The sequence below is a fragment of the Scyliorhinus torazame genome, chromosome 9 (genome assembly GCF_047496885.1).
Source record: "Scyliorhinus torazame isolate Kashiwa2021f chromosome 9, sScyTor2.1, whole genome shotgun sequence".
NCBI lineage: Eukaryota > Metazoa > Chordata > Chondrichthyes > Carcharhiniformes > Scyliorhinidae > Scyliorhinus > Scyliorhinus torazame.
The window spans coordinates 146,754,287-147,792,849 of record NC_092715.1 but is presented as its reverse complement, the minus strand read 5'-3'; the positions used below and the strand labels follow the sequence as shown (position 1 = coordinate 147,792,849).

At 47.1% G+C, this 1,038,563-nt stretch overlaps 2 protein-coding genes across 6 annotated transcripts; one reads left to right on the top strand and one right to left on the bottom strand.

Moving 5' to 3' along the window:
• The first annotated feature begins 66,512 nt into the window (after nucleotides 1-66,512).
• Nucleotides 66,513-98,450, top strand: rfk (riboflavin kinase). 2 transcript variants are annotated; one of them, XM_072516612.1, is made up of 4 exons: nucleotides 66,513-66,820; nucleotides 76,493-76,644; nucleotides 81,482-81,584; nucleotides 95,096-98,450. In XM_072516612.1, exons 1-4 carry the CDS (start codon nucleotides 66,739-66,741, stop codon nucleotides 95,224-95,226), a joined length of 468 nt encoding a protein of 155 aa, XP_072372713.1. In that variant the 5' UTR covers nucleotides 66,513-66,738; the 3' UTR covers nucleotides 95,227-98,450. The 2 variants fall into 2 exon arrangements, with proteins under 2 accessions (XP_072372713.1, XP_072372714.1); XM_072516613.1 differs by lacking the exon at nucleotides 66,513-66,820 and adding an exon at nucleotides 69,994-70,122.
• A 9,301-nt stretch (nucleotides 98,451-107,751) lies between these two features.
• Nucleotides 107,752-710,155, bottom strand: pcsk5b (proprotein convertase subtilisin/kexin type 5b). 4 transcript variants are annotated; one of them, XM_072516608.1, is made up of 38 exons: nucleotides 709,535-710,155; nucleotides 692,087-692,191; nucleotides 619,231-619,344; nucleotides 610,989-611,132; nucleotides 607,852-607,928; nucleotides 540,630-540,718; nucleotides 509,514-509,686; nucleotides 474,924-475,136; nucleotides 461,133-461,233; nucleotides 428,920-429,023; nucleotides 421,099-421,216; nucleotides 418,130-418,318; nucleotides 397,800-397,936; nucleotides 390,156-390,296; nucleotides 384,218-384,317; nucleotides 373,538-373,731; nucleotides 372,391-372,475; nucleotides 371,185-371,288; nucleotides 367,538-367,667; nucleotides 360,192-360,307; nucleotides 260,758-260,860; nucleotides 257,570-257,706; nucleotides 236,233-236,433; nucleotides 224,900-224,968; nucleotides 182,592-182,634; nucleotides 175,315-175,457; nucleotides 163,111-163,314; nucleotides 161,704-161,790; nucleotides 149,510-149,708; nucleotides 145,376-145,596; nucleotides 138,876-139,118; nucleotides 138,311-138,394; nucleotides 135,513-135,740; nucleotides 132,074-132,251; nucleotides 125,853-126,070; nucleotides 120,385-120,485; nucleotides 112,751-112,934; nucleotides 107,752-111,286 (listed from the first exon to the last, which is right to left on the bottom strand). In XM_072516608.1, the coding sequence occupies exons 1-38, from the start codon at nucleotides 709,712-709,714 to the stop codon at nucleotides 110,868-110,870; spliced, it is 5,676 nt and encodes a 1,891-aa protein (XP_072372709.1). In that variant the 5' UTR covers nucleotides 709,715-710,155; the 3' UTR covers nucleotides 107,752-110,867. The 4 variants fall into 4 exon arrangements, with proteins under 4 accessions (XP_072372709.1, XP_072372710.1, XP_072372712.1 ...); XM_072516609.1 differs by lacking the exon at nucleotides 138,311-138,394; XM_072516611.1 differs by lacking the exons at nucleotides 107,752-111,286; nucleotides 112,751-112,934; nucleotides 120,385-120,485; ... (13 more) ...; nucleotides 257,570-257,706; nucleotides 260,758-260,860 and adding an exon at nucleotides 355,309-358,570 and having other exon boundaries at nucleotides 709,535-710,152.
• Nucleotides 710,156-1,038,563: the final 328,408 nt, after the last annotated feature.

Here is a 1,038,563-nt window from a genome sequence, read left to right as displayed (position 1 = left end):
CTATTGGATAGGTACGTGGATTACGGTAAAATGATATAGTGTAGATTTATTTGTTCTTAAGGGCAGCACGGTAGCATTGTGGATAGCACAATTGCTTCACAGCTCCAGGGTCCCAGGTTCGATTCCGGCTTGGGTCACTGTCTGTGCGGAGTCTGCACGTCCCCCCCGTGTCTGCGTGGGTTTCCTCCAGGTGCTCCGGTTTCCTCCCACAGTCCAAAGATGTGCGGGTTAGGTGAATTGGCCAATGATAAATTGCCCTTAATGTCCAAATTGCCCTTGGTGTTGGGTGGAGGTGTTGAGTTTGGGTGGGGTGCTCTTTCCAGGAGCCGGTGCAGACTCGAGGGGCCGAATGGCCTCCTTCTGCACTGTAAATTCAATGATAATCTATGATTAATCTAGGACAAAGGTTCGGCACAACATCGTGGGCCGAAGGGCCTGTTCTGTGCTGTATTTTCTATGTACTATGTAACGTGCCCTGGAGGTGGCTGGTGTGGCCGAGGATAAAGCTGTCACCCATGCGGAGGCTGGCAGATGCCGCAGAGGTCAGAAACCACCGGGCCCCACCCAGGGGACCTGTCAAACGTGAGTTGTTATTGCCTTACTGACTGATCCATCCCTCTCACTGATCACATGTCCATTCTACAGCAGGTCCTCCAGCCGTTGGTACCTACCCATCCCGGGCAGCACCCTCTCCTGCCTCCCAGATGACCACCTCGGAGGAGAGCTCCAGGGTTGCCACCATAATAGTCGCAGCACTGCTGTCATCCCCCACCTTCCACCAGCGCAGATACACACACCTCGATGGGCAATGTTAGTGGCCAGGCTTCTGGGGCACAATCTGGTGAGCACCACACTGCTGCTGATGTACATCAGGTGGAGGCAGGAACCCCCAGGTAAGACAGCAGTCGAAGGGTTGCAGAATCCCAGGACCAAGCTGGGTCACAGCCTAATGCTAAGCCTGTGGAACAGGGTTACCCAGAACTGATATAGACGAAAGGGAGCGGCCGGGACATTCAGATGCAAATGTCAGTGACACTCCAGCAGAACAAGATCCAAATTGGAGGAGTACCAGAGGCTAGGGGCGCAGGAGATGTCGCCAGCAATGCGTGGCACCGAGGCCAACACTGCTAGGGTGGCGACCGCAGTGGAGAGACTGGTGAATGACATCAACACCATGAGTGAAGGTGACCAAAGCGTCGCACAGTCGGTGACAGCCATGGCTGAGGGTCTCGACAGATTGTCTGGCTCACTGCAGATGTCACCCAGTACCAGGCTGACCTTAATGAGGTTCTGCGGGACATGTCCCTCTCTCAGATGGAATGGCCGAGGCGCTGCGGAGCTTGTCCAAGTCACTGAGGAGCATCGCTGAGGGCGCCGACACGCTGGTGTGGACTATGGGGAACAGCCAGATCTGGCAGAACCAGATAATGCAGGGGCAGCCAGGGCTTGAACCAACTGCCCCTCCATCCCAAGGTGAACGCCAAGGCCCTATGGGCACTGACCAGGAGGAGGGGGGGTTGAGTGCCAACCCAGATCCGTCCCATGGAATGGCGATGGTGGCCATCAGCTCCCCTGAACTCCCCTGATGAGGCCACGTCTCACAGTCAGCACACTGGACAGTGTGGCATGGCTGTGCATGTGCCGCTGACGTGTGCACCCAGGACCTCCTGCACCAGAACCCCCAGCCGATGCCCTCCAAGGGCATCGCAGGTCACGGGACGAGATAAGCAGCTGGCTTCCTCCACCTCAGTTGTGCATCTTGGGAGACACCTAGACATAGCGGTAGAGCTAGGAAGGCCAAACACATCTAGGATCACTGAGGCAGGTTGGGGGGTGGGGGTCCTAGAAGGGAGGGGGTGCTGTAAGGGGGCTTCGGGTTGGATGAAGAGGGGGGACCTCCAGGTGCCCCATAGCGGGGTGTTCTCACTTAGGCTGTGTGTGGTACTGTCCATGTGTATGTGGGGGGGTAACATTGATCATGGGTGGGGGGTGTGGAGGACCCACAAGCTCACTTAGAAATCAGGGCACCCTTTCAAAATGGCGGCCCAATCTCTGAGTTCAGCTCCCCAGTGCTAAACAAAATGTGGGCTAAACCGGTGAGAAACTCCCCAGGGCCCAATAAAGTGACCAAGTGTCATTGAATAGCAATGGAGAACCCATCAGGAGAGCCGGCGGGAAACTCCCTTAAAAGCCCATCACAAATGAACTTAGAACCTTTTGGGGAGAATCGCGCCCAGCTGAGCTGGACGATCTTAAAATCGTCCAGCTCAGAGAGAGAGAGAAGGAGAGAGGGAGACTTCTGGGTCCTGGCTTCGATGGTTGATTAAGAGAACTGAACAAAAGATGGCACTCTCCAGAAGACCCGCGTTCTTCCCTGAAAGTTTCTGACTGGCCTCACCAACCGCATGCTCTGACAGGGGTAAGTTGAAAATCTTATATGCACTGATTGGCTGCTTGCCAAGTCTATCAAATGACATCTGCCACAGATTCTGCCACAGACCTGAAGGGGATGTTTTCGGACCAGCCCATCTGAATGGAGGTTTGTCCCAGTGTCCAAAGACTACAATTTAAACAGAAAACCCAAAGGCTGCAGTAACTTTGTAGCGGCCAACCCCAAAGAATGTAAATCAGAACAGGCAGCAGGACTTGCATTAAAAGGGAACACAGGAAAGGCAGACAATATCCTAACAGTCAGGTTTGACCCTGAGAATATCTCCCGAGCATATATCTGCACTCTCAGAAAGAAACTGCCTCTGCCAAAATGCTTTGAAACCCTGATGCATGCATTTGGCTGGCCTCTAAATTCTGTAAACTTGAGGTAATCCAAAACTCTGCTGCCTGTATCCTAACTCACATCAAATGCCTCTCTCACGTACGGCCTGAGGCTGTTCATCTGGCTAAGCAACACCTTGATTTTAAAATTCTCATTTTTAAAAAATCCCTTCATAGCCTGGTCTCCTTCTATCATTGTAAATGCCTCCAGCCCACAACTGTTAGATATATTTGTATTCCTCTAATTCTGGCCTCTTAAGCACAGCTCCACTTGCATTACTGAGGTCCTGAACACAGTACTTCCTTCCTGCCTTGTCAATCTCTTTACTTCTCCTTCCTCCTTAAAACCTACCTCTTTGACCAAGCCTTTGTCACCTGACTTAATATCTCCTTATCTTATGTGACTCAGTGTTAACATTTGCTTTATAAGGCTTCACAGAAGCACCTTGGCACATAATATTATGTCAAAGGAATTTGTTACCGATGGGGGTTAATTTAAAGAGCACTGGGGCGAGATTCTCCGTTCCCCGATGCCAATTCCGTAATCGGCGATCGGGTGGAGAATCCCTTTTTACGCCGAAATCGAGGACGGTGTCTGTTTGACACAGGCTTTGTCTGCACCACCCCCTCTGAAAAGGTGCCATTGCGGCGCACGCCGCATACCGTCGGGGCGGCCTCAGCGTGTCACCTGAAGGCCCTCCCCCGATGCTCTGCCCCCAATTGGGCCGAGTTCACGATGACGCGGTTCACATCTGGTCCCAGCCATGTGGCAACCCTGCGAGGCGCCTGCGGATTGTGTCCAGCGCCGTCACAGCTGGAAAGGAGCCGAGTTGCTGGCTGCGGCGGGGGGGGGGGGGGGGGGGGGGGGGGAGCTTCCGCGAAGGCTGGAGCAACTGGTGGGCAGTGGCCAGGGAGTGGCGAGGGGGTGTCCATTGGGGCACCTATCTGGTAGGTCGGGTCCACGCATGACCGCTGCAGGTCGTCACCGTGCACATGCTGAATGAAAAAATGAAAATCGCTTATTGTCACAAGTAGGCTTCAAATGAAGTGACTGTGAAAAGCCCCTAGTCGCCACATTCCGGCGCCTGTTCGGGGAGGCTGTTACTGGGTCATGGACCCGGCCATTCTCTGGCCGTTTATTTCATGGAGGCCCAGAGTTTTATATGACGCTGCTGCTAGTCCCTCACCGTCGCAGCATCGGTGAGGGGGTGGCGCCAATTCTTTCCACGTAAAACGCCATGGAGCCTCCGCACCTAGCCTCAGAATCGGAGAATCTGGCCCCTGATGTCTCCTCTCTCCACTCATCCATAAACAGAAAGGTATTTTGATTTGCTTCCCCTTTTATAAGCAGTGGCAATTTCCCAAATCCTCAGTTTTGGTGGACCCAATTTTTATTAATAACCCCACAGCAAATCATGATAGGGTGAAGCAAAGGGATAGTTTACTTGCACACTATCAAAATGCAGGTGGAGGGTCACCATATAGCCCCTATGCACTATAGAGTAAAGAACGGATGGACCATAAGACCATAAAACATACAAGCAGAATTAGGCCACTCGGCCAATAAGGTCTGCTCCGTCATTCAATCATGGCTGACATGTTTCTCAGCCCTATTCTCCTGCCTTCTCTCCATAACCCCTGATCCCCTTATTAATCAAGAACATATCCCTCTCTGTCTTGGAGACACTCAATGATTTGGCTCCACAGACTTCTGCGGCAAAGAGTTCCACAGATTCACCACTTTCTGGCTGAAGAAATTTCTCCTCATCTCTGTTTTAAAGAATCATCCCTTCAGTCTGAGGCTGTGTCCTCTGGTTCTAGTTTTTCCTACTAGTGGAAACACCTTCTCCACATCCACTCTATCCAGGCCTTGCAGTATCCTGTAAGTTTCAATAAGGTCCCCCTAATCCTTCTAAACTCCAACGATTACAGACCCAAAGTCCTCAACTGCTCCTCATATGACAAGCTCTTCAATCCAGGGATCATTCTTGTGAACCTCCTCTGGACCCTTTCCAAGGCCTGCACATCCTTCCTTAGATACGGAGCCCAAAACTGCTCACAATACACCAAATGTGGTCTGACAAGAGCCTTATACAGCTTCAGAAGTACATCCCTACTCTTGACATGAATGCTAATATTGCATTTGACTTCCTAATTGCTGACTGAACCTGCACGTTGACCTTAAGAGAATCTTGAATTGGACTTCCGGGTGCGGCGATGACCAGCTGAGTCGCACGTTTCGGCAGATCCCGGTGAAACGGACTTTTGGGCTCTTGATAGGAGCCCCAACGGCAATTTTGACGGCTAAAAACACTGTGCGGTAAACCAGAAGGGAATCCCCCCTGGATACGGATGAAAAAAGGAGGAGAAAGTGGCCGGATTGCAGTGGATCCTTTAGAACAGTGGCAAGGAAGGCAAGCAAAAACCAAGATGGCGTCGGAAGGTGGCAGTTTAACATGGGGCCCTGAACAACAAGAGTTCTTGAAATGCTGTGTGGCAGAGCTCAAAAAGGAAATGAAGAAAGAGCTGTTGGCCCCGATACTACAGGCGGTCGAAGGGCTAAAGGAGGAACAAAAGACCCAGGAGCGGGAGCTTCGGGTCGTGAAGGCAAAGGCAGCCGAGAATGAGGACGACATACAGGGCCTGGTGGTGAAGACGGAGACGCATGAGGCACATCAGAAACGATGTGTGGAAAGGTTGGAGGCACTGGAGAACAACGCAAGGAGGAACAACCTGAGGATTCTTGGTCTTCCTGAAGGTGCGGAGGGAGCGGACGTCGGGGCATATGTGAGCACGATGCTGCACTCGTTAATGGGAGCGGAGGCCCCGGCGGGTCCGTTGGAGGTGGAGGGAGCATACCGAGTGATGGCGCGAGGACCGAGAGCAGGAGAAATTCCCAGAGCCATAGTGGTGAGATTCCTCCGTTTTAAGGATAGAGAAATGGTCCTTAGATGGGCAAAGAAAACTCGGAGCAGTAAATGGGAGAACGCGGTGATCCACGTTTATCAAGACTGGAGTGCGGAGGTGACGAGAAGGAGGGCGAGCTTTAATCGGGCCAAGGCGGTGCTTCATAAAAAGAAGATAAAATTTGGAATGCTGCAACTGGCAAGACTGTGGGTCACATATCAAGGGAGGCACCACTACTTTGAGACGGCGGATGAAGCGTGGACATTTATTGTGGAAGAAAAACTGGAATGAGCGGGTTATTAAAAAGAACGTTTGAACAAAGTGGTGGGGCGAATGTGGGGGGCGAAGAGGGGGGAAAGAGGAGTTTTATGTACTAATCCTGCGATGTGGTAACTTTTCTCTCTTCCACAGGTGGTGATGGGGGGAGGAGGGGAGGTGGAGGAGATGGGGCGTTGGCCATTGGGGGCGGGGCCAAGGGCGAAGCGCGGGCTTGGTTCCCGCGCTATGATAATCATGGCGGGAATAGAGAAGCAGGAAGGAGGGGGCGTCGCACGGTGCGAGCCGATGTCACGGGGGGAAGCCGAGGTCGGCCAGAGTTTGCTGACTTCTGGGAGCAACATGGGGGGAGTAATTACGCTAGCAGGGGATCTAGCGGGGGGGGGGGAAATTACTGGGTTGCTGCTGCTGGGGAGAGGGGGGAGCTGGTATGGGAGGGGATGGGCGGGGGGGCACCTCCTGGGGGAGATACAGCTGTGTGGGAACCGGGTGAGGAGCTGGAAAAAGGGGATGGCTAATCGACAAGGAGGGGGGGTAGGAAGCCCCCCAACCCGGCTGATCACGTGGAACGTGAGAGGGCTGAACGGGCCGATAAAGAGGGCACGGGTACTCACACACCTTAAGAAACTTAAGGCAGATGTGGTTATGTTACAGGAAACGCCCCTGAAACTGATAGACCAGGTTAGGCTACGCAAAGGATGGGTGGGGCAGGTGTTCCATTCGGGGCTAGATGCGAAAAACAGGGGGGTGGCTATATTAGTGGGGAAGCGGGTAATGTTCGAGGCAAAGACTATAGTGGCGGATAACGGGGGCAGATACGTGATGGTGAGTGGCAAACTACAGGGGGAGACGGTGGTTTTGGTAAACGTATATGCCCCGAACTGGGATGATGCCAATTTTATGAGGCGGATGCTAGGACGCATTCCGGACCTAAAGATGGGAAAGCTGATAATGGGGGGAGATTTTAATACGGTGTTGGAACCAGGGCTGGATAGGTCGAAGTCCAGGACTGGAAGGAGGCCGGCAGCAGCCAAGGTACTTAAAGATTTTATGGAGCAGATGGGAGGTGTAGACCCGTGGAGATTTAGCAGACCTAGGAGTAAGGAGTTCTCGTTTTTCTCCTATGTCCATAAAGTCTACTCGCGAATAGACTTTTTTGTGCTGGGAAGGGCGTTGATCCCGAAGGTGAGGGGAACGGAGTATACGGCTATAGCCATTTCGGATCACGCTCCACACTGGGTAGACTTTGAGATAAGGGTGGAAACAGGAGGGCGCCCACCCTGGAGAATGGACATGGGACTAATGGCAGATGAGGGGGTGTGTCTAAGGGTGAGGGGGTGCATTGAAAAGTACTTGGAACTCAATGATAATGGGGAGGTCCAGGTGGGAGTGGTCTGGGAGGCGCTGAAGGCAGTGGTTAGAGGGGAGCTGATATCAATAAGGGCACATAAAAGGGAAGCAGGAGAGTAAGGAACAGGAGCGGTTGCTGCAAGAACTTTTGAGGGTGGACAGACAATATGCGGAAGCACCGGAGGAGGGACTGTACAGGGAAAGGCAAAGGCTACATGTAGAATTTGACTTGCTGACTACGGGCACTGCAGAGGCACAATGGAGGAAGGCACAGGGTGTACAGTACGAATATGGGGAGAAGGCGAGCAGGTTGCTGGCACACCAATTGAGGAAAAGGGGAGCAGCGAGGGAAATAGGGGGAGTGAGGGATGAGGAAGGAGAGATGGAGCGGGGAGCGGAGAGAGTGAATGGAGTGTTCAAGACATTTTATAAAAAATTATATGAAGCTCAACCCCCGAATGGGAGGGAGAGAATGATGGGCTTCTTGGATCGGCTGGAATTTCCCAAGGTGGAAGAGCAGGAAAGGGTGGGACTGGGAGCACAGATCGAGGTAGAAGAAGTGGTGAAAGGAATTAGTAGCATGCAGGCGGGAAAGGCCTCGGGACCGGATGGATTCCCAGTCGAATTCTATAGAAAATATGTGGACTTGCTCGCCCCGGTATTGACGAGGACCTTTAATGAGGCAAAGGAAAGGGGACAACTGCCCCCGACTATGTCTGAAGCAACGATATCGCTTCTCTTCAAGAAGGAAAAGGACCCGCTACAGTGCGGGTCCTATAGACCTATTTCCCTCTTAAATGTAGATGCCAAGATCCTGGCCAAGGTAATGGTAATGAGAATAGAGGAATGTGTCCCGGGGGTGGTCCACGAGGACCAAACTGGGTTTGTGAAGGGGAGACAGCTGAATACGAATATACGGAGGCTGTTAGGGGTAATGATGATGCCCCCCACCAGAGGGGGAAACGGAGATAGTAGTGGCGATGGATGCCGAGAAAGCATTTGATAGAGTGGAGTGGGATTATTTGTGGGAGGTGTTGAGGAGATTTGGTTTTGTAGAGGGGTATATTAGATGGGTGCAGCTGTTGTATAGGGCCCCGATGGCGAGCGTGGTCACGAATGGACGGGGATCTGCATATTTTTGGCTCCATAGAGGGACAAGGCAGGGATGCCCTCTGTCCCCATTATTGTTTGCACTGGCGATTGAGCCCCTGGTGATAGCGTTGAGGGGTTCCAAGAAGTGGAGGGGAGTACTTAGAGGAGGAGAAGAACACCGGGTATCTTTGTATGCGGACGATTTGTTACTATACGTGGCAGACCCGGCGGAGGGGTTGCCAGAAATAATGCGGATACTTGGGGAGTTTGGGGATTTTTCAGGGTATAAATTGAACATGGGGAAAAGTGAGTTGTTTGTGGTGCATCCAGGGGAGCAGAGTAGAGAAATAGAGGACCTACCATTGAGGAAGGTAACAAGGGACTTTCGTTACCTGGGGATCCAGATAGCCAAGAATTGGGGCACATTGCATAGGTTAAATTTAACGCGGTTGGTGGAACAAATGGAGGAGGATTTCAAGAGATGGGATATGGTATCCCTGTCACTGGCAGGGAGGGTGCAGGCGGTTAAGATGGTGGTCCTCCCGAGATTCCTCTTTGTGTTTCAGTGCCTCCCGGTGGTGATCACGAAGGCTTTTTTTAAAAGGATTGAAAAGAGCATCATGGGTTTTGTGTGGGCCGGGAAGACCCCGAGAGTGAGGAAGGGATTCTTACAGCGTAGCAGGGATAGGGGGGAGCTGGCACTACCGAGCGTAAGTGAGTATTATTGGGCCGCTAATATTTCAATGGTGAGTAAGTGGATGGGAGAGGAGGAGGGAGCGGCGTGGAAGAGATTAGAGAGGGCGTCCTGTAGGGGGACTAGCCTACAGGCTATGGTGACAGCCCCATTGCCGTTCTCACCGAGGAACTACACCACAAGCCCGGTGGTGGTGGCTACACTGAAGATTTGGGGACAGTGGAGACGGCATAGGGGAAAGACTGGAGCCTTGGGGGGGGTCCCCGATAAGAAACAACCATAGGTTTGCCCCGGGGGGAATGGATGGGGGATATGGAATGTGGCAAAGAGCAGGAATAACGCAACTGAAAGATCTGTTTATGGATGGGAAGTTCGCGAGTCTGGGAGCGCTGACCGAGAAATATGGGTTGCCCCAAGGGAATGCATTCAAGTATATGCAACTGAGGGCTTTTGCGAGGCAACAGGTGAGGGAATTCCCGCAGCTCCCGACACAAGAGGTGCAGGACAGAGTGATCTCAAAGACATGGGTGGGGGATGGTAAGGTGTCAGATATATATAGGGAAATGAGGGACGAAGGGGAGACTATGGTAGATGAACTAAAAGGGAAATGGGAAGAAGAGCTGGGGGAGGAGATCGAGGAGGGGCTGTGGGCAGATGCCCTAAGCAGGGTAAACTCGTCGTCCTCGTGATTCAGTTTAAGGTATTACACAGGGCGCATATGACTGAAGCACGGCTCAGAAAATCTTTTTGGGTGGAGGATAGGTGTGCGAGGTGCTCGAGAAGCCCAGCGAATCATACCCATATGTTTTGGTCATGCCCGGCACTACAGGGGTTTTGGATGGGGGTGACAAAGGTGCTTTCAAAAGTAGTGGGGGTCCGGGTCGAACCAAGCTGGGGGTTGGCTATATTTGGGGTTGCACAAGAGCCGGGAGTGCAGGAGGCGAGAGAGGCCGATGTTTTGGCCTTTGCGTCCCTAGTAGCCCGGCGCAGGATATTGTTAATGTGGAAAGAAGCCAAGCCCCCGGGGGTGGAGACCTAGATAAATGACATGGCAGGGTTTATAAAGCTAGAGCGGATTAAGTTTGTTCTAAGGGGGTCGGCTCAAGGGTTCACCAGGCGGTGGCAACCGTTCGATGAATACCTCGCAGAAAGATAGATGGAATGGAAAAAGGAAGGCAGCAGCAGCAGCCCAGGATCGGAGGGGGGGGGGGGGGCGGAGGAGGAACCAGAAGGACTCTCAGGGTTGTTAATATATACTGTATAATATGTATAGGTCGTTGCGACAGATAATTATATATTGGACTGTTAAATTATATTTTTGGAGAGTGTTACTTGTGATAAGGCAGTTGCCAATTAGGGTTAGCTTTCATTTTTGTTATTTATTATTTATTCATTTTTTGTTTATAAAATAGGTCATTGTTATTTGTGTTGTTATAATAGTGTGTAAGGGATGCACAATGTACTGTGTTGGTTGACCAAAACTTTTCAATAAAATATTTATTTAAAAAAAAGAGAATCTTGAATTGGGACTCCTCAGTCTCTTTGTGCTTCTGATTTCCTAAGCATTTCCCCATTTAGAAAATGGTCTATGCCTCCATTCTTCCTTGTCCACATTGTATTCCATCTGACACTTCTTTGCCCACTCTCCTAGCCTGTCCAAGTCCTTCTGCAGGCCCCCTGCTTCCTCCAGATGACTTGTCTCTCTGCATATCTTTGTATCATCTGCAAACTTAGCAACAATATCCTCAGTCAGGGTAGCACGGTGGTGCAGTGGCTAGCATTGCTGCCTCATGGCGCCGAGGTCCCAGGTTCGATCACGACTCTGGGTCACTGTCCGTGTGGAGTTTGCACATTCTCCTCGTGTTTGCATGGGTTTCGCCCCCACAACCCAAAGATGTGCAGAGTAGGTGGATTGGCCACGTTAAATTGCCCCTTAATTGGAAAAAATGAATTTGGTACTTGATGCACGATCAATGACCACTAAAACGAGGTTGTAGTAGATGTTTCCCCCAGCAACTCCGGTACAGAATGAGGGCTGCTGGGATGGCACGGGTTCTTACACCCCGCCTATCAGGGCAGAGCTATTATACACTCTAGCCAATAGCAAACATATAGGTTCTATCAATGGTACATCAGCCTCTCAGGTACCGTAATACCTATAATACCACAGTACTCTAAATGTATTAAAAAAACAATGCCCTCAGTTCCTTCTTCTAGATTGTTAATGTATATTGTGAAAAGTTGTGGTCCCAACACTAATCCCTGAGGCACACGACTAGTCACCGGTTGCCATCCTGAAAAAGACCCCTTTATCCCCACTGTCTGCCTTCTGCTAGTCAGCTAATCCTCTACCCATGCCAGTATCTTAACGCCATGGGCTCTTTTGTAAGGGCCACGCAGAATCGTGTTTTAAGGATACAAAGTAATAACATTTATTTACTATAACATATATACATAACAGTAGCAGTAACTTCCCTTGCTACATACTCCTTCCTGCTGGTTCCTGAACTGGCCAGCTTTATTTATACTAGGAGTTTACTCGTGGTTTCTCCGCCCCCCTCATTGGGGAAGCTCATACTCCCACAGGATTGTGGGATAGTCATTAGTCCCCAGCCAATAGTAAGTAGGCAGGTTATAACATCCCTCCCCCACAAAGTCCAAGGAATCCACCGAAGACCCTGGCGAAGGAGGGCGTCGGACTCGTTTTGCCGCAGGCCGGACACCATTCGCACGCGGCGCTGGATCAGGCGGCGTGTAACGAGATGGCGACCGGCGCTTCCGTGATGAACGGCGCAACGGTTGTACATCCACGGCCCTTGGACCCGAGGATTCCCCCTCTGATGCATCCTGTGTCTCCATCTCGGAATCAGAGTCTACTGCCTCCGTCATGTCAGCGTCTCTATCTCCATTCGGCCCCGTAACGACCTGCGCAGACTTCGAGTGAGGCACCAGTGGAAGATTGTGAGGACTACCTTCTCTTGTCTCTGGTCTCTGCGGCTGTTGAAATGAGCTCCGGAGGCGGGGAATCTTTTGAGGGGATGGTCTTCTGGACCGAACGTGGTCTACATGTTTTCGCTGGAGACGACCCTGGGCTTGCACTTGGTAAGATATAGGGCCCGTTTGGCGAAAGATTACACCAGGAGCCCATTGGGCACCACCAGCAAAATTCCGAACGAACACTGGGTCACCGGGCGCAAACTGCCGAATCGGCCGATGCCGAGAAAATCCCTGTCCCTGCCGTTCTTGTGTGCGGCGTACTTTTGCGCCAATGTCCGGGAAAACCATAGTAAGGCGGGTGCGAAGTCTCCGGCCCATTAGGAGTTCTGCGGGAGCTACCCCAGTCACTGCATGGGGGGTGGTCCTGTACGTAAACAAAAAGCGAGCCAGTCTCGTGTCCATTGATCCGGAAGACTGCTTCTTTAGGCCTCTTTTGAATGTCTGCACTGCGCGCTCTGCCAACCCATTTGAAGCCGGGTGGTAAGGGGCAGTGCAGATATGGCGGATGCCGTTCATCTTCGTGAACCTCGCAAACTCCTCACTCGTGAATGGAGTGCTGTTATCCGTGACCAGCACCTCGGGGAGGCCATGCGTACTAAACGATAAACGCATCTTTTCAATTGTTGCGCAGGACGTTGTCCCCTGCATCTTATGCACCTCTAGCCATTTGGACTGGGCGTCAATTAGTAGAAGGAACATGGATACTTGAAAAGGGCCTGCGAAATCTGCATGTAAGCGTGCCCAAGGTCGCCCTGGCCATTCCCAGTGATGTAGGGGCACGGCCGGCGGAAGCTTCTGATGCTCCTGGCAAATGGAGCAGTTTTGGGCCACCTTCTCAATGTCGGTGTCGAGGCCTGGCCACCAGACATAACTCCGGGCCAACATTTTCATTTTGGTCACGCCTGGATGCCCATTGTGCAAGTCTGTTAGTATCAGCTCCTGGCCTTTTTCCGGGACTATCACACGCGTCCCCCACAAGAGGATGCCGTCTTCCACGCTGAATTCTGGCAGCTTGGAGGAAAATGCCCGCAACTCGCCTGGGAGCTGTCTATGCTGCCCACCATACAGAACTATGGGCCGAACCTTTGACAGGACTGGCTCCGTCTGGGTCCACTCACGGATCTGTGATGCCATGACAGGCAAGATGTCCAGAAAATGTAGGGTTGCAACCACCTCACCGGTCGTGGGGGTCGACATGGGGCCGGTTGATAAAGGCAATCGGCTCAGTGCGTCGGCATTTGCTACCTGCGTACCTGGTTTGTGCTCCAGAGAATACTCGTATGCAGCAAGCAACAAAGCCCAGCGCTGGATCCGTGCGGAAGCAATGGGCGGTATTGGCTTATCCTCTCTGAAAAGTCCCAGCAGGGGCTTATGATCAGTCACGATAGTGAAATGGCGGCCGTACACGTACTGGTGGAAGCGTTTCACCGCAAAAACCACTGCCAGGCCCTCCTTCTCGATCTGCGCGTACATTTTCTCCGCTGCAGTCAATGTGCGGGAGGCGAAAGCTATCGGTCGTTCGGCCCCGTTCTCCATCTTGTGGGACAGGACAGCCCCAATACCATACGGGGATGCATCACATGTGACGAGCAAAGGCTTTCCAGGATCATAGTGGGTTAGTAACCCAGACGACGACAATTGTTGCTTTACCCGCCGGAAAGTGGTTTCTTGCGGCTGACCCCAAACCCAGGTGTGATTTTTCTTTAGCAGAAGGTGCAAAGGGGCCAGCGTAGTTGCCAGATTGGGGAGGAACTTCCCGTAATAGTTTACGAGACCGAGAAAAGAACGAAGATGCGAAGTGTCAGTCGAGGCGGGGGCATGTTGAATTGCACGCACCTTCTCTGTGACGGGGTGCAGACCTTCGCGGTCCACCCGATAACCTAGGTAGACTACTTCCTTTGCCTGAAATACGCACTTTGTGCGACGTAAACGGACTCCAGCCTCCGAAAGGCGCCTAAGGACAGCCTCCAGATTTTCCAAATGTTCCTGCTCCGACGTCCCTGTAATCAAAACGTCATCTAGATAGACAGCCACACGTGGTAAACCTCTCAAAATGCCCTCCATGACACGTTGAAAAATTGCGCAGGCAGAGGATACTCCAAAGGGCAACCATGTATATTCATACAGGTCCCGGTGTGTATTAATCGTTACATATGGTCGGGAGGCAGGGTCCAGCATCAACTGCAGGTAGGCGTGACTCATATCTAATTTTGTGAACGAGAGTCCACCTGCAAGTTTCGCGTAGAGATCCTCTATGCGAGGCATTGGATATCGGTCGAGTCGGGAAACCGTATTCACTGTAAGTTTATAGTCACCACACAAGCGAACTGTGGCATCTGGCTTCATTACAGGTACAATTGGTGCTGCCCAATCAGCAAAACGGACGGCCTGATAATACCCAAACTCTCCAAACAAGTGAGCTCCCCTTCTACCTTCTCGAGCAAGGCGTAAGGCACTGGGCGCGCCCATAAATAGCGCGGCGTGGCTCCTGGTTCAACTTGGATACGGGCTACGGCCCCTTTTATTTTCCCCAAACCAGGCTGGAATACATCTGGGTATCGTCCTAGCACCTCAGTCAACCCTTCAGAAACTGTTTGGAGGATGTGCTGCCATTGCAACCGCAAATGGTGCAACCAGTCCCGACCCAACAGACCCATGGCCGCGCACCACAATAAGTGGGAAACGCCCCTCCTGGCGTCCATAGACAACAGGGGTCATTGTAGTTCCTGCAATGTCCAGTGGTTCCCCCGTGAAGGTGGTCAACCTGGCCTGTGAGTCGGTTAATGTAAGTGTCTGTATACCCTGCTTGATGCGGTCGAATGTCCTCTGGGCGATCACAGAGACCGCTGCGCCAGTATCCAACTCCATCTCAAACGGGTGGCCATTGACCCGTACTGTCACCTTAATGGGGGCCACACGGGGAGCTGCCACACAATGCAGCTGCAGGCAGTCGTCCTCCGTCTCCACGTCCTCAGGAGTAGTCGCCGCAGGTTCATCCACATGGAAGGTACAGCCTCTGGGCTGGTCCCAGTTACGGCCCCTGGGCTAGTCCCAGTTTCGGTCAGAACGACGGCGCCCCTGGCACCCCCAGGACCGCTGTACGCGACGGGGTCGGCGCCTACAAGTCTGACACGGACATGGCTCCTCATCCATTGGCTCTGGAGAAGGCTCCCTTCGGGGAGGAATGTCCGACGGCCACTGGCGTCGGTCCGGACGTTGCCTCGCCCAAGGTACCGCAGGAGTGTGGGGGGACATTTTCGGACGGAAGGGGTTGCGCCCCAAGGCATGCACTTCCATTCCCTGTAGCTCCTCGCTCTGCGCTCTCTCGGGACAATACTATTTGAATGGCCTGTTGAAAAGTCAATGTTGGCTCCGCTAACAACTTTCTCTGGGTGGCCGCATTGTTAATACCGCAAACCAAATGGTCGCGTAACATTTCTGACAAGGTCTCACCATAGTCACAGTACTCCGCAATCCTGCGTAGCCTGGATAGAAAATCGGCAAGGGATTCTCCAGGGGTCCTCTCAGCGGTATTAAACCGGTAACGCTGGACTATCGTGGACGGGGTTGGGTTAAAATGTTGCCCCACTATATTCACAAGTTCATCAAACATTTTGGTGTCCGGCGCAGCTGGGTACGTAAGGCTCCTAATCACCCCAAACGTATGCGGGCCGCAGGCGGTGAGCAATATGACCACCTGGCGCTCGTTTTTGGTGATATTGTTTGCCCGGAAATAGTAACGCATCAGTTGTGTGTACTGGTTCCAGCTTTCCAGCGCAGCATCAAAAACATCCAAACGTCCATACAGAGGCATGGTATAATAGAAAACAACTTCCAACCTGTATCCAACAAAAAGCCAGGGAGGTGGTTTCAGCAGTGTAGACAGCTATTCACTTTAACCTTCGTCGCCAGTTTTGTAAGGGCCACGAAGAATCCAGCACGAGTTTTAAGGATACAAAGTAATAACATTTATTTACTATAACATATGTACATAACAGTAGCAGTAACTTCCCTTGCTACATACTCCTTCCTGCTGGTTCCTGAACTGACCAGTTTTATTTATACTAGGAGTTTACTAGTGGTTTCTCCGCCCCCCTCATTGGGGAAGCTCATACTCCCACAGGATTGTGGGATAGTCATTAGTACCCAGCCAATGGTAAGTAGGCAGGTTATAACAGGCTCGTAACTTATTTAACAGATGGAGAAGGACAGATTTACAGAGCAAATATCACAGAGAAAAGAATAATTGTTGCATGTATGTCCAAGATTCAGAATCAAACAGCAATGAGATATTCCTTCACAAAGTCGGCCGGCTGAAAATTGATGCAGTAAAATTCGTTTTGCCAGTACAGTTGACTTCACATGAGAAGAAAGGCATGAATTAAACTTGTAGGCGATGGTACAGGGACTCCATTGGAAACAGAATACATGGCGGCAGGTATTCAATCTGGGCAGTGTCTTTTCTGTTGCTGCTGCTTGTAGATGGTAAAATGACAGAATGAGGTATTTCAGTGTAACAAGGAAATATTACTGGTTACGCAAGCTGGAGGATTCCATGTCACATCACTCCCACATCTCCAATGCCTTTGACAAAGGGTGTGAATGCCCCTTCTGGGTTCCTGAGATGGTTAACTGTTCCAGCCGTTAAGTCTTGAAATTAAGGTTGCAAAGTCCTTTGTCCTCACAGATGGATAGCCCTGGTTGGCCAGCCTGGCATATGATATGTCAGACTTCTTACAGTTCTCTTTGAATTTGTTATCTGCAGCCCACAGGGGGTTGTTGGTGACAAGGTAACAAGGATCAAGTTTCTGCAGTACTGCCAGGTAGCTCCATTTGCTCAGTGATCACAGACAGACATAGACATAGGCTGTGTCCACAGCCCCCTACTATACTCCTTATACACCTATGACTGTGTAGTAAAATTCCCCTCCAACTCGATTTTCAAATTTGCTGATGATACCACAGTAGTGGGTCGGATCTCAAACAATGACAAGACAGAGTACACGAATGAGATAGAGAATCTGGTGAGATGACAATAATCTCTCCCTCAATGTCAGCAAAACGAAGGAGATTGTTATCGACTTCAGGAAGCGTGACCCTTTCTATTTCGTTCCCATTGATGTAGACACTATAGTTAAGAAAGCCCACCAACAATTCTACTTTCTCAGAAGACTAAGGAAATTTGTCATGTCAGCTACGACTCTCACCAACTTTTACAGATACACTTTAGAAAGCATTCTTTTTGGTTGTATCACAGCTTGGTACGGTTCCTGCTCTGCCCAAGACCGCAGGAAACTACAACAGGTTGTGAGTGTAGCCCAGTCCATCACGCAGACCAGCCTCCCATCCAGTGACTCTATCTACAATTCCTGCCGCCTCGGAAGGGCAGCCAGCATAATTAAGGACCTCACGCACCCCGGACATCCTCTCTTCCACCTTCTTCCGTCAGGAAAAAGATACAAAAGTTTGAGGTTATGCACCAACCGACTCAAGAACAGTTTCTTCCCTACAGCCATCAGACTTTTGAATGGACCTACCTCATATTAAGTTGATCTTTTCTCTACACCCTAGCTCTGACTGTAACATTACATTCTGAAGTCTCTCCCTCCTTCCTATGTACGGTATGCATTGTTTGTACAGCATGCAAGAAACAATACTTTTCACTGTATACTAATACATGTGACAATAATAAATCAAATTTAAAGAAATCAAAATTCTATATATATACTGTAAAATATATAGGAGAGATTTTCCGTGTCCCCGACAGTGTGTTTCTCAGCAGCGGGAAGCGACCCGTCATTGCCAGAAGGAGGAAGGATATTCTGATCCCCCTATTGTCAATGGTATTTCCCATTGAATCCACCGTCTGCTGCAAGGAAACCCATTGCTGGGATTTTCCGTCAGTGGGCCAGGAAGATCCCGCTGGCAATAATGGCCGGAAAATCCACCCCCACCCCCAGATGTGAGGCCTTAATCCCCTGACACAATGTGTAAATACAACTTACTGAATACAAGTAATTGAATACTAGAAGGCCTTCTACTGTGAGCAAGAATGCTTTTATCAGAAAGCTCCAGGATCACCTTACTAGCTCATAGAGAAGAAAATTCCAGAAATAAATTAATAGAACCACCGTTACATTGAATTGGGCTCTCTTCATTTCAATTCAAGGTCATCAAATCCTAGATATTGTTGACAATGGGGAAATGGGAAGGAAAATCCCAGAAATTGCTGAAAATCCCACCACTACTTCCAGAATGCTGCATTCTCATTGAAGGAGTCATTGGGTGGAATTTTATAGCCCCGACGCAGTGGGGAAGGGCCTTAAAAGTCATTTAAAAGTCCAGAATACGATGAGAAGGAAAAGAGAGGCTTTTGACAAGACAAGGGAAGCAAATCAACAAAGGCATCAGTGGTATCATGATCGAAACAGGCTTTCAGGGCCGTAGAGCCTGTTCCTGTGCTGCATTGTTCTTTGTTCTTTGGACTACAGAAAGTGCAGGATGGAGCTTAAGAAATCAATTAGGAGAGCAAAGAGGGAATATGAGAAAGCTCTGGCTGGTCAAAATAGGGAAAATCCCAAGATATTCCATACGTATGTCAATGGGAAGAGAATAACCAGGGAAAGAGTAAAAAGAGAAGGATATAGAGGGATACGGGCCAATGGGGGCAACTAGGATTCACTTAGTGGTAAAAATTGGGTGGCATGGACAAGTTGGGCTGAAGGGCCTGTTTCCATGCTGTAAACCCCTATGCTCCATTAGGGACCAATAGGGAAATCTGTGGGTGGAGACAGAGGATATTGGTCGGGTGTTGAACAAATACTTCATATCTGTCTTCACCCAAGAGAATGAGCTAGATGTAGAACTCAGGAAGAGAGATTGTGTAGTTCTTGAGCAAATTATCACAGAGAGTGACAAGGTACTGGAGGTGTTGGCAGGCTTAAAAGTGGACAAATCTCCAGGTCCAGATGAATTTTGTCCCAGGGTGATGTGGGAAGCAAGGGAGGAGATTGAAGGGGCTCTGACCCAAATGTTTAATTCCCCTCTGGCCTTGGGGGAGGGAGGTGCCAGAGGACTGGAGAACAGCTAATATGGTCCCACTATTTAAGAAAGGTTGTAGAGATAAGCCAGGGAACTACAGTGATTCTCTCGTCAGTGGTAGGGAAACTAATGGAGAAAATTCTGCAGGAGAGAATCTTTCTCCACTTGGATTGAACAAAGAAAAAGAACAAAGAAATGTACAGCACAGGAACAGGCCCTTCGGCCCTCCAAGCCCGTGCCGACCATGCTGCCCGACTAAACTATAATCTTCTACACTTCCTGGGTCCGTATCCCTCTATTCCCATCCTATTCATGTATTTGTCAAGATGCCCCTTAAATGTCACTATCGTCCCTGCTTCCACCACCTCCTCCGGTAGCGAGTTCCAGGCACCCACTACCCTCTGCGTAAAAAACTTGCCTCGTACACCTACTCTAAACCTTGCCCCTCTCACCTTAAACCTATGCCCCCTAGTAATTGACCCCTCTACCCCGGGGAAAAGCCTCTGACTATCCACTCTGTCTATGCCCCTCATAATTTTGTAGACCTCTATCAGGTCGCCCCTCAACCTCCGTTGTTCCAGTGAGAACAAACCGAGTTTATTCAACCGCTCCTCATAGCTAATGCCCTCCATACCAGGCAACATTCTGGTAAATCTCTTCTGCACCCTCTCTAAAGCCTCCACATCCTTCTGGTAGTATGGTGACCAGAATTGAACACTATGCGCCAAGTGTGGCCTAACTAAGGTTCTATACAGCTGCAACATGACTTGCCAATTCTTATACTCAATGCCCCGGCCAATGAAGGCAAGCATGCCGTATGCCTTCTTGACTACCTTCTCCACCTGTGTTGCCCCTTTCAGTGACCTGTGGACCTGTACTCCTAGATCTCTTTGACTTTCAATACTCTTGAGGGTTCTACCATTCACTGTATATTCCCTACCTGCATTAGACCTTCCAAAATGCATTACCTCACATTTGTCCGGATTAAACTCCATCTGCCATCTCTCCGCCCAAGTCTCCAAACAATCTAAATCCTGCTGTATCCTCTGACAGTCCTCATCGCTATCCGCAATTCCACCAACCTTTGTGTCATCTGCAAACTTACTAATCAGACCAGTTACATTTTCCTCCAAATCATTTATATATACTACAAACAGCAAAGGTCCCAGCACTGATCCCTGTGGAACACCACTGGTCACAGCCCTCCAATTAGAAAAGCATCCTTCCATTGCTACTCTCTGCCTTCTATGACCTAGCCAGTTCTGTATCCACCTTGCCAGCTCACCTCTGATCCCGTGTGACTTCACCTTTTGTACTAGTCTACCATGAGGGACCTTGTCAAAGGCCTTACTGAAGTCCATATAGACAACATCCACTGCCCTACCTGCATCAATCATCTTAGTGACCTCCTCGAAAAACTCTATCAAGTTAGTGAGACATGACCTCCCCTTCACAAAACCATGCTGCCTCTCACTAATATGTCCATTTGCTTCCAAATGAGAGTAGATCCTGTCTCGAAGAATTCTCTCCAGTAATTTCCCTACCACTGAAGTAAGGCTCACCGGCCTGTAGTTCCCTGGATTATCCTTGCTACCCTTCTTAAACAGAGGAACAACATTGGCTATTCTCCAGTCCTCTGGGACATCACCTGAAGACAGTGAGGATCCAAAGATTTCTGTCAAGTCCTCAGCAATTTCCTCTCCAGCCTCCTTCAGTATTCTGGGGTAGATCCCATCAAGCCTTGGGGACTTATCTACCTTAATATTTTTTAAGACACCCAACACCTCGTCTTTTTGGATCTCAATATGACCCAGGCTATCTACACACCCTTCTCCAGACTCAACATCTACCAATTCCTTCTCTTTGGTGAATACTGATGCAAAGTATTCATTTAGTACCTCACCCATTTCCACTGGCTCCACACATAGATCCCCTTGCCTATCCTTCAGTGGGCCAACACGTTCCCTGGCTACCCTCTTGCTTTTTATGTACGTGTAAAAAGCCTTGGGATTTTCCTTAACCCTATTTGCCAATGACTTTTCGTGACCCCTTCTAGCCCTCCTGACTCCTTGCTTAAGTTCCTTCCTTCTTTCCTTATATTCCACGCAGGCTTTGTCTGTTCCCAGCCTTTTAGCCCTGACAAATGCCTCCTTTTTCTTTTTGACGAGGCCTACAATATCTCTCGCTATCCAAGGTTCCCGGAAATTGCCGTCGTTATCCTTCTTCCTCACAGGAACATGCCGGTCCTGAATTCCTTTCAACTGACACTTGAAAGCCTCCCACATGTCAGATGTTGATTTGCCCTCAAACATCCGCCCCCAATCTATGTTCTTCAGTTCCCGCCTAATATTGTTATAACTAGCCTTCCCCCAATTTAGCACATTCATCCTAGGACCACTCTTATCCTTGCCAACCAGTACTTTAAAACTTACTGAATTGTGGTCACTGTTACTGAAATGCTCCCCTACTGAAACATCTATCTCCTGGCCGGGCTCATTCCCCAATACCAGGTCCAGTACCGCCCCTTCCCTAGTTGGACTGTCTACATATTGTTTTAAGAAGCCCTCCTGGATGCTCCTTACAAACTTTGCCCCGTCTAAGCCCCTGGCACTAAGTGAGTCCCAGTCAATATTGGGGAAGTTAAAGTCTCCCATCACCACAACCCTGTTGCTTTTACTCTTTTCCAAAATCTGTCTACCTATCTGCTCCTCTATCTCCCGCTGGCTGTTGGGAGGCCTGTAGTAAACCCCCAACATTGTGACTGCACCCTTCTTATTCCTGATCTCTACCCATATAGCCTCACTGCCCTCTGAGGTGTCCTCCCGCAGTACAGCTGTGATATTCTCCCTAACCAGTAGTGCAATTCCGCCTCCCCTTTTACATCCCCCTCTATCCCGCCTGAAACATCTAAATCCTGGAACGTTTAGCTGCCAATCCTGCCCTTCCCTCAACCAGGTCTCTGTAATGGCAACAACATCATAGTTCCAAGTACTAATCCAAGCTCTAAGTTCATCTGCCTTACCCGTAATACTTCTTGCATTAAAACATATGCACTTCAGGCCACCAGACCCGCTGTGTTCAGCAACTTCTCCCTGTCTGCTCTGCCTCAGAGCCACACTGTCCCTATTCCCTAGTTCTCCCTCAATGCTCTCACCTTCTGACCTATTGCTCCCGTGCCCACCCCCCTGCCATACTAGTTTAAACCCTCCCATGTGACACTAGCAAACCTCGCGGCCAGGGTATTTATGCCTCTCCGGTTTAGATGCAACCCGTCCTTCTTATATAGGTCACACCTGCCCCGGAAGAGCTCCTAGTGGTCCAGATAACGGAAACCCTCCCTCCTGAACCAGCTGTTTAGCCACGTGTTTAGCTGCTCTATCTTCCTATTTCTAGCCTCACTGGCACGTGGCACAGGGAGTAATCCCAAGATTACAACCCTCGAGGTCCTGTCTTTTAACTTTCTGCCTCGCTCCCTGAACTCCTGCTGCAGGACCTCATGCCCCTTCCTGCCTATGTCGTTAGTACCAATATGTACAACGACCTCTGCCTGTTTGCCCTCCCCCTTCAGGATGCCCTCTACCCGTTCGGAGACATCCTGGACCCTGGCACCAGGGAGGCAACATACCATCCTGGAGTCTCTTTCACGTCCACAGAAGCGCCTATCTGTGCCCCTGACTATAGAGTCCTCTATTACTATTGCTCTTCTGCGCTTTGACCCTCCCTTCTGAACATCAGAGCCAGCCGTGGTGCCACTGCTCTGGCTGCTGCTGTTTTCCCCTGATAGGCTATCCCCCCCGACAGTATCCAAAGGGGTATACCTGTTCGAGAGGAGGACAACCACATGGGATTCCTGCACTGACTGCCTGCCCTTTCTGGTGGTCACCCATTTCTCTGCCTGCACCTTGGGTGTGACCACATTTATATAACTGCGATCTATGACGCTTTCCGCCACCTGCATGCTCCTAAGTGCATCCAATTGCTGCTCCAACCGAACCATGCGGTCTGTGAGGAGCTCCAGTTGGGTGCACTTTCTGCCGATGAAGCCATCCGGGACGCTGGAAGCCTCCCGGACCTGCCATATCTCACAGTCAGAGCACTGCACCCCTCTAACTGACATTGCGTCAATTAATTAAAATTAAAAGTTTTTTTTTAATTTTAACTATTTTTTTAAAAAAAATTTCAAAGTTACTGTTAACTATCTGTTTCCTAGCACTAGATTTCTAATATAAATGCGAAAGCTAAATATAGTACTCTCCGATCTCTGGCTTAGATACCCCTCTAAATTATAATTAAGTAATTATGTTTAATTAGTTACCAATGCTTAATTTTTTAAATTAAGTGTAGATTCCCAACTAGCCACTCAGGTCATAGCTTTTCTGTGATGTCACTTCAGTTTCCCCCCGACACACACAATTTGAAAAAGGTATAAAAGTAAAAATGAGTAAAAATCACTTACTTACCTTCTTACCTTCTGAGTGTCTTAGATGTTCTCAGGTTCTCTCCCTGACAGAGACTGCTCCTCCTCCTCCGAACAGCTCCCGAAACTAGGCCGCGATCTTTTAAAATCTCCGCTCTGACTCACAGCTCCTGCGCTTTTAAAATCTCCCGCGCTTTTTAAATCTCCCGGCTCACTCACCTCTCGCGCTGTTTTCACTGTCCCGGCTCACTCACCTCCCGCGCTGTTTTCACTGTCCCGGCTCTCTCTCCTCCCGCACTGTTTTCAATGTCCCGGCTCACTCACCTCCCGCCCTGTTTTCACTGTCCCGGCTCACTCACCTCTCGCGCTGTTTTCAATCTCCCGGCTCACTCTCCTCCCGCAATGTTTTCAATTTCCCGGCTCACTCACCTCTCGCGCTGTTTTCAATGTCCCGGCTCAGTCACCTCTCACGCTGTTTTCACTGTCCCGGCTCACTCAGCTCCCGCGCTGTTTTCACTGTCCCGGCTCACTCAGCTCCCGCGCTGAGGCAAGGTTCGATCAGGCAAGGTTTGATCAGGAATAGTCAGCGTGGCTTTGTCAGAGAGAGGTCATGCCTAACAAATTTGATTGAATTTTTTGAGCATGTGATCAGGAGTGTAGATAAGGGCAATGCAGTTGATGTAGTTTACCTGGATTTCAACAAAGCCTTTGACAAGGTCCCACATGGGAGATTTATAAAGAAGGCAAATTCACATGGGATACAGGGTAACTTGATAAGATGGATTCAAAATTGGCTTAGCTGTAGGAGATGGATCGTGATGACAGACAGCTGCTTTAATGACTGAAAGCCAGTGACCTTTGGCGTACCACATGGATCTGTGCTGCGTCTCCTATTGTTTGCCATTTATATAAATGGCACAGGTGACTATGTGTAGGTAGAATCAGCAAGTTTGCGGATGACACAAAGATAGGCCGAGTAGTTAACAATGAGGTTGAGTGTCTTGCATTACAGAAAGATATGGACGGTATGGTCAAATAGGCAGAAAAGTGGCAGATGGAATTTAACTGAAAAGTGTGAGGCGATACACATTGGAAGGAGTAATTTAACAAGGAAGTATATAATAAATGATAATAATAATCTTTATTGTCACAAGTAGGCTTACATTAACACTGCAACGAAGTGGCCAGTGGGCGCTGCCATCTTCCTCGCCTCAGACCACGTGCGGCCCGTGGGAGCCGCCATCTTGCCCCACTCACAACACGTGCAGCCCTTGGGCGCCACCATCTTGCCTGCCCCAGGACACAGGCGGCCCGAGGGCACCGCCATCCTGCCTGCCTCAGGACATGTGCGGCCCGTGGGCGCCGCCATGTTCCCTGCCTCAGGACCCCTGCCCATCGGGCACCTCATGGGGCCGCTCGTCGCCTACAACCGCCGCCGACCAGCCGCGTCTCGCCTCCATCACAATCGACCAGTCCTGACCGCACAACCTCGCAACCGCGTCGACAAAGGTGAAGGTCGACGGGCATGAGATAACCTGCCTTCTGGACTCCGGGAGCACTGAGAGCTTCATCCACCCCCGATACGGTAAGGCACTGCTCCCTCGTGGTACACCCCATTAACCAAAGAATCTCCCTGTCCTCCGGATCCCACTCCTTGGTGATCCAGGGGTACTGCATCGCCGCCCTCACCATTCAGGGCTTAGAGTTCAGCGGCTTCCGGCTCTATGTCCTCCCCAACCTCTGCGCTGCTCTGCTACTCGGCCTGGACATCCAGTGCAACCTCCAGAGCCTAACCCTGAAATTTGGCGGGCCCGTACCACCCCTTACTGTGTGCGACCTCATGACCCTTAAGCCTTCCCTGTTTGCAAACCTCACCCTGGATTGCAAACCCGTCGCCACCAGAAGCAGACGGCACAGCACCCAGGGCAAGACCTTCATCAGGTCTGAGGTCCAGCAGCTGCTGCGGGAAGGCATCATCGAGGCCAGCAACAGCCCCTGGAGAGCCCAAGTGGTAGTGGTAAAAATGGGTGAGAAAAGCAGGATGGTCGTTGACTACAGTCAGACCATCAATCGGTACATTCAGCTCAACGCTTCCCCCCTCCCACGCATATCTGATATGGTCAATCAGATTGCACAGTACCGGGTTTTCTCGACAGTGGACCTGAAATCTGCCCACCACCAGTTCCCCATTCGCAAGGCAGGCCACCCGTACACCGCGTTTGAAGCGGACGGCCGCCTTTACCATTTCGTTAGGTGTCTCTTTGGCATCACTAACGGGGTGATGGTCTTCCAACGGGAGATGGACCGAATGGTTGACCGCTACGGATTGCGGGCCACTTTCCCATACCTGGATAACGTCACCATCTGCGGCCACAACCAGCAGGACCACGACGCTAACCTTTCCAAATTTCTCCACACCGCCAAACTCCTCAACCTAACCTACAACAAGGAGAAGTGTGTGTTCAGCACGAACCGATTAGCCATCCTCGGCTATGTGGTTCAGAACGGAGTTCTAGGGCCCGACCCCGATTGCATGCGCCCCCTCCTGGATCTCCCCTTTCCCCACTGCCTCAAGGCCCTCAGATGATGCCTGGGTTCTTTTCGTACTACACCCAGTGGGTCCCTAACTATGCGGACAAGGCCCGCCCACTCATCCATTCCAGCGGTTTCCCACTGATGGCCGAGGCTCACCAGGCCTTCAACCGTATCAAGGCCGACATCGCCAAGGCCGCGATACATGCAGTCGACGAGACGCTCCCCTTCCAAGTCAAGAGCGATGCATCAGACATCACTCTGGCCACCACCCTAAACCAGGCAGGCACGTGGCATTCTTTTCCCGCACCCTCCATGCTTCCGAAATCCGTCACTCCTCCATCGAAAAGGAGGCCCAAGCTATCGTTGAAGCTGTGCGGCACTGGAGGCATTACCTGGCCAGCAGGAGATTCACTCTCCTCACAGACCAACGGTCGGTTACCTTCATGTTTAACAACACACAGCGGGGTAAGATCAAAAATGATAAGATCTTGCGGTGGAGGATCGAGCTTTCCACCTTTAATTATGAGATTTTGTATCGCCCCGGTAAGCTCAACGAGCCCCCCGATGCCCTGTCCCGAGGTACATGTGCGAGCGCACAAGTGGACCGACTCCGGACGATCTCTGTCACCCAGGGGTCACCCGCTTTTATCACTTCATTAAGGCCCGCAATCTGCCCTACTCCATCGAGGATGTCAGGGCTGTCACCAGAGACTGCCAGGTCTGCGCGGTGTGTAAACCGCATTTCTACCTGCCAGACCATGCGTGCCTGGTGAAGGCCTCCCGCCCCATAATGCATAATGCACATATCCGCTCCTCTCCCACCTACACTCCCCGCCTGTTTATCCCTCCTACTCTACCCTAACCCCCCCCTGCTAATGCTCTCTCTCCCGCGAAGAAGTCGATGAATGGTTGCCACCTTCAGGCGAACCCCAATACAGATCCCTTCAAGGTGAATTTGATTTTTTCCATACCCCGAAAACTTGACATGTCCAAAAGCCATAGTTCGGTCTTCGGGGGTTTTGGGTCCCTCCATGCCAGCCGTATTCGCCGCCGGGTTATCAGGGAAGCAAAGGCCAGAACATCGGCCTCTTTCTCCCCCTGGACTCCCGGGTCCTCCGAAACCCCGAAAATTGCCACCTCTGAACTCATCACCACCCTTGTTCTCAGCACCCGGGACATGACCCCCCGCAAATCCCTCCCAGTACCCCCTAAGCTTAGGGCATGCCCAAAACATGTGGACGTGGTTCGCTGGTCCTCTCGCGCATCTGGCGCACTTGTCCTCTACCCCAAAGAATTTGCGCATCCGGGCCACCGTCATGTGAGCCCGGTGAACGACCTTAAAATGAATCAGGCCGAGCCTGGCACATGTTGAGTTTACCCTGCTCCGGGCTTCCGTCCATACCCCATCCTCCATCTCCCTGCCGAGCTCCTCCTCCCATTTGAGTTTCAGCTCCTCCGTCTGGGACTCTTCCCCCTTCATGAGCGCCTTGTAAATATCCAAGACTCTACCCTCTCCTCCTTCTCCTCCAGAGACTATTCTGTCCTGAATCCCTATTGGCGGGAGGCGTGAGAACGATGGGACCTGTCTGCATACAAAGTCCCGCACCTGTAAGTACCTAAAGTCATTTCCTCTTTCCAGCCCAGCTTTCTCCTCCAAATCCCTCAAACTCGCAAAGTTCCCCCCCTCCAGGAACATATCGCCCACCCTCGTCACTCCCGCCCGCCGCCATGCTCGAAACCCTCCACCCATGTTCCCGGGGACGAATCGATGGTTATCACAAATTGGAGCCCAGACCGACGCCCCCACCTCTCCTGCATGCTTTCTCCACTGGCCCCAAATCCGCAGGGCCGCCCCCACTACCGGGCTGGTGGAGTACCTGGCCGGCGCATGCGGTAGGGGAGCCGTGACCAGGGCTGCCAAACTGGTGCCCCTGCCCGAAGCCGCCTCCACCCGCTCCCAGATAGACCCCGTACCCACCATCCACTTCCTTATCATGGCTATGTTAGCCGCCCAGTAGTAGTTGATCAGACTCGGCAATGCCAGTCCCCCTTCGCTGCGGCTCCTTTCAAGCATCGCCTTCTTCACCCGCGGGGATTTTCCTGCCCAGACAAAGCTCATGATGATTTTGCCGGTCCTTTTGAAGAAGGACCGTGGGATAACGATCGGGAGGCACTGGAAGATGAACAGGAATCTAGGGAGGTTTGTCATCTTTACAGTCTGCACCCTCCCTGCCAGTGGCAGCGGGAGTGCATCCCATCTCCGGTACTCCCTCTTCATTTGTTCCGCCACTCTAGTCAAATTTAACTTATGTAACCTGCCCCAGTCTTGTGCCACCTGTATCCCCAAGTACCAAAAACTTTCCCCAACCAGCCTAAATGGCAGCTCCTTCAGTCTATTCTCCTGGCCCCTTGCCTGCATCACAAACATCTCACTCTTGGCCATATTTAATTTGTACCCTGAAAACCGGCCGAACTTCCTCAATGTTTCCAGTATATTTTCCATCCCGGCCAGTGGGTCCGACACGTACAGGAGCAGGTCGTCCGCATAGAGAGAGACCCTGTGCTCCATCCCCTCCTAGTCATTCCCTTCCACCCCTTTGCAGCTCTCAGCGCAATCGCTAACGGTTCTATGGCCAGCGCGAACAGCAACGGGGAGAGTGGGCATCCCTGTCTAGTCCCGCAATGTAGCCTGAAATAATCTGATATTATCCTGTTCATCTTTACGCTAGCTTCTGGTGCCTGGTACAATAGTCTGACCCAATTAACCAGTCCCTCCCCGAACCTGAACCATCCGAGTACCTCCCACAAATAGCCCCACTCCACCCGGTCGAAGGCCTTCTCAGCGTCCATTGCCACCACCACCTCCATCTCCTTGCCCCTCGGGGGCATCATGATCACATTGAGCAATCTTCTCAAGTTAGCTGTCAGCTGCCTGCCTTTCACAAACCCTGTCTGATCGTCCCCAATCACCTCCGGTACGCAGTGCTCAATTCTAATCACCAGGACCTTGGCCAGGAGCTTGGCATCTACATTGATCAGGGAGATCGGCCTGTATGACCCGCAGGATTCCGGGTCCTTGTCCCACTTCAATATCAGCGAGATGGTGGCCTGCGACATCGGCGGCGGCAAGGTCCCCCCCTTGCCTCATTAAAAACCATAGTCAGGACCGGTCCCACTATTCTCTGAAATTTTAATGACAACCTGTATGTAAATAGTTTTCCTCCACCCCTGCTGGACTCATTTTTAACAGGGCGTGAATGTGGTAGTCACCATTGTTGTATTATATTGTATGTAGTGCACTGCATACGAGGGTATTACGGTAAGGCCCCTGTACTACAGCTACGGGGGTAGGTCCCTGCCTGCTGGCTCCGCCCAGTCGGCGGAGTATAGATGTGTGTGCTCTCCGAACTGCAGCCATTTTGGCGGCAGCTGTAGGAGGCCACACATCTCTGTGTAATAAGGCCTCGATTACTCTCTACTCTCATCTCGTCGTAATTGATAGTGCATCACTTACCCTCTTAAAAAAGGAACGTGGAATGAAAATGCGGAGACACTGGAACACGAATAAGAACCTCGGGAGGACCGTCATTTTAACTGTCCGTACTCTCCCAGCTAATGACAGTGGGAGTGCATCCCACCTCCGGAACTCCCCTCGCATTTGATCTACCAGCCGGGACAGGTTCAGCTTGTGCAGTAGACCCCAATCCTGTGCCAGTTGTATTCCCAGGAACCTGAAACTGTCCCCAACTAACCAGAATGGCAGCTCCCTCAGCCGGTCCCGTTGGCCCCTCTCCTGAACTACAAACATTTCACTTTTTGTCATATTCAATTTGTACCCCGAAATCCAGCCGAATTCCCCCAGGGATTCCCCCATGATTCCGTCCATCCCCGCCATCGGGTCCGAAATGTACAAAAGCAGGTCATCTGCATACAATGAAACCCTATGTTCCACTCCCCCCCCAACCCCCCCACCGCCCCCACCCCCCCACCCCGAACCAGCCCCTTCCAACCCTCTGAAGCCCTCAGAGCAATTGCTAGCACACACAGCAGTGGGGAGAGAGGGCACCCCTATCTCGTCCTGCGGTGCAATCTAAAATAGTCGGAAGTCGTCCTGTTTGTCCTCACACTCGCCTCCAGGGCCTGATATAGCAGCCTGACCCAGTCGATGAAACTCATCCCAAATCCAAACCGTCCCAGCACCTCCCAAAAGTGGTCCCACTCTACCCGGTCAAACGCCTTCTCCGCGTCCATTGCCACCACTACCTCCACCTCCTTTCCCTCTGGGGGCATCTGATGCACTAAGCGTCAAGAACCACAAAGACATGTGAGACTTTAACCAAGGCTTTAATACACTACATAGGAAGCTTACCCGACACAGACGACCCCAGACAAAATGGGTCCGGTCTCAGAAGCTGGGACTTGTACTTAACTCCCGGGGGAGTGGCCAAGGCGGAGCTCTCCGTGGCCAGGTCAGGTTACATACAGGTGACCGAACCTCTACAGAGCTACAGTACAATACACAGTACCATACACAGGATTACAGGGCCACGTTACACACAACTATTATATAACTATGTACAATGCTAGGGAGGTACAGTGGTGTATCACCACATTCACCCCTTGTTTCGAAGGAAGTCCGGGGTGAAAATATGGAGTAGCAAACACAGTGAACAAACAGGGAGTAACGAACAGAGTCCATCAGGATGTTCCGTGTCGTCAGAGGTCGAGACGAACGATGGGTTTGGTCGATCACTTTGAACGTCGGAGCTGCGGCGCTGAGGTTCTGTCGGTATCCGTGCGGTCGGTGGTGCTGGGTCGCGAGGCGGCATGAATTCCCCCACCGCTTCGGCTGGCTCGAGGCGAAACTGCGGGATGACAGCGGCTGGCACGGAGTAGTAACAGGCCGAGGGATCGACGGGAGCAGAGAGGGAGCGGGGTGGAGGTTGCGAGGGCGGCAGGGGCCCCAGAGGGGGCCAGGTCCTTGATGGAGACGGTCTCCTCATGCCCGTCGGGGTATGCTATATACGCGTACTGTGGGTTGGCGTGGAGGAGACGGACTCTCTCTACCAGGGGCTCCGCCTTAGAGGTCCGCACGTGCTTGCGGAGCAGGACGTCTCCCGGGGACAGGAGCCAGGACGGAAGCGATGTCACGGATGCCGATCTCCTGGAGAAGAGAAACATCCGCTCATGAGGGGTAGCATTCGTTGCAGTACACAAAAGGGACCGGATGGAGTGGAGTGCGGCAGGGAGGGCCTCCTGTCAACGGGAGACTGGTAGGCCTTTGGACTTGAGGGCTAGCAGCACGGCCTTCCAAACTGTCGCGTTCTCCCTCTCCACCTGTCCGTTCCCCCGGGGGTTGTAACTGGTCGTCCTGCTCGAGGCAACGCCCCTGGCGAGCAGGTACCGACGCAGCTCCTCACTCATGAAGGAGGAGCCCCGGTCACTGTGAATGTAATTGGGATAACCGAACAGCATGAAGAGGTCGTGCAACGCTTTGATGACGGTGGCGGAGGTCGTGTCGGGGCAGGGAATGGCGAAGGGGAACCGCGAGTACTCGTCGATGACATTGAGGAAGTACGTGTTGCGGTTGTGGGTGGGGAGGGGCCCTTTGAAGTCAATGCTGAGACGTTCAAAGGGGCGGGTAGCCTTGATTAGGTGTGCCTTGTCTGGCTTGTAGAATTGCGGCTTGCACTCCGCACAGACTTGGCAGTCCCTAGTCATGGCATTGACCTCCTCGACTGAGAAGGGCAGGTTGTGGCCCTTGGTGTAGTGGTAGAACCGCCTGACGCCCAGGTGACAGAGGTCATTATGTAGTACCCGCAGTCGGTCATCCTGTGCGTTGGCACAAGTACTACGGGACAGGGCATCAGGAGGATCATTGAGCTTATCTGGCCGGTATAAGATAGTATAATTGTAGGTGGAGAGTTCGATCCTCCACCGTAATATCTTATCATTTTTGATTTTACCTCGTTGTTTGTTGTCGAACATGAACACAACTGATCGTTGGTCAGTAACGAGGGTAAATGGTTTTCCGGCCAGGTAGTGCCTCCAGTGCCGGAAGGCTTCCACTATGGCCTGTGCCTCCTTCTCAACAGAGGAGTGGCGGATCTCGGGGCCTTGGAGTGTGCGGGAAAAGAAGGCGATGGGCCTGCCCGCCTGGTTGAGGGTGGCACCCAGGGCAAAGACGGAGGCATCGCTCTCGACTTGGAATGGTGCAGACTCGTCTACCGCATGCATGGCGGCTTTGGCGATAGCGGTTTTTAGGAGGTGGAAGGCCTGGCAGGCCTCGGGCGGGAGGGGGAATGAGGGGGAACGGAGGAGGGGTCGGGCCTTGTCAGCGTACTCGGGCACCCACTGGGCATAGTAGGCAAACAACCCGAGGCATCGCCTCAGTTCTTTGTTGCAGGTGGGAATGGGGAGTTCGAGAAGGGGGCGCAGACGGTCGGGATCGGGGCCGAGGACACCGTTCTCCACCACGTAGCCGAGTATGGCGAGGCAGGTGGTGCCGAAAACACATTTTGCCTCGTTGTACGTGAGATTGAGGTGTTGGCAGTTTGGAGGAATTTAGTGAGGTTGATGTCATGGTCCTGCTGGTTGTGGCCGCAGATGGTGACGTTGTCCAGATACGGGAAGGTAGCCCGCAGTCTGTCCTGGTCCACCATTCGGTCCATCTCCCGTTGGAAGACCGAGACTCCATTGGTGATGCCAAAGGGTACCCTAAGAAAGTGGTAGAGGCGGCCGTCCGCCTCGAAGGCCGTGAAGTTACGGCCCTCCGGGCGGATAGGGAGCTGGTGGTAGGCGGATTTCAAGTCTATGGTGGAGAACACCCGGTACTGTGCAATCCGGTTGATCATGTCAGATATGCGGGGGAGGGGATACGCATCAAGCAGCGTTTACCGGTTGATGGTCTGACTGTAGTCAATGACCATGCGGTGTTTCTCGCTAGACTTGACTACCACCACTTAGGCTCGCCAGGGGCTGGTGCTGTGAGCAATGATCTTTTCCGAGAGAAGGCGCTTAATCTCCGCTCGAATGAATTGCCGGTCCCCGAAACTGTAACGCCGACTTTTAGTAGCCACGGGCTTGCAGTCGGGGGTGAGATTAGCAAACAGTGAAGGGGGGGGGGGGGGGGATCCTGATCGTGGAGAGACTACAGGTGGGACCCGGGGGGGGATCAGGGAAGAACTGGGGGTTGGAGACCGTGAGGGGGGGGAGGGGGCCATTAAAATGTAAGGTGAGGCTGCGCAGGTGGCATTGGAAGTCCAGGCCGAGGATCGCGGCGGCGCAGAGGTGAGGGAGGACCATGAATTTGAAATCCTGGAACACCGCGCCGTTCACTGAGAGGGTGACGACGCAGTAGCCCGAAACCTCGGCCGACTGGGGGTTGGAGGCCATGGAAATATGCCTGCGCGTGGGTAGTACCTTGAGGGAGCAGCGGCGCACGGTGTCCGGGTGGAGGAAGCTCTCCGTGCTGCCGCTGTCGAAGAGGCAGGTAACAGTGAAACAATTTACCTGAACCTCCATGGTGGATCTGGCGAGCTGATGCGGTCGGTCCTGGTCGAGGACGATGGATGCGATGGTGGATCTGTTGGAGAAGGGTGCCGGATCCAGGGAGCGGCCTGCGGAAGAAGGTGGCGGCGCCCAGGCATCGTAGGCTGCTGTTAGAGGCCAGGTTGCTGTCGCTGGCTGCATCTCAGTTGTTTGCAGCATTTCGGTCGAGTGCGCAGGTCCGAAAGCTACGGTCGGCGGCGGGGCGGACCCGGAAGCGACGATCGGCGGCGGTCCGGAAGTGACGTGCGGCTGACCGGAAGTGAAGGAAGCCGGGCTGGGGATAATCAAAGATGGCGGAGCCCATGCGTCGCACATGTCGAATAGCGAGCCGGGAACGGAGGATGGCGGCACCCAGGAGTAGCAGGCCGCGGTGTTGGACCCCGAGGCAGCGTTGGAGCGGCAGATGTTTGCAAAATGGCCTTTCTTGCCACAGGCTGAACAGGTATCATCTCTAGCAGGGCAGCGTTTCCTGGGGTGTTTTGCCTGGCCACAAAAGTAACACTGGGGCCCAGGCATTATTTTTACTGCTGGTGTGGCTGGGTGGGCCGTGACTTGCAAGGGTTGTTGCTGGGCAGGCGGCAGGGAGGTAGCGGCCACGTAGGGAACGTGGGCAGGCGTGTAGGACGCATTATTGTCATAGGCTGCCTGTTGGGTCTCTGCCATAGTGACTGCTGTGTCCAGAGTCAGGGTAGTTTGTGCCAGTAGGAGTTGGCGAATTGGGACGGAAGCGATGCCGGCTACAAAGGCATCGAGCGCCAGGGCCTCAGTGTTCTGCTCAGCGGAGATTGCTGGCGCGTTGCAGGTGAGCGCGAGTGCACGGATGTCCCGAACAAACACGGATAGGGGTTCACCCGGGAGGCGAGGCAGTGGTGGGCGTAAATAGAATTAACAGTTCGTGCATACCGGCTTTTGAGCTTCACGATGGCATCGGCGTCGGTCGTTCCCGTGATTAGGTCGAAAAGCCCGTAGGCGAGCCGTGTGCACAGGAGGTTGAGTCGGTCAGCGTCCGTTTTGGCGAAGGTGGAGGATGCTTCCAGCAGTTGAAAAGGTGATCCGCGCGTGGAGCGTGGGGGTCGAGCGAGAGCTTGTCGGGTTTCAGAGCAGCCTCCATTATAACTGTAGTGTATTAAATTGATGCACTAAGCGTCAAGAACCACAAAGACATGTGAGACTTTAACCAAGGCTTTAATACACTACATAGGAAGCTTACCCGACACAGACGACCCCAGACAAAATGGGTCAGGTCTCAGAAACTGGGTCTTATACCTAACTCCCGGGGGAGTGGTCAAGGCGGAGCTCTCAGCTTACATACAGGTGACCGAACCTCTACAGAGCTACAGTACAATACACAGTACAATACACAGGATTACAGGGCCACGTTACACACAACTATTATATAACTATGTACAATGCTAGGGAAGTACAGTGGTGTATCACCACAGAAGGAACATTGGGTTGGACGCAGGGAAAGCCAGGAGAGAGACCTTTCAGCACACCTCTGCTCGATATTCGAGCTCAATCCCAATGCTTTCATTTAGGATTGAGATGAGGAGGAATTTCTCCACGCTGGGTGGCAAATCTATGGCTTTCTCTACCCCAGAGGGCTGTGGACGCTCAGTCAATGAGCATGCTCTCAGTGTGATGGTGAGCAGCACAGTAGCACAGTGGTTAGCACAGTTGCTTTACAGCTCCAGGGTCCCAGGTTGGCTTTTTTTCATATAAATTTAGTCTACCCAATTAATTTTTTCCAATTGAGGGACAATTTTAGCGTGGCCAACCCCACCTAGCCTGCACATCTTTGGGTTGTGGGGGCGAAACCCACGCAGACACGGGGAGAATGTGCAAACTCCACTGCGCCACCGTGCTTCCCCAGGGTCCCAGGTTCAATTTCCGGCTTGGGCCACTGTCTGTGTGGAGTCTGCATGTTCTCCCCGTGTCTGTGTTTTCCGGGTGCTCCGGTTTCCTCCCACAGTCCAAAGATGTGCAGGTTAGGTGGATTGGACACGCTAAATTGCCCGTAGTGTCCAAAAAACAAAAATGGTTAGGTGGGGTTACAAGGATTAAGGGGATAGAGTGGAGATAGGGCGTTCTTTCCAAGGGTCGGTGAAGGCTCGACGGGCCGAATGGCTTCCTTCTGCACTGAAAATTCTATGATTCTATTTCAAAATACTAACATCAAGGGATATGGAGATGGCATTGAGGTAGAGGATCGGCCATGAACGAGTAGTTGAAAGGCGGAGCAGACCCAAGAGGTTGATTGGCCTCTTCCTTTTCATATGTTCACCAGCCTGACATGTAGATCTAGGCAAACGATTATGAACCGGTAACATTGGGCGGGATTCTCCACTCCCACGCCGAAGTGGCCGCGCTGTCGTGAACGCCGTCGAGGTTCACGACGGTGCGAAACGGCCCCGATCCCGACCGATTCAGGCCCTGACAATGGGCCAGGATCGGGGCCGCGTCATCTACACGCGCCAGGCCTTGTCGCCCACGTAAAGGCGGCGCCGCATAGATGACGCGGCCGGCGCCGCATAACTGGCGTCATCCGCGCATGCGTGGTTGCCGTCCTCTCTAAGTCCGTCCCGCAAGAAGATGGCGGACGGATCTTGCGGGGCCGCGGAAGGAAGGAGGTCCTCCTTCCGATCCGGGAGTAGACCTTATGGACGTGTGAGAAAAAGGAGAACTCCTTCCCTGTCGGCCTTCTAAACCTCCTTCCCTGTCGGCCTTCTAAACCTCCATGGGTCAACCTCCCCCCCCCCCACCCCCTCCCCGCCCCCCGCTCCCCCACCTGCTCCATGAACTCCCTCAGCTCTTTTCCCATTGCTGACACTCTGCCCGTTCTTGAGCACGACCGGTCCAGTACTGGATCCATAACTGTATTGAAGTCCCCTCCCATAACCAGCCTGTGGGAATCCAGGTCGGGTATCTTCACCAGCACCCTCTTTATGAAATCCGTATCATCTCAGTTTGGCGCATATCTGTTGACCAGGACCACCTTCCTCTCTTCCAGCTTACCGCTAACCATAACGTAGCGACCTTCACCCGTCCAAAACAATACACCCCACCTCAAACTGCACCCGCTTGTTCACGAGAATCGCGACCCCCCTGGTCTTAGTATCTAGCCCTGAGTGGAATACCTGACTAACCCAGCTCTTCCTCAACTTAATCTGGTCCGCTACCTTCAAGTGCGTCTCCTGCAACATTATCACGTCCGCCTTTAAAGCCCTAAGATGCGCAAACACTTTTGCCCTCTTCACCGGCCCATTTAGCCCTCTAACGTTCTACGTGACCAGCCTAGTTGGGGGGCACCGTGCCCCCCCCTTGCCTGTCAGCCCCTTTCCTGGGCCTGCCCCCAGCCCGTGCCCTGTGCCCCTGTAGCCCCGCCTCCTGGCAGCACCCACCCCCATCCTCTTCTCCGCTTCTAAAATCAAATTCCTCCCTCGTCAGCCGAACAACCCCCCATTCCCCCCCCCCCCACAACAACACTCTGTAACCTAACCCCATCCCTAATCTGATTGTATACACCCCCCCCCACTGTGCTCCCACAGACTATAGCTCAACCAGCTAGCATGGTGGCCCACGGTTCCGGCGCCAGCATGTCTCCCACCTATTGTTGCCTATCTGCCCTCCCCCCGCCCATCGAAACCATCGCCCTCATCAACCCAGCCCCGACAACCTCCCACTTTAAGAAACAGACGCCAACCAAAATCAGTATAAAGAAAAACAAAGCCAAACTCTCGCCATAATACAGATCAAAGCAATTCTTCTCAAAATAATTCAAAGTCAAAAATCCCCACCACCATCCCCCTCAGAACACAGAAAACCCACCGAAATCGAATAATTCTTTAACTACTTTCCCCTTCTTAAACAAAACACAATTATCAAAGAGAAAAACCAAGAACGAATACGAACAAACAAATAAATCAGTGCAAACAGCATTTAAAACGAACAGGAAAATCAGTTTCTCAAACTTAGAGCAGAATGTTCTCAAGTTGGCACCAGTCCTTTCCTCCTGGCGAACTCCATAGCATCCTTGGGACACTCAAAGTAATGATGTTGGTCCTCATGCGTAACCTAAAGTTGCGCCAGATACAACAGTCCAAACTTAACCTGCTTCTTGAACAGGATCGACTTGACTTGATTAAAGCCTGCTCTCCTCTTGGCCATCTCCATGCTTAGATCTTGGTACACCCGCAAAATGCTGTTGTCCCACTTACAGCTCCACGTGCACTTGGCCCACTGGAGAATGTGCTCCTTATCCAGGTACCTGTGGAACCTGACCACCATCGCCCAAGGGGGATCTCCCTGCCGCAGCATCCTCGCCAGCGCTCTGTACGCCCGATCCACCTCCAACAGTCGGGGGAAAGCCCCATCTCCCAGCAGCTTCTGGAACAGCCGGAATCAGCCCCCTCCGGGAGGCCCACAATCCTTAGGTTCTGCCTATGGGACCTGTTCTCCAATCCTCTACCTGTTCCAGCAGCCTTTTTTGCCGGTCCCTCAAAATCCCCACCTCCATCTCCACCGCCGTCTGGTGTTCCTTCTGTTCAGCTAGCGCCTTCTCCAGTTTCTGGATCGTCCAGTCCTGGGCATCTAGCCTCCGCTCCATCATCTCCACCGTTTCCTTAATCGGGTCCAGACATTCCCGTTTCTGTCTGGCGAAGCCTTCCCGGATGATCTGCATCAGCTCCTCCGTTGATGGTTGGGCCGAAGCCCCAGGGGTCTGGACACCGGCCATCTTGTCCGCTGCTGCAGCCAACACCCAGCTCGAGCCTGTCTTTTTGTTTCTTCCCTTTCGATCCCTTCGGGCTCTCTGTTCCATAAACCAATATATCCACCAGACACTTGCTCACTGTTTCGTCAAGTCCAGGGCTTAAAAACGCAAAAAAAGTCGGGGGGAAAGGGACGAATGTCCAGCCAGATTGGGAGCCACCAAATGTGCGACCTACTCTCTCATAGTCGCCACCAGAAGCCAGTAGTACACATTTTAAGAATACCATTGCCTTAGGGCAGCATGTGGCGCAGTGGTTAGCACTGAGACTGCGGCGCTGAGGACCCGGGTTCGAATCCCGGCCCTGGGTCACTGTCCGTGTGAAGTTTGCACATTTTCCCCATGTCTGCGTGGGTTTCACCCCCACAACCCAAAAGATGTGCAGGTAGGTGGATTCTTTAAAGATAAGCAGCAGAATTCCCTAAGACAATGTGTTGACGGCGGGGCAGGACTCACCAACTTCTATGACAGCAAAACTGGTGCCGCACCTGGACCGATTCAGCGACCAATGCTGGGCTAGCACTGGTGCCACGTGGAAGACAATTGATGCTAATGAGAAACGGTGCCGGATTCGCTGGATTTGCAATTGACACTCAGGAGGCTGACAAGCTGCAGCCACATATACATACTGCACTCCCCACACACACCATCCCAGCCAACAAGATAGCAGCGAGGAGAGCGGCACTTACGTTCACGAATGTGGAGCTTGAAACCCTGCTGGACACCTTGGAGGAGAAGCAGGCGACCCTGTACTCTTGCTGGAGGGTGCCAGCCACCACCATTCTCCGTGAGCGGGCCGTCAGCGCTACCAGAAACACCGTCTGGACTGGCAGCAATGCTGGAAAAAACAACCCGACCTCCTCAGGGTGGCGGGGGTAAGTGGGCAACACTGTGCCCCTAGCACTAACCCCATCCCAGACACGCATAAGCTGACCCCCCCACTCAGAGGGCATCCAAACTGCCAACCTGCATCAAATGCCGGCACCCATACCGGTCGCCATGGCCGGCTGCCCTGGCCACGAAAGCCACCAGTACTCTAGTCTGCATGCTTTGGATTATCTAACACTGTGCGTTTCTGTTTTCCCCCGCAGGAGAAGGTTGCCCACAACTGCCAGGAGCGGGAAAAGACTGGAAGGGGAGCGCCGGACCTACGGCCCCTCATCACGGCAGAGCAGAGGGCCCTGGACGTAGTCGGTTGGCCTGAGGAAAAGGTCATCGCTGGGATGGAGATCAGCGTCGGGCGAGGAAGTGAGACCCTGCTGAGTTCCTCGTGACACTTGTGTCACCCCGCCCCCAACACCAACTTTACATGCACATCACCCTCATCCCCACATCACACTCATGCCACCCTCACCTCCACACCACACTCACACTACCCTCACCTCCACACCACCCTCACCCCCACACCACCCTCGCACCACCCGCACACACACACCAACCCCTCACCCCAGCTCCACACACCACCACCCCCAATCCCCACCCCCAGCCCGTGGTTTAATCATGCATCCTGCCTTGTGTCTTGCAAAACCTGCTGGTGATGGGGTGGATCCTCCTGGTGCCCACCCCCCTCCCGCCCACCCCTCGCCACAGCCACAAATGCGAGCCCTCAACCCAAAACCCCGGACACCCCGGTGCTCGAGTTCAATGATGACACAGATTTCCCGTCACAGCTGTCTCCAACCCTCTCCACCATCCCACAGACACCTTGGTTGGGCCTGTTAGTAAAGAGGCTCCTGGGGTAGTATCTGGTATGCACCACACACATGATCCGGTACAGCAGGTGAAGCACACGATCCGGTACAGCAGGTGGAGGTAGGATAGCCGAGGGGGCAGACAGTCGGAAGGTGGGCGCACCCCAGGAACTAGCTGCCGTCCAGACGGATCTCGAGCTTCAGGAACACCCATAGTAGTGATGCAGTCGCAGAGCCAGGGACTACATGAGGGGTTGTCGGCGAGCATCCAGCACCAGCAGGTACAGTTCGAGGAGCTGGAGGTGGTGCTGATCATGTGTGCCACCCTGGCCAACAGCGCATGGGGGGCATCCGCGGTGGAGGCCTTGGGCGTGAGGACTTCGGCTATGAACCAGCATGTCCAAGGCCTGGGGCACTCTGTGCAGGCAGTGGCCGAGTCCCAGGACATGTCTGCCCTCTCACAGGCTAGAGCCTGGATGTGGTAAACCACTGTTGCACCTGTAGTAGGTGATGTAAGGTAGGACCTGTACTACAGATTCGCCAGTAGTCCCTGCCTGCTGGCTCCGCCCAGTAGGCGGAGTATAAATATGCGTGTCCTCCATTCAGTAGCCATTTCACCAGCTGGTTTGGAAGGCCACACATCTTAGAGCAATAAAGCCTCAGTTGTATCCAACTCTAGTCTTTGTTTAATTGATCGTGCATCAATTTATTGCTCTAAGATTTTCGAAAAGATGGACCTCCGAATCAAACCAAATCGCCTGATGCTGGATCCGCGATCAAGCGATGCCAAAAAGGGCTTTAATCACTGGCTAGCTTGCTTTGAGGCGTACATCAACTCAGCGACCACCCCTGTTCCGGAGGCTCAGAAGATACAGATCCTGTACTCAAGGTTGAGCTCCAACGTGTTTCCGCTGATCCAGGACGCCCCGAACTACGCCGACGCCATGGCGCCTCTCAAAGAAAACTACGCACAGAAAACGAACACGCTCTTCACCAGGCACGTACTCGCCACTCGCTCTCAACTCCCTGGTGAGTCCATAGAAGAGTTCTGGCAGGCCCTAATCCCACTCGTCCGGGACTGTGGCTGTCAGGCCGTTACGGCCACCGAACATTCCAACCTTTTTATGTGGGCCGCGTTCGTAACGGGGATTGGGTCGGACCTCATACGCCAAAGACTGTTAGAAGGGGCCACGCTCGATCTATCTGAAACAAAGAAGCTAGCGCTCTCCATGACGGTTGCCTCACGTAACATTCAGGCCTACCCCACCAGCCGCGCGGCCCACCCCTTCTACCCCTCGTGGACCCCACAGACGGCCACCCCAGCGGGGGCCTTACCCAGCCAGTACGCCTGCGCCACACGCTAGCGCACGCACCCTGGGGGTCCCCGATGTTACTTCTGCGGCAGCAGAAACAGCCTCGTCAATGTTGCCCGGCCCGCGCTGCCCTTTGCAAGGCTTGCGGCAAAAAGGGGCACTCCGCCGCGGTGTGCCAGGCCCGCACAGTCGCCGCTATCACCCCCATCCCCCTAGCCTACACACAATGGGCGCCGCCATCTTCATCTCCCTGGACCACGCACGGCCAATGGGCGCCGCCATCTTCACCTCCCAGGGCCACACGCGGCCAGTGGGCGCCGCCATCTTCACCTCCCGTGGCCACACGCGGCCAGTGGGTGCCGCCATCTTTTCCCCCTCAGTCCACGTGCAGCCCATGGGCGCCACCATCTTGTCCAACCCCCGCAACGTGCGGCCCATGGGCGTCACCATTTTCAGGCGCCGCCATCTTGTCTCCCCCACGGGACATGGACACCGACAGCATTCTAGGACCTAGGCCCCCCCAGGCTCCCTATCATCCGATGTCAGCGACCACTGACCACGACTCGCCTCAGTGACAATCGACCAGTCTCGTCCGCACAACCTGGCCACCGCATCGACCAGTGTGAAAATCAATGGCCACGTGACCTCTTGCCTGCTGGACTCCAGGAGCACCGAAAGCTTCATACACCCGGCTACGGTAAGGCGCTGCTCCCTCGCGGTACACCCCGCCAACCAAAGAATTTCCCTGGCCTCCGGATCCCATTCCGTCACGATCCGGGGGTTCTGCACGGTCACACTCACGGTTCAGGGTGTGGAATTCAGCGGTTTCCGCCTCTACGTCCTCCCTAACCTCTGCGCTGCCCTACTACTCGGCCTGGACTTCCAGTGTAACCTCCAGAGCCTTGCCCTCAAATTTGGCGGGCCCCTACCACCCCTCACTGTGTGCGAACTTGCGACCCTAAAGGTCGATCCGCCTTCTCTCTTCGCCAATCTAACCCCGGATTGCAAACCCGTCGCCACTAGGAGCAGACGGTACAGCACCCAGGACAGGACCTTCATCAGGTCCGAGGTCCAGCGGCTGCTTCAGGAGGGCATTATCGAGGCCAGCAACAGCCCCTGGAGAGCCCAAGTGGTAGTCGTTAAAACTGGGGAGAAACACAGAATGGTCGTGGACTACAGCTAGACCATCAATCGGTACACGCAGCTCGACGCGTACCTCCTCCCACGCATATCTGATATGGTCAATCAGATTGCACAGTACCGGGTCTTGTCAACGGTAGACCTCAAATCCGCCTACCAGCAACTCCCCATTCTTAAATCAGACCGTCCATACACTGCTTTCAAGGCGGACGGTCGTCTCTATCACTTCCTCAGGGTTCCCTTCGGCGTCACTAACAGGGTCTCGGTCTTCCAAAGGGAGATGGACCGAACGGTCGACCGGTACGGTTTGCGGGCCACCTTCCCGTATCTAGACAACATCACCATCTGCGGCCATGACCAGCAGGACCACGATGCCAACAGTGCCAAATTTCTCCACACTGCCACTCTCCTCAACCTCACCTACAACAAGGAGAAGTGCATGTTTAGCACGACCCGCTTAGCCATACTCGGCTATGTGGTCCAGAACGGAGTTCTGGGGCCCGATCCTGACCGCATGCGCCCCCTCATGGAGCTTCCCCTCCCCCACTGACCCAAGGCCCTCAAACGCTGCCTGGGGTTCTTCTCGTACTACGCCCAATGGGTCCCAAACTATGCGGACAAGGCCCGCCCACTCACTCCGTCTACCCATTTTCCCCTGACGGCCGAGGCACAGCAGGCGTTCGCCCGTATCAGAGCCGATATCGCCAAGGCCGGGATGCACGCAGTAGACGAGACGCGGCTCTTTCAAGTAGAGAGCGATGCATCGGACGTCGCCCTTGCCGCCACCCTCAATCAGGCAGGCAGACCTGTGGCATTCTTTTCCCGCACTCGTCATGCCTCAGAAATTCGGCACTCATCTGTCGAAAAAGAGGCCCAAGCTACCGTTGAAGCTGTGCGGCATTGGGGGCATTACCTGGCCGGCAGGAGATTCACTCTCCTCACTGATCAACGGTCGGTAGCCTTCATGTTCAATAACACACAGCGGGGCAAGATCAAAAACGATAAAATCTTGCGGTGGAGGATCGAGCTCTCCACCTATAATTACGAGATTTTGTATCGCCCCAGCAAACTCAACGAGCCCCCAGACGCCCTATCCCGAGGTACATGTGCCAGTGCACAAGTAGACCGACTCCGGACCCTGTACGACAGCCTTTGTCACCCGGGAGTCACACGGTTGTACCATTTCATAAAGGCCTGCAACCTGCCCTACTCCGTCGAGGAAATACGGACAATCACCAGGGACTGCCAGGTCTGTGCGGAATGCAAGCCGCACTTCTACCGGCCATACCGTGCACGCCTGGTGAAGGCCTCCCGCCCCTTTGAACGCCTCAGCGTGGATTTCAAAGGGCCCCTCCCCTCCACCGACCGAAACACGTATATTCTCAGTGTGGTCGTGAGTACTCCAGGTTCTCCTTCGCCATCCCATGCCCCGACATGACGTCTGCCACCGTCATCAAAGCCCTAAACACTATCTTCGCTCTGTTCGGTTTCCCCGCCTATATCCACAATGACAGGGGATCCTCATTCATGAGCGATGAGCTACGTCAGTTCCTGCTCAGCAGGGGTATCGCCTCCAGCAGGACGACCAGCTGTAACCCCCGGGGAAACGGGCAGGTAGAGAGGGAAAACGGGACGGTATGGAGGGCCGTCCAACTGGCCCTACGGTCAAGGAACCTCCCAGCCTCTCGCTGGCAGGAGGTCCTCCCCGATGCACTGCACTCCATTCAGTCACTACTGTGCACTGCCACTAACGACACTCCCCATGAACGTCTTTTTGCCTTCCCCAGGAAGTCCACATCCGGGGTGTCGCTCCCCACTTGGCTCGCAGCTCCAGGACCAGTCCTGCTCCGTAGGCACGTCCGCCTCCACAAGGCGGACCCGTTGGTGGAAAGGGTGCAATTGCTCTATGCCAACCCCCAGTATGCCTACGTGGCATACCCCGACGGCCGCCAAGGTACTATCTCCCTCAGGAACCTTGCATCAGCAGATTATACACACACACCTCTCCGGCCCGACGCCACCCTCCCCTCCCCCGGCGCTCCCAGAATTAACCCCACCAGGACCATCCGTCCTTCCCCTGCCCACGCCCGAGGATGAAGAGGATTTTGGCATGTTCCGGAGTCACCGAACACCAGGCCAGCATCGACAACGCCGCCACCGCTACGTCGCTCCCAGCGGAACATCAAGGCACCAGACCGGTTAAATCGCTAACTGGCGCCGGACTTCAAAAGACTTTTTTTTCTGATCAAATACAGTAAGTATAAATTCATTGCTGTATATCGTTCTCCACCACCCCCGCCGGGCTCAATTTTAACAGGAGGTGAATGTGGTAAACCACTGTTGCACCTGTACTAGGTGATGTAAGGTAGGACCTGCACTACAGGTTCGCCGGTAGTCCCTGCCTGCTGTTTCCGCCCAGTAGGCGGAGTATAAATATGCGTGTCCTCCATTCAGCAGCCATTTCACCAGCTGTGGGAGGCCACACATCTTAGAGCAATAAAGCCTCAGTTGTATCCAATTGATCGTGCCTCACTGGACATTGCAGTGGTGCTCCTGAACGTGGCCAAGTCACAGTGGGCCATGGCTGACAGCTATTGGCAGCATTGCCCAGGCGCTGGCCAACGTGGCGCAGAAAAAGGAGGTGGCCCAGACCCAGAGGGAGATGGCACAATCACTGGCTGATGTGGCACAGACCCTGAAGGTGGTGGCACTGTCAATGGGTGATGTGGTGCAGTCCCAGACGCAGGTCGCCCACTCCCTGTGCTCCATGGCCGCGAGCATGGAGACCTGGCCGAGATGAGAGTGGGCCAGTGCCAGGTGGTTGGGTGCCTCAGGGGAAAACGCCGCTCACAGCCCCATCCCATGGAGTAGCCCAGAGGCCATTAGGCACCCCAAGAGTGGAGGAGGTGATGGGGCCTAAACCGGTGACTCACTCAGGGGAGGTGCTAGCACCTTGGACTCGCGCGCCCCCCCCCCCCCCCCCCCCACCCCCGACTCCTGTCTCTGGAGCATCTGGTGGGCAGTGGGCATAACAGTGTGGCACCATGCCACCTGGGTCACACAAGCAGCAGCCGGGCCCATCCCCGTTGCCCCAGAAGACGCTGCCAAAGGAGACCCAGGTCACAGGACGGGAATCACAGCAGGCCACCCCCACTCCTGATGTATCATCTGGGGATCCACCTAGATGTAGCGATAGGGCCCGTAAGGCCAAAAAAGTAGACACCAGTTAAGTTGGCATGGGTGCAGGGCACAGTTTAGTGATAGGGGCTTGAGCATGTATTTGTATGTATGTTTTCACATTAAACATCTGTGCACAATGATCCAACCTGCCTGGGTGCTCTGTCAGAAGGGTGTGAGGGGTGGGCTGGTCTGGGCTGGCCACAGAGAGGGCACGGGTGGGGGGGCGGGGGATATGGCCGGACATTGGAAGTGAATTTGGCTCAATTTGGATTTAGGTGTCCTACCCCCATCCCAGCAGCCCCCCTCACCGTCCACACCTCCGCCAAGCCAGGGAATTCGATGTGATGGAATGGCCACCTCACATGCAGGGATCACAAGGTGGACAGTGGAAAGTGTTGCCAAGGGCAGGAGTCAGACATTGTCAAACGATGTGGAGCACCAGAGATCATCGCAGAGCGTGTTGTCATCATCCTCCATCCCGTGGACCACCAGGATGCAGGCGGCCTTCACAGCATCATACTAGAGGGCCCCTCAAGAGCGGTCCAGGTGCCTGAACCGCATCTTCAGGAGGCCGAAGCATCACTCAGTCACGCCCATGGTCGCTGTATGGCCGTCATTGTAGCAGGTCTCTGCGTCTGTCTGTGGCCTCTGGATAGGCATCATCAGCCACGACAGCAGTGGTAACCCCTGTCGCCCAGGAGCCAACCGCTCAGCTGGGTTGCCTCAAAGAGGCCGGGAATCGTCGAGAGTGCCAGGCTGAAGGCGTCGTGCACACTAGCTGGGTATCGGGCGCAGTTATCCATAATGCGCACCTGATGGTCACACACCAGCTGCACGTTTATTAAGTGGAACCGCTTTTGGTTTGTGTAGAGCGGCCTGTCATCTACAGGTGCGCGTAGAATCATAGAATCATAGAATTACAGTGCAGAAGGAGGCCATTCGGCCCACAGGGTCTGCACCGGCCCTTGGAAAGAGCACCCTACTTAAGCCTGCATCTCCATCCTATCCCTATAACCCAGTAGACCCACCTAACGTTTTGGACACTAAGGGCAATTTAGCATGGCCAATCCACCTAACCTGCATTTCTTTGGACAGCGGGAGGAAACTGGAGCACCTGGAGGAAATCCATGAAGACCCAGGGAGAAAGTCCTTATAGCAACCATCTCAGTTTCCATCTGGTTAACAGCCTCTGCAGTGTCATTGGCTACCTGCTCAAGGATGTCTCGTAGTTCACGTAGTTCGTATGCATTAGTGGTTATTCCTAATGGTGGTATCATTATTCCCAGCATTTGTGCCCTTGTCATAACACTTTGTGTCGTCCTGTGATGGGGATGGTCCTGCAGTTGCTGAATGTGATGCACATAAGGGACTACCTATTCCAAATAGCAGGAGCCTTCCCAATTTTCTGGTATGGCCAGAGATAAAATACATGCCATTATATGCGGTCAGGTTTCCTTTACTATCAGTCATCATTAGTCTAATTGATCCCCTTCCCAGGAGCCTCCACTAGTTTGATTTTCAACTCCTGACCAATCAAAGATGAATAGTCCTTTAGCTGTAAGGTGGAACATAGGGGGTTGCCAATTCAAGGTCTGATCACACTGACTCGTGCCTACTGAGTGGGTCCCATATTTTTTATGATTCTTAAAGCACATATTTCCTTTTGGGGCTCCAGTATAATTGGGAAGGATAAACCAGGGCGGTTGATGTGTTACATTAAACCTAGGCCCCCACCATTCCTCAAACCTATTCATATCGTATCCAGCTAATCTCCAATCTAACATACTCTGTGTATCTTCACCACGTCCTGTACTATTTTGGCTTAGAGCCCATTCTGCTATCTCTTTACTGGTGAATGGGATAGGTCGCACAGGGAAGCCCTCCCCCAAGCACCTGGGAATTTGCGTATGAGTGAGACATGTATATTAAGGTGTTCGTATGCAATTTACCCTCTACATGATGTTGGATTAATATGATAATATAAAAACATCAACGCCATCATTCTCTTCAGGTCAGCGTTTCGCTAGTACTCTCAAAGTTCCGTATGATGTAGTTTACACGAATTGTGTGGATCCCATCTGGCTTTTCTTTTACTTTAACGGCTGTTCGGGTTGTTAGCAGCACTTGGTAGGGTCCATTCCACCTAGGAGAAAAATAATCTTTGTTTAGTGCTTTCACATATACTTGATCTCCAGGTTTAAAGGGTGTGTATTGCCCTCTTTTGGATGCATCTGAGCCTGTTGCACCTTTTCATTTTTTTTTTTCAGTGGCTTCACACATGGCCTGGGCATATTTTAGTGATGCCTCATCTTCCCATATTAAGGCTACTGCCGCTGGAGTCATTGGGGGTTTAATTCCAGTTGTCATGGGACGTTCCATTAATATCTCATATGGGGTTAAACCCGTATTACGATTTCTCTGATTTTGCAGTGCATACATTACTATGGGTATGGCATCTGGCCATAGCAGTCCATTTTGTTGACACACTTTTGTAACTGCAGATTCCATCCGCCCGTTCCACCATTCCTAAGGATTGTGGCTAATATGGTATATATAATTTCCAATCAAATCCCATGGCTTCTGTTAGGGCTTTGGTCAATTTGCCAGTGAAATGAGTTCCCCGGTCACTGTTAATACCCATTGGTATCCAAACCTAGGTATTATTTCCTTTAACAGAATATTTACCACTGTTCTAGCATCATCTCTTTTGGTTGGAAAAGCCTCTACCCACCGTGAAAACATGCCCACTATCACCGATTATTCCTTTGACAAATCATACATGCACTTCATCTTCAGTCTTTGATTTCTCATCATGTCTTAACCTGTGACTTTGTGACCTTGATACTACACAATCTGGAAAAATCCCAGGATATTCGTCCTTCAACACTTCAGTTGTATGATTTTCCACTGGCTTATCAACCACAGTAGGCATCACTCCCACCTGCGATCCAGCTATATCATTACCCAAGATAAACTGTATTCCTGGACAAGATAGTTTCTCTATTACACCTACTACCACTTCACCACTCTTCACTGGACTCTCCAACCTTACCTTATATAGTGGAACACTACTTCTCTCACCCTGAATTCCACATATTACCACCTTTTCTGGCAACATTCTTCCCAGACTACACAACTCCTCATCTCTTACCATCAAAGATTGACTAGCTCCCATATCTCTTAAAATTGTGACTTCTTTACCTGCTCCTCCTGATACACATGAGTAAACTTTACCCATACAAGTAAATTCTTTAAAGACATCTGGTACCTTCTTATCAATCACCTCTTGATCAGGCTGTACAATCTTTTGCACCTCCTTCGCTTCACTTGGGCTTTCCTTTACCACTTTAACAAACCCCACTGTCTTATCCTGTTTTACCACATCAGCCTTCCCAGTGCTTTTCTTCAACCACCAATGCTGTGACTTTACATGGCCTAGTTTATTACAGTGAAAACATTTGAAATTTTTCATTTCTTTTCCACCCTCCTGTATTTCTTTTTAATCTGAGGTACGCTCTCCTTATTATCTCCCATCAGATCACCTTTACCTTTACCACTTGAGTATTTCTCATGTCCCCAGTTTATATACCTCACAGGCTGAAACTGATGTCGGAAACCAAGCTTTGATTTATGAACTAATTCATAATCATCTGCCATTTCTCCTGCTAATCTCGCAGTTTTAACCCTCTGCTCTTCCACATGAGTTCTCACTACATCAGAAATTGAATTTTTAAACTCCTCCAAAAGTATAATTTCTCTGAGAGCTTCATACATTTGATCTATTTTCAAAGCCCTTATCCACCTATCAAAATTGTCTTAATAGCAACCTGCTTTTAGCCAAGAGCGATGTTCCTGTAGAGAGTCTTGCTCCTGTGCCTGTTTTAACTTTGGTTCTGTTATGGTGGACGGAAGTTCAACTGCAGAAGCTTGTAGTTGTGGCTGCTGTATGAGAGCCACTTCCTTTGCTATTTTATCAGCAAATCTACTGCCACATGAGACTTCACCATCTGCGGTATTATGCGCTCCACACTTTAAAATGGCTATCTTGCTGGGCAGCTGAACGGCATCTAGTAAATTTAAAACCAATTTAGCATGTTTAATAGGTTGGCCTGAGGAAGTTATGAATCCCTGTTTTTCCATAATTGGCCAAAATCATATACTACCCCAAAAGCGGATCGGGAATCAGTATAAATATTGACTGTTTTATTTTTAGCTAGAATACATGCTTTAGTAAAGGCAAACTATTCGGCTGCTTGAGCAGACGTTCCCGAAGGCAGAGCAAAAGCTTCCACTATCTTAGAATGGAGTTACTATTGCATAGCCAGCCAGGAGGGTCATATCATTTGGTCGGTTTGCTGACCCATTGGTGAAAAAGATGATGTCTGGATTTTCTCCTGGGTGATTCAATAAATCAGGTCGAGGGGTTGTGGTGGCTTCAACCAATTGTAAACAGTCATGATCATACATATGTTCTGCTTCCGAGGGCGCGGGCAAGAGTGTTGCAGGGTTGACAGCTGGCGCTCGCTTGTAGGTAAAGTTGGTTTAAGAGAGGATTACTTCGTACCCAGTGTGTCGAGCTGCAGTAAAATGCTGCGTTGAGGGTGAATTAAGCAGCAGCAAAACTGATTTTCTATTTCTACTATGGCCACTGTGGCTGCTACTGCTCTTAAGCAATTTGGGCATACCCTTTACCACAGCACATAAGGCCACCGAGTAATCGACAAGGGGTCTTTTCCCTCCTCAATGCTCTTCACCAGGACCCCTGTTGCAAATCCCCTTGCTTCATTCACATAAAGAGTAAAGGGCTTGCTGAAATTAGGAAGTCCCAAGGCAGGGGCACTAATCATGGCTTGTTTCAAATTACGAAATGCTTGCTCCCTCTCTGGTAATAACTGAAGGGGCGTCCTGTAGGGTAGCCTTGCGCAGTACCGCATCCATCTCTCTATAGTCCGGTATCCACTGCCTGCAAGAGCCCACCATTCCGAGGAAGGTAAAGGTTTTCTTTACCGTGCGTGGAGTTCGTACCCTTGCTACAGACTGTATTCTTTCAGACCCAAGCCTCCGCTGTCCTTGCTGCAGCTGAAATCCCAAATACTGAACTGTCTCCTGACAGAATTGCAGCTTGTCCATTGAGGCCCTATGCCCGCTTTCTGCCAGATGTGATAATAACAAAAGGTTGACAAACTAGTCCTCCCTCTGAGGCTATCAATAAATTGTCATCGTATTGACGGAATGTTGAGCCTGCAGCCAACTGACACTCGTCCAAGTCTCTTTTAATGCTGTTAATTCCGATATGTAAAGGCAAATAGATGTTGACTTTCCGGGTGCAATGGTATGGAGAAAAAGGTTGAGAAAATATCCGTTGTTGGTGGTATAGAAGACAAAATGACATTTGAGTCTGGCACCAATGGAGCAATAGTGATAACAATTTTATTGATGGTTCTAAGATCTTGCACAAACCACCACTCGTTGGGTCTTCCTACCTTTGGAGTGGGGAGTATATGGGTGTTACAGGGGCTTTGTGTTCTCGTCAGCACTCCTTGCTGTAATAGTGCATTGATCACTCCCTCTATCCCTTTTTCTGCTTCCAGTGCCAACCTGTATAGTTTTAAGCAGGGCAGGGTAATGTTCTTCTGTAACTGCACCTAATTGCTGGGACAGAATGTACTTTTCCAACATGATTTTTATGTAGGGCCCATAGATGTGCCAGTACCTGGGCCAGGATTGAAGGGAGTAAAACCTCGGGGAGGATTGGATTGGATTTGTTTATTGTCACGTGTACCGAGGTACAGTGAAAAGTATTTTTTTGCGAGCAGCTCAACAGATCATTAAATACATGGGAAGAAAAGGGAAGAAAAGAAAATCCATAATAGGGCAACACAACATATACAATGTAACTACATAAGCACTGGCATCGGATGTAGTGTTAATGAGGTCAGTCCATAAGAGGGTCATTTAGGAGTCTGGTGACAGTGGGGAAAAAGCTGTTTTTGAGTCTGTTCGTGCGTGTTCTCAGACTTCTGTATCTCCTGCCCGATGGAAGAAGTTGGAAGAGTGAATAAGCCGGGTGGGAGGGATCTTTGATTATGCTGCCCGCTTTCCCCAGGCAGCGGGAGGTGTAGATGGAGTCAATGGATGGGAGGCAGGTTCGTGTGATGGACTGGGAGGTGTTCACGACTCTCTGAAGTTTCTTGCGGTCCTGGGCCGAGCAGTTGCCATACCAGGCTGTGATGCAGCCCAATAGGATGCTTTCTATGGTGCATCTGTAAATGTTGGTTAGAGTTAATGTGGACATGCCGAATCTCCTTAGTTTCCTGAGGAAGTATAGGCGCTGTTGTGCTTTCTTGGTGGTAGCGTCGACGTGGGTGGACCAGGACAGATTTTTGGAGATGTGCACCCCTAGGAATTTGAAACTGCGAACCATCTCCACCTCGGCCCCGTTGATGCTGACAGGTGTATGTACAGTACTTTGCTTCCTGAAGTCAATGACCAGCTCTTTAGTTTTGCTGGCATTGAGGGAGAGATTGTTGTCGCTGCATCACTCCACTAGGTTCTCTATCTCCCGCCTGTATACTGACTCGGCGTTATTCGAGAGCCGGCCCACTATGGTCATATCGTCAGCAAACTTGTAGATGGAGTTGGGACCAAGTTTTGCCACGCAGTCGTGTGAGTACAGGGAGTAGAGTAGCGGGCTAAGTATGCAGCCTTGCGGGGTCCCGGTGTTGAGGACTATTGTGGAGGAGGTGTTGTTGTTCATTCTTACTGATTGTGGTCTGTTGGTCAGAAAATCGAGGATCCAGTTGCAGAGTGGGGAGCCAAGTCCTAGATTTTGGAGCTTTGATATGAGGTTGGCTGGGATTATGGTGTTGAAGGCAGAGCTGTAGTCAATAAATAGGAGTCTGATGTAGGAGACCTTGTTTTCGAGATGTTCTAGGGATGAGTGTAGAGCCAGGGAAATGGCGTCTGATGTGGACCGGTTGCAGCGGTATGCGAATTGCAGTGGATCAAGGCGTTCTGGGAGTATGGAGGTGATGTGCTTCATGATCAACCTCTCAAAGCACGTCATTACGACTGAAGTCAGGGCCACTGGTCGGTAGTCATTGAGGCACGTTGCCTGGTTCTTCTTTGGTACCGGTATGATGGTCGTCTTTTTGAAGCAGGTGGGGACCTCGGAGTGGAGTAGGGACAGGTTAAAGATGTCCGCGAATACCTCTGCCAGCTGGTCCGCGCAGGCTCTGCGTGCACGACCAGGTATCCCGTCCGGGCCCGTCGCCTTCCGAGGGTTCAATTTCAGGAAGGCTAATCTGACTTCGGAAGCTGTGATGGTGGGTATGGGTGAATTATGGGCTGCTGGAGCACTCGCCAGCAGATTGTTGGTTACCTGCTCAAACCGAGCATAGAATGCATTGAGTTCATCGGGGAGGGTTGCGCTGCTGCCAGAGATACTGTTCGACTTCACTTTGTAGCCCGTTATGTTGTTTAGTCCTTGCCACAACCGCCGAGGGTCTGTCTGTGACTCTAGCTTGGTTTGATATTCTCTCTTGGCATCTCGGACGGCTTTGCAAAGGTCGTACCTGGATTTCTTGTATAGGTCAGGATCGTCTTTCTTGAACGCCTCAGATCTGTCCTTCAGTAGGGAGTCAATCTCACGATTGAGCCATGGTTTCCGGTTGGGGAACGTACGTACTGCTTTCTTTGGCACGCAGTTGTCCACACATTTGCTGATGAAATCTGTGACGGTGGTGGCATACTCATTTAAGTTGGTCACTGAGTTCTTAAATATGGACCAGTCCACTGTCTCTAAGCAGTCACATAAGAGCTCTTCCATCTCCTCGGACCAGCACTGCATAACCTTCTTAGCTGGATTCTCCCGCTTGAGTTTCTGCTTGTATGCTGGGAGTTGGAGCACCGTCTTATGGTCTGATTTCCCAAAGTGCGGTCGGGGGATGGAACGGCAGGCGCCCTTGATTTTTGAGTAGCAGTGGTCAAGAGTGTTGTCGCCACTGGTGGGACAGGAGATGTGCTGGTGGAATTTTGGCAGCACACTCTTGAGGTTGGCCTTGTTGAAGTCTCACAAAAGGTTGTTGTCGTTCAAATGTAGCGGGCCATTGCTCCTCTTTCTAGGTCACTTTGCCCTCCTGTTTTCCATAAAATTCTATCAGGCAATTTCGTCCGTCCATTTCAATATAAATCCCATGTATTACTTTTTTCCTTCGGCCTCTTTGATCACTTCACCTATTTGCTTTGCCTTAGCGGGATGTCTTACGGCCAATGTTAAATGGGGTCCTGAAGTTAAACCCATCCTAAAAAGGTCCCTCTGACTATGGGTCAACTGTACTAACATTCCTAATCCCACAACACCGAAAAATAAAAGGAGTGACATGCAATGATGTCTGCTGTCCTGAGTTACTTTGTTTTTGTAAATTGTATGCGTGCTCATCCTCACGAGCATACCAAGCCGTACAATGGCTCACTATATTCTCTAATCTGGACTCTATCAGGTGTTTTAATAGTTGTGCCCAAGGGTCATTAATTTTTTGTAAGACTTCCTGCAGTTTAAAAAACATTTTTTTTAACAGTGGTACTGGTTAAAGTTCAGCTGCCAGCATAGAACACAGACACAGAGCAATCGGGCGCAGGCTCAGAAGTTATTACATTTTTCAGCTGGTGAGCCCGAATTTGAGACAGTTCTACAAACATTCTTTTATCAATGCAATGTATTACCGGTCCTAATTTGCAGAGTGTCTGTCTGCCTCATAGGGTTAGGTGTCGCTAGTTTCGGGTACATCCTTTCTGGGGGTTAAATGCTTCTTGGCCACTTGCGTGATAGCCTCTTTCCCTCTATTTGCTAACCAGTGTTCGAGTGACTCATTTCCTTCATTCAAATGATTATCATTATTGGGAACTCAGCCCCCATTTATGCCGGGTGGGATCCCATCCTTCAAAGCCAAGGTGCACCATAAGAGTATTTTAGAAGCAGCGAAACATCCCCTGGGAGGGGGCTATAAATAGCACACATTTAAGTCAATTTTCAATAATTGATTTTATAGGCATTAGCTATTCTTAGAGACGTATATTTTTTCTTTGTCAATTCAGAAAAGATCAACTGTCTGCTGAAATGGCTAATGTTTCCTGCAGAATCTAAGGGGCGGAGAACTTGGCATGATGCCATTTACGTTTTTTCACGTAATCTAAAAATGTATTCATATTCAATTACTTTTATTCATAAAGGCACATTCTTTCTTTTAAACTGATTGTAATTTCCAATGTTTTCGTTCACTAGAGAAATCTCAACAAATATCACTTAAGTTATTATCTCGGACTCACAATGAAGAAGATAAAAAATACAACCCACTTAGCACTTCATGCTTTGACTAAAATTAATTGGTTAAACAGAACATACAGATTCTCACAGCTCACAAATATCACAGTTAACCGGTAGCCTTATCTCACGGCTACAGACAAATCTGAATTCCGTTTCTCTCCAGGAATTCATCTGTTACGCTTTTACCTTAATCTTCTATTTACTTTTGTTCCCCTGTTTTTTGTTTCACGAGGGGGTCAGCTTCATTAGATTCCTATGCAGGACAGATAGGTTTTCCTACCTCATTCCGTTGCTTTACGATTGTTTCTTTTCATTTTCTTACTCATTTTGACTCCTTTATCTGTCCTCTTTAAGGAGTTCACTTTCTTTCTCACTCCAGATATCTTTACCGAGACTTCAGGATGACCCGTGAGGGGGCGTCGAGTTTATTGCTCATCGTTCCTTCTGCAAAATACTTTCGAACATATACAAAACAATAACAACGACCGTGGAAATCATTTACAAATACTACAGGGAGTGCACACCGGTGTTTATCCTTTCACGAACCTCAAATTATTTTTCTTAAATTTTCTTCCCATACAGCTATCATTAATTTATTAATTAAGATAACTCTCCTAGCATGAGTCACTGGCCAGTAATTAAGGCAGCTGAGCCGCAGCTGGGGTCGCACTATGGCTCTCTCCCTTTCAGCTGAGAGAGTCCTGTTTAGAGATTCGTTTCGGGGTTCACTTCCCGTTAAATTAGGGAACCTGCAACAACTACGCCAATTTGTCGGGGAAATCATAATAAAGACAAATTCCTCGAGGTTCGATTTAAGGAAATTTATTTACACAAATATATTTGCGGAGAGAGTGCTCCAGCTGCAAAAGCTAGTGCACTGCACTCTGAGTTATACAGTCAAAACCATTATATTTATAGTGTGAAATAAACAACTTTGAAGAGATAAAGCTTGGGAACATACGCCAGAGGAAATATAAATGTTTTGCCCTTGGTTTAAAAACAATTCGAGTACATATTTTGTTATCCTTCGGAAGAACTTATTATCATAATAAGGCCGAGTACAAAATACTAAGCAGTATTTAGTTTACATTACTTGATCTACTTATTTTTGCTCAAAAGCAGTGTTAAAATATAGTCAATATTCCCAGCATGCTTCTAAATTGGTAACTCATTAACTTCCCTTCCACACTAGGTCAGGCCCACTATTGATATGCAAAAGCCGTATACTGTACTTGTGGAGTGGAACACAGTGACGCCACTGTCGAGGTACCGGAGAATTGCGATTTGGCGTGAACCCGGCACCATTTCTGCGTCAACATCGAATCTCCACCCAATCGTGGTTCTCAATTCCAGCATCGGCTGACTGAGAATCCCGCCCAAGTTGATCTTTGGAAACCTAATTCCTGTTCCTTTTCCTTCAATTAAATTTCAAGCCTTTACACATATTACCTATCTTCCAACCAATGACAATCCCTTAGAAACAAAAATTTCTAAAGAACCTAAATCGGCTCTTAGATAACAGAATTTGCAGGATAGAAAGACCATTCTGTCCAATTGGTCACTGCCAATGTTTATACTCCATATCAGTCTCCTCTCACTCTCATTTCATTTTGACACTCTGCCTCCATATTGCTTTTTTCTTTTCTCCTTCATGCATGAATAAGACTTACCTTAAATGCATCAATATATCCTGGTTCAACCACTTCATGCAACAGCAAATTCCACATGCTCATCACTCTGTGTCGAGAAATTCTTGCCAAATTCTTTACTGGTCTATTGGGGACTTTCTCACATTTATGTCTCCTTGTTCTGGTTTCACTCAAAAGTCAATAGTGAATAATTTTCCCTTCTCTGCTGTAAGAGTGCCTTAGGTTGGGACTCTGCATCAGGTTCGCATTAGACCTGATATACACTAACGACACAGAAACGTCAATGTAAAGGAAGCTTCCGTCAGTTCCAAATCAAAAGGGCAAGATATATAAGTTGGGAGGAATCTCTGTGTTCAATCAGAACATTCGGGTAACATAAGTGATGTATTGTTCCTTTTCATTTGTTTCACTCCTACATTCAGTAACAACTTGTCAAAGCAATGCAGGGTGTATGTTGTGAATTTTTAAGGATCTACATTTTCAAGTCAGTTTGGAAAGCCATCTTGCCAAGTGTTAATTATTTGTGGCTGCCAAGTCAAGGCAATAATGCTGAATGAAAGCATATGTACTTTTCTAGGCTGCTGCTTTACAAATGGTCTTGAGGTGAACCTTTTGCACCTTGGCCCAAGAATTGGCCATTGTATGAATATAATGAGCTCTAACATTACTTGGTGCTTTCCTCCTGTCAGGAAATAATGTAAGGGGATACACTCCACAACCCAGTTTGCCAACAACTGCTTAGTGAAAGAGCTACCTAAGGCTAGGTACCAAAAGAACAAAATCTGTTTAGATTGGTGCAACTTATTTCAGGTTGATGTGTATATAGAAAACTTAAATACCCTACACAAGTCCACAAATTGATATTTCCTTGTATTAATGGAAAGAGCAGAAAAACTTTTGCACCAAAATCTCCAGAAATAAATTAATCTCAAAAAGAAGGAAGGGGTGGCCTGAGGCTGTTTTTCCGGCTGGCTGCAAAAGTCCTTCATGTTGACTGCTGGTCCTGCCCCAACTTAACCCATTAACCCATTTATTTCTAAATCTGCCACATGCATCATAAATATTAGCACCTCCTTCCCCCACCGGTTTTAACTTGGAGTTGGTATTCCTGTGGGCGAGAAGTGAGGCAGGCCGGAAACATGTCCTGTAAGCGAGCATAATTCCTTGATTTATTCCGAATAGGCTCCATGAGTATAGCACCCACCTGAAAGTGATAGGGGTTGTATGTCAGGTAACAGGTAGAACAGTCCTCAGCAGTCAGTTATGTGTTGAGTGGTGGGGAGGGGATTTGGGTGGCAGTGGGCTCATGATCAGGGAGGGATCGGAAGCTCAGGACAGAGGAGGCCTGAACTCTCCCAAAGAGTTATTTTTTGGCCTTTTCTAAGTCAAAAAGCAAAAGGAAAAAAATAAAAGAAAATATATTTTTGGCACCTTCTGGCCAGACTCTTTTTCTTGCCGATTTGACCTGGCTGGAAAATGATAATAATTTCCCCACCCAGGTCTATATCAATTAATACAACAATAATAATAATTTTTATTAGTGTCACAAGTAGGCTTACATTAACACTGCAATTTAGTTACTGTGAATATCATTAGGCCTCAATGAAGTTTGCATAATTAAATAGGGACCTGGGTATCTCTCTGTACAGGCAACTTTAACTGCCCACCTATCTCATTTCTGACAAGCAAATAGGTTAAAGTTGCCCCTATTTTAGTTCGAGGTTTTGGGTTCCCTTGAATAAGGAGGCTGCCTCCCTGGTTCTTACCTTCAATGCATGCAGTTTGTGAAACTGTTAAAAATCATGAATGGAAAAATGATGAATTTTACAGAAAATTTATATTAAAAAATAACACTGGTACTGTATATAAATGGACTTATATCTTCCATGTTTAGCTGAACTAACACTAGCAACTGAACAGTCTGTAGTTTTTATATCAATATGTTGCTGTCCTCTGCTGTTCACATTTAGTATTGCAGTAGTACATTACCAAATAATTCTGGAAACTAAGGTCCTGGAATTGTACATATCGCACCAGAAAGGCTTTCTTGTTGCCTTGTCTTCAGAGGCTGCCCCGGTACAGAATAGCTTCAAACTTGCAATCATGCGCATTAGAATAATTATGCATAGCTACCAACACAACTTTGCTTTTGTGGAAAGGTTCAACCCAATGGAGGGCTGTTAACTACCCAAGCAAGATTTTAAAAATGTGAACCTAAAGTTGGGGCTGGATTTTCAAGGCGGAAGTGGGAAGATGAGTCGAGAAACATTCTTTCACAAAAAACCCCATCTCCTTTGCAAAGGTCCCCACCCATCATATTTACAATCTGGGGAGGTGGAAGTGGGTTGGAGGCATGCCCAAGGCAGCAACTGGGCTGCGTAGATGGCCAGATAAATATTGTAATATGCCTTGAAGGTATAGCAGCATGACACCACATGAAGGGAAATTTGTCTTGTGATTCAGTCTTAATTTCACTTTTGCCTTTGTGCAGAGCACACACTCAGAACTCTGCTGCTGAGGTCTTCAAGCTTTCTATCCATGTATATCTATTCTCATGTGCGTTTTCTAATTAAATTAACCCACAACATATTTACCCAATCCTTTATGACTGATTGGTGCTTTTAAATCATTTTCACAATACAACAACCAGCAGGCTAGAGCACCCAGCTCCATTTACTGGGATATTGGCCCAGTATTATTGGCAAATGTCAACCCCTCAGGCCTTCAACCCTCAGCTCCCACCCACCCCATATGTCCCTACCATGCCCTCATATTTTCTACGTATCTTTCAATCTCCCTCAAATTCTTCATGCACTCTCCATGTCCCATGTGCCCTCCATGCTACCCCCACCCCATATATCCTCCAATGGCTTTTCACCAAGTATCCACTATGGGGAAATGTTAGGAGCCATGCCTTTTAAATGGAGATTTAAAAATTTAACTTCTCAAAACCTAATAGAGCTCTCACTCAAACACCTTTCATACAAAAAAAAACTCATTCAGAAAATCCATTCATAAAATTGAAATACCCTCACCTGGTCAATCTGTTGTAAAATCAAACATCTATTTCACTGACCATGTCAAAGATAGATAATCCCTTAATAACCTCTTAAAACTGTCAGTGTGAACATAACCCTCTGCTAGATTAGTGGATCAGGGACATTTTGAAACTCAGCCAAGCATTCATAATGGGCTCAGATGTAATAACAAACCCTTGGAAATGCAAAAAAAAGTCTATTGACTCTACAGGAACAGAAGACCCTTTCCTTTTGAAGATACAATAGATACCCTGTCAATCACTAAATCCAGGAGCAGGAAGCTGCTTTATTCCAAGTGAAACTGTTGGGTTTTTTCTAGCCTAAAAGGGTTTGGCATTTGAATAACTTCAGATCAGTACATTAGTGATCTCAAGCGGGGCTTTCTTCAGTTTGGAATATATAAGAATGAGATGTTTTGTAGCATATAAAGACACAAACACTCTTAAGGGATTGCACAAACATTTATTTAAATTGGACACATTACGACATTCCCCTTTCTTTTTATAAGTACATTTCCCTTTTCCAAAGAAGTACAACTATTTGCATTATATATTCATGTTTACATAAGTGTATAGCTCTGGTGAATGCGTGAGCCCCTCAAGTGTAAAGGTAATCTGCTTGTACATCCAAATCTTGTAATGGTAGCCTTATGTCGAGGTTGCTTTAATTTTTCATTGTGATCTGTGGGACTCTCATTCTTGGATGTTGTTCTAGGTTAATTTGTAAACTTATCCTCAATGCAATAGGAATGCACAGTGGTGCAGGAGCTGAAATGGATCTGAGTTATGCCTCACTGCCGTGACCTCATAGAACTTTGGGCCCGAACAAATCCTTCTCACCTCAACTATTACCGCATATGCATTTATGAAATTATATAATTGTTTTCCTGTGCCAAGTCTTAATAAATTAACCCACAACGTGTTAAGCCAATTCCTTATGAATAACTGTTGCCTTGTGTCTTGTACAGTTAATAAGCCTAAGTTACTATATCATTATAAGAATACAATACACACAACTTTATACTTGTTCTTTGCACCTCCTGAATGACCATAGAGCAGAATTGCACAACTTAAAGATGCTGTATAGAGTCAGAAACTCTGTTACACTTACAATTACCAAGGTTCTTATAGCTCAATTAACCTTAGAACAATCAAATTGTTCATTTGGGTTACTATCTAGATTGTGCACAAGTGTCAGTGTCAATGTGCTACTTCAACTTCTAACCTCTGGAAATGACCATGCTGTTTGGACAACCAGTTGCCATATTTAATCCAAACCTAAAGAGCATCCTCCCTTGCCACGTTTGCTGTGACAAATCTAGTGAGGACTGTGGACTAACATGGTTGGTTTTGGTGGATTGTAATTTTTGCCCCAAGTACAGGCAGAATCGTCCAGAAATTAGACTTCTGGTGGTGGCCACGGAGTGAGCGGTTGCACATTTGGTAGCTCCCGCTCGAGGTGGAATTTTCCAGTCCTTTCCCTGTATGAGGGGTGAAATCTTTGGATGTAAAGAGGTGTAGGAGTGCCAAGAGAAGGTGTAATTCCTCTGGTGTGGCTGGTGGGAGTGGGCCAAGAAGAAGGGAGCTGTTGGAGCAGGAGAGTCTTCGAAGTCCGCCACATGTTAAGATGGTGGCAGGCAAAGTGCCTGTTCTGCCCGCCCAGTGGTCAACGGAGCAGCTGGTGGACTTTTTAAATGATAAGTTCAATCACCAGAGGAGGGAGGCCCTGGAGGCCTGGCCAAGGTGGTGGAGTAGGCTTTGAGAGAGTGGCTGATTTGGGGATGCGAGGTTTGTGATGAAGTGCGGGGAGCTGGAGGGGATGCCCCTGGTCCTAATAAACATTTATGCCCCTAATTGGGATGATGTGCATTTTATGAGGCGGGTGCTGGGGAAGATCCCTGACTGTACTGGCACCGGTTGATATGGAGGAGGGATTTTAACCCTGTCATTGAGCCATGTTTGGACTGGTCGAGCCTAAGGTCAGTGAAGAGGTCGTCGAAGGTGTTGGCGGCGGTGAGGGAGCTGAAGGGGTTTATGGAGCATATGGGGTGTTGATTACTAATGCCAGTGCCCCAAAAATCAGAATGTCTTCTTCCCACACCACTGTTTGAGCCACACGTTTAATTTTCTAATCTGTTCGCCCCTATACCAATTGGCAAATGAATCAGGTAACAATCCAGAGATTCTCTGTATTTTAATTTGGACCCTAACTCAAGTTCTCTTAGCAGAACATCATTCCTGGTTCCACACATGTCATTGGTTCCCACATGACCCATGTCAACTGGATATTCCCCCTCCCATTCCAAGTACTTCTCTAGCCATGAGGACATGTCCTTAAGCCTGGCACCTGGCAGGCAACACAACCTTCGGAATTCCTTGTCTAGTCTGCAGAGAACAGTATCCATTCCCTGACTATACTAACCAGGTTACTATATGTAACCAGGTTTATGTAACTGGAGGTAAAAATAAAGTTCTGGAAAATTCTTAATCGGTCTGGCAGCATCTGTAGAGATAGAAAAACAGAATTAATATTTTGTGCCGATTACCTTTTGTTAGAACCTGATTCTGCATATTGTGTTTCATTGTGTTAATTAGTGTGAACATTCTGGGTGCCATTCTGGACCTGAGACTATGTCCCCGTTTTTTCTCTGCAGCGTACCCACGCCCGCGGATTTCCCGATGGGGTGGGGAGGCCACAATGGGAAACCTATTGGCCAGCTGCGGGAACGGAGAATCCCACTGCCAGCGGGGCGTGCCATGGCAGAAAACGCGGCTGGCGGATCGGAGAATCCCACCACATGTGCGTTATATGCAGGGAAGTGCTGTCCAAGTTTAAAACCGTCAAAACTTCAAAGGCATATGGCGAGTTTGAGGACAAACCTCTTGTTTTTTTTCAAAGGATGCAGTGAGAACTTAAATCATCAGCTGAAGTCCTTAGCACAAATGTGCTAAACACAAAGGAAAGAAGGAGGGAAGGGAGAGAGCAGAAACGAGGGGGGGAATACACCCCCAAGCGAACAGGGAGGTTATAAAAAGGGGGCTGGGGGGGGGGGGGGTTAGGGAGAGGATAGCGCACCAAGGCAGATGGTAACAAAATGTAAATGTACATAAAAGAATTCCATGTACTGTACATATCAAACATGTACTGTACTGTACATATCAAACAAGTCTTACAACACGAGGTTAAAGTCCAACAGGTTTGTTTCAAATCACTAGCTTTCAGAACACTGCTCCTTCTGCAGTGGATTGGACTGCCTTATTGACCCTGATTCTCACACTTTGATTTGACGGGTTTTTGTTAAGTTTTCGTTTCTCCTTTTTGTTCTTTTTGGGTTGTGCTCCGCTCATCGTTTTGGAGTACACCCCCTTTTTCTTTTCCCTGAGTTATTTTGTGTTCTTTTACTCAGTTGCTACAATAGGCATTATGCCAGCACACTAGTCCCCTGCTGCACATAGATAAATGTGATGTGGAGATGCCGGCGTTGGACTGGGGTGAGCACAGTACGAAGTCTTACAACACCAGGTTAAAGTCCAACAGGTTTGTTTCGATGTCACTAGCTTCGGAGCGCTGCTCCTTCCTCAGGTGAATGAAGAGGTCTGTTCCAGAAACACATATAAAGACAAATTCAAAGATGCCAAACAATGCTAGGAATGCGAGCATTAGCAGGTGATTAAATCTTTACAGATCCAGAGATGGGGTAACCCCAGGTTAAAGAGGTGTGAATTGTATCAAGCCAGGACAGTTGGTAGGATTTCGCAGGCCAGATGGTGGGGGATGAATGTAATGTGACATGAATCCCAGGTCCCGGTTGAGGCTGCACTCATGTGTGCGGAACTTGGCTATAAGTTTCTGCTCGGCGATTCTGCGTTGTCGCGGGTCCTGAAGGCCGCCTTGGAGAACGCTTACCCGGAGATCAGAGGCTGAATGCCCTTGACTGCTGAAGTGTTCCCCGACTGGAAGGGAACATTCCTGCCTGGTGATTGTTGCGCGATGTCCGTTCATTCGTTATCGCAGCGTCTGCATGGTCTCGCCAATGTACCACGCTTCGGGACATCCTTTCCTGCAGCGTATGAGGTAGACAACGTTGGCCGAGTCGCACGAGTATGTACCGCGTACCTGGTGGGTGGTGTTCTCACGTGTAATAGTGGTATCCATGTCGATGATCTGGCACGTCTTGCAGAGATTGCCATGACAGGGTTGGGTGGTGTCGTGGTCACTGTTCTGAAGACTGGGTAGTTTGCTGCAAACAATGGTTCGTTTGAGGTTGCGCGGTTGTTTGAAGGCAAGTAGTGGGGGTGTGGGGATGACCTTGGCAAGATGTTCATCATCATCAATGACGTATTGAAGGCTGTGAAGAAGATGACGTAGTTTCTCCGCTCCGGGGAAGTACTGGACGACGAAGGGTATTCTGTCGGTTGTGTCCCATGTTTGTCTTCTGAGGAGGTCGGTCCGGCTTTTCGCTGTGGCGCGTTGGAACTGTCGATCGATGAGTCGAGTGCCATATTCCGTTCGTACGAGGGCATCTTTCAACGTCTGTAGATGTCTGTTACGCTCCTCCTCGTCTGAGCAGATCCTGTGTATACGGAGCGCTTGTCCATAGGGGATGGCTTCTTTAATGTGTTTAGGGTGGAAGCTGGAGAAGTGGAGCATCATGAGGTTATCCGTGGGTTTGCGGTAAAGCGAAGTGCTGAGGTGACCGACCTTGATGGAGACGAGTGTGTCCAAGAATGCAACTGATTTTGGAGAGTAGTCCATGGTGAGTCTGATGGTTGGATGGAACTTATTAATGTCATCGTGTAGTCGTTTCAGTGATTCTTCGCCGTGGGTCCAAAGGAAAAAAATGTCATCGATGTATCTGGTGTATAACGTCGGTTGAAGGTCCTGTGCGGTGAGTAGGTCCTGTTCAAACTTGTGCATGAAGATGTTGGCGTATTGGGGTGCGAATTTGGTCCCCATGGCTGTTCCGTGCGTCTGGATGAAGAACTTGTTGTCGAAGGTGAAGACGTTGTGATCCAGAATGAAGCGGATGAGTTGCAGAATTGCGTCTGGAGATTGGCAGTTGTCGGTGTTGAGTACTGAGGCTGTTGCAGCAATGCCGTCGTCATGGGGGATGCTGGTGTAGAGTGCCGAGACGTCCATTGTGACGAGGAATGTTCCTGGTTCAACTGGTCCATGGGTGCTGAGTTTCTGTAGGAAGTCCGTTGTGTCGCGACAGAAGCTGGGTGTACCTTGTACGATGGGTTTTAAGATGCCCTCGATGTAGCCAGAGAGGTTCTCACACAGGGTCCCATTGCCTGAAACGATAGGGCGGCCTGGTGTGTTGGCCTTATGTATTTTCGGGAGGCAGTAGAGATCTCCAATGCGGGGAGTACGTGGGATGAGAGCCTGTAGGGTGCTCTGAAGATCTGGATCCAAGGTCTTGATCAGTCTAAGTTGGCGGATGTGTTCCTTGGTCGGATCTGCGGGTAACTGTCTGTAGTGTTCTTGGTTGTTCTCGGCACTCTACACCAGCATCCCCCATGACGACGGCATTGCTGCAACAGCCTCAGTACTCAACACCGACAACCGGGACCTGGGATTCATGTCACATTACATTCATCCCCCACCATCTGGCCTGCGAAATCCTACCAACTGTCCTGGCTTGATACAATTCACACCTCTTTAACCTGGGGTTACCCCATCTCTGGATCTGTAAAGATTTAATCACCTGCTAATGCTCGCATTCCTAGCATTGTTTGGCATCTTTGAATTTGTCTATATATGTGTTTCTGGAACAGACCTCTTCATTCACCTGAGGAAGGAGCAGCGCTCTGAAAGCTCGTGACATCGAAACAAACCTGTTGGACTTTAACCTGGTGTTGTAAGACTTCGTACTATAGATAAATGTGGCAGGGCTTCACCTCACAGGAGGGGGGGAAAAAAAACACAAAAATAACACAATCTTTTTTGCCTTCTTTGGCCCTAAATTTATAATTTATAGTAGTAACACCTTATAAAAGGTGCTCCTTCCTCAGGTGTACTGTAACGATTCTATAATTGGTCCTCCAGGCAGCAGGAGGTGATCATTTTGGTCCTCCAGGCAGCAGGAGATGTGATGACTTTGGCCCTCCAGGCAACAGGAGGTGTGATCATTTTGGTCTCCAGGAGCAGGAGGTGTGATCATTTTGGTCCTCCAAGGCAGCAGGAGATGTGATCACTTTGGTCCTCCATGCAGCGGGAGCTGTGATCATTTTGGTCCACCAGGCAACAGGAGCTGTGATCATTTTGGTCCACCAGGCAGCAGGAGGTGTGATCACTTTGGTCCTCCAGGCAGCAGGAGCTGTGATCATTTTGGTCCTCCAGGCAGCAGGAGCTGTGATCACTTTGGTCCTCCAGGCAGCAGGAGCTGTGATCACTTTGGTCCTCCAGGCAGCAGGAGGTGTGATCATTTTGGTCCTCCAGGCAGCAGGAGCTGTGATCACTTTGGTCCTCCAGGCAACAGGAGCTGTGATCATTTTGGTCCACCAGGCAGCAGGAGCTGTGATCACTTTGGTCCTCCAGGCAGCAGGAGCTGTGATCACTTTGGTCCTCCAGGCAGCAGGAGGTGTGATCATTTTGGTCCTCCAGGCAGCAGGAGCTGTGATCACTTTGGTCCTCCAGGCAGCAGGTGTGATCACTTTGGTCCTCCAGGCAGCAGGAGGTGTGATCATTTTGGTCCTCCAGGCAGCAGGAGGTGTGATCATTTTGGTCCTCCAGGCAGCAGTTGGCGGTCCTGGACTGGAGGATCCGTGGGCCCCAGTTTGCGTGACGTAAAAGGAGCAGGAAATACACTAAAAAGAAACCGGAAAGAGTGTTCTTTAAACGCCGGTTCCTGTGAGTGTAGTCCGTTGAGAAATTGTGTGATAGATTATCAGAGTTCGTAGGTTTGATCTCAGTGAAGTGACCGGCGACTGTCAGCTTTTCAACCCTTGGCTTCTCCTTAACCCTGGCTGCTTCTGAGCGGGGGTCGATTGAACTGGGGCCATGAGGAGTTTGCCGTATTTCTGTCGTGGGGAGGTGGTACGAGGATTTGGCCGAGGCAGCAGAGAGCTGGGGATCCGCACAGGTAAAGGCGGAATTCGGTCGGAGACATCGAAGTCACTGGGGAATGCTGCGGTCTCGGGCTGATCCATGGGGTTTCTGGTGACAGGCTAGTTTTCTGGTATATTCTCAACTCGGTCGGATATGAAGCGAGTTCCTTGTCTCTAATACTCGTCCCCCCAAAAAAAAATAATTCCTGATTGGCTATTTTCAAAAATATACTTCATTCTTAAAACTTGTAAAAGTAGATTGCATCAGAGCAGGTTGACATTGCATAAAATGCAGCGCAGTTCAATTTCTTCCATTACACCCTGTGGCATTCTGTTAGTGAGGCATCTCATTTGGAAGTTACGTTTACAATATACATTTCATGTCAAAATACAGCCCAAGCGGTCCAGAAGCGTCTCAGAGAGTCTATTTCCAGGCTTTACTTCATCCCTCAACATGTAACCCTCGATTGTGGCAACCCTTGGTTGGAGACAGCTGGTTTTACACTGGGAGACATTATTTGATTTACCCTGAGTTGATGGTCCTCCAGCAGCAGTTGATTTTTAGTTTTGCTGTGTCACTCTCGCATTCATTCCCCCCCCCCCCCCCCAAACACACACACACACACACACACAGTGAGGAGTGTTGCTAAATAAAACAAGACCCACCCTGGTCCACCCACGTCAACGCTACCACCAAGAAAGCACATCAGCGCCTATACTTCCTCAGGAAACTAAGGAAATTCGGCATGTCCACATTAACCCTTACCAACTTTTACAGATGCACCACAGAAATCATCCTATCTGGCTGCATCACAGCCTGGTATGGCAACTGCTCGGCCCAGGACCGCAAGAAACTTCAGAGAGTCGTGAACACCTCCCAGTCCATCACACGAACCTGCCTCCCATCCATTGACTCCATCTACACCTCCCGCTGCCTGGGGAAAGCGGGCAGCATAATCAAAGATCCCTCCCACCCGGCTTACTCACTCTTCTAACTTCTTCCATCGGGCAGGAGATACAGAAGTCTGAGAACATGCACGAACAGACTCAAAAACAGTTTGTTCCCCATTGTCACCAGACTCCTAAATGACCCTCTTATGGATTGACCTCATTAACACTACACCCTGTATGCTTCATCCGATGCCAGTGCTTATGTAGTTACATTGTATATGTTGTGTTGCCCTATTATGTATTTTCTTTTCTTCCCATGTACTTAATGATCTGTTGAGCTGCTCGCAGAAAAATACTTTTCACTGTACCTCGGTACGCGTGACAATAAACAAATCCAATCCAATCCAACATGAAGTGCATGCATTCATATTGCAATTCTGGGATGTCCCAAAGCATTGCACAATTAGTATAATATTTGGAATGTAGTTACTGTTGCATTAGATTTTAATGTTAATGAAGGCGGGTGGAACAGAGAGGAGTCTAAAGTAGCACTTTTCAAACTTTTTTCCCTGGGCCCCACTTTTACCAACCGGCCGACCTTCGCGGCCCATGCTGGCTGACCGTCGTGACCCACCATTTTTGCTTACCTTTAATGTGGCAGGTGAACCTGCTTGGTCCTCAGGATCTCACTTGCTTTGTCATTCAATGTTACATTTCTGCTAAGGATTTCAGCTAATGATTAAATTCTCGCTGCATCCTTTGAAAAAATCAAGAGTTTTGTTCTCAAACGTAGTCTTCAAATGCCTTTGACATTTTGAGGGTTTTAAACTCTCATTCGCCAGTACTTTCTTGCATGTAACACACTTGGGCTTTGCATCCTGATTTGCTTTGGCACAATTAATAAAGCCATGCCTCAATAAATCATCTTTAAATTGCTTTGTTCCTGATTTCAGTTATTTGTTTGTTTAAAATGATCCATCTTCACAGTCCTGTTGCTTTGCTTGCTTGCAAATGGAGGAATTACTCCTCCTGTTTTTGCGATAGAAACACGGATGTCAGTGTCCGTGTCGGACGCGTGACCTGCTCTCTGCTGCTGCTTCTGGCTGGCAGACTGCATCATTCTATTTAAAAGCTAGTCTTGGCTGGCATTCTCAATTTAAAAGCTGGTTTGCAGCCAGCACTCTCAATTCAATAGTTCCCCTGATCGGGAACTCTGCCACTGATCGCTCTGTGACCCTCCCAAATCCGCCTGTGACTCATCTGGGGTCTCAACCCACAGTTTGCAAGACCCTGGTCTAAAGGATGCATTGACTTTTAAAGGTACTCGCCTTGTGAATAAATATTATCCTTTTGACTTGATTCCGCTGTCTTAAGCATTTTCTTTGCTTTTCTTCCCTTTTTTTCCCAAGTAGAAAAAACAAGTTCATAATATGCAATACTTTGTTTTCAAATATCTAACCAAATCAAGAGTTGTATTATTTCTCAATACTCCAACTGTCCTGATGCTTTAAGTAAGATTTTTTTTCTCCAATTTGGCTTTGTTCTTATTTACTAAATGATAATGGAGTCAAGGCCAACAACATTCAAAATTTATCTGGAATCTAGGTTATGCTTTGAACTAACATATCACCTATCTCTATCTCTGCACCACTCCTAAAACTCTGTGTCTCCAATCCTGGTCTCTTATTCATTCCCTAAGCTATACCTTCAGTCTTCAAATGGCTAGTGGAGTTTCCTGCCTAAATCTATCCACCATTCTTCCTTAAACCCAGCTCTTTGAACTGGCTTTTAGTCAACTGTACTAATATCCCTTCCTTTGTTTTAATCCGGTCTAATTTGGTCTGATTATGTTCATATGAAGCTCTTGGGGATATATTAATTTGTTCAGTGTGCTACTGTTTTTTTACCAATCTGCAGCAGTTCCCTCATTTTTAGATCTGATTTATAAATGTATGACAATTTTACCTTGGTACACAAATAAAGATAGCAGATGTCCTCTGCCCAAATCTGTTTTTATTTTCTTGATAAACATACCTTAACGATGTTTAACGAATAGCCTCTCGTCAGATTACATCGAATTATCTTTTTTTCAAAACCAGGCACAATTAATTCGCCCAATTTTCCCTTGCCCTTCCACATAACTGCTCCCTCCATTGTTGATCTGAAAGTTAATGATTTCTGACTCACTAACCAGTTCCCTATTTTCACATCAAAGTCCTTTTATAATTTTTGATTCTTCTGTTGGTTCTTTTATCGTACTTGTGTTCTAATTTATAGAGTATCAGTTTCTCAGTTCTTGCATAACTAAAACCTCTTGGATCAAATCAAAGAAGGAGATGTTAGTGCTGTTGATTAAAAGCTCAATCAAAGAAGAAGGTTTTGTTTAAAGGAAGAGCGAACGAGAGATTTATGAAGGGAATTCCAGAGTTTAGAGCTTCAGTGCAAGGTAGGGCTGGCAATGGTGGACAGCTGGAGGCAGAAAATGCACAAGGATTGATTGATTGATTTGATTTATTGTCGCATGTACCGAAGTACAGTGAAAAGTATTTTTCTGCGGCCGCGGGAACGTACACTGTACGTACATAAGCAAAAAATAATCAACAGAGAACATTGACACGGTACATCGACAAACAGTGATTGGTTACAGTGCGGAACAAGGGGCCAAACAAAGCAAATACATGTGTAAGAGCAGCATTGGGCGTCGTGAATAGTGTTCTTACAGGGAACAGATCAGTCCAAGGGGGAGTCGTTGAGGAGTCTTGTAGCTGTAGGGAAGAAGCTGTTCCTATGTTTGGATGTGTGGGTCTTCAGACTTCTGTACCTTCTGCCTGATGGAAGGGTCTGGAAGAAGGCAATGCCTGGGTGGGAGGGGTCTCTGATAATGCTGTCTGCCTTCCTGAGGCAGCGGGAGGTGTATACAGAATCAATGTGGGGGTGGCAAGCTTGTGTGATGCTCTGGGCTGAGTTTACCACACTCTGCAGCTTCTTGCGATCTTGGACCGAGCCAGTTGCCATATCAGGCTGTGATGCAGCTGGATAGGATGCTTTCTATCGCACATCTGTAGAAGTTTGTGAGAGTCGATGCAGACATGCCAAATTTCTTTAGCTTCTGTAGGAAATAGAGACGTTGTTTGGCTGTCTTGACTGTTGCATCAATGTGAGTGGACCAGGACAGACTGTTGGGGATGGTGACCCCAGGAACCTAAAGCTATCGACCATCTCCACTTCAGAGCCATTGATGCAGATGGGAGTGTGTGTCGTGCTACGCTTCCTGAAGTCGAGGATCAGTTCCTTGGTTTCTCCAACATTTAGAGAGAGGTTGTTTTCGGTACTCCATGAAACCAAATGATTTATCTCCCTCCTGTAGTCTGATTCGTTATTTGAGATACGACCCACCACAGTTGTATCATCCGCAAACTTATATATTGAGTTGGATTTAATTCTTGCCACACAGTCATGTGTGTATAGCGAGTACAGTAGAGGACTGAGCACACATCCTTGCGGGGCCCCGGTGTTGAGGACTATTGTGGAGGAGGTGCTGTTGCCTTTCCTGACAGATTGTGGTCTGTTGGTGAGGAAGTCGAGGATCCAGCTATACAGCGGAGTTTGGTTATTAGTCTTGTTGGGATAATGGTGTTGAAGGCGGAGCTGTAGTCTATGAACAGCTGTCTTACATAGGTGTCCTTGTTGTTGAGGTGTTCAAGTGTTGATTGTAGAGCCAGGGAGATAGCATCTGCTGTGGATCGGTTGCGGTGATAGGCAAACTGCAGTGGATCGAGACTGTCTGGGAGGCTGGTAGTGATCCGTCTCCTGACTAGCCGCTCGAAGCATTTCATGATAAGGTACAAAATAATGGATCTGTCTCCTCTCTATAGCATTGCGCTTCTTCCTAAGCTATGGTTCCCAACACTGAACATGCTATCCTAACCAATGATTTGATTAGATTTAACATTTCTTTTTTCGAACAGAACTTCAAGTCCCAATTATGATACGTAAGATCCTACAAATTTCCTTTTACAGTTTTATTGACTTGACCTCTCATTTTTGAAGATTTGAACATTTGATCTCCTAAGTCACTCTGCTCCTGTATTATTTCAAAAGTGTTATTGTTTTATCTTCCCACAATTTGAAGTAGGATTGGGGGAGGGAGGGTCCGGTAGGGGGAGATGGGTGTGGGCGGATGTTGGGTGGGGGTGTGATGAACTGGTCGGGAGTGGGGGGGACAAGAAGGGAGAGGTCGGGAGGGGGGGAAAAGGGGTTGGGTGGATGTTGAGCAGGGGGTGATGTACAAAGGTCAGGTAGGGGAGTGGGGGTCAGGTACTGGGAGGGAGGAGGGTAGTGGGAGTTGGGGGGGGGGGAGGAGGGGAGTGGGAGTTGGGGGTAGCTAGATGTTGGGTCGGGGTGTGAGGGTTGGGTAGGGAGAGCGGGGATCATAGGGGGGGATCGATGGGGGGAAGGTAGGTGAGGTGGGGTTGGCGATGGTAGGGAAGGGGGCCAGTGAGAGCATTGGGGATGATAGGGCAGGGGGGGGGGTCATGGAGGTAGTCAGGTAGGATGCCATGTTGAGGGGTGGGGGAGGTCAGACGTCAGACGTCAGGAGGGTTGGGGCCTCATGACTTTGTGTTGGGTGCACTGGTTATGGAGGGGGAGGTAGCAGAAGAGTCCTAGGCAGCTGGGGATCGTGGATTTGGCAATGCCCTGGGGGTCATTAGTTGGGAGTCAGTGAGGTCCAAATTGTGTGGGGTGTCCTGTATGGGGTGGGTATGGTTGTTAGAAATAGTAATGCTGATGTTAGAAGTGCTTTATTTCTTCAAACTCAAGAGTATTTATTAGTGTAACACTGGTCGAGTCATCCAAAGTTATCAATTTTAAATTGCTTTGTCAGATGGTTCCCAGCAAAACGCAATTGTCCAGGGGAAGTTAGCACTTCTATGCAATTGCTGCATAGATCTTTACCTGGAAACCTCCCAAAGGTATTGTCCACTGCATCTTTGGGGCTCTGAAAATCCGACTCTGGGGAACCAGTGGGTTATGGGCGATCTAGGCTGCCGCTTCAGTGCAGTACTGAGTGGAGCTGCAGTTTTTGAGATGAGATGTTAAAGCTAAACTCTGTCTTCCCTTTCAGACAAGCATGAAATATCACATTGCACCATTTAAGAAAACAAAAGTGTCTCTGGTGTCCTGATCAATATTTATTCTTTAACAACATTGCTAAGATAGGTAGTTATTTATTAATTGCTGTTTGCGGGACCTTGCTATGTATGCAAATCGGTTGCCACACTTCCCTACGTTATAGCAGTGACCATATTGCCTTTGCTGTGTAACAGTTTGGGACATCTTGAGATCTTGAAAGGTGCTATATAAATTCAATTTTTTTCCTTAATTATTAATATCATTCATCCAAGCTTGTATGTTTTATCTTTGCTGCTCCGTCGTTGCACCTTTTTTTGTATTGCACTGAAAATGTTTGTTCTACCATTAATAAAGTGTAAATAAATAACAGACATCACTTGGAATATATAACGCCCTTCAGCAATTTAACTTATTTTAATTGGCATAGGATCCAGATAGCCCGTATTTCTACTCTGACTATTTATTTTTATGAAACCAGGATTATATCATGCATGAAGAGCCTTTAAACGCTCGCATAACTCATTATGTACCAAAAAATTGTACTTTGTGGCCTGAAGCGGGCACTGCTCCAAATTAGTATCTCATGATACATCGCTCTTATCATTAGAGAGGAACACAATAGTATTGTGAGCACAAAAACATCTCGCATGCTTTTGGCATGTGTACATGGGTCTTTAAATCATTTAACGTTTTTTGTTGCTTTTAAAAACAAAGTAAAGATGCATCATATGTGGACATGATATTTAGTTGTGCTTTCTAGTCTATAACCAGGTGGTTCCAGCTCCATAGATTGCAGGCAAGATCTAAAAATGTTTCCACTTTGCTAATTAGTTCTTCCCAGTCTGCCAGTACCAATGTTGCATTGACTGTAATTCATTTACAGAGTGTTACTGAGCTCCATGAGTTGGTTAGTACCAACTAGGTTGGTTCAACTTAACTGACAATAGTCATTGTTTTCAGGGTCACTCTGAGACTACCTAATGCTAATAATTCTTAAAAATTGCTATCATTAAGGTCTAACAAGATTCCAGAGACAGACAACTACTTTGTGAGAAATGTTCTCAAACGTTTTGAGTTTAATGGCATTTATATAAATTTGACATAATGTTTGTAGTATGATCATAACATTTTAATTTGGCTTTCCTAGTTTGTTGCTGATCAATGGTAAGTGATGGACTGATTGCAGTTTTCGTGGGTTCGTGGAATGGTTACAGCATAAGGAGAACATTTAAACCATCATGTTTGTGCGGACTCTCTGGAAGAACATTTCACCTAGTGCCATTCTACCTCTCTGTAACCCTGCACATTCCTCCTTTTCAGATAATTATCCAATGACCTTTTATATTCAGGTGCATGCCATAATGTGCAAAAACAATGAGCCCATTTCTGAAACATTGGTAATCCATGCATTTTGTACTTGTTCATATGAAGTCCCATTCTGCATTTCAAAGAAAAGGGCAGTTGTGACCAACTGTTGCACAGCTCGGGAGGAAATAAGGCAATGCCACCTAGATGTACATTACCTCCTGTGATATTTCTGCTTTAAAAGCAGTATAAGAATGGTCTTTCTGTAAACTTTATTTGAGCAGTGATAATTTCCGTTGCATTGCTTGATGGTTGGGCAAATTTTGCATTCTTCAAGTGCTGGTGGAATTGCGCTCAATCCCAATCTACATTGTGATCATAACATGATAGAATTTTGAATTAAATTTGAGGGTGAGAAGTGTGGATCCAAGACTAGTATTTCACTCCTGTATTTGCCTTATTTAAGTTTATTTGGGCAGAGTTGGCTAAAGTAAACTGGGAAAATAGGTTAAAAGAAAGGGCAGTAGAGAAACAGTGGCAGACATATAGGGAGATGACTCTCATCAAAGATATATTCCAATGGGATAGAAAAACTCTGAGAAGGATGCACCATCCATAGTTAACTAAGGGTGTTAAGGATAGTTTCAAATTGAAAGAGAAGGCTTACAATACTTCAACGTTTTGATGGTAGGTGAGAAGATGGGCAAAATACTAGAAACTAGTAAATAATGACCTAAATAATAAAGAGGGTGATATTAGAGTATGAAAGAAAGCTAGCTAGAATTATAAAAATAAATTAAGAGTTTTTGCAAGTATTTAAAAAGGAAATTAACTAAAGTTGATCTATTCAAGGTTGAAACTGGTGAATTAATAATGGGAAACACGGAAATGGCAGAAACGTTGAATGGGTATTTTGTGTCTGAATTCCGATAGAAGACACACAAAATTCCAAGAATACTTGAAAATCAAGATGTAAAAGGGAGGGAGGAACTTAAAACAATCACAATCACTGGGGGAAAGGTACTGGGAAAACTATTAGAACTAAAGGCTGACAAGTCTACTGGACCTGATTGCTTGTCTTCGAGGATCTTAAAATAAATACCTGCAGAGATAGGAGATGCATTTGTTGTGATCTTCCTAAATCTCCTAGATTCTGAAAAGATCCCTGTGGATTGGAAAATCACAAATGTAATACCTCTGTTCAAGAAAAGAGGGAGACTAAAAGCAGAAAACTATAGGCTAGTTAGTCTAACGTCTATCATAGGGAAATTGCGATAATCTATTTTTCAGGTACAAAAGCAGGATATTTAGAAAATCATAATGCAGCCAGGCAGAATTAATATGGTTTTGTAAAGGGAAATAGTGTTTAAAAGACTAAGTTATTTCAGGAAGTAACAGGCATTGTAACTGTAGATGTGGTGTACTTGGATTTCCAAAAGGTATTTGATAAACCATATCAAATGTTATTATGTAAATAAGAGCTCATGGTGTAGGTGGTAACATTTTAGCATGAATAGATTGGTTAGTTCGTGCCAATCGGGTAGCAGAGGGTCGGGATAAAGTGGTCATTTTTGGGTTGGCCGGCTGTTGCAAGTGGAGTGGTACAGGGGTCAATTACTTGGATGAAGACACTGAACGTATGGTAGCTAAATTTGCTGATGACATAAAGATAGGTAGGAAAGTTAAGTTGTCAAGTGGACATAAGTAAGCTAACAAAGGGTTAAGTGTGTCGACAACAATTTGATAGTTGGAGTACAATGTGGAAAATGTGAAGTTGCCCACTTTGGCAGAAAGAATAGAAAAGCAATTGGGGATCTCCCATTTATGACTGGGATTTGGAGATTTTTTTTCTCTCCAAAGGTTGCTGAAATTGGCTTCCCCAGGAAACAGTGGAATCTGGGTCATTGAATATACTCAAGGTAGAGTTAGATAGACTTGATCGACAAGTAAATTTCAAGTTACGGAGGGCGGATAGGAAAGTGTTGAGAACAACATCAGATCGACCATAATCTTATCAAATGGTGGCGCAATCTCGAAGGGCCAAATGGCCTATCCTTGCTCCTAATTCTTGCATTCTTGTCTTCTGGATGAATAACTGTTCAGTGGCTAGTGACTGCAATTATATTCTGATATACCCCATCTGATGCTTTTAAGTGCTGCAAAAAGCCATGTGCTGGAGTCCAGTGCCATTGAGGCTTTCACCTCTGATTTACAGAGGGCTTTTGGTTTATATGACTGACCTAATCCTTCCTGTTAAAGCTAATGATTTATCTTCCTTCTCAGTAATTAATATACAGTCCACAAATGCTCAACGTTTAAAAATGCATGATGAGCATATTTAAAGGAAAATTTTACCTGCCCTTTGTTTAACTCCACAGCAAACTTCCCAGACAGTGTTGTGGACAACCTGCCAGGAGACATCACAACTGGTATATACTATGGCTGGGCCTGCGTTGGTCATGGAGATGTACACAAAATGGTCATGAGCATTGGTTGGAATCCATACTATAAAAATACAAAAAAATCTATGGTAATTTTTTCTTTATGCTAAAGTACTGGTTCAAAACCTCTATTATTGAGTTGTTAATTTCAGTAGTAAAAGCGTAGATACAGTTATCTGCCTGTTTTCGTTTCCCCAGTAATTAAGTTTTTCCTGTGAAGTGTAGACCCATAAATGACCCCCTTCCCAGTGCCTAGTCAGGTAGATATTTTTCATAGATGAGGGGAGACGATGAATGTCAGCAAGTTGTTTTCTTTGGGAGGCAGCAGAGCTGAGCTGAATATTGCTCTCTCTTAAGATTGAGCTCTGTATCATTCTGTGAAAGAAGTCATCAGATTTGTTTTATAAGGTTAAACTCTAAAACTACAGTTTATCAGTTTTCAGCGTTGAGTTTAAATGTGTACTAGTATTAACTAGGAATCCTGTTACATTTTTAGTCCATTTGAATGCAATTTGCCAAGCTAATTTCTGCAACTGAAGTTGCTGTAATATTTTGCAGATACTATAAAAGTAAAAGGCACTTATAAAAGTTCATGAAATGGTGGATACATTTTTTTCATAATTAGAACTTGTATCATAATTTCCAAACAAGCTGAATACATGTCCTTAAGTTATCCAAGCTGAAAGTCCATTTTTGTCTCCAACTCTTTGTCCTCTTTGACTCCAGAGATTCTTTCAACAGCTCAAGCTGTCTGTCTATAAAGCATGGTTCATTTGAAAGGTCATCCAGACAAACCTTAATGAGATTAATTTCTGCAGTACTTAATGTGCCCATGTGTCCAAAAAGACTGTTAAAAGATTGACATGAAGTGTTATAAAAATTATTTCAAAGTTAAATTTTAGATAAAGGCTAGGAAGTACTTATTTCTGGAGCATTATATTGGATTGGGGCAACCCAATTTATGCACAGAACCCCCCTCAAACAGCAATTTGATAATGTCTATAATCAGCTTTCATGATGTCGATTGGCGAGGAAACTGGGATTAACTCTCTGCTCTTCTTCGAGATAGTGCCATTGGATCTTTTATATCTGCCTTAGAGGGCAGACAGGACCACAATTTAACACCCCATTCAGCTGACAGCACCTCCACCAGTGAGTACTCCCTTGGTACTCACTGGAGTGTCAGCCTTAATTTCTGTGCTCAAGTCCTGGAGTGAAACTTGAACCTACAACCTTCTGACACTAGCTGAGGCACAGCTAGCATTAAAACTACTACTTGATCAGACCATACTCTTGAGTGCTGTGTTTAATTTTAGTCAGTGACGCACAAGGAGACATTCAATCCTAGAGGTAGTACAGATAAGAGCAGTGATGCTAACCCTTATCCCAAAGAAAGACTGCTGAAATTGGGTTTCATAGCCGAGAATCGGCTAAGAAAGGATCTTGTAGGGACACAGGTTTAATAGTGAGACAGTGGGCTGAATTCTCCAGTTGCCAATGCCGAAATCGCGTTCAAAGAACAGCCGGAAAATCCAAGTTTATGATAGAATTGGGGCGGGTCCGCTTTCGCGTTGCTCCACCACCTCCAAAGCAGTGAACTCTGAGAGTACGGCGCGCTACGTATCGACGGCCTCAGAACATTGCCTGAGGCCCACCTCCCAATGCTCCGCCCCCGACTGGCCGAGTAACTGACCTCATGGTCGGGAACTCAGCGGGGCAGCTGAGGACTATGTCCAGCGCCGCCACAGTCGGGGGAGGGCCGATCCGCGGGAAGTGGGGACATTATTCGGGGCTAGGGGCACCGGGGGGGGGGGGGGGGGGGGGTGGAGATCTAAGGGGCGGGGACGGCCAAAGTGGGGGGGAAAGGCACTATTTTGCGGACTGGGTCCACGGGCTGCGTCCGCCATGTTGCATGGCACGGCCGCAGCAGGCTGTTGCTGTGCACATGCGCGGCCACGGACCTGGCAATTCTCAGGGGCGTATCGGTAGCTAGAGCCGGGTGCTCTACGCTGCTTGTCTGCTAGCCCCCAGCAAAACGGGGAATCGGTGGCCGTTATGCGCCTTTCAGTCAGCACCAATCAAAAGGGCTCCAACAACAATACATTTCTTTAAAAATGCTGTACAAATGCAAAAATACATTCCTAGGCATTTCAGAGACAATGGGAGAAGGAAGGAGATAATAAAAAGCTGGTCAAAGTATGGGTTTTAAGGAGACCTTCAAAGGAGATGAAGGAGGTGGAGTGGCAGGAGGGAACTCCAGAGCATGATGCCTAGTTGTCAATTGTGGGATGGGGGAGAGAAAAAGTACATGAGTGGCGGCCAGAATTATAAATATATTAGAAATAGGGGATGAATGGGCCCTTCAGCCCTTTAAACCATTTAATACGATCATGGCTGATCCCCAACCTCAACTCCGCTTTGCTATTCAATTCCCAATCAAGAACAAAGGCCAGGAAAAAAGGCGGTGGGGGAGGAATGAACAAAAGGAAATGTCTATGATGGGGTGCAGGGCAGGATTCATTGATTGACAAAGGGGAGAATGATAGAATGCAAAATGGGTGGTAATGCAACTCTCCCTGGTTCACCCTTCCAACACACCTGACACCCGTTCTCCTTTCCACGACAAACAAATATATGAATTAGGAGCAGATATAGGCCGCTCAGCCCCTTGAGCCTGCTCTACTATTCAATAAGATTGTGGCTGAATTGACTGTACCCTCAACTCCACATTCCCACCTACACCCATAACCTTGCAACCCCATGCTTATCAATAATCTACCTCTGTCCGATTGCAGAGTTAATGTAAACCTACTTGTGACACTAATAAAGATTATTATTAAAACATTCAAAGATTCTGTTTCCACTACGTTTTGAGGAAGAGAATTCCAAAGACTCGAGACCCCACATGAAAGGATTTCTCTTCATCTGTCTTAAATTTTTTTGTCCCTTATTTTTAAACAGTGAGCCCTAGGTTTAGATTCGCCCACAAGAGGAAACATCCTCTTCACATTCACTTTGTTAAGACCACCAGGATCTTCTATTCAATCAAGTACCATCTTACTCTTCTAAACTCTAGTGGATACAAGCCCAGTTTGTCTAAACTTTCCTCAAAAGACAACCTGCACATTCCAGTTATTAGCCTAGTAATCTTTCTCTGAATCCTTCTCTAACGAGACCAATGCTGCATACAGTACTCCTATGTGGTCTCATCATCCTTCCATTAAAGCACAGGAACTACAACACCTGCCTATTTACCTCCTCCTTTCCCACCATCTGGGACCCCAAATGCTTCTTTCAGGTGCAAAAAACAATGTACTTGTACTTTTATTTAGTATATTGTATTTACTGTTCATTGTGTGGTTTCTTCTACATTGGGCATACCAAATGTAGATTGCATGATTTTGCAGGACATCTCCCTTCAGTCTGCTAGAATGACCCTGAGCTATTGCTATTTCAATTCTCCAACCACTCTTGCTGATCTCTGTCCTTCGTTTCCTACATTATTCCAGTGAACCTCCACTTTCAGTTCTGCACTTTACGTCTTTTCCAGACTCTAGTTGATTTTAACAGTTGTAGAACACAACCAGTGCTCCCATATATTTAAGGCAGTGCTGATAATTGTTCTGCTGTTGCTATTTACAGCTTTTGATTTTTTCCCCCTTGTTCCGTTTACCACTTTTTTCATTCAATCGCTCTTTTTTTAACATTTTTCCAATTAAGGGGCGATTGAGCATGGCCAAACTACCTACCCTGCACATCGTTGGGTTGTGGGAGTGAGAACCACGGGAGAATGTGAAAACTCCACACGAACAGTGACCCGGGGCCTGGATCGAACCCGTGACCTCGGCACCTTGTGACAGCAGTGCTAATCACTGTGCCACCATGCCACCTTATTCAATCACTCCTGCTCTCTACCCCATCATGGACCTTTTTCCTCACCTCCTGTCAGCCCCTTCTTTCCCTGCTTCTGTATTTGCTTATAAACTATTAACTCTCTCACTTCTTCCAGTTCTGACAAAAAGATAATTGACGTGAAACATTAACTTTGACCTGTAATTTGCGGTGGACTGCAATAAGTCGGATTGCCACTTTGCTTCTAGTTTCTTATCTTACAATAAAGCCACTTCTATCTCGCCCAACATTCCAACTCCGGCCAAGTGAGATCTATGTAGTGCAGTGGGTTCCCAAAGCCTACAGTCGAGGGCAGCTCAGTTGAAGGTAAGTAAACCCCCCCCCCCCAGTTACACTGCCCCAGAGCTCAGAAGTTATGGATCTTTGTTTCTCTTCCCACAAATGTTGCTTTACTTGCTGAGTATTTCCAGCATTTTCTGTTTTTATTTAAGGCTTTTTGCATGTGCAGTATTTTGCTTCTGAGAGAGAATTTGAGGGAGTGGTTATTGGCCCGAGAGCAAGGCCACAACCATATTTAAACACAAGGATGAGAATTTGAAATTTGAGGCTTTGGGGGACTGGGAGCCAATATAGGTGGTAAGGAAAGGGGTAATGGGCAAGTGAGACTGTTTATGGGATAGAGTATGAGCAGCTACTTCTCTTAAAATCAAGTCATTAATAGTTTTGAATGTAGTAGACATTCTCGAATGAACAAATTATTAAGGAATAATGAAGATTCAAAGACTCAGAAGCCCACTAATTGAGTAAATCCTTTCACGTCTTGGTTCTGAGCTTTATTTCCACTTTAGTTCTACCATGAGATTGGATTCATGTTGCGAAATAACCACCTTAAATCACAACAGAACAAATTAAAAACCGCTGTTAAGAGGAATGGGGGAAAATTAGGTGTTAGCTGTACTATCTGTATTTTTCTGGTCAAATTTAGAAATTATGAAATAATAATAATTAAGATGATTAGCATTCAGTTATTGACTGACATTGATTTTCAAATGCTGTTACATCTTATTCTTTCAGGAAACACATGTTATTCACACTTTCAAGGAAGATTTTTATGGGGAGATTCTCAGCATTGTTATTGTTGGATATATCCGAGCAGAGAAGTCTTTTGAATCATTAGGTAAGATTTAAACTGGAAATTTGACTTGTTAAAACCTGATTTGTTACTTAATCTCTAAATGCAAAATATTTAATCATGCACTTCCTGTCAACTTTGTGATTGTAAAAATTCTTATCTCCATAATTATATTAGTTATTGCCTATGTAAATTGCCAACCTTTGTGCTGTAGCATCCCTGCTTTGCATCTTCAGGCTCCCCAACCTATTCATCAATGACATTTTTGCACTCGTTTCCAAGTCCGCTTCTCAAATTGCTGTACTTTTTGCTGTTTAAATATATTAAAGTACATTCTGATAGGACCAGAATTAGAATTTGAAATAGTGATTTAATTGAACCTGGTGCTATGGCCCAATTATCTCTTATTCATTGTTTCACTTGAAGACTAGCTCTACAGCTATAATTGTGTTCTCTGTGAGTGTTGTCAGATATAGTTTCGCTTCTGGTTAGTTCCAATGAGAATTTAATAGGGGTCATCATGTGAGCTTATCTAATTTAACCCCCAAATCAAACAAGTGTGAGGGTGACAAAGTGAAATCTGAGGAATCTGAAGAGGCTAACCAAATACTTGAACGCTGTCTGATGCAATATTCTCTGTAAACAACCTGTACTCCCAAGGTAATATGCAAGATAAAGACAACACTTGATTCTGGCTGTCGTTTGGAAAAAAAACAGCAATGCAGATGATCTAAAGATTATATTTGATTTGACTTCTTGTGCAGTGCCAGTGTATATTATCTTGCAGCTGCGAGCATTACTTCCTGTTGTGCTTTTATTTGCCTGGCCTGGGATAATGCCACCATCTAATGATGCCGCCTACGTTTAACTTTACAACTCTTTAGAACTCTTCTGTAACTGAGAGCAAAGAGCATCTTCCTCGAGATCCTGTCCTTGTGAAGACCAGTTCTTATATATACAGTATGAAAAACCTCTTATCGGGTGTGCCATGCTGAGTAAGATATAACTTCATGCATGGTGTTGCATAATTTTAATTCCTGCATCACCAAAATCCAGATGACCAACCCTGGTTCAATAAGCTGTGTGGAAGAACATGCAAAAATGATCATCAGGGGAACCTGAAAATGAGGTCCCAACCTGGTGAAGATACAACACCGGACAATGTCTTTATCCTGAAAGTGATTTTTATTTTTAAAATAACATAAAACATCATATGCTTTTGAGTAGTCAGTCAGCATGAGAAATACAACAAGACATTCAGTCCTATTTGTTTTTTTTCTTCAAATTGTGTTTAAGCAAAAAATAAAGACATTTGTAGGAGTGGGCGGTGTTGAGCTAGAGGACAACCTATTTTTGAAGAAGGCATAGAGTGAGAAGCACCTGACTGAAAGGTTGGACCATCAACAGCGATATAGTTAGAGTGACATTTGGAACAGAGGTGATTATGGAGATGCGTAGCTGGCAGGGAGAGTGGGCATTCCGTTCTCGGGCGTTGAAAGGGGGTCATCAGCCGCTGACATGGTGACAGAAGAACAGGAGTCAGGACTGCCAACTAGCAAGGGTAAGCAGTGTTGGAGATCAGTCAATAACATGCCCTTAAGTAAGGCAATAGAGCATTACTATCAAATTTTGAGCCCACTGATGATGAGGGGCAACATCCTCTGCAGGACAGATGGAGCCCTGAGCAACTGAGGATATGGAAAGATAGAAGTTATACTCGATACAGGACCTGCTGATGAAGACTGAGTTACCTGGAGATAATCAAGACCCAGTGCCACAGGAGTGTGACTACAGGCAGATGGTGTTATGGGTGGGAGAGATGTGGGATAATTTCCTGTTTATTTTTCACCTCTCGACTGGCCGCAATAAGATGTATTGTAGAGAAGGTGTGTTAACCACAGCCTCTTCTGACTCTGGCACTTCCTCCTCACCAGTCCTGTGATCATTACCTTGCCACCCAATCTATGCAAGTGCTAGAACCCACTGAATAAAGTGTATCTTTGCTGGTGGACAACATACTGGTATGATGAGACAGTGCTTCTTCATCTCATTTGTGCTGCTCTGGACCCCCAGAATAGGAGAAAGGCTGCCATGGGTTGAGCATCTGCACCTATGGGAGACATGAGAAGAGATTGAGGGTTAGCTAATGTGAATAGAAACTGATACGATGCTGATGCTATCTAATGTTGACCTGTGTGCGATGTAATATCAAGCAAGGTGGAGTGCACTTCACCCCCTTAATAACCTTATTCCCCTCTGTAATTACTGGGTGATGTAGGATCTTCTACCTGGCTTAAAAGTTCAGGCCTCCACTCTGGATATCAATGGCCCACAATGACTTGGCTATTGTTTCCACTTTACGTGGTGTAGAATCATAGAAGAAAGAGGCCAGCTCTCCTACTGTGTCTGTGCATTAAATGAGTTGAGAGATACTTTCAGACAGTGAGTTCCAGACCCTCTCTGGGTAAAAAAAAAAACACGTTTTCTCTCATCTCCCCTCTAACCTTCTACCAATCACTTTAACTGCGTGGTCCCTAGTCACTGAGTTCTCTGCTAAATTAAACAGGCTCTTACCATCCACTCTATACAGGCCACCTCATAATTTTGTACATTTCAAACAAATGTCCTCTAAGCCACCTCTGTTCCAAGGAGAAGAACTGCAACCTATCCAATTTTTATAGCTGCAATTTTCCACTCCTGGCCACATCCTTGTAAATCTTCTCTATACCTATCTCATGCAGTTGCATACTTTTGTAATGAGGTGACCAGAACTGCACATAGCACTCAAATTGTGGCCAGCTCATATAGTTTCTACCTAACCTCCCTGCTTTGATATTCTATGCCTTGGCAATAAATTAAAGGATTCCATATGCCTTCTTAGCCAACTTATCCACCTGTCCTGCTACCTTCAGGGACCTGTGGACATTCACTCCAAGGTCCCTCACTTTGTCTACACATCGCAGTATCCTCCCATTTCTTGTGTAATCCTTTACTTGGTTTGATTTCCTCAAAAACATCACCTCCCACTTCTCTGGGTTGAATTCCATTTGCCACTTTTCTGCAGACTTGGCCAGTCGATTAATATCTTCCTGCAGTTTACAGTAATCCTCTTCACTTTCACCCGTGCAGCCAATGTTTGTGTAATCTGTAAACTTCCTGATCATTTCCCCTACATTTATGTCTATATCATAATATGAGTTCTCCTTGAATTTACAATATTCTTTTCTGCCCTCTCTTTGCTTTCCTAATTCCTTTTTAAAAATTTTTTTTGTAATTTTCCCATTTTTTGACATGCACAAAAACAGAAAAACTGATGCGAAAATGGTACAGACAACTGGTTATTGCCAGTATCACCATACCACAAAAAGCATGGGACCTTGTACTGAGCCCTGTGGAACCCCAATGGAAAGCCTTTCAGTGACAAAAGCATCCATTAGCCTTTGTTTAATGCCGCTCAGCCAATGTTGAACCCAGCTTGTTCCATTTCCCTAGGACTCATGAGCTTTTTTTAACCAGTCTGCCATGTGTGTCCTTGACAAATGTTTTGCTAAAATCCACGTAGGCCACACCAACTGCACTATCCCCCTTGTTACTTCCTCAAAAAATTCTAATTATTTAGACATGACCTCCCATTAATAAATCCATGCTTTTCTAAGTGACAGCTTATCTTGTTCCTCAAGAATTGATTCCAATAATTTGCTCGCGTCCGAGGATGGATTGACTGGCCTATAATTTTTCATTCTAACGCTTGCTCCTTTTTATAACATTTTACCTTGTTTATCAGACTTCCAATCCTCTGGCATCTTGCCTATCTCCAGTGAGGATTGGAAAATGAATGTCAGACCCTCTGCAATCTGCTGCTGTCTTATTTTATCAGCCTGGAGTACATTTCACAAGGCCCTGGTGATTTATCCACTTTCAAGGATGTTAATCCCCTATATACTCCTCTCTTCCTATATTTATTACATCCAATACTTCACACTCTTCCTCCTTAACTACAATATCTGAATTTTCCTCTTCTTTTATAAAGACAGATGCAAAGTATTCATTAAGAACCATACCCATTTCCTTTGCCTCCACACATGGGTTACTTTTATGGGCCCTACTCTTTCCTTCGCTATCCTCTTACTCTTAGTGTGTTGATAAAACATCTTTGAGTTCTTCTTGAATTTACTTGCCAATATTCCTTTATGCCCTCTCTTTGCTTTCCTAATTTCTTTTTAAAATATTTTGTTTTGTGTTTTTCCCATTTTTTGACCTGCACAAAAACCGAAAAACTGATGCAAAACTGGTACAGATAACCGGGTTATTACCAGCATAAATTCAAGCAAACCAGTACAAAATACATTCAGAACAGTCAGTTGAGGAACCAGAACCTCCATCTTAAATGCCAGATCAATCCAACAGTGAGATACTACAGTGAGTGGGAAAAGGCCATCAATTTTGATAGCTACGTCTTTTTCCCATGCCTGCAAGGCTCTCAACATGGTGATGCTGGCCCTGAAGTTGAAAACATCACAGAACTTGCTAATTAATTGTTCAAGCTCCACGGAATTCAGAATTCTTCCCACTGGGGAACTTGAGGAGTCAACATGCTGGGAAGTCTTGTTAAGGATAAAGTCTCTAGGCTATAAATATTTAAAATAGGATTGTCTTGAGATACTAAATTGCTGAGACTGCTGCTCAAAATCTCTGATCATGCCTCCCAGCCTACAAATGCCTCTATCTCTCCAGTTGTCGAGTCCATGGTTGACCAAATTGGGTGGAAAGGCTGGATGACCCTGGAGAGGAGAGAGAGATCATAGAATTTACAGTGCAGAAGGAAACTCTTAAAAGTTTTAATAATAGCTTATCATACTTGCAGAGCCTGTCTTAATGTTACCATAAAACAAGATCTGTCGAGGGAAAACTGACTGCCCTGCCTCAGTGTCAAGCCAGATGGATTCCAGGTCCATCTTAACCCAGTCTCTGATGCTGATTTAGCTAATATTCAGGACACCCAACCTTCTAGCTCCTGGTAACTGGAGTGTGGCAAACTTAAGGCAAGGTTTCTTTTGGTTCCAAATAAATGTACTAATTGTTCCATTAATTTCTTTAACGATTCTAGCCACCAACAATATGGGCAGCATTTACAAAGGATATAACAATTTTGGCAATATGTTCATTTTAATTAAGACGATCCTCCCAAGCCATGAAATCGGAATGCTGACCACCGAGCAAGATCCCATCTGATAGCTGCAATCAATTGAAGGAAATTAGCCCTATATAGCTGTCTAAAGGAGGGGGTAATGGAAAGCCCAAGATATCTAAATCCTATGGGGCACCATCGAAAGGGAAAATTAACAAGGGGATGGTTTAACCCCCATAATTTAATCCTACCCAACCCAAAGCGTTGCAATGTATAAACCAGATAATTCCACTCAACTCTGTCAAAAACTTTCTTTGCATCTAAGAAAATACCCAGCCCATCTAGTTCACGCTTCTGAAAAGCCTGTATCAGATTTAGCAGCCGTATAATGTTATTATTCAAATCTTCCCCTAGTAAACCCAGTTTGGTCCTCCCTCATGAATGTCGGAAGGTTGTCCTCCAGCCTTTTGGCCAGAACCTTCGATAACGGGGGGGGATGGGGGGACGACCATCAAGCAAATATTCCAGGAAAATGGGGGCATGGTCTGTGATTACTATGCTACCTATGGAGCAAGAGGACACCAGGTGCAAGATCGCCCTTTGCACAAAAAAAGGTCAATTCTAAGTATGACATGATAACATTAATGTGGGGCTGCAAAAACTGTAAAGTTCCCTGCCCTTGGCGTGTAAAGTCCTCCAAACGTCTACGTCATCCACCGCCTCACAGGCCGAGGCCAAAGCCCTAGCCTGCAGTTCTTGGTGATCGGGAGCTTGTGTACCAGGGGGTTCAGTTGGCAATTAAAGCCGACAGCCACAAATGAGTTAGCCGAAGCCAACTCAGCTCCAAGGAATAATTTGGGAGTCCACAAACATTCAAACAATGTCTCCATGCACCACACCTCCAATGGTCACATATCTACTGCCTGTGCAAGTTTCAACCCTAAAAGGGACATTCTTATTAACTCCCCTGCTGCTTGATGAAAAGGGGGCAAAGAAAACCGTCCCACCAACTCTTGCTTCAATTTTAAATGCTTCTTATCATCCAAATGAATTTTTTGTAAAAAGACTATGTCGAGCCTCTCCTTATGAAGGGCGAGTCTTTTTCTTTTTGATGGATGCCCTGTACAGTCCATGAGAAAATTTTAAGTTTAACTACTGCCTTTAATTAAGCCACAGAGAAGAATAAGTCCAGTGTACCGCGCCATAATTGGGCATGTGTCATTGCTTCCTCTTCCAATCCACTTTACACCAAAAGCACCAGTATATCCCCAAACTGTTCCTTTCATAGATAGAAGGCCTGTGTGTACCAAAGAAGGATAGATTCAACAATACAAAAGCCACCCATAATAACAAAAATGAAAAAAAAGAATACAATCACAATAGATTTAAGGGGACATTCCTCATCAAGACTTAGGACCTATAGGATTAACACCACAGTCATACTATCATAGCCATCTGGATACCTTCTCCAGAACAAGGAGAAGAAAAAGGAAGGCCAACAAGGAATGCCCCTCCTGCATTTTAGACCCACCCGTGAAGGCCTGTATCCACGACCATCCATCCTTCTGTAATGGCGCCACTTGGTCCTGCCATGCTTATCACTCGATGATGGAAGAAAGACGACATACTAAGCACACAGCGTATGTACCATGACTAAGATATGACAATATAATAAGACTCCTTGAAACACTCCAGGAGAATCAGCAGACAATCAGAGCACAAATAATAGCAACTCCCTTTAACAGGTTTAGAGACAATATGATCAGTCAACAACATGTTGCTATTGAAAGAGTCCAGACTAGAGCTCGAGTTAGTCTAAGCTGCAAGCCATCAAACCATTTCCTTGCCCCTCATGATTCCAAGGCAGTAATCGGATTATTGAACGACTTGATTTCCTGGCAGGATACAATTTTCAGGGTTGCAGGATAAATGTAGTGTAATTCACTTTGGCAGCCTTGAGTTACCATCGAGCTTCACTTATATCCTGAGTCGCCACCAAAAAGTTCTGGAAGAAATAAATCTTCACACCCTTATGGAATTGGGTCCCACCTCGCCATGCCATTTCCAGGTCCTTCTGGTGATTTTTAAGGCTGTGAAAGTGAATGATTAAGGGCCTGGGATGAAAACCATCCCTTGACCTTAAAAAATAGGACACAATGCACTCTTTCCAATTTGAAACGCCCAGCCTACACATCCAGCTTGAGAAAACGTGGCTTGAAGAACTTAACAGATGTCTTACATTCCACACTTTCCGGCAGACCGATTCGGATAATCTATTTCGGCCTTGGTTCTCCAAGTCCTTTGGGACCTCTTGTGCAAGCCCAATTTATGGAGCGAGGCCCAATAATTGGTCATACACAGATAACAAAAGCTAGATGTCACCAGATGAAAAGGCAACATCCCCAGATTGGCTCCCCTCCCGGGGGGTTAACCAGAAAGTATTCTCTCTTGTCCAAATCCAACTTATACCCAGAGGAGGGGCCAAAACACCTAAGCAGCTTCATTATCTCATCCATAGTGGCAACTGGGTCCGTAACATAAAGAAGCAGATCATTTGCATACAAAGACACCCTATTCTCCCTCCCTTCCCAATTTATCCTTTCCACTTACCAGGAGATCTTAACACAATAGCAGTGGTTCAATTGCTATAGCGGAGGAGACGATGGATAGCCCGGCCTCTTTCCCATATTCAGCGGAAAATAATCTGAGCTCGAGGCATTTGTGCGAACACGAGCAGTGGGGCCCCTATACGGTAGACTAATCCAAGATATGAATTTTTGCCTAAAATCATACCTCCCGAAAATCTCAGAGATACCCCCACTCTACCATATTAAACGCTTTTTCGCATCCATAGAAACAATCTCCTCCGGTTTGGGCACTTGAGAGGGAGGAAAGGACAATATTCAGCAGCTGATGTACATTGGCTGACAATTGCCGACCCTTGACGTAGCCCGTCTTGTCTTCCAAGATCACCTCTGGAAGACGGGGCTTAAAACTCCAGCACTTTTGCCAGAAATTTAGCACCTGCATTCAAAAGCGAGGTGGGTTGAAATGACCCACATTCTGGAGGGTCCTTGTCCTTCTTCAGGATCAAGGAGATAGAGGATTTTAGAAGTATATCGAGCAATGAACCCTGGGACAATCATAGAATTTACAGTGTGGCAAGGAGGCCAGTCGGCCCATCGGGTCTGCACTGGCCCTTGTAAAGAGCACCCTACTTAGGCCCACACCTCCACCCTATCCCAGTAACCCCACTTAACCTTTTTGGACACTAAGGGCAATTTAGCATGGCCGATCCACCTAAACTGCACATCTTTGGACTGTGGGAGGAAACCGGAGCACCCGGAGGAAACCCAAGCAGACACAGGAAGAACGTGCAGTCTCCGCACAGACAGTGACCCAAGCTGGGATTCGAACCTGGGACCCTGAAGCTGTGAAGCAAAATGTGCGAACCACTGTGCTACCGTGCCGCCCAAGAACAAGGAGTCATTGAACATATCTAATATTGAAGAGACCAACTGTCCTGCAAACCTCTTCTACAATTTGATAGGGAATCAATCAGGGATGGGAGCTTTATCCATCTGCATTAACCCTATGCAATTCTAACCCAATGCAATTCATAATTTCCTCGGGGCCAAACAAGGATTCCAACTCCTCAGACCTCTCTCCACCAATGGGATGGATGACCCATCCAAAGACTCAGTCATAGCTGAACTCTCTTCCAGGGGCTCCGACCTATAAAGATCCCGATAGAAAGTTTCAAAAGCCACGTTGATCTTGGGTGGGGCAGAAACTAAACTGCCACCATAAGACCATAAGACATAGGAGCGGAAGTAAGGCCATTCGGCCCATCGAGTCCACTCCACCATTTAACATTTAATCATGGCTGATTTCAACTCCATTTACCCGCTCTCTCTCCATAGCCCTTAATTCCTCGAGAAATCAAGAAATTATCAACTTCTGACTTAAAGACACTCAACGTCCCGGCCTCCATCGCCCTCTGTGGCAATGAATTCCACAGACCCACCACTCTGGCTGAAGAAATTTCTCCTCATCTCTGTTCTAAAGTGACTCCCTTTTATTCTAAGGTTGTGCCCCCGGGTCCTAGTCTCCCCTGCTAATGGAAACAACTTCCCTACATCCACCCAAGTCTCTTATCTGCACAATCTCCCGGGAAGCAGCTGGTCACCTCAGCTGATGAGCTAACAGGTGACTGGCCTTCTCCCCGTGCTCATAAAAAGCCCACCTCGAACGTCGCAGCTGACTCACCACCTTATCTGTTGATAACTCAAATTGTGTCAGCAGCTTTTTCCTGCCCGCCAGCAACTCTGGCATGGGGACAAGGGAGTACTGATGGTTCACCTCAAGGATGGAGTTCACCAGCCTTTGCCACTCCACCCCTGCAGTCCTTTCCATGTTTGCTTTATAGGAAATTATCTCCTCCCTGATGAGCACCTTAAGGACTTCCCACAACATAGAAGAGATGGATTCACTTTTTAAAAATGTAATATATTCCCCAATGATGGAAGACATGTGTTTTAAAATCTTTTGTCTGCCAACAACGGCGTATCCAATCTCCATGGCGGGCGTTAGGAGGGATCTCTCTCGCATCAAATCCACAAAATGTGGGGCATCATCTGAAATCACAATCGCCGAATACTCTACCCTCTTCACCCAAGGGAGGAGAGACCTATCCACCACAACAAAAGTCAAAATACGAGTACATTGCCACCAGAAGTCATACCTAATTCCCTTTTTGGATTGGATTTTGTTTATTGTCATGTGTACTGAGGTACAGTGAAAAGTATTTTTCTGCGAGCAGCTCTACAGATAATTAAGTACATGAAAAGAAAGGAAAATACAAATCGGGGCAGCACAAGTACACAATGTAACTATATAACACCGGCATCGGATGAAGCATACAGGGTGTAGTGTTAATGAGGTCAGTCCATAAGAGGGTTATTTAGGAGCCTGGTAACAGTGGGGACAAAACTGTTTTTGAATCTGGTTGTGCGTGTTCTCAGACTTTTGTAACTCCTGCCCGATGGAAGAAGTTGGAAGAGTGAGTAAGCCGGGTGGGAGGAGTCTTTGATTATGCTGCCCGCTTTCCCCAGGCAGCGGGAAGTGTAGACGGAGTCAATGGATGAGAGGCAGGTTCGTATGATGGACTGGACTGTTCACGACTCTCTGAAAGTTCTTGCGGTCTTGGGCTAAGCAGTTGCCATACTAGGCTGTGATGCAGCCAGATTGGATGTTTTCTATGGTGCGTCTGTAAAAGTTGGAAAGAGTTAATGGGGACATGCTGAATTTCCTTAGTTTCCTGAGGAAGTATAGGCATTGTTGTGCTTTCTTGGTGGTCGTGTCGACGTGGGTGGACCAGGACAGGTTTTTGGAGATGTGTACCCTGAGGAATTTGAAGCTGTCAACCATCTCCACCTCGGCCCCATTGATGATAACAGCGGTGTGTACAGTACTTTTAGATTTCACCCTTCCTGTTTTTATACTCTTGGCATTCTGCAGTATAGGGATCTCGTGGTTGACATAAGCTTTTCTTTTCTACCTTACCTGTAAGGTGTTTGACATCTAGTGGGCTCTAGATTTGGCTGTCTCCATCCTTTTTCTTTGTGGAAATAAGTTTATTTTGAACCTTCCATTTGAATGTTTCCCCCAGCTCTGACTCTGATTTACTTTCAAATAGGCATTTCTAGTCCACTTTTGCTAAATCACTCTTCAACTTAGTGAATTTGGACTTGCCCCAATTTGTCTACTGTTTTATTGATGTCCATTTTCTTACTTAAGTTAAAACTAACTGAATGATGATCACTATCACTAAAATGCTCCAACTGTCATTCCTTCCACCTGCCCAGCTTCACTTCCTAAAGCTAAGTCCAGAAATATGCCCTCTCTTATTGGGCTTGCTACATACTGGCCAAATAAAGTTCTTCTGAATACACCTTACAAATTCTATTCCTTCCATTCCTTTCATCCTAACACTATCCCAATTAATATTGGGGTAGTTAAACTCCCCTTCTATTTCTGACAACCTGTTTCTGCATGTCTCAGAGATTTGCCTACATATTTGACCCTATCTCCCTCTGACTGGGGATTTACAATACACTCACCGTACTGTGACTGCACCTTTTTTGTTCCTCCGCTCAATCTGTATGGCCTCAATTGATGATCCTTCTAACATTTCTCTCCACACAGCTGAAATTGTTTCTCTAACCAAAATGATCAACCCTCGCTTCCCGTGTTATACCCCTCTCTATATTGTCTGACAACCCTGTAACTTATATTGTCTGAAAACCCTGTAACCAGGAATATTGAGCTGCTCTTCCTGTCTCCCTTTAAGTCATGTTTCTTTTAAAGCTATGATACATTGTTATGTTTTTATCAGTACCCTCAACTCGCCTGCTTTTTGTTTATATAACCCTTAACATTGAAGTTACCCTTGAACTGCCAAATTCTTTCTTTTATTTTTTATCTTTTGTTTCCTCTATCTTCTAGACTCACTCACTGATTTTTCCATTGCTATTTCTAATCTTTGCCCATCTACGTCTACCCTCAGGTTCCCACTCTCCACCAAATTAGCGTAAACTCTTCCCAACAGCACTTGCAACCCTCCCAGCAAAAACATTAGTCCTGGCCCCATTGATGTGCAAACTGTCCACCTCCCCAGAACCAGTCCCAATGCCCCAGGAATCTGAACCCCTCTTACACCAGCTCTTCAGCTATGCATTCATCAGCTTTAACCTATTTCTACGTTCACTAGCGTGTGGCGCTGAGAGTAATACTGAGATTACAGCATCTGAGGTCCTGCTTTTTAATGTCTTACCTAGCCCCCTAAAATCTGCTTTCAGGACCTCCTCTCTCTACCAATGTTGTTGATAGCCGTGTGAATTACAAACTCTGGCTGTTCACACTGCAACTTAAGAATGCCCTGCAGCCGATTTGTGATATCCTTGACTCTGGCACCAGGGAGACAACATACTCATCTGGAGTCACAGCTGCAACCGCAAAAACACCTGCCTGATCCCCTGACTATCAAATTCCCTGCCAATATTCCTCTTACACTCTTCGTCCTTCCCATCCAAGCAGCTGAGCCACTTGTGTCCCAAACTTGGCTCGTGCTTCAGAATCCTGAGGAACTATCACCCTCATCAGTGTCCAAGATGGAAAGCTGGGTTGTGGTGAATAGACTCGGAAGGCTTCTGCACTACCTGCTTGACTCTCCTAGACTTTCTGATGGTTACCCAATCCCTCTCTGCCTGCATATTCCTAACCTGTGGTGTGACCACCTCCCTAAAAGTGTTATCCAAATAATCTTCAGCATCACGGATGTTCCCCGGTCACTCCAGCTGCAGCTTGAAATCCAAAACACAAAGCTGAAGTTTTTGCAGCTGGTGACACTTCTCTGCACATGCCCTCATCCAGGCCAGAACTGTCCATAACTTCCCACATGCCAGAGGATGGGCATTCCATGATACAGAGCTGCCCTGCCCTATCTTAAGCTTACTGTTCAACTGTTTACTGTAAACTGGAGACTAGACTTGCTGACCAATCAGCTCCTGTTGTTCCTATAAGTTAGATACTTGAGGGGTATATAATACTTTGACAAGGAGTCATCTAGACTCAAAACATTAGCTCCCTTCTCCACAAATGCTGTCAGACCGTCTGAGATTGTCCAGTATTTTCTGTTATATAAAACTTGTTTTTTTTTTCAGTTTTCTAATATAATAGAACCCTACAGTTTCCTAGTTTAGTGACAAGGAAAGAAAACCTCACCAATTACTGGAGACTGATTTTGTATCATATGGAGCACTCTTTTGCCCTGTACACCCAATTCTCACATGAATCAAATTCCAACCCCCACACTCTGTCTACTTCTCACACAGGTGTACTCCTCGTGTCCCCCATACTGTTTGTGTGGTTTGTCTCTGATAAAGACCTTCTGATGCGTCACCATGTAGTTTAGCTGCCTGCTACAGTAATTAATATCAATTGAACACCCTCCTTTCAGCTAATTGACAGATAACTAAAGGTACACCTTTATTACACACTTAAATACTTGTATATGCTCTCCATTCCAGTTGCTTAGTATCCCTGTGTACCAGAGTTAATCCCACGTGGTCGATCTGTTGACGAGCTCTCCATGCGTGACTTCTGAGTAACTGACCAGGTCACTTTTACCTGAGCTCCAATGTTTCTGTGGGCTCTTTACTTTATACCTTATTTGCTACGACCCTGTGATATACAAGGTAAGCCAATGTCCTCCCAGCACAACATAATGGGCTAATAGTTCCTTCTCCAGATGTTTCCTGGCTGGGTCTCTTGACAGTCTATCATTTTATACTTATTTTATTTTTAAATCTTAATTGCTGCTTTTGTTAATTCACTGTTCTTTTTTAAACATTCCACCTTTTTTCAGATTCTCTGATCACAGCCATTTACAGTGATATTTCTGAGGCAAAGGAGAAACTAGATCTGCCAGAACATCAGTGCATGAAGGATGATAACTTCTTCAGATCAAATGAAAACAATATAATGAATGGCCATTGACCAAAGTAGAACCAAAGTCTGTACATCTGTGGCTCCTTGTATTGTGTTTCATGTACCTTTTCGGCAATTGTTAAGCTTGCATAAAATAGTTTAAACTGTGCTGATCCTTGACCAGATTTTGCATCTCTGATATTTCGTACAGAATTAAGCTCTCAAATAAAATTATTTGTCTTTACAAAAATGTATTCAGATACTAGCTGTGCAGTTGCATCTACTGAAATCTAGATGACTTTGTATGCTTTAATGTTGACAATTTCAATTGATAAAAGAACAATACCATTTATGATGTGAGGCTGAAAGATTACTGTATGGCTGTAGTGGGTGACTGCTTAATGTGCCTTATGACATCTGACTTAATTTAAATGAGGCATAAATTCATTTTTTTTAGATGAGTTAATACCTCTTTTAATGTAGAGGTTGGAGGAATGTCATACAAGCCATACAAGCATGTTAATAATGTATTTATTTAAACCCTTAAACAGCACTTTTAGCCTATTGTTTCTGACACTAATATCTGTTTAGACCGAACAATATCCCTGTAAACAGTTTCTACCCCACCACCCCAACCACAAGAGACTCTCAAAAGTTGCAAATATGCTGACAGCCTTCTGGTACCTCGCCCAGTTGGGTATTCTACAGCAATGAGCCTAGAAAGTGAATAATGGATAAATTAGATAATTGAATAAAGTGAGTACATATTTCAACCTTAAAACATGAAATACAAGTAAATTTGATCCTAACTGTGCACCTATAGTTCTTAGCAAGCCGCACAGTTTAGTAACTGGGAAAATGCCTCCACTAGAGCCACAGCTGAAATTAACAAAACTCAATACAGTCTAGGGATTCTGTTTGGAATATTCCTGTTTCATGGTGTGGCCCTGAGCTATGTGTGTATTCAATCAATGAACCAACAAGAACTAGATCCTGTCCCTATAGATTATGACACCATACATTACTAGGTTAGTTGGCACCAGGCCATGTTCTCCTGGGGGAGAAAACATATTGGGCAATTTAAAAAAAACTATTGGCTCTCTGAGGAACATACTGTATCCCTTTGACCAGCTGTTTCCATGGAATATGTAAGGAACTGAGCTAACTTGGAGTGCCAGTTTGCTTTTCTGAGCACAAGATCAATCTTACAAACAAATCTTACTCTCCAGTAGCCCATTACAGGGTAGTTGGTACCAACTTTGTTCTCTTTAGTTTCTTTAATTGTTTTTGTCATCTTCAAAAACAAACACTTGTAATATCTCTTCCATTTTGTTTGCCACCTTTATTTCCTCTCTATGATTGAAAGAAAACGTAGCTGCTATTTTTGCTGGCTTCAAGCACTATTCAATGTTCTCTGTAACAAATGGCAATTGTCGACACCATAAATGAATCCCTGTAGTATTAGGCTTTATGCTTGCACATACATCCTAGCACTCTGTGATGCATATTATTAGAAAAATCAGACATTGTTACTCTGCCCATTTACATTAAAATCATATTTCTTGACCTCCGCTTACTTTCAAGGTCAGGCATCACAAAAGGAAAGTCATACCTTTTGGCACTGCACTTGATCAAGTATGCATCAACACAAGCTAGGCTACGGTTTGTGCTGTAATCTCTGGTATTGAAACTTATATTTCAGTCACCATTCTGTTTGACATGGATTAAGATAAATTGAAGTCTCGTTGTCTTTCCCCGTGCATCATAAAGTAGCGTAATATTACTGATCAATATCCAGGCATTCACATGAGAGGAATATTTTCAGCCTTGGAGAGTACCCAAAGAACAACCACTGTCTATGAAGGCTCATGATTTTCCCATTGCCAGTGCCATAGGAGTCTGTCAGTAGGGCCATCTGTGCTAAATGCTGTTCTCTGTAGCCTTTGAGTGGTAAAGATATCTCCACTGAATACTAATTCCTTTCATCACCACAGGATAAGAAAAGCTTTCAATGGCCCCAGGCTCCCTTTTGGACAGCAATTGGACACTCGGTGGAGTTTAGTAGTTGAGTGGCTCCCCAATTGTCTTTTATAGGTCCAGTTTTCCACCAGAGTTCTTAATGTTTGTGCAACAGACCCTTGCCCTTTTCTACTGCATAGAATTTAGTTCAGGCACTGAAAACATCTGTGTGTCATGGCATCAAAGATTCTAAAGACAAAGTTGGCTCTTATGTAATTTTCCTCCACCAGAATTTGCCTACATCAGTGTACACAGCATGATCCTTCGTAGAACTAATGGTACCATACAAAGTTCGTTAATTTTTAATATATAGTTCAGTAGGAAAGGAATTGTATTATACGAGAGCCTAAGGAGCTTTAATTAAATCTCAATCTAATAAATTAAACCATCTGCTCACATAATTTATGACCTGTCTTAATCTTGTGTCTGCATTGTAAGTGTTAAGCTATGCAAAATCTCATTCTACTTTTAATTAGAAAATGTTGCAATGTATCCATTGGGAAAAAAGTAGTGAACAGATTTTAAAAGCAATTGAGTGGGAACTAGTTTGCATTATGTTTTAAGCTGTTTTGGAAATTTCTACGATTTTACAAAAAAGACAGGAACCTGCAGGTAACGGGGCAATTTTAAAATATCCATCAAACACATATGAGTAGAAAAGGATTGTGATGTTTTCAATAGCTCCTCATGTCCACTGCACTACTCCACATGCATTTCTCCATTTTAAAAGTAGTAACGTTTTCTGTACACGAGTGGGAAAATAAAAAGTTTAAATGTTGCTATCCATTGTTTCCCTTAGATATGCATTGTGAGAAATGTGCAACAAATATGCTAAAGTAACAAGCCATACTGAAAACGTATTGTTACATATGTCACTTATTTAAAATTGAGACCAAATAGCATGCATGTATTCTGGTAATTTGCATAATTTCCTTTTCGATTCTTAAATTGAACTTTTAATATATGGAACTTGTCACATTTACATTTTCTTAATGTATTGTTAAATTCTGGTTCGGTGGTTTGCCCTTGCATTGTTTAGATTGTCAGAAAGCTGATTCATTTAGTACGGAATGAAGATCAACGTTGATGTATCTTTTAAAAATCTGTTCAACGAATTCCATCATTGAAAACTTTGTACTTGGTTATGCGTAGACTGATTGAATGTTGCGTTTTGCAAGGAAGATTAATCCCGAACTCGACAACAGTGTTAATTGGAAGCTGTAATTTTAAAGTGGAAATATTCTCAAGATAAACTCTGGACAGAACTGCTAAAACTGAACGTGTTTTCTTTATGTAAGTTGATTTGTAAACAAATAATTATTTTGTTCTGTGGGACTATTGGCGATATAAAAGTATATCTTCCAAACAGGCATCTTTCAAAAGGAAAACCCTGTCTTGGATATTCCTCATTTGCTTCGGAAGTTGCTTCTTTGTGTTAGTTAAAGATTTTTTTTAAAATGCACCGGGTGCGGACTTCACTGGCTAGGCCAGCATTTCCCTTGAGAAGATGGTGATGGTGAACAGCCAACTTTAATCGCTGCAGTCCATGTGGTGTAGCTACATCCACAGTGATGTTGGGGAGGGGGTTTTGGGATTTTGATCCAGCGACAATGAAGGAGCGGTGATAAATTTTTAAGTCAGGATTGTGTGTGGCTTGGTGTGGGACTTCCAGGTGGTGGTGTTCCCATCATCTGCTGTCCTGGTTCTGGATAGTAAGAAGTCTTACAACACCAGGTTAAAGTCCAACAGGTTTGTTTCAAATTACTAGCTTTCGGAGCACTACTTCCTCACCTGAGGTAGGAGCAGTGCTCCAAAAGCTAGTGATTTGAAACAAACCTGTTGTAAGATTTCTTACTGTGCTCACCCCAGATCAATGCCGGCATCTCCACAATCCTGGTTCGGTGTGGTAGGGGTCATGGGTTTGGAATCTAAGGAACCTTGGGTGAGTTCTTGCAGTGCATCTTGTAAATAGTGCATCTACTGCCACTGTCCTGAATGGTGTTGGGCTTCTTGAGTGTCATTGGAGCTGCGCTCATCCAGGCAAATGAAGAGTATTCCATCACACTCCTGACGTGTAGATTGTGGCCAGATTTTGGGGAGTAAGGAGGTGAGTTACTCTATAGGATTACGAGTATCTCCCCTGCTCTTCGTAACCACAGTATTTATATGGTGAGGCTAATTTGGCTCATGCCAACGCCCAGGATGTTAATAGTTGGGGGATGGAATGTAATACCTCTTGGAAATGTGCAGCAACTCAGTCCAAGCCATGGATTGGTTCAAGGCTGTTTCCAGCCAAGTGATACACAGTTGAACAACTGAATTTTAAAATGCAGTTGCTCTAGGTTCCGAATGCTGGTCCAACTATGATCAAGATAGGATGAAGGGTTCAAAATGTTCTCATTTCAATTAACTAACTAGACTCATAGAACCCATCCTGTCCCGGTTACCCCAGAAGACAACCACTAAAGGGGACCCAGGTTACAGGGTGGGAAACGCAGCAGGCCGCCTCGACTCCTGATGTACTGTCTGGGGATCCATCTCGGCGTAGGGTCAGAGCCTGTAAGGCCAGAATGATTGATAGCAGTTGGGTTGGCAGGGGTGCAGTGCACCATAACGATATTGGGGCTAGGGCACAAACCTGCAGATATTTGTTCACATTAAACACCTGTGCACAATATTGCCTTGGTGCTGTCAGAAGGGTGTGAGTGGGCTGGCCGTGGATGGGGCACGGCAGGAGGGGGGGGCAGGGACTGCAGTTCACCCAGCGCTCACCAGTCCAGTGCCACTCCCCTGACCCTACCATCCGCAATCCTCGGGATTCAATGGGACCGTGTGATGGAATGGCCAGCTCCCATGCAGGGATCACCCAAGTGGATGAGGGATAGTGCAACTCCTGTGTGTGCAGGTGTCAGGTGTTAAATGAGGCGGAGCAGCAGAGCTCATCGCAGAGTGGGGTGTCATCATCCTCCATCCCATGGACCGGACCTGCCGTTACTGCCAACCCAGGGCCCGCAACCCATAGTGATACAGATAGGAATCACAGAGGAGGTTGCAAGCGGGACGGTGAGGGGGAGGGGGGGGGCATGGATGTGGTGTCCGTGCCCATGGCCAGTCCCTCCCCCCCCCCCCCCCAGTCTGTGAACCTCGAGACAATTTGAGCGTCCCGTGCTTGTTGGCTCAGACGCACATGGGGTGCGGCCTCCCTTGCCTGCCCCGGTCCCATGCCCTGCCCATCCTCGGCCTCCTCCGCACTCCCTATCAGAGGAAGACTGCCGTTCATCTTCCTTTAACACGCCGCCCCTCTGCTGCGTGATGTGTAGGACGTAGCAGGCCACAAGGATGTGGACAAACTTCCCAGCGCAGTACTGGAGGGCCTCTCCAGAGCGGTCCAGGCACCTGATCCACATCTTCAGCAGGTCGAAGCTCCGCTTGATCACACCCCTGGGTGCGAAATGGGCGTCATTGTAGCAGGTTTCCGCGTCGAACTGTAGCCTCCGGATAGGTGTCATGGCTGCAGTGGGTAATCCCTGTCAACCAGGAGCCATTCCCCCAGCCGGTCATGGTAACACACCAGCTGCACGTTCATTGCATGGAACCCCTTTCGGTGTGTGAGGATCGGCCTGTCATCTGCAGATGTTCGTAGGGTGACATGTCAGCCATGGCAGCGGCCCCACTCCCAGTGCATCCTCGCCTCATCGGGAGGTGACCCTGCAAGACACAAGACAAGACGCATGCTGAGATCGTGGGTAGGTGTATTTTGGGGGAGAGGGCTGACTCATGTGCCATAGGGCCATCGCAATGCAGTAGAGGTTCACTTGGTTGTTCCATCATGACCCCCACATCTGCGACTGCCACTCCGCCGACCTGGTCCATCGCCCTCTGCTCTGTGACGGTGAGGGGCCGCAGGTCCGGCGAGCTCCCTCCAGTCTTCTATTCCGGCAGCTGTGGGACATCTTCCCCTGGAGAGACAGATAATGTACAGTGTGCGACACTGGGGCGCGGACAGCACAGGGGTCTACAGGCAGTGGCTTGTGTGTGCAGGGCACCCGACCATGGTGTGCGGTATAGGTGTTGGCATGTGGTGCAGAGTGGGGTGCAAGCAGACTGCCATCAGATGGGGTTTGGTTGCGCTCTGGGGTGAATGTGTTACGGGAATGTGGGATGATGCTAGTGGCTCACCCTTGTTGGCTTGGGGAGTTGCCCATCCGCACACAATACTGCCTGCTGGTCTGCCTGGTGGGGGCTGCATGTCGGGGGTGGAGAAACTTCCCATTGGTAAAAAGAATGTGAACCAGAGGGCATAAGTTTAAGATAATTGGCTAAAGAGGTTAAGGAAAAGCTTTCTCATGCAACAAGTGTTTAGGATTTGGAATACACTGAAAGTGTGTTGGAGACCAGATTCAATCGAGGAATTAAAGAGAGAATTGGATTATTATTTGAAAAGGAAGAATGTGTAGGTTACGGGGAGGTGAGATAAATTGTGTTAGGTCTCCTTCAAGATATAGCACAAACATGACTTTGTGATGCATGCAGGAAATCTTTATATATTATTTTATATTTTGTTGTAGTAATGTTATTAAAAGCCATCAACTACATACAAGCAGTATGCCTGCTAAATCTGTGATTAAGGGGTCGTAAAGGTGAAGTAATCATTGATTTTAACCATTTACTTTTTTTCAGAGAGATAGCTAATGGAATATAGTTTATATTTTGGAAGTTCCCTAGGGTGTACGTAACTTATGAGTAATTGTGTTTAGTCCCAGATAAGCAACTCATGGGACATCTTTGTGGGAGGAGACTGGAGAATGCCTTATGCTTGGAATACAGATGGTGTAATTAATGGAAGGATCCGGGTCTGTCTGTCGTTTAGCACAGGGCTAAATAGCTGGCTTTTAAAGCAGACCAAAACAGGCCAGCAGCGCGGGTTCAATTCCTATACCAGCCTCCCCGAACAGGCGTCAGAATGTGGTGATTAGGGGCTTTTCACAGTAACTTCATTTGAAGCCTACTTGTGACAATAAGCGATTTTCATTTTCGTTTTCATTTCATTTTGCAGTTTGCCATATGATTTTAGTCTGACAAGCTAGAAGGATTTTAAGGTTGTTCCTGAAAGGATCTCTCTCCAAAGGTTTGCCCTGATTATTAACTTTATTTATAAGTGGCATTTGAACCATTTTGGATTGCTTACTTGGAATATGTAGTTGACGCAGTAACACTGTGGTTAGCACTGTTTCTTCACAGCGTCAGGGACCCGGGTTCGATTCCTGCCTTGGGTCACTGTCTGTGCGGAGTGTGCATGATCTCCCCGTGTCTGGGTGGGTTTCTTCCGGGCGCGTCGGTTTTCTCCCATAAGCCCCAAAGACTTGCTTGTTAGGTGAATTGGACATTCTGAATTCTCCCTCGGTGTTTTTGAGCAGGAACCGGAGTGTGGCAACTGGTGGATTTTCACAGTAACTTCATTGCAATGTTAATGAAAGCCTACTTGTGACACTAATAAAAATTATTATTATTATATGGTGGCAGGTTTAGACACAATGTTTTTTTTCCTTTTATTTAGGAACTATTTTGAATGTTCATTGGACAGCTATTATTGTGTTGCTAATGTGATTGATTCTGTATTTACGTTAAAGTTTGTTTTAACATGAAAGATACCCATTGATCAGTGTTTTTTTTGACTCCTCTAGTTTTGTAGTTTTCCTCACAGTCTTACAAATTGAAAATGGACACACTTTTAATGTATCTCTTTGTTTTATTCCTGTAACTGTTATGTACAAAATATCATTGGTTAAGTTTTGGGTTGGATTATATTGCAAATGAGATTCAAATTCTAAATGTTTTATGTAAAGAGATCTTTAATGTTTAAATTATTTAGCTTTAAACTTCTGTGAGCTGGGGAAAACAATATTTGGCATTTTGATGTTTCTGTCTATTGCATATAGACAGATATTTTGCTCTCAGTGTAAGTGCTCTAGTCATGTGTTTTTCTGGTTCCATGTTTACCAACTTGCATTTATATAGTACCTTTACCATAGTATAATGCCCTAAGGTGTTTCAGCAGAATTGGAACAAACATTTGCCACCAAACTACTTCGAGGCAATAGGACATAACCAAAAGCTGGGTCAAAGAGGATTTAAGGACTGTTGTAAAGTAGAAGAGTGGGGTAGAGAGCAGAGAGTTTTTTTTATAGGTGGGTCCAAAAACAAAGCTTCGGCAGCTGAAAACACAGCTGCCTATGGTGAAGTAATTCAAATTAGGTTGTGCAAGAGGCCAGAACTGGGGAAATGCAGAGATCTTGGAGAATTGTAGAGCTGAAGAAGGTTACAGAGATAGGGAAGGGCAAGGCTATTAGGGATTTGGAAACAAGGTTGATTATTTTAAAACTGAGGCATTGATGGACGACGAACTAAAGTAGGTCAGTGAGTATGGTGGGTGGGGGAGTGATTGGTGAGAGAATTTGCACAATTTAACGTAAGGGGAGCAGAGTCTTGGATGACCTCAAGTTCACAGAGGTTAGAGCATGGGATATTGACCTTGGGAATTTTCGAATAGTCAAGTGTGGAGGTAACAAAGAAATGGATGAGGGTTTTTAGCAGCAGATCAGCTGAGATGATTGGGAGGGGGACAGGAGGAGGTAGTTTAAAATATTAAAATCTGAAATGCAACCAAACTGTCCTCAACGTGCCCACTTTTAGAGTACTTTTGGATAGGGATGAGGCTAACCCTCATGTTAAGGTGCTAAACTGGGGAAAAGCAAATTACAATATTAGACAGGAATTGAAGAATTTGGATTGGGTGCGGCTGTTGGATGGTAAATCAACATCGGACATGTGGGAGCCTTTCAAGCGACAGATTACGATTCAGGAAATTCACTTTCCTGAGAGAACGAAGGATAAGTATGGGAAGTTTTGGGAGCCTTGGATAACGAGGGATAATGTGAACCTCGTTAAAAAGAAAAAGGAGGCTTTTGTAAAGTCTAGAAGGGTGATGACAGTTGAAACCCTTGAGGAATATAAAGAAAGTAAGAAGGTACTGAAGCAGGAAGTTAGGAGGGCTAGGAGGGGTCACGAAAAGCCCTTGGCAAGAAGGATTAAGGTGAATCCCAAAGCTTTTTATTCACATGTAAAAAGCAAGAGGGTGGCGAGGGAAAGGATTAGACCACTGAAGGACAGTGGAGGGAATCTATGTGGTGTGCCAGAGGAAATGGGCGAGGTACTAAATGCATCAGCATTCACCAAAGAAAGAGAGTTTGTGAAAGATGATTCTTGCGTAGCGTATGTGGATAGTCTGGGTCATGTGACATTAAAAAGGCGGTATTGGGTGTTTTAAAAGACCTTGGGCACGATTCTCTGTTGCCCGACGCCGATATCGTAATCAGTAATCGGGTGGAGAATTGACTCCGATGCCCAATTCGGGCCTGCCGCCAGTTTGAGGCCGGTCAGCCATGCTCCACCCCCTCGGAAATGGCATCATTGCATCACGTGCTGAGTGCTATTGCAACACCATTGGCGCATCATCTGCAGGCCATCCCGCGATGCTATGCCCCGATGGGCCGAGTCCCCCATGGCACAGGACATGTGCAGACTCAGCCGTGCGGGAACCTGGCATGGCGGGTGCGGACTATGTCCAGCGCCCCCACACTCGGCCGGGGTCCATGCTGCTGGCCTGGGGGGCTTCTGCAAGGACTGGGGGGACTGATGGGGATGGCCATGGGGTGTGCTGTGGGGTCGCGGATGGCGGGTTGAGTCCGCACATGGCCAGCACCATGTTGTACAGCACGGCCATGGACATGGCCATTCTCCGTCCGTTTCCGGTGTGGGAGCCAGGAGCTTCACCCGGCGCCAGTCCTAGCCCCTCATCGGTCCCGGAATCGGTGAGGGTTTCACGCACAAACTTTGGTCATAAAAGACCACAGATGCTCCGTTGGTGTCAACACTTAGTCACTGAAATGACGAATCCAGCCCATTAAGTCTCCTGGGCCAGATGGGATTTACCCCAGAATACTGAGGGAAGCAAGGGAGGAAATTGCTGGGGCCTTGACTGACATCTTGCCTCATTGGCTACAGGTAAGACCCCAGAGGACTGGAGGATAGCTAACGTGGTACCGCTGATTCAGAAATGTAGCAGAGATATTCCAGGAAACTATAGGCCTGTGAGCCTCACGTTGGTAGTAGGTATATTATTGGAGATAATTCTCAGGACAGTATTCATACCCATTTGGAAACAAATGGACTCATCAGTAATAGACAGCATAATTTTGTGAAGAGGAGGTCATGCCTCACTAACATGATCGAGTTTTTGAGGAGGTGACAAAGATGATTGAATGAGGGGAGGGTGGTGGATGTTGTTTACATGGACTTTACTAATGCCTTTGACAAGGTTCCTCATGGCAGACTGACACAAAAGGTGAAGTCACACGGGATCAGAGGTAAGGTGGCAAGATGGATAAAGAACTGGTTCGGTCACAGAAGGCAGAGGTTAGCAGTAGAAGGGAGCTTTTCTGAATGCATGGTAGTGACTAGTCGTGCTGAGGCCTCTGTTGTTCATAGTATACATAAACGATTTGGAGGAAAATGTAGCTGGCCTGATTAGTAAGTTTGCAGATGACACGAAGGTTGTTGGAGTGGCAGATAGTGTTGAGGATTGTCAGAGGATACAGCAGGACATAGATGGGTTGGAGAATTGGGCAGAGAAATGGTAAATAGATTTTAATCCGGACAAATGTGAGGTAATGCATTTTGATAAGTCTAACATAGAGGAGAAATATACAGTAAATGGCAAAACTCTTAGTAACATAGAAAGCCACAGAGATCTGGGCGTACAGGTCCACAGATCTTTGAAAGTTTCAACACAAATGGACAAGGTAATCAAGAAAGCATACGGAATGCTTGCCTTCATTGGACGGAGCATAGAGTATAAAAACAGGCAAGTCATGCTACAGTTGTATAGAACCTTGGTAAGGCCGCACTTGGAATATTGCGCGCAATTCTGGTCAGCACACTACCAGAAGGATGTGGAGGCTTTGGAGAGGGGGTTTACCAGGATGTTGCCTGGTCTGGAGGGCGTTAGCTATGTGGAGAGGCTGAATAGACTCGGACTGTTTTCATTCAAAAGACAGAGGTTGAGGGGTGACCTGATAGAGGTCTACAAGATTATGAGGGGCATGGATCGAGTGGAATAGCAGGCACTCTTTCCCAGGGTCGAGGGGCCAGTCACCAGGAAGCATAGGTTTAAGGCAAAGTTTAGAAGAGATGTGCAAGGCAGGTTTATTGCCCAGAGGATGGTGAGTGCCAGGAATGTGCTGCCAGGGGAGGTTGTGGAAGCAGATATATTAACGGCATCTTGACAAATACATGGATAGGATGGGTATGGAGGGATACTACACTAGGAAGTGCTGAGGGTTTTGGCCAAGGGTGGTATCATGACCGGTACAGGCCTGGAGGGCTGAAGGGCCTGTTCCTATGCTGCATTGTTCTTTGTTCTCGTCTTAGTGGAAGCAGGTTAAGGGAATGAGCGACTAACTTGCTCACGGAGTGGCTCCGTTATTTAAATGTGCTAATGAGGTTGTAGTCTTCTAACAACTGCTGGTCTGGAATTTTCGAGCTTGGGATTCCATGCAGCTTTCAAGAGGTGAGAAAGGCTTGATGCAGAAGCAAAGTGTCTTTTCAGTAATCCCATGTGATCTAGGAGGAGCAGGAGTGATAACCTGACCCATCTTTGCCCCTCAGCAAACTTGCCCCCCCCTCCCACAATTGTGTGCAGTCCTTCCTGCTTGACAGCCAACCAACCTTTCAATCCAACAAGGATCAGGTGAACAAATATTAAAATGAGGTCCTGCACTTAAATTAGGTAGGACCTCTGAATTACCCTCATTTCTATGTTTCCCAGCTTTATGACTACTCCACTCCTTCCCCGTTTCTCCATAATTCACAGAATTGTGGAATCCCTACAGTGTCCACAAAGAAACCTCTGAAAGAGCACCCTACATAGGCTTACCCCCTCGCCCCATCCCAGTAACGAACCCACACATCTTTGGACACTAAGGGGCAATTTCAGCATGGCCAACCAACTATCCTGCACATCTTTGGACTGTGGGAGGATACCGGAACACCTGGAGGAAGCCCACTCAGACATGGGGAGAATGTGCGGACTCCACACAGGCAATCACCCGAGGTTGGAATTGAACCCGGGTCCCTGGCACTGTGAGGCAGCAGTGCTAACCCCTGTGCCGCCATGTCGCCCTATTGGGGCATTAACTGTATTGGACTCTTCACAGAGGGTTTCCAGCACCTACAATATTTTGCTCGTGTTGCATTGCTCTCATTACCGCCTTATTTATGTTTTAAAAGGACTTAAACCAGCATTTATTTGCACATATGTATCAATCTTTTAATAGGAGATTGGGATATCCACTAAAAAACAGTTGCTATTCAGTCAAAAAAAATCAGAACTTGCTTCACATGATTTGAACAGTTTTTTCTGTTTAGAGATTCATTGGAAGCATTTGCCTTTGACTAGGATAGGACCAAATGGGGGAGAAAAGCAGAAATAAATGCCATTTAAATGATGAGGACTCATTTTGTACAAATAACATTTTATTCAGTCTCCACAAAGAACATTTAATTATCATCATCACATCAATAAGCTACAGCAATCAAAATTCAAATAGTCATAGATTTTTCAGAAATTATTCCATTTATCAGAGTGTCAGGAATTTGTAATCTGCAAGTATAATCAAAATGCAAAAACACTTAAATATCAAGTTAAAATTACATTCATGCACAAAAATCTCTAGGTATTATTTTGAAAAATGAGAATTGCTGCTTTTGATTACCTGTTGTGGCAGCAAATGTATACACTGATCTTTGTTGTGCGAGATAAAAATTAATTATATTTAGTGTTCATAAAAGTTTATTGTACCTGTATGTTACCAAAATTGTTACATGAGAGTATACCATCCAAATAAATTGAATAAGTAAATATAACTTAATTAGGCCATATTAAACTATTCAAAACTGGTACACTTACAATGCTATTCAAAGACTTGCACATTAAAATATTTGCATCTTTCCATATGATCAGGGCACAGACCACTGCTCAGCAGGTGGTATTTCTCTGTTACTTTATATAAAGCACTGGACTGGCTATTAAACAGAAATCTTAAAATGTATTTAAGTCACAATGAACTACCTTCTGCTGAACATATTCCTAATGATCAAATGAAATGTTCTAAGAGTACTGTGCTGAACTATTAACTTATGAATCAGCACAGCCTTAATTTATCTTAAATTTGAGTCTGATCCCAGATATGTGCATAATTTAACTCGGTACAAAACAAAGATATATTTTTTAATGAAAATTGGACTTGATCATTTTCTCTTCTGCTTTTTATTTTGTATGAAGTAGATCCACTTATAAATTGCAATTATCTTTGTTTTCACAGATCCTTCTTTGATCCAGTCTTCTGTTAACTGAACCAGTTGCTAGCATTAGAATCAGACTGACGTTTTTACAAACTGCAGTTCTCTACAGTCCTACGTTCTTTGCTAAGTTCAAAATATACATTTATCTTTTCAGAGTTGTAAAAACCAATTTTCAGCATTTGCATTCCTCAATAGAATCTATTCTATGCCAAATTACCATAATTGATATTTCTACACTCTAGATGTCTCCTTATAGTACATCCCAAACATGAAGCATTTCTTAGACACCTGTACTGAAAACTCAAGAAGGTAAGGTATTTTTGAATAGACATTAATGTCTCGTTAGGCCAGAGGAAACTTGATTGATGGACTCTGCATAGATATTATAGACCTTACCTATTGTAACATATCATTGATTTTGTTAATTCCAAAACATTGGTTTAGATAGCCACTGCTTTCCCTTCCAGCTTCTCCCCAAACCTTTGCTAAGATATTAGTGCTTCTACCCTATAGAATTGAGAAAAAAAGTAATTAATTTCTGGCAAAACAGATACTATCTGCCACCATTAATAGCTGTTTCTTTAATTTTCTACCACACAGTTCCCTGCTGCTGGAGGAATGTGATGAATCATGGGTCCATTACCATCAATAACATTTCTTCATAGTTAGCCACGAGAGTCTGCATTGAGAATCATGGATTGTTGCTACCCACTCAATAAAACAGCAAGTAGTCAGCCACTTTAACTTCAGGAACATGATAAACAACATTTTAAATGAACTATGAAGATGGATGGAATGCGAACAACAGGTGACCAAGTTTTTGTGCTTTTGCCATGATGCAAGCTAGAAATTAAACAATATCTAAAGCTTCTGTAACTCACAAAATCAAAACAACAGATCACAGTCAAATATACTTTATTCTCTTATGGCTCAACATAGCTGCACTAAGTGGCATTCATTCTTAACTAAAACTAAACATTCTACTTTCAAACTCAGCTTGTCATCGCAAAAATATTTGAATTTAAGCAAACAAAAACACAAACACATCGACATTTAACCCTAATGTTGCTGAACAAGAATTCAAGACAAAGAGAACAGATTATATCACCAGTCCTCTTAGGGCTGAAAGTGCTGGTACACATCTGTGTACACTTCCTGGCAAATTCAGTCAATTTCATGAAGACCATTTTGACAGTTGTGTGAGATCAAGTTGCTGACAGAGTTTTTGTATTGTTTTATTTCTGTTAGTTAAACAATGTTTGAACTTTATCAGGTGATGAGTAGAGCATTTTAACACTTAAAATTGCTTGCTATAGCATTTCTTAAGCTAACTGTGTGTAGTTCTGATCTAGTTATCAGTTGCCAACATTTCAATGAGACAGATATCGCAGTCACGAGGATTGTTTTTTTGACTCTTCATAAACTTTTATCATTAAATATAGTATATTTAGAGTTTGCTATGACATACTTTGATGTGTTTTTTTTTTAAATTGCATTTACTGCATCTGAAAGCATATTGTTTCATTAAAAATCCTTTTTCACATGTATACTGACAGTTTGTTAGTGATATATTTTAATTACAGCCATTTCAGAGTTATGGACAACTTCGTACTTCAATTTGTCCATATAATTGAAATTCTACTGCAATCTGACCCGTTTCATTTTACTCTGATCTGTATAGAAATTAAAAATTTGTGTGACTAATGTACGTTTGAAAGTAAAAGCTATTGCAGAACATTGTTCTTTTTTTAGGACCCTTAGCAGTAATTTATACAGCTAATAATTCTAAAGCCATAAATCATGGCAGACACAGGAATAATTTGTAACTATTTGTGGAGCCCCAGCAATATAACAGGAACTTTACAACAAATTGACCACTAATTACAAAGAAATAAACTTTCAATAATATTATTTTAAGGATGTGCTAAGAGCAATTCATATAGTAGTTATGCCTCTTCAATCCAATCTTTTCAGCATGTTAAGTTTTTAAACATTTTTCTTTAACGATTAGGGTTAACATGTAACGATACATAACACTTATCAGAAATGTGATTAGGTTAACATTTTGTGAAATTTATTTGTTGAAGATAGGGCTCACAAACTTCAATTTCACACTCCCCAGTACACTGTATGAAAGAGAAAATAGGCACCGATCACACAAAACTTTGTTTTCAGTATTCTAAAGTGATGGTGTATTAAGTGCATGGAGTAAGTACAGCATTTCATTAAAAAGCATTGAAAACCACAAATTAATGCTAATTTATTTATTTTTATCTGAAAGAATAGCTTTCATCATCGTACTCTAGTTCATCATCTTCATCATCGTCCAACAGTCCATATTTAAATTTGCGGTAAACAGTACCATCCTGGCCCATGTAGACTATATCATCGTCATCATCCTCTTCATCATAAATTTTTTCCTGACGATCTTTGTAGTCGGTTGCTTGATGTTCTTGAAAACTAACACTGTCTCGGCTTGCATTATAAACTGGGATGGATTTGGCTTGATTGGGCAGTTTCTCATATCCTGCTCTGTTAGTGGGTTTTGCTTTTGAACGGGACTTCAGCAGAAGGAATACGCCAATACCAATACCCATAATGAGCAGTACTGAGGCAATGGCAAATAAGGCAGGTTTGCCTGACCCCTCCACATCCGGAACAACAACTGCTTTTCTTAAAACACATTCGTCTGAATTTTTGAAAAAGTAAAATAGATGTAAGATTTCCACATGCCATGATGACTAGTCTTTTTGGAATAACAAATGCAAATTGATTAATTGGTGCACATTAAAAACAAGCTGAATAGAAATTACTGACTGGGGCTGAATTAAATAGTGAACCTCTCAGCATTGAAGATAAAATAAATATTTGAAGAATGGTTAGGGCTTACCGCAGTGTTTTCCAGCTGATATTCCAGCTGATAATTTGTTGTGAATAGATGCAGTTACGATAGATACATAACAGAATACTCAATTTTTCAAAGATACCCAGTCTTTGATGAGAATATTTTTTTAAAAACCTGGTTAAAATTCAATAGGTCCTTTAACTTATTTGTAGAAATATTGCATTGCTCACAGCATGCTGCCAGGGACAATGTGTATTTTGGGGATTGAGCTCCTTCTAGTCCACAAAGAGAAATTTAAAATGTAACCTCCAAATTGTCACAAAGAGCAATGCACACAACCTGGGGTTAAAATAATTTTGGGGTCCAAATAATGTAATCAGATTTGTCCTTTAAATATTAATGAGGCTCCTGCCTACCTGTGGTGGATGGCCTCGACACTTCCAAAACACTTGCAGTTAAAATGGTGGTGGTCATGGAGCATATTTACCATTTTAACTGCCTAACCATTCTTCCTGAGCTGGCAGGGTTTATATTTTTCATTTAGAATTGAGTTCAATCCTCAGTAGGCACATTCTTGAAGAAACTAAGAGGTGAATGTTCACCTCCAAACATGTGAGGGCTTGGGGTCAGGTGAGATGTTAAAACTTTCAAATTCTCAATCCATAAATGTAGGTGGGGAGTCAACCAGTTTCCAGGAGTCGAGTTGACCCATTAATCAATGAACCTCACGCCTCATATTTAACAAATTTCACAGAAATTACCCTGGCGATCCATGTTGCTCAGACCTCAGTAAACGTGACGGCTAAAGGAAGGCCAAGGCAGCTTTGAGGAAAGAGCATAAAGTGCTATTGCATGTGGGCCAGGAGGAGCAGGAGTTCAAGAGCAGACCCTCCAAGTTTACCCTCATGTCTTTGACCTGACCCCTTTATACATTCCCAACAACCCCCGCTCCCTACTCCCACCCCTCCTGAGTTCAGGGATTGAACTCTTCCCAACACACTCCTCAGTAACAGCTAGAGGCTCCCTATAACACGATTTAAAACACTGCCACCCCTTTCTGCCAACTTTATTGACAATGATGCAGCCCAGCCAAAAGTATTTACTAGGATCCCTTGCAAATTTCCTAAATATATAAAGTATACTTATTAAACACTGAGATCTATTGTTCAAAATCAGTACACTTCTTAATTTTCAATGGGCATGTTAATTGGCTCAATCAGAAATAACTTCTACTTTAGCAGAAAAGCAATTGTATGCTGAGATGAATTTTGGCAAACAAGAAAGATTTTAATACACTATCAGTCTTACCAAATCTCATGTCACAATCACAGCAGTCTTCAAAATCAGACAGAGCAGATCTGCAACAATTCAAACAATTGCCATCTTCGACATTTAGGAGGAGACCTGGGTGACAATTTGTGCAGTTGTAAAGTCCTGGTCCTTTACACTCCAGGCAAGTGTCATGGCATTTGCCACACATTATTTCTGGATCCTAATAACAAACACCAAGGGGAAAGAAAATAAGCATTAAGAGTTTAAAAATAGATATTTTTATTCATAAAAGATTTCCATTATAACAAAGTATCAGCAATATAGCAAACCCCAATACAAACTACACCCATCCAAACCCCAGTCCACCCTCTGGCATCTTCAACCATCCATAAAGAAAATAAAACCATACCATAAAGACCATCCCCCCCTCCCCCACCAACAGCTGGCGGTAACCAGTTCCCTGAAAAATGATACGCGAGGCTGCCACCTCGAGTAAAACCCTTCCACCGACCCCCTCATGGTATATTTGACCTCAAGATACAAAAATTCCATCAAGTCCCCCAGCCAAACTAAGGCCCTGGAAAGCAACAGGGACATCCACCGAACCCAAGGCGTCTTACCAGCTCAACCAAAAGAAGATATAAATTTATTGGTCCTGAAAAAGAAAGTCTTAGGAAGAAAGACTGGGAGACGCTGGAACAAAGACCTCTGTACCCTTCCCACTCCGGTCAGAGGGAGGGTGTCCCGCCTTCTCAAGTCGGCCTTCACCCAATCCATCAGGCTAGCAAAATTAAGTTTATGGAGTGAGGCCCAATCATGGGCCCTTCGGATTCCTAGATAACGGAAGCTAGTCCTGGCTGGACAAAATGGCAGCTTTCCTAGATCAGGGGGTTCACTGGAAAATATTCACTCTTGCCCAAATTTAACTTGTACCCCAAGAAGGAGCCAAAACTCCTGAACAGCTTCATTTTCTCCTCCACATTGGCGATTGGGTCCATGATATATAGTAACAAATTATCCACATATAAGGACACTCTATGCTCCCTCCCCCAAGCTCAATCCCACTCCATCTAGTGGATGACCTGAACGCAATGGCCAGCGGCTTAATTGCTAAGGCAAATACAAACAGGGACAATGGATACTCCTATTTAGCTTAGAATAACCCGAGCTCAGGGTATCAGTCCGCACACTAGTATTGGGGCCCTGTACAAAAGCCTAATCCATGATATAAATTTTGGCCCAAAGACAAACCTTCCAAGGATTGCAATGAGGTACCCCCACTTAACCCTATTAAACGCTTTCTCAGCATCCATCGAAATAATCGCCTCTGACTCAAGCTCCTAGGAGGCGACAACACAACGTTTGTTCACCTAGAACTGCCGGCCCTTAACAATATCAGTCTGCTCCTCCAAAATTACCCCAGGAAGGCAGGGTTCCAAACTCATTGCCAACACCTTAGCGAACAACTTAACATCAGCGTTTAACAATGAAATAAGTCATTACAATCCACACTCTGTGGGATCCTTGTCCTTCTTTAGGACCAAGGAAATTGATGCCTGCACCAACATGGTCGGCAACATCCCCCGGGACAAGGAATCATTAAACATAGCCAGCAGAAGTGGGACCAACTGATGCGCAAACTGTTTGTAAAATTCAATAGGGAATCAGTCCGGACCTGGTACTTTGCCAGTCTTTATTAATCTAATACAGTTCATGACCTCTTATGGCCCTTTTAGCTCCTCTAACTCATGCCTTCTCTCCTGCTCACACCTCCGGGAAGGTCAACCCACCCAAAAACTGCATCATTGATGATCTTTCATCGGGTGGGCTCTGACTTATACAACTCTCGGTAGAAGGCCTCAAAAGCCTCACTAACCTTCTCTGGGACGGAAACCAACCCACTGCCCGAGTCCCTGACCTGCACTATCTCCCAGGAGGCATCAGACAACTGACCTTCTCCCCATGTTCATAAAAGGTCCCCTCAAGCAACACAACTGGTTCATGGCCTTGCCAGTTGACAACAACTCAAATTTCATCTGCAATTTCTTTCTCAGGTGTCGGGGCGATCAAGTATTGGTGGTCCACCTCGAGAATGGAATCCACCAGCCTTTACCTCCACACCAATCCAGATGTATCCCTATGCACCTTGTAAGAGATCATCTCCCCCCTCCCCCCATATGACTGCCTTCATGACTTCCCAGAGCATGGCAGGCAAGACCACCTCACTCCTGTTAAACTCAGCATACTCCCCAATGGCTGATGATATATGCTCACAAAATCTCTTATCCGCAAGCACCGCCTTTTCCAATCTCCATGGGGTCGCTGAGAGGGGCCCGGCTCTACCATCAGGTTCACAAAATGTGGAGCATGATCTGAGATAACGATCGCCGAATACCCCGCCCCCATCATCCCAGGGAGAAGAGACTTGCCCACCAAAAATTATTCAATCCGGGAGTAGACCTGATGGACATGGAAAAAAACAAACACATTATCCCTCAGGTGCATAAATCTCCATGGGTTGGTCCCCCCATCTGTTCCAAGAAAGCCAATAACTCCTTTGCTACCCCTGATGGACTTGACCTAGCCATCCTAGGATCCAGGATGCAATTGATGTCCACCACCCATAATTAACTGATGTGAATCCAGATCTGCGATAGAAGCTGGCACCTTATTAATGAATGCCATGTCATCCCAGTTCGGTGTGCACACATTGACTATTACCACTGTCGTGCCCATCAACGACCCACTGGCGATTACATACCACCCCCCTGTCTAATAATATATTAACCGCAGAAAATGACACCCTTGTATTGATCAACTCACCTACTCTCCGTGCCCAACAATCAAAACCTGAATGATAAATCTGCCCCACCAGCCCTTCTGCAAACTTGTTTGATCCTTGAGTTTCAAATTGGATCACTTGCAAAAAGAACGACATCAGCCTTCTCAGGTGTGCAAACACGTAGGATCTTTTTACTGGGCCGTTTAACCCCCTTACATTCCAAGTTATCAGCCAGACAGGGGGCTTCTCCCCTGGATCCCCAACCCAGGATCAGCCACATCCACCCTGTGAGACAATCCAGCAGTGCCTCAACCTGCGTCAGCTCAAGGCCCACCTAAGGTGGCCACCATATCCCCTACTGAGCCAGCACAAAGACAAAGAAACCGTCACCCTCAGCAGTCACCCCGGCCCCTCCCCCTCCCATCTCCTAGTCCAACCTCACCCCGAATACCAAACAAATAACCCACAGAAGAACAAAAGCACCCTTCCCCACAACCCCTATCCTCAATCCCAAACTAAACAGAAACAATCCTGCACCCGTTAACTAGTTTTACAGCTAGCAGAGTGACCTCCATGCAGGATAAAATTAAAGACAACTATCCGTATACCGGCAATCAACCCCCTGCCCAAACCAAACTTTAATACAGAACAGTAGAGAAAAATGAACCCCCAACCCCACCCCACAAACAACTCCAACAGTACAATATCCAAATCCCAACTTGGCCCAGGATAAACAGCCAACAACAAAGCTCTATAACAACTCCATGCCTTCCCCACAGTATGAAAATCCCACAATAAATGCAGATCCAGATAAACCTAACAATGAACAAATATCTAACTTCTTAGTCCTTGAACACAGCTCATTCCCAGGCCAAGCACTGTGGCAGTAAATGCAACCGGTTATCGCTATGTTCTGCCCAATGGGGGGAACTGAGTGACCAATCCTTGTCTGAGGGTGCTGTTCCCCTTTTTGTGAAGGGCTACCTTAACCTCTCTGTATGTTCCTATGAGTCTTGCCTGTAGACTGGAGTTCTGACAAGAGCCCTACATCACCCGCTTTCAGGAAGGCCTTTTTAAATTGAAGCACGGCATGTGATCACGGCAGGCTGGGCCTGCATTGACTGCCCATCCCTAATTGCCCTCAAGAAGGTGGTGGTGAGCTGCCTTTTTAAATTGCTGCAAGTCCTGGTACGCACACAGTGCTGTTAGGGAGGGAGTTTCAGGATTTTGACCCAGCAACAGGGAAGGAACAGCAACATAATTCCAAACCAGGATGGTGAGGTGGCACAACGGGAACTTCCAAGTGGAGGTATTCCCATATATCCAATGCCCTTGTCGTTCTAGATGGCAGTGGGATTCCTTGGTGAGTTCCTGCAGTGTATCTTGTAGCTGGTAAACACTGCTGCTAGTGTGCGTTGATAGTAGAGGGAGTAAATGTTTGTGACTGAGGTGCCAATCAAGTGGCTGCTTTGTCCTGAATGGTATCGAGCTTCTTGAGGGTTGCTGGAGCTGTACTCACCCAGGCAAGTGGAGAGTATTCCATCACGCTCCTGACTTGTGCCTTGTAGATGATGGACAGGCTTTCGGGAGTCAAGAGGTGAGTCATTTGTCACAGGATTCCTAGCCTCTGACCTACCCTTGTAGCCACAAGATATATATAGCGAGGCCAGTTCAGTGTCTTGTCAATGGCAACCCCCAGGATATTAATTGTAGGGGATTCAGAAATGGTAATGCCATTGATTGTCAGGGGGTGGTAGTTGGATTCTCTCTTGTTGGAGGTGGTCATTGCGTGACACTTTTGTGGCGCATATCTTACTAACCACTGGTCAGCCCAAGCCTGGATATTATCCAGGTGTTCCTTCATTTGGATATGGACTGCTTCAGTCATCAGCAAACATCACCATTTCTGATCTTATGATGGAAGGAAGGTCTTTATTGTAGCTGAAGATGGTTGTGCCTAGGACACTATCCTGAGGAACTCCTGCAGTGATGTCCTGGAATTGAGATGACTGACCTCCAACAACTACAACCATTTTCCTTTGTGCTAGGTATGACTCTAAACAGCAGAGAGTTTTCATATGATTCCCATTGACGACAGTATTGCTAGGGCTCTTCGTGCATGGTGGCACAGTGATTAGCACTGCTGCCTCACAGCTCCAAGGTCCTGGGTTTAATTAAGGCCTCGGGTGACTGTGTGCAGTTTGCACTTTCTCTCCGTGCCTGCATGGGCTTCTTCCGGGTGCTCCAGTTACCTCCCACAGTCCAAAGATGTGCAGGCTAGGTACAATGGACATGCTAAATTGCCCCTTAGTGTCCAAAAGGTTAGGTGGGGTTACTAGGATACAGGGATAGGGTGGAGGTGTGGGATTAAGTAGTGTGCTCTTTCAACGGGTCGGTGCAGACTCAATGGGCAGAATGGCCTCTTCTGCACTGTAATCTCTATGATTCTACGATTCTATGTTACAGTCAGCCAATTGCTGCCTTGATGGCAAGGGCAGCCTGCTGCATAGAGAGCCACTCAGGTACATAACTAGGCAGAGGCAGGCCTACCTCAAGATCAAGGATCTCGGGGAGGAACTTATGCCACCCGGGAGCTGTCTGTCACTCAGGCGCCAGCAGCTGTGCATTGCTTGACAATACAACCAGAGGGGTCCTGGATCAACAAACAACCCAGGCCTCATGCGGGGTGATGGTGGCATTGTGGTATTGTCACCGGACCTCAGGGTAATGCTCTGGGGACCCAGGTCCGATCTCATGGTGAAATTTGAATTCAACAAAAATCTGGAATTAAAACCCTAACGATGATCATGAAATCATTGTTGATTGTTGTAAAAGCTTATCTGGTTTACTAATGTTCGTTCGGGAAGGAAATCTGCTAATCATACCAGGTCTGGCCAACATGTGACTCCAGATCTGTGATTCTTAAATACCCTCTGAATAGCCAAATAGCCTTGAAAGCCAATCACTTCATGGGCAATAAATGCTGGCCCAGCCTGTGATGCCCACATTACATGAATTAATTTAAAAAAGGTGTGATGGTGGGAGATAGGTCATAGGATAGGGGCCGTGAGGGAGCATGGGAGGGGTATTCGCTGCAAGGGCAAGGGGTGGGCTCTCAGCCAGCAGCCCCCCCACCCCCTTCCAGATGGTGGGTTCCTCGAAACGGCACTGAGCGTCTTTGAATGAGTTGCACTCCCCACTCCCCTGGAAGCCTGAACGTAACCCCAACAGGTTTTTCTTCAGAGTCAGACGCACCGTGAGACAATCAGATTGACTTGTGGGGTAAATGCGGATCAATTAGACCAGACATCTCCAAGGTGCAGTCCTGAGTTAACTGCTCATGTCTAGGACATCAATGGAGGTGCATCAGCTAGCATCAAGTTTCCTTGGTAAAGGAACAAGATTTCACCACCCTACGACAAAATTCAGGAACAGGGCCCATACTCCATTGAGCAGCTTCATCAACCCCAGGTAACATGGTAAATAATATGGCCTCAATTTCCATTGAAAATATAATTATAATGTTCACCGTTATGTCAACAAATATCTACCAAAACTATTAGAACAGATTTTTGTTCAACCCGGAGGTAAAATACATTTTGACGATGAGTAATGTTGGGGAATGGGGTGAAGGGGAGGGGAGTTGGGTCTCTGGTTAAATAAAGATGTTAGCTGTTAGAGTAAAACTGAGATTTCAAAAAAAACGAGGCATATGACAAATTTGTGGAGTGGTGTGTAAAGAAGAAAAATATGAGAACTATAATTAAGTAAACAGTAAAGAACATAAATATTTGATGGTGCAAAATCCGGGAACTCTATGGAAATTGAGACCTAAAAGATTAACCATAACTGAAGCAAGATTAGCTGATCTAGACTTTTCTGCCTTATCCATTTACCAATTCCTGAACAGGAGTACTCCTTGTATCACCTGATCATTTTCTTTTGGTATAATCTTCATTTAGAGATAACCTAATACCATTGCTACTGTGATCCTAACTCTCTGATGTATCAGTTTGAATATCATTCATCTTTTACTGCATACTTGCAACTTTGTGCTAAAACAGAAGACAAAGACCCTTTTTTTATAACAGTTTTCAGAAAAAATATAGAGTGAGGCAACTATAATAATCTTTATTGTCACAAGGAGGCTCACATTAACACTGCAATAAAGTTACTGTGAAAGTCTCCTAGTCGCCTGTTCGGGTACACGGAGGGATAATTCAGAGTGTCCAATTCACCTAATAGCACGTCTTTCGGGACTTGTGGGAGGAAACCGGAGCACCCGGAGGAAACCCACGAAGACACAAAGAGAACATGCAGACTCCGCACAGACAGTGACCCAAGCCGGGGATCGAACACGGGTCCCTGGCGCTGTGAAGCAACAGTGCTAACCACTGTGCTACAGTTATGTTATTAATTATTAGTTAGCTACTTCAGTTATGAAGATAAATTGCAGAAGTTGGGACTGTCTTCCTTAGAGAAAAGAAAGCTTAAAGATTGGATAGAGGGTATTCAAAATCATGAGGAGCCTGGACAGAGTAGCTGGGGAGAAATTATCTCAACATATGAAAGGATTGAGAGGGCACAGATTTAAAGCAATTGGCAAAATAAGAAAAGTGACATGAGGAGAAACGTTTTCATGTGGCAAGTGGTTAAGGTCTACCATTGTGGTGGAGGCAGGTTCAATTGACACCTTCAAAGGGGAATTAGACAGTTCTCTTAAAAAGCAAGAATAGGCAGAGGTACAGGGAGAAGGTAGGAGAATGACACTAAGTGAATTGCTCATTTGGAAAACCGTTGCAGACATGATGGGCCAACTGGCCTCCTTCTGTGCTCTAACATTTCTGAGTTCTGTATAAGTGTGCAATAGTCAATTTGTGCTTAATACCTCTGATAACAGGTATTCCCCAGCAAAACACTGAGAACTGCAGATACTTCCAACCATCCTGAAGCCCCAAAAACAGGAAGTACACCGAATTGGTCCTTTGCCTGGAAAAAAACAGAATTTGTGTTGTGAGTGAGTCAGATTAACTCTTTGTATATATTTGGAATGAGTCTTGCACGCAACTGAAAGCTCAATGAAAGACTTCAAATATGCCCATGTATAATGCTGCTTATATAGGTTTCAATTACTTTGGGTTTTAATCTATCTATCAATTTTTTTTAAATGGCAACACACAGATAAATGCATTTGCTGCTTTCCTTCAAGACAGGCTGCACATTGAAAAGGAATATAAAAGCATACATTTGCCACCAGGAATTAAATGACATTGTAAACAACCGCATGGAACGGCAATAAACATTTTCCAATTATCCAGAGGTCATTTCTGTTTTTACTTGGTAGTTTGTTGGGGTTTTATTTAAGTAATCTTGGGAGCTATTTCTGTGCTATGACTTCTTGATGGTTTTAGGGCGGCATATACACAAGCCTACCTTCTATCCACATCATGTTGGGTGACCTGGTGGGCCAATGGTTAACACTGCTGCTTCACAGCACTAAGGACCTAGGTTCAATTGCGGCGTTGGGTGACTGTGGAGTCTGCACATTCTCCCCGTGTCTGCGTGGGTTTCCTCACGGTTCTCCGGTTTCCTCCCACAGTCCAAAGAAGTGCAGGTTAGGTGGATTGGCCATGCTAAATTACCCCTTAGTGTCTAAAGATGCGCAGGTTAGGTGGGGTTACAGGGATAGGGTGGAGGAATGGGCTTAGGTCGGGTGCTCTTTCAGAGCGCCGGTGCAGGCTCGATGGGCCGGATGGCTTCCTTCTTTCGCACTGTAGGAATGCTATTCTATCTTTTGGTTTTGATTTTGTGAAGATGAAATTTAGGGTTCAGTGAATCGAAGATCAAATACACCTTCATAGCGTGACCTTTTGCAATGAAATAATTGTTGTATAATAACCAGTTTACCTACCCATGAGGAACAGGATTGTAAAGCCAGATTAATAGCAACAATGAGACAAATCTCATAAATCAATGTTAATTCGAATTTGGGTAAATCTATCATCTTAAGCAAAATCTAATTCATCTGGATTTATTTTTAAAAGTTTGTTTTCTGGGTATTAATTTCAAACTTTGCTATTGACATCTTTGAGGAATTGTATAGACCACCTTGGCTTTGGGTCATACAAACAGGATCTGTTTTCCCATCACTAATAAAGAGCAGATCATAGATCAAAGGCAGGATTTTCTTCTGAGGCCCATAACCATTATTGAGATCTTTTCCCACCCTGATTGGTTGGCAGGGTGGGCGCAGTGGCTGTGGGCGGACTTAGTCAGAATCCACAATTTTTCTACAGGCAGGCTGCTGATTAGTTAGAGGGCATGTTAGAAATAGGAGCAGGAGTAGACCATTCAGCCCATTGAGTCTGCTCTGCCATTCAATCATGGTTGATCATCCACTTCAATACCTCTTTCCCACACTAACTCCATATCCCTTATCTCATTGTTATTTAGAAATCGGTCAATCTCTGCTTTAAACAGACTCAATGACTGAGCTTCCACAGCTCTCTGAAATACAGAATTCCAAAGACTCACAAACCTCTGAAAAATTCTTCTCATCCCGATGATAGATCTTTGGGTATTCAATCTCCAGCAGATACACCAGGTGAGGAGCCTGAGGGTGCGTGCTGTTCCTCGACATGGGAGGATTCTGAGCCCAGGGATCTTACTGACCTCTCAGAAAGATTCAGAGCCATAGCGCTCTAATGGACCAGCCAGCACTGATATGTGCAGTTTCTTGTGAATATGAGAGCGAACATTGGTCAAAGAGACCACAGTGTTTTAGCTCTCTCTCTATATATTATCTTTGTAGGACACAATGCTAGAGAAGGGACTCTGACAGTGAGGAAGAATGTCTCATCACCACACCATGACTGGGATGGAGGAGAGACCCATGGAGACCGAAGGACTTGCACGAGCAAGTTGGAGAAGGAAAAATGGGCATTCCTGAGGAGAAAGTGAAAAGATCTGCAGATGAAGAGGGTGGAGTGCATTCCTCCCCATTTAGTAGCATGTCAAAGACTCAGCAGCATTGGTAAACATCAGCATTGCAGAGGCTTCTGCACTCCGAGATTAGCATGGTGTCTCCTACAGGTTCTGACAGGAAGTGCCCGAGTCCTGTTACGGCATCAAGGAATTCACAAGGACCAGAGCCAGCACTGTCAAATTTTACAAGCACACCCACCACAGGTGCAGATACACTTACTTCAGTGGATGCTCATCTGCACTTGGATAGGGTGCCACTGGGTGATGAGTATGGCACTAGTGTGCAGAAGCAGGTAAGAGAGACTGAGGTGGCTTTGGACAATCCCCCTCGAAGCATGAAGGACAGACATAGTCCTGTTCGGCTGAGTGTAGATGGAGGGTCTCAGGAGTCACAAGAGGTTCTGTTTAGATCTGGAGCAAGGAAAGTTTACCCACATAGCAAAGTTCTCTGAGGAAGTGTAGGGTTGGGCTGAGAATGGATGAGTCCACTCAATTCATAGGACCTACCTGATTGAGGGCTTTGAATACATGAGAGTGTGGCCAACCTCATGGAGAGCCAAATGCAGCAGCACTGCAGAGTGGACATAGGAACCGTGCACTGATGTGTACAGAATGTATGGCACACTCTGTAGCATGAACCAGTCAGTGGCACTAGTGGCACAGAGGTGTTTGGAGTGGATGCCGTTTGGGTCCCAGTTGGTGGTCTCATCCAGTCATCCAGAGCACCAGCCATAGTCCAAGGCAGTCCCCACGGAGAATGAGGCCACCTCCTTGTGGTGATATGTCTGTGCACAGTTTTGTATATAGTTGTCTATCAATGTATATAGTTATCAATGCGGCCTCCAACCAACTGGTGGTGATAGAGATCTACCATGTGACTCGAGATACCTGGCAGTTGATTGTAAGCCGTACTAGAGGACAGTCACACAAGAAGTAGCTCCAGGAGAATTCACTGAATTCAATCATTAGTCATCATCAGTATTATAGTTCGTTAGTTATCTTCCCACATGTTTGTTAATAAATCATCTTACTCGTTAAAGAACTAGATGTTCTGTGTACATCATTACCATGACCAGAACACAGAACATAACATGGTACCAAGAGTGTTGAACAATTGAAGATAACGACGGAGAAGACGGGACAAAATAGGCTGAAGAAAGGAAAAATAAAATTCTTCCGCCTACCTGGTAAACTATGGGCAACTGGAACTAAATGCATGGAAAGACTGTGAAGTTAGAGATGGAAGGTTTGAAGGCACCTCACCAGCTTCAAGTCACCAGTAATGTAGATGAGAATTGGCGTGTTTTTAAGCAGCAATTCAGACTCTATGTTGCAGCCCTTGGTCTGTAGGCACAGCCTGATGAGAGGTGTATTGCATTGCTGCTCACAGTAGCAGGTCTTCAAGCAATAGAAATATACAATAGCTTTGCCTTCGACAGCAAGGGCTTTGATGAAGTAATAAAGTACTTTGATCGGCATTGCTCGCCGAAGAAAAATGAAACTTTTGAACATTATATATTTCATACGTGTACCCAAAAAGCAGTTGAATCTTTTGATAGCTTTTTAGCCGACTTGCGGTTAAAGGCGCAATCGCGCAATTTCAGTACTTTAAAGTCGCTGATGATCCACGATCAGATCATGTTCAGGATATCGAATTATAAGGTACGTGAGAGGTTATTGAGGGAAGAAGAGTTTCAATTAGAAAACGCTATCAAAATTTGTCATGCAACGAACTAGCTGCACAGCAGATCAGCACGCTCAACCTGAAACATTTTGGTGCCAATCTGGAAGAAGACGCTAGCGCCATCAGCACTGTGACGCAGTTGAATAAAAAACGTGGTCTCAGAGTGGGCAGCCATCTTAAGCAATCGACATGGGCCATGGCAATGTCCAGCATTTGGAAAGGTGTGTTCCAAGTGTGGCCGAACAAATCACTTTGCGGAGCAATGCTTTTCGTATCCAACAGTGGACCAAACAAGATCAGTCAACGCGATTGATGAGATGTCCACTGAAGACCTGATTTCGACAAAGGACACAATGAGTCCGACAATGAAGAGTGAAGAAGTCTTACTGCCCAGTAGTGGCAATAGTGCTGGAGATGCTGATACCATTGAAGTCAGATGGACAATTCCAGTGATGCTGATTGCCACATTGATCAAATGCAAGCTCAACACGGGAGCGATGGCGAACCTCCTCAGTTTGTCCAATTTGAACGGGCTGCGAGTTAAACCCAAAGTCGTCAATCAAACGAGACTACTGAGAGACTACAGTGGGAATGAGATTACGACGTTGGGAGCATGTGAATTCGAAGCATGGGTACAAAACAGAAGTCACATCATACCATTTTCTATTGTGGACATGGAACTCGAGTACATAATAGGAGCGGACGTGTGTGAGGCTCTGAACCTAGTTGAGAGGCTGTGCATTCCAGACAGCACGGCGACAGAGGATTATTGTGACTGGCAACGAGATATAATGATGCAGTTTTCCGTGGTGATACAAGTGAAAGTTAAAGTGGAGGAAGACAAACCAGATGAAGAAATGGAGGAGCCAAAGGTGCTGGGGCTTGGTGAACAGACCTCTACCTTGCGGAACTCTAGCCGTCCAATACCACCTCCTTCCTTGCCATGGGCCATAGCCCTAAACACTGAACATTAAGTATGTTTCACAGCCTGGAACAGACTTAATCTTCTCTGGGGATCTACCCCCAGACAGACTCTTTGCTCCAAACCACCCCGCCCTCTTACTGTCATTAATTCTGTTTCCCCAGTTCTCTTGTTGCCAATTTTGCACACCTTTGGATCTGTGCCTTGGTGAATGAAAAGCCCAAGTGTAATGATATGTATATGTGTATATAAATAAGGGTTAATTATAACATCTAGCTGTAACATTACCACTAGAGGGCACCACAAGATCCACCTGTAAGTATCAGCTCCCAGAGGATCTTGGTCTCTTTCAGCACAGGAGTGTTTAGTAAGTGTGTATTTAGATAGATCGCAATATAGTTAATATTTATAGTTGTGAATCAGTTAATACAATCATATTTAATTACTTGATTTCTAGAGATAGTTCGGTAGAGTGACGAACTCAGATATAATCAATCGTTACTTTAATAAATTAATTTGCTTAAGTTGAAGACTCGTGGTTTCTTCAGCATCACACCATCAGACCATCTGCATCAACACCAACTAGTAACGATACATATTACTAGACCGAGTAATATAACACCCGGAAGCTCATTTTTTTTTGTGTGTCAAACTCATCATTACCATGACCATCTTATACATATAGGGCCTGAGAGTGTCAACTTATATTATATGATCAAGTTCTGAAGTAGAGCTTGACTCTCTGATCGTAAATCTTAAAACTTACCATCACAGATTTTACAACTAGGGTGGCACCGTGCACAAGTCTGTTCCCACTCATCTTCATAGTATCGTTCTGGACACGAGCTATAGCATCTATTGTGTGACTTCATCAGGAAATTATCATCCTGACAGCTCAGACATTCTGCGTCACCAGGACCCCGACACTCTTTACAGCTTGTGTGACATTTTTCACATACTCCAGTTGATCCATTTGCAAAGTGCCTAAAACAAGTGATGTGTGGCAATAAGCGCCTTTTTTACATTACATCGAAAGCAGCTTCATTCCTTTTAAAATATTTTACTTCAAGGTCTTGGAGAGAAAGTGCCCAGATCAAACAATTGTCAAATGGTTACGTTCAAAATTATGATAAACTTGAATTTGCTTTTAACCCATGCCTCTTTTTTTGCTCAACAGAAAATTGTTCAGGAAACAGGGGCGTAATTCTCCGGAAACGGCGCGATGTCTGCCGACTGGCGCCCAAAACGGCGCAAATCAGACAGGCATCGCGCCGCCCCAAAGGTGTGGAATGCTCCGCAACTTTGGGGGCCGAGCCCCAACCTTAAGGGGCTAGGTAGGCGCTGGACGAATTTCCGCCCCGCCAGCTGGCAGAAAAGGCCTTTGGTGCCCCGCCAGCTGGTGCGGAAATGACATCTCCGGGCGGCGCATGTGCGGGTGCGTCAGCGGCCGCTGACGGCATTCCCGCGCATGCGCAGTGGAGGGAGTCTCTTCTGCCTCCGCCATGTTGGAGACCGTTGCATTACAAAACAACAGAAACCACTGAGCCATATAAAATGGAACGGATTAGGTCAGATGACTAAAGTTTGGTCAAACAATGGGTTTTAAGCAGTGTCTTAAAGAAGGAAAGAGAGGTGGAGAGACAGAGAGGAGAAGGGAGGGAATATTGTTGTTGATTCACAAAGTGAACGACTGACATCCACTGGTAGAAAGCAAGTGTTGCACCAATAGTCTTTGTGATTTTTTTACTGTCAGTTAGTAAAGGAACAACTTAATCCAAATTTACTTCCAATCAATTGTTTTTTCTCTACTATTTAGGAATAGATAATACCACAGACTCCATTGTTTTATGTCTTCTATTCAACTATTTCACATCCAACTGTATCCTCATTGTATCTATTAGATCCTCAAAATTACTGGGTTGGAGATGGTATAAATTGGGGTTTCTCCCACAAGGATAGGGGGCGAAATTCTCCCCCAACGGCGCGATGTCCGCCGACTGGCGCCAAAGACGGCGCCAATCAGACGGGCATCGCGCCGGCCCAAAGGTGCGGAATACTCCGCATCTTTGGCGGCCTAGCCCCAACATTGAGGGGCTAGGCCGATGCCAGAGGGATTTCCGCCCCGCCAGCTGGCGGAAATGGCGTTTGTTGCCCCGCCAGCTGGCGCGGAAATGCGGCGCATGCGCGGGAGCGTCAGCGGCCGCTGAAAGTTTCCCGCGCATGCGCAGTGGGGAGAGTCTCTTCCGCCTCCGCCATGGTGGAGGCCGTAGCGGAGGCGGAAGGGAAAGAGTGCCCCCACGGCACAGGCCCGCCCGCGGATCGGTGGGCCCCGATCGCGGGCCAGGCCACCGTGGGGGCACCCCCCGGGGTCAGATCGCCCCGCGCCCCCCCCCCAGGACCCCGGAGCCCGCCCACGCCGCCTGGTCCCGCCGGTAAATACCAGGTTTGATTTACGCCGGCAGGACAGGCAATTTCTGGGCGGGACTTCGGCCCATCCGGGCCGGAGAATTGAACGGGGGGGGGTCCCGCCAACCGGCGCGGCCCGATTCCCGCCCCCGCCCAATCTCCGGTACCGGAGACTTCGGCGGGGGCGGTGACGGGATTCACGGTGGCCAACGGTCATTCTCCAACCCGGCGGGGGGTCGGAGAATGACGCCCATGATTTAGGAAAAATTGTAAACCCAATGGGTTTTTATCCCATTTGTACAAGTAGTTCACGTACTGGTGGCACCACGTAAATGAAGGAATATTGACATGATGATGGCATGATCACCATTGTCATAAACTCTGATTTCTGCCTTTTGCAGATCCCAATGAAATATGCACCTGTATAAATCAGGTATGCCTGCAAGGACAAACTGGTGCAGACAAAAATGTGAGCAAGTAAAAGTTCATCCACGTTTGAAACAATAACATTTTACAAAATGATCAGAAATTAGAAACATAGAAAATAGGTGGAGGGAGAGGCTATTTGGTCCTTCAAGCCTGTTCTGTCATTCATTATGATCATGATTGATCATTCAACTCAATAGCCTAATCCTGCTTGCTATATCTAACTGCTTCTTGAAAATATGCAATGGTCTCAACTACTTCCTGTAGTAACGAATTCCAAAAGCCAACCACTCTCTGGGTGAAGGAATTTCTCTTCATCTCTGTTCTAAATGATCTGCGCTGTATCCTCAGACTGTGTCACATGGTTCGAGACACATCCACCATCGGAAACTTCCTGAATCAACCCTGTGTAGTCCTGTTAGAATTTTATAGGTTTTTATCAGATCCCCCCCCCCCCCCCCCCACCCCCCCCATTTTTCTGAACTCCAATGAATACAATCCTGACCAATTCAATCTCTCCTCATACATCAGTCCTGCCATCACAGGAATCAGTGTGGTAAACCTTCACTGCACATCCTCGAGAGAAAGAACACCCTTCCTCAGATAAGGAGACCAAAACTGCACACACTATTTCAGATGTGGGCTCACCAAGGCCCTGTATAATTGCAGCAAGACATCCTGCTCCTGTATTCGAATCCGCTCGCTATGAAGGCCAACATACCATTTATCTTCTTTACTGCCTGCTCCACCTGCATGCATACCTTCAGTAACTGGTCTATGAGGACACCTTGGTCTCGTTGCACATTCCCCTCTCCTAATTTATGGTTATTCAGATAATAGTCTGCCTTCTCGTTTTTGCTACCAAAGTGGATAATATCGCATTTATCCAAATTATACTGCATCTGCCATTCATTTTCGCACTCACTCAATTTGACCAAATCACACTGAAGGATCTCTGCATCCTCTTCACAGCTCACCCTCCCACCCAACTTGGTGTCTGCAAATTTGGAGATAATACATTTTGTTCTCTCATCAAAATCATTAATATATATTGTGAACAGCTGGGGTCCGAGCACCGATCCCTGTGGCACCCCACTAGTAACTGCCTGCCAACTTTAAAAAGACCCATTAATTCCTACTCTTTGTTTCCTATCTGCCAACCAGTTTTCTATCCATCTCAATACACTACCCCTAATCCCATGCACTTTACACACTAATTTATTATGCGGGATTTTCACAGTAACGCCATTGCAGTGTTAATGTGAGTCTACTTGTGACACTAACAAAGATTACTATTATTGGCAAAGCCTTCTTACAGTCCAAATATACCACATCCACTGGCTCACCCTTGTCAACTCGACTAGTTACATCCTTGAAGAATTCCAGTAGATTTGTCAAGCATGATTTCCCTTCATAATTCCATGCTGACTCTATCTGATCCACCCACTATTTTCGAAGTGTTCTGCTATAAAATCTTTTATAATGAACTCTTAGGCTTTTCCCCACTCCTGAAGTCAGGCTCACTGGTCTAGAATTCCCTGTTTTCTCTCTACTTCCCTTTTTAAATCGTGGAGTTACATGAGCTACTCTGTAATCTGCAGGAACTGTTCCGTGTCAATAGAATCCTGGAAGATGGCCACCAATGCAACACTCCCTGGGATATAGATTATCAGGCCCTGGGGATTGATCAGCCTTCAATCCCACCAATTTCCCATTTCTCTACTAATGTTGATGTCCTTTAGTTCCTCCCTCTCACTAAACCCTGCGTTCCCCAACATTTCTGGTATCTGATTTGTGTCCTCATTTGTGAAGACAGAACCAAAGTATGTGTTTAGTTGTCCAGCCATTTCTTTGTCCCCAGTTTTACATTCCCCTGTTTCTGATTATAAGGGACCTACATTTGTCTTCACCAATCTTTTTCTCTTCATGTACCTATAGAAACTTTTACAGTCAGTTTTTATGTTCCCTGCAAGCTTACTTTCGTGCTCTATTTGCCCCTTCTTAATCAATTCCTTGGTCCTTCTTTGCTGAATTCTAAACTGCTCCCAATTCTCCAACCTGTTGTTTTTCTTGGCAAATTTGTATGTTTCTTCTTTGGATCAAATACTATCTCTAATTTCCCTTGTAAGCCATGGATTAACCACCTTTCCTGTTTTACATTTGTGCCTGACAGGAATAAACAGTTGTTTCAGTTTGCCCGTTTGCACTACTTGAATGTTTGCCATTACCTATCCACTGTCATCCTTTTAAGTAACATTTCCCAATCTATCATCTCCAACTTGCACCTCATATCATCTTAGTTTGCTTTATTAAGATTCAGGACCCTAGTCTCGGAATCAACTACTTCACACTCTATCTTAATGAAAACTTCTATCATATTATGGCCACACATCCCCATGAGATCTCGCAAAACTAGATTGCCAATGATTCCATTCTCATTACACAATACCCAGTCTAAGATGGCCTGCTCACTCGTTGGTTCCTTAATATATTGGTCCAGAAAACCATCCCATATACACTCCAGGAATTCCTTCCTCTACGGTATTATGGCTAATTTGATTTGCCCAATTTATATGCAGAATAAAATCATTCAGATGTTCCTTCATCGCATGGGTCACTAATTTTCTGTTTAATGTCATTACCAACATCACCACTTCAGTTTGGGGGTCTAGATACAGCTCCCATTAATGTATTTTGCCCCTTGGTAATTCTCAACTCTACCCATACAAATTCCACATTGTCAGAGCTAATATCCTTCCTCACTATTGTGGTAATTTCCTCTTTAACCAGCACTGCAACTCCACCACCTTTTCCTTTTTGTCTGTCCTTCCTAAATACTGAATACCCCTGGACATTCAGTTTCCATCCCTGAGTACCCTGCAGCCATGTCTCTGTAATCTCGATTATATCATGCCCGTTTACGTCTATTTGCACGATTAGTTCATCCGTTTTATGGGCACAAAACCTTTAAGCTTGTCTCGCTCCCAATATTTTTCACTGTGGCCCTGTTTGAATCTGGCCCTTGGTTTCTCTGCCTATATCTTTTCTTATTTCCCTTTCTGTCTTTTGTTTTTGTATAAGAGTGAAGGAATTTGGAGGTTGAAGTATATAAATCATTAAAAACTAGTATATGGGTACAAAACATAACCAACAAGGCTGGTAGAATGCTGGTCTTCACTTAAAAGGATCTGGAATACAAAGCGAAGGAAGTGTTGCTTCAGTTGTATGGAACCTTGGTCAGGCTGATCTGGAGAATTGCGATCAGGATGGAAATAGGATGGAAATATTGGCATTCGAAGGGTTGCTACACAGGTTCTTCAAAATTATACCAAGGCTTAGAGATAAATTGACTTGATTTTATTGAGTGCAGAAAACTGAGGTGTGATCAAATCAAAGTGTTGAAAACATTTAAAGGGTTTGAGTCGAGAGCATCAGGTGGCCAGTGAACCATTACTTTTTGTCAAGTTTCAGGAGAAGGAATAGCATTGTCGCTTGAGATTTTTATATTTACAAGTTTTCCACAGTAACTGCTGTTATCCTCCGATAAACCTTTCAGTTGACTTAGCCATTGATCACTGAGATGAAATGCTGTCAACAGCTTTCTCAAAACTCAAGCATATAACATTAACTGCATGCTCCTCATATTGCATGAGAATAATCATTTTAAAAACCTTATTACATTAAATATGATCTTCTGCATCGACATTCATAGTTCCTTAACACGTTATTCTTTTCCAAGTGTTCATTCACTAGCTCACCCAAAATTATTTGAAAACTTTCCTGCATGCTGAAATAACATTTATTGCCTTACAGTTTTCAAGCATGCTTTTTTTGCATTTTTTGTCAAATAACTTTCCTCAATCCTGCACTAAAATCCAGTACAAACAAACAAATTGTACGCCATTTCTCAGACAACGTGTTTCCTGGTTTCCATATGTACCACAACTATTTTAAAATAAAATATATTAGACTGAGTGAGTTGCAAGGGTCACAAACTTCAAACTATAAATTATAAACGGGGAGCATTTAAAGCATCTTTAACCCCTTTTAATTCCTGGCACTCAAAACCAAAATATCAAATTTAATTCTTCAACCCAGCTGTGTCTCCAGTTCAACTTCCAGTGAAACAACTTTAATCTGATCTGCGGTACCTACCCAGATCCACATGTCTTGACACACGTGAATTTCAGTCTATACCAGTCTGCCTTACAGGTAAGGCACTGTGTGTTAGACCTCCCACTGCAGGTTTCACAGCTTTTGTGACAAGCAAAGCAATGACGTCTGCTCTCCTCTGTGTAGTACCCACCTGGACAAGCGTCTACACATGTCCTATCTAATTGAACAAAAAATAGTTACAGTAATTAATACAATTGGATAAAGCAGTAAAACATAGAACACTTTTTTGTTGTAGAACAAGATATTTAAGCAGCAAGTTCGAAAGCACATCTTTGTCACATAATCTTTTCTAAGTGTCAAATCTCAATGGGAATGTACATCGGATGGAGTTAATCATGAAGATTTCTGACAAATTGACTGTTAAACAAAGTGAATATATAATTTTCAGTAATAGTAAAAGCTGGGACTGTTTAGCACAGGGCTAAATCGCTGGCTTTGAAAGCAGACCAAGGCAGGCCAGCAGCACGGTTCAATTCCCGTAACAGCCTCCCCAAACAGGCACCTGAATGTGGCGACTAAAGGCTTTTCACAGTAACTTCATTGAAGCCTACTTGTGACAATAAGCGATTTTCATTCATTCATTTCATTTCATTAGTAGTTTCAAAGCAACTCTTATATAGCCATGTTTTTGGTTTATTTGTATTAATAAAACAACTTTATGTTTATTTATCATTATTGAGCTGTATTTAATATGCGTGATGAGAGGGATCGCCAAGCAGTTGGAGAACCAGTGGTAGATCCACGTTGCTTCAGTGGGGGAGTCCCAAAAAATTAATTGCCCATCAGAGCACTGATTTAGAACCTCAGGGGAGGAAATCCGGCCCCCTGAGGGCTGCAGGCCAATCAGAGGCTGGCGGCTTTCCATTGCCGGTCGTGCTACCAGAAGCTGTTGCCAGTAATGTTAGAAGAACTTTATCAAGGACCGTCTCTGGAGGCCTGGACACAGGTGAGTGAGGGTTGGATGGGGTTCACGGGGTGGGGTTGCCTGAGGTGAGGGCATGGGATTCACAGGCAAGAGCAGTGGGGTAACATTCAGAATTCTTCTTCCTGATGCGGGACCCCTTCATCGGGCACTGAGTGCGCGTAAACTCACCTACGAGGCAACTGGCAAATCCATCAGTGTTCGCTGGACAGCCTTCAAGAAACACAGGAGAGATGTGTGACCCTGACTTAATCCCAGAGTAAATTTCTGATGGGCGTACGGTTAGTTCGTGCCAGGTGGCTCATTAATAAGCTTAATAGACATTCTGCCATTAGGGGTGAATTGCCTGCATCAGTCCCTTCCCACCTCCAATGTAATTGCAGCAGGTTTTTTGCTTGGTTGGTAGACTGATGTGTGGCCTCCTGCACGATTTAGTGAGTTCAGCTTCCATCTTTCCTGCTGCATCAAAAAGAATTAAATTCTGTCTATTGAGTGTGTGTGGCTATTTGCCAGGCAGTGAATCTACCTATTTTGCTATAATCCTCCTTTGTGATGGAGGAAGGCACTGATTTCACCTGATTGAGGGGCTCACAAGTAATAGAGCTAAGCATATGATTGTCTCACAAACAATAACTATATTGAAACTATCGCATTAATCTGTTGAACCAGACAGTATCCCCCTTTCTCGCCTGTTTTTGTCTCTTTCCCCAGCATCCTGCACCTCCCACCCTCCCTTCACAATCAATTGAATAATTAAGTCTAAATCATAGTTTCAGTGACACTAAGAAATTTTGATGATATCACTCTAATGATAGACCACCCAAATATGTGCTGATGCACATTGGAAGATAAAAGGCACTGAGAAACTTTGGTTGCTAAGTGCTATGATGTCATAAGCATGTTTCAGAAGATTTCCTCCATTCAACCACTCAGCTGATTGGAAGTGGTCAGGAGCTGTAAATCGTAACAAGAGTATTTCTAAACATTGTGGTTAGGATCAATGGAGATGCATTCAAGCGTGAAAGGAAAGATAAATAAACAAACCTCCTAGCAGCTGTGTCTGAACCATTAAGTGGTCAATCGCAGGCTAGTGAAAGGTACTGCTCTGTGAGATTGAATGGATGTTTAGCATTTCAAAGGATCTCAGGAGATTTCAAACATTTCAAGTGTTGAGGAATTTCTAGGAAGGCTCTGACATTGCAAAAAGCAGCAGCTTCAAAGGCATAGGGCTGAGGGAAGTGATGTTAGAAAAGGCAAAGTGTTCCTGCATTGATTCATCACTGAACTACCTGGACTGCTCATCAGCTGTCAGGAAGAGCCGTTCAGGGTGAGGAGGCCACTTCAGAGTTTAAAAAGTCTGGCCAGGATGATACTGTTGAACAGAAGGCTGTCTGAGATTACCAAGGGTAATCTTCAGGTTGCCCAGGGCTGGAAGAGGCAGTCCAGACATGGGCCTCCATCCCAGGGGAGGGCCCCTGGTTCCAGCCCTCACACACAGCCTGAGCCCAACCAACCCTCAGGACCCTTGGGGAATCCCTCCCCTGCACCCCTCCTCCTTTCTCTGCAGCCTGGCAACAGCAGAGGGTCACATTAGCAATGAGTTGATCCCTTGACCTCCCTTGGGGTCCACTGTGCCAGGACTACGCTTGGCCATACTTACACAAAAGCCCGGTTGGTAACTGGCTTCTGACTGTGGCGGTCAGAGCAACATTGGGAAGGGGGGGGGGGGTTGTGGGGGAGTGGGGGGGGGGGGGGGGTTGTGGGGGAGTGGGGGGGGGGGAATCGTGCTTGCAGTACATTAATTGTATGTTGATGCATGCAACTCAGCACTTTGCATGTTCCCACCCATGCGGGACGAATAGACGGCCACGGGCGGCTGAAGGGGAGCAGAGACTGCGGATGGTTCTGCCACCCGGCACTGATCCTATTTTTTGGCTGACGCCTCATTCTCTACCCAATCGGGATTCCCAATCGCAGCATTAGAGAACACAGAATCCCGGGCAAAGTCTATGTAAAACCAAAATAACTAAGCAATGCCAATAGTAACCAGTGATATGTGGAATCGTCTTTAAGTTGATTGCCACTTTGATTCATCAGGGAAATTCTTGCCTTTGTTAAAGGACAAATTATTTTACCTGCAAGCCAATCTGACTGTTTCTTAACTTGCGTGAGTACCTTTCTTATGTCTGGTACACAGAACGATCACCGGTTGAGAAATTTTAGGAATGAAATTTAAGGTCAAATCAAGTGAAATTAATTGTAGCTTCAAATAAAAAGGTAGATTGGGATTTCCTTTTTAAAGTTACATATACTTAAATAGATTACATTGTTAAACCTAAATGAATGACCTATGCTCCAAAAAGATTTAGAACAAGAACCGTTATTAACTCTAGCCAGCTTGAAGACTGAAAGAAGGATTATAATATTGTCCACAAAGGAAACTAATATTATACGGTTTTCCAGTTGCTGAAGCTTAACATCCTAAGGCATACTCACTGAGTAAGAAGTAATTGTGAGTGCAGCTAAGACAGTCTTGCTCTGAGGGCCCATAACAGCGGTGGCATTTTTTGTGACAGGGCCTACAGATCTGGTCCATGTACATATTTAGGGCACAATCCTTGTGCATTACGCAGTGCCCCTGGCTGTTCTGCATCATCCCTTCTCTACAATGAATGCAGTCTGTTGAATATGGTCCCTCGCAGGTCCTACATGTTTGATGACATTCTACAATTAAAAGAAAAGTACTCAGTAATGGACATTGACAAATTTGTAATAGTGAATTTAAGAATTACAAAATACAAATGATTTAATATAAGGGATATAAATTAGTTCTCAGTTTTGCTTTTAATTTTAGAAGGTTGTAAATTAAAATATTTGCAAAGCTGTAAATTAAATCATGTGTATCTCCCAGATTTGCACGTCACGTTGCTTCCCAGCTATACCAATATGAAATACAGATGTACACCCTGCTTTATGGGAAGGAACGAACAAACTTTATCCATCTAATCTGTACCCTTCCCAATCCAAGCTGATCAACAACACCAGAAAAATTAGCATTCCTTTCAGATCACTAATTTCCCCACTGAGAACACAGACATGCAACCAACTACATAGTCAAAAATCAGGGGGCTTAAATTCATCATCATTTTGCCTGCTTTATAGGCCTAAAATCGGCACAATGGGAACTTATTTATCAGAGCAGATTCCTATGCTAGAGCAAGAGCATTTGGGCCATTGCTAAATTAGACAGGGACTCTTTTTAGATGGTCATCATTGCCCTATTGGAATCAGGTCCCATGCCCATGTTATACCCAGGTTGGTAAGTTTCTTTGGATAAAACCATAGGATCCCTACAGTGCAGAAGGAGGCCATTTGGCCCAACAAGTCTGCAGTGACCCACTGAAAGAGCACCCTACCTAGGGCCACCTCGCTGCTGTATCCCTTTAACCCCACCTAACCTGCACATCCCTGGACACTGAGGGGAAATTTTATCATGGCCAATCCATGATGGGAGGAAACCGGAGCACCCGGAGGAAACCCACACAGATGAGGGGAGAAAGTGCAAACTCCACACAGTCACTCGAGACCGGAATTGAACCTAGGTCCCTGGCACTGTGAGGCAGAAGTGCTAACCACAGTGTCGCCATTCTGAATTGCTTTTTATGTGCAAGCTACAATTTGTCATTCCATGTCTTAAGCAGATTAAAGAGGTTGCTAAAAAAATGGTTACAAAAATCACAGAATTATGCACATTTACAGCCTAGAAGAAGACCATTCAGCCCATCATGTCTATGCCAGATGGAAAAGAGCTATCCAACCTAATCCAACTTTCTAGCATTTGGTTCATAGCCTTTCAAGGTTATGGCTTTGGCTGCATAGTACTTTTTAAATGTGACCAGGGTTTTGTCTCTGAATTCCAATCCATCACCACCTTCAGGGTAAAAATATTTCTCGTCAACTTTCCTCCAATCCTTCTACCAACCTAAAATATATGCTCCCTGCTTATCTACCTATCTGCTGAGGAAAATAGGTTCTCTCCTCTCCACTCTATCCAAGTCTATAATTGTTCTATACACGTCAACTAAATCGCCTCTCAGCCTCTTCTGTTCATGAGAAAACAACCCCAACAAATCCAATCTTTTCTCACATTTAAAATCCTTGTAAATCACCTCTAGTGCAATCACATTCGTCCTTTAATTGTTTTCTATGCATTGAATGTGTCTGTCGCTGGCTGGGCCAGCAATTATTGCACATCACTAATTGCCCTTGAACTGAGTCACCTGCTAGGCCATTTCAGAGGATATTTAAGAGTCACATATAGGCCAAACCAGGTAAGGACAACAGATTAGTGGGCAGCACGGTAGCATTGTGGATAGCACAATTGCTTCACAGCTCCAGGGTCCCAGGTTCGATTCCGGCTTGGGTCACTGTCTGTGCGGAGTCTGCACATCCTCCCCGTGTGTGCATGGGTTTCCTCCGGGTGCTCCGGTTTCCTCCCACAGTCCAAAGATGTGCAGGTTAGGTGGATTGGCCATGATAAATTGTCCTTACTGTCCAAAACTGCCCTTAGTGTTGGGTGAGGTTACTGAGTTATGGGGATAGGGTGGAGGTGTTGACCTTGGGTAGGGTGCTCTTTCCAAGAGCCAGTGCAGACTCGATGGGCCGAATGACCTCCTTCTGCACTGTAAATTCTATGATAATCTATGATTTCCTTCCCTGAGGACATGAATATTTACAACATTGTCATTTGATAATTACAGATTTAAAAATAAATTCAAATTTTATGAATTTAAATTTCCTGCCATGGCAGTATTTGAACCCATGTCCCCAAAGTATTAACCTGGTCCTGGATTTCTAGTCCAGTGACAATACCATTATGCCACCATCTCCACTTAATGTAATCACAACTGTTTATAATACACTAGCTGAGTCCTAATTAGTATTTTATACATTTGTAGCATAACCTCCCTGCTCTTATATCCTTTGTCTTGGCTAATGAAGGAAATTATCTTGTGATTCGTCTTAACTGTCTTATCTATGTGCCCTGCTGTCTTCAGAGAGATCAATAAACATGGTCCCTCTTTCCGGCTACACTTTGCAGTATCCTCCCATTTATTATGTATTGACTTGCCTTGTTTGCCCTTGCTAAATGCATAACCTTAAACTTAAAACTTCAAACTAAATGCTATCTGTCAGTTGAAGGGACAAAGAGAGCTTCTCATGGCTTCACAATCAACTATGGGTCACCTTGGCCTGCCTCCTTTTCCAACATCTTCCCCTTGCCCCTGACTCACCTGCAGTCCTTTGTTGTGCCCAATATTGGTTAGGCCCCGACAGGCAAGTTGCATCAAGGTGCCTGATTGACGCTTCCAGCTCCCCTGAATAAATTATGATAAGGCCCATGAATGAGTTTAGAAATGGTCCTTGTGCTCTCCGTGTCAATGCAATGTTGCTGTGTGCCACTGGAATCATTGCCAATTTGGGTTGCTAATTAATTTAGGCCCCCAGATGGAATCGCTTATCATTGTGTTGATATGATAATAATTCAGTGAATTCCAGCCCAAAATGGTAATAATTGGTAAACTGTACATACTTGCAAATTACCCTTGATGGACCTCAGTTTGAGTTATATCTGTCTTGATAAAATGTGTTTATTTTACAGCAAGCGGAACATTCAAGATTTAGATGGGAAACAATGACCCCTAGTAAAACTACTTATGTCATTCCACAGTATTTCACAAATGACACAAATCACATGCCAATTTGTGACTAAACACTTTAAAAATGCTGTGCCCATACATCCCTTGGATTCTGAAAATTCTGCTCAATTTCTATTGTTATTGTAACATACTAGCTTACCCTGGCAATCTTGAGTTCCCTTGTCAACGTAGGTACCTTCAGGGCATGATTTCAAGCACTGCCCATCATGCATAAGCAAAGAAGGATTGGCACACCCTTCACAGTCATCGGAGTCTGGACCATCACACACTGAGCATTCAGGATGGCATGAAGTACATGTAAATGTCTGAGTGCTTTGAAAGAATCCTGGGGGACAGTCCTGGAGGCAAGCACCCTTGTGAAAGAAAAAGTGTCTGCTGCATTCTGTGGAAGCCAAACACATTGTTAATTTGGCTGCTTCAATGGAGGTCATAATGTCATGACAACTGTAAAATCTCAATAAACTAATCTGTGCAGCAATCAAAACTATATATCTAAATATGTTCAGAGGTATAGAGTTACTAGAATTAGTCATGTCTTACACAAAATCATGTTATAAGCAAAGGAAAATAGGAGCAGAATTAAGCAACCCAACTCTAGGGGCGTGATCTACTCAAATGGGGACAGAGTCCCATAACACTCAAGATTAGCCAGGTGTTCGCAGTGCTCGGAGTGCCGAGAAACACCCCACTATCTAACGCCCATCCAGGTAGCTCGGGGGCCTCAGTGGCGGATTCCACAACAAGTCCTCACTTAGCCTAGTTTTCTGCACTAAAGAGCTCCACTTATTGGAACTCCTCAGTTCAGTGAGGGATCGGAGCGCCATTTTTAAATGGCACCCCAAACTCTCGAACCCCTACATGACCTCCATACCCACCTCAAGCCCCAACTCACTATAAGTGGGTCCCCTAGCCCCCCTAAAGCTCCCTCCACCCATGCAGGGCAAAAAAATGCCAGCTTGGCACCTTGGCAGTGCCAGCCTGGCACCCTGGCAATGTCCCTGTCAGTGTGAAGGTGACACCTGGGCACTTGGCAATGCGAGGCTGGCACCCTGGTGGCACCACCAGGGTACCAAGCTGGCACTGCCAATGTGTCCAGGTGGCACCAGCAGTGCCAGGGTAGCAGACTGCCCAGAAGGCATGCACCTGGGGGCCACCAATCCCCTGCGATACCCCGCTGAATGCCATTCTATCTGGCCCCCGTTTGTGGAGGTCAGCACTGAATGACACTCACCCAAGATTTCCAAGATTGGAGAGTCTGATCTCACACCTTGGTTAGAACCCGGGAACGCATATTAGAGTGAGACTAGCTGTCGCATTCTTATATGCTGATCTGTCAGAAAGTGATACCGCCCTCAATCGTGAGATCATGTTAGATCTCGTGAGGCGTAGCGAGCCGGGTAGATCTTGGGAGCGGGGTCTCATGGCTTCTATCGGCCATGTTGCGCTGCGGCATGCTGCTTTTTGGACGCAGCGTGGCTGTTCGATCCCGCACAATAAGTGCTTTGGTGTCATACTTGTTTTATAATACTCCTGCGATGGGCCATGGTATATTTCATTATGTTAAAGATGATTAAAGATGATATGTAAGTTACTGTTGCCATTGCAAGGCAGCATGTGTTGAAGTTTGTGAAATGCAGAATGTGAAAGGGATCAAGTGCATTTTCTGAAATACTGATAACTCAACCTCGTCCCAACGTGGGAGTGGTTGAGCTGATGTTGGTTATAAAAAATGGGAAAATATCCCATTTATCAGTATTAATGTTCCCCAACAACAATAAAGAGAAAGGTAACGGCAAAAAAATTATAATTTAAACATTGAACATACAATGCAGAAGGAGGCCATTCGACCCATCGAGTCTGCACCGACCTACTTAAGCCCTCACTTCCACCCTATCCCCGTAACCCAATAACCCCTCCTAACCTTTTTTGGTCACGAAGGGCAATTTATCCCATGGCCAATCCACCTAACCTGCACGTATTTGGACTGTGGGAGGAAACCGGAGCACCCGGAGGAAACCCACGCACACACGGGGAGAACGTGCAGACTCTGCACAGACAGTGACCCAGCGGGGAATCAAACCTGGGACCCTGGCACTGTGAAGCCACTTGTGCTACCGTGCTACCCCAAGTATTCGGAACCGGCAAAGTAAGAGTTTTGATAAAGGAGAAAATCTAACATTGTTTCAGCATGTGTCAGATTATATATGCATTGTGCTTCTTAACATAAATGATGAGTGTCATAAGGAGATCCACTTTCAATTTTGGTAGATGGCTGCTAACCTGGTGAGGTGAACCACCCACCTATTGCAAACCTCACCCAATTTTTATACCATTGAAACCAATGGAACAAAAGACTCTCTGGCAGGAATTGAATTTGGAAATTTACCCCAAGGACATCCTTGGGTGTTGTGCTAAAGGCACGATCTACCGACCGTGTCCTATCCCAATTCACAGGTCTCTCCTGGGATTCCAGGCAGTCGTTATGCCTCGCCAGATCTAATGAGATCTCGCGAGACGTCATGACCTGGGTCCCGTGATCTGGAACCGGCCCACAATGTACAGGACCCAGACTCGCATAGTTAAAAGAGCTTAAAAACTCACTTAGCTACCAGTGGATCGACTGGCCACCCAACATCTATTGGCCTTGCCAAGGAGACCCTAGCCAGGCACAGTTTAGCACCAGTCCCCACAAACCGGGACTGGGTGAATCGGCACTTGGGGGGTGTCCCAGGTGATTGGAGGTCCCTGGGTGATCAGCCTCTGGCCAGCCTGGACTCCTGGCACTGCCGGTGCCACCCAGGCACCTTGGCACCCTGGTAGTGCCACCTGGATGCCAGTCTGGCACTGCTGGGGGTGCCCAATTGGCACTGCAATGCTTTCAGGAACACTACCAAGGTGCGAGGCTGGCATTCTGTTGGCGCTGGGGATCGGGCCGGGGGTGTCCTATTGGTAAGCGGTGGGCTGCGGGAGCTCGAGGACCCCCCAACAGGTGAGTTGGGGCATTGGGGTGGGGGGGGGGGGGGCGGCGGGGCGTCGTCCCGGGGTTACGTCGGGGGGGGGTCGAGAGAATCTCTTCCTACACTGAGGAGCTTCACTCGCTGGATCTCCGCAGTTCAGGATATGCAGCTAAGTGTGGCCTCAGCTGGCGTTCCCCGCCTGGGTCCAAAAGAAAAACCAGAGTGCCATTCGATAGCAGGGTCATTCCCGGTGCTTTCGATTCCTGTCCAGAACAGACTTTTTAAAAAAAATTAAATTGCCCAGATTCTAAAGAGGTAGAGCTAAGAAGTTGGAAGCAACGCTCTCCAGTGTGTGTTAGCAGTTGCCAAACAGTGGAAATTAGATGGAGAGGGAGGTTTGAAACTATTCAGAGAATTGTAAGAACTATATAGAAATAATATTGAATGATTTCTGAGATAGATCATGATGAAGATCATGGATTGAAGATTAGCTAGCTAACAAGAAATAGAGTTGGCACAAATAGGTATTTTTCTGGTTGGCAGGATGTGACCAGTAATGTGCCACACGGATCAGTGCTGGGGCCTCAATTTTATACAATTTATATAAATGACTTGGATGAAGTGACTGAAGGTATGGGTGCTAAGTTTGCTGAAGACACAAAGATAGGTAGGAAAGTAAATTGTGAAGAGGATGAAAGAAGGCTACAAAGAGACATAGATAGGTTAAGTGAGTGGGCAATGATGACAAACGGAGTATAATGTGGGCAAATGTAAAATTGTCCATTTTGACAGGAGAGATAAAAGATTATCTCAATGGTGGGAGATTGCAGAGCTCTGAAGTGCAGAGTGATCTGAGTGTCATAGTGCATGAATCACAAACGGCTAATACACAAGTACAACAAGTAATTAGGAAAGCTAATAGAATGTTATTCTTTATTGTGAGAGGAAAATAGGGAGGTATGCTTCAGTTGTACAGGGCATGGATGAGACTACATTTGGAGTATTGTGTGCAGCATTGGTCTCCTTATTGAACAAAAGATGGAAATATGTTAGCAGTTCAGAGAAGGTTTACCAGACTACAACCAGGAATGGATGAGTTGTCTTATGAGGCGAGGTTAGGTTTCTATCCACTAGAGTTTAGAAGACAAAGAGGCAACTTGATCAAAACATTTATGATCCTCAGAGACATTGAAGGGTGGTTATGGAGAGAATATTTCCTCGTGTCAGAGAACCTAGATCTAGCAATCACTGTTCAAAAATAAAGGGTCACTCGTTTAAGACAGAGATGAGGAGAATTTATTTCTCTCAGAAGGTCATGAGTCTCTGGAACTTTCTTCCTCAAAAAGCAGTGGAAGCAGAGTCTTTGAACATTGTTAATGATGTGGAGATGCCGGCGTTGGACTGGGGTGGGCACAGTAAGAAGTCTTACAACACCAGGTTAAAGTCCAACAGGTTTGTTTAGAATCACTAGCTTTCAGAGCGCAGCTCCTTCATCAGGTGAGTGAAGAGATGGGTTCCACAACCACATATATAGACAAAGTCAATGATGCAAGCTGATGCTTTGAATGCAAGTCTTTGCAGGTAATTAAGTCTTTACAGGTCCAGACGAAGCGACTGGAGAGAGGGATAATCACAGGTTAAAGAGGTGTGAATTGTCTCAAGCCAGGACAGTTGGTAGGATTTTGTAAGCTCAGACCAGATGGTGGGGGGGGGGGGGGGCATGAATGTAATGAGACATGAATCCAAGGTCCCGGTTGAGGCTGTAATCATGCGTCTGGAACTTGGCTATCAGTTTCTGCTCGGCAATTCTGCGTTGTGGCGCGTCCTGAAGGCCGCCTTGGAAAACGCTTACCCAAAGATCAGAGGTTGAATGCCCTTGAATGCTGAAGTGTTCCCCGACTGGAAGGGAACATTTTTGCCTGGTGATTGTCGCGCGATGTCCATTCACCCGTTGTCGCAGCTTCTGCATGTCTCGTCAATGTACCACGCTTCGGGACATCCTTTCCTGCAGCGTATGAGGTAGACAACATTGGCCGAATTGCAAGAGTGTGCGTACCTGGTGTGTGGTGTTCTCGCGTGTAACGGTGGTACCTATGTCGATGATCTGCCACATCTTGCAGAGGTTGCCATGGCAGGGTTGTGTGGTGTCGTGGTTGCTGTTCTCCTGAAGGCTGGGTAGTTAGCTGCAAAGAATGGTCTGTTTGAGGTTGTGCAGTTGTTTGAAGGCAAGTAGTGGGGGGTGTAGCGATGACCTTGGCAAGTTATTCATCTTCATCGATGATGTGTTGAAGGCTGCGAAGAAGATGGCGTAGTTTCTCCGCTCCGGGGAGGTACTGGACGATGAAGGGTACTCTGTCGGTTGTGTCCTGTGTTTGTCTTCTGAGGAGGTTGTTAAGGCAGAGCTATATAGATTTTTGATTAACAAGTGGGTGAAAGATTATTGGGGGGAGGTGGGAATGTGGGGTTGAAGTAACAATAAGATCAGCCAGAATTGTATTGAATGTGGAGCAGGCTCAAGGGGCTGATGGCCTACTTCTGCTCCTAATTTGTATGTTTGTAGTTATGTAACCAAAGTGAAGAATGCTTTTTGAAAATAATCCAAGATGGTTTTCCTAGAGAGACAGGGAAAGAAGAGCTGTCCAAATCATTTATAAGAATTTATAGGGCCAAATAACTAATGTGAGAGCGGAGAACCTTTAGCAACGAACAACCACAATATAGTAGACTCAATATGAAAATAAAAAAGGACATTGAAGAATCAAAAATAAGGGCACTAATTAGAACAATGCAACCTTCAGAATGATAAAAAGTGGCAGATGTAATTTATTGTGGAGAAGTGTGAAGCAAAGTATTTTGGGTGATAAAAACAAAACATGGGAATGCACATTTATTGGAAAAGAGTGAGAGATGTGAAGCATTAGAAAAATCGACTGGTACAAATATAATATTGCTCGAAAACTATGTGCAGGTGCATAAAGTCATAACAAAGACATTCTACCTTTTAGAAAAAGAACATAGAGCAAAGGGCATTGAGGTTATAATAAAATAATTACCTTACATAAATGTAAGCCAGAGTAATGAGTGCAGTTTTGGGAAACCACTTATGAGTAAAGAGCATTAAAATATAAAAGGCATAAAATACAGGAAAACAAAATTTAGATTTGAAGAGATACTTGAGAAACTGCGACTATTCCCATTGGAGTAGAAAAGTATATATTTTTTTATAAATTTAGAGTACCCAATTATTTGTTTTTCCCAATTAAGGGGCAATTTAGCATGGCCAATCCACCTAACCTGCACTATTTCCTGGGCCCGGTGGATCAGGAATAAAAAATCATCAACTTACATATATCACTCAAAAAGTGAGGAGAGGGGTTGGAAATGAACCCCTGGAGCATGGAATGCTTAGAGAATAGTTATGGTATAGATCACTACATCTTTTAAAGAAAAATTGGATGAAAGCAGAACAGTGGGATATAGGTTTAAATCACTCTTGCAAATAGCTATCTCAGATAAAATGGACCAAATAGGTTATTATTCTGCTGTAAGCTTTGATGTGTTCACTAGCAATCGAAAAACATCAGCCAGATATTTTCATCATGAAGTCTGTGCTCTTTTAAAGAAAATGTAAAGAAAAAGACCACAGATCTACTTTTTAAAAATGCAACTTGTGCAGTCCTACCTGTACAATTATGCTCATTGCATGCTTCACAGTTCGCAGGGCAGCGTTTGCAAAATCCTTGGGCACTGGCATACTGTTTTCTGGAGCATTGCTTTTGACAACTGTTGTTGTCTAGTAAGTAAGGCTTGACGCAAGATTGGCAGTTTTCAGGAGTAGCTTCACAACTCTCGCAGGTGTCATCACACTTTGCACAGGTATTACGTGTACTTATAAAATAGCCCCTAACAAAATGAGAAATTATTGCTTTGATACATATTCTAGAATCAGCAGGTAACGGAGTACAATTCAATCCAAATATGAACTAACCTCAACAAGCCACAGTGCACATTGTCACTCCTCAAGATATTTTAACATTCAAAATTCAGGAGAAAAATTACAGGAAGTATTTACTCTTGAGCAGGCTGGGCTATCAGAATGTGCTTTATGGCTGCAACACCAATACAAAAACGACACTCATCTCAGAATCGGTGTAGAAATTGTCTGGTGGACTGTGGGTCTCGTTAGTTCCTCCCACAACTCGCTGATTTTGTTCTGATAAGAATGATAGGACTGTTCTGATTAAAGACCCACAGAGCTGCCAATGTTGAGGGAAATCCTAGATTGCGACATTTTCAGCTGTGAACTATATGCTTGGAGGTCGTTTCACACCAGAATGAAAACATAATTCAAAGTGACAAACTGCATCCATCAAAGTAGGCTGATGTGAATAACGACAAAAGCACAAGAGCAATTCATTAGCCTGCAGTTGATTAGCTACATTTCAGTGCCTATTTTTCATATTTGTAAAACAACACATCAGAACTGTGAATAGTAAGAAAAACATCTCAATAAAAAGCAGAAACTGATCCAAGCAAATTATTCAAAACATGCTATCGACATTTTTTACCTACCATTTCGCCACATTTTTACTTTGAAATAAATCAGTCAGCTGAAGAGAAGCAATATTTGGAGTTCTGCCTACGATTGTCAGGGGCCCATGCAATATGAAAATGTGGAGAATCTCCCAGGATACATCAGTATTATTCCTTCAGTGCAATTCTCTGGTCCTGCTGGCAATGCACCCCCATCAGTAGATTTCCCAGTAGCATGAGGTAGTTTAAATGGGAAATCCCATTGATCAACAACGGGAGTAGAGAATCCCACTACCAGCAAACGGTGTGCTGACTCCCATCGCCGAAAAACATGCGACTGGGAGGTCAGAGAATGCTGCCCCGGGTTTCTTTTGTTTTGCACTGAAATTGCCATTTGCAAGGAGGGTGGATTATAAAAGTTGGGAATTTTCATTATAACTGTTGGGCATTGGTAAGACCACATCTGAAGTATTATTGAAGTTCTGTTTTCCTTATTTAAGATGGGATATACTTGCATTGGAGGCAGTTCAGAGAAGATTTATTAGGCTGATTTCTGGGATGAAGGGGTTGCCTTAGAGGAAAGAGTGAGCAGGTTGGGACAATAGACACAGGAGTTTAGAAGAATGAAAGGAATAATCTTATTGACACATAAGATCCTAAGGAGGCTTGACAGGGTAGATACTGAGAGGATGTTTCCCCTCATGGGGAGACTAGAACTAGGGTGCACAGTTTCAAATTAAGCAGCCTCCCATTTAAGATGGAGATGAGGAAGAATTTATTCTCTCAGAGGGTCATTAATCTTTGGAATTCTCTACCTCAGAGACTGGATCATTGAATATATTTAGGGGTGAGTTAGACAGATTTTTGATCTGCAAGGGACTCATGATGAGGGGGGGGGGGGGGCGCAGTCAGGAAAGAACAGTTTAAGCCACAATTCCCTCCTTGTTGTTGTACCTACCCACCACAGGGACTGCAGCGGTTCAAGAGGGTATCTCACCATGACCTTCTCAGGGGCAATTAGGGATGAACAATAAATACTGACCTAACCAGCGATGCCCGCATTCCATCAATTGTTTTTTGGAAATTATTTTTTTTAATTTTTTAACGTTTTATACAGGAATTGCAAATGACACAAACAAACACATTTTACAAAGTACCAACCCCACTCTATACCCACAAAACTACCCCCCACCAGGCGAACAAGCTACTGCCCCCTACAACAGCTAACAGCGACCAGTTCTCTAAAGTGCAATATTCGATCTTTGATAGAACCCCTCAATCGACCCACTCACGGTGTATGTGACCTTCTTGAGGTGCAAAAACGTCATCAAGTCCCCTAGCCATGCTTTAGCACTCGGCGGTGTCACCCAGCTCCAGCTCAACAGGATCCGCCTCTGTGCTACCAACGAAGCAAAGGCCAGGACATCCGCCCATGCCCCGTATGCAGTTCTGGCACATCGGAAACCCGAAACCCCCCGCCAGTGGGCTGGGTTCCAACCCCAAATTCAGGATCGCCAACATGGTGTCAAAAAAGGACCTCCAGAACCCCACCAGGAACATTCCAATGAATGAACTTTTAAAATAAATTTGATCAGCCATGATCTTATTGAAATGCAGAGCAGGCCCAAAGGATCATATGACCTACTCCAGCGCTTAAGTCTCATGTACTATTTCTTTCAAATCTAAAAACAAGAATAAATATTTCAAATGTTTTTATTATGGGGATAAAAATTGACTGTCAATTCCCTCGAGGCAGACAGCGCTGCGGGCTGTTATCTATGCAGCCCACATTGGTTTCTTCATTCCAATTAAAGAGCAATGTTGTGTAGACCATACAAGTAATGGCCATTGGCACTGTTGGCCGTGGGGGATTCACGTGTTCCAAATATCACTGTTTTGAGGCAGTACAAACAGATTTTCATGCGTGAACAAGTTTTTGCCCCACTTGTCCATTAAGTATACAACACAACAATGACTCGCCACTGAAATGCACATATATTGTCCAGAGAGCTCCACTAATGACATTTCAAAGTACTATACTGTACAACCCTGGGTTATGTGATGACTGAAATATTTTAGGAAAATTGGATTATAATGTATTGGGCAATTTAAGGCTTAAAAGTCTGGGGTTAGAGTGTGATTAGCTGTGGTGGTCCAGTTTTAAAATAAAAGGTTTCTGTTTTGCAGGTCCTGGGAACTTTTAGCAGCCAGAAAGTGAACTTGACAGAGGAGTGTGTTTTTCAGTCTGGGTTTGACTGTAAATGAAATGAAAGTGAAAATCGCTTATTGTCACAAGTAGGCTTCAAATGAATTCCTGTGAAAAGCCCCTAGTCGCCACATTCCGGCGCCTGTTCGGGGAGGCTGGTACGGGAATTAAACCGTGCTGCTGGCCTGCCTTGGTCTGCTTTCAAAGCCAGCAATTTAGCCCTGTGCTAAACCAGCCCCTACTGCTTCAGTACCTGGGAGTTAATTTGCTTTCAATCCCTTGAAAGTTAATTTGTTTTCCAGCTTGGGGAGATGATGTCAGTGCTGGGTAGAGCTAAAGGAGAGAGAGACATTTTTGAAAGAGCTTTTGGAGAGAAGAATTGAAGTCTGATCTGCAACTCTTGTTTTTTATACTACATGTAAAGGCAATTCTCTTTTCCAGTTGGATAGTTTTTAAAAAAAAGTAATAATAGTTTAAAGCAGAGCGGTCTTGTCTGAAGACAAGGAAGAGGTTGAAACAACCCAGTGGTATCAGCTATTTGAAGATATTCAGCCAGAGCCTAAAGGGGTTCCAACCGGAGCCAAATCTCTTTTATAAAGCAAATATTACTCTATACCGTGCAGACTTTAAGATGGATTGAGAACTGTATGTTTCTTTTCTTGTTGTTTAATGGGGAATGGAGTATTAGTGTTAAGGGGTAATTGTGAGCTATTCTTTTTGGGTGTGAAGTTAAAGAGTTTAATATTGTAATGATAATAAAGATTTGTTTTAAAATACCAAAGCCCTATTTCTTCGTGCAATGACTCCTGGAGCAAATCATTCTTTCCGCACAGTCTTGCAAAATTAACTAAAATATTGGAGTTTTGGTCCAGTATCCTAACCACTGTTGGGGTCTGGTCTGGGATTGTAATAATTAATGTTGAACATTACTGGAGTGACTGTACAATACTGGTAATTTACAACATTGTTTGGAAGTTAGACTTGAATTTGTTACTGTATTAATAAACAGCTGAGATTTTTTATTAAACTGGAGTAATTGCCTTTGTTAATGGCACAGGAATGAAAGGAAATACTCACAATGGACATTCACTTAAACATTTCCCCAAATGCAGGTAAAGTGGTCGGTGTTGTACTGTGATGCACTGCTGGCAGTCATTCTTGTTTCCTGAACAGGTCTCACATCCTTCTTCACACTGCTCACACATTTCACTGATTGAATCGGCAAAGGTGTGTTTCGGACAATCGCTGACACAAATTTCACGATAGAGATAGAACCCTAGATATTATCAAAAATATTTCAGAATTATGCTTTATTTTTGGAACTGCTCATACGATTGCAGCAAGGGATTCAATATAACAGTTAAGAGTGAAAGCTCAAGCTGAATACAAAGGTTATTTTGTCAATCTTAGCTCTTCCAGCCAAATGAAAAACCAAAAGCCGAAGGGGAATTTTTAACATCAGTCTGATGGCAACCTGGCAGTAAGGCAATTAACATTGAGCAGTTCCATTTGCTGCACGGTTCCTGGTCTGCTGCAGGTTTATCTTTACTTTCAATGCAAGTGGGTAATGTTCATGTATGACCCAGGCAGGGACAACAATAATCTTTGCTAATCGGTGTGCTACATGTGTATTAGTTTCCAAAAGGTTTTACCATAAGGTCAGAAGTGGGGATGTTTGCTGACGATTGCACAATATTCAGCACCATTTGCAACTCCTCAGATATTGAAGCAGTCCATGTCCAAATGCAGCAAGACCTGGAAAATATCCAGGCTTAACTGACATGCAGCAAGTGACATTTGCACTGCACAAGTGCCTTTAACGGCCATCTCCAACAAGAGAGAATGTAACCGTTGCCCTTGACATTCAATGACATTATCAACATAGAATACTCCACTATCAACATCCTGGGGGTTACCATTGGCCAGACATTGAACTTGATGAGTCAGAGCCATATAAATACTGTGGCTACAAGGGCGGGTCAGAGACTAAGGGCGTGATTTAACTGAAACATTTCTAAGTGTCATTTTGGCACAATTGGCAGGGTGATTCCAGACGGCTGCGCCATATTGCGGCTCATATCCAATGGCACTTAGAGCCGGAAATAAGCCCCAACGAGCTTCTTGCCATTACTGCTGTCCTGCCATCTGATTCGCTGGACTCACACTGCCGTGTCTCGCTGCTAACAAGAGGTGCGGCTTCTAAACACTGCCTCACCACTCACTCCCAGTCAACACAGAAGCATAAGACCATAAGACATAGGAGCGGAAGTAAGGCCATTCGGCCCATCGAGTCCACTCCACCATTCAATCATGGCTGATTTTAACTCCATTTACCCGCTCTCTCTCCATAGCCCTTAATTCCTCGAGAAATCAAGAATTTATCAACTTCTGTCTTAAAGACACTCAACGTCCTGGCCTCCACCACCCTCTGTGGCAATGAATTCCACAGACCCACCACTCTCTGGCTGAAGAAATGTCTCCTCATCTCTGTTCTAAAGTGACTCCCTTTTATTCTAAGGCTGTGCCCCCGGGTCCTAATCTCCCCTGCTAATGGAAACAACTTCCCTACATCCACCCTATCTAAGCCATTCATTATCTTGTAAGTTTCTATTAGATCTCCCCTCAACCTCCTAAACTCCAATGAATATAATCCCAGGATCCTCAGACGTTCATCGTATGTTAGGCCTACCATTCCTGGGATCATCCGTGTGAATCTCCGCTGGACCCGCTCCAGTGCCAGTATGTCCTTCCTGAGGTGTGGGGCCCCAAATTGCTCACAGTATTCTAAATGGGGCCTAACTAATGCTTTATAAAGCTTCAGAAGTACATCCCTGCTTTTATATTCCAAGCCTCTTGAGATGAATGACAACATTGCATTTGCTTTCTTAATTACGGACTCAACCTGCAAGTTTACATTTACCTGGACTAGGACTCCCAAGTCCCTTTGCACTTCAGCATTATGAATTTTGTCACCGTTTAGAAAATAGTCCATGCCTCTATTCTTTTTTCCAAAGTGCAAGACCTCGCACTTGCCCACGTTGAATTTCATCAGCCATTTCTTGGACCACTCTCCTAAACTGTCTAAATCTTTCTGCAGCCTCCCCACCTCCTCCATACTACCTGCCCCTCCACCTATCTTTGTATCATCGGCAAACTTAGCCAGAATGCCCCCAGTCCCGTCATCTAGATCGTTAATATATAAAGAGAACAGCTGTGGCCCCAACACTGAACCCTGCGAGACACCACTTGTCACCGGTTGCCATTCCGAAAAAGAACCTTTTATCCCAACTCTCTGCCTTCTGCCTGACAGCCAATCGTCAATCCATGTTAGTACCTTGCCTCGAATACCATGGGCCCTTATTTTACTCAGCAGTCTCCCGTGAGGCACCTTATCAAAGGCCTTTTGGAAGTCAAGATAGATAACATCCATTGGCTCTCCTTGGTCTAACCTATTTGTTATCTCTTCAAAGAACTCTAACAGGTTTGTCAGGCACGACCTCCCCTTACTAAATCCATGCTGACTTGTCCTAATCTGACCCTGCACTTCCAAGAATTTAGAAATCTCATCCTTAACAATGGATTCTAGAATCTTGCCAACAACCGAGGTTAGGCTAATTGGCCTATAATTTTCCATCTTTTTCCTTGTTCCCTTCTTGAACAGGGGGGTTACAACAGCGATTTTCCAATCCTCTGGGACTTTCCCTGACTCCAGTGACTTTTGAAAGATAATAACTAACGCCTCCACTATTTCTTCAGCTATCTCCTTTAGAACTCTAGGATGTAGCCCATCTGGGCCCGGGATTTATCAATTTTTAGACCTCTTAGTTTCTCTAGCACTTTCTCCTTTGTGATGGCTACCATATTCAACCCTGCCCCCTGACTCTCCGGAATTGTTGGGATATTACTCATGTCTTCTACTGTGAAGACTGACGCAAAGTACTTATTCAGTTCCTCAGCTATTTCCTTGTCTCCCATCACAAAATTACCAGCGTCATTTTGGAGCGGCCCAATGTCAACTTTTGCCTCCCGTTTGTTTTTAATGTATTTAAAGAAACTTTTACTATCATTCCTAATGTTACTGGCTAGCCTACCTTCAAATTTGATCCTCTCTTTCCTTATTTCTCTCTTTGTTATCCTCTGTTTGTTTTTGTAGTCTTTCCAATCTTCTGACTTCCCACTACTCTTTGCCACATTATAGGCTTTCTCTTTTGCTTTGATGCATTCCTTAACTTCCTTTGTCAGCCATGGCTGCCTAATCCCCCCTCTGATAACCTTTCTTTTCTTTGGGATGAACCTCTGTACTGTGTCCTCAATTACTCCCAGAAACTCCTGCCATTGCTGTTCTACTGTCTTTCCCACTAGGCTCTGCTCCCAGTTGATTTTTGTCAGTTCCTCCCTCATGCCCCTGTAGTTACCTTTATTTAACTGTAGCATGGCAGTGCATAGACCTGCTCCTCGATTTGGGGATGCCGATCTGGTCAGGATACTGTGGAGATGAGACAGGACATCCTGTTTCCCTGGCTGTCAGTGCAGTGGCTGTCAGTGCAGGCAGCATGATCAGGAGGACTGCCGTTCAATGCAGGAAGAAGACCAATAACCTCCACCGAGCAGCAAGGGTAACTCACCACCTCTTTCGTGGAATCAATTCTGCCCGCCAACCCTTATATTCCTCACAAATCACTGGCTGACACCTCGCACCCTCTCTACATCTGATCTTTGTGCTTGTTCCTCGGCACCTCTTCACACTAACCAGCAGAACCATACATGTCCAGTTGCAGTGTCCACACATGTCACCAGCCATTGACCCCCCAAATCCATCAAGCGTGTGGCCCACAATGTCCTCGCTTTGTCCCCTATCTCTGGCTCATAATAGGTGTGAAAGGGGCAAGAAGGACGGCAGAGAACCAGAGACCAGAGTCCTCACTTCCTATGAGGAATGGGCCCTTGAGATCACAGGGTAGCTGGATGAGAGAACCGTCACCGAAAGTGAGGTTGGCCTGTGTCGCAGGGATGAGAGTTCACTTCCCCATTACCCAGATGACCTGACTCAAATGAGTTGTTCATGCCAGCCAAAATTATTCTTCCGTCTCACTGACCACATGCCCATTCTCTCGCAGGATCTCCATCTGATGGAGCCATGCCGTCCAGAGCCATTCTCCCCTGCGCAACCCAAGAGAACACCTTGGAGGAGAGCTCCGAAACCACCATCGAGGCATCACCTCATTCACTCACACCGTCCACCGACGCAGAGACACACACCTCGGTGGATGACAGTAGTGGACAGGCTTCTGGGGGACAATCTGGTGAGCACCACACTGTTGCTGATGAACATCAGGTGGGGTCAGGAACATGCAAGAGTGTCAGCAGTTTGAGTGTCTGCTGGACTCCAGGACTCAGCTGAGTCCCAGTCAGATGCCGAGCCTCTGGACAAGGTTATCCAGAGCTTATACAGATGCTGGGAAGATTCAGGAAGGGATGTCAGTGACACTCCGATGGGTGCATAGCCTTTGGTGAAGTCACAAAGGCTACAGGCGCAGGAGATGATGTCAGGAATGCGTGGCATCGAGGCCAACAGTGCAAAGGTGGTGACAGCTGTGGAAAGACTGCAGCATGAGGTCAGCGTCTTGAGTGCTGGTTTCCAAGGCATGGCTCAGTCTGTCATGGCCATGCGGAGGACTACATCACACCCCAGTCGCTGAGTGGCATGTCCCAGATGCAGGTGGAGAATGCTGGAGCACGGTCGAGTCACTGAGGAGCATCGCTGAGGGCATTGACACCATGGTGCAGACAATGGGGAGGCCCAGGACCGGCTAAACCGGATAACACAGAGGCCTCTGGAGCTCACTCCTACTGCCTCCCTGAATCACCTGACACCGGTGCTTCTCAATGGCAGCAGGCAGAACAGGATGGCACAGCAAAGCCAGTGGCACAGCAAGTCAGCCAGGGCCCTCTGGTTCCAGGCCTTCAGAGGAGGTCTGCCAAGGGCATCAAAGGACACAGGGCATGGAAGGCAGAACGTTGACTCCACCTCTGATATGCATCCTCGGGACACACCTAGGCATAGTAGTAGAACATGTAAGACAAAGATTATTGAGAAGCATTGAGGGTGCTGGGGCACGGGGAGTTGAGGGGTCACTATGTGTAGCCAGAGGCAACGGAAATGTCAAATGTGCACTATTAAATCATGCTGCACTTGATACATGTGAAGCTCTGTCATATTAATCTTCACAGCGAGCCAACCTGCACCCCCACCCTCTGTTGCCCTCCTCTCCCAACTCCTGCCCCCCGGGCACAGTGGTCCAAGATCAAAAGCCGCCGATGCAGACCCCATTCAGAATATGGCTGTGAGCACGCGGACAGCAGAAACACAGGAGTCGGACTTTGGAATACTCTGTGGAGTACCAGAGCTGACTTCACAGTGAGTGATCATCTTGTATATTGACCCGCTGATCGTGCCAACACAGATCCATCACCCTGAAGTGATGTTGCAGAGTCCCTTGGAAGGTGGGACACGGGAGTCAGGGAATGGGGATGGGGGAAGGAGGGGAAGAGGAGAGGGGGATAAGCTGATAGACAAAGCCTCGTCCTATGAGAAGGGGCGAGGATGAGGATCTCCCTGGTCTTCCAGGCATGCTGGACCCTTGCTGCCGCCTGTCCTCCACCTTGCTCTCTGGGCCTCTGCACTGGCGTCATCAGCCAGGTCCTTAGCGAGTACTCCTTATCTCCTAAGAGCATAAGTGGGTCTGTGCAGACTTGATGGGCTGAATGGCCTCCTTCTGCACTGTATGTTCTATGTTCTATCACTTTCCAGGACTAGGGTGGTCCTCGAAGAAACCGGGGATTTCAGAGTGTCACAGGATGTCGTGCACACTCCCTGGGAAGCGTGCATACATGTACATGATCCAGAGACAGTGGTCACAAACAAGTTGAACATCCAGGAAGTGGAGCCCATTCCTTTAAATGAAGGGCACTCCCTGATGGCCCGGTGCACGCAAGGTGACATGTGTGCCATCAATTGCTCCCTGGAGCTGGGGCATCCCAGTGATGGCGGAGAATCCTGTAGCCCGGGCACCTTGATGGGCTGGGTCCAGCTCAAAGTTGATATAGTCAGCTGCCTGGGCATGCAGGGTATCCGTGACTTCATGGATACACTTGTGGGCTGTGGCTTGGGATATGCCACACAAGTCCCCGCTCGAGCCCTGGAACAAACTAATGGCATAAAGGTTCAGGGCTGCAATGGCCTTCATGGTCATTGGGAACAGGTGTCCTCCTCCTCCACAGGGTGCCAAGTCCACACTGTCTCTTTGTTGAGACTGAGTCTTCTATGGAATATGCTGTTTGTCATCTCCTTGAAAGACCAACAATGCCTGTACACGTTGGGCCGTCACCTGTATCCCCCTCAGGGTCCTTCCTCGGCCTGATGGGCAGCAGGGTCTTCAGGGTGTGTGGCGGCCCCCAACATATGGGGTGCCACTTCCAGCCTGCGTCGACGCTGCTGCCTTCTCCGGTGTCTGGACGCCTGGGCTGCCACCAGCACCACGAGGGCAGGATCGATGACACCAGCAATTGTGGTTTCTGTAAGGAATTGGAGAAGGAGAGAGACTGACAATCAGTTAGGGCTTTCGCCCCAGGACCCTCAAATCCCCCAAGCCTCCCCCACTCTCACATGTCCTGCCTTCTCTTAGAGTGCCATCCATCGAGCCAGTTGTGCTTAAGAACCTCACTCTGCACATTCCCCCCACACCCGACTACATCAGGAGCCCCTGGACCCCAGACCCCTGCCAGGATCATTAGGGAGACCATGCTCAGGTGCCTTCCCTTGATCCACACACTTGGTCGCGAGGATGTCCCCAGTGTCCAACTCTCGAGTGCTTGATTATTGGCTGCTGCCTCTATGGTGCTAATGCTTCTAGAGGTCAGGCACACTGTTCGGACTTTAAAGTTTGATTGAAATGCGATGCAATAATCATTGTCTGAGACATGGCGCGTGTACCCACGGGAATGCACATGAGAATATTTTGTATATTAAATTGTCAACAGTGACAAAGATTTGAAAATCAACTACATAACATTCCACATATCACACTAACCGTTAAACAAGGAAACATCACTGTTCAATATTGGTACCAATACAAAGCTATATCAGCTCATTTTCACAAAAAAACAAACACACGATATGTCCAGAACTTTGTCATAGAAATTATCTGTCCAGCAATGCGTGACTTGCTCCATGTATCCGTGCTATTCTCTGTCCAGGAGCAGCAGCTGTGCAGACCCTCACACACGGCCCATTCTCACCAGAACCAAATCCTGAGATCTACATATTCCACCGGCACTCAAGGTGCAGTTGTACATCCTTGATTTCCAGTGTGTTTGGCCCATGGTGACATGCCAGTTACATGCAGCACTCACCACATCAGCAACAAAAGCATCTGTAATCTGCAAAAACATTTCTTCAATGGAGGCGGCTGGATATAGCCCTTGGGGAGAATGGGATCAAACGCTATGAGGATGAAGCAGGATTAGGCTATTGAGTTGGATAATCAGCCATGATCGTGATGAATGGCAGACCAGGCTCGAAGGGCCAAAAAACCTCCTCCTTCTCCTATCTTCTATGTCACTGATGCACTATCAATTATGACGAGACGAGAGTAGAGTGTAAACGAGGCTTTATTACGCAGAGATGTGTAGCCCCGCAGCTACTGCCAAAATGGCTGCAGCTCAGAGAGCCCACACATTTCAGGTCCACTGTCAAGAAGACCTGGTACTGTGCAATCTGATTGACCATATCAGATATGCGTGGGAGTGGGTACGCATCGAGCTGCATGTACCGATTGATGGTCTGACTGTAGTCAATGACCATCCTGTTTTTCTCCCCAGTTTTCACAACTACCACTTGGGCTCTCCAGGGGCTGTTGCTGGCCTTGCTAATTTCTTCCCGTAGCAGCCGCTGGACCTCAGACCTGATGAAGTTCCTGTCCTGGGCGCTGTACCGTCTGCTGCTGGTGGCGATGGGTTTGCAATCCGGGGTGAGGTTTGCAAACAGCGAAGGCGAGTTGACCTTAAGGGTCGTGAGACCGCAGACAGTAAGGGGTGGTAGGGGCCCGCCAAATTTCAGGGTTAGGCTCTGGAGGTTGCTCTAGAAGTCCAGGCCGAGCAGCAAGGCAGTGCAGAGGTCGGGGAGGACGTAGAGCCGGAGGCCGCTGAACTCTATGCACTGGATGGTGAGGGCAGCGGTGCAGTACCCCCAGATCGCCACAGAGTGGTATCTGGAGGCCAGGGAGATTTTCTGGTTAATGGGGTGTACCGTGAGGGAGCAGCACCTGACCGTATCGGGGTGGATCAAGCTCTCAGTGCTCCTGGAGTCCAGAAGGCAGGATATCTTGTGCCCGTCGACCTTCACTGTCGTCGACGCGGTCGTGAGATTTTGCGGTCGGGACTGGTCGATCGTGATGGAGGTGAGACGCGGCTGGTCGGTGGCGGTTGCAGGCGATGAGTGGCCTGATGAGGTGGCCGACGAACAGGGGTCCTGAGGTGGGGAAGATGGCGGTGCCCATGAGCCGCACGTGATGTGAGGTGAGCAAGATGGTGGCGCCCACAGGCCACACGTGGTCTGAGGCGAGGAAGATGGCGGTGCCCACGGGTCGCACGTGTTGTGAGGCGAGCAAGATGGCGGCGCCCACGGGCTGCACATGTTGTGAGGCGAGCAAGATGGCGGCGCCCACGGGCCGCACGTGGTCTGAGGCGAGGAAGATGGCGGCACCCACGGGTCGCACGTGGGGGGTGCAGGGACAATAGCGGCGAATGAGCGGGCCTGGCACACAGCAGCAAAATGTCCTTTCTTCCCGCAGGCCTTGCAGAGCGCGCTCCGTGCCGGGCAGCACTGCCGGGGGTGTTTTGTCTGTCCGCAGAAGTAGCACTTGGGTCCCCCGGGGTTGGTTGGCTGCCACGCGGCGCAGGCCTGGGATTGGCTGGGGGCGGTCGCTGATGGGGTCCACAATGGGGTGTTCGCTGGCGGGTTCCACGATGCCCAGGAAGGGTGGGCCGTGCGGTCGGGGGCATACGCCTGTACATTGCGTGAGGCGACTGTGAGCGAGATCACTAATTTCTTGGTCGCTGTGAGGTCGAGGGTAGCCCCTTCTAAGAGGCGCTGGCGGATGTAGGCAGACCCTATACCCGTAATGAACGCGTCTCTAACGATTTGGTCAGAATGTTCAATGTGAGAAACAGCCTGGCAATCGCAGTCTCTCACCAGGGCGTGCAGGCACGCCAGAAATATTCCAAAGACTCACTGGGGAGTTGATGCCGCATGGACAGGAGGTGCCTGGCGTAGATTTTGTTGGTCTGCTGAGTCCTTCAGTAGCACCATGGCCTCAGCGTAGGTCGGCGCGTCTCAGATGAGGGGAAAGATATCGGAGCTCAGCCGTGTGTAAAGGATCTGGAGCTTCTGTGCCTCTGAAGGTGGCTCTGTCGCAGATCCGATGTATGCTTCAAAGCAAGCTAGTCAATGTGCGAAGGCGGACTTGGCGTTGTCTGTTTGAGGGTGCGGCTGCAGGCAATCAGGCTTGATGTGGACATCCATCGTTGTAAAATCTCTGCGTAATAAATTGATGCACTATCAATTATGACGAGACGAGAGTAGAGTGTAATCGAGGCTTTATTACGCAGAGATATGTAGCCTCCCGCAGCTGCTGCCAAAATGGCTGCAGCTTGGAGAGCCCACACATTTATACTCCGCCTACTGGGCGGAGCCAGCAGGCAGGGATCTACCCCCGTGCCTGTAGTACAGGGGCCTTACCGTGATACCCCTCGTATGCGGTATATACAAAACAACAGTGGTAACTACCGCAGTCTCTATGTATCTATGAGTCATCAGGTGATCCATTTGGATTAATAACACGCACCAGGTCCCGCAACATCTTCTTGCTTTAAACTGGATGGCCTCTGGACTCATACATCCCTGAGTGTTCTAGGACCCAGGTACCTTTGAAAAAAATGTCCTTCTTTCCAACTACAGAAAAGTAAGGAAACAGCAACAGCAGCCTCCAGGCATTTTCAGCCACCAGCAGGAGCAAGCAGCAAACACAAGCTGCAACTGGGAAGCGCTCACATAACTAACAAGGCCAATTCCTTATTTGCAATAGTCTTCAGCTGTGAAGTTAGAGACTGCTCACAGTCAAAGGGAGTTAAAGTGACCTTCAACATATAACCAGAAACAGGGCTTTGACCTGGGGATTTTTGGAGGAAAGTCAAGCAGTAGTTGAAGTTGCCCCTGTTATGCGTCTCCACTATATTTAGACCTGACTTGAAGGCCTCACAGACAAAAAGCCCCTCCTCCCCCCAGCCCAGGGGTGACACCCAACGCTTCAGCTCCCCGACTAAGCCCAATGCCCTGAATGGTCCCCCACCAGTGCCCTCGAGCTGCAAGCCTGAAAGTGCAAATTGCTACTCACCTCCTCAGATCCCCTCATGAGCCATTGCACCAGCTTCACGTTTTTAAAAAGGAGTACTGAACAACACCCGCGTGATTTCTCGCTGGGGAATCGGTTTGTCCCCGGGAAGCTGTTACATTCAATGTCAGCCTCGCTAATGAGATGGAAAGCAGTGCTAATTGGCATTAATGATATGCTTGCCATTTTTGGGCAAACACTCTCACTCGGACCTGCTACTGGGTGAAGTCACTGTTCTGACAAACTGCCAGTTTTGTCAGAGGCTGGGACTCACGGAATGGGGCTGGGAGTCTCGGGATGGGGCTGGGAATCACGGGATGGGGCTGGGAGTCCCGGGATGGAGTTTGCTGTATAAATCTGTCCCTGTTTATACCTTGTTATTTCTATCTGTAACAATCTGATATGCAGCCTGTTTTGCTACTTTGTGGCTTTGCTTGGTCTTTTTAAGTCTGTCTTTCAAAGTTGATCATGTTTTTTCTTATTCATTTGACTATAAGAAATACCTCGCCAAATATTCTGCCCATGAATCAACTTTAAAGATGACTTCACTGTGTATGGTTACATTGGGTAAGTTTCAGGTCCTAGATGCTCATTTAGGATGGCTTGAATGACAGGATCCACGCTGAAAAAGTAAGAGGATTAGTCTTCAGCAACCTATCCGAGAAATCTTCCACCAAAATGTAACTGAATCCTGTTTAACTGTTTGAGGCCTGGAAGAGTCATCTCCACCTAGTGAGAGCTTTTCAATATCATGGAGAGAGATAGATTTCCCTCCTTCAGTGGCTTAGCCTGAATAGAACAGTAAGATTAAAACCTTTGAAACCGGGAAATCCCAATCCCCACACAAATGTTCTTTGAATTGACTTTAAAACAATTACTAAAAGGAGCGTTTTTATTTTGTGTTATTTAACAGAGGTTTACGGTGTCCGGGGGCCGGTATAGCTCAGTTGGCTGGACATCTGGTGTGCGAAGCAAAGTAAGGCCAACAGCGTGGGTTCAATTCCTGTACCAGCTAAGGTTATCCATGTGCCTTCTCAATCTTGCTCCTCGCCTGAGGTGTGTGATCCTCAGGTTAAATCACCACTAGTCAGCTCTCTCCCTCAAAGGGGAAAGCAGCCTATGGTCATCGAGGACTACTTCTTTTACTTACAGTGTCCACTATAACACCTTTTCTAATGTGGCAAACAATTTTATTTTTTATTTTAGATTTCCAGCGTCCTCAGTATTTTGCTTTCATTTTAAACAATTTTATGTTGTTTTCTTTTTGAGAAACCAAATGAAACATTATTATTTGGATAGCTAGATTTTATCTAGTCCAATGTGTTGGACCCAAATTTCTATCTCACTGATGGTTGCAAGGCTCCCATGCAATGTGCATTACTTGACTAGGTTAGCTCCTAGTGGAAATGAGAAAGCACAAAACTCTTCAAATACACTGCAAATTGACACCAAGTTGGTTGTTTCCCTCACACAGGCCATAAAGATTACTGGTGTGGCAAACGGTAAAGTCATAATTAGAAATGTGCATCTGTGCTCGGGAGTAAGATACGTTGCAGTGATAAAGGAAACTAGACCTGGGAATGCTTATCGTTGACAGGAGGTAGCAAAACTGGAAAGTGTTCCATTGCCCAATCATTAGATAAGCCAACAAAAATACAAGAAAAAAATGGCAACATTTACTGTTTATAAAGTGACAAGAATTTAGCTTTATGCGTGGCTGTAAAAGAAAGGAGCTGAGAGCTTGCCGGCGCAAGGCTGCTATTTAGCAAGACAAATTGCTGTTAAGATAGGTTGTTTGCAGCAAAATGCAAAATTCTGTACCTGAATGACAGCTGGTGCATTCATTCCATCCCTCGCCTGTGCATGTCTTGCACAAATCACTGCAGGGGAAGCAGGATTTTTCTTCAACTGAATAGAAATTAGAGCAATTGTTAGCACAGTGAGATGAAATGAAATGAAAATGAAACAGTTGAGACAGTGCTTTCTCATTGTAATTTAGTTTGGCAAAACAACATACACAGGATAGATGTTCTGCTGGACTGCAATGTTATTGCCACATTGGCTGGGAGGACTTCTGTGCATGGGCCCTTGACTCTGTTTCTATTCATTCATGCGATATGCGCATCCCTAATTGCCCTGAGTAGCTTACTAAGGCCATTTCAGAGGGCATTAAAGAGTTAACCATATTGCTGTAGATATGGAGTCACAAGTAAGGACAGCAGTGAATCAGATGGATTCTTTTTGCGACAATCGACAATAGTTTCATGATCATTATTAGACATTTGCAGCAAAATTTTCCATGCGGGACCAGGTGAGAAAATCAGTGTGCCTACAGCCAGCTTTTCTCTCCATATTTTCCAAAACGTAGTAAAAATAAGTGTCTCACACCATCATGCTGGTGCGACAGGGGCTGGTAGAGCCGTCGGCCATGAAAAGGTCGGGGACCCCAATATCATACATTTAAATATTAGCAGACTTACCCAATATATCATGCCCCATGTTAGCATCCGGGCAGTACCCTGGCAGTGACTGGGAGGAGATCAGCCATAATCGTACTGAAAGGTGAAGCTGGCTCAAGGAGCTGAATGGCCTAATCCTGCTCCTATTTCTTATTAAACAAATACTTGACAACAGCATAATTGTCAACTATAGTCCATGGGATCATCTGCAACTTGATGTTATTCACCATGATGTGTCCTGATGACAATCACAGTCTATAATCACCAATGGAGAATGGATATTTCAGGCAATGCTCAGAGGGCTGTTGGCAGTCATTCTTACAGAAGAACAGAGAAAGAACATTGGGTGGGGCTGAGGGACTTCTGTATTTGTAGACTCTCCTGGATGATATTTGTTGCAATTATGTAACATTCCTCTGCCAGGAGTGCACTATATGCATATAACAATAGCTCATCAACAAGAATATTTTTGGTTTAGAGCAAGATTATCCTGACAATGATCAATGATCACAGGTTGTTTAGTACAAGTTTCCACCTAACATTTATTCAGGTGTAATACTTTATAATTAAAATTGGTTGTGGACCCCAGTTCTTCCTCCATCCCATCCAGTCATTTGTACTTCAGCAAGTAAGCAAGTATTACTTAGGCCTCACAAGCTAAAAATAGAATTCACATCTAGGTCTAATTTATTTCCTTGCCAATGTTTAATATTATACACCCAAACAGAAATGTGCATTTAACACTTCAATTGCTGTAAGCGTGATTCACCATTCCAGTAGTTTCCTTCCTTGCAAGGTACTGAAGAATTCAGGATACACATTCCATCTTGAAATATTTGATCGTTTTTACAGGAATCACAATCCTCAAAGCTGGGACCATGGCATGTATCGCAGGTGGGATGACAAACATCACAAACCGCACTATCCTCATTACCATAGTAACCACCTTGGCAAGTATATACACATTCAATCTCTGAAAGATAAAAGTTATATGATCTTCGGTTTTGAAAGGAAGAATTTTCAAATGTATTTCATTTACAGAATAGATTTAAATCCAAATTATTAGGAATTGAGGATTGTAAAATGTTTCTTTTTGATGCCAGCAGTATAATACTGTTAGTTCAATTCATGGTTCAAAGTTGCTTTTTGCTTGAAAAATAGTAAATTATTCCACATTGCTATTTAATCAATTTCAATAAGCCAACATAGACAACATTTTTTATAGAATTGTTTCAATTTGAAAGTTCAGATGATTCAAATAAAACAATTTTGAATTAAGACAAGGAGGGATAGAATTTTCACAAATTCTCCAATCGCCTAACTTCAGCAGAAAAGCTAGGGAAAGAGCAGCACGGTGGCGCAGTGGTAGCATTGCTGCCTCATGGCGCCGAGGTCCCAGGTTCAATCCCGGCTCTGGGTCACTGTCCATGTGGAGTTTGCACATTCTCCCAGTGTTTGCGTGGGTTTCACCGCCACAACCGAAAGATGTGCAGGGTAGGTGGATTGGCCATGCTAAATTGACCCTTAATTGGAAAAAACGAATAGGGTACTCTAAATTTATTAAAAAAAAGAAAAATTAGGAAAGTGGCATAAAGAGCATTTTAATTTTTTTCCTAAGGTTTCCACTGATTTCCCAGTTAAGGGATGGAAAAACATTACTCGCGTTCATCCTACAATTAAAGCATTTATGGATATCCAGAAAGCAAAGAACATGACATTCATGTCAGGGATAGTTCACAATGGCAGAATAAAACGGAGCAATGAACGGATTTACCTGGTCAAGTTCAGAGGTTACAACGGGAGAAAAAAGCGAAATGGTTCTTTAGAACAGCTAGAACTTATCACCAATTCATATAAGCATATTGCTTTTCATATTAAAAAACCCTAAAGTGCTTCACAAATAGGTAGAAGAAGGAGGGCAAGACAGGTAGGAACATTAGAAGGGTTTAGCAGGGGACTTCCGGGTGCGGCGATGACCAGCTGAGTCGCACGTTTCGACAGCTCCCTGTGAAACGGACTTTTGGGCTCTTGATAGGAGCCCCAACGGCAATTTTGACGGCTAAAAACACTGTGCGGTAAACCAGAAGGGAATCCCCCCCTGGATACGGATGGAAAAAGGAGGAGAGAGTGGCCAGATTGCAGTGGATCCTTTAGAACAGCGGCAAGGAAGGCAAGCAAAAACCAAGATGGCGTCGGAAGGTGGCAGTTTAACATGGGGCCCTGAACAACAAGAGTTCTTGAAATGCTGTGTGGAAGAGATCAAAAAGGAAATGAAGAAAGAGCTGTTGGCCCCGATACTACAGGCGATCGAAGGGCTAAAGGAGGAACAAAAGACCCAGGAGCGGGAGCTTCGGGTCGTGAAGGCAAAGGCAGCCGAGAATGAGGACGATATACAGGGCCTGGTGGTGAAGACGGAGACGCAGGAGGCACATCAGAAACGATGTGTGGAAAGGTTGGAGGCACTGGAGAACAACGCAAGGAGGAACAACCTGAGGATTCTTGGTCTTCCTGAAGGTGCGGAGGGAGCGGACGTCGGGGCATATGTGAGCATGATGCTGCACTCGTTAATGGGAGCGGAGGCCCCGGCGGGTCCATTGGAGGTGGAGGGAGCATACCGAGTGATGGCGCGAGGACCGAGAGCAGGAGAAATTCCCAGAGCCATAGTGGTGAGATTCCTCCGTTTTAAGGATAGAGAAACGGTCCTTAGATGGGCAAAGAAAACTCGGAGCAGTAAATGGGAGAACGCGGTGATCCGCGTTTATCAAGACTGGAGTGCGGAGGTGGCGAGAAGGAGGGTGAGCTTTAATCGGGCCAAGGCGGTGCTTCATAAAAAGAAGATAAAATTTGGAATGCTGCAACCGGCAAGACTGTGGGTCACATATCGAGGGAGGCACCACTACTTTGAGACGGCGGATGAAGCGTGGACTTTTATTGTGGAAGAAAAACTGGAATGAGCGGGTTATTAAAAAGAACGTTTGAACAAAGTGGTGGGGCGAATGTGGGGGGCAAAGAGGGGTTTTATGTACTAATCCTGCGATGTGGTAACTTTTCTCTCTCCCACAGGTGGTGATGGGGGGAGGAGGGGAGGTGGAGGAGATGGGGCGTTGGCCATTGGGGGCGGGGCCAAGGGAGAAGCGCGGGCTTGGTTCCCGTGCTATGATAATCATGGCGGGAATAGAGAAGCAGGAAGGAGGGGGCATCGCACGGTGCGAGCCGAGGTCACGGGGGGAAGCCGAGGTCAGCCAGAGTTTGCTGACTTCTGGGAGCAACATGGGGGGAGTAATTACGCTAGCGGGGGATCTAGCGGGGGGGGGGTGGGAGGGGGGAATTACTGGGTTGCTGCTGCTGGGGAGAGGGGGGAGCTGGTATGGGAGAGGATGGGCGGGGGGGCACCGCCTGGGGGAGATACAGCTGCGTGGGAACCGGGTGAGGAGCTGGAAAAAGGTGATGGCTAATCGACAAGGGGGGGGGGGTAGGATGCCCCCCAACTCGGCTGATCACGTGGAACGTGAGAGGGCTGAACGGGCCGATAAAGAGGGCACGGGTACTCGCACACCTTAAGAAACTTAAGGCAGATGTGGTTATGTTACAGGAAACGCACCTGAAACTGATAGACCAGGTTAGGCTACGCAAAGGATGGGTGGGGCAGGTGTTCCATTCGGGGCTAGATGCGAAAAACAGGGGGGTGGCTATATTAGTGGGGAAGCGGGTAATGTTCGAGGCAAAGACTATAGTGGCGGATAACGGGGGCAGATACGTGATGGTGAGTGGCAAACTACAGGGGGAGACGGTGGTTTTGGTAAACGTATATGCCCCGAACTGGGATGATGCCAATTTTATGAGGCGGATGCTAGGACGCATTCCGGACCTAGAGATGGGAAAGCTGATAATGGGGGGAGATTTTAATACGGTGTTGGAACCAGGGCTGGATAGGTCAAAGTCCAGGACTGGAAGGAGGCCGGCAGCAGCCAAGGTACTTAAAGATTTTATGGAGCAGATGGGAGGTGTAGACCCGTGGAGATTTAGCAGACCTAGGAGTAAGGAGTTCTCGTTTTTCTCCTATGTCCATAAAGTCTACTCGCGAATAGACTTTTTTGTGCTGGGTAGGGCATTGATCACGAAGGTGAGGGGAACGGAGTATACGGCTATAGCCATTTCGGATCACGCTCCACACTGGGTGGACTTGGAGACAGGGGAGGAAACAGGAGGGCGCCCACCCTGGAGAATGGACATGGGACTAATGGCAGATGAGGGTGTGTGTCTAAGGGTGAGGGGGTGCATTGAAAAGTACTTGGAACTCAATGATAATGGGGAGGTCCAGGTGGGAGTGGTCTGGGAGGCGTTGAAGGCGGTGGTTAGAGGGGAGCTGATATCAATAAGGGCACATAAAGGGAAGCAGGAGAGTAAGGAACGGGAGCGGTTGCTGCAAGAACTTTTGAGGGTGGACAGACAATATGCGGAAGCACCGGAGGAGGGACTGTACAGGGAAAGGCAAAGGCTACATGTAGAATTTGACTTGCTGACTACAGGCACTGCAGAGGCACAATGGAGGAAGGCACAGGGTGTACAGTACGAATATGGGGAGAAGGCGAGCAGGTTGCTGGCACACCAATTGAGGAAAAGGGGAGCAGCGAGGGAAATAGGGGGAGTGAGGGATGAGGAAGGAGAGATGGAGCGGGGAGCGGAGAGAGTGAATGGAGTGTTCAAGACATTTTATAAAAAATTATATGAAGCTCAACCCCCGGATGGGAGGGAGAGAATGATGGGCTTCTTGGATCGGCTGGAATTTCCCAAGGTGGAAGAGCAGGAAAGGGTGGGACTGGGAGCACAGATCGAGGTAGAAGAAGTGGTGAAAGGAATTAGGAGCATGCAGGCGGGAAAGGCCCCGGGACCGGATGGATTCCCAGTCGAATTCTATAGAAAATATGTGGACTTGCTCGCCCCGGTACTGGCGAGGACCTTTAATGAGGCAAAGGAAAGGGGACAACTGCCCCCGACTATGTCTGAAGCAACGATATAGCTTCTCTTAAAGAAGGAAAAGGACCCGCTACAATGCGGGTCCTATAGACCTATTTCCCTCCTAAATGTAGATGCCAAGGTCCTGGCCAAGGTAATGGCAATGAGAATAGAGGAATGTGTCCCGGGGTGGTCCACGAGGACCAAACTGGGTTTGTGAAGGGGAGACAGCTGAACACGAATATACGGAGGTTGTTAGGGGTAATGATGATGGCCCCACCAGAGGGAGAAACGGAGATAGTAGTGGCGATGGATGCCGAGAAAGCATTTGATAGAGTGGAGTGGGATTATTTGTGGGAGGTGTTGAGGAGATTTGGTTTTGGAGAGGGGTATGTTAGATGGGTGCAGCTGTTGTATAGGGCCCCAGTGGCGAGCGTGGTCACGAATGGACGGGGATCTGCATATTTTCGGCTCCATAGAGGGACAAGGCAGGGATGCCCTCTGTCCCCATTATTGTTTGCACTGGCGATTGAGCCCCTGGCGATAGCGTTGAGGGGTTCCAAGAAGTGGAGGGGAGTACTTAGGGGAGGAGAAGAGCACCGGGTATCTTTGTATGCAGACGATTTGCTACTATACGTGGCGGACCCGGCGGAGGGGATGCCAGAAATAATGCGGATACTTGGGGAGTTTGGGGATTTTTCAGGGTATAAATTGAACATGGGGAAAAGTGAGTTGTTTGTGGTGCATCCAGGGGAGCAGAGTAGAGAAATAGAGGACCTACCGTTGAGGAAGGTAACAAGGGACTTTCGTTACCTGGGGATCCAGATAGCTAAGAATTGGGGCACATTGCATAGGTTAAATTTAACGCGGTTGGTGGAACAGATGGAGGAGGATTTCAAGAGATGGGATATGGTATCCCTGTCAATGGCAGGGAGGGTGCAGGCGGTTAAGATGGTGGTCCTCCCGAGATTCCTCTTTGTGTTTCAGTGCCTCCCGGTGGTGATCACGAAGGCTTTTTTTTAAAAGGATTGAAAAGAGCATCATGGGTTTTGTGTGGGCCGGGAAGACCCCGAGAGTGAGGAAGGGATTCTTACAGCGTAGCAGGGATAGGGGGGGGCTGGCACTACCGAGCCTAAGTGAGTATTATTGGGCCGCTAATATTTCAATGGTGAGTAAGTGGATGGGAGAGGAGGAGGGAGCGGCGTGGAAGAGATTAGAGAGGGCGTCCTGTAGGGGGACTAGCCTACAGGCTATGGTGACAGCCCCATTGCCGTTCTCACCGAGGAACTACACCTCAAGCCCGGTGGTGGTGGCTACACTGAAGATTTGGGGACAGTGGAGACGGCATAGGGGAAAGACTGGAGCCTTGGGGGGGTCCCCGATAAGAAACAACCATAGGTTTGCCCCGGGGGGAATGGATGGGGGATATGGAATGTGGCAAAGAGCAGGAATAACGCAACTGAAAGATCTGTTTGTGGATGGGAAGTTCGCGAGTCTGGGAGCGCTGACCGAGAAATATGGGTTGCCCCAAGGGAATGCATTCAGGTATATGCAACTGAGGGCTTTTGCGAGGCAACAGGTGAGGGAATTCCCGCAGCTCCCGACACAAGAGGTGCAGGACAGAGTGATCTCAAAGACATGGGTGGGGGATGGTAAGGTGTCAGATATATATAGGGAAATGAGGGACGAAGGGGAGACTATGGTAGATGAACTAAAAGGGAAATGGGAAGAAGAGCTGGGGGAGGAGATCGAGGAGGGGCTGTGGGCAGATGCCCTAAGCAGGGTAAACTCGTCGTCCTCGTGTGCCAGGCTAAGCCTGATTCAGTTTAAGGTATTACACAGGGCGCATATGACTGGAGCACGGCTCAGTAAATTTTTTGGGGTGGAGGATAGGTGTGCGAGGTGCTCGAGAAGCCCAGCGAATCATACCCATATGTTTTGGTCATGCCCGGCACTACAGGGGTTTTGGATGGGGGTGACAAAGGTGCTTTCAAAAGTAGTAGGAGTCCGGGTCGAACCAAGCTGGGGGTTGGTCTATTTGGGGTTGCACAAGAGCCGGGAGTGCAGGAGGCGAGAGAGGCCGATGTTTTGGCCTTTGCGTCCCTAGTAGCCCGGCGCAGGATATTGCTAATGTGGAAAGAAGCCAAGCCCCCGGGGGTGGAGACCTGGATAAATGACATGGCGGGGTTTATAAAGCTAGAGCGGATTAAGTTCGTCCTAAGGGGGTCGGCTCAAGGGTTCACCAGGCGGTGGCAACCGTTCGTCGAATACCTCGCAGAAAGATAGACGGAATGGGAAAAAGAAGGCAGCAGCAGCAGCCCAGGATCGGGGGGGGGGGGGGGGTGGGTGGGGGGGGGGGGGGCGGGGAGGGGGGAGGGGGAGGAGGAACCAGAAGGACTCTCAGGGTTGTTAATATATACTGTATAGTATGTATAGGTCGTTGCTACAGATAATTATATATTGGACTGTTAAATTATATTTTTGGAGAGTGTTACTTGTGACAAGGCAGTTGCCAATTAGGGCTAGTTTTCATTTTTGTTATTTATTATTTATTCATTTTTTGTTTATAAAATAGGTCATTGTTATTTGTGTTGTTAGAATATTGTGTAAAGGATGCACAATGTACTGTGTTGGTTGACCAAAAATTTTCAATAAAATATTTAATAAAAAAAAAAGAAGGGTTTAGCAGCAGATGTTTGACCAAATGTTATTACTCGCACAAGATCTACGGGAACGAACTAATTAGCCTCCCCGTAAGCCTCATGGAATATGAGCTTCCTCGTTGAGGGGTGGGGGCCCATCAGCAGAGTAATGGACTCTGGCAATAAGAGCTCGGCCTGAATGGGAGCCGAGCAGAGTAGTCCTGGCTGGGAGTGTATTGTGTAAATAGTTGCTTAATAATGAAAACAAGTTTCTTTACACCTCTTGTTGTGGATGTCTCTGTGGTCACTAAATTGGCAACATGGGTTAAAGTGGGGCTACAGATGGTGCTGCTAACTGCTGGAAGCACGGTAATCTCTGCTCACTCTACTGGAATAAGGATGCACTGATTTCAAAATGCCCTGCTCTTTGGGAGACGAGATATGTTCGATGCAAATCTAGAAGATTGGACGTAATACACAGAGCGTATGTGCTACTTTTTCAGGGCTTACGCTATAAACGGCGATGAGCGACAGCCAGCAATGCCTGTGGAGCCCCCACCTTCAGCATCATAAAAAGCCTATGAACCCCACATCTCCGGACTCCCAAATCATTTGAGGAACTAGTTGTGCTAATGGCAAACCATTGTGATCCCAAGCTGTTGATCATCCTGCAACGGTACTATTTCAACACTGAGAGGATGCCAAAGGAGTCTGTTACCGAGTTCTTAACTCGTTTGAGGAAAATAGCTGAATTTTGTGATTTTTGGCCCTTCTCTTCCCGAGATCCTACGGGACCGATTGGTCTATGGCATAAACAATAAGACGGCCCAATGGAAGTTACTGGCCAAGCCATTGGTAGACCTGAAGAAAGCCGCAGAAATCTCAGTTTCAAGAGAAAGTGCAGAAATGGGAGAGCAGGAACTCTAAGGGATAGAAACGCAGAGTGTGGACCGCGCCCCCTCCTAGCATATGGCACTCTCCAAAATGTGAACTCCCAGAACTCCACCCTAGACTGAACACCGCCAAGGTCAGGTCCGATGGTCTAGGCAAAGTCAGCCAGGCAAGGCAGGTCCCTCGAAAGCGGACAGGGCGATCCCAGACGATGTGGAATGTATGGGCAGAGAAGGCACAGGGAGCGGAAATGGCAGGGTAGCCAAGAAACCTGTTGCCCCACCCGAGGCAGGCGTCCAAGCTGATCCCGCACTTTTCTCTTGGAACAGCCCGATGACGAATGCCTGCAGCTGAACTGCATCGCAGCACCCAATGTTGCCCCATTTCAATCACCGTCCAGGTAAACGGTCACGCTCTTGAAATGGAATTGGACATGGGAGCCGCAGATTCGGTCATTGGCAAACAAACATTTGATACAATTAAGTCAGGGGTAAAACGGTTCAGCTTACGGATACTGATGCATGACTGGCCACATACACGGAAGAACCACTTGCCATAGCGGAGTCCACCATGGCCCCAGTGCTCTACGGGCAGCAGTCTGTGAGGCTGTGGTTGATTGTAGTTAAAGGATATGGCCCTAGTTTGCTAGGCCTTGACTGGCTGCAATGCCTTTGCCTTGATTGGTAGTGAATTTTTCAGATGGGCTCCAGAAGCCTCGATGAGATATTGGGGAAATACCCCAAAATCCTCCAAGCCGGTTTGGGACAATTAAGGGAATCATGACTAAAATTCATGCAGACCCTGAGGCACAGCCTAAATAGTTTTGGGCCCACCCAATCCCCTCTGTGCTACTATCCAAGGTTGAAACAGAGTTCGGGCAACTAGAGGACCTTGGGATTATCAGGCCGGTTAAATTCGCCGATTGGGCAGCACCGGTAGTTCCTGTCCTTAAACTGGACAAAACTCTTGACTTTGCTGTGATTTTAAATTGGCAGTGAATAGGGCCTCCAGATTGAACAATGCTGCCGGTCAAATATTAGTATTCAAAATTGGCTGGAGGCCATTCGTTTACAAAACTTGACATGAGCCACGCATACCTCCAACTGGACCTTGAGTCCAGACAATATATGACAATAAATACCCACAGGGGCCTGTATCAGTATGCTTGACTGCTGTTCGGACTGTCATCAGCTTGCTCCATTTTCCAGTGCAACATGGGGCAATTTATTTGGATGACATTGTAGTTATAGGTACGATGGAGTGAGAACACGGAAGTAATTTGGACAAAGTGCTCTGCCACTTTTCAGAGATGGGCATTCATCTCAAAAGGGAGAAGTGCATTTTCCACGCCAAGGAGGTAATCTACTTGGGCTACCACATATATTGGGATGATCTACACACAGTAGAAGAAAAGGTACGTGCAATTCAACAAGCTCCCATACCGGAGAATACAACCAAGCTGTGTTAGTTTCTCAGGTTTGTGAAAAAATTCATTCTAGGCCTCTTGACCATGCTAGCCATCTTGCAGGTCCCGCTTTAAAAAAAAAAAAACAAGGAATGCGCATGGAGAGCACCACAGGAAGAGGTGGTCGGTCAAGTAAAACGGCAGCTGACTTCATCTGGCCTGCTGATGCTCTACGATCCTGCCAAACCGCTAGTAGTCACATGCGATGCCTCAACGTACGGCATTGGCACAGTATGGATGATGGTAGACAGTGGCCGATTGCATTCGCCTGGCTGCGACAGAGCAAAACTATGCGCAAATTGAGAAACAAGGTCTGGCCATAGTTTGCAAAGTTCCGTCAGTGACATCGCTTTATGATATTGAAGGACCACAAACCGCTGCTTGGACTCTTGGAGGACAAGGCTATCCCACCTATAATGTCGGGCAGAATCCAGAGATGGACTCTCTTATTGGAAGCGTACAAGTACACACTCGAGCACCGAGCGGGCATGCAGATCATGAACGCAGATGCTTTGAAGTAAACTTCTGCTGCTGACGAGACCACCGATTCCCTCCACAGCCGACAAATCTGTAGCCATATTGAACTTCATGGATGTGTTGCATGTCACGGCAACCCAAATACGTGAGCTGTCGTAAACAGATCCTTTATTGTCCAAAGTCCACCATATAGTGCTATATGGGGGTCAAAATTGGAAACTACCCAAGGAGTTAAAGGTCTTGTCCACCAAGGTAGCAGAGTTCAGCATTGAAGATGGCATCCTTTAGTGGGGGACTCGCGTCATGGTCCCAAACAAGGGTCAGGACTTCATACTGCGCAATCAGTAACGGGCATTGAGGCGCGTCAAAAATGAAAAGGCTCGACCGCAGTTATGTCTGGTGGCCAGGCCTCTTTGCAGAGATAGAGTGACTGGCCCGACATTGGAGTGTTTACCAGGAGCTGCAGAACTCCCACCCACTGCACCTCTTCACCCATGCTCCCATGTAGTCAGTGGCCAGGATGAGGCTCCATGTTTCTGATTATTGTGGATGCTCATTCAAAGTGGCTGGAGGCTCACGGGATACCGTCCATGACTTCAAAGGCGACTCTCGTTTAGTACGCACAGAGATGCGGGAGGTCGAGGACTCTGACTCCAATATAGAGACCCAGGCATCGGATGTTTCTGACGGTGAACAAACTGATGACCAGTCACCAATGGTGGTTCCACCACGATGGTCAGCAAGGAAGCAGCATTCGTCATCGAGATATACGCCTTTTGATCTGACTCCACAAGCAGCACAGCCATGGGTGAAGAAGAGCAGACACTCTCCTGCTCCACCTTCCTCAGATGAGTCTTTGGACTTTGGGGGAGGGAGGGGGGAAGGGATGTTTTAACCCACACAAGACCTACCGTGACGGACCAGTTAGCCACGCAGTAAACCTCATGAAATATGAGCTTCCCCGCTGAGGGACAAGGGCCCATCAGCGCAGAGTAACGGAATCTGCAATAAAAGCTCAGCCCGGATGAGAGACGAGCAGAGAAGTCCCGGCTGGGACCTGAAGTGTATTTTGTAATTATTTGGTCAATAAAAAAGTTTCTCCACACCTCCCGTTGTGGACTCCTCTGTGATCACTAATATATGTGATTTGAGAAGATTCTTAAAGTTCAGAGAGAGTTGGAAAGGCAAAGGGATTTAGGAAGGAAATTCTCGAGAGTAAAATCAAGGCAACTAAAAATTCTTTTTGTGAGTGTTTGAGGGGGTCCATGGGATTTACTGCAGTTTTTGCTCAGTAGCTGACTGGTGGAACACCCTGAATAAAGTGCATATACAGTAATGGATGAGTGGTGATGAGGTAGAGGAGGGAGTTGAAATCTCATGCTAGATACTGTTACAGAAATTTAGGGACTGAATTTCAATCCCCATCGGGGGTAAGAACAGAGCTGGACAAGGGGCCAGAAGTACTTGTGTACACTCTTCTAATGTCTTTCCAGTGCCTTCGAATGCCTTCCCAGTGGCACCCAATGCCTCTCCAGTGCCACCCATTTTAGTAGAGGCAGGGCTGCCCACCCCCAAGCACTGGGTACCTGATTAGAATTATTAGGAGCCCTGTTAAGTCCAATTTAAGAAAACTGACTGAAATTTTCCAGTTGCCTCCAATTTCCCACAGCGAAATTACTTCCCTGTCATCACAGCCTGCTGCTTCTCTCAAGTTGGAAGGCTGCCTAATTGGCTGCTGTCACTTAATTGTACAGAAAACCTGACTTCCTGTCAATTGAGGGGGCGCTGTGCAAATCACAGTAATAGTTTTCTCTTGGGGGATAGATTTGGGATACCGAAACAATCCTGACTTCTGTTTCCCAGAGGGAAAATTCAGCACCAGCTGTCTGGTAGGAATGGTGGGACAAATGGATGAGGTGAGTGGTGGAGTTGCAAAAGTTATTTTCAACTGAAGGGTAAAGTATTGGGGGGAGGACATAGGGCTCGCAGAAATTATGTAGAGTTAAGGGATGTAAGGATTTTTACACGGATGACGTTTAAAATTTACCGAGTTGTGGAGCAGGAAACCAATGCAGGTAAATGCAGATGGGTGATCGGTTTGCAATACTCAAGGCGGAACAGAATGCGAATAGCAGAGTTTTGGAAGAGTTGAAGCTTATGAATTGTGGAGTAAGTGATAACAATAAGGAGAGCATTAAAATAGTTAAGTGTAGATATGAACAAATCATTTATAACTATAAGAAGTGCTGAGATAAGGTTGTACAAATGGAGGTTGATCTATGCATGTGCTGTTGCCAAAAGCAGCAGGCAGCTAAGCAAGAAGGGTGAGTGAAGGATAAATCTGTACAAGAACCCAGAGGTGACTGTGCCTCTTTTTAAATAAAGTCTTCAGCAGCTCTAACAGTATTTACTTACAAGATATCATCATTCTCATTGACAAGACACTTATGTATAAGCACATGCATAGGTAAAAATGTCAATTTATGCACAGTAATATATGCTTGTAATCAGTATTAGAGTCGCACACCCGGACTGTTCTTACCTGAGAGGAAGAAGCCAGTTTCACACCAATAGCATTGTTCTTCATCGCAGTCAATGCAATTCTCGTGGCAAACATCACATTCCATCTTAGAAATATTTTTATAGGTCTTGGCTGGACAAGTTTCATAGCAATGATGATGAAAACTAGATATAAGGTTTTACAATGCAAAAATGTCACAATGAAGCATGATCCATTGGCCAAAAGCTCATTACCCTGTGTTCTGTGGCTTCACTAACATCATCGATTTTGTTTCATTTAATATAATGTTGCATTCGTACAGGTGACACTGTTTACATGAAAGGAGCCTCTTGAAATATTAAGGTGTTTCAATAATACTACTGAGTCACTTTTTATTTATAGCAAAATGCATTGTGTATTGCCAATTTTAATTTCTTTAACTTTGGTACATGGGAATAAAATCTGAATCTTTCATACCAAGGAAGTATTTTAATCTTCTTGTTCATACGCACCGAATTATCACAAAGGCCAAAGACTCTATTATTGCATAAAGGTAGGTTTTACTAACACATGCCCTGTGATCTTGCTCATGGTTAGTATCAGAAAGTCATTGAGGAAGATTTTCAACTTCAAAACAAGCATGCGTAGAAGGAGCAGTTATGGTCTGGGGGCCATTTCTGGAATGCCGGAAGCAGTCATTCTGTAATAATAATCTTTATTATTGTCACAAGTAAGCTTACGTTAACACTGTGTGGTAGTCACCACTAGTTGTATTACATGTATTACGGCACTGTCCGTATAGTAGAGGTACATGGGTAAATCTCTGCCTGCTGGCTCCGCCCAGTAGGCGGCATATAAATGTGTTTGCTCACCGGTGCTGCAGCCATTCTGGTTCCAGCTACAGGAGGCACAACATCTTTGCTCAATAAAGCCTTGATTATTCCACTACTTTCGTCTTTGTGGTAATTGATAGTGCATCACACTGCAATGAAGTTACTGTGAAAATTCCCTAGTCGCCACACTCCGACGCCTGTTCAGGTATGTGGTGTTGGGCGTTCTGACACACAGATGAGCCAACACAGTTGTATTTGGTACAACGCTGTTTTATTCAAACTTACTATCTACAGTTTTGTCTTGATACTCTGCACGTGGGGACTCCTTGTCTGTGATGTTAAAACAGGTCTTGGCGTTGTCCTTGTCCCCAGATCTACTGTCCACCAGGTGTTGTGTTTGTCCTTTTATACAGTCCCTGTCTTTGTCTGTGATAGGTTGTGGTGTTGTGTGTTCTGATTTGTCTGTTGGTGTGTCTATCATGATGTGTGTGTTTGAATATCATGACATCCCCCCTTTTTACAAAGATATGTGCCTACGTGGTTATATATATATAATCGTGTCGTGAGTGCATCTAAGAACGTGTGTGTGTGTTGTGTACAGCATGTGCATATGACGTAACTATTTACATGGGGCGATGTCGGGTGCGTCACGCTAACGAGGTTGTACCATAACAAAACATGAATGCGAAAAAAACTTTGAATAGTGGTCCGGTCAAACGATATGTGGAACGATAAACAACAACAGGTTATAATACAGTAGTGTTTAACGTTTAAACGTATGAGCAGTGTTATAAGTCCAGTCTAATGGGTGTGCGACGAATTCGGGTTGACCGCCTCAAGGGTGGGTCAAGAACCACCGGCTGATGTGCAAGCCTGGCCATGGGTGGCGATGGAAGGGGCGTGATCTGCGGCAGCTCCACGAAGTCATCCTCGGAAGCCTGTTGAGGATCCGGCGTGTGTGTACAGTGTGGCTGCGAGCGTGGAAGTCGGCGAAGGGCGCGCTGATTGCGGTGACGCACTGAACCATCCGGCATGCGTATCAGGAACGAGCGGGGAGCCACACGTCGGTGAACTTCGGCCGGTGCTGACCAGCCACCATGCGGTAGATGGGTGCGTACTTTGTCTCCGGAGGACAGGGGGGGGAAGGTCCGTCGCCCATGTGTCGTACAGACTCTTCTGGCGATCACGCTGCATTTTCACCTTACGAAGAACCGTATCATGGTCCGTTGTTGGTGCCAGGATGGATGGCACCGTCGTCCTGAGGGAGCGACCCATCAGGAGCTGTGCTGGCGAGAGACCCGTGGCTAGCGGGGCCGATCGATAGGCCAGCAAGGCGAGGTTAAAGTCCGATCCGGCAGCAGCTGCCTTGCAGAGGAGCCGCTTGGCAACGTGAACGCCCTTCTCTGCCTTCCCATTCGACTGTGGATGTAGAGGGCTAGACGTCACGAGTGAAACCATATGCTGCGGCAAAGGACGACCATTCACGGCTGGCGAAACAGGGTCCATTGTCCGACATGACAGTCATTGGAATGCCATGGCGAGCAAATGTTTCCTTGCAGGCCCCAATGACTGCGGACGACGTCAGTTCATGTAGAGGTATGACTTCCGGGTAGTTGGAAAAGTAATCTATAATAATGATGTAATCTCTGCCGAGCGCGTGAAATAGGTCAACACCCACCTTCGCCCAGGGGGACGTCACCATCTCGTGTGGTAGAAGCGTCTCCAGAGGTTGCGCCGGCTGAAACCTCTGACAGGTTGTGCAATTAAGCACCATGTTGGCTATGTCTTCATTAATACCCGGCCAATATACCGCCTCTCGGGCCCTCCGTCTGCATTTCTCGACTCCCAAGTGGCCTTCGTGTAGTTGATTAAGAATCATCTGGCGCATGCTGTGTGGAATGACAATCCTGTCTAACTTCATAAGGACCCCGTCAATGTTGGTAAGGTCATCTCACACATTATAAAACTGGGGGCACTGCCCTTTGAGCCACCCTTCCGCCATGTGACGCATCACTCGCTGTAGAAGGGGGTCAGTCGCTGTCTCTGCGCGTATGCGGGCCAGACTTGGGTCGTCAGCTGGCAGATTTGCTGCTCTCAGAGTAACGTGTGCCTCAATTTGACATACGAAACCCTCCGCATCTGGTGGTGTACTAACTGCTCGGGAGAGCGTGTCCACCACGATGAGATCCTTCCCCGGAGTGTAGATCAGTTCAAAATCTTACCTCCTGAGTTTAAGTAAGATGCGCTGGAGGCGAGGGGTCATGGCGTTCAGGTCTTTGTTTATTATGTTGACCAGGGGGCGGTGGTCAGTTTCGACCGTGAATCGTGGAAGACCATACACATAGTCGTGGAACTTGTCCAATCCAGTTAACAAGCCCAGGCATTCTTTTTCTATTTGCGCGTAGCGCTGTTCCGTAGGGGTCATGGCTCGTGAGGCATATGCAACCGGGGCCCATGACGACGTGCTATCTTTCTGCAAGAGTACTGCTCCCATACAAGATTGGCTGGCATCCGTTGAGATTTTTGTGGGGCGAGCCGTGTCAAAGAACGCCAACACTGGTGCCGTGACCAGTTTGTGCTTGAGCTCCTCCCATTCCAGCTGATGCGATTGTTGCCAGTGGAATTCTGTTGATTTCTTCACGAGATGGCGCATAACCGTTGTATGAGAAGCAAGGTTGGGAATGAACTTCCCAAGGAAGTTGACCATGCCCAAGAATCTTAGGACAGCCTTCTTGTCAGCCGGCCGTGGCATGGCTGTGATGGCGCTAATTTTGTCTGTATCGGGACGGACCCCTGATTGTGAGATGTGGTCCCCGAGGAACTTCAGCTCAGTCTGGCCAAAGGCACACTTGGCGCGGTTGAGACGCAGGCCATTTTGTCGTATGCGGGTGAAGACGCGTCGTAGACGATGCAGGTGTTCCTGCGGAGTGGTGGACCAAATGATGATATCGTCCACATATACACGTACCCCTTCGATGCCTTCCATCATCTGCTCCATGATTCGGTGGAAAACCTCAGATGCTGAGATGATGCCAAATGGCATCCGGTTGTAGCAGAACCTGCCGAAAGGGGTGTTAAACGTGCATAGCCTTCGGCTGGCCGGGTCCAATTGGATCTGCCAAAATCCTTTGGACGCATCCAGTTTGGTAAATATTTTGGCTTGGGCCATCTCGCTGGTGATTTCCTCTCGTTTCGGGATGGGATAGTGTTCCCGCATAATGTTGTTATTTAGATCTTTAGGATCTATGCATATGCGGAGCTCGCCAGAGGGCTTTTTTACACAGACCATGGAGCTGACCAATGGCGTGGGCTCCGTGACCCTGGATAGGACCCCTTGGTCCTGAAGAGCCTGCAGCTGCAACTTGAGGCGGTCTTTGAGTGGCGCAGGAACCATGCGAGGTGCGTGAACGACCGGGATGGCGTCCGGTTTGAGGCGAATCTTGTATGGCAATGTCCCCATGCCTTCAAATACCTCCTGGTTGTGAGCAAGGAGGGAATGGAGATTTGCGTGGAACTCAGCATCCGGGAAGTCGGATATCTCATCTGGAGAGAGAGACATAATGCGCTGTACCAGGTGAAGGACCTTACACGCCTGTGCGCCCAGTAACAAATCTTTTGATGAGCCAACAACTTCGAAGGGGAGTGTGGCCGTGTGCGTTTTGTGAGTTATCTGTAGCTGGCAAGAACTCATGGACGGGATGGCGTTCCCGTTATAATCAACCATCTTGAGCCGGGATGGCGTGATGGGTGGTTTGACCTTCATGGCCTGGAATTCAGAATATGCAATCAGGTTGGCGGATGCGCCGGTGTCCAGACGGAAGTGGACGTGCGATCGGTTGACCGTTAGGGTGGCACTCCACTCATCGGCCGGATTGATGGCATTGACCCTGTTTACATCGATGACGGAAACCCGGAAGGCATCCTGGCCATCTGCATCATTTAGCTGGAAGTCTTGATGCGTGGGCTGGATGGTCCTGACGTGTCTGCGAGGTTGTCGGAGATGTGTAGGATCCATGGGTTGAGCCGCACGACAGTAGGCAGCATAGTGGCTCATCTTGCCACATCGGAGGCACTGTCGGTTTTTAGCAGGACATTGCCCTTTTAAGTGTACAGCTCCACAGTTGCCGCACGCCATGACGTCACGGCGTTCGTTGCGCCACTGCGCATGCGCAGTGCGATCTTGCATTGGGCGCGCCTGCGCGGTGCGTCCCTCGATGTTGCCGTTGGTTTTGGCGCGCACAAGCGCGGGAGGCCGCGAAAAGCGCGGGAAGCGGCCGCTCTCGTCGGGGCCGCGGGTCGGGAGATAATCGATGGCCTGGATGCGTTCGGCGTCGTGGGTGGCCTGGCTTGCCGATTCGACGGCTGGGGACCCCCTCCGTGCCAATTCGGACGCCTGAAATCGGGCAAAACGGCTGGTTGCATTCTCGTGGAGGACACAGGCTTCCACTGCAGACGCTAAGGTGAGGCTTTTGATTTTAAGAAGCTGCTGGCGTAGGCCACTGGAGGCAACGCCAAAAACAATCTGGTCCCTGAGCATGGACTCTGAGGTGTTGCCGTAACCGCAGGACTGCGCAAGAATTCGGAGGTGCGTGAAAAAGGGTTGAAAAAGGTCCTCCTTACCTTGCAGGCGTTGCTGAAAGAGATATCTTTCAAAACTTTCATTCACTTCAACATTAAAGTGCTGGTCTAGCTTGAGGATGACTGTGTCATACTTGGATTGGTTTTCACCTTCTTCGAACACCAGTGAGTTGAAGACATCGATGGCGTGCTGACCTGCGTAGGAGAGGAGCATTGCAATCTTTGTTTCATCCGAGGCACTCTGTTTCTCGTTGGCTCGGATGTACAGGTCGAATCTCTGCTTGAAGAGCTTCCAATTGGTACCAAGGTTCCCCGCGACTTCAACGGCTGCGGTTTATTGGTGAGGTCCATGTCCAGAATGGCAGGTTAGTTGGCAGGTATCTATCCACTCCTGTACCACGTGGTGTTGGGTGTTCTGACACACAGATGAGCCAACACAGTTGTATTTGGTACAACGCTGTTTTATTCAAACTTACTATCTACACTTTTGTCTTGATACTCTGCACGTGGGGACTCCCTGTCTGTGATGTTAAAACAGGTCTTGTCGTTGTCCTTGTCCCCAGATCTACTGTCCACCAGGTGTCGTGTTTGTCCTTTTATACAGTCCCTGTCTTTGTCTGTGATTGGTTGTGGTGTTGTGTGTTCTGATTTGTCTGTTGGTGTGTCTATCATGATGTGTGTGTTTGAATATCATGACAAGATACACTAAGGGAAAACTCAGAATGTCCAATTCACCTAAAAGCATGTCTTTCGGGACTTGTGTGAGGAAACCCACTTAGGCACGGGGAGAACATGCAGATTCCACACGGACAGTTACCCAAGCCAGGAATCGAAATGGGTCCATGGAGCTGTGAAGCAACAGTGCTAACCACTGTTCTACCATGCCGCCCATAAGCACAGCTGGTTAGAATACTTTCCAAAATTTCTGTACGTCCAAGATTTCTATCAGGTTCCTACTTCACTATTGGACCCTGATTCCCATTTTAAACTGATTCTTGATATAAACATGCTTGCTGTTTGTCCATTTACAGTTCTCCTGAAAATTGCAGCCAAGCTCTATCACTTCACCCTTTCACCGCCAGGACCAACCCCTTGAGTTTCCTCTGCTGACTGCCTTTCTTTACATACAAAGCCAGGTGGCAGGCAGTTATAAATCACCCCGGTATCGCTTATAGCTGTATTTGCTTTAACCAACTAAAAGGGTGTTATAACCCACACGAGACCTATGGGGTGGAAGCAATTAGCCTCCCTGCAACTCTTGTGCAGTACAAGCTGCCCCACTCAGGGGCAGGGAGTCCATGGACACTCTAATAGTTTGTGAGATAAAGATTGACCAGTTTTGGTACCGATACCTCAGGCCTGGCTGGGATCTGGAGAGTTTTGTACATACTATAACTTGGTAATGAAACTAAGTTCTGTTATCCTCTCATCCCAGACTCGGCTGTGGTCACTAAAAAGGAATTACAGCACAACCTCTGGAGCAGAAAATAATAACCAGCCATCGACTACCCATTGGTTCCAATAGAAAGGAGGCCAACATCATTAGTTAAATATATTAAACATGTGGCAATGCAAACTAGAAATATGCATCACTGGAAGAACATTACTATGGATCTTAAATATTCATCTGCCCGAATCGTCTCTCATTAACAGTATTGAGCTGTTGTATCATAGAAAACTATAGGCACACAGCTCCAGAGGTGAGCAAGACTGTTCACACCACCTTACGAGTGAAATGCCAGGGAAAATAAATAATTACAATGGAAGGATCTCTGCCCATTGATTCTATTAGTGATGATACATTTTTTTCAGGTTGTATGCCAATTGAAAAACAAATGATTGTAATTTGTGTGGCTCCTAAATGCAATTTAAAAGATGACAATATGAAGGAGAGAAAAATGAACTTACATGTAGTAGCCATCTTTACACAATGTACATTTTCTTGGATCGTCTGTAGAAACAAATACAGTTTCTGGTAAGTAGCTGCTCTAAAAATAGAATGGGTTTATTTTTGAGTCAGTTTTTAAATTCAATTTCCGGTGACAGCCTTTTGCTACAGCATGGGGGCTGCAAAATTCCGGATGACATTTATTGAGAAAAGCTATGTCATAGTTTGCAAATCTATCAAAATAAATGGACCTCGAGTTTTGATGTAACTCAGAGAAAGAAGTTACCTTTACCTCAGAAAAAAGGAATAAATAGTATATGACATGTCTAACAGCAATTCTGGTGCATTTTTCTCACTAATCCCATTCCTTCTTTAGACCACATAGAATCATAGAGTTGCTATTGCACAGAAGTTGGCCATTCAGTCCATCATGCATACACCAGTTCTCCAAATGAACTGAGTGCCATTCCATAGGCCCACCCCCCGCCCCCCCCAACCTCATATTTTTCCTTTTCAGAAAACAGTCTAAATCTCTTTTGAATGCTTCAATTGAACCTACCTCCACCACACAATGTATTTAGTGTACTCTAAAGCTTAACCACTCGCTGTGTAAAAACATTTTTCCTCATGTGGCCATTGCTTCTTTTGCCAATTGCGCCCTCTCGTTCTCAATCATTTCATGAGTGGGAACATTTTTTCCCTATCTACTCTGTCCAGACCACTCATGGATTTGTAACCCTCAATCAAATTTCCTCTCATACTTCTCTTCTCCAAGGAATATCGTCCCAACTTCTCCAATATACCTCTGTAACTGAAGTGCCTCATACCTGGAACCATTCTCATGAATCTTTTCTGCTCTCTCTCTAGTGCCTTCACATTTTTGTTGAGGTTAGAAGTAGGATGGTGCCATCCTAATTGGTAATAAACCCAAAGTCCAGATTTGGTATTTGTTGGCAAAATGTGGATGCCAATCGAGATGCAATCATGTATAACCCCAAACATTTAAAAATATTTGGAATGTAGATTTGTTACTTGTCAAAACGCTTCATTGAAAATGTAATGAATTATGTCAGAATATCTACAGATTTCCACTGTCTACTTATGACAATTTATGTTTTCCAACAGCTTCCAACTCTTACAAGAGAATCATTATTTGTGGAGTACCTATATTTGCTGACTAACACCTTGCTCAGCCATAGAATGATGAGCCAATGGCACAATATAATTTACTATATAGAAATTGTTTATTAATCAAAGTAGTAACTGCTAAAATGGTCATAATATCAATCATAAAGGAAATAAAGATTACTATTCCAGTTCAAACACCTCATAAGAAACCAGAAATAGAATCCTGAAATTTACATAGGATTGCTTAGGATATATGGCACAGATACAGGTCATTTAGCTATTCCCTGCTCCAGTTGAACCTCCTTCCATCTTTCTCTGTTGTTGTATATTTGTCTCAGGATTCTTTGGTTCTTACCCGAGAAGGCAAAGGTCTTTCATTCAAAATATCTTTATTTATATCACTAACTATTTACAAGATTATAGAACATAAGGACATAGCTAGAGTCACTGTCTGAGGAGTTTCTCACTCATTTTACCTCAGTGATTGACACTTGGATTTACACTTTTGTGGATTTTATCCTATTTTTATCTGAAAAAAGATTCTACAAAGATTTTTCACTCCATCTGAATGTCACTAATGTTTCTTCCACCTGTCAGGCAACAGAAGTTCATTTGCTGGGCTATGACAGATTTGAACCATGGCTCGACCACTTAATCTGCTGCTTTAATGTTAGGGAAAAAAGTCAGCTATACAACTGTATCAACTGTACAAAGTTGACACTGATGCACACTGTATGCCATATATAACAATAACACAAGAAATGGATGGTTAACAATGCACGAGTTAGATTTGTCTTCTTCAAGCAATCAGCTTAATTTTCCTGTCTGTCATATAATTGGGTCAAAGATTGATCTCCTCCTTAAATTTACCCAAAGTCCCGGCATCCACTGCACTCCAGGATAGTGAACTTCACAGATTCACGACCCTTTGAGAGAAGTAATTTCTCCTCATCTGTTTTTAATCTGCTGCTCCTTATCATAAAACCATGACCTCTCGTTCTAGATTGCTCCACAGGGGGAAGCACCTGTGTCTACTTTGTCAATACCTTTTATCATATTATTGTCATGTGAGAGTACCTTTAAGACATGGATGTTTAAGCAATGTACCTTTAAGAAAACAGTGATGTCAGAGAATGGGTGGAGCTGAGCTCAGGGCAGCCATTTTGAAGTTGCAGTTTGAAAAAACAGCTTGTGTGTGTCTGTTTTTCCAGAGAGCTGCAGTTTGGAGGAAAAGAGCTTGGGAGTATCTGTGTTTTGCAGTGAGCTGGATTTGCTGTGATCTCTGCCATAAAAGACTATCTCGGGATCATTTGGGTGATTTAAATTCATAATAGTAAAGCCTTTAACCTGATGTGATTCTGTTTAAAGGCGTGATGCACGATCAATTACTATTAAAACGAGGTAGCAACATAACTGAAGGCTTTAATTGACTAGAACTGTTCCCCAGCAGCTTCGGTACAGAATGAGGGCTGCTGGGAAGGCACCGGTTCTTATACCCCACCTGTCAGGGCGGAGCTACATACAAAACAGCCAATGGTAAACTCCTAGGTTTAACCAATGGTCTTCAGCCTCTTGGGTACTGCAATACCTGATAATACCACATTCACCCCCTGTTAAAAAAGAGTCCGGCGGGGGTGGTGGCCAATGGTTACAATTGCATTTAACATGGTATGATCAGATATGGAGGGACCGTGATACCGCCTTACAGGGTTGTAGAGAATATTTACAATCGTGGAAGATATATACATTCAGTGTTTATTTACAGTTACAGATCGGTTATACTGAAGCAATCAGTCGGTCGGGTGGCCTGGTCATCCTCCTCGATCGTCTGAGCCTCGGTGGTGATTCCGGTGGGGGTCCGGACGTCTGCGACTCCGGGAGCGTGGCTTTTGCCTCCATGGTAGTTTCGTCACCCCTAGATGGCGCTGGTGAGGCAAACGGTTGACAAGAGAGGGGGCGCCTGTAGGGGGTGTCGGTGGGTGGGAGGGCCTAGATAGGGGCGGCGGGAGGACTGACCCCCTGTGAGGTGCTGTGGAGGGGGGGGGGGGGTGGTTCGGGTGCGCGTGGGATTCCGGCGGGCGCCAGATCTTGTAGGGAGACCGTATCTTGCTGGCCGTCAGGGAACGCCACGTAGGCGTACTGGTGGTTAGCGTGCAGCAGGTGGACCCTCTCGACCAACGGGTCCGACTTGTGCGCCCGCACTTGTTTTCGGAGCAGGATGGGTCCGGATGTTGCTAGCCAAGTCGGGAGTGAGGTCTTGGAGGAGAACCTCCTGGGGAAAACAAGGAGACGTTTGTGAGGTGTCTGGTTGGTAGTTGTACAGAGCAGTGACCGGATGGCGTGGAGGGCCTCCGGGAGGACCTCTTGCCAGCGGGAGACTGGGAGGGCCCTGGACCATAGGGCCAGTAGCACGGTCTTCCAGACCGTTCCGTTCTCCCTCTCTACCTGCCCATTTCCCCGGGAGTTGTAACTGGTCGTCCTGCTTGAGGCGGTGCCCCTGTTGAGCAGGAATTGACGCAGTTCGTTGCTCATAAAGGAGGACCCCCAAGCACTGTGTATGTACGCGGGGAAGCCGAACAGTGTAAAGATACCCTGGAGGGCCTTGATGATGGTGGTTGCGGTCATGTCTGGGCAGGGGATGGTGAATGGGAACCGGGAATACTCGTCAATCACGTTCAGGAAGTACGTATTGCGGTCGGTGGATGGGAGAGGGCCTTTGAAATCCATGCTGAGGCGTTCAAAGGGCCGGGAAGCGTTTATCAGGTGCGCCCTCTCTGGCCGGTAGAAGTGCGGTTTGCACACCGCACAGATCTGGCAGTCCCTAGTGGCTGTCCTGACCTCCTCGATGGAGTAGGGCAGGTTGCGGGTCTTAATAAAGTGGAAGAAGCGAGTGACCCTCGGGTGGCAGAGGTCCGCGTGGAGGGCTCGGAGGCAGTCCACTTGTGCGGTGGCACATGTGCCGCGGGACAGGGCATCAGGAGGCTCATTTAGCTTCCCGGGACGATACAAGATCTCGTAGTTGTAGGTGGAGAGTTCTATCCTCCACCGCAAGATCTTGTCGTTTTTTATCTTGCCCCGCTGTGCATTATCAAACATGAACAGCACCGACCGTTGGTCAGTGAGTAGAGTGAATCTCCTGCTGGCCAGGTAATGCCTCCAATGTCTCACAGCTTCCACTATGGCTTGTGCCTCTTTTTCGACCAAGGAATGGAAAATTTCGGAAGCATGAAGGGTACGGGAGAAGAAGGCCATGGGTCTGCCCGCTTGGTTGAGGGTAGCAGCCAGAGCTACGTAGGACACGTCGCTCTAGACCTAGAAGGGGAGGGACTCGTCGATGGCGCGCATCGTGACCTTTGTAATGTCTGCTTTGATGCGCCTGAAGGCCTGGCGGGCCTCCATCGACAGGGGGAAGGTTGTGGACTGGATTAGGGGATGGGATTTGTCTGCGTAGTTAGGGACCCACTGGGCGTAATAACTGAAAAACCCGAGGCAGCGCTTCAGGGCCTTGGGGCAGCGAGGGAGGGGGAACTCCATGAGGGGCGCATGCGTTCAGGGTCGGGGCCTATAACTCCATTTCACACTACGTAGCCGAGAATGGCTAGACGGTCGGTGCTAAATACACATTTATCCTTATTATACATTAAGTTAAGGATTTTAGCGGTCTGGAGAAAATTTCAGAGGTTAGTGTCGTGGTCCTGCTGGTCGTGGCCACAGATGATGACGTTATCAAGGTATGGAAACGTTGCGCGCAAGCTGTACCGGTCAACCATTCGGTCCATCTCGCGTTGGAAGACCGAGACCCCGTTAGTGACACCAAACGGAACCCTTAAAAAATGGTAGAGCCGCCCATCTGCTTCGAAGACAGTGTATTTGCGGTCACTAGTACGGAGGGGTAGTTGATAGTAGGCGGACTTGAGATCCACCGTGGAGAAGACCTTGTATTGCGTGATCCTGTTTACCAGGTCGGATATGCAGGGGAGAGGGTACGTGTCCAGCTGCGTAAACCTGTTGATGGTCTGACTGTAGTCAATGACCATGCTATGTTTCTCCCTGGTCTTTACCACCACTACTTAAGCTCTCCAGGGACTGTTGCTAGCTTCAATTACCCCTTTCCTCAGTAGCCTTTGGACATCTGACGAATGAAGGTCTGGTCCTGGGCACTGTACTGTCTGCTCCTGGTGGCGACGGGTTTGCAATCCGGGGTGAGGTTCGCAAACAGGGAAGGCGGCTCGACCTTAAGGGTTGCGAGGTCGCACACAGTAAGTGGGGGTATAAGGCCGCCAAATTTGAAGGTCAGGCTTTGCAAGTTACATTGGAAATCCAACCCCAGGAGTGTAGCCGCGCAGAGGTGCGGCAGGACACGGTAGCACGGTAGCATTGTGGATAGCACAATTGCTTCACAGCTCCAGGGTCCCAGGTTCGATTCTGGCTTGCGTCACTGTCTGTGCGGTGTCTGCACATCCTCCCCGTGTGAGCGTGGGTTTCCTCCGGGTGCTCCGGTTTCCTCCCACAGGACAAAGATGTGCAGGTTAGGTGGATTGGCCATGATAAATTGCCCTTAGTGTCCAAAATTGCCCTTAGTGTTGGGTGGGGTTACTGGGTTATGGGGATAGGGTGGAGGTGTTGACCTTGGGTAAGGTGCTCTTTCCAAGAGCCGATGCAGACTCGATGGGCCAAAGGGCCTCCTTCTGCACTGTAAATTCTATGACATAAAGGCAAAAATTGTTGAATTTCCTGCCTTGGACCGTGAGGTTTGCTAGGCAGAACCCCTTTATCTCCACTGAGTGTGAACCGGAGGCCAGGGAGATTCTTTGGTTCACAGGGTGGGTAACAAGTGAACAGCCATGTCGGGGTGTATAATGCTCTCCGTGCTCCCAGAGTCGATCAGGCAGGACATCTCGTGGCTGTTGATGAAGACCGTCGTCGTGGCTGTTGAGAGTGTCCGAGGTCGATTTTTGTCCAGAGTCACCGAGGTCAGATGAAGTAGTTGCGGGTTTTGATCGGAGAGCGTGTAGTCGGCCGTGCTGAGGTCCTGGGGCCCCATCCAAGATGGCGTCTCCCATGGGTCGCACATGGTGGTCGGGGATGGACAAAATGGCGGCGCCCATCCGTCCAGCGTGGTGTCCGACGAACAAGATGGCCGCGTCCGTGGGCCGCACGTGGCCCTAGGATAGGGGGGTGGCGGTGAATGCTGACCGCCTGGGGCCCGAAGAGAAGATTTCTGCGGCAGTCCGGAGTCGCCGCTGGAGACAGCGGCCACCGCTCGTGCCTGGCAGACACCTACAAAATGGCCCTTCTTGCCGCACCCTTTGCAGGTGGAGGTGCAGGCCGGACAGCGCTGGTGGAGGTGCTTGGCCTGCCCGCAGAAGAAACAGCGGGCCCAATGGAGTTAGCGGGCCGTCTTACAGAGCAGGCCTGCAGGGACACGGGGAAAGTCTCTGGGGCTGCCGCTGCGGGATGCCACGATGCCCAGGGAGCCGCCGCGCGGTCGGGCACATAGGATTGCGCATTTCTGGAGGCAATGTCCATGGACCCTGCCAGGGCCCGTGCCTCTCTAAGTCCCAGGGTGTCTTTTTCTAAGAGCCGCTGGCGGATCTCGGAGGAGCTCATACCTGCTACGAAGGCACCCCGGATTAGGAGTTCCATGTGCTCGCTCCCCGAAACTTGCGGGCAGCCACAGTTTCTGCCCAGCACCAGTAGCGTGTGGTAGAACTCCTCCAACGATTCCCCGGGGCTTTGCCGTCTTGTTGCAAGCAGGTGACGTGCGTAGACCTGCTTTACAGGGCGGATATAATGTCCTTTTAACAGTTTGATCGCTGCATCAAATTCCACCGCCTCCTCGATGAGGGTGTAGATCCCAGGGCTTACCCTTGAGTGCAGGAGATGCAGTTTCTGCTCCCCCGAGGGTGTGCCTCCGGCCGTCTTGAGGTAGCCTTTAAAGCACGCCAGCCAGTGCTTGAAGATAGCCGCTGAGTTCTCCGCATGGGTGCTGAGTTGCAGACACTCCGGCTTGATTCGGAGATCCATCCTTTCAGCTTAAGTAGTAGTCTATTAAATTGATGCACGATCAATTACTATTAAAACGAGGTAGTAACATAACTGAAGGCTTTAATAGACTAGAACTGTTCCCCAACATCTTCGGTACAGAATGAGGGCTGCTGGGACGGCACCGGTTCTTATACCCCACCTGTCAGGGCGGAGCTACATACAAAACAGCCAATGGTAAACTCCTAGGTTTAACCAATGGTCTTCAGCCTCTCGGGTACTGCAATACCTGATAATACCACAAGGTGTTAAGTCTCTTGGAAGTTTGAAGGAACATTTTGAGGAATTATTTACTGTTGTAATATTTTCTGAGTTATCTTTGAAGTAAGGGGTGTTAAGAGATCCAATGTTTATTTAAGATGTTAAGTTGAGTTCATAGAATAATCATTATTTTGTGTTTAAAAACCCACGTGTCCATAATTGTAATCCCACTCCTAGGGAACAAACCGTTTGCTCGGAAAAGCAACAAATACATTAAAGGGGGAGATTGGTTGAACTCCATGATACATTTTGGGGTTCTGAAAACGCCTCGCCCATAACAATTGGGGGCTCTAGAGGGATAAAAGTCTATCTATTGGATTGGCTTTTGTGAACTTAAAGACAGTGAAGGATTGTTGCTTTTCCGGTGTGGTATTTTAGTTTAAGTGGGGAGTATGTTGTGGACAATGGCTCTTTCAGAGGCTCAGATGTTTTTGGGGGTGGAGACTGTCACACGCAGTACTTTACGGACAGAGATGAATAGCCGACTGTTGGGTCTGGCAAAAACATCGCAGTTAACATTACCTGACAAAATGCGAAAAGATGAGGTAATTATGGTGGTTGTTAAGCATTTAAAGTTGCCTGAGATAGAGTTTGAATCATGGGAAATGGCAAAAATTCAGTTGCAAATTAAACAAATCAAACATGAGAAAGCATTAAAGCATCTTGAATACGAAAGGGAGAGAGCAGAAAGAGAAAGAGAAAGAGATAGAGAGGAAAAAGAAAAGGAGAGAGAAGAAAGAAACAAAGAAAGATATAGAAAGGAAAGGGAAAAAGAGAGAGAGTTTGAACTTCGGAAAATGGCTCTGAAACATGAAAATCAGTTAAAATTGGCAGACGCAAAGGGACACGTACAGTTGGAGGAGATGGATGAGGATAATGAGACAGAGGCGTCATAGTCGAAGACGTGGTAGGGATCTATTTAAATATGTCCAAGCATTGCCAAGGTTTGACAAGAAGGAGGTAGAAGCCTTTTTCATTTCATTTGAGAAGGTAGCTAAACAAATGCAATGACCACAGGACATGTGGGTATTACTGATTCAAACAAAGCTGGTAGGTAGGGCTAGTGCAGTGTTTGCATCACTACCGGAGGAGGTATCTGGAACGTATTAGGAAGTGAAGAAATCCACCTTACGTGGATATGAGCTAGTGCCTGAAGCTTACAGACAAAGGTTTAGAAATTTAAGGAAAGAATTTGGTCAAACATACATGGAGTTTGAAAGGATCAAACAGAGTAATTTTGATAGGTGGATAAGGGCTTTGAAAATAGACCAAAGGTATGAAGCTCTCAGAGATATTATACTTTTGGAGGAGTTTAAAATTCAATTCCTGATGTAATGAGAACTCATGTGGGAGAGCAGAGGGTTAAAACTGCGAGATCAACAGTGGAAATGGCAGATGATTATGAATTAGTTCATAAATCAAAGCTTGGTTTCCGACATCAGTTTCAGCCGGTGAGGGATAGAAACTGGGGACATGAGAAATACTCAAGTGATAAAGGTAAAGGTGATCTGATGGGAGACAATAAAGAGAGTGTACCTCAGATTAAAAAGAAATACAGGAGGGTGGAAAAGAAATGAAAAGTTTCAAATGTTTTCACTGTAATAAACTAGGTCATGTAAAGTCACAGTGTTGGTGGTTGAAGAAAAGCACTGGGAAGGCTGATGTGGTAAAACAGGATAAGACAATAGGGTTTGATAAAGTGGTAAAGGAAAGCCCAAGTGAAGCGAAGGAGGTGCAAAAGATTGTACAGCCTGATCAAGATCCTGGCTATCTTGTATCCCTCCAACGCCCTGTCTGAACCTTGTTTCCTCAGCCTTACATAAGTCTCATTTTTTCCTCTTAACAAGACATTCAACCTCTCTTGGCAACCATGGTTCCCTCACTCGACCATCTCTTCCCTGCCTGACAGGGACATACATATCAAGGACATGTAATACCTGTTCCTTGAACAAGTTCCACATTTCACTTGTGTCCTTCCCTGACAGCCTATGTTCCCAACTTATGCACTTCAATTCTTGTCTGACAACATCGCATTTACCCTTCCCCCAATTGTAAACCTTGCCCTGTTGCACGTACCTATCCCTCTCCATTACTAAAGTGAAAGTCACAGAATTGTGGTCACTATCTCCAAAATGCTCCCCCACTAACAAATCTATCACTTGCCCTGGTTCATTACCAAGTACTAAATCCAATATTGCCCCTCCTCTGGTCGGACAATCTACATACTGTGTTAGAAAAGCTTCCTGGACACACTGCACAAACACCACCCCATCCAAACTATTTGATCTAAAGAGTTTCCACTCAATGTTTGGGAAGTTAAAGTCACCCATGACTACTACCCTGTGACTTCTGCACCTTTCCAAAATCTGTTTCCCAATCTGTTCCTCCACATCTCTGCTACTATTGGGGGGCCTATAGAAAACTCCTAACAAGGTGACTGCTCCCTTCCTATTTCTGACTTCAACCCATACTACCTCAGTAAGCTGATACTCCTCGAACTGCCTTTCTGCAGCTGTTATACTATCTCTAATTAACAATGCCACCCCCCCACCTCTTTTACCACCCTCCCTAATATTATTGAAACATCTATAACCAGGGACCTCCAACAACCATTTCTGCCCCTCTTCTATCCAAGTTTCCGTGATGGCCACCACATCGTAGTCCCAAGTACCGATCCATGCCTGAAGTTCACCCACCTTATTCCTAATGCTTCTTGCGTTGAAGTATACACACTTCAACCCATCTCCGTGCCTGCAAGTACTCTCCTTTGTCAGTGTTCCCTTCCCCACTGCCTCACTACATGCTTTGGCGTCCTGAATATCGGCTACCTTAGTTGCTGGACTACAAATCCGGTTCCCATTCCCCTGCCAAATTAGTTTAAACCCACCCGAAGAGTACTAGAAAGCCTCCCTCCCAGGATATTGGTGCCCTTCTGGTTCAGATGCAACCAGTCTTGCTTGTACAGGTCCCACCTTCCCCAGAATGCGCTCCAATTATCCAAATACCTGAAACCCTCCCTCCTACACCATTCCTGCAGCCACGTGTTCAGCTGCACTCTCTCCCTATTCCTAGCCTCGCTATCACGTGGCACCGGCAACAAACCAGAGATGACAACTCTGTCTGTCCTGGCTTTTAACTTCCAGCCTAACTCCCTAAACTTGTTTATTACCTCCACACCCCTTTTCCTACCTATGTCGGTGGTATCAATCTGCACCACAACTTCTGGCTGCTCCCCCTCCCCCTTAAGGATCCCGAAGACACGATCCGAGACATCCCTGGCCCTGGCACCCGGGAGGCAACATACCTTCCGGGAGTCTCGCTCGCGACCACAGAATCTCCTACCTATTCCCCTAACCATTGAATCTCCTATTACTATTGCTTTTCTATTCTCCCCCCCTTCCCTTCTGAGCCGCAGAGCCAGACTCAGTGCCAGAGACCTGGCCGCTAGGGCCTTCCCCCAGTAGGTCATCCCCCCCAACAGCATCCAAAACGGTATACTTGCTTTGAAGGGGAATGGCCACGAGGGATCCCTGCACTGTCTGCCTGTTTGATTTTTTCCCCCTGACTGTAACCCAGCTATTCTTGTCCAGTATCTTGGGTGTGGTTACCTCCCTATAACTCTTCTCTCTCACCCCCTCTGCCTCCCGGATGATCCGAAGTTCATCCAGCTCCAGCTCCAGTTCCCTAACACGGTCTTTGAGGAGCTGGAGTTGGGTGCACTTCCCGCAGGTATAGTCAGCGGGGACACCGGCGGTATCCCTCACCACCCACATCCTACAGGAGGAGCACGCAACTGGCCTAGCCTCCATCCCCTTTTACCTTACAGAATATAGCTGCCCTGTGGACCAACTGGATTTCCGCCCTCCGACTCTGCTCCCAGTCAGCTGCACTCTCTGTAAACTCCTGGCTCTCTTCTCACTCTTTGCGGAAATGTAGGAAACAAAATGAAAGGAGCACCTTACTCCCTCCTCATCTAACTCTCTCAGTCACCAAACTCTCACTATAGCACTCAAATGCACCAAATTCAGCACTCAGTGCAAAACTGAGGATTGTGGAGGAGCTACTTAAATTCTTTACTAGATATGGACTACCCACAGAAATTCAATCGGATCAAGGATCAATCAAATTTTACTTCAAAGTTATTCAAAGAAGTTATGGATAGTTTAGGAATAAAACAATTTAAATCAACTGCGTACCATCCAGAATCGCAGGGAGCATTAGAAAGATGGCATCAGACATTAAAGACAATGTTGAGGGCGTATTGTCAAGATTATCCAGAGGATTGGGATAAAGGAAATGCATTCGTATTGTTTGCAATTAGGGATGCACCTAATGAGTCTACCAAATTTAGTCCTTTTGAACTAATTTTTGGTCATGAGGTAAGAGGACCACATAAATTGATTCAGGAAAAATTGGTGGGTGAGAAATCAGAAATTACACTATTGGATTACATGTCAAATTTTAGGAAATGATTAAATAGAGCAGGGGAATTGGCTAGACAACATTTGAAAGTTGCACACAATGTGATGAAACAGGTAGCGGACAAGAAATCCAAAGTTTGTAGTTTTGCCAGTGGGGATAAAGTTTTCGTGTTGTTACCAGTGGAAGGTGAGCCTTTAAAAGCTAGGTTTTGTGGACTGTATCAGATTGAAAGGAAATTAAGTGAGGTGAATTATGTGGTAAAAACACCAGATAGAAGAAAGATTCACCGAGTGTGTCATGTGAATATGCTTAAAAGGTACTTTGAAAGGGAAGGAGAAAATAAGGAGGTTTTAATGATTCTAACTCAAAGTGACAAACCAAATCTAGATGACTGTGAATTTGACATACCTCAAATTAAATTGGAAAATGAGGATGTTCTTAAAAATTGGGATGAATTGTTAAGTTACCTTCCAGAGGAAAAACGAACTAACCTGAAAGAGTTATTAATATCACATGGGCAAGTTTGTAGAGATAAATTGGGAAGTACTAAAATGGCTATACATGATATAGATGTGGGAAATGCTGTTCCTATCAAACAACATCCAGACAGACTTAATCCTTTAAAATTGGCACAGGTTAACAGAGAGATTGAGAGTATGCTTAAAAATGGCATAATTGAAGTGGGTTGCAGCCAATGGAGCTCACCCATAGTGATGGTACCTAAACCAGACAGTACCCGACGGTTGTGTGTGGACTATCCATAAGACCATAAGACCATAAGACATAGGAGTGGAAGTAAGGCCATTCGGCCCATCGAGTCCACTCCACCATTCAATCATGGCTGATTTCAACTCCATTTACCCGCTCTCTCTCCATAGCCCTTAATTCCTTGAGAAATCAAGAATTTATCAACTTCTGTCTTAAAGACACTCAATGTCCCGGCCTCCACCGCCCTCTGGCAATGAATTCCACAGACCCAGCACTCTCTGGCTGAAGAAATTTCTCCTCATCTCTGTTCAAAAGTGACTCCCTTTTATTCTAAGGCTGTGCCCCCGGGTCCTAGTCTCCCCTGCTAATGGAAACAACTTCCCTACATCCACCCTATCTAAGCCATCCATTATCTTGTAAGTTTCTATTAGATCTCCCCTCAACCTCCTAAACTCCAATGAATATAATCCCAGGATCCTCAGACGTTCATCGTATGTTAGGCCTACCATTCCTGGGATCATCCGTGTGAATCTCCGCTGGACCCGCTCCAGTGCCAGTATGTCCTTCCTGAGGTGTGGGGCCCCAAATTGCTCACAGTATTCTAAATGGGGCCTAACTAATGCTTTATAAAGCTTCAGAAGTACATCCCTGCTTTTATATTCCAAGCCTCTTGAGATGAATGACAACATTGCATTTGCTTTCTTAATTACGGACTCAACCTGCAAGTTTACCTTTAGAGAGTCCTGGACTAGAACTCCCAAGTCCCTTTGCACTTCAGCATTATGAATTTTGTCACCGTTTAGAAAATAATCCATGCCTCTATTCTTTTTTCCAAAGTGCAAGACCTCGCACTTGCCCACGTTGAATTTCATCAGCCATTTCTTGGACCACTCTCCTAAACTGTCTAAATCTTTCTGCAGCCTCCCCACCTCCTCCATACTACCTGCCCCTCCACCTATCTTTGTATCATCGGCAAACTTAGCCAGAATGCCCCCAGTCCCGTCATCTAGATCGTTAATATATAAAGAGAACAGCTGTGGCCCCAACACTGAACCCTGCGGGACACCACTCGTCACCGGTTGCCATTCCGAAAAAGAACCTTTTATCCCAACTCTCTGCCTTCTGCCTGACAGCCAATCATCAATCCATGTTAGTACCTTGCCTCGAATACCATGGGCCCTTATTTTACTCAGCAGTCTCCCGTGAGGCACCTTATCAAAGGCCTTTTGGAAGTCAAGAAAGATAACATCCATTGGCTCTCCTTGGTATAACCTATTTGTTATCTCTTCAAAGAACTCTAACAGGTTTGTCAGGCATGACCTCCCCTTACTAAATCCATGCTGACTTGTTCTAATCCGACCCTGCACTTCCAAGAATTTAGAAATCTCATCCTTAACAATGGATTCTAGAATCTTGCCAACAACCGAGGTTAGGCTAATTGGCCTATAATTTTCCATCTTTTTCCTTGTTCCCTTCTTGAACAGGGGGGTTACAACAGCGATTTTCCAATCCTCTGGGACTTTCCCTGACTCCAGTGACTTTTGAAAGATCATGCCTAACGCCCGGGGATTTATCAATTTTTAGACCTCTTAGTTTCTCTAGCACTTTCTCCTTTGTTCAACTCTGCCCACTGACTCTCCGGAATTGTTGGGATATTACTCATGTCTTCTACTGTGAAGACTGACGCAAAGTACTTATTCAGTTCCTCAGCTATTTCCTTGTCTCCCATCACAGAATTACCAGTGTCATTTTGGAGCGGCCCAATGTCAACTTTTGCCTCCCATTTGTTTTTAATGTATTTAAAGAAACTTTTACTATCATTCCTAATGTTACTGGCTAGCCGACCTTCAAATTTGATCCTCTCTTTCCTTATTTCTCTCTTTGTTATCCTCTGTTTGTTTTTGTAGTCTTCCCAATCTTCTGACTTCCCACTACTCTTTGCCACATTATAGGCTTTCTCTTTTGCTTTGATGCATTCCCTAACTTCCTTTGTCAGCCATGGCTGCCTAATCCCCCCTCTAATAACCTTTATTTTCTTTGGGATGAACCTCTGTACTGTGTCCTCAATTACTCCCAGAAACTCCTGCCATTGCTGTTCTACTGTCTTTCCCACTAGGCTCTGCTCCCAATTGATTTTCATCAGTTCCTCCCTCATGCCCCTGTAGTTACCTTTATTTAACTGTAACACCTTTACATCTGATTCTACCTTCTTTCTTTCAAATTGGAGATTGAATTCGACCATATTATGATCACTGCCTCCTAAGTGCTCCCTTACTTTAAGATCTTTAATCAAGTCTGGCTCATTACATAACACTAAGTCCAGAATGGCCTGTTCCCTCGTGGGCTCACAAGCTGTTCCAAAAAGCCCTCCTGTAAGCATTCAATGAATTCCCTTTCCTTGGGTCCACTGGCAGCATTATTTACCCAGTCCACCAGCATATTGAAGTCCCCCATGATCACTCTGACCTTGCCTTTCTGACATGCACTTTCTATTTCGTGGTGCATTTTGTGCCCCCGGTCCTGACCACTGTTAGGAGGCCTGTACATAACTCCCATTATGGTTTTTTTGCCTTTGTGGTTCCTCATCTCTACCCACACAGACTCCACATCATCTGACCCTATGTCGTTTCGTGCTATCGAAAGGTGAATGCAGTTACAAGAACGGACTCTTACCCTATCCCACGTTTGAAGGATTGCATTGAGAAAGTGGGACAATCTGCTTTTATTTTCAACTTCCAGACATGGAAAGAACATTTTCAACATCGTATGGAGTTCTTCGGTCGACTTCAGGTGGCAAGTTTGGTGAGGAACCTAGCCGAAAGTGAATTTGGAGAAGCCCAAATCACTTTCCTTGCGGAGTTTCTGATACCCTCAAGACGAAGGGAAATAATGCAGTTTCTTAGCATGAGTAGATTTGATCGAACATTTGTGCAAATGTTTTGTGGCGTGATTACTCCACTGATGGACTTGCTAATGAAATTCAAAAATTTCAATGGACAGCGGACTTTCAACAGGCATTTGACTGCCTGAAAGCTGTGATCACCAATGTTCCTGTATTGGAGAATTGCAAGGGGCTCTGTGGTCAGATTGAACTAAAATATCTGATTCTAAAGAGGAATGCCGAGGAGTAGAGGAATAGATGGATCGTGCAGAGACTTTGTTCAAAGAGACTGTCAATCAAGAAGGATTTTGGTTGGAGGAAGAAGAATGAAGAAAAATGGACTATATTATTATACCTGTTTGAGTGTGTTGTTTTCTTTAAATGAAAATGTATATTGACTGTGCATTTCTTAGTGGATGGTGCAAAAGTGAAAAACGAAACCATCTTGCAGTTGATGGGGTTTTTTCTCCCTGGGGGGAGGTGTTATGTGAGAGTACCTTTAAGACATGGATGTTTAAGCAATGTACCTTTAAGAAAACAGTGATATCAGAGAGTGGGTGGAGCTGAGCTCAGGGCAGCCATTTTGAAGTTGCAGTTTGAAAAAGCAGCTTGTGTGTGTCTGTGTGTTTCCAGAGAGCTGCAGTTTGGAAGAAAAGAGTTTGGGGGTGTCTGTATTTTGCAGTGAGCTGGATTTGCTGTGAGCTCTGCCAGCAAAGACTATCTCAGGATCATTTGGGTGATTTAAACTCATAATAGTAAAGCCTTTAACCTGATGTGATTCTGTTTAAAGGTGTTAAGTCTCTTGGAAGTTTGAAGGGACATTTTGAGAAATTATTTACTGTTGTCATATTTTCGGAGTTATCTTTGAAGTAAGGGGTGTTAAGAGATCCAATGTTTATTTAAGATATTAAGTTGAGTTCATGGAATAAACATTGTTTTGTGTTTAAAAACCCACGTGTCCATAATGTGTCCCACACCTAGGGAACAAGCCGTGTGCTCGGAAAAGCAACAAATACATTAAAAGGGGAGGTTGGTTGAACTCCATGATACATTTTGGGGTTCTGAAAATGCCTCGCCCATAACATTATATATCTCAATTAGATCTCCTCTCATTCTTCTTGAGAGAATACAAGCGTAAACTGTTCAATCTCTCCTCATAATACAGACCCTTCATCTCTGGAATCAATCTAGTGAACCTCCTCTGAATTGCCTCTAATGCAAATACATTCCTCCCCAAATAAGGAAACCAAAACTGCACAGTACTCCAGTGAGAGACAGGCAACTTCAGTGGATTATTTAAAAAATTTAATTCAGTAAAGTTACATCTTGAGTTACTAAATCGATCACTATTTCCTGCTTTTACTGGATACTTCTATTAAGTTTTACCTTACAGTAATGCTCAGGATGCTAAACCAAACAATGTATGCACATAGAAACCATAAAGGAGGAATAGTTTCAGATCTTTGAAAGCAAAAGGCCTGAGAAGTAGAATTTATAAAAAAATAAATCACATCATATTTCTCAGTTTCAATGTTACTAAATATATAATCTGATCTGCTGCCATTCCGTGGTTACTACTGCACAGTAGCTAACACTGCGGCCAAAATGTGCAATGTAGCAGCAAGTGAGTGGCAATGGCTCTGTGCCATGTTTAGATGTAGAGTAACCAACCCTCAATGTCATTATCTAATCTACTCTATCTTTTAAAATATTTTTATGATAAATAAAACAGCAAAGACTACAGAAACCATCTTCCCACACACTACAAATATTTACTCCATCATGGTCCAATCTAACCCACCCAACTGTCTGAGGTAGATGATTAACCATGGCTGACCTACAAAGTTAACAATGTGATCCTGTTGAAAACGTCTATCCTTCCCTGAAGCACAGAAATAGGATAGTGCAGCTAAACACGTGGCGAAACTGGTCATGTAGGAGGGAGGATTTCAGATTTCTGGACCACAGGTATCTCTTCCGGGGCAGGTGGGACCTGTACAGGAAGGACGGGTTGCATCTCAACTGGAGGGGCACCAATATCCTGGCTGGGAGGATTGCTAGATTAACTCGGGAGGATTTAAACTAGTATGGCAGGAGGGTGGGAACCAGAGTGTTAGCTTAGAAGGTGTAATAACTGAAGGGGAAATAGAGGACAAAAATAAGAGAATAACATCACCCTCAGGCAGAGCAAAAAAGGTAACAGGTATGAGAAGGTAGGTGGGCAATGCAGGACTGAGGGTATTGTGCGCAGTATATGGAACAAGGTAAATGAGCGTGTTGCGCACATTGAAATTGGCCGGTACGATATTGTGGGTATCACAGAGACGTGGCTGTGAGGGGATCAGGACTGGCATCTTAATATACAAGGATATGTGTCCTATCAAAAGGACAGGCAGATGGGCAAGGGGGCGGGGTTGCATTGTGAGTAAGGAATGAAGTAAAATCGATACCAAAGAGCGATATAGGATCAGAAGGCACAGAATCTCTGTGGGAAGAGTTGAGGAGTCGCACAGGTAAAAAGACCCTGATGCGAGTTATGTACAGACCTTCTAGCAGTAGTCAGGATTTGGGCAGTAAATACATCAGGAGATAGAAAAGGCACATGAAAAAGGTAATATTACAATAATCATGGGGGACTTAAATATGCAGGTGGACTGGAAAAATCAGGTTGGTAGTGGATCCCAAGAAAAGGAATTTGTGGAATGTCTAAGAGATTTTTTTTTAGAGCAGCTTGTGATAGAGCCTACTAGGGAACAGGCAATTCTGGATTTGGTGATGTGTAATGAGGCAGACTTGATTCGAGAATTGAGGTGAAGGAACCCTGAGGGAGCAGTGACCACAATATGATAGAATTTACTCTGCAGTTTGAGAGGGAGAAGCTGCAATCAGATGTAACTGTATTATAATTAAACAAGGGTAACTACAAAGACATGAAGGAGGAGCTGGCCAGAGTTGATTGGAAAAGGAGCCTAGCAGGGAAAACAGTGGAACAGCAATGGGAGGAGTTTTTTGGGGTTATTCGGGCACACAACAGAAATTCATCCCAAGGAGGAGGAAACGTGCTAAGGGGAGGACAAGGCATCTATGGCTGACGAGGGAAGTCAAGGGCAGCATAAAAGAAAAAGTAAAAGCACACAAACTGGCGAGTATTACTGCGACGCCAGAGGATTGGGAATCCTTTAACAGCGAGCAGAGGACAACTAAAAAAGCAATAAGGGGGAGAAGATGAAATATGAGCTCAAGCTAGCTAGTAATATAAAGGAAGATATGAAGAGTTTTTTTCAATATATAAAAGATAAGAGAGAGGCAAAAATAGATAGTGGACCACTGGAAAATGTGGCTGAGAAGTAATAATACGAAACAAAGAAATGGCAGAGGAACTGAATAGTTACTTTGCATCAGTCTTTATGGTGGACGATACCAGTGGGATGCCAGAACTCCAGGAGAATCGGGGGCAGAGGTGAGTGTAGTGGCAATAGAAGGTTCTGGGGAAACTGAAAGGTCTGAAGGTGGATAAATCATCTGGACCAGATGGACTACACCCCAGGGTTCCAAAAGAGATAGCTGAGGAGATCATGGAGGCATTGGTGGTGATCTTTCAGGAATCACTGGAGGCAGGAAGGGTCCCAGAGGACTGGAAAGTGGCTAATGTAACACCGTTGTTTAAGAAGGTAGGGGGGGCAGAAGACAGAAAATTATAAGCCAGTTAACCTGACTTCGGTCACTGGTAAGATTTTAGAGTCCATTATTAAAGAGGAGATCGCGGAGTACTTGGAAGTGCATGATAAAATAGGACTGACTCAGCACGGCTTTGTCAAGGTGAGGCCATGTCTGACAAATCTGTTCGAGTTCTTTGAGGAGGTAACAAGGAAGTTAGACAAAGTAGAACCAGTGGATGTGATTTATTTAGATTTTCAAAAGACCTTTGACAAGGTGCCACATAGGAGACTGTTAAATAACTTAAGAGCCCATGGTGTTAAGGGTAATGGATAGAGGATTAACTGACTGGCATGGATAGAGGATTAACTGACTGGCAGAAGGCAGAGAGTGGGGATAAAGGGGTCTTTTTCAGGATGGCAGCCGATGACTAGTGGTGTGCCTCAGGGGTCAGTGCTGGGACCACAACTTTCACAATATGCATTAATGATCTGGAAGAAGGAACTGAAGGCACTGTTGCTAAGTTTGTAGATGACACAAAGATTTGTAGAGGGACAGATAGTATTGAGGAAGCAGGTGGGCTGCAGAAGGATTTGGACAGGCTAGGAGAGTGGGCAAAGACATGGCAGATGAAATACAATGTGGAAAAGTGTGAGGTTATGATTTTGGAAGGAGGATTGGAGGCATAGACTATTTCTAAATGGGGAAATGCTTAGGAAATCAGAAGCACAAAGAGACTTGGGAGTCCTTGTTCAAGATTCTCTTAAGGTTAACGTGTAGGTTCAGTCGGCAGTTAGGAAGGCAAATGCAATGTTAGCATTCATGTCGAGGGGGCTAGAATACAAGACCAGGGATGTACTTCTGAGGCTATATAAGGCTCTGGTCTGACCCCATTTGGAGTATTGTGAGCAATTTTGGACCCCGTATCTAAGGAAGGATGTGCTGGCCTTGGAAAGAGTTCAGAAGTGGTTCACAAGAATGATCCCTGGAATGAAGAGCTTGTCGTATGAGGAACGATTGAGACTCTGGGTCTGTACTCGTTGGAGTTTAGAAGGATAAGGGGGGATCGTATTGAAACTTACAGGATACTGCGAGGCCAGGATAGAGTGGACGTGGAGAGGATGTTTCCACTTGTCGGAAAAATTAGAACCAGAGGACGCAATCTCAGATTAAAGGGACAATCCTTTAAAACAGAGATGAGGAGGAATTTCTTCAGCCAGAGGGTGGTGCATCTATGGAACTCTTTGCCGTAGAAGGCTGTGGAGGCCAAATCACTGAGTGTTTTTAAGACAGAAATAGATAGGTTCTTGACTAATAAGGGGATCAGGGGTTATGGGGAGAAGGCAGGGGTGTGTGCCAGGGGTGATGGGGAGGACCAGACGGGGTTCATGAAGGGGTGGCATCTGGTAGCTAATATAAGGAGGTTACTAAATGTGATAATGATGCCCCCGAGGGCTGAGAGGTGGAGGTGGTGGTCGCCATGGATGCGGAGAAGGCCTTCGATCGGGTGGAGTGTGATTGTCTGTGGGAGGTTCTGGGGCGGTTTGGGTTTGGGCAGGGTTTTGTGGATTGGATTAGGTCCGGCTGCTGTACCAGGCACCGGTGGTGAGTGTGCAGACGAACCGAGTGAGCTCGGACTATTTTAGGCTGTACCAGGGGATGAGGCATGGATGTCCACTCTCCCCACTGCTTTTTGTCCTGACTATAGAGCCATTGGTGATGGCGCTGAAAGTGCCAGGGACTGGCAGGGGATAGTACCGGTGGGGGGGTGGGCATTCAGGTGGTGCGGGGGTGGAAACAGCTGCATAAGTTAAATCTGACTCGGTTGGTGGAGCAGATGAAGGGGGACTTTAGGAGGTGGAATGCGGTCCCGTTGTCATTGACAGGGAGGGTTCAGACGGTAAAAATGACGATCCTCCAGAGGTTCCTGTTTATATTTCAGAGCCTCCCAATCTTCATTCCCAAGGCGTTTCACAGGAAAGTGAATGAGGTAATCTCAGCGTTTGTATGAGCGGGTAAAGCCCCGCGGATGAAGAAGGTGTTGCTGGAGCAGGGTCGAGTTGGGGGGGGTGCTGGCTCTCTTGAATGCTATAACTTACTCCTGGGCGACGAAGATAGCGATGGTCAGAAAATGGGTAGTGGGGGAGGAATAGGTGTGGGAGCAGATGGAGGTAACCTCATGTAAGGACACGAGTTTAGGGGCACTGTTAACGGTGCCTCTGCCATTCTCGCCGGCCAGGTACGCCACAAGCCCGGTAGTGGTGGCGGCCCTGAGGATGTGGGGACAGTGGCAGCAGCATATGGGGCTGGAAGGGGCATCGGTGTGGGCACCGATATGTGGCAACCACCAGTTTGCTCCGGAGGAGCTGGATGTGGGGTTTCGGGGGTGGCAGCGGGCGGGGATTGAGCAGTTTGGGGATCTGTTTATAGATGGGAGCTTTCCGTGCTTGGAAGAGTTGGAGGAGGAGTTTGAGCTGCCCGGTGGGAATGAGTTCCGGTATTTGCAGGTGAGGGACTTTGTGCAGAGGCAGGTATCGACCTTTCCCAACCTGCCGCCCCAGGGGCTACAGGGTAAGATTGTGTCAATAATGGGAGTAGGGGAGGGGAAGGTATCGGAGATCTATAAAGTGCTTATGGAATGAAAGGGAGCCCAGGCAGGTGAGGTTAAGCGGAAGTGGAAGGCAGAACTTGGTTGGGAGTTGGATGCCCTGAGGCGAGTCAATACATCCTCATTGTGTGCCAGGCCAAGCCTTATACAATTCAAGGTGGTCCACAGGGCACGTATAACTGTGGCTCGGATGAGCAGGTTTTTTGAAGGGGTGGAGGATAGGTCTGGATGGGTGGGCCTGTGAATCATGTCCATATGTTTTGGGCATGTCCGAAGCTTGGGGGATTCTGGCAGGGGTTTACCGACGCCATGTCGGAGGTACTGAAGGGAAGGGTGGTTCTGAGTCCAGAGGTGACGATTTTTGGTGTGTCAGAAGACCCGGGGGTCCAGGGGGTGAGAGAGGCCGATGTCTTGGCCTTTGCCTTCCTGGTGGCCCGGAGACGGATCTTGCTCGCATGGATGGACTCAGGTATCCTGAAGTCGGGGGTATGGGTTAGTGACATGGCTGGGTTTCTCAGGCTTGAGAAGATGAAATTCGCCCTGAGGGGCTCAATGCTAGGGTTTGTCTGCAGGTGGCAGCTGTGTATTGACTTCTTTGGACAGGACTAAGCTGTCAGTGGGGGGGATTTAAAAAGGGGAGGCATGGGGAGTTGGCTAAGGTGGGTGTAGGTTGGTGGGGAATTGTTGTTGGAGTGTTGTTTATGTAAGCCATGTTTGGCTGGGTTTTGTTTTTCTTGGTGTGTGGTTGCTTTTTCTGTTAAAATTTATAATATAAATGCCTCAATAAAATATTTTTCCAAAAAAAAAAAGCTCTCTCTTTTTAAAATTTAAAAAGAGATTTAAAAAGCGCGGGAGCTGAGAGTCGGAGCGGAGATTTAAAAAGAGCGGGAGCTGCGAGTCGGAGTGGAGATTTAAAAAGATCGCGGCCTAGTTTCGGGAGCCGTTCAGAGGAGGAGGAGCAGTCTCTGACAGGGAGAGAACCTGAGAACATCTAAGGCCCTCAGAAGGTAAGTAAGTGATTTTTACTCATTTTTACTTTTATTACCTTTTCAAATTGTGCGTGGGGGGGGGGGGGGGGGGAGAACTGAAGTGACATCACAGAAAAGCTGTGACCTGAGTGGCTGGTTGGGAATCTACACTAAATTAAAATAATTAAGCATTGGTAACTAATCAAACATAATTACTTGATTATAATTTAGAGGGGTATCTAAGCCAGAGATCAGAGAGTTCTATATTTAGCTTTCACATTTATAGTAGAAATCTAGTGCTAGGAAACAGATAGTTAACAGTAACTTTTAAAAAAATGTTTTTAACTTTTAATTTTAATTTACTAATTAATTGACGCAATGTTAGTTAGAGGGGTGCAGTGCTCTGACTGTGAGATGTGGCAGGTCCGCGAGGCTTCCAGCGTCCCGGATGGCTTCATCTGCAGAAAGTGCACCCAACTGGAGCTCCTCACAGACCGCATGGTTCGGTTGGAGCAGCAATTGGATGCACTTAGGAGCATGCAGGTGGCGGAAAGCATCATAGATTGCAGTTATATAAATGTGGTCACACCCAAGGTGCAGGCAGAGAAATGGGTGACCACCAGAAAGGGCAGGCAGTCAGTGCAGGAATCCCCTGTGGTTGTCCCCCTCTCGAACAGGTATACCCCTTTGGATACTGTCGGGGGGGGATAGCCTATCAGGGGAAAGCAGCAGCAGCCAGAGCAGTGGCACCACGGCTGGCTCTGATGTTCAGAAGGGAGGGTCAAAGCGCAGAAGAGCAATAGTAATAGGGGATTCGATAGTCAGGGGCACAGATAGGTGCTTCTGTGGACGTGAAAGAGACTCCAGGATGGTATGTTGCCTCCCTGGTGCCAGGGTCCAGGATGTCTCCGAACGGGTAGAGGGCATCCTGAAGGGGGAGGGCAAACAGGCAGAGGTCGTTGTACATATTGGTACTAACGACATAGGCAGGAAGGGGCATGAGGTCCTGCAGCAGGAGTTCAGGGAGCTAGGCAGAAAGTTAAAAGACACAACCTCTAGGGTTGTAATCTTGGCATTACTCCCTGTGCCACGTGCCAGTGAGGCTAGAAATAGGAAGATAGAGCAGCCAAACACGTGGCTAAACAGCTGGTGTAGGAGGGAGGGTTTCCGTTATCTGGAACACTGGAAGCTCTTCCAGGGCAGGTGTGTCCTATATAAGAAGGACGGGTTGCATCTAAACCGGAGAGGCATAAATATCCTGGCCGCGAGGTTTGCTAGTGTCACACGGGAGGGTTTAAACTAGTATGGCAGGGGGGTGGGCACGGGAGCAATAGGTCAGAAGGTGAGAGCATTGAGGGAGAACTAGGGAATAGGGACAGTGTGGCTCTGAGGCAGAGCAGACAGGGAGAAGTTGCTGAACACAGCGGGTCACGTGGCCTGAAGTGCATATGTTTTAATGCAAGAAGTATAACAGGCAAGGCAGATGAATTTAGAGCTTGGATTAGTGCTTGGAACTATGATGTTGTTGCCATTACAGAGACCTGGTTGAGGGAAGGGCAGGATTGGCAGCTAAACGTTCCAGGATTTAGATGTTACAGGCGGGATAGAGGGGGATGTAAAAGGGGTGGCGGAGTTGCGCTACTGGTTAGGGAGAATATCACAGCTGGACTACGGGAGGACACCTCAGAGGGCAGTGAGGCTATATGGGTAGAGATCAGGAATAAGAAGGGTGCAGTCACAATGTTGGGGGTTTACTACAGGCCTACCAACAGCCAGCGGGAGATAGAGGAGCAGATAGGTAGACAGATTTTGGAAAAGAGTAAAAACAACAGGGTTGTGGTGATGGGAGACTTTAACTTCCCCAATATTGACTGGGACTCACTTAGTGCCAGGGGCTTAGACGGGGCAGAGTTTGTAAGGAGCATCCAGGAGGGCTTCTTAAAACAATATGTAGACAGTCCAACTAGGGAAGGGGGGGTACTGGACCTGGTATTGGGGAATGAGCCCGGCCAGGTGGTAGAAGTTTCAGGAGGGGAGCATTTCGGGAACAGTGACCACAATTCAGTAAGTTTTAAAGTGCTGGTGGACAAGGATAAGAGTGGTCCTAGGATGAATGTGCTAAATTGGGGGAAGGCTAGTTGTAACAATATTAGGCGGGAACTGAAGAACCTAGATTGAGGGCGGATGTTTGAGGGCAAATCAACATCTGACATGTGGGAGGCTTTCAAGTGTCAGTTGAAAGGAATTCAGGACCGGCATGTTCCTGTGAGGAAGAAGGATAAATATGGCAATTTTCAGGAACCTTGGATAACGAGAGATATTGTAGGCCTCGTCAAAAAGAAAAAGGAGGCATTTGTTAGGGCTAAAAGGCTGGGAACAGACGAAGCCTGCGTGGAATATAAGGAAAGTAGGAAGGAACTTAAGCAAGGAGCCAGGAGGGCTAGAAGGGGTCACGAAAAGTCATTGGCAAATAGGGTTAAGGAAAATCCCAAGGCTTTTTACACATACATAAAAAGCAAGAGGGTAGCCAGGGAAAGGGTTGGCCCACTGAAGGATAGGCAAGGGAATCTATGTGTGGAGCCAGAGGAAATGGGTGAGGTACTAAATGAATACTTTGCATCAGTATTCACCAAAGAGAAGGAATTGTTAGATGTTAAGACTGGAGAAGGGTGTGTAGATAGCCTGGTTCACATTGAGATCCAAAAAGATGAGGTGTTGGGCGTCTTAAAAAATATTAAGGTAGATAAGTCCCCAGGGCCTGATGGGATCTATCCCAGAATACTGAAGGAGGCTGGAGAGGAAATTGCTGAGGCCTTGACAGAAATCTTTGGATCCTCACTGTCTTCAGGTGATGTCCCGGAGGACTGGAGAATAGCCAATGTTGTTCCTCTGTTTAAGAAGGGTAGCAAGGATAATCCAGGGAACTACAGGCCGGTGAGCCTTACTTCAGTAGTAGGGAAATTACTGGAGAGAATTCTTCGAGACAGGATCTACTCCCATTTGGAAGCAAATGGACGTATTAGTGAGACTTGATAGAGTTTTTCGAGGAGGTCACAAAGATGATTGATGCAGGTAGGGCAGTGGATGTTGTCTATATGGACTTCAGTAAGGCCTTTGACAAGGTCCCTCATGGTAGACTAGTACAAAAGGTGAAGTCACACAGGATCAGGGGTGAGCTGGCAAGGTGGATACAGAACTGGCTAGGTCATCGAAGGCAGAGAGTAGCAATGGAAGGATGCTTTTCTAATTGGAGGGCTGTGACCAGTGGTGTTCCACAGGGATCAGTGCTGGGACCTTTGCTGTTTGTAGTATATATAAATGATTTGGAGGAAAATGTAACTGGTCTGATTAGTAAGTTTGCAGACGACACAAAGGTTGGTGGAATTGCAGATAGCGATGAGGACTGTCAGAGGATACAGCAGGATTTAGATTGTTTGGAGAATTGGGCGGAGAGATGGCAGATGGAGTTTAATCTGGACAAATGTGAGGTAATGCATTTTGGAAGATCTAATGCAGGTAGGGAATATACAGTGAATGGTAGAGCCCTCAAGAGTGTTGAAAGTCAAAGAGATCTAGGAGTACAGGTCCACAGGTCACTGAAAGGGGCAACACAGGTGGAGAAGGTAGTCAAGAAGGCATACGGCATGCTTGCCTTCATTGGCCGGGGCATTGAGTATAAGAATTGGCAAGTCATGTTGCAGCTGTATAGAACCTTAGTTCGGCCACACTTGGAGTATAGTGTTCAATTCTGGTCGCCACACTACCAGAAGGATGTGGAGGCTTTATAGAGGGTGCAGAAGAGATTTACCAGAATGTTGCCTGGTATGGAGGGCATTAGCTATGAGGAGCGGTTGAATAAACTCGGTTTGTTCTCACTGGAATGACGGAGGTTGAGGGGCGACCTGATAGAGGTCTACAAAATTATGAGGGGCATAGACAGAGTGGGTAGTCAGAGGCTTTTCCCCAGGGTAGAGGCGTCAATTACAAGGGGGCATAGGTTTAAGGTGAGAGGGGCAAGGATTAGAGTAGATGTACGAGGCAAGTTTTTTACACAGAGGGTAGTGGGTGCCTGGAACTCGCTACCGGAGGAGGTGGTGGAAGCAGGGACGATAGTGACATTTAAGGGGCATCTTGACAAATACATGAATAGGATGGGAATAGAGGGATATGGACCCAGGAAGTGTAGAAGATTGTAGTTTAGTCGGGCAGCATGGTCGGCACGGGCTTGGAGGGCCGAAGGGCCTGTTCCCGTGCTGTACATTACTTTGTTTTTTGTTGTTAGCGGTTTACATTCCAAAGTCCAGTCCCGGTTTTACAAATGACTCACTTAAACAAAGCCCATCTCCACTTTTAACAGTAAATCCAGACCAGAATTTCAAACTCTCCTTTAAGTATTTATGTGTCTTTGTCTTGTACAACCGTTCACAATTGCTTGGGTGTCAATTCCCAGACTAGTAAAATGACATCAAATGTTTCATTTACCTCTGAAGTCTGCTGTCCTACTTTAAGTCTAGTTACTGCAAATGTCTCTAAGTCAGAACACTTTCTTTATTCTTCCTTGAACTCTTCTGAACAATACCTTGGTCTCTGTTCTCTTAACTTCAATCATCTTTTTAAAAAAAATATATTTATTAAAAATTTTAACACAATTTTTCACCCTTACAAACAAACCCCCCCTGTAACAAAAAGAAAGAAAGCGCACATAGCAAGACATGAACATGGTAAAACGATATGTTACAGAGCTTTGTACATTGGATTCCTCCCGTACATGTCAGTTTTCCAGATTCTTCATGTATTTTCTTGCTCAAATACCCCCCAGACAGACCCCCAATCCCCCTCCCTCCCTCCCTCCTTTTCCCCCCCCCCCCCTTCGCCGGGCTACTAGGGACGCAAAGGCCAGAATGCCGGCCTCTTTCGCCTCCTGCACTCCTAGCTCATCCACTACTCCAAATAGTGCTAGCCCCCAGCTTGGCTTGACCCGGACTTTCACCACTTTAGATACTGTTCCCGTCACTCCCCTCCAGAACCCCTCCAGTGCCGGGCATGACCAAAACATATGGACATGGTTTGCCAGACTTCCTGAGCACCTCCCACATCTGTCCTCTACCCCAAAGAACTTACTCAGCCTCGCCCCCGTCATGTGCGCTCTAAGAACCACCTTAAATTGTACCAGGTTAAACCTGGCACATAGAGAAGAGGAATTAACCCTACTTAGGGCATCAGCCCATAGCCCCTACGCAATCTCCTCCCCCAGCTCCTCCTCCCATTTACCCTTCAGCTCCTCTACCAATGCCTCCCCCTCTTCTTTCATCTCCTGGTATATCACCGACACCTTGCCCTCTCCGACCCGTACACCCAAGATCACCCTGTCTTGAATCTCCTGTGCCGGGAGCAACGGGAATTCCCTCACCTGTCGCCTCACAAACGCCCTCACCTGCATGTATCTGAAAGCATTTCCCGGGGGTAGCCCAAACTTCTCCTCCAGTGCCCCTGTGGTAGTATGTATTAGGGGTCATGTGGGACTGTGAAGCCGTGATGCTATTGGCTGACAGATACCGGGTCCTGGTTGGCTGTTGACTCCTGGCTCCGCCCTGAAGGCGGAGTATAAGAACCCGAGCTTCTCCCCGCCGCTCCATTCTGTTGCTGAACTGCTGGGGACAAGTCTCGCTTAATAAAGCCTCATCGACTTCATCTCTACTCGTCTCTCTCGTAAGTCATTGTGCGCTACAATTTATTAAGCGAGCTTAAAGGACTATGGAGCTCCGGATCGCCCCGGAATGCCTGCGGATCAGCCCCCACGCAGCGAACTCGGCAGCAGTTTTTAAACACTGGCAAGCTTGTTTTGAAGGCTACCTCCGAACGGCCCCCGGCCGGATCACAGAAGACCAGAAAATGCAGGTCCTGCATTTGAGGGTAAGCCCGGAAATTTACCCTCTCATAGAAGACACAGTGGATTTCCCGACGGCGCTCGCAGCACTGAAGAGCATCTACGTTCGCCCCGTGAACCAGGTCTATGCACGCTACCAACTCGCAACGAGATGGCAAAGTCCCGGAGAATCGTGAGAGGAATTCTACGCCGCGCTGCTAATTTTGGGACGGGGCTGCAGCTGCCCGCCGGTGAACGCGATTGAACACACGGACATGCTAATTCGCGATGTGTTTGTGGCAGGTATGAACTCTCCCCAAATCCACCAAAGACTTTTAGAAAGAGAGTCGCTAGGACTCTCAGAGGCACGGGCCCTTGCAGCTTCCCTAGATGTGGCCTCGCAAAACGCCCGCACCTACGGCCCCGACCGCGCGGCAGCCCCTTGGGCTCCGTGGACCCCCGTCGCGACAAACCCCCCCCCCCCTCACAGGCTTGCGCGGTTAAAGCGCCAGATCATCCCGGGGGGGCCCGCTGCTATTTCTGCGTGCAAGCGAAACACCCCCGGCAGCGCTGCCCGGCCCGCGCAGCTATTTGCAAAAGCTGCGACAAGAAGGGCCATTACGCGGCTGTGTGCCGGTCTCGGGGGGTCGCAATCCCCATAGAAGAACGAGCCCAGTGCATCCCAAATGCTCCCCAACCCCCCCAGCGCCCCATGTGCGACCCGCGGGCGCCGCCATTTTGGGTCCCGGGCACCACGAGGGGAGAATGGGTGCCGCCATCTTGTGACTCCCCAGCCACGTGCGATTCATAGGGGCAGCCATTTTGTCCACCCCCGACCACGTGCGATCCATGGGGGCGGCCATTCTGTCCACCCCCGGCCGCGTGCGATTCATGGACGCTGCCATCTTGGATGACAACAAAGGACCCCAGCAGCGACGGCTCCACGGGGTCCGAAGAAGACACCGAGACACTATGACCACGACTGGCTTCGGTGACGCTGGATCAATCACGGCCCCGGACGCTCGAGACGACAACAACGGTGCTGATCAACGGACACGAGACATCATGCCTGATCGACTCCGGGAGCACCGAAAGTTTCATTCACCCCGACACGGTAAGACGCTGTTTTCTGACCATCCATCCAAGTACGCAAAAGATTCCCTAGCTGCAGGATCCCACTCCGTAGAGATCAAAGGGTTCTGCATCGCGAACCTAACGGTGCATGGGAGGGAGTTTAAAAACTACAGGCTCTACGTCCTTCCCCAACTCTGCGCGCCCACATTACTGGGATTCGATTTCCAGTGTAACCTGCAGAGCCTAACATTTCAATTCGGCGGCCCAATACCCCCACTCACTATCTGCGGCCTCGCAACTCTCAAGGTTGAACCACTGTCCTTGTTTGCAAACCTCACCCCGGATTGCAAACCCGTCGCCACTAGGAGCAGACGGTACAGCGCCCTGGACCGGATATTTATTCGGTCTTAAGTCCAGCGGTTGCTGAAGGAAGGCATAATCCAGGCCAGCAACAGTCCCTGGAGAGCCCAGGTGGTAGTAGTAAAGACCGGGGAAAAGCAACGGATGGTCATAGACTATAGCCAGACCATCAACAGGTACACACAGCTAGATGCGTACCCTCTCCCCCGCATATCCGACATGGTAAATCGGATTGCCCAGTATAAGGTTTTCTCCACCGTGGACCTCAAGTCCACCTACCACCAGCTCCCCATCCGCCCAGGTGACCGCAAGTACACAGCCTTCGAGGCAGACGGGCATCTATACCACTTCCTAAGGGTCCCATTTGGTGTCACGAACGGGGTCTCGGTCTTCCAACGGGAGATGGATCGAATGGTTGACCAGCACGGGTTGCAGGCCACGTTCCCGTATCTCGACAACGTAACCATCTGCGGCCACGATCAGCAGGACCACGACGCCAACCTCCAAAAATTCCTCCAGACCGCTAACGCCTTGAACCTCACATACAACGAGGAAAAGTGCGTTTTTAGCACAAACCGGTTGGCCATCCTGGGATACGTAGTGCGCAATGGGATAATAGGCCCCGACCCCGAACGCATGCGCCCCCTCATGGAATTTCCCCTCCCCCACTGCTCCAAAGCCCTGAAACGTTGCCTGGGGTTCTTTTCATATTATGCCCAGTGGGTCCCCCAGTATGCAGACAAGGCCCGCCCGCTAATACAGACCACTACCTTCCCCCTGTCGACAGAGGCTCGCCAGGCCTTCAGCCGCATCAAAGCGGATATCGCAAAGGCCATGATGCGCGCCATCGACGAGTCCCTCCCCTTCCAGGTCGAGAGCGACGCCTCCGACGTAGCTCTGGCAGCCACCCTTAACCAAGCGGGCAGACCCGTGGCCTTTTTCTCCCGAACCCTCCACGCCTCAGAAATCCGCCACTCCTCAGTGGAAAAGGAAGCCCAAGCCATAGTGGAAGCTGTGCGACATTGGAGGCATTACCTGGCCGGCAGGAGATTCACTCTCCTCACCGACCAACGGTCGGTAGCCTTCATGTTCGATAATGCACAGCGGGGCAAAATTAAAAATGACAAGATCTTAAGGTGGAGGATCGAGCTCTCCACCTTCAACTACAAGATCTTGTACCGTCCCGGAAAGCTGAATGAGCCGTCCGATGCCCTATCCCGCGGCACATGTGCCAACGCACAAATAGACCGTCTCCAAGCCCTCCACGAGGACCTCTGCCACCCGGGGGTCACTCGGTTCTACCATTTTATAAAGTCCCGCAACCTCCCCTACTCTGTGGAGGAGGTCCGTACAGTCACCAGGAACTGTCACATCTGCGCGGAGTGCAAACCGCACTTTTTCAGGCCGGATAGAGCGCACCTGATCAAGGCTTCCCGCCCCTTTGAACGCCTCAGTTTGGATTTCAAAGGGCCCCTCCCCTCCCCCGACCGCAACACATACTTCCTGAACATGGTGGACGGGTAGTCCCATTTCCCCTTCGCCATCCCCTGCCCCGACATGACAGCGGCCACAGTCATTAAAGCCCTTGGCACAATATTCACACTGTTCAGTTGCCCCGCATATATCCATAGCGACAGGAGGTCCTCCTTCATGAGTGACGAGCTGCGCCAGTTCCTGCTCAGCAAGGGCATAGCCTCGAGCAGGACGGCCAGCTACAACCCCCGGGGGAACGGGCAAGTAGAGAGAGAGAACGGCACGGTCTGGAAGACCGTCCTACTGGCCCTACGGTCCAGGGATCTCCCAGTTTCTCGGTGGCAGGAGGTCCTCCCGGACGCTCTCCACTCCATCCGGTCGCTGCTGTGTACCACCACTAACCAAATGCCGCATGAGCGCCTCCTTGTCTTCCCCAGGAAGTCCTCCTCCGGAACGTCGCTGCCGACCTGGCTGGCGGCCCCAGGACCCATCTTGCTCCGGAAACATGTGCGGGCGCACAAGTCGGACCCGTTGGTTGAGAGGGTTCACCTCCTCCACGCGAACCCGCAGTACGCCTACGTGGCGTACCCCGACGGCCGACAGGACACGGTCTCCCTGCGAGACCTGGCGCCCACCGGCAACACACACACCCCCCCGACACCAATCATCCCCTCCCTGCCACCGGCCCCTTCCCAGGAGGATCGGTCCTCCTCCCGTGTCCGCCCAGGAGTGAAACAGGAACAAACACCGAAACGCTCCCAGAGACGACAACGCCGGAACAAGCACCTGCACCACCACCAGGGCTGAGGCGATCGACGAGGAAGACCAGACTGCCCGCTCGACTCGTGGCATCGGCGTGACACCAAGAATGTTGTTGGACTGTAACAAAAAATTTTTCTCTTGCTAATATTGTAAATAGTTTCACAAACCTTGTACATAGCCCAGTGTAGGGCTAAAACTGTAATGACATGCCCAAAATTTTCCTCCCAGGACCAGCCTTGTAAACCCCTACCACCATGCGAACCACCACCCCGCCGGGTTCATTTTTAACAAGGGGTGAATGTGGTAGTATGTATTAGGGGTCATGTGGGACTGTGAAGCCGTGATGCTATTGGCTGACAGATCCCGGGTCCTGGTTGGCTGTTGACTCCTGGCTCCGCCCTGAAGGCGGAGTATAAGAACCCGAGCTTCTCCCCACCGCTCCATTCTGTTGCTGAACTGCTGGGGACAAGTCTCGCTTAATAAAGCCTCATCGACTTCATCTCTACTCGTCTCTCTCGTAAGTCATTGTGCGCTACAGCCCCTAGGCTCGCAAACGTCCCATCAATGAACAGGTCCCCCATTCTTCTAATCCCTGCTCGATGCCAGCTCTGAAACCCCCTGTCCATCCTCCCTGGGACAAACCGATGGTTACCCCTGATCGGGGACCACACCGAGGCTCCCATTGCACCCTGTGCCGTCTCCACTGGCCCCAGATCTTTAGCGTTGCCGCCACCACCGGACTCGTGGTGTACCTTGTCGGCGAGAGCGGCTGCGGTGCCGTCACCAGCGCCCCCAGGCTCATTTCCTTGCAGGACGCCATCTCCAACCTCTTCCATGCCGCCCCCTCTCCCTCCATCACCCACTTACGGATCATCGCCACATTTGCTGCCCAGTAGTAGCCACCCAGATTCGGCAGCGCCAACCATCCTCGGTTCCTACTGTGCTCCAGAAACCCTCTCCTTACCCTCGGGGTCTTATTCGCCCACACAAAACACATAATACTCCTGCCTACCCTCTTAAAAAAGGCCTTGGTGATTACAATTGGAAGGCACTGGAACACAAAAAGAAACCTCGGGAGGACCACCATTTTGACCGACTGCACTCTACCTGCTAGCGAGAGCGGCAACATGTCCCATCGTTTGAAGTCCTCCGCCATCTGCTCCACCAGCCTCGTCAGATTAAGTTTATGTAGGGCCCCCCAACTCCTAGCTATTTGGATACCTAAGGTACCGAAAGCTCCTTTCCGCCCTCCTCAGCGGTAGATCGTCCATCCCCCTTTCCTGGTCTCCTGACTGTACTACAAAAAGCTCACTCTTCCCTACATTAAGCTTATAGCCCGAAAAATCCCCAAACTCCCTTAGAGTCTGCATGACCTCCACCATCCCCCTCCACTGGATCCGGCACATACAGCAACAGGTCGTCTGCAAAAAGCGACACTCGATGCTCCTCTCCCCCTCGGACCACCCCCCTCCATTTCCTAGACTCCCTTAATGGCATGGCCAAGGGTTCAATTGCTAATGCAAACAACAGGGGGGACAGGGGGCACCCCTGCCTCGTCCCATGATACAGCCGAAAATACTCCGACCTCCGCTGATTCGTAACCACACTCGCCACCGGGGCTCTGTATAGGAGCTTAACCCAACTAATAAACCCTCCCCCGAACCCAAACCTACGCAGCATTTCCCAGAGGTACTCCCACTCTACTTGGTCAAATGCCTTCTCCGCGTCCATAGCCGCCACTATCTCCACCGATGGCATCATTATCACGTTTAAGAGCCGCCGCACATTGGTGTTTAGCTGCCTACCCTTTACAAATCCCGCCTGGTCCTTGTGAATCACCCCCGGGACACAGTCCTCAATCCTCGTAGCAAGCACTTTTGCCAGCAACTTCGCATCCACGTTGAGGAGCGAGATCGGCCTGTACGACCCACATTGCAGTGGGTCCTTGTCCCGCTTCAGGATCAAAGAGATCGTCGCCTCCAACATTGTCGGGGGCAGGGTCCCTCCCTCCCTTGCCTCATTAAAAGTCCTCACTAGCAACGGGGCCAACAGGTCTACATACGTCCTATAGAACTCAACCGGGAACCCGTCCGGTCCCGGGGCCTTCCCTGTCTGCATACTCCCCAGACCTTTGGTCAGCTCCTCCAACCCAATTGGTGCCCCCAAACCAGCCACCTCCTGCTCCTCCACCCTCGGGAACCTCAGTTGGTCCAAGAATCATCGCATCCCCTCTTCCCCCGCTGGCGGCTGGGATCTGTACAGCTCCTCATAGAAGGCCTCATTTACTTTCGTCGCACTCCGCACCGTAGCTCCCCTTCCATCCTTGACTCCACCTATTTCCCTCACTGCCATCCTCTTACGGAGCTGGTGTGCCAGCATCCGACTCGCATTCTCCCCATACGTCGCCCCCTGCACTTTCCTCCACTGTGCCTCTGCCTTCCCTGTGGTCAACAGGTCAAACTCCGTCTGGAGACGTCGCCGTTCCCTAAGTAGTCCCTCTTCAGGGGCCTCTGCGTATCTCCTGTCCACTCTTAAAATCTCCCCCACTAACCTCTCCCTTTCCATGCCCTCTATCTTCTCCCTATGAGCCCTGATGGAGATTAGCTCTCCCCTGATCACCGCCTTCAGTGCCTCCCATACCACCCCCACCTGCACCTCCCCATTGTCGTTGGCCTCCAAGTACCTTTCAATACACCCCCTCACCCTCCCACACACTGCCTCATCTGCCAGCAGTCCCACATCCAACGCCGCAACGGGTGTTGGTCCCTCTCCTCTCCCAACTCCAGTTCCACCCAGTGCGGGGCGTGATCTGAAATGGCTATGGCCGAATACTCCGTTCCCTCCACCTTCGGTATCAGCGCCCTGCCCAGAACAAAAAAATCTATCCGGGAATAGGCTTTATGCACGTGGGAGAAAAAAGAAAATTCCCTGGCCTGCGGCCTCGCAAACCTCCACGGGTCCACTCCCCCCATCTGATCCATAAACCCCCCCAAGTACCTTGGCCGCAGCCGGCCTCTTTCCGGTCCTAGATCTGGAGCGATCCAGTGCTGGGTCCAACACCGTATTAAAATCCCCACCCATTATCAAGCGGGATACCAGCGCCCACTTCAGGTCCGGAATGCGCCCCAACATGCGCTTCATGAATCCGGCATCATCCCAGTTCGGGGCGTATACATTTACAAATACCACCCATGTCCCCTGCAACTTACCGCTCACCATCACGTATCGACCTCCATTGTCCACTACGATATTCTTGGCCTCAAACGACACCCGCTTCCCCACCAATATTGCCACCCAGCTCTTCGCATCCAGCCCCAAATGGAATACCTGTCCTACCCATCCCTTTCTTAACCTGACCTGATCCGCCACCTTCAAATGTGTCTCCTGCAGCATGCCCACGTCTGCCTTCAGTCCCTTTAAGTGCGCGAACACTCGGGCCCTCTTTACCGGCCCATTCAGGCCCCTCGCATTCCACGTTATCAGCCGGATTGGGGGGCCTCCCTCCCTCCCTCCCTCCCTCCCTCCCTCCCTCCCTCCCTCCCTCCCTCCCTCCCCCCCCCCCCCCCCCCCGCCGCCGCCGACTAGCCATCTCCTTCTCTAGGCCAGTCCCGTGTGCCCGCGCCGACCTCACCCTCCAGTCCCCCAGACGGGAGACCCCCGCCCCGACCACCTCTTCTGTGTCCCATTCCCCTTCGGCCAGTGCAGCAGCAACCCTGTTTCCCGCCCCCCCCCCCCCCTCCCCAAGACCCGTGTCTAGCTCTTTTGCTCCCTCCATAGCACTCCCGTAAGTCAGCTGACTCCTGCTGACCCCGGCTTCCCTCGCCGCCCCGTTGACCCCCCCCGTGTGGGAATCTCCCAATCAGTGTGCGCTCCTCCATCCCCCCCCCCTCCATCCTTCCCTAGTGCGGGAAAAAGCCCGCGCTTTCCTAAGCCTGCCCCGCCCCCTCTGGCGCAGCTCCTGTCGCGGCCTTGTCTCATTTCCCCCATCCCCGAGCCTCCTCTCCCTCCAGCACCAGCGCCCACCGTCTCGTACGGTCTTCTCACCCGGTCCCTTTCCCCATCCCCATCCCCATCCATCCCCCCAGCCCGTGGAACATTTCCTGCGCGTGATTAACACCCTATGTACAACAAACACCAAACATCCCCCCCACACTCACAAACCCTCAGTTTGAGTCCAACTTTTCAGTTTGAATAAAGGTCCAAGCCTCCTCAGGCATTTCAAAATAGTGATGTTGATCCTTGAATGTGACCCACAATCGCGCTAGCTGCAGCATTCCGAATCTCACTCCTTTCCGGTGCAGCACCGCCTTGGCCCGGTTGAAACCCGCTCACTTCTTTGCTACCTCCGTACTCCAGTCCGGGTATATTCGGATCTCCGCATTCTCCCAGCTGCTGCTCCGCTCTTTCTTGGCCCATTTCAAGACCCTCTCTCTGTCCGTGAAACCTCACCACAATCGCCCTTGGCGGCTCATTAGCCTCGGGTCTCCTCGCCAGCACCCGGTGTGCCCCATCCAGCTCCAAAGGCCTCGAAGGGGCCTCCGCGCCCATCATCGACTCGAGCATCGTGCTCGCATATGCCCCGGCATCGGCCCCCTCCACTCCTTCAGGGAGACCCAGGATCCGAAGATTCTTTCTCCTCGACCTGTTCTCCAGGTCATCGAATCTTCCCACCCACCTTTTGTGCAGTGCCTCGTGCGCCTCCACCCTCACCGCCAGGCCCAAGATCTCATCCTCGTTCTCATTAACTTTTTTCTGCACCTCCTGGATCTTTACCTCGTGGGCCTTCTGGGTCATCCCTAATCCTTCAATCGCCGACAGCATAGGCGCCAGCATCTCTTTCCGCAGCTCCTCAAAACATGAACTCTTGAATGAACTCTTGCAGCTCCGGCCCACCTTCCACTTTATCTCCGGCCGCCGCCATCTTGTTTTTCTTCCCTCGCTTCTCCCGTTGCTCCAACGCCGCTTTTTTGGCCGTTTCACTTCTTGTCCAATCCATAAACAGTGAAGGGGGACCTCACTCTCCCCTTCCCACACGGAACGTCTTCAAAAAATTCCCGTTGGGGCTCTTCTAGAGAGCACGAAAGTCCGTGATCGCGGGAGCTGCCGAATCGTGCGGCTTAGCTCCGCATCGCCGCAAACGGAAGTCAACTTCAATCATCTTCAATCATCTGTTGAGAGATGTACACTTCCCGATGTCCTATCTCCAACTGCAATATATCCAGCTAAATCTAAAACTTTGAAGCTTTTTTACCTTCAAAGGTGCTCCAGTAGCTAAGCAACACCTGCACACATCTGCTGGTCTATTTATTCTTCAGGCCATGGCCCTCTTTTATTGTGCGCCGTATCACAATAGAAACACGGTTGGAACTTAACCAACCCCAACACATACAAACACCTATGTCCAGTATGAATTGAACTATAGGTTTTACCCTTCCAGGCACAGAAACATTAATTTAAACACACTTAAAACTATACCTTATTTATAGTATAACTTATAGTATAACTATACCTTAATACAAGTATAAAGCCCTTAAACCTACCTTTGTTTTCCTAACAAAGGCAAGTTATGGTAACTCATATCGCTTTACAGGTGCTGACTGTATATCTCCTGCTCTTTGTTTTCTTTAGTTTCAAATGTTCAGTGTTTGCCGTTTTTTTCATTTTCCTACTATGATTTCATGATGACTTCTGATAATTTGCCACTAGATGGCAGCCAATTGCCATCTAGAGTTTTCAGAACTAAGTAAATCCTTACATCCGTAAATGCACCAATTTATTGACACAGGTTTCCATGCCTCATTTGATGCCTCATTTCAAACCTGCATTTCCGACAGTATCACGCACATTCAATACTACAGTGGAGTCCCGATACGAGAGAACCACATTCGTTCCGGGCAGGGTGGATGGGGGGTTTCTGAGCTGGCAGCGGGCTGGGATTAAAAGAATGGGGGACCTATTCATCGATGGGACTTTTGCGACCCTAGGGGCGCTAGAAGAGAAATTTGGGTTAAACCCCGGGAATGCTTTTAAGTACATGCAAGTGTTTATGAGACGGCATGTGAGGGAATTTCCACTGCTCCCAGCACGAAGGATTCAGGACAGGGTGATTTTGGGTGTATGGGTCGGAGAATGCAAGGTCTCGGCGATCTATCAGGAACTGCAGGAGGCGGAGGAGGCCTCGGTGGAGGAGTTAAAGGGTAAGCGGGAGGAGGAGCTGGGGGAGGAGCTGGATGAAGATCTGTGGGCTGATGCCCTGAGTAGGGTTAATTCTTCCTCCCCTTGCGCCAGGCTCAGCCTAATACATTTCAAAGTTGTCCATAGGGTGCATATGACTGGGGCGAGGATGAGTAGGTTTTTTGGGGTGGAGGACAGGTGTGTGAGGTGCTCGGGGAGCCAGCAAATCACGGCCACATGTTCTGGACATGCCTGGCGCTGGAGAGGTTCTGGAGGGGCTTTGCGAGGACTATGTCCAAAGTGGTGAACACCCGGGTCAAGCCGAGCTGGGGGATAGCATTATTTGGGGTAGCGGACGAGCCGGGGGTGCAGGAGCCGAAAGAGGCCGGTGTTCTGGCCTTTGCGTCCCTGGTAGCCCGACGGAGGATCCTACTAATGTAGAGGGATGCAAAGCCCCCAAGCGTGGAAGCTTGGATTAACGATATGGCAGGGTTCATTAAGCTGGAAAGGATAAAGTTTGCCTTGCGAGGGTCTGTGCAGGGGTTCGCCAGGTGGTGGCAACCATTCCTAGACATTCTCGCGGAACTTTAGGTGGAGGTCAACAGCAGCAGCAACCCGGCGGGGGGGGGGGGGGGGGGGGCGTTTGGTTTTTCTGTTTTGTTTAGGCTAGAGTGGGGTGTTTTCCTTACTGGCGTGTTTCTTTGTTAAATGGGGGTTATTGTATTTTGTTGGAAATCTCATGTATAATTTTTGCTTGTTTTGTGCTTTATTCTTTTTTTTCTGGTTGGAGTGTTTTGTTGAAAATCGTTGAAAATTTTAATAAATATATATATATTTAAAAATATGACAGTGGAGTGTCAGCCTCGATTATGTGCTCAAGTTTCTGCTATGGGGCTGTATGTTCCAAGTATTGACTGTAACCTTCTGGCTCCCAAGTGTCAGATTTGGGGAACACCAAAGATGTGTTGGGAACTCCTTGGACGTTCCCTGGTGAGGGTTTACACAGCGATTCTCCAGAAGCGTTAACTTCCACTGGATAATTGTGTTGCGCTGGGAACTTTCCCACCAAGTGATTTAAATCAATAACTTTGGATGGTTCGGCCAGTCTCACACTAACAGTAACTCTGAAAGAGTCTGAAAAAATAAAAATACTTCTAACTTCAGAGTAATCATTTCACCACACCCAGATCAAACCCTGCATAGGACACCACTCCCACATCCCGACCCTCCCTCAACAACTTCCCAACATTGCCTCCAAATAAGCACACACCCCCACCACACCCCCATCCCCAGTATTCCCCATTCCTATGCCCCCCCCCTCCACCTGACCCATCCTGAACTGACCCACCCCCAACCCGACTTGGTCCTCAACCCCCTCAAACCCAACCCTTAATTCCCCTTCCACAAACTGATCCCCATCCCCCTGATATCCGAATTCCCTGATGTCGGACTTCATCCCGATGTCTGACACATTCCCCAATGTCCAAGCTCCACACGCCTGACCACTCCCCCGTCCCAACCTGATGTGCCACCCGTGATGACCAACCACACCGTTGTCTGACTTACCTTGACATCCGCCCCCCCCTTATTTAAAGTTTACTCCATCACTCCGCTTCGTTTACACTTTGCCACTGGAGACAGGGACCCGCTGCGCTGTGTGATTCTCCATCAGGCCTGAGGCAGGAAAAGGGGCAGCACGATGCCGCAGTTGTTAACATTGCTGCCTCAGTTCCCAGGTTCGATCCTGGCACTCGGTCACTGTCTGTGTAGAGTTTGCACATTCTCCCCATGTTTGCATGGGTTTCGCCCCCACAACCCAAAGATGTGCAGGGTAGGTGGATTGGCCAAGCTAAATTGCCCCTCAATTGGAACCAATTAATTGGGTACTTTAAATTTTTGTTTTTTAAAAAGCCTGAGGCTGGAAGTTCGGGCGAGAAAGGCACTTTAGAATTTTAGCACAGGTAAGTGGCTATGGACTGACAATGAACTTAAATGAAACCCATCACATTGCTGTTTGAGAGAGCTTGCCGTTTCAAATAATCTGCCACATTTCCTCATATTGTAATCGGATGAAGTATTTTTTGGAAAGAGTTAAAGTCATGAAAGGCACAATATAAATACAAATCTTTCTTTCCTTTAACATCCTCTATTCAATATAATTTGAATGGTATTTATTCTACTGATATACCTTTGGTCCCAGACTATGGGCAGTTTAGGATTTCCCTGATCCGAAGGATTAGTCTTACTAATCTATTTCTGACGAAGCCACCAAAGGAGTGTTAACAGTTTTTCTGTAAAGAACAGAACAGCTTTCACTAGAGGGATATGACTATTCCAGGCCATAAACAATGAAACAGGTTTCAGCGATCCTCTAATGGGAGATTTTTTGAGTAGATCACTGAAAACGAAATCATCTACATTTTCAACATGGATCCTTGTCAATTAAGACATCCTAAAATAGAGTCTAGGATTTTTAAACTTACTCAATGTAAACATACAGTTTATATTTTTAGTGGGGTTTTATTATAAACATTTCAGAGTATAAAACAAAGTTACAGAGTCTTCAAAATATACATCTGCTAACAGTCCTTTGTTATCTGCTAACAGGTTATCTTCTTTAAGAGAAGTATATATTTAAATCCATAAGTATCTATAAATATCTACCTAATACTTTTCTTAAAGGGATAATAGGCTCATACTCACAACTGTCTCACGGGACTTGTCTGTCCAACCAGGCAATTGAACAGAACAGTGACTTCATCCCCTTGCAGGGAAGATTGACTGATAACTGTTGAATCTATCTCTTTTAATATATTTTTCTTCCTATTTCTGGTAACAGCCCAATGTGTCTCTTATCTATATAATGCGTAGTTCCCTTACAATTTTGTAGTTTTATTTAATTGTATTGACAATCTGTCTTTAAAAGCCGATTTATGTTTCTTTTAATACTAATTTGAGTGTCAAACGTTTTAACACATGTCCAATCAGCAGGTCATTCAAAGAGTGACTTTATTCAGTTATCTCTCAGGTATCAAGAGTATTTAAATATACAGTTTAATAGAAAGTTACTGTTGAGAATGTCTCTATTCTATTTATCTGTGTGCCAAATGTCTTAAATATATAGTTAGACAGAAAGTTGCTATTAAAAATGTCTCTATTCTATTAATCTCTCATGTGTCAAGAAATTATATGGTTGGACAGAAAGTTACCAAATTGGTTCTATTCTGTTATCTTGTACATGGCCTCTTTGGTTACAGCTACAACTGTAGTTAGATAATTCAAAGGGATTTATGTTCTGTCAACCAAGGATCTTTTAAATTTGGATTATTTGGTATGTTCGAGGCAACGTAATTAGTCTAAGGGTGGCATACGTGTCTTTTTCCATGTGTCTACTGGATTCTAAAAGTATATTTTTAATGATTTTACTCTACTTGGGCTGAACACACTATGCATCAATTTTAAATTCCTGATTCTTATAAGCTTCTTTAGTTTAATCCGAATCTTGTGGTCAGTGTGTTATTCACCACAAGACAAATCGCGCTGCCCAACGTGAGACTGAGCTGTACAGGCTAGATGCACGTGGCACTCAATTGCAATATTATACATAAATTCGACACATTTGGTTTCCATAACAAAAAATGGATGCAAGTTCTGACTTATAAAATTTAGTGTGTTTAAATATTCATCACATATTAATCATCTGCTTAAAATGAGAAGACTCCACTCAGAAATAGATTATTTTTATACCAACAGAGTTTTCAGTTATGAGTCAGACACATTGAAATCTAATAGATGAATTAGATTGGATGGATATGAAAATTGCACAGGTCTATAGGATTAGGACTAGTGCTCACAGGGAGGATAAATATCAGTTGGACTAGCTGAGCCAAATGGCTTGTTGCCATGTTGTAGTTTCCATGTAATTCTATGTAACAGCTCACCTAATATGCATTTCTCACATCCTTCTCCACACTGTATGCAGTCTTCATAGTCAGGATCTGCAATTTCACCTGTGGATTGTAAATACAGGTTTATTGATAATGTAAGTGAGAGGTGTACTTTGCAACACAAATTATACTTTGTTGTTTTTTAATGATTCTGATAAATTGTTCCTCTTTCTGTATTACCTTCAGATTGACTGTACAGTTCTGTATGCATCAAATCTATTAATTTTCCATTCTAAATCTGAACCTAGGCACAAGTGGGCTGAAGTGGAGACTGAGATTGGGATATAGGCAGGACAGGGTTGAGGAACAAAGTGAGATTAGATTCAAAGTAGGCAGGATAGGGCTGAATCAAGAAATGTATTTATGACTTCAATTCTGGTTTTCTTAACTGATTAAATTAATTGGAAAATAATTAGCAATGAATTAGTTCACTTCATGAAACAGCGTTAAGTGGATTTAAAAAGCAAGTATTATTTTCGAAACAAAGCCAACATGTCTGGTTCATGTTTTTCTAAATTTTCAGAAACCAGTCAAAAATTGGACAAGTGGCAACCCTCACCAATAGAATTAATTTAATTACTGACAATGCAAACTGAAATTATAATAAAAAGTGAGATGTGTCTGTTGAAATATTATTAATTAATATAGTTCAGTTTTGTTATATAGTGCATCAACATAATTAATAATTCAGTGCTTCTGACAGTAATAGTTTCACACATGGTTAGAATTATATTATGTTGATGGAATAGAGTTTTAATACAGATCATGATCATCTTACACAGTCTCATAAAACAGAGGATCTTCAAATTTTGCCAATGGCACAGAGAACAAGAGAGGGAGATCAGTATGACCTGGTACAAGGATATTAAATTCATCCCGCCCTGTCCCCATTTAACCTAATTGTGTGGATTTTGTGGTGAGCAAAAAAGGGACATGTAAGAAGCAGGAATATTTTTGAACTGACTTAATCATATCTTAATCGAACTTTGTGGTTGAGATTTGTGAAAATTATTTAACACAGGGTATATTGCATTGTTCAAATTTAGTGAAGGTTTAGTGTTAGTGTTAAATTCGAGTAATTTGAGCGTTATCTCATTTTTTCTTGCAATTCCCATGACTGAACAGTCAAGTAAATTATCAAGTGTATAAGGTTTTGTCTTACAAACAACACTGATCTCTAACCTCTCTGATGACTGCCTACAAGGTTTTTGTGACTTCAGAATGGACACTTGCTCTAATTGAGCATCTGATCGAGTGCAGTGCCCTCTACAGGGGATTTATGGTGTCTGTGATCAGTGTAAGAAACACCAGGCGTGATCTATCGACCTCGCTGCTCCCGACTCGGGACACGACAAAGCTGGCAAGTCTCACGAGAGGCCTCTCACACGATTTACCGGCCTCGTCACGCCTCGTGAAATCTGATGAGATCTCGCGAGGCATAGCAATCTGGATCCTGGCCATTGAGATTGGGACCCAGATTTGTATATTCGAGTGAGCAATTAGTCTCACTTGAATTTGTCCATGGCTGATCCAGCTAGTGCCTGAGACCCAACGGGTTCACCTCGGAGACCCCAAGCTGCATGTTTAGTACTGGTTTCCACAAACATGGTCCAGGCATACTGGCCCTTTGTGGGGTGGGGGGGGGGGGGGGGGGGGGGGGGGTTGGGGGGGGGGGTCTCTTCGGGGGGGGGGGGGGGTGATACCACCTGCTTACCATGACACTGCCAGCCTAGCACCCTGGCAGTGCCATCTAGCCATCTTGGCTGTGCCATCTCGGTGCCACCCTGGCAGTACCAGGGAACCCAGGTGGCACTGCCAGGCTGGCAGGGACACTGCCAGGATGCCAGGCTGGCACTGCCAAGGTTCCCAGGTGGCACCATTCCTGTTCCAGAGATCGGGCCCAGGGGTGCATTGCACTTATTAGGTGACCCCATTATTGGTGAGTTGGGGTGTTGAATCCGCGGTGGGGGGGGGGGGGGGGGGGGTTCTAGAGATCGGGGCTCTATTTAAAAATGGGACTAAGTGCGGCCTCTGCGGGGTATTCCTTGCCGAGACCCAGAATGAAGCAGAGTCCTGTTTAATAGCGGGGTCGTTCTTGCTGCTGCCAGCACCGGGAAACACCCAGCTAAACGCACTCGCCATGGGACTTTGTTTCATTTCCGTTAAATCGTGCCCCACATGGATCTTCAAATAGTTTGATAAATTCTCACTTAGCTACCAAGGGTTTAAACCAGGATGTAGAAAGCAGCCAATCTAAATTATATTTAATAGATGTGCAGAAAGCAAAATAAAGATTGAAGAATATAGACTGGATTAACAGAGAGAGAAGCAGATGATAAGAAAAAGTAAAACAAATCTTCAAAGGTTTTTAAAAAATCTCCAATATTATTCCCCTCCGAAGGAATCATCTGAAATAAACTAATTTTCCAGGGCCAGATGTTGTTTTGTTTGGTTTATCATTTATCAATTAGCACTTATTATGCTGTTACAAACTCTCATCTGCCTGAACCAATCCTATCTTTTTCTACCCTTTTTACTGCAGAAGTATTGGAACATGCCCCAGGTTCTTCTCATTGTATTAATTTCAGTGCTGAGTCTCTCAGTGAGTACTGTTCCAGCACATCCTGTGAAGAGCAGGATGTCTCTGAGGGGAACTTCAGAATTCCTGACTTAAGTATTAATGTGCAGGAGCCAGCGGTTGTTGTCTGATTTACCCTATTATAACCATGAGCGTTAATAGCCTCTTATTGCAAAATCTGACCATTTTTTTTTACTTGACTGTATAGGATCCTCAAGCATTACTCATCAATATCTATCTGGTAATCAATGAAAATAGATTCAAAACATAGAAACTACTCAGGGTAAGGCTAACCATGAATAAATTGCACATGAGACTTTGCATCAATTCATAGGAGATATGGGGTTGGATTTTAAAATGTATCCGCACCATCACCCCAACCCCCACCACCCCCACCCAGCGTTCATAAAATCGCAAAATCCCTACAGTACAGGAGGCCATTCGGCCCATCAATCTGCACCAATCTTCTGAAAGAGCACTCCACCCAAGTCCACACCCCCGCCCAATCCCAATAACTCTTTAACCTAACCTACACATTTTCAGACATTACGGGGCAATTTAGCATGGCCAATCCACCTAACCTACATATCTTTGGACTGTGGGAGGAAACCGGAGCATCCGGAGGAAATGCAAGCAGACACGGGGAGAATGTGCACACTCCACACAGACAGTCACCCAAGGTCAGAATTGAAACCTGGTCCCTGGTGGTGAAGCAGCAGCGTTAACCACTGTGCCCTGTGAAAGTCAGTGGCGAGCCCACTCCAGCTTGACAAGCTTGCCCCGCACATTATTATGGCCATTGGGTTATTTGTGGGTGCACATGCCTTGTGCCTTCATCAGGGAGTTGCTGGACAATCAAATGGCCGGCCGCTCAGTGCTCCTAGCACTGTCACATGAACACGTGGCCACCACAGGTTGTACAGCCAATCCTGAAGAAGGAATGCTGCAAGGGAGCTGGATTTTAAGGTAGGTTTCACCAGAGCCAGGCTGGTGGACTGGGGGCGTGGAGGCGGGGTGAGTATCGCAGTGGGGGAGGGGGAGGGGATAATGTAGGAGGAGTACCTTGGGGAGGCCTCAATGGACACAGAGGGCCCAACAGCAAGGAAGCCCCCCCCCCCCCCCCCCCCCCCACACCCCACCCCGCCGTCCTTGCCCAGCCAGCACTGTGGCAGATTACACTTTGATTCTGGTTAACATCAGCAATTGATTTTCAGAGAAAATAAAAAACAACAATGTTTATTCACATTTAAGGGACCAACCTAACCATACTTCCAAAGGAGGTTTATATTAGACTCAAAACATTAACTGTTTCTCTCTCCATAGATGCTACCAGACTAGCAGAGGATTTCTAGCACTTTGTTTATATTTCATATATCTAAAATGTATTTCAACTTTCTCTTTCCCTTTCACCTGAGACACCTGTCCCTCTTCTTTGCTTGTGCCCTTTCCTTATTGCAATTTCCAGATATTTTCTCCTTCACTAATGCACTGCTAACTGCTAGTTCCTTGATGATGCTTTCATTTTGCTGCCAATGTGCAAGTGTGGAATTAAGCAGGGCTTCGGATGAGTTGCAATTTGTAAATTGTATAGAGAATATAGTAGAGAAACAGACCATTCAACCCAACTAGTCTGTGCTGTGGTTCTCATATTCCACATGACCGTTCCCTCTTCACCCATCCCCTTATTCTATCGACCTCATCTCAACCTTTCAACATATATTTCTATTCCCTTATTTTCCTTGTACTCATCTGGTTTTCTTCTGAATGCACCTAAGTTATTTGCCTAGACCACATTTTGTGCTGGCAAGTGCCACATTCTAATCACTCACGAATTAAAAACATTTCTTATTTCCTCTTTGGTTTATGTGTGACTATTCATGATCCCTGAATTAAAATTTTCCCAAAATTGGAAATGTTCTGTCCACATCTACCCTGTTCAAACATTCATAATTTAATAGACATCTACCAGTCTATCACTAAATTTTCTCATTTCCAAAGGAAAATGTCCCAACCTTTTCATTCTTTCCCAATAACTATGGATGGGATTCTCCGCACCACCAGCCCTGTTTTCCAGCACAGCCCACCATCAGCGGGACTCTCCCTTCCCGCAGCCAGTCAATCGGATTTCCCCTTGTGACCACACCACGCTGTCGGGAGACCTGCGGTTGTGGGTGCGCTGCCAGCAAAGCAGAGGATCCCGTCGAAGGAGAATCCCGCAGATGATCTCTCAGTTCTGATGACATCTTTGTTACCATTTTTGTGCATTCCCCACTGCTGCCATGTCCTTTTCATGGTATGGAAGCCGTGGGGGAAGAAATTAGCTGGTGTTCCACCACTTCTGACAACACTTTGCAAACTTATTCTTGATTCTCTGGGGACCAGCAGCACCACAGGCCTCACACCTGTGTGAGCTGCATGAACAAATATCTTCCCATGGAACTGCATGTGCACGGTACACTAAGCCTGACCAATGAAGGGCATAAAGTTACAAACTATCTGAGACAGTATTGGACTCAGTCTGAAGGTGACAAAAGGCACAGATAAATGATGCAGCGGCAGTGAGGTGGAGGTGGCCGATGTCGCAGAGGTGGAAATAGGTGATGTTGGTAAGGATCTGAATTTGAAGCTTGACTCAAGGTTAAGCAAGATGAAGCGCTAGAGAAACAGCAAAGCAGAGGGCTTTAGGGAAAGTATTCCGGAGTGCAGGGCCAAAATGCCTGAAGGCATTGCAATCCTTTATGCTCCTTTAATTTAATTCTGAAGAAGCTGCCAAAGAAAGGAGTGAGTCGGATGCTTGGGTGTGGAGTTACAGATTACAGCCAAACAGGATTGCTCATGCCCAATATTAAGTTGAAGAAAGAATTTGCTCATGCAAGATGTTAATTCAGTTAAGGAATTGTACATTACAATCAGTCAAGTTGCTTACTTGGACAAGCAATATCTTGAGACTGTGGCTGGGATGGAAACTGGATTAATAGAAGAATTAATGATGTAACAGGTGGGTGGCAATGATATGTTTGAGGACTTGGGGAGGAGAAGGCAGTTGTAGACGAGGCTGTAGATGGATTGAGCAGAGGATTCTATGTTACCTGAGGAGGGTGTGATGATGGAATCATGATCAAGAATTCCCACCTCCAGTGGACGACGCAGAGCAAAGCAAATGTGTCAGGTAAGAGCCCAGGAAGATCCCTGGGCCAAACAAATCAGCTCTTACTGCATGAGGTTGCACTACAATAATTGATTTGGTGTCCCAGGGGAGAAATGATGGTCTGTAACTTCTGAACTGATGATTCTCAAAGATGTACTGTGGAACCCCACCCCCAAAAGATTCCCAGGTAATGATTTTATGGCAACTGCCCGGGAAGTGCAAACATCCATTGGGCAATTTCCCTGCAATTGGAGCTTCTAAAAATAAATACAAATCAAAACTTCAGATGGTTCCAATTGTCTTACCAGAAAAATGACCCAGGAAATGTCTGAAGGATTAAAATCACTTCTAGCTCCTGGACACCTATAGTGCTGATCAATCCGCAACCCCATGGGACATCCTTCCATGTACCCCACCCACCCCTCCAGAACCCTGCCGATGCCCCTGGCCCCCCCCCATGGGGCTCCCCCCACCACCCCAAATACCACCGCAAACCCCCTACAGGACATACCCCACCCCACCACCCCATCTACCTTCCTCAGAACTAGTACCATATAAATAGGGCATGTCTTCTTTACCTCTGACTCTTCAGCCCTCAATACAAGGCCTCGACAACCCGCTACACCAGACTGTTTTTGCTTGGCCAGAGTCGGGGAAGGTCAGGCAAGAAAGAAGAGGCTGGAATTTAAGCTAAAAACCAGGAGCAGATAAGTGACAACACAACTCTGATCACCACTCGATGGAAATTTATGACTGACATTTGGCTGTGTCCACCTGAACCAAAGAACTTAACTTTTACTTCTATTATGGTCTAATTCTTTTTAATTCTAACAGAAGGTCTTCTTCAGTCCAATGGAGTTTTGAAAGATCTATAAAATTAACCTAGCTTCTTTTTCATATGCAAAATAACCTATTGTGCTTTTTCCATGTTTCCTGTTTATTTTTTGAAGATTGGTTTGAAATTGAGTTTTCCTTTATAAGGTGATCCCTCTTAAATTGCCTTGAGAAAATAATTTAGACAAAACAGTATAATCAGCACCTTTAACACAATAAGCCACTGTTATAACCCACAGGTATGTCACGGGTGGGATCAATTAACTTCCCCGTGAACCTTGCAGAATACAAGCTCCCCTGTTAAGGGGATGGAGGACCTCGGCATGGTAGCACAGTGGTTAGCATTGTTGCTTCATAGCGCCAGGGTCCCAGGTTCGATTCCCGGCTTGTGTAACTGTCTGTGTGGGATCTGCACGTTCTCCCCGTGTCTGCGTGGGTTTCCTCTGGGTGCTCCTGTTTCCTCCCACAAGTCCTGAAAGACATGCTTGTTAGGTGAATTGGACATTCTGAATTCTCCCTCTGTGTACCCAAACAGGCGCCGGAGTGTAACGACTAGGGGATTTTCACAGCTACTTCATTGCAGTGTTAATGTAAGCCTACTTGTGATACTAATAAAGATTATTATTATTAAACAATTTATAGTTGTATGGCATATAAAGACGGCCAGTTAGGCACCGGCAAGGCAGACCCAATTGGGATCTACCGTGGGATGTATACAATAATTATTGTAAATAAACTACGTTTTTTCAACTACTCGGTGTGGATTCCTTCGTGATCAAGCCACCCTAAAGCATTTCACAGAAATATAATAAGACATAAAAGTGACAGCAAGTCAAAGAAGGAGACAGTAGGAAAATTGACCAAAAGCTCTATCAAAAAGGTGTGTCTTGAAGGAAAGAGAAGTGGAGATGTTTAGGAAGGAAATTTCAGACCTTTGAATCTAGACACCGAAGGCACGTCTGACAATAGTGAAGCAAATTAAATCCAGAAAGCATAATAGACTAGAATTGGAGACATTCTAACTCAGAAAGTTGTTAGGCTGGAGGGGGTAATCGAGATAGGAGGAGTTTGGCCATGGAGGGATTTGAACATGGTGATAAAAAACTTTAAATAGAGGCATTGTGGGACAGCATGCACAGGTATGAACAGGACTTGAATCAAGTTAGGAGTTTTGTTTGAACTCAAGTTTATGGATAGTGGAATGTGAGAGGCCAACTGGGAACAATGGAATAGACAATTCTGGAGGTAACAAAAGCACGGATAAGGATTTCAGTACCAGATGGGATGGTGCAGAGGTGGAGATGAGCCTTTTCAGGATGAAAATCCTAGGATAACTAACTATCTACCTTTTGGCGCTGCCTTTCCCTGATCATCTTTCATTATTTTCAGAAAAATGAAATTCTATTTATTGAACCATGTCCGCCTAAATGGTTTGTATTTTTGAAATATGCAGAGTGCATGCAATTTTAAATGAAGCTTCACATGTAAGGTATGATAACACATATAGATGGCAACATCTCTTAAAACAGTCTTCTCTCTAAGACAGCTTTTAGTTCTCAACCACTTTGCTGTTCATTTTCATTGTCTAACCTATAAAATAAGAGATTAGAAATCTGTTTCGGCTAATAAATATGGTGGTTAATTTTAATTAACTGTAAAAATGTGAGGGAAAATGTAATACATTATGTACATGAGTTTATTCATGTACAGTAATTACATTAACTATTAAACCCTTTGTGAAGGTAGCGGAGAGTCATGTTAGTAATTCATTTGGAACATGTTACATATCGATTGTTAATCAAGAGATGTTGGAATCCGGTATTAATGCAAGCTTACATATAAAGTATTTAAATAAAATATAACCTGAATATATCACCTGTTTCAGTGCTTTCCATATAGCAAACATGCACCAACATGATGTAACTCTTGTGAAGAGTCAACTGGCATCTTTTAAAAATTGCTCCCCCCACCCCCCCAATTTTCCCCATTTTAACCACTTTGTCTCGGCAGTGTATGGTACACGTTTGTGGGCATTAATTTATTTAATCAAAGTATTATTTAAGTATAACAATACATTCTAATGGACTATTCACTGCTATGTCCAATCCTCTCCTCACCAGGTGTCCACACATGTATACACTCCAGTAGGATAATAAAAGGTAATTGCAATAATGAAGGAAAGGAACCCTGGCTTCTTCTCAATATTACATTCATCAAATCATCCCATCCTCCCCTCTCTTACCTATTGAGAATCACTGAGATCAATAAAGACTTTTTGGTCACGACTTTGCGATGTTCATTCATGGCCATAATCGGCTTTGACAGAAATTAAACAAACTCCTACTAATTTTCATAATTAGAAATTCCCAGTTAGATGATTCTTACGTAATAGTGAAATTCTCCATTTGGGAGACTATGGACGAAATTCTCCGTTCCTGAGGCTAAGTGCGGGCGCCAACCGAGAATCCGTGGGTGATTCACGACAGGAAAATCAGCGTGAACCCCTCACCGATTCCTGTACCGGTGAGGGGCTAGCACTGGCGCTGTGTAGAACACCCGCGGATTGCGCGGAAAATGGCTGGAGAATCTCCAGGTCCTGCATGCGCAGGGCTGACGAGCTGCACCAGTCACACTGGAAAACATGGTGCTAGTTGTGCTGGAACCCTAACCCGCCCACCCCAACCCCACAGCCCACCCTCTGGCCACCCTCACCCACTCCCCACAGCCCTAGCAAAAGCCCCCCAACCAGTGGCACGGATACCGGATGACTGTGGCGGCGCTGGACGTTGTCCGCAGCCGACACGCCAGGTTTCCGACTGCTGGGACCACAAGAGACCCGCGCCATCGGAAACACGGCCCATCAGGGGTAGAGCTTTGTGGGTGGGTCAGCTGATGACGTGCCGACGGCGTTGCGATTGCATGATGCTAATTTGGGGGGGGCGGAGCATCGCGATCCGGCGTCGGAGGCCATTCTCACCGATCTCGATTTTGTCGTCGGGCTATGGAGAATTCCGCCCTCTGTTCTCCCACCGGAGCTGAATTGCACTCAGAAGCGCAAATGAGGAAGCAATTCCCAATCCTTAGCCATGCAAATTTATGCATGGGAAGTATTGCAAGGGACAAGGGAATCCCACTATTAGGTCGCCATTTTACGTGGGTGGCCTGACGACAAGGTTCTGCAGCTTGCCAAGCCACTGCATCACAATTCAGCACCGCACCCCCCACCCCCCCACCCCCGCAGCGCAATTCAGCCCCGTCCCCAGATTTTCTGGGTCTCCCTTTCCCCCCCACTAGTACAGGGGAGACCCGACTTACATACCCACTGAGACCCCCTAAATAAAGGGACCCCTCAGAGACCCCCTAAATAAAGGGATCCCCAGAGACCCCTAAATAAAGCGATTCCCAGAGACCCCCTTAATAAAGGGATCCCCCAGACACCCCCTTAATGAAAGGTTTCCCCCCCCCACACAGTGACTCCCTAAATAAGTGTTGTCAATTTCTAGCTGACCACTTCAAAATCACTCAAGCATGAAGGGAGATTATTTGAAAGCACTTAATTGTTTGATGTGGTCCAGCAGCTGTCAATCTAAGCTCGTATTTATAAACATTGTTGTTAGAGCACTCAAGAGTTACTCAACCAAGGAAGATGAATGGAACAATGCAGACAGCTGTGTGTATGTGTGTGTGTGTGTGTGTGCGTGTGGAAGCTGTCAATCACAGCCTAGTAAAATCAATATCAAACAGAGATGAATGCCTTAGCGATCAAAGATCTGAGAACCTTTAAACACAGCTGACTTGTTTTCTCTTTCCAGGAATTGACCGATAGTGCATGTCTGAGCCATGCATAATGGCCAGTTGAGTGTTACAACAGTAATTCTTTTCACTGCCTCTGTCTGGACTGCTCTCCAGCTTCCAAACAGAGGTTTTTCTTCTGGCAAGCTCTTTTCTGGGGGGCTACCTGACAGGAGTCCCTTTTCTGGGGGGCTTCCTGACAGGGGTCTCTCTTCTGATAGGTCTGTGGGGATCTCTTTATTTACATGGTCTCTGTAGGAGTCTCTTTATTTAGTGGGTCTCTGTGGGATATGTTGGGGGTGGGGTGGGCATATTTTTCATTGTGGGGGGGGGGGGGGGGGGAGGAGAGTAGCCCTCGGGTGGACTTTGGGGGCAACTCCCTTTAAGGGTTGCCCATTTGGCCCACCGCAAAGTCCACTGCATCAGGGGCATGCTTGTCAAGACCCATAGCACTTCTCGCCCACATTATCCCGGCCTAGAGGACTGGGGAATCACGTGGGCCCAGAGGACATGGTGCCCAGCACGGCAAGTGGATGTGAATGGGTCTTAATGACCTATTTTCACCCTCTCGCTGGCATGGGGCATGAACTTGAATCATGACATCAGCGGTGGGCCAGAGTATCCCGTTTTCTTCACAACCGCTGAATTTTGTGCCTCACCGGAAACTCCGCTACCGATGACATGAGGTGGAGAATTTCAGCCAATGGATATATTTTCATCTAAGTCCATTTTCTTTGTTAAAATGATCAAAAGCTCCACAAAACAAACATGATTTAGGTGCATATTTGCTATCTGGAATGCTCTGAAGCAGACGATATATTCAGGTTCCATTTTATTTACATACTGCATTTTTATTACAAGGAATTTCCATAAAGTAATCTGTCTTTGTAGTTGCAGTTGATATAATTCTTCAGTTTATCACTAGGATGCAGCTTTAAACCCGTGCAGTGCATGAAGAATCTGATTACTACTTACCTTCTTCACATTTTAGCTGCTGGCATCCTTCAGGGTTTGGGTAGTAGCCGGAGGAACACTTTACACAGTGTGTATCACTAGTGCACACTTCACAGTTACTGGAACATGGAAGGCAGATTTTACCAGCAGCAGGATAGTGAGATGTAGGACAATCCTCTCTGCATACAGAATTGAAAAGGTAACGGTCGTTCCTAAATTTATCTGAGAAGATATGGAAAATGTGAAAGGCACATTCATTTCATTTTTCATCAGTCAAAATTTGCATGAAATATAAATATCTTTAAATTATAAAACAAAATTTAATGGAAGTTCCACGCCAATAGTATGAACGTTTAAATGACTCATTAAATGCCACACACACAGGCTGCAAAATTTATTTGCCTGGTTTATAGCAGAGTTATGCAGGTTTCCTTTGATATCCAGGGGTAAGGACAGGCTTCTACCTATGTGGCTCGTGCTCCATTTTTCATTGATATGGGCACACGTAGCTGGGTCCCCTATGTGCATACAAGCATGTGGAAACAGCGCTATCCTGAAATCACACAGCCCAACCAGCTAATGTGACACCAGGAGAACAAGATTGGACAATGCTGGTCCCAGCAACCTCTCCTTTGTCCATTCCTGAAAAAAGAATCATAAAGCAGCAAGGTAAGTCTGACAGTAGTGCTAATTAAAGGGCCAGGCAAATGGAGAGCAAACAAGTAAAATCTATGGAACATCATTTATTAGAAAGTCTCTGAAAATCATCTGGAATGTTTTTTCGAGGTGTGTTGGTGCCTTGGACACCTTCACAGGGATTGCAGAAGAGTAGGTGACCCATGCATACAAAGGTTGCAATAGACATTGTATGGGGCACGGACAGAGCCTCCTTGCTGCAGCACACCAGGGAGTTCGAACAAAGGCTGTATAGAGGGCAATTTTTCTGCCCTGCCTTTGTCAAGGTGGAACTGGCCTCACCCATGGTCCTTAACAGGGACAGGAGTGTCATAATATACACCAGTATATTATGGTGCAGACACACACACACACTGATGGATATGCAGTGGGACTAATCAGCATACACAACACCGCAGCCAATCAACAGTGAGAGCACACGCACTATAAAGACAGGGGACAGGAGAGTTCCCGTTCATTCTAGTAGCAGCCAGCTCAGAGCACAGAGCTCACAGCCTGCAACACAGACATTCACCATGTGCTGAGTGCATCACCTGGTTAAGGCTAGGCAAGGGTCAACAGTTAAAGCTGGTATTGCATTTACCCACAGTTCAAGTATGTTAATATAGTTATCCTTATAATAAAATAGAGTTGCACCACTTCCAGTGTTGGTGACCTGTTTGTGATCCAGAACACCCAACACATCATGATACCAGGAGTGAACTGGTTCAGTCCAGATAGCAATACCTCAGCGTACAGTGACAACCAGCAACGATACCCAGGCAAGATGTTCAAGATCCGGGTTCCGCAGCAGCTCCAGTGCCACGGCGATCTCCGCGGAAACTGGCGGGCATTCCAGCAAAAGTTTGAAATCTTCCTACTGGCAGCCGAACTAGAAGACCTGGCCGATCCTGAAAACACAGAGCTTCTCCTCACCATCGCCGGTGCCAGAGCAGAAGAAATCTTTAAAAAATTCAAGCCCTCCAAGGGGCAAAACGGGAGCGACTTCCAGGCAATCCTGGACAAATTCGGCAAATACTATGAGGGAAACACACTCCAACCAGCAAGAAAAGGTAAGAGAAGTGCCAGTACTCACCTCGAGGCCGAAATCCCAGAGCAGAGAACAATTTTGGTCGACGGGCATCTTTCTAAAGGGACTGCACTTGCGCAGTTGCGCGACGCCGCGCATGCGCAATCACGAAAACGTCCATCAGTAAAGGAACCGCGATCTGCGCATGTGCAAACGCCGCCTACGTACTACGTCACACACGTCATGAAGTCAGAGGCCCTGGACCACGCCCATTTAAAGGGGAAACGTCCCAAATCAAAGAAAAAATCTTTTAAAGCTGTAAAACAACCTTCCTTCACCTGGAATGACAGCACAATGCCTCAAATTGAACCAGGAAATGAAATAAACCTATGAAGAACCCTGCAACAAACAGTTACCTACGCCCAAACCGAGTCCGATTCCGACTTCCCGCAGACCAGTGACACCGAGGACGTCTTTTCGAGTCGCTGTTATAACAAAGAACAGGCTGTACCTGAATAAAAACCACCAGCCGCTGTCGGTGCACAGCATTGATCCAGACGACAAGTGGTGTGCCACCCTGACGGTCTACCGATCCCAGATACGATTCCGCCTGGACACTGGTGCTTCCGCTAATCTCCTAGCGTGGTCAGCCTTTCAGACCCTTGGGGTTAAACCAACCATTCTTCCGTCGACCTGCCAACTAGTGGACTACAATGGCAACGTCATTCCTGCTACCGGTTCATGCCAACTCGAAGTGACGCACAACTCGCGAAAAGCCATCCTTCCCTTCGAGATCGTGGGCTCCTCGGAGGACTCTCTGCTAGGCGCACAGGCGTGCAAACTCCTAAACCTCGTTCAATGAGTACACTCTCTCTCTCTCCAGAGGACACGTCTGCCTTCCAGGATGCAGACTTCAGGGCGCAACTCAATGCCATCATCGACCAGCACGGTGACGTTTTTGAAAGCATGGACACGCTTCCATACACTTACAAAATCCTGCTCAAACAAGCGCCACGCCTGTGGTTCATGCACCTCGCAGAGTCCCAGCACTCCTCAAGGACCATCTCAAGGAGCAGCTGCAGGACCTCCAGGACCAAGGAGTGCTCTCCAGAATGACGGAACCAACCGACTGGGTCAGTTCCACGGTGTGCGTAAAGAAGCCCTCCGGCGAGCTCCGGATCTGCATTGAGCCAAAGGATCTGAATCGCAACATAATGAGGGAGCATTGCCCTATCCCCAAGCGCGAGGAGATCACGTACGAGATGGCTCAGGCCAACATCTTCACCAAACTTGACGCCTCGAAAGGATTCTGGCAAATTCAACTAGACAGGTCCAGCAGAAAGCTGTGTACCTTTAATACCCCGTTTGGCAGATACTGCTACAACAGGATGCCGTTTGAGATTATATCGGCGATCAGAAGTATTCCACCGGATCATGGAGCAAATGATGGAAGGCATTGAGGGTGTGCACGTCTATGTTGACGACATCATCATTTGGTCCACCACCCCACAGGAGCATATCAGTCGCCTCCAGCGCATTTTCAAACAAATACGGGACCAAGGCCTTCGCCTCAACAGAGCCAAATGTTCCTTCGGCCAGACGGAACTCAAGTTCCTAGGGGCCCACATCTCCCGGTTGGGTATGCGGCCGGATGCGGACAAGGTGGCAGCCATCACGGCCATGCAGAAGCCAGCGGATAAGAAGGCGGTCCTCCGATTTTTGGGCATGGTCAACTTCCTGGGGAAGTTCATCCCCAACCTCGCCTCCCATACCACACCTCTCCGGAACCTGGTCAGGAAGACGACAGACTTCCAATGGCTTCCCGCCCACGAGCGTGAATGGGAGGAGCTTAAGACCAAGCTTACCATGGCCCCGGTATTGGCATTTTTTGATCCCACGAAGGAAACAAAAATTTCAACGGATGCCAGCCAATCCGGCATTGGGGCGGTGCTCCTGCAACGCGATGAGGCCTCATCATGGGCCCCCGTTGTATATGCGTCACGTGCCATGGCCCCCACGGAACAGCGCTATGCGCAGATCGAAAAGGAGTGCCTGGGCCTGTTGACTGGGGTCGACAAATTTCATGTTTACGTGTACGCTCTCCCCCAATTCACTGTCGAGACCGACCATCGCCCGCTGGTCAACATTGTACAAAAAGACCTGAATGATATGACCCCTCGCCTCCAGCGCATTCTGCTTAAACTCTGGCGGTATGATTTCCAGCTCCTATACACCACGGGCAAGGACCTGATCATAGCCGACACTCTGTCCAGGGCAGTCAAAACCCCGTCTGACCCAGAGGGGTTCGTCTGCCAGGTTGATGCCCATGTGGCCTTCACGGCCTCCAATCTGCCGGCCACGGATGAACGCCTTCTCCACATTCGCCGCGAGACTGTGGCTGACCCCCTACTACAGCGTGTCATGTGCCTCATGACGGACTGGTGGCTCAAGGGCCAATGCTCACAGTTCTACAATATCAGAGACGATCTGGCAGTAATCGATGGTGTCCTCCTGAAGCTGGACCGCATCGTGATCCTGCACAGCATGCGCCAGCTCATTTTGGAACAGCTACACGAGGGCCATCTTGGCGTGGAGAAGTGCCGACGGAGGGCCCGAGAGGCTGTGTACTGGCCCGGCATCAATGAGGACATCGCCAACACAGTGCTCAACTGCCCCACCTGTCAGCGGTTCCAGCCGGCCCAACCACTTGAGACCCTACAGCCCCATGAGTTGCTCACGTCCCCTTGGTCTAAGGTAGGCGTTGACCTGTTCCATGTGCTCGGCAGGGACTATGTTCTGATTGTAGACTATTTTTCGAACTACCCGGAGGTTGTACGCCTGCACGACATCACATCATCGACGGTCATCCGTACCTGCAAGGAGACCTTTGCTCGTCACGGCATCCCACTCACTGTGATGTCGGACAATGGGCCCTGCTTCGCGAGCCAGGAATGGTCCAACTTTGCCAGCAGGTACAACTTTGTGCATGTGACATCCAGTCCCCTGCACCCCCAATCCAATGGCAAAGCGGAAAAGGGCGTCCACATCGTCAAACGGCTCCTCTGCAAGGCTGCCGATGCAGGATCCGACTTCTACCTCGCCTTGCTGACCTATCGTTCGGCCCCACTCTCCATGGGCCTGTCGCCAGCCCAGCTGCTCATGGGTCGCACCCTCAGGACCACGGTGCCGTCCATTCACGTCCCAGACCACGACCACGTTCCGGTCCTTCAACGGATGCAACAGTCTCATGCACAGCATAAGGCGGGGCATGATGCTCGGGCGACTGATCTCCCTGCTCTGGCGCCAGATGACAACGTCCGCATCCATCTTCCGGAGAGTGGCTGGTCTGCAACTGCTGTGGTTCTTCGGCAGGTGTCTCCCCGCTCGTTCCTGGTTCGTCTGCCAGATGGTTCCATTCGCCGCCGCAATCGGCGTGCCCTTCGTCTCGTTCCACGCTCGCTACGTGATCCTCCACCCGTGCCACGCCCTGCTGTTGTCCCCAACCTGGACTATGTGGAGATTCAGAATACTCTGCATCCTCCTCACTCTGCCGTGGCCCAGCCCGTTCCTCAGCCGATGGCTCCTGACCCACCCTTGAGGCGGTCAACCAGAATTTGTCGCCCACCTCAGAGACTTGACTTAAGAGTTTTACAATGCTGGACTCCTTGATCTGTTCTGTTATCCTGTTTCATCGTTCCAGTAGTTTGTATATAATGTTCATTTTGTTGTTGATGTGACATCCTGTTTCTCTGCACGAGGCACCTTCCCGTGTAAATAGATTAGCCTCATGTACATAGTCATGTAAATAACATGCACACATATAGTCAGATACATTCACTACACGATATTTACTGTCACGCAGGCACATGTTCTTTATATAAAAGGGGGGATGTCATAATATACACCAGTATATTATGGTGCAGACACACACACACACACACTGATGGACATGCAGTGGGACCAATCAGTATACACAACACCACAGCCAATCAACAGTGAGAGCACACACACTATAAAGACAGGGGACAGGAGAGTTCCCGCTCATTCTAGTAGCAGCCAGCTCGGAGCACAGAGCTCACAGCCTGCAACACAGACATTCACCATGTGCTGAGTGCATCACCTGGTTAGGACTAGGCAAGGGTCAACAGTTAAAGCTGGTATTGCATTTACCCACAGTTCAAGTATGTTAATATAGTTAACCTTATAATAAAATAGTGTTGCACCACTTCCAGTGTTAGTGACCTGTTTGTGATCCAGAACACCCAACACATCAAGGAGATTGTCTAATAGGCCAGTTAATGATGCATTACCACTGTGTACATGTCTATTTGCTGCTCTCCTATATGCCACCTCATCCAGGTTCCCATCCGAGTCCTCTGAAACAGTATTTTTCTACCACTTCTTCCTCTAATGAACTGGTACACAAACTATCCTTTATCTTTGGACTGCTTTAACCCACTCATACTTGGTGACTCACCATGTGCTGATCCCAACTCTATGCCAGCTTCCAACCTAATTTCAGTAAGAAGTGTTACACCAGGTTAAAGTCCAACAGGTTTGTTTCGAATCACTAGCTTTCGGAGTGCAGCTCCTTCTCCAGGTGACTCACCTGATGAAGGTGCTGCACTCCGAAAGCTAGTGATTTGAACCAAACTTGTTGGATTTTAACCTGGTATACTTCTTACTGTGCCCACCCCAGTCCAATGCTAGCATCTCCATATCAAAGCTAATTTCAGTTTGTGGGATGTGGGCATCACTGGCAAGGCTAGCATTTGTTACCCATCCGTAATTGCCCTGGAGAGAATAGTGATCAGCTGCCTTTTTGTATTGCTGCAGTCCATGTGTTGTAGATGGACCCACTGTGCTGTTAGGAAGGGACTTGTACGTTTTAGAGCCAGTGACAGAGAAGGAATAGTGATATAGTTCCAAGTCAGGATAATGTGTGACTTGGAGGGAAACTTGCAGATGGTAATGTTCCCATGCATCGACTACCATTATCCTTCTATCTGGTGATGTGTGTGTGTGTTATAATGATATAAAGATGCCAATCACTCATAAGGGATTGGGTCAACACCTTGTGGGTTCATTTATTGAGAATAGGCAAATGAGAACAGATATACAATGATAGAAAGCTTGAAGATATGAGCAGCAGAGCTGTGTACTGTATGCTTTGCTTAAAACCAAAAGTGAAACTAAAACTGGATCGCGCGTATTGCATTGCGAGGCAAGCGGCGGCAAGGCAGCATTAAATCACAACAGTGATTTATTTAACTAAGAACCACCTTATATACAGAACAGCACAACTACTACACAGGTTTTGTTCCCTCGACTCCCAGCTAACTCTGACCAAACCCCAACAACCAGGTCTGCGCCCAAACACCTAATAGGTAACATTCTTCCTCCCTTAAGTTCCCTTTCAAATCCCTGAAAAACAAAACAGAAAAACTCTTATTTACAATTATATGCTGCCAAAGAGAGTTGCAGTAAAGGAGTTCAAAGAAAAGTTCATAAGATAAGTCTATCAGGTGACTTCCTAACTCTTGCCAAATGTCTCAACTTGGCAACTGGCTTTTCCAGACCGCAAGCATCGGAGTCTACAGCAAGGAAAATTGGTAGAGTCTGTAGTAGAGGCAGTACTGACTACCTCGCCAACTCCTTCTATGGCCTCTGATGATTGCCTTGAGAAGATCTTGGTTCTAACACCACTGACTCGGCAAATGGTATTTGGTAGCTGGGATTGGATCCACTCGCTTTGTGGGGGCGACAGTTTCTCTTCTTCTCAAATGATCATGTTTTCTCTCTTCACAGTCCTGTAGGTCTATGACATCGGATACTGGCCCAGTCCTGGCAACAACTCTCCTGGGTAACCATTCTGGTCCTCCATTAAAGTTCCAGACATACACGAAATCCTCTGTTTGAAACGCCCTGTCCTTCTTGACTGTTTAATGGTGGCCTGTGAGGCTTGCTTAGTCCCTGCCCTCCCTGCCAAATTTGGAAGAATGAAGTCAAACCAGGTCTGCCCATTAACAACTCAGCTGGGATGACCCCAGTGGTGGTATACATAGATACATAGAAAATAGGAGCACAGTACACAGGAACAGTATGCGGGGTGAATTGTCCGAGAGTCTGCATGTTCTCCCTGTGTCTGAGTGGGTTTCTTCCGGGTGCTCCGGTTTCCTCCCACAGTCCAAAGACGTGCAGGTTAGGTGGATTGGCCACGCTAAATTTCCCTTCGTGCCCCAAAAAAAGGTTAAGTGGGGTTACTGGGTTGTGGGGATAGGGTGGAGGTGTGGGCTTAGGTAGGGTGCTCTTTCCAAAGAGCCAGTGCAGACTCAATGGGCCGAATGGCCTCCTTCAGCACTGAATATTCTGATATCTATGATATATATGAGAGTAAGAAGTTCACTAAATGAAGCAGTAGTGGCCAATTAGCTTGTTTTTTCATTGATGCTTTGAACATTTGGACCGCTTTTTCAGCCAGCCCATTTGTTGCAGGGTAGTAGGGGGCTGTCCTTAACTGCTGGATCCTATTGGACTTAATGAAGAGTTCAAACTCTTCGGCTGTGAAGGCTGAACCATTGTCTGACAATAACCTTGGGATATGTCATGAATGGCAAAGATTTGCTGCAGATTGTCCACGGTGGCTGCCACAATGGTTGAACGCATAGAATGAACATCCAGCCACTCTGAGTAGGTATCTACCACAATCAAAAACATCATACCAAACAATGGAACCACAAAGTCAATGTAGAGCTTTGTCTTCTGACACCCGGGCTACAACCAAGAGTGCTTACTTGCTGCAGGCGGACGGTTGTGTTGAGTTTGACACTGTTTGCATTGATTAACCATCCTTTTGTTCTGCTTAGCTCCTGACCAGCGCCTTCATCTTGGACTGACCAGGATGACCACTGTGCAATTTTTGGAGAAGAGGCTGTTGCCCCAGGGGTGGCACTATCACTCTTAAACCCCACAGGAGAACCCTGTCTTCACAAGTGATTGCATCCCTGCGGTGCATTGAAGGCCTAATCTGTTCTGACTTCTCAAAATGCCCGCCTGTGAGAACCTTCCTTCTAACTCTTGACAACACAGGGTTTCTGTTGGTCCATGTTTTAATGTGGCCAGATGAAATAGGTAGAGTGTCAAGAAAATTTAGAACCAGAACCATCTCATGCAGAGTGGAAGGCTCAGATATTGGTTGTGGCAATGGAAGCCCGTGCAAAGTCTCTTGTTTCCTGGTCTATGGTGAATAGGCGGCCAAGAACAATACCCATCTTTGCACTCAGGCTGGTGCAATTGGTGGGACGGGTTTATCTTCACAAAAAATGACAAGTAATGGTTGATAGTCCGAGACAATGGGCAATTACCAGTCAAAAACATATTGATTAAGTTTTTTTTACAGCATAAATGACCGCCAGACATTCTTTGTCGATCTGGGTATATTTTTTCTCAGAATCTGACAGTGTTCTGGATATGAAAGCGACAGGCCTCTTCACACCATCTTCCATTTTGGGTGAGAATACCAAACCAATGCCACATGGCAATGCATCATAAGTGACTGTGATGGGTTTATCTGGGTTGAAATGCACCAGCACAGCCAACGATTGCAGGGCCCATTTGACCTGAATGAAAGACGTCCTATGGTAATCTTCCCACTTCTTCAACAGTTGATGCCGGGGTGCCAAAATGATAGACCGTTTGGGTAAACAACGGCTGTAATAATTGACCATCCTTAAATTGGACTTAAATTCCAACATGTTCCTTGGTTCAGGTACCCCTTTTATTGCCTTTATCTTATTGCGAAAAGGGTAGAATCCCTTCGCATCAACCCTGAAACCTAAATACGTGACCTCATCAGTCTGAAACAAGCACTTCTCTCGCTTTAGCCGAATACTGGCTTCTTTAAACCTCTTGAGGACTTCTTCCAAATTTGCTCTATGTTCCTCTGGTGTTGCCTCCATCACTAGGATAACATCCAGATACAAAACAACCTTCAGATATCCCTGCAAAAGGCTCTCCATTGTGCAGATCTATGACATACCAGAGTATGTTGGAAGAAGCTTTTCTGGGTTTTTATGGTAACAAATCTTCTTGATTCATCTTCCAACTCAAGCTGCTGGTATACGTGGCTGAAATCCAGTGTGGTGGGAGCTCGGGCCCCTTGCTAACGGGCCCTGTAATCTTCTATCCCGGGGCAGCACAGTAACACAGTGGCTAGCACTGTTGCTTTCCAGTGCCAGGGTCCCAGGTTTGATTCCCGCTTGGGACACTGTCTGTGTGGAGTCTGCACATTCTCCCCGAGTCTGTGGGAATTTCTTCCGGGTGTTCTGGTTTCCAAAAGTCCCGAAAGACATGCTTGTTAGGTGAATTGGATATTCTGAATTGCCCCTCAGGATACCCGAACAAGTGCTGTCATCTTGTAATCACCGTAGGTTTGAACTGTGTGAGACTTCAATACTGGGATGATCTGTGCTGCCCAATCGTAAAACTGTACTGGAATAATTACCCCCAGGTCTTCCAGATGCTTCAACTCCACTTCCACTTTTTGGATTAGAGAATAAAGCACTCTTCTGACACAAAAAAGGTTTGATATTGCCTCTGCGTCTACAAAAATCTTTGCTTTCACTCCTTTGATGCACCCTCTCACTGGAAGACCTTGTGCTATTTCTTCAGAAGGTCCTGGACAACCCCATCAGTGATGCTGAATATTTCTAACCAATTCAATTTGATTTTGTTTAGCTAATCCTGCCCCATGAGGCTTGCTTGGCCTTTGTCCCTTCACTACGATTAAAGGCAGCTGGGCTGACTGCTGTTGGTATGATACTGGTATGGATGCCGTCCCCAATATCTTCAGTGCCACCCCAGTATAGGTGCCTATGGTGGCCAAAGTACTGCTGAGATTCACAGGCTGCAGCCCTCCCTGCAGATACCTAAATGCTTGCTCACCCAGTACTGTGGAGCCACTCTTGTATTGACCCCATTTTAAAAAGATGATCGTTGACGACAAAGACAATGTCAATAGGAGGGTATTTTACATGATCTCACCATGTCAAGTATGTATTCTTCTGAGTTTTCTTCAGGGTCTTCCTTAAGGTTGTTCCTGGAGTCACCGCCATTTTTTGGGGAACTTTGAGTAGGCTGTGTGACTGCATCTGGCTTGTATATGGCCTTTCTTATTACATTTGAAACAGATAAATTCCTTATACTTGGGAATACTCTCCCCCACAGCGGTAACAGGCCTCTAACCCTTATGACTGCGGGTAATTTTTCTTCTCCTTTGGCTCCTCTGCCTTTCAACCTCCAGGTCAAACGGATCAATTTTCACGAATACTGGCATAACTATTTGACTGCTGATGATCTTTTATCTTTTCAGGACCCTGAGAGGCCACTCTCCCCGCCACCCCCCCACCCCCCCCCACTCCAATTTTTGACGAGTTTCCTTTGACTGGATTGCTTTATTCTCATCACCAATGTTGTATTGCAAGGCAAGCGACAAGGGAGTTTTAAATCACAATGGCGATTTATTTAACTAGGAGGAACTTTATATACGGAGAGTACAACTACTACACAGGTCTAGTCCCCTTGACCCCCAAGCTACCTCTGACCAAACTCCAACAGCCAGCTCCACACCTAAACACCTGTTGCTCTTTGCCTTCCTCCTTGGGCTGCTGTGACTGGGTAGGTGGCAGTACTTGGGTGTATTAAATCAAAAACTAAGAAGGGGAATGTTGGTGTAAGGAAAGGAGGCTGAGGTGGGAAACAAAAGATTGATAATTTGCTAATTGTGCTAAATAGCAAGATGAGGTTGTCTTGGCAGTTAAGTAGGGGTATAAGGCAGGAAGATGCCATCGTACTCAATGTTCCCAGTGACACTGAATGCTGTGGGCCCCCATTGCAGCCAGCAACGTGATCCAGAAAACCATCTCCTCTTTTGAGCTCAGGATGCAGGCATCCTGGTCTCCTAATGACTCTTGTCCCCATGTTCTGAAGTTCCCTGACCTGAAATGTTAACTCTGTTTCTCTCTCTGCAGATGCTGCCAGACCTGCTGAGGATTTCCAGCACTTTCTGTCTTTACCACAAGAGAACACTGATCATTGTGGTTTACAAATAGTCATTTAGTAGTACAGAACTTGAATATTGCTGAAAAAAGGCATTTTGTCAAAGCTTTTTGGCTTTCACTCACCAGGACAATTGCAAGAATAGCAATGCCAGGGAAACACTTTATATTATATAAGAAGAGTGTGCCAATTGTTTGGCAAATAGACTAACTGGTAGACAGGTTGCCATATAGAATGCACCAGCTAATGATGACTGACAGTTAACTGCCAAGCATTGTTTACATATTTAAACCAGGCAGCTATAATCTAATTGGTCAAGGCAATGCCCTGAGGAATGAAAAAAACAATGGCTATTACTTGTTTCATTTCGCCGAAACAGATGCAATGTGCGTATATGTTCCTTCTGTCTGCAAAGAATAGGGCTCTGTGTATTAATATATGCAACTTCCGGACTTCCGGTGACGGCGGGCAGGAGGCGGCCGCACAATGGAGGGCTCCCATTCGGGAACGGCATTTTCGGGGCTTTAAGCCCGGTCCCAGGGTCCACGGAGGCGCCAGAAGCAGGGAGAAGGCCCGGAGGAGGCACAGTGAAGGCATAGGGAAAAAGAAAAAAAAAAGAAAAATGTCGAGAGTGAGCAAAAAAAACGGCCGTTAAAAAACAGCTGAAGGTCCGTCGGGGAGTGGAAAGGTCACCGCGGGGTCACCAAGGAAAATGGAGGCTGGAGCACCAGGGGAGGCCGCATTGCTTACGGCTGAAGAAATAACTAAGGTGATGGCGGCGGAATTCGAAAAGCAGTTGGCGCAGATTGCTAAATGCATGGAGACGGTGAGGAAGGAGATGAGGGATGTTTTGAGTGTGCTGGTGGAGGAGACGGTTTCACCGGTGAGGACGGAGGTGGCGAGTGCAGTGGCGGAGGTGCGAGCGCAAGGGGAGGCGCTGAAGGAAGTGGAGGAGACATTATTGCAGCACGGTGATCAACTTTCCTCGATGGGGAAGGAGATGCGGAAGGTGATGGGCACTAACAAGGATCTGCGAGGAAAAATGGAAGACCTGGAAAACAGATCCAGTCGACAGAATTTGAGGATTGTGGGGCTGCCCGAAGGAGTTGAAGGACCGAAGCCGACTGAGTATTTTGCTGCGATGCTGGCAAAACTATTGGGGGAGGGGGAGGATCCCTCCTGATATGAACTGGATCGGACTCATCGGTCGTGGAGGCCTGTACCAAAGGCGAGTGAGCCGCCAAGGGCAGTGACTCTGTGCTTCCGTAGGTACAGTGCGAAGGAGAAGGTTCTGAGCTGGGCCAAGCAGAAGCAGGTGGTGCAATGGGCTGGAGCTGGTATCCGTGTATACCAGGACTTTACGGTGGAGCTGGCGAGGAGGCGGGCTGCCTTCAACCTGGTGAAGAGGGCACTGTACATTAGCAAGGTGCGGTGCGGCATTGTATATCCAGCGAAGCTGAGGGTGACTTACAAGCTCAGGGACTTTTATTTTGGAACGGCGGAAGCAGCGGAGGAGTTTGCGAAAGCAGAAGGACTGTGGCAGAACTGACAAATTGAGGAATGGCCATGGGCCGATGTAAACTCATGACTGTATTTTCTTCTTTTTTGTATCACTGCGCGCGGGTGTAGAGGCTAAAGGAGCCAATGTTGTATATATTTGGACAAGGGAAGGGACGGGACATTCACTCGAAATGAGGGCTCTTTGTGGTGTAGGTGGATATGCGGGACTTGTGTGCTAAAAGGGGATCTTTGGGCTTTCCTGGGACCGGGCAAGGGGGAAACGGACCCGGGCGGGGGCCTCCACGCTGGCCGGTTTAAACCGGCCAGTGAATGGGAGTGAGGTGGGGGGAGGGGCTGCGGCCATCGGAGCCTGGCAGAACAGGGTCCGAGCGGTCTAACCGGGGTGGAAAGTTGGGGGGAAGGAACCGAGGTTGGGAGGAGGAGTTCTACAAGAGGCAGTGGATGGGAGGAGCTGGAGACTTGCGGGGGGGGGGGGGGGGTGGGAGCTGTGTAAGATCAAGGGTGACTAAGGGTAATCCCTGATTCCTTTTTGTCATTTGTTTATGTAAACATGCGGGTTGAGGTTTGGGGGTCGGTGGGTAGATGGGATCGTTGTTATTATGGGGATTGACATATCTTGCTGACTATTGTTTGAGAAAATGTGAAAAAGGAGGCGAATAAAAAAATTATTAAAAAAATAAAAAAATATATGCAACCTCCGAGGACCTCAGGTAGCTCCCATCTGAGTCCTTGGTTTTGGCCCTTTCCACCCATTTTCCAGGGAAAAGTTGTGAGCAAACTCGTCCCAGTTGAGACTTATTATTAAAAGATGTCCAAGAACCAAAGAAAGAATATTGGGAAGAAAGGTGCGAATGCTAGCCTGCCAGCAGATTTGACCATAGTGAGGAGTGCATTAGGAGGGAAGATGGCAGGGCCAAGTACACTTGGTGGGGCCGCTCCTATTACTGCTGCAGGTGATGGTGGCTGAATTCGAACGCCAGTTCAGCAAACACTTTGAATGCCACAGAAGGGAGATGCTGGAGACTCTCAAGCAGTCGGTGGAGGACTCGCAGGCCCCGATAAAGGAGGCACTTAGAAGGATGGCGGAAATGGTGGGAGCATGGTGTGGTGTTGAAGGTGGGGGTGGGGGGGTGGGGAGGGGGTGAGGAAGCACTGTCAAGGCACAGTGACCAGCTCCCCTCACTGGAAGCTGAGCTGCTGAAGGTGGAAGACAGAAATAAGGGCCTGAGAGCTAAAGTCAAAGACCTGGAAAATAGGTCATGGTGGCAGTACCGTGGGATTGTGGGCTGCCTGCGGGGTGGAGGGTCTGACGAACTGAGTACATTTTGTTGATGTTTGAGAAGTTGTTGGAGGAGGAGGACAATGCTCCCCCCCTTCAAGTTGGATAGGGCCCACCGGTCGCTCCAGCTGAAACCAGGAATGAGCCAACAAGAGCTGTGATAGCTTCTTTTCACAGCTATCAGATGAAGGAGAAAGCTCTGAGATGAGCCAAGCAGAATCGGGAGGCGAAGTGGGAAGGCAGTGGTATTCGAATATACCAAGATGTTACAGTGGATCTGGTGAGAAGGCGTGCAGCCTTTAACAGGCAAAGTCAGCACTTTACAAGATTGGAGTGCGTTTTGGAGTGGTCTACCCGGCAAAGCTGAGGGTCACACATACCTCCAGGGACGATTCTTTTGAGATGGCAGAGAAGGCTGGGGAGTTCATGAAGGCTGAAGGATTGGGACTGAACTGAGAATGGTGGAAGATGATTTTGCTGTTGTTGTTGGGATGGGTATATTTGGGGATATTGTTGTAATAGGTTGTGTGTGTTCTTTTGTTTATTTTTTCTGGTGCCTCTTACTCTCTCTGTATATAGTTATTGTCAACTGAAATAAGGTTTGGGTCTTTTTCTTCTTGTTTTTGTTGCTTCTCTCCCTTTTTTGAAGTTCTGTGGGTATGGGAGGACATATGGAAGCGGAGAGGTGATTAGCAGTTGCTGGGGTGGAGTAGGGGATGGGGAAGTTTTGATACTTTGAGGTGGATGCACTGGGGGTGCGGGTTTTACTTTTCCTTTGTTGTTCACCTGGGGGTGGAGGACTCTGCTTTGCGGGGGGGGGGCTACCTCACTAGCAAATGTCAGTTCGCCAGTGAATGGGAATGAGGTGGAGGAGAACGGCTGCAGCTTGCTGATGCATGGTGTGCCTAGGAGGTGTGAATGGTGATAGTGGAGATGGGGATGGGGATAGTGGAGAGAGGTGCAGTTTCAAGAGGATTTCTGGGAAAGGGTATGGGGGTAGGTAGTTTGCTGACGGTTATAGGAATTGTTCTTTGTCCCATCCGAAGGGTGAGCTGGGTGCCATCTTGCATGGGCTCTGGTTTTTGGAGTTTGGTAGGGGGGACGGGAGAGAGACCCCCGATCCATTTGGTGACATGAAATGGGCAAGAGTTTTTGCTCACTTGAAGTGTCTGAGGGCCAATATGGTGCTGTTGCAGGAGACCATTGTAGGTGAAGGACCAAGTAAGGATCCGTAAGGGTTGGGTAGGTCAGGTGTTCCATTCGGGCTTTGCTAGTAGGGCCCGGTGGGCAGCAATCCTGATTAACAAAAGAGTTTGGTTTCTGATGCAGGTGGTGGTGGCAGATCAGGGGGGCAGGTATGTCATAGTTACAGGGTTGTTGGAGGGTAAGTCGATGATTTGACAAATATATATGCCCAAAATTGGGATGATGTAGACTTTATGAACTGGATGATGGCAGCTATTCTCGACATGAATATAAACCAGTTGATTTTGGGGGATATTGAAATACAGTCTTCAAACCGAAAGTGAATCGCTCCAAGCCAAAGTTGTTGACCCCTTTGGGGGGTAGGGGGTGTGTGGGGAAGGTGCTGGCGGATCTGTGGTGCTTTTTGTACCCAGGGACAGGGAATTTTCCTTCTTTTCACCAGTCTACTCGCAGATTGATTTCTTTATAATTGGAAGGTCTCTGTTGCCAGGGGTGAAGAAAGTGGAATATTCTGCGACTGTTACCTTGGACCGTGCTCCGCACCTGGTGGATGTGGTTTTGAAGAGGGGATTTGCTCAATGGCTGGCCTGGAGTATAGATGTAGGGTTGATAACAGATTTGGAGTTTTGCACAAAGGTGGCAAGGGTGTTTGACAATTACGTAGTGTTCAATAAGAATGGGGATGTCACACCTTTGGTGTGGGAGGTCTTGAAGGTGGTGGTGAGAGGAGAGATAATTTCATGTAAGGCACAGGTCGATAGGGAGGCATGGGAGGAACGCCAATGGCTGGTGGATGAGTTTTAGAGGTGGACGGCAAGTATTTGGAGGACACCACCACAGAGCTCCTAGCCAGCAGGAAGAAACGGCAGAAAGAGTTTGATCTACTGTCCACAGATAAGACAGTGTGTCAGTTGCAACGTGCAAAGGGGGCAACATACGAATATGGGGAAAAGGCAAGTTGTTTGCTGGCTGCCAGCTGAAGTGGCAGGTAACCTCTTGGGTGATCATTCTGGTTCGGGACATGGGAAGTGGGCTAGTGTCCGCATTGGACAAGGTGAATGGGGTATTTGAGGTGTTTTATACAAGATTGTAAAGATTGGAACCACCAGAGGAAAGTCAGACATGGCAGAGTTTCTGGGGTGATTCGAGTGTCCCACAGTGGAGGGGGAATATCATGAAGGGTTAGAGGAGCCACTGGGGGATGAGGAAGTTTGGAAGGCAATAGTGAATATGCAGACTGGCAAGGCACTGGGCCGGATAGGTTCCCAGTGGAATTTTATGAAAAGTTTGCCGTTGTTGGTGGAGAATTTGAAGATTTAGTAACGTGGGGGTCGTTCCCAGAGATGCTGATGCAGGTATCCATCTTGCATCTATTAAAGAAAGATAAGGTCATACCGATCTATCTCTTTATTGATTGTGGACACAAAGATCTTGGCTAAGGTGTTTGCGCTCAGATGGAGGAGTGTTTCCCTCAGGTTGTTGGAGAGGATCAAACAGGGTATGTAAAGGGTAGTCGGTTATCCTCTAACGTGTGGTGCTTGTTGAATGTGATATTGCTGTCATCGGAAGGGGGGGGAATAGGAGGCTATTGTGGCATTGGATGCAGAGAAGGCCTTTGATAGGGTACAGTGGAGCTACTTGATTGTGGTGATGGAGCGGTCCAGGATAGGGCCTAAGTTTGTGTCGTGGATTAAGTTACTAAATAAGGAACCCAAAGCCAGGGTTCATACGAATAATTTGAGCTCGAGATATTTCCTGTTTGTGTTGCCGATTGAGCCCTTGTCCATCACTTTGGGGAATTTGGATAAGTAGAGGGGGATAGTGAGGCGGGGGGGACCACAGGGTGTCCCTGTACGCAGACCATCTTCAATTGTACGTTGCCGACCCAATCCTGACAATAGGGGACATAATGGAGCTGTTGGAGTGGTTTGGGGCTTTTTCAGGATATAAAGTGAATTTGGAGAAAAGTGAGTGTTTTGCGATCTCTCTGCCGGGGAAGGGAGCTAATCTGGGGTTGTTGCCATTCTATTTAAAGGCACTCACTTCAGTTACCTAGAGGTACAGGTGGCCCAGGATTGGGCCCGGCTTCACAAATTGAATTTACGAGCCTAGTAAGTAGGGTCAAGGCCAATCTACCTTTGGCAGGCCGACTTCAATCTGTGAAAATGAACATTCTGCCACGCCTTTTGTCTTTATTTCAATGTCTACCATTTTGTTACCAAATAACTTTTTGTGGCAGTGGAGAGATTGATTTTGTTCTTCATTTGGACGGGCAAGTTAACCAGGATTCGGAAAACGGTGCTACAGAGGGACCAGCAGTCAGGGTGCTTGGCATTGCTGGGCCAGATATATAACTATTGGGTGACGAATGCAGAGAAGCTATTGGGCTGGTGTGGGGATCAGGAAGCAATTTGGGTAAAGATGGACTCAGGTTCATGTAGGGGTCAGGGCTAAGGGCAATGGTGACAGCCTCACTTCCGTTCTCTCCAGGGAAATATTCGGGTAACCCAATGGTGGTCGCTACATTGAAAATAGAGAGATCATTTCGGCAGCACTTTAAATAAGTAGCGGTGTCGAAGTTGGTGCTGATTTGTGCTCACCATATGTTCAAGCTGGCAAGATTAGCTGGGAGTTCAAGGGAGTGGAAGGAATGAGGGATTTGTTTCTGGAGGGGCAGAGTGTGAGCTTTGAGGAGCTGCCAGAGATGATTGGTCTCCAGCTGTCAGAAATCTTTAGGTGTCTGCAGGTTTGTGAATTTGCGAGGAAGATTTTCCCGTCATTCCCGGTAGCGCCGCCATCGCCACTGCTGGAAAGGGTCTTGTCGCTCGTGGGGATGTAGGAGGGGAGTACTTCAGGAATTTATGGGATGATTCTGGCAGAGGATACAGCATGGAAGGGTTAAGGCCAATTGGGAGGAGAAGTTGGGGGGGGGGGGGGGGGGGGGAGATTGGGTGAAGGGGCGTAGTGCGAACCCCTGCAAAGGGTGAATACACATCTTTGTCTGCGAGACTTAGGCTTATACAGTTGAAGGTGGTACACCGAGCGCATTTGATGAGGTTTAGGGTAAGCTGGATGTTTGAGGGAATGGAGAAAATATGTGAGTGCTATGGGATGGGCCTGGCCAACCATTCACATATGTTCTGGACATGTCCTAAGCGTGCGAGATTTTGGGTCTCCTTCTTCAGCACCATGTCGACGCTTCTACAATTTGAACTGGAATCCAGTTCCTCAGTGGCCATACTCGAGGTGCAGCACCTGCTGGAGCGGCAGACGGGAGCAGGGGCGGTTGTCCAGTCATCGCCTCGTTGATTGCTCGCAGGCAGGTTCTGTTGGAATGGAGGTCAGCTTCTCCACCCAATGCCTCAGTATGGCTGGGGGATCTTATTGAGTTTTTATACCTTGAGAAAATTAAGTATGTCAAGAGGGGTGCAATTCACGGGTTCTGCAAAAGATGGCAGTAGTTCATTTTGTACTTTAAAGAGCTGGTCACCATCAGCTGTTAGGGAGGGGGGTAGGCTTTGGGGGGGGGGGGTGATGCTATTGGTTTTTCTCTGTTTTTTCTGTTTTATCGTTTTGTATTTATAAAAAAATGTTCAATAATTTTTTTTAAAAAATTAATACATGTAGCTTCCAGTACGTGCATATGTACCACACTGGGGGTCTATGAATTTGTAACGCTAGGTATGTAGGCTGTACATACCAAAAACTAGTGGATCATATCCCAGACTGCAAGCTGCTTCTGCTGTTCACAATGGGCAAGATACAGACCATGTCCAACCATCCCGTGCTTGCAAAACTTCAAACATAGTGTCCAACATTAGATGTGATTCCATGATTGGACAATATTTGCTAAATATTCCTCAGTGTGTTAAACATTACACTGGCAACCAATTTAAGAACATCAGTCAGGCCCGCAGTGTCGGACATGTGTGTGTACTGGAAGATACATTTATTACACATATATACATACAGAGGGCCCTGTTCTTTGCAGACAGAAAGAACATGTACATACATTGCACTTGTTTGAGCTAAACAAAATATGTGATGGACATTCACTGGTTCATTCCTCAGGCTAATGCCTCTCCCAATTAGTATCCCATTGTCAACCAATCAGCACGCTCTTCTCATACAGTATAAAGTTGTTGTTTCCTGATATTGGTATTCTTGTGATTATCCTGATGAGTGCAAATTGAAAAGCTTCGACAAAAGCTTCAGCAATATCATGGTTTAATTCTTAAACATATGCATACTTACCTAGATCCTCATAAAAAACAAACTTTTGTCAATATATTAATGCTTAGTGGAATCGTTAAAGCTAGGATGAAACAATCAGCGAGAAAGGAATATTTTGACTGAGATGTGCTGAACTTGTTTGGGTAATTGGTCCTGCCAACTAGCAGTTATACAGTCCTTTGGCACCCTCTCCTCTAAACCACATACAAGAAATCAGCCTTCCAGAAAAATTAAATCAAGTTAATGCAAAGGAGAAATGTTTTATGAGCCGATGTATCCACTGAGGCTCCAAGTAAGATAGCAGACTTCTAAAATAATCTCAATGTCCATCACCCACAGAATGATTATTATGGTTTACAAAGAGTCATGTGGTAGCACAGAACTTGAACATTGCTGAAAAAAGGCATTTTGACAAAGCTTTTTGTCTTACATTCATCAGAACAATTGCAAGAGTAACAATGCCAGAGAAACAACTTTATACTATATTAGAGAGTTCCGAGATTCCATGGCCCCAAGAAGAAATGAAACAAAATCTAACGTTTAATTAACAAGCATACAAAGTAATAGTTTACTACTGGACATCAGAGCATTGATAATAGAAAAGGTTGTGATGATGGTTTGAAGAATGGGTGCTAGGATTCTGCTCAACACATTTATTTTACCTTTTTAAAAATATAGCAAGGAAATCAATCAGGGGGTTCAGAGCATTGTTTGTTTGTCATAATTTCTGCTGATCGAAAGGATAGGAATTGGCACACGTGGCTGTATCTATAAGGTTAATGTGTGCACACGAATATACTCACTTGGCCGTTAGGTTGGGAAAGATAGGCAATGATTCTCTGGTGTAAAAAAAAGCTTTCAAACTCCTGCACAGATGAGAAATGCTGGTGCACAGCTTGTCACCAGGTACATTTGGCTAAAGTATTCTGGAATAGCATTTCAGGTCTTAAATAAAAGCAACTTTGTAGAATATAACACCATTTTTTACCATGAACCCAGCTCATTTTGGAACTCACTTTAACCACTGCAACTCACTATTAGTGGTATTTCCTAAATAAAGCCCTTCCAAATAAAGCTGGTACTTTTCATATTTGTAAATAAACTGTGATCATTGAGAAGTGAGCTGTGTCATTTGGATTCAGATGACTCTTAGTGACAGAAATAGCACCATGAATCACCAGTGAGATTAAGATCCAGTTAGTGTTGGTGGCTGTGCACAGCTAACATTTTGATCTAAGATAAAATATGTCTTCAGTGAATCATTTGTTCATTGTATCTTTGCAGGTGATGGTAGAATGCCTATATGTATATGAAGAAAGGTTCATTGTGAATTATTTTTATATTTATTGTTATCTTACCTTGATCACATGATGTGCAGTTATTAGGTTCACTCCCTGTACATTCCTTGCAGGTATGATGACATGAGTAGCACTGGCCATTCATGTCAAACTTACCAGTAGGGCAGTTTGTGGCACAATATCCACTGTCATAGAACCTGAGGATGGGAAGAAAGAGGAGTTATCTGGCATCCAATCACAATGGATGGACATTGACATTTTCTACTTCTGAACTCTGGATCTCCTATGTTTATTAAGTAATTCTCCCCAATTACATGGTAATAAGTAAAGGATGTATCCAGATTTGCTATGTAGGGAACACAGCAACCTTCAACAATTTGTGTACAGCAACCTTCAACAAAGAGCAATGTGATACTAACCAGATCAATTGCTTTTTGTGATGTTGATTGAGGGATAAATATTGGTTAGAACATCAGGACAACTCTGCTGCTCTAAAATAATGCAATCAGGTCATATGTCTACCTGACGTCAAGCAGACAAGACCTTGATTTAATGTTTCATCCAAAAGATGGTATCTCCAACAGTGATTCCCCTCAGTAATGCACCAAAATATTAGCCTGCATTGTTCTTGTGCCACTGGAGTGGGTCTTGCACCTAACCTGTTGGTAAAGAGGCAAGGGTGCTATCAACTGAGCCCACGCACTCAAATTCCCCTCGCTTGTGGAATGGACACTGGTATCCTAAAGAATTGGACATTATGTGACAAATACTTCACCTGCAGTTTAAATTAATTTAAATGTATTAACTCAATTTTATACCGGTCTAAATGGTTGACTGGGAAACAGCATGCTGCAACAGTCTACTCTACAGTTTATTTAGCAAAGATGTAAACTTTGGCATCTGTGTAGTTTACAGAAAATCATTGTGTAATCTTTTTTGGCAGAGGCCCATCCAGTGCGCATCTACCATCATTCTCCTCGGCCTGGCTGAACCTTTTCTTACATCGAACAACTTCTCCATTAATTTCACTCACCCAAATAAAAGAAGTTACTTTAGGAACGCCTGCTTTTTTGTGGAACATTGTGTTTCAATCTTTCTCCGGTCTCTCCCCTCACATTTTTGGATAATTGTGTTAATGCAGCTTCTTGCTTTCACCATGAACTGAAACGTATCATCAATTTCAAACTTCCCTTACCTTCAAATGATTCATCTCGGACTTTTCCCTTTCATGACTTCCTCATCTCTATTTCTAGGATAGGCTGCCCACCAAATCTACTATAAACCACTGACTCCCACAACTATCTTGATGACAGTCCCTCCTTCCTGTATAGACTGTATTCAATTCTCCCAATTTTTCTATCTCTGTCACATCTGCTCTGACGACACCACCTTCAATAACGATGCCCCAGAACATTTTTCTTTTTCCTCAATTGAGGATGCTCTTCTGCCACAGTTGAGGGGTTGGTGAACCCTTGTTCCATTCCCTGCACTACTGCACTCACCCATCTACTGTCTCCCCCAAAAGTACCATACATATTTAAGGAGGAGTTACAGATTTTTAATTGATAATGGGTTATTTTTAATTGATAATGGGTTGAAGGGTTATGAAGAGGGGGCAGGACAGTGGAATTAAGGCCAAGATGGGATCAACCCAAGATGAGACCAGCCATGATTGAATGGCAGAGCAGGTGCGATGGGCCAAATGGCATAGTTCTGCTCCTATATCTTACGAACTTATGAAATCATCTGAATCTTCCAAGTCATCAGCATCTGTATTCATTGTATCACCTTCCATCATTTCCATGACCTCCACACATCTTCCCCTCCCCTTTCCTTTTAAGATCTCGAAGGTATCATTCCTATCATGACACCCATCATATTTTCATCATCTCCAAACACTTTCCCACAGTGCCTTGCCATACAAGCAAAGGGATTCAATACCTGTCCTTTAACTACCTCCCTTCCACTGTTTTGGCCCCAAACCATCCTTCCTGCTGAAACAGCAAACTACAGGTACTTCTTTCAAGGTAGTACTCTGCATTTGCAGCTCACAATTCAATCTCCTCTACACTGGGGAGACCCAACAAAGTTTGTGTGATTGCTTTGCAATGTGATCAGTTTGCAAACATCATCAAGTTTCTGCTCAATTTAATTCTCCATCCTACTTCCACTCCGTAACTCAGCCTCCTACACTGTTCTAAAGAATCCCAATGATGGTTAAAGGAACGTGATCTCTTTTTTGGATGAGGCACTTTATATACTTGTATCATTACCCCTTTTTTCATTTAGTTTTCTTGCCCTCTATCTCACCACAGACCTTTCGGTTTGTCCTTCCTGTCACCTCACCGGCCCTGGCCCCACTCCCACTACTACCTTTCCCTGCCTCTTATACATGCTTATAAACTTATTCATCTTTATCTTCTTCCAATGTCCTGATGAAAGGTCATCAATCTGAAACATTGGAGTGGATTTTATGGGGCACAGTGGCCACCGGCCCCCAATTTAAACGTTGGCGGATGGTGATGCCCGTCCGGGTGAAGAAGAGCTGCCGGACAGCGACCTAACAAATTGGTCCTTAATAAACTGGAGATGAGATTTCTGCACCTCAGGGACAGGAAGTTCTGCCTCAGAAAGTTTCCAGCAAACCAATGGCAGACAGCGGTCCAGTACTGACCAGAGGTCACTGCCAGTACTGCGCTCAGGGTTTGAGGGAAGCCGTTCTGCTTGGAGGCTTGTGTGGGGTAAAGCTGGCAGGCCCTAACGGGGCAGGGGGAACTAACACCTTAGGGGGGTCCCTCTGATAGGCCTACGGGCTTTGTTAAAGAGGGACGTCTCTGTCCACCAACAACCATGCAAGGAAACCAGCTGGTTGACTACATGGCATGGGTCTCTTCCACCACCAGTTTAATACTCGATTGGCTTGCCCTGGACGGGTCATCCAGCATCGCATCAGCTGCTGGTAAAATTGGGGTGGGGCTGGGCAGGTAGGAAATGGACAGGAAGACCCACCAGATTTTACATGCTTCCAAGTTTTTAAATCCATTGATGGCAGAAGAGTACAACCCATCCCATTAACTCTGTTTCTCTCATCATAGATGCTGAGTGTTTCCAGCATTTTCTGTCTTTTATTTCCGATTTCCAGTCTTTCTGATGTTTTTCTGGTTTTGAATTGGAATAAACTTGGTTGTACGGTATTAACTACAGGATTAAAGAGGCAGATACATGGGAAGAACATCAAAAGAACCCACCTTGGAGTACTACAAGTGATGCACTCAACGTCGCTTGGGCCATAACATCTATCACAAAAGACATGACAGGTGTGACACTCTCCTGCATTGTCAATATATTCATCTATAACGACAAAAGTAAAAATTAGGTGACAAGTGATGCAAAAGAATGCCATACAGGAATGCAATAATATTCAAGATATATGTGTTTTTGTTTCTGACTTTAAAGACATTGCAGCCTTTATTTTTATACTTCAGAACAACACAAAAGAGGAATTTGCACCGTTATTGATACTAGTCACTTTTTTAATGGGTGTTGCAATGTAAATTTGTAATATTGTCATTTTATACTAAATGTTATAAAAAAGCACTTGAATTTGATCTGGCATCATATGCGTCGATGTAATCTTAGACAGTGTGAGATTGATCTTAATGAGAAGTTCACAAGAAAACTAATTCCATGATATGTGTTAAGCCAAAGGCTCGATAGTACATAAAGCTACGTTAAGCTGAGAGGCAGAGAGAGAAAAAGAATGAATGAGAGGGGGAGAGTGAGCAAGAGGGGACCGCAATTTCCAGGACTTCATAAATTGTGTTGATATATAAGGCGCGATTCTCCGGAAAGATTTTGAAGCGAGCGAGAATTGCCGTGAGCTTCCCAGTGCTCTGCCCGGCGAGGCCTGCAACACTATTCAATGTTAATTGGCCCACTTAACGAGACCTCAAGGGCTTCTCGTCGCAAATCAAGGCTCGGCAGCCGATTCACCGGGATTGCACGAGATAGCCCCCCACTAACAATATCGAACAGCACTTAAACAGCAGTTGCGCAGCCAGACCCACTCAGCTTGCTGCCATGGCGCCGAGACGATCGCCCCCAAGATTCGGGGATGCATCCTGGGGAGGCACCTCAGTGCGGTGGAGGCCAGGAGGGATGTCCTGCTCCCAGAGGGCCCTGGAGGGTGAGCCACAGCACAGCCAGTGCTACCTGGGATGAGGTGGAGGTGGCTATGAGCGCGGGAGGGTGATCAGGAGGACTGGCCTCCAGTTTCGTAAGAAGGTCAACGACCTACACCGGACAGTACAAGTGAGTAGACCCCAACATCCACCCCCCACCCCCACCCCCACCCTTGAGACCTTTCTGCCCCCACGTGAGCATCCACACCCCAACCCTCCATGTTGCTTCCATCCCATCAACCCCACCCCCAACCCTCCCTTCACACCTCCCCTCCCACCACTGTGAACCACTGTGTGCAGCTAACGATGCCCTCCCTGTGTCTGTAGGAGAAGCTCTCCCACACTCACTGGGAGAGGGTCCAGACCGGCGTAGGAGTGCCGGACATACAAACCCTCACCATCTTCGATGAACGGGCACTACAGGTGAATGGGGTGGCCGAGGTCAGAGCAGTCACCAATATGGAGGTTGTGGTGAGGATCCACCAGGCCCCACCCAGAGCACCTCACATGTGAGTTGTTATCGTCTTACTGATTGACCCGTCCCTCCCACTGACCACATGTCAGTGGGAGAGTGAGGAATTGTTGGACACCTGTGACACATTAAATCCCCCTTTTATTTTTTAAATTTAGGGTACCCAATTCATTTTTTCCAATTAAGGGGCAATTTAGCATGGCCAATCCACCTAGCCTGCACATCTTTGGGTTGTGGGGGCGAAACCCACGCAAACACGGAGAGAATGTGCAAACTTTATACGGACAGTGACCCAGAGCCGGGATCAAACCTGGGACCTTGGAGCCGTGAGGCAGCAGAGCTAACCCACTGCGACGCCGTGCTGCCTCACATTATAAACCCTTGACCACAACCAGTATGACGCCTCTGTCACTTTCTTCTGGATTGCAGCCCGACCTCCGAACCCTTGGCCCATCTCTCCAGGCATTCCACCCATCCCCATGGTGCTAACCCACCCGCTGGCCATGGACATATCCCTGGAGCTGTGTCCCATCCCCTCGTGTTCGGATGTTGGCTGCTGCATGTGTGGTGTTGCCTCCTGCAGTGTTCAAGCACTGTCCATGCATCACTGTCTGATTGTGATGCTAGGCAATGACTACCACATGTTACATGGCCAGCCCATCCATGGAGATCCACTTAGGTTGTGTGGAGTGCTTACTTAACCACGATTGCCAATTCCCTATCAGTGGCAGCCTTCAGCCGCACGGCAAAGGCCTTGGCAGTCGGTAGGGGTTATGAGTGATCAGTGGGGCAGACAGGCAGGGGCTAGAGTTGCCCCTGGAAAGGATACACATGATCCAGAGGTTGGCACGGTGGTGCCGTGTGCAGTTGCCCCCCACCCCCCCCCACCCCAGTGCCTCCCCCTCCCTATCGCTCCAGAATGTGCAATCCCGGTCCCAAGTCGAGGGTCGCCCACCCCCCACCGAGCACAAGGGCGGCAAGCCCAGCGCCCCCGGGCTCTTTGCCTGTGAGCAAAGATGACTACTCACCTCCTCGGCTCCCCTCAGAAGCTCTTCCGTCAGGTTCACATTTTTCAAAAGGAGTTCTAATCGGTACCAGGGTGACCACTTGCTGCTGAGGCTGTTGGATATGGGGTCACTCCCATTAATCGTATCGAAATAGGGCTTAAATGGTGATAATTGGTTTCTTGCCAAGCTACTGCGAGATCCCGATTTCGCCTACAGGAGCAGGCCAGTTGCATCGCAAACTGTTTGACCCTGGCGCGTTTCTCGTTTTCGGCCTCTCCAGCTATTCACCGACTTTGTTTCACTTGAGCAAGAGCGCAATGAGACCTGAGAATCGCGCCCATAATTTAGCAATTCATGCTATGCTACGCAAGGTGACATTGCTGTAATGTTGTTAAATATGAAGTCTGCTTTAGTTCAGTAGAAGCATTTCTGCCATGCGGTTTAAGGTTATAGGTTTAACCTTCTCTCTAAACAGCTGTGGGAGGTAGAGATATGGGCCGAATCTTCTGGCTAGTAAAAATCCAACCTGTCCACTTTTGTGGCTCGCGAACTGTCCACGGGACCCATGTATGACTTTATGTGCTATTTCTTCACACTGGGGTTGGGTTTGCAATGCTGTTTGTGAGTTGCACCTCGGTTCTCCAACACAGTATCTCAGCTCCGAACAGTGTTTAAAGGCCTTGTAAACCTCTCCCTTCACTTTCCTCACTCACTGCACAACCCCATGTCAACCCATGCTCCCTCAGATTGCCCATGACACCCCATACCACCTCTATGCCCGCTCAGATCACCCATGCCTCTCCACTCCCCCCATGTATCCTCCATAGCCACTCACCCACTATGCACAGTTCTCAGATTCCATGTTATATCAATGGAAAATGTTTCACATTCTTTCAAAACAAACCTCTCACCATCTAATAAAAGCCTCCATATCATTGATAAAGAATACATTCTGCCATGTGAAAAAATATCTTGTAATACTTATTATCCTATTAGTTTGTGTCAACAAACCAGAAATCAGCCATTCTTTTGTTACAACTTCTTGAAACTGTAATTAATTCTCAGATGGATACGGCACCTGTGTGGTAACCCATTAACATTTGAAACTCAGCCATGCATTGACAATGGCCACAGCTTTCCCAACACTAGACTACTCTCTGGGAAGGCAGAACACAAGGTGCAAATTTCCAAGAAGAGTGCCTATCGATTAATATAAGGCAGCCGGTGGTTGGATCTTTTTCAAGTGTCAAAACCATTTTTCTTAAATCAGCAAAAGCTATTGCAAAGGGTTACCAATATACTGTTGAGGTTTGCAGAATGAAAGGAGGCTATTTGACTCACTCTGTCCATACCGCACTTTGTTAAATAAATATAATCTCACTGTCTCACTTGCTACCCACAGCCTTCTATCTTCCTCTGCTTAAAATATTTATCTTTTCTCACTTAAAAAGGGAGAGTGAGTGAATGGGATCAGTTCGAAAGCACCTTCAAAAATCATATGGACAGTTTTTACTATTGCTGCAATAGCTGCCTCCTGACTTGTACTGCGAGTGGTTAGTGGCAAAAACAGGTTCATGGCAGTAAACAGGTCAGCACATGGCAACATAGGAACAGGAGTAGGCCATTCGGCCCATCAAGCCCTCTCATGATCATGGCTGATCATCTACCTCAACACTACTTTCCCGCACTATATCTATAGCCCTTGATGTCATTAGTCTTCAGACATCTATTGATTTTTGTCTTCAACATGCTCAGTGATTGAGCTTCCACCACTCTCTGCGGTAGAAAATTCTAAAGATTTAGTACCCTTTGAGGGAAGAAAGTCCTTCTCAGCTCAGTCTTAAAAGGCCTACCCCTTATCCTGAGATTATATCCTCTGGGTTTAGATTCACCAGCCAGGAGAAACACCTTATCTATATCCAGCCTGTCAAGCCCTGTAAGAATTGTGTAAGTTTCAATGAGGCCACCCCTCATTCTTTAAAACTCTAAGAAATACAGACCTAGTCTCTTTAATCTCTCCTCATAAAACAATCCCACTATCCCCAGGATTAATCTGATGACCCTCCATTGCACTCCCTCTATTGCAAGTATATCCTTCCTTAGATAATGGGACCAAAGCTGTGTACAATATTCCATGTGAGGTACCACCAAGGCTCCATATAACTGCAGCAAGACAGCCTTACTCCTGTACTCAAATCCCCTCATGATGATGGCCAATATACTATTGGCCTTCCTAATTGCTTGCTGCACCTTCATGTTAGTTTTCAGAGACTCATGAATAAGGACACCAAGTCCTTTTGGACACCTGCACGTCCCAATCTCTCACCACTTCTAAGAAATCTCCTACCTTACTGTTCTTTTGACCAAAGTGAATAACTTCACACTCATTCACATGGAGGACAGGATTTTCACTCCCCCTGCAGCATATTTTGAGGTGGCTGAGGTGACATTGGCCAGAAGCAGGACTAGAAGATCCCACCAGCGGGAATGGCTAGAGAATCACACCCTGTATTCCCTCGGCTATGTTCTAGCCCATCCATTGAGCTTGCCAAGTCCTCTTTGAAGCCTTCTTGCGTCCTCCTCACAACTTACATTTCCACCCAGTTTAGTGTCATCAGCAAATTCAGAAATATTACAATTGGCCCCACATCTAAATCATTTATACAGATTGTGAACAGTTGTGGACCTAGTACTCATTCTGCAGCACCCCACAAGTAACAGCCTGCAATCCTGAGAATGATCCGTTCATTCCTACTCTCTGCTTTCTGCCTGAGAACCAATTCTCAATCCATTCCAGTATATTACCCCAAATCCCATGCACTCTAATTTTGTTTACTAACCTCTCGTGTCGGAACTTACTTCTGAAAATCCAAATATACCATAAAATCATAAGATATAGGAGCAGAATTAGGCCATTAGGCCCATCGAGTTTGCTCCGCCATTTGATCATGTATGATATGCTCCTCATCCCCATTCTCCTGCCTTCTCTCTATAACCCTTGATCCCCATATTAATCAAGAAATCTCCTTATTAATCAATAGACCAGATTTGTGCTTGAGACGCTATTACCTACAGGGCTACAGACCAAGAGTTAGAAGGTGGAATTAGACAGAATAATTCTTTGTCCATTAGTTTTCTTTTAACTATGCTACAATAACATCCTTAAAAAACTCCAACAGGTTTGTCAAACATGATTTTCCTCTCATAAGGCTATGATGACTCTGTCCAATTTTAATATTCTTTTCTAAATGTCCAGTTATCACATCTTTAATAATGGATTCCATTTTTCCTAATGCTGACGTCAAACTAACAGGTTTGTAGTTCTCCATTTTCCCTTACCCTCCTTTCTTAAAGTAAAGACAAAACTGCTGTTGGAGTCTAAATCACATACCTTTTCCTTATTTACATGTACACATGAGGCTCTTGCTAATTTCTGATGGGAGTTCAAACCTCCCAAAAATTATAAGGGATGTAGTAGGATTAACAGCTATTCCGTTTCGGTCTGCCATTATCCTATTTTTAAGACCATAAGACATAAGACCATAAGACATAGGAGTGGACGTAAGGCCACTCGGCCCATCGAGTCCACTCCACCATTCAATCATGGCTGATTTCAACTCCATTTACCCGCTCTCTCTCCATAGCCCTTAATTCCTCGAGAAATCAAGAATTTATCAACTTCTGTCTTAAAGACACTCAACGTCCCGGCCTCCACCGCCCTCTGTGGCAATGAATTCCACATACCCACCACTCTCTGGCTGAAGAAATTTCTCCTCATCTCTGTTCTAAAGTGACTCCCTTTTATTCTAAGGCTTTTGAATGCAAACAGGCTGTAGACTGATGAAAATTGCCACCATTATGTGGTCAGGTAGCACCATCTTGAACTGCAAAATTTGCTTGCACCTGAATAATATCCTAACCCGTGTTACTCTACATAGCAGATGCATTGAATTTTGTGAGCAGTTTAATGTCTAGTGAGAGGTGCTTGTTTGGTTTTAGATACTGATGGTTAATGTCAAACAGCAGGCTGTTGCAAGTGAATAATGTAAATTGAACTGAAGTGCTTTATCACCATATGGTACTGGCTTATATTTCACTGCATTATACAGGTGAATAGAATGTTTTGTGTATATTATAAAGTTTTAAACATTTGAAGAAGTGAGATTGCAACTTAATACAGGAGTAGGAACTTGATTAGTTTAAATTAGCATTCAAATGGTGAAAGTTTTTGAAACCCAAAGCATTGATTTTGAGATTCACCTTTCCAAAATGTTCTAATACATTTATTGTAAATCTTCCACTGCTCATATCATTGTGGATGAGAAGTCTTAAGTCATAGCTCTAAGTCTTGAGAGGAGTGTGATATTTTGCACCATTGTGATCCCACACTTTGATTATAATGGTGTGAATTTTGCAATAGAAATAACAGTGAGGCTATCACTGCTCACCATTATTATCAAATAAATTGGACAACAACCTCTGCTTTCTAGATAGAAACCTAGACAGACCTCCTTACTTTTCACCATACCTTCACATTGCCAATTGTTTCAGTATTAAGACACATGGGCGAGCCAAGGTCACCATGCCCTTGAAAGATGGTAAAACTCCCAAAAGTGACAGTTTACCACTGAGTTGAATTAAAATCTGTGGGACTGGATTAATCCAGATCAGCTAGGAGTTTCTGAGAGTATGTCAGAATCCATGAGGGATGGCATTATAGCCCTTAACTACAAACAGAAGGTGGAAGAGAGTAGAAATCAGAATTTGGCAGCCCATTGCACTAACTATAAAATTCAATCCTCGGTCATTGCCTCTGATAACCTTGTCCTACCCATGAATATGATTGCATATGTAGGAAACAGGAAGGTGAACACTTGCCTTATCAGCTTGGATCAGGAGAAGGGCTTTGGCACACCAACATGAAGCACATGCTCTCCAAAATGGGGCTGGGGGAGCTAATCTACAAATGGATCCAATGGCTCTACACAAGTATCGGTTATACAGTGTCAATCAATGGAACCGGGAAGCTTTCCGATCAAATCTGGAGTCAGGCAAGGCTGTCCCCTCTTCCCTGTGTGCTGTAGCAATCCTTTTGCCAAATCCATCAGAAAAGATGTGGGCATGATAGGGATGATGATCTGTGACAGCGGAGCTGCTCAGGTCAAAGCTGCCCTGTGCATGGATGATGTTGCTATCTTCTGCTGGGATCTGCTGTTGGTTTGCAGATTCATGAGCATTTGTGACCAGTTCAAACTGCCCTTGTGAGTCAAAGTATATTGCAGAAACAGTTTTGGAAGTGAGATTTGTACTCAGAAGATCTTAACCCCCTCAGATATTTCAGCCATCAAGGTTGGCTCCTAGGGGGCACAAAGGTTACTTACCCCTTAAAAAAATGAAGAATGATCCACTTTAGGAGCCCACAACCAGAGGCAGAGGAAACTACAACAGCAGCCACGTTGTCATCAGGAGTCAATCGAGCAGGTCATGGCATTTTATAGATGCACTTCAGGTGCCTCAATCGCTCAGGTGGAGCTCTGCAATTTGCCTGAGCAGGCGTATCAAAAATAGTGGTGGAATGTTGTATGCTGCACAATATTGCACTATTGAGGGCCCTAAAAATCAATGACAATGAGGCCATGGGCAGAGTTTCAAAAGGATGAGGAGGCCACCAATGGCAGTGCAGCTGGGAGGCAAGGCCATGTAGCCAGGGCTCACTGTGCAGGAAGGGATCATTTCCAGACCGTTCCTTACGCAAAATTGGTTCTCATAAGATCCCCGATATTACAACTACCTTCAACCAGTCTCTGGTGACATACTTCCACCTAAAGAGCCTTGAACATCGACTCCACAATTACTCAAGATACTTCCCATTCAGCACAAGGGAGAGTACAAAAATCAATGAGTTGGATTCAATTACATTCCTATGGCTGACAACCTCACCATTATAACCATGTTCCCCTCACAAGAACACCAGTGACAGTAAGTGAGGATTCCAAGCCATCAAATAATCTAACTGTACTGACATTGCTGAGAGTGACATGACATCATACTTATGACCGTGTACACGCTGATAAGTCTCAGCAGTGATTTTCAAACTGTTTTCCCAGGACACACTTTTGCCAGCCGGCCGACCTTCAGAACACACACCAGTCAACCTTTGTGACCCACGCTGGCCGACCTTCGCGACACACGGCACTTTCGCTTACCTTTAATGCTTGTTCCACACGATCTCCCTCCAATCAGGTCAACAGGAGGACAGGGCAATGACATATCAGGTGCAGGTGCCAGCCAAGTCTTTTGTGCCGTCTTTGTCTTTGTGAGAACTGAAAATCCAACCTCGCACATGTAGGTTGTCATGAAGAGCAGTAGCAATAAAATGCTTGTTTTAATCAGCACTGGATACTCCAGAATGCAGACATTCTCATTGTCTTTTGGCATGTTTTTAATGCGCTATCACAAGTTAGGTAGAGCAGCATAGTCTTTTCATTTGGAGTCAGCTGTTAGTTCATCACTGACTCCGAGTGAAAAAATGAAAATGAAAATCGCTTACTGTCACAAGTAGGCTTCAAATGAAGTTACTGTGAAAAGCCCCTAGTCACCACATTCCGGCGCCTGTTCGGGGAGGCTGGTATGGGAGGCTGGCTGGTACGAGTCAGCTGAAGATAACCACTGACTCTGGGACCTCATCTCAAAAGGAATTTTTCACCTACCATCTTATTTGCCTTGGCGCAATTGACAAAACTATACCTCAAGAAATTATCTTTATACTGCTTTGTTCCAGAGTTAAGTTTCTCCTTTGTAGGCTGTTAACCAGAGGCTCTGGAGCTCTGTACAGGTCTAACACTAGCACTGCTCTGTCCTGCCCTGGACTCTCCTAAGCAGATTGAGATATGAGATCCTGGCCAATAGTTACTCTGTCTGTTTGTGGCTCTGGTCATCTCTTTCTTGTAACAAAATGATTAATCTTCAGTGCTCTTGCCTTGCATGCTAGCAGCTAGAAAATGGAAGAAACTCTCTTCTGTGATTTGTCGCCAAAAGCATGTACATAGAGGGCGCATAGCGTCGAGATGCAGGGCACATGACCTGATCACTGCTGCTACTTATGGCCGGAGGACTGCACACAGCCTCATTTTATTCTCATTCAAAAGGTGGCAGGGCCGTCATTCTCAATAAAAATGCTGGTAGCAACCATTGGGCGCTTCTCCCACAATTGGGACCACCGTGGGAAAGCCACAACTGATTGCGCCACAATCCTCCCAACCTACCGCGATCCACCCATAGGTTGTGACCCGCACTTTGAAAAACCATGAGTTACAGCATTTATGTAGAAAAGACATCTCGTGCATAATGAGCCGCTAACTGTGCAGCGGCAGCTCTTTGAAAAAACCTGTGCACCATCCATTCTAGCCAATGGTCCAGTTTCTGTTGTGATCGCTAGATGCAACATTGTTGGCTTCCTTATACCCCTGTTTCCCATATAAAGCACATTCTGTGGTACCTGGCATGCAAATACTGCCAAAGTAGTAGCACAATATACATCTACTATTTCTGGGATGATACATGGCCGCTCGAGCTGTGATAACTAAACCTAGGCCAATGTGTAACACTGGAATGCATTGCATCCAGCACTCATGCTTGAGATGCTCCTGCATCCGTTCATGCAGCCTGATCATTGAGGAGCCCTTAAAGTCAAGCTTGGATGAACAATGAAAGATAAAAAGAGTATTCCAGTGCTTGAGCCAGTGAACTCTGCAATCTTGTGTCATACAGCAGAGAAGGAATAAGTTCTTCAATGAATCATAAATGAGACAACGACTTGAGCCCATTGATGGTATGTTCAGATGGACCTCAGCATACCAACATCATTGTCACCGCGAAGAATCAGCTTTTTTAATGTTGTCATTCATTTTGAAGCTCTCTACTGCACAGGCATACAGAGTTATGTCAAGTATAAATAAATATCTTTAAAAAATGCTCAAAGGTGCTATATAGAATGTAACAAGTGTAATCACGGTGAATCCATTAGAGCTGTAGGCTAGGCAGCACCCTTAACTCTCGCACATTGCTTGGAGGAACTCCCCCCCCCCTCCCCCTCCACCCCCCCCCCCCCCCCCCCACCCCGCACGTCGTGTGGCCTTGGAGGAAGTTGAGGCAGGCTGCTGTCTTCTCTGTCTAAATGGCAATGAGGAGCATGGCGCCCTGCCTCATCACGCAAGCACCCATTGCGGTCCTTCAAACTGCAGCATCTGCATTTGTGCATGGGCAGCCGTGGTCACTGGCACATGTGCAGCAGATGAGGGCTCTGGCGGATGGGCTGGGTAGATGGAGAAGGATAAAGGGTCTCTGTACCCTAATGATCTGCACTGTCCTGGATTGGCCTTCAGGTGGGGTTGATGAGGCTACCTGCTGGTGCACAGCAGTTGTCCAGTCAAGCAACCCACTGTGCCAAAAGTGCAATGATACTATTAAGAATATGCAATTCCTCATGTATTCTGTGAATGTCAGCGCTCATACTCTTAAGTAGACTGATCCAGGCCACTGAGGGAGGCTTTCACCCTTTCCTGGTTGAGATGCTGCTCTTGTATCCACTCTAGGTGCTGTTGGATGTGACTCTCTGTGAGCTGGCCAATCTCTCATGGTCAGAGTTCTTGATGTCGAGCCACCAGGAAAATGTGGAGCTCACTATGGTGATCGACACCATTGCCTTAATCATGCTCGCATTGCCCTTATGTTGTAATCGCATCCTTGCATCCTTTTCATGTCAATGTCTCCTTTATGCTCACTGAAGTGAAGTGACATCATGACCTCCATCATTACCACCAAGGTGATTTAAACACCACGCTTATCATCTGCTGGCAGCAATTCACCATCACCAACCCCCGGCTGTTCAGGCACCCTTGTAACTTCCATCGCTTTCTGTTCCAGCCAGATCTGTTTCAGCCAGTTTGACTGCCCCTCCACCCCCCCCCCCCCCCCCCTCCAGTCTGAGTCATCTCTGTGGTGGTCTTCATCCTTCATGGTCTGCAATAACAACATGAATTTACATTAGGCTGATATAATGCACGGAAGGATATTGCTCGTCACTGTGTCTGTGCATCACAATGCTCAATCATATGTGTTCTGTGCGCACCTACATGAGTAACGTACATATACAAGCCTCAGTACTGAAGCAGAGCTATGTGCCGGGTCCCACACCGTAGCTGCAGCATGCAATGTGACTCTTCCTTTGAGGTTGTGAGTGGATGAGCCAAACTACTCACCTTGCCGAAACCCAGCAAGTCATCAAACTTCCTCTTGCACTGAATCCTTGAGCCCTGATAGTCTCGAGCTGTGCTCACCACAGCTGCTATTTGAATTTGGGTGTTCTTGGTTGCTTTCGGGGCATTACAGCAGCCAGCAGGATAGAGGACTGGTCTCATCTTCAGGACCTCTTTCACCAAAACATGAAAATTCTGATCACAAAAGTGTGGGATGGCTGAACCCATCGTTTCCCCCACATCGCCTTGTGTGACATTCTATTATCATAATGTAAGGCAAAATGGTCATGAGCCAGTCAGATTACAATGCATCTATTTACTTTGCTGTGCTTACCTGCACTAACCATTTTCACCATAGCAAAGATTACTGGTAAGATGTGGCAGAGAAACTGGCTTGGCGCAAATGCTTGGTGCCATATATGTCGGGACTGTGATTCCAAGGCAGCATGTTGTGCTCCACAACCACCGACAGACCTACTGTTACATGGTGACAGTGTGCAGCTGTGAGGGACCTGGTGAATGGTCAACAGTGTGAACGCATCCTGACTGATGGGTGGCAAGAAGACAAGTAAATAGATAATGAACATGGCACTGTTCATCACTCACCCAACCACTGAGTCTTGGCAGCTATCTACATGTTCCACTTTTCAATTAAAGCCAAACTATTTGTCACATAGTTAAGGCCAAAAAGAGATTCTGACATCAGTCCAATCATTTTTGAAATGCCTTTTTCAAGTGAAATGACCACTTGCCTCTTTTGGTTCATCACTATCTGAAACAAAATCTGAAACTAATACATAAAGAACAAGTTTACAATGCAATTACATGTAGCACAAGAAATAACATGCCCCCCCCCCCCCCCCCCCCCCGCCCCAAGCAAAAATCGAGCTTAATGTAATGTAGAAAGTATTGATTTCCAAGTTACACAGTTGCAGGATCCAAATAACAACTTAATGGTGAACTGCAATACAGCAGTATTACATCCAGCTCTGCACCATGGGTTGGCACTAAAGTATAGAAAATTACTGCCATGGTCTCATTTGTAGTGCGTGCACTGAGCTGAGTTTAAACAGATGTTGGACGTAAATGAAAGGAGTCCGCCTCTCCCCAACTCTGTGCCACACCAGCTGCACTGTCCAAACTTAAATATTCCTTTGGAAAATGATCAGAGAAGTCATCTCCAGCACTCTGCATGTTATCTCAAAATCTTTACTAAAAAGTAACATTTCAATGAGATTGAAAACAGCAGCTATTAAAAAAAACCACTGTTTCACCGTGATGTCTCAACTCTTTCTCATTGCTTCTAATTTTACAAAGATGGCACAAGCATTCAGAAACATTTTAATAAGCTCTTGTTTTACAACCAAACATTCTCATCTGCTGGATACACAAAGAAGCTTTTATTGTTGCATCTGGAGTGTAGACTAATAGACAACAGGTGTGTAAAACTAACTGCCCTTATTTCAAAGCAAATCAATATGGCCCACAAGACCATGAAAATGTGCTGTACAGCTTTGAGAGCAAAACATGAGAAAATCCCTTGAAGCTCTGGCTACCGGCAAAACAACTGTCAAAGTCCCACCTCCGAAACAGCTCATAACTCTCTGACATCAACTTTATTTCTTACAATTTTCTTATCACTATCGTGCAGTATTATAAAATAGAGCCTTGAATTAAATATTACATAAGTTTACTATCTGTATATACATATATTATTTGTATATTAATATTTATTAAAGTAAATGAATTGATTTAAATACAGGTTTAATGTTTTCTAGGAAAGTAAAAAGAAAAATCATTTGTAGGGTTCTAAAAGATAAATGGCTCAATAATCTGTACATTTCATTAACTTCTCCTTCAAAGGAAATTTCTCTCTAATTGAGTTTTAGGATGGAAAGGGGAGTAGTTGAGAGTTTTCCATATAGCTAATATATATTAGTGTGGTCAATCTCTAGATCTTAGTAACACTATTTTTCTCCTAATTGTAATACAGAGACCCAATTTCTTCTCTTAATCAAAAATTTTTACATTTAATTATCTTGCAATCTATGGGCACAATTTAATGGAAAAAAAGAGTCCCATTGTAGGCGGGTTTAGCGGGGTGTTTTTCAGTGCCTATAGCGCAGGAGTCGACCCTGCTTTCGAACGGGACTCTTGTTAATTTTTCAGGCCTCGGTGGAGATGGCTCCGTTGAGGCCACACTTACCTTCATTTTCTGCACTGAGGAGCTCCGCTTGCCAATGCAGGAAGAGATCGGGACACCATTTTTAAATGGTGTCCCAATCTCTTGATCCCCCAACGCGATCCCCAGACCCACCCAATGCCCCAATTTACCTGTCCGGGGGTCCTCGAGCCTCCCGCACCCACCTCATAAGGGCAGGGCACCCCCGGGACCAATCCCTTGCACAGGCAAAATGCCACCTTGGCATTGTCATCCTGGCACCCTAGTGGTACCCCTGCTGACCTGGCAGTGTCACCTCGACACCCAACAGTGCCAAGGTGCCTGGGTGGCACTGCCAGTGTTCCAGTGCCAATGTGCAAGGGTAGATTCAGCAGTGCCAATGTACCACCCTGCCCAGAGGCTGTCACCAATCACCTGGGAGGCCTAACTGCACAATTAAATATGCAAATATAGGTCCCAACTATTGTGGGCTGGATCCGGTTAGATCTCGCGAGGCGTGGAGAGCCGGGTAAACGGAAGATTTACCAACCTCATTCAGAGTTGGGCGCAACGCGGCCATTAGAATGCGCCTTATATCTTTTGTTCAACATATGTACATTTCATCACAACTTTGAATAAAATGTGAATGAAAGAAATTTATCTGAATTTCCAAAAAGCAGCTAATAAGATGCCACATAATAGACTAAGGTCATTAGTAAGGTCATAGGATGCAGAGTCTGGGAAAAAGTAGCAGAAAGGGTAACTAACTGGGAATTGTGAGACAGAAAGCAGAGATTAAGGATAAAAAGTAATTATTCAGAGTGGTAGAAGGAGGAAAGTGGGATCCCACATGCATCAGTGCTGGGACCAATGATGTTCACTATAAATAAGTAATTATACTTACCATGCTGTCAAAAAATATTTACACTGGAATGAACAAGTTTGAACTTTTTCTGACATGTTTAATAGGTATCTATGATCTAAGTGCAGCCACCTCACCTTTTCAATATGTTACAACGTCAAGTCACCCAATGAGTTACTTGTATCACAAAAACTGCTCGGGGATCAAATCAATTTGGACAGCAAATTCTTGCTTCCTGTGTTTAACTTTGCATCTTGTTGGAAGTTCCAATCTAGCTTGCTCTTTAATACCAGTGAATGATATCACCACTGTTAACTGCAACTACAACATTTCAGCCTATTTGTCCTTTTAAGTTACAAGCAGTTGGGCTGAGTTGCATTAATTTATTTGTCAGACAAGTGCCAAGTCAAATTTCTAATTCCCAAAGTCTTGTTGATGAAGTGTTTGAAAATTATTGAGCACCATCATTTTTTGAAATCGAAAATATTATTCAGGCCATTCGGCCCATTCAATCCAGATCCAATGTATAATTATTAATCCACCATGATCTTCCTCCATCCACCTCACATTCGTACCACCAATAGAAACAGTAACTTTCTTTCCCTAACTTCTCTGTAAAAATAAAGGACATGTTGTTTATATCTCCACAGTTCTCAATCCTCAGAATCATACAGTAATTATGGCACAGAAGGAGGCCATTTAGCCCATTGAGTTTATGCTGGTTCTCTGTAGAGCAGTCCAGTCAGTTGCGTTCCCCAGCTTTATCCTTGCAAGTTTATTTCCTTCAAGTTCCTGTCCAACTTCCCTTTGAATGCTTGGTCGTCTCGGCTTTCAAAACCTTCATAGGCAACAAATTCCAGTTCATTACTACTCGCCGCATAAAAATATACTTTTTCACATCCTCCCCCATCCCGAAACACTTTCGCAAAACCTTAAATCTGTGTCCCTAGTCCTTGTACAGTCAGCTAATGGGAACAGTTATTTTGCCCACCTTATCTAAACATGTCATAATTATTTTTTGAAAATATTTTTATTAGACTTTGAACATTTTATACACAAACAACAAACAACCACACAACGAAATATATTTTGAAAAACCGACCAACAATTATAACCACCCCTTTCCCAATAGAACCACCCACATCCCCTCACAGCTAACAGTGACCAGATCCTAGAAATTTAATATAAACGGACGCCATCTATGGTAGAACCCATCAATCGCTCCCCTCACCATGAACTTAACTTTCTCCATCAAGTCACCTAGCCATACTGCAGCACTGGGCTGTGTCACCTGTCTCCAACTCAGCAAGATCCACCACCGAGCCAACAACGAGGCAAAAGCCAAAGCATCCACCATCACCCCCGTCCTCAGTTCCGGCTAGTCCAATATCCCAAACATCACAACTAATGGGCAGGGCTCCAAATCCACATCTAAAATTGCCGATATGGTATGAAAAAATGGCCCCCAGGAATCCACCAACTTGGGACAGGACCAGAACATGTGTGTGTAGTCTGCAGGCCCCCTCGAGCAATGCTCACCCTTATCTTCAACCCCCTCAAAAAACCGACACATCCTGACCTTGGTGAGATGTGCCTTGAACACCACCTTGAGTTTTATCAAACTTAACCTCGTGCAGAATGACGTCGCATTCACCCTGTGGACATATGCACTCCACACCTCCACTTCCAAAATGGGACTCAGCTCCTCCTCCCAAAACCTGCTCTTTCCCCATGACCTGACCATATATGTCGGCCGTACAGACCTCCTCCGACCCTAGACAGGAGAGAATCCTTTCCAGCAAAGTGGATGTCGCGCCACGGGAATATTGAGAAAACTCGCCAGATCCAGTCATGCACCTGAAAGTACCTAAACATATCCATCCAGCACCACCGCCCCCCACCCCAAACATATCCATCCAGCACCACCGCCCCCCACCCCACCCCCACAAAAAAACTTGAAATGCTGGCGCAACTGCCACCATATCATTAATGTGGAAATGACCACCAGGTTCAAGAAATATTTTTCTGGAGTAAACGGCAGTGAAGCCGTTGCCAATGCCTCCAAACACGACCACTTACCTGACCACTTATCCCTCCATATCTAGCCAACCTCCCAGTCCCTGAACCAACATCTTCTCCAAATTGTCTGCCCAATAGTAAAATAATGGGTTTGGCAACGCCAGTCCCCTGCCTACCTCTTCCTCTGCAAGATCCCCCTCTGAATCCAAGGAGTTCGCCCTGCCCAAATAAACCTAATTAAAAGCCATTCCAGCCCCCGGAAAAACGCTTTAGGCAGGAAGACCAGAAGACACTGAAACAGAAACACAAATCTTAGCAGTATATTCATCTTAATCTCTGACACCAGCCCGATAGAGACAATGGAAGGCTGCCCCATCTCTGCAACTCCGTCCGCACATACTCGGCAAACTAGTGAAGTTCAACTTACGAAGCCACATGCAATTCCACACCAACTGGACACCCAGATAACGGAAGCTAGTTCCAACACAACAAAATGGCAGCCCCCTCACGTCAGCTCCCCCCCCTCAATGGGCCACTCACTCTTCCCAATAGCCAGCTTATATCCTGAAAATCAGCCGAACGTCTCCAATATCCCATAACATAACGCATCCCTGTTCCCAGGTCCATTGCATACAGCAAAAGGTCATCAGTATAGAAAGATACCCTACGCCTCTGCTCCCCCCACATAATCCTTGTCCACTTGTTTGAGGCCTTCAAGGCAATTGCCAATGGTTTAATCGCCAATGTGAACAACAACGGAGACAGAGGACAACCCTGTCTCATTCGCCTGTACAATCCAAAGGACCCCGACCTATTGGTGTTAGTTCGCACACTAGCAGACAGTGCCTCATGTAACAGCTGCACCCATGACACAAGCCCCGGACCAAATCCAAACCTCTCCAGAACCATAAACAGGTATCGCCATTCAACCCTATCGAAGGCCTTTTCTGTGCCCAACGACACTATTGTCTCTGGCTGTGGCCCCACTGCCGCTGCAAGAACCACATTATGTAACCGCCTCACGTTAGATGACGGCTTCCTGTCGTTCAAAAATCCTATCTGATCCTCCCCCACAACCTCCGGGGAAACCTTAGCTAGAGGATTTGCCTCCACGTTAAGTATAGAAATTCGCCAGTATGTGGGGTCTTATCCTTCTTTAAGAAGAGGGAAATAGATGCCTGCCTCAATGTCTCCAGAAGGGACTCTTGTGCCAACGAATCATAAAACATTCCCACACCAATGAGGCCAACTGATCCACAAGCTTCTTATAAAATTCTACCCAGAACCCATCTGGCCCAGTGCCTTCCCCGCCTGCATCTTTCCCAGAGCCGTGCACACCTCCTCCAACGCCAATGGTGACTCAATTTCCTCTCTCAACTCCTCCTCCACTGGAGGAAACTACAACCCTTCTAAAAGCCTCAACATCCCTTGTTCGTCTTTCGGTGGCTCAGACGTATAAAAGCCCTCGTAGAAGGCCCGAAACATCCCATTTATCCCTTCTGGAGTGGACATCAATCCCCGCCCCCCCGAGCTCCCGCACCTGCACAGCTGCTTCTAGCCGCCTAAACTTATGAGCAAACAGGCGACTGGCCCTCTCCCCGTACTCATGAACTGTCCCCCCTTACCCACCACAGCTGATGCAACACCCCGCCCGTGAACAACAGGTCAAACTACATTTGCAGCTTTTCCCTGCATGCCAGAAGGGATCACTCGCATAGCCCCTATCCACAACCAAAATCTCATCCACTAGCTTCTGGCACTCCTGCCTTGCCCTCCTATCCATATGAGCATTATCTGAGATGACCTCCCCCAAATCACTGCCTTTAATGCCTCCCACAACGTGGACGGCGATGCCGTCTCATTCTCGTTCCATGCCACATAGACCCTTATGACCTCAGAAACCTTAGCACAAAACTGGAGGTCAGCCAGCAGGCCCACACCCAACCTCCACCCCATATGCTGGGCTGACCCACCTCCAACTTCAAATCCAGCTAATGCAGCGCATGGTCCGAAATGAGCGCCGCTGAATACTCCGCACTTTTTATCCCAGGGAGAAAAGTCTTACCCATAACAAAGACATCAATCAATGAATATACCTTGTGCACCTGTGAAAAAAAATGAAAACACCTTACTCTCGTGCTTCACAAACTGCCACGGACCCGCCCCTCTTGTTTCCCCTATAAATGTAGGCATTACCTGCACCATGCCTGAAAGAGACAGTGATCTTTACCAAGATAATCTACCCTTGGATCCAAAACACAGTTAAACCCCCCCCCCCCCCCCCGCCCCTTAAAATCAGCTGGTATGTGTCCACGCTACCACCCTGATCGGAATGAAAAATCTGGCTCACACAAGCCTTCCGCAGCCCGATCCCGCAGGTGAGTCTCCTGCAGGAACACCACGTCAGCCGCCAAACCTTTCAAATCGGAAAAAGCCCTAGCCTTCTTCACCACCCCCCTCCTAAGCGCCACATGTTCCAGGTTATCAACCTTGTCAGGGGTCTCTCCCCCTCCCCTTCAAGTCAGCACCTTGGTTTAATGTTCCTACCTGAATTCCCAGATCCACCAAAGATAGTCCCCAGCCCCGCTCCTAAGGTGGTCCAGACAGAAAACCTTGGACACTACTAGCACTCCCATTTCCCTCCCCCCACCCCAACCAGGTCCACAGGCTTCCAGGTACCACATTATCCTCCTCCCCATCCCCCACCACACAAACAGCTAGGCCCATTGTAACCCACCCCGTCAGATCCAACAGACCACAGCTTCTCCCCCCACACCACTCCCTTCGCTAGCCTCCCCTCTCCCCATTGCTAGCAAAGTGGCCCCCAGCCAGGACCCCGCTCCAATATCCCCTCAAAACTACATTCACCCCACCTCTTCTATCCCATTCTCCCCACCAACACGCCCACCCCCCCGACCATAATTAACAAGTCTCTATCCCTTTAAAATCCACATACCTATCCCCTTGTTTTTATTAAAACACCTCCCTCCAAACAAGGTCAAAAACCTTGGAATAACAGGAATGCGGAATATTTGGCTAATGGTAAAGTTCTTGGAAGTGTGGATGAGCAGAGGGATCTAGGTGTCCATGTACATAGATCCCTGAAAGTTGCCACCCAGGTTGATAGGGTTGTGAAGAAGGCCTATGGAGTGTTGGCCTTTATTGGTAGAGGGATTGAGTTCCGGAGTCAGGAGGTCATGTTGCAGCTGTACAAAACTCTGGTACGGCCGCATTTGGAGTATTGCGTACAGTTCTGGTCACCGCATTATAGGAAGGACGTGGAGGCTTTGGAGTGGGTGCAGAGGAGATTTACCAGGATGTTGCCTGGTATGGAGGGAAAATCTTATGAGGAAAGGCTGATGGACTTGAGGTTGTTTTCGTTGGAGAGAAGAAGGTTAAGAGGAGACTTAATAGAGGCATACAAAATGATCAGGGGGTTAGATAGGGTGGTCAGTGAGAGCCTTCTCCCGCGGATGGAAATGGCTGGCACGAGGGGACATAGCTTTAAACTGAGGGGTAATAGATATAGGACAGAGATCAGAGGTAGGTTCTTTACGCAAAGAGTGGTGAGGCCGTGGAATGCCCTACCGGCAACAGTAGTGAACTCGCCAACATTGAGGGCATTTAAAAGATGATTGGATAAGCATATGGATGATAATGGCATAGTGTAGGTTAGATGGCTTTTGTTTCGGTGCAACATCGTGGGCCGAAGGGCCTGTACTGCGCTGTATCGTTCTATGTTCTATGTTCTAACACCTAACCCCCAAATGCACAAAAGCATAAGTACAGTATACAAATATCCCACCTTCATACACAGAGTCCCAAACAGTTCATCTCACAGCGGCCCCAACTTCTCCCTGTTGAAGGCTCTGCCTGCTCTAGCGTATCAAAAAATGATCTTTTGAGTCCATGGTGACTCTCGACCTCATCGGGTACGCCATCCCAAATCGTGGTGTTGGAAAAGGCCATCATCCTGTTAATGGCCGCACTCCTCTTTGCCAGCTCTGTCCCAAAGTCCTGCTAAATCTGCACCGTGTGCCCATGCCAGTCGATATTCCGAGTCCCCTTCGCCCATTCCAAGACCTGCTCCTTCTGTTGGTAACTAAGAAAGCGGAAAATCAGCGCTCACAGTGGTTCATCTGGCCTTGGCTTCTGTCAGATCGCCCAATGAGCTCTGTCCAATTCCGGAGGGTGGAGCACCTTATCCCCGCTCACCAACTGAGAAAACATTTCCACAAAATACTAGGTCGGCTTCAAGCCCTCCAATGTCTCCAGCAGGCCCAACCTGAGTTATAACCACCTCGACCTGTTCACCAGATCCTCCACCTTCAGGCTCAGACCTTTGTTGTTATCTGCCACCATCCGCAACTCAGCCTCAAACTAGGCAAGCCAATCCTCGTGCTGCGACAGGGCCTCCTCCACATCTTTCAATGTCTCACCCTGCGCTTTGACCATATTCAAAGTCTTCACCAACTGCTCCTGGATTGGCCCCAGAGCTTCCTTGTCAATGGTGGTGTGGTTCTCTGAGAGTGGGACCTGCCATGTCCGGAATGAATGCAGGAGCTGTCCCTCTACCCACCTCCATGGCCCTTTATAGCCCCTATGCCAATTTACTGCCAACTCATGCCAAACATGGACCTCACCCAGCATCCTCACTGTAACCATGGCAACTCATCTGTTCTCCACCGTGAATTAAAATAAAAAGTTCCAAATGTCTATTGCAGCCAATGGCTGGATTTACCTCAGTTTTTGACAATGTGTCAATTCAAGCAGGAAAGGTGTGGTGTAGCCTGTCAACCACACTGTTGGTTTTCCCACCATATTTTTGACATGTTGTCAAAACAGAAATCCTGGAGGTGGGTCCTATGATGTCACGCTGGCAGTACAGACTCTGAATTAACCTGCCCCACCAGCAACCTTGGCCGCTAATGAATCAGGGCGTCCTGATCCGAAAACAGTACAAATTAAACAAAAGCACAATTACCCCATGGTACACCCCCCTACCCCCACAGACTTGGGAACTCCTACCTTGTGCTAGGGACCCCCGTCTCCATGGATTGGGAACTGCCCCCCCCCCCCAAGACTTGATACCCCACCTTCCCCCAGGTAACCCTCCACAGATTCAGAACCTCCCCCCCTCCCCCCCCAACTTGGACATGGGAACCTTCCTCCCATCCTGAATGTTCCTAATGCCAGGGGGTTGTGCCAGGGTACTGCCCAAGCATGTCCCCTGTCCCCCTTGGGATTGTACTTACCCCTGCGCCCCTGCGGGGATCGGTGGCCAGTTCCCCATTTGTCAGGGCCTGTTGGAGAAATCCTTATGTGGATGAGTAATACAACGTGGAAGCCCAATAATGATTTTTAAATGTATGGTAATTGAGGTACTGAACTTTCATGGTGGAAACCCCATTATGTCACAGGAAGGTATGGGGATACTGGGTAAATCCTACAGGTGTGAAAGCCATTTGGGACTTTCGCTCTATTCTCCAGCCCCACTGCCATCCCTGCCCACTGAAAATGGGGGTGGAAAATCCCACCTTTTACTTTAAAAACACATGCTTATAAAAATAAATATTTCACCGAGTGCTTAATCCCTTAAAAAATACACTTACCAGCGCCACTAGCCTCCCCTCCAGTGCCCCTGTCACAATCACTTACCTACCTCCCTGATCTGCAACCACCTTCTCCATCTGGAACCGTACCCTTTTGCTGACTATTACTGCTACCCCTCGAGCTCGTCCATCAAATCCAGAATGAAACACCTGACTAATCCAGCCCTTTTTAAGCCTCACTTGATCCTTCACCCTCAGGTGAGCCTCCTGCAGCAATGCTACATCGGCCTTCAAACTTTTAAGATGCGCAAGCACCCTTGACCGGGCCTCCTAGCCCCCTCACATTCCACATGACTATCCTAACTGGGGGTCTCTCAGCCCCCCCCCTTTTTATCCACCATCGTAATACCACCGGGCCCTGCCCCATGAGCCTGACCCGTCCCTTTCCATTATTAACATCGAACCCCACCCCCTCCCAGAATTCCCACCTTTCGCCTCGAAGAAAACTCACCCAGTATCGATCCTCCTCCTTCCACTTGCTCACCTCGTAGGCCCATCGAAACCTGATAACCAGGCTCCAATGTCCGAAGCCCTCCTCTCTCCTCACCTCCGTTCATGAGCTGACTTTAGTTAGCTCGTGCGGGCAGTCCCCCTCTCCCCCCAAAAAACATACTGTCCCCTCCCACCCAGTCCCAGAAGAAAAAGAAAAACAATCTAACCCATGCAATTCAATGAAATAACATAACCGTTGCAACAACAAAAAAGGAGCAAAAATGCCAATCCAACCAAACAAAAACTCTATAACAATGTGAAGTCAAGAAGTTACAATACAGGTCAGTGAAAAGAAAGTTAGAACATTTATACATTTTTTCAGCTCCCCAATCACAGTCCACAATCTCTCTTCCAGCTCCACTCTTCACTTCAGTCCCAAGCTTTCTGCCTTCATGAAGGCCTGAGCAACCTCCACCGTTTCAAAATAAAAATCTTTTCCGTTGCACGTCACCCTCAGCTTTGCCGGATATACCATACCAAATTGCAGCCCCTTGTTGTACAGTGCCGCCTTCACTCGGCTGACCGCCGCTCGTCTCTTCGCCAACTCCACCGTCAAGTCCTAGTAAATCCAAACTCTAGCACCACCCCACTACACCTCCCGCTTCTGCTTCGCCCAGTTTAACATCTTCTCCTTCATGTGGTATTTATGGAAGCAGATAATTACTGCTCTCGGCGGCTCACTTACTTTGGGTTTCGACCTTAACGTCCGATGAGCTCGGTCAAGTTCATACTTGGAGGGGTCTTCACCCTCCCCCATCAACTCTACCAGCCTCTTAGCAAAGTACTCAGTTGGCCTTGAGCCCTCTGCCCCTTCAGGTAAGCCCACAATTCTCAGATTTTGCTCGGAGTCCTCTCTTGACCTCCAGCACCCTCTGTAGTTCGTCTCACATCAAGGTGAGCTGGTCGCTGTGCTGCGACATGTCCTCCTCCACTTCCTTCATCTTTTCACCCTGTTCTCTCACCTCGGCCGATGTCTTTGCCACATCCACCCTCACCGGGGCGATTGCCTCCTCCACCAATGATCTCAGTGCGACCGCCATCTCCTTCCACAACATCTCCACGTGCCTCGCAAATTGCTTCTCCAGCTCCACAGCCATCACCTCGGTCATCCTTTCCCTGTAAGTAGTGCGGCCCCACCACGCGGTCCAGCATCCGCCACCTTGTCAGCACTTTTACTGGTCCTCTCCTTTGGCGGCAAGTCCGCGTTTCCTCCCTTCTTCACAGCTGTTTTTGGCATCCCTTAACCACTTAATATTTTTCTCCTTCTTTATTCAATCTCGAGAAAATAATAAAATAAAGTAAATTTAAAAAAATGACAAATTAAATGTAAAAATAATTTTTAGTATAAAAAACACATTTAAAAAAAAAGATTTTTTATTCTCCAAAAATCAAAGTTCAAAACATCTCTTCTCCTGGGACTGGACTTCGAACATCCCAAACATGCATTTCAGCAGGGGGCCACCCGGTGTGCGCTGCTCCCCCTCTATTTCTGTGCTGGGTTCAGGCCTCGCCTCATGCCATGCTTCTCCCCCGGCGCTTGCTTCGGGCTCAATACCCCTGCTCCTCCGGTCATGGCGGTCCCCACCGGCTCCAAACCTGCTGGACCCGGCACCCGTCCCTCAGGCCCTAATGGCCGAAGAAATCGCGACCGGTGAAACCACGGGTAAACCCCCGGAAAACGCTGAAATGCCGCCGACCGGCACGTGCCTCCGGAAGTCTCAGAAGCTTGTGTACTTAACGAGATACTCCAACTTTGAAAATATTAACATAGTCAGATAGCAAAGAGCTACAAAATATATTTTTAAAATGTACGTCCCTTTAAGAAATGAGCACTTGGACTGGGCGTCAACACAGGAAGCAGAGCGGCTATTCTGTTTAAACTGAGTTAGCACTCTTTCGAAATGGGTTAATAATAATAACAAGCTTTATTGTCACAAGTACGCATACATTAATACTGCAATGAAGTTACTGTGAAAATCCCCCAGCCGCCACATTCCGGCACCTGTTCGGGGACACTGAGGGAGAATTCAGAATATCCAACTGACCTAACAGTACGTCTTTTGGGGCTAGTGGGAGAAAACCGGAGCACCCGGAGGAAACCAACGCAGACACGGGGAGAACATGCAGACTCCGTAAAGACAGTGACTCAAGCCGGGAATCAAACCTGGGGTCTTGGCGCTGTGAAGCCACAGTGCTAGCCACTATGCTACCGTGCTGCCTCCTTCTGCACTGGAAATTCTATGATCCATGATAGGAACATCCAAGGACAGGGATTCCCTCAGTCCCCGGATTCATTAATTGGCAGCTGATATGAGCACAATAAGCGAATTGGTCTTATAGATCGTTAGTCTGGGACTAAGACATAGCCCGCAGAGGAGGTCAGTTGCTTCTTTTTAAGTATTTTCAGAATGACCTGTTTGGCAAGACACAGTCCAGTGTGTCCAACATGGGCTACCTGAACCACCCATCGTCACCCACACCACCATTTCCTGCCCAACTTCTCTCTCTCCTCTTCCCCCCCCCCCCCCCCCAAAAAAAAACTTGTCTTGCCTGCATTCTTGCATTTTGTGGCCTGTTGGGAGAGATGAGGTCTTCAATTATCCATAGTGATATGGGCATTTGCTGGCATTATGGTTGTTAGGTACCTTCTCCCTGACCCTACGCATTCCAACAGCCCGCACTGAAGGGCACTAGCAGGTGTGACCCCGACGAAAGTTCCAAGATTGTGATCCATGACATTTTTTTGCTTCATAAATCCTTGTAACTGATTCCTTATCATCCGATTCCTGATGATTGCCAGGATTTTCTGGTCTAGTTTGTGGAGGCTTTTATGGCAGGTTCAAATGGAAAATATAGGGAGAAGGCCAAAAATAGATTTCATGTAATTTTAAAACCAATTTTTGATTGTCCACTCCACCTGTCAATGATGAGCTACATTTCCTACAGCGACAGAACGGGAATGTAATTTTAATACATTTGAATCTCATTATAAGCCCTGTTAAACCGGAATCACCCTAAAGTAACAATATGGAGGAGCGGTACAGTGGCAAGCACTGCTGCCTCACAGCTCCGGGTACCCACAATAAGCATGGTAAGAGTCGCTGAAAGTTGGACTTTTGAGCAACAGGGCAATAATGTGATCGAAAGTCATCACCTATAGATGCCTAGGTGTTCCCACCTATTGGTGAGCTTAGCAGGTGTACACTCTGCAAGTTTAAACCGTGGTTGGCTGAGAACACACGGAGTTGCATGATATATCAGTGTTTTTCAAACTTTTTTCCCAGAACCATTTTTATCACTGCCATCCTTCGCAACCCACGCCAGCCAACCTTTGTGACCCACCATTTTCCTCTTACCTTCAATGTGACAGGTGAGCCTGCTTGGTCCTATTCAATGTTACATTTCTGGTAAGGACTTCATTTGATGATTTAAGATCTCACTGCATCCGTCGAGAAAAATTAAGGGATTTGTCCTCGAACTCACCATGCTTAGTCTTCAAATGTCTTTGAAGTTTTGAGTGTTTTAATCTTTCATTTGCCAGTATTTCCCTGCACACATGAACTTTGCATCCTGATTTGCAGTGACACAATTAATAAACCTATACCTCAAGAAATTACCTTTATGCTGCTTTGTTCTTGTTTTCGCCTTCTTGTTCATGGGTTGTTCACCAGAGGCTCTCAAGCTCACACCAGCACTGCTGGCAGCTATAAAATGGAGTCTCTCATGCCCAGAGCACGTCAGTGTAAGGGGCGTGTGGCCTGATCGCTGACGCAGAAAGACCCCATTGGACCTTTTAAATGAATCTGTTCCAGGGTCAGCGAGCTGATGTCAGAAGGAGGCGGTCTTCCTCGCTGGGCTTCGGGTCTGCACACTGCTGATGGGGCACACATGCCTGGAACGGCGAGCATCCTGAAGGCCGGTTGGGGTCGCCATTTTTAAAAAACGGTCGTGACCGTTGGGCACTTGTTCCTGCGATCGGAAATACTGCGACCAGTAACCGCCCCACCCCCCCGCCCCATCCCAACCTATCCGCGGATCATGACCCCTGACTTTGAAAATGACTGCGATGTATGACCCTTTTCCACCATAGCACATCTTTCCTTGCACACTGCAACTTTCAAGAATGCAGCCGAGATAGGAGTACAACTTCTGCCTCAAACATAGAGCCAAAAATAAACAATACATGACCCTACAGAGCATGTGAACAAGATTCATTCTACAAACAAGTTTAACATAAAGATTGAGACATCACTGATATCGAGAATGAACAGGAAAAGAGCTCCAAACTCTGGTGGTATGACAACACACTACATAAACTAGAGGCCCATCATAGCGACATCTGCAATAAGTGGGAAGAGGGACCAGGGTATCACACCTGAAAGAAAGCAACACGGTTCATCATAAACAGAAGACAAGCTACTAGAGGGCGTTCTAGAACTAGGTCCAGAGAGGTGTGTATCGCTGTGCAGGTGGAGGGTGTGGTGAGTGCTGTGAAGGGTCTTCAAAGATGTCATCTTCAAGTTCCTCAGTGGAGGTGTCCTTGGGGCTAGGGCTGAGGGCCTGGCTGGCTGATGTGCTGATGAATGAAAGTAGAGGCAATTAGTGCATTGCAGTCAACTACTGAAACATGACAGTGCACTTGTAGTAGCACTGACTGAAGGATTAGTTGTTGTAGGATCCTCATGTGTGTCGTGTTGGGTGTTCCGATGCACAAATGATCCAACACGTCTGTAGATGGTACAACTCTGTTTTATTGTCTTAACAACAACAACTACTAACTGCTGGCTTGGGTACGTGCTTCACCAGCTAACCTGTGGACCCAGCCCTATCACTATCTTAGTGAGGCACTCAGCACATGGTGTATGTCTGAGTGGCACGCTGTGAACTCTGTGCTCTGAGCTATCTCCTGGTAGAATGAGCGGGAACTGTGGTGTTCCCTGTTTTATAGTGCGTGTGCTCTCACTGGTGATTGGTTGCGATGTTATGTGTGTGCTGGTTGGTCCAACTGCCTGTCCATCAGTGTGTGTGATTGCACCATATGCTATGCTGATGTGGATATCATGACAGGATTAGTTGTTCCCGTACCAGCCTCCTCGAACAGGTGCCGGAATGTGGCGACTAGGGGCTTTTCACAGTAACTTCATTTGAAGCCTACTTGTGACAATAAGCGATTTTCATTTCATTTCATTTTTCATTGTAGGATCCTCATGTGTCTGTCTGTCACCAACCGAATCTTAGCCACAGACACGATCCACATCCTTTATTTTATTTTAAAAAGGTAATTTATTCCAAATATGTTCAACATAGTAACAACCTTAACATCCAGGAGAGTATACAGTTTGTACATTTTCCCCTTATTTACTCCCCCCACTACCCCTACCCCGCCAAAAGTAGCTGCTCAAATAAAGTTATGAACAGTCTCCACCATACCTCAAAGGCCTCCTCCGACCCCCTTAGGACAAATTTGATTTTCTCCAACCTGAGAAACTCGTACAAGTTTCCCAACCATGCTGCGACCCCCGGCGGCGTAGCCAACCTCCAATTCAAAAATATTTATCACCGGACAATCAGAGAGTCGAAGGCCATGATATCGGCCCCCTTCGCCTTCAACAGCTCCGGCACCTCTGACACTCCACAGATTGTCGCCATAGGGTCCGGCTTGATCTCAAACCCTCCAACCCTCGATAAGTTCTTAAACACTGCCTCCAAAACATTCTCCAACTCCTCACACCCCAAAACATATGGGCATGGTTCGCTGGCCCCCTTCCACACCTCTCGGATCCATCCACTACCTCATGGAAAAAAAACACTCATCCGGGCCCGAGTCACGTGGACACTATGCACCACCTTAAATTGTATAAGACTCATTCTTGCACAGCAGGCGGTTGCGTTCACTCGGTGCATTACTTAGCACCAAAGTCTCCCTCCCAAATCCTCCGCCCACTTCCGCTTGATCTTTTTCACTAAGGTCATGCCCTGCTCTCCCAACCACCCATATATGTCCCCAACCCTACCATCCCTCCTTCATCTGGGAGCAACATTTTCTCTAAAAGCATATATTCCGGTACCTGAGGGAATGAAGGCAGCTCCTTGTGCGCAATGTCCCGCACCTGCAAATATCTAAACTTTCTGCCCCGGGGTAGATCGAATTTCTCCCGCAGTTCCTCTAGCCCTGCAAACTTGCCCTTCATAAACATGTCCCTGACCCGCACTAGCCTTTCCTCCCTCCATCTCTTGTACATCCCATCCATTCGCCCCCGGCGCAAATCTATAATTCCCACACAGTGGAGTCATCACCGACATATGCACAAGTTCAAAGTACCTCCGCTGGTTCCAAATCCTGATGGACAACTCCACCACCTGACTGCTCGTGTACTTCCTCGGGGCGAATTGCAGCAGGGCTGTCACAAGGGCCCTCAAGCACGTCCTCTCATGAGACTCCTCCTCTACCCTGACCCAATCTGCCCCTTGCCACCCCCCCCCCCCCCCCCACCATCATGTCACCTTTTCCACATTCGCTGCCCAATAATAACGCAATAAATCTGGGAGCGCCAGCCCATCTCTGGGAACACCAGTCCATCTCTCCCACCACTGCCTTTGCAACAGAGTCCTATTAACCCTCAGCACCCATCTGTCCACACAAATTCCAAGATTAATGTATCTACTTTCCAAAAAGAGACCTTGGGGAGGAAAGTCAGGAGGGACTGAAACACAAACAGGAACCTTGGCAGTATGTGCATCTTTACCACCTATACCCTCTCCGCCAATGTCAGGTGCAGAGTATCCCACCGTTTAAGGTCCCCCTTAACCTCCTCCACCAACGCCGTCAAGTTCCACCTATGAATTATGGCCAACTCATGCCTTACCTGTATCCCCAGATACTGGAACCTCTCCCTCGCCACCTTAAATGGCAGAGCCCCCAGGTTCGACGCCCACCTGAAGTGTCCATTGGAACACCTCGCTTTTCCCATCATTCAATTTATAGCCCAAGAAGGCCCCAAGTCTCACCAGTAAGCCCATGATTTTGCTCATGCTTTCTAATGGGTCCGTTACGAACAGCAACAGTTCATCAGCATACAACGACAACCGGTGCTCCCTCTCAATCTCCCACCACTCAGCCGAGGCCCAAAGTGGCATCGCCGGGGGCCCAATCGCCAGCGTAAACAGCAGCAGGGACAGCGGACACCTCTGCCTCGTATCCCTGTGCAGCCCAAAATATCCCAAGTTTGTCTCATTCATTCAGACACTTGCCTTGGGGGACGCATACAACAACCCCCACCCCCCTCCACAACTGGGTCATAATTATGTTCAGCAACCTCCGAATGCTACTAGAAAGCTGGCTCTCCTTCACAAACTCTGTTTGGTCCTCTGAGACCACCTCCAGCACACACCCCTCCAACCTTCTCGCCAACACCTTTGCCATGACTTTCACATCCGTGTTCAGCAGTGAGATGGGCCTATAGGACCTGCACTTCAGTGGATCCTTCCCCTTTTTTGGGATCAGTGAAATTGGCGCCTGCACCATTGTCACCAGCAACCCACCTTTCTCCACCATCCAAAAGGTAGGGGGTCAACTCAGTCACAAACTGCTAATAAAATTCTGCTGGGAAGCCATCCAGTCCCAGGGTATTACCCGACTGCATCATGCCAATACAATCCATCACCTCCTTTAGCCCTAATGGTTCTCCAGCTCCTGACTCTTCCCCTCTTCCAACTCTGGGAAGTCCAGCCCATCTAGAAACTGACCCAAATCAGCCTTCCCACCTCCCGGCTCTGCCCTATACAGCCCTTCATAGAAGGCCTTGATCACCTCACTTATCCTCTCTGGATCCAACATCATTTTCTCCCCCCCACTTCTCCCTTCACCTGTAGGATTTCTGTCGACTCTGCCCGTCGCCGCAGCTGGTGGGTTGACATGAAGCTTGCCTTCTACCCATACTGGTACTGCATCCCCGTGCCCACCGCAGCTGACTCACCGCCCTTCCGGTCGTCAACCGGTCAAACTGCCGCTGCAGCCTCTTCTTTCCGCCAGCAACTTCTTTGTGGAGGTCACAGAGTACCTCCTATCCACCTCAACTATCTCGTCCAACAGTCGCCACTTCTCCCCCCTCCCCGCCCTATCCTTATGAGCCTTGAACAAAATCATTTTCCCTGGGCCACCGCTTTCAAGGCCTCCCAAAACATGGCTACCGATATCTCCCCATTTTGATTGAGCTCAACATAATTGTTAATCGCGACCGCCAGCTTCCCACAGAAGTCTTCATCTGCCAAAAGCCCCAAATCCAACCTCCAGCCTGGCCTCTGTGTTTGACCTGAACAAAATGTTACTTCCAGATAGTGTGGAGCGTGGTCCGAAATCACTATTTCCATATATTCTGCTCCTTCCACCCCCATCAGCACTGCTCGCTATAGTGATAATGCATTAACAAATGTAAGTGTAAAGATGTATAGCCTCCGACCAGTGGGTGTCAAGCAAGTAATAGCATTTGACACTGTAGCCTGGGGGGAGTCGTGAGGAGAAACCATCGTGGTCAGTCGTGTTTGTATTAGTTCCAGTTTTATAGCATTAGTTTCACACCAACAGTTGATTACACTATAATAAAATTAACGAGTCTTCAACTATATGTTTCTTAGTACACTGACTCAGTAATTGTCTCTGTACAAGAATATAACACTCATCTCACCGCAATAATGTCAACCAAGGAATACACCCGATACGCATGCGAGATGGAGTACTCCCTCTCTCCCAGGAGCCCGAACCTCCACGGATGCACCATTCCCATCTTCTCCATAAACCTTCCCAGCTCTTGCACCATTCTTGATCTCTATATCGACTTAGGACTTGACCTATCCAGCCTCGGTTCCAGTGCACAATTAAAATCCCCCCATAATCAGCAAGTGAGAGTCCAAGTCTGAGATTGTTCCTGGAAGCCTCTTCATGAATCCAGCATCATCCCAATTAGGTTAGGCATGTACACATTCACCAATACCACCAGAGACCCCATTAGCAGTCCATTCACTATCACAAACCTCCCCCACCCCCGCCCCGGGTGCCGCACCTCCCTAGCCCCGGAAACCCAGTTTTCTTATTCAGCAGTATGGCGATCCCCATTGACTTTGCGTCAATAGTGGAACACTTGCCCCACCCACCCCTTCCTCAGCCTAATCTGATTTTTCACCCAGAGATGCATCTCCTGCAGGAAACTCACCTCTGCTCTCAAACATTTCAAATGCGCGAACACCCGCAATCATTTAACCGACCCATTTAACCCGCGGACATTCCATATCCTGATTCTAACCGGAGGCTTCCGCCTCCCCTCCCCGTAGAATCTGTCATTATCACCCCAGGTGATGTCCTGGAGGACTGGAGAATAGCCAATGTTGTTCCTTTGTTGAAGAAGGGTAGCAAGGATAATCCAGGGAACTACAGGCCAGTGAGCCTTACGTCAGTGGTAGGGAAATTACTGGAGAGAATTATTTGAGATAGGATCTACTCTCAGTTGGAAGCAAGGGGTCGTATTAGCTTGCTTCTGTGAAGGGGAGGTCGTGTCTCACTAACTTGATCGAGTTTTTCGAGGAGGTCACAAAGATGATTGATGCAGGTAGGGCAGTGGATGTTGTCTATATGGACTTCAGTAAGGCCTTTGACAAGGTCCCTCATGGCAGATTGATACAAAAAGTGAAGTCACATGGGGTCAGAGGTGAGCTGGCAAGATGGATACAGAACTGGTTACGTCATAGAAGGCAGAGAGTAGCAATGGAAGGGTGCTTTTCTGATTGGATGGCTGTGACTAGTGGTGTTCCACAGGGATCAGTGCTGGGACCTTTGCTGTTCGTAGTATATATAAATGATTTGGAGGAACATGTAACTGGTCTGATTAGCAAGTTTGCGGATGACACAAAGTTTGGTGGAATTGCGGATAGCGATGAGGACTGTCAGAGGATACAGCAGGATTTAGATCATTTGGAGACTTGGGCGGCTAGATCGCAGATGGAGTTTAATTCAGACAAATGTGAGGTGATGAATTTTGGATGGTCTAATACAGGTAGGGAATATACAGTGAATGGTAGAACCCTCAAGAGTATTGACAGTCAGAGAGATCTTGGTGTACAGGTCCACAGGTCACTGAAAGGGGCAACACAGGTGGAGAAGGTAGTCAAGAAGGCATAAGGCATGCTTGCTTTCATTGACCGGGGCATTGAGTATAAAATTTGACAAGTCATGTTGCAGCTGTATAGAACCTTAGTTAGGCCACACTTGGAGTATAGTGTTCAATTCTGGTCGCCACACTACCAGAAGGATGTGGAGGCGTTAGAGAGGGTGCAGAAGAGATTTACCAGGATGTTGCCTGGAATGGAGGGCATTAGCTATGAGGAGAGATTGAATAAACTTGGTTTGTTCTCACTGGAACAAAGAAGGTTGAGGGGCGACCTGATAGAGGTCTACAAAATTATGAGGGGCATAGACAGAGTGGATAGTCAGAGCATTTTTCCCAGGGTAGAGTGGTCAATTATTAGGGGGCATATGTTTAAAGTGCGAGGGGCAAGGTTTAGAGGAGATATACGAGGTAAGTTTTTTTACACAGAGGGTAGTGGGTGCCTGGAACTCACTGCCGGAGGTGGTGGAAGCAGGGACGATAGTGACATTTAAGGGGCTTTTTGACAAATACATGAATAGGATGGGAATAGAGGGATACGGACTCCAGAAATGTAGAAGATTTTAGTTTAGACGGGCAGCATGGTCGGCGCAGGCTTGGAGGGCCAAAGGGCCTGTTCTTGTGCTGTAATTTTCTTTGTTCTTTGGCTGTGCCCCTCCCACTCCACTCTAAATGGGACATACCCAAGATGGCCCTCTGCCCGACCATAGCCAAACTCACCCGACATAACTGCTGCATCACCTCCGCACCACCCTCTCCCAAACTCCTTCTCCCCCCCCCCCCCCCCCCCCCTCTCAGCTGCCTCCCCACCCTCCCCCACACTGGCTAATGTCTGCAGCCCCCCACTTCACTTTTGTTCACTAGCATTTCTTGCTAGCCTGGCAAGTCCTACCCAAATTCCCTAATCCGAAGCCCTACTATCAGAACCCACTGTACCCATCCCGGCTGCACCCCCAGTTGCTTCTCTCCAGTCCTCCTCTCCGGCCCTCCCCCAGTACCCTGTGTCACAATATGTATATCGTCTGGGATGTAAAGGGTTAACAAGAAAATGATAATGATTCATATCACTAGAGGGAACCACAGAACAGTCATATATATATATATATATATCTATATATATATATATATATATATATATATATCTCATGTGACTTGGGGATTCTGGGATTAGATTAGAAGTTTAGATAGTGAGAGGATTAGATAGCGAGATGTGAGAGAGAGAGAGCAGTTGTATACTCGCGAGTTCTATAAGTTAGAGATAGCATAGTTTAATACAATAACCTTCTACTTTAAGAATGTGAACAAACCTTAATTAGTAGTGTAAATACATTTTGTAGTTTTGTCTGTTAACAAAGCTTTGTGATCTTTATTCAACACTACGCATCCGAGCCATCTAGGTAAAGCAGAATAGAAAACACAACCCCCTGCATCCAACCCAATGTAAGGAACATAACCCCAAAATGGCACCACAAAACGGCCCCGTACAGAACATTCCCGAACCGCCACGTCAGGCCACCCTGACACACAACAACCCCCATGCATTGCACAGAGCATAACAAACAGAGTGCAATACATTTAAACATTATACCCTTGCACCGAAGGGCTTCTCTCTCCGAAAAAAGCAGCAATTTAACGGCAATACAAAAATGCAAAAAAAAAAAACCAAAAGGACAATCACCCCCATAACAGCCTTTCCCAATCAGCAACCAAAAACATGGAACAAAATTTAACACAGACAAACTTCCACCCACGTTCTCTTTCAGCCCTCCCCCAACTTAAGTTCCTTAATAAAGTCATTTGCCTTCACTGGCGTCCCAAAGTAATACTCCCGGCCCTCAAAAGTGACCCAAAGTTTGATTGAATCTGGTCCCGGTACAACACTGTTTTGGCCTTGTTGAACACCATCTATATCTTGGCCAGCTTCACACCAATGTCCTGATCATACTCAAATTCGGTTTCTTTCCCAATCCCATTGCGCTCAGGCCCACCGAAGGATATTTCCCTTGTCCTGGAACTTGTGCATATTCACAATCACCATCCGCGGTGGCTCCCCCGCTCTTGACTTCTGCCTCAGGGACCTATGAGCCCAACCCAAAGCACACTTTCTCATCCACCAACCTGGCCAGCATCCTCGCGATATAGTCCATTGCACTCGTTCACTCAACTCCCTCCAATAGGCCCACATCCCATGCCCATCCAGGGAGAGGACTGATCCCCCTTCCCTCTCTACACAACTTACTGAAATTTCCCAATGTTCAGGTAAAAGGGAAAACCAACGGCTTCAAGCAGGAGCCACCCTGTGTGCTTTGACTTATTCCATGGCCACCATCGGAAATCCATCACAGTCCACATCCCCTCCAGCAAGCTCCATGGTGCAATTTTCAAAGGGCGCGAGGACATTGATTTCCAGCACTCCACCCCTAGTCTGGGACCTCTCCCTGCGATTGTGCATAAAGACAGAGGGACAGAGTGTGAGAAAGTCACATACCAGGGCAGCTGGTAAGGATGCCTGGCATGTCTGGACAGTGAATGCAGCCATGGATGGGAATAAGTTTGCGGTCTCCAGAGATGAGACCTGATGGAGCTGTGAAGATGTCTGTGTGAGAGTGTGTGGTGATGTCCCTTGAGCTGGCAGTGAGTGATTGTGTGATGGGCTTATGACAGGCATTGTCAAACTCGGGGGTGCGACCTGCGGGTGGGTCGCGGGCGGGTGTCGGGAGGGTCGCGGAAACGTCCGTCGCGGCGCTCCTGATCGTGCAAATCCACACGCAACAGATCTATGGGTGATATTGCTACCATTGTACTGAGACCATGAACTTATCTTCAGGAATTGAAGCAGTGTGAAGGGTCGACAGTGGGGTTTGTACAATGCTATCCTGGGCAAACATGGTGGATAGCTCTCCTTTAAAAAAGATCTATTTATCATATTCACAACCATAGTGCATGATCAGGAAACTGTACATAAACAAACATGCTCAGACATCAAAGGGCAGATATATGATAATTTTTTGGTATATCTGCAATCAATCAACAATAGGAGGCTTTCAATAAAGCACCCAAATGTCTAGCGAATTGTGTTCTGAGTAGATCATATATGTTTTGAGATATGTAAATGTTGGACAACAAAGGACCTGTTGGTCCGTGAATATCTATTCCTTATTGTTGTGATAAATTATGCATCAGTTCAAGTGACCCCACTCTCTACTGTGGGGTCCCGTGGGAGAAGTGAAAACATGGAATAAAATAATCACGCAAAAAAATGTGAATAAATATTTTACAATTGTTCTATTGAAACCATTCTGGAGACGCAATTGTCGATGACTTATATTAGTCGGCACATATTTCTTATTTGAAGTGATAATTAGCCCACCCAGGAACTGGCCCAGTTCTTTCTTGAAAATGCACAATATATCAGCACACACCAGGCTTGCTGGCAGCCTGTCCCTTAAAAATTAATTCTTGGGATGTGGCTAGGCCAGCATTTATTTGCCCATCTGTAATTGCCCATGAGGAGGTGGCGGTGAGCTACCTTCTTGAACCTCTGCAGACAATATGGTGTAGGTACACCCCATCTATGAGAAAAGCAGAATAATCTAATATCAAACTATATCTTTCCTTGCATCATGTGTATACATGACTCCCTGGAACTTGCCTGCCTGCTAGGTAAAAGATTGGCAATGTTCACCACAATTTTGTTCCTTCATCATATTGTATATCTCAATCAAATCTCCCATGAATCTATGCTTCCCTAAAATAAATAAAATCACCACTTTAAGAATGGCTGTGCATCTAAGGCATTTTAAACCAGAAATCATTGTTGAGGCCCTCATCTGAATGACAGGCCATTGATTCCAGGAGTGGGTGGGAGGCTCTGGGCTCAGAGTTTGAAACATTTTTCTTTTGTCTAATGCTTGACTGTGATGAGGATAATGGAAATGTTACTATTTTTCATGGTCCTCAATGCAGCCTTAGCATTCCATCACATTATGGTGTTCTAAATTTATAATGGAAAAGAATAATTCAACCTAACTGTTAAGTGAGCTAGTTATTTTTGTTTTATAGGTTGTGGGTTGTTGAATATGCAACGGCAAACAAGATCAGAAATCATGAGGAGTGGAATACAAAGAAAATTATATTATTTGCTCTATTCCATTAGAATGCTTGAAACAAATAAATTAAACAATTACGAGTTCTGTGCCACAAGCAGCATTCCTCAGAGGCAGCTGCTGATAATAATAATAATCTTTGTCACAAGTAGGCTTACATTAACAATGCAATAAAGTTACTGTGAAAATCCCGTAGTTTCCACACTCTTGCGCCTGTTTGGGTACACAGAGGGAGAATTCAGAATGTCCAAGTACGTCTTTCAGGACTTGTAGGAGGAAACCGGAGCACCCTGAGGAAATCCACACAGACACAGGGAGAATGTGCAGACTCGGCACAGAACAGTGACCCAAGCGGGAATCGAACCAGGGACCCTGGTGCTGTGAAGCAACAGTGCTAACCACTGTGCTATCATGCCGATAAGGATGCCCCATGGCATAAGCCATTCCCATGTATGTCCGTGGGATCTTTAAAAAAAAAAATTTAGAGTGCCTAATTCATATTTTCCAATTAAGGGGCGACTTAGCGTGGCCAAACCACTTACCCTGCACATCTTTAGGTTGTGCAGGTGAAACCCACGCAAACATGGGGAGAATGTGCAAACTCGACATGGACAGTGACCCAGGGTCTGGATCGAACTGGGACCTTGGCGCCGTGAGGCAGCAGTCCTAACCACTGTGCTGCCCCTTATGGCCGTGGGATCTAACACATTTTCACAAATGGTCAAGTCCATGCTATTAACCCCGTGATGCCTCACAAACTGCTTTATTTTGCTTTTGAAGCAGGTTTTTGGATTATATAGGATTGTTAGTGCGTATGATGGTAAGTGTGTTAGTACGTGTATACAACTATAGTTAGTGTGTGTGCATTATTACTGTGTATTTGTGATTAATGTGTGTCGATTTATTGTGCATGGATATGCATTCAAAACACAAATATTGTCATGCTATGCAAACATGCAACCAATGAACACTCAGAATAGAACACAACCAATGGGCAGTCAGGGCACTCAAGGAGGTGGCATCACCACAAGGGGACATGACATAAACACTATAAAAGGGATGAGGCACTCACACCCTGCCTCTTTCCACAGACAGACATCTAGAGAGTTAGACAAGGTTGATCAGCTGCATCACACCCCAGCACATGGCTTAGAGCAAGCTGGTACAGTTAGATTGAGTTACTACAGTTAGATTAGCAGAGAGTCAAACTCATTTGAGAACTGTGTTAGTAGTTCAATAAACACGTTGAACTCATTTCAGAGTCTGGAGCATCCTTTAGTTAAGACTGCATCAAGTAGCAGCCTGTGTTATCTGAAGCAGCATAACACAACACATGTATTACAGGTGCCTCTACCCTGGGCCCATGCCTACGATCATTGACCATCCAACCCACCCTGTCAGACCTCCCCCTCAACTGTCCAATTCCCCCCACACCCTCGATTGTCCAAACCCCTCCCTCAACTGTCTAATTCTCTCCCTGCACCCCCATGACTGTCTGTTCCCTTCCTGCTGACCACCTAGATCACCACCCCACCACCCCCACACTCCCCAAATTCAAACCACTTACCTGACAAACCTGTCTTTTCTCTGGCTTGAAAGTGGCTCGACTTTTAAGATTAGCTGATTTACGGCAGCCAGTGCTGCAAAAATGGGGAGTTGCCTCCTTCCATCTCATTCTGCAGTGCTTGACTGAAGGCCTCAGGAACGCAGTGCCCAGCTTGAGTCAAAAGGCCCGACGGGATAGGCTTGAGAAGATTTACAGGTAGGAAAGTAACTCCGTGAAAGTTCAGGCCCAATTCTATTACGTAAACAGCATTCATAATATGTAACATGCTTTTTTTGCACTTTGTTGTTGTATTATGTCTTCACGGGATTTCAACATGACATCACTAGAAGGGAAATATGTCATGTGATTCAGCCTTCATTTCACTTTTGCCTTGAGCAGAGAACACATATAACTCTGAATTCTTCAAGCTTCATGCCAATGTATAACTGTTCTCACGTGCCTAGTCTTAATAAAAGAACCACAACCTATTTACTCAATCCCTTATGAGCGATTGTTGCCTTATGTCTTGTATAATAAATCAGCCCATAGAATGATATCATTACAATAACACAACAGTTGCGGTGATCTGGAATGTACTGCCAGAAATGTGCAAACAGATTCAGTATGAACTTTGAAAAGGGAATTAGATAAACACCGGAAGGAAAAAAATATTCCAAAAGAGCAGGGGAGTAAAACAAATTGGATAACTCTCCCAAAGAGCCAACACATTAGGCTGAATCATGCCATGATTTTATCCAAGTTTAAAATGCTAGAAAGTATGGTGTTGTACAAAAGTAAAATACTGTGGATGCTGTAAATCTGAAACGCATACTGAAAATGCTGGGAATACTCCGCCGGTCAGCCAGCAGGTGTGAAGAGAAAAACAGAATTGATTTTCAATTTAAAAAAATAATAAATTTAGAGTACCCAATTAATTTTTTCCAATTAAGGGGCAATTTAGTGTGGCCAATCCACCTAACTTACACATCTTTGGGTTGTGGGGGCAAAACCCACGCAAACACGGGAGAATGCACAAACTCCACACGGACAGTGACCCAGAGCCGGGATCAAACCTGGGATCTGGGCGGCGTGAGGCAGCAGTGCTAACCCACCGCGCCGCCCCTTTAATTTTCAATTTAATGACCTTTCATCAAACTATTATGTTGCTTACAAAACAAAAGATATTTTTAACCTGGCATTTGAAGTACCACCAGAAAAACCAAGGTACCCACCAGAAAAGAAAGGAAAACAGCAGAACGTGAAAAGAAATCAGGGATACTTAAATAAAAAGTTTTTTTAAAAAGTAAATGTGAACAAAAATCGGAAAAAATACAGGAACCACACAACAGATCAATTAACATCTGTAAGGAGTAAGAGCAGGCTATGGCATTTGGCTGTGTAACCTACCTTCTCTTTACAAATCAGGGATACTGCCTGGTGTATTTCTAGAACTTAAACTTATTTCTGATTTTCATTTCTTTTTATTTGAGGCAGCTGATCTCTGATTAATTATTTCAAGTGACTTCTCTCCAGAGGGTCAGAAAGAGTACGAGGCAGCAACATGTGATGATATACATCTGTATGTAGATCAGTGGACTTTCCCTTAAAATAAATAACCTAGTTTGTACAAACTTAAAAACATCTGGTTCACTCTTCTGATGCCAGAAGATCAGATTATGCCCAAAGTAGATGAGATGAACGTCTTAATATGGACAGTATATTTCAGCAGGAAGGACCGGGTTTTGCCTGAGCAGAATTGTACCAGGTAACGGATATATTGCTATTGTACAAACTGAACATTTCCCACAAAACTAATGCATTTCCCAAGATGCTCCAACAATGGAATTTTCCATTTTGTTTCAGAATGCCAGTAACAAGCGGAATCCATTAAGAAGATATAATATGCTGGTAAATTGAAATATTTAAAACAATCATTTGAAAATAAATGATTACCAATGTAACAGGCGTGATTCTCTATTGGCTGATGCTGAAATTGCAAAACGCGATTGGACTGAGAATAGGTTCAGATGTCAAAATCAAGGCGGGCACGATTTGATACCAAATCACAACTTTAAGTCACCTTGACAGCGGCGTCAATGCGTTCTCGAACGTACGTACAATAAATTCCATTTGCATGTCATTAGTGGGCTCAACGGGGTATTCGCCTGGTCCTCCGCGACTCTCTGCCTTCGCTGGGCCGAGTTCCGGACGGCGTGGTTTACTTGTGCTTTTAAAAATCATGAAACCGGCGTCGTAGCTGACGAGGGAGAGAGAGGAGGTAGGACACGCACCACTGTAGGTTGCCGGGCTGGACATTGATCAGTCTGGCAGGGTTGGGAATGGCAGTGCCGGGGGAGGGGGTGGGTGACACGGGAATGGGCAGAGTGGCCAGGGAGACCCTCCATATGGGACTGAGGGGGTGGGGGGGGGGATGTCCAGGCACGGACCGCCATTGCTGCAGCCTGGAAGGCAGCCATCATGCTGTGCACCACACGGACCACCCACCTTGGCCCCTGGTTCTGCAGAGTGGCATCAGTCATATGGGTACCCAAACCACAACCCGCACCATACACTATGCCATATAACCCCCACTCAGATGGCACCTGCCGGCAGGGCATCAGGCGGCCCACCCACGGACAACGCCCACAGTAGCCCCTACGGGGACACCGGGCGGGGACCACGGAGCATACTGCTGGCAAGAACAGCACCAGCCGACGGTACCCGTGTGGTAGTATGCATTAGGGGTCATGTGGGACTGTGACGCCGTGATGTCATTGGCTGACAGATCCCGGGTCCTGGTTGGCCGTTGACCTCTAGCTCCGCCCTGAAGGCGGAGTATAAGAACCAGGAGTCCTCCTCCGCAGGCCAGTCTACTACTGAACTGCGGGGGAACAGTCACGCTTAATAAAGCCTCATCGACTTCACTCTATTCGTATCTTGGAGTCTTTGTGCGCTACACCCTGGCATCAGGGAAAGGTGCCAGGGCCAGAGGCCCCCACGTTGCCGGACACTGACATGGCCAGTGGTGGTGGTGGGGGGGGATGAGAGGTGGTGGACATGCCCGTTCCGAGCCCGCATTGCCAACCTGGGCCACCATATAGCCTGTTGGACCTGGTTGAGCATGGGATATTGCAGACAATGGATATTGGAATGCAACCAGCAATGGTGTTCTTCCTGCTAGTCGCCGCAGCCCTGGGGGATGCTCTGTGGCTGTACCAACTGGCGCTGCTCGAGGAGGAGGAAGCTGCAGAGCTTTCGGAGTGTGGCGCCTGTTTTGCTCTCATGAAACTCCACGAATTCTGTGCCGGCGTCAACACTTAGTCTCAGAAATGGAGAATCCAGCCCAACATTTAAACAATAAATTAATTTTAAAGTCAGAGAGAAAGAAGACTATTATTTCAGAATAAAACTATTGATGTGAAATCCTGCTACCACTAGACTATTCCAATGCTCTCTTTGCTGGTTTCCCAAATACCACCCTCTGTAAATTTGAACTCATCCAGGTTCTGCTGTCCACATACTAACTTGCACCATATCCAGATCTCAGAACACCCCGTTGTCACTGATCTACAATGGATTCCAGTCTCGCAAAGCATGGATATTAAAATGCTGAGCCTTGTTCAACTTCCCACATGTTGTTGCACCTCTCTATCTCTGTAATTTCCTCCATCCTGCAGTCGTTCAAGACCTCTACATTCATCCATTTCTGGCCTTGTGCAAAACAGATATCCTTCACCTGACTGTATCAGCTTTGCCTTCAGTTGCCTATTGGCAGAACGTTCTGGAATTCCCTCCCTAAACCAACCTGCCTCTTTACTTCCCTCCTTTATTTCAGAAGCTCCTATAATAATCGTTATTTGTGTCCCACGTAGGCTTACATTAACACTGCAATGAAGTTACTGCGAAAGGCCTCTAATCGTCATACTCCGGCGCTTGTTCGTGTACACAGAGAGAATTCAGAATGTCCAATTCACCTAACAAGCACATCTTTTGAGACTTGTGGGAGGAAACCAGAGCACCTGGCGGAAACCAATGCAGCTACGGTGAGAATGTGCAAACTCCTCTCAGTGACTCAAGCCGGGAATCGAACCCAAGTCCCTGGCACTGAGGCAGCAGTGCTAACCACTGTGCTACTGTGCCGCCTGTGGCTTCTTAAAACCCATCTCTCACCAGCCTTAATATTGCCCTGTGGTTCTGTATGAAATTCTGTCTGATAGTGCTCCTGTGAAAGAGCCTCGTTGGATTGGTTTATTGTCACGTACTGAGGTACAGTGAAAAGTTTTGTTCTGCGTGCAGCTTAAACAGATCATTCCGTACATGAAAAGAAAATACATAGTATGGCAAACTTAAAATACATAATGTATACACAGGCATCGGGTGAAGCATACAGGAGTTTAGTACTACTCAGTAGAGAAGATGTGCGAAGGGGATCAGATCAGTCCATAAGAGGGTCGTTTAGGAATCTGGTACAGCGGGGAAGAAGCTGTTTTTGAATCTGTTAGTGCGTGTTCTCAGACCTTTATTTCTCCTGCCCGATGGAAGAAGTTGGAAGAGTGAGTAAGCTGGAGGGGTCTTTTGATGCTGCCCGCTTTCCCAAGGCAGCGGGAGGTGTGGACAGAGTCAATGGATGGGAAACGGGTACGTGTGATGGACTGGGCAGTGTTCACGACTCTTTGTAGTTTCTTACTCTCTTGGACAAAGCAGTTGCCATATTAGGCTATGATGCAACCAGATAGGATGTTTGCTATAGTGCACCTGTAAAAGCTGTTAAGAGTCAATGTGGACATGCCGAATTCCCTTAGTTTCCTCAGGAAATATCAGCGCTGTTATGCTTTCATGGTTGTTGTGTTGACGTGGGTGGACCAGGACAGATTTTTGGTGATGTGCACACCTAGGAATTTGAAGCTGTTAACCATCTCCACCTCGGCCCCATTGATGCAGACAGGGGTGTGTGAGATACTTTGTTTCCTGAAGTCAATGACCAGTTCTTTAGTTTTGCTGACATTGAGGAAGAGATTGTTGTCATTACACCTCTCCACTAGGTTCTCTATCCCCCTTCTGTATTCTGACTCATCGTTGTTTGAGATCCGACCCACTACGGTCATGTCGTCAGCAAACCTTTAGATGGAGTTTGAGCCATATTTTGCCATGCAGTCTTGTGTGTATAGGAAGTATAGTAGGGGACTAAGTATGCAGCCTTGCGTGCCCCAATATTGAGGACTATCGTGGAGGAGGTGTTGTTGTTTATCCTTACTGATTGTGGTCTCTGGGTCAGAAAGTTGAGGATCCAGTTGCAGAGTGAGGAGCCAAGTCCTAGGCTTTCAAGCTTTGATATGAGCTTGGTTGGGATTATGGTGTTTGTGGTGTTGGGTGCTCTGGTGCACAGATGAGCCAACACAGTTGTATGTGGTACAACTCTATTTTATTTTAACTCTTATAATACAGTTCATTCTGGATACTCTGCACGTGCTGTCTCCCTGAGTGTGTCGTGTAGTAGGTCTGTCCTGGTCCTCCTCTGCAGCTAATACTGACCACCGGGGGTCGTGTCTGTGCTTTTATATCTTTCTGTCATTGGTTGTGGTGTTGTGTGTTCTGATTTGTCTGTTGGTGTGTCTATCATGATGTGTGTGTTTGAATATCATGACATCCCCCCTTTTTACAAAGATATGTGCCTACGTGGTTATAAATATAATTGTATCGTGAGTGCATCTAAGAGTGTGTGTGTGTGTTGTGTACAGCGTGTGTACATGACGTAACTATTTACATGGGGCGATGTCGGGTGCGTCACACTAACAAGGTTGTACCATAACAAAACATGGATGCGAGAGAAAAAAAAACTTGAACAGTGGTCCAGTCAGACGATATCTGGAACAATAAACAACAACAGGTTATAATACAGAAGTGTTTGACTTTTTGAACGTATGAACAGCGTTATAAGTCCAGTCTAATGGGTGACCGCCTCAAGAATGGGCTGATCCTCAAGCCGGTTCAGCTGTGGAGATTTGGGGTCACACTGGTTCACCTTGGACTGTTGGAGGTGATGCTGTTGCCGAAGTCTCTACTTTACCATTTGTTGTACTTCGTGCAGTGCTTGGTTTTTCATTCGTGCAAATATAACATTCAACATCTTTGTTAGTGTTGCCTTGGCTGTGGTTTGGTTCTGGTGGCGATGGAAGGGGCATGATCCGTGGCATCTCCACGAAGTCATCCTTGGGAACCAGTGGGGGATCCGGCGTGTGCGTACGGTTCAGTTGCGAGCGTGGAAGGTGGCGCAAAGCTCGCTGATTGCGCCTACGCACCAATCCATCCGCCCTGCATGCCAGGAACAAGGTGGAGTCTTTTTTCTTTTTATGTTTGTGGTGGACGGCATCTTGTAGCCGATGGGTCGTTGCCATCGAAGTAGCACCATCACTAATATCATGCAAGGCGATGACTGTGCCAGATGTGGAAGTTGGCCGAGACCGTGCACGCTGGTTCCGGCCACCTGCTGTGCCGGAAGGGCGACTCCGCAGAGAAACTTCGAAGCATGTCGCCTTGGAGAGAGAATTGTTGCTCGCATCAACGTCTGGCGATGGCGCGAATTGGTGTGTCCATCTTGGACCGCCGGTGCTGGTTGCCACTGCCGACCCAGTGGGACTGCCACGCGATCCATTCCCTGTCGCCGTGGCATCCGCCGTCACCCTGAGCGTTCCATCACCGAGGCCGCGACACCGCCCGTCCGGAGCAAGGTCTGGCGTGCGCGAATCAGAGTCGGCGCTTGGCTGCTCCTCATCTGGAGTCCGGTCTGCCTTCCGTCGATGCCCCCCGTCCGGAGTCCCAACAGGTTCACTGGAGGCAGCCGAGATTCCCTGAAGCTGCACTTCTGGAGTCGGAACATGCAGGAATGCACCAACCAGTGGAGAGGCTCAAGCCATCGAGGGTGGAAGCGGTGCGCCGCCACCGCAGTCGTCAGTGGTCCCACCGTGATCGTCGAGTGCCTCGGTACGCACTAGGCGAGGTCTGTCACCTTGCACCTTTTGCATGGGAAGTGGGATGCTGTCGTCACTCGTCTCACATCCCGTGGATAGATCCTCATTAGCAGCTTGCTGTTCACTAGGGTTGGGTAAATTGTCAGAGGTTTCATCTGGTGGTGCACACCATGTCGGTGGACTGTCATTGTCTTGCCGTTGTCCTTCATTTGGGCTTTTCTTCTTTGGAATTTTAAATCTTCCCCCAGACATTGCAGAACCTTGTTTATTACCCCCAAATTCTCCCATATGTATGGTCTCGAATATAGGATCCAATGTTTCTATCGACATTGTACTATTTTCCAAAGAACATTCCGTTTCACTTTTCTTCTCAGGTACCTCATATGTATCTTTGTCTAATGTACATGCCTTCATGGTCTCTGGGTCTGATTTTGCTGGGACTGGCATGGTCACAGTCTCTCTTTTACTGTTCTCAATTGCCCACATTATACTCCCCATACATAACTGCTTAATCACTGGGGTTAGTGTGGTACAATGGATAATCGGGTCGACCTTATCTGCATCTTCACCATTAGTGGAAAGCACACTTGGTTCACTTGAAACTGCTGTGGGTTTTAAATTCGTTATCTGGCTACTCGATGTCGGTGTCCTCAGGATTCTTGCTCCAATGTTCTGCTCATTTATCAGTGGAGTGTGTATAAGTTCAATGCAATTAATGTTCCCCTCAAGGTTTGAAGAGTCATTACTGACTAACTGCTGGTCTCCGAAGTTGGGACTTTGCGGCGTTGTGTTGAAGGAAGACATTTGTCCCTGCTGTAGATATGATTCAGGTTTGTGTTTGAATATTATGACAGTGTTGAAGGCGGAGCTGTAGTCAATAAATAGGAATCTGATGTCAGAGTCTTTGTTGTCGAGATGCTCCAGGGATAAGTGTGGGACCCTGGCGCTGTGAAGCCACAGTGCTATCCACTTGTGCTACCGTGCTGCCCTCCTATTTCTGTTTCCTTCTTATTTAGAACTGTGTACAATTCGTCCAGCACCTTCTTCACTTCTACCTGGCATGGGATGTAGACCGCTGTGATAATGGCTGAAGTGAACACCTGTGGAAGATAGTACGATGGCACTTCACCGTCAGGTATTCCAGGTCCGGGGAGCAGTAGGTCACCACGGTCGCCGCATCCAAGCACCAGGAGGAGTTGATGAGGAGGAAAACCCCTCCACTCTTTGCTTTGCCTGATGACGCCGTGCGGTCTGTCCAGTGTATTGAGAAGCCTTCAGCTTGCAAGGCACAGTCCGGTAAGGCAGGAGCGAGCCATGTCTCTGTGAAACCGAGCACATAGCAGTCTCTTACTTCCCTCTGAGAGATAAGTCCAGCGTTAAGTTCAACAGCTTGTTTTTGATCGCTTGGACGTTTGTCAGGAATATGCTGGGGAGAGGAGTTTTGAAACTATGTTGTTTAGTCTCACCTGCAGACCACCACGTTTCCATTGCTTGCTTGGTCGGCGGCTGCGCCAGGATGGTCCCAGGATCTGATGAAGAAAAGGTAGGTGGTTGCGTCTGGCGGGGGCCGGACGCTGGTTTCATTTTCGGGATCGCATCTGGCAGGGTCCCGGGCACTGGTTGTGATTTTGGGGTTGCCGGGGAACATGTTTACGATGCGGTCGGGCCCCAGCGTTCTGCAAAGTTGGGTCTACCTTGCGGTGTATTCGGGTCCTCGTGCAAGGTTCCCTGTTCTGTTCCAGCGTTGGTGGTCTGGACGGGAGTTCCTGGAGTTGGGCCTTGGAGTAGGCCTGGTCGGGCCTCCACGTGGATTCTTCCTTCCATCCTCCTAAGTCGGGTCATTGGGCGAGCCTCTCCAGATCGGATCGGGCCAGGTCTCGTGGTCGGGTTCCGGGTCGGGTGCTCCGGCAGCTGAATCGGGCGGTCCAGGGGCTGGCGTCAGTTCCTCGGCCAGTTCGGGCACTCCGAGGTCCGGGTCTGTTCCAAATCAAGGTCGGGGTCGGACTTCCAGTTTGGGCCAAACTACATTAATGATGCTATATAAATGCAAGTTAGTGTCACATCAGAATTTATTGATCAGTTATAACAGTAAAATATTGCTTCCCAAACCCAGAAACCATTTGATACAAATCAGTGCAGTTCCAGACACCCATTGATATGACCTTGAGCATGAAAGGCTCCAATAGTGGTCAATTTTAGCTATGAGAAGACTTTGGGGAAACTTGGTTTGTTCTCACTGGAACAACGGAGGTTTAAGGAGTGACCTGATAGAAGTCTACAAGATTATGAGGGGCATGGACAGAATGGACAGTCAGAAGCTTTTTCTCAGGGCGGGAGAGTCAATTACTAGGGGGCATAGGTCTAAGGGGAAAGGTTTAAAGGAGATGTACAAGGCAAGTTTCTTTACACAGACGGTGTTGGGAGCCTAGAACCCGCTGTCGGAAAAGGTAGTGGAAACAGATACGTTAGTGACTTTTAAGGGCCGTCTTAACAAATACATGAATAGGATGGGAATAGGAGGATATGGTCTCCGGAAAGGTAGGGTTTTTTTTCGTTCAGACGGGCAGCATGTTGGTGCAGGCTTGGAGGGCTGAAGGGCCTGTTCCTGTGCTGTAATGTTCTTTGTCCTAATTCTGATCCAGCAGAGAGAAAACCTTTTCATCCTGATTGACTACTGTAAGATTAACAAGGAGGCAAAACTAAAATATGAGATAAAGCTAGCTAGAAACATAAATACAGATAATAAGAGTTTCTATAGATATTTAAATAAGAAAAGAGTTAACAAAGTGAGTCTGGGAAGCTAATAATGGAAAATAAGGAAATGACAGATGAATTGAACTGGTATTTTGCATTGGTCTTCACTACAGAGTATATAAGAAATATTCCAGAATAACCTGTAAATCCAGAACTGGAAGGGAGGGAGGAACTCAGGAACATTACAATCATCAAGGAAGTGGTACTGAGCAAGTTGTTGGAACTGCTGGTTGACAAGTCCCTGGGTCCTGACGGACTTCATCCTCAGGTCTTAAAATAATAGCTGGTAAGATTGTTAATTCTTTTCCAAAGTTCACTAGATTCAGGGAAGGTTCCATTAGATGGGAAAATAGCTAATGTAAATCATTCAAAAAGGGAGGAAGATAAAAAGCAGGCAACTCTAGACCAGTTAGCTTAACATCTGTCATAGGGAAAATGTTAGAAGTCATTATTAAAGATTCTAACAGGGCTTAGGTAAATTAATAGGCCAGAATCAACACGGTTTTGTGAAAGTAATTCAGTGGAATTTGTTGAAATTCTTTGACGAAATAACAGGTGCTGTGGATAAAGGGATGTACTGTACTTAGATTTGCAGAATACATTGATAAGATACCTCATCAAAGATTATTGCAGAAAATAAAATCTCATGGTGCAGGGGCAAACATATTGGCACAGGTAGAAGATTAGTTGGCTAACAGAAAACAGAGTAGGCATAAATGGGTCTTTATCAGGTTGGCAGGATGTGATGAGTGGTGTGCCACAGGAATCAGTGTCAGGGCCTCAAAACTTTACGATTTATATGAATGACTTGGATGAAGAGGCAGAAGGTATGATTGCTAAATTTGCTGATGCCACAAAGATTGGCAGCAAAGTAAGTTATGAAGAGGACATAGGGAGGTTAGAAAAGGATATAGGTAGGTTAGGTCAGTAGGCAAAGATCTCAAATGGAGTATAATGTGGGAAATTGTGAAATTCTCCACTTTGGCGGGAAAAATAAAAAAGTAGGATATTATTTAAATGATGAGAGATTACGAAGCTCTGAGATGCAGAGGGATCTGGATGCCCTCATGCATGAACGGCAAAATGTTGGTATGAAGGTGCAGAAAATAATGAGCAAAGCTAATAGAATATTAACATTTACTACAAGGGGAATTGAATGTAAGAGCAGAGAGGTTATCAGGGCATTGATGAGACCACATCTGGAGTACTGTGTACAGTATTGGTCTCCTTGTTTAAGGAAGGATGTAGATGCATTTGAAGAAGTTCAGAGAAAGTATATTAGATTAATACCTTTAATGGGCGGGTTGTCTTAAGAGGAAAAGTTGGACAGACTAGGCTTGTATCTGCTGGAGTTTGGAAGAGTAAAAGGCAACTTGATTTAAACATACAAGATCCTGAGGGGTTTTGACAGGATGGGTGTGGAGTGTTTTCTCTTGCGGGAAAATCTAGAACTTGGGGTCATTGTTTTAAAATAAGTAGTCACCCATTTTGAGGCAGATAAATTCTTGATAAGAGATGAAAGGTTATTGGGGAAGACAGAATGTGAGGTTTGTCATAATATATACACAGGTATATGATGGGGCAGAGACAGGCAGTGATTGACACACAGGATGACCAGTGAACACACAGAACGCAGCAGCCAATCACCAGACAGAACACGATTACTATAAACCCAGTGGGCACTAGTTTTCCCGCTCTCTTGGGATCCAGCCTCTGAGACAGTCAGAGCCCATGAGCAGCAACTAGAACATACACCATGTGGTAGTAAGATAGTCTGGTCAGGTTAGCCTCAGGTCTCCAGTCAAGTCCGCATAGTGTCAACCCACAGTTAAAGTATGTATGATAGTTAAGAGTTCAATAAAATCAAGTTGCATTTCTTCAAGTGTTGGAAGCCTGTCTCTCTCACTGCTGCAGTAAATGCAGTCCTCGCAGACCCGGCATACCCAACACATCATGGTACCAGTGAGTTATGCTCAAGTTTGACGGACCTACCTTGAGATAGTCTGCCTTTGACCAGCGATCAGCCATCCGGTAACATGGACAGCGTCCGCCCTCTCCCGCAGCTCCACATCGCCGGCAACCTCGGTGCTAACTGGAAGGCTTTCAAGCAGAAGTTCCAGCTGTATCTTGACGCCACCGACCTGGAAACCGCATCGGATGCCAGAAAGATCGCTCTCTTCCTCTCTACAGCCGGGGACCACGCTATCCACATCTTCAACTCCCTCACCTTTGCTGAAGGCGAGGAAAGACAAAGTTTTAAACAGTCCACTGTGACATCGAAGTCAATGAGAGCTTTGAACGCCATGTGTTCCAGCAGAGGCTGCAGGGTAAGAATGAACCTTTCCAGTCCTTTTTCACCCACCTCCGTATTCTCGCACAGTCCTGCAACTACGGCTCCACTTCCGACTCCATGGTCCGCAACCAGATCGTTTTCGGGGTCCACTCCAATCCCCTTCGCCAGTAGCTCCTTAAAGTTAAGAAGCTCACCCTTACCATCGCCATCGAAACCTGCATCCTCCACGAGCACGGCAACAACCGGTACTCCCATATCAAGGTGGCAGAGATGGCGCGGCAAGGCCCCCACGATGCGGATGGGGTGCAGCCCGTAAAACAGCTCCAGGGCCTGAGTCTGGATGAGGGCGGCCATTTTGCGCGCTTTTCCCGGGCTCCTGCGCATGCGTGCCACGACCAAGGGGACGGCGATGCCGACGACCGAACTGCACAGGTGCGTACATCGTTCGACCGCACCGCGCATACACGGTGGCGCACGGAGTGTCCTGACGCCGGTGCCATGACGTGCAACAACTGTGGCTCCGCCCATTTAAAGCAGCAATGTCCCGCGAAATCTCAACACTGTCTCCAGTGTGGCAAGCTTGGCCACTACGCAGCCCTGTGCAGATCTGCTCAACTGCCCAATACACAGCGATTCCAGTCGCAGCGCAGGAACGTCCGATCAGTACAGCAACCCGTTGCAGACTCCGACTCTGACATGGTTCGAGATTCCAACACCGAGGGCCTCAAATCCCCATTCCAGGTGGGCATCATCACCAAGCATATGATGCCTTCAGCGAAGAAGGTGAAACAACTCCCAGTACGGAGCATTGATCCAGACGACGAGTGGTGTGCCACCTTCACAGTTAACCAGAACTCGTCGCCCGCCACAGAGACTGAATTTATAGACTGAATGTTGCATTACCTTGTGATCCGTTTACACATCTGTACATATTATTTCGTTCTAATTTGTTATCTGCCCTTTGTCTGCACAAGACACCTCCCCATGTGAATATGTTAACATACTTTGTATATTGCCAGGCTCCTGTGTATGCACACACTCACTATTTATTGACCCACACACATTTTTATTAAGAAAAAAAAAAGGTGGGGGGAGATGTCATAATATACACACAGGTATATGATGGTGCACAGACAGGCAGTGATTGACACACAGGATGACCAGTGAACACACATAACACAGCAGCCAATCACCAGACAGGACACCATCACTATAAACCCAGTGGGCACTAGTTTTCCTGCTCTCTTGGGATCCAGCCTCTGAGACAGTCAGAGCCCTGCAACTAGAACATACACCATGTGGTAGTAAGATAGGCTGGTCAGGTTAGCCTCAGGTCTCCAGTCAAGTCAGCATAGTGTCAACCCACAGTTAAAGTATGTATGATAGTTAAGAGTTCAATAAAATCAAGTTGCATTTCTTCAAGTGTTGGAAGCCTGTCTCTCTCACTGCTGCAGTAAACGCAGCCCTCGCAGACCCGGCATACCCAACACATCAAAGTTGAGGTTAAATCAGATCAGCCATGGTCTTATTAAATGGGGGAGCAGGCTCGAGAGGCTGAATAGCTTACTCCTGCTCCTAATGTGTATGTTTGTATTACTGAATTGAGACACTATTAATATTAATTCTAGACAAAATGTTCCATTTTTGTCACATTCTTTGCCCCCCTTCTTAATACAGTGTGTGATTTGTTAAACACAAGTTAGATATCGCCTAGCCACTACTGCTTGCTTCATTACCCTTTTAACCTGATGGTTCTATACAATGGGTGAAGCCATTCGCTCAGGATTCTCCATTTAAAAAAAGTTACCATATATACACACGTAAAAATGTGCATGTATTTGATTTACAGAGATGCTCGACAATTAGCTGGAAAGCTATCATTCCTCCAGAGGATCACTTTCTAGACTAAGTGCCATGTTTGTCAGAAAATAACTGCTCGTATTTGTATTTAGGAAAGGGCCTAATGGTTTTGTATTGGTACAGTGAACAGGCTGAGTAGAGTCTAACTGCTCCACTGCCTGTGCCAGACTAACTACATAGTGGTTTCAATGAAGTTACATCACTCTGGATTGTGCTGTGTGCAGTGGTATGGATATTTTCTACTCTTTCATGACATGTAGGGCCACTTCCAACCTGTTCTCTGCAGGCAGTAGTGTTCTGCATGAGGAGTGCCCAGCAGTAACAGGTAACGTGGCCCTTGGAGCTCGATAAGACACAGCAAATTCTAGAATGCAATCCAGAGATAAGCTTGTGAAATATTGAGAACAACTGTAGGGCCCTCCTCTTGATAAGACTTATTGGATAAGACACAAGGTTCTAATTTTCTAATAGTCAAAACTTTGGTTTTAAAGATGTATATTTTTCTCTCTACTCCTCTTCCGTGTTGGAAGACATGGGCTTCTTTCTGGAATAAAGTATCACAGGTATAAATTGCTCTCTTTTATCGTTTCCAAGCACCAAGCATGAGCCGTTTCGATAAAAACCAAATGATTACAGCTGGTTTTACACTCAAGTCGAATCTTATTCCCACCTGATAACTAATTTGGGATTGCTAGATAGTGAGCAGGCGCACGATTTCCATTTTCAAATCAAGGGCACTGAAATCATTTTGAGCTCTTTGTCACCACCTGAGCTGATTCAACAGCCCAGCATCAACCAGAGATTGTATATGGGATCTTCCTGGTAAATATCTTCACAATGTCACCAAACAGGTTGAGTATCTGCTTGTAAATCCTTCCAACACACACTGATGGCATTCGGTAAGAGCAGAACGGATTCCTGATGAACCATGTCAAAGAAATTTGAAGCCTCTACCATCACGATTCATTGCTCTAGACGACAGCATGCATGTAAAAGTGTACATGCCACAGCAGCCTGGGGGGTCAGTTGCTTCAGATTGGTGCCAACAGCAAGGGCTTCAATCCCTGTTCCAGCTTGGGTGAATTCAGGGCCTGTTCCCTTGCCCCACCCATGGTGGAGGTGATGGAGCTGTGGATCAGACCTGCCAAAAGGTAGAGAACTGACAATGAAGAGATCTTCCTGGTCTGTGAGACTCTGTTATTCAGCCTGATATTAGGAAAGCCTGCACAATGTTTTGACAACAGGAGTTTTGCAAAATGCAGCTTATTAGCTTGCTGTAGATACAGCAAACAACGTTGTGCATATATAATTCCACTGAATTTATACTAGACTAAATATTACAAACATCTATATTAGAGAAAATCTTCCTAATATTGTCCTTTGCATATTCACAATGATAAAACAGATACCATACGTTATCATGACTTACCAGACCCTGCAGTGATTTTGACTGTTGAAGTGCTTTTGTCATCACCTTGCAGCTTGAACAGGCACAGCAAGATTCCCATTGCCGTCCTGTGAAGTTGAAGTGAATTCCCAATCATGCTGCAATGTGCCCCTATCAATTCTTTTTTCGTTTATCCCCTTCAATACTTGGTATTTTCACATGCTTATTAAATTTAATCACAATGATAACTCAAGCCTTTTTGATGGCTTTGCAGTCAGTAATTTCTGTCAGCGTCAAAGAAAGTAAGCTTTATTTACCATTGTCCTTAATCATTATATAAAGTTCTGTTTGATTTAAATATAATTTTATGCAGCTGGTAAATACTGCCACTTTTCCTGTCAATATTGCAATGAATTACCTCATAAAACCTAATTTAAACATTAAATGGCTCACTTGCACTCTTTAACGCAACAAATTTGAGTTTTCCTATTTCCAATTAACCTTTAGCTAGATAGATTTCCAGTCATCTGGATAAGTCATAAGTTGTTAGAGCTGAAAATTGGAACCTAATTAGGTAATTCAATTATTTAATTGACGGGAACTGTCTAAAATGTCTAAAAGTTGAGTACTGGCATATCTTTTTATTTAAACAATAAAAAATATATACAAGGCCAAACGGTACAAACACTAATGTTGTGTTGGAGAAATATGGTACCCTTCCCTCAGTACCAACATACGGGGGTGGGGGGGGGGGGGGGGGGGGGGGGGGGGGACGGACGACAGGATACTCTGATTATTAAAACAGTTCACAACACATTTGTACAAAAAACAAACGGTACAAGAACCAAACTTTGCGCTGGAGAGACCAGATACCCTCGCCTCTGTACCAACAGAAGGGAAAGGAAGGGGGTGCGGTGGGGACAGAGGGGAAAGGAGGGTGGTGAGGAGGGCCCAATAGGACACTGCCTGAACTATCTACGGAGGCAGAAAAACTGATGCTGTGTTTATGGAAGACATTGGTGAAGGGCAGTATATAGGTGAGAAATAGAATGGGACCAAGGACAAATCCTCGTGTGACGATGTAATGGTATAGAACTCACACCAAGTCCTATTTAGCTATCAACTCTGTGTTCGCTGACCTACATTGGTTCCTGGGTAAGCAATGTCTCAATTTTAAAATTCTCATCTTTGTTTTCAAATCTCTCCATGGCTTCACCCTCATTATCTCTGTAATCTCAGTCAGCTCCACAGAACTCAGATACCTGCTCTATCCTATTTATGGCCCCTTGCGTATTCTTGCTCTACCGCTGGTGGCTGTGCCTTCTGATGCCATGGTCCTGTGCACTAGAATTTCCTCTCTGAACCTCTGCCACTCTTTCCTCCTTTAAAGGGTTTCTTATCTCTATAACCAATCTTCAAATCTACTTTGGCATCTTCCTAGTATTGAGCCCAACATTATGCATTAAACCATTTGCTAAAAAATTGTGTAAACAGGTTGCTTTTATCAGATGGGCTGCAGGAATCTACAAGTCAGTCCTTACACATGCAACACTCCAGCTGCTCACAGCCACTGTACAAGTTCTGGAAACAGAACCACATTTTAAAATTTAACAAGCATTTCCCTATAGATATGCCCAAACCCTTCTGAACATGTCATCATGTTAAGAATATTCAACTGATATACATATAGAAATAAAAAATCAAGCCAGGATCATAAAGTTTAACATCAATTGTTGGTGCATTATATTTAAATACTGCATTTTAAATATGCTGATTGCTTCACAATATAAAATAAATCCCTCCATCCAGCCAGATAAAAGAGGTGCTAGAACAATATACCAACCATCATAATGCAACCCATTTTATTTTTTTCAATTATAGTTTTTGGATCATTTACTTCATTATCATTGAATATTTAGATCTTTGAAACTCACAATGCACATGGTAAAAACACAGATTTTCTTGGCTGTTATCCACTCTTTGAAGGATTTTATTAGTGTTGGACTACTTCACAAGGAGAAAGTATTTCCAGAAAGCAAGCTATTCAACATCAGTTGAAGAAAATCTACAGCCAACCACAAGTTTCATCTACACCTGATGTGCACAAACGGAGGATAATTTTAACTTCAGATGATGTGTGACAAGATGTGTGACTGTAGTATTGACTCCACTACCAATTAAAATGACTAAAGATATCTTTATTGTTTTATTTAAAAGTCCCATCTTCATATTGAGAATACTCTCAAGAACAAAGAAATGTACAGCACTGGAACAGGCCCTTCGGCCCTCCAAGCCCGTGCCGACCATGCTGCCCGACTAAACTACAATCTTCTACACTTCCTGGATCCGTACCTCTCGATTCCCATCCTATTCCTGTATTTGTCAAGATGCCCCTTAAATGTCACTATCGTCCCTGCTTCCACCACCTCCTCCGGTAGCGAGTGTGCTGTGTGGCTCTACCACATTGCTAAATAGGATTGGCTTCAAACAGATCTAGCAACTCAAAATTGGGCATCCACGAGATGCTGTGGGCCATCAGCAGCAGAATTGTACTCAACCACAAACTGTAACTTCATTGCCTGGCATATCCCCACTCTACGATTACCACCAAACCAGGAACAACCTTGGTTCAATGAACAATATAGGAGGGCATGCCAGAAGCAACACCAGGCATACTAGGACTGTAGATAGGGCTTTAACTAAATAGTGGGGGGGTTCAGTTGTATGCAGAATTAGAAAATCCAAGTTAAAGGAGAAGGTAGAAGTGCAGGTTAATGACGCAGACTTTAAACTAGTTAAAGGAGCCAAGGGCTTTGAAGAGGTTAGTAAAGTTTCAAGACCACATAATAGAACATAGAGTACAGAAGGTGGCAAGAATCTAACTTCAGGCAAAGCAGAAAAGTTGATAAATATTAGAAGGGAGGTGGTCAATGCAGGACTGAAGGTGTTAATTTTAATTTGTACCTAAATGCGCGCAGTATATGGAACAAGGTAAATGAGCTTGTTGCGCATGTTGAAATTGGCCAGTACGATGTTGTGGGCATGGCAGACATGGCTGCAAGGGGATCAGGGCTGGGATCTAAATTATTATTATTTTTTAAAAAAATATTTTATTGAAGCATTTGTAATTTTCACAACTTTTATACATTTCTAAAACAACCACATGGGTCGACCCACAAAATACCTCCTAAAAGAACAAACAATAAACCACCTCCCCCACTTCTCCCGCCCTGTCCCCAATTACCCATATACTAAGCTCCCTGTCCTTATTTAACATTACCCTGCCTCCTGTTCCCCCCCCCGGTTTTCCCTTTCTCCCCTTACTGCTGACGTTCAATTTTTGTTGAAGAAATTGATGAACGGCCGCCAACTCCGGGCAAATCCCTGCATTGATCCTCTCAGAGACAACTTGATTTTCTCCAGACTGAGAAACCTTACCATATCGCTGACCCACACTCCTGACTTCAGGGGCTCCGAGTACCTCCATCTCAGCAAGATCAGTCTCTGGGCCACCAGAGAGGAGAAGGCCGGATATTGGCCTCCTTCCCCACCTTTGCCCTCTCCGACACCCCAAATATTGCCAATTCTGGACTTGCAGTTACCCTACCTTCCAGGACTTTTGACATAACATCCGCAAATCCATGCCAGAATTCCCTCAGTTTCGGACATGCCCAAAACATATGAACGTGGTTGGCCGGGCTACCCCCACACCATCCACATCTGTCCTCCACCTCCTTGAAGAACCTACTCATCCGGGCTACCATCATATGGGCCCTGTGGACTACCTTGAACTGAATCAAGCTAAGTCTAGCACAGGACGAGGATGCATTTACTCTTTTTAAGGCTTTTTCCCACAGTTCAGTTTCCAGCTGCCCTCGTAGCTCCTCTTCACCTCTCTGATAGGGGCCCCTTCCCATTCTAACAATTCCCTGTATATCTCCGAAACCTTCCCACCTCCAAATCCTGTTTTTGACAGTACTTTATCCTGTAGTCCCCTCAGGGGTAGGCAAGGAAAGCTTGGAACCTGCCTCCGTACAAAGTCCCGCACCTTAAGATACCGAAACCCATTCCCACCCAGCAAATCAAACTCCTCCTCTAATGTCTCCAAGGTCGGAAAGCCCTCCTGGATGAACAGATCCACAAACCTCTCAATCCCTGCCCACTGCCGACCTTAAAGCCCCCATCCAGCCCCCTGGGACAAACCGGTGATTGTCACAGATTGGTGACCACACTGACGCAAGTCTCATATGCTGCCTCCATTGCCATCACACCCTGAAGGCTGCCACCACCGCCGGACTTGTAGAGTACCGAGCCGGCGAGAATGGCAGGGGTGCTGTCCCTAAAGCCTCCAGACTCGCACCGTTGCAGGATGCTGTCTCCATCTGCTCCCAGACCGACCCCTCCCCCACTACCTGACCATCGATATGTTGGCAGCCCAGTAATAGTTAATAAAGCTCAGGAGAGCGAAGCCCCCTTCTCCGCCGGTCCGTTCCAGGAGTGCCCTCTTTACTCTTGGGGTTTTACCCACCCATATAAACATAAGAACATAAGAACTAGGAGCAGCAGTAGGCCATCTGGCCCCTCGAGCCTGCTCCGCCATTCAATGAGATCATGGCTGATCTTTTGTGGACTCAGCTCCACTTTCTGGCCCGAACACGAGAACCCTTAATCCCTTTATTCTTCAAAAAACTATCTACCTTTATCTTAAAAACATTTAATGATGGAGCCTCTACTGCTTCACTGGACAAGGAATTCCATAGATTCACAACCCTTTAGGTGAAGAAGTTCCTCCTAAACTCAGTCCTAAATCTACTTCCCCTTATTTTGAGGCTATGCCCCCTAGTTCTGCTTTCACCGGCCAGTGGAAACAACCTGTCCTATCTATTCCCTTCATAATTTTATATGTTTCTATAAGAACCCCCCTCATCCTTCTAAATTCCAATGAGTACAGTCCCAGTCTACTCAACCTCTCCTCGTAATCCAACCCCTTCAGCTCTGGCATTAACCTAATGAATCTCCTTTGCACACCCTCCAGTGCCAGTACATCATTTCTCAAGATAGGACACCAAAACTGAACACAATACTCAGGTGTGGCCTCACTAACACCTTATACAATTGCAGCATAACCTGCCTAGTCTTAAACTCCATCCCTCTAGCAATGAAGGACAAAATTCCATTTGCCTTCTTAATCACCTGTTGCACCTGTAAACCAACTTTTCGCGACTCACGCACGAGCACACCCAGGTCTATCTGCACAGCAGCATGTTTTAATATTTTATCATTTAAATAATAATCCCTTTTGCTGTTATTCCTACCAAAATAGATAACCTCACATTTGTCAACATTGTATTCCATCTGCCAGACCCTAGCCCATTCACTTAGCCCATCCAAATCTCTCTGCAGACTTCCAGTATCCTCTGCACTTTTTGCTTTACCACTCATCTTAGTGTCATCTGCAAACTTGGACACATTGCCCTTGGTCCCCAACTCCAAATCATCTATGTAAATTGTGAACAATTGTGGGCCCAACACTGATCCCCGAGGGACACCGCTAGCTACTGATTGCCAACCAGAGAAACACCCATTAATCCCCAGTCTTTGCTTTCTATTAATTAACCAATCCTCTGTCCATGCTACTACTTTACCCTTAATGCCATGCATCTTTATCTTATGCAGCAACCTTTTGTGTGGCACCTTGTCAAAGGCTTTCTGGAAATCCAGATATAGCACATCCATTGGATCCCCGTTATCTACCGCACTGGCAATGTCCTCAAAAGATTCCACTAAATTAGTTAGGCACGACCTGCCCTTTATGAACCCATGCTGCATCTGTCCAATGGGACAATTTCCATCTAGATGCCTCACTATTTCTTCCTTGATGATAGATTCCAGCATCTTCCCTACTACCGAAGTTAAGCTCACTGGCCTATAATTACGCGCTTTCTGCCTACCTCCTTTTTTAAACAGTGGTATCACGTTGCTAATTTCCAATCTGCCAGGACTACCCCAGAGTCTAGTGAATTTTGGTAAATTATCACTAGTGCATTTGCAATTTCCCTAGCCATCTCTTTTAGCACTCTGGGATGCATTCCATCAGGGCCAGGAGACTTGTCTACCTTTAGCCCCATTAGCTTGCCCATCACTACCTCCTTAGTGATAACAATCCTCTCAAGGTCCTCACCTGTCATAGCCTCATTTCCATCAGTCACTGGCATGTTATTTGTGTCTTCCACTGTGAAGACCTGTTCAGTTCCTCAGCCATTTCCTCATCTCCCATTATTAAATCTCCCTTGTCATCCTCTAAAGGACCAATATTTACCTTAGCCACTCTTTTTTTGTCTTATATATTTGCAGAAACTTTTACTATCTGTTTTTATATTTTGAGCAAGTTTACTCTCATAATCTATCTTACTCTTCTTTATAGCTTTTTAGTAGCTTTCTGTTGCCCCCTAAAGATTTCCCAGTCCTCTAGTCTCCCACTAATCTTTGCCACTTTGTATACTTTTTCCTTCAATTTGATACTCTCCCATATTTCCTTCGATATCCATGGTCGATTTTCCCTCTTTCTACCGTCCTTCCTTTTTGTTGGTATAAAACTTTGCTGAGCACTGTGAAAAATCGCTTGGAAGGTCCTCCACTGTTCCTCAACTGTTTCACCATAAATTCTTTGCTCCCAGTTTACCTTAGCTAGTTCTTCTCTCATCCCATTGTAATCTCCTTTGTTTAAACACAAAACACGAGTGTTTGATTTTACCTTCTCACCCTCCATCTGTATTTTAACTTCCACCATATTGTGATCGCTCCTTCCGAGAGGATCCCTAACTATGAGATCATGAATCAATCCTGTCTCATTACACAGGACCAGATCTAGGACCGCTTGTTCCCTCGTAGGTTCCATTACATCCTGTTCTAGGAAACTATCGCGGATACATTCGATAAACTCCTCCTCAAGGCTGCCTTGACCTACCTGGTTAAACCAATCGACATGTAGATTAAAATCCCCCATGATAACTGCTGTACCATTTCTACATGCATCCGTTATTTCTTTGTTTATTGCCTGCTCCACCATAATGTTACTATTTGGTGGCCTATAGACTACTCCTATCAGGGACTTTTTCACCTTACTATTCCTGATTTCCACCCAAATGGATTCAACCTTATTCTCCATAGCACCGATGTCATCCCTTACTATTGCCCGGATGTCATCCTTAAATAACAGAGCTACATCACCTCCCTTACCATCCACTCTTGTCTTTCCGAATAGTTTGATACCCTTGGATATTTAACTCCCAGTCGTGACCATCCTTTAACCATGTTTCAGTAATGGCCACTAAATCATAGTCATTCACGATGATTTGCGCCATCAACTCATTTACCTTATTCCGAATACTACGAGCATTCAGGTAAAGTACACTTATGTTGGCTTTTTTTTTTTAACCTCTGTTCTGAATCTTAACACCTCGACCAGTAACCTCTCCTAAGTTTTATTTCCTCTTAACTTTTCACCTAATTTTCCTTGTCGTTGAACACATATCTACATGTAACAACCTGCCGCATCGCTTACCATTAATGTTTTTACTTCCCGTTTTATTCCTTTTAGTATTACTGGTCCTATTCACTGAGCTCCCCTCAGTCACTGTACCTTGTACTGTCGCCCTTTTTGATTTTTGACTATGGTTTCTCTGCCTTACACTTTCCCCCTTACTGCCTTTTGTTTCTGTCCCTGTTTTACTACCTTCCAACTTCCTGCATCGGTTCCCACCCCCTGCCCCCTCCCCAACACCTCTTGCAAACCCCCCCCCCACACTAGGACATCGGTTCCAGTCCTGCCCAGGTGCAGACCGTCCTGGTCCCACCTCCCCCAGAACCGGTTCCAATGCCCCAGGCATTTGAATCCCTCCCTCTTGCACCATCTCTCAAGCCACGCATTCATCCTATCTATCCTGACATTCCTACTCTGACTAGCTCATGGCATTGGTATCAATCCTGAGATTACCCGTGTTATGCTCCTCGTGCTCAATGTGGGAGTTCAGGGACGCGGCCGATGCCCCTGACTCCTTCATGTGCGGGAAGTGTGTTCGGTTGCAGCTCCTGTTAGACCGCATGACAGCTCTGGAGCTGCGGATGGACTCACTTTGGAGTATCCGCTATGCTGAGGAGGTCATGGGTAGCACATTCAGTGAGTTGGTTACACCGCAGATTAGGATTGGTGTGGGAGACTGGAATGGGTGACCAAAAGGCAGAGAAAGAGCAGAAAGGCATTGCAGGTGTCCCCTGTGGTCATCTCCCTCCAAAACAGGTATACCATTCTGGATACTGTTGGGGGAGATGACTCACCAGGGGAACGCAGTAGTAGCCAAGCTCATGGCACCATGGCTGGCTGCACAGAAGGGCGGGAAAAAGACTGGCAGGGCTATAGTTATAGGGGATTCAATTGTAAGGGGAGTAGACAGGCGTTTCTGTGGTCGAAAATGAGACTCCCAAATGGTATGTTGCCTCCCGGGTGCACTGGTCAGGGATGTCTCAGATCGGCTGCAGGACATACTGAAGGGGGAGGGTGTACAGCCAGTTGTCGTGGTGCATATAGGCACCAACGATATCGGTAAAAAAACGTTTTTTGAGGTCCTACAATCAGAATTTAGGGAGTTAGGAGACAAGTTAAAAAGTAGGACCTCAAAGGTAGTAATCTCAGAATTGCTACCAGTGCCACGAGACAGTCAGAGTAGAAATTCAAGAATAGTCAGAATGAATACGTGGCTTGAGAGATGGTGCAGGAGGGAGGGGTTCAGATTTTTGGGACATTGGAACCGGTTCTGGGGGTGGTGGGACCATTACAAATCGGACGGTCTACACCTGGGCAGGACTGGAACCAATGTCCTAGGGAGTGCTTTTGCTAACACTGTTGGGGAGGTTTTAAACTAATGTGGCAGGGGGATGGGAACCAGATTAGGAAGTTAGAGGTCAGTAAAGAGGCAGCAACTAAAGCCAGTAAGGTACTAGATAATAAACTCAATGTGACTAAGGGGAAGAGTAGACAGGGAAGAGATGATGAACGCAAAGGGACAGGTGGTCTGAGGTGCATTTGTTTTAATGCGAGAAGTGTAGCAGGTAAGGCAGATGAACTTAGGGCTTGGATTTGTACCTGGGAAATGATGTTATTGGTATTACTGAGACTTGGTTGAGGGAAGGGCAAGACTAGCAACTAAATATCCCAGTGTATAGATGCTTCAGGAGGGATAGAGAGGGAGGTAAAAGGGGTGGAGGAGTTGCATTACTGGTCAGAGATGATATCACAGCTGTGATTAAGGATGGCACGATGGAGGATTAGAGCACAGAGGCACTATGGGTAGAGCTAACAAATAGGAAGGGTGCAGTTACAGGACTTTACTACAGGCCTCCCAAAAGCGAGCGTGAAGTAGAGATACAAATATGTAGCCAGATTATCGAAAAATGTAGGAGCAATAGGGTGGTCGTGATGGTAGATTTTAACTTCCCCAACATTGAATGGGACTCATGTAGTGTTGGAGGCGTAGATGGAGCAGAATTTGTAAGGAGCATCCAGGAGAGTTTTTTTGAGCAGTATGTAAATAGTCCAACTCGGGAAGGGGCCATTCTTGACCTGGTATTGGGGAATGATCCCGGCCAGGTGGTTGAAGTTTCAGTCGGTGATTACCTTGGGAATAGCGATCACAATTCCGTAAGTTTTAGAATACTCATGGACAAAGACGAGAGTGGACCTAAAGGAAGGGTGCTAAATTGGGGAAAGGCCAAGTATAACAAAATTCGGCAGGAGCTAGGGAATGTAGATTGGGAGTAGCTGTTTAAGGGTAAATCCACATTTGAAATGTGGGAGTCTTTTAAGGAAAGGTTGATTATAGAGTGCAGGACAGACATGTCCCTGTGAAAATGAAGGATAGAAATGGCAAGATTAGGGAACCATGGATGACAGGTGAAATTATGAGACTAGCTAAGATGTAAAAGGAAGCATACATAAGATCGAGGCGACTTAAAACTGATGAAGCTTTGGAGGAATATCGGGAAAGTAGGACAAATCTCGAACGCGCAGTAAAGAGGGCTAAAAGGGGTCATGAAATATCTTTGGCAAACAGGGTTAAGGAAAATCCCAAAGCCTTTTATTCATGTTTAAGGAGCAAGAGGGTAACTGGAGAAAGGATTGGCCCACTCAAAGACAAAAGAGGGAATTTATGCATGGAGTCAGAGGAAATGGGTGAGATTCTTAATGAGTAGCAGCACGGTAGCATTGTGGGCAGCACGGTAGCATTGTGGATAGCACAATTGCTTCACAGCTCCAGGGTCCCAGGTTCGATTCCGGCTTGGGTCAATGTCTGTGCGGAGTCTGCACATCCTCCCCGTATGTGCGTGGGTTTCCTCTGGGTGCTCCGGTTTCCTCCCACAGTCCAAAGATGTGCAGGTTAGGTGGATTGGCCATGATAAATTGCCCTTAGTGTCCAAAATTGCCCTTAGTGTTGGGTGGGGTTACTGGGTTATGGGGATAGGGTGGAGGTGTTGACCTTGGGTAGGGTGCTCTTTCCAAGAGCCGGTGCAGACACGATGGGCCGAATGGCCTCCTTCTGCACTGTAAATTCTATGAATGTCTATGAAGTACTTTGCATCGGTATTCACCAAGGAGAGGGACATGACGGATGTGGAGGCTAGGGATGGATGTTTAAATACTCTAGGTCAAGTCGGCATAAGGAAGGGGGAAGTTTTGGGTATTCTAAAAGACATTAAGGTGGACGAGTCCCCAGGTCCGGATGGGATCTATCTCAGGTTACTGAGGGAAGTGAGGGACGAAATAGCTGGGGCCTTATCAGATATCTTTGCAGCATCCTTGAGCACGGGTGAGGTCCCGGAGGACTGGAGAATTGCAAATGTTGTCCCTTTGTTTAAGAAGGGTAGCAGGGATAATCCAGGGAATTATAGACCTATGAGCTTGACGTCAGTGGTTGCCAAACTGTTGGAGAAAATACTGAGGGATAGGATCTATTCACATTTGGAAGAAAATAGACTTATCAGTGATAGGCAAAATGGTTTTGTGCAGGGAAGGTCATGTCTTACAAACCTAATAGAATTCTTTGAGGAAGTGACAACGTTAATTGATGAGGGAAGGCCTTTGATAAAGTTTCCCATGGCATGTTGATGGAAAAAGTGAAGTCATATGGGGTTCAGGGTGTACTAGCTAGATGGATAAAGAACCGGCCGGGCAACAGGAGACAGAGAGTAGTGGTGGAAGGGAGTGTCTCAAAATGGAGAAAGGTGACTAGTGGTGTTCCACAGGGATCCGTGCTCTGGCCACTGTTGTTTGTGATATACATAAATGATCTGGACGAAGGTATAGGTGGTCTGATTAGCAAGTTTGCAGATGATACTAAGATTGATGGAGTTGCAGATAGCAAGGAGGACTGTCAGAGAATACAGCAAAATATAGATAGATTGGAGAGTTGGGCAGAGAAATGGCAGATGGAGTTCAATCCAGGCAAATGCGAGGTGATGCATTTTGGAAGATCTAATTCAAGAGCGGACTATACGGTCAATGGAAGAGTCCTGGGGAAAATTGATGTACAGAGAGATCTGGGAGTTCAGGTCCATTGTACCCTGAAGGTGGCAACGCAGGTCGATAGAGTGGTCAAGAAGGCATGCAGCATGCTTGCCTTCATCGGATGGGGCATTTGAGTACAAGAGTCGGCAGGTCGTGTTACAGTTGTATAGGACTTTGGTTAGGCCACATTTGGAATACTGTGTGCAGTTCTGTTCGCCACATTACCAGAAGGATGTGGATGCTTTTGAGAGGGTTCAGAGGAGGTTCACCAAGATGTTGCCTGGTATGGAGGGTGCTAGCTATGAAGAAAGGTTGGGTAGATTAGGATTGTTTTCGTTGGAAAGACGGAGATTGAGGGGGCACCTGATTGAGGTCTGCAAAATTATGAGAGGTATGGACAGGGTGGATAGCAACAAGCTTTTTCCAAGAGTGGGGGTGTCAATTACAACGGGTCACGATTTCAAGGTGAGAGGGGGAAAGTTTAAGGGAGATGTGCGTGGAAAGTTTTTTACGCAGAGGGTGGTGGGTGCCTGGAACGCTTTGCCAGCGGAGGTGGTAGAGGTGGGCACGATAGCATCATTCAAGACGCATCTAGACAGATATATGAACGGGCGGGGAACAGAGAGAAGTAGATCCTTGGAAAATAGGAGACAGGTTTAGATAAAGGATCTGGATCGGGGCAGGCTGGGAGGGCCGAAGGGTCTGTTCCTGTGCTGTAATTTTCTTTGTTCTTTACTACCTTTGAGGTCCTATTTTTTAGTTTAACTCCTAACTCCCTGAATTCAGCTTGTAGGACCTCGTCCCGTTTTTTACCTATATCGTTGGTGCCTATGTGCCACGACAGCTGGCTTTCACCCTCTGCTGCCGCCCCCCCCCCCCCCCCTGCAGCCGCTCCAGACATCCTTGCCCCTTGCACCAGGGAGGCAACATACTATCCTGGAGTCTCGATTGCGTCCGCAGAACCGCCTGTCTATTCCCCTTACGATTGAGTCCCCTATCACTATAGCCCTGCCATTCTTCTTCCTGCCCAGCTGCGCAGCAGAGTCAGCCACGGTGCCATGAAACTGGCTGCTGCTGCCTTCCCCTGGTGAGCCATCTCCCTCAACAGTATCCAAAGCGGTATATCTGTTTTGCAGGGAAATGACCGCAGGGAACACCTGCACTGCCTTGCTACTCTTGCTCTGTCTTTTGGTCACCCATTTTCTATCTCCCTCAGTATCTTTCACCTGCGGTGTGACCAACTCGCTAAACCTCGATATCTCCACATTCATGCTTCTGAAAAAAGCCTTTGGGACAAAAATCGGGAGACATTGAAAAAGAAAAGCAGTCTCGGCAGGACCGTCATCTTCACCGTCTGAACTCTCCCCTGCCAGCGTCAGTGGGAGTATGTCCCATCTACGGAAATCCCTTCTCATTTGATTCAATGCTTTGCTCAAATTTAACTTGTGAAGCTGCCCCCAATCCTTGGCCACTTGAATCCCCAGATACCTAAAACTCCTCCCAACCACTTTAAAAGGTAGCTCCTTCAGTCTCCTTTCCTGCCCCCGTGACTGGATCACAAACATCTTGCTCTTTCCCATAAAATAGACTGAAAATCGCCCAAATTCTCCTAATACCTCCTTGATTTTGGTCATCCCCCCCACCAGGTCCGTGATCAAGCAGCAAATCATCCGCATAGAGCGAGACCCTGTGTTCCAACCCTGCCCCCGCCCTCACTATACCCCGCCAGGCATTTGCTGCTCTCAGGGCCATTGCTAAGGGTTCTATGGCCAGGGCAAACAGCAATGGGGAGAGCGGGCATCCCTGCCTTGTCCCCTGACATAGACTAAAGTATTCTGACCGAACTCGGTTAGTTCTTACGTTTGCCACCTAGTAGGACCTCGTCCCGTTGGGGCCTAGTACAATAACCGGACCACAAATCCCTGCCCAAACTTGGCTAAAATATCCCATAGATACTTTCACTCCACCCGGTCAAAAGCCTACTCTGCGTCCATGGTGCCTACCACCACAGCCTCGCGTGCGCGCCGGGGGGGGGGGGGGGGGGGAGCAGGAGGAGGAGGAGGAGGAGGGGGGGGGGGGGGGGGGGGGGGGAAGTACTCCCAGCTCCTTGGACTTGTTCAAAGCCTTAACCAGGAGTGGCCCCAGTAACCCAGAGAACTTCTTATAAAATTCCACTGGGAATCCGTCAGGTCCCGGGGATTTACCCGATTGCATCGTCCCCAGTCCATCTATCCCCTCCCCAAGCCCAATCGGGGCCTCCCCAGGGCCTCCACCAACTCATTTACCTGCGGGAACTCTAGCCTCCCCAGAAATTGATTCATGCCCTCCTCCCCAGCCAGGGGTTCCGACTCGTATAGCTGGCTATAAAATTCCCGGAACACTTCATTCACCGTCCCTGGGTCCGTCACCATCTTCCCCCTCATATCCTTTATTTTCCCTATTTCTCTCGCCGCCTCCTGTTTCCTCAGTTGATGCGCCAGCACCCTGCTAGCTTTCTCCCCATGTTCAAAGATTGCCCATTTTACCCTCCTCAGCTGACCCTCCGCCTTACCTGTGGAAAGGAGCCCAAACTCCATTTGAAGTCTCTGACACTCCTTCAGGAGCTCCTCATTTGGAGACTCCGAATATCTCCTGTCCACCTGTAAGATTTCTCCTACTAACCTGTCCAGCTCCGACCACTCAGTTTTATCCCTGTGGGCTCGAATCGGAATACATTCCCCTCTGATAACCGCTTTCAATGCATCCCAGACCACCTCAGCCGCAATCTCTCCCGTGTCATTGATCTTTATATACCCCCGAATGGCCCCTCTCACTCGCTCACAGATCTCTTCATCCGCTAACAGCCCTGTATCTAGTCTCCACTGTGGGCGCTGGGGCATTCCCGTAGGTCTATCCAGTGTGGTGCGTGATCTGAAACCACAATTGCTGAGTACTCAGTGTCCTCAACCCCTGCTAACAGTGTTTTATCTAGCACGAAAAAATCTATCCTAGAGTACGCCTTATGTACATGGGAGTAGAATGAATATTCCCTGCTCCTTGGTCTCTCAAATCTCCACGGATCTACCCCTCCCATGCGCTCCATGAACCCCCTGCAGTTACTTTGCCATTGCTGACAGTTTCACTGATCTAGCACTCGACCGGTCCAATTTCGGGTCCAGGACCGTATTAAAGTCACCACCCATGACCAGCCGGTGCGAGTCAAGGTCTTGGATCTTTCCCAGCACCTTCCTGACAAACACAACGTCATCCCAGTTTAGGGCATATATATTCACCAGCACCACTGCCATTCCCTCTAACCATAACAAATCTGCCTCCCGGGTCTGCCTCTATCTTCTCCACCTCGAATGTCACTCTTTTGTTAATCAGGATAGCCCCCCCCCCCCCCCCCGTGTTTTAAAGTCCAGTCCTCAATGAAACACTTGCCCGACCCATCCCTTCTTTAATCTAATTTGGTCTCCCAGCTTCAGGTGGGTCTCCTGTAACATGGCCACGTCCGCTTTTAACTGTCTCAGGTGTGTGAACACACGGGCTCTCTTAACTGGCCCGTTCAGTCCACCAACATTCCACGTAACCAGTCTGGTCAGGGGGGCCCTTGCCCCCCCCCTCCCCTGTCGATCAGCCATGACCTTTCCTAGGCCAGCTCCTAGCCAGTGTTCCGCACCTCACTTGATCCGCCCCTTGGCGGCGACCGCCATCTGATCTCCATCTCCAGTCTCCTAGCTCTCCCTTACCCGTCAGCAGTACCCCCCCTCCAGCCCCCATCCCCCCCACCCCACTTAGTCTTCCCTCAGCTCTCCCCCCACTTTGCTCCCGTGAACTAACTATCCAGCCAGCCCATCAGCTCCCCCCTCTGGAGTCAAAAAACCTGCCATCTGCCAGATTCCATCCCCCCTAAACATAGTATAAGCTCTCAACACAATAACAACAATCCCCAAAAGCAAACACACCATCCCCCAACACACAGGCAACAGGGCCCCACCCCTCCCCCTTTAATCGATTCTTATCAGTCCCATCACTTTCAAACAGAATCAAACACAATAGAAGAAGCTGAAGCAAAATCATGCATGCAAGAATCAACCATCTTTCTTACAGAAAAGAAAACCCCCGTCGCAACTTAAAAGTTTTTTAGTACATAAAGCAATAGATCAAAATCAATTTACACAAGAAAAAAAAACCCTCTTCTTCCCGAACATTGCGACTTAACTCACAGAATTAGAAAGACTGAAAATTTAAACAAGACAAAACAAAACACAGAACACTTTTTCTCTCCCCCCCCCCCCCCCCCCCCCACACTTTATCCCTTCCCCCAAACTCAATCCACCACAGTTAGAATTTAAAAGTCCTTACGCCAGATTATTGTCCTTCATAAAAGTAGCCAACTCTTCAGGAGAGTTGAAGTACAGCTCCCGGTTCTCGTAGGTCACCCAAAGGCGAGCCGGATATAGCAGTCCAAATTTAATGTCTTTTGCAAACAGGGCTGCCTTAACTTTGTTGAAACTTGCTCTCCTCTTTGCGAGTTCTGGTCCCCAATCTTGGTACACCCAGATCTCTGATTCTTCCCACGTGTACAGTTTCATCTGCCTGGCCCACTTCATGATACGCTCCTTGTTGAGGAATCGATGTAGCCTCACCACCATGGCCCTCGGGGCCTCACGACCCTGGGGCTTACATACGAGCACCCTATATGTCCGGTCCACCTCCAGCGGCTTGTCAAACACATCTTTTGCAACATCTTCCCCACATACGTACCCGCATTTGAGACCTCCTTTCCCTCTGGCAGCTCGACGATTCAGATATTTTGTCTGCGAGACCAGTTCTCCAAGTCTTCTACCTTATCCAGAGGTCATTTCTGGCTGTCCTGTAGTGTGCTAATTTTAAAAGCCATTGCAGTGGACTCCTCCTCTCGTTCAGTCGCCTGCTCCTGCAACTTTTGAATCTCCTGTCCCTGTGTCGTCATTTTCTCCTCCACCCGGTCAACCACCTCCTTAATTGAGGCTATCACTTAGGTCATGTCTTCTGTAGCTAGTTAAAATGGCTAACTCACGATTTAAAATGGCGAACGGCAAAGGCTGATGGGAAAGTCAGCCAACAGGACACAAACGAGCAGCTGTAGGTTGAGTGTGTATTTACCTCTGGAAAGGCCAGACAAGATCGATACCAGCAACCATCAGCATAACAAAACACCAGCCATCTGCATATTAATGAGCAATCCCCGGGAACAATGAGCAACATTTAGACACATAAAGCAAAACCAGACTCGTTGGCGCCAGCAGAAGCCTACACAAAAGGAGGTGTACGACCACCTCAAGACCGCCCATCGATCAGGGAACCGCTCCAGCATTGGAGAAAATCGAACCAAGCGATTGGGACAAAGTCCAATCACTTGGAAGTAGGTACAGGGTCCGCCCGAAAGGCGGGAAGCCCCTGGGGACTATAAGAATCAAGCCCAAGTTCAAATCGTTCTTCTTGACCGGGTCACTCAGCAACACGAACCAACCCTTGACAGTGACCGGTTCAGCCGCCACCGATATCCAGTAAGTCTTACTTCAACGCTCGCTACGAGATAGGCGCTCCTAGCTACCAATCTGTACCAACTTCGAATCCCACAGGCTCAGAACCCGAATAAAAGGCCATTCGTTTCCCTGACCTGGTGGGCCAGTTCCAAGTTAAGTATTGGCCTGTTAGCTGTAGAAGTAGCTTAGACGTAGAATTTGTACATGAGTAGTGATTACTGTGTATAATAAATGTGCTTTGATTTAAATCTTACTAATCGGTGTATTGGATTACTGATCAGTACTCGGACTTGAACCACGTGGCGGCATCATAAAGTTACCTGGCGACTCAAGAGCAAAGGTGATAAAACAGAGCAATTAAACTAAGGCAAAGTTAGCAACACTTCTGCACACTCCTTACGATGCCGGGCGATCTTCTCATCCATGTACTCGACCCACTGTTCCATCGACCAGTGAGCTGGCGTGGACACGCTTTGTCTCGTTACCATTGTGCTCGGTGGCCTCTGAGCCTTGCTTTCACTCATCTTTTGGTTTCTTCTTTTTCGACTCTTATTTGGACATAATTCCATAAACTGAGGGTCCCATCCTTTTCCTCTCCTTTCGATCAACTTGTTGAGAAATTTCCTGAAAAATCTGGCTTAAAAACCATTAAAAAAAAACCACTAAGTGCGAGAGCTGCTGAATGTGTGACCTTTCACTCCATTGTCACCACCGGAAGCCCCTGGGATCTAAATATACGAGGTTATATGTCCTATTGAAGGGACAGGCAGGTGGGTAAAGGGGGCGGGGTTGGATTGTTAGTAAGGAATGAAGTTAACTCGATAGCAAGATGCGACATAGAATCAGAAGACACAGAATCTGTGTGAATCGCAAAGGAAAAAAGACCCTGATGGGAGTTATGTACAGGCCCCCTAGCAGTAGTCAGGATGTGGGGCAGAAAATAAATCAGGAGATAGAAAAGGCACATAAGAAAGGCAATATTACAGTAATCATGTGGGAATTCAATATGCAGTTGTAATGGGAAAATCAGGTTGGTAGTTGGTCCCGAAGAATAGGAATTTGTGGAATGTCTAAGAGATGTTTTTTTGGAGCAGCCTGTGACAGAGCCTAGTAGGGAGCAGGCAATTCTGGATTTAGTGATGTGTAATGAGGCAGACTTGATTAGGGAACTTGAGGTGAAGGAACCCTTATGGTGCAGTGACCACAATCTGATAGAATTTACCTGCAGTTTGAGAGGAAGAAGCTGGAATCAGATATACTGGTATTACAATTAAACAAAGGTAACTACAAAGACATGAGGGAGGACCTGGCCAGAGTTGATTGGAAGGGAAGCCTAGCAGCGAAGACAGTGGAATAGCAATGACAGGAGTTTTTGGTGGTTATTCGGGAGCGCAACAGAAATTCATCCCAAGGAGGAAACATGCTAAGGGGGGGACAAGGCATCATGGCCGATGAGGGAAGTAAAGGAAATCATAAAAGCAAAAGAAAAAGCAGACAATGAGCAAGGATCAGAGGGAAGCCAGAGGATTGGGAAGCCTTCAAAAGCGAGCCGAGGACAATTTTAAAAAAGCAATAAGGGGGAAGAAGATGAAATAGGAGGGTAAGCTAGCTAGTAATATAAAAGAAGATAGGACATACTTTTTTAAATATATGAAAGGTAAGAAAGAGGCAAGAATAGACATTGGACCACCTGAAAATGAGGCTGGAGAAGGATTAATAGGAAACAAAGAAATGATGGAGGAATTAAATAGTTACTTTGCATCAGTCTTCATGGTGGAAGACACCATTGAGATACCAGAACTCCAGGAGAATCAGGAGCAGACGCGAGTGTAGTGGCCATCATGAGGGAGAAGGTTCTGGGGAAACTGAAAGGTCTGAAGGTGGATGTGTCACCTGGACCAGATGGACTACACCTCCTTGGGATGAAGACTATTTTAAAAGAGATAGCTGAGGAGAGTGTGGAGTCATTGGTGGTGATCTTTCAGGAATCACTGGAGGCAGGCAGCACTGGAAAATGGCTAAAGTAACACCCATGTTTAAGAAGAAAGGGAGGCAGAAGATGGGAAATTATAGGCCGGTTAGCCTGACTTTGGTCAATTGTAAGATTTTAGAATCCATTATTAAAGATGAAATTGCAGAGTTCTTGGAAGTGCATGATAAAATGGGACTGAGTCAGCTCGGCTTTGTCAAGGGGAGGTCATATCTGACAAATCTGTTGGGAGTTCTTTGAGGAGGTAACAAGGAAACTAGACAACAGAGAACCAGTGGACATGATTTCATTAGCTGTCTAGAAGGCCTTTCACAAGGTGCCACACAAGAGGATGTATACCGTGTATAATTGAAAATGCCAATAAAAATATTCTCCAAAAAAAAAAAAAAAGTTAAGAGCCCGTGGTATTAAGGGTAAGATGCTGGCATGGATAGAGGATTGGCTGACTGGCAGAAGGCAGACAGACAGTGGGGATAAATGAGTCGTTTTCAGGATGGCATCCGGGATCGAGTGCCTCAGGGGTCAGTGCTGGGTCCACAACTTTTCACAATATACATTAACGATCTGGAAGAAGGAACTGAAGGCACTGTTGCTAAGTTTGCAGATGCTACAAAGATATGCAGAGGGATAGTAATATTGAGGAAGCAGAAGGGCTGCAGAAGGACTTGGACAGGCTGGGAGAGTGGACAAAGAAGTGGCAGATGGAATACAATGTGGAAAAGTGTGAGGTTATGCACTTTGGAAGGAGGAATGGAGGCACAGACTATTTTTTAAATGGGGAAATGCTTAGGAAATCAGAAGCACAAAGGGACTTGGGAGTCCTTGTTCACGATTCTCTTAAGGTTAATGTGCAGGTTCAGTCGGCAGTCAAGAAGGCAAATGCAATGTTAGCATTCATGTCGAGAGGGCTAGAATACAAGACCAGGGATGTATTTCTGAGGCTGTATAAGGCTCTGGTCAGACCCCATTTGGAGTATTGTGAACTGCTTTGGGCCCCATCTATAAGGAAGGATGTGCTGGCCTTGGAAAGGGTCCAGAGGAGGTTCACACGAATGATTCCTGGAATGAAGAGCTTGTCATATGAGGAGCAGTTGACTACTCTGGATCTGTACTCATAGAACATACAGCACAGAACATACAATGCAGAAGGAGGCCACTTGGCCCATCGAGTCTGCCCCGGCCCACTTAAGCCCTTAATTCCACCCTCTCCCAATAACCCCTCCTAACCTTTTTGGACACTAAGGGCAATTTATCATGGCCAATCCACCTAACCTGCACATCTTTGGACTGGGAGGAAACCGGAGCACCCGGAGGAAACCCACGCAGACACAGGGAGAACGTAGACTCTGCACAGACAGTGACACAGCAGGGAATCGAACTTGGGACCCTGGTGATGTGAAGCCACAGTGCTAACCACTATGCTACCGTGCTGCCCTCATTGGAGTTTAGAAGGATGAGGGGAGATCTTATTGAAACTTGCAGGATACTGCGAGGCCTGGATAGAGTGGATGTGGAGCAGATGTTTCCATTAGTAGGAGAGACTAGAACCAGAGGGCACAACCTCAGACTGAAGGGACGATCCTTTAAAACAGTAATGAGGAGGAATTTGTTCAGCCAGAGGGTGGTGAATTTGTGGAACTCTTTGCTGCAGAAGGCTGTGGAGGCCAAATCACTGAGCATCTTTAAGACAGAGATAAATAGGTTCTTGATTATAAAGAGGATCAGGGGTTATGGGGAGAAGGCAGGAGAATGGGGATGAGAAATAAAATCAGACATGATTGAATGGCGGAGCAGACTTGATGGGGCTAGTGGCCTAATTCTGCTCCCATTTCTTATGATCTTATACCTAATAATGAGGCATAAACCTGGTGAAGTTACATCACAGAACTATTTGCGTCTCAAATGATAGACAGAGCTAAGCGTTTCCACAATGAACGCGCAAATCTAAGCTCTGCAAGCCGTGCCACATCTAATGGTGGTGGACAATTAAACAACTCACTGGAGTGGGCGGCACGGTAGCACAGTGGGGGCGGTATGGTAGCACTGTTGCTTCACAGCGCCAGGATGCCGGGTTAGATTCCCGCTTGGGTCACTGTCTGTGTGGAGTCTGCACGTTCGCCAATTGTCTGTGTGGGTTTTCTCAGGGTGCTCTGGTTTCCTCCCGAAAGATATGCTTGTTAGGTGAAATGGACACTGAATTCCCCTCACTGTACCCGAACAGGTGCTGGAGTGTGCCGATTAGGGAATTTTCACAGTAACTTCATTGCAGAGTTATTATTATAGGATAAGGCTGCATAAATTTCCCCATCCTCCATGATGGAGGAGGCCAGCACATCTGTGCAAAAGATAAGACTGAAGCATTCAAAACAAGCTTGTGCCGAGTGGATGATCCATTTCGGCCTCTGCCAGATGTTCCCAGCATCACTGATGTCAGTCTTCAGCCAATTTGATTCTCCCCATGTGATATCAAGAAACAGAAAAGACACTGGATATTGCAACGGCTATGGGCACAGTCAATATTCCGGCAATAGTATTGAAGACATGCACCCCAGAACTTGCTTCACGCCAAGCTGTTCCAGTACAGCTACACCACTAAGACGGCATGGTAGCACAGTGGGGGGTGGTATGGTAGCATAATGGTTAGCACTGTTGCTTCACAGAGTCAGGGTCCCAGGTTAGATTCCCAACTTGGGCCACTGTGTGTGCAGAATCTGCACGTTCTCCCCGTGTCTGCGTGGATTTGTTCCGGGTGCTCCGGTTTCCTCCCATAGGTCCCGAAAAACGTGCTTGCTCAGTGAATTGGACATTCTGAATTCTCCCTCAGTGTTCCCGAACAGGCGCCGGAATGTGGTGACTACGGGATTTTCACAGCAACTTCATTGCAGTGTTAATGTAAGCCCACTTGTGACAATAATAAAGATTATTATTACTACATCTACCCATCAATATAGAAAATTGTCCAGGTCTGTCCTGTACACAAGACAGATCCAACCTGGCCATTTACCAAACCATCAGTCTACTTTTGATCATCGGCAAATGATGGAAGGAGTCATCAACGGTGCTATGAAGCTGCACTTACTCAGCAATAACCTGCTCACAGATGCTCAATTTTGGTTCCGCCAGGGTCATTCAGTTTCTAACCTTACTGGTTCAAAAATGTTGATCACCAGAGAGAGTGACTGCACTTGACATCAAGGCAACATCGATCGAGTATGGCATCAAAGAGCCCAGCAAATCTGGAGTCAATGGAATCAGGGGGGGAAACTCTCCACTGGTTGTAGTCATACTTGGCACAAAGGAAGATGGTTGTGATGGTTGGAGGTTGATTATCTCAGCTCCTGGACATCACTACAGAGTTCCTCAGGGTGGTGTCCTAGGCCCAACCATCTTCAGCTACTTTATCAATGGCTTTCCTTCCATCATGAGGTCAAACGTGGGGATGTTCGTTAATGATTGCATAATATTCAGTACCATTCGTGACTCTTCAAATACTGAAGCAGTTCATGTCCAAACAAGGCTTGGACAATATTCAGACTTGGACTGACAAGTGGCAAGTAACATTCGTGCTACATAAGTGCCAGGCAATGACCATCTCCAGAGAGGATCTAAACATCCCCCCCTTGGCATTCAATGGAATTACCATTGCCTACTCCCCCTCTATCAACATCCTAGGGGTTACACCTTTGACCAGAAACTGCACTGGACTCTTCATATAAATACTGTGGCAACCAGACCAGATCAAAGGCTAGGAATACTGTGGTGAGTAACTTAATTTCTGATTCCTCAAAGCATGTCCCCATTTACAAGGTATGTAATGGAATATTCTCCATTTGCCAGATTGGACAGCACGGTAGCACAGTGGTTAGCACTGGTGCTTCACATTGCCAGAGTCCCAGGTTTGATTCCCGGCTTGGGTCACTGTCTGTGCAGAGTCTGCACGTTCTCCCCGTGTCTGCGTGGGTTTCCTCCCACAAGTCCCGAAAGATGTGCTGTTAGGTAATTTGGACATTCTGAATTCTCCCTCCGTGTTCCCGAACAGGCGCCAGAATGTAGCGACTAGGTGCTTTTCAAGGTAACTTCATTGCAGTGTTAATGTAAGCCTACTTGTGACAATAAAGATTATTATTAGGAGTGCAGTTCCAATAACACTCAAGAAACTCAATACTATTCAGGACAATGCAGCCCGCTTGATTGCTCCCCCTTACACAAATTCACCAAGGTTCCTTTAGGCAACATCTTCCAAAGCCAGGACAACTACCATCTAGAAGGACAAGAACAGCAGATACTTGGGAATACCACAACCAGGAGGCTCCCCTCCAAGTCACTTACCGTCCTTATGTGAAAATATATCACTGTTCCTTCACTGTCGCTGGGTCAGAATCTGAACAGTACTGTGGGTGCACCTATACCTCAGAGACTGCAGCTTTTCAAGAAGGCAGGTCACCACCACCTTCTGATGCACAACTAGATATTGGCAACAAAAGTTAGCCTGCCAGCGAAGCCCACATCCCATAAATGAATTAAAGCAGTAATAATGCTACAATGATAGTTCTCCATGTTATGCCCACAAACATTTTTTGAAACTGGAACAGATTTTTTGGGGGCTCCCCGATCAAGGCAGGGGTATTGTTTACAAAAATTTAAAAGGCGGACTTTTAAAATAACTTTACAGTTCTACAAGTATTCTAAAAAAAAGTGTAACTCACACTTTGGGATATGGTCCTCACTCCGTCAAAAATGGCAACTAATTGAACTCAGTACTGAATTCAACTGGCTGTGCTGTGTCGGGATTTCCCCCATTTGTGAGTCACTTCCATCTGTCCTCTGTCCCCCTACTTACAAAAATAGGATGTCAGAAGCGGGTGCAAACCTTCGGGGATAAGCTGTGGAATCCCTACAACACCATGAAAATCTAGGCTTAGACTTCTGGATTACTATTATTCACAACTACTCTACTGTACACACCATTAGAAATAACTGATCATTCAGGATTAAATATTTTTAATCAGTTAAAAAAGGGTGAGAAATTAATCAAATTTTTGTGTGATGAGGTTTTCCTGAGAGCCCAGGAATCCATTGGACTCTTGAAATTTGCTGAGCCCCAGAGAATGTCTCGGATGTCTGCTGGCATTGGATAATATTGATTTACTCAAAGGTAAAGAAGTTTCAAATGTTTATAGTTTCTGCTATCAATCCTTTCAAGGGTCTGGATGATTGACAATTTCATTGGCCAGTAAAATGGAATTTTTCTATGAAAATGAAAAATTATCAAAGAATAACTTTCTTATTCAAACCCTTTACACACCCTATTGTCTTATAAGGATTCATTGTTTGTGTGTCTCGGGAGTGAATGCGCATGAAAGTTCCATACATTGGTATGGGAGGCATACCTTGACATGTGGCTGGGGCATGAGAAGGACCTTTTGAACTTTCAAAAGGTTCCCTTGTATAGACTAGGTGGGTGATTTTGAGCCCACACTAGCTGTCCGGCGGATTGGCAGCATGGGTGTAAATTCTCGCAAGAATTGGGAAATTCGATTCTTGCCAGAGAGATAACTCTCCCCCCACCCCACTCCCCGGCGAATCACAAGATTTACACTCACAAAGGGTGTGAACCTCATTTTAATATATTTGTATCAACTTAAATATTATTTACACCCCACTCTCCTGTCACATGATCCCCCTCATTAAATATTTATACCACACTGACATGATGTCACAACAGGTTTGGCCAGACGTGAGGGAGTCGAGGGAATCCCTCCAGGGGCGCAGAGGTACGTATAGCCCCTGGGAGTTGAAGGGACACTCCCCAGTGTCAACCTGGCAATGCCAAGCTGTGCTGGGTGCAGTGTCAGGGACAGGCATTAGTGAGAGCTCCATGAGGAGGGAAAAGATGCTTGGTGTGAGGGGGGGGCGCGGGGGGGGGGGGGGGTTGAGGGAGCAAAATATGGACAAGGATTATTGTGGGGGGGGGGTGAAGGGTGACGGTTGGAGCCCCCAATAGCTCAGTGATAGGGGCTGGGGGCTGCTAGGCAGCAGCGCTGATTGGGGGACCCTGTAAAGGTGGCACCCGAATCTCTTCTGAGCCAGTTGCTAGCTGAGGACCCACCTCACCCAAGTGATGGCGTAAACCATGCCCATTCATTGTTTTCGGTCTACGAGGCTCATGATTTTGCTAGAAAACTGATCTCTACAGCTGGTGAGTTGCACGCCGATTTTCTGCCTGAGCCTGATGTGGTGATATGCCTGTGAATAATATTGCATACACTCCGCTATGTGACCTCCCAACAGCAGGTGGCGTCAGACATAAGTCATGTGACATCCAGCTATTGGCAGTCGGATTGGATTTATTTATTGTCATGTGTACCGAGGTACAGTGAAAAGTAGTTTTCTGTGAGCAGTTGGTAGTAAGGCACACACAAGGACAGTCACACATCGGATAGTTCTTAAGCAACCTAGTCTGCATGTTATCTTTCCACGTGTAAACTAATAGAACATCATTCTAAGTGCTCAGCAGTTCTGTAATAATCATTGCAAAGACAAGACAACAGAACACAACATGGTACCAGGAGTGTTGAACATTTAAGGAATCAGCAGAAAAGACAAAGAAAAACCGGCCGAAGAGCGAAACAGAAAAAAGATTCTTAAACTGACCTGATAAATTACAGCCTGCAGCAACTCAACACAATAAAAGATGGTGAAGCTCAAGATGGAGAGTTTGAAGGCACCCCACCTGCTTCAAGCATTGGATAAAGTAGATGAAAACTTACACGTTTTCAAACAGCAGTTTAAGCTCCATGTTTCAGCCCTTGACCTGCAGGCACAGGCTAATGAGAGGCGCATTTCATTGCAGCTCATTCTGGCTGGTCCACAAGTTATCGAAATCTACAATATATTTGTTTTTGATAGTGAAGCGGAAAGCAAGAGATATGGTCAAGTGATAGAGTACTTTGATCGGCATTGCTCGCCCAAAAATAATGCAACATTTGAAAGATATATTTTTTGTACATGTACCCAGAAACCTGGCGAATCTTTCGACAGTTTTGTCACTGACTTGAGGCTGAAAGCCCAGTCCTGCAATTTCAATAATCTGAAATCTTCAATGATCCGCGATCAAATAGTATTTGGCATATCGAATGACAGGCTCCGTGAGAGATTGCTGCGTGAAGAAGATTTGATAATGGAGAAAGCAGTTAAGATTTGCAATGCGAGTGAGTTGGCTGCACAGCAAATCAGTACACTCAGCTCAAAACATTTTGACGACAACTTGGAGGACGACGCCAGCGCCATCAGCACTGTGACGCAGTTCAATAAGAAACGTGGTCTCAGTGCGGGTAGCCATTTTAAGCGGACGACAGGAGCCGCCTTCTTGAGCTAGAAATGTGGCAATTGATATGAACCCATGGCAGTGTCCAGCATATGGCCAAGTATGCTCCAGGTGTTTTTCATGTCCTTCAATGGACCAAATTAAAGTAGTTAATGCAGTGGAGGAGATGCCTCTAGAAGAGCAGTTCTTGATTGATCGAATTTCAGAAAAGGGCCAGAGTGGTCCAAACAAAACGAGTGAAGAAATCCTTCTGAATAGTCGTGAGCGGCTCTATGGTCCAGGCACCGAGTGACCAGACGGTTACTGTAATTTGCAACGGGATATGCTGGTACACTCACTCGATGGAAGCAAGCAAAGTCCAGGCAATAGACGACAAATCCAATGCGGTGCTGGAAGAGCCAAAGGGAATTCCAGGCTTCGGGTTAACAGTCTTCTGGAAGGCGCATATACTTAATGGCATGATACAGAAGCATGATGAGCCCATGTTAAAGCATCTACAAGATGTGAATGTTACATGTCTAGAGCATACCAAGCCAATGAGCTTTACTCTGGAGTTTATGTTTGAGCCAATGAGCACTTTACAAACGAGGCAATTACATAGGCGTACTGGCTGGAATCTCGGCCTGACAAGTGGGAATTCTCATTTTGTGACAAACCAGAAATCACGGGATGCACCAAGTGCCAGATCAACTGAAAGACAGGAAAAAGTGTCTTTTGAAGCCCATTAAAATAAAGCGGAAGCATGACGGTTAGAGCATTCGCAAAACGGTTACGAAAACTGTACCAAATGACACATTCTTCAATTTCTTCAGTCCTCCAGAAGCTCCGCAGCATGAAACGTTAAATAAAGGTTCTGCAGCAAGACTTGCTGCTGACTTTAAATTGGTTGAATCCTGTGTGAACACATAATTCCATGTGCAATATCATATTATACAGGAGACGTTTTTGCTGATGACACAAACTCCAAAGATGAATACATTGATGAATCCTATGAAGACTAAGCAAACGATGAAGTAAGCAGAGGTCTGGATGATGAACTGAAGCTGGACGAATATGAAATGCTAGTAAAGCCGTTTCGTGGAAAAGATGGCACACTCAGTGAGGGAGCCTGTGCAGCGCTACGTTGATGGTTTAGCGGGAATGACGAGGTGATCACAAGGGATGCCCAGCCTATGCCGTACCTCGGGCACTGTGAATACTCTGAGATGGCGCATGTAGAAATGGACAGCAAGATTGCAGGAGCAGACACCTCAGCCAAAACTGATGTAGCTCTGAACCAACTGACAACATTGCACCAGTTCTGGAGAAACTAGCTCCAGAAGCAAATGGGGGACAATCAAAGAAGTTCCGGTAGTGGACTCCCCACGTCAGGAGGCCATTCCACCGCAGCGGGAGTTCATAGAGCAAATGATGGCATCCATATGCAGCTCAATGGCCACAGGTGATACGTATATTATAATCCCTGGCAGGGATGAACCATGGCCTGCATCCGTATGCAGCGCCACGACGACAGTTGATACTGAATCGGGATGCAGTTCCACAACGTTGGATGACATATACATATTATCACATGATGAGGATGAGTCCCCACCTGGGCTATCTGAAAAAGATCAAGTGTGCATAGTGATAGCGAGTGACGAGGAGCCATCATTTGGGGTTCCAGCACAAGATGAAAGCGCAGCGCCCAGGGCTGACAATGCTAATCCTATCCAGATACCAGAATGTGAGGCAATCCAGACACCAGAGGGTAATCCATCCCAGTACCAGAGGATGAGGTTCGGCAGCTGGTTGTTGAAGGTGCTGACTTAATTACCACCATAATCCCTTGGCAGCATGCCAACAAGAGACATCTCCACATACAACCCACAACACATAGACTCAGAGGCTCCAGACCACGCCCACTTAAAAGGGGAAATACCGGAAAATAAGAAAAAACATTTTTAAAGCCGTAAAACACAATTCTTTCTCCTGGAACGGCAGCACAATGCCTAACTTCGACCAGTAGCTGAAAGTAACCTCCGCAGAACCCTGCAACAAGCAGTTAGTACCGCCCAAAGAAATGATTTGGTCCTTGAAGACTACGACACAGATGTTAATTTCTTCTTTGGACATCGCGAGCACAATGACAGCATCGACACAAAAAGTGATAATATGGTCCTTGAAGACTACGATTCAGACGATGATTTCATCATTGGACGTGGCGACCTCAGTACCAAATCCGAACCGCAACGAGATGTGTTGTACAGTGAAGGACCGACACAGACATGGACGAGTTCTTTAGATTTGAGGATTCTCAGCCCAGCACAGACGACATCTTAACCCAGAAGTACAGGATTCTGCTGCGGCCTGACACCAAGAGACAGAGAGCGGTACAAGCCCACAGAGAGCGGCCTGACGCCAAGAGACAGAGAAAGGCCCAAGCCCACAGAGAGCGGCCTGACGCCACACCAGTGGTCCATGCACCACAAACAGTGCTCCACGCACCACAAAGAGTCACCGACTCCACACAGAGAGTGGTCCACGCACCACGAGGAGTCCTCGACTCCACACAGAGAGTGGTCCACGCACCACGAAGAGTCCCCGACTCCGCACAGAACCGGACATGACTCCAGACGGGGTGTGCCGAGGAATCAGAGACGGCACGCTCAATGAAACAGCAGATGCCTCAAAGGACACTGGCACAAGTAACTTTGTGAAGGACTCGAATTCTCCACTTGGTGTGATCATTGAGTGCCACAAACACAACAACAAAACCTACAAAAACAACAACACTGACAACAACAAGAACCATACCAAAGGCACCAACGTCAACAAGCACGACAAAAACAGTAACACTGGAACATCGACTCGTATGACATGGTACAATTCTGCAAATGCAGAACACTGTAACAGCACAGCTCCTAACACTGGCAAGAGTACAGCCATACCATGGCATGACAGCAAATCTCACCGATCCAAGTTTGCTCCACTGCAAACCAGCTTTCAAGGCAGATGACATACTGCATCAATATCGCAATCACAAGAAACAGTCCAGGTCTGACAACACAGATTACATACTGCATCGCTACCACAAGCATAGAAAAAAAAGAGTCCAAATCAGACAACAAAGTGATTTGACCACTTCTTGGTTCCTAAGCACAGGGACACTGACGGCGTTCACAAGGAAATGACAACATCGACACTTCAATAAAAAAAACAAGAAAGCCACTCAACCATATTAATTCATGACCTTTGGACTCATACATATTATTTGGTATTGTATAATCATCACTGTCATCATGATTTGTGCATGTCATCACTTATCTACCTATTTTGTTCAATTTTCTTTAACCAAGTACAGAAAATATGTAACACAAAAAAAGGGGGGAATGTGGTGATATGCATCACTATAAATACACAAGGGGTTAATGTAGATACACTAAGACTAAGTAAACACTAGAGGGAGAAGCAGAGACATCATGACATGCAGACATACAGCGAATAAACACATAGAATAGGACACGGCCAATGGGCAGTCAAGACACCCAGAGGTGACACTACCACAAGGGGCAACCCATATAAAAGGACAGGGCACACATGCTCTTTCTCTTTCCACAGGCAACACTCAGAGAGACAGGGACAGATCAGAAGCATCACACGCACCGCATGGCTTAGAGCAGACTAGTTAGTTAGATTGAGTTACTATAGCAAGATTAACAGGAGAGTCGATCTCAAGCAGGAGAATTGTTAACTGTTCAATAAATGTGTTAAACCTATCTCCAAGTCTGAACCTTCCTTTTTCAAAGCATACATCAAGGAAACAGCTGATGCTACATGAAGAAGCATAACAACAAACAGAACTCAAAAGACAGCTCGCAAAAAAGATAAATGGAGCAGTCGCAAAGTGGCACTAAAAACAAAAAAGCGGAAGAGAAGAAGAATGGGGGACACTTTGAGTCCCACCGAGGTCACCAAGAAAGGAGACATGGACAATGTGACTGACAGGCCGGAGACCATGCAACAGAGCAGCAGCAGAGAGCATCGTGAGAGCACACAGCAAATCTCACCGAAGAAATGGAAGAAGCTGAAGACACCAAGATGGCCTAGGTGATACCAGGTGTCAAGGCGCATCGTCTAAAAAGTTTGAAACTTAAACAACCAACACAGAATTCAGTCTTCAAAAGAGCTAACAACAGCCCAGGCAACCAGCAGGGTGATTCCGTGAGGGAGGCACAAGGAGCTATGCAGAAGGGACACACACCTAGCACGTGTATTATGTCTATGGACGCAACAGTTAAATCTGTTTATATATGAACCACATATGTGAAGTAAAGATATTAATCATATTTGTATGTAAAGATCAACATCTCCAAAGGAAGGGGGATGTGGTGATATGCCTGTGAATAATATTGCATACACTCACCCATGCGACCTCCCACCAGCATCAGCCATCAGTCATGTGACATTCGGCTATCGGCAGTTGGTAGTAAGGCATACACAAGGACAGTCGCATATTGGGTAATTGCAGAACAACCTAGTCTGTAGCATTCTGTATGTTATCTTATTAAATTTCCACCCTACAGTTCATGACACCTCTTAGGTGCCATGAACCAGGACTCTTTGTAAAGCTGGTCCAGCAGCATGGAAATTGTGGAGAATGAGGACATGCCTATCCCTACAATGGAGTTGACCAAATTGAGAGTGCAAAGTGCAGGCCCGCGACCCAAAGCAGCCCGAACCCTTAAAAGCTTCTACCAAAAATCAAAACATCTGGGTTGGGAATCGTGGACTCAGGGCCTGGCCGTATTTTCACTCCTCCACTGATAATTCCCGGCTCCAGGAAAATCTAAACAAGTGTCTCGATGGGCAAGTGTCTGACATATAGATAGTTTGAACACTCGCACGTTCTTTTGTTCAAGTTTAGAATTCTAAACTATCATTCTTAAGAGAAAATATATTTTTCTTAGATGAAACGTCAACTTGTGTCAACACAGTATAACTATTTCAATTTCTTTGTTTCCCACCATCCCTATCCGAATTATCTGAAAACAACTGGATGACTTTTAAGAAGCCTTTTAAGCAAGAGCTTAACAGGAGAATTATATTCTTTGCTTCAGAAAGATGTTTACTGGGAAGAGGAAAACATACAGTGAGAGAGTAATATCCATGATTTGTTTGGTTTATGTTTAGAATCCCAATACAATTATTTACATAGGATATGTTTAAACAGCTGCAATAGCAAAAGCATTTATTGCCAGTAATGACTGGTTTTCCAGAAACTTGGATTTCACTGCCCAAAACAACGAGGTACTTTGGAACGGTGCATCCTAACTCCATTTTAAAACTGTGTGGAATCTGAACATTGGTTATTTTGAGATCATCTTTGATGCAAAAAGCCAAAGAAGAGATGAAATACAAGTTGGCCATTCAGGACTTGAGGCTGCTCCATCATTCAGTCATGGCTGATCGGGGTATGGCTTCAACTCTAGTTCCTGTCTGTTGACCTATAACTGTTTTAGATCAAAAATCTTTCGAACTCAGCCCTGAATATATTAAATGGCCCAGTCTCTGCTGCTCTCCATGGTATAGAATTCCAAAGAATACTGACACTCAGAGAAGAAGTTCCTTCTCATCTCTGTCTTACATGGGTGACCTTTTGGTCTGAAACCATGTCCCCTAGTTCTGGATTTGTCCACTAGGAAAAACATTGTTGCTAACTTTGCCTTAGTTTAATTGCTCTGTTTTGTTACCTTTGCTCTTGAGTCGCCAGGTATCTTTATGATACTGCCACGTGGTTCAAGTCCGAGTAATGAACAATAACCCAGTACACCAATTAGTAAGATTTAAATAAAAGCACATTTATTATCCACAGTAATCGCTACTCATGCACAAATTCTACGTTTAAGCTACTTCTACAACTAACAGGCTTATACTTAACTTGCAACTGGCCCACCAGGTCAGGGAAACAAATGGCCTTTCGTTCGGGTTCTGAGCCTGCGGGATTCGAAGTTGGTACAGATTGATAGCTAGGACCTCCTATCTCGTAGCGAGCGTTGAAGTAAGACTTATAATTTCGACCAGCTGCTGAAGAGTGAAGAGCTGGAGAAGCAGTGGAGAAGAGTAAAGAGAGAGCGATTTGAATTTGGGGCTCAATTCTTATAGTCCCCAGGAGCTTCCCGCCTTTCGGGGCGGACCCTGTACCTGGTCCCAAGTGATTGGACTTTGTCCTAATCGCTTGGTTTGAGTTTCTCCAATACTGGAGCGGTTCCCTGATCGATGGGCGGTCTTGAGGTGCTCGTTCACCTCCTTTGTTTTGGCTCCTGCTGGCGCCGAGGAGTCTGGCTTTGTGTGTCAAAATGTTACTTATTGTTCCCGGGGATTGCTCATCAGTATGCAGATGGCTGTTTACTTTGTTATGCTGATGGCCGCTGGTATCGATGTTGACTGGTTTTTGCAGAGGTAAATACACAGCAAACCTGCAGCTGCTGGTTTTTGTCTTGTTGGCTGACTTTCCCATCAGCCTTTGCTGTTCGCCATTTTAAATCGGGAGTTGGCCAATTTAAGTGGCTACAACATACTCTCAGCATCTACCCTGTCAAGTCCCCTCGGCATAATATTATTTCAGTAAGATCACCTCTCATTATTCTAAACTCCAATGAGTATATGCCCAGCCTGCTCACTCTTTCCACATGAGACACCATCTTCATCCCAGGAATCAGCCTAGTGAAACTTCTCTGCCACTAATGCACATATATCCTTAAATAAAGGGACAAAACTCACCAACGCTCTGTACTTCATAGCAGAATTTCCCTACTTTTATACTTCACCTCCTTGCAATAATGGCCAACATCCTTATTACTTGTATACCTGCATGCTAACCTTTTGTGATTCATGTACAAGGACATCCAGATCCCCCTATACCAGTGTTTTTCAAACTTTTTTTTCCAGGGACCTATTTTTACCTATCAGCCAACCTTCGGGACCCACGTTGGCCGACCGCCGCGACACATGCCGGCCGACTTTCATGACCCAGGCCGACCAAACCTCATGACCCATTATTTTTGCTTACCTTTAATGCGACAGGTGAGCCTGCTTGGTCCTCATGATCTCACTTGCTTTGTCATTCAATGTTACATTTCTGTATGGGTTGTTTATCAGAGGACCTGGAGCTCACACCAGTACGGTTTTGTCCCGTTGTGGACTCTCCTATGCAGCTCACACCACCACTTCTTTGTCCTGCTGTGGATTCTCCTGAGCCCCTCTCTCCAGCAGGTTGAGTCCTGAGGTGCTGGCCTGTTTTTTCCTCTGGCCCTCTCTTTCTATTACAAAACAATCCATTTAAAATGTTTCAGTCCTGTTGCTTGTTTGCTGCTGACAAAATGGAGAAATTGCAATTGCGTCCAGAGCACGCGATGTCAGTGTTCGGAGAGTGTGACCTCCCTTCAGGCAGGAAGGCTGATCGAACTAAAAAGAAATCTTCTCCTGTGTCATGGTGCTGATGTCAGGAGGGGGTGGTGTTTCTCGCTGGGCTCTGGGCATGCGCACTGATGAGCGGGCATGCAGGCACAGCGTGGCCGCAATTCTAAAGACAGTCGCGGCCGTCATTTTTAAAGCCGCTTGTAGCCTGCATTTTTAAAAGCCGGCTGCTGCGGCCGTTGTACGTTTATTCCCACGATTGGGAACGCCGTGATGGATGGCTCCGCGACCCTCCCGATATCCGCCCGACCCTGATTTTGAAAGTGACTGCTCTGTACTGGACCATTCTGTAGTCTCGCTCCATTCAAATATTTTGCTTCTCTGATCTTCCAACAAAGTGGATAACCTCACATTCTCCCACATTCCATTCTATCTGCACCTCACTTAACCTACCTACCTACAACCATTTGCAGACTGTGTACACCACACAGGGTCGACAAGTCCCCTGGGCCAGATGGGATATACCCAAGGATTCTTTGGTAGGCAAGGGATGAGATTGCAGAGTCTTTGGCTTTGATCTTTGGGCCCTCGCTGTCCACGGGGATAGTGCCAGAGGACTGGAGAGTGGCAAATGTTGTTCCTCTGTTCAAGAAAGGGAATAGGAATGACCCTGGTAATTATAGGCCAGTTAGTCTTACTTCGGTGGTCGGGAAGATAATGGAAAAGGTCCTGAAGGATAGGATTTATGACCATTTGGAAAGATGCAACTTAATCCGGGATAGTCAACACGGATCCGTGAAGGGTAGGTCTTGCCTCACAAATTTGATTGAATTCTTTGAGGAGGTAACTAAGTGTGTAGATGAAGGTAGAGCATTTGATGTCGTATACATGGATTTTAGTAAGGCATTTGATAAGGTTCCCCATGGTCGGCTCATGAAGGAAGTAAGGTGTGGGATAGAGGGAAATTTGACCAATTAGATAAGTAACTGGCTATCACATAGAAGACAGAGGATGGTGGTTGGACAATTTTTAGACTGGAAACCAGTTACCAGCGGTGTACCACAGGGATCAGTGCTGGGTCCTCTGCTATTTGTGATTTTTATCAATGACTTGGAGGAGGGGGCTGAAGGGTGGGTCAGTAAATTTGCTGATGACACCAAGATTGGTGGGAGTAGTGGATGAGGTGGAGGGCTGTTGTAGGCTGCAAAGAGACCTTGATAGGATGCAGAGCTGGGCCGAAAAATGGCAGATGGAGTTTAACCCTGATAAGTGCGAAGTGATTCATTTTGGTAGAAAAAATTTGAATGCGGATTACAGGGTCAACGGCAGGGTTCTGAGGAATGTGGAGGAAAAGAGAGATCTTGCGGTTCATGTCCACAGATCTCTGAAGGTTGCCACTCAAATGGATAGAGCAGTGAAGAAGGCTTATAGTGTGTTAGCATTTATTAACAGGGGGCTTGAGTTTAAGAGCCGCGGGGTTATGTTGCAACTATACATGACCCTGGTGAGACCACATTTGGAGTATTGTATGCAGTTCTGATCACCTCATTATAGGAAGGATGTGGAAGCATTGGAAAGGGTGCAAAGGAGATTTACCAGGATGCTGCCTGGTTTGCAGGATAGGTTTTATGAGGAAAGGTTGAGGGAGATAGGGCTTTTCTCTTTGGAGCGGAGGAGGATGAGAGGCGACTTAATAGAGGTTTATAAGATAATGAGGGGGATAGATAGAGTGGACGTTCAGAGACTATTTCCTCGGGTGGATGTAGCTGTTACAAGGGGGCATAACTATAAGATTCAGGGTGGGAGATATAGGAGGGATGTCCGAGGTAGGTTCTTTACTCAGAGAGTGGTTAGGGTATGGAATGGACTGGTTGCTGTGATAGTGGAGTCGGACACTTTAGGAACTTCAAGCGGTTATTGGATAGGTACATGGAGCACACCAGAATGACAGTGAGTGGGATAGCTTGATCTTGGTTTCGGACAATGCTCGACACAACATCGAGGGCCGAAGGGCCTGTTCTGTGCTGTACTGTTCTATGTTCTACGTAATATGATTTTTATACTAATAAATATTCAAGAACTCCTTTTCCCCTTGCTACTTTGACCTTAATCCAGCATTTCTTCCATCTTTTCTGCCACCTCTGCTAGAATTACAGTTCTGGAGTTCACAAGAAAATTTGAGTCTCAACTTCCTTTGATCATTCTCTGAGAAAATAAATTGATGTTTTCAGATACGAATAGTCACTAAACACGTGACCTGCATATATGAACAATTTTTGAGGAGGTGGAGAATTATACTTGACATCGAAGATAATCCTGGAGTAGTGGGAATATTTGGTTGTGGACAAATCAGTGATCAGAATGGCGTGACTGTATATTGCCTGATCAACTGATGTCATTTACCATGCTAGGAGTCATGCAAATTTCAGTATAATACTGTACTTCCTTCAATGCATGTATATTTCTTATTGGTGAAATAAAGCAGAGTATGGGAAAATAAACTGACAGGTAACGAAGGAAAGCTGTAAAGGAGTTTAAAAGCACATACAAAGTAAATATTGTTACAGAAAAGATAGGGTTAATTCAAGATGGGAAAGGAAACATTGTGGTTTAAGAAATAATGGAAATACTAAATTGGATACTGTACATACTTGTGCCAAAGTTTATGTATTGAGACCAGATAGTTAGCCAAAATGTCAGAGGTCAACTTACATACGAATGGGGTTGAAATCCACCCTCTTGCCACCGGTTTATGACAGCTGATCACAGCACGGTCAGGTCAGAGGATGGTCCCAACAATCCCACCCCCAAAACTAACGCAAAAGGAGCCAAAATGCATTTTAAAAATTATGTTGTGCAGACACGAGGAGCTGGAGAATCGCCTTCCAATGAGTAGGTTTGCATCAGGGTGAGTTGGACTTCTGCAGCAAGTGAGTGGTAAGTAGAAAGAATTTGGATTTTCAGGCCGAAGGCGCACAAGATCAACTATTATTTGAGTATGTATGGTATGTCATCTATGTATGATGAATTGTGTACCGCTATAAATAATAGTGAAACAGAATACCCAGAGGCCTTGTTCATCATGGCCGGGGACTTCAACCAAACCAACCCCAAGAGTGTAGTGCAGAAATTCCACCAACACATTTTCCTATCCCAATATCCTTGACCACTGCTACACAAACATCAAGGGCGCCTTGATCCATCCCTCGTCCACACTTCAGAAAATTGGACCACAAGACGGTGCTCCATCTGCTGGCATACAAGCAGAAACTTAAGCAGGAGAATCCGATTAAGAAGGTCGAGCAATGTTGGTCCGAGGCAACTGAAGAGCTTCTACATGACTGCTTGGAGTCAGTGGACTGATCCATATTCAAGAACTCAGTGGCCAACCTAGGTGAGTATGCCATCACCGTCACAGACTTCATCAGGAAGTGTGTCGAAGATTGCATGTACGTGCGTTCCCCAACTGGAAATCATGATTTAACTTCCCTACTGAAGTCCAGGTCAGAGGTGTTCAAGACAGGTGACCCTAACCTATACAAGAAATCTAGGTACGATCTCCGCAAAGTCATCAAGAGACAATACCCTAAGCTAGAGTCACAGACTCTAACGTCACGGACTCTCATTAGTTAAACAACATAATGGGCTACAAAACAAAGCCGCCAAACTTAATGCATCCGATGCTCGTTTTGAGCAGGAAGCCAACAAGCCGTTGCCCCAACAGCGTCAGACACAACCATACCTACCATCACAGCCTCAGTAGTCGGATCGGCCTTCTTGAAAATGAACCCACGGAAAGCAACAGGTCCTGACGGAGTCCCTGGTCATGCACTCAAATCCTGGGTGAACCAACTGGTGGGTGTGTTCGGAACCAACTTGGCTCCTCTCTCTGCAACCGGACCCTCGATTTCCTGACCCGTAGATCACAATCAGTAAGGATAAACAACAACATCTCCTCCACGATAGTTCTCAATACCGGGGCCCTGCATGGCTGCGTACTTAGCACCCTATTACACTCCCTATACACATATGACGGCGTGGCAAAATTTGGTTCCAACTCCACCTACAACTTTGCTGATGACACGTCCATAGTGGGTCAGATCTCGAATAACAATGAGTCGGAGTACAGGAGGGGGATAGAGAACCTAATAATGGCATGGCTTACTGTTGGTATGCACATTACGAGGCAGCTTTTTAAAGTCTGACGGGGAGTCACTAACTACAGAATACGAGGCTTATGGCCTGCTCTGTTCTGGTCAATGAAGACCCTCAGTAAACAGGCAAGCGACAGATCTCCTTAACCAATCAGATTGAATGGAATTGGTGAATCAAACTTGTGGAAGGATCGCAAACCAGAAGGCACAAATTTAAGGTAATTAGTAAAAGAAGTAATGGTGACATGAGGAAAACCTTTTTAAGATCAGGAGAGTTGGAGACAGTTTCAATTGAGGCATTAAAGAGGGAATCTGATCATTATCTGAAAAGGAAAAATGTGCAGAGCTTCAGGGAAAAGGCAGGAGAGTAGCACTAGGTAAATTGCTCCTGCAGAGAGCCAGCATGGACAGGATGGGCTGAATTGCATCTTTCTGTATCATAACCATTCTCGAATTCTATGAAGGATTGTGGATGAAAGTGCTTGGACTAAGAAGAAAGCATAGATTCAAGCAGGTGAATTCAAAGTACAGAAAGAAATAAGAGACAAAGTAAAAATTAAACCAACAATTAAAAACTTAAGAATGAGACTGCAGTTGCAATTGTTGATTTTCAATGCCATAGAGGTTAACTGTTGGCAAATTAATATTGCATTGTTAAAAGTGCTTAGAATGAAACATGAAAGCCTGCACTTTGTGTTTAATTTGCCTCCACCCTGCAAATACAGGAATCTCTTGTTGCTCACTGCATTCGAATGGGGAGGCAGAAAAGCCATTTTAGCAGAATTAACAATGGAGTGGTACATCTCGCACAGCAACTTTTTGATTTTCGGACTTAACCATGCATTTGCCTTTGCCTAAAGTTACTGCAGTATTTGCGCATTAATAGTCTCACTTTTATCCTGGCAACAAACATTTTAACTTTAAAACAATGCAAAGATTCTAGACTTTGCACTATGCAACAAGACATTAAAATCTGCAGACAACAGAATGCTTTCAGAAGCTGAGAATACTTTGAGAAGCTGAACACAGGTCTGAAGTTAAATGCCACCCAAATGGTACATAAACCTGGAATGTGGTCATAATTGGCAACCTGAGCAGTCTGCCGGACCTAGAAATGTCCTAGGATTGCAGCTCCTGTGCATAAAACAAGAGCTAAAATGAAGGGGGGGGGGGGGGGGAGAGGCAGGGAGTGGGGACAGAGATAATACATATGTGCGTATAAAAAGGGAGGTAAAATTATATTATATACTCTGATCTGGAGTGTGAAATTTATAAGCACTTGTTAATCTGCACCACTGCCTCATCAATTAACAATTAAACTCTAATTTACTGAGAAGACATTTTTAATAATTACACTGTGATCTTAATGAGGGAATAACTCCATCATAGCAAAATGAGGCATTGTGAATTGCATTAGGTCATTCCCATTCATTATAAAACAGTATGCTATTCAAATTAATTAGTTGCCATGGAAAATCTGCTAGTAACTATTTAAAAAGGATCGTCCCACCCCACCTCCTGAATCTTTGTACCTGGACTCCAATGCGTTGCTAATATTTCAAATGCTCACTTTTAGATGATTTTCTAGATCAAAGCCTTTGGACAAACCGGTTGCTTATATAGATACTTCAATTAATTGTACATAGTTTTGTGATCTGAATTTCTAATAGAACAAAGATTGTACAATGATACTTAATAATAATCTTTATTGTCACAAATAGGCATCCATTAACACGGCAATTAAGTTACTGTGAAAAGCCCCGAGTCGCCACATTCCAGCACCCGTTTGGGTACACAGAGGGAGAATTCAGAATGTCCAATTCACCTAACAGCACATCTTTCGGGACTTGTGGGAGGAAACCAGAGCACCGAGGAAACCCACGCAGACACAGGGAGAACATGACGCACAGACAGTGACCCAAGCCGGGAATTGAACCTGGGACCCTGGCGCTGTGAAGCAACAGTGCTAACCACTATGCTACCAGTTCACGTAGGTTCATAAATTTGTAACTACAATATTAGCTTTTGCACTATCAGCACATCTATCAGATGATATTTTTGAATTGTGTAAAAAGGCAAAATATGCTCTGAAGTGGCACTAAACTTTTAACACAGGATACAGTTCAGCTTGAAATGCTGGAGAATGGAGAATCTGACAACCTAGCATGTGAGTGCTCTGTGGAACTGAGCCCAAGAAAGGTGGCTGGAGGTTCCATGCCTGGATCTGTGCTGAGTCACTGGGTATCAGTCAGATGGCACAAAAGAAAACACAGCTCCTCCATTGAATTTTCATGCATAATATAGTCATTAATACAACTGCATATGTAATAGCAAGCAGTATGCCAGGCTATTAATGGCTTTTGCTTAATTAATTCTCTAAATTATGGGCCTCCTCTTCTATAATGCCTTCTCTTCTATAATAAGGGACAACTTAACGGAAATTGTGTAATCTTTCTGTAACACAGGTGGCAGTTACAGGAATGGCAAACTGGTGAATCTTATTTATTTGCATGTTTACTCAGCTTTCCTACTGTTGGTTGATATTCCTGCCTGGTGCGAAAGCTAATCTTTGAGCTACATCTCTCCATAGTTTCTGAGAAACTGTTCAAATATTTCTGATGCAAAGTAATGTGTAATTACGTCCCTCAATTATTAAGCTCAACATATTCCATTTCCTTGTCAAATTCAAATCCATGGTCTTTGAATAATATCACAGACATACAATATTTGTATATAAAACACTTTTTAAATTTTATTGAACTGATTTTAATGCTGCTTTCATTTTACAGTTAAAACTATCAAACTACATACTTTTAAAACATAGAAAGCTCTTTTGCACACAGTGATATTCTAAACAAGACTTTTAACAAGATTCTTCCAAGACTGAAATATGAAATTAAGGTTAATTTAATAGCAAAAATAAAATATGGAATTACTGATTTTGGCCATTATCCAATACAACAGGACTACAATATTTTACACATAATGACTGAGCATTTTACACATGTACAGTAACCATCAATAAATGTGATCTTGAATTCAATGACACTATGCTAAATGTAAACTAGATTATCGCCCGTTTTATAGTATTAATGTTTTGTTTTTGCTAGCATCTGAGAAGATCTTTACCATCCATGTCCATGATTATGAATACATATTTTACTTATGTTTAAACAAGTCAGACCAAGTTAAACTTATAATTAAAAATCATGAGACCAAGGCAGTATTAAAATAGTGGAGCTAATGCACATATCATCAAAGACTAGTTGGGGGAAATCTCATTTTTTTCTCATAGATTAAGTTTCAGCTTCAAAGAATGGGTGACCACTATCATAGGACAGTTTACTAAATGATAGGAAAAAGGGAGCATCCCCTTTTAATCCAATGATGATAACCAACAGCTCAGTGCAATATGGGAATGTGCTTGCTCCACATTTGTTGTGAAAGCTCATAGGGAAGCAGCATTCTGTGATACACTGTGTCAAAGCCACTGTCCAATTAAATGGGTCTCATCATATACACTCGCGCATGGGAGGTGACGAGGGAAGAAATAGGATGTTGAGAGCTCAATTTTTAAAAATGGGTATGGTACATGTGAAGTGATACGAGAATGTGCAATAAAAAAATTGGAACAGGCCAAGCACAATTTCAAAATCACTGCAAACTTAAGTGTAGAAAATTTGAAAACATTTAGAGCAATGAATTGGGAAAACTATACCATCATTAGTCAAATCAAAAATCAGCACCAATATGGGGTGTGCAGGAGGAGAGCAGGAAAGAGAAAAAAAGTTAGGTTGCTTTCCAAATTCATTGTGGTTTCCTTCTTCTAGCTTTGCCATAAACCAATCATTTAAAAGCCAACAAAACAGCACATGTCATTAAATGGAACTACATGCTGCTCATGTCCAAAGAGCATATAAAACAGCAGGTTGCTCTGTTGGGTTAGCTGGAGTTTGACCTGTACACCACAAATTCCTGACAACACAATCCCTTAAAAAAAGAAAGGAGCATTTGCTGTCTACCCAGGTTTTAGGTCTCATATAGTAGAAGGGAGGTAGAACCTGATGCTTCACCAGCCAAAGGCATCCATCTTGTTTTGAAGCCCATGCTCTCATTAGGCTTTCATTTAATCTCCCACAAAAGAGAGAAACCGGTCCTAAAAATGAGCTGCAGTCACACATACACCGGTCACCATATATTCCAAGCACCATCAGTGCAACATTCTGAGTTGCACATTAAATCCAGCTGGCCTGTTTCTACAGTCTAAATTAGAATTGAAAGATTTGTTTAAACACCTGCAGCAACATACGATTTCAGAACGGCATTCAGCCCAAAGCTAACTAGCCATGCCATACGCGCAATGCACCTGAGAGCTTGAAATTCTTTTCACCTTAACAGACCTGGCCGATAAGCTTTTCTCCTGGCCCATCAGCCCATTTTACTGACCATATCAACAGGGTCTAATGTCCAGATTTCTACGCAGGGGTCACTGGCATGGCAATTGGATATTAGTAAAGAATATGAAATGTGCAATCTTTCTGGCTGTGAAATACCAATCTATGACGGGGTTTAGTTGCACAGAAAGATAGGGCTGGATAAATTACTTGCATCAGCTTTCATCTAGGTTCAATCTGAACAAATTTGGGTCAATATAAAATTAGGTCACAGATTTTCCTTTGACCTGAATCTGTACACAAATCACAGTTTGAGCATAAATGTTCATGAACAGTACTGCTGAATTTGATAATTAAAAAGAAACAGACTTGTGTTAGTAAACTTAGACTATTGAAAGTGGTAAAATCTAAAATTCCAGAAAAGCAAAAACTTCAGGTCGGTATTTAAACAGTGAAAAGGTTAAACATGCCAGGGCAGAGCAAATAGAAATGAAATTGGGAGAAAATAGAAGTCAAGCTTTACATAACAAAGAATCTGATTAGTAGAGTGCATTTAATTTGTAAGTACCTGCATGCCAAAAAAACATTACAAGGCTATGTTTTAATGACAGGACTATTGAGCATCAACGACTCACTTGAGAGGGAGTGAAAAGGGAAGATGCTTTGTAAACTGCCGCCTGTTTTGCTTTTGAAAACATTCTATGACAATCATTACCATTAACATTGATACGAATGTCAGTACTTTCCACCACTGACGCCAGCATGATTATCAACATCAAATAAGCCATAACCAATATATTGAAAGCTTCAGGCGGTTAGTTAATAATGATTAAAAGCTTCAACAGACTGAAGTGTAAAAATTGTTATTGCAGAAGAAATTTAATGTGAGCATGCGGAATAGCATTTTGATGTTGTTGTTTCCCAGCTGGAAAGATGCATATTATTCCTCGGTTACATACCTGTCCATACATATCTGGAATCACCCAATATCGGTATTTGAGTATCTGACGGGGTTTAAATTTCACTAAATATCCATTTTTAAATGTAAACACCAATTCATATACTAACCTGCCATTTTGCAATCATGTAAACATTTCAATATTGTACAAAACAATCAGGGAAGAAAATCCTTCCTAAAAGCAAAGCCTTTACTTGTGCTTATTGGGGGTTGTGAGTGAGGGGAGAGGCTGGGGGGGGGGGGGGGGGGGAGAAAAAAAATCACATCTCATTCCAAATAGGAAGTTTGGCATTATACGCTTTGGTCATAAAAGTAAAATACTGACAAGTTAGTTATTCCAGATGTCAGACAGTAAACACCTGAAGTGAAAGGTAGGTCTGTTGTAATTGCTTCACCATTAAAAGTTCTGTCACACAGTTCACCACCTCCTTGAAGGAGGAGAAAGGGTGGCTTTCTATTTTTTAATATTAAAAGAATTTACACGTGTGCATACAGGAGCAAAGGAAGGGGGAACCCTGTGATCATCTGTTCAACCTTTAAGTGAACATGTTCTGCAACACAGCTGTTGAAGCACTTTTCGTTGACAAAGGCTGTTCTTTTTCACCAAGACGCAGAAACTTCCCTCTGCCCACGATTCTTCCGTTGCTTTCCAGAGGTCAGGATCACAGAGATAGGAGTTTGAAGGTTGGGGAGATGGAAGCAGAGGGACGAAGGTCATTTTCAGACAGGGCAGAAGAAATCAGTCAAGAGGGTCAGAAGTAATTGTATCCAACAGGAAGTAAGTTTTCATTTTTTTCGACAGGAAATGATTTTATTCCATTTTTGAAGGGGGGGAAAAAAAGATCAGAGAGGAAGATATTAGAAAACAGTTGTTTAAAACATCATGAAAGTGAATCATAACCACAGACAAAAGAACTGTTTAATTGCATTAAGGAAAGTAAAATAGGAATCTAGAAAAAAAGGCATAAAATAACAAGCTGAAAAAGCTATGTTTGAAATTACATAAGATCTAAGTCGTCCAAAGTACACGCTGTAATAGATGCATTTGTGGGCATTTAAAATAAAGATCAACTATTGGTGGAAATACAAATATTTTCTATATCAATTCTAGAAATGCACACTGACCACATGTTTAACCTGCAGACAGTCAGCACAACCCTATGTAAATTATTCAAGGAAAACCTTTTCCTGAACTTTTTGGATTACATACCGATATAAATCCAGGACAGGACTCTCCTCCCCAATCTAGTAGAATATGATTGCTTCTCCTGCATGCTACTTTTTGCCATAAAATTGCCTAAAATGTTGGTCTTCTAAATGCACAATAATAAAATGCTTGTAAAGCATGGAAGAAGTGCCATCATATCTATTGCTTTTACAAATGTTTAACTCACCGTTTAATATTACATAAATAGCTGCCAATTCAGAAATATAATTAGCTGTCAATCCCAAAATATAATTAAGTAAAACTGCAAAATATTCAGCCTACGCAGGGAGCTAATCAGGTACTGGCAGTTTAGCACACCAAGCTAAATTGAAATGACTATTCTCACCTCACATTCACACTTTTCGCAAAATGGGTCATTGGCTAGCCATGCCCTCAGAATACTTCCCACCTCTGGGCTGATGGCAAAGTATAGTTATCCTATCACCACTCCTGCTGAGATCAGTTAATTAAAAGTAAACTATGAACTGAGCCTAAGCCATCGTAGCCTATATGCCATGGCACCATACCAATTGAGCATTTATCAGCTGAATCTTTAATTGATATTTACTTCTCAGATATTTCAAACATGCATCTTCTAAATCAGCACAGTAATCCAAAAGAAAATGAAATGAATAGGCTGTTGCTATGGCTCATTGTACGAACTTATACACAAAGATTGACCTTTGGGCAAGTGAGTGTAAACTATCAGCCTGCACACAGACAACATATGCATTAAGAGAAATAATTGGGTAGACAGGAGAGGCAATTTGCACTCAAGCAGTGCAAACTAAAATAAAGTGCCACTATCATATGCCAAAATCACTGCCCGATAGGTAGATTAACAGCATCTACATTATTAGCTGTAACATCAAAGGAGAGATAAAACTTTCCTTGACAAATAAAATAGAAGTGGAATTGCAAACTAGGCACTATTCATAGTTGAAGAGGTTTACAAATATCATTAATAATGTCTTAGTATGTCCAACTAAAATTATTTGCTTTAGTCCCCAAGCAGAATTTAAGAGAAAAGCAATGACCAGGAGTACTCACCATCTTTACAAACAGTGCCAACCACACAGACTCCCCCCTCGAGATTGTATCCACTTGGACAGGTACTGCAGTTTCTTTCACCCTGGCCAGTACAAGTTAAACAGCTTGCATCGCACCTTGAAAAAAAAAACCATTTTGCTCAGTCTTTGACTTCTTAAATAAAAAGGTGACTTAATGCAAAATCTTACATGAAGAATTGTTTATGCATAATTATGTATGATTGGGATGGCAGATTGCAAAAAGTATTCAGCATCTGAACACACAACCCACAAAAACCAGAGTGTTGCGATTCCAGTGGTTACGTTACGATTGCACCTGCTGACCCCACTGATATTCATGAAGAGTAGTCTGCAGGGGTCAATCTTTGGTGATGCGAGGGCATCCAGAATTCCCCAGAAACAGTGGCATAAGATGTCTGGTTGGTGTGCTTGTTATTTTCTGTAAGTGCATAGTTTGTATGGAGGTTTTTCCCTCATGTTTTCTACATTGTTTCTCTCTGTTATATCACTCCATTTTCACCCGTGCCCATACAAAAGGGACCATGGAAATTCACAGAAAAAAAAGAGGCCACTTGGCCCATTGTCTCTGTCAGCTCTTTGGAGGGATTATTCCAATTTAATCCCATTGCTCTGTTTTATCTAGTAGTCTTTTGGTTTTCTTCTCTACACCAAATATCTTTTCCATTTTTCCCTTAAAGGATGCAATAGCTCCTTCATCAACTCTGACAAATCATTTATTACTCAATGCCTCGGTGTAAAAGATTTCACTGCTGTGCTAAACAGCTGGTGTAGGAGGGAGGGTTCGTTATCTGGACCACTGGGAGCTCTTCCGGGGCAGGTGTGACCTATATAAGAAGGACGGGTTGCATCTAAACTGGAGAGGCATAAATATCCTGGCCGCGAGGTTTGCTAGGGTCATACGGGAGGGTGTAAACTAGTATGGCAGGGGGGTGGGCACGGGAGCAATAGGTCAGAAGGTGAGAGCATTGAGGGAGAACTAGGGAATAGGGACAGTGTGGCTCTGAGGCAGAGCAGACAGGGTGAAGATGCTGAACACAGCGGGTCTGGTGGCCTGAAGTGCATATGTTTTAATGCAAGTAGTATTATGGGTAAGGCAGAGGAACTTAGAGCTTGGATTAGTACTTGGAACTATGATGTTGTTGCCATTACAGAGACCTGGGTGAGGGAAGGGCAGGATTGGCAGCTAAACGTTCCAGGATTTAGATGTTTCAAGCGGGATAGAGGGGGATGTAAAAGGGGTGGCGGAGTTGCGCTACTGGTTAGGGAGAATATCACAGCTGTACTACGGGAGGGCACCACAGAGGGCAGTGAGGCTATATGGGTAGAGATCAGGAATAAGAAGTGTGCAGTCACAATGTTGGGGGTTTACTACAGGCCTCCCAACAGCCAGCGGGAGATAGAGGAGCAGATATGTGGACAGATTTTGGAAAAGAGTAAAAACAACAGGGTTATTGTGATGGGAGACTTCAACTTCCCCAATATTGACTGGGACTCACTTAGTGCCAGGGGCTTTGATGGGCAGAGTTTGTAAGGAGCATCCAGGAGGGCTTCTTAAAACAATATGTAGACAGTCCAACTAGGGAAGGGGCGGTACTGGACCTGGTAATGGAGAATGAGCCCGGCCAGGTGGTAGAAATCTCAGTAGGGGAGCATTTCAGGAACAGTGACCACAATTCAGTAAGTTTTAAAGTGCTGGTGGACAAGGATAAGAGTGGTCCTGGGGTGAATGTGCTAAATTGGGGGTATGCTAATTATAACAATATTAGGCGGGAACTGAAGAACCTAGATTGGGGGCGGATGTTTGAGGGTAAATCAACATCTGACATGTGTCAGTTGAAAGGAATTCAGGACCGGCATGTTCCTGTGAGGAAGAAGGATAAATACGGCAATTTTCGGGAACCTTGGATGACGAGAGATATTGTAGGCCTCGTCAAAAAGAAAAAGGAGGCATTTGTCAGGGCTAAAAGGATGGGAACAGACAAAGGCTGCGTGGAATATAAGGAAAGTAGGAAGGAACTTAAGCAAGGAGTCAGGAGGGCTAGAAGGGGTCACGAAAAGTCATTGGCAAATAGGGTTAAGGAAAATCCCAAGGCTTTTTACACGTACATAAAAAGCAAGAGGGTAGCCAGGGAAAGGGTTGGCCCACTGAAGGATAGGCAAGGGAATCTATGTGTGGAGCCAGAGGAAATGGGTGAGGTACTAAATGAATACTTTGCATCAGTATTCACCAAAGAGAAGAAATTGGTAGATGTTGAGTCTGGAGAAGGGTGTGTAGATAGCCTGGGTCACATTGAGATCCAAAAAGACGAGGTGTTGGGTGTCTTAAAAAATATTAAGGTAGATAAGTCCCCAGGGCCTGATGGGATCTACCCCAGAATACTGAAGGAGGCTGGAGAGGAAATTGCTGAGGCCTTGACAGAAATCTTTGGATCCTTGCTGTCTTCAGGAGATGTCCCGGAGGACTGGAGAATAGCCAATGTTGTTCCTCTGTTTAAGAAGGGTAGCAAGGATAATCCCGGGAACTACAGGCTGGTGAGCCTTACTTCAGTGGTAGGGAAATTACTGGAGAGAATTCTTCGAGACAGGACCTACTCCCATTTGGAAGCAAATGGACGTATTAGTGAGAGGCAGCACGGTTTTGTGAAGGGAAGGTCGTGTCTCACTAACTTGATAGAGTTTTTCGAGGAGGTCACTAAGATGATTGATGCAGGAAGGGCAGTGGATGTTGTCTATATGGACTTCAGTAAGGCCTTTGACAAGGTCCGTCATGGTAGACTAGTACAAAACGTGAAGTCACACGTGATCAGGGTGAGCTGGCAAGGTGGATACAGAACTGGCTAGGTCATAGAAGGCAGAGAGTAGCAATGGAAGGATGCTTTTCTAATTGGAGGGCTGTGACTAGTGGTGTTCCGCAGGGATCAGTGCTGGAATCTTTGCTGTTTATAGTATATATAAATGATTTGGAGGAACATGTAACTTGTCTGATTAGCAAGTTTGCGGATGACACAAAGGTTGGTGGAATTGCAGATAGCGATGAGGACTGTCAGAGGATACAGCAGGATTTAGATTGTTTGGCGAATTGGGCGGAGAGGTGGCAGATGGGAGTTTAATCCGGACAAATGGGAGGTAATGCATTTTGGAAGGTCTAATGCAGGTAGGGAATATACAGTGAATTGTAGAACCCTCAAGAGTATTGAAAGTCAGAGAGATCTAGGTGTACAGGTCCACAGGTCACTGAAAGGGGCAACACAGGTGGCGAAGGTAGTCAAGAAGGCATATGGCATGCTTGCCTTCATTGGCTGGGGCATTGAGTATAAGAATTGGCAAGTCATGTTGCAGCTGTATAGAACCTTAGTGCCACACTTGGAGTATAGTGTTCAATTCTTGTCACCACACTACCAGAAGGAAGTGGAGGCTTTAGAGAGGGTGGAGAAGAGATTTACCAGAATGTTGCCTGGTATGGAGGGCATTAGCTATGAGGAGCGGTTGAATAAACTCGGTTTGTTCTCACTGGAACGACGGAGATTGAGGGACGACCTGATAGAGGTCTACAAAATTATGAGGGGCATAGACAGAGTGGATAGTAGGAGGCTTTTCCCCAGGGTAGAGGGGTCAATTACTAGGGGGCATAGGTTTAAGGTGCGAGGGGCAAGGTTTAGAGTAGATGTACGAGGCAAGTTTTTTTTACAGAGGGTAGTGGGTGCCTGGAACTTGCTACCGGAGGTGGTGGTGGAAGCAGGGACGATGGTGACATTTAAGGGGCATCTTGACAAATACATGAATAGGATGGGAATAGAGGGATACGGACCCAGGAAGTGTAGAAGACTGTAGTTTAGTCGGGCAGCATGGTCGGCACGGGCTTGGAGTGCCGAAGGGCCTGTTCCTGTGCTGTACTTTTCTTTGTTCTTTGTTCAACTTGCTCCTCATTTGGTTCAGACAAAGAGGTAGGTGATTGCTCTTTGCAGGATTTGTATAGTTCTAATTTTACCATCTGAAGATTGCTAATAACACTGGCAAGGAGTGTTTAGAAAGTATTTGAGATTTTTTGGTAATATTTGGTTTGCCTAATTTTATTCTAGTTGGTTCTCTCAGAGCAATGCTCAGAAATTAAGTGACTGCACAATTATTCGGAAAGATAAGGAAGGAAAGAAAGAAGAAGGTAGCAGTTTTGATGAAGGGGAACATCACAGTGCTGGAGAGAGATGATGTCCCAGAGGAGTCAAGGAAATAATCTATTTGGTTAGAGCTATGAAACAAGAAAGGATACATTACACTGCTGGCTGCATTCTACACGTCATCAACAGTGGGAATTTGTAGAGAAGAGCAAGAATTATAGAACACTTATAAATGGAAAACTTTTATAATCCTAATATAGACTGGGATAATATTGTAAAGATGGTGGGTGCGGTTGGAAAGAGTCTGTTCAGGAGAATTTTCCGCAGCAGTATGTTTCCAGTCCAATCAGAAATCTGGTTCTTGGGAATGAAGTCAGACAAATGGATCAAGTGTCAGGTGTGGACCACTTAGGGGACATTGATCATTGTACAACGTTTACATTAACTATGGAAAAGGACAAACAGCAATCCAGAGTGAGAATAGCTAATTGGCTGAGGGCCACCTTCAACAGGGTAAGAACAGATCTACACCAGATAAATTGGAATCAAAGAGTGGCAAGCACAATTGTAATTGAACAATGGACTTCCTTTAAATAGCCGATGGCTTGGATACAGTCAAGATACATTTCCACAAGGGAGAAAAGGTAGGGCAAACAAATCTGGCTCAATTAATAAGTTCCAAGGGAAAGTGAAAAATAAAACATGGGAAGTCAAGAGAGCATGAGAAGAGACTGGCAGCTAACATAAAAGAGAACCAAAAGTTTTGCTTTGGCATATAAATAATGAAAGGATAGTAAAAGGAGTGGGGCTAATTAGAGACTGTGGTATTTTTAAAGGCCAGGCTTCCAGACCACAAAGGTACAATCAAACAAGAGCTTTATTGGAAAGGTGTTTACTCTACAGGCTGTTAGGATAGACTGCCCATTTGCTCGCACAAATGACCGATGATGTGACCGATGCATGTTCCAACTCAGAACAAACATGAACACACAACAGAGACCTAACAGGGGACTTATACATGGAGGCAGGAGACACGGCTGAGGTACTAAATGAATACTCTGCATCTGTCAAAGAAGAAGACGTCATATGGAAAGAGGAGGTAGTTGAGAAACTTGATGGGTTAAATGTTGATAAAGAGGGAGTAGATAGGCTGTCCATACTTAAAGTTGAAAAGTCACCAAATTTGATTGAAAGGCTTCCAAGGATACAGAGAGAAGGGTGGAAATTGCAGTGGCACTGGCTATAATTTAAAGGTTGCTGCCAGAGGGCAGGAGAATTGCAGAGAACAAAGAACAAACAAAGAACAAAGAAAAGTACAGCACAGGAACAGGCTTTTCGGCCCTCCTAAGTTGTGCCGATCATCAGGGGTCCGTATCCCTCTATTCCCATCCTATTCATGTATTTGTCAAGATGCCCCTTAAATAAAGAATAAAGTAGACTCTTGCTCAAAAAAGGGTGCAGCTCAAAAGGGGGCCAATTTAACCTCTGGTGGGGAAGCTTTTACAAATAATAATTTGGGATATGATTAAAAATATTTGGACAAACACATCTTTATTCAGGAAATTCAGCACAGATTTGTTAAGGCCAAATTGTGTTCAACTAACTTGCTCAAGTATTTGACGAGGTAACAGATGGTGGATGAGGGTAAGGCAGTTGATGTGGTGTAAATGGCATTTGATAAAAGCACCACAAACAGACTTGTGAGCAAAGTTAAGAGCTCGTGGAATAAAATGGTAAAATGGACACTACTAACAATGTGGTTACAAAATTGACTGAGTGAAAGGAAATGGAAAGTATCGGTGCACATCATTTTTTAGACTGAAGGAAGGTTTATAGTGGGGAAACAAGGGTTATATTAGGATCCCTGCTCTTCTTGATATAAACTAATGACTTAGACATGATGTACGGAAAGCAGTTTCAAAATTTATAGATGACACAAAACTTGGAAGCATTGTGAACCATGAGGAGGATAACATTAAACTTCAAAAGGACATGGACAGGTTGTTGGAATGGTGGACAAGTGGCAGATGAAATGATTAATTTTGGTAGGAAGCAACATAAAATACAGGGTACGATTTGAAAGAGGGTTCAGGAGCAGAGGTACCTGCAGGAAATATGTGCACAAATAATTTAAGGTGGCAGGTCAGGTTGAGCAAACAAGTAATAAGGCACATGGAATCGTAGGCTTTATAAATAGGAGCAGAGAGTACAAAAACAATAAAGTTGTGATATAAAATATTCTGGCATCAGATGATGTAGTGTGTCCAATTCTGGACGTGGCACTTCAGGGAGGATCTGAAGCCATTAGAGGGTGCACATAAGGTTCATGAGAAGGGTTCCAGGGATGAAAAACTTCAGTTCCTTACACAGATTGGAGAAGCTGAGGCCATTCTCCTTGAAGAAGGGAAGGTTGAAGATTTAATGGAGATGTTCAAAATCATGAGGGGTCTGGATAGGGTATATAGGGAGAAACTGTTTGCATTGGTGAAAGCATCGAGAACGTATTTAAGGTGATTGGCAGAAGAAGCAATGGTGATGCAAGAGAAAACGTTTAAGTAAGTAGTATTTATGATTTGGAATGCACAGCCTGGGGGTACAGATGCAAATTCAATCATTCCTTTCAAAAGAGGGTTGGAGTATTACCTGAAAAAGAAAACAAATTGCAATGCTATGGAGAAAAGTTGAGGGAGTGGCTCTAAGTGAATTGCTCTTGCAGAAAGTTGGTATATACATAATGGGCTGAATGGCCTCTGCTACAAATATTCTATGATTCTATTAGAATAAATTAACAGTGAAAGAATATTTGGCAGAAAATGGAATATTGATATGGAATGAAATTCATAAAGAATCTGAAATTAAAAATAACTTGCCAGTAAACATTCCAACACAGTTTAATTTTTCCATTCGGCCATTTTTAATTTTACCCTACATCATAACACCTACACTTCAAAAGTACTTAATTGGCCATCTGGTTTCCTCCCACAAGTCCCGAAAGACATGCTTGTTAGGTGAATTGGACATTCTGTATTCTCCCTCCATGTACCCGAACTGCACTGCAGGCTCCACTATGGAATTTGGTAATAAGGCAATGTGTTGCATCATAAATAGGCAGGAGACTAAGATAGGAAGAGGGAGATTAGCATGGGCAACGTATGAATAATTTCAAATAACACTTTATCATCATAACAATTTTTCAAAAATCACAACTTGCCTCCTGCATATCTTTTCTCCATGTTCAGATGGCAGGTCTATGTAGTAGCCTACACTGCAGCTCAACACACATCTCCACTCCTCCAGGTAGTAACCTACAGCACACTGTGTGCAGGACTCTAGGCCTGGACCTGCAACACAGGACAGAAATGGTTGCAGTAGATTCTCAACATTTAAAATCAAAAGATCCTTCTCACTAAAATGCCACTTATTTGGTGACAACATTCCCCAGAAAATTCTGATATCCAAATCTTTTGATCAAGATTTGAAATGTGTAGCACTGTGTAATCACTGGACACATTGTTAAAGATCAATGTAAAACATGTGAATTATCGATTTAATCAGATTTGTACATAAGGATTTGACTGCAATTCAGTCCACCTTTGTCTATTTAGATAATGTTCCCCAAAGAATTCCTCAAATGAATGCTGAATGTCACTTGTGCCATTTTCAAGCAATTTTTCACTCCACAATTCCAGTCAGAGGATTTTCCAACTTCATGCACCTCAAACTGCAACCAAGATATTCACTTTACAAAGTTTTAGTTGCTGATATTTCTTTGGGGGGGGGGGGGGGTGGCCTCTAAATCATTATTATTCTACAAATACTTCCGCACCACTGCAAGCAAAGTGTGTGTGTGGTAGGGGTTGGGGGGGGGGGGGGGGGGGTTTCAAAAAGCAGACGACTCTCACAGACTGAGAGCAACAATTATATTATTTTCACCCACCAATAGGAAGCTTTTTGCTCAGATCTCCTACCACAGTTCTCTGATGTGAAATTGACAGAGGTTCTGAACTATTTTTGCCTCAATGAGGAAATAAGTTGAAATGATTCAGAGGTTTATTTATTCAGTGTCTCAGTTTTAGTGGCTGCCATGCTGCCCTGAAATTCCATCCATGAAATGAAGAGTTATCTTTGCACCGTAATCTGGTAGCCCACCAGAAAGATTCAACTATGCACAACCTGGAATCCATCTACGTGTTGAATAGGGATCAGTGTTCAGCCAAAGATGATGTTCAAAACAACTCTATTTGGACTGTGTAATAAAGTGTTTGTGCACTCAGGAGAAAAACTGCCAGTAGGCAACATTACATCACTTTTTAAACAAATTATGGATGACAGACGGTAGACCAGCTAAATGGGAAATCGGAATGATTCCATAGTGCTGTATTGTTGCCACCAATGAGGTGGATTATTTGACTGGACAGGCTACCTCCATGAAAGAAAGTTTAGGATGCCAATGCTGCATCAGATAATGCTTTGGATGATGAGGGCATTATTCTCGAGAGCGCAAGGCTCAGTGACAATACCACTATTCCACGGCCTCCCCCTTAATGAATATTAAAAGATATTCATCTGACGCAAAAATAACAGTTAAGAAATTATGTCACTGGATATGGCGGATCCATGGCACCTTCAGAATCCAGGGGGAAGGGAGTATCCTTCTTTTCACACATCTATAAAGGTATATTCGAAGATTGATTACTTTGTAGTGAGTCGGGAGATTTTGGTTGGCGTGGAGGGGGTAAAATATGCAGGGATAGTTATCTCGGGCCATGCGCCCCATTGGCTGGAGATTCGGTTTAGATCGGGACGAGAGCAGAGGCTGGGGTGAAGGTTTGACTCGGGATTGTTAGCGTATGGAGGTTTTTATGATAAGGTGCGGGCGACGATTAAGGAGTATGTGGAGTTGAATCAGAATGGGGAGGTGACGTCGGCCATTTTTCAGGAAGCACTGAAGGCCGTGGAGAAATTATTTTGCTTAAGGCTCGTGCGGATAGGGAAAGGAGGGAGGAACATGACCGTCTCGTGAGCAAGATAGTGGAGGTGGACAGGGAATATTCAAGGATGCCCACCATGGCGGGATTGGCGAGGAGGAAAAAGTTGCAGGGGCAGTTTGACAGGCTGACAACAGGGAGGGCAGTAGGGCAATTGCGTAGGGCAAGGAGGGTGCAATATGAATATGGGGAGAAAGCGAGCCGCATGCTGGCGCACCAGTTGCGGAGGCAGGCTGCGTCCAGGGAAATATTGAAGATACGGACTGGGGATGTGGTGTTAAAGCCAGGGAAGATAAATGAGGCATTTAGGGAGTATTACCAGGGACTTTATGAGGCAGACGCAGGAGGAGAGGAGTGGGACATAGGGTGGGTTCTGGACAAGCTGGAATTTTCCCAGGTGGAGGAAGCAAAGAGGCAGGCGTTGGAGGAGCCCCTGGGGCTGAGGGAGGATGATGTATAGTATCAGGGGCATGAAGACAGCGAAGGTCCCTGGGCCGGATGGGTACCTGGCAGGATTTTATAAGGAATTCGCGACAGACCTGGCACATCTGTTGGAGGGGGTTTAATGAAGCACTGGAGAAGGAGGAGTTGCCAGAAACGATGACGCAGGCAGTAATCAAACTTTTCCTGAAAAAGGGGAAGGACCCGGTGGAATGTGGGTCGTATAGGCCCATATCACTATTATGTGAAAGTATTGGCTAGGTTGTTGGCAGGGAGGTTGGAGGAGTGTGTCCCCAAGGTGGTGGCAGAAGATCGAACAGGCAGTTATGAAGGACAGGCAGTTCGCGAGTAATGTAAGACGGCTGTTGAATGTGGTGATGAATCCGTTGGGGGCTCTGGTACCGGAGGTGGTGGTGTCCATGGTGGCGGAGAAGGCATTTGATTGGACGGAGTGGTGGTACTTGTTCGAGGTTTTGGGAAGGTTTGGGTTTCGGCCGAGATTTGTGGCGTGGGTACGGTTGCTGTATGTGGCATCAAGGGAGAGAATGAATGATATGAATTCACAAAACTTTGGCTTACACAGGGGTATGAGGCAGGGGTACCCACTGTCACTGTTGCTGTTTGCGCTGGCCATACAGCCATTGACGATGGTTCTCAGGGAGTCGGCAGAGTTGTGAGGGATTATGAGGGGACAGAGGGAGCATCGGGTATCGCTCTATGGCGATGACCTCTTGCTGTATGTTTCGGATCCGTTGGAGAGTATCGGAAGATTATGGGACTGGGGAGGTTTGGAGAGTTCTTAGGGTACAAGTGGAATTTCTGGAAAAGCGAGGTATTCCCGGTGAATGGGCTAATTTAGGGCTGCCGAGTGTGAGGGAATTCAGATATCTGCAGGTTTGGGGCTTTGCGCGAAAGGTCTGGAGGGGGTTCCCTAGGTTGACTGGATACAGCGGCTTGGTTGCGTGACTTGTATGACTTCCTAAAATTAGAGAAGATAAAGTATGAGTTAAGGGGCTCTTCAGGGGGGTTTGAGGAAAGGTGGGAGATGTTTGTGACCGTGTTTGAGGGGCTGTTCGTCGCGGGCGAGGGGGGTGGTGAAAAAAGGGAAAAATCTGTACAGACTGTATAGTTGATTGTTGGGAAGTATGTTTCCTGGGGTGTTTATTCACTGTAACCAGTTTTGATACATGTTTGTAATAAAATACATTTTAAAAAATAGAAATTATGCCACAAGCACTCTGAGACCAGCACCAAATAAATAGTTCAGTTTATATCACAGAAATAACATTAGCATAAACGGGAAATAATAGTTGGTCAAACCAACTATTTTGTTCCACTCTGCTATGCCCATACCCGCTTCCCACCTTCCACCCCCACAATCCAACTTTTCTCAATTATGAGAAAGGAGATACTTAAATAGTCATGTTACCAGCACAAGTTGCACAGGATGTGTGACATCTCTCACAATCCCTAGTCAGTGAATTAAAGTAAGATCCAGCATCACAACTGAAGACACACTTTGGTCCTTGCAACCTGGCAGAAATAAGAAAAATAAGTCACTGACAATCATGTTCTGATGTCACCCAAAACATGGAAGAAGATTTCTCATAAAAGGTTACTTTTGGTGATCATCTCAATTCTCTCTGGGATCAACAAATTTAAAATAGATAGACAGAGAGGGAAAGACAAGATACTTATTAAATTCTTATTCAGAATGAACTGTTGGAGCAAGATTCTCTGCCACAGGAAATAGTTGGAGACCATTACATATTTCAAGGGAAGAGCAACTCAATATTTGAAACAAATAAAAATACTGGGTTTTGGAGCGATAAGAACAATGGAATTAATGTTGAACTTCTGTGTGAATGTCCTCACAAATATGGTGCAATAAATGAACTGCCTCGGTGTTGTAAATTTCTATATTCAGAATTATGACGTATAAGCTGAAATAATATGGTGAAATGTCTGCCTTCCTGTTCTGAAAGGGCAAAACTTCACATGTGTCAGCAACTTGACTATCTTAGCTATGTGGTTATTTTTAAATCCAAACAACATGACAATCCATTTGACTTGGAAGGGAAAGGGCCATCATAGATAACCTAGATTGCACCCTCATTCATATTCACATATATGAAACTTTTCAACATGGGAGTCAATGAGTTAACCATCAGGTGCAAGAATTTCAGCTTTTTTCTTCTCCTTAGTTCAAGGTGTTGAGATCAATTGTATCGTCCTTACCAATGCACTGTTAGATCACCAAACATGACACATGTTTTGAACTACACTTGGGAATACAGTGTTGCAAATTTACCATGGAAGCCACTAATAATGCAAGTAATTTTTAAATGAGGGATATTGCAATGCAAATTTAGTAAATTCGACAAAAGCTCAAGTGAACTGTATTTCAATCGAATATGAAAACTTTGATTGGTACATATAAAAATGTACCACAAGAAAAATGCTTATAAATCTAAAGACTTGTGCCATACCAGCAACAATTAAGTTGACCTACTATCAAATTTTGAAAACAGGACCATAATGTTACTTTGGGATTCGACATAGAAATGTATTTACAGTTTGGAGACTTTTGTAGCTTACCTAGAGACAATGAGAAAAAAATAATTTTTGTTCTTACCTCCAACCTGGTCTGCAATCTGTACAATGGTGGAATGCACTACATTTCCTGCAGTTTTCACTACACCTTCGACACATATTTTCATCTAGAAAGAGACAAGAAAGACAGAAGATGAACTGAAATTTGGTGTGGTGGTGGAAAGGAGAAATAAATTTTGTAAAGCAGAGAAATTATTCATAGCCTGGTAAGATCATATGGCATTGTTCCTCGGACCACCTGTCTATTAACTCTTGACTATTTTGTCATCCATGCATAATGTGTAGTGAGAAGCTTTACAGGCTAAATAAATTAATCTGTTTAGGAAAAAAAAGAGTTCCTGCCTTCCAGTATTAAGAAGCAGCTGTTCACAGAATGCCACATAATTTTTACTGTGCTAACAGTTCATGGGCTGATTTTAAACTAATTACGTTTTAACTTCAAAACAACCCTTTGATTCTGCAACCTTCATGAACAATTTATATCTCTAATGGAAATAATGGTGCTCTCACTAGACTTAGCGGTTTCATCTAAAGGCCCGGTGCCTACAAGTTGTTTTTAACCTAATTTGATGTGAAACTACATGAATAATTTAAATGCCACATTGAAATAACTATAGTTCTTCTGACCCTGTATAGAAAGGAGAAACCTTAAACAATAAATGTTACCTATTGTTTAAGTGTTCTCCTTTCTAACTCTGGCCTTATTAAATAATTAAAGGTTATCCTTTGAACTATAAATGCTAGTTCCTCAAAAATTTTATTTATTGATAGTTAAAATTAATTTCCAACCTAAAAGTTATTTCCTAAAACATAGGAATTATAAAATCATATATTTAGAACAATAAACAGCAAACTCATGAACTAAGCGATCAAGAAGTGTCATCAAAAATGATTTCAACCACAACTTAATAGATAAGGGAAACAGAAATATGCAGATTAGTCTGGGAATGGATGAATGCTTTGGCAATTCACCACCAGGTCCAGTAGCTGAAAAGGAGAAAGCACCCACAGTTTCGAGATCAATGATGCTGAACTGAAACCACAGGAATAGAAATATCAGTTTGCTCAAGCAAGTGTAGTGGGAGTCAACATAACACGTATTTATCAAATTTAAGAATCTGTAGCAATTGCCAGTAAGTCATTTGATAACTAAAAAAATGAAATCTTACCTTTATCGAGGTAAGAACTGTCTGAGCAGTTGGGTATGCAGACATTTGTCTCTTCATTCAAGTGGTAGCCATTTTTACAGGAAATACACTGGTCACTACGGCTTCCTACACAAGTCTCACAGATTGACCAGCACTTTTTACAGCGTTTCTTCTCATCACCAAAGAATCCTCTTGGACATTCAGGAACACACATTCTGCATTCATAGCAAATGATCATGATTAGACTTGGAATCTGTCATCCTTTTTTAAGGGAGGGACAGTGGCAAAAAAATCCTCAAACCCAAAGGAAGGAAGTGACCCACCACAGAGCAAAGCGGACTATTACTGTGCTATTAGTCAATTCAATTTTATTTAAGCACACAACTCTAAAATATATCGACACAATCCAGCTGGATTATTTAAAAATAATATTCCCCCAAGTCAAGAACGTTGCCCCATATTTTCAGTGATCTCAGTGATTTTAAATTAACATCTTCTAATCTTACCTCCATAGAAGATATTCAGATGTAACCATATCTATTTATTAATTTATAATTATAAATTTCCTTTGAATAAAATATAGAATTTTCCTCTGTAATTAATGACCCACAAATGAAATTTCATTCAACTGAATTGGAAAATTTCTAAGCCATGTGTACTTATTTAAAAAGAAAAGAAAATAAGTTTCCATTAAAGAGAAATTTAAGTATCCTAGATTTGCAGCTGGTGAATTAAAGCACGAAACCACTCTGAAGAATATAACGGCACACCTTGGTCTGTTAAACCAGCAAACCATTTAGAGATTTCACTACTTTAAGAAGAACAAAATAAAGTAGTCCTACATGCCAAGTGTAATAAGACCCAGAAAACTGAAAGCAGTGATAATAGAAGTTATATATTCTTTACTTTGGTTGTCAAAGCTTGGTTAAGATAGGCCGCAACATATCCATTTTAGTAGGCAACAGACATTTGCACATTACAATTCCCAATTATGAAGTTTCTCCAAGAAGGGGACACTGCATTTTACTGGTGGCTAATTGCAGGAATTCTTCGGACTTAATGGATGATACTGAGGTTCAGGAGCTAAAATTTCCTTATACAAACTTGGTCAAACGTACTCATGAAATGAGCTTTTATTTTGCTGATCTGAAAAATACTGAAGCTGCAGTCTCAGATAGGCTCTTCTGAAGACCCCATTAAAATACAGATATACATTTTAACCCCAACATAGTTGTCTATCTCGCTATAAGATTTGTTCAGCTTAACCATTGCGTCCATTTATACAAAACGAATGGTGGACACCCTCGCGTACAGCATGTTTAAGGCAGTATCACATAGCTTATGGATATCCTTGTAGGAGCAAGTCAGTCATTGTGGATATATATTTGAAATAGAGGCCCCATATTTTTGGAATAAATCCTATTTGGATTGGAGAATATAGGTTGGGAATTCCATGATAATTTAATGCCAATTCTGTGCTGAAGGATATTTATCACTCATCCAGGAGCAGAGAATGTTCTTCCTTCCTTCAAACGTTAAGTTATTATACAGCCTTTTTTCAGTAGCGTCAATTATCTTTCTACCTGGGAGTCCCAGGATTAAGTACAAAACATCAAATTCTAAGGCTGTATCAAATATCTACTCAAGCTCCAGTACACCAGACCAGTAGGATTTAATTTTGACACAGGACCAAACACAATGGGAGTAATCTCCCTTAACTACTTTGCGCTTCTAGCACAGTGAGGATACAGTAGCGTCAAAACTGTGTCTTAAACTTGGTGTGAATGCAGACAGTGTAATATTTTAAACTGAGCCTCCTTTGTTCTATTACAGATTGAGAATCTATTGGCATTTTCCCATACATTACCCAAAGTCTCTTGAAAATGAAATGAAATGAAAATCGCTTATTGTCACAAGTAGGCTTCAAATGAAGTTAGTGTGAAAAGCCCCCAGTTGCCACATTCCAGCACCTGTTTGGGGAGGCTGGTTCGGGAACATTCCTTAACATTCATGGTGAAGTCTTTTTTCCCAAGACTGTAGAGTCTCTAAAATATTCACACAGTATCTAGAACATAAAGTGTCATAAAACTTGCTGATTATCCGGGATATCAGAATTTATTTTTCCACCAGAGAGACATTAGCACTGAGATGCAGATATGCTTCTTCAAGGATACAGTTTGAGTTACAGGATACAGGAATATCTTGGGATATCAAATTGTTGACATAGTTGCTCAAAAGATAACAAGGAGGCACCACTAAACATATCACCAAACTTATTAAGACCTCTATCCCTCCATGTATCAAATCCATGTCTTAAGACCCGGTGGGAAATCCAGATTATTCTTAATGAGAGAGAGAACGGAATTGAAATTAAATCTCCCTTCCACCTCACGGACCATTCACCATGCTCAGAATGCGAATGATTATAGGATTTTTACACTTGACAGGAACAGTTTTGAAATCCCTGAAAAAAACAGGAGCAGTAAGGACGAGAGCACACATGTGCAGCTTCAATATCAAGCCAAATAGAGGAAGGATCCTCTTTGACCCATTCTTGTATGAATCTAAGCTGAGAAGCTAACTGATGCATTTTGATATTCGGCATCCCTAACCCCCCTTTGAACCGGGAACCTGCATCTTAGCTAGTTTTAGGCAAGGTTTATCTTTGTTCCATACAAAGGAACTGAGCATCCCATTAATTTCCTTTTGGACCTTAGCAGAAAGCAAGATTAGCAGCATCTGTAAAGGATATAATGACCTAGCCAACATATTCATCTTAATCAGTGCCATCCTACCCAGCCACGATATCGGTAGGGGGACCAACGAAGTAGGTCCCACTTGATAGTTGCAAGTAAAGGGGGGAGGTTTACCCGATACAAATGTCTGAAAAAGGGGGGGGGGGGGGTAACAAAAATACCCAAATAAATAAGCCCCAAGGGGAACCATCGAAATGGGAAATTGTCAAAGGTCACCCTCTAAGCCTTCCCCAAAAGCATAACCTCAGATTTTGTAAAATTGATTTAATGAGGTAGCCTCAACTGCTTCACTGGGCAGAGTTCCACAGATTCACAACTCTTTTGGTGAAGACGTTCCTCCTCAACTCAGTCCTAAATCTGTTCCCCCTTATTTTGAGGCTCTGCCCCCTAGTTCTAGTTTCATCCACCAGTGGAAACAACCTCCCTGTTTCTATCTTAACTATTCCCTTCAAAATTTTATATGTTTCTATAAGATCCCCCTTCATTCGTCTAAATTCCAATGCGTATAGGCTCAGTCTACTCAGTCCCTCCTCATAAGCCAATCCTCTCATCTCCCGAATCAACCTAGTGAATCTTCTCTGCAGCCCCTCCAGTGCCAGTACATCCTTTTTCAAGTAAGAAGACCAAAACTGTACACAGTACTCCAGGTGTAGCCTCACCAGCACCCTATAGAGCTGCAAGATAACCTCCCTGTTGCTCCATCCCTCTAGCAATTCAGGACAAAATTATATTTTGAAGGATTGCCTTTCTAATTACCTGCTGCACCTGCAAATCAACTTTTTGTGATTCATGCACAAGGACACCTTGGTCCCTCTGCACAGCAGCATGCTGCAATTTTTTTAACCATTTAAATAATGGTCCATTTTGCTCTAGTTCCTACCAAAATGGATGACCTCACATTTACCAATATTGTACTTCATCTGCCAGATTTTTGCCACTCACTTAAACTATCTATATCCCTCTGCAGACTTTTGTGTCCTCTGTACACTTTACTCTACCACTCATCTTAGTGTCATCTGTGAACTTTGACACATTACACTTAGGCCCCAACTCCAAATCATCGATGTAAATTGTAAACAATTGCAGTCCCAAAACTGATCTCCGAGGCACACCACTAGCTACTGATCACCGACCAGAAAAACACAATTTTATCCCCACCCTTTGCTTTCTGTTAGTTAACCAATCTTCTATCCATGCTAATACATTACCCGTAACGCCCTGCACCCTTATCTTATGCAACAGCCTTTGCTGCGGCACCTTGTCGAATGCCTTTTGGAAATCCAGATACACCGGTTCCCCAATGTCCACCACGCTCATAATGTCCTCAAAGAATTCCAGTAAATTAGTGCAACATGACCTGCCTTTCATGAACCTATGTTGAGACTGCCCAATGGACAATTTCTATACAGTTGTCTCGCTGTTTCTTCCTTGATGATAGATTCAAGCATTTTCCCCACTACAGAAGTTAAGCTAGCTGGCCTATAGTTACACGCCTTTTGTCTACCTCCTTTTTTAACAATGGCGTCACATTTGCTGTTTTCCCATCTGCCGGAACTGCCCCAGTGTCCAGCGAATTTTGGTAAATTATCACAAGTGCATTTGCTATTTAATAATAATGTTTATTATTGTCACAAGTAGGCTTACATTAACACTACAATGAAGTTACTGTGAAAATCCCCTAGTCGCCACACTCCGGCGCCTGTTCGGGTATACGGAGGGATAATTCAGAATGTCCAAGTCATCTAACAGCACGTCTTTCGGGACTTGTGGGAGGAAATCAGAGCACCCGGAGGAAACCCACGCAGACATTGGGAGAACGCACAGACTCTGCACAGACAATGACCCAAGCCGGGAATTGAACCTGCGACCCTGGCACTGTGAAGCAACAGTGCTAACCACCATGCTGCCCAATTTCCCCGCCATCTCTTTAGAACCTTGGTTGCAATCCATCAGGGCCAGGAGACCTGTCTACCTTTGGCCCCATTAGCGTGTCCAACACTACCTCCTTAGTGATAATGATCATTTTTAGATCCTCACCGGCCGTAGCCTGCTTGCCATCAATTATTGGCATGTTACTTGCTCTTTCACTGTGAAGACTGACACAAAATACCTGTTCAATGCCTTGGCCATTTCCTAATTTCCCATTATTAAATCCCCCTTCCCATCCTCTAAAGGACCAATGTTTACCTTAGCCACTCTCTTTCGTTTTATATATTTGTAGAAACTTTTGCTATCTATTTTTATATTCTGAACTAGTGTGGTTTGACTAATCGACATATAGATTAAAATCCCCCAAGAAAAATGCATTTTTACATCCATCAGTTATTTCTTTGTTTATTGCCCACCTGACCGAGATGTTATTATTGTGGTGGCCTATCGTCTACGCCTATCAGCAACCTTTTCTCCTTACAATTTCTAATTTCCACCCAAATGGATTCAACCTATTTCTCCATTGAACCTATCACCTCTCACTACCAACCTAATGTCAGCCTTACATATCAGAACTACACCACCATTATTTTTCCCGTAGTTTTACCCCCCTCCCCCCTCCCGACTTGCTAGTCATTTTTAATTGCCTCTTCTAGGGACTCTAAAGCTATTGCGAACAATAATGGGGACAAAGGGCAGCCTTGCCTAGTCCCTCGCTGGAGACTAAAATTATCAGATCTATAACCACTAGGAAGAACTGGCACCAATAGACTTTTATAAAGCACTTGTATCCAATTAACTAATTTCCCTACCAACCCAAACTTCTGTAGAATATAAAGTAAATAATTTCATTCCATTTCACCCGGTCAAAAGCTCTTTCAGCATCCAAAGAGATCACTAAACCATCTAATGCCCTATTTTGAAAGATCTGAATGATATTTAAGAACCTTCTGACATTGTTACATAAATTCCGGCCCTTGATGAACCCAGTCAGATTGCCCTGAATTGCTGCGCCAGCACTTTAGATAACAATTTCAAGTCTACATTTAGGAGCGAGATTTGCAGATATAGGATGCAAACTCTTCAGGGTTCTTGTCTGCCTTCAAAATTAAGGAAATATTCAATTCACAAAGCAATTGCAGACCTGCTTCAAATGAGTGGTTATACATACCAATCAAAGGATATGCCAGCAAGTCTTTAAATTCTTTATACAATTTACGTCCAAAAACATCATGTCCCTGTGCATTACCAGACTGAAGCTGCCGCAGGGCAAGAGCCACCTCTCCCTAGAAATGGGAGCATTCAGGATCGACCTGAAATTGTTGAAAGTTTAAGGGAGGAGAACAAACCTTCATGTATGTCAATGCGTCTCCAGACTCGTCTGTTTTATGCAAGTCCGCGTAAAAGCCGTTAAACACCTTATTAAAGCTCTCTGTCTTAATCACCCTATTACAATTGGAGTTGAGTACAGAGGGAATAGCCCGAGAGTTAGCTCTCTTCCTAGTAAGAAAAGTTGGATCTACTCTGTTTGTTTCCAAACTCATATATCCCATGTTCAGCAAACTTTCCTCCTCAGCAAATCGAGTCAACCAAGGAGTCCAGTGCCGTTTGAATTTTGGTAATTTATTTCAACAAGTTAGCTAGGATTCCTGCATTACTCACCCTACATTTCTTTCAAATTTAGTTCCAACCGGTGCTGTCACTCTAGCATTTTATGCCTTTTGTTGGCTGTATATGAAATGATCAAGTCCCGAGCAAAAGCTTTGTAGGTTTCCCACGGGGTTGAGGGGCTTACATCAGACAGAGAATTGGCTGAGTAAAATACATCAAATTCAGTCTTCAAATACGAGACAAAGTTATGATCCCTGAGAAACAATGCAACAAATCTCGAAGACCCTGAAAATCGTTTATTGTCACAAGTAGGCTTCAAATGAAGTTACTATGAAAAGCCCCTAGTCACCACATTTCGGCACCTGTTCGGGGAGACAGGCACATGATCGGAGAACAGAGAATACAATGCTATCTATAGAGCAGGAAGCTAGAGTGTAGGATTGTGTTTGGGCTGAAAAAATAGTCAATTTTAGAATGACTTTGGGGGGGGGGGGGGGGAAGCAGAAAAGTGAACTCTTTATCCTTAGGATGCAAATACCCTACCTCCTCACAGACCGATGCCAATGCCTTTGCCTGTTTTTTAGAGGGGGGTGCAGGATTCCTTGTTACGAGGAGTTTTGCCCATCAAAGGAGTAAGATGACAGTTGAAGTCCCCAATTATAAAGGAATCTTATAAAGGAAAACCCCACCTACAAAACCAAGTCTATGTAGACTTTGGTTACAAAAATCAAAGGAATAATTTGGGGGACTATAGACATATTCCCCATACAATAGCAACTTGGTGATCACATATCTACTCCTCTTATCCTGCACAATGTCCTCCATTCTAAAAGGCACACTTTTATTGACGAACACTGCAACACCTCAGTGACCCTGGAAGATTTCTGGCTAAACGTTGGTGACTGGTTTTCCAGATCGTCCAGGAATTCTGACATACCATGTATCTGCTTTTCCAAAGATTGCAAGTGGGTCTCAACCAAGGAAGTAGCATTTTCAACAGTAAGGATTCTCTCCTCTGGTTCCTCGAGCTGTTTGCCAGTATCTGCAGTTCTATAACATGAACACTGATATTCTATACTCAAGCTGAGAATGAGGCAAAAAATACTTGCCCCACTCATTCCCTATTCAATTTTAGGTGCTCCTCGGCATCTAAACGAGTTTCTTGCAATAAAGCTATGTCAATTTTCTCCTTTTTTAGGAAATACAAAATCCTTTTTTTTTTAAATAGGATGATGTACTCCCCGCATATTCCAGGAGCAAAGTTTCAAAGTAGCAACTGCTATTACTTTTTCAGCCAAAAAGAGTATACAATATTGACACAAAGAGAAAAACAGCTTACAAGCCAGAGATTTTCGCACCCCACACAGGCATGCAGTAAAATATACCTCTCCCATCTTCAGCTATACTAGAAGCGCCAGTGACACATAATAAATTATTTTTCTGGGATAGGAGACCTGCCCGTGCCCCTGCAGGAACCAGTTGACCATTCTTTAATCCCAAAACAAAAACAAAATACAACAAATACGCAAAGCCATTAGTCCCAAGTGGGTGTTCCTCACCAAATGTGAAGATCTATAGGGCTATACTTCCAACTTTCCTTCATTACATCAAGGTGTTTTTCCCCTAAAAAGCATGGTGGTAAGATATACCACAATAAGGATGAATGCCAAATGCCCTTTCTGCATTCCAACCCTTCCCATTAAGACTTAAGCCACTCATCCAACTTCCAGCAGTGGCTCCACTCATATTTTTCATAATGAAATCAAAGGAGACTGTAAAGCATATGCTACTATTATAGACATACGGATTAGAAGAGGAAAGCTCTAGTACCATACAATCTGCATAGCCCAGCCCTTAACTAGAAGGAGCTTGCTGAGGGATGTTTTCCATGCAGGATAAATTGAGGTCCCTGGTATTCTTACGGTTAAAACATTCACTGTAGTGTTCAGTTACTAAATCACGCCTATCAGCATGATAAATAACAGAATCAGGAAGAAATTATAATGAAAAGTGAGTTCAGAATTTACAGTGAACTGCAGATTGCTGCTCCAAATGATTGCCCTCCAAGGAGTTCGCAAAGGCCATGGCCTTAGCCGGATTGTTGAACGTCTTTACAGAGTTGTCGGATATCACCCTCAGTGTAGCAGTAAATAGTAGGGAATATTGCACTCAGATAGCCTTCAACTGTTTTCTAACTTCATCAAAGCCCTTGTGTCAATGTTGTTTTGCCGCTGAGAAATCTTGGAAGAAAGAGACCTTTGCTCCATCATTGAGCAAGGCCCCATTATGTCCAGCTGCCTCCAATACTCTTTGGCCATCTTCAAAGTCATGAAAACCAATAATTATGGACTGGGTATGCTGATTTCCCCTAGGCATCAAGACAGGATACGATGTGCCCTTTCTAACTTAATGCACCCAGCTTTTGCATCCAGATTAAGAAAACATGGTAGCAGCTCTCAAAATATTTAACTGGGAGCTTACCCTCAAGCTCCTTTTGGAAAATGACAACCTGGACATTTTTCCTCCAGCCTCGGTTTTCCAGATCGTCCAGGAATTCTGACATACCATGGGTGCGATTCTCCACTCCCACGCTGGTTGGGAGAATCGCCTGGGCCGCCAAAGTTTCCGGGGACGCCGGTCCGACGCCCTCCCGCGATTCTCCCAAGAGGCGGGAACGGCCCGGTCGAGTTTCACGGGCCGCAGGCCGGAGACACCCAAAATGGCGATTCTCCGGCACCCCCGCTATTCTGAGGCCCGGATGGGCCGAGCGGCCAGGCCAAAACGGCGGGTTCCCCCCGGCGCCGTCCACACCTGGTCGCTGCAGTCGTGAGCGGTGCTTGAATGCTGGGGGGGGGGGGGGGCGGCCTGCGGGGGGGGGGGGGGGGGGGCGAGGGGGGATCCTGCACCGGGGCATACCTCAGATGTGGGGTGGCCCGCGATCGGTGCCCACCGATCGTCGGGCCGTCCTCTCTGAAGGAGGACCTCCTTCCTTCCGTGGCCCCGCAAGATCTGTCCGCCATCTTCTTGCGGGGCGGACTTAGAGAGGACGGCAACCACGCATGCGCGGGTTGGCGGATGACGTCCGTTATGCGGCGGCGGCTGTGTCATCTATGCGGCGCCGCTTTTACGCGGGCGGCAATGCCTGGCGCGGGTAGATGACGCGGCTCCGATACTGGCCCATTGTCAGGGCCTGAATCGGCCGGGACCCGGGCCGTTCCGCACCGTCGTGAACCTCGACGGCGTTCACGACGGCGCGGCCACTTCGGCGTGGGGGTGGAGAATTCTGCCCCATGTATCTGCTTTTCCAAAGATTGCAAGCGGGTCTCAACCAAGGAAGTAGCATTTTCAACAGTAAGGATTCTCTCCTCTGGTTCCTCAAGCTGTTTGCCAGTATCTGCAGTTCTATAACATGAACACTGATATTCTATACTCACAAGCTGAGTTTCTGGTCAATTCCCTTAATAATATTGGCAGTCATCAGCTGTAATATCTTGGAGAATGCTGGATCAAGTGCCTGTTCGAGGATTAGGTCGCCATGTTGAGGAGTCAGCTCCACCCCTGTTGCTTCTTTTGGCGACACTTTTTCCAAGATTTCTTGGCATTTTGTCACCAACGTTTAGCCAGAAATCTTCCAGGGTCATAATATGGAAGGGGTGTAGGTTAGGTTGATCTTATATTAGGATAAATGGTCGGCATAACATTGTGGGCTGAAGGGCCTGTACTGTGCTGGACTGTTCTATGTTCTATATTAGCAACACCTTGCTATGAAATTCTGAACCTCCTGAGACACTCGTGTTCACATATGTTGAGAGCGCTGATCCTCTGTCTATAGATTCTGTGTTGAAGGTTTTTCCTCCATGGAACTGGATCTTGTCAGAATACGGTTGAGTTGTATAAGTTGCTCCCATGTTGTGGTGAAGGTTAGCATTGGTGAAGTGACTTCCATGAAGTTGGCAATCATTTGTTAAGCACTTAAAGCACTTTCTGAGAAGGAGGTTTATGAGCTATAGCCGCTCACCTGGCCATGGCTGCAGCTCTTCACTTTCACTTATCAAAGGCTTCCCAGCCTGCAGTTTCACTGAAGACAATTTGTACACTCACCTCAGTGACTCTAGCAAGTTCTCCACAGCTTGGGAAATAGATCAATTGGCAGTTAAATGTAGAATCCTTGGTTGAAACAGAATTTAATTAATTATAATATTTAAATTCCTTACCTGACAGCCAAATGGGCGTTCTTTGTTCACCTTCAAACCTACCCGTGTGAAAGCTAGAAAAGGGCAGGATTGATGTTGGCTTCCTAAACTGACATCACTTTTAGGGGATTAAACTCCCCACACAAGCCCAAACCTCAGCTAGAATTATTCCTGCCCGCTTCTTATTTTCTAGCAAATTCTAGCATACCTACCTCGTATTGTTTTTAAACTTCAGGAAGAAATGCAAACATTCAATGCATTGTTGCGGCCCAGGTCCATCGCAGCCATTATTACATTCAGTATCACAGGATCCTAAAAAATGAACAGTTTAATTTATTTGATTAACTGATCTAATTTTTCTCTAGTGAAGCAACATTTTATTTAGAAACCTTGGAAATACAGAAACTGTGAATGAATTTTAGCAGAAAACATGCTTTGGTCATTCATCATTAACTTAACTGAATGGAAAATACTAAGAGGAAATGATAACTAAATTTATTTTACTACAACCCAAATCGCTTCAATGTTTTTTGAGATGAAAAATGTAGGAATAGTACCCTCTTTATAGACCTGCAGAAACTGGAATTGAAATCCACTTAAAACAGAGCTTGCACATTTTGTACACTTGATAAACTTGGAGTACAGATAATAAACGCAACCGATGACAGTCTGACGACCTTAATCATAGCAAAGAAAATCTTAATGGCCAAATGGCCTCCTTCTGCACTGTAAATTCCAAAATTCTATAATGGAATGGAATTCCCAGATGACAACTACTTGATGAACGATGATTTTAATTCTTGTTTTATCAAACAGTTCTGATTCTAGTTACCACAATATCTAATCAGTACAATGCCTATAATGAAATGACTATCATGCATTGGTATTTGATGGACCCTTGAAAGTCCCACAGGACCTAGAATCATAAAAACATAGAAACTTATGGCAAAGGCAGTGACCATTTAGTCTGTTATGTCTGTGTCAACCGAGGAAGATCTACCCAGCCAAATCCTACTTTTCAGCTCTTGGCTCATAGCTTTGCAGGTTATGACACTACAAGTGCACATCCAAGTACTGTTCAAATATATTACATGCTTCTGTCTCTACCATCCTTTTATGGAGTGAGTTCTAAATCCCAACCTCTCTCAAGGTGAAAGCATTTTTGAATTCCCCTCTCATCCTACCAATTCCTTTAAATCTATGTCCCTTGGGGCAGCACGCTGGCCTAGTAGTTAGCATAGCTGCCTCACGGCGCTGAGGTCCCAGGTTCGATCCCGGCTCTGGGTCACTGTCCATGTGGAGTTTGCACATTCTCCCTGTGTTTGCGTGGGTTTCACCCCCACAACCCAAAGATGTGCTGGTAGGTGGATTGGCCATGCTAAATTGCCCCTTAATTGGAACAAATGAATTGATACTTTAAAAAAAACACAACTATATCCCTTGATTATTGACCTTTCTGCTAATCCATCCTATCCACTCTGTCTGGGCCCTTATAATTTCATGCACCACAATTAAACCTCCATTTAGCCTCTCCTGCTCCACATCTTATCCGATCTTTCATCACAGCTATCATTTTTCAGTTCTGGCAACATCCTCATAAATCTCCTTGGTATACTTTCCAGTGCAATTGCATCCTTCCACAAATGTGACCAGAACTGTACACAGTACCCTAGCTGTAGATTAACTAGTGTTTTAAGCGGTTATAATATTGTCCACATATCCTCACTATTAACCTTATGATGGAGGGATTGTCATCAATAAAATAATTGAAGATGGTTGGACCTCGGACACTACCCTGAGGAATTCCTGCAGCAATGTCCCAGGATTGAAATGATTGACCTCCAGCAACCAAAACCATCTTCCTTTGTGCTAGGTATGACTCTAACCAGTGTTAACTGCCCTCCCAAACCCCCATCCCTTGAGCTATGGCTCCTTGATGCACACTCGTTCAAATGCTGTCTTGATATCAGGGGTCACTCTCACTTCTTGAGTTGAACTCTTTTTCCATGTTTGGACAAATGTTGTAATGAGGTCAGGAGCAGGGTGGCTCTGGCAGAACCCAAACTGAGCGTCAGTGAGCAGATTAATGCTTGGTAAGTGCGACTTGGTAGCAAGGCTGATGACATTTTATCACTTTGCTGATGACAGAGTAAACTGATAGGGTGGTAATTGACTGGATTGTATTTATCCTGCTTTTTGTGGACAGGACATACCTGGGCAATTTTCCACAATGCTGGGTAGATGTCAATGTTGTAGCCGTACTGTGACAGTTTGGCAACAGGTATTGCTTGTTCTGGAGCACAAGTGTTCAGTGTCATTGCTGGAATGTTGCATGGGCACATAGCCTTTGCAGTACCCTGAACCTTTAGCTGTTTCTTGATCATGAAAAGTGAATTCAATTTGTTGACAACTGGCATTTGTGATGTTGGGGACCTCCGGAGGTGACCGAGATGGATCATCCACTCCGTACTTCCAGCTGATGGTGGCTAGAAATGCTACAGCCTTAGTTTTTGCACTCAAATGCTGGACTCCCCCATCATTGAAGATGGGGATATTTGTGGAGACTCTTCCTCCAGTTAAATGTTTAATTGTCCACCACCACTGACAACTGGATGTGGTTGTAATACAGAACTCAGATATGATCCATTGTTTGTGGGATCCCTTTTTTGCCTCATCTCACCCTGCATGCCGCTTGACATTCAAAGTGGTCTGGATTCAGGGGCGTCATTCTCCGCCGGCGGGAGTCTCCGTTTTGCCGGCGCCTGGGGGTTTCTCGACGGCGTGGGGCTGCCCCACAATGGGAAACCCCATTGACCGGCCGGTGTTACGGAGACTCCCGCCGGCCGGTCGGGGCAGAAATGTGGCGGGGCGGGTAGGAGAATTTCGCCCCAGACTCTGTATTTTTGTTTGAGAACATCCTGATCTATCACATCTCCATGAATACCTCCTGCTGCCCAAACAATGATTTACCTCAAGTAGCTTTTTCCAATGCACTTTTGGTAAAGCACATCTCAGCTTAGTAAAATTGGCTTTTTCCCCCAATTGAGAACTTTTACTCCTGATCTATCTATGACTAATCAATTTAACTGAATTATGATCACCAGCACCAAAATGTTTTCACAGGTACCTCTTCCAATCATCCAGCTTCAATCCATAAAACGAAGTTCAGAGATTTCCCATCACTTCTTGGGTTTGCTACATACTTGCTAAAACAAAAAGGGCAGCACGATTGCATTGTGGATAGCACGATTGCTTCACAGCTCCAGGGTCCCAGGTTCGATTCCGGCTTAGGTCACTGTCTGTGCGGAGTCTGCACATCCTCCCAGTGTGTGCGTGGGTTTTCTCCGGGTGCTCCGGTTTCCTCCCACAGTCCAAAGATGTGCGGGTTAGGTGGATTGGACATGATAAATTGCCCTTAGTGTCCAAAAATTGCCCTTAGTGTTGGGTGGGGTTACTAGGTTATGGGGATAGGGTGGAGGTCTGAACTTGGGTACGGTGCTCTTTCGAAGAGCCAGCGCAGACTCGATGGGCCAAATGGCCTCCTTCTGCACTGTAAATTCTATGATTCTATGAAAAGAGCGTGTCCTCTTTACCTTTTGCAATGATTTTGCCCCAATTATTCATGGGATAGTTGAAGTCTCATATTACAGTCCTATTATTTTTCACTTCAGAAATTTGCCCACATATTTGAACTTCTATCTCCCTCTGTTTGAGAGTCATGCTCCCAAGAGTGTGATTCACCCTTTTTACTTTTTCCAATTCACTCCATGTGGTCTCATTTGATGTTTCGTTGAGCATATCATTCTTCCTCACAATTGTTTCTTTCATGAATACTATGACCCCTTTTTTTTCATCCCTCATCTAAAAATCCTATAACAATAATTTTGAGGTGTCATTCCTGCCCTTCTTTAAGCCTTGTTTTGGTAATGGCTATATTTCCAAATGTCTATCTGTGCCCTCAGCTCATTTGCAATATTCACCAGACTCCTTGCTTTGAAGCAAATACTATTTTGCACTGCCAAACTCCTTTGTTGTGTATTTTCTAGCCTTTTATCCTGCACTACCCATACTCACTAATTTTCTACCATCCATTCCAGCTTTGATCTTCTCCCTTCTGATTCTACACTCAGATTTCCATCCACCTGCCAAGCTACCCTAAGCCTTCCAAACAGCACTACCAAACTTCCCTGCAACAATAATGTTCTTGGCCCTGTTGAATTGCAAATGGTCTAAAACTTTTACATGTCCCACCTCACGCAGGCCAGATCCCAGTGACCCAGAAATCTACTGCCCTCAGCTGTGCACCAACTCTCAAGACACGCATGCTTCTGAACTCATCTTCCTTGTCTGTAACCACTTGCATGTGCCATGGGGAGTAAAGGTAAGGTAAAGTCACCATAGTCCCAGATGACCATAGGCTGTTTCCCATTTGGGGGGGGGGGGGGGGAGAAGAGAGCTGCTTTCCCCATTGAGGGGGAGAGCTGACTGGTGGTGATTTAACCTGAGGATTAACTTTGTTTTCTTTTTGCCGTTACATTTTTGATTCATGGATGATTAATTGGCATGCGTCTTTAAGGCAAGCAGCCTGTGTCTTTAATTCAAGCAAAAGAATCCAGAAGCAGGGGAGATCACTGCGCTAGTTTAAACTTGAGTTGCAGACTGACCAGCACCAGTGAGAAAATTGGACTGGGTCTCTGTTTGGTTTGGCTGGTGACCAATGAATTGGCCCATAAGGCTGTGCTGTGTCTGTTAACAGGTGGTGATTGGATCTTATCCCACTGAAATGGTTTTCTTTGAGCTTTGAATCCAGCAGCATGGAGGTAAACAGTCCAACTAATCCTCTCCAGAAAGATCTAGTTAACTCTCTCAAACAAGTCTGCTGAGAGGGCTGTCTCTCTCTCCAGAAAACCTATGGGTGTTGGATTCCTGAAACTATAGAGACCTGAAGGCAAACCACGAACTGAAAGCAAATTTTGCTGAAACAAATTTCCTGCCTCTTCAGGAAAGCTCTGAGCAGAGAAGACCAGTAATGACTGCAATAAAAACTTTAATCTGCAAGCTAAATAGGGAGATAGGTAAAGTTAATAGTTAACCAACTGTATCTACTGCGTATTTCATTATAGCCCCTGTTATAAATAAACAGTAATTGTTACATTTCTAACCTGCCGACTGTAATTATTGGGCAGCCAAGGGCCAAAGACTTTGGGTATTTTTATAAGAATTAGTAGTTAATGCTCTTGTGTTGTGACTCCAGGACGAGTTGGGCTGGAATTACTTGTAGTACCCATTCCTGCCCTTTTTTGAGCCAGGTCTCCACATCGCAACATCATCACATTTCCGCGAAGAAAATCAACTTGATCCTCATCAAAACTAATTTTAATATATAGCAATAGACAAAACATACTAGTAAGCTTAAAAAACTAGAATCTGATGACCTGAGGGATTCCCTTACTCTTCATCAAATGATCATAATTAGAGTGCGCTTTCAGAGATTTGAGCTACCTTTTGCGCAAGATGAGTCAACTTTACCTTTCAAAAATATATACTAATCCTTTTGTCAACATTGCAGTAAAGTTCAACAAAAATATTGTGCAGGACCACCAACGTAAAGAGACCAGTGAGTTTAGATGACTCCAAAAGCATTATTTATTAACCTTCAATAGGACACAGATTACATTATAGTCCTTTAAAAAGAAGCTTGATGTTCAATTCAAAAAGTCAAACTCAAGTTTAAAATATAGACTGAAGTATAAATTCTGTACATTTATTTTAGAAAATGAAATCTTGTGCTTCATATGTACAAAAGTTAATTTTTAATAGGGCTTTAAGTAATCTTGACTTATGCGAAGTTCAACTTTTTTCCTCAAGAATGTTAGTTTGAACGGTATCCTGCAAAAACAACTGCTGAAATGTGGTTGCGCGTAAATTTGTAATGCTCAAAAAATGTAATTTAACCAAAAATAAAATCTATCCTCCAATGCAATTTGGGTAGAATGTGATTCCACACTATGAATTAGTACATGTGCCTTTGTGTGTGCATGTGGGGGGTGGAGCAAAAAAAAAAGCAGGATGAATCAATGCATTGCTCTATTATTGTCTATCAAGAAAAGTGACCGATATGCATGTTCCCTACAGTATATTTCAACTTACCAGTATACTCATCTGGGTAGTCATCAGGGACACCTTCCCTTGGGTTGGATCGCACTTTTAGCAGTTCTGTCCTTGTATATGAAGATGAGTAAGGCTGTGCTGATGTACCATGAAGTACGAGAGACCATTCCTTCAGTTTTCCTAAAAAGCGAACATGGTGACAGGGAGTTGTAACAGGCCATAACAAGTAATGGACTAATTTAACAGAACTATTGAAAATAGGCATCCATCAAACATGTGTTATACTCAACAGCACCTGAAACCCAAACAAAATAAAAAGCACAATCTTTTTGAACTGGACTTGCAAAAGTTTTATATTAAGTCCCTAGGTGTTTAGGATCCTCATTTATAAAGTTTTTAATTCTAAAGAATGTGAAAAATTACTAAAGTGTTTGAATCTTGCGTGAACTGCAACTTCCTTCAACTGAACTAAGACTGAAGCTATAATTCTCAGTATTGTTTGAGCTGCTCTCCCCTATGGTACATTTTTTAAAAATTTGAGTACCCACTTCTTCTTTTTCCAATTAAGGGGCAATTTAGCATGGTTAATTCACCTACAGTGCACATCTTTTTAGGTTGTAGGGGTGAGACCTACGCAGACTGGGGAGAATATACAAACTCCACACAGCCAGTGACCTGGGACCGGGATCGAACCCGGGTCCTCAGCACAGTGAGACAGTAGTGCTAACCACTGTGCCACCATGTTGCCCATGGGGAGAATGTGCAAATTCCACATGGACAGTGACCATGGGCCGAGATCGAACCCAGGTCCTTGGCACTTTGAGGCAGTAGTGCTAACCACTGTGCCACCGTGTTGCCCTCTCCCCTACTACTAATGCATTCACCCTTCCCATCCACTGACCGACTGAAAGAACGTTTCATCTTGGACCACGAGTGGAGATTAATATCCTCCATCCTCTGCAGCATCAAGTTCATTTGTTCCTTCTCATGTCCATTGCTGGCTAAAGTCCAGCCCCAAGTTGAATATTTTTCAAGTGTGATGAGTTCGGTGGTATGCGGAGTTTGCAGCCGCAGCCAAGTGGGGCAGCTGGGTGGAAATAGTGGCAGGGAGTGGGGCACTGCCAGTAAAGCCACAATATTAATGCAGAGATTTTTTGCCATGCCAGAGGGGGTGAGGGGAGGGGGGGGAAAGAAGAAGGAGGAGACTTATTGGAGAGGTTGATAGGGGTGGGGATGGGAGAATGCAGAATGACCTTCTGAAGCAAGTCCGATGTGGAAATGGGGGCCTTTGACAAAGGCGCACCCACTGCTTCACACCCGATAACCGAACAGAGAACCCTGCAGGGTTTCTTCAGGGTACGCATTCCTGGAAGAGAGGTGGCAGTGCGTTAAACACTGGATAAAAGCAAATTACTGCGGATGCTGGAATCTGAAATGAAAGAGAAAATGCTGGAAAATCTCAGCAAGTCTGGCAGCATCTGTCGGGAGAGAAAAGAGCTAACGTTTCGAGTCCGATGACTCTTTGTCAAGGCTTTGACAAGTTTTCATCATCATCATTCATAGAATTTACAGTGCAGAAGGAGGCCATTTGGCCCATCGAGTCTGCACTGGCTCTTGGAAAGAGCACCCTACCCAAGGTCAACACCTCCACCCGATCCCCATACCCCAGTAACCCCACCTAATCCCCATAACCCAGTAACCCCACCCAACAGTAAGGGCAATTTTTGGACACTATGGGCAATTTAGCATGGCCAATCCACCTAACCCGCACATCTTTGGACTGTGGGAGGAAACCGGAGCACCCGGAGGAAACCCCCGCACACACGGGGAGAATGTGCAGACTCCGCACAGACAGTGACCCAAGCCGGGAATCGAACCTGGGACCCTGGAGCTGTGAAGCAATCGTGCTATCCACAATGCTACCGTGCTGCCCCACGGTAGCGTGGTCCACGGTCCAAGGGGCAAACAGGAGTGACTTCCAGGCAGTCCTGGACAAATTCGGCAAATACTGTGAGGAAAACACTCTCCAACCAGCAAGAAAAGGTAAGAGAAGCACCAGTGCTCACCACGAGGCCGAGATCCTGGAGCGGAGAACTGTTTTGATCGGCGGCCATCTTTCTAAAGGGTCTGCACTGGCACAGTTGCGCGAGAAGCGCACAGAACGGGAAGGTCCTTTTGCTCATGCACGAGATGCCGCGCATACGCAATCACGAAAACGGCCATCAGTAAAAGAACAGCGATCTGCACATGCGCAAAAGCTTCCTACGCGCTATGTCACATGCGTCATGACGTCAGAGGCTCCGGACCACGCCCATTTAAAGGGGAAACGTCATAAAGCAAAGAAAAAATCTTTTAAAGTCGTAAAACAACCTTCCTTCACTTGGAATGACAGCACAATGCCTCAAATTGAACCAGGAAATGAAACTAACCTCCGAAGAACCCTGCAACAAGCAGTTACCTATGCCCAAACTGATGATTCCGACCTTGAATTCTTTGACACCGACCTTTACATTTTCTCTAGACCTCGCGAGCCCAATGCCAGCTCCGACGCAAACAGTGATGATATGGTCCTAGAAGACTACGACTTGGACAAACCTTTCACCTTGGGTGGCTACCCCAGTACCAAATCCGAACCGCAACTAGACGTTTTGCACATTGGTGACCCCCGTATTGAATCCGGCGCAGACGCGGATTTGAGGATCTTCAGCCCAGCAGATATGACAGCCCAACTCGTGAGTGCAGGATGATGCTGCAGTCTGAAACCAAGAGACAGAGAGCAGTGCAAGCCCACAGAGAGCGGCCTGCTGCCACACAGAGCGTGGTCCACGCACCGCTCAGGGTTCCCGACTCCACGAAAGAAGACATGCAAGACTCCAGAGCGCAGTCCTTGCATGAAGAAGTGACTCAGGTGTCACAAGCCTCCGCAATGAGCTCGTGGACAGCCTCCACGATAGAAGCAACGCAAGACTCCGATGCGCAGTCCTTGCAGGAACAAGACCATGAGGGTCTAGCAACCTCCTCTGACCAACCAGCAGCAGACGATGCAAGTCTGCCATGCTCAAGTAAACAGCAAGAAGACTATGACAGTCTACCACGCTCCAGTGCACAGCAGGACGACCATGACGGTCTATCATGCTACAGTGAAGAACAAAGCGACGATGACAGTCCAAGCCCAAATGAAGGACAACAGCAAGACAATGACAGTCCACCCACATTGTTTGCGCCACCCGATGAAGACTCTGACAATTTACGCAACCCAAGTGAACAACAAGCAGCGACTGAGGATCTACCCACTGTATGTGAGACGAGTGATGACAGCATCTCACTTCCCGTGCAAAGTGACAGACCTCAGCTAGTGTGTACAGAGGCATTCAACGATCACTGTGAGATCACTGGTGACTCCGGTGACACCATGATACTTCCACCCTCATTCGCTCGAACCTCTCCACAAGTCAATGCATTCCTGCATGTTCCGACTCCAGGCGTGCAGCTTCAAGAAATCTCAGCTGACCCCAGTGAACCTGCTAAGACTCCGGACGGGGAACATCAACAAACCAACACTGACTCAGTTAAAACAGATCAGACTCCAGATGGGGAGCAACCAAACGGCGACTCTGATTCACGTAAGACGGACTTTACTCCAGACAGGGAGTGCCGCAACCTCAGTGATGGCATGCTCAGGGTGACAACAGATGCCACAACAACAGGAGATGGATCACTTAAAAATTACACTGGGTCAGTAATAACAAGCAGCGGCTACAGTCCAAGAGGAATACACCAATATTCACCACAGATATACCCACACATTTTTTCCGCACCAGCAGTGCAGCCAATGACAGCTCATGCTGGACAAACCCAGTATTCAGGCATGCAGCAGCCAGCAGTCTATGCAGCATATTCTCAAACAGGCCAGCACTACAGATTGCCCACTAATGGAATCAAGACCGAAGGAGGACTACTGCAAGCGCAATCTGCACTACAGACTGGATGCCTTAGTTACAGCCCAGGATTTGCTGCATCCCAGCCTGGCCAGACGGCATATTCCTATCAGATGCAAGGTTCTAGTTTCACACCATCACCAGGTATTTATGCGAGCAGCAATTCTGTTTCCAATTCGACAAGCTTCAATGGTTCTCAGCAGGATCACCCTTCCAGCACAGCATGTGGCCAGAACCAGTATGTACAGTCTGATCCAACTTCACTATATGGCACATCCATGGCCTCAAATGATACTGTTGATGGTACCTCTTCAACGTCAACACCTCATCAGCTACAAGATGCCACCAGACAGCACCATCAAAAACATTGAAAAAAGAAAGGGACTCCAAATCAGACAGCGAAGTGATTTGACCACTTCTTGGTTCCTGTGGCACAGGGACGTTGATGGCGTTCATAACCAAGAGAGACATTTGACCATGATGATTGATGGTTTTTGGACTCACACGGATGATTTGGACTTATTGCAATGTTCCCATGACTTGTATATACCTTATCTACCTGCTCTTTGTTGAATTTTCTTAAAGTGTACAGAAAATATGAACATATAAAAAAGGGGGGATGTGGTGATGTGCATCAATGTAAATGCATGTAGGCTAGCTAGACACTAGAGGGAGCACCAAAGACATCACACACACACACTCAGCCACTAGATCAGTTAGATAGGAGACAACCAATGGACATTCACAATACACACGGATGTGACACGACCACAGGGGGGCATTACACCAACCCATATATAAAGGACACCACACGCATGATCTGCCTCTTTCCAGTGGAGCCAGTCAGTGAGTACAGAGACAGGGTTGATTCAATATTACACCCACCACGTGGATTGCAGCAGCTGGTTAGTCAGTCTGGGTAGCTATAGTAGGATTAGCAGTAGTGTCAAACTCGAATAATAGAAGTGAAAATAGTTTAATAAATGTGTTGAAGTTATCTCCACGTCTGAGCCTTCCTTTGTAAAGTGCACCACAAGAAAGCCGCTTATGTTACACCTACAACATAACAAATCACTTTGTAGGACTGGTCAAGGGCTTTTCTTAAGTACACATGGCACCAGATCCAGTTCATTTTTCCCATCCACACACCTGTTCCATTTTTAATAAATTCTGAGGTTTATCATGCATACTTGTTACTTCGAGAATCATTTTACTTCACTTGGTACCCTACCCAGTCAGGCCACATATTTAATTCTTAAAGGTTTCAGGAAAATGGGATGGGCACGGAATATTATTGTATTACCCAATATCCCAAGAACAAAAGAAAATGCTAGAATTGTTTATGTTTATCCTAAATATTAGCAGGTGATGTTCTTGTCCGACCAGGGCTGATGAGGAAACTATTATCCAGAAATGAAATAGTTAATTAGGTCCTGTCCTAATGAAGTTTTCTCTCACTTCATGCAACAAAATACCTAGTCTTATAACATCTCGTGCATTACCAATGTTAAATTCTCAGATATGAGAATTGAAGTTTACAAGGTTCAAGCACTCATTGTTTAAAACTACTTGTTTTTCTGCAAGGTCTCTGAAAGAAGGAGTTAGTACTTTCAGAACACTCAAGAGGGTTTTGCGCCTTGTGGGTCCTAGATGCTCTGAACTGTGTGGCTGGAATTGCTCAGTGCTGGACATGGCTGGCTGAACTACAATTGGGTGATGATATTTCTGAAACAGACTGCTTAGTTTCAAGAAACACTTAATAGAAATAATGAAATTCTTCAGTTTCAGTTCTTGTAATTTTTGTACTTATACTTCCCTTCTGTGCTCCTAGTTTAACTCTTCAACCTTCAGAAGATAATATAAATATTCCTACATCGGGATCATACCAAGGCTTCAAGGATTGGCATGTGATACATCTTCAGGCTTGGAGTGAGCAATGCAAACCTCCTATGACTGGGAAAGCATACCCCATTTCCCCACCCCACTGGCATAGTTACCATCAGAAACTCAAAATTGCGACTAGTAGGCTCAAACGTCCATCCATATTTGAACACAGAATTGCCACATAAAGCAGCTGTGCCATACTGAAGGTTTTTTTCAAATATAAACTAGATACAAAAACGGGTCTTTTTGACAATCTCAAATTAAGAAGTGTTTCATTATGTTAATTACAACCATCACTGGTTAACATGATTGGTGTGTCTTTTGTATATTATTTTCTCTTCAGCTCCAAGTCTACAGGAAAACAAAATGAATTTTTTCACAACTCCTTTTAAACTCTTAACTGAACAACCTTTAGTGGTGTCAGAAACATTTAGCATGTGCTTTGGAATACAACATTGAAAAAAATCAAAACCTGGCTCAACACATAACCACTTGCAAATTAAATTATTTGATCAAAGGCTATTGCTCAATGTATTGGCTGAAAATAAACAGATCTGAAGTGATTAACAACACATTCCGAAACATTCTGGAAGAAATTACCCAGGAAACTCTGCCCGAGGGAACAAAATTAGACCTGACAGTAACACTTGATGTAATGGCACAGTTCATGAACAGGTGGGACCAGAACTAATTAAACCTCCGAGACTTAACCCATTCACCAGGGGAAATGACCTTATTTGTTTCCCAATTTCCCCCTGATGCATGTACTCCTGCTGAGTAGTTTGTACTAACAGATCAATTTTGTAGGCAAAGCTTTGTGCTGCAAAGGATGTTGTGGCTACCAGTTTATCATCTGGTCAGGCATTCTGTGGCTTAGATGGAGCTTGGTGCTCCCTATACACTCCTTTGATTAATGGAAAATATTTTTTGTGATGTTGTTAGGCTTGTTGTATTATTGCCAGTAAGACTGCATTTCCCCCTCCCTTGGCTTCTTAGTAGTGGTGGTGTTATATTTCAGGAATAAATGAAATCTGGTTTGCTTTGTCTTATGGTGCGCTGTGTCTCCACCCATGCGTAATGTTCCAGCTAAGTAATGGAAAAACATGCTTGTGCACAGAGCTTCTTTTGTAACTTGGAGAATTTTGTGATAAAACTATTGCTGCATTTATATCACGTGATACTGCTGGAGGATGCTTAGCCCACGCTGTAGAATAGACAATGTTACACCCATAGCACCTTGCAGACAGGGCGAGATGGGCACTATTGCAGGGTGCTGTGCTATCTTTCAATCCTACTGTAAACAGTGAGCAGCTCTTAACCCACTTTTTCACACTCTGCATTGCAGGCAAGGCATGTGGGAAGAAATATTAGTCATGAGCTTTGAATATTTGACAAGCTTGCTCATGGGCAAATGCTTTAAAGCTTTAATTTTGTTTCAGTGCTGCTGTCAGTGATTTGAAACCTGTCCTACTTGTAAACAGAATTGCTTCTTCAGCAAATATCTGGGGCGAGATCTTCCGGCTATTCACGCTGATTTTCCGGCCCTGCTGATGGCACACCCCTGCCATGGGTTTCCTGGCGTGTGGGGTGGATTCAATGAGAAATCCCATTGACAGCGGTGTGACCAGAAGATCCTGCTGCCGGCCAATGGCGGGCCACCTCCTGCCACCAAGACATATGCTGCAGAGAGGCCAGAGAATCTCGTCCCGGAGATTTAACAAAATTCTTTACAAATGTTTAAATAATTCATCCAATGCTAAACTATTTTAGGAATCCATACTGGAGCAGTAAAGTATTATTTAACATAAGTAACTCAAACGTTGAAAGTTTTAAACTTTTAGTAAGCCATTGTTGTAAGTACCTGGTGTTTTGAAATTTCTGAGCTGGGAAGGACTGTCGTGAATTTCAAGGACCCAGTCGCCTGCTGCCTTTTCACCCCAGCAATGAGTAGTCATGAATTCCCAACTTTTAAAGCCTTCCATGGAATGATCAAACAATCTAATATGGAAACATAGATAAGAAAATCAGGAATGAAATTCAAAGGGATACTCTCATTTTCCACCAACAGATATATCTGCCAACACCTGGAGTATTCTATTATTTTGGCACGTGTGCTGCAAAAATGTTTTCCTCTGTACTACAGGCTAGAATAGAATGCAAAGTGGCTTCAAACACTCCTCTTTGTAATTTAAGGACCGGAGCTCAAATTTAGTCAGATCAGAAGAACAAACATTATAATTGGTCTCAGAACCAATTTGCAAGATACAATATTTTAAGGTACTTCTCTCATAATGAAAGCTAGCTTTGTTTAAAGGTGGTATAGAACAAATAGCACACAATTAAGTTCATTTGGTTGATTGTGGCTGGGTTACAGTGGTGAAAGTCTCAACTATTCAATAACTTATATCCTGAACAAAGCAATGTGATTCAAATCAAGTAATTCCTTGTAATACTGTAATACGGGCTCTGATAGCAAATTAAGTATTCTGGGAAAGAGAACAGAGAACATACAGTGCAGAAGAAGGCCATTCAGCCCATTGAATCTGCACCGACCCACTTAAGCCCTCACTTCCACCTTATCCCCATAACCCAGTAACCCCTCCTATCATTTTTGTCACACCGGACTCAATTCGCAACTCATGACTACAGGTACTCTTAGATCACCATCACAGTTATCAACAATTCTACAATGGCAGACAGGGCACATTTTGTACTTCAGGTCTCTTCCCCTCTCCCTTTTGTTTTGCCACCAATGCAACTAGTTACTGTGAGCTGGTCCACCTAGAAGTTACTGGAACAATGAAGAACACCATTTAGATATACATTGCCTTGGGTTTCTGGGCCAGTTGCATTGTACAAACAATTGAAAGTCATCTACAAAATTCAATGGAAAAAGCCTAAACAAGTAAATAAACAAATTAATTAAGGGAGAAGGTTGTCGTTACAAAATTTCACTAAAAACTTTAAAAAACTGAGAATCCATCAATAGCCCAATGGCCTGGTGATTAAAGGCTATCCAACTTAGATTACTTTCAATTGTTTTCTGTTACTAGTTCTTTATAACAACCAAGGTAAACAGTAATGCCTGCATTTCTTTAAGGATCATTGTGAACTCTGTAATTTCATCTGTTGTAATAATCTACTGGTATAATAACAGCCACACAGACTTAAATGTTCCATACTAACTAGATAAGGCAGCTACAGTTAGCCTCAGCATCCTTGGAAAACAAAAATTGAAAAGTTCCTGATATGATTGTCATCCAGCAATTCCTTTAGAGAAGTGCACATGTGGACAACTGATAACTGCAGGTTTGGGCTTGATAGTAATATACTTTTAAGGTTGGACAGCCTGCTAGTTCCCAGGTTCAAAGATGTGGAATAACTGTTCTGTAAAAGATGATAAAGGGCTAGATTTTGTTTAGTGCTACAGTACCCACCTGTTGGATAGCCAGCAGCTCTGTAGTCTCACCAGCACCAACCAGAAGGACAGGTCACTACTTGTGAATAGCAGCAGTCCAACCATGCCAAGGAGCTCAGCTAAGTCATAGGGGTGTTGGGCATGGCTAAAATATCAGTGATGGCAGAATGAGCCACTTCAGTGGCCATAAACTGTCCACTTAAGAGTTTCGATAGGCCCATGGATGGGGGCAGGCCAGCTGATCTATCCTCGCTAACCCCCATCCCCGTAATTCCAGGCAGGTTGGAGGAGGGTCGGTGGTGGGAAATCCATCTGCTGGATTTTGACTCCCCTGCCTCAAAACCATCAGCAGGGGAAAGGTAAACTGCAGCCTAAACGATGATCTATTAACCATTATAATTGTACGCCAGCTAGTGTGACAAATATTAGGAGACATGGAGATGAGGAAACCATCTATGACACATTACTTAAAATTGTAGAAGACTGTTTCTTCAAAAAGGTTCACTTGTAGTTGTTTGAGTATTTGAATGTTCAAGGTAAATAAAAGCAATATATTCCAAGGAGAGAAATTTTCTCTGTAGCTGAAGTAACAAATGTGTTAATGGAGCAGATTCTGAACAGCAGCGAAAATACAGGGGGCGGGATTCTCCCAGTCCTGGGCCAGGCCAGAGAAATCCCGTGAACGGGCCACGCTGTCCCGAGATTCTCCACAGAACGGAGAATCGGCGCAGCACTGGTCACGGGCCACTCTACGCGGCCGGCCCGCCGATTCTCGGCCCGGGATAGACCGAGCAGCCGTCAGAAAAGAGCAGAGTCCCGCCGACGCCGATCTAACCTGCTCTGGGCCGGCGGGACTTCGGCGTGTAAGGGTTGGGTGGCGGCCTTTGGCGGGGGGGGGGGGGGGGGGGGGGGGCGGGGCGGGGAGAAGAGAGTCCGACCCCGGGGGGACCTCCGATGTGGCCTGGCCCGCGTGGACACTCTGCCGCGGGCTCGGAGAATCCCGCCCAGGGGCTTTGACCCTTGATAAACCATCACGTCTAAGGATTACCATTAAAAAGTCTTGTCTTAGAGCTTTAATTTTTAATGATATGATTTCAAAAAGGTTTGGAAGAATAATGGCGCAACTGAGAGTGAGCCATCATTGCTAATATAGAAGAATTTGGATTGGGATGTTCCATTTAAGGCCCAAGTCCCTTGGTAGGACCAGGAACCAGGAATGTTTCCCACCACAAAGGCCAATGGGAATTCACACCAATTTGCATGATGCTGGGCTTACTTATTATGCAGTTAGGAAACCGTTAGGGGTTTCCTAACATATTGACGTGGGCTGGTTACACGTACCCTGCTAGCATATCTTGGTGTTGTTATGGGCCAGGGTTTAGAAAACTCCAAACTATATCATGGAGTTCACCTGACCCACGACTTTTAATAGATTTTGGTTATGGGGAGCACAAGGGTCCACTCTCCAGGTGTTATGCAACAGAGACCGTAAGCATTTTTAAAACAAAACAATGTTATTCTATGAACCCAGTTCACATTTTATAAACATACAGTAAACATCTTATCAACTACCAACACACAACCCCACAGATTCAATACTTTATGGTAACTCTTAATACCTTTCCGAGCAACATCCATAAGTTAAACCATTTTTAACAAAGGCAGCAGGTTTAAATTCTCTACAGAAACTGGTATTACTTTGAAATCATCAAGTGAGCTGAAGACATTCTTTAGCTTGTAGAGAGAGAGATCAGAACACCCTCTTGCTTTGAATGCAACTCTCCAATACTGAAAACGAAACTAAGACACACTGCAGCTGCCAGCTCAAAACAAAAGTAAAAGACAGAAAGACAGCTCCACCCAAACACTGACATCACTGCAGCTATTTGATAAACACCCATTACTTAAAGGTACATCCACATGACAGCATCATATTTATAAAGGCGTCTGAACACCTTCATGGTTGCAAACCCCCCCCCCCATGGATGAAGTTGGCCCGGCAGGGATGGCCCAGGGAATTCCAGTCTCGAGAATCAGCAACACTTCCCTTTAGGTACTGATAATGCAATGGAGGCCAGGAGGGGAATCCTGTATCCCGAGGATGGAAGGAACAGGTCAAGCCACCTGACTGACGCAGCGTGGGTGGAAGTTGCCAGGGAGGTCATTGCCCAGGGTCTCCACCGGAAGACTGCCCTGCAGTGCTGCAAATGCATTAATGACCTAATTCATTCCGCCAGGGTAAGTGAATCCTCAATTACGAACATTCACCAGAGGAAATATGGGCCTCAGTGGCACCATCAGTGCGACCCATCTATAAAAGCTACTCAATGTGAAAAGGTGATGCTTCATAGTTCCACTGCTGTTTATCTAATCTGCAGGTGGAGAGGCCACTGCTGGTCCCTGACCCTTCCACACAGAGAGCTCCAATGCTGTGGGGGAGCAAAGTTGGGTTAGGGGTTGAGGGAATCATCAAACACTGCTGATGACATAACATGCCTCAGGTGAGCTTTATCCTTCTATTTGCATGGTCTTACTGCTCTGGCGGGTTCTTCCCCAAAAACCTTGTGGACATTCTGCAGTGCATCAATCATATTTCACACAATCCAGTAGGTTATTTGTAAGACTGGAAGCATGAGATAGATACTGGATACTACTCTCATCACCATCTCGTCTTTGCATTGGTTATGGCACAACAGAGAGAGCGGGAGGGCCTATCTTTATTATTGAGGAACCTCAGAGATTGAGGAGCGGGCAGCTGAGCTGGCAGTGGAGGAACAGAGGATTAAGTCTGTCCAGGTGGAGTAGTCGGTGGCAGTAGTTATCCAGTAAGGATCCATGCATGATGTAGTTGCATAGAAACCCAAGGTTCAAGCATTCCTCCATCTTGGGACAGATCATACAGTCACTCGCTCTCTCTTCTTTCACTTGTAGGTGTCAGCAGAAAGAGGAGAAGGACAGAAGAAGTCATATTCGGCAGTAATTCCAAACCACATAGGATGAAGGACATTCGACAGGAGAAGGAAAGTGCCCCTGTAGAACTGTCACAGAAGTTACTTGCTCACTCCTGTAGCACAGAAACACACATCTTGGTGGGTACCAGTTCTAGTTCAGGCAGAATCTCATTCTGGTGGTCACTGTACGATATGTATTCACAGCAGGAGGACTCAGGGCCAACTAAACTCACTTCTGGGGAAGAGGCATCTGATATGTGAATGGCCTGGACTGAAATGATGCCAGAGGTGGGGGAACATCAGGTAGAAGTGGTGGAGGCACTCAATTGAGTGGCATGTGAAGCGGAGGAGTCCACCTACCCGCTCTCCAATGGTTCCACACCTGTGTGCACATGACAGTCTCCATGGGGAGTTTTGTGAACACCATGGAGAACCTCATTCAGCAGAACACCAAGTTTCTGTCGGGGGTGCACGCAGAGCTGCACTCATCACTGCAGCCATGGGTGAGGTCTTGCTGTGGCTATGCAAGGGGTGAATGGGCACCTCGACCACCCTCAGGTGCCCCTTTCCTCAAGGGGTCGGGCAGGGGACCTTGGGCACCCAAAGGGTGCACTGAAAGTGGTTGTTGGACACCCCTGGAATCTCTATTCACACTTTTGAGGGCACCCAGCCATTCGGAATTTCCCTGGTCTGTGACCCTTTCAACTTTGTCCTCTGTGATCACAGAGTGAGCAGCTGCACCATAGCAAAACAGCCCAAGTAAGCCTGGGCTCTCCAGACCTCAGCTATCCAAGGTCATCCAACAACAGGGCAACTCTAGACCTGCCCCACCTCTTCATTCCTCTCCTTCCCATTTTGTAACCCCCAGCACAGACCATTGCCGCCCAACAGAACCTCGTGCAGCAAATTGCCTGCAGCACGAATATCCACATCCTGGAAATTCCACCCACCCACTGCTGGATCTGGATGTGGTATTTCAGGGCTTACAATTGCTGGAAACCTTCATCTTCCTCTCTCCGCAAGCCTCCCCAGGTGAGTTCTGACATGTCCACACCATATTGATCTGGAATGGCTTCATAGGGGCTTCTGGTGGGAATGGCAACCTGCCATGGCAGATGGGAGCACATGTTCCTACTGTCATTTAATGCTGGTGGAATCAATTTTTCAGCTCCTGCAGCATTGTCCACCCCCCACTGCCCACCTTTAAACCCATAGCTGGTGGGGCTGGAAAATAAAAACTTGCAGAGTTTGTTTTAATCAACATTTGACATATTTCAGGATCAGGACACCAATTTTCTAACTGTTCGTGAAATGCCTCATAATATCTTTCAACATATACTGAACTGCCCCACAAAACAACTTCATAATACTTTTACCATAAGGGAATATTTTATTAAAAAGTAAAGGACTATTCAATTCTTTTGTTGATTAATTAGAATTATTCCATTTCACATTCCTTTCAAAAATGCTACAATTAAGGCAAAGTTTCACCACTAATGTTTTCTAGCTCAGTTGGCTGATGATGCAGAATAGGCCAACAGTGCAGGTTCAGTTCCCATACCGGCTGACGTTATTCATGAAGGCTTCACATTCTCAACCTTGCCTGTGATGTGGGAATCCTCAGGTTAAATCAACACCAGTCAGCTCTCCCCCTCAAAGGGGAAAGCAGCCTTTGCTCATCTAGGACTATGTTGACTTCACAATATAAATAACAAATTAGCCATTCAACACCAAGATTTTCTAAACAAAGCAAGAGTTTAAATTTAACACAGGGCTAATAGGTAGGGCCTTTCTCACAATGAAAATTACAGCAAATGCTATCTTTATTGATTTTCTTTCCCTACAATTATTAAAAATAGATGCTTGCCAAATGGAGCTTAAAGCTGCCAGAAATATTTCAATGTTCCATTCACCAATTTTACAAATTAAAAAATGAAGTTAACAAACAGCCAGAATTTAGAATTTCATCAAAATAAATTATAAACATTCCCATGGCTAAATGCACTCAAGCTCAATTTCAAAATGGTATCTATTGTAATTTGGAGAAGTGGAAACCGGGGCGGAATTCTCCCCCCCCCCCCCACGCCGGGTGGGAGAATCGCCCGGGCGCTACGCGAGTCCCGCCACGCCGCCCCGATGCCCGCACGCGATTCTCCCACCCCCCCCCAAACTGGCGCGGCGAGAATCACGGCTGGCCGCTGGGAGAATCGCCGCTTTCCGTTGGTAACGGGCGAGCGGCGATTCTCCGGCCCGGATGGGCCGAGCGGCCTGCCTAACACGACAGGTTCCCGCCGACGCCATCCACACCTGGTCGCTTCCGGCGGAAACAGCGGGGGAACGCTGGGGGGGGGCGGCCTGTGGTGTGGGGTTCCTGCACTGGGGGGGGGCTTCAAAAGGGGTCTGGCCCACAATCGGTGCCCACCGATCGGCGGGCCGGCCTCTCTGAAGGAGGACCTCCTTTCCTCTGCCGCCCGCAAGATCCATCCGACATCTTCTTGCGGGGCGGCCGCAGGGAGGACGGCAACCGCGCATGCGTGGGTTGGCACCGGGTAACCCACGCATGCGCGGGCGACGTCATTAATGTGGCGCCGGTCGCGTCATTTACGCGGTGCCGCTTTTACGCGGCGCCAAGGCCCGGCACGCGTGAATGACGCGGCGCCGCTCCTAGCCCCCGGGGGCGGGAGAATAGGGGGCTGGGAGCGGTTTTCACTCCGCCGTCGGGACTTAGTCTCCCGATGGGAGAATTGCGCCCCACAACCTAAAATTGTTAAAGAAGACGAGTACCACCTGCCCTGTTTCATCTCTCTAGTTTCAATTTCAAAGGACACTTCACCTGCTGGTAATATTGGAGACAGGTTATCAAACATTACAACAATAGGGCAGCCCACACAAAGAAAACAAGAGTGGAATCATTCAGAATAAATGACACATGGGGATCTTATTGAAACTTACAGGTTAATGCGAGGCCTGGATAGAGTGGACGTGAAGAGGATGTTTCCACTTGTAGGAAAAACAAGAAGCAGAAGACACAATCTCAGACTAAAGGGACGATCCTTTAAAACAGAGATGAGAAGGAATTTCTTCAGCCAGAGGGTGATGAATCTGTGGAACTCTTTGCCGCAGAAGGCTGTGGAGGCCAAATCACAGTGTCTTTAAGACAGAGATAGATAGGTTCTTGATTAATAAGGGGATCAGGGGTTATGGGAAGAAGGCAGGAGAATGGTGATGAGAAAAATACCAGCCATGATTGAATGGCAGAGCAGACGCGATGGGCCGAGTGGCCTAATTCTGCTCCTATGTCTTAAGGCTGTTGGACTATAATAGTGAGTTGTATTTGTTTGTGGTTATTTCGGGATTTTATTAAGTTGACAAACAAGAGGATTTTTTTTTGCTTATGAAAACAATGAGCCTGGGCGGGATTCTCCAATAATGGGGATCTGTCCCCACTCCAGCGTGAAAACGCGGGGAATCACTCTGGACTATCTGAAGAAAGTCCAGAGTGATTCTCCGACCTGGAGGGGCTAGCAGGGCCCCCGAATAGACGTCGTATCTCCGGCTGCCGATACTTTCGGTCGGGGGTCCGCGCATGCGCACGGCGGCGGTCTGCGTCGGCCACCCCACGCGACATGGTGGACCCACATCACGGACTGGCACCAAATAAAAGCCCCCCACGAGATTGCGTGCACCCACGGGGGGGCGGAGAATCGCGGGAGTGGGATCGCGCCGGATTTCGGTGTCGACGCCCATTCTCCGCCCCTGTGACGATTCGACATTTCGACATGGAGACTCAGAGAATCCTGTCCCCTATCTTTCTTACAAGTCATTTTAACATTAAAAAAAAAAAATCATCTTGGGATATGAACATTGCCAATAAAGCTGGCATATATTACTTAGGTGACGGAAAGCGTTCATGAACTCAATTGTTTATTATGACTGGCTTCCTAGGCAATTTCTGAAAGCGTTAAGACTGTTTTGATGTGAGGTTGGAATCATGTGCAGATCGAGCAAGCTAAGGATGATGGAAATACTTCCATTAAAGACATAAGTGAGGCACTTGGGTTTGCCACTTGTACTGATTTTAGAATTTTAAAATTAAAAAAAAATATATCCCAGTTACATGTTTAAGTCCCAATAGTAAACAAGAGAGTCAAAGTCTGGTAGCAGGGTTTCTGACCCCAACACCGATGGGTATCATCAATTGGGGCGGGGGGGGGGGGGGGGAAATGAGTAACTTTGGAGACCTATTAAAAGACTACAACTCTTCAAATTTTCCAGTCCTGTTCATGACGATATCTGCTGACGTAAATTGGGATCAATTTAAAACTCAGGCGAGGCATTGTGCAAATATTGTATACGAATCAGACCAGGTATACTGGGAAATACCAGCACACTGTGTATACATGCAGAAGCTGGTGATTCCACAAAGGAAAGAGTTAATAGATCTTGGAACAATTCCCTCTGGCAGCTCTGATTTCAGCCGCCATAATAGATCTTGTGTACTTTAGCTGAAGAAAACTTCAACTTGTATTTGCAATAGTTTAGAATCAACTTTGTCATGAGCAGGGGTCACACTGATTACACACACAGGTTGTGCAGCACTGCAAGCCGATGGTTGCACAATAAACTGAGCACTGCTGGTTGTGTTAAGAGCTTCCAACCTAGTGAATTAGTACTTGACACACAAGTGATCGGTGTATGGTGCAGTAATGGAGTGGAATACTTTTAACAAAACCAGTTTCAACACAGTAGTGGGCCTTTGCCTGCTCTGCACCTGCAGATATTAGATAAATTATCCATTGAGCAGCTGTTTTCTCTCAGGAATAGCTCCAGCCACTCATCAGCTGGCAAAAGGAACTTGAGAGGAAATCCAGACACACTAAATAGGCTAATGAAAACTTTCTGTCCTTTCCTAGAAACGGATTACCATGGAAATATTTTTTTTTAACAAGACTGTTTCAGACATTTTAGAACACTATCTTAAACATGTGTTAAACTGCAAGGAATTTTTTTAGCCTGCTAAAAGGTACCATTTTCTATATTCTAATCCCATGTGGACAATAGAAGGGAACGTTATTACACAAGGTTATGTGAAGCCTCTCTAGGAGTGTTAAAAGCAACTCATCGTTAATTTATATATATTTCTTCAAATTCATCTTCAGTAATCCCTGCCTTCACCCACCCACACTTGGGAGGGAAATATCAGGCAGCCTCAAGAGAGTTAGGGGTACTGTAGACAAACTGTAGTACTGCACACAAACAAGGTATGCAATACATGATAAAGTAGGAGGTAAGGTACAAAGATAAAGGCAGGACTAGGGGCTTTTCATTTAAGCTCCATATGGTTTTCAAAGTACAGTAATGGCTATTATTCTCAATGTATATTTTGCCAAGGAAACTAGCTTTTGTGTTTGTGAAGTACTGGGGTTGCCTTATAGGAAGAAGCTAGAGTTTCGAAGCAAGGGCTGAGTTTTTTCCAATCATCATCAGCTCCATCATATTACAATGCCCGTCTAGCATCAGCTCAAATACATCCACTGAGAAGGGTATTATAGTGAGTTGGAAACATTTTCACTGAGTGAGATATCATGCTCCAGTGAGAGAACCCAATACTACCAATGTTCTTCTGGCTAGTTTCCCATTCTTTCATTCTTCATAACCATCATTCAAAATTCTGCAGCCTGTTCCCTATCAAACATGAGATTCACTCACCCATTACTCTTGTGCTTCTTTATCTTTAATAATAATAATCTTTGTCACAAGTAGGCTTACATTAACACTGCAATAACGTTACTGTGAAAATCCCCTAGTCGCCACATTTTGGCGCCTGTTCAGGTACACAGAGGGAGAATTCAGAATGTCCAAATGACCTAACAGCACATCTTTCGGGATCTTTATTGACTCAAGCGTGTAACAATGCTTCAAATTCACCATCATCCTCATGTTTAAATCCCTTGATTGTGTCGTTCTTTTCCCCAACCTCCTCCAGACCTACAACTCACTTAACTCTCCATTGCTCCAGATCTGGTCTCTTGAGCGTTTCACCCCCACCATCTGCATCAATGACGTCCAAGACTGCAGGGTTCCTTGTGCTGGAAACACTTCTTTAAACCCTTCAAATCTTCACCTCTTCTTTTAAAACCTCAGAAAAATCCACCTCTAACCAAGCTTTTTGGTATGTCATCCTAATGTAAACCCTTTAGATCAGCATACATTTTATTTAATGATTACTCCTCTGTGACACGCTTTGGGACACTTCTCTACATTGTACAAAAGGATAATGGCGGCATGGTGGCACAGTGATTAGCACTGCTGCCTCACAGCTCCAGGTCTCTGGTTCAATTCTGGCCTCGGGTGACTGTCTGTGTGGAGTTTGCACATTCTCCCAGTGTCTGTGGGGGTTTCCTCCGGGTGCTCGGGTTTCTTCCCACAGACCAAATATGTGCAGATTAGGTGGATTGCCCCCTAGTGCCCATAAAAGGTTAGGTGGGGTTACTGGGTTACAGGGATAGGGTATGGAGGCATGGGATTAAGTAGGGTGCTCTTTCCACGGGCTGGTGCAAGCCCGGTGGGCCAAATGGCCTTCTTCTGCACTGTAAATTCTATGTTTCTATGACATAGACAAATGGCTGATTAAGGTTGATGCAAAGAAGTGTGCAATGATATATTTTGACAGGAAGAATGTGGAGAGACAGTGCAAAATTGATGCACGATCAATCAAACTCGAAGACGAGGTTGTATCATAACTGAAGGCTTTAATGGACTAGATCTGTTCCCCAGCAGCTTCGGTACAGAATGAGGGCTGCTGGGACGGCATCTGTTCTTATACCCCGCCTGTCAGGGTGGAGCCACATACCAAACATCCAATGGCAAGCTGCTAGGCTTACCCAATGGTCTACAGCCTCTCGAGTACTGCAATACCTGATACTACTACATTCACCCCCTGTTAAAAAAGAATCCGGCGGGGGTGGTGGCCAGTGGTTGCAATTGCATTTAACATGGTATGATCAGATATGGAGGTACCGTGAGTATTTACAAGTATGGCAGATGTATATAGTCAGTGTTCATGTACAGTTACAGTTACAGTGTAACAATCAGTCGGTCGGGTGGTCTGGTCATCCTCCTGGATCGTCTGAGCCTCTGTGGCGGTTCTGGTGGGGGTCCGGGCCTCTGCGACTCCAGGAGCGTGGCTTCATCGTCCATGGCAGCTTAGTCACCCCTAGGCGGCGCTGGTGGGGCAAATGGTTGACCCGAGAGGGGGGCGTCGGTGGGTGGGATGGCCTAGGTAGGAGCGAATGGAGGACCGACCCCCCAGTGAGGTGCTGTGGGGGAGGGGGGGGGGTTAATGGTTCGGGTGCGCGTGGGGTTCCAGCGGCGCCAGGTGCTGGAGGGAGACTGTATCTTGCCGGCCGTCAGGGAACGCCACGTAGGCGTACTGGGGGTTAGCATGCAGCAGGTGAACCCTCTCGACCAACGGGTCCGACTTGTGCGCCCGCACGTGTTTCCGAAGCAGGATGGGTCCGGGTGTCGCTAGCCAGGTTGGGAGCGAGGTCCCGGAGGAGGACTTCCTGGGGAAGACAAGGAGACGTTCATGAGGTGTCTGATTGGTAGTTGTACAGAGCAGCGACCGAATGGCGTGGAGGGCCTCCAGGAGGACTTCCTGCCAGCGGGAGACTCCTGGACCGCAGGGCCAGTAGAACGGTCTTCCAGACCGTTTCGTTCTTCCTCTCTACCTGCCCGTCTCCCCGAGGGTAGCAACTGGTCGTCCTGCTTGAGGCGATGCCCTTGCTGAGCAGGAATTGGCGCAGTTCGTCGTTCATAAAGGAGGACCCCCTATCACTGTGTATGTACGCGAGGAACCCAAACAGTGTAAAGATACCCTGGAGGGCCTTGATGACAGTGGTAGTGGTCATGTCGGGGCAGGGGATGGCGAACGGGAACCGGGAGTACGTGTCAATCACGTTCAGGAAATACGTGTTGCGGTCGGTGGAGGGGGGGGGGGGGGGGGAGGGCCTTTGAAGTCCATACTGAGGCGTTCAAAGGGACGGGAAGCCTTTATCAGGTGCGCCCTCTCTGGCCGGTAGAAGTGCGGTTTGCACTCCGCGCAGATTTGGCAGTCCCTGGTGACTGTCCTGACCTCCTCGATGGAGTAGGGCAGGTTGCGGGCCTTAATGAAGTGGAAAAAGCGAGTGACCCCCGGGTGGCAGAGGTCCTCGTGGAGCTCTCGGAGGCGGTCCACTTGTGCAGTGGCACACGTGCCGCGGGACAGGGCATCGGGAGGCTCGTTTAGCTTCCCAGGACGGTACAAGATCTCGTAGTTGTCGATGGAGTTCTATCCTCCACCACAAGATCTTGTCGTTCTTTATCTTGCCCCGCTGTGCATTATCAAACATGAACGCTACCGACCGTTGGTCAGTGAGTAGAGTGAATCTCCTGCCGGCCAGGTAATGCCTCCAATGGCGCACAGCTTCAACTATGGCTTGTGCCTCCTTTTCGACCGAAGAATGACGAATTTCTGAAGCATGGAGGGTACGGGAGAAGAAGGCCACGGGTCTGCCTGTTTGGTTGATGGTGGCCGCCAGAGCTACGTCGGACGCATCGCTCTCGACCTGGAAGAGGAGGGACTCGTCGATGGCGCGCATCGTGGCCTTTGCAATGTCTGCTTTGATGCGGCAGAAGGCCTGGCGGGCCTCCATCGACAGGGGGAAGGTTGTGGACTGGATCAGGGGTCTGGCTTTGTCTGCGTAGTTGGGGACCCACTGGGCGTAATAACTGAAAAACCCGAGGCAGCGCTTCAGGGCCTTGGGGCAGTGAGGGTAGGGGAACTCCATAAGGGGGCGCATGCGTTCAGGGTCGGGGCCTATAACTCCATTTCGCACTACGTAGCCGAGAATGGCTAGGCGGTCAGTGCTAAAGACGCATTTATCCTTATTGTACGTTAAATTAAGGATTTTCGCGGTCTGGAGAAATTTTCGGAAGTTGGTGTCGTGGTCCTGCTGGTCATGGCCGCAGATGGTGACGTTATCAAGATACGGGAACGTTGCGTGTAAGCCGTACCGGTCAACCATTCGGTCCATCTCGCATTGGAAGACCGAGACCCCATTAGTGACACCAAAGGGAACCCTTAAAAATTGGTAGAGCCGCCCATTTGCTTCGAAGACTGTGTACTTGCGGTCACTAGTGCGGAGAGGTAGCTGATGGTAGGCGGACTGGAGATCCACCGTGGAGAAGACCTTGTATTGCGCGATCCGGTTCACCAGGTCGGATATGCCGGGGGGGGGGGGGGGGGGGGGGGGGGAGGGTACGCATCCAGCTGCGTAAACCTGTTGATGGTCTGAAAGCATTTAGATGGTTACATGGGTAAGATGGGTATAGAGGGTTATGGGCCAAGTGCGGGCAACTGGGACTAGCGTAAACCTGTTGATGGTCTGAAAGCATTTAGATGGTTACATGGGTAAGATGGGTATAGAGGGTTATGGGCCAAGTGCGGGCAACTGGGACTAGCTTAATGGTAAAAAACTGGGCGGCATGGACTGGTTGGGCCGAAGGGCCTGTTTCCATGCTGTAAACTTCTATGATTCTATGACTGTAGTCAATGACCATCCTATGTTTCTCCCCGGTCTTTACCACCACTACTTGAGCTCTCCAGGGACAGTTGCTAGCTTCAATGACCTCTTCCCTCAGTAGCCTTTGGACCTTTGACCTGATGAAGGTCCGGTCCTGGGCACTGTACAGTCTGCGACGGGTTTGCAATCCGGGGTGAGGTTCGCAAACAGGGAAGGCGGGTCGACTTTAAGGGTCGCGAGGCCGCAGACAGTAAGGGGGGACTATAGGGCCGCCGAATTTAAAAGTGAAGCTTTGCAAGTTACATTGGAAGTCTAACCCCAGGAGTGTAGCCGCACAGAGGTGCGGCAGGACATAAAGGCAGAAATTGTTGAATTTCCTGCCTTGGACAGTGAGGTTTGCTAGGCAAAACCCCTTTATCTCCACCGAGTGTGACTCGGAGGCCAGGGAGATTCTTTGGTTTACAGGGTGGGTAACAAGTGAACAGCGCCTTACCGTGTCGGGGTGTATAAAGCTCTCCGTGCTCCCAGAGTCGATCAGGCAAGACGTCTCGTGGCCGTTGATGAAGATAGTCGTCGTTGCTGTTGCGAGTGTCCGAGGTCGATTTTGGTTCAGCGTCACCGAGGCCAGATGGAGCAGTTGTGGGTTGCGATCGGGCAGCATGTAGTCGGCTGTGCTGGGGGCCTGGGGCCCCATCCAAGGTGGCGTCTCCCATGGATCGCGCATGGTGGTCGGCGATGTACAAAATGGTGGCGGGGATGGACAAAATGGCGGCGCCCATCCGTCCAGCATGGTGTCAGAGGGGCAAGATGGCCACGGCCGTGGGTCGGGCGTGGTCCTCTGAGAGGGGGGTGGCGGTGAGTGCTGGCCGCCTAGGGCCTGAAGGGAAGGTTGCCGCGGCGGTCCGGAGTCGTTGGAGACCGCGGCCACAGCTCGTGCTTGGCAGACCCCCACAAAGTGGCCCTTCTTGCCGCACCCTTTGCAGGTGGAGGTGCGGGCTGGACAGCGCTGGCAGGGGTGTTTCGCCTGCCTGCAGAAGAAGCAACGGGGCCCAACGGAGCTAGTGGGCCGTCTTACAGCGCAAGCCTGCGGGGACACGGGGAAGGTCAATGGGGCTGCTGCTGCGGGATGCCACGCAGTCCAGGGGGCCGCCGCGCGGGCGGGCGCATAGGACTGCGCGTTTTGGGAGGCAACATCCATGGACTCTGCCAGGGCCCGTGCCTCTCTCAGTCCCAGGGTGTCCTTTTCTTAAAGTCTTTGTCGGATCTCTGAAGAGCTCATACCTGCTTCGAAGGCATCCCGGATTAGATGTTCCTTGTGCTCGCTGCCCGAAACTTGCGGGCAGCCACAGTTTCTGCCTAGCACTAGTAGCGCACGGTAGAAGTCCTCCAGCGATTCCCCTGGGCTTTGCCATCTAGTTGCAAGCAGGTGACGTGCGTAGACCTGGTTCACAGGGCATATATAATGTCCCTTTAATAGTTTGATCGCATCATCATAGTCCTCCGCCTCCACGATGAGGGAGAAGATTCCAGGGCTTACTCTCGAGTGCAGAAGATGCAGTTTCTGTTCTCCTGAGGGGGTGACTCCGGCCGTATCGAGGTAGCCTTTAAAGCACGCCAGCCAGTGCTTAAAAATCGCAGCCGAGTTCTCCGCGTGGGGGCTGAGTTGTAGACACTCCGGCTTGATTCGGAGATCCATTCTTTCAGCTTAAGTGTAGTCGATTAAATTGATGCACGATCAATTAAACTCAAAGACGAGGTTGTATCATAACTGAAGGCTTTAATAGACTAGATCTGTTCCCCAGCAGCTTCGGTACAGAATGAGGGCTGCTGGGACGGCATCTGTTCTGATACCCCGCCTGTCAGGGCGGAGCCACATACCAAACATCCAATGGCAAGCTGCTAGGCTTACCCAATGGTCTACAGCCTCTCGGGTACCGCAATACCTGATACTACCACAAAAATAAAGGGAGAAATTCTAAAGGAGGTGCAGGAACAAAGGGATCCTTCTGCACTGTAATTTCTATGATTCTATGGATCAGAGTGTATATGTTCTGAAGATATTGAAGTTGAGAGAGCAGTTAATAAATCATATGGAATCCTTGTTTTTATTAATAGGGATATTGAGTACAACAGTAAGGAGGTCATGTTGAATTTGAAGACACTCATTAGGCCTCATCTAGTGTACTGCATCTAGTTCTGGGTTCCACACTTGAGGATGAATGTGAACGCATTGTTCAGAGTACAGAGTAGAATCACAAGAATGATTTCAAGGATAAACAACTGCTGCTATGAGGATCATAGAATCCCCACAGTGCAGAAGGAGGTCATTCAATCCATTGAGTCTGCCCCAAACCTCTGAAAGAGCTCCCTACCTATGGTCAGGCCCCCACCCTATCCCTGTAATGCAACCCAACCTATGGGCCAATTTAACATGGCCAATCCACCTAACCTGCACAAGTTTGAACTGAAGGAGGAAACCCATGCAGACATGTTGAGAAAGTCTGGAGTTGTACTGTCACCCAAGACAAGAATTGAACCCAGGTCCCCGAGGCTGTGTGGAAGCATGCTAACCACTGTGCCACTCCGATTGGAGAGGTTGGTTATGTTTTCCTTGGAGAAGAGAAGGCTGAGGGGAGATTGATAGAGGCATTACAAGATCCTGAGGGGTGTGGACAAGTTAAATCCTGAGAAACTGTTCTCTCTCAAGAGTACATCAAGAGCTAGAGGGCACAGATTCAAAGTCATGGACAAAAGGAATAGAAGTGATGTGAGGAAGAGCTTTTTCGCCCAGAGGGTGGTTAGAATCTGGAATTAGCTTCCTCAGAAAGTGGTGGAGGCATGTTTGATTGAGGTACTCAAAAGGGTATTGGATTGTAATCTGAAAAGTGTGTGCAAATTCATGGGGATAAGACAACGGAGAGCAACTAGATAGAATGCTTTTTCAGAGGGCGAGTGCAGACCCGATGGGCCAAATGGCCCCTTTTTTGCACTGTGAAGGTTCTGTGGCTCTGTATAGATGTTATATAAAAGCAAACTATTGGTGGCTTGTGTGTGTGCATGTGAGGGGGAATGGTCAGCAGAAGGAGCTGGAGCATATTTTTAAATTAGGCTTTCATTTACTGGAAGTACTCAGTTTAAAGGGGGTACACTAACATAGTTCTTATGTTCCTAGGCTAGCAATCCAGAGGCCAGTGGCTACTAACTGATTCTGGATTTGTTCTTTTGTCACGTGTACCGAGATGCAGTGAAAAGCATTGTTCTGCGTACAGTCCAGATAGATCATTCCATACATGAAAAAAAACATGGAACATACATAAATACATAACGTAAATACATAGGCACGTAAATACATAGGCATATGCACTGGATGAGCATAGTGTGGGTTCTCAGACTTTTGTATCTCCTGCCCGATGTAAGAAGTTGGAGTAGAGTGTGGGAAGGGTCTTTGATTATGCTGCTTGCTTTCCCAAAACAGCGGGAGATGTAGATAGAGTCAATGGATGGGAGACGGATTCACGTGATGTACTGGGCTGTACTCATGAATCTCAGTAGTTTCTTACGGACTTGGGCTGAGCAGTTGCCATACCAGGCTGTGATGCAGCCAGATAGGATGTTTTCTCTGGTGCATCAGGGACAGGGACCCATAACCCTGGGTCACATGATAAATTCCCACCACTGCAGCTTGGAACTTAAATTCATCTAGTTAATTAATGGTTAGCATCGCAATAATGATTATCGAACTACCAGAGTGTCGTTCGTTAATGTTCTTGAACACCTTGTCCTTACCCTATGACTCCAGACTATAGCCATGTGGTTGACTCTTCAATGCCGTCTGAAATGACCTAGCAAGCCATTCAGTTATTAATGTTTGAAAAAATACTAGAATAAAATTGGAAAAGCCACCCAACATCAACCCTAGGCATGGGATTAGGACTCAACAAAGTGCGGCCAAGCTGATCCTTTAAAGTCTTTCACACCAAGATCTGGGAACTTGTGCCAAATTTGGAAGAGCTGTCCCAGTCGCAATGGCTGAAAAAGAGTCCAGAATCATACTCACAGAATCACACATTTCAGCGAATGTCCCAGACTCTTCCATCACCATCCCTGGGTGCCCTGCTCCATCAACAGGACAGGCCCAACAGAGATGGGCAGGACAATGGTAAGCAGTCGGGCAGGAATAGTTCTGGAAGTCCTCAACGTTGGCTCCAGACACTATGAAACTATATGGCATCAGGTCAAATGTGGGCAACAGAAATGCTGGTTAATTACCACCTGTGGTCCCCCCACAACTGATGAATCAGTCCTCTTTCACATTCAACGCCACTTTAAAGAAACACTGAGGACAGCAAGGGCACAGAATGTACTCTGGGTCAGAGACTTCAATCTTCGACACCAAATGTGCCTCAGAAGCACCACTAAACATGTCCTTAAGGACATAGTTGCCAGACTGTGCCTGCGACAGGTGGTGAGAAAACCAGCACATGGGAAAATTCTACCTGACCTTGGCCTCGTCAATCTAACTGTCGTAGTTCTGTCTGTCCATGACGTTGTTGGTAGGAGTGACAACCTTATGGAGAAACGGTCTCATCTTCACACCTGGGCAGCTTACCTGTGTTGCATGGTACTATCAAATAGGACAAATGCAGGACAGATCCAGCAGCTCAAAACTGGGTAATTGTGGGCCATCAAGAGCAGAATTCTATTACAATCCATAACTTCAGGGTCTATCATGTTGTCACTCTACCATTAGGCCATGGCCAACCATGGTTCGATGATTGTTGAAGAACATGCCACAAGCTGCACCATGCTTATCTAAAAATTAGATGCCAAGCTTCTGAAGTTACAACTCAAGACTACAGGTTTCCTGAATAGCAGAAGTAGAATGCTATAGAAGAGATAAACAATCCCAGAAGCAACAGGTCAGATAAAAGCTCCATGGTCCTGTCACACAGTTGTGAATGGTGATAGATAGTTAAAGTGAGAAGGAGTCCCCATGTACATTCCCAACCTCAACGATAGGGGAGTCTAGCATGTCAGCGCAAAATACAAGGCTGGAACATCTGCAACCATCTTCATCTAGTAGTGGATGAGTAAATGACTGATCTGTCCTTCCTCCGGAGATCTGCATGATCACAGAAGCCAGTACTCAGTTAGTGCAATGCACTGCATGTACTAACAAGAACTGTCTAAGCACATTAGATGCAGCAAAGGCTACAGGCCTGACAACATATTGACTGTACGCCTGAAGACTAGTGCCATAGAGAGCATCATATCCGGCTACATCGCAGATTGGTATGGCAACTACTCAGCCCAAGATTGCAAGAAACTGCAGTGTGGTGAACTCAGCCCAACGCATCACACAAGCTTGCCACTCTTCCATTGATTCTGTCTACACCCCGCTGCCTCAGGAAGGCAGACAGTATTGTCAGTGACCCCTCACACCCAGGCTTTGCCCTCTTCCAGACCCTTCCATCAGGCATAATGTACAGAAGTCTGAAGACCCACACATCCAGACATAGGAACAGCTTCTTCCCCACAGCTTCTAGACTCCTCAACGACTCTCCCTCAGACTGATCTGTCCCCTGTAAGAACACTATTCCTGATCCCCTATACTGCTCTTGTTCATGTATTTGCTTTGTTTGGCCCTTGTTCTTCACTGTAACCAATCACTATTTGCCGATGTACTTTGTCGAATATTCTTTTTGTCGACTGTATAGGTACCCTTGGCTGCAGAAAAATGCTTTTCACTGTACTTCGGTACATGTGACAATAAATCAATCAATCAAAAAGCCTGTATTCTATCTACAGCAGCTCCTGATTATTCACTGCTCCCAATTTAAAATTCTCATTCATATGTTCAAATTCATTCATGGTCTCACCACTCTTTCCTCCTCCAACTCTAAATCACCAGCAACCAATCACCTCCCATCCCCACTCCCGCACAAGAATTCTGCATTATCTGGCCTCTCATGTATGGTCTCATGCACCGCATCTTTCTTTCATGGTGACGGTGGGTATGTATGATGAACCTTTGAACTTTGAGTAGAATCAGATCCTTTTCCATAAGCCAATGCCATTTACAAAATCATTTTTAAAAGAATAATGACGTTTTTATACTGTCCTGAAATGTTCCTTGTTTCTTATGAATGCAGCATTAATTTGATTCAGTGAACTCATTTCCTGAACAGCAATTACAAAGGCATGGCATTGGCTAGAAGTCAAGAAATTAAACTTGGCTAATATTGTTTAGTGCAAATACCTGTTAGATAGGAGTTGGGACTTTGTTCCAGATGGGGAGGTCAAATATATTGCCAGGTCACCTCGGCGAGGATGTGCAATGGTAACTCGGACAACAACGTGCTCCAGATAAGTCACACGATGGTTTCCATTGTCAGAACAGCCAGTGGCTTTGTAGATTGCTCTCACATGATGCTCAGGGCGAATTGTTCTGCAGCAACAAAGTCAATTAGATTAGAGATATCTTGCAGAAGTTGAGTGCTTTAGCATGGGCAACAATCTAGCTCTAAACTGTTGCGCAACTACAATGACAATAGTCTGAGTACGGGGAGGAAAAAATGGTAGAAGGTGTCTTTGACAACAGACTGCTCGCATGAACATTTTACTCCGGGCTATGCTGAAAATACTATTTGCTTCAAGAAATCTCCACAGATTGCCAATTTTTTTATTTTGAAAAGCCAATGAACCAACATTTCTTCAGAAATTTGTGATTTTTTATTAACTGTCCCACTCGATTTTTTATTCAAATCAGTTGTAATGTCCTTTGTTAGAAACCCCCCCCCAAAATATTGCTCACGATGGAGAGACAGGTTGCCGAAGTTTTAACTTTGCACTTATCAGGACAAACACAAGAATACAAAATTTCGAACGATTACAATGATTTATACTCCGGGAGAAAACATGTCTCTCTTTTCAGCAATATTTAACATTTGCACTACTAAGCCATTGTTTGTACCCAAATTAATCCAGCAGAGAAAATGTCCCTAAATTTAGATATATTTCATCAATTCCAATATTTAGTTTGCTAACTTAAATTTATTTGAATCATTTCATCACCCCAAATAAAGACTCAAAAGTGAATTATTTCTATTTCTTGGTACAAATTAATCACAGATACACAGGGGAAAAAAAATTGCCAGAGCTTGGTAAAACCCGACATGCCCGCTTTTGTGGCTGAATACACACAGGACCTGTGTGAAGTTTTATAAGGAATTTTTGTCTTTTCACACAGGAACGGATTCACAATTTATTCTGAGATTCACGATGGAATGTATGAGGGGCTTGGAGGTGGGTTTGTTAGAAGGTCCATCTTGACTTGTCAACACAGCAGCCCAGCTCCAACACTGTTTGAAATCCCCGAAACCTCAGCTCCCCACTCTAACCCAGGCCAACTCTATCTGTTACCATGCACCTCCCAACGATCTAGGGAAACACCAAACTCGTAATCACTTTCATTGATACTGGACCAAAGAAACAAGGAGGAAAGGCTGCAATCCTTTAAGTGCCGACTAGATGTGTAAACAAACAAGGTACTATATTAAATACATAGGGCAGGAGAACGGTGTGGTGGCAAGAAGCTCCTGTGGCACCTTTCCCACTGGCCAGAATGGCAGAATCCTGCACCATATTCTGCGCTTGGAACCTCATTAATTAGGCAGAGGAGAGTTTCCCTCCAAAGCACATGATGGACTGGCAGATTTGTCTGCCCACTGCCAGGTTTGAGCGTCGCAGCACCATATTTAAATAAAGGTCTCTCCAGGTCACATGACTTCACCAGACTGTGCAGGATGTCAACAATCCAGAGGGAAGAGGTAAGCAGCCTATAAAGGATGTCTGTTCCTCGTTTCAGCCACCCTCCACTGAGCCCATTGTGCCCATGCCTCACTTGGACCTCTATTCATTTCATCCAGAGTCTTCATGCATCACCTTCCAGTAAACAATGTGGTACCCCATTGACCTTTTTAAAAAAAAAAAAACTTTTTATGCACCTTTGTCAGGGTCCAGCTTCTCTCCTTTGGTCCTACCTCTACCTTCCATTGTTAGTCTTTTTCCTCTACCTCCTTGCCCCTCTGTGCCATCATGAGCCCTCACCCTTGCCCCCCTCCTTGCACAGCTCTCCTTCCACATTTGCACAGCTCTCCTTCCACATTACATCCCCTTGTCAGGTCATCATACCCGGCCTCACCTTTACACGCCACCCCCGGTCAAACTTCGGACCTTTGTTAGGTTTGGTTGCATGATTCCTGCAGCATAGTGCCGTCCAGATCGACATTGGCGTGTGGCACCAGGGGGAAAGAGACCCCTGAACATCCCAAGCCCGGACATTGTACTGATTTGAGACAGAGACATGGGAGTGTCCAGCAGCACAGTGCTGTCCACGAAGACCAGATCGGCATGGATATGGAAAGCCGGAACTTGTTTGCTCCTGCAGAGTGCTGCACAGCATATCAGGAGCAGTGCAGTGCTATGGCAGAAAGGCTTTGTTGCACTCACCACTAAGTCTCTTGCGAACTGAGGACCATCTTGTGCACACTACTCTATAGCAATTGGATTTTAGACCAATGCAATTTGTCACTGGTGTGACACATGATTGGAAGGCCTGATGGGATGCTGGCAGGCAGCTGTTTTAGTGAGCATTCAGGAGATGTAAATGGTGTTCACTCCACCAACCAGCAGAAGACAGACCCACCATTAGGAGAATTGCAATGGGATTTAACGCCAATTGGTTTCCCACTTTTTGGCTTGGAGGGCCGTAGGGCCTGTTCCTGTGCTGTACCGTTCTTTGTTCTTTTATTTTATAGAATCTTTGATTTCAAACCCATTGACTAACTCGCATCATTCTTCATGCTCAGTCTGTATTTTTTCTATTTCAAAATAATAGAATATTTTTAAATGTCTACTAATATTTCAATTCAGTCAAAATGGGTCTAGTTGCTTTACATAACTCAGCTACAACAACCCACCTGTCATATTAATAACCCAGCAGAGTCAAAACAAATTTGTGTAAAGTAATCAACCATGATTTTCTCTCTTTCATATTACAAGTTAACTCAGCATGTTATTGAAAAAGGAAGCTTAGGTTGAAAGTATAAAATTTAAGATCTAACAAGCAAAATAGTTACTTAAATTAGGTTACTGCAACAAAATAGAGCTTTGAAATGCACTGGCCAATCATGTGCCCCATATCTTTTGTTCGCACATATTTGGTACCTGCTTTGTTTGTCTGGGTTCTCCACGCAAATGTGCTGGGTTGGGACGGATTTCCAACGTTCTGCTTCCTTTACCATGGCTTCTGCATCCATTAATCCAAATCCATACAGGTGGCTCACTGTTAACATGGACATTCAAGTCAGTAATTCCCTTTGAACTGGAGAAAAATAAACTCTCCACACTTCACCCTGATCATGGTAAATCGCTTACCAGTGGTGCATGTCTACCACTATTTTATTCCAGTTCTTCTCCTAGGTAATGCGGGTGCCACTAAAATGTATAATCCTTAAACTGACTTGTTTGCCAGCAGATTCAGGTAAATCTTATTCACTTTGTTTAATTGTAATAACAAACAAATCTTATATTCCAGGGTGCCCATCTGCATCGCCACTTTACTACAACTCAATTCTAATGTTATTAAAAAGATAGTTCAGATTATATCCAATTTAATCAGCGATACTGGTGATCTTTGAATCTGGAGGAGTAGATTTACTTTTTATCCCCGATCATAATAAATTCTGACAACAACCTGTGACCACGGGCAAGGTGAAATTCACATCTCATCAGCGAGATTGTTGGGAATTCAACAGTGGTCTGAAGGTGGGAGTTGGCCCTGGTCTCTTTCTTGCATGCTGGCAACATTACACAACATCAGTTACACAAGATCGATTTCGCATTCCACCCTTCCAACCAACAAACAGGTTTCATTAACTTATGCAGTACACCTGTTCCAATATAACCAATCTACAAACTTAAAATACTCATCATTTCAAGGTTCCTCTCATAGAACTCATATATATTCCATTTGCTAACAGAGGTGCTCAAGTAGCATCTCAACAAAGGGATCCTTTGGGAACCTGCTGCCTCCCAGTAGTTGTTCCAGTTCTGCAGGTTCACTTAGTGATATCCCAAGTTCTGTCTAAATGAGACATCACTACAGCATTACACTATTAATTACGGACGGAATTTCTCAGTTTTGCTGAAATTTTTCATTTGGCTGAGGCGAGAAAAATGGTATGCAGCTCACCGGCTACACAACCAGCTTTTCTCGCCAGATAATCCAGTACATGGTGCAAAAGACATCTGCAGGTGTGGCCCACACTATCATGCTGGCAGGGCAGGACAGGGCTCGAACAGACCAGCAACAAAAAGACAACAACAATCTCCCTCAATGTCAGCAAAACTAAAGAGCTGGTCATTGACTTCAGGAAGTGAAATATCGCACACACCAATGGTGCCGAGTTGGGGATGGTTGACAACTCCAAATTCCTAGGGGTGCACATCACCAACAATCTGTCCTGGTCCACCCACATCGACGCTATGATCAAGAAAGCACAACAGCGCCTATACTTTCTCAGGAAACTAAGGAAATTCAGCATGTCCACATTGACTCTTATCAACTTTTACTGATGCACCATCGAAAGCATCTTAGCCTCGCTTGGCAACTGTTCAGCCCAAGACCGTAAAAAACTACAGAGATTCATGAACACAGCCCAGTCCATCTCACGAACCCGCCTCCCATCCATTGCCCCCCATCTACACCTCCCGCTGCCTTGGGAAAGCGGGCAGCATACTCAAAGACACCCAGCTTATTCACTCTTCCAACTTCTTCCATCAGGTAGGAGATACAAAAGTCTGAGAACACGCACTAACAGATTGAAAAACAGCTTCTTCCCCGCTGTTAACAGGCTCCTAAATCACCCTCTTATGGATTGATCTGATCTCTTCACACATCTTCTATACTGAGTAGTACTGCACGCCTGTATGCTTCACCTGATGCCTGTGTCTATGTATTTACATTGTGCATTTATGTATGCCCTATTTTTTTTCATGTATGGAACAATCTGCCTGGACTGTACACAGAACAATACTTTTCACTGTACCTCGGTACACGTGACAATAAACAAATCCAATCCTAACACTACGAATCACTTTAAAAAGCCTTGAGGTGATGAGGTGGCAAATAGAGAATGCTCTTTGATGCATTCCAATCTCTGCGAGAAACATCCCAGATGTGTGAAGGGAAGAAAGTCAGCAGCTGGCTCCAATGAGGCAGACACTTACAATTATGCCACTTAATAGCCTAATTAGGGACCATTTACCAATGATACCAGGAATTTCCTAATGCCGGAGTGCCCTCAGCATGTGTGGAGCCCACTAGCTCTCTGGAAGCAGCCTAGGAGCTATGCTTTTAAAAATTATAGAAATCCTCAGAGGCACCTCCATCTTGAGGTGCCCTTGTGGGCAGCACCACATCTCCTAGTAGGGCTGTTTGCTGCCCACAATCTTCTTCACAACCCACTTGCCCTCTATAATTAGAAAAGGCTTCTGCAGATGACTTGTTAATTGGCTGACTCTGCAGGAACAGGAAGAAGAGAGGGCTACAGACATGAACTCAACACCTGCCCTTTATCTCTCTTTATTTTTTTTACTTCCCTCCCCAATATAAATCAAATCAGAATTAGAAAATTATGTTTAATTAGAACAGCGATTAAGACCATTGTGAGTTATTAAAAGTTACTTTTAAGCTGTTATTTTCAGCACATGCTTCAGAGGCGATGCACAACTAACAAACTTTCATTTACTAACGATTTTTACATACTGTGCAGGTGGAAAAGATTTGATAAATAAAATTTTGAGGGGAGTCTATTTTTTCCAATGGGTTAAATACTATAGCACTACAATTAGTACTCTTGGATTAGAGGAAAGCAAAGAAAAAAATCCAAAGATTTCACTCCCAATTGACATCCAACAATCCCTGCTAGAAAATTCCAGCACGCAGACACCTTGAAGGAATAAAATAAGGTTCAACTCTATCCTGCGCAGTTGAAGAAACTACCAAGAGTTAAACAATAAAAGGTAAAAGCATGAAGAATTGCTGTTAAAAATACTGTAAAGATACGTCAGTGTGAAATTTGGAATGTTACTTTGGTGAGCGGTAGAACACACGAGATGAGGGGAATGCTCACACATCTGGAACAATTCAACACCTTCAAGAGGAAGTAAAGATGAAAATTTAGGGCTGAAAGTCTGATGGCTCAAGTGCAATAATTGTAATCAATGTGTGTTAAAAGGAGGTCCCTGTATGATAAAGATTTAAAAAATACAGTGTTACTATTGACTTGATCATTGAGTACAATTTTTGGGTGGAGAAAAATAAATTTCAGTGCTTTAAGAGTTAAAAAAATAATACTTTTCCAATTTAAAAAGCTTAGACAAGTCAATTGAAAACTTGAGCAAATTAGTAATTCAAATGCACGTCAAGATTAATAATACACCAGCAACAGCATTTACTGCAAATCATACATGGCATGTCTAAGGTATTTTTCTCACATGAAATACCATCAGTCGAGACTAAACATATCACGTCAGGAACTATGGTTGCCATGGGGAAGACTTCCCAGACAGCTGATGCTTGGCTGTCTGAAAGAAATAAACATCAAAAGGTCCCACATGCAAGCGTTTGGCTTCCAGCTGGACATACGCACAAACAGGCCTTCATTTTCAGACAAGAAAATAACTACTTAGTAGGAAATTTCAAAGCTACCAGGAGACCAAGGCCGTTCCTTACAGATGTACTGTTTGGGTCTGACATCATTCCTTCTATTTCAGGAAACACTAGTTATGACACCATTCTGCCTCACAAATCCAAACAATATTGCAACAGCTTGTAAACTGGAAGTATGCAGCCAGTTGACAGTCAACCCTTGCTTCACAAATGAACCTGTCCACATAGGAAGCACAGCCAAAAGCAGCGGTGCTAGCACATTTAAGAGTACTGCAAGAATAAAAACGTGCCTGCCAGTTTTATGCTGTCAATGAGATACCGACAGGGCAACTCTCATCAGATCAGTTTGGCTCACAAGACGCATCAGTCTATTTTCCTGAAGATGCGGAATGATGCAATTCGTTATTGGACACAAAATAAAACAACTCATGTTCACATAGCTCCTTCAACGAAGTAAAACCACCCAATGTACTTCACAGGAGCATTATAATCATAGTAAAAATCATAGAATTTACAGTGCAGAAGGAGGCCATTCGGCTCATAGTGGGTGTGCTGGCTCTTGGAAAGAGCACCCTACCCAAGCCCACACCTCCACCCTATCCCCATAACCCAATAACCCTACCCAACACGAAGGGCAATTTTGGACACTAAGGGCAATTTATCATGGCCAATCCACCTAACCTGCACATCTTTGGACTGTGGAAGGAAAGCGGAGCACTCGGAGGAAACCCACGCACACACGGGGAGACCATGCAGACTCCGCACAGACAGTGACCCAAGCCGGGAATCGAACCTGGGAACCTGGAGCTGTGAAGCAATTGTGCTATCCACAATGCTACCGTGCTGCCCGTGCTGAAAATAAATTCAACACTGAACCATAGAAATATTAGATAAGGTGGACAAAAACTTAGTCAAAGAAGAAGGCATCAAGAAATGTCAAAAAGGTGCAAAGAAAGACAGGCAGAGGAGAATAGCCAACTTTCAAGGTAACAAAGGCATGGATGAGATGATGTTGCTCTGAGGCAGGGATGGAGTCAGGCAATGGGATGGAGATTAAATAAGGCTGTACTAATGACAATGCACTACATGGGCAGAAGCTCACCTTGGGGTCAAATATGATACCAAGATTGCAAACAGTCCAATTCAAACCCAGTTACTAGGGATAGGAATGGAGTTGATGGCTAGGCAATGGAGTTTATGTTGGGGAACCAAAAACAATGGGCAGAATTCTCCCATGATACCACCAGTGGGTGGGGGGGGGGGGGGCAGAAGTTGTCAGGAGGCCCACAATCGATTACCTCTCGTGTGAAATTACAGCAGGATTTTCTGTTGCTGTCTGCCATGGTGGATCGGGAATCCCGCTGGCAGCCGGTGTCAAAATGATTGCCATCCCGCTAATGGAATGCAAATGAAGGCCTTACACACATGATTCTCGCCAACGCCAGTGGGAAAACACGATGGTCAAGAACGTGTCTGGACCAACGTCGTGTGCAGAGGTTTGGACTTAACTGGAGGAGGCCTGGGGCTCCCTCTGGAGATCGAGATGGCGGCTACCAGCAACCCAAGAACATCAAAGCAGTAGGTAGGTGGAGCATCAGGTGGATATTCCAGCTTCATCGTCTTCAAGGAGGTCCAACTCACAGCCTTGGTTCCTGGAGGTCAATTTTCTTTCTTCAGGAGGCCCATCTTTCTTCAACAGTGGATCAGCGATGTTGGGAGCCTTTTATTTTTTTAAATTTTTTTGTTAGTACCCAATTATTTTTTTCTAATTAAGGGGTAATTTAGCATGGACAATCGACCTAACCTGCACATCTTTGGGTTGTGGTGGTGAGCCCCATGCAAACACAGGGAGAATATGTAAACTTCACACAGTGACCTGGGGCCGCGATCGAACCCGGGTCCTCAGTGTGGAACCTTTCAAATATAGCACTGCTGAAGGAGAGCTCCATGTCCTCAGTCTGCATGTGAAACTGACACTGTTGTTGAATGAAGTCATTGAAGGGTAACACTTAGATAAGACTTAGGAGGGATGCTTGGAGACACCAGAGGTAACCACGTGGGAAAATAATTCTATGGTTACGATTGCACAGGTAAGAATGGAACCAGCAGAGAACAGTTCCACTCAACTAATTGCTGGTTAGAGACACATTAGAGGAGGATGGTGTGGGGGCGGCATGGTGGCACAGTGGTCAGCACTGCTGCCTCACAGCGCTGAGGACCCGGATTCAATCCCGCCCCTGGGTCACTGTCCATGTGAAATTTGCACATTCTCCCGGTGTCTGCATGGGTCTCACCTTCACAACCGAAAGATGTGCAGGGTCGGTGGATTGGCCACGCTAAATTGCCCCTTAATTGGAAAAAAATAATTGGGCACCCTAAATTTTAAAAAAATAATTTAAAAAACAATTAAAAAAAAAAAAAAGGTGGTGTTGTGTGAACGACCTCATCACATCTGCAGACAGGTCGAAAAGGATAGTTTTGCTTTGCTACAGTCACATGGGGTATAATTTGAGACTCGAGTTACAGTCCATTCAGTGCTGTTGCAGAAACCTGATTGGTGGATTCAAACATGGAGTTTCAGAAAACATGGGCATGGACTTGGGAGGTGTCAGCATGTTCAGTAGTTAGCAAGGTGGTCAGTGATGATGGTAGATGAGAACGAGAGTGGCACAGTATCTAAGCAGAGTGAACTATTAATGTCAGCTCAAAAGAGCCAGGAAAATAAAGTGGGTAGTCAGTATTTTATTGGGAATAGAGTTGAGGCAACAGGAGATAAGTTTTATGGAAAGTGGGGGGGGTAGTAGATAGGAAAGTAGCTGGAAAATGAAAATGATGAGCTCAGGGCTAGAGCAGGAGGGGACCTTATATTATAGGCTGTTTGACCCAGTGGACAAGAGACTGAGAGCAAAGAGGCAGAATCAATTGATTAGTTGATTGCAATCTTAGAGTACAAAGTAATCCACAAGTTCCTCACATTTTTGTTCATGGTAAGAGTGGGGGGGGAAACAGGAAAGGGGTTTCAGGGGATTGTCTACAGCACAGAAAAATAACTGGGGGTAATCTTTGCAGTCCAGGAACATCCTGGAATATTGTGCAGTATTGGCAAAAGGAGAGCTGGGTGCAATAATGCATTATGCGTACCAACCAGATATGGTAGAGAATGGCCAAATTGTTCACCTTATCCAATCAAGTCTGTGTGAGTTTAAGGACATACTACAGATTCTGTAAGGGTAAAAGGGAGAGTGATGGATTTAATAGGGACTAGGAATTAGTCCTTAACCAAGAGTTAGTGTTCATTGAATATGCTCAGTGATATATTCTGAAGACCTGATTGCTGCAATATGCTAGTTGGAACTGGCACTGAATGGATCCCAAACTAGTTTCGAATGAGCATTAATTCAACTGCAGCCCTGGACCTAATTCATTGAATATTGCATGATGTTTCATCTGGAAAGACCACCAGGGAGGTAGGTGTGAGGAGGCTATTTGAATTCAGGTATAGAGTTAGCACATTGTTTCTTGAATGTTGCCTGGGAATGCTGGATGTCGATAGGAACAAAATCTAAAAATACTTTTCTTTAACTGGCACTCAAATCTGATCAACAAACTTGGCCAAATATTTGATTTAGAGATCATTTTGTTGCAACTGCTCATCAGCTATCCCGTTTCAAAGTTGCAATAACTGCTGGTAGGCAGAACTCACACCAAAAGAACTTCAGTTGGCAATTAATTAATCAAACAAATAATTCAGTGTTGTTTCAGTACTCGGAATGCAACTTTACCTTGTACAGTGAACTAAAAATCTATGCGTGCAGCTCTATACAGACAGATTGAGTAAATTGCAGCTGCCACTAAACTCAGTTATGTAATGCAGCAAATTGTATCGAGGGTGCAGGATGTGTAATAGAGCAGAAGCCCAAGATCAGCCATGATTGTATTCAATGGCAGAGCAGGCTGGATGGGCTATGTAGTCTAATCCTGTTCCTATTTCTTGTGTTCTTGCATGTCAACACAACAAATTATTTGTTTGGAAAAAAGGTACTAAATTTAAAAATAGTTTAAGATTCAATTTAGTTATGCGACATCAATTAAATCATTCTAATTTACATAATTTCACAAGATAAACATGTAAACTTTTATTCAGCTATCAGAAATTATGGAGGGTTTCCCACACAACACATCTAGATTAGTTGCCTGACATTAATATCCTAAGGTTCAAGAAACAGCATTTTAGATAAAAAAGCATGATTTATTTTAGTCAAAGAAAGTTCTTAAGGAAAGAAAATTCAGCCTTTTATTTTTACAAATTGTACCTCTGTATCCAGCAGCATTGGTTTTCCAGTCTGGAGCATTCAGATGTCCGGAGCGTGATGTCCTTACAATAATATGCTGCACGTCCCTCCAATTCAGGTAAGGGCTGAAGGAAGAGACAACTGGATTTTAAATATATACATTTCAGAATTCAGCACAACTTTTAAAAGCAAACTATTCAAATCCAGTGGAAACCAAACTAAATTTGAATACGCGCCGACTTTACAATGACATTCACAAAACAACTTCAGGAACATCAATAATCTTTTCATATTCTTTCACAGGGTGTCAACATCGCTAGCTATGCCAGCATTTGGCCTCTTTCTCCTCCCATTCCTCCAATTACTACTTTTTAAAATCGCAAACTTAATTGACTGCATAAGATGCTTCAACTTTGAGGAGAAAATGGTCCACAATTGGTCTCAATGATGTTGCTGCTGGCTATTATCAATTAATCATTACCATGTTAAAGTCCTCTTAAAAAGGGCTAGGCTCTTGATTAATAAGGAAAGCTTTCTGAATGGAATTTTATTGTTTTGTGTTCATTGAAAGACATTATGCAGGACTTCCTGTGGCGGCTATGAAGGAGTAAGTTGCACATTTGGTGGCTCCCGCTCTGGTCGGACTTTTGGACCTTTTCCCCCGATCTTTTAACGGGCTTGAATTTTAGAACGGATGTCAGTGGCAATTCTCTACTAAATTTCCACTTCGGTGCATGGAGAAAAGGACTAGAAGTGTTCGTAAAGGTAGAAATAAGAGGACAGAGAAGACTTGGGCTGTAGTTGCAACAGGGGATAGCATGGCGGAGGGGCGAATCTCTGGCGTGTTGACCCAGCAGTTATGGAGCATCTGATGCAAGTCATCCAGGAAGGATTTGCTACGCAGAAACGGCACTGCTTGGACACGATAAAAGCGTTGATTGAGCGGCTGGAGCTCAGATTGGACGCCCAGGATCGGGCGATCCAGAAGATGGAGAAGGTGCTGGCTGAGCAGGAGGAGCATCAGACCGCGGTGGAGTTGGAGATGGGGATGCTGAGGGACCAGCAAAAGAAGCTTCTGGAGAAGGTGGGGAGGATCTAGAGAGTAGGTTCCGCCGGCAGAACCTAAGAATTGTTGGGCTCCCGGAGGGGTCCGAAGGAACGGACGCTGGGGCATACGTCGCAGGCATGTTTGACATGCTGCTGGGGGATGGGGCATTCTCCAGGCCTTGGAGGTGGATAGGGCTCACGGAGCACCTGCGAAGAAGCCGCGAATGGGAGATCCCCCGAGGGCTATGGTGGTGAGATTCCACAGGTTCTCGGATAAGGAGCGTATTCTGCAGTGAGCCAAGCAGACACGGAGCTGTAAGTGGGACAACAGCATCCTGCGGGTTTACCAAAACCTGAACGTGGAGGTGGCCAGGAGGAGAGCAGGCTCCAATCAGATCAGGGTGATCCTTTTCAAGAAAAAGGTGAAGTTTGAACTGTTATACCCAGCCCGTCCCCGGGTCATGCATGAGGATCAGCACTTTTACTTTGAGTCGCCTGAGGACGCGTTGGACTTTGCAAGAAAGAAAGGGCTGATGAAGGACTGAGAACTTTTGAACTTGGCTGCAACGTTCGTGTTTCTGTTTTCTCTGTTTTGCTTCTTTGTTTTTGTAAAAAGCTTCTCGTTTTACTTGGAACCAGTAGTAGAGCTGGGTGAGTTTAGGTTTTCATTTGCACTGTTGGGGGATGGGTGCGTGCTATTTTGATCTTGGTGTTTTTCGGTTGGGCATTGTGTGGGGATTGTTTGATGTTGGAGTTTGTTTGCATGAGCGGGGACGACGACACAAAAGGTGGGAGACTAGCTGGCGCCGGAGATGGGGCCACCAAGCTTGTTGGGTGAGCTAGCTCTCAGAAGCACAGTGGGTGGGGTGCATATGTTTAGTTGAGGAAAGGGATTGGGTTACAGGGTGTTGTTGCTAGGAGGGGGGGGGGGGGGGTGAATGTTCTGCTGGCGAGGGAGGGACTTGGGCTAAGGGACAGAGAGGAGGTCGGGGGCTGCCTGGGGATGGACCGGTGGAGGCGCGGATCACGGGCTGGTGGTGGGCCTAAAAAAGGGGATGACTGATCGGCGGAGGGGGGGGGGGGGGGGCAATGAGCCCCCCAACTAGGCTAATCACCTGGAATGTTCGAGGGTTAAATGGGTGGTCAAAAGGTCACGTGTGTTTGTGTATCTTAGGGGATTGAACGCTGACGTGATGTTGCAGGAGACGCACCTTCAGGTAACGGACCAGGTTAGACTGAGGAAAGGCTGAGTCAGCCTGGTGTTTCATTCGGGACTAGATTCAAAGACTAGAGGGGTCGCGATCCTGATCAATAAGTGGGTGGTGTTTGTGGCGGGTAGAATAGTCTCGGACGTGGGAGGTCGGTATATTATGGTCAGTGGGAAACTGGAGGGAGTGCAGGTGGTGTTAGTGAATGTATATGCGCCAAATTGGGATGGGGTGGAGTTTATAAAGAGGATGCTGAGGAAGATACTGGACCTGGACTCGCAGTTTGGTCATGGGAGGGGACTTCAATACAGTTATGGACCTGGGCTTAGAGCGGTCAAGCTCGAAAACGGGCAGGGTGCCAGCAATGGCAAAGGAACTAAGAGGGTTCATGGAGCTGATGGGAGGGTGGATCCATGGAGGTTTGGGCAGCCGAGAGCGAAGGAGTTCTCCTTCTACTCACATGTGCATAAAGTGTACTCCTGGATTGATTTCTTTATGTTGCCCTTACTGGCAGGGGTGGTGGACATGGGGTATTCGACGGTCACAGTCTCAGACCATGCACCGTACTGGGTTGACCTGCAGGTTAGTAAAGACAGTAATCAGCGCCCGCACTGGAGGTTAGATGTGGGACTTTTGCCGGATGAAGGGGTGTGCGAGCGGCTGAGGAAATGCATTCAGAACTACCTGCAGGTCAATGACACGGGGGAAACTTCGGCAGCGGTGGTTTGGGAAGCACTGAAGCCGGTGGTAAGGGGGGAGCTGATCTCCATCCGGGCTCATAGGGAGAAGGTTGACAGGGCAGAGACGGACAGACTGTAAAGGAGATATTACAGATCGACAGGAGGTATGCGGAGACCCCAGAGATAGGGCTCCTGAGGGAACGGCGGAATCTGCACGCGGAGTTTAGCTTGCTGACCACAGGGAGGGTGGTGGAGCAGCTGAGAAAGGCGAGGGGGGCGATTTATGAACATGGGGAGAAGGCCAGCAGAATGCTTACACAGCAGCTTAGGAAGAGGGAGGCAGCTAGGGAGATAGGGAAAGTAAAGGACGGTGAGGGGAACCTGGTTGGTTATTCGGTATGGGTGAATAAGGCGTTTAGAGATTTTTACAGCAGGCTGTACAGGTCGGAACTCCCTACGGAGCTGGAGGGGATGAGGTGCTTCTTGGAGGGGCTGAATTTCCCAACCGTGGACGGAGAGCGGGTAGAAGGGCTGGGGGCCCCAATTGGGCTGGAAGAGTTAGTGGAGGGCTTGAAGGCCATGCAGGTGGGTAAGGCCCTGGGTCTGGACGGGTACCCAGTGGAGTTCTATAAAAAGTTCTCGGCGATACTGGGGCCAGTGTTGTTGAGGATGTTCAATGAGGCAAGGGAAAGAGGGGTGTTGCCTCCGACGATGTCACAGACAATGATTTCACTGATTCTTAAGTGGGACAAGAACCCGGAGCTGTGTGGGTCCTACAGGCCGATCTCCCTGCTGAATGTGGATGCCCAGTTGCTGGCCAGAATCTTGTCCTCCAAGATTGAGGACAGTGTTCCGGACGTTATTGGGGAGGACCAGACGGGGTTTGTTAAGGGTAGGCAGTTGGTGGCCAATGTAAGAAGGCTGTTAAATGTGATCGTGATGCCCCTGGAAGGTAGGGAGGTTGAGGTAGTGATTGCAATGGATGTAGAAAAGACTTTTGATCGGGTAGAGTGGGACTATCTGTGGGAGGTACTGGGACGTTTCGGATTTGGGCAGGGCTTTATTGACTGGGTCAGGTTACTATATCGGGGGGGGGGGGGGGGGGGGGGGGGGTGTTGGAGCACAGGGTTTCGCTCTATGCGTATTTTCTGCTTCTGTACATTTCGGACCCAGTAGAGGGGATGGAGGAAATCATGAAGATTTTGGGGGAATTCAGCCGGTTTTCGGGGTATAAGCTAAACATGGATAAGAGTGAGATGTTTATGGTTCAGGCGAGGGGACAGGAGGGGCGACTGGGGGAGGTGGCGTTTAGGTCAGTAGGGGGTAGTTTTAGGTACCTCGGCATCCAAGCGGCGCGGGAATGGGACCAGCTGCATAAATTGAATCTGGCCTGGCTATTGGACCAAATGAAGGACGATTTCCGGAGATGGGACGCGCTCCCATTGTCGCAGGCCAGGAGGGTACAAACGGTGAAAATGACGGTCCTCCCGAGGTTCCTATTTGTATTTCAATGTCTCCCCATTTTTATTCCGCGGCCCTTTTTTAAGCGAGTCAACAGGGTGATCACGGGCTTCGTCTGGGTGGGCAAGACCCCGTGGGTAAGGAAGGTAATGCTCGAGCGGAGCCGGGGAGAGGGCAGGCTGGCGCTGCCAAATTTTAGAAATTATTACTGGGCGGCTAACATAGCCATGATCAGGAAGTGGGTGGTGGGGGAGGGATCGGCATCGGTGCATATGGAGGCGGCCTCTTGTAAGGGCACCAATCTGGGGGCGTTGGTAACTGCGCCTCTGCCGCTGCCGCCAGCGCGGTACTCCACCAGCTCCGTGGTGGTGGCGGCCCTAAGAGTTTGGGGCCAGTGGAGGTGGCATGTGGGAGCATCGGTCTGGCCCCCAATTTGTGATAACCACCGGTCGCCCCGGGGAGTATGGATGGGGGGGTTCAGGGTATGGCGGAGAGCAGGGATTGAGAGGATGGGGGATGTGTTCATTGAGGGGAGCTTTCCGAGTATGAGGGCGCTGGAGGAAATGTTTGGGCTGGCGAGGGGAAACGATTTCAGATACTTGCAGGTGCGGGACTTCCTTTGTAAACAGGTGGCAACCTTCCCGCTCCAAATCTGAGGGGGATTCAGGACAGGGTAACTTCCAGAGGGTGGGTAGGAGAGGGGAGCATCTCGGACGTCTACAAGGAGCTTATGGGGTCGGAGGAGACGCAGACCGAGGAGCTGAAGCGTAAGTGGGAGAAGGAGCTGGGAGGTGAGATAGAGGATCGTTTATTGGCAGATGCCAATAAGGCTTCAGGGATTTTGGCAGGGGTTTGCGGACGTCATGTCCAAGGTTTTAAAAACAAGGGTGGCGCTGGGTCCAGAGGGGGCGAATTTCGGGGTGTCGGAAGATCCGGGAATCCAGGAGGAGAAAGAGGCAGTTGTTCTGGCCTTTGCTTCCCTGGTAGCCCAGAGACGGATACTATTGGCATGGAGGGACCCAAAGCCCCGAAGTCGGAGACCTGGCAATCGGACATGGCTAGCTTTCTCTGCATGGAGAAAATTAAGTTCGCTTTGAGATATTCACTGTTAGGGTTCACCCGGAGGTGGCAACCATTCGGCGACTTCCTTGCGGAAAATTAATCGTCAGCAGAGAGAGAGAGGGGGTGGGGGGTGGGGGGGTAGTAGTTTAGGTTAGAATAAGGGTGGGACCTGTATAAAAGGTAAACGGTTTTTGCACTATGTTTATGGTTTCATGTCTCTTGTTTATTTTGTTGTTGTTTCTATACCAAATATACCTCAATAAAAAGTTTATTAAAAAGAAAGACATTATGCAGTCCAGCTAGGTTTATACATCACAATCACATCCATCACTGACCAGCACAAAGTCCTTAAGAGTTTGTTTGGTTCATTGTTGGTCGTCCTACTGTCACCACCACTTGTTGAATTCAACAGGCTGCACTTTTAGCATATCACTCCCGATCCCAGTCTTCTTCCATGAAGATGCTCTCTTATTCAGCATGGGTAATATTTTACCCAAAAATCCACACTATGTGTGAGAGGCTGGACAGCAAGTATTATTATATTATTTTTATTTGTTCATGGAACGTAGGCACCACAGGCTGGACGGGCATTTATTGCTCATCCCGAATTGCCCTGGAGGGGGCAGTTAAGAGTCAATCACCTTGCTGTGGATCTGGAGTCACATGCACGCCAGACCAGGTAAGGGTGGCAGATTTCCTCCCCTAAAGGACATTAGTGAACCAGATGGGGTTTTATGACAATCGACAATCGTTTCATGGTCATCATTAGCCTTTTAATTCCATATGTTTATTGAATTCAAATTTCACCATCTGTGGTGGTGGGATCTGAACCTGGCTCCCCAGATCATTACCCTGGGTCTCTGGCTTACTAGTCCAGTGACAATGCCTCGACCCCACCACTTCCCCAGACTAATCAACTGTGGAGGAAGGCCATTCATAATTGAGCCTTGTTCTTAACATATATAACTGCACATTTCAACATGGGGCACTGAATAGTGACTGTAAACAAGAATGCTGATGGAAATTTCCACTTCCTCATTAGGAGCATCAATTCTGGATTTAAAGCTGCAAGTTTTGTTTCCAATATAAAATTATTGAACCTCTACCCCCAATAGTTAAGAAAGGAAGCTCAGTGATTCGATTCCTAGTCTTGGTGGATACTTGATCTGAGGTGAAGAGACAATAGGGATGTTACAATTGGCCTCAGTCATCCACCATTCCCACTCATGATCGCTATCCAATGACCCCTACTAGAACTACAGTGCGATAATAGGATTAAGCTCATTCACCCCGTGGTTGAATAGCTTGTTTAGACTTCTATATAAATAATAGCCACTTTGAATACCAGTGAACTCTAATCCATTAGGAAGACATTATCTTCAGGAGCAGAGCAAAGGGGAAAAGGGAATTTATATTGGGTCAGATGCATACATGTGTAAAAACCTGAAAAAAAATCTATTGTGATAACCATGTAACTGCTTATAACCTACTAAAGCAGGAACCTGGGTTGGTTGGTAGAGGGAAGGGAAGTACTGGTAAACCGACACAATCAAAATTAAGCAACAATTAAAATAGTTATGAAACAAGTCTCTAAAGAGATGGGTAATTAGCATTGAACTCATAAGAATAGCACTGGGACATTCAGCCCTTTGAGCTTGCTCCAGAGTTCAATTAGATCATAGCTGATCTGTATCTTAACTCCACGTACCTTCGTTCCATACCCAGATACCTTTACCCACGTACCTTCGTTCCATACCCCGATACCTTTACCCAATGTACCTTGTGAAATCTGACAGTTTTGGGTCGAAAGTTTAATCCACTGATGCTGAACTATATAATTTGTGAGATCATAGATAAAAGATCATACAACTATAAGATGATCTTCACAACGAGATTTACAGGTAGAGAGCTTGAAACAAATCAAAGGTTCCAATCTAACGATGGACGCATTTAGTTTTGCTCATATTATGCCATTAAGTAGTGAAATGCAATATGCTCCTGCGATCTGTTACCCCACGTCACTTCAATTCTAAATGGGAATCTTCCAATTTCTGTACCTTTATATTGGAGCAGACTGAACCAGCATCACCCACAAGCAAAAATAGTTTTAACCCAAATCAATACAGCAGAAATATTTGAAACTCCAAAAGCCTTTTAAAACTTTTTTGCTATCACATAGGCCTTGGGAAAGTGTAGCTCTTTACAGACTGACTCTATTGTAATTCTAGCAGGTCTGGATCCTGACACATGATGGATGAAGGAATCATAAATATGTATTCTGAGAGTCTCAGAGATAATTCTGCTTTTTATGTCAACCATAAAGCAGAGATAGTGCGACACTTAGAGTGGTAAATGCACGCACAATAAGACGTCAGAGCAGAAGTAGGCTACTCAGCACGTTGAGTTTGATCTGCCATTCAATGAGATCATGACTCATCTGATTTCACTCTCAAGTCCAATTTCCGGCCTATCCCCACAACGCTCGATTCCCCTACTGATTAAATATCTATCTCAGCCTTCAACATACTTAATAACACAGCCTCTATAGCTATCTGTGCTAAAGAATTCCACTGACTCACTGGTTACTCAAACTAGCTAGTTTGAGTTACACTTGTCCATGCGTGCCGCAGAGAGTTGAATCAGATTTCACAGACTAGTTAGAAAAAAGCTTGTCCATTGATTGCAGGTTTTGTAAATTAGTCAACAACAACAATTTTTCTTTAAATGGAAGAATGCAAAATTTTCTGAATTTTTAGTGTATCAGAATAACAGCAAAGGAAACTCTAAAGGACTATATTGTGAATGCCATAATTGATCAAATCTAATCATGCTGACGGCCATGCATTAGCGAGCTAATTTCATCAATGTAACAATTTAAGGTTATTTAACAATTTAAGGTTATTTAACATCTAACTAAGCCTGACTACTATTATGAGAAAGAACACATTTGGTTTCAAACCGTTCAAAACATTGTGCCACATTCACTAGCTTCAAGTATACCTTTGTTGTTATTCTTCTTGGTGGCTGTAATAAGGATATTGCTGCTCTGGTTGCTAAGGAACACGAGTGGACATGCTGAATTATAGAAAACAATAGATTTTTTTAAAAAAACATGCTAGGTAGGGGGCTTTCATCTTTTCAACTTTAGATGAGACCAGCTGCACTGTAAATTGTAATTTTACAACAGCAAGAATCATTACTGAATGGGTCAAACCACAGTCTCTAGGAGGAAAACAGTTTCCAAGGACACAGCTGAAATAAAATAGTCAAGTTCTGCAGGAAGGAGCTCAGCCTCCTGTGAAATGTCAGAGCACCAAGATCTTGATTATCACCATTGATGTGTTGGGTGTTCTGGATCCGTGGAACACATACAGGCCACCAACACTTAAAATAGTGCAACACTATTTTAATAAGTTAGAAACTGTTGAACATACTTTCACTGTGGGTTAACACGATGTTAGATTAAACTAAAGACCTATGCCTGTCCAAACCAGTCTATGCACTTAGCACATGGTGAGGACCTGTGCTCTAAGCTCTGTCCTTATAGGAGGCTGCATCCCGAAATGAGGGGGAACTCTGATGCCCCCTGTCTTTATAGTGAGTGTGCTCTAACTAGTGATGGGCTGCGGTGTTGTGTGTGTTGATTGGTCTTGCTGTGTGTCCATCAGTGTGTGTATCTGCACCATGATATACTGGTGTATATCATGACATCCCCCCTTTTATAAAAGAATGTGTGTGTGTGGCAATAAATAATGTATGGTGAGAATGTTCCTAACTACGTGTGGGGTGCGAAGACATATTTACAGAACTACGTACATGAGAACTAAGCTATTTACATGGGAAGGTGCCTGGTGCAGAGAATCAGTATGCAACAAGAATAACGAGATCAACACTATATACAAACCAGGGAAACAATCAAACAAAGCAACAAAACAATTCAGAGAGTCTATAAATCTGCAAAGTTCATAAATTAAGTCTCGGAGGTGGGCGACGAATTCTGGTTGACCGTATGGGTGGCACACCACTCATCGTCTGGATCGATGCTGTATACCGATAGAGGCTGGATTCTTTGCTTCAGGGACACCCTGTTTTTTGTAACGATACCGACTCGAAAAGGTGTCTTCGGGTCCTCGGTGTCAATATCGGGTAGTAGGTCCGCATCGGACTCGGTGACCGTGGGTTGAATGGCCCAGACATTCCTGCGAGTCTGGCAGGAGCGATACAAATTGGCATGCCGAGCTGATCTGCATAAAGCAGCATAGTGTCCAAGTTTGCCACATCTCAGGCATTGTCGGGATTTGGCAGGGCATTGCCGCTTTAAGTGGGCGGAGCCACAGTTGCCGCACGTTGTAGCACCAGTACGTTCGCTGCACCACCGCACATGCGCGGTGCGGCCATACGTGGTGCGCGCCTGCGCAGTACGTTCGTCGACGTCGCTGTCCCCTCGTTCGGTGAGCACAAGCGCGGCAGTCCGCCAAAAGCACGCGAAATGGCTGCCCTCATCCAGGCTGAGGCCCTGGAGTTGCTCGATTGCTTGGACCCGTTCTGCCTTGTGGGGACCTTGCCGCCCCGTTTCAGCCGCTTGGTTGTGGGAATACCGACTAGTGGCGTGTTCGTGTAGCACGCAGGTCTCGATGGCGGTCGCTAGGGTGAGCTGCTGTACCTTGAGGAGCTGCTGGCGTACAGGGTCCGACTGAACATCGAAAACGATCTGGTCGCGTATCATGGAGTCGGAGGTGGGCCCGTAATTACAGGACTGCGCAAGGATGCGGAGGTGGGTGGGAAAGGACTGGAAAGGTTCATCCTTACTCTGTAAACGCTGTTGGAATACATAGAGGTGAATGAAAGTTTCATGCGCTATGTTGCAGTGAGTGTCAAACTTGAGGAGGACCGTCTTGAATTTTGATTTATCTTCATCATCAGCAAAGGTGAGAGAATTGAAAATGTGGATGGCATGTTCCCCGGCCGTGGATAGGAAGAGACCGATCTTCTTGGTGTCCGAGGCATCTTCCCGGTCTGTGACTTCCAGGTAGAACTGGAAGCATTGTTTGAATATCTTCCAGTTGGCCCCCAGGTTACCGGTGATGCGGAGCGGCGGCGGCGGGCGGACGCTGTCCATTTTGCAGGATGAATGTATGCTGGTGGAAGGCAGATCAATTGCAGGTAGGTCTAAGAAGTTCTAATATCCCTCAACTCCTGGTATCATGATGTGTTGGGTGTTCTGGATCCGTGGAACACATACAGGCCACCAACACTTAAAATAGTGCAACACTATTTTATTAAGGTAGAAACTGTTGAACATACTTTCACTGTGGGTTAACACGATGTTAGATTAAACTAAAGACCTATGCCTGTCCGTACCAGTCTATGCACTCATCACATGGTGAGGACCTGTGCTGTAAGCTCTGTCCTTGTAGGAGGCTGCATCCCGAAATGAGCAGGAACTCTGATGCCCCCTGTCTTTATAGTGAGTGTGCTCTAACTGGTGATTGGCTGCGGTGTTGTGTGTGTTTATTGGTCTTGCTGGGTGTCCATCAGTGTGTGTGTATCTGCACCATGATATACTGGTGTATATCATGACAACCATTGCTTACACTTATTTATGAACCACCGGGAGTGATTTAACGGCCTCATTGCACCTGGCATGGATCCAGGCCTGCCTGTTAAATAGTGGGATAGGCCAAAATCGGGATCTGCGCCATGTGCAAATCGGTTCACAATCCAACGATCCGCACGCGGTGACGGGTTCCGAATCCTGCCTAAATGTGGCGAGACACCAATTGAGACCAATCTTCGTCTCATTAGCAAAATGGAAGTCCAATATAATGGCCTTCCAGGAGCTAACCAGCTCCCAGCATTAGATCACGGGGGCGGCATGTCGCACTGGTCCACACAAACTAGGATTAAGCATAAAGGCACCTGGAACTCTCTACCAGGCCATTGGAAACCTCTGTGTGGTCAGGGACAGGGCAGGGTCACACCCTAGTTCTCCCTCTGGAACCTCAACACTTTTGCATTGCCACCCTGGCACTACAAGATGCCTGCGTGGCACTGCCAAGAGCCAGGACCATGAAAGGGGGGGTAAGGGGGTTATGAAGGGTGGGGGGGGGGGGGGGGGAGGAAAGGGCCTCCTAAAGGTTGGGGGGGGGGGTGAAAGGTGGGGTCCTGAAAGTGGGGAGTCAAAAGGGGAGGTGGGGAGGATTGAAAGGGGGCCCTCAGCAACCCCATTGCGGGGGTCCTCACTTGGGGGGGGGGGGGGAATGCCCGTGGATAGGTGGGGGGGGGGGGGGGAGGAGTGCCTGGGACTAGATAGCTTTCACCCCAAGGTTTTAAAGGTAGTAAGTAAGGTTGAGAAAATTGGAAAAATCCTAACTATAATGTTCCAATGTTTTCTCGATTTGAAAGCCTTCCTTCAGAGTGGAAAATTGAGCATGTCACTCCTATTTAAGAAAGGTGAAGGGGAATGTGGCATTATGGGAAATGTTCAGAATACAAAGGGTTAATGTCATATCATAATTAGCTACTAGATGGAGCTAGATGCAGAATATATAACGCATTGACTCACAGACTTCTGGGAGAAGGCTGGAGAGGAGACCATAGGAATAGTGAGAAGTGTCAGAATACAGTTATAGATAGGTGTAGAGACTACTGTTAGTTGAGTGTAGATTGTAGATTACTAGATTATTATTTACTAAAGGAGTAAGTAGTCGAGCTTTAATAAGTAGTGTAAATAACTGTTAGCTTTGTTAATGAATTGAGCTTCTGTGGTCTTTGGGAACACTACAACATCTATCCTGAGAACAAGAAACACAAAAAACAGGGGAAACATGAGAATTATAGACTAGTCAGGCAAGCATCTAATGTGAATAAATTACTGGAGTTTATAATTAAGAATAAGGTCACTGAACCCGGGTTTGGCTGATCAGAGTAAGCCTGCATGGATTTGTAAAGAGTAAGTAATGACTGACAAACTAGATTGAATTTTTTGAAATGGTGACAAAGTATAGGACAGGAGATTGCCTTTGGGTGTTACTTGTATGCAGATGGCATTTGGTAAAGTCCCTCTTTTTAAGAGACTGCCAACTAAAACTTCCGCTCATGTAATTTATAGGCAAATTATTGACTTGGTTAAGAAAATGACTGAGCGGCACTCTGGTTAGCACTGCTGCCTCACAGCACCAGGGATCTGGGTTCAATTCTTGCCCTGCGTCACTGTGTGGAGTTTGCACGTTCCTCTACTGTCTGCATGGGTTTCCTCCGGGTGCTCTGGTTTCCTCCCACAGTCCAGAGATGTGCGGGTTAGGTGGATTGGCTATGGTAAATTATCCCTTGGCGACCAGAGATGTGCAGGCTAGGTTATGGGGTTACAGAGATAAGGCGGGTGGACGGGTGAGTGGACCTAAGTAGGGTGCTCATTCGAAGGGTCAGTGCAGATAAATGGCCTCCTTCTGCATTGTAGGGAATCATTGATTCTGTGAGTAAGAATAATAAGCAGGTACTGCAATTAGCAGGGTGAGATTAGTGGTATTGTGAACAGCTCACCTTGGAAGGACATATCAGCCTTGGAGGGATGCAGCGTAGATTTACTAGAATAAAAGCTGGACTCCAAGGTTTTGATTATCCCGTCCCAAATTGGGACAGGCTGGAGATGGGATACCAAATGATTAGCGCCATTAGCCTGCATGCTGGTCTGCACTTCTGTTCCAGACTTGGATGACTTTCCTGAAGATGGGGTGAGAACGGGGAACAGTCGGGAAGTGAAGTCACTTCAATCCTCCACTTCATTAATTGGCATGTTGAGGTCATTGGTGAGCTCAATAAGCTGCAGTCTGGTGGGGACAGGCTGGCAAGCAATGAAACTGTTTTACTTGATGCAAAATAAATGGTGAAATGTTTCGGCAAAAAACGTACTGAGCAGCAATTGAATTTGAAGATGAAAATTCATTTTTAAGACTACGCACAGAGAGAGACAGAAATTAGTGCAGAGTGAGGCAAGAAAGCAACCTATTTCCCTGGCCTCCTGCCTCAATTCCCACTACCCAACCCCAGCCATCCTGGCCCACAAAATGGCAGCAGACAACAGACCCAATTTTAGGGTTATTAAGAAACCAACCCCATGAAAACAGTGTTTTGTGACAGGCTGGTGTTGGGGTGGGATTTGTGATCCCAAATCAAACCAAACCCATCTCCTATTTCCACCTCCAAAGGCAAATAGCAACCCTAAAGTTATATTATGCGAAGCGATTATCCAGACTATGGTCGTATTCGCTGGAATTTAGAAGGTCTCAAGGGGCAATTTTATAAAAGTTTCATAATATTAAGGAGAACAAGTAAGGTTGATAGAGAAAAACTATTAATGTTGGTTGAGAATTCTAGAACTAATGGCATAGTCTAAAAATTAAATCCACAATTTTCAGGGGTGAAATTAGGAAACATTTCTAACACTACAAAGTTATGGTTTAGAACACACTTCCACAAATGGCAGCTGATGTCTGATTGTTATTTTTAAACTCGGAGATTGCTAGATGTTTTGTTAACCACAGGTATCAAAGTTATGGGGCAAAGGATAAAGGGCTTGGTTGAGATAAATCACAATTTCACTGAAATGTGGATCAAGCCTTAGGGGCGAGATGGCCCACTCCATTCTCCATCGTCCAGTCTTTCCCATATTGGAATTAGGGAGACAAGATATTTGAAGTTGTAGGGATTTGGTAACATAAATGGACAAAATGTGCTCTGTTTATTTTACAGTATGAATCCATCTTCATAGAATACCTACAGTGCAGAAGGAGGCCATTCGACCCATCAAGTCTTCACTGACCCTCCAAAAGAGCATTCTACCTAGGCCCATTCCCCCGCCCTAACCCCGTAACCTCACGCATTGATCAGACCATCTTTGGACTGTGTGAGGAAACCAGACCATCCAGAGGAAATTCACGCAGACACTGGGAGAACATGCAACTCCATAGTCACCCAAGGTCAGAATCAATCTAGGTCCTTGGCACTGAGTGGCAGCAGCGCTAACCATTGTGCTTCCCCACTGGAACTCAGCCCTGGAACTATTCTTGTAAACCTCTTTTGCACTCTCTCCAATGCGTTCACATTGTTCCTATAGTGTGGCAGCTAAAACTGTACACAATAATCCAGTTGATGTCTCACTAGTGTCTTGTATAAGTTCAGAATCACCTCCTTGCTCTTGTACTCCATACCCCTGCTAATAAAGCCCCGGACACTGTATGCTTTATTAACTGATCTCTCCATCTGTCTTGTCACCTTCAATGATTTATGCCCCTCGGCTCCTGCACCTTCAAGAATATTACCTCTTATTTTATATTCTGTCTCCATGTTCTTCCTAACAAAAAGCATCACCTCACACTTTACCACATTGAACTTCATCTGCCACCTATCTGCTCACTCCACCAACTTGTCCAGGTCCTTTTGAAATTCTATACTGTGATCACTGTTTACAATACTTCAAAATTTTCTGTAATCTGCAAACTTTTCTCCTGTACACCAAGATCTAGATCATTAATATATTTCAGGAAAAGCAAGGTCCCAATACTCCTGGGGAGCACCAATACAAACCATACTCCATTCTGGAAAGCATTAATTGACTTCCTATTATTCATCAAATTTTGTATTCACGTTGCTACTCCCTTTTATTCCATTCCTACAGCTTTCCTCAAGTCTGTTGTGTGGCATTGTATCAAATGCCTTTTGAAGGTCCATGTACACCACATCAACACCATTACCCCTATCGACCTTTTATGTTACCTCTTCAAAAAACTGCATGTAGTTAGCTGAATACAATTTCCCCTTTAGAAATCCATGCAGACTCTTCCTAATCGGCCCACATGTATAATAATAATAATCTTTATTAGTGTCACAAGTAGGCTTACATTAAGACTGGAATGAAGGTACTGTGAAAATCCCCCAGTTACTACACTCTGTTCAGGTACACAGAGGGAGAATTCAAAATGTCCAATTCACTTAACAAGCATGTCTTTCAGGACTTGTGGGAGAAAACCGGAGCACCTGGAAGAAACCCACGCAGACATGGGGAGAACGTGCAGACTCCACACAGACAGTGACCCAAGTGTGAATCGAGCCCGGGACCTTGGCGCTGTGAAGCAACAGTGCACTACCGTGCCGACCTTTTCCATGTGGCTACTAATTCTATCCCGAATAATTGTTTTTAGAAGCTTGCCCACCACTGATGTTAAACTGACTGATCTGGAGGTGCTGGAGCTATCCACTTTTTTTGAACAAGGGTGTAAAACATTTGCAATTCTCCAATGCTTTGGTTACTCCAGAGTTTAAAGAAGACTGGAAGATTGTGACCAACACCCCGGCAATTTCCATTCTCACTTCCTTCAATATCTTTAAATGCATCTCACATCATGAGGAACATTGACATATTGTAGGGGACATGAGGTACACTTGCACCATGAGCATCATGTAGGCTGACAATTTAGTGATACTGGGGTTCGCACATTGTTCGAAATGCTGCCTTTGAGATGAGAAGTTTAAGTGGTGCTCTGCCTGCACATTGAGCTGGACTCAAAGATTCCATGACAACATTTTAAGAAAATCAGGGTAATTGTCCTGGTGTTCTGTCCCGTATTTATCCCCCAGCCAATACTGCTGAAACAGTTGAAGCACGAGGAACTACAATGGGAGGACACAAAGGTTTTGGAGGTTTAATGGGTTAGAGGAGAGTACGGAAGTGGGAATAAATAAGATCATTGTGATTTGAAAAGAGGGCAATTTAAAAAAAACACCACTTAACTGGGAGCTAATGTAGGTTAATGGGCACAAGGCTGATGGGGGATTTTTCAAAAATAATTGTCCATGGGATGTGAGGAGCTAATGATGAGCCACCCTTTGGAATTGCTGCAGGCTGTACAGTGAAGGGTTGAATGGCATTCCTGTCAGATAGGCAACTTCAGGATTTTCACCCAGTGACAAGGAAGAAACAACACAAAATGTAACAGTCAAGAGAGTCTGACTTGTAGGGAAACTTACAGGTGGTGGTCTAACTATGCACCTACTGTCCTTATTCTACTCGGTGGCAGAGTTCTGTGAAGAAGACTTGACAAGTTGCAACAGTGCATCCCATTGATGGGGCACACTGCAACCAAGGTGTACTGGCGCTGGAGGGGGTGAATATTTACTGACGTGGATGAGATACCAATCAACTTGGTTGCTTTGTCCTGAATGGTGTCAAGCTTTAAATGTTGCTGGAACTGCACTCATCCAGGCAAGTATTGTTTCACACTCCTGATTTCTGCTTTGGAGATGGCAGACTGGCTTTGGGAGTCAGGAGGCGAGTTACTTGCCACATAATTCCCAGCCTCTGCCCTGCCTTTGTAGCCACAGTAATTATGTGGCGTGTCCAATTAGATTTTTATAGCACTTGTAACACCTTAACACCCCTCCCTCCAAGTTGCGGTTGCTGTGAGATTCTTTGATGATAATGCCGTTAATGTCAATAGAAGATTACAGTCTCTCTCTTCCTGATGATGGACATTAACCAAAGAGAAAATGCTGGAAAATCTCAGGTCTGGCAGCATCTGTGGGAGAGAAAAGAGCCAACGTTTCGAGTCCAGATGACCCTTTGTCAAAGATGATGGACATTGTCTGGAACTTCTGTTCCACAAATGTTAAGAGCCCAAATCTGAATTTGGTCCATATCTTGCCACATGCAGGTGTGGACTTCCTTATTATTTGAGCAGTAGTGAACATAATTGAACACTGTGCAATTAGTGAACATCGCCACTTCCGAATTTATAATGAAGAAAGGTCATTGAAGGAATGTCATTGAAGTAGCAGAAATAGTAGGGCTTAGGACTGCCCATGCAAACTCCTGCAGTCATGTCTTGGGTTGAGATGCTTGGTTTCCTACACCAGCAACCACAACCATCTTCCTTTAAGAACACAAGAAACAGGAGAAGTAGACCGTGCAGTTCATTGAGCCTGCTCATTCAGTATGATCATTTAATCAGTATGATCTTCTGCCTCAGCTCCACTTTCCTGTCCACTCCCCATATTGCTTGATTCCCTGAGTAATCTTTGTGCTAAGTATGATTCTAATCATTGGAGATATTCCTCCAATTTCCCCTTGACTTCAATTTTACTAGGGGTCCTTGATTCTACACTAGACACATGGTTCTTTGATGTTAGAGGCAGTCACTATATCTCATGAATTTTGCTCTTGGTTCATGTTTGGTCCAAGGCTACAATGCGATCTGCAGCTGACCAGTCCTGCTGGATCTAAAAGCGAGCATCGGTGAGCAGGTTATTGGTGAGTTGGTACCACTTGATAGCACCATTGAGGATGCCTTCCAACACTGAGCTGATGGATCAGTACAGGGAAATGGTCAGACGGCATCTGATCTGCTTTTTTTGTGCCCTGGGCAATTTTCCAAACCTTCAGGTAGATAAAGGAATGTGTTTTAACTGTACTGGGACAGTTTAGTTAGAGGCATGGCTAGTTAGGAACAGAAGGACTCATGTGCGTGAGTAAGTCATTTAGCACTCCAAGCCTGATCTGCCATTGGACAAGATCATGGTTGATCCAACTGTGGTCTAAATACCATTTTCTTGTCTGACCCCAAAACCTTCAATTCCCTTATTAAAAATCTATCTAACTCAGCCTTGAATAATTTCAGTGACCCAGCCCCCACTGCTTTCTGTGGAAGAGAATTCTACAGACTAAATATTCTCCTCACCTCCATCTTAAAGGGTAGACCGCTGTTCATAAACTGTGTTCCCCAGTTTTAGTCTACCCACAAGAAACATTCTTCCAGTATCCACCCTATCAAGTCCCCTCAGGATCTTAAATGTTTCTATATGATCACCTCTCTTCCTTCTAAACACCAATTGGACATTTTATAAGTCTCCTACAGTGAATACAGAGACAAAATATCTGTTCAACGCCTCTATCATTTCCTTATTTTCCATTACCAATTCCCGAGACTCACTTCTAAAGGACCAACGTGAGCTTTGGCTATTCTTTTCATATTTAAATGCCTGTAGAAACTCTTACTATCTGTTTTTATATTACTAGTTAGCTTTCTCTCAATCTATTTTTTCGCCTTTGAAATGCACAGTTGCTCAATGGTTAACACTGCTGCCTCACAGCGCCAGGGACCCGGGTTCAATTCCTGCCTTAGGTGACTGACTGTGTGGAGTTTGCACATTTTCCCATGTCTGCATGGGTTTCCTCCGGGTGCTCCGGTTTCCTCCCAAAGTGCAAAGATGTATGGGTTAGATGGATTGGCCATGATAAATTCCCTTAGTGTCCAGGGATGTGCAGGTGAGGTTATGGAGATAGTGTCGGGGTGAGCAGGTGAGTACACATGGGTAGAGTGCTCTTTTGAGCGGTCAGTGCAGGCTCGATGGGCCGAATAGCCTCCTTCTGCACTGTAGAGATTCTAGGATTCTTTATTTTTAGTCATTCTTCATTGGTTTTTAAAACTTTGCGGTTACGGACAGTGTTTCTTTCAATCCAATAAAATCCTTAGCTTCCTTATTTAGTGACAAATGATACATCCTTCTCAGAGTCTTTCTTACTGGGACAAATATTTGAAGCCTGCCACTCTACTGTCCTACCTTTTAACCCAATTTCCCACTTCACTTAGCCACCTTGATACCCTTATCTAGGTTTAAAACATAAATCTTAGATCCACACTTCTCCCCTTCAAACTGAACTTGAAATTCCATCATGTTATGATCACTATTAACTTGAGTCTCCTTTACAAGGTTATTGATTAATCATAGATTATCATAGAATTTACAGTGCAGAAGGAGGCCATTCGGCCCATCGAGTCTGCACCGGCTCTTGGAAAGAGCACCCTACCCAAGGTCAACCCTATCCCCATAAACCAGTAACCCCACCCAACACTAAGGGCAATTTTGGACACTAAGGGCAATTTATCATGGCCAATCCACCTAACCAGCACATCTTTGGACTGTGGGAGGAAACCGGAGCACCCGGAGGAAACCCACGCACACACGGGGATGATGTGCAGACTCCGCACAGACAGTGACCCAAGCTGGAATCGAACCTGGGACCCTGGAGCTGTGAAGCAATTGTGCTATTTCACAAGGCTACCGTGCTGCCCCAAATATTAATGGTTGTCTCATTGCACATTACCAGGTCTAATTTGATATGTTCAAGACCAAGATTGACAAACTTCTACATATTAACAAATCATATGGGGATAGTGGAGGAAAATGGTGCAGAAGTAGAAGATCAGCCATGTTCTCACTGAATGGCAGAACAGGCTCAGAGCGCTGATTGCCTACTCCTGTTCCTATTTCTTATGTTATGTTGCCTAGAATAGCTTGCGCCCTGATTGGCTCTAGAACATCCTGCACCACGTCCTGCACCAAGAACATTTCACAAATTCACTCCCATGAATTAATTTTCCAGTCTACCTTTGCCAATCTGATTCACCAAATCTACATGAATAACTGAACTACCCGTGATTATTACAGTACCTTTCTTCCATATCGCATTTATTCCTTTCTGTATACTCTATGCTATAGTGTAACTACTGTTAAGAGGCCGATAAACTACACCCACAATTGTCCACTTAACTTTCCCATTTTTCTATCTCTACCCAAATTGATCTAGTGATGAATCTAGAAATTGTTATATATATTTCATTTTTGTGGCAGTGTTGTTTTTAAAAACCCTGGTTTAGAATATGCAGTGCGTCTGCTAAAGCTGTATTTAAGGAGTCATAAAAAGTGAGGTAATGATTGATTTTAACTATTTACTTGTTTACAGAGAGATTGCTAATGGAATATTATTTTGATTACTGAAGTTTCCTTGGAGAGTAGGTAATTTAAGAGGGATTGTATTTAGTCCTAGCCAAGCAGGTGATGGGACATTTTAGTGGGATACAGATTATGTAATTAATGCGAGGAGCCAGGTCTGTCTGCAGTTTGCAGTTTTGTCAAATTACGTTTGGTTGAGCACAAGAGTCTGACAAGATAGAAGGATTTTCTTTTTTTTCTTTTTATAATATTTGCATTCTCCTCCTTTTTCACATTTCTCCCAAATTTACATCCACCAACAATAAACAATAACCAGTAACGAATGCAATGTCAACCCCGATATCAATAACAACAATCCCATCCTCCCACCAAACCCCCCAAACACCCTGCATGTTAACATAAACAAATAACAAAAAAGAATCAGGAATCACCCATAGTAACCATTAACACATACAGTCCCCCCCCTCCCAACCGCCCCCCCCCCCCAATGTTTGATGTCATCCAGTTCTCAAAAGTGCATAATGAATAACGCCCATGAATTGCAGAACCCTTCTATCCTTCCCCTCAGTTCAAATTTGACCTTCTCAAGAGTCATGAATTCCAGCAGGTCCCCCCGCCACGCCAGGGCACAGGGTGGAGAGGCTGATCTCCATCCCAACAGGATCCGCCTTTGGGCAATCAACGAGGCGAAGGCTACAATATCTGCCTCTGCACCGTTTCCAACCCCGGCTGGTCTGACACCCCAAATATGGCCTCCCAAGGACCCGGGTCCAGTTTCATGTGCACCACTTGAGAGATTACCCTAAACACCTCCTTCCAGCAATCCTCCAGCTTTGGACAGGACCAAAACATACGAATGTGGTTTGCAGGCCCCCCCCCGCAACGTTCACACACATCTTCTACCCCCTCAAAGAGCCTGCTCATCCCCGCCCTTGTAAGGTGCGCTCTATAGACCACCTTCATCTGTATCAGCCCCAACCTTGCGCACAAGGTGGAGGCATTCACCCTCCGGAGCACCTCACACCAGAACCCCTCCTCCGTACCCTCTCCCAACTCCTCCTCCCAGTTTGCCTTGCTCCCATCCAGCGGTGCTTTCTCCCCTTCCAAAATAGCCCCGTAAACCGCAAATCCTGCAAACGACCCCCAAGAAATAAATCTTTTAGTGTTCTAATTCCTTTGCCCTCCCATCTCCGAAACTTTCCATCCCACTGCCCTGGCTCACATCTATGGTTCCCCCGAATCGGCATTTCCCTTGACCCTGACTCCAACCCGAAGTGCTGGCGAAACTGCTTCCAAATTCTCAACAAAGCGATTACTACCTGATTCCCTGAGTATTTCCCCGGGGCCATCGGGAGTGGCGCTGTTGCTAGCGCCTTCAATCCCAGCCCCCTACACAAACTCTCCTCCATTCTGACCCACTGGGAGTCAACTCCTCTGACCCAGCTCTGCACCTTCTCCACATTTGACGCCCAGTAATAATATATCAGGTTCGGAAGACCCAACCTCCTGCGTGCCTTCCTCTCTGTAGTAGCACCTTTCTAATTCTGGCCACCTTCCCTCCCCATATGAAAGAGGTAATCATCCCTTCAATCTCTCTAAAAAGTGCCTTTGGCAGGAAAATCGGCAGGCATTAAAAAATAAACAGAAATCACGGCAACACATTCATTTTAACCGCCTGCCGACCTGCCAGTGACAGAGGGAGACCATCCCACCTTGCCAGATCAGCTTTCACCCTCGCATCAAACTAGAAATTTGTACCTACGGAGCCCCCCACCTCTCCCGGGCAACCTGCACCCCCAGGTATCTAAAGTGAGTCCCTGCCCTACAGAATGGCAGCCCTCCCACTCCTGCCACCACCCCGGCCGAGACACGACAAAATATTCACTCGTCTAGATTTAATTTGGACCCCGAGAAAGACCCAAACTCCCGAAGCAGCTCCAACATTCCCCGTATTGACACACTCGGTTCCGACACGTATAACAACAGGTTATCAGCATACATGGTCACCCTATACTCTATCCCCCCCCCCGCCCTCCCCCAACACAATCCCTTTCCATACCCAAACCTCTTTAAAAAAATATGTTTATTAAGAATTTTTAAACAACATTTTCAACCATACAAACAAACCCCCCCCCCCCCCCCCCCCCCGTAACAAAAAGAAAAGAAAGCTTGCATAGCAAGACATAAACATGGCAATTCAATATGATACAGAACTTTGTACATTGGATTCCTCCCATACATCAGTTTTCCGGATCATTTATTGCTCAGATAACCCCCCCAGGACCCCCCCCCCCCCTTCCCTGTCCCTCCCTCTCCTCCCCCCCCGGATTGCTGCTGCTGCTGACCGAACTCCATCTAACGCTCCATGAGATAGTCTAGGAACGGTTGCCATCGCCTGTAGAATCCCTGCGCAGATTCTCTCAAGGCAAACTGTATCCTCTCCAACTTGATAAACCCTGCCATGTCATTTATCCAGGCTTCCGCACTGGGGGGCTTCGCATCTTTCCACACTAACAAGATCCTCCGCCGGGCTACCAGGGACGCAAAGGCCAGAATGCCGGCCTCTTTCGACTCCTGCACTCCCGGCTCGTCCGCTACTCCAAATAATGCTAGCCCCCAACTTGGCTTGACCTGGACTTTCACCACCTTGGATATAGTTCTCACAACTCCCCTCCAGAACCCATCCAGTGCCGGGCACGACCAAAACATATGGGCATGGTTCGCCGGGCTTCCTGAGCACCTCCCACATCTGTCCTCCACCCCAAAGAACCTGCTCAGCCTCGTCCCCGTCATATGCGCTCTGTGAACAACCTTAAATTGTATCAGGCTAAGCCTGGCACACGAGAAAGAGGAATTAACCCTACTTAGGGCTTCAGCCCACAGACCTTCCTCAATCTCCTCCCCCAGCTCCTCTTCCCATTTACCCATCAGCTCCTCTACCAAAGCCTCCCCCTCTTCTTTCATCTCCTGGTATGTCGCCGACACCTTGCCCTCTCCGACCCATACGCCCGAAATCACCCTGTCTTGAATCCCCTGTGCCGGGAGCAGCGGGAATTCCCTCACCTGCCGCCTCACAAACGCCCTTACTTGCATGTACCTGAAAGCATTTCCCGGGAGTAGTCCAAACTTCTCCTCCAGCGCCCCTAAGCTCGCAAACGTCCCATCGATGAACAGGTCCCCCATTCTTCTAATCCCTGCCCGATGCCAGCTCTGAAACCCCCCGTCCATCCTTCCTGGGACAAACCGATGGTTATCTCTGATCAGGGATCACACTGAGGCTCCCATCGCACCCCTGTGCCGTCTCCAGTGCCCCCAGATCTTTAGCGTTGCTGCCACCACCGGACTCGTGGTGTACCTTGTTGGCGAGAGCGGCAGCGGTGCCGTCACCAGCGCCCCCAGGCTCGTTCCTTTGCAGGACGCCATCTCCAACCTCTTCCATGCCACCCCCTCTCCCTCCATCACCCACTTACGGATCATCGCCACGTTGGCTGCCCAATAGTAGCCACCCAGATTCGGCAACGCCAGCCCTCCTCTATCTCTACTACGCTCCAGGAACCCCCACTCCTTACCCTCGGGGTCTTGCTCGTCCACACATAACCCATAATGCTCCTGCCTACCCTCTTAGAAAAGGCCTTGGTGATCACAATTGGAAGGTATTGGAATAAAAAAAGAAACCTCGGGAGGACCACCATTTTAATCGACTGTACCCTGCCCGCTAGCGAGAGTGGCAACATGTCCCACCGTTTAAAGTCCTCCTCCATCTGCTCCACCAGCCACGTCAAATTAAGTTTGTGCGGGGTCCCCCAGCTCCTAGCTACCTGGATCCCCAAGTATCAAAAGCTCCTTTCCGCCCTCCTCAACAGTAGGTCATCTATCCCTCTTCCCTGATCCCCCGAATGCACCACAAAGAGCTCACTCTTCCCTACATTGAGCTTGTAGCCCGAGAAGTCCCCAAACTCCCTGAGGATCTGCATGACCTCCACCATCCCCTCCACTGGGTTCGCCACATACAGCAACAGGTCGTCTGCATATAGTGACACTCGATGCTCCTCTCCCCCTCGAACCACCCCCCTCCATTTCCTGGCCTCCCTTAATGCCATGGCCAAAGGTTCAATTGCCAATGCAAACAACAGGGGGGACCTGGGGCACCCCTGCTTCGTCCCTCGATACAGACAGAAATACTCCGACCTCCGCCGATTCGTATCCACATCGCCACCGGGGCTCTATATAGGAGCTTAACCCAACTGATAAAGCCCTCCCCAAACCTAAACCTCCGCAACACTTCCCAGAGATACTCCCACTCTACTCGGTCAAAGGCCTTCTCCGCGTCCATAGCTGCCACTATCTCCGCCTCTCCCTCCACCGATGGCATCATTATCACGTTTAGGAGCTGCCGCACATTGGTATTTAACTGCCTGCCCTTTACAAATCCCGTCTGGTCCTCGTGAATCACCCCTGGGACACAGTCCTCAATCCTCGTAGCCAACATTTTTGCCAGCAACTTAGCATCTACGTTGAGGAGCGAGATCGGCCTATACGACCCGCATTGCAGTGGGTCCTTATCCCGCTTCAGGATCAAAGAGATCGTCGCCTCTGACATTGTTGGGGGCAGGGTCCCCCCCTCCCTTGCCTCATTGAAGGTCCTTACCAGCAACGGGGCTAACAGGTCTACATACTTCCTATAGAACTCCACTGGGAACCCATCCGGTCCCGGGGCCTTACCTGCCTGCATGCTCCCCAGTCCTTTAACCAGCTCCTCCACCCCAATTGGCACCCCCAAACCAGCCACCTCCTGCTCCTCCACTCTCGGGAACCTCAGCTGGTCCAAGAATCGTCGCATCCCCTCTTTTCCCCCTGGGGGCTGGGACCTATACAGCTCCTCGTAGAAGGCCTTGAATGCCTCATTCATTTCACCGCACTCCGCACCGTAGTTCCCTTTCCATCCTTGACTCCACCTATTTCCCTCGCTGCCATCTTCTTACGGAGCTGATGTGCCAGCATCCGGCTCGCCTTCTCCCCATACTCATTCATCGCCCCCTGTGCCTTCCTCCACTGTGCCTCTGCCTTCCCCGTGGTCAACAGGTTGAACTCCGTCTGGAGACTTCGTCTCTCCCGGAGTAGTCCCTCATCAGGTGCCTCTGCATATCTCCTGTCCACTCTTAAGATCTCCCCCACTAACCTCTCCCTTTCCCTGCCCTCCCTCTTCTCCCTATGAGCTCTGATGGAGATTAACTCTCCCTTGACCACCGCCTTCAGCGCCTCCCATACTCCTCCCACCTGCACCTCCCCGTTGTCGTTGGCCTCCAGATACCTTTCGATGCACCCTCGCACCCTTCCGCACACTTCCTCGTCTGCCAGCAGTCCCACATCCAACCGCCACAGCGGGCGTTGGTTCCTCTCCTCCCCCAGCTCCAGTTCCACCCAGTGTGGGGTGTGGTCTGAAATGGCTATGGCCGAATACTCCGTTCCCTCCACTTTCGGGATCAATGCCCTGCCCAGAACAAAACAATCTATCCGGGAGTAGGCCTTGTGTACATGGGAGAAAAAAGAAAATTCTCTGGCCAAAGGTCTGGCAAATCTCCACGGATCTACTCCTCCCATCTGATCCATAAACCCCCTGAGTACCTTGGCCGCAGCCGGCCTCTTTCCGGTCCTAGATTTGGAGCGATCCAGTGCTGGGTCCAACACTGTGTTGAAATCCCCACCCATTATCAAGCTTCCTACCTCCAAGTCCGGAATACGCCCCAACATCCGTTTCATGAATCCAGCATCGTCCCAATTCGGGGCATATACATTTACCAATACCACCCCCGTCCCCTGCAACCTACCGCTCACCATCACATATCGGCCTCCATTGTCCGTTACTATAAGCATGGCCACGTCTGCTTTCAGTCCCTTTAAGTGCGCGAACACTCGGGCCCTCTTAACCGGCCCATTTAAGCCTCTCACATTCCACGTGATCAGCCGGATTGGGGGGCTACTACCCCCCCTTCCCCCCCGCCCGCGTCTCCCGCCCCCTCCAGTCCCCCAGACGGGGAACCCCCGTCCCTACCACCTCTTCCATTTTCAGTTCCCCCTCGGCCAATGCAGCAGCAACCCTATTGTCCCCCCCCCCCTCCCTGCTCGATCCGAATCTAGCTCTTTTGCTCCCCCCATAATACTTCCGTAAGTAAGCTGACTCCTGCTGACCCCGGCTTCCCCCGCCTTCCCGTTGACCCCCCCAGTGTGGAAATCCCTCCTCCTCCTTACGCTCCTCCATCCCCCCCCTCCCCAACGCGGGAAAAAGCCCACGCTTTCCTGAGCCAGCCCCGCCCCGTGGCGCAGCTCCTGTTGCGGCCTTATTCCAATTCCCCCATCCCAGAGTCTCACCTCCCTCCAGCACCGACGCCCACATTCCTCACTGTCCCCCATTCAAGAACTCTTCCCCCATCTCCATCCATCGTCTCACCCGTGAAACATTCTTTACCCATATTTACAACCCTGTATACAATCAACATCTCCCCCACATCCACAGTCCCTCAGTTCGAGTCCAATTTTTCCGTTTGGATAAAGGTCCAAGCCTCTTCTGCCGTTTCAAAATAGTGGCGTCGGTCCTGATAAGTGACCAACAGTCGCGCTGGCTGCAGCATTCTGAATCTCACCCATTTTTATGCAGCACTGCCTTGGCCCGGTTGAAGCCAACTCTCCTCTTTGCCACCTCCGTGCTCCAGTCCTGGTAGACTCGGATCACCGCATTCTCCCATCTGCTGCTCCGCTCCTTCTTGGCCCATCTCAGGACACTCTCTCTGTCCATGAAGCGATGGAACCTCACCACTATCGCCCTTGGCGGCTCGCCAGCCTTGGGTCTCCTCGCCAGGAACCGGTGAGCGCCTTCTAGCTCCAGGGGGCTCGGAGAGGCCTCCGCACTCATCAGCGAGTGGAGCATCGTGCTCACATACGCCCCGGCATCAGCCCCCTCCACTCCTTCGGGGAGACCCAGAATCCGGAGATTCTTCCTCCTCGACCTGTTCTCCAGGACCTCGGTCTCTCAGCCCACCTCTTGTGCAGCGCCTCGTGCTCCTCCATCTTCACCACCAGGCCCAAGATCTCGTTCTCGTTAGTTTTGTCCTTCACCTCTCGCAGCTCTACCGCCTGGGCCTTCTGTGTCTCCTTCAGCCCCTCGATCGCCAACAGCATTGGTGCCAGCACCTCCTGTTTAAGCTCCTTCACGCAGCGCCTGAGGAACTCCTGCTGGTCCGGCCCCCATGCTGCTCGATTTCCGACCTCCGCCATCACGATTTTTCCCCCACGTTTCTGCCGCTGCTCCAAAGCCTCTTTTTCCACCGCTCCACTGCTAATCCCCTGCATACGATGGAAGGGGGACCTTACTTCACATTCCCACACGGGATTTAATCAAAAAAAAATTCCGTTGGGGCTCCTCCGGAGAGCCCAAAAGTCCGTTATAGCGGGATCTGCCGAAATGTGCGGCTTAGCTCCGCATCGCTGCAACCGTAAGTCACCCCGAACCTCTTAACGCGATGGCCAATGGTCAATCGCTCGTGCAAACATCAGGGGTGACATAGGACATCCCTGCCTAGTCCCACGGCGAGAGGAAAGTATTCTGAGCTTATGTTATTTGTGCGGACACTCGCCCTCGGCTCCTTATACATTAACATTACCCAGTCCACAAATCTGGGTCCAATCCCAAACCGCTCCAGAACTGCCATCAAGTATCCCCATTCTACTCGACCAAACGCTTTCTCGGCGTCCAATGCCACACAACCACTTCTGTTTCCTTCCCCTCCGCCGGTGCCATAACCACGTTCAATACCCTCCTAATGTTCGAAGAGAGCTGCCTGCCTCTCATAAACCATGTTTGATCTTCACCTTTGGGAGGCACTCCTCCAGCCTACCCGCCAGTAACTTTGCCAATATTTTTGCGTCCACATTTAAAAGTGATATGGGCCTAAATGACCCACACTTAGTCAGATCCTTATCTCTTAAGCAACAGGGAAATCGAATCCTGCCCCAAGTTTGTGGTAACACCCCCTTCCCGATCACCTCCTCAAACATCCCCACCATCAGTGGCACCAACATATCTATGAATTTCTTATAATATTGCACCGGAAACCCATCCGGCCCTGCCATCTTCCCCGACTGCATCCTCCCAATCGCATCTTTTATCTCCTGCTCTACTATCATCCCTTCTAATGTAGCCCTGTCCCACTCCCCTAACCTCGGGTACTCCAGTCCATCTAGAAATTCCTGCATCTCCCGGCCTCCCCCAGGTGGCCCTGACCTGTACAATCTCTTATAGAATTCCTTAAAGACCTTGTTAATCTGATCTGGAGTTACCACCAACTTCCCTGCCCTGTTCCGCACCTGGACGCACCTTGCCGCAGCCTCCCTCCGGAGCTGACCCGCCAACTTACCTTCTCTCCATGCTCATAAACTGCACCCCTTGCTCACCTCAATTGGCGTACCTCCTTCCTGGTAGATAGTCGGTCAAAGCTCGCCTGTGTTCCTTCCTCTTTTCTAACTTCACTGGGTCCCCGTTTTCTGCATGCCTCCTATCTACCTCCAGCGTCTCATCTATTACCCTCTGAAGCTCCAACCTCTCCTCTTTGAAGACAGAAGGATTTTCAGGTTGTTCGGCACAGATAAGCAAGTAACTGGTTTTGTTATCTTTATTTATAAGTGACATTTGAACTGTATTGTGTTGCTTAATTGGAATTAGTGGCAGGTATAGATAGTAAGTTAAAGTTAATTGTTTTATTTAAGAACTAATGTGTTAATTCTGTGTTTGAATTAAAGTTTGTTTTAACATAAAAGATACCGATTATTAAGAGTCATCACTCTTGGGGTGAAGTATCCTTTACTCGCAGTTTTACAAACTGAAAAATTGTCTGGGGTTCTCATCTGGTATCGTCGTAAAAGTTAGGGTCTGATCCAGTATCCTAACAATCTTGCTTTTTCGAGCTTAGGTCATCTCTCACTACTGTACTGTCGTCCTTAATGAATAGAGCTAGCCCACAACCTTTTCCTAGCTTCCTGTTCTTTTGTAATATCGAATACCTTTCAATATTCAGGTCTCGGCCTTGGATTCCTTGCATCTAAGTTTCTGTAACGGATATTTGGTCATCGACATTTATTTCTATCTGTGCTAACAATTCTTCCATTTTGCTACAAATGTTGAGCACATTCAGACACAGAGCCTTTAACTCTTTAAAAAATATATATTTTTGCAATCTCAGGCCTTACCTGCTGGCAACTCTTAGGTTTGCCCCTGCCCTTGTTCTACATCTTAGCAGATCACAGGCCAATGCCCCATGAAAGAAAGTCATTTCTCCCATAACAAACTTTGAGCCAAACATTCAACTCCCAAACCTTATTTATCCTATGTCAATTTGCTCGTGGCTTAGGTAATAAATTTCCTTTGAGGTTCTGCTTTTGAATTTAGTCTCTTGGTGCTCACACTCCAAGCAGACCTTTTTTCAGTCCCATCTTTGTTGTTAGTATCCACAAGGACAATGACATCTGGCTATTCCTCCACCCATTTCAGGTTTCTCTCCAGACCAGAGTAAATATTGAAAACCATGGCATCAGGCAGACAACACAGACTTCTGGGCTTCTCGCCTGCAGTGAACTGTGTCTATACTATCACCTATGATCACTACAATCTTATTCACTCCCCTCAATTGAATGTTGCACTGTGTCATGGTCAGTTCACTCATCCACCCTGCAGGTCCCACTCTCACCGATACAGGCTGCACGAACCTCAAACCTGTTGGACAATCACAATGACTGGGGCCACTTGTACCTTCTCAATCCCCTTACCTGCCTCACTTGCAGTGACACATTCCTGTCCCTGACCACTGATTAAATCAGATAACCTATCCTAAGGGATGTGACTGCCTACTGGAATGAACTCTCCAGGTAACTATCCCCCCTCTTTGATGTTGCAGTGTCTGTACCTCGGTCTCCATCTCATTGACTGAGCTGAATCTCTTTGAGTTGCGGTTCTGGAGCACAAATCTTAAATGCTGCTGGGCTGTTGCACCGGTGTTAGATACAGGCAGCAGGGTTTTGAAATCTTAAAAATCTTTTCATTTTAAATAAGATAGAAAGCATTAGCAGTCATACTGAACAATTGCATGATGGTCCAAATAAGAGTATGCAATGATGTGTGCCTTATTGGGGAAGGCTAACAAGGCAAGGGAATATACAATAAAAAATAGGACACTGAGAAGTATAGAAGAAGTTTGAAGTGCATGTCCACAGATCCTTGAAGGTAGGTGCATCGGAACATAAAATGACCAAGAATGTACAAGGGATACTTGCCTTTATTAGCCAAGACAAGAATACAAGAGCAGGGAGGTTAGGCTGGAAAATACCATATAGGATACAGCTGGAGTGCACGGAACTATAGGGAAGATGTGATTAGGCTAGAGAGAGTAAAAAGATTTACGAGGATGTTACCTGAACTGGAGAATTTTAGTTAATGAGGACAGATTGAACCGACTGGTGTTGTTTTCTCAGGAACAGAGGAAGCTGAGGGAGATCCAATTGAGTCTATAACATTATTAGTGGTCTAGTGGATAGGAAGGCGTTATTCCCCTTGGTTCAGGGGTCAATAACTGTAGGTTTAGGGGAAGAAGTTTAGATGTGATTCAAGGTGAAATTTCTTCACCAAGAGAGTGGTCCCTGAAAGGGTGGCAGAAACTGCCATTGCATTGCAAAAATAATTTGAATATGTACTTCAAGTGCAGTAACTATAAGGATATGTAAAGTGGGATTAGCCTGGATGGCTACTCGTCAGCCAGCATGAACATGGGCTAAATGGGCTTTCTTCCATTCTGTAAATTTTAATGATTCTATGATTGTACACAGAAAAACTGACCTTGGAGAAACATTTTTGCTAATATTAGAGTCCTCTGGAAGTAGGAGTACTGGTTAAGTTAGCATGCAGAGGATCAAAAAAAAACATGAATCAAGCAACTTTAGAAGCAAATAGTTAAAAGAAGCTATTAACTTGGAGTAGACAGTAGAGATTAAAAGACTGGCCAAGCAACACAAGAGAATCATTAAGATCATATTTCATCTGGGAAAGGTGATGTAACCACTATGGTCTTTTGGATTCCGAAAGGCATGTCTGCATAAATTACGTTGATATTACAAAGGTTACATAATCTGTACTGGATGCATGCACAAACAATTCAACTGCCAATAGTCTATCTCAGAACACATTTTCTTTTCTCGTGTGCCAGTCACAGCTCAGGCAGTGATTAAATCAGCATTTTCCCCAATTCAAAGTGCATGACAACCCAGGTCAAAGAAAGCATTCAAACAATCCATCAGACAGTCCTATACTGCCAAATCCCATGATGACCCTGGTACTTTATGAGGAAAATCTTTCACAAGACATTTCAAATAAGCTTCAAACAATCTTTTTTTTTTAAATGGTGAATTAGACATGATAGATCTAATGCCTTTTGAAGGCATCATCTTTCAATAAATTGAGAGAAAATCATCTAGTTGCTTGCCTATTTAGGGAATTTGGCCCCATTTACCTGTTAGATTGGCCAGATGCCTAGTTGGACAAATAAACTAAACAGGTCCTGCTTGGTAAACACTCAATACACTGAAGCTAAAATCATCATTAGCGCGCACACCAGCTTTCTTGTAATGTTCTTCAGCAGCAAAAAAGAATTGTGAAACCATGCCTCTTTTGCACTTATTCTTCAGAAATTTATTTTTTGCGTGGAGTAACGTCTCAATTAAATCAAATATATCCAAGCGCTTAGCCAATTCTAATCAGCGAACAGCTCATAAGGTAAATGTAATAACTGAAAATATTTTAGACATGACAAAAACTGCCTTGTGAAAATGGTAAAGATGTAGGTGTCTAAATTTTATCCAATTAAGTTAATTCAGTTGAGCTTGTCAGTTTTCATTACGCTTACAGAGAAACCATTTAACAGAAGCCCTCTTGAAATGAGTTTGAGCTTACTTTGCTTCCAGTGCCAGCGCTATAATCCCAGCAGCCATTGGTGCTGAAGCAGAGGTCCCTGTGTGACTGTCTGTACATCGCTGCCTGAGGTCAGTTGTGATCTGAAACAAATAGTCCAAAACAAGTTTTCACTCCAAAATAATATATAAGCACTCTAATTTAAATAATAACAATTCTGATACAGTTGGGGCTTCCACAAACTTGGCTCTTTGGCATAGCCAAAAGTAACCTTGCCATTAAAAAATAAGCATTATTACAGGTGGCAAAGCATTGTACCAGAAAGAGGTACTGTATGGATTTCAATACACCTCCTCCTCCCTCTTACTGCAACAATATGGTTCCTGTAGGGAGAGGGAATAAGAAAGGAACTGCAATGTGCAAATTGACAGAAACAGAAGCAACTTTTCTATTGGTATTAAAATGGAGAACTGTTTGTGTGCAAAGGAAGAAAATAAAACAAATATGCAGAATTTTTAAAAAAAATTTAAATCAGAAACATTCAATTGTCAGAAACAAAAGACAATGTCGGGCATTGATAACTCATTGGTTAATGCTTTGAGACTTAGCCTGATATCATGATCTAAGCCCTGCAGGTATGCTTTCTGAACCCTTTGTTTCATAAGTTTACTACAAATTGTTAGGAAAACAAAGGTGGTTTTAAAGGATTTATATTTGATTAATAAATATTAGAAATAAAGTGTAGTTTGAACTGGGTTTAATTTAGTGTTTCTGTGTAGGAAGGGTAGGATAAGTTAGATTATTGCTGGACTAAGTGTTTATATGTGTGGGGAATTTTGGTTTCAATTCAAAATGTGCTTAGAGAAGTTACGGCTTGAAGAATAAACAAATGCTAGATGTGTGAGGTTGTTGCTTAGCAAATGGGGGCCCTTTTAAAGTAGGAAGGCATTTGAGTTTAGTTTCTTTCAGCTGAATTAATTTGCAGTTGGAGATAAGATGCTGGGGAGTGAACATCTCCCAACTCCGCCAGAGGAAATCTGGACAGGACAAGGGAGCTGCATAGAGGCAGACTTCCCAAAGAACCAGATAAGTCTAGACAACTAGGGAATTGGGACAGAAATAACGTCTTAGGAAGATTAAAGTTAAGGGAACAGAGACCAAGAAGTTGAACAAGGTACTGTTCAGGATAATTCAAGGGAAAAGCAGGTGAAGCATTGGGAGTTGAAGAGACCAGATTGGTGGTTGCCAGTCTTTCAAGATACTACATTTGGAGGGGAGGGTGAAGGTAAAACAGAACGCACAAAAGAAACATCACGACTAGAGAAAACCTGACAGAATATTTGGGGTGGAAGATTTGGTGTATGGAGAGAATTTTAGTGCTGGCCCAAATGGGATCCCTGGAACGGTCATGGCCAGAACAGGTCCAGTGTCATACGAGATGGATGTCCAAGGGAAAAAAAGGTGAAGAAACCCCTGGACCATTTGAGAAGGAAAGAAGCACACACCGAACCGGTGGGGCAGGCCATCCTTAGTATGTTGCTATGGATGAAAGTAATACTGGAGCAAGCTACCTCAAGGTAGAGCCCAGTAATGTTCTGGGGGAACTGGGGAAATTATCTGCATGGAAGCACCTTTCGAAGTCGAAAGTCAACTCATTGAGGTTCAAATCGAAGTTACCTTCACTGCGGTAGCAGCTGGTATGGAATTATGATGTTCCCAAGGATTAGGAAGTCCTCGGACCAACTTACTCTATAAGGGACTGAGGTGAGATCCATTTGTTGTATAATATTGTACAAGTTCCATTGTTGTTGTAATGTGTTAATCAGGGACTTGGGGGGAATGTCATAGCATGCCCCTTTAAGGGGCGAGTACCCATATCGGGCCACAAAGTGCGGATACTAGGGTTGAGCATGGATTTTACTGTTAGTTAGGAGTCAAGGAGAACAGTCGTCTTTACTGCACCGTCTGTAAATTGTTATTTGCCTTAAACCGTTTATTCATTAATGTACATGGTGGTCACCAGTTTTCAAGATACTACAAACCTAATTAGGTTTTTTCCTGTAGGCAATAGCCATTGGCTAGTACTTACGTGACACAAATTCTATCTGCCAATTGGCATCCAAGCTTGGATATTATTTATTTACAGTTCTGAGTGCAATGGGTGCTACATTATTTGAGGTATTGTAAATGGAACTGAACATTATGGAATTATCAGCAAATAGTCCCATTTCGGATTCCTATGAAAATGATTACAAGTTATATAGTGCATAATGGTTGCGATGAGGCAACTACCCAGAAGAATTCTTGCAGCAACAGCCTTGAGCAACAAAGACTAGCTTCCATAACAGCTACAACCATTTTACTTTGTTTTCAGCAGGTCTCCAGCTACTGAGTATTTTTCCATTGATCCCTGAGCTATTATGTCAAGACTTCTAGGTACAGTACCATTCTGAATCAAATGCTGTCACTGTGTTAGCCAGTTACTCCCAGCTCTCCTCTGGCATTAATTTCCTGCATCCATGTCTTCATCAAGGCCACAGTGGGATCAGAAGGGTAGTTCTAGTGAGGAAGTGATTGGTGAGTTGATGTCATTTGATGATAATAGTACTTCAGACTCCTTTTACCAATTTACTTTGAATTGGGCGGAGGACAGACTTAAACTGAAATCATCCCCAACTTTAATTTTTTTTTTTTGTTAAGATTTAGAGTACCCAATTAATTTTTTCCAATTATGGTGCAATTTAGCGTGGCCAATTCACCTATCCTGCACATCTGTGGGTTGTGGGGGCGAAACCCACACACACACGGGGAGAATGTGCAAACTCCACACGGACAGTGACCCAGAGCCAGGATTGAACCTGGAATCTCGGTGCCATGAGGCAGCAATGCTAACCACTGCACCACCGTGCTGCCCAACTTTAGTTATTTTTACAGAAAACAGAAAACAATTTTCCACTTTGCTGACACTAACACAAAGTTACATTGAATAATTTGGGAGAGAAGGCCAATTTGGAAGAGGGGGGCAGCTAGTTCTGGTGTGACAGGACTTAGAATCATAGAATTTACAGTGCAGGAGGCCATTAGGTCCATGGAGTGTACACCGGCCCTTGGGAGAGCACACCACCCAAGCCCACACCTTCACCCTATCCCCGTAACCCAACCTAACCTTGTTGGACACTAAAGGCGATTTAGCATGGCCAATCCACCTAACCTGCACATCTTTGGACTGTGGGAGGATTCCGGAGCACCCGGAGAGAACCCACGCAGACACGGGGAGATTGTGCAGACTCCACACAGCCAGTGACCCAAGGCAGGAATCGAACCTGGGACCCTGGAGCTGTGAAGCTACAGTGCTAACCACTGTGCTACCATGCTGCCTTCAGGCACTAGAGCATGGATTTCGTCAGGACCCATAGTCTTCTGCTCACCACCCAATCTGCCACTCCTGAAACCTGCCTGTTATTTGGAAAGGTTACTGCCTATTTCTGCTGTCAATCTGTTAAGGAGAGCTAGGTACTAACAGTAGTGTTGTGCCCCTCCAGTTGTCACAGTTTGCGGTTCCCATTTGGCATCCAGCCATCTGGGACTTCCTCCACAGTCGAGATCTTGTTGACCAGGTCCATGAGTTCTCTTGTGAACAAATACTGCCCATGTTTTAATAGCTCCGTTGATATATCAATCCCAGCTGCGGTGTTGTTCGTCAGGTTCTTGATGACTCTTTGGACCTCTGGGTTGGATTCTCCGATTTTCAGGATATGTCCCCACTCCGGCCTGGGAACGGTGGTGTTTTACGACTGAAAATTCGGCATGAAATGGCCACCGATCCTCCGTTTGGCTGGGGACTAGCACCCGGCTCTAGCTGCTGATACAGCCCGGAGAATTGCCGGGTCTGTGGCCGCGCATGTGCATGGCGGCAGCTTGCAGCGGCCGCGCTGTGCAACATGGAACCGGCTGCTCGCAGACCCGGCCTGCAAAATAGTGCCTTCCCCTTTGGCCGGCTTATGCGCCCCGGACCACCCTCCAATAGTTCCCCCGCCTTCGGCATCGGCGACCAGAGAATCCTGCCCCTGATCTGGGACTTTCTCCCAGACTGATGTTCAGTTTCGTTGAATTCTATTGTGGAGCTGCGGCTGAGCATTTCCTGAAGGTGTTCCACCCACTCACTTCCTATTCCTCATCCATCAGTGACATCCAACCAGCCTTGCTGTCGATTGGCACAATTGTGTTGCTTCTTGTCCAGTCAACTCCCATAAGTTTCTGAACAGCGTATTGGGAGTCATTTAGATCTTCTGTTTCTTGTGCCTCCCCATCTTTTAACTCCAGCCATCCTCATTTGCCTCTCGTGTAACTCTTTTTCATGGCTTTAGCCAATCTTCTGTACCTTTCATCATCTTCTCTTCTGTTTTTAGTATTTCTTTTGATCCCTCTTGCTTTTTGCCAGCTTTCTTTCAATCAACCTCCATGTTGAATCAGTGATCCATACTTTGTTGGTTCCTCTCCTCCACTCTTTGCCTCCCTGATTTTAAGATTTCCTACTTTCCCTCAAATGTTGCCGACCTTCAGAAGTACTTTGAATCTGTTGGAGAGTTTCAGTTGAAAACTGTCTGGCATGTACTTGTCCTTCAGCTTCTCTGTTGTGAATGGCCATTATGGGTTCATGGTTGTTGCTTTCTTCAGCTTCTGGTGGATCTTGCCTAAAATAAGTTAGTGGTCGGATCTTACATCAGCACTTCATGTTAGAATAGCTTGTAGGAAAGTCCTTCATCTGCTGCCGATGCATATATAGTCAATCTTGTTCAGGGACACTTCCGGTGACGTGAATGTGCTGAGTGAACGCACATCAGATGGCTCTCCCCCAGACCAGAACCAAATAGGCACGTTTAGGTGACTTTTGCCCCAAAATTCGAAAGCAACTTAACCTCAACTAAGAATAGAACTAGAATTCCAGCGAATGAAACTCGAGGGGTCAAAAGGACAGCAGAAGTGGCAGTAAAGGCCACGAACAGCACGCGGAGGAGCCGGCGGACCCATGAGGTGATGGGGTCCCGGCTACCCAAGAGAGAGAAGGTCGATGAACCAATCATCAGTCACCCCCCACCACCTGGAGATGTATGGAAGATATTCCCTATGAAGGAACTGATCACCATGAAAGATGCGATAAAGGTCAAAATCCAGGTAGTTGTCAAGGTGGCGGTGACAGAGGCGATGGTCACCATACAAAAAACAATCTACATACTGGGGAAGAAGGTGGAAGCACAGGAAAAAACAATCCATGAATTAGAGAAAGCCTCGACGGACCAGAGTGACAGGATCGTCACCCTGGATACAGAACTTAAAGGTTGGTAGTGGCCATAGGGAACTTAAAAGGGAAAGTCGAGGATCAAGAAAACAGGTCCTGAAGCCAGAATATTCGGATTGTGGGCCTGCTAGAAGGTATTGATGGGCTATGTCGCCCAAATGCTGGGCAACCTAGTCGGGAGAGACAGTTTCCCCAACCCCGCCTGGTGATCGACAGAGCCCGCAGATCACTCAGGCCGAAATCCAAGGCGGGGGAACAAACGAGGGCGCTCATTGCGAAGCTACACCAATAAAGGATCGTGATAAGATTCTGAGGTGGATGAGACAGACCAAGGAGAGTACCTGGGAAGGACATAGAATCCGGGTATATCATCACATTCGGGCGGACTTGGCAAAATGCAGGGCTGAATTTAAACAGGCAAAATCGACTCTGTACAAGAACGGGGTAAGATTTGGATGTTGTTCCCAGCCAGGCTCTGGGTCATATACCAGAACAAGGGGCATTACTTTAACACCCCAGAGGAGGTGAACACATTTGTGCGGTCAAACAGCCTGGAGAAGGGGCAGGAGAGGCAGTGATGAATGCGGAACAGAGGAGAAAAGAGAAAGCCATTTCTTAGCTACTTGATATGTTTGAGCGGGACTGTGCTGCCTTGCTCTGATCAAAAAGACTGGCTCACAGGGAAAGGCGAGGCCAGGAGAATGCAGGTGAGGGTGAGGTACAGGCAGAGGGAGGAGGGCATAAGATAGAGATAAGATCAGCCAGGGAGGGGGGCACCACATTAGCAGGAATAACTACCACAGGAATAAAGACAGCAAGGGAGGGTGTGGCGCACCTCCCGGAAGGGAGGGAGGGAGCGCCTGGCTGGGGGCGGGGGGGGGGGGGGGGTACAAAAGGAACACAAAGGGAAGACAGGGTTGTTTTTTGGATTGGCTTTGGCAGGTAAGATGCAGGCTGAAAGAACAAGATGGCGCCGCAAGCAGCCACTTTGGAGGGTCCCTAAACAAACGGAAACCCCGGAGTGCTGGGGCGCACCCACACGGCATACACACAGTTGGTGGCCATGTTGGGTGCCCCCTGGAGAAAGGGAAATGCCAGAGCGCAGGGATCCGACCTCATGGTGAGAACAGTGACCACGGCCATTTTGGATGGCCCCCTAACAAAGGGAAATCCCGGAGTGCAGGGTCACATCAAACAGGTAAGTATGGTTGATCCCGCAGGAAGGGGGGACAAAAAAATCCCCACCAGGATTATCACCTGCAACGTCAGCGGACTTAACGGCCCAGTGAAAAGGTCCAGAGTCTTCGCCCATGTGGTGAACCACAGTACTTGGATTATGTCACCATCTGTGGCCATGACCAGCGGGACCACGATGCCAACCTCGATAAATTCCTCCGCACTGCCACTCTTCTCAACCTGACCTACAACAAAGAGAAGTGTGTGTTCAGCACGACCCGGTTAGCCATTCTCGGCTATATAGTCCAAAACGGACTTCTCGGGCCCGACCCCGACCGCATGCGCCCCCTCATGGAACTTCCCCTCCCCCACTGCCCCAAGGCCCTCAAACTGCATGGGGGCAGACATCGGCAACACCGGGGTGCGCGCAGTGGACGAGTCACTGCCTTTCCAAGTAGGAAGCGACGCTTCAGGCTTTGCCCTTGCCGCCACTCTAAACCAGGCAGGCAGACCCGTGGCATTCTTTTCCCGCACCCTTCATGCCTCGGAAATTCGACACTCATCCATCGAAAAGGAGGCCCAAGCTATCGTTGAAGCTGTGCGGCATTGGAGGCATTACCTGGCCGGGAAGAGATTCATTCTCCTTACGGACCAACGGACGGTAGCCTTCATGTTCGATAACACACAGCGGGGCAAGATCAAAAATGATAAAATCTTGCGGTGGAGAATCGAGTTCTCCACCTACAATTACGAGATCTTGTATCGCCCCAGAAAACTCAACGAGCCCCCAGACGCCCTCTCTCTCGAAGTTCATGTGCCAGCGCACAAGTGGACCAACTCCGGGCCCTACACGACTGCCTTTGTCACCCGGAGGTCACTCGATTGTACCATCTGGTCAAAGCTCGCAATCTTCCCTACACCGTCGAGGAAGTAAGGACAGTCACCAGGGTCTGCCAGGTCTGTGCGGAGTGCAAGCCGCACTTCTACCGGCCGGACCGTGCGCGCCTGGTGAAGGTTTCCCACCCTCGGCGTGGATTTCAAAGGGCCCCTCCTCTCCACCGACCGTAATACGTACTTTCTCAGTGTGGTCGATTCCCCTTCGCCATCCCATGCCCCGATATGACGTCTGCCACTGTCATCAAGGCCCTCTGTACCATCTTCGCTCTGTTCGGTTTCACGGCCTACATCCACAGTGACAGGGGATCCTCATTCATGAGCGATGAGCTGCGTCAGTTCCTGCTCAGCAGGGTTATAGCCTCCAGCAGGACGACCAGCTACAACCCCCGGGGAAACGGGCAAGTAGAACGGGAGAATGGGACGGTTTGGAGAGCTGTCCAGCTGGCCCTACGGTCCAGGATCATCCCAGCCTCTCGCTGGCAGGATGTACTCCCTGACGCTCTGCACTCCATCCGGTCACTATTGTGCACCACCACTAATAACACACCCCATGAACGTGTTTTCACCTTCCCCAGGAAGTCCACATCCGGGGTGTCGCTCCAGACTTGGCTCGCTGCTCCAGGATCGGTCCTTCTCCGTAGGCACGTCCGACTCCACAAGGCGGACCCCTTGGTGGACAGGGTTCACCTGCTCCATGCCAACCCTCAATATGCCTACATTGAGTTCCCCGACGGCCGCCAAGATACTGTCTCACTCAGGGACCTGGCACCGTCAGGTTCCACCCCAACACCCCCCCCCCCCCCCCCAAATGCGACCCCCCCCACCTTCCACCGCGCCGCCAATATAGACCCCACCAGAACACCCCCTCCCCTTTTCTGCACAAGAGGACAAAGAGGACTTCTGCACGCTCCTGGAGTTCCCCGATGACTGGCCAGCATCAGCACCGCCACCTCCACCATCGGTGCCACCTCCACCACCACACAGAGAGAAGGCTAGCTGCCACTGGCGCACCAGCTGATAAAGCAGGCAGCCACGAGGAGATAGCGCAGGTGAAGGACAGCAGAGGCAGACTGGCAGCTGAACCAAAAAACGTCAACCAAGCATTTGAGACTTTCTACCGAGGACTGTACACCTCTTAAACCCTCCCCCGAAAGGAATGTCGGATGAATCAGTTCCTCGATGGACTGGACATGCCAGCTGTGGTGGGCGATTGGCGAGGTGAGATGGAAGCACCAAAAGGACTGGGAGAGACCATGGCGAACATCAGTTCCATGCAGGCTGGGAAGGCATCGGGACCCAATGGGTTCCCGGCGGGCTTCTATAAAACATTTGCACCAGCCCTGGTCCCACACCTATGGGACATGTAAGCAGATTTGCTCCACGCTAACACAATATCGTTGATACCCACTGTCTGTGCGGAGTCTGGACATTCTCCCCATGTCTGCGTGGGTTGCCTCTGGATGGGGGTTTATTCTTTGGAGTGTTATAAGTTTGTAAGGGAGTAATCAACCCCCCACCCCTCCTGCCATTTGTGGTGCTTTTCGTTTTGGAGGGGATGATTTGCGGTTTTGGGTGTTTTTTCTTTACGGGTAAGGGTTGAGTAGAGTGGGGCTTTTTGGGTGGGGTTGCTGGCGGAGGGGCAATTAGATGGGTAGGGGGGCTGTTTGCACAGGCTAAGGAAGGATGGGTGGGGGGGTGTAGGCGGATCTTTGGGCGGGAGCTGCCAGATAATGCTGGTGAACAGAGGTGAGGTGGGGGGAGGAGGCCGTGAGAGGTGGCCAGGTTTTTGGAGGGGGGGAGGGGGGGGGAAAATCGCGACGTGGCAGAGTTGGAGACTGAGCATGGTCATGGGCAGAGAGGGGGGGCCCGGTTTAGGGTGGTATTAGAGGTGATGAAGCTGGAGGGGCAGGATGGCGGCTGTTAGGGAAGAGTGGAGGCTTAAGCCTCCGTTAAGGATTGTAACGTGGAACTTTCGTGGGTTAAACTTGCTGATTAAGAGGTCTCGGATTTTTGGAGTTTGAAGGCAGAGGTGATCTTTCTACATGAGACGCATCTCCGGGTGAAGGATCAGGTTAGCTTGAGGAAGGGATGGGTGGGACAAATATTTCACTCAGGGGGTTTGACTCGAAGTTGCGGGGGGGGGGGGGGGGGGGGGGCATTTTTGTTGAACAAAAGGATGGGGGTTGTGGGGGCCAAGGAACTGCAGGACCCAGGGAGGGGGGGGGGGGGGGGTTGCGGGGAGTAGATATGCGATAGTGAGGGGTGTGCTGGAGGGGCCGCCAGTGGTGCAAATCAATGTACATGGGCCGAATTGGGATGATGTGGGGTTTGTAAAGGGTTTACTGGGAACAATCCCGGACTCAGATATGCACCAATTGATTATGGGTGGAGATTTTAATTGCATGATGGAACAGAGGGTGGAAAGGTCAATGGGAAAGGAGAGGATGGCAAAGAGTTGAGATGGTTTATGGAACTTCTGGGAATGGTTAACCCATGGAGGTTTAAGAACCTGGGCGTTCATAGCGACATAGAACATAGAACATACAGTGCAGAAGGAGGCCATTCGGCCCATCGAGTCTGCACCGACCCACTTAAGCCCTCACTTTCACCCTATCCCCAATAAGCCCGCCTAACCTTTTTGGACACTAATTATCATGGCCAATCCACCTAACCTGCACGTCTTTGGACTGTGGGAGGAAACCGGAGCACCCGGAGGAAACCCACGCAGACACGGGGAGAACGTGCAGACTCCGCACAGACAGTGACCCAGCGGGGAATTGAACCTGGGACCCTGGCGCTGTGAAGCCACAGTGCTATCCACTTGTGCTACTGTGCTGCCCGTTGGCAATACATCTGTTGGGGATGTTTAGTGAGGCATTGGAGAAGGGGGAGCTACCAGAGACACTGACACAGGCCTCGATTACGCTAATCCCGAAGAAGGGGGAAGGATCCTTGGATTGTGGATCGCATAGGCCTATTTGGTTGTTGAACAGTGACGTGAAAGTGCTGGCTACTTTAGTGGTGGGAAGGATGGAGGGATGTGTGTCAAGGGTGGTCACGGAGGATCAAACAGGTTTTGTAAAGAGCAGGCAGCTCTCCAGTAACATCAGGAGGCTGTTAAATGTGGTTATGACCCCATCAGTGGGGCAGGTGCCAGAGATTACTGACTCTATGGATGCAGAGAAGGCTTTTGATTGGGTGGAATGGAGGTATTTATTTGAGATTCTGGGCAGGTTTGAGTTTGGCCCGAAGTTTGTGGCGTGGGTGCGTCTGTTGTATGTAGCCCCGGTGGCAAGTGTACATAAAAATGAGATGTGTTCATGGAATTTTGGACTGCACAGGGGAACGATACAGGGGTGTCTGCTGTTGCCGTTGTTGTTCACGATGATGATTGAGTCCTTGGCGATGGCCATTCGGGGGTAAATGGGGTGGCAGGGGACCTCCAGCTCCCGACTTTATTATCCGCATTATAACATGAATAAGGCAGTAGTAATATTATCTCCAGCAGAACAGACAACTTTGTGTTGCTGGGTATTCCCCAAGTCCTAGAAGTAAAGAAATCACATCGGGAAGGTCCTTGGTCCAATCTCTGATATGTTGCTGAGCTGGTTGTTCTGAGCTGTGGCAGCAGTATTGATACTACGATTTACTAATCACAACTGGATCAGGAAGCTTATTTTCCTAATGTTTCTATTCGGGATATAGGTGTCGCTGGCATTTGTTGCCCATCCCTAATTGCCCTTGAACAGAAGCAATTTAAGAGTCAACCACATTGCTGTGGATCTGGAGTCACATGCAGGCCAGACCAGGTAACGATGACTGATTTCCTTCCCTAAAGGACATTCGTGAACCAGATGGGTTTGCTATGGATACAAGGCTCAAACATGAGACCTTTGATGAGGTACTAATGAATTGAATGAAATGAAATGAAAATCGCTTATTGTCACAAGTAGGCTTCAAATGAAGTTACTGTGAAAAGCCCCTAGTCGCCACATTCCGGCGCCTGTTCGGGGAGGCTGTTACGGGAATTGAACCGTGCTGTTGGCCTGCCTTGGTCTGCTTTCAAAGCCAGCAATTTAGCCCTGTGCTAAACAGCCCCTAGAATTGAATCCAGTAAGGAGTCAATACCTTCACAGGGGATGGTACAGGAATAACGCTGAAGAGGAGCATAATAAAAGATAGTAGCACTGCTTCTTAAAGGCAGGACATGCAGCACACAAGTTTTGCAGGAGGATTTAATTTGTAAGATGGGGAAATTATATAAACCAAGGAATTATACAACAAATCTCTCACAAAAGACCTCAAACTGCACACGCATTTGATTATAAATTATTCAAATAATTCTAGGGTCAGGATACCTTTGCTTGCACAGTTCTTAGTAAGCCTATGTGACATGACAGTAAAGAAAGAAACTTGCTGTATGAACGCGACACAGACTAGATTTCACAAAGAAAAATCTCTAAACACGTGCATGCTGTTGGCCTTCGCATTGTAATACGCAAGGATGCCAATCCAAGTGGACTTTACCAATGTATCATCTCCCGTACCAGCCTCCCTGAACAGGCGCCGGAATGTGGCGACCATGGGCTTTTCACAGTAACTTCATTGAAGCCTACTTGTGACAATAAGCGATTTTCATTTCATCTCCAGGACTGAGCCTGCTTTCCACTGAGATGTGTTCTAATAACCACTTAATAAACATGCCAATACAGCCAGCATATGCAGATCAACTTTCATTAGTAACAACCTACTGGGATGATCAAAAGTTCTCATTCAGACTTGCCAACAAATCTACTAGTGTAGAAGAGTCTGAAATAGGTTTAATTATATGCTTTGGGGAAAGATTAATAAAATATATGCATACAGGAGTTATAGCAACTTTAACACGATGGGCTGCCTGGTGGTTCAGCTGGTAAAGACATTGAAAAGCCATCCCCTGGAGGAAGGTTACAGCTTTGATTTTCCAGTCTATGCTGGGTTTGTTTAAACTATCACTCCTGGGTCAGGGTGGGAGTAGAAGTCAGCAAGACTATCTGATTTTGAACACTGTCCTGTCCCCTGCCAATCACCATTATGTTTATAACTATGCACACAAGTATTTAAAGAAAACGAAAATAAAGTTATGCCCCAATGATTTTTTTTCCAGGTAGTCTGGATGAGATTATTCTTCAATTCATGCAGACTTTAGGACAAACCTAGAAGGTTGGTAACCCTAAGTTCCTTGTCCAAGCCTGACATAGCAATATTGGCCACTTAAGTGAGACTGGAAGGCAACAATCGTCAAGCAGGGCTGTATCAAAGCAATAAATTACTGCTGCCATGAAAATATGGGAGAAAATTAACAAAAGGAAAAACATTCTTGCCAAGAAAGTGTTCACAACAACTCAACAAATACACTTGAGGGTTAGTTCTGGCCTTATGTATTTGCATCCTGATGCACGATGAAATTCGGTTGTTTTGATATTGAATAATTGTTTGGAAATTGGGTAAGCACCTTAACAAATAACATTTGCAGGGTTACAGAGAAAGGGAGGGAAGGGTAACTAGCTTACTTGTTCTAGCCAAGCACTGTCACAAAGGACCAAATGAACTCTGTGCTGTGACCATTCTATAATGTCACACATCGCTACTTTCCAAAATGAACTCATTGTGCAAACGACTTCTGAGTCAAGGATGAAGCGATAAAGTACTACACAAATTTAATATCTGTTTAAAAATTTCATGTTTTAAAAGTTTTCTACCAATATTTAAAGTATGAATGTGCCTTAGATGTTCAAAACTGATGGGGTTGTCAAGGTGAAACAGTGAAAAACGGTTCCACCAATTGATGGGTTAACTAAAACACATAAATTTTAAGATCATCACAGAAAGAACAAAGGCAGAGATCAACAATGACTTAGATCTATAACGTTTTTGATGTAATAAGATGTCGGTCCCAATGCGCTTGACCGGGTAATGTGAAGCATACATTTGACACTGCGCCACATGCTGCAATGTTAGGGCAGATGACCAAAAATATGGTCAAAGAGGTAAGTTTTACAGAGTGTCTTAAAGAACGAAACAGAGGTAGAGAAGCGGAGAGGTTGGGAAAGAGAGGGGGTGGGGTGAGGGGAGGAGAGGGGGTGGGGGGAGGGGGGCAGGGGGTGAAGAGAAGCTAGGTTGGATTATGATCTGTCAAATATGCTGCTCTGAAGCCTGTGTCAACTTGAAAATGAAGCCCAGCCCTCAGAATGGACTGTGCATCTCTCCAGCCAAAGCACTTTGCTGGTCAGCTGCTCCATAGCTAAAATGTACCCCATATTCTAAGTCCATCCTGCTCTGAATGAATTACAACTCCCATAACACTATTTGTGACAGATCATTATGGTTAAAGACAGGGATCTTCAGATCCATACTTTTAAATGAATACAATTTTGGGAAATGCAAATGGGAATGGGGCGAGGGAAGGAAAGGAAACTTACTATTTTTCTATCGTAAGATTCCCCACTGCTATATGTAGTAGCAAGTGTTGATGAACATTCCTCCAAGTACCAGGGCTTCTTCCCACTCTCAGCTGTACTGCTGATGGAGATTGTGTAGATGCTGTTGGTATAACCATCACAGGAACAGTGATCTCTGCTACGGCCACCGTTACCAGATGCCCATACGTAGATGGAACCCAAACCCCCACGGCCCTGTTAAGATAAAAATATTGCAGCAAGTTAGATTATTAATCACGTTTCTTAGGAATTAAAGGAAAAATGCTTTATTGATTAAGAAACATTCAAACTTGACAGGATAAACCAACATGTCAACTGGTCAAGATTTGAAGCGCTGGTGAATCAAAATCAATATTTCTTCTGATATTGGCAGAACAAAGAGGACTATGTATTTTCCTTATGCAGCAATTCTACAATTAGCTCATGTACCTTTTTAAAAAAAAAACTTACCTTCCTCACAAATACCTGGTCTGCCACTTTCCACATTTAAAATAATCAAGCTAAAATTAAGGTTGGTGGAATTGCGGACAGCGATTAGGACTGTCAGAGGATACAGCAGGATTTAGATCGTTTGGAGACTTGGGCAGCGAGATGGCAGATGGAGTTTAATCCGGACAAATGTGAGGTAATGCATTTGGAAGGTCTAATACAGGTAGGGAATATACAGTGAATGGTAGAACCCTCAAGAGTATTGACAGCCAGAGGGATCTTGGTGTACAGGTCCACAGGTCACTGAAAGGGGCAACACAGGTGGGGAAGGTAGTCAAGAAGGCATACGGCATGCTTGCCTTCATTGGCTGGGGCATTGAGTATCAAAATTGGCAAGTTATGTTGCAGCTGTATAGAACTTTAGTTAGGCCACACTTGGAGTATAGTGTTCAATTCTGGTCGCCACACTACCAGAAGGGTGTGGGGGCTTCCGAGAGGGTGCAGAATAGATTTACCAGGATGTTGCCTGGTATGGAGGGCATTAGCTATGAGGAGCAGTTGAATAAACTCGGTTTGTTCTCACTGCAACGAAGGAGGTTGAGGGGAGACCTGATGGAGGTCTACAAAATTATGAGGGGCATAGACAGAGTGGATAGTCAGAGACTTTTTCCTAGGGTAGAGGGGTCAATTACTAGGGGGCATAGGTTTAAGGTGCGAGGGGCAAGGTTTAGACGAGATGTACGAGGTAAGTTTTTTTTTTACTCAGAAGGTAGAGGATGCCTGGAACTTGCTGCCGGAGGAGGTGGTGGAAGCAGGGACGATAGTGACGTTTAAGGGGCATCTTGACAAATACATGAATAGGATGGGAATAGAGGGATACGGACCCCTGAAGTGTAGAGGATTTTAGTTTAGACGGGCAGCATGGTCGGCGCAAGCTTGGAAGGCCGATGGGCCTGTTCCTGTGCTGTACTTTTCTTTGTTCTTTGTTCATAAAGCAATGGTGGAATAACAAATTATTGCAGTTTCAGATAAAGTATACCTTAGACAAATAAAAGTAGTTCCTATTAGTTGGTGAGGCAAAGACTAGGGGACACAAATTTGAGTTTTGGGGCAAGAGGTGCAGTGGGGTTTGAAGATTTTTTAATAACACATGCAGCAGGTGTTAATGACTTGGAACTCACTGCTGGTAGCAAAAAGACAATGAACAAATTTCAGAAGAAAATTAGATGGACACTCGAGGGAAATAAATTTGCAGGATGAGAGAGATAGAGCAGGGGAATGGAACTCACTGAACTGATCTACAGAGGGTTGGGGCATGGGCTTGATAGGCTGAATTGCCTTCTTCTTTGCTGCTATGACTTCATGACCCTTAAGCGCATGAAACATTCCAATCATCAGACAGCATCTGTGAAGAGAACTGGTGAATTGAGTGCAGCTCTGTAAAAAAAATAGTTCTGAAGACAGGTCTGCACTCAAAACATGAACTCCTGTGCTCTCTATAGAATCTATTGAAAGTTTCCGGCCTTTTCAGTTGTTAAAGATCAACAGTACTTCTGTATTGTACAGACTTTATTGTAAAACGTCAAACGATGAGTAACACTTTGCTTTGAAAATTCAACACTTAACTACAGATCCAATAACTAATTTTACAGAAGAGGGTGCATCATATTGAGGTGGAACACTGAGGATCTGTGACAATTAAATCTTAATCATAGAATTGACAGTGCAGAAGGGGGCTATTTGGCCCATCGAGTCTGAACCGGCCCTTGGAAAGAGCACCCCACCTCATCCCACACCTCCACCCCATCTCAGTAACCCCACCTAACCTTTTTTGGACACTAAGGGGCAATTTAGCATGGCCAATCCATCTAATTTACACATCTTTGGACTGTGGGAGGAAACCGGAGCACCCGGAGGAAACCCACGCAGACACTGAGAGAACGTGCAGACTCCACACAGACAGTGACCCAAGCTGGTAATCGAACCTGGGACCCTGGAGCTGTGAAGCAACTGTGAAGCCATCCGATTACAATATGTTCATAAAAGGCCATAACTGATGAATACAAATAAGAAATCATTACGAAAAGACTACAAAAGCAATTTGTATGAACATCAGCCATAATAGATTTAAATGACATGTACTTTAAAAAAACTATACTCCATACTGGATTACCATTACTCCAATCCATTATTTATGTATACCTTCCACCATCTATAATAGATTACATATTTTATTTGCAAGCACAAACAATAGAAATGGGAAGTCTATAAATACAAAGTATAAATAATACTCATTTAAAATCTCATTATTATTTATTGCTGTATCCACTGCAGATCTATTGGGACACAACATCCGAAGAGGTTTTGGTCAGAAGACAGATTTGCAAGTCAAACTGTTGCTACTGCTCAGGTAGAGTTTTGTAAGGTTTATAAATTATTTATAATTGGAGGGATTTTAAAATCCCTACAACTATGAATCATTTATATAAATATTTATTTTTTTAAAAACCTCAATGCCACAAGTATAAAATTCATTGGCAGTCACAATAGATAAATATACAGACAAGACAGATAGATGGGTGCATGCAGACAGAACTTCCTGAATGAATACATTCTAGTTGCATCTTGGCACAATTTTCCATTCCTTGAAGTCTTTTTTCTACCATCATTCCCACAGAAAATAAGCGTTGGAAGTTACAGGCAAAAGAAAAACCAAAATGAAGTCTGGCTCTTGGTCAAAAATACACAATCCAATGATGCTGAAGCTGCTCTATTTGGCAATGGAATCACTTGGAATGAACTGTGGATAATGGAACTGACACCCACTGCAGTAGGTGGTCGAGTTACTGGCTGTAATTTAAGGTACAGTGACGCCTGAGGAATACAAGTATTCTCGTGTACCTTATTATTACTGACAATAGACTGTTTACGACTGTCACATGGTTGAAATGCTTTATTTTAACCTGGCACTGCCGGCTGTCATTCTGCAAGACAATTTGTGCATCAGCAAAGCTTCTAACAAAATAATGATGTATACCTTCAGCAGAGCAGGCACAATGACAAGCCCTTTCATGCCAATTTAGTGCAGACATTCCTTCCAGCTTATTACTGAACAGCCACCTTGAACATAAATACCCAGTGTCATTTTTAAATATTTCTACTGCTAAGAATAGCAATTATAGAACTTTTAGCCCAAGAACCATTAATATAAAAAAAACTATTTAGCAACAAGTTATTGTACTCATAAGGACTCAATTGCAGCTTGTGCCCATGTGAACTCAGTATCTTTTTGTGAAGCAGAAAATATCAAGACCAGCTTCACTTCAGTAATGACTTACAAATCTCCATAATTTCTTTCAAAAAATCATTTTAATTTTTAAAATAGTAACGTGCTTTAAACTTGCCATGCTTTAAAGACAGTAAATTGCTCATTATAAGAATTGTTAACCATACATTCATTTTTTCAGCCTCAATTCGCCAGGCAAACAGCTGTATTGTTCCAGGATAATGTTATTCCAGGAAGAACACAGGTCATCCCTTGTCTCCAATCGGTTTATGGAGAGGTGTGATGTGCGTGTTAGAGCTGCAAGCTCTGGCGTCAATGGAATCATTATTTACAGTCTGATCACATGCATTTTTTACTCTCCCAAACCTTCAGTCTCATGGAGCTTTTGCCAAGTTCTCTACGCATCAGTTGATGAAAAGTCACAGACCTGAAACATTAGCTCTGTTTCGGTTTCCACAGATGCTGCTGGACCTGCTGAGCGTTTCCAGCATTTTCTTTTTTTTGTTTAGAAAGTGATGTCCTTACATAAATACTTTTTACATCGAGGTTATATTGTTTTCATCTTTTTTTGATGTAGTAAGTGAATTTCCAGGTCATTACTTTCTCCTTCAGCCAACCACCTGTATTCAAAATATTACCTTCTTGTTACCATTTGTGACATATATTTCTCCAAAATATATGTACTGTACAAGGGAAATCTTCAGAACACAGAATTATATTACACTTTAAAATGCACCAGCAAAATGTCAAAAACAACAATTTAAATGGGGATGGGGAAAAGAGTGGTGCTACATGCAAAAATGAACTTTGTACCAGAACCCACTTCTGCAGAGATTTCTAATTCCACTATTACAAAAGGCCTTTAAACTGCAGCTTAAATCATGAAGGCTCAGAGTCCCTCCACCCAAGCAAAATCCGACTCTGGGCTATCAGGGGGGCAAAGGCCAAGACATTGGCTTCTCTCGCCCCCTGGAGTCCGGGTCTTCCGACACCCCAAATATCGCTATCTCTGGACTCGGGGCCAACTCGGCCCCCAATACATAGGACATTACATCTGCAAACCCCTCAAGAACCCCTTCAGTTTCAGAAAGCACAAAACATGTGGATATGATTTGTGGGCTTCCCTGCGCACCACCAACACCTGTCCTCTACTTCCTCAAAGAACCTACTCATCCTTGCCACCGTCATAGGCGCCCTATGGACTACCTTAAATTGAATAAAACTGAGCCTTGCACATGACAAGGATGCATTCACCCTCCGCAGGGCCTCCTCCCACATCTGATGTAGGCTACAGCTACCTCATTACACAGAGAATCGCCCCAGTTTCTCCAATCTATCCACATAAGAAGGATTCATCATTCTTGTGAATCTTTTCTGCACCCTCAAATGCCTTCATATCCTTCCTGCAGTGTGGTGCCCAGAATTGGGTGCACTATTCCAGCTGAGGCTGTGTTTTAGGCGGGTTTTTCAGAATTTCCTTTTGTACTCCATGCCCCTATCAATAAAGCTCATGATCCAACATAACCATCTTTCAATCTGCCTCACCACAAATTCTCTTTTCTTGAATGGTTTGCACTTCTTTCATTTTCATTCATTTCTTGCAGTACCACTACATTCTCCTCCATCTTTCCCAAGTATGGAACTGCTGTACGCAACCTTCTATTCATTAGTAACTTTGCTGACGATCTACCATGTGACAATGGTAACTCTTTGTAATGTGATTTCACGAGATGTGGATCAGATTGGCAGTCCATTTCTTTCTGTAATGATCGTTTTACAATATGTACACTTTTTTCGTTATGATCTTTGGGATCCGTGCCTATACGAGCATCACCATTTTTTTGTTTCACGCATACCATGGAATTTACCCCATTGGTAGGTTCTTCTATCTTTTTGATAACTTGTGGTTTTGTATCTGATACGGGTGGTAGAATAGAAATGAGACTGACATGCAGATCTACATCTTCAGCAATTCCACTACTAATAGTTTGCATTGGTACTTTAGATAATGCATTCTTCAAATTGTATCTCGTTGGCGAATGGTCGTGCAATAAAATCAGTGAACACAAAGAACAAAGAACAAAGAAATGTACAGCACAGGAACAGGCCCTTCGGCCCTCCAAGCCCGCGCCGACCATACTGCCCGACTAAACTACAATCTTCTACACTTCCTGGGTCCGTATCCTTCTATTCCCATCCTATTCATATATTTGTCAAGATGCCCCTTAAATGTCCCTATCGTCCCTGCTTCCACTACCTCCTCCGGTAGCGAGTTCCAGGCACCCACTACCCTCTGCGTAAAAAACTTGCCTCGTACATCTACTCTAAACCTTGCCCCTCTCACCTTAAACCTATGCCCCCTAGTAATTGACCCCTCTACCCTGGGGAAAAGCCTCTGACTATCCACTCTGTCTATGCCCCTCATAATTTTGTAGACCTCTATCAGGTCGCCCCTCAACCTCCTTCGTTCCAGAGAGAACAAACCGAGTTTATTCAATCGCTCCTCATAGCTTATGCCCTCCATACCAGGCAACATTCTGGTAAATCTCTTCTGCACCCTCTCTAAAGCCTCCACATCCTTCTGGTAGTGTGGCGACCAGAATTGAACACTATACTCCAAGTGTGGCCTAACTAAGGTTCTAAACATCGCTGAATTTACGGATATTGTTTTCAGAATCGTTGGGAGTGTTGATCCAATCCTTTGCGGATGCTATGTACCAACTGCACTAGACCCAGTTCTTCAGGACTGATAATAATTAATAATAAACTTTATTATTGTCACAAGTAGGCTTACATTAAAACTGCAAAACTGCAATGAAGTTACTGTGAAAAGTCCGTAGTCACCAGATTCCGTCGCCTGTTCGGATACACGGAGGGAGAATTCAGAATGTCCAATTCACCTAATAAGCATGTCATTCAGGACTTGTGGGAGGAATCCTGAGCACCTGGAGGAAACCCACGCAAGCACGGGTAGAACGTGCAGACTCCGCACAGACAGTGACCCAAGGAGGAATCGAAACTGAGACTTTGGCCCGGTGAAGCAACAGTGCTAACCACTGTGCTACTGTACCTCCCATGTTCACCTCATAATGAATCCAAGCCCTTGGATACAATACAGAATGGGGTGGAATAAATTGTGTCCTTCACCACCATATTCAGGTCACAAGCACCATAACATTTAATGCTCCAGAGATATTTTATGATTTCTTCTAATCAGCTGAATTTTTTGATTTTTAAAAATCAGTCATGCTGATTAAATTGGCTTTGGCACCAGTGACTAACTTCAACTGGACCATTGTACCGTTCACTTCAAGTGGTAGCAACCATTTTCCCTCATCAATTACATTTAATTTTAAATGGAGTATCAGTTCGCATTTTTTGAAGTGCTGAAGAATCTTTTGATGTTTACAAAAAATTATTTTTCTCTGTCATTACTCCAACAAACAGCGATGTTTCATCACTGGTGACCGTGTCTTCCACTGTGCTGACTGATCTGGGCTGAGCTTAGAGTAGCAATTCTGAGCAAAGTGATTTTTCCTTTGCATTTGGAACAAAACCTGCCAAACGCTGGACACTGCTTTAATTTGTGCCTTTGGCCACATCTTTTACATAGAAATACTTTGTCCTGATCTTTAACCTGTTTGTTGGTGTGTGAGGGGCTGCAGGAACTTTCCTGCCTTTTTGGAAAAAGGGCTTGAAATGCCTTTGACGTTCTGAGAGTTTTAATCTTTCATTTGCCAGTATTTCCTTGCATATAATACACATGGGGCTGGATTCTCGGTCGGTGGTGTCATAATATACATCAGTACATTATGGTCCAATCACATACACACACTGATGGACATGCAGTAGGACCAACCAGCATACATAACACCGCAGCCAATCACCAGTGAGAGCACAAGCACTATAAAGACAGGGGACTGGAGACTGCTCATTCTAGCAGCAGCCAGCTCAGAGCACAGAGCTCACAGCCTGCATCACAGACATTCACCATGTGCTGAGTACCTCACCATAGCTAGTGATAGGAAAGGGTCCACAGTTAAGCTGGTATTGCTTATACCCATGTTTAGTGTGTTAGCATAGTTGAACAGTTAATAAAATAGCGTTACACCACTTCCAGCATTGTTGGCTTGTTTGTGAACCAGAACACCCAACACGACATGGTACCAGGCGTTGACCGCAATCTAGCACTTGAGACCTACCTGCAACTTCTCAGCATTCCGGCATCCTACAGCATAGAGAACATCAACCCGCCGCCGCCCGCACCACGCAAGACCGTACCGCGTATGCGTGGAGGCGCAACAAACGCACTGACGTCACGACGTGTGGAAATTGTGGCTCTGCCCACTTAAAGCGACAATGCCCTGCAAAATCGCGACAGTGCCTACGCTGTGACAGGCTTGGCCACTATGCTGCCTGCTGTCGACCAGCCCAGCCTGCCAACTCGCAACGATTTAACCAGCCTCGCAGGAATGTTTGGGCAATCCAACCCACCTTCACCGAGTCCGATCCTGACTTCATGCAGACCAGTGACACCGAGGACAGGAAGCCTTTTTGAGTCGCTGTCATAACCAAGAACGGGCTGTCCCCCAATCGAAAGCACCAGCCGCTGTTGGTGCACAGCATTGATCCGGACAACGAGTGGTGTGCCACGACGGTCAAACCAAATTTGGCGCCCACCACAGAGACTTGATTTATGAGCCTTACAATGTTGGACTCAATGCTTTGTTCTTTCATCCTGTTTCAGCATTTCACTAGTTTGTTTATCGCATTCGGTATTAGTTTTGTTGTTGGTGTAACACCTTGTTTTTCTTTTCTCTGCACCAGGCAGCTTCCCGTGTATATAGACTAGCCTCATGTACATAGTTATGTAAATACTGCACACACATGGTCAGATACACATTACACGTTATTTATTCTCAAATAGGCACATGTTCTTTGTAAAAAAAAAAAAAGGGGGGTGTCATAATATACATCAGTACATTATGGTGCAATCACATACATACACTGATGGACATGTAGTAGGACCAACCAGCATACATAACACCGCAGCCAATCACCAGTGAGAGCACAAGCACTATAAAGACGGGGGACAGGAGAGTTCCCTCTCATTCTAGCAGCAGCGAGCACAGAGCTCACAGCCTGCATCACAGACATTCACCATGTGCTGAGTGCCTCACCATAGCTAGTGATAGGAAAGGGTCCACAGTTAAGCTGGTATTGCTTATACCCACATTTACAGTATGTTAGCATAGGTGAACAGTTAATAAAATAGCGTTACACCACTTCCAGCATTGTTGGCTTGTTTGTGAACCAGAACACCCAACACAACAGGCGGGATCCTCCGTTTCACCGGCAATCTCACGCCCACGGATTTCCCAAAGGCGTAGGGGTGCCCACAATGGGAAACCCCAGTGGCCGGCAGCTGGGATGGAGAATCCCACTGCCGACGGGGAGGGCGCCGCACCAGAAGATGGGTGCAACGGGATGGAGAATCCCACCCATAAACTTTGCATTGTGATTTGCAGTGGTACAATTAATAAACCTCTGCCTCAAGAAATCATCTTTATACTGCTTTGTTCCTGTTTACAACTTCTTCTTCATCGGTTGTTCACCAGAGGCCCTGGAGCTCACACCTGGACTGCTGGTAGTTACAAAATGGAGGAAGCTCTCTTGCGCCCAGAGAACGTGACGTCAGTGTAAGGGGTGCTTGACCTGATTTCCGCCGCTGCTTGAGGCAGAAACTCTTCATTGACTTTTTTAAGTAATCTGCCCCTTGATCAGAGCGCTGACGTCCAAGTGGAGGTAGTCCTCCTCGTTGGGCTACATGGCTGCGCACTGCTGAGGGGGTACGCATGCGCGGGCCGGCATGTTTAATAGCTGGCCGCGGCCTTTAGGCACTTCTTACCTCTATCGGGAACACCGCCTCAGATAGCCACATGACCTTCCCGACACCCTTCCGTGGGTTGCGACCCTGACTTTGATAATGACTGGTCTACATGAACTTCAGTAAGGCTTTTGACAAAATCCCCATGGGCCTCTGATCAGGAAGGTAAGAGTCCATGGGATCCAGGGCAGTTTGGCAAATTGGATCAAAATTGGCTTAGTGGCAGGAGGCAGAGAATGATGGTCGAAGGCTGTTTTTGTAACTGGAAACCTGTGTCCACTGGTGTACTGCAAGAATAAGTGCTGGGTCCCATGCCATTTGTAGTTTACTTTAATGATTTAGACGCAAATGTGGAAGGTATGATCAGCAAGCTTGCAGATGGCACGAAAATTGATGGTGTGGTAAATAGCGAAGAGGAAAGTTTTAGATTACAGGACAATATAGACAGGCTGGCCAGATGGGCAGAACAGTGACAGGAATGGAATTTAACCTTGAAAAGTGGGAGGTGATGCATTTTGGGAGGACTAACAAGGCAAGGGAATACGCAACAAATGGTAGGACACTTGGAAGTACAGAGGACAAATCAGAGGGACCTTACAATGCATGTCCAAAGATTACTGAAGACAGCAAGAAATGTAGATAAGTAGTTAAGAAGCCATATGGGATTCTTGCCTTTATTGGCCAAGGCATAGAATATAAGAGCTGTATAAAATGCTTGTTAGGCCACAGCTAGAGTGCAGTTAAGTCACCATGCTACAAGGATGTGACTGCACTAGAAAGGGTGCAGAGGCGATTCATCATGATATTACCTGGGCTGGAGTGTTTCCGCTATGAAAAGAGACTGGGTAGGTTGTGGTTGTTTTCCTTAGAATAGAGAAGGCTGAGGTGGGGCCGGATTGAAGTGTACAAAATTATGAGGGACATTGATAGGGTAGAAAGGAAGAACATTTTCCCCTTAGTAGAGGGGTTAATAACCAGGAAACATAGATTTAAGGTAAGGGGCAAGAGCTTTAGAGGGGATTTGAGGAAAAGCTTTTTCACCCAGAGGGTAGTGGGAATCTGAAACTCACTGACTGAAAGGGTGATAGAGACGGGAACCCTCAATATTTAAGAAGCATTTAGACGAGCACTTGAAATGCCATAGCATACAAGGCTACAGACCAAGTGCTGGAACATGGGATTAGAATAGATAGGTGTTTGATGGCCGGCACAGACACAGTGGGCTGAAGTACCTCTTTGGGTGCTGTGAAGCTCTATGACTCTTCGAAGAAAATGCCAAAAAGGATTTAAAATCATCTAGAGTCTGGACAGAGTCAATAAGGGGAAATTATTCCTATTGGTCGGAGTATCAAGCACCAGAGGCCACCAATTTAAGGCGATTTGCAAAAGAAGCAGTAGTGACATGAGGATTTTTAAAAAAATGCAACGAGTGGTTAGGATCTGGAATATACTGTCCGAGAGTGTGGTGGAGGCAGATTCAATTGTAGTTTCCAAGAGAGGATTGGATCATTATCTGAAGAGAAAAGATTGTCAAGGCTATGGGAAAACAGCAGGGGAATGGGGCTAGGTGAGTGGCTCATGCAGAGAACTGGCAGAGTCAGGAAAGGCTGCATGGCCTGTTGCTGTGCTGTAACTTCTCTAATGCTACTGAGACTCGAGTATTCATCCTCACCTCATTAGGTTATAATTTTACATTTCTGGCGTCATCCTTGTAAATCTTTAATGCACCTCCCCAGTGCCTCTATCAACTTTTCATAATAGGGTGACCAGAACATCATACAGTAATCAAAGTAGGAGCCAGCCAGGATTCAATTCATGCTTAATATAGTTTTGGTAATGAGATGTGGGTGTACTGATAAGGTCAGCATTTGTGGTCCATCCTGAATTGCCTTTGAGAAGGTTGTGATGAGGCACCTTCTTGAATCACTGCAGTCCATGTGGTATAGGCAGATCTACAGTGCTGTTAGGGCAGGAGTTCAAGGATTTTGACACAGCAAAAGCAAAGGACAGCAAAATATTTCCAATTTAGCAAGATGTGCAATTTACAGGTGGTGGTATTCCCAGGCACCTGATGCCCTTGTTCTTCTAGGTGAAACAGGTTTGGAATGTGCTGTTGATGAAGCCTTGGGAAGTTGCTGCAGTGCATCTTGTAGTTTGTAAACACTTGCTGCCATGGTGCATCAGTGGTGGAGAAAATGAATGGTTCACATGGTGTCAATTGAGTGGGTTGCTTATCCTGGATGGTGTCAAGTTTCTCGAGTGTTGCTAGTGCTGCTCTCATTCAGCAAGTTGGGAGCATTCAATCACTTCTGATATTGTGCCTTGCATTGGTGGGCAAGCTTCAACAAGTGAGGTGGTGAATTACTCACCATAGAATTTCCAGCCTCTGAACTGCTCTTGAAGTATCCCCTCCCAGATGTTGATGTTGGGAATTCCGTGATGGTAATGCTGCTGAATGTCCTGGGGAAGTGGTTAGATTCTCTCTTGTTGGAGAGAGTCATTGACTGGCACTTTGATGTGAGAATGTTATCACTATCTGAAGAGTTTCAAATGGAATTGAACAGTGTGTAATGAACAGCAAACATCCCATCTTCTGACTTTATAATGGAGAGAGGTTTATTGATGAAGCAGCTGAAGATGGTTGGATCCAGGTGACTGTCCTGAGGAACTCCTGTAGCCATGTATTGGGACTGAGATAATTGACCGCCAACAATCAAACAGTCCATCTTTGTGCTAGATAGAACTCCAACCATTGGAGATTTTTCCTTTGATTCCCATTGAATTTAGTTTTACAAGGGCCCGTTGAAGCCACATTCAATCAAATATTACCTTGATTTCAAGTTAAATCATTCTCACTGGAGAGGAGTTCACCTCTTTTGTCCATAGGCTGTAATGAGGTCTGGAGGGGAGTGGCCTGGCAGATCCCACACTGAACATCATTCAGCAGGTGATTGGTAAATAGGTGTTGCCAGCATTGTTAATGACATCTACCATCACGGTTATGATTGAGAGTAGACTGATGAGACATTAATTGGCTTGATTGTATTTGTTCAGTTTATTGTGGACAAGACATAACTGGGCAATTTTCCACTTTGTCCAGTAAATACTAAAATTCTGACTTCTCTGGAGCAATTTGGCTCGGAATACGGCTACTTCTAGAGCATAAGTCTTCAGCTTTGCAGCCAGGATGTTGTCAGGCCCCAGAGTCTTTACTGTATCCAGTGTACTCAGTCACTGTGTATACAGCAAATTAAATTGGCTGAAGAACAGCATCGATGATGTTGGGGACCTCGGGAAAAGGCAGAGATGAATCATCCACTTGGTACTTGCAAGTATTAAAATAGCATTCCTGCATTTTGAACTGAATTAGCTGTGCCTTTTACTATAGGCATAAACACAAGACACTCATGTTTATGTTGGCCTATGCTTCCTTGGACTTTTCATACATTTCTTAGACCTACCTCAAATTCATTTAAATGTTTGGAGCTCAAACAGTGCTGCCAGTCTAAATATTTAGATTCTAGCTGCTGAGGAAGCTCTGACAAATGACCATGCCTGCCGGGCTGTCCTGGGTGGGAGAATAACGTAGCAGAAGACCATATGGTTACTATTGCATGGGAGCACTTTTGACAGGTCGAGGTATTAAGCATATTTGGAAACAGTTTTAAATATCAGTGCAATGTCACCTCATAAAAATGGGTATGATCCTTTGCCTCTAAAATGCACTTTGCAATGAAAACAGGAAAAATTCAGTAGAAAGAGAATTTGTTTATATTATGGGATAGAGCTGCTGTTGGTGCAAATTATCTAAAATTGACCAAACTGACATAGAATTTCCAGGGCAAATTGAGTTTCCGTGATCTTTGTTATGATATGTAAACATGCAACCAATGAACACTCAGAATAGGACACAACCAACGGGCAGTCAGGACACTCAGAGGTGGCATCACCACAAGGGGGCATGACATAAACACTACAAAAGGGATGAGGCACTCTCACCCTGCCTCTTTCTACAGACAGACATCTAGAGTTAGACAGGGTTGGTCAGCAGCATCACACCCCAGCACGTGGCTTAGAGCAAGCTGGTACAGTTAGACTGAGTTACTACAGTTAGATTAGCAGAGAGTCAAACTCATTTGAGAACTGTGTTAATAGTTCAATAAACACATTGAACTAATTTCAGAGTCTAGGGCATCCTTTAGTTAAGACTGCATCAAGTAGCAGCCTGTGTTATCCGAAGCAGCATAACACAACAATCTTTAATGTGAGTTTAGAAAAAAATGTTGCTAGAAGTCAGCCCCATCCGCTAAACTGGCCTCACCCCCAGATTATACTAATGAGCACGGAGAGTTATCGTCAATTGTGCTCTTCTATGGATCTTTGCGAAGGCTCCTAGGATTCAGACTTTTTTTGGCACAAAGGGACAAGTAGGCCTAAATATTTAATTTGGAAAGAAACGGACTAATGCACCCCAATGAAACTGACAAATGGTTTATTGTACCTTTTTAAAAAAAAAAAGTATTTTTCAGTTATTCAATATGATTACTCATTGGTAGTAAATAGACATATTAAAAATGTTTATTTTTTTGTGATAAACACATTTTCACCTGTATTAATAAAACCACACTAGGTTACCATTCTTAAATACATAAGAGAATTTTAAAAAAAATACAAGATGACTGTACTGTCATCTCTACTCTTTCAAGTGGAGGAAAGAACTGGCATCAAGCAAAGGTCAGTAATCTGCCTTGCTTGCCACCTGAGCAGCCTGGCAAAATCAATTTATGCAGAAGGGTTATTATCATACAAACTGCAACTTCTATCTCCCCAAAAGTATTCTTTTATTAAAATGTCCTTTCTGTAAATCCTGCACCAGTTATATTTCACAAAAGATCAGCCATGATCTCATTGAATGGCGGAGCAGGATCAGCTGGCAGGCCAATCAGTCAATGGAAAGGGCAGCCAACTGAATTCAATACACCTCAATTAGGGGCAGTATTACCAGCTCGCTTACATTTTGCTGGTGGTGAGACATGTTCCTGCCATGAAGGCAGCCTCCTAGTGGCATACCAGGGGTTCATCCAAGCTAAAGGTTCCATGGTGCAAAGTGGAACATAGGAATTCGGAGCAGAAGTAGGCAATTCAGCCCTTCGAGCCTGCTCTGCCATTCAATTAGATCATGGATGATCTCTTCCTGGTCTCAAACCCACCTCCCCTGCCTGTTCCCATTTAACCCATTTTTAAAAATCAGAGGTATTTCTAACTCCTTCTTGAAATCATTTAATGATTCAGACTCCACTGCACTATGAGGCACTAGTGAGTTCCACAAATTCACCACATTCTGCGAGAAATAGTTCTTCCTCTCAACCTGGATCTGCAACATCTCATTCTAGATTACCCACAATGGGGAACATTTGGGCTACTTTTACTTCATCAATCCCTCTTAGTATCATACCTCGAATATATATATTATTTATAGTAAAAGGTCCAAGGACTGACCCCTGCAGCACCTCGCAGTTCGGGTACAGGGAAAACCATCCCTGCAGACCCAGTGGGACATCTGGAAGGATTTTCATGCCATCCGAAGGGGTCTGCATGTTTGACCACCCTGAAGTTTAATTTTTAACTTATCTACATGAGGGTGTCACCACACAATTGTCGCCTTGATATCCACCCTGCTTTAGCAGCATCCATCTCTCCGAGTGGGGCCCCAAGGCTTTAGAGCTCTTAGCTCCATGATTAGACCAGCAGTGCTGGGAGTCCACCAGCCATCCTTAATTGCTGATAAATTGGAAGGCCCCCTCCAAGAAAACAGCTCTGCCAGTCTGGCACTGGTAAGTGCAGGCTTGGGACCCCCAAACCCCCCCCCCATTTGATCAGACATGGTCTGAAGTCCAATTTAAAATTTTGCGTTACAAGTGAGAACGAGGCTAAATATAGAAAGGTCAGATGGGAAGTAATAAAAGAAATATGATGACCATGAAGTGAGACTGGCAACTAACATACAAGGGAACCGTTCTGTAGACATATAAATAGTAAAAGGATGTTAAGAGGCAGGCTGGAGCTGATATGGGCCTAAAGGACCTACACATGGGCGGCACGGTAGCACAGCGATTAGCACTATTCACAGCTCCAGAGTCCCAGGTTCAATTCCCGCCTTGGATTACTGTCTGTGTGGAGTCTGCATGTTCTCCCCTTGTCTGCGTGGGCTTCCTCCGGTTTCCTCCCACAGTCCAAAGATAACATAAGAACAGTCTGCGAGAACATAGTCCAGGGTTCTCTAAAGGTAAACTTGCAGGTTGAGTCCGTAATTAAGAAAGCAAATGCAATGTTGTCATTTATCTCAAGAGGCTTGGAATATAAAAGCAGGGATGTACTTCTGAAGCTTTATAAAGCATTAGTTAGGCCCCATTTAGAATACTGTGAGCAATTTTGGGCCCCACACCTCAGGAAGGACATACTGGCACTGGAGCGGGTCCAGCGGAGATTCACACGGATGATCCCAGGAATGGTAGGCCTAACATACGATGAACGTCTGAGGATCCTGGGATTATATTCATTGGAGTTTAGGAGGTTGAGGGGAGATCTAATAGAAACTTACAAGATAATGAATGGCTTAGATAGGGTGGATGTAGGGAAGTTGTTTCCATTAGCAGGGGAGACTAGGACCCAGGGGCATAGCCTTAGAATAAAAGGGAGTCACTTTAGAACAGAGATGAGGAGAAATTTCTTCAGCCAGAGAGTGGTGGGTCTGTGGAATTCATTGGCACAGAGGGCGGTGGAGGCCGGGACGTTGAGTGTCTTTAAGGCAGAAGTTGATAAATTCTTGATTTCTCGAGGAATTAAGGGCTATGGAGAGAGAGCGGGTAAATGGAGTTGAAATCAGCCATGATTGAATGGTGGAATGGACTCGATGGGCGAATGGCTCCTATGTCCTATGGTCTTATGGTCTTATAAGAACTAGGTGCAGGCCCTTCGAGCCTGCTCCGCCATTCAATGAGATCATGGCTGATCTTTTGTGGACTCAGCTCCACTTTCCCGCCCAAACACCATAACCCCTTATTCCTTTATTCTTCAAAAAAACTATCTATCTTTATCTTGAAAACATTTAATGAAGGAGCCTCAACTGCTTCACTGGGCATGGAATTCCATAGATTCACAACCCTTTGGATGAGGAAGTTCCTCCTAAACTCAGTCCTACATCTACTTCTCCTTATTTTGAGACTATGCCCCCTGGTTCTGCTTTCACCCGCCAGTGGAAACAACCTCCCTGCATCTATCCTATCTATTCCCTTCATAATTATATATGTTTCTATAAGATCCCCCACCCCCCCCCCCCCCCGCGTCCTTCTAAATTCCAACGAGTATAGTCCCAGTCTACTCAACGTCTCCTCGTAATCCAACCCCCTTAATTCTGGGATTAACCTAGTGAATCTCCTCTGCACACCCTCCAGCGCCAGTACATCCTTTCTCAGGTAAGGAGACCCAAAACTGAACACAATATGCCAGGTCTGGCCTCACTAACACCGTATACAGTTGCAGCATATCCTCCCTAGTCTTAAACTCCATCCCTCTAGAAATGAAGGACAAAACTCCATTCACCTTCTTAATCACCTGTTGCACCTGTAAATCAACATTTTGCGACTTGTGCACTGGGGCAGCCAGGTCCCTCTGCACAGCAGCATGTTTTAATATTTCATCATTTAAATAATAATCCCTTTTGCTGTTATTCCTCCAAAAATGGATAACCTCACATTTGTCAACATTGTATTCCATCTGCCAGACCCGAGCCCATTCACTTAAACTATCTAAATCCCTCTGCAGACTTCCAGTATCCTCTGCACTTTTTGCTTTACCACTCATCTTAGTGTCGTCTGCAAACTTGGACACATTGCCCTTGGTCCCCAACTCCAAATCATCTATGTAAATTGTGAACAATTGTGGGCCCAACACTGATCCCGGAGGGACACCACTAGTTACTGATTGCCAACCAGAGAAACACCCATTAATCCCCACTCTTTGCTTTCTATTAATTAACCAATCCTCTATTCATGCTACTACTTTACCTAAAACACCATGCATCTTTATCTTATGCAGCAACCTTTTGTGGGGCACCTTGTCAAAAGCTTTCTGGAAATCCAGATATACCACATCCATTGGCTCCCCATTGTCTATTGCACTGGTAATGTCCTCAAACAATTCCACTAAATTAGTTACGCACAACCGGCCCTTTATGAACCCATGCTGCGTCTGTCCAATGGGACAATTTCCATCCAGATGCCTCGCTATTTCTTCCTTGATGACAGATTGCAGCATCTTCCCTACTACCGAAGTTAAGCTAACTGGCCTATAATTAACTGCTTCTGCCTACCTCCTTTTTAAACAGTGGTGTCACGTTTGCTAATTTCCAATCCGCCGTGACCACCCCAGAGTTTAGTGAATTTTGGTAAATTATCACGAGTGCATTTGCAATTTCCCTTGCCATCTCCTTTAATGGCCCTGATGGAATGCATCCCAGGGTATGAGATTTGCCTATCTTTAGCCCCATTAGCTTGCCCATCACTACCTCTTTAGTGATAACATTCGTCTCAAGGTCCTCACCTGTCATAGCCTCATTTCCATCAGTCACTGACATGTTATTAGTGTCTTCCACTGTGAAGACGGACCCAAAAAACCTGTTCAGTTCCCCAGCCATTTCCTCATCTCCCATTATTAAATCTCCCTTCTCATCCTCTAAAGGACCAATATTTACCTTAGTTACTCTTATTTGTTTTATATATTTGTAGAAACTTTTACTATCTGTTTTTATATTCTGAACAAGTTTACCCTCATAATCTATCTTACTCTTCTTTATAGCTTTTTTAGTAGCTTTCTGTTGCCCCGTAAAGATTTCAAAATCCTCTAATCGCCCACTAATCTTTGCCACTTACATGCTTTTTCCTTGAATTTGATACTCTCTCTTATTTCCTTAGATATCCACAGTTGATTTTCCCTCTTTCTACCGTCCTTCCTTTTTGATGTGCAGGTTAGGTGGATTGGCCATGCTAAATTGCCCTTCAGTATCCAAAAAAGGTTAGGTGGAGTTACTGGGGTACGGGCTTCGGTAGGGTGTTCTTTCCAGGGGCCGGTGCAGACTCGATAGGCCAAATGACCTCCTTCAGCAATGTAAATTCTATGATTCTATGGAGGGAAATGCCAGAACAGGCTGGTGCCTGTAGTTGTGGTGGGGGTGGCAATATCTCTCTCCCTCGCCATTCCCACCGCATGCACATGCATCAGCTTGTTCTGGAATAGATGGTGCATGTTCTCACCTTGCAAAACTCACTGGTTGACTTGGGGAATAAAATGAGAATTGTTGAATTTCTACCCAATCTCGTAGTGCAATTGCTTTCACTTGTTTTCCATGTGTAAATCCTTGATAACATACCGAATTACATGTGGAAAGTCAAGACGTAATCTAATCATTCATCATAATCCAGCAGTTAGCAGGTTTCAGTTTTATAAGGGATTATTACAAGAGCTGTTACGCTTTTAAGGGAATTTTTCTACACCTGCTTTTGTTTAATTTTACATTGAACATTTAACATGGACAAGCTCCAGCAATTCATTCAGATTTTCATTGGCATATATGCAACTCTAATGATCTGATGACATTCAGTGGCAGATTAAATTTGCCAATCTGAGGTACCAGAAAACATGTGTGCGCTTCAAGATGCAAAGGACACTTTGCGCTGGTGAAATATTTCTGTCTCTTTAGGGATTCTACAAGCTTTTCCCTTTCCCTGTAATCAGCCTGATCCAAACATAATATAATCAAACAATAAAATGTAATTTGCAGAACTGGGCAGAGACAAAGTGCTAAGAAGAGCCAGGTAACGTGCCTCAACAATTACCGTCTGGTAGCCTTGACATTGATCATTATGAAGTGCTTCGCGAGGTTGGTCATGAGACACCAACTCCATACTCCCATAATGCCTTGATCCACTGCAATTCGCATACTGCCACAACCAATCCACAGGAGACACCATCATCCCTGGAGCATCTCAACAACAAGGATTCTACGTCAAACTCCCATTCATTGACTACAGCTCCTCCTCGATCTCCTGACCCATAGACCACAATCAGTAAGGATAAACAACAACACCTCGTTCACGATAGTCCTCAATACCGGGGGTCCGCAAGGCTCCGTACCTAGTCCCCTACTATACTCCCTATACGCACACAACTGTGGGGCAAAATCTGGGTCCAACCCCATCTACAGGTTTGCTGATGATGCGACCGTAGTGGGCCGGATCTCAAACAACGATGAGTCAGAGTACAGGAGGGAGATAGAGAACCTAGTGGAGTGGCATAATGACGACAATCTCTCCCTCAATGTCAGCAAAACTAAAGAGCTGGTCATTGACTTCAGGAAGCAAAGTATTGTACACTACTGTCTGCACCAATGGTGCCAAGATGGAGATGGTTGACTGCTTCAAATTCTGAGGTATGCACATCACCAATCTGTCGTGGTCCACCCACTTCGACGTTACGACCAAGAAAGCACAACAGCATCTATACTTCCTCAGGAAACTAAGGGAATTCGGCATGTCCACATTGACTCTAACCAATTTTTATAGATGCACCATAGAATGCATCCTATTTGGCTGCATCACAGCTTGGTATGGGAACTGCTCGTCCCAAGACAAAACTACAGAGAGTCATGAACACAGCCCAGCCCATCACGCAAACCCTCCTCCCATCCATCGACTCTGTCTACACCTCCCGCTGCCTTGGGAAAGCGGGCAGCATAATCAAAGATGCCTCCCACCCATCTTATTAACTATTCTATCAGGGAGGAGATGCAAAATTATGAGAAGACGCATTAACGCATTCAAAAACAGCTTCTTCCCCGCTGTTACCAGACACTTGAATGACTCTCTTATGGACTGATCCGATCTCTTCACACATCTCTACCGAGTAGTACACCACTCCATATGCTCACCCTGTGCCTATGTATTTAAATTGTGTTTTTATGTATGTCCTATGTTTTTTTTTCATTTATCGAATGATCTGTCTGGATGGCATGCAGAACAATACTTTTCACTGTACTTCAGTACACGTGACAATAAAACAAATCCAAATCTTTTAGTTTTAGGTGGTACTACCTTTAACAAATGCCGTAAACTGTAACATACTTAGGAAATATTCAAAGTTAATTAAGAAATGAATTAAATTAACTAATAAACATTAGTAACAATGGCTGAACAAGTGTTAGCTATGTTGTAAATGTGGAATGTGGGAGATTCTGGACGCCAAGGTGATCCAGGACAAACAGAAAGTGTAAGTGTAAGCTGGAGGAATTCTGGCTAGCGGAATTCTGGATTAGGGTTATTGGTCTGGAAGTCAAACTGCAGACACTGCACAACCTAAGAAGGGGGAGGGACCTGGAGGAGGAATACTTGACCACTTTGTTCCGGAAGATGGTCACACCTCATATAATAGGATAATCTGTTTTGGACAGAAGTGAGAGACAGGAGACAGTTACCATGAATGTGGTAGTTAAAACAACCAAGCAGACAGTAATGGAGGATCCTTAGTCTTTGCAATTGTCAAGCAGGCTTGAATTGCTCACAACCTGTGTGAATGAAAGCGAGGTCAGCAAGGTGGATCAGTAGGCTGACCATGCTACCAGAAGCCGTCCAAGAGGTGGGAGCGAAAAGAAATGAAGTGGTAGTAGAGGGTAGCATAGTGAGGAGGACTGATGCTGCTCTCTGCAGTAAAGAGCAAGAGTCCATACGGCTATACTATTTGCCCGGTTTGGAACATTTGCTCAGGGCTGTAGTGGAACTTGCAGTGGGAGGGAGAGGGTCCAAATGTTGTGGTACATGTAGGTACCAGAGTCATAGGCAGGGCAAGGAAAGATGTTCTGCATAGTCAGTATGAAAAGCCAGGCACCAAATTAAGAAGAATCTCAAAGGGTAAATTATTACCTGACTCATGCAAATTGGCAGAGGGAAAATAGGGAACTGAACACATGGTTCAAAGGCTGATGCAGGAGAAGTTTCCAGTTTGTGGATCACTGGCATCAATACTGGGGCAATTGGGGGCTGTACTATTGGATAGTCTACATCTAAATCATGTTGGGATCAGAGTCCTAGCATGCCACATAACTAGGGAAGTAGAGAGGGCTCTGAACTAAACAATGGAGATGATGGACCAAGCTTGGATAGATGTAGCATATCAAGGATATTATATTTTAAATAATGACTTATCTAAAATATATATATTACTCTTGAATCCACCAGGATGATAAAATGACTAATAGTCTTCTTGTTGAAAGATGAACTATTTAATGAATAAAATAATAAACTGTGAGTCCTTTTACTCAATACTAAACTAACTATAAAGAAATAAAATATAATACAGATAACTATACAACTATACACTATTATAACAAACTAGCTCTAACTTCTCTCACTCTAGCTATTCTATGTCTTGCTTGTCCACTGTTCTGGATCACACTCTCTAACTAACTAAAAAGAGTGGGAATCCAGTTCTTATAGTATCTGACTCGGAGACATCTAGCTTTGAAATGACTGTCCTACATTTACATACATTGATCATGTTTATTAATATCTGAATATCACTACAAAGGAAGGCAGGTGAAACAGAAACAAGGGAAATGAGGGTCAAAGAATACCAGGTCAGAGACAAAAAAAAACTCAGAATACACCAACAGTCAAGACTGGATGTTACAAAGATAACAAGACGACTAATCTTAAGGCTTTGTATCTAAATATGTGTAGCGTTCATTACAAAGTAAATGAATTGATAGCACACCCAGAAGTAAATAAACAAAAACAGAAAATACTGGACAGTCTCAGCGGGTCTGACGAAAAGTCATCCAGACTCGAAACATTAGCTCCTTTTCTCTCCACAGATGCTGTCAGGCCTGCTGAGATTGTCCAGAATTTTCTGTTTTTGTTTCAGATACCAGTATCTGCAATAATTTGCTTTTATCTAAAGTAGCTAAATATGATCTGATATCCATTACAGAGACATGGCTGCAGGATGACAGGATTTGGTCCTGAATATTCAGGGATATATGACATTCAAAAGTAAAGGAAGAAAAACAGAAAATGTTGGAAAAACGTAGCAGGTCTTGCAGCATCTGTTTGAGAGAGAAAACAGAATTAACCTTTCGAGCCTGTATGACTTTTCTTCAGATATGTAGAAATAAGATGGATTATATACTGTCTAAGACAAGGTGCAGCAGCTGAAGCAGAGTAGAAGGTCAGGGGTTGGTGGGAGCTTGGAGTGATTGAAACAAAGATGTTCAGGTCAAGAGACAAATGAAGCAGGAGAAGACGTTAATAGTTACATAAATGTCCTGCTTCTTACTTTAAATCTATGCTCCCTGATTATTGACCCCTCTACTAAGGGGAAAGTTTCTTCCTATCTATATCCCTCATAATTTTGTACACTTTGATGATGTCCCCCCTCAGCTTTCTTTGCTCCAAGGAGAACAATCACAGCTTATCCAGCCTTTCTTCACAGCTGAAATGCTCCAGCCCAGGAAACATCCTGGTGAATCACCTCTGCATCCATTCTAGTGCAATCACATCCTTCCTATAGTGTGGTGACCAGAATAGCACATAGTCCTCTAGCTGTGGCCTAATGAGTGTTTTATAAGGCTCCACCATAACATTCCTGACTCTTATATTCTATGCCTTGGCTAATAAAGGCAAGTATCACATATGCCTTGTTAACCACCTTATCTATCTGCCATACTGCCTTCAGGGATCTTTGGACATGGATCCCAATGGCCTCTGTACTTCCTAGTGTTCTATCATTCATTCTGTATTCCCTTGTCTCGTTAGTCCTCCCAAAATGCATCACCCCCCCACTTTCAGGTTTAAATTCTATTTGCCACTGTTCGGTCCATCTGACCAGCCCATCTATATCATTCTGCAATCTAAGGCTTTCCTCTTCACTGTTGATCACACTACCAATTTTCGGGTGATCTGCAAACATCCCCCCACCCCCACCCCCCCCCACCACACACCACACACATTCACATCTAGATCATTGATGCACACTACAAATAGCAAGGGACCCAGCACCGATCTCTGCGGTACACAAGTAGACACAGGCTTCCAGTCACAAAAACAACCTTTGAACATTACCCATTGCCTCCTGCCACAAAGCCAATTTTGGTCCAATTTGTCAAATTGCCCTGGATCACATGGGCTCTTACCTTCTTGATTAGTCTCCCATTCAGGACTTTGTCAAATGATTTTGATGAGTGAAGGGAAGGCATGGGAGCTAAATTTATAGATGACAGTAGGAAGGCATGTCATGAAGAGGACACAAGGTTGTAGGTGGATACAAATAGGCTGAGTAGGTAGGCAAAATTCTGGCAAATGGAGGGAATACGTGAAGTTGGCAGGAAGAACAAAAAGGCAGAATATTACTTAAATGGAGAATGGCTGCAGAATTCAGAGGTGTAGAAGGATCTCGGTATTCACGTGCATGAGCCACAAAAAGTTTGTACGCAAGTAATTAAGAAGGATAAAGGAATTCTATCCTTTATTACAGGAAGAGTTGAACGTACAAGTAAGAATGTTAAGCTTCGGCAATACACGTCTTTGGCAGGAGCACTGTGTGCAGTTTTAGTCTCCTTCTTTATAGAAGTGTGTAAATGCATTGAAGACGGTCCACAGAAGGTTTGCTAGATTGATATTTGGAATGAGCGGATTATCTTATGGGGAAGGGTTGGACAGACTGGGTTTGCTGCCACTGGAGTTTTGAAGAGTGAGGGGTGACATGATTGAAGCACACAAGATCCTGAATGGTCTTGACAAAGTATTTGACGCCGCTTCCGTTTTCCCGGGGGAATATTCTGGTAAACCGGTGGTGGTCGCCATGCTGAAGATATGGAGGCAATTTCAGCAACATTTTAAGTTAGGTGTGGGTTGAAGCTGTTGCTGATCAGAGAGAATCATTTGTTTGAGCCAGCGAGATTGGATGCTAGGTTTCAGGGATGGGAGGACCGGCGGGTGGTGGAAACGAAGGATGTAACCTTGGAAGGGTGGTTTGCGAGCTTGGAGGAGGTGACGGAGATGTTTGGGTTTGCACGGGGGGTGGAGGCTTTTACATTTATGCAGGTGCAGGATTTTGCAAGGAAGGTTTTCCCAACGTGTCCAGTGACACTTCCCCCCCCCCCCCCCCTCATTGTTGAAAGGGGTGCAGTCAGTGATGGGGCTGGGGGGAGGGGGTCACCACGATGATTTATCAGGGGAGTCTGGAGGATGATACTGCATCATTGGAGAAAAGTGGGAGTAGTTGGAGGTGGTGCTGGAGGAGAGGCTGTGGTGTGAGGTGTTGTGGAGGATGAATGCATCAACTTCATTTGTGAGACTAGGGTTAATACAGTTAAAGGTGTTGCACAGGGCACACCTGACAAGGTCAAGGATGAGCCGGTTGTTTGAGGGGGTGGAGTATACTTCCGAGCGGTGTGGGAGGGGCCCGGCCAACCATATACATATGTCTGGTCCTGCCCGAAGTTGGAGAAGTTTAGGAGGTCTTTTTTCAGCACCATATCGGCAATCTCACACTTGGACTTGGAGCCCGGTTCCCTGGAAGCCATATTTGGGGTGTCGGAATTACCGGAGCTGCAGACGGGAGTGGATGTTTTAGCCTTCGCCACGCTAATTGCTTGCAGGTTAGCTTCTCCACCCTGTGCCTGGGGGACCTGATGGAGTTCCTGTATCTTGAAGGTAAAGTTCACTTTGAGGGGGGCGATTGAGAGGTTCTACAAGAGACAGGTCCACTTATTCTTCACTTTAAAGAGTCAGTTACCGTCAACTGCTAAAGGCCGGGGAGGGTTTTGTTTTGTTAATTCTTTTCATTGTGTTTTGCTTATGTATAAAATGTTAGAAACCCAATAAAAATATTTTCAAAAAATACATATACTCCTGTTGGGCAAGAGAATCAAAGTCAGCCTGGGTCGATGGAAATGTGGAATTTGAAACACAAACAGCTCAGCAATGATCTTATTGAATGATGCAGTCGACTCGAGGGGTCAAATGGCCTACTTCAGCTCTTATTTTGTATGGTCATATGCAAGAGCAAAAGGCCAATAGTTGATGACATGGCTGAGAATTAGTTTTTAAAAAGACCATTTAATTAGAAATTAATGCTGAGATAATGCCAAATATCAAATTTTAAAAGCTCGAGATGGTTAGTGGAAGGAAAAGGGAGTGAGTAATTCCATAATTTTGAAAATGTTATAAAGCACTATTCATCATCGCCATGTCAGGCATATTTGTTTCGCATCTCCATCATTTTCCATTATAAATTCTCCTGTCTCCAACTGTAATGTACCCACATTTGTCCCAACTAATCTTTTCCTGCTCACATAGAGAAGCTTTTACAGTCTGTTTTTATGTTGCTCGCTAGCTTGCATTCATCTTCTCTTCTCCCTTTATCAGTTTCTTGATCATCCTTTGCGGTCTTCTAAATTCCTCCCAATCCTCTGTTTAGCTCTTTTTCTAGCTACCTTATAAGCCTTTACCTAATGCAATCTTTTGTTAGCCACGTGAAAGGTGAAACCCACCTTTCCTGTTGGTTTTTTTTTGTCTTGGAGGAACGTATCTTTGTTGTAGCCCATGTAATACTTCTTTAAATACTAGCCATTGCCTGTCTATGATCATTTCTGAGTACTCAATTAATTTTTCCAATTAAGGGCCAATTTAGCGTGGCCAATCCACCTACCCTGCACATCTTTGGGTTGTGAGTGCCAAACCCATGCAAACATGTGCAGAATGTTCAAACGCAACACAGTGACCCAGAGCCGGGATCGAACCTGGGACCTCGGTGCCGTGAAGCTGCAGTGCTACCCACTGCGCCACCGTGCTGTCCTATGATCATTTCTTTTAATGTATTTTCCCAATCCACCATAGCCAACTTGCCCCTCATACATTTATAATTTCCTTTGTTCAGATTTAGGGCCCTAGTTTCAGAATGAACCATATTACTTCCAAACAATATCAAACTCTTCTCAAGTTATGGTCACTTTAGAAGTGCAGTGTCTGCTATAAGGTGGGAAATATAGCAGAGAGCGAGGTCTTGCAAAAAATGCCAGGTCCTGGAAAGCACGATATAATCACAAATCTTTCTTTGTTCTGTCTTGGTTGTGATATTGGTTGAGACCAAGCACTCAGTTCACTATCTCATCTGAAAGATAGTACCTCAAACACTGCAACATTTATTCAGTATAAGACTGTCAATACAGATCTTGTGCTCTGGTCTCTGGAGTGGGACTTCAACCCATAACCTTTTAACTCCGCAAATTAGTGTACTAGCACCGAGTCATGGCTAGCATCACATCAGTTAGCGTAGGATGCCTTAGCTTAAGCATTGACTTCAACTTACTGGGGCTGCATGGATGGAAAAGCACATGATTTTGCATCATAGAATTAAGAACAAATATTTAAGTGCTAGACTCGGGTGTTTAGAGCCTTCAGCATATTTGAATATTCAATTAGATCATGGATATGTATCTTAACACCCTCCCACCACCTTGGCTCCATATGCACCAACATCTTCCAAGCAATGTCATGACTCCAACTTTAAGATCATATTCCTTTGTCCTAAACACCTAACCAGCAGAAAGAGTTTCCGTCTCTGGGCGGCACGGTGGCGCAGTGGTTAGCACTGGGACAATGGCGCTGAGGACCCGGGTTCGAATCCCAGCCCTGGGTCACTGTCCTTGTGTGGAGTTTGCACATTCTCCCAGTGTCTGCGTGGGTTTCACCCCAACAACCCAAAGATGTGCAGGTTAGGTGGATTGGCCACGCTAAATTACCCCTTAATTGGAAAAATAATAATTGGGTACAAAGAAAGAGTTTCCGTCTCTTGAGCCTATTAATTCCTATCAAGATCCTAAAACCTCAAATCATGCCTAAAAATTCTATATTCTGGGGAATACAAGCCCAGTTTAGGTAATCTCTCCTCATAACCTAACATTTGTAGGCCTGGTGACTTTCTGGTGAATTTACACTGAACTCCTTCCACTGTTAAGGTATTCCCCCCAATGCCCTGGCTAATAATTATCCCTCCAACATTAAAAAAAACAGAGTACATGGTCATTATCACATCGCTATTTGTGGGACCTTACAAATTGACTGTTGTATGTACATTATAACAGTGACGACACAAAAAAAAGTACTTTTATCAGCTGCAAAGTGCTTTGAGATGTCCAGTCATTGTGAAAAATGCTGCATAAATACTTGTTTTTCAATACTAGTAGGCAGTTCTCCAGATGTGATCTATCAGGGATTTGTATAGCTGCAGCAAAACATCTACCCCGCCCCTTGCCATCACACCTTCACATTCTATCCGGTTAATAATACCTTTTACTTACTTTTTGTACCCACTACATTTTATTGAACTTTGTACATGGACCTCCAAATCTCTATGGATCACTACTGCTCCTAGCTTTTCAATTTAAATACTCTGATCTTTCCTTCTATGTTCCAAAATGCATGACTGTACATTTATCTGCATTAATAGCCATCTGCCACAGTTTCACTTGCTCACTAAATCTATCAATTTTCCTTGGCAATTTTATGCTCTCATTTACATGACTTACTATGCTTTCAATTTTTGCGTTGCCGGCAAACTTGGATACGTGGCTCGTGATGTGGCTCTTTTATACTATCAAAGTCATTAATAATAGTAATTAGTTGAGACCCCAGCACAGACCCTAGCGAGATACTGCTAATCACTTTCTCCTAATTCAAATACATGCCCATTATCCCTCCTATGCTTTATACTTCCCTAACAAGGTTGATAATAGGCCTTCAATGCCATGAGCTTTAATCTTAGCTAACGGTCTCCTGTGGAACCTTGTTGGAAGTAGTAACGGTAGGGTGCTCTTTTCAAGGGCCGGTGCAGACTTGATGGGCTGAATGGCCTCCTTCTGCGCTATAGGTTCTATGATTCTATGAATTGCCTTCTGGAAATCTGTACAACACTACACCGATAGACATTCCAGTCTACTACTTTAGCTACTTCCTCAAAATATTCAATTAGGTGCATTAGGTGTAACTTACCCTTTATATATCCTTGTTGGCTCTCTCCAACTGAAACATCTCTGGCTGCCCAGTCTCTATCCTTATAGATTCAATAACTTACCTACATAAAACAATGGGATTTGCAGTCTATAACTGCCTGGTTCCACAGTCTCAGCTTTCTTAAAAATGCTACATATTTGCATTTTTCTAAATATCAAGGGACAATTCCTGAAGCAAGAGTACTTTGAAGATTATGGCTAAAGCAACTGCAATTTCCTCATCTCGGTTTAAAACCCTGGGGTGAAAACCATTTTGTCCTTAGGATCAGTCAGTCTTTCAAATCATATTTTTAATATAGTGTTTTCATGCTTCCATTAAGTTTAGCCTATTCCACCTCGAGTTTGTTATTTGTTTACTCTTTCTTGGGATGTGGGTGTTGCCAGCATTTATTGCGCATTTCTAATTGCTACCCTTAAACGAAGTGGCTTGCTCAGCCATTTCAGAGGGCTGTTAAGAGTCAACCACATTGTTGTATATTTGGAGTTACATGTAGGCCAAGCCAGGCAAGGAGGGCAGATTTCCTTCCTTTTCTTTTATAAATTTAGAGTACCCAATTCATTTTTTCCAATTAAGGGGCGATTTAGCATGGCCAATCCATCTATCCTGCACATCTTTGGGTTATGGGAGCAAAACCCACGCAGACACGAGGAGAAAGTGCAAACTCCACACGGACAGTGACCCAGAGCCGGGATCGAACCTGGGACCTCGGCGCGTGAGGCAGCAGGGCTAACCCACTGCGCCCCCGTGCTGCCCTCACATTTACTTCCTAAAGGATGTCATGACCAAATGGGTTTTTACACGAATGACAGTTTCATGATTACCATTATGGAAACTATCTTTCAATTCCAGATTTTTTATTTTCATCATAGAATCGCTACAGTGCAAAAGGAGGCCATTCGGCCCTTGAGTCTGCACCAAACCTCTGAACGAGTGCTCTAACCATTCCTACTCCTTCGCCCTATCCCAATAACCCCTTAACCTAACCTGCGCCCTGGCGTGGCAGGGGATCTGTTGGAATTCTTGACTCTTGAGAAGGTTAAGTTTGAACTGAGAGGAAGGACAGAGGAGTTCTACAATTCATGGGCATTATTCATTGTGCACTTTCAAGAACTGGATAACATCGAACATTAGTTTGGGGGGGGGGGGGGGGGGGGGGGGGGGGGGGGGAGTGCTGGGGGGCGATTCCGGATTCCTTTTTGTCAGTTTTTATGTGATCGTGTGGGCGAATGTTTTGGGTTTGGTGGGAGGATGGAGGATGGGATCATTGTTATTGATATGGGGATTGACATATTTGTTACTGATTATTGTTTATTGTTGGTGGGTGTAAATTTGGGAGACAATGCGAAAAAGGAGGAGAATAAAGAAATATTTTTAAAATAAAATATTTAAAAATCAGTAGCCTGAGCTTTTGGATTACTGATCCAGCAATATTACCAATATGCCACCAATCTCCCCTTGATTGGATGACCAGATTTTGAAAAGTCAAAACCAGGACACATTGATAAGTCTTGGGGAAGGTGGAGCTCCGTGATAATTGGCATGTTGGGAGACCAAATGGCAGATGTCTGCGGTTGGGGTAGCTGCAGGTAGGAAATCATGTGATGACATCTCCCAGAATATGTCCAGTCAGAGTTGGAAGCCAATTAAGACACAAGTTAAATGTCCCCCTTTACCCTTGGATCTCATTGGTTGCCTTTAGTTGTCTGTTCCAGCACCATTTCCCTCTTGGGCTTTATGGATTAGCCTTAACCGCTCTGTCCATCACCCACACATCCAACCACCTCCTCAGAGAAAAATAAGATACACGCTTATAGAAATCTCTGATATGGTTCATGCAAAAAGGGGAAAGCTACCAACTGGGACACGTGCGCTATTTTGAGAGAACTGTTGCAACATCGAGCCATTTAATGAAAAACCAGGACAATCACAGCAAAACTGGAATGCCTGGTCACCATACACCTGAATTAATGAACAGTTTTCCTGGAATTTCAGGTATCCTTTTCTTCCACTTTGAATAATTATAATAATAATCTTTATTAGTGTCACAAGTAGGCTTACATTAACATTGCAACGAAGTTACTGTGAAAATCCCCTGGTTACCACACTCCAGCGGCTGTTCGGGTACACCGAGGGCGAATTCATGTAGACTGACACAATTTATTTAACAAGTCTCCCGTTTGCCCTTTCTGCTGTAATGACCTCTGCTCTCATGCTTTTTTCAAAAGTGACCACAATGTGACCAACAAGCAGCACAATTTCATAACCACTGATCAGCCACTTCAATTTTCTCTTCCCTTTCTCCTTCATCTGACCTAGAAAATTGCATATTATCTTGCTTTTAGATTTTTGAGGGTAAACATAAATCCTTATAGCAGCATAGCTGCATCTGGTAAACCTCACCCAACAAAGGGTAGGCGAGCCAGTCTAAATGTCAAGTTTTGGTTGGAACCGTGATCCACTCTGTTCCAAGTCTGTATATAATATGAAGGTCAGACACAAGGCAACGTTTATTCACAGCTGCAGGTAACTCACACATGCTTCAGTTTACTTTGTTTTTCCAAAGTGTAGATTGTTTGCATATAACAGGCCCCTTAAACCAGCTGTACAGGAATTCCTTCAGATTAGCAACTGAAAGCCTGTCATTAGTCACAGGTTAATTGTCCTCGGAGAATTTCAAAATATAAAATTTAATTCATATCTTAAAATTAAACTACAAAAGAAGGAAGAAATTGAAACATTAGTTTTTTTTCTAGGAGGTCCTGAAATTTAAATGAACAAATCCCATTGTGCTTTTCACAACCTCGAAGATGCCTCAAATCACTTTACAGAAAATGAAATGCTTTTTGAAGTGTAGTTGCTGTTGTAATACAGGAAAACAACAGTCAATCTGCACACAGCAAAGTCCTATAGGCAGCAATGTTCTAATGGTCAGATCAAGATAATGTTAATTAAAGGATAAATACAGGCCAGTACACCAGGGATAATGAGCCCCTATTCTTCAAAACAATGGCATAACCACCTTTTGCATTAACTGGAGGGGATACAAGGGGCCTCCCTCATCTTAAGAAAGGCATATTTACTCTCCCTCAATACTTCAGAAGTATCAGCTAAAACCCACAACCTTCTGACTCAAAGTGCTACTATTCATTAATTATTATTTTTTAAAAGCAACAACTGCCATCTTTATCACCCATTTTGTATCTTTCAAATAAAACCCAAATACAACTTAAATCACAGAGGATAATGTTTCAGGAGCAATGAGATTTATTACAAGATCCATCGCTAGATTGAACATGAATTGATATTGGGAACTGCAACCAATGGCCCAAGCTCCAGCTTCAAAATAGTGAGCCAGGTTTGATCCCAGCCCCACTGTCCATGTGAAGTTTGCACATTCTCACCGTATCGGTGAGCCTCTAACCCCACAGCCCAAAAGGATGTGTAGGGTAGGTAGATTGGCCATGCTAAATTGCCCCTAAATTGTAAAAAAAATAATTGGGTACTTTTAAAAATGAGCCAAATCTTCCAGTCTCTGGATTGTTGGAGGCTGGATGTACAACTGAAGATATGCATCGGGACCCTGTGGAGATCTGGATGAGCAGACCTATGCAGGGATTGGCCAAGAAGTTTCAACTTCTTATGGGACCCTGTGTGTTTGCGACGTCTCAAGGACAGTTCCGCAATACTTACCTTGTTAGGTACCAAGGAAATGCGAAACAGATTAAAACCAAGTTTAATACCTGGATAATGTAGGCCACGGTAGCACAGTGGTTAGCACAGTTGCTTCACAGCTCCAGGATCCCAGGTTCGATTCCCGGCTTGGGTCACTGTCTGTGCGGAGTCTGCACGTTTTCCCAGTGTCTGTGTGGGTTGCCTCTCACAGTCCAAAGATGTGCAGATTAATGCTAAATTGCCCTTAAGTGTCCAAAAAGGTTGGGTTGGATTGGGTTCCGGGGGTAGGGTGGAGGTGTGGGCTTAGGTAGGGTGCTCTTTCCAAGGGCCGGTGCAGATTTGATGGGCCGAATGGTATCCTTCTGCACTGTAAATTCTATGGTCAATTCCACAACTGAATCCCCTCACGCCCATTAGCCTCCCTGGACCCTGACTTACCCTCCCTTGACTACCCTGCCAACTTGACCACTATCCTCCTACTGACTCGACTACCCACTCATCCACCTTGACCACTTGCCCAGCTCATCCACCTCCTCCGCTCACTACATTCAAACTGGACTTTTCAATTTAACCACCTTCCGTAAAATATTGCTGTCCCCTGTCTTTCCCCGATTCTGCTCCACTCCAGAAGAGTTCCCCGGTGACTGCTGCACTGTGCATTTCTGTGGAAGCTGGGATGAGAAGACCCCATTAGAAATGTGCAGCAGTATTAAATCAGGAGAACTCGTGTGTAGTGGCAATCCGATGACCATTGCCACTACTCGAGAAGATCTGGGCCATTGTTTTTCACTTCATTTGAATAAAAGAATATTAAGAAAAAGGCTTGCATTTATATAGACCTTTTCCTGTCCTCCACATAAACCGCCAGACAATTTCGGCACTGCAAAACAGTAATATGTTAATGGGCAGATCATTTCTTTTTATATTTGCAATTGAGGTATAAATATTGGCCAGGCCACCTGGGATAAAATTTCCTGCCCTTGTTCAAAATAGTGCCCGGGGTCATCTAATTGAGCAGGCAGATGGGGTCGCAGTTTAATATCTCATTCGAAAGACGTGACAGTGCAGCATTCCCTCAATTTCTATGCTCAAGTCCTGGAGTGGGATTGAACCCGAAGCATTGAGACTCAGTATTGAACCACAGCTGACACACAATAAAACATGTATTAGTGAAACAAATAAGTGGTTACAAACAATTCTGTAGCTTCATGATCACTATTACTGAGAATAGCTTTTTAGACTAGATTTTATTAATCAGTTGAATTTAATTTCTACCAGCTGCGTGGTGGATCTGAAACCATGCCTCCAAAACATTAGTACAGTCCTCTTGGTTATTAATCCAGAAGCATTATAACTATGCTATTACTCCTGGCTATACAAAACTATTTGTCACTGATTAAGTTTAGTTAAATTTAGTATGCACAACTGATGACCCAGTAACGTATAAACAATAATTTTACTGTCTTAATCTATAATCGGCTTGAGAGGTTTACAAAAGCAGGATGGATTGACCAACAACAGTTTTCCTTTCCCATGGGAAAGTTGCTGGATAGTTTTGCTTTGTACCACCACTGCCACCCCCCAACTTAGATCCAGCTGCGAATGAATATTCACTGCATAGAGAAATCTTGGGTATGAACCCACATCCTAAGCTTAAATTTCATTCAAAACTCCTACTGTTCACCGTGCACCAGCACAATGAAGGGCTCATGAAAAAGGATTAAATCGTCAATGGCATTTGAACAGTTTACAGAGCTTTATGGGCCAACTACACCTCCTCGCATTAAAAAAGCTATAGGAACAAGCAAACTGTTTTGGAATGAAAATATGAGAAAATTCCAGAGCCACCTCCCCTTTCCAGTCTCCTGGCTGAGAGAACACGTCTGTGCCATTTACAAACTAAATCTACCTTGAGAGCCAGTAAAAGCAGCCAAGCAAAAAAGATGAAACTTGGTGATAAAATGTGAGTGGCACCATGCTGAACACGCCCCAGCAGCTCAACCATACAGAACCTGATCATTAATGTCCATCAAACACTTGGCCTCACGCAGGCTTCACCACATAGTCACAAAACTCCGAGATGGGAAAGGAAGACAGTGGGATTTAAAAAAATAATAGTGATGCTGATTTGGTCAGACAAGTGACCAAACAATTCCACATACGTTCTGCATACTTACTTGTCTGATGCCATTCTCAAAGGCCCGTATTGCAAGGGATGCTGGGCCATCCACAGTTTTTCCATCATCATCTGGTCCCCAGCTGGCACTGTAGATGTCAATGTGCTGAGGGTTCAAACTGAGAGACTTTGCTTCCACCATATCTGTGACATCACCATCCAACATGCGAACACCTAATAAAATTTCAATAGGTTAAAGATAACTTTAACAAAACCGCATGCATCTATAGTATTTCCATAAATAGTACAGTAGCGATTGGAGGAGGAATAACATTGAGAGGAAGTCTTGAGAGAGTACTTTAATTCAAATTACTCTATAATATATACCTCAAACTTATATGTGCATAAAATTTTATTTATTTAAAATACATCATTGCTTCCCCTTCTTCAGGGATACCTGCAAATTAAGGTCACCTCTTGCTCTCCATTAAATCATCACCATCATATGTCACTGATGAAGCACAACTTGAAACAGCTCCACCTGACACAATTCTATGAAGTGGAAAAGGGAAGTTCAATCGTTCTACCAGGATGAATGCAAGTTGTAGTGGGGTTTAACATTTCAAACACACATTCAAAGATACTCGAGTCCAGAAAGACCTGCTACTAGTCAGGTATTTTGCACTCCTTGCTTTGGTGACGAATAGAGGAAAGTACAGGCAGCAAAAAAATCAGGAATTTCAATAATGAAGGCACTGATTCATAATTCTGCGAAGAAGAAAATGATCTGAAGCACAATACTCCTCCCAAAAGCTGAATTGGTGAGGATTGAATAAATAGGCTCAGTTAAATAGAGTTGGACAGGATCTGAAGTCATACTCTGGAAAGTTGGGGAAGCAAGTAGAATCTCTAATACAGGATCCCAGAAACTATGGTCCTGCAATTATAGGTGTTCCATGGGATAGTAACATATAAGCATTTGCGTGAAATTTCTTTTGTCACTATTTTGGTGGAGCCATTTCAAAAAAACAAATGGGTTAATAACTCTGCTGAAATAATGGAGGTTACATAAATCCATTAAACATTCTTGAGAAATTATTGCATTATTTTATGTTCTAAAATCCCACAGGAAAATTCAGTCAGATTCTTGCAGAATGTTTAAGCTAGCCTAGTCTGTTCAATTGGCTGCTCAAACGCCTTTAATGTTCAAACATTATTTATACTAGGCAGGCTGGGAGCGAGCTTGAATTTTCTTCAAATTTATATTTATGCAAAATTAAATCTTTTCAGGTGAAACTGGAATATTGGTACTAATGAAGTCAACATTGATAGCAATGTTCCACACTACTTATTTGCCTTCTCAACATGACATAGACCAAAGCTTTGTTATCGGGTATCAATTGAGTTATTAAATGATGGCATACTGCAGATGTTGGGTCAGTTCACCAGCAGTACAAAATTACAGAGTCCTTCACTGGCCCAATCTCAATTTTGCAGTGAAGATAGATACGTTTACTGTTCGATAACATTTTGAGTCAGAACCTGGTGTCGTCAGGTACCTGGGAACTCAACAAAAATTTTACTGTATTGCAACCAGTAGCCAAGAGCTCTCATTGCTATTAAACACTTGATAAGAATACAGGTTGACACACCCTACTAAGGCAATTCAGGAGAATATCCTTAGTTAGAACACATGCCATTCTAATTTTAAAACCACTAAAGATTCGATGCATGAATCATTCATGCCTGCAGGTATTTTGCCTCTTTCACAAGCTGTCCTTTACATTTAAATGCCACCTACAGAAAAGAGCCTAGGCTGTTTTCTTCCCTCCCTCACCATGTTATAAAAATTCCACGCAGCTCTGCAATCTTTTCTGGATGATAAATTAGTTATATAATTAAACGTATATTTTTTAAATAAATATGAAACTTGTTGCACCAGATAGAGGCTCTGGTGAGGGTGTAGCTTAAAGCTATGATCCTTCTTGAAACTGCATGACCGACAAAGTTCAGGTTACTGGCTGTTTACTGAATCAAATAATCATAGCATTCAGGTGCTGGTGCAAAAATTCATGGTCGGGAGGGTGTATTACACAAGACTTGTACTCCATGTATTCTCTGGCAATCTTCGACAGACCCTTCAAACTATCTGGTTGTCTCCTCGGGCACTGTGCCCTCCACACTGTTGAATACCCCTGCTCTTAATGCTATTATTCTGCCTCATCAGAGAAAGGTGGAAAGGCCGAAAGGCAGAAAAGAAACAAAGATTTGTAAGTATGAAAAGACCCACAACTTCCCAGAGTGCTTTACAGTGCCAGCATCGTAGTGTAGGTAACACAATATAGTTGATTTGTGCACAAGATTTCATAAATAGCTATTAGATAATGGCCAGCTAACAGCCTTGAAATCGGAGCATGCCCACTGTGATGGAGGTCTGAATATTAAGGGCAGAGACTCATTCGATATTGGGTGCCAGGGCTTATTGTCAAGCTAGCAAGCATCAGGCAGTAACCAACAGCTTATTGGCAAAATGGAATGGAAGACTGGGTCAGTGCAACACCAGCAGGATGTAGCCAGAGTTCTTTGATGCAGGGCTTGCAGGGGCATTCCTACTGCTCCATGTTCAGATAAGTGTATTTTCAAATCTTACCATTAGACAGGATGTACACCTAGTTTTCATGCCGACATCCAATAGTGGTTGCCTCAGGAGACACCAATCTTGCAATGAAGGTATCAAACTGGGGTTCAGCTCTTAAACTGCAAAATTTCCAACACCTGTTCAATAGGTTGTTTAGCATGCAAACTAGACCAATCTGTTTTTGTTTTTAGTGATGTTGGTCAAGGGTTAGATATTGACCAGCACACCATGGAAAGCTCTCTTGTTCTTCCTCAAATGGTGTTTATTATGTTCCCTTGAGACATCAAATGTTTCTTTGTTAACCACAAAGAGAAAAGGTATGGAAGTGCCCACACTCTAGATTCTTTCAAACACCATGAGAGGTTTTATTAAGAGGTGTTGCTCATACAACCCAAGATGGAGAACTGCAACACTGCTGATGTCACTACACATAATGTGATGCTTTACCAGCGGGGATGTATTCTAACACCCCGCCCCCTCATTTGTGCAATGACAACAATTTATACAACAGATCCACTTATGCATTATCTTTATACGCATATATACAATTCAATAAGACAATCTCTCGGGTGGAAGCCTATTCCATTTGGGTTGAATTCGGTCTTCTGGAACCTGGCTTCTTGATACCACGTCCCACAGTGCAGAAGGAGGTCATTTGGCCCATCACGTCTGTACCAATACTTGCTCACCTGCCCTGTCTCCATAACCCCACCAGACCTGCACACTAAGGGGCAATCTTCCCTTCGCCGATCCACCCAACCTGCATATCTTTGGGCTTTGGGAACAAACTGAAGCAACCGGAGGAAACCCATGCAGACATGGGGAGAATGTGTAAACTCCACACGGGGAGTCTCTGAAGGCCTGAATTGAACCCAGGTCCCTAGTGCTGTGAGGCAGCAGTGCTAGCCACTGTGCCGGCTCTGGAAGTGTCCTTGTTCCCTTCAGCAGGTGGTACATCCTGGGAACTTACTCCAGTGTCTAGAATCTGAACTTGTCCTACTGTTTGGTCACTGTTCTGAAGTATCACTTGTCTATATTTTCCAAAGGTGGAACCTCTGTAAACGTTGCGGCAATTTTCACTTCATGATGGCAATTTCACTTCATGGAAGATCAGCAGTACGTCACCAAATTCAATCATCATCTGTATATGAAATTAGACCTAGCTTTGCTAGGATCACAGCAGGTATCCATTTCTCACTGGTGATGTAGCTGCTTGTTAGCACTTGCTATCCCTGGTAGAATACTCGTCAGTTTTGCTTCCTCCTTGCAATTTGCGCTTGTTGTTGTCATTTGACAATCTCTGAAGTAACAGGTGGCATTAACAGATCAAACTGTGTTCGCAGTTTCCTTTTGAACAAGAGCATTTCAGGTGAACTCTGCATGGTTGTGAGTGCAGTGTTCCAGTCAGAAATAAAAAATGTGTTCACTCTTTTGTCAATATCGCTCATCCTTCGACTTTAAAAAAAATATATAGATTTAGAGTACCCAATTCTTTTTTTTTCAATTAAGGGGCACTTTAGCGTGGCTAATCTACCTAGCCTGCACATCTTTGGGTTGTGGGGTTGAAATCCACACAAACACGGGGAGAATGTGCAAACTCCACACGGACAGTGACCCAAGCCTGGAATTGAACCGGAGACCCTGAAGCTGTGAAGCAACAGTTAGATGGATTAGCCATTCTAAATTGCCTCTAGTGTCCAAAGATTAGGTGGGGTCAATGGGTTGTGTGTACAAGGCTGGGGGTTGGGTTGAATGGCCTCCTTCAGCACTGTAGCGATTCTATGATTCTACGAAGGAAGGTACTTTCGCATTCTTCTGACCAGTGCCAAGCCTGCTCGACACATAGCGAAGTGTTTAAAGGCTGCAATCATGTTATGAAATTCAACACAAATGTACCATAAGAATTGATCATTCCTAAAAATGACCCTAATCATGTCACATTTGGAGAACGAGGTGCTTTTAAGATTGCTATCATCACCTTCTTCGGTTTCTTGTGCAAGCTGGAACGTTTCCACAAACAACAAGAGACAACTTCCCAGTCTGTCCACTTGCTCCTACTTTCACCATAATGCATCCTTTCAATGACCTCTTCTGTGGATCACATTTTATGGTTTATGAAATTCTCTCGGGTATTAAGGATACAGCTGCACCCGTATCCACTTTGATTTTGTGACCTTCAATTTGGATCGACCCAAAAACATTGTTGATCGCCCTGCTGACAATCACCTTGTTTCGGCTCCTGCAGTAGCTTGGATATGTTGTCTTCCGAGTGGTCTTGAACTTCGTCTACTAATTTATAGACTCAGTTAGTCTGTTTTGATATATTTTTTTCTTGCACATTCTTGGTGTTGAAAAGGTTTTCTGAGCCCAACATGCCTTGGCAATATGGCCCTTAAGCCCCCACAGTTCTTTCATGTATTTGTTCTACACGTGCCTTCTCCTGCTGAGTGTCCAACCTGGTACATCGGTGACATGGTTGTACATCTGCAGCCTTGTTCCTTGTGGTGCCTATTATGTGTATCTTCACTGAAGCCCCTGTGAGGCTTCTTTTGTTGCCCCATGGATGTAGCAACTCTCACAGCAGCTTTGAGAGTTAAATCGCTGACAGTAAGCAGCTTCCTAAAAAAAGCTTCATTGTGGAGTCCACAAACCGGCGTATCACAAATAGTGTCATCAAGAGTTTTACGAATCTCACAATATTTTGCTAGCCTTCTTAAAGTCACTACAAATTGTAAAATGTTTTTACCTTCTTCCAGAATGTGGTAGTGGATCTAAAACTTTTCTGCAATCAATAACGGTCTAGGAGTGAAATACCCTCTTCTAAAATTTTCATTCATTTGATGTAGGTCTTTAGTCCTAATTTTGTTGGGTGAAATACATTTTGTAGCAGCATAAAGGTTTTATGCCCTACCGAACTGAGAAATGTTGCGAACTTTAGGTCTTCCAGTGTTTTATTTGCTATGAGATCATCTTTCCTCATATGAGTTCCAAGTCTCAATCTTCATCAAATACATACATGGCGCCCATTTTTCCAACCATTTTGGATCCTGGCTCCTAGGGTCTATATTTCAACCAACTTCTTCCCTTCTGATACTTTTGAAGGTATCGCACAAACGATCCCCATATCCACGAGTAAATTGATTATTTTTTCCTTTTGCCTGACTGCGCCCCTCTTCCCCCAACCCGGAGAGCGGCATCACTGGCAAGGCCAGCATTTGTTGCCCACTCCCAACTGCGTCTGAGCAAGTGACTTGCCGCACCATTTCACAAGGCTATGAAGAGTCAACCATATTGCTATGGATCTGAAATTATATTTAGGCTAGACAAGGTGAGAACAGCAGATTTTCTCAACTAAAAGGATATTAATGAACTAGATGGGTTTTTACGACAATCGAAAATGGATTCACGGTCACCATTACTGCAATTAGATTTTAAAATGTGGAATATTAATTGAATTTAAATTCCACCAGCTGCCATGGTGAGATTTGTACCCTCATCCCAGGCAGTAGCCTGAGCCTCTAGATTACTAGCCCAATGGGTTGTGCATGCTCCGCTCTAAGTGGTACTATATCACTACTGACATTACCACTACACAACTGTCTGTTCATGTGGTGTAGGAGCACTAACTGTGTTTCTAGGAAGGTCCAGGATTTTGATCTCACAGCAGTGAAGGAATGGTGATATAGCTCCCACCTAGAGGGGAATTTGCATGACCCACAACCTCTGGCTCATAGGAAAGATCATTGAGCCACACTAACAATTCAATATAAATCAATTATTGCTGATTGCAGCAAAGAGCTGAAAAAAAAATGAAGGAAACTCTGTTTAGGTCAGGGTCAGCACAAAAATAACAAATTTCGCAACCTCCTTTTTGAATTGCCCCTCACAAAACAGCTAAGAATAAAAGTGTATTCATGAGATTGATTCCTCACAATCCTTTAATGAAGGCATTAGAAGGATGTCTAAAAAATAAGGTGATCATAGCATACGGAAGGAAGAACTTGAAGCACTGTTAATTCTCCAAATATGAATTTTATCACCAGCTGCTCAGGGAACCTTACAGCTTTATCTCAACACCTCACCCAAAGATAGTTACTTGGACAATAGTAAACAGCTTCACCTTAGGGCAGCACGTGGCATATTGGTTAGTGACCCGGGTTCGAATCCCAGCCCTGGGTCACTATCCGTGTGGAGTTTTACATTGTCCCCGTGTCTACGTGGGATTCACCCCCACAACCCAAAGATATGCAGGCTAGGGCAGCACGGTAGCACAAGTGGCTAGCACAGCATCAGGGTCCCAGGTTCGATTCCCTGCTGGGTCACTGTCTGTACGGAGTCTGCACGTTCTCCCAGTGTCTGTGTGGGTTTCCTCCGGGTGCTCCGGACTCCTCCTAGTCCAAAGACATGCAGGTTAGGTGGATTGGCCATGATAAATTGCCCTTAGTGACCAAAAAGTTTAGGTGGGGTTATTGGGTTACGGGGATAGGGTGGAAGTGAGGGCTTAAGTGGGTCAGTGCAGACTTAATGGGCCGAATGGCCTTCTGCTGCACTGTATGTTCTATGTTCGGTGGATTGGCCATGCTAAATTCCCTCTTAATTGGAAAAAAATTAATTGGGTACTCTAAATTTTTTTTAAAAGTAAACAGATTCATTTTAAAACCAAAGTCTATATGTTGCTCATTTACCAACAGATTTTTAACCCCCCTCTTTCCAAAATTATCTTTCCCTCTTTCCAATTTCCTATTCTCAAAATCTCAGAACCTTGGGAGATAATATCCATAGGTGTCAGCAGCCCTCAACAATCCCACTGAAGTAGTTCCACTGTGTGTTGACAATCTAATCAACCATTAGGCAGGGGAACAGGTAACAGAAAAAGTACAACAGATGAGATCAATCCTGTTGACAAATGTATTCTTTGAACAAAAGGCCTACATGGGATTTAACCGTTTGAAAATAAAAGCATCAGCATCAAATAAAGCTTAGTATCATAGAGTTGTAATTGTCCCATTAAATTAAAAATATCTCGACTATTTCGGATAGCATTTTTTTTCTCTTTTACCAAAGTGATTTACAAACCAGAGAGGTGGTGAATCATTTTCCCCAAATTGTCCTGATGCTGCAGGTGAAATTGTAAGTTTATTGTTGAGTCACATAGCAATATTCAGGGTTCTATATTGATCTAAGTTAGCGACTATGCTCCACTAATTAAAGAGATAAAACTATCTGTTTCCATATTGATGGTGTAAAGTCAGAAAATGCCCGGTTTATATTGCATATTAAGAAGAAAAGTGTGAATGAACAAATTTCAGGTCGTGTGTGCAGGATAAACTTTCCAAACTAACCAAATCTAGAAACAATTCCAATCAGATTCCTCAGGCGAGCTCTGAAGAGTCACATAGACTTGAAACATTAACTCTGCTTTTTTGAGTTCCACGGATGCTGTCAGGCCTGCTAAGATTTTCCAGCATTTTCTATTTTTATTTCTGACCTTGCATCTATCTGGCTACAGTGCAGTTTTATCACAATCCAATTCAGATTGTACCTTATGTACCCCATAAAGGGTAACATAGTTACACCACTGCAAGCTCTATATTCAGGGTGTTCCACAAGTGCACTGTCAAGCTTGGCTTTAAGAAAATTTTTAAAAAGTGGACTAGATACTAGCCTTGCAATAGATGCAGAATGAGTGTTAGTTAAATGACATCAAACACAGCTGTTTGAATTTAGCAGTAGAAAAGGAGTACATCAGCATGGAATCAAGAAAAAAATCTTCCTGAAGCTTCCAACACTAGTTCATTATTTGTCTGCACATTTGGAGCTTGAGAGAATTGTATACCTGTAGTTGAGTAACACTGAAGAGTTCTTTAATGGCAAAGCACCAAGAAATTCCTGGCAATATCACTGTACACTTGACTACAGTGGAGATAATTTCTAATCCTGCCAACCCCGGCATGCTGATGCAAAACACGATGTATCAGGTGCATCTATATTTTGGTTAAAAAAGATTCCGCAAGCCACAGTTTTGAAATACATACAAGTGGCTGAGACAACAAAGTTTGAGCTCTCACATCCAAGTACTTTATAATAATAATAATCTTTATTGTCACAAGTAGGCGTACATTGCAATGAAGTTACTGTGAAAAACCCCAACTTTATCAGGTGGTCTGCATTATTATGCTCCTGCAGAACTGGTAGCACCCAGCAGACTGGAAGAACGTGAACGTTTAGTTGTCAGCTGGCTACCAGACAAATAGCTGGCATTAACTGAAAAAGCAAACCTGGAGTTCTGTTCTTTATCTAAAGGGAAGGAAGTGGTGCTTCAAAGTCTTGGTCAGATCACATCTGGAGTATTGCATTCTGTCTGGGCACCACATTCCAGCAGGATATATAATGATCTAGGCCTTTGCTGCTCAACTTCAGTTTTACTTCTTTAGAAAATTGACCAGTTATCGAATTGAAGTGACTAAAATAATAAAAGCCTTCACTGGAGCAGATAACAACATTTGGGTATGCCTACATCATATCCTGTTGAGGTGGTAGTGATTGACAGCAACAAAAACAGAAAATACTGCACTCGCAGCAGGTCTGACAGCATCTGTGGATAGAGAAGGAAGCTAACGTTTCGAGTCTGAATTACTCTGCCAAAGCTGGAAAGAGGGTCAGATTTATAATATTGTGAGGGGGGTTGGAGCAGTGGGGCTGGATAGGGGCCCAGCGATAGGTGGAGATTGACAAAGATGTAATGGATAGAAAGACAAAGGGAATGTAAATGGGGGTGATTAAGGCTAAGAAGGTGCAAATAGTGGCACAAAAAGAGATTAGAATGTGTTGATGGCAGAACAAAAGTGAGCAGTGTGTCAAAGGGCAACTAGGAACAGGGAACAGTTGGCCCAAGTGGGGTGGGAGGGACAATGGAAGAAATGAAAATAAGTTGATAGAAATAAAAATGGGGTGAAGGTGGAGGAGAGAGTTCACAGTCTGAAGTTGTTAAACTCAATTTTAAATCTGGAAGGCTGTAATGTGCCTAATTAGAAGTTGAGGTGTTATTCCTCCAGTTTGAGCTGGGCTTCACTCCAACATTGCAGCAGGCCAAGGACGGACATGTGGTCATGGCCACAGCTAGAGTACTGTGTGCAATTCTGGACTCCACATTATAGGAAGGATGTGATTGCATTGGAGGAGGTGCAGAGATGATTCATCAGGATGTTGCCTGGGATGGAACATTTAAGTTATGAAGAGAGGTTGGATAGGCTTGGGTTGTTTTCTCTGGAGCAGAGAAGACTGAGAGGTGACCAGATTAAGATGTACAAGATTATGAGAGGCATGGACAGGGTGGATAGGGAGCAGCTGTTCCACTTAGCGGAACAGTGGGTGGCACGGTAGCACAGTTGCTTCACAGCTCCAGTTTCCCAGTTTCGATTCCCAGCTTGGGTCACTGGCTGTGTGGAGTCTGCACGTTCTCCCCGTGTCTGCATGAGTTTCCTCCGGGTGCTCCGGTTTCCTCTCTCAGATCCCAAAAGGCGTGCTGTTAGGTAATTTGGAAATTCTGACTTCTCCCTCTGTACCTGAACAGGTGCCAGTGTGGCGACTCGGGCTTTTCACAGTGGCTTCATTGCAGTGTTAATGTAAGCCTACTTGTGACAATAAATATTATTATAAAAAAGGGTCAGGTTCAAGGGAACACAAGTTCAAGGTCAGAGGCAGGAGGTTTTGGGTGGATTTGGAGAAAACCTTTTTTACCCAGAGGGTGGTGGAGGTCTGGAATACACTGCCTGGGAGGGTGATAGAAGCGGGTCGCCTCACATCTTTTAAAAGTACCTGGATTAGCATGTGGCATGTCATAACATTCAAGGCTATGGGTCAAGTGCTGGCAAGTGGGATTAGGTAGGCAGGTCAGGTGTTTTACATGTGTCGATGCAAACTCAATGGGCCACAGGGCGTGTTCTGTGCTGTATTATTCTGTGATTCTAAGAACAGGGTGGGGAGTTGAAATGGCAAGTGGCAGGAAGGTCTGGGTCCTGCTTGTGGATGAACCGAAGATGTTCTGCAAAGCGTCACCAATCTGTGTTTAGTCTCTCCAATATAGAGTAGACCTCATTGGAAGCAGCAAATACAATAGGCCAGATTGAAGGAGGTGCATGTGAATCACTGCCTCACCTGTTTAGGTCCTGGGATGGTGAGCAAGGAGGTAGTGAAGGGGCAGTTGTGGGAAGGTGCCGTGAGAAGAGGGTGAGATGTTAGGGGTGATAGAGGAGTGGACCAGGGTATCCCGGAGTGAATGGTCCCTGCAAAGTGCTGACGGGGGAATGAGTAGATGTGTTTGGTGGTGGCATCATGCTGGAGCTGGCAGAACTGACAGAGGATGATTCTTTGAATGCGGATGATGATTCTTTGAATGCGGAGGCTGGTGAGGTGAAAAGTGAGGACAAGAGGGACCCTATCCTGGTTCTGGGAGAGAGGGGAAGGGGTGAGAGCAGAGGTGCGGAAGATGGGTCGGACATGGTCGAGAGCCCTGTCGAACACAGTGGATGGCAAACCATGATGAAAGAACAATGAAGACATGTCAGCAGCACCATTTCGGAAAGTGGCATCATCGAAACAGGTGCGATGGAGGCGAAGGAACTGCGAGAGTCAGATGGAGTCCTTACAGGATGTGGGGTGCAAAGCGCAGTGGTCGAGGTAGCTATGGGAATCAGTTGGTTTGTAATGGATACTAGTGGACAGTCTATCCCCAGAAATTGAAATAGAAAGGTCAAGGAAGGAAATGTTTGGAGATAAACCAAGTCTGATTGTTTGACAGCAACGAGTGTTTGAGTGTTTAAGATACAGTTCTTTAAAGGACTTCTACATTATATCGTAATATTCCCATAACAAGTTCTAAGGCGAAAATCCACCACCCATGAGGAGGGAAGGCATCAAATTTAAGAAAAAAAGCACACAACTGCATAAAGATTAATGGCAGGTAAAATTATTGGTCAGAACACAAGGAATGGCAGAGAATGACTAAAAGTTTTTGTTGAACTGCCACAACTTCCTAAAATCAATCCTGCAAACATTACAGTGAAGAAGGTTTTAGCTGGACACTTAGGAGAAACTCCAGAGAACCGGGAAGAGTTAATATGGTTTTGTGAAAAGTTTTAACTTTTTAATTTATTGGAGTTCTTTGAAGAGTAACATGCACTATGGATACTATAGACATGCTGTACTTCCAAGAAGGCATTTGATAAAATGTCACATCAAAGTCATTGCGGAAACAAAAGCTCATGATGCAGGTGGTAATATATTGGAATGGATAGAAGATTGGTTGACTAGCTACAAGATCCTGAATGTTCTTGACAAGGTGAACATGGGAAGGTTGGTTCCTTTTGCAGGCGAATCCAAGACTAGGGAGCATGGTTTTTAAATTAATGGTCGATCGCCCTTTTAGGAAAGAAGTGAGGATAATGTTTTTCTCTGAGTGAACAGTGCAACTTTGGAACTCCCTACTTCAGACGGTGGTGGAGGTGGAGCCATTGAATATTTTTAAAGTAAAGTAGAGGTAGAGAAATTATTGTTAGGCAAGGGAATCAAAGGTTAACAGCGGTAGATTGGAATGGGAAATTTTAAATACAAAAAGATAAGTCATGATCTTATCAAATGGGAAAGAAGACTCAAGTGACTGAGTGCCTGTTCTATTTTGTATGTTTATATGCTCGCATAGTTTGGCAAGACATTGTGAATCTTGACTTCATGCTGTTTGGTACACACTCTATTTGCAATGTTATACCTGTTTGGCTTGTCATCAGGCCAAACCACTTGACACATCCATTGCTTTCTACATTGGCACTTCCAATGTCCTCTAGTGCCATATGCCTTGCATACAGCATTGAAAACTGTGCATTCTCGTATTCTCTGGGTGCATGTATGAAGCCACAACCTCCACATTGCTTACTAGGCCAGACAATGGTGGATGAATTATGCAAGCCTGTAGGCTGTAATTACTAGTGTGACTTTGCACTTGCAACTAGTTGGCACTAGTGCTTTCATGATGTGTCCTTTGGGTTGGCCCCAAGATGTCTTTCTGGAACACTTACATGAGAGTAGATGCTACCATAAGGTAGATTATTCTGTTGGCTAGCTGTACCACAGTGAGGTCACAATCATGCCCCTTTTCTACATCTACTTGTAAATTGAGCAATGGTCTCTTTGTTGGTTATTGCCTCAAAGACAAATTCCAGATAGATAATGTATTTGGAAGTTGAGCTTCACATTATTGATTGGAGAGTGCTGACCATAGTTAACTGGATTCCTATGATGGTCTTCAACAGACCTGATATGTTCGGTCTTTGGGGGCCTCCTTTGCCTATAGCAATTGTAATTTTTATGGTTGTGTATCATTTCAGAAATATTGAGATCCGGAAAAAGCAGGAGGTCTGCTGTCTTCCAATTGAGTTTTGGAAGTAACGGGTTCATCTTGAAGCTTTAATGCTGTCTGAAATTATTGAAAACTATTCAGGTTTTCTTTGACAGCTTTTGTAAGTTGCATTACCTGTAGTAGTCACGCCTTAGCTGGTCATCGTTTACTGCTTGGGTGCGTTGATGACCGTGTTGAGCTCTGATTCTCCTTGCCTAGGTTCGCCCAAAAGGTGTGAATTTGTATTGCACATTTCAATAATAAAACTAAACAGGAAAAAGTTTAGTTCCTTTAGCTGCTAGGAGCTGTTACTGGATGAACATTTTCTTCCCAACCTAGCCTGCAGTACAGCGCTTTAACTTCCCTTGACCTGTAGGCACCATAAGTAGTCGCCTCTCCAGTCTGCGAATTCTGATTAAAGTTGTGTCTGTTCCTGCTTAAACCTCACAGAAGGCAGACGTACGATTAAGCTCTCTCAAATTTGAACAATCTTGTTTGGTCGTGTTTCCTGCTGGCTGTGAGCTGCCAGGCTCCAGAATGAGGGGAGGGGGTGTAGGATTCATGCACAGCTGCATTCACTTGCACATGGAAGGCTTGACAGTTGTTTCACTTTTACGCCAGTTCTTTTCTCCTGCTGTGTGTCAAGTGTTACGGCTTGCACAGTTCTCAATCAGACCTTTAAACCCATAATGCCACTATATTACATTCTTTTAATCAATGTGAATGCACCAATCACAAGAATTGGTAAAACAGTCATGGGGATTCTTTATTTGAAGATAAGACCATATGAAAATAGTAGTAACTTGGGAGACTTTGGAGAGTGCATCTCAAATGCTGCTGCTTGTGACTAGAAGTCCTGGGACTAGTACTTCACAGCTTGCCGAGGTGGTAGTGATTGACAACAGTTTAAGTTGCACCTCCTCAATGCTACGTGTAGATCTTATCACAACAGTACGGTGCTCCACATGTGGTCTAACCAGGGTTTTGTAAAGCTGAAACATGAATCCTACACCCTTGTGTTCATTCTGCTCGATATCAAGACCAGCATTCTAAGAACTGGAGAGAGCAGGATCTGGAGACAGACTGCAGCACCTAAGAGCTATCCAACCAGTGGCGCCAAAAGCAGACTGACCGCATTATGAGAACAATCAAAGTACGATGTTGCAGAAAAGCAAATAGCTGATTGGTTGGCGAGTATATTTTCCATTTATAGAACCACAGAATTCCTACAGTGCAGGAGGCCATTCGGCCAAGAGAGTCTAGTCTACATTGACCCTCCGAAAGAGCACTCCATGCAGGCTCATTCCCCCATCCTATCCTTGTAACCTAACCTGCACATCCCTAGACACAGAGGGGCAATTTAGTATGGTCAATCCACCTGACCTGTACATCTTTGGACTGTGGAAGGAAACCGGAGCACCTGGAGGAAACCCACACAGACACGGGGCGAAAGAGTAAACCCCACACAGTCACCCAAGGCCGGAATTGAACCTGGGTCCCTGGCACCGTGAGGCAGCAGTGCGAACCACCGAGCCACCCCTTTCAAAACTTAGGCAATATTAGTAATTGAAAGCTTTTATGAGTAGTAGTAGTAAAGTTTGATAAACACCAGTAAAGCTTATACGATTGTCTGGTGAGTATCTCCTATTTATGTTAGCTAGGAAATTTCAATCAGGGCAAGTAGAATATTTATTGAAATAATAACATAAGCACAAGTAGGACTAGAGACAGCAATTAATAATAAATCAGTAGAATATTTAATTAATTAAAGGCTATGCAAATGGCAGGGCAGGTGATGTGTGAAGCTCGTGAACATCTATTTGATCCAAGGCAAATAAATTTGTAGTTAGCACCTGCGGCTGGAAGAACTTTGGCTTAAGAGTCATTAAGCTGGAGGCCAAGCTGTGGACACGATATCACATCAGGGAAGAGGAAAGTTAACTGGGTACTCTGTTCCAGGACGCGATTACACCTCTCAGAATAGGGTTGTGTGATTTGATCCATGGTCAAGGACAGGAGGGTGTGACTGCAAGTGAGGCAGATACAGAGAAGAAGGTATAAGTGAAGGATTCTCAGCCCCTACAATTGTCAAACAGCTTTGAGGTTCTTATAGACAGTGTGGATGAAATCAGTGATGCAAGGTGGATAAGCAAACTGAGCATGGCACCATGGTGCAAGAAGCCATGCAAGTAGAGGGAGTTAACAGGAATGTAGTGGCAGTAGGGAAAGCATAGTCAGCAGGATAGACACAGTTCTCTGCAATTGAGAGCACGAATCTCACATTTGTCACAAAAAGACAAATGGAATTGGGACCCATGTGGGAACGCATGGCCAAACCTTTTATTTGGAGGAAGTGAAATAAGTTAAAGGAGAAATTGTTCAATGAGAGAACAAATTCAGCCAGGCAGAGGATTGGTGGTGGATGGCCATTGTTCAGGGCTCTGTTCAAGGAAGAAACAGAAAGCTCTCAAACCATCCTTGTGGGGGACGGGGGTGAAGAAGGTACATCCATAGTGAAGAGGCTGTGGTCAGGGCTGGAACTTGTTGTCATGACGTAGGGTCATATTATGGAACATTTGTTGTTCCAATCCAACTCTGGCCTCCTCCCATACTCTTTTTACAATTCATCTGTATCTGTGTGGCTTCAAGCTCTTGTCTAGACCTGGACATTTTTATTATCTATTTTTCTTTCAATTTCTGCACCTATCTCACCTTTACTTGGTCAATCTCTGACACGTCCCTTCCCTTCTGTGACTTCTCAGTCTCCAAGACTGTCCACCATTATTAATTACAAATCCACTGACTTTCAGTTACCTTGTCTATAGCTCCTCACACCCTGCTTCCTGCAAGGACTCTATCTCATTCTTCTAGTTACCACCTTCAGTCCATCTGTTCTGATTATAGTACTTTCCAAAACAGTGCAGCTGAGATATCCCCCCATCTCCTAAGCAAAGGTTCCCCATCACCCCACTGTATTTGACAGGGCCCTCAACTGTGCCTGACCCCATCTCCTGCACATCTGCCCTCACCCCTTCACCTCCCTTTGAGAACCATGATTAGGTTTCCCTCGTCCTCCCTTTTCACCCCACCAGCCTTCACATTCAAAGGATCACCCTCCGCCCTTTCTGACAACTTCAGAATGATCCTCCTGCAAACTCATCACACCCTCACCTCCCAGATCAATATTCCATATGGACTGTTCCCTCAATGATACCCTGGTCCATTCTTCCATCACCCCTCCCCATGACAACTTCCCATGCAATTGCAGCAGGTGTACCACCTGCCACTTTACCACACCCCTTCTCATCATCCAAGGCTCTAAAAGCACCTTCCAGGTGAAGCAGTGATTCATTTGCACTTCTTTCAATTTGGTCTATTGTATTCGCTGCTCACAATGAGGTCTCATCTACACTGGGGAGACGAAATGCAGACTGGGTGACTGCTTTGAGGAACACCTTCACTTAGACCGGAAAATTCCTGTCACTTGCCATTTCTATTCACTGTTTTGCTCTCATGCTCATATTTCCATCCTTGGCCTGCTATCTTCCAGAGAAGCCCACGCAAACTGAGGATTACGTACTTGATACATTTTGGATACTGTTGGGAGAGATGACTGTGTAGGGGAAAGCAGAGGCAGCCAACTTCATGGCAGTGGGTGGGTCTGCTGCACAAGAGGGGAGGAGGAAGAATGTCAGGGCTAAAGTGGTAGGGCACTCAATTATAAAGGGAACAGACAGGCGTTTCTCCAGAAGAGACTGTATCCATGTAAAATGGCCACCTGCAAAGGAACATGGGAATTGTGGTCAATTTGGGATACAAACAGGTACACAGCCTCTGTGTATTGTGCAAAGAAACCAGACTTGACTGAAACTTGTATCCATTAAGAATCAATTACCATTTTCCCCAAGACAATAGCATTTGCATGAAGGACCATCAACGATAGCAGACTAACTGACGCCACCCCCTTATTTGGAAAGGCCCATGTGCCTGAGACAATGATAGCTAGGACCCGCCCAGCCATCAAGGTGTCCGCCCCCTAATCGGCTAAGATCGATGAGGGTGATCGAAAACCTATCGATCCATTGGACCTGGAGTAAGGACCGCCCAAAAGGGCGTAAAAGAGATGAAGGGTAAAAAGCCCTGCGCACTAGAGATCGGTCTCTTTTGGGACTGGCCAGTGCGCGACCAACTGTAGCAGACCAACCACGTTCAAGGACCTGCGACCATTCCTGAAGGACGAGCCCAGCTGAGACAAACCCAATAACTTCCAACCGACCACGTGGACCCGGATAAAGGCCTGATCTCGCTCAGTGCCGGTCACGCGAAGTTAAGTAAAGATCATCTTAGTTGTTAGGTGGGCAGCACGGTGGCACAGTGATTAGCATTGCTGCCTACGGCACTGAGGACCTGGGTTCGAATCCCGGCCCTGGGTTACTGTCCGTGTGATGTTTCCACGTTCTTCCCGTGTCTGCGTGGGTTTCACTCCCACAACCCAAAAGACGTGCAAGGCAGGTGGATTGGCCACGCTAAATTGCCACTTAATTGGAAAAAAATAATTGGGTACTCTAAATTTAAAAAAAAAAAAATCTTAGTTGTTAGGTGTAGTTTAGTACGGAGCCGCGTGTATTATTACATGGAGATACAAGTCTTGTGTTATTAATAAACTGTGTTTTTGAGCTAACATACTGGTTGTGTGGTCATTTGGTCAATATAGCTTGTGGTTCACATCAAAATATAGAAAGACAACATCGATTGGCACTCTGACGGGACTCGATTAGAAGTGACTTTGTTACTCCGAGAGATCCCACAACTTTCGGAAGTGTGCATTAACCGCATGCATAACTAACAGGGAAGGGTTGCATGCAAATCTAGAGGGATTGTGAACTGGAATATAGCCGTAAGCCGTACCCGTTGTTCGATTGACTCCTTATTCCCCCTGTTCCAAATTTTAAGTAGAGAAGAGATAGCAGCACAAATGATAAGAGAGAATGATGAATCCACAGCAGCAACCCAAGGTCGCAGTAGTTGACAAATCAGAGCAGTGCCCCATATGGGAGGATGTGTTGAGAAAGTATTTAAAGGGGAAAGGATGGCCCCTTTGGTCAAATTTTTGTGCAAACACCGAGACAGGTCCAGGAAAGATAGGACAGACTTGGTGGGAGAATCTTTGTGAGATATACAAGAAAAACGCAGCAAAGTTTAGAAAGCTTGGCACAGTTGTGAGGCACCGAGGAGGTCGTCGAAATGCTCCGCAGACAGTTAGTAGAGAAGGAGGAAGAGAATGAGGGAAACAGTAAAGAAAGTGAGAACATTATTGAGGAATTCCGGGAGAGGTTAGCCGCCAAAGACAGGGAAATCGCAGGTGTTAAACGCGCCCACCAGTCTTGCATAGTACATCTTAGCAGCTTCCAGACCCAGTACAACAAGGCCTATCAAGATACACAGCACGCAGTCTTGATAAGAGGGGAGACTGAACACCAGTCACCCAATTAAAAAAGAAATGCGCCGATTTACAGGCAGCTTTAAGAGCGCTCCCCTGTCCACTGAAGAACAAAGGCAGAGCACTGTTGACCACGTTAAATGCCAGTGGAAGATAGATAAACTCCAGTCGTTACTTTCAGTTCAGAATGGTTTTGTGTGCGCCTTCGGGGCAGACGGGACAGATGAGGAAGAGATGGCAGACTGGGAAGAGTTAACTGAAAGCGGCAAATATATGTTAAAGGAATGGAAAGTCAAAAGCAGCCGCCACGCATCCCGAAAACAAAGGCACTGGCAGCACAGGTCGCACCAACCCCCACAGCTGCCCAACACCCATGAATCCGATAACCACAGAGAGAAGGATTAGAGACCAAGCAGGTCGAGATATCACCTACACCACCCCACTTTCGGTAACCCAGTTAAGGGATGTTTGCGGTAAAATTACTCCATTTCAGCCCACCGCAGACCCACATAGCTTCTTCAAGGAGGTCTGCCAGCAAAAGGTCATGTACGGATTAGATGAGAGGGAGGAAGTAAAATTGATTGTAATGAGTCTCAGCCAGTCGGTACGATCAGCTTTGCCAGAACCCCAAAACGTAGGAGGAGGAACCCTAGAGGAAATAAAGGCGGCAATATTAGTTGCTATCAGATACAACAAAGTGGATCCGGTAGAGGGTTTGAACAATTGCAGGCAAAAGAAGGGGGAACATCCAACCACCTTTGCCGGTCGCTTCTGGACACATTTCAAGGCAGTATACGGAAATTTAAACCGCGCTCACCTAGATGATGAAGAAACCACTAAATGGTCCCGTACCTTAGTTTTGCATGCCACGGAAGCAGGTAAAAGGGTTTGCGCAAATTATGACCCGGCAGATACCACACATGAGATTTGGGTACTTAGACGCCTATCCAGGGCATGGGAACAGTCACTTCAGGATCAGATGGACCAGAATGGATTAGAAGCCACAGTGTACCCAGTCCGAACTAGCCAGGAACCCGCATGGATAAATGAGGGCAGAAGAGAGGAACATTACCCCCGAGAACAGTACCCCAGAGCACAAGCCCCAGCCCACGCACCCATGAGGTTCATATTACAATTGTGGACAAGTAGGACATATCGCCCGCGATTGCAGACAAAACCCCCACACCACCAACTACCCCAACACCCCACCCAGAAACAATAGGCCAGACCACGATCGCCAGCTGCGACAGCTAGAAGGCAACGCTCGCCCCATGCATAACGTAAACGCCCGATCAGATAACCTCGCTTAAAACTCCCTAGATTGACGGTGTCCAGAGTCTCCAACATGGGTCAGTGACACGCGCTGGAATAACGTCGGAAGACCGGTAGTCACAGGCACAGTCCAGGGACAAGCAGTTGATTTTCTTTGGGACACAGGAGGATCCTGAATCACACTAAACTCCGCAAACCTATTCCAAAAAACACCCTGGCCCACCACAGATACCATCACACTCAGTGGATTCCACAGGCCACATGCAAGAGGGATACATCACAGCTTCTATATCTATCCAAATAGGAAATGTAGCCATTACACACCCCATTGTTCTAGTAGACCTACCCTTGACTGCAGAACACATCCTAGGCATAGACTTTATGAACTCCCATAACCTTGCCTTCGACCCCGTAAACAAGTGTGGCTGGCGAATGTCCAAGACAGCGAGAGCCCCCGCCACTCTCTCAGTAGGAAATTACGAAAACAGGATTTGCTCAGTGGAGGACTATTGGTTTAACCCTTCGGCAATTAGCACAGACGATACCATTAGATGGGTATCAGCCACCCACAAAGGTGCGTTTGCCCAACACAAACACGACTGTGGGCACATTCCAGGTATGATTATGATCTCAGGTCCCAACCCCATACCACAGAAACAGTATGGATTTCCACAGCAGGCTGAGGGCGAAATTTTACAGGTAATTAACAGTTTGTTAAAACAAGGAGTGATTCGACCCGTAACTTCCACTAATAATGCCCCGATTTGGCCCGTGAAGAAACCAGACGGTTCATGGCGACTCACCATTGACTACCGCGAACTAGACAAAGTTACCACTTTAACAGCCCCACTGTTGCCACGAGTCCCGCGACCATGCTTAAGCAGGGAGTGCAAGCAAAGTATTTCACCGTGCTGGATATCAGCAATGGTTTTTGGTCCATTCCCCTAGATCGGCTTGCCAGTATAAATTTGCATTCACTTTTCAAGGGCAACAGTACACATGGATGTGTCTCCCCCAAGGCTTCCATAATTCCCCCTCCATTTTCCATAGACAGCTAGCAGCTGGTCTTTCCAAATTCGCCTACCTTGAATGCCTAATTCAGTATGTAGACGACCTGCTCCTGCAAACCAAGACCAGGGAAGCGCACATGGCTCTATTGGCCGAATTACTAGCCCTGCTCCAGTCCATTGGATGCAAGGTAAACCCCAAAAAGGCACAAATATTGAGGGAAAAGGTACGTTATTTAGGCACCACCGTTACCCACGGCAAACGTGAAATTGAACGAAACGAATTGACTCCAATGTGAAATTGCCCCTGCCCCATAATGTAAGTGCACTCCGCTCATTTCTAGGTTTAGTGGGATACTGCAGAAATTATATCGATAGTTTTGCCACCAAGGCCGCCCCACTCTCAGAGCTTCTGAAAAAGAACACCCCATGGAATTGGCTTCCCCAGCACAAAGACGCCATAGACGATTTAAAACGCCCCCTAGGTACAGCTCCCGCTTTACAAGTCCCCGACCCCGACTTGCCCTATGCCATAGACGTAGCAACCACTGACCGAACCCTCTCAGCAGTGCTCCTACAGGGATGCCACGACCGATTAGGACCGGTAGCCTATGCCTCTAGAGTTTTAGACCCCGTAGAACAAGGATTTTCTGCCTGTGAACGACACTTGCTTGCAGTCTTTTGGGCAGTCCAGTACTTTGCCTACATTACAGGCCTCAACCCAGTCACGATATTAACCGAGCACACCACCACCCAACTGTTGTTAGACGGCAAACTAAAGGATGGTTCAGTTAGCCAGATCAGAGCAGCTCGCTGGGCACTCTTATTACAAGGCAGGGATATTTCTGTGAAACGCACCAAGACCCACACGTTCTTAGCAGACTATTTACAATACGCAGGGACCCCACACGAATGCCAGATAATTGCAGCCACACACCCCACAGGACCCTTTGTTCCCAAATCGCTACAACCATGTGTAAACGGTGAGACACAAAGTTCCCAAGACACAGGGGACACAGTAAAGATCTATGTAGATGGCTCCTCCACTGTTGAGGATGGAGTAAGAATCACAGGTTGCGGGATTTACATGGAGGACTCACAGGGACGCCCACTAGAAGAGGTACATTTAAAATTACCCGGCCACTTGGGTTCGCAGGCAGCCGAACTGGCAGCCATTGCGTATGTAATTGATCACCCAGACTCCTTTCCAACGCCTGCGGACATACACTCAGACAGCTTGTGTGTTCGCAACAGTCTAACAGAATTCCTTCTCCTATGGGAACCTTGAGGTTTTGTATCCGCCGACAGAAAACCCCTACCCTCTGCCCCTCTCCTGAAACATATTCTTAAAAAAGCCACCGGCCGCACATATGGCATCATTAAAGTAAAGAGCCATCATCGCACCTCCCCCCCTTAGCTAAAGCTGGATCACACACTGGTCACTTCTGGCAATGCCCCCCTCCTCTCACCCTACCCCCCCCCGGAGTGTGAACAGATCCATTCAACCCAGGTCTCCCAAACCAATATTGAGGATTTATCTCAGGCGCAGAAAGCAGACGACTCCCTTAAACAGGTACTGAATGGCACCTACCCAGCCCCCTATGAAAATTGGAAGGACACACTCACAATACAGGACGGAATAGTGTTAAAGGAGGGAATTTATGTGGTCCCCACCCAAGTGAGAAACCAGTTAATCTTATCAGTTCCATGACGGACACGGACATCAGGGAATAGACACATCCATTGCCCGTTTAAGACCCTTGTGCTGGTGGCCCGAATTAAAAAGTGATGTCACACATTATGTCGACAATTGCCTCATTTGCGTCCAAAACTATCCAGAACATTATGCAAAGAAGGGACAATTAAGACACATCCGACCTGTAGAAGGCCCCTGGACAAATCTGCAAATTGATTACATTGGTCCCCTCCCCCCCCTGCAGAAATGGTTTCAAGTACGTGCTGGTCGTCAGATATGTTTACAAAATGGGTCGAAGCATTCCCCACACGTTCAAACACAGCAAAGGCCACCGCTAAAATTTTGACCCAACAGATCTTTATGCGTCGGGGTCTTTCACACAGCATCGAGTCAGATCAAGGTTCCCACTTCACCGGCAGAGTAATGCAAAATGTTATGACCATTTTCGGTATCAAACAGAAATTCCACATAGCCTACCACCCCCAGTCCAGCGGCATAGTAGAGCGCATGAACATGAACCTCACTTTAAAAATGACCATTAGGAAAACGGTACAGCAGAACAATTCCACTTGGGACACAATACTACCCTTTGCTCTCATGATTATCAGGAACACAGTTTCCAGTTCCACAGGTTTCACCACCCACACCCTTACGACAGAGAAACCCATGAAAGGCATTGAATATTTATTAGGGCTCGATTTGGCAAATCCCGCAGTAATAGCGCTCACCCACGAAAAAGCAGTGCAACAGGTCATAGAAAACATTAAAGCGGCACAACTAGCTGCTGCTGTCTGACTAGGTGCTGGGAAAAAGCAGAGTAAAGCCAGTTTTGACAAAAAAGGTTCACCCCATAGAGTATACAGTCGGCCAGCAAGTTATGATCTCGTTGTACAACCCCAGCTCCTTCCTAGCCCCTAAATTCGCAGGCCCCTACTCCATCTCTGACAAAGTAAGCCCCTCTGTGTACAAGATAGCATACCCCAACGGTAAGACTGGTTGGTTCCAAATCAACCAACTCAAACTCTACGGATCACAACGTAGCCACGCCCACCACTGAGCCTTGGTAATGGGAGAGGATGATGCTCTGCCCACTGACGACTCAGCCCGACGCCCGCTCCAACCCTCCCCACCTCCGGACGCCACTCTCTCCTCGACTCCGCCCATAATCACAGGTTTCAACCTCGAACTTGACTCTGATGAGAGCCTCCCGGATTTGACTACCATCCCTAGTGACCTCCCCACCATCAGCTACCCTAGCCCCCGGAACGTCGCCTTGGATTTTTCCGACCCCTTGTACGACCGTCCCCGTCCAATGACTTTTCCTACGCCCACTCCCAGCAACATTGCTTCCACTTCCAGTACACCAGTTCCCGACTACCCTCCGTCACACGACAACCCCGATACTCCTTTTTGGCACCGTGATAATTCCTACAGGTTGGTAAGACATGATGAATCGGACCACTCGCAGGCCTACGTGGCTATTGCCCGGAATCTGCAGACACGAATCTGGCAACCAGGAGAAGATGATGATTATGGGCTGTTTAGCACAGGGCTAAATCGCTGGCTTTGAAAACAGACCAAGGCAGACCAGCAACACGGTTCGATTCCCGTAACAGCCTCCCCGAACAGGTGCCGGAATGTGGCGACTAGGGGCTTTTCACAGTAACTTCATTTGAAGCCTACTTGTGACAATAAGCGATTTTCATTTCATTTCATATTCATTTCATTTAAGCGATGAGCCCCTTCTGGGAAATGATTAAATGGAACTGATGCACGCAAATATTTGAGGTGTCCAGATGATGAGAAACGGACACTACCTAAGAATTAAGGTGTCCAAAGCTCTGATGGAGCCTGCCCGTCTTCTTGTTTTTAACCTCCTCTTCTCTCCAACACATGGTTTTAATCTATGTCAGCCCGAACCTCGGCTATGCAGTCATAACTACTCTTCTGATTGAACCGTCAGATGTGGTCTACTGACCAATGGCAGTTGAATGCACTACAATAGGACTAGAAATTCTTCCTGTTCATCCCTGTCACCCAGGTAAGGAGTCACGGCACTGGTCCCTGCCCTACCCGAGGGCCCCAACATTATCCGGTCAACCACGTTCGGGTAGTGGAGTAACGGCACTAATTCCCGCCCTACCCGTGGATCCCACCCATTCTTCACCCAGAACAGCCGACACCCACCCCAAGTTTCTCATCATGCTCTCAGGAATGGTTTACTACACCCTTTGCTGCTTTGGGCAGGTCTTGAATCTTCCTTTCTGCTCCAAATCTAAACCCTTGTTTCTTCCACTATTCTTTCAGACCCCTTTGGGTCACTTCCAAATACTATTTACACGTAAAACACAAAGGTGGCTGATCACTGCTTTACCTCTGAGCCCCTGGGATGAAACTCTATAAAACTTAAGCAAAGCCTCAACGCCCCATGGGTGTTAGTAAAGATGGAGAATGGTCGAAGAAAGCATCCAGCCACTCCTCGGCCACACAAGCTGTGAGACACTTGAATACTTGAATTGAGACACTTGGATTAGTACCTCTCCAAATTAAAAAAAAAAATTAAAAATGGGGGAGTCACACATGGTGACAATTGTAAAGGGAAATTGGAACTAAGAGAGAGAGAGACTAACACACACAGATATTAACCAACGATACTGACATGATACTATGCTTGATTCCCACCACACACCGCAGGATGAATCCAGCACCCATGATCTGCGTATGGATAATCGTCGCACTTACCGGACTCCGAGCACAAGATACCCAAGACTTTCCACAGCCTGGCGGTCTGTGATACCGTCCCCCGGATGCAGGGGAACGGGAGAATGGCACCCTATGGGTGCGTAAGAACACAAGCGTCATATTTGGGTGCAACAACCAACGGACAATTTACAGAAAGCCCAACGGGTCCACATCAGAATGTTACATTAGCACAACTGGAACAGAAGATGGTGGGAATTTACTAATGAAGGGTGCCCCGAAATTGGATGCTTAAATAAAATTGCAGGGAACACAATAAGAATCGGACAAAATTGCCCCAGGGCACCCACTAAAGGTAATTTGGCAACACACATAATTAGACCTAAGCCAGCCCCGAGCGACACCACCCCACAGACCACCTCCAGTCAGGATACCACCCAACAACTGTTAGAGATAGAGACCGAAACCCCCAGCTGGTGGGAAGGCATTGCAAAATGGAACCCACTCTCATACATAATAGAGACCCTCCTCCTGATTGCAGTAACTTAGTGAAGTCCTCACATTCAAACTCCGTAAATGGAAGGCAAAAGCCTCCCGGCCACCAGGATACACAGTTCGAGCACCCCTCTTTGAAATCCAATAGAGCTCTACTAAGAATGTACGACTTACAAAAAAAACTGTGATAACCGCTGCTAAATGGACGCTTTGGCCTCTGTACTGATGAAATGTGATAAGAAGGAAGAATGTGGTGCTGCTGTTTAAGTTTTGTACATTGTGTTGTAGATAGGTTTTTTTATGTAAAAAACAGCAGCACGAGTGTAGCATAGAAAGTTTAGTTAGCAACCAACCGTTTAGTATGAATTTAAGTTTAATTAATTTATATGAATTTAATTTAGATATAAAATAGCCAATTGTAGTGAATTGTTTTAATGAATGTATGTGATAAGGTATTCGGTAAAATTGTACAATGAAGTCTAGGACAGAGTAGAGTAGGATCTGAACTGACTGACCAGTGGCAGGCTTGATAAGGTAGACTACGGGATCAAGACTGTGATCCACCACGCTTCGCATTCAGGATCAAGAGGACAGAATGTAGCCATGTAAAATGGCCATCTGCAAAGGACCATAGGAATAGTGGTCAATTTGGGACACACACAGGTACACAGCCTCTGTGTATTGTGCAAAGAAACCAGACTTGACAGAAATTTGCATCCATTAAGAATCAATTACCATGTTCCCCAAGACAACGGCATTCGCATTAAGGACCATCAACGATAGCAAACTAACCGGCGCCACCCCCCTTATTTGGAAAGGCCTATGTGCCTGAGACAATGATAGCTAGGACCCGCCCAGCCATCGAGGTATCCGCCCCCTAATTGGCTAAGACCGATGAGGGTGATCGAAAACCTATCGATCAATTGGACCTGGAGTAAGGACTGCCCAAAAGGGCGCGAAAGAGACGAAGGATAAAAAGCCCTGCGCACTAGAGATCGGTCTCTTTTGGGACTGGCCTGTGCGCGACCAACTGTAGCAGAAAAACCACGTTCAAGGACCCACAACCATTCCTGAAGGACGAGCCCAGCTAAGACGAACCCAACAACTTCCAACCGACCACGTGGACCCAGATAAAGGCCTGTCTCGCACAGTGCCAGTCACTCGAAGTTAAGTAAAGATCAACTTAGTTGTTAGGTGCAGTTTAGTACGGAGCCGCGTGTATTATTGCATAGAGATACAAGTCTTGCTTTATTAATAAATTGTGTTTTTGAGCTAACATCCTGGTTGTGTGGTCATTTGGTCAATATAAGAATCAGCTTGTGGTTCACATCAAAATATAGAAAGGCAACAAGACTCCGATGGTATGTTGCCTCCCTGGTGCCAGGGATGTCACTGAACAGCCGCAGGGCATTCTGAAAGGGGAGGGAAGAAAAACAGACATATATTGTGGTACATATTGGCACCAACGATATAGGCAGAAAAAGGGATGCGGTTCTGAAAGCAGAATTTCAGTGAGCGAGGAAGTAGATTAAAAAACAGGACTCAGAAGGTTGGTAATAATCTCTGGACTACTTCCAGTATCACCTGTTAGTGAGTATAGAAATAGGAGCTTAGTACAGGTGAATGTGTGGCTGGAGAAATGGAGGGAGGGCTTTAGATTTCTGGGACAATGGGACTGTCTTTGGGGACAGTGGGACCTATACAAGACGGACAGTTTGCACGTGAAGCGAAATGCGACCAGTGTCCTTGCAGGGAGGTTTTAAACCAACTTGGCAGCGGCCTGGGATCCTGAGAGAAGGTTCAGCAGGGATAGATGCACAGTCAAAATTAGAGGAGGCATCAAATGAGTCAGGAAGGCATAGAACGTCTAGAACATTTAAGTCACAAGGAAGCTTGGCAAGGTTGGATGGTATTTATTTTAATGCGAAGAGTCTGATGAACAAGACATACGAATTGAGGGCATGAATTAAAACATGGGGATATGATATCATTGCTGTCACTGAGCCATGGTTGAGGGGAGGGGTTTGGCAGGCAGCTTAATATTCCAGGATACAGAATTTTCAGGTGAGATAGGGAAAGAGGTAAAAGAGGAAGGTGTTGCAATTTTGATCAGACAATCAATTAGAGCAGTAAGGAGGGACTGCATCTTTGAAGGCTCTTCAACTGAAGCCATATGGGTAGAACTTAAAAAGCAAAGGGGAGCAATTACATTGTTGGGAGTGTTCTACAGGCCCCCAACAGTCCCTTTCCTTGATTTTGTAATAGATTCCCTTTGATAACTGGCATGCTTATCTTGTCCCCAACTATTAATCAGCACATCCATCTGTCACAATATGTGGATATTGTAGAGTACATAAAGTGTGAATATAATATCATAGAATTTACAGTGCAGAAGGAGGCCATTCGGCAATTCGAGTCTGCACCGGCTCTTGGAAAGAGCACCCTACCCAAGGTCAACACCTCCACCCTATCCCCATAACCCAGTAACCCCACCCAACACTAATGGTAATTTTGGACACTAAGGGCAATTTATCATGGCCAATCCACCTAACCTGCATATCTTTGGACTGTGGGAGGAAACCGGAGCAACCGGAGGAAACCCACGCACACACGGGGAGGATGTGCAGACTCCGCACAGACAGTGACCCAAGCCGGAATCGAACCTGGGACCCTGGAGCTGTGAAGCAATTGTGCTATCCACAATGCTACCGTGCTGCCCCCAAATGTTACGACTCTAATCATTAGATGGTGCTATAGAGCAACCATATAAATATCACATGCCTCCTTGACTTCTGGGAGAGAACAAGAGAAATAGAGACAGAGTAGGTGTAAGATAGTTTAACTGTTAGCATAGTTTAGTATTGTAGATGTGTAGTGTAATCTTTATTTAACTAATTCCTTAGTAATATGTTCACATCTAATTCAGTGTAGTGTAATAAATTAGCTTTGTTTGTTAAACACAGCTTGCTGTTCTTTATTAACACTACAACCTTCACCATCCTGAGAGAACAAAAGCAAAGAACACAACATGGTAGCAGGAGTGATTACTAAAGGTTTTTAAGTTAGATTTAGGTAGTTTAGCTAGAAGGTCATTGAAAACTTTGTCGAGGAAAAAATAAAATCTTCGAAAAAAAACCCCAGCGCACTTTACAAGCCAGTTGCATCTAGCAGCACAGAGGGAAAGAAGCAAAAATGGAAGGCCTACAAACTCCCAAACACTTCAAGACTACTGGTAAACTTGATGTAAATTGGAGAACTTTTAAGCAACAATTGTATCTCTTGTGCAATTGAGATCAGTTGTATCTCTCTGCTTCAGCTCTAGAGTCAGCCAGTGACCAGCAGAAAATTACACTGTTTCTTACTGTGGCTGGACCACAAGCCATAGAACTGTTTAATGTGTTTTACTTTGAAAATAGTGACAACAAGAAAAACTTAAATGCAGTAATGAAAAGGTTTGATCTGCATCAGATTTGATCTGCTGACAGATTCCCTCCTCCGTGACCAAATAGTGTTTGGTATAAAAAATGAAAAACTTTGTGAGCGTTTGTTTAGGCAGCACAATTTATCTTTAGAAGATGCAATAAGTTTATGTCGAGAGGGTGAGCCTGCTGTGAGTCAGTATGTAGAAATTCAATCCAGGGAAAAAGGTGTGACAGAATAAAACAAAGAACACAACACCAACCTGAAGGAGGGGTTCAGTGATGATACCTTTTAAACACTAAATAGTTAGCATCCATTAGATTAATTTTGCATAAATTACTTTATTAAGGATTGGGATGAATTACAGGAAGAGTACCGAGTAATCATTATTAACCATTAAACATGTATTTTTAGGACATAGCAGTAATAAGTAATCAATAGTGAAACAATCCAGTGTGCTGCTTCTGTTGTTCTGTTTCTCACAAACAGCACAGGAAGTTGTGATTGTACATAGCTGTCAAGTTGAGCATCCTGGCATCAATCATGGATTGCTTGCAATTCTATTGGTTGAAGTTTAAACATTGCTTGCAATTCTATTGGTTGAAATTTAAACATTGCTTGCAATTCTATTGGGAGAGTTTAAACATAGCTTCAGGGATTGGATCACAGTCGACTGGGGCGGGCTATTGATTTTCGACTGTTGTATATGTTGACATGTTGAGTTCATGCCTTTGTTCTGTAGACAGGACCTTGGCAGCTTTCCAGGTCTTATCTCGCATGTACATGAAATCAAGCTTCAAGGAATGAAACCGTCTTCAGATTGTTGGTGTGTATGCTTTTCTTTGTACTGAGTTGAGCCATAGGAGAAAAGCCCATGTGGAATCCGACTCAATACCCAGGCCTTGAAACCCACAACCTTTCCTTATTTTCATTGATCACCATCCATCAGTTTTCAAGAGGTCTACATCCCTTCTGACCATCCTCCCTCCCTGATGTGTTTGTAGAAGTTTTTCTTGTGTTGATTCTGGGGTTCTTTGCAGATTTCTTTTAATCCTCCCTTTTTGTATGTCTTACCATCTTGCTTTTTCACTTTTTGCTGCTCTTTATAGCTTTCCCATTCACCAAAATCTATACTTTATTTTGCATATTTGTGTGCTTTTACTTTTAGTTTTTTGCTATCTCTTTCCTCTTTTGTTGCCTATGGCTATCGTAATTGGCAAGCCAAATTCTTGTCCTTTGGGTGTATAAACTAGTTCTGTACCATGTTACATTCTTTTTTGAACAACTTGCATTAATCCCCTGTTGTTTTATCCATTAAACAGATGTGCCCAGTTTATCGTCCATGGTCTATCGCATCCCACTAAAGTCAACCTTACCTTGAATTAAAATTTTAGTAGCTGTTTTGAGTTTCATTCTTTCAATGTAAGTTTCATAGATTTCATAGAATTTACAGTGCAGAAGGAGGCCATTCAGCCCATCGAGTCTGCACCGGCTCTTGGAAAGAGCACCCTACCTAAGGTCAACACCTCCACCCTATCCCAATAACCCAGTAACCCCACCCAACACGAAGGGCACTTTTGGACACTAAGGGCAATTTAGCATGGCCAATCCACCTAACCTGCACAATTTGGACTGTGGGAGGAAACCGGAGGAAACCCACGCACACACGGGGAGAACGTGTGTGATAGTTAAATGTTCCTACGCCATTAGGCTGTTAAATAAACCTCACTTATTACGAAATCTAATGTGATCTGCCACTTGTGTATCCAGGATAGTATTTTTAAACAGTATGTCCGAGAATAAAAAATAAATTAATTGTGAATTCAAATTCACAGTGAAGGACATGGAGACTGTTCAAATCCATTTGTACTTTATGGCCTCATCAAGTGGCAGAGAAAGATAGCTTTCATTCCATCCTGAATGAATTTGATCATGACCTAATAGGTGAATAAAAAGTATCCTGGCCCCATGCCCCATCCATTCATCTTTTTTCCTTGCCTTGCATCCATCCATTTTGTGCTCGATTTATCAGTACAGTAAAGGTGAATCAAAATATCAATATATATTCTTTGCACATATGATTGGTATTATTTTAGAATAAGAACATTTCACAAACCTCCAATCTTGGCATTATAAGCGACTCCTATTGTGCAATGTGAATTGTTTGCAACAGCAGCCACCTCTCCTGCACATCGGGTTCCATGCCTGTGGAACAACATACAAGGAAAAGCACATTATACATTGGGAGCAAATGGTGAAATTTGAACAGTACAGACAATTTAGGGAGGCTTGCACTGGGGTTGGAACTAGAACCCCTGCTTTTCTTGACATATATTAACGACCTGGATTTGAGTCACAGGACACAATTTCAAAATTTGCGGATGAAACAAAACTTCAAAGTATTGTGAATTGTGAGGAGGGTATTGATAGACATCAAGCCAAACAGGCTTGTGGAATGGACAAACACATGGCAGATGATGCAGAGTATGCAGTAGGAACATTTTGGGAGCAAGAATATAGTGAGGCAATACAAACTAAACAGTACAATTCTAAAGGGAGATACAGGAATAGAAAGACCTGGAGATGTATGCACGTCCTTGCTTTTGTACTGTATGCCTCTTGGTATCTAAAGCAGAGAGTCCCACATGCATTTTTAACCACTTTCTAAATCTACTCTGCACCATTAAGAGCAGTGCCACACAAGGAGAAATATTTACTCTTTGGAGGACAGATTTGATCCCGGCCCAGGGTCACTCTCCGTCTGGAGTTGCACATTCTCCCTGTGCCTGTACGGGTCTCACCCCCACAACCAAAGATGTGCAGGGTAGGTGGATTGGCCATGCTAAGTTACCCCTTAATTAGAAAAAAAGAATTGGGTACTCTAAATTTATTTTAAAAGTTCCCCTGAGGGTGGCGGTAATGGTGAGCTTTTTGGATTTGCCTAGCTCTCACTTTCCCAACACCGCCCCCCCCCCACCCCCAGTCCCCAACCCCAAAGAAACAATTTCCTATCATTGAAGATTTATATCAGGACCAATTCTACGTGGGAAGCACTGTATTTTCTAGTTTCTCTTTTGCTTGCTCTTTTTATACATTTTCCAGGATCAAAGTTCTTAATATTACACTTCACAATCATCAACATACCCAGAAGTTTGGCACTGCTGGTATAATACTAATCTTTATTGTCACAAGTAGGCTTACATTAATGATGTTACTGTGAAAAGCCCCGAGTTGCCACATTCTGGCACCTGTTCGGGTAAACAGAGGGAGAACTCAGAATATCCAATTTATCTGTCAGCACGTCTTTCAGGACTTGTGGGAGGAACCCCACAAGCACCCGGAGGAAAGCTATGCAGACACAGTGAGAATATGCAGACTCAGCACAGATAGTGACCCAAGCCGGGAATCGAAGCTGGGACCCTGGAGTGGTGAAGCAACAGTGCTAACCACTGTGCTACCATGCTGCCCATAGGTGGCTTGGACACAAACCAGCAATGGTTTGATAATGTCAGGCTTTGAAGGGTCAAATCTATCTACCTTAATTTGAAAACTACATTTTAGTCATGTTGTAGTTTACAAAGTAGTGACATCAAATCGACACCTAGTTCTTCCATTTTAATCAGATTACTTTGTACATATTTTAAAATTACTAATGTAGTGGCCTTGTAATATTGATCCTCAGTACAAACGATCGTCTGATTCTTGCACTGCAATCCTACAAATAGACTGCCGATATAATTCTCTCTCTGCAGATGGGCAGTGCGACAGATAGTGTAATGGAGGAATTTGTCCATCAGTTATTATGTGCTGACAAAAATCCCGGCAACAGAAGATACAAAACATCCAAAGCCTCTGACACATTGCCAGCTTCTCAGCTCAGTTATTACATTTGATTTGTAATGTACACATTGTGCTGTCTACTGACTGATTTCAGTTTCATATTCTTAAAACACTATGGGTGGGATTCTCTGTTTCAGAGACTAAGTGCTGACACCGGGACTGAATCGCAGGTGTTCTACAATTCCCAGTGGCAGAACCCGTCCCGGAGCCAGGACATACTAATGGCCCAGCTCCAGCGCCACGTAGAACTAGTGCGATTCCAACGCATGCCGGCATGATAGTCACTGGGGTTGGGATTGGCATTGGAGAGCCTGACAAGCTGCAGCCGCATACAAGCACTCCACTCCCCACACATACTCATTCCGGCCACGAAAATGCTACCCAAAAAAGCCGCACCGAGGCACGCAGATGCAGATCTGGAGACACTGCTGGATGCCATGGAGGAGAGGCAGGACGCCATGTTTTCAGGGATGGGAAGGAGGCTGCCACCGGCCGCCGTCAACCGGGCCTGGGCGCAGGTGGCAGAGGCTGTAAGCCTCACTGCCAGGATCAGGCAGCAGTGCAGGAAGAAGCTGCACAACCTCCTCAGGGTGGCTGGGGTGAGTCACCACCCCATTCCACATCCATCACCAACACCCCCCACCCACCCCCCCGCCCTGCCTCCATCATGTGACCCTCACCAGGTGGACCAGTAGGCAGCGCAGAGTGAGGATGGGCTACTCCCCTGCTCAGCCAGGTTGAGTCACCACCACGCCCCTGGCAGCAACCCCTGTCCCACATTCGAACACCCCCCCCACCCCACTCCGTGGGCAATCGAACCCGACCGCCAGCAGTTCGCTCACATCCCACCCTGCATCACATGCTAACACCCATAGCGCCCGCCATGGCTGGGTGCTCTGGACCCTCTGCGCTGCCCACATCCAAGTGTCTCACATTTCCGTCAGGATAAGGCAGCCCACAACAGCAAGGCGAGAGAGAAAATTGGAGGGGGCCCACTGGACCTACGGCCCTTCACCGTCGCAGAGCAGAGGGTTTTGGACTAGTCGGCGGGGTTGGAGAGCGGACAGTTGCCTAGGCAGAGGTCGGCATTGGAGAATGCAAGTGAGCCTCCAACAAACTGCGATGCCCCTGTGGCACATGTTTCACCCCTCACCCTCACACCTACCCATGATCTAACCATGCGACTTGCCTTTTGTCTTGCAGGATAACCTGGCAATGAGGCTGGGCCTGCTGCCCAACAGCGTTCCCTGCAACACCTCAGAGAACATGTCCGGGGACGCCGCCGAATTTTCGTCATTGCTGTCACCGGCACCTACCCCATCCCAGAGACACTCATTCTTTTGGGCATTACAGCCAAGAGACTGATGGGACACTATCTGGTGCGCACCACAGACATGCAGTGGTACAACTGGTGGAGGCAGGAACCCCAAAGGGGGCGGACGGTCAGAGGGCGGCCTGACCCCAGGGACTAGCTGCTGTCCAGACAGGTCTTGCGCTTCTGGAAAGGGTGGTCCCATCAATGTTGAAGATGCAGGTGCAGAGCCGGGGATTACATGAGGGGTTGTCAACAACCATCCAGCGCCTGCAGGCATAAAGTGATGCCAACTATGCATGCCACCCAGGCCAACACCGCACAGGTGGCGCCCACGGTGGAGGCCTTGGGTTCAAATGTATTGGCCATGGATCAAGATGTCCAAGACCGTGGGCAGTGCAGGTGGTGGCCATGGCACAGGACAGAGCGGCATGTTACAGGCAGCCATGTACCAAGGCCTCATGGACATTGCAGCGGCACAGAAGAGCTTGGCCCAGTCACAACGGGTCATTGCTGCAGGCCTCGAGGGCATTGGCCTGGTGCAGGCTGACCGGACGGCCCTGGCATGGTCACAGTGACATAGCACAGTCTCAGAGGGACGTGGCACAGTCCCGATGATCCATTGCCCGAGCATGGAGACCCTGGTCAAGACGGAGGCAGTCTCCAGGACAGGCAGTGCCAGGTGTTGGGGGAGCCGCATCACCATCCCAAGGAGTAGCCCGGGGGAGGAGAAGGTGATGGGGCCCGTGCCATTGACTCTCGCAGGTGAGGTGCTGGAACACCACAGTGCCCGTAGCATCCCCTCCACCTGTCCCTACACAACCAATGGGCAGCAGGCAGAACAGGGAGGCACCATGCCACCCGCAAGACTGTGGCTCCAGAGATCTGCCTCCAAACAGGACCCAGGTCACTGGGCTAGATACGCAGGAGATCGTCTCCACTTCTGATGTACCACCTGGGGGACCCACGAGAAGGAGCATTAGCATACGCAAAATCAGACGGTTAGACACCAGTTAAGTTGGCATGGGTGAAGCACATAGGTTAGCGATAGGGGCTAGGGCACAATACTTGTATACAACATTCTAAACATCTGTTTAGCAATGGTCCGACCTGCCTCGGTCCTCTGTCTGAAGAGTGTGAAGGATGGGTTAGCTGCAGAAGGTGTGCTGGGGGGTTGGGAGTGGGGCGCCAATGATGTGGGGCGTGGGTGTTGGAGACTGACATGGGCCATGGCCCCCAGGAGTCGACCTTGGGAGACGGCAGGGCGCTATGTGGGGTGCCATTTGGTAGAGCCTATCCAGCGAATGACCCATCACCGTACACCAAACTGATACCCAACCCCCGGAACACATCCCACCCCTGCCACCCCAGGGTTTCGATGGGACCGTGAGCTGGAATGGCCAGTGCACATTCAGGGATCGCTCAGGTGGACAGCGTAAATGCTATAGGGTAGGAGTCAGAGCTCATCAAATAATGCAGAGCACCAGAGCTCATCGGGGTGTGGGGCCATCATCCTCCTCCATCCCATGGACCAGACCCGCTGGTACTGCCAACCCAGGGCCAATGCCCTGTCCTGAAGCAAGTGGGAAGCACAGAGGGGGGTACAGGATGGCACCTTCAGGCTGCCAGTGGCCAGGCCCCCTAGTTGGTGCACCTGGAGGCAATTAGATGTCCCTGTGCACAGGGGTTCGGTGGCTGGCGTTAACCATGTCAGCAGGACCCTCTGCGACCCCTGTCCTGCACCCTCCTGTGGGCGATGGGTGTCCACCTTGAGTGGGCCATGTGAGATCCTGCCAGGAGGGTGGCACCAGGAGGAATGGGGGGCACGATGGCATCATGCATGCAGGCAGGGTCCACGGGTGGGGCTTGGCCATGGGGGTGGGCAAATGTTGGGACCATAGCTGTGGTGTGCGGTTGGTGTGTGGTGTGTCTGTTGTGCGGCGCACAGGTTGTGCCTACTTGTCTGCGGGTAGGGGCACGGTGGGCAGGCAGGGTTTGGAAACAGCCGGTCCTATGGGATGAATTAGTTGATGGTGTCACTGGCGGTATGTCTGCTCTGCGAGGGACAGTGCACCAGGGAGGGTGCCGAAAGCCACGGTGCATCCTTACGGCTGGTGACGCTCTGCACACCTACAGGTCACAGTGGACAGTCAGTGGGGTATGCAGCCAGATGCTGTGGCAATGGCGCTCCGTGCCCGGCCATCCCGGTGGGGCACCCTAATACCACGGCCTGTCTCCTGGTCGTCCCTCGTACTCCCCCCTGGCCCTGGAAAATGCCCCCTAGCCAGCGGCACAGCTGGCAATCCACAGTTGCACCTTTGGAAACTTGGCTCGCCTCCTCCTTCACCCTCATCAGCTACAGCGCCCGTTTACCAATTTTAAGTACCACAAGTGAACCACACGTCATCACTTCCGCCTGCCGGAGGATCGCGGGAGACTGGAGACTACCGAGTTGGGCCTGTTAATTATATGCTAACGGATGTTACTGTACAGTCGCTGCTCTCGAGGCACCCGAGAATGGCGTTCTGTTGGGCGCTCGGTACCGACCACCATTTTCGGATGATGCCCGACCGCAATCACGCCGTCACTGGATGGAGAATCGCGCCCTATATTACACCTGAACAGATAGGAAACCTGTTTCCTGACAAAGATAATCAAGTTATAAAAGAAATCAGTTTGTACCTATCGACAGCTATTAGATTTTATTACCTTAAAAAGGAGAGATGTGATTAGAAACAGCTGCACCTCAGCAGTTGAATAGATTTTGCACTGCAAGGTACAATGCTTCTTTGATATACATCTTGGCATCCAACATCCAATCAGCAATGTCACTGGGTGTGTGTTACGTTAACACTTTTGCACAAAATACACAAATTAAATAGGTTCAACTTTTGTCAGCTGAGATGGCTGGAACCTTCACTGAGCAACATCAAGCAATGTAAATTAAAATGATTCTGAACACCCTCCTGCCCTTTACTCAGAGGTTTGACTGCTTCCATTTTTCAAAGCGGTAGCCATAACAAAATACAACTCCCAGAAACTGGCTCCGGTGCTACCAATATAAAGAACTTCACTGGAGCACTGCGGTTAAAAAGTAAATACGATTGAACAGTATCATTACCGAAAACCTATTTTATTTTGGTCAGCTGTTCTGGCATCACCAAGGGGAACTTTGCACAGGAGTGTAGCATAATAGTGGATCTACAAGATTGCCAGACAAATCGGAGCGGAATCAAAAATCAATTAGCACAAAAGAAATCAAAATTTTAAATGACACCCAAATATATGCTTTCCTTGAAGCTTGTCCAGCAAAAGTCCTCACCCAAACTAGTGTCCCCACCTACACAGGTTAGGTCAGAAAAGCAGGTTTTCACCAATTCTGCTCATTCGAGAAGGGGCACATATGTTCTCAGGTGTACATTGGAACATGTGTACATGGAAGGCTACTTAGCCTAGCAAGTCTGTCCCACCCACCATTCAAAAAGATCATGGCTGATCGGTGACCGAACTCCATATACACATATTCAGATATACCTTTGGGGAACAAAAACTTACAGATGCAAGATGTAAAATTTAAAATTAATCTAGCAATTGCCATTTGCAGAAGAGCTCCCAACGTGTCTTTCGAAGTGCTTTCTCATTTCACTTCTGCAGAGGTCTGGTTTTATTTTTTAGACTATGCCCTCTAGTTCTCGACTCCTCAACCAATATCTCTCTCATCAGCTTATCAGTTCCCATTAATTTTTGAAAACTTCAACCTTTTAAATTCCAGGATATACAGCCCTCGTTTGTTTTATCTCTTCCGATAACTTAACCTTTGGAGTGCAGGTATCATTCTGACTCACTGTATTCGTCTCCTAGGTAAATACGTCCTTCCTGAAGCCTGGTGCCCAAAACTGCTCAAAGTGCTCCATGTGTGGCCTACCCAAGGCTTTATATAGTGGTGGTTGCATGAATCCAGGGTTAATCAGAGTAAATGTGCAGCAAACAACAGTCAACTGAAGCGACCAGTTGGTCTGCTGCAGAAATCAGTGAGTTAAAAAAATTGAAAATGACCCATTCCTTAGTACTCCATTACCCTTGCACTGCCTGATTGTGCTAACTCATGTCAGCTTTTATGTACAGATTTATGCTAATTGATCTATCCACTTATTTGAACGCAATTTCACCTCAGCGAAACTAGCGCTATGCCGGTTGCAATTTGCTCATGGGGCCTCTAATGGAAACTCCTGGCCAATTAATTTTGGTCTTAAGCACTGTGATTTAGGAGACTAGTGATTGTGAGATGAACAACTTCAGTATGTTGCTCAGCCTGCTCATGCACAAACCAGGAAACATGATATAATGGTCTGATGTTCATCAAGAACCCAGATTGTATTATTTACTTAATATCAAATAATTATCATTCATATAGATCAATGGACCTGAAACATCAAGTAGTGCAATGGCAGGCATGGGAATTGATCCAGACTATTCCCAAGTACTTGCACAGTTCAGCTATGTATGAACGTGGCGATGGCTACATACATATAGCAGGTAATTGAGAGAAGTGCTGAATCCAAAAGAGTGCTGAATTCAAAGCCTGTTGATAAGATGGACAAAAATATCTTGGATGGCATCAGGTCCATTGTATTTCAAGACCACCATCCAGAGCAGTGGTTAAAGCACACTCTAAATCTAAGTATGGCCAATGCTGGATTACCCTGGCCTAATTCTGTATTAGCCAAAATGTAGTTGCCACGATTGGCCGCAGTAACCTTCAAGACAGCACTGGAAGTGGAGAAAGGGAAGGGTAAAAGGGAAACTGGGAAGTAAATATAACTGAATATCAGTGACACGCTTAACTAAACCACATAATCCAAAAGAAATTGATGGGAATATTGGTGCTAATAACTCAGATATTTCTACTTCAATCACAAGGCTTAAAACAACATATCCCATCTATCAGTTATGTAATTAATTAATAACAGAGGAAAATAAATAGCAGAGTTACTTGGCCCTCCTAACAACTCGTGTTCCCTCTCAGTAGAATGGTGTATATGTAGACATGTTGAGAGAGTGATTTCATTAAACTCATTACCCATACTTTCTGGAATATGTATCAAAATAATTCAGATAAAATGTCAAGTCTGTCGAGAGGTTATCTTCCTGAAATAATCTCTCTTCCCCCCCCCCCCCCCCCCCCCCCAACCCTCATATGCTGTCAGACCTGTTGAGCATTTTCAGCATTTTGTGTTTTTATTTCAGATTTCTAGCTTCCGCAGTATTTTATTTCTGAATTCAGGTAAAATGATTTGTCACAGCATGTGGGTTGGAGGATAGTTTTCTCATCAAGATGATTCTATTGGCTACATACAATAAACATTATAACTGGACCAGTGTTTCATTTCATTTCATTTTCAGTATTCTGGTGCGCTCTCTGCCAATAAGCAAACTAATTTATAAAATAACACGCATGTAATTGCGTTACACAAAGCACAGCAACATTCTTTGCAATCGAATTTACAATTTCAACAGAAGAGCTGCTTCTCTACTGTCCCCGTCATCTCCCACCACAACCCCAAAACCAGGACAAGAAGGTGCTTTTGATTTTCCAATGAGGAAAAAAATATTTTGTCCATTTATACAATCTCTACAATTAAATTTCCAGTATTAGTTGAACATTTTTGATAGTTCTAAAAAATATATATAATTGGCAAGTATCAAGCAAATAATAGGTTAACTAGCTCTTTGAAGCAAAGATGCATTTACCAGCAATTTGTTTTTGGTTTGAAGTCAATAAGGCGAGGCTTGATGCATACACATATAGAAAATGAGATGGATACAGGGGCTGGGTGGGAGACGTGATTAAAATGAGAAGGCTGATGTGGTGCATAAATACTAGCATAGACCAGTTGGCCGAATGGCTCAGTTCTGTCTTGCAAATTCTATATGAACACTAGGTGGCAGTATCAGAGGTAATTATGATATTGTCTGATTATATCTAATATAGTCTACGTCTGATTATTCAAAATACCTTTAATTTAAAATGTATCTTATAATTTGAATTAAGCTAATCCATTAAAATGACACAGAAGACTTACAAGCTTATACACCAAAGGGTCCTGTTTCGGCTTGTATTCATGTACAAAATTGAATATGGGTTACATTCAATTTACCACCAAATTAACCCAATCACCAAGTTAGCCGGTGCTGGAAGCATGCGAACAAGGGGTCAGGATCACAGTGGTATGCTATTTCCAAGCAGCTGGGAAATGTTTAATTCCGTTAAATAGATGTCAAATAAAAAATGGGCATCGGCAATGTGACACATTAAACTACTAGATTGTCACAGCTCTCCATAACTCTATTGTTGGCAGTGACCACCACACTGTTCCTGTGGAGAAAATGTCTTGATTTCCACACTGAGGTCACCATCCATTCAGTTCTGTGGTTTTGCCACTGTTCTTTCATTTCTGTAAGCTTATCATAGAATTAACAGTGCATTAGGCCATTCGGCCCATCGAGTCTGCACCAGCCCTTACAAATAGCACCCTACTGAAGCCCACGTATCTACCCTATCCCCGTAACCAAGTAACCCCCCTCCTAACCTTTTTGGACACTAAGGGCAATTTAGCATGGCCAATTATACCTAACCTGCACATCTTTGGACTGTGGGAGGAAACCGGAGCACCCGGAGGAAACCCACACAGACACGGGGAGAACGTGCAAACTCCGCACAGACAGTGACCCTGCCGGGAATCGAACCTAGGACCATGGACCTGTGAAGCAACTGTGCTAACCACTATGCTACCGTGCTGCCCAATCTTTTCCTATACTTTCCAAAGAACCTTATGCTTCATTGCATCTGTCAATTGCATCTCCAAACCAAGAGAAAAATTACTGAATAGCTGTGCAACTGCCCCAGGGTGATTGACATACCAGAAAATTGGAGGCAGTGACTCATGGCTTATATTAGTGAGCACAGTCAACAGGTGCGATTTTTTGAGATACGTATGTATTGTCCATTTCCAATTGCCCTCATGGAAGTGGTAGTTAACCATCTTATTGAATCATTGTAGGCCATGTGTGATGTAAAGTTTCCCTTGTTAGAAGCCATTATTGTCTACCTCACATGTTACTTGCCACTTAAAATCAACCCAAGCCTGAATGTTGTCCAGGTCTTGCTAAGTGCGCACAGTCTGTTTCATTAAGTCAGGAGATATGCATGGAGCAGTGCACTGTGCAATTAATAAGAATATCACAAGTAGGCTTACATTAACACTGCAATGAAGTTACTGTGAAAAGCCACTAGTTGCTACATTCCAGTGCCTGTTCGGGTACACAGAGGGTGAATTCAGAATGTTCAATTCACCTAACAGCATGTCTTTCAGGACTTGTGGGAGGAAACTGGAGCAGACGGAGGAAACCTACAGACACAGGGAGAACGTGCAGACAGTGACCCAACAATTATCAATAGGCATTCCACTTCTGACTTTATGAAGGGAAGGACATTGATGAATCCCTTCAATCAATGAAGGGAGCCCCACAGTGCAGGAGACCATTCGGTCCATCGAGTCTGCACCAACCCTCTGAAAGAGCACCCTACCTGGGAACAGGCCCACACCCTATCCCCGTAACCCAGTAACCCCACATAACATTTTGGACACTATTTAGCATGACCAATCCATTTAACCTGCACATCTTTGAACCGTTGGATGAAACCAGAGCACCTTTCAGAAAAAGGCAAAATTGGATTATTAACTCGGCACTTCTGACTGAAGATAGCTATAAATGCTTCAGCCTGGATTTGCACTGACATGCTGAGCTCTGCCATTATTCAGGATGGGGATGTACACCGAGCCCGCTCCCCATCCCCATCCAATTAGTTATTTAATCATCCTCTGATTTCTTTCTTTCTTTTCTTTTTATTTAATAAATTTAGAGTACCCAATTCATTTTTTCCAGTTAAGGGGCAATTTAGCGTAACCAATCCACCTAGCCTGCACATCTTTTGGTTGTGGGGGCGAAAGCCACAAACACGGGGAAAATGTGCAAATTCCACACGGACAGTGACCCAGAGCAGGGGTCGAACCTGGGATCTTGGCGCCATGAGGCAACAGGGCTAACCCACTGTGCCACCATGCTGCTCTTTAACACCTCATTTAAACGTGCACGTAATGCTACTTCTGGTCCACTTCTTCTTGAACCAGGTTGATACCAACTTGATGTTAATAATAGAGCAAGAGCATGCTACATCATAAGGTTATAGATCATCATAGAACAATTTTGAAATTGATGGCCCAAAAAAATGTTGTGGATGCTTCGAGCTGCTCAAATTCTTTGTAGTCGATCACACTTAGAACAATGGCAAAACCACAGAACTGAATGGATGGTGACCTGTGTGGAAATCAAGACATTTTCTCCACAGGAACAGTTGTGGTGGTCACTGCCAACAATGGAGTTATGGAGAGCTGTGACAATCTGGTAGTTTAATGTGTCACATTACCTACCGATGCCCATTTTTTATTTGACATCTATTTAACGGAATTAAAAATGTCCCAGCTGCTTGGAAATAGCATACCACTGGGATTTGAATAAACATCACCTGATCATTAGTCCCGGCCTCTGGATTACAAACCTAATTCCTCACAAGCCATAATTTATTTTAAATCATTTGGTCATTTCATGTAGGAATGGGTAAATTTGACTTATTTTATAGCCACCTTGACTACCACTAGAGGAAGAAATAGTTGCCACCAGAAATACAAATTATAGTAATCTCTTCAGCCCTACCAGAATGTAGTCAATTACAGTAGCATCTTTGACACTGTTGTTACTCAATTTAAATAACCTGTCCTTCATCACTTGATGCCAGCAGCCCAAGATTTTTGAGTCTGATAACCAGTTGCAAGACCAAGAGTCTCCACTTCGAGTTTCTGGGTACCAGTTGTCATGATATGCAGACACGCAACCAATGGGTCATCAGAACAGGACACAACCAATGGGTAATCAGGACACCCAGAGGTGGCATTACCACAAGGGGGCACTACACAACCACTATAAAAAGGACAAGGCACATAGGCTCTGCCTCTTCCACCGGCAGAAACCTAGAGAGCAAGACAGGGTTGATTAACAACAACATCACACCCTAGCACGTGATCTAGAGCAAGCTTGTATAGTTAGCAGAGTAGACTGAGTCACTAGAGTCAGAGTAGCAGAGTGTCGAACTCATTTAGGAGCATTGTTAATCGCTCAATAAATACGTTGAACTTATCTCAGTCTGGAGCATCCTTCAGCAAAGCCTACACCAAGTAGCAGCTTATGTTACTCGAAGTAACATGACACAATACCAGTGTTCATTCATTACAATGAATCAAATTCATACTGCCTTGATTTCATGGTTACACTTGCTTAATGATGACATCAGTCATCTCTACACTAGAATGTAGTAACATCTGACACTCCAAAAGGCGGAGTTTCCACTTTGTATGCAATTGGCCATCCTGAGCACAAATTGCGCCATTTTGTAAAATAGTCCCTCTTTCTTCCTAAACTAATTTGCATATCACCAGATGTAAGCTGTGCACTGAATCAATGCAATAAGGAGTGTTTTAAAATGTAATTGTGCAGAGCACAATTTTTCTGCAGCATTTATACTCAGAGGAGGGGAATTGTGCTGAAAAAGTAGCTTACAAGCAACCATCAATTACCAGATCAAGCCTTTGGAAAGGTAGGCTGAGCAGTACAATTGAACTGAAATGTCAAGCCCAGGTGGACATGTAACAATCTGACATTATTTTGCATCAGACTTGAAACTTGCTAATGCACACAAATGTGTTCTACATAAAAATCTCTCAAGATCAGAACTCCCCCCGCTACCTCTCAAAAAGAATTAAATAGAGTAAACGGTTTTTCATTCCACCCTATCCTTTCAAAACAATAAGTAATCTACTGAATATGATTCTACTTAGAGGCACTTTACATGCGAGTTCTCGCTCAGGGATGAGAGAAGAGTTGGTGATTCAAACCACTAATGATTTAATGTTCACTTTAAAAGGTTTCAATTGTTTGTTCAAGGAACATAGAACCATAAAACAGCTTTCAAATTTGTCCCCAGAACATTACACAATTTGAGCATTCATTTGAGGAAATCACCTTTTCTCCATTTGGTCTGGGGAGGGTGACCAAGGCAATGAAATGAGAAATCGCCATCAGAGAGGTATGCTGAACAGCTCACAAGCAGCACACAAGCACTCGCGTGCCCTTATAATTAATCAAGATTTAATACTTTCTCTTGGATAACAATTATAAGCACACAGTGTACTGTGCCAAATGAGCCAACCATCACGCCTCACCAGATGTGGACAGCTAGCATTTTGAAAATTCTCTACTGGCAGATTATTAAACTCCCAATTATGTATTGGCTTCAAATATATCTATTCTGCCAGCAATGTGATCTGAAAAAAAACAGCGAGTTTCAAAATGTGATGCCAGCAGCTGCATGGGAAGAAATATCATTAGAACTTCCCCTTTGTGCAAAGGTCCTGCTGTTAATGTGGAAAATGTCTAAACAAGGCAGAAAAGCAACTGTTGTTGGTAACTCCAGTTACCAGCTGACAGGGTGATGGGCAGCAATGTTAATATCAGGGCCCTATGGGAAAATAAGTTATTTTTCCCCTCTATAATTGAGAGTCTACACAAGTGCTACAATACTTCAATGTCACATTCCCCATGACTCTCACACAATACTTTCATGGCTTCCATGACAGAGCATCATTTCTAGCTCCCTGCCTTGCAGTATGGAACTCCTATAAATGCTGATGCAACGGTGAATCTTAACATGAGAAATTGCAGCTGCAGGTTAATGCAGTCACGCTCAGCCTACCTCGTTCTGTTGCCAGTGCCTTTCAAAATGTTTTCATGGGACTTACTTGCCTCACCAAAATATATTTTCAAAACATTTCAAGGGAACCCGAGATACTTGGAATAATTTGAAGGGCAGAACACGAAGTAGCAGGGACCTCGGCAGAGGCCTTATTTGCTTCCCGGTGGACAAGACCATCAGAGATTTATAAACAGTGATTTCATCAAGACAGTAAAAGGAGATTCCAAATGAAGCTCCTAGAATCAACAATGCATTCAGCTTGCTTTCATTTGCTTTAGAAAACAGCTTTTTCTTTGCTGGTGTTCTCCTAGTTAGTTCTTAAAAGGATTCTGTACCCACTCGTTGCCAAATAGAGAATATACTGCAATGTTTTGTAGCTGACTAAATTGAATATAAAAACTAAATTTAAACACTATAATCTCAGATAATTAATGTTTACAGTTACATGGACAGCTATGTGAATACTGCAATGCAATGGGTCTGACAAGAATTCTTGAACCTCTCTCATTATCAGAGCAACACTTAATTTTTCTCTAGATTCATGGCTGCTCTGTGATCTACAAAACAAACCTTCCAAGCAAAATGTGACTTTGCCAGCTTAATCAACCATTTGATTTTTTGTGTCTGTATGAGAGAGACAGATGTGAGGATAGCTTTAGGTCAGACCTATCATTACTTCGAAACCAATGCAGAATTCTTTCCCATACCTAACCTCCCTGTCTAGATGGTACGGATTTCACCATCATTTATGATCAAGTAATTGCCACCAAAATTCAAGCATCAATACAGCAACTGGCAGACTATGTGCAAGATATATACGCATAGATATGCTGTCCAGGTTATCATTTGAATTTGGTACTCATTCTCAACAGCAACTCCATTTTATTCCAACCACACATTAAAATTGTAGTTACACAAGAGTACACTTGTATCTGGTATCATCAGTAACATATGGGTTCAAATTAGTTGCTAATCTCAGCAAGTGCTCACTGCTAATGTTTCTTTCAACAGCGATTTCTCCTGCAAGCTCTTGTATTTAACTAGTGTAGTCAAACAGCAATATCGTTCTAATAATTCGGACCATACAAAAAAAAAATCACTTCAGAATTTCATTATAAGCATCGACAACCTGAAAACATTCCATTGCGGTGCAAGTAGATCAACAAGGGATTTTTTACAAATTTTAGAACAAATTTGTACTACTTCAACAGCAGTAGCAGAATTAATATAGCACATTTAAGGCAAATAAATGCACTAGAACCAACACTACAATAGGAAATAGAAGGAGGAACAGATAAAAGATGTAGGTTTTAAGAAGACTCAAAAAGGGAGGTTGGGGGGGGGGGGGGAGGTCTGTCGAAGAATATCAGAGATCAGATTTCAGGGTGTATAAGAAGCCATCATCAGACAAGTCAAACAGCAGAGGTTACAACAATTGGGATTGGCAGAGGTGGGGAGCCTAGGTCATGAGGGATATGAACATGAAGATGAGAATTTTAAATTTCAAACTTTGGGTGACCTGGAGTGAATGCAAGTCAGCAAGCACTAGGATGATGGACCAGTGGGATACTGCAGATTTCTGGATGAACTTTATAGGGGGTGCAGAATGGGATGTTGGAGAAGACAGCATTGGCATAATGGATTCATGAGATAACAAATTCAAGAATGAGGGTTATGACTGCAGATGGGCCGAGGCAGCGGTGGAGGCAGCAAGAGGTGGAAGGAGGCAAACTCTGTGATGGTTAGTATATGGGATGAGCAGCTCAGCTCAAGGTTAAATAGGACAGAGTGTTCATCTGTTGGATTCTGAGTCAGTGCCTGCGCAGGGGAATTAACTTTGTGGCAAGGTACAAAACTTGCTGTGAAAGCCAAAGATGATAGCTATGATTTTCCCGAAGTTTAACTTGAGGTATTGGTGGCTCATCCCAGGACTGAATGCCAGGCAAGCAGTCTGACTGCAGAGGGAAATTAAACATACAATTAAAAGAAGAAAGAGTCTTGTATTGAAGACTCTCCTTAAAACGAATGAAACTGGACAGACCACCCAGCATCGACCAAGGCACCATAAATGACAACAGCAAACCCAGCGCTGTCGACCCTGCAAAGCCCTCCTTACGAACATCTGGCTTGTGCCAAAATTCAGAGAGCTGTCCCACAGACAAGTCAAGCTATAGCCTAACATACTCAAACTCACGGAATCAGACCTTAAAGATAATTTCCTATACAGCATCACCACCATCCTTGGATATTTCTTGTCCCACCAAGAGAGACCCAGCAGAGATGGCGGTGGCTCAGTGGTATAGTGTTGAAGGGGAGTTGTCCTGGGAGTCCTTAACATTGCCTCTGGATCACAGGAAGTTTCATGGTATCAGGTCAAGCATGGGCAAGGAAACCTCTTGCTGATTACATGCTGTCCCCACTTAGCTATTGAATCAGTACTCCTTTTAAACATCATTGAGGGGAAGCCTGGAGGGTGGCAAGGCACAAATGTACTCTGGCTGGGGGACTTCAAACGTCCGTCACCAAGAATGGCTCAATAGCACCACTACTGCCTGAGCTGGCTGAGTCCGAAAGGACATAGTTGCTAGACTGGGTCCGTGGCGGGTGGTAAGGGAACCAACGGGAGGGAAATACAAACATAACTTCATCCTCACCAACCTGCCTACAACAGGTGCATCTATCCATGACAGTATTGGTAGGAATGACCACCGCACAACACTTGTGGAGACAAAGTCCAGTCTTCACATTGAGATATCCACAATCATGCTGTGTGACACTACCACCATGCTAAATGACAGATTTCAAAGCGACCTCGCAACTGAGCATCCGAGGTGTTGTGGGCCATCAGCAGCAGCAGAATTGTATTCAACAACAATCTGTAACCTCATGGCCCAGCATATCCCCCACTCCATTATTACGACCCAAGCCAGGGGATCATCACTGGTTCAATGAGGGGTGCAGGACAGCATGCCAGGGGCAACACCAGGCATGCCTAAAAATGAAAAGGCAACGTCGTGAAGCTACAACACAAAACTACTTGCATGCCAAACAACAAAAGCAGCAAGTAGTAGGTAAAGCAGAACAAGTTGACAATCAATGGATCAGACCCCAATGCTGTTGACTAGGCAGGACATAAATAGTGCTGGACAAGTAAACGAGCCATGGGAGCATGAGCTCCACAAATATTCTCATCCTCCATGATGGATAGTGCAGCAGATCAGTCAAAGGATAAGGCTGAATGAAGCATTTGCAACAACCTGCAGCCAGATTTGCTGAGTGGATGATCTATCTCTGCTTCCTCTGGAGGTCCCCAGCATTACAAATGTCACTCTTCAGCAAATACAAATTCACTCCATGAGATATAAAGAAACGACTGAAAGCACTGGATATTGCAAAGGATATGGGCTCTGATAAATTTCCAGCAATAGTACTGAAGATTTGTGCTCCAGAACATGCCGTGCCCCTAGCCAAGCTGTTCTATTAAAGCCCAAACACTGGTATCTACCTGGCAATGGAAAATTGCCAGATATATTCTGCACACAAAAAGTAGGACAAATCCAACCCAGCCGATTATCAATCTACTCTTGATCATCAGTAAAGTGATGGAAGGGGTCTTCAACATCACTATCAAATGACTTAGCATTAAGCTGCTCAGGGATGCTATTTGGGTTCAGTCAGGGTCATTCTAACCTCATCACAGCCTTGGTTCAAACATGGACAAAAGATTTGAATTCCAAGGTGAGGTGAGAGTGACTGTCTTCGACTTCAAGGAAGCATTTGACCAAGTGTGGCATCTATAAAAAGCAATATCAAAACTGGAGTCTGTGAGAATCAGGTAGAAAACCCGCCACTGGTTGGAATCACACCTGACAAAAGGAAGATGGTTATGGTGGTTGGAGGTCAATCATCTCAGATTTCCTCAGGGGAGTGTCCTAGGCCCAACCATCTTCAGCTGTTTCATCAATGACCTTCCTTCCATAGGTCTGAGGTGGGGATGTTTGCTGATGATTGAATAATGTTCAGCACTATTTGTGACTCCTCAGATACTGAAGTAGTCCATGTCCAAACGCAGCAAGACCTGGGCAATATCGAGGCTTGGGCTGACAAGTTGCCTCGCACCACACAAGTGCAGGGCAATGGCCATCTCCATTGCCCCATGACATTCAATGACATTCCCATTACCCCAATATCAACATCCTGGGGTTACCATTGGCCAGAAACTGAACTGGACTAGTCATATAAATACTGGAGGTCAAAGGCTTGGAATCCTGTGGCCAGTAACTCACCTCCTGACTCCCAAAGACTGTTCACCACCTACAAGGCACAAGTCAGGAATGTGATGGAATACCTTGATGAGTGCATCTTCAACAACCCTCAAAAGATCAGCACCACCCAGGACAAAGCAGCTCACTCGACTGGCATCCCATCCATAAACAATCAATCTCTCCATCACCGATGAACAGTGGCAGCATAGTGTACCATCTATAAGATGCGCTGCAGGATCTCACCAAGGCCCCTTAGGCAGCACCTTGCACACTCACAACTGCTACTATCCAGGAGAGCGGTGGGCAACCTAGGTTAGTGAGTGGGCCATGTGAAATTGAGCTTGTCACCAACCATGAACCCTTGAAAAAGATTAAATACATTTAATACACCCTGATTATTTCAGAACGAGTTCTAGGAAATGCTCTATCATTCATATATTAATAAAACTATCACCAACTTCAAAATGGTAAAAACAAAATAAATATTCACACTTTAGATGCAGAGGGAGGCCACACTCTCACAGTCAATGTTGGTGCAATCAGCACCCACCTAACTTCACTTGTCCTTGCTTTACATACTGATCACTTCAGTCATACCAGTAGGAATACAACTATGTGGCAAGAAATCAATGAAATGTGGCAACCCTGTACATGGGCACTAACAAAATATGTTGGGCCGCACTCAGTGCCCAGGTGGTACGCATGCGGCCCCCAGGCCACAGGATGTCCACCACTGATCTAGCAGGACAAGGGCCGCAGACACATGGGAACACCACCACCTAGCAGTTCCTCCCCAAGCCATTCTCCACCATGTCTTGGAAATATACAGTCCTTCCTTCACTGTCGCTGGGTCAAAATCCTGGAATTCCCTCCCTAACAGCACCGTGGGGAAACCTACACCTCAAGGACTACAGCAGTTCAAGAAGACAGCTCACCACCACCTTTCCAAGGGCAACTAGGAAGAGCAATAAATGCTAGTTGCTCACATCCCATAAAGGATTTTTCTTTTTTAAACTATCAGATTGCCATAAAAATCCATCTGGTACATTCATGTCATTCAGGAGGAGAAGATATCTGACATCTTTACCCACTCTGGCCTATATGTGACCCCAGATCCATAGCAGTGGTTGGCTCTTAACTAGCCCCCCCCCCCCCCCCCCCCCCACCCCCGAAATGGCCTAGCCAGCTACTCATTTAGAGGCCAATTAAGGATGGACAGTGAATGCTAGCCTTGCCAAAGACATGCACATCCCAAGAACAGATTAATGAAAACACAGGGGCTGTTTAGCACAGGGCTAAATCGCTGGCTTTGAAAGCTGACTAAGGCAGGCCAACAGCACGGTTCAATTCCCGTAACAGCCTCCCCGAACAGGCGCCGGAATGTGGCGACTAGGGGCTTTTCACAGTAACTTCATTTGAAGCCTACTTGTGACAATAAGCGATTTTCATTAAATCCTAGTTGTTGCTGTTGACAAAATTGACTAGATTGTACGAGACGATTTCACAACCAGTTCTTGTTTTTTAAAAAAAAATGCTTTGCTTGGAGCTAATGTGATTGTTAACCTGAACAAGTCTTTGTTAAGGAGGCGTTTGGCAGCAGCAAGTCACAAAATGAGGGACTTACATTACCCTATTTTTAATTATGACATTTTGATCAGTGCCAGTCCACAAATTGTTTAGCTCACCAGAAACAGAGTAACATCAATTTTTATTGGAGGTTCATTTTGCGATAGTAGGTGTACTGTAAGCCACATTTGCAAAATCAAGCCATGTGCTAATCATAGCTCTGTGGAAATTAACAAACTTCTCTTCAGGCCTAGAGTGCAAGAAAATTCATAGTGAAGCAATCAATCAATCTTTCTTTAAGAAATGAGGAATCAGAAACCATTAGGAACAATAAGACACAGAGGGATGTTCCCAGTAAGTCATATTCCATTGAATTACAGAAAACTACACCAACTATCCAGCACAACAAATCTGTTGGGTGTTTATCCAAATATCAGTGACCCAAGGTCCTTCTACATGCCCTGTTCCTGCATCATTTTTTTCCTCTTGTCCTCGATTACCTAGCTAACCTATTATTAAAAATTAACATGGCCTTCTGCTTCAATTCATAGCTTCTCATGCTCCCACCCCATATCTCAGCACACCCCATATCTCAGATGTAATTTCCATCTACACTACCTTATTCAGTAGAAAAGTTTTGCTGTTTTCCATTCTGTCCCATCTCCTCAATTTTAAACATCTCCACCAAAATTTCCCCTTTATTCCTTAAATCAAATAAAACAAATTCCTTATTTTATTCCATTTTTTATTTCCTTATACGAGGCAGTAACCTGTCCAAGTTGAGTTTTACACCTTTAATAGCCACAATATCCGTCCCATTGGGACACAAAATTGCACATGGTACTCAAACTGTGGTCTTAACAAGATTTGAGACAGATTAACCCATTGCATGGACTTTATTGCATTCTATACCTTTCACTGGAAAATCAAATTCTTTTAGCTCTTTTTAAAAATTAGCTTATCCACTTAAGGCAATAAAAGTAATGCCTTGTAAATCCCCAAATCCCGCTGCTCTACCAGATCATCTAAACTGCCCTTAATGGCATGCACCTCTCAGATTTACTGATATTGAATTCCATCTGCTATTTCTGTAGCAATTTCACTATCTTGCCATTATCATGATAATACACTGTACCTATTTTAATATCTGAAAATGTTGATACTCCTTACTTCTGCCAGTACTATGTAAATCATTGATACACAGTGAACAGAAGAAATCCCAGAAAAGACCTGTGGAACACCATCCTCTTCCAAACAATCAGAAAAGCGGTCTTGAACTCTCTTATTTTGCCCCCTTTCAATATGCTAACAAATTTAATTCTCCTTAATGTTAACTATTTCTTCATCCACTCTTTATAAAAGAGTTACTTTTAGTTCACAGAAGATGATCTTCCACTGTAAGATGGCATAACACAAAAACGCAACAGGATTTCCAGTACTGAAAACATCTAACCATTCAGCGGAAGTACACAGCACAAAAAATTCTTATGAGGATATGGCGTAGACCATTTAGGACTGAGATGAGGAGAAATTTATTCACCCAGAGTGGCCGGCCTGTGGAATTTACGACCACAGAAAGCAGTTGAGGCCAAATCACTTTTCAAGAAGCAGTTAGATATAGCACTTGGAGTGGTGGTAGTGGGGGGGGGGGGGGGGGTTTGGGGGCGGGGGGAAAGAAGGTGGAATCAGGCTATTGACTTGGATGATCAGCCATGATCATAATGAATGGCGGCGCAGGCTCGAAGGGCCAAATGGCCTCCTCCTGCTCCTAATTTATATGTTTTTTACATAGAACATACAGTGCAGAAGGAGGCCATTCGGCCCATCGAGTCTGCACCGACCCACATTAATCCCTCACTTCCACCCTATCCCCGCAACCCAATAACCCCTCCCAATTGCACTACGGGCAATTTTTAGCATGGCCAATCCACCTAACCTGCACGTCTTTGGACTGTGGGAGGAAACCGGAGCACCCGGAGGAAACCCACGCAGACACGGGGAGAACGTGCAGACTCCGCACAGACAGTGACCCAGCGGGGAATCGAACCTGGGACCCTGGCGCTGTGAAGCCACAGTGCTATCCACTTGTGCTACCGTGCTGCCCACATTAGGGACAAGTTTTCAATACTGTTACGCAGTAACACAGTCTGTTACACAGAACAATGCAGATAACGGAAACTCTGGCACTAATTATTCAATAATCAGATTATTTATTTGATTATATGATAAATCATGACACAAAAACAAATAACTGGCGCCTCAGTGCTTTAAATATGTAATAAAACCTTGTTTAAAATTAATTAGAGCTGACATGGCATTGGATGCTGTATGAAGACTAATTTTCTGAGCTCGGATACCTGCCACTACTTTATTCGGAGAGCAAATTGTAAAGATCTTACAGGACAGTAACTGAGGAAGAGAAATGTAGAACAGCACTCAATTATCTCTTGTATAGCCAATAATGTCAAATCCTATAACAACAAGTTTGATTTTTTTTTAATGCAGTGACTCTAGAAACTGGATGGCGTGTGTGCAACAACCAATGAACTCTAACTCAGTATTTGAAGTGAGTACCTGGATTCATCTGGTCCCAAATGAACCCCAGAGAATTATGTGCAAACACCCATCCCACAATTTTGAGATGGTGCAAACTGGTGAAAAACAAACTATCTAGAAACGTTGATCATCCCCAAGTAAAGTAAATTGCTCTGCTGGATTATGTCATGAACTGAATAATAATGCAAGAACATGGACAGAGTGAGGCGCAGAAACAGCTAGCCTGCTTGTATGCCATGAGTTTGTTTGCTTTAAACAGAGAAAATAAACAGCAGGGAAGACAGGCTGAAGCACAGATCAGGGAGCTGCAACTGAAAATGGTGGGAAGAAAAGGCGCCATGGATGTCTTGAGGACATATACCGAAATGGCTTCATCAAGTTGATTGTGGAAGTTTATGAGCAGAAAGTGGAGCTGCCTCTTCACATTGTTCAAGGAAACTTTCCAGCATTGTTTGGGAGATCTTGATTGAGGAAGATTAAGCTAAACTGGGTTGTCGTAAACCAAATTGTCAATTCTACGAACGATCTTCAAACATTTCAGAGAATTTCGAGAGTCACTTGGATCCATGATTGGGGTCGAAGTGAAACTCAAGATAAAGGAAGACAGTGTGCCTTAAGTGTTTGAAAGCGTGTGCAAAGCTAACTGGACGCCATTTTGATTACAGGTTCGAACGATGCAGAGCATGTAAAGAACCTACAAGCTACTCTTGCAGGGCTGCAACTAAATAATCTTGGGGTCAAGAACGAGAAGTGCAAATTTTTTATTCACCATCTTGGACACATCATCGACCAAGACGGCCTTCATAAAGAACCAAAGAGATCCTGGATGCTCCATGGCCGCAGCATGCAACTCAGTTAAGGTTGTTTCTAGGATCATTAAATTACGATGGAAATTACTATGGCAACAAGGCCTTAACACACTTTGCTTTGTAGCAAACAAACTTGGCTCTGGACGAAGGATTGTAATGATATTTACCAAAATGTCAAGAAAATTACAGGAATCATTATTGGTTCATTATAAACCAAAACTGAAGCTGTGGCTTGATGGTGACGCATTACTTGATGAGGTTGAAGCAGCTGTCTTGCATATAATGCCTTCAGGCAAAGAGCAACGAATAGCATTTACAGGACTTTAACGAGTGCGGAGTCTAGCTATGCTCAACTTGAGAAAGAAGCACTCAGCATTATTTTTTGGTATTCAACGGTTCCACCATGATTTATATGGCCATCTTAGGGCTGCATAAGCGGATCCTTTCACTCACTGCTTGTCGATTACATGGTGTTAATCTTGTCGGCACACAATTATGTAATTGAATTTCGTAAGTCTGAACAGCACGCGAACACGGATGCTTTGTCTAGTCTACCACTGCAAGATCAACAAGACCAGAAAGATAAGGACGAATTTGGTGGAACATTTTAACAACATATTCCAACTGTCTCATGCGGAAAATGTTCTGGTAACGTTTTCTCAGGTGCAAAAATTTACCCGAACAGATCCAGTTGGTCATTATTTAAAAAGGCACTCTATAACACAAGAGCACAGAAAGAAAATAGACCTTAAAACCTATCTTACCAGGCATCTTGAGTTGACAGTAGAGTGTTGTGTGGGGTATTAGGGTAATCATTCCGCCGTGACTATGAAGTAGAATCCTGGAACAGTTGCACAAGGGCCATCTCGGTGTAGTTGAATGAAGGGTGGCTGCATGTAGGTGGAGGTCACACATTTGGTGGCTCCTGGTAGAGCCTTTGTTTCTTTGGCCCTTTGTACCCCATTTTTGGGAGAATTTAAAATGATAATTCGTGGGAAAGCTTAAGGTAACTAAAGGATGTCAAAATCCCACGCAGAGTGGGGCCTCGCCTATTATAATGGATAAGCTGGCAGAAGTGATGGCGGGGAGATTGGGCGGTTTTTTTCAAAACGCTTTGATAAGCAATGAATGGAGACGATGACCTCGCTCAAGGAGTGGGTGGGTGAGACACTGGTCTCGATGAAGGAGGCTTTGGCAAAGATGTCGACGGCAGTGTGGGAGCAAGGAGAGGTGTCGACAGAGGTGGAGGAGGCATTGTCGCAGCACAGCGACCCGCTCACCTCGATGGTAGAATATCTGCAGAGGGTGGTGGAACGTAACTAGGAGCTGAGAGCCAAGATGGAGGACCTGGAGAACAGGTCATGAAGGCAGAAGGATTGTGGGACTGCCTGAGGGGCTTGAGGCCTACGAAATACTTTGCAGAGATGTTCGCTAAGTTGATGGGGGAGGATAAGGACCACTCCCTCTATGAGTTGGACAGGGCCCATCGGTCAATCGGGCTGAAACCAAAGGTGAATGAGCCACCAAGAGCTGTGATCATCTGCTTCCACACTATCAGGTAAAGGAGAAGGTGCCGAGATGGATGAAGCTGAAACGAGAGGTGATGTGGAAAGGTGGTGGTATACGTAGAAACGAGGATCTTACGCCGGAGCTGGCGAGAAGGCGGGCAGCCTTTGGTTGAGCAAAGGCGGCATTGTATAAAAGCAATGTGAGGTTTGGGGTGGTCTACTCGATGAAGCTGAGGGTCACACAATTCCAGAGACTTCTAAAATGAGACGGCAGAGGCATTCGTGAAAGTTGAAGGACTGGGGCTGAATTGAGTTTGGGGACCACACTGGGGACGATACTGGGTGAGGTGTTTGCGAGAGGAACGGTTGGGAGGGTTTCTGGGAAGGTGGGAGGGGAGGAGCAAGTGGCTGATGCTGACTAGGGGTGGGGCTGGGTCACACTTGCTGGGCGGGGCCAGGAGTAGTGGTTATAACTAACAGGAGAGGTGGGGTGGGGAGTGCGAGGTCCCCAGTCTGGGTGGTGACATGGAACAGCGAGGGTTGGGGGAAATCGGTGAAGCGAGTGAGAGTTTTGTCGTATTGGAATAGTTTGAAAGCCGACATGGTGCTGTTGCAAGACAGCCATCCGAGTGCGACGGACCAGGTGAGGCTGCGAAAGGGTTAGTGGATATACCCTGAATTGAGATGATGTAGAATTTATGAAGATAATGCTGGCTGCCATACCAAATTTGGATACGCACCTGTTAATATTAGGGGCAGGAGGGAGAATTTGTTCTTTTTGCCAGTACACAATGTGTATTTGAGGATAGAGTTCTTTGATATGAGAAAGGCACTGTTGGAAGGGGTAAAGGAGGCAGAACATTCTGTGATGGTCATCTTGGACCATGCTCCACATTGGATGGACGTGGTCCTGGAGAAGGGGCTGGTACAGAGGCCTGCCTGGAGGCTGGACATGGGGTTGTTGGCGGACCCAAACGCCTGCACCAAAAAAGGGAGATGTAGGGTTTAATAGGAATGAAGAAGTGTCACGTTAGTGGTGTGGGAAACGTTGAATGCAGTAGTGCGGGTTAAGGTTATCCGTGGACAGGGAGGCAAGAGAGGAGCAGCAACGGTTGGTAGAGGAAATTTTGGAGGTGGATAGAAGGTATGGGGAGGATGCGACTCCGGATCTTTGGGCGAGGAGAAGGGAACTGCAGTAGAGGTTTGATCTTCTCTCCAGGGAAATGCGATTCGGCGGATTAAGGTGGGCGAAGGGGGTTGTGTACGAATCTGGGGGGAAAGCCAGCCGCTTGTTGGCGGGTCAGCTCCACCAGCAGGCAGCGAGAGAGAGTGTTCTGGTCCGGGACAGGGCAGGTGGCGCCGGAGCAGGTGAATAAGGTGTTTGAAGAGTTTTATAAGAATCTGTATAAGTCAAAGCCTCTGGAGGATAAGTCAGACATGAGGAAGTTTCTGAAGTGATTGAAGTGTCCTGAGGTTGGATAGGAGGAAGAGGGGGCAAAGTTGGAGTAGGCTGCAAGGTGGAGGAAGTGCATGAGGTGATAGGGAAATGCAGATGGGTAAGGCACCAAACCGGATGGCTTACCGTTGGTGTTTTATAAGAACGTTTTGGATAAGTTGCCGCCGCTGCTGGTGGAGATTTTCAAGGACGTGGTAGCGAAGGGGACAATGGGACAGGCATCCATTTCTCTGCTGCTGAAAAAGGTGAAGGACCCAGTAGAGTGTGGGTCATACAGGCCAATATCTTTATTGAATGTGGATGCCAAGATTCTGGCAAAGGTGTTGGCTCTTAGGTTACAGGAGTGCCTCCCGAAGATGATTGGGAAGGTAGACAGGGGTTGTGAAGGGCAGACAGTTTTCGTCTAATGTTCAGCGTCTGCTGAATATGGTGCTTTCTCCGGCAGAAGGGAAGGAGTTGGAGGTGGTGGTGCCACTGGATGCAGAGAAAGCATTTGACCATGTATAGTGGAGCTATTTGTTTGCAGTGTTGGGAGAGGTTTGGGATTGAGCCCAAGTTGAAAATGAAAATCGCTTATTGTCACAAGTAGGCTTCAAATGAAGTTACTGTGAAAAGCCCCTAGTCACCACATTCCGGAGCCTGTTCGGGGAGGCTGTTACGGGAATTGAACCGTGCGGCTGGTCTGCCTTGGTCTGCTTTCAAAGCCAGCGATTTAGCCCTGTGCTAAACAGCCCCCGAGTCCTGTGGCTTGGGTAAAATTGCTGCTAATGGCGAGTGTACATACAAACAAGGTGAATTCAGGGTACTTTCCTCTGCACAGGGGAATTAGGCAGGGGTGCCCCATGCCCCCTTCTTTGCACGCTGGCGATAGGGCCCTTGGCCATTGCGCTGAGGATAAATGGAGGAGGGGGGGGCGGGGGGGTGGGGGGGGGGGGGGGGGGGGGAAGTATAGGGTATCCCTGTATGCTGATAATCTGCTGTTGTATATCTCCAATCCGGGCTCATCAGCGGGGGATATAATGGGACTGCTTAGGATCAGGATACAAGTTAAATTTAGGAAAAGGTGAGTGTTTTGTGCTATCTTTGCCGGGGGTGGGATTTGGGGTGGGTTGCCATTTCAAGTGGCAACAACCCAATTTAGGTATCTGGGAGTGCAGGTTTCTTGAGACTGGGCTCGGCTCCTTAAATTGAACTTTACGAGTTTGGTGGGCAGGGTTAATCCAGATTTGCTGAGGTGGAATTGCTTTCCCCCATCGTTGACAGGCCGGTGCAGGCGGTTAAGATGAGCATTTTGCCAGGGTTTTTATTCTCATTCCAGTGCCTGCTGGTCTTTTTCTCAAAAATGTTTTTTATTGGGGTGGAGAGGCTGTTTTGTCATTTGTGTGAGCAGGTATGGTAGGAAGGATTAGGAGGTTGGTGCTCCAGTGAGGGAGACAGTTGGGGGGCTTGGCCTTTCTGAACTTGTTATACTATTACTGGGCGGCAAAGATGATGTTGAGATGCTGGCGTTGGACTGGGGTGAGCACAGTAAGAAGTCTTACAACACCAGGTTAAAGACCAACAGGTTTGTTTCAAACACTAGCTTTCGGTGCACTGCTCCTTCCTCAGGTGAATGAAGAGGTATGTTCCAGTAACATATATATAGACAAATTCAAAGATGCAACACAATACTTAAAATGCGAGCATTTGCAGGTAATTAAGTCTTTACACATCCAGAGATAGGGGAAACCCCAGGTTAGAGAGCTGTGAATTGTCTCAAGCCAGGACAATTGGTAGGATTTTGCAGGCCAGATGGTGGGGTGGGGGATTAGGAGGTTGGTGCTCCAGTGAGGGAGACAGTTGGGGGGGGGGGGTGTGAATGTAATGCGACATGAATCCCAGGTCCCGGTTGAGGCCGCACTCATGTGCGGAACTTGGCTATAAGTTTCTGCTCGGCGATTCTGCATTCTCGCGCACCCAGAAGGCCGCCTTGGAGAACGCTTACTCAGAGAACAGAGGCTGAATGCCCTTGACTGCTGAATTGTTCGACTGGAAGGAAACATTCCTGCCTGGTAATTGTCACGCGATGTCCATTCATCCGTTGTCGCAGCGTCTGCATGGACTCGCCAATGTACCACGCTTCGGGACATCCTTTCCTGCAGCGTATGAGGTAGACAACGTTGGCCGAGTCACACGAGTATGTGGTGGTATCCACGACGATGATCTGGCACGTCTTGCAGAGATTGCCATGGCAGGGTTGTGTGGTGTTGTGGTCGCTGTTCTGAAGGCTGGGTAGTTTGCTGCAAACAATGGTTTGTTTGAAGTTCGTGGTTGTTTGAAGGCAAGTAGTGGGGGTGTGGGGATGACGTTGGCAAGATGTTCATCTTCATCGATGACGTGTTGAAGGATGCGAAGATGATGTCGTAGTTTCTCCGCTCCGGGAAAGTACTGGATGACGAAGGGTACTCTGTCAGTTGTGTCCAGTGTTTGTCCTCTGAGGAGGTCGGTGCAATTTTTTGCTGTGGCGCGTTGGAACTGTCGAACGATGAGTTGAACGCCATATCCCGTTTGTACGAGGGCATCTTTCAGCATCTGTAGATGTCTAGTACGCTCCTCCTTGTCTGAGCAGGTCCTGTGTATACGGAGGGCTTGTCCATAGGGGATGGCTTCTTTAATGTGTTTAGGGTGGAAGCTGGAGAAGTGGAGCATCGTGAGGTTATCCGTGGGCTTGCGGTAAAGCGAAGTGCCGAGGTGACCGTCCTTGATGGAGAGGAGTGCGTCCAAGAATGCAACCAATTTTGGAGAGTAGTCCATGGGGAGTATGATGGTAGGATGGAACTTATTGATGTCATTGTGTAGTCGTTTCAGTGATTCTTTGCCGTGGGTCCAAAGGAAAAAAATTTCATTGATGTATCTGGTGTATAACGTCGGTTGAAGGTCCTGTGCGGTGAGGAGGTCTTGTTCAAACTTGTGCATGAAGATGTTGGCAAAATTAAGGTGCGAATTTGGTCCCCATGGCTGTTCCGTGCGTCTGGATGAAGAACTTGTTGTCAAAGGTGAAGACGTTGTGATCCAGAATGAAGCGGATGAGTTGCAGAATTGCGTCTGGAGATTGGCAGTTGTCAGTGTTGAGTACTGAGGCTGTTGCAGCAATGCCGTCGTCATGGGGGATACTGGTGTAGAATGCTGAGACGTCCATTGTGATGAGGAATGTTCCTGGTTCAACTGGTCCATGGGTGCTGAGTTTCTATAGGAAGTCCGTCGTATCGCGACAGAAGCTGGGCGTACCTTGTACGATGGGTTTCAAGATGCCCTTGATGTAGCCAGAGAGGTTCTCACACAGGCTCCCATTGCCTGAAACGATAGGCAGCCTGGTGTGTTGGCCTTGTGTATTTTCGGGAGGAAGTAGAGATCTCCAATGCGGGGAGTTCGTGGAATGAGGGCACGTGAGGTGCTCTGAAGGTCTGGATCCAAGGTCTTGATCAGCCTGTGAGTTGGCGGATGTGTTCCTTGGTCGGATCTGCGGGTAACTGTCTGTAGTGTCCTGGTTGTTGAGTTGTCGGTATACTTCTTTGCAGTAGTCCGCGGCAAACACTGCGAAGGTAGAGTAGGGAGGCGGAGGCTGTGTGGGTGAAGATGGGAGGCAGGTTTTTGTAAGGGGTCGGGGTTGCAGGTATTGGCATTGCCGCCACTTTCATTTGCCCCAAGGAGGTATTCGAGGAGTCCGGTGGTAGTGGCCACGCTGAACATATGGAGGCAGTTTCAGCAGCACTTTAGCTGGAGGCGTAAACAAAGTTGATATCGATTGGAGGGAGCCACAGGTGTGAGCCTGGGTGGATGGAATGAGCATGGGGTGGTGGAAAAAAAGGATCTGTTCCTAGCAGGACGGGTTGCGGGTCTGGAGGAGTTGGGGACGAAGTTTCAGGTGCCGCGAGGGGAGGGTTTCAGGTACATACAAGTGCGCGATTTTGTGAAAAAGATCTGTCTGAACCTTCCGGTAGTACCACCGTCCTCGTAGCTGGTGGGAGTGTTGTCGGTGATAGGGTTGGAGAGGAGGGGGTCGTCTCGGACGTTTATGGGAGGATTTTGGAGGAGGATAGGGCATCCCTGGAGGGGGTTAAGGCCAAGTGGCAAGAGGAGCTGCCGATGGTGCGAGGTGCTGTGAAGGGTGAATGCCTCAACCTCGTGTGCGAGGTTGGGGTTGATGCAGTTAAAGGTGGTGCACACAGCACACCTGACAAAATAGAGGATGAGCCGGCTGTTTGAGGGGGTGGAGGATATTTATGAGCGGTGTGGGAGGGCACAGCCAATCACATACACATGTTCTGGTGCTGCCTGATGTTTTGAGGGTCGCTGTTCAGCACCATGTTGGCAATTTTACATGTGGACTTAGAGCCGAGTCCCCTGGGGGCCATACAAGAACATCAGGCAGAGGAGCAGAATTTGGCCACGCGGCCCATCGAGTCTTCTCCACCATTCAATCATGGCTGAATTTTTTCTCATCCCCATTCTCATGCCTCCTCCCCATAACCCCTGATCCCCTTATTAATCAAGAACCTATCGATCACTGTCTTAAAGACACTCAGTGATTTGGTCTCCACGGCCTTCTGCGGCAAAGTGTTCCACAGATTCACCACCCTCTGGCTGAAGAAATTCCTCCTCATCTCAGTTTTGAAGGATTGTCCCTTCAGTTTGAGGCTGTGACCTCATCCTCTGGTTCTAGTTGTCCTTACTGATGGAAACATCCTCTCCACGTTTCTCTATCTAAGCCTCGCAGTATCCTTAAGTTTTCAATAAGATCCCCCTCATCCTTCTAAACTCCAAAACCAGAGTAATCAACCGTTCCTCATGTGACAATTCATTCGAGGGATCATTCTTGTAAACCTCCTCTGGACCCTTACCAAGGCCAGCACATCCTTCCTTAGATACGTGGCCCAAAACTGCTCGCAATACTCCAAATGGGGTTTGACCAGAGCCTTATACAGCCTCAGAAGTACATCCCTGGTCTTGTATTCTAGCCCTCTCAACACCAATGCTAACATTGCACTTGCCTTCCTAACTGCCGACTGAACCTGCACATTAACGTGAAGAGAATCTTGAACTAGGAAGTCCCTTTATGCTTCTGATTTCCTAAGCATTTCCCCATTCAGAAAATAGTCTATGCCTCCATTCCTCCTTCCAAAGTGCAGAACCTCACACTTTTCCACATTGTATGCAATCTGTCACTTCTCTGCCCACTCTCTTCATTTGTCCAAATCGTTCTGCAGCCCCCCGCTTCCTCAATACTACCTGTCCCTCTGCATATCTCTGTATCATCTGCAAACTTAGCAACAGTGCCTTCAGTTCCTTCTTTCAGATCGTCAATGTATATTGTGAAAAGTTGTGGACCCAGCACTGACCCCTGAGGCACACCACTAATCACCAGCTGCCAACCTGAAAAGATCGCTTTATCTCCAGTCTCTGCCAGTCAGTCAATCCTCTATCCATGCCAGTATCTCACCCTTAAAACCATGGGCTCTTAACATATTTAACAGCCTCCTATGTGGCACCTTGTCAAAGGCCTTCTGGAAATCTAAATAGATCGCTCCACTGGTTCTCCTTTGTCTAACTTCCTTATTACCTCCTCAAAGAATTCTACCAGATTTGTCAGACATGACCTCCCCTTGATGAAGCCATGCTGACTCAATCCTATTGAGCACTTACAAGTACTCCGCAATCTCATCTTTAATAATGGACACTATTCTTACGAATGACCGAAGTCAGGCAACTGGCCTCAATTCCCCATCTTCTGCCTCCGTCTCTTCTGAAACAGTGGTGTTACATTAGCCATTTTCCAGTCCTCTGGTACCCTCCCTGCCTCCAGCGATTCAAGAAAGATCACCACCAATGCCTCCACAATCTCCTCAGCTTTCTTCTTTTGATCCCTGGGGTGTAGTCCATCCGGTCCAGGTGATTTATCCACCTTCAGACCTTTCAGTTTCCCCTGAACCTTCTCCATAGTGATGGCTACTACATTCACCTCTGCCCCGATTCTCCTTGAGTTCTGGTATGCCACAGATGTCTTCCACCGTGAAGACTGATGCAAAGTAACTATTCAGTTCTTCTGCCATTTCTTTGTTTCCTATTGCTACTTCTCCAGCCTCATTTTCCAGTGGTCCAACGTCTATTCTTGCCTCTTTCTTACCTTGTATATTTTTTTAAAAATCTTCCTATTTCCTTTTATATTATTAGCTGGCTTACACTCATACTTCACATTTTCTCCCCCTTATTGCTTTTTTTTTTTTAGTTGTCCTCTACTTGCCTTTAAAGGCTCCCCAATCATCTTGCTTCCCACTAATCCTCACCACCTTATATGCTTTCTCTTTTGCTTTTATGTTGTCCTTTAATTTTCCTCGTATGCCATGGATCCTTGTCCTCCCCAATGCATGTTTTCTCCTCCTTCGGATGAATTTCTGTTATGCCTCCCGTCTAATCAGAAATATTTCTGCCACTGCTGTTCCACTGTTTTCCTTGCTTGGCTCCTCTTCCAATCAACTCTGGCCAGCTCCTCCCTCGTGTCTCTGTAGTTACCTTTATTTAATTATAATACCGTTACATCCGATTCCCGTTTCTCCCTCTCAAACAGCAGGGTAAATTGTGGTCACTGCCCCGAAGGGTTCCTTCACCTTAAGTTCATAGAACATAGAACATTACAGCGCAGTACAGGCATCTACACTATTCCCTTATCGTCCATATGTCTATCCAATGGCCATTTGAATGCCCTTAGTGTTGGCGAGGCCACTACTGTTGCAGGCAGGGCAGTCCACGCCCTTACTACTCGGAGTAAAGAACCTACCTCTGACATCTGTCCTATATCTATCACCCCTCAATTTAAAGCTATGTCCCCTCATGCTAGACATCACCATCCGAGGAAAAAGGCTCTCACTGTCCATCCTATCCAATCCTCTGATCATCTTGTATGCCTCAATTAAGTCACCTCTTAACCGTCTTCTCTCTAGCGAAAACAGCCTCAAGTCACTCAGCCTTTCCTCATAAGATCTTCCCTCCATACCAGGCAACATTCTGGTAAATCTCCTCTGCACCCTTTCCAATGCTTCCACATCCTTCCTGTAATGAGGCGACCAGAATTGCACACAATACTCCAAATGCGGCCGCACCAGAGTTTTGTACAGCTGCAACATGACCTCATGGCTCCGAAACTCAATCCCTCTACCAATAAAAGCTAACACACCGTGCCCCTTCTTAACAACCCTCTCAACTTTCAGGGATCTATGTACATGGACACCGAGATCTCTCTGCTTATCCACACTGCCAAGAATCTTACCATTAGCCCAGTACGGTCTTCCTGTTATTCCTTCCAAAATGAATCACCTCACACTTTTCTGCATTAAACTCCATTTGCCACCTCTCAGCCCAGCGCTGCAGCTTATCTATGTCCCTCTGTAACTTGTAACATCCTTCCGCACTGTCTGCAACTCCACCGACTTTAGTGTAATCTGCAAATTTACTCACCCATCCTTCTATGCCCGCATAAAAAGGACAAACAGCAGTGGCCCCAAAACAGATCCTTGTGGTACACCACTGGTAACCGGAATCCAGTCTGAACATTTCCCATCAACTACCACCCTTGGTCGTCTTCCAGCTAGCCAATTTCTGATTCAAACTGCTAAATCACCCTGAATTCCATGCCTCCGTATTTTCTGCAGTAGCCTACCGTGGGGAACCTTATCAAACACTTTACTGAAATCCATACACACATCAACTGCTTTACCCTCATCCACCTGTTTGGTCACCTTCTCAAAGAACCCAAGAAGATTTGAGAGGCATGACCTACCCTTCATAAAACCGTGTTGACTATCTCTAATCAAATTATTTGATCTCAAACAGCAGGGTAAATTCCATCATATTGCGGTCACTGCCACTCAAGGTTCCTTCACCTTAAGTCTGTCTCATTACACATCACCAAATCCAGAATTGCCTGTTCCCTAGTAGGCTCTCTCACAAGCTGCTCTAAAAACCCATCTCTTACGACATTCCACAAATTTATTTTCTTGGGATCCACTCCCAACCTCATTTCCCCAGTCCATCTGCATAGTGAAATCCCCCATGATTATTGTGGTATTGTCTTTATTATATGCCTTTTCTACCTCCCGATTTATTTTCTGCCCACACCGACTACTGCTGGGGGGGCTGAACATAACTGCCATCAGGGTCTTTTTACCTTTGTGATATCTCACCTCTACCCACACAAATTCTATGCCTTCTTATCCTATAATCACTTCTTGCTATCAATTTCATTTCATTCCTTGCTAACAATGCAACACCGCCCCTCTGCCCATCCGCCTGTCTTTTCGATAGGACACATATCCTTGGATATTTAGACCTGATCCCCTTGCAGCCACGTCTCCGTGATGCCCACGACATCGTACCGGCCAATTTCAATGAGCGCAACACGCTCATTTACCTTGTTCCGTATACCGCACACATTTAGGTACAACACCCTCAGTCCTCCATCGACCACCTCCCTTCTCATATTTGTCGCCTTTTTTGTTCTGCCTGAAGTTAGATTACTGCCACCTTCTATACGCTCTGTTCTATTACGTGGCCTGGAAACTTTACTAACCTTTCCTGAGCCCTCGGCTCCTTTAACTAGTTTAAAGTCTTCGTCATTAACCTTCTCCTTTCACTTTGGTTTTCTAATTCTCCATGCAACAGAACCCTCCACCCCACTATTTAGTTTAAAGCCCTATCGATAGCTCTAGATGTGTAATTCACCAGGACACTGGTCCCAACAGAATTCAGATGAAGACGGTCCCATCAGAACAGATCGATCCCTCCCCACTTCCCCAGTACTGGTGCCAATGTCCCATGAATTCAAACCCATTTCTCCCACATCAATCTTCCAGCCACGCATTTTCCTCCTTAAATATTGACCTACCCCATAGCAGATGCAGTATAATTTGAAATAAGTGAGGTTATCTTTTGGTAGCAAAAATGGAAGTTAGATTACCTGAATGGCCATAAATTAGGAGAGGGGAATGTGCGGCGAGGCCTGGGTGTCCTCGTACACCAGTCACTGAAGGCAGGTATGGAGGTGCAGCTGACAGCAAATGGTATCTTGGCCTTCATAGCAAGAGGATTAGAGTACAGGAGCAGGGATGCCTTGCTGCAAGTACACAGACCATTGGTGAGGTTACACCTGGAATAGTGTGTGCAGGTGTGGTCTCCTTAACTGAGGGAAAATGTTCTTGCTACAGAGGTAGTGCAAAGAAGGTTTACCAGACTGATTCCCTTGATGGCAGGACTGACTTAGGAGAGATTGAGTCGGTTAAGATTGAATTCACTGGAGTTCAGAAAAATGAAGGGTATTTCATAGAAACTTATAAAATTGTAACAGGACTAGATGCAAGAAGGATATTCCTGATGGTGAGGAACATAGTCTGGGTAAATGGGCTAGACCATTAGGACTGAGAGGAGGAGAAATTTCTTCACCCAGAGTGGTTGGCTTGTGGAATGCACTACCACAAAAAGCAATTGAGGCCAAAACATTGTATGTTTTCAAGAAGCAGTTACTGGGCGAGATGATCTGCCATGATCCTATTGAATGGTGGAGCAGACTCCAAGGGCGGGATTCTCCCCGATCCGGCTGGGCGGGCCACACTGGCGGCGAGGAGGGGTGTGAACCACTCTGGCGTTGGGCCGCTTGGAAGGTGCGGGGTTGGCGCCATGCCAACTGGCGCCGATGGGCCTCCGCCGGCCAGCGCGAGTTGGTGCATGCGCGGAAGCGCCAGCATGTGCTGGCGTCATCCCAGCGCATGCGCAGGGGCATTCTTCTCCGTGCCGGCCATGGCGGACCATTACAACGGCCGGCGTGGAGGGAAAGAGTGCTCCCATGGCACAGGCCCGCCTGCGGATCGGTGGGCCCCGATTGCGGGACAGGACCCCCCCCCCCCCCCCCCCCGAGGACTCTGCAGGCCGCCCGCAGAGCCAGGTCCCGCCGGTACGGACCTGGTGTATTTTATGCCGGCGGGACTCGCCAAAAACGGGTGGTCACTCGGCCCATCGCGGGCCTGAGAATCGGCGGGGGGCGGGCGCTTCCAACGGCCCCCGACCGGCGGATTCTCATCGGGGCGGCAATGCGGGATTCATGCGCCCCCCCCCCCCGGCGATTCTCCGGCCCAGCGGTGGGTCGGAGAATCCCACCCGAAGGGCCGAATGGCCTACTCCTGCTTCTATTTTCTATGTTTCCATGTGGTAGCACCATGCAACTTAAATGAATGACCATTATCTGAAAATTAACAGCATTGTTAAAGATCAAGTATTCAGTCAAGGATTATAGTGTGATAGAAGAAAAAATAACTAGAGAGAATTAATTAACCTTTGAATGAGTCAGTCAACTCTCCCTCCAGGTGAGCACAAGAGGACCAAACTAATTAACCTACATTTCAGGCATCAATGATACAGCCTGCTTTCTATCATAAAGTAAGTGAAGAAATGTAAAGGTCACTCCCCATGAAGATTCCCTTCAAAATTCACATTTAAAATGTTATGTAAAATACAGAAGCAAATTGAATTTTTATGGAGCTCAAATCATGGTTTAACTAAAAAGTAATAGGTATTTGGGATTAGTTTCAAATCAAATTACAAATTGGAATTAACTGGGTCATCTCACCAAATTCTTGAACAGGATTTATTTACTGAAGGAACTGAAGAATGGTTTCATCCTTCTTATCATGACTGATACTTGCAAATCAACCAGCTACCATATTATCTCCATCCGTTTTTTGCATGGAGGGGTGCAGCCGGGCAAATAATGTTCCCGGTTAGATGGCAAAGAAGCTGGACCCTATACATTTGGTTCAAGGTGGAGGTCAGTATGAATATTCAAATATGTCAGCAATGGATCTGAATTCTCACTGTCAATGATTTTGTTTTTATTATTTTTATCAGATAATGAACCCTTTTGCAATTATTTGATCCAATTTGTAGCTCGTGCTCTCAGGACTGTTTTACCTTGAATCTCCAGTCGACTAGATAGGACGGAAGAGGTTACCTTGGCAGAGTAATGCAGCAAATGTCACCATGAAAGAATATAACACAGAAACAGATACCCAAGCATGTTGGATGATGGGGTTGGGGGGGGGGGGGGGGGGGGGGGGGGGGGTTTATAGGCCAATTTGCAAAAGAACAGAAACAAAATACATTACATCTGACATAAAAAAGGTAGAATTGTCAATTAATTTCTATTGCTAAGAGAGATCCTGGGTGCTCTTTAAGCAGTTTGCCCCAATTTTTTCAGATGCAGTATGATCAGAGTCCATCAAATCTGCCCTGAAAGCAGCCGGAGAAGCAGTGCTCTTAATATTCTTAAAGGCAAATATTTTTAACTAAAGACATTCTTTTTAATCATAATATTTATTAGTGTCATGAGTAATCTTACATTAACACTGCAATGAAGTTACTGTAAAAAGCCCTTAGTCGCCATATTCCGACGCCTGGGGGTACATGAAGGGAGAATTCAGAAAGCCCAATTCACCTGACAAACACGTCTTTCAGGACTTGTGGAAAGAAACTGGAGCACCCGGAGGAAAACGACGCAGACACGGGGAGAACGTGCAGAATCCGCACAGACAGTGATCCAAGACTGGAATTGAACCCAGGATCATAGAGCTGTGAAGCAACGGAACAAAGAACAGTGCAGCACAGGAACAGGTCCTTCGGCCCTCCAAGCCTGTGCCGACCATGCTGCCCATCTAAACTAAAATCTTCTGCACTTCCGGGGTTCGTATCCCTCTATTCCCATCCTTTTCATGTATTTGTCAAGATGCCGCTCAAACGTCACTATCGTCCCTGCTTCCACCACTTCCTCTGGCAGCGAGTTCCAAGCACCCACTACCCTCTGTAAAAAAAAACTTACCTCGTACATTTCCTCGAAACCTTTCCCCTCGCACCTTAAACCTCCGCCCCCGAGTAATTGACCCCTCTACCCTGGGAAAAAACCTCTGACTATCGACTCTGTCTATTTCCCCCATAATTTTGTAGACCTCTATCATGTCGCCCCTCAACCTCCGTCTTTCCAGTGAGAACAAACAGAGTTTATTCAACCTCTCCTCATAGCTAATGCCCTCCATACCAGGCAACATCCTAGTAAATCTCTTCTGCATCCTCTCTAAAGCCTCTACATCCTTCTGATAGTGTGGCGACCAGAATTGAACACTATACTCCAAGTGTGGCCTAACTAAGGTTCTATACAGCTGCAACATGACTTGCCAATTTTTATACTCAATGCGCTGGCCAATTAAGGTTAGCATGCCGTATGCCTTCTTGACTACCTTCTCCACCTGTGTTGCCCCTTTCAGTGACCTGTGGGCCTGTACACCTCAATCTCTCTCAATGTCAATTCATTAACAGAGGGATTGAATTTAAGAGCCGTGAGGTGATGATGCAGCTGTACAAAACTTTGGTAAGGCCACATTTGGAGTACTGTGTACAGTTCTGGTCACCTCATTTTAGGAAGGATGTGGAAGCTCTGGAAAAGGTGCAAAGAAGATTTACCAGGATGTTGCCTGGAATGGAGAGTAGGTCTTACGAGGAAAGGTTGAGGGTGCTAGGCCTTTTCTCATTAGAGCGGAGAAGGATGAGGGGCGACTTGATAGAGGTTTATAAGATGATCAGGGGAATAGATAGAGTAGACAGTCAGAGACTTTTTCCCCGAGTGGAACACACCATTACAAGGGGACATAAATTTAAGGTGAAAGGTGGAAGATATAGGAGGGATATCAGAGGTAGGTTCTTTACCCAGAGAGTAGTGGGGGCATGGAATGCACTGCCTGTGGAAGTAGTTGAGTCGGAAACATTAGGGACCTTCAAGCAGCTATTGGATAGGTACATGGATGACGGTAAAATGATATAGTGTAGATTTATTTGTTCTTAAGGGCAGCACGGTAGCATTGTGGATAGCGCAATTGCTTCACAGCTCCATGGTCCCAGGTTCGATTCCGGCTTGGGTCATTGTCTGTGCGGAGTCTGCACGTCCTCCCCGTGTCTGCGTGGGTTTCCTCCGGGTGCTCCGGTTTCCTCCCACAGTCCAAAGATGTGCGGGTTAGGTGAATTGGCCAATGATAAATTGCCCTTAATGTCCAAATTGCCCTTGGTGTTGGGTGGAGGTGTTGAGTTTGGGTATGGTGCTCTTTCCAAGAGCCGGTGGAGACTCAAAGGGCCGAATGGCCTCCTTCTGCACTGTAGATTCAATGATAATCTATGATTAATCTAGGACAAAGGTTCGGCACAACATCGTGGGCCGAAGGGCCTGTTCTGTGCTGTATTTTCTCTGTTCTATGTTCTATGTACTCTTGAGGGTTCTACCATTCACTGTATATTCCCTACCTGCATTGGACCTTCCAAAATGCATTCCCTCACATTTGTCCGGATTAAACTCCATCTGCCATCTCTCCGCCCAAGTATCCAAACAATCTCAATCCTGCTGTATCCTCTGACAGTCCTCATCGCTATCCGCAATTCCACCAACCTTTGTGTCGTCTGCAAGCTTACTAATCAGACCAGTTACATTTTCCTCCAAATCATTCATATATACTACGAACAGCAAAGGTCCCAGCACTGATCCCTGCGGAACACCACTAGTCACAGCCCTCCAATCACAAAAGCACCCTTCCATTGCTACTCTCTGCCTTCTATGACCTAGCCAGTTCTGTATCCATCTTGCCAGCTCACCCCTGATCCCGTGTGACTTCACCTTTTGTACCAGTCTGCCATGAGGGACCTTGTCAAAGGCCTTACTGAAGTCCATATAGACAACATCCACTGCCCTTCCTGCATCAATCATCTTTGTGACCTCCTCGAAAAACTCTATCAAGTTAGTGAGACACGACCTCCCCTTCACAAAACCATGCTGCCTCTCGCTAATACATCCATTTGCTTCCAAATGGGAGTAGATCCTGTCTCGAAGAATTCTCTCCGGTAATTTCCCTACCACTGACGTAAGGCTCACCAGCCTGTAGTTCCCTGGATTATCCTCGCTACCCTTCTTCAACAAAGGAATAACATTGGCTATTCTCCAGTCCTCCGGGACATCACCTGAAGACAGTGAGGATCCAAAGATTTCTGTCAAGGCCTCAGCAATTTCCTCTCTAGCCTCCTTCAGTATTCTGGGGTAGATCCCATCAGGCCCTGGGGACTTATCTACCTTAATATTTTTCAAGACGCCCAACACCTCGTCTTTTTGGATCTCAAAGTGACCCAGGCTATCTACACACCCTTCTCCAGACTCAACATCCAGCTATTGCTTCTCTTTGGTGAATACTGATGCAAAGTATTAATTTAGTACCTCACCCATTTCCTTTGGCTCCACAAATATATTCCCTCGCCTGTCCTTCAGTGGGCCAACACTTTCCCTGGCTACCCTCTTGCTTTTTATGTATGTGTAAAATGCCGTGGGATTTTCCTTAACCCTATTTGCCAATGACTTTTCATGACCCCTTTTAGCCCTCCTGACTCCTTGCTTAAATTCCTTCCTACTTTCCTTATATTCCACACAGGCTTCGTCGGTTCCCAGCCTTCTAGCCCTGACAAATGCCTCCTTTTTCTTTTGACGAGGCCTACAATATCACTCGTTATCCAAGGTTCCCAAAATTTGCCGTATTTATCCTTCGTCCGCACAGGAACATGCCGGTCCTGAATTCCTTTCAACTGACATTTGAAAGCCTCCCACATGTCAGATGTTGATTTCCCCTCAAACATCCGCCCCAATCTAGGTTATTCAGTTCCTGCGTAATATAGTTACAATTAGCTTTCCCCCAATTTAGCACATTCACCCAAGGACCACTTTTATCCTTGTCCACCAGCACTTTAAAACTTACTGAATTGTAGTCACTGTTCCCAAAATGCTCCCCTACTGAAACCTCTACCAGCTGGCCGGGCTCATTCCCCAATACCAGGTCCAGCATAGCCCCTTCCCTTGTTGAACTATCTACATATTGTTTTAAGAAGCCCTCCTGGATGCTCCTTAAAACTCTGCCCCGTCCAAGCCCCTAGCACTAACTGAGTCCCAGTCAATATTGGGGAAGTTAAAGTCTCCCATCACAACAACCCTGTTGCTTTTACTCCTTTCCAAAATCTGTCTACCTATCTGCTCCTCTATCTCCTGCTGGCAGACCTGTAGTAAACCCCCAACATTGTGATTGCACCCTTCTTATTCCTGACCTCTACCCATATAGCCTCGCTGCCCTCGGAGTTTTCCTCCCGCAGTACAGCTGTGATATTCTCCCTAACCAGTAGCGCAACTCCTCCACCCCTTTTACAACCCCTCTTTCCCACCTGAAACATCTAAATCCGAACACTTTAGCTGCCAATCCTGTCCTTCCCTCAACCAGGTCTCTATAATGGCAACAACATCATAGTTCCAAGTACTAATCCAAGCTCTATGTTCATCTGCCTTACCCTTTATACTTCTTGCATTAAAACATATGCACTTCAGGCCACCAGTCCCGCTGTTTTCAGCAACATCTCCCTGTCTGCTCTTCCTCAGAGCCATATTGGCCCTGTTCCCTAGTTCTCCCTCAATTTTTTCACCTTCTGACCTATTCCTCCGGCACCCACCCCCCTGCCATACTCGTTTAAACCCACCAGTGCGACACTAGCAAACCTCGCGGCCAGGATATTTATGCCTCTCCACTTTAGATGCAACCCATCCTTCTTATACAGGTCACACCTACCCCGGAAGAGCTCCCAGTGGTCCAGATAACGGAAACCCTCCCTCCTACACCAGCTGTTTAGCCACGTGTTCAGCTGCTCTACCTTCCTACTTCTAGCCTTACTGGCACGAGGCACAGGGAGTAATCCCAAGATTACAACCCTAGAGGTCCTGTATTTTAACTTTCTGTCTAGTTCCCTGAACTCCTGCTGCAGGACCTCATGCCCCTTCCAGCCTATGTCGTTCGTACCAATATGTACAACGCCCTCTGCCTGTTTGCCCTCCCCCTTCAGGATGTCCGCTACCCGTTCAGAGACATCCTGGACCCTGGCACCAGGGAGGCAACATACCATCCTGGAGTCTCTTTCACATCCACAGAAGCGCCCATCTGTGCCCCTGACTATAGAGTCCCCTATGACTATTGCTCTTCTACGCTTTGACCTTCCCTGCTGAACATCAGAGCCAGCTGTGGTGTCACTGCTCTGGTCGCTGCTGTTTTCCCCTGATGGCCTATTCCCCCCAACAGTATCCAAAGCGGTATACCTGTTTGAGAGGGGGACAACAGGGGATTCCTGACGCTAGATGATTTTTACTGTAAAATTAAATGCTAAATACCGATCTCTGCCCTCAGTTGTTACTCCACTATCTAGTTAATCAATTGGATTTTTTTTGCAATGTTATTTTTTTTTTCAAATTTAACAGATTAGATTCCCAACCAGCCAATCAGGTCACTGCTTTACTGTGATGACACTTACACACAATTTGAAAAGGTAATAAAACTAAAAATCACTTACCTTCCCAGGATGCTCTCTGGTTCTCTCCCTGCAGATTAACAGTTACAGAAAGAGAACAAAACAGTAGGGAAAAAGCACCTTCTCCCACCTTGTACCGAATTATCTCACTGCACCAAATTACCAAGTTCCAATTCCCACTCTGGATGTGTCTCCTTCACCTGCGCAAAGCTACCACCATGCTACCGTGCCACCCTACTCATCCTTGTTATTGAAAGCTCCTTCTATTTTGCTTTCTAAGGAGGAAAAAATAATGACCCAACAATTACAAGTGTGTCAGTGATTGATAATAGCTTCTACTGGAAAATTCCCTGACTATTCAGGACAAAATAGCTGCCAACGGAATACCACACCATGTATTTAGATGAGATGTCCTTAAATTTAAAAGTCAACTCTTGGGTTTTTCCTCCACATATGCTGCTCGACTTGTTGAGTATTTCCAGCATTCTGTTTTTAATCAAAGGTTGGTGAAGAATCCAGCAATCTGGTTCATCTTTGACATTTATCGGTCTCTCCCACACCCCCATCAAAATAACACCAATATGCTTTTGGTTTAAAAATTATAATTCCATCTACAAGATTACTTTCTTCCAAATACTAATTAACTTAATTACTAATTGTGTTTGGCCAATGTTACTTTCTAAATAATATATGATTAACTGATCTCAGACAGGGCTATTGCTTTGAGGAGGTGAAATATCTTTTCTGTTTGGAGACTTCCGGGTGCGGCTATGCAGAGCTAGGTCGCATATTCGGCAGATCCCGCTTGGAACGGACTTTTGGGCTCTTTTACAGGGCCCCCACGGCATTTGTTTGACATTTCCCGGTGTGGGAAGAAGGCTGCAGCATTCCCCTGACAGTGTCCCCCAGGAGTGTTGTGTCTTTTGGCTACCAGACCCGGCAGAAACAGTGAAAGATTTGGCTTGAGCTGCAGCAGTAGACGAGGGCCTCTTCCAGCATGCAGGTGGGGGGGAAGGGCAAGCTTAAAGCTGCAATCTGACTTGACTCTATCAAAGGTGAATTCTAGCAGCAGAGGGAACAACTGTGAAAAGATCTACCAGGGCCATTGAAGAAGCAGGGACGAGGCTTCTGGTGGCGGCTATGGAGGAGTAGGTCGCGCATTCGGCAGCTCCCGTCTGGAGTCGACTCTCAGACCTTTTTCAGGAGTTTCCAAAGACGTTTTGGGGCAGACTGGTGAAGCAAACACTGCCAACTTCTATGAAACGGACCAGAAGTGTAACGGCCAAAGGAGCGGCACTGGAGCAACGGGAGAAGCGAGGGAAAGAAAACAAAATGGCGGCAGCCAGGGACAAAGGGGAGCTGCAGGAGTTCATCAAGCGCTGCTTCGAGGAGCAGCGCAAAGAGATGTTGGCGCCTATGCTTTCGGCAATTGAAGGACTCGGGATCACGCAGAAGGCCCACAAAGCTAAGATCCAGGAGGTACAGAAAAGAGTCAGTCAGAGCTCGTGGGCCTGGCGGTGAGAGTGGAGCAGAACGAGGCGCTACACAAGAGGTGGGCGGGAAGACTCGAAGACCTGGAGAACAGGTCGAGAAGGAATCTGCGAATCCTGGGTCTCCCTGAGGGAGTGGAGGGGGCTGATGCCGGGGCATACGCGAGCACGATGCTCGAGGCGATGATGGGCACGAAGGCCCCTTCGAGGCCGCTGGAGTTGGACGGGGCACATCGGGTGCTGGCGAAGAAGCCCCAGGCAAATGAGCCGCCAAGGGCGATGTTGGTGAGGTTCCACCGGTTCACGGACAGAGAGTGGGTCCTGAGATGGGCCAAGAAGGAGCGGAGCAGTAAGTGGGACAATGCAGAGATCCGAATATACCCGGACTGGAGCACGGGAGGTTGCAAAGCGGAGAGCGGGTTTCAACCGGGCCAAAGCGGCGTTGTACCGGAAAGAAGTGAAATTCGGAATGCTGCAGCCAGCGCGACTGTGGGTCACATACAAGGGCCAACACTATTACTTCAAAACGCCCGAAGAGGCGTGGACCTTTGTACAAGCCAAAAAGTTGGACTCTAACTGAGGGTTTGTGAGGGTGGGGGGGGGATGTTTTGGACTTTGATGTGTGATGGTTGTGGTCTATCGGGGGTCAATCACGCGCAGGAAATGTTACATGGGCTGGGGGAGAGAGAGGGGGCGGAGCGGGCTTTGGAAAGCGCGGGTTTTTTTCCCGCGCGCGGGAAGAAAGGCGGGAAGGGGAACAAAGGAATGCATACGGATTGGGAGACTCCCACGCGGGGAGGTCAATGGGGCGGCGGGGGAAGCCGGGGTCAGCAGGCGTCAGCTGACTTACGGGAGTGACATGGGGGGAGCAATAAAGCTAGACAGGGGTCTAGCGGGTGGGGGGAGGGGAGGGGGGGAAGGGGGGGCGGGAAAGGGTTGCTGCTGCACTGGCCAAAAGGGAATGGGACACAGATGAGGTGGTCGGGACGGGGGTCCCCCCCTCTGGGGGACTGGAGGGTGAAGGAGGCGTGGACACGGGACTGGCCCAGAAAAGGAGATGGCTAGTCGGCGGGGCGTCGGGGGGGGGGGGGGGGGGTGTGAGAGCCCCTCCAATCCGGCTGATAACGTGGAATGTGAGGGGCCTGAATGGGCCAGTGAAGAGGGCTCGAGTGTTCGCGCACTTAAAGGGACTGAAGGCGGACGTGACCATGCTCCAAGAGACACATCTGAAGGTGGCGGACCAGGTCAGGTTAAGAAAGGGATGGGTAGGACAGGTATTCCACTCGGGACTGGACGCGAAGAATAGAGGGGTGGCAATATTGGTGGGAAAGCGGGTGTCATTTGAGGCCAAGACTATTGTAGCGGACAATGGAGGGTGATATGTAATGGTGAGCGGTAGGCTGCAAGGGACGTGGGTGGTGTTGGTAAACGTATACGCCCCGAACTGGGATGATGCAGGATTCATGAAGCGCACGTTGGGGCGCATTCCGGACCTGGAGATAGGAGGCCTGATAATGGGAGGGGACTTTAATACAGTGTTGGATCCAGCACTGGACCGCTCCAAATCAAGGACTGGAAAGAGGCCGGCGGCAGCCAAGGTACTTAGGGGGTTTATGGATCAGATGGGGGGAGTGGACCCATGGCGGTTTGCAAGGCCGCAGGCCAGGGAATTTTCTTTCTTCTCCCATGTACACAAAGCCTACTCCCGGATAGATTTCTTTGTTCTGGGTAGGGCGCTCATCCCGAGAGTGGAGGGGACGGAGTATTCGGCAATAGCCGTTTCGGACCATGCCCCGCACTGGGTGGAACTGGAGCTGGGAGAGGAGAGGGACCAACGCCCGTTGTGGCGGCTGGATGTGGGACTGCTGGCGGACGAGGTGGTGTGTGGGAAGGTGAGGGGGTGCATCGAAAGGTACTTGGAGGCCAACGACAATGGGGAGGTGCGGGTGGGGGTGGTATGGGAGGCGTTGAAGGTGGTGATCAGGGGAGAGCTAATTTCCATTAGGGCTCATAGGGAGAAGACAGAGGGTATGGAAAGAGAGAGGTTAGTGGGGGAGATTTTGAGAATGGACAGGAGATACGCAGAGGCCCCGGAGGAAAGATTACTTGGGGAAAGACGACGGCTCCAGAAGGAGTTTGACCTGTTGACGACAGGGAAGGCGGAGGCACAGTGGCGGAAAGCGCAGGGGGCGACCTACAAGTATGGGGAAAAGGCTAGTCAGATGCTGGCACACCAGCTCCGTAAGAGGATGGCAGCGAGGGAAATAGGGGGAAGTCAAAGATGGAAGGGGAGCCACGGTTCGGAGAGCAACGAAAATAAACGAGGTATTCAAGGCCTTTTATGAAGAGCTGCACAGATCCAGGGATGAGACTATTCCTAGATCAGCTGAGATTCCCGAGGGTGGAGGAGCAAGAGGTGGCTGGTTTGGGGGCACCAATTGGGTTGGAGGAGCTGAGCAAGGGTTTGGGGAGCATGTAGGCGGGGAAGGCCCCGGGACCGGACGGATTCCCGGTGGAGTTCTACAGGAAGTACGCAGACCTGTTGGCCCCGCTACTGGTGAGGACCTTTAATGAGGCAAGAGAGGAGGGGACCCTGCCCCCGACAATGTCGGAAGCGACAATTTCTTTGATCCTAAAGCGGGAGAAGGACCCACTGCAATGTGGATCGTACAGGCCGATCTCGCTCCTCAATGTGGATGCAAAGTTGCTGGCAAAAGTGCTGGCCACGAGGATCGAGGACTGTGTCCCGGGGGTAATCCACGAGGACCAGACGGGATTTCTAAAGGGCAGGCAACTAAACACCAATGTGCGGCGGCTCTTAAACGTGATAATAATGCCATCGGAGGAGGGAGAGGCGGAGATAGTGGCAGCTATGGACACGGAGAAGGCCTTTGACCGAGTAGAGTGGGAGTACCTCTGGGAGGTGCTGCGTAGGTTTGGGTTCGGGGTAGGGTTTATCAATTGGGTTAAGCTCCTTTACAGAGCCCCGATGGCGAGTGTAGTGACCAACCGGTGGAGGTCGGAGTACTTGCGACTGTACCGAGGGACGAGGCAGGGGTGCCCCCTGTTGTTCGCATTGGCGATCGAACCATTGGCCATGTCATTGAGGGAGTCTAATAAATGGAGGGGGGTGGTCCGAGGGGGAGAAGAGCATCTGGTGTCGCTATATGCGGATGACCTGTTGTTGTACGTGGCGGATCCAATGGAGGGGATGGTGGAGGTCATGCAGACTCTAAGGGAGTTTGGGGAGTTTTTGGGCGATAAGCTCAATGTAGGGAAGAGTGAGCTCTTTGTATTACAGGCGGGGGACCAAGAAAGAGGGATAGGGGGCCTACCGCTGAGGAGGGCGGAGGGGAGCTTTCGGTATCTGGGGATCCAGATAGCCAGGAGTTGGGGGACCCTACATAAACTGAATCTGACGAGGTTGGTGGAGCAAATGGAGGAGGATTTCAAAAGATGGGACATGTTACCGCTCTCGCTGGCGGGTAGAGTACAGTCGGTCAAAATGGTGGTCCTTCCGAGGTTTCTGTTTGTGTTTCAGTGCCTTCCCATCGTGATCACGAAGGCCTTTTTTAAGAGAGTAGGCAGAAGTATTATGGGGTTTGTGTGGGCGAATAAGACCCCGAGAGTAAGGAGAGGGTTCCTGGAACGCAGTAGGGACCGAGGAGGGTTGGCGCTGCCATACCTGGGGAGCTACTACTGGGCAGCAAATGTGGCGATGATCCGCAAGTGGGTTATGGAGGGAGAGGGGCCGGCATGGAAGAGGATGGAGATGGCGTCCTGTAAAGGAACGAGCCTGGGGGCGTTGGTGACGGCACCGCTGCTGCTCTCGCCGACAAAGTATACCACGAGCCCGGTGGTGGCGGCAACGCTAAGGATCTGGGGCCAGTGGAGACGGCACCGGGGTGCAATGGGAGCACGGTGTGGTCCCCGGTCAGGGGTAACCACCGGTCTGTCCCGGGGAAGGTGGGCGGGGGGTTCCAGAGCTGGCATCGGGCGGGGATTGGAAGAATGGGGGACCTGTTCATCGACGGGACGTTTGCGAGCCTAGGGGCACTGGAGGATGGAGGAGAAGTTAGAGTTACCCCCGGGAAATGCCTTTAGATATATGCAGATGAGGGCTTTTGTGAGGCGACAGGTGAGGGAATTCCCGTTGCTCCCGGCACAAGAAGTTCAAGATAGGGTGATCTCGGGTGTATGGGTCGGGGAGGGCAAGGTGTCGGAAATACACCAGGAGTTGAAAGAAGAGGGGGAAGCGCTGGTAGAAGAGTTGAAGGGTAAATGGGAGGAGGAGCTGGGGGAGGAGATCGAGGAAGGTCTGTGGGCTGATGCCTTCGGTAGGATTAATTCCTCCTCCTCGTGTGCCAGGCTCAGCCTGATACAATTTAAGGTGGTCCACAGAGCGCACTTGACGGGGGCGAGGTTGAGTAGGTTCTTTGGGGTAGAGGACAGATGTGGAAGGTGCTCAGGGAGCCTGGCGAACCATGTCCATATGTTTTGGTCATGCCCGGCACTGGAGGGGTTCTGGAGAGGAGTGGCGGGAGCAATATCTCAGGTGGTGAAAGTCCGGGTCAAGCCAAGCTGGGGGCTAGCAATATTTGGAGTAGTGGACGAACCGGGAGTGCAGGAGGCGAAAGAGGCCGGCATTCTGGCCTTTGCGTCCCTAGTAGCTCGGCGAAGGATCTTGCTAATGTGGAAGGAGGCGAAGCCCCCCAGCCTGGAGGCCTGGATAAATGATATGGCTGGGTTCATAAAGTTGGAGAGGATTAAGTTCGCCTTGAGAGGGTCTGCGCAGGGGTTCTACAGGCGGTGGCAACCGTTCCTAGACTAACTCGTGGAGCATTAGAGGAAGGTCGGTCAGAGGGGACGTCCTGGGGGGACTGCCTGGGAGGGTGGATGAGCAAGAGATAACATGAAGGGTTGGGGAAACTGGCACGTACGGGTGAGGGCCAGTGTACAAAGCTGTGTAAATATATCATTTTGCCATGTATATATCTTGCTCTGCGCGATTTCTCGTTTTTTTTGTTACCGGGGGGGGGGGGGGGGTTACTGTTTGTAAGGGAGAAAAATTGTGTTAAAAAACTTTAATAAATATATATTTTTTAAAAATATATATATCTTTCCTGTTTGTGCATTATAGTGAAGGACAACTAGATTTCAAATCTTTCTCCTAATTACAATCATTTTGGTAATGCGTTCAAGCGCATCATATTTCTTTTCACTGAGCAAATCATATCCACGCCTTTCCTATGACATATTTTAGCCCCAACTCAAGCTTACATTTGGACCCTCATACTGGACTGGGCCTGGAGACAAGAATGCAGAAAACCACATGTTTTGTTTTTTTACAACAGATGAGCCAGTCAACACTATACACCAAGTACGACTTTGACTGCACCAAAGCAATAGGCAGCCCAACAATATTATTACCCGAGAGTGCGTATACAATCTTTGTACATCAGTGTTTGATTGGCATTTGGTCAAACAAACAAAATTCTACTACAAATTCAAACAAGTATGTGTTTCCACTGGAGTTGCACCTTGATTTTTTTTCTCATCAGCGGGCAATTTGAGATCCTTATGATTGTCATTTTATTCCTCGCCCCTTTCACAAATTTATTATCTTTTGAGTATTTTTTCATGTTTAAATTAAATATTTATACAACGAATACGGTCAGGATTTCTCCTATTCTGCTGCTGTTTGTCTTATTCTCCACAATTTGTATCCCCAAAAACTTTAAAAACTAGGGGAGTGGGTGTAAGAGTACAGTAAACAATACTCTCAGAATTGGATCTTTAAAAGGTTTTGATTAAATGCTGTAATGGGAAGACAGATGAATTGTCTTTCTAAACAGGTGCAATTTAATGGCCGCATTGCAGCCGACATGGATCCGGGTGCCCCGGTTAAATAGCGGGAGGCGCCAAAAATCAGGATCTGCGCGAATCGGTTCGCGACCTAACCGGCCAGTCCCAGTGGCAGGTTTTGGATCCCATCCAAACGTAGCAAGACACCAACTGATACCAATTAAGACAAATCTCCATCTCATTAACGAGACGCAAGTACAATTTAATAACCCTTCAGGGACCTTACCAGCTCCCCAGTGAGATCACGTGGGCTGTTTAGCACTGGTCCACACAAATGTGGATCAGGCGTAATAGCACCTGGGAGGGTCTCCTAGGCCAATGGAGACCCCTGGATGGCCAAGGGAGGTTGCCACCCTGGCTCTACCTCTGGCACCCGGGCACATTGGCACAGCCACTGTGACTCTATTTGATTTGATTTATTGTCACATGTACCGAAGTACAGTGAAAAGTATTGTTCTGCGGCTGAGGGCACGTACACAGTACGTACATAGTAGACAAAAAGAATAATCAACAGAGAACATTGACAAATGGTACATCGACAAACAGTGATTGGTTACAGTGCGGAACAAGGGGCCAAACAAAGCAAATACATGAGCAAGAGCAGCATAGGGCATCGTGAATAGTGTTCTTACAGAGAACAGATCAGTCCGAGGGGGAGTCGTTGAGGAGTCTTGTAGCTGTGGGGAAGAAGCTGTTCCTATGTCTGGATGTGCGGGTCTTCAGACTTCTGTACCTTCTGCCTGATGGAAGGGTCTGGAAGAAGGCAATGACTGGGTGGGAGGGTTCTCTGATAATGCTGTCTGCCTTTCTGAGGCAGCGGGAGGTGTATACAGAATCAATGTGGGGGTGGCAAGCTTGTGTGATGCGTTGGGCTGAGTTCATCACACTCTGCCGTTCCTTGCGATCTTGAACCAAGCAGTTGCCATACCAGGCTGTGATGCAGCCAGATAGGATGCTCTCTATCGCACATCTGTAGAAGTTTCAGAGTCGATGCAGACATGCCAAATTTCTTTATCTTCCGTAGGAAGTAGAGACATTGTTGGGCTTTCTCGACTGTTGCATCAATGGGAGTGGGCCAGGACAGACTGCTGGTGATGGTGACCCCCTAGGAACTTAAAGCTATCAACCATCTCCACTTCGGATGGCAGTACCAGAGTGCCATTGTCAGGGTTGCACTGCCAAATGCCAGGGCCAGAAGGGGGCAATACCTATGAAAAGGGGGAGGGGGGGGGGGGAGGGTCCTGAAAAGGGGGCCCCTCAGTGACCCCATATACGGGCGTCTTTACTTGGCGAGTGGGGTAATGCCAATGTTTGTGGGGGTTGGCATGGCCCATGGGTGGGGAATGTTCCGGACCCTCAAGTTCACTTAGAAATCGGGGGACCATTTCAAAATGGTGGACCAATCTACGGAGGAGCCGGTCTCCCCAGCGAGTTCAGCTCCCCACGGTTGAAATAATTTCGAAGTGTGGGCTAGACTGGGGAGAAGCTTCCAATGGCAAAAACAAGTACCGGTGTGTATCTCACCCAAAAAAAAGTGGGAAACACCCCACCAAACCCACCCAAAATGACACAAATGTTTCCATTAAATTGCACCCATCATCCAAGGACTTTCTGCATCCATACCTATTGCGCATACAGTTTTTGAATAAAAATTCCAGACCTGGTTAGATCTGTTGGCATTGCTAACTACTTGATTTACGATAATGTACTGTATTACCAAACTCCTTTTCTTCCTTACACTTGGGGCTATGGGTGGTCGCTTTCAAATGTATTTTAAGTGTTGGGAGTGAGCAAAATAGGAATAACCAGACTTTTTAAACTTATAGATTCATTTTTAAAATAAATTTAGAGTACCCGATTCATTTTTTCCAATTACGGGGCAATTTAGGGTGGCCAATCAATCTATATTAATACTAATACTAATTAGTTCACCAATTATATACCAATATATAATCTATATTGGTGGCCTATCGTGCACATCTTTGAGTTGAGGGAGCGAAGCCCACACAAACACGGGGAGGGGGAGAATGTGCAAATAACTCCACACGGACAGTGACCCAGAGCCGGGATCGAACCTGGGACCTTGGCGCCGTGAGGCAGCAGTGCTCACCACTGTGCCACCGTGCTGCCTTGTAGATTCATTAACATGTTTTTCAGAATTTAATGCAAGTAAATTATGATGGCTCCATTTCTCCAGTACATAAAGCACTCGAGCACCATTTTGTAAGTAACTCAAATTAAATTAATATATTTTTAACTGAAAAACCAGACCAGCAGAGGAAGGTTTAGAGAATGTCCAATACCAAACTGCCAGCTCACAGCCTCAATAACAATAAAGCTGCTAAAATATCTAGCAATGCTGCTGCTGCTCTAACAGGCTGAACACACTAAGTTTTTCGCTATATGGGAGCAAGTGGTTAAGTGCTCTCATATCAGCATCACAACAGTACATAGTAGTTTGTAACAGTACGCTAACCAATTACTGGCTCCGACCCAAGATAAACAACAGTAAACAATTGCATGGTTATGGGCAGCACAGTAGCATAGTGGTTAGCACAGTTGCTTCACAGCTCCAGGGTCCCAGGTTCGATTCCCGGCTTGGGTCACTGTCCGTCCGCAGTCTACACGTTCTCCCCACGTTTGGGTGGGTTTCCTCCGGGTGCTCCGGTTTCCTCCCACAGTCCTAAAATGCGTGGATTAAGTGGATTGGCCATGCTAAATTGCCCTTAGTGTTCAAAAAGGTTAAGTGGGGGTTACTGGGTTACGGGGATAGGGTAGATACGTGGGCATGAGTAGGGTGCTCTTTGTAAGGGCCGGTGCAGACTCGAGGGGCACTGTAAATTCTATGTCTTATGAAAAATAACACCTAATTAAACTAAGTACTCAAATCTTAAATGTTTCTGCAATCTTTCACATAATGTTAACATGGGACAGAACATTTGCAGTCCACCACTGCCAGATTTGCAGGCAGAGGGGCCAATAAAATTTGCTGGATATCCTTCCCACCACATCCCCCCAATTTGTCCACAATGTTATGCTGGGGTGAGGAGGTGGCGAGTGAAGCCGAGCCCACTCTTGCCCAATTTGCAGCATTTAAATAGCCAATTATTGGCCATTAAAGACCCACTTCTCACCAGGCTTTAACTTTGTGGCTGCTGGGAGAGTTTTGAGGCAGGAGGAAATGCAGACATGTCACCCTGCTGGGGCCTCAGGCAGCAAGCTGAGGTTGCTTTTCTCAAAGGCTCCCTTTCCATTTAAGGCACCTCCACTCCCCAAAGGTTTGTCCACCTAGTTACCATGGGTGCTGCCCTCCACCCCCACGTCTCCATCAAAGACACCATGCCCCTGGATCTCACCTCCTCTTCTCACCCAGAGACCCTCTGCATGTACTCTGGAAGCTAGAATCTGGGAACTGCTTGTAGTTACAGTCCTGACCACTGTTGATGCTGGCACGGCTAGGACTATAAGAGCTGCCAGCCAACCAGATTGGCTAGCAGCTCTCTAAGATGGGACCTCAGCTGAGTGAGCAACAAAGGAAGTCTTGTCTTTAGCCAATTAACGCTCCCCGAAGTCTTAAATGGTTGCAGAGTTGCACCAATTGATGGGTGGCAGGGCAGGAAACCCCACCATCCAAATAATCCTGACCATGAATTTTTTAAATGTTACCGCATAAAGATGCTGAAGTTGTTTTTCATCACTAACTCATTATCTCTAAAAATTAAAACTGTGTTTGTGAGGTCCATTTATTCCTCCCCATAAGAATGCATTACAGGGATATTAGCACAGTGGGCTAAACAGCTGGCTTGTAATGCAGAACAAGGCAGCAGCGCGGGTTAAATTCCGGCCACCCCGAACAGGCGCCGGAAATGACGACTAGGGGCATTTCACAGTAACTTCATTGAAGCCTACATGTGACAATAAGCGATTATTATTATTTTATGTAGACAAGCATTCCGGGTAACAATATTACTTTGCAAAATAAACAAAATGAAACGACTTTTATCATCGGTCTTCTTTTAATTCAGATTTCAAGAACGCAGTATAAATTTATCAGTTACTGTCACGATGTTGCTAAAACCTAGTTTCCATAAGCTGGTAAGCCCATGTTACCTGGGTCCACACATCTGCTGCCACTCTAGGTTTAGCTGCATAAAGATGTGGAACTATTTTTAAAATATTAAGGCCGGAATTCTCTGAAATAGCGGCTAAGTGTTGATGCCGGCGTAAACACTGGAGCATTCCACGCTGGCGTCAACGGGCCCGTTGGCCTAGCGATTCACTTACCTGAAGGGGGCAAGCAGGGCGCCGGTGTGCTCCGCGCAGCTTTGGCTGCCGATATGGGGCCCTGCACTTCCAACCGTGGGTCGGTGCAACATGGCAGACCCACTGAGCAAGCCGGCCCCCATAAAATAGGTGTTTCCCCCCCTCCCCCCAGATCGCACGCGCCCACCGATCGGTTATCCCCGATCGGAACCCTGGTCATCCTGGAGGAGCCCCCCAGTGACGGATCCCCTCGCTACCCACCAGGTGGCCGCAGCAGCCACCACTCAGAGTGCCCGTCGGGTGTAACCATGTTAGAACCACGGCGGCGGGATCTTGGCCAGCTGCCGGTGGAGAATCGCCGCGGGAGCCTCTTTCGATGGCCCCCGACCAGTGCCGCATCGACTGTGCTCATGCGACTGGCAGCGATTCTCCGGTCCGCGGAGAATCGCGGGAAAGCGTCGGACCCAATCGCGGGTCTGACTCCACATCTCCTCCCCCGCACCAGGCGCAATTTTGGGGCGGAGGCTCGGAGAATCTCGGCGTAGGTTCCCTGAATTCTAAACAGTGAAAATAAAAGGTCTCTTAAAAAAGAACCTGTTGCGGATGCGGAACTGTTCTACAGTGAATCAACACTTATCAGATGTTAATGAACACAAGCTCTGCAGTAGAGACTTCATGATCATGAACAGTTCTTGAATCTACATGAAGAAGCTGCATGAAGTAAATAAAATTATTATTATTTTTTAAAAATTTTTATGAAAGGTTTTCATAAAATATCAATAACAAAATGAGAAAGAAAAAAGAACCCAACAGGGTTAAGTACAAAACACAATCTAAAATAGCAACCCCCGAAACCCCTCCCCCCCCCGTACCTAAATAATAAATTAACATGAACACCCCGACTTAAGACAACAGGTGTATACACACCCTCAGACCCTTCCAGTGTAAATAACATAAACAAAAATAAAGTAACCCCCCCCCACCCCCTGAGCTGCTGCTGCCATTGACCAATGTCTATCGTTCTGCCAGAAAGTCTAAGAACGGTTGCCACCGCCTAAAGAACCCTTGTACCGACCCTCTCAAGGCGGATTTCACCCTCTCCAATTTTTTTTTTTAATAAATATTTTATTGAAAATTTTTGGTCAACCAACACAGTACATTGTGCATCCTTTACACAATATTATAACAACACAAATAACAATGACCTATTTTATAAACAAAAAAAAAAGAATAATGAATAACAAAAATGAAAACTAACCCTAATTGGCAACTGCCTTATCACAAGTAACACTCTCCAAAAATATAATTTAACAGTCCAATATATAATTATCTGTCGCAACGACCTATACATATTATACAGTATATATTAACAACCCTGAGAGTCCTTCTGGTTCCTCCTCCCCCCCCCCCCCCCCCCCCCCCCCACTCCCGATCCTGGGCTGCTGCTGCTGCCTTCTTTTTTCCATTCCATCTATCTTTCTGCGAGGTATTCGACGAACGGTTGCCACCGCCTGGTGAACCCTTGAGCTAACCCCCTTAGAACGAACTTAATCCGCTCTAGCTTTATAAACCCTGCCATGTCATTTATCCAGGTCTCCACCCCTGGGGGCTTGGCTTCTTTCCACATTAACAATATCCTGCGCCGGGCTACTAGGGACGCAAAGGCCAAAACATCGGCCTCCCTCGCCTCCTGCACTCCCGGCTCTTGTGCAACCCCAAATATAGCCAACCCCCAGCTTGGTTCGACCCGGACCCCCACTACTTTTGAAAGCACCTTTGTCACCCCCATCCAAAACCCCTGTAGTGCCGGGCATGACCAAAACATATGGGTATGATGCGCTGGGCTTCTCGAGCACCTCGCACACCTATCCTCCACCACAAAAAACTTTCTGAGCCGTGCTCCAGTCATATGCGCCCTGTGTAATACCTTAAACTGAATCAGGCTTAGCCTGGCACACGAGGACGACGCGTTTACCCTGCTTAGGGCATCTGCCCACAGCCCCTCCTCGATCTCCTCCCCCAGCTCTTCTTCCCATTTCCCTTTTAGTTCATCTACCATAGTCTCCCCTTCGTCCCTCATTTCCCTATATATATCTGACACCTTACCATCCCCCACCCATGTCTTTGAGATCACTCTGTCCTGCACCTCTTGTGTCGGGAGCTGCGGGAATTCCCTCACCTGTTGCCTCGCAAAAGCCCTCAGTTGCATATACCTGAATGCATTCCCTTGGGGCAACCCATATTTCTCGGTCAGCGCTCCCAGACTCGCAAACTTCCCATCCACAAACAGATCTTTCAGTTGCGTTATTCCTGCTCTTTGCCACATTCCATATCCCCCATCCATTCCCCCCGGGGCAAACCTATGGTTGTTTCTTATCGGGGACCCCCCCAAGGCTCCAGTCTTTCCCCTATGCCGTCTCCACTGTCCCCAAATCTTCAGTGTAGCCACCACCACCGGGCTTGTGGTGTAGTTCCTCGGTGAGAACGGCAATGGGGCTGTCACCATAGCCTGTAGGCTGGTCCCCCTACAGGACGCCCTCTCTAATCTCTTCCACGCCGCTCCCTCCTCCTCTCCCATCCACTTACTCACCATTGAAATATTAGTGGCCCAATAATACTCATTTAGGCTCGGTAGTGCCAGCCCCCCCCTATCCCTGCTACGCTGTAAGAATCCCTTCCTCACTCTCGGGGTCTTCCCAGCCCACACAAAACCAATGATGCTCTTTTCAATCCTTTTAAAAAAAAAGCCTTCGTGATCACCACCGGGAGGCACTGAAACACAAAGAGGAATCTCGGGAGGACCACCATCTTAACCGCCTGCACCCTCCCTGCCAGTGACAAGGATACCATATCCCATCTCTTGAAATCCTCCTCCATTTGTTCCACCAACCGCGTTAAATTTAACCTATGCAATGTGCCCCAATTCTTGGCTATCTGGATCCCCAGGTAACGAAAGTCCCTTGTTACCTTCCTCAACGGTACGTCCTCTATTTCTCTACTCTGCTACCCTGGATGCACCACAAACAACTCACTTTTCCCCATGTTCAATTTATACCCTGAAAAATCCCCAAACTCCCCAAGTATCCGCATTATTTCTGGCATCCCCTCCGCCGGGTCTGCCACATATAGTAGCAAATCGTCCGCATACAAAGATACCCGGTGTTCTTCTCCTCCTCTAAGTACTCCCCTCCACTTCTTGGAATCCCTCAACGCTATCGCCAGGGGCTCAATCGCCAGTGCAAACAATAATGGGGACAGAGGGCATCCCTGCCTTGTCCCTCTATGGAGCCGAAAATATGCAGATCCCCGTCCATTCGTGACCACGCTCGCCATCGGGGCCCTATACAACAGCTGCACCCATCTAACATACCCCTCTCCAAAACCAAATCTCCTCAACACCTCCCACAAATAATCCCACTCCACTCTATCAAATGCTTTCTCGGCATCCATCGCCACTACTATCTCAGTTTCCCCCTCTGGTGGGGCCATCATCATTACCACTTATAGCCTCCTTATATTCGTGTTCAGCTGTCTCCCCTTCACAAACCCAGTTTGGTCCTCGTGGACCACCCCCGGGACACATTCCTCTATTCTCATTGCCATTACCTTGGCCAGGATCTTGGCATCTACATTTAGGAGGGAAATAGGTCTATAGGACCCACATTGTAGCGGGTCCTTTTCCTTCTTTAAGAGAAGCGATATCGTTGCTTCAGACATAGTCGGGGGCAGTTGTCCCCTTTCCTTTGCCTCATTAAAGGTCCTCGTCAATACCGGGGCGAGCAAGTCCACATATTTTCTATAGAATTCGACTGGGAATCCATCCGGTCCCGGGGCCTTTCCCGCCTGCATGCTCCTAATTCCTTTCACCACTTCTTCTACCTCAATCTGTGCTCCCAGTCCCACCCTTTCCTGCTCTTCCACCTTGGGAAATTCCAGCCGATCCAAGAAGCCCATCATTCTCTCCCTCCCATCCGGGGGTTGAGCTTCATATAATTTTTTATAAAATGTCTTGAACACTCCATTCACTCTCTCCGCTCCCCGCTCCATCTCTCCTTCCTCATCCCTCACTCCCCCTATTTCCCTCGCTGCTCCCATTTTCCTCAATTGGTGTGCCAGCAACCTGCTTGCCTTCTCCCCATATTCGTACTGTACACCCTGTGCCTTCCTCCATTGTGCCTCTGCAGTGCCCGTAGTCAGCAAGTCAAATTCTACATGTAGCCTTTGCCTTTCCCTGTACAGTCCCTCCTCCGGTGCTTCCGCATATTGTCTGTCCACCCTCAAAAGTTCTTGCAGCAACCGCTCCCGTTCCTTCCTCTCCTGCTTCCCTTTATGTGCCCTTATTGATATCAGCTCCCCTCTAACCACCGCCTTCAACGCCTCCCAGACCACTCCCACCTGGACCTCCCCATTATCATTGAGTTCCAAGTGCTTTTCAATTCACCCCCTCACCCTTAGACACACCCCCTCATCTGCCATTAGTCCCATGTCCATTCTCCAGGGTGGGCGCCCTCCTGTTTCCTCCCCTATCTCCAAGTCTACCCAGTGTGGAGCGTGATCCGAAATGGCTATAGCCGTATACTCCGTTCCCCTCACCTTCGGGATCAACGCCCTTCCCAGCACAAAAAAGTCTATTCGCGAGTAGACTTTATGGACACAGGAGAAAAACGAGAACTCCTTACTCCTAGGTCTGCTAAATCTCCACGGGTCTACACCTCCCATCTGCTCCATAAAATCTTTAAGTACCTAGGCTGCTGCCGGCCTCCTTCCAGTCCTGGACTTCGACCTATCCAGCCCTGGTTCCAACACCGTATTAAAATCTCCCCCCATTATCAGCTTTCCCATCGATAGGTCCGGAATGCGTCCTAGCATCCGCCTCATAAAATTGGCATCATCCCAGTTCAGGGCATATACGTTTACCAAAACCAACGTCTCCCCCTGTAGTTTGCCACTCACCATCACGTATCTGCCCCCGTTATCCGCCACTATAGTCTTTGCCTCGAACATTACCCGCTTCCCCACTAATATAGCCACCCCCCTGTATTTCGCATCTAGCCCCGAATGGAACACCTGCCCCACCCATCCTTTGCGTAGCCTAACCTGGTCTATCAGTTTCAGGTGCGTTTCCTGTAACATAACCACATCTGCCTTAAGTTTCTTAAGGTGTGCGAGTACCCGTGCCCTCTTTATCGGCCCGTTCAGCCCTCTCACGTTCCACGTGATCAGCCGGGTTGGGGGGCTTCCTACCCCCGCCCCCCCCCCCCCCTTGTCGATTAGCCATCCCCTTTTTCCAGCTCCTCACCCGGTTCCCACGCAGCTGTATCTCCCCCAGGCGGTGCCCCCCCCCGCCCATCCCCTCCCATACCAGCTCCCCCCTCTCCCCAGCAGCAGCAACCCAGTAATTCCCCCCTCCCACCCCCCCCCCCCGCTAGATCCCCCGCTAGCGTAATTACTCCCCCCATGTTGTTCCCAGAAGTCAGCAAACTCTGGCCGACCTCGGCTTCCCCCCGTGACCTCGGCTCGCACCGTGCGACGCCCCCTCCTTCCTGTTTCTCTATTCCCGCCATGATTATCATAGCGCGGGAACCAAGCCCGCGCTTCTCCCTTGGCCCCGCCCCCAATGGCCAACGCCCCATCTCCTCCACCTCCCCTCCTCCCCCCATCACCACCTGTGGAAGAGAGAAAAGTTACCACATCGCAGGATTAGTACAAAACTCCTCTTTCCCCCCTTTTTAACCCCCCTCTTCGCCCCCCACATTCGCCCCACCACTTTGTTCAAACGTTCTTTTTAATAACCCGCTCATTCCAGTTTTTCTTCCACAATAAAAGTCCACGCTTCATCCGCCGTCTCAAAGTAGTGGTGCCTCCCTCGATATGTGACCCACAGTCTTGCCGGTTGCAGCATTCCAAATTTTCATCTTCTTTTTATGAAGCACCGCCTTGGCCCGATTAAAGCTCGCCCTCCTTCTCGCCACCTCCGCACTCCAGTCTTGATAAACGCGGATCACCGCGCTCTCCCATTTACTGCTCCGAGTTTTCTTTGCCCATCTAAGGACCATTTCTCTATCCTTAAAACGGAGGAATCTCACCACTATGGCTCTGGGAATTTCTCCCGCTCTCGGTCCTCGCGCCATCACTCGGTATGCTCCCTCCACCTCCAATGGACCCGCCGGGGCCTCCGCTCCCATTAACGAGTGCAGCATCGTGCTCACATATGCCCCGACGTCCGCTCCCTCCGCACCTTCAGGAAGACCAAGAATCCTCAGGTTGTTCCTCCTTGCGTTGTTCTCCAGTGCCTCCAACCTTTCCACACATCGTTTCTGATGTGCCTCATGCGTCTCCGTCTTCACCACCAGGCCCTGTATGTCGTCCTCATTCTCGGCTGCCTTTGCCTTCACGACTCGAAGCTCCCGCTCCTGGGTCTTTTGTTCCTCCTTTCGCCCTTCGATCGCCTGTAGTATCGGGGCCAACAGCTCTTTCTTCATTTCCTTTTTGAGCTCTTCCACACAGCATTTCAAGAACTCTTGTTGTTCAGGGCCCCATGTTAAACTGCCACCTTCCGACGCCATCTTGTTTTTTGCTTGCCTTCCTTGCCGCTGTTCTAAAGGATCCACTGCAATCTGGCCCCTTTCTCCTCCTTTTTTCATCCGTATCCAGGGGGGATTCCCTTCTGGTTTACCGCACAGTGTTTTTAGCCGTCAAAATTGCCGTTGGGGCTCCTATCAAGAGCCCAAAAGTCCGTTTCGCCGGGAGCTGCCGAAACGTGCGACTCAGCTGGTCATCGCCGCACCCGGAAGTCCCCACCCTCTCCAATTTAATGAACCCTGCCATATCGCTGATCCGGGATTCCACGCTTGGGGGCCTCGTATCTTTCCACTGAAGGAGAATCTTTCGCCGGGCTACCAGGGGCGCAAAGGCCAAAATTCCAGCCTCTTTCGCCTCCTGCACTCCCGGCTCCTCTGCCACCCCAAATATTGCGAGCCCCCAGCCCGGTTTGACCCTTGAACCTACCACCCTCGACACCGTCCTCGCTACGCCCTTCCAAAATTCCTCCAGCGCTGGGCATGCCCAGAACATATGGGTGTGATATGCTGGGCTCCCTGTGCACCTAACACACCTGTCCTCACGCCCAAAGAACCTGCTCATCCTTGTCCCGGTAATGTTTGCCCTGTGCAGCACCTTGAACTGTATGAGGCTGAGCCTCGCGCATGAAGAGGAAGATTTCTCCCTCCCTAGGGCATCTGCCCATGTCCCCTCTTCAATCTCCTCTCCCAACTCCTCCTCCCACTTACCTTTCAACTCCACCACCGAGGACTCCTCCTCCTCCTGCATCACCTGGTAAGTTTCCGAGATCTTCCCCACTCCCACCCACCCCACCCCCACCCCCCTCCCCCCACCCCCCCACCCCGAGAGCACCCTGTCCTGTACTGTGTGTGGCAGTAGCCGTGGGAATTCCACCACCTGCCGTCTGGCAAACGCCCTTACCTGTAAGTACCTGAAGGTGTTCCCCAGGGGGAGCCCGTACTTCTCCTCCAGCTCACGAACTTCCCGCCCACAAACAGGTCCCCCAACTTTCGTATCCCTGCCCTGTGCCACCCCGAAAACCCTCCACCTGTTCTTCCTGGGGCGAAGCGGTGGTTCCCCCATAATGGGGTCCACGCCGAGGCCCTAACTTCCCCCCTGTGCCACCTCCACTGCCCCCAAATTTTGAGGGCCGCCACCACCACCGGGCTCGTGGTATACCTCCTTGGAGGGGGCGTAGGCGGCGCCGTTGCCAGCGCCCCCAGACTCGTACCCACACAGGACGCCGTCTCCAGCCTCTTCCATGCAGCCCCCTCCCCCTCCCATCACCCACTTGCGCACCATTGTCGCATTGGCGGCCCAGTAGTACCCACAGAGGTTGGGCAGCGCCAGCCCCCCCTATCTCTACTCCGCTCCAGGAACACCCTTCTCACCCTCGGAGTCCCTCGCGCCTACACAAACCCCATTATACTCCTGTTAACCCGCCTGAAAAAAGCCTGCGGGATAAACACGGGGAGGCACTGGAACAGGAACAAAAACCTTGGGAGCACCGTCATTTTGATTGACTGCACCCTACCCGCCAGGGACAGCGACAACGCGTCCCACCTCTTGAACTCCTCCTCCATTTGCTCCACCAGCCTTGTAAAGTTAAGCCTATGCAGGGCCCCCCAGCTCCTGGCCACCTGGACCCCCAAATATCTGAAGCTCCTCTCCGCCCTTTTTAGTGGGAGTTCGCCAATCCCCCTCTCCTGGTCCCCTAGCTGAACTACGAACAGCTCGCTCTTCCCCATATTGAGCTTGTACCCCGAAATGACCCCGAATTCCCGAAGGATCCTCATTACCTCTGGCATTCCTCCCACCGGGTCCGCCACATACAGCAGCAGGTCGTCCGCATAAAGCGACACCCTATGCTCCTCCCCACCCCGCACCAACCCCCTCCAGTTCCTCGACTCTCTCAGTGCCATAGCCAGGGGTTCAATCGCCAGTGCGAAGAGCAGGGGGGACAGGGGACACCCCTGTCTCATCCCTCGGTGCAACCGAAAGTACTCGGACCTCCTCCTATTTGTGGCCACACTCGCCATCGGGACCTCATACCACCCATAACCCACCTGACAAACCCCTCCTCAAACCCGAACCTCTTCAGCACCTCCCACAGGTACCCCCACTCTACCCTATCGAAGGCTTTCTCAGCGTCCATCGCCACCACCATCTCCGCCTCCCCCTCCCTCGCCGGCATCATGATAACGTTCAAAAGCCTCCTCACATTCGCGTTCAACTGTCTCCCCTTCACACACCCAGTCTGGTCTTTATGGATGATCTGCGGCACACAATCCTCATGGCTAAGACCTTCTCCAGCACCTTGGCATCTACATTTAGCAAGGAAATCGGTCTGTAAGACACGCATTGCAGGGGATCCTTGTCCCGCCTTCAGGATCAAGGAGATCAGTGCCCGGGACATCGTTGGGGGTAAACCCCCCCCCCTCCCTTGCCTCATTGAAGGTCCTAACTAACAGCGGGCCCAACAGGTCCATATATTTTTTATAGAACTCGACCGGGAAACCGTCCGGCCCCGGTGCCTTCCCCGCCTGCATGCTTCCTATCCCTTTGATCAGCTCCTCCAGCCCAATCGGGGCCCCCAGTCCCACCACCAGTCCCTCTTCCACCTTTGGAAACCTCAATTGGTCCAGGAAACGGCCCATCCCTCCCTCCTCCCGCGGTGGCTCAGATCGGTACAATTCCTCGTAGAAGTCCCTGACGACCCCATTGATGCCAACCCCACTCCGCACCACGCTCCCTCCCCTATCGTTAACTCCCCCGATCTCCCTAGCTGCGTCCCGCTTCCGAAGCTGATGCGCCAGCATCCGGCTTGCCTTTTCCCCATACTCGGAGACCGCCCCCTGGGCCTTCCTCCACTGCACCTCCGCCTTCCTGGTGGTCACCAGGTCGAATTCAGCCTGGAGGCTGCGCCTCTTCCTCAACAATCCTTCCTCAGGTTCTTCCGCATACCTCCTGTCTACCCTCACCATCTCCCCCACCAGCCTCTCCCTCTCCCCCCCGCTCCCTCCGCTCCTTGTGGGCCCTGATGGAGATCAGCTCTCCCCTCACCACCGCCTTCAGTGCCTCCCATACCATCCCCACTCGGACCTCCCCGTTGTCGTTGGTCTCCAAGTACCTCTCTATACTTCCTCGGACCCGCTCGCTCACCTCCTCGTCCGCCAACAGCCCCACCTCCAAGCGCCACAGCGGGCGCTGGTCCCTCTCCTCCCCCCATCTCCAAGTCCACCCAATGCGGGGCGTGGTCCGAAACGGCTATTGCCGAATACTCGGTATCCTCTACTCTCGCTATCAGCGCCCTACACAAAATGAAAAAGTCGATTCGAGAATAAGCCTTATGGACATGTGAGAAGAATGAAAATTCCCTAGCCCCTGGCCTTGCAAATCTCCAAGGGTCCACCCCTCCCATTTGGCCCATAAATCCCCTCAACACTCTAGCCGCCGCCGGCTTCCTACCCGTCCTAGACCTGGAGCAGTCCAGTGCAGGATCCAACACAGTGTTAAAGTCTTCCCCCATTATCAGGCCCCCCACTTCCAAGTCTGGGATCCGACCCAACATACGCCGCATAAAACCCGCATCGTCCCAGTTCGGAGCATACACATTGACCAGTACCACCCTCTCTCCCTGCAACTTACCACTTACCATTATGTACCTACCGCCATTATCTGCCACAATGTTCGACGCCTCGAATAACACCTTCTTTCCCACCAAGATCACCACCCCTCGATTTTTGGCATCTAGCCCAGAGTGAAACACGTGACCTACCCACCCTTTCCTCAGTCTTACCTGGTCTGCCACCTTCAGGTGTGTCTCCTGGAGCATAACCACATCCGTCTTGAGCCCCTTCAGGTGCGTGAACACGCGGGCCCGCTTAACCGGTCCATTCAGTCCCCTTACATTCCAGGTTATCAGCCGGATCAGGGGGCTACCCACCCCCCTCCCCCGCCGACTAGCCATGACCCCTCCTCGGCAGCCACGCGCCCGCACCCCACACCCGGCCCGTTCCCCACAGCGGCATACCCCCGTCTCGACCCACCCCACTCGCTCCAGCTCCTCCTTGATCTTAGCAGCAGCAACTCGGTTCTCTCCCCCCCCCCCCCCCCCCCCCGCACCCCCCACCCCCCGGCTAGGACCCATCCTAGCTGGTTTGCTCCCCCCATTGCACTTCCGCAAGTCAGCTGACTCCTGCTGACACCGGCCACTCGCGCCTCCCCTTCGACTCCTCCCATTGTGTGGCACACCCTCCTCTCCCGCTCCCCATTCACAGGCTCTCCCCCTCCATTCTAAGCGCGGGAAATAATCCTCGCTTCCCCGCCCCGGTCTTCGGCGCGGGAAAAACTCCCGCGCTCTCCACCTACCAGGCCCCGCCACCAACCAAAACAGTGCCCAACCCGCCCCATCCACCCTCCCCAACCCGAAAGAGAAAAACACAGAGAAAAAGAAACCCAAAACAAATCAAAGGCCCCTCCCCCCGAACCAAAAATAGGCATAACACATCCACCGCAGTCCCCAATCGCCCATCTCGACCCTCAGTCTGTGTCCAGCTTCTCGGCCTGAACAAAGGCCCACGCCTCCTCCGGAGACTCAAAATAATGGTGCCGGTCCTTGTAGGTAACCCACAGTCGCGCCGGCTGCAACATGCCAAACTTCTCCCCCTTCCTGTGCAGCACCGCCTTCGCTCGATTGTACCCGGCCCTCCTCCTCTTCGCCACCTCCGCACTCCAGTCCTGATATATCCAAACCTCCGCGTTCTCCCAGCTGCTGCTCCTCTCCTTCTTGGCCCACCTGAGCACACACTCCCGATCGACGAACCGATGGAACCGCACCAGCACCGCCCGCGGAGGCTCGTTAGCCTTGGGCCTCCTCGCCAACACTCTATGGGCCCCTTCCAGCTCCAGGGGCCCCTGGAAGGACACCGCTCCCATCAGCGAGTCTAACATGGTGACCACATAGGCCCCCACATCCGGCCCCTCCAGCCTCTCCGGGAGGCCCTGAATCCACAGATTCTTCCGCCTCAACCGATTCTCCATCTCCTCGAACCGCTCCTGCCATTTCTTGTGGAGCGCCTCGTGCGCCTCCACCTTTACCGCCAGGACTAAGATCTCGTCCTCATTGTCAGAGATCTTTTGTTGAGCCTCTCGGATCGCCACCCCCTGGGCCGCCTGTGTCTCCAGCAGCTTATCAATAGAAGCCTTCATCGGCTCTAGCAGGTCCGTTTTAATCTCTCTGAGGCAGCGCTGGATACCCTCCTGTTGCTCCTCCGCCCACTGCCTCCATGCTGCCTGGTCTCCGCCCGCCGCCATTTTGTCCTTCTTCCCTCCCTTCTTCTGGTCCACCACCACCTTTTTTGTCACCCCGCTCCTAGTTAAAGCCATATACTGACGGGGAGCTATTATTAACTCCTTCCCACACCGGGAAACTTCGAAAAAGTGCCCTTGGGGGCCCTGAAAAGGGCCCAAAAGTCCATTTTTGCGGGAGCCGCCGAATGTGCGACTTAGCGCCGCATCGCCGCAACCAGAAGTCTTGAGAGGGGATCCTTTTGGCAGTGTTCGCTTCACTAATCTGCCCCAAAATGTCTGTGGAAACTCCTGGAAAAGGTCTACGGGTCCGTTCCAGACGGGAGCTGCCGAATGCGCGACCTACTCCTCCATAGCCGCCACCGGAAGCCTCGTCCCCGCTTCTTCAGTGGCCTTGGTGAGATCTTTTCACAGTTGTTCCCTCTGCTGTTAGAATTCACCTTTGGTAAAGGCCCTCAGGTCAGTTTGCAGCTTTAAGCTTGCCCTTCCCCTGCCTGCATGCTGGAAGAGGCCCTGTTTATCCTGTTGCAGCCAAATCTTTTACTGTTTCTGCCGGGTCTGGTAGCCAAAAGACATAACATTCCTGGGGGAGACTGTCAGGGGAATGTTGCAGTCTTCTTGCCACACCGGGAAATGTCAAACAAATGCCGTGGGGGCCCTGTAAAAGAGCCCAAAAGTCCGTTCCAAGCGGGAGCTACCGAATATGCGACCTAGCTCTGCATAGCCGCACCCGGAAGTCGTAAATAAAATTATTAATGTGAAGTGCAGCATTAGCGAATCAGTGAAGCATTTGTGTTTATATTTACCTGCATAAGGGTAATGTTCCAACAACACAGAAGGCAGACAGACTCATTGGCCAGAATTGCAATCAAAAATTCAGATACGTACTTTCTACAATTTTCCAACTAAATATATTATTTCTGAGCCTCGAATAGATGCATCTGGAAATTGAGGCATGAACCTGGAGCACAAAGGTGGAACATTACCCATTATATTTTATTGATATATTCTTATTTGTATAACTCTGAACATCTAATAGTTTGAACTTATTTGCAATGAGACTTCCTGTTCAAAGTGTGACTGGTGCAGCTCACGGGATATTGAACAAATGAGCTCTAACCACCATATTTTCTTTCATTTTAAGAAAGGAAAGCAATGCTAATTGGAGAGAAAAGGTTCAGCATCAAGTCAATTTTATCTCAAAAGGTTTGTGGAAGATATTTCCCTTACTTGTTCTCATTGCTGGCATCATAGCGAGGCATGGGATCCCAGTCATTTCCATTGACATCAAAGCTAGCCATTTGATCCTACAAAAAAAGGGGGGGGGGGGAGGGGGGGGGGTGGAGGAGAAAATCACACACCCACATTAATAAATAAAGTCACTGTAAAATTCATGCATTCTTAAAAGGTTGTCCATGCATAAATGATTCAACTTAGCCACACAAAAGCTGATGGGAAGTATGTGTCAATATCACCCTCCTCCACCCCATGAGAAAATACAACAGGGTTTGGACCATGCACACCATTTCTTGGACAGAACTATTCCCAGATTACTGAAAGTGCTGAAGCTAGTCCAATAGTTTCAGCCAACACTTCTTGGCAGGCAGCATCATTTATAGATAGAAGAATGGAAAGTAGCAAATGCTGTAAACACAAAATAAGAACAGGAAAATGTTGTGATAGCCAACAGTCACATAGAAAATAAGACAGATTACAATGTTTCAGGTATGCAACCTTCATCAGAGCAGTCCTAATTAAGTTTACATGCCCAAAACGTCTCAACTTGTCTTTTCCGCTTTATATATACTGAGTTGTAGTTCCAGCATATTCCAATTTAATTTGTTGTTGCAATAATGCATATTACTTTCCATCAGCGTGATGGGATACATGGTAGGATCCAAAAGGAATTGACGGATCAAACTGAAGTGGGCCTGGAAATAGTTCAGTGTTCTGTTGAGTTTGGATGCATGCCAGACAACTGGAGAGTAGCCAATACAATGTTCATTTATAAAAAGGGAAACACAATAAGCTGCTTAATTGTGAGCCAGCTAGTTTAACATCTGTAATAGGTAAAATTTTAATAATAATCTTTAATTAAAGATGAAATTAACATGCATGTGGCTGAAAAAAAAGTTAGAAGCAGCCAGCATAGGTTTCAACCAACATAAATCATTCAATCTCAATAAACTTCATGGAAATCTTCAAGGTAACAGACGTGGTAGACGAGGGAAAATGCAATGGTTTTGGGTACACGCAGTTTATGAAAGCTTTTGACAAGATAACAATACGGAGATTATGGGAGAAGATCAATGGGTATGGAATAGGGAGAGGACACAATACCGACTCAAACAATTAGTCATAAGGAAGAAAGGCGGTGACATAGTTCATTCTTAGAACAAAGGAAATTAGAGAAGGATATTAATAAATCCGGAAAAAAGTGACAAATCAATTCCGTGCTAGTAAGTGAAAGATGGATGCATTTTCCTAGAAATAAGAACAGCAATAATTATAGTCAAGAGTATTACGCTTGGTGCTACATGATCAGAGGTATTTGGGAGAACAGGTTGGCTCAGGTTGACAAGGCAACTAGTAAAACAACTAATAAAATTCTAGATTTCATTTCGGGTTAAGAATATGAAAATCAAAGTGTCACGATGAGCCTAAATACAAGATTAAACGTTTGTCATTTCCAATTGATGGTAGGGGAGATGTCATATAGAACGTTGAAGGTCTGCGAAATTCACATTTAGAGCTAATGGTTGTGAGAGATGTTGAAGGGGTATGGGTACATGGTAAGTGTAATTAGAACTATTTGCTGGATAAATGGCAAATGCTGACATGTACTCATTGGATGGAATAGCCTGTATTTGTGTAGTAATGCCTGCACGTTTCTGCAAGTTCAGCTATAAATGCAACTCTAATCTCCAGCCTTTGGAAACTGTTTGATAGATGTATTTTGGAATATTAAATTAATTGTCTCAACAGAAACCAAATTTTCACACCACTCAATGGAATCTCAAGATCAGGTAAAAGATGCACTTATTTATTTAATCAAGTTCTAATGCCATTTAATGATTTAATTGCCAACTAGCCTAAGACCAAGTAAAACAAATTGTTTGGGTAACAACAGAACATGGGAAATAAAGATTCCAGAGCTCCCCTAGCTCCAAAGTGTCTGTCATAGAGAGGAAAACTCCACGGTCATCTATACAATTTCACTATTGTACAAGCAAGACTGAGATCATAGGCCAAAGAGAAATGTCACCGTTTTTAAAAAAAACTGTTCTAGTTGACTTCACATTTCAGTTAAACATCAAAGGAGAGCTGGATTGTCAGATGAGACATTAAACCAAGGTGTCATTCCTGCCTGCTCAGGCAGATGTGATCCCAAGTTACTCTCTGCAGAAGTCTCCCCATATCCTAACTCGTATTCCTTTACCAAAAACAGATTATCTAATCATTCATCTCATTTGCTGTTTGTGAAATATAGCTATGAAATTCGGCTATCATGTTTGCTTACACCACACTGACTGCTTTTCAACAACAATCCACTGGTTGTAAAGTGCTAAGTGCATGATAAGGTGTGGCATAAATGCCACCTTTTATTGGCTACAAAAATGCTAGCTTATTAAAGATCAATGAAGGTACTGAATATTAAAACGTTATAACATGAATCCAAAGAATCCCCTTTTCAATGAATTTGCATCCACTGTATATTAATAATAAAACTTGTAATAGTGAATAATAATAATATTATTGGTTATGGGGAAGGAGGGAGAAGAGAGTTTGAAGTAATAAATGTATTTCACAACAAATAATGAGAAAACCTGCTCCAGCAAGCGTGAGTGATCCTACGCCTACATTTGAGCCTCAAAATAGCTGATGCGATATCTCGATGACTGGAAAGGAAGCTTAATCTGTCCAGTTCATGGGTGACATTTAGTTCATACATAATAGTGCATTGCATTAACTGTAGATTATTAAATATATTCAAAAACAAATTTTAAAAAACACAGATTGCAAGTTTTAAATTGCAAATGGAATGTCGAGATAAGAAAATCACAATCACCATGGTTATCCCTCATTTCCCAACTAAAATAAAACCTGGTTTCACAAACATTAGAAGCATGCACCCAAGTGTTATGGGTGTGAGAGCTCAAATTCCACTTGTAAAAATAATTACAGGTCCAAAATCTACAAGGAAGAAGTGACAATTTCCACAACATTATTAGTTTCATTGTTTTAGTTTCCTTAAAAAGGTCATAATTCCAATTTACACAACTACCCAAATAAACCTTGTTCGCACACTTTTAAAGCTAAATATATGAGGTACTTGTTTGAAGAATCAGACAACAAAAAACACATACATAATTCTGCTGCAAGTCAGGGTGGTTTCTCTCAATGCCATCATCCAGAATGGTTACCACTACATTTCGACCAGTGTAGCCTCTCCGCCAGGCACCTACTATGTTCATATCTGACTGACAGTGGTGAGTATCATCATTGCAGTGCTAATAGGAGGAAACAAAAAGGTTTCAAGTTACTGTCAAATACAACAACAAACTTTGGATTCAGCATAAGAACACTTTCAATAAGAATAAATAGTCCACTATGTACAAGTCACAAGACTAGAGTGTGATGGAATTCTCTCTGTTTGCCCCCAATGAGTGCAGCTCCAACAAAGATGCTTGACACCATCAAGGACAAAGCAGCCGGCTTGATTGGCACCGCATCCACCACTTTTGGCATTCATTTCCTCCGCCACTAACGCACAATGGCAGTAGTGTACACCATCTACAAGAGGCATTGCAGCAACACACCATAGCTCCTTTGGCAACACCTTCCAAACCTGTGATCTCTGCCATCTCTAACAGGGTTTTTCAAACTGCGGGTTGCGACCCATGGGTGGGTGTTGGGAGGGTCGCGGAGCGATTGTTCATGGCATTCCCGATCACAGGAAAAGTCCCCAATGGTCGTAACTGGCTTTTAAATACAAATTATGGAGTCTTCCCGCCAGAGGCAGTGGCAGAGAGTAGGTCACCCGCCCATCACGTACACCTGTAACACTATGTCCGTGCTTTGGGCACAAAATTACAGAGGAGAGTTTCCTCCATTTTGTAGCTGCCAGCAAATAAGCAACAAGACTGTGAAGAACTGAAGATGGATCATTTTGTAATAAGGAAGAGAGGGCTAGAGACACAACTAGGCCAGAATCTCCCAACTGAATCTGGAGAGAGAGCTGCTCAGCAGAGTCCACGGCAGGAGAAAGCGGTGCTGGTGTGAGCTGTATACAGAGCTCCAGCACCTCTGGTAAACTACCCATTAAGAAGTAACTGAAATTAGGATCAAAGCGGAAGATGATTTCTTGAGGGATGGGTTTGTTAATTGAGCGAATGCAAATCAAGATGCAAAGCGCATGTGTGTTATATGCAGGGATGTGCTGGCAAACGAAAGTTTAAAACCCTCAAAATTTCAAAAGGAATTTGAAGGCAATGAGTTTGAGGACAAATCTCTTGATTCTTTCAAAGGATGTAGCAAGGACTTAAATAGTCATAACAAAGAACAAAGAACAAAGAAATGTACAGCACAGGAACAGGCCCTTCGGCCCTCCAAGCCTGTGCCGACCATGCTGCCCGACTAAACTACAATCTTCTACACTTCCTGGGTCCGTATCCCTCTATTCCCATCCTATTCATGTATTTGTCAAGATGCCCCTTAAATGTCACTATCGTCCCTGCTTCCACCACCTCCTCCGGTAGCGAGTTCCAGGCACCCACTACCCTCTGCGTAAAAAACTTGCCTCGTACATCTACTCTAAACCTTGCCCCTCTCACCTTAAACCTATGCCCCCTAGTAATTGACCCCTCTACCCTGGGGAAAAGCCTCTGACTATCCACTCTGTCTATGCCCCTCATAATTTTGTAGACCTCTATCAGGTCTCCCCTCAACCTCCTTCGTTCCAGTGAGAACAAACCGAGTTTATTCAACCGCTCCTCATAGCTAATGCCCTCCATACCAGGCAACATTCTGGTAAACCTCTTCTGCACCCTCTCTAAAGCCTCCACATCCTTCCAGTAGTGTGGCGACCAGAATTGAACACTATACTCCAAGTGTGGCCTAACTAAGGTTCTATACAGCTGCAACATGATTTGCCAATTCCTACTCAATGCCCCGGCCAATGAAGGCAAGCATGCCGTATGCCTTCTTGACTACCTTCTCCACCTGTGTTGCCCCTTTCAATGACCTGTGGACCTGTACTCCTAGATCTATTTGACTTTCAATACTCTTGAGGGTTCTACCATTCACTGTATATTCCCTACCTGCATTAGACCTTCCAAAATGCATTACCTCACATTTGTCCGGACTAAACTCCATCTGCCACCTCTCCGCCCAAGTCTCCAAACAATCTAAATCCTGCTGTATCTTCCGACAGTCCTCATCGCTATCCGCAATTCCACCAAACTTTGTGTCGTCTGCAACCTTACTAATCAGACCAGTTGCATTTTCCTCCAAATCATTTATATATACTACAAAGAGCAAAGGTCCCAGCACTGATCCCTGTGGAACACCACTGGTCACAGCCCTCCAATTAGAAAAGCATCCTTCCAATGCTACTCTCTGCCTTCTATGGCCTAGCCAGTTCTGTATCCACCTTGCCAGCTCACCCCTGATCCCGTGTGACTTCACCTTTTGTACTAGTCTACCATGAGGGACCTTGTCAAAGGCTTTACTGAAGTCCATATAGACAACATCCACTGCCCTACCTGCATCAATCATCTTAGTGACCTCCTCGAAAAACTCTATCAAGTTAGTGAGACACGACCTTCCCTTCACAAAACCGTGCTGCCTCTCACTAATACGTCCATTTGCTTCCAAATGGGAGTAGATCCTGTCTCGAAGAATTCTCTCCAGTAATTTCCCTACCACTGAAGTAAGGCTCACCGGCCTGTAGTTCCCGGGATTATCCTTGCTACCCTTCTTAAACAGAGGAACAACATTGGCTATTCTTCAGTCCTCCAGGACATCCCCTGAAGACAGCGAGGATCCAAAGATTTCTGTCAAGGCCTCAGCAATTTCCTCTCCAGCCTCCTTCAGTATTCTGGGGTAGATCCCATCAGGCCCTGGGGACTTATCTACCTTAATATTTTTTAAGACACCCAATAGTCATAACAAAGAACAAAGAACAAAGAAATGTACAGCACAGGAACAGGCCCTTCGGCCCTCCAAGCCCGTGCCGACCATGCTGCCCGACTAAACTACAATCTTCTACACTTCTTGGGTCCGTATCCCTCTAGTCCCATCCTATTCATGTATTTGTCAAGATACAGACGAGATACCTCGTCTTTTTGGATCTCAATGTGACCCAGGCTATCTACACACCCTTCTCCAGACTCAACATCTACCAATTTCTTCTCTTTGGTGAATACTGATGCAAAGTATTCATTTAGTACCTCGCCCATTTCCTCTGGCTCCACACATAGATTCCCTTGCCTATCCTTCAGTGGGCCAACCCTTTCCCTGGCTACCCTCTTGCTTTTTATGTACGTGTAAAAAGCCTTGGCATTTTCCTTAACCCTATTTGCCAATGACTTTTCGTGACCCCTTCTAGCCCTCCTGACTCCTTGCTTAAGTTCCTTCCTACTTTCCTTATATTCCACGCAGGCTTCGTCTGTTCCCAGCCTTTTAGCCCTGACAAATGCCTCCTTTTTCTTTTTGACGAGGCCTACAATATCACTCGTCATCCAAGGTTCCCGAAAATTGCCGTATTTATCCTTCTTCCTCACAGGAACATGCCGGTCCTGAATTCCTTTCAACTGCCACTTGAAAGCCTCCCACATGTCAGATGTTGATTTGCCCTCAAACATCCGCCCCCAATCTATGTTCTTCAGTTCCCGCCTAATATTGTTATAATTAGCCTTCCCCCAATTTAGCACATTCATCCTAGGACCACTCTTATCCTTGTCCACCAGTACTTTAAAACTTACTAAATTGTGGTCACTGTTACCGAAATGCTCCCCTACTGAAACATCTACCACCTGGCCGGGCTCATTCCCCAATACCAGGTCCAGTACCGCCCCTTCCCTAGTTGGACTGTCTACATATTGTTTTAAGAAGCCCTCCTGGATGCTCCTTACAAACTCCGCCCCGTCTAAGCCCCTGGCACTAAGTGAGTCCCAGTCAATATTGGGGAAGTTGGAGTCTCCCATCACCACAACCCTGTTGTTTTTACTCTTTTCCAAAATCTGTCTACCTATCTGCTCCTCTATCTCCCGCTGGCTGTTGGGAGGCCTGTAGTAAACCCCCAACATTGTGACTGCACCCTTCTTATTCCTGATCGCTACCCATATAGCCTCACTGCCCTCTGAGGTGTCCTCCCGCAATACAGCTGTGATATTCTCCCGAACCAGTAGCGCAACTCCACCTCCCCTTTTACATCCCCCTCTATCCCGCCTGAAACATCTAAATCCTGGAACGTTTAGCTGCCAATCCTGCCCTTCCCTCAACCAGGTCTCTGTAATGGCAACAACATCATAGTTCCAAGTACTAATCCAAGCTCCAAGTTCATCTGCCTTACCCGTAATACTTCTTGCATTAAAACATATGCACTTCAGGCCACCAGACGCGCTGTGTTCAGCAACTTCTCCCTGTCTGCTCTGCCTCAGAGCCACACTGTCCCTATTCCCTAGTTCTCCCTCAATGCTCTCACCTTCTGACCTATTACTCCAGTGCCCACCCCCCTGCCATACTAGTTTAAACCCTCCCGTGTGACACTAGCAAACCTCGCGGCCATCTGAAGTCCTCAGCAGAAATGTTACATTGAATGACAAAGCATAATTAGCCTCTTACATGGTAGCTAAAGAAAAAAATGCCCCACAATTTAGAAGAGAGATCAATTCTCCCTGCAACATTAGACATTGTTTGTACAGTCCTAGATGACAGCTCAGCTGGAAAACTGAAATGCATCCCACTTAGTGATAGCACAAGGCTTGTTGAATTTGTGATATTGCTGAGATTTTAGAAGCCCAGCTTATTTCTCATTTAAAGTCAGCACAGGAGATCTCAATACATATGGATGAAAGTCGATGTTTCAGATTGTGCAGCTTTGCTAGCTTATGTTAGGTATGTTTGGCACAATGAATTTGTTGAGGATTTGTTGTGCTGCCTGACATGACCAAGACAGAGATTTTTGAAGCATTGAATAGTTACGTGGTTGGAAAGTGCGGGCTCAACTGGGTCCATTGCAGGGAAATCACAAGCGATGGGGCAGCCAACAATGACTGGAAAAGGATTAAGGAGGCAGCTGGTCAGGACATGGTTTGGAATCATTGTTTTATTCACCTTGAGGCATTGGCATCAAAACGAATTCCATCCAATCTTGAAGTGGTGTTGAAAAGAATTGAGAAAGTTCTGAGCTTCATTAAATACAGCGCACTCAATACCAGGTCTTTTGAGGCTCTCTGTTCCGATTTGGGAGCCGAGCACACACATTCATTTCTCCACACAGAGGTACGGTGGCTGTCAAGGCTCGGGTGCTTGCAAGAGTTTACAAACTAAGGTATCTAATCCACGCTTCCCTCTTTTGAGAAATCGGCCCCGCTGGCTGCTTCACACTTGGATGCTAACTATGCCTTTTCAATTGCCTTTTCAATTCTAAATGAACTGAACCTCAAATCAAAGACCCCTCCCACCCAGCTTACTCACTCTTCCAACTTCTTCCATCGGGCAGGAAATACAAAAGCCTGAGAACACGCACGATCAGATTCAAAAACAGCTTCTTCGCCGCTGTTAGCAGACTCCTAAACAACCTTCTTATGGACGGACCTGATTAATACTACACTCCTGTATGCTTCAGCCAATGCTGGTGTCTATGTCTTTATATTGTGGACCTTGGGTTGCCCTTTTATGTATTTTGGTTTTATTTTATTTTTGTGTACTGAATGATCTGTTTGAGCTGCTCGCAGAAAAATACATTTCACGGTACCTCGGTACACGTGACATTGCTTTCGACACTGAAGAAATAGATGCTTTCCAAAAGTCATTGGAAGTTTGGCAAGTACGAATACAAAGCCAAAGCTACTACATGTTCCCCACACTGCTACGACACATCAAAAAAAACAATGTTAGCAAGGGAACTGCCAATAGACTGGCAAGCCTTATTCTGTCGCATCTGGCTGCGCTGAACAACAATTATTGTCGCTATATTCCAGAAAAGTTTCAGATTTTGAGGAGAAGCAGTGGATGAAAAATCCTTCCGAGTTTGAGACCCCAGAGTAAATTATTAACTTACAGTTGACTCCAAATGAAGAGACTGAACTTCTGCGCCTCACCTGGGACAGAAGATTAAAAACATGCCGCAAGTCCATGAGACTGTCAGCATTCTAGAGTAGCCTCTCCAAGGAGTATCCAGTGCTGAGTAAAACAAGTACTTTGTTGCTTTAGTCCTTCACAACGACCTACATATGAGGTTGGATTTTCATTCCCACAGAGATGAAGACAGCACAAAGAAACAGGCAGTATTTTCCATACATGAAAAACATAGGACAACTGTGAACCTGATTGGAGTGAGATCATGAGGACCAAGTAGGCTCACCCGTCACATGAAAGGCAAGCAAAAATGGGGTGGTGGCGTAGGCGGCGAAGGCCAGCCGGCCAATAAAAGTGGGTCCAGGTAAATAATTTTGAAAATCATTGACCTAGAATGACAAGGACAGCAGATGCACCATCGCAAGCACCCCCCCCCCTCCTCCTCCCCTTCCCCCCCTCCCCCTCTTCCCCAAAGCCTCACACCAACTGGGCTTAGAACTACATCCTCATTCATTCAATATCACTGGGTCAAAATCCAGGAATTCCCTTCCTAAAAGCACTATGCAAGTACCTACACTACATGGACTACACCGGTTAAAGGCAGCAGCTCACCACACCTTCTCATCGGCAATTAAGGATGGCAATAAATGCTAGTCTAGCCAGTGACACCCACATCCCGCGAAACATTTAAAAAAGCATTCACATTCACAACAGTAATTAGTGACAAGACCATTCTGCACAATATGAACAGAAGATGTCACTTTTATTTAATAATAATACCACCATTTGTCAGTTCACTCCCAGACTTCTGAATTGAACTAAAACCTACCTTCATACATGTGCAGTGACATTTTTTAGACATCTTGCCCATCTGCTTTCAGTAAGAATATTACATTTATTTAAAGAATATGTCTAATTCAGATACATTCTGCATTCTTTTTATTTTTCAATAATGTCCAATTAACTGTGCAGATGCCAGAACAAAATCAATACTAAAATAGGAACACAAGACAAGAGTAGGCTATATCGCCACTGGCACCTTTTTCACTATTCAATGAGATTGTCCCACATCTATGGCCCAGTTCCATATACTCATTTGCCAGATATCTTTTAATGCCTATGTTTCAAAAAAATTTAAACGGAGATTGATAGATTTAACAATTGATCGAGCATCAATTACCATATGCGGAATAGAGTTCCAAACTTCTACCACCTTTTGTGTGAAGAATGATTTACTAATTTCACATCTGAATTGTTGGGCTCCAATTTTTAGACTTATGGCCATTAGTCCGAGATTCCCCAACCAACGGAAAACATTTCTCCCCATAAGTTCCCCTTACTATCTTTTGAACATCAAACAAATCACCCTTAATCTTCTCAACTTAATGGAATACATTCTTGTTTTGTTCAATCTTTCCTTATAATGTAACCCTTTAAATCTAGGTACCATTCCAGTACATCTACACTGCACTTCCTCCAATGCCAATACATTCTTCATAAAATGTGTTGTCCAGGATTGCCCATAATACACCAAGTGTGGTCTCTGGCTTTATATAGCTGAAGCATGATTTCTAACCCCTTGTATTCAAGTCCCCATGAGATAAAGGCCAGAATTCAATTAGCCATTTTGATTAGAATGTTATAAATAGGTGTAGAAAATAATGATCTATGTTCCTCGACACCCACTGTTTCTTGCATTACGACATTCAGAGTACCCAGTTCTATCTTTGAGAGATCCAAAATGGATGCCAAATTGAGAGGTCCTCACATTTGCCAAATTGAAATTAATTTGCCACAGTTCTGCCCATTTACTGGATTCATTAATATCTTCAATAGGAAGTGTAGTAAATAATTCAGAGGACAAAAGCAAGCTGCAAGGGAATTTTGATAAGGGCATGAAAGTGACAGGTGGAAATTCAATATTAGTAAATGCAATGTGGCAAATGCTGATTTAAAAAACACTTAGAATGGGGTATGTTGGGGTGATACAGAAGAGCAGAGTGAGATAGGGGAATGAACATTCATAATGCATTAAAAATAGCATCTCAGGGTACAGGGCCAACAAATAACTTATGGAATATTGGGCTTTATGGCAGGGGGCAATAGAATAAACAAGCTGGAGTACTCTGCGCGGTTTTGGGCTCCAAACAAATGTCTGTGTGCAATACAAAGCCACTGAAAGTGTGTTTTTGAAAGTAACTACAGAGCAGTGAAAAGGAGAGCATATTACGGATGGGGGTAAGGGGTGTGGAGAATTAAATAAAACCAGATACAAATAGAATATTAATGCAATTTATCACTTACTATGTACCACATGCTTGACCATTTGGGATCATTGAAGTAAGGATACTGGAAAGCACCAGCTTTAAAATCTCTCTTTATCCGTCTTTTTACCACCTGTTGCTGTATCCATTCCACCTGTCACCAAAACAAGTCAATAGAAAACAGATTATTATGTTAAAGATTAGTAATGTTTGGGGCTGAAATGCTCACTGTAAATTTTGCTATCAGCCAAAGTTAAAATTACAAGGTGCATCAGCTTTGATTTCTGATAGTGGATTCTTCTTTTTGAATCAGAAGCTCATTGATTCAAGATCTCCTGTACTTCAGCACACGTTAATTAACCTCATTTGTTTCTTTTTAGACCTACTATAACTTGCCCCACAATATTGCTTCCATACCTTTATCTGGAGCACCAGTCCTCTTCATTACATTCATACTAATTTAGTAAGTAACTTGCAACTGAAATCCATCATTGTACTAAGATTTGGGTACTGGTCTCCTTTGGTAAGAGAAAATTATTAAAGTTCAATTGCAGTTTATACTTCGGAAGCCACAAGCCACAACTTCATGATATCAGTATAATAATGGGCTAACTTCCAGCTTCTACATTATCCACAGAGATGCACTCAATTTTTTTTTTTGAATGAATGAATGAACTGAGGCTTAAATGAAAATACAATCCCATCATCTTTTTGATGCAAGAGAAAGGAAAAACAAAATAAAGTTCATTTGGAGAAAGAAGTAAACAAAAGAGAAACCTCTGAAATATGGAAGTGATTATGGAAACATAAAACCATGTGCTCTGTTGTGCAATTTCCATTTCAAGTTAAATATAGTTTAAAAAAATATACCGGCTACTTCACCAAAGGAGGCTCTTTAAAAGCAATTTAAATATTTTTCTTCGGTAGATGTTAACCTCAAATCAATAACAAGTTTCAACCTCAGTCTCACCAACAGTGAGCCATAGGACCACAGAACTTGACAATTTACCACCACTTGGGTCCCCTGTCAGAAGATCCAAGAAAAATAAATATTTGAAAATAAAGACTTGCACACACATTAAAAACCTACATCATAAGCCGTTTCCGAGAACTATACGAAAAACATTTTCCAGAAAAGGAATCTTGTGACAATATAAATTGCATTTATTTCCAGTGGGGAGCTAGGGTGGTACAGTTATGAACATTAGGCCTTTTCTACAACAGATGTACAACATATGTATTTTTATAGCTCCAGAAAAAATAAAAACATCCATAAACTGCCCCTACATAAGGTGCTTCCTTCACTTTCACTGACTCTTCATATGTCCTTCTAAAGACTGAGGCTATTACAGTAATTCAAGCGCGACATGATCTTTATTGGTTTACGCTCCACTGAACAGAAGCAACATGAAACATAAAAAAATAAGGAGTGCACCATATGGCCCATTGAACTTGCTCAGCCAATCAATGCAATTCTGGCTGATCTTTTGACCTCAACTCCACTTTCCCACCCAGTCCCTATATCGATCTCAGTCTTGAACGTACTCAAGAATGGAGCAACCACAACTCTCTGGGGTAGAGAATTCCAAAGACACTCAATTCTTTGAATGAAACAATTTCTCTTTATCTCAGTTCTAAATGATTCACCACTTACCCAGAGACTGTACCCCTATATTCTAGATTCCTCAGCCAGGGGAAATAACCGCTCAGTGTCTACCTGATCAAGCTCCTCTGAAACTTTTAGATCCTTCTAAACTCCAGAGCATACAAGACCAATTTATTCAGCCTATTATTGGACAATCCACACATCCAAGGGCTCTGTAGAATTGTTGCAATACTTCTTGAATCTTGTACTCCAATCCCCATGCAATATAGGCTTGCAGAATTAAATGAAAAGGCCGGGATACCAGCCAAGTTTATAATGAATTAATTACCTGTCATTATGCCCTTACGCTGAAGGTGTTTTCTTAAAGAGGCAAGGTGAAACGCTGCAATCTTTACTAAAGATAGATCACCTTGGCTAGAGAGTAGATGATCATGCAGTTAATAGAGAAAAGAGAACTCAGAAGCAGACATCCAAGGTCTTTCACCATCCAAGACACTAAGCCAATAAAGTACTTTTAAAATGCAGTCACTGTGATGTTCTTTGCTTTCTGAATGAGGATGGCTTCAAAGTGCAGTGTCTTACAAAGAACATCAAGCTAAGCTTTGAACAAAGCTAATTTATTTAGACAACTAAATAGATTTGACTTGTTTGCTAAGATATAAAAGATAACAGATTCACTAAAACTATGATTCTAATAACAGAGCTCCTGATAACACGACTAATTCTTTACCTCGCCTAACCACCCTCTCCCAGAATCAAAGTATCACATGATCCACGTGCATGCACTTGATTGCCATCTAGTGGTTGGATGCAGTTACAGTGAATTGTTAACCCTTTATTATTCTTACAATACACATATTGTCTCAGTCACGGCACGGTGGCACAGTGATTGGCAGAAACCAGTCGTTAGTGAATTCTATTCACTCCACATGATGCCATGAAATGTATGTCAGACTGGATGCAGCAAAGGCTATGTGGGCAGGACGGTGGCACAGGGTTAGCACTGCTGCCTCACAGCACCAAGGACCCATGTTCAATTCCGGCCTTGGGTGACTGCCTGTGTGGAGTTTGCACTGTCTCCCGTGTCTGCGTGGGTTTCCTCTGGATGCTCTTGTCCATAGATGTGCAGGATAGCTGGACTGGACATGCTAAATTGCCCTGTGTGTCCAATAGGTTAGGTGGGGTTACTAGGATAGGCTGGGAGCCTGACCCCAGGTAGGGTGCTCTTTCAGATGGTCGGGACAGGCTCGATGGTCCCTTTCTGCATTGTAGGGATTCTTTGTTCCATGACAACAGCCTGGCTGTAGTAATTAAGACTTGTGCTGCAGAACAAGTCGCTCCTATGACCAAGATTTCCACTAAGGCTAAAATGCTGGCATCCTGCCAAAATGGATGATTAAACCTAGCCCATCTCTTAATAATCAGTGAATTTATGGAAGGTGCCATTGGCAGAGCTATCATGTGACACTTACTTAGCAGTAACCTCTCACTGAAATTCAGTTTGGGTAGTGCCAGGACCGCTCGGCTCCAGACTTTATTACAGCTTTGTTCCAAAAAATGCTAAATTGCCCCTCTAGGTCCAAAAGGTTAGGTACAGTTACTGGGTTAGGGGAAATAGGGTTGGGGCATGGGCCTAGGTAGGGTACTCTTAACCAAGGATTGGTGCAGACTCGATGGCCGAATGGACTCCTTCTGCACTGTAGAGATTCTATGATGCATTAATTCTAATGTTGTAATGGCACCTTGAAGATGTTTCACTATGGTTGACTTCTACTTTCACCTTGGCTCCAGAACCATGAATACACCTGCCTAAAAAAAAGTCCTTAAATCCCAGTTTCAAATCCCCCCCCCCCCCCCCACCGGCCGGGTGCTCCCTCCCTGTCGGGAGATGTGTATAGGCCCCCCCCCGCCTTTCTGTCTGTCTTCCCGTGTTAGCTATCCTTGCTGATTGGTGACTCCCCTCCTGGGGCTGGTCTAGTCCGTAGCTTATGCCCTCTGTCTGTGTGCTTTCCCTACCTGTACCCTCACCTGCGATTCCCTGTCCTCGCTCTCCCCTGTGATCCGGGCAGAGGCAGATGTCTAAGCCTTTGCCTCACTGGTGGGAATGAGAAGGGGTTTCTTAAAATATGGCGTCCGTTCATATCTCACTTTAAGCAATTCACCTCAGTCGGCAGCTAAAAAGGTGGGGGTTTGATGTGTCATCAATTAACACAAGATGAGTAGTGAATGAAACTGTGGCTTTAATAAGCTAAACAGAAAGCCTCCTGGTCACTGATCCCGAACCGGGGCAGGGCCGGAGGTCAGCCACTTTGATACCGAGCCCGAGGGGAGGCGGAGCTATCAGGTAGCGGTTTACCACAATACATATAATACACTAAGTGGTTTACCACATTCATCCTCTGTTTAAAAAACATGAGTCCAGCGGGGATGAAGTGGCCTTAAAGGTCGAGTCTGTCGGGGGCTTTGACCTTCCACCGTGATCGCCTCAGTCCCGGCTGTGGTGTCGAGACCCGCGCGTCCGGGAGCGTGGTGTCTTCTTCTTCACCCAGTAGTTGAGTCGGTGGAGGGCGGGGCGGTGGAGGGGTGGTATAGGGGTAGGGGTAGGGGTAGGGGTGGGGGTGGTGGTGATGGTCACCGGTGGGCCTGCGGGTGCCAAATCCTGAAGTAGCCAGGTAATGGTGGAGGGAGACGGTGAAGGGTCAGGGGTGGTGGTGATGGTCACTGGGAAACCTGCAGATGCCAAATCCCGGAGGGAGACTGTGTTCTGCAGCCCGTCATGATGCGCCACGTAGGCATATTGTGGGTTGGCATGGAGGAGCAGGACCTTCTCGATGAGGGGATCCGATTTATGACTCCTCGCATGCTTCCAGAGGATGGGCCCTGGGATTGTCAGCCAGGACGGGAGCGAGACCCCTGAGGTGGACTTCCTAGGGAAGGCAAACATACGTTCGTGAGGGGTCTCATTGATGGCAGTGCACAGGAGCGACCGGATGGAGTGGAGCGCATCGGGAAGGACCTCCTGCCAGCAGGAGACTGGGAGACCTCTAGACCGTAGGGCCAGAAGTACCGCCTTCCAGACCGTCGCGTTCTCCCTCTCCACCTGTCCGTTTCCCTGAGGGTTGTAGCTGGTCGTCCTGCTTGAGGCGATGCCCTTGCTGAGCAGGAACTGACGCAACTCGTCGCTTATGATGGAGGAACCCCGATCGCTATGGATGTAGGTGGGGAAACCGAACAAGGTGAAGAGACCGCAGGGCCTTGATGACGGTGGCAGAGGTCATGTCCGGGCATGAGATGGCAAAGGGGAATCGTGAGTACTCGTCAGCAATGTTGAGGAAGTACACGTTACGGTCAGTGGAGGAGAGGGGCCCTTTGAAGTCGATGCTGAGGCGCTCAAAGGGGCGCAAGGCCTTTACCAGGTGTGCTCTGTCGGGCCGATAGAAGTGCGGTTTGCACTCCGCGCAGACCTGGCAGTCCCTGGTCATGGCCCTGGCCTCCTCGATGGAATAAGGCAGGTTGCGAGCTGCGAGCCTTGATAAAATGAAAAACACGGGAGACCCCCGGGCGACAGAGGTCATTGTGGAGGGCCCGAAGTCGGTCTACTTGTGCGCTGGCACATGTACCGTGGGATAGGGCACCTTGGGGCTCATCGAGCTTCCCAGGTCGGCACAAGATATCGTAGTTGTAGGTGGAGAGTTCGATCCTCCATCTCAGAATCATGTCGTTCTTGATTTTGCCCCGCTGTGTGTTATGAAGGCAACTGACCGTTGGTCAGTGAGGAGAGTGAATCGCCTGCAGGCCAGGTAATGCCTCCAATGTCGCACAGCTTCTACAATGGCTTTGGCATCCTTTTCGACGGAGGAGTGTCGAATTTCGGAGGCATGGAGGGTACGGGAGAAGAAAGCCATGGGCCTGCCCGCCTGGTTGAGGGTTGCGGCCAGGGCAAAGTCCGACGCATCGTTCTCCACCTGGAACGGAACGGATTGGTCCACAGCGTGCATCGCGGCTTTGGCAATATCTGCCTTGATGCAGTTGAAGGCCAGGCGGTCTTCAGATGTCAGGGCAAAAATGGTGGATCTAATGAGTGGACGGGCCTTGTCCGCATAATTGGGGACCCACTGGGCATAATAAGAGAAGAACCCCAGGCATCTCTTCAGGGCCTTGGGGCAGTGGGGTAGGGGAAGTTCCAGGAGGGGGTGCATGCGGTCAGGGTCGGGCCCTAGGACTCCGTTTTCCACAACGTAGCCAAGGTTGGCTAGGCAGGTTGTGCGGAAAACGCATTTCTCCTTATTCTATGTGACGTTAAGGAGCTTAGCGGTGTGGAGGAAATGCCAGAGGTTTGCACCATGGTCCTGTTGGTCATGGCTGCAGATGGTGACATTATCTAGGTAGGGGAACGTGGCCCGCAGCCCGTACTGGTCAACTATTCGGTCCATTAGCACAGCAGTCTCACGGCGCTGAGGTCCCAGGTTCGATCCCGGCTCTGGGTCATTGTCCATGTGGAGTTTGCACATTCTCCCCGTGTTTGCGTGGGTTTCGCCCCCACAACCCAAAGATGTGCAAGGTAGGTGGATTGAACATGCTAAATTGCCCTTAATTGGAAAAAATGAATTGGGTAGTCTAAATTTTTTTTAAAAACTATTCGCTCCATTTCTCGCTGGAAGACCGAGACCCCATTGGGGACGCCGAAGGGAACCCTGAGGAAGTGGTAGAGGCGGCCATCTGCCTCAAAGGCAGTGTATTGGCGGTCCGCCAGGCGGATAGGGGGCTGGTGGTATGCGGACTTCAAGTCAACAGTGGAGAAGACTCTATACTGCACAATCTGATTAACCATGTCAGATATGCTGGGCAGGGGGTACGCATCAAGCTGCGTGTACCGGTTGATCGTCTGACTGTAGTAGATGACCATCCGGTGCTTCTCCTCAGTCTTGACGACCACCACTTGGGCTCTCCAGGGGCTGGTACTAGCCTCAATGATCCCCTCTCGTAAGAGTCGCTGGACCTTCGACCTGATAAATGCCTGTTCCGGGCACTGAATCGTTTGCTCCTAGTGGCGACGGGCTTACAGTCGGGGGTGAGGTTAGCGAAGAGCGAGGGTGGGGCGACCTTAAGGGTCGCGAGGCTACAGACGATGAGGGGGGGCAGGGGTCCACCAAACTTTAAGGTAGGCTTTGGAGGTGGCACTGAAAGTCGAGTCCCAGTAATAGGGCAGCGCAGAGATGGGGGAGGACGTAGAGCTTAAAGTTAGTGTACTGTACAACTTGTACCGAAAGGGTCGCCCAACAGTACCCCCGGATTTCTACAAAATGTGATCTGGAAGCCAGGGAGATTTTCTGGGTCGCGGGTAAAATTGGGATGGAGCAGCACCTTACCGTATCTGGGTGGATAAAGCCATCTGTGCTCCCGGAGTCAAAGAGGCAGGCGGTCTCGTGCCTGTTGATCCGGACGGTCATCATTGATTTCGTGAGATGATGAGGTCGAGACTGGTCGAGTGTGATGGAGCCGAGCTTCGGAGGGTGGTGGGTGGGCCGGTCGGAGGTAACGGTGGCCAGCGTATGACCGGGTAAGCAGGGGTCCCGGGAGGCATCGGAGTGGTTACAAAATGGCAGCCCCCATGGGTCGCGGGTGGCACCAAAGATGGTGGCCCCCATGGGTCACACGTGGCGGGTGGAATCAAAGATGGCGGCGAAGATGGCAGCCCCATGGGTCACACATGGCAGGTGGCAGCAAAGATGGCAGCGCCCACAGGTCGCACATGGCGGGAGGCGCGGAAGATGGGGATGGCCCCGACAGCCAACAGGCAGCGCTGCTGGGCCTAGGTACTTTAGGGACAGGTCGGGCCTGGCAGACTTTGGCGAAGTGGCCCTTCCTCCCACACCCATTGCAAACCGCGTTCCGTACAGGGCAGCGTTGTCTGGGGTGCTTACCTTGGCCGCAAAAGTAGCATTTCGGGCTTCCAGAGTTGGCGGGCTGCTGTGCGGCACAGGCTTGCGCCGCACTCAAGTCGGGTGATGGCGGCGCTCATGACGTCCACGAGGGTGCCACGTGGTCGGAGGTGTAGGCCTCCATGTTCTGGAAAGCCACTTCCAGCGAGTTTGAGAGCTGCACTGTCTCTGGGGGGCTGAGTGTACCCCCTTCTCGCAAGCGCTGGCGAATGTAATTGGATTTAATGCATGCGACATAGGCGTCCCTGATCAGCAGCTCCGTGTGTTGGACTGCCAAAACCGCCTGGCAAGCACAGTTCCGGCCGAGTACCCGCAAGGCACGCAGGAATTAGGCTTGTGATTCACCGGGGCGTTGTCGCCTCATGGCAAGGAGGTGCCTGGCGTACACCTCGTTTACTGTCTTTACGTACTGTCCCTTCAGCAGCATTATCGCCTCCGAATACGAGGGGCGTCTCTGATAAGGAAAACTTGCGGGTTCACCCGTGCGTTGAGTATTTGAAGCTTTTGGAGGTCGGTGACGTCGTTGGTGGAGGATCGGAGGTAAGTTTTGAAGCAGCTTAGCCAGTGCTTGAATGTCGCAGTGGCGTCGGCTGCTTGTGGGTCCAGCTCCAGGTGATCAGGCTTGAGTGATGAATTCATCTTAAAAGTTTAGCATATCAAATTGATGTGCCATCATTAACACAAGACGAGTAGTGAACGAAACTGTGGCTTTAATAAGCTAAACAGAAAGCCTCCTGGCCACTGATCCCGAACCGGGGCAAGGCCAGAGGGCAGCCACTTTTATACTGAGCCCGAGGGGAGGCGGAGCCATCAGGCAGTGGTTTACCACAATACATGTAGTACAGTAACAGTGATTTGCTACAGGGTTAGTTAGTTAATTAATTGTTTTCGGGTTGAGGAAGGGATTGTTAAATATCAGTTAAATATATGTAATGCAATTTATGTTAAAAACATTTTGAAAAAGCAATTAGAAATATATATATATTTTTTTTTAAACTAAATTATGCTGAATAAGTTCCACAACTGAACCAGGATGTTTACAACCTAAAGCCCAAACAGAACCTCTGCTCCCATTTCCTCTGAATCAAAGACCATAAATTTCATCCTCCATAACACTGTCCATCTCCTTCCTCTTCAACCCATCTACAGCTAAAAGTGACATTTTCACCTCTAGACATGACTAATTTATTTAATACAAACAAGGCGCATGAATAGTGCATTTGGCCCCTCGAGCCTACTTTGCCATTTAATAAGATCATGGCTGATCTGAATCTCAAGTCTGCATCCTGCCTACCTCTGATAACACCCTTGATTACCAAGAATCTAGCCACCTCCACTTTAGAAATATTCAAAGATGCTGCTTCCACCACCTTTTCAGAGAGAGTTCCAAAGATTCACGACCCTCTGAAAAATATTGCCTCACTTTTTTCTCATTTTTATAAATTTAGAGTACCCAATCTTTTTCCAATTAAGGGGCAATTTAGTGTGGCCAATCCACATAACCTGCAGATCTTTGGATTGTGGGGATGAGATCCACGCAGACACGGGGAGAATGTGCAAACTATACACAGACAGTGTGCAAACTATACACAGACAGTGACCCGGGGCCAGGGTCGAACCCGGGTCCTCAGCACCATAGGCAACAGTGCCAACCACTGTGCCACCATTCAGCCCTGCCTCACTTCTGTTTTAAATGTGCAACTCCTTTTTTTAAGCAGCAACGCCTAGTTCTAGATTCTCCTACAAGAGGAAACATCCTCTCCACATCCTCAGGATCTTGTATATTTCAATCAAGTTGCCTCTTACTCTTCTAAACTCCGGCAGATACAAGCCTATTCTGTCCAACCTTTCCTCATAAGACAACCTGCCCATTCCAGTTATTGGTTTAGTACTGCTTTCAATTAATTTTCATCTGTCCTTAAATAAGGTGACCGGTACCCCAAATGTGGTCTCACTAGTGTTCTGTAAAACTGAAGCATAACCTCCCTACTTTTGTAATCAATTCCCCTCCAAAATTTTCGATCCCCATACCATTAGCACAGTGGACTAAATAGCTGGCTTGTAATGCAGAACAATGCCAGCAGCGTGGGTTCAATTCCCACACCAGCCTCCCCAAACAGGCGCCAGAATGTGGCGACTAGGGGCTTTTCACAGTAACTTCATGGAGGCCTACTTGTGACAATAAGTGATTATTATTATTATTAACTTTTATTTACTACAAAAATCTTTGATGTGGCACTTTTTAAAAATTGAGTACCCAATTCATTTTTTCCAATTAAGGGCAATTTAGTGTGGCCAATCCACCTAGCCTGCACATCTTTGGGTTGTGGGGGCGAGACCCACGCAAACACGGAGAGAATGTGCAAACTCCACACGGACAGGGACCCAGAGCCGGGATCGATCCTGGGACCTCAGCGCTGTGAGGCAGCAGTGCTAATCAACTGCATCACTGTGTTGCCATTGATGTGGCACTTTTGAAATGCCTTCTAGAAGTCTATGTGCAGTACATTTCCACTTTATCCACAACACGTTACTTATTGAAGAACTCCAATAAGTTGGTTAAATATTATTTCCCTTTCACAAAACTAAACTATGTTGACTCTGTCTGATTACCTCAAATGTATCCAAGTTCCCTGCTATAGCTTATTTAATACTACTACTATTGTATGCACTGCTGAACAGCTGGTGTTAAATTTGAAATTCTTATTTTCTAACATTTTCCCTATGACAGATGTTAAGCTAACTGCCTGTAGTTTCCAGCTTTCGGTCTTCCTCCCATTTTCCAACCACAATGCACACCCCTCCCCTCTTGCCAATCTGAAGGAACACTTTCTACACTGTTCTCACAAAGTTCAAGAGATGCTCAAAAAAAATAGCATCTCATCATTTGATTTCAGCTCACCCAATTCAGATCAGAAGCACCATTCCCATTTATACACTTCTTTGACACTCATCTCTCGATTCTTAATTCGTCTCATTACAATCCCCATTTGCCTTACACCATTGTTTGTCATTTCATATCTCCTGGCTTCCACTCTTACAGCATTCCGTTTTTGTTCTTTCATGCCCCTCCTTCTTACCCCGCCTCTATATTTAAAATCTGTTTCTTCTCAAATTTTTTCAGTTTTCAGTCATCAACCCAAAATGTTAACAATCTTCACAGGTTCTGCCCAACCTGCTGAGCATTTCCAGCATTTTCTGTTGTCTATTCGAATGCTGCCTTGGACCAGCCTTCACCACCTCAACACCCTGCAATTCCCTCCCCCAGCACCCACCAAAAGATATCTCACTTCTTCAAACGCGTATCTCGCAAACTCTGGCTCACCATTGACGGCCGTATCTTAAGCTGTCAGATCGAACATTTGGAACTTTTCCCTAAATTCTTCTTCCTATTCATCTCTGATTATCTTCGTTTGAGTGGAGGGGGGGGGGGGGGGAGAAGAGAGAAGGGAGCGGCGGGGAGGAGCTTCAGAGGGAGAAACAGCGCAGAGTGAGGCGGACCCGGAGGGAAGGAAGCGACGGGAAGGAGCTTCAGATCGGGAAACAGCAGAGGTGGACCCTGTAGTGATCTGTATATACGCAAGGGGTTAATGTATAGTCATTACAGCTAAGTGATCACTCGATGGCAGCACTAACAAGGGGTATATAAAGACAGACTCAATCTGAGTTCCCGCCTCCGTGTGCATTGTGACTAGTGACCAGAGGTATAGAGAGTTAGCTCAGAGTGCAAGTGTAGTTAATCATAGTTTATTCTTATTCTATCTTGTTTATTTAATAGCTATTAAAAATATTGAAAAATCAAACTCAAGTTTGTTTAGTTACTCCATAAATCATTTGGTTTCATTGGATGACTACGAGTATTAATCAACATCAAATTTAAGAGCATCTTGGTATAAAGCAAATGAGTAACATATATTACAGTAAGTAATATAACAGACCCAAGTGGAAGGAGCTGCGAGGAGCAGCTCCAGAGCGAGCAACAGTGAAGTGAGGCGGACCTGAGGGAAGGGAGCTGTTGGGAGGAGCCTCAGAATGAGAAATAGAGCGGAGGGAGGTGGACCCAGGGGGAGAGGAGTTGCGTGGAGGACCTTCAGATGAGATACAGAGCGGAGTGAGGCAGGAGACAGTAACACCTCTTCGATTATTAGTTTTTTTAAATAATCTTTGTCACAAGTAGGCTTACATTAACACTGCAATGAAGCTACTGTGAAAAGCCCCTAGTCGTCACATTCCGGCACCTGTTCGGGTACAAGGAGGGAGAATTCAGAATGTCCAAATTAACTAACAGCACGTCTTTCGGGACTTGTGGGAGGAAACCGAAGCACCCGGTGGAAATCCACGCAAACATAGCGAGAATGTGCAGACTCCGCACAGACAGTGACCCAAGCTAGGAATTGAACCTGGGACCCTGGAGCTGTAAAACATCAGTGCTAACCACTGTTCTACCATGCCATCTTCCCTTGATTTCAGCCAGTGGTATGACTAGGAGTGAGGCAGGTAGAGGGATTCAGGATGTAGAGTTGCAGGAGCCTTAGAGCTTGTCCTTTTCCAACAGGTTTGAGATACTTGCTCCCTTTGTGGACGGGAGCAAGGACTGTAGGAGGGATGAGCAAACTGACCAAAGCACCGTGGTACAGGGAACCATTCAGAAAAATGTAGTTGTAATCAGGGATAGTATAGTTAAGGGTATAGACACTGTTCTCTGTGACCAGGATCTACAGTCCGGAAGGCTATGATGCCCACTACACTGGTGCCAGGGTATCTCATCTTGGCTGCGGAGGAACTAGGAACCAGAGGGGAAAGATCCAGTTGCTGTGGTCCATGTCAGTACCAACAACATAGGTAAAATAAGGATAGAGGTTCTGCTGGGGGGATAGGAATAGCTGGGGGTTAAATTAAAACACAGAACCAAAACGGTCAGCATTGCTGTATTACTACCAGAGGTCTTATTGCCCTTGGCACAGGGTCAATAAGATTAAAGAACTAAATGCATGGCTCAAAGATTGGTGTGAGAGAAATGAGTTTGAATTTAAGGGACATTGGCACCAGTACTGGAGAAGGAGGGAGCTGTTCGATGGGACAGGCTCCACCTGAACCATGCTGGGACCAGAGCCCTGGCGAATGGCATTTGGAATAAAAAGGATGAGTTAACAGCTCAAATAAAGACACAGGGGCATGATTTGGCGTTGATTACTGAGACATGGTTACAAGGCGACAAGGTCTGGGAGTTTAATATCCAAGGGTACTCGGTATTTTGGAAGGATAGGCAGAAAGGAAAAAGAGGTGGTGTAGCTTTGTTAGTAAGGAAGAGATAAGTGTTGATGTAATAAAGTATTTAGGCACTGGAGATACAGATGTAGAATCAGTCCGAGTAGAAATAAGAAATAGCAAGGGAAGTCGGCCCTTGTGGGATTAATCTATAGGTCCCGAAACAGTAGTTCCACAGTGGGACACGGTATGAACCAAGAAATACTGGGGTTTTGAAGAAAGTTACGGCAATAATCATGGGTGATTTGAATATACATATAGACTGGATGAATCAAATTGGCAATGGCAGTCTCAAAGGAGAGCTCATTGATGTATTAAAGATTGTTTCTTGGAGGAATATGTTGAGGATCCGACCAAGGAGCAGGCTATTCTGGATTTGGTATTGTGTAATGAGGAGTTAATTAATGATCAGTAAAGAATCATCTAAGGGAGAGTGATCATAGCTTGCTAGCATTTCAAATTCAGTTGGAGGGCAAGGAGTCCCACATTAGTTTTCTTGAGTTAAACAAATTTAATTATATCGGCATAAGGACAGATTTGTTAGTCCTGGTGGACTGGGCAGGAAGACTGAAACATAGGGCAGCTGATGAGCAGCGGCAGATGTTTAAGGAGATATTAAATTCTTCCCAACTAAAATATATTCCAGAAAGGAGGTGGGGAGGTGGGGGGGGGGGGGGGGGGGGGGGAAGAGAGAGAGGGACATCCACGACTAGACAAAGAACTTAGATAACAAAGACAAAAAATAAGGTATACCATATTGCAAAGGTCAGTGGCAGGCTGGAAGATTGGGAAACTTTTAAAGATCAACAGCAGGTTACTGAAAAAGTTATAAAAAGAGCAAAGATAACTTATCTCTTCCTTTCAGGGCCTGATGGGATATACCCCAGAATACTGAGAGAGGCAAGGGAGAAAATTACTGGGGCCTTGAGAGAAATCTTTGTATCCTCCTTGGATACAGGGGAGGTTCCAGAGGATTGGAGAATAGTCAATGTTGTTCCTTTGTTTAAGAAGGGTAGCAAGGATAATCCAGGTAATTACAGGCCGGTGAGACTTACGTCAGTGGTAGGGAAATTATTGGAGAGGATTCTTCGAGACAGGATTTACTTCCACTTGGAAATAAGTTGACGTATTAGCAAGAGGCAACATGGTTTTGTGAAGGAGAGGTCGTGTCTCACTAACTTGATCTAGTTTTGAGAGGGAATGACGAAGATGATTGATGAGGGTAGGGCAGTGGATTGTCTACATGGACTTCAGTAAGGCCTTTGGCAAGGTTCCTCCCGGCAGACTGGTACAGAAGTAGAAGTCACATGGGATCAGAGATGAGCTGGCAAGATAGATACAGAACTGGCTCAGTCATGGAAGACAAAGAGGGTAGCAGTGAAAGAGTGCGTTTCTGAATGGAGGGCTGTGACTAGTGGCGTTAGTGGAAGAAGATACGATAATGACGTTTGAGGGGCGTCTTGACAAATACATGAATAGGATGGAAATAGTGGGATATGGTCCCCAGAAGGGTAGCGGGTTTTAGTTCAGGCGGGCAGCATGGTTGGTGCAGGCTTGGAGGGCCGAGGGGCCTGCTCCTGTGCGGTAATTTTCTTTGTTCTTAGTTCTAAATTATGAAAAAAAATCTAGTGCAAAATATAAAAAAGCTAGCAAAAGTTTTTATAAATATATAAAAGTGAAGAGGGTAGCTAAAGTGAATGTTTGTAGAGTTGAATGTTAATAGAGGTTAAAACAGAAATGGCGGAGACGCTAAATCAATATTCTGCCTCAGTGAAGGACACTCGTACCATTCCAACAGTAACATGTAATGCAAAGATAATAGAAAGGGAGGAACTTAGAAAAATCACCATCAATAGGGAAAAATACTAAACAAACTATTGGGATTGAAGGCAGACAAGTCCCCACGACCTGATGGCCTTGATCATGGGGTCTCAAAGAATATTCCAAAATTCCCTGGATGCAGGAAAGGTTCCAGTGGATTGGAAAAGTGCTAACATAATGCCCTTATTCAAAAATGAACACAGGCAGAAAGTAGGAAACTATAGACCAGATAATTTAACATGTCATTGAGAAATTATTAGAATCCATCATTAAAGAAGTAATAACAGGACATCTGGAAAGTCAAAATGCAATCCATCAGAGTCAGTATGGTTTTATGAAGGACAAATCAGGTTTGACTAATTTGCTAGGAGATTTAACAAGCAAATACCAATGGGGAGGGATCCTGTAGATGTCATATATCTGGACTTCCAGAAGGCATTTGATAAGGTGTCACACAAAAGGTTAATACACAAGGTAAGATCACATGTGATTAGGGGTAATTTATTGGCTTCAATAGAGGCTAATCAACAGAAAGGAGAGTCGGGATAATTGGGTATTTTTCTGGTTGGCAAGCTGTAACTAGTGGGGAGCCACATAGTTCGGCCCCAAGGCCCCAACTACTTACAATCAATATTAATTACTTGGATGTAGGGATATAAGGTAGGATAGCCAAATTTGCAGATGACACTCAGTTACAAAAACAACATTTACAAATGGATATTGGTAGGTTAGGTGAGTGGGCCAAAATTTGGCAGATGGAGTTTTACATGAATAACTGCGAGGTTATCCATTTTGGTCAGAATAGAAAGGCAACCTTTTATCTAAATGGAGAGAAACCTCAGAGCTCTTCAGTATTGAGGGATCAGAGTGTCCTCATGCTCAAACGCAGAAAACTAGTTTGCAGGTACAGCAGGTAATAAGGAAGGTTAATGGAATTTTGGCATAAATTGCTAAAGGAAGAGTATAAAAGTAGGGAAGCGTTGTTGTAACTATACAAGGCATTAGTGAGACCGCACCAATTTTGGGCCCCTTACTTGAGGAGGGATGTAGTTACATTGGAGGCAGTTTAGAGGTGGCTGATTAGATTGATTCCAGAGATAAAGAGTTTGTCTTATGAAGAAAGATTGAGCAGTTTAGGCCTTTACTCTAAAATTTAGAAGAATGAGGAGATCAAATTGAGGTATATAAGATGATAAAGGAGATTAACATAGTAGATAGAGAGAAGATGCTTCCTCTGGTGGGGTAATGTGGAATGAGAGGTCATAGTTTTAGGATAAGGGGAACACATTTAAAACAGAGATGAGAAGAAATTACTTCTCTTATAGGGTCATGAATCTGTGGAACTACCCCAGTGAGCGGTGGATGCCAGGACATCTGAGTAAATTTGAGATAGATGGACAGGGGTTGAAGGGTTATGGAAAATGGACAGGAAAGTGGAGTCGAGGCTGAGATGAGGTCCACCTTGATTATATTGAATCGCAGAGCAGGCTCGAGAGTCTGAATTATCTACTCCTCTTACTTTCTGCCCTCCTAATGGACCAGATTTTGCTTTGAATGCTAAACAAACTTACTCTTACCCAAAGGTTTTCTATGGGCTTTTGCACAACAGTTTCCAGTCAGGTAACCACTGAAAAAGTGGAGCATTCTCTACAAGGTACCTGGGACCTAAGCGAACAAGTAAGTAACAGTATCTCTTACCAATCAGATGGAAGAATTGTCAATGAACAACATGGAGTCTGAGCCAGGAAGTTACAATTTTGAATATCAAAACAGTTACGGAAAGTGCTTTTTTAAAAGAAAAAGAGGAAAAGAAAGAAAGGATTGAGAGATAGATAGAAATAAAGAAAAAATTTTAAAATACATTTTTTACTAAAAGTTCATTTTCACTATTAAGAGTCATTGTTTAGCTGTAATTAGACCATCTATGCTGATAAATGGATACTTTCACTGGAATAGACAAGCACAACATTTTTGGCACATTTAGGTCTTATTGATGAGGTACATACAACTTTTGTATATTTGAACTAAGAGACAGATGGCAACGTGCCATTTTTGGGAAGCTTTTGGAGGGGGCAGGACATCTCAGACAGCAACTTCAGGATTTCAGTGTTTAATCACGCATGTGAGAACACTGAATGTTACTGTCCAATTTGCATAGTAAAATAACTGCATGTTCATGTTATTTCTAAACAGCAAAATCTAGCCCACCACCTCCTTCGTAAGCTTGCCATCCATTTTTATGTGTTTACACCTCTGGTGTGTCTTGGGCATTTTCCTACATTACAAGGCATTATATAAATGCAAGTTGTTGTTGCCACCTAGCTGAGAGCAATATCAGTCGGGCAGCTCTAAGCTCATACCGGAAGAAAATCGGACAAGAGTAGCAATAGGTACCAATTAAAACTGGGCAACAGTGAGGGTGGACAGTGCTGCTTTTGTTTGTGTACAGACATGCTACTGTGGGATAGAGCAAACAAAGTTGCTGCCACGTCCACTCTAAATATTTGCTATCGTTTCAAGTTACAAAACAGATCAGTTAGTATGCAACAGTTTGAGACCTTGGCAGCAAACCTTAATCTGAATGTTTCCTCTTTTGAGGAGATGGGATTTTCCAAAAACAACAAAAAAAATCTGCTCTTAAATGTAATTACTCCCGAGAATTCAATTTTTTTGCCTTCCAGCATTCCACCCAAGTGGCCATTATTCATGTATGAACTTTGGCAGTCAGCATGGCCAGATTATTCAACCATCGAGAAAGCATCGAGCATCCAGCCAAGGAGTGCAGTCTTCAAACATTTCTCCCATCCCCTTGTCTTCAAACAAAAGTGCATCTCAGGCAGCAATGTTCCATTTCTCTCTCTGCCAAATATGTGCCCTAGATCTCTGGCAGTCATGCTTTGAATGAGCATCAAGGAAGTGCAAGATATGGGCTAGAGAGGGCTCTTGGCAACTTCCCCGTGGCCGGTGCTTGGTTTCTGGTCAGTGCTTTACCACAAATAAGCAAGTGAGGTACAGAAGCTTGACAGTCTGTTTTGAGAGGCGGATATAGAAGAGGAGGGATCTCATGAACAACCATTCTATTTTGTCATGTGTTGATGCTCCATTGTACTTGCAATGGGAGATTATTATTTTTTTTAATTTAGAGTAGTCAATTCATTTTTCCAATTAAGGGGCAATTTAGTGTGGCCAATCCACCTACCCTGCACATCTTGGGTTGTGGGGGCGAAACCCACACAAGCATGGGGAGAATGTTCAAACTCCACACGGACAGTTACCCAGAGCCGGGATCGAACCTGGGACCTCGGCGCCGTGAGACAGCAGTGTAACCACTGCGCCACCGTGCTGCCCTTCAATGGGAGATCATGATGGGTCTTCAGAAATTGTTAGGCAATGATATTTAAATCCCTATAGCTGTATATAGTTTTACAACAAAAGTTGAAACCCCACCCCTTGGAGAGTTAACCACTGGGGTAAGCCCACAAAAGAGTCAGGGACCTTCCAACAGGCAAGTGATAAATATTTTGACAATTTCAGATTTGAGTATTGTGCTGTAAATGTGCTTTAACTGCAAGGTTCCATCATAGAGCTCTGTTCTGAAAAGCAAAGTTGACTATTACATTGACCAACGTTGTTTAAGCACGGAGATATCATTTCAGAGAATCCTGGCCAAGTGTTTACGCCAACGTCAAAACCGGCGTGAGCGATGCCGGCGTCATCGGGCCTCCAAGCCCAGTCTTTCACCCCTTCCTAGGGGACTAGAACGGCGCCGCATTGCTGTGAATTGCTCCGGTGCTGGAAGCCAGCCCGCCATGGTCAGCGCAGATCCTCACATGCGTGCGCCACGGCCGGTGTGAGTCCATGCATGCGCGTCTCCGTGCCGGGCCCCAGGCAATATGGTGGAGCCCTACAGAGGCCTGCCGCAGAGGAACTTAGGCCCTCCCCCAGAATGAGCCCGCCCGCCGATTGGTTGCCCCCGATCGTGGGCCTGGCCCCCGTAGAGGCCCCTCCAAGATCAGAGAATCCCGGCCCATGTTTTAAATGCCAGGAGAACTTTAACTTTTTTAAAAAAAAGTCCCTGCTGTTGAAAGTTCAAACATCCCACTGCTCTACCCACTGACTGACAGGTAATCTGCTTATAAATGGAAGTGAACATCATCTGGTCTTTCAGTTTCATTATCTGTGAGCTGCAATAGATTGTCTTGATAGCTGCAGAAAGTATGAATGCTTGGCTGAATGGCAAGTACCTTTTCTTTCATCAAAGATTATGATCGGCAATTTTAAAGAAGTTATTAAAGCATTATATGTCTTTGATATCTTAAGTAAGTGATTCTTTTTACAACCAATTGTAATTTACAATTTGTTGGAATTAGTTTTATGGATGGAGATTGTTTTTCAGTATGGTGCTATGTTTAAATGACATCTCTATTAGATTGTTAGAAATCTATTTTTCAAATATGCATGTCTAAGACATCCTGAAGTCTGACCATAAGACATAGGAGTGGAAGTAAGGCCATTCGGCCCATCGAGTCCATTCCACCATTCAATCATGGCTGATTTCAACTCCATTTACCCGCTCTCTCTCCATAGCCCTTAATTCCTTGAGAAATCAAGAATTTATCAACTTCTGTCTTAAAGACACTCAACATCCCGGCCTCCACCGCCATCTGTGGCAATGAATTCCACAGACCCACCACTCTCTGGCTGAAGAAATTTCTCCTCATCTCTGTTCTAAAGTGACTCCCTTTTATTCCAAGGCTGTGCCCCCGGGTCCTAATCTCCCCTGCTAATGGAAACAACTTCCCTACATCCACCCTATCTAAGCCATTCATTATCTTGTAAGTTTCTATTAGATCTCCCCTCAACCTCCTAAACTCCAATGAATATAATCCCAGGATCCTCAGACGTTCATCGTATGTTAGGCCTACCATTCCTGGGATCATCCGTGTGAATTTCCACTGGACCCCAGTGCCAGTATGTCCTTCCTGAGGTGTGGGGCCCAAAATTGCTCACAGTATTCTAAATGGGGCCTAACTAATGCTTTATAAAGCTTCAGAAGTACATCCCTGCTTTTATATTCCAAGCCTCTTGAGATGAATGACAACATTGCATTTGCTTTCTTAGTGGATACCATAGTGGATACTGGGTGAATGGCTATGGAGGAAACATGTGGGAATGAAAAGGGACAGCATGGGAAAGGGGGCTAATGATGAAGAGACTACCCCTCTATTTTCCACAAGCAGGGTGATCTGCTGGGCTACCCTCACAATATATCTGGCCTCCTCCCACGGCCTGAAAAATTGCAGCAGGGTGAGAAACAGGATAATTAAGGGTTTCAATTGGTGCATGGGCAGGCAGGTCACCCTGGGTGATTGCTAACCAATCAGGAGCCGGTGGGAAAGCAATGCCAGGGAAAACACGGGGCCCATTCCCCACCTGCAAATCTGCTGGCAGAGGTGAGTAAAAGTCTGCCCAAATAGGAGGTGGGAATGGGGTTCAGAGGCGAGCTTGAGTTTCAGGAATGGGCTCAACTCACATTTCCCTGGCCCAAGGGCAAAGAGACAGATTGGCAGCTAAGATAAAAGGAAATCCAAATATATCTAATAATCTAATAGATGTCAGGGCTCTCAGCAAATAATACATAAGGAGGTTTGGCTGAGATCCCAGAAATCCATTAGCCTGTTGGAACATGAGCCCTAGCGAAAGCTTGATTGACAGCTATGCCTCTCTGATCTATGCTGTCAATTCCACAATGTTTATTTACAAAAGCTAAAGAGATTTTAAGATCTTGCAGTTTCTGCTGCTGACACTTTTTGGGCTGTAGTAAAAGGATTTTTTAAAGCAGAAAATCATCAATGAATAACTGTTTTGAAGCTTTTAACACATCCTAGATGGTACATTCACGGGGAGGCAGTGGTGGAGTAGTATTTTCGTTGGGCAAACAATTCAGAGACCCAGAGTCATGTTCTGAGGACCCGTGTTTGAATCCCACCATGGCAGATGGTGAAAGTTGAAATCAATAAAAATCTGGAATTCAAAATCTAAAGACCATGAAATCATTGTCAAGTGTCGTAAAAACCCATCTGGTTCACGAATGTCCTTCAGGGAAAGAAATCGGTCATCCTTACCTGGTCTGGCCTACATGTGACTCCAGATCCACAGCAATGTGGTTGACTCTTAAATGCCCTCAGGGATGGGTAATAAATGCTGGCCCAGCCAGTGACGCACACATCCCCATGAACGAAAAAACATTGCTCTGCACAGTGGATGACAGGGCATGGAAGAACCATATAGAGGGGCATACTTTGGCGTAGAGGGGCCTTAGGAGTTCCTTTGGAACTTTCAAAAGGTTCACTCATGCAGACTATGGTTTATGACACCTGTTAGCCACGCAACCTCTAACGACAACTTTTCTAAAAAGCTGGCCAGACTCCATGAAAATTTTGGAGGATTAGGACAGACCACAATGGAACCAGTCATTGGGACTCCAGGGTGTTGGCCCATGACCCAAACTAGCCTACACCCTTGAAAAAGTGCAACTTAACAGAGAAACAAGGGTCAAAATTGCAGAGCTGCTGGCCACAATGTTACAATCCTAATTGGATTTGGGGTGCTGCCAAAAGGTCTTGGTCGGTTGCAAATGTTACACCTTTGTTCCTAAAAATAGAAAGATAAGCAAGCCAATCTTTTTAACATCTCTGGTGGGGAAGCATTTAGAAGCAATAATCTTGGCGAGGGATAGGTTTAGGTATTTGGGGATTCAGGTAGCGAGGGAATGGACGCGGCTCCATAAGTGGAACTTTGTGGAGGAAGCCAGGGGGGATCTCAGGAGGTGGGATAGACTGCAGTTGACATTGGCGGGGTGGATCCAAGTGGTGAAAATTAATATTCTGCTGAGGTTCTTGTTTATTTTTCAGGCTCTCCCAATCTTTGTACCAAAGGCCTTTTTTCGGAAATTGGACACGATCATTTCAGACTTTGTATGGGCGTGGAAGGTGCCATGGGTCAGGAGGACCCTGCTACAGAGGTAGTTGCCGAATTTGTTTCATCTATTATTGGGCGGCGAATGTGGAGAAGATGTGGCGATGGTGGGAAGGAGAAGGGGTAGAGGGGTTTGAGGGCTATGGTGATGGCAGCGTTGCCAATGCCTCCGAGTGGGTATTCAGGGTGCCCGGTGATGCAATCCATGGTGAACATATGGAATCAGTTGAGGATGCATTTTAGGGTGGAAGGGATGTCGGTGTTAACGCCGCTGTGCGAGAATCAAGGTTTGAGTGGGGGGGGGGGGGGGGGGGGGGGATGAATAGTGTATACAGGAGGAGGGAAGTGGGGCTGGTCAAGATGAGGGACCTGTATTTGGAGGTAGGGTTCGCCAGTCTGGAGGAGTAAGGGGAGGGTACAGCTGCCGAGGGGGAGTGAGGTCAGGTATCTGTAGGTTAGGGACTTTGTCCAAAAGGTCTGGAGGGGGTTCTCTAGGTTGCCGGGATCCACCCTGCTGGAGTGACTGCTGCTTCCGGATGTGAAAGGGGAGGGAAGAATTTGGGATACATACAAGTGGCTGGGGGAGCAGGGAGGCGGGCAGGGGTGAAGATCAAGGAGAAATAGGAAGGGGAGTTGGGAGGGGAGATCAACTGGGGAGTATGGAGGCACTGTGTAGGGCAAATAGGACCTCCTCTTGTGCAAAGATGGGTCCGATACAATTTAAAGTGATTCACAGGGTGCATGTGACTTGGTGAGAATGAGTGGGTTCATCCGAGAGATGTGGGTGGGGGCCAGCGGATTACACGCATATGTTTTGGGGTTGCGAAAAATTGGGAAGATTGTGGGTGGGAGTGTTTGCGGTCTTAGCCAGGATAATGGAGGAGGAGGTGGATCCGGACCTTTTGGTGGCGATATTTGGGGTTTAAGAGAAGCCAGAGCTCATGGAAAGGAGGAATGCTGATGTTGTGGCCTTCGCCTCTCTGATTGCACGGCGACAAATTTTGCTTGAGTGGCGGTCGGCATCGCCACCGGGGGTATCAGCTTGGTTGGGTGACCTGTACGACTTCCTGTGGTTGGAGAAGATAAAGTACAAGTTAATGGGCTCTGCAGAGGGGATTGAGAAAAGGTGGGGGATGTTTGTGACCATGTTTGAGGAGCTTTTCATCACAGGTGGTGCGGTGAAAATGGGGGAAATCTTTGTACGGACTGTATAGTTGATTGCTGGGAAGTATGTTTCCTGGGGTGGTTATTTGTAGTAACCTTTTTTGATACAGGTTTGTAATAATATACATTTTTTTTTAAAAAGAAGCAATAATCCTGGAGAAAAAGTATAGTTATTTTGATAAGCATGTGCTGATAAAAGAAAGCCAGCATGGATTTCTTTATTCAATGTTTGATGAGGTAAAGAGAGGGTGGATGAGAGCAGTGCAGTTCTGTTGCGTATATGGACTTTCAAAAAGATGTTTAATAAAGTAATATGTATTAGGATACATAGGATGAAAGACATAGTAGCAGCTTGAATATAAAATTGGCTAATGGATAGGAATCAGACCGTTGTGGTGAATAGTTGTTTTTCAGATTGGAGTGAGGTACACATTAGCATTGCAAGGTTCCGTATTGGTGCCACTTCTGATTTTGATATCGGAGATCAGGATACAATTTAGAAATTTGCAGATGACATAAAATTCGGAAATATAGTAAACACACCCGATCAGTAATTATGTACAAGAGGACATGGACAGGGTGGTGGAACGGGACAGATTTACAATGCAGCAAAGTGAAATGATGCATTTTAGTAGGAAGAATTAGGAGAAACTGTACATGCAAAATAGTACAATTTTAAAGAGGGTACAGGAACAGAGATCTGGGACTTTTCTGCCTAAATCTTGGAAGGTAGTAGGACAGGTCAAAAAAGCGAGTGGCATCCTAGGCTTAATGAAAAGAGGCATAGAGTGTAAAAGTATGCAAGTTATATTAAAACCGATACAAAACACTAGTTTGGCCGCCGATGGAGTAGTACGTCCAATTCCGGGCACAACACTTTAAAGTCATAAAACATTTGGAAAGGGTACAGAAGAGATTTACTAAAAAGCGAGATGAGGGATTACAATCACAGGAATAAACTGAAAAGGCTGGGGTTGCTCTCCTTACAGCAGAGAAGGTGAAGAGAAGATTTATTTGAAGTGTTTAAAATCCGCAACAAATTAGATGGAGTAAATAAAGTGAAATATTTCCAATGGCTGATGGATCCAAATGAGAGGGCAAAGAAATCAAGGTCATCAACAAGAACAAGAAAAGATAAGTGAAATTAAAAAATAACTGGCTTGCATATGAAAGTCATTACCTGATAGGAGGGTAGTAGACACACATTCCTTCACAGGAGAACTGGACAAATAACTTGGAGAAAAAAATTGCAGGGCTATGTGAAAGAACTGGGAAATGGGATTTTTGAGAGAGCCACAAGGAATCCAGCAAGAGTTTTTAAAAGAGTCAAACAGAAAGTAACTTTATTTACAACAACATGTACAAAGTATTAACAGTTCACTACTGGCCCCCTCTCTTACCTGTATCACACTGGCCAGCTCTATTTATACAGCTGTACTGCTAATGATTGCCCCCCCCCCCCCCACCCCCATTGGGAGAGCTCATATTCAACAAAATACCTCATGAGGTAACCAATTGTCCCCAGCCAATAGGATCTGGCAGGTTATAACAGGGACAAAGTGGATTTCTTTGGATGACCTCACCTTTAGTAACAATCAGCCTCCTCTGCCACCTCCCTACTCTGAACTCACATCTTTCTTTAGTTACTCGCCACCCATGCCCTCACCAAGCTCATCTTGTCCACTGCTCACTCGACCCTATTCCCATTGAATTGCCCAGTAATTCCCATTGATTCCCCAGTAAAGCAATGTGCTCTTCTAATTCTGGCCTCCAGCATCTCTCATTTAAATTACCCATCCACTGGTGGCTGTGCCTTCAATAGCTAGGCCCCTAGCACTGGCACCACCCGCTTGCTCTTGCCGCCTTTACAACATACACACACTGCAAACATGGTCCAACTAAGTCTTTCATACAAAAACCGAGACTGGACTAATGGTCTTTTTGATTTGCAATGGGGCCAATTGAAGTGTTGCCATTCATAGCTCCCCATTTCCCTCTAGTTATAGTAGAATAAAATCCCTACAATGCAGGAGGTGGCCATTCGGCCCATTGTGTCTACACATTGTCATGTGAGAGTACCTTTAAGAAATGGGTGTTTGTTACTGCAGTGATGTCAGAGAGTGGCTGGAGCTGGGCTGTGTCAGCTTTTTACTTTCGTTTTAGGCTGTTTGCTGCAGGATGTGTTTTAGTTTCGTTTTCAGAGCTGGATAGCTGCAGTCACAGCGGGAAGGTGTATTAGAGTCTCTCTCTTTAACCTAAAGACTGTAAATCGATCCTGGTGATTTAAAACTAATAACAGTAGTAACTTTAACCTGATGTGCTTTTGGTAAAAGGTGTTTTAAGTCTTATGAATGTTAAAAGGAAAGCTTAAAGGATTACTTAGTGTTGTATTCTTTGGGGGTTGTATTTGAATTAATGGTTGCTAAGATGTTCACTGTATGTTTTAAAAAGGTTAACTTGAGTTCATAGAATAAACATTGTTTTGCTTTAAAAAATACTTTTCCATTTCTGCTGTACCACACCTGTAGAGAGGGCCGTGTGCTCCACATACCACAATCTATTAAAAGTTATGGGTCAGGTGAACTCCATACACTTGGGATTTTCTAAACCCTGGCCCATAACAACATCCCTTGGAAAGAGCACCCTACTTAAGCCCACACCTCCACCCTATCTCCGTAACCCAGTACCTAACCTTTAGGACAGGTAGGGACAATTTAGGATGGCTAATCCACCCACCTGCACTTATTTGGACTGTGGAAGGAATCGGAGCACCCGGAGGAAACCGGGTGTAAAGCATAAACTAAATCTTTCATATAAGCGTGCCTTTATATCTGAATGAGCAGTGCTATGTCTGTACAGAGTTCTTTTTCAGCAGAATGTATAGTTATTGCAGATAACTAGAAAGTGCAACAAAGAAGTCACCCAAGACTGGAATTGAACCCGGGTCCCTGCCGATGTGAGGCAGCATTGCTAACCACTGTGCTACCGTGCCGCGCATCTCTGTTTATTTCCCTCACTGTATGGACCCAAGTAGATAGTTCTGTCCTGAATGACCTTTGCCATCTGAAAGAAGCGTCTTTGCAGCTAATTTGTATGGGAAGAGGTGACGGTGGGACAGATTATATACCTGAAAGAAATATATTGCTGCAGTGTGCCTGACTGCAGTATCAACTGGGAAACAGCGTACCACAGATGAATTCCCATGTGTGTGGAACTTCCTGAAAAATAAATCAGGAAAATTCTTGGAAAAAAATTGTTTCCATAAGAATGGCAGCCTATTAAAAAGCCATTAATTAAGCTAGAGTTCAAATAGGACTCTGAATTGCAAACAGTTTGGTGCAACCTGTATGTGGCTGAGGAAGGGGGCAGAATCAATGACAAGAGTACAGAATGTGTTGCAGGGGCCAGAGGTAATTCTCAATATTTATCTGTAGTAGTTTTGGTTAATCAAATCTGGATGTCTGAAAGCTACCTGACAACTGAAAGCAGTGCAGGGACTGACAGTGGTGTTGGAAAGGCAAAGATGAATATAGTGAGCATGCTTGTAACACGTAACCTCATGAATTAATAAAAATGCAACTGCAGTGCTTTTTCAATTTATATTGGTTAATAACTAGAAATAAATATACATGTCCACTGTTCATGTAAACAAGACTTTTGCTGTGGTTTAGAAGTTGTATAAAAGGCATACTACAACATTTGAAAAAAATAGACACATAAATTCTCAGCAGCAAAGCAGTACACTACTTGCCAAGCAAATGTTTATTCATTGGCTGGCGGTCAGTGCTGGAGAAAAATCAGGAAATCCCTGGCACCTCAGCTTTTCAACCAAGTCACTTAGCTGCAGAACTTAAATGGACACAAGTAGCAGGGACCAAGTGGGTGCTGACACAAGTCAAGGCCATGGAAATATCAGACACTTCACAAACAGTAAAAATCAACTGTTGAATGCAAGTCAAGGAACAGTGCAGCAGAAAGTAACTGGCTCATGTAGAGTTGTACCTAAATTTCTTTCACAATGTTGTTAAACATTAAACAAGTAGTAAATGTGTGTTCTCAGAATTATTTTTCAGTTTGTTACAATTCTATGTTTGTAATAAGCTGGTGGATCCCCTAGATCCATTTAGTTTTGCTCAAAGCAGCCAGATTGCGCTTATTATTACAGCATTATAAGAGTCAGAGGGTTCAAGACTAGTGTTAGTAATAATGGCACAAATGAACCGAAAGTTGGTTGGGTAGTGTTAAGTGAAGAGAGGATTGAGGCATTTGAACTGGACTAAGATGCTCCATCTGCAGTCGAAAGAAAATAACAATAATCCAGCCAGAATTCACTTTGCTTCTTGTGAAATGTTTGTGTCCATTTCAGGAGAACATGATTGGACTCCATAGTGATGGCTCTCCCAGAGTCAATATAGCCTTCAGATATTCATTATCCAAATGCACATGTAAAGGTACTTCAGCAAGGCACGTAAATGAAACCTTACATCTGCATGTGTCACTCTTTCAGAAGAGAAGATGTTTTAAAAGATGACACTCATAAGAATTGAATTTCCATTAAAATAGCAAAAGTAAATAGTTAGCAGACTGCATTAAGCTGCACACACATCTCCAAATGTTTTGGGCGACACTTGACGACATTCACTGTTACCGAAAGAATGTTAGCAAAGAATTTCATTCAATTGCATTTGTGGGGGAAAACTAACTTAAAGATACACAGTGAGACTGAATGTTAATGCATGGGGTGGCACCGGAGAACATGAAACTATTTCTTTCAAAATTGTTCGGTTCAGCTATCTGGACTTTAAGAGATTTTCTGTAATCCAGCTGCACTGTGTAGCCAATTATTTTACACAAGCACAAGTGGAAAATTTGCTGGGCTGCAGGAAAAGATCAGAGACATGGGAATAATTGAATAGTTCTTTTGAAGAGTGGACACAGTGTTGATAGGTTAAAAGATCTATAGGTAGAGTTCTCCCATCTGAGACCAAGACTCTCTGTGGGGAGGGGCAGGGGAGTGTTTCCCACTATGGAGGCCAATGAGAAATCATGCCATATCTTCTGTCCCTGACCTCATTTAAAAAAAAAAAAAAAATTTTTTAATTCTCCTTTTTCATATTTTCGCTCACATTTACATCCATCATCAGTAAACAATAATCAGCAAGATATGTCAGTCCCCATAATAACAACGATCCCATCTACCCACCGACCCCCAAACCTCAACCCACATGTTTACATAAACAAATGACAAAAAGAAATCAGGGATTACCCGTAGTCACCCTTAATCTTACACAGCTCCCACCCCCCACCACCCCCCCACCCCACCACCACCACCCCCAGCCCCCCCCCCCCCCCCACCACCCCCCCCCCCCCCCCACCCCGGTTTCCAGCTCCTCCCGTCCACTGCCTCTTGTAAAACTCCTCCTCCCAACCTCGGTTCCTTCCCCCCAACTTTCCAACCCGGCTAGACCACGCGGACCCCGTTCTGCCAGGCTCCGATGGCCGCAGCCCCTCCCCCCACCTCACTCCCGTTCACTGGCCGGCTTAAACCGGCCAGCGTGGAGGCCCCCGCCCGGGTCCCTTTCCCACTTGCCCGGCCCTAGGAAAGCCCAAAGATCCCCTTTTAGCACACAAACCCCACATATCCACCTACACCCCAAAGAACCCTCATTTCGAGTGAAAGTCCCATCCCTTCCCTTGTCCAAATATATACCACATTGGCTCCTTTAGTCTCTACACCCGCACGCAGTGATACAAAAAAGAAGAAAATATAGTCATGAGGTTATATCGGCACATGGCCATTCCTCAATTTGTCAGTTCTGCCACAGTCCTTCTGCTTTCGCAAACTCCTCCGCTGCTTCCGCCGTTCCAAAATAAAAGTCCCTGAGCTTGTAAGTCACCCTCAGCTTCGCTGGATATACAATGCCGCACCGCACCTTGCTAATGTACAGTGCCCTCTTCACCCGGTTGAAGGCAGCCCGCCTCCTTGCCAGCTCCACCGTAAAGTCCTGGTATACACGTATACCAGCTCCAGCCCACTGCACCACCCGCTTCTGCTTGGCCCAGCTCAGGACCTTCTCCTTCACACTGTACCTACAGAAGCACAGAGTCACTGCCCTTGGCGGCTCACTCGCCTTTGGTACAGGCCTCCACGACCAATGAGCCCGATCCAGTTCATATGGGAGGGATTCTCCCCCTCCCCCAATAGTTTTGCCAACATCGCAGCAAAATACTCAGTCGGCTTCGGTCCTTCAACTCCTTCGGGCAGCCCCACAATCCTCAAATTCTGTCGCCTGGATCGGTTTTCCTGGTCTTCCATTTTTCCTCGCAGATCCTTGTTAGTATCCATCTCCTTCCGCATCTCTTTCCCCATCGAGGCAAGTTGATCACCGTGCTGCAATAAGGTCTCCTCCAGTTCCTTCAGCGCCTCCTTGTTCCCTCGCCTCCGCCACTGCGCTCGCCACCTCCGTCCTCACCGGGAAAACCGCCTCCTCCACCAGCACACTCAAAACCTCCCTCATCTCCTTCCTCACCATCTCCATGCATTTCGCAATCTGCGCCAACTGCTTTTCAAATTCCGCAGCCATCACCTTAGTTATTTCTTCAGCCCTAAGCAGTGCGGACTTCCCTGGTGCTCCAGCCTCCATTTTCCTTTGTGACCCCACGGTGACCTTTCCACTCCCCGACGGACCTTCAGCTGTTTTCTTTTCGGCCGTTTTCTTGCTCACCCTCGACATTTTTCTTTGTTCTTTTTTTCCTCCTGTGTCTTCAATGTGCCTCCTCCGTGCCTTCGCCCTGCTTCTGCCACCTCCGTGGACACTGGGACCGGGCTTAAAGCCCCGAAAATGCCGTTGCCGAACGGGAGCCCTCCATTGTGCGGCCGCCTCCCGCCCGTCGCCACCGGAAGTCACCTGTCCCTGACCTCATTAATTATGCATGAGAGCGTATCACTGTATTCAGTGGCAGGGGAGACTTGATGCATCATGCATCCCAGTCATATCCAGGCACAACATTTAAAAGACGCCAAGAATCCTTACAGTCAGCGCCAATCATTTGAGATGTCACAAAGGGGAGAAGGTCAGGCACCCAAGGTTAGCAATGTCTCCTTGCACATCCTCTTCGAATATGTCGATGTCAAGAGGGATGTACTTTACCAGGCTGCTGGTAGGAGGTGGTCCAGCAGTGAAACTAATGTGGCATGGATACAGGTGACCGATGCCACAAGTGCACAGGAGGTCGGCCTCCCAGTGCAGCAAAAGGACGAACAATCTAATTCGATCCGTCAGGATGTTTCTCATCCATACTTGCACAATCCACAAATACTACAAAATATCAGGATCCAAGGACCAGTGGCAAATGTCCTTCCTCACGGCCCAAAATCAGTGCACCCACCCTACAGTGTAGTGACCACTTTGTCTCCTTCACCCTTCAGCAGACATGGGACACTGCATGGAGCGGGAGGGTTATGGACTCGTGTAGGCACAGAGGGAACAAGCAGCCTCCACAACACATGCATGTCTGAGCCTTCCCCTTGCATGTGGATGTGCTCTGGAGGGAGCTGGTCCACAACCTCTACCCTATTCGCACCAGTGGTGACTTGCCACACAAACGTGGGCTTTCTTACAATGGGTGGAGGAATGGGGGCGGGGGGAAGCAAAGAAATGAGGAATGAACCAAAATGCAATACTCCAACCAAAGTCACCTGCATATCCTCTCAAGCATTCTCTTTGAGCAGGATAAGCTTCGGTAGACCAAGTGGAACAACAGAAGACCAGAGGTGATCAACAGTTCAAGGAGGGCTTTTGAGCTCACGGCCGTTGAGTGGGACAGAGTCATAAGTGATAGGGAGCTTGGTCTATGTGGTCCACCTCGTAAGGATTCTTCCATTCAATGTAAATCTTTGGGTCGAATGCCTTGGAGGCAACTGATGCGGTCACTTGAAAGAAGCTTTATCACTTGCAGGTGCCTCCTATAAATGAGCTAGGAGGGCATGGAAGAGGAGAGTTCCGCACCATTCGCAGCGTCAGTGCTCACTTCCACCCTCAACCAGCTCAGGTACACACACCTACATGTGTTTTAGTGCTAGTTCAGGAGGGGTTGCATAATCTGGTGGTCATGTGTCGCATTAGGAGGAGGCAAATTCAGCCAAGCACCCTGGCTCTTGGAGGATACCTGGGGGAAGAGACATTTGTGAGGTTATAGTCAGATGACTGGTTTCTAGAATCAGCCTTCCAATTTACGGTGGAGTGAGTAGGAGGTGGGGAACACCAGGAAGGGTTGTTGGATGCCATCAACAAGCAGGCGAGTCAGAGTCTGTCCGCGGCTGCCCAATTCATCAAAGCTAACAGGGCTGACAACTCCACAGGCTGCTACCACCCCTGATGCAGATATCCCAGCAGTACTTGGTCACAGTAGTAAGCCAAGTAAAATAAAGAAATTCTGACCACAAGTGCTTGAACTTTCATTGTTTTTAAATGTAAATATATTTCCACTTGCACTAAATAATGTTCAGTGTTATCTTTCCGTGTAATTCACCTTTGAGAGTTTCCACTTCTCCCCCACCCCACCCCCACCCCTACCCCTTCCCCAAACACTCACTTTTCCAATGCTGCCTGCTGGGGTTCTCTTTCAGTTGTCCATCTAAGCTGACCAGCATCTCAACCAACCCACTCCCATATAGCACCCGTGTCCATCCAACATGTGAACAAAGAAAAGTACAGCACAGGAACAGGCCCTTCAGCCCTCCAAGCCCGTGCCGACCATGCTGCTTGACTAAACTAGGGACATTTAAGGGGCATCTTGACAAATATATGAATAGGATGGGAATAGAAGGATACGGACCCAGGAAGTGTAGAAGATTGTAGTTTAGTCGGGCAGTATGGTCGGCACGGGCTTGGAGGGCCGAAGGGCCTGTTCCTGTGCTGTACATTTCTTTGTTCTTTGTTCTTTGTACAATCTCCGACACTTCCTGGGTCCGTATCCCTCTATTCCCATCCTATTCATGTATTTGTCAAGATACCCCTTAAATGTCACTATCGTCCCTGTTTCCACCACCTCCTCCGGTAGCGAGTTCCAGGCACCCACTACCCTCTGTGTAAAAAAAACTTGCCTCGTACATCTACTCTAAACCTTGCCCCTCGCACCTTAAACCTATGCCCCGTAGTAATTGACCCCTCTACCCTGGGGAAAAGCCTCTGACTATCCACTCTGTCTATGCCCCTCATAATTTTGTGGACCTCTATCAGGTCGCCCCTCAAGCTCCGTCGTTCCAGTGAGAACAAACCGAGTTTATTCAACCGCTTCTCATAGCTAATGCCCTCCATACCAGGCAACATTCTGGTAAATCTCTTCTGCACCCTCTCTAAAGCCTCCACATCCTTCTGGTAGTGTGGCAACCAGAATTGAACACTATACTCCAAATGTGGCCTAACTAAGGTTCTATACAGCTGCAACATGACTTGCCAATTCTTATTCTCAATGCCCCGTATGCCTTCTTGACTACCTTCTCCAACTGTGTTGCCCCTTTCAGTGACCTATGGCCCTGTACACCTAGATCTCTCTGGCTTTCAATACTCTTGAGGGTTCTACCATTCACTGTATATTCCCTACCTGCATTAGACCTTCCAAAATGCACTAACTCACATTTGTCCGGATTAAACTCCATCTGCCATCTCTCCGCCCAAGTCTCCAAACAATCGAAATCCTGCTGTATCCTCTGACAGTCCTCATCGCTATCCGCAATTTCACCAACCTTTGTGTCGTCTGCAAACTTACTCATCAGACCAGTTACATTTTCCTCCAAATCATTTCTCTATACTACAAACAGCAAAGGTCCCAGCACTGATCCCTGCGGAACACCACTAGTCACAGCCCTCCAATTAGAAAAGCATCCTTCCATTGCTACTCTCTGCCTTCTATGACCTAGCCAGTTCTGTATCCACCTTGCTAGCTCACCCCTGATCCCGTGTGACTTCACCTTTTGTACTAGTCTACCATGAGGGACCTTGTCAAAGGCCTTACTGAAGTCCATATAGACAACATCCACTGCCCTACCTGCATCAATCATCTTTGTGACCTCCTCGAAAAACTCTATCAAGTTAGTGAGACACGACCTTCCCTTCACAAAACCGTGCTGCCTCTCACTAATACGTCCATTTGCTTCCAAATGGGAGTAGATCCTGTCTCGAAGAATTCTCTCCAGTAATTTCCCTACCACTGACGTAAGGCTCACCAGCCTGTAGTTCCCTGGATTATCCTCGCTACCCTTCTTCAACAAAGGAATAACATTGGCTATTCTCCAGTCCTCCGGGACATCACCTGAAGACAGTGAGGATCCAAAGATTTCTGTCAAGGCCTCAGCAATTTCCTCTCTAGCCTCCTTCAGTATTCTGGGGTAGATCCCATCAGGCCTGGGGACTTATCTACCTTAATATTTTTCAAGACGCCCAACACCTCGTCTTTTTGGATCTCAATGTGACCCAGGCTATCTACACACCCTTCTCCAGACTGTGGCTGAGGTTACTTGGGTTTTCGGGAAAATAGTGATAGTAAGGTTTTAAATCAGCTTCCCCCTTATTTCTCCCTGACCCCAGCCCCGCAAAAACTTCTCCTTCAACAATGTCCAGGTGAACGTACGTATTCCCTCCTTCCTGAACATTCCACCCCCATTAACATTGGGGACAGGAAAGAGGAAGTCTGGAGGTCAGAGTCCGTGTCTGCCTCAGAGTCCGCACCAACTATCCTCGCCACCCCTTATACCGCTACCAATGCACTCTCACCTTCCCACCCCATCAGCTCAGTCTCATGCTCACCATTCCTTCCTTGCAACGCCCACCCTCGATCGCTCTGCAAGAGGCAGACATTAATCCCGCAAGCCCTTGCCGTGCACGGTTATTAGACATGACCTCCACTGCTTCCTCTCCTCCATCCTAATTTACTCTTTCCTCTCCTCTTAATCCTTCAACGCTCCTTACTCCTTTCCTTACCCATTCCTCCTCCCAGGCACCTTCATTCAACCAAATTACACCCCACAACTCCTCCTTCATTCATGACACCTACCTCCCCATTATTCTTTCACCCCTCTGAATACCCTTCCTTACTCCTTCCACCCCCTCTGAACTCCCTTCTTACTCCGTCCACCCATGACACCTTCCTCCAAATGCATCCTTTTCCCCCCTCGCTTATCCTTCCTCTCCCCAGACACCTTCGCTCCTCCAAACTCCTTCCCCCTCATCCCCCCAGCTTCACTACCCCACAACACCTTCATATACACTTCCCACTTCACCTCCCCAATCCCTGTATTACCCTCCTAACACCACACTCCCCCAGAAACTTCATTTGCCCCTCCAAACACTTTCTCTCCCATCCAAGTCTAACATTCCTCCCCAATCTACCCCCCCATCCCCACTCATTGCATCCCCATAATTGCTTGGTGAAGACCCTGACTTTCTAAAGCAAGTCCAACATCAGCGAAGCTGAAGCTGCTGTGTGGGGAACTCCCACCTTCCAAAAAGTGCTATGGACATGAGGATCTGCCTGCCATTCTAGGTGATGTGTTCCTCCAAGATTTGGTAGCTGCAAGCATCTCATCTTCCCCATTGACATCTGTGATGTGATCAAGGCTCTAAAGGCAAGTCCTGACTTTTGCATGTCACATTGGTCCAGACATGTTCTGGACTGGCATGTTTTCCTGCTGGCATAATGGAGAATTGAGAGTGTGGGGGTAAAACAAAACGAGATTCCAGCCGTGCCTTCATCTGCATCCTACTATGCAAATCAGTTCAAGCCAACCTCCAGCTGGATTCCTGATCCGCTATGGTGGGCACCAGCAGAAGATCCCGTAGGAAATGCACATCAGCATGAGACCAATTTTTTAGTCTCAAAACCAAATTCTCCCTGCCCACCCACTATTGAACCTACTAGCAGAGGCATTAGATAATCCATAGAATCCCTACAGTGCAGCAGGAAGCCATATGACCAGTTGAGTCTGCATCGACCCTCCAAAAGGGAGCGCTACCTTGGCCCACTCGCCCGCCCTATTTCCGTATGTCCACACATTGATCATGGCCAATCTGGGACTTCTGGTGACGGCGGGCAGGAGGCAGCCGCACAATGGAGGGCTCTCGTTCTGGAACGGTATTTTCAGGGCTTTAAGCCCAGTCCCAGGGTCCATGAAGGCGGCAAAAGCAGGGAGAAGGCACAGAGGAGGCACAGTGAAGGCACAGCAAAGGAGAATGTCGAGGGTGAGCAAAAAAACGGCCGTAAAAAAAACAGCTGAAGGTCCGTCGGGGAGTGGAAAGGTCACCCCGGGGTCACAAAGGAAAATGGAGGCCAGAGCACCAGGTGAGGCCGCATTGCTTACGGCTGAAGAAATAACTACGGTGATGGCTGCGGAATTCAAAAAGCAGTTTACAAAATACATGGAGACAATGAGGAATGAGATGAGGGAGGTTTGAGTGTGCTGGTGGAGGAGGCGATTTCCCCGGTGACGACGGCGGTGGCGAGCGCAGTGGCGGAGGTGCGGGAACAAGGGGAGGCGCTGAAGGAAGTGGAGGAGACCTTATTGCAGCACGGTGATCAACTTACCTCGATCGGGAAGGAGATGCGGAAGGCGATGGAGATTAATAATGATCTGCAAGGAAAAATGGAAGACCAGGAAAACAGATCCAGGCGACAGAATTTGAGGATTGTGGGGCTGCCCGAAGGAGTTGAGGGACCGAGACCGACGCTGGCGAAACAATTGGGGGAGGGGGAGGATCCCTCCCGATATGAACTGGATCGGGCTCATCGGTCGGGGAGGCCTGTACCAAAGGCGAGTGAGCCGCCAAGGGTAGTGACTCTGTGCTTCCGTAGGTACTGTGTGAAGGAGAAGGTCCTGTGCTGGGCCAAGCAGAAGCGGGTGGTGCAGTGGGCTGGAGCTGGTATATGTGTATACCAGGACTTTACGGTGGAGCTGACAAGGAGGCGGGCTGCCTTCAACCGGGTGAAGAGGGCACTGTACATTAGCAAGGTGCAGTGCGGCATTGTATATCCAGCGAAGCTGAGGGCGACTTACAAGCTTAAGGACTTTTATTTTGGAACTGCGGAAGCAGCGGAGGAGTTTGCGAAGGCAGAAAGACTGGCAGAACTGAGAAATGGCCATGTGACGATGTGACTTCATGACTGTATTTTCTTCTCTTTTGTTTCACTGCATGCGGGTGTAGAGGCTAAAGGAGCCAACGTTGTATATATTTGGACAAGGGAAGTGATGGGACTTTCACTCAAAACGAGGGCTCTTTGGGGTGTAGGTGGATATGTGGGGTTTGTGTGCTAAAAAGGGGATTTCTGGGCTTTCCTAGGGCCGGGCAAGGGGGAAAGGGGCCCGGGCGGGGGCCTCCACGCTAGCCGTTTAAGCCGGCCAGTGAACGGCAGTGAGGTGGGGGGAGGGTCTGCGGCCATCGGAGCCTGGCAGAATGGGGTCCGAGTGGTCTAGCCGGGGTGGAAAGTTGGGGGGACCATGGGACTCTATTGACAGGTGGGCCGTTGTTTGGGGTGGTGGGAGAACGGGATCGTTGTTGTTGTTAAGGGGATTGATTTTGTATTTGTTACCGTTTACAGTCTGTGGGCGGGGTGTAAATTTTGAAGGAAAATGTGAAAATGGAGAATAAAAACATTTTTTTTTAAAAAATCATGGCCAATCTACCTAACCTGTACATCTTTGGATGGCGGAAGAAAACTGGAGAAAACCCATGCAGACACGGAAAGGACGTGCAACAACTGGATTTGGGCTGTTAAATGACAAGTATTTGCACGCCACAAGTGCCAGGCAATGATCATCACCAACAAGAGAGAATCTAACCATCTTCCCATGAAATTCAACAGCATTAAATCCCCCGAAATCAACATCCTTTGATTGTTCAGAAAAGTTAACTGGCCAGCCATGAAAACATCGTAACTACAAGAGGCAGGTTAGAGGTTGGGTATTCTGTGGCAAGCAACCCATTTCCCGACTCCCTACCACCTGCAAGGTACATTTATACCCTCCATTCATCTGTTATGAGTGCTGCTCCACCATCCAGGACAAAGCAGCCCATTTCATTGACATCTCACCCACCAACTTAAACATTCACCCCTTCTACCACCAATGCACAGCAGCAGCAGTGTGTATCATCTAGAAGATTCACTGCAGCAACTCAACAAGTCTCTTTTGACAGCACCTTCCAAACCCACAACCCTCCTCTACCACCTGGATGGGCAAGGGTAGCAGATGCAAGGGAGCACCAGCACCTGCAAGTTCCGCTCCAAGTCAATCAGCATATTATGGAACTATGTAGCCTTGGGAGTTCAGGGACATATCCACTGTCTCTGGCTCCTTCACACGCAAGTGTGTCCAGCCGCAGTTCCTGTTAGGCCGCTTGATGGCTCTGGAGCTGCGGATGGACTCACTTTGGAGCATCCAAGATGCGGAGAGAGTCATGGATAGCACATTAGCGAGTTGGCCATACTGCAGATATAGAGTACTGAGGGCGAAAGGAAATGAGTGACCACCAGACAGAGGAAGAGTAGGAAGGTAGCGCAGGGGTCACCTTCGGTCATCATCCTCCAAAACAGGTATACTATTTTGGATACTGTTGAGGGCGATGACTCACCAGGGGAAGACTGCAGTCATGGCATCATGGCAGGCTCTGCTGCGCAGGAGGGCAGGAGAGTGGTAGAGCTATAGTGATAGGGGTTAAGAGTGGTAGAGCTATAGTGATAGGGGATTCGATTGTAAAGGGAGTAGACAGATGTTTCTGCGGACGCAAACGAGGCGCTAGGAAGGTATGTTGTCTCCTGGGTGCTAGGGTCCTGGATGTCTCAGAGCGGTTGCAGAACATTCTAAAGGGGGAGGGTGAAGAGCCAGTTGTGGCGGTGCATATCGGCACCGACGATATAGGTAAAAAATGGGATAAGGTCCTACATGCTGAATTTAGGGAGTTAGGAGATAAACCAAAAAGTAGGACCTCAAAAGGTAGTAATCTCAGGATTGCTACCAGTGCCACGTGCTAGTCAGAGTAGGAATGACAGGATAGACAGGATGAACGCGTGGCTTGAGAGATGGTACAGGAGGGAGGGATTCAGCTTTTTGGGACATTGGAACCGGTTCTGGGAGAGATGGGACCATTACAAATCGGATGGTCTACACCTGGGCAGGACAGGAGCCAAAGTCCGAGGGGGGTTATTTGCTAGCGCTGTTGAGGAGGGTTTAAACTAATGTGGCAGGGGGGTGGGAATGAACGCAAGAAGTCTGAGGGTAATAAAGAGGGGTCAGAAACAAAAGCTAGGAAGGAGAAAAGGGGAAGGCAGAGAAACAGATTGAACTGCCTGGTACCGCAGGGGGGGGTGGGAACCAGAAGCAGTAGGCTTCCAGCGTCCCGGATGGCTTCATCTGCAGAAAGTGCACCCAACTGGAGCTCCTCACAGACCGCATGGTTCAGTTGGAGCAGCAATTGGATGCACTTAGGAGCATGCAGGTGGCGGAAAGCGTCATAGATCGCAGTTATGTAAATGTGGTCACACCCAAGGTGCAGGCAGAGAAATGGGTGACCACCAGAAAGGGCAGGCAGTCAGTGCATGAATCCCCTGTGGTTGTCCCCCTCTCGAACAGATATACCCCTTTGGATACTGTCGGGGGGGATAGCCTATCAGGGGAAAACAGCAGCAGCCAGAGCAGTGGCACCACGGCTGGCTCTGATGTTCAGAAGGGAGGGTCAAAGCGCAGAAGAGTAATAGTAATAGGGGACTCTATAGTCAGGGGCACAGATAGGCGCTTCTGTGGACGTGAAAGAGACTCCAGGATGGTATGTTGCCTCCCTGGTGCCAGGGTCCAGGATGTCTCCGAACGGGTAGAGGGCATCCTGAAGGGGGAGGGCAAGCAGGCAGAGGTCGTTGTACATATTGGTACTAACGACATAGGCAGGAAGGGGCATGAGGTCCTGCAGCAGGAGTTCAGGGAGCTAGGCAGAAAGTTAAAAGACAGGACCTCGAGGTTTGTAATCTCGGGATTACTCCCTGTGCCACGTGCCAGTGAGGCTAGAAATAGGAAGATAGAGCAGATAAACACGTAGCTAAACAGCTGGTGTAGGAGGGAGGGATTACATTATCTGGACCACTGGGAGCTCTTCCGGGGCAGGTGTGACCTGTAGAAGAAGGACGGGTTGCATCTAAATCGGAGAGGCATAAATATCCTGGCCGCGAGGTTTGCTAGTGTCACACGGGAGGGTTTAAACTAGTATGGCAGGGGGGTGGGCACGGGAGCAAAAGGTCAGAAGGTGAGAGCATTGAGGGAGAACTAGGGAATAGGGACAGTGTGGCTCTGAGGCAGAGCAGACGGGGAGAAGTTGCTGAACACAGCGGGTCTGGTGGCCTGAAGTGCATATGTTTTAATGCAAGGAGCATTACGGGTAAGGCAGATGAACTTAGAGCTTGGATTAGTACTTGGAACTATGATGTTGTTGCCATTACAGAGACCTGGTTGAGGGAAGGGCAAGATTGGCAGCTAAACGTTCCAGGATTTAGATGTTTCAGGCGGGATAGAGGGGGATGTAAAAGGGGAGGTGGAGTTGCGCTACTTGTTCGGGAGAATATCACAGCTGTACTGCGAGAGGACACCTCAGAGGGCAGTGAGGCTATATGGGTAGAGATCAAGAATAAGAAGGGTGCAGTCACAATGTTGGGGGTATACTACAGGCCTCCCAACAGCCAGTGGGATATAGAGGAGCAGATAGGTAGACAGATTTTGGAAAAGAGTAGAAACAACAGGGTTGTGGTGATGGGAGACTTCAACTTCCCCAATATTGACTGGGACTCACGTAGTGCCAGGGGCTTAGACGGGGCGGAGTTTGTAAGGAGCATCCAGGAGGGCTTCTTAAAACAATATGTAGACAGTCCAACTAGGGAAGGGGCGGTACTGGACCTGGTATTGGGGAATGAGCCCGGCCAGGTGGTAGATGTTTCAGTAGGGGAGCATCTCGGTAACAGTGACCACAATTCAGTAAGTTTTAAAGTACTGGTGGACAAGGATAAGAGTGGTCCGAGGATGAATGTGCTAAATTGGGGGAAGGCTAATTATAACAATATTAGGCGGGAACTGAAGAACATAGATTGGGGGCGGATGTTTGATGGCAAATCAACATCTGACATGTGGGAGGCTTTCAAGTGGCAGTTGAAAGGAATACAGGACCGGCATGTTCCTGTGAGGAAGAAAGATAAATACGGCAATTTTCGGGAACCTTGGATGACGAGTGATATTGTAGGCCTCGTCAAAAAGAAAAAGGAGGCATTTGTCAGGGCTAAAAGGCTGGGAACAGACGAGGCCTGCGTGGAATATAAGGAAAGTAGGAAGGAACTTAAGCAAGGAGTCAGGAGGGCTAGAAGGGTTCACGAAAAGTCATTGGCAAATAGGGTTAAGGAAAATCCCAAGGCTTTTTACACGTACATAAAAAGCAAGAGGGTAGCCAGGGAAAGTGTTGGCCCACTGAAGGATAGGCAAGGGAATCTATGTGTGGAGCCAGAGGAAATGGGCGAGGTACTAAATGAATACTTTGCATCAGTATTCACCAAAGAGAAGGAATTGGTAGATGTTGAGTCTGGAGAAGGGGGTGTAGATAGCCTGGGTCACATTGTGATCCAAAAAGACGAGGTGTTGGGTGTCTTAAAAAATATTATGGTAGATAAGTCCCCAGGGCCTGATGGGATCCACCCCAGAATACTGAAGGAGGCTAGAGAGGAAATTGCTGAGGCCTTGACAGAAATCTTTGGATCCTCGCTGTCTTCAGGGGATGTCCCGGAGGACTGGAGAATAGCCAATGTTGTTCCTCTGTTTAAGAAGGGTAGCAAGGATAATCCCGGGAACTACAGGCCGGTGAGCCTTACTTCAGTGGTAGGGAAATTACTGGAGAGAATTCTTCGAGACAGGATCTACTCCCATTTGGAAGCAAATGGACGTATTAGTGAGAGGCAGCACGGTTTTGTGAAGGGGAGGTCGTGTCTCACTAACTTGATAGTGACCTCCTCGAAAAACTCTAAGATGATTGATGCAGGTAGGGCAGTAGATGTTGTCTATATGGACTTCAGTAAGGCCTTTGACAAGGTCCCTCATGGTAGACTAGTACAAAAGGTGAAGTCACACGGGATCAGGGGTGAGCTGGCAAGGTGGATACAGAACTGGCTAGGCCATAGAAGGCAGAGAGTAGCAATGGAGGGATGCTTTTCTAATTGGAGGGCTGTGACCAGTGGTGTTCCACAGGGATCAGTGCTGGGACCTTTGCTCTTTGTAGTATATATATATATATATATATATATATATAAATGATTTGGAGGAAAATGTAACTGGTCTGATTAGTAAGTTTGCAGACGACACAAAGGTTGGTGGAATTGCGGATAGCGATGAGGACTGTCGGAGGATACAGCAGGATTTAGATTGTCTGGAGACTTGGGCGGAGAGATGGCAGATGGAGTTTAATCCGGACAAATGTGAGGTAATGCATTTTGGAAGGTCTAATGCAGGTAGGGGATATACAGTGAATGGTAGAACCCTCAAGAGTATTGAAAGTCAAAGAGATCTAGGAGTACAGGTCCACAGGTCATTGAAAGGGGCAACACAGGTGGAGAAGGTAGTCAAGAAGGCATACGGCATGCTTGCCTTCATTGGCCGGGGCATTGAGTATAAGAATTGGCAAGTCATGTTGCTGCTGTATAGAACCTTAGTTAGGCCACACTTGGAGTATAGTGTTCAATTCTGGTCGCCACACTACCAGAAGGATGCGGAGGCTTTAGAGAGGGTGCAGAAGAGATTTACCAGAATGTTGCCTGGCATGGAGGGCATTAGCTATGAGGAGCGATTGAATAAACTCGGTTTGTTCTCACTGGAACGAAGGAGTTTGAGGGGAGACCTGATAGAGGTATACAAAATTATGAGGGGCATAGACAGAGTGGATAGTCAGAGGCTTTTCCCCAGGGTAGAGGGGTCAATTACTAGGGGGCATAGGTTTAAGGTGAGAGGGGCAAGGTTTAGAGTAGATGTACGAGGCAAGTTTTTTTACGCAGAGGGTAGTGGGTGCCTGGAACTCGCTACCGGAGGAGGTAGTGGAAGCAGGGACGATAGGGACATTTAAGGGGCATCTTGACAAATATATGAATAGGATGGGAATAGAAGGGTACGGACCCAGGAAGTGTAGAAGATTGTAGTTTAGTCAGGCAGCATGGTCGGCACGGGCTTGGAGGGCCGAAGGTCCTGTTCCTGTGCTGTACATTTCTTTGTTCTTTCTTTGTTTGTCAGTGGGAAAAATAACTGAGGGAGAGCTACAGACTAAGGCCAGTAAGATTAAGAGGAAGAGCAGGCAGGGAGTGGTTGGTCAACCCTGGGGGTTGGTGAGCTGAAGTGCATTAGTTTCAATGCAAGGAGTATTTCAGACAAGACAGATGAACGTAAGAGCTTGGATTAGTACGTGGAATTATAATGCTGTTGCTGTTACAGAAACTTGGCTGAAAGAGGGACAGGATTGGCAATTAAATATTCGAGAATTTAGATGCTCCAGGAAGGATAGAGGGGAATGAAAAAGGGGTGGGCGGGGTTGCATTATTGGTTAAGGAGAATATCACAGCTGTGCTGAAGGAGGACACCTTGGAAGGTTCAAGCAGCGAGACAATAAGGGCAGAGCTCAGGAATAGGAAGGGTGCTGTCACAATGTTAGAGGTTTACTACAGACCTCCAAACAGCCAGCGGGAGATAGAGGAGCAGATGTGCAGACAGATCTTGGAAAGATGCATAAATAATAGGGTTGTTGTGGTGGGTGATATTAAACTTTCCCTATATTGACTGGGACACACTTACTGCTAGAGGCATGGATGGAGCAGAATTTGTAAGGAGCGTCCAGGAGGTTTCCTTGAAACAATATGTAAATAGCTCAAGAAGGCAGTTCATCACCACCTGCTCAAGGGCCAATAGGGACAGGCAACAAATGCTTGCCTGCCCAGCAGTGTTCACATTGCATGAGCACATACAGAAAGCTGAAAAAGAATACACGAATAGCTTTAGCTCAACCACTGCTGTGTTGACAACTCAAAATTGAAGATAATCGATTAACATTGCAATCACTGTGATTTCAGGTACTAAAAATATTCCTTAAGATGTACCTGCCCACGATTGTCCATCAGTTGAAGAGTGTCAAAACTGTGGACAATCGCCAAGCATGAAGGTCACGGTTGTGAACGGGAGAACCTGATGGATGTAAATAGTTTTTATGTTCAGGCTTTGCATGACTTGCAACTTTAATTTTATTCTGCAATTGCTAATACTTCATTTATCACATTACATTAATACGGGGCATCCTGGGATATTGACTTATTGACGCTAAATTTTATGTCATCATGTCATCAGCAAAAATAGCTCACACTATATTTACTTTAATACATATTCTCAGCTTTCCTTAAAAAACAAAAATCACTGCATTTATATTAATTTTGGATAAGATGACTATATAATTTGGAATTCACTGAAAGCATCTACAGTTCACAATCCTTTACATTTGTTTCCCTCCCTCAGGGAGAAAAATCAGGCCTCAACGAACCTCATCTTGGCACATTTTCTAACAACTCACTGAAGTATCTCCAATAACTCACTGAAGTGCCATTCTACATGTGTGAATCTAAATAGTGAGAATCTGCAGGAGACCAGCAGTACAAAGGAACCCAAAAATAAGTGCAAGGGAAGAATTCATTGCATTTCATGCAATTTAAACAAGTGGTAATGGAGAAACTAATGGAGCTTGAAAGACATGTTTTCAAGACCTGATGGTTTCTATCCCAGAGTATTACAAGAAATACACTAGGAAATTGCAGACAAGTTATTATTTTTCACAGCGGTCTTCCTCTAGGTTCAGGAATCGAGTACCTAGATTGGGTTGGAAACCATTGAATTTGGAGTACATTGAATTGGGGTCAAACCTGTGACGTGGGCTGAGGGTAGGGATAAAAGGAACAGACAGGATATGACACAAGGGCCAGGATACTCGGAGCCCGCGCCGGGTTGGAGAATCGCCGGGGGGGTCGCGAGAATCCAGACACGCTGCTCCGACGCCGGGCCACCGATTCTCCCGCGACCGGAGAATCGGCGCAATCACGCCCGCGCAGTTGCCACGGCGCTGGTCGGGTGCCACAATCTGGAGGGAGCCTACCTCCTGCCGCGCGGGCCCGCTGTTCGGTCGCCGACATGTTGCTCCGCGCCAGCGCGGAAACGGCACCCACACGCATGCGCTGGCGCAGAGACAGCCGTGGCACGTGCATGCACGGACCCGCGCCGGCCGTGTAGAGCCGGCTTTCGGCCCTGGAGCAGCGCACAGCACTCCGGTGCCATTCCAGCCCCCGAAGAAGAGGAGAATTACTGGGCCTGGAGGCCCGTTGACACCGGTGTCGCTCGCGCCCGTTTTGACGCCGGAGTCAACACTTGGCCACGAAAATCGGTGAATCCCAGCCAAGGCGTTCCAAAGATCTCTATTCAGGTAGATGGGAGCAGGAAAATAAAAAGACAAACGGTTAAGTGAATGAAGTACAATGCAGATAAGTATTTGAATTTGAGATAAGCAAAGCAGACTATTTTCTCAATGGCAGAGTCCAGGCACTAGGGGGATGAAATGGGCTTCAATTACCTGGGTTCATAATTAAAAGCAAGAGCACAGTTACAAAAATAACCAAAGTAGTTAATAAAACATTGGCTTTTAACCCGGGCTGAAATAAGACAATTGTGCAGAAACGCTTCAGTCATGTAAATGTCACCACAGTCCCCGAGGACCATAGGCTGCTCTCCCCTATGAGAGCTGACTGGTGGTAATTTAACCCGAGGATCAACGCACCTCAAACAAGGGGCAGGGTTGAGAAGGCAGAGCCTTCATGAATAACCTGAGCTTTGGTCAGTAGTCCATCTGTTGTACTACCCCATCAGGAAAGGCATTCATCGGTATGATACTGGAGCTTGAGAGTTACATTATGAAGACTAGTTGTATAAACTTGGGTTGTATTCTACTTTTAGACAGCTGAATAATCAAATTAAATTGTTTAAAATGATAAAGGGTTTCAATGGCTGACTTCGGGCTGGCGGGGTGGAGGAGGGCTGCCTAGCACAAGAGCGGCTGCCCCAAGCCATTTAGTGGTTGATTAGCTCCTGTTCCTCAGGGATAGGAAGTCCTGCCTCAGAAGGCTACTGGTCAATCAGATGCCAGCCGCTCTCCAGTATCAACAGTGCCAATGGCACCAGTGCCCATTGCCAGTACTGGACTGGGGACTTGAGGTAATGTTCAAAGCTTGATCGGGCCTTCATAATGTTTTTGGTTTTGTCAAGTGGGGTAGGGGGCTGGATAGTCTGAAGTGGAAACACCTTGTGGAGGCTCAGGATGCCAGTTATAGAGGGATAACACCCCCCCCCAGCAGCCACTGCTACCAGCCCGCACAGGGCTGGGCGTTTGGCATAGGTCTCTCCAGGCACCTGTTGAGGCCCTAATGTGCTAATTGATTGCCCACTCAAGAGACGCAATTGGACCATGAGCAGACAGGCCACCTAACACCACAACAGCTGCTGGTAAAATGGCAGAGGGGGCAGGGGAAGCAGGCAAGCTGCTATTGAATTTTACATGCACCCCTCTTGCCATCCAAACTTGCTACTGGCAGGGAAAGCATGAAATCCAGCCCAGTAGGGCAGACAGAGGGTGATACTTATGGAAATTCAAGAGGGCAAAACCTCAGAATTAAAGCCAGTTCTTTGTGTGGTGAAAAAGAGCTTTTTTTCCATACCTAAGAGGGCAATGAAAATCTGGAACTCAGGCGCAAAAGTTTGTGGATGGTAGATCAATTAATATTTCCATGACTGAGTACAATAATGTTTTGTTTAGCATCTAGAAATATGGTCCAAAAGTAGGTATAAATGGAGTTCAGGCCTGTATCACCATCTAATTGAATGACAGGATATAGCTGGGTAGCTGAAATGCCTACTCCTGTTTTTTTGCATTTGCTATAATATCCACACATCACACTTTCCTAAAGGATCCCAATAACTATCAGAAATCCAAACTCGCTCTCCATTTTTTTGCTCCCCCTTCTCTTTAGGACTATCACGGAGTCAACTGTAGTACTACCTACCTGCTTTGTTGGGATCAGACAACTTAGAAATCAGAATGCAAACCAGAAACATTTAATTCTTTGAACACGGTGTGAGGGCCGGTTTAGCTCAGTGGGCTAGACAGCTGGTTTGTAATGCAGAACAAGGCTAGCAGCGCGGGTTCAATTCCCGTACCGGCTTGCCCGAAAGGCGCCGGTATGTGGCAACTAAAGGCTTTTCACAGTAACTTCATACTTGTGACAACAAAAGATTATTATTATTATTAACCACAGAGCCATGATTCTTTTTAGGTGGCTATATAAAATATTTTTACATTTAGAATAAAACTCAAATATGTCAAGACAATAGAAACATTAATTTCTAAACAATTAAGTCTCCAAATCTGGTATGGGGTGGGAAGAAGAGTGAATGAACAAGAGTACACGAGGGGAAGAAGTAAATCCACTTCTTACAAACAGAAGCAATAAGCATTTGGTTACGAAACAACTTTTTCCATGAACAAAGTAGCCAGTATATCTAAACAAGTACTTCTTAGAATACTGAAAGCCCTCCAAATATTTGCTCAAGTACGATTCACTTGCTGAAGAGAATGTGTGCAAGTTCAGAAAAGCGAACATCCACAGCAACCGCTATAGCCTTGACCACATAAAAGCAACAGAAAGCACAGATTAATGAATTTGCTGGCTTGTACTTACGTTTTAAAGACTGGGCCAATAGTCTTCCTGCCAGATTTTTGGCAGTTAACATACACATGTTATACGACAACTAGAGCCAACAGTGGCCCAGGTCTAACAATGGAGATTTCACACTCCAGGATTCTATTGACCTACCACATACAAATGCCTCTACTACTCTATTTTTCTGACTACACCCAGCTGGATTTCAGCACAGATTATAATTTAAGAGTGATTTTGCTAACAGGTCAGCTAAATGGAGATCTAATTTAACTGACACTCAGTGCAGTATTGAGGGAGTGCTACGTTGTTTGAGGTGCCATCTTTCAGATCAGACATTAAACCAAGCCCCATCTGCCTGCTCAAGTGGATGTAAAAGATCCCATAGCCTACTTCAAAGAAGAGCAGGAGTGTTATTCTCTTGTGTCCTGACCAACGTTTGTCCCTCAAATTTGCATCACAGAAAAGAGGTTACCTGGCCATTATTGCATTGCTGTTTGTGGGGTTTTGCTGTGAACAAATTGGTTTGAGTTTCCTAGATTACAACAGTGATTACACTCAGAAATCCTTTATTGAGACTGTGAAGCACTGTGAGATTGCCAATGGTCATAGGATTGATAGGAAATGCTTCAAGCTAGCCCCAAGTATGAATGTGAAAACTCAAGGACTTAACAATTGGTTATATAAAAAAAAAAAAGAGTATTTACAAAAGCAATTCACGAAGGCTCCTTCTCACAGCACCTTCCAATCCATGCCCCTGCCACCTAAAAGGAGAAAGGGAGTAAATACCAGAGAACACCACCACCTGCAAGTTCCCCACCTACCACACACCATCCTGGCTTGGAACTCCAATTGCCATTCCTTCACTGTCGCTGGGCCAAAATGCTGGAACTCCCTCCAAACCAGCACTGTGGGCCTACCTACACCACATGGACTGCAGCACTTCAAAAAGGCAGCTCACCATCATATTCTCTTCATTAATAAGGGAAGCAGGGGTTATGGGGAGAAGGCAGGAGAGTGGGGATGAGAAACATATCAGCCATGATCGAATGTTAGAACGGCCACAATGGGCCGAATGGCCTAATTCTGCTCCTATATCTTTTAGTCTATGGTCAAGGGAAATTAAGGGTTGGCAGTTTTTTAAAATGCTGGCCTAGCCAGCGATGCCCACGTCCTGTGAAAAAATTCAAAAAAAAGAAAAATACTGCAGATGCTGGAAATCTGAAATAAAAACGGAGAAGTCTGAAAATTCCTAGCCAGCCAGGCAGCATCTGTGGTGAGAAACAGATGCCTGAATTTTCACAGGGAAGGAAAGAGTCTCCAGCTTAGCCAAAATGGCTCCAGAGCCCAAATTCTGGCAATCCAGCCACCATTGTCACCAGGAAGGCAGGTTGCATCTGCACAATTGTGGTTCACGGAGGCAGCAGCACAAAATTGCAGCTGCCATCAAACAGATCCAATTTCATTAATGGGATGTTCAAACAGCAACAGTCAAAAGACCTTTGAAGGAAAGTCTAAAGCTGCTGGAAATATTTGGATAGGTCCAAGGACCCCTTTGGGAGACATAACGTGACATTTTGGACAGGTTAACAGTAGACATGGATGTGCATATAAAGTGGGTCAAAAAGTGGAGCAACTTGGAGAACATTTGCTGGCTTTACATTTTTTTAATAAACAGGCTGCAATTTTTTTTTAAAAGTTTCTTGCTATTTTACGGTCTGTTTATGTAAGCCTGATGGCTGCATTACTGATCCCACAAACTATCACTTCAGTGGGGTGTCTGGCAGTTCAAAGTTTGATTGATAGCTCCAAGTGGTTATAAAAGGACTTAGGAATACAAATGTGTGTTTTCATAAGGGATGAAATGTTTGCTAACAGTCAATGGATTTTAAATGTATTGAATGGGTTTTATGAATGGGAGTGTTTTTTTTTTTTTTTAAACAAAATTAAGTCTGAAATATACATTCAGAACATTTGTGTTTCTCAACATGTCTCCTGAGGTCTGCCCATGGTGGATGTGATGAGTTGGCATAGAGGAAAGGGCAAAGGTTGGCATGAGTTGACAGTGGACATGGGGTATAAAGGGTCATGGCAGTATATAGATGGGCATAGGTTGGCATGAAAGATAGGATGGTCCATGGGGGTGGGTGCATCCTGCAGCACCCAGGCAGACCTTCCACACAACCCACTTCCACACCCGGTAGCCCCTATGGCTACCTCAAAACTCTTTACAAGGGCAATGAGCCCGGCTCCCATTTGTAATGATATGTAGACAGACATGTAACTAAAGGGTTAATAACAACTACCAGTAGAGGGCATTACAAAACCCACTATATAATTGAGCTCCCAGAAGCTCTAGCTCTCTTCCTATGCAGGAGTTACCAGATAGCAGCAGTGTAGCAGAGTAAGATCACAGCCTAGACACCACGTGTAGTTTAGATACTGTTTGTACAGTTATTTATCTTTACTTTATTGCTAGAGTTAGTTCAGTGGAGTGTCAAACTCATTTATTAGTTTTATCGTTACTTAATAAATTCTTTCAGTTTACTTCAAAGACTCAAGTGTTCTACAGCATCATCTACAGTTAGTAACAACATATATTACTTAAACCCAGTAATATAACACCATTGGCATCCATTCCTTCCAACCCTAGTAAGAATATTAGAACATCTAGGGCACTTTCTCCCTAAATGGGTTTGCAGAGTCAGGCATTTGCCCAGCTCTACGGTCTCAACGCCCAGAGATATGGTTTCAGGTCGATGACCGTTCATCAGAACCTACAGAATCATACAGAAGTACTTTTGTCATTTGTTTTAAAAAGTGTTCAGAACATTTGTGGTCTCCTAGGAGAAGGGGACATCTAAAAAAAGTGGTGTATGTTAGGGCATTGGTAGGGTGATGACTTTTCCTCTGGTGTTTTTGGCTAGCTACACCATTGTCGCTGATTTCATCTCTATTTGTGCTGTGGAATCATGCATCAAACATCCATTCCACCTACCTTAAAATGAATCTAGCTTTACGAATGTCTGTTGCTTCTTTCCTTTGCACCCACTATCAATTAAGGAAGTGTAGACTTTCACTGCAACCTCAACATAGCATAAACAGCTTAAAAGCTCCTGAGCTGGATTCAAAATCGCTAATGGCTGGTGCCACAATAAAATGCTCAGCTGTGCTCATTTCTCCTATTTGGAGTTTTAGAACATGAGCATATCTGCCCCTAACAGTGCTGCTCTGTTTGAGCATTTGATGACAGGCAAATGTGATTACACAAGAGATAAAAAGCACACAAATCTAATGACAATGCAAACAAACCCTCTTAAAAGGGGCCTCTTTAATGTCAAAAGCTGGACCAGCACATTCCAAGCAAATCAAGCTAACTGCAGATTCTCATTTTAACATTACAAGTTGAGATGGGGAAAGATTCCTCAGAGTTGGATTTGCATTCATCAAAGATAGCAATAAACTTATCTTAGTCCTATTATATTTAACACTGGCCAGATTCGCAAAACACCACAAAATTAACTGGTATAAATTTCAGATCTTAAACATTCCATGGCTTATCTCCAGATAAGCATCACTCCTTGCCAGTAGCAGGAGTTGCTGCCTCTGTAAAATGTGGGCAGTAAGAGAACAAAGAGACCCATGTTGTGAATTTGGACGCAAAGAGCAGGATCAAGCAACCAGAGGATTGTGAATTGATGACAATGATAGAATAAAAAAAGATTACTTCCTCCGGTGGGAAATGCAGCCAGATCAAAGTGTCATCATCTTCAATATAGAGCTTCGCCATTACCAGGACGTACGTCTTCATACAAAGTACAGTGGAATTCTCTCGCAAAAAAGCTATGGGAGCAACGTCCATTCGAAATTCCAAGACAGTCCCCTCTCCAAGACCTTCTTTAAAATCTACCTCTTTGTTTAAGCTTCAGGCCACTTGTCATTCAAGTGATTCACTGTCGAATTTTGTTCAGTAACACATCTGTGAAGCACCTTATGATGTTTTACCATGCTTAAAGGTGCTATAACAAAGTAAAATTGTTAAGTGACAAGATTTTTTAAAATTAGGTGAAGGTTTCAAGATACATGGGACAAAAGATAGGTAAATGGAATTGAGGTACAGATCAACTGTGATCCAAATCAATAACAGAAAAGTCTCTTAGGAGTCAAATGGTTTATTCCAGTTTGTGTTGGCCTCTGTGCATCATCATCCTTCATAGTCATACTGTTGTCCAGCTATTTTGGTACTGCCTTTGCTTGGTTTCACTCTTCCCCACCTAAATATCTTGGCTATAGCACCTCTATTAATAATAGCTCTTTCTCCCACCACCATCTCTGGGGTCCTGAAGATGCCACTTTTCCCATTTTCATTTCAAAGTTGCCTCTTTGGTGACATTATGCAAAGCCATGAGATAAGCTTATACACTAACTGCGCTCAGCTCCTTGACTGCAGCTTACAGAAACTAAACGTATTTTGTTTTAGGTAAGAGTTGGTCCATGTGATCTCATTAACTGATTTTAATCACTGGAAGGAAATGTAGAACAGTTTTCCAGGATTCTTTTCCCCTTATTCTGGCCTAGGTTTTATCAATTTTCTTTGTATGTCCATATGTTCAACACAATCACCTCATCCAATTTATTGATTCATTTATGGGATATGGGCACCACTGACAAAACCAGCATGTTGCCTATCCCTAATTGACTTTAAACTGAGTGGCTTGCTGGGCCATTTCAGAGAACAGGCAACGTCCTGTTACGTTACTGAAGATAAAACTCACTGCTTCACTCTGCTGGGCGCATACACCAGATCTACCATGGCAGGATCTACCATTACAAGGTTAGCTTTCAATTTCAGATATTTTTTATTAAACAAATTGAAATTCCACCAGCTGTAAAAAGGATTTGAGCCTCTGCCCTTAGAGCATCAGCCTGAGCCTCTGGATTACGACTCCAGTGGCATTACCACCGTGTCACCATCTCCTCCAACTGCTTGCCAGACATCCAATCTGGGGCAAACCATAACTTCCTCCAGGTAAACAATAGGAAGATCAAAACCATCGTCTTCATCTCCCGCATAAAGATATTTTTGTAACAAGCTCCATCACCTTCAAAATCAGATTTTTGGCATCCTCCAATATTTTGACCTCAATCAACAAAAAAAAAAATGTCCTCTTTTTGACACTTATCTTTCCTTGCTCCATCACCCAATTTCTTTGCTCATACCTTTGAACTACTTTAGGATATTTTTCTATATTGTGAAGCACTAATTATAAAGTGGTGTCCTATTAAAGTTAACCAGTGTGTGGAGCAATAAATAGACATTAATGATCTGGAACAGAATCGTAACCCAATATTTTTATTCCTTCATAATGTAATTTGATATCTCAGGGATTGCTCACCTCTTCCCTTTTGTGAGCTGCCTCTTACACCTAGGTAAAATTCTATGCTCAGAGTCATGAGCAATGGCTTGTGCAGAACTAATACATTTTTGGTGGTGATGGCAGAAGAGCCAACACATCTGCTTAGAGGTAGAAGATCCATTGTAAAGGGGATTTGTCTATCCTTTACCATATATGAGGAATGCAAGGAGAAATCTCCTCTTATACTCTTTATCCTGGTCATTTTGTTCATTGAAGTTGAAAATGGAGGCTCTTCTGTGCAATTGAAAAGAAAAGCGCAGGAAATAAACGTAGGACCTGCCCTTACGTGTATCAACCAAGCCCCCTCAACACCAACATTTAGAAGTTTCATGCCTTTTTTAAAAAGAATTCTGTTTTTCTTGCTACCAAACTGAATAACCTCACACTTACCCATATTATTCTCCATCTGATGCCACCATATTATCCACTCACTTGACCGGTCTGTACCTCTTTGTAGCCTCAAAGTTTTGCTTTCATCAACAAAATTAAATACATACTTATGGTCTCTTTGTCATAGTTGTGGACCCTCTAATGATTCCTGCGGTACGCTGCTGGTTATAACCTTCTAATCTGGAAATGCCCTGTTTATTCCTACACTCTGTTAACCAAACCCCATCAACACTAATATAAAAAGCCAGATGGCACCGGAGCATGGCAACTTTCTGCAAACTCTCTCACACAGATCCTCTTCTTGCATCTCCTATCTATGTATTTTCGTTTCATGTACGGAATGATCTGTCTTAGCTGTACGCAGAACAATACTTTCATTGTACCTCGGTACATGTGACGATAAACAAATCTAATCTAATCTAATAACCTGCTCGCGGACGCTCAGTTTGGGTTCCAGCAGGGTCACTCAGCTCCTGACCTCATTACAGCCTTGGTTAAAATATGGACTAAAGAGCTGAATGCCAGGGGTGAGTTGAAAATGACTGTCCTTGACATCAAGGCAGCATGTGACAGAGTATGGCTTCAAGAGGCCCGAGCTAAACTGGAGTCAATGGGGATCAGGGGACAAATTCTCCGCTGGTTGGAATCATACCCGACACAGAGGAAGATGGTTGTGGTGGTTGGAGGTCAATCATCTCAGCGCCAGGACACCACTGTAGAGTGTTCCTCAGGGTAGTGTCCTAGGCCCAACCATCTTCAGCTGTTTCATCAATGACCTCCCATCCGTCATAAGGTCAGAAGCGGGGATGTTTGCAGATGACTGCACAATGTTCAGCACCATTCCGACTCATAGAATCTATAGTGCAGAAGGAGACCATTCAGCCCATCGAGTCTGCACCGGCCCTGGAAAGAGCACACTACCCAAGCCCACACCCCCATAACCCAGTGCCCCCACCCAACATTTTTTGGACACTAAGGGCAATTTAGCATGGCCAATCCACCTAACCTGCACATCTTTAGATTGTGGCAGGAAACCGGAGCACCACGCAGACAGGAGGAGAACGAGCAGACTCCGTGCAGATTCCGCACAGACAGTGACCCAAGCTGGGAATCAAACCTGGGTCCCTGGAGTTCTGAAGTAACTGTGCTAACCACCTGTGCTACCACGTCCAAATGCAACAAGACGTGGACAATATCCAGGCTTGGGCTGACAAGTGGCAAGTTCGTGACACACAAGTGCCAGGCAATGACCATCTCCTACAAGAGAGGGTCTAACGGTCACCCCTTGACATTCATCGCTGAATCCCCCACTATCAACCTCCTGGAGATTACCATTGATCAGAAACTGAACTGGACTAGCCATATTAATATTCGACCCCATCCAACACAAAGCAGCCCACTTGATTGCTACTCAATGTACAAGGGTGTGCATTGTATTCTTCAGTTTGAAGCTTAAGTAGTGCGAGTCATCCTGGTTAGCTGAGTTCTGTATAAAAGACGGGCAGAAAGCACACTCAGTAACCTTTGCGCAGGTGAAGGAGACACATCCTGAAGGAGTAAGACACATCCAGAGTGGGAATTGGAACTTGGAAATTTGGTGCAGTGAGGTAATTCGGTGCAGAGTGGGAGAAGGTGCTTTTGCCCTACCGTTTTGTTCTCTTTCTTCTGGCCTGCAACTGTTAATCTGCAGGGAGAGAACCAGAGAGCATCCTGGGAAGAAGTGATTTTTATTTTTATTACATTTTCAAATTGTGTGTGTGTGTGGGGGGGGTCTAGCGTCAGGGACATATAGTTAATTATAACTCAATTTAACAATAATTCAAGTGTTTATTTTAAATTAATTAATTAGTGCTTAAATGTCACTCAAGTGGGGTGCAGTGCTCCAACTGTGAGATGTGGCTGATCTGTGCCACTTCCAGCATTCCGGTTAACTACATCTGCAGCAAGTGTAACCAATGGCAGCTCCTCACAGACCACATGGTTTGGTTGGAGTAGTAATTGGATGCACTTAGGAGCATGCAGGTGGCGGAAAGCATCATAGATAGGAGTTATAGAGATGTGGTCACACACAAGGTGCAGGCAGAGAAATGGATGACCACCAGAAGGGGCAGGCAGTCAGTGCAGGAATCCCCTGTGGTTTTCCCCACTCTTGGACAGGTATACCGTTTTGGATACTGTTGGGGGGAATAGCCTATCAGGGTAAAACAGCAGCAGCCAGAGCAGTGGCATCACGGCTGGCTCTGATGTTCAGCAGGGAGGGTCAAAGCGCAGAAGAGCAATAGTCATAGGGGACTCTATAGTCAGGGGCACAGATAGGCGCTTCTGTGGACGTGAAAGAGACTCCAGGATGGTATGTTGCCTCCCTGGTGCCAGGGTCCAGGATGTCTCCGAACGGGTAGAGGGCATCCTGAAGGGGGAGGGCAAGCAGGCAGAGGTCGTTGTACATATTGGTACTAACGACATAGGCTGGAAGGGGCATGAGGTCCTGCAGCAGGAGTTCAGGGAGTTAGGCGGAAAGTTGAAAGACAGGACCTCTAGGGTTGTAATCTCGGCATTACTCCCTGTGCCATGTGCCAGTGAGACGAGAAATAGGAAGATAGAGCAGTTAAACACGTGGCTAAACAGCTGGTGTAGGAGGGAGGATTTCTGTTATCTGGACCACTGGGAGCTCTTCCAGGGCAGGTGTGACCTGTATAAGAAGGAAAGGTTGCATCTAAACTGGAGAGGCATAAATATCGTGGCCGCGAGGTTTGCTAGTGTCACACGGGAGGGTTTAAACTAGTATGGCAGGGGGGTGGGTACAGGAGCAATAGGTCAGAAGGTGAAAAAATTGAGGGGGAACTAGGGAATAGGGCCAGTATGGCTCTGAGGAACAGCAGACAGAGAGATGTTGCTGGAAACAGCGGGACTAATGGCCTGAAGTGCATATATTTTAATGCAAGAAGTATAACCGGTAAGGCAGATGAACATAGAGCTTGGATTAGTACTTGGAACGATGATGTTGTTGCCATTACAGAGACCTGGTTGAGGGAAAGACAGGATTGGCAGCTAAACGTTCCAGGGTTCAGATGTTTCAGGCGGGATAGAGGGGGTGTAAAAGCAGTGGAGTAGTTACGCTACTGGTTAGGGAGAATATCACAGCTGTACTGCAGGAGGATACCTGAGGGCAGCGAGGCTCTATGGGTAGAGATCAGGAATAAGAAGGGTGCAGTCACAACATTGGGGGTTTACTACAGGCCACCCAACAGCCAGCAGGAGATAGAGGAGCAGATAGGTAGACAGATTTTGGAAAGGAGTCAAAGCAACAGGGTTGTTGTGATGGGAGACTTTAACTTCCCCAATATTGACTGGGACTCACTTAGTGCTAGGGGCTTGGACGGGGCAGAGTTTGTAAGGAGCATCCAGGAGGGCTTTTTAAAACAATATGTAGATAGTCCAACTAGGGAAGGGGCTGTACTGGACCTGGTATTGAGGAATGAGCCCGGTCAGGTGGTAGAAGTTTCAGTAGGGGAGCATTTCGGGAACAGTGACCACAATTCAGTAACTTTTAAAGTGATGGTGGACAAGGATAAGAGTGGTCCTAGGGTGAAAGTGCAAAATTGGGGGAAGGCTAATTATAACAATATTAGGAAGGAACTGAAGAACTTAGATTGGGGGTGGATGTTTGAGGGTAAATGAACATCTGAAATGTGGGAGGCTTTCAAATGTCAGTTGAAAGGAATTCAGAACCGTCTTTTTCCTGTGCGGAAGAAGGATAAATACGGCAAATTTCAGGAACCTTGGATAACGAGAGATATTATAGGCCTCGTCAAAAAGAAAAAGGAGGCATTTGTCAGGGCTATAAGGTTGGGAACAGACGAAGCCTGTGTGGAATATAAGGAAAGTAGGAAGGGACTTAAGCAAGGAGTCAGGAGGGCTAAAAGGGGTCACGAAAAGTCAATGGCCAATAGGGTTAAGGAAAATCCCAAGGCTTTTTACGTACATAAAAAGCAAGGGAAATGGGGGTCCCACTGAAGGACAGGCGAGGGAATCTATGTGTGGAGCCAGAGGAAATGGGCGAGGTACTAAATGAATACTTGGCATCAGTATTCACCAAAGAGAAGGAATTGGTGGATGTTGAGTCTGGAGAAGGGTGTGTAGATAGCCTGGGTCACATTGAGATCCAAAAAGACGAGGTGTTGGGCGTCTTGAAAAATATGAAGGTAGTTAAGTCCCCAGGGCGTGAGGGGATCTACCCCAGAATACTGAAGGAGGCTAGAGAGGAAATTGCTGAGGCCTTGACAGAAATCTTTGGATCCTCACGGTCTTCAGGTGATGTCCCGGAGGACTGGAGAATAGCCAATGTTGTTCCTTTGTTTAAGAAGCGTAGCAAGGGTAATCCAGGGAACTACAGGCCAGTGAGCCTTACGTCAGTGGTAGTGAAATTACTGGAGAGAATTCTTTGAGACAGCATCTACTCCCATTTGGAAGCAAATGGATGTATTAGGTTTTGTGAAGGGGAGGTCGTGTCTCACTAACTTGATAGAGTTTTTCAAGGAGGTCAGAAAGGTGATTGATGCAGGTAGGGCAGTGGATGTTGTCTATATGGACTTCAGTAAGGCCTTTGGCAAGGTCCCTCATGGCAGACTGGTACAAAACGTGAAGTCACACGGGATTAGGGGGGAGCTGGCAAGGTGGATTCAGAACTGGCTAGGTCATAGAAGGCAGAGAGTAGCAATGGAAGGGTGCTTTTCTGATTGGAGGACTGTGACTAGTGGTGTTCCGCAGGGATCAGTGCTGGGACCTTTGCTGTTCGTAGTATAAATATATATATATATATATGATCTGGAGGAAAATGTAACTGGTCTGATTAGTAACTTTGCAGACGACACAAAGGTTGGTGGAATTGCAGATAGCGATGAGGACTGTCAGAGAATGCAGCAGGATTTAGATCGTTTGGAGACTTGGTCGGAGAACAAAGAACAAAGAAATGTACAATACAGGAACAGACCCTTCGGCCCTCCAAGCCCGTGCCGACCATGCTGCCCGACTAAACTACAATCTTCTACACTAGAGAGATGGCAGTTTAATCCGGACAAATGAGAGGTAATGCATTTTGGAAGGTCTAATGCAGGTAGTGAATATAAAGTGAATGGTAGAACCCTCAAGAGTATTGACAGTCAGAGAGATCTAGGTGTACAAGTCCACAGGTCACTGACAGGGGCAACGCAGGTGGAGAAGATAATCAAGAAGGCATACGGCATGCTTGCCTTCATTGGCCGTGGCATTGAGTATAAAAATTGGCAAGTCATGTATAGAACCTGAGTTAGACCACACTTGGAGTATAGTGTTCAATTCTGGTCGCCACACTACCAGAAGGATGCGGAGGCTTTAGAGAGGGTGCAGAAGAGATTTACCAGGATGCTGCCTGGTGTGGAGGGTATTAGCTATGAGGAGAGGTTGAATAAACTCGGTTTGTTCTCACTGGAACGACGGAGGTTGAGGGGCGATCTGATAGAGGTCTACAAAATTATGAGGGGCATAGACAGAGTGGATATTCAGAGGCTTTTCCCCAGGGTAGAGGGGTCAATTACTAGCGGGCATAGGTTTAAGGTGCAAGGGGCAAGGTTTAGAGGAGATGCAAGAGGTAAGTTGTTTTGTTTTTTTACACAGAGGGTAGTGGGTGCCTGGAACTCGCTGCCGGAGGAGGTATTGGAAGCAGGGACTATCGTGACATTTAAGGGGCATCTTGACAAATACATGAATAGGATGGGAATAGAGGGATACGGACCCCGAAAGTGTGGAAGATTTTAGATTAGACGGGCAGCATGGTCGGCACAGGCTTGGAGGGCCGAAGGGCCTGTTCCTTTGCTGTACTTTTCTTTGTTCTTTGTTTGTCCTTCCAAAACATTCAAACCCTCTACTGCCAAAGAGCAGTGGCAGCCGTGTGTACCATCGACAAGTTGCACTGCAGTAACTCGCCAAGGTTCCTTTGACAACACCTTCCAAATCCATGACCACTGCCATGGACAAGAACAGCAGATACCTGGGACCCCACCACCTGGAGGTTCCCCTCCAGGTCACTCCCCCCTGACTTGGAAATATATCATCGTTCCTTCACTGTCGCTGAGGCTAAATCCTGGAACTTCCTCCCTAACAGCAGTGTGTGTGTGTGTGTGTGTGTGTGTGTGTGTGTGTGTGTGTGTGTGCGCCTGCACCTCAAGGACTGCAGCGATTCAAGAAAGCAATTCACCACCTTCCGAAGGGCAACTAGGGATGGGCAATAAATGCTGGCCTAACCAGCAATGCCCACATCCTGTAACTGAATTTTTAAAAAATCCAATCATCCAATGGGCAATGAGCGCAGGAATCTCGCTGCAGAGCGTGGGCTTCTGAAGACAGATTTTTGGGTGATCCCAGTGTTGAGTATTAAGACATTGATTATAATGCTCGGTATATTGTTGGTATTGATAATGAACCTGCTATTCTTCAGCTAATAGATGATCAATTATTTACTACGCTTACACTTTTTTCAATGGCAAATTTACAGTATATTTTGGAATTTGTATGAAGTACTTCCCATCGTTCTTTGCTCGAATGTGCAGCATAAATTATACTGTTCCATGCAAAGACAAAATATTTCATTTTTCTCTTTCTCTCAAAAAGGTCAAACTTGTTTGGAGGCAACACTTGGTGAAAAAGAATTGCACTCCTTCTTGATTATAGTTTGCCACCATCTTGCTTCATCTCTTCTTAACCACTGACATCATAATTACGCCCCTGAACCATACATGCAATATTACATTTAATGAGGTGTGGGTAGCCATGACCTATCACAAGAGCTTTGAAAGAAGGAGAAAGAACAAAAATAGTCAGTACACTCAAAGTAACGAAGCTTAGATCAAAAGACACAAGGCCTCTAGCTTAAATAAGCCTTAGAATAGGACTTAAAGTTAAAGTTGCATCCACTTTCTTTCAATTAGAGGCTTTGTTTAGTGAGGTTAGATTTTGTGTGTTGAAGAAGCTAGGTAGAAATTCAGCTTGAAGATAAAATGCAGATGGTGACTAAACAAAAAAAAAAATACATTTAACGGTCAGCCTCAAATAAACCATTTTCTTCCTCTGTAGAAGAAAACTACATTATACATATATTCATTTTTGCACCCAGCCAAGACTAAGCTCAATGCAAACAAGCAGACTTATCATTGATTTGTGAAAGAGAAATCATATCTGACTAATTTAATGGAGTTCATGGAATCATAGAATCCTGACAGTGCAGAAGGAGGCCATTCGGTCCATAGAGTCAGTATCAACCCTCTGAAAGAGCACGCTACCCAGGCCCACGACCCTGCCCTATCACCATATCGGGCAGCACGGTAGCACAAGTGAATAGCACTGTGGCTTCACAGCGCCAGGGTCCCAGGTTCGATTCCCCGTTGGGTCACTGTCTGTGCGGAGTCTGCACGTTCTCCCAGTGTCTGTGTGGGTTTCCTCCGGGTCTCCGGTTTCCTCCCACTGTCCACGTGCAGGTTAGGTGGATTGGTCATGCTAAATTGCCCTTAGTGTCCAAAAAAAGGATAGGAGGGGTTATTGGGTTCCAGGGGATAGGGTGGAAGTGAGGGCTTAAGTGAGTCGGTGCAGACTCGATGGGCCGAATGGCCTCCTTCTGCACTGTACGTTCTATGTTCTAATGTTCATAACCCCACCTAACGTTTTGGACACTAAGTGACAATTGAGCATTGGCCAATCCAACTAACCTGCACAGCTTTGGACTGTGGGAGGAAATCAGAGCATTCATAGAACATGCAAACTCCACACAGTCACCAAGGTCGGCATTGAACCCGGGTCCCTGGCGCAGTACCACCATGCCACCCTTTGAGGAAATAATGAGCAATGTGGATAAAGGGGAACATGCGGATTTACAGATGGCATTTAACAAAGTGTCACATCAATGGTTACTATGCAAAATAAGAGCTCATGGGGTAAGTGGGTAACATATAGAGGATTGAATAGCTAACAGGAAGTAGAAAACAGGGATACATGGGTCTTCTTGGGGTTGACAAGATGTGACAAGTGAAATGCCACAGGGATCAGTGTTGCGGGCATCAACTATACCAATGACTTGGATGAAGGGGCGGAATGTATGGTTGCTAAATTTGTTGATGACTCAAAGAGACGTAGGGAAGTAACTTGTGAAGAGGACATAATACAATCGGCCAGAAACTTGGGTTGAGTGGGAAAAAGAAATCGACAGATGAACTCTAGTGTGGGAAAATGTGAACTTGTCCACTTTGACAGGGAGATAGAAAAGCAGCATATTATTTAAATTAAGAGGAGAACCCTTGAGGTACAGAGGGATCTATCTGCGTGTCCTGGTACATGAATCAGGAAAAGCGAGAATGCAGTTATTACAACTGATTAGGAAGGCAAGTGGAATGGAATATAAAAGTGGGGCTGCATTACTATAGTTGCAACGGGTTTTGGTGAGACCACAGTCTACAATTTGGGTCCCCTTACTAAAGAAAGGATATAAATGTATGAGAATCAGTTCAGAGAAATTTGACCCGATGGAGATGTCATATTGTAAAGTAAGGTTGGATGGCCGGGCCTGTATCCATTCGACTTCAGAAGTTGGAGAGGTGATCTTGTTGAAACATATAAAAGATCCTGAGGAGGTTTGACAGGTTGGGTGCTGAAAGGATATTTCCCTTGTGGGAGAGATTAGAACTAGGGGTCGCCATTAAAATAAAGGGTTGTTCCATTTATGGCGGAGATGAGGGAAATTCTTTCCCTCAGAGGGTTGTGAATATTTGGAACTCTCTTCCCCAGAGAGCAATGGAGACAGGCACAATTAATATTTCAACGGCAGAGGTAGGTAGATTCCTCACAAACAAGGAGGCAAAGGCTACAGTCAGATTAGCCATGATCTTATTGAATGGCTGAGTAAACTCAAGTGGACGAATGTCCCACTCCTGTGCCTAATTTGTAAATATAGATGTTCAGACTTTGAGATTGTTCAGTAAATCAATTCCCTGTTCAGTTTCATTCACGGTACAAACACAGTGACAGACCCTGGGGGGGGGGCGCGATAAGTTATGGTCAGCCCGATAGTCTTGGTAAATACATGCGCCCCGAACAGGGCCGATGCAGAATTCATCAAAAAAAACGAGGACCAAAATTCCAACCGAGACACCCACCGACTTATCATGGTGAGGGGGTCACTTTAGCTGCGTACATGACCCGACAATGGACAGATCAAACCCCAGGACAGGAGCCGTGTCAGGTATGGCATGAGAATAGAATGCCTTTATGGAGCAACTCCGCTAGATACACGTGGCCTTCTCCAAACATGGAGACAAGGCCAGCCACATGCTGGCACGCCAGCTAAGAAAACAAGCAGCCGTGAAAGAGACAGCTCAAGTCAGGGACAGAAATGGTAGGATGGTAGCAGTCCTAAAGAGGCCTCGGCAAACTTTTACCGAAGGCTATACACCTCCGAATGCCCCGGAGGGGGACTCGATGATGGAACAGTTCCCCGCAGAGCTGGATGAAATTGTGGAATGCATTAATTCCAAGCAGTCAGGGAAAGTGCCAGGATCGAAAGACGTTTGCAGCAAGTTCAACGACTCACTGTCAAAGGAGGCCCTGCCACCCATGCAGGCCAAGGCCTCTATCTCATTGATCACCAAGAAGGAAAAAGAACTGACAGAGGGTGGAGCATATAGACCCGCCTCTCTCTCAAACACATATGCAAAATGTTCTAGCAAAAGCACTTGCGAGGCAACTGGAGAGCTGCCTGCCAGGAGTGATCGCGGAAGATAAGACCGGGTTTGTCAAGAGCAAACAACTAGCAGCGAACATCAGATGCCTGACGAATGTAATAATGACCTCTCCCATGGGGAAGACACCAGAGGAGATTGTCTCCCTGGACACTGAAAAATCCTTCGATCGAGTAGAATGGTGGTACTTCATGGAGGTGCTCAAACGGTTCGGATTTGGAACAGGGTTCACCACGTTGGTGAAGTCCTTGTACAGCGTTATGATGAGCATACGAATGAACGCCACCAGCTCTGAATACTTTTGGCTACACAGGGAAACGACTGGCGACCCTGAGGGAACTCAGAGGCTCTAACTCCCAAAAGGGAACGAGCTCAGGTACTTGCAGCTACGTGGCTTTCTCCGCAAGTAGGAATAATAATCTTCATTAGTGTCACAAGTAGGCTTACATTAACACTGCAATGAAGTTACTATGACAATCTCCTAGTCGCCATACTCTGGTGCCTGTTTGGGTATAGAGGGAGAATTCAGAATGTCCAATTCACCTAACAAGCACATCTTTCAAGACTTGTGGGAGGAAACCGGTGTGCCTGGAGGAAATCCACACAGCCATAGGGAGAACGTGCAGACTCTGCACATTAGTGACCCAAGCTGGGAATCTAACCCGGGTCCCTGGCGCAGTGATGCAACAGTGCTAACTACTGTGCTACCATGCTACCCCAAAGTCAAAAACGTTTCCCCAGAGACCCAGACACACATTCCTGGACACATGGCAGAGCTGGATTGGTTAGGGGACGACATCTACAGATGACTCATAGAAAAAGTCACGACCCCACTGGACAAAACCAGATGAAAATGGGAGGAGGAGCTGGGCATGGATCAAAGCGCCGCACAGGACCAACTCCATCACCTCCTGCGCCAGGCTTAGCCTGATGTAGCTCAAGGTGGTGCACAGAGCGCACCTTACTAAGATATACATGAGCAAGTTCTTCCCGTAGGTGGAGGATAAGTGCGAGCGATGACAGGGGTTCCCGGCCAACCACACCCACGTGTTCTGGTTTTGTCCCAGACTCAGAGTTCTCGATGGCCTTTTTGGAGGTCATGTCCATGGTGGTGGGGTTTGAGATGCCATCTGTGGTGGTCTTCAGAGTGTCAGATCATCTAGGGCTTTGGAGAGGAAAGGTGGCGGAAGCTCTGGCCTTCGCCTCACTGATCACCAGGTGGAGAATTCTGCTAGGCTTCTGGAATAATCTCCATATTGGACTTGTAAATATCCTTGAATGAATGGGCCGATGGGCCCTGGAGTCTCTCCCAGACCTGGCTGAGTTCCTGCAACTAGAAAAAATAAAATTCTCGACAAGGGGTCGGAGGAGAGATTCCACGACACATGCAAGGAGTTCACAAACCTCTTTACAGACCTGTTTGCACCAGCAACTAACTGGAAGGGGGGGGGGAGAAAGAGGACAACAATCCCTCCTACACATGCCAAACTGGGAAGGCGGATCATCCTAACCTCCTTCGAGAATTCAAGGGGGGGAAAAACATGACTCACTCTCATTCTCCCCCACTCTCTTCTCTCTCTCCCCCCTGCCCCCCCCCCAAAGCAAAACAAATGTAATTATAAATGATGTAAAGAGAAAAGAACACCTCTTTAAGAAAAAACTGTATGATGCACATTAATGTAAATGTAGGGAAATGGTAGTACTGGAATTGTAATACTTATATTGGTGTATTTATTGTTTTTCGTTATTATTATTGTTTCTATATTGTTCTGCAAAGTTTTGATACTAAGTGCAAAAACTGCAATAAAAATATTTTGAAAAAATAATCAGCTCCCTATTGTGCCATTAGTTGCATAAACCCACAAAGTGTTTCAGATTTCAATGAGTCACTTAGCAGTGACCAAACAAAATGTTCCTTCCACATAAACATTTATCATCAAAAGCAATATTACAAGAGATAGATACAGACCCACATGGTATCGCAGAAATTTATGTACACCAAAACCATTTGCGGCATCTTGCTTATTTCAGGAGTGCTAATAACTGCAAAGTAGCAAAGTTAAATGACACAATCAACTCAAGAGCAAAACAAAGATATGCAGCTGATCAGCAACCAAACTTACGAAAGGAAATTCAGCTAGTACTTGGATTAAAACAGCTTTCCAAAATGTAAGTGCACAACTTATAATAAATACAGCTTGGGCAGCACGGTGGCGCAGTGGGTAAGCCCTGCAGCCTCACGGCGCCGAGGTCCCAGGTTCGATCCCGGCTCTGGGTCACTGTCCGTGTGGAGTTTGCACATTCTCCCAGTGTTTGCGTAGGCTTCGCCCCCACAACCCAAAGATGGAATAATTTCGCCCCCACAACCCAAGGATGGCTAGGTGGATTGGCCACGCTAAATTGCCATTTAATTGGAAAAAATGAATTGGATACTCTTTAAAAAAAAAAAAAAAAATTAATAAATAAATAATAATAAATACAGCTCAAAAAGAACAATGGGTCTGGGCATGTGTTGTCACCACACACAATTGACAAAATTACATATCAATTAGCTTCATTCAAACGAAGGGTAGAGAACCATTTAGCTTGAATTGTTCATTGCATTTGGACAGCATTAGAGTCCAATAATTGCTATTCAAAAAAAAAATGGTACTGTCACTTATTTTATCGTGCCTATTAAAGAGGAATTTAACACCACACTGAAGTAAATTCAAATGTGCATTTTTATAAAGTGCAGCAGCTTCACTTACGCATGCTCCAAAAGCATCTCGCATTTATATAAAAACAGAAATGCCCAAACCAGCAAACTGATTTTATCAAAAATGATTTTCATGGAAAATAGCTATCCCTGACAAGGTCAACATTTAAAGCCCATCTATAACTGCCCACCACCACCTTTAAAAATTTCTGCGGTCTACTTATTGAAGGTACTTTCACTGTGCTGTTAAGGGAGTTTCGAGTTTTTCATCCAGTAGCGATGAAGCAACAATGATAAATTTCCAAGTCGGGATATTGTTTGATTTGGAAAGGAACTTGCAGATTATGCGGTCATTCATCCAGTTTTGTACCATACAGTCTGGATTCAAGCATACCTGGCTTCATTCCAGTCGGTATCAGATGCTATTAAATCCATTATTTTGAATTTTACGATATTCGCAATTCCATGGTCTAGTCGGAGGAGAAGATCCATTCATTCAAGGATATTTGCAAGTCCAATATGGAGATTATTTAAAATGGTTGATATAAAAAAAATCAACCAATAACTGAAGAACAGAGGCTGGGCAGCTTCAGATGGCCTCCCTACAATCTTCATTGATTAACTATCATGACAAGTGCTCGCGAGATAAGGTCCTATCAGACCTGATCTGTATTCTTTATGCTGCCCCCTCACGGGATACGATTTGTCCTTCTAGTCTAATTGACAAATACCAACGTCAGTCATGTAAAATCATTTCCAGGTCAACGATTGCTCATGAAAAGAACTCCTAGTGTTATCCTCACAGGCACACTCTCGATATCAATCACCAAATTCAAAATGCCAAAGAAAAAGATGTTGGTCAATCCGGAATGGTCAAAAGATTGAAATTCATTAAGAAAAAAGCAGGGAAGGAAAGAATCAAACATTCTGCACTTTGTGCTAAGGTTAGCCATCGAGGAAAGGGAGATGTGACTCAGCATGTTTTCATCAGAAAGCACAAATTACACACTCAAAGTGTAGAATCATCAAACATCATTGTTTAAAAGGTCTCCTGTGCCACCTCAAACAATAAAACGACTGCTGCTGAATTATGTAATGTCTAGCATGCCATGAGGCACATTTGGTCTTAAAAGGCAGATGACTGCAGCGTAAAGAGGATAAAGAAATCTACAATGACTCCTCCAAGGAAAAGACGCCTGACATGTGGGAAAACAAAGACGAAAACGCTGTGTCAGAACATTCCAGCGCTAGTTTTCATACAGAAGTGCTTGGATTCCATTAAAGCAAATCATATTTTATGTCCTTTGACAACTGCTGCTTCAGACTGCTTTACAAAAGTGCAAAGAAGTGGTTCCCCTTACTTTTTAGATATTTTAATTTTGAAGATGCTCCAGAATTTACTGCAGTGTTTCTAAAATGATAGCCAGGAAACCTTTGACAACTTCAACAAAAATATATCCAAACTCGGGCCCTTCAATCTCAGCCAAGGGAGACTTTCCACAAATTCAGCTGACAATGCAAGTGTTAATTATGGAAAGCACAACAGTGCTTACCAAAAACTGAAAGTTGTTCAAAAGATTATTGTTGCATGCAATTGTTTGGCTCATATTTTGCAGAATGCAGCAAGGTCAGAAACCTTGGGTGTTGATGTAAAAAAACATTCTCAAGGTATATGCTCACTTCAGCATTAAAGTGGAGGAGTACAATCTATTGAGGTACTGACCAGGTGGTTTCCCCTACAACAGAGTATTGACAAGAGTGCTGAAATGCTGGAAACTTGTGAAAAGCTACTTTAGGTAAGGAAGAGTGCCCCAAAATACTATGGAGATGTTTCGGGGATGAGGGAATTGCCAATGAAGCATCTGAGCATTACATTCTCAGCAATTTTCTGAATCTATTCTTGGACTGCATTGAAGCTTTATGGGTAACATTCAGTGTCTTCTCGGTATCTGAGCTGATGAGCAATAGGTATGGGAACCCGGAGAGAAAAATGCAGAAGTTTTTTGGGTTTGCAGTGAATGACAGACGAAAGCAATTAATACCAGATGTGACAGGGAAATATGGAGAAACACTTCAGAGTCAAAAAGTATTGAGTGACATACATGAGTTGTCTGAAAACAGCTTTTGCAACAGAATGTCCAAAATCAATCTTACAGATGCTGTCCTTTGAAGAATTTAACAATGTTGTTCAAACTTGTAATCTTAAGAGATTGGCACGCATGAAGAATTGGACATTGTGAAAAGCATTGTATCCTCCACCGAGATGAAACATTGCCAGGCGAGTGAGAAGAGGTACCTGAAATGTTTCAGGGAAGCCCAGGGAAAACAATTCATGAATTTGAAGAAAATGAGTTCCTATATATATTATTCATATCATGCAGTAAAAGTTCAGAAAGAATGGTCTGGATTTTCACTGAATCAGGATGACTCGGAAGCTTCAAAAATGGTGGGAGAGTTCCAATTCTGGGATTCCCGACACCTTTCCCAGGCTGTCACATTTTCGAAGTGCCCTCAATGAGTGAGGGCAGATTCCTGTCAAAAGCCTGTCATCCAGCACTCCCAACCTGGCAAGCCGCATTACAGAGATAGGCATGTCCTACTCTACCCCTCTACACTTTTTGTGAGTCATTGGACAGATTTTGAAGAGTTGTGGTTCACAACCACTCAAGAATTTGTGAACCAGAGTCTGAATAAGAGGAAAGTTCAACAAGTTCTCATGTCCTCTATGCCATGTTACACCCCACAATCCACCTCCCATGACCCCTCATACCCCAATTCCAAGCTATGGCACTCCAATGTCCATTGACCCTCTATACACTGTATAGAACCAATGAAAAATATAGCGACTGAGGAAGTGTTAAAAAAACTAATTCATTCATAAATTTACACTATATTTTAAAAAAAGGAACCTCACGAGAAGGCAACAAAAGTGTCAATCATCCAGGATGTTGATAGTGGGAGAATTCAGTGATGGTGATGCCACGGAATGTCAATGGGCAAGGGTTAGATTACCTCTCATTTGAGATGGTAATTGCCTGGCACTTGTGGGCTCAAATGTTACTTGCCACTTGACAGCCCAAGCCTAGATATTGTCCAGGCCTGGCTGCATTTGGGCATGGGCTGCTTCAGTATCGGAGGGATTGGGAATAGTGTTGAACATTATGCAATCATCAGCTAACATCCCTACTTTTGATCTTATGATGGAAGGAAGGTCATTTTATTAAGTAACTGAAGATGGTTGGGCCTAGGACACTACCCTGAGGAACCCTTGCAACAATGCCCTGGAACCAAGGTGATTGACCTCCATTATCAGCTAAAATCCCTACCTCGGACCTTATGACAGAAGGAAGATCATTTGATTAAGTAAATGAAGATGGTTGGGCCTAGGACACTACCCTGAGGAATTCCTGCAGTAATGCCCTGGAACCAAGTTGATTGCCCTCCAACAGCCAGCACAGTAGCATTGTGGATAGCACGGTAGCATTATGGATAGCACAATTGCTTCACAGCTCCAGGGTCCCAGGTTCGATTCCGGCTTGGGTCACTGTCTGTGTGGAGTCTGCACATCCTCCCAGTGTGCGCGTGGGTTTCCTCCGGGTGCTCCAGTTTCCTCCCACAGTCCAAAGATGTGCAGGTTAGGTCGATTGGCCATGATAAATTGCTCTTAGTGTCCAAAATTGCCCTTAGTGTTGGGTGGGGTTACTGGGTTATGAGGTTAGGGTGGAGGCGTTGACCTTGGGTAGGGTGCTCTTTCCAAGAGCCGGTGCAGACTCGATGGGCCGAATGGCCTCCTTCTGCACTGTAAATTCTATGATAACTACACTCATCTTCCTTTGTGCTAGGTACGACTTCATGGTTGAAAGAAGGCAGTAATTGATAATCAAGAGGAAGTTCCTTTGATTGTGCTTGGCAAATGCCATGAGACTTCATAGCACCCAGATTCAATGTTAAGGATTCCCAGGGTCACTCCCTCCTGGCTCTACTGCAACCTTACTGGGTCTGTCCTGCCAGTGGGACAGGACATACCCTGAATGGTGGTGGAGGAATTGGCAACATTGTTTACAATGCATGATCCCATCACTATGATTATCTCAGATTGTTGCTTGACCAGTCTATGGGAAAGTTCTCCCAATTCTGGTACAAGTCTCCAGATGTTACTGAACAGAACTTTGCAATGTGAAGGGCATAACTTTGTTGAGTCAATTGCTTAAGCTGATGTTGGTTTTATTATAGTTTTCCATGATTTGAAAAAACAAGTGAATTACGAGACCATTTCAGAGGGTAATTAAGAGTCAACACCTTTGCTCTGCTTCCAGATCACATATAGGCCTGACTGGGTAATGACAGCAGTTTTCCTTCACTAAAGGGATAGAGTAGGACATGCCTATCTCTTTCATGCAGCTTGCCAGGTTGGGAATGCTGGATGAAGTAATCCATGCCAAAATGCAGAAACACCTAGATAATATCTAGGCTGACAAGTGGCTAGTAACTTTTGAGCCACATGTGCCAGGCAATAACCATGCCCATCTCCAATGAGAGAATCTAACCATTGAACCCAATGAGCTTTCATGACAATCAATTTGTTGCACGATAACTGTCCTGTCCCGTATTATTCTGAACTTCAAAGTCATTTTTATATTTAAAACAAAAAGACCACAAAGGCCGCAAAAGATAGCTGCCTAAGGATCACCGGATCTTGTTTGTGGATTGAAACCACTCTCCTGTCTCAGAGGGAACACCAAGAACATTTCAGACTAATGTTGAATAAATGTCTTTCCTTGAAAATAATTTAAAAGGATAATTATCAATTGAATGGGTTATTCAAACACAAGGTGTGAATTTCACAACACAGGATACATCGTCCGCCTAACTACCCACCTTATTTGGTAAAGGACTTGGAACTTGTAAAATGATTAGACAGCCATGCTTGTTGTCTGCCTTTAAATAAGTAAGAAGCTCTTTGCAGATAGAATTCCACCAAAAGCCATTGAACTAGCTAAGCCAGCAAACAGCAATAGCTTGAAAGTCAGAGAAAGTGGAAGGTACTGATATAGGTGGCATGACACAGTCAAGGAGGAATTTAGCTCCACTGTCAAAGGGGGCATTATTCAGAACTTTGGTTCAAGACATTTAATACTGCGAGGAATGAACATGCAAAGACTGAGGGGCTTAAAGACAGAATTGTCCTTGTTCATTAGTCGCAAAAAGCTAGCAAACAATTCAAAAGGCAAATGCTATGTTGGCATTCATTGAGAAAGGTTGAGTGCAGGATTAAGGATGTCTTGCTGCAATACATAGAGCTTTGGTGAAACCTCAGCTGAAGTTTTTTCCCTTTATCGAAGGAAGGAAGCAGTGCAATGAAGGTTTACCAGATAAATCCTTGGAATGGTGGGATTGTCTTATGAGGAGAAATTGAGAAGACCAGGTTTGTAGAGCGAGCGGCGGCCTCATTGAAACGTACAAAATTCTTACAGATCATGACAGGCTGAATGTAGGTGAGATGTTTCCCCTGGCTGGTGTTTCTAAAACCAGGGGACGTAAGGGATAGGCTATGAGGAGGAATCTCTTCACTCAGAGGATGGTGAATCTTTGGAATTCTCTATTCCAGATGGCTGTGGAAATTCTATCATTGCACATGTCCAAGACAGAAATAGATAGATTTTTGGGGACTAATAATATCAAGGATTATGGAGAGACAACAAGAACATGCCATTGAGGTAGCTGATTAGCCATGATCTAACTGAAATGCCAGCGCAAGCTTGATGGGCCTAATGGCCCACTTCTGCTCCTATGTTCCCAATAAGGGAATAGACAGGCATGTGGCAACAATGTAATTAAGGTACTAGGAGGAAAAAAAAAGTGGCTTCCGATAACACCACTGATGGCAAGGAAAATTTTAATTTGCTGGTCAATGGTTAAAATAAAGACTGCTACCCAAGTGTTACATGCCCTTTATTCGGCCTAGGAAGAGATTTCTGATGTTAACAGCCTTTCCCAGAGTGAAAAATATAATAATATTCAAGATAGAAGCGTTGTTCAGTATTTTCAGATATAAGGAAGTTAATCAAAAAGAACATTCAAGAAAAAAAGTTAGAAAATTTAAAGATAATTGTGGCACCGCCAATTCCGGATACAGCAACTAAGAAATTATTTCCATCATTGCCTTGTATGTCTAAATTAGGTTTTAATTATGTATTTATTGTAACTATAGCTCTTTGCTTTTAAGTAACAATTAGTTCCAGCAAAATGCAGAGAGTCAAGATCTACAAAGTTCCGACTGCAACTAGATTACAAAATGGACTGAAATCACATATGCTAGATATATTTCTAATATTGAGAAACTGGGTGAAGAGCCAAGGTACATAACGGAGTGCACCATCAAGGCTGAAAAGAATAAGACAGGGACAAGATAATAAGTAACTAGTGATTAGCAATGCCCAACCTTGGCATCACACAAAGCAAAGGGAAAACTGAGTAATGCAATAAGCACCAGAGCATTTTAGCCCTTTGATAGAATGAGCAGATGGTGGATCAATTATGCCAGGGTTGCATGTAGTTCCATTGTTCCATACCTTCATTCAGATCAAATCATTTTCACATGCTACAAAAGGTACAATTTTACAGAACTAAAATTTTAAAAAGTGATTTAAAAAAATCATTACTTTGCTCATACACAGCCCAGTCCATCACATGAACCTGCCTCCCATCCATTGATTCCATCTACACCTCCCGCTGCCTGGGGAAAGCGGGCAGCATAATCAAAGACCCCTCCCACCCGGCTTACTCACTCTTCAAACTTCTTCCATCAGGCAAGAGATACAAAAGTCTACACGCAGAAACAGACTCAAAAATAGTTTCTTCCCCGCTATTACCAGACTCCTAAACGACCCTCTTATGGACTGACCTCATTAACACTACAACCCTGTATGCTTCACCTGATGCCCATGTTTATGTAGTTACATTGTGTACCTTGTGTTGCCCTATTATGTATTTTCCTTTATTTTATTTTCATATACTTAATGATCTGTTGAACTGCTCTAGAAAAATACTTTTCACTGTGCCTCGGTACACGTGACAATAAACAAAATCCAATCCATACTGCAAATAATTTTAGCTTACATCCCATTATCTTTGGTAGATATGGAACTCTAGGACAACAACACTGTACAGCTCAACCTTCTCATGGGCTGTACAAATAGTTTACTGATCAGCAAAAGTCAAGATCATATTATGGTTGAAAGAAAGAATATAGGAAGGGACTACAGAGACTACTTAATCACAATTCAAATTCAACTTTTATCAGCTAAAGTTGAACTGCAGAGTAAATATTCAATTTGTTTAAATTTGATTTTGGCTGACTCTAGACTAATTGAAGGACACAATTTGACATGGGATTCAGGTGTTTAAGTTATAAATTTTTGGTTATTTTGTGGGGTTAAATGCTAATTTCACCATCCAAAATTAGCAATAATTTGCATGACATAAGATTACACAGACATGTAAATTTTCATCATTGGCACATATTTTTAGAATTATTTTTTGGATTGTTCTCCCTAATAAACCTCTCTTGTGCCACATTCTCTTTCACTAATTCAAAAGGCCACCATAATTTTCTCAAGTATGTAGTAATTAAACTTTGCAGTGTTGGTGGAAGATTTGCACTGTCCTTATTTTGAATTTAATTAGCTGAAATACCAGCCGCTCTCAAACTCCCCACTACATTACTTGTATTATTGTCATGATGGCGAAACCCTTAGTAGTTTGTGACTCACCGGTGCAAAATTCAAATGTCACCTTGATTAATTACAGTCAATAAATGTTCCACTCCCCTCAGTGATCTCACTATTCTACATTATCGACTGAACACTCTCCAACTCAGTCCACTCAACGTTGTTCCCTCTCATGGTTACCGGATAGCATACGTCAACTCTTCCAAGTTCAGCACTTAATCACAGAACATTTCCTAGTATGACATTACTAATTAATAATAGAACAGCCATCTCTGCTACTCTGTTTTGAAGGAAAAAGGAAGGAAGGATACAAGAATTAGCACACCTTTGGCTCCATTGATATGAAGCTATGCGTTCCCCTACTAGAAATTGTTGATCGTTTCATTGTCCTACTGTGGTAAAAGTGGTAATAGTCTTTCAATGATCCAATCTGGAAAAGAAAGAAGAAAATAATTCAATGTTTTATTGAAACATTCAACTCTCTACCTTTTGTCTACCTTAGATAAATTATTCAGTTTAATTTAGTCTAGGAGATCTCAAATGTTATTCTGACCCTCAAGATCAGCTTTCAAAGAGAAATGCAACATGATACAAAACATACCATTATCTTTTCATAGGCTCATTTAGTTTTGAAGACTATGCAATTTTCCAGCCCTGCTGCAGACCTAATTTGCTTGCACACATTAAAATACTATTGACAAAACCCTTTTGTGACAGGAGGTCTTGCTGCCTCCACACAAGACAACCTTAAATAATCACAAGAAAATCACAAAAAGACTGATGCCTGGGATGGCAGGATTGCTAAATGCAGAAAGATTATGTGAACTAGGCCTGTATTCACTGGAGTGCAGAAGAATGAGAGGAGATCTCATTGAAAATGTATAAAATTCTGACAGGGCTGGACATTCTGGATACAGGGATGATGTTTTCCCTGGTCGGATATCTGGAACAATGGGTCATGGTCTCAGGACACTGGATGGGCTATATAGGACTGAGATTAGGAAAATGTGTTAATTCAGCAGGTGGTGAGCCTGCGGAATTCTATCACACAAGGCTGTGGAGGCCAAATCACTAAATGTATTTAAGGAAGAAATATATTTCTGGACACTAAAGGTGTCAAGGGGTATGGGGAGAGAGCGGGAGCATGGCATTTAGATAATTAGTCATGATCACATTGAATGGCAGAGCAGGTTCAATGGGCCAAATGGTCTACTCTAGTTTCTATGCTTGTTGCTATATTAAAAAGGGATTGTTAATTACCACCAGTCAGGCTTATTACAGCAGCTGTAGGTTTGTAAACTGTGAGATTTGTCAACAAGAACTATTTGCACATGGCAAAATGTTCCGCACAAGGACTTGAAGACATTTTACAATTTAATTTTACAATCGGGCAGCATGGTAGCACAGTGGTTAGCACAGTCGCTTCGTAGCCCCAGGGTCCTAGGTTCGATTCCCGGCTTGGCTCACTGTCTGTGCGGAATCTGCACGTTCTCTCCATGTCTGCGTGGGTTTCCTCCGGGTGTTCCGGTTTCCCTCCCAGTCCAAAGATGTGAGTGTTAGGTAGATTGGCCATGATAAATTACCCTTGGGTGTCCAAAAAAGGTGAGGTGGGGGTACTGGGTTACAGGGAGAGTGGAGGCGTGGGCCTAAGTGGGATGCTCTTTCCAAGAGCTGGTGCAGACTCGATGGGCCGAATGGCCTCCTTCTGCACTGTAAATTCTATGATTCTATGGTAAAGGCCTTTTGTACACACTTTTTTATTTTAAAAATTGTGGTTGCTGAGCTGTATCCACCTACATGATTCAGCTTGTCAACTGGTCATCTTTGAGCATTTTAAACTGATTGGGAAAAGCACAAAGTATAAATAAATTTCTGCTCTGCACTAAATATTCTTTGGAGTTTAACTTGGCTGTTGGTGATGGACTCTGTCCTATGATCATAGGTCACTCTTACTGCTCATGTCTAGTCATAAAATAGTCATAATACAACTCAAAATGGAATGCTGCATTTTCAAACACATACATGTTTCTCTTACATCCCAGAAGGTGCACTGTTGAATGAGAGAGAGAGAGAAAGACTATCATAATTTATTAAGACAATGAGTTGACCAGTATTTATAGTGAATTTGAATATTTTGTAAAATTCCTCATTATATAGACGATAAAGCAATTGCCTGAAGCAAGTCACGCTAAACATAAGCAAGGAGCTCCCACTCATGGTATTTGATTTCTACTCTGGATTTTTGTAAAAAGCACACTGTACAGGAGGCCAAATGTGCGACCTCCAGATCTGCATGCTTGGGAATTGCCCAGTGAAGTTGCCAATTGAGACTGTTCCCAAGCTTCTAGATGTTATCTTCTTACTGTCAACTGACATTGATCTCATAAAGAACTGATTCCAATACATTGTGAGTGACTGCTTGCTGGGAAGTCTTAAATTGTCCATTGGATGATATCATACATGGGAGTAGTATTCTGGATAGGCCTGCCATTTCAATCTAACCCACAATCTCAGATGTGTTTTGGAGACCAATTTATTATTTAAGGAGAGAGGAATCAAGCTATAAAAAATTGTTAATTTAATGTCAAATTTGGTGAGATTATTGAAATATATTGAAGACAGTGTGAACGAGCATATGGACAATTATCACCTGACCAAAGGCAGAGTTAGCATGGCTATCTGACAGGAAGGTCATGTCTGCGATATGGTTGAATTTTTTTTGAAAGAGGTCAGCAACATGATATACAGGACAGCATCAATGACGCTGCCTACACAAATTTCCAGAAGCCATTGGATAAGTCTCTGCACAAGAAATTGGCAGTAAAATGAGAGCAAAGGTAACCATGACTTAACGATTGGCTGCGTGATAGGAGAGATAATTGGGATGAAAGGTTTGTTTTCTGCCGGGCATTCGTAAAATTATGAAATGCATCACTGCATGAGGCATTTTGTTTGAATAAACAAGTGGGACAAATTATTGATAAATTTTCTGATCTTCATCCTTTCTGCAAAAAGATGGCAAACCATTATCATGGCATTAGCAGTCCTCCAGTTCCACATCATTTTTTTGTGGACAATTCTAGACATGGAGATAACAATTAGGTGCAATGCTGCCCTCAGCCACCATTCGTACAAACAGAAGTCACGAACTGCTAAACAGGAACCTTAGCCACATCTAACCAAGAGACACCAATCAGCGTCCTCAACAGCAAAAAAGAGAGGCAGTTATCCGAGCATACATTGGTCTGACTGGTTATTTAAGCTCCCCTCAAACTCTAAGGAGGAAAGTGTTGGTGCTTCATCGGACAGAGCAGCTACGTATGGCACTGTGAGTCCTATTAAGTCACAAGGTCTAGTTTACGGAGAGGCCCCATGAGAAAGATAACAAGATAAACAGAAAGCCATAGATCAATTATTACAAAAACACTTGATTTCTTGGAAAGAAAAACATCTACTTGTTGCTGCTGAAAAGCAGTTTACTTCACAAAGGTTACTGGAAGGTGAATTTAGGGGAGCTAATCGCATAAAAGGACAAGGGATCAAATGCAGATTCTTAAATAAAAAGAAAATGGACAATGTTTCTTGCAGAATTTTATTGGGGTTGAGGGAGAGAAAGAAAGAGGTCCATTTATTAGAAGATGGAAGGTAATTCACGCTGGAGTCACTTAGTAAATTTACTTCTTCAGATTTACAGCTCACATCCACCAACTCAGGGCCATGAGGGATGAACAATAAATGCAATCTCGTCGGCCTCATCCATATCAAGAACATCTTAAACCAGATGGGAATGGGATGAAGAAAGCATCAACCTAATCAGCTTCAGTCAATCTACATGACAGCACGGTAGCACAAGTGGATAGCACTGTGGCTTCACAGCGCCAGGGTCCCAGGTTCGATTCCCTACTGGGTCACTGTCTGTGCGGAGTCTGCACGTTCTCCCCGTGTCTGCGTGGGTTTCCTCCGGATGCTCCGGTTTCCTCCCATAGTCCAAAGACGTGCATGTTAGGTGGATTGGCCATGATAAATTGCCCCTAGTGACCAAAAAGTTTAGGAGGGGTTATTGGGTTACGGGGATAGGGTGGAAGTGAGGGCTTAAGTGTGTCGGTGCAGACTCGATGGGCCGAATGGCCTCCTTCTGCACTATATGTTCTATATTCCATGTGTTAATTGTCCAAGTAGCCACCGATCTCATAATTTGCTCATTTTTCTACCAAATGAATTATGGAGAAGAGCAACAATAAGACAAAACATTGATAAGACAGCCACAGAAAAGTAGCCATACAAGGTCACTAAAATGGCTTCGCTGCTTACAGAGGAGCAAACATTCTGCGGTAAAGCCTCCCGAGTACAATAATCTAATGAAGGTGACAATGTGGAATCCAGTTGGTACAGTATTATGCGTTTCTTTATAAAAATAAATAAAGCAAATCAAGTACATTCGAAGCTACGTACAATAATTATCAATAAACCATCTTCTTGCACAAACAATCTAAAGACTGCAAATATGAACAAGTTTAGCACATAGCTCTTGGGTTGCGTTGGATATTGAAGGGCCATAGTATTTTGGCCCTTTTTTTAAAAATTACATATTAGAAGGAGCAATTAAATGGCAAATTGTATTACAATATAGATCAAGATGAGTACTTCTAGGTGTGAGTCACATGATAGATCTGAGCAATGTTTCTAGTCTAATGTAATTCTGGTTTAAGTCAAATCCATCCTTCAACACCATTCTGGAAGCACTGTGAAATAAATGGCAAATGTAAATTTATACAAGTATGTACAGTTCACACATCAATGAAGAGTGCAGGAGAGAATGCCAGGAGCAACACCAGGCATACCTAAAATGAGGCGCCAACATGGTGAAGCTACACAGGACTAATTGCATGCAAAACAGCAAGTAATAAATAGAGCTAGGCAATCCCATAAGCTTTGTAGTCTTGCCACGTCCAGCTGTGAATGGTGGAGGTCAACTAAACAACTCCCTGAAGAAAGAGGCTCCAAAAATATTTCCGTCCTCAAATGATGGAGATCAGCATATCAATACAAAGATAAGGCTGAAGCATTCGCAATAATCTTCAGCCAAAAGTGCCGAGTCGATGATGCACCTCAGCCTCGTCCAGAGATCCCCAACATCACAGATGTCAGTCTTCAGCCAAGTTGGTTCACTCCACGTGATTTCAAGAAACAACTGAAGACACTGGATACTGCAAAGATGATGGGCCCTGACAATATTCCGGCAATGGTCGTGAAGACATGTCCTCCTGAACTTTACGGGGCCCTAGCCAAACTGTTCCAGTACAGCTACCATACTGGCATCCACCCAGAAATGTGGAAACTTTTCCAAGAGTGTCCTGTACACAAGAAACAGGATAAATCCAACCCTCCCAATTACTGCCCCATCAGCCCACACTCGATCATCAGGAAATTGATGGAAGGGGTCATTAGCAGTGCTATCAAGTGGCACTCACTTAACAATAACCTGTTCACAGCTTCAGTTTGGGTTCCACCTAGTTCACTCAGCCCTGACCTCATTACAGCCTTGGTTCAAACATGGACAAAAGAGCGGAATGCCAGAGGTGAGGTGAGAGTGACTGCCCTTGACATCAAGACAGTATTTGACCAAGTATGGCATCAAGGAGCCCTAGCAAAGCTTGAATCAATGGGAATCAGGGGGGAAAAACTCTGCAGGTTGCAGTTATACCTTGCACAAAGGAAGATGGTTGTACTGGTTGGAGGTCAATCATTTTTTCTCCACAACATCACTGCAGGAGTTCCTCAGGCTAGTGTCCTCGGCCACCACCTTCAGCGGTTTCATCACTGACCTTCCTTCCATCATACGGTCAGAAGTGGGGATGTTAGCTGATGACTGCACAGTTTTCAGTACCGATTGTGGCTCATCAGTCAAACTGAAGCAGTCGAGGTCCAAATGCAATAGGACCTGAACAAAATCCAGGCTTGGGCTTTCTTGAAAATAGAGATGAGAAGGAATATCTTCAGACAGAGGGTGGTGAATCTGTGGAACACTTTGCCACAGAAGGCTGTGGAGGCCAAATCAATGAGCGTCTTTAAGACAGAGATAGATAGATTCTTGATTATTAAGGGGATCAGGGGTTATGGGGAGAAGGCAGGAGAATGGGGATGAGAAAAATATCAGTCATGATTGAATGGCGGAGCAGATTTGATGGACCGAGTGGCCTAATTCTGCTCCTATGTCTTATAGGCTGACATGTGGAAAGTAACATCTGTGCCAGGCGATGTGGCAACAAGGGTTTCCAACAAAGTAGGACCTAGCCATCACCCCTTGGCATCCAATGGCATTACCATCACTGCCCCCCACCGCCACCCCCCAATATCAACATCCTGGACCCCCGCTATCAAGATCCTGGGGGGTTACCACTGACCAGAAACTGAACTGGATTAGCCATATCATACTGTGACTACCAGAGCAGGTCAAACTCTAAGAATGCTGCAGCAAGTAACGCACCTTGTATCGGCACGGCAGCACAGTGGTTAGCACTGTTGCTTCACAGCACCAGGGTCCCAGGTTCGATTCCCGCTTGGGTCACTGTCCGACTGGAGTCTGCACGTTCGCCATGTGTCTGAGTGGGTTTCCTCCGGGTACTCTGGTTTCCTCACACAAGACCCGAAAGACATGCTGTTAGGTGAATTGAACATTCTGAATTCTCCATCTTTGTACACGAACAAGCGCCGGTATGTGGTGACTAGGGGTGTTTCACAGTAACTTCATTGCAGTGTTAATGTAAGCCTATTTGTGACAATAATAAAGATTATCTAACCAAACCATGTCCACCCTCTACAAGGCACAAGTCAGGAGTGTAATGGAATACTCTCCACTTGCCTGGATGAGTGCAGCTCCAACAATACTCAAGAAGCTCAACACCATCCAAGACAAAGCAGCTTGCTTGATTGCTACTCCTTCCACAAACAATCAAATCTCCACCACTGACGAACAATGGTAGCTGTGGGTACCATCTACAAAATGCACTGCAGGAACTCACCAAGGTTTCCTTCGACAGCACCTTCCAAACTCAAAGACCACTATCATTCAGGAGGACAAGAGCAACAGTTACCTGGAAACACCACCACTGGAAGTTTGCCTCCAAGCCCCTCACCATCCTGATTTGTAAATTTATTGTCATTCCTTCACTGTCTTCAGGTCAAAATTCAGGAACTCCCTCCCTAACCGCACAGTGGGTGTACTTGCATCTCAGGGACTGCAGCAGTTCAAGAAGGCAGATCACCACCATCTTTTGATGGGCAACCACGGAAGGGCAATAAATACTGGTGTGGCCAGCGACATCCACATTCCGTAAATGAACAAAAAAAATTCCTTGTGCTTGCAATGCAATAGGGATCTACACTTTGAATTGTTTCTTAAAGTATTCTCACTGTCTTGCCAAAGCATTTACTTTATTTGTATGCTACAGAGCCTAAAAGAGAACATGTAGAAGAGTGAAGCACAAAAGGGAACAGTGTAGCAGGTTTCATTGTCATCATAAATTAAATTAATTTGGATATAGATAAGCTGCAGAGCTGGGCTGAGAGGTGGCAAATGGAGTTTAATGTAGAGAAGTGTGAGGTGATTCACTTTGGAAGGAATAACAGGAATGCGGAATATTTGGCTAATGGCAAAGTTCTTGAAAGTGTGGATGAGCAGAGGGATCTAGGTGTCCATGTACATAGATCCCTGAAAGTTGCCACCCAGGTTGATAGGGTTGTGAAGAAGGCCTATGGAGTGTTGGCCTTTATTGGTAGAGGGATTGAGTTCCGGAGTCGGGAGGTCATGTTGCAGCTGTACAGAACTCTGGTACGGCCGCATTTGGAGTATTGCGTACAGTTCTGGTCACCGCATTATAGGAAGGACGTGGAGGCTTTGGAGCGGGTGCAGAGGAGATTTACCAGGATGTTGCCTGGTATGGAGGGAAAATCTTATGAGGAAAGGCTGATGGACTTGAGGTTGTTTTCGTTGGAGAGAAGAAGGTTAAGAGGAGACTTAATAGAGGCATACAAAATGATCAGGGGGTTGGATAGGGTGGCCAGTGAGAGCCTTCTCCCGCGGATGGATTTGGCTGGCACGAGGGGACATAACTTTAAACTGAGGGGTAATAGATATAGGACAAAGGTCAGAGGTAGGTTCTTTACGCAAAGAGTAGTGAGGCCGTGGAATGCCCTACCTGCTATAGTAGTGAACTCGCCAACATTGAAGGCATTTAAAAGTTTATTGGATAAACATATGGATGATAATGGCATAGTGTAGGTTAGATGGCTTTTGTTTCGGTGCAACATCGTGGGCCGAAGGGCCTGTACTGCGCTGTATTGTTCTATGTTCTATGTTCTAAATCTGACATTCAGTTCCATCATGAAGGCAAGTCACGTCACATTCCTGATTCAACAGTATTTAACAAACATAAAAGGCATGTCCTATATTCTGGAATAAGATCTAGCAGGACAACCCAAATTACCCATATTTTCTTTCCTTCCTGCCTTACATAATGAATTGTGTAAGCATTCTCAATGGTCGATCTATTTTTATTCTGTGTTCTCTGGAGTATGTTGACAATATATTTTCTGCTCCATCAAAGTTGACATTCGAAAGCAGCATTGGAACTTTTGCATCTACTTTAAAATGCAGTGATAGGTATACAGGCTAGTTGCAATATAGAATTCTTCCTATATTACTCAAACAGTCACTGGACCTTACTGCATCAGTGAGATTCCCATTTCCAACCACCATTTTGGGGGTAACCAAACAAAATGAGTAATTAGTAATGAATAGTTGATAATTGAAGAGCATAAGGACTATTATCCCCAACAATTCAGAATTCAATTTAAGCCACTAGAAACAGAATATCATCCTAATTCATTGTTAATCTCTGAAATGAGACAGATTTTTAACTAGGAACTTTGAATTAGACAATTAGGTGGAGTGATTTTCAGATTTTTATCCTAATAAATCATAACATAGTGCTATTCAACCACAAGTGGCAGCTAACTTCAGGTGAAGGAAGCAATATTTAAAAATTCCTACTCACAACCAACAATTCACACATGGAATTTTCACTGAAAATATGCAACTAAATTTCTATTTGCAGACACACACCAGAAACATTTGAGTTCAGGACTGGTATCTAGGTTGGCCATTTAATGTGTGCCAACTGAAACCATACTTGAGCAAATGTGAAACTACATGCAGATGCTCCTTTCTAGATTGCGTGAAAAGCAAAACACAAGTATTGATAATACTGCCGTAAAATTACAATGTTGTTTCTTGGTTTGATGCATGGTTTGTAAAGCCCAGTAGCTGTAGGGACACGGCGATTGGGTCAGCACCTCCAGGCAAGAGGAAGTAAGTGGTAACAAGAATTGGAAGTTTGACAAGTTACGTCAAAAAACAATTTTAGAAGTGTAGTTTCTTCTAAAACCACGTTTATTCTAAAACCACGCTTATTCTGACTGCACTAATTGTAGTGATCATCATACTTTCAACACAAAAAAGGCGTACTTCTGTGATGTATGAATTATGTTCAAAATACAGATTTTAAGCTTATATTTTATTTATATTTCTAAAATGTAGGTTTCATTAATAAAGTAATTTGGGATCAGATCAAGGGCAAATTGTCATCAACAACCATGGGAATCAAGATCTTCTTCAACATTTTTCAGTAAACGCAATAATCACAACAATTAAAAAACCTCATTTTTCTATAATTCATTTCCATACCAGATAAGGTATACTGAATGATTAATATCAGCGGACAGATGTTTGCTGCTAATTAAAATCAATACCAAAGATTATTCATTTAGAAATCATTCCTTCCCTTATTTTTAAAAAAGGTGTTTAGCAACATGTACATCATTCCAATTTCCAAAGTAGGGCAACCAAGATAAAAAAAACTTAAGCTAGACTGCTCAAGATAACTTCAGAAGTTTTCAAGATACGTTTTGTAGACAAAAATAATTCTGCTTCCATCCCTCAATCCAATATATTAGTGAATAAGTACATGTCATGGTATAGCATTATGCTCTACTGCTACAGACGTTGAAGCTTTATGTCAAGTTATCGCTTCTATGTGTCTCAAGAATTATGAGGATAACTCGTGCTGTGGCACTGTGCAATGGTTGACACGATCCTCAAGTGCCTCTCACAAGCAGCCATATGATCCAAGACACCAAGTGTGAGCACACAATTCAACTAAATTATAGTAGTGAAAAAGGATGTACTGGCACTGAAGGGTGTGCAGAGGAGATTCACTAGGTTGATTCCGGAGTTGAGAGGATTAGTTTATGAGGCGACTAAGTAGACTGGGATTATACTCATTGAAATTTAGAAGAATGAGGAGGGATCTTCATAGAATCTGCAGTGCGGAATGAGGCAATTTGGCCCATCAAGTCTGCATCGGCCCTTGGAAAGAGCACCGTACTTAAGCCCACACCTCAACCCTATCTCAGTAACCCCACCTAACTTTTTTTACACCAAGGGGCAATTTAGCATGGTCAATCCACCTAACCTGCACATATTTGGACTGTGGAGGAAACCCACGCAGACATGGGAAGAAAGTGCAAACTCCATACAGACAGTCACCCAAGGCTGAAATTGAACCTTGCACCCCGGAGCGGAGGGGCAGCATTTCTAACCATTGTTCCACCATGCCGCCTATATATAGAAACATATAAAATTATGAAGGGAATAGATAGGATAGAAGCAGGGAGGTTATTTCCACTGGAGGGTGAAACTAGAACTAGGGGGCATAGCTTTTAAATAAAGGGGAGCAGATTTAGGACTGAATTGAGGAGGAACTTCTTCACCCAAATGGTCATGAATCTGTGGAATTCTCTGCCCAGGGAAGCAGTTGGGGCTACCTTGCTAAATGTTTTTAAGGCAAAACATTGAACAGTAAAGGAATAAAAGGTTATGGTGAGTGGGCGAGTAAGTGGAGCTCAGTTCAGAAAAAGATCAGCCATGATCTTATTGAATGGCAGAGCAGGTTTGAGGGGCCAGATGGCCTACTCTTGCTCCTAGTTCTTATGTTCTTATTATGTAGAACCAGATGTCCATTCTCACATGTTTTGATTCAGCAGCTAGTGATTGATCCCACCGCTGATTATTGGTCTTCCCCACTAATAAGGCCAGGGACACTGAAGCCAAATCAATGCTCCTAACACAACAGCTTAGGTATTTTAACAGTCTAGGACCGAAACCGTTTTGATTTATATGGCACAGTGCTCCACAAGGTAGTGCATCTTTCTAGTAAATTAGGGAAAAGCAAGTTTCTCATTTCAATGCCTATTTGAACTAATTTATTGAATTCAAACAGGAATTTATGCTTCATTTGACTACATGGAGCTGCACGGTAGCACAGTGGTTAGCACAGTTGCTTCACAGCTCCAGGGTCCCAGGTTCGATTCCTGGTTTGGGTCACTGTGTGGAGTCTGCACGTTCTCCCCGTGTCTGCATGGGTTTCCTCCGGGTGCTCCGGTTTCCTCACACAGTCCAAAGGGGTGCAGGTTAGGTGGATTGGCTATGTTAAATTGCCCTTAGTGTCCAAAAAGGTTGTGTTAGATGGGATTACGGGGATAGGGTGGAGGTGTGGGGATAGGTAGGGTGCTCTTTCCAAGGGCTGGTGCAGACCCGATGGGCCAAATGGCCTACTTCTGCACTGTAAATTCTAATGAGTCTATGTCTTTGGACTAGGTAAGAAATGGAAATTTTTTTTAAAGTGTGCATGTGATAATGCCAAATTTGAATAGCGGTATAAGGCTCATTGTCCAGGCATTGACATGAAGAATGGTCCCTTGGTCAACAGCTGCTTGTCATCACCATCTGTCAAGTTATCCTTCGAAGAATCACATTCTTCATTTAAAAAATAAAAATGAAAAATAAGGTAACCCTTACAAAATGTCAGGTGTGGCTCAGTAGTAGAACTCTACTTGTGTCAAATGCTGTGGGTTCAAGTCCACTACAGAGATTTTTTTACACAACAATATACGTTGTCACTCCAGTGCAGTACTGAGGGAGTGCTATACCATTAGAGGCATCATCTTTCGGAGACTTTAGACCGAGGCCCTGTCTGCTTTCTCAGGTGGGCATAAAATATCCCATGGTACTATTTCAAAGAGGAGCAAACGAGATATCCCCTTTGTCCTCACCAGTTTGCATCTTTCAATCAACATGGCAGAAAACAGATTATCTGGTCATTATTACATTACTATTTGTGGGAGTTTGTGGTGTGCAAATTGGCTGCTGTGTTTCTCACATTACAACAGTGATTACACTTAAGATCACATTTGGGTGTGAAGCACTTTGGCAATCATGAAAGCCTCCATACAAATGCTAATTTTTAGAACATAGAACATAGAACAATACAGCGCAGTACAGGCCCTTCAGCCCACGATGTTGCACCGAAACAAAAGCCATCTAACCTACACTATGCCATTATCATCCATATGTTTATCCAATAAACTTTTAAATGCCCTCAATGTTGGCGAGTTCACTACTGTAGCAGGTAGGGCATTCCACGGCCTCACTACTCTTTGCGTAAAGAACCTACCTCTGACCTCTGTCCTATATCTATTACCCCTCAGTTTAAAGTTATGTCCCCTCGTGCCAGCCATATCCATCCGCGGGAGAAGGCTCTCACTGTCCACCCTATCCAACCCCCTGATCATTTTGTATGCCTCTATTAAGTCTCCTCTTAACCTTCTTCTCTCCAACGAAAACAACCTCAAGTCCGTCAGCCTTTCCTCATAAGATTTTCCCTCCATACCAGGCAACATCCTGGTAAATCTCCTCTGCACCCGCTCCAAAGCCTCCACGTCCTTCCTATAATGCGGTGACCAGAACTGTACGCAATACTCCAAATGCGGCCGGACCAGAGTGCTGTACAGCTGCAACATGACCTCCCGACTCCGGAACTCAATCCCTCTACCAATAAAGGCCAACACTCCATAGGCCTTCTTCACAACCCTATCAACCTGGGTGGCAACTTTCAGGGATCTATGTACATGGACACCTAGATCCCTCTGCTCATCCACACTTTCAAGAACTTTACCATTAGCCAAATATTCCGCATTCCTGTTATTCCTTCCAAAGTGAATCACCTCACACTTCTCTACATTAAACTCCATTTGCCACCTCTCAGCCCAGCTCTGCAGCTTATCTATATCCCTCTGTAACCTGCTACATCCTTCCACACTATCGACAACACCACCGACTTTAGTATCGTCTGCAAATTTACTCACCCACCCTTCTGCGCCTTCCTCTAGATCATTGATAAAAATGACAAACAGCAACGGCCCCAGAACAGATCCTTGTGGTACTCCACTTGTGACTGTACTCCATTCTGAACATTTCCCATCAACCACCACCCTCTGTCTTCTTTCAGCTAGCCAATTTCTGATCCACATCTCTAAATCACCCTCAATCCCCAGCCTCCGTATTTTTTGCAATAGCCTACCGTGGGGAACCTTATCAAACGCTTTGCTGAAATCCATATACACCACATCAACTGCTCTACCCTCGTCTACCTGTTCAGTCACCTTCTCAAAGAACTCAATAAGGTTTGTGAGGCATGACCTACCCTTCACAAAGCCATGCTGACTATCCCTGATCATATTATTCCTATCTAGATGATTATAAATCTTGTCCCTTATAATCCCCTCCAAGACTTTACCCACTACAGACGTGAGGCTCACCGGTCTATAGTTGCCGGGGTTGTCTCTGCTCCCCTTTTTGAACAAAGGGACCACATTTGCTGTCCTCCAGTCCTCTGGCACTATTCCTGTAGCCAATGATGACATAAAAATCAAAGCCAAAGGTCCAGCAATCTCTTCCCTGGCCTCCCAGAGAATCCTAGGATAAATCCCATCAGGTCCCGGGGACTTATCTATTTTCAGCCTGTCCAGAATTGCCAACACCTCTTCCCTACGTACCTCAATGCCATCTATTCTATTAGCCTGGGGCTCAGCATTCTCCTCCACAACATTATCTTTTTCCTGAGTGAATACTGACGAAAAATATTCATTTAGTATCTCGCCTATCTCTTCAGACTCCACACACAATTTCCCATCCCTGTCCTTGACTGGTCCTACTCTTTCCCTAGTCATTCGCTTATTCCTGACATACCTATAGAAAGCTTTTGGGTTTTCCTTGATCCTTCCTGCCAAATACTTCTCATGTCCCCTCCTTGCTCGTCTTAGCTCTCTCTTTAGATCCTTCCTCGCTACCTTGTAACTATCCATCGCCCCAACCGAAACTTCACACTTCATCTTCACATAGGCCTTCTTCTTCCTCTTAACAAGAGATTCCACTTCCTTGGTAAACCACGGTTCCCTCGCTCGACGCCTTCCTCCCTGTCTGACCGGTACATACTTATCAAGAACACGCAGTAGCTGATCCTTGAACAAGCCCCACTTATCCAGTGTGCCCAACACTTGCAGCCTACTTCTCCACCTTATCCCCCCCAAGTCACGTCTAATGGCATCATAATTGCCCTTCCCCCAGCTATAACTCTTGCCCTGCGGTGTATACTTATCCCTTTCCATCAAACCTGTCCCCAAAGTGCTCTCCTACCTCCAAATCCAACACCTGGCCTGGTTCATTACCCAAAACCAAATCCAACGTGGCCTCGCCTCTTGTTGGCCTGTCAACATATTGTTTCAGGAAACCCTCCTGCACACACTGTACAAAAAACGACCCATCTATTGTACTCGAACTATATATTTTCCAGTCAATATTTGGAAAGTTAAAGTCTCCCATAATAACTACCCTGTTACTTTCGCTCATATCCAGAATCATCTTCGCCATCCTTTCCTCTACATCCCTAGAACTATTAGGAGGCCTATAAAAAACTCCCAACAGGGTGACCTCTCCTTTCCTGTTTCTAACTTCAGCCAATACTACCTCGGAAGAAGAGTCCCCATCTAGCATCCTCTCCACCACCGTAATACTGCTCTTGACTAGCAGCGCCACACCTCCCCCTCTTTTGCCTCCTTCTCTGAGCTTACTAAAACACCTAAACCCCGGAACCTGCAACATCCATTCCTGTCCCTGCTCTATCCATGTCTCCGAAATGGCCACAACATCGAAGTCCCAGGTACCAACCCACGCTGCCAGTTCCCCTACCTTGTTTCATATACTCCTGGCATTGAAGTAGACACACTTCAAACCACCTACCTGAACGCTGGCCCCCTCCTGCGACGTCAAATCTGTGCTCCTGACCTCTATACTCTCATTCTCCCTTACCCTAAAACTACAATCCAGGTTCCCATGCCCCTGCTGCATTAGTTTAAACCCCCCCAAAGAGCACTAACAAATCTCCCTTCAAATCTCCCTTGTGAAGGTTTCTCTCGAAGCCTTCACAATCCTCCAAATATCTGCACTCCTCTAGTTCAGGCCCCCTTTTTTAGAATTTAATGTGTAGAAGGAAGCCATTCAGCCCATCGAGTCTGCACCAGCCCTTGGATGCACCACCCAAGACTACACCTCCATCCTATCCCAATAACCCCACCCAACCCTTTGGAAACGAAGGGCAATTCAGCATGGCCAATCCACCTAACCTGCACTTCAGCACTCCTGATTTTTCATTCTACCTTCAGTTGCCTAGGCCACAAGATACAAAATGCACTCCCTCCATCCCCCACACTTCTATCTCACTTCTCTCAAAAAAATGTATCACTTTGATAATCTTTATTAGTGTCACAAGTAGGCTTAATACACTGCAATGAAGTTACTGTGAAAATCCTCTCATCGCCTGTTCACTGAGTGAGAATTCAGAATGTCGAATTCACCTAACAAGCATATCTTTCAGGACTTGTGGAAGGAAACCCACGCAGACACACGGAGAATGTGCAGACTCCACACAGACAGTGACCCAAGCCAGGAATCGAACCTGGGTCCCTGGCTCGGTGAACCAGACTTAATCACCATCCTACCGTGCCATCCATAACCAAGATTTTGATCATTTGACCCAATATCTCCTCATGCGTCTCAAAGTCACGTTGTTTTATGATGATCCTGTGGAACCTTGGGACAATTTAATAGATTAAATATTCTATACAAATTACAATGTGAATGCGGAGCTACATTCCTGCTAACCCAAGCCTTTTCCCAAAACTCGGAAAATTGACAAGAGTAAAATGCCATTTTACTGAATTATTCTTAAACAGACAGGAAACCAATGTGATGTGAGTTTTCTTGCAATCAATCGGAATGGTTTTCCAAATTGAAAATATATTTCACACTTAGTACATTAAAAACGCCCTGCTTTCTCTGCCCTTACCAACGATCATTGGCACCCCATCCTCTTCTGAATTCAAAACCATTACCCACAAAACCACCTGTGACTTCACCATTCTACAATTTCCTTAGCACAAGCCCTCAGCACTAGTGTGGCTCAGCATGCCCTCTGCTTCACCTTCAGTGGTACAACCCAAAGTGCACCCTCAATCCCTCTCGCCCCACTGCCGTCTCTCTTTTCCCTCTCTCAAAAGAATTCCGAAAACCGAACTCATCAAGCCTGCATTCAGTTGCCTTTCAACTCTAATGTGGCACCTCGGGTTTAACCTCAAACACTTTGGAACATATATTGTATTTGTCAAGAAATACAGATGCGAACAAAAAAAAAAACCATCATGCTCAGATGTTGAATGACACCGGTGAGCAGGACAAACAATCTTTAGTGGAAAGGAGGCGATGGTGGAAATATCGCAGCATTAAACAAAGCAGGTGTGAAAAGGAAAAGTGTTGACAGATGAAGGGAGAGCACTGCAAAGCTAAATTCCTCACTGGAACTCTGTTGATATCTAGATTGGACTCGCATTAAACCAACCCGCATGTGATCACGGTGGAGATTGGGAAATGTTAAAGCTTGAGCATTTGTTTTTAAATAAGAAAGGGAGACAATCGAAAGGCTCAAGCTTTGAAAAGGTGAGGCGAAAGCTTCTTCCCACTGGAGCCTAGCGTTTGAACTGGCGCTAATGAGGTGCCATCTCGCCCAAGGCGGAGCCGCGACAACCTCGAAGTCCGCTCGCCGATTTCGAAACAGCGGGGAGCTTCCCTGGTTTCAGAGTAACTCACTCTACCTGATAAATCAACCCTTTGGGTTGCTTCTTGTTTGTGTGTTTGACTCAGCCTTCCACATCTGCACTTCTCCGCCTGCTGACCCCTCTCAATAAAAAAAAACACCGCCAGCACTGGAACACATTCTTTTCAAAAACAGAAAAAGAGAGCCCAGTGTCTCCGGTCCGGCCAGGCGAGGCCCCCCACCCAGCCGGACCAGGCTCCCCCCGGCCCGGGGCTGCCTCGCGAGCCCAGCCGTATCACACACCTGTGCTATTCCACCTGAGAAAGGAGCCGGTTAAAATCACTCTCCTAGAAGGCCAGGTGTGATCTGGAACCCTCTAACCTATCTCAAGTGCAATCAAATACTTTTGAGAAAGGGTCTCAAATATCATTTTTTTTAAAGTTACGTTTAAAGTGCATAAAACGTAGCATAATTAAAATAATTTCGTCAAGGAAACACACTCATTGCAAACTAAGTTCATTATTCATCCCGAATTACAATCTATTTTCTTTCAGCCCGAGTCACAACTTAAAAAGCAACAAACCCACCCCCACCCACCGTGCTGCTGTCGGTCTGAGGAAAATAGCATCTAAACCCGAGAGCGATGGAGAGTCACATATCAGCGACATGCTCCTAACACACAGGGGCGAGAAGTCGGATTATCCCTTTCGAATAAATTTGCACTTTACCTGTCCCAAGTTTCTGTATCCGTATTTACTCGCGATTGCATTGGCTTCTTCGCTCCCCCCGGTTATCCTCACAGCCCAGTGGTTCGTGTACATCAGAGTTCTGGAAAAGGGGAGCAGAACCCCGAGAAATAGCACCAGCGAAAAGACAAGATCCCAGCACCACTTCACCGTTCGGCCCATCTTTTCTTTTGAGGGGGGGGTTCAAAAAAATCTGACGTCCAGATTCTCGCATACAATTCCCGTGCTGAATTTCAGAGACGGTCAGATAAAGCGTGTCTGCCCTCTAAACAAACTCGTCCACTCCACCAGAAAGCACGATTATCCGCTCTTCATGAATCTTGCTCTCATTTTGACGGGTTTTTTTGATGATAAACCAGGTGGAAAGAGAGACTGGCTGGAGCGCCAGTCAGTGCCTGTGGTTTGGATGAGCTCCGCAGACCTGAACGGATTTATGAGCTGCTGTGGTTGCCACTGGTGCAGCTATTGTGTCTGTGTGGTTCTATCTCTGTGCGCGCCTGTGTATCATATGCATAGACCTGCGTGTATGTGAGTAAGTGCACTGTTCTGTTCCTCACACAAATAAGCTCTGCCTTAAGATGGCCACAGCGCCTCCTCCAACTCTGCCGGTAACTCAATTAACCCTCAGCCCCCTCCTCCGCCAGAGAAAGCTACCAAAAAGGTCTTCCCCTGGTCCTAGCGCTCTCCGGCTACAGCTGGATTTTATTGCACATAATTTAAATTTCTAACAAACCAAACACATTGAGATTTTCCCGAGAAAAAATACAGTTCCTGCAAAGGGATTGCAGATTTTCCTGTAGAAAACAAAGGTCGTGAGTCTGTCAATTTCTCCTATCTCCACACAGCCACATAATACATTCACATTGTGTAAGTTTTGTCATGTTAATTTTACCAAAAAATTTAGATATATGTATAGATCGGGAGAAACCATACTTTGCCCCGTCATACTTAAACGGACAGGAAAACAACTGTGAACTCTCACCAAGAATGCGAGGGAGAAATAGCAGGTGGTGCGAAGCTATTAACCACATTAAATCTCTTCAATAACATTTTCTGCAGTGTAATATATGTCCTTCAGCCAATTAACATTACAATCCATTGATTTCAGGGAGAAACATATGCCAGCAAAATAATATCGAGCCTGATCTTCATCCTAAAATGTGGCAGTTGGGGGGGGGGGGTCTTCTCGTATTGGTGGCGTTGTAGTTTTACCCCAGTTGAAGGTTTTGCAAAGTGTGGAAACAAAGAGGTAATGTAGATTAATCAGCTCTAAAAATACATAACGGTTCCACTGACTATGCAAACGAGTGTTAAAAGCCGGTGTGGGGCCAAGTTTCAAGCACGCTTGTAGCCAGAGTATTGCAAATAACAATTCAGGGCGGAACCACAGAGCAACAGAAAATAAGTTGGCTATGAATGACATACAAGATTTTTACGCCTCAAGGATTATCCTTCTCACCCCGAACTAAACTCTGTCTTACGTTAGGTTCATGTTCCACAAGAGATTCCCACCACTTGATATCTCTCACTGGGTGACCGTTCATCCCGAGTCGCTTCAGGGACACCTGCAATTTCAGGAGGATGTTGGCGGAAACGTAACCACCCTAACCCTAAACATCACGGTGTTAAACGGCTAAAAAAAATCTTGTTTCTCCAGGGTTTCCGCAAAAGTTATGAAAGTAATGAGGAGAGTCCCATGAGGTTGAGAACCAATTGTACGCCAGGTCTTTTTTGTCATCAGCAAATATCTTCATGTGCACCATTGCCATCAGATTTGGGTTCTGGCTGAATACTTTTCGTTCTTAGCCCAGGAATCCTGAACCCTGTTTAGGGTTGCCAACACTGATTGGATCTATTCGTGAAGGTGTCATCATGTGATTTTCTGTCCTCAACCACCCTGCCACAATACTCCAGTCATTGCCCATCTTGTGAAAAAGTGCAGTGGCAGGAAGTCTTTGTGAACAGTATTGTCCAAATAGGGTATGGAATATAGTCAGCTCTTTCGACGTCTCCGCGAGATGTACTGACCAATAGCCATGCTTGGTATCAAGTTTTGAGAAAAAAATTGCACCTACAAATCTCAGTTTTAACTCTTTTGAAATGAAATGAAAATGAAAATTGCTTATTGTCACAAGTAGGCTTCAAATGAAGTTACTGTGAAAAGCCCCTAGTCGCCACATTCCGGCAGCTTTTCGGGGAGGCTGGTACAGGAATTGAACCGTGCTGCTGGCCTGCCTTGGTCTGCTTTCAAAGCCAGCGATTTAGCCCTGTGCTAAACAGCCCCTTAAAATGTGGATATTTTGCAATGCCAAAATTCAGAGCTCCATTTAAAGATTGTGGATTGAGGCATTCTCCCAATGATATGTTTCTCTTTACGACACATGTAGGATATGATTTAACGGAAATGTTTCCAAGTGTCAATTGTGGCGGGTTTTGCTGCGAGTTTCCTGCCGGCTCATTGCCCACCACTATCTAACGACACTTATGGCATGATTTAACTAAATGGGACCTAAGTCCCATCGCGAGCACGTTTAGCCACGTGTTTCCTGGCACTCACAGCGGTGAGAAACAAAACGCTATTGAACGGCACTCAGGTTAGGTAAGGGGCCTCAGTGGGGAATCATGGCTGATGCTCACCAGAACTCCTCAGTGCAGTGAACAATCAGGACACAGTGCCAGCGTACCACCCTGCCCAAAGGGTATGCATCTGGGGGCCTCCAATCCACTGGGTGACCCCCATTTGTGGAGGCCAGAAATGAACAGCACTTGCCCAAGGTCTCCGAGGCAAAGGGGATAGATCCAAACCCCTGAGGGTGCCTCAGGCAACTGCATAGTACAGCAAGATTAACTGTCTTGCTCTAATATATAGATTAGCTAAAAAGTGATCCTTCCCACAATGGGCAGGATTTACATCGCAGCATTTAGCGAGATTGCGTTAGATCTCAGGAGACATTGCGAGCCAGGTAGGTCCCAGGAGCAGGGTCTCCTGGCTTGTATCTGCCACATTGCACCAAGGATGCTGTTTTTCGGGCTCAGCGTGACCATTTGATTGTGTCCATAGTCACTATTTTGGGCCCTGGGGAGTTTCTCACCAGTTTAGCTCACACTTTGAATTTTTTTCATTACTGGGGGGCTGAACTCGGCTGCCATTTTGAAAGGGTGCTCTGATCTCTAAGTGAGCTTGTGGGTCCCCCCCACCCCCACCCTCCCCCACCCATGGGCAATGTCAACCCTCACACACATGGGCATTACCCCACCCCCCCAAGTGAGAACATCCCCTTTTCAGGCCCACCCACACACCCCCTTCCAGGACCCCACACGGCACCACCCAGCCGCCCAAAGACCCCTTCTTACCTGCCCTGCACCCCCCACACTTCATACTCCCTCCACCCTCCTGTCATGGGCATGGGCCCCCTTGGGCCCTGGCCCTTTGCAGTGCCACTCAGGCACTCTTGCACCCAGGTGGCATTGCTAAGCTGACAGAAGCACTGCTACAGTGCCAGGGTGTAGTGCAAGGGTGCCAGGGTAGCACTGCTGAGGGTCAGGGCCCAAGGAGGGTCAGTGCCCAAGTGCCAGGCTGGCGGTGCTAAGGTGTGCGCTTTTCAGCGGGAGAGCCTGGGAGCCAGCTTGCATTATCCCTGGTCACCCAGGGGTCCCCGATGGCCTGGCAGACAGCCTGGGTGTCGTTCAACCGAGTCCACATTTGTGTGGACTAGTACTGAATGACACCTGGCTGCAGCCTCCCTTGGGAGGCCCGTAGATCCCAGGACGCTGGTAGATACTAGGCAAGAAGGCCTTACGTAGGTTTAAGGCCGACTATGTGGGTGGGTTCCTGATCCCAATGCCTCATGGGACTTTGGTTGATCCCACGAGGCATCAAGGCGGGGATTCTTCAATGCCGGGCCGGCTCGGAGAATCACCGGGGGGGGCACACGAATCCCGCCATGCCCCTCCAACGGCGGGACTGCGATGCTCCGAGCCGGAAAAAACCTCGCCAACGGGGATTGTGCCCCGTGGCCCACTGAATCGCCAGAATTGGCGAAACATGCTGGTCCCTGGGCCTGCTGCGAGTCTCCGGCCTAAATGGGCCGAAGTCCCGCCAACGTGACCGCAGCTCATGCCGGCATTAATCAAACATGCTTTTAGGGCGTCAACCAGTCGTGTTGGCTGACCCCGATGAAGAAGGAGGTAGGGGTCGGCATGGGGGGGCCACCACATGTCAAGACGGCTGGGCCGTGGCTGGGGGTGGGGTTGCGTTTGGCGGGACAGGGCTTGGTGTGCCGGGCGGTGTCGTAGTTGGTGTCTGTGGAGTGTGCGGGTGGTGTGGGAGTGCCGGGGATGGGGTCTGGGGAGGGTGGGCGTGGGGGTGGGGAGTGCCGGGGATGGGGGGGGGCATGGGGGGGTTGTGCCGGGGCTAGGGAGTGCCGGGGATGGGGGGGGGTGTTTTGCGTGGCCAGGTACCACCTGTCATCAGTGGTGACCATGCAGCCCATGGCACCAGGTTATGGAGGTGGGTATGTGCAATGATGATATGTCGTCTACCCCCACCCCTTGCAGATCATTATGTTTGGCCTTCACTCAGTGATGTTGGCCGCTGTCCTGCATGTAGCTCTATGGGAGCTGGAGCAGTGGCATGCCTGGGAGGCGGCGGAGGCTGCCGCAGAGGAGCATGCCGCAGAGGGGCAGGTGGCAGCCGCCCAGGCCGGATGGCCGGCCGCCCGACAGGACGAGGAGGAGGAAGAGGAGGAGGCGGTGCCATGGCGACGGAGGCGCCCAATGAGGCCCCATGTGTACCGGCACCGCATGTCCTACCAGGAACTCACAGATAGGGTATGCAGGAGGAGACCCCGGATGAGGCTGGAAACCGTCGCCCATATCTGCCACCTGATGGCACACCTGGCACCACGTGGGACTGGGGGTGGACACCCTCTACCGGTTGCCGTCAAGGTGACGGGCGCCCTCAACTTCTATGCCACAGGGTCGTTCCAGTCGCCAAGTGGGGACCTGTCCGGCATCTCCCAGACATCGGTGCATCCGTGCAGTGACTGACGCCTGTATGACGTCGCGGACCGCTACATCCAGTTCCCTGTGGACCGCGCTCATGAACATGAAGGGGACCTACTCCATGAACATTGAGGTGGTCTGTGACCACCGGATGAGGATCCTGCACGTCTGCGGCCATTACAGGGGCAGTGTGCATGACTCGTTGGTATTGGCACAATCGTTCATCCCCGCCACCGCAGCCGCCGACCGAAGAAGCGAGGGAAACACGGCGGTCTGCAGGTTAGACTGAAGCAACGCGGTTTCAAGACCCCTCTCCCCAGCATATTCCTGGCAAGCGTCCAAGTGATCGAAAATAAGCTGGATGAACTTAACGCTAGACTTACCTCTCAGAGGGAAGTAAGAGACTGCTGTGTGCTCTGTTTCACAGAGACATGGCTCACCCCCGCCTCACCGGACTGTGCCATACAACCTGAAGGCTTCTCAATTCACCGGGAGGTCCGCACTGCATCATCAGGCAAAGCAAAGGGTGGAGGGGTGTGCCTCCTCATCAGCTCCTCCTGGTGCTTGGATGTGGCGACCCTGGCGACCTACTGCCCACCGGACCTGGAATACCTGACCGTGAAGTGCTGCCCATACTATCTTCCACGTGTGTTCAGTTCAGCCATTATCACAGCGGTCTACATCCCACCCCAGGCAGAAGTGAGGAAGGCGCTGGACGAACTGTACACAGTTATAAACAACTACAAAACAGAACACTCGGAGGCCTTGTTCATTGTGGCCGGAGACTTCAACAAGGCCAACCTCAAGAGTGTACTGCCAAAATTCCACCAGCACATCTCCTGTTCCACCAGGGGTGTCAACACTCTTGACCACTGGTACTCAAAAATCAAGGGTGCCTACCGTTCCATCACTCGACCGCACTTTGGGAAATCAGACCATAAGACGGTGCTCCTTCTCCCGGTATAAAAGCAGAAACGCAAGCAGGAGAATCCAGCTAAGAAGGTCGGGCAGTGCTGGTCCAAGGAAACAGAAGAGCTCTTACATGACTGCTTAGAGACAGTGGACTGGTCCATATTTAAGAACTCAGCGACCAACTTAAATGAGTATGCCACCAACGTCACAGACTTCATCAGCAAATGTGTGGACGACTGCGTGCCAAAGAAAGCAGTACGTACGTTCCCCAACCGGAAACCATGGCTCAATCGTGAGATTGACACCCTACTGAAGGACAGATGAGGCGTTGAAGTCAGACGACCCTGACCTATACAAGAAATCCAGGTATGACTTCCGCAAAGTCATCCGAGATGCCAAGAGAGAATATCAAACCAAGCTAGAGTCACAGACAGACTCTTGGCGGTTCTGGCAAGGACTAAACAACATAACGGGCTACAAAGTGAAGCCGAGTAGTATCTCCGGCAGCAGCGCACCCCTCCCCGATGAACTCAATGCATTCTATGCTCGGTTCGAGCAGGTAACCAACAATCCGCTGTCGAGTGCCCCAGCAGCCAATAACTCACCCATACCCATCACAGCTTCCGAAGTCAGATCGACCTTCCTGAAGGTGAACCCTCGGAAGGCGACGGGCCCGGACGAGATCCCTGGTCGTGCACTGAGAGCCTGCGCGGACCAGCTGGCAGAGGTGTTCGCGGACATCTTTAACCTGTCCCTACTCCACTCCAAGGTCCCCACCTGCTTCAAGAAGACCACCATCATACACAGAACCAGCAACGTGCCTCAATGACTACCGTCCAATGGCCCTGACTTCAGTCGTAATGACGTGCTTCGAGAGGTTGATCATGAAGCGCATCACCTCCATACTCCCAGAACGCCTTGATCCACTGCAATTTGCATACCGTCGCAACCGGTCAACAGCAGACGCCATTTCCCTGGCCCTACACTCATCCCTAGAGCATCTTGACAACGAGGACTCCTACATCAGACTATTATTTATTGACTACAGCTCCGCCTTCAACACCATAATCCCAGCTAAGCTCATATCAAAGCTCCAAAACCTTGGACTTGGCTCCCCACTCTGCAACTGGATCCTCGATTTTCTGACCAACAGACCACAATCAGTAAGAATGAACAACAACACCTCCCCCACAATAGTCCTCAATACCGGGGCCCCGCAAGGCTGCGTACTTAGCCCGCTACTCTACTCCCTGAACACACACGACTGCGTGGCAAAATTTGGTTCCAACTCCATCTACAAGTTTGCTGACGATACGACCATAGTGGGCCGGATCTCTAATAACGACGAGTCAGAATACAGGAGGGAGATAGAGAACCTAGTGGAGTGGTGCAGCGACAACAATCTCTCCCTCAATGCCAGCAAAACTAAAGAGCTCGTCATTGACTTGAAGAAGCAAAGTACTGCACACACCCCTGTCAGCATCAACGGGGCCGAGGTGGAGATGGTTAGCAGTTTCAAATTCCTAGGGGTGCACATCTCCAAATATCTGTCCTGGTCCACCCACGTCGCGCTACCACAAAGAAAGCACAACAGCGCCTATACTTCCTCAGGAAACTAAGGAAATTTGGCATGCCCACATTAACCCTTACCAACTTTTACAGATGCACCATAGAAAGCATCCTATCGGGCTGCATCACAGTCTGGTATGGCAACAGCTCGGCCCAGGACCGCAAGAAACTTCAGAGAGTTGTGGATACGGTACACGAACCTGCCTCCCATCCATTGACTCCATCTACACCTCCCGCTGCCTGGGGAAAGCGGGCAGCATAATCAAAGACCCCTCCCACCCGGCTTACTCACTCTTCCAACTTCTTCCGTCGGGCAGGATATACAGAAGTCTGAGAACACGCACGAACAGACTCAAAAACAGCTTCTTCCCCACTGTCACCAGACTCCTAAATGACCCTCTTATGGACTGACCTCATTAACACTACACCCTGTATGCTTCATCCGATGCCGGTGCTTATGTAGTTACATTATATACCTTGTGTTGCCCTATTATGTATTTTCTTTTATTACCTTTTCTTCCCATGTACTTAATGATCTGTTGAGCTGAATGGGCCAGGCTGCGCCTCGGGCGACCGGGATAGCGTGCTGCCAGCCTGTTCTGCCCGTTGCCCACCAGATGCACCTGGGATAGAAGAGAGCGGGGGGGAGTCCGAGGTGTTGTGGTCTTCCGGGACCTCCCCTGCAGGGGTACCCGGAACGGGCCCCAACACCTCCTCCTGCCTCGGGTGCCCGATGGCCCCCGGGGATCTCCATGGGACGGGGGTGCGAGCAGATCCAGCACCTGAGGCACCCCCAGCACCTGGCGCTGCCAGTCCTGGAGGCCGCCCTGGTATCGATAAGGGTCTGCAAGTTTGCAGCCATGGAGCTCAGGGAGTTGGCCATCCCTCTCTGTGTGTGGGCGACGCCAGCCAGCACCTGGGCAATGGCGCCGATGCTCTCAGCCATGGCCTGCAGAGACTCGGCCAAGGCCTGCTGAGACCGGGCCATGGCGTTCAGCGTCTTTGCGATCTGCAGTTGGCTCTCGCTCATGGCTGCCTGTGAGAGGGCAGCCATGTCGTGGGCCACGGAAGCTGCCTGCACAGAAAGCCCCAGACCTTGCATCCTGCTCCCCATGCCCGACACTGTCGCCCTCATTGCCTCCACCGCGGACGCCACCCGTGCGGTGTCAGCCTGGGCGGCACACATGACCGGCACCACTTGCTGCTCCTGCATGCGGATGGACTCCTCCACCTGTGTCTGCAGGTGATGCAAGCCGGCCGTCACCCCCTCCACTTGTCCCAGGGTCCCTGACTGCATTGGGTCTGTGGGTGGGTGTGGGAACTCCAGGAACCCGGGACCTGTCTGGGCGGCAGCTGGTTTCTGGGGCCGGGCTGCCCTCTGACCGTTCGGCCCCTTGGCTGCTCCTACCTCTACCTGCTGTACCGGAGCGGCTGTTTGGTGCGCACCAGTTAGTGTCCCAGATGCCTCATCACTAAAGTGCCCAACCGAGGTGAGAGTCTCTGCAATGGTGGAGAGTGTAGGAGATAGCAGTGGCGTTCCATGGATGTCCTCATCGGACCCGAAGTCCGGCGTCCCCTGGGGTGGTGTGTTCTGTCCATCCGTTCCCTGTGTCTGACTGTCCTGGGTTTGTGTGTCCTGTGTGTCCTGGGTTTGTGTGTCCTGGGTTTGTGTGTCCTGGGTGTTGGTGTCATCGGTGTGGATGCCCTGTGTCGTGGTGTCTTGAGTTGACTGGGATGGGGAGCTGTTGGTCTGGCTGCCCTCCCCGTCGCTGGATGAGTCCCTACATCATGGTCGCCCCGGCACTGGATGGGGGTGGCGTACGCCTTATGGCCCGGGTCGATCCATTATTTGTGATCGCCCTGGCACGGCCTTGGGGTGGTCTGCATCTGCAGGGACGGGTGGATCGCCGTGTGGTCCTGCAATACACAATACGGCATGCATGGTTAGATACGTGGACGGGGCTGAGGGCGTGGTGGGAGGAGGGAGGAAGGGGGGTGAGAGGAGGGGGGAAGGGGGGATGAGCGGAGGGGGGGGGGGAGAGGGTTGAGAGGAGGGGAAAAGGGCGGGCTGGCAGGGGGGATGAGAGGAGCGGGATGGGGGGATGTGAGGAGGGGGGAATGGGGGATGAGAGGAGGGGGTCAGGAGTGCGGGGAGGGGGAACAGGCAGGGGGGGCCTCACTTGGTGGTGCACCCCTGATCTCTATATCTGCAACCTCCCAGTTCTAGGGTCCGTCTGCGAGGTCCACGGCCCTCTCTTCATGAACAGTGAGGGGGCGCAATTCAGGTGGACCCCCTTCGGTCCTGGCACGCTCCCGGTTGTTATAGGCGCGCTTCTCCTGGTTGGGGGGGGGAGCAGAGAGAAGAGAGAAAGGTCATTGTTAGGCGGGCATATACTTGCAGCCCATCGGTTGGGTGTATGTTGGCATAGGTTCAGAGCCATCTGCCAATGCAGCTTGCATGGGTAGGTACAGCCCTGTGGGTCTCAGCTAGGGCTGTACCACCCATCATGCGGAGGGTGGGAGACAGTGCCACATCAGTGGGGGTTTGGGGGGTTAGTGCCATGGGCACACTGGGGGGGGGGGGGGGGGGGGGTACTCACCCTGGCTGCCCTGACCTGACTAGGTCATTGACTTTCTTGTGGCACTGGCTGCCTGTCCTGGAGGTTATGCCCACGGCGCTGACAGCTTCGCCCACCTCCCTCCACAGGCACCGGCTGGTGTTGGCTGCGACTCTATGGCTGTGTCCGGGGTACAGGGCCTCCCTCCTCTGCTCCACGGCGTCCAGGAGTGCTTTGATGTCCCGGTCCTGGAACCTCGGCGCTGGCGGCGGGCGGCCATCTTCCCGCATTGCACTGTTTCTGTGCTGATGACGTCCATTTAACAGCGATGTCAGTGACGCTGCGCGCGTCTGTGACGCCGTTCCGGGTCACACCGCCGCCCTTCCCGTGACGCCCGTGCTGGTCCCTTCCATGGAGCAGAATATGCGCACTTTTGCTGGCCTCGACACCAGGGTCGTTTGCGCCACTTTTGACGCCGACGGCGGAACTTGGCCGCGGGATCGGAGAATCCCGGCCCATGTCCATTGGGAATCCATGGGAGGCTTCACCCGGGATTTACCGTCCACGTCGAGCTCACGGGGCGTGATGTAGGTCGCCGGTAGATCGCATCCAAAACTGTGTGCTCCTGTACTCTTCTAACGATTCTGTCTTTCTTCATTTTGTCGAGCTCAATTTTCAATTTATCTTATAAGTGTATGCTGTACATACGTGGATAACTGAATGGTTTTGCATGCTCCTGCAAGTGTAATGTTGCAGCTTCCTTGAACCTGCCAAAACTGTTTGATGCACGATCAATTACACAAAGACGAGAGTTGAATGCAACTGAGGCTTTATTACACTAAGATGTGTGGCCTCCTACAGCAGCTGGCGAAATGGCTGCTGTACGGGGAGCACACATATTTATACTCTGCCTACTGTGCGGAGCCAGCAGGCAGGGAACTACCCCCGTACCTGTAGTACAGGGCCTTACCATAAATCACCTAATATATACATCAGTGGTGACTACCACATTCACCCCTGTTAAAATTGAGAACGGCGGGGGTGGTGGAGAACTATATAAAAGTAGATGTTTTAAAATACAGAGAAAAAAAATTGAGTCCAGTGGGGGTGGAGGAGAATTATACAGAAGGATGATGGTTTAAGAGTCCAGATCAAGTTACAGGTTCAGTCGGTCCGGAGCCTTGATCTGCCGTTGGGAGCGCCGCAGTGGTGGCGGGGATTCCGGTGCCGATCTGGTCCTCGGTAACTCCGGGAGCGTGTCAAAATCCTCTTCATCCTCGGGCGGGGCAGCGGGAGGATGGATTGTCCTGGGGCGGGGGTTGCAGCTGGGTGCGCGGGGGAGGGGAGGGTGTCGCCGGGCCGGAGGGGTGTGGGGGTGGAACCTGCTGGTGCCAGGTCCCTGAGGGAGACAGTATCTTGGCAGCCGTCGCGGTGCGCTACAAAGGCGTACTGTGGGTTGGCATGGAGTAGCTGTAACCCTTTCAACCAACGGGTCCACCTTGCGTATGTGCTTACGGAGGAGTACGGGTCCTGGAACTGCGAGCCAAGTCGGGAGCGACACCCCGGAGGTGGACTTCCTGGGGAAGGCAAAGAGACGTTCATGGGGTGTGTCATTAGTCGCAGGAGCGACCGAATGGAGTGCAGTGCGTCGGGGAGGACCTCCTGCCAGCGGGAGGCCGGGAGATGTCTGGACCGTAGGGCCAGCTGGACGGCTGTCCAGACCGTCCCATTCTCCCACTCCACCTGCCCGTTTCCCCGGTGGTTATAGCTGGTCGTCCTGCTCGAGGGGATACCCTTGTTGAGCAGGAACTGACGCAGCTCATCACTCATGAATGAGGATCCCCTGACGCCGTGGACGTAGGCGGGGAAGCCGAACAGAGCAAAGATAGTGTTGAGGGCTTTGATGACAGTGGCAGACGTCATGTCGGGGCATGGGATGGCGAAGGGGAATCTGGAGTACTCGACCACACTGAGGAAGTACGTGTTACGGTCGGTGGAGGGGAGGGGCCCTTTGAAGTCCACGCATTCAAAGGGACGGGCGGCCTTCACCAGGCACGCACGGTCTGGCTGGTAGAAGTGCGGTTTGCACTCCGCACAGACCTGGCAGTCTCTGGTGATTGCCCTGACGTCCTTGATGGAGTAGGGCAGGTTGCGGGCCTTCATGAAGTGGTACAAACGTGTGACTCCCGGGTGACAAAGGTTGTCGTGCAAGGTCCGGAGTCGGTCAACCTGTGCGCTGGCACATGTACCTCAGAATAGGGCATCGGGGGGCTCGTTGAGCTTACCGGAAGTTGTAGGTGGAATCTCGTAGTTGTAGGTGGAGAGTTCGATCCTCCACCTCAAGATTTTATCGTTTTTGATCTTGCCCCACTGTGTGTTGTTAAACATGAAGGCTACCGACCGTTGGTCAGTGAGGAGAGTGAATCTCCTGCCGGCCAGGTAATGCCTCTAATGCCGCACAGCTTCAACGATAGCTTGGGCCTCTTTTTCGACGAAGAGTGCCGAATTTCGGAGGCATGAAGGGCTTGTGAAAAGAATGCCATGGGCCTGCCTGCCTGGCTGAGGGTGGCGGCTAGAGCGACGTCTGATGCGTCGCTCTCGACTTGAAATGGTAACATCTCGTCGACTGCTTGTCTTGACGAAGTCAGCCTTAATATGGTTGAAGGCCTAGTGAGCCTCGGCCGTTAGGGGAAAAAGAGTGGATTGGATCAGTGGGCGGGCCTTGTCCGCATAATTTGGGACCCACTGGGCGTAGTAAGAAAAGAACCCCAGGCAACGTTTGAGGGCCTTGGAGCAGTGGGAGAGAGGGAGTTCCATGAGGGGGCGCATGCGGTCGGGATCGGGCCCCAGAACTCCGTTATGGACCACATAGCCGAGGATGGCTAAGCGGTTCGTGCTGAACACGTCTTCTCCTTGTTATAAGTTAGGTTGAGGAGAGTGGTGGTGTGGAGAAATTTGGCAAGGTTGGCGTCATGGTCCTGCTGCTCGTGGTCGCAGATGGTGACATTGTCTAGGTACAGGAAAGTGGCCCGCAACCCATATCGGTCGACCATTCGGTCCATTTCCCGTTGGAAAACTGAGACCCCGTTGGTGACGCCGAAAGGAACCCTACGAAAGTGGTAAAGGTGGCCATCTGCCTCGAAGGCAGTGTATGAGTGGTCCAGTTTACGGATGGGGAGCTGGTGGTAGGCGGATTTAAGGTCCACAGTTGAGAAGATCCTGTACTGTGCAATCTGATTGACCATATCAGATATGCGTGGGAGGGGGTATGCATCGAGCTGCATGTACCTATTGATGGTCTGGCTGTAGTCCATGACCCTTCTGTGTTTCTCCCCAGTTTTCACCACTACCACTTGGGTTCTCCAGGGGCTGTTGCTGGCCTCGATGATGCCTTCCCGAAGCAGTCGCTGGACTTCGGACCTGATGAAGGTCCTGTCCTGGGCGCTGTACCGTCTGCTCCTGGTGGCGACGGGTTTGCAATCTGGGGTTAAGTTGGCAAATAAGGAAGGTGGGTCGACCTTTAGGGTCGCGAGGCCGCACACAGTAAGGGGTGGTAGGGGCCCGCCGAATTTCAATGTTAGGCTCTGGAGGTTACACTGGAAGTCCAGGCCGAGTAGTAAGGCAGCGCAGAGGTTGGGGAGGACGTAGAGGCAGAAGCCGGTAAACCTCACGACCTGGACAGTGAGAGTGGCGATGCAGTACCCCCAGATCGCCACAGAGTGGGACCCGGAGGCCAGGGAGATTCTCTGATTAGCGGGTGTACCGCGAGGCAGCAGCGCATTACCGTATCAGGATGAATGAAGCTCTCGGTGCTCCTGGAGTCCAGCAGGCAGGAGATCTCGTGCCCATCGATTTTCAGGTTTGTAGAGGCGGTTGCTAGGTTGTGTGGGCGAGACTGGTCAATCGTGACTGAGGTGAGACGTGGCTGATCATCGATGGTGGCAGACGATGGGGTGCCCGGGGGGCATGGGTCCTGGTAAGATGGCAGCGCCCATGGTCCGCACCTGCCATGGAGGAGACAAGATGGCGGTGTTTGATGTTCCTGGGGAGGACAAGATGACGGTGCCCTCGGGCCGCATGTGGTGGGGGTTGAACAAGATGGCGGCACCCACGGGCCGCACATGGTCCGAGGAGGGGAAGATGGCGGCGCCCACTGGCCGTGTGTAGTCCGAGGAGGGGAAGATGGCGGCGCCCACTGGCCATACGGGGGGTGTTCGGAACAAAAGCGGCGACTGAACGGGCCTGGCACACACCCGCGAAGTGCCCCTTCTTGCCGCAGACCTTGCAAAGGGCGCTCCGGGCCGGGCAGCGTTGTCGGGGGTGTTTTGGCTGCCCACAGAAGTAACATTTGGGGCCCCCGGGGTTGGTTGGCTGCCACGCGGCACAGGCATGGGGTTGGCTGAGTGGTGTCCCCGATGAGGCGGCCGTCTGCGGAGTCCACGATGCGTAGGAGGGTGGGTCCGCGCAACCAGGGGTGTAGGCCTGGATGTTGCGCGAGCCGACCATCAGCGAGAGCACAAGCTTTTTGGTTGCCGCGAGGTCGAGCATGGCCCCTTCAAAAAGGCATTGGCGGATGTAATCTGACCCTATCCCCGTAACAAAAGCGTCCCTCATAAGCAAGTTTGAGTGTTCCGTGGCTGTGACAGCCTGACAGTCACAGTCTCTGACTAGGGGAATTAGAGCACGGCAGAAGTCTTCTACTGACTCACCAGGGAGTTGACTGCACGTGGAGAGGATGTGCCTGGCATAAAGCGTGTTAGTCCGCTGAGCATAGTTTTCTTTCTTTCAATAGCGCCATGGCTTCGTCGTAGTTCGGCGCGTCCTGGATAAGCGGAAAGACGTTGGAGCTCAGCCACGTGTAGAGGATCTAAATCTTCTGAGCTTCCGGAATTGGGTCTGGTGCAGACCTGATGTACGCTTCAAAACAGGCTAGCCATTGTTCAAAGTCCTTTTTGGCGTTGCCTGATTGTGGATCCAGCTGCAGGCGATCCGACTTGATGCGGAGGTCCATCTTCTGAAAACTTTAGTGTAATATATTGATACACGATCAATTACACAAAGACGAGAGTTGAATGCAACTGAGGCTTTATTACACTAAGATGTGTGGCCTCCTACAGCAGCTGGCGAAATGGCTGCTTTACGGGAGCACACATATTTATACTCCGCCTACTGGGCAGAGCCAGCAGGCAGGAAACTACCCCCGTACCTGTAGGACAGGGCCTTACCACAAATCAGCTAATATATACATCAGTGGTGACTACCAGCTGGTCACTGCAGTCGTGGGCGGTGCGTGAACGCTGGGGGGGCGGCCTGTGGGGGGGCGAGGGGGGATCCTGCACCGGGCTTCATCTGGAATGTGGGGTGGCCCGCGATCGGTGCCCACCGATCGTCGGGCCGTCCTCTCTGAAGGAGGACCTCCTTCCTTCCGCGGCCCCGCAAGATCCGTCCCCCATCTTCCTGCGTGGCGGTTTTAGAGAGTTCGACAACCACGCTTACGTGGATGACGCCCGTTATGCGGCGCCGGCCGCGTCATCTATGCGGCACCGCTTTTACGCGGGCGACAAGGCCTGGCGCGTGTAGATGACGCGGCCCCGATCCTAGCCCATTGTCAGGGCCTGAATCGGTCGGAACCGGGGCCGTTCCGCGCCGTCGTGAACCTCGACGGCGTTCACGACAGCGCGGCCACTTCGGCGTGGGGATGGAGAATCCCGCCCATGGATCCTGCACACGGAATAAGTGAACCAATGTATGCTGAAAGTCGTGCAGTAGTTGGTTTCACCATCGATTTCCATGTTTGTGCATACATGGCTTTTAGAATTCACATGGGTAATATGATTGTACTTGAGCCTGTGTCAATCTTGGCCAATATCAAATAGTTGCAAACTTTCTTAGGACAGATCATTTGGATTTTGACAAACACCTCATACAGTGTGATGGCATTTGCGTTTTCCACAGGATTGACAGTGCAAAGCATGTGTTCTCTGCTCTTTGTCACGTTGTGCAAATCATTGTCATGCTTTTCTTTCTCCAGTACCTCACATACATGTTTCTGAAGGTATACTGATGATCATGCTTCTTTCTGAAGTTACTCATTGGGTACGGTCTGTTCAGATCAGTGCACAAATCTTTGTAGCTGCAACAGCCTTTACTCTAGTGCACTGCCACTGCCAATGGCCCTTCTACCACATGCCTTGCAGAAATTATGGAAAGCTAGGCATTTCCTTAGTGCATGCCGAATTTCACACTTTCTACATGTTTTACTAAGTTGGGTGTTTTAACAATTGGGGTTGCACTTAGGACCTGTGAGGTTTACTTCTTACATTCATCCTTGAGTAACTCTTCAACGCTCTATACATTTTGGGCTTGTCTAACAGATCTTTTTGGAATGCTTCCATGGGAGTGGATGCGATCATCAACTCAACAATTCTGTCTGCTAATTCTACATTTGAAAATCACGGCACATACACTTTTCTCTGCATCTGCTGATGAAGCGTTCTATGGATTCTGTAGGCCATTGTTGAAATGACATGACTGCTAGTTGATGAATAGAAACATTTAACCTGATTCTGAACCAGCCTTTCAATAAAACTCTCATCTTTTGGGAATCCTTCAGGTCATCTTCTGTTAATCCTGACAAGTTCAGCATTTGCCAACCTTTATTTCCAATTGCTAAGCAGATTTTTATGATTTGCTTGTCTGTTTCAGACACACCTGATTCAGGAAACCATGGTCTGGATTCTCCAAAAACGGGGCTATGTCCCCACACCAGCGTGAAAACACTGTTTTTTCACTCTGGACTTTCCTTAAGAAAGTCCAGATTGATTCTCCAACCTGCAGGGGGATAGCAGGGCTCGAGTGCTACTCGCAGCTCTGGCTGCGGATATGGGGCCCTGCACTTCCTGTCAGGAGTGTCGCCACCAAGCCTGCATCGATCCAGATTCCTTATTTATTAAAAAATTAGAGTACCCAATTCATTTTTTCCAATTAAGGGGCAATTTAGTGTGGCCAATCCACCCACCCTGCACATCTTTGGATTGTGGGAGCGAAACCCACGCAGACACGGGGAGAATGTGCAAACTCCACACGGCCAGTGACCCAGAACCGGGATCAAACCTGGGACCTCCGCGCTGTGAGGCAGCAGTGCTAACCACTGCGCCACCTTGCTGCCATCCCAGATTCCTTATTTAGACCTACTACTTATTGCCCAAACGATCTGTATCCCTCCATTCCCCGCCCATTCATGTGTCCATTAAGATACATCGTAAACGTTGCTATCATGCCTGCCTCCACCATCTCCGCTGGCAATGCATTCCAGGCACCACCATCATCTGCGTGAAAAACGTTCCCTGCACATCTCCCCTATACTTTCCTCCTCTCACCTTGAACCTGTGCTATCTTGTAATTGAATCTTTTGCCCTGGGAAAAAAGCTTCTGACTATTCACCCTGTCTATACCTCTTGTAATTTTTTGTAGTCCTCAATCAGTGCTGCCCTCAGCCTCTGTCTTTCCAACGAAAACAGTCCAAGTTTATTCAACCTCTCCTCATAGCTAACACCCTCCAGACCAGGCAACACCCTAGTAAACCTTCTTTGCACTCTCTCCAAAGCATCCACATCCTTCTGGGAGTAAGGCAACCAGAACTGCACTCAATATTCCAAATGCGGCCTAACTAAAGTTTTATGCAACGGTAACATGACCTGCTAACTCTTGTACTCAATGCCCCGGCCGATGAAGGCAAGCATGTTGTATGATGTCTTGACCACCTTATCCTCCTGCATTGCCACTTTCATGGAACTATGGACGTGAACACCCAGAACCCTCTGTATGTCAATGCCCCTAAGGCTGCTGCCCAGGAGGAGTATGAGAACTCTGAAATAAATAAAATGTGATTATTATATTAAATCACTGGCAAAACTTTGCCAAGGTAAGATTTTAAAAATCACTGATTTTCTCTATTTCAAAGAACAGTTGGTCATGTGAATAAGATTAGTTAGGTTAAACTACTAAGTGTAACTGCCTGGTCCATTGATACCAGATTAGAATTCTCATTATTCTCATCAAATTCAGAATCAGGAATTATTATACAAGTATCATCAGTTTGTGAAATGTCAGATGTATGTACGTAAATACATTTTATTTATCCATTTCATGCCAATGATAGCTGGTCAGTGTGCACAAAAACAGTCAAGTTCCATCCAAGTCATTGAAACATTGTTACGGTAGGCTTGCAATGTTCATATAATTCAATCTGTCAGAATCATTATATATTTCTGAAAATTACTATTCATTTTGAATGAACATCATCTGATTAGCCATTCAGCAATTGTGTCTTGAATGCAATCTTTGTGCCACTTGGTGACATTTCTGGGATATAAATTTAACCTCCCATTGCAGAATCTAGAAAGATCTTTTACTGTATTTCTAAAACATGTTCAACCTAAAGTCTTCATGATTGATTAGTTTATGTAATTAACATTGAACTCTCTAACAAGGAACAGGGCAAGAGAATACAACCTACTTAGACCATAAGAAGGAGGTGACTTTTTAGTCACTGAGTAATTAGTTGTATGTATTCCAAAATGTCACCTTTATTGTATTTGCTTAATATCTCTTACTCTGTTTATAATTTAAATGTAAATACATTTTATTAGTAGTTAATTATGTACTGTAATTTTCTTTTAACTAAATGATAGATTGAAAAAGTAATAGGAATTCTATTAAATTGAAGTATATAATTTAACACAATCAACAGTGATTGCAAGACCACCTGCAGTATCTCTGTAAAGTAAAAATTGAGGATGAAAATTTTGGATTGATCAAGAAACTGGTGTTTGAACATAACGCTAGTACTTAAAAAGCCATAACGATCACAGTGCCTATGAATTGAGAAACACCTTATTACTTACATCATGCACTACTATTGGTCTTTGAGCAAGTAACTTATGTAACTAAAATTGATAGTTCCTTTAGTGAGGATTGAAACAGCTTTCTCCAACATTAGCATTGTATGAAGACCTACAAGAGCTATCAAATGCATCAAAAAGCAGATATGGAATTTGTAGGCAAATATAACATCCACAATGACTGAAAACATATTCTAAAAAATTACATGTTGGAAATGCAAAGATACTGACCAATCTTTTGCACACTTCCATATGCCTTTATCTTGAATATATGGACGTCAATTGAGCTACCAATGTAAATGTACAAAACAGATTCATATCACTGCTCTACATAAATATGCAGCCTATCAAATCTCTGCTTTCCTTTTGTTATTGTCTACACTAGAAAATCTCATCCTCCAATTGTCACTGAAGTCATGTATTGGATTGCATCTAGTGGTTACATGGAGTTTCACCCAAATGTCAAATAGTACATGCATCCAAAAAGTTGTTTCAATGTGCTGTAAGCAAATACTCGTTATGGCTAACTTAAATAGTATAAATATTTGAAGTGGGTGATAGACAGAAAATGATCCACTAGCCATGGCTGACAAAGCTCCCTCTCATTGCTGCACTTGCGAGGTACTTGGGAAAGTGGGCAGATCAACACATAATAAAACCAGAGCTGTTACAATGCACATCATGAGCTGTACTTCACCTGATTAAATCATTTTTAAATGCTTCTGGGATGTCGGGTTACAATTCACAACAAACTAATTCTCCTGCTTCTCAGACTAATCCAAAAGCAAAATGCTGCAAATGCTGGAAATCAGAATAAAAAACAGAAAATGCTAGAAATACCCAGCAGGCTGGCAGCATCTGCAGAGAGAAAAACACAGTTTGTGTTTCAGGTCTTTACTTTGGTCACAACCTGAAATACTGGGCTGGATTTACTGGAAGTAGCATGGTAACTGAGGAGGTTTGGGAGGTCAGGACAATTCCTCAGGAAACTAAGGAAATTCGGCATGTCCACATTAACTCTTACCAACTTTTACAGATGCACCATAGAAAGCATCCTATCTGGCTGCATCACAGTCTGGTATGGCAACTGCTCGGCCCAGGACCGCAAGAAACTTCAGAGAGTTGTGAATACCGCCCAGTCCATCAATGCCTCCCATCCACTGACTCCATCTACACCTCCCGCTGCCAGGGGAAAGCGGGCAGCATAATCAAAGACCCCTCCCACCTGGCTTACTCACTCTTCCAACTTCTTCCATCGGGTTGGAGATACAGAAGTCTGAGAACATACACGAACAGACTCAAAAACAGCTTCTTCCCCGCTCCTAAATGACCCTCTTATGGACTGACCTCATAAACACTACACCCCTGTATGGTTCATCCGATGCCGGTGCTTATGTAGTTACATTGTATACCTTGTGATGAAGGAAATCATCAGGAAGAAATCTTACACAGGTAGAGTTAAAAATATTTTTAGAATGGTTTCCACATTTGGAAAGATTGCCTACAAACAATCTCGTACAAGTCTCTATAAATAAGTTAGTGATCTCTAATCACAGAGCTCATCATTATCAATGAAATGAACAAATAGATTTATTTCACCTTCAAATAATTTGTGCCTATGTTGTCCCGGTAGAATTTACTTAATTGCTTAGTGCAGTGGCTTTTAGCATTCTCATCCAAGTCCATTGAACACCAGCAAAATAAATCAACAGTTTTCTTCAGAGATTCACTTATACTCTGCACTTGCACCAATATTGTGTCACAAATAACAGTCACCGTGTCAATGATGATCTTCTCTTTCCCTTTTAAAGTGATTTCATTGTCTCTAGTTTTATCGAAAAATAGCTTACTGTGTATTTAATGCTTCTCTTCATCAGAGTGACTTATATTTTTTGTTACTGTAAGTGCCTCTGCTTCTACTGAACTATAGTCATTTCGAACTTCCGTGACATAACTTTTAACAATTGTGATGCATTCAATAAAGTTGTATCAACATTTTGCAGCAATTTGCTGACAGCATTAATTATGTGTATTAAACGGTTCCACAAAAGAGTTAAATGAGCAATATTGTACTTTTCAAACTTCTCTGCTAAGAAATTTGCTTCTGCTTTCACATTTGGTTCATCTGAATTTGATGTGGCAAGGTCCAGTAAGGTTTCCTTTCCATCTGCACAAGTGGACCACCTGATGTCACAAATTCTGTTGACGATCAAATGTTTACCATTTGCCTGCTCCAAGCGTGATTGCAACATGTTCCACCAATGTGTGGAAACCAAAAAAAAGGCATTTTGAACAAAGTGAAAAAAATGTACAGCTCCCTCACTGGATTCAGCTGCAGCCTTACAGATTAAATTCAAGAAGTGACTGGAACATGGGATCAATAATGCACAGGAACTTGCATTGTTCAGTCTTGCTTGTAGAGCTAAAATCCTGCCATATTTGCAGGATTATCAAAGCCCATGATAATCCTGCCATATTTGCAGGATTATCAAAGCCCATGACAATTTTTGATGTCCAAAACAAATTTGCAATGAATTCCAAAGCCGTTGTCTCCGGACACTGAGAAGCATGGGATTATAACTGGACAGCACAAAGTAATTTCTCTACAACTTCACCATCACTGGTCGAATACCTTAAAATGAATGTTAGTTAGTCCACAGTGGCTTTTCACAGTAACTTCATTGAAGCCCACTTGTGACAATAAGCGATTATTGTATTATTATTGTTATGACTCACATCTGGCATTGAATCAACTATTATGGAATTGTGAGGCAGCAGTTCTAACCACTGGGTCACCCTAAACATCTCAGCACCTTCCTCCAATAAGAGCACTCCTTTTCAAACTGAGCTGATAACGCAGAATCAATTCTTCCAAATAATTTACACCTCTGAACGAATACACATATATTTAATATGAACTTTGGAAGTTTCATGAGCAGCAATATCTCTTCCAACATTTCTCCATTTAGAACACCTACCAATGAATGCATGTTTCATTTTACTAGGGTCAGGGAATAATTATTGAAATAACAATAGATTTCCATAAAGGTTTCTGAAAAAATCATCCCATTTCTTTTCACCTCAGCAAATGGGACTTATGGTGACTTCTAACCTGCTTTCGGCCTACAACCTTAAACTCTTATCTAAAATTTTCCATATTACCTATGTTTTCTGGTTTATTTAATATGAAATATTCTATCAAGCCCAGTGGAACAGAATTTGGCCATAAAGCAATGTCTTCGTGGTAGGTTTCTTCTGTCACTTTACAGAAGAATCATCAATATCTTGTAGATTCAGTGCCATTTCAGAGTGCATTTCTTGTTCAACTTTTCAGGCAATGTGGACATCCAGAAATTGGCAAGTCTTTGAAGTCATCAGGGCTGGAATTCTCCAGTCGTAGGGATTCACTCTCCCCGCCAGAAGTGCACTCCCACTGTTTCCCAGTGGCGTGGGATTGCTTCAATGGGAAATACTATTGACAAGCGGTGGGAGTATGGAACCCCGTCACCAGTGAAAGGCTGAGAAACACACAGCTGGGGGTACCGGAGAATCCAGTCCCTAATAATTCACCCATACTTTTGGTAGATGAGGATGAGTGAGCAGTTTGTGTAGTGTTCAATACTTTGAACTTTTAAAAGTAAAATGACAAACTGGGCAGGACTCTCCATCCTGTGCATGCCCAGAATGGGTTCCTTGATGGGACGGAGAATCGGGCGTCGGGGGAAAATGGGGATCGGCCCGGGTGCCGACCCAATCTCGATGCTCCAACTCCCCACTGGCAGCGTGAACAAGGGCCACAATGCGCGCTGGTGGGGGGACATAAGTAAATGCAAATGGGTCTTAATGACCCATTTGTATTTATTTAGTGAGCACCTTATGCTCCAGCCTTCCATGATTCTCTGGTCCCCACGGCCAGGAATCACTTGGGTGCCGATCACTTGTGGTCTCTACCAGCATGGTTGTGGCATGATGGACCTTGCGGTTTTCAATTAAGGGCAATTTAGCGTGGCCAATTCACCTGCCCTGCATATCTTTTTGGCTTGTGGGGGTGAGACTCACGCAGACACAGGGAGAATGTGCAAACGCCACACGGACATTGACCCAGGGCAGTAACTCAGCTCCCTGAGGCAGCTGTGCTAACCACTGCGCCGCCCTGCCACCCTTCATAGCTTTCTAGTTAGCTGCAGGCCATTCATAGCTTTCCAGTAGTGGTCTGTGATTGACAACTTCTACAAACCATCTGCAGCTTTGATTCATTCCTCTCCCTTCACTGTTCAGCGGCCTGTGGTGAAAGCCCAATTTTTGACAACATTGAGCACATCAAAGAGAGGTAAGTGCATTCCAAGAACTAAGTGTATTCCACTTAGGCCACTGAAGGGAGATAAATGAATCAAAGCTGCAGATGGTTTGTAGAAGCTGGCAATCACAGACCACGACGAGAAACCTATGAATGGCTTGCAGCCAATGGGTCTGTGGGAACCAGGCGCAGGTCACAGCTGCTCTCCTTCCAGGAATGGACACATGGTGCTGCAAGGTAAGTGTTACAGCTGTAATTCTTCCCACTACCCCTGCGTGGACCGCTCTCTAGTTTCCAGAGAGGTATCTAATTTATTTGGGGGGGGGGGTATGTGTGGGCAGGGGTGGTCTGTTGGCGGTTCCTGAGGACAGGGCTCCCTACTACAGGCATCCCCCTATTACAGGGTTCCCTGGGTGAGTTCCCCTATTTCAGGGTTCCCTGTTTTTAAAAAATCTTTTATTGTCACAAATTGGCTGACATTAACACTGCAATGAAGCAGCTTACATTAACACTGCAGTGAAAAACCCCTAGTCGCCACACTTCGGCGCCTGTTCGGGTACACAGAGGGAGAATTCAGAATGACCAAATTACCTAACAGCACATCTTTCGGGACTTGTGGGAGGAAATCGGAGCAGCTGGAGGAAACCCACGCAGACACGGGGAGATCGTGCAGACTATGCACAAGCTGAGAATCGAACCTGGGACCCTGGAGCTGTGAAGCAACAGTGCTACCCACTGTACTGCCATGCTGTGCGGTACGGCGGGGTGGGGGGGAGTTCGGGGGCAATTTACCGTGCAGGGGAGGGTGGCCGGCAACGGGGGTTCACTATTGGGCCACAATCGCTCAATATGGTGGCCCAATAACAGTTTCCCTGGGAATCCCTTGAATTCCAAGCATGCAAATATTTGCATGGCAAGGAATACAGCATTGCTCACCAGTTTGTGCTCCAAGGGGGGATCGTAAACAGATAGCACTTCAGCTCTGGGGAGAGAACATAGGGCGCGATTCTCTGATAAAACATTCTAAGTCTGATAGCAAGAAGGAATTGCTAGCGAGGCCGACAATGCAATTCAACATTAATTGGTCCACTTAACGAGGCTTCAGGGGCTTCTTGCCGCAAAGGAAGGTTTGCCAGCTGATTCTGAGGATGCAACCGTTATAGTCGCGGCACAGCTGTTATCCTCCCCGTCACCAGCGCAGATACACACACCTCAGTGAAAGATGCTGCTGATGCACATCAGGTGGAGGCAGGAACCTCCAGGCAAGACAGCAGTCGAAGGGCTGCTGGATCCCAGGACCCAGCTGGGTACAAGTCTGATGCTGAGACTGTGGTACAGAGTTACCCTGGACTGATGGTTACGATAGGGAGCAGCTGGGACATTCAGAGGGAGGAGACAGTGACACTCCGGCAGATCTGCTTTGAGGAGTCCCATAGACTATGGGCGCAGGAGATGTCACCGGCAATGCGTGGCACTGAGGCCAAGAATGCTAGGGTGGCGACCGCAGTGGAAAGCCTGGTGCGCAACGTCAACACCATTAGTGAAGGTGGTCAAGGCGGCACGCAGTTGGTGACGGCCATGGCTGAGGGTCTCGGCAGAATGTCCGACTTGCTGGGGGATGTCACCCAGCACCAGGATGACCTTGATGATCTTCTGCGAGATATGTCCTGCTCTCAGATGGGCATGGCCAAGGTGCTGCAGAGCATGGCCCAGTCACTGAGGAGCATTGCCGACGGCGCGACGCGATGGTGGAGACCACGGGGAGCCGCCAGGGCTGGCAGAGCCAGATGATGCAGGAGTATCCGGGGCTCGAACCAGCTGCCCCTCTGTCCCGAGGGCAGTAGAGCGGAGCTGCTGATTGGCTGTTGTGGGGGAAATCTGCATACAGCGTTGTGGTCACCTTAACTTGAAAGTGTACCTGTGCAAGAGACCCTAGCTGTTCAAGTGAAGACAAGGATCCAGCAGAGGGCAGTAGAGCAGAGCTGCTGATTGGCTGTTGTGGGGGAAATCTGCATATGTGCATCGTGGTCACCCTAACTTGAAGGTGGTTTGTGGAGGTGCTGTTGTCAAGTGACACTTAAACCCGAAACACTTCATCACAACCGCTGTAAAGATCAAGAGGAAGGCTCGAGGGCAGGTAGAAGTAGAAAGATGTTGAACCGTGACGTCACAGCCTGCAGGTAAGTGATTGGCTGGTGACTGGTAAGTAGTTGTTCTTTTCTTTTCCCTCAGGTGTTATCGTGCGGGGCGCAGAGGTTGCTGAGTGAGTGCTTGCTGAGAAGGGGAGTGAATAACAGGTAAGCACTTTCATTCTTTTTTTATCTAGAGGGGATGGCAGGGAAGGTAGTGCAATGTTCCTCCTGCAGAATGTTTGAGGTAAGGGACGCCGTCAGTGTCCCTGCTGATTTCATCAATGGGAAGTGCACCCATCTCCAGCTCCTCAGAAACCACATTAGGGAACTGGAACTGGAGCTGGATGAACTTCAGATCATTCGAGAGGCAGAGGTGGTCATAGATGGAAGCTTCAGGGATGTACTCCGAAGAATAAAGATAGATGGGTGACGGTGAGAGGGGCTGGGAGGAAGCTGTCAGTACAGGGATCCCCTGTGGTTGTTCCCCTTAGTAACAAGTATACCGCTTTGGATACTGTTGGGGGGGGGGGACTTACCAGGGGTAAGCCATGGGGTACAGGTCTCTGGCGCAGAGTCTGTCCCTGTTGCTCAGAAGGGAAGGGGGGAGAGGAGTAGAGCATTAGTCATTGGAGACTCCATAGTTAGGGGGATAGATAGGAGATTCTGTGGGAACGAGAGAGACTCGCGGTTGGTATGTTGCCTCCCAGGTGCCAGGGTGCATGATGTCTCGGATCGTGTTTTCGGGATCCTTAAGGGGGAGGGGGAGCAGCCCCAAGTCGTGGTCCACATAGGTACCAACGACATAGGTAGGAAAAGGGATAGGGATGTAAGGCAGGAATTCAGGGAGCTAGGGTGGAAACTTAGTTCTAGGACAAACAGAGTTATTATCTCTGGGTTGTTACCCGTGTCACGTGATAACGAGATGAGGAATAGGGAGAGAGAGCAGTTGAACACGTGGCTACAGGGATGGTGCAGGAGGGAGGGTTTCAGATTTCTGGATAATTGGGGCTCATTCTGGGGTCTGTGGGACCTCTACAAATGGGATGGTCTACACCTGGACCAGAGAGGTACCAATATCCTGGGGGGGAAATTTGCTAATGCTCTTCAGGAGGGTTTAATCTAGTTCAGCAGGGGCTTGAGAACCTGAATTGTAGCTCCAGTATACAGGAGGTTGAGAGTAGTGAGGTCATGAGTAAGGTTTCAAAGTTGCAGGAGTGTACTGGCAGGCAGGAAGGTGGTTTAAAGTGTGTCTTCTTCAATGCCAGGAGCATCCGGAATAAGGTGGGTGAACTTGCGGCATGGGTTGGCACCTGGGACTTTGATGTTGTGGCCATTTCGGAGACATGGACAGAGCAGGGAAAGGAATGGTTGTTGCAGGTGCCGGGGTTTAGATATTTCAGTAAGCTCAGCGAAGTTGGTAAAAGAGGTGGAGGGGTGGCATTGTTAGTCAAGGACAGTGTTACGGTGGCAGAAAGGAAGTTTGATGAGGACTTGTCTACTGAGGTAGTATGGGCTGAGGTTAGAAACAGGAAAGGAGAGGTCACACTGTTAGGGGTTTTCTATAGGCCTCCGAAAAGTTCCAGAGATGTAGAGGATAGGATTGCAAAGATGATTCTGGACAGGAGCGAAAGCAACAGGGTAGTTGTTATGGGGGACTTTAACTTTCCAAATATTGACTGGATCGCTATAGATCAAGTACTTTAGATGGGTCCGTTTTGTCCAATGTGTGCAGGAGGGTTTCCTGACACAGTATGTAGATAGGCCAACGAGAGGCGAGGCCATATTGTATTTGGTACTGGGTAATGAACCAGGACAGGTGTTAGATTTGGATGTAGGTGAGCACTTTGGTGATAGTGACCACAATTCCATTATGTTTACTTTAATGATGGAAAGGGATAGGTATATACCGCAGGGCAAGAATTATTTCTGGGGGAAAGGCAATTATGATGCAATGAGGCAAGACTTAGGATGCATCGGGTGGAGAGGAAAACTGCAGGGGATGGGCACAATGAAAATGTGGAGCTTGTTCAAGGAACAGCTACTGTGTGTCCTTGATAGGTATATACCTGTCAGGCAGGGAGGAAGTGGTCGAGCAAAGGAACCCTGGTTTACTAAAGCAGTCAAAACACTTGTCAAGAGGAAGAAGGAGGCTTATGTAAAGATGAGACATGAAGGTTCAGTTAGGGCGCTCGAGAGTTACAAGTTAGTTAGGAAGCACCTAAAGAGAGAGCTAAGAAGAGCCAGTAGGGGACATGAGAAGTCTTTGGCAGGTAGGACAAGGATAACCCTAAAGCTTTTTATAGATATGTCAGGAATAAAAGAATGACTGGGGTAAGAGTAGGGCCAGTCAAGGACAGTAGTGGGAAGTTGTGCTTGGTGTCCGAGGAGATACGAGAGGTGCTAAATGAATATTTTTCGTCAATATTCACACAGGAAAAAGACAATGTTGTCAAGGAGAATACTGAAATTCAGGCTACTAGACTAGAAAGGCTTGAGGTTCATAAGGAGGAGGTGTTAGCAATTCTGGAAAGTGTGAAAATAGATAAGTCCCCTGGGCCAGATGGGATTTATCCTAGGATTCTCTGGGAAGCTATGGAGGAGATTGCTGAGCCTTTGGCTTTGATCTTTAAGTCATCTTTGTCTACAGGAATAGTGCCAGAAGACTGGAGTTTAGCAAATGTTGCCCCCTTGTTCAAGAAGGGGAGTAGAGACAACCCCGGTAACTATAGACCAGTGAGCCTTAGTTCTGTTGTGGGCAAAATCTTGGAAAGGTTTATAAGAGATAGGATGTAAAATCATCTGGAAAGGAATAATTTGATTAGAGATAGTCAACACGGTTTTGTGAAGGGTAGGTCGTGCCTCACAAACCTTATTGAGTTCTTTGAGAAGGTGACCAAAGCAGTTGATGTGGTGTATATGGATTTCAGTAAAGCATTTGATCAGGTTCCCCACGATAGGCTACTGCAGAAAATACAGAGGCATGGGATTCAGGGTGATTTAGCAGTTTGGATCAGAAATTGGCTAGCTGGAAGAAGACAAAGGGTGGTGGTTGATGGGAAATGTTCAAAATGGAGTCCAGTTACTAGTGGTGTACCACAAGGATCTGTTTTGGGGCCACTGCTGTTTGTCATTTTTATAAATGACCTGGAGGAGGGAGTAGAAGGATGAGTGAGTAAATTTGCAGATGACACGAAAGTCGGTGGAGTTGTGGACAGTGCGGAAGGATGTTACAATTTACGGAGGGACATAGATAAGCTGCAGCTTGGGCTGAGAGGTGGCAAATGGAGTTTAATGCAGAAAAGTGTGAGGTGATTCATTTTGGAAGGAATAACAGGAAGACAGCGTATTGGGCTAATGGTAAGATTCTTGGCAGTGTGGATGAGCAGAGAGGTCTCGGTGTCCATGTACATAGATCCCTGAAAGTTGCCACCCAGGTTGAGAGGGTTGTTAACAAGGCGTACGGTGTGTTAGCTTTTATTGGTAGAGGGATTGAGTTTCGGAGCCATGAGGTCATGTTGCAGCTGTACAAAACTCTGGTGTGGCCGCATTTGGAGTATTGCGTGCAATTCTGGTCGCCGCATTATAGGAAGGATGTGGAAGCATTGGAAAGGGTGCAGAGGAGATTTACCAGAATGTTGCCTGGTATGGAGGGAAGATCTTATGAGGAAAGGCTGAGTGACTTGAGGCTGTTTTCGTTAGAGAGAAGAAGGTTAAGAGGTGACTTAATTGAGGCATACAAGATGATCAGAGGATTGGATAGGGTGGACAGTGAGAGCCTTTTTCCTTGGATGGTGATGTCTAGCATGAGGGGACATAGCTTTAAATTGAGGGGAGATAGATATAAGACAGATGTCAGGGGTAGGTTCTTTACTCAGAGAGTAGTAGGGGCGTGGAATGCCCTGCCTTCAACAGTAGTGGACTCGCCAACACGAAGGGCATTCAAATGGTCATTGGATAGACATATGGACGATAAGGGAATAGTGTAGATGGGCTTTAGAGTGGTTTCACAGGTCGGCGCAACATCGAGGGCCGAAGGGCCTGTACTGCGCTGTAATGTTCTATGTTCTATGTTCTATGAGGTGATCCCCAGGGCCCTATGGGCACTGACCGGGAGAAAGGGGCGCTGCGTGCCCACCTGGACCTGTCCCATTGTGTGGCGACGGCGGCCAACAACTCCCCCGAGTTCCACCCCTCTGATGAGGCACATGGGACAGGGCGGCACAGCTGTGCATGTGCCACCGACAAGTGCGCTGGGGCCCTCCAGCCTAAGAGCTCCCAAAAGACACCCCCCAAGGGCATAGAAGGCCATGGGACGAGGTAAGTAGCTGGCTCCCTCCACCTCAGATGTGTATCCCGGGGAGACATCTCGACGTAGTGGTAGAGGTAGGAGGGCCAGGCACGCTGAGCATCACTGAGGGCACCAGGGAGGCGATCAGTGTAGGTAGGGGTGGGGGGGCTGGGGCAGTGGGGGTTGCAAGGGTGGGGGGGGGGTGGCATCACCGGGAGATTGGAGAATTGTGTTACACATTAAACACCCTTGTTCACAACGATTAAGATGCCTCTGTCACTTTCTTCCACAATGCGGACTGAACTCCGATCCCTTGGCCCATCTCTCCAGGCATCTCCTGTTTCCCGTCATACTGACCCACTCTCTGGCCATGGACATGTTCTCGGAGCTGTGTCCCATCCCCAGGCTATTCAGATGTTGGCTGCTGCATGTGTGGTGTTGCCTCCCACAGTGTCCAGGCATCAAGGTGTGATTGGGATGCTAGGCAATGACTCCCACATGCTACTGGCCAGCCCACCCATGGGAGTCCACTTGGGATGTGTGAAGTGTTCACTTTACCACTATTGCCAATTCCCTATTAGAATAGCCTTCAGCCATACGACCAGATGCCTTGGCAGTCGGCGGGAGTTCTGGGCAGTCATTGAGGCAGGCGGACAGGGACAAGTGTTGCCCAAGAACGGGTACAATCCAGGGGTTGGCTTGGTGGTGCCGTGAGCGGTTAACCCCAGATTGCCCCTCCCAGCACCTCCCCTCCCACCATCCTATGGTGGCCCACCCCTCCAGAGGGTCCTCCACCCCCAGCCGAGGGTCCCCCACCTAGCACTGGGGTGGCAAGTCCAGCACCCTGGGCTCTTTGCCTGTGAGCAAAGATGGCTACTCACCTCCTCGGCTCCCCACAGTTTCCTTCCACCACGTTCACGTTTTTAAAAAGGAGTACTAATCGGCACCAGCGTGACCACTTGCTGGGGAGGCCCCTGAACGACGGGAGGCAATTGGATATGGGATGGCTCTCGTTAACTCCATGGAAATGGGGCTTAAGTGGTGCTAATTGGCTTCTTGCCACGCTATTGTGAGAGCTCGATTTAGCCTATGGGAGCTGGCTGATTGCATCGCAAACTGTTTGGTGCCTGGCGTGGTTCTTGTATTTTGGCCTCTCCCGCTATTCACCGGCCTCGTTTCACTTGAACGAGATCGTAACGAGGGCAGAGAGTCGTGCTCAGAGGGCTGGATTCTCCGATTTCCAGGCTGTGTCCGGAGGATCCGTGGTGTTTTATGTGGGAAAAATCGGCATGGCTCCAGCATCGATCCTCTGACCAGTGACAGGCTAGCAGCCACGCCACGCAAAATGAACAGCCTTCCCGATATAAACGTGTGGAGAATTGCTGGGTCCGTGGCCCACATGCGCACGTCTACGACCTGCAGCCGCCGCGCTATCCAACATGGCGCGGTGTGTGTGGACCCGACCTGCCAGATACTGCCCCCCTGAACACCCCCTCGCCAACCCTGGGCCACCTCCCACCAGACCCCCCCAGTCCTCGCCGAAGCCTCCCCTGGCCAACCTGAGTGTTGGCGGCGCTGGACACAGTCCGCAGCTGCCACGCCGGGTTCCCGGCCGCTGAGACCACACTTCCCCCTCGCGTTGATGCCGTTTTGGAGGGGGTGAAGCATCCAAAAACAGGCATCGCCCCCGATTCCACCGTAAAAAGGGATTCTCAGCCCGATCGCCGATTTCGGAATCGGCGCCGGGGAACGAAGAATCCCTCCCAGAGTCTCCCAAACGGAGAATCCCCCCCACTTTTGCCTGGCTTTGTCTTCTTGCCTCGCTTTCAATTTTCTGCGTTTTTGACAGCGAGATTGAAAGTGCCGCTTCATATTGCTAAAGAAACTGATCTTAATTTTGATGAATTTTCTGAAAGAGCAGGCAATTATAAAGTCATTCCCATATTAATTAAAGCTCTGCAAAAATTGGATGAATCTTTTAACTATGAAGCTGTGACTCTGAATTTCTAATGTCACTCACTCTACTCTTCTCCTACCCATCCCCCCTCAAACACTCCCTCCCTCCAAAATGCAACCCACCACTCACATACTCTCCCTCCCTGCAAGTCTGTAAACCTGGCTAATCCCCGCTCACAAAATGTCCTCCCCCGTCCCCCACACTCTCACCCTCTTCCCCCCCCCCCCCACCTCCCATCCTCTCACAGTCTCCCCCCTACCCCTCACCCTCGCATTCTCACAATCTCACTAACCTCACTCAGCATCCTACCTCATCGTAAATTTAGTGAGTTTTGTAGAAACAAAGTGTGAAAATATTCTCTCAGAAAATGTTTCACAGCTGCTAATTGGTCTGGGATTTGCAATAACTTTTTAATGTAAATGATCACTTCCATGAATAATCTCCTTTAACGAGGAATTTAGACTTTGCTTTCTACAGTATATGGCACTAATTTGTTTTTAAAATTGGGGTACCCAATTCATTTTTTCCAATTAAGGGGCAATTTAACGTGTTCAATCCACCTACCCTGCACATCTTTGGATTGTGGGGGCGAAACCCGCGCAAACACGGGGAGAATGTGCAAACTCCACACTGACAGTGACCCAGAGCCGGGATCGAACCTGGGACCTCAGCGCCGTGGGACTGCAGGGTTAACCCACTGTGCCTCCATGTATGGCACTAATAACAAATGTTGTTTATCTGGACAAGTAATTGAAAGAAATGAACTGCATCAATCCAAGTAATGTATATATCACTAGTTGCCTAGGTGGGATTATTGGTTTCTCAAGACAGTAGGTATGATGTTTTTCACCATTTCATTTATTAGATTTCTATGAGGCAGAAGACTTTATCTGTGCGACATGTAGAATTCATGACCCTGGGCTTGATGGGTGTCACCAACAGTGAATACTTTAGAGCTTCAAGAACAGAGAAGCTATGACAAACAGTTTACACACATATTGATAAGAGATAATAACTCCAATGAAGGTACATTATTAATGGCAGATGACTCTTACAGAAACATAGAATATACAGTGCAGAAGGGGGCCATTCAGCCCATCGCGTCTGCACCGGCCCTTGGAAAGAACACCCTACTTAAGCCAGCTGCTCCGGGAGGGCTGTGGAAAAAAACCAAAGTCACCATAACTGGCTCTGGGTTAGATAAGAAGCACAAGTAAAGTTATTTATTCTAGAGGACTATATATATATAGATTACAGTTGATTGGTGGTACATCTTGAATATTGCTGAAAAGAGATATTTTGTAAGCATTGTAAAGAGATTTCCTTAAACTGTTGTTCAAATAACAGGAATGAGGTGGGTGGAGGGGCTGCGGCAGTTGGAACAGAAATGGGCAGTTTCGATGTGCCTGGGATGTGTGAATGGTGGGGGGATTGGGCCAATACTGGGTGAGATATATTCAAGAGTATGTGGCAGAGGAGTTGCTGGTAAAGGGGGGGGGGGATGCAGAGACTAGGGCCGGGGCAGGGTCCTACCTATGAGGCAGGGATTGGAAGGATGGTCAAGGCAGCTAGGAATGGCGGGGGGTGGGAGTGCTGAGAGACCTCCGGTCAGAATGGTGCCGTGGAACCTACGAGGCTAAGGGGGACCAGTGAAGAGAGTGAGAGTTTTCACGCATCTGAGGGGTCTGAAAGCTGACGTGGTGCTGTCACAAGAGGCCCATCTGAAGATAAAGGACCAGATGAGGCTGAGGAAGGGCTGGGTGAGCCAGGTGTTCCACTTTGGCTCCGATAATTCCGAATTCTGGGGAATGAAGCTGCAGAGATGGTTGATGTGATGGTGGGGGAACATTTTAGTCATAGCGACCACAGCATAGTGCAATTTAAGTTTGTTATGGGCAACAAAATAGAAAATTGCAGAAAAATGTCTTGGATTGGGGCAGAGCGGACTTTAGTAAAATAAAACAGAATCTGGCCAAGTTCGATTGGAACAAGATAGTGGTGGGGAGATCTACAGAAGAGCAGTGGGGCGTGTTCATAGAGGAAATGGGGAGTGTACGGGTCCAACATGTTCTCTCTAGGGTAAAAGGAAGGAGTGACAAGCCCAGAGAACCATGGATGACCAGAGACATTCAAGATACAATGAAAAGGAAAAGAGAGGCTTTTAATAAGTACAAACAGAGCAAATCAACAGAGGCATTAGTGGAGTACAGAAAGTGTAGGATGGAGCTTATGGATGCAATTAGGGGAGCAAAGAGAAGATATGAGAAATCTCTAGCTGGTAAAACTAGGGAAAATCCCAAGATATTCTATAAGTATATCAATGGGAAGAGGATAATTAGGGAAAAGATAGGGCCCATCAGGAACCAAGGGGGGAATCTGAGGGTGGAGCCAGAGGACATTGGTAAGGAGTTAAATGAATATTTCACATCTGTCTTCCCACAAGAGAATAAGGAGGCAGATATGGAACTCGGGGAGAGAGACTGTGAGGTTATTGAGCAAGTTGTCATAGGGAAGAACAAGGTATTGGAGGTGTTGGCAGGCTTAAAAGTGGAGAAATCTCCAGGTCCAGATGAATTGTGTCCCAGGTTGCTATGGGAGGTGAGGGAGGAGATTGCTGGGGCCCTGTTCCAAATTTTTAATTCTTCTCTGGCCAGAGGAGAGTTGCCAGAAGATTGGAGAAATGCAAATATGGTCGCACTATTTAAGAAAGGCTGTAGGGATAAGCCAGGGAAGCACAGGCCAGTGAGTCTCACGTCAGTGGTGGGGAAACTAATGGAGAAATTTCTGAAGGAGATAATCTATCTCCACTTGGCGAGGCAAGGTTTGATCAGGAATAGTCAGCATGGCTTTGTCAGAGAGAGGTCATGCCTAACAAATTTGATTGAATTTTTTGAGCATGTGACTACGTGTGTAGATGAGGGTAGTGCAGTTGATGTAGTTTACATGGATTTCAGCAAAGCATTTGACAAGGTCCCACATGGGAGACTTATAAAGAAGGCAACTGCACATGGGATATAGGAGAACTTGTTAAAGTAGATTCAAAGCTGGCTGAGCTGTAGGAAACAGAGGGTGTTGACAAACAGCTGCTTTAGTGACTGGAAGCCAGTGTCCAGTGGTGTACCACAGGGATCTGTGTTGGGTCCCCTATTATTCGCCATTTATATAAATGTCTTAAATAGGGGCGGCACGGTGATGCAGTGGTTAGCACTACTGCCTCACACGCTGAGGTCCTAGGTTTGATCCTGGCTCTGGGTCACTTTCTGTGCAAGGTAGGTGGATTGGCCACGCTAAATTGCCCCTTAATTGGAAATAAAACCCTGGATACTCTAAATTTATAAAAAAATAAATAAAAATAAATGTCTTTGATGACTATGTGGGGGGTAGGATCAGTACGTTTGCAGAAGACACAAAGATGGACCGGGTGGTTAACAGTGAGGCTGATAGTCTTGGGTTACAGGAAGATATGGACGGGATGATCAAATGGGCAGAAAAGTGGCAGATGGAATTTAATCCTGAAAAGTGTGAGGTGATACACTTTGGAAGGAGCAATTTGACAAGGAAATATTCAATGAATGGCACCACACTGGGAAGTCCTGAGGAACAAAGAGACCTTGGGAGTTTGTAAATAGATCTCTGAAGGCAGAAGGGCAGGTTAATAGAGTGGTGAAAAAGGCATATGGTACACTTGCCATTGTCAATCGTGTCATAGATTACAAAAACAAGGAAGTCATGTTGGAATTACATAGAACATTGGTGAGGCCACAGCTGGAGTACTGTGTACAGTTCTGGTCGCCACATTATAGCAAGGATGTGATCGCACTAGAGCGGGTGCAGAGGCGTTTCACCAGGATTGTCATGATATACATCAGCATATCATGGTGCAATCACACACACACTGATACACTGATGGACATACAGTAGGACCAACCAGCACACACAATATCGCAGCCAATCACCAGTGAGAGCACACGCACTATAAAGACAGGGGACACCAGAGTTCCAGCCCTCTTCTAGCAGCAGCCAGCTCAGAGCACAGAGCTCACAGCCTGCCTCTCAGACATTCACCATGTGCTGAGTGCCTCACCTAGATAGTGATAGGACAGGGTCCACAGATAAGCTGGTAATGCACGTACGCAAGTTTACATTCTGTTATTACACTTGAGTTGTTAATAAAATAGACCATCTCCAGCCGTGTTGACCTGTTTGGAGACCAGAACACCCAACACGACAAGGATGTTGCTTGGGATGGAACATTTAAGTTATGAAGAGGGGTTGGATAGGCTTGGGTTGTTTTCGCTGGAGCAGAGAAGAGTGAGGGATGACCTGGTCGAGGAGTACAAGATTATGAGGGTCATGGACAGGGTGGATAGGGAACAGTTGTTCCCCTTATTTGAAGGGTCAGTTACAAGGGGACACAAATTCAAGGTGAGGGGTGGGACGTTCAGGGGGATTTGCGGAAAAGTTTTTTTGCACTGCCTGGGAGGGTGGTAGAGGCAGATTGCCTCACATCTTTAAAAAGTACCTGAATGAGCACTTGGCACGTATTAACATTCAAGGCTATGTGCCAAGTGCTGGCAAATGGGGTTAGGATTGGCAGAAGGCTTTTATAGGGAGTTATATAAGTCAGAGCCGCCAGAGGATGAGTCAGGGATGAGGGAGATTTTGGAGCAACTGGAGTGGCCGGAGGTGGGAGAAGTGTAAAGGGCCGGGTTGGAGGAGCCATCAGGTCTGGAGGAAGTGAAGGTAGCAATAGCGAAGATGCCGTCGGGTACGACGCTGGATGAGTTCCCAGTGGAGTCTTATAAAAAGTTCAGGGACAAGTTGACACCACTGGTGGTGGAAATGTTTGAGGATGCGATGGTGAGGTGGGGTTACCTGAGACAATGAGGCAGGCATCTATTTCATTGTTACTGAAAAAGGATAAGGACCCAGTGGAGTGTGAGTCATATAGGCCCATTTCCCTACTGAATGTGGATGCCAAGATATTAGCTGGTGCTGCCAGTGAGGCTGGAGGGGTGTCTCCTGAAGGTGGCTGCTGCTGAATGTGGTGCTTTCTCTGGCAGCGGGGAGAGAGTTAGAGGTGGTGGTGGCGTTGGATGAGTAGAAAACATTTGACAGAGTGCAGTGAGGTATCTGTTTATGGTACTGGAGAAGTTTGGGATTGGGCCTAAGTTTGTTGCTTGGGTAAAATTGCAATATAAGGATCTGACAGGTTGTGTGCAGACGAATGGAGTCCAATACATATTGGGCGGGATTCTCTGATCCTGAGGCTAAGTGTTGACGCTGTCGTAAACAGGAAACATGCTGCACAAAGCCAGACCCGTGACGATTCAAAAAGAAAGATGATTCAATGTCATTATTTTACTGCTTGCAGTAAGTGCAAATGGTTTCTGTTCCAATACCACAAATATCTATTTAACCTCAAATATATATGAGTTTCCTGAAATTCGCCACATGTGAGCAATCAGGCACATCGCATTCTGTTCCTAGATAAAATATTTATGAAGCTGACCAGGATATGATTCCAGAACAGCTAGCCTGTTGATTCTAAAGAACTAAAATTTGATCTTTCAACCTGAAGGAAACTCTTTTTTATTTGTTACTGTCTCAATATTACAAGTCCCATTGCAGTAAAAACACAATCATGAGTGATAGATGGATTGGCCATGATAAATTGCCCTTAGTGTCCAAAATTGCCCTTGGTGTTGGATGGGGTTACTGGGTTATGGGGATAGGGTGAAGGTGTTGATGACGTTGGGTAGGGTGCTCTTTCCAAGAGCTGGTGCAGACTCGATGGGCCGAATGGCCTCCTTCTGCACTGTAAATTCTATGATAATCTATGATAATACAGGGGACCAATTGGTTGTATCTTTACTCTGACAAAATGGATGCGTTGAAATTGGATGATAGGTTAAAACATAAAAAAATCTGGAATAGGAACCTGGTGGTTTTGAAATTAAGTCTGCCGACCTCAAGGTTCAAACAAATGAAGAGCTTTATTGGAAGACGTCAATACTACAGGCTGATATGTTACACTACACGTTTGCCCGTGCAAATGGCTGTGACGTCACGTGATCGGTCTCTCAAAGTACCCCTGTTCCACTGCAAAGCTGCTAATGAGGAAAAATTTGAAATACCATGCATACACAACATTTTCCTTCCCCTTTAAATCAAAGGTCCCAGACATTATAAACAGGATAACATAACATTCAAACAACAACAACAATCAATACGTCAGATGCTTCGGAAGCCGTTGTTTTTTGTGTGGTTGTAGAGAACCTCAGGCACCTTTTAGTGCTTGCTGCAACCTCTGGTGCCTTTGGCTCGCATCTCCTGAGCCTGTAGCCTTTGGGCGTCCTCCAGTCAGCTAGGTACTCGCTGGAATGGCGCTGACGTTCCTTCCTGCATCATGTCCTAGCATCTGCATCAGCTCTGGGATAAGCTTGTCCAGATGCTTGGCATCTGACTGGGAATAAGCTGGGTCCTGGAACCCAGCAGACCTCCAACTGCTGTCTGCCAAGGATGTTCCTGCCTCCACCTGATGTACATCAACAACTGTGTAGTGTTCACCGATTCTGATTCCAGAAGCCTATCCTCTAATATCGCCCACTGAGGTATGCGTCTCTGAGCTGGTGGAAAGTGGAGGTGAAAGCTATGTCGGCTCGGCATTAGTCTCCTCAGAGCTCTCCTCCAAGGTATTCACTTGGGTGGCGGAAGGAGAGGGGGGAAAAACGACTCCGGAAGGCCTGGCCCCATCAAATGGAGATTCTGCAAGCGAATGGACATGTGGTCAGGAAGAGGGAAGGATCATTTTGTCTGACATGAACAACTCACTTGAGACAGGTTATCTGGGTGAAGGAGCTGTGGATCCTCACCACTCTGGTACAGGCCAACCTTGCTGTCAGTGACTGTTCTCCTCAGGCAACCCCACGACCACCAGGGCCTGTTCTTCATATGGAGTGAGGACTCAGATCTGAGGTACCATGCCCCTCGGCTTGGCCCTTTCACACCTATTTTGGGCTATCTTCTCCTGTGAGGACAAAGAGAGAGCTTTGTGAGCAGCACGCTCCATGGATCGGAGGGTCTATGGCAGGTGGCATGTGTGAGCACTGCAGCTGGACATGAAGGGGTTTTGTTGGTGGGTGCCAAGGGGTTCTGAGGAACAAGCACGAAGATCAGGGGCGTCATTCTCCGACTCCCCGCCGGGTCGGAGAATGGCCGTTGGCCGCCGTGAATCCCGCCCCCGCCGAAGTCTCCAGTACCGGAGATTGGGCGGGGGCGGGAATCGGGCCGCGCCGGTTGGCGGGACCCCCCGCTCAATTCTCCGGCCCGGATGGCCCGAAGTCCCGCCCAGAAATTGCCTGTCCTGCCGGCATAAATCAAAGCTGGTATTTACTGGCGGGACCAGGCGGCGTGGGCGGGCTCCGGGGTCCTGGGGGGGGCGCGGGGCGATCTGACCCCGGGGGGTGCCCCCACGGTGGCCTGGCCCGCGATCGGGGCCCACCGATCCACGGGCGGGCCTGTGCCATGGGGGCACTCTTTCCCTTCCGCCTCCGCTACGACCTCCACCATGGCGGAGGCGGAAGAGACTCTCCCCACTGCGCATGCGCGGGAAACTGTCGGCGGCCGCTGACGCTCCTGCGCATGCGCCGCATTTCCGCGCCAGCTGGTGGGGCACCAAAAGCCATTTCCTCCGGCGCCGGCCTAGCCCCTCAATGTTGGGGCTTGGCCCCCAAAGATGCAGAGCAATCCGCACCTTTGGGCCGGCGCGATGCCCGTCTGATTGGCGCCGTTTTTGGCGCCAGTCAGCGGACATCGCGCCGTTGGGGGAGAATTTCGCCCCAGATGTGGGGAGGATGCAGCCAGTGGTTTGTAGGGGTGGAGGGGGTTTGGGAGTTTGAGGGGTGGCAGGTGGGACTGATGCCAAGAGAGAGAGATGGTAACTTATCCTTGCAGCTCGGTTGGAGGTGGTAGGTCTTCTTCTGGCATTGTAAGATGGTTCTGCTGGTCAGGCTGCCCGAACAGAGAGCAGCTGCCACTGCCTTCTAGGTGACAATGATGCCCCTGCTGCTAGCCCTTCGACCCTCTCAGGGGAACAGGATGTCTTGTCTCGCTTCCATAACATCCAGAAGCCTGCCAGGATCGGCATTGCCAAATTGAGGAGCAGATCTGCACACTGCCATGCTTGTGTGTTAACTGGAGTGTGTCATAATATGCACCCATGCACATCATGAGGTAAAAACAGTCAGTGACAGACACTCAGGTTAGCCAATCAACATACAGGACAGAACACAACCAATCACCAGACAGAACACCAGAGGGGGGCTTCCAACTATAAAACACACGAGGCATCAGCATTCCGCCTCTTTCCACTGGTGACAACTGTAGTGACAGTCAGGGTGTATATATCAGTTAGCACCTTCTACACGTGGATCAGAGCTAGCCTGGTCTAGTAAGTTAGAGTTAGTACACTTAGAGTAGTAGAGTGTCAACCAACAGCCAGCTGTGTGCATTGTTACAGAAGTTCAATAAATCGTATTGAACAACCCCTACGTTTGGTGTATGCTTTACAGTTCATCTGCATCCTGTTGCAGTCCATGAATAACATGACATGATACCAGGAGTCTACTTCATCTAAGTAATTTACCTTGAATAATTCAGTGACGACCAGCAAGTGCCTTCCAGCGGCATGGAGAAGATCCAGACCCCTCCACAGCTCCGGATTTCCGGAAATCTGGGCGCCAACTGGCGGGTCTTCAAGCAGAAATTCAGTCTATACATCGAGGCCTCGGGCCTCGAGGATGCGTCTGATGCCAGAAAAATTGCGCTGCTCCTATCGACTGCGGGGGACCAGGCCATCCAAATCTTCAACTCGATCACTTTTGCCAACGGCGAGACAAGACTGTCATAATATGCACCCATGCAAATCATGAGGTAAAAGCAGGCAGTGACAGACACCCAGGTAAGCCAATCAACATACAGAACAGAACACGACTAATCACCAGACAGAACACCAGAGGGGGGCTTCCAACTATAAAACACACGAGGCATCAGCTCTCTGCCTCTTTCCACTGGTGACAACTGTAATGACAGTCAGGGTGTACAAATCATTCAACACCTTCTACACATGGATCAGAGCTAGCCTGGTCTAGATAGTTAATGTTAGTTTACTTAGAGTAGTAGAGAGTCAACCCACAGGCATCTATGTGCTTCGTTACTGAAGTTCAATAAATCTTATTGAACCAATGCCTACGTTTGGTGTATGCTTGATCATTTAACTGCATCGTGTTGCAGTCCGTGTTACCCCCACGGTGAATAACACGACATGATACCAGGATTGGCTGCTGCTTCTAAGTAATTTACCTTCGGAAATTCACTGACGACCAGCAACTGCCTTCAAGCGGCATGGAAAAGGTCCAGGCACCTCCACAGCTCCAGATCTCCAGGAACCTTGGCACCAACTGGCAGGTCTTCAAGCAGAAATTCAGTCTATACCTTGAGGCCTCGGGCCTCGAAAGTGCGCCCGATGCCCGAAAAATCGTGCTGCTACTGTCGACTGCGGGGGACCAGGCCATCTAAATCTTCAATTCGCTCACTTCTGCCGACGGTGAGGACAAGATCAAGTTCCAGACCGTCGTAGCCAAATTCGACAGTCACTGTGAGGTCGAGACGAACGAAAGCTTCGAGCGTTATGTCTTCCAGCAGCGCCTTCAGGGTAAGGATGAGCCTTTCCCGTCTTTTCTCGCTCATCTTTGCATTCTAGCGCAATCCTGCAACTACGGTGACACCGCTGACTCCCTCATCAGGGATCAGATCGTGTTTGGCGACCACTCCGACGCCCTGTGGGAGCAACTCCTAAAAATAAAAAATATGACCCTGCCAGTGGCCATCGAGACGTGCAAAGTCCACGAACGGCGAAAAGTCGCTATTCCCGCCTTAAGTCGGCAGAGCAGGACCAACTTGCCTCCCACAAGGCTGAGAGTGTACAGGCCATCGCCCAAATGCGGTGCCTGAGCATCGATGAAGGTGGCCATTTTGCGCATTTTCCAGGGGTCCCACGCATGCGCACCACGGTCGGGAAAACGAAGCGGCCGAGGACCGCACTGCGTATGTGCAACGACGCACCGAGCGTCACGATGTCGACGTAATAACGTGCCCCAACTGTGGCACCGCCCATTTAAAGCGGCAATGCCCTGCAAGAGGCAGGCGATGTCTCAACTGCAAGAAGCTTGGCCATTATGCGGCTTAGTGCAGGTCTGCACCTCCGATAGGGGGCCAGCGATCCCAGTTCCAACGCAGATGCGTTCGAAGTGGACAGCAAGGGCTGCTGGATTTGGAACCTGATCTCATCATGGATCCAGAGGACAACTGCCCGGAGTTCCCATATCGAGTGGGCATCATCACCATGCATGACAAGGCCTCATCGCATTCAGTAACACACACACCCATCCTCAATGTGGATTATGTGGACGAGTGGCGTGCCACAGTACAATTCAACGATTGTAGCATCCGGTTCAAGCTGGACACCGGTGCATCGGCCAAACTAATATCCCAAGCAGATCTTGCTCGTACCCAAAGGCAGCCAACAATTCTTCCGCTGGCCTGCCAGTTGCTCGACTACAATGGAAATGCCATCACTGCGTTCGGGTCCTGTCACCTGCATGTATCCAACAAGGCCACTTTGTGGTTTGAGATCGTCAAGCCCGGCAAGGCTTCTCTGCTTGGTGCCCATGCATGCAAGCTACTCCATCTCGTCCAGCGTGTACATGCCATGTCCTCTGCCAACAGCACTCTTCAGGCCGACATTTAGGAGCTACTATTGCAATATTCGGATGTGTTCAGTGGAATGGGTACGCTGCCCGACCGCTATGAAATTCTGCTCAGGCCTGATGCCATGCCTGTCATCCATGCGGCACGCCGGGTGCCGCCGCCCCTAAAAGGCCGTCTAAAGGCGCAGTTGCAGGAGCTCCAAAATCAGGGAATAATGTCCAAGGTGACGGAACCAACTGACTAGGTCAACTCGATGGTTTGTGTCAAGAAGCCCTCTGGAGAACTGCGCATTTGTATCGATCCCAAGGATCTGAACCGCAACATTATGAGGGAACACTACCCGATCCTGAATCGGGAGGAGCTGACAAGTGAGATGGCACATGCCAAATTCTTTACAAAGCTGGATGCATCGCGTGACTTCTGGCAGATACAACTGGACAACTCCAGCAGGAAGCTCTGTACGTTTAATACACCCTTCGGAAGATATTGCTACAACCGCATGCCGTTTGGTATTGTTTCGGCCTCCGAAATCTTTCATCGAATAATGGAGCAAATGCTAGAGGGCATTGACGGTGTGCGGATTTATGTTGATGATGTCATCATATGGTCCATGACCCCGGGAGGAACATATTACTCGTCTGCAACAAGTCTTCTGGCGCATACATGCCAACGGCCTGAAATTAAATAAAACCAAATGCTCCTTTGGCATGTCGTCAATTAAGTTTCTGGGCGATCAGATCTCCCAGCAGGGCGTGCAACCAGACTCGGACAAAGTCAAGGCCATCAACACAATGAAGACCCCAGAGGACAAGAAGGCGATCCTCCGCTTCCTGGGGATGGTAAATGTTTTGGGGAAGTTCATTCCCAACCTCGCGTCACACACCACGGCCCTCAGGCACCTGGTGAAGAAGTCTACCACTTTCCAGTGGCTACCCGCACATCAAGCAGAATGCCTTGAGTTGAAAGCGAAGCTAACCACCGCTCCTGTTCTAGCTTCTTTTGACCCAGCGAGGGAGACTAAAATCTCCACAGACGCCAGCCAGGACGGCATTGGGGCGGTGCTCCTCCAGAAGAACGACACCTCGTCCTGGGCTCCAATGGCCTACACGTCAAGGGTCATGATCCCCACTGAGCAACGATATGCTCAAATAGAGAAAGAATGCCTGGGCCTTCTCTCTGGCATCGTGAAACTCCACGATTCTGTCTATGGTCTCCCAACCTTTACAGTAGAGACTGACCACAGACCCCTAGTGCACATTATACACAAGGACTAAAATGACATGACACGCAGGCTCCAGCGCATTCTCCTTCGACTCCGCAGGTATGATTTTGAACTGGTTTATACACCTAGAAAGGAGCTAATCATCGTGGATGCCCTGCCGTGTGCCATCACCTCGCCATGTGAGCAGGTAGACTTCATATACGACATTGAGGCACAGGTGCAACTGTGTGCCAGCACCCTCCCGACATCCGACGGACGACTCGTCATCATTCGAGAAGAGACCGCCAGGACCCTCTTCTGCAGCGGGTCATCCATCACCTCACGAATGGCTGGCAGAAAGGGCAATGCCCCCAATACTATAATGTAAAGGATGACCGAACTGTTGTCGAGGGGATCCTCCTGAAATTGGATCGCATCGTCATTCCGCGCAGCCTCCAGAGCTTGGTGCTCAAGCAGATACACGAGGGACACCTCGGTATTGAGAACTGTAGGCGCAGGGCCTGGCAGGCTGTCTATTGGCCAGGCATCAATGCGGATATGTCAAACATGGTCCTCAATTGCGCGACCTGCCAGCGCTGCCAGTCTACTCAGACCAAAGAAATGCTCCAGCAGCACGAGATCGTGACCTCTCCATGGTCTAAGGTCGGCCTTTTTCACGCCAATGGGCGTGACTACGTCCTGATAATTGATTACTTCTCCAGTTACCCCGAGGTAGTGAAATTGTCTGACCTAACATCCAGGACTGTCATAAAGGCCTGCAAGGAGGCATTTGCCAGGCATGGACTCCCGCTCACGGTTATGAGCGACAACGGTCCCTGTTTCTATAGTCAAGAATGGTCCAACTTCACAAAGCAATACCACTTCCAGCACATCACCTCGAGCCCGCATTACCCGCAATCTAATGGGAAGGTCAAAAAAAGGGTCCATATCATGAAGCAGATGCGCTGTAAGGCTGCGGACTCAGCTTCGGACTTTAATCTTGCTCTTCTGGTGTACAGGGCAACCCCTCGGTCCAACAGTATATCTCCGGCACAGCTCCTTATTAATCGTAAGCTGCGGACGAATGGTTTTTGGGGCTGGTTTAGCATACTGGGCTAAATAGCTGGCTTTGAAAGAAGACCAAGGCAGGCCAGCAGCACGGTTCAATTCCCGTAGCAGCTTCCCCAAACAGGTGCCGGAATGTGGCGACTAGGGGCTTTTCACAGTAACTTCATTTTTAGGGGCTGGTTTAGCACACTGGGCTAAATTGCTGGCTTTTAAAGCAGACCAAGGCAGGCCAGCAGCACAATCCAATTCCCGTACCAGCCTCCCCGAACAGGCGCCGGAATGTGGCGACTAGGGGCTTTTCACAGTAACTTCATTGAAGCCTACTTGTGACAATAAGCGATTTTCATTTCATTTCATTTCACTGTTCCGGCCATTCATGTACCTGACCTGGATCACCTTCCAGTGCTGCAAAAGTTGCAGCAGATCAGAACCCGGCAAAAGCTGACATATGATCCTCATGTTACTGATCTGCCCGTGCTCTCTCCGAAGGACGCTGTTCGCATCAAGTTGCCTGGTGGAGGCTGGTCAGCGCCAGCTGTTGTTGTTCGACAGGCTGCTCCCAGATCGTTTGTGGTTCGCATGGCTGATAGATCTATTGTCAGGTGCAACAGAAGGGCACTACGCAAACTTGCCTGCCCACCACCAGATGTCATTCTGCCTTATCCGGACACCTCGCTCCACGAGGCCACAAATCTGGTTGCATGCCAACCTGTCAAGACACCATCACCCCTGCCTGCACCTCTCAGGCGGTCCACAAGGATCCGACGACAGCCCCAACGACTGGACTTATAAATAGTTCCTTTGTATATATACTGTTATGTTTCGGCACGCTAGACACCTTACATGTACACATCCATTCACTCACCAATTGCTGTATATAGTTATTTTTGTAAATATGTTGTATATGCTCTAAGCAGCAGGAGGAGGGCGTAGAAGGATGGCTTCTCCCGGGGTCCCACGCATGCGCACCACGGACAGGAGAATGAAGCGGCCGAAGACCACACTGCGCAAGTGCGAGCGGCGGCTGACCGCACTGCGCACGTGCGACGACGCACGGAGCGTTACGACGTCAACGTCATGACTGCCCGAACTGCGGCACTGCCCACTTAAAGCGGCAATGCCCTGCAAGAGGCAGGCGATGTTTAAATTGTGGGAAGCCTGTCCATTATGCAGCCTTGTGCAGGTCTGCACCTCCGATCTTGGGCCAGCGATACCAGTTCCAACGCAAATGCGTTCGAAGTGTGCAGCAAGGGCTGCTGGATTCGGAACCTGGTAACATCACGGATCCAGTGGACGACTGACTGGAGTCGCCATATCGTGTGGGCATCATTACCATGTATGACAAGGCCTCCTCAAATTCAGCAACACGCCTACCCATCCTCAACGTGGATTCTGCAGACGAATGGTGTGCTGTCGTACAAGTCAACCAATGCAGCATCCGGTTCAAGCTGGACACTGGTACTTCAGCCAATCTCATATCTCAAGCAGATCTTACTCGCATCCAAAGGCAGCCAAAAATTCTTCCGCCGGCCTGCCAGCTGCTTGATTATAATGGCAATGCCATTACTGCGTTAGGGTGTTGTCACCTGCATGTCTCCAACAAGGCCATCACAGCCACACTGCGATTTGAAATCGTCAAGCCTGACAAGGCTTCCCTGCTTGGTGCCCATGCATGCAAGCTACTCAATCTCGTCCAACGCGTACATGCCATGTCCTCTGCCAATACGAATCTTCAGGCTGACATTGACAAAATCCTGTCACAATACCCGGATGTGTTCAGTGGGATGGGCACATTGCCGTACAGGTACTAAATCTTACTCAGGCCTGATGCCACGCCTGTGATCCATGCACCACGCCGGGTGCCGGCTCCTCTGAAGGACCGTTTAAAGGCACAGCTGCAGGAGCTCCGAGACCAGGATATAATCTCTAAAGTGACAGAACCGACTGACTGGGTCAGCTCGATGGTGTGTGTGAAGAAGCCCTCTGGAGAACTGCGCATATGTAGAGATCCCAAGGATCTTAACCGAAACATAATGTTAGATGTACGAGGCAAGTTTTTTACACAGAGGGTAGTGGGTGTCTGGAACTCGCTGCCGGAGGAGGTGGTGGAAACAGGGACGATAGTGACATTTAAGGGGCATCTTGACAAATACATGAATAGGATGGGAATAGAGGGATATGGACCCAGAAAGTGTAGAAGATTGTAGTTTAGTCGGGCAGCATGGTTGGCATGGGCTTGGAGGGCCGAAGGGCCTGTTCCTGTGCTGTACTTTTCTTTGTTCTTTGTTCTATAATGCGGGAACACTACCCGATCGCGAAGTGGGAAGAGCAAACCAGTGAGATGGCACATGCCAAATTCTTCACGAAGCTAGATGCATCGCGTGGCTTCTGGCAGATACAACTGGACGAGTCCAGCAGGAAGCTCTGCACGTTTAATACACCTTTCGGAAGGTACTGTTACAACCGCATGCCGTTTGGTATTTTTTCAGCCTCTGAAATCTTTCACAGGATCATGGAACAGATGCTGGAGGGCATTGAGGGTGTGCGGGTTTATGTTGATGACATCATTATATGGCCCACGACCCCAGAGGAACACATATCTCGTCTGTAGAGGGTGCCATCTCCGCTACTCCACTACTGGGCCGATATCTGGGGTTTGAATATCTGTGTGTGTCTCTCTCCAGCTGGCACTGAAACTTCAGAGGCCAGGGGATGTCGCACTGGGACACTTCCACTGAAGAGAGCACTGATTCAAGCCTGCCGTTTATTCCTAACCGACAGCCTGAGACTTATAGCACACAGATCTCCAGACCCCTACCAATACCCAGGTGATTCTCTCTCTTGCCGGTGGTGCAACACTCACCCGGTTCCTACTCCACTAGAGTAGCTTTCCCAAGAGAGAGAATAGGACACTGCTGTTTATTCCCTAACCAGCAGTCTGTCCTGAGTGAATCGCTCAAGATGACCCTCGATTCCTGAACCCGGAATTAAGGTGAGGAGTATTTTAACAATGACTTGGTCAGAGATCGCTGGTGAAAGATTGAAGAATTTAAACGACTCCAATTATCATCAAATCAAGGTTTATTGCAAAACCCAGGTCAAAATCATCAACAGAAGAAACACAATAAAATCTTATGCTCTAATACAAACTAAGGCTATTCAAAAGTAATATAGCGGACACAACGAAAATTCTTATGATTACACAGTTTTTAGCAATATCACAAGGCACAAAACAAGTTCCCTTCCCCAAAGCCTCAACCACTATTAAAGTCAAGGGAGTTTCGCAAGCTGCTGCAGGATACTTACGGTCACAGGCTGCAGAGGTCAAGTCAGGGGTGCAGAGGTCGAGCCAAGAACGAAGAGACCCCCAATCGAAAACACAGCCCCTTTTATATTGTTTTACCTGGCTTTGTCCTGTGATCGGCCAGCCCCTTTTGCATTGAAAAAGGTAAGATTTAAAGTTCCCGCTGGTCCCGCCCCCTTTGAGCCGGTCAGACCTGTCGAGATGGGAGTACCTCCCCTAGGTCCGCCTCCAGTCTGTTTTTTGAGATAACGAGGTTGAGCTCCCTTGAAGATTTTCAAAGACTTCCATCTGCTCCGGAGATAGCTGCTATGTTGATGGGGTGTTGATTGGATTCTGCTCTGGTGGAGGCCAGGTCATTTACATCTGCATGGGGCTATGACCATCCCATTGTCCTGCTTGCAGGCAGGCCCCCTGTGTATTCCCGTGCCCCTTGGTCTGTGTTTTGATCTTATCTCGTTGTCTGGCTCCTTCTTCCTTGTAGCTCCTAGGGGGGGGTTTGTAAATACTTATGTTCCCTACTCAGCTCAGCGGACCAGGCCTGCTGGGAAAACTGGTTCCGTTCTCTTGGCTGAAAAGTCAGTTTACAGTCTCTGAGTTTCTCCAAAAGGGCCGAATTGCCCGAAAACCTTACACGTCTCAAACAAGTCTTTAGACGCATACATGTCAACGGCCACAAGTTGAACAAGGGCAAATGCTCCTTTGGCATGTCATCAATCAAGTTTTTGGGTGATCAAATATCCCAGCAGGGCGTGCAACCGGACTCGGAAAAAGTCAAGGCCATCAACACCATGAAGACCCCGGAAGACAAAACGGCGGTACTCCGCTTCCTAGGTATGGTTAACTTCTTGGGAAAGTTCATTCCCAACTTCGCATCACACACCACGGCTCTCAGACATCTGGTGAAGTAGTCCACTGCCTTTCAGTGGCTACCCACACATCAAGCAGAGTGGCTCGAGTTAAAGGCAAAGCTCACCACTGCTCTAGTACTAGCGTTTTTTCACCCAGAGCAGGAGACAAAAATATCCACGGATGCCAGCCAGGACGGCATTGGTGCGGTGCTCCTCCAGAAGGATGACTCCTCGTCCTGGGCTCCAGTGGCCTATGCATCCAGGGCCATGACTCCCACTGAGCAGAGGTATGCTCAGATAGTGCCTGGGCCTCCTCACCAGTATTGTAAAGTTCCATGATTACGTCTACGGCCTACCAACCTTCACAGTAGAGACTGACCACAGACCCCTAGTCCATACCATTCACAAGGACTTGAATGACATGACGCCCAGGCTTCAGCGCATTCTCTTTCGACTCCGCAGGTACGATTTTGAGTTAGTATACATACCAGGCAAGGAGCTGATAATTGCGGATGCCCTGTCCCGCTCTATCACCTCGCCCTGTGAACAGGTTGACTTCATCCGCCAGATTGAGGCACAGGTGCAACTGAATGCCGGCAACCTCCCGGCCTCAGACGGACGAGTCGTCAACATTCGAGAAGAGACTGCCAAGGACTCTCTTCTGCAGCGGGTCATACATCACCTTGCAAATGGTTGGCAGAAAGGGCAATGCCCCCAGTTCTTTAATGTCAAGGATGACCTAGCAGTTGTCGAAGGGATCCTCCTCAAGCTGGATCGTATCGTTATTCCTCGCAGCCTCCAGAGATTAGTGCTCAAACAGATCCACGAGGGACACCTCGGTATCGAGAAATGTAGGGGCAGGACCCGACAGGCTGTCTATTGGCCTGGCATCAACGAGGACATATCCAACATGGTCCTCAATTGTGCGATGACAGCGTTTCCAGCCTGTTCAGCCCAAAAAAACACTCCAGCAACACAAGATCGTGACCTCTCCATGGTCTAAGGTGGGAATCAACCTTTTTCATGCCAATGGGTGTGACTACGTGCTTATAATTGACTACTTCTCGAGTTACCCCGAAGTGGTGAAACTGTCCGACCTCACATCAAGGACTGTCATCAAGGCCTGCAAAGAGACATTTGCCAGGCATGGTATTCCGCTCACTGTCATAAGCGGCAACGATCCCTGCTTCTACAGCCAAGAGTGGTCCAACTTCGCGAAGCTATACCAGTTCAAGCACATTACCTTGAGCCCGCATTATCTGCAATCTAACGAGAAGGTCGAAAAAGTGGTCCATATCGTGAAGCAACTGCTCTGCAAGGCTCAGCTTCTGACGTTAACCTTGCGCTCCTGGCGTACAGGTCAACCCCTCTGTCCACCGTATGTCTCCGGCACAACTCCTTATGAATTGTGACCTGTGGACGACTGTTCCGGCCATTCATTTACCTGACCTGGATCACCTCCCAGTGCTGCAAAAGGTGCAGCAACTCAGATTCTGGCAAAAGCTGACATACAATGCTCATGCTACTGATTTGCCCGTGCTCTCTCCGGAAGATGCTGTTTGCATCAAGTTGCCTGGTGGAGGCTGGTCAGCTCCAGCAGTTGTTGTTCGACAGGCTGCTCCCAGGTCGTCTGTGGATCGCATGGCTGATGGATCCATTGTAAGGCGCAACAGAAGGGCACTACGCAAATTTGCCTACCCACCACCGGATCTCACGTTTCCAGCTGTCGTTCTGCCTTTTCCGGACACCTCGCTCCACGAGGCCACCAATCTGGCTGCAATCCCGCCTGTCAAGGCGCCGTCGTCCCCACCTCCACCTCTCAGGCGCTCGACAAGGATCCAACGCCAGCCCCAGAGATTGGACTTATAAATATTCCCTTTCTACATATTGTTCTGTATCTGCATGCTGGACATCTTACATGTACATATGCATTCACTCGCCATTTGCTGTAAATAGTTATATCTGTAAATATGTCGTATATGCTCTAAGCAACCGACAATTTTTTTTTAAAAAAGGGCGGATGTCATAACATGCACCCATGCACATCATGAGGTAAAAACAGGCAGTGACAGACATCCAGGTTAGCCAATCAACATACAGGACAGAACACAACCAATCACCAGACAGAACACCAGAGGGGGGCTTCCAACTATAAAACACACGAGGCATCAGCACTCCGCCTCTTTCCACTGGTGACAACTGTAGTGACAGTCAGGGTGTATATATCAGTTAGCACCTTCTACACGTGGATCAGAGCTAGCCTGGTCTAGTAAGTTAGAGTAAGTACACTTAGAGTAGTAGAGTGTCAACCCACAGCCAGCTGTGTGCATTGTTACAGAAGTTCAATAAATCGTATTGAACCAACGTCTACGTTTGGTGTATGCTTTACAGTTCATCTGCATCCTGTTGCAGTCCGTGGTACCGCATTATGTTCTGGTTAAGATCTGTCCTTCAGGCTGAGAGTATTATTGGAGATCCTCCCTCGAGCACAAACTGGGCAAATCTTCCAGACTCATTTTAATTGCTCTTGAATTTGTCTTTTCAATTTAGGCACGGATTTTCACCCCCATTTTGGTGTGGTGAACATGGAGGTCTTTGACCTCTATCTGCTCTCTTTCCCTCTTTTCTGAACCTTCGCTGAGATATACAGTGATATTTTAGGAAAGCCTGCAGCCCGATGTCACAGTGGCTTCCTTTGTATCTTTCTCAGCTCAAAGCTCATCATCATGTATTCACTTCGAGATGCTGATTAGTTATCCTTGAGACTCCGACTCTATCGTATCATCGAATAAAATGGACAGTTCAAAGTATGCTCCTTTGAACCTGACATTTTAACACTTCCCTGGGACTTGAAAGTCCACACCTGCCAACCAGCATCACAGCTGCCTTTGGCGTTGTCAGCAAGTATGAATTTCTCACACCTCCTTCCCAATAAAACAATCTAGGCCTTCCTTTAATCCTTAACAGCCAAAACACTCAGTCCTGCTGTCAGGCAGGCTTCAGAACAGGTCATATGGCCCCGTTAATTTTATCTTCAATTAAAGACACAGTCCCAAAACACAATAATCTTATAAACCTCATAATTGTAATAATGTCTGTCTGTGCCATTATAAGAAAGTTAATAACTTGTCGAGTGTTTAATATTCTAATTGTCTTTGACAGTTTGGTATAGAAAATATTGTAGTATTTTACTTACATATGATAATGATTAACTATGTCTCTCATCACACTCAAACAACTAACTTTCAGATAACTAATAACCCTTAGCTCCACCTTCAACACCATAATCCTAGCCAAGCTCATATCAAAGCTCCAAAACAGCTCCGCCTTCAACACCATAATCCCAGCCAAACTCATGTCAAAGCTCCAAAACCTAGGGCTTGGCTCCTCACTCTGCAACGGGATCCTCGACTTTCTGACCCACAGACCACAATCAGTAAGAATAAACAACAGCACCTCCTCCACAACAGTCGTCAATACTGTACTAAATGACCTGTTGAGCTGCTCGCAGAAAAATACTTTTCACTGTATCTTGTACATGTGACAATAAACAAATCCAATCCAATCCTTATAGTTTTAGTTTAAATATTTCAATATAGTGATGACAGACAGCAATCTGACAACTTATTACTAAACTCTCTTGCCGATTCTGTCTAATTTTAAGGGTTCTACTTTTTAAAAAATATGCAATGTAGCAGCAACTTATTGATTTTGACATCATTTGAAACCCTTAAAGTATTACATGTCAGATCAGTTAGAAATGCTTTCAATACATCAGTGCTCTGCATGGTTGCTTTCAGAATCCAGAGATGTTAAAATAATCACCAGAAACTTACAAATACCATCTAATAAAGTGGTACGATGAGCCTAACATTCTACGGTTGAGCACCCCTTATTTGAAATTCCAAATCCGAGAAGCTCTGAAATCCGCACTTTTTTTCGAGCACTGAAACCATGTTTCTAGTAAAAAATAACATGGCGCTCACCCGACATCCACTAGCTGTGCGACGTTTCACAACCGTGCCTGTGCAGGTATTCCAAAATTCAAGAAATTCCGGAATCCAATACAATCTCGGCCTCAAGCATTCTGAATAAGGGATGCTCGACCTATATGACACATTCACTACAATGCAGCCTCTTAACAGCCCCACTGTACTCTCTTAGTTATCCCAAATAGCCAATCTGAAAAATATCTTGAGTGTCGCATCACAGGAATGGTCTAGGCCAACACATTCCTCAAGTAAAGGTTCCTCCAAAGAATATATTTATTCCAAGCTGTGAGTTGGAAATCCCTTTCCTAAGTGACCCAGTCGCATTGGTCTGGGGATAATAATAATAACCCTTTATTGTCACAAGTATGAAGTTGCTGTGAAAAGCCCCGAGTCGCCACATGCCAGCGCCTGTTCAGGTAAGCTGGTACAGGAATTGAACCCGCGCTGCTGGTCTTGCTCTGCATCACAAATCACCTGTCTAGCCCACTGAGCTAAACCAGCCCATAGGTAACTGCAATGTATTCACCCTGCAATAGGGAAATGCCTGGAATAAAAAAGCATTTTGGTAGAATTACGCCAAAGGAAGTCTTGACATGTGCCACAGAATTTTAAATTTTCTATTGCCAGAGAATTAGAAGCACAGGAATACTGTGAGGAACATGTAGACTCCAGAGATGCATACTTAAATGAAAAGGAGCAGTCCCACAAACAAATAACTTGCACCAGCTTCTGCACTTACCCACCTGAGAAAACATTTCACCCCCCACTAGAGGCTGAAAAAGGTTTCCCATCATCCCCTACCACACCCGACCACCCATCACCATTGAGCAAACAATGGGTTCCCCTTCCCCTCCCTACTGTGAAGCAGTCAGTTCTTGGACACACTCCCCACTGATGAAGGGTATTACTCTGTAACCCTGGACACCAGACTGATGCCCCCCACCCATTCCTTCACAAAGGTATGAAGCAGTGGACACGGACTTGAACACTGCCCCGCAAGCAAGAAGAAGCAATCTGGCTTTGCCTTCCTTGAACTAAGTAACACATTTTCCCTAGAATTCCCCTGCCCCATTGAGTATTTTTTTCTGGTCTTAAATTCCAAAGAAAGAAAGTTTTGCATTTAGATAGTACTTTTCATGAACATCGGACATGTCAAAGCGCTTCTCAGCAAATCAAGCACTTTTTCAAGTGTAGTAGTTGTCATGATATGCACTCATGCACATAATGAGATACAGACAGGCAGTGACAGACACCCAGTACAGCCAATCAACACACAGGACAGAACACAATCAATCACCAGCAGAACACTAGAAGGTGGTCTCCCACTAAAAAACACACGAGGCATCAACACTCTGCCTCTTTCCACTGGTAACAACTGGAGTGACAGTCAGGATGTATATATCGGTTAGCACCTTCTACACGTGGCTCAGAGCTAGTCTGATCTAGTTAGTTATAGTAAGCACGCTTAGGAACCCACAGCGAACTGTGTGCACTGCTTAACAATTTCAATAAAGCGTATTGAACCAACACCAAAGTTTGGAGTCTACTTTCAAGTACAACTGCATCCAGTTGCAGTCCGTGTTACCCCAGGGTGATTAACACGACATGGTACCAGTAGTCTACTATCTCTAAGTGGTTTACCTCGAGTGATTCCGTGACGACCAGCAAGTGCCTTTCCTGCGGCATGGAGAAGATCCAGGCCCCTCCACAGCTACGGATCTTCAGCAACCTCAGCGCCAACTGGCGGGTCTTCAAGCAAAGGTTCCTTCTCTACATTGAGGCCTCTGACCTCGAGGATACGTCCGATGCCAGAAAAATCACTCTGCTCCTATCAACTGAGGGGGACCAAGCCATCCAGATTTTCAACTCGCTTAATTTCACCGACGGCCAGGACAAGACCAAATTCAAGACCGTTTTGTAGAAGTTCGACAGTCACTGTGAAGTCGAAACAAACGAGACCTTTGAGCACTATATCTTCCAGCAACGCCTTCAGGGTAAGGATGAACCGTTCCAATCCTTTCTAACTCATCTACGTATATTAGCGCAGTCCTGCAATTATGGTGCAACCGCTGATTCCATCATCAGGGATCAGATTGTGTTTGGGGTGCACTCCGATTCCTTGTGGGAGCAACTCCTCAAAATTAAGCACATGACCCTGCCTGTCGCAATCGAGACGTGTATAGTGCATGAGCATGTGAGAAATCGGTACTCCCGTTTCAAATCGGCAGAATACAAAAAACTTGCCTCCCACAAGGTAGAGAGTATACAGGCCATCGCCCGGATACAGCGCCTCAGTATCGATGAAAGCAGCCATTTCGCGCGCTTTTCCCGGGGCCCCACGTATGCGCAACATGAACGGGAGAACGAAGCGGCCGAAAACCAAACTGCGCAGGTGCGAATGTCGGCTGACCGCACTGCGCATGTGCGACAACGCACGGAGCGTAACAACGTCAACGTCATGACGTGCCCGAACTGCGGCACCGCTCACTTAAAGCAGCAATGCCCTGCAAAAGGCAGGTGATGTTTAAATTGCGGGCAGCCTGGACATTATGCAGCCTTGTGCAGGTCTGCACCACCAGTCAAGGGCCAGCGATCCCAATTCCAACGCAAGCACGTTCGATGTGTACAACAAGGTTTACTGGATTCTGATCCTGGTAGCACTACGGATCCAGCGAACAACTGCCTGGAGTCCCCCTATCTTGTGGGCATCATCACTACATGTGAGTATGCCTCTTCAAATTCAGCAAGACGCCTATCTATCCTCAATGTGGATTCCGCGGACGAATGGTGTGCTGTCATACAAGTTAATAAATGCAGCACCCAGTTCAAGCTGGACACTGGTGCTTCTGCCAATCTCATCTCTCAAGCTGATTTTGACCGCATTAATAAGGAACCCAAAATTCTTCCGCCAGCCTGCCAGCTCGTCGGTTATAATGGCAATGCCATAACTGTACTAGAATCTTGTCATCTATTCGTCTCCAACAAGACCTTCAATGTCACACTGCGATTTGAAACCGTCAAGCCTGCTAAGGCATCTCTGCTCGGTGTCCATGCATACAAGCTACTCAACCTCGTACAGCGAGTCCATGCCATGTCTTCTTCCAATGTGGATCTTCAGGCTGGCATTGATGATATCCTTGCTCAATATCCGGATGTGTTTGATGGAATGGGCACTCTGTCATACTACTACAAGATCCTACTCAGGCCTGATGCCACGCCTGTAATCCATGCACCACGCCGGGTGCCAGCTCCTGGTTTTGCACTGAGTGCTGAATTTGGTGCATTTGAGTGCGATAGTGAGAGTTTGGTGACCGAGGGAGTATAAGGCTTCATTTTTATCTAAAGTTTAGTCTTTCTTTTATTTAGTTAATTAACTTAAAAGTTGCTGTTTGGTTTAGAAGAAGGTGAATTTTCAATCAGCTTTAAACAGGTTTCTACTTGTAGGCACTTGCAGCTGGAGCTTGTTAATTAGTTAATTGGATTAGGCCAGTTTTCAGAGGCTAGATTCACAGTACAAAAATGATCCCCTACAGTGCAGACTTTGTTTGCACTGAGTGCTGAATTTGGTGCATTTGAGTGCGATAGTGAGAGTTTGGTGACCGAGGGAGTGCTGAATTTGGTGCATTTGAGTGCGATAGTGAGAGTTTGGTGACCGAGGGAGTTAGGTGAGGAGGGAGTAAGGTGCTCCTTTCATTTTGTTTCCGACATTTCCGCAAAGAGTGCGAAGAAAGCCAGGAGTTTACAGAAAATGTAGCTGACTGGGAGCAGGGTCGGAGGGCGGAGATCTAGTTAGTCCACAGGGCAGCTATATTCTGTCAGGTAAGAGGGGATGGAGGCTAGGCCAGTTACATGCTCCTCCTGTAGGATGTGGGTGGTGAGGGATACCACCGGTGTCCCCACTGACTATACCTGCGGGAAGTGCACCCAACTTCAGCTCCTCAAAGACCGTGTTAGGGAACTGGAGCTGAAGTTGGATGAACTTCGGATCATCCGGGAGGCAGAGGGGGTGATTGAGAAGAGTTACAAGGAGGTAACCACACCCAAGGTACAGGACAAGAATAGCTGGGTTACAGTCAGGGGGAAAAAAACAAACAGGCAGACAGTGCAGGGATCCCTCGTGGCCGTTCCCCTTCAAAACAAGTATACCGTTTTGGATGCTGTTGGGGGGGATGACCTACCGGGGGAAGGCCCTAGCGGCCAGGTCTCTGGCACTGAGTCTGGCTCTGGGGCTCAGAAGGGAAGGGGGGAGAATAGAAAAGCAATAGTTGTAGGAGATTCAATGGTTAGGGGAATAGATAGGAGATTCTGTGGTCGCGAGCGAGACTCCCGGAAGGTATGTTGCCTCCCGGGTGCCAGGGCCAGGGATGTCTCGGATCGTGTCTTCAGGATCCTTAAGGGGGAGGGGGAGCAGCCAGAAGTCGTGGTGCACATTGGTACCAACGACATAGGTAGGAAAAGGGGTGTGGAGATAATAAACAAGTTTAGGGAGTTAGGCTGGAAGTTAAAAGCCAGGACAGACAGAGTTGTCATCTCTGGTTTGTTGCCGGTGCCACGTAATAGCGAGGCTAGGAATAGGGAGAGAGTGCAGTTGAACACGTGGCTGCAGGAATGGTGTAGGAGGGAGGGCTTCAGGTATTTGGATAATTGGAGCGCATTCTGGGGAAGGTGGGACCTGTACAAGCAGGACGGGTTGCATCTGAACCAGAGGGGCACCAATATCCTGGGAGGGAGGTTTTCTAGTACTCTTTGGGAGGGTTTAAACTAATTTGGCAGGGGAATGGGAACCGGATTTGTAGTCCAGCAACTAAGGTAGCCGATATTCAGAACGCCAAAGCGTGTAATGAGGCAGTGGGGAAGGGAACACTGACAAAGGAGAGTACTAGCAGGCACGGAGATGGGTTGAAGTGTGTATACTTCAACGCAAGAAGCATCAGGAATAAGGTGGGTGAACTTAAGGCATGGATCGGTACTTGGGACTACGATGTGGTGGCCATCACGGAAACTTGGATAGAAGAGGGGCAGAAATGGTTGTTGGAGGTCCCTGGTTATAGATGTTTCAATAAGATTAGGGAGGGTGGTAAAAGAGGTGGGGGGGTGGCATTATTAATTCGAGATAGTATAACAGCTGCAGAAAGGCAGTTCGAGGAGTATCACCCTATTGAGGTAGTATGGGTTGAAGTTAGAAATAGGAAAGGGGCAGTCACCTTGTTAGGAGTTTTCTATAGGCCCCCCAATAGTAGCAGAGATGTGGAGGAACAGATTGGGAAACAGATTTTGGAAAGGTGCAGAAGTCATAGGGTAGTAGTCATGGGCGACTTTAACTTCCCAAATATTGAGTGGAAACTCTTTAGATCAAATAGTTTGGATGGGGTGGTGTTTGTGCAGTGTGTCCAGGAAGCATTTCTAACACAGTATGTAGATTGTCCGACCAGAGGAGGGGCAATATTGGATTTAGTACTGGGTAATGAACCAGGGCAAGTGATAGATTTGTTAGTGGGGGAGCATTTTGGAGATAGTGACCACAATTCTGTGACTTTCACTTTAGTAATGGAGAGGGATAGGTACGTGCAACAGGGCAAGGTTTACAATTGGGGGAAGGGAAATACGATGTTGTCAGACAAGAATTGAAGTGCATAAGTTGGGAACATAGGCTGGCAGGGAAGGACACAAGTGAAATGTGGAACTTGTTCAAGGAACAGGTGCTACGTGTCCTTGATATGTATGTCCCTGTCAGGCAGGGAAGAGATGGTCGAGTGAGGGAACCATGGTTGACAAGAGAGGTTGAATGTCTTGTTAAGAGGAAAAAGGTGACTTATGTAAGGCTGAGGAAACAAGGTTCAGACAGGGCATTGGAGGGATACAAGATAGCCAGGAGGGAACTGAAGAAAGGGATTAGGAGAGCTAAGAGAGGGCATAAACAATCTTTGGCGGGTAGGATCAAGGAAAACCCCAAGGCCTTTTACACATATGTGAGGAATATGAGAATGACTAGAGCGAGGGTAGGTCCGATCAAGGACAGTAGCGGGAGATTGTGTATTGAGTCTGAAGAGATAGGAGAGGTCTTGAACGAATACTTTTCTTCTGTATTTACAAATGAGAGGGGCGATATTGTTGGAGAGGACAGTGTGAAACAGATTGGTAAGCTCGAGGAAATACTTGTTAGGAAGGAAGATGTGTTGGGCATTTTGAAAAACTTGAGGTAGACAAGTCCCCCGGGCCTGACGGGATATATCCAAGGATTCTATGGGAAGCAAGAGATGAAATTGCAGAGCCGTTGGCAATGATCTTTTCGTCCTCACTGTCAACAGGGGTGGTACCAGGGGATTGGAGAGTGGCGAATGTCGTGCCCCTGTTCAAAAAAGGGACTAGGGATAATCCTGGGAATTACAGGCCAGTTAGTCTTACTTCGGTGGTAGGCAAAGTAATGGAAAGGGTACTGAAGGATAGGATTTCTGAGCATCTGGAAAGACACTGCTTGATCAGGGATAGTCAGCACGGATTTGTGGGGGGTAGGTCTTGCCTTACAAATCTTATTGAATTCTTTGAGGAGGTGACCAAGCATGTGGATGAAGGTAAAGCAGTGGATGTAGTGTACATGGATTTTAGTAAGGCATTTGAGAAAGTTCCCCATGGTAGGCTTATGCAGAAAGTAAGGAGGCATGGGATAGTGGGAAATTTGGCCAGTTGGATAACAAACTGGCTAACCGATAGAAGTCAGAGAGTGGTGGTGGATGGCAAATATTCAGCCTGGATCCCAGTTACCAGTGGCGTACCGCAGGGATCAGTTCTGGGTCCTCTGCTGTTTGTGATTTTCATTAATGACTTGGATGAGGGAGTTGAAGGGTGGGTCAGTAAATTTGCAGACGATACGAAGATTGGTGGAGTTGTGGATAGTAAGGAGGGCTGTTGTCGGCTGCAAAGAGACATAGATAGGATGCAGAGCTGGGCTGAGAAGTGGCAGATGGAGTTTAACCCTGAAAAGTGTGAGATTGTCCATTTTGGAAGGACAAATATGAATGCGGAATATAGGGTTAACGGTAGAGTTCTTGGCAATGTGGAGGAGCAGAGAGATCTTGGGGTCTATGTTCATACATCTTTGAAAGTTGCCACTCAAGTGGATAGAGCTGTGAAGAAGGCCTATGGTGTGCTCGCGTTCATTAACAGAGGGATTGAATTTAAGAGCCGTGAGGTGATGATGCAGCTGTACAAAACTTTGGTAAGGCCACATTTGGAGTATTGTGTACAGTTTTGGTCGCCTCATTTTAGGAAGGATGTGGAAGCTTTGGAAAAGGTGCAAAGAAGATTTACCAGGATGTTGCCTGGAATGGAGAGTAGGTCTTACGAGGAAAGGTTGAGGGTGCTAGGCCTTTTCTCATTAGAACGGAGAAGGATGAGGGGCGACTTGATAGAGGTTTATAAGATGATCAGGGGAATAGATAGAGTAGACAGTCAGAGACTTTTTCCCCGGGTGGAACAAACCATTACAAGGGGACATAAATTTAAGGTGAAAGGTGGAAGATATAGGAGGGATATCAGAGGTAGGTTCTTTACCCAGAGAGTAGTGGGGGCATGGAATGCACTGCCTGTGGAAGTAGTTGAGTCGGAAACATCAGGGACCTTCAAGGAGCTATTGGATAGGTTCATGGATTACGGTAAAATGATATAGTGTAGATTTATTTGTTCTCAAGGGCAGCACGGTAGCATTGTGGATAGCACAATTGCTTCACAGCTCCAGGGTCCCAGGTTCGATTTCGGCTTGGGTCACTGACTGTGCGGAGTCTGCACGTCCTCCCCATGTCTGCGTGGGTTTCCTCCGGGTGCTCCGGTTTCCTCCCACAGTCCAAAGATGTGCGGGTTAGGTGAATTGGCCAATGATAAATTGCCCTTAGTGTCCAAATTGCCCTTGGTGTTGGGTGGAGGTGTTGAGTTTGGGTGGGGTGCTCTTTCCATGGGCCGCTGTGGACTCGGGGGGCCGAATGGCCTCCTTCTGCACTGTAAATTCAATGATAATCTATGATTAATCTAGGACAAAGGTTCGGCACAACATCGTGGGCCGAAGGGCCTGTTCTGTGCTGTATTTTCTATGTTCTATGTCCTCTGAAGGAATGTTTAAAGGCACAGCTACAGGAGCTCCAAGACCAGGGCATCATCTCCAAAGTGATGGAACTGACTGACTGGGTCAGCTCGATGGTCTGTCTGAAGAAGCTCTCAGGAGAGTTGCGGATATGCATAGATCCCAAAGATCTTAACCAGAACATAATGCAGGAACACTACCCGATCCAGAAGTTGGAGGAACTGACCAGTGAAATGGCACATGCCAAATTCTTCACGAAGCTAGATGCATTGCGTGGTTTCTGGCAGATACAACTGGACAAGTCCAGCAGGAAGCTCTGCACGTTCAACACACCATTTGGCAGATACTGTTGTAACCGTATGCCGTTTGGCATTGTCTCAGCCTCTGAAATCTTCCAGAGGATCATGGAGCAGATGATGGAGGGCATTGAGGGTGTGCGTGTCTACGTAGATGATGTAATCATATGGTCCACGACCCCCAAGGAACACATATTTTGTCTCAAACAAGTCTTTCGATGTGTCCATGCAAACGGCCTCAAGCTGAACATGGCCAAGTGCTCCTTTGGCATGTCAACCATCAAGTTCTTGGGCGACCAGATATCCCAGCAGGGTGTGCGACCAGATTCGGACAAGGTCAAGGCCATTAATGCCATGAAGACCCCGGAAGACAAGAAGGCGGTACTACGCTTTCTCGGAATGGTGAACTTCTTGGGAAAATTCATTCCCAACTTGGCCTCACACCACGGCACTCCGGCATCTGGTGAAGAAGTCCACTGCATTCCAGTGGCTACCCACACATCAAGCAGAGTGGCTCGAGCTCAAAGCAAAGCTCACCACTGCTCCGGTACTAGCGTTTTTTGACCCAGACAGGGAAACAAAAATCTCCACAGACGCAAGCCAGGACGGCATTGGTGCGGTGCTCCTCCAGAGGGATGTCTCCTCGTCCTGGGCTCCTGTTGCTTATGCGTCAAGTGTTATGGGTCAGGGTTTAGAGAACCCCAAAGTGTATCATGGAGTTCACCTGACCGACAACTATTAATAGATTGTGGAATGGGGAGCACACAGCTCACTCTACCGGTATGGTACAGCAGAAATGGACCAGTATTTGTTAAAACAAAACAATGTTTATTCTGTGAACTCAAGTTAACCTTTTTAAAACAAACAGTGAATATCTTAGCAACCAGTAAATCAAATACACCCCCCAAAGAATGCAACACTATGTAACCTGTATGCTGTCCTTTTACACCCAAAAGACTTAACAAACCTTTAAACAGAAGCACATCAGGGTTTACATTCAATACTGAAAACATTTATAATTCTGAATTCACCAAATGATTAAGAGATAGTCCTTCTTGGCAGAGAGCTCAACATTACGGCTGCTTTATCTGTCATCAGCTGCAACCCACTGAAAAATGAAACCAAAAAGACAGACACACCCAAGCTTTTCTCAAAGTGAAACTAAAAAGCAGAACCAGAGTTCAGCTCCATCCACACTCTGACATCACTGCAGTAACATGAGCAGCTAACCATTTCTTAAAGCGACATTGTCATGACACAAGGGCCATGACTCCTACTGAACAGAGGTACGCTCAAATAGTAAAAGAGTGCCTGGGCCTCCTAACTGGCATTGTAAAGTTCCATGACAACATCTACGGTCTACCTACATTCACAGTGGAGACTGATCACAGACCCTTGGTCCATATCATTCATAAGGACTTGAATGACATGACGCCCAGGCTTCAAAGCATTCTCCGTCGACTCTGAAGGTACAATTTTGAGTTAGTATGCACACCAGGCAAGGAGCTGATAATTGCAGATGCCCTGTCCCGCTCCATCACCTCGCCCTGTGAACAGGTTGACTTCATCCGCCAGATTGAGGCACAGGTGCAGCTGTGCGACAGCAACCTCCCGGCCTCAGATGACAGAGTGATCAGCATTCGTGAAGAGACTGCCAAAGACCCTCTTCTGCAGCGTGTAATGCACCACCTTACAAATGACTGACAAAAAGGGCAATGCCCTCAGTTCTTTAATGTGAAGGACGACCTGACAGTCGTCGAGGGGATCCTCCTCAAGCCAGATCGTATTGTTATTCCTCACAGTCTGCAGAGCTTAGTGCTCAAGTAAATCCACGAGGGACACTTTGGTGTTGAAAAGTGTAGGCGCAGGGCCCGGCAGGCTGTCTATTGGCCAGGAATCAGCCAGGACTTATCCAACATAGTCCTCAATTATGCGACCTGCCAGCTTTTCCAGCCTTCTCAAACAAAAGAAACACTCCAGCAACACGAGATCATGACCTCTCCGTGGTGCAATGTGGGAATCAACCTTTTTCACGCCAATGGGTGTGACTATGTGCTCATCATAGATTACTTCTCAAATTACCCGGAAGTTGTGAAGCTGTCAGACCTCACATCAAGGACAGTCATCAAGGCCTGCAAGGAGACATTTGCCAGGCATGGAATTCCACTCACTGTCATGAGTGACAATTGTCCCTGCTTCCACAGCCAAGAGTGGTCCAATTTCGCCAAGTCGTACCAATTCAACCACATCACCTCAAGCCCACGCTACCCGAAGTCCAACGGGAAGGTTGAGAAAGGGGTCCATATAGTGAAGCAATTGGTCTGCAAGGCTCAATTAAGCATATTGAACCAACACCAAAGTTTGGAGTCTACTTTCAACTACAACTGCATCCAGTTGCAGTCTGTGTTACTCCAGGGTGATTAACACGACAGTAGTCACTGATGTAATGTAGCAGCAGCTGATTTGCACACTGCAAACTCCCACATACAGCAATGTGCTAATGATCAGGTAATCTGTTTTTGTGATGTTGATTGAGGGATAAATATTGGCCAGAACACAGGGGAGAACTCCCAATCTCGTGTTCAAAACAGTGCCATCGGATCTTTTACATCTACCTGAATCACTAGCTTTCAGAGCGCAGCTCCTTCATCACTCACCTGATGAAGGAGCTATGATCCAAAAGCTATTGATTCCAAATAAACCTGTTGGACCTTAACCTGGTGTTGTACGACTTCTTACTGTGCCCAACCCAGTCCAACGCCGGCATCCACATCATAACAAAAATATCCTCAAGGGTATTCAATGGGCATCATTGCCGAGCTCATTTATTTTCATATGAAGTGATGATAAACAAGCAGTTTTGAACAAAGGTAGGAATATTAATTAATTTCAGGAATCTGGGTTGATTTTTTTCCCTCATTCCCCATTAGTCCTCATTATAGCTTTCCAATTGCTGTTTCATCTGAGTTCAGCCTAGACTAGGGAACAAACCTGCTCTTTGAAGCTTAGTACCACAATAAATACATTTTTAGCAATGGAAACATTGGGAGAGTGAGGCTTTAACACATCACTGAAATCATTACTCACTTACAGTAATTGCAACCATAGATTTAATGGGGTGGATGCTGTCAATACTGAAATCACTGTTCAGCATAAATGATGCAAGTAATAATGAGTGGCACATTAGTTTGCAGTCTGCTATCAATTACAATTTTTTAGTAATTACTGTTCACCTGAGGAAGGAGCAGCGCTCCGAAAGCTAGTGATATCGAAACAAACCTGTTGGACTTTAACCTGGTGTTGTAAGACTTCTTACTATTTTTTAGAAAACCTTTTTCAGATCTTCTACTATTTCTAATATCAATAGATTGAATTAGTGATTTTACATTGTCCCTTTTAACTCTTTGCCATTTCCATAAAGTAGGTTATAACATTGCAGAGCTGTCCACAGGTGCCAATGATACCTCATCACTGTCAGCGCTGTTGGATATCAAAATAATGTGACTCACTTAGAAAATAACTTCCACGACCAAACAGTTATTTTACTGGTACAGGGTGTACCACTATTTGATTTCTGCTCTCTGCTCCTGACTCCATGTGCAGGAAGCTGGGGAGAAGAATGGAAACCAATGCAAAGAATAGACTGTTGAGTGTGTGGGATACAATCTGCTCCAGGAACCTTTACAAATCTGAAAATAACATTTGGGGTCATACTCAATATCAGCAGTAATGTAAAATGGAGAAGACTGAATTAGCAGCATTTTTTTATTCTGTCCAATTTTATTTTACAGCTGAGTGAGTGTGATTTAAATATTGAGTGAAGAATGGGCCACAGAATAACCACTGCCATTCTGTACTAGTGCCCATAACAAATTAATATCCTATGTTTGAAATATGCAGTCTCCAAATAACATGTAGAAAAGCTCATGTGGATCAGTATTAAACCCAAAACAACAAGAGGATCATCAAGAGAGAGTTAAAAATTAAGAATCATGAAATGCAACTTCAACCTGTTCCATGTATGCCTGCTTCCATTTTTATGCTAGCGGATTGCATGGTGTGCATGGGTCCCATCATGGAGAGGCAGAAGACATCATTATTATACTCAAATCAGAATCCCACAATACATTTGGAAGCCTGGTTTAAATTGAGCAGTTGACAAAAGGTTTACATGTTTGACAAGTTCAGCCTTACGATGAGGATGAAGGAAATTGAGGATTGTACTAGCCAACTCCAGGGAAGTCCTATCTTCACTGATCTCAGAAGCACACATTCGCGACTCTCTATATTGACGACGAGACACATGCAAGATTTGTGAAAGCAACTGTAGCCTCCTTCAAACATCAGTCTGAGAATGAAGAAAGGAAAGTCTGTTGACCAACCTGAAAGTCCACAGAGCAATAGTCCTGCCCATTTTCCCCTATATATGCAAGACTCGGACTGTGTCATGCTCACTGCACTGGGTTCTGTTTTTCACAGTGCTCTCTGCACTGGGTTCTGTTTTCTACAGTGCTCACTGCACTGGGTTCTGTTTTGCAGTGTTCACTGCATTGGGTTCTGTTTTCCACAGTGCTCACTGCACTGGGTTCTGTTTTACAGTGTTCACTGCACTGGCTTCTGTTTTCCACAGTGCCCACTGCACTGGGTTCTGTTTTACAGTGTTAACTGCACTGGGTTCTGTTTTACAGTGTTCACTGCACTGGGTTCTGTTTTACACAGTGCTCATTGCATTGGTTTCTTTTTCCACAGTGCTCACTGCACTAGTTTCTGTTGTCCACAATGCTGTGCACTGGATTCTGATTTACACAGTGCTCACTGCACGTGGTTCTGTTTTACAGTGGTCGCTGCACTGGTTTCTGTTTTCCACAGTGCTCACTGCACTGGGTTCTGTTTTACACAGTGTTGAATGCACTGGATTGTGTTTTCCACAGTGCTCACTGCACTGTAATAGAACCCAGTGCAGTGAGCACTGTGGCAAACACAATCCAGTGCATTCAGCACTGTGTAAAACAGAACCCAGTGCAGTGAGCACTGTGGAAAACAGAAACCAGTGCAGCGACCACTGTAAAAGAGAACCACGTGCAGTGAACACTGTAAAACAGAACCCAGTGCAGTGAGCACTGTGAAAAACAGAATCCAGTGCAATGAGCACTGTGAGAAAAACAGAACCACGTGCAATGAGCACTTTGTAAAACACAACCCAGTGCTTAAGTGGTGATGATTGATTTCTCTCCACGCTACAGTGAGATTCTGAACTCGCCTGCAGTAGCAGGCCGGTTGCATCGCAAACTGTTTGGCGCCTGGTGCGGTCCCGTTTTTGGCCTCTCCCGCTATTCACCGGCCTCGTTACGCTTGAGCATGAGTGTGCCGAGGCCGGAAGATCACGCCCTTAGAATTTTTTTTAGCATTGGGGAGCTGAACTCAGAGATCGGGCAGGCATTTTGAAAGGGTCTCTAAGTGAGTTTGTGGCCCCCCCACACCCCCCACCCATGAGCAATGTCACCCTCCACACACATGGACACTACCCCACATCTCCCAAGTGAAGTTACCCCACTATGGGGTCCCTGTGGGTCCCCCCTCTTCAGGCACTCCCCAAGTCCCCTTACAGCACTCCCTTCCTTCTAGGACCCCCACCGATCACCCACCGAATCTCCCGGAGGCCCTTACTTACCTGTCCTGCCCTGCACTCCCCCATCCTTCAAATCCACGCTCTTTTTATGCGCATGGCCCCCCTTGCCTCCTGGCCCTTGGCAATGCCACCCTGGCATTCGGGCACCCTTGCACTGCCACCCTGGCACCCAGGCAGTGCTCCTGCTGGCTTGGGAGTGCCATCAGGGCACCACGGCAGTGCCGGGGTGGCAGTGCTAAGGTGTCAGCTAGGAAGTGGCAAGGTGCCCGCATTCCAGTGGGAGGACTAGGGAGCCACCCTGCACTTACCCTGACCACCCAGGGGTCTCTAATGGCCGGGAGATCCCCCGGGTGCCATTCCACTTGGTCCACGTTTGTGTGGAACAGCACTGATCGGCGCCCGGCTGCAGCCTCCCTGGAAAGGCTGGTGAATCGAAGGAGGCCGTCGGATCCAGCACAGGTAGGTCATAATTAAGTTTCCGACCTATGTCTGCGGGCGTCATTCGGTCATGCCCATTTGGGGCGGGGTTCTGACTCCGACGTCTCGCAGGGCATCGGAGAATCCCGGGATGCACGGAGCCTGTTGGGAGGCTCGCTACAGGCCTCTCCTGGCATTCACTGATCACGTTGCGCACAAGCGAAAGTAAAATGCGGCCGGAGAGTCGCGTCCACTATGTCTTATTTGATCACTTACTTCCATATCATTTTACATAATATTGGATCTGCTGAATATTAGTAGGTTTGGTTACCTAAGTGATTTCAATCCTTCAGCAAGCCCTTGCTATCTTCGGAAGTGGTTGTCCTGCTTCTCATTTTGGCAAAATTAATGGGCGGGATTCTCTGTTCCTGAGACCAAGTGTTGACGCCAGGGCCATGATTGACACTCGGGAGGTTGACAAACTGCAGCCGCATATTCACATTACAATCCCCACACACACTCATCCCAGCCAATAAGATGGCACTGGTTGCACTGGAGCGCACCCATCACACTGATGGGTCAACTGGAGCCAGAGGACACTGAGGGGGGGTGCTCTGGGGGGACACTCATGTGACCTATGGCCCTAAGTTCACAGTGGGCAGTCAGCGGTGTGCGCAGCTGCATGATTGCCTTGCAGGCCACAGCAATGGTGATCTGTGCCCGTCCTGGCCACACCCGCTACTAACCACCCCCCTCCCCCTACCACCACCACCACAGTCCTGGCAGAAGCCCCCGGCCAGTGGCACAATGGTCAGCAAACTATGGCGATGTTGGACACGTTCTGTACCCCCTCGCTCTCCCTCAGCAGCAATGACGCTGGTTGCACTATTTTCAAAGGACAAGTGAACCTCGCATTTGTGAATTCGGCCCATCGGAGGCCGAGAATCGCAGAGGCCCGGAAAATACCGTGTTCATTGTACATATGTTCTGGAATGCATTGATGCCACTGTCAAAGTGACAGAGAATTGCGCTTTGGCGTGGAATCGGCGCACGCTACAATTTTGGCACGGAACTGATTCTCTGCCCAATCGCGTTTCGCGATTTTGGCATTGGCTGACGGAGAATCCCGCCCACTATATTTCAAAGTTTGTTTATTAAAGGAAAATTCAAATCACTAATTATGTATTGAAATAGTCCTAATTCTAAGTCAGATATTTTCCACTGGCTGCAGTACTTGATTTTCCTGTCAATAATTTAATAACACTTGCTTTATAGTTCTCCAAACATTTACCAATCACTGCTGATCCCTATCTCCACAGCATTCATAGAACATAGAACATAGAACATTACAGCGCAGTACAGGCCCTTCGGCCCTCGATGTTGCGCCAACCTGTGAAACCACTCTAAAGCCCATCTACACTATTCCCTTATCGTCCATATGTCTGGCTACATTCATATTTGTTTTTCTCAGAAGTGGTAGCTTTATTGGGTACAGAAATTTCGACACCAGTTCTAATATTTTCCTAGTAGCCCTATGTCAGGTTTTCATTGAAAACTCTTCTGTGAAGCACAATTGTTTTATTGCACTCAAGTTGCTATGTAAGTACAAGTTGTTGTAAATGCCCTTTGTTATATTCTGCTACAACATGCCCATAATAAGCGTTTGCCCAACTGATTCCCGACCTTCAAATTGGTGAGCTGATCAATAGGAGTCGGAAGGAGGGGATGTGTTTTGCTCAGGCAGCTTGTCAACTGCACTATGAAGAGGTCTCACCATGAAAATTAACCAGACTTTGAGATTACTTCTTCAGGTGACCACTTAAACTGTATGTCCCTGATTAGCATAAATGCATACATCAAAACAACCCTCATCATGCCTGTGTACAGTGCTTTATTTCATGAGGCTTGGAATCTCACAAAAGTAAATGGAAGTTTCTAGTGTAGTAACCCAGAAATGCCCATGTTTAATCTGAGTATTCCCTTAATGGTTGTCAGAGATCATTTCAAACATATGTGTCCAGATTCAGAGGAGGACAGCAGTGAAGCTTTTCATCCAATTTGTGAAATATGATAAGAGTTTAGGCCTCTGAAGGATTCATACTGTCAATCTCACTCTGGAGATGAAGACTGCATTATTGTCACAAACCTCCTGCTCACTGGATTTATATTTGGAGGAAAGGTACTTAGGCTGCTGTATAAAAGATGGAGGTAGAAAAGCAAATATAAATAAAATCTCCCCATGAACAGTGTTTGAGATATCTTTTGATAACCTTGATTTAAACGTTTCAGTCTGCCAACCCAGAAAACTATCAAAAGCTGATCAATAGCTCTATAAAAATTGGCATAGCCCCAGAAAAAACTGACAGCCCTGAATAGAGAACTTATGACATACAAAATATAATAGGACATGGGCAGCTCACAACCTAACTCGCAAATACGCCCAACATTTTTATCTTGTCTTTTGCTCAGAAGCAATCAGAAACCACACAGAAAGACAGTTTGTAGCAGTGGTGAAGTTAGAAATGGGAAGTTGCATTTGAATGTTGAAGGTTTTCATCAGGATCTGGAGAATATTTCATATTTTATTCAGTGCCGTTTCTGGCATTTTGTAGTGGATCATAATTTTACCATTCAAGTCAAAAGCAGTTCTCCCGACTGCACTCGAATATCAGCCATGGTCTTTGTGCTCAAGGCGAGGAGTGGGACTTAAATCCAGAGCCTTGTGATTCCAAGACGAGTGTTCTACTAACTGAGCCATGACTGACACACAATGGGTAACGGATATTAATGAAAGTTTTTGTAAGACCTTTGTATCGGGAGGGGTATGATCACGCCTCGCAGCAGCGACTACCTGACTGCGCTGGTAGATCCAGGAGTCACCATGCTTCACTTAGGCATTCTTTGCCATAGCACATGAAGGCCCCCACTGCTGCTGATGTGAAAGTAGGGAAAAACTGGACAGGAGGCCATTGGTGACTATGATGGGGCATGGGCCGTGCCCGTGGACATTGAGGTGATGATGTGTTATGGCCAGCAGCTGAGGTAGTGCATGCTGCCAGAGATGGTGTAGGTTGTCAGCCTCCAGTATCATGAGTGCAAAGGTTGTTGGGAGGTATTGATGGTGGCGGGATGGAGAACCTTACTGACTGTCTCTCTCTCCTTCTCCCAGTCCTCCCAGATTACAAATTAATTTTGGAATTGAGCCAGTTGAGGTGGCATTTACCTTATTAATGCAATGGCGGTGGACAGAGGTCACCGACTATGTCAACGCCAATCCAGGCTGGAGCCTGCACCAACAGGGGGGCACTGATCAGGCTTAAGAACAGGCTGCCCATCAGGCTGATGAGGGGGCCTGAAGACAACACTGAAGGAGATCTTGGGTGTACAGGATTCACATGTCCTACAACAAGCTGTGGAACACCATGTACCGCCGAATACTCTGACTGACCAAATGGACAGTGCGCACCTGTGCCACGTCCTCACAGACCTGGCACCACATGAAATATGAGGACATCCACTCCCGGTGGTTGTGAAGGTCACAGCAGCACTGAATCTCTTTGCCACAGGTTCCCCATGCATCTGCTGCCCTTGTCCTTCTGATTGGTAATGGTCGCAAATGTTGAAGAAGCTGTCAAAGGACCTTGGTGGGTTTCTGCACTGCATTTTGCAGTGTTGTTGGAGCTGCTCTCATCCAGGCAAGTGGAGAGTATTCTATCACACTCCTGACTTGTGCCTTGTAGGTGGTGACAGGCTATGGTGAGTCAGGAGGTGAGTTACTCTCCACAGAATTCCCAGCCTCAGATGTTCTTATAGTCACAGTATTCAAATGGTTGATCCAGTTCAGTTTCTGATCAATGGTAAGCCCCCAGAATGTTGAACGTGGGGGATTCAACAAAGTTAATGTCATTGAATATCCAGGAGAGAGTGTTACATTGCTTTTTGTAGGAGAAGGATGTTGCCTAGCACTTGTGTGTGTAAATATTACTTGCCACATCAGTTTAAGATTGAATATTCCAGGTCTTGCTGCATATGGATATGGACTGCTTCAGCATCTGAGGAGTCGTGAATGGTGCTGAGCATTGTGCAATCATCTGCAAATATCCACACTTCTGACCTTATGATGAAGGGAAGATCATTGCTGAAACAGCAGAATTGTTCTGCCTAGGGCACTACCCTGAAGAACATCTGCAGCAATTTTCTGCGATTGAGATAATTGACCTCCAACAACCACAATCAGCTTCTTTTCTGCTAAGCATGCATCCAACCATTCGAGAGGTTTTCCCCTGATTCCCACTGACCCTGGGTTTGCTAAGTGTTCTTATAATAATCATCTTTATTATTGTCACAAGTAGGCTTACATTAACACTGCAATGAAGTTAGTGTGAAAATCCCCTAGTCGCTACACTCCGGCGCCTGCCCGGGTAAAGTGTGGGAGAATTCAGAATTACCGAACAGCACATCTTTCGGGACTTTGTGGGAGGAAACCGGAGCACCCGATGGAAACCCACGAAGACATGGGGAGAAAGTACAGACTCCGCACAGACAGTAACCCAAGCCTGGAATCGAATCTGGGACCATGGCGCTGTGAAGCAACAGTGCTAACCACTATGCTACTGTGCTGCCCTTATTCATGATACACTCGGTAAAATGCTGCCTTGATGTTAAGCACAGGCACTTTCAACTCACCTCTTGAGTTCAGGGGCAGGAATCTCCGACCCCCCGCCGGGTCGGAGAATCGCCGGGGGCTGGCGTGAATCCCGCCCCTGCCGGTTGCCGAATTCTCTGGCACCGGATATTCGGCGGAGGTGGGAATCGCCCTGCCCCGAGGTCCTGGGGGGGGGGGGGGGGGGGGGGGGGGCGCGGGGTGCTCTGGCCCCGGGGGGTGCCCCCACGGTGGCCTGGCCTGCGATCGGGGCCCACCAATCCGCGGGCGGGCCTGTGCCGTGGGGGCACTCTTTTCCTTCCGCCTTCGCCATGGTCTCCACTGTGGCGGGGGCGGAAGAGACCCCCCTCCACTGCGCATGCGCGGGGATGCCGTGAGCGGCCGCTCCGCTCCCGCACATGCGCCGCATGGCAAAGTCATTTCCGTGCCAGCTGGCGGGGCACCAAAGGCCTTTCCCGCCAGCTGGCGGGGCAGAAATCAGTCCAGCGCGGGCCTAGCCCCTCAAGGTAAGGGCTCGGCCCCTCAAGATGCGGAGAATTCCGCACCTTTGGGGCGGCGCGATGCAGGACTGATTCGCGCCATTTTTGGCGCCAGTCGGCGGACATCGCGCCGATTGCGTAGAATCCCCCCCCCCAGATCTTTAGTCCATTATAAAGTTTGGGGTTTTGATATATAAAACCCTTCTAATTAAAACAAGCTCTAAGGTCTGAATATTTAATTTCTAACACTAGGATCCTCAGTTGTGTTTGACCTACAAGGCACAAATAATTAGTATTTATGTATCAAATAGATTTTATGCAGCAAGATTTTACATTTAATTAACAAGAAGCAGTGAAGCCAACATTGAAGTTTCTCATCTCTCATAATTCCAGGAAATCTTGTGTTGTCATCACAGGTGTTGTCTCTCTTCTTTGTCTGTGAAGTGATGTCGAACTCTTTTCAGAAGAGTCATACCCCAGAAGCAATCGTAATGTTGTGCCAATTGCACTAATTCCCTAGCTTTTATCTCCACAACTCACTATCCAGCCCTCCCTTTTTTGGAGATGATCCAAATTCACTCCTATTAGTTATAGAATGCAATTCACCTCATGTCACCCCACCTTTGCAACAACCCGTCCTTAAGGGTTGTAAACTGAGACACAGTTCGATCAGTTACTTCCTCAGATCCCAGAAGAAAGCATTCCATGACAAACAAGTGGCATATTTCCTCTTGATACTAAACAGTCACAAATGAAGTCACATTCTCTCCTCAACATATCCTAACCCAAGCCCCACACTAAAACTATTAACATCAACAGTTAAGACCCCATCCAATCATAATATCAGAGAATAAAAAATGTCCGCTCTGGAACTGATCTATGAAAGTAATGCATGGTTTGTTTAACAGAGGGTGCCATCCTAAGTTCTCACTGTTTTAGCTATCCCTTTAAACTGACTCAAAAACAAACACCTAAATGTATTTTGCCATTAAAACAGCTTCAGCTCAACTCAAATGAGCTCGGTCATAAAACAATAAAACAAGATTGCTTCTTCACAAACATCTGTTTTTCTTGTTTCCCCAACTATCTTGACTGCTAATTGCCCAACAAAAAGTCAAAACTGAACTACTTAATTTTAAACAGTGGTTGCAGATAAAATCCGTAGATATTACAGATTCTAAAAATTGGTAGAATTCTTAAAACCTTACTGTCCGCACCTTAAGGAAGAATGTGTACAAGACTGATTCCTCACTTAATCAACATTTAACTAAACTATCCAGTCAAAATTGAAAGTGTGGTTGGAAATATTCCCTCCTTTACACTAAAACTGAAGCATCATGTCAACCTTCATGTCAAACCTTGTCATGCCAAACCCAGGACAATATCAATGCTTACTATAACTCTGTCAGATTAATCAAGACTTTAGTTGTGGAATCTAATCCCCAAACACCTGGGCAGGATTTTCCGTTTCAGCGACTAAGTGTTCTGCCGAGTGAAATTCACGGCTCCTGAGCCGAAGAAGGCCGGAGAATGGCCAGGTCCCTAGCCGCGCATGCGCACGGCTGACGACCTGCAGCGGATGCGCCGTACAACATGGCGCCGGCCATGTGCGGACCCGACCTGCTACCACGACCCCACAGCCCACGCCCTGACCACCCTTGACCAACCCCCACCAGTCCCCCCAGCCCTCGCAGAAGACCCCTCGCCCCCCACCCCCGTCCAGCGGCACGGATCCCGGCCGAGTGTGGCGGCGCAGGACACAGTCTGCAGCCACCACGCAGGGCTCCCGCATGGCTGAAACCACATGTGTCCCGCGCCGTCGGGAACTCGGCCCATCGGGGGCTGACCATCGCGGAAGGGCCGGCCAATGACGCACCAATGGCGTTGCAACGGCGCATGGCGCGTGATGCGATGATGCCATTTCGGAGGGGGTAAAGATGGATGACAGGTGTCCAACCAGCGCCGGCCCTGATTTCGCCATCGGAGTATATTCTCCGCCCGATCGCTGATTACGATATTTGCGTCAGGCAATGGAGAATCCCGCCCCCTGAATTTTAGAAATTTTACAATGAATTAAGATGTAAACCAACACTGATGCACCTTATGTTACTCTTAATGATAATATTCCTACTAAACCTCTTCACACATCTGTTCCAAAACCCAAAGTAAATCTTCAAATTCTCCTGCTACTCCCTTGAATCTATTTATCATGTGAATATTCCCGATTATTAGTCACCCAAACCTTCAAGTAACATGACCAGTTTCACTGTATTTTGTTTTACTCCCTCTGTTCAATCATAGTATCACGCAGCACGGTAGCAGGTAGCATAGTGGTTAGCACTGTGACTTTACAGCGCCAGGGTTCCAGGTTCGATTCCCTGCTGGGACACTGTCTGTGCGGAGCCTGCACGTCCTCCCCGTGTCTGCGTGGGTTTCCTCCGGGTGCTCCAGTTTCCTCCCACAGTCCAAAGACGTGCAGGTTAGGTGGATTGGCCATCCTAAATTGCCCTTAGTGTCCAAAAAGGTTAGGAAGGGTTATTGGGTTAGGGGGAATAGGGTGGAAGCAACGGCTTAAGTGGGTCGGTGTAGACTCGATGGGCCAAATGGCTTCTTTCTGCACTGTATGTTCCATGTTCTATGTTCTATAGTTAAATCAGTTTGTCTGGAAAATATGTGTCAATGCCTTGGTAATGTAAAATTTTCCTGTTACAGTAGTACCCATCTTAACCATATTGTGCTGTTGTCCAGTAGCTAATCCTGTTTGACACATGTCGTCAATGCATTTCACCATGTTTTTTCACATGTCCATCATTCCACACATTTGTGAAAGACACTTCTCGAACCACATCTCAACATCATGTCATCCTTTCAGGACATCATATGATCTTATCAAACGACCAGAGTATATACACAATAATGTATCTGTGTGGGTAGTTTCCATGGCAGAGTCTTTGCTTACCTTCCACTTCATGGTCCCAATACCTTGGATGATGGCAAAACTATCAAATTCTAGGGCGGGATTCTCCGATCCCCTGCCGGGTCGGAGAATCGGCGGGGGGTGGGGGGGGGGGGGGGTGGCGTGAATCCCGCCCCGCCGCTCCGACGTCGGCTGCTGAATTCTCCGGCGCCGGTTTTCGGGCGGGAGCGGGGATTGTGCCGGGCCGGTCGGGGGCCGTTGGCAGCTGCCCCCCTCGCAATTCTCTGGGCCACGATGGGCCAAGCGGCTGCCTATTTCCGGCCAGTCCCGCAGGCGTGAATTAGACATGGTCCATACCGGCAGGACCTGGCTTGGAGGGTGGCTAGTGGAGCCCTCGGTGAGGCGCGGGGGGATCCGGCCCCGGGGAGGGCTCCCACGGTTGTCTGGCCCGCGATCGGGGCCCACCAATCTGCAGGCGGGCCTGTGCCGTGGAGCACTCTTTCCCTCTGCACCGGCCTGTGTAAGGCTCTGCCATGGCCGGCGCGGAGAAGAAATCCTCTGCGCATGCGCAGGAAACACGCCAGCGGTTCTGCGCATGCACCAGAACACGCTGGCGGTCCTGCACATGTGCCAACTCGCGCCAGCCGGCGGAGGCCCTTCGGCGCCGATTGGAGTGGCGCCAACCCCTCCAGCACCGGCCTAGCTCCCGGAAGTGCGGAGGGTTCTGCAACTTCCGGGCAGCCCGACGCCGGAGTGGTTCACACCACTCTTTGGCGCCGGTACGGGCCACCCCGCCAATTTCGGGAGAATCCCGGCCCTAATCTCTTAAAAACACTCACAGACGGACTTCCGGTTGCGGCGATGCCCAGCTAAGCCGCACGTTTCGGCGGCTCCAGCTCAAACGGACCTTTGGGTTCTTTTAAGAGCCCCAACGGGAAATATTTTCAGGACGAAACCCGGTGTGGGGTGAGTTAACAGGGAGTCCCCCCCCAACGAAAGAGAAAAATATCGTCGGCGGTGGCTACATCGCGAAGAATCCTCGAGGATAGGGACAGGAGGAACAAATAAGCAAGATGGCGGCGGAGAAAGCCCAGGCGACATGGGGGCCCGATCAAGACGAACTCTTAAGAAGGTGTGTGGAGCTACTTAAGAAGGAGGTGCTGACCCCGATGCTACAGGCAATTGAGGGGCTTAAGGAGGCACAAAGGACCCAGGAGCTCCGCGTGGTGGAGCAGAAGGTGACGGATAATGAAGACGAGATCCTGGGCGTGGCGGTCAAAACACAGACGCATGAGGCGCTCCACAAAAAGTGCATTGAAAGGATTGAGGCCCTAGAAAACAGAGCACGAAGGAAGAACCTTCGGATCCTGGGTCTCCCCGAGGGAGTGGAAGGAGCAGACTGCGGGGCTTACGTGAGCACGATGCTAAGCTCGCTGATGGGAGCTGAGGCCCCTTCGGGCCCCTTAGAAGTGGAGGGGGCTCATCGGGTCCCTGCGAGGAGACCAAAGGCGGGAGAACCACCTAGGGCGACAATCGTGCGATTTCATCGCTTCAATGATAGACAAGTGGTTCTGAGATGGGCCAAAAAGGTATGGAGTAGTAGATGGGAGAATGCGGTGGTACGGGTGTACCAGGATTGGAGTGCGGAGGTGGCGAGAAGGAGGGCGAGTTTTAATCGAGCCAAGGAGGTGCTACACAAGAAGAAGGTGAAGTTCGGGATGCTGCAGCCGGTGCGACTATGGGTCACGTACCAGGAGAGACATCACTACTTCGAAACGGCGGAAGAAGCATGGACCTTTATTAAAGACGAGAAACTGGATTGGAACTGAGGGACTGATCTTAGAGGGGAAATGACACTGTCGATGTATATAGGGATGTAAATTGGGAAGGGGGGGGACACTAAGAAATGTGGGCGCCGGTGGGGGGAAAGAAGAGACATAGGCGGGGGATGAGGAATGGGAGTGGGGCGCTAGAGGGAGCTGCGCCACAAGGGGCGGGACAACTACAGAAAATATGGGGCCTACTGTCCTTGTTCCCGCGCCAGAAAGGTGATGGCGGGAAGATAGGCGCAAGGTAGATGGGAGTTCCCCACACGGGGGGGTCAAGGAGTGAGCGGGAGAAGCCGGGGTCAGTTGAAGTCAACTGACTTTCGGAAGTAATATGGGGGGAGCAATCGCGCTAGATGGGGATCTAGCGGGGGGGGGGGGGGGGGAAGGGGGCGGGGGGGGGCAGGGAGGGTGGGGGAGGATGACTGGGTTGCTGCTGCAGAAATCAAAGAGGAACTGGTTAAAGAAAGGGTGGTCGGGGCTGGAATGCGCCACCTGGGGAACGGGTGGGAGCGCGGAATCAGGACGTGGGACTGGCCTAGAGAGAGTGATGGCTAGTCGACACGGGAAGGGGGCAGGTAGCCCCCCAGTGCGGCTGATCACGTGGAACGTGAGAGGCCTAAATGGACCGATTAAAAGGGCCTGAGTGTTCGCGCACTTGAAAGGACTGAGGGCAGACGTGGCTATGCTTCAGGAGACGCACCTGAAGGTGGCGGACCAAGTTAGGTTAAGGAAAGGATGGGTGGGATAGGTGTTCCATTCAGGCCTGGATGCAAAGAATAGAGGGGTGGCCATACTGGTGGGGAAACGGGTATCATTCGAAGCTAGGAGCATTGTAGCAGATAGTGGAGGCAGATATGTGATGGTGAGTCGCAGGCTGGAGGGAACGGAGGTCGTGTTGGTTAACGTATATGCCCCGAATTGGGATGATGCGGGATTCATGAAGCTGATGCTGGGACGTATCCTGGACCTGGAGGTAGGAAACTTGATAATGGGGGGAGACTTCAACACTGTGCTGGACCCAGGGTTAGATAGATCTAGATCTAAGACCGGAAGAAGGCCAGCAGCGGCCAAGGTGCTTAAGGGGTTTATGGACCAAATGGGGGGAGTGGATCCATGGCGATTTGTTAGACCGAAGGCCAGGGAGTTCTCCTTCTTCTCCCATGTTCACAAGGTGTACTCCCGGATAGATTTCTTTGTTTTGGGAAGGTCGTTGATCTCGAGGGTGGAGGAAACTGAGTATTCAGCCATAGCTATCTCAGATCATGCCCCACATTGGGTGGACCTGGAACTAGGAGAGGAGAGGGAGCAGCGTGCACTCTGGCGATTAGATGTGGGATTATTGGCGGATGAGGGAGTCTGTGAAAGGGTGAGGGGATGTATCGAGAGATACCTGGAGGCCAATGACGACGGGGAGGTCCGAGTGGGAGTGGTATGCGAAGCACTAAAGGCGGTGGTCAGAGGAGAGCTGATCTCCATCAGGGCCCACAAAGGGAAAACAGAGGCCATGGAAAGGGAAAGATTACTGGGGGAGATTTTAAGGGTGGATAAAGAATATGCGGAGGCCCCGGAGGAGGGACTGTACAGGGAGAGACGACGACTCCAGACGGAGTTCGACCTGCTGACCACTAGGAGGGCGGAGGTGCTGTGGAGGAAGGCACAGGGGATGAGATATGAATATGGGGAAAAGGCTAGTCGCCTGTTGGCCCATCAGCTGCGAAAGAGGACAGCGGCGAGGGAGATAGGGGGAATTAGAGACGAAAAGGGAGCTATGGTGCGGAGAGCAGGGAAGATAAACGAGGTGTTTAAGACCTTTTACGAAAGACTTTATAGGTCCCAACCCCCGGAGGGAAAAGCGGAGATGCGGCAGTTTTTGGACCAATTAAGGTTCCCGAGGATGGAGGAGCAGGAGGTGGAAAGCCTGGGGTCACCAATTGGGGTGGACGAGGTTACCAAGGGGCTGGGGAACATGCAGGCAGGGAAGGCCCCGGGACCAGATGGGTTCCCGGTGGAATTTTATAGAAAATATGTGGACTTGCTGGCCCCGCTGTTGGTGAGGACTTTTAACGAGGCCAGGGAAGGGGGGACTCTACCCCCGACAATGTCGGAGGCGACGATATCGCTAATTTTGAAGCGGGATAAAGATCCGCTGCAGTGCGGGTCCTATAGGCCTATTTCACTACTAAATGTAGACGCCAAATTGCTAGCAAAGGTGCTGGCAACGAGGATAGAGGACTGTGTCCCGGGGGTGGTGCACGAAGACCAGACAGGATTCGTAAAGGGGAGACAACTAAATGTTAACGTGCGACGGCTATTAGGGGTGATAATGATGCCCCCAGCAGAGGGGGAGGCAGAGATAGTGGCGGCAATGGGTGCAGAGAAGGCATTTGATAGGGTGGAGTGGGAGTATCTATGGGAGGTGCTGAGGAGGTTCGGGTTCGGGGACGGGTTTGTTAGCTGGGTCAAATTCCTCTATGGGGCCCCAACGGCAAGTGTGGTCACGGGTCGGCAAAGATCGGAGTATTTCCGACTATACAGGGGAACAAGACAGGGATGCCCGCTATCTCCATTACTGTTCGTGTTGGCAATTGAACCACTGGCCATGGCGCTGAGAGACTCCAGAAAATGGAGAGGGGTGATTAGAGGGGGAGAAGAACACCGAGTGTCACTCTACGCGGATGACCTACTGCTGTATGTGACAGACCCAGTGGGGGGGATGACAGAGGTCATGAAGACATTGAGGGAGTTCAGAGATTTCTCGGGATATAGGCTTAACATGGGAAAGAGTGAACTTTTTGTGATACACCCTGGGGACCAGAGTAGAGGGATAGGTGGCCTGCCTTTAAGGAGAGTGGAAAGAAACTTTCGATACCTGGGGATTCAGATAGCCAGGAGCTGGGGAATCTTGCACAGACTTAATCTGACACGATTGGTAGAACAAATGGAGGAGGACTCAAGAGGTGGGACATGCAGCCTCTGTCGTTGGCAGGCAAAGTGCAGGCAATTAAGATGATGGTCCTCCCGAGGTTCTTATTTGTATTTCAATGGAGGGAGGGAGGGGGGGGGAAGTTTCATTTTATGTTATTTGGTTAGTTTACCATGTTAGTTAGTTACTCTTTATTAGATTGTAGTTATCATGTTACTTGTACTGTTAACTTTTCTTTTTGTTTGATGTGTAAGGGGAAAAAATTGTGAATGAAAAATTTCAATAAAATATATTTATTAAAAAAAACACTCACAGACAAGGACACAAACATAACCAAGAGAATCCCATTAATTTACTTTCTTGATTTTCACTAAAACTCACAGTGAATCCATAATAACCCTATAATTAATCCCAATTTGTTCTTGTGAAATCTCCCTTTATTCTATCTGACTCTCAATCATTTTTCCTTCATACAATTCACACAGTTACACATCCCATTAGTTATCATCCTATATTGTGCCTACCATTGAAAAAATTATTTTGGCCGATACATTGGGCGTCATTCTCCGCCGGCGGGAGTCTCCGTTTTGCCGGCGCCCGGGGGTTTCCCGACGGCGTGGGGCTGCCCCACAATGGGAAACCCCATTGACCGGCCGGTGTAACGGAGCATCCCGCCGGCGGGTCGGGGCAGAATGTGGCGGGGCTGGATGGAGAATTTCGCTCAATATTTGTTATTTCCTTTCAATGATCATACATCACATGTGATTCTCAGCTTTAATTCTTTTTGTTTCCAAATTCCGAATAGTCATTGCTCAAAGTTTTTTTTCTCCTTTAAGCATTTACAAGCTATGTTCCCTTAAGGTTTAAATAACTCAGTAAAAGTAAAAGGTGACTCAACTCCTCCATTATCTCATCATTGTTCTTGACCATTCTTCCTTAGTTCATGAATAGCGTGATCAATACAGACACAAATTCTATATCGGGCCAAGGCTGAAATGAGGTCAAGAGCTGAGTGGCCTTGGCTGAATCCAAACTGAGAATCAGCGAGCTGGATATTGTTGATTAAGTGCTGCTTGATAGCACTCTTAATGAAATTTTCCAAAACTTTGCTTATGGTCGACAGTAAACTGATGGGGCAGTAATTGGCTGGGTTGGATTTGTTCTCTACTCCATTTCTTGGCCAGCCGCTGTTCAGTCACAGTTCCCACCATTAGCTAGAATGCCACTTAATTCCACCACCATGACCTGCACCAGGACAACTAAATTCCTCTCCATATATCCATAAAAAAATGTTGCAACAACAATAAATTACAGAACATTATAGTGCACTGTGACTCAAACAAACAAGCCAGGGTTCATGTGGCATGCCACATTAATATGCTGTAGTAAAACACCCTGATGTGACAATCAATTCACACAAACCCAGGAGTAGAAGTAAACTGTGGCTTTAATCAACGAGAACAGTGCCTGCCTGCGACTGGTCTGCTAGTGAGAGCCGCCTACAGGGCTACTGCTCTTTATACCTCCCCTCAAGGGGTGGAGCCAGAGGCAGAGCCCACAATGCACCAACATGATACATTACAGGTAATACCTTACAATGGTCCATAGGTGGAACCCACATGGGCAACAACGTGATACAGTTATATATATGGTGAATGGTTACTGCAAAACGTTCACCACACACCCAAAATGAGAGTGTCACTATTACTAAATTAAACAAAACTCATCACCATTTCTAACGGACTATTTCCAAGCACTGATAATTCTGACAAGGGCAGTAACAGAATCAATAAAGCCAATTAATGCAGTCACCTCAGGGAACATGTACCTTAACTCCAAAAGGTAGTTTCAACTAATATTGAAATAAATTGAAACTCCCCATATGATAACAGGTGAAACTGCCAAACAGTTCCTTTGAAGAAAATTAACATTTTTCAAAAGTTGCATTTTAGAAGTTGTTTGTAAAATGCAGCCTCTTTTGGGACAAACAGTAAATAGGAACATCTGTTACTTCACGAGCCAGAAATTATTTTTTCTTTTTAAACCTTTCCTGCCCCAGGTTTGAATGCAATTTACTATGGAACAGTTCAAGATGGCTCCTGGACAGTCAGCTTGAGGAAAAACATCACTGTGCATGTCTATCCTTGGCTATTTGCTACCGTTCATTGACTTTTCTCCACCTAAATCCTCTTTTCTACTGTGTAAATCCTCCAGATTCAAACAGTGGATACATTGTAGCTCAGACTTCAAGTAAATTCTTAGTTTAAATTACCTCTGTTAATTCAAACTCCAGCTCCCAACTTTACCTTGTGAGCTCTGGTAAAGATTGGGGGCGGGATTTTCTGGGAATTGGCGGGGTGGGCAGAAACAGCGCAGTGGATTGGCAGGAACCACTCCGGCGTCGGGCCGCCCCAAAGGTGCGAAATGCTCCGCACCTTCAGGGGCTAGGGTGGTGCCGGAGCGGTTTGCGCCCCACTGGCCGGCGTGGAAGGCCTTTGGCGCTGCGCCAGCCGGAGCCGAAAGGACTCCACCGGCCGGTGCAGGTCCGCGCATGCGCGGGAGCGTCAGTGTCTGCTGACGTCATCCCCGCGCATGCGCAGATGGAGTCACTTCTGCACCTGGAATGGCGGATAAACACGGCCTCTGGTGCGGAAGGAATAGAGTGCCCGCACTGCACAGGCCCGTCCGCAGATCGGTGGGTCCCGACCGTGGGCCAGACCACCGTGGGGGCACATCCCATGGCCAGATCCCCCCGTGACCCCCCAATAACCCCGGAGGTCGCCCGTGCCGCCAGGTCCCGCCGGTAATGGACCAACTTAAATTTACGCCGGCGGGACTGGCTACAGGCAGGCGGGACTTCGGCCTATCGCAGGCCGGAGAATTCGGGCGGCCCCGGGTCTCATTGAGTCGCGCAGGACCCCGCCATTTTCCGAGGACTCATGCCACACTTTTTTTGGGGAGTGGGAGAATTCGGAGGCCGGCGGGGGGCGGAGAATCCCGCCCATGGTCAACCCAGAGCTGGAGCTAGATTTTCTCTCAAACTTAATTGGCGTCTAATTCCTCAAACTGCACAGAAATTTTTTTCTGGTACTCCTTACATTGCAGCAACATGCTGCCAGTCAAAAGTTTATTTTCCCAGTTGATTGAATGTTGAAAACCAGGGTAGGTTGTACCAGGTATTGCGGTACCTAAGAGGTGGATGACCATTGGTCAGACCCAGGAGTCTACAATTGGCTGTTGTACATAGCTCCGCCCTGAGAGACGGAGTATAAGAACCGGTGCCGTCCCAGCAGCTTCACTTTCTGTATCGAAGCTGCTGGGGAAGAATTCTAGCAGATTAAAGCCTTCAGTTATGGAATCACTTTGTCTTGAGTGTAATTGATTGCGCATCAATTTAATCTGCTACAACTTCAGTTGGAAGGATGGATCTCTGCATAAAACCGGAGTGCCTCCAGCTCAGCCCCCAGGCGGATAACTCGGCTGCTATTTTTAAACTCTGGCTGGCGTGCTTTAAGGGCTACCTCGACACGGCCGTAGGCACCCCCACGGAAGGACAGAAGATGCATCTCCTGCGCTCCCGGGTCAACCCTGGGATCTACCTCCTCATCGAGGAGGCAGAGAACTATGCCGCCGCTATCGAACTGATGGAAGGACATTACATACGCCCGGTAAACCAGGTCTACGTTCGTCACCTTCTTGCGACTAGGCGGCAAAGCCCCGAGGGAACGTTGGAAGATTTCTACCGGGCGCTACTGGTGCTGGGCCGAAACTGTGGCTGCCCGCAAGTTTCGGGGAGAGAGCACACGGAACTTTTAATCATGGATGCTTTCGTGGCAGTATGACCTCCCCCGATATTCGCCGAAGGCTCCTAGAAAGGGACACTCTGGGACTTACAGAGGCACGGGCCCTGGCAGGGTCCATGGACGTTGCCTATAAAAACGCGCTGTCATTTGCACCCGATCGCGTGGCGGCCCCCAGGGCTGCGTGGCACCCTGCAGCGGCAGCCCCTCAGACCTTCCCCCTGATCCCGCAAGCCTTCGTGGCGAGACAGCCCGCTAACGCCGCCGGACCCCGCTGTTTCTTCTGCGGGCAGGCGAATCATCCCCGCCCGCGCTGCCCGCACCGCCATCTGCAAAGGGTGCGGCAAGAAGGGCCACTATGTGGGGGCCTGCCAGGACCGCGGTCTCCTGCCAGGACTCGACTATGGACCGCCGCGGCAACCCTCCGTTCAGGCCCCGACCGGCCAGCGCTCACCGCCCCCCCTATCCTAACGCCACGTGCGACCCACGGGCGTGACCATCTTGCCCCCCGGACCCCACGCTGGACGGGTGCGCGCTGCCATTTTGTCCATCGCCGATGCCATCTTCATCCTCGGACACCATGTGCGACCCATGGGTGATGCCATCTTGGATGGAGCCCCAGGCCCCCAGCTCGGTCGACTACACGTGGCCCGATCAGAACTCACAACTGCTTCATCTGGCCTCGGTAACAACACAACAAGTCGACCTCGGACACTCGCAACGGCTACAACGACGGTCCTCATCAACGGCCACGAGACGTCGTGCCTGATTGACTCTGGGAGCACGGAAAGCTTTGTTCACCCCGACACGGTAAGGCGCTGTTCACTTGTAACCCACCCTGGACATCAAAGGATCTCCCTGGCCTCCGGGTCACACTCGGTGGAGACACAGGGGTTCTGCCTAGCAAACCTCACTGTCCAAGGTAGGAAATTCAACAATTTCCGCCTGTACGTCCTGCCGCACCTCTGCGCAGCTACCCTCCTGGGGCTGGATTTCCAATGCCATTTGCAAAGCCTGACTTTTAAATTCGGCGGCCCTATACCTCCCCTTACTGTCTGCGGTCTCGCGACCCTTAAGGTCGACCCGCCTTCCCTGTTTGCGAACCTCACCCCGGATTGCAAACCCGTCACCACTAGGAGCAGACGGTACAGTGCCCAGGACCGGACCTTCATCAGGTCAGAGGTCCAAAGACTGCTGGGGGAAGGGGTCATCGAAGCGAGCAACAGTCCCTGGAGAGCTGAGGTAGTGGTGGTAAAGACCAGGGAGAAGCATAGGATGGTCATTGACTACAGTCAGACCATCAACCGGTTTACGCAGCTGGACGCGTACCCTCTCCCCCGTATAGCCGACCTGGTAAACAGGATCGCACAATACAAGGTTTTCTCCACGGTGGACCTCAAGTCCGCCTACCATCAGCTACCCCTCCGCACTAGAGACCGCAAGTACACTGCCTTCGAAGCAGATGGGCGGCTCTATCAATTTTTAAGAGTTCCCTTTGGTGTCGCTAATGGGGTCTCGGTCTTCCAGCGAGAGATGGACCGAATGGTTGGCCGGTACGGCTTACGCGCAACGTTCCCGTATCTGGATAACGTCACCATCTGCGGCCATGACCAGCAGGACCACGACACCAACCTCCGCAAATTCCTCCAGACCGCGAAAATCCTTAATCTGACCTACAATAAGGATAAATGCGTGTTTAGCACCGACCGTCTAGCCATTCTAGGCTATGTAGTGCGAAGTGGAGTCATAAGCCCCGACCCTGAGCGCATGCGCCCCCTCATGGAGTTCCCCCTCCCTCACTGCCCCAAGGCCCTGAAGCGCTGCCTGGGGTTCTTCAGCTATTATGCACAGTGGGTCCCCAATTACGCAGACAAAGCCCGATCCCTGATCCAGTCCACAACCTTTCCCCTGTCGACGGAGGCCCGCAAGGCCTTCAGCCGCATCAAAGCAGACATTGCTAAGGCCACGATACGCGCCATCGACGAGTCCCTCCTCTTCCAGGTCGAGAGCGATACGTCCGACGTGGCTCTGGCGGCCACCCTAAATCAAGCGGGCAGGCCTGTGGCTTACTTCTCCCGTACCCTCCATGCTTCCGAAATTCGCCACTCCTCGGTCGAAAAGGAGGCCCAGGCCATAGTAGAAGCTGTGCAACACTGGAGGCATTATCTGGCCTGCAGGAGATTCACTCTCCTCACGGACCAACGGTCGGTTGCCTTCATGTTCGATAATGCACAGCTGGGTAAGATTAAGAACGACAAGATCTTGCGGTGGAGGATAGAACTCTCCACCTTCAATTACGAGATCTTGTACCGTCTGGGGAAGCTAAACGAGCCTCCTGATGCCCTGTCCCGCAGCACATGTGCCACTGCACAAGTGGACCGACCCTGATCCCTCCACGAGGACCTGTGCCACCCGGGGGTAACTCTCTTTTTCCATTTTATCAAGGCCCGCAACCTGCCCTACTCCATCGGGGAGGTCAGGACAGTCACCAAGGACAGCCAAATCTGCGCGGAGTGCAAACCGCACTTCTACCGGCCAGAGAGGGCGCACTTGATAAAGGCTTCCCGTCCCTTTGAACACCTCAGCATGGACTTCAAAGGCCCCCTCCCCTCCACCGACCGCAACACGTACTTCCTTAACGTGATTGACGAATACTCCCGGTTCCCATTCGCCATCCCCTGCCCAGACATGACCACAACCACCGTCATCAAGGCCCTCCAGGGTATCTTTACACTGTTCGGTTTCCCCGCATATATACACAGTGATAGGGGTCCTCCTTTATGAGCGACGAACTGCGTCAATTCCTGCTCAGCAAGGGCATCGAAACGGGCAGGTAGAGAGGGAGAACGGAACGGTCTGGAAGACCACCCTGCTGGCCCTACGGTCCATGAATCTCCCAGTCTCCCGCTGGCAGGAAGTCCTCCCGGTGGCCCTCCACGCCATCCGGTCACTGCTCTGTACAACCACAAATCAGACACCTCACGAACGTCTCCTTGTTTTCCCCAGGAAGTCCTCCTCCGGGACCTCGCTCCCAACCTGGCCAGTGACACCCGGACCCATCCTGCTTCGGAAACATGTGAGGGCGCACAAGTCGGACCCGTTGGTCGAGAGGGTCCACCTGCTGCACGCCAACCCCCAGTATGCCTATGTAGTGTTCCCTGACAGCCAGCAGGACACAGTCTCCCTTCGGGACCTGGCGCCCGCTGGAGCCCCACGCGCTCCCGAACCATTGCCCCCACCCCCAATGTCCCCACAGCACCTAACTGGAGGGTCTGTACTCCCGCTGCTCCTGCCTAGGCCTGACCACACACCGACGCCCCCTACAGGCGCTTTCCCCCCCGTCAACCTTTTGCCCCAACAGCACCGCCTAGGGGTGACGAAGCTGCCAGGGAGGACGACATCACGCTCCCGGAGTCGCAACCGCCGGGACCCCCATCAGAATCACCGCCGAGGCCCAGATGCTCCAGAAGGATGACCAGGCCACCCGATCGACTGATTGCTGCACTATGAACACTTTGTAATTATCCTCGACATCACGGTACCTCCATACCGGGTCATGCCACTGACCCCCCCCCACCCCCCCCCCCCCCCCCCCCCCCCCCCGCCGGGCTCTTTTTTAACAGGGGGTGAATGTAGTAGTACCAGGTATTGCGGTACCTAAGAGGTGGATGACCATTGGTCAGACCCAGGAGTCTACCATTGGCTGTTGTACATAGCTCCGCCCTGAGAGGTGGAGTATAAGAACCGGTGCCGTGCCAGCAGCCTTCACTTTCTGTATCAAAGCTGCTGGGGAAGAGTTCTAGCAGATTAAAACCTTCAGTTATGGAATCACTTTGTCTTGAGGAAGGAGCAGCGCTCCGAAAGCTAGTGACATCGAAACAAATCTGTTGGACTTTAACCTGGTGTTGTAAGACTTCGTACTTTGTCTTGAATGTAATTGATTGCGCATCAGGTTGATACTAAAACTCTCCTTAGAACAAAGAAGGATAAGAAGAGTTTTGGTAGCATTTGATTATGCTTAAAGCTATGCAGATTTATATAGAGAAAGTAAAGTAAACTGTTTACAAGTGCTGAAGAGTCTACAACCAGAAGTATTAGATTTAAGGTAATTGACAGGGGCAATGGAGGCATCATGAGGAAAAATTGTTTTTGCAATGAATGGTTAGAATTTGGAATACACCACCTGATAGGATGGTGGATACAGATTCAATAGCAGCCTTCAAAATGGAACTGAATAAATACTTCGAGGAGAAAAATGTACAAGGATATGGAATGCCATAACCTCCACGAGGACCACGCAGAAATCATTATTGATCTCCCAATGGGACTCGTGGAGTAGGAGCTTCCTAGATAGGGGGTGGAGGTCAGTCACCTGGGGCTCATTATTAGCTAACATAAAAGGAGGCCCAGAACAAGGCCAGGTGTGGCTAATCCCCCACAGCTGGAATTGTACTGGAAGTGATATGCTGCTTTATGTATACCTTTGTAAATAGTGTAAATAAATCTATGTTCGTCTAACAGCAGTCTCCTCTGAGTCATTAAATGGAGAAAGAGCAGGGAGTGGAACTAACTGGATTGCTCTTCGAAAGGGCCGGCACAGACTCAATGGACTGAATGGCCTACTTCAGTGTTATATTGCTCTAAGATTCTATTACTCTATGAAACCAACAGATCTTTCTCCATCCAGTCTGCCTGGTCAAAGCTGATGTTTAATTGTTATTCAACTGGATAATTTCAGGTTTGATGCTTCATATATCATAAAGTGTCTGCATTGGAAAAGAACCAAAATGATTACTTGGATATTATTGAAAACCCAGGTATCAAACTGGATTAAACTCTGATTAGTTATCTTGGATTGATGTCCACAAATATGCATAGTCAAGTTGTATTAATGAATCCAAAATCAACATAATGCCAGTTTCTCAACATCACAGATAGCCAAACAACATGAATATTTAGATATGATTGTACATTCTGGATCACATGTGTGAGGTTCACGAACAAAGACATCAAACATCTGTGGAATCGTCCTCTCTCTGTCAACATTATGCTGCAATTTTGTTCCATACTCTAGCTGTGGTGTGATGTGGCTCACTGATAGCCCGTTAATGTCCATGAATTACTGACCATGTCAGTTTGGAAGATCACGGGTTCTAAATCTGCATTGTGCTAAGATGCCTGGTGCCAAATAGATTGGCAGCAGAAGTGCGATAAATGGCAAGGAAGGCTGAAACTAAGCAGTAGCACAGTGGTTAGCACTGTTGCTTCACAGCGCCAGGGTCCCAGGTTCGATTCCCACTTGGGTCACTGTCTGTGCGGAGTCTGCATGTTCTCCCTGTGAATGCGTGGGTTTCCTCCGAGTGCTCCGGTTTCCTCCCACAAGTACCGAAAAGCGTGCTGAGTTGAATTTGACATTCTGAATTCTCCCTCAGTGTACCCGAACAGGCGCCGGAGTGTGGCAACTAGGGGATTTTCACAGTAACTTCATTGCATTCTTAATGTAGGCCTACTTGTGACAATAATAAAGATTATTATTAATTCAATTTTACTTGCAGGAAAATTATGCAAATACAGTGTGGGTATGGGGTGGGATTCTCCGACCCCTCGACGGGTCGGTGAATCCCGCCCCCGCCGGCTGCCGAATTCTCCGGCGCCAGGTTTTTGGCGGGGGCGGGAATCACGGCGCGCTGGTCGGCGGCTGCTGGCAGCGGCCCTCCCGGCGATTCTCAGGCCGGCGATGGGCCGAGTGGCCACCTGTTTCCGGCGGGTCCCGCCGACATAAATCACAACAGGTTCTTACCGGTGGGGCCTGGCTCCACGGGTGGACTGTAGAGTCCTCGGGGGGGGGGGGGCATGGGGGAAATCTGGCCCCAGGGGGTGACCCACGGTGACTTGGCCCACGATTGGGGCCCACCGATCCGCGGGCGGGCCTGTGCCGTGGGGACACTCTTTCTTTCCTCACCGGCCGCTGTCAACCTCCTCCATGGCCGGTGCAGAGAAGAACCCCCCTGTGCATGCGCTGGTATGACACCAGCACGCGCTTGCGCTCCTGCGCATGCGGCCAGCAGAGGCCCTTCGGCGCTGGTTGGCGTGGCGCCAAGCCCTTCCGCGCTGGTTTGCGTGGCGCCAAACACTCCAGCGCCAGCCTAGCCCATGAGGGTGCGGAGGACTCCGCACCTTCGGGGCGGCCCGATGCCGGAGTGGTTCACGCCACTCTTCGGCGCCGGAGTGGCCCGCCCCGCCGGTTCGCGGAGAATCCCACCCATGGTGTACGAATAGGTTAGATGGTCATGCTTCTCATGGTGAAATAACTTGCTGACACTTATTGTAAAACTCTGAAAAGTGGATGAGTTACCAAGAATGCTGGCACCAAAACAAAGGTACACCAGCATAAGTTAGTGCCTTCAATAGAGGAAGGAGGACATTTTGAAAAGAAGGCTTCATATTTGATGCAATCGAGTTAGAGTTGGACATGAGCTCATGTATGTAATTCATCACAAATTGAGTTCTTTCATCTGAACTTTGACAAGGAGATGCCGCCCTGCCATATCGATTAACAATAATGGATATTTAAAGGCTATCAAACAATCCTCTCATTTTAAGAAGTTTTGTGAAATAGGAAGGCTGCAGTTTTAAAAGTGAACTAAAGAAACAACATAATAATAATGATAATATTTTATTGTCACAAGTATGAAGTTACTGTGAAAAGCTCCTAGTCGCCACATTCAGCACCTGTTCAGGTAAGTCAAATGAGGACAAAAGATATTTGCCATGATGATTAATTGGCTCCAAAAACTTGCCAAAACAAACTGAAAATTACTTAAACTTTACTGTGACAAAAATGAAAAGTGAGCAACATGCAGCTAATGTTTCATGAGAAGACTGTTAATGCATTCATGTGTTCCGACAAATAGTAACGGAATGAATAATCCTCGATTAGATTGTTTGTTTGTATTATCAGGTCCAAGCTGCTTGCAGCCTGTGTAGATTAAAGCAGGGGATACAAGGAGGAACCTCAAACTGACCAGAGCATCATAGTACAGAGGGCCATTTGAGTGCGAGGAGGAAAAAGGAAGTTAGTATTCGTAGGGGATAATACAATTAGGGAGATAGGTACTGTTGTCTGCAGCCGAGAAGATGAGTCCTGAGACTGTGTTTTCTGCCTGGTGACAGGGTTAAGGGCATCTCCTCAAACCTGGAGGGGAACCTGCAGTGGGAGGGGAAGGATCCCATTGCCTTGGTGCACCTGGGCACCAACAACAAAGGTAGGACTATGAAAGAGGTGCTGCTGAGGCAGTATGAATAACTAGGGACTAAATTAAAAAGCAGATCCACAAAGGTAATGATCAAGGATTACAAGCTAATTGGCATAGGGTAAATAAGATCAGAGAGTTTGATGGTGTGGGAGAAATGGTTTCCAATGCATGGGGCATTGGCATCAGTGCTGTGGAAAGAAGATACCTTACTTGAACTACAGTGGGACCAAGGTCCTCAGGAACCAGGGCTGTAGAGAGGACTTTAAAGTAAATAGTGTGGGATGGGGAGAGTTCAGGTGAGGGGAGATTTTGAATGTTTAACAGGAAAGGACAAGGCAGGGTAGTGATATGGGTAATGGAGTGACATGATACAGGCACTGGGAGGGTGGGAAATGAGAGTGGCTCAGGTATCGATGATGGACCACGCCACATCCTATGTGAAGCAGGCGAATATGAGGGCCTCCCTGCCTTCCGGACTTGCCGGACCTTCACCATTGCCACCTGTCCTGCAGCCTCTGGATGGTCCTCCAGTTTCTCCCTGGGATCGTCCTCCAGCCCCTGCTGGTCCTCATCATCCTCATCCTCCTCCTTGGAGGTGGGTACATGTTCCTCACCCCCAACCTCTAGCACGTTGCCCTGCTGCTGTGCCAGTTTGTGGAGGACACAACAGACCATCACAAAGCAGGCGTCCCTCCGAGCAGTGTAGTGCAGGGCACCACCCAAGTGGTTGATGCATTTGAACCACATGTTGAGGATGCCATTGCACTGCTCAATCACAGCCCGGGTGGCCACATGGGCCTCGTTGTACCGGGTCTCCGCTTCGGTCTCCGGCCTCCATGCTGGCAGCATTAGCCAGATCTGCAGCAGGTACCCATTACCGCTCCCCCCCCGCTCCCTCAAGAGCCAGCCACCAATCCTGTGGTGGCCCTCGTAGAGGCCCGGGATGTCTGACTGCCCAGGATGTAGCTGTCCTGCACACTCCCTGGGAAGCATGCACACACGTGCATGATCTTCATGTGGTGGTCACACATAAGCTGTAGGGGCTGGTTTAGCACACTGGACTAAATCCCTGGCTTTTAAAGCAGACCAAGGCAGGCCCAGCACGGTTCAATTCCCGTACCAGCCTCCCCGAACAGGCGCCGGAATGTGGCGACTAGGGGCTTTTCACAGTAACTTAATTGAAGCCTACTTGTGACAATAAGCGATTTTCATTTCATGTTCAGGGAGTGGAACGCCTTCCTGGTAACGTAATGTTCTCCCAGGCAGCCCGGTGAGCGTAAGGCAACATGCATGACCCTGGACCTTGGGCATCCCGAATGGCAGAGAATTCTGCTGCCCGGGCATCTTGTTGGGCTTGGTCGATGTCAAAGCTTATGTAGTTTTCCGCCTGGGCAAACGGGGCATCCGTGACCTGGATGCACTGTGGGCTGTGGCATGTAGATGCCACACAGGTCCCCGCTAAAGCCCTGGAATGATTCTGAGACATAAAAGTTCAGGGCTGCAGTAATCTTGTCCTCCTCCACATGGTGCCAAGTCTGCGAGGACAAGGCAGAGATGTCACTCCATCTCCATGTTGAGGCGGAGTCTCCTGTGGCACGCGTTATCTGTCATTTTTCAAACAACCAGCGATGCCTGTACACCCTGGACCATCGCGGGCCTCTCTCTCTGGGTCGCTTCCTGGCCTGATGAGCGGCCGGGCCCTCAGGGTGTAGGGCGGGCTCTGCCACATGAGCTGCCGCCTCAAGCATCTGCAGACACTACTGCCCTCGTCTCTGACGTCCGGCTATCCAGCCTACTAGCAGAACCACTAGGGCCTGTTTTGCGGGTTCCAGAATACCATCCATACCATTCAATATCTGTAAGGAATTGTGAGAGGGTGTGCGACTAACAAACAACGGTGGCTCCCGCCCTGGAACCCTTCACTACCCCATTGATTCCCCCCCTCCCCCCTGCCCGGAACGCCCGGCACATGCACTCCCAGCCACAGCGGGCTCCCCTCAACCCCAGACTCTGTACCCTGGACACCCTCACATAACGTCACCTGGACCGGGAGCTGGCCCCCTCCCCGTTGCACTCACCAATCTCCGGCCGTGAACATGTCTCCAGAGCTGTGTCCCATCCCCTGGGTGTTCGGGTGTTGCCTCTCGCAGTGTTCAGGCACAGTGTCCAGGCATCAAGGTCCCCCCCCCCCCACCCAGTCATGGGTCCCTCACCCACCGCTGAGCACTGGGGTGGCAAGCCCAGCACCTGGCTCTTTACCCGTAAACAAAGATGGCTACTCACTTCCTCAGCTCCCACAGAAGCCCTTCCGCCAGGGACTCCTTTAAAAAGAGGTACAAATCGGCACTAGCTTGACCACTTGCTGGAGAGGCCGCTGAATCACGGGAGTCTGTTGGAGAATCATGCTCTACATTTCTGTGTTCCCCATTTTTGAAATTCCTATTCCCAAACCATGGGCCTAACCTCCTTCTCTTTATCTTGTACATTCAACCAGTTTTAATATTTTCCAGTGGCCTTACCTGCTCTACCAACAATAACTGTATCCTTCAACTGGTTGACCCCTTCTGGCAAGTATGCCACTTTAATGCCAACCTTTGGCCGTTGTCCTTTCAGACAAATAGCTTTAGCTGGTTTGTCAGAGTTACTTTGTCCCTCTTCAGATATCCTGTCAATTTCCATGGTCTGGTCCTCATAATTCTGTAACATATGTGTATGATATGGACGTGAGGTTCCTCATTACATTCAATAATCACTTGATTCTGCAAACTTCTAATCTGTGCCCATTAATCGTGATGAGCGTACACAAATAGTCTGGTTTCCATGCTGCAAAATGATTGTTTTACCATTTGTACCTTTCCGAGACGTTTCCACGTATTAAATCCATCTCTTTTATAGTATGCCATGTCTCCCTGTTTGAAAATAGTTTCCAATGGCTGTACATTGTGCCTCAAAGTCCTCTGAATTCTTTCTGAGATTCCTGCTTTAAGGAAAGCTCTTCTGCCCATCTGCAGTGCATTTAAATGCTCAGAAACGGTAGAGCTAATCATAGTCCCCTCCCAAGATGGGGCATGGTCATTCATGACTAAAGGAATTATCGGATTTCTACTAAAAACCAACTGATGTGGGCTGTAGCCCCCTACCATCTGTAGTGAATTCCTTGCATGGACAGCCCATGCTAAATCTGAAGTTAATTTACAATGTGACATATCTGCCAAAATTTTACGAAGCATTTCACCTATCGCAGCATGATTTCTCTCGCACACCCCGTTACTCAATGGGCTTTCTGCAACTGTATTCATTATGTTCATGTTCAAACATATCCTGAAATTCATCGTTAGCAAATTCTCCCTATTATCAGTGAGGAACTTTGCCGATGGCCCCAGTCCCAATCCATTTTTCCATTATCTGTGCCATAATTATTTTCTTTTCTTTACTACATATAATTGTTGACTGACTAATCCTAGTTGCCATGTACATAAAGTATAAAATGAAAATGTTCTTTTCTTTATACCATAGCTTAAGATCCATAGCTACAACTTCATTAAAATCTGTCGCCAAGGACACACTTACTATGCGTCATGCAGCTGTTCTATACATATATGACATTGATCACTTACCTGTTCCTTAAGTTTGGTGTATCCTTCATCTCTTATACAAGCATCCCTGAGCAAAATTTTAAATCTTTGGGAAGTCGGATGAGCAAATTGCCAATGTAATTTCAACAAAATCAACCTTTTGTTTCTGCACTCCTGTTTTCTGTTGCTAACAGTACTTCCTTAATCTCTTTACCAGAAAAATTAGGATTCGTAAATGAAACACAATAGTGTCTAGACTTTGTAAATTGTAAATCCAAAGGTTTTCCAAATATGATGGCCTTGTAATTTTCCATGTCAAGTTTCACATGTACTTTTTTCATCGATGGTCGGCTCAATGATCATAGAATCATGGAATCCCTACAGTGCAGAAGGAGGGCATTCAGCCCATCGAGTCTACATTGACACTTGGAAATAGCACCCTACCTAGGCCAACACCCCCACCCTTTCCCCGTAACCCAGTAACCCCACCTAACCTTTTGGACACTAAGGGGAATTTAGCATGGCCAATTCAACTAACGTACCCATCTTTGGTCTGTGGGAGGAAACCAAAGCACCCGGAGGAAACCCATGCAGACACAGGGAGAAAGTGCAGACTCTGCACAGACAGTGACCCGAGGCCTGAATTGAACCTGGGTTCCTGGAGCTGTGAGGTAGCAGTGCTAAATAAAGGTATTTTACTGGATACAACATAAATGCTAATAAAATAATTCCTTCCGATGATTTTACAAGGAATCACTTCTCTTTTCAGCGATTTAAGGGAATTATCATCTCCAAATCTGAAACTCGCGGAGCTTCCGCATTCCTTAACCTTGTTCCGATCTTTGTCACTTAAAGAGTCCAGGTAACAGGTTGGATTCTCCACTGTCCGACACTGGCAGAGAGATCTACGATCAGGCAAAGGATTCAGCATCGTCAAAAAATCGGATCAGGGCCCTTCCGATGTTCCGGTCCCCCACTATCGACATCATTGAGGTTCATGCCCCGCGCCAGAAGGAGGGTGCAAATAGGTCAAATTAACCAATTTGCATCCTTTTAACAGGCTGGACACTGGATTCTCCATGTCTTTATGATTCTCCTGTCCTCTGGGCCGGGATTCATGTGGAAGTGGATTGGTGTAGGTATTTCCAGCTTGGCCCTGGCATGGTGGTTCACAGAGTGGGCCAAGTGGGTATGTCTTTAGGGTCAGTGCGCGCAAAGTCCATCGGAGGGCCACCCTCCCCCACACAATGTAAATCCTGCCCACCCCACCCCCACCAGACACATCCACCGGAACCCCCAGCGGGCCCCCCACCATAGACTTCCCCATAACAGAGCCCTCCCCCCATCACCAGACACCCCCTTTACAGAGCCCCCCATAAATAGGGGTGGAAAATCCCCCCTCCCCTGCCATAGTGTATTTGGATTACCAAAAGGCATTTGATAAGGTTCCACATCGAAGGTTATTACACAAGATAAGAGTTTATGGTGTTGGGAGTGGTTTATTAGAATGGTAGACAATTGGCTAACGAATAGGAAACAGAGCCTTGGAAGTAAGGTCTCACTCTCAGAATGACAAATGTAACTAGTGCGACGTACCCGTGTCAGTGCTGGCATCTTAAGTATTTACAATCGCTAAAATAAAAGTAATGTTATCATGGTCTCAGATGACCAGAGGTGCTTTCCTCTTTGAGAGGGAGAGCTGACTGGTGGTGATTTAACCTGAGGATTCCCACACCTCAGATGAGGGGCAAGGTTGAGAAGGCAGGCCTTTGCGAATCTATATTAATGATTTGGAGAAATGGATCAAACTTATTGCAGCCTAATCTGCTGACAAGTTGGATAAAGAACTGGCTGGGGCACAGAAGACAGAGGGTAGCTGTAGAAGGGTGCTTTTCTGAATGGAAGGCTGTGACTAGCGGCGTTCCACAGGGATCAGTTCTGGGGCCTTTGTTGTTCATGGTGTATATAAGTGATTTGGAAGTAAATGTAGTCTGTACCGGCTCTTGGAAAGAGCACCCTACGAGAGGCGAGGCCATATTGGATTTGGTACTGGGTAATGAACCAGGACAGGTGTTAGATTTGGAGGTAGATGAGCACTTTGGTGATAGTGACCACAATTCGATTACGTTTACTTTAACGATGGAACGGGATAGGTATATACCGCAGGGCAAGAGTTATATCTGGGGGAAAGGCAATTATGCTGCGATGAGGCAAGACTTAGGATGCATCGGATGGGGAGGAAAACTGCAGGGGATGGGCACAATGGAAATGTGGAGCTTGTTCAAGGAACAGCGTGTCCTTGATAAGTTAAGTATGTACCTGCCAGGCAGGGAGGAAGTGGTCGAGCAAGGGAACCGTTGTTTACTAAAGCAGTCGAATCACTTGTCAAGAGGAAGAAGGAGGCTTATGTAAAGATGAGGCATGAAGGTTCAGTTAGGGCGCTCGAGAGTTACAAGTTAGCTAGGAAGGACCTAAAGAGAGAGCTAAGAAGAGCCAGGAGGGGACATGAGAAGTCTTTGGCAGGTAGGATCAAGGATAACCCTAAAGCTTTCTATAGATATGTCAGGAATAAATGAATGACTAGGATAAGAGTAGGGCCAGTCAAGGACAGTAGTGGGAAGTTGTGGGAAGGAGATAGGAGAGGTGCTAAATGAATATTTTTTGTCAGTATTCACACAGGAAAAAGACAATGTTGTCGAGGAGAATACTGAGATTCAGACTACTAGCCTAGAAGGGCTTGAGGTTCATAAGGAGGAGGTGTTAGCAATTCTGGAAAGTGTGAAAATAGATAAGTCCCCTGGGCCGGATGGGATTTATCCTAGGATTCTCTGGGAAGCTAGGGAGGAGATTGCTGAGCATTTGGCTTTGATCTTTAAGTCATCTTTGTCTACAGGAATAGTGCCAGAAGACTGGAGGATAGCAAATGTTGTCCCCTTGTTCAAGAAGGGAAGTAGAGATAACCCCGGTCACTATAGACCAGTGAGCCTTACTTCTGTTATGGGCAAAATCTTGGAAAGGTTTATAAGAGATAGGATGTATAATCATCTGGAAAGGAATAATTTGATTAGAGATCATCAACACGGTTTTGTGAAGTGTAGGTCATGCCTCACAAACCTTATTGAGTGCTTTGAGAAGGTGACCAAACAGGTGGATGAGGGTAAAGCAGTTGATGTGGTGTATATGGATTTCACTAAAGCGTTTGATAAACTTCCCCACGGTAGGCTACTGCAGAAAATACGGAGGCATGGGATTCAGGGTGATTTAGCAGTTTGGATCAGAAATTGGCTAGCTGGAAGAAGACAAAGGGTGGTGGTTGATGGGAAATGTTCAAAATGGAGTCCAGTTACTAGTGGTGTACCACAAGGATCTGTTTTGGGGTCCACTGCTGTTTGTCATTTTTATAAATGACCTGGAGGAGGGCGTAGAAGGATGGGTGAGTAAATTTGCAGATGACACTAAAGTCGGTGGAGTTGTGGACAGTGCGGAAGGATGTTACAAGTTACAGAGGGACATAGATAAGCTGCAGCGCTGGGCTGAGAGGTGGCAAATGGAGTTTAATGCAGAAAAGTGTGAGGTGATTCATTTTGGAAGGAATAACAGGTAGACAGAGTACTGGGCTAATGGTAAGATTCTTGACAGTGTGGATGAGCAGAGAGATCTCGGTGTCCATGTACATAGATCCCTGAAAGTTGCCACCCAGGTTGAGAGGGTTGTTAAGAAGGCGTACAGTGTGTTAGCTTTTATTGGTAGAGGGGTTGAGTTTCGGAGCCATGAGGTCATGTTGCAGCTGTACAAAACTCTGGTGCAGCCGCATTTGGAGTATTGCGTGCAATTCTGGTCGGCGCATTATAGGAAGGATGTGGAAGCATTGGAAAGGGTGCAGAGGAGATTTACCAGGATGTTGCCTGGTATGGAGGGAAGATCTTTTGAGGAAAGGCTGAGGGACTTGAGGCTGTTTTCGTTAGAGAGAAGAAGGTTAAGAGGTGACTTAATTGAGGCATACAAGATGATCAGAGGATTGGATAGGGTGGACAGTGAGAGCCTTTTTCCTCGGATGGTGATGTCTAGCACGAGGGGACATACCTTTAAATTGAGGGGTGATAGATATAGGACAGATGTCAGAGGTAGGTTTTTTACTCAGAGAGTAGTAAGGGCGTGGAATGCCCTGCCTGCAACAGTAGTGGACTTGCCAACACTAAGGGCATTCAAATGGTCATTGGATAGACATATGGATGATAAGGGAATAGTGTAGATGGGCTTTAGAGTGGTTTCACAGGTAGGCGCAACATCGAGGGCCGAAGGGCCTGTACTGCTCTATGTTCTACCCAAGGTCAACACCTCCACCCTATCCCCATAACCTAGTAACCCCACCCAACACTAAGGGCAATTTTGGACACTAAGGGCAATTTTAGGCACTAAGGGCAATTTATCATGACCAATCCACCTAACCTGCACATCTTTGGACTGTGGGAGGAAACCGGAGCACTGGGAGGAAACCCACGCATACACGGGGAGGATGTGCAGACTCCGCACAGACAGTGACCCAAGCCGGAATCGAACCTGGGACCCTGGAGCTGTGAAGCAATTTGTTATCCACAATGCTACCGTGCTGCCCACAAGTTTCAGTGCCTAGTTCGATGCTGAGTAGTCCATCTTTGATTTTGCAGTACTTTGATGTAGTTGATTCGTTTGTTATGCCATTTCAGAGGGCAGTCAGCATGTAGACCAGACCAGCTGAAGACTGAAATCTGTGATGTTGGGGAACTCAGGAGGAGGATGTGATGGATCATTCACTCGTCTTTTTTGACATGAGATTGTTGCAAATGCTTCAGCTTGTGTTAATGTGCTAATGTACTGGGCACCCCGTCATTGAGGATGGGGATGTTTATGGAGCCTCTTCCTCTGGTTGTTGTTTAATTGTCCACAACCATTCATAACTGGATATAATCAGACTGCAGAGCTTTGATCTGATCATTCGATGTAGGATTGCTTTGCGCTGTCTATCTCATGTTTGCTTCTGCTGTTCAGCAGTAGATTACAAAAGCAAGGAAGTGATGTTGGAGTTATATAGAACATTGGTGAGGCCACAGCGGGAGTACTCTGCGCAGTTCTGGTCGCCACATTATAGGAAGGATGTCATTGCACTGGAGCGGGTGCAGAGGCATTTCACCAGGATGTTGCCTGGGATGAAACATTTCAGTTATGAAGAGAGGTTGGATAGGCTTGGGTTGTTTTTGCTGGAGCAGAGAAGACTGAGGGGGCCTGATCGAGGTGTATAAGGTTATGAGGGGCATGGACAGGGTGGATAGGCAACAGATGTTCCCCTTAGTTAATGGGTCAGTTACGAGGGGGAACACGTTCAAGGTGAGGGGTGGGAGATTCAGGGGGGATTGGAGGAAACACTTTTTCTCTCAGAGGGTGATGACGACCTGGAATGCACTGCCTGGGAGAAGTGGGAGAGGCCGGTTACCTCACATCCTTAAAAAAGTACCTGGATGAGCACTTGGCACGTCTTAACATTCGAGGCCATGGGCCAAGTGCTTGCAAATAGGATTAGGATTGGCAAAACAGTTGCCTTTCATGTGGCAGTGGAGACTAGATGGGCTGAAGGGCCTTTTCTACACTGTGATTTTCAGTGATTCTGTGATGTATGCAGTCCTTTGTTGTACCTTCACCAGGTGGTCTCCTCATTTTTAGCTATGCTTGGTACTGCTCCTGGCATGCTCTTCTGCACTCTTCATTGAACCAGTGTTGATTCCATGACTTGATGGTAATGGTAGATTGAGAGATATGCCGAGTCATGTGGTTAAATAGAATTCTGCTTCTGCTGATGGATGCCACGTTTTGAGTTGCTAGATTTGTTCTGAATTCTTCCTATTTAGTATGATGGTAGTGCTATAAAACATGATGGAGGAGATTCAATGTGAAGATGGTTCTTTGTTTCCACAAGAACTGTATGGTGGTTATTTATAGAAATGCTGTGAATGACAGATGCACCTGTACAGGTAGATAAATGAGGGCATGGCCAAGGTTTTTCTCTCTTGTTGGTTGTCGCACCAGCTGACATTGACCCAGTTGCACAGAAATGTCCGTGAGAACATGATCAACTCAGTCAATACTTGTGCTACTGAACCACCCATGGTGATGGATTTTGAAATCCCCCAACAAGATTACATTCTGTGCCTTTACAGTTCTTCTCAGTGTTTCTCCCACGTAGTATTCAATACAAAGGATCACTGATTCGTCAGCTGGTAGGTGGTAATCCATAAGAAGTTTCCTTGCCCATGCTTAACATATATCATGAGGCTCCATGTGGTTCGAGTCCATGTTGAGGCCTGCCAGGTCCTCTTCCTCCCAACTGTATACCCCCAAGCTGCCACCTCAGGTGGGCCAGTATAGCTGGTGGGACGGGTCATACCCAGGGATGGTGATCGGAGAACTATTTTCCATAAGGTATGACTAAGTGAGTATGGCTATGACAGGGTGCTGCTTGACTCGCTCCCTCAATTTTGGCACAAGTCCCGAGATGTTAGCAAGGAGGATCGTGCATAATCAACTGGAAGTGTGAAGTGTGTGTTTCTTTGTGTATCTGGTGCCAAGGTTGATGCAAGGTGATCCATCTGGTTTTATTCCTATTCAACTTTCATGCAGCAGTTAGATACAACTGAATGATTTGCAAGGCCATTTCAGAGGTCTGCTGCATTTATATGGGTCTGGAGTCATTTGTAGGCCAGTCCAGATAAAAAGGGCAGATTTCCAACCCTGAAGGACATTCGTGAAAACAAAGGATTTTATGACAATCCAGTCATTCCATTTAGACTATTGTTTAAACATAAAGGAAACTATAAGGAATTTTACTAGCACAAAGGTCCCAATATACCTAATTGTATGGAAAAAGAAAAAAAAGTGGCATTTTAGAATCAGCCCTGATGAAGTTACTGAACTTCACTGTGATCACAGCAGTAGGTCTGATTCCTTGCCCCAGGTACACTCATGTTCCAGGTGATATCCTTCAGGTATCATGATGACATGAAATATCTCGAGCTAGTCAAGACATGCGGCTTTACCCAGAATAAACTGTAATGACACAAGATCCAAATCAATCCTGTGCTGGTTAGACAGGGTTGCCATTTGATTGACATGACAAATGGGTGAACCTGTGATTTGAGATTTTTAGAATCATTTGCGTTCCTCTTTTTTCCTCTTATCCCTGCAGAGACACATGCAGGGATATGGCAGAAAGCTTCATGGACATTTATTTGGCACTTTCCTGATGGAGCACTTAACACATGGACAGAATGTTAAGAACCCAAGTTTATAAAATTGCAATCATGGCCCTAATTAAATTAAGAGGATCCTGAATTGAAAGGGATGATTTGTTCTGGGCCGGCACTGTAACCACCCAGTGGTAGATTCCTGTGAAGCTGAGTGGGTCGATCAGGATTAACAGTACCCTTAGCTGCCGACTCCATTTTTAGGCCCTTACCACCCAATAATGCCTATTTACCAGCCAATAATGCCTATTTTTCCAAATAAGAATGGGCCCCTTTATTTGTAAGCCTGGCCAGTGTCAGCAGTTTATTCAGTTATGTGTGTGTCACAGCCAAGTCCAGTCATGTTTTTACCAAACTTTCTCACACCCCTACTTCTCACAGGAGATACTGCAAATCAATCAATAACTGAGAACTGATCTCCCTTTCTGACACCACATGGGCTGCAGCGGTTCAGGAAAGTGACTCACCATTTCCATCTCAAGAGCCATTAGGGATAGGCAATAAATGCAGGCCTAGCGATCAATGCCCACATCCTGTGAGCGAACAAAATAAAGTATTTTCTTTACCAAACCTGTGACACTGAAGCTTAACATTGTACGACCTACTCCCACAATGGGCGAGGTCAAACAGGTCAGCACTTGCCTGAGAAAATCACATCCACAATGGGGAGAACATTTGAAATCAAATTTAAAGCATGGGGAGCTCAGAATTACCCCTCAAGGTCATTCACATCATGTAATTATCATTCTCTCATGAAAACAATGATGTTTCATAACTTATAGGTTCCTATGCATCAGTAATACTTTTAATTTATAATTTATAATTTATTCATATTTAATATTTTTAGAATTATGCTAAAGAATGAATAATAAAATGTTTGACAAACATTAACCATTGATGAGTGCCCAATATAGTAGGGAGTGTTGGAATCAATCGTGTAAACAATGCCATCTGCTGAGCATCAAGAAAACAATTGCACTTTATTGAAGAAAAAGCCACTGGCTCCCTGTTTATATGGTAGAATATTTCAGTTAGAAATCTTTCTCCCTCCCCGCCTTCTGATGTTCACTGATATAGAACTAATTCAGAGTATAACATAGGTAAAATTAATCTTATTGGTTTCAAATAATGATTTCAAACCTGTTCACTTTATCTGCACCTTCTTTAATCTCTATTGAATACTCATCTGAATAATCAATCCTTTTCCTCCATTTACACTGTCAATTTCTAATGGAGTGAATCCAGTAGGGATGGCAGTCTACAGAAAACCTGACAAGTATAAAAATCCCTCTTTTGTGGTCATGGGGTTAATAATAATCTGAATATCCCAGTATGAATGCACAAGCTCGATGTCTTTATTATAGAAAAATCCACTTAATGGTGACTTAATTTCCCTCTTGTCTGCCTGTGAATCTGGGTTTCCCCAAGCTAGTGACAGGGAGGTGGCACAGTAGTTAGAACTGCTGCCTCACAGCTCCAGGGTCCCGGGTTCAATTTCAGCCTCGGGTGACTGTCTGTGTGGAATTTGCACTTTCTCCCCGTGTCTGCGTGGGTTTCCTCCGGGTGCTCCAGTTTCCTCCCACAGCCCAAAGATGTGCAAATTAGGTGGATTTGCCATGCTAAATTGCCCCTGAATGTCCAAAATATTAGGTGGGGTTACTGGGTTACGGGGATAAGGTGGAGGCATGGGCCTAAGTAAGGTGCTCTTTCCAAAGGCTGGTGCAGACTCAATGGGCCAAATGGCCTCCCTCTGCACTGTAAATTCTATGATCTATGAATGCACTTACAATTACAGAAAATTACCTTCTTAGTGGCTGTGGTAAAATGCCTGTCCACAATTTTGTATATAGTTGTCTATCAATCGATCTGACCTCCAACCAGCTGGTGGTGATAGAGATTTACCGTGTTGGTAGTAAGTCGTCCTAGAGGACAGTCGCACTAGAAGTAGCTCCAGGAGAATTCACTGAATTCATTTATTTTGTTACTGTTTGCATCATAGTTCGTTAGTTATCTTTCCACAAGTTCATCTTGTTAATAAAACTATCTTATGAGTCAAAGAAATAGATATTCTGTGTGCATCTGTACTACAGCCACAACACAGAATAGAACATGGTACAAGAGTGTTGAACAATTGAAGATAAAAACAGAGAAGACAGGGCGAAACAGGCTGAAATTTTTTTTTAAATATTCTTCCGCCTACCTGGTAAACTATGGGCAACCGGAACTCAACGCACGGAAAGACTGTGAAGTTAGAGATGGAAGGTCTGAAGGCACCTCACCGATTTCAAGTCATCGGTAATGTAGACGAGAATTGGCGTGTTTTTAAGCAGCAATTCAAACTATATGTTGCAGCCCTTGGCCAGCAGGCACAGCCTGATGAGAGGCGTTTGTGTTGCTGCTCACAGTTGCAGGGTCCTCACGCAATAGAAATATACAACAGCTATGCGTTCAACAGCGAAGAGGAAAGCAAGAACTTTGATGAAGTAATAAAGTACTTTGATCGGCATTGCTCTCCGAAGAAAAATTAAACATTTGATCGTTATATATTTTGTACACGTACCCAAAAAGCAGATTACTCTTTTGATAGCTTTTTAACCGACTTGCGGTTGAAGGCGTAGTTGTGCAATTTCAGTACTTTAAAGTAATCGATGATCCGCGATCAGATAGTGTTCGGGATATCGAATGATAAGGTGCGTGAGAGGTTATTGAGTGAAGAAGAGTTGACATTAGAAAACGCTATCAAGATTTGCCATGCAAGTGAGCTCGCTGCACAGCAGATTAGTACGGTCAAGCTGAAACATTTTGGCGCCAATCTGGAAGAAGGTGCCATCTCCATTAACACTGTGATGCAGTTGGAAAAAAATGTGGTCTCAGTGTGGGTGGCCATTTTAAGTGGCCGACTGGGACCGGCATTTTATGCCAACGATGTGGCAATCGACATGGGCCACGGCAATGTCCAGCATTTGGGAAGATGTGTTCTAAGTGTGGCCGTACAAATCACATTGCGGAGCAATGCTTTTCGCGTCCAACAGTGGACCAAACAGGACCAGTCAATGCGATTGATGAGATATCCATTTTCGTTGATCTGATTTCAACCACGGACACGATGAGTCCGAATATGAAGAGTGAAGAAGTCTTACTGACCAGTTGTTTCAATGGTGCTGGTGATGCTGATACCATCGCAGACAGATGGACAATTCCAGTGATGCTGAATGACACATTGCTCAAATGTAAGCTGGACGCAGGAGCAACATTCTAAGCTTGTCCGAACGGGCTGTGAATTAAACCGGAAGTCGTCAATCAAACGAGGCCACTGAAAGACTACAGTGGGAATGAGATTGCGACACTGGGAGCATGTGGACTCGAAGCACGAGGAGGCGGGTCCCGTTGGGGTGGAGGTCAGTTTCTCCACCCTGTGCCTCGGCTTGGCGGGGGCACCTGCTTGAATTTCTGACTCACGAGAAGGTGACGTTTGAGCTGAGGGAGATGAAGGAGAGGTTCTAGGATTTATGGGGACTGTTTATCATGCACTTTAGGGAACTGGTTGCCATTGAACATTAGCGAGGGGAAGGGGGGGTTGGATTTATTGTTTCTCTGTTTTGTTGTTAACTTTTACTGGGATGCACAAATGGATGTATTGGATTGTATATTGAGGTGGGGGTTGTTTCTGGGGGACTGTTATCGTGTTTGTTTTTCGTTTGTTTTTCTTTTGTTGTTTATTTGATGAAAATTTGGAGAATAAAAAGATTTTTTAAAAATACATGAGGATACATAATGAAAATACATAAACATAGACAGTGGGTGTAGTATACGGTTTTTTGTGCTACAATTGCAGAGAAGATGTGCAGAAAGATCTGTTCAGTCCATAAGAGGGCCATTCAGGAGTCTGGTAACAGCAGGAAAAAAGCTGTTTTTGAATCTACTGCTGCGTGTTTCAAACTTTTGTATCTTCTGCCTGTGGAAGAAGTTGGAAGAGGGAATAACCCAGGTGGGAGGGGTCTTTAATTATGCTGCCCGCTTTCCCAAGGCAGCGGGAGGTGTAGGCAGAGTCAATGGATGGGAGGCAGGTTCGTGTGATGGATTAGGCTGTGTACACGATTCTCTGTATTTTCTTATGTTCTTGGGCCAAGCAGTTGCCATAGGATGCTTTCTATAGTACATGTATAGAAATTGGTAAGAATCATTGTGAACATGCTGAATTTCCTTAGTTTCCTGAGGAAGTATAGGATATGTGCTTTCTTAGTCATAGCGTTTATGTGGGTGGGCCAGGACAGATTATTGTGATGTTTACATCTAGGAATTTGAAGCTGGCTACCATTTCCACCTCAGCACCATTGATACAGACAGGGGCATGGACGACACTTCGCTCCCTGAAGTTGATGAACAGCTCCTTACTTCTGCTGACATTGAGGGAGAGATTGTTTTATTGCACCACGTCATTAGGTTCTCTACCTCCCTCTTGTACTCTGACTCATCGTTGTTTGAGATCCGACCCACTACGGTCGTGTCATCAGCAAACGTAGAGATAGAGTTGGAGCCGAATTTTGCCACAGAGTCATATGTGTATAGGGAGTATAGTAGTGGGTCAAGTACGCAGCCTGCTGGGCCCCGGTTTTGAGGCCTTTTGTGGAGGAGGTGTCGTTGTTTATCCGTATAGATTGCGGTCTGTGGGTCAGGAACTCCAGGATCCAGTTGCAAATGGAAGAGCCGAGTCCTAGATTTTGGAGTTTGGATATGAACTTGGCTGGGATTATGGTGTTGCAGTCGGAGCTGTAGTCAATGAGCAGGAGTCTGACATAGGTGTCCTTGTTGATGAGATGCTCCAGGGTGTAGGGCCAGGGACATAGCATCTGCTGTGGACTGGTTGTGGCAGTAGGCTAATTGCAGTGGATCAAGGCAATCTGGAAGGTTGGAGTTGATGTGCCTCATGACTAAACTCTCGAAGCACTACATAATAATAGATATCAGGGCCACCGGTCGGTAGTCGTTGAGGCACATTCTTCTTTGGTTCTTCTTTGGCACCAGTATGATAGTGGTCTTCTTGAAGAAGGTGGGAATCGGAATGGAGTAGGGAGAGGCTAAAGATGTCTGAAAACACACCCAGCAATTGGTCCGTGCAGGAGCTGAATGCACGACCAGGGACTCATGGGTTCAATTTTGAGCGGGCCGATCTAACTTCTGAGACTGATGGTGGGCATGGGTGAGTCTGAGACATCAGTTTGTTGACTTCCTGCTCAAAACGAGCGTAAAATGCATTGAGTTTATCGGGGAGGAATGCTCTGTTATCAGAGATTCGACTCGGCTTTGCTTTGTAGCCCGTTATATTGTTTAAGCCTTGCCCGAAACCGAGGAGAGTTTATGTCGTTAGTCTGGAGTGGATCTACTGTCAAAAGTCTTTTTAATCTGATTGTCACTTCAATTATCAACAATACCCAGATTACTGATCTCATGCTGTTTCTGAGCTTTGGTTAGGCAGACGAGGAGGAGGTAGAGAAGGGAAAGGAAAGGAAATGGAGGGGAACGGAGGGTAGAGAGAGTCAAGGTGAAGATGAGGGCGAGGGGAAGAGAATAATACTTACTGACATTTTTCACACTCTCCAATGTCAGAGAAAAGATTGATCAAAGGTTCAACTCCCTGTAGGTACTATTTTGTTTCTGATTCTTGACAGGAAACTAGCCACTGTTATGTTCTGTGTTGTGGCCATAGTATAGATACACACAGAACATCTCGTTTTTTGACTAGTAAGATAGTTGTATTCACAAGATGAACACGTGGAAAGATAAATAACGAACTATGATACAAACGGTAACAAAATAAATGAATTCAGTGAATTCTCTTGGAGCTACTTCTAGTGCGACTGTCATCTAGTACGACTTTTACCCACTGCTGGATATCTTGAGTCACATGGTAAATCTCTATCGCACCAACTGGTTCGAGGTCACATCGATAACTGTGTATATTGATAGAGAACTACATACAAAACTATGCACAGGCATATCACCATATCCTCTTTCCTTTGGAAATGTTAACATTTACATACAAATATAACTGCTATACAAAACAAGTTCTGCATAATAATTTTTAAAAAGTCATATGTTCAAATGTAACTGTGCTTTACAAAACATGATATGCCTGATAATTTTAAATGTGTCCCTTGTGCACAGCTTATTACACGTTGAAAACATTACTCGATCTCATTTCAACTTTCGGTCGTCCGGCATTCTGTCTGGTCTTTTTTGCGTCCCACCTTTTTCAACCTTTTGTTGCGATGGTTTCTATTCCGTTTCCGTGTGTTGTCTTGCATATCGGCAATATCAAAGCTAAAGCATGTACACCCCCCACCCCCTCCCGGCCCCCTCACCCCACCCGCCTGCAGCTCAGGTCTGATCGGCAACCCGAAAATGGCCTCTAAGGGACCCGGTTCCATGTCCACATGTAGTACCCCCGAGATGATACTAAAGACATCCCTCTAATACCTGTTCAGCTTCAGATAGGACCAAAACATATGTACGTGATTTGTGGGGGCCCTCCCACACCGCTCACAGACAGCCTCCATTCCCTGGAATAGTTGGCTCATCCTCGCCTTCGTGAGGTGTGCCCTATATATGACCTTCAGCTGTATCAGCCCCAGCCTCACGCATAAGGTTGAGGTGTTCACCCTTGGTAGCACTTCACACCGCAAACCTTCTTCCATTACATCCCTCAACTCTTCCCACTTGGCCTTAATCCCTTCCATGGACACCCTGTCCTCCTTCCGAATCGTCCCATAAATTGCCAACGCCACCCCTAAGAACAAAGAACAAAGAAATGTACAGCACAGGAACAGGCCCTTCAGCCCTCCAAGCCCGTGCCGACCATGCTGCCCGACTAAACTACAATCTTCTACACTTCCTGGGTCCGTATCCTTCTATTCCCATCCTATTCATATATTTGTCAAGATGCCCCTTAAATGTCCCTATCGTCCCTGCTTCCACTACCTCCTCCGGTAGCGAGTTCCAGGCACCCACTACCCTCTGCGTAAAAAACTTGCCTCGTACATCTACTCTAAACCTTGCCCCTCTCACCTTAAACCTATGCCCCCTAGTAATTGACCCCTCTACCCTGGGGAAAAGCCTATGACTATCCACTCTGTCTATGCCCCTCATAATTTTGTATACCTCTATCAGGTCTCCCCTCAACCTCCTTAGTTCCAGTGAGAACAAACCGAGTTTATTCAATCGCTCCTCATAGCTAATGCCCTCCATACCAGGCAACATTCTGGTAAATCTCTTCTGCACCCTCTCTAAAGCCTCCACATCCTTCTGGTAGTGTGGCGACCAGAATTGAACACTATACTCCAAGTGTGGCCTAACTAAGGTTCTATACAGCTGCAACATGACTTGCCAATTCTTATACTCAATGCCCCGGCCAATGAAGGCAAGCATGCCGTATGCCTTCTTGACTACCTTCTCCACCTGTGTTGCCCCTTTCAATGACCTGTGGACCTGTACTCCTAGATCTCTTTGACTTTCAATACTCTTGAGGGTTCTACCATTCACTGTATATTCCCTACCTGCATTAGACCTTCCAAAATGCATTACCTCACATTTGTCCGGATTAAACTCCATCTGCCATCTCTCCGCCCAAGTCTCCAGACAATCTAAATCCTGCTGTATCCTCCGACAGTCCTCATCGCTATCCGCAATTCCACCAACCTTTGTGTCGTCTGCAAACTTACTAATCAGACCAGTTACTTTTTCCTCCAAATCATTTATATATACTACAAAGAGCAAAGGTCCCAGCACTGATCCCTGTGGAACACCACTGGTCACAGCCCTCCAATTAGAAAAGCATCCCTCCATTGCTACTCTCTGCCTTCTATGGCCTAGCCAGTCTGTATCCACCTTGCCTGCTCACCCCTGATCCCGTGTGACTTCACCTTTTGTACTAGTCTACCATGAGGGACCTTGTCAAAGGCCTTACTGAAGTCCATATAGACAACATCTACTGCCCTACCTGCATCAATCATCTTAGTGACCTCCTCGAAAAACTCTATCAAGTTAGTGAGACACGACCTCCCCTTCACAAAACCGTGCTGCCTCTCACTAATACATCCATTTGCTTCCAAATGGGAGTAGATCCTGTCTCGAAGAATTCTCTCCAGTAATTTCCCTACCACTGAAGTAAGGCTCACCGGCCTGTAGTTCCCGGGATTATCCTTGCTACCCTTCTTAAACAGAGGAACAACATTGGCTATTCTCCAGTCCTCCGGGACATCCCCTGAAGACAGCGAGGATCCAAAGATTTCTGTCAAGGCCTCAGCAATTTCCTCTCCAGCCTCCTTCAGTATTCTGGGGTAGATCCCATCAGGTCCTGGGGACTTATCTACCTTAATATTTTTTAAGACACCCAACACCTCGTCTTTTTGGATCACAATGTGACCCAGGCTATCTACACCCCCTTCTCCAGACTCAACATCTACCAATTCCTTCTCTTTGGTGAATACTGATGCAAAGTATTCATTTAGTACCTCGCCCATTTCCTCTGGCTCCACACATAGATTCCCTTGCCTATCCTTCAGTGGGCCAACCCTTTCCCTGGCTACCCTCTTGCTTTTTATGTACGTGTAAAAAGCCTTGGGATTTTCCTTAACCCTATTCTCCAATTCTCCAATCCCCCTGCCACCAAAACCTCTTCCAACAACGAGGGGGTCATGCTATTCGGAAGCTCGGAACCTCCTACCTTGTAATGTCTCAGAGCTGCAGATAACTAAACCCTTTCCCCTGCCCCAGTCCATACTTCTTCCCCAACTCTTCCAACTTCGCAAAACATCCCCCCAGGAACAGGTCTTTTAATACCCTGATCCCCTTCTCCTCCCATCTCCAAAACCTTCCACCCAGCTTCCCCGGCTCAAACCTGTGATTCCCCCTGACCGGCATCTTCCCTGGTCCAGCATTAAAGTGCTGCCTCAGCTGCTTCCAAATCTTCAGTGTTGCCAACACCACCGGACGTCTGGTGTACTTGCCTGGGGCCATCAGAAGTGGCGCCGAAACTCAACTCCGACCCCCTTGCAATGATATGTATATATGTAGACAAGTAAAGGGTTAATTATTACATCTCAGTTTAACACAACCACTAGCGGGTACCACTAGTTCCCACTATAAATATGAGAACTCAGAGGATCTTGGGTATATTCTAACCAGGAGTTTCTAGATAGTAGAGTGTAAGAGAGATAGATCACAGCATAGTTAATATTAGATAGAAGCAGCGCGTGGAGTTTAAATTAGTTATTTCTTTAATATAGATTACTTGATTACCAGTTATAGTTCTGTGGAGTGTGCAAACTCAATATTAATCAATCATTATTCAATAAATCAGTTTTGCTTTAAGTTCGAGATTGGTGGTTTCTTTATAATCACACCATCAGACCATTCTGGATTATGAAGCAAAGAGTAATGATGCATTACCAAAGAGTAATATAACACCCCTACACAGACCTTCCTCCAACCTAACGCACTGGGACTCCCCCTCCACGACCCACCTCCTCACCTTTTCCGCATTCACCACCCAATAATCGGACAGTAAATTCAGGAGGCCCAGCTCCCCTACCTGCCACCCTCTCTGCAGGACCACCTTCCTGACCCTGGCTACCTTCCCCCACTAGATAAACTAGGTGACCAATTTTCACTTCTTTGAAGAATGCCTTCGATAAAAAGACCGGCAGGCACGGAAATAAAAACAAAAATTGCGGCAGCATGTTCAATTTAATCACCTGCATCCGACCCGCCAGTGACAGATGGAGGTTGTCCCACCTTGCTAAGTCTCCTTTCACCCTCTCCCCAAACTAGTAAAATTGTGCCTCTGGCAGCCCCCCCACTCTCACCCCCATCCTGAAAACGACTCAAATTTTTGGAGAAGTCTCATTCGTTCCTGTTATAACCTGCCTGCTTACCACTGGCTTGGGACGAATGGCAATCCTACAATCCTTTGGGAGTATGAGCTCCCCCAATGAGGGGGGCGGAGAAATCATTAGCAGATTCCCTGAATAAATAAAGCTGGCCAGTTTGGAACCGGCTAGAGGAGAGTGCTGCTGCTGTTGTGCATATATGTTATTGTAAATAAATGCTATTTCTTTCTATCCTTGAACTCGTGCTGGATTCTTCGTGGCCCTCACAAAACTGCGACGAGGGTTAAAGTGAATAGCTGTCTACACTGCTGAAGCCACCTCCCTGGCTTTTTGTTGGATACAGGTTGGAAGTTGTTTTCTATTATACCATGCCTCTGTATGGACGTTTGGATGTTTTTGATACTGCGCTGGAAAGCTGGAACCAGTACACACAACAGATGCGTTACTATTTCCGGGCAAACAACATCACCGAAAACGAGCACCAGGTGGTCATATTGCTCACCGCCTGTGGCCCGCATATGTTTGGGGTGATTAGGAGCCTTACGTACCCAGCTGCGCCGGACACCAAAACGTTTGATGAACTTGTGAACTTAGTGGGCAACATTTTAACCCAACCATGCCCACGATAGTCCAGCGTTACCGATTTAATACCGCTGAGAGGACCCCAGGAGAATCCCTTGCCGATTTTCTATCCAGGCTACGCAAGATTGCGGAGTACTGTGACTATGGTGAGACCTTGTCAGAAATGTTACACGACCGTTTAGTTTGCGGTATTAACAATGCGGCTACGCAGACAAAGTTATTAGCTGAACCAACATTGACTTTTTAACAGGCCATTCAAATAGTATTGTCCCGAGAGAGCGCAGAACGGGGAGTGTAGGAGCCACAGGGAATGGAGGTGCATGCCTTGGGGTGCAACCCCTTCCGTCCGAAAGCGTCCTCCCCCACCCTTGCGGTACCTTGGGCGAGACGACGTCCGGATCGAAGTCAATGGCCGTCGGGCATTCCTCCCCGAAGGGAGCCTTTCCAGAACCAATGGATGAGGAGCCATGTCCGTGTCGGACTTGTGGGTGCCGACCCCGTCATGGATGCTGGTCCTGGGGACGCCAGAAGCGCCGTCGTTCCGACAGAAACTGGGGCCAGCCGAGGGGCCGTACCTTCAATTTGGATAAACCTGCGGCGACTACCCCCGAGGACGTGGAGATGGAGGACGACTGCCTGCAGCTGCATTTGTGTGGCAGCTCCCCATGTGGCCCCCATTAAGGTGACAGTAAGGGTCAATGGTCACCCGCTTGAGATGGAGTTGGGCACTGGCACCGAGATGACGGAGGCAACGGACTCCGACTCCGAGATGGAGACACAGGACACCTCAGAGGGGGAACCCACGGGCCGTGGATGTACAACCGTTATGCCGTTCATCATGGAAGCGCCGTTCTCCATCTCGTTACACGCCGCCCGATCCAGCGCCTTGTGCAAATGGTGTCTGACCTGCGGCAAAACGGGTCCGATGCCATCCTTCGCCAGGGTCTTCGGTGGATTCCTTGGACTTTGGGGGGGAGGGATGTGAGAACCTGCCTGCTTACCACTGGCTGGAGACTAATGGCAATCCCTCAACCCTTTGGGAGTATGAGCTTCCCCAATGAGGGGGGCGGAGAAACCATTAACAGATTCCCTGCATAAATATAGCTAGCCAGTTTGGAACTGGCTAGAGGAGAGTGAGCAACAAGGGAGTTGCTGCTGCTGTTGTGTATATATATATGTTATTGGAAATAAATGTTATTTCTTTCTATCCTTCAACTCGTGCGGATTCTTCGTGGCCCTCACAAACGTTCCCCACCGACATACTCGGCTCCGGGACATATAACAATAAATCGTCCAAGTACATAGATACCCTATGTTTCATCCCCCCCCCCCCCCCCACCGCCAAATCCCCTTGTCCTGAACTCCTTAAAGTGATGTCCAAAGGCTTTATCGCTATGCAGATAGCAGGGGGGACATAGGACACCCCAGCCTGGTACCCCGGTGCAGAGCAAAGTACCCTGAGCTCTTATTATTTGTGCGGACACTCGCCATTGGTCCCCTATATAATAGCCGTACCCATTCTGTAAATCTCAGTCCAATCCCAAATCTCTCTAGGACCGCCATCAAATATGCCCACTCTACCCGGTAGAACGCCTTTCCGCATCTAGCGCCAGCACCACCTCCATCTACTTTCCCTCGGCTGGTGTCATGATTACTGATGCACGATCAATCACTACTGAAGCGAGATTGTAGTCCAATTGAAGGCTTTAATGAACAAGTAGTTACCCCAGCAGCTCCGGTACAGAATGACTGCTGTGGGTGAAACACAGACCCTTATGCACCGCCTGCTGTGCGGAACTGGCAGGCAGGTTCCGCCACTTATACTACAGTATAAGGTACATCCCACCTAGGTACCGCGATACCCCTAATATAGCCTACCACATTCACCCCCTGTTTAAAAAAGAGTCCGGCGGGGGTGGTGCCTTGCTTTTACAGTGGTAGTGGTTATAGCGGTACCCTTCGGTGCCTTTACATGCAATATACATATTTATATACAATTATTTACAAGTTCATTTTAGAATGAAACTATCAGCTGGTCGGGGGCCTGGGTCGTCCTCTGCGATCATCGCAGTCCCGGCGGTGATGCTGGCATCGGCTCGGGCATCCCTGGCTCTGGGAGCGTGTCGTCTTCAGCTTCACCACATCCGGATGGGGCCAGTGGGAGGATGGATCCTCCTGGGAAGGGGGCTGCGGTGGCGTACTCCGGTGAAAAAATGGTTGGGGTTGGTGGGGGGGGGGGATACAGCGGGGGCCAGATCCCGGAGGGAGACCGTGCCTTGTCGGCCATCAGGTGCACCACATAGGCGTACTGGGGGTTAGCATGGGGGAGATGTACCCTCTCGACCAGTGGGTCCGACTTGTGGGCCCGTACGTGTTTGCGGAGTAGGACGGCTCCGGGGGCTGCCAGCCATATTGGGAGCGAGGTCCCCGAGGAGGACCTCCTAGGGAAGGCAAGGAGACGTTCATGAGGTGTTTCGTTGGTAGTAGTGCACAGTAGTGATCGGATGGAGTGCAGTGCATCGGGGAGGACCTCCTGCCATCGGGACACTGGGAGATTCTTGAACGTTAGGGCCAGTAGTACGGCCTTCCAGACCGTCCCGTTCTCCCTCTTTACCTGCCCGTTTCCCCAGGGGTTGTAACTGGTTGTCCTGCTGGAGGCAATGCCCTTGCTGAGCAGGAATTGATGCAGCTTGTCACTCATGAAGGAGAACCCCCTATCGCTATGTATGAAGGCGGGGAAAGCGAACAGGGTAAAGATGCTGTGGAGGGCTTTAATGACGGTGGCAGCCGTCATGTCGGGACAGGGGATGGCGAAAGGGAACCGAGAGTACTCATCAATCATGTTTAAGAAATACGTGTTGCGGTCGATGGAGGGAAGGGGCCCTTTGAAATCCACGCTGAGGCATTCAAAGGGGCGGGAAACCTTCACCAGGTGCGCTTTCTCTGGCCTGTAGAAGTGCGGCTTGCACTCCGCGCAGATTTGGCAGTTTCTTGTTACGGCCCTGACCTCCTCGATGGCGTAGGGCAGATTGCAGATTTTAACAAAGTGGAAGAACCGGGTGACCCCCGGGTGGCAGAGGTTGTTGTGGAGGGTCCGGAGTCGGTCTACTTGTACACTGGCACAAGTGCCACGGGACAGGGAATCAGGAGGCTCGTTGAGATCTCGTAGTTATAGGTGGAGAGCTCGATCCTCCACCGTATGATCTTATCATTCTTAATTTTGCCCCGCTGTGCATTGTCAAACATGAAGGCTTCCCACCGTTGGTCAGTGAGGAGAGTGAATCTCCTGCTGGCCAGGTAATGCCTCCAATGCCACACAGCTTCGACGATGGCTTGGGCCTCCTTCTCGATGGAGGAATGGCGGATTTCTGAGGTGTGGAGCATGCGTGAAAAGAAGGCCACGGGTCTGCCCGCCTGATTGAGGGTGGCAGCCAGAGCTAGGTCTGATGCGTCGCTCTCGAACTGGAAGGGGAGGGACTCATCGATTGCGTGCATCGTCACCCTCGCGATGTCTGCTTTGATGCGTCTGAAAGCCTGGCAGGCCTCTGCCGATAGGGGAAAAACCGTGGACTGGATTAGTGGGCGGGCCTCGTCCGCATAATTGGGGACCCACTGGGCGTAATAAGAAAAGAAGCCCAGGCAGCGTTTCAGGGCCTTGCGGCAGAGGGGGAGGGGAAACTCCATGAGGGGGCACATGCGTTCGGGATCTGGGCCTCTGGACAAGGGAGTCGCCCTGTAGGCTAGCAGTGTCAGGTGAAAATCTGAACCCGAATCAGCAGCTTTACACAACAGTCGTTTTACAATGTGTACCCCCTTTTCTGCTTTCCCATTTGACTGGGGGATAGTGGGGACTTGAAGTGACATGCGTGAAATTGTACCGTTGGGCAAAATCCGTCCACTCCTGACTGAAGGAGCACGGGCCATTATCTGTCATGACCATAAGGAATGCCATGATGGGCAAAGGTCTCTTTGCACGCCCTGATGACTGTTGTTGATGTGAGGTCATGCAGTCTGAACACCTCGGGGTAATTTGAAAAATAGTCCATGAGGAGGACGTAGTCCCGGCCTTTTGCGTGGAAGAGATCAATGCCAACCTTGGTCCATGGGGACGACACCAGTTCATGCGGCTGCAAAGTCTCTTTCGGCTGAGCCGGCTGGAACCATTGACACGTTGGGCAATTTAGGACAGTCATGGCGATGTCGTCATTGATGCCAGGCCAATATACTGCCTCTCGGGCTCGCTGGCGACACTTTTCCACCCCCAGGTGACCCTCGTGGAGTTGGCCGAGGACGAGCTCTCTCATACTCTGTGGTCTTCCTATCCTGTCCAGTTTCCTGCCATCGACCACTGCCAGGTCATCTTTTATATTGTAGAACTGTGGGCACTGGCCCTTCTGCCAACCATCTGTGAGATAGCGCATGACCCGTTGGAGTAAAGGATCCCTGGCTGTCTCTTGACGAATCTGCACGACCTTTTCGTCAGTGGCCGGAAAGTTGGATGCGCAGAACTCAACATGGGCGTCGATCTGACAGACGAAGTCCGACTGCTCGCACAATGTGGTGATGGAGCGAGAGAGTGCATCGGCCACAATGAGCTCCTTGCCCGGGGTGTAGGCCAGGTCGAAATCATAGCGTCGGAGTTTGAGAAGGATACTCTGTAGGCGTGGAGTCATATCGTTGATGTCCTTCTGTATGATGTGAACCAGTGGCCTGTGGTCCGTTTCGACCGTAAACTTGGGGAGTCCATACACGTAATCATGGAATTTGTCAATCCCCGTGAGGAGGCCCAGGCACTCTTTCTCGATTTGAGCATATTGCTGCTCAGTAGGGGTCATGGCTTTCGATGCATATGCGACTGGGGCCCAGGAGGAGGATTCGTCGCGCGAGAGGAGTACTGCCCCAATGCCAGCCTGGCTCGCGTCGGTGGAGATCTTCGTCTCCTTAGCAGGATCAAAAAACGTCAGGACTGGGGCCTTCGTGAGTTTCACCCTTAGCTCACGCCACTCTTGCTCATGAGCGGGGAGCCACTTGAAGTCGGTGTTTTTTTTTACAAGATTGCGGAGAGCTGTGGTATGAGATGCGAGGTTGGGGATAACCTTTCCAAGGAAGTTGACCATCCCTAGGAAGCGGAGGACCGCCTTCTTGTCCTCCAGTGTCTTCATAGCATTGATCGCCGACACCTTATCTGCGTCTGGCTGCACACCGAACTGCGAAATATGGTCGCCGAGGAACTTTAGTTCTGCTTGACCCAACGAGCACTTGACTCTGTTGCACGTGGATCCTATGGAACACTCACTTGATGTGGTCGATGTGTTCCTGAGGAGTTGTGGACCAGACAATGATGTCATCGACGTACACTCGCACCCCCTCGATGCCCTCCATCATTTGCTCCATTATTCGGTGGAACACCTCCGAGGCGGAGATGATGCAAAAGGGCATCCGGTTGTAACAGTAACGACCAAATGGGGTGTTAAAAGCGCAGAGCTTTCGACTGGATGCATCTAGCTGTAACTGCCAAAACCCCTTGGAGGCATCCAGCTTCATAAATAACTTGGCGTGAGCCATTTCGCTAGTGAGCTCTTCTCGCTTAGGGCTGGGGTAGTGTTCCCTCATGATGTTACGATTCAAGTCTTTGGGGTCAATACAAATGCGAACTTTCCCTGATGTTTTTTTGACACAAACCATGGAGCTAACCCAGTCCGTGGGTTCCGTGACCTTAGAAATGTCGCCCTGGTCCTGGAGGTCTTGCAGCTGCTGCTTGAGGCGGTCCTTAAGGGGTGCCGGCACCCGACGCGGTGCTTGAACCACGGGTGTGGCATTCGGTTTCAGAAGTATCTTGTATGTGTAAGGGAGTGTGCCCATACCCTCGAAGATGCTGTGGTATTGTGCTAATGATGTCATCTAATTGGGTTTGAAAGTTGGCATCTGGCGAGGCTGATGCCTCAGCGGGCGACATGGAGTGAACCCGCTGCACAAGATTCAGGATTTTGCAGGCCTGAGCACCGAGCCAGGAAGCTTTGTTGGATGCTACTATTTTGAAATGCAGGGTGGTTCTTGAGGAACGATGAGAAACCACAAGCTGGCATGAGCTACTGGCAGCAATGGCATTGCCATTGTAGTCGATAAGCTGGCAGGCCAATGGAAGAATGCTCGGCTTGACGTGGATGGTATCCAGGTCAGACTTCGAATTGAGGTTCGCTGAAGCGCCGGTGTCCAGCCTGAAGCGTATGCGAGATTCGTTGACCGTAAGGGTGGCACACCACTCGTCGTCCGGATCAATGCGCAGCACTGGGAGTGGATTAGCTTTTTTTTTAGAAAGCATCGTATGCTTGGTGATGATGCCCACCCGGAATGGGGATGTGAGATCCTCGGTGTCGGGATCTGGAACCATGTCGAAGTCGGAGTCTGCAACGGGTTGCTGCACTGACCGGACGTTCCTGCGCTGCGGCTGGGATCATAGAACATAGAACATAGAAAATACAGCACAGAACAGGCCCTTCGGCCCACGAGTTGTGCCGAACCTTTGTCCTAGATTAATCATAGATTATCATTGAATTTACAGTGCAGAAGGAGGCCATTCGGCCCTTTGAGTCTGCACCAGCTCTTGGAAAGAGCACCCTACCCAAACTCAACACCTCCACCCAACACCAAGGGCAATTTGGACATTAAGGGCAATTTATCATTAGCCAATTCACCTAACCCGCACATCTTTGGACTGTGGGAGGAAACCGGAGCACCCGGAGGAAACCCACGCAGACACGGGGAGGACGTGCAGACTCCGCACAGACAATGACCCAAGCCGGAATCGAACCTGGGACCATGGATCTGTGAAGCAATTGTGCTATCCACAATGCTACCGTGCTGCCCTTAAGAACAAATAAATCTACACTATATCATTTTCCCGTAATCCATGTACCTATCCAACAGCTGCTTGAAGGTCCCTAATGTTTCCGACTCAACTACTTCCACAGGCAGTGCATTCCATGCCCCCACTACTCTCTGGGTAAAGAACCTACCTCTGATATCCCTCCTATATCTTCCACCTTTCACCTTAAATTTATGTCCCCTTATAATGGTGTGTTCCACCTGGGGAAAAAGTCTCTGACTGTCTACTCTATCTATTCCCCTGATCATCTTATAAACCTCTATCAAGTCGCCCCTCATCCTTCTCCGCTCTGTGGTGGGCAGTTGAGCAGATCTGCACAGGGCTTGCCACACTGGAGACAGCGTCGAGATTTCGCGGGACATTGCCACTTTAAGTGGGCGGAGCCACAGTTGTTGCACGTCATGACACCGACATCAGGACGTTCCATGCGCCACCGCGCATGCACGGTGTGCGCACATGTGCAGTTCGATCCTCGGCCTCGCCGTCCCCTCGGTCGTTGTGTGCATGCGCAGGAGCCCGGGAAAAGCGCGCAAAATGGCCGCCCTCATCCAGACTCAGGCCCTGGAGCTGTTTTATGGCCTGCACCCGCTCTGCATCGTTGGGGCCTTGCCGCACCGTCTCTGCCGCCTTGATATGGGAGTACCGATCATTAGCGTGCTCATGTAGGATGCAGGTTTCGATGGTGATGGTGAGGATGAGCTGCTTAATGTCATGATATTCAAACATACATCATAACACATACATAATGATAGACAGACCAACGGACCAATTAGCACACATAACACGACAGCCAATCACAGACAAGAGCAGACACAGTATAAGACAAGAAACACGACACTTCCTGGGCAGTCCATCTGGAGACAGCACAGGGCCAGGACCTCATAGCAAGACACTCACACCGTCACAACGTGCTGAGTACCAAGTCTGATGTATAAATAGTTAAATGGAATAAAACTGCGTTGTACCAATCGCAACTGTGTTGGTTCGTCTGTACCTCAGAGCACCCAACACTTCACTTAACTTTAAGGAGCTGCTGGCGAAGGGGATCGGAGTGGACCCCGAAAACGATCTGGTCGCGGATCATTCAGTCGGAAGTGGAGCCGTAGTTGCAGGGTTGCGCGAGGATACGGAGATGGGTTAAGAAGGACTGAAAAGGTTCATCCTTACCCTGAAGCCGCTTCTGGAACACAGAGCGTTCAAAGCTCTCGTTGACTTCGATGTCACAGTGGCTGTCGAACTTCAGCAGGACTGTTTTAAACTTTGTGTTGTCCTCACCTTCAGCAAATGTGAGGGAGCTAAAAATGTGGACAGCGTGGTCACCGGCTGTAGAGAGGAAGAGGGCAATCTTTCTGCTATCCGATGCGGCCTCGAGGTCGATGGCTTCAAGATACAACTGAAACTTCTGCTTAAAAATCTTCCAGTTCGCACCGAGGTTGCCGGCGATGCGGAGCGGCGGGGGAAGGCGCTCGCTGTCCATGTTACCGGATCGCTGATCAAACGCAGATCATCTGAAGGTGGGTCCGTCAAACTCAAACATAACTCACTGGTACCATGATGTGTTGGGTAATCTGGGTCTGCAAGGACTGCATTTACTGTAGCAGAGAGAGACACAGGCTTCCAACACTTGAAGAAATGCAACTCTATTTTTGAGCTGTGGGTTGACACTATGCTGAGTTGACTGGAGACCTGAGGCTAACCTGACCAGACTATCTTACTACCACATGGTGGATGTTCCAGTTGTTGCTCACAGGCTCTGACTGTCTCAGAGGCTGCATCCCGAGAGAGAGGGAAAACTAGTGCCACCTGGTTATATAGTGGTCGTGTCCTGTCTGGTGATTGGCTGCTGTGTTCTGTATGTTCATTGGTCATCCTTTGTGTCACTTACTGTCTGTTAGTGCACCATCATATACTTGTGTGTATATTATGACAATGAGTACCGACGTCGTAGCGGTGGAAAGAGTTCGGGGCCGAGTCTGGTCCAGTGTCACTGAGGCAAGTTGTGGCAGAAGCTGAGAGATCTCGTCGGGCGATACACGGCCACCCGAGTTGGGGTCCTGAGACGCCATCTGTGGTAAACCACTGTTGCACCTGTATTAGGTGATGTATGGTAGGGCCTGTACTACAGGTTCACCGGTAGTCCCTGCCTGCTGGCATGTCCTCCAGCCAGCAGCCATTTCGCCAGCTGCTGTGGGAGGCCACACATCTGATAGCAATAAAGCCTCAGTTGGATTCAACTATTGTCTTTGCCCAATTGATCGTGCCTCATCATCCAAGATGGCTGCCCCCATGAATCGCACATGGCCGGCTGGGAGATCGCATCAGGCGATACAGCCGAGCCGGGGTCCTGAGACGTCATCCAAGATGGCTGCCCCCATGAATCGCACATGGCCTGTGAGGAGAGGAATGGCAGCGGGCCCGGTTTGCCTGTGGAGACAGCGGCGGCCAACCGGGCCTGGCATACTGCCACGAGGTGCCCCTTCTTCCCGTAGCACTTGCAGATTGCGGATCGGGCTGGGAAGCGTTGCCGGGAGTGTTTGTTTTGCCCGCAAAAATAGCATCAGGCACCCCCCCCCCCCTGGGGTTTCCTGGCTGCCGCACTGCACAAGCTTGTGGGGAATTTAGGGGTGCTTTGGAATCGGCCGTGGGTGGGGTCCACTCTGTCCATGCGGGTACCGCGCGGTTGTGAAAGTAGGTCTGGGCATTGCAGGAGGCTACATCTAGGGAGTGCCCAAGTTTCCGTGCCTCTTTAAGCCCTAACGTGTCGTTTTCCAGCAGTCGTTGGCGGATTTTAGAGGACAGCATGCCCGCAACAAAAGCATCCCGTATTAAGAGTTCGGTGTGGTCATTGGCTGAGACTTGTGGACAGTTACAGTTTCTACCTAACACTAATAATACGCGGTAAAAATCATCCAGTGATTCCCCTGAGATCTGCTGTCTGGTAGCTAAAAGATGCCGAACGTATACCTGATTCACAGTGCGGACATAGTGCTCTTTTAACAAAGTCATTGCGTCCTCGAAACCGTCCGCGTCTTCGATAAGCATGTCGATTTCTGGGCTCACCCTTGAGTGGAGGACTTGCATTTTCTGTTCCTCCGTGGGGGTAGTCGGGGCCGTCCTGATGTACCCATTGAAACATGCCAGCCAAAGTTAAAACGTTGCTCCTGCATTTGCCGCGTGGGGGTTGATTTGTAGACACTCTGACTTGATGCGGAGAGCAGCCATTCTTCAATTTTGTTCATTAACTTGATGCACGATCAATCACTACTGAAGCGAGATTGTAGTCCAATTGAAGGCTATAATGAACAAGTAGTTACCCCAGAAGCTCCGGTACAGAATGACTGCTATGGGTGAAACACAGACCCTTATGCTCCACCTGCTGGGCGGAACCAGCAGGCAGGTTCCATCACTCATACTACAGTATAAGGTACATCCCACCTTGGTACCACGATACCCCTAACATAGCCTACCACAATTACATTTACTAACTTCCTGATATTCAAAAATAGCTGCCTTCCTTTCACAAACTGGTCTTCTCCTATTACCTTCGGGAGGCACCCCTCCAACCTAGCCTCCAGTACCTTTGCCAATATCTTGGCATCTACTATCAGTAACAATATGGGCCTAAATGGACCTATATGACCCACACTCCGTCAGGTTCTTGTCTTTCTTTAACAGTAGGGAGATCGAAGCCTGTTCCAAAGTTTGTGGTAGCACCCTCTTCCTCATCGCCTCTTCAAACATTCCCACCATCAGCAGTGCCAATTTGTCTTTAAATTTCTTGTAATACTGTAGCCACTTACAAGGTAAGTATGGCCACTTGCACAAAATCACAGGAAAGATGGCCAATGCAGGATCCAGACGAACTCAGAGCTTAAGTGTATATTTGCCAATAGATAACCAGACACGATCAAAACCCCCAGCCGATTTGCATTCTAATGACCCATTTCCCCAGAACAAAAGACTTGTACTCCGGTATCCTTGAGATCCAAACTCATCGGTGCCACTCCCTTCACCCAGGAAGCCCAAACTGCCAAGGTCAATGACTGCTCATAACACACCCAGCCATCAAGGCACCCGCCCCTTTATTGGCTAAAATCGAAGGCAGTAATTATTGGGTCCAAAGCTAAGGACCGCCCAAAAGAGTGAGAAACCCCCGAAGGATAAAAAGAGACACTGCCTTGTGTTCAGTCTCTCTTGGCCCCGGCGCACCGGCACTCTCTTGGTCCCGGCTTGTGCCCAAAACCAATTGCAGCACCACGACAAGAAGCAAGTTCAAGACCAACGATTGCGACAGAATGGATGAGCCCAGCAGAAACGAAGTCACTTCTCCAGACCCAGCCACGCAAGATCTGAACAAAGGCCTTTTTCCTTTGCATAAAGCCGGGTGCCTGAAGTTAAGTACAGGTTGTTGCAGTGTTAGGTGTAATTTAGTGTTTTATGTTGCATGTCGAAATAATTCTTGTGTGTAAATAAACTATCATTGAACTTGAACTAACTAACTGGTTGTTGGGTCTTTGATCGATATCCAGCTAAACCTTGTGGTGGTATCATTTGATACCTGGCGACTCTGAAAAGCAATATCATCATTAATAACTGTCATATCAAGATCCAGTTAAAAGGAGCAACATTATTGGCATCTCTGGTGCGAATTGGCAACATTATTGGCAACTCTGGCGGAACTTGACCTAGAAGTGATTTTGTCACTCCAAGAGAACCCACAAAACGTTGAATTAGAAATCCAATTGGGAAAAGTGAAAGAAACCACAAATGTAAGGCCTGTAACGTTCAACTCTCCAAGATTCGGAAGTGTGTATTAACTTGCATGCGTACTAACAGGGATATAAGGTAAACTCGTTAGATTTTGTTGCATAAAACTATCGGGAGTTTTGTGAACCGGAAAATAGCTTCGGCCATACCCGCTGTTCGAAACGCCGCCTTATTCCCCCTGTCCCAAATTTACGGTGGAGAAACTGAGATTACGGTAGAGAAAAAGAAATACTAGTAACAATGGCAGCAAAGGCAATGGAATGGCCTCATAAATCCGCAGGAACCCGAGGTCACAGCGATCAGTAGAGCAAAGCAGTGCCCCATATGGGAAGAAGAGTTGAGGAAGTATTTAAAGGGGAATGGAGGCCCCTTTGGTCCGAGTTTTGTTCAAATGAAGAGTCAAGTCCAGGTAGTATAGGACAAACCTGGTGGGATAACCTAATCGAGATACATAAAAAGAATGTAGGAAAAGTTCGTAAGCCGACGGCAATCACGTCCTGTCTGGCACAATTGCGAGGCACAGAGTTGGTCGTGAGGACGCTCCGCATACAGCTTGTAGAGAAAGAGGATGAGAGTGAGGGAAATGTTAGTGAATGTGAGAAAGTTAATGAGCAACTCTGAGAGCAGCTAGCAGCTAAAGACAAGGATATGGCTGATGTCAAACGGGCACACCAATCTTGTATAGTTCACCTAAGCAGCTTTCAGACACAGTACGATAAGGCCTACCAAGATACACAACGCGCAGTTTTGGAAAGAGAAGAGACGGAACAACAGGTAGATCAGTTAAAGAAACAATGCACAGATTTGAAGGCAGCTTTACGAGCACTCCATAGTTCCACAACGGAACAAAGGCAGAGTTCAGTAGATCACGCCAAATGTAGACGACAAATAGAAAAGTTGCAGTCACTGCTCTCAGTGCAAAACGGATTCAGAGACACCTTTGGACCGAATTTAGATCAGGAAAATGGCCCCTGTCATAATATACACACAAGTATATGATGGTGCAGAGACAGACACTGACTGACACACTGAAAGACCAATCAACACACAGAACACAGCAGCCACGGGACATGGCCACTATATAGCCAGAGGGCACTAGTTTTCCCGCTCATTCGAGATGCAGCCTCTGAGACAGCCAGAGCCCATGACCAGTAACACGAACATCTACCATGTGCTAGCAGTATAGTCTGGTCAGGTTAGCCTCAGATCTCCAGTCAACCTAACATAGTGTCAACCCACAGTACAAGTATGTTTAACAGCTCATAGCTAAATAAAATAGAGTTGTACTTCTACAAGTGTTGGTAGCCTGTCTCTCTCTCACTGCTCTGGTAAACGCAGTCCTCGCAGACCCAGCATACCCAACACATCAGCCCCGATTGGCAGGAACTCAATGAAACTGCCCATAGATATGTAGAAGATACTGAGAATCAGAATAGAGCCCCCCAGGCCACGAAAAGGAAAGGACCCGCACCACCAACTGCACAGGCAGCACACAACCCCATGAATCCAGTCACCACACAGCAAAAGTCACCGATTGACGATGACCCCACTAACCATCACACAACTGAGAGATGCGTGCGACAAAATAGAACCATTCCAACCCACAGCAGACCCGCATCATTTCTTTGAGCGAGTAAGACAACAGACAGTTATGTATGGTCTGGACGAACCGGAGGAAGTGAAGCTTATACTAATGAGCCTTGACCCATCCATTAGCTCAGCATTACCAGACCCACAGAATGTAGGAGGAGGAAGCCTCCAGGAGATGAAGGCAGCTATTTTAGACGCGATTGGATACAACGGAGGAGATCCTGTAGAAGGTCTAAACCGTTGTAGACAAAAGAAGGGAGAGCATCCGACTGCAGACGCAGGACGCCTTTAAAGCGGTCTTTGGGGATTTAGTCTGCACACATTTAGATAACGACAACACAATCAAATGGGCCCGCACTTTAGTCTCCCACGCCACAGAAGCAGGTCAACAGGCCTGTGTGAATTATGACCCCGCAGACGCCACACATAATGAACAGTGGGTTTTAAAGAGACTCTTCAGAGCTTGGGAACAATCCCTACATATAAAGGCAGATCAGGAGAAGGCAGAAGCCAATAATGAACCCAGTAAGGACACACATCAGCACCCCGCATGGGTACATGAGGGTAGAAATGAAGGTGAGCACCCCAGAGCACAGGCACCACAAGGATGCTATAATTGTGGACAGCAGGAACAGACGCCCGCCAATCCAGCACTGGAACCAGCAATCGAACGCCCCACCTAGGAACAATGTTAGGCCTAGACACAGTGTTAGCGTCCATCCAGATAATCTGACCAATAGCACAGATAGATGGTGTTCGGACTCCCCAACTTGGGTCTGCGACACACTCTGGGACAAATCAGGCAGACCAGTAGTCACAGGCACAGTCCGGGGACATCCAGTAGAGTTCCTTTGGGACACATGAGGGTCCCGCACCACTTTAAACTCCTCCACAATGTTTCAGTGTGACAAATGGCCTACCACAAACACACCATCTCTCTTAGTGGATTTACAGGACACGTACAGCAGGGACACATTACGGCCCCCCGTAGATATTCAACTCGGAAACATAAAGACCAACCACCCCGTTGTTTTAGTGGATTTGCCCCAAACAGCAGAGAATATTTTAGGAATCGACTTCATGAGCTCACACAACCTTTCCTTTGACTCCATGAATAAGTGTGTTTGGAAAATGGCCAGTGTCATGTGAGAGTACCTTTAAGGCATGGATGTTTAAGCAATACACCTTTAAGAAAACAGAGATGTCAGAGAGTGGGTGGGGCTGAGCTCAGGTCAGCCATTTTGCAGTTTAATTTTGCAGTTTGAAAAGAGCTGAGTGTGTGTCTCTGTTTTGCAGTGAGCTGGATCTCTGCCATGAAAGACTATCTCTGGATCATTTGGGTGATTTAAAGTAAAGCCTTTAACCTGATGTGATTTTGTTTAAAGGTGTTAAGTCTCTTGGAAGTTTGAAGGAACATTTTAAGGAATTATTTACTGTTGCAATATTTTCTAAATTATCTTTGAAGTAAGGGGTGTTAAGAGACCCAATGTTTATTTAAGATGTTAAGTTGAGTTCATGGAATAAACAGTGTTTTGTGTTTAAAAACCCACGTGTCCATGATTGTAATCGCACACTTAGGGAAAAAGCCGTGTGCTAGGAAAAGCAACAAATCCATTAAAGGGAGAGGTTGGTTGAACTCCATGATACATGGGGCTGGTTTAGCACACTAGGCTAAATCGCTGGCTTTTAAAGCAGACCAAGGCAGGCCAGCAGCACGGTTCAATTTCCGTACCAGCCTCCCCGAACAGGCGCCGGAATGTGGCGACTAGGGGCTTTTCACAGTAACTTCATTGAAGCCTACTTGTGACAATAAGCGATTTTCATTTTCATTTTTCATTTTGGGGTTCTGAAAACGCCTTGGCCAGAACACCAGAACAGCAAGACCCCCACCACGCTCACAGTAGGAGACTACGAACACAGAATATGCTCAGTGGGAGATTATTGGTTTGACTCACAAGCGATTACCACAGATAAGACGATTAGAGACGTCCTAAGAAATCATAAAACATTCTTCGCCCAGCACAAGCATGATTGCAGAAAAATTCCAGGAACAGTCACCATTACGAGTCCTGATTCCAAGCCCCAGAATCAATACAGTTTCCCACAGCAAGCCGAGGGCGAGATTGCAAAAGTAATACAAAGCTTGCAAGATCAAGGCGTAATTTGGCTCGTAGCCTCAACAAACAATGCCCCAATTTGGCCCATACGAAAACCAGACGGTTCATGGATACTAACCATAGATTACAGAGAACTCAATAAAGTAACCCCATTAGCAGCCCCCACCATTGCCACGAGTCCCGAAACCATGCTCAAGCAGGGAGTACATGCAAAATATTTTACGGTACTGGACATTAGCAATGGCTTTTTGTCCATTCCTTTAGATAAGAATTGCCAACACAAATTTGTCTTCTCGTTCCAAGGACAGCAATATACATGGACATGCCTTCCGCAAGGTTTCCACAACTCCCCCTCCATTTTTCACCGACAATTGGCAAACGGATTATCCAAATTTTCCAGACCTGAATGCCTCATTCAGTATGTGGACGACTTGCTCCTACAAACTGACACAAAGGAAGAGCACGTTAAGCTTCTTTCCGAATTACTAGGTCTCCAATACTCAATTGGATGTAAAGTTAACCCGAAAAAAGCCCAGATCCTAAAAGAAAAGGTTCTTTACTTAGGCACCATTATCACACATGGAAAAAGAGAGGTAGAACAGAAACGGATTGAATCGATAGTTAAATTGCCCTTACCCCACAATGTCACTGTACTCCGGTCATTTTTAGGATTAGTTGGGTATTGTAGGAACTATATAGATGGTTTTGCCACGAAGGCAGCACCATTTTCCGAGCTCCTTAAAAAGAATGTCCCATGGGAATGGCTTCCACAGCTCACGGACGCCATTGATGCATTAAAACGCACCCTAGGTACAGCTCCCGCTTTGCAGGTACCAGACCCACACTCTCCATACGCCATAGAATTAGCGACCACCGACCGAACCCTATCGGCCATACTACCCCAAGAAAAACATGATCGTTTAGGACCCGTAGCCTTTGCCTCACAAGTTTTGGATCCAGTGGAGCAAGGATTTTCAGCTTGCGAATGGTACTTGCTTGCAGTTTTTTGGGCAGTTCAATATTTTGCATATATCACAGGCCTCAACCCAGTAACGATTTTGACCCAGCACACCCCAACGCAGCTACTATTAGATGGTAGGTTAAAGGACAGTTCAGTTAGCCAGATCAGAGCAGCTCGCTGGACCCTGCTCCTACAAGGAAGGGACATCACAGTTAAACGGACAAAGACCCACACATTTTTAGTGGATAATTTACAGTATGAAGGAACCCCACATGAGTGCCAGATCATTGCAGCCAAACACCACATTATTCCACCCTTTATTCCAAAATCGCTACACCCACGTGTAGGTAGTAAAGCTCAGAATCCCCCGACCACGGATAACTCTTAAAAAATTTATGTAGATGGTTCCTCCATCATTGATAATGGAAAAAGAATAACTGGATGCGGTATTTATGTGGAAGACGCGCAGGAACGTGCATTAGAGGAGATATCGCTAAAATTGCCAGGTCACTTAGGATCGCAGGCAGCCGAATTAGCCACAATTGGATATGTAGTGCAGCACCCAGATTCTTTCCCGATCCCCACAGATATATATTCGGACAGTTTATATGCCTGTAACAGTTTGACGGAATTCCTGCCCCTGTGGGAATCTAGAGGATTTATATCCGCTGACGGATATAAGAGGTGGAGATGCTGGTGCACGACGTTGGCACCATTAGTGAAGGTGTCCAAGGTGTCAAGCAGTTGGTGACGGCCATGTCTAAGGGTCTCGACAGAATGTCCGCCTTGCTGGAGATGTCACCCAGTACTACGCTGACCTTTGACCTTGATGAGGTTCTGCGGGACATGTCCCACTCCCAGATGGGAATGGCCGAGGCGCTGCGGAGTTTGTCCCTGTCGCAGGTGGGCATTGCCAAGACGCTGCAGAGCATATCCCAGTCACGGAGGAGCATCGCCAAGGGCGTCAACACCATGGTACGGCCCATGGGGAACCGCCAGGGCTGGCAGAGCCAGATGATGCAGGGGCAGCCGGGGCTCGAAACAGCTGCCCCTCTGTCCCTAGGTGAACTACAGGGTCCTATAGGCACCGACCGGGAGGAGGGGGCACAGGACGCCAACCTGGACCTGTCCCATTGAGTGGGGATGGTGGGCATCAGCTCTCCGGATTTCCACCTTTCTGAAGAGGCCGCATCTCGCAGCCTGCACACGGGACATGGCGGCACAGCTGCGCAAGTGCCGTTGACAAATGAGCCGATACTCTCCGGCCCCAGAGCTCCCAGAGGATGCCCGCCAGGGGCATCGAAAGCCACAGGACGAGGTAAGCAGCTGGCTGCCTCCATCTCAGATGTGCATCCTGGGGAGACACCTAGGCGTAGTGGTGGAGCTAGGAAGGCAAAGAAAATCAAGGATCACTGGGGGCACCAAGGGATGGGGGTTGCGGAATGGGGTTAGGTAGGGTGAATGGGGTGGGGGGGTGGTGGTCCGGCACCTTCGGGAGTGTGGGAAATTGTAAAACATCCTTCTGCACAACCAGTATGATGCCTCTGTCACATTCTTCCACAATGCGAGCCAACCTCCTAACCCTTGGCCCATCTCTTTGGGCATCCTCCCTCACCCCCACCTCCACGGGCACACCGCATTCAGGTGTTGGGTGTGGCTGAGCACTCAGTAGACAGACAAGGGTCAGACTATGGCATAGATTAAGGAGCACTGACGCTCAGCTCTATGTGGCTTATCATCACCTCACTGCCCTCGACAATGACCCGCTGACGGTGCTGACACAGTCCCAGCACCCGAGGAAGTGGGCACTCACCCACTCTCCGGCCGTGGTCATGTCCCCGGAACTGTGTCCATCGCCCCTGGCTGTTCAGATGTTGGTTTCTGTGTGTGTGGTGTTGCCTCCCGCAGTGTTCAAGCACAGTGCCCAGGCATCACAGTTTGATTGGGATGCTGGGCAATTACTCCCACATGCTCCATGGCCAGCCCACCCACGTGCTCACTTCACCACAATTGCCAATTCCCTTTTAGCAATTAGCCTTCAGCTGCATAGCCAGAGGCCTCGGCAGTCGGTGGGGGTTATGGTTGGTCGGTGGGCAGAAAAGCAGGTACAAGGGTTGCTCCTGGGTAAACACGATGCAGGGATTGGCATGGTGGTGCCGCGAGTGGTTGCCCCTGGTTGCATCCCCCAGTGCCTCCCCTTACCCCACCCTCTCATGGTGACCCACCCCAGCTGGGCTGTCTCTCCCACTTCCCCCCACTGAGGGTCCCCCACCCCCTGCCGAGCACTGAGGTGGCAATCCCAGTGCCCCGGGCTCTTGCCTATGAGCAAAGATGGCTACTCACCTCCTCGGCTCCCCACAGAAGCCCTTCTGCCAGTTTAATGTTTTTTTCAAAAGGTGTACTAATCGGCGCCAGCGTGAACACTTGCTGGGGAGGCTGATGAATCACCGGAGGCCCTTAGATACGAGGCAGTTCCCGTTAATTGTATGGAAATAGGATTTTAGTGAATATAATTGGTTTCTCACTTGAGTAAGAGCCTAACGAGGCCAGAGAATCATGCCCTTAATCTGTGTAATCAGTGGGGTGCTCCTTTTAAACGCCTCCCCAACACTTGCTCCAAGTCCAGTCAGGGAATGGCTGCCAGGAAGACAGCATCACATTTCACAGAGGGATCTCTCACCAAACATCTGGATGGATTGGTCAGAGGCATGACATTCTCTACCCTCAATTGGGCAGATTGTCCAGCAAGCAAGTTCACCAACCCCGCTTGGGAAGCTGTGACCGTGATAGTGAGTCCCGAAAGGGACCCTAAGGAAGTGGAAGAGGCAACCGTCCGCCTCGAAGGCCGTGTATGGACGGTCCGACTTCCGGATGGGGAGCTGGTGGTAGGCGGATTTCAGGTCAATTGTTGAGAAGACCCGGTACTGCGCAATCTGATTGACCATATTAGATATGCGTGGGAGGGGGTATGCGTCGAGCTGCATGTACCGATTGATGGTCTGGCTGTAGTCCGTGACCATCCTGTGTTTCTCCCCAATTTTAACCACTACCACTTGGGCTCTCCAGGGGCTGTTGCCTCGATAATACCCTCCTTAATCAGCCGCTGGACTTCGGACCTGATGAAGATCTTGTCCTGGGTGCTGTACCGTCTGCTCCTAGTGGCAACGGGCTTGCAATCCGCAGTTAGGTTTGCAAAAAGGGAGGGGGGATCGACTTTGAGGGTCGCGAGGCCGCAAACGGTAAGGGGGGGTAAGGGCCCGCCAAATTTGAGGGTGAGGCTCTGGAGGTTGCACTGGAAGTCCAAGCCCAACAGGAGTACAGCGTAGAGATTAGGAAGGACATAGAGGCGGAAGTTACTAAATTCTAAGCCCTGGATCGTGAGGGTGACTGTACAAAAGCCTCGGATCGGGACGGAGTGGGATCCAGAGGCTAGGGCGATCCTTTGATTGGCAGGGTGGACCTAGAGGGAGCAGCACCTTACCGTATCTGCGTGAACGAAGCTTTCGGTGCACCCGGAGTCCAGCAGGCACGAGGTCGCGTGGCCGTTGGTTTTAACCGTCGTCGACGCGGTGGCCATGTTGTGCGGGCGAGATTGGTCCAGCGTCATCGAAGCGAGCTGCGGGTAGCCATCGGATGCTTCGGGTGGCGAGCGGGTGCGGTTCCGATGTCGAGGTGTCCGGGACCCTGTGGGGAACAAGATGGCGGCGCCCATGGTGCGCAAATTGTGGGGTCGGGACAAGGTGGTGGCGCCCATTGGTCGCACATGAAGAAGATGGCGGCTCCCATTGTGTGTCTGGCTTGGGGGAGGGTGCGATAGCGGGCGCGATCGCAGCGACTGCGCGGGCCTGGCACACAGCTGCGAAGTGGCCGTTTTTACTGCAGGCTTTACAAACTGCAGTGCGGGCCGGGCAGTGTTGGCGGGGGTGCTTCTGCTGACCACAGAAGTAGCAGCGGGGACCCCCGGGGTGCGCGGATCGGCGTGCGGTGCAGGCGTATTGCGAAGACAGGACCCCAGCTGAGGAGGTCGTCGGCGGGGTCCAGGAGGGGTAGGAAGGGGTAGAAGGGTGGGCAGCGCGGCGGGAGAGGTACGAGTGTACGTTCCGGGATGCGACCATCATGGAGAGCGGCAAGGTTTTCATCTCCGCCAGTTCGAGCGTGGCCCCTTCCAGCAATCGTTCTCGGATGCGGTCTGACGCAATCCCCGTCATGAAGGCATCGTGCATGAGGAGATTCGCGTGTTCGGCGGCCGTGACGGCCTGACAGTCCCAGTCCCGGACAAGTGGAATTAGGGCCCGCCAGAAGTCTTCGATGGACTCACCAGGTAGTTGCGAGTGGGTGGCAAGTACATGCCTGGCAAAGAGCGTGTTCGCCTTCTGTGTGTAGTTTTCTTTGAGGAGTTCCATCGCTTTTCTGTAAGTCGTGGTGTCTTGGATCAACGGGAACACGCTGGAGCTCAGTCTGGAGTACAGGACATTTATCTTCTGAGCCTCCGTTGGCGCGGGGTCCGCCGCGTCAATGTAAGTCTCGAAACATGCTAGCCAGTGAGTAAAGTCTTTCCTGGCGTCGGGCGAGTAAGGATCCAGCTGCAGGCGATCGGGCTTAATTCGGATATCCATTCTGTGGAAAATCTGACTGTAATAAATTGATACACGATCAATTGCACAAAGACTAAAGTTGGGTACAACTGTGGCTTTATTACAGTCAGATGCGTGGCCTCTTGCTGCAGCTGGCAAAATGGCAGGGCACTGGAGGTCATGCATATTTATACAGTTCTCCCTGGGCGGAGCCAGCCGGCAGGAGCTACCGGCGAACCTGTAGTGCAGGTCCTACCTTACATCTCCTATTACAGTGGATCACCACAACTGCCACGAACAATACACCCCATGAACGTCTTTTTGCCTTCCCCAGGAAGTCCACATTGGGGTGTCGCTCCCGACTTGGCTCGCAGCTCCGGGCACCGTGCTTCTCCGTAATCATGTCCGACTCCACAAGGCGGACCAGTTGGTGGAGAGGGTGCACTTGCTCCACGCAAACCCCCAGTACGCCTACATGGCGTTCTCCGACGGCCGCCAGGATGCTGTCTCCCTCAGGGACCTGACACCAGCAGGTTCCACCCCCACACCCCCTCCGCTCCCGGCGCCACCCTCCCCTCTCCCGTCGCTCCCAACAGCAACTACCCCAGGACCATCCATCCGTCCCCCTGCCCACGCCCGACGATGAAGAGGATTTTGGCACGCTCCCGGAGTCACCATCGACCAGATCAGCACCAACACCACTGCGTCGCTCCCAGAGGAACATCAAGGCCCCGGACCGGCTAAACCTCTGACCGGTCCACTGGACATCAAAGGACATTTGTTTGCTCAAATCTTGTAAATATTAACTCATTGTTGTATATAGTTCTTCACCACCCCCGCCGGACTCCATTTTTAACAGGGGTGAATGTGGTAAGCCACTGTTGCACCTGTATTAGGTGATGTACGGTAGGACCTGTACTACAGGTTTGCCGGTAGTCCCTGCCTGTATAAATATGCGTGTCCTCCAGCCAGCAGCCATTTCGCCAGCTGCTGTGGGAGGCCACACATCTGATAGCAATAAAGACTCAGTTGGATTCAACTATCGTCTTTGTCCAATTGATCGTGCCTCACCTTGTTGTACTGTTTTCTCTATTTTGATAATGTTATTAAACTAAAATACACACATGAAGACTGCAATTTGCCATCAACCTCATCCTTACAGGGCACCCACATTCCTCCAGCTCTCCTGGGCTGCGGAGGCTCTGATTTCCATTGCTGAAAAACTGCTACGGGCTTTTGAAAACAAGAGAGATAGGGGTCAGGACATTCTGCTGGTGAGGCCTGGCCTGAGGTTCCACCTGAGGCTGGATTTAACAATTGCCTGCGCTCCTTTCTACTTGTTTGATGGACTACAGCTGCTGACACTCGGAGGAAGGAAGAGAGAAGGGTGGTGGCTGGTTTGTCTGATTTGTCTGAATGACTTGTTGCAGGAGGGTGAGGAAGTCAGGTGCCCTGCTGCCGGTGTTGCCTGTGCTTCGGGAGGAAGGGCTGCGGCCCGAATCATCTGCAACATGCTGGAGGTTTGGAGGACTGATTTACCATCTGATGATGCTTTTGCTTTGATTGCTGACTGTTTACCGTTTCAATGTTTGGAAGCCAAGTGTTGTTCTTGCCACTCCTACTTTTGTGGCCTGGACGGAGGCTGGCTGGAGCAGGTGACCGGATATTGGACTACAGGAGGAGGACGGTGGTGGCTCATCTCAAATGGACACTTTAGAGGCCGTAATGATGAGTCCTTGAAGGCTGTTGGCCACTTCCGTGTAATAATGACTGTTTCTGGTTGAAGTTTAGAAGGCCTTGTTAATGGCTGGTGTCTTTGTACTGTTGCATATTGTTGTTTAATGTTTGCTCATATGTTTGTTATTGTATTGGTGCTGTTTTCTTTGTCCACTGTCTGGACTGGTATCTTCGCTATGTCTCTGCCTGTTGTTTTGTTTTCTTTTGGTGCACGCTACTGATGCTGGTGGGGTTGGGGATATTCCCTCTCCTTCTTCCGTTCTGCCCCGTGTCAGCGAGACCTATTCCGGTGGGTTAGGCTGCTCGTTTTCACGCACACGTACTCTGATGGCACGCACGCGCAGTCATTCACGCATATACCCTTTATGCATGCATACTCTTTCGCCGATATGCATGCACTACTTTCATTGCGTACTTTCCTGTATACGTACTGAGCGACCTTCCACCGATGTGGGTCTCTGCGGCTGGGCGGTGGGGCACTGCCTCGGCAGCTGGTGGCGTTGCTCCTTGTCTTTTGCTATCCTCTGGACAGTTTGATTTATGATGTGTCAGGGTTATTCCGGGCTGAATTATACCCCTCTTGAGAGGGGTGGACTGTTCTTTCTCTCTCTCCTCCGCTGTGCTCTGTGTTGTAGTGGCCTATTCTGGTAGGTTGGGCTGGTGTGCCTTTCCGTTGATGTAAGTCATGGGGGGTGGGGGAGGGGGTGGTAAGTGTGTTCTGGGGTGCCATGTGTTTGGTGTCCTTGTTGTACTGTTTTCTGTATTTTGATAATAGTATTAAACTAAAATACACATGCCCAACTCTCCTGGGCTGCGGAGGCACTCAATTCCATTGCTGAGAGACTGCTGCAGGCATTTACAAACAAGAGAAAGAGGGGGACAGGACATTCTGTTGTTAAGGCCTGGACTGGGCATCCAGCCTGAGGCTGGATTTAACAATTGCCTGCCTCCCTTTCTGCTTGTTAGATGGACTGCAGCTGCTGACACTCGACACACTATGTTCTTTCTCAGGTAAGGAGACCAAAACTGAACACAATACTCCAGATGCGGCCTCACCAACACCCTATACAATTGCAGCATAACCTCACTAGTCTTGAACTCCATCCCTCTAGCAATGAAAGACAAAACTCGATTAGCCTTCTTAATCACCTGTTGCACCTGCACACCAACTTTTTGCGACTCGTGCACCAGCACACCCAGGTCCCTCTGCACAGCAGCATGTTTTAACATCTTACCGTTTAAATAATAATCCATTCTGCTGTTATTCCTCCCAAAATGGATAGCCTCACACTTGGCAACATTGAATTCCATCTGCCAGACCCTAGCCCATTCACCTAACCTATCCAAATCCTTCTGCAGACTTCCGGTATCCTCGGCCCTTTTTGCTTTACCACTCATCTTAGTGTCGTCTGCAAACTTTGACACATTGCACTTGGTCCCCAACTCCAAATCGTCTATGTAAATTGTGAACAACTGCGGGCCCAACACTGATCCTTGAGGGACCCCACTAGTTACAGGTTGCCAACCAGAGAAACACCCATTTATCCCCACTCTCTGCTTTCTGTTAGTTAACCAATCCTCTACCCATGCTACCACTTTACCCTCAATGCCATGCATCTTTAGTTTATGCAGCAACCTTTTGTGTGGCACCTTGTCAAAAGCTTTCTGGAAATCAAGATATACCACATCCATTGGCTCCCCATTATCTAATGCACTGGTAATGTCCTCAAAAAATTCTACCAAATTAGTCAGACACGACCTACCCTTTGTGAACCCATGCTGCGTCTGCCCAATGGGACAATTTCCCTCCAGGTGCCCCGCTATTTCCTCCTTAATGATAGATTCCAGCATTTTCCCTACAACCGAAGTGAAGCTTACCGGCCTATAATTACCCGCTTTCTGTAACACCTCCTTTTTTAAACAGTGGTGTCACGTTTGCTACTTTCCAATCCCCTGGGACCACCCCAGAGTCTAATGAATTTTGATAAATTATCACTAGTGCGTTTACAATTTCCCTAGCCATCTCTTTTAACACTCGGGGATGCATCCCATCAGGGCCAGGGGACCTGTCTACCTTTAGCCCCATTAGCTTGCCCAATACTGCCTCCTTAGTGATTACAATCATCTCAAGGTCCTCACCTATCATATCCTTATTTCCATCAGTCACTGGCATGTTATTTGTGTCCTCCACTGTGAAGACTGACCCAAAAAACCTGTTCAGCTCCTCAGCCATTTCCCCGTCTCCTATTATTAAATCTCCCTTCTCATCTTCCAAAGGACCAATATTTACCTTAGCCACTCTTTTTTTGTCTCATAACTTTGTAGAAGCTTTTACTATCTGCTTTTATGTTCTGAGCCAGTTTACTTTCATAGTCTACCTTACTCTTCTTTATGGCTTTTTTAGTAGCGTTCTGTTGTCCCCTAAAGACTTCCCAGTCCTCTAGTCTTCCACTAATTTTTGCCACTTTGTATGTTTTTTCCTTCAATTTGATACTCTCCCTCACCTCCTTAGATATCCACGGTCGAAATTGAAATTTACTGTTTCAATGTTTGGAAGACAAGTGTTGTTCCTGCCACTCCTACGCTTGTGGCCTAGACCGGGGGCTGGCTGGAGCAGGTGACCGGATGTTGGGACTACAGGTGGAGAAAAGTTGCAGCTCATCTCAACTGGACACCTTGGAGGCACTCGTGGGCTGTGGATTAAAGCAACCTTCAAGTTGAACAGTCAACTACCCATATACTAATTCCTGACAACCTGGCCTCCATAACCAATGGCCTTGAACTTGAACTTCCACACATCTCATGTCCTCTGGCTTCAAAATGCAGCTTGAGGGTGGAGGTTCATTCTGGCTGCACTCATCTTCCCCACTGTGTATGGGTTATCTGCCCTCATGAAGCTAGAAACCATCCCATGTCAGAGTCTCCTACTGGCATCTCATGGGACCCCACCCAGAGACCTCACAGTTCCCCCCTGTGCCACCTGCTCCCACCCACTTTCCAGCTGCCACTCTCGAAAGGCAAACCCTTAGCGGTGATTTTTGAGCATACAAAAAGGGAAGTCCACACCGAGTTAAGCAAAAGACGAAAGATTTATTCTCAAACTTCAGACACATGGCTCCCAGTGATACCTAAATGGGTGACCAGCTGGATTTATTCAGGAAATGATTAAGCTGCCTGCCCCTTTAGCAGAGAAGTGCGTTTTCCACAAATGATTCTAGGAATATGAACGTTCCAATCCCGTAAATTACGCTTGGGTGCAGGTCATTACAGTGATATTGCCATAATCCCAGCAAGGAGAACATGGAAGGCACTGCCTGAAAACTAGCCACCAGATCCCTTTAAACCTAGAGGCTCACAGCCATAAAGGGGTGCTAAGACCTGCAAGTGATCCCGTCCACTGAGATGTCGAGACTGTTCCCCTCCACCCCGGGTTACACGTATCTAGGCTCCCCTGCGTCCTCTCCAGTGCCCCCTCTGCAATTATAACTCTTGAGCTGATGCTGTAGAATACCAGAACTTGTCTGAAATTCCACTGTCTGCTATAAAATGGGAGACATGTCCACTCAAACATGTTAAGGATTCATAAGCGAGCATCTATGAAAATCTTTGCGCACAGCGATGAGCTTTTATCTCATGTGTGATCTGAAGATATTCAAAGTTTTAACCCTTATTATAATGTGTATGGAATTAATGAAAAATGATCTGTCTAATAATTATCTTGCTGTATGTAAGCTTTAAGCAGACTGATGCCACGGATGTCGGATTCACAAGTCATGACATGTATTCCCTGGAGTATAATGCAGGCATCACTTAGCATATAAACAAAGCAAAAGGTCTGAGGAATTTGTCCCCTTTAATTGGGGAGAGGCTTTCCAGGTAGGCTCAGTTTCTGGAAGAATCATGAAGTCAACATGCAGAAATTATTTTACTGAAATTGACAGCCACTGCAGCTCTGAACTTGTCTATTTGCAACTCAGTGGTTTCCCCCATCATAATGTTTCTTACCAAATCGACAATTTGGCAAGTAACTAAGTAGTCATAATAATGGAATGCGTCTGTGATCCAAGTGTTATGCAAACTATGCAAAATCTTGTCGAACTGCACTTTCTTACAATGTGACATAGCCCCTTTAAGGCAAGTCCTATTTATAATCCAGGTCACGCCACACTTGGTACTTTTTTATCACAGGGAACATGGGGCTACGTTTGTCTTCAAACATTATTTCAAAGCCCTGCAATCACATCAAGCCAAGATAAAAGCTCAATATTTGAAAGTATTTATTTGTGCCAGAGATCTAGTGAAGATTATTCGGAGGTGAATGTTTTTACTTCCAGACTGGAAGATGATAGCATTATTATTTATGTATAGCAAACCTGGTGTCAATGACAACATTTTGCATGCAAAGCGTCAGGTCATATTTTTACCCATATTTTCGCAGCATATGAGGCCAATTTCCAATTGTTGAAAAACAACTGCGAGGTTGAACCTTTGGGGAAGGTGAGGCACCTCAGTCGCCCATTGATGCCTCAGCCTTGCCAGATGCAAGTTTCAGACAAGTCTGTAAAAGGACAAGCAGCTTGCCTACCTGTACAGGCAGGAGCTCCTAAAATATGCAAAATGTGAACTAACTCTGGCTGTAAGACACTGATTGAAATTTTCAGGTACAGTAAAAATGGCAGGAATCTTTGGCCAAATGATGAAAATACCAAGCAATGGAGCTCATATGCTGAAAATTTTGATTATTTTGTCTTAGCGAACAACATTGAGGCAGATATTGTAGTCCCAGTTTCCTGAGTACCATCAGGGGTAGGGGCGGGGGGGGGAACATTCAACTTCCTGTGAACGTCCTGTGAAGTGTGATACAACCAGAAGAACCAGGCTTGAAAACCCAAGATGAGATCGTGGAGATATTTCAGGGCCATTTCGCACCTAAACCTTTGGTGATCGCTGAAACGATGACCATAAACGTAACCAACAAGGAGGTGAATCAATCACACAATTCATAGCTACCTTGAAGAAACATGCTGAATACTGCGATTGACACCACTAGAGAAAAACTAGTGCGTGGGTTAAGAAATTATGGTATCTAAAAAAGGCTGTTCACAGAAAGCAGCTTAAACCTAAAGCAACTTAAGGCTTTAGAAGTCTAAAATTGGAGGCAGTGGTGTGGTGGGATTATTACTAGGTTGGTAATCCAGAGACCCAGGGTAATTCGCTGGGGGCCTGGGTTTGAATCCCACCAGGGCAGTTGGTGGATTTTTAATTCAATAAAAATCTGGAATTAAAAATCTATGATGACCATGAAACCATTGTCAATTGTCGTAAAAACCCATCTGGTTCACTAGCGTCCTTTAGGGAAGGAAATCTGTCGTCCTTACCTGGTCTGGCCTGCATGTGACTCCAGACCCACAGCAACGTGGTTGACTCTTAAATACCCTCAGGAATGGGCAATAAATAAAAACATTTGCAGCCTCTATGGAATTGGCAGCAAAAGAAACCCAACAATTAAATTTGAGCACAAGAATCCATAAAATGTCAGCTGAGACCCGAACACAGACACAGGTTTGAAATTGCCACCGATGTGAACAAACTGGTCATGCAGCAGCAGACTGCTGGTGCAAAGATGCAAAATGCAGGAATTATAGTAAAAAGGGGCACATCGAATTTGCGTGTTGGAAAAAGAAACACGTTCCAAACAAGAACTATGAAATGCAAGAACCAAGTGTATCAAATGAAACACCTAATACAGGGAAAAAGATCTATGTGGTGCAAAAAAGGGCCAGAATCACAGTCAGATGACAAACGTCATTGAATGTATTGGCCATTGCATGCGCAATAAACCATGACTAGGTCATTCCTTTGCTGGAACTGGTGAAGATGGAAGTTGACACAGGTGCTGCTGTTTCATTGGTATCAGAAATTATTTACCAAGAGAAACTACAACATATCGCCTTAAAACCCTCAAAGATAACACTAAAAATATATATCAGGGAGGTAGTACTGTTGAGGGATCATATCGATGTAAATGTGCAGCTAAATGGACAGACCACAGAATTGTCCCTGCACGTTGTTAAAGGTAACTATCAAGCCCTAATGGGGAGAACCTGGCTGGAGAAAATCAAGCCAAACTGGGCCAAGGTGAATCTCAAGTCAGAGTTGAAGCAGATCCACTGAAAGTTCTAAAGAATCATGCCATTGTCTTTAATGGAGAGCTGGAAAGCATGAACGAGATTTGAGTAAAGATAAAGATTAAGGGCGAAAGCCAAGCAAGATGCTTAAAGGCGAGGTAAGTGCCATATGTCATCAGGCCTATGGTTGAAGCAGAATTAGGGAGACTGGTCAAGGTGGAGGTCCTCAAATCTGTTAGTGTAAGTTAGGGTTTTTCAAACTGAGGGTCGCGACCCAGGGTTGGGTATCAGGAGGGATCGGTCATAGAATCATAGAATTTACAGTGCAGAAGGAGGCCATTCGTTGAGTCTGCATGGCACTTGGAAAGTGCACACTACTTGAGCACACACCTCTCCCCTATCGCCGTAACCCAGTAACCCCTTGGACACTAATGTGCAACTTAGCATGGCAATCCACCTAACCTGCACATCTTTGGACTGTAGGAGGAAACTGGAGCACCCGGAGGAAATCCACGCAGACAATGGGAGAAAGTGCAAACTCCACACAAACAGTCACCCAAGGCCGGAATTGAACCCAGGACCTTGGAGCTGCGAGGCAGCAGTGCTTGCCACTGTGCCACCATGCCGTCCTTATGTCGCGGCATTCCCAATCACCGGAGAAGCGCCCAATGTAGTGACCAGCTTTTAAATTGCAAATGCAGCTGTGACTAGCTTTTAAGTAGAACAATGCAGTCATTCTACCAGTAGCGGCGCTGAGAGCAGGTCATGTGCCTGGCATCTACACTGACATCATGCGCACTGTACATCCGTGCTTTTGGTGCAAAATCAAGTAGGAGAGATTCCTCCATTTTCTAGCTGCGAACAAGAAAGGCAAAAGGGCCGTGAAGAACTGAAGATGGATCGTTGTAAACAAAGAAAAAACTGAAAGCAATAAAAAGACAGTGTGGCACAGTGGTTAGCCCTGCAGCCTCATGGAGCTGAGGACCCGGGTTCGATCCCGGCTCTGGGTTACTGCCCATGTGAAGTTTGCACATTATCCCCATGTCTGCATGGGTTTCGTCTCCACAACCCAAAGGTAGTGCAGGGTAGATGAATTGGCCATGCTAAATTGCCCCTTAATTGGAATACATGAATTGGGTACTCAAAATTTTTTTTTTTTAAAAGAAAGCAGTGATGATTTATTGTGGTACGGCTTTGTTAATTGTGCCAAAACATATCAGGATACAAAGCCCATGGGCAGGATTCTCCGTCGGCGAGATCCTCCACTTTGCCGGCAATGCAGATTTCCCGACAGCGTGGGGCTGGCCACAATCATAAACTCCATTGGCCGGCTGCCGGGACAGAGGAACCCGTTGCCAGCAGGGGCACGCCGTGCCAGAAAGCGGGTCTGATAGGATGGAGAATCCACACCAGGGCGCGATTCTCCGACCCCCCACCGGGTCGGAGAACCGCCAGGGGCCGGCGTGAATCCCGCCCCCGCCGTGTCCCGAATTCTCCACCACCGAAGATTCGGCGGGGGCGGGAATTGTGCCGCGCCGGTCGGGCCCAACACCGGCGATTCTCCCGTCCGCGATGGGCCGAAGTCCCGCCGCTGTCAACCCACGCCAGCCGGCGTGGATTGAACCACCTTTCGAACGGCGGGACAAGGCGGCATGGGCGGGTTCCGGGGTCCTGGGGGGGGGTGCGCGGGGCGATCTGGCCCTGGGTGGTGCCCCCACGGTGGCCTGGCCCGCGATCGGGGCCCACCGATCCGCGGGCGGGCCTGTGCCGTGGGGCCACTCTTTTCCTTCCGTCTTCGCCATGGTCTTCACTATGGCGGAGGCGGAAGAGACCCCCTCCACTGCACATGCGTGGCGATGCCGTGAGCGGCCGCTAACGCTCCCGCGCATGCGTCGCCCGCCGAAGTCATTTCCGCGCCAGCTGGCGGGGCGGAAATCAGTCCGGCTCGGGCCTAGCCCCTCAAGATGCAGAGAATTCCGCACCTTTGGGGTGGCGCGATGCCGGACTGATTCGCACCGTTATTGGCGCCGGTCGGCGGACACCCCGCCGATTGCGGAGAATCCCGCCCCAAGTGTTTTGTATGCAGGGAAGTACTGGCAAATGAAGGTTCAAAACCTCAAAGGCATTTGAAGACTAACCATGGCGGGTTTGAGGACAAACCTCTTGATTTTTTTCAAAGGATGTAGCGAGAACTTAAATCATCAGCTGAAGTCCTTAGCAGAAATGTAACATTGACTGACAAAGCAAGTGAGATCGTGAGGACCAAGCAGGCTCATTAAAGGTAATGGTGTGTCGTGAAGGTCAGCCGCTGTGGGTCTTGAAGGTCAGCCACCGTGGGTCGCAAAGATTTGCTGGTGTGGGTCGCGAAGGTTTGCCATCCAGAAAGTCGGCCAGTTGGTAAAAATGGGTCCTACACTGTCCTACATTGTACAAACGAGGGATGATGCAATGCGGGGGACATGCTGATCAACTTTTAGCAACAAGAACTAGTTTGCCAGGAAGAGTTAACCAAGAGTCCGCAAAAAACTGTGGCAAGTGAAAACCTGGGCATTCCTGAGAACCTGACAATACCAGAAATAACTGTGGAAAACAGTACCACAGTTGAGGATGACTGAGTTAACCTGCAAACATGACATCGAATTCTGTTGAGACAACTAAGGATGACACCCAAAATACATCACAAACACTAGATTACAGTCAACATGATAAATCAACTACCTGGGTTTCACCAAGAAGCACAGATATCGGTATCCTCCGAAACGTCTAACTTATTGATTGTTGTGTTTATTAATTGTTCATGTTGCAAATTATATTGTGTTTCATTGCAGAAACGGGTGATACAAAGGGGGTGGAATGTGTTGTGTATTCATGCCAAAGTCACTTTAAGAGTCCGATCATGTGGTGTATTGATGTGGTCATTGGCTGTTTGTGCGGACAAACAGGCAGTCCATTTTTAAAGCCTATTGAATAAACACCTTTCCAAGAAAGCTCTTGTTTGTTTGTACCTTTGTGAGTCTGCAAGCCTACCTTCTAAAAATGCCACACTGGTTTAGCTCAGTGGACTAGACAACTGGTATGTGATGCAGAACAATACTAGCAGCACAGGTTCAATTCCTGTACCAGCTGAGGTTATTCATGAAGACCCTGCCTTCTCAATCTTTCCACTTGCCTGAGGTGTGGTGATCCTTAGGTTTAACCACCACCAGGTCAGCTCTCCCCCCCGCCCCCCCCCCAAAGGAGTAAGCAGCCTATGGTTCTGGGACTATGGCAACTTTACCTTTACTGCGGTGAATTCCCACAGGACATTTCATTATGCGAAAGATTCTATATCAATATAAGTTGTTGTTGTATCCATGTGTACTGTTTTGCTTCATTAACATTAATGGTGCATTTTTTTATCAGACCCTAAATTTATCTCGAGGACTAGGCAGTCATGTCAGTCATTGACAATCGTTGTGTTTGTTAGGTGTTTTTAAGCTGTAATTAAAATATTAACATACAGATTTATTTATGCTTGGCTTCTATTAAATGTTGCCTGTTCTAAAAACTGGAAGAGACAGCAGAGGTCCAACACGGAGCAGAAAATGGCGTAAAGTAAACTTCAATAGAATTGTATTAATATTTTTTTAGAGTGCTGAGAAGAATAAGAGGGCTGCACATAAATAATTTCCTTTTAAATTCAGTTAGTACGTTGATAATATCGGACTTTTTTATTTTGTTTTCTTTGTTTTGGTTTGGCTCCAAAATCTGTTTTCCCTACAGTAAACAGTGAAATACAGTAAACAATTGCAAAGTCTATTAGTATCTTCAATCGTCCAGCACAAAGCTAGAGCACAGTTTCCCCGGATAATCTCTACCTCAGCAATCAAAGGTGAGAGCAGCTTCTCAGGAAATGTTCTGAAGTAAACATTGTGGGTGGCAGCAATAACAAGGCCACTGCAGACATTTCCCTTAGGACCTAAAAAGAGTCCCCTGAAAGACAGGCCGACTGACCTCTTTCTCCACATCCAGCAAATAACTCTTTCATATTTTCATTTTCCACCAGCAAATGCAAATTCCCATGACCGCACACTTGAGGGTTTCCCAGCAGTATCCGACCAGCTGTTATTATCATTAGCCTACTTAAAGTGATGTGAATCTACTCATTGAGGGGCTATGGGAATATTTCCGAGCCATCAATTTAAATACCTATGGCATCCTATGTAAGTGGCTGTGTGGGTGGTGTGTGTGTGTGTGTGTGTGAGAGAGGGAGAGAGAGGGAGGGGTGAGAGTATGTGTGTGGGTGTGAGAGAGAGCTGAAGGGGTGCGAGTGTGTGCATGTCTCTGAATGTGTGTGTGTGTGCGTGAGAGGGAGGGCTGGGGTGTATGTGTGCGCAAGAGAGGGAGAGGTGAGTTTGTGTGTGCGTGTCGGGAATGGTGAGTGTCTGTGCATGATAGAGAGGAAGGTGTGGGTGTGCGTGTACGTGAGAGAGAGGGGTGAATGTGTGCATGTGTGAGAATCGAGTGTGTGTGTTTGTGTGTGAGAGAGGCAAGAATAGGAATGTGTGTGTGTGAGAGAGAGATCGAGGAGGTGAGTGTGTGTGTGATAGAGGGATGGAGGGGTGAGTGTCTGAGAGAGAGAAAGGGAGGGGCGTGTGTGTGAGAGAGCTGGAGGGGTGAGAGTGTGTGTAAGAGAGAGTGGGGTGGGTGTGTGCGTGTGAGAGAACAGGAGGGGTAACTGATTGTGTGAGAGGGAGAGTGAGAGTGTGTATGTCTGAGAGGGAGGGGTGTGTGTGAGGGAAAAAGAGGTGGGTGTATGCATTAGAGAGTGTTTGAGAGGGGGGGGGTGGAGTCAGTGTGTCTGACTGAGTCCCATTCACAGGTTCCCATTCACCCTCATTCCCTCACACCAACAGGCACTTTCACGGTGGTGAGATTGAGTGAGTGAGCACTAGAGACTGGGAGAGAGCTGGACACACACTCATGCCCTTTCACACCCTAAAAGTCACCTTTATTTATTACTTTTTTAAAATGATCAATTTATTGTTTTGACATTTTTTTCTACTTAGCAAGTTGTTCCTTTTCATGTGTCACATTCTTGTTTTTATATTTGTGTTTAATGTTGTACAAAGACTTATCTTTCTGAAAATTTCTTACTGGCCCCTTGAGTAAGAAAATAATTGAAATGTGGGGCGTCATTCTCCGACCCCCCAGCGGGTCGGAGAATGGCCGTTGGCCGCCGTGAATCCCGCCCCCGCCGGTTGCTGAAGTCTCCGAAGGGAGAAAAGTCGGCGGGGCGTTAATGGCGCCGCTGCCGCGGAGAATGTCACGGGTCTGCGCAAGGCAGCCGATTTTCGGCCTGCCGATATTCTCCCTTCCGGATGGGCCGAAGTCCCGTCGACGTGATGACCGTTCACGTCGACGTGAATCAAACCTCCTTTTCATAGGCGTGACCCGGTGCTCCAGGCTGGGGTGGAGGTTGGGGGGAGTCCGTGCCGTGCCGTGCTGGGGTGGAGGTTGGGGGGGGGGGTCCGTGCTGGGGTGGAGGTTGGGGGGGTCCGTGCCGGGGTGGGGGTCCGTGCTGGGGTGGAGGTTGGGGGGGGTCCGTGCCGTGCCGGGGTGGAGGTTGGGGGGGGGTCCGTGCTGGGGTGGAGGTTGGGGGGGGTCCGTGCTGGGGTGGAGGTTGGGGGGGTCCGTGCCATGCCAGCGTGGAGGTGAGTGACGGCCTGGGGGGTTGGCTCTGGGCAGGAAATGGCGTGGCCGCAGTCTGATTGCGTGAGGAGAGGTGTGTCTCGGGTTGTGTATGTGTGTGTGCGGCGGGGGGGGTGGTTAGAGTAGGCTGGGCTCCGGGGGAGTGCCGGGAGGGGGTTCGTGCCGGGGTGGAGGTTGGGGGGGGGGGTCCGTGCCGGGGTGGAGGTTGGGGGTTGGGGGGGGGGGTCCGTGCTGGGGTGGAGGTTGGGGGGGGGTCCGTGCTGGGGTGGAGCTTTGGGGGGGTCCGTGCCGTGCTGGGGTGGAGGTTGGGGGGGGGGTCCGTGCTGGGGTGGAGGTTGGGGGGGGTCCGTGCCATGCCGGGGTGGAGGTTGGGGGAGGGTCCGTGCCGTGCCGAGGTGGAGGTTGGGGGGGGGTCAGTGCCGGGGTGGAGGTTGGGGGGGGTCCGTGCCGGGGTGGAGGTTGGGGGGGGTCCGTGCTGGGGTGGAGGTTGGGGGTTGGGGGGGGGTCTGTGCTGGGGTGGAGGTTGGGGGGGGGGGTCCGTGCCGGGATGGAGGTTGGGGGGGGGGTCCGTGCTGGGGTGGAGGTTGGGGGGAGTCCGTGCCGTGCCGTGCTGGGGTGGAGGTTGGGGGGGGGGTCCGTGCTGGGGTGGAGGTTGGGGGGGTCCGTGCCGGGGTGGAGGTTGGGGGGGGTCCGTGCCGGGGTGGAGGTTGGGGGGGGTCCGTGCCGTGCCGGGGTGGAGGTTGGGGGTTGGGGGGGGTCCGTGCTGGGGTGGAGGTTGGGGGGGGGGGGTCCGTGCTGGGGTGGAGGTTGGGGGGGGGTCTGTGCTGGGGTGGAGGTTGGGGGGGGTCCGTGCCGAGGCCGAGGTGGAGGTTGGGGGTTGGGTAGGGTCCGTGCTGGGGTGGAGGTTGGGGGGGGGGTCCGTGCCAGGGTGGAGGTTGGGGGGGGGTCCGTGCTGGGGTGGAGGTTGGGGGGGGTCCGTGCCGTGCCGTGCCGGGGTGGAGGTTGGGGGGGCTCCGTGCCGTGCCGGGGTGGAGGTTGGGGGGGGTCCGTGCCGTGCCGGGGTGGAGGTTGGGGGGGTCCGTGCTGGGGTGGAGGTTGGGGGGGTCCGTGCCGTGCCGGGGTGGAGGTTGGGGGGGGTCCGTGCTGGGGTGGAGGTTGGGGGGGGGTCCGTGCTGGGGTGGAGGTTGGGGGGGTCCATGCCATGCCGGGGTGGAGGTTGGGGGTTGGGGGGGGGGGGGTCCGTGCTGGGGTGGAGGTTGGGGGGGGGGTCCGTGCCGGGATGGAGGTTGGGGGGGGGGTCCGTGCTGGGGTGGAGGTTGGGGGGAGTCCGTGCCGTGCCGTGCCGGGGTGGAGGTTGGGGGGGGGGTCCGTGCTGGGGTGGAGGTTGGGGGGTCCGTGCCGGGGTGGAGGTTGGGGGGGGGGTCCGTGCTGGGGTGGAGGTTGGGGGGGGTCCGTGCCGTGCCGGGGTGGAGGTTGGGGGTTGGGGGGGGTTCGTGCTGGGGTGGAGGTTGGGGGGGGGTCCGTGCTGGGGTGGAGGTTGGGGGGGGGTCTGTGCTGGGGTGAGGTTGGGGGGGTCCGTGCCGTGCCGTGCCGTGGTGGAGTTTGGGGGGGTCCGTGCTGGGGTGGAGGTTGGGGGGGGTCCGTGCCGGGGTGGAGGTTGGGGGGGGTTCCGTGCTGGGGTGGAGGTTGGGGGGGGGTCCGTGCTGGGGTGGAGGTTGGGGGTGGGTCCGTGCTGGGGTGGAGGTTGGGGGGGGGGGGGGGGTCCGTGCCGGGGTGGAGGTTGGGGGTGTCCGTGCTGTGGTGGAGGTTGGGGGGTGGTCCGTGCTCAGGTGGAGGTTGGGGGGGGGGTCCGTGCTGGGGTGGAGGTTGGGGGTTGGGGGGGGGTCCGTGCTGGGGTGGAGTTTAGGGGGGGGTCCGTGCTGGGGTGGAGGTTGGGGGGGGGTCCGTGCTGGGGTGGAGGTTGGGGGGGGTCCGTGCCGTGCCGGGGTGAAGGTTGGGGGTTGGGGGGGGTGTCCGTGCTGGGGTGGAGGTTGTGGGGGGGGGGGTCCGTGCTGGGGTGGAGGTTGGGGGGGGGTCCGTGCCGAGGAGGGGGATGGGAAGGCAAGTGAGATGGTCCACCTGGCCAGGTGCCAGCCTCCAACAGTTGGACCCATGCGGTCCATGCCACCTGGCTGTGGGGAGAAGGGGATATGGGCAATGATGACATGTCGTCGTTCCCTCCCCCCCACCAGGCCGTCATGTTTTCAGATCATCCAGCGATGTTGGCCGCCGTGGTGGCAGCCGCTGATGTTTATGTTGCCCTGGAGGAGGAGGAGGAGGAGGAGCGTGCCAGAGAGGCGGCGCAGGCTGCCGCAGAGGGGCTGGCGGCAGCCGCCCAGGCTGGAGGGACACCTGACCGACAGGACGAGGAGGGGGAGGAGGACGTCGCGGCCCCACGGCAACGGAGGCACCCGAGGGCGCCCCGTGTGTACCGGCCCCGGCAGTCATACCAGGACCTCACGGACCGGGAATGCAGGAGGAGAGTCCGGCTGAGCCGGGAAACCGTGGCACACATCTGCCACCTGCTGGCACACCTGTCACCGCGTGGCACTGGCGGGGGACACCCTCTCCCCGTGTCCATCAAGGTTACGGTGGCCCTGAACTTTTATGCAACGGGGTCATTCCAGGCACCGAGTGGGGACCTGTCCGGCATATCGCAGACATCGGTGCACCGGTGCATCCGGGCAGTGACAGATGCCCTATATGCCATGGCGCACCGCTACATCCGCTTCCCCGTGGACCGGGCCAGCCAAGATGCCCGGGCCGTGGGCTTCTCTGCCGTTGCCGGGTTCCCCATGGTCCAGGGCGCGATCGATGGGATGCACGTCGCCGTGCGGCCACCTGCAGATAACAGGGCCGTGTTCACTAATAGGAAGGGGACCTATTCGATGAACGTACAGGTGGTCTGCGACCACCGCATGATGACCCTGCACGTCTGCGCCCGTCACCCAGGCAGTGTACACGACTCATTCATGTTGTCGCGGTCATCCATCCCCGGCATGTACGAGGGACGCCATCCCCGGCTGAGGGGCTGGTTGCTGGGCGACAGGGGCTACCCATTGCGATCGTGGCTGATGACGCCTATACGGAGACCACGCAATGAGGCGGAGAACCGCTACAATGATGCCCATGTAGCGACAAGGGGAGTGATCTAGAGGTGCTTTGGCGTGCTGAAGATGCGTTTCAGGTGCCTGGACCTCTCTGGGGGCGCCCTCCAGTATCGGTCAGATAGGGTCGGCCGCATCATTGTGGTGTGCTGCGTCCTGCACAACATAGCCCAGCAGAGGGGCGATGTGGCGCAGGCAGAGGAGGGCGGAGTGGAGGAGCAGCAGGAAGAGGCCCAGTCCTTCCCAGATGAGGGGGATGGGGGCAATGGTCAGGGCAGATGGGGTAGACACAGGCGGGTGGCTGTCCACCGTTACCGGCTGGCCCAGCGGGCACAGGACAGACTGATAGACGCCCGCTTCACTGACTAGATGGGCGTGGGAATCGGGTAGTATGGCCACAGACCGCACACCATGGCAACAGCCGACCACCCACACCCCCCACCCATCCACCCACCCAGCACCCTCACCCCCCTCCCCAACCCCACCCACCCCACCCGCATGCACACCACCCCCCCCCCCATTGCCGATCCACCTGTGGCACAACGGGCCGGGCTCACACAGTTGTGGGTGGACGCGTGTCTATCGCAGGCCATGGAGGATGATGACAACCCGCCCTGCGATGAGCTCCTGGCTCTACATCGTTGGACTATGTCTGACCCATGGCCACAGTACCACCATCCACCCGGACCATCCCTGCATGCGGCTGTGACACTGCAGCGCACGGTCCCGTCCTCTGCCCGGGGGATGTTGATGGCGGCCCAGGGGGAAGGGGGCAGACTCACCTGGGGCTGAGGTAAGACCACCCCTCACACACACACTTGCGCTCAACGTACATGACACCCCCGCACACTTTGGACAGGGCACAAAGGCAGCTTCGGTAGGTGTAACATTGACTTTAATAACCAAAGGAGTTCATGCACGTGCCCTAGCCCCTAAAACTCATCTGTGCCCTGCACCCGTGCCAACTTACTCAGTGTCTAATTGTTTGGCCTTACGGGCCCTTTGACTACGTCTACGTGGTTCCCCAGACGGTACAGCAGAACTGGAGGTGGACTCCTGTGATTCCTGCCCTCTGACACTGGATCCCTTTGGCGGCCGTTTCCTGGGGCGTCCTGGCCTAGATGGGCCAGGCTGCGGCCCGGGCGACTGGGATGGCGAGCTGCCAGCCTGTCCTGCCCGTTGCCCACCCGATGCACCTGGGACGGAAGGGGGGGAGTCCGAGGTGTCGCGGTGTACCGGGACCTCCCCTACAGAGGGAGCAGGGACGGACCATACCACCTCCTCCTCCCTCGGGGTGCCCGATGGCCCCCAGGCCTCTACATGGGTGGGGGATGCGAACGGACTGGCCATCCGACGCCCCCCCGACATCTGGCACTGCCAGTCCTGGAGGCCCGTGCTGGTATCGACAGGGGTTTGCAGGTTTGCAGCCATGGAGCCCAGGGGGTTGGCAAACCCTGTCTGTGACAGTGCGACGCCGGCTCGCACATGGCCACTGGCGCCGATGCCCTCAGCGATGGCCTGCAGAGACTGGGCCATGGCCTGCTGAGACTGGGCCATGGCCTGCAGAGACTGGGCTATGGCGTTGAGCGCCTCTGCCATCTGGCGCTGGCACTGGCTCATGGCCTCCTGTGAGAGGGCAGCCATTTCCTGGGCCACAGATGTCGCCTGCACAGAAAGCCCCAGGTCTCGCAAACCGTTCCCCATGTCTGACACCGTCGCACCCATTGCCTCCACCGCGGACGCCACCCGTGCGGTGTCAGCCTGGGTGGCACACATGACCGGCACCACTCCCAGCTCCTGGACGCGGGTGGACTCCTCCACCTGCGACCGCAGCCGCCGCAAGCCGCCCGTCACCCTCTTCGCTCGTCTCCGGGTCGGTGGTTGCATCGGATCTATGTGTGGGTGTGGTAACTGCAGGAACCCGGGATCCATCTGGGCGGCAGATGGTCGCTTGGGCTGGGCTGCCCTCCGACCGCCCGGTCCCTCTGCTGCTCCTACCTCCACCTGCTGTACCGGGACGGCTGTGTTGTGCGCACCAGTGAGTGTACCAGACGCCTCATCACTAAAGTGCCCAACCGTGGTGAGTGTTTCTGCGATGGTGGAGGGTGTTGGTGACAGCAGTGGCGTTGTGTCGTGCTCTTCGTCCCCATCTGAGTCCATGGCACTTTGGGGTGGGGGTTCGTCTCCACCCATCCACTCTGAGTCACTGTCCGGTATTTCGTCTTCCTGGGTAGTGCTGTCCCGGGTAGGGGTGTCCTGGGTAGTGCTGTCCCGGGTAGGGGTGTCCTGGGTAGTGGTGTCCTGGGTAGTGGTGTCCTGGCTCGGATGTGACGGGGGCCTGTGGCTGCCCCCCCTCGTCGCTGGGTGGTCGCTCCCGCACGTGACGGGGGTGTAGTCTCCCTGTTGCTCCAGGTCTCTCCATCTCCCGTGGTGTGCGAAGGGCATCCTGCGGGCGTCGCATGCTGGAGGGTCCGGGTCTCTCCGTCTCCCGTGGTCTCCGAGGGGCATCCTGCGGGCGTCGCATGCTGGAGGGTCCGGGTCTCTCCGTCTCCCATGGTCTCCGAGGGGCATCCTGCGGGCGTCGCATGCTGGAGGGTCCGGGTCTCTCCGTCTCCCGTGGTCTCCGAGGGGCATCCTGCGGGCGTCGCATGCTGGAGGGTGCGGGTCTCTCCGTCTCCTGTGGTCTCCGAGGGGCATCCTGCGGGCGTCACATGCTGGAGGGTGCGGGTCTCTCCGTCTCCTGTGGTCTCCGAGGGCATCCTGCGGGCGTCGCATGCTGGAGGGTGCAGGTCTCTCCGTCTCCCGTGGTCTCCGTGGGGCATCCTGCGGGCATCGCATGCTGGAGGGTGTGGGTCTCTCCGTCTCCTGTGGTCTCCGAGGGGCATCCTGCGGGCGTCGCATGCTGGAGGGTGCGGGTCTCTCCGTCTCCTGTGGTCTCCGAGGGGCATCCTGCAGGCGGTCTGCATCTGCGGGGATGGGTGCCTGGACGTTTGGTCCTGCGATACACAATGAAGCATGCATGGTTAGACATCAGGCAGTGATCAGGTGATACGGGGGAGGGGGATATAGGGGAGTGGGGATATGGGGACGGGCTGTCGGTGGCTCACTCGCTAGTATGCCCCCGACCTCTGCATCAGCAACCTCCCGGTCCTCAGGTCCGCCAGCCAGTTCCAGGGCCCTTTCCTCGTGTACGGTCAGTGGCCTCTCATCAGCGGGCCCTCCTCCAGTCCTCACATGCTCCCTATTGTTGTGTGCGCGCTTCTCCTGTGGGGGGGGGCGGTGGCAGGGGTAAAAGGCAACAGTGTTAGGCAGGTATATGAATGCACGCCATCGGTTGCGCGTGCATTGCAGAGGTTAAGGTTAGGGCTGGATTCACTTGGGGATATGGGGGATATGGGGGAGGGGGGGATATGGGGGGGGTTATGGGGGAGGGGGGATATGGGGGAGAGGGGGATATGGGGGATATGGGGGATGGGGGATATGGGGGAGGGGGAGATATGGGGGAGGGGGGATATGGGGGATATGGGGGAGGGGGGATATGGGGGATATGGGGGAGGGGGGATATGGGGGAGGGGGGATATGGGGGAGGGGGGATATGGGGAGGGGGGATATGGGGGAGGGGGGGATATGGGGGATATGGGAGAGGGGGGATATGGGGGAGGGGGGATATGGGGGATATGGGGGAGGGGGGATATGGGGGATATTGGGGAGGCTCACCCTGCCTGCTCTGACGAGGTCGTTCACCTTCTTGTGGCACTGGGTGCCTGTCCGTGGTGTCAGGGCCACAGCGGTGACGGCCTCTGCCACTTCCCTCCACAGACGCCGGCTGTGGCGTGGGGCAACTCTGCGGCCGTGCCCGGTATACAGGGCGTCCCTCCTCTGCTCCACTGCGTCCAGGAGCGCTTCCACATCGCGTGACTCGAACCTCGGGGCTGAGCGACGGCCAGCCATCCAGTCGGGTGTTGCGGTCGGGTGTTGCGGTCGGATGGGGGGGAGCAGCGCGGCCTCATGAGCCGTCACGCCGTGCAGCGCATATGACGCTGCACGGCGTGAACCACTGCGCAAGCGCGGATCCCGTTACGTCGCTGCTAGCCCATTTCGGGCCGGAGAGTATCGACCCATTTTTCCGACGTGACGCAAGTCGGATTTGCGCCGTTTTTTGCACCGATCGGCGGACTTTCCGCCGATAACGGAGAATTTTGCCCGTGGTCTGCCACACAAAAGGGTTGGATAAGCTTACGTTAGCTGATGTTGACATTTTGTTTTATGTCTTTACATATCCCATTTACAGCCACTTGTCCATTATGAGGGTGAAACAATTCAAAGATAACACACTGAGAAAGCTAGCAAGTGAACAAACTAGTGAATGAGAACATTCACTTGGGTCTTACCTGAGCAATCCAGCACATTACCAAGTGTGACTTATTACCATCCCAGATCAGACCCCAACAGTGACTAGGATATTGAACAAAACCCCAATATTTTAGTTTATTTTGTAAGACTGTGGAATCATTCACTCCAGGAGTGATTGCACTAAAAAAAATAGGGATTTGGTATTTTTAAAACCAAACTTTATTATTAACACAATATTAAAACCTTTAACATCACACCCAAAAGTAGCTTACAATTACCCTTTAAACAATATTACTCAATTTTCAATTAAACAACAAGAAAGGAAAGAAACATACAGCTCTCAATCCATCCTCCATTCAAAGAGAACAAAGAACAATACAGCACAGGAACAGGCTCTTTGGCCCTCCAAGCTCGTACCGGTCATGACACCAATCTTGGCCAAACCCTCAGCACTTCCTTGTGCCGTATCCCTCTATACCCATCCTATCCATTTGTTTGTCAAGATGCCTTTTGAACGCCGTTAATGTATCGGCTTCCATAACTCCCCAGGCAACACGTTCCAGGCACTGACTACCCTCTGCGTAAAAAACCTGCCTCGCACATCTCCTCTAAACTTTGCCCCACGGACCTTAAATTTATGCCCCCTGGTGACTGATGCCTTTGCCCTGGGAAAGAGTGCCTGCCCATCCACTCCATCCATGCCCCTCATAATCTTGTAGACCTCTATCAGGTCACCCCTCAACCTCCGTCTTTCTAATGAAAATAGTCCGAGTCTATTTAGCCTCTCCACATAGCTAACACCCTCCAGATCAGGGAATATCCTGGTACACCTCCTCGGTACCCTCTCCAAAGCCTCCACATCTTTCTGGTAGTGTGGCGACCAGAATTGAGCGCAATATTCCAAGTACGGCCTTACCAAGGTTCTATACAACTGTAGCATGACTTGCCAGTTTATACTCAATGCCCCATCCAATGAAGGCAAACATTCCGTATGCTCTCTTGACTACCTTGTCCACTTGTGTTGCCACCTTCAAACATCTGTGGACCTGCACGCCCAGATTTTTCTGACTTTCTACATTCCTAAGAGTTTTACCATTTACGGTTTATTTCCCCTCTATGTTAGACCTACCAAAATGCATTTCCTCACATTTGTCCGGATTAAACTCCATTTGCCATTTCTCTGCCCAAGTCTCCAACCTATCTCCTGCTGTATCTTCTGACAATCCTCAACACTACCTGCCACTCCACCAACCTTGGTGTCATCTACGAACTTGCTAATCAGACCGGCTACATTTTCCTCCAAATCGTTTATGTACACCACAAACAATAGAGGCCCCAGCACTGATCCCTGTGGAACACCACTAGTCACAACCTTCCATTCAGAAAAACACCCTTCTACTGCTACCCTTTGCCTTCTGTGACCGAGCCACATCTGTATCCACCTCTGATCCTGTGACTTCACCTTTTGTATCAGTCTGCCAATGGCACATTGGTTTTCAGAACAGATTTGGCTCCTGTTAGAACCCTGCAGAATCTGGCTGGATGGCTTCAAAAAGATGTTTCAACTGGTTTGTTTTTGCTTTCCCCTTTGCCTTCTGATAAGTCGGCACTGCTTTAAATACTATTAATTTGTGTTTAACTGTCCTACTGTGAGAGCAAAAGACCTATGGACTCAGTGTTAGCCAGAGAACTCAACTCAAATGCTTCCTCAAAATGCCTGAATGTCTTCGCTCCACCCAGCAATGACATAATAATAATAATAGTTATTATTGTCACAAGTAGGCTTACATTAACATTGCAATGAGGTTACTGTGAAAAATCCTTAGTTGCCACATTCTGGCATCTATTCGGCGACACGGAGGGAGAATTCAGAATGTCCAAATTACCTAACAGCACGTATTTCAGGACTTGTGGGAGGAAACCGGAGCACCCGGAAGAAATCCACGCGGGCACAGGGAGAACATGTAGACTTCGCACAGACAGTGACCCAAGCCGGGAATCGAGCCTGGGACCCTGGTGCTGTGAAGCAACAGTGCTAACCACTGTGCTACCATGCCACCTGCAATAATTTTCCCCAAGCGGAAAACACATTAATTCCCCAGGGACACTCCCTAGTGAAACAACAGTGCATTAGTACAGGGCTTTCCGATTGCCAATTTCACTTCTGGCTCCTGCTGCAGTTGAACACACGTTAACCCAGCCTTTTAACCCTTAAATTGCCAAATGTTTATAATCCAATATATCGACAATCCTGCATTCGTCACAGACTGAAGGGCTGCACTGCAACTACATTGATTACACAGACCTTGGTTCCGGTGCTCAAGGTGCCAAAATAGTTATCTGTTATTGAGTAGATTTGCTCATTTGGTGGGTACCAAACCAACAACTGGTTCAGAATAATGCAAATAGAGATTAAATAGGGCTGGAAACTCCGTGGAGTGGCAATCAGAGTCAGCTCACACTATTTTAGCTTGAAACCTTCCTGGTCCTTTCTCATCTGACTATCCCACTCAGGCTGGGCAAGAACCGTGCAGGGCAGCATGTTTCTGGGGCCTTCTGTCCAGGGCTTCAGAGTCAGATGTAAGGAGGCCACACCCCTTTTTGATAGCTTGGGCGGCAATGAATCAGGTGGCTTTAAAGTTCCAAGAACAAAGAACAACAAAGAAATGTACAGCACAGGAACAGGCCCTTCGGCCCTCCAAGCCCGTGCCGACCATACTGCCCGACTAAACTACAATCTTCTACACGAAGATCCAGTCACTTCCAAGCCACGGATAAGTGGTTAAAACTTATGTGGTTGGGAGAGGGTTGTTGGAAGCTCGGGGGGAGTTGGGGGGTGGATGGACAGTCTGGGTGGGACCCAATCAGGGGAAGGAGGTGATGGTTTGACAATCAGATGGAGTGGGGGCTGGACAGTCTGGAGTTAGCCGAGAAGTCTGGTTGGGGCCGTCAGTTGGGGAAGGGAGTATGGGGCATTTGGGGGACAGGGTGTCGGACAGTCAGCTTAGGAAGGTCAGGCAGTCAGAAAGGGAGCGTGGGCAGTCAGAAAGGGAGGGTCGGTCAGTCGGCTGTGGTGGGAGGGGACGTCCGGCCTGGGCCTAGTAGTTAGGGGCAGTGCTGGGACGAGTGGAGTCCCGATTGGGGTGTCCCATGGGGGGTGGTAGTCGGGGATTAGGGGAGTCTCCAATGTATCTTTGGGGTATCCCGACCAGTTTCAGCGCCTTGGGGTTTGGGAGTTACTACCATAAGAAGCTTACTTGTACTGGTGTTTCTTTTATAAGTCTTGTGTTTCCATTATTTATATGTATGTCAACTTATTTGTGTTTGCAATATCTGCTAATTCCTTCGTACATTGTGAAAAAAAGCACCAATTGTCATTTTCCCATAAATTTGCAATTGATGTGCAAACATTCCTGCTCCCGCCATCTGAAACACTTCATGAAACCCCAAGCCATTCATAAACCAAAGTTTGGGAACCAAGGCCATGGGTCAATTTCACACTTTCTTCCTTTACTGCTTATTCTTGATGTACATAGTCTCGATCTGAGGTAAAGGTCATCCATAGCTTTAACAACAGATTTCATTAATCTCCAGTCTAAAAACACAGTAGAGATTCCTCAGTGTATGCTTGTATTGCAAATTTGCTTGTGCGTGCTTTACATGGTGACATGTAGTGTGGAGAATTTAGCCTATTAGGAAACTGAAGCACAAACTCCCACTGCTTCCCCTCAATGTTAGTATTAATTGTAAAGCTGGAGATTAACATCAGGCTTGTACAAACTCTGAATGCAAATCTGTTGTTTTCTGCAGGAAATGGAAAACTCACAACGTGCACCTAGTTACATACTTCAACATGGCCCTGTGCAGAGACTAAACCCTGTTAAAGCAATCTCAGACTTCCTTTGCATTTTACCAGATTAGCTCACTTGGCGAGACAGCTGGTTCATGACACAAAGGCCAGCAGCGCAGGTTCAATTCCTGAACTGGCTGCAGTTATTCATGAAGACATGCCTTGACCCTTGCCTGAGGTGTGGTGATCCTCAGGTTAAATCACCACCAGTCAGCTCTCCCCCTCAAAGTGGAAAGCAGCCTATGGTCATGTGGGGCTGTAGTGACTTTACTGATTCAAATTGGTCATTAGGATCCAGTAATGTATCTAACATATATCCCGACAAAATCGGCTCTTGTCTATTGAAACGTAATGAGGATGATTTTCAGCCCATGTTCACCGATTTCCTGCCTCTAGCCAGCGACGTCACAAGCTTCACGTCCACAAAGGACGAGAACCTTATTTGAATAAATTTTAATCTGATTATCCACCCCCCCGCACCCCCCCCCCCCCCCCAAACACATGTTCCCCCTCACTGAATATTCAAACCTTGCCGACGGGACATCACGTCAGCAGGATTTACAACAGACTTTTGAAAGCGAGATTCAGTCGAGGGGATCCCTCTGGGAGGGCAAAGGTAAGTATAGCCCCCAGGGGAGAGACAGATGCCGTGCAGTGCCCTGGAGTGCCGGTGATATATTCTCATTGGTGGGGGGAGCCCCTGATGATTATGTGGGGGGGGGGGTACTGATGATTGTTGTCCAGGAACCAGGGGGTGGGGGTTGTCATGATACCTCAGTGGCGGGGGGGAGGAGGGGGGAAGAGTTCCACTTCAGTTCTGATCGGGATAGCTTGAAAGACAGGAAGCAGGGGCGTCATTCTCCGACCCCCCGCCGGGTCGGAGAATGGCCGTTGGCCGCCGTGAATCCCGCCCCCGCCCCCGCCGAAGTCTCCGCTCCCGGAGATTGGGCGGGGGCGGGAATCCGGCTGCGCCGGTTGGCGGGACCCCCCGCTGGATTCTCCGGCCCGGATGGGCCGAAGTCCCGCCCAGGAATTGCCTGTCCCGCCGACGTAAATCAAACCTGGTATTTACCGGCGGGACCAGGCGGCGTGGGCGGGCTCCGGGGTCCTGGGGGGGGGCGCGGGGCGATCTGACCCCTGGGGGTGCCCCCACGGTGGCCTGGCCCGCGATCGGGGCCCACCGATCCGCGGGCGGGCCTGTGCCGTGGGGGCACTCTTTCCCTTCCGCCTCCGCTACGGCCTCCACCATGGCGGAGGCGGAAGAGACTCTCCCCACTGCGCATGCGCGGGAAACTGACAGCGGCCGCTGACGCTCCTGCGCATGCGCTGGGAAACTGACAGCGACCGCTGACGCTCCCGCGCATGCGCCGCATTTCCGCGCCAGCTGGCGGGGCAACAAACGCCATTTCCGCCAGCTGGCGGGGCGGAAATCCCTCCGGCGTCGGCCTAGCCCCTCAATGTTGGGGCTAGGCCGCCAAAGATGCGGAGACTTCCGCACCTTTTTGCCGGCGCGATGCCCGTCTGATTGGCGCCGGCTTTGGCGCCAGTCGGCGGGCATCCCGCCGTTGGGGGAGAATTTCGCCCCAGATCTCTGTGGAGCTATATACTGGCTCTCTCAGGCCCCGCCCCACCAAAGTGACCAAACCCAGCCCACTCATTTTTTTTCTTTAAAGAGGCTCAATGTCTGGAGAGCTATGTTCCTGTTTTCAGTCTGAGCCTGACACTGAAAAAATATGGTGAAATTTCGCCCATGTTGATGTCTAAATTGATGCAGCGAGCAAATCAATTTTATTCAAGCATTTAGGAGGTTTGTTACTAAGTCACTAATATTGCAGAACACAATAGTCCCTTTCAACTCCAACATGACCTTTCTGCTTTTGTAATCTATGCCCTGATTGATAAGAGCAATTATTCCACGTGCCTTTTTCACCATCTTATTAACCTGCCCTTCTGCCTTCAGAGATCTATGGACAAACACGCTAAGGTCTCTTTGTTCCTCAGAACTTCCTAGTGTCATCCCGCTTATTGAATACTTCCTTGAAAAATGTCTCTCTCCAAAGCGTATCACCTCACACTTTTCAGGATAAAATTTCATCTGCCACTTATCTGCCCATTTGACCATCCCCTCAATACCTTCTGTAATTCAAGACACTCAACCTCACTGTCAACCATCCGGCCAATCTTTGTGTTATCCCCAAACTTACTGATCCTAACCCCCCCCCCCCCCCCCACATTGTCATCTATGTCATTTATATAAATGATGAATAATAGAGAACCCAATGCAGGTCCTTGTGGTACGCCACTGGTCACTGGCTTCCAGACACCAAAGCAGCTACTTGTCATCACCCTCTGTCTCCTACAAAATAAGCCAATTTTGAATCCAGTGTAGCCACCTAAATTGGCCAACTCCCGATTTAAAATGGCGAACGGCAAAGGCTGATGGGAAAGTCAGCCAACATAGACAGAAACCAGCAGGTGCAGGTTTGCTGTGTATTTAACTCTGCAAAAGGCCAGACAACATCGATACCAGCGACCATCAGCATAACAATGTAGCAGCCATCTACATACTGATGAGCAATCCCCGGGAACAAAGCAAAGCCAGACTCCCCGGCGCCAGCAGGAGCCAACACAAAGGAGGTGAACAAACACCTCAAGACTGCCCATCGATCAGGGAACCGCTCCAGTATTGGCAAAATCAAACCAAGCGCTTGGGACAAAGTCCAATCACTTGTAACCAGGTACAGGGTCCGCCCCGAAAGGCGGTAAGCTCCTGGGGACTATAAGAGTTAAGCCCCAAGTTCCAATCGCTCTCTCTCTTCGTCCTGCCCGAGTCACCCAGCAACACGAAACAACATTGACCGTGACCAGTGCAGTGACCACCGACAGAAGTAAGTCTTAATTCAACGCTCGCTACGAGATAGGCGCTCCTAGCTACCAATCCATATCAACTTCGAATCCCGCAGACTCAGAACCCGAACGAAAGGCCATTTGTTCCCCTGACCTGGTGGGCCAGTCCGAAGTTAAGTATAGGCCTGTTAGTTGTAGAAGTAGCTTAGACGTAGAATTTGTGCATGAGTAGCGATTACTGTGTATAATAAATGTGCTTTGATTTGAATATTACTAATCGGTGTCTTGAGTTATTGATCATTACTCGGACTTGAACCTCGTGGCGGTATCATAAAGATACCTGGCGACTCGAGAGCAAAGGTAATAAAACAGAGCTATTGAACCAACCGAAAGTTAGCAACACCACCTTATCGAATTACCCTGTGTCCATGTACATTTGCCTTCTTTATAAATCTCCCATGTGGGACGCTGTCAACGGCTTTGCTGAAAACTATGGAAATTATATCAACTGCATTATCCTTATCTACACACCTGGTCACCTCAAGAAATTTGAGGTCCCTCTGACAAAGCAATGCTGACTATCCCTGATCAAACCTTGCCTCTCCAAGTAAAGATAGCTTCTCTCCTTCAGTATTTTCTCCAATAGTTTTCCTACCCCTGACATTAGACTCACTGGTCTGTAATTCCATGGCTTATCTCTATAACCCTTCTTTAATAGTAGAAACACATTAGCTGTTCTCCAGTCCTCTAGCACCTCCCCCGCGGTCGGAGAGGAATTAAACATTTGGTTCGGAGCTTCTGCAATCTCCTTTTTTGCCTTCCATCGCAGCCTGGGACACAATTCATAGGATTTACAGGGCGGAAGGAGGCCATTTAGCCCATCAAGTCTGCACTGGCCTTTGGAAAGAGCACCCTACATAAGCCCACACCTCCACCCTATCCCCGAAACCCAGTAGCCCCACCTAACCTTTTGGACACTAAGGGCAATTTAGCGTGGCCAATCCACCTAACCTGCACGTCTTTGGACTGTGGGAGGAAACCGGAGCACCCGGAGGAAAGCCACGCAGACATGGGGAAAAAGTACAAACATCACACAGTCAACTGAGGCTGGAATTGAACCTGTGACCCTGGAGCTGTGAGGCAGCAGTGCTAACCATTGTGCCATCGTGGCGCCCTATCATCTGACCTGGATATTTGTCCACTTTTAAGCCTGCCAACACCTCCAATATCTTGTCACTCCCTATGTCAATTTACTCAAGAACATCAGTGCCATTGGAATGAGGAAACATCAATGCTTTGGATGCCCAACTGAAGGATCACAGGATCAAAGCATACCTGGTGTCTCTGCCTTCCTGAAGGTTCCTCTCATCTGCCACCATGTCCTCATCCTGTGCCTCCCCGTGTTCTTCTTCAGACCCATCACTGGAGTCATCCTCCCTGGCTTGTGGCGCTACCTCACTTTCCTCAGCCTCCACTGGGTCCCCCTTTTGACAAAGCCAGATTCAGCAGGTCACACAATGCCACAAATATGAGGGAGACATGCTGCGAAGGATACTGCAATACATCCCCTGATCAGTCCTGGCATCTGAAGCGGATCTTGAGAAACCCGATGGTCCTCTTCATTACCATCCTTATGGAGGTATCACTGAGTTTTCTGTCCTCCGCCTCTGCTCTTGGGTGAAGGAGTGGGATCATAAGCTTGTGCGGAGTCTGAACGTTTTCCCTGTGTCTGCGTGGGTTTCCTCCGTGTGCTCTGGTTTCCTCCCTCAAGTCCTGAAAGACATGCTGTTAGACAAATTGGACATTCTGAGTTCTCCCTCAGTGTACCCGCACATAGTGTGGCGACTCGGGCCTTTTCACAGAAACTTCATTGCAGTATAATGTAAGCCCACTTGTGACACTAATAAAGATTATTATTATGAAACAGCTTTTCAAAGGAACCCTTGTCACCCAGGAGCATGACAATATTGGGATGCACACCTGACATAATTTCACACTATTTCTATTCAGTTGGATTGAGCGTGCACGCCACCTAGGTACATAAAATTCAGTTTGTGGTGTTTACTTACCAAGGGTCTACACACAGCTCAATGCAGCCACACACAAAGGTGGCCACCAGGATGAAGGTGACATTGGATATACTTTCTCCCCCTTTTTCCAGAGACCTGTACCTCATGTCCCTGTGGGCACAGTTCATTTTTAATCTCCTGATAAGATGAAGATAGCTCCGGTGAGCCCTGTGACATAAGAGTGGAATATGGGCCAGACCTGGGTCATGTCTAGCAACACCGAGACATGCTCAAAGGAATACAAGCTAAATCTATAAAACATGCTCTCATAATTGGCCCCTTTAAATCCTGGGGTGGCTGGGATCCTGATGGTTTTACATCCCTTCCTGTACAATGTTGGGAGTTAAAATCTAGGCTTTGATTTTGACTCTCTTTTTTGAGATGTTGATATGTTGATGTACGAAGAACAGGAACAGCCTGAAGGAAAGGTAGAAATTTTGAAATTTGAAACTAGGGTCAACAGGCTGTGCTTCTGCTCAAACAGGTGAATCTTCAGAAGTTCCTTGAATGTCAGAGGAATAAGACAAACAATGCACTCTCTTCTTCAGAGAGCTCTGTTTAATCATTGGTTGCTTCAATGTTTATAGTAAATTATACCTCTATATGCCCTCAGTGCTTTCAGACTGCTGGTAATAAAGTGTAGTTGTCAGAATCACAATGTGGTCTGTGAGAGAGAATAATTACATCTTTTCTTTTCCCTTTGTATCCCACTATCTCCACACTGGTGGGCTGAAATAAAACACCACACAGGGATTCAAGTGAACTGTGCAGCAGGAAAGAGGTGGTGATTAGTGAAGATTTCCTTTGAACAAGAAATCAAAGGTTCGGTGTTTCTCTTCAGTTTGTGAAAAAAACAAAGGTGTGTTCAAAGGTGTGATCAAATATCACCTGTCTGCTACAAGGCAAAACAAAAAAGGAAGTTAGAGAACAGATAAAAGAAATGTATTTGATCATAAGGACACACAACTTTAGAATTTGAAAATGCTAAATATATAGGGGGAAAAAATCCTCTCTGCAGTGATGATAAAGCAATTTATGGTCTGCAAACTAAACCAACATACTTAATTTGGCAGCACCTACCCGCCTCACAACATCTACTACCAAGAAGGGCAAGTGCAGCAACATCAAGGGAACACCATCACTTCCAAGCTCCCGTTCAACACATACACCATACTGGCTTGGAAATTTACCATCTTCAAGTCCCAAAAAGACTTGCTTGTTAGGTGAATTGGACATTCTGAATTCCCCCTTTGCGTACTTGAACAGGTGCCGGAGTGTGACGACTAGGGGATTTTCACAGCTACTTCATTGCAGTGTTAATAAAAGCCTACTTGTGATACTAATAAAGATTATTATTATTATTCATTCTGCACCACTTGATCAATAAATATCCTGCAAATCCCCCTTCTCCCAACCTCAGTATGAATATAGGCTGCTGACCCCCAACCCACCCTCCCCCCTCATACCACCTCATGGCACCCCTTTCCCCCAGAACATATTTCTCTGGTAGGTGGGTGACCTCTGAGCTGCCTGATGTTGTGGTGCACGTAGCTGCTGAGCAGCCATAAGATGTCCAGTTGAAGTCCCTCAGTTTCCTGACCTCATGCTAATGAGGCCCAAATTCATTTTGGGTCGGGCCTCCTGTGGCATGATTTGCCAGTTGGGATGGGACTGCTCACCTTGCGTCTGTTATGAGCTAAAGTCAATTTCTAAAGAGGAAATAGGATAGAATGCGCTTCTGCCATTGATACTGAGATTGCTGCCACAGATGTCTAAGGCACCAGACTGAAGAAGACAATATTTTTACTCACTATCGCAAAGCAATTGATTTTTGTTTCCAGGTTAAGCGGTCCACAGATCCTGCCTGAACTGCTGAGCCTTTCCAGCATTTTTTGGTTTTTCTTCAGATTTCCAGCATCCACAGTATTTTGCTTTTACACTGAATTCCAACTGCACTTAACAGAGAGCAATTCAATGACAAATGGAGAAAATATTAAACCTCAAAAGAGTGAAGGTTACTGTTTGAAAAGATTTTTCTGTTCCACATTCAATAATCTGTGTTGAATATTTTTCTGTCAAGCATCTTTGGTTTGTTTTAGAAATTGGGGCTGATATGGTTTGAACATTGTTGACAATGGTTTATCATTGTCTGTCTCTAACTCTATCATTTGGACTGGATGTATTCAAGGAAAATCTTTGTTGTGGATATTCAAGGACAGCTTCTGGAGCCCAAATTAGATATTGCAGTTATAAGGTTTGTTTTTGTACTACTGTAGTTATGGCAATAAAATAAAACATCAATTTAAAGGTCACATCACTTTGTTGCTTGACAGTCAGATTGTACTTTATAATCCACTACCTTGCACTGCTGGCCTTGTGATTGTGAAACATGTAATGGAGCACACACAAAGAGTTTGTGCAGTCGTCTGTCTTTCCAGTTGAACCTGTCCGTGAACACAACAAATTGGGATTTCTGCCTGGGCATTTCATTTCTGCTGGTCGGATTCAATATGCGGTGACCAAGAGATTGAATGTTTAGTGAAATTGGAGACCAGGCTTTGCTAAATTAGTTTGTGGGATAGCATCAGAAAAAGCTGACCAAACTTTGTGGTCAGATTTTCACAGTAACCCAATGCAATATTCATTCACCTAGGTCACACATTAGTCTCTGCCCAGTCTGTTGAATTTTAAGGACCCTCCCAACAGCACAATAAAGGATACTCACATCCAAGATAGAAAGCAAAAAAAAAGGTTGTTGGAATGTCAAAGGGTACAATCCCAGAAATGCATGTCCCAGCTTGGACTAGAAGTTTGAAATCTTGTCTGGATGAGAACCTGTATCTGGTATCAACATGGGTCTTTTCCCCACACAGGGAATCCCCTCCTCCTCAAATCGGTAGAGCCAAACATAGCTATGGACCGGGTACACCTGGTGAGATAATTTTTATCGGGCTATTCACCAGCTGCCTGAATGGCACAAAGACCCCAGTTCAGATGAGTGGAGGCCAGGCAACCAGAGTGTGAAAAATTGAAACAACAATTCGGCACTGGTGTCAAACTATAAGAGTGGGGATGGGGGTGGTACTGGAGAGGCGCTGTCAATGCTATGGAAGTTGGGAGGAAGGAGAGCTGGTTGTTGTGGGGTGATGCTCCCAGAACTGTGAGAGTGAGGAGGGGGTGGTGCTGTCAGAGCTGTGACAGCAGTATTGGGGGTGGGGGAGGTGGGGTTTGCTGCCACAGCTGTGAGAGTGAGGGACTTTCTGGATCCATTCAGGTCGGCAGAGAGAAGGTCAAAGAGGAGAGTGTAGTGTGAATGCACGGGTGAATATTGCACAAGGGCAAGCTCGAACATCGCAAAAGCGGGAAAAAAATCCATGCCGGCCTCAAACATCCTGAGACAGAGGACAACCGGTCCAAGTGCAGGACGATCTCATAAAATCCAGGACGATGAAACCAATTTGAATCTTGAAGATAAAATGTGTTACTTTCTAATTTTATTTAGCATCTTCGACAGTTATAAGTGCTGGAGTTTCCAGGTTGAGCAGCCAGAAGGACTGGAGTGATATGGACTGTCACTAACACCATGCTAAATAGATCTTTGTGACCCTGCTTACTTTGACAGGTTCATCGCAGGAAGGAACTAGCAGATGCAGAGCTGGCAAAACTGCTAGGATCACAACCCATGCAAGTATATATGGAAGTGTGCCAGGAAAATAACTAAAAATAAGACAGGTCACTACTAGCCATCATCAAGGTCTCAGTTTCATCTCGTCTATTTTGTTTGATATTCTTACATGCTACAAAGTCCAAGGAAAGAGTTAAGGGCTTGCAGCTTCTGAGTCCTACTGCTGTTCAGGCCTGTTTCCCTGTATGCAGTGTAACCTTGCATACAAATCGAAAATAACCCTGACCTGTTTTATGTTGAAAGAATACGGGCACAATGACAGACGTGTTAAAGCTGCTTTATATCATGACTGTTATATACTATACACCATGCAGCTGGGTTACGTTACAGTGCTTTTATTTGTGAAACCCTTTGAAGATATGAGCATACCAAAACTTTCAATGGGAAGTTAATAATTATAATGTGCATCCAATGAGTATTCATGGGCAGCAAAATAAGAGTTAATGGGCACAATTTATTTCATTTATAAAAAATTAATTTAGAGTGCCCAATTCTTTTTTTCCAATGAAGGGGCAATTTAGCGTGGCCAATCCACCTAACCTGCACATCTTTTTGTGTTGTGGGAGTGAGACGCAGACACGGGGAGAATGTGCAAACTCCACACAGACAGCGACCTGGGGCTGGGATCAAACCCGGGTCCTCGCTGCCTTGAGGCAGCACTGTGCCAAGATGCTGCGCCCAATGGTTTAATAGAAATGAAACTGAGTCCTGTTCTGGGCACTTTTAGCGGGATGTTTCCCGACACTTGCAGCGCAGAAAGCATCCCGGCTATTGAACGGGACTCTGCTTCTTTTCGCCCCACCGAGGCTGCACTTAGACTCATTTCACCAGTGCAGGAAGAGACCCACACCACGACCTCTAGACCCTCCCCCCAACACACCAATTAGGGGTCCTCAAGCTCTCTGCACGCCATTTCAGAAGGACAGTGCACATGGGCAAAAAGCCATCTGGACACTGCAAGCCTGGCACCGTGGCAGTGCCCCTTCCATTCTGGCAGTGCCACCTGGGAACAGTGGCACTGCCAGAGTGGTACCTGGGTGGCACTGCCTGGGTGGCTCTGCCAGGGTGGCATTGCCGGGCTACCCAGGTGGTATTTCCAGGGTGACAGGCTGGCAGTGCCATGGTGCCTGGGTGGCATCAGGAGTGCCAGGGCTACCCAACTACCTGGGAACCCCAATCACCTGGGAGACACCCCACCCCCATCCCACTACGCCTAGTCCATGCTTGCGGAAACTGGTGCTAAACGGCGCCCGCTCGGGACTCCGAGGCGAGGCCATTAGGTCCCGCACCTTGGATAACTCCGGTACAAACATATTTAACTGAGCTTAAATGTACACTTAAATATGCAAGTCTGGATCCCACCCATTGAGGGCACGTTCCAGATCGCAACCCCTCGCGCGATCTCATTAGATCTTGCAAAGCGTAATGTGTGCTGTTAATCTCACAACTGGCCTCGTCGCGTCTTGTGTCGGGCACCACGAGGCCGTTAGATCGCGAGCAATATTTTCTGAAGGCTTGATGTAGGCCACTATGAAAAATTCTACAGGTTGTTCAGCAGCAATTTACGGCGTACCTACTTGGGACGTGCAGCTGGTAAACGGAATCTAGAGAATCGCTAATCTTAACTTGACAGCTTGCTTAATCTCTGTCGGATTCTCTGTCTATTCCAAGATTTGGTGGGTATTGCACACAGCATTCAGTCTGGGCGCCATCTGCGCCAGACATGTTGACCTGGGTAGAATGCTCTGGAATTGTAAACCCTTCTCATGCCCATCTATTCAAAGCCTCAACTTCACCAAGTGTTAAAAAGTAGCTTTGAATACTGCACTATTGCATCACAAACCCACAGATTCCATTTCCTGCCCAGGAAAGGCTCATATTTGTATAAAGGCTGAAACTACTTTTGCCCCGAATATATGGTAGTGCTTTTTCAAATAATCACATCAACTTTTGTCTTTAAAGTGCTGCTACATGGTTACTCATCCTTCTCTTTTTGCAAGCTCCCAGCATGAAACCCATAACGCTAATGGCGTTAGAATGAGGAACCTGTGTTAAGATCAGTACTTCTCAAATTGGATGTGTTCAAATGTCACTGCAGTTGTTGGGTCAACATTCTGGAATTCTCTATCCAACAGCATCACAGACTTCAGCATGTTTTAGATTATTCATTCACAATATGTAGGTGTATAGGCCAGCACTTAGTGCCCATTCTTAATTTCCTTTTAAGGCATCGGTGAGCCACTTTCTTGAACGCAATAGAATAGCTTGCCAGACCATTTCAGAGGGCAGTTAAGAGACCACTGCTTTCTGTGTTCCATATAGCCCATACAAGGTAAGGACAGTCGAATTCCTTCCCTAAGGGACATTAATGGAGCAGGTAGTTTATTACAGCAGTCAGGTTTCAGGTCCAACATTACTGATACTAGCTTTTTCAAAAAAAAAATCCAGATTTATTTAATTCAAATTCTACAGGTGTTTTGGTGTGATTTGCACTCGTATCATTAAATAATTTGGCTTGGCTACTAAATCTTAGTCTAGTTGTTAACCACTGTATTACCATATGCTTAAAAAAAACCTCTCCAGAACAAATTTCTTAAAGGCAATTAAAGATAGCAATAAATGACAGCTTAGCCAGCCACACCAACATACTGAGAATGAAAAAACTCATCTCCTATTGAGTTAACACAAATGGGGGCTTCCAGTGGCGACATGTAAATGGAGGTCGAACGTTGGGTGGCTCACGCTAGAGCGTTTGTTTTTTGGCCCTTTTCACCCAGTTTTGGGAGGAAGGTTTATATGAATGGTCTCCAGTAAAGTCGTGGTAGAGGATGTCGAAATGGAAGAATACGGCACGAAAAGGATCGAGTGTTAGACCACCTGAGAACCCGGGTTCGTTGCGGAGTTCTGTGAGAGGAAAGATGGCGGGAGCAAGCTTGCCAAGTAGGGCTGTGCCCATTACGGTGGACACGCTGGCTGAGGAGATGATGCTAGAGTTTGAGCGGCATGCGATGGACATAATGGGAATGCTCAAAAGGTTAGTGGACGATACGCTGCCCCCGATAAAGGAGGCTCTTGGCAAGATGTTGACTGTGGCGTGGGAGCCGGAGAGATGTTGAAGGGGGTAGAGGAGGCATTATCGTGGCACAGTGACCAGCTCGCCTTGATGGGAGAGGAGCTGCGGACGGTGGAGGAAAGTAATAAAGAGTCCAAGTGGAGGACCTGGAGAACAGGTCACAGCGGCAGAATCTTTGGATTATGGGACTGCCTGGGGGGCTGGGGGACCGGAGGCTGACGGAGTACGTTTCGGAGATGTTCGCCAAGTTGCTGGGGGAGGAGAACACCTCTCTCTTTGAGCTCGGTAGGGCTCAGCGGTCACCCTGACCAACGCCAAAAGCGAATGATCCACCAGGCCATGATAGTCTATTTTCACAGCTTTTAGATAAATGAGAAGGTCTTGAGATGGGCCAAGCAGAATCACGAGGTGAGGTGGAAGGCAATGATATTCATATATACTAGGACGTCACGGTGGAGCTGGCAAGATGGCAGGTGGACTTTGACAAGGCGAAGGCAGCGCTTTATTCAGAGTAATGTGCTGTTCAGGGTGGCCTACCCAACAAATTTGAGAGTTACGCATAACTCCAGGGACTATTACTTTGAGATGGCAGAGGAGACGGAAGTGTTCATGACGGCTGAAGAATTGGGATTGAACTGAGTTTGGATTTTATTTTCTTATGTTGTGGTTTGAAGAGGATGGTTATGTTGTGGTTTGAAGAGGATGGTTTGGGGACGTTGGGATAACGTGTTGTGGTTTCTTTTCCCCTTTTATTTGGGGGTTGTCAGGTTTGGTTGGTTTTGAAGGGCTGCGAGTGGGGGGGGGGGGGGGGGTGGTTCTGTTGGTTTCTGTACTAGGCATGTGGGAGGAGGGGGCTCTGGCGGGGGGCCATTTCTCTAGCAAACTTAAGTTGGTGGGGGGCTGGGGAGTATGCAGAGAGGACCGGTTTTGAGAGGAAATGGTGGGGTAAAAGCTATTGGTGGTTCAAGATAATTATGTGTTTGAGCCGGCGAGACTGAATGCTATGCTTCAGGGATGGGAGGGAGCGGGGGATGATGGAAATGAAGAACTTATTTCTGGAATGGCGGTTTGCGGAATTGGAGGAGTTGACGGAGAAGTTTGGGATTCTGCGGGGGCTGGCCTTTCGGTATATTCAGGTGCGAGACTTTGCAAGGAAGGTTTTCACAATGTTTCTGGTGACACCTCCCTCATTGTTGTTGGAGGGGGTGTTGTAAGTGATCAGGTTGGTGGGGGTCATCTCGGCAATTCATGGGAAGGTTTTGGAGGAGCATATGGCGTTGCTTGAGGGGGTTAAGGCTAAGTAGGAGGAGGAGCTGGAAGTGGCATTGGAGAAGGGATTGTGGTATGAGGTGTTCAGAGGATGAATGCCTCAACCTCGTGTGCAAGGCTGAGGTTAATACATTAAAAGGTGGTGCACAGGACTCACCTGATGAGGTTGAGAATGAGCTGGTTGCTTGAGGGGTTGGAAAACATTTGTGAGTGGTGTGGGAGAGGTTCAGTCAATCATGTACATAGGTTCTGGTCCTGCCCGAAGTTGGAGAAATTTTGGAGGCCGTTTTTCAGCACCACAATGACAATCCTGCACTTGGATTTGGAACACAGTCCCTTGGTGGCCATATTTGGGGTGTCAGACTACCCGGAGCTGCAGACGGGAGTGGGGGCAGATGGATGTTTTAGCCTTCAGTTATGGGCCAGGGTTTAGAGAACCCCAAAGTGTATCATGGAGTTCACCTGACCCACAACTTTTAATAGATTGTGGTATGGGGAGCACACGGCCCACTCTACAGGTGTGGTACAGCAGAAATGGAAAAGTATTTTTTAAAGCAAAACAATGTTTATTCTATGAACTCAAGTTAACCTTTTTAAAACATACAGTGAACATCTTAGCAACCATTAATTCAAATACAACCCCCAAAGACTACAACACTAAGTAAACCTTTAAGCTTTCCTTTTTAACATCCATACAACTTAAAAAACAAAACCTTTATCAGAAGCACATCAGGTTAAAGTCACTACTGAAAACATTTATAATTCTGAATTCACCAAATGATCAGGAGATGGCAGAGAGAACAGCAGTACCCCTGCTTGGTCTGGCTTCAGCTCCAACACTCAAAACAAAACTAAAACACATGCTGCAGCAAACAGCCTAAAACAAAAGTAAAAAGCTGACAGACAGCCCAGCTCCACCCACTCTCTGGAGTAGGAAACATCCATTTCTTAAAGGTACTCTCACTACAGATATTTATATACACACCCATTTATAAACACCCATTTCTTAAGGGTACTCCCACATGACATTTCGCTTCACTGATTGCTCGCAGGTGGGTCCTGTTGGGGTGGAGGTCAACCTCTCTACCTTGTGCCTCAGTATGGATTGGGTTTCCTGTATCCACCTTGTGGGGTGGGGGGGGGGGGTGCGATGGAGGAGTTTCCAAGAGATGGAGTCTGTTTATTCTTCACTTTAAAGAATTGGTTACCGTCAGCCGCTGATTGGTTGGGGCTGTTAGCGGGGACAGGGGAACGGGGGGGGGGGGTGCGGGGAATGTGGGGACTATGGACTATTCTTTGAGTTATTGGGATATTGGTTGGTAGAGTAGAGGGGTTTCTGTCATTGTTGTTTTGCATTGTTTTGTTTTACATATAAAATGTAAAAAAACGAAAAAAATAGTAAAAAAAAGAATTAACAGATACCCAAAACTCGGCAGCAAATACTTTGTAGCTATGGTGCAGAAAGAACAGCAGGAAGAAAGGCTTTCATTTGCACAATTCATTGTTCCAGCTCTTAAAATAATCTGAAAACTCTTCACACACCACTTAGTGATTGTCGTTATCTGTACACACAAGGAGTCCATTCATTTTGATGCACGTTACGTTTCCTCAAACAACAAGAGAATTGATGACCAATTAATCTGCTTTTAGTCGTATGAAGTATTTCAACTCTCACGGAATGACCAGCTGTGTCCAAAAGAAAAAATATGAAAAACAAGACTCAAACCAGCACAAGACAAAAAAAAAGAATCAAAGCATTGGACAGAGTTCATGGTTTGAAGTTGTTGCACTCAGTGTTGAGTTCAAAGTTCCTAATCAGGGGATGAGAGGCTGTTCCTCAAGCTTACATTGAGCTTCACTGGAATATTGCAGCAGGCTGAGGACAGAAATGTGAGCATGGGAACAAAGTGATGAATTGAAATGGCAAGCAAATGAAAGTTTGGGATCGTGCTGACCGTCTGAGCAGAAATGAGCTTTGCAAAGCAGTCACCCAATCTGTGTTTGGTCTCCCATTAGAGAGGGGACTGCATTGGGAGCAGTGAATACAGTGTCATAAATTGAAAGAAGTGCAAATTAACTTCCCCTGGAGGGAGTGAGGAGAGAGGAGGTAAAATTACACCTCCTGCAATTACATGGACGGTGCTAAGAGAAGGGGACAGGGTACATATAAAATGTAAAAAAATGAATAAAAATAGTAAATGCGGTGATTGAGAAGTGGACCAATATGTCACAAAAGGAAGAGTCCTTTCAGAATGCTGATTGAGGAGGAGAAGGGAAGATTTGTTTGGTGATGACATCACGCTGAAGGTAACAAAAATAGAGGAGGATGATCCTTTAAAAGTAAAGGCTGGTGAGATGGAAGGCGAGGACAAGGGGAATCCTGCTGCAATTCCATCAATACGTGTATGGACATCGTTCAACGATACTGACGGATTATGAACCGCTGTTGGGCCTCTCCAAGGAGGACAAGGCCATCCTGCCCACTTCGTCAGCCCGTACCCAGGGCCCTTTTGTTGGCGATGTATGAATATGCATTCGAGCACGGACCAGGCACACAGATCGCGAACCCAGATGCACTGAGCAGACTTCCTTTGTCGACATGACCCTCGATTCTCCCCAGAGCCGACGAAGTGGTAGCCATGTTGAACTTCATGGATACGTTGCCAGTCATGCGGCCCAAATATGTGAATGGCACAAACAGATCATTTATCGTCATATCGTGCTAATCAGTGGTCAACATCGGACACTCCCAACGAATTGAAAGCTTTTTTGACTAAAATATCAGAGTTCAGCGTTGAAGACGGCATCCTTTTATGGGGCACTCGCATCATAGTTCCACACAAGCATCAGGACCTCTTACTGCATAATCTGCATAAAGGGCATCCAGGCATATCAAAAACGAACATGCTTGTCTGAAGTTACTTCTGGTGGTCAGGCCTGGATGCGGAGAAAGAGCGGCTGGCTCAGCAGTGCGACATTTGCCAGGAGCAGCAGAAGCTTCCACCTGCCACGCCTCTTCACCTGTGGGAATGGCCGAGTCCATCTTGGCTTCATGCCAACTTTGCTGGTCCTTCCAGGGCTCCATGTTTTTAGTTGTTATGGATGCCTATTCAAGGTGGCCAAAGGCCCACAGGACATGGTCCACTACTTCGAAGGCGACAATTGAAAAACTGCGGCACTTTGTCAGTACACACAGTATCCCAGAGGTGTTGATCACTGACAATGGCATGCCTTTTACTAGCGAAGAGTTCAGGGGTTTCGTGAAGGCAAACGGGGGGCAACACATCCGCACGGCCCCATAATAATAATCGTTTATTGTCACAAGTAGGCTTCAATGAAGTTACTGTGAAAAGCCCCTAGTCGCCACATTCCGGCACCTGTTCGGGGAGGCCGGTGTGAGAATTGAACCTGCGCTGCTGGCCTTGTTCTGCATTACAAGCCAGCTGTTTAGCCCACTGTGCTAAACTAGCCCCTCAGCTTCGAATGGCCTGGCCGAAAGGGCGGTGCAAACTTTTAAAAGATGCACGACTGGCTTGATTTTTATTTTGTTACTGTACCGCCCCATATGCTGCAGCCACTGAAGAGCTGGCAGAGTTTTAATAGGCCAAAGACTCCGGACCCGCCTCATCCTCGCATTACCAGATATTGGCAGGAAAGTGCGTCATAATCTGGAGCAACAGGGGCGGTGCCCAGACAGGCAGATGCAGACCAGACAGTTTGGGCCAGGTGACACAGTTTACATTCGGAACTTCGTGGATGACGCCATGTGGGTCCCAGGAACAGCAATCCAACAGACAGGGCCAGTTTCATACGAGGTTCAAACTCAGGACAGAGTGATAAAGAAGCACGTAGACTACCTCAGATGTAGGAGACTGCCTCTACATGCAAAGAACCTCCAGAAGTCCCGGTTTCAAGTCAGACAGCCACAGCACCAATGAATCCAAGGGCATTGCCCCCCTGGGGGACCCGACACAGAGATGCGAGAGGTGGAAGACCCGAACTTTGATATGGAGACCCAGGCATCGGACGTTTCTGACGATGAATCAGCCAGAGAGCCACCACCAGTGGTGGCCCACCCATGGCGATCAGCAAGGAAACAACATTCGCTCTCCAGATATTCGCCTCCTAATCCAATCCCAGAGGTTCAATAGGGCGAAAAAGAGCAGGCACCTTCCTGCTCCACCTTCCTCCGACGGGTCTTCGGACTTTGGGAGGAGAGATATTATAACCCACACGAGGCCTACGGCGACAGATGTTAAGTAATGGGTTAAGAGACATTCCAATTAGTTGTCTCATTTATGTTAAGTATCCAATAATTGACATTGATATGTAAAGAGGCTTCAGGTGTCCTTTGTGCCGGGTGATGTGAAAGATAGGGTTTTGTGCAGAGTCTGTTAAAGTGAAATAAAGGTGTTTGTAAAAAGGAGCAGTACCTTTGACTCCTTATACAACAGCAACTAAACGTCTAACATATGGTAGCAGAGGATGGCTGCTGCACAAATATGAAGGGTTGAAAGATACAACTTTTCCAGACCAAACGAAGGAGTGAGTGAGAAGAAAAAAAAAGAAGATATATGGCTGAACCTAGGATAAAGATGGCCGGATATGACTACCCCCCCGCCCTTATTTTCTGAAAGGGGATCGTACGACCAATGGAGAAGTGCAGTAGTTAAGTGGACTAAAGTAACTGCCTTGGGAAAGAGAAAGCAAGGTATGGCATTGTCTCTTTCTCTACCTTATGACAGTAAAATCCAAAGCAAAGTGTTTTCTGAGCTGGAATTGGAAGAATTAGACTCAGAAGAAGGTCTGGAGACTCTATTATGTTATATGGATAAGATTTATAAAAAGGATGACTTGTTAAGTGCGTATGAAGCATGGTCGGATTTTGATAGGTTCCGGAAAATAGAGGAATTCTCCACGGAAACTATATAATGGAATTTGGCAGACTATATAAAAGGTTGCAGAATCACAACCTGGAATTTCCACAGTCTGTGTTGGCCTTTAAATTACTTGACTGTGCTAGAGTGGGCAACATGGATAGGCTCCTGGTTTTGACAGGAGTTCAGTTTGCAGATAAGGATACCTTATTTGATCAGATGACAGAAGCTTTAAAAAGGTTTCTGGGGAAACATTCGATTCCGATGGCTCTGATGACCCAAATAGGTCAGTGTGCAATAAGGCAGAATATGGAAGATACACTACTAACAGGATGGCGAAATCGCACGGCTACAAACAGGTTCCAAGACTATAGAAGGAAATCGGGACCCGGAAATTATGAAGACAGAAACCCAATTAGAACCTACAATAGGAAGATGAACCCCAGAAATGCACGGTGTATGATAAATCGATGTTTTCGATGTGACTCTCAATACCATTATGCTTTCAACTGTCCAACACGTTATAATAGAGTGTTTGTAGCGACACATGACACAGAAGAGTCAGAAGAGGAAAAAGATAGTGACCAGAAAGAAGGCATTGTCCTATTAACAAGCAGGTTTATGCCAGTAATGAGGGTGTTGGTTGCAGAATCCTTCAATTGTGCTGTATTGGACAGTGGCTGCACATCTACTGTGTGTGGAATTGGCTGGTTAAAATGTTACCTGGACTCCTTGAATGCTGAAAACAAGGTTCAGGAATTTGAAAGTTCCACAAGTTTCAGGTTTGGGGATGATAATATTCTGAAGTCACTGAAAAGAGTGGTGATCCCTTGCAATATTGCCGGAGTGAATCATTTCATTAGCACAGATGTTGTATCAAGTGAGATACCTTTGCTTCTGAGCAGACCGTGGATGGAAAAAAGCACCCATGAAACTGGATATGGAACAGGATAAGGCAACAGTTTTTGGAAAGACGGTGGATTTACAATTTACAGTCGGGACACTATTATATTCCATTACTGACAAATAATATTTCAATGTACAGTTGTTAAGGATGTGTTAATGACAGTTGAAAATGGGACTTTAGCTGATAAAAAGGTTGTTGTATTAAAACTGCATGGGCAATTTGTGCTTCCGTCTCCTCGGAGGCTGAAACATTTATTAAAGGATGCCGGGGTAAGGGATGAAGACTATACTAAACTGATAGAACAAGTTAGTGATTGCTGTGAAGTTTGTAGGAAGTACAGAAGAACACCAGCACGACGGATAGTAACCCTACCTTTAGCCAGAGACTTTAACGACATTGTGGCCATGGACCTTAAGATCTGGGATAAAGCCAATAATATATTTGTTTTGCATTTTGTAGATTTAGCAACCAGAATTAGTCAATCAACGATTGTACGAAGTAAACAAAAGAGAGTAATTCTGGAAAAATGGATAGGGACAGGAATGGGCCCACTGGCAAAATTCCTTATCGACAATGATGAGTTTAGGGATATGTGTGAAAATGTGAATATCACAGTTATGAATACGGCTGTGGAAAGCCCATTTAGTAATGATGTGTGTGAAAGAAACCATGCGGTAATAGATGACATGATCCGGAAAACTTTGGCAGAAAGACCAAACTGCAAGCTAAATTCAATTTTAGCATGGGTGGTACATGCAAAGAATTCATTGCAGATGGTTGGGGGCTGTAGTCATTATCAATTAATGTTTGGTAGAAATCCTAAAATTCTGTCCAGTTTAGATGACCAGCCTCTAGCTTGGGAAGGGACTACAATTAGCTCTGCCTTTGCTGAGCATTTAAATGCATTATATAGCAGCAGAAAAGCTTTTTTGGAAGCAGAAGTCTCTGAAAGAATTCGCAGAGCTTGAAGACATAATGTACGACCATCAAATACCGGTTTTCAGCAAGAAGGCATAGTATAATATAAGAGAGGCAATTTTAATGAATGGAAAGGCTCAGGTAAGATCATAAGCACAGATGGCAAAACAATTATTTTGCAACATGGCAATCAAACTGTTAGGATACATTCATCAAGGATAATGGGTACAGATTACAAATTTTCAAATTTAGACAGAGCAGACAGACATGACGAGGAACCAGAGTCATCTGGTACGCACGTGTTACAGAACTATGAGGGCCATTTAACTGATATACACTGGGTTTCTTTAGAGGAACACGACATTTCTGATGAATTAGAACAGGCCATTTTTCCGAAAGGACAACTGCCAAAGTTGGTACAAAAGTGACATACTTGCCTGAAGGGTCTAGTCAATGGAAGGATGCAACTGTTATTAGTAGAGCAGGGAAGGCCACTGGAAAGTATAAACATTGGTTGAATGTACAGCATTCAAGGGAAGGAGTCAAGACAATGGATTGGGAACACAAAGTTCAAAAATGGAGGGCACAGAAACGCAGTGCCAGTTCAGATAGTACATTGGATAGTGAACAAGTCCGCAGGAAAAGGTCGAGAACTATTGAAAGAACATCCCACAGCAGAAAGGAAAAATCAAGCAGTAGCAGTACAGAACGAGATACCAGGCAGGAGAGGGGACGTAGTTTATCAAGACCTCGGAACATGAGTAAGACTACGAATACTAAGAGGAGTAGAAGCCCACATGCACATGAGATTTTGGTGGCTTCCAATAAATGAGATGAAAAAGTTATCAAAGATGCCAAACAGCAAGAGCTGCATAGTTGGAGTGAATTTGGGGTGTACACGGAAGTACCGGATAGGGGACAAAGAGTTCTACCCCATAGATGGATTTGCACAGAAAAGGTTCTTCTGGATGGAACTCATAATGCAAAGGCCAGGCTTGTGGCAAGGGTATTTGAAGAAAACATAGAAGATCAGGATTTAACGGTAGATTCACCTACGGCAGGAAAGGTTATTTTAAAGATCTTCTTGGCTCTATTAGTTACAAAGGCATGGGAATGCAAATCTATAGATATAAAAGCTGCCTTTTTGCAGGGCCATCAGCTCCATCCTCCAAAAGAGGCAGCTAACACAGAAGGGGTACTCTGGAAGTTGAACAAATGTGTATATGGATTAAATGATGCGTCTAGAGTCTGGTATTTTTTCGTATGGTCAGTTTTGTTAAAGTTAGGCTGTTGCCAGTTGAAACCAGATCCGGCAATGTTTTACTGGCACTATAAAGGAAATCTTTCTGGCAACTTTATGATGCATGTCGATGATTTTTTGTGGGGTGGGACTAGTGATTTTGAAGCTATTGTAAGCTCTGGTTTGAGGAAATAATTCAGGGTTGGAAGTCAGGCTTCCGGTGCATTTAAATATATTGGACTGGAAATCGGACAGACTAAGTTAGGGGCAACTTTACGTCAGCAATCTTATTTGGAAAGCATCAGCACAATAGCAATTAGTCACGGCCGGGTTTCACAAAAAGACGCAATTGTTTCAAAGATGGAAAAAGAGCAACTGCGAAGTTTAATTGGGCAACTGAATTGCTTAGGTAGACAGACTAGACCGGATGTGAGCTTTGATGTCTTAGAGTTGAGTACAAAAATGAATGATCCCAAAGTGGAAGACATAATAAGAGCAAGTAAAGTGTTGGTCAAACTAAAAATGTAGGAGTGTGTTTTGAGGTTCCCGGTTTTAGGTGACGTAGGCACTTGAAACTCATAGTTTATAGTGAGGCGTCCTTTGAAAATTTATGTGATGGGTGTCACGATATGCAGACATGCAGATAATGATATACAGACAGGCAGCTAATGAACACAGAGAACAGGACATGACCAATCAGCAGGTGGTATCTCACTATAAAAGGCACGAGGCACTCACACTCCGCCTCTTTCCACTGGTGAACATCTACAGAGTGAGTTAGGGTGTATGTACAGTATCATACCTCCAGCACGTGGCTAAGAGCTAGTCTGGTTCAGTCAGACAGAGTAATCACACTTAGATTAGCAGAGAGTCAAACTCATAGAGAACTGTGCTAACTGTGCTATTGGTTCAATAAATCAGATTGAACTAACTTCAAGGTCTGGAGTATCTTTTGGTTAAAGCTGCATCCAGTTGCAGCCTGTGTTATCCCAGAGTACGTAACACATCATGCTACCAGGAGACTGCTTAATCTAGGTGGTTTACCTCAGTCCATTCCGTGACGACCAGCGAATGTATCCCGGCACCATGGAGAAGATTCAGGCTCCTCACCAGCTCAGGGCCTCCGGCAATCTCAGTGCCAACTGATGAACATACAACCAAAAGTTTCTGCTGTACATTGAAGCTTCAGACCTCGTGGGTGCATCTGATGCACTTTTCCTCTCAACAATGGATGATCAAGCCATCGAACTCTTCAACTGTTTTCACTTCACCGAAGGCCAGGACAAGACAAAGTTTCAGGCCATCTTAGACAAGATTAACAGTCACTGTGAAGTGGACACCAATGAAATCTTCGAGCGCTACATATTGAAACAGCGTTTACAAGGTAAAGATGAATCTTTCAACTCCTTCTTAACTAACCTCCGCCTGCTCTCGCTGTCCTACAACTTTGGTGATATTGCTGACTCCATGATCAGAGACCAAATAGCTTTTGGAGTTCACTCTGATCCTCTGAGAGAGCAGCTACTGAAAATCAAGCATATGACCCTGCCAGTCGCGATTGAAACATGCACAGTGCATGAGCACGCTAAAAATCGCTATGCCCAGTACAAATCGGCTGGAAATGAGAAACTTGCCTCCCACAAGGCAGAGAGTGTGCAGGCCATCTCCTGGATGCAACGCCTCAGCATTGATGAAAGCGGCCATTTTGCGTGCTTTTCCCAGGGCCCCACGCATGCTCGATGCGAACAGGATAATGAAGCGGCTGACACCCGCACTGCGCATGTGCGACGACGCATGGAGCGTCAGGACGCCGACGTCATGAAGTGCTCGAACTGTGGCAACGCTCACTTAAAGAAACACTGCCCTGCAAGAGGCAGGCGATGTTTAAACTGCGGGAAGCCTGGTCACTATGCAGCCTTGTGCAGGTCTGCACCACCAGTCAGGGGCCAGCGCTCCCAATTCTGACGACGGCGCGTTCAGAGTGTGCAACAATGATTACAGGATTCTGATCCTGGCAGCACAACGGATCCAGAGGACGAATGCCTGGACTCCGCCTACTGTGTGGGCATCATTACCAAATGTGAATATGCCACATCCAACTCATCACAAATTCAATCCATCCTTGCTGTGGATTCTGAGGACGAATGGCGTGCGGTGATGCAGGTCAACCACTGCTCCATTCAGTTTAAGCTGGACACAGGTGCTTCTGCCAACCTCCTCTCACAGGCAGATTTCAAATGCATCAAGAAGTCCAAAAGGTCCTTCCAGCAGCCTGAGGCTCCTGGACTACAAAGGAAATGCCATCACGGCACTGGGATCCTGCCATCTACTCGTCTCCAACCGGAGCACCCATGCACGGTTACGTTTTGAAATTGTCAAGGCAGACAGAGCATCCCTACGTGGCGTGTATGCGTGCAAGCAGCTGAACCTCGTGCAGCGGGTTTACACAACGACATCCTCCAATGTGGATCTTCAGGCCGGCATTGACGACATCCTCGCTCAGTACCCGGTTGTGTTCGACGGGATGGGCACAGTATCAGTGTGAAAGCACAACAGCGCCTATACTTCCTCAGGAAACTAAGGAAATTCGGCATGGCCACATTAACCCTTACCAACTTTTACAGATGCACCATAGAAAGCATCCTATCGGGCTGCATCACAGCCTGGTATGGCAACTGCTTGGCCCACGACCGCAAGAAACTTCAGAGAGTCGTGAACACCGCCCAGTCCATCACACAAATCTGCCTCCCATCTATTGACTCCATCTACACCTCCCGCTGCCTGGGGAAAGCGGGCAGCATAATCAAAGATCCCTCCCACCCGGCTTACTCACTCTTCCAACTTCGTCCATCAGGCAGGAGATACAGAAGTCTGAGAACACGCACGAACAGACTGAAAAACAGCTTCTTCCCTACTGTCACCAGACTCCTAAATGACCCTCTTATGGACTGACCTCATTAACACTACACCCTGTATGCTTCATCCGATGCCAGTGCTTATGTAGTTACATTGTATATGTTGTGTTGCCCTATTATGTATTTTCTTTTATTCCCTTTTCTTCCCATGTACTGAATGATTTGTTGAGCTGCTCGCAGAAAAATACTTTTCACTGTACCTCGGTACATGTGACAATAAACAAATCTAATCCAATCCAATCCAATCTTTTGGTTAAAGCTGCAGCCCATTGCAGCCTGTTGTACCCCAGAGTACATAACACATCAATGTTATGCAAGCTCAGGAGGTTTTATAATTTTCCTTTTGGGGAACAATGGTAAATGTTGCCCTCTTGTATGGGAAACAAAGAAAATAAGGAGAGTGGTCAAAAGCACTTTGGCTGCTGAGACGTTAAGCCTTGTAGACGCAGTGGATATGGCCTTTTATATATCTCAAATATTGATAGAAATTAGGGGATTTGTGTAATATACCTATTGAATGTCACATTGATAATAAATCCCTGTGGGAAAATGTGCACTCTACAAAAATTGTCAATGAAAAAAGGTTAAGGATAGACATCGCAAGTTTGAAGCAGATGTTGGACGGAGGGGAGATAGCAATAATTAAATGACTCGACAGTAGCTATCAATTGTCAGACTATTTTACAAAAGAGGGGCTAGTTCACAGAAACTTTTGGATATTGTTTCTGTGACTATTTTTTTTCTTCAAAAAAAAAAGAGAAGGGGGGAAATTACGTGTGTGTTTTTGAATTTCTTGTAATTTTGTTGTCATCTAATTATTATTTTTCTCCAAGGAAGGGGAGACTATTAAGTAATGGGCTAATAGACATTCCAATTAGTTGTCTCATTTTTGTTAAGTATCCAATAATTGACACTGATGTGTAAAGAGGCTTTAGGTGGCCTTTGTGTCAGGTGATGTGAAAGATAGAGTTTTGTTTAGAATCTGTTAAAGTTTAATAAAGGTGTTTGGAAAAAGGAGCAGTACCTTTGACTCTTTATACAACAGCAGCTAAACGTCTAACAACAGACAGGTTAGTCTCCCCGTGAGCTTCCCCACTGACGGATGGGGCACATCAGTGGAATACATGGACTCCAGCATAAGAGTCAGCCCAGGTGGGATCTGAGCCTGAGTAGCCCTGGCTGGGACCTGAAGTGTATTGTGTATGTAGTTTACTTTGTAATAAAATTACTTTTCTTTACACCTCTCATTGTGACTCCTCTGTGACCACTGAAATATACTTGCTGTATGTGACTGATTCTAGAATAAATTATAACACTTCCTTTGAAGATAGGGAAATAATTGTTATGCTGAAAACCTGAAATAAAAGCTGGAAATTCATTACAAATCAGTGGACATCTGAATATAGATAGATTACTGTTTTGGGTAGAGATCCTTTGTCATTTACACGAAATGCAAACAATTCTTTTATCAGACACTAATGCAGCCACTTTGGAATCTCAGCATTTTCTGTTTTTATTTTGCCATTTTGTGTGATTTTTTGGTCCATTTTGTGGAATTTCTTTGCACAAATACCATTGACGTTCCTTTGCTCGTTGGATGTTTGCCTTTATGGACTACATACCAGATATCATGGAGCCTACAGAGCAAACAATCAAGGATATATCAAGGTTACTATCTTCAGACTATGTTGTGGGTGAGAAGAGAGTCCCTAAAATGGTACCAGGGGAAGAAACTTTAGTTATAAAGAGGGACTAGTGCAATATTATAGTGCTAGTGAGCACTGCTGATCTTCCACAATATCCCAAATCAGCAGATAAGTATCGACTTCCTTTTAAATATTCAATTCATTATATCTTCTTGACTCCTCTCTTCATTGCTGCCATCAATGAATCATGTGACATCTGTGTTGGAGTCTGTGACAGGCATTTGACTACAAAAAAAGTTATAGCCTCATCCTTAGCTAAAGCACAGTGTACAATCCTGGAGGCCCCAGAGTCAGATCAGCTTTAAGACACTTATTTAGGCTCACTTGAAGGAGACAATGGGCGCGGTTTAGGGGACTCAAGTTCAAGTTCACTGAATGGCACATTTAACGGGCTGTTTCTCAGAGCCTGCAGTGCCGGAAAAGACCCCGCTATTCAATGGCACTTTGCCTTTTTTACGGCCTCGGTGAGGAACTCCCCATTGAGGCCACTCTTAAAGTCATTTCCGGCAGGAGGACTACTCGTGGATCAGGGCACCATTTTAAAAGGCAGCCCCAATTTTCGACCCCCTCTCTGCACCCCTTCCGCAGCTTCAGGACTCCCTCGCTTCACCAACTTACCGCTTCTGGGGTCCTCAAGCCCCCTCTCACCCCACCTCTTATTGGCATGGTCCCACCCCAGGTTCGACTCCTGGCATGGGCAACCTGGCACCTGGGCACCATGGCACTGCCAGCCTGGCACCCTGACAATGCCACAGCCAGTCTGGCAGTGCCACCCGGGCACCCTACCGTTAAGGCCTCGCTGGCGAGGCCGCTGAATTCCAGTCCCGGGTGAATTGGGTGAACTCACATTTAAATGGCAGCACGGAGGCATAATGGTTAGCACAATTGCTTCACAGCTCCAGGGTCCCAGGTTCGATTCCCAGCTTGGGTCACTGTCTGTGCGGAGTCTGCACGTTCTCCCCATGTCAGCGTGGGTTTCCTCTGGGTGCTCCGGTTTCCTCCCACTGTCCAAAGATGTGCAGGTTAGGTGGATTGGCCATGCTAAATTGCCCTTAGTGTCCAAAATTGTACTTAGTGTTGGGTGGGGTTACTGGGTTATGGGGATAGGGTGGAGGTGTGGGCTTGGGTAGGGTGCTCTTTCCAAGAGCCGGTGCAGACTCGATGGGCCGAATTACATCCTTCTGCAGTGTAAATTCTATAATAAATGCACCTAATGGATCATTTCAATATGGGCGCCTGGATCTCGCTCAGCGAGAGCGAGGTCCAGATCATGCTGCACCGCAAGAGTCTGTTGAATCTCGCGAGACATTTTGAGTGTCACGAGTTACGATGCAGGCCTATCGCAAGATTCTACGGCCTCGTCCTAACACCAAGTTGGACTCAATGAGATCGCTCCTGAATGCTAGGCTCCAGAATTACACTTCTGCCAAAGCAAGTAAGGAATCAAGTCATTCCGCAGCAGCATTAATGTGTTGCGTGATCAATGCACTGTTGATAACTCACTAATCAGCCTGATTCATTAAGTGGAACTGGGTGTATGGCATAAGTCTGTCATTGGGGTTCTTCCCACTTTCCTCAACACTGCAAGACAATGTAGATTGGTCCTAATTGGCCAAACAGCAGAATCATTGCACTGTCCATGGTAAGTGGTATGATTTAACCTCCAGCAGAAACCCAGCACACAGTTCGGACCTCCTAAGCCTGGTCTTTATTAACATGCATTTAAGATATATGTACTTAAGTAAGTGAGATGTGTTCTGACAGGATAGGACTATTCCCTTCATATTGAGTAAAGAGAAACCCCAGATCTAAAGATGCAGATTCCTTTAGTAGCTTGTTTGGCTCAGTTTTCATGCATTTCAAAGATCCATTGATCAAACTAAAACAGTTTTGTTGGTTGAATTGTATCAAAATCTAATTGCTACAGATATCCAAAATCAGGAATTTCTTCATCCCTGCCCCTCTGTTTCCACTGGGAGGTCTCATTCAGTTTAATTAAATTATGAAGAATTAACTCTGATCTCCTGGGATTTACACTGACCTGTGTCCAAATCTGTTTGGGTCTCATCAAAGGGATCAGCCTGATGCAAGAGCACTATGTTCCTTTTACACTCCTCCATAAGAGAAGGGGTACAGTGACTTAAGGTTTGACACAGGTTAAAATCACCGAACACCACAGCTGTCTTTTGTATCCAGTATCAGGAGGTGACCACATTTGCTCTGTAAGAGGGCATGTTTAGAAATAACTTTGTTATTGTTTGGGACTGTATCTTACTTTAAATCGGGTATAAATTTGAAACAAATAAAGATTTACAGTTGTTGAGGAAAAAATGTTGGAAACGTTATGATTAGATTGCCTGGATGCTAATCCAAATAACGGTTTGTCACTCTGTGGCTCAGTGAAACTTCTTCCACACCGTCCTTTGCCTTGATACTTCACTGTGATGTTCAAAAGCTGGATGTGCCTACAATGTATATTTATTTCAAGATTACTCAAATAAATAATATGATTTCGAAATAAAGTACCACTATCACACAACCAAACTTAAATCAGTTTTCATATTTAAAAAAAGTATTGACAATGGCAGGCAGTCAGTGCAGGAATCCCCTGTGGTTGTCTCCCTCTCGAACAGGTATACCCCTTTGGATACTGTCGGGGGGTTAGCCTATCAGAGGAAAACAGCAGCAGCCAGAGCAGTGGCACCACGGCTGGCTCTGATGTTCAGCAGGGAGGGTCAAAGAGCAGAAGAGCAATAGTCATAGGGGACTCTACAGTCAGGGGCACAGATAGGCGCTTCTGTGGACATGAACGAGACTCCAGGATGGTATGTTGCCTCCCTGGTGCCAGGGTCCAGGATGTCTCAGAACAGGTAGCGGGCATCCTGAAGGGGGAGGGTAAACAGGCCGAGGTCGTGGTACATATTGGTACTAACGACATAGGCAGGAAGGGGCATGAGGTCCTGCAGCAGGAGTTCAGGGAGCTAGGCAGATAGTTAAAAGACAGGACCTCTAGGGTTGCAATCTCGGGATTTCTCCCTGTGCCACATCCCAGTGAGGTTAGAAATAGGAAGATAGAGCAGCTAAACACGTAGCTAAACAGCTGGTGTAGGAGAGAGGGTTTCTGTTATCTGGATCTGGGAGCTCTTCCGGGGCCGGTGTGACCTGTATAAGGACGAGTTGCATCTAAAAGCCTTGTGGATAGCACAATTGCTTCACAGCTCCAGGGTCCCAGGTTCGATTCTGGCTTGGGTCACTGTCTGTGCGGAGTTTGCACACCCTCCCCGTGTGCGCGTGGGTTTCCTCCGGGTGCTCCGGTTTCCTCCCACAGTCCAAAGATGTGCGGGTTAGGTGGATTGGCCATGATCAATATGGGCGCCTGGATCTCGCTCAGCGAGAGCGAGGTCCAGATCATGCTGCACTGTAAATTCTATGATAAACTGGAGAGGCATAACTATCCGGGCCGCGAGGTTTGCTAGTGTCACATGGGAGGGTTTAAACTAGTATGGCAGGGGGGTGAGTACCGGAGCAATAGGTCAGAAGGTGAAAAAATTGAAGGAGAATGAGAGAATAGGGCCAGTATGGCTCTGAGGAAGTGCAGACAGGGAAATATTGCTGAAAACAGCAATTCTGGTGGCCTGAAGTGCATGTGTTTTAATGCAAGAAGTATTACGGGTAAGGCAGATGAACTTAGAGCTTGGATTAGTACTTGGAACTATGATGTTGTTGCTATTACAGAGACCTGGTTGAGGGAAGGACAGGATTGGCAGCTAAACGTTCCAGGATTTAGATGCTTCAGGCGGGATAGAGGGGGATGTAAAAGGGGTGGCGGAGTTGCGCTACTGGTTAAGGAGAATATCACAGCTGTACTACAGGATGATACCTCAGAGGGCAACGAGGCTATATGGGTAGAGATCAGGAATAAGAAGGATACAGTCACAATGTTGGTGGTTTACTACAGGCCTCCCAACAGCCAGCGGGAGATAGAGGAGCAGATAGGTAGACAGATTTTGCAAACGAGTAAAAACAACAGGGCTGTTATGATGGGAGACTTCAACTTCCCCAATATTGACTGGGACTCACTTTGTGCTAGGGGTTTGGAAGGGGCAGAGTTTGTAAGGAGCATCTAGGAGGGCTCCTTTAAACAATATGTAGATAGTCCAACTAGGGAAGGGGCTGTACTGGACCTGGTATTGGGGAATGAGCCCGGCCAGATGGTAGAAGTTTCAGTAGGGGAACATTAACCACAATTCAGTAAGTTTTAAAGTGCTGGTGGACAAGGATAAGAGTGGTCCTAGGATGAATGTGCTAAATTGGGGGAAGGCTAATTATAACAACATTAGGCGGGAACTGAAGAACCTAGATTGGGGGCGGATGTTTGAGGGTAAATCAACATCTGACATGTGAGAGGCTTTCAAATGCCAGTTGAAAGGAATTCAAGACTGGCATGTTCCTGTGCGGAAGAAGGATAAATACGGAAAATTTCGGGAACCTTGGATAACGAGAGATATTGTAGGCCTCGTCAAAAAGAAAAAGGAGGCATTTGTCAGGGCTAGAAGGCTGGGAACATAGGAAGCCTGTGTGGAATATAAGGAAAGTAGGAAGGAACTTAAGCAAGGAGTCAGGAGGGCTAAAAGGGGTCACGAAAAGTCATTGGCAAATAGGGTCAAGGAAAATCCCAAGGCTTTTTACACATACATAAAAAGCAAGAGGGTAGCCAGGGAAAGGGGTGGCCTACTGAAGGATAGGCAAGGGAATCTATGTGTGGAGCCAGAGGAAATGAGCGAGGTACTAAATGAATACTTTGCATCAGTATTCACCAAAGAGAAGGAATTGGTAGATGTTGAGTGTGGAGAAGGGTGTGTAGATAACCTGGGTCACATTGAGTTCCAAAAAGATAAGTGCCGGCATTCTTCAAAACGACGGCTAAGTGTGGACGCCAGCATAAAGACCGGAGCGTTTCACCCTTGCATCAACGGGCCACTTGGCCCAGCGATTCCACCAACCTTCCACGAAGGGCAGCACGGTAGCATTGTGGATAGCACAATTGCTCCCACAGTCCAAAGATGTGCAGGTTAGGTGGATTGGCCATGATAAATTGCCCATAGCGTCCAAAATTGCCCTTAGCGTTGGGTGGGGTTACTGGGTTATGGGGATAGGGTGGAGGTGTTGACCTTGGGCAGGGTGCTCTTTCCAAGAGCCAGTGCAGACTCGATGGGCCGAATGGCCTCCTTCTGCACTGTAAATTCTACGATTCTATGATTCCATGGCCCACAGGGGACCAGCACGGTGCTGGAGTGCTCCACGCAGCTCCGGCTGCCGATACGCAGCCCTGCACTTCCGGCCGTAGGTCCGAGATATGAGTGGAGAATCCTGTCCATCGTGTTGGGCGTCTTGAAAAATATTAAGGTAGATAAGTCCCCAGGGCCGGATGGGATCTACCCCAGAATACTGAAGGAGGCAAGAGAGGAAATTGCCTTGATGGAAATCTTTGGATCCTCACTGTCTTCAGGTGATGACCCGGTGGACTGGAGAATAGCCAATGTTGTTCCTCTGTTTAAGAAGGGTAGCAAGGATAATCCAAGGAACTACAGGCCAGTGAGCCTTACGTCAGTGGTAGGGAAATTACTGGAGAGAATTCTTCGAGACAGGATCTACTCCCATTTGGAAGCAAATGGACGTATTAGCGAGAGGCAGCATGGGTTTGTGAAGGGGAGGTCGTGTTTCACTAACTTCATAGAGTTTTTCGAAGAGGTCACAAAGATGATTGATGCAGGTAGGGCAGTGGATGTTGTCTACATGGACTTCAGTAAGGCCTTTTACAAGGTCCCTCATGGCAGACTGGTACAAAAGGTGAAGTCACACGGGATCAGGGGTGAGCTGGCAAGATGGATACAGAACTGGCTAGATCATAGAAGGCAGAAAGTAGCAATGGAAGGGTACTTTTCTGATTGGAGGGCTGTGACTAGTGGTGTTCCGCAGGGATCAGTGCTGGGACCTTTGCTGTTCGTAGTATATACAAATGATTTGGAGGAAAATGTAACTGGTCTGATTAGTAAGTTTGCAGACGACACAAAGGTTGGTGGAATTGCGGATAGTGATGAGGACTGTCAGAGGATACGGCAGGATTTAGATCGTATGGAGACTTGGGCAGAGAGATGGCAGATGGAGTTTAATCCGGACAAATGTGAGGTAATGCATTTTGGAAGGTCTAATGCAGGTAGGGAATATACAGTGAATGGTAGAACCCTTAGTAGTATTGACAGTCAGAGAGATCTAGGTGTACAGGTCCACAGGTCACTGAAAGGGCAACACAGGTGGAGAAGGTAGTCAAGAAGGCATACGGCATGCTTGCCTTCATTGGCCGGGCATTGAGTATAAGAATTGGCAAGTCATGTTGCAGCTGTATAGAACCTTAGTACGGCCACCCTTGGAGTATAATGTTCAATTCTGGTCGCCACACTACCAGAAAGATGTGGAGGCTTAGACAGTGTGCAGAAGAGATTTACCAGGTTGTTGCCTGGCATGGAGGGCATTAGCTATGAGGAGCAGTTGAATAAACTAGGTTTGTTCTCACTGGAACGACGGAGGTTGAGGGGCGACCTGATAGAGGTCTACAAAATGAGGGGCATAGACAGAGTGGACAGTCAGAGGCTTTTTCCCAGGGTAGAGGGTTCAATTTCTAGGGGGAATAGGTTTAAAGTGCAAGGGGCAAGGTTTAGAGGAGATGTATGAGGCAAGTTTTTTTACACAGAGGGTAGTGGATGCCTGGAACTCGCTGCCAGAGGAGGTGGTGGAAGCAGGGACGATAGTGACATTTAAGGGGCATCTTGACAAATACAGGAATAGGATGGGAATAGAGGGTTACGGACCCCAAAAGTGTAGAAGATTTTCGTTTTGATGGGCAGCATGGTCGGCTCAGGCTTGGAGGGCCAAAGGGCCTGTTCCTGTGCTGTACTTTTCTTTGTTCTTTGTTCTATGGCACAATTGGGCCGCAATGGGGGGCAACATTTTCAATGCAGAAGCGGAGACCCAACACCTGGATGAAATTCTGGGTCTGAGTCCCATGCCCCAGGTGTGCCGCTATCATTGTATCAATGCCGGTAGCATTGTGGATAGCACAATTGCTTCACAGCTCCAGGGTCCCAGGTTCGATTCCGGCTTCAGTCACTGTCTGTGCGGAGTCTGCACATCCTCCCCGTGTGTGCGTGGGTTTCCGCCAGGTGCCCCGGTTTCCTCCCACGGTCCAAAGATGTGCAGGTTAGGTGGATTGGCCATGATAAATTGCCTTTAGTGTCCAAAATTGCCCTTAGTGTTGGGTGGGGTTACTGAGTTATGGGGATAGGGTGGAGGTGTTGACCTTGGGTAGGGTGCTCTTTCTAAGAGCCGGTGCAGACTCGATGGGCCGAATGGCCTCCTTCTGCACTGTGAGTTCTATGATGATGCGATTTTAAAATATAAATGGCCGAATTGACCAGAATGTGAGCTCGGAGTCTTGTTCGAGGCATTGTGCACCTCAGGAGATGGGAGCTGCATGTCTGGAGCCAACATATTGGAGGCTGCCATTGCCTTGTCGGCCTTATACAGCAGGATAAGGAACAGTATTTGTGAGGCGCTAGTCAACCCCACAGGTTTGTTTCAAAGACAATTCCCCAAAAATGTGTTTAGGCCCCACTGCAGATCTAACAGGGCATGCACAAAGACTGCTCGGGCTCGACAGAAATAAGGGGCGAAATTCTCCTACCCGCCCCGCCACATTTCTGCGCTGACCGGCCGGCGGGAGTCTCCGTAACGCCGGCCGGTCAATGGGGTTTCCCATTGTGGGGCAGCCCCACGCCGTCGGGAAACCCCCGAGCGCCGGCAGAACGGAGACTCCCGCCGGCGGAGAATGACGCCCAAGGTGTTTAAGGTCATTAAATGAGTTGATGTGGAAGTTGGAAAGAAAATATTTCTTCTTGTGGAGGAGTCTAGAACAAGGGGACATAGCTATAAAATTAGAGTTAGACTTGTCAGGGATGATGCTAGTAAATACTTTGTTTACACAAGTGTAATGAAAATCTGAAGCTTGCTCACTGTGAGGGGTGGGGGGGGCTCAACTTAAAGTTGAGGAAGACGGAAACCAGCTGAGCTGCTGTTCAGTCAAATATTGGAGGATGTAGTAGTGTTGTCACTCAACTAGTAATTCAGAGACCCAGGGCAATTCTCTGGGGACTTGGGTTCGAATCCCACCAGGGCAGATGTTGGAATTTGAATTCAATAAAAATCTAGAATGAGGTCGACTGATGACCATGAATCATTTATCGATTGTTGCAAAAACCCATCTGACTCACTAATGTCCTTTAGGGAAGGAAATCTGGTTGAAAGCAATGTTGTTGACTCTTAAAAGTCCTCAGCCACTCAGTTCAAGTAAATTAGAGATGAGCAATAAATGTTGGCCCAGCCAGAGATGTCCACATCCCACGGGCGAATAAAATAAAATTGCAGACCATCCTGGCAAGGGATTTGGGGTGACTGTAATATCCAAAGTGACAAGAAAATAACTGGGGCCAGAGAATCTGAAATTGTTAAAGCAGTAGAGGGCATGAGAGGAATCTGGATTTAAATGGTCGACCCTGAACAAGGGGGGGAAAGAGGCACACCAGGTAGAAGTAATTTAGTTTAGTGATCAGGAACAGACTGCAGCATTTCATATACCTGGATAATCTTGCTTGTCTCTCTTAGTGTGGAGTTAGAAGCAGGTTGCATAGTGTTTTGGAACTGTAAGGCTGGAGTCAGTGGAGGGGAGATATCGAGAATAAATTTGATCAGCTACAATTTCTAAAATAATAACTTGATTTGAGTAGTGAGGCAATGTATTGGTGGGGAGTGTGAGTTATCAGAGAATTGATCTTCAACCCCAGAAAAGTAGAGGTCCTTTGCTCTGTACAGCAATGACTTAATGATGATGTTAGACGCAGATCTGAAGGAATTGGATTCTGCAAGTTCAGAGGGAGTTAGATTAGTGTCAATGTGGAGAACGGAGAAACTAAGATGGCTGATAACACTGCATTTGTTCTTGATGTAACAGTTGAGTGAAGGTGAGGTCAAATGAAGTAGTCCAACAGGATTTCAAAGGCTAGAAACAGGAGCAGAGGACAGTCCATTCAGGCCAAAAAGCAAAGGAGATGAAAGTGGCAGAAGAGGAATTGTTGCCATGTTGATTTCAGAAGTCATTCAGATGGGGCATAGTGAACGAAGCAATGAGAGCAAATCATCCAGAGTCACGGAAGGTGGGTACAGAGGGATATGGGCCAAATGCAGGCAAGTGGGACTAGCTTAGTGATAGAAATTGAGCGGCATGGACAAGCTGGGCTGAAGGGCTTGTTTCCATGCTGGAAACATCTATGACTCCAAGGGAAGATCTGAGGGATTGATAAAAAGCATTAAGTGAATATAGAGTTGAAGAAGAATTCAAAGAAGATGGGGGAAAAGCGAGATTAGCATATAGGCTAACATCCAAAAGTTGTTTAAAAATGCACCCATCAGATTAGGACTGGAAATTAATTAACCAGCCCATGCTCCATTATAACTGGTTTCTGGTTCCTGGTTCTGTGAGGTCAGAGATTAAATTAGAGATTGTGATGGCTGGACTACTCTCATACACATCCTCCCAATCATTTATAAGTTATTGCAAAAGGCAGGTTTACAGCCCATTATCTGGACTGGGGAGTTGGGTGTCCAGAAGCCCCCACAGTGGTCAATTGAACACAGCTTTCTTGGAGCTGGTACTTGTCTTTGACTATAATTCCAACACAAGACTGGTGGAACCCTAGAGAAATGGCGTAAACAGTTACTTCGCAGAATCAATGCTATTTTTCAGGAGCTTTTGCTGAGTAGGAACAGGAAATTGGAGAAACTTAGCAGAATTTCATTTCATTTTGATCCTTCCACATTATTAAAACCAAACTAGTTAGCTGAGATCTTCCATTCTCTCTTGAAATAAAATTCAAGCATATGATAGCTAAGGTACTAAAAATTGCAGCAAAAGGCAACCATGCTGTTTGGAACAGCCACAGAACTTCCAATGGCGTGATACATCATTGGAAGGGGTTATTGGGTTACGGGGATAGGGTGGAAGTGTGGACTTAAGTGGGTTGGTGCCGACTTGATGGGCCGAATGGCCTCCTTCTGCAATGTATGTTCTATGTTCTATGTTCTTATCATCTGCTCACCAACCCTCACCTCTTCACAGATCCCTCTCAGAACAGCAGGGCATTGCAGGGCGGCACAGTGGTTAGAACTGCTGCCTCACAGCTCCAGGGTCTCAAGTTCAATTCTGGCCTTGGGTGACTGTCTGAGTGAAGTTTGCACTTTCTCCCCGTGTCTGCGTGGGTTTCCTCCGGGTGCTCCAGCTTCCTCCCACAGTCCAAAGATGTGCAGATTAGGTGGATTGGCCATGATAAATTGCCCCTTAGTGTCCAAAAGGTTAGGTAAGGTTACTGGGTTACGGGGATAGGGTGGAAGCCTGGGCTTAAATCGGGTGCTCTTTCCAAGGGCCTGTGCAGACTCGATGGGCCGAATAGACTCCTTCTGTACTGTAAATTCTATGCTCTGCTTACTGGCTGGCCCTGTTTTAGGAGCCTGTTTCCGTAATGCCAGAAGTTCTCAAATGTTTCCAGCCATGGAACCCTTTTGAGCTCCCAAGAGTACTGTGAAATATTTTTATTATGGACTTGTGGTGGCAGCGATGGTGTGACTGGTCGCACATCTGGTAGCTCTCTCTTGGGGCGTTTTTTTCGGTCCTTTCCCCGGGTGAATGTTTTGGAGCAAAAAGGTTCAGAGCTGGTGGAGGACGGTTATACTCCACTTGTGAGGTCGGTGGATGGATCTACGGACCAGAAGTGGGTCTTGAACGAAGGAGCTGCAGCAACAAGAAACTCTTTGTGTGACTCAGGGAAAGATGGCGGAGAGTAAGGGTTCGACCCTAGCAGCCCAGTAGTCAATGGAGCAGTTGGTGGACTTTCTGAATGAAAAGTTCAGCCAAAAGAGGGGGGAGGCTCAGGAGGACTAGGCGAAGGTGGTAGACCCGCTGAGAGCGGGGATCGGCCGTGTGGAGCTGAGGCTGGAGACCCAGAGCCAGGCGATCCAGAAGGTGGAGGAGGTGGTGAAGGAGCACGAGGAGCAGCTTACCTCGTTGGCGGCCAAAATTGGGATGTTGAGGAACCTCAGAAGCGGCTCAAGGAGAAAGTGGAGGATTTCGAGAAACGCTCCCGGAGGCAGAATTTGAGAATAGTGGGGATGCCGGCGGGTATCGAGGGAGTGGACGCAGGCTCTTATGTGGCAAAGATGTTGGAGCAACTGATGGGCGAGGGGGCCTTCGACCGGACATGGATGTCGACCGGGCGCATAGGGCACTGATGAGAAAGCCACAGGAGACTGAACCGCCGAGGGCGATGGTGGTGAGGCTACACCGGCTTTTGGATAAAGAGATCTGTTTGTGGGCCAAGCAGATGAGGAAATGTACCTGGGAAGGCAATGAGCTTCGGGTATATCAAGATCTGGGTGCAAAACTGGCAAAGAGGAGAGCTGGATTTAACCAGGTCAAGGCTGCCCTCTTTAAGAAGGGGGTGAAGTTCGAGATGCTGTACCCGGCCCGCCTTTGGGTGACCCATAACGGCCGCGAGTATTATTTTGGAACACAGGAGGAGGCAATGGAGATTTTGAGACACAGTGAACTGGCAGGAGAGGGAGAATAGTGAACTTTGGAGGAAGTGTGAGGTGGTCTTGGTTCTCCCTGCCCCTGTTTTTGTTGTATTGCTCTATGCTCTTTTTTATGGGTGATGGTCAGGGGAGAACCTCTCTTCTCTCAGGGCCATTTAACTTTTCTATTGGGTTCTTTGGTGGGAGGCCAGAGGACGGTGGAGGGTGAGTGCCTCTTTTTTCTTCTTTTCATTGTTGTTGTTTTGAATATGGCAGTGTGCGAGCGGGGGGGGAAGGGAGTGGGGGGTAGGATGTTTGGCGCCATGGCGGGGCTGCCAGGCTAGCTGGGCGAGTTAGTTCACGGGAGTGCAGTTGGGGATGAAAAGGTAGTTAGTGTTTTAGAGGGGGATGGGATTGTTGTGTTGTTTAGAGGAGAGGGGTGACGTCTGACAGGGGTGCGGCATTGTTGTGCAATAAGGAGGGAGTTGGTGACGGTGGATATCCGAGGGCGGGTCTGGCGGGTTGCGTGGCGTTGCCAGGGGCTGGCCCAAGAAGGTTTATGGTTGATCGGCAGGAAAAGGGGTGTGGGGGGTGGGGTGCGGGGTGCCCCCGACCAGGCTGGTCACATGGGAAGTGAGAGGGCTGAATGGGCCAGTCAAGCGGTCGTGCAAGTTCGCACACCTGAGGAGCTTGAATGCGGATGTGTCACTTCCACAGGAAACACATTTGAAGATTGGGGACCAGACTCGGCTGAGGAAGGAGTGGGTAGGGGAGGTTTTTCACTCAGGGTTGGATATGAAGATGCACGGGGTGGCAGTGCTTATAAATAAGCGGGGAGTGTTTGAGGTGGGGAATATAGTAGCAGATTCGTGGGGAAGGTTTGTGATGGTAAGCAGGAAATTGGAGGGGATGCCGATGGTCCTGCTGAACGTATATACCCCAAATTGGGCCGATGTTGAACTAATGGTGCTGGGGAGAATCCCGGACCTGGACTCACACCAGTTGATTATGGGGGAATTTTAATACTGTTATCGAGCCAAGATTAGACCGGTCGAGTCTGCGATCAGGAAGGGTGAATCCATGGAGGTTTGGCAGGCCATGGGCAAAAGGATTATCATACTTCTCCATGTGCACGGGGTGTACTCACGGATCGATTTCTTCGTGGTGGATAAGACTCTGCTGGCGGGGGTGGTCAGCTCGGTGTATTCAACGATTGTGATCTCTGACCACGTGCCACACTGCTTGCAAGTGGACCAGTGGGGGAGTGGAGAGCCAGGGACTTCATGCTCTGGGCCGATCCATGGGATCGAGGTGCGAGTGGAGCCAGTCCTGGAGGCACGCTCTCATCCTGACCAAAGTCTGCATGCTCGAGGTCATGAAGCACAAGGAGTGGACCATCTCCTTTTGTGTCTGTGCCACATCGGCCAGTGCCTGGGCAATGCCGCCGACATTCTGAGCCATGGCCTACTGTGACTGGGCCATGCTCAGGAGTGCTGCTGGCTCTGGCACATGGCTGCCTGTGATAGCGCAGCCCTGTTCTGGGCCTCAGCAAGTGCCTGCACAGAGTGCCCCATGCCTTGGACATTCTGTTCCAGAACCAAAACCCTCCCCTCAAAGCCTCCACCACGGACGCCACCCTTGCGGCGTTGGTCTGGGTGAAACGCATGGTCGGCACCACCTCCTCCTTCTACACACAGTTGGACTCCTCCACCTGCAGGTGCTAGATGCTCGCCGACAACCCCTCATGTAGTCCCTGGCTATCTGACTGCATCGCCACTATAGATGGGACTGTCCATTCCAGAAACCCCAAACCCATCTGGACGGCAGCTGGTCCCTGGGATCGGCCCGCACTCTGACTATCCGCCCCTTTGGGAGTTCCTACCTCCAACTGCTGTATTGGAGTAGCTGTGTGGTGCGCACCAGATGGTGTCCCAGGACCCTCTTCACTAAAGTGCCCACCCGAGATGAGTGTCTCTGGGATGGTGGAGGTAGTTGGAGACAGCTGTGACAGGAAATCTGTGTCATCCCCTGACTCGAGTTCCGGGGTGTCCTGGGTCACAGGTATATGGCTCCCCTCCATGTCAATGTTATCATCGCTGTACGGCACACAGGGAGTTGAAGTTGTGGCACCGGCTGGGGGAGGGGGACGCCAGATGGACCTGACCCATCACCAGCAGCTCGTGCAAGACACATTATTAGGCCGGGGGAAGTGGGGTTTTGGGGGGTGGTGTGGTGTAAGGGTGGTTAGGGGTGAGGGTGGTGTGGGGGCAAGGGTGGGTTTAGGGCAAGGCTGGGCGTAAGGGTGGAGGGGGTGGTGTTTGGGGAGGTTGACACGCGTGTCACAGGGAACCGAACTAAGCGGGGTCTCACTTCCTCACCTTGGCCGACATCTACCTTTCCTCTGGGAAGCCGACCATGCCCAGGGCCCTCTGCTCATCCATGGTGAGGGACTGCAGGTCCGGCAGTCACCCTCCAGTTTTCTCCCCTCCAGGCAGTTCTGGGCTGCCTTCTTCTGAACGGGGACAGAAAACAACAGTGTTCGACAGTCCGACGCATGCAGTCCAGGGCGTGGATGCCTGGTGGCCTTAGTAGCCAGGGCACCCAGCCATGCTGGCCGGATGTGTGCCAGCATGTGGTGCAGGTGGGGTTCGGCCACCCTTTGGGTGGGGTGACGGGGTAGGGTTATGGGTGTGTGGGACGGGGGTTGGTGCCAGGGTTACAGGGCTGCCTACTCACCCTTGCCGCCCTTAGGAGGTCCTGTGGTTTCTTCCAGCATTGCTGGCCGGTCCCGACTTCATTGCTGATGGTGCTGATCACCTCTGTCACCTGCGCCCTGGTACGGAGAATGGCAGCAGCTGGCAGCCTCCTTCCTGGGCCTGGATATTGGGTGGCCCACCTCTGCTCCACGCCGTTCAGGAGGCTCTCAAGCTCAACATCCGTGAAACGTGGGGCCACGCATCTTGCTGCCATCTTGTTCGCTGGGATGATGTGTGTGGGAAATGAAGTGTCTATATGGGGCTTGTCAACCTCCTGAATGTCAATTACGATTCTGACAAATCCGGCACCGTTTCCCATTGGAATCGATTGTATTCCATGTGGCGCCGATGCTAGCCCCTTGACAGTCGCTGAATCGGTCCAGGGGTAGTGCCAGTTTTGCTGTTGTGGAATGGAGAATCCAGCCGTGAGAATCCACTTCATGTCAAATGTACCAATTTTTGGAAAAAATATTCACGGAAGGGCATAGACTTCTTCTGTTTAAAATGTTACCCCAACCAACACCATCAAATTAGATTAACCAGTTCAACTAATTTGATGTTTATGTGACTCCCTGAGAAAATTTGCCTTGGTATTACAGTCACTACTTCAAAATTTGGTTGTAAAATGCTCTGCTTGATTCTTTGGTCATCCCTTGTACTTGACTGCTTCGTGACAAACTGTTGCCCTATGAAGGAAGGGTGGCACAGTGTTTAGCACTGCTGCCTCACAGCCCCAGGGACCCGGGTTCAAATCTAGCCTTGGTTCACTGTCTGTTTGGAATTTGCACTTTCTCCCCTTATCTGCCTGGGTTTCCTCTCACAGTCCAAAGATGTGCAGGTTAGGTAGATTGGCCATGATCAATGCGCGGAGTTGCGGGGATAGGACGGGGAGTGGACCTAGCTAGAGTGCTCTTTCGGAGGGTCGGTGCAGACTTGATGGGCTGAATGCACAGTCGAGATTCTCTGGGCATCCTGTAAAGAATCTTGGAATGTTTTCTGACATTAACGGTGCTATATTCATAAAACGTGTTCTGGCTTTTGTTTTGGGGTGCCCTGAGGATGTGAAATATCCCAAGTAAAGCCAGATAGGATCATAATCCCCTCCTAGCGTTTGCTCCAAAAAGCAGGTGTGCATTTATTTCCTCTTTAGGTCTGTGTAGAACAGCCCTCAGCGGTGTCAATGTTAGTGAGGGCTATTTTTCTACAGCTAACAGCTGTTGAGAACCAGGTGGCTCCCCTCAGCAGTAACAGCAGCAGTAACAGCAAGAGAGTGTTAGACTAAGGATACCCACAGACATCTTTTTACCCTTCAGCAAATCAGAATAGTAGCAGCAATTTCAAAGATCAAAAATAATGATAGCTCATATTTATTAAAGTTCCTTGTGAAGCACTTGCTATTACTTTTTCAAATGCAAGAATTCGGATAGAAATCAGTTGATTTTTAAATACTTAAGGAGCAGATTTTCATGTCGATAAGCAGCGCAGACGGCGTCAGATGGACAGGGTCATACAAACCGGTGGATAGCTGCCAGGCCAGATTTCCACTCCTTTTGCACCTCATGCTTGTGTACACTTCATATTTTGGTAGACAATGGAAACACCTGCCAGAAATTGGTGGAAGCATCATTCTAATATTTTCCTGTTGTGGGAGTGACATCATTAATATGGCGACGCTTTTACGCATCTAGGATTCTTGATCATCATTTTATTTATCTCTTAATTAGTTTCCGGGGGTCTTAAGAAGGACCTGCAACACATTTGGAGGAATCCTCAGCAACTGCCAAGTGTGACTCGGGTTTCATTTTGTCGTAATGGGGGAGTGCTCCATTGTTTTTCTTATATAAATTTAGAGTACCCAATTCTTTTTTTCCAATTAAGGAGCAATTTAGTGTGGGGGGGAGAGCGTGTGAGTGTTGGAGAGAGATAAGAGAGTGAGTGTGGGGGAGAGAGAGGGCTTGTAAGTGTGAGAGAAAGCGAGAGTGAGTGAGCAGTGTGGGAGAAGGGGAAAGTTAGTCAGTCTGGGAGAGAGAGTCCGTGATTGAGTGTGGGAAAGTGAGAGAGTGAGTGAGTGTGGGAGACAGAAGGTGAATGTGAGTGTTGGAGAGAGAAATTGAGTGAGTGAGAAAGAGTGAGTGAATGTGGGTAGGCCAAGAGTGAGTGAATTGGGTAGGCTAATTCACCTACCCCACACATCTTTTGGGGTGAGACCCACACAGACACAGAGAGAATGTGCAAACTCCACACGGACAGTGAACCGGGGCCGGGATCGAACCCGGGTCCTCGGCGTCATGAGTCAGCAGTGCTAACCACTGCTCCACCGTGCTGCCCCGAATGCTCCATTGTTAGGGGTGCTTTGGATGAGATGCTAAAACCAAGGTCTGTCCATGAGGTGGAGATAAAAGAACCCTTGGCATATTTTTGATGAAGATGAGCAGGAACAGATTAAGATAGGTTTGTCCACTGTGTCATCAGCTGGCCAGATGTGGCCCACAAAGTCGCCGAATGTGGCCCCTGAGGCAATTTTCAAAATGCCGGTCAGTGAATTGCAAGATTCTGAAAGAAATTGCTCTGCCAGTCACAGGCCATTCCTCTCTCATGTTTGCGGCCGATAGGCTCATCAGCGTGGGAGAGATAGAGAGAGTGAGTGATTGTGGGAGAGTGAGTGAGTTTGGGAGGGCGAGTAAGTGGGTGTGGGAGAGTGAGAGTGAGAGAGAGGGAGAAATTAAATGAAAATTGCTTATTGTCACAAGTAGGCTTCAAATGAAGTTACTGTGAAAAGCCCCTAGTCGCCACATTCCAGCGCCTGTTCGGGAAGGCTGTTACGGGAATTGAACCGTGCTGCTGGCCTGGCTTGGTCTGCTTTCAAAGCCAGCGATTTAGCCCTGTGCTAAACAGACCCTAGAGTGTGAGTGTAGGAGAGAGAAAGTGAGGCTGGGACAGAAAGAGGGTGAACGAGTGTGGGAGAGAGAGAATGAGTGAGTGTGGGAGAGAGAGTGAAAGTGAGTGAGTATAGGAGAGAGAGTGAGTGAGAGTCAAAGAGTGTGGGAGGGAGAGAGAGAGTAGGGAGACAGATAACTGAGTAAGTGTGGGAGAGAGCGTGTGAGTGTGGGAGAGAGATAAGAGAGTGAGTGTGGGGGGGAGAGCGTGTGAGTGTTGGAGAGAGATAAGAGAGTGAGTGTGGGGGAGAGAGAGGGCTTGTAAGTGTGAGAGAAAGCGAGAGAGTGTGAGTGAGCAGTGTGGGAGAAGGGGAAAGTTAGTCAGTCTGGGAGAGAGAGACCGTGATTGAGTGTGGGTAAGTGAGAGAGTGAGTGAGTGTGGGAGACAGAAAGTGAATGTGAGTGTTGGAGAGAGAAATTGAGTGAGTGAGAAAGAGTGAGTGAATGTGAGGCCAACCCTTGACCCCCCCCCAACCATTCATACCCACCCTTCAAACGCCCCCATCCTTTGTACCCCCTTCATGCCCCCTTTCATGGGCATGGCCCCCCTCAGACTCCAACTCTTGGCAGTGCCACCCTGGCACCTGGGAACCCTGGCACTGCCACCCTGGCAGCCTGGCAGTGTCCCTGTCAGTCTGGAAGTGCCACCCAAGCACCTGGCAGTCCCAGGGTGGCAGTACCAAGATGAAAAGCTTGCAGTGCTATGGTACCGGATGTCAGAGGGCGAACCAAGGAGTCACCGTGCCCTGTCCCCGACCACCCAGGGTATTCCAGTCACCTGGGAAATCTGCCCAGATGCCATTAGGCATAGTCCACATTTGTGTGGACCAGTACTAAACGGTGTCCAGCTCAGGCCTCGCTTGGGAGGCTGTTAGTTCCCGTGCAGCAGGTGAATCCTGTGCAAACATTTAAATGAGCCATATGGTTTATTTAAATAGGTTAATCTGGATCTAGCCCAGTGAGGGCGAGATCCAGATTGCGACGTCTCGTGAGGTTCGGATGAATCCCCGAGAGGTCTAAGGGGGCGCGAATGTCGCAAGAGATCTGTTGCAAGCTTCAGCGGCCTCATTGTGCCTCCGAGTATGGAATGATCTGCCTGGACTGTATGCAGAACAATACTTTTCACTGTACCTCAGTACACGTGACAATAAATCTAAATCCTAAAATCCTTTACCATGCTCCTTTACATATGGAGGTTGCATCGCCAAATTCCGTCTGAAACCCAGTATCGGGCCGCCATTTTCATGCTCCCTCCCTCTGTTGGCAAGTTGGAGCATCCTCCCCCTCCTTGATCATGGGATAATTGTACCCACCCCCTTCCCCCACAGCACACACGCATGCTTTCACTTCCTCTTTTTCACAGCAGAAAGCACTTAGCTGCTTTTGATGTCGTGAGGAACTGTCGATCATAGCAAGAGTGTTTATAAACATTGTGGTTAGCATCCAAGTAGTTTAATGAAAATGCATTTAAGCATGAAGGGAAAGATAGATCAAACAATCCACCAAGCATCTGTCTCTGGAGTAATTAAAGTGTCAATCACTAGCTATTACAATGTATTACTGTGTGAAATTGAATGGAATATTTGCATTTCACAGGCTGTCAAGGAATTTAAAGTCCTTAGAAGTGTACTTGGCTTTCAAGGAAGCCTTTGACACTTGTAACAGCTGCGGCTTGAAACACTTTTGTCTGAGACAGCAGATGTTACGGAAGGATAAGTGAAAATACAGTGATGGTTCACTCTACTGCCTAGATTGCTCTTTCACTTTCAGGAAGGGTGTCCCATTTGTTAGCCGATACTCCATTCTCCACCAGATTGGGAAATGCACTACCAGTATCGGGCAATGGAGAGCCAACCCCTATCCTTCTGAAATGTTCTCAGCAATCCATTGAATGAGAAAAAAATGAAAATGTGCCCCAGCCCACAAGTGGAAAGGTTGGACAAACCTGCATTAAGCTGTTCTGGCCAACTTCTATTTCTCAATGAAAACCATCAAAGCAGATTAACTGGTTAATCATTTGTTTTTTGTAGTTCCTTGCATTGGGCAAAATAGTTGCCATGATCAATTAGGTAACAATAGTGGCTATAGTTCAAAAATAATCCATTGGGGAATTATGAAGAAATGGAAGATACTTTGTAAATATGTGTTTTCCTTCTCAACTTTAAACTGGGGCTAGGTTTTCTCCTTCCCATCTCCTGATTCCTCTGTAGTTTTAATTCCTTGGATATACAGGATCATCTTTACAAAAGCAGAAGGCGGCTGTAGATTTAGGAATCCTGCTTACAAATGATCATTAAAAACAGATATCTCCTTCTAACATGTGTAATACATTTAAGTTTTTATATTATTAAAAAGAAATACACTGCATATACCAATAAATCATGCAGGTTTCCATCATTTGTGTCAAGGAGTTGCGAAGCAGTGGATAATATTAATAAAGGTGATGGGCGGGATTCTCCTTCAGCCAATGCCGATGGTGATTGGGAGGAGAATCGTTTTTACGCCGAAATTGTGACGGGCTCACGCCAAATTGCAATTCTCCGCTGCCTCGACAGCAGCGCTAATGCTTTCCACTCCACACATACGGTAAACGCCGTTTGCATATCATTAGCGGGCCTGACCCGGTATTCTCCGGGGCCACCACGATTCTCCGCCTCCACTTGGGGGAATTCCTGATGGCGAGGTTCACTAAAAATCAAGAAACAGGCACCATGGATGATGAGGGAGAGAGAGGAGGTAAGAAACGGAGAGGCACGACCTTGGCTTGCTGGTCCTGACACTGTCCCGGCTGCCGGGGGGGGCCTGCACGGCCAGTGGGGTGGGGGGGTGACCCTCCAGGGGACTGGGGTAATGTCCAGGAACGGACCAACATTGCCACTGCCTGCGAGGTCGCCATCTTGTTGCGTACCTCACTGACCACCCACCTTGGCTTTGGTTCTGCAGAGTGTGCCCACCCCAGCACCCCGTACCACACCCTCCACCGTTTGAGGACCTGCTGGACCGGGCTTGTCATCGAAAGCTCTGTCTGAGCAGGGGGACAGTGCGACATATCTGCCAGATCATGGCGCACATGGCACCGCGGGGGAATGGGGGAGAACACCCGCTCACAGTGGCCGTCTTGTTGACAGTCTCCCTGAACCTTTATGCCACCGTCTCCTTCCAGGCGCCTAATGGGGATCTGTCCAGGATTGCAAAGAGCTTGGTGCACAGGTGCATACGCACTGTCATGGAGGTTTTATATGGCCAGTTGGCACAATACAGCCATTTCTATCTGGACCGAGCCTACCTAGATGCCTGGGCAGCGGGGTTCACCATGATCGCCGGGATTCCCCAGGTCCACGGGTTGATCGACGGGATGCATGTTGCCCTACGAGCACCTGCAGATGACAGGCCGATCTACACAAACCAAAATGGGTTCCACTCAATGAAGGTGCAACTGGTGTATGACCATCAGATGATCATCATGCATGTCTTGGACCAATACCCGGACAGTGTGCATAACGATTTCACCCTGGCACACTCGATGATTCCTGGCCTGTTCGAGGCGCACCCCTGGCTAGGGGGTTGGCTCCTGGACGACAGGGATTATCCGCTGCGGTTGTGGCTGATGACGCCGAGCCAGAGGCCATAGGCCGATGCGGAGACCCGGTACAACGACGTCTATGCAGCGACCAGGACCATGATCGAATAGTGCTTCGGCATCCTGAAGATGCAGTTCAGGTGCCTGGACCGCTCTGGTGGGGCCATCCATTATGGCGCTTGGAGGGTAGCCCGCATTGAGGCGGCCTGTTGCATCCTCCACAACATTGCGCAGCAGAGGGGTGATGTGCTGGAGGCGGAGGATGAACACCAGTCCTCGTCTGATGAGGAGGTTGCGGGACAGGGCTTGGATGGACAGGACATGGGGCCAGAGGAGGCATGAGAGGCCTCACAACGTGTGTGCCAGGGGCAATGCACACGGGACGTTCTGATTGCCTCCAGGTTCATAGATAGTGGGTGGGAGGGTCTGGCCAGGGGCACGGACACTGCACCACCCCAATATAGCCCCTATCCCCGGCTAAACCCCTCCGTGATACATACCTGCCACACTATGGGGTGAGTGTCCTAGGTTGGCAGTAATAGCGGGTCTGGTCTGTGGGATGGCGGATGATGATGACCTGCTTTGGGATGAGCTCTAGTGCTCTGCATCATTTGACAACGCTGGCTCCTGCCCATGACAGCACTTTCCAACGTCCACCTGGGTGATCCCTGCCCTGCATGTGAGCTGGTCATTCCATCACACGGTCCCATCGATTCCCTGGGGTGACGCAGGTGGGAATGGTGGGGGGATGGGGGTGGGACACCGGAGCGAGGAGCGCTGTCTGAACAGCGGTCCCTGAGCCAAGCCCACCCATGATGTCTGCCCATTCCCCCCGCCCCTGCGCGCCCACTGGAGCCAGCCCAGACCAGCCCACCCCTCACACCCATTTGACAGAGCACCGAGGCAGGTGGTAACATTGTGCACAGGTGTTTAATGTGAAAACATATATACAGATACATGCCCTAGACCCTGTCACTAAACTATGCCCTGCACCTGTGCCAACTTAACTGGTGTCTACTTTTCTGGCCTTATGGGTCCAAACACTATGTCTAGGTGGATCCCTAGATGGTATATCAGGGCTGGAGGCAGCTTGCTGTGATTCCCGCCTTGTGAACTGGGTCCCCTTTGGCACTGTCGTCTAGGGCAACCAGGCCTGGATAGGCCCAGCTGCTTCTCACGTGCCCTAGGTGGCATGGTGCCACCCAGTTCTGCCTGCTGCCCATCAGATGCATCAGGGACAGATGAGGAGGGTTGGGGGAGGGAGTCCAAGGTGCTGCAGTTTTCCGGCACTTCCCTTGCGGGAGTCACCGGCACTGGCCCCATCACCTCCTCCACTTTCGGGGTGCCCAACAGCCCATGTGCTACTCCAAGGGATGGGGATGTGAGTGGGCTCCTCCGTCTGGCCCCTGAGGCTCCACTGCCTCCTGGCACATCCAGTCCTGGAGTTCCATTGTCATCTCTGCCAGGGCCTGCACGTTCGGAGCCATGGAGAACAGAGAGTGGACCACCTCTGTCTAGGACTGTGCCACATCACCCACTGACTGTGCTATCACCTTCTCAGTCTGTGCCACATCAGCCAGTGACTGCACCATCTCCCTCTAGGACTGGGCCACCAATCTATGTGGCTGTGCCACGTTGGCCAGCGCCTGGGCATGCCACCGATGTTCCCGGCCATGGCCTGCTGTGACTGGGCCACGATTAGGAGTGCCGCTGCAATGTCCAGATGGCTCTGGCACATGGCTGCCTGTGAGAGGGCAACCGTCCTGGGCCTCGGGCACCGCCTGCACAGAGTGCCCCAGGCCTTGGACATGCTGATCCATGTCTGAAACCCTCGGCCACAAGGCCTCCGCCGCAACGCCACCCATGCAGTGTTATCCAGGGTGTCATGCATGGTCGGCACCAACTCCTGCTCCTGTACGCAGTTGGACTCCTTGACCTGCACCTGCAGGTACTGGATGCTCACCGACCTCATGTAGTCTCTGGCTCTGCGACTGCATCTCCACGATCATTGAGACTGTCCGTTCCAGAATCCCGAAACTCATCTGGACGGCAGCTAGTTCTTGGGGTCGCAGTCGCACCGCCCCCCCCCCCCCCCCAGCCCCCACCCCTCCGACCATTTGCTCCCTCAGGAGTTCCTACCTCCACCTGCCATACTGGAGCGTCTGTGTGGTGAGTACCAGATAGTGTCCCAGGACCCTCTTCACTAAAGTGCCTAACCGAGATGAGTGTCTCTGGGATGGTGGAGGGCGTTGGAGACAGCTGTGACGGGAAATCTGTGCCATCCTCGGACCCAAGCTCCGAGGTGTCCTGGTCCTCGAGTCTAGGACCGCTGTCCGTGTCGGTGTCATCATTGCTGCTCAGCACCTGGGGCTCTGGCTGTGGCACTGGCTGGGTCGGGGACAACAGAAGGGCCAACCCCATCACCAACAGCTCCTGCAAGACACAAGACAAGACGCATGATTAGATTGTGGAACGGGGGGAAGTGGGGGTGGTGAGGTGGTGAAGCGTGGGTGTGGGTGTGATGTGGGTGTGGTGTGGGGGTGCCGATGGTGTGAGGGTGGTGTGGGGTGAGGATGGTGTGTGGGTGGTGCTGGGAGACATTGACACACATGTCCTCTGCTCTGTGGTGCAGATGGGGGTTTGGCCGCCCTTCTAGTGGAAAGGGGGTTGCGGGTGTGTGAAATTGTGGGACGGGAGTTGCTGCGAGGGGCACAGTGCTGCCTATTCATCCTGGCCACCCTGAGGAGGTTCAGCTTTTGTCCTGCATTATTGGCCGGTCCGGACAGTGGTGCTGACAGCGTTGACCATCTCTGCTACCTGCGCCCAGGCATGGTGAACAGCGGTGGTTGACAGCCTCCCTCCCGGGCCGGGACACAGTGTCGCCTGCCTCTCTTGCACGGCATCCAGCAGGGTCTCAAACTGGTTGTCCGTAAAACAGGGTGCCGCCTTGTTGGCTCGATGCTGATCATGGGGAATGAAGTCTGTATATGTGGCTGCAGTTTGTCAACCTCCTGAGTATCAGTCGCAAATCCGGCGAATCCAGCACCATTCCTCATTGAAATCGATTGTGTTCCACGTGGTGCCGGTGCTAGCCCTTTAACGGTCGCTGAATCGTTCCATGTGCGGCATCAGTTTTGCTATCCTAGAAGAACACGAATCCTGTCCCTGCGTCAACACTTAATCTCAGGAACGGAGAATTCCGCTGGACATTTATGAGTACAGGATATGCTCAGAAGTGTACCCTTGGTCATAACAAGCAACCATGTGAAGTTACACAGAACTATAAGGATGTGTGAGTAGGAGCTGGGAGCTCTTAATTCCACTCATTCTTTATAAATTAGTTGTCAGCTAGGTTACACTGGAATCCACTACCTTGGCAATCCTTGTGAGGTCTGGCTCTGAGCCTGGATTGTTGTACTCCACTTCGAGGCTTGACATAATCCAACACTTCCTATTAACATGCTGATCTACCCATTGCCCGACCTACTCATCAGTGAGGAAAAGGAGCTCCTTCCTCTGCCTTAATTTCCATCACCTTTTTAAAAAAAAAGAATTCTTCTTCTATCATGACAATTGGCATGTATTTTAAGATACCCTTTCAGAACAGCAATATCACCTTTTCAAACTGTTGCAGTCCTAGTGCTTGCTTTCCTATGTTAATCTGCTGAACTCAGAAATCTAGACGGATTCAGCATAGATCATCTTGAGTATTTGCAAGCATCACACTACCTAATTTACACCCAGGCAGTAGGCCGTTTGTGAACATCAAAGAAGTAACATCATTTTGGTTCAGAATTAGGAAACCAAGCCCAAAATGTATACAATGTGCTCATATTAGGCTGTAAATTATTGTAACTTTGGCTTATGTAATCATACATTTGTGTTCTATTAACTTCCTCACTCCACTTAAAACTGCCAAATTGACAACTCATAAAAATAAAGTTTGAAGAATTTGATATAAATGTCTTGATCATTTAGATGGCAAGATTTACAAGCTATAATGTCCATCACATCTATAACAGTTAGACTAGGCAACATGGTACCACAGCAATTATTAAGCATACATGTTCTGAAACTACCCTGCCCCAGAATCTCTTAGCATGCTTGCAACATTCCTGTAAAATTACTGCTGACCAGTAAACCATGGCTTAGTTTTCGGTTTTCGGTCCTGTTCCTCAGTTTTCCTCAATCTGACCTGGAACATTGGAGACCTTGATGAATTTTGTCACCTACCCTTTATTGAGAGGAGACTGCCAAAATATGGAAAATGGTCCACATTTTCCAGAATATCATCGTTGATCTTGTTCGCCTGGAGGGGGAGAGGTGTTTTGCTGTGGGAGTTGGTTGGAAGAGGATCTTAGTTTTCTGAACATTTAGTAAAAAGACCCTGGGCGGAATTCTCCATAGCCCGACGCCGAAATTGGGATCGGCAATCGGGTGGAGAATGGACTACAACGCTGGATCCGGGGCAGGTGGCGGTTTGACGGGGGTTTGCGATGCTCTGCCCCCTGCAAACCGGCATAATTGGGACACGCGCCGTGTGCATTCGCAAGGCCATTTGCGCGCCATCAGCCAGCCCACCCGTGGTGTTCCACCCCCGATGGGCCGAGTTCCCAACGGCGAGGGCCACGCGTGGTCTCAGCGGTCGGGAACACGGCATGACAGCTGCGGACGGGTGTTTAGCGCCGCACATTCGGCCGGGATCCATACCGCGGGCCGGGGGCTTCTGCTAGGGCTGGGGGGACTGGTGGGGGGGTGACCAGGGGTGGGCTGTGGGGTCAGAGTGGGTGGGTTAGGGTTAAAGCACAGCTGGCGCCATGTTTTTCAGCACGATCGGTGCAGGCCGTCAGCACTGCGCATACACAGCCCGGGACCCAACCATTCTCTGGCCGTTTTCCACGTGATCTGTGGGTGGTTCACGCCTGTGCTAGTCCCTCACCGGTACCAGAATCGGTGAGGGTTCACGACGATTTTCCTGTCGTGAACCACCAGCGGATTCTCCGTTGGTGCCGGCAATTAGCCGCTAGAATGGAGAATTCCGCCCCCTTTTCTCATGTACTTCAGAGAAAGAGTCGATAATGACCTGGACATCAGGAGCGTCATTCTCCGACCCCCTAGAGGGTCGGAGAATGGCCGTTGGCCGCCGTGAATCCCGCCCCCGCCGGTTGCCGAAGTCTCCGAAGGGAGAAAAGTCGGCGGGGCGTTAATGGGGCCGCTGCCGCGGAGAATGTCACGGGTCTGCGCAAGGCAGCCGATTTTCGGCCTGCCGATATTCTCCCTTCCGGATGGGCCGCAGTCCCGTCGACGTGATGACCGTTCACGTCGACGTAAATTAAACCTCCTTTTCATCGGCGTGACCCTGTGCTCCAGGGTCATGCCGACCAGCGTGGAGGTGAGTGACGGCCTGGGGGGTTGGCTCTGGGCAGGCGATGGCGTGGCCGCAGTCTGAATGCGTGAGGAGAGGTGTGTCTCGGGTTGTGTGTGTGTGTGTGCGGCGGGGGCGGGGGTGGTTAGAGTAGGCTGGGCTCCGGGGAGTGCCGGGGAGGGGGATGGGGGTGTCCGTGCCGGGGTGGAGGTTGGGGGGGGGTCCGTGCCGGGGAGGGGGATGGGGGGGGTGCCCGTGCCGGGGTGGAGGTTGGGGGGGGGGTCCGTGCCGGGGAGGGGGATGGGGGTGTCCGTGCCGGGGTGGAGGTTGGGGGGGGTCCGTGCCGGGGTGGAGGTTGGGGGGGGGCCCGTGCCGGGGAGGGGGATGGGGGTGTCCGTGCCGGGGTGGAGGTTGTTGGGGGGGGTCCGTGCCGGGGAGGGGGATGGGGGGGGGGTCCGTGCCAGGGTGGAGGTTGGGGGGGGGGGCTCCGTGCCGGGGTGGAGGTTGGGGGGGGGGGGTCCGTGCCGGGGAGTGGGATGGGGGTGTCTGTGCCGGGGTGGAGGTTGGGGGGGGGGTGTCCGTGCCGGGGTGGAGGTTGGTGGGGGGGGGTCCGTGCCGGGGTGGAGGTTGGGGGGGGGTCCGTTCCGGGGTGGAGGTTGGGGGGGGGGTCCGTGCCGGGGTGGAGGTTGGGGGGGGGGGTCCGTGCCGGGGAGGGGGATGGGGGTGTCCGTGCCGGGGTGGAGGTTGGGGGTGGGGGGTCCGTGCCGGGAGGGGGATGGGGGTGTCCGTGCCGGGGTGGAGGTTGGGGGGTGGTGTCCGTGCCGGGGTGGAGGTTGGGGGGGGGGGGGGGGGGTACCTGCTGGGGAGGGGGATGGGAGGGCAAGTGAGTTGGTCCACCTGGCCAGGTGCCAGCCTCCAACAGTTGGACCCATGCGGTCCATGCCACCTGGCTGGGGGGAGGAGGGGATATGGGCAATGATGACATGTCGTCGTTCCCCTTCCCCATCCACTCTGAGTCACTGTCCGGTATTTTGTCTTCCTGGGTAGTGCTGTCCCGGGTAGTGGTGTCCCGGGTAGTGGTGTCCCGGGTAGTGGTGTGCTGGGTAGTGGTGCCCTGGGTAGTGGGATATAGGGGAGGGGGGATATGGGGACGGGCTGTCGGTGGTTCACTTGCTACTACGCCCCCGACCTCTGCATCAGCAACCTCCCGGTCCTCAGGTCCACCAGCCAATTCCAGGGCCCTTTCCTGGTGTTCGGTCAGTGGCCTCTCATCAGCGGGGCCTCCTCCAGTCCTCACATGCTCCCTATTGTTGTGTGCGCGCTTCTCCTGTGGGGGGGTGGTGGCAGGGGTAAAAGGCAACACTGTTAGGCAGGTATATGAATGCACGCCATCGGTTGCGCGTGCATTGCAGAGGTTAAGGTTAGGGCTGGATTCACTTGGGGATATGGGGGAGGGGGGATATGGGGGAGGGGGGGATATGGGGGAGGGGGGATATGGGAGATGGGGGGATATGGGGGAGGGGGGATATGGGGGAGGGGGGATATGGGGGAGGGGGATATGGGGGAGGGGGGATATGGGGTAGGGGGGATATGGGGGAGGGGGGGATATGGGGGAGGGGGGATATGGGTGAGGGGGGATATGGGTGAGGGGGGATATGGGGGAGGGGGGATATGGGGTGGCTCACCCTGCCTGCTCTGACGAGGTCGTTCACCTTCTTGTGGCACTGGGTGCCTGTCCGTGGTGTCAGGGCCACAGCGGTGACAGCCTCTGCCACTTCCCTCCACAGACGCCGGCTGTGGCGTGGGGCAACTCTGCGGCCGTGCCCGGGATACAGGGCGTCCCTCCTCTGCTCCACCGCGTCCAGGAGTGCCTCCACATCGCGTGACTCGAACCTCGGGGCTGAGCGGCGGCCAGCCATCCAGTCGGGTGTTGCGGTCGGGTGTTGCGGTCGGGTGGGGGGGGAGCAGCGCGGCCTTATGTGCCGTCACGCCGTGCGGCGTGTATGACGCTGCACGGCGTGAACCACTGCGCAAGCGCGGATCCCGTTACGTCGCTGCTAGCCCATTTCGGGCCGGAGACTATCAACCCATTTTTCCAACGTGACGCAAGTCGGATTTGCGCCGTTTTTTGCGGCGATCGGCGGACTTTCCGCCGATAACGAAGAATTTCGCCCCAGCTTCTGAGTAAGTGCGCACAGAGGTGCAGTCTGTATACTGGAGCTCAATGACTGAAGTTGTATGGTTTTACTTTGGGATTTAGGACTTTGGAGGGTGAATCGTTTCCCATCTGTTCTGCACATTATCGGCATTCCTGTGGGTAATTTGCTGGTGTTGCAGTGCGGTATGTTAGTGAGGAACATGGAGACGAGGGCTGGATGTGGGTGTCTCTGGCTATGCCAGCATTCATTGCCCATCCCTAATTTCCCTTGGGAACATGGTGGTGTGCTGCCTTCTTGAACCATTGCAGTCCATGTGATGTAGGTACATCTAGTGTTAGGAAGAGAGTTCCAGGACTTGACCCAGTGACAGCGAAGGAACGGTAATATAGTTCCAAGTCAGGATGGTGTGTGACTTGGAGGGGGGATTGCAGGTGGTAGTGTTTCCATGCATCTGCTGCTCATGTGGAGGTCATGTGGAAGGTGCTGCCAAAGGAGACTTGATGAGTTGCTGCAGTGCATCTTGTCAAAAGTACACCCTGCTGCCATTCTATGTTGGTGATGGAGGGAATCAATGTTGAAGGTGATGGATCGGGTGCCAAACATGCGGGCTGCTTTGTACTAGATGGTGTTGAGCTTCTTGAGTGTTGTTGGAGCTACACTTATCCAGGCAAGTGGAGAGTATTCCATTATACTCCTGACTTGTGCCTTGTCAATGGTGGATAGGCTTTGGGGAATCAAGAGGTGAGTCACTCACAACAGAATTCTCAGCCTTTGATCGACTCTTGTAGCCACAGTATTTATATGGCTTGTACAGTTCAGTTTCTGGTCAATGGTAACCCCCAAGATGTTGATAGTGAGGGATTTAGCGATGGTAATACTATTGAATATCAAGGGGCAATAGGTTTATTCTCTCGTGTTGGAAATAGTCATTGCCTGGCACTTGTGTGGAACAAATGTAATATAGAGTTTAGATTTACAGTGCAGAATGTAACTTGCCATTATCAGCTCAAGCCTGGATATTGTCCAGATCTTTCTGCATATGGACACAGACTGCTTCAGTATTTGAGGAGTCGTAAATGGTGCTGAACATTCTGCAATCATCAGCAAACATCCCCAATTCTGAGCTTATAATGGAAGGAAGGTAATTGATGATTTGTTCTTTATGTCATGGACTTTATGCTTTATCGTTGTTTTCAGATGCATGCAGGACTGTTGCTTCTCTCATGGTGATGTTTCCAGTCTGTGAAAGCTTTGTGCTTTCACTTGTTTTGATGCTGTGAGATGTATTTTCCTCTGGCAGTGAAAGTCTTGGCTACTAATTGGCCAGCCAATGAGACACCTGTGTTGCTCTTCTTTGGAAGGCGCTTATGCCAATCAGGCAGACCAAGGGACATCATCAGTCCTTCCTCCAGAATCAAATTCCCAGAGGCCAACATCCTGATGGCCAAGAACTGCTGCTCAATCAGAGGCTGGCAGCTCTTGTTGTTGACGGCACCATGGAGGCGGCAGTAGCTACTAGCAGAACAGCACCCCCTCCACACCCCACCGCACCCAACCTCCAGATTCCCAGGATCCAGGAGAAAAGTAATTAACAGGGAAGGGTTTCTCGGGTGGGGTTACGTTTAAGAGGGGGGTCAAAAGCAAGGACACGAAGGTGGCAGTCAATGGTCATCCCCCCTCCATGCATTCAACCATGCACAGATTAGTGCAGGCCCCCCCCCCCCACCCGCCCCCCACCCCAGCGGACATGAAGCCAGTACAGTTTAATCAATAGTGCAGGTCACATGCTTACAGGCTCGCCTGGAGCTGAGAAAATTGCACTAGAGACAAGAAGAGGCCCGTAAGTGGTCATTACTTGGCCACTTAAGGGCCTCAAGTGGTGGAGGCTAGGTAGGTTAACGATGAGCCATCCTGCCCCGAACCTATTTTTAATCTTAATCTTTATCTTTATTGTCACAAATAGGCTTACATTAACACCGCAATGAAGTTACTGTGAAAATCCCCTAGTCGCCACACTCCGGTGCCTGTTCGGGTACACAGGGGAAGAATTCAGAATGTCCAAATTACCTAACCTGCACATCTTTCGGGACTTGTGGGAGGAAACTGGAGCACCCAGAGGAAACCCACGCAGACACGGGGAGAACATGCAGATACCGAGACAGTGACCCAAGCCAGGAATCGAACTTTGAGACCCTGGCGTTGTGAAGCAACTGTGCTAACCACTGTGTTTTCAGTGGAGGCGGGTAAGTGTTGAGTATCTGTCCTAATGTTAACCCACCCACCTGAAACAAAATAGGAAATGCTGGAAATACTTGGCAGGTCAGCCAGCACCTTTGGAGAGGGGAAAAGAATTAACATTTTGGGCAGGAACCCTTTGTCAAAACTGGAAGATACTACAATGAACAAAATGTAAAAAAAAGGAATGGAACTAAGAGAAAGAAACAAAAAAAAGGACAAAAATATGCATTCAGAAAATAATATAGAATGGCATGCAGTTAGTTGGAAGACTGGAGATGGTTAATTGGCTGATTAGTAGGTCACAATAAAATACCTAATGATAGTAATTTAAACTATGAAGGACAAGACACAGAGAACAGCACCCCCTCCCGAGGGGCTGGAAGACGGAGCGGCAAGAAATGGAAACATAAGAGACTGCAAAATGGCCCAGGAACCTAGTAACAGAAAATACAGTCTTATTTATTTGGGCACTTCTACTTGCAGGTCAATGACGAGATAATACTCATCCATTTTGAAACCTTATACAAAGACCGTTGGCTTTAGCCACCAATGCCTGATATAATTTCCAAATACAACATGATATAAATTCTATGTGATATGGATGAATTCCAGCTAAGTGAAGACTACCGTTGGAAGAAAAAGCGATTTAGAAATTCACACAGTTTTAGAAGGTTTTTTGTTGTATTCCAAAATGCTCAGCATAAAAAAAAGAGAACATTTCCCCCAGGCTTTGTGTACAAATTCTGTGTCAGAGACGTTATTCCAGCAAGTTGTTTGTGTTATAGATGGGACAGTGGTCGGGGCTTTTGATGCTGCGATTCAATAGAACTGATCACCCATTGCTGGCAGTAAATCTCTCTTTTGCTTTGCACCACCTGCTCACCATGTTGTTAAACACAATTAAGTGTCTCTTCTGGAAAAGCAATCAACTGTTCTATTACTTTGAACACTTTTATCTGAATCGTTTGAAATATTTCTAACATTCTTGAAATGAGTTAAGTCCCAGAGTTCAAACAAGGCCTAATTAAACAAATAAAAACAAAATAATGTTTGAAAGGCTCAACAGAGCTATCAACAAAATGAGGATTAGAAAACAGAAAGATGAGAGAAAGGCTAGGTAAGTGTCCTAAGATCGGAAACATTGATTACGACCTGTTCTTCAACAGCTGCCTTCTGTCTCAGCCTTGTCTGTTGAAGTTTAAAGGTTTTTTGATACTTGTTTGCAGAAGAACAACAGGCGGTTGAAATTCTGGGGTTGGGGGTAAATTTTAATGGGACTTCGGAGCTGCATGGTGAAGACCCGAAGCAGCCGATCAGGAAGAAGTAAAGTTAAATAGCTTAGTCTCATTTTAATATAGGGGAGGTGGTTGCGTGGTGGTACAGTCACTGGGCTAGTAATCCATAAATACAGGGTAATATTCTGGAGACCCAAGTTCAAATCCCACCATGGCAGATGATGGAATTTGAAAATTGCAGGCAGATATTTTGTCCTATGATTAGCATTGTTGGAATGGTTGCGACATTAATCGAAAGATTTGGGCCATCATCTGCATTCATAGAAGGTTGAGAACCAGAGGACATTGATTTAAGATGATTGGCAAAAGGTGATATAAGAATAAACTTTTTGAATGTAGTGAGTGTTTATGATCTTGACTGTACTGCCTGTTAGGGTAATAAAGGCAGATTCAATCATGGCTTTCAAAACAAAATTAGATAAGTACTTGAAGGCAAAATTGTGGGATAGACAGAAAGGATAGCTAAGTGTTTTTAAAAAATTCATTCTTGGAATTTAAATATTGCTAGAATGGCCAGCATTTATTGCCCATCCCTAATTACCCTTAAGAATGTACTGGTGAGCCTCCTTCTAGCTACAGTCCAGCTGGTGTAGGTACACTCCCAAATGTCGTTAGGGGGGGAGAGATCCAGGATTTTGACCTTCTAGATAGTGAGGAAATGACAATATAATTCCAGAGGAAATGTGTGTGGCTTAGGAGGCAGCTTGCAGGTGGTGATGTTCCCATGGTTCTACTGTCCTTGTCTTTCTAGATGATGGAGGCCAGGAGTTCAGAAGGTCGTGGATTTAGAAGGACAGGGGTTTAGAAGGTACTGTTGCAGGTCCCTTGGTAAGTTGCTACAGTGCATTTTGAGATGGTGCACATTGCTACCACTGTGCACCAGTGATGGAGAGAGTTAAAGTTTATGGTCATGAATTGGTTTTGATCAAAAGGGCTGCTTTGTCTTGGATGGTGTCAAGCTTCTTGAGTGTCACTGAAGCTGCATTCATCTGGGCAAGTAGAATCCATCACATTCCTGACTAGTGCTTTAAGCTGATGGATTTGAGGAGTCAGGTGGTGAGTTACTCACTGCAGAATTCCCAGCTTCTGACCTGTCTGAGTTGGGTTGCTGGCAAAGCCTCAACAAGATGAATCATCTCCTTCTGTGCTATAACGATTCTGATCCTATTCTATCAATCTGTGTCGAGCACTGACCACCATTAACATCCAAAGAACAAAGGCCAGCAGAATGCTTGGGAGGGATGTGAATTCCAACAGGTTATTGATGTACGAAGGGCTGGGGCAAGTGAGGCCCAAAGAACCCTGTTCCTCCTCATCCCTAAGAAACCCTGCTGAAGGATATAAAATATTATTTAACTTCTAGCCATTGCTGCATGCTTTAGGTTTCTCTGACACCAAGTGTGGTTTCCCCTCCACCAGTGATTCGTGTTTCAAATCACATGAAGGCATTAGTGACATCAAGGAGTAGTGACTTTTAGATTTAATTTAGCAGTGGGAGACAGTCAACTTCAAAGATGGCCTTGATAAGGGCCTTGATAATTACTCAGAAACATGTTGAGAACAGTGGATCTGACATTGCCCAGGAAACCCCAAAGTAAGTTTTGTGTCTGTAAAATCTCAGACACTTCAACCAGTTTATGAATCAAATGTTTTACCTGTGTATCTCTATTGACAAGGTGGACAAAAGACAATGCAAGTGTATAAATCATATAACATTATTCAACAAACAGTAACCCTTAAATTAATCCTTAAATTATCCCTCTGAAAACAGTCCCAAGATTTTTAATATTACCCGTGCCGATGAATTCAATTGTGCTGCGGGTCCGATCTCTGAATCTCGATTTCCTGAGGTTTCGTTGAAAAGGTGGGTCTCGCATGTTGCTTCTTTCCATCTCTGGTCAGCTGTCTCAATTATCTCTGCATGGAGTCTTTGCTGCTGGGAGGTCTGGGGGTTCCGTTCTTATACCCTTTTCTGTGCCTTTCCAGAATGTTCTCCGGGCCCCTAGCCAATGAGGTTACAGGGTGGGAGTGGTAATGTCCAATGGAGTTACAAATGGCCACTCAGCAAGCTGTCCACAGTGTCATGATATTCAGGTAAACATCATAGCATTACATACTGATGGACAGATCAACGGACCAATCAACACACACACAACACCACAGCCAATCACAGGCAACAGCATGCACAGTACAAAACAGGGAACACGACACTTCCTGAGCATTCCAGCAGGAGACGGCTCAGGGCACAGAGCTCATAGCAAGCCACTCAGACATCCACTATGTGCTGAGTGCCACTACAAGATAGAATTAGAAATAGGTCCACAGATTCTAGGGTTATGATCGAACCTCAGTAACCAGTTTACCACTGTATATAAATGTTAGCAATAAAGCTGGGTTGTACCATTCGCAACCATGTTGGTTCATCTGTGTAGCAGAGTACCCAACACATCACACAGGGTCCATTTCCTAGTGCATTGTTTGCATATATCCTTGCCTACTCAAAACAATTGGAGACAGATGGACTGCCGGCCACATCACTAGACTTCAATCCACCTGATATGGACATCATGGACAAACCACCTCACAGTCCTAAGGAACCTTTCATCTGTGGCTAGCTCTTCTTCCGCTATATGGCTATTGGGTGTTATGTAGGTGCTGCTGTTTGGAGGTGCTGATGAAGATGGGCCCAGAGTTACTTACTACCAGCTGAGCCATTTCTTCCAAATGCCATTCAGAAAACCCAGACTTTGCAGATGTTGACTGTGAAATATTTGAATCTCCTTATCCCATGACCATGGCACACTCTGGCCTGGTAACCATTGAGGTGTGTAACACACTTAACAGTTCATCAGAGAACCAATCATTGTTGAAGATGCCGCCCTGGGAAAATGTTTGGTCATTGGGTTCAATCTGCCTGTCGATGTCCCTTCACTTCCTTATTTTATATATGGAGCAACTACTGCTCATCTTCCAAATTACGCCGCTAAATGTAACAATGGCTGATGGTGCTGAAAATCTCTCTCATTCTGCTGGATGAAACACTCAAATGCATTGCTTGTAACTACCTAGAACCAGGTAAAGAGCATACTCTGCCTAGTGACAAACTGAGTAGTTTCTCGGCATGTACAAAGGGGAGTTCCTGTTTTTTGTGCTCATTTCTGTGCCCCTGCTTTTCTGGCTTTACAGTACAGACACGAATTTTGTTGAAATGTTCTGGTCTTGGCTGACATAGAGCTGTCGCTGGCATAGTGAAGACCTGGCATTTGACTAACTTCGACCAAATTTTTAAAATCATTTAAACATTTGATAACAAGCGTATGTTTCTGCTGAATTTCATATGAAGCCATATATGGATGAAGTTAATAGTTTTTTTTCTTGAACTCCAGAATGAAACAGGATTGATTTTTATGCAATTAAGAAAAACCTTTAAAAAAAACTATGCACTGGCCTGTACCAAGATTAATGCTATTTTCTGCAATATTTTGATTTTATAGATGAAACAGCATGTACAGATGTGTTCTGTTTACTAATTTGTTCATCTTTTGTATATAAATTGAGAATCAATGAGCTGATGGGTGTATTTTTTGGCTAAAGAAATGGAATTCGAGAGAATGTTAATTATTTTTGGAAATTAATAAAAAGGATTGCATAGTGTGTCACCGCTTGGCTACTTTGGTTGGGTTCTATTGTAGACTTATTTTTTGCCTTCTGTCAAATGGTTTTTAGTTCGGAACTCCTTATTTACTGCACTCAACAGAGCATTTCTACCTCAACCAGCTTTAGTTTTGTTTCCTGTAATCATTTCTGTGTTCATAACTCTGTCCTGTTTACAGGCCCACCTTGTTTGAGGTATGCTGATTACTGCCTGTGCAAAACAGTCTATTTTTCTCTGCCCATACCCCGTATTGCTGTTCCCACCCCCATAAGTTTAAATGGTATTTGTGCAAATTGCTGATTTGTATTTTGTTGTAAAAGTCTTGAGGGAATTCTTTACTTTTCTTTTTTGCGAGTTCACCTTAGTCCCACATTAATGTTAGACATCATTAATTCACAGGAGTCAAAAATATTTTAATGAGGGAGAAAAAGAAATAAAAAGGGCAGCACGGTTGCACAGTGGTTAGCACTGCTGCTTCACAGCACCAGGGACCCATGTTCGGATTCCGATCTCGGGTAATTGTCTGTGTGGAGTTTGCACGTTCTCCCCGTGGCTGCGTGGGTTGGCCATGCTAAATTGCCCCTTAGGGTGGGGTTACAGGGCAGGGGATTGGGCCTAGGTAGAGAGGTCTTTCAAAGTGTTGGTGTTGACGCGATGGGCCGAATGGCCTCTTTCTGCACTGTCGGGATTCTATGATGATTCTATGATTCATGAATAGAGCTGATTATCTCTTGAACAGTGATTGATTTACTCAACCATATGAATAGAGCCAATTGTCTCTTGGTGGGTGATTGATAGAGCGGGTCCAGACATGTCCTGACAGTTTGTCTGTGCTAGTATTTTTGAACTTGGCCAAGCTTGAATTCCCACCAGCCTGCCTGGAGCTGACTGCCGTTTGATTTAAAGTGTCCAATTCGTAATGTAAAGTGTCTGTAGGAACCGCAATAGAATGACCACACTTGGAACTAGGATGCAACAAATTTCAGGCGGGATTTACCGACTACCCTACCCCGTGTTTTTCGATGGGGGAAGCGTCCCGCCAGCGGAACCTACCGGTCTCGCCTTTGCCAGCACCGTTCGCTGTCAGGAAACCCGTGCCGGTGTGGGACTGGAATTTCTCGCCGGCGTGAATAGCCGGTAAATCCCGCTCACTGTTTTATTCTCAACACACAAATACTCTCCACCTGCCTGAAGGGTCTCCCTCCTCGACTTGCATCCAGGTCGGGGTTTTTATACTATGATGACTCCCCTCGTTAAAGGGGAAGCCCTGCCCCATTACCACGGAAGTTCATATTCTGTGGAGGTCATGAGGAACTGGATAGTCCACACCCTGTGACCTCTGTGGGGGGTGGTAACAGTGTCCAATTTTATCGGGCCAAAAATTCAGGCCAGTGTCCATATTGCCACAAAGTCCAGGTCAACCGTCAGTGACATTTTAATCCGCCAGTTCATTAATATTGTACATCAGGTTTGTCACTTAATTTATAGCAGGAGGAATGTTGCAGACCTGAGTAACTCAACTATTCAAAGATCCAATACAAAGCTGGTATTTTATCCCAAATTCATTTTTGTAATGCTTAGATTTCCCCGATTCTTAACAACAGCAGTTTGGCAGTATTGGTCTACCAGAGATAAAATCTCACTGTAAGATGATGTTCTACTGGATGGATCCAAAATAACCATCACATGAAGGTCACACGGGAATGGAGAATTGTAAGCTCAGGGCCAGATCAGCTGAGTACTAGATAGGCATCTACAAAGACATTAAAATAATGCAATATGTACCAGAAGTACATGAATATACTAGAAAGAGGAGATGATATCTACTGAAGTACTGCCCAGATCATGGCACACTGAATAGATTGATAAATTGTATTAGATTTTAGTCTTATTGTCTTATGTTCCTCCGCCGGCATGTTTGAAGGCAGTGAGGTTTATGAAATGCAGTTCATGGTGTGCCTGCTGCCTTTATGCCTGCCCCAGATTTCTCCTCCATATTAAGGTGAGTGTGGAAGGCAGCCCACACAGCCCCAGGCCTATTGACGCCACTAAGTGACAAATAAGAGCTACTTAAATGCTTTGTATCCCATCTCCACTGCTCCTTTACTTGCAACAGGGAAAGGCAGAGATTAGGCAGGTAGTCCAGCAGCTTTCACGGCACAGGCCAAAGTTGGCCTGAAAAAGGGGTTGGGGAAAGGTGCTATATCTCCTCTGGGAGATATGTCCTACTATGCACAGACAGCCTCACCCCAAGATTGTGCCCCTCTTTTAACTCTCACCCCACAAACCTTTGAACATGGCCCCACCCTTCAACCCCTCACCGTGTTCTGCCAGCCAGGCCCACCCAGATTTATCTTTAAGTCCAGGCTCAATCAATCTTTTTCCGTCGGGCCTGCCTGGCCACTGCTCGATCCTGGCACAGCTGGGACTACAACCAGATTGACCCAGGCAGCTCTCTAGGGCAGAACCTCCTCCCAGATGGGGGTGGAAGTCCTGTACTGAATTGATTAAGGCAGCTCCCACCATTGTATTTTTGCAGGGCAGCTTGGTTTCAGGTGGGTGGGTGACAATTAACAGGGGGTTTCGGGAATATGGCACCCGATAAAATCCAGCCCATTCCATTATTTTTAAAGAGAGTGGGATGTTGTATTATTTTATTATTCGTAAATTATTATGTGACGCACAGCCAAAGTGCATCCTTTATTGCTGCACTGCAATCAGGTGCCACGAAATAATGTATCAGTCCTCCAGTCACATGGAGAGCAGCAACACATACACTCAATGAAGCGCCAGCATTTTGAGTCCAAAGTATGATTATTTTGAATTCTGGGAACCAGAAGACATAATTGCAACCGAAGTGAGTCCAGCATTAATGAGAGCATGTTTGGTATTATCGGCACCAATGTCAGCAGTTTGGTGCATTGCGCCCATCAGCTTCCAACTTTTCCATTTACTCCCCCTCAGAAACATCTGATAGGAGCTCTTTGTCTTTCTCCCCCTGATCGTCCAAACATGGTTGTCGCACAATGTGGTTCTGCGGTGTAGCCAACCACGATGAATCTGGAAATCTGGAATGATCCATATTGAATGTTGCATCTTGATCAGTCTTGAACATACTGATGGTGGTCATATGGCAACCATTGTAGTGCCATTTGACTTCATTGGTTGGGTTTATGAGAGCTGGTATCAGCTAAGTTTCAAATGGGTATCTCCTGTCTCTTAAGTCTTTCGAATTTGTTTGAAGGTTTGGAGATGTCAGGTAACCGGGACTGTGCAGAACACAAGCATCATGGCAGCTCCGGGAATCTGGCACACATCTGCAGATGTATCTATTTGTAGTTGTACTTTAGCTGCACGATGGTGGAATGGAAACTCTTGCAGTTACAAATGCCACTTGTTTACCTGGCAGTGTTTGGATTGCCACTTTTACAGTCGATGCCGCCTTGCACCTGTGGGAAGCCAGGCAGAGTCACAATCCGAGTGCGTGGTCTTTCTGAATTTGAATTACAAGTTGACATAGTTGCCCATCCTGGCAAACAAGCCATCAGTTATCTGTCCTATACATTATGGACCACAGACTGGGAGGTCCTGAATATGTCTGGAAGGATCCAGAGGCAAAGAATTTGGGGGTGGTGGTGATATTGATACTGTTTGGCTACTTGGTCCAACAGGGAGGCAGTTTTCCTCCAGAGGGCTGCAGATATCTGACACCACCTGACATGACATCCTGAGCCTACTGAAACACCGCTGTTTAGACACATTGAGACAACCGTAGTGTCATAATATACACCAGTATATCATGGTGCAGACACACACTGATGGACACACAGTGGGACCAATCAACATACACAACACCGCAGCCAATCACCAGTGAGAGCACACGCACTATAAAGACAGGGGACATCAGAGTTCCCGCTCATTCGAGTAGCAGCTAGCTAGGAGCACAGAGCTCACAGCCTGAAACACAGACATTCACCATGTGCTGAGTGCATCAACTGGTTAGGACAAGGCAAAGGTCTTTAGTTAAAGCTGGTATCGTATTTACCCACAGTTCAAGTATGTTTAAATAATTAACCTTTTCATAAAATAGTATTGCACTACTTCAAGTGTTGGTGACTGTATGTGATCCAGAACACCCAACACATCATGTAGTACTTGCCCTGTTAAGGGGGTGTGTATCACTAGAGTCAAGTGACACAATTGGCCAATGTGGAATGAGCGCGTGGATCTCGGTGAAGAGCAGGGCTTTTGCAGCTGGTGCTGAGAATGAATGCATCGATTACAGTGCTCTGCAGATAGTTTGTTTGTTAATAAACCCTTTATTGTTTGTTAGCCAACTGGTGATCACCAATCTTTGCATTTACTACCTAAACTTAACCTCATCTCAGGAGACTGGGAGACCTCTAGACCGTAGGGCCAGAATGATGACCTTCCAGACCGTCGCGTTCTCCCTCTCCATCTGTCCGTTTCCAGTTGTAACTGGTCGTCTTGCTTGAGGCGATGCCCTTGCTAATCAGGAACTGACACAACTCGTCGCTCATGAAGGAGGAACCCCGATCGCTATGGATGTAGGTGGGGAAACGAACAAAGTGACGAGAATGTGCAGGGCCTTGATGACGGTGGCAGAGGTCATGTCAGGGCACGGGATGGCAAAGGGGAATCGTGAGTACTCATCAACAACGTTGAGGAAGTACACGTTATGGTCAGTGGAGGGGAGGGGCCCTTTGAAGTTGATGCTGAGGCGCTCAAAGGGGCGGGAGGCCTTTACCAGGTGTGCTCTGTCGGGCCGATAGAAGTGCGGTTTGCACTCCGCGCAGACCTGGCAGTCCCTGGTCATGGTCCTGACCTCCTCGATGGAGTAAGGCAGGTTGCGAGCCTTGATAAAATGAAAAACATGGGGGACCCCCGGGTGACAGAGGTCATTGTGGAGGGCCCGAAGTCGGTCTACTTGTGCGCTGGCACATGCACCGTGGGATAGGACATCTGGGGGCTCATTGAACTTCCCAGGTCGGTACAAGATCTCATAGTTGTAGGTGGAGAGTTCAATCCTCCACCTCAGAATCTTGTCGTTTATGATTTTGCCCCGCTGTGTATTATTAAACATGAAGGCAACCGTTGGTCAGTGAGGAGAGTGAATCGCCTGCCGGCCAGGTAATGCTTTTAATATCGCACAGCTTCTACAATGGCCTGGGCTTCCTTTTCGATGGTGGAGTGTCGAATTTCGGAGGCATGGAGGGTACGGGATAAGAAAGCCACGGGCCTGCCCGCCTGGTTGAGGGTAGCGGCCAGAGCAAAGTCCGACGCATCGCTCTCCACCTGGAACAGAATGGACTCGTCCACGACATGCATCGCAGCTTTGGCAATATCTGCCTTGATGCGGTTGAAGGCCAGGCGGGCCTCAGCCGTCAGGGGAAAAATGGTAGATTTAATGAGTGGGCGGGCTTTGTCCGCATAATTGTGGACCCGCTGTGCATAATAAGAAAAGAACCCCAGGCATCTCTTCAGGGCCTTGGGGCAGTGGGGGAGGGGGAGTTCCAGGAGGGGGCGCATGCGGTCGGGGTCGGGCCCTAGGACTCCGTTTTTCACAACGTAGCCAAGGGTGGCTAGGCGGGTTGTGCGGAAAACGCATTTCTCCTTGTTGTATGTGAGGTTAAGGAGCTTGGCGGTGTGGAGGAATTTTTGGAGGTTTACGTCATGGTCCTGCTGGTCATGGCCGCAGATGGTGAAGTTATCTAGGTACGGGAACGTGGCCCACATTCCGTGCTGGTCAACCATTTGGTCCATTTCTCACTGGAAGACTGAGACCCCATTGGTGACGCCGAAGGGGACCCTGAGGAAATGGTAGAGGCGGCCATCTGCCTCGAAGGCAGAGTATTGGCAGTCCTCCGGGTGGATAGGGAGCTGGTGGTACGCGGACTTCAAGTCGACTGTGGAGAAGACTCGATACTGCGCAATCTGATTGACCATGTCAGATATGCGGGGGAGGGGGTACGCATCGAGCTGTGTGTACCGGTTGATTGTCTGACTGTAGTCGATGACCATCCGGTGCTTCTCCCCAGTCTTGATGACCACTACCTGGGCTCTCCAGGGGCTGGTACTAGCCTCAATAATCCCCTCTTGTATGAGTCGCTGGACCTCTGACCTGATAAAGGCCTGTCCCGGGCACTGTATCGTCTGCTCCTAGTGGCGACGGGCTTACAGTCCGGGGTGAGGTTAGCGAAGAGCGAGGGTGGAGCGACCTTAAGGGTCGCGAGGCTATAGACGGTGAGGGGGGACAGGGGTCCACCAAACTTTAAGGTAGGCTTTGGAGGTGGCACTGGAAGTCGAGGCCCAGTAATAGGGCAGCGCAGAGATGGAGGAGGACGTAGAGCTTAAAGTTAATGTACTCTATGCCTTGTACTGAAAAGGTTGCGACACAGTACCCCCGGATTGCTACGGAATGTGATCCGGAAGCCAGGGAGATTTTCTGCGTCGCGGGTAAAATTGGGATGGAGCAGCACCTTACCGTATCTGGGTGGATAAAGCTGTCTGTGCTCCCGGAGTCGAAGAGGCAGGCCGTCTCGTGCCCGTTGATCCGGACGGTCATCGTGGATTTCCTGAGTCGGTGAGGTCGAGACTGGTCGAGTGTGATGGAGGCGAGTTTGGAAGGTGGTGGGTGGGCCAGTCGGAGGTGGCGGTGGCCAGCGTACGACCGGGTGAGCAGGGGTCTCGGGAGGCGGCGGAGCGGTTCCAAGATGGCAGCCCACATGGGTCACGCGTGGCGGGTGGAGTACAAGATGGCGGCGAAGATGGCGGCCCCCATGGGTTGCACATGGCGGGTGGCAGCGAAGATGGCGGCGCCCACGAGTCGCACATGGGAAATGTTCAGACTGGAGTCCAGTTACTAGTGGTCTACCACAAGGATCTGTTTTGGGGCCACTGCTGTTTGTCATTTTTATAAATGACCTGGAGGAGTGCATAGAAGGATGGGTGAGTAAATTTGCAGATGACACTAAAGTCAGTGGAGTTGTGGACAGTGGGGAAGGATGTTACAAGTTACAGAGGGACATAGATAAGCTGCAACGCTGTGCTGAGAGGTGGCAAATGGAGTTTAATGCAGAAAAGTATGAGGTGATTCATTTTGGAAGGAATAACAGGAAGACAGAGTACTGGGCTAATGGTAAGATTCTTGGTAGTGTGGATGAGCAGAGAGATTTCAGTGTCCAAGTGTATAGATCCCTGAAAGTTGCCACCCAGGTTGAGAGGGTTGTTAAGAAGGCATACGGTGTGTTAGCTTTTATTGGTAGAGGGATTGAGTTTCGGAGCCACGAGGTCATGTTGCAGCTGTATAAAACTCTGGTGCGGCCGCATTTGGAGTATTGCGTGCAATTCCGGTCACCGCATTATATTTCATTTCATTTTCATTTCATTTCATTTCATTCATTTCATTTCATTTCATTTCATTTTCACAGGAAGGATGTGGAAGCATTGGAAAGGGTGCAGAGGAGATTTACCAGAATGTTGCCTGGTATGGAGGGAAGATCTTATGAGGGAAGGCTGAGGGACTTGAGGCTGTTTTCGTTAGAGAGAAGAAGGTTAAGAGGTGACTTAATTGAGGCATACAAGATGATCAGAGGATTGGATAGGGTGGACAGTGAGAGCCTTTTTCCTCGGATGGTGATGTATAGCATGAGGGGACATAGCTTTAAATTGAGGGGAGATAGATATAGAACAGATGTCAGAGGTAGGTTCTTTACTCAGAGAGTAGTAGGGGCGTGGAATGCCCTGCCTGCAACAGTAGTGGACTCGCCAACAAGGGCATTCAAATGGTCATTGGATGGACATATGGACGATAAGGGAATAGTGTAGATGGGCTTTAGAGTGGTTTCACAGGTCAGTGCAACATCGAGGGCCGAAGGGCCTGTACTGCGCTGTAATGTTCTATGTTCTATGGTCTATGGCGGGTGGCGCGTCAGATGGGGGAGGTCCCGACAGGCAACAGGCAGCGCTGCTAGGCCTAGGAACTTTAAGGACAGGTCGGGCCTGGCAGACTTTGGCAAAGTGGTCCTTCCTCCCACACCCGTTGCAAGTCGCGTTCTGTGCAGGGCAGCATTGTCTGGGGTGCTTACCCTGGCCGCAAAAGTAGCATTTCAGGCTTCCGGGATTGGTGGGCTGCTGCGTGGCACAGGCTTGCGCTGCACTCGAGTCGGGTGATGGCGGCGCCTACGACGTCCACGAGGGTGCCGCGTGGTCGGAGGTGTAGGCCTCCATGTTCTGGAAAGCCACTTCCAGAAAGTTTGAGAGCTGCACTGTTTCTGGTAGGCCAAGCGTACCCCCTTCTAGCAAGCACTGGCAGATGTAATTGGATTTAAAACCCACGACATAGGCGTCCCTGATCAGCAGCTCCGTGTGTTGGGCAGCCGATACCGCCTGGCAAGGACAGTTCCGGCCGAGTACCCGCAAGGCACGCAGGAATTCGGCTTGTGATTCTCCGGGGGCGTTGTCGCCTCGTGGCAAGGAGGTGCCTGGCATACACCTCGTTTACTGTCTTTAAGTACTGTCCCTTCAGCAGCATTAACACCTCCGAATACGAGGGGGCATCTCTGATAAGAAGGAAAACTTGCGGGCTCACCTGTGCGTTGAGTATTTGCTGGTTTTGGAGGTCGGTGACGTCGTCGGTGGAGGATCCGAGGTAAGCTTCGAAGCAGCTTAGCCAGTGCTCGAATGTTGCAGTGGCGTCGGCTGCTTGTGGGTCCAGCTCCAGGCGATCAGGCTTGAGCGATGAATTCATCTTAAAAGTTTAGCTTATTAAATTAATGTTCCATCAATCAACACAAGACGAGTAGTAAACGAAACTGAAGCTTTAATAAGCTAAACAGAAAACCTCCTGGCCTCTGATCCCGAACTGGGGTAGGGCCTGAAGTCGGCATCCTTTATACCGAGCCCGAGGGGAGGCGGAGCCATCAGGCAGTGGTTTACCATAATACATGTGATACAGTAACAGGTTACCCCAATATATACAATATACTAACAGTGGTTTGTCATAATATAGACCAGCATATCATGGTGCAGACATACACACTGATGGAAACACAGCAAGACCAATCAACACACACAACAACGCAGCCAATCACCAGTTAGAGCACCCTCACTATATAGACAGAGGGCATCAGAGTTCCCGCTCATTCGGAATGCAGCTTCTCAGAAGGACAGAGCTTACAGCTTACAGCACAGATCTTCACCATGGGCTGAGTGCATAGACTGGTTAGGACAGGCATAGGTCTTTAGTTTAATCTAACATCGTGTTAACCCACAGTGAAAGTATGTTCAACAGTTTCTAACTTAATAAAATAGTGTTGTACTATTTTAAGTGTTGGTGGCCTGTGTGTGTTCCACGGATCCAGGGCACCCAACACATCATGACATCAGGAGTTGAGGGATATTAGAACTTCTTAGACCTACCTGCAAGTGATCTGCCTTCCACCAGCATACCGTCATCCTGCAAAATGGACAGCGTCTGCCCGTCGCCGCCGCTCCACATCGCCAGTAACCTAGGGGCCAACAGGAAGATATTTAAACAACGTTTCCAGCTCTACCTTGAAGCCACAGACTGGGAAGCTGCCTCAGACACCAGGAAGATCGCTCTCTTCCTATCCACGGCCGGGGACCATGCCATCCACATTTTCAATTCTCTCACCTTTGCTGATGGAGAAGATAAATCAAAATTCAAGACGGTCCTCCTCAAGTTTGAAACTCACTGCAGCATAGAGGTGAATGAAAGCTTTGGGCGCTATGTATTCCAACAGCATTTGCAGGGTAAGGATGAACCTTTCCAGTCCTTTCTCCCCCACCTCCGCATCCTTGCGCAGTCCTGTAATTACGGGCTCACCTCCGACTCCATGATACGTGACCAGATCGTTTTCGGTGTTCATTCGGACCCCCTACGCCAGCAGCTCAGGCATCGTTGGGATTTGGCAGGGCATTGCCGCTTTAAGTGGGCGGAGCCACAGTTGCCACCAGCGATTGCCATCGAGACCTGCGTGCTACACGAACACATCATTAGTCGGTATTCCCACATCCAAGCGGCTGAAACGGCGCGGCAAGGTCCCCACGAGGCAGAACGGGTCCAAGCAATCGAGCAACTCCAGGGCCTCAGCCTGGATGAGGGTGGCCATTTTGCACGCTTTTCGTGGACTCCCGCGCATGTGCGCACCGAACGAGGGGACGGCGACGTCGACGAACGTACTGCATAGGCACTCACCACGTACGACTGCACCATGCATGCGCGGTGGTGCAGTGAATATACTGACACTACAGCGTGTGGCAACTGTGGCTCCGCCCACTTAAAGCGGCAATGCCCTGGCAAATCCCGACGATGCCTGTGATGTGGCAAACTTGGCCACTATGCTGCTTTCTGCAGATCAGCTCAGCCTGCCAACTCTTATCACTCCACCCAGCCTCGCAGGAATGTCCGGGCCATTCAACCCACGGTCACCAAGTCCGATTCGGACCTGCTACCCGATATTGACACCGAGGACCCGAAGGTGCCTTTCGAGTCGGTATCGTTGCAAAAAACAGGGTGTCCCCGAAGCAAAGAATCCAGCCTCTATCGGTATACAGCATTGATCCAGACGATGAGTGGTGTGCCACCCTTACGGTCAACCAGAATTCGTCGCCCACCTCAGAGACTAAATTTATGAACTTTTCGAACTTATGAACTCTCTGAATTGTTTTGTTGCTTTGTTTGATCGTTTCCCTGGTTTGTATATGTGTTGATCTCATTACTCTTGTTGCATACTGCTTCTCTGCACCAGACACCTTCCCATGTAAATAGCTTAGTTCTCATATATGTAGTCCTGTAAATATATCTTCGCACCCCACACGTAGTTAGGAACATTCTCACCACACATTATTTATTGCCACACACATACATTTCTTTATAAAAAGGGGGATGTCATAATATACACCAGTATATCATGGTGCAGACACACACTGATGGACCCACAGCAAGACCAATCAGCACACACAACACCGCAGCCAATCACCAGTTAGAGCACACTCACTATAAAGACAGAGGGCATCAGAGTTCCCGCTCATTCGGGATGCAGCCTCTCAGAAGGACAGAGCTTACAGCTTACAGCACAGATCTTCACCAGGTGCTGAGTGCATAGACTGGTTAGGACAGGCATAGGTCTTTAGTTTAATCTAACATTGTGTTAACCCACAGTGAAAGTATGTTCAACAGTTTCCAACTTAATAAAATAGTGTTGTTCTATTTTAAGTGTTGGTGGCCTGTATGTGTTCCACGGATCCAGGGCACCCAACACAACATGGTTTACCACAGGAGGTCCTCCGGATGACATGCCAACACCATTGCAATGGTGGGGGTGCAGCATGCCTGATCGGCATCAAATTGGCGCCGGCCCCGATTTGGGCGTTGGAGTCCATTCTCCGCCCGATCACCGGTTACGATATTGGCGTTGGGCAATGGGAAATCCTGCCCCCTGTTTTTCAGATAGTGCCTCCTGAAAGATGCACCCTTCTGCAGCTCTCCTCTTTGCAGCTAGAGGCCTCTGAACAACAGCCTGGTGGGGGTCATATTGTAATCATCCAAAGTTCAGTCTGAGGCAACCATACACCCCCCATCCTGATGTGATTGAAAGAAATCTCCAAAGTGTAATTGTAATGGGAACAAAATCTTTCCCACTAGCAGGTAAGAAAGCAGCCAGGCAAATTAACTACTTATTGCAGTATGTCCATGAGCCTTGATTTGGTCATCTCAATTGCGGAACAGTGACATGATGGCACAGTGGTTAGCACTGTTCCCTCACAGCGCCAGGGGCCCAGGTTCAATTCCGGCCTTGGGTGACTGGCTGTGTGAATTCTGCACGTTCTCCCTGTGTCTGCTTGGGTTTCTTCCGGGTGCTCCGGTTTCCTTCCACAGTCCAAAGAAATACGGGTTAGGTGGAATGGCTATGCTAAAATTGACCTTTAGTGTCCAGGGATGTGTAGGTTAGGTTATGGGATTATGGTGATAGAACAGGGTGAGTGGACTTAGGTAGAGTGTGTCATATTCTGTAGACTGGCCGATATGAATGATGCACTACATAACATCTAGTTTAAATAATTTATTATGAAACAACTGCGTGGTAAAGGTAACTAGAATAAATAAAATAGCAAACTTCTAACACTAACTAACTATTATAGAGCTACTACAAAATATGCTTATCCACCAACATGACTTATTCTCAACTGCCCGGACACAGTGGTCAGTTGGTGGGTTTACACTGCCACCAGTTGGAGGTCATGTATAATATTATGTACAGAATTGCTTTATGCAGATCATCACAGGGTGCTCTTTCAAAGGGTCGGTGTAGACATGATGAGCCGAATGGCCTCCGTCTGAACTGTACGGATGCTTTAATTCTATCCCAGCAGCTCTTTCAACTTTGTCAGGGACCAGACCAAAATGGATTCCTGCTCCTCTATTTAATTAAATGGTACAGTAAGAATTCTTATAACATCAGGTTAAAGTCCAACAGGTTTTTTTGGAATCACTAGCTTGCGGAGCTCTGCTCCTTCATCAAGTGAGCTACACTCTGAAATTTAGTGGTTCCAAACTGTAATAAGTCCACGGAGGCAGAAGTCCCATTACCAGAACTCCTTTTATTTACAAACCCAAAAGCTGAACAACCATGACCGTTCAGTCTTCTGTCTACACCGGGAGTGCAGAGGATCTGACACTCCCTGTTATATACACAGAAAGGGGTTCCCTGATTGGGCCACTAATCAGGGGACTCGTATTCTAATTGGCCAATATCAAAGGCCTGGTCTAAGTCATTACACCCCACCCCCCCCAAAGTCCGAGGAGCCCCCATGGTCCTCGTGACACACGGGTCTCCTGCTTCGTTTCTGCACCGGGTCCGGCTCCTCCAATTCGGCCTCCAACATAGGGGGGGTATAACGACTAGGCGCCCGTCTTTTCCAATGTGAGCGCCTGAGGTGCGGTTCGCCCCTTTCCTCCAGCGGCAGGGGTACAGCTGCGGCTTCATCCATGGTGTCCATATCTGAGTCCGATGTCCTCACCACTGGTGTCGGAGGGGCGTGAATAGTTTGTCGGGGAGGACTCTCCACGGTCCTTGGTATGCTGGTCTGAGTCAGCTCTGGAGGAGGAAACAAATCTGAGGCCCGCACCTGGTCCAGGTGTTTCTTTATTACATGTTTTCCCACACGTATCTCATATGACACAGGTCCTGTCCTGGTCTTGACTGTTCTTGCTACCCATGTGGGGCCATTCGCATAATTTCTGATCCATACATTTTCACCCGTGTTGAACTGCCTTTCTCGGCGAGTGTTGTCGTGACCCCTGGATTGGGCCTCTTGGTGTCGCTCTATTCTGCCACCTAAATTCTGGAATAGTAGACTCAGCCGGGTTCGGAGTCGTCTACCTATGAGTAGCTCCGCCGGTGCTATCCCGTTGTGGCGTGTGGGGTTGTTCTGTAGTCAAATAGCAACAGTTTGGTGTTCAATGATGCTGCTGAATGTTTCTTCAACCCGTCTTTTAAGGTCTGGACTGCTCTCTCCGCCAAACCATTCGATGCCGGGTGGTATGGTGCCGTCCTTATGTGCCGAATGCCATTCGACTTCATAAATTTTGTGTAGTCCTGGCTGGTGAAAACTGATCCATTATCTGAAACTAACACCTCCGGGATACCATGAGTTGCGAACGAGGTGTGGAGTTTTTCAATGGTAATTGTTGAATTTGCAGAGTTAATTTTGTAGACCTCCAGCCATTTGGAATGGGCATCTACTATTATAAAAACCATTGAACCCATAAACGGGCCGGAAAAATCGACATGAAGTCACGGCCATGTTCTAGATAGCCATTCACATGGGTGCAGCGGGGCTGCCGGTGGCACCTTCTGCCCTTGTTGGCATTCTTGGCACCGACCTACCAATGCCGCTATGTCCGTGTCCAGGCCCGGCCACCAGACATAGCTTCTGGCCAGCATCTTCATTTTTGAGACTCCAGGGTACCCATGATGTAGTTCAGCCAGTATGGCTCGACGGCCTTGACTTGGAACTATTAATCGAGCCCCCCATAGCAGGAGCCTGTCTTCCACTGTGATCTGCTCTCTTCTGCTTCAGTAAGGGTGGAATTCCGCCTGGACCGGTCTTTCCATCTCCCCAGTTAGCACAATATGTTTTTTGACAAAACCGGGTCTCTTTGGGTCCATAAACAAATGTTTTGTGCGGCCACTGGAAGGGTGTCCAGGAAATGTAACGTCATTACCGTTTCCTCTATTGTGTGTACTAATGGCGTGGCGTTCGGTAATGGCAGCCTGCTGAGTGCATCGGTGTTTGCCACCTGGGTTCCTGGCTGATGCTCCAGCTGATACTGGTACGCCGCCAGTAGTAGGGCCCAGCGTTGGATCCAGGCCGAAGCTATTGGTGGTATTGCTTTGTCTCTTTCAACAAACCCAGCAATGGCTTGTGGTCTGTAATTATAGTGAATTTCCACCCGTACAAGTACTGGTGAAACTTCTTCATCGCGAAGATCACAGCCATTCCTTCCTTTACGATTTGGGCGTACTTTCGTTCTGCTGCTGCCTGTGTCCTGGAAGCAAAAGCTATTTTCGTTCCTGTCCATTTTTCCCTCTGTGTCAAAACTGCACCAACGCCATATGGAGACGCGTCGCACATGAGCACCAACTCTTTCCTGGGGTCGTAGTGTGCCAAGTCGTTCTTGGAGGTGATGCACCAGTCCTAAAAACTCCTGGAGTGTGGTGGAGGCCGGGCATCTTTAATCGCCCTCACCCGATCCTCCAAAGAGTGTAGCCCTGATTTGTCAACCTTGTATCCCAGATAGGTTACTTGAGATGCTAGGAAAACACATTTCTCCCTCTTTCGGCGCACACCTGCTGCTGAAAACCTCCTAAGGACTTCCTCCAGGTTTTGCAGGTGTTCTGCCTTTGTTTTTCCTGTAATGAGGACGCCGTCCAGGTAAATGGTGACTTGTGGTAGCCCTTGCAATATATTCTCCATTGTCGTCTGGAATATCGCACAAGCTGACAATACCCCGAAGGGTAATCTTGTATACTGAAAAAGGCCCTTCAGGGTGTTTATCGTTGAGAATTTTTGGGACTCTTCGTCCAGCTTCAGCTTTGAGAATAGAAGTACTCCAGCCAGCTTTGCATACAAATCCTCAATCCGGGGAATTGGGTTTTTGTCCAGTTGTGAATAGCGATTAATCATTTGTTTGAAATCTCCACAAAGGCGGACCAAGCCGTCCGGCTTAAGGATAGGTACCACGGGTGCCGCCCACTCTGCAAACTGGACGGTTTTATTATTCCCTCATGCTCTAATCGTTTTATTTCCATATCGACTTTCTGCCTTAACGTGAAGGGTACTGGTCGGGCCTTGTAGAATTTTGGGACTGCCTCTGGATGTATATGCAATGTCGATTTTGCTCCCTTTATTGTTCCGAGTCTTTCTCGGAATACCTCTGGATATTTGCACAGGGCTTCGCTCAGGCGATCATTTTCCAGCTGGAAACGGTTTACCCAATCCAGCTTCATCTCTTTTAGCCAGTTTCGTCCCAATAAGCTTGGCCCCACACCTTTCACTACCATTAAAGGTAGCTTAACAAGTTGCTCTCCATAAGCCACAGTTATGTGCGTTGTGCCCAACACTCTCAGTGATTCCCCTGTGTATGTCCTCAGTTTTGCCGAGGTCCTGGTTAGGAATAAGGGTTGGAGTCCAGTACGAATTTTATTGAATACTGTTTCTCCTATCACTGATACGGCTGCTCCAGTGTCGACTTCCATCAGTGTGGGACGTCCATTCAACCTAATTTAATGGGTTTTGATTTCACCATCGTTACACAATTTAGTTGTTCCTCATCGGAGGTAGGTGGGGTTTCTAGGGTATACATTCTCCTGTACCCCGGCCTACGTGACCTTCTCCAAGATGATGGTTTTGGGTTTCTATTTCTCGTTTCTGGCTCCGATCTCTGGCAACAACTACAATATTTTGCCGGGCAAAAGGCTGCCGGGGCTGCCGTCTGTCTGGACCTAATTTTCCCTTATCTGCGAGTGGGAGTTAACTCAGTATCCAAGTTGTTCTTGAGGTTGGCTATGCTGTTGCCTATCCCCCAGCGATAGTCCCTTAACTCAGTTTCACTGGTATGGCCGTCTACGTCCATCGGAGTGCCCTGCAACCCATGCGCTCCGCTTGCCACTTTTTCTAAGGACAAAGCCAGCTGCAATGCTTGTTTGCAATCCAGCTCGGCCTCTGCTAACAGACGTTTCTGTATTGCTGAATTATTTATTCCACATACCAAACGGTCTCGGAGCATCACATTTAGCACCAGGCCAAATTTGCAAGCCTCTGCTAATCACCTTAATCTTGTTAAAAAGTTTGTAACTGACTCCCCAGTGTCTCGGCATGCTGCGTAAAACCGGTACCTTCGCAGGATCAGAGGTGGCTTTGGGTCATAGTACTCTTTTACTAAGTCCGTCAATTGCTGGAAAGGTTTTGTGTCCGGTGCCTCCGGAAAAGTGAGACTGCGCATAATGGCAAAGGCTGCTGGCCCACACGTGGTCAGCAGATGACCCATTGCTTTTCATCCAGAATTATATCATTTGCTCTAAAGAAGTACTTCATCCGCTCTACATATTGGGCCCAGTCTTCCACTGCAGGGTCAAAATAATCCAACTTTCCGAATAAAGGCATTTTGCCGGTTAGTGGTTACCCTCAATATGTGGCTGGTGCTGGCGAGCAGGTTTCTTCGGGTCGTTCCGTTTTCCTCGTCGCCACTGTAATAAGTCCACAGAGGCATAAGTCCCGTCACCAGAATTCCTTTTATTTACAAACCCAACAGCTGAACAACCATGGCCGTTCAGTCTGCTGTCTACACCGGGAGTGCAGAGGATCTGACACCCTGTTATATACACAGAAAGGGGGTCCCTGATTGGGCCACTAATCAGGGAACTCTTATTCTAATTGGCCAATCTCAAAGGCCTGGCCTAAGTCATTACACAAACAAACCTGTTGGACTTTAACTTGGTGCTGTAAGACGTCTTACTGTGCCCACCCCAGTCTACTGCCGGCATCGCCACATCATAATTAAATTGTGTCATGAGTTTTGTAATTATATAGTTAATCTTTCCATTGCTTCACTCTCCTGCCCAAGTTGAAGTGAGTCCAATGCGTCACCTCCCTTCTTTTCACTCCAAAGCCATGCTTAATCTGTTGAAAGAGAAAAGATGAAAGACTGAGCAGTTGCAATAGGAAGATATGGTTAACATTTCAGGTTGCAATCCACCCACCTATTCAAAAAACGGAATGAAACCATTTCGCTTACAAAATGAAATCCAAAAGGTTCTCATATTTGCTGCTATGGCAATGGTTGAACCAAAAAACATATTGCGTGATTTGAGCACATAATCCATGCTGACACTTTCTTGTTGTTAATTAAGTGTCTCATTTATCCAGAGCGTATTTTTTCATTTTGTAGATTAACTAATTAATTACTGTAGGTGTAGCTCTGCTCCTGTACGAGATTTGAACTCAGTTGGATTCTGAGTTTTCTTTGTCTGTCTGCATCATTAGGATACATTATGAACTAATTTGCAACCATTTACATATTACGCGTGTGTCGTTAATGTATTTGTATAGTGGTGTAAAGTGTAGCAAGTTGGAAAAATGGAACAATAAATGTTGGAAGTGCAATCAATGTGCGTCATCATCTACAGAATTAGATTAATCTTTTTTTGCACAGATTACGCACTTTGATAAAGGAGTATGGTAGCATCTAAGTGAACTACAGATCATTCATGAAGCATTACATCCACAATTAGGTGGAAGGAGAGTTTGTCCATATACAGACACATAAAATAACATCAAAACATATAAGACGTTTTGTTTGTTAATGATGAGGCAGTGGAAGGTCCACGTACACAGCTATCTCCACACCACATCTGGACACCGCACATGAAAGCACGTGTGACGCAGTGGCATAGTGGTAATAGCACCAGACTAATAACCCAGAAGGCCGGGCTAATGCTCTGGGGAAATTTGTGCAAATCCCACCTCAGCCACGGGTGGAATTTAAATTAAATAAATAAATCTGGAATTAAAAGCTAGTCTAATTGTGACCATGAAACATTATTGATTATCATAAAAACTCATTTGGCAGGGGGGGGGGACATTATTCGGGGCTGAGGGGACTGTGGGGGTGGGGGAGGGGGGGAATCCAGGATGCACGGGCCAGCCGATAGGTGGGACTATTTTGCTGGACGGGTCCGCGAGCGGCCTCTGTCATGTAGCACGGTGCAGCTGATGCAGGCCGGCGCTGTGCGCATGCACGGCCACGGACCCGGCAATTTGCCGGGGCGTAACGGCAGCTAGCCATCCAGCTAGCCCCCAGCAAAACAGGGAATCGATGGCCATTTTGCACCATTTTGTCTGGAGTAAAACGCCACCGTTCCCACGCCGGCGTGGGACATAGCCCCAGAATCCGAGAATCCAGCTCCCAGAATCCAGCCCCACATTTCCCCAAGCAATTGCACCTCTGACTCCTCAATCTTATTTACTATACTTGTGCATTCACATACATGCACAGTAACCCTAATTTAGACATCATTACATTTCCCCTTACTCTGACTTCATTTATTAACTTACTATTCTCTATACTAGTGCTTTCTGTATTTTGTGCATCCTAATATTCCTCTCTAATATTCCCTCTTGGTTCCCACAACACTGATGAGTTAGTCAAAAGCTTTCCCGACAACGCTAGCAAAATGCGTGCAGGGAATTCCTTCCCAGATGTTCAAATGCAAGCCATCTGGCTTTTACAGGTGTCATCTCCTCCAGAGCCAATCTGGTGTCCCATGAATCTCCCTCCTTAAGCATCTTTCCAACCACGCATTAATTTATCTTATCCTCCTATTTCATGACTCACTTTCATTTGGTACTGGAAGTAATCCAGAGAGTCCAAAAATGTGCTGGTTAGGTGGATTGGCCAAGATCAATGTATGGGCTTACGGGGATACGGCAGGGTGGGTGGGCCTTGATAGAATGCTCTTTTGGGGAGTCAGTGCAGACCTGATGGGCCGAATGCCCACCTTCTGCACTGTAGGGATACCATGGATTCAATGGGTAACTACATTTGAGGTCTTGCTTGCTCATCTTTTGCCTAGCTCTAAACTCTGACTGCAGGACCCCATTCCCCTTCCTGCCTAAGTCATTGCTGCCAATTTGGACCATGAACTCTGGCTGTTCACCCTCCCCTAGAAGAATGTCCTGCAACCGCTCCGTGACATCCTTGATACTGACACCGGCGAGGTAACGTACCATAAATAGGAGCAGAAGTAGGCCATTCAGCCCATCGAGTTGCTTTGCCATTCAATGTGATCATGACTGATCTGATATTATAATCCTCAACTCCACATTTCCGCTTTAGCCCCACAATCCTTGATTCCATAACCAAAAATCTGTCTGTCTCAGCTTTGAACATATTTAATGACCCAGCCTCTACAGCCCTCTGCGCCAAAGAATTCCACAAATTCACTAGCCTCAATTCCATCCTGGAGTCATGTCTAGGGCCACAGGAACACCTGTCCATTCCCCGAACTAATTAATTCCCTATCACTGTTGCTCTTCCCTTCTTCCTCCCGTTCTGTACAGCTGAGCCACTCGTGGTGCCACAAACCTGGTTCTGATTGCACTCCTCTGAGGAAACAGCACCCTCACCAGCTTCCAAAATGGTAAACCGATTTCTGAGTGGGATCCCTGGGTACTCCTGCACTACCTGCCTAGTTCCCTTGGATGGCGTGGTGGTCACTCATTCCCTCTCTGCCTCTGGGCCCTGAAGCTGCAGTGTGACCACCTCTCTGAACATGCTATCCATGTAGCTCCCAGCTTCATGGATGTGCCACAGTGACTCCAGCTGCCGCTCGAGCTCTGAAACTCGGAGTTCAAGTTTCTGCAGCTTAAGTATCCTCTTTATACAGCTGAGACATAGCAGATAACGACAATCTATTTTTATATAGAGTATTCAAATACTTAGATCATTCACATTTATTTCCATTGCTCAGTTTTCTACTTTTTTTGAGCTCAAAGTACTTGTTTCATATTTTTGCCCTATTTGGAGAATGGGAGGAGATACGAGAGTTTATCATTGGCATGAGTTTTTCCATGAAAGCTGCAGCCTCTCCTAAATACTGAGCTACTTTTGTGGCCCGGAAGAAAAACCCAGTTGGCACCCACGTTGTCTGTAACAAACTTTCAGGCCTCCAGGTTCCAACTCTGAAAAATATGTAAAGCACAACAACTTGCATTTATATAGCACCTTTAACATAGTAAAATGTCCCAAGGCACTTCACAAAAAGAAAAAGGTGACATCAAGGCACAAAAGTAGATACTAAGACAGCGGAGCAAAATCTGAAAGAGTTGGGTTTGTAAAGAGTGTCTTAATGGTAGAGTGAGAGGGGAAAATCTTAGGGAGAAATTTCTAGAGCTTAGGTGAAAATTGGGCTGAGCAAATGGTTTGCACTGCTGCCTCGCAGCGCTGAGGACCTGGGTTCGATCCCGGCCCTGGTTCACTGTCCGTGTGGTGTTTGCACATTCTCCCCGTGCCTGCGTGGGTCTCACCCCCGTGACCCAAAGATGTGCAGGTAGGTGGATTGGCCTGACAAATTGCCCCTTAATTGGAAAAAACAATTTTTTAAAAGAAAATTAGAGATGTGCAAGAGGCCAGAATTTGAGGAGTATAGCTACCTTGGAGGGTTGTAGGATTGAAGTAGGTTACTAACATATCGTGGGCATAAGGCCATGGAGGGATTGGAAAAAAGGTTAAGAGTTTTTAAAAAGAGTCATTGCTGGATTAGGAACCAATTTAAGTTGGTGTGAGTTAATACAGACCACAGAGTTTTGGGTGAGCTCCAGTTTAAGGATGGTACAAAGTGAAAGATCTTGCCAGGAGAACATTGTCAAGTTAGAAGTAACTAAGTTACAGATAAGGGGTTCGACAGAAAATGAGTTGTGGCAGGGGTGGAGCCCTGATGTTCCAAAGATAGACTAAGGCTGTGTCACTGCATCCAGCTGGAATCTACACTAGGTGAAGTAATCTTTTACCTGCGACGAATGCTGCAAAGCAGAATGCACCTTCATCACCGTTTTTTAAAAAATTTAGTGTACCCAATTCATTTTTTCCAATTAAAGGGCAATTTAGCGTGGCCAATCCACCTACCCTGCACATCTTTGGGTTGTGGGGGCGAAACCCGCGCCAACATGGGGAGAATGTGCAAACTCCACATGGTCAGTGACCCAGAGCTGGGGTCGAACCTGGGACCTCGGCGCAGTGAGACAGCAGTGCTAACCACTGCGCCACCTTGCTGCCCTCACGCAGTTTTTTTAATAGAACAAGAATTAAGGCATGTAAAGTCAATCAGAAGACACACAACTGATTGGCTGTCATCACAATGATGTTACTGACAACATTTTCAGCCTCTGGCAAACCCACCTAGCAACGCCATGGGGAACTGCTTCATTGTCTTCTCGTCCGCAGAGAGTCCATTAACAAACAATAACACTGCAGCATCATTTATAATTATAATAATCTTTATTATTGTCACAAGTAGGCTTACATTAACACTACAATGAAGTTACTGTGAAAAGCCCCTGGTCGCCACATTCCGGCGCCTGTTCGGGTACACTGAGGGAGAATTCAGAATGTCCGATTCACCTAACAAACACGTCTTTCGGGACTTGTGGAAGGAAACCGGAGCACCCGGAGGAAACCCACGCAGATACGGGGAGAATGTGCAGTCTTCGGACAGACAGTGATCCAAGCCAGGAATCAAACCCGGGATCCTGGCGCTGTGAAGCAGCAGTGCTAACCACTGTGCTACCGTGCCACATTCATGTTTGTTTGCAACATTCAGCAGCCTCAGCTGTGCCACTGCTAGTGTCACCATTTGCCAGTCTCCTGAAAACAGGGTTGAGGTGGCTGTAGAGCACTGGCCGTGTCATTGCTGAAAAGGCGATCATTGTTACTGGTGGCCCCTCTGATCAAAGACCCATGGAGGTGGCCCTTAATTGTCCACTTTAGTGGCTCAATTGACCACCCAGGGTTGGCTGAACCACCATGTTTCCCGCCACTAGCAATATGGCATGTCAACAGGAAGACATCAGACTCCTAATGCCTTCCCAAGCCATTTAGCCAGCTCTCCCACCGCCCAGTCTGTGTGCAATATGCCAGGACAATTCACCCCTTTGAGTGCATCTTGGACACCTGTCACATTATAAGAAAGAATGCCGATATCTACTGTGCCCTGTCCAAAATCACTGACTTTAACACTTTGCTTCATTGGTCTATCAGTCTCCTTTACCAAAAGGCCAATGAAGACTCAATCAGTGCAGCTTTTTTGCGAGTGAACTGCCAAAATCCTGATCTGAATTCCAATGGGACTGCAATTCCACCTCCCAGGAGAGCAATGCACTGACTATCACCTTGAATTCTGCCTGCCCACTTGCTTCAGAGTCCTTCTCCTTGGTGCTATATAAATGAAGGTTGTTATGATAGATGGACTGATTGTTGATATTAGGGGAGAGACCTTACAAATCCCTCTAAAGAACTTTCTGTTCTGCAGATCTCAGTTCCTGTAGCGTTTCTCAGATCAGGGGCGAAATTCTCCCCCAACGGCGGGATGTCCGCCGACTGGCACCAAAGCCGGCGCCAATCAGACGGGCATCGCGCCGGCCCAAAGGTGCGGAAGGCTCCGCATCTTTGGCGGCCTAGCCCCAACATTGAGGGGCTAGGCCGACGCCGGAGGGATTTCCGCCCCGCCAGCTGGCGGAAATGGCGTTTGTTTCCCCGCCAGCTGGCGCGGAAATGCGGCGCATGCGCGGGAGCGTCAGCGGCCGCTGTCAGTTTCCCGGCGCATGCGCGGGAGCGTCAGCGGCCGCTGTCAGTTTCCCGCGCATGCGCAGTGGGGAGAGTCTCTTCCGCCTCCGCCATGGTGGAGGCCGTAGCGGAGGCGGAAGGGAAAGAGTGCCCCCACGGCACAAGCCCGCCCGCGGATCGGTGGGCCCCGATCGCGGGCCAGGCCACCGTGGGGGCACCCCCCGGGGTCAGATCGCCCTGCGCCCCCCCCCCCCCCAGGACCCCGGAGCCCGCCCACGCCACCTGGTCCCGCCGGTAAATACCAGGTTTGATTTACGTCGGCGGGACAGGCAATTCCTGGGCGGGACTTCGGCCCATCCGGGCCGGAGAATCCAGCGGGGGGTCCCGCCAACAGGCGCGGCCCGATTCCCACCCCCGCCCAATCTCCGGGAGCGGAGACTTCGGCGGGGGCGGGGGCGGGATTCACGGCGGCCAACGGCCATTCTCCGACCCGGCGGGGGGTCGGAGAATGACGCCCAAAGAGTTTTAATAATAGTACTAAATAATAATAATGATGCAGCTGTTTCTCCCTGACCAGTTGCCAGCTTTGGATCAGATGGAGCACTTTCACCTCTGAGTCAGAAGGTTGTGGCTTCAAGTCAGAGACTTGAACACATAATCCAGGCATCGCAGTGTAGTACTGAGGGAGCCCTGCACTGGCAGAGGTGTCATCTTTTGAATGAGATATTTAAGTAACCTAGAGAAAGCATCCGCTCTCCAAGACTGGGAGCACAGAGTGGAGCTGACGAGGACTGAGTTTGATGAGGAATGAATGCTAACTTTGGAATTTGGTGCAGATGGAATATCTCTGATACGTTTTTCTCAAGTTTTCTTTTAGATTAACAGGCAAACTCTGACATTGAACTTTAAAACTGCAAGCTAGTTATAAAACCAAGAATAACAGAAACTGCCTGACAGCAGCAGTTATCTGATAATTAATTGAAGATGGTTGTTTGAATAATTGTAAATTACTATAGCAGGAAGCTGACTGAGTCATTGCAAATTGACTGTGAGTGACCAACCGTCTATAAAAGTAGACATGTTTTGCGACCACACATAAGGAGAGCACAAAATAGAGACGTTGAGGAATGAGTACTAACTTGGGAATTCAGTGCAGAGCGCGAAGGTGGTGTTACTTTTAATTACTTTTTACAGACCCAGTAACTGGTGACTGTTCAAAGCATTAATTAGGTGCGTAGGTAGGTGATTGGTTGGTGAGTTTTAAAATTTTATAATTCAAATAGAGGCAACAGTTTAAATCAGTACTGAAGAGATAGAAGTATTGTATTGAATTCAGAGTTAACTAGTGATAACAGTTGAGTGAAATTTCTATTCTTGAAACCGATTTAGTTAGACAAAACGCAGTAAGTTGGTAGGGCTGGTGATGTGTTGCAGTTGCAGCACATGGGGGCTGGTGAACACCAGTGTCATCCGCAGCAACCATAACTGCAATAAGCAGCTGCAGCTTGAAGAACTTTGGCTCTGTTGATGAGCTGGAGTCTGAGCTTTAGACATACAATGCCACAGGTAAGGGGAAAGCTACCTGGACACTTTTCTGCAGGAGGCACATTCCTTAGGTTAGATACTTATACTTTAGTCCATGGTTAGGGGCAGGAGGATGGGAGCATGGGGACCCAGAAAGTAGCAGTGCAGGAGCTTCATGCCTTGCAATTGTCCAACATCTTGGGCGTCATTCTCCGCCGGCGGGAGTCTCCGTTCTGCCGGCGCCCGGGGGTTTCCCGACGGCGTGGTGGTGCCCCACAATGGGAAACCCCATTGACCGGCCGGTGTAACGGAGACTCCCGCCGGCCGGTCGGCGCAGAAATGTGGCGGGGAGGGTAGGAGAATTTCGCCCCTTGTGTGGATTGCAGGGTGGATGAAAAAACTTACCACAGCACCATGGTGCAGGGAGCCTTCGAGTGGGTGATGTAAAATGGTATGTGGTTATAATAAGGGGTGGTGCAGTTAGAGGGATCGCCACTTCTCAGCAGCTGAGAGTTGTAAATCCCGAAGGATTTCTTTCCAACAGGATACCATGGTTAAGGACATCTCATCAGGGCTAGAGAGAAACTTGGAGTGGAAGGGGAAGGATCCAGTTGTCATGATGCATATGGATATCAACAGCATAGGTAAGCCTAAGGAAGAGGTCTGCTGAGGGAGAATGAACTGATAGGGGTTAAATTAAAAAGCAGAATCGCAAACTGGACTACTACCTGAACCATGAGAAAATTGGCATAGGATAAATACGATCAGAGAGTTGAATGCATGGCCCAGAGATTGGTGTGTGAGAAATGGGTTTCAATTCAAGGGCACTGACCCCAGTTCTGGGAAAAAGGTTGCTGAATTGTTGGGACCGTCTTCACCCTGAGATCGCTTTTCACCATGCTGGGACCAGTGTTCTCCTGAGTCAAAGTTGCTGGGAGACAGCTGTCAGCGAATGTGAGGAGGCTGCTCAAGGTAATTACGATGCCTCCGAAGGGGCAGGAGGTGGAATGTATGTGGCGAATGAAGAGGCAGTGGCGATGTAAGTGGAGAAGACTTTTGACCAGGTGGAGTGGGAATATCTGTGGGAGATGTTGGGGTGGTTTGGGTTTGGGCAGGGGTTTCTAGACTGGGTTCGGCTGCTGTACAAGGCACCAGTCGCAAGATTACGGACGAACCAGGTGAGTTTGGGATATGTTGGGCTGCATCAGGGAACGAGGCAGGGGTGCACACTCTCCATGTTGCTCTTTGCCTTGGCAATAGAGCTACTGGTAACATGCTTAGAGCGTCGAGGGATTGGAAAGGAATTATGCAGGGAGCGTCAAGCACAGGGTTTCGTTATACGCCAATGATCTGTTGTTATAGATTTCAGACCCATTGGGTGGCATTGGGGGCATTACGGGGATCTTGGAGGACTTTGTCCAGTTCTCAGGGTACAAGTTGGACATGGGAAAGAGTGAGGTGTTCCGATTGAGACCAGAGTGCAGGAAAGGAGGTTATGAGAGTTGCTGTTTAAGGTGGTGGGAGTGAGTTTTAGATACTTGGGTATTCAGGTGACACGGGGTTGGGCACAACTGCACAAGGTAAATTTGACTCGGCTGGTGGAGCAGATGAAGGGTGACTTTAGGAGGTGGGTTGTGCTGCCATTGTCGTCATGGGGCGGGTACAGACAGTAAAGATGACGGTGCTGCCAAGTTTCCTATTCATATTTCAGAACCATACGATCTTTGTCCTAAAGTCGTTCTTTAAAAAGGTTAATGCGCTAATCTCTGGGATTTTGTGGGCAGGGAAGACCCCACGGGTCAAGGGGTTTTTTTTGGAGCAGGGCCGAGGAAGGGGGAAGGGGGCTGTCATGAATATAATGAACTACTACTGGGCGGCGAACATCGCCATGGTTAGGAAATGAGTAGTGGGGAAAGGGCCGGCATGAGGCACATGGAGGCAGCCTCTTGTAGGGGAACGACAGGCCCTCCTTGTTAATGGGAAGCACCACCCCATTAACGGGGAAGTTCAGACGCTGCTGAGGTCACGGGAAACCTGGTCCATACCCTGCAACCTCTGTGGGGGTTGGAACAATAACCTTCTCTAAGTGGCCCTCAGAGGGACCTTTTAATATTTCTCTGGCCCCATAAAAACCTTGCATTTTATTTATTTTGGTTATCCAAAATCAAATTCAATATAGCATAAGGAAATAAGAAACAAGAACAGACCATTCCATTTCTGCCTGATAGATGAGGTGAAAATCAGCCTTCATTTACATTATAGCTTAGAGGTATATTCTGCATACTACGACCCTGAATCTTTGTCATGTTCCTATTGTGACCGAAGGCTAGGACTCCACACGTAGCCAGACGGACAGGATACAACAAGGTTTATTCGACTCCACAATACAATAACTCTCTACTCCCCTCAGGGTCCTCTTCCCCGACCAGCTCCCAGGTGAGGGCTCATCCTATGGGGGTTCATCCAATTGGATGGAGGCTCCACCCCGTAATCACCTGGGGAGTTTGTCTTCCAAGGTGTAGGAGGGAAATCTGATACAATGTAGGTTAAAATCCCTTAGGGGGTCATAACAGTGCCACTACTCTCTTTCTCAGATAATCTCCTTAAATGAATCTGATTCAAGGAAAGGATGCAAATATCACAAATTGATGAAAAGTCAAATCGAGTAAAATCAAAACAAGATTTAAGCAGAAAGTTCACAAAGAAAAGTTACAAATCGTTTCTACACTCTTTAGTTAATTTACCATTAACTAACTTCTTATTTGCAAATTAAGTTATTATGCACCGAATTTCATGGAAATAACATGCCAGTTATTTTCTGCTATTTACACTACAGAAATGTGTTTGATCTTAAGTTTAATCTCAGTCAGAAAAGCATGGTGAAGCTATTGAATTAATTCACCTATTTGATACACAAACTTCTGCATTGTTAGCCTAGCTGGACAAACACAGGACCAATAGGTTAGGTCAAAAGTTAAGAGGCAGAGTCATGGGATCAAGAGCTGGGGGAAAGCTGGAAAAGTAGACTTCTGTTTGGATTATTAATCACTGACTGAATAATTACACTAATGGTTGGAAGAAAATGTGAAATAGATTGTCTAGAAAGGCATATTGGAGGTAGATAGTGTGAAAATGTTTAATGGACAATTTGATGGATATTAGAGGGGCTGATTGATGGAGACCTTTTAGTTTTGGAGGCTGGCCAGGTGGATTGGATAAGTATTTTCAGCTCTGTGCTTTCCAATATGTTCCTAATGTAAAACTGTTAGCTTGAAAGTTAATCATGCACTAGAACACTTACAAAGGCATTTGGAAATAATTTTAAAGACGGAATTATAATGCTGTGCATCTCACTGATGAGATCACATTTGGAATGTTGTGGGCAGATTTGGGCATTCTTCCTTCAAAAAAGATGTTTATGCATTGGAAAGGGTTCTGAGAAGAACAGCAAGGATGATTCCAGGATTCAGAGCTATAAGTTATGAGGAACCGCTTGCAGAGTATAACTTGTTTTAACTGGAGACCAGAGGACAGAGGGAAACATGATCCACATCTTTAAAATGTTCAGAAGCATAAATAATAATGAAGCAAGTATTTGATTTGGACTGTGAGTACAGAACTGTAGGTCATAGGTTTCAAATGAACAAGTCTCAAGCAAAACAAAAAAATACACGTCTTCTCCTCACAGAGTAAAGGAATATAGACCCAACAAAAATATTTGATCAAATCTTTCAAAGCTGCCCGCACAAACATCAGAATGAGATCAAGGGTCGAGGTTACACGGTTAGATACTGACTAGGATAATATAGTATTCCACAGGATGCAATGGTTCTGTGTTGTAGGGTCTGAAATAAAAAGTTGGACATGTTTGCAAAGCAAAGTAGGTCAGGATTGAATTGTAAACATGTGCGGACTAATTCATATTTTAGTGTTTTGGCTTGAATGCCTGTGAGGATCTGGGATTATTTATGTAGGGAACACTTTCAGGGAATTGAATGGGAGAGGGGTTAGAATTCAAATTCTAAAATAGTTATTAATGAGCTGTGGAAAGAGTGGACTCAATGGGCGGAATGGTTTGTACTTGTTTCTTATTTCCTTATGCTACATTGAAATTGATTTTGGATAACTGGAATAATTTTCAAAATGGTGATACTGTATTAGGATGCCCAATATACACATGTGTGACTTCAGGAACCATATATGAAGCACATGGAGATTTTGCTCACCCTAGGCTCGGTTTCAAATTCTTTGCTGCTTCTGAGAAGATCTTCTGGGGTCCACCTGACTTTTCTCTCCCAGTTTCTCATGTCTGCTTTATTTTCCATTATGCCCCAGTCCTTGGTAATTTGTCATTTTCTCCATTTTCTCCTCATCTTAGAATCATAGAATGGATACAGCACAGAAGGAGGCCATTAAGTGCTTCATGTTCATTCCAGCTCTCTGGAAGAGCAACTCAACCAGACCCACTGCCCTGTTCTACCACAAAGTCCTGCAAATGTATCCTCTTCAGATAATTATCCAATTCCCTTCTTAAAGCTACGACTGCAGCTGACTCTATCACACACTCAATGCATTCCAGATCCTAACCACCTTATCAGTGAGTCCCTTTAAGGATTAAAATTGTACTGTGCAAGATTAGTAACTAATGCATCAATGCAGTCATACAAAATGTCATTACCAGTAGTAATTGATATTTTAATATTTAATACAAATCACACAAGCCAAGAATGATATGGCACAGAAGAAGGTCATTCAGCTCACCATGTCCATGCTCACTCTTTGATAAGGTTTGTCCCGCTTCCCTGCTCTTTCTCCATGGCGCTACCAATTTTTCCTCTTCAAGTATTTTTGCAATCTTACTTTGAAAGTTACCATAGACTCTACTTCCACCACCATATTCGACAGTGCATTCCAGATCATAACAAATTTCTATACATGTTTCCCCTGCATTTTGCCTCTGATTCTTTTGTCAATGAACTTATACCGTGTCCTCTGGTTACTGACCCTGCCGCCAGTGGAAACACTTTCTCCTATTGACCCTATCAAAATATTTCATAAATTTGAACACCTCAGTTAAATCTTCCCCTTGATTTTTACTTCTCAAAGAAGCACAACGCACATACTCTCTAGTCTCTCCACATAATTGAAGCCTTTCGTCTCTGGTACCCTCAAGAAAAATAATTCTTCAACCATCTCTTCTATAAACTTGATTCTTTTTTTGAAATTGTACAGTACAGTAGTTCATACACGAACATTTGTGAAATGTAATTCTAACTCTCCATCCATCACTTTCTTGAGTATTTTCCACTTTATTGAGGGATAGCTCATAGGTTCTGTGAATTCACTTTGGTAGATCAATATGTCATTTGAAAATGGGCCAAGCCACCTGCATAGTTTGAAGTGTCAATGGAGGAGCCACAACCTGCATCTATGCAGTGCTGCATCACCATTCTGATCAGGCTCAGACCACCAAGGGGAGCCTTAGTTGACTGAGACCCGACCATGAATGCTCTAGTTTGAGAGATCTTGGGTCCAATCTGCATTAATCTGCCTTGTCCGCATTCACCACTTCAGAGAACCATATAGTGCTCAACAACTCCTTGGCAGCCCGTTGATTTGCTCACATGTATTGAGGGACTGTATAACTTACCTTTTCAGTGGCAGTGGCAGGGTACATCGGCGGTAGGACAGGGACAGGTGACAACATTCCGAGTTGACGTCACAATTCAGAAAGTGACGTGGGACCAACGGGAGCCTCTGTTTGTGGATGGGTGGTTGGGAGGCTGTATAGGTGTGTCCCTACTACATCGTCAGTGTGGGAGGTAGGAGAGACATAGTGCTGCCATTCTCACACTCCACAGTGATGAAGTGCTGAGTGTGCACAGGGCTTTGCAGAGCCTGGCACCATGAAATGACAGCGTGGAGGATCTGTATGGGTGAACAAAGGGATTTTTTAATACAAGTGCAATGACTTATCTCTACCAGTGATGACTTATCTCTACCAGTGCCTAAGTTCAGTCATGCCCACTAGGTGCCTGCAGTTTCTTATTCCTCCTCACCCTCCCGCTGTGTCTAGGTGTATCCCCAGAATCCACATCCGAGTTTGAGGCGGTCTGCTGACTTCCATATCCATTGCCTGAGATGACCTTGACAGGCGCCGCCTGGGAGACCTGGACCTTGAGGGTCTGAGCCTATTTTCGTGCTGCATAGGTGTTGCAGTCTTGCCCTCCTCAGTATGCAGGTCTGGAAGTGTGTCGCTAATAAGGAGGAGGGTATCAGGTTGGCTGAACATCCCCAGTGCCTCCTGGATGGAAGGACCGGGCTGTGCCGCTGCCTATCCTCTTTCCTTTGGGTGCCCGGGAACCCCTGGGCTACTCCATGGGATAGAGGAGCAACTGGAGTGAGATCCAGAGACTCTGCCGTTCTCTGGTGCTGACACTCATGCATTCCCACTAGTGCTTGCACCATGTTGCTCATGCCCTCACCCATAGAGGTCATGGGCTGAACCATGAAGCGGACATCCATTGACATAGAGTGCACATTCTGAACCAGGTTCTCCACTGCGGACGCCATCCTCAGTGTTGGTCTTGTTGCGTTGGAGTGACAGCACCCTCTCACCAGATATAAGTGACCCTATAGCCTGAGGAGGGATGTTGGCATCCCTTCCTGTGCTCATGACTCTGCCTTTGTAGTTCTAGCAGCTCTGTGATGACCGGACCTAGCGGCACATCATCGGACAGGGGTTCAGCAGAGTCCTGGGGTCCAGCATCTCTCCGAGTGCTGGAACCTTGGGCTATTTCTTCCTCCGCCTGCAGTGAATCTTCAGATTTGAGATGCTCACTTGTGCGTAACCCAGAAGCCTGCCTACTAGTTAATTCCACTGAGGTGTGAGTATCTGCGCTGGTGGAGGGTGCAGGTGACAGCTGTCTCTTTGATGCTTGTCTCTGAGATGTCTCCTTCTGAGCTGCTCTGGTCTGTGGTCTCCAGAGGATGCAGGCATGGTCCAGGCTGGTCGTCTGATTTACCTGTAAGGAAAGTGAGATGGAATTAGTGCATCGCGGGGGTGATTGATTGGAGAAAGTTAACTGACATGAGGCTTGCTCCAGGACTGGATGCGTTTTGGGCTCTCACTTTTGTTTGCTGTCCACACCTTGTCTTCTACACAGGTACGGTCCTACTCTTCACCTGCCAGGTCAAGGGCTCTCTCCTGATAGGGTGTTCGGCTTCTCAGTTTGGGAATGGCTCCAGCAGACTGTGCCAACTCATGTCGTCTGTGCTCAAATTTGTCCTACAACAAGACAGATCGGGACAGTGTAAACATGTGTCCTGCCAGGTTAGATGGTGATGAAGGCTGGCATGCTTGTGAAGTGAGTGGGAGCAAGGATGTGAGGAGCAGATTATCTACTGGGGAGACCATGGGGAGTGGGTGGGGAGGGAGGGTGGTGGGGAGTGGGGGGGGGGGTGGTGGGGAGTGGGGGGGGGGGGGAGTGGGGGTGGGGGTGGGGAGTGGGGGGGGGAGTTGGGGGGGGGGGGACACGAGTCATGCGTGTACTATGCCAAGTGTTGTGAATCTGTGAAGTAGCTGGGTGAGAGATCACCGTGGAGGTGTGAAGGGTGTGTAAAGGAGTGCAGCAGATGACATTACAAGGCAGACTTATCCTGGCTGCATGAAGAAGGTAATTCATCTTCTTCGGGCACTGTTGCCCCATCCTCTTATACATCAAGTTGGCACACACTCTAGTGGCAAATGTCACCCAGGCGGTGGTGTTGACCTTGCTTGAAGGACGTCTGCGCGGTGACGGGTAGAGAATTTCACATCTCTGCTCCACACCTTCCAGGAGTTTGGTGAGGGTGCACTCCATGAAACGTGGCTTCCTGCCAGCCATCCCCCGACAGGACTTGGAATAAGTGCTGGGGAGGCAATTAAAAAGAAGTGCCTGACTGATTACAGAGATGAAGTTTTCCCGGGGCGAGCGAATTGGAGGCAACCGCCACAAGTGCGGTTTGAAACACGTGGAAAGAAATATTGTTCATGAGGCTAAATATTCGATGGGTTTTCCGACTGTCAGTGCTGGCTGGGTTCTCCCCGGTTTTCAGAACATACACTTTGAAAAAATATGGTAAGTTTTCCAATGTGCCATAGTATCTGCCAGGGTAGCTGACATTTATGTGTATTATTCTTTACCTATGTGCACTGGGCAGATGCACATTCATTCCCGTTTCATAAATGCAACACATTGTGGGTCAGCACCTTTGAGTTGTTCCATATTTTCAATAGAATAAGACAAGAATTGATAGTATCGGTCAAACTGTGCACCCTTCGCCCACTCAATAAAACTCTTGCTGGGTTAGTGATTTACAAACATCACTGGCAGTTAATTAAGTGGTGCAGTAGCATAAAAGTCGAAGTAGCGTGTGGCCACAGCCACTGACAGCTATCGCAGTTATGGAAGTGGTTGTAGGATTGGGCACAGTATGGCATAGCTATCTTTAGGAAGTGTTGCTTGGGTTCCCTGTTCCTGTACTTGCAAGTGATGGATTCTTAGTAAGTGCCTAAGGTGAAAATGTATTCATCTGGGATTGCCTCTTCTGATCCTCCTCGTGCTTCAAATCTGTGAAAACAAAAGGATACCCAGAGGCATAGCACTCAATCAAACATCCCTGGAGAAATACACAGAGCCAGAAGATGTAGTATGTCTTTAAGAAACTGTCAGTATGTTCCGCTGTGGCAAAACAGTGAAAAAGCAGAACCTCAGAGCAGCATTAAATAGGTGAAAAAAACACAGCCTGTTTTGGTAGCAAGTTGAAATAAGTTAGGTCACTTGAAGAGCAAAAACGCAACATGAAGCAACTGGTTTCCCCTGCACAGTCCATTTATATGGATTGAGCATCTGGAACATGTTTAGGCATTTCAGCAGCAATAGAAGTGCCTAGTCTTAACTTACATAACTTTTGGGGCCTTATTGAGTATCAGAAGCACCTCTGGCTGAGCTCTGAGGTGTGTGTGTGGCTGAGAAGTGCCCATAAACGGATGTGCATGTATAAATCACCTTTTAAATGATCTGATTGCAGCTTTAAGATAAGCCACCCCACTACTTAATGGGGACAAAGAGATCATTGTTTAAATGTAAAAATGTGAATTGTCAACCCTACAAACTATAAAGAAAGAAATGGTGGTTGCGCATAGAACTTTCGCAACCTCAAGATGTCCCAAGGTGCTTCAGAGCTGATTAAGTACTTTTGAAGTGTAGTCACTGTTGTAATGTGGTTACTACATCAATTCCAAAGCTAAATGGATGGATTGGTAACTTGCTGCCCAGGTATGAAATGTTGATGTTATAGAGGTTATGGATTGGCCACAAGTTATAGATTCAGCCCAATTTTAATTTCCAATCATATCTAATTCCTTTAGCCAGTACAGTTCACAGAATAATAGAAACCCGACAGTGCAGAAGTTGGTGCAGACTCGGCCCATCGAGTCTGCACCAACCCTCTGAAAGGGTACCCTACCCAAGCTCCCATCCTATCCCTGCAACCTTGTAACCCCACTTAAAGGGCCTGGTTTAGCACAGTGGACTAAACAGCTGGCTTGTAATGCAGAACAAGGCTAGCAGCGCAGGTTCAATTCCCATTCCGGCCTCCCCGAACATGTGCTGGAATGTGACGACTAGGGTCTTTTCACAGTAACTTAATTGAAGCCTACTTGTGACAATAAGCGATTATTATTATTATTATCCCACACATCCGTGGGCATGAAGGGGTAATTTAGCAAGGCCAATCCACCTAACCTGCACATCTTTTGATTGTGGGAGGAAACTGGAGCACTCTGAGGAAACCCATGGGGAGAACGTGAAAACACCAAACAGACAGGCCGTAATTGAACCTGAGTTCCTGGAGCTGTGAGGCAGCAGTGCTAACCAGTTCATAGCTTTATATTTAGATCATCTCTACTTTAGCCATTGTGGACTTTCTTGAGAACGTACTGGTGTTAGCGGAAGAAATTGCTATATGCATCACAGAATTGATATAAGTAATAATAAAGATGTCTCAAGTATTATAGCAGCACAGGTCAAGGGTAAAACCAGTAGGCAAGGGGTTAAAATGTTGAACCTTAAAGAAAAGTCACCTGCACTCGGGATAATTCAATCATCCTGCAGGTGTTAGGATAAGAATGGGGACCCACGTCACAGAAACCATGGCTCCAGCCTGTCTGTAAGAGATTCATTGTCCAGCCCAGAGCAGGGAATAAAAACACGTCAAGGAATTCAGGTTAAGAGAAATATGTTGAACAGAATCCAGGAGACTGTAAAGAAGCAGAGTATTCGTTGATCGTTTTCCCATTAAAGGGCCCAGAAAATATGCATACTGATCACCTTGTATTGTTCCAAATGAATCGATGACGTCAATGCCTACTTGTAACTCTGAAAGAACTTTAAACATATATGCATGTAACTCTGAATATGATCAGAGCTGACTTTTGCAAGCTAAGGGTAGCAGCAGAATTTGTCTCTCCTGTGTGCACACAACAATTCCAAATAAACACAACTTTTACAACTCCACGCGGTCGAGAAAAGACTCTGAGCATTTTTTCCCTCCAACGTGGGGATAGGCAATGCATGGTTAACCATGCCTTTTCAATGTTACATAGGCAATACTGCAACCAGGTACAGTGTGTAGTATTAGGATTTTTGAAAATTCATTCAAGGGATGTGGGCTGCACTGGACCAGCATTCATTGGCCACCCCTAATTACTCTTGAGAATGTGGAGGTGAGCTGCCTTCTTGAACCACTGCAATCCATGTGGAGCAGGTACACCCACAGTATAAGGAAGGGAGTTCCTGGATTTTAACCCAACAACAGTGATATTTACATGTCAGGATGATGAGTAGCTTGGAGGGGAACTTGTAGTTGGTGGTATTCCCATGTGTCTGCTGCTCCTGTCCTTCTAGATGATAGTCGTCATGGGTTTGGAAGGTGCTGTCTAAGGAGCCCTGGTGAGTTCCTGCAATTCATCTTGTCGATGGGACACACGGTTGCTAAAGGGTGTGACTGTGTAAATAGCACCTTCCAAATGATGATGTAAGAGAACTCATGACCAGGAGTAACGAGGGAGAATGTTCATGGCTTCAGGAGTGTAATACCTAGTCATGGATAGCTGTCAACAGTTCAGTTGTATAAAATATACCAGTTGTTGTTTGAATATACCAACATCTTAGTAATCATTCTGAAGCTAGATTAACCAACCTATAACATGGCGGCAGCAGTGGCAGACCCCAAAACACTGAAAATTCAACTTTAATGAAGACTTGTAAAAGGGGTGCTATAACTACAGAACTCTGAACAACACAGTTGTAGAACCCACAAACCGATGCATTGATGAAATGGAGGCAGGGAGAGTCAGAGAACCAACTTTTAAAGTTATTCAGGGCTGCACAACAGTTGTGAGGAAATTCCCAATCCCGTGATCATAGGCTTTGAATTGGATAACTAAGCAAAGCTCATGGAACATGGAACTGGGTGAGAAAACCTTAAAAGGGATCTATTAACTGGGCAGACATCAGAGGGGAAATCAGATCCTGAGCAAGGGTGGGTTTCAGTAAACTCTCTGCCTGAGTCTAGGGTTGATGCCATAAAACATGGCGACTGCAAGACAGCATAAAAGAGAGAAAAAGAGCGGCTGCAAATATTCATTGTTCTAAGCGAAGGGAATGAAGAGATTATTGAAATAATTTAAATCAAGGTGGTTTTTAACAGCTTTGCAGTGTGCAGAAAATAAAACCAAGTCTGGCCGAGAGATCCCCAGGGGGAGATAGTGACCATAGCAGGTCTCATACATAGAACATACAGTGCAGAAGGAGGCCATTCGGCCCATCATGTCTGCACCGACCCATTTAAGCCCTCACTTCCACCCTAGCCCCGTAACCCAATAACCCCTCCTAACATTTTTTTGGTCACTAAGGGCAATTTATCATGGCCAAACCATCTAACCTGCACATCTTTGGAGTGTGGGAGGAAACCCAGGGAAACCCACGCAGACACGGGGAGAACGTACAAACTCCTGACAGTGACCCAACGGGGAATTGAACCTGGGACCCTGGCGCTGTGAAGCCACAGCGCTATCCACTTGTGCTACAATGCTGCCCCAGGGCACGTCTTTGGACTGTGGGAGGAAACCGGAGCATCCAGAGGAAACCCACACAAACACGGTCTCAGTGAGAGGCTGAGTGGGACAAGAAAGCTTCAAGTACTGGAAGGAAAGTATAAAATCCCCAATAAACCAGCTAAAAGCTTAGAAAAGTCAGGGATCCTAATTTTGTCCTACTTAAGAGGTTTGAACACATGGAAGGACCAAATCAAACTCAGAACTGGGCACTTAGGGGAAAAGGATTCTTGGTTTTCCGAGTTGCCTCAGGTTTGGACAGTAAGTCTGACGCTAACCAACACATTACCTTACTCCATCGGAAAAGTAGCAGATGATATTGCAGGACAGGGAATCAATGAGACCTCTGATAAATTTAAAGCCTTTAATGTCCATTTCAATGTGACAAGCAATAGGATTCTGGAAGGGGCCAAATTTAACAAAGGAGTCTTAAAATAAAGTGAACCAGTAGATGCTTTTATAGGCTGGTTGAAGGATGCAATTATGGAAATCTAAAAACAGAATTAGTGTAGGAGCGTTGCCAAGGCCTGAGCTTTTACGTGGGGTTTCTCCCTCTTAGTTACAGTTCAGCTGAACACATAGATCTGCAGATACACATCAACTCCGGTTTAGATGGCTTATTTTCCGAAGCTTGGTCCATGCACGGGAGAGAGATCTGGATAAATGCCAAAATCACTCTACTGACACTTGTACAAATAGGCCAATTATACAGTTTTCCAAAAATCAATAGCCCACCCCAGTTGGACTTGATCCAATTCTTGGAGCTGTCAATTTTATATTGACCAGTGAAATTTACTTTAAGCAAAATGGTAACTGTGATCAGCTCATGATTTTACCCCATCCTGCCACCTGTTGTTTACTAGGACACTGTATCCATTATGAAGTTGTTTTTCTGACATTCCCATCTTACTTGTTGCAGCCAGTTCCTGCCTCCCTCATTGTTCATCCAGGGGCAGCATGCCAAAGTTGGTTCTTCTTTACACCATGGATTGTCTAAGACAGGGTACGGGGGCACTGATAAGAACTGTTTACTGAGCTGACTGTGTTATTACTGACCACACTATTTCTGTCTAATCCTGTTTGTCTCAAAAACATGAGCAAGTTAGCTAGCTTAAATCCCATCATACATTGTGGCCACTGCTTGTAGTGAGAGTTTGAATGTTTATCACTGCTATGTCATAAAAATACATGTTTAATGGTTAACAATGATTACTGGGTATACTTTCTATGATTAGTCTCAGTCCTTAATAAACTAACTGATGTAGAACTATTCTAGCGTTGTCCTAGCTATTCAATTTTAAGGGGTATCATCTCAGGACACCCCCCTTCAATTAGTATGAGTCTGTATTGTAGTCGGCATTATTGATGAATCCCTATCAGACTTATTGCAATCTAAGGAAGACCTCACCTTAGAAAAAGCAATGCAGCCAATGAGACAAATAGGGTTCCATAAACAGAAAGGGACAATATTGAGAGGTGAAGATAAACCTTGGCTCAGGAAACTTCCAGTGGCCACACAGTTCCTTAAGCCCAGGAATGCAAAATATGCATCAGGAAAGGTGGCACAATTTGGAGGGAAAGTGCAAGACACTATAGGTGGCATTGTGGCACAGTGCTAAGCATTGCTGCCTCAAAGCGCTATGAACCCGGCTTCGATTCTCACCTCTGGTGACTGTCTGTGTGGAGTTTGCACATTCAACCCATGTTTCGTGGGCTTCCTCCGGGTGGTCCGGTTTCCTACCATAGTCCAAACATGGCAGAATAATAATAATCTTTATTGTCACAAGTAGGCATACATTAACACTGCAATGAAGTACTGTGAAAAGCCCCTAGTCACCACATGCCGGCGCCTTTTTGGGTACACAGGGGGAATTAAGAATGTCCAAATTACCTAACAGCACGTCTTTTGGGACTTGTGGGAGGAAACTGCTGCTGCTGCTGCTGTTGTATATATATGTTATTGTAAATAAATGTTATTTCTTTGTATCCTTAAAACTCATGCTGGATTCTTCGTGGCCCTCACAAAAATCCCCAAACCAATGCGGCGAGAATCACGCCTGGCCGCTCGGAGAATCGCCGCTCGCCGTTTGCAAAAGGCGAGCGGAGATTCTCCGGCCCGGATGGGCCGAGCGGCCGTCCCAACACGATAGGTTCTTGCCGGCGCCGTCCACACCTGGTCACTGCCGGCGGGAACTGCGCGGGAACGCTGGGGGGGTGGGGGGCGGCCTGTGGGTGGGGGGGGGGGGGGGGTGTCATAATAGCCACTCATGTATATAATGAAATGCAGACTGACACACAGGATGACCAGTAAGCACACAACACAGTGCAGCCAATCACCAGACAGGACACTACCATTATAAAGCCAGAGGGCACTAGGTTTCCCGCTCTCTCGGGACCCAGCCACTTGGACAGTCAGAGTCCACGAGCTAGCAAGTACAAACACCATGCGGTGGCTAGTAGGTCTGGTCAGGCTACTACAAGGTCTCCAGCCAGTTCAGTATAGTGTCGACCCACAGCTGAATATGTATATCAGTTCTATCATTGAATAAAACAGTGTTGGATCTTCGCCAGTGTTAGACGTCTGTGTCTAGCTTCCCTGCATCGAGTGCAGTCCACATTGAACCTACCTGCCTAACACATCATGTTACCAGAGTGATACTGATCTTGATGGACCTACCTCAAGTGATACAGCATTGACCAGCAAGCAGCCATCCGGTGAAATGGAAAACATCCAGCCTCCTCCGCAGCTCCGCATCTCCGGCAACCTCGGCGCCAATTGGAAATTCTTCAATCAAAAGTTCCTCTTGTACATCGAGGCCTCCGAACTCGAAGCAGCATCGGATGCCAGGAAGATTGCGCTATTTCTCTCCACCGCGGGGGACCACGCCATCCACATCTACAACTCCCTTACGTTCGCTGACGGCGAAGACAAAGCAAAATTCAAAACAGTCCTGCTGAAGTTTGACAGCCACTGCGACATTGAGGTGAATGAGAGCTTTGAACGGTACGTTTTCCAGCAGAGGCTTCAGGGTAAGGATGAACCTTTTCAGTCCTTCTTGACCCATCTCCGCATCCTAGCGCAGTCATGTAACTATGACTCGACGGCTGATTCCATGATCCGGGATCAGATCGTTTTCGGGGTCCACTCTGACTTCCTTCAGCAGCAGCTCCTGAAAGTCAAACAGTTGACCCTCTCTGTCGCCATCGAGACGTGCGTTGTCCATGAGCATGCTAAGAATCATTACTCCCACATCAGGGAGGCAGAAACTGCAAAGCTGGCCTCCCACGAGGCGGAACGGGTGCAGGCCATTGAACAAATGCAGGGCCTGAGCATTGAGGAGAGTGGCCGTTTCGCGCACTTTTCCCGGGTCCCTGCGCATGCGCGCCATGACCGAGTGGACGACGAGCCCGGCAACCCGACTGCGCAGGTGCGTATCTCGACCGATCACACTGCGCATGCGCGATGGCGCACGGAACGCAGTGATGTCGGCGTCATGACGTGTCCGAATTGTGGCTCCGCCCATTTAAAGCGGCAATATCCGGCAAAAGGACGCCGGTGTCTACAGTGTGGCAAGCTTGGCCACTACGCAGCCCTTTGCAGATCTGCTACACCGCTCAGCAGCCAGCAATCCCAGCTGCGGCGCAGAAGTGTCCGCTCAATACAACAAGGCATGCCAGATTCTGATCCCGACAACCCAACAGACCCTGATGCTGAGTGCCTCAAGTTGCCATACCAGGTGGGCATCATAACTACAGATGTGCTGCCTTCCACCACAATGGCGAAACGCCTCTCGATCCTCAGTGTGGATCCCGATGACGAGTGGTGTGCTGTCCTCACAGTTAACAAGGCTCGCATCCGATTTAAACTGGACACCGGCGCATCAGCGTACCTCATCTCAAAATCTGACCTCGACACCATCCGCGCCAGACCAAGCATTCTTCCACCGGCCTGCCAGCTCCTTGACTACAATGGCAATGCCATAGCTGCAGAGGCTCCTGTCAACTAGGGATATCCAGCAAGGCGATCAAGGCAACACTGTGGTTTGGAATCATCGGGCCTGACAGAGCGTCCCTGCTCGTTGCTCGAGCCTGCAAGCTCCTGAACCTGGTGCGTGATTCTCCAACCCCCCCGCCGGGTCGGAGAAACGCCGGGGGCTGACGTGAATCCCGCCCCTGCCGGTTGCCGAATTCTCCGGCACCGGATATTCGGTGGGGGTGGGAATCGCGCCGCGCCAGTTGGCGGGCCTCCCCCGGCGATTCTCCGGCCCACGATGGGCCGAAGTCCCGCTGCTGGAATGCCTGTCCCGCCAGCGAGAATTAAACCACCTCTCTTACCAGCGGGACAAGGCGGCGCGGGCGGGCTCCGGGGTCCTGGGGGGGGGGGGGGGCGTGGGGCGATCTGGCCCCAGGGGGTGCCCCCACGGTGGCCTGGCCCGTGGTCGGGGCCCACCAATCCGCGGGCAGGCCTGTGCCGTGGGGGCACTCTTTTCTTTCTGCCTTCGCCATGGTCTCCACTATAGCGGAGGCGGAAGAGACCCCCTCCACTGCGCATGCGCGGGGATACCGTGAGTGGCCGCTGACGCTCCCGCGCATGCGCCGCACGGCAAAATCATTTCCGCGCCAGCTGGTGGGGCACCAAAGGCCTTTCCCGCCAGCTAGCGGTGCGGAAATCAGTCCGGCGCGGGCCTAGCCCCTCAAGGTAAGGGCTCGGCCCCTCAAGATGCGGAGAATTCTGTTGCCGGGAGAGTGCTTGCACACAGTTGTACCTGCAATTCAATGTGCTGGATGATCTCCAGTGGTTCACTGGGTGAGTTGACGGAGCAGGACAATGCATCCGCGATGATGAGCTCCTTGCCAGGTGTGTACATCAAATTGAAATCATACCTCTGGAGTTTGAACAGAATTCTCTGCAAACGAGGCGTCATGTCATTTGGGTCCTTTTGGATGATGTGGACCAGAGGCCAATGATCCGTCTCAACAGTAAATGTCGGCAAGCCGTCGACATAATCATGAAATTTGAGGATGCCGGTGAGAAGACCTAAACACTCCTTCTCAATCTCGAATATCTTGTCTCAGTGGGTGTCATTGCCCATGACGCATAAGCTACTGGTACCCAGGATGACGTGTCGTCTCTTTGAAGCAACACCGCCCCAATGCCATCCTGACTCGCATCTGTGGATATCTTGGTCTCTCGGTCTGGGTCAAAGAATGCAAGGACGGGTGCAGTGGTGAGCTTGGCTTTCAGCTCCAGCCACTCTGTTCGGTGCTCCGCCTTCCACTCAAAGGTGGTTGATTTTTTTCACCAGGCTGCGTAGGGCCGTGGTGTGTATGGCCAAATACGGGATGAACTTGTCAAGGAAATTGACCATTCCCAGGAAGCGCAGTACTGCCTTCTTGTCCTCGGGGACTTTCAATGCCTCGATGGGTTTAATTTTGTCTGTGTACGGGTGCACACCGTGTTGCGAAATCTGATCGCCCAGGAACTTCAGCGTGGATGTCCCAAAACAGCAGTTGGACCTGTTTAGCTTGAGGCCATGTTCATGTATGCATCGGAATACTTTCTTGAGTCGTGACACATATTCCTCTGGGGTTGTGGATGAATTGTTAAGTTACCTTCCAGAGGAAAAACTAACTGACCTGAAAGAGTTATTGATATCACGTGGGCAAATTTGTAGAGATAAATTGGGAAGTACTAAAATGGCTATACATGATGTAGATGTGGGAAATGCTGTTCCTATCAAACAACATCCATATAGACTTAATCCTTTAAAATTGGCACAGGTTAACAAAGAGATTGAGAGTATGCTTAAAAATGACAGAATTGAAGTGGGCTGCAACCAATGGAGCTCACCCATAGTGATGGTACCTAAACCAGACAGTACCCAACGGTTGTGTGTGGACTATAGAAAGGTGAATGCAGTTACAAGAACGGACTCTTATCCTATCCCACGTTTGGAGGATTGCATTGAGAAAGTGGGACAATCCGCTTTTATTTCCAAATTGGAATTACTTAAAGGTTACTGGCGGGTACCTTTATCCGAAAGGGCGAAGGAGATTTCAGCTTTTGTGACTCCAGATGGTATATACCAACTCAAAGTTATGCCATTTGGCATGAAAAACACCCCAGCCACATTTCAACGGTTAACTAATACAGTCGTTTCCGGATTACTCAATTGTGCGGTATATATCGAGATCTGTTAGTTTTCAGCCAGACATGGAAAGAACATTTACATCATCTGATGGACTTATTCGATCGACTTCAGGTGGCGGGTTTGGTGATAAACCTAGCCAGAAGCCCAAATCACTTTCCTTGAGGTGTTTCCGATACCCTCAAGACGAAGGGAAATAATTTGATTTCTTGGTATGAGTGGATTTGATTGAACCTTTGTGCAAAAGATGTGTAGCGTGGTTGCTCCACTGATGGACTTGCTGATGAAACGTCAAAAATTTCAATGGATAGCGGACTTTCAACAGGCGTTTGCCTGCCTGAAAGTTGTGGTAACCGATGCTCCTGTATTGGAGAATTGCAAGGGACTCTGTGATCAGATTGAACTGAAGTATCTAACTTTAAAGAGAAGTGCCGAGGCATAGAGGAATGGATGGATCGTGCAGAGACTTTCTTGTTCAAAGAGACTGTCAATCGAGAAGGATTTTGGTTGGAGGAAGAAGAACGAAAAAAAAAAATGGACTATATTATTACACCTGTTCGCGTGTGTTGTTTTTTTTAAACCGGTAAAGTGTTTTTACTGTGTGCATTTCTTAATTGATAGTGCAAAGGTAAAAAATGAAACCATCTTGAAGTTTATGGTTTTTTTTTCTTGGGGGTGGTGTTATGTGAGAGTCCCTTAAAGAAATGGATGTTTAAGCAACGTACCTTTAAGAAATGGAGCTGATCATATTACTGAAGTGATGTCAGAGGGTGGGGGAAGCTGAGCTCACTTCTGCTTTTTTGAGTTTCAGTTTGAGAACGCAGCTGGAAGTGTCTGTGTGTTTTGTGGTGAGGTGCATGAAGAAACACAGAGCTGGTCTGTTGATTTCTGCAATCCAAAGACTATAAATATATTGAATGTAACCTAATATGCTCCTATGTTTGAAGGTTTGAAGTCTTTTGGATGTTTAAAGGAACAGTTTGAAGGATTATTTAGAGTTGTAGACTTTTGGGGTTATCTTTGAAGTAATGAGTGTTAAGATATTCAATGTTTGTTTTTAAAAGGTTAACTTGAGTTCATAGAATAAACATTGTTTTGTTTTAAAAAACACTTGTCCATTTCTGCTGTATCACACCTGGAGAGTACGCCGTGTGTTTCCCATACCACAATCTATTAAAAGTTGTGGGTCGGTTGAACTCCATGGAACTTTGTGGTTCTGTAAACCCGGATCCATAACAACACACAGGGATAAACAACCAGGGCACAGACACACAGGGGACAGACACACAGTGACAAACACACAGGGACAAACACACAGGGGACAAACACACAGGGACAAACACACAGGGGACAGACACACAGGGGACAAACATGCAGGGACAAACACAGAGGGGACAAATATACAGGGGACAGGCACACAGGGCACAAACACACCGGGACAAACATACAGAGCCAACACACAGGAGACAGCTACACAGGGGACAGACACACAGGGACAAACACACAGGGGACAGACACACGGGACCGGCACACAGGGGACAGACACACAGGGGACAAACACACAGGGACAAACACATAGGGCACAGACACACAGGGGACAGATACACAGGGACAAACACAGGGACAAACACACAGGGGACAGACACACAGGGGACAGACACACAGGGGACAGACACACACAGGGGACAAACATACAGGGGACAAACATGCAGGGGACAAACACACAGGGAACAGACACACAGGGGACAAACACACAGGGGAAAGATACACAGGGACAAACACACAGGGACCAGACACACAGGGACAGACACACAGGGACAGACACACAGTGACAAACGCACAGGGACCAGACACACAGGGGGCAAACACACAGGGGACAGACACACAGGGGACAGACACACAGGGGACAGACACACACAGGGGACAAACATACAGGGGACAAACATGCAGGGGACAAACACACAGGGAACAGACACACAGGGGAAAAACACACAGGGGAAAGATACACAGGGACAAACACACAGGGACCAGACACACAGGGACCAGACACACAGGGACCAGACACACAGGGACAGACACACAGGGACAGACACACAGGGACAGACACACAGTGACAAACGCACAGGGACCAGACACACAGGGGACAAACACACAGGGGACAAACACACAGGGGACAGACACACAGGGGACAGACACACAGGGACAAACACACAGGGGACAAACACACAGGGAACAGACACACAGGGAACAGTCACACAGGGAACAGACACACGGGGACAAACACACGGGGACAAACACACAGGGAACAGACACACAGGGGACAAATACGCAGGGACAAACACACAGGGGACAAACACACAGGGAACAGACACACAGGGGAAAGATACACAGGAACAAACACACAGGGAACAGACACACAGGGACAAACACACAGGGACAAACACACAGGGGACAGACACACACGGGACAAACACACAGGGAACCGACACACAGGGGAAAGATACACAGGGACAAACACACAGGGGACAGACACACAGGGGACAGGCACACAGGGACAAACACACAGGGGACAGACACACAGCGGACAGACACACAGGGGACAGAGACACAGGGACAAACACACAGGGGACAGACACACAGGGACAAACACACAGGGGACAGACACACACGGGACAGACACACAGGGACAAACACACACGGGACAGACACACAGGGGACAGACACACAGGGGACAGACACACAGGGACAAACACAGGGACAAACACACAGGGGACAGACACACAGGGGACAGACACACAGGGGACAGACACACAGGGGACAAATATACAGGGGACAAACATGCAGGGGACAAACACACAGGGAACAGACACACAGGGGACAAACACACAGGGGACAAACACACAGGGGAAAGATACACAGGGACAAACAATGAGGGACCAGACACACAGGGACAGACACACAGGGACAGACACACAGTGACAAACGCACAGGGACCAGACACACAGGGGACAAAGACACAGGGGACAGACACACAGGGGACAGACACACAGGGAACAGTCAGACAGGGAACAGACACACAGGGACAAACACACAGGGACCAGACACACAGGGACCAGACACACAGGGACAGACACACAGGGACAGACACACAGGGACAGACACACAGTGACAAACGCACAGGGACCAGACACACAGGGGACAAACACACAGGGGACAAACACACAGGGGACAGACACACAGGGGACAGACACACAGGGACAAACACACAGGGGACAAACACACAGGGAACAGACACACAGGGAACAGTCACACAGGGAACAGACACACGGGGACAAACACACAGGGAACAGACACACAGGGGACAAATACGCAGGGACAAACACACAGGGGACAAACACACAGGGAACAGACACACAGGGGAAAGATACACAGGAACAAACACACAGGGAACAGACACACAGGGACAAACACACAGGGACAGACACACAGGGGACAGACACACACGGGACAAACACACAGGGAACCGACACACAGGGGAAAGATATACAGGGACAAACACACAGGGGACAGACACACAGGGGACAGGCACACAGGGACAAACACACAGGGGACAGACACACAGCGGACAGACACACAGGGGACAGAGACACAGGGACAAACACACAGGGGACAGACACACAGGGACAAACACACAGGGGACAGACACACACGGGACAGACACACAGGGACAAACACACAGGGGACAGACACACGGGACAGACACACAGGGGACAGACACACAGGGGACAGACACACAGGGACAAACACAGGGACAAACACACAGGGGACAGACACACAGGGGACAGACACACAGGGGACAAATATACAGGGGACAAACATGCAGGGGACAAACACACAGGGAACAGACACACAGGGGACAAACACACAGGGGAAAGATACACAGGGACAAACAATGAGGGACCAGACACACAGGGACAGACACACAGGGACAGACACACAGTGACAAACGCACAGGGACCAGACACACAGGGGACAAAGACACAGGGGACAGACACACAGGGGACAGACACACAGGGAACAGTCAGACAGGGAACAGACACACGGGGACAAACACACAGGGAACAGACACACAGGGGACAAATATGCAGGGACAAACACACAGGGGACAAACACACAGGGACAAACACACAGGGGACAAACACACAGGGAACAGACACACAGGGGACAAACACACAGGGAACAGACACACAGGGGAAAGATACACAGGGACAAACACACGGGGAACAGACACACAGGGACAAACACACAGGGGACAGACACACACGGGACAAACACACAGGGAACAGACACACAGGGGAAAGATACACAGGGGACAAACACACAAGGGACAGACACACAGGGACAAACACACAGGGGACAGACACACAGGGGACAGACACACAGGGGACAAATACACAGGGACAAACACACAGGGCTCAAACACACAGGGGAAAGATACACAGGTACAAACACACACGGAACAGACACACAGGGATAAAAACACAGGGACAAACACACAGGGGGCAAACACACAGGGACAAACATACGGGACAAATACAGGGGGACAAACACACAGGGCACAGATACACAGGGACAAACACGTAGGGGACAGACACACAGGGGACAGACACACAGGGACAAACACACAGGGGACAGACACACAGGGGACAGACACACAGGGACAAACATACGGGACAAACACACAGGGGACAGACACACAGGGGACAAACACGTAGGGGACAAACATACGGGACAATTACATGGAGACAAACACACAGGGGACAGATACACAGGGACAAACACACAGGGGACAGGCACACAGGGGACAGACACACAGGGGACAGATACACAGGGACAAACACACAGGGGACAGACACACAGGGGACAGACACACAGGGACAAACACACAGGGAACAGACACACGGGGGACAAACACACAGGGAACAGACACACAGGGAACAGACACACAGGGGACAAACATACGGGACAAACACTCAGGGACAGACACACAGGGGACAAACACACAGGGGACAAATACATGGGGACAAACACGCAGGGGACAGACACACAGGGGACAAACACGTAGGGGACAAACATACGGGACAAATACATGGGGACAAACACGCAGAGGACAGACACACAGGGTACAAACACACAGGGAACAGACACACAGGGGAAAGATACACAGGGACAAACACACGGGGAACAGACACACAGGGGACAAACACACAGGGACAAACACACAGGGGACAGACACACACGGGACAAACACACAGGGAACAGACACACAGGGGAAAGATACACAGGGGACAAACACACAAGGGACAGACACACAGGGACAAACACACAGGGACAAACACACAGGGGACAGACACACAGGGGTCAGACACACAGGGGACAAATACACAGGGACAAACACACAGGGCTCAAACACACAGGGGAAAGATACACAGGTACAAACACACACGGAACAGACACACAGGGATAAAAACACAGGGACAAACACACAGGGGGCAAACACACAGGGACAAACATACGGGACAAATACAGGGGGACAAACACACAGGGCACAGATACACAGGGACAAACAAGTAGGGGTCAGACACACAGGGGACAGACACACAGGGACAAACACACAGGGGACAGACACACAGGGGACAGACACACAGGGACAAACATACGGGACAAACACACAGGGGACAGACACACAGGGGACAAACACGTAGGGGACAAACATACGGGACAATTACATGGAGACAAACACACAGGGGACAGATACACAGGGACAAACACACAGGGGACAGGCACACAGGGGACAGACACACAGGGGACAGATACACAGGGACAAACACACAGGGGACAGACACACAGGGGACAGACACACAGGGGACTGACACACAGGGACAAACACACAGGGAACAGACACACGGGGGACAAACACACAGGGAACAGACACACAGGGGACAAACATACGGGACAAACACTCAGGGACAGACACACAGGGGACAAACACACAGGGGACAAATACATGGGGACAAACACGCAGGGGACAGACACACAGGGGACAAACACGTAGGGGACAAACATACGGGACAAATACATGGGGACAAACACGCAGGGGACAGACACACAGGGTACAAACACGTAGGGGACAGCCACACGGGACAGACACACAGTGGACAGACACACAGGGGCAAACACACAGGGGACAAACACACAGCGGACAAACACACAGCGGACAAACACACAGGGGACAAACACACAGGGGACAAACACACAGGGGACAAACACACAGGGACAAGCACACAGGGGACAAAACACACAGGGGACAGACACACAGGGAACAGGCACACAGGGGACAGTCATACAGGGACAGACAGACAGGGGACAGACACACATGGGACAAACTCACAGGGGACAAACACACAGGGACAAGCACACAGGGGACAAACACACAGGGGACAGACACACAGGGGACAGACACACAGGGGACAGACACACAGGGGATAAACACACAGGGAACCACGTCCCAGGGGACCCCGAACATCAGGTCGGATGAGGACACTGACTTTCCTGTCATGTTAGGTACACTGGTCTAACCCTGGCTGCCACTGGATGCAGGTTAGATCAGAAAGCTACTCCCGTCCTTGAAGTTAGTTCAATCAGGTTTATTGAACTAATAGCACAGCTAGCACAGTTCTCTGTGAGTTCGACTCTCTGCTAACTTAAGTGTGGTTACTCTGTCTGACTGAACCAAACTAGCTCTTAGCCATGTGCTGGAGGTGTGAGATTGTAACAACACCCTTGACTGACTCTCTAGATGTTCATCAGTGGAAAGAGGCGGAGTGTGAGTGCCTCGTGTCTTTTATAGTCAGATCCCACCCGAGTGTCCTGCCTGCTTATTAGTCATGTCCTGTTCTCTGTGTCCATTAGCTGCTTGTCTGTATATCATTCTGTGTGTGTTTGCATATCATGACATCTCCCCTTTTTTTTATGTTTGGATGACATATGTGAACGTATTTACAAGAATAGGTCAATATTAACATATATACATGCAGTAGATGTGAACATATGTACATGTGAAAACAGCTGTCTGATGCGAGAACACAGAACATAGCAAACAGAACAAATGTTCATAAGTCCAGTCTCTGTGGCTTGAGTCTGATCCTGGCCGACCGTCAGAGAGGTGGTGGTGGGGACGACAGCGCCTTGATGGGCGGGATTGAAGCCTGACTGGTGGCCTCGTGAGTCGAGGTATCAGGAGGTGGCAAAACAACAGAAGGAAACGGAGAAGAATGTGGTTGCGGGCAGGCAACTTTTGTCGCCAGACGCACAACATACGAGTGGGGGGCGGGGGCTGTCAAACAACAACAGCTGGAGCTGACCAGCCTCCATCAGGGATCTTGACCCGAACAGTGCCTGACTGACTGAATAGCACGGACAAATTGGTAGCATGAGCATCATAGCCCTGTTTCTGCTGGTCTCGGAGTTGCTGCACCTTCTGCAGCACCGGGAGGTGATCCAGTTTGGGCAAGTGTATGGCTGGAAGTGTCGTTCGCAGGTCCCTGTTCATCAGGAGTTGAGCCGGCGACATGCCAGAGGACAGTGGGGTCGCCCTGTACGCAAGCAGCACAAGGTGAATGTCAGACGCAGAATCCGCTGCCTTGCAGATGAGCTGCTTCACTATGTGCACCCCTTTTTCAACCTTCCCATTGGACTGTGGATAGGGTGGGCTGGAAGTGACGTGTTTGAACTGATACGACTGGGCAAACAGAGACCATCCATGGCTGCTGAAGCACGGGTCATTGTCACTCATGACAGTGAGTGGGATACCATGCCTGGAGAACGTCTCCTTACAGGCCTTGATGATGGTCCGAGATGTGAGGTCTGAGAGTTTCACGACTTCAGGGTAATTTGAAAAAGAATCAATGATGAACACGTAATCACGACCATTTGCATGAAAGAGGTCGATGCCAACCTTGGACCACAGAGGGGTTTCGATTTCATGCTGCTGAAGTGTCTCCTTACTCTGCGCTGGCTGGAAGCGTTGACAGGTCGCACAGTTAAGGACCATGTTTGCGATGTCCTGGCTGATCCCGGGCCAGTAGACAGCCTGCCTGGCTCTGCTTCTGCACTTTTCCACACCCAGGTGGCCCTCATGGATTTGACGGAGCACCAAGCTCTGGAGACTGTGTGGAATTACAATCCAGTCTAGTTTGAGGAGGATACCATCAACCACAGTCAGGTCGTCCTTTACATTGAAAAATTGAGGGCACAGCCCTTTTTACCAGCCATTGGCTAGGTGTTGCATAACACGCTGCAAGAGGGGGTCTTTGGCTGTCTCCTCACGGATACGAATCACCTTCTCATCAGATGCCGGGAGGGTGCTAGCACACAGCTGCACCTGTGACTCAATTTGTGACTCAATTTGCCGGATGACGTTCAGTGATTCACTAGGCACGGTGATGGAACGGGACAGTGTATCGGCAATGATGAGCTCCTTGCCAGGTGTGTAGACCAGGTCAAAATCATACCTTCTGAGTTTGAGGAGGATGCGCTGCAACCGAGGCGTCATGTCATTAAGGTCCTTGTGGATATGGACCAGGGGCGCCGTCTCGACTGTGAATGTCGGCAGGCCGTAGACATAGTCGTAAAACTTGAGAATGCCAGTGAGAAGTCCCAGGCATTCCTTCTCGATTTGTGCATACCTATGTTCGGTGGGCGTCATTGCCCTTGATGCGTCGGCAACCGGTGCCCAGGATGAAGTGTCATCGCGTTGCAGCAGGACCGCACCGATGCCATCCTGGCTCGCATCTGTCGAGATTTTCGTTTCCCTGTCTGGGTCAAAAAACGCCAATACGGGTGCAGTGGTGAGCTTGGCTTTCAGCTCCAACCACTCTGCCTGATGGGTCACCGTCCACTCGAAGGCAGTGGACTGCTTCACTAGGTTTTGTAGAGCCGTGGTGTGTGAGGCCATGTTTGGGATGAACTTACCCAGAAAATTGACCATGACCAGGAATCGTAATACCGCCTTCTTGTCTTCCGGGACCTTTAATGGCTGCGATGGCCTTGACCTTTTCTGTGTCGGGGCACACCCCCTGCTGAGAGATCCGGTCACCTAGGAACTGGAGTGTCGACATGCCAAAGCAACATTTGGCCCTGTTCAGCTTCAGGCCTTTGGCGTGGACACGGCGGAATACCTGCTGGAGACGGGAAACATGCTCCTCAGGGATCGTGGACCATATGACGATGTCGTCCACGTACACACAAACCCCTTCAATGCCCTCCATCATCTGCTCCATGATGAGATGAAATATCTCCGATGCCGAGATGATGTCGAACAGCATATAGTTATAGCAGTACCTGCCAAACGGTGGGTTGAAGGTGCAGAGCCTTCTGCTGGACTCATCCAGCTGGATTTTCCAGAATCCATGTGACGCATCTAACTTCATGAAAAACCTTGCATGTGCCATCTCACTGGTGAGTTCCTCCCGCTTCGGGATGGGGTAGTGTTCAAGCATTATATTCTGGTTGAGATCCTTGGGATCAATGCAGATGCGCAGGTCTCCAGAGGGTTTTTTAACCACGACCATCGAGCTGACCCAGTCAGTCGGTTCGGTTACCCTGGAAATGATCCCCAGCTGCTGCAGCTCCTTGAGCTGTTCCTTCAGGCGCTCCTTCAGCAGAGCCGGGACCCGGCGTGGTGCATGGACCATTGGCTTGGCATCAGGTCACAGTAGGGTCTTGTACGATATGACAAAGTGCCCATCCCGACAAACACATCTGGATACTGAACAAGGATGTCGTCAATGCCAGCCTGAAGATCCAGGTTGGAGGATGTCGTTGAATAAACCCACTGCACCAGGTTTAGCTTTTTGCAGGCATGAGCACCCAGTAGGGATGCATGGGTACTCCGGTTGGAGACGAGTAGATGGCAGGACCCCAGTGCCGTGATGGCATTACCGTTATAGTCCAGGAGCTGGCAGGCTGCTGGAAGCACCTTGCGGGGCTTCTTGATGCGTTTGAAGTCTGTCTGTGAGAGGAGGTTGGCAGAAGCACCTGTGTCCAGCTTGAACTGGATGGAACAACGGTTGACCTGCATCACCGCACGCCGTTCATCCTCCGAATCCACAGCGAGGATGGACTGAATGTGAGATGAGTTGGGTGTGGCATGTTCACGTGTGGTAATGATGCCCACTCGGTAGGCGGGCACCAGGCACTCGTCCTGTGGATCCGTTGTACTGCCAGGATCAGAATCCTGTAATCGTCGTTGCACATTCTGGACGCGCCGCTGTCGGAATTGGGAGCGCTGGCCTCTGACTGGTGGTGCAGACCTGCACAAGGCTGCATAGTGTCCAGGCTTCCCGCAGATTAAACATCGCCTGCCTCTTGCAGGGCAGTGTCCCTTTAAGTCGGCGTTGCCACAGTTCGAGCACGTCATGACGTCGGCGTCGTGACGCAGTGTACGTCGTCGCACATGTGCAGTGCGGTCGGCAGACGTCTGCACCTGCGCAGTGTGGGTATCGGCCGCTTTGTTATCCCGTTCGCATCGCGCATGCGTGGGGCTCTGGGAAAAGTGCGCGAGATGGCCGCTGTCTTCAATGCTGAGGCGCGGCATCAGGGAGATGGCCTGCACACTCACTGCCTTGTGGGAGGCAAGTTTCTAATTTTCAGCCGATTTGTATTGGGAATACCGATTTTTTTGCGTACTCATGCACTGTACATGTTTCAATCGCGACTGGCAGGGTCATTTGCTTAATTTTTAAGAATTGCTCTCTCGGAGGATCAGAGTGAACTCCAAACACGATTTGGTCTCTGATCGTGGAGTCAGCAATATCACCAAAGTTGCAGGACAGAGCTAGCTGGCGGAGGTTAGTTAAGAAGGCATTGAAAGATTAATCTTTACCTTGAAGATGTTGTTTGAATATGTAGCGCTCAAAGATTTCATTGGTGTCCACTTCACAGTGACTATCAAACTTGTCCAGGATGGTCTGAACCTTTGTCTTGTCCTGGCCTTCGGTGAAGTTAAACGAGTTGAAGAGTTGGATGGCTTGATACCCCGCAGTTGAGAGGAGAAGTGCGTCTTTCTTGCATCAGACGCACCCTCGAGGTCTGAGGCTTTGATGTACAGCAGAAACTTTTGCTTGAATATCCGTCAGTTGGCACTGAGATTGCCGGAGGTCCTGAGCTGGTGAGGAGCCTGAATCTTCTCCATGGTGCTGGGATACATTTGCTGGTCATCACGGAACGGACTGAGGTAAGCCACCTTAAACTAGTAGTCTCCAGGTATCATGTTGTGTTAGATACACTGGTCTAACACTGGCTGCAACTGGATGCAGCTTAGATCAGAAAGATACTCCAGACCTTGAAGTTAGTTCAATCAGGTTTATTGAGCTAATAGCACAGTTAGCACAGTTCTCTGTGAGTTCGACTCTCTGCTAACGTAAGTGTGATTACTCTGTCTGACTGAACCAGACTAGCTCTTAGCCACGTGGTGGAGGTGTGAGATTGTAACAACACCCTTGACTGACTCTCTAGATGTTCATCAGTGGAAAGAGGCAGAGTGTGAGTGCCTCGTGTCTTTTATAGTCAGATCCCACCCCTGAGTGTCCTGCCTGCTTATTGGTCATGTCCTGTTCTCTGTGTCCATTAGCTGCTTGTCTGTATATCATTATGTGTGTGTCTGCATATCATGACATTTCCTTCACTGCTATCTCCTACACCCTCCACCATCGCAGAGACTATCGCCTCGGTTGGGTAAGTTAGTGAGGAGGCTTCTGGAACACTAACTGGTGCGCACCGCACAGCCGTTCCGGTACAGCAAGTGGAGGTAGGAGCAGCCGAGGGGCCGGCTGGTCAGAGGGCCGGCCATCTCCAGCAACCAGCTGCCACCCTGACTGGTCCCGGGCGCTTGGAATATCCAATCCCACCCATAGTGCAGGTGCAGTCAGAGACCTAGGAACTAGAAGAGGGGATGACGGCCGGCTTCCAGCACCTGCAGGCGCAGGTGGAGAAGTCCAACCACCTGCAGGAGCAGGGAGTGGTGCTGGTCATCTGAGCCACCCAGGCCGAAACCGCACGGGTGGCGTCCGCGGTGGAGGCAATGGGAGCAACGGTGTCGGACATGGGTCAGGTTTTGCAAGGCCTGGGGCATTCCATGCAGGCGGGGGCTGTGGCCCAGGACAGGGCTGTCCACTCACAGGCAACCATGTGCCAGAGCCAGCTGCAGTTTGCAGCGGCACCCCTCAGCGTGCCCCAGTCACAGCAGGCCATTGCTGAGAGCATTGGTGCCATTGCCCAGGTGCTGGCCAGCGTCGCACAGACGCAGAGGGAGGTGGCGCAGTCCCTGACGGAGATGGCCCACTCCCTGTGCTCCATGGCCGCTAACATACAGACCCTTGTCGATACCAGAGCGGACGTCCAAGACGAGCAGCGCCAGGTGTCGGGGGGTGTCCTAGGGTGCTGTCTCCACTTGCACCCTCATCCCATGGAGAAGCCCGGGGGCCACTAGGCACCCCGAGGGAGGAGTAGATGCTGGGGATGGTTGGGGGGGGGGGGGGGGGAGCGAGGGAGTGTGGGGTTGGGATGCGGTGTCTGTGCCTCTGATCAGTGTCTCCACCCACACTCCCTGCCCCCAGTCGGTGAAGTGGAGGCAATCAGAGCATTCCATGCGCGTTGGCCCTGGCGCATATGTCGTGCAGACTCCTGTGCCTGCAGAGGCTCCATGTCCGGCCCACCCTCCCCCTCCCTCACATCCTCCTCGTTGGACAAGGCCTGGCGTTCATCCTCCTCCTCAAGCACATCTCCCCTCTGCTGCGCGATGTTGTGGAGGACGCAGCAGGCCACCACGATGCAGGCAACCCTCTCAGCATCATACTGGAGGGCCCCTCCAGAGCGGTCCAGGCACCTGAACCACATCTTCAGGATGCCGAAGCTCCGCTTGATCACGGTCCTGGTTGCTGCATGTGCTTCGTTGTAGCGGCTCTCCGCGTCGGTCTGTTGCCTCAGGATAGATGTCATCAGCCATGACCGCAGTGGACAACCCTTGTCACCCAGGAGCCACCCCCCCAGCCGCAGGGGCGGCTCAAACATGTCAGAAATTGTCGCCTGTGCCAGGATGAAGGTGTCGTGCACACTGCCCGGGTACTGGGCACAGACGTGTATGATGCACATCTCATGGTCACATATCAGCTGCACGTTCATCGAGTGGAACCCCTTCTGATTTGTTGTAGATCGGCCTGTTATCCGCAGGTGCCCGTAGGGGGACATGCATCCCATCGATCACTCCCAGGACCCGGGCATCCTGTCTATGGCCGCGAACCCCGCTGCCCGGGCATCCTGGTGGTCTTCGTCTACATTGCACTGAAATGGATGTATTGAGGCGCCTGGACATATAGGGCCTCCGTGATGGCGTGGACGCACCTGTGCACCGAGGTCTGAGAGATCCCGGAAGGTCACCATTCGGCGCCTGGAAGGAACCCATCGCGTAAAAATTCAGGGCGACTGTCACCTTGACGGGCACTGGGAGCCGGCATCCTACCCCATACTCCCACAGTGCCAGGTGTGCCGTCATCGGGCAGTTCTGTTGGACTGTCTCTCTGCTCAGCTGGAATCTTCGACGGCATGCCCGGTCCGGCAGGTCCTCGAATGACAGGCGCTGCCGGTACACACGAGGCCTCATGCGCCACCTCCTTGGTACCTCCTCCTCCTTGGCCTGTTGAGCTGTCGGCTTTCCAACTTGGTCGACTGCCACCTGATCGCTCTGCTGCTGCCCACTCCTCTGCTGCAGCTTTCTCCTCCTCCTCGAGCAGCTCCATCTTGTACAGCCGCAGGGCTGCGGCGACTGGCAGGAAGGCCACCATTGCTGGTTGAATTCCAATATTCATTGTCTAAAGGGAGTGAAAAACCAACATGTTAGCATGGTGTGTACCCCCGTGCCGAACAAGGTATACCGGGCTACATGGTGGTCCTGGTTGGCACTGCGGGCTCCACCCCCGCAATGTCCCCCCCCCCCCCCCATCATGGCAACCCTGGCCTCGTCGGTGGCCTGCACAGTGGGGCCTCTGGCCCTAGCGCTTGTCCCTGATGTCATTGGCTGGCACTGCCCCTGCCAGGGTTCGGCACCCCAACCCCATAGGGGCTGCTGTGGGTGTTGCCCTGGGTGGGCCACTGGAGGTGGCGGCCGCAGAATATCAGATCGGGCCCGCTAATGATGTACAAACGGTGTGTCCTGAACATGCGTTCCGGAATGCATTGGCGCCACTGTCGAGGTGACGGAAAATCGGGATTTGGCGTCAAATTGACACCCACCGTGATTTTGGTGTCAGAACCAATTCTCCACTCTATTGCCTTTCCAATTTCAGCCTTGGCAAACAGAGACTCCCGCTCGGTGTCTGGTTTCCTGGCGTTGGGATTGACACTTGAGAGGCTGATAAGCTGTAGCTGCATATTAGCACTCCACTCCCCACACACACTCATCCCTGCCAACAAGATGGCACTGGTTGCCCTGGAGCTTGCCCATCCTATTGATGGGTCGGCTGGGGCCAGAGGGTATCTCAGAGGGGTGGCCTGGGGGGGCACCCATACCACCCATGGTACTGGGTTCACCGTGGGCAGTCAGCGACGTGCACAGCCCCATGGCAGCCTGGCAGACTGCGGCAATGGTGATCCACGCCCGTCCACCCCGACCCCAAGTCCCACCTCCTGGCCATCCCCAGCTAGTCCGCCTGGGTTGGCAGAAGACCCCTGGCCAGCGGCACAACTGTAGCACACTATAGCGAAGTTGAACACGTTCTGTACTCCCTCTCTCCCCCTCAGCAGCCACAGTGCCTGTTTCACGATTTTTGAAAGTACAAGTGAACCTTGCCATCGGGAATTTCCCCCAGGTGGAGGCGGAGGATCCCGGAGAATACCGGCTCAGTCCTGTTAATGATACGGTAACAGCGTTTATAGTATGTGCGGAGTGGAACGCATTGACATCGTTATTGAGGCACTGGGAGAATTGCGTTTTTGCGTGAACCCGGCGTTGGCCACGATTTCGGCATCAAAACCGATTCTCGTTCAATCGCATTTTGCAATTCCGGTGTCGGCCAACGGAGAATCCTGCCTATTGTTCCTCACTGGAGATCAGATAAGGGAATTGTTCTCGGAGCTCTCTGGGCAGATATGGCCTCCTGCTGACACCCTTTCTCCCCGTCATCCGCCTCGCTCTTTCGGCATCCTTTGCTATTCTATGGCCTTTGTTCATTCTCCAAATCACACTATATTCAAAGGAAAATAGCTATTTGTGTGCTCCTGTCTGAAGCAATTCATTTCTGAAAGAACCTTGAAGTCCTTCAGCAGCAGTCACATCATTCCCTGCAGCTTTTTGAAATTTTAAGCAACTATGGAGAGCACCAAGTGCCTGTAAAATTGAATCATCAGCCACAGAAATCAATCAGAAATCAAGAACACCGCACAATCGGCTTGTAAACACAGAACAAGCAAATACTAGTTCAATATCTCATTTAAATGATAGTACTTCCAACAATGTAGTGCCATCTCAGTAAGCAGTTGATTATTCCATTTAACAGTGCTGATGGAGTGTCCTTCCTGCTGCTGAATGCATGTTTGTCTGTGTGAGGTTAAGTGAGGGCATTTGCTGGAAGGTTGAGCCTTCCACCCTTGCAATCAGCCTTGCACCCTGATTGATGTCCTCATCCACTAATCTATATTTTTCCGACGATTGTTCACTGTGCAGGCACTAACATCCTCATCAATATGGTATCCAGCGCTATTCACACCAAAAGTGTGCATGCAGCACGGATATCACTTTGTGCCTAAAAGTGATCCCAGTTTGTGATAGTCACCACTGATTGTATAATAGTTGTAACGATGATTATTAGAGGTAATACGGTAAGGCTCCTGTACTATAGGTACGGGGGTAAATCCCTGCCTGCTGGCTCCGTCCAGTAGGCGGAGTATAAAAGTGTGTGCACACCCGAGCTGCTTCCATTCTGGTAGCAGCTGCAGGAGGCCACACATCTCTGCATAATAAACCCTCGATTACTCTCTATTCTCGTCTCATCGTAATTGATAGTGCATCAATGTTTTATACCCCATTGTGCGAAATTATACCTTGCGATACATTAATTAAAATATATTTGTGCACAGATATTAAATTAAATGAAAGATGACTGAGATGACCGAGCCAATTGTGCAGATTAATGCCTTGGCCAAATTATTGATTTTAGATTATTCAATAAACTGAGCTTTATTCCCACCAATTGTTACCTTAATTTTCATACTTGGGTTCACTTGAAAAGTGATGTAGTTATTAAATGAGTACAACACTTCACATTTTCTATGTGACTCAGTCATAAAAAGTTACAAAAATTTCTACCACTCAAAGCTTCAAGGAATTATCATTCATCATCAAACGCAACATTTCATTGCTGCACTGAGACAGTGCAGTATTGTTGAAAGTATTCTATTTCTCCATTGGGCAGCATGGTAGCACAGTGGTTAGCACAGTTGCTTCAGAGCTCCAGGGTCCCAGGTTCGATTCCCGGCTTGGGTCACTGTCTGTGTAGAGTCTGCACATCCTCCCCGCGTCTGCGTGGGTTTCCTCCGGGTGCTCCGGTTTCCTCCCACAGTCCAAAGATGTGCAGGTTAGGCAGAGTGGCCATGCTAAATTGCCCTTAGTGTCCAAAAAGGTGAGGTGAGGTTGCTGGGTGGGGGGATGGTGTGGAGGTGTGGGTTTAAGTGGGGTGCTCTTTCCATGGATCGGTGCAGACTCGATGGGCCAAATGGCCTCCTTCTGCACTGTAAATTCTATGAAATTAGATATTGCCTGTTCTGGGTGTTCAAGCAGATTAAATGCCACAGTGTGAAGAATAGCATAGAACTGCCTCAGTGTCCTGGCCAATATTATAACTTAAATTCCATTAATAAAACGTTAACTAGGTATTTATCTAAATGCTGTTTGTGGAGGTCTTGCTGGGAGCAAAATGACAAACTTCAAATGAACCCAATATTTGTATAACAAATTTTGCATGACCGACATATTAATTTGTGGAATTTCCACAGCACTGCTGATGGATCTGCAGTGGGATGTGTGTGTGGAAGGGTCACACATTCTTAGCCACCGGGCGGAATTCTCCATTGGCTGATGCCAAAATCGGGAAACTCGATTGGATGGAGAACAGGTTCCAACACCAAAATCGTGGGGGGCACTGATTTGAAGCCCAATTGCAATTCTCTGTTACCTCGTCAGCGCTATCAATGTGGTCCGGAACGCAGGTACAGTAAACGCTATTTGCACATCAATGGAGGGCCTGATCCGGTATTCTCCGGGGCCTCCATGATTCTCCGCCCCTGAAGGGCCAAGTTCCCGATGGTGCGGTGCATTTGTGCTTTGAAAAATCGTGAAACCGGCGCCATGACTGATGAGGGAGAGAGAGAAGGTAGGACACAGGGAGACGCGACCGCGGCTGCCGGGCTGGACACTGGCCGGGCTGGCTGGTGTGGTGGGGGTCCTGCTAGGGCTGGGGGGAACAGGCTGAGTGGCAGAAGTGACAACCCCCCCCCCCCTCAGCCCCCATGGGACTGGGGCAGTGTCCAGGCACATGCCTTGCTGCATACCCCACTGACCACCCACTTGGTTCTGCAGAGTGACACTGGCGGGGAATCAGGCAGCCCAGCCAGTGCAATGCCCACAGTAGACCCTACGGGAACGTTGGATGAGTGCCGCAGAACGTACCACTGGCATGGTCAGTGCTAGCCGACGGTACACCTGGCATCAGGAACAGGCACCTGGGCCAGAGTCCGCACAATGCCTGGCAACGACGGGGCCAGGGGTGCGGAGATGGGGAGGAGACATGCAGGGTCAGAGCCCGCAGTGCTAACCAGGGCCACCATGGAGCCCATTGCACCTGGTTGGGAATGGGGGTATGCACCATGCTAACATGTCAGCCTTTCACCCCCTGCAGACAATGGATATTGGAATTCAACCAGCAATGGTGCCCTTCCTGCTGGTCCCAACCGGCCTGGGTGATGCCCTGCGGCTGTACGAGTTGGCGCTGCTCGAGGAGATGGAGGCAGATACAACAACAGAGCGTGCAGCAGCAGAGCATGCCACAGAGGAACAGAAGGCAGCTGCCCAGGCTGGAGAGACTGCCACACAACAGGCCGAAGAGGAGGTTCCATGGAGGTGCCACATGAGGCCTCGCGCGTACTGGCAGCGCCTGTCATTCGAGGACCTGCCGGACCTGGCATGCCGTCGAAGACTCCAACTGAGCAGGGAGACAGTGCGACATATCTGCTGGATCATAGGACACCTGGCACCACGGGGTGTGGCAGAGGCACCCGCTCCCGGTGGCAGTCAAGGAGATGGTCGCCCTGAACCTTCACGCCACGGACTCCTTCTGGGCATCGAGTGGGGACCTGTCCGGGGTCACACAGATCCTATATGCCCAGTTGGCTCAATACATCCATTGCAATGTGGACTGAGCCCACCAGGATGCCCGGGTAGCGGGGTCCACCACCATCTCCGACATGTCCCGGGTCCAGGGGGTGATCAACAGTGTCGTGTTTGGTGCTCTGCTATACAGACGGTTGCGGATGGTACAACTCTGTTTTATTACTATCAATAACAACATCTGTAAACTTGTTACTATGGTTCGTTCATTACCCTTTAACCTGTGGACCCATCCCTAACACTATCTTGGAGAGGCACTCAGCACATGGTGAATGTCTGAGTGGCTTGCTGTGAGCTCTGTGCCCTGAGCTGTCTCCTGCTGGAATGAGCGGGAACTGTGGTGTTCCCCGTTTTATAGTGCGTGTGTCCTTGCTTGTGATTGGCTGTGATGTTGCGTGTGTGTTGATTGGCCCGTTGATCTGTCCATCAGTGTGTATGTGTGTTCGCACCATGATGTTTATCTGAATATCATGACATCCCCCCTTTTTTTACAAAAATCTGTGCCTATGTGTTAATAAATATAGATGTGTACTGAGTGCAGCTGAATGTGTGTGTGCAATATCTACAACATGTACATGAGGCTAAACTATATACATCGGGAGGTGTCAGGTGCAACATAGCAACGAGGTTATACCATAAACAAAACAAGTGTAAACATCAAGCATCAAAACAAAGTCCTGTAATGACAAAACGAGAAACATATTAACATTGTGGCATAAAATTTGAGTGAGTCCAATGTTCAAACAGGATCATAAGTCCAGCCTCGTAGGTGGGCGACGAATTTGGGTTGACGGCCTCAAGGACGGGTCAGGATCCACCGGCTGAGGAATGGGCCTGGCCACAGGCGACAGAGGAATGGGCATGGTGGCAAGAAGCTCCACGAAGTCGACATCAGGAAAAACAGGAGGGCGTGGCACCGGTGTATGATCACGTAGCGAGCGCGGAAGCAGATGAAGAGCCTGGCGATTGCGCCGGCGAATGGAGCCATCAGGCATGCGAACCAGGAACGAGCGGGGAGCCACGCGTCGGAGAACTTCGGCAGTTGCCGACCAGCCACCCTATGGTAGATGGATGCGGACGTTGTCTCCAGGCGCCAAGGCAGGAAGATCAGTTGCCCGAGTGTCATGTGCCACCTTCTGCTGAGCACGCTGCTGTTGCATCCGTTGCAGTACTGGAGCATAGTCGGGTATAGGAACAAGAATGGATGGCACAGTGGTCTTGAGGGCGCAACCCATCAACAGCTGGGCTGGTGAGAGGCCAGTGGCTAGTGGGGCCGAGCGATAGGCCAGCAGGGCTAAACAGAAGTCAGATCCGGCATCAGCAGCCTTGCAGAGGAGCCGCTTGACGATATGAACGCCCTTTTCTGCCTTGCCATTGGACTGGGGATGCAGAGGGCTGGACGTCACATGTGTGAAGCCATACGAAGCAGCAAAAGAAGACCATTCTTGGATTGCAAAACAGGGCCCATTGTCCAACATGACAGTAAGCGGAATGCCACGGCGAGCAAAAGTCTCTTTGCATGCCCTGATGACAGCGGACGATGTTAAATCGGGCAGGCGTATGACCTCTGGATAATTAAAAAAGTAATCTATGATGATGACGTAGTCCCTGCCGAGCGCATGAAAAAGGTTCACACCCACCTTCGCCCAGGGGGACGTCACCAACTCATGGGGCTGAAGCGTCTCAGGGGGCTGCGCCGGCTGAAACCTTTGGCAGATGGGGCAGTTGAGCACCATGTTGGCAATGTCGTCGCTGATGCCCGGCCAGTAGACAGCCTCTCGGGCCCTCCGCCTGCACTTCTCAACCCCGAGATGGCCTTCGTGCAGTTGTTCGAGGACCAGCCTGTGCATGCTGTGTGGAATCACAATCCGGTCCAGCTTTAGGAGGACACCATCAATGACGGCCAAGTCGTCCCGGACATTGTAGAATTGTGGGCACTGCCCTTTGAGCCACCCTCCCGTCATGTGGCGCATCACAAGTTGTAGAAGGGGGTCAGCCGCAGTCTCCCGGCAAATACGGGCCAGACTTGAATCATCAGCTGGCAGATTGGCCGATGTGAAGGCCACATGCGCTTCGACCTGACAGATGAACCCCCCCCGAATCGGGCGGTGTGCTCACTGCTCTGGATAGGGCATTCGCGATGATGAGGTCCTTTCCCGGGGTGTAGACCAGTTGGAAGTCGTACCTCCGGAGCTTGAGCAGAATGCGCTGGAGGCGAGGGGTCATCTCATTCAGGTCCTTTTGTATGATGCTGACATGGGGGCGATGGTCCGTTTCCACTGCGAACTGAGGGAGACCATACACATCGTCGTGGAACTTATCAATGCCGGTTAACAAACCCAGGCACTCCTTCTCGATAGCGCTGTTCTGTGGGGGTCATGGCCCGCGAGGCATAGGCGACCGGGGCCCATGATGCAGTGTCATCCCGTTGCAGGAGTACCGCCCCAATGTCGGACTGGCTGGCATTAATCGAGATCTTTGTGTGTCGAAGAACGCCAAGATCGGGGCTGCGGTGAGCTTAATTGTGAGCCTTTCCCATTCCTTCTGGTGTGTGGGCAGCCACTGGAACTCCGTGGTCTTCTTCACTAGGTGACGAAGAGCCGTTGTGTGGGAGGCAAGGTTGGGAATGAACTTCCCCAGGAAGTTGACCATCCCGAGAAAGCGTAGCACTGCTTTCTTGTCTGCCGGCTGCGGCATGGCTGTAATGGCGCTCACTTTGTCTGCATCCGGACGCACTCCTGACCGGGATATGTGGTCCCTCAGAAACTTTAGCTCAGTTTGGCCAAAAGAACACTTGGCTCGGTTGAGGCGCAGGCCGTGTTCTCGTATCCGAGCAAAGACACGCTGGAGACGACTGATGTGCTCCTGTGGCGTGGTGGACCAGATGATGACGTCGTCAACATAGACGCGCACCCCTTCGATGCCCTCCATCATCTGTTCCATGATTCTGTGAAATACCTCGGATGCCGAGATGATGCCAAACGGCATTCTGTTGTAGCAGAACCTGCAGAAAGGAGTGTTGAAGGTGCATAGCTTCCTGCTGGACTGATTCAGTTGGATCTGCCAAAAGCCCTTCGAGGCATCTAACTTTGTGAAGATTTTAGCCCGAGCACTTCGCTCGTGATCTCTTCCCGTTTGGGTATGGGGTAGTGTTCCCTCATGATGTTGTTGTTTAGGTCTTTCGGGTCGATGCAGATCCGGAATTCGCCAGAGGGCTTTTTAACGCACACCATGGAGCTGACCCATGGCGTGGGCTCCGTGACCCGGCATAGCACTCCTTGGTCCTGGAGATCCTGCAGCTACTGCTTGAGGCGGTCTTTGAGTGGTGCTGGGACTCTACGACGTGTGTGAATGACCGGGGTGGCGTCCGGTTTGAGCCGCATTCTGTAAGTGTAGGGCAGTGTGCCCATGCCCTCGAATGCCTCCTGGTTGTGGGCGAGGAGCGAGTGGAGCTGTGCCCTAAATTCTGCATCCGGGAAGTCTGACATGCCTTCTGGAGACAGAGCTGAACGAGGTGGAGAACCTTGCACTCCTGTGCGCCTAGCAGGGAGCCCTTCGATGATCCAACTATCTCAAAGGACAATGATGCTGTGTATGCATTGTGTGTCACCTGGAGCTGGCAGGATCCCATGACCGGGATAACGTTTCCGTTGTAGTCGACCATCTTACAACGGGATGGCCGAATCGGTGGTCTGACTTTCAAGGCGTAGAAGGCTGACCATGCTATTAGGTTGGCGGAGGCACCAGTGTCTAAACGGAATGTGATTGGTGATCGGTTGACCGCTAGGGTGGCACACCATTCATCACCCGAATTGACACTGTTCACTGGCATCGGCTGGTGGGTCCTGCTTGGGGAAATCCGGTTCCTGTCAATGACCGCAACACGGAAGGCTTCCCAGTCGTCTGTGTCACCGGTCTGTATATCGTCAGGGTATGACTCGGTGTATGGAGGCTGAATGGTCCGCACGTCCCTGTGAGGCTGGCGGAATTGGGGAGCGTTGGCAAGTTGAGCTGCTCGACAGCAGGCTGCGTAGTGGCCACAGGGAGGCATTGTCGGTTCTTTGCTGGACATTGCCGCTTTAAATGTGCGGATCCACAGTTGCCGCACGTCGTGACATCATGGCGTTCGTTGCGCCATCGCGCATGCGCAGTTTGGTCCTGCGTAGAGCGCGCCTGCGCGTCAAGTCCCTCTGCGTCGACGTCTCTTTTGGCGCATACAAGCGCGGGAGGCTGCGGAAAGCGCGCAAAATGGCCGCCCTCGTCCATGTCGCAGGCCGTGAGGAATTCGACCCCTGCCTCGCCGATTCGGCTGCGTAGGACCCCTGCCGTGCCGATTCGGCTGCGTAGGACCCCTGCCGTGCCGATTCGGCCGCGTAGGACCCCTGCCTCGCCGATTCGGCCACGTAGGACCCCTGCCGTGCCGATTCGGCCACCTGGAATTGGGAGTAGCGGCTGGTCGCGTTTTCATGAAGGACGCAGGCTTCGATGGCGGTGGCTAGGGTGAGGCTTTTAATTTTGAGGAGCTGCTGGCGTAGGGTGCCCGAGGTGACCCCAAAAACTATCTGGTCCCGGATCATGGAATCGGAGGTGGCCTCATAACCGCAGGACTGCGCGAGGATACGGAGGTGTGTCAGGAAAGATTAAAAAGGCTCATCCTTACCCTGCAGGCGCTGCTGGAAGAGGTACCTCTCGAAACTCTCATTTACCTTGACGCTGAAGTGTTGCTCGAGTTTAAGAAGGACCGTCTTGTACTTCGTCTTGTCCTCACCTTCCGCGAACTCCAGGGAGTTGACTCCTGCCCACGGAAGCACTTTCCACCATCCACCTGGATGATCCCTGCAAGCGAGCTGGCCATTCTATCACATGGTCGCATCAAACCCCTGGGGTGACGGTGGTGGTCTCCGTCAGGGGGAAGGGTGGGGAGCCTGGGCCATCTACAACGTCCACCCATGCGCAACCCCTCCCACTCCCCCCCCCCGCCCCCCTCTGGCCAGCCCAGACAGCCCACCCCTCACACCCATCTGACAGAGCACCGAGGCAGGTGGTAACAGTGTGAACAGGTGTTTAACATGACAACATATATACAGATTTGTGTCCTAGCCCCTAACACTGAACTGTGTCCTGTGTCTGTGCCAACTTAACTGGTGTCTACATTTCTGGCCTATGGCCCCTAACTCTGTTTAAGTGGATCCAGATGGTACATCAGGGGTGGAGGTGACCTGCTGTGATTCCCGCCCTGCTACCTGGGTCCCTGTTGGCGGCCAACTTCTGGGGCAACAGGATGGGCCCGGCTGCTGCTCGGGTGCCCCGGGTGGCGTGGTGCCGCCCTGTTCAGCCCACTACCCACCAGATGCGGCAGGGACAGATTACGTGGGCGCGGGGGGTACTAGGTGCTGCGTGTTCCGGCACCTCCCCTGCTGGACCCACCAGTATGGGCCCCATCACCTGCTTCTCGCTTGGGATGTCCAGACTACTCCATGGGACAGGGGTGCGTGCAGAGCTATGTCCTGAGGATCCCCTGCCACCGGGCACTGTCAGTCCTGGAGGCCCATTCTGCTCTCGACCTGGGTCTGCGTGCTCATGGCAATGGAGCACAGGGAGTGGACCACCTCCCTCTGGGACTGCATCTTTTCACCCATGATTGTGCCACCACCTTCTAGGTTTGTGTCACATCAGCGAGTGACTATGCCATCTCCCTCTGGGTCTGGGCCACCTCCTTCCAAGTCTGTGGCACGTCGACCCGCATCTTGGCAATGCCGCTTGTCATAATATACACCAGTTTATCATGGTGCAGACACACACTGATGGACCCACAGCAAGACCAATCAGCACACACAACACCGCAGCCAATCACCAGTTAGAGCACACTCACTATATAGACAGAGGGCATCAGAGTTCCCGCTTATTCGGGATGCAGCCTCTCAGAAGGACAGAGCTCACAGCTGACAGCACAGATCTTCACCATATGCTGAGTGCATAGACTGGTTAGAACAGGCATAGGTCTTTAGTTTAATCTAACATCGTGTTAACCCACAGTGAAAGTATGTTCAACAGTTTCTAACTTAATAAAATAGTGTTGTACTATTTTAAGTGTTGGTGGCCTGTATGTGTTCCACGGATCCAGAGCACCCAACATATCATGGTACCAGGAGTTGAGGGATGTTAGAACTTCTTAGACCACCCTGCCAGTTATCTGCCTTCCACCAGCGTACAGCCATCCTGCAAAATGGACAGCGTCCGCCCGCCGCCGCCGCTCCGCATCACCGGTAACCTAGGGGCCAACTGGAAGATATTCAAACAACGCTTCCAGTTCTACCTTGAAGTACCACAGAACGGGAAGCTGCCTCAGACACCAGGAAGATCACTCTCTTCCTATCCACGGCCGGGGAACATGCCATCCACATTTTCAATTCTCTCACCTTTGCTGATGGTGAAGATAAATCAAAATTCAAGACGGTCCTCCTCAAATTTGACAGTCACTGCAACATCGAGGTGAATGAAAGTTTTGAGTGCTATGTATTCCAACAGCGTTTGCAGGGTAAGGATGAACCTTTTCATTCCTTTCTCACTCACCTCCGCATCCTTGCGCAGTCCTGTAATTACGGGCCCACCTCCGACTCCATGATACGCGACCAGATCGTTTTCGGTGTTCAGTCGGACCCCCTACGCCAGCAGCTCCTCAAGGTAAAGCAGCTCACCCTAGCGACCGCCATCGAGACCTGCGTGCTACACGAACACGCCATTAGTCGGTATTCCCACATCCAAGCGGCTGAAACGGCGCGGCAAGGTCCCCACGAGGCAGAATGGGTCCAAGCAATCGAGCAACTCCAGGGCCTCAGCCTGGATGAGGGCGGCCATTTTGCACGCTTTTCTCAGACTCCCGCGCTTGTGCGCACCGGACGAAGGGACGGCGACGTCGACGAACATACTGCGCAGGCGCGCACCACTTACAACCGCACCGCGCGGTGGCGCAGCGAACGTACTGACGCTACAACGTGCGGCAACTGTGGCTCCGCCCACTAAAAGCGTCAATGTCCTGCCAAATCCCGACGATGCCTGAGATGTGGCAAACTTGGCCACTATGCTGCTTTATGCAGATCAGCTCAGCCTGCCAACTCTCGTCGCTCTAGCCAGCCTCACAGGAATGTCCGGGCCATTCAACCCACGGTCACCGAGCCCGATTCGGACCTGCTACCCGATATTGACACCGAGGACCCGAAGGCGCCTTTTCGAGTCAGTATCATTACAAAAAACAGGGTGTCCCTGAAGCAAAGAATCCAGCCTCTATCGGTATACAGCATTGATCCAGACGATGAGTGGTGTGCCACCCTTACGGTCAACCGGTCCCAAATACGATTCCGCCTGGACACTGGTGCCTCCGCCAATCTCATTGCGTGGTCTGACCTCCAAAGCCTTTGTGTCAAACCAGCCATCCTGCCATCAGCCTGCCAGCTATTAGATTATAATGGCAATGCCATTGCTGCCAGCGGCTCATGCCAACTTGAAGTGACGCACAGGTCACGCAAAGCCATCCTTCCCTTTGAAATCGTGGGCTCATCGATGCAAGCTGTTGAACCTAGTTCAGAGAGTTCACTCTCTCTCTCCCGCTGACGCGTCTGCCTTTCAGGACACTGACTTCAGGGCGCAGATCGATGCCATTATCAACCAGTACCTCGACGTCTTTGAGGGCATGGGCATGCTCCCGTACACCTACAAGATTTAATTAAAACCGAATGCCACGCCTGTGGTGCACGCACCTTGCAGGGTCCCAGCACCCCTTAAGGACCACCTCAAGAAGCAGCTGCAGGACCTCCAGAACCAAGGAGTGATTTCCAAAGTCACAGAACTGACCGACTGGGTCAGCTCCATGGTATGTGTAAAAAAGCCTTCCGGCGAATTGAGAATTTGCATTGATCCCAAGGATCTAAATAGCAATATTATGAGTGAGCACTATCCAATTCCCAAGCGCGAAGAGCTCACATGTGAGATGGGTCGCGCCAAGCTCTTTACCAAACTTGACGCCTCAAAAGGATTCTGGCAAATCCAGCTCGATAAATCCAGCAGGAAACTCTGCACATTTAACACCTCCTTTGGCAGATATTGTTACAACAGGATGCCGTTTGGGATCATCTCTGCATCAGAAGTGTTCCATAGGATTATGGAACAAATGATGGAAGGCATTGAAGGTGTTCGCGTCTATGTCGATGACATAATCATTTGGTCCACCACCCCGCAGGAGCATGTTAGTCGCTTCCAGCGCGTATTCAGACGTATACATGAGCATGACCTCCGCCTCAACAGGGCCAAATGCTCTTTTGGTCAGACGGAACTCAAGTTCCTCGGGGACCACATCTCCCAATTGGGTGTGCAGCCGAATGCGGACAAGGTAGCTGCCATCACAGCTATGAAAACACCAGAGGACAAGAAGGAGGTCCTCCGATTTCTGGGCATGGTCAATTTTTTAGGGAAATTCATCCCTCACCTCGCCTCTCATACCACGGCTCTCAGGAACCTGGTCAGGAAGACGACAGACTTCCAATGGCTCCCTGCCCATGAGCGCAGATGGAGAGAACTCAAGAGAAAACTGACCACGGCCCCGATCTTAGCTTTCTTTGATCCAGCAAAGGAGACCAAATTTCGACCAATGCCAGTCAATCCGGCATTGGGGCAGTACTCCTTCAACGTGATGAGGCCTCATCATGTTGCATATGCGTCACGTGCGATGACCCCCACGGAGCAGCGCTACAGCAAATAGAAAAGGAGTGCATGGGCCTTCTGACTGGTGTGGTTAAGTTTCACGATTATGTCTGTGGACTTCCTCAATTCACCGTCGAGACCGACCATCACCCGCTGGTCAATATAATACAGCAAGACTTGAATGACATGACGCCTTGCCTCCAGCGTATTCTTCTCAAACTCCGGCGATACGACTTTCGGCTGGTATACACCCCAGGCAAAGACCTCATCATTGCTGACGCTCTCTCCGGGGCAGTCAACACTCCATGTGACCCAGCGGGATTTGTCTGCCAGGTTGACGCCCATGTGGCATTCGCGGCCTCCAATCTACCTGCCTCGGATGAACACCTCGTCAAATTCGCCGCGAGATGGCGGCTGACCCCTTGCTACAGCGTGTCATGCGCCACCTAACGGACGGGTGGCTCAAGGACAAATGCCCTCAATTCTATAATGTCAGAGATGATCTGTCGGTAATCGACGGGGTTCTACTAAAACTGGACTGCATTGTCATCCCGCATAGCATGCGCCAGCTTTTCCTGGAACAACTACACGAGGGACACCTTGGCGTGGAAAAGTGCCGCCAACGGGCCCGAGAGGCAGTGTACTGGCCCGGCATTAATGAGGACATAGCCATCACAGTGCTCAACTGCCCCACTTATCAGCGCTTCCAGCCGGTCCAACCACGTGAGACCCTGCAGCCCCATGAGTTGGTCACGTCACCATGGACCAAGGTGGGCATCGACCTGTTCCACACGCTGGGTAGAGACTATGTCCTGATAGTGGACTACTTTTCGAATTACCCGGAAGTGATACGGTTGCACGACCTCACCTCTGCAGTCATTCGTGCATGTAAAGAAACCTTTGCTCAACACAGCATCCCGCTTACGGTTATGTCGGACAATGGTCCCTGCTTTGCCAGCCAAGAATGGTCCAACTTTGCCAGGCGTTACAATTTTGCCCATGTGACGTCCAGTCCCCTGTACCCCCAATCCACTGGCAAAGCGGAGAAGGGAGTACATATCGTCAAACGGCTCCTATGCAAGGCTGCCGACGCTGGGTCCGATTTCTACCTTGCCTTGTTGGCCTATCGCTCCGCCCCAATGTCCACTGGCCTGTCGCCAGCCCAGTTACTCATGGGTCGCACCCCGAGGACGACGGTGCCATCCATCCATGTCCCAGACATCGACCACGTTCCGGTCATTCGCCGGATGCAGCTGTCTCGTGCACAGCACAAGGCGGCTCATGTCTCCCGTGCAGCTGATCTCCCTGCTCTGGCTCCAGATGACAACGTCCGCCTCCATCTTCCGGATGATGGCTGGTCTGCAACCGCTGTTGTCCTTCGGCAGGTGGCCCCCGCTCGTTCCTGGTTCGTCTACCGGATGGCTCTATTCTGCGCCGCAATCGACGCGCCCTTCATCTCGTTCCACGCTCGCCATGTGATCCTCCAGTGTCGCCTCGCCCTCCTGCTGACCCTGCCACGGACTATGCAGAGCTCTCTGTCACTCTGCCTCCCCCTGACTTTGACACAGTCCAGCCCGCTCCAGAAGCGGCGGCTCTCGACCCACCCTTGAGGCGGTCAACCAGAATTCGTCGCCCACCTCAGAGACTAAATTTATGAACTTTTTGAACTTATGGACTCTCTGAATTGTTTTGTTGCTTTGTTTGATCGTTTCCCTGGTTTGTATATAGTGTTGATCTCGTTACTCTTGTTGCATACTACTTCTCTGCACCAGGCGCCTTCCCATGTAAATAGCTTAGTTCTCACGTACGTAGTCCTGTAAATATGTCTTTGCACCCCACACGTAGTTAGGAACATTCTCACCACACATTATTTATTGCCACACACATACATTTCTTTATAAAAGGGGGATGTCATAATATACACCAGTATATCATGGTGCAGACACACACACTGATGGATACACACCGGGACCAATCAACACACACAACACCGCAGCCAATCACCAGTTAGAGCACACTCACTATATAGACAGAGGGCATCAGAGTTCCCGCTCATCCGGGATGCAGCTTCTCAGAAGGACAGAGCTTACAGCTTACCGCACAGATCTTCACCATGTGCTGAGTGCATAGGCTGGTTAGGACAGGCATAGGTCATTATGTTAATCTAACATCGTGTTAACCCATAGTGAAAGTATGTTCAACAGTTTCTAACTTAATAAAATAGTGTTGTACTATTTTAAGTGTTGGTGGCCTGTATGTGTTCCACGGAACTAGAGCACCCAGCAAAACACCGCTGATGTTCCCAGCCGTGGTCTGCTGTGACTGGGCCATGCTCAGAAGCGCCACTGCGATGTGCAGGTGACTTGAGCACATAGCTGCCTTTGAGGTGGCAACTGTCCTGGGCCTTGGCCAGTGCCTGCACAGAATGCCCCAGGCCTTGGACATGCTGATCCGTAGCCGAAACCATGATCCCCAATGCCTCCACCGCAGATGCCATACTTGCGGTGTTGGCCTGTGTGGCACCACCTCCTGCTGCTGCACGCGGTTGGACTTCTCCCCCTGTGCCTGAAGGTGTTAGATGCTTACCGACAAACCCTCATGTGGTCCATGGGTGCAAATGCATTGCCCCAATCTATGGGACTGTCCGTTCCAGAAGCCCGAAACCCATCTGAGGGCAGGTAGTCCCTGGGGTCAGTCTGCACTCTGACCATCCGCCCCCTCGGGTCTTCCTACTTTCACCTGATATACGGGAGCATGTGTGCACCAGAGGGTGTCCCAGGAGCCTCTTCTCTAAAGTGCCCAGCTGAGGTGAGTGTCTCTGGTATGGCGGAGGGTGTTGGAGACAGCTGTAATGGGAAGTCAGTGTCATCGTCAGACTCGAGCCAGCGTGTCCTGGGTCACAGGTTGAGGGCTGTCAATGGAGCTTCTCTCCTCATCAGTGCTTGGATCACGGGGGTAGTCTCTAGCTGTGACACTGGCTGGGGGTGGGGGACACCGGACGGACCTGCACCATCACCAGCAGCTCCTGCAAGACACAAGACAAGACTCATGATTAGTCCCAGGGGATGGATAACTGGTGGCTTAAGTGGCAGGGCACCCGGCCATGGAAGCAGGTATGGATGTCAGCATGCGATGCAGGGTGGGGGTTCGGCCGCCCTCCAGGTTGTGGGGGAGGATCGGGGTACAGGTTTGTGGGACCGGGTTGGTGCCGGGGCACAGTGCTGCCTACTCACACTGGCCGCCCTGAGGGGGTGGTGCAGTTTTTTCCGGCACTGCGGATGGTCTGGACAGTGTTACTGATGGCGCTCACCGCCTGTGCAACCTGTGCTCAGGCACGGCGAATGGTGGCTGCTGGCAGCTTCCTTCCCAGATCACGGGCCAGGGTCAACCGCCTCTCCTCCACTCAAGACGGTCTCCAGCTCGGAGTCTGTGAATCTTGGGGCCGTTCTCCTTGCTGCCATCTTCCGTGCGACTGTAGCTTTTCAGCCTCTTGAGTGTCATTCTCGGATCCGGAGAATTCAGCACCGTTTCCCATTGGAATCGATTGTGTTCCACGTGGCGTCGGTGCTAGCCCCTTAACAGTAGCTGAATCGGTCCAGGTGCGGTGCCAGTTTTGCTGTTGATATGGGCCAGGGTTTAGCGAACCCCAAAGTGTATCATGGAGTTCACCTGATCCACAACTTTTGCCAGATTGTGGTTATGGGCACACGGCCCACTCTACAGGTGTGGTGCAGCAGAAATTTAAAAGCAATTTTTAAAGCAAAAAAAAGTTTATTCTATGAACTCAGTTAACCTTTTTAAAACATACAGTGAACATCTTAGCACCCATCAATTCAAATACACCCCCCCAAAGAATAGAACACTCTAAGTAATCCTTAAACTTTCCATTAAACATCCATAAGCCAAAAATCCTTTTTACAGAAGCACATCAGGTTTAAATTCTCTACTGAGAACAGTTATGACTCTGAACTCACCAGATGATCTAGAGATAGGGCGGGATTCACCTCAATTTGCGAATTGGCTCGACGCCGGCACCAAGAACAGGGCGAACCTCTCTGGCGTCGGGCCAACCGTAAATTGCGGAATTCTCCACACTTCCGAGGGCTCGGTTGGCGCCACGCCAACCGGCGGCGAAGGGACAGCATGAGTTGGCACATGCGCAGAACCGCCGGTGTGGTTTACCGCATGAGCAGACCGGCCGGCGTATTCTGGCGCATGCGCGGGGGGGGGGGGGGGGTCTTCTCCACACTGGCCATGGCAGAGCCCTACAAGGGCTGGTGCGGAAGGAAGGAGTGCCCCCACGACACAAGCCCGCCCACAGATCGGTGGGCCCCAATCACGGGCCAGGCCACCGTGGGGGCCCCCTCCAGGGCTGGATACCCCCGCCCCCCCCCCCCCCCCCGAGGACCGCACCAGCCGGCCTACCAGCCAGGTCCCGCCGTGTGGGACCATGTCCAATCCACACCGGCGGGACTGGCCAGAAACTGAGGGCCGCTCGGCCCATCGGGGCCGGAGAATTTCTGGGGGGGGCCACTGCCAACGGCCCCCGACCACCGTGGTGCGATCCCCGCCCGAAAACCGGCGCCAGAGAATACGGTAGCCGGCGTCGGAGCCCCCCCCCCCCCCCCGGGAATTCTCCAACCCGGGAGGGGGTCGGAGAATTCTGTCTCTAGTCTTTAGATTGCAAAGAGATCGAAATTACACATTCTTTGTCTGGCTTCAGCTCCAACACTAAAACAAAACAAAAAAACACAGACACACCCAAGCTTTTCTTCGAAGCAAAACTAAAAATCAGAGCCAGAGCTCAGCTCCACCCACACTCTGACATCACTGCAGCCACTTGTGCAGACAAATATTTCTTAAAGTGACATTCCCATGACACTGTTGTGGAACTCCACGAATCCTGTGCCGGCGTCAACAGTTAGGGCTGGATTCTCCGATTGCCGACGCCGAAATGGTGTTTGCCAATTGGCCGGAAAATCCGTTTGTACGCCAAAATCGGGGCAGCGACGTTTTTCGGATGCTCCACCCCCTCAAAAACGGCATCATCGTTGAGCACGCCGCACGCCGTAGGGACAGCCTCAGTAAGTCACTTGAGGCCCTCCCCCGATGCTCTGGGGACCTCGCGTGGCAGCTGTTGACTATGTCGGGGGGAGGGAGGGGGTGCCGTTCCGCTGGCCGGGGGGGGGGGGGGCTTCTGCGGGGGCTGGGGGTACTGGTGCGGGGTGGTCCCGGGGTGGTGAGGGGGTTACAGGGGGGGCACTATCTGGCAGGCCGGGTCCGCGCACATCTGGTGCCATGTTGTACGGCACGACCGCTGCAGGTCGCCGCCGTGCGCATGCGCGGCCACTCATTCACCGTCCATATCTGCAGGTAAAGCCGGGATGTTTACGTGGCGTGGCGCGGCACGGAGACGGTGCCGCCTTTTTAGTCGTAAGACTAGACGCATGGCCTCAAAATCAGAGAATCCAACCCATAGTCTCAGGAACAGAGAATCCCGTTGCCCATCTTTATCCCATGTGCCTCTTAAATGCATGAGTTTACCTGTACTGCCCTGAATCTAACAATATGACAGTGTGACCTGGGAGAATGGGACCTGGTTGTTGTCGGAATCAGGGCGTGCATTCTCCATTGTCTGATACTGGTAGCGGGTTTACTGACCCAGTGGAGAAAGGAGAATTGGCCAAAAAAACAAAATTGGAACCAATCCCGTTGTGATGCTCCGAACCCTGCCGGCAGCAGGCTACATGCCCTATGCCGGAGGGACCATGCAAAACAGCGATATGTGAGTATTTAAATATGATTAATGGGCTGGAAGCCAGTTAAATCTTCAGTGCCCCACAATGCTTCAGCCCTCTCAACAAGGAGGGTGTAATTTGATGCAAGTATTTACAAGTGAGACACAGGCGCAATGGCAATTGAGGGGGAGCAAGGAGGGAAACAAACGTTGAGTGCTTGATGAAGGGTGTATGCCTGGACCTCAGGGTGTAGCAGGGGCCAACTTGGTGGCAAGTTTGTGAATTCAGCTGTCCTCTTCGGAATTGAGGTGCCTTGGCTGAGACTCCCATTGCTGCATAAAGTCATTTAAACCCACTCCCACAGCTGCAACTTACAGGCCCCTGGCTGCCATGGATGGTGACAGTATCCTGAAAATGCTCTGGGCGCTTCTGGTCATGTGGAAACCCACCCAGCGTACCCATCTGGAAACCCTCATACCCCAGCAGTATCATCAAGGGGATGGGCTCAATCGCCTGCCCACCAGGTGTTGGCACTCCTTGGTGCACTATTCAGAAGTGCAGCCCCACAGCAGAGGAAGCAGAGGATTAGCGGAGCTCACCCCAAACAAAGGACACATGCACCATGCCCACTGGAACCCTCCCTGGCACACAGCCCCTCTCAAAGTAAAAAGCTCACCAGTGACATTCTCAGCTAGCCCACCCCCGAGGATCACGAGATGTCTCCAAACCCTGCTTGTCCACGGCGCCCTTGATCCCAACCATCCCTTCCCCAGCCAGGAAAGGTGACCAGCTCCCTGTCACAACCTGTGTGTAGAACCCAGGCTCCACATAACATTGCAGCTAGGGACCCAGCAAACGCACACATCCCTTGTTCACCCCCCAACTGTTGGGCCGGGCCACACACCAGGCTCTTTGAGATGAATGGCTGCACAGTATGAAAATCTCCACCACACAACCAGCTGCCACCCTCCTGGTGGGATAGCACAAGGCCCACCCAATGAGGAGACCCACAGTTAACCACACTGGGAGGAACAGGACAGGGGCCACAGAACCTATCGCTAACACTGGTTGTGGCTGCCACTGCCACTCCTGTTGGCAGGGACGGATGATGAGGGTAGAGGCTCCCCACATCACAGGCAGGGTCCCTCTCACTGATGGGACAGGGTTGTAGTGCACACTACATCATCTTGAAGGGATGGCTTTGTGCGGGGGGAACATGTTGAGGGTGGCACAGCTGTACAACTCAGGGTGACCATGTAACCTGGTAGCATTGGATGGTCAAGGGAATCCTCACCTTGCTGAAATTCTCTGCTTCCCCCCTCTCTCTGCAGGGACATGGATTTCTGACTACAACCAACTATGCTCGCTATCTAGCTGACCGCTGCTGTCATTCTGGCTGTATGGTGGCAAGAGTGCAAGGGCCAGCCAAGGAAGGACCCTGCACAAGAGCAGCCTGCCTCAGAAGAGCAGGGGCCAGCCGTTGAGGTTTAAGTGCCAGCCATCCAAGGAGGCCAAGGCAGAGATGCGAAGGAGACTCCATTTCAGGCTTGTGTATCCCGTTGGCTCCATCAACGAGCTGCCTGACACTTATGTGGGATATAGCAAACATCTGCATGCAGATGTGATTTTCTCTGTTGTGTCTATCAGGATATCTTGAGTACGTAGTGTTGAACAAAGAACATCAAGCTAAGTAAATGAACAAATTGATTTATTTACACTACTTAAATAAGGTTCAAAGTTACAAGGTATAAGTTATTAAATTAAACTATACGCTATCTCTAACTACAGAACTCTACACGATGCAACTAATCTATCTCACGCCTAAACACCTTCTCCCGGAATCACGTGATATTTATATGAATGCTCCTTATCTCCATCTGGTGGCGAGAAGTATTAACATCAAATTGTTAACCCTTTGTATTCCTTACAATATACATCTGGAGCTGGGTTCTCCGCAGCCCCGTGCCAAAATTGCATTTGGCACGGGGGCGGAGAATCAAAGTTCCCGATGGAATTGGACCCGGCTCCGCTCCGGCGATTCTCCGGGCCCCGAATATCACGTGTCCGCAGATTACACCGCAAGGCTAGGGGGCCATTGCCAGAGGACCGCGCAGCAATACTCCGTTCCCGACCGGCCGAGTTCCCGACGGCGTGGAACTAATGTGGTATGGCCGGTCGGGACTCTCGCATGGCGGCTGCGGACTCAGTCCGCGGCTGCCCTGGTGGGGGGGCGAGGGGATCAAGCACCGGGGGGGGGGGGGCCTTATAGCTGCAGGAGTAGCGATCGGGCCGGAAGGATCCTTGGGCACGCGGCCGATCGGGGGTGCCTGTTGGTGTTGGTCCGCGGTCTGAGTCGGCCATGACGCTCGGCGCCGCCGCTGGAGCCCAGCCGCCGTGCACATGTGCGGACTCGGAACCGGATGTGTGGGGGCCCGTATCTGCAGCCAAAGCTACGTGAAGCTCCCCGGATCCCTGCTAGCGCCATGAAGGTAAGTGAATCGACTCTTATTTTTGCAGGAAACTGGGGAGTGCAACGCCAGTGTTTTTACGCCGGCGTGGGGACATGGCCCTATTTTGACAAGAATTAACCACTGAGGTCACGGTTGATGACACCTATGCTGAGGCCCTAGACAGAGGCTGAGAACCGTTTTAACGACACTCACACAGCAACCAGGAGCATGCCTGAGTGGTGCATTAACCTACTCAAGGTGCGCTTCCGATGCCTGGTCTGCTCTAGTGGGGCACTCCAATATAGCCCCCAGAGTGTCTCGAGCATTATGATGGCATCCTTCATAATATTGCACAAAAATGGGCGACATGTTGAAGGGGGAGGAAGAACGGCAGGCCTTATCTGATGAGGAGGATGATGACGGATCCAGACGTTGAGCCTGAGTTGGCAGGGCAGGCTTCCCAACATGTGATCCAGAGCTGACGCCCAAGAGACAACCTCATCACTTCCTGATTTACCAAACTCGGAGGCCTGGAGAGCGGCAGCTCCACCACCCAGTCCCACCTCTTTTCCTCCTTCCCCTACTTAAACCCCCCCCCCCCCCCCCACACAAAATACCTGTGGTGTTGGGTTCTCTGGTGCACAGATGAGCCAACACAGTTGTATGTGGTACAACTCTATTTTATTTTAACTCTTATCTACAGTTCGTTCTGGATACTCTGCACGTGCTGTCTCCCTGAGTGTGTCGTGTAGCAGGTCTGTCCTGGTCCTCCTCTCCAGCTAATACTGACCACCAGGTGTCGTGTTTGTGCTTTTATATCTTTCTGTGATTGGTTGTGGTGTTGTGTGTTCTGATTTGTCTGTTGGTGTGTCTATCATGATGTGTGTGTTTGAATATCATGACATCCCCCCTTTTTACAAAGATATGTGCCTACGTGGTTATAAATATAATCGTGTCGTGAGTGCATCTAAGAGTGTGTGTGTGTGTTGTGTACAGCGTGTGTATATGACGTAACTATTTACATGGGGCGATGTCGGGTGCGTCACACTAACAAGGTTGTACCATAACAAAACATGAATGCGAGGGAAAAAAAAAAAACTTGAACAGTGGTCCGGTCAGACGATATCTGGAACGATAAACAACAACAGGTTATAATACAGAAGTGTTTGACTTTTTGAATGTATGAACAGCGTTATAAGTCCAGTCTAATGGGTGACCGCCTCAAGAATAGGCTGGTCCTCAAGCCGGTTCAGCTGTGGAGATTTGGGGTCACACTGGTTCACCTTGGACTGTTGGAGGTGATGCTGCTGCCGAAGTCTCTACTTTTCCATTTGTTGTACTTCGTGCAGTGCTTGGTTTTTCATTCGTGCAAATATAACATTCAACATCTTTGTTAGCGTTGCCTTGGCTGTGGTTTGGTTCTGGTGGCGATGGAAGGGGCATGATCCGTGGCATCTCCACGAAGCCATCCTTGGGAACCAGTGGAGGATCCGGCGTGTGCATACGGTTCAGTTGCGAGCGTGGAAGGCGGCGCAAAGCTCGCTGATTGTGCCTACGCACCAATCCATCCGCCCTGCATGCCAGGAACAAGGTGGAGTCTTTTTTCTTTTTATGTTTGTGGTGGACGGCATCTTGTAGCCGATGGGTCGTTGCCATCGAAGAAGCACCATCACTAATATCATGCAAGGCGATGACTGTGCCAGATGTGGAAGTTGGCCGAGACCGTGCACGCTGGTTCCGGCCACCTGCTGTGCCGGAAGGGCGACTCCGCAGAGAAACGTCGAAGCATGTCGCCTTGGAGAGAGAATTGTTGCTCGCATCAATGTCTGGCGATGGCGCGAATTGGTGTGTCCGTCTTGGACCGCCGGTGCTGGTCGCCACTGCCGACCCAGTGGGACTGCCACGCGATCCATTCCCTGTCGCCGTGGCATCCACCGTCACCCTGAGCGTGCCATCACTGAGGCCGCGACACCGCCCGTCCGGAGCAAGGTCTGGCGTGCGCGAATCAGAGTCGGCGCTTGGCTGCTCCCCATCTGGAGTCCAGTCTGCCTTCCGTCGATGCTCCCCGTCTGAGTCCCAACAGGTTCACTGGAGGCAGCCGAGATTCCCTGAAGCTGCACTTCTGGAGTCGGAACATGCAGGAATGCACCGACCAGTGGAGAGGCTCGAGCCATCGAGGGTGGAAGTGGTGCGCCGCCACCGCAGTCGTCAGTTGTCCCACCGTGATCGTCGAGTGCCTCGGTACGCACTAGGCGAGGTCTGTCACCTTGCACCTTTTGCATGGGAAGTGGGATGCTGTCGTCACTCGTCTCACATCCCGTGGATAGATCCTCATTAGCAGCATGCTGTTCACTAGGGTTGGGTAAATTGTCAGAGTTTTCATCTGGTGGTGCACACCATGTCGGTGGACTGTCATTGTCTTGCCGTTGTCCTTCATTTGGGCTTTTCTTCTTTGGAATTTTAAATCTTCCCCCAGACATTGCAGAACCTTGTTTATTACCCCCAAATTCTCCCATATGTATGGTCTCGAATATAGGATCCAATGTTTCTATCGACATTGTACTATTTCCAAAGAACATTCCGTTTCACTTTTCTTCTCAGGTACCTCATATGTATCTTTGTCTAATGTACATGCCTTCATGGTCTCTGGGTCTGATTTTGCTGGGACTGGCATGGTCACAGTCTCTCTTTTACTGTTCTCAATTGCCCACATTATACTCCCAATACATAACTGCTTAATCACTGGGGTTAGTGTGGTACAATGGATAATCAGGTCGACCTTATCTGCATCTTCACCATTAGTGGAAAGCACACATGGTTCACTTGAAACTGCTGCGGGTTTTAAATTCGTTATCTGGCTACTCGATGTCAGTGTCCTCAGGATTCTTGCTCCAATGTTCTACTCATTTATCAGTGGAGTGTGCATAGGTTCAATGCAATTAATGTTCCCCTCAAGGTTTGAAGAGTCATTACTGACTAACTGCTGGTCTCCGAAGTTGGGACTTTGCGGCGTTGTGTTGAAGGGAGACATTTGTCCCTGCTGTAGATATGATTCAGGTTGTGTTATTTCCATTACCTGAGGATCAATGTCTTGTCCATTTTTTCGATCCGTACTAAAACACTGGCAATTCTCAGTCTGCTCCTTGCAAGTTAAACATTCAATTAATTTCTTTAGCAAATCCTCAGCATCCTTCTGTGACCGTGCAGCATTATTAATCTCTGTTCGGCTACAATGATTCTGAAGGTCAGCGCATAAACATTTTTTCTTCGGGCTTGGAAGAGGCGATTCCTTTGGCTTGTCTTCAGTTGGGCTGGAACAGTCTTCAGCGCTGTGCCCTTCATTGTAGCATGAGAGACCGTCATGGTCATGCTGCTATGTAGTGGAGCATGGTAGGCTGTTATAGCCTTCTTGCTGTTCACGTGAGCATGGCAGACTTGCATCGTCTGCCGCTGGTTGGTTAGGAGAGGTTGCTAGACCCTCATGGTCTTGTTCCTGCAAGGACCGCACATTGGAGTCTTGCGTTGCTTCTATCGTGGAGGCTGTCCACGAGCTCTCTGTGGAGGCTTGTGACACTGGAGTCACTTCTTGTTCGTGCAAGGACTGCGCTCTGGAGTCTTGCGTTGCTTCTATCGTGGAGGCTGTCCACAAGCTCTCTGTGGAGGCTTGTGACACTGGAGTCACTTCTTGTTCGCACAAGGACTGCGCTCTGGAGTCTTGCGTTTCTGCAATTGTGGAGTCTGTCCACGAGCTTGCTGTGGAGGCTTGTGACTCTGGAGTCACTTCTGGTTCATGCGAGGACTGCGCTCTGGAGTCTTGCATGTCTTCTTCCATGGAGTCGGGAACGTTGAGCGGGACGTGGACCACGCTCTGTGTGGCAGCAGGGCGCTCTCCGTGTGCTTGCACCACTCCCTGTCTGTTAATGTCAGACTGCAGCATCATCCGGTACTGATAAGTTGGGACGTCATATCTGCTGGGTTGAAGATCCTCAAATCCGAAAAATGAATCCGCATCTGCGTCGGATTCAATGTGGGGGCCGCCAATGTGCAACACGAAAGGTTCGTCCGAGTCATAGTCGTATAGGACCACGGAGCTATCATTGGGCTCGCGAGGTCCGGAAACACTGTGAAGATCGTCATCGAAGTATTCAACGTCGGAATCATCGGCTTGTGCGTAGGTAACTGCTTGTCGGAGGGTTCTTCGGAGGTCAAATTCATCTCCTGGGTCAATTTGCGGCAATGTGCTGTCATTCCAGGTGAGGGAAGGTTGTTTTACAGCTTTAACAAATTTTTGTTTTTTTGATTTGGGACGTTTCCCTTTTAAATTGGATTTGGGACATTTCCCCTTTAAATTGGTGCGGTCTGGGGCCTCTGACATCCTGACGCTCGGTATGTAGCACGTAGGAAGCGACTGCGCATGCTCAGATCGCTGTTCCTTTACCGATGGCCGTTTTCTTGACTGCGCATGCGCTGCATCCCGCGCTTGCGCAAACGAAACTTCCGGTTCTGCGCACTGCTCGCGCAACTGTGCTAGCGTGATACCTTTAGCAAGATGGCCGCCGACCTCGATCCAGCCCTCTCTCAGGCCCGGGATTTCGGCCTCTGGGAATTCGGGCTCCGGGATCCCGGCCACGAGGTGAGTACTGCCGCTTTTCTTACCTTTACTTGCCGATTGGATTGCGTTTTCTTCACAGTACTTGGAGAATTTATCCAGGACTGCCTGGTAATCGTACCTTTGCTGCCTTCTGAAGAACCTGAACCTTGTGAATATTTCTCTTGCCCTTGCACCGGCGATGATGAGGAGAAATTCAATTTTTTCGCTATCATCCAGGTCTTGGAGTTCAGCTGCCACCAGGAACAATTCGAACACTTGCCGGAATCGCCGCCAGTTTTCGCATAGATCGCCGTGGCACTGGAGCGGCTGCGGAACCGGGAGCTCTACCATTTTGCCTGGGCACTGCTGGTTGTCTGTGTACACTGAGGTATGCAGGCAGGTATCGATCCACTCCTGTACCATGTGGTGTTGGGTTCTCTGGTGCACAGATGAGCCAACACAGTTGTATGTGGTACAACTCTATTTTATTTTAACTCTTATCTACAGTTCGTTCTGGATACTCTGCACGTGCTGTCTTCCTGAGTGTGTCGTGTAGCAGGTCTGTCCTGGTCCTCCTCTCCAGCTAATACTGACCACCAGGTGTCGTGTTTGTGCTTTTATATCTTTCTGTGATTGGTTGTGGTGTTGTGTGTTCTGATTTGTCTGTTGGTGTGTCTATCATGATGTGTGTGTTTGAATATCATGACAATACCTTCGCCTGACAATCTCAATTCTTGCCTCTCCCTTAGTCATCCCACCAGTTACGCCTGTTACGCGGCATTGGCCGCGTCATTTACACGCCGTCAGCCGCGTCATTTACGCGGTGCCGCTTTTACACGGTGCCAATGCCCTGCGCGCGCTGACGATGCTGCTTTCGTGACACGCCCCCCGAGTTTCTCACAGCCCTGATCCTAGCCTATTTTCGGGCCCTGAATCGGTCGAGATCGGGCCGTTTCGCGCCGTTGTGAACCTCGACGGCGTTCACAATGGCGTGGGCACTTAGTCGCGGGGGCGGAGAATCGCGCTCCAGATGCCAGCATGGATGGGAATCGGTCAGGCTGCACGTGGGCTGCGTGCTGGCCATTTACATGACATGAATTTCCCCTGGCCAGTGCTCCGAGCAGAAGTGTGCAGATCCTGCGATTCTAGTCAGACGGCAGCACTTAGTCTCCAGAACAGAGAATCCAGAACCAGATGTTCAATTTTCCTATATGCCCACACATTTCTTCTCAAATTTCCAAAAGTTGGAATTTGTGACGATTTTAATGAAACAAAGTCAATGTAAAGTTAAAAACACATTTGTTTGACAGAAAGAATGTGATTGAACAAGATAGCAATTCCAGGCCTGCTATGCTTCCAACAACACACAAAACAAAAAAGCACGCTGCAAAATTTCAGGTTTTGGGCTATGGTTTTCAAGGTTGAATTTCTGTAATTATTTTTCTGATTTGTCATGGCTAAAAGCCATGGAAACATGTTAAAAATGACAATTAAGCTCTTTTACAGACTCCTCACTGAACTTAAGGTGGACAAGTACACCTTAAATCCTCAAGAGGCCAATCTTAGCCCTCTGGCTGACTGGTTTACCTCAACAGAGGGTTTTTTCCACCATAGGTTGTAATGGTAACTCTCAGACAATGCTCCACTTATGCTGCACCCTAGCTTAATTTATGGCTTTTCTAAAACACCAATGCAGGACATGCAGTGGGAAGGCCCACACATTTTTAGCCCCAAAATGCTTCCGAATCTGGTTTTGGGCGGGTTTGGCGTGGTGTTTCTCGGCGGGAGCCACCTCCCATTCAGCATCCACCACTTTCAGGAACCTCACCCTTCACCCCCCCAACATTTCCGTGGCCCCCCCTCACAACCCCCTTTTCATGAGCATGGCCCCCTAGAACCCGCCCCTTGGCAGTGTCAACCTGGCACCTGGGCACTTTGGCACTGCCAGCCTGGCACCCTGTCAGGTAGGCAGTGCCAGGGTGCCAGGATGGCAGTGCCATGGTGCCTGGATGCCAGGGGGCATGCCAGGATACTACTATGTCTCCGGCCACTCAAGTGGCTCTCATGGCTTGTCAGACCCCCTAAATGCTAAATGATGCCCAGTTGAGGCCTTGCAGGCACAGCTGTTGACTCCTGGATGCCAGATGAATAGGGCATCTGGATATTTAAGCGAGTACGTGATCGAGATCGCACCATGCGTAATGTGACTCGCAATCAGCCGGTGACCGGCACAAACCCTGATTTGGGGTTCTCCCTGGATTCACCTGTTTTGCATGGCTCCGCACCGGGCGCAACACATTTACTAAATCATGCCCCCTAGCTACATATCTATCCATAGCATTAAATTTAGTAAGTGACATATGTGAAGGTAATCATACAATGGAATGATGTCAAGAAAACAAAGAATTGTAATGATTTTCTTTGTGCAATATCACTGTCATATTTATTGGAAAACCGGTTGGTGTGGGTTGTCATTGTGGTAATTGGAGTAAGAGACAGAGGACGGCATTTTGCCATATTGGCAAAATGTCATTTCAGCTGGGAAAAGCAGAGGTTAGCACATCGGCTGCACTGCCAGGATTTCCCAACATAATTTTAAACACTTTGGCAAAAAAATGAAAGAGACACAATGTCATGCTGTTGGGGCAGGCTATCCAGCAACTTAGTGTTTTTCAAGATTGGGGTGCATTAATGATCTAGACGTGAATGTGGGGGGTATGATCAGTAAGTTCGCAGATGACATGAAAATTGGTGGTGGAACAATGGGTAGCACGGCGGCACAGTGAATAGCACTGCTACTTCACAGCACCAGGGTCCCAGGTTCGATTCCCCGCTGGGTCACTGTCTGTGCAGAGTCTGCACGTTCTACCTGTGTCTGCGTAGGCTTCCTCTGGGTGCTCCGGTTTCCTCCCACAGTCCAAAGACGTGCAGGTTAGGTGGATTGGCCATGATAAATTGCCCTTAGTGACCTAAAAAAAGGTTAGGAGGGGTTATTGGGTTACGGGGATAGGGTGGAAGTGAGGGCTTAAATGGGTCAGTGCAGACTCGATGGGCCGAATGGCCTCCTTCTGCACTGTATGTTATAAGTTCATGGTACCAGGGACCCAGTGTTCTTTCCCAGCTTTGGGTGAGTGTCTATGTGGTGTTTGCATGTTCTCTCCCTGTCTGCGTGGGTTTCCTCCGGTTACTCCGGTTTCCTCCCACAGTCCAAAGATGTGCAGGTTTGGAGGATTGGTCGTGCTAAGTTTCCCTTTAGTATCCAAAGATGTGCAGGCTGGGTGGATTGGCCATGATCAATGCATGAGGTTACAGAGATGGAGCGGGGGAATGGGTGATTTTTCGGAGGATCAGTGCAGACTCAATGGGCCAAATGAAGGAATTCTATGGTGGTGTGGTAAATAGCGAGTTGGAAAGCCTTAAATTATAAGAGGACTGGTCAGATGGGCAAAACAGTGGCAAATGGAATTTAACCTTGAAAAATGTGAGGTGATGCATTTTATGAGGACTAACAAGGCAATGGAATACACAATGAATAGTAGGCTGCTAGGAAGTACAGAGGACCAAAGAGACATTGGGGTGTCTGCCCAAATATCTCAGAACAGGTAGTTAAATTGTTTAAGAAGGCATACGAGATACTTGCCTTTATTAGCCGAGACATAGAACATAGGGCTGTATAAAACGCTCATTAGGCCACAACCAGAGTACTGTGTGGAGTTCTGGTCGCCATACAATAGGAAGGATGTTAATTGTTTGTTAATTTGTTTGTTAATTTGTAGGCTTTAAGATAAGTTAATGTTTGGGGTGGGGATGGTTTTAGTTTTAGTTTTTTGGCAGTGTCTGCTGTTTTCCCTTTGTCGAGTCATCTGACTTGGTTCGGTAGCCATCTTGGGTAATCTTTTTGCTTTATCTTTTCATTGTCCTTTGTTTGGTTTGTCTCGTTGCGAATGGCTGACTCCAGATTACAGGGTGGTAGGAGACCTCCAATTCGCTGGTTACCTCGAATGTTAGGGGTTTAAACAATCCATAAAATGGTTGAGGGCATTCACTCATCTTAAGAGCCTAAACTCCGATATTGTTTTCTTGCAGGAAACCCACTTGCATAACAAGGATCAGACCAGGTTACACGAGGGTTGGGCAGGTTTTTCATTCCAGTTTCAATGGCAGGTCCAGGGGTTAGGGTGATTTTAATTAACAAGAGAGTTCAATTCTCCTCTTCTCAGACTATAGCTGGCCCCAATGGTCGATACATTATTGTTTGTGTCTCTCTGTCGAATACCCCAGTAGTCATGTCAATATTTTTGCCCCTAACTGGGGTGACACAAATTTTATCAACTTTCTGTAGCTTCCCTTTCCATCCTTCACTTGCACCAGCTTATTTTAGGAGGCGACTTGAACTATGTTTTGGACCCGAAATTGGATTGTTCCAAACCTAAATCTCTTGTCCCATCCAGGAAGACCAGGGCTTTGTCTTCTTTGATGGCACAGATGTGGGGGGAGGGGGAATCCCTGGCGCTTATTGCACTTGAATGATTTTTCCTTTCTTTTCACATGTTCACCTTACATATTCCCTTATTCATTTTTTCATTTTAGATTGGGTTCTTCTCACTTCGGTAGTGACAGCTGAGTACTCCGAAATCATTATTTCTGACTATGCCTCACATTTTTTTGGTCTGTTGCTGGAGGCTGGCCCCAATCAATGGCCACTCTGGAAATTAGATGCTATTTTGATGGCCGATAAAATGTTTTGCGAGCGATAGTCCATCTCCATAAATGATTTTATTAAACTAATCAAGTCCAACTCAATCACCCTTCCACAATGTGGGAGGCTCTTAAGGTCATCCTTACGGTAGAAATGATTTCTTATCGCGATAACATGCTGAGGACAATGAAGTTGGAGCAGCAGAGGCTGGTGGATCACCAATACTCGCTCGCTCCTACTCCAGAGCAATTGACAAGCAAGAAAGAATTACAGACCCAGTTCGAGAGGCTGTCCACTACCAAGACTCCACATCAGTTAGAGTCCTCCAGGGGTACTTTTTAATGAGTACGGGAGAAAGCCAGTCATCTTCTGTCTCACCAATTCAAATGGCAAGCTGCCTTCCATGAGATCTCTCAGACAATCAATCCAGGCGCAACCTCGTCTACTGCCCCTCTCCAGGTCAGTGCAGCTTTTAAATCATATTATTTGGATCCTATACTTACTAGTGAGGTTTGGAGGGAGGCCCTTTACAGGGTCAACTCCACATTCTCGTGTGCACGGTTGAGCCTAATTCAGTTTAAGGTATTACACAGGGCGCACTTGACCAAGGCTATAATGAGTGTTTTTTCCCCAAACATTGAAGACAGATGTGATCGCTGCTCACTTGCCCCAGCAAACCATACACATATAGAACATAGAAAATACAGCACAGATCAGGCCCTTCAGCCCACGATGTTGTGCCGAACTTTTGTCCTAGTTTAAGAACAAATCAATCTACACCCCAGCATTCTACTGTAATCCATGTACCTATCCAATAGCTGCTTGAAGGTCCCTAATGTTTCCGACTCAACTACTTCCTGTTCCGGCATAGCGGGATTTGCGCCTGGTGTAACCCATCCCAATCTTTCACTTGCCCAGTACCGAATACACTTAACATCAAACCTACAGTATCACCATTATCTTTACCTCTTCAAATGACTCACTCACCTTTGGATCCTCATAATGCTTCACTGTCACTTGTGGTGATTGGCATCAATGTAAATACATGTAGGCTAGCTAGACACTAGAGGGAGCACTAGAAACATCACACACACACACACTCAACCATTAGATCAAGTAGATAGGACATGACCAATAGATATTCAGGATACACAAGGAGGTGACACAACCACAGAAGCACTTCTTCACTTAAAGGGCGGTAGAGGTTTGGAACTACACCAACCCATATATAAAGGATACCACACACATGATCTGCCTCTTTCCAGTGGAGACAGTCAGTGAGTAGAGACACAGGGTTGATTCAATATCACTCCCACCACGTGGATTACAGCAACTGGTTAGTCGGTCTGGGTAGCTATAGTAGGATTAGTAGTAGTGTCGAACCAGAGTAATAGAAGTGTAAATAGTTTAATAAACGTGTTGAAGTTATCTCCACGTCTGAACCTTCCTTTGTCAAGTGCACCACAAGGAAGCCGCTTATGTTACACCTACAACATAACAAATCATGGTACCAGAACTGAACTGTTTCAATCCAGATAGCCATACCTCAGCGTTCAGTGACAACCAGCAACCTGCCCCAAACTCGCCAACTTCTGGGCTTCCTTTTTTTGCACTATGTCAGAGATAATCCGGGTAGATTTAAATCCATGTCTACTGTAGCCATATTTGGGGTCTTTGATTCATTGACATTTCACTCTGGGGTAGAGGCAGACGTTGTCGCCTTTGCCTCACTGATAGCCAGAGGCGAATATTGCTTGGTTGGAAGTCTTCGATTCCGCCCAGTGCCTCTGCCTGGTTGGGTGACTTACTCTCATTCCTATACATAGAGAAAATCAAATTCACCATTAGGAGGTCAGTGGAGAGGTTTTACCTGAGATGGCAATCATTTCTTTCCTTTTGTAAGGATCTAGACACTGTCAGCTGTTAGAGGGTTTAGTTATAGTATTTAAGCTGTGTGTTTTTGTTTTATATTTGCTTGTAATTATTGCACTCATTAGTTGTTTGTTATTTTGTTATTATGTAAAACTTCAATAAACATAATTTTAAAAAAGGATTAATCAGAATCATCTCCATCACATTGCCAATGGAGAGAAGAGCAGAAGGAGTAACCATTTGCACAGTTCTTAGAAGTTAATAAGTAAATCAAAAACACTATTATTTACAGATGCTGGTGCTTTCATCTTGCTGCTCATCAGAATTTAAATACCTCAGATAGGTTTTCCGCATTTAATGAATCTTGGGCTGGATTCTCCGATCCTGCGGCTACGTCCGCAGGATCCGTCTGGTCTTATGACCAGAAAGTCGGCGTCGCCACTGCACCGATCCTCTGTCCAGTGGGGGGGCTAGCAGTTGCACAGTGTAAAGCCCCCAGCTTTACCTGCGGATCAGGCCGGAGAATGACCGGGTCTGTGGCTGCGCATCCGCGCGGCGGCGGCGGCCTGCTGTGGCCACGCCGTGCAACATGCCGTCAGCCAGGCACGGAACCGGCCTGCCAAAAACTGCCCTCTCTGACCAGCCTCACCACCCTCGGACCACCTCCCACCAGGCCTCCAGCCCCCGATGAAGGCCCCCTGCCAGCGGAATGTTAAAACTATGGGGCATAGTCTAAAAATTAGGGCTAAACCATTCAGGAGAGATGTTAGGAAGCACTTCTTCACTTAAAGGGTGGTAGAGGTTTGGAACTCTCTCCCACTAACAGCAGTTGAAGCTTGAGCAGTTGTTAATTTTATTTCTGAGATAGATAGATTTTTGTTAAGCAAAGATAATAGGGGTGTGGACCAATGACCTTAAAAGATATATGGAGTTGGGTCACAGATGAGCCATGATCTCACTAAATGGCAGGACAGGCTCGAACGGCTGAAGGGCCTACTCTTGTTCCTGTGTCCCATTAAAAAATGAGGCATTAGCCTCAATTTTTGCACTCAAGGTGTGGAGTGGGATTTAAATCTAGAACTATGTGATTCGGTGCAGAAGTGTTATTAACTGAGCCACAGCTGATGATGGTTGAGTAAAACATTTTAACAGCATTTAAAGTAAAGTATACAGCTATCTGTAAGTAAGAATATAAAAGAGAAGCGAGATTAGATCAGAGTGCAAAGCCCCAGTTGAGGAGCAATGGGAGGACTACTTCCTGTCAACCAGTCATAGAATGGCACTGATGGTCATCATAAAGTAACCCCTGGTTAAAATAAATCACACTCCTGGAAATGGGACAGTGAAAATGAGTCTTGAATTTAATTGAGGCATTTGGAATTGTCACAAATAGGAAAATTGTAATGATGGAAGGAAAATCTCAGGATAATGAACTCAGGCTGGATATGCAATGAGTGGTGTGGTGACCTACCAAGGCCTAGCTTTAAGGCCAATTAAATTGGATATCCTAAATTAAGGAATTGGGCATTTTTAAATCATACTTCAGTCAAACCTCAGGAAGGCTGTTGGAATTCAGACTTGACCAAAGTCAAATACACAACCAACAGACAAGCTGCCAGAACATGTCTGGACCTGCCCCGTCAATCACCCATCCTGAGACCATCGCACCCTATTGATATTCTCACGTCTATCATCAGGAGCCCAAGTCGAGCCAGATTTTCGGGCGCCCAGAGTTTCTGCTGTTACCTTATATGGAACAGGTTATGTGCAGACCACACCACCAGAGATGGACTCCTAGGGCAGGCTCAGGTGTCCTGTTAAATGGTCATCAACCAGACCATTGGGTGTGAGACCCGCTCCTGACTCATCATTGGCAGAAAGCCAGAGGAAATGGCAAAACGGCGTGAAGAGAGGGGGATAAAAACGGGCACCTGTGGTGGTATGTATTAGGGGTAATACGGTACACCATGAATGCCGAGGAGCTATTGGAGGACAGATGCTGGGTCCTGATTGGATCTGCCGCCTACTGGGCTCCACCCAGATAGGCGGGGTATAAGAACCCGGTTTACTCCCCGCACCTGCATTCTGTGACTGAACTGCTGGGGAACAAATCTGAACAAGTCTGCTCAATAAAGCCTCGATTGAAGTTCTCTACGTCTCACCTCGTGTGTGATTGATGGTGCTACAGCACCCAAGCCACATCAGCAGTGAAGACACCATGAAGAGGCAATCAAGACAACTGACCAGAAAACGAAGGAAGAAACAGCGTGTGAGACTCACCTTCATGACGACAGACCAGAGGGACTCAAGAATCAGACCCACCTTTCAAACAAGCTATCTTTGCAGGTAGTGTAACCAAATCTTGGGTGTTTCTAGTACATATTTTGGCTAATTTACGGGTTAATTTTGTGTTTCATAAAGATCGTTGAACTTGTATTTGTGCTTGTCCTTTGTTCTCCTTGCTATTAAAGGACACCTAGATCAAATCTTTGAGTAAGTGAATTGGTCGACAGTATCTGGGGCGGGGTTCTCTGTCCGGCCCCACCAGTTTTCTGGTGTGGCGTGCCCCCGCCAGCAGCGTGATTCTCCGTCCCAGCAGCCGACCAATGGGATTTCCCATTGTGAGCAGCCCCACACCGCCGGGAAATCCCCGGACGCTGATGTGCGGCGCAACGGAAAATCCCGACTGCGGACAATCCAGCCTCAGTTACAACAGCGGCCAACCCACTACCGCCAGTTTTGAGATCCTGCTGCAGTTGCCTTTTACCTGCTGTCAATTTTATGTTGTCCCCACTCTTTAATTTTTCTTAGAATATGCATAAAGAACACAATTTGTGGTTCTTAAATATAAAAATTTGCACATCTTTTTTCATAACAAACTAGTGGAGATTTCTGGCTATCTGCGTCCAATACTTTAGTGACTTAATGTTGGGCATGCTGCCAGTTTCTTAGTTGCGAATATGCATCCAATTCTCTAGCAGCTTAGTGGTGGACATACATAATCCTATTCTCTGTGGCTAGGCAATCTAGTTCCACTTGCACAGAAGTGGATGACCATCTGCATTATAGTTGTTTGATGATCTGGGAAGACCCTGGGGAAGGTTTACAATTTATTCTGAGGGTCTAGTGGTGAGCACATACCCATGCATTCTAATTCTCTAGCATTCAAACAACAAATGTCACTGATCCAGGCAGTCAAAGGAGATTTAAACAGCAGCGAAAGTTGAACGTTCTTCAGTTTTCAGATTTAAAAAAAAAAGATAGAATATATTTTAAGGACTTGAAGCCAAAAATTAAACCAGAAAAACAAATGGGCCAGCGGTGACAGGTGTCGTTATTGAGGTTTAATGTAAAGAGAAAAAATGCTGGGGAATTTGAGTGGAAAATGTAACTAAAACTGCAGAGGCAGCTGCCTTCGATTTATTTTCTACAACATTACCGTGCCAGATTCCCCAATCCCATCCTCAGTGACAGCTGGCATAAAATAGACTTTCAAGCTGGATTTAACTCAAAAATCTGAAGGTGAAATCTTTAGTCTGAGACTCATTCAATTACTGTGAAGTTGGCCATCAAAATTTTGGAAGATGAAATAAGTGGATTGGAATGACCTGTGGCTTACTGGAATCTGACCACCCGCTTTAGTGAGTCAGTGAATATGACAAGCAACCAGATTAAAGTAACTGGAAGACAAATGCACTGTGGACAGAATTTCAACACAAAGTCTGGAGTTTATTTGAAATCAATGGGTTCTGTATGGATTCCTACACAGATGTTGTAAGAAAGCACCTTAGCCTGCCTAACCTCGGTAATCAGAATGTGATGGTATGGGGAAACCCAACATTCTCTTAATGCCATGAACGTTCACTAATGTGAATTGTACTGGCCCGGATTTTGTGGTTAGTGGTGACACAGGGGACCATTCACGGACCTCAAAGACAGCAGTCCACAAATCTCTAACAATCGCGGTGATGTAGTTGTCCCCTTGCATGAAGACAGTTTAAATCTGGAGCCAAGTCAAGGGAATATCTTGGGTATGCAACAGCCAGAGACAATAACATTGAAGAATTCACAGCAAACAACAAAACATTACATTTCCTTTGCTATTAATATTAATTTTCAGATTGTGAAATAAATTATGATTGAGACAGAAGTTAAAACAAATATAAACAAATATTTTTTAAAAATTTAAATATTTTTATTATGGAGAAATTTGACAATCCAAATTATAAAATTAGCTTTTCAAGGTCAGTGAGGGAGTTTAGCAATAATACAGATCTTAGTATGCCATTAAAACTTCAGCTATACCTCATTCAACAAAATGCAAATCTTGCAAGACTTTTTACAGCAATACAAAAGCTCTCGTCAGTGGAAGATTCAGTTAAATCTTGATTGCAATGGAGATTGATGTATGCGAGAACCTCTGCAGATCACCCTACTGAAGAACATCCAGTGATAGCAACTTTGTAGATTTTTGTGTCAATCTGCCCAATCAGTTTCAGTGCAGCAATGATGGAAAACACTGAAAATGTTTCTGTCGTTACAACATCAACACTCAGGTCATTCTGCAAAATCCTTGGAAAAGGAGATACATAACTGAACATCAAATAAAGGACACTGTTATTTTCAGACATTTGAAGCTGATGTGTCAGTTCTTGGCTCATTCCTTAATCACTGATTTTAACTCAAGATACCTCTATTTCTCTCCTTTTCTTTCAGCAAGGCCTTCAATGTATTATCATAAAACTTTGGAACATCAGAACACACTCGATCAGATATTGTGCCATTCCTTAGAGTATCACAGTTTTAACCTTCGTAATTGCCTGCTGTGCCTGCATATTAACCTTCAGCGACTTATTGACAAGGACACACAGGTTTTTTTGTATATATACACTTCCTATTCTCTTATTATTTAAGAAATACTCTGCACATCTGCTCCTCCTACAAAATGGATAACCTCACATTTTTCCACATTATATTCCATCCTCCATGTTCTTGCCCACTTACTAGGTCTGTCCAAATCCTTTTGAAGCCACTTTGCACCTTCTTACCAACACACATTTCCACCTAGGTTTGTGTCATCCGTAAACTTGGAAATATTACATTTGGTCCCCACTTTGCTAATCATTGATATATATTGTAAACAGCTGGGGTACTGATCCCTGCGGAAGCTAAAGAAATTTGGCATGTCTGCATCGAGTCTCACAAACATCTACAGATGTGCAATAGAGAGCATCCTATCCAGCTGCATCACAGCCTGGTATGGCAACTGCTCGGCCAAGAGCGGAAGAAACTGCAGGTGTGGTGAACTCAGCTTTATGCATCACACAAGCTTGTCAACCTCACATTGATTCTGTCTACATCTCCTGCTGCCTCAGGAAGGCAGACAGCATTGTCAGAGACCCCTCACACCCAGGCTGTGCCCTCTTCCAGACCCTTCAATCAGGCAGAAGATACAAAAGTCTGAAGAACCGCACATCCAGACATAGGAACAGCTTCTTCCCCACAGCTACCAAACTCCTCAACGACTCTCCCTCGGACTAATCTGTTCCCTGTACGAACATTATTTACGACGCCCTATGCTGCTCTTACTCATGTAGAACATAGAACAGTACAGCACAGTACAGGCCCTTCAGCCCACGATGTTGTGCCGACCATTTATCCTAATCTAAGATCAACCTAACCTACACCCCTTCAATTTACTGCTGTCCATGTGTCTGTCCAAGAGTCGCTTAAATGTCTCCAATGACTCTGACTCCACCAACTCTGCTGACAGTGCATTCCACACACCCAACACTCTCTGTGTAAAGAATCTACCTCTGACATCTCCCCTATACCTTCCTCCAATCACCTTAAAATTATGTCCCCTCGTTTCAGCCATTTTCACCCTGGGGAAAAGTCTCTGGCTATCCACTCTATCCATGCCTCTCATCACCTTGTACACCTCTATCAACTCATCTCTCTGCCTTCTTCGCTCCAATGATAAAAGCCCTAGCTCCCTCCACCTTTCTTCATAAGACGTGCCCTCCAGTCCAGGCAGCATCCTGGTAAATCTCCTCTGTACCCTCTCCAAAGCATCCACATCCTTCCTATAATGAGGCGACCAGAACTGGACACAATATTCCAAATGTGGTCTAACTAGAATTTTATAAAGCTGCAGCAAAACCTCGTGGCTCTTAAACCCAATCCCCCTGTTAATGAAAGCCAACACACCATGCGCTTTCTTAACAACCCTATCAACCTGGGTGGCAACTTTGAGGGATCTATGTACGTGGACCCCAAGATCCCTCTGTTCCTCCACACTTCCAAGAATCCTGCCTTTAACTCTGTATTCAGCATTCAAATTTGACCTTCCAAAATGAATCACTTTACATTTGTCCAGGTTGAACTCCATCTGCCACTTCTCAGCCCAGCTCTGCATCCTGTCAATGTCCTGCTGTAACCTGCAACAACCCTCAACACTATCTACAACTCCCCCAACCTTCGTGTCATCGGCAAATGTACTAACCCATCCTTCCACTTCCTCATCAAAGTCATTGATAAAAATCACAAAGAGCAAAGGTCCCAGTACAGATCCTTGCGGGACACCACTGGTCACCGACCTCCAGGCGGAATACTTTCCATCCTCTACCACTCGCTGTCTTCTTTCAGCCAGCCAATTCTGTATCCAGACAGCCAGATTTCCCTGTATCCCCCTGACCCCTGACTTTCTGAATGAGCCTACTATGGGGAACCTAATCAAATGCCTTACTGAAATCCATATACACCACATCCACTGTCCGACCTTCATCAATGTGTCTCGTCACAACCTCAAAGAATTCAATGAGGCTTGTGAGGCATGACCTGCCCCTCACAAAGCCATGCTGACTATCTTTAATCAAACAATGTTTTTCTAAATAATCATAAATCCTATCTATCAGAATCCTTTACAATATTTTGCTCACCACAGACGTAAGACTGACGGGTCTGTAATTGCCAGGGATTTCCCTATTCCCTTTCTTGAACAGGGGAACAACATTCGCCTCCCTCCAATCATCTGGTACTACTCCCGTAGAGAGTGAGGACGCAAAGATCATCGCCAACGGCGCAGAAATATCCCTCACTTCCCATAGTAACCTTGGGTATATCCCGTCAGGCCCAGGGGACTTATCTATCTTGATGCTTTTCAAACTTTCCAGCACATCCTCCTTCTTAATGTCAACCTGTTTGAGTCTATTAACCTGGTTCACACTCTTTTCATGAGCAACAAGGTCCCTCTCTCCAGTGAATACTGAAGCAAAGTATTCATTTAGGGCCTCCCCCATCTCCTCAGACTCTAGGCACAAGTTCTCTCCACTATCCCTGATCGGCCCTATTTTCACTCTGATCATCCTCTTATTTCTCACATAAGTGTAGAACGCCTTGGATTTTCCCTAATATTTCCCGCCAGGGCTTTTTCATGCCCCCTTCTGGCTCGCCTCAGTCCATTTTTGAGTTCCTTTCTGGGCTATCTTGTAACCCTCTCGAGCTGAGTCAGATCCTTGCTTCCTCAACCTTACATAAGCTTCTTTCTTCCTCTTGACTAGAAGCTCCACTTCACTTGTCATCCAACGTTCCTTCACCTTACCATTCCTTCCTCGTCTCATTGGGACAAAACAATTCAGCACTCGCAGCAAGTGCTCCTTAAACAATCCCCACATTACTGTTGTGCATTTCCCCAAGAACAATTGTTCCCACTTTATGCTCCTCAGCTCCTGTCTAATAGCAGTATAATTTCCCCTCCCCCAATTAAATACCTTCCCATACTGTGTGTTCCTATCCCTCTCCATGACTATGGTAAAGGTCAAGGAGTTGTAGTCACTGTCACCGAAATGCTCTCCCACCGAGACATCTGACACTTGGCCTGGTTTGTTGCCGAGCACCAAGTCCAATATGGCCTCTCCCCTAGTTGGCCTACCTACGTATTGAGTCAGGAATCCTTCCTATACACACCTGACAAAATCTGCTCCATCCAAACCATTTACACTAAGGAGGTTCTAGTCAATATTAGGGAAGTTGAAGTCACCCATGATAACAACTCTGTTCCTTCTGCACTTTTCCAAGATCTGCCGCCCAATCGGTTCCTCTATCTCTCTGCTGCTATTAGGGAGTCTATAGAAAACTCCCAATAAAGTGACTGCTCCTTTCTTGTTTCTAACTTTCACCCATACTGACTCAGTAGACAAACCCTCCTCAACTACCTCCATTTCTGCAGCTGTGGTGCGCTCCCTAATTAACAGTGCCACTCCCCCTCCTCTTTTACCTCCCTCCCTATTCTTCTTAAAACATCTAAACCCCAGAACATCTAACAACCATTCCTGCCCCTGTGAAATCCATGTCTCCATAATGACCACAACATCGTAGTTCCAAGTACTAATCCATGCTCCAAGTTCATCTCCCTTATTCCTGACACTCCTTGCATTGAAACAGACACAATTTAACCCATTCCACTGAGTGCAACTTTGCCCTATCGACTGTCTATCCTTCCTCACAGACTTGCTGCATACTATTTCTGCCTGTTCAACAGCTACCCTGTCATCTGATCCATATCTCTGGTTCCCATCCCCCTGCCAAACTAGTAATAAACCTCCCGAAGAGCTCTAGCAAACCTTCCACCCAGGATATTGGTGCCCCTCCAGTTTAGGTGCAATCCGTCCTTCATGCACAGGTCCCACCTAACCCAGAAGATATCCCAATGATTCACATATCTGAAGCCTTCCCTCCTGCATCAGCCCTGTAGCCACGTGTTCAGCTGCACTCGCTCTGTTCCTTGCCTCACTTGCACGTGGCACCAGTAGCAATAGTGAGATCACTACTCTGCTTGTCCTGCTCTTTAGCTTCCAACCTAACTACCTAAAATCACTTTTTAGATCCTCATCCCTTTTCTCAGCTATGTCGTTCGTGACTATGTGCACCACGACTTCTGGTTGCTCCCCCTCCCCCTTCAGAATCCTGTAGACTCAATCCGAGACATCCCTGGCCCTGGCACCCGGGAGGCAATATATCTTCCGGGAGTCTCGCTCGTGACCACAGCACAGAATCTCCTATCCATTCCCCTAACCATTGAGTCTCCTATCACTTTTATAGCTTTTCTATTCTCCCCCCTTCCCTTCTGAGCCACATAGCCAGACTCAGTGCCAGAGACCTGGCTGCTAGGGCCTTCTCCCGGTAGGTCATCCCCCCCAACAGCATCCAAAACGGTATACTTGTTTTGAAGGGGAACGGACACAAGGGATCCCTGCACTGTCTGCCCGTTCATTTTCCTTCCCCTGACTGTAACCCAGCTACTCTTGTCCTGTACCTTGGGTGTTACCACCTCCCTGTAACTCCTCTCTATCACCCCCTCTGCCTCCCGGATTATCCGAAGTTCATCCAGCTCCAGCTCCAGTTCCCTGAAGCAGTCTCTGAGGATCTGGAGTTGGGTGCACTTCTCACAGGTATAGCCAGCGGGGACACCGGTGGTATCCCTCACCACCCACATCCTGCAGGAGAAGCATGCAACTGCCCTAGCCTCCATCCCCTCTGATATGAATTCACAAAGAGATTTAAAGAAACAAAAAGGTTAAACACCCGTTAGACCATTGTACTATTGCTACTCTCCCAAGTGAACCCTCGGAAATTGGTTATTCTGCGAAATGAAAGAATGATAGCTTGCTCCACCCCCCCCCCCCCAAAAATAGTTTTGTTTGGCCCTTGTTTCGCACAGTAACAAATCACTATTTGTTGATGTACCATTTGTCAATGTACTCTGTCAATTCTTTTTTTTTGTCTACTATGTACGTACTGTGTACGTTCCCTTGGCCGCAGGAAAATACTTTTCACTGTACTTCGGTACATGTGACAATAAATGTCAATTAATCAATCAAAACCCCACTAGCCACAGCCTGCCAATGCAAGAATAGCCCATTTATTTCTACTCCCTATTTACTGCCTGTTAATCAATCCTTAATCCAGGCCAATATGTTACATCCTCTCCCATGTCCTTTAATTTTGTTATTCAATCTCCTGTGGGGGACCATATCAACTGTCCAATTTATATACACTTCCGTTGACTTCCCTTTATCAAGTTTAAGGTTCTTTCCTGTTGTTTCCCTTATTCCCCTTTCCTTATTTTTTGTCGTTATCATTTTGATCCATGGATGCTCAATGGACATGAATCTTTAACTCAAGCAGCAAAAAGAATGAGGAATTCAAAAAGTTGTAACATAGTATATGGTGCCAACTTTCGAGCAGCAGTACTCAGACTCTGTGGCACCGGAGAGATAGGGTGGGAATCGGTTCAATTGGTTGGCTGGTGGCCAATGAATTGGCCAAAAGGTCATATTCTGCTCAAGAACAGGTGGTGATTGGATCCTGCCTCAGTGAAATGAATTCCAGAGATCCGAGGAAAGCAGAGGTGGTCCTGGATGCTCAATGAAAAAGGAGCAGTGAGTGCCAGATCTCTCTTTTCTATCTCTCTCCAGAAATGCTGTGAACGTCTGCATTTCTGAACCTACAGAGAACCTGATTCAATGAATCCACAGTGAAAACCATGACAGACTGTAAAGAGAGACCTCGGGCGGGATTCTCCGCAATCGGCGCGATGTCTGCCGATCGGCGCCAAAAATGGCGTGAATCAGTCCGGCATCGCGCCGCCCCAAAGGTGCGGAAGTCTCCGCATCTTGAGTGGCCGAGCCCTCACCTTGAGGGGCTAGGCCCGTGCCGGACTGATTTCCGCCCCGCCAGCTGGCGGGAAAGGCCTTTGGTGCCCCGCCTGTTGGCGCATGCGCGGGAGCGTCAGCGGCCGCTCATGGTATGCCCGTGCATGCGCAGTGGAGGAGGTCTCTTCCGCCTCCGCCATAGTGTGGGTTGACAGCGGCGGGACTTCGGCCCATCGCAGACCGGAGAATCGCCGGGGGGGCCTGCCAACCAGCGCGCCGCGATTCCCGCCCCCGCTGAATATCCGGTGCCGGAGAGTTCGGCAACCGGCGGGGGCGGGATTCATGGCAGCCCCCGCCGATTCTCCGACCTGGTGGGGGATCGGAGAATCCCGCCCCTCGACCTGAAAGCTTAGTTTAAAAGAAAGTGTGCTTAAAGGCAACAATCTGAAACAAAGACTCTTTATCCTTTTACATATTATTTTCACCCCTCTCTTCACCTCGATGTTTGTTTATCTTGTGTGCATGCATGTATGTGTAGAGGGTGGGGGGGAAGTTAAAATGGGGGGTTAGGAATTAGAGAATAGTTAATCAGTTGTATTTGCTGCATATTTCATTATAGTTCTTGTTATAAATAAAAAGTATGTGTGTTTAAATTTACAAACCTGGTGACTGTAATTAGTAGACAGGCAGAAGTCACATGGACGCAATTTACTACAGATATTGGGTGCCATGCTGCTGAGAGGGAAAGAGAATGCAAGCAAAGTTTGAAAAACTGTTCAAAATTGTAGCGCTTGCTGGGGGTGGGGGGGCTGCCAGAGCCAGGGGGAGTAGCGGGGAGCGACCTGGCGACAGCTCCATGAATTTGGTGCATCTCCCTCAGGATCGGGGTTGCCTGGCTCAGACCGCCATTGCTGTAATATTTGTTTTAAACACTCCCATTTGGTAGAAGTTACAGGCCCCTGGCTCTTCACTTTGCTGACTATTCACTGTGTCCTGTAAATGTTCACAGAGCCTCTGATCATTTTGGAGCCCATCCAGGTCACTGCTCTGTAGACCCTCAGGCCCTCAGCTGGCCCATCAACGGGATGGGTTTGGCCAAGCTCAATCAGTTGCACACCAGGTGGTGCCACTCCTCAGTGCACTCATCAGAAGTACAGCCCCACTGCAGGGAAGCAGGGGAATAACAGAGCTCACCCTAAACAAAGGACACATGCACGGTGGTCTTTGGCACACTGCCCCTCTCAGAACAGGGGCCTCACCAGTCACACGATCACCAGCTGTCTCCAAGCCCTGACTGCCCACTATGCCTCTGCTCCCATCCATCCTGCCCCCGGACAGATTGTCACCATGTAGCCTGCTGGATTTGGATGGGCAAAGGAATACTCATCTTGCTAACATGTCTTCTCTTGGCTTCCCCCCCCCCCCCCCCCTCCAATTTCGCAGCACAGCCACATCTGTCGTTGCAGACGCACGGAGGCTGGAGGCACAGGTCCTGCTCGGGGAGGACCCTGCACAAGAGGAGGTTGTTGCAGAAAAGCAGGGGCCAGTCTGTGAGGCCCAAGTGCCGGCCATCCAATGGGCCAAGGAGGATGTGCGAAGAAGGAGCTGCATCAGGCCACGTGTATACGTCAGCACCTGTCTTTCAAGGAGATGCCAGACCGCCTGTGCCACCAAAGACTTCAGCTAAAAAAGAATGATGGTGTACCTGGTTTGGAGGATACCTGCTCCAAGTGGCCATCAAGATAATGGTTGCCCTGAACATTTATGCCTCTGGGTCTTCCCAGGATCTGAGCGGGGAACTGTCTGGGATCTTGCAGACATCCATACACAGGTGTATTTGGGCAGTGACAGATGTCCTATGTGCCCGGGCACAAACTATATAAACTTCAGTCTGGAACAAGCACATCAGGATGCTCGGGTAGCAGGATTTGCGATCATTGCTGGCACGCTCCAGGTCAAAAGGGTGATCGTTGGCATACATGTCCCCCTACGAGCATCGACTCATCAGGGGGTGCCTTTCATCAATCGGAAGGGTTTCCGCTCCCTGAATGTGCAGTTGGTGTGTGACCACCAGCTGCACATAATGAGCACCCGTGCCCGCTACGCAGGCAGTGTGCACGATGCATACATCCTGGCACACTCGTCAGTTCCTGGCAGCTTTGAGGTGCTCCCTCGGGTGAGGGATTGGCTCTTGGGTGAGAAGGATTACCCGCTGAAGTCTTATCTAATGACCCCTGTCCAGAGGTCTCAGACCGGCATGGAAAACTGTCATACAACACCCATACAGCAACCAGGAGCGTCATTGAGTGGTGCATTGTTGACCTCAAGATGCCCTTCTGATGCCTGGACCGCTCCAGTAGGGTCTCCAGTATAGCCCCAGGAGGGTCTTTAACATTGTGCTGGCCTGCTATGTTCTGCGCAACATCGCACAACAGAGGGGGGGCCATGCTGGAACAGGAGAAAGAACGTCAGGCCACATTTAGTGAGGAGGATGGCCAGGAAGAACCGGGCATCAAGTCCAGGTTGGCACGGCAGGCCGCCCAATGTGTGCTCCAGGGCCGCCGGACGTGGGACAACCTTATCACCTCCAGATTTGCCTACGAGGAGGCCTGGCCACTTCAGATCCACCATGCTGTCCCAACTCTTCATACTCCACCGCTCCCCACCACATCCCCTTCCAATTGGTGGTCCTTTCCCCATAGCCGTTCACATCCTCCCCTACACCTCCTTCTTTCACTTCATCCCACCATCCCAGTCCCCCTCTCCTCCCCCCACAGGTCCTACCAGCATCACCACAGGGTGTTGCCCCCGGACAGGCAAATCAGGGGTCATGTCCACAGGACGGAGGATGATGGATGACTCGCTGTGAGATGAGCTCTGGTGCTCCTCATCATTTGACAAAGTCTGACTCCTGCCTTCAGGATCACAATCCATTGTCCGCTCGGATTATATCCCTGCATGTGTCCTGGCCATTCCATCTGATGAGTCCACATATTCCTTGGGGTGATGGGGGAGAGGGGGTTATGAAGATGATGAGTGGTGATGGGTCACTCATTGGGTAAGCTGTCCTACAAGGCGACCTCACACCTCTGGCCCTGTTGCCTGCCATGTCCAAGTGTGACCACCCCCAACAGGAACACGAACTACATACAATTCAGTCCCACCGTCAACATTTAGTCACCCAAACAGAGTATTTTGCCAAGGAATTATAAGTTCATAAGAAATAGGAGCAGAATTAGGCAATTTTTCCTATGGAGTCTGCTCTGCCATTCGATCATGGCTGATCTTATCCTGGCCTTAACTCCACCGTCCTGCCCATTCCCCATAATCCTTCAAACCATTACCAATTAAAAATCTGTCAACTCCTCCTTAAATTAACTCACAGTCCCAGCATCCACTGCACTCTTGGGTAGTGAATTTCACACATCCACAACCCTTTGGGAGAAGTAGTTTCTCCTCAACTCTGTTTTAAATTTGAATTAAATGCTAGAAGGGAGTTAAATGCATTTAATAGATCTTATTTTATCTCAGCAGGGCTCCTAAGGTCAGCCCATGGTGCACTTTGAGTGAGTTGGCATAGAGAGTATAAGAATAAAGGGTGGTGGTTGGGGCTCATAGGTTTTCACGAGTTGGTACTAAGTTGGCATCGGTACTATTCAGGGTTATGGGAATGAATGAGGGTCATGGGTTGGCAACACGTTGGCATGGAGGCATGAGGTGTTTGGGGCAGGTGGTGGCATGAGTTGACATGGATGGCCAAGGGGAGGATATGAAAGGTTTATGGGGATATAAAGGGTGAGGAATATAGGGCCTTCTTGCTTTTATTATAACTGGGGCAAAGACCTAGCTTAGTCTTTTAACCAGCCCACCTAGGTACTCAACTGCCTCTGCACAGTTCCAAGGTGTAGTGAGCCTGGCTTTAGTTAGTCCTAGCCCCTGAAAATGAAAATCAGAATATTCATGGAAGTTTCCCTGGAGTTGGGTTTGCGGAATTTGGAATTTTCCCAGTCTGTGCACCCAAATCAGGAGAAGATATTAGGTCCCTTGTGTCTGTCACATGACCTGAGCATCTGTTCCTATTGTCCTCAAAAATAGTTTCTGAATGAAAGGTCATAGTCAGATAATGGAGATCTGGGGCGTCATTCTCCGACCCCCCCCCAGCGGCTCGGAGAATGGCCATTGGCCGCCGTGAATCCCACCCCCGCCGAAGTCTCCGGTATCGGAGATTGGGCGGGGGCGGGAATCAGGCCGCGCTGGTTGGCGGGACCCCCCGCTCAATTCTCCGGCCCGGATGGGCCGAAGTCCCGCCCAGAAATTGCCTGTCCCGCCAGCGTAAATTAAAGCTGGTATTTACCGGCGGGACCAGGCGGCGTGGGCGGGCTCTGGGGTCCTGGGGGAGGCGCGGAACGATCTGACCCCAGGGGGTGCCCCCACGGTGACCTGGCCCGCGATCGGGGCCCACCGATCCGCGGGCGGGCCTGTGCCGTGGGAGCACTCTTTCCCTTCCGCCGCCGCCACGGCCTCCACCTTGGCGGAGGCAGAAGTGACTCTCCCCACTGCGCATGCGCGGGAAGCTGTCAGCGGCCGCTGACGCTCCTGCGCATGCGCCGCATTTCCGCGCCAGCTGACGGGGCAACAAACGCCATTTCCGCCAGCTGGCGGGGCGGAAATCCCTCCGGCGCCGGCCTAGCCCCTCAATGTCGGGGCTAGGCTGCCAAAGATGCAGAGCATTCCGCACCTTTGGGGCGGCGCGATGCCCGTCTGATTGGCGCCGTTTTTGGCGCCAGTCGGCGGACATCGCGCCGTTGGGGGAGAATTTCTCCCCTGATGTACTCATTCACATATCTTCTTAATAAAATGAAGTCTTTCATGCCCATCATTTCTGTTTTGAATCGCAAAGGCTGCAACAATATTGTGAACCCAGTCTTTTTAATTAGTTGGTGAAATTCAGCCATTATTACAGGAACGGTCATTTACATTTCAACTACTTTGTCAAGACTTGTCCAGGCAGGAAAGATAGCTCTGTATTTTCACAGTTTCATATGTACTGGCAAGAATAAAGAACGTAAGAACTAGGAGCCATCTGGCCCCTCGAGCCTGCTCTGCCATTCAATGAGATCATGGCTGATCTTTTGTGGACTCAGCTCCACTTTCCAGCCCGAACACCCTTAATCCCTTTATTCTTCAAAAAACTATCGATCTTTATCTTAAAAACATTTAATGAAGGAGCCTCAACTGCTTCACTGGGCAAGGAATTCCATAAATTCACAACCCTTTGGGTGAAGAAGTTCCTCCTAACTTCAGTCCTAAATCTACTTCCCCTTATTTTGAGGCTATGCCCCCTAGTTCTGCTTTCACCCACCAGTGGAAACAACCTGCCCGCATCTATTCTATCTATTGCCTTCATAATTTGATACGTTTCTATAAGATCCCCCCCCCCTCATCCTTCTAAATTCCAACGAGTACAGTCCCAGTCTACTCAACCTCTCCTCGTAATCCAACCCCCCCTTCAGCTCTGAGATTAACCTAGTGAATCTCCTCTGCACACCCACCAGCACCAGTACATCCTTTCTCAGGTAAGGAGACCAAGAAGGGACAGTTGTATCTACTGTCACACATTCATGACCTTCTCCTCCTCTGTTGGAAGGTAAGATCTATTCTACAGGACATGTGTGATACTAAAATCATCACATTATACAAAAACAAGGGAGACAGAAGAGAATGCAACACCTACAGGAACAATTTACTCCTTCATGTCACTGGGAAGGCCCTCGCTAAGGTCATGCTTCAACTTGCAGACCAAATATATGCAGAAGAACAGCGTGGTTCCCATGCTCATGGATGTACAGCTATAACAGAAGTATAGGGATCAGGATACCTTACTTTTGTAGATCTCACCAAGGTATTCAACACCATGGCAAAGCAGGACTCCACAAGATTTTGGAGAAGATTAGCTGACCACCAAAGCTCCTCAGTCTCATAGAATAGAATCTCTACACTGCAGGGGGAGACCATTTAGCACAAACCTATGAAAGAACACCCTATCTACAACCACTCCCCAGCCTTATCCTCTTAACCTCACATAACCTGCACATCCCTGGATACTATGGGGCAATTTAGCATGACAGATCCTGCAAATCTTTGGACTATGGGAGGAAACTGGTGCTCCCAGAAGAAACCCACGCAGACATGAGGAGAAAGTGCAAACTCCACACAGTCACCCAAGGCCGCATTTGAACCTGGGTCCCTGGTGCTTTGAGGCAGCAGTGCTCTTCACTGTGCCACCATGCCATCTCAGCAACTCCCTTCATGCACTGTATTGCACAGTTTTGCACAACCACTTCCAACAATTTCAGAGTGAAGAATGACTGAAATAGTCCTAGGCACGCTCATTTTGGCATCTTCCTCTCCATGCTCCTGACCTTTGTCTTTGCTGCAAATATGGTAGGAGTTTACCTGCATACCAGGTCAGTTGGTAATTTGTCCCTTGATGCAGAACTCGACACACACATAGGAAAAGCACCTGCCATTATTGGCTGATGCACAAAAGTGCATGGAATAACATCAAGCTGACTCTTCGGACCAAGATCCTGGTTTAAGAGGTCTATGTGATCAGCACCTTGTTGCATGGCTGTGGAACATGGAAGATTTATAGCTATCAAGAAAAGAAGCTCGAAAACTTCCAACTCCTTGCAAATAGAATTGAAAATGATAGAAAGGTGGTAACTTTCTTCAGTGTTTTGGGAGCTAGAATCTTTGGTAAGAAGCGAAATGCAGCCTGACAAACCTGGCACAAAATTATATAAGGAAATTGTAAAAGTCCTGGAGGTGCATTTTTCCACAAAGCCATTTGCCACAGCAGAAAGAATTAGCTTTCACAAATAAACCCAAGAGGGGGCAATAATTGCACAGTATGTTACAGTGCTTAAACAAATCACTGAACATTGTGAATTCAGTGACGTATTGAATGATATTCTCTCTCCAGGTTGGTCTATGGCCTTTGTAGTCAAGCAATCCAGAAACACCTCCTGACAGTGGATAAACTCGCTTCGCAGAAAGCCATAGAGATGGCAGTTTCCATGAATCTGGCTGAAAAAGTACCCAAGCTAATTGCATCAACTCAAGTGCATAACGTGACAATTATGCATGCACACAAGATAGCAAGCAGCTGGGAATGTTACCGTTGTGGAAAGTCTGGTCACCATCCGTTTAAATGTTGGTGCAGAGACCTTAAATACCATCAGTGGGAAAGAAGGAACTCATTGACCGTGCCTGTAAAAACAAAAAAGTGGTGAATCAGAAAAGCAAACCAGAGAAAAGTAAATCTGGCATAACAAGAAGAAAAATCTGCATGTCATACAGCAGGACCCTGGGATGGGACTTGAATCTGCATGCTATACACTGAGTCCAAAGAAGAAGCGCCCCTCTACATCCGATGGATCAAAGCAAATTACTGCGGATGCTGGAATCTGAAATGAAAGAGAAAATGCTGGAAAATCTCAGCAGGTCTGGCAGCATCTGTAGGGAGAGAAAAGAGCTAACGTTTCAAGTCCGATGACTCTTTGTCAAAGCTAACAGACAGAGAAAGTGGGAAATATTTATACTTGAATGAAAGATGAGTCATAGCCACAGAAACCCAGGGAAACCGTGTGCTAATGGCCACAGAAACCAAGGGGAAAGAGTGCTAATGGCAGTCCCCAGAGAGAACAAAATATGTGAAAGGTCAAACAGCAGAGAAACTAACATCAGAGGATGAACTGTAGATGTGGGGGGAGGGGAAGGGGGAAGCAAAGAGGAGAAAGGTTAAGGAAAGGTGGATACAATTTGGGGGGGGGGGGGGGAATTAAACTCAACATCCTGTCAGTGGCATGTGGATCACAGGGCTACTGGGTAACACCACTGCTGGAGGGCCAACCAATACATGTGAACTGGGCACAGGGACAGCAGTTTCTCTGGTCCCAGAGATGGTGTGGGTCTTCTTCCTTTGACACCTTGAAAGCTCATTCTGAAAACATGCAGGGGAATCTATGATGGGCAGAACAGAAATTAAAGTGGAACTAAATGCACAGACTAAGCTACCAAGCATTGTAGTGAAAGGCAACTACCCTACGTTAGCTGGACAGTCATGGCTTGAGAAGATCTGGTTAAACTGGGCAGAAGTATATAACATTTCAGAAGAACAGTAAGAAGTCTTACAATATCAGGTTTGAGTCCAACAGGTTTGTTTGGAATCAGTAGCTTTCGGAGCGTAGCTCCTTCATCAGGTGCCTCTAAACAGGTTCCCCCAAACAACTTTTTAAAGTTCCTGCAGAATACCATCGAAATTGGCCTTTAACCAATTTAGAATTTTAACTGTCACCTGATGAAGCAGCTACGTGATCTCTGATGTTTCTCTTTACAGAGGAAATACTATACATATAAATAGCTGTGATTGTAAAGATGCTGTATCCTTTGGTTTCCTTTATTTAGTCCTCAATTATATTTCACCATAACTGCTTCAAATTATTACCATCAATTCTTTTTAATTCCCTCTTAATTACTAAAATACAATAATTAAAGTTAGCTGTATGTGTTAGCGGTCAGTCAACCATACACACAAAACCACAAGCTTCATCGGCAGCAACAATTGCCTTCAACAGTGAGGTGCTTTTGGATGTTCTGCTGAGCTTTCGCACTTATATAAATGTAAATTCTCATATTTAACTGTCATGACATCCATGGATTTGACTGACGTGTCAAGAAACAAATGTCACAGTACTCTTCAAATAATGCACTTGATCCATGTTGCCTTATCTGTGATATTTATTTAAATTACTTGAAATAGCAATCTGATCCAAAGCTACTTCCGACAATGCAAGTTACTTTTGTTTTTGTGGTTGTTTTTGTTTTTGACCGGTGCAGACTAAATGGTCCAAAGGACTTTTTCTGTGATGTGGGACTCTATGACTCTATGAATAGCCATCCACTTACAGTCATCAGGAGCTATGATGCTGCAACCATTCCAGCTAAGTTGCAATAAGTGATCGTAAACATTTTGGAATGTCACTAAGACTAACACTCTCCACTACATTGCTGAAACAGAAAAACGTAACACATTCTAAAACCATTTATCAGCTGACACCCAAATAAGAGTTAATCAATAATTCTCCATAAACGCACATTACAATAACCAGCACACACTTACATTCCGTATTACATGTTTCTTAACAATCATTCATCACACAGAGATATATGGGTGGCAGAGTGGAACAGTGGTTAGCACTGCTGCCTCACAGCACCAGGGACCCGGATTCAATTCTCACCTTGGGTGACTGTCGTGCGGAGTTTGCACGTCCTCTCAGTGTCTGCATGGGTTTCCTCCGGATGCTCCGGTTTTCTCCCATAGTTCAAAGATGTGCAGATTAGGTGGATTGGCCATGCAAAATTGCCCTTAGTGTCCAAAGGATAGGGTGGGTAATAGGACTAGTTAGGGTGCTCTTTCAGAGTGTCAGTTCAGATTCGACAGAACGAATGGCCTCCTTCTGCATGGTAGGGATTCTATGATTCTATGATATACATAACCAGGGGTTTTGTGATAACCTTTAACCCAGAAGCAGATCAGTAGGGAAATTTGTAATCTCTTTAAAATGTCTGTCGAATTGTTTTTAAGAATGATTGAAAAGTAAAAATTTCTATTGAGGAATAAATTGTAATTTTCCTGGATAACAAGAAATACTGGTCTA

Coding starts and splice junctions, on each gene's coding strand:
- rfk (XM_072516612.1), top strand. CDS start 66,739: ATGAGGAGTTTGCCGTATTTCTGTCGTGGGGAGGTGGTACGAGGATTT. Junction 76,645..81,481: donor AAAATACAAAAAAATCTATG/GTAATTTTTTCT, acceptor TTATTCTTTCAG/GAAACACATGTTATTCACAC. Junction 81,585..95,095: donor GAAGTCTTTTGAATCATTAG/GTAAGATTTAAA, acceptor ACCTTTTTTCAG/ATTCTCTGATCACAGCCATT.
- pcsk5b (XM_072516608.1), bottom strand. CDS start 709,714: ATGGGCCGAACGGTGAAGTGGTGCTGGGATCTTGTCTTTTCGCTGGTG. Junction 619,345..692,086: donor TCATATCAATGGAGCCAAAG/GTGTGCTAATTC, acceptor TTTTGGTGACAG/GTGGAATGGATACAGCAACA. Junction 224,969..236,232: donor GCAGCTAAAATGTGAAGAAG/GTAAGTAGTAAT, acceptor TACAATCCACAG/GTGAAATTGCAGATCCTGAC.